Raw genomic sequence first — 892,559 nt, 5'->3', positions numbered from 1 at the left:
TCCCACACACACACACTCCACCGCCCCCCCCCCCCACACACTCCACCGCCCCCCCCCCCCACACACACACTCCACCGCCCCCCCCCCCACAGCACACACTCCACCGCCCCCCCCCCCACACACACACTCCACCGCCCCCCCCCCCACACACACACTCCACCGCCCCCCCCCCCACACACACACTCCACCGCCCCCCCCCCCACACACACTCCACCGCCCCGCCCCCCCACACACACTCCACCGCCCCCCCCCCCACACACACTCCACCGCCCCCCCCCCACACACACTCCACCGCCCCCCCCCACACACACTCCACCGCCCCTCCCCCCACACACACTCCACCGCCCTCCCCCCACACACACTCCACCGCCCCTCCCCCCACACACACTCCACCGCCCTCCCCCCACACACACTCCACTGCCCCTCCCCCCACACACACTCCACCGCCCCTCCCCCCACACACACTCCACCGCCCCTCCCCCCACACACACTCCACCGCCCCTCCCCCCACACACACACTCCACCGCCCCCCCCCCCCCACACACTCCACCGCCCCCCCCCACACACTCCACCGCCCCCCCCCCACACACACTCCACCGCCCCCCCCCCCACACACACTCCACCGCCCCCCCCCCCCCACACACACACTCCACCGCCCCCCCCCCACACACACTCCACCGCCCCCCCCCCCCACACACACTCCACCGCCCCCCCCCCCCACACACACACTCCACCGCCCCCCCCCCACACACACACTCCACCGCCCCCCCCCCCACACACACACTCCACCGCCCCCCCCCCCCACACACACACACACTCCACCGCCCCCCCCCCACACACACACACTCCACCGCCCCCCCCCACACACACACACACTCCACCGCCCCCCCCCCCACACACACTCCACCGCCCCCCCCCCCACACACACTCCACCGCCCCCCCCCCACACACACTCCACCGCCCCCCCCCCACACACACTCCACCGCCCCTCCCCCCACACACACTCCACCGCCCCCCCCCCCCCCCCACACACACACTCCACCGCCCCCCCCCCCACACACACTCCACCGCCCCCCCCCCACACACACTCCACCGCCCCCCCCCCCACACACACACTCCACCGCCCCCCCCCCACACACTCCACCGCCCCCCCCCCACACACACACACACTCCACCGCCCCCCCCCCACACACACACACACACACACTCCACCGCCCCCCCCACACACACACTCCACCGCCCCCCCACACACACACACTCCACCGCCCCCCCACACACACACACTCCACCGCCCCCCCACACACACACACTCCACCGCCCCCCCCACACACACACACTCCACCGCCCCCCCCACACACACACACTCCACCGCCCCCCCCACACACACACACTCCACCGCCCCCCCCCCCCACACACACACTCCACCGCCCCCCCCCCCCACACACACACTCCACCGCCCCCCCCCCCACACACACACTCCACCGCCCCCCCCCCCCCCACACACACTCCACCGCCCCCCCCCCCCACACACACACTCCACCGCCCCCCCCCCCACACACACACTCCACCGCCCCCCCCCCCACACACACACTCCACCGCCCCCCCCCCCCCACACACACACTCCACCGCCCCCCCCCCCCCACACACTCCACCGCCCCCCCCCCCCACACACACTCCACCGCCCCCCCCCCCCCCCACACACACTCCACCGCCCCCCCCCCACACACACACTCCACCGCCCCCCACACACACACACACACACTCCACCGCCCCCCCCCACACACACACACACTCCACCGCCCCCCCCACACACACACTCCACCGCCCCCCACACACACACACACACTCCACCGCCCCCCACACACACACACACACTCCACCGCCCCCCCCCCACACACACACACACTCCACCGCCCCCCCCACACACACACACTCCACCGCCCCCCCACACACACACACTCCACCGCCCCCCCCACACACACTCCACCGCCCCCCCACACACACACACTCCACCGCCCCCCCCCCCCCCCCCACACACACACTCCACCGCCCCCCCCCCACACACACACACTCCACCGCCCCCCCCCCACACACACACTCCACCGCCCCCCCCACACACACACACTCCACCGCCCCCCCCCCCACACACTCCACCGCCCCCCCCCCACACACTCCACCGCCCCCCCCCCCCACACACTCCACCGCCCCCCCCCCCACACACTCCACTGCCCCCCCCTCCCCACACACTCCACTGCCCCCCCCTCCCCACACACACTCCACCGCCCCCCCCCCACACACACACACACTCCACCGCCCCCCCCCCCACACACACACTCCACCGCCCCCCCCCCCACACACACACTCCACCGCCCCCCCCCCCCCACACACACACACTCCACCGCCCCCCCCCCCACACACACACTCCACCGCCCCCCCCCACACACACACTCCACCGCCCCCCCCACACACACACACCACCGCCCCCCCCCCCAACACACACACACCACCGCCCCCCCCCCAACACACACACTCCACCGCCCCCCCCCCACACACACTCCACCGCCCCCCCCCCACACACACACTCCACCCCCCCCACACACACACTCCACCGCCCCCCCCCACACACACACACACACTCCACCGCCCCCCCCCCACACACACTCCACCGCCCCCCCACACACACACACACTCCACCGCCCCCCCCCCCCCCCACACACACACTCCACCGCCCCCCCCCCACACACACACTCCCCACACACTCCACCGCCCCCCCCCCCACACACACACTCCACCGCCCCCCCCCCACACACACAAACTCCACCGCCCCCCCCACACACACACTCCACCGCCCCCCCCCCCCCACACACACTCCACCGCCCCCCCCCCACACACACACACTCCACCGCCCCCCCCCCACACACACACACTCCACCGCCCCCCCCCCCACACACACTCCACCGCCCCCCCCCCCCACACACACACTCCACCGCCCCCCCCCCCCCACACACACACTCCACCGCCCCCCCCACACACACACACTCCACCGCCCCCCCCCCCACACACACACTCCACCGCCCCCACACACACACACTCCACCGCCCCCCCCCCCACACACACACTCCACCGCCCCCCCCACACACACACACTCCACCGCCCCCCCCCCCACACACACACTCCACCGCCCCCACACACACACACTCCACCGCCCCCCCCCCCCACACACTCCACCGCCCCCCCCCCCCACACTCCACCGCCCCCCCCCCCCACACACTCCACCGCCCCCCCCCCCCACACACTCCACCGCCCCCCCCCCCCACACACTCCACCGCCCCCCCCCCCCACACACACTCCACCGCCCCCCCCCCCCACACACTCCACCGCCCCCCCCCCCACACACACTCCACCGCCCCCCCCCCCCACACACAACTCCACCGCCCCCCCCCCCACACACACACTCCACCGCCCCCCCCCCCACACACACCACCGCCCCCCCCCCCACACACACTCCACCGCCCCCCCCCACACACACACTCCACCGCCCCCCCCCCCCACACACACACTCCACCGCCCCCCCCCCCACACACACACTCCACCGCCCCCCCCCCCCACACACACACACACTCCACCGCCCCCCCCCCACACACACACTCCACCGCCCCCCCCCCCACACACACACTCCACCGCCCCCCCCCCCCACACACACACTCCACCGCCCCCCCCCCACACACACACACTCCACCGCCCCCCCCCCCCCCCCCCCCACACACACACTCCACCGCCCCCCCCCACACACACACTCCACCGCCCCCCCCCCCCCCCACACACACACACACACTCCACCGCCCCCCCCCCAACACACACACACTCCACCGCCCCCCCCCACACACACACACTCCACCGCCCCCCCCACACACACACACTCCACCGCCCCCCCCCACACACACACACTCCACCGCCCCCCCACACACACACACACACTCCACCGCCCCCCCCCCCCACACACACACACTCCACCGCCCCCCCCCCCCACACACACTCCACCGCCCCCCCCCCACACACACTCCACCGCCCCCCCCCCCACACACACTCCACCGCCCCTCCCCCCACACACACTCCACCGCCCCTCCCCCCACACACACTCCACCGCCCCCCCCCCCCCCCACACACACTCCACCGCCCCCCCCCCCCCACACACACTCCACCGCCCCCCCCCCCACACACACTCCACCGCCCCCCCCCCCACACACACACTCCACCGCCCCCCCCACACACACTCCACCGCCCCCCCCCACACACACACACACTCCACCGCCCCCCCCCCCACACACACACACACACACACTCCACCGCCCCCCCCACACACACACTCCACCGCCCCCCCCACACACACACACTCCACCGCCCCCCCACACACACACACTCCACCGCCCCCCACACACACACACTCCACCGCCCCCCCCACACACACACACTCCACCGCCCCCCCACACACACACACTCCACCGCCCCCCCCACACACACACACTCCACCGCCCCCCCCCCCCCACACACACACTCCACCGCCCCCCCCCCCCACACACACACTCCACCGCCCCCCCCCCCACACACACACCACCGCCCCCCCCCCCCACACACACACTCCACCGCCCCCCCCCCCCACACACACACTCCACCGCCCCCCCCCCCCCACACACACACTCCACCGCCCCCCCCCCCCCACACACACACTCCACCGCCCCCCCCCCCCCACACACACTCCACCGCCCCCCCCCCCCCCACACACTCCACCGCCCCCCCCCCCCCCACACACACTCCACCGCCCCCCCCCCCCACACACACACTCCACCGCCCCCCCCCACACACACACACACTCCACCGCCCCCCCCCACACACACACACACTCCACCGCCCCCCCCACACACACACTCCACCGCCCCCCACACACACACACACACTCCACCGCCCCCCACACACACACACACACTCCACCGCCCCCCCCCCACACACACACACACTCCACCGCCCCCCCCACACACACACACTCCACCGCCCCCCCCACACACACACACTCCACCGCCCCCCACACACACACACTCCACCGCCCCCCCACACACACACACTCCACCGCCCCCCCACACACACTCCACCGCCCCCCCACACACACACACTCCACCGCCCCCCCCCCCACACACACACACTCCACCGCCCCCCCCCCCACACACACACACTCCACCGCCCCCCCCCCCACACACACACTCCACCGCCCCCCCCACACACACACACTCCACCGCCCCCCCCCCCACACACTCCACCGCCCCCCCCCCCCACACACTCCACCGCCCCCCCCCCCCACACACTCCACCGCCCCCCCCCCCACACACTCCACTGCCCCCCCCTCCCCACACACACTCCACCGCCCCCCCCCCCCACACACACACTCCACCGCCCCCCCCCCCCCACACACACACACTCCACCGCCCCCCCCCCCACACACACACTCCACCGCCCCCCCCCCACACACACACTCCACCGCCCCCCCCACACACACACACCACCGCCCCCCCCCCCAACACACACACTCCACCGCCCCCCCCCACACACACACACCACCGCCCCCCCCCCCAACACACACACACCACCGCCCCCCCCCCCAACACACACACTCCACCGCCCCCCCCCACACACACTCCACCGCCCCCCCCACACACACACTCCACCCCCCCCACACACACACTCCACCCCCCCCCCCACACACACACACACACTCCACCGCCCCCCCCCCCCACACACACACACTCCACCGCCCCCCCCACACACACACACACTCCACCGCCCCCCCCCCCCCCCACACACACACTCCACCGCCCCCCCCCCCCCACACACACACACTCCACCGCCCCCCCCCCCCACACACACACTCCACCGCCCCCCCCCCCCCACACACACACTCCACCGCCCCCCCCCCCACACACACACTCCACCGCCCCCCCCCCCACACACACACACTCCACCGCCCCCCCCCCCCCCCCACACACACACACACACTCCACCGCCCCCCCCCCCCACACACACACACACACACTCCACCGCCCCCCCCCCCCCCACACACACACTCCACCGCCCCCCCACACACACACTCCACCACCCCCCCCACACACACACACACACACACACTCCACCGCCCCCCCCCCCCCCCACACACACACTCCACCGCCCCCCCCCCCACACACACACACTCCACCGCCCCCCCCCCACACACACACACTCCACCGCCCCCCCCCCCACACACACACACTCCACCGCCCCCCCCCCCCCCACACACACACTCCACCGCCCCCCCCCCACACACACACACTCCACCGCCCCCCCCCCACACACACACTCCACCGCCCCCCCCCCCACACACACACTCCACCGCCCCCCCCCCCCCCCACACACACTCCACCGCCCCCCCCCCCCCCCACACACACACTCCAACGCCCCCCCCCCCACACACACACTCCACCGCCCCCCCCCACACACACACACTCCACCGCCCCCCCCCCCCACACACACACTCCACCGCCCCCCCCCCCACACACACACTCCACCGCCCCCCCCACACATACACTCCACCGCCCCCCCCCCCACACACACTCCACCGCCCCCCCCCCACACACACATTCCACCGCCCCCCCCCACACACACACTCCACCGCCCCCACACACACACACTCCACCGCCCCCCCCCCCCACACTCCACCGCCCCCCCCCCACACACACTCCACCGCCCCCCCCCCCCCACACACTCCACCGCCCCCCCCCCCCCCCACACACTCCACCGCCCCCCCCCCACACACTCCACCGCTCCCCCCCCCACACACACAAACTCCACCGCCCCCCCCACACACACACTCCACCGCCCCCCCCCCCCACACACTCCACCGCCCCCCCCCCCCCACACACTCCACCGCCCCCCCCCCCACACACTCCACCGCCCCCCCCCCCCACACACACACTCCACCGCCCCCCCCCACACACACACTCCACCGCCCCCCCCCCCCACACACACACTCCACCGCCCCCCCCCCCCACACACACTCCACCCCCCCCCCCCCCACACACACACTCCACCGCCCCCCCCCCCCCCCCCACACACACACTCCACCGCCCCCCCCCCCCACACACACACTCCACCGCCCCCCCCCACACACACACACACACTCCACCGCCCCCCCCCACACACACACTCCACCGCCCCCCCCCCCCACACACACACTCCACCGCCCCCCCCCCACACACACACTCCACCGCCCCCCCCCCCACACACACACACTCCACCGCCCCCCCCCCCCCCCCCCACACACACACTCCACCGCCCCCCCCCACACACACACTCCACCGCCCCCCCCCCCCCACACACACACTCCACCGCCCCCCCCCACACACACACACACTCCACCGCCCCCCCCCACACACACACACTCCACCGCCCCCCCCCACACACACACACACTCCACCGCCCCCCCCCCCACACACACACACTCCACCGCCCCCCACACACACACACTCCACCGTCCCCCCCCCACACACTCCACCGTCCCCCCCCCCCACACACACACTCCACCGTCCCCCCCCCCCACACACACACACTCCACCGTCCCCCCCCCCACACACACACACTCCACCGTCCCCCCCCCCACACACACACTCCACCGTCCCCCCCCCACACACACACACACACACTCCACCGTCCCCCCCCCCCCCCCACACACACACACACACACACACTCCACCGTCCCCCCCCCCCACACACACACTCCACCGCCCCCCCCCCCACACACACACTCCACCGCCCCCCCCCCACACACACACACACACTCCACCGCCCCCCCCCCCAACACACACACACACACTCCACCGCCCCCCCCCCCCCCCAACACACACACTCCACCGCCCCCCCCCCCCCAACACACACACTCCACCGCCCCCCCCAACACACACACTCCACCGCCCCCCCCAACACACACACTCCACCGCCCCCCCCCAACACACACACTCCACCGCCCCCCCCCAACACACACACTCCACCGCCCCCCCCCAACACACACACTCCACCGCCCCCCCCCAACACACACACTCCACCGCCCCCCCCCCAACACACACACTCCACCGCCCCCCCCCAACACACACACTCCACCGCCCCCCCCAACACACACACTCCACCGCCCCCCCCAACACACACACTCCACCGCCCCCCCCCAACACACACACTCCACCGCCCCCCCCAACACACACACTCCACCGCCCCCCCCCAACACACACACTCCACCGCCCCCCCCCCAACACACACACTCCACCGTCCCCCCCCACCACACACACTCCACCGCCCCCCCCCCCAACACACACACTCCACCGCCCCCCCCCACACACACACACACTCCACCGCCCCCCCCCACACACACACACTCCACCGCCCCCCCCCACACACACACACTCCACCGCCCCCCCCCCCCACACACACACTCCACCGCCCCCCCCCCCCCAACACACACACCACCGCCCCCCCCCCCCCCCAACACACACACTCCACCGTCCCCCCCCACACACACTCCACCGCCCCCCCCCCCCACACACACACACTCCACCGCCCCCCCCACACACACACTCCACCGCCCCCCCCCCACACACTCCACCGCCCCCCCCCACACACACACACACACACACACACACACACACACACACACACACACACACACACTCCACCGTCCCCCTGAAACATCAGCGGTCGTTTTGCATAAAGTACTAACAGGCACTAATTACTATTAGTACTTTATCAGCTTCATTTGCATGCAAATGAGCTTCTGGGATCTGTGACAGAACAGCAGGAGCTCTGAGCTCTGTAATGGCTGCATGGTTGAGTCACGGGCTCCCCGTGGAGAATTCAGCACCAAGGACAGCTGACACAGCATGCGGTCCTGCTTATCAGTTGTTCTGTCAGCAGGCTGACTTAAGAACAGCTGTACGGCTGGGTACAGGCAGGGCGGAATCTCACCGGAAATCTCACGGTTTGGCCACAGCGAAAAAACGTGAGATATCCGCCGGGAAAGTACAGCTTTGGAACCCGCGGCAGTTAGCACTTATCTGCGGGTTTTGAAACGGCTTGGTTGCATATTTTATTAATGCGGCGGGCGCTCCCATACAAAGGAGCGCGTCCACAACGGGAAAAAATTTTTGATATTTGCCGTGACGGATTTGCGGTCCTGCGTCGAGGAGAATTTTGACAAATCTTGCCCACAAGGCTGGCTAAGTCCAGGATTAACGGCGGCAGGCGGATCTGCCACAGCGAAATTACACATGGAATCTCCACGGCAAATCTGCCCTGTGTGAACCCGGCCTAAGAAAGTTATCAGCTGCAATCAGCTCTCTGCAGGCAGAGCACAGCGTGCGGTCCTGCTTATCAGCTGCAATCAGCTCTCTGCAGGCAGAGCACAGCGTGCGGTCCTGCTTATCAGCTGTTCTGCTCAACAACGGTTTTCAAGCAGAACTAAAAACTGAGCTTCAGCTGAACAGTCAGACGGGCCAATTAGAGGCCGCAATTATCGCGCAAAAGACGGCTTCTAAGTGATAATCGGTGTGTAAATGGGACTTAAGGGACATTAGGGCGGCACGGATGTCGGACAAACGCATCCGCGGGGGATGCGAGACGCACGCAGGCGAGGCCGCATCCACACCGGCTACAAGCAGCCACGGGGTGGGGGACCGTCGCCCCCAGCAGGACACCACCCGCCAGCAGCCGGCCCGGGGTGGGGGGACTATCACCCCCCCAGCAGCCGGCCCGGGGTGGGGGGACTATCACCCCCCCAGCAGCCGCCTCCACCCCGGAGGGACAGCTCTCCATCACACAGGCTCAGTTGAGCAGCAGTGTGGTTTGACACTAGAGCCGCCATGACAGACGGTTCATCTGACGTCACCCGGAGAGGCTCCTCCCCCTCGGCGCTCATCCGCCGAGGCTCCTCCCACAGGAAGCTCCTGAGCCTAGTGCCTCCGCTCCGGCCTGAGTCCCCGCGCTGCTGACGCCGCTCCCCGCACACAGAGCTCCGCGGCCCTCTCGGGCTTCCGTACAGACGTTACCTCTTCGCAGGAACCACGGCCAGCCGCAGGACGCTCGTACGGACCCGCTGCACCCGCGAGACCAACTTCCGCTCCGCCCGTCTCACTGTCACGTGATATTCACTGCCGGCCACGCCCGCTTACGCTGAGGGCGCATGTACCGCGTGAACGTCATCAGGTGGGACCAGCCTCCGCTCCGCCCCCTCTCTGTGACGTGAAGGCTAGCTATAGCTCCGCCCGCTTCAGTGTCACGTGATGCTGACAGCTTCCGGTGGAAATGGCCGTCGGCCGTCAGATGCGTTTAGTCTAAATTATCCGTTTGAAAATCGGTCCAACGAGCGGCGCTGAATGACAACCGAGAACCGGGGGGCCGCCGCACACCCAGCTGCTAAAAAGACGAGCGCCTGCTGGGAGGGTTCCAGTGTGGAGTTAGCGGTGCACGGGGATCATACAGTGTAAACGCTGCAGGCTACCGGACGAGCACTACCCGCAGATCATACAGTGCAGGCTGCCTGCCAATCACTGCAGGGGGATCATACAGTGCAAACACTGCAGGCTTCCTGCTGAGCACTGCACATGAAACATACAGTCCAAGCACTGCAGATGTCTTGCCAAGCATTGCACAGGGAAAATACAGTGCAAACACCGCAGTCTTCTTGCAGAGCACTAGACGGGGATCATACACTGGATGCTACCTGCAAAACCAGATGCATGGGGATGATGCAGAATAAACACTGCAGGCTTCCTGACGAGCACTGCAGAGGGGTTTATACAGTGCAAACGCTGCAGGCTTCCTGCGAAAGCACTACACGTTGATCATACACTGCAGGCTTCCTGCTTAGCACTGCACGGGGATCATACACTGCAGGCTGCCTGTTGAGCACTGCAGAGATGTTCATACAGTGCAAACACTGCAAGCTTCCTGCTGAGCACTGCCCAGGGATCATACAGTGCAAACACTGCAAGCTTCCTGCAGAGTGGTTCATATAGTACACACGCATGCTTGCTGTGAGGGCACTGCACGGGGATCATACAGTGTAAACATTGCAGGGTTGCTGACGAGCACTGCACGAGAATCATACAGTGCAAATACTGCAGTCTTCTTCCTGAGCACTGCTTGGGGATCATACACTGCAGGATACCTGCAAAAGTACTTCATGGGGATCATACAGGATAAACACTGCAGGCTTCCTGCCGAGCACTGCACGGGGATCAAACAGTGCAAACACTGCAGGCTTCCTGACAAACACTGCACGGGGATCATGCAGGATAAACACTGCAGGCTTATCTTAGAACCATAGAATGTTATAATTGGAAGGCACCTCCAGTGTCACCGGGTCCGACCCCCTGCTCAGTGCAGGATCACTAAATCATCCCAGACAGATGTCTGCCCAGCCTCTGTTTGAACACTTTCATTGAAGGAGAACTCCCCACCTCCTCTGGTAACCTGTTCCACTCATTGATCCCCCTCACTGTCTAATATCTAATCTGTGCCTCCTCCCTTTCAGTTTCATCCCATTGCTTCTAGTCTTTCCTTGTACAGATGAGAATAGGGCTGATCCCTCTGCACTGTGACAGCCCTTCAGATATTTGTAGGCAGCTATTAGGTCTCCTCTCAGCCTTCTCTTTTGCTAAACATTCCCGATCATTTAACCGTTCCTCATAGGACATGATTTGCAGACCGCTCACCATCTTGGTAACTCTTCTCTGAACTTGCTCCTGTTTGTCGATGCCTTTTATAAAGTGGGGTGCCCAGAACTGGACCCAGTATTCCAGATGAGGTCTGACTAAAGAAGAGTAGAGGGGATAATGACCTCACGTGATCTAGACTCTATGCTTCCCTTAATACATCCCAGAATTGTGTTTGCCTTTTTGTCTGCTGCATCACATTGTTGACTCATGTTCAGTCTATGATCTATTAGTATACCCAAGTCTTTTTCACATGTGCTGCTGCTTAGTCCAATTCCTCCCATTCTGTATGTGCTTTCTTCTGCTTTCTTCATTTTTCTTGCCCAGATGTAGGACTTTGCATTTCTCCCTGTTAAATACCATTCTGTTAGTCACCGCCCACTGTGCAAGCTTTTCTAGATCTTTTTGAATCCTCTCTCTCTTCCCTAGTGTTAGCTATCCCTTCTAGCTTTGTGTCATCAGCAGATTTGATCAGTTTCCCACAATTCCCTCCTCCAGATCATTTATAACAATGTTGACCAACACTGGGCCTAGGACAGAGCCTTGTGGTCCCACTTGATACATTCTTCCACTTGGATGTGCAGCCATTTATGACCACTCAGCAAGTTGTGAATTCACCTAACAGTTGCCTTGTCAATGCCAGATTTGGTAATTTTTTCAATAAGTATGGTATGAGATACTTTGTCAAATGCTTTACTAAGGTCAAGATATACTATATCCACCGCATTTCCCTGATCAACCCAGTTGGTGATTCTGTCATAGAGGAATATTTGATTAATCTAGCATGCATGACTTGTTTGTTACAAACCCATGCTGTCTCTGGTTAATTACTCCATTCTCATCCAAGTACTTGCATACATGCTGTTTAATCATTTGTTCAAAGATCTTTCTCGGTATAGAAGTCAGGCTCACAGGCCTGTAGTTTCCTGGATCCACCTACTTCCCTCTTTTGAAGATAAGGAAATTTGCCCTTTTCCAATCTTCTGGGACTTTTCCTGTTCGACAGAAATTTTCAAAGATTATGGTGAGTGGTTCAGCAATTACCTCCACTGCTTCCTTTAGCATTCTAGGATGTAATTCATCTGGACCTTGAGACTGGAATTCATGTAAGTTAGCTAAGTGTTCCCTCACCATCTCTCCTTATAGATATCCTGCATTCTTTTATTTCCCCAATATCACAGGAAAGATCAGTTGATGTTACATCTACTTTCTAAGAGAAAACGGATACAAAATAGGAATTTTAAAGCTTGGCCTTCTCAACATCATTCTTAACCAATTCACCATTTTCATCTTGTAAGCATCCAATAGCATCTTTGAATTTTCTTTTGCTTTTGACCCCCCAACTCCTTTTTTATTGCTTTTGGCCTCTGTTACAAGCCTCAATTCATTATCAGATTTATCTTTTCTGACCCTTGCCCTACAGTTTCTGCAGACCCCATTATATTCTTTTTTAGATATTCCCCCTCTTCCCATTTGATAAACATATTTTCCTCCTCTTTAACATGTGCACAAATTCTGTGTTCATTAGAGATGAGCGAGCACCAAAATGCTGGAGTCGAACTTACCGCGATGCTCGAAAGTTCATTTCGAGTAACGAACCCCATTGAAGTCAAAGGCAACCCGAGCATTTTTGTATATCGCCCATGCTCCGCTAAGGTTTTCATTTGTGAAAATCTTCAAAACCTACGAAAGTGATGGAAACGACACAGAAACGGATAAGGCAGGCGAGGGGCAACATGCAGGGCTGCATCTCAGGTTCCCAGGTCTCACTATTAAGCCACAATAGCGGCAAGAGTGCCCCCCCCCTAATAATTTTTACTATGGACAAACCCTCATTAGCATGGCATACCTTAGCTAAGCACGACACTACCTCCAACCAAGCACAAGCACTGCCTGCAGGACACACCGCTGCCTCTTCTCCTGGGTTACATGCTGCCCAACCCCACCGCACGACCCTGCGTCCACCTCGCACACCAAAGTGTCCCTGCTCAGCCGTCAGCTGCCCTCATGCCACGTGCTGGCTGCATAGCCACACCACCCTCATGTCTATTTATAAGTGCGTCTGCCATGAGGAGGAACCGAAGGCACACACTGCAGAGGGTTGGCAGGGCCAGGTAGCGACCCTCTTTAAAAGGGGGGGGGGGCGATAGCCCACAATGCTGTAGAGAATCGATGAGAAATTCCAATCCCGTGCCACCTCCGTCAGGAGCTGCAAACGTGGGCATGAGTTGCATTGCTATGGGAATCCATGTGCCCACACAGTATTCATTCTGTCTAGGTGTCGCATAGCTCAATCGATACCGCAAGGGAAAGCTATCTGCACTCTGCCCCCTACCCAAGTCAGTCAGTGTCTTTGTGCCAGACAGGTCAAACACCGCGATGGGAACTAAGTGAGCACCCACAGCAGGGGTGGGTCCCAGGAAGCCACCGACGGTACATAAAAAAATCCCATTGCAGTGCCTCTCTTAAAGCTGAGGTAACGTGAGATGAAATGCAGGTTGGCTTCGGCCCACACTGCATGCCCCAGTCAGTCTGGTTAATTTAGATTGTCACAGGTAGGTAGAACTCCGCTATGGGAAGTCTGTGTGCACCCACAGCACGGGTGGCTCGCAGGAACCCACAGATGGTACATAAATTAATCCCATACCAGTGCCCCGGACAGCTGAGGTAACGTGAGATAAAATGCAGGTTGGCTTCGGCCCACACTGCATGCCCCAGTCAGACTGGGTAATTTTCATTGTCATAGGTAGGTAGAACTCCCCAATGGGAAGTCTGTGTGCACCCACAGCAGGGTGGGTTCCAGGAAGCCACCGACGGTACATAAAAATATCCCATTGCAGTGCCTCACTTAAAGCTGAGGTTATGTGAGATGAAATGCAGGTTGGCTTCGGCCCACACTGCATGCCCCAGTCAGTCTGGGTTGGTTTTTTTTGGGCCTGGTACGTTGAACACCGCGATGGGAAAACTTAGTGCATCCATAGTATGCACAGACCCCTGTAATACTCCTGTAGCAAAGGTATAAGCTGACCCCACTAACAGTTATGTTGCAGAAGTCTAGGGAGACCCCAGTAACATTTCTGTAGTAACAGTATAGACAGACCCCAGCAACATTTCAGTAGCTGCAGTATAGGCAGAGCCCAGTATCAGTTACATTTCAGTAGTAACAGTATCGACAGACCCCTGTAACATTTCCGTTATAGCAGTATAGGCAGAGCCCAGTATTAGTGGTATTTCAGTAGTAACAGTATAGACAGATTGACAACACCTATGTGGAAAAGCTAGTATTTTCTGAGACAAGAGAGGGGCATTTGATTGCAATGAAAAGGATACTCAAGGTACTGAAAGTCTGCACTCCTCCTCATCTCAAGCTGAAATATGGAAAGGCTTCATTCATATGTTTTCTGTTGTCCATTTTAAAGTGTTAGCAAATAGCAATCCAAGTTTCCGGCTACTACCACGCATCTTTCTTAGGAATTACCAAAGATGATCACAAGTAAAGGCCTCATCATCGGTCAGTCCAAAATCATTCAGGGAGTATGTGGTTCTCAGCTGGCCTGCTTCCACCAAGGATCGGTGCCTGCTGTGTTCTATAGTTACCTGTATTCCTACCTCAGCTGTACGCTTATCTTTGGACTTAGCAGTACCAACAAGCTGGAAGCCACCATTGCTCTACCAGTCGGCTGAAAGCTTCAGCTAGGGATAATGGACGGGTACCGCGGTTTTATTTACTTGGTTTTTGGAATGTGGCCGGGATTAAGAGGGCCAGGGCGGGGGGGGGGGCATTCCTATTGTGGCGTTTTAGGTGAAATTCTTGGACCGCCGCAAGACGGACCCCTGCAAAAGCATTTGCCAAGAATGTTTTCATTGTTGGAGGAGGAGGGGGATGTTTTTGAGGCAGTACGTGTCCACGTGTCCGTGGTTATATGCACCTTCCCAGTAACCGCATTGGTGAAAAATAGTCGCGACTGTGGACCTAGTAGCGCGGCCCCGCCACCATCATGTCTTTGGAAAGCCTGCGTTTCCACAAGCCTGTAACATTGCAGTTGCAGCAGTATAGGCAGAGCCCAGTATTAGTAACATTTCAGTGGTAACAGTATGGACAGACCCCATTTACATTTCCGTAGCAGCAGTATAGGCAGAGCCCAGTATTAGTAACATTGCAGTAGTAACAGTATAGACAGACCCTGTAACATTTGCGTAGCAGCAGTATAGGCAGAGCCCAGCATTAGTAATATTTCTGTGGTAACAGTATAGACAACCCTGTAGCATTTCAGTAGCAGCAGTATAGGCAGAGCCCAGTAACATTTCCGTAGCAGCAGTATAGGCAGAGCCCAGTATTAGTAACATTTCACTAGTAACAGTATAGGCAGACCCCAGTAACATTTCAGAAGAAGCAGTAGAGGCAGAGCCCAGTATTAGTAACATTTCTGTGGTAACAGTATGGACAGACCCCAGTAACATTTCCGTAGCAGCAGTATAGGCAGATCAGCACATTAACATTTCCGTAGCAGCAGTATAGGCATAGCCCAGTATTAGTAACATTGTAGTAGTAACAGTATACACAGACCACAGTAACATTTCAGGAGCAGAAGTATCGGCAGACCAAAGTTACATTTCTGTTACAGAAGTATAGGCAGACCCCTGTAGCATTACTGTGGCAGAAGTATAGGCAGGCAGAACCTAGTTACATTTCTGTAGCAAAAGTGTAGGCCAACCCCAGACACAGTGGTGTACCATGAGTACAGGCGAAGCCCAGAAAAATTACTTGGATTACATTGTAGGCGAGGGCCCAAAAAATTTGTGTACCAACAGTACAAATGTACCCCAGAAAAATTGCCCATGCCCAACCCAGAGGTCAGGTGAAACCCATTGCTCGCTGAGCTTACTGTGGCTTAATTTGCAACTAGGCCTGGAAGCAGCCCAGTTAAAAAATTGGTTCAGGTGGAAGTTTCAACGCTTTAATTAGAATAGAAACATAAAAATATTGTTTACAAAAGTTATATGAGCCTTGTGGCCCACCAAAAAATTGGCCGTTCGGGGTGATTACGTGAGGTTTCAGGAGGAGGAGGAGGACGAATATCATACACAGATTGACAAAGGTAAATGTCCCCTTTTTTTACTGTGATAGAGAACAATGCTTTCATCCGCGGTTGCAGCGAAAATAATCTTTAGGTACCGCTGCTCTCCGCTGGTGGAGAAGAGAAGTCTGGGGAAATCCAGGCTTTGTTCATCTTGATGAGTGTAAGCCTGTCGGCACTGTCGGTTGACAGGCGGGTACGCTTATCTGTGATGATTCCCCCAGCCGCACTAAACACCCTCTCTGACAAGACGCTAGCCGCAGGACAAGCAATAACCTCCAGGGCATACAGCGTGAGTTCAGGCCACGTGTCCAGCTTCGACACCCAGTAGTTGTGCGGAGTAGAGGCGTCACGGAGGACTGTCATACGATCGGCTACGTACTCCCTCACCATCCTTTTACAGTGCTCCCTCCGACTCAGCCTTGACTGGGGAGTGGTGACACAGTCTTGCTGGGGAGCCATAAAGCTGGCAAAGGCCTTGGAGAGTGTTCCTGAACATGCTGCCTGATCTCCGCGCCTCCCCTTCTACTTGGCCCTCGGAACTGCGCCTTCTGCCACTAGCGCTGTCAGACGGGAAGTTTACCATCAGTTTGTCCACCAGGGCCCTGTGGTATTGCATCACTCTCGAACCCCTTTCCTCTTCGGGAATGAGAGTGGAAAGGTTCTCCTTATACCGTGGGTCGAGCAGTGTGTACACCCAGTAATCCGTAGTGGCCAAAATGCGTCTAACGCGAGGGTCACGAGAAAGGCAGCCTAACATGAAGTCCGCCATGTGTGCCAGGGTAGCAGTACGCAACACATGGCTGTCCTCACTAGGAAGATCACTTTGAGGATCCTCCTCCTCCACAGGCTATACACGCTGAATGGATGAGAGGCAAGCAGCATGGGTACCCTCAGCAGTGGGCCCAGCTGTCTCTTCCCCCCCCTCCTCCTCAGGATCCTCCCCCTCCTCCTCCAAAACGTGCTGAGATATAGACATGAGGGTGCTCTGACTATCCAGTGACATACTGTCTTCCCCGCCTCCGTTTCCGACAGCAAAGCGTCAGCCTTTATGCTTTGCAGGGAACTTCTCAAGAGGCATAGCAGAGGAATGGTGACGCTAATGATTGCAGCATCGCCGCTCACCATCTGGGTAGACTCCTCAAAGTTTCCAAGGAACTGGCAGATATCTGCCATCCAGGCCCACTCCTCTGTAAAGAATTGAGGCTGACTCCCACTACGCCACCCATGTTGGAGTTTGTATTCCACTATAGCTCTACGCTGCTCATACAGCCTGGCCAACATGTGCAGCGTAGAGTTCCACCGTGTGGGCACGTCGCACAGCAGTCGGTGCACTGGCAGATTAAACCGATGTTGCAGGGTGGCAGCGTCCGTGTTGGACTTGCGGAAATGTGCGCTGACCCGGCGCACCTTGCCGAAGAGGTCTGACAAGTGTGGGTAGCTTTTCAGAAACCGCTGAACCACCAAATTAAAGACGTGGGCCAGGCATGGCACGTGTGTGAGGCTGCCGAGCTGCAGAGCCGCCACCAGGTTACGGCCGTTGTCACACACGACCATGCCTGGTTGGAGGCTCAGCGGCGAAAGCCAGCGGTCGGTCTGCTCTGTCAGACCCTGCAGCAGTTCGTGGGCCGTGTGCCTCTTCTCTCCTAAGCTGAGTAGTTTCAGCATGGCCTGCTGACACTTGCCCACCGCTGTGCTGCCACGCCGCGCGACACCGACTGCTGGCGACGTGCTGCTGCTGACACATCTTGATTGCGAGGTAGAGGTTGCATAGGAGGAGGAGGAGAAGGAAGGTTTAGTGGAGGTGGCATACACTGCCGCAGATACCAGCACCGAGCTGGGGCCCGCAATTCTGGGGGTGGGTAGGACGTGAGCGGTCCCAGGCTCTGACTCAGTTCCAGCCTCCACTAAATTCACCCAATGTGCCGTCAGGGAGGTATAGTGGCCTTGCCCGCCTGTGCTTTTCCACGTGTCCGTTGTTAAGTGGACCTTTACAGTAACTGCATTGGTGAGGGCGCGTAGAATGTTGCGGGAGACGTGGTCGTGCAGGGCTGGGATGGCACACCGTAAAAAATAGTGGCGACAGGGGACCAAGTAGCGCGGGGCCGCCGCTGCCATCATGTTTTTGAAAGCCCCCGTTTCCACAAACCTGTATGGGAGCATCTCCAGGCTGATCAGTTTGGCAATGTGGACATTTAAAGCTTGAGCGTGCGGGTGCATGGTGGCATATTTGCACTTTCGCTCCAACGCTTGTGCTAGCGACAGGTGGATGCTGCGCTGAGAGACATTGTTGGATGGGGCCGAGGACAGCGGAGGTGAGGGTGTGGGTCCAGGCCGGGAGACGCTTGTGCCTGTGTCCTGAGAGGTGGGTTGTATCTCTGTGGCAGGTTGGGGCACAGGGGGAGAGGCAGTGGTGCAACCTGGAGGCAGTGAACGGCCTTCGTCCCACCTTGTGGGGTACTTGGCCATCATATGCCTGCGCATGCTGGTGGTGGTGAGACTGGTAGTGGTGGCTCTCCGGCTGATCTTGGCGCGACAAAGGTTGCACACCACTGTTCGTCGGTCAACCGCGCTCTCAGTGAAAAACTGCCACACCTTTGAGCACCTTGGCCTCTGCATGGTGGCTTGACGCGAGGGGGTGCTTTGGGACACAGCTGTGGGATAATTTGCTCTGGCCCTGCCTCTACCCCTGGCCACCTCACTGCCTCTTTCAACCTGTCCTGCAGCTGCAATTGCCTCCCCCTCTAAAGACCTGTCCTCAGTTGGCTTATCAAACCAGGTGGGGTCAGTCACCTCATCGTCCAGCGGCTCTTCCTCCAAATCCTCTGTGCGCTCCTCCCTTGGACTTACTGCCCTTACTACTGCCTCACTGATAGACAACTGTGTCTCATCGCCATTGTCCTCCTCACCCACTGATAACTCTTGAGACAGTTGCCGGAAGTCCCCAGCCTCATCACCCGGACCACGGGAACTTTCCAAAGGTTGGGCATCAGTCACGACAAACTCCTCAGGTGGGAGAGGAAGCATTTTTTCCCAATCAGGCCAGGGGCCCAAGAACAGTTCCTGGGAGTCTGCCTGCTAATCAGAATGTGTCATTTTCATGGAGTGAGGGGGCTGGGAGGAAGGAGGAGCAGCGAGAGGATTCAGTGTTGCATCAGTGGACGGTGTAGAAGACTGGGTGGTAGTGCATCCAGCAATATATCTTTCTGCCATCCAGGACAGGACCTGCTCACACTGCTCGATTTTTAATAAAGGTCTACGACGTGGACCCAAAAATTGTGATATGAAGCTGGGGACCCCAGAAACTTTCCTCTCTCCTAATCCCGCAGCAGCCGGCTGCGATTCACCTGGACCAGGAACTGGGCCTATGCCCACACCCACACGTGGAACTCCGCGTCCTTGACCGCGTCCACATCCTCTACCCCTACCCCTCAGCATGGTGGATTAAGAATCGAGCAGACACTGAGCGGTGTAGAAAATTTTGTGAATCATTGCCGCGCAGTTGGTGGCTGCCAGCGGTTATAAAACGCAAAATGAAGCCAGAGATAAATTATAAGGAAGGCTGCAAGCAGGCCTAGCTGTGCAATATGCAATTGTGATGCACCTCAAGTCCCACAGGCTATGCAGTGAAATGCATTGGGTCACAGGCAGCCGTAAAAAGGATTTCTTTTTTAAAATATGTTTTTTTCAATGCAATGCAGGCTATGGAGCGTGTATCGGACTTTCCCCCTATGGGTGTCTGTCACCGTACACTGCGCGGGCAGCTGACGGCAAACACAGAGCAGTGTAAAAAATTGGTGGTTTCTTGGCATGCAGTTGGAGGCAGACAGCGATTACATTACACTAACTGCACCCAGAAAAAAAATTAACAGAAGGCTTCAAGCACGCCTAGCTGTGCAATACTGAGGTACTACAACTCCCAGCAGCCACGGAGTTAAATGCACACGGTCACAGGTGGCCCTAAGAAGGACCGTTGGGGTTGTTGTAGACAGGATTCTACACTACCACTGTCCTTGCCTCACCACCAGTCTCCCTATACTATGTAGTACAGACTGCAGCCTGAGAACGCTATAGCCTGCACGCCTGCTAAAAAAACAAAAGTGCAAAACTGCTCCCAGCAGCCACAACAGTAGTGCACTAGGTGAGCTATGGCCCTAAGAAGGAACGTTCAGGTTCTTGTAGATGCTAACACTCTCCCTATAGCAGTAGCAGCACTCTCCCCAATCTCTGCCAGCGTGTGTCTGTGGCGAGCCGCGGGCGGGCCCACTTTATATACTCGGCGGTCACTTGATCTCGCCAGCCACTCACTGCAGGGAGGGGGTGGGATAGGTCTGGAACGTCACAGGAGGAAGTTGTTATGCCTTCCCAGCATGTCTATTGGCCAGAAAACGGCGCTAAACATGCAGGGAAGGAAATGGAATTGACTCGAGTACCGCCTCGAGTAACGAGCGTCTTGAGTACCCTAATACTCGAACGAGCATCAAGCTCGGACGAGTACGCTTGCTGATCTCTAGTGTTCATCCATCCTGGTCTCTTTAAATGCTTCCCATCCTTCCTTCTTTTAGGGATTGGTAACGATTGTGCTTTGAGAATCTCATTCCACAATATTTCCCAACCTTCTTGGACATTTCTGTCCTTAAGAACATCCGGCCATTGGATTCTTCCTCTTTCTGAGTTCAGTAAAATCTGCCTTTCTGAAATCCATCCTTGAGGTCTGACTTTTCTCAGGTCTTCCTCCCCTTGTTATCCAACATCCAAGGATATCATGATCGCTGCCTCCTAAGGTCCCAGCCACCCTTACTTCCTCAACCATTCCCTCCCTGTTGGTAAAAATTAGGGCCAAGATAGCAGATCCCCTTGTTTTCTCTTCTACCTTCTGGAAGATAAAGTTGTCAGCAAGAGCGGATAAGAATCTGTTGGATCCATTACTTTTACCTGAGAGATTCCCAACAAATGTCTGGATGGGTAAAATCTCCCATGATCACTATGTTGGGCTTTTATTAAATTAAGGCAGCGCACTAGAGGTGGGTGGAAGTAATTAGCGGTGGTACTAATTCATAGCGTAGATGGCACCCTGGTTTCCCTAAGGGAGCACCAGTACGTCCAGAATCCTGGTAGGCAAATGGAGAAAAGTTGGCACGTACTGGTCCTATGGGCATCCAATGGTGGAGAGCATCAATGGAGACCCAAGCGTATATGTAATTGTAGCCTAAATGCACCCCTAATCCAGAGAAGCAGTAGATATCCTGAATATGCTTGAGGAAGGCTCGACATTGAGCCGAAATGCGTCGCATTGTGATATGATTTTGGAATAAAAGATTTCTCCAGATGAGAAGTACTGCTACCATCATTGGTCAATCGTCGAATTCCTCAGTTGGGAGATCTGCTTCTTTGCATTAGGGTTGCATGCACAGGTGCCCCTGTGAAGTAAGTGTGTATACCATTTCCACTATTGTGAGCCATCTGTACCGATGGGTTTTTTGGGGGTTTGGTGACATCTGCCTTACAACTTGTATTCTATGTCAAGCTTTTTTGAGAGCTTGGCCATCTGATGTAGAAAGAGTTCCCCCATATCTTCTGCTTGTCCAGGCGGCCTATAGTAAATGCCTACAATGGTGTCCTTTCTGTTGTTCTCTCCTTGTATTCTTACCCAAACAGTTTCTACAGAACTCCCAGCTCTGAAGCTTGAATCTCTGTGGAGATAAATGTTTTCCTAACATACAACACAACACCTCCTCCCCTTTTATTAGGTCTGTTTTTTATAAATACGTTGTATCTTTCAAGCCTTGTATTTCAATCATGTGTACCAATGCTAATTGCAAAAGTAAGTGCACCCCTATGTAATGTAACTTTTCAGTGTCTTACAAACGTGAAATTTGGCACGAGCATTCTTTAGGTGCTAAATAAGAAGAGTGGGATGGGTGGAACATTATGCAGAGGGACATCAGTACATGCAGCCTGAGGAGAATCTAATGCTCCTCTATAGATATACATATTTTGTTTTTCGGTTACTTCAGAGTAACCCTGACTTCATAAAATTTTCTCTGCAAACAACACATAAACACCTGTATCAAATTAACTCAGACGAGGCTGGGTATATCAACTAGTAATATATATAGCAGTAGAGGGCACATTATACACTTAGCCCTGTTCTATGTATAGTATATATAGCAGGAGGCAGAGGCATAACTTAAAGCTCCTGAGCCCCAATGCAAAACCTGGAACGGGGCCCCCAACGATAATGCTTTATTCATAGTACTGGGCTCCCTATATGGAGAAGAGAGGCCTTCTAGGCCCGGTTGCAACCGCATCCCCTGCATCCTCTATAGTTACGCCCCTGGCAGTAGGGGCACATTATACACTGAGTCCTGTAGTATGTATAGTACATATAGCAGGAGGGGATACATTATACACTGAGCCCTGTAGTATGTATAGTATATATAGCAGGAGGGGACACATTATACAGTGATCCATGTAGTATGTATAGTATATATAGCAGGAGGGGGACACATTATACACTGATCCCTGTAGTATGTATAGTATATATAGCAGGAGGGGACACATTATACACTGATCCATGTAGTATGTATAGTATATATAGTAGGAGGGGCACATTATACAGTGAGCCCTATAGTATGTATAGTATATATAGCAGGAGGACACATTATATACTGAGCCCTATAGTATGTATAGTATATATAGCAGGAGGGGACACATTATACACTGAGTCCTGTAGTATGTATAGTACATATAGCAGGAGGGGACACATTATACACTGAGCCCTATAGTATGTATAGTATATATAGCAGGATGGGACACATTATACACTGAGTCCTGTAGTATGTATAGTACATATAGCAGGAGGGGACACATTATACACTGAGCCCTGTAGTATGTATAGTATATATAGCAGGAGGGACACATTATACACTGATCCCTGTAGTATGTATAATATATATAGCAGGAGGGGACACATTATACACTGATCACTTTAGTATGTATAGTGTATATAGCAGGAGGGGACACATTATACACTGAGCCCTGTAGTATGTATAGTGTATATAGCAGGAGGGGGCACATTATACACTGAGCCCTGTAGTATGTATAGTATATATAGCAGGAGGGGACACATTATACACTGAGCCCTGTAGTATGTATAGTATATATAGCAGGAGGGGACACATTATACACTGAGCCCTGTAGTATGTATAGTGTATATAGGAGGAGGGGGCACATTATACACTGAGCCCTGTAGTATGTATAGTACATATAGCAGGAGGGGACACATTATACAGTGATCTATGTAATATGTATAGTATATATAGTGGGAGGGGACACATTATACAGTGAGCCCTGTAGTATGTATAGTACATATAGCAGGAGGGGGGACACATTATACACTGATCCCTGTAGTATGTATAGTGTATATAGCAGGAGGGTGCACATTATACACTGAGCCCTGCAGTATGTATAGTCTATATAGCAGGGGGGGGGGGCACATTATACACTGAGCTCTGTAGTATGTATAGTATATATAGCAGGAGGGGCACATTATACACTGAGCCCTATAGTATGTATAGTATATATAGCAGGAGGGGACACATTATACACTGAGCCCTGTAGTATGTATAGTGTATATAGCAGGAGGGGGCACATTATACAGTGAGCTCTATTGTATGTATAGTATATATAGCAGGAGGGGACACATTATACACTGAGCCCTGTAGTATGTATAGTCTATATAGCAGGAGGGGACACATTATACACTGAGCCCTGTAGTATGTATAGTTTATATAGCAGGAGGGGACACATTATACACTGAGCCCTGTAGTATGTATAGTGTATATAGCAGGAGGGGGCACATTATACAGTGAGCTCTATTGTATGTATAGTATATATAGCAGGAGGGGACACATTATACACTGAGCCCTGTAGTATGTATAGTATATATAGCAGGAGGGGGCACATTATACAGTGAGCTCTATTGTATGTATAGTATATATAGCAGGAGGGGACACATTATACACTGAGCCCTGTAGTATGTATAGTCTATATAGCAGGAGGGACACATTATACACTGAGCCCTGTAGTATGTATAGTATATATAGTAGGAGGGACACATTATACTCTGAGCCCTATAGTATGTATAGTGTATATAGCAGGAGGGGACACATACACTGAGCCCTGTAGTATGTATAGTATATATAGTAGGAGGGACACATTATACACTGAGCCCTGTAGTATGTATAGTATATATAGCAGGAGGGGCACATTATACAGTGATCCCTGTAGTATGTATAGTATATATAGCAGGAGGAGAACACATTATACACTGAGCCCTGTAGTATGTATAGTATATAAAGCTGGAGGGGACACATTATACACTGAGCCCTGTAGTATGTATAGTATATATAGCAGGAGGGGACACATTATACAGTGAGCCCTGTAGTATGTAAAGTATATATAGCAGGAGGGGGCACATTATACACTGAGCCCTATAGTATGTATAGTATATATAGCAGGAGGGGACACATTATACACTGATCCCTGTAGTATGTATAGTATATAGAGCAGGAGGGGACACATTATACAGTGAGCCCTGTAGTATGTAAAGTATATATAGCAGGAGGGGGCACATTATACACTGAGCCCTATAGTATGTATAGTATATATAGCAGGAGGGGACACATTATACACTGATCCCTGTAGTATGTATAGTATATATAGCAGGAGGGGGCACATTATACAGTGAGCCCTGTAGTATGTATAGTATATATAGCAGGAGGGGACACATTATACACTGAGCCCTGTAGTATGTATAGTATATTTAGCAGGAGGGACACATTATACACTGAGCCCTGTAGTATGTATAGTATATATAGCAGGAGGGGACACATTATACAGTGAGCCCTGTAGTATGTATAGTATATATAGCAGGAGGGGACACATTATACACTGAGCCCTGTAGTATGTATAGTATATATAGCAGGAGGGGGCACATTATACAGTGAGCTCTGTTGTATGTATAGTATATATAGCAGGAGGAGGACACATTATACACTGATCCCTGTAGTATGTATAGTATATATAGCAGGAGGGGGACACATTATACAGTGAGCCCTGTAGTATGTATAGTATATATAGCAGGAGGGGACACATTATACACTGAGCCCTGTAGTATGTATAGTATATATAGCAGGAGGGGGCACATTATACACTGAGCCCTGTAGTATGTATAGTATATATAGCAGGAGGGGACACATTATACACTGAGCCCTGTAGTATGTATAGTGTATATAGCAGGAGGGACACATTATACAGTGAGCCCTATAGTATGTATAGTATATATAGCAGGAGGGGGCACATTATACAGTGAGCCCTGTAGTATGTATAGTATATATAGCAGGAGGGGACACATTATACACTGAGCCCTGTAGTATGTATAGTATATATAGCAGGAGGGGGCACATTATACAGTGAGCTCTGTTGTATGTATAGTATATATAGCAGGAGGAGGACACATTATACACTGATCCCTGTAGTATGTATAGTATATATAGCATGAGGGGACACATTATACACTGAGCCCTGTAGTATGTATAGTGTATATAGCAGGAGGGACACATTATACACTGAGCCCTGTAGTATGTATAGTATATATAGCAGGAGGGGACACATTATACAGTGAGCCCTGTAGTATGTATAGTATATATAGCAGGAGGGGACACATTATACACTGAGCCCTGTAGTATGTATAGTATATATAGCAGGAGGGGGCACATTATACAGTGAGCTCTGTTGTATGTATAGTATATATAGGGAACATATCATACACTGAGCCCTGTGGCATGTATAGGATATATAGCAGGAGGGGACACATTATACGCTGAGCCCTGTAGTATGTATAGTATATATAGTAGGAGGGGCACATTATACAGTGAGCTCTGTTGTATGTATAGTATATATAGGGAGCATATCATACACTATGCCCTCTATAGGTGTTGCACATATAGCACATTACACGCTGAGCCCACTGAGGGATTTCCAATAGATGACTGCTCAGGGGCCTCTGCATCCAGGAAGAGGCATCATATGGTCTGACATTCGTAGGTTCATGGGGGTCTTTCACACAGGCCAGTGCAGTCTAGGGGAAGCTGCCTGTCATTGTTTGTCCCATGCACTCCAAGCCATATGTGGGAAATGAGGATAACAAACTTGTGATACATTTGGAGCGCAGACATTCTAGGGACAGAAACTATTTTGGGCTTTCCAATAAGTAGCACCAGTGATGGCAGTGGGGGAAGAAATGTACATTAAGAAACCCCTCTATGGCTGTGTGATTCCCTGCTGCCGCTCCGGGCGTTGCTTGCTCTTCATCGGTCACTTGGTTGTTTTCCCATATGAGCATTGCAGGCTGGAAGGCTCTGACACTGGGCTACATCAACAGGTCAGGGCTTCTTCATTAGGAGCCCATGGAAACTGTTTGCAGGACCTCACTGAGCCAGAAGACCGGGTGACGTCACGGGCCAGATGCCGAAAAAACACCCTGCTGTGCCAAGGTCAGTTATTGCATAAAATACAGCATTGAGAAGAGGGGGCTGAAGACTTGCCATAAGTGTCCAGTGGAGAAGAAAACCACAACCTGGCAGCCGAATTAGTATGGAGTAACTGGTGTGGTGTAACGACAACAGAACAGGCTTTATTGTGGCTGGGGGTCCCTTTCTTTTCTAGTTTTTTCTTAATCTGCTGTGACACAATCAGGGGCGTAACCATAGGGGATGCGGTTACACCCGGGCCAGGAGCCTTAGGGGGCCCATAAGACCTCTCCTCCATATAGGGAGCCCAGTACTATGAATGAAGCATTATATTTGGGGCCCCTGTTACAGATTTTGCATTGGGGCCCAGAAGCTTCACGTTACGCCTCTGGACACAAAATCATTATCATTCATTCACTTCTGTTGAATATGGTAAATATGACCCTGATGTGATGTCATTTAGCCATTGTTTTAATGATCACTATAGTAACTTAAGAGACTGTTACTGTCTACAGTTTTAAGAACGTCTTATTGATCGCCTCTTCATCTTCGGACCAAGTAGCAAATCTAAATATTCAATTGCAGAGTCAGAAGTCTTTACCGAAAAATTTTGGTTCCACTCATTATTGATATATCTTGTAAAGTCTTTGTTCATGCCGTGACAAATGAACAGTAGGTCGTCAGTGTATCATTTGGAAAAGACAATATTCTTTGTTCACGGATGGTTTGATGTGATATACGGGGACTGAAACGCTCTTACATAAAGATTAGGAGAGCTGGTTGTGAATCCAGTCCCCATTACAGCCTTAAGAGTCTGAAGACGCAGCTGGGAATTACATGCAAAGAATGATTTCTACCAATAAACTCAGTGCTTTTCAATAGAGATGAGCGAATGTACTCGTCCGAGCTTGATGCTCACTCGAGTATTAGGGTACTCGAGATGCTCGTTACTCGAGATCAGCACCACGCGGTACTCGAGTCAATTCCATTTCCTTCCCTGCATGTTTTGCGCCATTTTCTGAGCAATAGACATGCGGGGAAGGTATTACCACTTCCTCCTGTGGCGTTTCATCCCTATCCCACCCTCCTGCAGTGAGTGGCTGGCGAGATCATGTGACCGCCGAGTATATACGGCAGTCCTGCCCGCTGCTCGCCTCAGACACACGCTGGCAGAGATTAGGGAGAGTGCTGCTGCTGCTATAGGGAGAGTGTTAGGCTACTGTTTGCGTCTGCAAGAACCCAAACGGTCCTTCTTAGGGCCACATCTGACCGAGTGCATTACTGTTGTGGCTGCTGGGAGCAGTTTTGCACATTTTTTTTGTTTTTATCTTGGGCTATGCAGACTATTGCGTATAATTTTTGCAGCCTAGCGTATAATTTTTTACGGACTGCAGTGTGCGTAACATAACCGCTGTCAGCCTCCAACTGCACGCCAATAATTGCATAATTATTCAGATTGCTCTGTGTCTGCTCTATTGGTAATACACCATGCTGAGGGGTAGGGGTAGGCCTAGAGGACGTGGCCATGGACGCGGGCGAGGACGCGGAGGTCCAAGTGAGGGTGTGGGCACAGGCCGAGTTCCTGGTCCAAGTGAATCGCAGCCGGCTGATGCGGGATTAGGAGAGAGGCAAGCTTCTCAGGATATCACAATTTTTGGGTCCACATGGTAGACCTTTATCACAAAATGAGGAGTGTGAGCAGGTCCTGTCGTGGGTGGCAGAAAATGCATCCAGCAATGTATTGACCACCCAGTCTTCTACGCTGTCCACTGCTGCAACTCTGAATCCTATCGCTGCTGCTCCTCCTCCTTCCTCCCAGCCTCCTCACTCCATGAAAATGACACATTCTGATGAGCAGACAGACTCCCAGGAACTGTTCTCAGGCCCCTTCCTTGACTGGGAAAAAATGGTTCCTCTTCCACCTGAGGAGTTTGTCGTGACCGATGCCCAACCTTTGGAAAGTTCCCAGGGTTCGGGTGATGAGGCTGGGGACTTCCGGCAACTGTCTCAAGAGTTTTCAGTGGGTGAGGAGGTCGATGATGATGAGACACAGTTGTCTATCTGTGAGGTAGTAGTAAGGGCAGTAAGTCCGAGGTAGAAGCACACAGAGGATTCGGAGGAAGAGCCGCTGGACGATGAGGTGACTGACCCCACCTGGTTCGCTTAGCCAACTGAGGAGAGGTCTTCAGAGGGGGAGTCAATTGCAGCAGCAGGATAGGTTGGAAGAGGCAGTGGGGTGGCCAGGGGTAGAGGCAGGGCCAGAACAAAGACTCCCCCAACTATTTCCCAAAGCACTCCCTCGCGCCAAGCCACCCTGCAGAGGCCTAGGTCTTCAAAGGTGTGGATGTTTTTAAGTGAGAGCGCGGACGACCGACGAACAGTGGTGTGCGACCTGTGTCGCGCCAAGATCAGCCATGGAGCCACCAGGACCAGCCTCACCACCACCAGCATGCGCAGGCATATGATGGCCAAGCACCCCACAAGGTGGGACGAAGGCCGTTCACCGCCTCCGGGTCGCATCACTGCCTCTCCCCCTGTGCCCCAACCTGCCACTCAGATCCAACCCCCCTCTGAGGACACAGGTACGAGCGCCTCCCGGCCTGCACCCACACCTTCACCTCCGCTGTCCTCGGCCCCATCCAGCAATGTCTCTCAGCGCAGCATCCAGCTGTCACTAGCGCAAGCCTTGGAGCGCAAGCGCAAATACGCCGCCACGCACCCACACACTTAAGCTTTAAACATGCACATTGCGAAATTGATCAGCCTGGAGATGCTGCCATACAGGCTTGTGGAAACGTAGGCTTTCAAAAACATGATGGCGGCGGTCCCACGCTACTCGGTCCCCAGTCGCCACTATTTTTCCCGGTGTGCCGTCCCAGCCCTACACCAGCACGTCTCCCGCAACATAAATCGTACCCTCACCAACGCGGTTACTGGGAAGGTCCACTTAACCACGGACACGTGGACAAGTACTGGCGGGCAGGGCCACTATATCTCCCTGACAGCACACTGGGTGAATTTGGTGGAGGCTGGGACCGAGTCAGAGCCTGGGACTGCATACGTCCTACCAACACCCAGAATAGCGGGTCCTTCCTCGGTTCTGGTATCTGCGGCGGTCTATGCCATCTCCTCTAAACCCTCCTCCTACGCAACCTCTACCTCTCAATTAAGAAATGGGAGCAGCACGTCGCCAGCAGTCGGTGTGGCGCAGCGGGGCAGCACAGCGGTGGGCAAGTGACAGCAGGCCATGCTGAAACTACTCAGCCTAGGTGACAGGAGGCACACGGCCCCCGAGCTGTTGCAGGGTCTCACTGAGAAGACCAACATCTGGCTTTCGCCGCTGAGCCTCCAACCGGGCATGGTCGTGTGTGACAACGGCCGTAACCTGGTGGCGAAAAGGAAGTGAAAAGAACTGGTATGGAGGCGCAACACTCTAAGCTACTGGAAGATGTAGATCAAAGTCCAATGTGTGATGGTGAAAGCACTTCTTTTTTATTATTTTTTCAGAAATTAAAAACCAGCAATAGAATACGCGTTTCGGGGAAGAACCCCTTCGTCAGTTCGGCTGGATAGGACAACAGGATGCCTAGGGGTGACACGATTCCAAAGATGTATAGAATGTGTCGGAGGTCCTGTGTGCAGGAGGACAGGGGAGAAAAAAATGCTTTAACCCATTTTTTTCTCCCCTGTCCTCCTGCACACAGGACCTCCGACACATTCTATACATCTTTGGAATCGTGTCACCCCTAGGCATCCTGTTGTCCTATCCAGCCGAACTGACGAAGGGGTTCTTCCCCGAAACGCGTATTCTATTGCTGGTTTTTAATTTCTGAAAAAATAATAAAAAAGAAGTGCTTTCACCATCACACATTGGACTTTGATCTACATCTTCCAGTAGCTTAGAGTGTTGCGCCTCCATACCAGTTCTTTTCACTTCCTTTTCGCTACACTTACGCCCACACTGGTGGAGCGTCATCTGGTTGGCAGCACCTCCACCATTCAAAATACTCAATCATTGAAAACTCTTTGTACTCCATAAATATTCCACTACCCTCACTGGGTCTTGCTCCACCCTCCTTTTTCATTTCTTTTACTCACAGTAACCTGGTGGCGGCTCTGCAGCTCGGCAGCCTCACACACGTGCCATGCCTGGCCCACATCTTCAATCTGGTGGTTCAGCGGTTTCTGAAAAACTACCTGCACTTGTCAGACCTGCTCGGCAAGATGCGCCGTGTCTGCGCACATTTCCGCAAGTCCAGCACAGACGCTGCCACCCTGCGGACCCTGCAACATCGGTTTAATCTGCCATTATTCTATGCTCCACATGTTGTCCAGGCTCTATGAGCAGCGTAGAGCAATAGTGGAATACCAACTCCAACATGGGCAGCGTAGTGGGAGTCAGCCACCCCAATTCTTTACCGAGTAGTGGGCCTGGATGGCAGACATCTGCCAGGTCCTCGGAAACTTTGAGGAGTCTACCCAGATGGTGAGCGGCGATGCTTAGCGTCACCATTCCTCTGCTATGCCTGCTGAGAAGTTCGCTGCAAAGCATGAAGGCTGACGCTTTGCGGTTGGAACAGGAGACGGGGGAAGAGAGTATGTCGCTTGATAGTCAGAGCACCCTCATGTCTATATCTCAGCGTGTTTTGGACAAGGAGGAGGAGGGAGAGGGGGAGGAGCAGGAGGAGGAGGGGGAAGAGACAGCTGGGCCCACTGCAGAGGGTACCCATGCTGGTTGCCTCACATTTGTTCTGAGTGTATGGCCTGTGGACGACGAGGAGGAGGGAGCACTGTAAAAAGATGGTGAGGGAGTACGTAGCCGATCGTACCACCATCCTCCGTGATGCCTCAGCTCCATGCAACTATTGGGTGTCAAAGCAGGACACATGGCACGAACTTGCGCTGTATGCCCTGGAGGTGCTGGCTTGCCCTGCTGCTAGCGTCTTGTCAGAGCGGGTGTTTAGTGCAGCTGGGGGAATCATCACGGACAAGCGTACCCGCCTGTCAACGGCCAGTGCCGACATGCTTACACTCATAAAGATGAACAAAGCCTGGATTTCCCCGGACTTCTCTTCCCTACTGGCGGAGAGCAGCGGAACCTAAAGAATATTTTCACTGCAACCGCAGATAAAAGCATTCTTCTGTATTACTGGGAAAACAGGGCATTTATCTTTGTCAATCTGTCTCTGACATTAGTCCTATTCCTGCTACTCCTCCTCCAGAAACAACATGTCATCGCGCTGAACGACCAACTTTTTTGCGGCCCAAAAGGCTCATCTATATCTACCAATGATTTTACAATTCTTCTAAGTTTCAAAAGTATTGAGACTGTAACAAGAACCAATTTTTTCAACAGGGCTGCCTCCATGCTGTTTTACAAATTAAAGGGGTTGTCCCGCGCCGAAACGGATTTTTTTTTTCAACCCCCCCCCCCCCCCCCCGTTCGGCGCGAGACAACCCCGATGCAGGGACCTAAAGAAAGCTTACCGGAGCGCTTACCTTAATCCCCGCGCTCCGGTGACTTCTATACTTACCGGTGAAGATGGCCGCCGGGATCCTCTTCCTCCGTGGACCGCAGCTCTTCTGTGCGGTCCATTGCCGATTCCAGCCTCCTGATTGGCTGGAATCGGCACGTGACGGGGCGGAGCTACACGGAGCCGGCATCCTGCACGAGAGGCTCCATAGAAGAAAGCAGAAGACCCGGACTGCGCAAGCGCGGCTAATTTGGCCATCAGAGGCCGAAAATTAGTCGGCACCATGGAGACGAGGACGCCAGCAACGGAGCAGGTAAGTATAAAACTTTTTATAACTTCTGTATGGCTCATAATTAATGCACAATGTACATTACAAAGTGCATTAATATGGCCATACAGAAGTGTATAGACCCACTTGCTGCCGCGGGACAACCCCTTTAAGCAACAGTGAGCTGTATCTTTAAAAAAATGTTTATGGGTTTCACCTGCACTCTCGGTTAGTGTACCAAGGTACACTTGTACTCTTGGTACACTAATTTTTCGGGCCCATGCCTACACTCATGGTATCCCAATGTTTCAGAGGTTGGCCTATACTATTACTACAGAAATTTTACTGGGGTCTGCCTGCCTGCCTATGCTTCTGCTACGAGAAAGTTACAGGTGTCTTCCTATACTGCTGCCACTTGAATGTTACAGGCGTCTGCCTATACTTCTGCTATAGAAATGTTACTGGGATCTGTCAATAGTCTTACTACTAAAATGATACAGGGGTCTACGTAAACTTCTGCTACAAAAATGTTACTGGGGTCTGCCTATACTTCTGCCACTTACATGTTACAGGGGTCTGCGTATACTGCTGCCACTTGAATGTTACAGGGGTCTGCCTATACTTCTACAGAAATGTTACTGGGATCTGTCAATAGTCTTACTACTGAAATGATACAGGGGTCTGCGTATACTTCTGCTACACAAATGTTACTGGGGTCTACCTATACTTCTGCCACATAAATGTTACAGGGGTCTGCCTATACTGCTGCTACAGAAACGTTACTGGGGTCTGCCTATACTTCTGCTACAGAAATGTTACTCGGCTCTGTCTATATTGTTACAACAGAAATGTTACTGGGGTCTGCATATACTGCTGCTACATTAATGTTTCAGGGGTCTGCTTATACTGCTGCTACAGAAATGTTACAGGGGTCTGCCTATACTGCTGCTACAGAAACGTTACTGGGGTCTGCCTATACGGCTGCTACACAAATGTTACTGGGGTCTGCCTATACTGTTACTACAGAATTGTTACTCGGCTCTGTCTATACTGTTACAACAGAAATGTTACTGGGGTCTGTCTGTACTGTTACTACTGAAATGTTACTGTCTCCCTAGACTTCTGCAACATAACTGTTACGGGGGTCAGCTTATACCTTTGCTACAGGAATATTACAGGGGTCTGTGTATACTATGGGTGCACTAAGTCTTCCCATCGCGGTGTTCTACCTATCTGGCCCAACAAAAAAAGCAGACTGACTAGGACACCATCTGTGTGTACCTGCTAGCCCCCCATGCTGTGGGTGCCCACAGACTTGCCATAGCGGAGTTGTACTTGCCTGGCACTTAAAAAAAAAAACAGAATGTCTAGGGCATGGAGTGTGGGCCGCAGCCAACATACATTTCCTCTCACGTAATCTCAGCTATCCGGGGCACTGCAATGGGATTTCTTTCTGTACCGTCTGTGTGTACCTGCTAACCACCCATGCTGTGGGTGCACACAGACTTGTCATAGCTGAGTTGTACCTGTCTGTCCCCAAAACACTGACAGACTTGGGTAGGGTGCAGAGTGCAGATGGTTTACCCCTTGCGTTGTCGATGAGGTATCCAGTAGTAAGCAAAAGACCACGGCACTCACTCTACCCCACCAGAGTGAAATACTAGGGGGGAGGCAAATTAGAGAAAAATAGTATTTTTAAGTAGAGGAGAATCTAGTTCTCTGTAGCGAAAAAAATCTAGTTAGATAGATGCAGAGCCACCAACAGGGCTGTGGACAGAAGCCCCTTGGGGAAACACGTATAGCAGAAAAGGTGGCAGCATATAGTGATGCACAAAAAAAACTCCTTATCTAAAGGAACATGGACTCCATATCTTGTTTCATCTGTTTTTTGGCTTGAAAAAGACCTTTACAGGTCGAAACGTCGCCTAATTTTTAAACTATGAAACAATAAAGCATGTTCCTTTAGATAAGGAGTTTTTTTTGTGCATCACTATATGCTGCCACCTTTTCTGCTGTCGATGAGGTATCTGACACCCAAACAGAATGAGTAGTGTGTGGACACATGGAGTCCCCATTGCTATGTCACTCGCGGCACCTTGGGCCACACAAGGTGTTTGCCGGGACAGAGGCTGACCCTGGGCCCGCTCACATACTTCCCACACAGAGTATAGTTGCATTGTGGAGATGTGTAGAAGTGCTGGGCTGGCAGCGGACTCCCCTTTATGCCCACGTTTGCAGCTCCTGACGGAGGTGGCACAGGATTGGAATGAAGATCGAACATCAATCTATTAGCAATTCTCAACAGCATTGTGGGCTATCACCCCCCCCACCCCACCCCTTTTAATGAAGGTCGCTACCTGGCCCTGCCAACCCTCTGCAGTGTGTGCCTCCGGTTCCTCCTCATGGCAGGCACACTTATAAATAGACATGAGGGTGGTGCCAGCGTGTGGCATGAGGGCAGCTGAAGGCTGCGCAGGGACACTTTTGTGTGCGCTGCGGACGCAGGGTCATGCGGGGGGGGGGGGGGGGTTGGGCAGCATGTAACCCAGGAGAAGAGGCAGCGGTGTGTCCTGCAGGCGGTGATTGTGCTTCGTTGGAGGTAGTGTGGTGCTTAGCTAAGGTGTGGCTTACTAATGAGGGTTTGTCCGAAGTAAAAATTGTTAGGGGGGGGGGCACACTTGCCGCTATTGTGGCTTAATAGTGGGACCTGGGAACCTGAAATACAGCCCAGCATGTTGCCCCTCGCCTGCCCTATCCGTTGCTGTGTCGTTTCCATCACTTTCATAGGTTTTCCAGATTTGCACCAATGAAAACCTTAGCGAGCATCGGTGATATACAAAAATGCTCGAGTCGCCCATTGACTTCAATGGGGTTCGTTACTCGAAACGAACTCTCAAGCGTCGCGGAAAGCTCGACTCGAGCAACGAGCACCCGAGCATTTTGGTGCTCGCTCATCTCTACTTTTCAATATAAAATCTTTTTGTTTTGGGGCGTTTGTTACAGCGGTCTTCATGAAAGACTAGAAGATTCTTCAGTCATGGTGTATGTTTGACTACTATGAGGCAATATCTGGAGTGTTCCAGCGCCATGAAGATTGCCAGAACGTATCTGTGAATAATTCAATCAAAGTAGGGGTGTCCTTCATATATGAGTCCGGCTGTATAACGTATCTCTGCACCATTAGAACTACATACTGAGACAGATTACACACGCCAGCTATTATGGGCCTTCCTCGGGGATTGCGCTTTTATGCCTTTTTTGGAAGATGATAAAAAAAACGGAGAGGCGCGGGTCGCCAACATTCAGGATCTCTTTCTTGTAGTGATGAGGTCCTCATACGCTCCTCTCACTAAGTTACCAGGCTGATCAGATATGGCCGCTGTCGAGGCAGTGGAGTGTAGGAGCTGCTACTAGACAATAATCCTAACGTTTCGTTGATGTAGTCTTGCCGATTCTGCCTGATGATCCCGCCTCCTCTGTCCGCACTCGACTGAAGACCACATCATGATTATCAGCGAGAGCTTTTATGGCTCTTTTTAGGGATTTTACACATATGGTGGTTTTACAGACGTATTTTTTTTAAATTAGCTACCAAAATGATTTTTGATGTGTTTTTGCTCCATCACATATTGGACTATTTTTTTATATCTTTTTTTCCCAGATTTATTTTCCGTTTTTTACTTTTATAAGGGTAAAAAGCTAAAAAAAATTATTTATAGTTTATTTTTAAAGTTTGTATATTTAAAGTATGGGAACGAGTTCCTCATTTTGTTTTGGACGTTTTGATATATAATTTGTATAGTCTCGGATTACAGGGCACATATGGTGACCATTTTGGTTGGCATTGGCAGTCATTTTCTTTTTTTTTAAGCTTTTTTTACTTGTTTTTGAAGCTATTTTTGACATCATATAGTACCTCTGGGGGTCGTTCGCACATCTTTTTTTTTATCTTATATTTTTTCACTTTTCCCTTCTCCTCTGGGTCCTCGGTTGTGTCTGAAAGCCGGGAACCCAACCTACACCTGCCTGATTGCAGAAGTGGAGACTTTGATACTGTGTTGTGCTTCTACAATCAGCAGGGATTAAAGTCCAGGACCAAGTGCCGTATATTTACCACGCTGGGTCCTTGGGGGTTGAGTAAAATGTTTTAGTGCATATCTTAGCGTTGATATCTCTAAACTCAGTAGAGAGATAAAGTATCTATATAGGTGCCTCATAGTCAATAGTAAGAAAAGAAGATGTGATTTTTAAGGCCTGTATGTATTCGGTGAGGGGTATAAGGAGAGGGAGGAGGGCTTGCTCTAGATACAAACTGACTGGCTACATTGGGGTACTTCTACATGGGATTGATTGTGCGTGGGATTAGGCTGCTTACACACGGGAGATAAAATCGTGCAACTTTCTGGCAATGCGACAGCGCTACAAATCGCATGTATGTGAAGCCCCAAGCGTGCCTTCATGTTTGCGCTGCTTTCTCTGATGTTGTGTGAATGTTGTACCCACGGCGGTTCCACTTGTCTATAAAATGTATCATTCAAAGTAAAATAATTATTAATTAAAATTAGTGTTATTGCTTCTAAAAACGAATTCCCTTTTGTGGCATTAGAGGGTCTCATTGTACACATCATGGGGTATATATGAGTATAAGACACTGCCGGCCAAAGTACACAGAATCTGGGCCTCTAAACAACGTGTTTGATTCATCTTTTAGGTATGATTGGAGATGGACTACTTACCTCTGCAGATATGGGACTACTTACCTATCTGGATTGATACTTGTATATTGAAGTATGTTCTATTATATCTATGACTTCCAGTCTGTAGGATTTTAATGGTAATTCTCATGTTTATATTTTTATTCGAAAAAGAAGTTTCTTGAAAAGGGTTCATATAGAAAATACTCAGAGACCCCAATATTAGAAACAGTGCCAGTCCCTTCTCTTCATTAGCATTGTAATGTAAGTGGAGAGGATAAGCCCTCCGCACAAAAGCCTTGTAGGTATCAATATAGCTGTAGTGAATACGGAACGCATCTTGCATTCCACACGGCGTTAGGATGCACTTCTACGATCTGTGACTAAGCTCCAGCACACGGGCAATGCAAGCTCGAGGTGGAACGCATATTTGGAGGCCATGTCTTGCCTCTCTCTGTATTCATGCCTACCCACACACATCACCAGACCGCGCAGTTAGCGGCAAGGGACGCCTTTTACCCCCCGCACACACCCCTTCTCCTCTCCCTCTCACCTTCCCTCGGTGTCCAGCGCTCAGCGTGGGCGGTATGGAGGAGGATGTACTGATATGTATTTTCCTATATATAGTCTGTTGGTTTGCATTACATGTATGCCTGAGAAAGGCAATGTTTAGTGCCGAAACACGATGCATTCCTTTTTACTATTTATGACCTAATGATAAAGAGATTATCCAGCACTTTTTGGCAATTATTGATTTGCATTGATTGGTCTTTCACTTCTGAGAGTCTTCTGAATACTGGGCAGTCCTCCAAGAGCGCCGGTAAACTCTTTTTGGTGCATATTGTGCTCTGTTCTTTCTGTTCTGTATACTTCCATCCGGTTTTCCTTTCCATTATAGCTTCCACTGTACCAGTTATATTGTGTATAAGGAAGGGTAATAAACAAGGCAGGAGAGCCTACTGCCAGAATAAGCAAACTCTCTAAAAGATGAGAACCACCCCCAACCAAACCATCGGGGTTCCCCCCACTCCAGCCCTGATGCTACCTTCTATATTTTAGCTGATATTTCTTCAATATCATGTTCCCCTCATTACCAATCTGGAGGCAGCAGTTTGTAGGTAAAATTGGCCACATACACCTTCAGGAGGTATCAGATCATCTGAAGCCAAGCAATTCTGATATATTGCAGAGCAGATATGATTATTCGGTTTTGCAAGAATCTTTAAAGCTTTTCCAATTTCATTGTTTCTAACTTCTATCACTCGTCTCTCATCTTTGTTAACAATTTATAAACTAGGTCATCCTCCGGATGTATATAATGACAGCAGCCGGGCCCCGTTATTTGACACATTCCACCCTGGGCTTCTACAAGGTAATCTAGCACTATTGTTTTTGTTGGTGTCGTTAGCCCTTTAGTCGTTCATGACCCTCGGGGACCCTAAAGGCTCTCTCCCTCTAAGTTTTTCGGTTTTGCACTGCTTCTTTCAGTTGTGTGGTATTCATGCCACTATCAGCTTTGACAATATCAAGCACTATTGTATATTGGTTAATAACAACAATCAATCAAGATTGAATTGCATTAGTTTGATTAGCTAGTCCCAATACTGTGAAAATTTGAGAATCTAGATAGTCTGTAGCTTTCACTAGCTTATCTCCCATTCATAGTATGAATGGGCAAATAAACCATCCTGTTACCCATGCCCATAGACATTACACGAGGCTTACCATTTGGCATTGGCCAATTATCCAAGGTTCTCTTACCATTTATGACAGACCATCACGCGATAACACAAAGATGGCACAACTACTACCATGTGATCTAGAACTCCAGACAACTGTTGTCCAAAGCTTAGGACATCCTATGTTCTGGCCCGATTTTTTACCATGTTATGTTGTTCCACACATTGATATTATGTATGATTCACTAAGGTTCTAGTGTTTACCTCACCTGCCCTGAGTGAGTATCCACTGTAGATAAGTCACGTTCAATCCCCTCCACCCCTCCCTTTTCAAATTGCACAAAACATAATAACAGTATAAAGGTAATCCTCATTCTTCTGCTGTACATAGACTAGTCAGTTTCCAAAGTGACTAGAGTTAGGCTGAAGATCTACCTCTCCTACCTGTGCAGATCCTCAAGCTTCAGGGGTGCATCGAGTGACAAGCTTCTGAAAATGTGGTCACAGCAGGGCAGTCATCTCGATGTTTGTGACCCTCTACCACTGCTTGGGTCTCTTGGTTAACTAAGATAACTCTTGGGACCCAAATAGTCAGCTTACAGGGGTTGTTAGGGTTAGCTCACTTTCCCACTACGTGTGGGCTGGTTTGATACAACTGTGATGGATCCAGGGTGTGATCTCAGCAACTTTCACTGCAGTAAGTGTAGAAAGTAGGACAGTAAAATGGGCCTTTCTGCCTGGGTTTAGGGGGTTGCTTATTCCAGTCTTTCACCCATACAGAGCTGCCTGACTTGAACTGAAGTACTGGAGTGGTCAGGCTCACAGGGTATCTAGCTTGCATCAACTCAGTAATGGCAGACTTTGTAGACCTCAAAGCCTGCATTTGCTGTCTTAGAGTCAGTTCTCTTAGCTCCCTCAACTCTCCTTTTATAACCTTGACTACTGGGGAGGGTTTACCACACACTACCTCATAAGGAGAAAACCCCGAACTTTTTAGTCCTGGTGGGATATGCTTCCACCCATCCTGAGTAGGTGCAAACAGATAACAGTAGATACTTGAATCCCTGTGCTAGAGGCATTTCTGTGAATTCATCATATTCTTTAAGGGAGTTCCTTCAATGCTCTGGACTTGGGGTGGGGTCCGGGGTTGTTTTGGGCCTTGTTTTGGGTTAATGCAGGCACAGAGGATGTACTTTTCAACAGCAGCTATTGTCAGGCTAGTTAACTTGGGAATATAGAAGTGAGACTACAGGCCATTTTCCAGGGCTGTCTTTCCAATATGAGTGTTCTCATGTACTTGCTTCACAAATGTGTGTACCAGTGATTCAGGTATAACAATTCTCCATCTGCAAACTTCCATGATCCTTCTGGGGTATAACTCCATTCTTCCCCTTTCTTCTTCCTGTTTTGTGTGTTCAGGGTCCCAGATGGAAATGGGACTTGGCAAAAGAGCTACCTCTACTCCTAGAATTTCTCTTAATTTTAAGGCAACTTCTTTGGCGGCCTTGTCTGATTTTTATTTCCTTGTGCCATTAGAGCATTTTTCTTCTGGTGCCCTCTGCAATTCATCACAGCAACTTCCCTTGATACCCACACTGGTTCCCGGAGAGTCAGGAATGCATATTTAGAGTCAGCGTATATGTTCTCACATACCCCGGTGACAAGCTGTAATGCTGTTATCAGGGCAACTAGTTTTACCTTTTGGGTGGACTTTCCTTTGGGCAACGGTTTGGCTTCAGTGATTGATTGGAAAGTCACCACTGCATAACCAGCATATCTTTCTCCATTTTGCACTTAGCTGCTGGTATTCGTGAAGTATTCCACATCCGGATATTTCAGGGGCTGATCGAGTAGGCTGGAGAAAACTTCATCCATGGTTTCAATGCAGTCATGTTCCGGAGATTCCAGACCCACAGAGAGGAGAGTGGCAGGATTGAGAGTTCTTACAACTTCTAACTTCAGTCTAGGATTTTCACACAGGAGTCCTTATTACTTGGTCATCCTGGAGTTGGTAAGCCAATAATGTCCTTTGACATCCTTCGGAGTGAGGACTGAGTGGGGCACTTTCACAATAAGGTCCTGTCCCAAAGCAGTAGCAACAGTGTTCAGTGTTCTTCATGTACTTCTCATTGGTTTCTCCAGTCAATAGGATGTCATTAGAGATGAGCGAACGTACTCGGTAAGGCCGATTTCGCAATCGAGCACCGCGATTTTCGAGTACTTCACTACTCGAGTGAAAAGTACTCGGGTGCGTTGTGGGTGAGCGGGGGGTTGCAGCGGGGAGTGGGGAGAGGGAGAGAGAGAGGGCTCCCCCCTGTTCCCCGCTGCTACCCCCAGCTCCGCCGCGCCTCCCCCTGCCCCCCGGCGATCCCGAGTACTTTTCACCCGAGTAGTGAAGTACTCGAAAATCGCGGTGCTCGATTGCGAAATCGCCCTTACCGAGTACGTTCGCTCATCTCTAGATGTCATCCACATACTAAAGTCAGACAAACCCTCTCTCCTGCATATCTAATTCAAAGTCTCTCAGATCTGTTGTTGGTGTGTTTCCAAAGATTGTAGGCAAATTCTTAAATCCTTGTGGCAATCTGATGCAGGCGAGTTGTCTTTTTTTCTCCCATCACCAGATTTTGTTACTGAAAAGCAAAGATCAGCTGGCTATTTTCAGCTAGTCTGATGGTGAAAAAGGCGTCTTTGATACAGAACAGTAGAGAAGGCAGCTTCCACTGGGATCAGACCCATCGCCAAGCACACTGCAGAGTTTCCCAACTACACGGAATTCCAGATAATATCATCTCGGACAGAGGGGCTCAGTTCACCTCAAAGTTCAGGAGACACTTCTGCATGTCCCTGGGAACTACCACAAGTCTCTCCTACCTTTTATCCACAATCTAATGGCCAGACTGGTTAGCTTCCAGTGCTCAGCCTTGAACCTGTGACTTCAACATTGCAGTCAGAAGCTCTACCAAATCCGCTACCACACCATTTAGTTTTCTGCCTGTGGAGGGGGAAAACATCATACAACATTTTATTTATACATTTTTTTAATTCTGTATAATTATTGGTATATTTAAGTTAGTGTTGATAAAGTTGTATTCTAATCATGTGACCAGAACAATATCTGTGGGGACGTCACCATGCACACAGACATTATACTTCGTTTTGCGGACACTGTGGATTGCAGTTTTGCATTCCTTTGATCAGCACATCATAGCTTCACACTTAGTCATCAAGGAGCCACATCTTAACACAGCAAGAGCATGAATCACAAGAGTAAGTGTATCCTTTGTATAAATGTCTGTTTTGTCGTGTATATTTTTATGCGTGAGAAAGGTGCCCGTGACCGCCGAAACGCATGGTATGCATCACCTTTAAATGATCGCTGAAGAAGAATCAATTAAAACTTACTAACTTTATTAAGGAAATCTAAAATCAAAAGCGGACAGAACAAAACATATATAGCGATAGTGATAGCCTTTGGGAATAAATGAAAGAAACCCTTGGCTCCACAATCGGACGACCAGTTTGTCAATGAACCTGCTATTTAATGGATATTCGGTATCAAACCACCAAGTGAGTGTTTATACAGTACGTGGGGTGATAACCTTCAGCCGTTTATCAGACACGGTCATTGGGTCGGGTAAGGCTTAGCCTTTTTTTTAATAATCACAAATTCAAGAAGTTCCCCTTGGTTAGGGACTCAAGGGTAAATCCAAATTTCCAGATAATCAGAAGGTAATGTATTGTGAGTGCTGCGATTACACAGAAATGCACCTTCTAAGTTTGATTAAAGTTCCCCACCCATGATCATTAGAAGGGGACATGGGTGCAAAATATTGGGTTTTATTTTATTTTACTTTATTGTGTAGTAACTTAGCTGATATCTGGTGCTAGAAATAACCACCAATCCCAAGAGGGCGCAATAGAGAGGAAAGGGTTAAGTGGAGGTCAGGACTACTATGTGGATCCTGGGATTAGAACTTCTGAGGTACCAAAAATACTGCCCCAAAGAAGACCTTAATATTGCACATCACAAGGAGGTGCAATTATGGTTTGCAAGGCCCAGTGCGCAAGGGGTTAATTTTTGCCGTATAAATAGGTATTAAATAGAGGTCAGCGATGTTGAAGAAATGAGCTGGCTCCCAGAAAAACCTAGTCAATTTTCCTCTTTAAACCCAGGTATTTTAAAGACCAGAGAGTGAGAGGAAAGAGGTAATTAGTGACCGATGAACCCTTACATTAGGCACACATATGGCCCAATCAAAATTCCATACTTAATGTTGTAATGACCAAAAAGTAAGTGGTAACTGCACATTGTCAGCTTTGAGCCAGCACACTAAGGGTTAATGTCTCCCGTGTGCTTTAAAAAGACGGCGCGCTGCTGAGAGCTTTACGTATGGTCAAAAAACACAATGTATACATCACCTTTAAATATTAAAGCCAAAAGCCTTCCTTGCAGACATGCAATAAGAGTTCAAAAAGGCTTTGGTCAAACAGAATGTCCTATGCTGAGTTGATAAAGAATCCAGATTGATGATCTCATGTCAGCACAACTTGTTCTTTGGGAAAGACCTATATCTTATTGTTTATACATTTTGTTTTGAGAAATCTGTTACTTATAGTTCCAATTCACTGGAGAGAAGTCTGCCTGCCAACTAAAATGTTAGCATTCTTGTTTAGGTTTACTAACCAGTGATAATAAATGAATTCTAATAAATTATAATTATTACAAGTGAGGCGTGTTCTAGCCTCATAGCAAACGTCTTTTTAAATATACTGCTGCTTGTTAATGCAATAAAACAGATGACTTTCAATCACATCCAATGCAAGTGTGGTCTGCCAGTTACTTTGAGCCCGAATATAAACAATTAATTTGGAAACCTAAAACAAACCTTTTAGCAATCTTTATTGCTGCACTAACAGTTGGCATCCAACGTGGGGCGCGACAGGGTCTTACTTCAGATCCTAGTGAAGAATGCAGTAATTTTCTTTCTGGGGGAAAGACAGACAAGAGTACTCTATAAACATAAGGAAAAAAAGTTATCTGTTTTAGATCATCTCCATTGCTGAGGATGAAGGGCGGTTGTCATGATTTAAGATCAATTTCCAAGTATCTGACAGACAACATGATTTGGGGTAAGAAAGCTGTATGTAAATGCTGTGTGGAGTGTGTAGTGTGAATCTCTCTCAAAAAGGACATTTTTAAAAGAGCTCCGCCAACAAAGATACAAAATCCTCTGTCATCCACGGTCCCTCGGAACCCAGGACCTCCACGATACCTTCATTGTCCTCCAGGAATTGAGAGGAACAGAAAAGGGGCTTCTTGGCCCAAAGGAGACCTCAGGCACCTAATGCCCAGTGCAGCCTAGTGAAGCCTCTCAGCTGGCCTGCAGCACAGCTGACCACCGGTAGTGGTCAGAAGCCAGACAATGGTTGACAGGATGACCGCATCACCCACAGAGGCTGGGGGAGAGGTGAGGGGGCTTCCTAGTAGGCTAGAGGGCCTGAAATTGCATCACTGTGTGTCACCAGCAGGGCCCGCAGATCAACTTCCCGAGAGAGGAGGAAGGCTACATCACTTCCTTACATACCTGGGGCAGCTGACATTCTCCACAGGGTCACCCCATGGCTTCCTGCATCCCAAGGTGAGCAGGCCCCCTGCACCCTGTGCATAGTCTGCGTTTCTGGCCTAGGGAGGCCCTCCTTCCAGCAGGCAGCCACAATCTTCAGTGAGGGCACAGAGCAGACAGCCCTCCCTGCAGCTGCAGAGGAGAACAGAAGCAACAGAAGAGGAGGAGGGAAAAGAGAGTGACAGGCCCATCCATCCAGCTGCAGAAAGAAAGATGCAGGCCATCCATTCATCCACTCATCCATCCACTGGCAGAAAAAGGCAGACTGTCCACCCATCCATCCGCTTAGCTTCAAAGGGGGCAGTCCATCCATCTATTCTTCCATCCATCCACCCAGCTACAGAAAAAAAAGATACAAGCCACCTATCCATCCACCCATCTAGCCATTCAACCATGGAAAGGGGACGGCCCATTCATCTATCCATCACCCCAGCAGTAGAGGGGCATGGGCCATCTGTCCACCCACCCAGCTGCAAGAAGAGGCACGAGGAAACTGCACCTACTTTAAGAGGGAATTCTAAAATGAGCTTTCTGGAGAGGGACCCCCAGCCCACCAAGGCAGCAGCCATAAGCCCCGGGGGCCCCTGGCCCACAGAAAGGGGAAAAGCATAACAAAAGCACCCAACAAATGCTACCACAACAACTTCCATCATATGACCTGAAAGCTGAGGACGCCCATAAAGGGGCCAAGATACATAAAGGCCCCCTCCCAAATACCTGAGATAATAGATAATTATCAATAATGTTATATTGTAATATTGGAAGCCTTAACTGGAGGAGTACACCTGGAAGTAACCCAGGTGAGCCTCCAAAACACCCACTCAACCCTCACCTGCCCACTCCATGCCCTTTCTCCCCCGACACCCAAACCAGAACACCATTTAAGCAGAAGAGAGGCAGCCCACTAACAACCTATATAACCAATAAACCCATAACGTGCATTTCATGTTGTGGAATGTTAAAGGACTGGGCTCCCCTCACAAGAGGAACATGGTGCTGTGACATCTCAAAAAATACTGACCTGACTTAGTTTTGGTACAAGAGACACCTGTTAGAGAAAGAATTCTACGGCCTGAAAAAATCATGGGTGGGCACAGTAGTCAGGTCATTAGCGGTGAATGGGAAAGCAGGGATCCTTATTCTAATTAACAAATCCTGCCAGGGTACCCTGATCACGGACAACAACAACAAGGAAAGCAGATGGTCCCACATACTCCTAGAGCACGAGGAAACCAAGTACAGCATATACAACATCTACGCCCCAAATGGAGAAAATAAACTTTTTTTTTTAAACAAATACAATGACTACTCCACAATGATCCTGTAGACCACAAAGTGGTTGACGGGGACATGATCACAGTAATGAATGTGCTGGAACACCGAAGGGGAACGTCCCAACTAGTACGCAAGAGAGACAATCTCTCACACACATAGCTAGCCTAAAAGACACCTGAAGATACCGACACCCTGATGGCAGGGAATACTCATTTTTCTCACATGCTCACCAATCATGGTCACACATTGACTACATACTTGTATCACAACATTTGATGCACAAAGTGCAGGAAGCAGAAATACTAGACATGGTAATCTCCAACCACTCACTAGTAATGATAAAGCTACAAAATACATACCCAAAGGGCATTGATTTCATATGGAGATTTCCAGCCTACTTAACCAGAGATGAAAACGTCCTAGCAGCACTTGAAATGTGGTGGCTAGGTTACGCTAACCATCAAAAGGAACACATGGCAAACTTCACCCTATTCTGGGTAACAGCAAAAGCTGTCAGCTGGGGTAACCCAACGGGATACATGTAAAATCTACATAAAAAGATAAACACACAATATGACGAGGAAAGTCTCCAACTATGCAAAACATGCACGACATTCTTGCAGACACGGACGACACAAGGCAAAGAAAAATGATGCTTTGCCAAAGCTGACTTTGAACTTTGGCTAGATAGGAAAGAAAGATGACGTCAAAGGTATCTGCAAGCTGAGTTATACAAACACAGCAATAAAGCAGGCCGGCTTATGGTGAGGCTAACGATAGGACAATACCCCAACACACATGTAACATCCATGAGAGACAAAAATGGTCAAACACAAAAACACCCAAGGTACATAAACACAATACTCCAGAGATACATTTTACAATACTATACAAGCCACAGGGAAATAATTCTGAAAGAAGGTTTTGCTGTCCACTTTAAGCCAAACACAACTTGCATCACTAAATGAAAAAATAACAGAGGAGGAGGTCAAACAGGCAATGGCACAATTATCTAATGGTAAAGGACCAGGCCGAGATGGCTATTTGGGGGAGTTTTACAAGTTTCTCAAGACCAAGATGTCATCCACGCTAACAAATCTCTTCAACCAAATACTGCAAACTGGAAAGCAGTCTGACCAAGCCAACCTAGCACACATAAAACTAATTCCAAAACCAAACAAAGACAGGCAACTCCCAGAATCATACCGCCCAATATCACACATCAACCAGGATACCAAATTATTATCTAAAATCATGGCTGACAGACTCAGCAAACACATGACCTCGCTGGTAGGCCCGGCACATGTGGCATTTGTGAAAGGGCACTCGGCAGCCACAAACATTCACAAGGTCTTGACAACACTTGGTGCCATACGAGTGTGCCTAAATCATTCACCCAATTCAAAAAAGTTCAATCCAATTCTACTAGTATTGGATGCAGAAATGGCAATCGATAATGGCTGAACTTTGGGCTAAACAAAATGAACATTGAAGGAACCTTTAGAACTTACATTGACAGTCTATACCGCAACTCCAAAGCCAGAATACATACGCCAGGCTTTTTGTCAGCCCCATTTGAACTCCACAAGGCACAAGACAGGGCTGCCCACTATTACCCCCCACTATTCGACCTGGCACTAGAGCGACTAGTCAAAAGACTGACCAACTCAGATGTGTATAAGGGCATAAATATAGGCTCCCACAAATTACAAATCGAAGCTCACCCAGAAATGCACCTGAAGCCACTATTAAAAATTATAGCCAAATAGGGGTCTTCTTAGGCTATAAAATAAGCCCCCTGAAAAGGGAAAAACTACAACTAGGCTCGCTATGGATGTCACTCGATTGGCCGACCGCTATAGCAAAACACTTTATCACATATTTAAAGGGGTTGTCCCGAGGCAGCAAGTGGGTCTGTACACTTCTGTATGGCCATAATAATGCACTTTGTAATATACATTGTGCATTAATTATGAGCCATACAGAAGTTATAAAAAGTTTTATACTTACCTGCTCCGTTGCTAGCGTCCTCGTCTCCATGGTGCCGACTAATTTTTGGCCTCCGATGGCCAAATTAGCCGCGCTTGCGCAGTCCGGGTCTTCTTGCTGTCTTCTATGGAGCCGCTCGTGCCAGAGAGCTGCTCCGTGTAGCTCCGCCCCGTCACGTGCCGATTCCAGCCAATCAGGAGGCTGGAATCGGCAGTGGACCGCACAGAAGAGCTGCGGTCCACGGAGCAAGAGGTTCCCGGCGGCCATCTTCACAGGTAAGTATAGAAGTCACCGGAGCGCGGGGATCAAGGTAAGCGCTCCGGTAAGCTGTCTGTACGTCCCTGCATCGGGGTTGTCTCGCGCCGAACGGGGGGGGGGTTGAAAAAAAAAAAAACCCGTTTCGGCGCGGGACAACCCCTTTAAGCATCAAAATAAGAAAAACACCAAGCTCCATCTACACGCTAAACTACTCACTGCTATTTGATAGAATAAAGAAAGAACTAAAGCAATGGCTACATTTGCCACTGTCTCTACTGGGAGGATGCCAATTCAAAAACATGATGAGCTTCTCAAAACTATTATACCCAATGCAGATGATCTCCCTACTGTTCAAACACGGAGATGTGACCCGCTTAAACTCTGAATACACTAAATTTATCTGGGCAGGCAGAAAACCCTGCATATCACTCAAAAAGCTAATGCTGGACAAATGAGAGGGAGGAACACATTTTCCAAATATAAATAGCTACAACATAGCTTGTCTAACCCGCCACAAAGTAGACTGGATAAAGAAGACTGATGTGTATTCCTGCAGAGAAATTGAATCTAACTTAGCTGCACCCTGGGACCTAGTGGCTTGCCTGCATACAGCCTATGTAATCCTCCCAGCAGACATAACTAAATCCCAGCTACTAAGAGACACAATAATCATGTGGAGGGAACTGAGAAAGGCCTCCCTTTCTTCATATCCAAGTACATGCCCTTGATAGGCCACCCCAACTTTTGCAGGGGACAAGATGACAAGAAGAAAGATGGCTCACAAAAATTCCACCTACCCCCCATGCAATTCTTACAAATTAAACAGCCCCTTTCTTTCTGCAAAGGCAGGTCAACTAACCTAGCAAGAGAAGCCATTGCCACCCAGTTTGACACCTTCATTGAGCAGACGCATATGACACCATTGCTGTCAACAATACAGAAAAACATTAGAGACAAATTCAACGAACCAGGTACACATAAACTCTTAGCACAATGGAAATAAATCATGCTAAATGATGACTTAGAGACCAAGCTTCTCCGGAGCTGGAACACGATACACAAACACATAGAGAGTGGGGTGTCCAGAGAATCTTTTTTCAAAATGATGCACTATGACATATATAGTTTTAACATAACAGCCACAGCAACAAATCTTGACCGACTGGTAAAGTTCCCAAAATGTGGCCTCCCTGGCACAAACTTTGAGCATGGCATATGGTCATGCACACAAAAACTTTTCTGGGAAGCAAAAGCACAATACATCCAAACTAGATGGCATATAAAAATAGGTGTAAACAGGCTCTCCCTACTCTTCCATGTCGAACCGCAACAGACAACGGACATGACCAAACAACAATCCATTCCACACTGTGTACATGTTTTCCTCCTAGCAGCCAAGCATATAATCCTGAAACACTGGCTCTCATAGACACTCCCCAAGGTAGCAGAAGTGGTGGCCCAACTCACATAATGACCATGGAAAGAATAAAAGTTAAGAGGCACAAGGATAGGGGAGCAAAAAAAACTTCAAATGGAAAGGATTTCTCACCTTCCACTTCTCAGAAGTAGAAATCTGCTATAGTAACCCCATTGTAATATATAGAATGGTACCTAATTAAGGAACTTAGGGGGACACTGGGCAGGCTAGAGGTGAGTGGAGAGCAAGGAAGGGGCAGGGAATCCCAACCATAAAGCAAAAACAGCTCCGGGTCTGTCCCCTCCAGTAAACGTATCCATTTCACTTACCCTCCCTCCAACCCTCCCACATCCATACCCCTTTTTTCCCACCGCACCCCCAGGAGGAGTCAAGAATGTTCTGAAACTACCACATGACAGAGAAGACTAGAAGCTACTGCTCCAATCACCAAACACAAAAAAAATATAGAAACCAAGCAAGGAAGAAAAAAATGGAAGGCAGGAGAAAACTGTCTGATTTATCGCAAGCAATGTCTACCCAAGAAAAATGTCATTTTCCGTGTGACCGATCCTGCGTGATCAGTATGTAAATTGATGCTTCTCATTATTACTATGCAAATGTTCATGTATTCCATTGATTGATTAGTAAATATAAAAATTAAATTAAATTAAAAAAAGACTAAAAAAAATAGTTGGAAATTAAAAAGAAAAGATATGTGAGGTGAGCGTTATTTGTCTCTGTGAATCTGTATGATTTTTACACTACGGAAAAGTTAGGAAACTTGGCGACTATTTTTGCCAAGGAGAACGTACAGACCCTTGTGGTAAAACATAAATGCATTGGATTTGGCAAATGTAAATGAGAGTGGAACAGGAGATTATTTGGTTAATTATTGTAGGATTGTTCTGTCATTGCTTTATGTGGAAGGTTGTCTCTGACCAAAGAAATGATTTCCCACTGCGCATTTCCTGCAAGGACTGTGCATCCAGATACAGATTTTAGCAGATCTTCTTGCTGCTGTAGACAGAGAACATGTTGCTTTGACATGTAAGGTGTGACGTGTTTGTTTGTTTCCTCTGCTCTCTGGAGTGTGTCCTTCCCTATTGACTATAGAATTTGAGATTGAATTTGGACAACAGAAGTGCTTAGCTGCTTATTACTTAGGTATTACACCCAGAAAGGTACCTCGATGATATGCTACTCCAGGGTGGGGCATTGGGCGCGCACTTTGAGAATTTCCCTGATTACCGTGAGCTAAACAGGCTGTTGAGAGGGGGGTCCACCCTTCCAACAATACAGACCGATGTCATGAGTTGTGGAAAGAAACAGCTTAGGCTGATTCTGTAATTGCAGCCAGGGGACATAACAGTAAGTGAAAAAAGAGAGATGTGGGCTCACCTCACCAGCAGTAACTTTCAATGTTGCAGGAAGATCTGGGATCCAACAGGAGCTCCATCCTCAAGTAGCCGACGGCAAACGGCCAGATTCCATATGAGCAGAAAATAGAGATGGAGGGGAGCTGCTACCGTTAAAAATTTCCTTCTTTATTGAATAAAATAAAGCATACAGCTCACAGGTGCACGCTGAACGCGTTTCGGCAAAAGCCTTTGTCAACAGCTATGAGGTATGGAGTACATAAGACATTTATAGACCAAATACAAATTAAAATCAAAGGAGAGATACCTTAACATAACAGTAAGTGCTTGTGTGTAGAGTGGAGACAAGCCACACTGGGGCCTTGATAGAGAGAGAAATCAGAGTTAAACTATGTGTGGTGTGCTAAGTAATAGCATTGGACAGGGACGGAAACCAGCCAAGCAACTTGTGGAGGAGAGAGAGGGCAGAAAGACAGTCAGGAAGTATGAAAGGATGCTCAAACAGGCACACATGCAGCCAGAGGCTCTTTGGGATGTGGGGAAATTGAGAAAATGTACCTGTGAACATAGAGGATGGTGGAGTGATAATGGGTTTACTGAAATGGCTAAATGTGGAAAAAGGTATCAGAGGAGGTGACAAGATTTGGATGCAATAACTTTCAATCACATCTAATGTGTGTGCATGGGCTGCAAGTTAGGCTGCCTGTCCACTGGCATTGTGGTATCCTGCGGTGGAGATCCGCTGCAGGATACCGCCGCGCGGGAGCAGGAGCCGTCAGGCGGATCTCCGCTGTCAGCCTATCTGACAGATAGGCTAACTGCGGAGAATTGCAGTAAATTTACAGCATGCTGCAAATTGCTGCCTGCGAGCGGAGAATTGCAATGATTCTCCGCTCGTGGACAGGGGGAAAGCGCTCTCCATATCAACGATATGGAGAGAGCTTTCACTGCGTTCCCCACGGCCGGATTATTGCCGCAGGGAACGCAATTCAAACCCGCCCGTGGACAGGCAGCCCACATACGGCTTTTTCACCTTTCCTTAGTGATTCTTATGGTATGATGTTTTCTCCCCTCCACAGAAAGAAAACCAAAAGGGGTGGTGGCTCAGTTGGTAGATCTGTTGATTACTGTTCTGGGGTAACAGGTTCAAGGCTAAACAAGGGAGGCTATCTAGCAGCTGGAGTAGCAGCTTCAACTTGTAAAAGGGACATATAGCATCACTGTCTGTCTAGTACTTCGCTAAGGGGAACCTGTCCTAGTTCTTCCTCTTCTTCATCCTTCATCTAATATGTTCTGCCACTGAAGCAGTGGTTGGGGTCATTCTGGTTATGTCTCCTACAGCTGCCCATATTTCTTCTTCTGTCTCTAGTCCTTGTTTGGGGGTTCTGCAATGGCTGACGCTGGTGGCAGAGGTGGATAAAGAGCAATGTAATTGGGAGGTTTTTCTTCCTCATTTGCAGGTAAGACCGACCTGGGGATCTTTAGATCTCTTATCTGTTTATAGGTACAAATTTAGGATTTTTCTCTTTCTTTCTTTACCCATTTAGGTTTAGAGCTAACCACTAATGACCAACAAGCAATTCCTAGGAAAACCAACATCCCTATTTTTGTTGCTTTAGTACTACTTTTTCCACCCGCCCGATTTCCTCATTAAGGCCCCATTCAGGTGTCCACCCCACCCCTGTAGAGGGCCATTCTTCTTCACAAGTGTCTGAAGTCTCTTTGGACTCACACCAACACCATAATCTCCTGAGTGTGTTTTTTTTAAAATTCTACATACATTGAACCTCTGAAGAAGGTTAGTCGGGAACGTGTGTCAAGGGTCTAGTCTCCACATGGTGGACCTTTGGACAGCCTTATATTATTCATAGGTATCTAAAACTCTTTGCATTATCTGTGACATGCACCTTACTCTTCCTCCTTGAATGGGGGTTGTACTGGAGATGCATTGATGGCTATTGCCCTGGACATATCTAGTGGTATATATCTATTTGGATTTGGATTATGCTCTCAGGGACTTATATCATCATGTGGGGATTGTTTTGATTTAATGTGTTTTTATACTTGTGTGAATGTTGGTGTTTTTTCTTTTTTATGACTTTTCCATATTTCTATATATATGTGTAATGTCCTGCACTCCAGTTACCTTTTCTTCTATTTAATATATATTATAGGAGGGACTTTTGCTATATGTATGGGTTTTATGAAATAGATGTTATCTATGCCTAATGTATGACTTACAATGGCCCGCGGCTTTTGTTAAAATACATTGTTCAGAACCCAACTGGACGGACGGCCATTTTGGACTTAATATTAGCCAACAGAACAAACAGAATAACAGGGGTGCAGGATGGGGGGCACCTGGGAAATACTGACCATAATATAATACATTTCAACTTGTCCTTCAAGAGAATTTTATAGGGGAGCTACGAAAATATTAAACTGTGGGAAGACCAAGTTCGATCAGCTTTGTGATTCCCTTAACCTTATTGACTGGGACAATGTCCTCAAAAATAAGAGCACAAACAATAACTAAGAAACGTTTAAAAACATCCTAATGACTTACTGTGAGCGGCTCATACCTTACAGGGATAAAAGGGTTAGTAATAGGGGAAAACCAATGTGGGGCAATAAAGATGTAAAAGGGGGCAATAAACAGCAAAACTAAAGTGTTTAGACTTCTAAAACAAGAATGCAGCAAAGAAGCACTAAAAGCCTATAAGGAAAAAATAGATTATGTAAAAACAGCAAAGATGGAGGCACAGAGGGAGAGGGTTACTGCCAGAGAGAGCAAAACTAACTCTAAATTGTTCTTTAACTATATAAATGGTAAAAAGATTAATACTGAAAGTGTTGGCCCTTTAATAAAAAAATAATAAGAAATTGTAGAGATGATTTAATAATGATTTAATGACGAGCAGAAAACAAATCTATTAAATAGTTTTTTTTCTCCAGTGTATTCACAGTGAAATGTCAGATGAGATGCAGAGTAGTAAAGTAAACTCTCCACTAAACATCCCCAGTCTGACCCAGGAAGAAGTGCAGAGCTGTCTTAAAAGATTAAAATAGACAAAGCACCGGGTCCGGATGGCATACACCCCCGGGTTTAAAGGGAATTACGTAATGTGATACACAGACCCTTGTTTCTTATATTTAATGACTCAATAGTAATGGGGTCTGTTCCACTGGATTGGCGCATAGCAAACGTTGTGCCGATACTCAAAAAGGGGTCAAAAAGCGAGCCCGTAAACTACAGACCAGTAAGTCTTACTTCCATTGTGGGTAAAATGTGTGAAGGGTTTCTAAGAGATGCTAACCTGAAGGACCTCTGGGAAAACAGTTGTATAACTCCGTATCAGCATGGATTTTTGAGAAATCGCTCCTGTGAATCAAACCTGATCAGCTTCTGCGAGGAGGTAAGTTCTAGACTGGACCTGGGAGTCACTGGATCTTGTGTATTTGGAGTTTTCCAAAGCGTTTGAAACTGGGCCTCATAAAGGTTGGTATATAAACTGAGAATGCTTGCTCTGGGCGAGCATGTGTGTAAGGGGGTAAGTAACTGGTCAGTGATAGAAAGCAGAGGGGGATTATAAATGGTGCATACTCTGATTGGGTCACCGTTACAAGTGGGGTACCATAGGGGTTGGTTTTCGGCCCTAGTCTTTTATATATATTTGTCAATGACCTGGTAGAAGCATTGTGCAGTAAAATATGAAGAGTTGCAGATGATACAAAACTATGTAAAATAATGAATACAAAAGAGAATGCAAGGAGATTGTAAGAGGATCTGGATAAGTTGGGGGCAGAGGAGTGGCAGATGAGGGGTAACACTGATACATGTAAGGTTCAGCACATGGGCAGAGGAAATACATGTCACCCTTACACACTAAATGGGAAACCACTGGGGAACACTGACATGGAGAAGGACTTGGGGGTTTATAACTGTAAGCTTAACTGGAGCTACCAGTGTCAGGCAGCTGCTGCCAAGGCAAATAGGATCATGGGGTGCATCAAAGGAGGTCTAGGGGTGCATGAGGGGTGCAGCGGTACTCAAGAAGGACATATGAGAGCTTGAGCAGGTACAAAGGCGACAACTAAAGCAATTAACAGAATGGGTGGACTACAATACCCAGAGAGGTCATCAAAATTGTGATTAATGACTATATGTAGATATATCAGGGGACAATACAAAGATCTCTCCCATCACCCATTTATACTCAGGACTGTAACAAGGGAGCGCTCTAATAACTATGTATAGATATATCAGGGGTCAGTACAGAGATCTCTCCCATCATCTATTATACCCAGGACTGTAACAAGGGGGCGCTCTAATAACTATGTATAGATATATCAGGGGTCAGTACAGAGATCTCTCCCATCATCTATTATATCCAGCACTGTAACAAGGGGGCGCTCTAATAGCTATGTATAGATATATCGGGGGTCAGTACAGAGATCTCTCCATCATCCATTTATGCCCAGGACTGTAACAAGGGGGCGCTCTAATAACTATGTATAATATATCAGGGGACAACACAGAGATCTCTCCCATCATCTATTATACCCAGGACTGTAACAAGGGGGCGCTCTAATAACTATATATAATATATCAGGGGTCAGTACAGAGATCTCTCCATCATCTATTATACCCAGGACTGTAACAAGGGGGCACTCTAATAACTGTGTATAGATATATCAGGGGTCAGTACAGAGATCTCTCCCATCATCTATTATACCCCGGACTGTAACAAGGGGGCGCTCTAATAACTATGTATAGATATATCAGGGGTCAGTGCAGAGATCTCTCCCATCATCTATTATACCTAGGACTGTGACTATAACAAGGGGGCGCTCTCTACTTCTAGAGGAAAGAAGGTTTCTTCACCGACAAAGAAGGGGGTTCTTTACTGTAAGAGCAGTTAGAATATGGAACTCTCTGCCTGAGGACATGGTGATAGCAAATTTGATAAAAGGGTTCAAGAGGAGCCTAGACACCTTTCTTGGGTGATACAATATTACATGTTATCATTAATACCTTCAAAAAGGTTGTTGATGCAATTGCCAAATTAGAGTCAGGAGGGAATTTTTCCCCTTAAATTGGGAAAATTGGCTTCTACCTCATTGGGTTTTTCTTGCCTTCCTCTGGATCAACATTGGGTGGGCTAATAGGCTAAACCGGATGGACATGTGTCTTTTTCAGCCTTATATGCTATGTTACTATTGTGAAGGAATACATTTAGACACCAATTCTCCCCCTCTTAGTTATGACTTCAATATAGAGACAAAGGCTAGGGTGTAGTTGTGGAAATGAGGTAAGAGGGTTAGCAGAGACCGGGTGGGTCCAGAGAGAAAACAGACATAGGACAACCAGACACAATTTCAATGACAGAATACTTGTGTTCATAACCCAAAAACAACAGATGTTCCTTATTGCTATGATAATAATAATCCTTATTTGGCGCCAACATATTCCGCAGCGCTTACATAGACAGGGGGGATACAGAAAGACAAAAGTACAAACATTACAGAACCACGGTTACATAGTAATCAGCTGATGGAAACAATAGGGGGTGAGGGTCCTGCTCCAACGAGCTTACATACTACGAATAGTGGGGTGATACAGAAGGTAAAGAGGCTGGAGATGTGCACGGTATGGGGAGGTGGAGATGGGCACGGTATGGTGGGGTGGAGATGTGCAGGGTATGGTGGGGTGGAGATGGGCACGGTATGGTGAGGTGGAGATGGGCACGGTATGGTGAGGTGGAGATGTGCACGGTATGGTGGAGATGTGCACGGTATGGTGGGGTGGAGATGTGCACGGTATGGCGAGGTGGAGATGTGCACGGTATGGCGAGGTGGAGATGTGCATGGTATGGCGGGGTGGAGATGTGCACGGTATGGTGGGGTGGAGAGTGAGGGATGCTATACACATAGACAATGGTCAGACATTATCCGTGTCATGGCAGAATCGGTATGACTGCAGGAGCGGTTTATGATGGCTAGCAGGGATTGCAGTCAGTAGGTCAGGGAGCATGTTATCAGGCGGAGTACAGAGGGGTTTGTTTAGGGAATGCGGTATGCCTCCCTGAAGAGGTGCGTTTTTAGAGCACGCCTGAAGTTCTGTGAGTCCTGGATTGCTCGGGTAGCCTTTGGTAGTGCATTCCAGAGGACCGGTGCTGCTCTGGAGAAGTCTTGGAGGCGGGAATGAGAAGTTCAAATTAAAGGGGCGCTCAGTCTGGTTTCGTTAGCAGAGCGTAGAGCCTGGACTGGGTGATGGATTGAGATGAGGGAGGCAATGTAGGGGGGCGCTGCACTGTGGATGAGGGATACAATATAGGGGGCGCTGCGCTGTAGATGAGGGATACAATATAGGGGGCGCTGCACTGTGCATGAGGGATACAATATAGGGTGGCGCTGTGCTGTGCATGAGGGATACAATATAGGGGGGCGCTGCACTGTGGATGAGGGATACAATATAGGGGGGCGCTGTGCTGTGGATGAGGGATACAATATAGGGGGCGCTGCGCTGTGGAGGACTTTGTGGATGAAGGTAATGAGTTTAAATTGAATTCTGTATTTAACGGGCAGCCTGGCAGTGACCGGCACAGGGCAGAGGCATCCGAGTAGCGGCTGGACAGGAAGATGAGCCTGGCTGCCACATTCAGGATGGATTGGAGAGGGTAGAGTCTGGTGCAGGGGAGGCTGATTGTTATGAGAATACAACTGACAAAGAATGGGCAGACAAACAGATCTCTTTTACATAGAAATTAGTCGTATTATTACATTAGTGTTTAAGCATAAAACACAACAATTAACTCAATATGCTGGACAACTCTATTCAGCTTAAACAAGCAGTGCTATTTTCCCAATGACACTCACACATTACACAGTTCTCCTTTTTCTCCTGAAAGCACATTAAGCTCTGCCTCTCCCCTATATTAATATGGGCGCCAGAGGGACGGGGCGTATGCTGAAGAGAGTGTTAACTCCCAACTACATAATAGCCCCTTTAAACACTGCTATAACGGCCCAGGGTATTAGAGAGGACACAGAAACAATGTAGCGAAAGAAAAACTCCACTCCAATCCACAAGATGACATTCCTTCGTTATCTAAAAACCGATTAGTTACGTTTTGCCATGGTATTACACAGGCACAGTGTACTCCGTAAGCCTACAGTTACTGTCTCATCGCCGTACCCTTTTTAGGCATTTTTCCCGTGGTCTTTTTTACAACAGCCACTGTTTTACTAGCGTTAACTCTTTCTTATCCAAATCTCAGCTACCACACTGCAGCTCTGAAATTCTGATGTGTTGTGGGATAAATGTGACAGGTTTCAGTCTGAAGACGGTGAACCTGCTCTCCGATGAGACTGCTCCTCTATATCATACTTGTGGAGCTGTGATGGACGGTCTCTTACACAGAGCCGGGCTCCAAGCTTTATGTGAGGAGATATCGTGCTGTTCTGGAGATCCTGCAGGCAGAGACTTTACCGCAGAGATCATTTATGAGTAAGTGCAATTGTTTACTGCATCATCATTGCTTCGTTCCATCTATAAGGGGAACAAAATGTTAAACTGCTTGTTTCCATTGGAGAAAGATTTCAGCAGTATCCGCAGGAAATAATCCCTGGCTGCAGCCATCTTGGGAGAGGAAGATGGGACAGATCCTTGAGTGGAGGCGTATTTGAGACCCGCTCTGCCTCAGAGCCTAAGCTGCAATTCTTTAGAAATAGTTAATAACTCTTTGCGAGAATATGCCTTATACCTCCAGGAGGCTCTGAGGGCAGTCATCCAAGGAATCCCGAGAAGCAAGGGAATAGATCAGGTCTTCTGAGAACAATTCATTCAGTGGACTGCCACAAAAACCTTGTGCAGCCAGCTGTAGATGTTATCCATTCAGCATCCTGATCTACCCTTTCTAGATTTCAACGAATTTGCTATCCAGGTCCTGGGGAAAAATTATGGCCAGTAGTTGAAAAGCCTGAAGTATCTTCACATAATGGCACCAGAGATGTCCTACTCCTGTCTACACCACCTACATCTACGAATTTCTCAGCTGTTCCAGCTAGCCAGACAAAAGCTTTACGCTCAGACTCTATCACCAAATTGCAGAGAAACAGATGGCTGAATTAGTTTGTAGACTAACCAAGGTTGTCCAGAAGATAAAATGCCTGGAAACCTGTCCACAAAAGGCAATGGCTGCACCTTCAACAGGAAACCAACTTGCTGACAGTCCCAATTGAGATTATTAGCCTCCACCAGAGAGAAAAGATCTACAGACTGGTTTAACAGACAAGGGAAGTCTATATGCAGATACCACCCACGAAGTGGACACGTGGTAATGAAACCAAGTTGTGGTGTCAAGTCCGATCAGGAATCCAGGGCCAAGATTATCAGGCCCTGGTAGAGCCAATACACCTGGAAGAACACCCTCGGGTCATGGCTTCAAGGATGTCTCTTCAAGAAAAGTGTCAATTTGTCTGCTGACTACCGGTGACACAAAAGTGGAATTGAAAGTATTATCCTTTGGCACAGCTATCTCCCATCACAATCCAGTATGTAGTGAACCTGACTATAGTTGAAGCTCAACAGTCTACACAGCTGAAGAAAGATGGCAGTACGCCAGTACTTCCCATGGTGGTATAACATGCAGGCAGCTGATGTGACTAGCTTCCAAGCAAATTTAGGGCTTTCTGAAGGTCACCCAAAACTTCCATTAAGCCTTCAGCAAGCTTCTAATGGGCTTTGGGAGAGTCTGCAACGTAGAGCATATCATCCCAACTGGCTCTCATCCCCCAATCATGGAAAGGTACCGACCAATTCCACCAGCGATGCATCAGGCAGTCAAAAAGATGCTGCAGGAGATAAAAGAGGCTGAAGTGATGGAATTTCATAACCAATGGGCCACACCTCTGGTCCTTGTGAAAAAGAAAGATGGCAACATCCGATATTGTGTGGACTATAGAAAAAGATTAACAGCATCATGCATAATGATGCCTATCCATTGCCATGCATTAAGGAAACCCTGACAGCCTTGTGTTCAGCTGCTTACTACTGTATTTAGCCATTGGGTACTGAGTACTGACACATACCCATGCCAGTAGAAATCCGAGAAAAGACTGTATTTACCACCCAATGGGTTTGAGTTTATTTGTATGCCTTTTGGACTCTGTAATGCTCCAAGAACCTTCCAAGGGCTGATGTAGTGCTGCTTGGTCACCAGAACTTTGGGACTGTCTTGCTATACCTAGACAATGTGATCATTTCCTTGAAATCTTAAGAAGATCATCTACAACACCTGGCTGAAGTCTTCCAGATTTTGATCTGACATAGCTTTAAAGTTAGACTTTCTAAATGCCACCTACTGCAAACTTAAGTGCCAAAGAAGTGATGCTTGACTCAGAGAAGACCCCTGTAGTCAGGAATTGGCCTACACCCACCACTGTTAAAGAGGTCAGAAGTTTCTTGGGATTTGCTGGCTATTACAGGGACTTTATGCATAACTTTTCTCAGATTGCAGAGCCACTACAAGAACTAATATGAGGTCATTCAAAAGAGCAGCAAAAGAGACCAATTCCCATTAATTGGGAGAAGGAACATGATTTAACTTCCAGAAACTCAAGGCAAAACTGACTGCGCCACCTACACTGAGCTACCCTGCTTATAACAAGCCTTTCCGTCTCTAGATTGACGCAATCCCAAAGGAACTAAGAGCAGTGCTAAGCCAAGTGCAGATGGTAAAGAACGGGTAATAACCTTTGCCAGCCGATCTCTCGAGGGAGCAGAACGCAATGTTCAAAACTAGAGCTTCTTTAAGCTAAAACTAAGTTCCTTAATCTCATATGGGCTGTGAGAGAGAAATTCAAGGACTATCTGGCTGCCACCTCATTTGTTATCTACAATCCTTATGCTAATATACAGAAAGAACGACTTCCAAAAATGATTTTTATTGATATAGAAATTAAAATTTGGGCTACGAAATTGACAACACATAAACATACAAGGGTACAAACTGTAATATCCAATAACGTAACTGGTCCGGCTACAATGATTAGCTTGAGACAGGACAAATACTTTACCAGCAGTTCGGTTTATTAGAGTTATAACTCATCAGAGGACCAGATTGCTCTTGCTCCACATCCTGGACTGTCTGAACACCGATAGGACCAAAGCAGCAAAAGGCAGAACGAACTGTGTGACGCCTCAAGGATCCAAGAACAGCATCCACACCCAGAAAAATCGATATTCCACTAAAGGATGCACATCTCCAGGATTATTGGGTGTGCTAATAATGGGACAGTAAGGTCCACTATGCCCACTAAGAAGCGTGCCGAGTCAGATGTCTAGAACTCACTGTTCGTAGGAAAGGCTACGGTTATAGATAGAGCTCAGCTGAGCATTTAGAGATCCATCAGATTATTAAAGAAAACTTCAGGTTACGTTCAAAGATCGACTGATATTCAGAGTTTGATAATAAATATGATAAAAGATAGATTAGGTTCAATTTGGTTTGGTTCAAAGCTTGACTAAAAAGTCAGAGCTGGAAAAGGAAATGTGAAAAAAAGATAGATTCGGGCTCGGTTCAACGTGTTTCATAGGGAGGACCCCGATTCATCAGGAACCCAATGGATATAGAAGGAAATCATCCAACTCAAAATCGATTAGGACTGCAGTAGAAAGCCACAGCCTGTACAGACATGTATACGGCTAGGTCAATGGCTAAAATCACTAGCAATTGTAATTATAAATCAGAGTACGAGCCCTAATACAATGGAGTCACAGGGCTACAAAGGACCAAAAAGCCCTACATGAATTACTGATAAAAAATAGTACTAATGATCCTGCAGAACTATGAAAGCAACAGTGGAAATAGCAACCCTAATGTAATAGCAAATGTAGTAAATGTCAGCCCTAATGGTAGACTGACACGAGAGAGAGAAAAATAACAAACGGTATAGTTGTCAGCCCTAATGGTGGACTAAGAGAATAAATGCAGCATCTGAGCCCAGTATGTATGCTCAGGTTTAAATAGCCCAAATTAATTCATCCACTTCAAGGGGCTTGATCACAGGGTCCAATAACAGGCATCAGTACAACCACAAGGGGCAGTAACATCTAACATAGGATGAAAGCACACTCCCCCACTTCAGGTCACCAAGACAATGAATACTATAACATGGTATAAACAAATAGATATGGGAAGATGACCTGGCTACAAAGCCAATACTGATAAAAGTTAGTCAGCCCCCAAAAGGAGATAGATCACATACTAAATAGTGCCACTGAGATATAAATAGTCCCGCAATCCTCCTGGATGTGGGGACCTGTGACATAATGATGCATAGCGCCGGAAGTCTAGACATGATAAAGGAGGAGCAAAGTATAAAGCAGCGCTATGATATTTCGCCATAGCAGACATTTGGATGCATGTTGCATCCCATGGAGACGCAATAGCAACATGATACACTGCATGATACAATGTATAAGAAGCACCCGCGGTCATTTTAGAAGAAAAGGCCCTGTGGCATCATAACGTTATGGCACTAGTGCCGGCAGTCAGGATGCAAATAGAGGAAGAGAAATAGTTATCCTACGTCATGTAACCACCTCACAGTCTAGCTCCGAGATGCTTAGTGCTCACCATGTAGACTCCAAGGAAACATGATGCATTTAGAATAGCGTGTCTCAAAAGCCAAAGTGACGTAGCACATAGGGCAAAATGCCCAAAGTAAGAAAAGGCAAGATGACTGATGTTACCTATAGACAATAATGCAACAAATAAAGGATCAGAATGGAAAATGAGAAGGAAGATTACAATTCAATGACTGATATCTGGAAATAATATTCCACTGGGGGCGCCATCACCCACAACACAAGTGTATCCAAAACCACAGCCAAGGGGAATGACTGAACCATAAACTAGGGACATGAGTGAACAAAGGCCAGGACAGGGAAAATGTAAAAAGGAACTGATATGCTACAAGAAGTAGTTACAGATCTGTCCCTCCTTTAGAACCACCAGAGACACCAAATTCATATGGTAAATCCAGGCAGCTTCTTTACGTAGGAGTTTATTGTCTATGTCCCCCCTTCTACCATTGAGTGTACCACCTCTATGCCCTGAAAGCGCATTTGAGCCAACTCGCCTCCATGATGTTGTCATATATGTGATGCCAGCAGTGTCCAATACGGGCGAAGATACGTCTTCTGAATTGTCGTGTCGTTTTACCAATATAATGAAGGGGACAGGAACATTTAGCCAGATGAACCATGTTGGACGTATGACCGTTAACAAACTCTCTGCTGTAGTACGTCTTTTACTGGATGCACTGTAAAACATATGGCTCTGGAAAATATGATGGAATGCTTTGCAGCCAGAACAAGCATATGTTTCCAGAAATATGCTCTTATCCAACCACATACTGCTTGCAATCTGAGGTACCAGATGGCTTCTGGTGAGCCTGTCCCTAACATTTATCCTGTGGCGATATGTAATGGAAGGTTGGGTAGGCAATAGATCTTAAATATCTGGATCTTCATGCAAAATGGAGCATTAGTGGTCCAGGATAGAGCGCACTTGGGTCAAGCCATTATCAAAAGTCCCTATGACTCTAATCTTTTTGTTGGTGTGTTCCCGCACCCACAGCATGAGTAGCTCATCTCTTTTCTGTTTGGAAGCAAAGACAAGGGCTGAGTCAACAACCTCACAGGAATAACCTGGTTGAAAAATTCTCTCCTGAAGATTGAGTGATTCAGTATGAAACTTTATTTCTTCAGAGCAGTTCTTCCTGACCCTGAGGAACTGGCTTTTTGGAATTCCCCTTTGATTGGCAAGGGGTGATGACTATTTCAGGAAAGAAGACTGTTAGTAGCTGTGGATTTGTGCACATTTTTCAGGCATTAAGAAGAGTGTATAATAACATATATATATATAGGAAGTATAGGAGGACTTACTCATCATGATGACAGCCTCAGTCTGCAGGACGCCGGGTGTTGTTGTGACGTCATTTTCCGGGTCCTGCATGGAGGAGGTGGGGCGTTAACCATACTCATTGACTGTAGTAAGCTGTGTGTGTTCCACATGTTAGTTGTAGAGGAGGGGCTTGATGGAGTTGCTAAGGATGGAATGCAATTAACGCTCCAACTGGTGGGCATGGTGATGTCACTCCAAGGCTGTCATGTCACCAAGGTTTACGATAAAATGTACTTGTACATTAATAATAGAGATGAGCGAGCGTACTCAATAAGGCAAACTACTCGAGCGAGTAGTGCCTTATGGGAGTACCTGCCCACTCGTCTCTAAAGATTCGGGTGCCGGCGGGGGGCAGGGAGCAGCAGGGTAGAGCGGGCAGGAACGGGGAGGAGATCTCTCTCTCACTCTCTGCCCACTGCTCCCCCCTGCTCACTCCCGCAACTCACCTGTCACCCGCGCCGGCAGCCGAATCTTTAGAGACGAGCGGGCAGGTACTCGCATAAGGCACTACTCGCTCGAGTAGTTTGCCTTAGCGAGTATACTCGCTCATCTCTAATTATAATGTATGTTCTATATAATGTATTAAAAATATTTTTAAAATATATAGAAAACCAAAACATTTTTATCTACGGTTCTAAAATATGATTTCATTTATTTCCATAATGTAGATCTATTGGTATTTCTGGTTCTGGCCTATCTATATATATAAAGACGAAAGCCCTCACTGACTGACTCACTGACTGACTCGCCAAAAATTCTCCAACGTCCCGATGTCGTAGAAACATGAAATATGGCACGAACATAGATTATGTCATAAATAGGAAAAGCTAATGGGTCCCAACTCCATTATTCAATTCTATGCGCAAAAGAACTAACGTCTAAATTTTATGTATGGAATCTAATTCTCTCACTTCCTGATGTCATTTTATATAAAGGAAACGTCGCATGGTTACCTCCACGTGGTATTTCCTGGGTAACACAGAGAACCATGCAAAATGGTGAACATATGTTTTACCCGGTATCTCTAAAGTAACCACGACTTCATAAGACTTTCCGTGTGAACACCAGATAAACACCAGTACCAAATTAACTCGGGCGAAGCCGGGTATATCAGCTAGTTATTAAATATTATTGACATGAGTAGACATCGGCTTACTCAGATAGCCAAATGAAGGGACGACTGCATATGTCATATTTTCCCAGAACCTCATTTAGTCCATTGGGGGCCGTGTATTGAGCATGGATATCCAAACATCTGCTTTGTTTTGAGGCAAGAAAAGGATGGCGTTACAATATATTCCAATGGTGTAACCCGAAGCTTTGATATATCTCTGCTGTGGAAGTTTAAAAAGGGTCTCGACGCACTATGTTTTGTGAAGCCCTTTCTTATGTTCAATGTATGTTTAGCTATATGGGTCCTTAGGGGGTTAATGGTTCTACCTGTATATCTCAGGCCGCTTGGACATTCTATTAGATATATTACATAAAGTGACTACAGTTTAAGGATTGCTTTAGTTTAACTGGTTCTTTGGGTTCATCATGATTTCTGTTCTTCCGTGTTTAATATATGAACCACATTTACATCTACCAGCGCCACATCTATAAGCGCCAATGTGAAAGTTGGTGATATTATTTATTTTGCCCTGGTTTTTATGAGGACATAAGGGAGCTAGAAGATTGTTTAGGGTTTTATTTCTATGGAAAACAATTGTAGGTTATTTTTCCATCTTCTTAGATTTAGCAACTTTATGCATCAGAGTATACAGAATGTGACCACTTAGGCTGGGTTCACACTGGGCGGATTTGCCGCGGAAATTCCGTCCGGAATTTTGCCACGGCAAATCTGCCTGCGGCCGCTAAACCCGGAATTGGCCGGCCATGTGGATGAGCAGAAGCCGGCGCGGATTTGCCAGCCACAGCATGTTGATTTTTTTTCTTCTTCTGCTGTGGCCGCACTCTCCTCTATGGGAGCGCCGGCTGCAGTGGAAGAGCATGCGGCCAGGCCGCTTCAAAACCTGTGGCTAAGTGCCACGGGTTTTGAAGCAGTTTTCTCCCGGAAGAAATCTTGCGTTTTTTTTTACATTCTTGAAAAAACGTTCCTCTCTGACATGAAAAAACTTTCTGTCCCTAAAGCTAAATCATGTGACCTCCATCAGAACTCACCGCCCGATGTTCCTTATTCATTTTAACATTTTTTCATTTAAAATTATTCATCCATCATCATTTCACCGTCAGACAAGGGAGGGAACGTCTCGGTGATGGATCACAGCGTCTATGCTAGGATGTGTAGAGATATCCTGGATGACGCCCTAACATAGGAAACTTGATACGGACCCTAAAGACTCACTTACCCAAACCCTCAAGGATATCTTACTTGCGGCTAGGGAGGCTGGCTGCATTGGCTCTAACAAATATCAGCTCACGTTACCAAACTATCCACAGATTGCCACCTTTTACAGTTTACCCAAAACACATAAAGGGACCCACACCCTGAAAGGGCGTCGCATAGTTTCAGGTTTGCCAAAACTCGAGCATTTTTATTGATGGGATATTGCATCCCTTTGTATTGTCATTACCATCCTACATAAGGGATACTATGGACGTCCTTTGTCAGTTAAGCCCTATGTTAAACTTGGACACAGTAGGTGTCTATAGCCCCATCCCCCATGAAGGTGACCTTGAGGCAGTCACAGTTTTTCTGAATCAGAGAGGAGTGTACTTTGAAAAACACAACCGGTTTGTGATTGACTGATCTGTAAGTACTTCTTGTAGCGTATCAGTTCCTTTTTACATTTTCCCTGTCCTGGCCTTTGTTCACTCATGTCCCTAGTTTATGGTTCAGTCATTCCCCTTGGCTGTGGTTTTGGATACACTTGTGTTGTGGGTGATGGCGCCCCCAGTGGAATATTATTTCCAGATATCAATCACTGAATTGTAATCTTCCTTCTCATTTTCCATTCTGATCCTTTATTCGTTGCATTATTGTCTATAGGTAACATCAGTCATCTTGCCTTTTCGTACTTTGGGCATTTTGCCCTATGTGCTACGTCACTTTGGCTTTTGAGACACGCTATTCTAAATGCATCATGTTTCCTTGGAGTCTACATGGTGAGCACTAAGCATCTCGGAGCTAGACTGTGAGGTGGTTACATGACGTAAGATAACTACTTCTCTTCCTCTATTTGCATCCTGACTGCCGGCACTAGTGCCATAACGTTATGATGCCACAGGGCCTTTTCTTCTCAAATGACCGCGGGTGCTTATACATTGTATCATGTTGGTATGGAGTCTCCATGGGATGCAACATGCGTCCGAGTGTCGTGCTATGGGGAAATATCATAGCACTGCTTTATATTTTGCTCCTCAGTTTCATCCCATTGCTTCTAGTCTTTCCTTGTGCAGATGAGAATAGGGCTGATCCCTCTGCACTGTGACCGCCCTTCAGGTATTTGTAGACCGCTATTAAGTCTCCTCTCAGCCTTCTCTTCTGCTAAACATTCCCAGATCCTTTACCCGTTCCTCATAGGACATGATTTGCAGACCGCTCACCCTCTTGGTAACTCTTCTCTGAACTTGCTCCAGTTATGTGTCTTTTTTAAATCAGGGGTGCCGAGAGAGCAGCAGGCAGTGGTACCCCATATAAGAATCACCAAATGGAGGCAATAAAGTAATGGAAGAACAATCTCCTTTTGCGCTCGTGTTGTAGTCTTTTAGAATGGTAGTCTTTTAATGGGAAGTAGTTTTCATGGAGCCCAATGCTTGGTGCCAACTGATTGTTTATTTCATAAAATCCAGTGTTACAAAAAGTAGCAAGTAAGATACAATAAGGTGCAACGCGATTCAGCGTCTGACGTCCTTATCAAGCATAACCAAGGAGTCACATAGTGCCTTTATATAAGAAGCATACCTCATATGGATCTGTAAAGCAGGTGGCCATCTCTCTGGCGTTGGACATTTGCCGGCATTGTTCTAACGTCATCAATGCACGCTTGTTTTATATCGTATTTGCCAGGTCCGGGAGGCGTATGCACACTCATCCCTGGAGCACGGCTGTGCTCTATTACAACGACCATCTAGCACATGTGTAGTTCCCTCTGGAACGCTTCTGTGGTCCAAATCAATATAAACCTGGCGCACATGTTAATTCCTGGAACGCAACTGCGCTCCAATATGTCCTCCCTCTGGTGCATGCGGGAAGCGCTCTGGAACGCAGCAGCGGTCCATATTGACATAAATCGGACACATGCGCACTTACTGCTGGAATGCATCCTGCGTTTCCTGCCGGAGGTAGTAATTCTTATTGTGCTATATTGGTAGGGGATTGTACAACTCGCGCTCAGTCCCAAAATACATTTAGTATAGTAAACGGCAACCATCATTAATACCCAGTCATATTTATAAAAGCATAAAGATCTGCATACATGAAACTAATTCAGATGCAGAGTATAAAAAACGATAGAAATGAGTATAAAACCTCCGATTATACACAGACTGTAATAGAGCTCCACAGATGGATACAATCCTAATCAATCGAATATTTATTGTACGCTGACTCAATCAAGCTTGGCGGATAGCCTTCTTCAATAACACCTTCTTAATATCGATGATTGCGCCTCAGATGTCTCAACAGAGGAGCCATTTCTTTTAATATGCTTAAACTGCACAAACGGGATGTTAGTTTTCCGATCTTTCTTGTGGCAGCTTGAAAAATGTAGGTAACCTTTGCAATCTGTATGTTTAAAATGGGTTCTAGTCTGTGTGGTGCCATCCACAGATGATAACACGAAGTCTAGAAGGACAATCTCAGATTTACGTATATTGTTCTCATTACAATTAATTTCCGATACAATTCTGTGGACATCCTCCAACTCGCCACCCCAATTAGGAAAATGTCGTCTATTAAGCGTTAAACAAGACAATCCTCTCATCATTAGAATAGCCCTTCTCAAAACCCATAAACAGATGGGCGAATTTTGTGCCCATAGCGGTTCTGCTCGTCTGCTGATAAAATTTTGGATTATAAGTAAAATAATTAAAGGGGTTGTCCCGCGATAGCAAGTGGTGTTAAACCCTTCTGTATGGCCGTATTAATGCACTTTGTAATATACATCGTGCATTAAATATTGGCCATACAGAAGTTATACACTTACCTCCTCCGGTGCTGGTGTCCCCATCTCCATGGCGCCGACCAAAGCCGCCTTCTCCCTGGATTAGACGTGCTTGCGCTGAAGGGGCCGCTCCGGCGTGCTTGCGCCGCAGAGGTCTTCTGCGCATGCGCAGAAGACCTCTGCGGTGCGAGCACACCAGAGCGGGACAGAAGAGGGCAGACTGCGCAAGCGCGTCTAAGCCAGGCAGAAGAAGGCTTCGGTCGGCGCCATGGAGACGGGGACGCCAGCATCGGGAGGGGGTAAGTATATAACTTCTATATGGCCAATATTTAATGCACAATGTATATTACAAAGTGCATTAATATGGCCATACAGAAGTGCTTAACCCCACTTGCTATCGTGGGACAACCCCTTTAATATAGTCTGGATGTCCTGAACTTGCACCTTTGAAGGAAAAACATGAAGAAATAATCCTGGTAGCTTTTTGTAGTAAACGGGAAGTGCACGGTTTACTGAAGCATTTACGTAATTAACAGAGTAACAACAATGGCCGATGAGAACAGAGCAATTGATCCTGCAGTATGCAACAAAGTGCAAAAACAGTTGAACTCTTGAGTACTTCAACGCTGTCTCTCTCCATCTCTAGAGGTGACACCGTAATAATTCCTACAGGCCTAGTGAACTGTTGGGCTTACTGGAAAGTTGATGATGCAGTTGTTGGAATCAGAGTTAAAATGGTCGCTTTACTATCCCTGGCTTTGACTTCACCAGGTTTTGTGTAACTCACTGTTTTAGTGGAACAGCTTCAGCTTTGCTCCTCCTCACTGCCAGTTAGACTAGGGAGCTGTTGAATGCTGGATCGTGTTGTAGCTGCTCTCACTCTGCAGACCTCCGACGACAACTGCCTAAGCAGACTTTCTTCTAACTCCTCCTTCACTTCCTGTCTTGTTCCCACACTTTTTCTCCTCCCCCTTAGCAGAGTGGCTTACTGTGTAGTTTACCACTCTGAGCTCCAACCACACACCATGACCAATCAGTGAGGGCATGACATACAACCAATAAGCAGCCAACTTTTCCTAAACTCTAAGCTTAGGATGAAGGTGGAAACAAGGTTTCTCCAATGTAAGGCACCTCCTATGCATAGGTGGCACAGGACTATGAATATGTGGCTACTCTGAGGGCCCTCTGAGCCACTACACTGTGACCACTGTGGCGGTGGTAGAGATTGGCTGTACCCTACTGCTGCATGTTCAATAAACTTCTAGTTGTTGTTTTGACAAGTTCCCAGCCTCTGGCTTGTTTGTCCTGCACTGAACATCCCGGTCACCGTACACAATACCTGCCAGGGTGTCTAGATGTTGCAAATACCTAGCCAGGGTTAATTTTTTAATAAAGCTAAATCAATTATTAGTTTTCTGATTGGCCGAAAGATAGGCCCTAGCATTAGAAAGTATTTTCTTTTGTACTGCTGAGAGATGAAAGATCTTAATTGTCAATGCTAGCTAATGATCTTGTTTTGCTTTGGACCAGCTGATTTTCTTCTTCCTTTTCTTCCCCCTTTTCTTTTCTTCTTTTTGTTTTTCCTTTTCTTCACAACCTGCATGCCTGTCTCAGTGGACTGACGAATTGTGTTATTTACATTGTGGTAGGACTTTGCCATATGTTACATATCTGTATGGGATTTAACATCTGTTGGACTGTCAGGGCTCAAATCCAGGACCTCCTGCTCTTCAGTCAGCAGCTCTCACCACTAGGCCATCCAGGACTTGGACAGTTCCTTTGCTGAACAGCTAGTTTTCTGTCTTCATTAAATTCCTGATGATGTAGTCTCTGACAGGGTTAGGTTCACCTTCTAAAGTTCTGGAAACACCTCTTTACAGCCCTGGGAACTACTGTGAAACTCTCTTCTGCCTTTCGTCCTCAGTCTAACGGCCAGAGAACCAACCAGACTCTGGAGCAATGTCTCCGCTGCTTCATCTACCATCTCCAAGAAGATTGGGTGGATTATTTATCGATAGCGGAGTTCACCTACAACAATGTCCAACACAGTTCAACCACCCAGAGCCAATTCTATGCCAACTACGGAACACATCCCACCTTCCTATCAACACCCCTGTCCCAACTGTTAATCATAGACTGAAGGCGTCAGCAGAAACCCAGAATAAATTGAAAGAAGTCTTCCAGAAAGCCCAGAATGCCTATAAAAAAGCGGCCAACCAACACTGCCAAACAGCTCCTACCTTCCAGGTTGGAGAAAAGATGGGGTCATCCACCAAAAACCTGAAGGCCCACGTACCCTCTCCCTAACTTGGGCCAAAATTAATTGGGCCCTTCCTAGTCTCTGTGAGGATCAGTCAGGTGGCAGTTTGGTTGAAGCTCCTGAGCAGCCTAAGGATTCACCCTGTTTTCCACATGTTCCTGTAAACCCATTCCAGGAAAATACCTTTGTGGGAAGAAATTGACTACCTCCCCCTCTAATGAAGGTTCAGTGCCAGGACGAGTTTATTGTGGAGAACATTGTGGATTCCAAATAACATAAAAGTAAACTCTAGTGCCCCTGTGAAGTGGCAGTGATATGGTCCAGAGGAGAACTCCTGGGAGCCAGAGGAAAATGTACATGCTCTAAAACCTATTAGGGAGTTTCACAGGAGCTACCCAGAGAAACCAGCACATGGGATGTCCGGAGGCCATCCTCGAAAAAGGAGGTTACTGTCTGGGCTCTAACCCGGGATATCCTGCTCCCCAGTCAGCAGCTCTTTCCACTTGGCCATCCAGGACTTAGAAAGCTCCTTTTCTGAACACCTAGCCATGCTCATGTGTTTTACCTGACTGGCTCCACCCTTTTTACTTGTCCCAGCTCCACCCTGCTCTTTATAAAGCCCTCTATATTAACCTGGCCTTGAACCTCCCACCCTTGCATGATTACTGTGCTCCAAGCATTGATCAAGCTCTACTTCTGCCTGCTCCTCTGCTATTGAACTGAGACCTCCCACTGCTGGCCCCTGGTTTCCCTTCTGACTACGCTACCTGCCTCCTCCATCTGTACTGCAAACAAGACCTCCCATTGCTGACTCCTGGCTCATCCCTGACTACTGTCTTAGACCTGCAGCTACTACATCTGAAGCTCCAGCCCAGTGCCTGAAACCGCTACATGGAGCTCTATAAAAGATAAAGACTGATTTGCAATAATGGATAAATTAAGGGAAGTGTGTGCCACAGGGCTACTGCCACATGCTCCCAACAGAGGGGAATCTGCTCTTTGGGTGTCATAAACTGTTAGGAGTGCAAAGTGTAGATGAAGAAGATGATAATGTGACCTCATCAGTAGGTTCAACCTGAAAGGCTGAAATTGAGTCATCTCGCACGGGTAGGGTTAGTTACAGAATTTGCATTGGTAAATACCATAGGGGCAGTGATAAAGAGTCGCATGGTTTTGCTTCCTCAGTTTATGGCACTAATTATATGTCTGCAGAACTGTCTGATGATATTTTTGGGATCCTATTATTGATCCTATTATTTGACTGCGTGGGGTCATAATTTGGGGAGTCTTCTCTCTGAGCAGGTTTTTAGATTTGATCAGGTTTTTGTCTTGGTGAAATGGAATGTATTTGAATTCTGCAATTGTGGATTGTGTGTTTTTTAGGTGCTATGGGGGAGAGGTCTTTGATTTTTACTTCTTACCACAGGAGGATTGATGCCATTGGTGACATCACAGTCTACGACCAAGTGATGGGAATTTTAGCTCTTTTTGATGACCCAGATCATTTGACTCAGCTCACCATATAATCACAGGATGCTTTATCTATATAGCTCTATATATTTTATCTGCAGCCGCAGATGGAGATGTCATCAACAGCAACACATTATTCTGCATCTGGTTATGGCAGAGAGAGAGTAGGCAGAGCACTACCAGGCTACATAGGATGCTTCTACTGTGAAGTTGATTTTCCATTAAATTAATACGCTCACCAACAACTCCCTTAAAGGGTTTGTCCAACTTATGGGTTTCTTTTCAAGTTTTGAGTTCTCACTGCTCAAAACTCTATTCTATCAATATACTTAACATAGTAATGGGGGACTGACATCTGACCCGTGATGCCATCAGATTTTCTGACCAGGTGAAGTCCCGTAAATAGGTCATATGGGCTTCTACTGCAATCAAAATTAGATGCTCGAGATCTATGGGCCCTCAGGCAAGCACTGCATTAAAAACAGGCATGATTCTGTGATGTAATCACTGCATGGGCTCGGAAATACTTCCAGAAATCACTGTCTGTGAACGCAGTTCCCTGTGTACTCCATATATTATAGTTAAACCAGTATCATGCAAAAAAGTCATTTATCAAAACAATCCAGAAATGCTGGCTTTTTCTTTGGGCCAAAGCTCATTTGACATTAAGGACCAGGATGATTTGGTCCTAAAGGGCCAGATACTTTTTAGAGATTTTACCCATGTGATGGTTTTACTGTTTTTCCTTCAGCTATCAAAATTATTTTTGATGCATCTTTTTTCCTGTGACATATAGGTTTTTTTAGATCGTGGTATACTGCCTTTTTTTAGTTTTATTAGGGGCAAAAACCTAAACAATTTTTTTTAACATTTATAGTTGTTTTTTTGTTTTTTTTAAATTTGTATATTTACGCTAAAATAAAGTATGGTGTTGGCTTTGGTACATTTTCTTTTTTAAGTAAATTTTTTTTAATTATATTCTTTAATTTTCTTTAACATATTTTTGTAACTATTTTTTTTAACATCTATGACCCCCCATGATGTTGTGTAAGAATTCTGGGGGTCGTTCACAAGGTCTATTTTTTTTTATTTCACACTTTTCTACTGTAGCTGGGGCATTCATAGGAAAACATCCCCCTGTAGTGACAATAGTCACTGCAGAGGTGATCTGGGTCTGCTAGGACTCTGCCGCTCTGCTGTAACAGGGGGCACCCCGTGGTCACATGATTACCATTTCGCATAGTGGAAGTTAATCTTCCACTTTCACTTTTTAATACATAAGCTCATTGAGTGCTATGTACCCGGGAAAGGGAAAGGCAGAAGCAATTAAAAGCCTCTTCTCCCTTCTCCTCTGGGTCCTCAGCTGAGAACCTGACCTACTCCTGTTTGATTGTAGGAGAAGAGGCTTTAATCCTGCACTGTATTTTTTGCCATCAGTGGGGATTAAAGCTCAGGAACAAGGGTGGTATATTTACCGTGCTTGGTCTGTTTAGGGTTTAAAATGGACGATGCAAAATGGAAAACTTTTCTGTGATCAAATAAATAAAAATTTAAAATTCTTTTTGGAAACAATGGACGCCGTATCCTGCAGACTCAAGAGGAGAGCAACCATCTAGCTTGTTAGCAGCACACGTTGATACCTGGGATGATTTAGTGAATCCTGCACTGAGCAGGGGGTTGGACCAGATGACCCCAGAGGTCCCTTCCAACTCTACCAGTCTAGGATTCACACAATTCAAAGGCCTGCATTTTTGATATGTGTGAAGTGGCATCAGTGCCAATGGCATGGGTAGCTCACACATTCTGAAAGGCTCTATTAATGCTGAGCAGTATATGGAGGTTGTAGAACAACATAAGCTCCATTCACACAATGTCCCTTTCAGGGAGGACCTTGTATATTCCAGAAACATAATGCTAAACCGCATGCTGCATCCATCACAACAGCATGGCTGCACAGAAGAAGGGTCCAGGGTGAACCAGCTGCCTGAAGTCTTGACCTTCCATCATATACTGCATCATCACAACAGCTTCACAGGAAAAGAGTCCGGGGTGAACCGGCTGCCTGCAGTTCAGACCTTCCAACGCATACTACATCCATCACAACAGCATGGCTTCACTGGAAAAAGGTCCGGGGTGAACCGGCCGCCTGCAGTCCAGACCTTTCACCATGTACTACATCCATCACAACATCATGGCTGCACAGGAGAAGAATCTGCTGTTAACCGGCCGCCTGCAGTCCAGACCCTCCATCATATACTGCAGTCATCACTACAGCTTCACAGGAGAAGATTCCGGGGTGAACCGACTGCCTGCAATTCAGACCTTCCAACGCATACTACATCCATCACAACAGCATGGCTTCACTGGAAAAAGGTCCGGGGTGAACCGGCCGCCTGCAGTCCAGACCTTTCACCATGTACTACATCCATCACAACATCATGGCTGCACAGGAGAAGAATCTGCTGTGAACCGGCCGCCTGCAGTCCAGACCCTCCATCATATACTGCAGTCATCACTACAGCTTCACAGGAGAAGATTCCGGGGTGAACCGGCTGCCCGCAGTCCAGATCTTCCACTGCATACTACATCCATCACAACAGCATGAATTCACAGGTGAAGATTCCGGGGTAAACCAACCGCCTGCAGTCCAGACCTTTCACCATATACTGCATCTATCACAACAGCTTCACAGGTGAAGAGTCCGGTGTGACCCGGTCACCTGCAGTCTGGACCTTCCACCATATACAGCATTCATCACAACAGCTTCACAGGAGAAGACTCTGGGGTGAACCAGCCGCCTGCAGTCCAGACCTTTCATCATATACTACATCCATCAAAACAGCTTCACAGAAGAAGAGTCCGGAGTGAACCGGCCGCCTGCAGTCCAGACCTTCCACCACATACTGCATCTATCACAACAGCTTCACAGGAGAAGAGTCTGGGGTGAACCGACCACCTGCAGTCCAGACCTTCCGCCATATACTGCATTCATCACAACAGCTTCACAGAAGAAGAGTCTGAAATAAACCAGCTGCCTGTAGTCCAGACCTTCCACCATATACTACATCCATCACAACAGCTTCACAGAAGAGTCCGGGGTGAACCGGCCACCTGCAGTCCAGACCTTCCACCATATACTGCATTCATCCCAACAGCTTCACAGAAGAAGAATCTGAAATAAACCATCCGCCTGCAGTCCAGATATTCCACCATATACTGCATCCATCACAACAGCTTCACAGGAGAAGAGTCCGGGGTGAACCAGCTGCCTGCAGTCCAGACCTTCCCCCATATACTGCATCCATCACAACAGCCTGGCTTTACAGGTGAAGAGTCCGGTATGAACCAGCCGCCTGCAGTCCAGACCTTCCACCATATACTGCAATCATCACCACAGCTTCACAGGAGAAGATTCCGGAGTGAACCGTCCACCTGTAGTCCAGACATTCCAGCACATGCTGCATCCATCAGAACAGCTTAACAGGAGAAGAGTCCGGGGTGAACTGGCTGCCTGCAGTCTGGACCTTCCACCATATACTGCAAGCATCACAACAGCTTCATAGGAGAAGAGTCTAGGGTGAACCGTCGGCCTGCAGTCCAGACCTTCCACCACATATTGCATCCATCACAACAGCATGGCTTTATATGAGAAAAGTCTGGGGTAAACTGGCCACCTGTAGTCCAGACCATCCTCCACCATATACTGCATCCATCACAACAGCATCACAGGAGAAGAGTCCGGGGTGAACCTTCTGCCTGCAGTCCACACCTTCCACCATTTACTACATCCATCACAACCGAATGGCTTTATAGGAGAAAAGTCCGATGTGAACTGTCAGCCTGCAGTCCAGACCTTCCACCACATTCTGCATCCATCACAACAGCTTCACAGGAGAAGAATCCAGGGTGAACCGTCTGCCTGCAGTCCAGACCTTCCACCACATACTGAATCCATCACAATAGCATGGCTTTATAGGAGAAGAGTCCAGAGTGAACTGTCAGCCTGCAGTCCAGACCTTCCACCGCATACTACATCCATCACAACAGCATGGCTTCACAGGTGAAGAGTCCGGTGTGACCCGATCAACTGCAGTTCAGACCTTCCACCACATACTACATTCATCGCAACAGCATGGCTTCAGAGGAGAAGAGACAGGGATGAACCAGCCGCTTGCAGTCCAGACCTTCCACCACATGCTGCACCTATTACAACAGCATGGCTGCACAGAAGAAGAGTCCAGGGTGATCCAGGCGCCTGAAGTCTAGACCTTCCAACAAATACTGCATCCATCACAGGAGCTTCACAGGAGAAAAGTCCGAGGTAAACCGGCCACCTGCAGTCCAGACCTTCTACCACATAATTAAAAGCAAAAAAGCTAACGCAATTGATGTCCGTGCTGCTCCCATTGTAGTATACCGGCTTAGGATTCCATTTGCATCTGTGTAGCTTTTGACCTTTTCTGTATGTACTTCTAATAATAAAGGTTTTTGAATTTCGATGGCAAGAACAGTAGTCTTCTACAGTTACTTCCACCACATACTACATCCATCACAACAGCATGACTTCACAGGTGTAGAGTCTGGTGTGACCCGACTGCCTGCAGTCCAGACCTTACACCACATACTGCATCCATCACAACAGCATGGCTTCAGAGGAGAAGAGTCCATGGTGTACCGGCCACTTGCAGTCCAGACCTTCCACCATATACTGCATTCAATACAACATCATGGCTGCACAGAAGAGGAGTCCAGGGTGAACCGACAGCCTGCAGTCTAGACCTTCCACCACATACTGCATCCATCACAACAGCTTCACAAGACAAGAGTCTGGGGTGAACCGACCACCTGCAATCCAGACCTTCCATCATATACTGTATCCATCACAACAGCATGGCTTCACAGGAGAAGAGTCCAGGTCGAACAGTCCGCCTGCAGTCTAGACCTTCCACCACATACTGAATCCATCACAACAGCTTCACAGGAAAAGAGTCTGGGGTGAACTTTCTGCAGTCCAGACCTTCCACCACATACTACATCCATCACAACAGCTTGGCTTCCCAGGAGAAGAGTCCGGGGTGAACCGGCCACCTGCAGTCCAGACCTTCCACCATATACTTCATCCATCACAACAGCTTCACAGGAGAAGAGTACAGGGTGAACCGGCCACCTGCAGTCCCGAACTTCCACCATATAGTTCATCCATCACAACAACTTCACAGGAGAAGAGTCCAGGATGAACCGACCGCCTGCAGTCCAGACATTTTGACCATATACTACATCCATCACAACAGCTTCACAGGAGAAGATTCCGGGGTGAGCCGGCCACCTGCAGTCCAGACCTTCCCCCACATACTACATCCATCACAACAGCATGGCTGCACAGGAGAAGAGTCCGGGGTGAGCCGGCCACCTGCAGTCCATACCTTCCACCACATACTACATCCATCAGAACATCATGGCTTCACAGGAGAAGAGTCTGGGGTAAACTGGCCGGCTGCAGTCCAGACCTTCCACCATATACTGCAATCATCACCACAGCTTCACAGAAGAAGATTCCGCTGTGAACCAGCCACCTGCAGTCAAGACCTTCTACCATATACTGAATCCATCAAAACAGCTTCACAGGGGAAGAGTCTGGGGTAAACCGACCGCCTGCAGTCCAGACCTTCCACCAAATACTACATCTATCACAAGAGCTTCACAGGAGAAGAGTCTGGGTTAAACCGGCCACCTGCAGTCCAGACCTTCCACAATATACTGCAAGCATCACAACAGCTTCACAGGAGAAGAGTCCAGAGGGACCTGACCAACTGCAGTCCCGACCTTCCACTAAATTCTGCATCCATCACAACAGCATCACTTCACAGGTGAAGAGTCCGGTGTGACCTGACCGCTTGCAGTCCAGACCTTCCACCACATTATGCATCCATCACAACAGCTTCAGAGGAAAAGAGTCTGGGGCGAACTGTCTGCAGTCCAGACCTTCCACCACATACTACATCCATCACAACAGCTTGGCTTCCCAGGAGAAGAGTCCGGGGTGAACCAGCTGCCTGCAGTCCAGACCTTCCACCATATACTTCATCCATCACAACAGCTTCACAAGAGAAGAGTCTACGGTGAACTGCCTGCCTGCAATCCAGATCTTCCACCATATACTGCATCCATCACAACAGCTTCACAGGAGAAGAGTCTGGGGTGAATCACCTGCATTCCAGACCTTCCACCACATACTACATCCATCACAACAGCATGGCTTCCCAGGAGAAGTCTGGGGTGAAGAGGCCACCTGCAGTCCAGACCTTCCACCATATACTACATCCATCACAACAGCCTGGCTTCACAGAAGAGTCCAGGTTGAACTGTCCGCCTGCAGTCCAAAAATTCACCACATGCTGCATTCTTCACAGGAGAAAAGTCCGGGGTGAATCGGCTGCCTGCAGTCCAGACCTTCCACTCCATACTACATCTATCACAAGAGCTTCACAGGAGACGAGTCTGGTGTGACCTGGCTGCCTGCAGTCCAGGTCTTTCACCATATACTGCATCCATCACAACAGCTTCACAGGAGAAGAGATCAGGGTGAACCAGCTGCCTGCAGTCCAGACCTTCCCCCATATACCACATCCATCACAATAGTATGGCTTCATAGGAGTAGAGTCCGGGGGGAACCAGCCGCCTGCAGTCCTGACCCTCCACCATATACTACATCTATCACAACAGCTTCACAGGAGAAGAGTCTGGGGTGAACCAGCCGCCTGCAGTCCTGACCTTCCACCATATACTGCATCCATCACAACAGCATGGCTTCACAGAAGAGTCCAAGGTGAACCAGCCACCTGCAGTCCTGACCTTCCACCACATACTGCATCCATCACAACAGCATGACTTCACAGGTGAAGAGTCCGGGTTGACCCGACCACCTGCACTCTGGACCTTCCACCATGTACTACATCCATCGCATCAGTATGGCTTCACAGAAGAAGAGTCCGGGGTGAACCGACCGCCTGCAGTCCAGACCTTCCCTCATATACTGCATCCATCACAACAGCAGGGCTTCATATAGGACTATTCCTGGGTGAACCGGCCGCCTGCAGTCCAGACCTTCCACCATATACTACATCCATCACAACAACATGGCTTCACAGGAGAAGAGTCTGGGGTGAACATGCCGCCTGCAGTCCAGACATTTCACCAATATAAAACATTTGTCGCATTATGAAGTGAAATATCTGGCAAATACGACCTAGAACTGGCGAGCAGCTAGAATCCTACATCAGATAAGAATGGAAGAACATTCCTCTCCTAATAGTACAGTAATGGGCCTCCTCACTTCCAGAAGAGCGGATGCAATACAATGCTACAAACGGCCCTGCTACAACTTTTGCAGGATGCATTGCTGCCATCAATTTCTAAATGAGTTAATTTTTAAATGAAATGGAACAATGTCCCCCCTCCCCCTTCTGATATGTTCTATAGTCTACTGTGAATGAATAATGGCTAGCTGAGATTGCCAAATCATTGCATTCTGTTTTTCTTTACATTTTATACAGCGTCCCATTGTTTTTGGAATTGAGATTGTACAATTCATCACTCCAGTACTATTAATGTTTATAATCTGATTGTTCCCAGTAAGAGAAACCACGTAATCTGGTAGATTTGATACCTTTTAGAGGCTAACAAAAATACATGATGTTACAGCGAGCTTCCGAACCACCGCAGGGTTCTTCTTCAGGCATGAATGGAATAGAGCTGAAGAGGCATGAATATTTATAAACACTTATGACACACATACTTATGACAAGGCACCGACATGGATGGGATTGGTTTGCACTTAAAAGGAATACTGCAACAGAAACATAGACATTTTTAAATAGACAGTGATAGGGGAGTGAAAGTTTTACGGTCCCTGAATTACTGGGGGGGTTAACCAGGCCAGAAGTGTTATCTGTGCTATACAGTTCTCATACCTCCCATCCACCCATAAATCCCTATGAATAATTTAGCCCTCTATTGAACGTGTCAAAAGTTGTTATAAATTTATACTACCAAATTCTTCTGTGGTTTTGTGACTTGAAACCACTCTTCGGTATCATAACTCTCATATCTCCTATGTCATGTCCATGACTAGAACAATGCTCGATGAGATCTCATCCTGGCTCTCAGATTTTGTCCTGTTTCTCCAACATAAAGGCCCCAACAGGACATTTACTGCAGTAGATTCGGTACACAACATTGGATGTGGAACATGTGAATGTCCCTGGGATCTTATAGTCCTGCTGTCTGTTGGGGTTATGTATCCTGTCTGCGGTCCGTACATGTCAGCAGGTCTTACAGCTCCTTACATTACAGGGATCTTATAGTCCTGCTGTGTGTTGGGGGTCTGTATCCTGTCCGCGGTCCATACATGTCAGCAGGTCTTACAGCTCCTTACATTACAAGGCTCTTATAGTCCTGCTGTGTGTTGGGGATTTGTATCCTGTCGGCGGTCCGTACATGTCAGCAGGTCTTACAGCTCCTTACCTTACAGGGATCTTATAGTCCTGCTGTGTGTATATATGTATCCTGTCTGCGGTCCGTACATGTCAGCAGGTCTTACAGCTCCTTACATTACAGGGATCTTATAGTCCTGCTGTGTGTTGGGGTTATGTATCCTGTCTGCGGTCCGTACATGTCAGCAGGTCTTACAGCTCCTTACCTTACAGGGATCTTATAGTCCTGCTGTGTGTATATATGTATCCTGTCTGCGGTCCGTATATGTCAGCAGGTCTTACAGCTCCTTACATTACAGGGATCTTATAGTCCTGCTGTGTGTATATATGTATCCTGTCTGCGGTCCGTACATGTCAGCAGGTCTTACAGCTCCTTACATTACAGGGATCTTATAGTCCTGCTGTGTGTTGGGATTATGTATCCTGTCTGCGGTCTTCTATAGTGCACAAGATGCAGTAATGATAGTATGTACATGAGGGGTCAGGGGTCCTGCAGGGTCCCTTTGGGTTGTCTCCCACCAGCTGAAGCATCCAGAGCTCTATAGATGGGGGTCTTCTATAGTGCACAAGATGCAGTAATAATATGTACATGAGGGGTCAGGACTCCTGCAGGGTCCCTTTGGGGTGTCTCCCACCAGCTGAAGCATCCAGAGCTCTATAGTTTGGAGTCTTCTATAGTGCACAAGATGCAGTAATGATAGTATGCACATGAGGGGGTCAGGACTCCTGCAGGGTCCCTTTGGGTTGTCTCCCACCAGCTGAAGCATCCAGAGCTCTATAGATGGGGGTCTTCTATAGTGCACAAGATGCAGTAATGATAGTATGTACATGAGGGGTCAGGGGTCCTGCAGGGTCCCTTTGGGGTGTCTCTCACCAGCTGAAGCATCCAGAGCTCTATAGATGAGGGTCTTCTATAGTGCACAAGATGCAGTAATGATAATATGTACATGAGGGGTCTGGACTCCTGCAGGGTCCCTTTGGGGTGTCTCTCACCAGCTGAAGCATCCAGAGCTCTATAGATGAGGGTCTTCTATAGTGCACAAGATGCAGTAATGATAATATGTACATGAGGGGTCTGGACTCCTGCAGGGTCCCTTTGGGGTGTCTCCCACCAGCTGAAGCATCCAGAGCTCTATAGATGAGGGTCTTCTATAGTGCACAAGATGCAGTAATGATATGTACATGAGGGGTCAGGACTCCTGCAGGTCCCTTTGGGGTGTCTCCCACCAGCTGAAGCATCCAGAGCTCTATAGATGGGGGTCTTCTATAGTGCACAAGATGCAGTAATAATATGTACATGAGGGGTCAGGACTCCTGCAGGTCCCTTTGGGGTGTCTCCCACCAGCTGAAGCATCCAGAGCTCTATAGATGGGGGTCTTCTATAGTGCACAAGATGCAGTAATAATATGTACATGAGGGGTCAGGGTTCCTGCAGGGTCCCTTTGGGGTGTCTCCCACCAGCTGAAGCATCCAGAGCTCTATAGATGGGGGTCTTCTATAGTGCACAAGATGCAGTAATGATAGTATGTACATGAGGGGTCAGGGGTCCTGCAGGGTCCCTTTGGGGTGTCTCCCACCAGCTGAAGCATCCAGAGCTCTATAGATGGGGGTCTTCTATAGTACACAAGATGCGGTAGTAGTATGTACATGAGGGGTCAGGGTTCCTGCAGGGTCCCTTTGGGGTGTCTCCCACCAGCTGAAGCATCCAGAGCTCTATAGATGGGGGTCTTCTATAGTGCACAAGATGCAGTAATGATAGTATGTACATGAGGGGTCATGGGTCAGGGGTCCTGCAGGGTCCCTTTGGGGTGTCTCCCACCAGCTGAAGCATCCAGAGCTCTATAGATGGGGGTCTTCTATAGTGCACAAGATGCAGTAATAATAATATGCACATGAGGGGTCTGGACTCCTGCAGGGTCCCTTTGGGGTGTCTCCCACCAGCTGAAGCATCCAGAGCTCTATAGATGGGGGTCTTCTATAGTGCACAAGATGCAGTAATGATAGTATGTACATGAGGGGTCAGGGGTCCTGCAGGGTCCCTTTGGGTTGTCTCCCACCAGCTGAAGCATCCAGAGCTCTATAGATGGGGGTCTTCTATAGTGCACAAGATGCAGTAATAATATGTACATGAGGGGTCAGGACTCCTGCAGGGTCCCTTTGGGGTGTCTCCCACCAGCTGAAGCATCCAGAGCTCTATAGTTTGGAGTCTTCTATAGTGCACAAGATGCAGTAATGATAGTATGCACATGAGGGGGTCAGGACTCCTGCAGGGTCCCTTTGGGTTGTCTCCCACCAGCTGAAGCATCCAGAGCTCTATAGATGGGGGTCTTCTATAGTGCACAAGATGCAGTAATGATAGTATGTACATGAGGGGTCAGGGTTCCTGCAGGGTCCCTTTGGGGTGTCTCCCACCAGCTGAAGCATCCAGAGCTCTATAGATGGGGGTCTTCTATAGTGCACAAGATGCAGTAATAATATGTACATGAGGGGTCAGGACTCCTGCAGGGTCCCTTTGGGTTGTCTCCCACCAGCTGAAGCATCCAGAGCTCTATAGATATCATCACCACAGCTTCACAGAAGAAGATTCCGCTGTGAACCAGCCACCTGCAGTCAAGACCTTCTACCATATACTGAATCCATCAAAACAGCTTCACAGGGGAAGAGTCTGGGTTAAACCGGCCACCTGCAGTCCAGACCTTCCACAATATACTGCAAGCATCACAACAGCTTCACAGGAGAAGAGTCCAGAGGGACCTGACCAACTGCATTCCCGACCTTCCACTAAATTCTGCATCCATCACAACAGCATCACTTCACAGGTGAAGAGTCCGGTGTGACCTGACCGCTTGCAGTCCAGACCTTCCACCACATTATGCATCCATCACAACAGCTTCAGAGGAAAAGAGTCTGGGGCGAACTGTCTGCAGTCCAGACCTTCCACCACATACTACATCCATCACAACAGCTTGGCTTCCCAGGAGAAGAGTCCGGGGTGAACCAGCTGCCTGCAGTCCAGACCTTCCACCATATACTGCATCCATCACAACAGCATGACTTCACAGGTGAAGAGTCCGGGTTGACCCGACCACCTGCACTCTGGACCTTCCACCATGTACTACATCCATCGCATCAGCATGGCTTCACAGAAGAAGAGTCCGGGGTGAACCGACCGCCTGCAGTCCAGACCTTCCCTCATATACTGCATCCATCACAACAGCAGGGCTTCATATAGGACTATTCCTGGGTGAACCGGCCGCCTGCAGTCCAGACCTTCCACCATATACTACATCCATCACAACAACATGGCTTCACAGGAGAAGAGTCTGGGGTGAACCGGCCGCCTGCAGTCCAGACCTTCCACCATATACTGAACCGACCGCCTGCAGTCCAGACCTTCCCTCATATACTACATCCATCACAACAACATGGCTTCACAGGAGAAGAGTCTGGGGTGAACATGCCGCCTGCAGTCCAGACATTTCACCAATATAAAACATTTGTCGCATTATGAAGTGAAATATCTGGCAAATACGACCTAGAACTGGCGAGCAGCTAGAATCCTACATCAGATAAGAATGGAAGAACATTCCTCTCCTAATAGTACAGTAATGGGCCTCCTCACTTCCAGAAGAGCGGATGCAATACAATGCTACAAACGGCCCTGCTACAACTTTTGCAGGATGCATTGCTGCCATCAATTTCTAAATGAGTTAATTTTTAAATGAAATGGAACAATGTCCCCCCTCCCCCTTCTGATATGTTCTATAGTCTACTGTGAATGAATAATGGCTAGCTGAGATTGCCAAATCATTGCATTCTGTGTTTCTTTACATTTTATACAGCGTCCCATTGTTTTTGGAATTGAGATTGTACAATTCATCACTCCAGTACTATTAATGTTTATAATCTGATTGTTCCCAGTAAGAGAAACCACGTAAACTTGTAGATTTGATACCTTTTAGAGGCTAACAAAAATACATGATGTTACAGCCAGCTTCCGAACCACCGCAGGGTTCTTCTTCAGGCATGAATGGAATAGAGCTGAAGAGGCATGGATATTTATAAACACTTATGACACACATACTTATGACAAGGCACAGATATGGATATATATACATACTTATGACAAGGCACCGACATGGATGGGATTGGTTCGCACTTAAAAGGAATACTGCAACAGAAACATAGACATTTTTAAGTAGACAGTGATAGGGGAGTGAAAGTTTTACGGTCCCTGAATTACTGGGGGGGGGGGGGGTTAGCCAGGCCAGAAGTGTTATCTGTGCTATACAGTTCTCATACCTCCCATCCACCCATAAATCCTTATGAATAATTTAGCCCTCTATTGAACGTGTCAAAAGTTGTTATAAATTTATACTACCAAATTCTTCTGTGGTTTTGTGACTTGAAACCACTCTTCGGTATCATAACTCTCATATCTCCTATGTCATGTCCATGACTAGAACAATGCTCGATGAGATCTCATCCTGGCTCTCAGATTTTGTCCTGTTTCTCCAACATAAAGGCCCCAACAGGACATTTACTGCAGTAGATTCGGTACACAACATTGGATGTGGAACATGTGAATGTCCCTGGGATCTTATAGTCCTGCTGTGTGTTGGGGTTATGTATCCTGTCCGCGGTCCGTACATGTCAGCAGGTCTTACAGCTCCTTACATTACAGGGATCTTATAGTCCTGCTGTCTGTTGGGGTTATGTATCCTGTCTGCAGTCCGTACATGTCAGCAGGTCTTACAGCTCCTTACATTACAGGGATCTTATAGTCCTGCTGTCTGTTGGGGTTATGTATCCTGTCTGCGGTCCGTACATGTCAGCAGGTCTTACAGCTCCTTACATTACAGGGATCTTATAGTCCTGCTGTCTGTTGGGGTTATGTATCCTGTCTGCGGTCCGTACATGTCAGCAGGTCTTACAGCTCCTTACATTACAGGGATCTTATAGTCCTGCTGTGTGTTGGGGTTATGTATCCTGTCCGCGGTCCGTACATGTCAGCAGGTCTTACAGCTCCTTACATTACAGGGATCTTATAGTCCTGCTGTCTGTTGGGGTTATGTATCCTGTCTGCGGTCCATACATGTCAGCAGGTCTTACAGCTCCTTACCTTACAGGGATCTTATAGTCCTGCTGTGTGTTAGGGTTATGTATCCTGTCTGCGGTCCGTACATGTCAACAGGTCTTACAGCTCCTTACATTACAGGGCTCTTATAGTCCTGCTGTGTGTTGGGGATTTGTATCCTGTTGGCGGTCGGTACTTGTCAGCAGGTCTTACAGCTCCTTACCTTACAGGGATCTTATAGTCCTGCTGTGTGTTGGGGTTATGTATCCTGTCTGTGGTCCGTACATGTCAGCAGGTCTTACAGCTCCTTACATTACAGGGATCTTATAGTCCTGCTGTATGTTGGGGTTATGTATCCTGTCTGCGGTCCGTACATGTCAGTAGGTCTTACAGCTCCTTACCTTACAAGGATCTTATAGTCCTGCTGTGTGTTGGGGTTATGTATCCTGTCCGCGGTCCATACATGTCAGCAGCTCTTACAGCTCCTTACATTACAGAGATCTTATAGTCCTGCTGTGTGTTGGGGTTATGTATCCTGTCCGCGGTCTGTACATGTCAGCAGGTCTTACAGCTCCTTACATTACAGGGATCTTATAGTCCTGCTGTATGTTGGGGATCTGTATCCTGTCTGCGGTCCGTACATGTCAGCAGGTTTTACAGCTCCTTACATTACAGGGATCTTATAGTCCTGCTGTGTGGTGGGGATCCGTATCGTGTCCGCGGTCCCTTCATGTCGTCCCCCCCCCCCCCAGTAATTCAGGGACCATAAAACTTTCACTCCCTTATCACTGTCTAGTTAAACAGTCTATGTTTCTGTTGCAGTATTCCTTTTAAGTGCGAAACAATCCCATCGATGTCTGTGCCTTGTCATAAGTATGTGTGTCATAAGTGTTTATAAATATTCATGCCCCAAGAAGAACCCAAGAAGGTGGAAACTCGCTGTAACATCATGTATTTTTGTTAGCCATTAAAAGGTATCATATCTACAAGATGACTTGGTTTCTCTTGCTGGGAACAATCCCATTTTGCTCTACTTGCTAACACGGTAGCACACCTTGGTTATCATTATATCAATGTTTATGCTAATTGGAAAACCACTATGATAATTCTTTCCTAGAGTTTCTGTGTTCCCTCCAAAATATCACAGTTTTTTTTATCCTCTTTTGCTACTTATGGCTTGGGGTGCATGGAAACAATAATGAGAGGCAGCTTTCCATAGACTGTAATCCCCTGCTTGGGAGACCCCCATGAACCTACAAATGACAGAAAATGTACTGCTTTCTTCCTGTCTCTGCAGAAGGCCGCTGACAGTCCTCTGTTAGAAATCGTTCAATGTACTCACTGTTGTGCAAAATGTGCTATACCTGCTAGAGAGATCAGTGTATAATGTGCCCCCTCCTGCTATATACACTATACATACTACAGGGCTCAGTGTATAATGTGTCCCCTCCTGCTATATACACTATACATACTACAGGGCTCAGTGTAAAATGTGCCCCCTCCTGCTATATACACTATACATACTACAGGGATCAGTGTATAATGTGCCCCCTCCAGCTATATATACTATACATACTACAGGGCTCAGTGTATAATGTGTCCCCCTCCTGCTATATACACTATACATACTACAGGGCTCAGTGTATAATGTGTCCCCTCCTGCTATATACACTATACATACTACAGGGCTCAGTGTAAAATGTGCCCCCTCCTGCTATATACACTATACATACTACAGGGCTCAGTGTATAATGTGTCCCCTCCTGCTATATACACTATACATACTACAGGGCTCAGTGTATAATGTGTCCCCTCCTACTATATATACTATACATACTACAGGGATCAGTGTATAATGTGTCCCCTCCTGCTATATACACTATACATACTACAGGGCTCAGTGTATAATGTGTCCCCTCCTGCTATATACACTATACATACTACAGGGCTCAGTGTATAATGTGTCCCCCTCCTGCTATATACACTATACATACCACAGGGATCAGTGTATAATGTGTCCCCTCCTGCTATATACACTATACATACTACAGGGATTAGTGTATAATGTGTCCTCCTGCTACATATACTATACATACTACAGGGCTCAGTGTATAATGTGTCCCCCTCCTGCTATATACACTATACATACTACAGGGCTCAGTGTATAATGTGTCCTCCTGCTACATATACTATACATACTACATGGCTCAGTGTATAATGTGTCCCTCCTGCTATATACACTATACATATTACAGGGATCAGTGTATAATGTGTCCCCTCCTGCTATATATACTATACATACTACAGGGATCAGTGTATAATGTGCCCCCTCCTGCTATATACACTATACATACTACAGGGCTCAGTGTATAATGTGTCCCCTCCTGCTATATACACTATACATACTACAGGGATTAGTGTATAATGTGTCCCTCCTGCTATATATACTATACAGATTACAGGGCTCAGTGTATAATGTGCCCCTCCTGCTACATATACTATACATACTACAGGGCTCAGTGTATAATGTGTCCCCTCCTGCTATATATACTATACATACTACAGCGCTCAGTGTACAATGTGTCCTCCTCCTGCTACATATACTATACATACTACATGGCTCAGTGTATAATGTGCCCCCTCCTGCTATATACACTATACATACTACAGGGCTCAGTGTATAATGTGCCCCCTCCTGCTATATACACTATACATACTACAGGGCTCAGTGTATAATGTGTCCCCTCCTGCTATATACACTATACATACTACATGGCTCAGTGTATAATGTGTCCCCCTCCTGCTATATACACTATACATACTACAGGGATCAGTGTATAATGTGTCCCCCTCCTGCTATATACACTATACATACTACAGGGATCAGTGTATATTGTGCCCCCCCCCCTGCTATATATACCATACATACTACAGGGATCAGTGTGCAATGTGTCCCCTCCTGCTATATATACTATACATACTACAGGGATCACTGTATAATGTGCCCCTCCTGCTATATATACTATACATACTACAGGGCTCAGTGTATAATGTGTCCCCTCCTGCTATATATACTATACATACTACAGGTCTCAGTGTATAATGTGTCCCCTCCTGCTATATATACTATACATACTACAGGGATCACTGTATAATGTGCCCCTCCTGCTATATATACTATACATACTACAGGGCTCAGTGTATAACGTGTCCCCTCCTGCTATATACACTATACATACTACAGGGCTCACTGTATAATGTGTCCCTCCTGCTATATACACTATACATACTACAGGGATCAGTGTATAATGTGTCCCCCTCCTGCTACATATACTATACATACTACAGGGATCAGTGTATAATGTGCCCCCTCCTGCTATATATACTATACATACTACAGGGCTCACTGTATAATGTGCTCCCTCCTGCTATATATACTATACATACTACAGGGCTCAGTGTATAATGTGTCCCCTCCTGCTATATATACTATACATACTATAGGGCTCAGTGTATAATGTGTCCCCTCCTGCTATATATACTATACATACTACAGGGCTTAGTGTATAATGTGCTCCCTCCTGCTATATATACTATACATACTACAGGGATCAGTGTATAATGTGCCCCCTCCTGCTATATATACTATACATACTGCAGGGATCAGTGTATAATGTGTCCCCTCCTGCTATATACACTATACATACTACAGGGCTCAGTGTATAATGTGTCCCCTCCTGCTATATATACTATACATACTACAGGGATCAGTGTATAATGCGTCCCCTCCTGCTATATATACTATACATACTACAGGGCTCAGCGTATAATGTGTCCCTCCTGCTATATACACTATGCATACTACAGGGCTCACTGTATAATGTGTCCCCTCCTGCTATATATACTATACATACTACAGGGATCAGTGTATAATGTGTCCCCTCCTGCTATATACACTATACATACTACAGGGCTCAGTGTATAATGTGTCCCCTCCTGCTATATACACTATACATACTACAGGGCTCAGTGTATAATGTGTCCCCCTCCTGCTATATACACTATACATACCACAGGGATCAGTGTATAATGTGTCCCCTCCTGCTATATACACTATACATACTACAGGGATTAGTGTATAATGTGTCCTCCTGCTACATATACTATACATACTACAGGGCTCAGTGTATAATGTGTCCCCCTCCTGCTATATACACTATACATACTACAGGGCTCAGTGTATAATGTGTCCTCCTGCTACATATACTATACATACTACATGGCTCAGTGTATAATGTGTCCCTCCTGCTATATACACTATACATATTACAGGGATCAGTGTATAATGTGTCCCCTCCTGCTATATATACTATACATACTACAGGGATCAGTGTATAATGTGCCCCCTCCTGCTATATACACTATACATACTACAGGGCTCAGTGTATAATGTGTCCCCTCCTGCTATATACACTATACATACTACAGGGATTAGTGTATAATGTGTCCCTCCTGCTATATATACTATACAGATTACAGGGCTCAGTGTATAATGTGCCCCTCCTGCTACATATACTATACATACTACAGGGCTCAGTGTATAATGTGTCCCCTCCTGCTATATATACTATACATACTACAGCGCTCAGTGTACAATGTGTCCTCCTCCTGCTACATATACTATACATACTACATGGCTCAGTGTATAATGTGCCCCCTCCTGCTATATACACTATACATACTACAGGGCTCAGTGTATAATGTGCCCCCTCCTGCTATATACACTATACATACTACAGGGCTCAGTGTATAATGTGTCCCCTCCTGCTATATACACTATACATACTACATGGCTCAGTGTATAATGTGTCCCCCTCCTGCTATATACACTATACATACTACAGGGATCAGTGTATAATGTGTCCCCCTCCTGCTATATACACTATACATACTACAGGGATCAGTGTATATTGTGCCCCCCCCCCCTGCTATATATACCATACATACTACAGGGATCAGTGTGCAATGTGTCCCCTCCTGCTATATATACTATACATACTACAGGGATCACTGTATAATGTGCCCCTCCTGCTATATATACTATACATACTACAGGGCTCACTGTATAATGTGCCCCCCCTCCTGCTATATATACTATACATACTACAGGTCTCAGTGTATAATGTGTCCCCTCCTGCTATATATACTATACATACTACAGGGATCACTGTATAATGTGCCCCTCCTGCTATATATACTATACATACTACAGGGCTCAGTGTATAACGTGTCCCCTCCTGCTATATACACTATACATACTACAGGGCTCACTGTATAATGTGTCCCTCCTGCTATATACACTATACATACTACAGGGATCAGTGTATAATGTGTCCCCCTCCTGCTACATATACTATACATACTACAGGGATCAGTGTATAATGTGCCCCCTCCTGCTATATATACTATACATACTACAGGGCTCACTGTATAATGTGCTCCCTCCTGCTATATATACTATACATACTACAGGGCTCAGTGTATAATGTGTCCCCTCCTGCTATATATACTATACATACTATAGGGCTCAGTGTATAATGTGTCCCCTCCTGCTATATATACTATACATACTACAGGGCTTAGTGTATAATGTGCTCCCTCCTGCTATATATACTATACATACTACAGGGATCAGTGTATAATGTGCCCCCTCCTGCTATATATACTATACATACTGCAGGGATCAGTGTATAATGTGTCCCCTCCTGCTATATACACTATACATACTACAGGGCTCAGTGTATAATGTGTCCCCTCCTGCTATATATACTATACATACTACAGGGATCAGTGTATAATGCGTCCCCTCCTGCTATATATACTATACATACTACAGGGCTCAGCGTATAATGTGTCCCTCCTGCTATATACACTATGCATACTACAGGGCTCACTGTATAATGTGTCCCCTCCTGCTATATATACTATACATACTACAGGGATCAGTGTATAATGTGTCCCCTCCAGCTATACATACTATACATACTACAGGGCTCAGTGTATAATGTGTCCCTCTCCTGCTATATAGACTATACATACTACAGGGATCAGTGTATAATGTGTTCCCCTCCTGCTATATATACTATACATACTACAGGGATTAGTGTATAATGTGTCCCTCCTGCTATATAGACTATACATACTACAGGGATCAGTGTATAATGTGTCCCCCACCTGCTATATATACTATACATACTACAGGGCTCCGTGTATAATTTGCCCCCTCCTGCTATATATACTATACATACTATAAGGGCTCACTGTATAATGTGTACCCTCCTCCTATATATATACTATACATACTACAGGGCTCAGTGTATAATGTGTCCCTCCTGCTATATATACTATACATATTACAGGGCTCAGTGTATAATGTGCCCCTCCTGCTATATACACTATACATACCACAGGGATCAGTGTATAATGTGTCCCCTCCTGCTATATACACTATACATACTACAGGGATCAGTGTATAATGTGTCCCCTCCTGCTATATATACTGTGCATACTACAGGGATCAGTGTATAATGTGTCCCCCTCCTGCTATATATACTATACATACTACAGGGCTCACTGTATAATGTGCCCCCTCCTGCTATATACACTATACATACTACAGGGCTCAGTGTATAATGTGTCCCCTTTGCTATATACTGTACATACTACAGGGAACAGTGTATAATGTGCCCCCTCCTGCTATATATACTATACATACTACAGGGCTCAGTGTATAATGTGTCCCTCCTGCTATATATACTATACATACCACAGGGCTCAGTGTATAATGTGTCCGCCTCCTGCTATATACACTATACATACTACAGGGCTCACTGTATAATGTGTCCCCCTCCTGCTATATACACTATACATACTACAGGGCTCACTGTATAATGTGTTCCCCTCCTGCTATATATACTATACATACTACAGGGCTCAGTATATAATGTGTCCCTCCTGCTATATACACTATACATACTACAGGGATCAGTGTATAATGTGCCCCCTCCTGCTACATATACTATACATACTACAGGGATCAGTGTATAATGTGTCCCCCTCCTGCTATATATACTATACATACAACAGGGATCAGTGTATAATGTGTCCCCTCCTGCTATATATACTATACATAATACAGGGATCACTGTATAATGTGTCCCCTCCTGCTATATATACTATACATACTACAGGGATCAGTGTATAATGTGTCCCCTCCTGCTATATATACTATACATACTACAGGGATCAGTGTATAATGTGTCCCCTTTGCTATATACTGTACATACTACAGGGAACAGTGTATAATGTGCCCCCTCCTGCTATATATACTATACATACTACAGGGCTCAGTGTATAATGTGTCCCTCCTGCTATATATACTATACATACCACAGGGCTCAGTGTATAATGTGTCCGCCTCCTGCTATATACACTATACATACTACAGGGCTCACTGTATAATGTGTCCCCCTCCTGCTATTTACACTATACATACTACAGGGCTCACTGTATAATGTGTTCCCCTCCTGCTATATATACTATACATACTACAGGGCTCAGTATATAATGTGTCCCTCCTGCTATATACACTATACATACTACAGGGATCAGTGTATAATGTGCCCCCTCCTGCTACATATACTATACATACTACAGGGATCAGTGTATAATGTGTCCCCCTCCTGCTATATATACTATACATACTACAGGGATCAGTGTATAATGTGTCCCCTCCTGCTATATATACTATACATACTACAGGGATCAGTGTATAATGTGTCCCCTCCTGCTATATACACTATACATACTACAGGGATCAGTGTATAATGTGCCCCCTCCTGCTATATATACTATACATAATACAGGGATCACTGTATAATGTGTCCCCTCCTGCTATATATACTATACATACTACAGGGATCAGTGTATAATGTGTCCCCTCCTGCTATATATACTATACATACTACAGGGATCAGTGTATAATGTGTCCCCTCCTGCTATATACACTATACATACTACAGGGATCAGTGTATAATGTGTCCCTCCTGCTATATATACTATACATATTACAGGGCTCAGTGTATAATGTGCCCCTCCTGCTATATATACTATACATACTACAGGGATCAGTGTATAATGTGTCCCCTCCTGCTATATATACTATACATACTATAGGGATCAGTGTATAATGTCTCCACTCCTGCTTTATACACTATACATACTACAGGGCTCACTGTATAATGTGTCCCTCCTGCTATATATACTATACATACTACAGGGCTCACTGTATAATGTGTCCCTCCTGCTATATACACTATACATACTACAGGGATCAGTGTATAATGTGTCCCCCTCTTGCTATATATACTATACATACTACAGGGATCAGTGTATAATGTGTCCCCTCCTGCTATATATACTATACATACTACAGGGCTCAGTGTATAAAGTGTCCCCTCCTGCTATATATACTATACATACGACAGGGATCACTGTATAATGTGCCCCCTCCTGCTATATACACTATACATACTACAGGGCTCACTGTATAATGTGCCCCCTCCTGCTATATACACTATACATACTACAGGGCTCAGTGTATAATGTGTCCCCTTTGCTATATACTGTACATACTACAGGGAACAGTGTATAATGTGCCCCCTCCTGCTATATATACTATACATACTACAGGGCTCAGTGTATAATGTGTCCCTCCTGCTATATATACTATACATACCACAGGGCTCAGTGTATAATGTGTCCGCCTCCTGCTATATACACTATACATACTACAGGGCTCACTGTATAATGTGTCCCCCTCCTGCTATATACACTATACATACTACAGGGCTCACTGTATAATGTGTTCCCCTCCTGCTATATATACTATACATACTACAGGGCTCAGTATATAATGTGTCCCTCCTGCTATATACACTATACATACTACAGGGATCAGTGTATAATGTGCCCCCTCCTGCTACATATACTATACATACTACAGGGATCAGTGTATAATGTGTCCCCCTCCTGCTATATATACTATACATACAACAGGGATCAGTGTATAATGTGTCCCCTCCTGCTATATATACTATACATAATACAGGGATCACTGTATAATGTGTCCCCTCCTGCTATATATACTATACATACTACAGGGATCAGTGTATAATGTGTCCCCTCCTGCTATATATACTATACATACTACAGGGATCAGTGTATAATGTGTCCCCTTTGCTATATACTGTACATACTACAGGGAACAGTGTATAATGTGCCCCCTCCTGCTATATATACTATACATACTACAGGGCTCAGTGTATAATGTGTCCCTCCTGCTATATATACTATACATACCACAGGGCTCAGTGTATAATGTGTCCGCCTCCTGCTATATACACTATACATACTACAGGGCTCACTGTATAATGTGTCCCCCTCCTGCTATTTACACTATACATACTACAGGGCTCACTGTATAATGTGTTCCCCTCCTGCTATATATACTATACATACTACAGGGCTCAGTATATAATGTGTCCCTCCTGCTATATACACTATACATACTACAGGGATCAGTGTATAATGTGTCCCTCCTGCTATATACACTATACATACTACAGGGATCAGTGTATAATGTGCCCCCTCCTGCTACATATACTATACATACTACAGGGATCAGTGTATAATGTGTCCCCCTCCTGCTATATATACTATACATACTACAGGGATCAGTGTATAATGTGTCCCCTCCTGCTATATATACTATACATACTACAGGGATCAGTGTATAATGTGTCCCCTCCTGCTATATACACTATACATACTACAGGGATCAGTGTATAATGTGCCCCCTCCTGCTATATATACTATACATAATACAGGGATCACTGTATAATGTGTCCCCTCCTGCTATATATACTATACATACTACAGGGATCAGTGTATAATGTGTCCCCTCCTGCTATATATACTATACATACTACAGGGATCAGTGTATAATGTGTCCCCTCCTGCTATATACACTATACATACTACAGGGATCAGTGTATAATGTGTCCCTCCTGCTATATATACTATACATATTACAGGGCTCAGTGTATAATGTGCCCCTCCTGCTATATATACTATACATACTACAGGGATCAGTGTATAATGTGTCCCCTCCTGCTATATATACTATACATACTATAGGGATCAGTGTATAATGTCTCCACTCCTGCTTTATACACTATACATACTACAGGGCTCACTGTATAATGTGTCCCTCCTGCTATATATACTATACATACTACAGGGCTCACTGTATAATGTGTCCCTCCTGCTATATACACTATACATACTACAGGGATCAGTGTATAATGTGTCCCCCTCTTGCTATATATACTATACATACTACAGGGATCAGTGTATAATGTGTCCCCTCCTGCTATATATACTATACATACTACAGGGCTCAGTGTATAAAGTGTCCCCTCCTGCTATATATACTATACATACGACAGGGATCACTGTATAATGTGCCCCCTCCTGCTATATACACTATACATACTACAGGGCTCAGTGTATAATGTGTCCCCCTCCTGCTATATATACTATACATACTACAGGGATCAGTGTATAATGTGTCCCTCCTGCTATATATACTATACATACTACAGGGATCAGTGTATAATGTGTCCCCCTCCTGCTATATACACTATACATACTACAGGGCTCAGTGTATAATGTGTCCCCCTCCTGCTATATATACTATACATACTGCAGGGCTCAGTGTATAATGTGTCCCCTCCTGCTATATATACTATACATACCACAGGGATCAGTGTATAATGTGTACCCCACCTGCTATATATACTATACATACTACAGGGCTCAGTGTATAATGTGTCCCCCTCCTGCTATATATACTATACATACTACAGGGATCAGTGTATAATGTGTCCCCTCCTGCTATATATACTATACATACTACAGGGATTAGTGTATAATGTGTCCCCTCCTGCTATATATACTGTACAGACTACAGGGCTCAGTGTACAATGTGTCCCCCTCCTGCTATATATACTATACATACTGCAGGGCTCAGTGTATAATGTGTCCCCTCCTGCTATATATACTATACATACCACAGGGATCAGTGTATAATGTGTACCCCACCTGCTATATATACTATACATACTACAGGGCTCAGTGTATAATGTGTCCCCCTCCTGCTATATATACTATACATACTACAGGGATCAGTGTATAATGTGTCCCCCTCCTGCTATATATACTATACATACTACAGGGATCAGTGTATAATGTGTCCCCTCCTGCTATATATACTATACATACCACAGGGCTCAGTGTATAATGTGTCCCCTCCTCCCCTCCTGCTATATATACTATATACACTGAGCCCTGTAGTATGTAATGTGTCTCCTCCTGCTATATACACTATACATACTACAGGGATCAGTGTATAATGTTCCCCACCCCCCCTCCTGCTACCATATATATACTACTGGCTCAGTGTATAATGTGTCCCCCCTCCTGCTATGTATACTATACATACTACAGGGATCAGTGTATAATGTACTCCCTCCTATTATATGTACTATACATACTACAGGGATCAGTGTATAATGTGTCCTGCTCCTGCTATATATACTGTACATACTACAGGGATCAGTGTATAATGTGTCCCCCCTCCTGCTATATATACTATACATACTACAGGGATCAGTGTATAATGTACTCCCTCCTATTATATGTACTATACATACTACAGGGCTCAGTATATAATGTGTCCCCACATCTGCTATACATACTACAGGGCTTAGTGTATAATGTGTCCCCCCTCCTGCTATATATACTATACATACTACAGGGATCAGTGTATAACGTACTCCCTCCTATTATATGTACTATACATACTACAGGGCTCAGTGTATAATGTGTCCCCACATCTGCTATACATACTACAGGGCTCAGGGGTCCTGGGACATTTACATTGAATATCCCTTTAACTCCGAACTGTCCTCCCTAGTACACTGGGGTGTGAGGAGCACATTTCACCATCCCTGTAGGGACGTTTTACAGGCTGTCACGTACAGGAGCTCTTTGAGGTGTCCCCCAACAAGCATCCAGAGCTCTATAGATGGGGGTCTTCTATAGTGCACAAGATGCATTAATGATAGTATGTACATGAGGGGGTCAGGACTCCTGCAGGGTCCCTTTGGGGTGTCTCCCACCAGCTGAAGCATCCAGAGCTCTATAGATGGGGGTCTTCTATAGTGCACAAGATGCAGTAATAATATGTACATGAGGGGTCAGGACTCCTGCAGGGTCCCTTTGGGGTGTCTCCCACCAGCTGAAGCATCCAGAGCTCTATAGATGGGGGTCTTCTATAGTGCACAAGATGCAGTAATAATATGTATATGAGGGGTCAGGGTTCCTGCAGGGTCCCTTTGGGGTGTCTCCCACCAGCTGAAGCATCCAGAGCTCTATAGATGGGGGTCTTCTATAGTGCACAAGATGCATTAATGATAGTATGCACATGAGGGGGTCAGGGTTCCTTCAGGGTCCCTTTGGGGTGTCTCCCACCAGCTGGAGCATCCAGAGCTCTATAGATGGGGGTCTTCTATAGTGCACAAGATGCAGTAATGATAATATGCACATTGGGGGGGTCAGGACTCCTGCAGGGTCCCTTTGGGGTGTCTCCCACCAGCTGAAGCATCCAGAGCTCTATAGATGGGGGTCTTCTATAGTGCACAAGATGCAGTAATGATAATATGCACATTGGGGGGTCAGGACTCCTGCAGGGTCCCTTTGGGGTGTCTCCCACCAGCTAAAGCATCCAGAGCTCTATAGATGGGGGTTTTCTATAGTGCACAAGATGTAGTAATGATAGTATGCACATGAGGGGTCAGGGATCCTGCAGGGTCCCTTTGGGGTGTCTCCCACCAGCTGAAGCATCCAGAGCTCTATAGATGGGGGTCTTCTATAGTGCACAAGATGCAGTAATAATATGTACATGAGGGGTCAGGGTTCCTGCAGGGTCCCTTTGGGGTGTCTCCCACCAGCTGAAGCATCCAGAGCTCTATAGATGAGGGTCTTCTATAGTGCACAAGATGCAGTAATGATAGTATGTACATGAGGGGTCAGGACTCCTGCAGGGTCCCTTTGGGGTGTCTCCCACCAGCTGAAGCATCCAGAGCTCTATAGATGGGGGTCTTCTATAGTGCACAAGATGCAGTAATAATATATATATGAGGGGTCAGGGTTCCTGCAGGGTCCCTTTGGGGTGTCTCTCACCAGCTGAAGCATCCAGAGCTCTATAGATGAGGGTCTTCTATAGTGCACAAGATGCATTAATGATAGTATGCACATGAGGGGGTCAGGGTTCCTGCAGGGTCCCTTTGGGGTGTCTCCCACCAGCTGAAGCATCCAGAGCTCTATAGATGGGGGTCTTCAATAGTGCACAAGATGCAGTAATAATATGTACATGAGGGGTCAGGGTTCCTGCAGGGTCCCTTTGGGGTGTCTCCCACCAGCTGGAGCATCCAGAGCTCTATAGATGGGGGTCTTCTATAGTGCACAAGATGCAGTAATGATAATATGCACATTGGGGGGGTCAGGACTCCTGCAGGGTCCCTTTGGGGTGTCTCCCACCAGCTGAAGCATCCAGAGCTCTATAGATGGGGGTCTTCTATAGTGCACAAGATGCAGTAATGATAATATGCACATTGGGGGGTCAGGACTCCTGCAGGGTCCCTTTGGGGTGTCTCCCACCAGCTGAAGCATCCAGAGCTCTATAGATGGGGGTCTTCTATAGTGCACAAGATGCAGTAATAATATATATATGAGGGGTCAGGACTCCTGCAGGGTCCCTTTGGGGTGTCTCTCACCAGCTGAAGCATCCAGAGCTCTATAGATGAGGGTCTTCTATAGTGCACAAGATGCATTAATGATAGTATGCACATGAGGGGGTCAGGGTTCCTGCAGGGTCCCTTTGGGGTGTCTCCCACCAGCTGAAGCATCCAGAGCTCTATAGATGGGGGTCTTCAATAGTGCACAAGATGCAGTAATAATATGTACATGAGGGGTCAGGGTTCCTGCAGGGTCCCTTTGGGGTGTCTCCCACCAGCTGGAGCATCCAGAGCTCTATAGATGGGGGTCTTCTATAGTGCACAAGATGCAGTAATGATAGTATGTACATGAGGGGTCAGGACTCCTGCAGGGTCCCTTTGGGGTGTCCCCCACCAGCTGACGCATCCAGAGCTCTATAGATGGGGGTCTTCTATAGTGCACAAGATGCAGTAATAATATGTACATGAGGGGTCAGGGGTTCCTGCAGGGTCCCTTTGGGGTGTCTCCCACCAGCTGAAGCATCCAGAGCTCTATAGATGGGGGTCTTCTATAGTGCACAAGATGCAGTAATAATATGCACATGAGGGGTCAGGGGTCCTGCAGGGTCCCTTTGGGGTGTCTCCCACCAGCTGAAGCATCCAGAGCTCTATAGATGGGGGTCTTCTATAGTGCACAAGATGCAGTAATAATAATATGTACATGAGGGGTCAGGGGTCCTGCAGGGTCCCTTTGGGGTGTCTCCCACCAGCTGAAGCATCCAGAGCTCTATAGATGGGGATCTTCTATAGTGCACAAGATGCAGTAATAATATGTACATGAGGGGTCAGGGGTCCTGCAGTGTCCCTTTGGGGTGTCTCCCACCAGCTGAAGCATCCAGAGCTCTATAGATGGGGGTCTTCTATAGTGCACAAGATGCAGTAATGATAGTATGTACATGAGGGGTCAGGGATTCCTGCAGGGTCCCTTTGGGGTGTCTCCCACCAGCTGAAGCATCCAGAGCTCTATAGATGAGGGTCTTCTATAGTGCACAAGATGCAGTAATAATATGTACATGAGGGGTCAGGGTTCCTGCAGGGTCCCTTTGGGGTGTCTCCCACCAGCTGAAGCATCCAGAGCTCTATAGTTTGGGGTCTTCTATAGTGCACAAAATGCAATAATGATAATATGCACATGAGGGGGTCAGGACTCCTGCAGGGTCCCTTTGGGGTGTCTCCCACCAGCTGAAGCATCCAGAGCTCTATAGATGGGGGTCTTCTATAGTGCACAAGATGCATTAATGATAGTATGCACATGAGGGGGTCAGGACTCCTGCAGGGTCCCTTTGGGGTGTCTCCCACCAGCTGAAGCATCCAGAGCTCTATAGATGGGGGTCTTCTATAGTGCACAAGATGCAGTAATAATATGTACATGAGGGGTCAGGGGTCCTGCAGGGTCCCTTTGGGGTGTCTCCCACCAGCTGAAGCATCCAGAGCTCTATAGATGAGGGTCTTCTATAGTGCACAAGAGGCAGTAATCATAGTATGTACATGAGGGGTCAGGGATTCCTGCAGGGTCCCTTTGGGGGTGTCTCCCACCAGCTGAAGCATCCAGAGCTCTATAGATGGGGGTCTTCTATAGTGCACAAGATGCAGTAATGATAGTATGTACATGAGGGGTCAGGGGTCCTGCAGGGTCCCTTTGGGGTGTCTCCCACCAGCTGAAGCATCCAGAGCTCTATAGATGGGGGTCTTCTATAGCGCACAAGATGCAGTAATAATATGCACATGAGGGGTCAGGGGTTCCTGCAGGGTCCCTTTGGGGTGTCTCCCACCAGCTGAAGCATCCAGAGCTCTATAGATGGGGGTCTTCTATAGCGCACAAGATGCAGTAATAATATGCACATGAGGGGTCAGGGGTCCTGCAGGGTCCCTTTGGGGGTGTCTCCCACCAGCTGAAGCATCCAGAGCTCTATAGATGGGGGTCTTCTATAGTGCACAAGATGCAGTAATGATAGTATGTACATGAGGGGTCAGGGGTCCTGCAGGGTCCCTTTGGGGTGTCTCCCACCAGCTGAAGCATCCAGAGCTCTATAGATGGGGGTCTTCTATAGCGCACAAGATGCAGTAATAATATGCACATGAGGGGTCAGGGGTTCCTGCAGGGTCCCTTTGGGGTGTCTCCCACCAGCTGAAGCATCCAGAGCTCTATAGATGGGGGTCTTCTATAGTGCACAAGATGCAGTAATGATAGTATGCACATGAGGGGGTCAGGACTCCTGCAGGTCCCTTTGAGGTGTCTCCCACCAGCTGAAGCATCCAGAGCTCTATAGATGGGGGTCTTCTATAGTGCACAAGATGCAGTAATGATAGTATGTACATGAGGGGTCAGGGGTTCCTGCAGGGTCCCTTTGGGGTGTCTCCCACCAGCTGAAGCATCCAGAGCTCTATAGATGGGGGTCTTCTATAGTGCACAAGATGCAGTAATAGTATGTACATGAGGGGTCAGGGGTCCTGCAGGGTCCCTTTGGGTCATCAGCAGAGAGGAGGGCAGAACAGCATTAGTATGAAATGAAGAGTCAAAGGAGCCGAGTTTTTGGTGAGCCGAGCCAAGTGATCCGGGTCACCAGAGAGAGGCAGCAGTCCCGTCCGCGGTGCTAGGTGGCGCTTGCGCCCAGCATTCTGCTGCTCACTATTGACATCCAGGTTTCCCTCCCCCTCCCATTTCCTCTGTGCTTATTCTGTCTTTCTTGTGACAGGTTAGCTGCAGGCTTCAGCTCGTCGGGGTTTGCCAGGCTGGATCAGCTGAATTTCAATTTTAATCTATGAGTTCGCCTTCCATCGTGTTGGTCTGCCGGGCGATAAGGCACAGATCTCGCCTTCTCCTCTCCAGCACTCCCTGCCATAGAGATGGCTTCTGGCGTATTCCAGCTCCATCACTTGGATGATGATTTGTAAAAGCCATCCCGACGGATCCATCTGGGTGAAGCATCCCGACAATGAGAGCCCACGATCTGTAGGGGCAATCGGAGATTTGGGCTTTTCTGCATCTGCAGGCGGCTGCCAATAGACAAAGGATACAGAAATACATGTTTGTCTTTGCTCCATTGAAGGGATCTGACGTGATTGCTGCAGTTGTGGTCCCTTCTGGAAATAAGGCGATTTCTTCCATGCTGTTCTCCTCCTTCATCCATTGGAAGAGCTGAGCGGCCCTGGACTGAAGCTCGTTTCTTCTTGGCTCCATTCATCTGCAGCCATCGCGGCTGGTCCTGCCTGCATCTATCTGTGTGGGCTCCATTACATCCGCCCTGGTGTTTGTATGGCTTGGCTCCATCCAGATCCTGTTGGCCATTGCTAAGCTGCAATGCTTATCACGAAGGTAATGATCCTCCCCAATGATAGCCAGCCTTTTGTAATATGTCTTGTTTGTTTGTTTTTCTGACCGTCATTCATTTGGAATGTGGGACATGGAAACAATGTTGCGATCCGCTCGCCACATATATGTATTTGTATCATTTGCATCCTCCTCAGCCTGCAAGGTGAGGTTTTTAGTTTACATTTCAGCAGGCAGGTTTATCATTCATTTGGTATTCTTTGTCTGCTGTGTTACTATAGAGCTTGTTGTCATCATCACACCTCCCACTTTTTATCTGCACTGTAGTGATAAAGGCTGTGGGAGGGAATAGGGGATGTTCGCCATGGAATGTGAAATGTCACAGAACTGTGGCTGGAGGGAGGCTTTCATAGAAACGCTGTATACTGTGGTCCATGATGCCTGCATGCTGACAGATATAGTCTGTGGCTCCCATATGCTGGATGGAAGCGTGGGCTCTAATGGACATTGCTGCAGTTTGCTGCTGTTCTTCTCTGGAAGCTTTGACATGTGAATATGGTGACAAGTAGATCTGTTTGGATAATTGGAGCTATTGAAGTTTTCCTGCTAAATAGCTCATACAATAAATGTGTCCGTTTCCAGAGTCAGGGCTAGACTTTGCTTCAACAGAGGAAAAATAGAGTTATCCAGAAGGTCCCCCAATGTACTGAACAGAGATGGCCTTCAAGGAAGCAAAAGTGAAGGAATGCCCTTTATCTAAATGCCCTGGCCATGCTCTAGTGCCCCTAGTTCCCCCTCCACTAGTTCAGCTCCTGCCAACTTCTAGAATTGACATTTATATTTTTTTGTTGTGTTTTGATGAAATACACTCATTGTAAAAAAAACAAAACCTCCCCTAGAAGTTGTTGGATGGGATGGAACTTTCTCTGTCACTGAAACATTGATATAAGTGATTACAATATCAAAGCAAAAGGATCATTTGTTGCTGAAAACTGCCCCCTTGTAGGGAGGCTCTAGTGCCCTGATGTTCTGCCTCCAGCTTGGATACAAGATATGATATGGGCAAGCATGGAGGCTCTAGTACCCTGTTATACTACCACTAGCTTGGATACAAGATGTGATACAGGAGGGGCATGGAGGCTCTAGTACCCTGTTATACTACCACTAGCTTGGATACAAGATGTGATACAGGTGGGGCATGGAGGCTCTAGTACCCTGTTATACTACCACTAGCTTGGATACAAGATGTGATATGGATGGGCATGGAGGCTCTAGTACCCTGTTGTACCACCTCTAGCTTGGATACAAGATGTGATACAGGCAGGCATGGAGGCTCTAGTACCCTGTTGTACCGCCTCTAGCTTGAATACAAGATGTAATACAGGCAGACATGGAGGCTCTAGTACCCTGATGTTCTGCCTCCAGCTTGGATACAAGATATGATATGGGCAAGCATGGAGGCTCTAGTACCCTGTTATACTACCACTAGCTTGGATACAAGATGTGATATGGATGGGCATGGAGGCTCTAGTACCCTGTTGTACCGCCTCTAACTTGAATACAAGATGTAATACAGGCAGACATGGAGGCTCTAGTACCCTGCTGTACCACCTCTAGCTTGGATACAAGACACATCTTGTGTGGACCGCCTCTAGTTTGCATTCAAGATGTGATACAAGTGGGCATAGAGGCATACAGGTTGCGTATAATATCTTGTGGCATATCGGACCACATTTGCTGGAACTGAGTCTCTAGATTGTGCCAACTTTTAGGCTGACAAAGTTGGCATCCCAGTTGGTCCTGTACATCTATTGGTGATAAATCTGGCGAGTGGGAAGGCCACTGAAGTGTGACAATGTTGTGGGGGCCTCCTGTGACACCCTTGTGTGCTGCCGGGCATTATCCCTGGAAAATACCTCTTGGAGGCCCTGCCATGAGAGGAACACATGTGGCTGCAGGATGTCCTGAACATATCGCTGACCCTTTATTGTCCCTTGTACCTCTATTAGGGGTGACAAACTGTCGTATGCGATGTCCCCAGCCAGGCCACCATACCAGTATAGGGGGCAGGATTGAAGCACTCACCCAGAGTTCTCCAGACATAAACACGGTCGTCATTAGTGACCAAACTAAACCTAAATTTGTCACTGAAGACAACCTGGTTCCAGTCCATAGCTGAGCAGTTTCGTTGTTCACGACACCACTGCAAATAGAGGCAAGAGTGGGTGGGTGTCAGAGGCAGTAGACGTAATGAGCTCCGTGAAATGGTTCAGACAGACATAGGGGCCTGTAATGCTGGCGCCTCCATCTCTGGATTGTGGACAATGAGACAATTGGAGCTGCTGGTGCATGTCGGAAAACCAGACGCTCCTCTCTATTGGTGGTCTGTCGGTGGTCCTGAGCCCAGTCACCTTGTGTGCCCCCATCCACTGGTCCCAACACCTCCTAACAGTCTGGTCAGACGCTCCTCTCTACTGGTGGTCTGTAGAGGACAACCTGAACCCGGTCAGCTTGTGTGCCCCCATCCACTGGTCCCAACACTACCTAACAGTCTGATCAGATGCTCCTCTCTACTGGTGGTCTGTAGGGGGGTCCTGAGCCCGGTCACCTTGTGTGCCCCTATCCACTGGTCCTAACACCTCTAACAGTCTGGTCAGAATGGCCGGTGGGGGACAATTCATCAATACGACCATCCAGTTTCTCACATCCCAATAATGCGCCCCCCTTTGGTAACGGGGTGAAATCTCTTCCCTGCATCGTAGAGGAGTCTAGTGGCCAACAAGCTCTACAAGTGGAAGAGGTCACTACGCACAAGGAGCCTCCAAGAGCCTCTTATAGGCCAAGGTGGAAAAGACTTTTAGGGCTTCCGGTGACAAGACCGTTCATCCAATCACCACAACTCTCATCATTTACAGATCTGCCTGAGATGGAACTGCAGGACGGATTTTGCAGCAAAATGACAACTTCTTCTAGGTGTTTGATTTTATTTGACAGATAGTGTAGTTTGTGGTACTTGGGCCGGCTGCACACTACCGGGTCGGATTCTGGATACGGAATCCCACAGTGGTATTCGACCCTGTGCCCGGCCGGTGACCCCACGTACCTCTCATGTCTTCTTCTTTTCTGTACTGTGGATGGTCCGCACGGCTCACCGTCAGATATGTTCTATTCAGCTTTTTCTTTTTTTTTTAAACCCCTGTTTTTCTGTGACCTTTCAATTGTGGAAGGGCTCCGGGTCGGACGGCTTCCATTTGATTTAATGGAAGTCATCTGGGCGGAATCCACTTAAAAATAGAGCATGGTGCAGTTTTTCTTTTTTTTCCTCTGCGAGCAGAAAATCGCAATTGATTTCCGCTCGTGTGCAGGAAAAGACACTTTTCCAGAGCATGCTATGGGGGGTATTTGCTGCGGAACCCGGAGGTGGACGCCCTCTCTGGAATTCTGCGATGCAAATCCGGTCGTGTGCATATGGCCTTAGTCTGATAACAGTAAAGTTGATTTTTTTCACTTCTGGTTCTGAGAGGTTCCCCAACATGTGCCCATAGATCAATAACCTGAATGTTTGCTTGCAGAAAAAGTTCTTTGAAACACATATACACTTCTTTTGCTACCTTCTTAGGCCGCCAGCATGTGGGCCGATTTGCATTGCAGAATCCAGGGAGGGTGTCCGCCTCTGAGTTCCATGGGAAATACCGTCCATAGCATGCTATGGAAAAATGATTCTTCCTGCACATGAGCGGAAATCAATTGCGATTTCCACTTGTGGAGTAAAAATCGCAGCATGCTCCATTTTTCAGCAGATTCTACGCGGATGGCTTCCATTGACGTCAATGGAAGCGGTTCGACCCACGGCCCTTCCGCAGTTACCATTGTGGAAAGGTCGCAGACACTCATGTCATCACCTAGCAACAGCGCGGGAAAATCAGCACTGTACATGTCTGACGGCGAGACGCAATACAGAAAAAAAAGACGACTGACACATACGCAGGGTCGCCGGCCGTGGTCAGAGTCAGATTCGGCTGTGGGCAAGAGGCATTAAGATTAATAGTAAGATCTAGGAATCTCGTCTACTCCAGTGACCGCTAATTGGGACCGCTAGTAGATTGATGTGGCTGGTGCTGCTGAAGGATTTAAACATTTCATTGTGTCCAGAATCGCCACTGCGGCTTCTGTCCATCCTGAGGGCTTCTTCACGTGGGCGGGATTTAGTCCCGTTATGCGGCTGTGAAAATCATGGTCACATAATGGGACGAAACAAAACCATTGATCTCAGTGGTTTCGTTTTCACTAGTGGTATTCTCGCCTGGTAACAGTACAGATGAGAAAAGATAGGACTTGCCCTACCTTTCTTGCACGGGGTTAATACTACCTGCAGGACCCTTCTACCTGCTAGTTTTCTCAAACTCCTGTGCAATAGTGCGGAGTTTGAAAAGTCAGACAAGAAAAAAACCCGTTCATGTGCAACTCTGCTCCTTAGTGGCAAGCATATTGATCACAGGGGCAGAATTGTCTAATAATCAACTAGAAGGCCCTTCACAGTTTAGACTAAAGTATAAATAAAATCAATAGACTTTAATAGATATATTTAAAACCATATAACACAAATAGGGCGCTACACAAAAACCTCTATAGATTAAGAGGTGTACAGGTCTCTATCAAAGGAGACTATCGCCACTTCTTTTTAGTAGCAGGGGTCCCTGATATGGGTACAAGCACTGGTAGGGTGGTAGAGAGAAAAAACGCAGGAACTAATAGATAGAAAATTCCTTTCTTGATTAGCTTTCCCCGTCCTTATATCTTTCTTTTGAACATATTCATATAGTATGGAAGTATTTTATTGGGATGAATTGAGTGTCATCATCACCTCAACATTTCTTCTAATACGTGTTCCAGAAAGATGTAGTATGGGAATAAGTTTATCTCCCCTTACATAGGTGATAGCACTTTGTTTGAACAAAGTGGAATCACTATCAGAAAACACAAAGTGGTCGCCCCAAGATTAATTTCTTCAAAAGAGGGCTACCATCTGTACCTTTCTCCTCTTATATTATGAGAACATAGAAGGTGGCAGCATTGAGACAATTGGATGTTATTCAATATTAACATTAAATACTAATGGTCCATATCATGCTATCGCCTATGTAAGGGGAGATAAACTTATTCCCATACTAATCAAGAAAGGAATTTTCTATCTATTAGCTCCTGCGTTTTTTCTCTCTACCACCCTACCAGTGCTTGTACCCATATCAGGGACCCCTGGTACTAAAAAGAAGTGGCGATAGTCTCCTTTGATAGAGACCTGTACACCTCTTAATCTATAGAGGTTTTTGTGTAGCGCCCTATTTGTGTTATATGGTTTTAAATATATCTATTAAAGTTTATTGATTTTATTTATACTTTAGTCTAAACTGTGAAGGGCCTTAGTGGCAAGCATAGTGGCGCATACGGCCGCGTGTTTTTGTCCTAAGACAACAATGATGTATCAATATATTCACAAGCCCAACAATAAGGACATTGGACTAATTTCAGCAGTCATTAACTGCAATGGTCACATGTGTCAGGATGCAGTAACTAGAGGCTCAGGGGCCTGGGTGCAAAAGTTCAGCTTGGCTCCCATCCCCATGCCTTTAGGCTAGTTTTACATCGGCAATCGCAAAATCGCAGGAATATTGCAGTTTTTCTCATGGAGATGTCTGAGCGTCAGCGATGCTTTTTTACACAAACATGGCTGCCACTTGCAGTTTTCTTGCGAGAAAGACACTAGGACTTCCTAATGTTAAAAATCGCATTGCATAAAAATCACAAGTGCGTGCGATGCAATAAAACGAAGGCTCTATAGGGAAACATGGGCAATACAAAAAAGAGCAGAACGCAGAAAGCTAGGGCATGCATCGAATGCAAAGGACTGAAGAGCGCGGGCTTCATAATTCTGCGTTATCACCCGTGTGAAGCCAGTCTCAGGGTTTGTTCCCAAGTAGCAGGGAACTGCTTGTTTGCATCGGACGATCCGCACAAAATTTTGCATCAAAACCACAAAAGAGCGTTGGAAGGGCGAAATCTGCCGTGGATGCACTTAAAACCTGTGTCAAAGCCTTCACCAATGGCGCGGATTTTTACATGTTTTCTGATGTGGTTTTGATGCAGAACTTGGTGTGAATTGTCCGCTGCTGACAACCTGCACCATTTTCGGTACTTGGGGACGCACCCTTAGGCCGCTCTCACGCACAACGCTTTTTACAGCGTTTACCGCGGCGTTTCAAACACTACAGTAAACGCTGTACAATGTCTCTATAGATTTCAATGGGGCTGCGCAGACTCGCATACGAAAGAGGTGTTTATAGCACCGCGATGTCCGAGAGCTGTCTGCTCTATTTTCATGTGTTTAAGCACTTTTTAACGCACTTCGTCGCCCATTATACTGATGGAGTGCATAGAAATACGCCGTGTAGCACTGTACAGTGTGCTCATAAACACCGCTCAAAGTCATGGTAGAACGCTGCGTTTGATGGTGTGTGGGACAGTGGCTTCAGACCACTCTTACACAGGTACTCGGCAAAATGCTGCGATTTTACTTTCATTTTCAGTCCATACCGGGTTTTAGCGCCATCATTGATGAGGTGTGCTAAAACCGGCATAATAGAGCGAACAGCGTTCAAAATCGAGCGCATTGAAAACAATGGGAGCGTTATTCCATCATTGCCGTGGTAATCAGCACTTGTGTGAGAGTGGGCTTATGGCTCTCTCCCATCACACAAGATGCCCTAGCATGGTTCACCCCTTGACCCTTCATGGCTGTCTCTCACCCCTTCTGACACAGGATGCCCCTACCTGATTCTCGGTATTAGTGTAATATGTCTCCACCTGAAGTACGGGTGGAGACATGAGTTGGCTACCCTGAGTAGCAGGGGACGGTCAGGTGATGCCCACAACATCAACCTGACAGCTGTCTCTGCCGCTGTTCGATGTTTGCTCCTGTCTCCCGCTGACAGTCTGTGTTGCTTCCGCTGACAGCTGCGTCAGCGGCCCTGCCGGAGGTGCTTCCAGGAGCTGGCCACCCAAAATCAGGAGTGGACACAGCGGGACTTACACTTTCTTTCAGGTTGCTGCCACTATGTGTTGGCCACTGCACATCCATTCCCCTGTGCTGGCTGAGGATGTGACTGCAGGAGCTGGGCGAGTGGCACCATGAAAGCCCTCGGTCTGCCTGCTGACCGACTTTCTCTAGGTCCTCTAACCACTGCACTGAGCTTCTCCTGCACGCAGACACTTCCTCCTGGACCTCCGCTCAGACTCCTCCCGTCTGGTGATGGTGGAGGTGAACATGACAGGGAAGGAGACCGAGCGGAGGTCCGGGAGGAGGTGCTAGCACAGTGCCTAGTGAAAGTAACTCTGCATTCAGTCAGCATGTGGAAAGGAGGCCCTCCTGGCTTTGGGGCCGCGACCCCTATATGTACGCCGGTGTCAGGATATCTTCTCTGCTGAATCAGTAGGGTGCAGCATGAGACCATCAGAATGGGAGCCGTGGGGGATCGGGGAAGGCGAGTACACGTATGTAAACATATTTTTGTAGCTGACTGAGCAGCTTTTAAAAAATCCTGTCACTGAATAACCTCTTTTCAGGTGAGGTTGAAGAGTATGCACTAAGGCTCTGCTGACATGGCGGATTCTGCTGACCAATACTTTTGTGCAAAATCTGCATGTAAAAATCGCTAATTCTTAAAGAAGTGACAAGTTACTCCTTGAACTCGATCTGCGCAGAAACGTGCTTCAATTCCTCACGCACATTTTGAACCTTGCCGGGGCTAAATCTGCATGTGGATCCAGGGTGGAATCGGCGGTGGGAACAGTCCCATTGTCCGGGCAGTAATGCTTTCACATGGAAAAACTAAGTATGCCTCTGAAAATAAGATAAAGGGCGGCGCTCCTGAAATGGGAAGATGCCAAAAATACTAGAACCAAACAGTGTAAAAAGGGATTCACCCCGGTGGAGACAGCCCAACTGGAAGGGTGGGCTGCCACACCTGTGATCCTCGAAGGCCTTAAGTCAATGTAGATGGGACCCTCTGTAAAACTGACATCTGCAGCTCAGGAGAACGTAAAAAGAAGAGTCCAGGGCTTCAAGGAGGCTCGGAGAGCAGAAACATAAGAAAAAGATAAAATAGTCCTGCACCCAAAGGTCTGCCTATAGCAATGAGAGCTAGAATGTATAAATGAGGCTGAAGAGATCTGCAATAATGAAAATACATGCAAAAAGGAAAGGTGGAACCGTGTGCAATGCGTTTCGGGGCAATGGACCTTTTCTCAAGCACATACAATAATTCCTCTACAGACAGGGGTGTATATAGTTAATGGCATTCAGTTCAAATTACAAATGAGGAAAGTGAGCACTCTAGCGGGCAAACATGGCGTCCGAACGTACGTGTCAAACTTTGTCCGAGCATGCGTCCCAATGACTGGAAACATGCATTAACGCTGACTTGGAGCGAGCATGCGTCGCCCTAACGAAAGTCACAGTGATTAGAAGCGCGTATGTGCACTGTCGACAGTAAATAGTAAATATGGCGCACTACGAAAGTAACTATAAAACCATCTGATCTCAAAATACACTGAGACAAAACAAAAACTAAAAGAATCCAAAAGTATCTATATATATAAAGCTGAAAGCACTCACTGACTGACTGACTCACTGACTCACTGACTGACTGACTGACTGACTCACTGACTGACTCACTGACTGACTCACTGACTGACTGACTGACTGACTCACTGACTGACTGACTGACTGACTCACTGACTGAATGACTGACTGACTGACTGACTGAATCACTGACTGACTGACTGACTGACTCACTGACTGAATGACTGACTGACTGACTGACTGAATCACTGACTGACTGACTGACTGACTGACTGAATGACTCACTGACTGACTGACTGACTGACTCACTGACTGAATGACTGACTGACTCACTGACTGAATCACTGACTGACTGACTGACTGAATGACTGACTGACTCACTGACTGACTGACTGACTCACTGACTGAATGACTGACTGACTCACTGACTGACTCACTGACTGAATGACTGACTGACTGACTCACTGACTGAATGACTGACTGACTCACTGACTGAATGACTGACTGACTCACTGACTGACTGACTGACTGACTGACTCACTGACTGACTGACTGACTCACTGACTGCATGACTGACTGACTCACTGACTGACTCACTGACTCACTGACTGACTGACTCACTGACTGAATGACTGACTGACTGACTCACTGACTGAATGACTGACTGACTCACTGACTGACTCACTGACTGACTGACTGAATGACTGACTGACTCACTGACTGACTCACTGACTGACTGACTCACTGACTGAATGACTGACTGACTGAATGACTGACTGACTGACTGACTCACTCACTCACTGACTGAATGACTGACTCACTGACTGACTGACTGAGTGACTGACTCACTGACTGAATGACTGACTGACTGACTGACTGACTGACTGACTCACTGACTGAATGACTGACTGACTCACTGACTGAATGACTGACTGACTGAATGACTGACTGAATGACTGACTGACTGACTGACTGACTCACTGACTGAATGACTGACTCACTGACTCACTGACTGACTGACTCACTAACTGAATGAATGACTGACTGACTGACTGACTCACTGACTGAATGACTGACTCACTGACTGACTGACTGACTGAATGACTGACTGACTGACTCACTGACTGACTGACTGACTCACTGACTGAATGACTGACTGACTCACTGAGTGACTGACTGACTCACTGACTGAATGACTGACTGACTGACTCACTGACTGAATGACTGACTGACTCACTGACTCACCAAAAGTTCTCCAACTTCCTGATGTCGTAGAAACATAATATTTTGGAGCAAGCATAGATTATCTCCAAAATAGGAAAAGTAATTGGGTCCCAACTCGATTATTCAATTCTAGCGCAAAAGAATTAGCGTCCAAATTTTACGTACGGAATCTAATTCTTTCACTTTCCGGTGTCATAGAAATGTGTAATTTGGCACGAGCATTGATTATGTCATAAATAGGAAAAGCTAATGGGTCCCAACTCGATTGTTCAATTCTATGCGCAAAAGAATTAGCGTCCAAATTTTACGTACGGAATGTAATTTTCTCACATAGAAACTTAAAATTTCGCACGGGCATTGAATATGTCATAAATAGGAAAAGTTAATGGGTCCCAACTCGATTATTCAATTCTATGCGCAAAAGAATTAGCGTCCAAATTTTATGTACGGAATGTAATTGTCTCACTTTCCGGTGTCATAGAAACGTGAAATTTGGCACGAGCATTGATTATGTCATAAATAGGAAAAGCTAATGGGTCCCAACTCGATTATTCAATTCTAGCACAAAAGAACTAGCGTCCAAATTTTACGTACGGAATCTAATTCTCTCACTCCTTGGTGTCATAGAAACATGACATTTGGAACGGGCATTGATTATGTCATAAATAGGAAAAGTTAATAGGTCCCACCTCGATTGTTCAATTTTAAGCACAAAAGAATTAGCATCCAAATTTTACGTACGAAATCTAATTCTCTCACTTCCCGATGTCATAGAAACTTGAAATTTGGCACGGGCATTGATTATGTCATAAATAGGAAAAGTTAATAGGTCCCAACTCGATTATTCAATTCTAAGTGCAAAAGAATTAGCGTCCAAATTTTACGTATGAAATCTAATTCTCTCACTTCCTGATGTCATTTTATATAAAGGAAACGTCACATGGGTACCTCCCCGTGGTGTTTCCTGGGTAACGCAGAGAACTATGCAAAATGGTGAACGTATGTTTTTCCGGTATCTCTAAAGTAACCAAGGCTTCAGAAGATTTTCCATGTGAACACCAGGTAAACACCAGTACCACATTAACTCGGGCGCAGCCGGGTATAGAATTAGCGTCTAAGTTGTACGTACGGAATGTAATTTTCTCACTTTCCGGTGTCATAGAAACGTGAAATTTGGCACGAGCATTGATTATGTCATAAATAGGAAAAGCTAATAGGTCCCAACTCAATTATTCAATTCTATGCGCAAAAGAATTAGCGCCGAAATTTTACGTACATAATCTAAATCTCTCACTTCCCAAAGTCAAAGAAACATGAAATTTGCCATAAGCATTGAATATGTCATAAATAGGAAAAGTTAATGGGTCCCAACTCGATTATTCAATTCTAGCACAAAAGAACTAGCGTCCAAATTTTACGTACGAAATCAAATACTCTCACTTACCGATGTCAGAAGATTTTCCGTGTGAACACCAGGTAAACACCAGTACCAAATTAACTCAGGCGAAGCCGGGTATATCAGCTAGTATATATATTATATACTTTCATATTAATGCTTCCTCTTAGGGACACTGTGGACCTACTGCATAAAACCTGTTGATTGTACTGGAGGAGGATGCTTGAAGTACTGATGTAGAAGGGCTTTACTGCTTATGGGATGCAGGCTGTTGAGTACAACCTCAAAATCAGAAGTGTCCATAATGATTTCGTACTACAATTTTTGGATTTTGTCTTGACACACAATTTCTTAATCTCTGATGCGCATGTCTTTCTCCAGGTCAAGCGCACCGCTAAGAGCACTCCTGTGACAGCCACATATGCCACCTTGCTCTTGGACTGGTAGGAGGACAAGTGTGTGGTTACTTTTTCAGAATCCCTGGCACCTTTCCATCCGCATGTGGCAATGGGGAATCACTATATTGGTGACATAAGAATTATTTGGATGGCTCCCTGGGAACTCTTTTTGGAGTTTATGAAGACTTTGAATGTGAATCGTCTAGGTCTTCACTTTACTTCTAATATTAATAAGAACCATCTAGATATGGGTAAATAAAGCTGAAACAAATAGGTATATGCGAAAGCAAAAAAAATCTATGTAAAAATTAATATATATAATGACAAAAATAGGTAAAAGTAGGAGATGTACAATAAACGTTCATGAATGGAAGTGAGTTCTGATCAAAGAAACTGGTGGCTAAGTGTTTTAAAAGTAGGGGAATGCAAATAACATATCAGCAGAGTCATGCAATATGGGGGATATCCCAAATATTTAATAAATAAAAATGAATTGGTTAAGAATGATGGTGAGAAGGCCGAGCTGTTAAATTCCTATTTTGTATCTGTTTTCTCTCAGAAAGTAGATGTAACATAAGCTGATCCTCCCTCCGCTATTGGGGGAATACAAGAATACAGGCTATCTGTAAGCAGAGAGATGGTGAGGGAACACTTAGCTAACTTACATGAATTCAAGTCTCAATAAACCCTCCACGCCCCTGGCCCGCAGACTTCGCTCACACCCCAACATAAATCCCTTTTACAAACTACGTACAGACCAAAATGAAGTCACTGCGAACCCACTCACCATAACTCGAGAATTCCAGAAGTTCCAAACTAAATTGTACTCACAGGAATGTTCCCTCCCTATAAACCAAATCACCTCTTATCACTACCTACACTCGAAGTAACATTCCTTGCCAATATTGCATCTAACATTACTCAGGAAGAAGTCTCAAATGCCGTTAAAGCACTGAAGGCCAATAAAAGATCTGGCCCAGATGGTTTTTCAGCCCTGTAATTTAAAAAATTTTCACCAATTTTGTGTTCCAACCTAGCAGATTACTTCAATGCAATGAGAGACGGTCTTCAAATTGGCCAGACAGCCCTTCTGGTATAAATATCTATGATACCTAAGCCAGATAGGGACTCATTAGATAAGCAAAACTACCGCCCCATTTCCTTAATAAACGTGGACTTAAAGCTCCTCACCACAATCCTAGCGGCGCGTTTAACCCCTTCATGACACGGCCTATTTTGGCGTTGAGGACCAAGCGATTTTTTGGTATTTTTCCATCTCCATTTTTCAAAAGCCATAACTTTTTTATTTTTCCGTGGACGCGGCCGTATAAGGGCTTGTTTTTTGCGTGGCGAACTGTAGTTTTTATTGATGCCAATTTTGGGTACATAGACTATATTGTAAAATTTTTTTTTTTTTTTTAATGATAGCAGAGAGAGAAAACGCATCAATTCTGCCATAGATTTTTTTATTTTTTTTTTACACCGTATATCATGCAGCATAAATGAGACTTTCCATTTTTTCTGCAGACCGGTACGGTTACAACGATACCAAAATTCTAACATTTTTTTTAGGTTTTCCCACTTTTCTGCAATAAAAACCCTTTTTTTTTGGAAATCTTTTTTCTATTCTAAATTGCTGCATTCAAAGTCACGTAACTTTTTTATTTTTTGATGTACAGAGCTCTATGAGGGCTTATTTTTTGCGAGACAAGCTGTAGATTTTATTGGTACCATTTTGGCGTACATACGACTTTTTTGATCACTTTTATTGCGTTTTTAGTGAGGCAAAATGCTAAAAATGAGCATTTTGCCTCAGTTTTTTAGCTTTTTTTTTAGCGTTTTTTTTGATGCACAGTCAAAAGCATGTGCAACTTATTGTACGCATCGTTACGGATGTGACAATACCAAATATGTGGGGTTTTATTTTTTTTTATGCTAATCTGAGAAAAAGCATAAAAAATGGTTTTTTTACTCTTTTTTTTTACATTTTTTTTAATTCATTTTTTAAATCTTTCTTTTTTTTACACTGTTTGAGTCCCTCTGAGGGACTTTGACCACTGCCCTGATGATCGCTGTCATAAGGCATGGCAGAGCTACTGCTCTCCCATGCCTTATCGCTCATACAGCGATCTCAGGCATAGGCAATACAGGACGCCAGTGTCTGGCGTCCTGTTGCCATGGTGACAGGCCGGGCTCTCGCGATGTCATCGCGAGTTCCGGCCGGAGACACAGAGGGAGCCGCGCTCCCGCTGTGAACTCTTTCCCTGCCGCGATCTACTTAGATCGCGGCAGGGAAGGGGTTAACAGTGGCGGGCGCATCTCTGATGTCCCCCCGCTGCTGCAGCGAGACGCCGGCTGTGACTGACAGCCGGCTCCCGCTGCGGGATAGCGCTGGATCACATATGATCCAGCGCTATCTCCAGGACGTTAGTTTACGCCCTGTTGCGGGAAGTACCCCGCTCCCAGGACCTAAACTTACGCCCTGCAGCGGGAATGGGTTAAATATGGCCCTTCCTTCACTAGTTGGTAAAGATCAAGTTGGATTTGTCCTGGGCCTTCAGGCCCCTGATAGCATTCGCAGAGTTATCAACCTCACCCACCTCTGTAGAACCAGAGGTATCCCAGCAATGCTGTTATCCCTAGACATACACAAAGCCTTTGACACTTTAGGTTGGGAATACGTATTTTTGGTCCTTGACCAGTGGGGGTTCCCCAGCGAGCTCCTCTCATGGCTACCGATATTATACGCCCACCCCAGGGCCTTTGTATGTTATAGGGGCTTCTGCTCAGACATCTTCCCGATCCACCGAGGAATGCAACAGGGTTGGCCTCTGTCCCCTTTACTTTTTATACTGGCCACAGAACCTCTGGCTATTAAACTCCACAATAATCCCGAGGGGATTGAGGTCGCTTCGGTACACCACAGACTCTCAATGTTTGCAGATGATTTGCTGATGTTCATATCCTCCCCTCACACCACCATACCTAACCTAATGTTGGAAATATCCAGATTCGGGTCCATCTCTGGTTTAACAATTAACCATACAAAACCCAAAGCGTTTAACCTTACACAACCCCCTGAGTCGGTAGACGGGCTTCAGACATTATATATGTATACATTTGGCAGCTGGATTGCTGTTTGGCTCCTAAAATTTTCAATTTAAGGGCCAATGGGTCTTAGAAAATTTAATTAAAATTTTTTTAAAGTCTGGAGCACTAAAACAGATTGTGGACACACAAAAGTGTATATTTAATCAGCTTGAACCTTTTGTCTGCTTGGACCTTCACACATAAACATGCACACCAAAATAACCGCATGCTGTTCTGTCGATTAGAATTGTCCTTAAAGACCCTCTTTCACTGTTGGTGATATATATTTTAGGGCATTTATGTCATTTGTGTCATCTGACATTCTGAATTCATACACTGAAACAGAGACTAACATTCTGTTTTACTGAGGTACTTACTGTCATAATCACAAAGTAATGGACACCTTTCTTACTTACACAGAGATTAAGTGGCCGTTTTATGAAACACAAAAGTGGACAAAGATAAAACATAACTCTTAATAAACAAGTTAAAAGAGAGGAAGCAGACCTTCTTATGATACTATCATGTTGCTATCTAAGTGGAGTAGCTGCCCTGACAAGGGTGACCCCACTCTCCCAGCCTCTCCATGGAACACACTGTGCTAGGGGGAAATAAAATCAGACAGCTAATATTTCAAAGAATTGGAAAAGACGGAACCAGGGTAAGATGTTAAAGCAACCAATAAATCCTAATCACTGGCATGGCATTCACCCAAAGTACAAAGTTATAAGCATCAAGCAACATAAAAATGCAAAAAAATGAACAGATCTTAATAAAGAAAAAAAGCCCAGTCCTCTAAAAAGCATAACAAATATCACTGGCTACAAAGGTCACCATACAACATTCAACTCCCACAACAACTCTCACGTGATGCACACAAGATGATACAACGTTTCATTCCAACTCATTTCCACCAATGGTAGTTGGTCTTTCAGGGAATATATAAATTCAATGGCAGCTGACCTGATAAATACTCAGTGGGATAGCTTGCTAAAACCGCATTAATCATAAGCAGGGATTCAAGGGGGTCGAGGAGGTGGAACATTTCCCCATCCACAGGACAATAGACATCAGCACCCCTCATCATCTTCACATGCCTCTTCCTCCTTCTCATCATATTTTTTGGAAGGTGGCCTTTACAGTGGAAGCAGTCTTGTGTAGGTGAATCAGGTGAGGTGGTATACGGCACTGTAATGACAGACATTTTTGCTATATGAACTTTACTTAGATAAATACACTGAACAGGAGGGACCTGGTGCTTGAATGTTGCATAAACAGGCAGAATCGTAATTGTGGAATTGTAACACATCACGTACAATACTCAGGTGCACCTCTGTTAGAATACCTCCTGAAGGGGGCTGCAACAAGTCACCTGGTCCATTTTGGGTCTTTACTTCCTTTGCCCCATCCAGACCCATCTATCTGGACCCTCGACCTGTACCACCCCATTGGGTCAAGATGCCTGACATCGTTGACAGCAAATTAACAAGGTACCTAACGTCTAACCCAATACAACCCACTTCTGACACGTCAGGTCCTTGTTGTGCCCTCACATCCATCATAAACATTTGCATTATTTGATGCTCATATTCAGCAGCAAGACATCCATAACTTACTCAGGGCTTTATGAACTTGCACCCATTATCTACATCATTTCTGGCATGCCGAACTCTTTCAGCCCCATATGGGCAACGTCCTTACACCTAGGAAGCTCCCTAGTGTCTGGGGTAAACGATGCTACACAGAATGTAGGACTCCATCTCAAGGACATGTAACACCCTTTCATATTAATGCTTCCTCTTAGGGACACTGTGGACCTACTGCATAAAACCTGTTGATTGTACTGGAGGAGGATGCTTGAAGTACTAATGTAGAGGGGCTTTACAGCTTATGGGATGCAGGCTGTTGAGTACAACCTCAAAATCAGAAGTGTCCATAATGATTTCGTACTACAATTTTTGGATTTTGTCTTGACACACAATTTCTTAATCTCTGATGCGCATGTCTTTCTCCAGGTCAAGCGCACGCTAAGAGCACTCCTGTGACAGCCACATATAACTTGCTCTTGGACTGGTAGGAGGACAAGTGTGTGGTTGCTTTTTCAGAATCCCTGGCACCTTTCCATCCGCATGTGGCAATGGGGAATCACTATATTGGTGACATAAGAATTATTTGGATGGCTCCCTGGGAACTCTTTTTGGAGTTTATGAAGACTTTGAATGTGAATCGTCTAGGTCTTCACTTTACTTCTAATATTAATAAGAACCATCTGTGTTTCTTAGAGGTCATCATGACCAACAATAGCAGTGGCAGTCTTGGCGCAAACCCAGAGAGGAAATACTGTTACTTCCATGAATGAACCACCGCTATCCCTCTAAAAAGGGACATAACCCATGGCCAGGATCTTAGAATTCATCACAGTTGCTCAAATATAAGGGTGTTCAAGATGGAAGCACCCAAATTAAGAGACAGGTTTAAACAAAGGGGCGGCCCAGTTGAGTTCTTACAGAAGCATGTAACTATATGATCAAGCAAGATCAAGGTAATATTGGATTTAGATCTGGCTATGCAAATTTGAAAAATCCTTGCCCCTTATTGGCCCATCCTAAGGATAGATTCCCTAGTTGCAAAGTTTATTGGTGCTTCACCTAACTTCACCTATAAGATAAGGAGGAACCTAGGGGATTTTCTTTGTCGTTCTTTCTATATGGCACCCAGAAAATAAGGTATCTGGTTGGACTGAAAGGTGTCGGGCACCTGTAGATTTGGGGGTTGCAGATTATGTAGATTTATCTCTATGGGTAAGGACTTTAGGATTGTGGTAACAGGAAGGGAATAATGTACCCCTGGGAATATCCCAACTGTAAGACTGCTGGTGTGGTTTATCTTTGCCCCTGCCCATGCTCCTACGTAGGGAAAATGCAGCACAAGTTCGTTGCCTGATATTGGAACATGTGGGATATCGAGCATGGCTAGGATCGACCATTAGCGGTACATATGCGAGATATGCATCCAGAGGACCCTCTGGTAAAGTGATGTCAGGTTGTTAAAGGTTGTAGAGGTAGTAGAATACATGACTAGGAAGGGAGATTGGAACACGTAGATACTTTAAAGGAAGGCGAAATGGATCTATGAGCTTCAGACACTCTAATGGGGGGTCTGAAGATTCTCTGTCCTTCGTCCCTTTTATATAAGTGATATTTCTTTTGTTGTTTCCTTCTCTCCCCTTTTCTTTTGTTAACTTACGTTTTTAGTAAACCTTTTTGATAGTTTCTTTTGCTTCCTTGTCTGCCTAGCCTGGTCTTTACATGTGATGTGTATTGTCTATCAAACATCTGGGCTACTAGAGCTATTTAATAATAACTCTATCATGCGGACTGCCATAGCACTATTAGTTATTGCAGATTCAGGCTATGAGACATCCCATAGCAGTATTCTGTGTAAGGTCTAGATTGGACCAGGGAGAGTCACAGTGTATCTGTCACTGTGGAAATCTTATGTATCTGGACTTTCCGAAGCATTTGATACTGCGCCGCATAAACAGTTGGTATATAACATGAGATGCTCGGTCCGGGCGAGAATGTGTGTAAGTAACTGGTCAGTGATAGAAAGCAGAAAGGGGTTATAAATGGTACATACTTTGAATAGGTCTCTGTTACTAGTGGGGTACCACAGGGGGCAATATTGGAGGGGTCACTTTTACTAGTGGGGTACCGCAGGGAGTGTTATTGGAGGGCTCACTGTTACTAGTGGGGTACTACAGGGGACAGTATTGGAGAGGGTCACTGTTACTCGGGAATACCACAGGGGGCAATATTGGAGGGGTCACTTTTACTAGTGGGGTACTACAGGGGACAGTATTGGAGAGGGTCACTGTTACTAGGGAATACCACAGGGGTCAGTATTGAAGGGGTCACTGTTACTAGTGGGTTACCACAGGGGGGCAGTATTGGGCCCTATTCTTTTTAATACAATTATTAATTACCTGGTAGGAGGCTTGTACAGTAACATATCAATATTTGCAGATGTTACAAAACTATATAAAAAAATGAATGCAAGAGAAACACAAGGAGATTGTAAGAGGATCTAGATAAGTTGGGTACATAAAAGTGGCAGATGAGGTTTAACACTGATACATGTAAGGTTCTGTACACCGGCAGGAAATACATGTCACCATTACACACTAAATGGGAAACCACTGGGGAACACCACATGGAGAAAGGCTTGGGGTTTTTAGTTAACTGTAAGCTTAGCCGGAGCAGCCAGTGTCAGGCAGCTGCTGCCAAAGCAAATAGGATCATGGGGGAATCAGAAGAGGTCTAGGAGTGCATGATGAGAACATTGTTCTTCCTCTTTACAAGTCACTGGTCAGACCACACATGGAATATTGTGGACAGTTTGGGGCTCAAGAAGGATGTATCAGAGCTTGAGCAGGTACAAAGGAGGGCAACTAAAGTAGTAAATGGAATAGGTGGACTACAATACCCAGAGAGGTCATCAAAATTTGGGTTATTTAGTTTAGAAAAAAGACATGTGAGGGGAAAGTTAATAACCATGTAGGGGGTTAGTACAAACATCTCTCCCATCATCTATTTATACCTAAGACTGTAACAAGGGGGCACACTCATAGAATCCTAGAATGGTAAAGTTGGAAGGGTCCTCCGGGGTCATCGGGTCCGACCATCTGCTCAGTGCAGGATCACTAAATCATCCCAGACAGATATTTGCCCAGCCTCTGAACACTTCCATTGAAGGAGAACTCCCCACCTCCTGTGGCAACCTGTTCCACTCATTGATCCCCCTCACTGTCTAATATCTAATCTGTGTCTCCTCCCTTTCAGTTTCATCCCATTGCTTCTAGTCTTTCCTTGTGCAGATGAGAATAGGGCTGATCCCTCTGCACTGTGACAGCCCTTCAGATATTTGTAGGCAGCTATTAAGTCTCCTCTCAGCCTTCTCTTCTGCAAGCTAAACATTCCCAGATCCTTTAACGGTTCCTCATAGGACATGATTTGCAGACCAATCACCATCTTGGTAACTCTTCTCTGAACTTGCTCCAGTTTGTCGATGTCTTTTTTAAAGTGGGGTGCCCAGAACTGGACCCAGTATTCCAGATGAGGTCTGACTAAGGAAGAGTAGAGGGGGATAATGACCTCACGTGATCTAGACTCTATGCTTCTCTTAATACATCTCAGAATTGTGTTTGCCTTTTTGGTTGCTGCATCACAATATTGACTCATGTTCAGTCTATGATCTATTAGTATACCCAAGTCTTTTTCACATCTGCTGCTTAGTCCAATTCCTCCCATTCCATATCTGCTTTTTTCAATTTTCTTGCCCGAATGTAGGACTTTGCATTTCTCCTTGTTAAATAACATTCTGTTAGTCGCCGCCCATTGTTCAAGCTTTTCTAGATCTTTTTGAATCCTCTCTCTTCCCTAGTTTTAGCTATCCCTCCTAGCTTTGTGTCGTCAGCAAGTTTGATTATTTCAATTCCCTTCTCCAGATCAGTTATAAAAATGTTGACCAACACTGGGCCCAGGACAGAGCCTTGTGGTTCCCCACTTGATACATTCTTCCACTTGGATGTGCAGCCATTTATGACCACTCTTTGATCACTCAGCCAGTTGTGAATCCACCTAAAAGTTGCCTTGTCAATCCCATATTTGGTCATTTTTTCAATAAGTATGGTATGAGATAGTTTGTCAAATGCTGTACTAAAGTCAAGATATACTATATCCACCGTATTTCCCTGATCAACCCAATCAGTGGTTCTGTCTCCAATAACTATGTATAGTTATATCAGGGGTCAGTACAGAGATCTCTACTATCATCTTTTTAGGGGTTCTGCAACATCTGAGATGTGTAGTAGGGGTTCTGCAACATCTGAGGTGTGTAGTAGGGGTTCTCCAACATTTGAGGTGTGTAGTAGGGGTTCTCCAACATCTGAGGTGTGTAGTAGGGGTTCTCCAACATCTGAGGTGTGTAGTAGGGTTTCTCCAACATCTGAGGTGTGTAGTAGGGTTTCTCCAACATCTGAGGTGTGTAGTAGGGTTTCTCCAACATCCGAGGTGTGTAGTAGGGTTTTTCCAACATCTGAGGTGTGTAGTTGGGGTTCTGCAACATCAGAGGTGTGTAGTAGAGGTTCTCCAACATCTGAGATGTGTATTAGGGGTTCTCCAACATCTGAGGTGTGTAGTAGGGGTTTTGCAACATCTCAGGTGTGTAGTAAGGGTTCTGCAACATATCAGGTGTGTAGTAGGGGTTCTGCACCATCTGAGGTATGTAGTAGGTGTTCACCAACATCTGAGATATGTAGTAGGTGCTCTCCAGCATCTGAGGTGTGTAGTAGGGGTTCTTCAACATCTGAGGTGTGTAGTAGGGGTTCTTCAACATCTGAGGTGTGTAGTAGGGGTTCTGCAACATCTCAGGTGTGTAGTTGGGGTTAGTCAACATCTGAGGTGTGTAGTAAGGGTTTTGTAACATCTGAAGTATGTAGTAGGGGTTCTGCAACATCTCAGGTGTGTAGTAGGGGTTAGTCAACATCTGAGGTGTGTAGTAAGGGTTCTGTAACATCTGAGGTATGTAGTAGGGGTTCTGCAACATCTCAGGTGTGTAGTAGGGGTTAGTCAACATCTGAGGTGTGTAGTAGGGGATCTCCAACTTCTGAGGTGTGTAGTAGGGGTTCTGCAACATCTGAGATGTGTAGTAGGGGTTCCACAAAATCTCAGGTGTGTAGTAGGGGTTCTTCAACTTCTGAGGTGTGTAGTAGGGGTTCCCCAAAATTTAAAGTGGGTAGTAGGGGTTCTGCTACATCTGAGGTATGTAGTAGGGGGTTCTGCTACATCTGAGGTATGTAGTAGGGGGTTCTGCAACATCTGAACTATGTAGTAGGTGTTCTGCAACATCTGAGGTAGTAGGTGTTCTCTAACATCTGAGGTGTGTAGTAGGTGTTCTGCAACATCTGAGGTATGGAGTAGGTGTTCTCTAACATCTGAGGTGTGTAGTAGGGGTTCCCCAATATCTGAAGTGGGTAGTAGGGGTTCTCCAACATCTGAGGTGTGTAGTAGATATTCTCCAACATCTGAGGTGTGTAGTAGATATTCTCCAACATCTGAGGTGTGTAGTTGGGGTTCTGCAACATCTGAGGTGTGTAGTAGGGGTTCTGCAACATCTCAGGTGTGTAGTTGGGGTTCTGCAACGTCTGAGGTATGTAGTAGGTGTTCTCCAACACTTGAGGTATGTAGTAGGTGTTCTCCAACATCTGAGGTATGTAGTAGGTGTTCTAAAACATCTGAGGTGTGTAGTTGGGGTTCTCCAACATCTGAGGTGTGTAGTTGGGGTTCTCCAACATCTGAGGTGTGTAGTTGGGGTTCTCCAACATCTGAGGTGTGTAGTAGGGGTTCTCCAACATCTCAAGTGTGTAGTAAGGGTTCTCCAACATCTGAGGTGTGTAGTAGGGGTTCTCCAACATCTCAAGTGTGTAGTAAGGGTTCTCCAACATCTTAGGTGTGTATTATTAGGGTCTCAAGCATTGTTCTTTATTTTTTTCTAATGAAAATAACACTTGCCTCCTCCTACTGTTCTCTCGCATTGGCCCTATCTACCAGTGCAGGACCTCACTTAGAGTATGTTTCCACCTCATGAAGAAACTACGCCTCAAAATTCACATATAGATTTTGATGTGGATTTTGACCACCGACTTCAATAGTGAAAATCAGCGCCATTTCCACAACAGATAAAGCATGCACTGAAGTGAATGAGGTTTATTACAACCCCATTCACTTACATTATACTGGTCATTCATGCGGAATTTTGAAATGAAATCCACAGTTGAAATTTAACATCAAAGCTGGAATGTGTGAATTCCCCCTTAGGACATGTTCACACCGGCGGATTTGCCATGAATTTTCTATCTGGAAAATCTACAACATTTACAGTAGCATCAAAGTAGATGTCGGTGCACTGCGAAAAAATCTTGGCCATTCGCCCTACCGACTATAAAGGCTTCTTCTACCATTATGTTTTTAGACCCACCTACAACAGGAGGCTACGTAAAAAAAAAATGTCCTTCCCTGGCCATTTAAAATTCTCAATCTGCCCCTGAATATAGCCCTGGCAGCTAATTACCACCTGCCTAATATCCACTCAGAATATTACTCATGCCTAGTGGTAAAATACTGATTTCAAGAGCTTCTTTTTCACTCCCTCTCTCTCTATACCATACAGTCAGGTAGGCTGGACTGGGGAAAGGTATTTTAGTGCCCTGGGTGGATTAGCAAAATTGTTACCCCAATCTACAAATTTAAAAAAAAAGTGCCAAATGAGGTGAAAAGAATTCTAAAAAACTCTTTTTCCACAAATGTTTTATTTTAAAGGCCTCACAGGCATCCCAAGATGTATCACACTGCTTCTCTTGTGTTCAGAAATATAACTGCGATGGCTCTAATCTTATGTCTGGCCCACGGCAAGGCCCTATAGGATGAGAGTGCCCAGAGGCTCCCAGAACACAACTTTTTCTTGAAAATGTCTCTGACCCCATTGCGTACTTGTGGAGGAATTGAGCTGTCACAGCAAAAAACCCACTGCAAATGGCCTCATTGGAAAACTAGATTGCATAACAAAGTCCTGTAGAGATGTAGGGAGTATTTTGGCCCCACAGTTTTGGAACGAATGGAAAGTGGAAGGAAAAAAAAAGATTTTTATTATGTTTTTTTGCAAACTATTAGGGCACATATATTTTTCAGACACTCAGGAAGCGCACCCCATCATTTATAGTGCCTTGTGTGTTCATAAATGACCCAAATATAGCCTCAATCCGCCTCACATTGGAGGCTCCTGTCCCGCTCTATGGGCAGATATATCTGTTTAGGATATTCTGAGGTGTTATAACATCTCTCTTATGAGGCATTTTGGAATGGATTCATCATGAGAACTCAAGGATCTTCAGCAATTTTTGGTTTTGCTAAGTACTATAGAAAGTTCAGTTCATTCGTGGATTTTCTGTGATTGTAAAACTCCTCATTGACATGACCAAGAAGTCTACGTCGTCTCCTGAGGCCAGGAAAGCCTTCAGTTAGCTCAAAAAATGTTTTGCTTCTGCTCCTATATTAATCCAACCTGATGCCTCCAAGCTTTATGTGGTTGAGGTGGATGTGTCTAGAATTGGGTGAGAACTGTCCTGTCTCGGGGGTCTCATAATTCACCTAAATTGTGTCCATGTGTTTACTTCCCCAGAGCATTCTCAATATGGGATGAAGGGAACATCTAGCTATAAAGTAGGCATTTGAAGAATGAACGCATTTTGTGGAGGAAGCCTAGCACAAAGTGACAGTTCTTACTGATCACAAAAACCTGATTTATCTTGAGTCTGCTAAAGAATAAAATCTTAAACAAGTACGTCGGTCCCTGTGTTTTTTTTTTCATTTCGATTTTGCTGTCACATATTGTCCAGGGAGTAAAAATGTCAAAGCCAATGCATTGTCTGGGAGTCTTGTCCCAGAAACGTCAGAGGAGCCACCTGCTTACATTATCTCCCAGGCAGCTGTGGTGTCAGTTCTTTCATTAAGTTTCGAGGAGCAAATCAAATAGGCTCAAGATTTTAAGCCTTCCTCCTGGGAAGTTGTTTGTTGCTATACATTTTATGCATTAAACTGTTGACAAAGATGTGCGATTCTGTGGTAGCAGGGTATCCAGGTAAAAACAACACCAGAAGGTTAATTTCTAGAACCTTTTTGTGGCCTACTGTTAGGCGGGATGTGGAGAACTACATAAAGGTCTCCTCAAAACCTTCCTGCAAGCAAGTTGTCGTCTTTGGCTATTCTGGAGAGTCCTTGGACCCAAATATCCATGGACTTTATCATGGATCTACCAAGTTCTGAGGGTAATTCTGCTATCTGGGTTGTGGTTGACAGGTCCAGTAGAATGAGTCATCCTATTGATTTGCCAAGTCTTCCTAATGCCAAATGTTGGCCAAGCTGTTTATCATGCATATTGTCAGAATGTTATGCTTTGCCTACTGTTCCTGTATCTGACCTTGGGGTTCAGTTCTCTTATATGCTTTGTCGCTTGTTATGTAGTCTGTTAAAAGTGTCTTTTTCTTCTGTCTATCATCCAGAAACTAACGGTCAGAGAGATTAAACTTAGCCAAAGTTCTTAATCAAACAATATTTCCACTGTTTTGTTTCTGATCATTCGGAAGACCTGGCTGTGTTCTCACCCTAAGTGGAGTTTGCTCTGAATGATATATCTCTTGAGTCTACAGAGACTTCTTTCTTATGTCATTATGGTTTCCATCTATGTTTTGGCTTGTTTTCCACTTTTGTTTCCGAGGTGCCTAATGAGTTTGCATTGCGTATTCATACAGTCTGGGAAGACGGACAGAAACATTTCAGGAGGTCAGTGTTGAGTTAGAAAAGAACAGCAGATACAAATCTTTTTGAGGGGCCTAGTTTCTTGCTTGGAGATTTGGTCTGTTGGTCCACAAAGAATATTAAACGAAGGCCGCTTTCACACGGTCGAGAAGATCATGCGAGATATGTGCCTTGTGACATGCAAGAATATGAACCCCAAGAATGGGGTCATACGCATGACTGATTTTGTTTTTCCCTGCAGTGTTCATGCGAGTGCGTGGAAGGTTTCCCATTGAAAACAGGGGAGTTTCACGGCCCGATATCACACTCACCCGTGGTAAATTAGCCTTGAGCAATCATCATTCAAGTTTGGTCCATGTTTCATTGGTCCTTAGAAAACCAAGGAAATTATGGATCCATCATCCATTGGATTGGCGATTACCCTTTCATTTAAGATCCCTGATGTTTTTTATAATACTTTCATCAACAAATATATACCTCCTGTTCACGGGAAATCTCCAGTTTTTATGGATGGTGATCTGCAGTTTGTTGATTTGCGGAGTGCCAGGAATTCTTTGCAGTATTTGGTGCACTTGTCGGGGGTCCTGAGGAAAGAGCTTGGAGTCCTGTTGTGGATGTTAATGTAGATCATTTTAAGGGATTTCACATATGATCCACATATGGTGCATGCTCAGTGTCATTATGGCACTGGATGCCAACACGAGAACTTCTGTCTTGAGCATCTGTCTGCACACATTTATTCCGGATCCCCCACATGGAAGACAACAATTATACTGCCAGTCTGAAGGGGTTTCTGGTGATGTTGTAGGCTCCTGTCCTGCTCCATTGCAAGATAAATCCATTTGGTATTTGGGATATTCTGAGGTGTTGTAACATTTCCATCCTAGTTTCCTATTGTATTTCATCTAGTCATTGCATTCTTGTTTTGATCTATACCATATTCTCTACAACTAACATCATTCCTGCTTTCCAACTAGGGAGTGTCATGGTTCCTGAAGTAGGGTTACCCTTATCAGGGCGAGTGCTCCACTTCTAGATATGGTCTCATCGCATTAGTAGGTTAGAGTCAGATTACCTGTTTCCACCATGTTTTGGTTTAGTTATTCATATGTTTGTACAGTTAATTAATATATTGTGTATCCATCCTCTTAAGGACAACAAATGACCTCTCATCTGGGTGAGGGTTTTCGCATTCAGCTTAGATGTAGCAGTCAATGTTTCCCAGTGGTTTCCCATGTAGCATGTAATGGTGACATGTATTTCCTCTGCCCGTGTACAGAACCTTACATTTATTAGTTCTAACCCTCATTTGCCACTTTTCTGCCTCCAATTTATCCAGATCCTCTTACAACCGTATGCCAGTACTGTGCAAAAAAGGAGCACAAAAACCCCAAACATTCAGGGTTTTCCAATAAACGATCTTGCATATTTAACACTATAAATCAATTCCCCTATAATGATAATAATCGATGTAAGGCCACTCCAACACCCAGTACAAACACAAACTAGGAGCACGAGGCCAATCAATTATATATGTCTGTAATAAACCACCCAATGAGAGAAAACCAAGGATCCATTAGATTGGGGTTTAGACTAATTGATCAATAGACATACATATGATGCAAGTAATGCTACACATCAGTAGTAACAAAATGCACAAGTGGACAAGTACAAACAGTCACATACTGAAAACGTGCCCACCGGTGGAGCCAGAAGGCCCACACTTCCTGTTATACCTAAATGATCATGGCGCTGGCGATTAAACAACGCATGCGTGGGAATTCGGAAGCAGAAGTGCGTCTGGTACTCGGCACTCACCGATCAGAGCAGGAGCAGACCGTAAAGGTCACACACATATGCCGAAAAACGGGCGGGCAGCTGGCTGCCATCCAGCACACGGGCGCTGCCATACAGTGAGTGTCTGGCGAACATTCGCCGATAAGGTAAAGAAAAAGTGAAAGTAATTATCATAGTAACACCCATATCAATAATAATATAAATATCCATTAAAGAGGAGCCAACAGCATTAATGACATGAGGAAGAAATAATAAATGGGAATGAAAGCAGGTTATTCCACCAGGAAACAGGAAATGCAATATGTGAAGGGGAAAGTATGCCAAAAAAGCAATAATCCCAATGGTTTGTAATAAGTGTCACTGACTCTCCATTAAGGATCACCACTAAATATAAGTAACATTATGGAGATATGGAAGGATCTCTGATCCACCTCCCAACAGGCAGGCGTGGAGGGAGCCAAATCATGGTGGATGGAGAAGCCGTAAACTGTAAAGAAACAGAAAATGAGTGCGTGAAAAGGAGACGCGGCATCTAAAGGGGGACAAACTGACTAATGCAATCCCATAGGGGCCACGACCCCAGGTCTGACAACCCACCTGCATCTCCCCCCTAACTCCACAATGCAACGCCTCAACGCCTGGACGCCACCGACCAAGAAGTTCTTCGGATCACAACCATGAAACATTCTAATTGCTCAGGAATAGTGTTTAATAACAAGGGGCATCATATTGGCAGGATATCGCGCACATGTCCACGTGCGCCCCCCCATATGTGAGCTCTGTGACCACCGACATGTAGCATAGTAGATGACATCTATAGTACTACATGAAATATATCTCCAATTCCCGACCACCATCAGCGGATTCAAAGGAACTGCAATGTAATAGTTTTTCAAGCAACGCAGTCACCGCATGGAAAACCTCCCCTGCGAAGGGGGTTAGAAGTAATTACATTTTTAAATCTAGTTACTAATGGCTCCTAACGAGCAGGTGTGGAAAACATGCTGCAAAGCAAGAATGCTTCAAAAATAGAAGTGTTAATAGTTTATTTTTGTCAATTAACAAAATGCAAAGTGAATGAACAAAAGAGAAATCTAATTCAAATCCATATTTGGTGTAACCGCCCCTCGCCTCCAAAACAGCATCCATTCTGGTAGCTAAGCTTTCACACAGTCTTTAAAGGAACACGGCAGGGAGGTTGTTCCACATCTTGGGGAGCTGAGCCTAGATCCTCTGATGTCGGTTTATTCGGAATCTTCTGGCTCTTCATGTAATCCCAGACAGATTTGATGGTTTTGAGATCAGGGCTCTATGGGGGTCATTTCATCCCTTCCAGGACTCCTTGTTCTTTTTTACACTGAAGATAGCAACATTTGCTGTATGTTTGGGATTGTTATCTTACTGTAGAATACATTTGGAGCCAATGAGACGCCTCCCTGATGGCATTGCATGATGGATAAGTATCTACCTATGCAATGCCCCAAAGAACTTACTGTAGCACGTATGGCCAGAGGCCTAGTTGTGTCACGGTGACGCCAACACTCCGTCTGGACCCACGGGATGGTATGCCGAAGAAATAAGAGTCGAGTTCAGCAATAGTTTAGAAATCTGGGAGTGTACAGATTTAATACTTTTAATATTTGGAATACAACTTGATTTACAGTACGGTGGGTAAGCACCTGAAAACAGATAGGCACAAATTCAGTACTAGGCAGCCAATTGCACACGATGAGAAGATACAGAGATATTGCTTTGATAAAGACTAGAGATGAGCGAGCACCAAAATGCTCGGGTGCTCGTTACTCGGGACGAAATTTTCGCAATGCTCGAGGGTTCGTTTCGAGTAACGAACCCCATTGAAGTCAATGGGCGACCCGAGCATTTTTGTATTTCGCCGATGCTCGCTAAGGTTTTCATGTGTGAAAATCTGGGCAATTCAAGAAAGTGATGGGAACGACACAGCAACGGATAGGGCAGGCGAGGGGCTACATGTTGGGCTGCATCTCAAGTTCCCAGGTCCCACTATTAAGCCACAATAGCAGCAAGAGTGCCCCCCCCCCCGCACTGTCAGCGTAAAGATCGTTCTCCTCTGCAATAGCTGTAACAGCTGCGGCAGAGAAGAACGATGTTTGCCCATTGAATTCAATGGAGCCAGCAATACAGCAGGTTCCACTGAAAGCAATGGGCTGCCGGCGATCGCGGGATGAATTGTCGGGAAGGGCTTAAATATATAAGCCCTTCCCTGCAGTTCATCCAGAAATGTGTTACAATAAAAATATATACCGGCGTATAAGGCAACGGGGCGTATAAGACGACCCCCCAACTGTCACCTTATACGCCGGCAACACAGTGGAGCAAAGAATAAAAATCATTACTCACTTCTTCTGACGTTCTGCGGCGCTCCTGCAGGCTGTCGCTCCCTCCTGGTTCCCGGCAGAGCATTGCTTTCTGGACGCAGGGCTTGAATTCCCCGCCTCCAGAAACACCGCCAATCACAGCCATTCAATGACATCATTGTCATTGGCTGTGATTGGCTGAAGGCACGTGTGTTTCTGGAGGTGGGGATTTAAAGCCCTTCGTAGAGAAAGCAATGGTCTGCCGGGAACCAGGAGGGAGCGACAGCCTGCAGGAGCACCGCAGAACACCAGGAGGGAGCAACAGCCTGCAGGAGCGCCGCAGAACGTCAGAAGAAGTGAGTAATGATTTTTATTCTTTGCTCCACTGTATTGCCGGCGTATAAGGTGACAGTTGGGGGGTCGTCTTATACGCCCCGTCGCCTTATACGCCGGTATATATTTTTATTGTAACACATTTCTGGATGAATTGCAGGGAAGGGCTTATATATTTAACCCCTTCCCGACAATTCACCCCGCGCACGCCGGCAGCCCATTGCTTTCAGTGGAACCTGCTGTATTGCCGGTTCCATTGAATTCAATGGGCAAACATCGTTCTTCTCTGCCACAGCTGTTACAGCTGTGGCAGAGAAGAATGATTTGTCTTCTATATGTTCACAATGGGGTCGGCGCTGCTGCCGCCGGCCCCATTGAGCGCATATAGAGAAGAGAACAGAAATCGCAGATCGCACATAGGTGCGATCTGCGATTTCTATGGCCTTAAGAAGGACCGTTGGGGTTTTTGAAACCTAAAATACTCCTAACGCTCTCCCTATAGCAGCTCCACCAAGATACCACTTTCCCTGAACTAATGTCAGAATGCATCTGAGGCGAGCCGCGGGAGGGGCCGATTTCAATACTCGGGTGACACCTGATCTCGCCAGCCACTCACTGCAGGGGGGTGGTATAGGGCTTGAACGTTGCAGGGGGAAGTTGTAATGCCTTCCCTGTCTTTCTATTGGCCAGAAAAGCGCGCAAATTTCTCAGGGAAGAAAATGAAAGTAACTCGAGCATCGCGTGGTGCTCGTTACTCGAACACCCTAATACTCGAACGAGTATCAAGCTCGGACGAGTATGCTCGCTCATCTCTAATAAAGACTTGACTTCAACGCTCTCTCCTTTCTTTTCTTTCTGAACCGATTCAGTTAATTTCCCCACTGTCTGTTTTAGTTGAAAGGTTTGTTTGGATTTTAGTGAAGCGTATATGAAGCAGAGGGACAAGTGGCTGAATGGCTAATCCTGGCTTTGAATTCACCGGGTAGCTGTGACTCACTGTTTGATGAAGATGGACCTCAAAAAGGTTCTTCTTTCCTCCACTGTGGGGTGCCAAGGGAGCGGGTTTGCACCTCTCTCAACCTTGGAAGAAAAGCGCAATGAGCTGTGGGCTTGCTCCTGCGCATGTACATCCTCCCTACCAACACGGCTGACTGCAACCTCTCCCCTCTGACATCCGTGTGCCTAACCGCTCACTGACTCCTCCTTTTATCCCCTCTGTTCAATTCTAGCAGTTTCTGGCTCCTGCAATTCTTACATAGGGACTTGCATTGAGGTTTTACCGCCGTTGGGCTCTGCACCGCTGAAATTAAATCTGACTGTCAGCCAATGAGAAACCAGCTGACATCAGTGCTAAGCTCTAGGCTTAGAAGAGAAGGGGGGAAACAGGGTCTCTCCTACAGATGGCAATTTCTATATCCATGTACGGAATATAGACAAGTGCGACAGGACAAGTGTACTGTGATCATTCTGTAGGACTCATTTGGCCATTACACCTGTATTTCTCAGCATTGAGGACACCATTAATCCTCACAAAATCCTTACCCCACCATCCTTTACTGCTGCCTGCAGACACTCATTATTGTACCGCTCACCCCATGCTTCACTGCTGCATGCAGACACTCATTATTCCGCTCCCCCCATGCTTCACTGCTGTCTGCAGACACTCATTATTGTACTGCTCTCCACCATGCTTCACTGCTGCCTACAGACACTCATTACTGTACCACTCTCTACCATGCTTCACTGCTGCCTGCAGACACTCATTATTGTACCGCTCCCCCCCCCCCCATGCTTCACTGCTGCCTGCAGACACTCATTATTGTACCGCTCCCCCCCCATGCTTCACTGCTGCCTGCAGACACTCATTATTGTACCGCTCCCCCCCCATGCTTCACTGCTGCCTGCAGACACTCATTATTGTACCTTTCTGCGCCCCTTCAGCAAACAAACTGTGTTCTGTTACAGACAAATATTTCAAGTCCAAACCACTGGCTGCTGTTTTTCTGCACCCTAGTTCCTATATTTTTGCAGAGTTGAGTTGCTTGGCTTATTTCTAAGCTGAAGGTATGTTTTTTCATCTGCATTAGGGCTCCTTCCCACGGACGGATTTCTGCCGCGTTGCCCGCAGCTATTAGGTTCTATTGAACCTAATAGCTCAATGCTCACGGTGCGGAATTCTGCACCGTGAAATCACCCGACCTCGCCCACGGCATGCTCTATTTGCCGCGGGTGTACGCGCGGACTGCTTCCATTGCAGTCAATGGAAGCCGTCCGTCACGCTATCTTCTGCTGTAGCACAGTGGAAGATAGCGTGAAACCGCTTCCCCGCCCACCGCCAGCCGCGTCATATGACGCTGCGGCGCTAAGTTTCCTTGGCCAACCAACTGCATTTACAGTCCTCAATGTTGTGCGTCTTCAAAAGAGCTTGAATAGCACATCTTAAACCCCAGTTTGCTTTGAAATCTTTGCCTGGGTCAGTCCTCGCTGATGCAGTATAACTACCTTGTCTTCTTGCTGTCTCAGTCTTGTAATGGTGGATGATCTGTGACATGAAGCTGTCTTCCACAACCTCACTTTATAGCAGAGCTTGGCTGTTCCTCGCCCAGTTTTAAACTTCCTACACCACTGTTTCTGTTTCAGTTAATGACTGTTTTTCACCCTACACATAAAAGATATCACCTGACTATAATTTTTCCGTCTGGTGTGCCAGTGTACCTATAATGATTGATTTGGTTCAAGTTTCTCCTTTGTTCATTCACTTTGCATTTTAATTCACAAAAATAAACTTTTGGCACTTCTTTTTTTGAAAGCATTCTAAGGGCGCCCACCCACTGGCGTTTGCGATTTTCGTGCGTGAAAAACGCAGCGTTTTCGGCGCGTTTTTCGCGGCTTTTTCCGTTAATTTCCATTGACATTCATGGGTGCATTAAGAGAAAAATAAGGACACATATGCAACTGACAGTTCCTATGTTAAAAATTGCAACGGACTGAAAAAAAAAAACGCCAGAGGACAGGAGCACATTCAAAACTAATTGCTCTTGAGAAAAAACGCAAAACGCAAAGGAAAAAAAATCGCCAGTGGGTGGGCGCCCTAACTTTGCGACAATTTTTCCACATCTGTCTAAACCTTTTGCACTCTACTGTATTATCCTGTTTTGTTATTTATTGTTAATTATTTTGCATAGTTTTCTTTCTATGCAAATATTGATACTTTACTCTAGAATCCGTCTAATAATTGTTAATACATTTGAAAAAAGATTCGGGCCCAATACTGACCTCTGTGGTACCAAACTGGTAGCGGGGACCCAACCAGAGTATGTACCATTAAAGGGGTAAAATCAGTGAGAGCTGTGCCTGCAATTACGAATGCTGGCCACTACACCGAGCTAAGAGAGAACTCCTCCCACCCCTGTGTGTGGGCACCCGATCAAGCAGCGGACTCCAGCCAATCAACTATTGATGACCTCTCCTGAGGATAAGTCATCAATAGTATTTGCCCAGAAAACCCCATTAATAACAATCCTCTATCTCCAAGCCTGTTACTAACCCTTGTGGGCATATGAGAGTTGTGCCTGAGATTCTTGGGCACAATTCACATCGGACAGCACATGGACAACCTGTGGGCAGTGGACATTGCATGTCCAATTCTAGTCCATCATACAGACCACAAGAGGACATCGTAAGGTTTTCTTTTTTACATGGACCATCAGTTCATACACAAAACTGCCTGTGTGAATAGCCTAATTGGCTATACTGTTTTGTGTTGTTGTGCTATCCATAAAATGGGCCTTTACACGCATTCTCATTTTGTAGACTACCATTTTATGTGGCACAGCATCAATACTTTGGAAAAATCGACTTACCTCCTCAAAGAAGCTGATCAGATTGGTTTGACAGGAGCGATCTCTCATAAGCCGTGCTGATATGGAGTTCTGCAGCTATTTTTATTGAGATACTCCAGGACGGCATCTCTTAGAAACCCTTCAAACATTTTACCTACAATAGAAATTAGACTTACAGGCCTGTAGTTTCCAGCTCCACTTTTTGATCAATTTTTGAATATCGGCACCACATGTGCGTGAATGTATTGAAACAGACCCCGTCACTATAGAGTCCCTGAATGTAAGAAAAAAATGCTCCATTTGTTGCATTAACTCCCTTAGAGCCAGGAGGTGCATGGCATCAGGACCCAGGGATGTGTCAATTTTAATCTTTTTAAGGCAGCTCCGCACTTCCTCCTGGGTTAGACTGGTGACACTTAATTGGGAGTTTACTTTATCCCTTGACATTTCATTTTCCTCAATGTATACAGTGGAGAAAGAACTATTTAATAGATGTCCTTTCTCTGCAGTATCCTCTCCTATTGTTCTCTCTTTACACTTTAGTCCTTGTACTCTTTACATCATAGTAAAGTTTAGTCAGTATTTTGGGCTTTCATTATTTTACAATGCAAAGTCTATGCTAAAATGATTTTTCAGACATAGTACATGAAAGGGAAGAAATGCCCCCCCCCCCCCACACATCTATAGCTTTGTTTTTCCCGTGTTTACACTTTCAGAGAATGACCCATTTTACAATCTACGCCCTTAAGGTATTCATGTAACGCTTTAGTGATCCTGTTAGTATGCTGCATTGTGAAATCAACAAAGAAAGTGGAGCGACAATTCCTACTCTTATAACGGACACATGTTCCTATCATCACGTTTACCAGCACATAGATTGTCAAGCTGAAAGAGCAGCTGACCAAACATGGCAGTCCAGAACAGTTAAAGGGGATGTCCAGTTGTACACTATTGATAGCCTATGCTCAGGTTAGGCAATCAATAGTAGATCAGAAGAGGTTTGCCAACCGGGACCTCCACTGATCAGCTGTTTGGCCGCACCGGTGTGCTTTGTGCAGGAATCAGACGGCTCTGTTCTCACTGCATTGGCCACGCTTGATATTACACACAAAGTTCCTATTTACTTCAGTGGGAACTTTGCCTGCATTACCAAATCTGGCCACTGCAGTGAGAATGGAGGAGTCTGCTTCCTGCAGAAATCAGCTCAATGCACAAGCAATTTGGCCTTGTGAATGGCTGATCTGAGGGGATCTTTGGCAGCAGACTGCTGCTGATTTACTACAGATGGCCTATTCTGAAGTTACAGCAGGGAGACCGATGCACTGAAGTGAAGGACGTGTTAAAAAGCATCTGTGTTGCAAACTTGCACTTGAGCATGTTCAGGGTATAAGCAAACAGGGCTAAATACTGTCCCGTTTTTCCATGACACTGGTTGTACATCTGTTTAGCCCAATCAGTCCATATATAAATGATAAATGACGGCGGCACACCAGAGCTGGCCCCTGCCGGGCAAGATAGAAGCCACGATGCCGAAAACAATCACCTACAGCATATAGAACCCCTGACTCTTTTGGACCAGCAGACTAATAAGCTTAAACTCCTACAGCATATAGAAGGCCCGTGGCCAACACTGTCTATATGGCCAGTAAAGGCATTGGTTGAAAGCATCCACTTTGTAACGCTTCTCATGGTATTTATACAGGGATGCGCAGAATTCTTTTTTTAGGTCTTTCTTGTATTCTAATTCATAATTGGGTACTGAAGTAATGAAAAGTGGATCAGATAATGGAAGGATTAGGACGATGGTAGATGGTGCATAAGAGGGGTTTAAAACATGGACTAAATCAGATGACTAATCTACAGATATATGGTAATGGGACAGCATGCTGTAATACGGAGGCCAGGCTTATATGGCCAGGTGTTGCACTGGTAGCTTGCTGTCCTCCATCTTTTTTGAGGTTGTCGTTTTTTGGTAGTAGGACTCACTTCGAGAGGGAAATATTGATCAGGGACAATTCTTCTGGCCTGACTATGTGATGCCGCCCTTCCCGCTGAACCTGGTCTCCGAAGATCATCTGTTTTTAATTGTTTTTTCCTAATATTCCAGGGCAGTTTACTGCCCTCTGAAAATGTACAAATGAATTGAGGTGGACTGCGTACGTCTTACACCAAATGCAGAATTTACACACACAGCTGTGGAGTTCGGACTCAGTATGAGACCATGCCCTGATGCTATACTTAGACCTCCCCTGTAGTTGGCGCTAGGTCCATAGTTGTTTAGGACTGTTTGCAAAATTTCAAGTATCATGGTCCCTCCCATAGTGAGACAGACAACCGAAGCGGTGAGCTGTGTCCTGGAGGGTGAAGATATGCGAGTATGGTCTCTTTTTTTATTTTTTGCCATGTCAAGCTGTTGAATTTACAGTGGGTAAACCCATTAATGTAGATGTGGTGGCATGAGCTGCTTCTGATGATGGGCCGTTTTGGTGGCCGTTGGCAGCTCCTTCTTCCAGGAGGCTAGGGCAGCCAACCAAACAATCTGCCTTTAGTCTGCATTTTTTTCATCATTGTGAAATGCTGTTTGTAACCAATGAAAACCCAGAATGTGAAGTCCTGTATATAAGAGCGATGGACACCTTTGCATTGTTTTTTTTTTTTCAATTGCAACATTTAGGGTACAGTGACACCAGAGGCTGCTGGTGAAGGCTTCGGAGGTGAAGAGAGCACGGGATCTTCTGAAATCAGCGGCAGATACACTGCTGGTTGATCCTCACATTCTGCACTGATGCTCTGGATTTTGACTCCTTGTCTTTTGTAGCATTTCCACCACATCTAAACATCTTCTAAGAAGGTTTTCCAGTTCTTTCCGATTTCTGGTCTACCTTTAGTGAAGGCCATAAACATGAGAGCAGTGGGGGTCTGATTCTTGGCACCTGTACGGATCAGATGTTTGAAGGATCTGCTGCGGTCAGCCCTTCATTTTGCGCACTGCTCCATACACCACAACTTCTTACACTTTGCAGCCGTTGTGAAGGATATTACAAAGTTGTTTCATTTAAGTTGGTCAAAACTGGATTTTGGAAAAGACAATTTGATAAAAGAGTATAAGAGGTTCTGGACGCCTTTCTTAAGCATTACAATATTCCATGTTAAATCACTGATTACTCAGGAGGGTCGCTGATCCGGGGATTATTCCGATTGCCAGATTGGACTCAGGGAGAAATTGTTTCTCCCAAATGAGGAAAATTGGCTTCTACCTCATTGGGGTTTTTTTTGCCTTCCTCTGGATCAACATTGGAGGGGGAGATAATAGGCTGTTACTATGTTGCTACATCAGGAAGAGATTAACCAAAACTATCTATGGTTAATGTAATGTTTTCTAAATCAACTTTCCATTAAGCCACATGACTGTGTCTAAAAAGAGCTTGTGAGAGAGACACAGAGTCTCTCAGACACAAAGATGGTCAGAGGTTCACCAATTTGTGAAAAACTTCATCCAAAAATTGTGGAACTATTTCAGGAAAATGTTCCTCAATGTAAAATTGCAAAGACTTTGAATATCCCGCCATCTACAGTACATAAAAGAGTCAGAGAATCTGGAGAAGTTCATGTGCACAAGGGACAAGGCCGACGGTTGGATGCTGGAGATCTACGGTCCTCAGGCGGCGCTGCATTATATACAGACATGATTCTGTAACTCTGATCACTGCAGGGCCCAGAAATACTTCCAGAGATCACTGTGAACAGAGTTCATGTACAATCCACAAATGTACGTTATAGCGGTATCATGCAGAGAAGAAGCCGTATATCAACACAATCCAGGAACACCGGAGTCTTCTCTGGGCTCATTGTGAAACTAAAAAATCTGGCAAAGACCACCCAGGACTGTGGAGCAGCTAGAGACCTACATCAGACAGGAAGGGGATATTCATCTGGAATACTGTGTCCAGTTCTGGGCACCCCACTTTAAAAAAGACATAGACAAACGGGAGCAAGTTCAGAGAAGAGTTACCAAGAGGGTGAGCGGTCTGCAAATCATGTCACGGGTGAAGGATCTGGGAATGTTTAGCAGAAGAGAAGGCTGAGTGGAGACTTAATAGCTGTCTACAAATACCTGAAGGGCTGTCACAGTGCAGAGGGATCAGCCCTATTCTCATCTGCACAAGGAAAGACTAGAAGCAATGGGATGAAACTGAAAGGGAGGGGACACAGATTAGATATTAGACAGTGAGGGGGATCAATAAGTGGAACAGGTTACCACGGGAGGTGGGGAGTTCTCCTTCAGTGGAAGTGTTCAGAGGCCGGACAGACATCTGTCTGGGATGATTTAGTGATCCTGCACTGAGCAGGGGGTTGGACCCGAAGACCCTGGAGGTCCCGATGACCCCGGAGGTCCCTTCCAACTCTATAAATATAGGATTCTGTGATCTATCTTAAGAGAGAAATAAAAAGGGAATAATGTAAGGGCAGACTAGATGGACCATGTGTTTTTTTTCTACTCTCAGTCTATCAATTTCCTATTTTGGCACTTTTTGCAATTTTTTCTTTGTGCATGTGTAAACACGGTCGGTCTATTTATGATACATGACACATGAAGAAAAAAATTAATTTCTTGCCAAATACATATGTATCATGCATATTCATTGCATTTTTGCTCAGTACCATTCACTTCAATGGCCTACTTGGGTGTGTAATAAGCACCAAAATCGGACATGCTGTATATTTTTTCATGTGACCCGCATGTGAATAACCTCATTGAAATCACTAGATTTCATTGACTGCATATTACATGTTGGGAGGTAATCTCCCAGGGGTGGGGCGGCACAGACACTCTGGACTCAAAGTGGATAAACATACTTCAGTTTATTCAGGAAAAGCAACAGAAAAAGTCCAATTCCATGTAATAAACACAAGGGTGCACCACGCAGGGGACTCAGGTTCAGGCTGCAAGGTGCTGCTCTCTCCTCAGCTTGTCAGACACTGACCCCATGGACCTACAGCCTTTTATGCCCCGGTAACCGGGTCAGTGCCTACAACTAAGTTGAGAGCCAGGGTGAGGCTATGGCCTGTATCTCCACCCTGTCCAGACTAAGAGCCTGGGAGGGAGATATACCCCACCCACAACCTCACCCTTTACCTGCCTACAGTGTGTAAAACAAGATGTGTGTAATATGCAGCGTATTTACACCCATGTGAATGAGCCCTGACAGTCGCTTTATATGCTGTATTGTACTGTAGAGCCTTGTGTCATTGGCTACATCCCTATGATGACGTGGCACGTCGAAGTGACGTGCTGACATCACTAACTCCACCTCTATGATGACGCGACACACTGATGTCATCAGTCCCGCCTCCAAGATGGCGTTACCCATGATGAAATATGATGTTTCCACTTTTCTATATAAATGTGAGTATATGTATGTGTTATTTTATGTTGGCTTGAAAAAGGTGCTAATGTTTAAACACCAAAACGCGTTGCCTGTTACATTAAAGCTTTGGACTGTACCTCAGTGGACTGGAGTGTACTTACCTCTGATGCTGGAGTCTACACTTCAAGGAGGGGGTTTCTGAACATCATACCCCCCTCCTGTCCAGTATATGTCTTTCTCTGTTATAATTTCTACCATCTGGACAATTATCTCTTGTCTCACGACCTGAAGGTTGCAAGTTCAATCCCCGCGTGGTTCAGGTAGCTGGCTCAAGTTCAACTTCCATCCTTCTGAGGTTGGTAAACTGAGAACCCAGCTTGGTGGGGGGTAATAAATAAAAAAAAATTACCTGAAAGCGCTGCAGAATAAGCTGGCGCTATACAAATAAGATTTACTGTACACACTGCAGGGATTCAGACATGGACTTTTGTGGACAATGCATGGCACATGATGGTACCCTGTTCCCCTGAAAATAAGACCTAGCATGATTTTCCAGAATTTTTGAGGATGCAAAATGATTTTTCAAGCTTTTTGAGGATGCTTGAAATATAAGCCCTACTCCAAAATTAAGCCCTGCTAACACTTAATTAAAAAAGTCAATTTAAATAGTGTCCAGGCAGCTATACATGTAAAAAAGTTAAACCTTTTTGAACAAAAATTAATATAAGACCCTGTCTTATTTTCGGGGAAACACGGTATGATCACGCAGATATTTCACATCAAAATCTGCATGCAAATTTTGGCGCAGATTTTCATTGTGGAATTCGTTCTTTGAAATCGGTGAATTTTGTGGGGAAAATCCACGGCATCTTTGCGATAAATAGAGAATGTTCCAGATTTGAAAATCTGCAGCATCGCGATCTTCTACTGTAGATTTGTTTCTGCTGCCAGTCAATGAGGTTTGCAAATATCCCATTCACTTTGCATTCTGCACTGCTGTGAATTTTGTCTTGCATTCCACATCCAGAATTGCACAATGTGTGAAATCCCCCGAGGCCGTGTTCACACAGGCAGATGTACAGCAGATATTCCTCATGGACAATCTACAGCATTTACAGTAGCAGCAATATGGATGAGATTTTCAAAATCTTGTCTGCGCACCGCGGAAACAACCTGCATTAAATCTGTGTGGTAATTTACCTGCGGTATGGAGTTTAACCCATTAAGGACCAGGCGCGGTAAATATACGGCGCTTGGTCCTGGGCTTAAAGTCCTGCCGATAGCAAAATTACGGCGGGGATTTAAGCCTCCTGCTTCTGCAATCAATTACAGGGCAGGAAGGGTTGTCAGCTGTTACTGACAGCTGATAACCCGGAGGAGAAGGCAGGAGAGGTTTTTAACCCTTTCTGCCTTTTCCTTACCCGAATCCACAGCGCTCAATAAACACTATGTACTCAAAAGTGAAAGTAAAAGTATAACTTCCACTATGGGAGCCCAGGGGTCATGTGACCACCGGGATTCTCTGCTATAGCAGAGCTGCAGGGTTGTACTGGACCCTGGCCAGCTCTGCCAGCAACTAATGTCACTACAGGGGATGTTTTCCCTGTAACTGGGGCTCCTATGGATGTGGTTCCTGTGGATGCCCCAGCTACAGTGGGAAAGTGTCAATTAAAATGAACCAAAAAGATGTGACCGACCCACAGAGGTTTTACATGACATCATGGGGGACATAGATGGTAAAAAACATAATTACATAAATAAGTAAAACAAAATTACAGAATAAGATAAATATACATAAGAAAGAAAATAACCCCAAACCGTCGCTATAAGCGCCCTGTAATCCAAAACCATGCATACTATAGATCAAAACATCTGAAACAAAATGAGGAACCTGTTGCCATACTTCATTTTAGCATAAATATACTAATTAAAAAAAAGCTATAAATGTTAAAAAAGAATCTTTTTTTTGCCTTTTTTCTCCAATTAAACAAACAAAAAGAATGGGAAAAAAGTCAGTAAAAAAGATATATAAAAAAAAAACAACAACAGCAAAAAAAAAATCGCCTTATATTTCATGGAAAAAAATGCAGCAAAAATCATTTTGGTAGCTAAAGGAAAAAATAGGCTAGTAAAACTACCACATGGGTAAAATCCCTAAAAAGTGTCTGGTCCTTAAGGTACAAAACAGCCTGGTCCTTAAGGGGTTAAATCCACAGCATGTTATTTTTAGCAGCAGATTTGGGGCAGAAACTCTGTGTATGTCTGCCATGGACTTCAATGGAGAGGCTGAAATCTGCACCAAAAACTGAATTAGTGTATTTTGATGCCTAGATTTTAAAATCCACAGCCAAATATATATGTACTAGCTGATATACCCAGCTCTGCCGTTGTTTACCTGTTGTTCACCTGAAAAATTTTATGAAGTTGTTATTACTTCAGAGGAACCGAGGAATAAAATAAGTATACACTTAGAGTGTAGATTCTCCTCAGGCTGCATGTACTGATGTCCCTCAGCAGAAAGTGCCCCCCCCCCCCCACTCTCCTCACTTTATACCCTTAAACGCAAAGCCCCTTCTTATTCAAATTTACCACCAGACTGAAAGTTGCAGCCCCTTCTTAGACTTAAAGGCTCTATCCCTGCAGTCCATGGCCACTTCCTTATGTACTTTAGAGCCTTCCAGTCTATACACACACAGAGAGCAGGTAGATTCTCCTCAGTCTACACACACACACACGCCAGGTAGATTCTTCTCAGTCTATACACACACAGGGGCCAAGTAGATTCTCCTCATTCTATACACACAAACACATAGAGGCCAGGTAGATTCTCCTCAGTCTATACACATAGAGGAGAGGTAGATTCTCCTCAGTATATATACACATAGAGGGGAGGTAGATTCTCCTTAGTATACAAATCATTCCCTAGGCTTTATGGTTCCTGAGAAAAGAACTATGTCGTGTATCGTTGATTTCCACACAGGTCTTCATGCATAGAATTGAATATGCTGTTGTGACCCCTTTACTTTTCCCATTTAGGATATAAAGAATGCTCATTGAAAATGTCATGCTCACTCAGATGTGTGTTGTTAGTTACATAACATAGGGAGTCACTTACTTTCCTGCTTAGAATTCAACAATCAAGTTGTAACCCCTTTATTTTTCCTTTTCTATGAGCTAAAGAATCCTCATGCCAAATTTCAAGTTTGTATGACACTGGGAAGTTAGTGAATTAGATTATGTACATTACATAGGGAGACACTTACTTTTGAACTCACAATTGAATAATCAGGTTGTGACCCCTTTAAGTTTCCTGCTTATGAACTAAAGGATGGTCGTGACAAATTTCATGTTTTTGTGACACCAGGAAGTTAGATAATTAGTGGTCAGTCAGTGAGGGCTTTCACACACACACATATATATTTTATATATATATATATATATATATATATATATATATATATATAAGGCAGTTAAAGGGTGAAGTTGTGGATGTATATCTCCCTCCCAGGCTCTTAGTCTGGACAGGGTGGAGGTTCAGTCCACAACCTCACCGTGGTTCTCAGGAACCTCAGCTGCAGGCACTGATCTCGTTACTGGGGCATAAAAGGCTGCAGCTCCCAGGGAGTCAGTGTCTGACAGCCTGAGGAGGAAACCTCTGAGCGCCTTGCATGATGCAGCTTCCATTGGGGAGTTTTGCATCGACCTGAGCACCCTGCGTGATGCGTCTCTGCACATATTATGTTGACATGCACATTTGTTGTCATTTTGCCTGGAGTCCGCTTTCCTGAAATAAAACTGACGTAAGTTTTATGCAAACTTCTAGACCGGAGTGTGTCTGTGCCCCCCCACCCCCTGAAGGGCTATTACAATATATATGTTCATTTACTGTGTATATGTATTTATCATTCAGTCGCTGACATTCCCTGTATAAGTGAATGAGAACAACTGAATGATCTGTATTCAAACCGAACGATTAGTAAATGAGCCAACAATGATTTTTATACCTGCGTAGAATGAATGAAAAGTGAACGATCTATCATTCATTTATGCTTGTTTCAATGTTTTTTGAATAATAATCGTTGAATGTAAAAGGCCCCTTATTGCTACAACTATTAAAGCCACCGTGTGAGACTACGATATCACATGAAGCCCTAGTCAACTGAAGCCTGCATCCTCGATCATTTATGGCTCCAAAGCAGCTAATAACCCGGCCAGGCACATCAGCTTTGGTCATTTTCTCCGTATAGCGGACATTCTTCACTCATCTAGTTGTTGACCACAAGAGTAACTTGCTGGGGATACATTTCCTTTTATAATAAAGAAAGGGAATAATATTAATCTACAAAAACCTTGTTCCCAGACTCAAATGGTCATAAGCGAACCAAGGCTACAGCTCCTAGGAAACTTACAGATATCACCAGTGCCAACTTATAGTCATAGCTCAAAACCGAAACAAACAGCAGTGACTTCTCAGGAACAAGGTTCTCCATCACGACTTTCCTCTACTGGCTCCTCCTCATCTGAGACAGCGGATCAAACTCCTACTTCCACAATGAGTTGGAAGAATAGATCTTCCGTCTATGTAAAAAAGTTATAGATCTTGAAGATAAGTCAAGAAGAAGCAACATAAAATTCTGGGGGATTCCCGAATTGGCATCCCCTGCGGACCTTCCTCAATACCTACTCCAGCTCTTTCAAACTTTACTTCCATCCCTATCTCCACTGGAATATAAGATTGATAGAGTACACAGAATTCCTAAAGCTTGCTCCATCCTAGAGGCTTCTCCATAGGAAGTCTTAACTTGAAGATATTTTTATCAGACCAAGGAGAAACTTCTAAATGAAGGAAGGTGAAGAGAACCTTTACCAGAGCCATGTAAATCCATACTGATGTTTCATAAACTCTCTCCAGTAACTTGGCAACTCTGAGGATAATTCTCATCAGTTACCTCTGCTCTTCATGGTTCCAACATTAAATATCAATGGGGCTTCCCTAATAAGCTTCTCATCTCAAGGAATGGTGCATCCTATGCAGCAGCTTCTGTGATGGATGGACTGTCTTTCCAGAGGAAGTGGGGACATTCCTGTTAATCCTTCAACAAGTAGACCCCCACCTCAGTTTACACAAGAATGGTCGTCATAGCTAACTGATAAGTACTTTAATGATAGTTATCTTTTTGTACTTTTTAAATATTTTCTTAAGACTCATTTACATGCAAAGATAATCTTTCAAACGACTGACCAATTGAAAGATTTTGCAATCTATTTACATAAAGTGTTAATGGTTAGTAATTGCCATTAACACTTTATCATCTCCTCCAGGAGCTGTTTGCAGAGCCCAGCCTATGATTAGCCCAGCTGTGTGAGCAGCTGCATTGTTCTCATGGAGACTGATGGCAGAATACAATGTAATCTACAGACTCTCTGCAGAGAACACAGCCTGCAGTCTGCTGGAGATTAATGTAAACTGCTTTATCTCCAGTAGCTGAACGATGGATTTTAAGTTCCCCTTAAAATCATCATTCAAACGAAAAGTGAATGTTGCCTGAGTTTACATGTAAAGATCGCTCAAATTTGGTTGTTTGAACGTATTTTGAGCAGCAATCGTTATGTGTAAATGGGCCTTTACTCTAATGCTTTATTTGCATTATGGGGCCATTCATGATGTTTGGCTATGTTAATAAGCCCTAATTATTATTCCCCATTATCTTGTTTTTCGGTTTCTTTGTTCTTCTGTTACTTTTGTTTTTGTTACATTGAGGGGTCTTTCTTTGTTACGTTCCCCCCACTCGGTCTACCATGAAGTCAGTGGAGCTTTTATGTTTATACATCATACCTATTACAATTCTTCTTAAATGTTGAGGGTTTGAACAGTCCATTGTAACGCGGTTCGCTGTGGCGCGAGGCCCTCAGGCTACATACGGACTTATTATTTGCATCTTATAAAAGATAAACGCACTAAATTCCAGCATAATTTATTACTTCAAACCCTGATAGGAAAAAAGGACTATTGATTGCAATTAGTAATTCAGTCTCACTTTCTCAGCAGGACCCATATGTAGATCCTGTAGGTCGTTTCAGAATTCCTTTCTGTCAGCTTAGTAATGCTCTTTTCCCTTTAGTGAATGTATATTTCCCATATAAGCTACATTTTTGTCACATGTTTTGGAATAAACTGCGAAGATACGAAAGGACACTTTGATAATTGGGGGTGACTTCAATTCAGTCATGGGTTCAACTCTGGATTCCACTTCTGGATCTAGATTACCTTCCCCTACAGTCCTGCTTTTGTAGAAAGAGGAACTGGATGATGTTTGGCTCTGTCTTCATTGCACTGAGAGAGACTATACCTTTTTATCTTTGCCTCATTCACCTATCCAAGAACTGATTTGTTTCTCTTGGATGCCAGAGGATTGACGGAGGTTATACAGACCGCGATCGGAACCATCAGCTGGGCGGATGATGCCATATGGGCTTCATCACTACACGAGACGTTTCCCCATTCTCCTCCCTTTCCTTTGAGACTTAAGGTCCTTTTACATGGGACGAATGTTGGACAAACTGTGCCCGACACTCGTCCCTATGTCTCCGCGCTCCTGTGCTCCTACACCGGAGCTAGCAGAGCTGTCTCGCTCACGGAGTGGCCAGCAGGGGGGCGGGCAGTGCAGGAGATTTCTCTCCCCTTGCTCCCCCGCCTCCCTCCATTGGGATAACACAGCAGCCATTCGCTACTGAACGGCCTCTGTTTAAACTGCATGATGAACGATGAGCTTCAGCGCTGATCTTTTATGCAGCATAAACAATGAATGATCAGCTCATCGCTCATTGTTCAGTTTAAACAGTGGCCATTCAGTAGTGAACATCCACTGTGTTATCTCAATGGAGAGGGGTGGGGGAGCAAGAGGAGAGAAATCTCCTGCCCCGCCCCCCTACTGGCCACTCCGTGAACCAGCCAGCTCTGCTAGCTCCCATGCGACAGCACTGCAGCGAGGAAACACGGACGAGTATCGGGCATCGTTTGCCCAACATTTGCCCCGTGTAAAAGGACCTTTAATGAATATATTCTTTCCCACTCAGAACATGAATCTACCTTGAAAACCAAATAAATGTTTTTTTACTATTAACTTTGTCAGTATCTGTCGTCTTCTCAGTATGGTATGCTCAATAATCCAATACAGGAAGTTTATTTATAAAATACTGTTCTAGGGCGAAGAGAAAGAGGAAGAATGAACTTCCCCACCTCTCAGATTAATACCATTGACTCCCTAAATAGTCTAATCCCACACCTCGAAGAGCAGAAGAGATATTTAGGTTGCAGGCCAAGCTTCAGAGTCTTATGGCACCTTTACACACATGACTACCGTACTGGGGCGCTGTTCACCAAACAACTCAAAAGTATTACATTTTAGGAAAGGATTATATCTTTTAGACTGTGGTGGCCATAAAATTACTCGCCCCCAAGAAATTGCTAATGCATCTGCCTCATATTACTCCGTCTAAGAGAAGATACAAGTACGCATCAAGCCCAAATGAGAGAAATGTCAAAGATTCTCCCGAACATTACTCCTCTGTGCCTGTCATCCCACCAATTAGCCCCTTTTTCTACACCGATCTCTAGGTCTGAAGTTCTAGAAGCCATCAAAATGTTAAAACCTCAAATCTCTGGGCCAAGATGGCTTCTCTAATGGTTATTATAAAAATACTCTTCCCTTTTGGCCGCCTATCTGGCAACAGTGTGTAATAAGGTAATGGATAAAGGTTCATTCCTCAGAAATATTAGAGTGCCTTATCACTTTACCAAAACCTGCCAAACAAACTACTCTCAGCTCATTTTTATCCTATTTCCCTATTGAATACTGAAGTAGAGATGTGTGCTAAGAGCCTCAGCAGCCGACTCTTTTCTATTCTTCCAAGTTGGCTGCTACAGATCATGTAGGTTTAGTCCCACAGAGACCGGCTCCCAATGGAACCTACCAGTTCCTGAATCTCATTAAAACTGCTGAACCTGGTCGTCAGCCTTATTTATTCCTAGCCCTAGATACAGAGGAGGTGTTTGATCAGATTCACTTGGATTAGCTAGAGGCTACGTTGGGGAAATTGGATTTCTCTGGTCCCATTAAAGCTGTGATCCTGTCGTTCTATTTAGCGCCATCTGCATGGGTTTTCTCACCTGGGTGCATTTCCCCTTTTACTCATAATCTCTAGCCGTACTTAACAGGGCTGGCCTCTGTCGCCACTTATTTTTGCCCTTCTTATGGAACCTCTAGTTGGACAAATTCGAACAATTAGTAACATCAAAGGAAATAAATTAGGATATTAGAAACACAAACTAGGACTATATGCATATGATGTCAGCTTAGCTCCAATGGACCCCATCTCCTCTTTTAAACATGCTCTGTAATTGTAGATTTTGGAAAAATGTCACATTATAGGGTAAACAAAAAAATTCAATTTCTGCATGTTGGGATTGATGATAAAACTAGGCAACATATGATTAATTCCTTCCTGTGTGTATGGAATGACCATTCCAGCCCTCATTTAGGTATTCATTAACAATCCCTGGCTCCTATACATTCACCAAAAATTATTTGCCCATGCTTAACTACATTCCAAGACTCTCATATAATTTATTTCCTGGGGGGGGGGCAGTCAAAATTATGGTTTTGCCGCACATTCTCTACATTTTTGGAACTGTAGTGATTTCTATCCCAAACAGCTTCTTCACTAAACTACAGTCTGTTCCTAAAACTGTCATTTGTGGTGGCACTATTGCAAGAATTAAGTTTTCCACTTTAGCTAAGCCCTATAAAATAGGTGGTATGAAAACATTATTTGCATGCAGTTATTTGAACCAAATCAAACTTTGGTGGACATCTTTGAATACAGAAGGTGGGTATCGATTGAGTTTACGATCTTAGGAGCCCCTCTGATTTCTCTTTTGGGGGTTAAAGCTCCACTTTTATTGTTCCGCTTCTTGCCAAGCTTGCTAAATCTTTGCTTATGTCTGGCAGCATTATGTTTCCGATAGCGAACACTGGAAGAGAGAGAGGATTCAAAAAGATCTAGAAAAGCTTGCACAGTGGACGGCGACTAACAGAATGGTATTTAACAAGGAGAAATGCAAAGTTCTACATCTGGGCAAGAAGAATGAAGAAAGCACATACAGAATGGGAGGAATTGGGCTAAGCAGCACATGTGAGAAAGACTTGGGTATACTAATAGATCACAGACTGAACATGAGTCAACAATGTGATGCAGCAGCCAAAAAGGCAAACACAATTCTGGGATGTATTAAGAGAAGCATGGAGTCTAGATCATGTGAGGTCATTATCCCCTCTGCTCTTCCTTAGTCAAACCCCATCTGGAATACTTAGTGAAGTTCTGGGCACCCCAATTCTAAAAAGAAACAAACTGGAGCAAGTTCAGAGAAGAGCTACCAAGATGGTGAGCGGTCTGAAAATCATGTCCTATGAGGATATGGGAATGGGAGCAATGGGATGAATGGAGGAGACACAGATTAGATATTAGAAAAAACATTTGGACAGTGATGGTGATCAATAGGTGGAACAGGTTACTACAGGAGGTGGGGAGTTCTCCTTCAATGGAAGTCTTCAAACAGAGGCTGGGCAGACATCTGTCTGGGATTATTTAGTAAATCCTGCACTGAACAGGGGGTTTGAGCCAGTGACCTTGGACGTCCCTTCCAACTCTACCATTCTGGGACTGAGAGAAGATTACTATTTTTTAAACTTTGGGAATATAGCAACAAAATAGTAGAGGACTGTGGGCAGCATTATCCATCACTGAGAAATTTCTGGGCAATCTAAAGACGGAGACTTTTACCAGTGTCTATGAAAAATATGATTTTTTTTTTTAATCTTAGGCTGGTTTACTTGATCAGGTCATTATGATTGTAATTACAATTTTGCAGCTCACAAGATGTTTTTAAAATCGAGATTATTTAATTTAGAAAAAAGAAGGGTGAGGGGTGACCTAATAACTGTGTATAATATATCAGGGGTCAGTACAGAGATCTCTCCCATCATCTATCATACCCAGGACTGTAACAAGGGGGCGCTCTAATAACTATGTATAATATATCAGGGGTCAGTACAGAGATCTCTCCCATCATCTATCATACCCAGGACTGTAACAAGGGGGCGCTCTAATAACTATGTATAATATATCAGGGGTCAGTACAGAGATCTCTCCCATCATCTATCATACCCAGGACTGTAACAACGGGGCGCTCTAATAACTATGTACAGATATATCTGGGGTCAGTACAGAGATCTCTCCCATCATCTATTATACCCAGGACTGTAACAAGGGGGCGCTATAATAACTATGTATAATATATCAGGGGTCAGTACAGAGATTTCTCCCAACATCTATTATACCAAGGACTGTAACAAGAGGACGCTCTAATAACTATGTATAGATATATCAGAGTCAGCACAGAGATCTCTCCCATCATCTATTATACCCAGGACTGTAACAAGGGGGCTCTAATAACTATGTACAGATATATCTGGGGTCAGTACAGAGATCTCTCCCATCATCTATTATACCCAGGACTGTAACAAAGGGGCGCTCTAATAACTATGTATAGATATATCTGGGGTCAGTAGAGAGATCTCTTCCATCATCTATTATACCAAGGACTGTAACAAGGGGGCGCTATAATAACTATGTATAGATATATCAGGGGTCAGTAGAGAGATCTCTCCCATCATCTATTATTCCCAGGACTGTAACAAGGGGGCTCTAATAACTATGTACAGATATATCAGGGGTCAGTACAGAGATCTCACCCATCATCTATTATACCCAGGACTGTAACAAGGGGGCGCTCTAATAACTATGTATAGATATATCAGAGGGCAGTACAGAGATCTCTCCTATCATCTATTATACCCAGGACTGTAACAAGGGGGCTCTAATAACTATGTACAGATATATCAGGGGTCAGTACAGAGATCTCTCCCATCATCTATTATACCCAGGACTGTAACAACGGGGCGCTCTAATAACTATGTATAGATATATCTGGGGTCAGTAGAGAAATCTCCTCCATCATCTATTATACCAAGGACTGTAACAAGGGGGCGCTCTAATAGCTATATATAGATATATCGGGGCAGTACAGAGATCTCTCCTATCATCTATTATACCCGGGACTGTAACAAGGGGGCGCTATAATAACTATGTATAGATATATCAGGGGTCAGTACAGAGATCTCTCCCATCATCTATTATACCCAGGATTGTAAGAAGGGGGTGCTCTAATAACTATGTATAGATATATCAGGGGTCAGTACAAAGATGCCTCCCATCATCTATAATACCCAGGACTGTAACAAGGGGGCGCTCTAATAACTATCTATAATATATCAGGCATCAGTACAGAGATCTTTCCCATCATCTATTATACCCAGGACTGTAACAAGTGGGCGCTCTAATAACTATGTATAAATATATATCAGAGCTCAGTACAGAGATCTCTGCCATCATCTATAATACCCAGGACTGTAACAAGGGGGCGCTCTAATTACTATGTATAGATATATCAGGGGTCAGTACAGAGATCTCTCCCATCATCTATTATACCCTGGACTGTAACAAGGGGGCGCTCTAATAACTATGTATAAATATATATCAGGGATCAGTACAGAGATCTCTCTATCATCTATTATACTCAGGACTGTAACAAGGGGGCGCTCTAATAACTATGTATAGATTTATCAGGGGTCAGTACAGAGATCTCTGCCATCATCTATTATACCCAGGACTGTAACAAGGGGGCGCTCTAATAACTATGTATAGATATATCAGGGATCAGTACAGAGATCTCTCTATCATCTATTATACCCAGGACTGTAACAAGGGGGAGCTCTAATAACTATGTATGGATATATCAGGGGTCAGTGCAGAGATCTCTCCCATCATCTATTATACCCAGGACTGTAACAAGGGAGCGCTCTAATAACTATGTACAGATATAGCAGGGGTCACTGGACTGCGACTGTAACCAGGGCGTACTCTATGACTAGAGCACATGTCAAACACAAGGCCCACAGGCCGACGGCCGCTCACCACTGAAGCGATTACCAGCTGGGGTGCCACAGCTCCCCGCTGGTAATCACTGTTAGCGCCGATCCCGGCGCACTCTCTGACATCAGTGTGTAGCCGGGATTCTCCTCCCCTGAGTCCCCTGCTCCTCAGTTCCGCAGGAGAGGACTCAAGGAGGAAGCATGCCGGGCACATATTAACTTTTTCCACAACACTTCTTCCCTATTCAGCAATTCCAACAACCTGATTGGTTGTTTGGGTTGGCTGATTCACCAAACAATCAATCAGGTTGCTGGAATTGCTGAATAGGGCAAATGTGTGGTGGAGAAAGTTAAGCGTGATGTCAGTGTGCAGAGGGGGAGAGGCGCTGACAGCAAGGAGTAGGTAAGTATATGGGTTGGGTGGGAACTATTATTACTGAGGGGTTGATGCTGCTGAGGGGGATAATTTTACTGTGGGGTTATTACTACTGAGGGGGTTAATATTACTACTGAGGCCACTGTGGGGGGGGGGGGGGTCACCATAACTACTGCGGCCACTGTTGGGGGTCACTATTAGGGCTTGTTCACATGGGTGTAGTTGTATTTGTCGCACAAATACGCTGTGTATTTGCGCAATCAAAAATCGCTTATGCCTGCATATTTAGGCACGTAAAAAAGAATGCAGATGGGCCCCTGAGATGGTGCGCAAATATGCCGTGAATACATAGATTTCCTGTGCATTTGTGCGGCCCATTCCCTTCAGTGGCCTATTGGGGTACGTAGTACGCAACAAAATAGGTCATGCTGTGTGAAAATATACATCATGTGATGAACTCACTGAAATCAATGGCCTCGATTCACTGCATAGTATGCATGCAAATACGCTTGTGTGAACGGGCCCCTACTATACTGTCTTACAATCGGCCCTTTGAGGGTCACCATAAGCCCGATGTGGCCCTCGGGGAAAATGAGTTTGACACCCCTGGTCTAGGAAAAAGAAGGTTTCTACACCAACATAGAAGGGGGTTCTTTACTGTAAGAGCAGTGAGGCTATAGAACTCTCTGCCTGAGGACGTGGTGATGGCAAATTCGATAAGAGTGCAAGAGGAGCCTGGACGCCTTTTTTGAGCAATACAATATTATATGTTATATAGGTCTATAGCAGGGAAAGTACTGGATGGGGTTTTGAGGTACAGTTCACCAAGGTGGTCAATCTGGGTGAAAATAAAAAATCCAGAAGAGAGTTTAGCTAAACTAAATGTTGTGAAGCAGCGTGTGCTGGTAGCATGATACAGGATAGATTTTATTGGAATGATAGGCAGGTTGGTAGTAGGACTCCTCATTCCTTCTCCTACTCCAGTATGGCGTCGAAGCCACACGTACCTCTGTGTATTACGCTCTGACAGATGGGTTTAACAAAACCCTAAAGCACATGTTACAGGTTGGCGAAAAAGATGGGCATGATTGGGACTGTCTATTGGCATACTTGATCTTTTCTACTAAGTAGGTGCCTATCAGGCTTACCATGTCCGTTTGATTAAGCCCTGGAATTTTTGGGCACCTCAGTTGAGCGATCAGTGGAATAATTGATTTGTGTCAGTATCAGGCCAATTTTCATGAAAAACAGTGAATCGGGACAGCCGATTCCAAGTCCCATTGAAGTTAAAAATTAGGTTCACCAATTTGCCCTTGAGAAGGTCCCCAATGCAGCCAAACTCCCCAAAATTGCATGCAGATGTGTTTGTTGGTTATCACACCACCAGCTGTGCTGAACACCCTTCCTGATAGTATCCTAGCAGCGGGGCAGGCAAGCACCTCTAAAGCTCTGGCCACTTGTACGACTTAGACTCCCAGGAGTCAAAGGGACCAAGGCCAGGTCTGAGCACATCCATGCATGAGCTGGAACTATTATGAATAAGTATCGCCTGTGAGTCAGACCGTTTGCTTTTACTGCACAATATATGACTCACAATTTGGTATTCTCATGTGAATTCTAAACTAAACAGACAAGTAGAGCCAGGAGAATGGAATGGGCTCATTCACTCTTGTCCAGGGGAATGTCAGACAATTGCCTTTTTGAATGCGAATATTCAAAAGGCAGGTGTCACGTTCGTCCTGGACTGCTAACATGAACAGGGTATGAGGGGAGGGGGGCAGCCAAGACGGACGCGGGAAAGCGCTGGTACAGGTGGCTAGATGCAGAACGGACAGAGAGCACAAGGACATCGTATATCGGCTCAGCGTGAAAACCGAGCTGATATACGGTCGTCTAAATAAGCCCTTACAGTGGTACAAAAATGGATGATGTGCATTGGCAGACGCTCCGCCGCTCTCTATATCACAGTCTGCACTTATTAGACTTTATGTCATGTTGTAATAAAAGTGACGGCCTGTAACTAGGATGTGCAATCACTTACTAATGGGAGGCGCTCTGACCTTAAATACACCTAATGACCGCAAGAAAGCAGAGGCCAAAGACATCTCTGGCCTTCTTCGTAGAGCGCTGCTCCTGCTGAGCCTCAGGATACAGAACTGCAACCTGTCAGATCCGCTAGTACTCATAGCATAAATCAGTAGACTAGAGAACCTTCCGTCGCCCGGGGTCACATGCAAGTTATTCAGCCAAGTTTCTGCGCTCCTCACGGTTTTTTCTGCACGTGTTTTTAGGTCTTTTTTTTTTTTTGCAAGAGCAAATGTGGCAGATATTATCTGGTGGCCAATAGGGAACCACGAAAGGTTCCACAGACTGGCTATTGCAGTGGCGTTATTTTCTCGCTCTGTGTGTAAGTCCATGGTGGTTTTTTTCCTGGTGTTTTCCACATACTTTTCCATAAAAGAAAACAATGCCGTGAAAAATCCCTGGAAAAAACACAAACATCAGAACAGGCGTTCTTGGTTTCTCTAAGAATGGAATTTGAGTAGTCAGCCTCCAGCCTTGTGGACACCAGAGAGCACCACCGCGGGTTCTGCCGTACAATCTGCCACCATTGTAGCGTTTCCTTGTGTTCTGCACATCCACACTGGAGTTCACACCGGGCAGATTTTTCCATGTGTTGATTTTGAAATCCCCATTGTGAATGAGAGGCTGTCATGTGCTTCCGGTCAGGGCTCTCACATGGAAAACGGCAGCCGGCCGTGAATCTCCCCTTTGACTGGAACTAAATGTGTGTAAAAATCTGTATGAAAATCTCCACCGCCTCTCTGAGGGCTTATTTAGACGACCGTATATCGGCTCGGTTTTCACGCCGAATCGATATACGGTGTCCTTGTATGCAGAGGGGGGGTGGAAGAGCTCCCGCCCCTTCCTCGCCCCTCGCCACTATTTCCAATGGGAGGGGTGGGACGGGGGTGGGGCTAAGTGCCGTGACTTAGCTCCGCCCCATCTCGCCCCCTCCTATTGCAAATAGAGGAGAGGGGCAGGAGCTCAGTTCCTGCTCCTGGCTCTTCCATCCTCCTCCCCCTGCAGACAAGGACAACGTATATCAGCTCGGCGTGAAAACCGATTCGACATACGGTCGTCTAAATAAACCCTGAGGCTTAAGCCGGATTCACGCAAGCGTATTTGTGCGCGCAATAAATAGATTTCATGGATTGATTTTGTTCACATGCGTTTCGGTTGCGCAAATAAATCTGCAGCATGCTCAATTTCGCTGCGCATTCGCACAAGAGAACATTTGGAGTCACGAAACCAATTGGCCATTTCAATGGCTGAGAGCATTGGTGCCGATTTTTTTGCGCGTGCAAAAGGTGCAGTAAAAACACTGTTGCACAAATATCCAACACTAAACATGGCGCAGATACCCGCACTGATCCGCATCCACAAGGGGGAATCCCATCTCTGGAATGAACTGGCAGAACTGTATCAGAAGAATTTGATGTGAAGCTGCCGGCTATTCTGCCCTCAGGCTGGAGCCACGTGGGCAGCTTTTGGGGCAGCTTTTGGGGTAGTTTTTGGGGTAGTTTTTGGTTTTACTCTAAAGCGAGGCGTGGCTTTAAAATAAATGAAAAATCTTAAAGAAAAGCTTGTACTGTTGTGTCGCGGCTCTGAGGCGGCGCTGCAGAGATGTTAGGTCTAATTCTAGAATATTGATGGATCTTTACATCTGTACTCAGAATAATAGGATTCTGTTGATAGAAAAGTTGCAAATTTATGTACAAAAATGTTGTCTTTTCTTCCTTCTGTGCCAACGCTGCCACTTGGGCGGAGCTTGTTGGGAGGGGGCATGGCTGCCTTGGACCAACAGATTTATCTTGAATTTATGCCACAAATTGTACTAAACCGAAATACTCTGAGCTTAGTAGGATTTCCCGCAAAGTTACTTCTAAAGTCAGTCCCATATTTCACCCACAAAACAAATAAGTTCAGAGTTTGTGCATCCGCTCCGTCCGACCATCGGAAGAGGCTGCTAGAGGAAAGCAGCATCAAGTGAGCCGTGATGAAGAACCCAGACTGACAATCTCTAAAGCTTCTGGTGCTGCACTCCGCTGTCCCTGCTTGGCTTCTGCCTCAGGCCTCATTCACACAAGCGTGTATTTCCACTGACATACGTGTGTGCAAAAACCACGCATCTATTAGAACCATTGGTTCCCTATAGTGTGTTCACATGTCCGTAATTACAGGCGTGCAAACAGGTGCACCTGCAAAAGATAGGACATGCGTGCATCGGGGATGTCCATGCTGCTCTTAAATATTCCCCATGGGGAGCCCCCTTATCACTGCACACTGTGACTGCACTGTCACAGTGTTTAGTGACAAGGGGACTCCCTGCAGGGAGTAAAGAATGCTCTGTCAGAGCTGTTAGAGCTGTGGTAGAGGATCGCAAAGCTGTCCCAGTGATTTCAATGAATGGCAGAGGGCTGCCTGTCATTGGCTGAGTGGTCAGCCAATCAGACGCAGCCTTTTCAGGAGGTGGGGATTTAAAATCCCTGCCTGCTGAAAGAACTTCATTTCAGTGCCGGGCGCCAAGCGGCTAGACGCTCCGAGTTCCAACAGCGGCGGAGAGGTGAGTATTTTTTTTTTTTTTACACCACCTAGGGTTAATTTTCAGGGAAGGACTTATATTTAAAACCCTTCCCTGAATATCATTGCAGGAGTTACTGGCAGCCAATTGCTGTCAATGGGGCTGCCGGCAGCAGCCGTGGCCTTATTGAAAGCAATGGGCATGGAGCTTTGTTCACGCATATTTTGACATGTTCATGGACACGCAGTTTTGCATACGCATATGTACATGCAAATACACGCTAGTGTGAATGAGGCCTCAGGCTGCAGATGGGTCCATCCACTGATACAAGGTATATCATTACTGCCCGGGCCTATTTCCAGAGGTGGCCTGCAAACGTCTCTGGTTGGCCTCGTACTGTTGATAAATTAAAAGTCTTACATGTTAACAATACTTAGTTCCGAGACTTAGCTCCGCCCCTCCCATTGCAAATAGTGTCGAGTGGTTGAGAGGGGGCGGGAGCTCAGTGCACTGCTCCCGGCTCTTCCAGCCTCCTCCCCCTGCAGATACGGTCGTCTGAATAAGCCCTAAGCCATACAGCATAAATGACAGGAGACACATTTTCTGCAGGTTGTATGATTACAGCAACTCCAAAATTATATACTTTTTAGGTTTTTCCACCTTTTGCACAATTTTTGGGGAAATTATTACTTTTCTGCATCGCTGCATTCAAAATCCCATAACGTTTACATCTTTTCATGAATGCAGTTCTGGCAGGGCTTGTTTTTTCCATGACTAGCTGTAGTTTTTATGGGTTCTATATTGGGGTACATCAACTTTTTTATCACTTTTATTGCGTGTTTTTGAGAGGCAAAATAAACAACGTAAACAAATTCGCTCCATTTTGTAGTTATTTTTGTTGTTTTTTTTAACAGTTTTTTCCATGCAGGATAAATATGTGTTTGATTTCCTTACAGATATGATGATTCCAACTGTGTGTGTGTGTGGGGGGGGGGGGGTTACATACAAAGAGGGGAAAGTGCACAACAAAGGTTTCTTTATTACTATTTTTTTCAGATTCCCTTTTTACATTTTTTATGTCCCTGAGGGTGACTTACACCAGAAGAGCTACGCTAATGGATTGTTCCTGTACTGCAATGCATTATCACTTACAGTAGCGATCACAGGCCATTGCAGGCTCGGGCACCAATGTCTGTCGTCCAGTTGACATGGCAACCTATACAGAGATGTTGCCCTCCCTCTGTGAACCCTTTACATGCCGTGATCTCCGTCAGTCACCGCCGGCTTCCACTTCTTCTGAGCCCGTGCCATCCACAGGTCATATGTTAACATCCTCTTACATTAAGGGCCTCCTTGCTAGGACGTAAACTTACATCCTGTGGCATTAGGGGGTTAAATCAAACTATTTACATACCTTCATATATTTTACTTCCATATTTGTACCGCAGGATGTTGAAGTTCCTTGTACCTTCTAGGCTATTTTGGAACTTTGGAAACTTCTAGTCACACAAAAATTCATCATTACTCATTTAATGATATTTCACTAAGGCCCTAACATGGGCGAGAAAACGAATAGGGGCAAACACATGAGTTATGTCTGCCTGCATCACATCGCACTGCGATGCGGCAAACAAATCACAGCACGTCCCGCCTTTGGGCATGCTCTCACTTTTCATCTCCTATTGTTTTCAATGGGGCCGGTGGCAGTATTGCACCGCCCGCTAGTTATGCCATCGGCCTATGTGCCTATGCAAAGTTTCCTCATTAAAAAAATGGGAGAAATTCTGGAATCTTCCATTGACAGCTGCAGCAGAGGATCGCTACTACATTGAAGTGATGCAAGGCAGTTTTGACATATAAATGCCTCGCATCTGCGGGCAAATCGCATGCTGGCGAATGCGATATTGGGATGGGATTCACGGACCAATATTACGCTCGTCCGTGTGAAGTTAGCCTAGTAAGAACAAACTCCCCAACCGTAGGTCCATTGACCCAAACCCGCAGCATTCTGGATTCATATAACACTGTGCATTTGAGTCAGTAGACTGGGATGTTCACCCGCATAATGGGTGCAAAAATATGCCGATTGATAGGTTTGCCTGAAATTGGTGTTAGGGTGTATCATACACAATGTTTCAGCCCAGGTCCTATGTACATCCTAAAGAAAATGGGATACAAATGAGCACACCAACACCAATGCTGCAATACCCTCAGTGTGATGATTTGGTGTATGCAGAGATGTAGGAACTGTCACTAATTTAATAAGAAGATGCAGTCAGGATAGGGAACTAAATAGTTAATTTAGCTTAGTCATTTTTACTTTACAACAATTGCTAAAGGACCTGAGAAGATCTTCCTTTGTCATATATCATGTCTAAGGAGCGGAGAGTCAATTTGTCGAGGGTCGGAGCTAATTACAGCTGAGCTGAAACAAGACCCCTGAGTGTAGTAAAGTTGAGTTATTTTCTGTTTCCCTGATCTGTGGTGTAATACATAATGATAAAAGTGTTGAGAGGTGGGGAACGGGGTAGAGTGAGTGTAGAGAATGAGAAAGAGAGGGAGATACAGGGGGGAGAATGTTTGCAGCCAGGTGATGCCTGCATTTGTTCTCAATACTTGAAATCCTTCCATCTATGCTTTCACTGAAAAGCCAACTCAGATGCAGCATCTCCAGCTGTAGAGATCAGAGATCCTCAAGACAGTCCCACTGAGAGTGAGTACTGGAGAATCTTAGCTTGTGTTTCAGGTTGGCAAAAACTGTTAATTGGGTTGATAGGGGTTTTCAGTCCTCGTCAGTCTCTCTATAGCTTCCCTTATCTCAGGTGCTGCCTTCCTAGGGCTTGTGTATCCATGAATCAATAATTAAACTGTGTATATCCAAGTTCTACTGTGTAATATTCTTGCAAAATGCCACGTTCAACAGTAAATGGTGTGCCTGCAGTTTACTCAAATATGTGTTAGTTTTATTTCTCTACGAAGACCCTTTTTACGTCAGGCACTGGCGTCATGTTCACCTAATTCCTTTATTTAGCCATATCCTGTTGTCTACCTTCATCTGCACTCATCGCCACATCACACGGCTCCTCAGCCACCTCTTAGAAACCGATCAGAGAGTGCAGGCCTCTTCCGCTTGTCACCCATTGCAGTGGTATAACGCTCCCAATGATTTCAATAGTGCCTCGCAGATAAGCGCTCCAATACGGCCTTAAAAAATGCATTTTTGAGCGCTGTCTGTTCTATTTTACACATTTCAAAATCGCAGCAAAACAGCAGTAAAATTGTGGCAAAACGCCACAATTAAAATTGCGGCGTTTTGCTGATGCTGTGTGTGAAAGTGGCCTTAATTACCTACTAGTCAGCGTGTGTTAGAAGAAGACAATATCAAGTAAAGAATATGACATGTTACTTGGTCAATAACCACAGAAGAGAAGGCTATTCTAAAGCGATTCTGCTGATCTCTGCGAGTACGCGGTTATGTGCAGTACAATTTCACCAGGGTCACGGCCAGGCTGACATCCGTAAACACTGCGGGAGTCATGCACCTCTGTGTACGTTCTGCTTATGGCTGGGTGAGCCCGGCCTGTAGGTTATATTGTATAGTCTGACATAGCTTGTATTGCATATTGGTTACATTGGTCATCGGCTCTATTTATTTTATACAGTACTTTCTACGTACTGTAGTTGGTGTTTGGATGGGGTGTAGCTTGTTTTTGCTTAGCTTGCATATTTCCTAAATGTTGGCCGTTTGGACAAGGGGCAGCTGGGATTTTTCTGACCATAGGGTGTGTTCTAATTAACATAGAAAAAGACATAGCACTAATTCATTTGCATAATTAAGCTGTACCTGTATGTTGGGGCCCTTTTACACGAGACGACAGGTTGTCCCAGTGGTAGTCGTTACGATCCCCGCTAGTGAATGGAGGCGGAGCCAGCTGGGGATCGATCCGGCACCCCGTCTCCATTCACAGTAAACAGGCAGTTGTTCATGAATAATTGACTGCCTGTTCACATGGGATGATCCGTTGTTTAGTTTTATACATGCAGGAACCGAATGACGAATGAGAAACAAACAATTTATGGTTGGCCATTCAGTCAGAGCCGCATTTACACTGAACAATAATCATTCAGATTCTCACTGGATGGCAGGAATCTGAACTATAATTGTCCCGTCTAAAGGGATCCTTAAGAAGGTGGGAGCTCTGTGCTTACTCTTGAGTTTATTCCTTGTGAGTGCATTAAGATGGAAGTGTGTAGCTTCAATACTTTGGAAGCTGCAGCAGTTTGCATTGGTAAGTACTTGATTTTACTGCTAAGATGTCTGAATTGGTGCAGAGCAACACTCGGCTGCCGTCTTCCATAGTATCCTGGTGGGTTTGAGATGTTGTCCAATATGTATGCGGTCGTCTGGCTCATGTAATGACCTTTCTAAGCTGCAGTCTTTAGTTTTGTACTCTTCAGTGTAGAGTTCTGAGGTTATCCCAGACGGTAAATACTGGGAAGTAGCCCAGTAATCAGTCACTAGTTTACTCTAGTACTGTAGTTGATGGCACAAATAGGGCTCCTTAGGCCTCCGTCACTTTAGCATATCTGGAGCTGTGTGCAGTTTGGCTAATCAATGGACAGCACACTGCCCCATTATATGCCTATGAAGACATGCACATTGATGTTCTTTTACTCTGACCCATGGTGAAAAGACTCCTGGGATGTACTATTCCTGTCCATTTCAAAAACCAGAAATAGGAGATGCCAATGCATGTCAATGTGCTGCTTTGTTCCACCTCCCCACACTTTTATAATAAACAACTTGTCACAGAACTGGGAAGACAAGAGGCTGCTCAACCCCCTCCTCCTCAGGGAACTCACATCAGCTCAGCTGCAATTAGCTATGCCCCTTGACCAATCATGTGACTTGGGTCATGTGTTCTATGACATCAATCCAGGCCTTTTTACAAAAAAGAAACTTCTTTGCAGGGCCTTGATCCATTAGTTTATAGTGAAATTACTAAGTTACATTACCTATTTAGTTCCCTATCCTGCCTCCATCTCCTTTTAAACAAAATCCAGCAGGACTACCCTCTGCTACCTGAACTATAGGACAGTTACTTCTGACTTGCAGCTAAATACTTTTATTCTGCAGTGCTACACCAGGTCACTACACAATGGCTATTATATCTAGAGATAATTTAGATCTGGTTGCCATAACAGAAACAAACATGCGCTTCAGCACTCATACACACTTAACATCTGCAAACAAATGCATAATGGTCCTTTGTACCAACTGCATAAAAATGCAAGGTTCATAGTGCACATATCCGCATTAACAGAGACCTGGTTCAAGGATTGTAATGACCTGGAAATAGCTGTACCTGGATACACATTGTACAAGAAAGACAGAGTAGAAAAAAGCTGCAGTGGAGTGGCTGCTTATGTCAAGGGCAATATTGAATCAGCAGTTAAAATGCACACAAAAAGCTAGAAAGTCTATGGATTTGCATGAAAACTAAAGAGGGAACTGTGATTAGAATACCCCTTGTATAAAGGCCTTTAGGGGAAATGAAGAATAATGATAGTTGATGAAATTACTCGAATGGCTTTAAAGGGAGATATTATAATAATGAGTGACTTGCCTGATGTGGATGGGAATATCCTTCGTGCACCTTTTAGCAGAAGCAGGAATTTGATGGAGGCACTCAAAGGGACCTTTTACACGAGCCAGAATTAGGACGCCGGATGCTGTGGAATTCCACGCTAAAGTACGCAGATCCAACTGTGGATTTCGAAGTGGAACTACAGTCAGGTTTTAACCCATTTTCAATTCCGCATTGAAATCCGCAGATAGCGCCTTAATACTTGTGTGAAATATCTCAAAGGAGCACCTCCAAAACGGAAATGGTTATTAGGTCATCCACCAGAGAAGATATCATTCTATACTGACTACTTACAGCAACTACCAACCTTTATGAAGTAAGAACAGACTTTGAGCAGTCAGTTACTGCAATGAAAGTATTAGATTTGGAAACCTTCATTTCACAGATGTGGTTGAGCTTTTAGCTGGGGCAGGACAGTGTGCCCGGTGTGCAGCATTCAACATGGCATCTAAAGGGCACCTAAACTTTATTTCAAACAAACTAGTAAAAAAAGAAACCCCTCTGGTTCGCTAGAGAATTTAGTCATATAGTGAACGAAAATAAATCACTTGTGTATCTGTGAGATGGAACTGCATGCCGAGTTTGGCAGCAAAATGACCACTTCTAGAGGCCGGATATTTTGTTTTATGACACAGAATGTCGCTTTGTTTAACCCTTGGCTCTCTTGTTGGCCTTTGACTTCTTCGGCCATTTGCTGTATATTTCCACTGGATATATGCAGGGAGTGTCTGATTATGTTCAGCATGCTGCAGATGATATACATGTGCATCCAGGACTTAGCGTTACTAAGGTGCAAGCTCAAACACCGATAAATGGATATTCTTGTCCTCTGGATGAGTTGCATACTTGGATATCAAGGTATGAGGTTAGAAAACAAATATGTGAACCCGTGATATATTTATGCATATGTATTCATTAATCTGAAATGGGCACAGAGGGTGACGTCTCGTCATGTGCTAGTGCTTACTTTGAGACTTGCACTGAGCTTCAGGCCGCCCTCACACAGACGTTTTTGTACAGCGTCTAGCGCTGCCTTTTTAGTGCTGCGCTGTACAGCGCTCCCATTCATTTTAATGGGCCTGCTCACACAAGCGTCAAAATGCACTGTTGTTAATGCTGCGCTTTGACAGTGATGCATGTCCTATTTTTGGCCATTTTCAGCCCTGCGTCGCCCATTGAAATGAATGGACAGCAGTTTCAGCGCTGCTGAAAACGTGGCACAACTTGGTACTGCGTTTTTGGCAGAGCTGAACACCAGCTGTAACTGCACTACAAAAAAAATGAATACTCCCCTAGCTGCCGCTGTCTGTGGCTCTCCAGAGCTCCCGGCACTTGTCAAGCCGACAGAGGATCTTTTGCTAGTGACAGGGATTAAAATCCCCCGCCTCCAGCAAGAGATTGCTCTCATTGGCTGAGTGTCAGCTGGCTCCGCCAATCACAGTTAGCGCTGGATGCATGGCTGTGATTGGTGCATTCAGTGCTGGCTGTGATTGGTAGAGCCAGGTGACACTCAGCGGCGCTCAGCCAATTAAAGTAATCTCTTGCTGGAGGTGGGGGATTTCAATCTCTGTCACTAGCAAGAGATCCTCTGTCAGCTTGACAAGTGCCGGGAGCTCTGGAGAGCAGCGCCAGGGACCAGACAGCTAGATGAGGATTGATTTTTTTTTTTTTTTTTCCAGCATCCTTAGCTGCGTATTCAGCTGTGCTAAAAACGCAGCGCCAATGCTGGCATAACGCACGCCAATGCTGCTGAAACCGGGCGGGATCTGCAGTAAAAGCGGCATTGAAAAACTCTGCATTTCTGCAAATGCAGGTGTGAGTGAGGCCTCAAACTACAATTTTTATTCATTTTTCACAGCCCTGTATGTTGAGTTTGCAACTGACTCCCTGTTTCAGACTTGTGTGGTGCGCCGGTGATACAGCTGGATGCAAGCTCTCGGGATCGGGCTGCACTCCACAGCTCTTATGTTTCCGCTCCATCCTTGTTTTGTTGCATTTGTTTCCCCCTTTTACTGCCCAGGAGTTCTCTTCTCCTTATGGTGCTGACGGGCATTAATGGGGACCAGTGGTTTATTCTCCTCGTACAGTGTGCATGAGTTCGGGCTCGCACTAACGGGTCGGACTCCCCAGCAGGTTCCATCTGTGAGCCCGACCAGTCATTCTGCATACCTGATTTCTCTGTATTGCGGATGGCCGCCGCGGCTCGCTGTGGGTCATGCACAGTACAGTTTTGTTTTTCACGGGTAACTGCAGCCTATATGCAATGTTAATTACGTATGAGCTGCGGATCGGACGACTCCATTGACTTCAATGTAGGCCGTCCATGCAGAGTCCGTGGTAAAATAGAGGACGCTGTGATTTTCCTTCCGCTCGTGGAATACGCAATTCAAATCCGTGAGTGTGAAGGAAAAATCGAAAGTTCACGACTTTCATTGCCTGCGTTTTGCTGTAGATCCTCCGTGCGGACAGCGATCATGGATTCCGCAATTAGAATCTATTCGTGTGAGACCAATCTGATTCTTTCCCTTCCATCTGTAGACTGCCTGTTCTCCTCCATATATATAAAATCTCTAAATAATTTATCATGGAATCATAAAATGGTAGAGTTGGAAGGGACCTCCAGGGTCATCGGGTCCTCCAGGGTCATCGGGTCCTCCAGGGTCATCGGGTCCTCCAGGGTCATCGGGTCCTCTAGGGTCATCGGGACCTCCTGGGTCATCGGGTCTTCCTGGGTCATCGGGTCCTCCAGGGTCATCGGGTCCTCCAGGGTCATCGGGACCTCCAGGGCCATCGGGTCCTCCAGGGCCATCGGGTCCTCCAGGGTCATTGGGACCTCCAGGGTCATCGGGTCCAACCCCCTCTATATCTATATATGTGGAGGAGAACAGGCAGTCTGCAGATGGTAGGGGAAAAATTACGCACACTGTACATGTGTGCACAGACAGCAAAGCAGAAATACGTAAATATATTATTGGTTTCACAGTTTTTCAATATTATACACACACGTAGAGTGGGTCACACCTACGCCAATACTGCAACAGGAAGAAGAAGCAAGTAACATTGTTTTCTCCAAAGCTTTGATCTCCCCACATGTTACAACAGATGTTTATCTCCGTGCTCATCACAACATGCTGCTGATACTGCCTGCAGCTCTGCAACGGTGATAATGCATGTAGTATTCCTGATGATTTCCTTGAGTTCATCCAGGGTATTATTGGCGCACACTGTCTGTAATAAATGTCCCCACAGATAAAAATCGCATGTGATCCGGGCCGGGAATTCGGTGGCCATAACAATTTCTCACAGTTCGCTCTTCTGTGAAAAATCAAAAGGAGAAAAGTCTGAAATGTGTTTTGAAATGACATAAAAAACGTTTTCACACATTTATATGATCCTGTGAGACCTTTGTGCTGCTGCTTATTTTATAATACTAGATTGACCCGATCTTCGCTATCCGAACATAAAATGTTTAGGAAAATGGTTGCTGGGAACTTCAAAATCTGCCTGGTCACTTTGTATTTGGAGCAGATTTCTCTCTCTCTTCTTGCATCCACTGGGTTTTCACATAGTGCAAAGTGTGATATCACGGCCCGTTATCGCCCTCGTCTGTGTAAAGCCAGCCTCCCTTTTTCCTCCTCGTGTCTCACGCTGCTTAGCAATGCTGCACTCTCCATAGACCTAACATTGCAACTTTGAGCTGTTCAGGTCACCCGATGTATCAAACTCATATTGTATGATTTCACGGTGGTGGCGAGGATGTCACCAATCTAAGGACACCAAAATCATCCACCATAGGTCACACAGAGGGGTCAAAGTGTGGTGCAAGAAAAAGCCTGTAGGCTTTCTTATATTAGACTAGCTGATATACCCGGCTTCGCCCGAGTTAATTTGGTACTGGTGTTTATCTGGTGTTCACACGGAAAATCTTATGAAGTCGTGGTTACTTTAGTGATACCGAGGAAAAAATATGTTCACCATTTTGCATAGTTCTCTGCGTTACACATATTTTGGACATAATCAATGCTCGTGCCAAATTTCAAATTTCTATGACATCGGGAAGTGAGAGAATTAGATTCCGTATGTAAAATTTGGACGCTAATTCTTTTGCACTTAGAATTGAATAATCGAGTTGGGACCCAATTACTTTTCCTATTTTGCACCTAATCTATGATTGTGCTAAATTTCATGTTTCTACGACATCGGAAAGTTGGAGAATTAGTGGTGTCAGTCAGTGAGTGAGTCAGTGAGTCAGTCAGGCTTTCATCTTTATATATATATAGATTAGCTGAGCCAGAGGTTGGGGGACGATTCATCGTTACGGCCCGTGATCCTCCTGAAAATTAGCTGACCGTCTAGAAGGGGCCTTCTGTGGTAGTAAAGGAGTGAAGGGCTGCTCAGGGATCTGGACAGACCGCCGGCTCAGAGCTGCGGAGAATGTAGGAATGTCCTCTGGAGAACCTAAAATGTGAGTGCAAAATGGGAATCCCCAGGAATACTGCCGGCTATGTTGGCACAAGTGATCCAGCAGCGGTGTAATGGCTCTCCACTCCGCGAGGGTAGTTCTGGAGAGATACAGAGAAATCTGTAATGAGGTGCCTTGAAGAGACGCTGCGGTTCAACAGATTCCGGAAGGCCCTGAGGTCACACATTATTCTCTGCCTTGTCAATCAGTTCAAACATCAGACAATAAACCTCTATCTGATGGTCGTCAACCCTGAAGATTAATGTAGCGGTGGAAGGTTCATTCTCTCAGAAGAAGCTTTTAGTTTGGATTGCAGTGCGGTAACTTCAGCAAGGTGGGCAGATTCCAAGAGAGAGACTTAGGCCGGCTGCACACGGACAGATTTGCGTGTGGAATCCAGAGCGGACGTCCGCCTCCAGATTCCACCGCAAATACCCCCCATAGCATAATATGGAAACACGGTTTTTCCTGCCCATAAGGGAAAATCAATTGCATTTGCTCTATTTTAGGCGGATTATGTGCAGATGGCTTCCACTGAAGTCAATGGAAGCCGTCCGACCTGCGGCCCTTCTGCAGTCATCATTGTAGAAAGGCCTGGGGGATCTGCGTCATAGCCGAGCAATGCCACTGCATAATCTGTACTGTGCATGTGTGCCGGCATGATGCCCAGCAGTACAGAATAAAGAAGAATCCGGACAGCTACATAGGGTCACTGGCATAGGGTCGGATTTCGCTGCGGCAAGTGGCCATATCCCTCCATATCCTCCCATGTGGGGATTCCTCTGTGGTGCACTCTGATGTCCCCTAAAGCCTCAGACTCTGAATGAGAAGTACTGCAGCAGCCCTGTAATACGTGTCCTGGAGAGGAAGAGGGTGAAGAGGGAGACTGAGCTCCCTTATCTCAGATCTACAAGGATTGGGTGAAGTGCTCACAGCCGGCCCCAGAGGAATATTTAAAGGATCAGTAAATTAGAGCGATTAAACTAGAAGCGCGGTGTGGATATATGAGAAATGTGCTGCGAGACACAAACCCTTCTGAATTGGCGGCAGCTTGGGTGTTTGGGGTGTTTGGGGTGTTTTGGATGTTTGGGGTGTTTTGGATGTTTGTGATGTTTTCGGTGTTTGTGATGTTTTGGGTGTTTTGGGTGTTTGTGGTGTTTTGGATGTTTGGGGTGTTTTGGATGTTTGTTTGGGGTGTTTTAGGTGTTTCGGGTGTTTGTGATGTTTGGGGTGTTTGTTTTGGGTGTTTGTGATGTTTTGGGTGTTTGTGATGTTTTGGGTGTTTGTGGTGTTTGGGGTGTTTGGGGTGTTTTGGATGTTTTGGATGTTTGGGGTGTTTTGGATGTTTGGGGTGTTTTGGATGTTTGGGGTGTTTTGGATGTTTGGGGTGTTTTGTGTGTTTGTGATGTTTTGGGTGTTTGTGGTGTTTGGGGTGTTTGGGGTGTTTTGGATGTTTTGGATGTTTTGGATGTTTTGGGGTGTTTGGGGTGTTTTGGATGTTTGGGGTGTTTTGGATGTTTGGGGTGTTTTGGATGTTTGGGGTGTTTGTGATGTTTTGGGTGTTTGTTTGGGGTGTTTGTGGTGTTTTGGATGTTTTGGATGTTTGGGGTGTTTTGGATGTTTTGGATGTTTTGGATGTTTGGGGTGTTTTGGATGTTTGGGGTGTTTTGTGTGTTTGTGATGTTTTGGGTGTTTGTGGTGTTTGGGGTGTTTTGGATGTTTTGGATGTTTGGGGTGTTTTGGATGTTTGGGGTGTTTTGGATGTTTGGGGTGTTTTGGATGTTTGGGGTGTTTGTGATGTTTTGGGTGTTTGTTTGGGGTGTTTGTGGTGTTTTGGATGTTTGTGGTGTTTTGGATGTTTGTGGTGTTTTGGATGTTTGGGGTGTTTTGGATGTTTGGGGTGTTTTGGATGTTTGGGGTGTTTTGGATGTTTGGGGTGTTTTGGATGTTTGGGGTGTTTGTTTGGGGTGTTTGTGGTGTTTTGGATGTGTTACAAACGATATTTTACTGAAAGTGAATGTAATTATTAATTTGGTACATTTCGTGTTCTGATGCAGCCGCATTTTTCAGCAATTTTCCTCTAACGCTTCACTTTATATGTAAGATATTTGTGGGAAAAAAAAAAAGATGAAAAAATATGGCAAAATGAGTTTTACTATGCTCTGCTCAACCAGGTCTGAACTTCCTTTGGGCGTGGTAAATTTTTGGGCGTGCAAAATGGTAAATTTAGCATTTACGAGGCAATAAACAATGAATTCTGTGCAAAGTATTGTTGGTGTAAAGACCGCATTGTGCTGCTTTGTAAAGCCTGGTTTCTGCTTTCCCAGATGGCTCTTGCATGGTCATGCCACCATACAACATCAATGAATGGAGAAGGAGCCATACCATGCCACTAGATGCCCAGATGCCCACACCAGAAGACTGCGGATATTAAAAGGCAAGTGGAAGTGCCACAATGTTGGCAGTAGTTTGGGATTAGGTCAGATGTGACAGAATTACACACATTTTCGCTACCCCATTAAGATGTATCTTGTGCCATTCAGTACCGCTTTCCAACTGTAGTATTTACTGTTCTGCCACGGGTCCTTGTAAGCTACGCCATGCACTTTGTGACCACTGACAGTAATAGTTCCCCTCTTAGTAATAGTCAGATACCAGATGTATACAGTGATAGTGATTACAGTGCAGTTACCTCCCGCAATCATCACTGCTGTCTTCATTGGAGTTATCTGTTTTTCTTCTTCATCTGAGCCCAAACCACCATGAATCCATTTTGCAGACACAAATGGACCTCTCATTAACCCCCACAGTACCAGTGCCCTTTCCGTGGCCTTAAAAAGTTCCAATGCTTCCACTGTGACCCCACTTAGTTATATCACCTGCTCTGTGGTCCCTCTTGATAGTGCCCCCCCACTGAGGCTGATGACTGGAGGGTGAAGAAAGAAGAGGAATACTGTAAGTGGAGATCTGGGAGAGGGGCCACAGAGGCGGTGGGGTGGAATATGTCTCCTGTCTCCCAAGTTGGCAGGGCAGTCCTCAAAATCCAGGACTGTCCCCACAAGTCTGGGATGTTTTGGAGACTTGAGTACTGTACAGCAATAACTCGATTAAAGACCGAACTATATAAGTTGCTAATGACTCTATTTCCCTACAACATCTTGTAGTAGATGGTATACAACCACTGACATTGATACACCTGCAGTATATGACATTAGGATGATGTCAGATGGGTAGAGGAACACTAGGAGGATAGTTTTATTGTGACCAGTATGGCAGACCCTGTGTTGGCTGTAAAGTTTACTGCTGGAAGGACCACCATGATGATACCTTGTAGAGGGAGCTTGTAGCAACAGCAGGAAGCCATGCAGGTTGTTAAGGCCTCCTGCCCACGGTTGGGTTAGATTCTGCCTGCAAAATCTCACAACGGAATCCGATCCGGCGCCCCCCAGAGACCCCATACTCACCGGTGAGCTGGCGCGCATGCGCAGTGCAGGACACACATTCCCTCGATACGTCTGCAGTGCTCACAGCAGAAGTATCGCAGGACGGACGGCTTTCGTTGACTGCAATGGAAGCCGTCCATGCGATTTTCCGTAGAGAATAGAAAATGCTCCGATTCTCCCCCGCGAGCGGAAAATCACGGTTGATTTTTACTTGTTGGCAGGGGAGAATCTGTTAACCTAGCATGTCTATGGACGGACATGTTAATCCATGGACGGCGGGCGTCTAGCTGCGGATTCCACATCCATGGGCATTGGTCGAAGGCTGATTGTTGCAGGACCCCTCTTAGGTTTTCTCGCAAGAGCCCCTCACTTGGATTGGGGGAAGCGGTGGACAGTTTTGACCAGCAGAGGAACGTGGTTGTTCTTGGATTCTTATTATCCCAAATCCTTTGTCTATGAAACGTACAGAAGTCTCCCAGAATCTCTTCAACTTCGGATCCTTGATGGGGATCGGCATCAGCAGGAGGGGCTGATGGGAAACGTTATTAAGGACCAATGTCCTACATACAGCCGGGGTGGCGAACCCCTTCCACATCATTCTGGCTGCTTTCAGAGGGCTCATTCACAGAGGCGCATCTGCACTCTGTATTAAACACCATTGTGGTATTCAGACATACGTGTTTCATACATGTGAAAAGAAATTACACAATGTCCTATTTTGATACAAATACGCTGCGTGCTACAAATACGCTGCGTGATACAAATACGCTGCGTGATACAAATACGCTGCGTGACACAAATACGCTGCGTGATACAAATACGCTGCGTGATACAAACACGCTACGTGATACAAATACGCTGCGTGATACAAATACGCTGCGTGATACAAACACGCTACGTGATACAAACACGCTACGTGATACAAAAATGCTGCATGATACAAACACGCTACGTGATACAAACACGCTACGTGATACAAACACGCTACGTGATACAAATACGCTACGTGATACAAATACGCCGCGTGATACAAATACGCCGCGTGATACAAATACGCTGCGTGATACAAACACGCTACATGATACAAAAATGCTGCGTGATACAAATACGCTACATGATGCAAACACGCTGTGTGATACAAATACGCTACGTGATACAAATACGCAATATGATACAAATACGCTGCGTGATACAAATACGCTGCGTGATACAAATACGCTGCGTGATACAAATACGCTGCGTGATACAAATACGCTGCGTGGTACAAACGCTACATAATACAAACACGCTACATGATACAAAAATGCTGCGTGATACAAACACGCTACATGATACAAATACGCTGCGTGATACAAATACGCTGCGTGATACAAATACGCTGCGTGCTACAAATACGCTGCGTGATACAAATACGCTGCGTGATACAAATACGCTGCGTGACACAAATACGCTGCGTGATACAAATACGCTGCGTGATACAAATACGCTGCGTGATACAAATACGCTGCGTGATACAAACACGCTACGTGATACAAAAATGCTGCGTGATACAAATACGCTACATGATGCAAACACGCTGTGTGATACAAATACGCTACGTGATACAAATACGCAATATGATACAAATACGCTGCGTGATACAAATACGCTGCGTGATACAAATACGCTGCGTGATACAAATACGCTGCGTGATACAAATACGCTGCGTGATACAAATACGCTGCGTGATACAAACGCTACATAATACAAACACGCTACATGATACAAAAATGCTGCGTGATACAAACACGCTACATGATACAAATACGCTGCGTGATACAAATACGCTGCGTGATACAATTACGTTACATGATACAAACACGCTACATGATACAAAAATGCTGCGTGATACAAACACGCTACATGATACAAATATGCTGCGTGATACAAATATGCTGCGTGATACAAATATGCTGCGTGATACAAATATGCTGCGTGATACAAATACGCCGCGTGATACAAATACGCTGCGTGATACACATACGCTACATGATACAAAAATGCTGCGTGATACAAATACGCAATATGATACAAACACGCTGAGTGATACAAATACGCAATATGATACAAATACGCTGCGTGATACAAATATGCAATATGATACAAATACGCTGCGTGATACAAATACGCTACATGATACAAACACGCTGCGTGATACAAATACGCAATATGATACAAACACGCTGAGTGATACAAATACGCAATATGATACAAATACGCTGCGTGATACAAATATGCAATATGATACAAATACGCTGCGTGATACAAATACGCTACATGATACAAACACGCTACATGATACAAAAATGCTGCGTGATACAAATAGACTGCATGATACAAATACGCTGCGTGATACAAATACGCTGCGTGATACAAACACGCTACATGATACAAAAATGCTGTGTGATACAAATACGCTACATGATACAAACACGCTGCGTGATACAAATACGCAATATGATACAAATACGCTGCGTGATATAAATACGCTACATGATACAAATATGCTGCGTGATACAAATTTGCTGCGTGATACAAATTTGCTGCGTGATACAAATACACTTCGTGATACAAATACACTTCGTGATACAAATACGCTTCGTGATACAAATACGCTGCGTGATACAAACACGCTGCGTGATACAAATACGCAATATGATACAAACACGCTGAGTGATACAAATACGCAATATGATACAAATACGCTGCGTGATACAAATATGCAATATGATACAAATACGCTGCGTGATACAAATACGCTACATGATACAAACACGCTGAGTGATACAAATACGCAATATGATACAAATACGCTGCGTGATACAAATATGCAATATGATACAAATACGCTGCGTGATACAAATACGCTACATGATACAAACACGCTACATGATACAAAAATGCTGCGTGATACAAATAGACTGCATGATACAAATACGCTGCGTGATACAAATACGCTGCGTGATACAAACACGCTACATGATACAAAAATGCTGTGTGATACAAATACGCTACATGATACAAACACGCTGCGTGATACAAATACGCAATATGATACAAATACGCTGCGTGATATAAATACGCTACATGATACAAATATGCTGCGTGATACAAATTTGCTGCGTGATACAAATTTGCTGCGTGATACAAATACACTTCGTGATACAAATACACTTCGTGATACAAATACGCTTCGTGATACAAATACGCTGCGTGATACAAATACGCTGCGTGATACAATTACGTTACATGATACAAACACGCTACATGATACAAAAATGCTGCGTGATACAAACACGCTACATGATACAAATATGCTGCGTGATACAAATATGCTGCGTGATACAAATATGCTGCGTGATACAAATACGCCGCGTGATACAAATACGCTGCGTGATACACATACGCTACATGATACAAAAATGCTGCGTGATACAAACACGCTGCGTGATACAAACACGCTGCGTGATACAAACACGCTGCGTGATACAAATACGCTGCATGATACAAACACGCTGCGTGATACAAATACGCAATATGATACAAATACGCTGCGTGATACAAATATGCTGCGTGATACAAATACGCAATATGATACAAATACGCTGCGTGATACAAATACGCTACATGATACAAACACGCTACATGATACAAAAATGCTGCGTGATACAAATAGACTGCGTGATACAAATACGCTGCTTGATACAAATATGCTGCGTGATACAAATACGCTGCGTGATACAAACACGCTACATGATACAAAAATGCTGTGTGATACAAATACGCTACATGATACAAACACGCTGCGTGATACAAATACGCAATATGATACAAATACGCTGCGTGATATAAATACGCTACATGATACAAATATGCTGCGTGATACAAATTTGCTGCGTGATACAAATTTGCTGCGTGATACAAATACACTTCGTGATACAAATATGCTGCGTGATACAAATACACTTCGTGATACAAATACGCTGCGTGATACAAATACGCTGCGTGATACAAATACGCTGCGTGATACAAATACGCAATATGATACAAACGCTGAGTGATACAAATACGCTGCGTGATACAAACACGCTGCGTGATACAAACACGCTGCGTGATACAAACACGCTGCGTGATACAAATACGCTGCGTGATACAAATATGCCGCGTGATACAAATACGCCGCGTGACACAAATACGCCGCGTGATACAAATACGCTGCGTGATACACATACGCTGCGTGATACAAACACGCTACATGATACAAAAATGCTGCGTGATACAAATACGCTACATGATACAAACACGCTGTGTGATACAAATATGCTGCGTGATACACATACGCTACATGATACAAATACGCTGCGTGATACAAACACGCTACATGATACAAAAATGCTGCGTGATACAAATACGCTACATGATACAAACACGCTGCGTGATACAAATACACTTCGTGATACAAATATGCTGCGTGATACAAATATGCTGCGTGATACAAACACGCTGTGTGATACAAATATGCTGCGTGATACAAATACGCTGCGTGATACAAATACGCTGCGTGATACAAATACGCTGCGTGATACAAATACACTTCGTGATACAAATACACTTCATGATACTTCGTATTCACTGCATATTTATACATGTTAGCAGGAGAAATTTGTGGGACCTTCTTGCTTTTTTTGCGCACATCAAACATGCAGTGAATACGCACGTGAAAAAAACAAAAAATTCAAGAAGGTGCAAATACACAGTGAATACACAGTTCTCATGAAAACGCTGCGTGTTTGCTTGACCGAACCTGCATGCGCCCATGTGATTGAACCCTAAATGTAAGTGCTCCTTACCACGGCCGTGGCGCTCTCTGCACTATGGTGGGGTTTCTCCCTTGCCACCTCTTTAGTACCAAGCTTCCTACATTGGAGGCTTGCCTGGGTCCCGGGTAGGGCTGGCAGAGCTGTGCCGCCACCTGTTGCTGAAAAGAGCAGTGTGGAGGTGCACTGAAGACCAGAATCCAAGATGGCACCAGCTGCATGTAGTGGCGGTGCTCTGTCTGTCAGATGCTGGTGGCGTCCTCTGGGGGAAGTGGAGAGACGGTCCTTCTGCATCCGGACCTCATCGCGGGGCACATAAAGTGACATGGTGGGCTGCATTTGGCCCGCGGGCTTTGAGTTTGACACATGTGCCATACGGTACTCATCTTCTTTGATGGCTCCAAAGTAGCAGGTGGCGACTTACAACTGCGAAGCTGGAGCTTTATGTTCTTAGTGGAGCACCAGAGTTTGCAAATTGAGGCAGAAAAGTACATTTATTAGTTTATTAAAAGCCCCCCAGAGCTTTTAATAAACTGCAGAGATGAAGAATCTGCTGAGGATCCCCAGAAGAGATCCTGAGGGGCAGCAGAAGCTGCGGGGGTCAGCCTCACCCAGAGTATAGTACCAGAAATATGGAAAGAGCTGGGGATTTTATGCAGAAAGTACCTCTGTTAATCTGAGGAATGGCCCGATGAAACGCGGAGCCAACATGTAGGGAGGAACGCTCGGGGCACACTCACACAAGCAGATGTTTGCTGTGAATGACACACATAGGTCTTTACATTGTAATATGCGGTATTGATTTGCATTGGGTACTCAAACATGCCCTCCTCACACCTGTGAAATAAAAATGGCAGCATGTCCTATTTTAGTGCGTATTCTGCCCATTCTTGTAGCCCCATGACTCCATCGTATTGGGACTCGTACTCTGATTTATGGTTACCATTGTTTGTGAGTTTAGCCATTGACCTAGCCCAGTGTTCCCCAACTCCAGTCCTTAGCGCCCCCAACAGGTCATGTTGTCAGGCTTTCTTCCGTATTGCACAGGTGATGTACTTATTATCGGGGCCTCAGACATTGCCACAGGTGGTCTTACTATAGGATATCCTGAAAACATGACCTGTTGGGGTCCCTGAGGACTGGAGTTCAGAAACATTGACCTAGCCATATACATTTCTGTACAGGCTGCGGCTTTCTACTGCAGTCCCAATCTATTTTGAGTTGGATGATTTCCTTCTATATCCATTGGGTTCCTGATGAATCGGGATTCTCCCGATGAAACGCGTTGAACCGAACCTGAACCCATCTTTTTTCACATTTCCTTTTCCAGCTCTGACTTTTTAGCCAAGCTTTGAACCAAACCAAATTGAACCTAATCTATCTTTTATCATATTTATTATCAAACTCTGAATATCAGTCGATCTTTGAACGTAACCTGAAGTTTTCTTTAATAATCTGATGGATCTCTAAATGCTCAGCTGAGCTCTATCTATAACCGTAGCCTTTCCTACGAACAGTGAGTTCTAGACATCTGACTCGGCACGCTTCTTAGTGGGCATAGTGGACCTTACTGTCCCATTATTAGCGCACCCAATAATCCTGGAGATGCGCATCTTTTAGGGGATATCGGTTTTCTGGGTGGGGATGCTGTTCTTGGATCCTTGAGGCGTCGCACTCTGAGTGTGTATGCCCTGGGAGACTGGTGGATCTGACCTTACATCCCATCTGTATATCTGTATATGGGTTGCTCCTCAATAAAGAACAAAAAATCAGTTAAATTAATAAACCAAGAAGGCAGCGAAGAAACACAACAAACCTATAAGGAAAAATTATGTAAAAAACAGATTAAAGCAGCAAAGATGGAGAAACAGAACCGAGAGGAAAACTAACTCTAAACTCTTCTTCAACTATAGAAATAGTAAAAACCTGAACCTGAGAGTCTTGGCCTTTGTGGCCTCATTACTCTTTAAAGGTTAATGGGGGAATAATTGTAGATTGTGATGAATAGAAAGCAAATCTATTAGTTTTTTTCTTCATTATATTCACAGAAGAAAATGGAAGGTGAAATACAGAGTGATAAAACGACCTCTGCGTTATGTGACCGGTCTAACCCAGAGCCGCCCTAAAAAATAAAACTAGACTAATCGCCGGGTCCAATGGCGTACACTTCGGGGTTCTAAGGAAATTAAAAGGGTTGTACCAATATTGCAAGCTATTCCCTATCCACAGGATAGGTGATACCTTGCTGATTTGTGGGGATCTCACTGCTGAGACCCTACCACTCTCAAGAATGAGGGTCCCGTGTCCCCCATCCTCAACACTGCAGGGTTACTACACTCCTTCACTGTGAGGAGAAGACTGAATGGGGCACTATCACACAGGTGCACTGATGCTTCATTCACTGTCAGTGAGACTGCTGAGATACCCCAGCAGCATCCCCTTGGGTATTTCCATCAGCCCCATTGAACTGAATGGTGTCCTGGCCATGTATGCTGAGCCAGTGCTCCACTGGAGGTGATGTGATTGACAGGAGTTCTGTTCTGTGGTGAGAGCCCACTGATCAGCAAGTTATCCCCTATTACTAGTGGGGTACCACAGGGGTCAGTACTGGAGGGGTCACTGTTACTAGTGGGGGGTACTTTTGTACCTTGTCACCACCGGAAGCTAGGGGCTGCATCCCCCGGTGCTGGCTACTGCTGCAGCCGCCTCACAGCTCGGTCCAGCGCCATGTGTCAGGCATGTGTTGTGCTGCCGGCGCACATCTCCCTCCACCGGCCCAGTGCTGCCCTAGCAGGTGTCTGGTACTGCCGCTGCTGCCTCAGACCTCTGTGCAGCAGGGTGTCTCAGCACTGTGTTTTGTGCTGCCGGCAGACAGTTCACTCCACCGCCACAGGGCTACTCACATCTCCACATCGGTGAGGAAATAAGCGAGCCACAGACAGTAGTATAGTACGTCAGGTCCCCGGGAACAGTCAGGGCCTGGAATAACTTTTACTTGAAAACTTCAACAATACAAGGCACAAAGGACAAGCTCAGAACGTGCAGGAATGAGATGAATCCAAGTACCTCCACACGGCAGACCCAGACATTAGGCCGCCCGTGTGTGATTAAATAAAGACGTGTACCTCCACTCAGAACTCAGGCTTCTGGATGCTTGAGTGTGAACAATGAGACTGAACTACCTCCATCTGGCGGTCCCAGACTGAAGGACGCACGGGTGTGAATTGATTAGATAAGAGTACCTCTGCACGCACGCTCAACTCATGCTCTATTTTTTGGGGGGGGGGGCTCACTCCTATAGCAGTGTCTGGCGGTGTGTGGGGAATCTCTCTTCCTCCTCCATTCTTCACTGCATGAAGGCTGAAGGTACCCCCCATGCAGCTGGAACTCTTTGACAGGAACCCAGAAGACATGGACCTTTTCCCACTCTCATGCATTCCCATTTATACCTTCTCTCACCCCACATGATAGGACAGAATTGTACATTTGCAGACAGTCTACATGGTTTGCATACATTAACCCATCACACGCAGCAGCTGTGCAATACACAAAACAGAATGATAAGACAATTTTGCACAGAGCATCAACACAAGACATGACATGTATGACATTTATGGAGGGGGCCGGGAAAGTATTTACGGGGCCACTACACTGCCAAGGTAAATAGGATCATGGGGGTATCAGAAGAGGTCTAGGGGTGCATGATGAGAACATGGTTCTTCTTCATAAGTCACTGTTCAGACCACACATGGGATATTGTGGACCATTTTGAGCATTAGTAGTCAAGAAGGACATATCACAGCTTCGTCGGGTTCTGTCATAGTGTGACACGGCTACCCAACCTGCTTACTTGCTGCCGAAGCCGTGGTTGAGCATCGCCATCATTCCCGCACTGCTCTGTACTCACTCTTCTGCTGTCCTGCTCCAATACTGTGGATGCCAAAGTAATTGGTCTGCTCCTGCCATTAGTGGTGAAGCCCCTGTTTGTATATTCTGGTTCTGACTCCTGGTTATTTTGACTTCTGTACTAACTGAACTCCGCTCTGTTTACTGGACCTTGTTATTGCTTGCTGCCTGCTCTGACCTTTGGCCTGGACCTTGTTGCTGCTGTGATGGCAGCCCTAACCATTGCTACATCTCTGGATAAACTCCTGTTCACATCATCAGGTGGGGTTGGCCCTGTGTCATATTATCAGCCACACCACTAAGACTAACTGGATAAGTAATGGCTTGTGGACCCTGCAGCAAAGACTGTATCCCATTAGGAGGAGTTAGGAATGAAAACTGCTGCCTCCCCAGTTAGCCCAAAGTCAAACTGCCTGCCTGACAGATTCAAAGATTGGCAACTAAATTAGTAAATAGAATGCGTGGACTACAATACCCAGATAGGTTAGCAAACTTTGGATTATCAAGCTTAGTATAAAGATGGCTTGAGGGCCACCTAATAACTATGTATATAATACATCGCTACAGCTCTGCTACATGCATGTCACACACACACAGCTCTGCTACATGCACACCATACACAGCTCTGCTACATGCACGTCCTATACACACAGCTCTCCTATACGCACGTCACACACACACAGCTCTCCTACATGCACATCACACACGCACAGCTCTCCTACATGCACGTCACACACATAGCTCTGCTACACGCACGTCATATACACACAGCTCTGCTACACGAACGTCACACACACAGCTCTGCTACATAGCTTTCGCACATGAGCTGCATGTGTTTTACAAACTTCAGCTGGTGGCTGAGATGACATCGCAGCTTGTAGTTGTGTCATGTAAGCTACAATAGCTTCACGGCGGTGTTGACTCCTCTGTGGTGACATGTTTGCATGACCGTGACGGTTTCCTACAACACTGAATGACTGTTCACGATTAGATGAAGGCTGGACCGGTGTTGGTGGCATTAGCACTGGAAATGACATGATATCACGTTCAGTAGATGTGAAGATAGCGGGGAAGGACTATGCTGCAATGTTGTTGGTCAATATGCACCACCAGCTATGTATGTGGACATCTGTGAGATGTCATTTACTGGAGTCTCCACACAGGGGTGCAGCTACAAACTGCCAGAATGAGAACTGCTGTATCCATAGCAACTGAGACCGCATGGGTTTGTAGGGGATGTAGTCCGCCCATAATTTCTCATTCACTGCAGAAGGAGGATAAAGGAACTGTGATGAGGTCACTGTCATGTGATCAAGGGGGGTAGCTAAGAGCCGGTAACTAACATCACAGGTTCTGTCATGCTCTGCATGTGACTCACATGCACACAAATTTGATGGACAAGTGGTCATTAGTAGTTTGATATAAAGACAAAAACCCTCACCGACTCACTCGCTGACTGACTTGCCACTAATTCTCTAACTTCCTGATGTTGTACAATCATGAAATTTGGCAGGAGCATTCTTTAGGTCCTAAATAGGAAAAGGAAAGGGGTCACAACTCGATTATTCAATGCTAAGTGCAAAAGTAAGTGCACCCTTATGTAATGTACCTAATCTAATTCTCTAACTTCCCGGTGTCGTACAAACATGCAATGTGGCATAACCATTCTTTAGGTCCTACGCAGGAAAAGTAAAGGGGTTGCAACTGATTATTCAATGCTAAGTGCAAAAGTAAGTGCGCCCCATGTTATGTAACTCCCCAGTGTTGTACAAAATTGAAATTTGACACAACCATTCTTTAGGACCTAAATAGGAAAAGTAAAGGGGTCACAAATAATTTGATTATGCAATGCTAAGTGCAAAAGTAAGTGCACACCAATTTTATGTACCTAATCTAATTCTCTAACTTCCCGATGTCGTACAAACATGACATTTGGCACGAGCATTCTTTAGGTCCTGAATAGGAAAAGTAAAGGGGTCACAACTCTTTTTGCAAAATAAGTGTACCCCTCTGTAATGTAACTTCCCTTGAAGTTTGGCAGTACCATTCCTCATAATAGGAAAAGTAAAGGTGTTGCAACTTTAGTATTAAATTCTAAGTGTGAAAAACTGAAAATCCGTAATACCCGACAAAGGGAAATGATTTGTATACTGAGGAGAATCTACCTCCCCTCTATGTGTATATACTGAGGAGAATCTACCTCCCCTCTGTGTGTATATACTGAGGAGAATCTACCTCCCCTCTGTGTGTATATACTGAGGAGAATCCACCTCCCCTCTGTGTGTATATACTGAGGAGAATCTACCTCACCTCTATGTGTATATACTGAGGAGAATCTACCTCACCTCTATGTGTATATACTGAGGAGAATCTACCTCACCTCTGTGTGTATATACTGAGGAGAATCTACCTCACCTCTATGTGTATATACTGAGGAGAATCTACCTCCCCTCTATGTGTATACACTGAGGAGAATCTACCTCACCACTATGTGTATATACTGAGGAGAATCTATCTCACCACTATATGTATATACTGAGGAGAATCTACCTACCCTCTATGTGTATATACTGAGGAAAGTCTACCTCACCTCTATGTGTATATACTGAGGAGAATCAACCTCACCTCTGTGTGTATATACTGAGGAGAATCTACCTCACCTCCATGTGTATATACTGAGGAGAATCTACCTCCCCTCTATGTGTATATACCGAGGAGAATCTACCTCACCTCTCTGTGTATATACTGAGGAGAATCTACCTCACCTCTATGTGTATAGACTGAGGAGAATCTACCTCACCTCTGTGTGTATATACTGTGGAGAATCTACCTCACCTCTGTGTGTATATACTGAGGAGAATCTACCTCACCTCCATGTGTATATACTGAGGAGAATCTACCTCCCCTCTGTGTGTATATAATGAGGAGAATCTACCTCCCCTCTGTGTGTATATAATGAGGAGAATCTACCTCCCCTCTGTGTGTATATACCGAGGAGAATCTACCTCACCTCTGTGTGTATATACCGAGGAGAATCTACCTCACCTCTGTGTGTATATACTGAGGAGAATCTACCTCACCTCCATGTGTATATACTGAGGAGAATCTACCTCCCCTCTGTGTGTATATAATGAGGAGAATCTACCTCCCCTCTGTGTGTATATAATGAGGAGAATCTACCTCCCCTCTGTGTGTATATACCGAGGAGAATCTACCTCACCTCTGTGTGTATATACCGAGGAGAATCTACCTCACCTCTGTGTGTATATACCGAGGAGAATCTACCTCCTCTCTATGTGTATATACTGAGGAGAATCTACCTCCCCTCTATGTGTATATACTGAGGAGAATCTACCTCACCTCTATGTGTATATACCGAGGAGAATCTACCTCCCCTCTATGTGTATATACTGAGGAGAATCTACCTCACCTCTATGTGTATATACTGAGGAGAATCTACCTCCCCTCTATGTGTATATACTGAGGAGAATCTACCTCCCCTCTATGTGTATATACTGAGGAGAATCTACCTCCCCTCTATGTGTATATACTGAGGAGAATCTACCTCACCTCTATGTGTATATACTGAGGAGAATCTACCTCCCCTCTATGTGTATATACTGAGGAGAATCTACCTCCCCTCTATGTGTATATACTGAGGAGAATCTACCTCCCCTCTATGTGTATATACTGAGGAGAATCTACCTCCCCTCTATGTGTATATACTGAGGAGAATCTACCTCACCTCTGTGTGTATATACTGAGGAGAATCTACCTCCCCTCTATGTGTATATACTGAGGAGAATCTACCTCCCCTCTATGTGTATATACTGAGGAGAATCTACCTCACCTCTATGTGTATATACTGAGGAGAATCTACCTCCCCTCTATGTGTATATACTAAGGAGAATCTACCTCCCCTCCGTGTATATACTGAGGAGAATCTACCTCCCCTCTATGTATATACTGAGGAGAATCTACCTCACCTCTATGTGTAGATACTGAGGAGAATCTACCTCACCTCTGTGTATACAACGCCGTTCACAGTGTTGGGATGTTTGTTGGCTCGGACTCGTAGGGCGTTTATCATTCGGCCATCACACGTAGAGCCGCATGGATAAAGGCTGTAGTTAGAGCCACAGTATAAAAAGTTACCTATTAGGTAGTCCGCCTTACCCCCGCCAGAGGAGATCTCTGTCCTATCATGACCTAAAAGCCCCATGGTGACATTCACCCCAGATGTCTAATGCGCAGAGGGGATTAGCCCTTTCGACTTCTGTGGTTGTGAAGGGGCTTTAAATTTCGGAGAGTTTAGTTTTAGTTTTGAATATTATCTGCGGTCGGCCATGACTGGTGGCTGCCTGTGCCGCTCGTGGGACATGGCTGGTGGCTTCGTGCGCCACTCGTGGGACATGGCTGGTGGCTGCGTGCGCCACTCGTGGGACATGGCTGGTGGCTGCGTGCGCCACTCGTGGGACATGGCTGGTGGCTTCGTGCGCCACTCGTGGGACATGGCTGGTGGCTGCGTGCGCCACTCGTGGGACATGGCTGGTGGCTGCGTGCGCCGCTCGTGGGACATGGCTGGTGGCTGCGTGCGCCGCTCGTGGGACATGGCTGGTGGCTGCCTGTGCCGCTCGTGGGACATGGCTGGTGGCTGCCTGTGCCGCTTGTGGGACATGGCTGGTGGCTGCGTGTGCCACTCGTGGGACATGGCTGGTGGCTGCCTGTGCCGCTCGTGGGACCGCTGTTATCCTGGTCTTTCCTGTGGGACATGGCTGGTGGCTTCGTGCGCCACTCGTGGGACATGGCTGGTGGCTTCGTGCGCCACTCGTGGGACATGGCTGGTGGCTGCGTGCGCCACTCGTGGGACATGGCTGGTGGCTGCGTGCGCCGCTCGTGGGACATGGCTGGTGGCTGCGTGCGCCGCTCGTGGGACATGGCTGGTGGCTGCGTGCGCCGCTCGTGGGACATGGCTGGTGGCTGCCTGTGCCGCTCGTGGGACCCCTGTTATCCTGGCCTTTCCTGTGGGAGGCGGGGGATCCTATTCTATTCAATGCAGTGGAGTTTGTGTTTTACTACAACCCTCATTCTATGCTTCCTAAAGGAGTCTATCTGTGCACCCCGAAGTGCGTTGCAGGGTGACACGCGTGTTCTGTGACTCCGTATTGTATGTCTAGTTGGTTTTTGTGTTTGTTTCATTTCTGAATGAAGCCAAATTGAATCTCCATCTTTGGATTTATTAACCCCTTAAGGACGTGGTCTATTTTGACCATAAGGATGCAACGATTTTTCTGGGATTTTAATCTCCACTTTTCAAAAGCCATACTTTTTACTTTTTTCTATCGACACGGCCGTATGAGGGCTTATGGTTGTTATTGGTACGGTTTTTGGTACATATAATATATTGTAAAACTTTGATGAATGTTTTTTGGAGGGCAGGTAGAGAAAACACCATTAGTGCCATCGTGTTTTTTCATAAAATTCTCTCATCGCTATGATAGTCCTTCTGTTTTGCAATTCCTTATCACTTACAATAGCGATTATATGCTATGGCAGGCTCGGACTCCAGTGTCTAGCGTCCGGTTGCCTTGGCAACTCATGATCAAATCGAGGAGGGCCGATGACATCACAGAGGGAGCACACTTCCTCTACATGCCGTAATCTACATAGAAGGAACAGCGGTGATCTGTGTTCTTTTCACGGAGCTCGCGTCATGCTCTGGATATAAGTTTACGTCCTGTTGCCTTTAAGGACCGACTTGGACTTTAGAGAAGTCCCATTCACAGAGCGGACTCCTTTGTGAAGTAACCGCACCACCTTTTGTTTAGTCTCTTTATCTAGTACATCAGGCAATTCAATGAAAAAGCTGAATGCCTTTTTAAGGAACACCTATTCACCTGTGGGATACAAACAAAGGCATAAAAGAGTCAACATCTATGGCCTTTTCTGCATTGACCCCCCAACAGTTCGGCAGGAGCTGTGTTCGTCAAGTTTTGGACAAATGAGCTTGTTCTATAAACAGTGGCAGCTCCTGCTTTATCGGTGCTCCCAACATGCTTTGTGTCATTTTATAGCTACAACTCTTGGCTTGTCTTGTTAGCACCTATAGAGCGGGAGCTACAGCCGTTTGAAGTGGGGTAGGGAATACTGATTTCACAGCTCTCACTTTTTGTACAAAGTGGGGGGAAAGCAGGCAGCAGTGATTTGTACTTTTCCAGTCTGAGGGTGACACGCACTATTCTTCGTGTTATCACCCACCATTTGCTCTCTCATCATCACATACCTTTTTTTTAACTAGAAAATGAATGAAAGCCGTTGTTGAAATGTTTGTAAGTTGTTGGCTGCTCGCACTGTTTCTGTATTTCAGTTGATTTATAGGATATTGGCGGTTCAGGCCTAGTTTTTGGGACATAATCTGCAAATGATTTACCTGTGTCTTCAGTTCATCGGTAACATAGTAAGGATGAAAACAGACAACTGTCCATGCAGTTCAGCCTATTACCTCCAATGTTGATCCAGAGGAAGGCAAAAAATCCGAAACAATGAAGTAGAAGCCAATTTTTTCCCATTTAAGGGAAAAAATTCCCTTGTGACTCCAATCTGCCAATCAGAACAATCCCTGTGTTGCTGTATATTTATGCGGCTGTATTCTCCTAATATCGATCGGGACATTTATAATCACCGCATAAAAATACTAAAAAAGAGAACGCCAAAATAGTTGTTTTCTGTATATCCTACTTCTCAAATCAGAAATAAACAAATAATCAAAAAGTTGCACACGCCTTAAAACAGCACCAATGAAAGCTCCAAGTTGTCCAACAAAGGTGAGCCCCCCCACTGCTCCGAGGATCGACACATAAAATGCTCTGGTCTTCGGATGCCGTGCCACAAAAACTGCAAACGTGGTAACATAATAAAACCTCTATAACCTAAGTGTTGTCGCAGTCTTCATGAAGCGGTAGATGACAGTTAGTATTATATCTGAACCACATGGGGAGCTCCATAAAATTAATCCAACCCCCCCCCCCCCCAACTTTGTAGAGTCATTTAATACATAATATGTGCACAAAATTAGTTCCTATGAAAACTAGGGACCGTTCCACAAGATCCAAAGACACATCCAGCTGTAGTGACGAAGCCCTCTCACTGCTCCACCGCGGTCACTGCATTCATGTTCAGACTTACACTTTGCACTAAGCTTGCAGGACCCATCGTTAAACACAAAACACGGTCCTTCTCTGAATTGCTACCAAGACTGTCTAGAACTCCCGGATATAAGAGGCACCGTCATCCTCCGCTACAAGACGACATCCTTATTATCCCAGCAGATGCTTGACTGAACCACCTCATGCTGACAGAACTGTTCATCATAGCGTAACCACACTTGACTGCTGAATGCGCAGTATGCCTCGATGATTGCATCCATGTAGTGGAGCAGCACCGAGCTCTTCTTGGGTGCCTCCTCTAAAATCATACTAGCTAAAATTGCAAATGTCTGGAGCCAATTTGAGAAGGCTTCAGGGATCAAACAGTAACATTTTTCTCCGCTCTTTTTCCCCTCTCATCCCTATCCAGATTAAAACACTCCAAAGGCAGAAATTAAAAAACTTTTTTCCACTTTCTATATCTTCTCCTGTACTTCTTCTTTTAAGTGATCCCCCAGGGCTGCCTCAAAATAGACATAACTTCCCATTTCACAGAATCCTCCAATCTTGCTGTATCCTCATCCTTATCTGCTATCGGGATTTGTACAAAATATACAGCCCCCTTGTAAGGGATCGAACCCAGGACCTCCTGTGCTCTAGTCAGAACCTCTCACTCCTGAGCTATCCAGCTTGTGGACAGTTCCCTTGCATGACTCAGCAGTATTTCCTTATCTCAATTACCTAATTTCTGCCTCCTGGTCCTGACTACACCTCTGTCTTGATTGCACTTGCTATAAAAGCCTGGCCCTGCCGCTCTCTCACTGCATGATTATTCTGCTCCACAGCACCATTTGATTAAGCTCCACTTGCCTGTTCCTCTACTATTTCTACAAGTCCTTCTGACTGACTTCTGACTTCCCTTCCAACTACGCTACCTGCCTCATCCATCTGTTAAGCAAAGCAAGACCTCCCATTGCTGACTTTTGGCTTCCCTTTTGACTACACTACCCACCACCTCCATTTGTACTGCAAACCTTGACTACCTGTTGACGACCTCCGGCTTCTTCCCAACTACTCTCCAGACCTGTGGCTACTACACCTGAGGACCCACCCTAGTACCTGAAACCTCTACACACCTGCTAGAAGCAGCCACAGATGGCCCCGCCAAACCTCTAGCGCTGCCTGCACCAAGTGAACTGCTAGCCCAAGTATCCAACTTTCCCAGAGCACCACTACAATAACTAAGCTGTTAACAAAGGCTTCCCCTGGGACTCAGACCTATAAACACCTCCTTCAGACCATAGAACAACTCCACTATGCCCCTGTTTAAACCCCAGACAAGTAGCATGGCATTGTTCTTTTTTCAATCGCTGATCCTCTCATCTAGCCTTCTGGGTTTCTCCACGGCAGCCAGATGTCTAGACTTCTGGTGACACAGGTCTTCTGCCATCCTGAAGAGTCTGCTGTCATCTTTGCGCTCCTCTTCCGCTGTGGATCTGCACCCTTCTAGTGCAGCATCACGCTATGCATCAAATTGGCCAAAGCGAATGGAGCCATGCCCATCATACTTGACCTGTAGCCTGCATTTTTCCATCAGCACTGGCTGATCCATAAGCATCCCCAAAATTGAGAAATGGCTGCCTGTGGCTTTTGCTGCTCTGGCTCCACCTCCTGGTCATTTGCTAGCCCCAAGCGCAGAGAACCCACCACCTGCAGCTTCTGTCCTGCCCTACTTCAAACCTCTACAGTTGCCAAGTGGACTGCAGGCCAGCATCCCACTGCCCAACTTCCCACTGACTAACGCCGTAGATACGGGAGGCAACTCCTCCCCTGATTCAAGTTCTGCTGCACAACAGGATTCCTCCTGGGCCGAGACTTACAAGTAGTAGCAGCATTGACTAGTGGGCCTCCATATTGGCTCCTATTGTGGTTCCAAACATTTGGGGGGTCACCTCAGGACTTAAGCACATTGGAGGACTTGCCCTCCATGGCCAGAGAGTTTCAAGCAGAGTCCCAGAACTCTCAGATCTCTGTAGCAGCACTTGGACCTGTGACTGCAGCTATTGCACCCCTCTCTTTCGCCACCACGAAGCTGCTAAAACATGGCCTTCACAGCCTTATTTCTAAGAGTCTCAGAAGAAATAGCTTGCACCTCTGTGGGTAGCCTAAAATGACCTTCCTTAAATAAACCATTGGAATCACTCTCCTTCTCTCACCTCATCCTTTCACCCCTAAATATCCATAATCCCTCCATTCTAACCCGTCCCATAAGTTCTGAGGCAGCTAGCAAGAGTGACAGTGGAAGTGACACTCAAGTACCTCTCTTACTTCACCAAAACCAGCCTCTTCCAAGGAAGAAGGAACACCAAGTAATCCAATGGTTTGGGGTAAACAGGTGAGTGGGTACATATCCAGCAAGCAGCAACATTCAACTTTATAGCAGTCACTAAATGCATGACAACAAAAGCATTATCAACCGGCCCTTTAAGTCCACCTGCAGGGCACAACTGGTTTGTTAGCGTACTCATGATAGCACAGGTGAACAGTTAATTGGAAACATTCATGAAATACAACTTATAACATCTAATTAATAGGAACAGCTCATTATCAGAAATACTTCTGCCCATACATCTGGACCACTGGTGTAACTATAGGGGAAGCAGGGGATGCGGTTGCACATGGCCCCAGGAGCCTCAGGGGGCCCATAAGACCTCTCTTTTCCATATAGTAAGCCCAGTACTAGGAATGAAGCATTACAGTTGGGGCCCCTGTTACAGATTTTGCATTGGGGCCCAGGAGCTTCACGTTACGCCTCTGATCTGGAGGGACGAGTGATTAGAACTGACACACATTTAAGGACCGTTCTCTTAAACTTCACAGAATGCTAGATTCACTATTCCCAACATTTATAGAATTAGAGGAGGCGTTCATTCAAAATGGAGGCTCATAAAGGTTCATCTGCTTTAATATGTCTAAACAGAATACCTTAACCCCTTAGAGGCGGGCCTATTTTATGCTGTAATGACCAACCGGTTCTTCATTTTGTGTCGTCCTAATCCAGGAGCCGTAACCTTTTAACCCTTTTCTGCCCACGTAGACATACAAGGGTTTGTTTTTTGTGTGACAAGTTGTGTTTTTAATGACATTATTTTGGGGTAGATATAATGTATGATTTTTTTTAATGGTTTTTTGAAGCGGTGGGGAGTTTAAGAAAAAAAAAGATTTCACTATAGTTTTTTCAGTTTCATTTTGGCGTGTTCAGCCTGCAGAATATCCTTTGGCTCTGCACGATTCTGAAAGTTTACATTTTTTTTGCTACACTAAAAGCACTTTTTTAATTTGTTTTTGTGTGGCAGCATTCCAAGAGCCATAAGGTTTCAGTTTTTTCATTGATAGAGCCCTATGAGGGTTTGCTTTTCCCAGGATGAGCTCTAGTCTACATTTATCTTTTTTTGTGAACACATAGCATTTTGATCACTTTCTGGTTCATTTTTCTCTAGATGCAAGATTTACAAACAAAGAATTGGTCTCAGCAGCTTGGAGAGCGTACTTCATGGCTCTTGTTTGCATCCAAGGAAGGGTGTTCCTGGTTGTCCCAGCTGGTTCCACAGTGGTCCTCTGGCCAGTGATTTTTTTTTTAGAATTATAATTGTTCCATGTAAAGCCCCTATAATTGTAGAAACATCCTAGGATACTAAAGGAAGCAGCAGAGGTAATTGCTGAACCACTCGCCATAATCTTTGAAAATTCCTGGAGAACAGGAGAAGTCCCAGAAGATTGGAAAAGGGCAAATGTTGTCCCTATCTTCAAAAAGGGAGGATGGTGGATCCAGGAAACTACAGGCCTGTGGGCCTGACTTCTATACCGGGAAAGATCTTTGAACAAATGATTAAAGAGCATGTATGCAGGTACTTGGATAAGAATGGAGTAATTAACCAGAGCCAGCATGGGTTTGTAACAAACAAGTCATGCCAGACTAATCTAATCTCCTTCTATGACAGAATCACCGACTGGGTTGATCAGGGAAATGGGGTGAATATAGTATATCTTGACTTTAGTAAAACATTTGACAAAGTATCTCATACCATACTTATTGAAAAAATGACCAAATATGGGATTGACAAGGCAACTGTTAGGTGGATTCACAACTGGCTGAGTGATCGTACTCAAAGAGTGGTCATAAATGGCTGCACATCCAAGTGGAAGAATGTATCAAGTGGGGACCACAAGGCTCTGTCCTGGGCCCAGTGTTGGTCAACATTGTTATAAATGATGTGGAGGAGGGAATTGTGGGAAACTGATCAAATTTGCTGATGACACAAAGCTAGGAGGGATAGCTAACACTAGGGAAGAGAGAGGATTCAAAAATCTAGAAAAGCTTGCACAGTGGGCGGTGACTAACAGAATGGTATTTAACAAGGAGAAATGCAAAGTCCTACATTTGGGCAAGAAAAATGAAAAAAGCACATACAGAATGGGAGGAATTGGGCTAAACAGCAGCACATGTGAAAAAGACTTGGGTATACTAATAGATCAGACTGAACATGAGTCAACAATGTGATGCAGCAGCCAAAAAAGGCAAACACAATTCTGGGATGTATTAAGAGAAGCATAGAGTCTAGATCACGTGAGGTCATTATCCCCTCTACTCTTTCTTAGTCAGACCTCATCTGGAATACTGGGTCTAGTTCTGGGCACCCCACTTTAAAAAAGACATAGACAAACTAGAGCAAGTTCAGAGAAGAGTTACCAAGATGGTGAGTGGTCTACAAAACATGTCCTATGAGGAACGGTTAAAGGATCTGGGAATGTTTAGCTTGCAGAAGAGAAGGCTGAGAGGAGACTTAATAGCTGTCTACAAATATCTGAAGGGCTGTCACAGTGCAGAGGGATCAGCCCTATTCTCATCTGCACAAGGAAGACACAGATTAGATATTAGACAGTGAGGGGATCAATGAGTGGAACAGGTTACCACAGGAGGTGGGGAGTTCTCCTTCAATGGAAGTGTTCAGAGGCCGGACAGACATCTGTCTGGGATGATTTAGTGGGTGCTGCACTGAGCAGGGGGTTGGACCAGATGACCCTGGAGGTCCCTTCCAACTCTACCATTCCATGATCTTGTGGCTCGTCTCCTTTCACCCTGGAAAGACCAGTGGAGAAAGGGCTGAAAAGATTAGATACATCAGCCATGGCATCTTTTCGTATGTTGAGGTTATTAGTTATCGGTAAAGTAGGTTGAATCTTTGCAGGGGGGCTCCCAAACAATATTTCAAAAAGTGAACATTTGAGCATTTCTTTTTTTTTTTTTTTTTTTTTTTTTTTTTTTTAAATCAATGTTTATTGAAGAAATTTGAGCATTTCTTTTGGTTTAATCTTATGGTTGTCAACATAACTTGGAGTTGATCATCCCACTCACTTAACCCCTTCTATCCTTTTATCTGCATCCACTCACCCAACCCATATGGAGAGCTGATCCTCCAATCACAAGCTCTCTTTCTTCCTGCTACCTACTAACCACTCCTCAGGCTGTTGTGAAGTGATGGAAACCCAATGAAAATAGTGGAGCTGTCAGTCAATAGAACTTACAGCAATGAAGTGACCCCACAAGTCCTGCCGTCACCCTAATCCAGGTCACTACACTGGCAGTTTTTTGGCTCTGCGGTTGTGTCATCGGGCGGTGTGGCTGTTATAGTGGCAGATGTAGAAGTTTCTGGGCCTCTGCGGTGTCCGTGGACGGACAGCTGGACAGCATCGGTGCTCTTCTCACAACATCCTCCATGTTGTCCTCCATGTTGCCCTCCATGTTGCCCTCCATGTTGCCCTCCATGTGGTCTTCCATGTTGCCCTCCATGTTGCCCTCCATGCTATAGATACAAGATTTGTAGTTTAAAAACATGATTTTAAGTATTCAACAAATAAACATCTTTCTTGAAGTCCTGCGTTTGTTTCTCCCCACACGTACGGCTACATAAGTATTCATTCTCGGCCACGGATCAGAAAGCTGTTGATTTTCAAGTGTATCAGGAGCTAAAATAACATTTACATTTGCTAATTGAAGGGGTAACGATTGAAATGACATCGCTGTATAAACCTGCATATCGTTGATGTTGGGTCCAAGCCCATGGAGGGACTCAGGAGACGATGGAGCGTCATACCCCACAGCAGAGGGGATCGGGAGGGAGAGAGATCTCCCCGACTCTTTATGGACGAGCCAGCAGTTACTCGAAAAAGGCGATGCTCTCTCAAGTAAATGGCCTTAGCGAGTATCCTCGCTCATCTCTAATTGGGACCTTTCAATTTCCGCACCGCAGTCACTCGGTAGGCATGATGACCAGCTCTGTTGGCACGTGCTTTTGGATGTCCCTATTTGCTCAGCCAGTTGGCATGAAGACTTTCTTGGGGAAGCCAAACAATCTGTCTTTAGGATTTTGCACCATTTTTGACCTCCCTTTGGCATGCACGTCCAACAACATTCCTGTTAGCAGCTTCTGGCCATGTGACCACTCGCTCTTGCACAGTATAGCGAGGCATGGGCTCCTATTGTCTACGTGATTGAAGCAAAGCATGGCCGTCGGGCTGGCATGGTGGGAGCCGCCCAGACTAGCTGCTCCTGATTCTCATTCAGTAAGGTATGCCTTGACCAAACGTCATTCCATGTTTTCATTCGTCTGGGAGTTGTAGCCCATTTTTCGGGCCGCCCCGTATAACCGTCATCGTCGACCTTCCAGTTCTGCATATAATATAATACACAATAGCCATACATTTATAAATGGAGCAGATATTTTCCTCTAACTTTATACCTGATAGCAAGGTGGCCATAGCAACAGACTCCAGAGCCCATTACCATGGCAAAGCTGTCAGCAGAGACTTGGAAATGATTGCATGTTGCCTCATATACCTTGTAAAATCGTCTTGTGTTTACCGCTGATAAACAGAGAAGGGAAAGGATTCTCTGCACATCTGAGTAGTGACGGCCATTAATAACGCACAGCACAATGGGTACTTGTAGGGCTGCTTTTAACCCCTTAGTGACCGCCAACACGCCCTTCTACACTAATTGGCTTTAAACCTGCCCATGCATATTTTTAGGGCGGGGGCTTGGCTGACTACTGACAGCGTGGCTCCTGCTCTAATAGCCAGAAATGGAGAAACCTCAGATTCTGGCAGTATAACCCCTTAGGTGCCACAATTAATAGTAACTATAGCATGCAAGCAGATGACAGAGGCAATGAGCTCTTTCTGTCACCTGCAGTGCAATTGCAAGGTACTAATGGCTTTGCATGGCAACTGGAAGCATGATAAAGGCCTCCATGTCTGCCATATAATAGTCTAATAGGCTCCGCCCCCAGAAGAGTGTAAGAGGCTGCTGTCATAGGCTTAGTAGAATGCACTACATAAGTAATGCAGTGTATTATTCTAGTGACTGAGCGATCGATCGCATCTTCAAGCAAACAGTTCAATAAAGTTTAATTTTTTTAGAAAAAAAAATGCCGTAAAAAAAATACATATTTAACCCACAAAATCCGTGGATAAAATACACAAAAATGCTTTAAAAAGCAACACTTAGGCCTCAGACAGACAAGCGTTTTTTTTTGTTTTTTTTTAAGCGCATGAATACGCACGCTTAAAAAGTAGCTCTATTAAAACCAATGCTTTCACTTGAAAGCGTTCTCATGTACGTTTTCTAGAAGCGCTAAATAATCGCACCTGCAAAGGATGGGACCTGCGAGTGCGAGGTCAGCCATTCACGCGATTATTCTACACACGATATGCGATATTTTTTCTTTTTTAGGGCGGCTATTCATGTGCTAAAATAAACAAATCGCTCGTCTGACCGAGGCCTTAAGAGGTATTACCGCGTTCGTAACGGATCTTTAGATATTTATCGCTCGCGGTGATCGCTGCCAGGATTCCTATTTTTCTTTTGTTTGTCTCTGAAAAAACACAAAAAGCAATCAAAAAGTCACAAGAGCCTCAAAATAGGGCCGAGAAAATGACAACCCTTCCGGAAATAAAGAAGACCTCTCAGCGCGGCGCTGCCTTACGGTCCGAGACGCCGCAGTGCAGATTCGATTGTTTTTTCCTTAAAAATGTATTTTTATTGTGCAAAAGTACCGTATATACCGGCGTATAAGGCGACGGGGCGTATAAGACGACCCCCCAACTGTCACCTTATACGCCGGGAATACAGCGGAGCAAAAAAAAAAAATCATTACTCACCTTCCCCGGCGTTCTGCGGCGCTGCTGCAGGCTGTCACTCCCACCTGGTCCCCGGCAGAGCATTGCTTTCTGGATGCTGAAGCCACGTGTGTTTTAGCCAATCACAGCCATTCAATGATGTCATTGAATGGCTGTGATTGGCTGATGGCGTGTGTTAGCCAATCACAGTATTAGCTTTCTGGAGGCGGGGATTTCAAGCCCTGCATTCAGAAAGCAATGCTCTGCCGGGGACCAGGAGGGAGCGACATCCTGCAGCAGCGCCGCAGAACGCCGGGGGAGGTGAGTAATGCTTTTTTTTTTTTTTTGACACTTTCTTTTTTTTGTATTACCGGCGTATAAGATGACCCCCGACTTCAGAGCAGATTTTTGGGGGTTCAAAAGTCGTCTTATACGCCAGTATATACGGTAGTAAAAACTAAAAAATCTCTGTAAACTTGGTGTCGCAGTAATCACGCCGATACACATAAGGAGATGATCGCGTTATTTGTACCGGATGGTGAAAACCGTGAGAAGACAAACCCCCAAACAGCGGGAAGTTATACGACACATTAGATGTCCCCCATGATGCCATTTAAGGATTGTTAACCCCTTAATGCTGCAGGGGGTACAGTTATGTCCTGCAGCTTCGGGGGATGTATGACGAGAGATCGGGGGGCGATCTGGCTCCATACATTGTGGCTGCCGGCTGTTTCTTATCGGAGCTATTAACCCTTTAAGTGCCTCCGTCAATTCTGACAGCGGCATTTAAATCCCTCAACTGATGTTCTAGGGTCCTGTACGGCCCCTGAATTGAGATCGTGGTTTTGGCGTGCGGGTGTCATGGCAGCTGGGGGCCTTCTGAAAGGTCCCCGGGCTGTTATAGCAGAATGCCTGTCAATGCCCGTGGGGTGGCTCGATAGACTGCCTGTCACATTGCAGTATAATGTAATGCCATGGCATTACATACTGCAGGAGCGACCAAAGCATCGCTGGTTGTGGTCCCCTGTGGGGACTTTAAAAAAAAAAAGGAAAAATAAGTTTTACTAACTATTAAAGAAAATTAAAAGTAATAAACATTTAACCCCTTAGTGACAGCCCAATAGTGTTTTTATGTCCTGCTCTTGTAGGACGTGTATGGAGGGGGATAGCGCCGCTATCTCCCTTCATACAGCGCGGGTGTCAGCTGTTTATTACAGCTAACACCCGCGGGCAATAGCCACAATCGGCCGCTTGGACGATCGCAGTTATCAACCCTTTAAATGCTGCTGTCAATTCTGACAGCAGAATTTAAATCCCCTGAACTATGTTCGGGAGTCCCATACGGCCCCCCGCGGTGAGATCGTCGGAGCCGTGCAGGTGTCATGGCAGCCTGGGGCTGCCTTAGGAGATTGCCTATTAAGCTATCCCCGTGGGGTGGCTTAGTAGGCTGCCTGTCAAAAAACAGTATGACGTAATGCTATAGCATTACATCATACTGCAGGAGCGATCAAAGCATCGCTGGTTGTGGTCCCCTAGGAGGGCTAAAAGAAAGTGTAAAAATAAGAACAAAAAAGTTTTAGTAATTATAAGGCTGCATTCACATGAACGTATATTGGCTCTGTTTTCACGCCAAGCCGATATACTTTGTCGTCATGTGCAGGGGGGGGGATGGAAGAGCCAGGAGCAGGAACTGAGCTCCCGCCCCCTCTCTGCCTCCTCTCCGCCCCTCTGCACTATTTGCAGCCACGAAAGGAGGCGGGACGTGGGTGGGGCTAAGTCTTGAGAATTAGCCCCGCCCCGTCCCGCCTCTCCCCATTGCAAATAGTGCAGAGGGGCGGAGAGGAGGCAGAGAGGGGGCGGGAGCTCAGTTCCTGCTCCTGGCTCTTCCATCCTCCCCCCCTGCAGATGGGGAGGACGTATATCGGCTCGGCGGGAAAACCGAGCCGATATACGTTTGTGGGAATGCAGCCTAAAAAAAATAAAAAGTAAAAGTTTAAAAAAAAAAACATTTTGCCATATTTGCAATAAAAAATCAAAATAGTAAACCAAAAATACATGTTTGGTATCACTGCGTCTGTGAAAGTCCGATGAACGTGGTCCGAAAAAAAATAAAGAACGCCCGAAATGCACTTTTTTGGTCACCCTATCTCTGAGCAAAAATGTAATAAAAAGCGATCAAAAAGTCAATTGTATGCGAACATGGTACCAACTGAAACGGCAGGATATCCCGCACAAAATGAGCCTCACATAACTACGTCGACAGAAAAATAAAAAGTTATTGTGCGCAGAAAATGGACACAGAAAATAATTCAAAAAATTCAATATCTTAAAAAAAAAATACAAGTACTACAGCAAAAAAGAACCTCTACAAGTTTGGTATCGTAGTAATCGTACCGACCCATAGAATAAAGTTATTGGGTCATTTTTGTTACAGTTTGTGCGCCGTAGAAACAAGACGCACCGAAAGATGGTGGAATGTCGTTTTTTTTTCCATTTCTCTCCGCTTAGAATTTTTAAAAAAGTTTTTCAGTAAATTATATGGTACAATAAATAGCACCATTGAAAAATACAACTCGTCCCGCAAAAAACAACGAGCGCTCATACAGCGACGGTGATGGATAAATAAAGGAGCTACGATTTTTTAAAAGGGAGGAGGAAAAAACAAAAATGGAAAAAAGCAAAAAAGCTCAGTCACTAAGGGGTTACAGAAAAATCCCGCGGCACTATGCAGCCAGACCTGCTGACGGTACACCTGGACGGGTCCTCTTTAAGTTTGGGAAAGTCCATGTCAATATGACAAATAATGGCCTGCTATATAACCCAGGGGGGCTTGTAGTTTCGGCCCAGTGACTTGTCGAGTCTTATCTTTTTGGCGTGGCTCTATTGCCTCTATTTGGAATAGACAAGTGACCTCTAATTAGGGGCAGATTGGGAACTTAAAGCGGCTCTGGGGAAAAAAAAGTGCCCCATGTTGTACCAAGGTAGCGGTGACAACTATGATGGTGGCAGTACATTCATTGAGTAGTGCGGCCCCTGCCGTTTGGTTTGAATGGCCAGCTGTGCTACACAAATAGGGTAGTCACACCATGCTGCCAGGACCAACAGAAGTAGGCAGTCAGAGAGCTATTACAAAAATCGGTAGTGTAGACCAGCCGTTCTCAACGTGGGCGTTATGGACCCCTGGGGGGCGTTTTTACTTCTCAAGGGGGCAGGGGAACAACAAGGGGCTGCAGGGGGGCGCAGGAACATAAAGGGGGCTGTTGGGGCTGTTCTGTGTTTGTTTGCTTTGTTGATTTTTTTATTGTCTAGTAACTACATTTTTCTAAAAATTAGTAGTGATACTTCGGGTTTTGTTGGTAATCCGTCCGAAAACAATCGGTAAAATCCGAAACCAAAGGAAACCGAGGTAATTGTTTCCATATGAATCACTTCCATGTAATGGGAGTCGTGTGCAGCTGCTCGCCTCTATCATATAATGCATGACGTTTAGAACTCCATGACTCCGCTACAGATCAATCACACTTCATAACACTGAACTACAGTGCAACCTAACCTGCTGTATTCCATAATGCCGCTGATTGGCTGGAACCGATTCAAACTTTCACTTGTGTGGGCCTCTGGGAGTCTTAGTGGAAGCCAAGTGTCTTTTCTAAACACTGATATAAACTACAACTCCCAGAGACCCACATAATTGAAAGCTCCAGCCAATCAGCGGCATTATGGAATACAGCGGGTTAGGTTGTTCTTTAGGCTATCCCGTGTGATTGATCTGTAGCGGAGTCATGAAGTTATAGAAGTCATACATCATTATATGATAGAGCGACATAAAGCAGTGCATTCTAGAAGCATACCTATAATGTAGCGGACTAAAATACTTCTTTGGTCATTTTTAGAGACATGTTTTCACAATTAATGCTAATCTGTTAAACACCAGCAAACATTCCAAAGTGAGGATTCAGTATTTTAATTTGTACTTTTAACTTTGTAAACAAGGTAAACTTTGACTGGGTGTAAAGCGAAGGAGCAGAAAAAGAAAAGCGGGGAAGGAACCCAAAATTACAAAAGAACGGCGAGACCTGAGATGACGATCTAACATGGTTGTTTATGGCAAATTCAGTGAGAGGTAGAAAGTTAAGCCACTGATATTGATTATCTGAAACAAACATCGTAGGTATTCAATTAACTCTTGATTCATTCGCTCAGTTTGCCTGTTCGACTTGGGATGAAAAGCCGAAAAAAAGGACAAATTAACATTCAAGTTCCCTCAGAAAGCTCGCCAGAAGCGAGCGACAAACTGTACCCCCCTATCTGAGACCACATCCTCTGGGATGACATGCAACCGAACCATCTCTTTGATAAATATCTTAGATAACAGTTTGGCATTTGGCAGCTTTCTCAGAGGAACGAAATGCGACATCTTAGAGAACCGAACCACAATGACCCAAATGACCGTATTCCCCTGCGACGGTGGCAAATCGGTTATGAAGTCCATAGACAGATGTGACCAGGGCCTGGATGGAATAGGCAAGGGAAGCAGAGGTCCCTCAGGACATCTTCTGACACTCTTCCCCCTGGTGCACACCGAACAAGCAGTGACAAATGCCCGAACATCCCTAGCCATATGAGGTCACCAATAGGTCCTGGAAAGTAGTTCCCGAGTTCTCTGGATACCAGGTGACCAGCAAAGACTGAGGCATGTGTCTCCTCTAACACTTTCAACCTCAAGGACAAGGACAAAAAGTTTGCCTTCCAGAAGGGCTTCAGGGTCAGACTGCTGCGCAACACACAAATAAGAAGTCAAAGGTCAGAGGGAACAGCGGCAAGAACCATCCCCGGGGAGAGGATAGTCTCAGGCTCAGACTCAGTAGGTTCTGGGGTGCCAAAGCTCCTAGATAAGGCATCCACCTTAACGGTCTTCGAGCCCGGTCAGTAGGTAACTAGAAAGTTGAAACATTAAAAAAAATAAGGCCCAATGGGCTTGCCGATCATTTCACCTCTTAGCTGAATCTAAATACATAAGGTTCTTATGGTCTGTGAGCACCGTGATCTGATGATGTGCCCCTTCTAAAAAATGCCTCCACTCCTCAAAAGCCCATTTAATAGCAAGTAACTCCTGATTGCCTATATCATAGTTCCGTTCCATGGAGAAAAACTTTCTAGAAAAAGTCACAGGGTCTAAGATTCGTGAGTGTGGAGGGGCCCTAAGAAAGGACTGCTCCCACTCCAAACTCAGAAGCTTTGCACAAGAATCCGCTAAGATCGAATGGCTCTGGACTGGAAACACTTGCATACTACAAGGAGATTAATCAATAGTGAATTAAAACAAGAACAACTGAATACCTGACAAGAAAGGTGAGCAATAATCTTTATTTATTGCCCAAACTCAGAAGCATCCACCTCCACCACAAACGGACAGGATAGGTCGGGTTGGATGAGGACGGGCATTGAAGAGAAGGTCGGCCTTCAGGGTAGTGAAGGCTGCAAGCGCATCAGAAGACCAGGTACTCACATCCGCCCCCTTTCCTGGTGAGATCCGTTAAAGACTTAGCCACCACAGAGAGGTTCTTAATGAACTTGCGATAGTAATTAGTGAATCCAAAGAAGCGAAGCAGAGCCTTCAGGGTGACAGGCTGGACCCACTCTGTGATGGCTTTCACCTTTCCGGAATCCATCTGGATTTTCCATGGTGTAATTACATACCCTAAGAATGATATTTTTTGTACACCAAAAACACATTTCTCAATCTTAGCAAATAACCTGTTAGCTCTGAGTCAAGACAACACAGTCTGAACATGCGCACAATGTATCTCCCAGTCGAAGGAGAAAATCAAAATGTCGCCCAGGTATACTATGACGAACACGCCCATGATATCCTGAAAGATGGAATTCATGAACCTTTGAAAAATGGCAGGGGCGTTACACAACCCAAAAGGCATAACAAGGTACTCGAAGAGACCGAGGGGCGTATTAAAGGCCGTCTTCCACTCAACCCCCTTCCAAATATGAATGAGATTGTAAGCTCCCCATAAGTCGAGCTTAGAGAACCACTGGGCACCGGCAACCTGGTAGAGGAGGTTGGGAATGAGCGGTTGGTTGGTTTCTGACTGTAATTTTATTCAGCTCTCTGTAGTCAATACAAGGTCTGAGACCCCCGTCCTCCTTCTCCACCAAGTAAAACCCAGCACCTACTGGAGACTCCAAAGGCCGGATGTGCCCTCTGGCCAAACTATCCTGGATATAATCCTTCATGGACTCTCTCTCCAGAACCGTAACATTGTAGATATGGCCTTTTGGAAGTATGGCCCCAGGAAGCAGATTTATCTTACAATCCCATTCCCTATGGGGAGGTAAGGTTTCCTATAACTGTTTCAAGAAGATGTCTAAAAACTCAGAGAGGTAGTTGGGTAGCTGAATTTCTTCGCAGGTGGAGATAGCCAACTCCACCTGGTGAATGTGATTGTCCCAGCGTGAACCCCACTTAACCAGTTCCAATGTATCTCAGTTAACTACGGGGCTGTGTTCTTTTAGCCAGGATAGTCCTAACACTATGTCGACTCACAAATCTCTCATAACCAGAAAAGTACAGGACTCAGTATGTAAGGCTCCGACCGTAAATCTTAACCCCGGGGTAACCAGATCTACAAGGCCGACCTGCAATTGAGTGAAGTCAACCCAAGACACCAGAATAGGAGGGTCTAAACGTAGAAAAAACCTAGACAGTTGAGCCACGAAATCAAAGTTAAAAAAATTAGCAGCGGCCCCAGAATCAACAAATGCTTGCCCGGCACAGTAGAAAGACTGGAAATCTAATGTGCAGGGCAATAACATTTTAGACATCCCCCCCGACAACTGCCTAGGAGCAGGAGTTTTCCTGCCGCGGCTTCTTCCCACAGGTTGCGATGTGATAACCCGACTCCCCACAGTAGAGAAAGAGGTTCTTCTTTAGGCGATAATGCTGTCGTTGTTTAGGGATCATGGTTCCCAGCTCCATGGGTTCTGCGGTGGGAGGTGATAAGGTCGGGTCTTTCAAAGAAAAGGGCGTACAGACTGGACTGGTCCGAATGGAACGTCTGGCCCTCAAGGGTCGGTCGGCTGGAATAGCCAGTGACATGGCTTGCTATAAGGTCTTAGGCTCAGGGTGCTTTACCAGTAGGTCCTTAAGACCTTCTGACAGGCCGGCCAGAAATAAATCCTTCAAGGTGGTGTCGTTCCACCTGGATTTCGTGCAGTGTTGGCGGAATTGAGAACTATAGTCTTCAGCCAGCCTCTAACCCTGGCGCAGGGCTAGGAGTTTAGATACTGCATTGGCAGCTCGGTTGGGTTCGTCATAGAGTTGGTTCAGGGCAAAGAAAAAGGTGTCAAGAGACTGTCGGGTGGTAGAGTCAGCTGGTAACACGAAGGCCCAATTTTGGGGTTCTCCCCTCAGGTGGGTAATAACGATTCCCACTTTCTGGTATTTAGTGCTGGAAGAGTGGGGTCGGAGGTCAAAGTAGAGCTTGCATCTCTCTCTGAAGGTGAAAAACTGGCCTCTCTCCCCGGAAAAGCAGCCAGGAAGCGTAGCGTTAGGTTCCGATACCGTTCCTGGAACCTGTAGCCACCACTTGTTCCTGAATCTGCAGGGGGGTGGTTAGGTCCTGAACTAGGTTTGTAAGGACCTGAACCTGGTTCGCTAAAGGGGTTCAAAGTTGCCGGTCGGACACAAGGGTCTGACCTCCTTTCGGCCAGTGTTACTGTCAGGGAACCGGGCCCCCCGGAATACTGGAGGTCCTTGCCACTGCCCACAACCCCTGTCCCCACCTACTTGCCCCCGTGGGCTAGGCCCCAGGGCGACATTCCCTGCACTCACCAGGAAAGTGGGATACAGGGACAGACAACACAGACACTGGAAACAAATAAACACTAAGGCTAGTCACTCTAGCCGGGTCCACAACAGGAGGGTATGCCGTACAAAAGGGTCAGGCAAAAGACAAAGTCAGTTCCAGAAAGCTGGGGGTCAAAACCAGAGTTCTATACGGGAGACAAAAGCAATATACACGCGTGCAGCTGGAAGACAAAAGCGGCCAGGGAAGGTGATAAGGGCTGGGGCTCCCCTGCACCGCACAGCCCCAGCCTGAGTGACAGGACTAGCGATGTGGGCACCACGGACCCACGAGCCGCCGGTCCTAACAACGAGTCAACAGTTAGAGACAATGAAGCATTGCTGCTAGCTTACGTTCATTTCATTAATCGGAATGAAGAGGTAAAGGAGGAACTGTTGTTTACCAGAAATTTAACCACTATAATTTCTTCCTTCATTGCCAACTGGACCTTCATACCAATAACCTGAGTCGACGTGAGCTCTGTCAGTTTACGAGTCTTCAAGAAATTGCACGTGAAGACGGAGACAAACTTCAAGATGCAGACTTAGAAATTTTTTGCTCACACCTGAAACAAGCCGAAAAAGACATGCAAACTAGGTTTCATGATCTATGTACCCTTGAAATACCAAAGTGGGTACTCAATCCATTTTCAATAGATGCAGGAGAATTTCATCCCAGATTACAAGAGCAGTTGTTCAACTTGAAACACAATAGCGAAGCTCAAGCACTTTTCCAACAATGTGGCTATGAATGTTTTGGGGTAAAAGTGAAGAATTCCTATCCTATCCTGTGGCAGGAAGTCAAGTTCCTTGTGTTAGCTTTTCATCTATGTACTTGGTGGAGAGGGGCTTCAGTGTGGTTCAGCAGCTCCTGACAAAAGTGAGAAACAAACTTCAGATATGTGTAAGGGGAGACTTGAGACTGCGGTTGACGAAGATAGAACCAGATATCGCAAAATTGGCATCTGCTCACCAGGCCCAAGGCGGCCATTAATGACACAGATTGATTGTGGCAAACATTATTATTAGTCAAATGTCATTGTTCTTGCATTTTAATTAGTCTTCTGACCATTAAGGATTAAGGTGTATCTTGCATTTTCTTTATACGTTGTCTGTTTCTATCGAATGATACCCACATTTAACATTCGGCACCTACATTTTAGCACCTATAATGTAGCGGACTAAAATACTTCTTTGGTCATTTTTAGAGACATGTTTTCACAATTAACGCTAATCTGTTAAACACCAGCAAACATTCCAAAGTGAGGATTCAGTATTTTAATTTGTACCTTTAACTTTGTAAACAAGGTCAACTTTGACTGGGTGTAAACTACTAAGACTTGGGGGGTGCTGGCCACCATCTCAATACCTGAAGGGGGGGGGGGGCTGAAAAAGGTTGGGAACCACTGATGAGACTCTTCCTGATTAGCACGCCAGGGATATATCCCTATGTGCGTGTGTCCAGCACTCCTATGTAAACCCTGTAATATCTTATGGTTTTCCCCTCACATTATGGTGGCCATCGTAGCTGCCGGAGCGTCTCAAACACAGTTCTTATACTTATGTTCTGATCAATAATAAAACCACCTACAAGTCATATGACATGCTAATAAGAAAGGTTTGCACTGATCTATGAACATTAAACATATAGAGAAAATCTACTAATTAACCCCTTAAAGACCAGAGTGTTTGGGTCGTTAAGGACCAGACACTTCAGCGCTTTTACCCATGTGGTGGTTTTCATATGCTTTTATTTTCCTGGCCTGTCAAAATCATTTTTATTGCGCATCTTTTTTCATCACATATAGGGTTTTTTTTAACTTAATTTTTTCAGTTTTTTCTATTTTAGTGGTTCCCCAGCTTTTTTTTAGCCGTGGAGCCCTTTTTGAAGCAAAAGTTTCTCGTGGAGCCGCAAGGTGTGGTCAGGGGAGGCGTTAGGGCGTGGCTTATCACAACATATGATTTTTACCTCCATCATTATAAAAAACACGGGCTTTTAAGGAAAAACAGGGAGAAACACTAGAGCATCAGATGGACTACTGATATACATTATATTTTAAATTAACATGCCGTGGAATTAAATTCTGCATCACATGTCAATATCCGCACCATGTGGATGATATTTTTAAAATCTCATCCACTTTGCTGCTACAGCTACTGTAAGTAGTAGTAAACCCCTATATTGGCCCCAGTAGTAATAACATCCCCTATAATGTCCCCAGTAGTAATAACATCCCCTATAATGTCCCCAGTAGTAATAGCACCCCCTAAAACGGCTCCAGTAGTAATAGTGACCCCACAGTGGCCCCAGTAGTAATAGTGATCCCTAATGCAGCCCCAATAGTAATGCTCCTCCATTGCAGCCCCAAAAGTAATAGGGCCACATTGTGGCCCCAGTAGTGATAGTGCCCCCCATTGTGGCCCCAGTAGTGATAAGGTCCACAATTGCCACCCCAATAGTGAAAGGGTCTCCCATTGCGGCCCCAGTAGTAAGTGTCCGCTATATTGGCCCTAGTAGTTATAGTGCCCCTTGTTGCGGCCCCAGTAGAAATAGGGTCCCCTATAGTTGCCCCAGTAGTAATAGTATCCGCTATATTGGCCCAAGTAGTAATAGGCTCCCCTATTCTGGCCCCAGTAGTAATAGGCTCTCTCATTGTGGCCCCAGTAGTAATAAGGTCCCCCATTGTCACCCCAATAGTGATAGGGTCTCCCATTGCGGCCCCAGTAGTAAGTGTCCGCTATATTGGCCCTAGTAGTTATAGTGCCCCTTGTTGCGGCCCCAGTAACAATAGGGTCCCCTATATTTGCCCCAGTAGTAATATTGTCCTCTATTCCGGCCCCAGTAGTAATAGTGACCTCTATTCCGGCCCCAGTAGTAATAGTGTCCTCTATTCCGGCCCCAGTAGTAATAGTGTCCTCTATTCCGGCCCCAGTAGTAATAGTGTCCTCTATTCCGGCCCCAGTAGTAATAGTGTCCTCTATTCCGGCCCCAGTAGTAATAGTGTCCTCTATTCCGGCCCCAGTAGTAATAGTGTCCTCTATTCCGGCCCCAGTAGTAATAGTGTCCTCTATTCCGGCCCCAGTAGTAATAGTGTCCTCTATTCCGGCCCCAGTAGTAATAGTGTCCTCTATTCCGGCCCCAGTAGTAATAGTGTCCTCTATTCCGGCCCCAGTAGTAATAGTGTCCTCTATTCAGGCCCCAGTAGTAATAGTGTCCTCTATTCCGGCCCCAGTAGTAATAGTGTCCTCTATTCCGGCCCCAGTAGTGATGGCAATCTCCAGTGCCGATTACAATAGGGGCGACTGAGACTGCCATGTTCCTTCTTGGAGTCTCAGGCGCAGGGCAGTCACTACAATCATTTCTATTGTAATCCGCCATCTGTCCTCACTTTAGTCATAGCTGTAGCGGTGTCTGGATAGCCTGTACTGAGGAAATGAACGTCCAGGACTTGGGGTCGGCATAGCAATGCAGATCACATGAGCCAGCTCCAAGCACAATACCAGAGGTGGCTAATGTGATCCACGTTGCTATGCTGACGCCAGGTCCTCCATGTTTATATCCTCAGATCAGGCTATGCAACACCGCTACAGCTGTTGGTTGAGTGGGGACCTAGACCCTCCGCTGGAGCCCCTGATAAGTAGTCCGTGGTGCACACTTTGGGAAACCCTGTTCTATTTCATTAGGCGTAATATGTGTACAAAAAGTAGAAAGAAAAATTATTTTAATGTAAATATAATGAGTTTAGAACTAAACAAAGTACAGGAGCGGGGTCGCCATGTTGTTTCAGACATTGTGATATGTAATTTGTATAATCCTGGATTACAGGGTGGACGTGGCGATGGTTACAGTGGCCACGGGTCGTTTTCTATATTTTATATATATTTTTACTTTATTATGTACTTTTTGTTTACTTTTTTGTAACCTCTATGTCCGCCATGACATCATGTAAGACCTTTGGGGGACATTGACACTATTTTATTTTTGTTTCACATTTTTCCACTGCAGCTGGAGTTTCCATAAAAGCTGGCAGCCATAGGAGCCCCAGTTACAGGGTAACACATCCCACTAGTGTGACAGTAGTCACTATTAAAAGTGGTCAGGGTCTGCTAAGACCCTGCAGCTCTGCCATACTTGGGGTTAAAGGCAATCACGTGATTGCTGGCTACCAATCGGACAGGTTAGACATACAAACAATTGAACCTGCGAACAAGCAAATAGACGAACTAACAGACTAATGGACAAAGTAATGAAACATGGCACAGCATGCATGCATCACCATGACAAACTGGATCCAAACAGAGCTCAGAGCAGGAACCGGATGGACTGCGCTCTGGAAGGGCGGCATGCACAGCAGAGAGAGGCAAAATGACCAACAGCCATTACAGGGCATGCTCACATTATATAGCATCAAGTTATCACTTATTGGCGAACTAGAGGAATGCCTCCCTGACAGCCAATCAGACCATGCACAGACCATGCACTCCACGATCAGACCATGCACTCCACGATCAGACCATGCACTCCACGATCAGACCATGCACTCCACGATCAGACCATGCACTCCACGGGTGATGCAGGCGGTAAGAGAAGAGGGGAACTCTAAGGTATTCCCAACAGCTAACACAAGGAACCTCTGAAGTGACGGCACGCTGCAACTCTTCTTTTCTTCATCTACAAGAACCACTGTTACTACATAGAAAGGTGATTGACCGGAGATGACGATGATGATTGTCTATCACTGGGAATTCATAATCCGACCATGAACCGAACATATCCGTTGATTCACCAATTCGTCACCCCATACGTCCAAAGTTACCACCACAGGAAAGGACTCCAGCAAAGCTATGTTCTTGATGAACTCCAATTCCTTCCACCGCTCTGGCCAGGTAGCTCTGCACCAGTGGTTGCCAAATATTACCCCAAACCAGAAGCTCCCGCTGCGTCTGAAAACAAAGCTCAGCAGTCCCAACAAAGCTTGCATCTGATGCAATGTAGCCTTCTTATATCTGCTGATTGTATCAACCATTTGACATAACCCGCCAGTTTCTCAACCTATAGCTTCCGCATCAATCTCAATACCCAAAAATAGCAAGCACGTCGACGGTCTCACCATCTTATCCTCCGACAATGGAACCCCCGTGCGCGTCAACTTGCGGAACTTTGGTAACAAAAAACATTTTTAATCTTCTCCACTGTTTTATCCGGCACCCCCACTCTCAGGGGGCCACGCCACAGAATATAAAGTCTGCGAACTTTAACCCTTCCAACGCAGACCCCCCATCAGGCGGGCTTACCAAGCCCCCTGGCTCCCCACAGGACACTTTTGTATGTCAGGCAGGCTAACCACAACCCCTGGAAAGTAGCAGGACACTGGAAGCCCTTTTTTTTCTTATCAAATGCATTTACCAGCGATTTCAACGCTACCATAAACTCACTGTCACCAGCATTTCCCGCTGGGAAAATATACATTTTGACAGCACTCACCGGCTCATCCGCTTCCGATACTAAGGGTGGACTCCACCCCAGACCTTGCTGCCATCTCTTGTCATGCGATGTTGAGTGCTGTTTCCCGCTGCACCCCCGCGCTCTGAACCTTCCCGTTGACTCTGCTTCAATTCTCCTTCTGGCCTGTTCTGCCAATGCCGCTTGTCTCCGGACAAGCTAGATACCGTGCACATGTGGTGGTGCCCCACATAAGAAGGCCATGCATGACGCCTGTTTCGCCACACGCCGTTACATCCAACTCAAAAGCCCAAGGCCGATTGCTTATCCTCTTGACCCTACTGATCTTCTGTAGTGAAAGAGGAAGGCAAACCGGGCTTACACCCCCATCTAACACTCCCCATCATCTGCCTCACCCTGCTATCTAGCCTACCCTTAAGCTTCCACCCCCTACTCTCCCTGTCTGGCAGCGTCCCCTGCGGTCCGCCTCCACGGGCTCTGATGTCTGTCCCCCGGAGCTTTTCTGCTACCCTCTGGCCCCATTTCATTACCTCTCCCTCCGGTCCCTGCAGCTGTGCTTCTATGGAATGCCTATACACAGCTAACTCATTCCCCCTCTCTCTAACTCTGTTTCTTTGCTCCCTTCTAAGGCGGCTCCTGCCCCCTGCAATTGCTTCCTCCATGCTGTCCTTCCTGCAATCTCTTCCAGATGGGTTCCTGCATCTGCCGCTGTGCTTCGCGGCCACGCTAGGGCTAAGCTGTGTTGCGGGGTTCTACCGCCAGCGCAGCCTTCCCCTTGCCATGTCTTCTTCCCCCGCTGGCTGCATGTGCTCCTCTGCCACTCCTCCTGTTGCTCGCGATGCTCTGCAAGTCTCCAGCAGCTCTTCCAGACATTCTGGACCTTCCGCCATCACTGCCTCTCTAATCTGACTCCGCAAGCTCTCCATCTTCTGTTCTCCACGTGTCTTCACTGATGCGCCTGCTCCAACGGCTCCTTCTTCTTCTCTAAGTCTGCTCCTCTTCCTGTCTCTCCACCCACCATCTAAACCTCAGTCACTGTGCCTCCCTAATTTTAACCCCTACGCTCCCCAGTCCGACGATGCTGCATTATTCACTTTGCTGCCCGACATTCCCGCTATACTCAACCCCACAATTCTCTGTGATCATGTTCTCAGGACCCTCAGAATTCTCCTTGTTTATCCCATATACTCCAGGGAGGGATTTTTAAGCCTCTCCCAGTTATTTGCCAAACTCAAAAGCTCCGATTGTAATTGTTCATTATGTTCACGTCAAACTTTTTAGGTACCTCCTCAACATCTGAAGTCCATGGTGAGGCAACGAGGTCTTTACCTCTTCCTCTGTAGAGGAGACAAGTTACTGTATAGCACCCCATTCTTTTCAAATCCTTCTTCCGGACTCTGCATTGTGTCTAATATCCTGTTATGGAGACCAATTCAAAGTCTTTACAAGCAAATGTCATCTGATAGAGAATCTCCTCGTATTCTTCTTTTCCTACTACTTTCTCTGGAAAGACCTCTTGGATGACACTCCTGTGTGCGGGACTTCACTTGACAAGTTCCTTTGTCACTCATGCAATAAAATCAGCTACTTTAGGGCTCTTTCACACAAGCGTATATAGTATACGCAACATGGCACACACACTCATAGTATGCAGTAAATAGAGCCCCTTGATTTCATACACAAGATAAATACGGCCCTACGTTATCTGTAGGTCACCGGTCTTGGATTGGGAGCACTCCGGAGGAAGGGAGGCTAGGGGTTACTCTGCAGACACTCCGGCAGACAATTATTAAAGGAAGGCTTAGCTAATACACACTCTGCATGGCATGTGTGACTCAGTAAAGTACCTCTGTGCGGTGATCCTAATGACAGACGGCCGCACAGCAAAAGCCTGTGGTGTTAGAATTACTTAAGGGTTGCTTTCTCTCTCTGTTGCAGGGACTCACTCCTGTCACATCCACACTCCAAACATTATGGGATGTCGCTCCTCTTCCTCCATCTTCACCTACATGGAAGCTGAAGGTGCTTCCATGCGGGTCTGTGTTAGCACACTGTGGTATCTCCTGAAGATGGACTCTTCCCGCTCTCAATCTATTCCATTTATAACCTCACTTGCACCACATGACAAGACAAACTGATACATGTACAAGCAGGCATTGATTTTATTACAGTTAACCCTTCAGATGCTGCAGCTGTGCAACACACACTGGATATGACAGGACAGCTTTGCACAGTGCATCTACATAGGACAAACATGTATGACATTTATGGAGGGGACCGGGATGGTGTTCTGGGCCACTACACATAAATACACAGGAAACCTTCATACTTGCTGCCTATTTTCACGCAAAATCAATGGGATTTTGGGTGTTACTTTTTTTGTTTGCGTTTAAATATACTATGTATTTACGTGCAAAAAAACCTGCCAATAGTCAAAAAATGCAAGGCAGTAATGCATTATGGCTCAAAAGTACGCTGCATATCCAAGCCCTGAAGTCGGCATACGCCTTGTGAATGCGCTCTGAATGTCTTTTGTATGTTCCCACAGTGCGCATAACCAAATCAGCCCCCCCCCCCTCCCCCCGCTGTCTGCAGATACTTAGATAAGGGTGTTGTCAACAGAAGATACGCAGATAAGTAACTCCCGACACGAACATTTAAGAGCGCAGAACGGCTTCTGGCTTTGGCTGTCAATTCAGAAGAATTGTGTTGAGCGACAGAATCGCATCAATATACGTGGAAGTGACAATTACATTCGCTGCCCAAGTCTCACTAACGGTTTGCAACCTGCGGTATTGGCCAGCATTGCTCTTTCCCAATCCGATCCCAAACATCCTGTATTTTATAAGACGTGAGAGGTGATTGTGCTGCATCAGCAATCCCAGGGTGTAATATATGGCGTGGAGTGGCCCGGGTGACTCCGACCAAGGCCCACTTTATACACCTCGCATATGTGCAGCTCCGTCTGTGCATTACTAGCGCACTGACGGATGTCCCAGCCGTTTACTCTCAGTGCTTCCTTCCGAGGTCCACAGAAGCCTCTTACCGCAGGATCTGTACCACGGCCGCCACTCTTTCCTGAATGCCTTCTAGTTTGCTCACATAACAAATTACAAGGGAACATTCATCCCACGTGGAAACACCTTCTATCCGGCTGTACAGAAGACCTGATTCCGTTACTTCATCTGCAGTTGTCTTCCTCATTGGAGATGCAATCACCGGGATGACATTGTTTGCTGCTGTTCTTGATATCATTATTAATGACCGTGACGGTCTGATCGGCGCGGCGTTAACGTTTCTTCTCCAACGCTGGATCATATTTGTGGAGTAGAATAAGTAACTCTATAAACATTCCCCCGGTCTGGTATTGAATCATACAAAGTAGATGCAGCTTCAGATGCACGCCCCTATAGCTCAATCCTCGTGAACAATTAGACTACCTTCACGCGGGCCGACAAACCGGGCCGGTTATCACGCTTGTCAATGTGCGTTTTACCCGCCGATGCAAAGCAATATTCCTGCAATAACGCATCCCAGCCCTCCTCTGAAGCTGTGATCTCTCAGCACTGGTTCCCACATGGGAGCTGACAGATTCCTCTGGCCTTCCTTCTATCCATATATGTCTTGCAGATACGTTCCCTACGCAGAAGATGTCTCAGTCTCTGCTTGTCTTCCTTCGACCAATGTTTGTGCTGCAGCTTACAGCTGCTTCTGATTCCTGGGCTATTCCCAAAAGGACAGATAAACTCATTTTTTCTCTTCCTCCTTTTAAGGAGTCTGTATCATTGACGGCACTAACAACACTAACTTTAAATAGGTCAGTCAACTGAGAACAATTTCCACTTCTTCAGCCAACAGCTGATTTCTCTTTTAACATAGCTTTTTGTCCAAGTCTGTTCAATTGTAATTGAAATTGTTCTGTATATATATATATATATATATATATATATATATATATATATAAAAAAAACTAACACTGCTCCTATGTACAAGAATATAACTACTATAATACTGCCCCCTATGTACAAGAATATAACTACTATAATACTGCTCCTATGTACAAGAATATAACTACTATAATACTGCCTCCTATGTACAAGAATATAACTACTATAATACTGCCCCCTATGTACAAGAATATAACTACTATAATACTGCCCCCTATGTACAAGAATATAACTACTATAATACTGCCCCCTATGTACAAGAATATAACTACTATAATACTGCCCCCGATGTACAAGAATATAACTACTATAATACTGCCTCCTATGTACAAGAATATAACTACTATAATACTGCCCCTATGTACAAGAATATAACTACTATAATACTGCCCCCTATGTACAAGAATATAACTACTATAATACTGCCCCCTATGTACAAGAATATAACTACTATAATACTGCCTCCTATGTACAAGAATATAACTACTATAATACTGCTCCTATGTACAAGAATATAACTACTATAATACTGCCCCCTATGTACAAGTATATAACTACTATAATACTGCCCCCTATGTACAAGAATATAACTACTATAATACTGCCTCCTATGTACAAGAATATAACTACTATAATACTGCCTCCTATGTACAAGAATATAACTACTATAATACTGCCCCCTATGTACAAGAATATAACTACTATAATACTGCCTCCTATGTACAAGAATATAACTACTATAATACTGCCCCCTATGTACAAGAATATAACCACTATAATACTGCCCCCGATGTACAGGAATATAACTACTATAATACTGCCCCCTATGTACAAGAATATAACTACTATAATACTGCCCCCTATGTACAAGAATATAACTACTATAATACTGCCCCCTATGTACAAGAATATAACTACTATAATACTGCTCCTATGTACAAGAATATAACTACTATAATACTGCCTCCTATGTACAAGAATATAACTACTATAATACTGCTCCTATGTACAAGAATATAACTACTATAATACTGCCCCCTATGTACAAGAATATAACTACTATAATACTGCCCCCTATGTACAAGAATATAACTACTATAATACTGCCCCCTATGTACAAGAATATAACTACTATAATACTGCCTCCTATGTACAAGAATATAACTACTATTATACTGCTCCTATGTACAAGAATATAACTACTATAATACTGCCCCCTATGTACAAGTATATAACTACTATAATACTGCCCCCTATGTACAAGAATATAACTACTATAATACTGCCTCCAATGTACAAGAATATAACTATTATAATACTGCCTCCTATGTACAAGAATATAACTACTATAATACTGCCCCCTATGTACAAGAATATAACTACTATAATACTGCCTCCTATGTACAAGAATATAACTACTATAATACTGCCCCCTATGTACAAGAATATAACTACTATAATACTGCCCCCGATGTACAGGAATATAACTACTATAATACTGCTCCTATGTACAATAATATAACTACTATAATACTGCCCCCTATGTACAAGAATATAACTACTATAATACTGCTCCTATGTACAAGAATATAACTAATATAATACTGCTCCTATGTACAAGGACATAACTACTATAATACTGCTCCTATGTACAAGAATATAACTACTATAATACTGCCCCCTATGTACAAGAATATAACTACTATAATACTGCTCCTATGTACAAGAATATAACTACTATAATACTGCCTCCTATGTACAAGAATATAACTACTATAATACTGCCTCCTATGTACAAGAATATAACTACTATAATACTGCCCCTTGTGTACAAGAATATAACTACTATAATACTGCCCCCTATGTACAAGAATATAACTACTATAATACTGCCCCCCTATGTACAAGAATATAACTACTATAATACTGCCCCCTATGTACAAGAATATAACTACTATAATACTGCCCCCTATGTACAAGTATATAACTACTATAATACTGCCCCCTATGTACAAGAATATAACTACTATAATACTGCCTCCAATGTACAAGAATATAACTATTATAATACTGCCTCCTATGTACAAGAATATAACTACTATAATACTGCCCCCTATGTACAAGAATATAACTACTATAATACTGCCTCCTATGTACAAGAATATAACTACTATAATACTGCCCCCTATGTACAAGAATATAACTACTATAATACTGCCCCCGATGTACAGGAATATAACTACTATAATACTGCTCCTATGTACAATAATATAACTACTATAATACTGCCCCCTATGTACAAGAATATAACTACTATAATACTGCTCCTATGTACAAGAATATAACTAATATAATACTGCTCCTATGTACAAGGACATAACTACTATAATACTGCTCCTATGTACAAGAATATAACTACTATAATACTGCCCCCTATGTACAAGAATATAACTACTATAATACTGCTCCTATGTACAAGAATATAACTACTATAATACTGCCTCCTATGTACAAGAATATAACTACTATAATACTGCCTCCTATGTACAAGAATATAACTACTATAATACTGCCCCTTGTGTACAAGAATATAACTACTATAATACTGCCCCCTATGTACAAGAATATAACTACTATAATACTGCCCCCCTATGTACAAGAATATAACTACTATAATACTGCCCCCTATGTACAAGAATATAACTACTATAATACTGCCCCCTATGTACAAGGATATAACTACTATAATACTACACCCTATGTACAAGAATATAACTACTATAATACTGCCTCCTATGTACAAGAATATAACTACTATAATACTGCCCCTTGTGTACAAGAATATAACTACTATAATACTGCCCCCTATGTACAAGAATATAACTACTATAATACTGCCCCCTATGTACAAGAATATAACTACTATAATACTGCCCCCTATGTACAAGAATATAACTACTATAATACTGCCCCCCTATGTACAAGAATATAACTACTATAATACTGCCCCCTATGTACAAGAATATAACTACTATAATACTGCCCCCTATGTACAAGGATATAACTACTATAATACTACACCCTATGTACAAGAATATAACTACTATAATACTGCCCCCTATGTACAAGAATATAACTACTATAATACTGCTCCTATGTACAAGAATATAACTACTATAATACTGCCCCTATGTACAAGAATATAACTACTATAATACTGCCCTCCTATGTACAAGAATATAACTAGTATAATACTGCCCCCTATGTACAAGAATATAACTACTATAATACTGCCCCCTATGTACAAGAATATAACTACTATAATACTGCTCCTATGTACAAGAATATAACTACTATAATACTGCCCCTATGTACAAGAATATAACTACTATAATACTGCCCCCTATGTACAAGAATATAACTACTATAATACTGCTCCTATGTACAAGAATATAACTACTATAATACTGCCCCTATGTACAAGAATATAGCTACTATAATGCTTCCTCCTATGTAAAAGAATATAAAAAGTATAATCAAAGTACTACCGACCACTTGTCCATGGGTGTATGAGAGTGCTTCTCATGCTCTGCCCCTGATCACATGACAATGATGTCATCACATTTCCTAAAGCATAAAACATGCAGAGCCTTAACCTGTGATGTCACTATCATGTAAACAGGCACCTGGGCTCTGACCTCCGCCCCTTACCACAGGTTGCTGATGTCATCACAGGTGCTCCTCTTTATAAAAAAGCTGCAGAGCTGGACAGCAGCCGTGTGATGACAGGACCTGTGATGATGTCACCATCATGTGATTACTAACCTTTTTGCGAGGAGTCCAGGGTTACATGACGGTGAAGTCATCACAGATCGTAAACCAGCACAGGCTCACGAAGAATGTATGCAGTACAGCTGTGTGTGTGACACCTACATATAGCATAGCTGTGTATGTGACATGTGCATATATCAGAGCTGTGTGTGTCTGTGAGATGTGCATGTAATATAGCAGAGCTGTGCGTGTATGTGATATTCGCATGTAGCAGAGCTATGTGTGTCTGTGACACGCATATATTAGAGCTGTGTGTCTGTAACACACGCATGTAGCAGAGCCGTGTGTGTGTGACACGTGCCTATAGCAGAGCTGTGTGTGTTGGTGTGGGACATGTGCATGTACCAGGGCTGTGTTTGTCAGTGACATATGCATGTGCCAGGGCTGTGTGTGGTGTGTGTCACATTACACTACCAGAAACACTGGTGCTATAATTGGCAAACAATTACTAGTACTCCCGCTATGTACGAGGTGCGTATGAAGAGGCTCTGCAGCAGCCTTTAGGAAAGAGTTTGACCAGCTCCGAGATGCCTAAACCATCCTGACTGGGACAATGTCCTCAAACAAAAGAGTGCGGACAATAAATGAAAAATGTTTAAAAACATCCTAATTACTTACTGCGAGCGGCTCATACCTTACAGATATCAAAGACTTAGGGGAAAACCAATGGGGCTCAATGAAGATGTAAAGGGGCAATAAACAGCAAAAAGAAAGTGTTTAAGGAACTAAAACAAGAAGAAGAGCTAAAAACCTATAAAGATAAAACTAAATTATGTAAAAATCAGATAAAAGAAGCAAAGATGAAGACTGAGAGACTTACTGCCAAAGGGAGTAAAACTAACCCTAAACTGTTCAACTATATAAATAGTATAAAGGGGGCGGGGCCTGGCTATGGGCGGGGGCATGCACTTCCTCAGCTTCTGCTATGCAACTGGTCTAAATGCTGTTTATCAGTTAGACAGGGGCCGTGTCCTCACGGGGAATTCAGTGCTTCCTAGCCAGCTCACCCCTGTGGGAGACACCATATACCCGCTCACCCCTGTGGGAGACACCATATACCCGCTCACCCCTGTGGGAGACACTATATACCCCCTCACCCCTGTGGGAGACACCATATACCCGCTCACCCCTGTGGGAGACACAGTATACCCGCTCACCCCTGTGGGAGACACCATACACCCGCTCACCCCTGTGGGAGACACTATATACCCGCTCACCCCTGTGGGAGACACCATATACCCGCTCACCCCTGTGGGAGACACAGTATACCCGCTCACCCCTATGGGAGACACCATATACCCGCTCACCCCTGTGGAAGACACCATATACCCGCTCACCCCTGCTTCTACTGCAGCACTGACCATAGTTACTACCACTGTACGATGGGCACAGCCAGAAGTAGACTGTGTAATGCAGCGGGGGGAGCCCGCTACCACTTCTGCCAAAGGAGGAGGTGGAGGGGCCGGGAGAGGGGAGACCCTTGGCGGAGCACTGCAAGAGAAGAAGGGTTCGCCTGGGAGCTATCTCGACAGTGTTTTCCCATAGGGCAAAGCTAGCAAAGGACAGGTACATGGACTTTCTTCATTCTCCTGCTCACCCTCAGTCCCTGGCGACATGCAGCTCCCCAGCATGGAGAAATGCCCAGCCCCTTCCATCCCAGTAGCAGACATAACAGTCCCGAACATGTGTGATCCATCTCAAGGATTGCAGTATGAGCAGAGCTCAGGGCCCTCAGTGCTCACGCTGTACCTACTAAGGAGGATATGGAAGCCTATATTGCCATGTTGGAAAATTCATAAATTTGAACTGACATCTGTTCGCACTGAGATTCACCAAATAGACAGAAGGGTCACCATTGTTTGATTGACAAAAACCTAGATACGCATTCATTAAATTAATCATTGGAGCCACCAAGCTTACCACTGTGTACATTACTGCAACAGTCTCCAGTCCAATATTACTGGCACCTTTTCCTTTCACCACCTTCCAACACACCTGCATTAGTCAAACTCTCCTTTCCTGAGCTACAGGTGTCATCAGTCCCAGTTATCTGATGGCTGGTTCTGAGGAGAACACTTCTGGCATGGGGAGACAAAAACGACAGTCCCCTCTCACTCTTCACACCCTTTCCTCGCTGGCCTAGTGACATTCAAGGGGCAAAACACTCACACCAGACTTGTCCTCCGACTTGCAGTAGCGGAGTCGCTACTGTCCCTCTATTCCGTCGTTAGGCAGGGGAGTGTGTAGCATTCTCCGCCAACTCCTGCTCCAATAACCGATGCTCACTTCAGGTCCCCTGGGGGGGATGCATCTAATGGCTACATGAGACGGGTCTGGGCCTCACCCCGATGGAAGCGTCAGAGCCTCAGCCTCCTGCTCACACGTCCTCCTTCTCCAACTACATCTCCCCCTCTCTCTTCTCACTAACTAAACTCCACCCCCAACTGCTCAACCAATCGCATCACACACAGCAGGTTTGGGGAAAAGTCACGCAGACACCACCAAGACTGGTGACACCAACACAAGAAATTGACCCTGAATGGTCACCTCCAATGACACAAAAACCAACAACCACGTAGACACAAACACACACACGAATGCGCAAGGACAAATCCATATGGGGTGGACAAGCACAGAAGAAAAGGGTCCCTAACAACTCAAACACCCGCTGCACAATCTTTAACTAATAGACATTTGGTGAGATCTGCACCCCAAAAGATTAGACTTTCAGTTCACACCCACATAAACTATAGAGCTGCATTGGTTATTTTCTACTCAGGTATTGCACTTTATCTTGGCGCTCCATGGCCTCTATTGGAGATAGTATGGTCGGACAATGCTCCGATATTTCCGAGTTTCTTTCTCCATGACCAAATTGATCGTCAATGGTCTTGGCGGTTGGCCCTTACCAATCCACTGTCTGACGTCTTCCAACATTCTGATTGAAGGCTGTACAGCTCCGAGTATTCTTACTTTATAGTACTGGCCGCTCTGTTGTCGGGGGCCTCTTCGGCATGTCACATACTGCAGTACTGGCTCTAGCCAGCAGATGACGGCATTGTATAATGGCAGAAAAAGAAAGCCTCATAAAAAACCCTGAATCTAAAATTGGATTGCAAAGGGTTAAATGACAACCTATATAAATGACACTGTACTCATTGTGAATATAAAGGAACTTATTGATCTTTTTCTAGCAACTCATGCTTCAGATAGGACATCTGTATCCACCCAATGGGAGGCGCTGAAGTGTGTCCTTAAGGGTATTTTAATTAAACACGGTACAAGAGTTTAAGAAAGAAAGGGCACTTCATATATCCCACCTCCCCCCAAAAATCCACACACTAGAAACCTCACATAAACACATCCTATCTCCAACCATATTAGCAGACTTAGTCAAGGAGAGACCTCCAATCTAAAATGGGCCAAAGATATCTCCATTCCAGAGATCAATACAAGCAATGTATAGCTATATCAGGGGTCAGTACAGAGATCTCTGCCATCATCTATTATACCAGGACTGTAACAAGAGGGCGCTCTAATAACTATGTATAATATATCAGGGGTCAGTACAGAGATCTCTCCCATCATCTATTATACCCAGAACTGTAACAAGGGGGCGCTCTAATAACTATGTATAGATATATCAGGGGTCAGTACAGAGATCTCCACCATCATCTATTATACCCAGGACTGTAACAAGGGAGCGCTCTAATAACTATGTATAGATATATCAGGGGTCAGTACAGAGATCTCCACCATCATCTATTATACCCAGGACTGTAACAAGGGAGCGCTCTAATAACTATGCATAGATATATCAGGGGTCAGTACAGAGATCTCTCCCATCATCTATTATACCCAGGACTGTAACAAGGGAGCGCTCTAATAACTATGCATAGATATATCAGGGGTCAGTACAGAGATCTCTGCCATCATCTATTATACCCAGGACTGTAACAAGGGGGTGCTCTAATAACTATGTATAGATATATCAGGGGTCAGTACAGAGATCTCTACCATCATCTGTTATACCCAGGACGGTAACAAGGGGGGGGGGGGGGGGGGGCTCTAATAACTATGTATAGATATATCAGGGGTCAGTGCAGAGATCTCTCCCATCATCTACTATACCCAGGACTGTAACAAGGGGGCGCTCTAATAACTATGTATAATATATCAGGGGTCAGTACAGAGATCTCTCCCATCATCTACTATACCCAGGACTGTAACAAGGGGGCGCTCTAATAACTATGTATAGATATATCATGGTCAGTACAGAGATCTCTCCCATCATCTGTTATAGCCAGGACTGTAACAAGGGGGCTCTCTATTAACTATGTATAATATATCAGGGGTCAGTACAGAGATCTCTGCCATCATCTATTATACCCAGGACTGTAACAAGGGGGCTCTCTATTAACTATGTATAATATATCAGGGGTCAGTACAGAGATCTCTCTTATCATCTATTATACCCGGGACTGTAACAAGGGGGCGCTCTAATAACTATGTATAGATATATCAGGGGTCAGTACAGAGATCTCTCCCATCATCCATTATACCAAGGACTGTAACAAGGGGGCGCTCTAATAACTATGTATAGATATATCAGGGGTCAATGCAGAGATCTCCTATCAACTATTATACCCAGGACTGTAACAAGGGCGTGCTCTAATAACTATGTACAGATATATCAGGGGGTCAGTACAGAGATCTCTCCCATCATCTATTATACCCAGGATTGTAACAAGGGGGCGCTCTAATAAGTATGTATAGATATGTCAGGGGTCAGTACAGAGATCTCTCCCATCATCTATTATACCCAGGACTGTAACAAGGGGGCGCTCTAATAACTATGTATAATATATCAGGGGTCAGTACAGAGATCTCTCCCATCATCTATTATACCTCAGACTGTAACAAGGGGGCGCTCTAATAACTATGTATAATATATCAGGGGTCAGTACAGAGATCTCTGCCATCATCTATTATACCCAGGACTGTAACAAGGGGGCGCTCTAATAACTATGTATAGATATATCAGGGGTCAGTACAGAGATCTCTCTCATCATCTATTATACCCAGGACTGTAACCAGGGGGCGCTCTAATAACTATGTATAATATATCAGGGTCAGTACAGAGATCTCTGCCATCATCTATTATACCCAGGACTGTAACAAGGGGGCGCTCTTATAACTATATATAGATAGATGATGGGAGAGTTCTCTGTACTGCCCCCTGATATATCTATACATAGTTATTAGAGCGCCCCCTTGTTACAGTCCGAGGTATAATAGATGATGGGAGAGATCTCTGTACTGACCCCGGATATATTATAGATAGTTATTAGAGCGCCCCCTTGTTACAGTCCTGGATATAATAGATGATGGGAGAGATCTCTGTACTGACCCCTGATATATTGTACATAGTTATTAGAGCGTCCCCTTGTTACAGTCCTGGGTATAATAGATGATGGGAGAGATCTATGTACTGACCCCTGATATATCTATACATAGTTATTAGAGCGCCCCCTAGTTACAGTCCTAGGTATAATAGATGATGGGAGAGATCTCTGTACTGCCCTCTGATATATTATACCTAGGACTGTAACTAGGGGGCGCTCTATTAACTATGTATAGATATATCAGGGGTCAGTACAGAGATCTCTCCCATCATCTATTATACCCAGGACTGTAACAAGGGGCTCTCTAATAACTATGTATAATATATCAGGGGTCAGTACAGAGATCTCTCCCATCATCTATTATGCCCAGGACTGTAACAAGGGGCTCTCTTATAACTATGTATAATATATCAGGGGTCAGTACAGAGATCTCTCCCATCATCTATTATACCCAGGACTGTAACAAGGGGGTGCTCTAATAACTATGTATAATATATCAGGGGTCAGTACAGAGATCTCTCCCATCATCTATTATACCGAGGACTGTAACAAGGGGGCGCTCTAATAACTATGTATACATATATTAGGGTCAGTACAGAGATCTCTCCCATCATCTATTATACCCAGGACTGTAACAAGGGGGCGCTCTAATAACTATGTATAGATATATCAGGGGTCAGTACAGAGATCTCTCCCATCATCTATTATACCGAGGACTGTAACAAGGGGGCGCTCTAATAACTATGTATAGATATATCAGGGGTCAGTACAGAGATCTCTCCCATCATCTATTATACCGAGGACTGTAACAAGGGGGTGCTCTAATAACTATGTATAGATATATCAGGGGTCAGTACAGAGATCTCTCCCATCATCTATTATACCGAGGACTGTAACAAGGGGGCGCTCTAATAACTATGTATACATATATTAGGGTCAGTACAGAGATCTCTCCATCATCTATTATACCCAGGACTGTAACAAGGGGCACCCTCTAATAACCATGTATAGATGTATCTGGGGTCAGTACAGAGATCATACGGGGGCTTGTAGGAGGTAGTAAAGGGTTTTGCAACCATTTTGAGTTAACTGAAATTTAGCCTGCCTGTCCACGGGCGTTGCGGTACCCCGTGGTGGATCTCCGCCGCCGCCCGGGAGCAGGAGCCGGCAGACGGATCTCCGCTGTCAACCTTATCTAATAGATAGGCGGACCGAGGAGAATCGCAATAAAATTTCGCAGCATGCTGCTGTTTGCCGGCCGCGGGTGGAGGATCGCAATGATTCTCTGCTCGTGGACAGGATGAAGCTCTTTCCATAGCAGCGTTATGGAGAACTTGAACTGCGCTCCCCGCGGCCGGATCATCGCCGCGGGAACACAATTCAATCTCGCCCGTGGACAGGAGCCTAAGTGTTTGACTTTTTGTTTTTTTTTATTTTTTAGATGACTGGGAAAAAACAGCAATTCTGCCGTCTGACTTTTCATGTGGTTTGATAACATTTTACCCGTTTTTGTATCGGTTGTTACTTTTCTGTCGGTTCCTTACAGCTTTTTATTTTTACATATTTTTAAAACAATTTTTTTAAGTCAAGTCCTAGAATGGAGCAGCAGAAGACCTTAGCCGAGTGCTGTCTGTGCCCGCTTCCTGAAGACTGGCGCAGTGGAAGGTCTATGGGCCCCTCTTCAGCTGCTGAGCAGAGACAGCGCTTGATGCTTTGTGCTAGAGATAGAGGGGGTCTCAGCACTAGTGGGGTCCGGTGGGTGGTTGTATGAGTGATTGACAGCTATTTCCGTACACCCAGATACACCCAGACAGTGAGAATCGTAACTCCTTTATCAACGTAAAGTAAAACTTTATTGTTCTTATTTTACTTTTTTTTTTAGTCCCTACAGGGGACAACAACTTGCACTCCTGCAGTATGATGTAATGCCCTGGTTTGGGGCATTTAAAGGGTTAACAGCCGCGATCAGCTGCAGCTATTGCCACTACGTGTCACCTGTAATAAACAGTCAGCACCCGTGATGTATGAAGAGAGATAGCTGTGCAATCTCTCTTCATACATACCCCGACCCTGCAGGATGTAACCGTACATCTTATAGCGCAAAGGGGTCAAACATTGAAAAAATGTCAGCCAAAGTAAAAAAAAGGGGGTATGTTTTGGGGATGTGGCTTAGCACAAGATGGGATTTTACCTCAGTTATTCCTCCGGGAAATGTATGTGGAAGCCTATGTATAAGTCCCTTCCTGTCATGACACAAAATAATAGTTCCCTCTTCTGTAACCCCACGAAGTACAGTAATAGTGTTCCCTATGTGGTCCCTCTTAGTAATTGTACCCCGTTCTGTAGCCCCACCATGTAATGGTGTCCCCTTCTGTGATCTCATGGCCCCACCTAGATATAATGCCCCCTTCTGTGACCACTCTTTAGATATTGTAGCCCCACTTATAGTTCCTTGCCCCCCAATCGATTTAGTGCCCACTCCGTGACCCCGCCCCCCAGATATAGTTCCCTGCTTGCAGATTCCCGGCAGCAGCAGGAATTACTCACAGTGCAATTCCAAGTCTCCTGCACATAGTGCCCTCCGGGGGCAGGAGTCACCGTCTAGTGCAGAGCAGAACGACACCCGGCTGCAGCAGTGTTGTGGTTCACAAGGTGAGCAGTAGCTAGTGCTGCCTGAGGTTTTTGAACGGGGCTCAGAAAAACATGGCAACTCCAGAGTTCTACAGCAAGCCCTGGGCTGCCATGACACCTGAATAGCATCTCGCGGCCTCCCTTAGGGGAGGCTTTTTGAGACTCTCTGAACTCTGATTGGGGCATTTAATTGCTGCTGTCAGAATTCACAGTGGCATTTAAAGGGTTAGCAGGGATGATCGGTGTGAACATCGATTGCAGCTGTTGGGGGCGGGTGTTAGCTGGCAAAGACAGCTGGCACCCACCATGTATAGAGCGGGCTCAGCTCTTGGGCCCACACCATACAAAGGTGTACATATACACACTTTATAGGGTTCAAGGGGTTTTAGACTTTTTTCACAGATAATTATTTGGGGCCAGTAAATAAAAAATACATGAAATGAGTACTTCTGTTTGTTGCGTTTTTTGCACACACATTTTCGATATACATTCTGGTATCTAGTATTTCTAGAGTGGAGATCTCTTTGTTATGAAGTATGGATTGTGATTCTGAAAGAAGAGGGAGAGAGATGCCACTTATAAAGTCCTGAATGAGCTGCGGGTTGGGATGTGTAATATCCTTGTCATCTTTTAAGTTGTAGAGTGAACTATAGTAGTCTGCAAACTCCTCTGCGACTTCACGAGGGTTAATAATTGGGTTATTATAGGAGTCCAATAGGAATGGGATTCTAGTTCTTGCTTTGTAGGCTTTAACCCTTTTAGCTAGGAGTTTGGAGGTCCTGTTTCCTTGGCTATAGTTAATGAGCTTAGTTCTCCGAAGATGAAATTCGTGTTTATTTTGCATGAGGTTTTATAAACAAAAGCGTGAGTTTCTAAAATCTGATAAGGTTTTGTCCAAAAAAATGTTTTTTATTTAAAACCTCTCGTTGTTTAATATGTAACAAGAGGTCATCTATTTCAGTCTTTTTTTTTTCTTTTTGTACTCTGCTTTCTTTAGAAAGTGGCCTCTTATCACAGCCTTATGGGCACACCAGATAGATGAGATTGAGGTATCGCCTATATCATTTAGCGAGAAGTACTCTTCAAAATGCTTCCTGGTTTCATCCAAAAATTCCAAGTCATTAATAAGAGAGTTGTTAAGCCTCCAAGGGGATAATAGGGCTGGGTTAAATACCTTGATGATAGCTAAGGAAACGGGCATGGTCAGACCAAGTTATAAGACAGACGTCAGACGAGTGAGATTTCTATAGTACCCATTTGTCCACTAGAAAGTAATCAATTCAAGAGGATATTTTGTGTGTGGGGGGGGGGGTGAGAAGAAGGTATAGTCCCTCTCGTCGGCATGTTGTATTCTCCACAAATCATATAGATAATTTTGAAAAATGAGGTCTTGCAGTTCCTGAGCATTACCAGCGGGAGACACTTTTATCTAACGAGTTATTGGGGACATTACTGAAGTCACCACAAACAATCAAAGCCCCTTGTTTAACACTTGGGTTACGCTCTAGACCTCCCCAGAAAAAGTTAGATTGTTTAATATTGGGTGAGTAAATTGCGAGAATAGTGTATGGAATGTTGTTGATCAGGCAAGATAGTATCATAAATCTCCCTTCCTCATCCACAACCACATTTAGACATTGCAATGCTACATCTGCTTTATGGCTATTAGAACACCCCTCTTTTTATTAATAGCATGGGAATAAAAAATATGTGGGAAATTTTTGTTTTGAAGTCTAATTGCGTCCTTTTCATTTAGATGCGTTTCTTGGGTGCAGAGAATATCACATTTCAGTTTGTCAGCTTCTTTCCAAAGGCGGGATCGTTTAAAGGGACTATTAAGGCCTTGTGTGTTCAGTGATGTACTTTTCATAACCATGAGAGGGTGAGGCAATTTGTGCTGAATCTGTGGGAACTGTCCCCACGTTCCCGGTCCCCAAAAACCACCCAGAGAAGAGCAACAAAGGACCATGAAAACATTAATTTGGGTAATGTATATCCATGCAAAAAGTGTCAGCTTACATGGTGTGATATTAAATCCCCAATCCTTTATTGACTCCATGTAGAGAAGAGACAATGTTTCAACCCTTCTGGGTCTTTGTCAAGTCTGAGTCAATAAAGGATTGGTGATCTTATTTTACACCATGTATGTTGCCACTTTTCGCGTGGATATACAGGACTTCATTTGAGCTTTGGTTCATAGCTGATTGTGTGGTATTTTGCATTTGTTCACCGTTACATATTGGCCAAGAAGACCTTTGTGTGCTGCTGGATTGTTTTGTTTTCCTATCAATTTGGGTAATGACCTAAAGTTATCAAATATCTGAAGATTAACCAAATGCTCTGTAATGAGCTGAGTATCTTGACCCCAAATATAGACAACAAATGTATAAGAAATATAACAAACAATTGACAGTCCTGGTTCTACTTGAATGGAGTAGGCACTATAGAAAAAGCACATGAAGGCATCTGAGATGGGGCATAAAGTAAAAAAAGACTGTAACCCTGTAGAATCATGGAGTTGGAAGGGACCTCCAGGGTCATCTGGTCCAACTCCCTGCTTGTTGCAGGATTCACTAAATCATCCTAACTTGTCAGTGGACCGGGGACCTCCTGCACTCCAAGCAGTAGCCCTTCTTATTGAGCTATCCATCCTGTATTTTCATCACCCGTTCACAGCTTTCATCAAACCAGGTCTCCGTTATTCCTACTATGTCGGCGTATTCCTCAGACATTATTACTTCTAGTTCATCTACTTTATTGGTCAAATGTCTAGCATTATTTACCATACAATTTAAAAGGTTTGGTTATTTTTTATACTATGTGTATCCATACGAACTGTTCTGCCAGTTCTAACTGTACTAACCCCTCCCACTGCTTCACCCCCATTTCCATTACTTAGTCCCAGATCAGTCTACTCTGTCTCCCCTTTTATCTCTTTGGTTGCCCTTTCCCCCAGTCCTTAGTTTAAACACTCCTCTAACCTTCTAGTCATCTCCTCCCCCCCCCCCCCATCTAGCACAGCTGCTTTCTCACCATCCCTATGGTAGAACCTGTAGCCAGCAGCAAAGAGAGCCCAATTCTCCAACAACTGGAAGCCCTCCTTCCTGCACCAACTCTGGAGCCACTTGTTTACGTCCCTAATCTTTTGTTGCCTTTCTGGTGTGGCATGTGGTACATGTAGTATTTCAGAAAATACTTACATCCTAGATGACGTGAGGTCGTTATCCCCCTCTACTCTTCCTTAGTCAGACCTCATCTGGAATACTGGGTCCAGTTCTGGGCACCCCACTTTATACAAGACATAGACAAACTGGAGCAAGTTCAGAGAGGAGTTACCAAGAGGGTGAGCGGTCTGCAAATCATGTGCTATGAGGAACGGTTAAAGGGGTTGTCTCGTGAAATCAAGTGGGGTTATGCACTTCTGTATGGCCATATTAATGCACTTTGTAATATACATCGTGCATTAAATATGAGCCATACAGAAGTTATTCACTTACCTGCTCCGTTGCTGGCGTCCCCGTCGCCATGGCTCCGTCTAAATTCGCTGTCTTCTGGCGTTTTTAGACGCGCTTGCGCAGTCCGGTCTTCTCCCTGGTTAATGGGGCCGCTCGTGCCGGAGAGCTGGTCCTCGTAGCTCCGCCCCGTCACGTGTGCCGATTCCAGCCAATCGGCAATGGACCGCACAGAGCCCATGGTGCACCATGGGAGAAGACCTGCGGTGCATCATGGGTGAAGATCCCGGCGGCCATCTTGGTAAAGGAAGAAAGAAGTCGCCGCAGTGCGGGGATTCGGGTAAGCAATAAACTTTTTTTTTTTTTTAACCCATCCCTTGGGTTTGTCTAGCGACGAACGGGGGGCCTATTGAATAAAAAAAAAAAAACGTTTAGGTGGGAGACAACCCCTTTAAAGGATCTGGGAATGTTTAGCAGAAGAGAAGGCTAAGAGGAGACTTAATAGCTGTCTACAAATACCTGAAGGACTGTCACAGTGCAGAGGGATCAGCCCTATTCTCATCTGCATAAGAATAGACTAGATGAAAATATATACAAAAAAATCAAATAAATAAGCAGAAATCAAATAAAAATTACTCTTCCAAAGTCCCTGAATCCAAAGTCCCCTATCCCAAGTCTACACTTGAGTGCACACTTTAGAAGACTGTACAGTTAGCCAGGTAGACTCACTCAGCTTATGTTTTCGTTTATATAGCACCTATCTGTAGTACTTCTGCTCCTCCGAGACTCTGCTGCTTTCTATATGCAGTCTATGGCCAGAAATAGTGTTATTCCTCGTGTACTACATACATGGTTACTTTGAAAAGTCATCTGAAGTGCAAGTTTGCGTTAACCCCTTAATGACACGGCCTATTTTGGTGTTGAGGACCAAGCGATTTTTGGTATTTTTCCATCTCCATTTTTTAAAAGCCATAACTTTTTTATTTTTCCGTTGACGCGGCCGTATAAGGGCTTGTTTTTTGCGTGGCGAGCTGTAGTTTTTATCGGTGCCACTTTTGGGTACATAGACTATATTGTAAAACTTTTATTATGTTTTTTATGATAACAGGGAGAGAAAACGCATCAATTCTGCCATAGATTTTTGGGGTTTTTTTTACAGCGTTAATCATGCAGCATAAATGCCCCCCCCCCCCCCATACAAAATTTCTGTAGAGATAGCTTATCTTTTTTATATCTTTTAGTTTTAGGAAAATGGGTAAGGAGTGTAAGATGTATAGCAGTCGGGGGAATTCCATCATCTTTAAACGATTGGCTCTCCCCAGGAAGGATATCGGGAAATGCTTCCATGTGTTTGGAGTCATTTCCAGTTTTCTGATATAGGGGTCTATGTGTGCGACATACAACCTAGAGGCATTTCTCGTGACCTTAGGTCCCAAATATTGTATAGAGTGTGTTTCCCAATAAAATGGATATTGATCTGTCCACGGGGGCTTAGTTGGTCCTTTTAGTATTAGAACCTTTGGTTTTGTCTAAGTTTAAGGTGTGTCCCGAGAGTCCCCCTAATCTTTCTATGTCCTGTCATAATGGTGTCAAGGTCTCCTTGGGGTTACCAACTACCAATAAGATGTCATCTGCAAAGGCTTCTACCTTGACCTCCATGTCGTTGCAGCGGGCTCCCGTGAAGAGTGCGGTTTTCACTAAATGTCCAAGTAATGGGTCTATTGAAATATTAAAAAGCAGAGGGGGGAAAGGGCAACCTTGGTGGGCACCCCTAAATAAGTCGACAGTCGGTGTGTTAGGGCCGTTAATTGTGAGAGTAGTTGTGGCGTTCGTTTGGGTCGTGCTTATATAATTCATAAATGTCTGTCCAAAATTACGTTTCCCCAAAACCGCATTCAAAAATAGCCATGCCATATTATCGAAGGCTTCTCGGCGTCCAGGCTCAGGAGCGTCATCACAGGGCTGTCTGGGTTTTGCGCAATAATTGTTGCCGCTATGGCGGCCCTAATATTTTTTAAGGCACTTCTGCCCTGGTGAAGCCTTTCTGTGATGCGTCCAGTACAGAGGGGAGGATAGACTGGAGTCTGTCAGCCAGTATTTTCGACGGGCATTTGTAGTCGCAGTTTAGTAGCGCTATTGGTCTGTACGAGCTCGGGTTGTTCAAATCCGTATTAGGCTTGGGTAATAGAAGGGTTCTGGATGCCCCAAAACCTTCAATTTGGGTCTCATTTAAATATAGTGCATTGTAAAGTGGGGTCAGTGTGGGCACCAAGTCTGCTGAGAGCATTTTATAGTATTCTACTAAGAGTCCATCTGGGCTGGTGATTTCCCCCTGCTGCCGACGCTATTACCCCTTTTATCTCCTCCTCCCGTATGGCATCATCCAGTACAGATGTCTGTTCATTTGAGAGTCCGGGTAAACCCACTGTGTCCAAAAAGTTATGTATATCTCTGATGCTGGATGGTTCTACCTTATAAAAGTCTTCGAAGTAATCGTAAAATATTTTGGCTATCTCCTCCCTGCTGGTCACCATTTGTCCAGTATTAGGATGTCGCAATGTTAAGATCGGCTTATGGGGCTGGTTTTGTCTAGTTGTCTTGTTAGCCCATCTATAAAACTTGTTTTCGGTTAGTTGGGTTTGCCAATGTTGTGTCTGTGTACAAAAGTGTCCAGAAGGTGTTTTGCTGTTAAACAGTTAGGGCTCATGTCCACGGGCAAAATATGATTTAAGATCCGCAGCGGATCTCCCGCATGCGGATCCGCATCCCATAGGGATGCATTGACCACCCGCGGGTAGATAAATACCCGCGGATGGTCAATAAAAGGCATTTAAAAAAAAATGGAGCATGAAAAAATCTGGACCATGCTCCATTTTCGTGCGGGTCTCCCGCGGGGACGGCTCCCGCGGGCTTCTATTGAAGCCTATGGAAGCCGTCCGGATCCGCGGGAGACCTAAAATAGGAATTTAAAAGTATTTACCCATCCGGAGCGGACCGGGAAGGTCTTCTCTTCCTCACGGCCGCATCTTTGTTGCTTCGGCTCGGCGGATGTGCCCGGCGCATGCGCGCGGCACGTCGACGACGTGCCGCCGGCGTGAGGAATTCATCCGCCGGCCGAAAAAGAAGATCCGGCCGTGAGGAACAGCTGACCTTCCCCGCCCGCGCCGGATAGGTAAATGCTTTTAAATTCTTATTTTCAGCACCCATGTCCGCGGGGCAGGAGGGACCCGCTGCAGATTCTACATTGAGAATCTGCAGCGGATCTTATTTTCCCCGTGGACATGAGGCCTTACTCTTCTAATCCACCATGGAGGACGTTCTTCAACTCTGTATTCCACAGATAATCTTCTGACCTTCTTGCAGGAGTCTCCCAAACATTACCCTCCCTATCTGGTATGTAAATACAGCCAAGCTCCAATGAGTCTGGCCTTCTTGAACACTGCGTTCCACCTGAAGGCTTACCACCTCAAAGACCTCGACTGTACCATTGAGATATTGAAGACCATTATGCTGTATTTTCCTCTCTTTTTCTTTTAATCGACGACTCTCGCTGTAATTAACACTTGTTTTTAACCAAGGACAGGTTGTCCTCCTTATTGATATAATAGAGCGGTTCCCCGGGTCTGGAGGACGGTGCCGCTGCGCTCTCTCCGTATCACACTTGACCCAACTCTTGATAATTCTACAGGTCAATCCAGCCTTTCTTAATCTCTTAAAAGGGTCATAAAAGAGCTTTTCTACTATTGCATTTCTGTGGTACTTAGCGGATCCTTCATTCCTCTTAGAGGGATTATAACTTCTATTCCCCCCTGTGGAGCACATATAGTCACCTAAACTAGTGTTTTACAGCAGAATACCCTCCCCTAAAATAGGTGCAGGTATGTCACAGATTTGACACAAATTGTAACTCATTTTCTTTCCAACCATGCCCACTCTTCCTATTTTGTAAAAGGGAAGCCATTCAATGTGTCCTTATAAAATATGGCATGAGACTTAAAATGGGGCAAGCACACTCCCTTAAACTTGCACTTCAACAGAGCCCACAAATGTGTGTTCTCCAGCCCCCTGTTTCAAGACGTACAAAGTGCTTCATTGGAGGCTAACAGCTTTCTAGAGTAACCCTATAAATGCCTCATGCAGGTTAAGGCCCGTTTACACGTAATAATTATTGCTCTAAATTCGTTAAAACGATAGCATATGAGCGATAATCGTTGTGTGTAAATGCTGCCATCGTTTACTCTTCATCTGAACGAAGATTTTAAGGTGAGCTTAAAATCCATCGTTCAGCCTGAGAGATAGCAGGGACGGCACGCTGATTACATTGTATTCATGCCGGAAGTCCGTGCGAGAACAAAGGAGCTGATTGCAGAGCTCAGACTGCCTGCTGAGTTCTGCAAGCAGCTCCAGGAGGCTCATTTGCACGCAAATGAAGCTGATAAAGTGCTAATGGACATTAGTGCCCATTAGTACTTTATGCAAAATGATCACTAAAACTGTCAAACTTTCAATTGTCTGGAAGACTGTCTTTGTGTGTAAATGAGCCTTTAGTGGAAGTGGGTTTTACAATTATTAGATTAAGTACAGGCAAACAACCAGGGCAATCAAAGATCTGATAACTCAGTACTATATACCTTTATGTAACACTTCCATGGGAACTACTATCCACATCTCGGAAGATCCACTGTACAGTAGCTGCTTCTTTTCATTTATATTACTCTGAATTATTGGCTCCCACACCTTCTGTTGTCACCTTCTCGAGCTCAGACTCTTCCTGCCTCTCCATTTCCTCGCCTCTTTGCCAAGGCCTCCATGGAACTTGATAGGCTCTTGTCTTCACAAGAGCTTTTAGTCACAATGATGGTGCTTCCTAGGTGAAGAGCCCTGGCCTGGATGCCTTCACTGCTGAATCTTTCCTAGAGCGATTCTCCCCCGATGCTTCAGGCCTTTAACTCAACATCACCCCGATTCTCCTTCTGGCTTATGTCGTGGTCCTCCATTAATTGGGCAGGGACCCCAGATCTGTGGCGGTTCTCACCCAATCTCACTCTGGAATGTATTAATATCTATAAATCCATAAACTAGACATAGCTCCGAGCTATAGAGCGTGCTATATACTACTAGTCCGATATAAATATACTATACAGCTGTGTAAATGTGGACCGTAGCTGCAACCAGGGCCATCAGTATAACTCACCCAGATGAGGAATGACTCCCATACCCCTCAGGATAGAACCAGGCACTATATATATATATACGTGCAGAAATAGTTATCTTCTGTATCCCATCTTTTTAGTGTAATCCTAAATGTTTTCATTTTCTAGCCTGTCCATAAAGTTTTGACATTTGTAGAGTAATGGTTCTCCTATTTCTTTTGGTTTTATATAAGAATTGTCACAGCGCTCCCCCGTCTCACCTGTCCCCAAGTGCCACCATACTGCATGCCATGCTCCGTCCTGCTCTGCATCCCTGGCGTCTGCCCGCAGTGCCAACATGCGCTTCCTCAACTTGTCCCTCCAATCACCAGCCATCACCTGCTATATTAGACCTCCTCCCCCTTGGTCTCACCAGCCCTTGTGATGGAGCCCCAGTCTGTGTGGGCTCCTGCTTCTGCCCGGGCCCCTTTATTGACCTCTCCGCCCTCGGCTCTGGAGTTTGGGCTCTACTATTGACATTTGACAGGACAAAGCTGATCTCCTCAGGAAATGGTGATTATTTTCAGTGCGCACAGACCCCGGTCGATTGGCATCTTCCACCCAGAGCGCCGCTATAAAGACGTTCACATAACTTTATACGGTGCGGGGCGGCGGAATCACAGATTCCTAACTATTGGTTAACACTACAGGGAGATGTAAGGGAGAAAGAATTTATCACTTTCTACGAGAATTTCAGTAGGGGGGTTGCTTTGGAATTGGGCTATTGTGGTATCCATTTACAACAGTGTGAGCAGAGAAGACACAATATACTCTAGTTCTCTGGCTGATAACAGAGAGGCAATAGCAGTTAAAGTTTATTAATTTTTCTATGTCCTCATACCATATTTTTCTCCCTTTGATAGGTATCACTGGGTTAGAGCCTATCATCCTAATTTAGGGGTTTAGCCCCCATAGACTTGAGTATAGCCTGTGTATCCCGTTCTCCATCAGTGTCGATCCAATATACTGGATTATAGCATATGATCTGTAAACTATGTTAACACATGCAGTAGGTGGTCTTATTGTATGCGCAACCCCCTACTTGTCTCCCCTTACCCATGTAGTAAATATGGTACACTAATGTTCCTGTGATGTGTGTACCCATTCTAGCTTCTTGTATACTTTTATCACAATTATTGCCACAAATCCAAATTTCCTGTATAGCGTAATCCCACCACACCCTACACAGTCTTTAGTAGGTTCCTCAATCCTTGACTTTTGTGCATGCGTCTGCCATTTTGCTGATGGGCTCATGCGCCGAAGCTGGGAAAGGTCAGTGGATAAAGATCCCATAGGGGGACAAATCTGAGGACCTTGGCTCTGTAATTTCATCTCTTCTCATGGATACGATCCGTAAAGGGAGATGAAACTTTAACTTTTTTTACTTTTTATTTTTACACTTTTTAACTTTGAATGATTGCTGTATCATGTGACCAGGAACAGCATACAGTGGTCCCCGGTGACATCTTTCTGCACTCGGCTACCTCTGACAGCCGGGTGCAGGTGGATTTTATTGTTGCTGGGCTCTCCAGCCTTCTGCACATGCGTGCCACATCAGCGCATGCGCAGAAGCCTGCAGCGGGTGAAGATCACCGCGGGACATCACAAAGGATGGGGGTGAGCATTTTCAGCTGCCCTAATGGATCTGATCCATAAGGGCAGCTGAAACATATACTTTTTAAAAACTTTTTAAAACTTTCTGTAATTGCCCCATTGGATGCCAGTGATCATGGGCCCGGGGACCACTCACCGCGGTCAGTGGTGACATCTCTAGCCTCCTGGTCCTTCAGTAGCCACGAATCTGGATATTTTAAATGTCCCCCTGTGATCTAGTCTTCTGTGCATGCATCGCCATTTTTTTTCCTTTGGCATGCATGTGCAGAAGATGGCAGAGGGTCCGTTCCAGGCCAGATCAATGTGGAACATCACGTAGGATGGGGGTGAGTAGTTTCATTCCCCCCTCATGGATGCGATCCATGAGGGGAGCTGAGAATCTAACTTTTTTTAGCTTTTTATTGACTTTTATGCGATCGACGTTATCCATTGGATAGTGCCGATCGCATGACCAGGGAAGCTTCCTGTGCCCCCCCCCCCATGACAGCTCTGGGTTGTCGGCTACCTCCGGGAACTGACAGCATGGAGCTGTCACGTCCACAGCCTGCAGGGCTTTAATCCCTAGAGGGAGCATGTTTTTATGTCCTTGGGAATTAAAGCCTAGCAGGCCAGAATGTAAAAACACTGTGGGGTGGTCACTAAGCTCAAATTTACAACGATGGGACAAACTACGTGCTTCAAGCCGTCTGCCCAGATCTTAAGCCCATGCATAGTCCTACCAGCATACTGGAGGAAACGGGAACACTCAAACATGTAGATGTCACCAGCACTGACCAGAGAGACCCCCTTAATTCTGTATGCAGTGCTAGAAGTAGAGGACTGAGAACAAGTGTAACTCCTTGGACTATTTGTAAGGAGGCTCTTACATCCTTCACAGAAACAGCACCTAGAGAACTCACATGAATATAGCGCTTGGCCAACGTTCAGCCCAAATTAGGAGCCTTCTTAAAGACAGGAAAATGTCTTCTGAGTAGCCCTTTACCCATCGTGAGGTCACCCTTTAGGACACTCAATATGTATTCCCGATGTCCCTCCTGATGTTCGCATTCTTGCCTTATCTAGTAACCGTAGAGAACTGTCTATCCTCCTCTCATGATTCACCGGCCCCACTTACGATCCCTGTTTATGCTCTCCCACTAGTTTAATAGTTGTACCCCGTTCCACAGACCTGCTCCCTTTCTCCACAATAACTATCACACTTTGTCCTTAAAGTCATGACTCTGTGGACATTTTGGATCCGTCCTTTGGGTAGGTTTTTAATCCATGAGTGAAATGCCAGCTAGCTTTATCAATATACCCGTTTCTATCGGTGGGTTTGGCTGCTTCCAGTATGTAACGGCTGCATCACATATAAGGAGCTTCAAATCCCGTTCCAATCTGACGCTTTATTAGCTGCTGTGGCTTTAGGTCTTTGAGAACATCACATTTTGACTGCATTCCTTTCATATTCTCAAAAAAAGCTCAGAGAATTAATATTCTTTATTAAAAATAAGCAGTTTCTGATGGTTTTCTTTACCTGCTAGCTGAAGAATAGAGGCTGGATCCCAGATATCCTAGAGGGGTTATCCGAGCCCCCCAGCCAGGGTGTAATCATCTCTTTATACTGCATCTGTTTTGTGGTCACGGGCTTCCTCGATCAAAATCACAGAACTTCCGCGGATGTCACATGTGAATGAAATTTAGATTGGTTCATAGAAACTGGTTCATTCTGATGATCCCTTTAAGGCATTCAGAGAGGTCACCATGCCCCATCCAGGAACCATGAGACACTTAGTAATCTTGTACTTTCCCAGAATGATGGAGACACACTTATTTGCCAATTTATCTCAGAAATGGTATCAGGATGCGCCAAGAAATGTTGCGTGTGGAGGGGTTGTCCTTTAATCTGTTTACACGACATCTGCCAATTCCAATGTGTTTACACCAAAAATGATATCTTAGCTTGGGAAAATCATCTTGTAGCCAAAAATGACCATATATCTTGCATCTGTGATATTTGTATCATCCATCCCATATCTATATGATGGTTACGCCTTTCCTTTAATAACGTATAGTGTTGGGCGGCTGCGAGGCAGAACCTCATTACCACTAACTGGATTCAGATCTCGTCAGTTTTTGGTTACCGGCTAAGTCACTTGTGACTCTTACTTAGTGATTTTACCTGATTTGGGTGTACTTCTTTAAAAATTCCTTAACAGGCCCCAGCGAGATGCTATTCCTTTACACTTCTTACTGAACGGAGAGCAGCGGCCTTCTCCCCTCGGACGAAGCAGTACCCCGGGGCAAGAGTTTTTTCTCTTGACTTCTCCAAAGAGAGGGGGTCGTCTGCGGTGTCAGGTGTAGAGCTTCAGCATTATTGAACTTGCTCCCCATCAAGTAAACTTATCTCTCTGTTTGTTTGTCTAAGGCCGCCTGCAGACGGGCGGAAATTCCGCGGTGGGATTTCCGCCCCTGGAAGCCTGCATAGGATTGCGTTAACAGACGCAATCCTATGCAGACGGTCGCGGTTTGGCTGCGCGAAATCTCACGCGGCAAACAGACCGCGGCATGCTCTATTTCTGCGCGGGGCTCACACAGCCCCGCACAGAAACGTCACTCACCCGCCGCTGGCTCCGGTCTGCGCATGCGCCGGCTGCCCGGCAGCCGGCACATGAAACAGCCGGGGGCGTGGGTCAGTACGCGCCGCTCTCTGCAGGCGCTCGGGTCCCGCGGCGAGAATCCTCGCTGCCGGATCTGACCTGCCCGTCTGCAGGTGGCCTTAATATTAGCAGTGCAGCAATGGCTCTGCTACATATTATTTCCTGCCTTGCATTCATGCTTTGACTCTTCCCTTCCCTACTGCTTCCTCTCCTTCCTGTGTCGGTATTCAGCTCTGCTACATCGTGTATTGTTTTATATTAATGTTGTGCAGTATTGCAGTGTGATTAATGATACACAACCTCCCTGTGACACAGCTCTAAGCGGGTGCATGCTTATTCCTCAGAAGGCTGCTTTCTTCTTTTCTGCGCAATTGATGAGCTTGGCAGTAAAAATAATTTTGACGCTTCAGAGGGAGATTCTGGTATTGGCGCGTAGATTTTCACTTGTGGTTGTGTTCTTACGCTCTGCACGCTCCCCTTACCCAGTATTTCACTACAAGGCTATGGTTTTAGGCTACCGATAGGGTGTAGATATACGTGACTGGGCTCTGGGATAGCCGCCCACTGACGGTTGCGGACACAGGTTTTTTTCATAGCTAGATACCTGCAGACGGGACTGGCGCTCCCTACCGGATTGTGATGGGGGCGATTCTTACCAAACTCAACACAATGTCAAAGTATAAACCAATAACTGTTCATTTGGTGAGAATCACATTTGGGAAGGCTGCTGTGAAGAATACTGATACCATACTGCGGAAGGCCACATTGCCAAAAGCTGGCAGTCTTGACCTGAATGCCTGGCGCCAGTTTTCAGCGATTGCAGAATAATTTCATCCAGCTTCCTAAGAGTGAGATCTATGAATATGTCCTAGTGTGTGTCAGCATGGAATACCAGGGGTGATGAGAGTGACAGAGGTTTACACGTCACTTCTGAAGTATGTCAAGAGGTGACAGGCCTTGGGAATAGAGCGGGCCTTCCATACTCCATGCCACTCACAGAGTAGTGGTCAGGTGGAGCGGTTAAATGGATGCACGCAGTGATGTCTACATGAGAATGTAAGCGCGCTGTCTGATGGTTACCTTTAGGTATATGAGTATGCAGTATGATGGATTATGATGATTTAATCTTCTGCTGTGAATGGTTTGTTATTTGTGTGTCTGCAGATCGTGGGGTACATAGCTGATCTGTGCCAAGTGTGCAGCAAATATTTCATCATGCAATCTCCTCTCTAACTGTCTTTATCATGTATGCTAATTTGTGTTAATTGGATAATATGCGGTGGGTATTCACTGTATAACCTTTTATGTCCATAACTGGATGTTTGCATTCTCTTACTCTTTTACTTGTGTGCTGATTGATGTTACTTTCTGTATCAGTGTGAGTACAGTGTTGCAATGTGAGCTTTGGGTGAATGCTTTGAGGTTCGTGTCTATATAAATCAGCAATGTAGGGTTTTTTACTGGTTATGTAATTTTAAAGTTTTCATGAGAACGGTCTGTTACGGACGGGTGTGTTCATACTGTAACTTTAACTGAATAGAACTGAAGCTCCTTTAATTGCTTGGCATACGTGCAGCCATTATATCATGACTATGTTCTTGTGTCTTCAGTGTGTGTACAGTATTGCTACAAATACTACACAATCACTTACATGAGTATATATTATGGGTTACAAGTCCAAGTTCCTCCCCAAAATCTGCTGGTCTGTATTTGGTTGCCTGGATTAAACTGGCTACTGTAATGTGTGGGACACTAGCCAGGGGTAATGACAGAGTGCCAAAGGATGGCGACGCGCGGCCAGGGGTCATTTGGAGAAACAGATTTTACATAGCAAATACAAAGTTCGCTACTTTTGACAGTTGCTATGGGACCCATGACCGATCAGAGAATCCCCACAATGTGATGGGATCAGGGAAAGTTAATGATGGGATCTGGTATGGGTGGGATATGAGGCCAAAATACATGAGAGCAGGTATGGAGGTGGAGGGGATTCGCACCTGGACAGGAATGTTCAATAGAAATGCATGACTATATGATGTGTACTGAAGTGAGTGTGCAGCGGTTCAACATTTTGGAATACTCAGAAAATTAACCTCTGCTCCTCCATAGACTACAGATGCAGACGTAGCGGGAGGGGTGAAGGGGGGCATTCTATTTAACGGAAAAACTAGTAACATAGAAGATATTATATATATATAATGTATATATAAGATAAGTGAAGATCCTACTGAGCTGAATGCCAAGGGCTGTGATACATTCACATCCCATCCTCAGCCAAGAGGGGCGCTATGGCTGTGGAGGGGGAGGGGTTCCATGAAGGGAGATTGCCCATCATGCAGAAGCCAGACATAGGAGCAGATGTTTGGCTATAGTCCTCCCTCCCTAGCCGGCCGATCGATAATATGTAAGCAGGACATACGTTCTAGGTTAATTGAACCTAATAAGGAGTGGGAGGTAATAGATTCTGCTTGCTATAACAAATCCTTTGGAGGTTCCGCTGATGATACTTGTATCCGGCTGTTGGTTTCTAAGAACTGTCCTGTAAATCCAATGGGTGAAGTCCTAATAATACAAGTATAATGGGGTGTTGAGGTTCGCTCTGAGCATCCTTAGTTTTGTATTTGAGGTTTAACCGCCTAAACAACTGGCTGGACCCAAAGGGGCGGAGCTGGATGATGTGGAGAGAGGGAGGGTGCATAGGGGACCCCCCCCCCCCCCCGAAAAGGAGGGTGTGAGGGAAGAACTCTGAAAAGGCGAGACTGACCAACTATGAAAGTTGCTAATTATAAATGTACGGATGATAATGATAAATCTTAAGATTGTTTTGGAAACTTCATTAACTTAATTTAAAATGTTTGAATAATTTTAAGGAATTATTACTGTTTGTTCAAAAGACTAATTCATGAGCTGTATGTATATAGTATATAGACTGATTCATGAGTTGTGTGTATAAAGTATATAGACTGATACATGAGTTGTATGTATATAGTATATAGACTGATACATGAGTTGTATGTATAAAGTATATAGACTGATACATGAGCTGTATGTATAAAGTATATAGACTGATACATGAGTTGTGTGTATAAAGTATATAGACTGATACATGAGTTGTATGTATAAAGTATATAGACTGATACATGAGTTGTATGTATAAAGTATATAGACTGATACATGAGCTGTATGTATAAAGTATATAGACTAATACATGAGTTGTATGTATACAGTATATAGACTAATACATGAGCTGTATGTATAAAGGATATAGACTGATACATGAGTTGTATGTATAAAGTATATAGACTGATACATGAGTTGTGTGTATAAAGTATATAGACTGATTCATGAGTTGTGTGTATAAAGTATATAGACTGATACATGAGTTGTATGTATAAAGTATATAGACTGATTCATGAGTTGTATGTATAAAGTATATAGACTGATACATGAGCTGTATGTATAAAGTATATAGACTGATACATGAGTTGTATGTATACAGTATATAGACTGATACATGAGCTGTATGTATAAAGTATATAGACTGATACATGAGTTGTATGTATACAGTATATAGACTGATACATGAGTTGTATGTATAAAGTATATAGACTGATACATGAGCTGTATGTATAAAGTATATAGACTGATACATGAGTTGTATGTATACAGTATATAGACTGATACATGAGTTGTATGTATAAAGTATATAGACTGATACATGAGCTGTATGTATAAAGTATATAGACTGATTCATGAGTTGTATGTATAAAGTATATAGACTGATACATGAGTTGTATGTATAAAGTATATAGACTGATACATGAGTTGTGTGTATAAAGTATATAGACTGATTCATGAGTTGTGTGTATAAAGTATATAGACTGATACATGAGTTGTATGTATACAGTATATAGACTGATACATGAGTTGTATGTATAAAGTATATAGACTGATACATGAGTTGTATGTATAAAGTATATAGACTGATACATGAGTTGTGTGTATAAAGTATATAGACTGATTCATGAGTTGTATGTATAAAGTATATAGACTGATTCTGGAGTTGTATGTATAAAGTATATAGACTGATACATGAGTTATATGTATAAAGTATATAGACTGATACATGAGTTGTATGTATAAAGTATATAGACTGATACATGAGTTGTGTGTATAAAGTATATAGACTGATTCATGAGTTGTGTGTATAAAGTATATAGACTGATACATGAGTTGTATGTATACAGTATATAGACTGATACATGAGTTGTATGTATAAAGTATATAGACTGATACATGAGTTGTATGTATAAAGTATATAGACTGATACATGAGTTGTGTGTATAAAGTATATAGACTGATTCATGAGTTGTATGTATAAAGTATATAGACTGATTCTGGAGTTGTATGTATAAAGTATATAGACTGATACATGAGTTATATGTATAAAGTATATAGACTGATACATGAGTTGTATGTATAAAGTATATAGACTGATACATGAGCTGTATGTATAAAGTATATAGACTGATACATGAGTTGTGTGTATAAAGTATATAGACTGATACATGAGTTGTATGTATAAAGTATATAGACTGATACATGAGCTGTATGTATAAAGTATATAGACTAATATATGAGTTGTATGTATACAGTATATAGACTAATACATGAGCTGTATGTATAAAGTATATAGACTGATACATGAGTTGTATGTATAAAGTATATAGACTGATACATGAGTTGTGTGTATAAAGTATATAGACTGATTCATGAGTTGTGTGTATAAAGTATATAGACTGATACATGAGTTGTATGTATAAAGTATATAGACTGATTCATGAGTTGTATGTATAAAGTATATAGACTGATACATGAGCTGTATGTATAAAGTATATAGACTGATTCATGAGTTGTGTGTATAAAGTATATAGACTGATACATGAGTTGTGTGTATAAAGTATATAGACTGATACATGAGTTGTGTGTATAAAGTATATAGACTGATACATGAGTTGTGTGTATAAAGTATATAGACTGATACATGAGTTGTGTGTATAAAGTATATAGGCTGATACATGAGCTGTATGTATAAAGTATATAGACTGATTCATGAGTTGTATGTATAAAGTATATAGACTGATACATGAGTTGTATGTATAAAGTATATAGACTGATACATGAGTTGTGTGTATAAAGTATATAGGCTGATACATGAGCTGTATGTATAAAGTATATAGACTGATACATGAGTTGTGTGTATAAAGTATATAGACTGATTCATGAGTTGTGTGTATAAAGTATATAGACTGATACATGAGCTGTATGTATAAAGTATATAGACTGATTCATGAGTTGTATGTATAAAGTATATAGACTGATACATGAGTTGTGTGTATAAAGTATATAGACTGATTCATGAGTTGTGTGTATAAAGTATATAGACTGATACATGAGTTGTATGTATACAGTATATAGACTGATACATGAGTTGTATGTATAAAGTATATAGACTGATACATGAGTTGTATGTATAAAGTATATAGACTGATTCATGAGTTGTATGTATAAAGTATATAGACTGATTCTGGAGTTGTATGTATAAAGTATATAGACTGATACATGAGCTGTATGTATAAAGTATATAGACTGATACATGAGTTGTATGTATAAAGTATATAGACTGATACATGAGTTGTATGTATAAAGTATATAGACTGATACATGAGTTGTGTGTATAAAGTATATAGACTGATACATGAGTTATATGTATAAAGTATATAGACTGATACGTGAGTTGTATGTATAAAGTATATAGACTGATACATGAGTTATATGTATAAAGTATATAGACTGATACGTGAGTTGTATGTATAAAGTATATAGACTGATACGTGAGTTGTATGTATAAAGTATATAGACTGATACATGAGTTGTATGTATAAAGTATATAGACTGATACATGAGTTGTATGTATAAAGTATATAGACTGATACATGAGTTGTGTGTATAAAGTATATAGACTGATTCATGAGTTGTATGTATAAAGTATATAGACTGATACATGAGTTGTGTGTATAAAGTATATAGACTGATACATGAGTTGTATGTATAAAGTATATAGACTGATACATGAGTTGTGTGTATAAAGTATATAGACTGATACATGAGTTGTATGTATAAAGTATATAGACTGATACATGAGTTGTGTGTATAAAGTATATAGACTGATACATGAATTGTATGTATAAAGTATATAGACTGATACATGAGTTGTGTGTATAAAGTATATAGACTGATACATGAGTTGTATGTATACAGTATATAGACTGATACATGAGTTGTATGTATAAAGTATATAGACTGATTCATGAGTTGTATGTATAAAGTATATAGACTGATACATGAGTTGTATGTATAAAGTATATAGACTGATACATGAGCTGTATGTATAAAGTATATAGACTGATTCATGAGTTGTATGTATAAAGTATATAGACTGATACATGAGTTGTATGTATAAAGTATATAGACTGATACATGAGTTGTATGTATAAAGTATATAGACTGATTCATGAGTTGTATGTATACAGTATATAGACTGATACATGAGCTGAATGTATAAAGTATATAGACTGATACATGAGTTGTATGTATAAAGTATATAGACTGATTCATGAGTTGTATGTATAAAGTATATAGACTGATACATGAGTTGTGTGTATAAAGTATATAGACTGATACATGAGTTGTATGTATAAAGTATATAGACTGATACATGAGTTGTGTGTATAAAGTATATAGACTGATACATGAGTTGTATGTATAAAGTATATAGACTGATACATGAGTTGTATGTATAAAGTATATAGACTGATACGTGAGTTGTGTGTATAAAGTATATAGACTGATACATGAGTTGTATGTATACAGTATATAGTCTGATACATGAGTTGTATGTATAAAGTATATAGACTGATACATGAGTCGTATGTATAAAGTATATAGACTGATTCATGAGTTGTATGTATACAGTATATAGACTGATACATGAGCTGTGTGTATAAAATATATAGACTGATACATGAGCTGTATGTATACAGTATATAGTCTGATACATGAGTTGTATGTATACAGTATATAGTCTGATACATGAGTTGTATGTATAAAGTATATAGACTGATTCATGAGTTGTATGTATACAGTATATAGACTGATACATGAGCTGTGTGTATAAAATATATAGACTGATACATGAGCTGTATGTATACAGTATATAGTCTGATACATGAGTTGTATGTATACAGTATATAGTCTGATACATGAGTTGTATGTATAAAGTATATAGACTGATTCATGAGTTGTATGTATAAAGTATATAGACTGATTCATGAGTTGTATGTATAAAGTATATAGACTGATTCATGAGTTGTATGTATACAGTATATAGTCTGATACATGAGTTGTATGTATAAAGTATATAGACTGATTCATGAGTTGTATGTATAAAGTATATAGACTGATTCATGAGTTGTATGTATAAAGTATATAGACTGATTCATGAGTTGTATGTATAAAGTATATAGACTGATTCATGAGTTGTATGTATACAGTATATAGACTGATACATGAGCTGAATGTATAAAGTATATAGTCTGATACATGAGTTGTATGTATAAAGTATATAGACTGATTCATGAGTTGTATGTATAAAGTATATAGACTGATACATGAGTTGTATGTATAAAGTATATAGACTGATTCATGAGTTGTATGTATACAGTATATAGACTGATACATGAGCTGAATGTATAAAGTATATAGACTGATACATGAGTTGTGTGTATAAAGTATATAGACTGATTCATGAGTTGTATGTATAAAGTATATAGACTGATTCATGAGTTGTATGTATAAAGTATATAGACTGATACATGAGTTGTATGTATAAAGTATATAGACTGATACATGAGTTGTATGTATAAAGCATATAGACTGATACATGAGTTGTGTGTATAAAGTATATAGTCTGATACATGAGTTGTATGTATACAGTATATAGACTGATACATGAGCTGAATGTATAAAGTATATAGACTGATACATGAGTTGTGTGTATAAAGTATATAGACTGATTCATGAGTTGTGTGTATAAAGTATATAGACTGATACATGAGTTGTATGTATAAAGTATATAGACTGATTCATGAGTTGTATGTATAAAGTATATAGTCTGATACATGAGTTGTATGTATACAGTATATAGACTGATACATGAGTTGTATGTATAAACTATATAGACTGATACGTGAGTTGTGTGTATAAAGTATATAGACTGATACGTGAGTTGTGTGTTAAAAGTATATAGACTGATACGTGAGTTGTATGTATAAAGTATATAGACTGATACATGAGTTGTATGTATAAACTATATAGACTGATACGTGAGTTGTGTGTATAAAGTATATAGACTGATTCATGAGTTGTATGTATAAAGTATATAGACTGATTCATGAGTTGTATGTATAAAGTATATAGACTGATTCATGAGTTGTATGTATACAGTATATAGACTGATACATGAGCTGAATGTATAAAGTATATAGACTGATACATGAGTTGTATGTATAAAGTATATAGACTGATTCATGAGTTGTATGTATAAAGTATATAGACGGATACATGAGTTGTGTGTATAAAGTATATAGACTGATACATGAGTTGTATGTATAAAGTATATAGACTGATTCATGAGCTGTATGTATACAGTATATAGACTGATACATGAGCTGTGTGTATAAAGTATATAGACTGATACATGAGTTGTATGTATAAAGTATATAGACTGATTCATGAGTTGTATGTATACAGTATATAGACTGATACATGAGCTGTGTGTATAAAATATATAGACTGATACATGAGCTGTATGTATACAGTATATAGTCTGATACATGAGTTGTATGTATACAGTATATAGTCTGATACATGAGTTGTATGTATAAAGTATATAGACTGATTCATGAGTTGTATGTATAAAGTATATAGACTGATTCATGAGTTGTATGTATAAAGTGTATAGACTGATTCATGAGTTGTGTGTATAAAGTATATAGACTGATACATGAGTTGTATGTATACAGTATATAGTCTGATACATGAGTTGTATGTATACAGTATATAGTCTGATACATGAGTTGTATGTATAAAGTATATAGACTGATTCATGAGTTGTATGTATAAAGTATATAGACTGATTCATGAGTTGTATGTATAAAGTATATAGACTGATTCATGAGTTGTATGTATAAAGTATATAGACTGATTCATGAGTTGTATGTATACAGTATATAGACTGATACATGAGCTGAATGTATAAAGTATATAGTCTGATACATGAGTTGTATGTATAAAGTATATAGACTGATTCATGAGTTGTATGTATAAAGTATATAGACTGATACATGAGTTGTATGTATAAAGTATATAGACTGATTCATGAGTTGTATGTATACAGTATATAGACTGATACATGAGCTGAATGTATAAAGTATATAGACTGATACATGAGTTGTATGTATAAAGTATATAGACTGATACATGAGTTGTGTGTATAAAGTATATAGACTGATTCATGAGTTGTATGTATAAAGTATATAGACTGATTCATGAGTTGTATGTATAAAGTATATAGACTGATACATGAGTTGTATGTATAAAGTATATAGACTGATACATGAGTTGTATGTATAAAGCATATAGACTGATACATGAGTTGTGTGTATAAAGTATATAGTCTGATACATGAGTTGTATGTATACAGTATATAGACTGATACATGAGCTGAATGTATAAAGTATATAGACTGATACATGAGTTGTGTGTATAAAGTATATAGACTGATTCATGAGTTGTGTGTATAAAGTATATAGACTGATTCATGAGTTGTATGTATAAAGTATATAGACTGATTCATGAGTTGTATGTATAAAGTATATAGTCTGATACATGAGTTGTATGTATACAGTATATAGACTGATACATGAGTTGTATGTATAAACTATATAGACTGATACGTGAGTTGTGTGTATAAAGTATATAGACTGATACGTGAGTTGTGTGTTAAAAGTATATAGACTGATACGTGAGTTGTATGTATAAAGTATATAGACTGATACATGAGTTGTATGTATAAAGTATATAGACTGATACATGAGTTGTATGTATAAAGTATATAGACTGATACATGAGTTGTGTGTATAAAGTATATAGACTGATTCATGAGTTGTATGTATACAGTATATAGACTGATACATGAGCTGAATGTATAAAGTATATAGACTGATACATGAGTTGTGTGTATAAAGTATATAGACTGATTCATGAGTTGTGTGTATAAAGTATATAGACTGATTCATGAGTTGTATGTATAAAGTATATAGACTGATTCATGAGTTGTATGTATAAAGTATATAGTCTGATACATGAGTTGTATGTATACAGTATATAGACTGATACATGAGTTGTATGTATAAACTATATAGACTGATACGTGAGTTGTGTGTATAAAGTATATAGACTGATACGTGAGTTGTGTGTATAAAGTATATAGACTGATACATGAACTGTATGTATATAGTATATAGACTGATACGTGAGTTGTGTGTTAAAAGTATATAGACTGATACGTGAGTTGTATGTATAAAGTATATAGACTGATACATGAGTTGTATGGACTGATACATGAGTTGTGTGTATACAGTATATAGACTGATACATGAGTTGTATGTATAAAGTATATAGACTGATACATGAGTTGTATGGACTGATACATGAGTTGTATGTATAAAGTATATAGACTGATACATGAGTTGTATGTATAAAGTATATAGACTGATACGTGAGTTGTATGTATAAAGTATATAGACTGATACGTGAGTTGTGTGTATAAAGTATATAGACTGATACGTGAGTTGTGTGTATAAAGTATATAGACTGATACGTGAGTTGTATGTATAAAGTATATAGACTGATACATGAGTTGTGTGTATAAAGTATATAGACTGATACATGAGTTGTGTATAAAGTATATAGACTGATTCATGAGTTGTGTGTATAAAGTATATAGACTGATTCATGAGTTGTATGTATATAGTATATAGACTGATACGTGAGTTGTGTGTTAAAAGTATATAGACTGATACGTGAGTTGTATGTATAAAGTATATAGACTGATACATGAGTTGTATGGACTGATACATGAGTTGTGTGTATACAGTATATAGACTGATACATGAGTTGTATGTATAAAGTATATAGACTGATACATGAGTTGTATGGACTGATACATGAGTTGTATGTATAAAGTATATAGACTGATACATGAGTTGTATGTATAAAGTATATAGACTGATACGTGAGTTGTGTGTATAAAGTATATAGACTGATACATGAGTTGTATGTATAAAGTATATAGACTGATACATGAATTGTATGTATACAGTATATAGACTGATACATGAGTTGTATGTATACAGTATATAGACTGATACGTGAGTTGTGTGTATAAAGTATATAGACTGATACGTGAGTTGTATGTATAAAGTATATAGACTGATACGTGAGTTGTGTGTATAAAGTATATAGACTGATACGTGAGTTGTGTGTATAAAGTATATAGACTGATACGTGAGTTGTATGTATAAAGTATATAGACTGATACATGAGTTGTGTGTATAAAGTATATAGACTGATACATGAGTTGTATGTATAAAGTATATTGACTGATACATGAGTTGTGTGTATAAAGTATATAGACTGATACATGAGTTGTATGTATAAAGTATATAGACTGATACATGAGTTGTATGTATAAAGTATATAGACTGATACATGAGTTGTGTATAAAGTATATAGACTGATTCATGAGTTGTGTGTATAAAGTATATAGACTGATACATGAGTTGTATGTATAAAGTATATAGACTGATACATGAGTTGTGTGTATAAAGTTTATAGACTGATACGTGAGTTGTGTGTATAAAGTATATAGACTGATACGTGAGTTGTATGTATAAAGTATATAGACTGATTCATGAGTTGTATGTATAAAGTATATAGACTGATACATGAGTTGTGTGTATAAAGTATATAGACTGATTCATGAGTTGTGTGTATAAAGTATATAGACTGATACATGAGTTGTATGTATAAAGTATATTGACTGATACATGAGTTGTGTGTATAAAGTATATAGACTGATACATGAGTTGTATGTATAAAGTATATAGACTGATACATGAGTTGTATGTATAAAGTATATAGACTGATACATGAGTTGTGTATAAAGTATATAGACTGATTCATGAGTTGTGTGTATAAAGTATATAGACTGATACATGAGTTGTATGTATAAAGTATATAGACTGATACATGAGTTGTGTGTATAAAGTTTATAGACTGATACATGAGTTGTATGTATAAAGTATATAGACTGATACGTGAGTTGTGTGTATAAAGTATATAGACTGATACATGAGTTGTGTGTATAAAGTTTATAGACTGATACATGAGTTGTATGTATAAAGTATATAGACTGATACATGAGTTGTATGTATATAGACTGATACATGAGTTGTGTGTATAAAGTATATAGACTGATACATGAGTTGTATGTATAAAGTATATAGACTGATACATGAGTTGTATGTATACAGTATATAGACTGATACATGAGTTGTATGTATAAAGTATATAGACTGATACATGAGTTGTGTGTATAAAGTATATAGACTGATACATGAGTTGTATGTATACAGTATATAGACTGATACATGAGTTGTATGTATAAAGTATATAGACTGATACATGAGTTGTATGTATAAAGTATATAGACTGATACATGAGTTGTACGTATAAAGTATATAGACTGATACATGAGTTGTATGTATAAAGTATATAGACTGATACATGAGTTGTATGTATAAAGTATATAGACTGATATATGAGTTGTATGTATAAAGTATATAGACTGATACATGAGTTGTGTGTATACAGTATATAGACTGATACATGAGTTGTATGTATACAGTATATAGACTGATACATGAGCTGTATGTATAAAGTATATAGACTGATACATGAGTTGTGTGTATAAAGTATATAGACTGATACATGAGTTGTGTGTATAAAGTATATAGACTGATACATGAGTTGTATGTATACAGTATATAGACTGATACATGAGCTGTATGTATAAAGTATATAGACTGATACGTGAGCTGTATGTATAAAGTATATAGACTGATACGTGAGTTGTGTGTATAAAGTATATAGACTGATACATGAGTTGTATGTATACAGTATATAGACTGATACACGAGTTGTATGTATAAAGTATATAGACTGATACACGAGTTGTATGTATAAAGTATATAGACTGATTCATGAGTTGTATGTATACAGTATATAGACTGATACATGAGTTGTATGTATAAAGTATATAGACTGATACACGAGTTGTGTGTATAAAGTATATAGACTGATACACGAGTTGTGTGTATAAAGTATATAGACTGATACACGAGTTGTATGTATAAAGTATATAGACTGATACATGAGTTGTGTGTATAAAGTATATAGACTGATACATGAGTTGTATGTATACAGTATATAGACTGATACATGAGTTGTATGTATAAAGTATATAGACTGATTCTGAAGTTGTATGTATAAAGTATATAGACTGATACATGAGTTGTATGTATAAAGTATATAGACTGATACATGAGTTGTATGTATACAGTATATAGACTGATACATGAGTTGTATGTATAAAGTATATAGACTGATACATGAGCTGTATGTATAAAGTATATAGACTGATACATGAGTTGTATGTATAAAGTATATAGAGTGATACATGAGTTGTGTGTATAAAGTATATAGACTGATTCATGAGTTGTATGTATAAAGTATATAGACTGATACATGAGTTGTGTGTATAAAGTATATAGACTGATACATGAGTTGTGTGTATAAAGTATATAGACTGATTCATGAGTTGTATGTATAAAGTATATAGACTGATTCATGAGTTGTATGTATAAAGTATATAGACTGATACATGAGTTGTATGTATAAAGTATATAGACTGATACATGAGTTGTATGTATAAAGTATATAGACTGATACATGAGTTGTGTGTATAAAGTATATAGACTGATACATGAGTTGTATGTATAAAGTATATAGACTGATACATGAGTTGTATGTATAAAGTATATAGACTGATACATGAGTTGTATGTATACAGTATATAGACTGATACATGAGTTGTATGTATAAAGTATATAGACTGATTCATGAGTTGTATGTATAAAGTATATAGACTGATACATGAGTTGTATGTATAAAGTATATAGACTGATACATGAGTTGTGTGTATAAAGTATATAGACTGATACATGAGTTGTATGTATACAGTATATAGACTGATACATGAGTTGTATGTATAAAGTATATAAACTGATTCATGAGTTGTGTGTATAAAGTATATAGACTGATACATGAGTTGTGTGTATAAAGTATATAGACTGATACATGAGTTGTATGTATACAGTATATAGACTGATACATGAGTTGTATGTATAAAGTATATAGACTGATACATGAGTTGTATGTATAGAGTATATAGACTGATACATGAGTTGTATGTATAAAGTATATAGACTGATACATGAGTTGTATGGACTGATACATGAGTTGTATGTATACAGTATATAGACTGATTCATGAGTTGTATGTATAAAGTATATAGACTGATACATGAGTTGTATGTATAAAGTATATAGACTGATACATGAGTTGTATGTATAAAGTATATAGACTGATTCATGAGTTGTATGTATAAAGTATATAGACTGATACATGAGTTGTATGTATAAAGTATATAGACTGATACATGAGTTGTGTGTATAAAGTATATAGACTGATACATGAGTTGTATGTATAAAGTATATAGACTGATACATGAGTTGTATGTATAAAGTATATAGACTGATACATGAGTTGTGTGTATAAAGTATATAGTCTGATACATGAGTTGTATGTATAAAGTATATAGACTGATTCATGAGTTGTATGTATACAGTATATAGACTGATACATGAGCTGAATGTATAAAGTATATAGACTGATACATGAGTTGTATGTATAAAGTATATAGACTGATACATGAGTTGTATGTATAAAGTATATAGACTGATACATGAGTTGTGTGTATAAAGTATATAGACTGATACATGAGTTGTATGTATAAAGTATATAGACTGATTCATGAGTTGTGTGTATAAAGTATATAGACTGATACATGAGTTGTGTGTATAAAGTATATAGACTGATACATGAGTTGTATGTATACAGTATATAGACTGATACATGAGTTGTATGTATAAAGTATATAGACTGATACATGAGTTGTATGTATAGAGTATATAGACTGATACATGAGTTGTATGTATAAAGTATATAGACTGATACATGAGTTGTATGGACTGATACATGAGTTGTATGTATACAGTATATAGACTGATTCATGAGCTGTATGTATACAGTATTTAGACGTTGTTCAGGCTGTCATAGAGATAGATATGTATTAGGTATATTTGTGCAGGAAGCTCTTCGGGTCGCTCTGGGCAGAGATTGATAAAGCTGACATACAGAAACTTGTTTCGCCCATTTTTATGGCGGATGAAGAGGAGCACCACAAGGCCCAGGAATGCCGTTTCATTTATTATGGACTGAACTGTTTGTGATGAAGGTTATTCCGGAGTCTCTTCATGAACGGAGTTCTATCCGGCAGGAGATTGGGACCAGTGAGACGTTAATGATCTTCTCCAAGTGCAGCTGTATCTCTCCATAGCTGTGACTATTCACCTGAGCCTGAAGAACTGACAAGGGTTAAAGCAGTGCCCAACTACCCGCTGGTGACTAGTCAAAGGGGGGCTAAGCATTATAGCTCCTCCCTGGAGACCTGAGGCGACCAATGGTGTGCAGAGGGCATCTGGAAGAGTGGAATCTACAAGGAACAAGGGGCTCTATAGTCACCTGTGAATACCTTACATCCACGGGTATGAAGAATGGAGGCGACCGACTGACACCAGACTAACAGGGATAGTAGTAAGGGCACAATAATCCCTCTGCTTCCCGGCATCAGAGACCCTGCATATTTGGGATGTAAAGAAAAACAACGGAAGGAAGACCTCAAGATAAAGAGACACATGACTGTTTGGATATATATATATTCTTTTTTTTCTCCAGCCCAGATTTGACAGGATTGGTTTTGTGTTGCTAGCAAATGAAATGCTAGGGCAGTGATGGCGGACCTTTTAGAGACCGAGTGCCCAAACTGCAAACCAGACCCCACTTATTTATTGTAAAGCGCCAACATGTCAAGGGGGCGGGGCTTATCACCACATATGATTTTTACCTCCGTCATTCTTAAAAGGACAGGGCCGCTTCAAAATAGACCGGGTGCAGATTTTGACTTCTTTTGGATGCGGAAATGCTGTGGAATTTGCCGCGGAAATTTCCGCTGAGGACATTGTGCAGCATTTCCACCTTGTGTAACCATATCCCAGCAGTGATATTGACCCCCCCCCCCCCTCCCCGAGCAGCCCCAGTGCTAATAGTGACCCACCCCAGAGCGGCTTCAGTGGTTATAGTGACCCGCACAGCGGCCCCAGTGGTAACAGTGACACCACATAGTGGTCTCAGTGGTATTAGCGACATCCCACAGCGGCCCCAGTGGTAACAGTGACACCGCACTGTGGCCCCAGTCGTAATAGTGACACCACATAGTGGTCTCAGTGGTAATGGTGACATCCCACAGTGGCCCCAGTAGTAATAGTGACATCCCACAGTGGCCCCCAGTAGTAATAGCGACATCCCATAGTGGCCCCTGTAGTAATAGTGCCTCTGAGACCCAAATCCCCCTTCCCCCACCTCCTCTGCTTGGTGCTGTTGCTGCCACTGATCCCAGGAGCACAATGTGACGTGCTGCCAGACAGATTCTCCCCTCCCCTGCTCTCGCGGAACCAAGTAGGAGACATCAAAAGAGGGGGGAGGAGGATCCCGGCTGCACACTGACATCACAGTGTGTGCTGGGTTCAGCGCCTCTAGCAGCACTGCTGAGTGAATACCAGCAGGGAAGCTGCGGCATCGGTATTTACTAATGTAGTGAGCGGGCCGACGGCAGCGAGTGCCAGCTGGAAAGGCTCTGAGTGCCGCCTGTGGCACGCGTGCCATAGGTTTGCCACCACTGTGCTAGGGTGTAATAAATGTGATATTAGATTATCTGATTGTTTATGCAATGTCTCATTATTATGAAAAACATGGAGCATTTGAGAGAAACACTTAGGCCTCATGTCCACGGGGAAAATCAGATCCGCTGCAGATTCTACATGTAGAATCTGCAGCGGGTCCCTCCTGCCCCGCGGACATGAGCGCCGAAAATAAGAATTTAAAAGTATTTACCATCCGGCGCGGGCGGAGAAGATCAGCTGTTCCTCACGGCCGGATCTTCATTTTCGGCCGGCGGATGAATTCCTGACGCCGGCGGCACGTCGCCGGCACGTCGCCGAGCCGAAGCAAGGAAGATGCGGCCGTGAGGAACAGCTGACCTTCCCCGCCCGCGCCGGATGGTAAATACTTTAAATTCCTATTTTAGGTCTCCCGCGGATCCGGACGGCTTCCATAGGCTTCAATAGAAGCCCGCGGGAGCCGTCCCCGCGGGAGACCCGCACGAAAATGGAGCATGGTCCGGATTTTTCCATGCTCCATTTTTTTTTAAATCCCTTTTATTGACGATCCGCGGGTATTTATCTACCCGCGGGTGGTCAATGCATCCCTATGGGATGCGGATCCGCATGCGGGAGATCCGCTGCGGATCTTAAATCATATTTTGCCCGTGGACATGAGCCCTTAGACTAATCATTTAATAACAGAACCAGAAGATGTCTAGACTCAAACCTTTTTTGGAAGGTGGTTTTATGTGTTGTAATCCCATTCTTGATCCCATTCTTGATCCCATTATGTAATCCTGAAGCTACAGTTAGTCAGGGTCGGGTTCAGACACCCTGTGACCGGTGCCATCTCACCCTGTGACCGGTGCCATCTCACCCTGTGACCGGTGCCATCTCACAAGGACCTACATATCAGTTCGAGAAGGCAATAGTGAGTCTGGTGAACAGCATTGGGTAACACCAGGATGTCATCACGCCATTGATAGGGTTGTGCAAGGATTGTGCCATCTGTGCCTGCCATAACGTTGGGAAGACTGTTAGGGTCCCACTTAAATGTTTCTCTAAACCCTTCTACCTGTTCAGTGACCAATAGATGATGTTTGACATTTTATGTAGAAAATAACCAGGAGAGGGAAGGCCTTCACCAACCTTAATGAACTCCTCCTACGTCTGTGAAGGAAATCTGTTCCTCCCCTTCCTGTATGATTGGCTCAGTTGTGTCTAGTGCATTGGATACAGAATGCGGTAACCAAGTCCTTATGTATCATGAGATCATATCTCGAGGGAGGATCTGTTACAATGTTGGGTCCGCTCTCATGCCCCATGGTAGCTGAAGCTTTCTATTAGGGATGTATTAATGTTGAAGCTTATCCTTGGTGTTTATTTCCTAATACTGTGTTATTAGCTTATATTGCAGATGCGTTCAGACATGGGATACAGATTAAGCTGGCGGGTTGTATCTATGCAGTATGTGGCAGTAATGGATATAGACGTATACTTTAGCCAAATTGGAAACAGTAACTTAGGTTTGGAAACATGATGAATTTCCCCAAGTTACTGTTTCCAATTTGGCTACCAGCATATCCCTTCATATGTTATATAAACGTGATCCATCTGATAAGAAGGCACATTTTGCTCCTACTCACTGGGCCAGGAAGGTAGGAGCGGTTCTAGGTGGGCCCATAGGTATGATGTTTGATTCATTGGCAGATGCCTTTTATAATATCACTTAAATCCCTCAGGGACATTACAGATTATGCAGGACCTGCAGCAAGCCAGCAAGGGGAAGGAACTAGACCATAAAGCTATATCCGATGACCAGACTAAGTGGCCAGAGGGGCTACCTTACCTAAACCCCGTAAACTGGTTCCAGGGATTGGGTGGTATGATCTCAGGGCTGTAAATATGTTTTTACAAGGAGTTCTGTGGATTCTGGTGATTGTCATAATTAAAGATGAGCGAACACCAAAATGTTCGGGTTCGCGTTATTCGAAACGAACTTCCCGCGATGTTCGGGTGTTCGTTTCGAATAACGAACCCCATTGAAGTCAATGGGCGACGGGAACATTTTTGTATTTCGCCGATGCTCGCTAAGGTTTTCATGTGTGAAAATCTTGGCAATTCAAGAAAATGATGGGAACGACACCGCAAGTTCTCCTCTGCCACAGCTGTAACAGCTGTGCCAGAGAAGAACGATGTTAGCCCATTGAATTCAATGGAGCCGTCAATACAGCCGACTCCACTGAATGCAATGGGCTGCCGGCGATCGCGGGATGAATTGTCGGAAAGGGGTTAAATATATAAGCCCTTTCCTGCAATTCATCCAGAAATGTGTAAAAATAAAAAATATATATATACTCACCTGGTGCGGGCAGATGGAGTTCAGCGCGGCAGGCTGCAGTTCTCCTGAACTGCTCTGAACAGCTGTGAGTAATATTCAGCAGCCGGGGATTTAAAATCCCCGCCTGCTGAATAAGATGCCTCTGAATGGTCACAGCCTGACCAATCAGAGGCCAGCCCTCACTCACACCCATTCATGAATTCATGAATGGGTGAGTGAGGGCTGCCTCTGATTGGCTCAGGGGCAGGAGAGCTGCCCCTGAGCCAATCAGAGGCAGCCCTCACTCACCCATTCATGAATTCATGAATGGGTGTGAGTGAGGGCTGGCCTCTGATTGGTCAGGCTGTGACCATTCAGAGGCATCTTATTCAGCAGGCGGGGATTTTAAATCCCCGGCTGCTGAATACTACTCACAGCTGTTCAGAGCAGTTCAGGAGAACTGCAGCCTGCAGCGCTGAACTCCATCTGCCGGCACCAGGTGAGTATATATATATTTTTTATTTTTACACATTTCTGGATGAATTGCAGGAAAGGGCTTATATATTTAACCCCTTTCCGACAATTCATCCCGCGATCGCCGGCAGCCCATTGCATTCAGTGGAGTCGGCTGTATTGCCGGTTCCATTAAATTCAATGGGCAAACATCGTTCTTCTCTGTCACAGCTGTTACAGCTGTGGCAGAGAAGAAGGATTTGTCTTCTATATGTTCTCAATGGGGTTGGCGCTGCTGCCGCCGGCCCCATTGAGCGCATATAGACGAACATCCGAACATCGTGTGGTGTTCGTTACGAATAACGAACATCCCGAACGCCCTAATATTCGCCCGAGCATCAAGCTCGGACGAGTACGTTCGCTCATCTCTAGTCATAATCATTAAGATTGTTATTATGATATCTAATAAAGTCAGGAGTGCTAATTGTAGATGTTTTCAGGACAATCTCACCTTTGGATTCACAAACCCCTGAGATACACGTTATGACTGTTCTGACAACTGACAAAGTGCCTTGTACCCTATGTGGAAAGCATACGCTGCAGAAATGTGACAATTGCCTGTACTGTGGATATGAGATCGCACCCTAAATAGTCCCACGATTCACAAAAGAACTGAAGGCCTACAATGTGCATACCATGGGCGACTTACTAGAATGGTTCATGGACATTGGTTCATTCTGGTGATCCCTTTAAGGCATTCAGAGAGGTCACCATGCCCCCTCCAGGAACCATGAGACACTTAGTGATCTTGTACTTTCCCAGAATGATGGGGACACAATTATTTGCCAATTTATCTCAGAAATGGTATCAGGATGCGGCTCGAATTGCTGCGTGTGGAGGGGTTATCCTTTAATCTGTTTACACGACATCTGCCAATTCCAATGTGTTTACACCAAAATGATAGCTTGGGAAAATCATCTTGTAGCCAAAAATGACCATATATCTTGCATCTGTGACATTTGTATCATCCTTCCCATATCTATATGATGGTTACGCCTTTCCTTTAATAACGTATAGTGTTGGGCGACTGCGAGGCAGAACCTCGTTACCACTAACTGGATTCAGATCTCGGCAGTTTTGGGTTAACGGCTAAGTCACTTGTGACTCTTAGTGATTTTAGCTGATTTAGGTATACTTAAAAAATTCTTTAACACAGATAAACAATCAATGCCAGATTATTACAGGGACAATTGGGGTGGCCGCCCCGGGGGCGAGGCTCCAGGTGGCCCACAGCCATCTTGGTTGCCCCTTTCTTTGCTTTAGAACTCTGGCCACAGGGAGAGGACGTGGTTAAACTCATTACGGCATACAGCCTTCTGTCTCTGCACAAGCTCCCAGCAAGATGTCTTCACTCCTTCCTCCTTCAGTTCTAGTACTTGGAGTACAGTGAGCGTTCCTTGGGGGGGGGGGGGGGGGATGGAGCCTGTGCAAGGTCGCGTGCAGGAATGGAAGGCTGTGTGTAGTACTTAATTTAACCTCTTCCTGCAGCTGGCGTTTTAGCAGTGGGGCTTCATACTGTTTTGGGGCACACAGAATTGCCCAGTACTGATTGGGGCACACAGGAGGACACATTACTAATTGTGACCACAAAAGGGGTTCTATTATTAAGTGGGGTGGGCGACAGAATGCCATATTACTAAGTGGTGCCCTCAGGGGGTCCTATTACTGAGTGGGGCACCCAGGGGGTCATATTTCTAAGTGGTGCCCTCAGGGAGTCCTATTACTGAGTTGTGCCACAGAGAGGGTCATTATCACTACGTGGGGCCATAGTAAGCGCATTACTACGGTGGGTACTGAAAGTCTAATTCGAGTTTGCAGCAGCAGGATGGGGATAGAGTGCAGTGGCTCAGAGTTAGAGTGTCTTTCTGTATGTGTTTGTTCTTCTGTATGTCTTTACATGTGTGCTGATGTCTGCGTTATGTGTCACGTCAGCCTTTGTCAGTTATGTGTACTGTCTCTTTAACTGTCTGGGTGTGGATGACGTGAGGAGTGAGGCATACTTAGGGGAGGAGTTAGAAGAGTAGTTGTAGTCGGGAGGAGAGAGAGAAAGTGTGTGTCGTGGAGAAGAGAAGTGTGAGTGCCTCGAGAGGGAGAAGGTGGAGGTGTTTGGGAGAAAGGGACCGTGCAGAAGAGAGGCAGAAACTCTGAAGTTCCCCTGAGCCATGGCTCGGGCCTATCCCTGTGGATATGGGATGCCTCTCCTCCGAGGAGCGTGAGGATCTGATTCTGTTCTCTTGGAGTCGGCGGGGGCGAGTGCTCGGAACCACTGTTCATCTACCGCAATTTGGGTGGGAGTGATAGAAATGAAGAGAGGAGAAATGTAATGGAGAACATGAGAGTGGTTGTGGTTATGTACCTGACAAGTACTGGGAGTATGCCCCATGGTCGTCTGACAGATAACTGGGACTGTGGATGGTCAGAGGTTAAATGCGGGGAGAGTGACTTTTGGATACAAACCTGTTCAGGGAAGAAGACTTGGAGAAAGTGTATTTTCTTTTGCTTTGTTATGCTGAAGACTGTTTGATTGAAACCAAAGTAAAGAAAAACCGCATGTTTTTGGTTTAACATTAACTTTTGTGGACTTTGTTATTTACTCTGACTATTACAAAGAGGTACTGGCATCACGAAGACAAAACAAGTAATACCATTGCTATTCCCTGAGGCCTGCGTACGGCTGGGCCGACTATACTTTGGATCTGTTGGGGGAGGATGGTAGAGTCACCTGTGACATATCTCGTAAGTTTACCTTGCCATCTTCCACGGCCAAAGGACTGACCCTGCCCACTACACAGAGTCACAGCTGAAAGAGGTCTCAGTGGTGGATCTGGGCCCAGAGACGATATTACCAGTGATGACTGGCGGTAGCTGCACTGTAATCATTAACCCTGCGTAGAGCCAATATTATATGATAGCTGTATTATTTAGATGTGTACTAAGTTGATCCACTGGATCTAAGCCCATCGCATTATAAAAGTCTCTTATAGCATGTATATAATATTCTGGACGAGAGGAAACTTCAATTTAATTGTTTTACCATAGAATACCCAAGGGGGGCAGACAAGGCTTGTGTGTGTGACCGACCCTGGCTGGCACTCCCCTTAATCCGCCCCCAGAAGCCTTTGCCGCTCGGTCTGCATGTATGTAAGCTGCTGCATCGCTTGTTCTTGGCCAGTGATGTAGCAGCTAAGATACTCTTACACAATGAGTCACGATGGCTCATGGATTGTTTATGGGACGTCAGTGGAAGATTAGCGTCTTGGAAGCGTGTGATCACCCTGCAGATCTGGGGAACAGACATATGTGTGAGAGTAATACAAGATATTAATGCTGATAGATGATGACTACAGATAAGCGAGCGTACTGGTCTGAGCTTGATACTCGTTCGAGTATTAGCGTGTTCGAGATGCTCGTTACTCGTGACGAGTACCACGCGGTGTTCGAGTTACTTTCACTTTCATCTCTGAGACGTTAGCGAGCTTTTCTGGCCAATAGAAAGACAGGGAAGGCATTACAACTTCCCCCTGTGACGTTCAAGCCCTATACCACCCCCCTGCTGTGAGTGGCTGGGGCGATCAGGTGTCACCCGAGTATATAAATCGGCCCCTCCCGCGGCTCGCCACAGATGCATTCTGACAGAGATCAGGGACAGTGCTGCTGGTGCCGTAGCTGCTATAGGGAGAGCGTTAGGAGTGATTTTAGGCTTCAAGAACCCCAACGGTCCCTCTTAGGGCCACATCTAACTGTGTGCAGCACTGTGGAGGCTGCTTTTAGCAGTGTTGCACAATTATTTTTTTTTGTATATCGGGCGTGCAGACCATTGCGTCCTCAGTCTGCAGTCATTTTTAATGAGTATAGGGGCAGTACTGGTGAGGCAGGGACAGTGGTACAGGGAAAGAGATATACAGGCTATATAGGCAGTGGGCTTTTTCAAAAAAATTGGGGGAAAATACTATATTTGGGCTGCCTGTGATCGTCTTCAGTGTACTGCGTGTCTGCTGGGGGTAGTAGTTGCTAATTAATACCCAGCTAAGCGTTACAGCAGGCTTACGCATAATTGTTTCCTGGCTCTGCTGTGCCCGTTACATGACCGCCGCAATCCCACCAGAGGGAAACAGTATACATAATATACGCTGCATGCGGTGTCTAGCAACTACTACCCCCAGCAATTAATACCCTGCTAAGCGTTACAGCAGGCTTGCGCATAATTGTTTCCTGGCTCTGCTGTGCCCGTTACATCACCGCCGTCATCCCGCCAGAGGGAAACAGTGCACATTATATCCGCTGCATGCGGCGTCTCTGGTTTTTCACCTCACCATTTTAAAAAATTGAGGCAAAATACTTAAGGCCTACCACTGGGCTTTGTCCACTTCACTGCTTCTGCGCTGTGAATTCCAGTAGCTCAGTGATACGCACCTACGTCTCACTACAGGCTTGCACAAAATTCTTTCCTGGCTCTGCTGTGCGTTCCGTAAGCGAAGTCAGCCTCCAACCACAGGCCAATAAGTGGCACATTTAATTACAGCGTTCTGTTTCTGCTCTACTCGTAATACACCATGCTGAGGGGTAGGGGTAGGCCTAGAGGACGTGGACGCGGGCGAGGACGCGGAGGGCCAAGTCAGGGTGTGGGCACAGGCCGAGCTCCTGGTCCAGGTGTATCGCAGCCGACTGCTGCGGGATTAGGAGAGAGGCACGTTTCTGGCGTCCCCACATTCATCTCACAATTAATGGGTGCACGCGGTAGAGCTTTATTAGAAAATGAGCAGTGTGAGCAGGTCCTCTTCGTGGATGGCAGAAAGTGCATCCAGCAATCTATCGACCACCCAGAATTCTGCGCCATCCACTGCTGCAACTCTGAATCCTCTGGCTGCTGCTCCTCCTTCCTCCCAGCCTCCTCACTCCATTACAATGACACATTCTGAGGAGCAGGCAGACTCCCAGGAACTGTTCTCGGGCCCCTGCCAGATTGGGCAGCAATGCTTCCTCTCCCACCAGAAGAGTTTGTCGTGACCGATGCCCAACCTTTGGAAAGTTCCCAGGGTCCGGGGGATGAGGCTGGGGACTTCCGGCAACTGTCTCAAGAGCTTTCAGTGGGCGAGGAGGACGATGACGATGAGACACAGTTGTCTATCAGTGAGGTAGTAGTAAGGGCATTAAGTCCGAGGGAGAAGCGCACAGAGGATTCGGAGGAAGAGCAGCAGGACGATGAGGTGACTGACCCCACCTGGTTTGCTACGCCTACTGAGGACAGGTCTTCAGAGGGGGAGGCAAGTGCAGCAGGGCAGGTTGGAAGAGGCAGTGCGGAGGCCAGGGGTAGAGGCAGGGCCAGACCGAATAATCCACCAACTGTTTCCCAAAACGCCCCCTCGCGCCATGCCACCCTGCAGAGGCCGAGGTGCTCAAAGGTCTGGCAGTTTTTCACTGAGAGTGCAGACGACCGACGAACTGTGGTGTGCAAGGTTTGTCGCACCAAGATCAGCCGTGGAGCCACCACCACCAGCCTCACCAGCAGCAGCATGCGCAGGCATATGATGGCCAAGCACCACACAAGGTGGGACGAAGGCCGTTCACCGCCTGTGGTTTGCACCGCTGCCTCTCCCCCTGTGCCCCAACCTGCCACTGAGATCCAACCCCCTCTCAGGACACAGGCACTACCGTCTCCCGGCCTGCACCCACACCCTCACTTCCGCTGTCCTCAGCCCCATCCAGCAATGTCTCTCAGCGCAGCATCCAGCCGTCGCTAGCGCAACTGTTTGAGCGCAAGTACGCCACCACGCACCCGCACGCTCAAGCGTTAAACGTGCACATAGCCAAATTGATCAGCCTGGAGATGCTGCCATATAGGCTTGTGGAAACGGAGGCTTTCAAAAACATGATGGCGGCAGCGGCCCCGCGCTACTTGGTTCCCAGTCGCCACTACTTTTCCTGATGTGCCGTCCCAGCCCTGCACGACCACGTCTCCCGCAACATTGTACGCGCCCTCACCAACGCGGTTACTGCCAAGGTCCACTTAACAACGGACACGTGGACAAGCACAGGCGGGCAGGGCCACTACATCTCCCTGACGGCACATTGGGTGAATTTAGTGGAGGCTGGGACCGTTCACGTCCTACCCACCCCCAGAATTGCGGGCCCCAGCTCGGGGCTGGTATCTGCGGTGGTGTATGCTTCCTCCACTAAACCACCCTACTCCTCCTCCTACGCAACCTCTGTCTCGCAATCAAGATGTGTCAGCAGCACATCGCCAGCAGTCGGTGTCGCGCGGCGTGGCAGCACAGCGGTGGGCAAGCGTCAGCAGGCCGTGCTGAAACTACTCAGCTTGGGAGAGAAGAGGCACACGGCCCACGAACTGCTGCAGGGTCTGACAGAGCAGACCGACCGCTGGCTTTCGCCGCTGAGCCTCCAACCGGGCATGGTCGTGTGTGACAACGGCCGTAATCTGGTGGAGACTCTGCAGCTCGGCAGCCTCACGCACGTGCCATGCCTGGCCCACATCTTTAATTTGGTGGTTCAGCGGTTTCTGAAAAGCTACCCACGCTTGTCAGACCTGCTCGGAAAGGTGCGCCGGGTCAGCGCACATTTCCGCAAGTCTAACATGGACGCTGCCATCCTGCAACATCGGTTTAATCTGCCAGTGCACCGACTGCTGTGCGACGTGCCCACACGGTGGAACTCTACGCTCCACATGTTGGCCAGGCTCTATGAGCAGCGTAGAGCTATAGTGGAATACCAACTCCAACATGGGCGGCGTAGTGGAAGTCAGCCTCCTCAATTATTTTCAGAAGAGTGGGCCTGGTTGGCAGACATCTGCCAGGTCCTTCGAAACTTTGAGGAGTCTACCCAGATGGTTAGCGGCGATGCTGCAATCATTAGCGTCACCATTCCTCTGCTATGCCTCGAGAAGTTTCCTGCAAAGCATAAAGGCAGACGCTTTGCGCTCGGAAACAGAGGCGGGGGAAGACAGTATGCCGCTGGATAGTCAGAGCACCCGCCTGTCTATATCTCAGCGCGTTGAGGAGGAGGAGGGGGAAGAGACAGCTTGGCCCACTGCTGAGGGTACCCATGCTGCTTGCCTGTCATCCTTTCAGCGTGTATGGCCTGAGGAGGAGGAGGAGGAGGAGGATCCTGAAAGTGATCTTCCTAGTGAGGACAGCCATGTGTTGTGTACAGGTACCCTGGCACACATGGCGGACTTCATGTTAGGATGCCTTTCTCGTGACCCTCGCGTTACACGCATTCTGGCCACTACGGATTACTGGGTGTACACACTGCTCAACCCACAGTATAAGGAGGACCTTTCCACTCTCATATCCAAAGAGGAAAGGGGTTCAAGAGTGATGCTATACCACAGGACCCTGGCGGACAAACTGATGGTAAAATTCCCATCCGACAGCGCTAGTGACAGAAGGCGAAGTTCTGAGGACCAAGTAGCAGGGGAGGCGCGGAGATCAGGCAGCATGTACAGCGCAGGCAGGGGAACACTCTCCAAGGCCTTTGCCAGCTTTATGGCTCCCCAGCAAGACTGTGTCACCGCTCCCCAGTCAAGGCTGAGTCGGCGGGAGCACTGTAAAAGGATGGTGAGGGAGTACGTAGCCGATCGCACGACCGTCCTCGGTGACGCCTCTGCCCCCTACAACTACTGGGTGTCGAAGCTGGACACGTGGCCTGAACTCGCGCTGTATGCCCTGGAGGTGCTTGCTTGTCCTGCGGCTAGCGTCTTGTCAGAGAGGGTGTTTAGTGTGGCTGGGGGAATCATCACAGATAAGCGTACCCGCCTGTCAACCGACAGTGCCGACAGGCTTACACTCATCAAGATGAACAAAGCCTGGATTTCCCCAGACTTCTCTTCTCCACCAGCGGACAGCAGCGATACCTAAGCAATACGTAGGCTGCACCCGCGGATGGAAGCATTGTTCTCTATCACCATCAAAAACGGGGACCTTTTCGCTTCATCAATCTGTGTATAATATTCCTCCTCCTGCTCCTCCTCCTGAAACCTCACATAATCACGCCGAACGGGCAATTTTTCTTAGGCCCACAAGGCTCAGTCATAGAATTTTTGTAAACAATTTTTATACGTTTTACTGGGCTGCGTCCAGGCCTAGTTACAAATTAAGCCACAGTAACCAAAGCGATTAATGGGTTTCACCTGCCCTCTTGGTTGGGCATGGGCAATTTTTCTGAGGTACATTAGTACTGTTGGTACACCAATTTTTTTGGGCCCTCGCCTACAGTGTAATCCTAGTAATTTTTATGGGCTTTGCCTGCACTCATGCTACAGCAAGGTGTGTGGGGTTGGCCTACACTTTTGCTACATAAATGTAACTGGGGCCTTGTCTATACTGCAACTACTGAAATGTGAAAGAGACTGTTATCTCCCTAAACTGCTGCAGCGGGAATGTTACTGTGGCCTGTCTTGACTGCTACTACTACTGAAATGGAACTAATACTGTGCTCCCCCTATACTGCTGCTAGTGATATGTTACTGGGGCCTGTCCCTAATGCTACCGCTGAAATGTTACTAATTCTGGGCTCTGACTATACCGCTGCTAATGCTATGTCACTGGGGTGTGGAAATGGAGGCTTCCCAAAGACATGATGGTGGCGAGGCCATTTCCCACCAACGCGGTTACTGTTATCGTACATATTACCAGTCTGACTGGGGCATGCACTGTGGGCCGAAGCACACCTGTATTGTATGTGATGTTAGCTCTGCTGAGCAGGGCACTGCAATGGGATACATTTATGTACCGCCGATGGGTTCCAGGGAGCCACCCATGCTGTGGGTGCAGACGGACTTCACATTAGTGATTTGTACCTGCCAGTGTCTAAGTATTAAAAACCCCGGTCAGACTGGGGCATGCAGTGTGGGCCGAAGCCCACCTGCATTAAGCACGACATTACCTCAGCTGTGCTGGGCAATGCAATGGGATATATTTATGTACCGCCGGTGGCTTCCAGGGACCCACCCATGCTATCGGTCCACACAGAGTTGTACCTGCCTGTGTCTACTTATAAAGAACCCCGGTCTGACTTGGGCATGCAGTGTGGGCCGAAGCCCACCTGTATTTAATCTGATGTTAGCTCTGCTGTCCAGGGCACTGCAATGGGATTTGTTTATGTACCGCCGGTGGGTTCCAGGGAGCCACCCATGCTTTGGGTCCACACGGACTTCACATTAGGGAGTTGTAACTGCCTGTGTCTATGTATTAAAAACCCCACTCTGACTGGGGCATGCAGTGTGGGCCAAAGCCCATCTATATTGTATGTGACGTTAGCTCTGCTGAGCAGGGCAATGCAATGGGATACATTTATGCACCGCCAATGGGTTCCAGGGAGTCACCCATGCTGTGGGTCCACAGGGACTTCACATTAGTGATTTGTACCTGCCAGTGTCTATGTATTAAAAACTCTGGTCAGACTGGGGCATACAGTGTGGGCCGAAGCCCACCTGCATTTAATCGGACGTTACCTCAGCTGTGTTGGGCACTGCAATGGGATACATTTATGTACCGCCGGTGGGTTCCAGGGAGCCACCCATGCTGTCAGGGGCACACGGAATTCCCATTGCCTGTGACTATTTATAAAAAAAACCCCGGTCTGACTGGGGCATGCAGACACCTTGACAGAATGAATAGTGTGTGGCACATGGGTTCCCCATTGCTATGCCCACGTTTGCAGCTCCTGACGGAGGTGGAACAGGATTGGAGTTCTCATTGCTTCTGTACAGCATTGTGGGCTCTCGCCCCGCCCCTTTTAAAGAGGGTCGCTGCCTAGCCGTGCCAACCCTCTGCAGTGTGTGCCTCCGGTTCCTCCTCATGGCAGACGCACTTATAAATAGACATGAGGGTGGTGTGGCATGAGTGCAGCTGAAGGCTGCGCAGGGACACTTTGGTGTGCGTTGTGGACACTGGGTCGTGCGTGGGGGGGGGGGGGGGGGTTGGCAGCATGTAACCCAGGAGAAGTGGCAGCGGAGTGTCATGCAGGCAGTGATTGTGCTTTGTTGGAGGTAGTGTGGTGCTTAGCTAAGGTATGCATTGCTAATGAGGGCTTTTCAGAAGTAAAAGTTGTTGGGAGGGGGGGGGGGGGGCCCACTCTTGCCGGTATTGTGGCTTAATAGTGGGACCTGGGAACTTGAGATGCAGCCCAACATGTAGCCCCTCGCCTGCCCTATCCGTTGCTGTGTCGTTCCCATCACTTCCTTGAATTGCCCAGATTTTCACACATGAAAACCTTAGCGAGCATCGGCGATATACAAAAATGCTCGGGTCGCCCATTGACTTCAATGGGGTTCGTTACTCGAAACGAACCCTCGAGCATCGCGAAAAGTTCGTCTCGAGTAACGAGCACCCGAGCATTTTGGTGCTCGCTCATCTCTAATGATGAATCCTCGGTTACGGGTCTCGGACAATTCCTTTAAAGATCTTAGATGTGTCACATAGCTTTACTTTATTAGATGGCAGGCACAGAATACTGCCCATGCATCTTCTTCAATGTCCCAATATCCAAAGCTGTAACAATCCTCCTCTTATAACTTCATATAGCAGAGGTAGTGGAGCTGGGAACATCTACAGTTTAGGGTATATTCTCACAGATTTATTGCAGAAGTAACCAAGAGACTGCAACATTCATCTGAATGGGGCTTGTAGGAATTCATTGTAGTGGTGCAGCTCCTGTAATGGCCAATAGGGGGGGGGGGGCTATTGTTGTTAGTCGTTTAGTCACTCACGACTCTCGGTGACCCTACAGGCGAGCTCCCGTCATGTTTTTCGGTTTTGCTTCTTTCAGTTGTGTGATATCCTTGCCAGTATCAGCTTTGACAATATCAAGCCATCGTGTCCCTTGGTGGCCGAGTCTTCTTTACCTCTGATCTGTCCAAACATTATAGATTTTTCTAGCGATTCTGCTCACATTATATGGCCAAAATACGTGAGCCCGCGCCCGGCCATCTTGTCCTCCGCGAGCCCGCTGTGCAACAAACACACTGGAAATGACAAGACAGCTCTGCACAGTGCATCAACATAAACAAACATGTATGACATGGAGGGGACCAGGATGATGCACTGGGCACTACAGATTACCCCAATTTAAGAATAAGCCGACCCTGGCGCCTTCAAAGCAGAGTGTATAAATCTAAGGGCAATGTATTAATGAATGCCTTTGTCTTCGCAGGTCTTGGGCCTTTCCTACTATTAATTTGGGTCATAGCTTTATCCTTTGGAAGGTGGAACTTTCAGCCTGAAGAAAAGTCTAAGAAGGGAACTTCTGGCCTTACCTCCTTTCTGATTATACCTCACAGCGATGTCATCATTAAGGCTGTTCATTTGCTTGAAGCTGATGGTAACAGTAATTCATGGTAAGAATCAGAACTTAAGTAATCTATTACTGGAGATGATGGTCCTGCCCCCCTCCGTGGCCCTGTGTGCTGCACGAAAGATGGTGTTCTTGCTGCATGATTAACCCTTCCTGACCCCATAATGAAGGCACACCAACGCGGTCCTGAAGTCTTGGGGGCGGAGTCTGATCTTTCCTGGTGGCTATCAGCTACTTCTGTCAGGTGGAGCCACCGCCAATGTCAGCGATCAGTTGGTTAAAATGAGAAATAAAATCCTAAAAACATGAGTTGCGCTGACACTTCGTATACACACGAGTTGTGCTATACCAATACACAACTAACGATTATGCAGCGCGCCGGCGCGGCTCACCACTGTACAAGGCGCCGGCGCAACGGATTTTTTTAGGATTTTATTTCTCATTTTAATGGTACAAAAACAAATACACTGCGAGCATCGGAGTCATGAGGCTAAAATCTATGTACAACCTTAAGTATAAATGAATGCCCAATAAAGGAGTACTGCATGGATAAGACCATGGATATACACCATAATCCATCCAGTCAATAACCGCTGGGACCCGACATGTTGGGTATGAAGGGACTGACCGCGGCTTTTACTAACATCCATATTTTTTAAAAGACATTTAATGAAAAACACCAACCCTGAACTTGAACCCAATCCCATTGAGCGTTACCACCAGCACGCCGTATCCGTGCGCCCAACATGCCTATCATCCCCCACATTACTATCTGACGCTCCTCCAGGAATGGAGGCAAATCCCTCCACACATCTATGGGGATCTGGTGGGAAGCAGACGAGGAGTAAGACTGCAGTCATTGAGGCGGAAGGCAGCCAACACCGGGGGCAAAATGTGAAGGCAGCCAACACCGGGGGCAAAATGTGAAGGCAGCCAACACCGGGGGCAAAATGTGAAGGCAGCCAACACCGGGGGCAAAATGTGAAGACAATCCAATGTCATCCCCTTCTATATGTGTCCCAACATTATTGTCAGCATGGTGCATATCTGTATGTCCGTGCCTGAATGTGAGCGCCCGTTTAGGTGTGTGTGTATGTATGTATGTATGTATGTATGTATGTATGTATGTATGTATGTATGTATATATATACACACACACACACACACACACAATACATATGATAAAATAAAAGACTGAAGTATGGGTAATGTATTGCTGTGGATACGGGTGAAGTAGTAGAAGCCACACATGGCTGCGGTCTGCTGGGGTCTCGTCACAATTAAAGATCCACAATAATATCTTGTGTTGTTCATGCGCGGACGCTGAGACAGACACATAAACCAAGAGTGTCGGGCCGCACATCAGCCGAGACCCCATCAGCTGAGCCCACCTACAAGTTTTGTTTAACACCTTAATGACGCGGCCCTTTTTTTCTCATTTTCGCTTTTTCCTCCACCCTTTAAAAAGATCATAACTCCTTTACTTACCCATCGCCGCACTTAATGTACCATGTAAGGCCTCGTTAACACGTAGGTGCGCCGCGTAGGTGCGCACAAATCCTGCTGCCGACATCCCTGCAGTGATTTTCAGGGAAGGGCTTTAAATATAAGCCATTCCCTGAAAATCATCCCTAGCTGGTATAAAAAACAGTCACCTATCCGCCACGCTTGTTCTCCCTGCACTTCTCTGAAGTTCTTGCAGCAGGCAGGCATTTAAAATCCCAGCCTGCTGGAAAGGCTGCTTCTGATTGGCTGACCACTCAGCCAATCACTGGCAGCGCTCAGCCATTCTTTGAATGACAGCTGAGCGCTGCTTGTGATAGGCTGAGCGCTGCTTGTGATAGGCTGAGCGCTGTGACCAATCACAGGCAGTGCCCACCTGCACATAACTGTCCCCAGCAGCTACCTCTAGAGGCCACACCTGTACCTGCAGATAACTGTTCCCAGCAGCCCGCTCTAAAGGCCACACCTGTACCTGCAGATAACTGTTTCAAGCAGGCCCTCTAAAGGCCACATTTGTACCTGCAGTTCCTTCTTGGGGCCACACTTTTACATGCAGATAGCTGTTTCCTGCTGCCCGCCTAGCGGCCATACCTGTACCTGCAGACAACTGTTCTTAGCAGCCCCCTCTTGAGACCACACTTGTACCTGCAGATAACTGTTCCTAGCAGCCCCCTACAGGCGCCACACCAGTACCTGCAGATAAGTATTCCTAGCAGCCCCCTCTAGAAGCCTAAACTGTACCTGCAGATAACTTCTCCCAGCAGCCCCCTCTAGGGGCCACACTTGTACCTGCAGATGACTATTTCCCAGCATACCCCTCTAGAGGTCAAACTTCTACCTGCACTACTCCACTGCAGTCTATCAGCTGCTATATGTGTGCTGTTACCTGCAGCTAACTGTACCTAGCAGCACCTGCAGACAACTGTTCCCAGGAGCTTCCTCTAGAGGCCAAACCTGTACCTGCAGATAACTGTTCCCTGCAGCCTCCTCTTGGGGCCACACCTGTACTTGCAGATAACTGTTCCCTGCAGCCCCCTCCTGGGGCCACACCTGTACCTGCAGATAACTGTTCCCTGCAGCCCCCTCTTGGGGCCATACCTGTACCTGCAGATAACTGTTTCCAGCAGCCCCCTACAGATGCCACATCTGTACCTGCAGAAGACAGTTATCAGCAGCTCCCTCTAGGGGCTACACCTGTACCTGCAGATAACTCTTTCCAGCAGTGCCCTCTAGAGGCCACACTTGTACCTGCAGATAACTCTTCCCAGCAGTTTCTTCCAGGGGCTACACCTCTACCTGCAGACAACTGTTCCCAGCAGCCCCCTAGAGACCATACCTGTAACTGCAGACAACTGTTCCCAGCAGCCCCCTACAGACGCCACACCTGTACCTGCAGAAGACTGTTATCAGCAGATCCCTCTAGGGGCTACACCTGTACCTGCAGATAACGGTTCCCTGCAGCCCCCTCTTGGGGCCACACCTGTACCTGCAGATAACTGTTCCCTGCAGCCCCCTCTTGGGGCCACACCTGTACCTGCAGATAACAGTTCCCTGAAGCCCCCTCTAGAGGCCACACCTGTACCTGCAGATAACGATTCCCTGCAGCCCCCTCTAGAGGCCACACCTGTACCTGCAGATAACTGTTCCCTGCAGCCCCCTCTAGAGGCCACACCTGTACCTGCAGATAATGGTTTCCAGCAGCCCACTCTAGAGGCCACACCTGTACCAGCAGATATCTGCTCCTAGCAGCCCCCTCTTAAGGCCACACTTGTACCTGCAGATAACTGTTTCTAGCAGCCCTCTAGAGGCCACACTTGTACCTGCACTACTTTACTGCAGTCTATCAGCTGCTATATGTGTGCTGCTACCTGCAGATAACGGTTCCTAGCAGCCCCCTCTAGTAGCCACACCTGTACCTGCAGATAACTGTTCCCAGGAGCCCCCCATATAGGCCACACCTGTACCTGCAGATAACTCTTCCCAGCAGTTTCTTCTAGGGGCTATACCTCTACCTGCAGACAACTGTTCCCAGCAGCCCCCTAGAGGCCACACGTGTACCTGCAGACAACTGTTCCCAGCAGCCCCCTACAGACGCCACACCTGTACTTGCAGTAGACTGTCATCAGCAGCTCCCTCTAGGGGCTACACCTGTACCTGCAGATAACTGTTTCCAGCAGCCCCCTCTAAAGGCCACACGTGTACCTGCAGATAACTGTTCCTAGCAGCCCCTTCTAGGGGCCACACCTGTACCTGCAGATACCTGTTTCCAGCAGCTCCTTCCAGAGGCCACACCTGTACCTACAGATAACTGTTTCCAGCAGCCCCCTCTAGAGGCCACACCTGTACCTACAGATAACTGTTTCCAGCAGCCCACTCTAGAGGCCACACCTGTACCTGCAGATTACTGTTATCAGCAGCCCCCTCTAGAGGCCACACCTGTACCTGCAGATTAGGCTGGGTTCACACGGGCGAATTTCCCGTGGAAATTCTGTCCGGAGTTTTGCTGCAGCGAATCTGCCTGCGGCCGCTAATCCCGGCGTTAGCCAGCCATGTGGACGTGTTTTCTCAGAAATGCTAATTGCCGCAGGTTTTGGAGCAGCGCTTATCCCGGCGGAAATCTCACGGTTTTTCGCTGCCCCAAAGAAGCGAGATTTCCGTCAGGAATGTGGCGTGCGAGAACCCAGGCTAACTATTCCCAGCATACCCCTCTAGAAGCCAAACCTGTACCTGCAGATAACTGTTCCCAGCAGCTCTCTCTAGAGGCCACACATGTACCTGCAGATACCTGTTTCCAGCAGCTCCTTCCAGGGGCTACACCTCTACCTGCAGATACCTGTTTCCAGCAGCTCCCTCCAGGGGCTACACCTCTACCTGCAGATAACTGTTTCTTGCAGCCCCCTCTAGGTGCCACATCTGTACCTGCAGATAACTGTTCCCAGCAGTTCCCTTTAAAGGCCACAACTTTACCTGCAGACAACTGTTCCCAGCAGCTCCCTCTAGGGGCCACACCTGTACCTGCAAATAATTGTTCCCAGCAGCCCCCTCTAGAGCCTAACCTGTACCTGCAGATACCGGTTTCCAGCAGCCCCCTCTAGAGGCCACACCTGTACCTGCAGATAACTGTTCCCATCAGTGCGCTCTAGAGGCCTCACCTGTACCTGCAGATAACTCTTCCCAGCAGCCCCCTTTAGGGGGCCACAAGTGTACCGACAGATAACTGTTCCTTGCAGCTCCCTCTAGGGGCCACACCTGTACCTGCACTGCTCACTTACAGTCTATCAGCTGCCATATTTGTGCTGCTAACTGCATATAACTGCTCCCAGCAGCCACCCCTTGTTGCCACACCTGTACCTGCAAGTAAGTGTTCCCAACTGACCCCTCTAGATGCCACAGCTGTTCCTGCAGATAACTGTTCCCAGCAACTTCCTCTAGAGGCCACACCTGTACCTGCAGATAAGTGTTCCCAGCAGCTTCCTCTAGAGGCCACACCTGTACCTGCAGATAAGTGTTCCCAGCAGCTCCCTCTAGAGACCACACCTGTACCTGCAGATAACTGTACCCAGCAGTTTCTTCTAGGGGCCACACCTGTACCTGAAGATAACTGTTCCCAGCAGCTCCTTCTAGAGGCCACACCTGTACCTGAAGATAACTGTTCCCAGCAGCTCCTTCTAGAGGCCACACCTGTACTTGAAGATAACTGTTCCCAGCAGCTCCTTCTAGAGGCCACACCTGTACCTGAAGATAACTGTTCCCAGCAGCTCCTTCTAGAGGCCACACCTGTACTTGTAGATAAATGTTCCCAGCAGCCCCCTTCAGAGGCCACACCTGTACTTGTAGATAAATGTTCCCAGCAGCCCCCTCTAGAGGCCACACCTGTACTTGTAGATAAATGTTCCCCGCCGCCCCCTCTAGAAGCCACACCTGTACCTGCAAATAACTGTTCCCAACAGCTCCCTCTAGGGGCCACACCTGTACCTGCATATAACTGTTCCCAGCAGCTCCCTCTAGGGGCCACACATGTACCTGCAGATATCTGCTCCTAGCAGCCCCCTCTAGATGCCACACCTGTACCTGCACTACTCACTTACAGTCTATCAGCTGCTATATGTGTGCTACTAACTGCATATAACTACCCCCAGCAGCCCCCTCTTGTTGCCACACTTGTACCTGCAGGTAAGTGTTCCCAACAGCCCCCTCTAGATGCCACACCTGTACCTGCAGATAACTGCTCTTTGCAGCTCCCTCTAGGGGCCACACGTGTACCTGCAGATAACTGTAACCAGCAACCCCGTCTAGAGGCCACAACTGTACCTGCAGATAACTGTTCCCAGCACCCCCGTCTAGAGGCCACACCTGTATGTGCAGATAACTGTTCCCAGCAGCCCCCTTTAGGGGGGTCAAAACCATACCTGTGGGTAGCTTCTTTTTATACCAAACCCTTGGTTTTATGATACAACACTGCAGGGTCAAAGACTGAACCAACACCATGTAATCTCAGGTGATGTTGGGCAGGTGCATCATGATCAGTTTTTATGACCTGGGAAGCAGCTGTTTTTGCACTACCTGTACAAGTCGATAGAGAAAATAGGGGAGAGGATGAGGAGAAAAGCAGAGGCAAACCCAGGTGTGCTGCGGTAGCTGCTTGTGGGTGTCCTACTGCTACTTATTCTCATCTACACTGCTCAGCCCTTCTCTAGTGTCCTACAGGTATAGCCGGCACTGCAGGCCCCAACTATTTGTTCTGCAAATGGCATCTGTTTGTTTAACATGCGGAATCATTCGTTCTGCGCCTTACGCTATTTATGTAGCCCATTGTCTTCTATTGACTGTTGGGCTACACAATAAGTGCGGACCCGCTATGTTACCTTCATAATATACATGGAAACCAGGAGGGTGTATAACACCTTCTGTAGTTTAAGGCCGCATGCAGATGGGCAGGTCGGATTGCACATGTGTGAGCCTGCAGCGGAATCCAACGCTGTGCCCAGCTGGCATCCCCGTGGTATTCGCTGCCCGGGTCAGACAGCTTTCATTGACTTCAGTGGAAGCCGTCCATGCGGAATCTGCAGGAAAATGGAGCACGCTGCGATTCTTCATCCACGAGCCAAAACTTCAATTGGCTTCCGCTGGTGTGCAGGAAGCATCATTTTTGCATTGCATGCTGTGGGCGGCCACTCCAGATTCTGAAATCTTGCGTCTTTTTAATGCTGCGATATCGCTGCGTTTTTCAACGCAGTTGTCAATGTGACTTTCTATTGTCAAAAACGCATCACACGTTGGCGCTCTGCGATTTCTGTGCGATACGTTTTTAACATTAGAAAGTCCCATTGTCAATCGCGTAAAAAAAACCCAGAGATATCGCAGCGTTAAAAAGACGCACGTGGGTGGGAGCCCTAATGAGGAAGAGTCCTGACATGGGTAACGTGTTTCACTGCCCCCACTGAGGGTACATCAGAGCACGGCGGGTCAGCCTGCAGTACCCGAGCCTTCCGTTATAACTTAATCTATCTGGAACATAGAAAATATTTATAAGAACTCTTATAAAAAATGTTCTTTTTATTTTAAAAGGTCCGGATGGGAGTGGAGATGAGCGAGCATACTCACTAAGGGCAAATACTTGAGTGAGTATTGTCTTTAGCGAGTACCTGCCCGCTCACGAGAAAAAAGTCGGGTGCCGGTGGGAGTGAGTACTGTGTTGCGAGAGTGAGCAGGAGGGAGCTGGGGGGGAGGGGGGGAGAAGATCTCCCCCGCCGGCACCCCAATCTTTTCTCACAAGCGGGCAGGTACTCGCTAAGGACAATACTCGCTCATCTCTAGAGTGGAGCAGTTGGCTGGTGCTGCATTCAGTCCTATGGTGCAATACTAGCATTCACCAATAGATGTCACCCTGGTGCTGCTTTCAGTGGAGAGCGTCTGTAAATCCGCTATTTCCTGCTTCTGTAACAAGGGGGGTCATGGGATGTTTATCGACTTCAGAATTAATTAAACAAATTGGCTGTATGTAAAGAATGAATGGCAGACTTTACAGTTTACCATAAGATCAGCCTCTGAGCTCGGATCCCGTATACCCGCAGCAGACAGGCACATTAGCGCTGAGTTACTATGTTTGGATAAAAGTACTCCCTGTTTTCCTGAAAATACAACCTACCCTGAAAATAAGCCCTAGCATGAGTTTTAAATAGTGTCCAGGCAGCTATACATGTAAAAAAAGAAATATTTTGGAGCAAAAATTAATATGACCCTGTCTTATTTTCGGGAAAACATGGTAGTTCATTTAAAAGAATCTCAATTCATTAAAGGGTTTTCGAGGCACAAATACTGTTGATGACCTTTCCTCGGGATAGGTCGTTAATGGTTAATCTGCAGGGGTCCGCGCACTCCGAACCCGGCCAATCAGCTGATCAGGTTCATGCTGGTAATGATGCTGCACACAGGGGTCATGATGAAAGCAGCTGCTCCGACCCCTGCGTTGTGGCCAGTGCTTGGAATTACAGGCGCAGCTCCCAGTGATTTCCATGACGCCTTCGGCTTTTTCACGGCAGCCAATATACGCTACAATGTGGGGTGAAAAAACTTGTGAACAGGCGCACAAATCTAATGTTTGTGTGCCCGTTCAGATGGCATGGGTCCCGGCGCATATAGGCTGAGACTACTATGTCGTTGCCCCTTTTCCCGCCCTCCCCATCGCAGGCTCACCTCTCTATTCCTCCACGCTCGTTCTTTTGCAGTGGGGAAGGGGGCGGCGGGACAGGGGCAGAGCTAAGTTAATTGATGGCTATAGACCAGTGTTTCTCGACTCCAGTCCTCAGAGACCCCCAACAGGTCAGGTTTTCAGGATCTCCTATAGCGAGAACACCTATGGCAATATCTCAGCCACTCACGATAATTACATCACCTGTGCAATACTGAGGAAATCCTGAAAACAGGACCTGTTGGGGTCCCTGAGGACTGGAGTTGAGAAACACTGCTATAGACAATGGGGGGTGAGAGGGCAAGAGCTTAGCTCCGCCCACATCCCGCCCCTTGTCCACAGCCAGCCAAGAGAGGAGGTGGGGTGGGTCGGCGCTTAGCTCCGCCCCCCCCATTCCAGAGAGCCAATGGGGAGGAGAGGACAGGTGAGCCTGCGATGGGCAGGAGAGCAGAGGGAGGGAGTTGAGCAGCCACGCTGCTCAACTCCCTCCCACCTGCGGCCTCTGCCATGGACTCCCATAGGAGCCAATGCAGCGGCCGACATATTGCAACCCAAAACATAGTTCCAGGACTATCTTTTGGCCCCTCACAGAATAGGGCCTTTTCGTTTTGGTTACAATAGACTTTTTCTGCCCCTGCGACTTTATTCAGGACTATCTTTTGGGCCCAACGTAAAAACAGCCGGCGCTATATTGGCCATGGAATGGAATCCAGTGCATCAGATCACAGCGCACATCAGCCGGCCGTGAAAGAAGCCTCAACAGGTCTACGTTTGTAACCAGGATGGCTAACGGCTTCATCACCGGAGCAGCGGCTGCTCTGCATACATCAGCAGTACAAGCAGGGCTGATACATTGTATCCAGAGACTCCACATAACCAGGAATCATTACAAGGGAAAACCGTATTAATATCAGTCCTAACAACAAGAGATGAATTAGTCTAATCGAAGCTGCGCTGCTCGGGGCGATCATCTCATGCAGTGTCTCCGCATTACGAGAGGTACAATGTTTCACTCGCAGCAGTGCAAGAAAAATTGCAGCTTGTCCTCTTTTTGGGTGATTCTATGCAAGAATTGCGTATTCTTCCCTGTGGGAGCAAAAAACTGGAGTTTCATGCGAGTGCGATGCAATTCTTTTTTGCTCCCGTAGGAAATAGTAAGCGATTTTCATGCGCAGTAATGTGACGCGTTATTCTTGTAAAACGCATCGCACTCACATAAAAACCGCGAACTTGCACGTGTAATGTCGGTGGGAGTTTGTTCTTGTAAAGGCACCCTTAGCAACCAAGTAATACGCTGTTGGTACGCTTCTAAGATGTGATACAGGCAGGCATGGAGGCTCTAGTACCCTGTTGTACCGCCTCTAGCTTGGATACAAGATGTGATACGGATGGGTCCCAACACCCCCTAACAGTCTGGTCAGATGCTCCTCTCTACTGGTGGTTTGTAGGGGGCGTCTTGAGCCCGGTCACCTTGTGTGCCCCCATCCACTGGTCTGAACACCTTCTAACAGTCTGGTCAGATGCTTCTCTCTACTGGTGGTCTGTAGGGGGCATCCTGAGCCTGGTCACCTTATGTGCCCCCATCCACTGGTCCTAACACCCCCTAACAGTCTGGTCTGAACAGCCCAGTGGGGGACAATTTGTCGATACGACTATCCGGCTTCTCACATCCCAGTAATGCGCCCCTCTTAGACTCGGGTAACGGGGGGAAATCTCTCAGAGTTCTACATCAACAAGCTCTACACAAGTGGACGAAGAGGTCACTACACACAAGAAGCCTCTGATAGCCTTTTATAGGCCAATAGAGGAACCTATTTTGGGACCTTCGGTGACAGTTCATCTAATCACACTGCAAAATGCCAGCTTCTTCTAGGGTCCCAATATCCTCAATGCATTATTACTAACAAGCATTAAAAAGACTATCACTGCAACGCAGACGTAGGAGGTATTGAGCAGCGAGGGAAAAATGAGATGGTAGTCATGGTGGCTCTGCTGCTCCTCCTGGCAGAGTGGAAAGAAAGACGGTCTAGAGGCAAACTAAAGCCAGTGGTGAAATTAATAAATCAAATAATGAAGTTAATAAAAACAAAATAAAAATAGGTAGTTGTTATAACCTGCTACCCGCAGAGTTGGATGGGGTAAGATGTTACTCTGTCCTGATGCCAGTCTGGATAAGGGTAGGGACACATTCCAGGCAAAAGTTAAAAATACAAAAAGTGGAGAACTAAACAAAAATGGGGGTAGTAGTCCTTACTCCCCTGCAGTCTCGTGTGGTGCCTCAGTGCAGTTGTTGTAGGTGGTGGGAAGCACTCCAGGCTGACTTTAGATGAAAACAATTTGCACACTTTGTTGCAGAGAGAGGGTACTTGGTAGTTCAGTAGTTACAACACTTGCATTATGTTCCCTTGAGGTAGATGATGAAATTGCATTTGCAGACACTGATGAGTTTAGCACACACTTCTAGACTTTTAAACCTTGCTCCTCTCAGGGGGATAACATTAACTTCCAGCTTTGTCTGTTACATTAAAGATGACCTGCTGACTGGCTCTTCTTTCTTTCCTCCTCTTTTTTGTCCTCTTTCCCTCTTTCTCTCTTCATTCCCGGAGGGCCCTTTAGCAAGTTGTTGCAGCAGACAAGGCCTGTAACACCCTGCATAGTCCACTTTCAAGTGTGCCCGGGGGGGAAGTGCCCTGGGCCTAGACGATGGCCTAGTGACTGCAGCTGAGTGCTCTTCTCACAAAGCCGTTGCCACTTCACTTTGGCCACTTACACTCGGTCCCATCAGCCTGCTAAACATGGCCAGAGAAGCGCCATGGGGTTTCCTGATGTTACTGTGTCTGCCATCCAAGCACATCTCTAGGTATAGTTGACACGGCCTGGTTATTGAGAGGAGGACATGCAATGAAGGAGCCGGTACGGAGCCCTCAGATCTGGGGGAAGATAAAGTAAGTGCACAGCCCTAACTCTTTAGGATTACAGTTTTGGAGATCTACTTGTTTTATTAACCCAAAGACCTTTAGAGCTTTGGATCTACAAGATTTACAGAACTCCTTCCTTGTTCTACTGTTCCAGCTTATTCCTCCTCTAATACTTAAGCATTCAATTAATTTCTACTGCCACCAAGTGGCTATTTGGGGAACAAGTGGCTCCAACTCTACAAACATATGGGATTGGAATGGGATACATGAAGTAACACAGCCCGGGGTATGGGGAGTTCACCAAGTGTTTGTTAATATGTTCTGCTTTCTGTATAATGGTTTACATACGATTCGCTATACGGTACGACGGCGACCTCTTCTGTTTATTTTCTATTATTGCAAAATGCATATTTCAGCATTATTGTTGAACACGAGAATCCTATTGGCTGTGGGGCAATATGGCATCAAGATGCTTGAAACTCGCACACGTCATATAAAAGGTTGCATGTGCGTGATCACCAGGTCTGCCGCTTTCTGAGAGCTCCATGAGCATGTGGCGTCCTGACAGGTTCTGTAACAGGCCTTTATGTTCGGCCTAAAGTATTGAGGCTTACCACTTAGATATTGGTGCTCCTGGAGTATCCCCACCACATTACAGTTGGCTACTACCCCGATGTCCAGGTGTGTCCCCAATACCACGGGAATGAGTTTATTGCTATTGAACCTGTCGAAGTCGGTTATTTGGCTCATGATTAATGCACTGCCTGATTATGGGTGAGTTGGCGAACACTTTGTTAATTGTTTGCACCAGTTCAAGTCATCAGACCTCCCATTATGGAACCCTCTTTTCTATCCTGTTAAAAATATGCTGTTTAAGCAGCATCATATAAACTGAGTCAAGTGTAGACATAAGTGTAGACATAAGTGTGGACATAAGTGTGGACATAAGACAGGTAGTGATCGAGGCCTGCAACCAGGTGCACTATCTTGCCTATGGCCTAGCAGTAAAGCTGTGTACTGGAGCCGTGGAGCCAACCCGTGGAAGGAAATGCAGTCCAGAATTACCATTAGAAGTAATCCAAGTGCATTTAAATGATAGGAGCTTGGATGCATAGACATAAAAGCTTTCTTTTCTCTTCATTCAGTATCTGAGGACGCGTTTCGACCTTCTCAGGTCTTGATCATTAGAAGCAATCATCTGTAAACAGCACACTACTTACTTTCCAAACTTCCTTGCCCGGTAACTGCTGCGGTTGTAAGATGTACTTTTGTACCAGAACTAAACTGGTCTGGACTCCTCCTCTCTAACTTCTGGACTAAAATTTCACAACTCAACCTCTCACTTCTAAAGTGGGTGATCATCAAGATCTCAAGCGCGTGACCCTTTTTTGTTGAGCATATTGGTGAAAGGTGGAAAGCATACCTTCACACTAACCCAATGGCCACCCAAGCAGACACGGATAACTTTTTAAAGATAACTTTCAAAACTGTCCAAAAAAAACCAACCAGCCTGGAGGGTGCATCCAACTCATAGGCTAGAGGATTAATGACTTGCGTTATGGCAAAGGGACCGATAAAACACGGCACAAGCTTTACCGAGGGGAGCTTCAATTTTAAATTCTTTGTGGACAGATAGACCTTCTGACCGCCCTCAAATGGCTCCGACACAGTGGACCTTTTACAACTACGTATTTGCTTACGACCACTTGCTTCCTCCAGATTCTTGTGCACACCATTCCAGACCTCCCGCAACTCACTAGTAACAACATCAACCACGGGACAAGCTGTAGGTACTGAAATGGAAGTCAGGAACCGGGGATGCCGACCGAACACACAGAAGAAAGGTGACATCCGGCCAAAGGTAAAAACTCTACCCCCCCCCCCCGACTGACCCTCTCGCCCACAAAAAGACGCAAGTATTGTACTAGGTCTTGATTTTTACGTTCCGTTTGCCCATTCGTCTGCGGATGAAATGCTGATGAGAAAGACGGAGATGTTCCCCAGTTTTTACAGAAGGCACTCCGCAATTGGGCCACGAATTGCACCCCCATGATCCGAAATTATATTGACCGGTATTCCGTGCAATCTTATAATCTCTCTAATGAAAATGTTCGCTAATTTAGCGGCAGATGGTAATTTTTCGAAAGCAATAAAATGAGCCATTTTCGAGAACCTGTCAACAACTACAAAAATGGTGGAACAACCTTGTGACAGAGGTAGGTCAGTGACAAAATCCATGGACACCTGCGACCATGGACTACCAGGTACTTACAATGGCATTAACTGTCCCTCAGGGCTCTTACGGCGACTCTTACCACGTGCACAAGCTGAACACCGATTTACGAACTCTTGGACCTCCCGTGCCATGACGGGCCACCAGTAGAATCGGGAACATAGCTCAAGAGTCCCCTGGACCCCCGGCTGCCCTGCAAAAACGTAGGAATGAGGCTCCTCCAGAACCAACAACCATAGGGACATCGGTACAAATAACTTCCCTGCCAGAGCCCCCTCCGGAGCTTCTTGTTGCTATTCCTGAAGCTGAGCCGGAAGGTTCTGTGTTAGGGCTGCCACCACGACACTGGGCGGGAGGATACCTTCCAGGGAAGAGTCCTTAACCTCCGGAGTCCCAAAACTGTGGGAGAGGGCGTCAGCTTTCACATTTTTATCTCCCGGCAGGTACGTTACTGTAAAATTGAATCTCGAGAAGAAAAGCACCCACCTGGCTTGCCGTGCATTGAGCCACTTAGCATTCTCAAGATACACTAAGTTCTTGTGATCGGTGAAGACTGTAACCTGGTGTCAGGTCCCCTCCAGAAGATGACGCCATTCCTCAAATGCCCATTTTATTGCCAACAATTCCCTGGTCCCAACATAGTTGCGCTCGGCGCTACTGAATGTACGGGAAAAGAAGGCACACGGACTGTACCCTGAGCGGCCCTCCACTTCCTGGGAGAGGACTGCACCGACCCCAACCTCAGAAGCGTCTACCCCCACGAAAAAGGGCTTCTGAGGGTCTGGCTGAGCAAGCACCAGCGCGGTGGAAAAAGCCCTCTTAAGTTGCTCAGACGCCTCTGAAGCTTCCGGAGACCACGACGTCACATCCGCTCCTTTTTTTCCTGACATCAGTCAGCAGTTGTGCAATCACTGAAAAATTTCTGATAAATGTTCTGTAAAAGTTGGCAAACCCAAGAAAGCACTGAAGAGCCTTCAAATTATCTGGTTTAACCCATTGTGTGATTGCAGCAACCTTGTCTGACTCCATACACACATCAGTTGGAGTGATGATATACCCAAGGAATGACGCGCGTTTAAGCCCGAACGAGCACTTCTCCAATTTAACATACAATTGGTACTCCCATAGCCGCTCTAACACTAAATAGAGATGTCTGACATGTGTATCCCAATCCGACGAGTACACCAAAATGTCGTCCAAATAGACAACCATAACCCCTAGGTAATCGTGGAAGACCGCGTTCATAAACCACTAAAAAACCGCTGGGGCGTTGCATAACCCGAAGGGCATAACCAGTCACTCGAAGTGCCCCAATGGGGTGTTGAACGCGGTCTTCCACTCATCACCAGACTTAATACGTATAAGATTATAAGCTCCCTGAAGGTCCAGCTTAGAGAACCAGCGTGCTCCCACCACCTGATTCAACAGATCAGGGATCTTATTTAAAGCCCGATAGTCGACACAAGGCCGCAACGACCCATCTGTCTTTTCAACAAAAAATAGGCGTGCTCCAGCTGGTGACTTTGATGGTCTGATATGTTCCTTGGCTAAAGCCTCTGAAATATAGGATTTAAGAGCCTCATGCTCCCCACCCGACAGATTAAATATGGCCCCCTTAGGGATGGGACTATCCGGGACCAGATCAATCCTACAATCCCATTCGCGGTGTGGGGGTAATACCTCAGAAAGCTTCTTAGAGAACTCATCTTGAAAATCCCGTAAATAGTCCGGAATACTAATAGTATCGGTGGAACACAATGTAACAGGCACTAGATGATCCTGACAGGATCCTCCCCACCGAACTAGCTCCAGAGTAGTCCAATCGAACTGAGGATTGTGCGTCCTTAGCCACGGCAATCCCAGGACGATATCCATGGACATCTTTTCCATGACCAGAAATGAAATAACCTCCGAATGTAATGCGCCCACCTTGAACCAAAGTTCTGGTGTCCTCCAACGCACTACCCCAGAGGACAGAGGGGTTGCATCGATACTGGTAAAGTGAATCGGCAAACCGAATGCGGTAAACCTTGATAACAGTGGTCTTACGAACTGCAAATGGATAAGGATTGTGGACGACCCAAAATCTATAAATGTCTGTCCCACCCTGTGAAAAGCCCTGTAAGACACACTACAAGGCACCAGTAATTTAGGGAGTACCTGACCTCCTAGATGACCCTCCCGACAGTCACCTAGGAGCTGAAGTTTTTCTGCTTCTTCCGTAGCTGCCTTTCCTGGCAGGATGCGATGCGATGACCAGCCTTGCCGTAGTAAAAGCAGAGTTGGTTAGAAACCCGAAAGCACCTCCGCTCTCCAGGACTCAACCGGTCCACTTCCACACCATCATCTCCGGGGTTTGACAATAGAGTACAGGCTGTAGAAGTCGCCAGAGACTTAGCGCCACAATCTGGACGGTACTCTAGCTTAGCTTCCCTTCTAGACCTGAGACTACGATCAGCTCTGACTGCCAATTCCATAGCCTGATTCAAGGTACATGATGACGGATGGGACAGCAATAGATCTTTTACTGCGTCAGACAGGCCTACTAAAAACAAATCTTTGAGCGCACAGTCGTTCCATGCAGATTCACCAGAATACTGCCTGAAACTAGAACAATATTCTGCCGACTGGCGCCCCTGGCGAAGGGCCGACAACTTACTGACTGCATAACCCGCACGATCGGGTTCATCAAAAATATTCCCCAGCTCAATGAAAAAAGAGTCTACCGACTGCAGACAAGCAGAATCAGCCGGTAAAGAATAGGCCCATGACTGAGGCCCTTCTCTGAGCAGAGACATAACAATCCCCGCCCGCTGGGGCTCGGATCCAACAAAAAACAACTTACAAGCCTCCCGGAAGACAAAGAATTTTTTCCGGTCCCCCAAGAACACCTCAGGTAATGGGCATTTAGGTTCAGGTACTGGATCAGCGGGCACAACCAACCGCTGCTCATGATGGTTGAGATGCCCCGACAGGACCTGAACCATCCCGACCAGGTCACAAATCTGACCGGTAATCGCATTGTAGGACTCCATTCACACAGTAAATCCTACCAAAAAAAATGCAGGAAAACATTTTTTGGGCCAGTTGTTATGTTACAGTACTGGTGCGGTGCATAGGTACGCATGGCCCAGGTATGATGCGATACTAGTAGAGTGCACAGGTACGCACGGCACGGGACTCCATGACCCTCACCCACGCCAATGTCCCTTCCAGGAGATAGTCCCGAAGGTGGACAGGTCCAGGCTGCCAACACTGACCCTACGCTGCCTAGTGGCAGGACAGGAAGGAACCGCCATACCTATGCAGGTGACTACTCACTAGTACAGACAGGCTAGGCAGATGGAATAACATACAGGAAAGAAAACCACAGCACACAGGCAGAGCTAGATCGGGACAGGGTAACTTCCACTGGAGCAAGACTGAGGTTAAACACACAAAGGCCGGAACCAATAACTGGCAACTGCTATCAGCAGCTGCCAGACTATATTCAGGAGTCTCTGCCCCTAGGGTGGAGACCAATCAAGCCAGCTGACCAGATCTCACAGCCAGCCACTATAACAGGCACATGCGCACGCACAGCCGCTTGTACCACATGCCGTGCCCGCACACCGGAGCACAGTGCCGCCGACCCGAACAGGGGAGCAACTTCGTCCCAGGACACCACGGCGAACCGCGCCACTGCCACCCAGGGTCCCTGACTAGTCATATGGTAACTCGCTGCTCATGAAGACTACATCAATAAGTTGTACTTTACATTACAGAATCATGAAAACCAGGACAAGAGAAATCACCTCAGAATCAAAAGCCTCCCTGAATATATTGTGACTGGAGCCATTCCTAAAGCATTAACTGAAATCTTTTCTAGAGAAGTCAGATCATCATATTCTCATTATAGAAAGAGCTCACCAATAGCTTTGACCCAAACTGAATTGCTCAGACCTGCCAAGGAACGTTAGATGCAGAATGCTAGTATATCTTCCAAAGTTCAACATCAATAGGAATGGTCTCTGAAGAACCACAAATCAACAACTTCCAAGACCTTGCAACATCCATAGTCAACAAGAGATGCCTCTGAAAGGCCTTCATGATGGCTCTCTTCCTCAATAAATACCAATACCACTTGATTTTTCCATTTTGGCATCTACGTTGTAGATATTAAATACTTTTGCACTATCCCCAATATCCTGCACAATTCAAGAGATAATATCCAGCTCATCAGACATCTGACCACTGCCTACACCCATCCCGTGGGAGACAGTCAACACACCAAAGTCAGAGGGCAAGACGAAAGATGAACAAAACTCCTCCATCTGCCTCTTTGGAAGTCACTTGAGTCCAACAACCTTCTTCATGACACAAGTCCCAACATAAGTAAGACAGCCTGAATTGTATCTTTTTATGAGTTGATAAAGTTGCACACATGATCAAAAACTTTTTGCTCTCTTGACTCTTATGTTGTCTTTTTCTATTTTTGCCCATTTATTGATTTTCTGTAATGGAACTGTCCGATGGACTGTGAACCTTGAACTATTAGTTTATTTTTTTCTACACTTTCAAGCATTCTGCAGTCATCAACTGGCACACTGGACAGATTTCACGTTACAATACTTATTGCTATACCCACATACTGTAACTCCAGTCCTAAGACCACCAGTTTCCTCTAAGGTTCTAGGTTTCCCTCCTCAATGTGCCAGGAGGCTGAGACACTGTCTCCACACCGACCTTATGACTGTACCAGCGACTGATCTTCCTGGTGTACACCACCCCAAGGCCAAGTATACCCGTTATCCTTGCCGAAGACCAAGGACTACATTAAAGAAAATCTTGATCATGGCTTCATATGGAAGTCTTCTTCTCCAGCAGGTGCGGGGATCTTCTTCATCCATGCATTGATTTACAGAGGTTTAAATGCTGTTACAATAAAGAATAATTATCTACTTCCTCTAATATTTGAACTTTTCGTTAGATTTTCATAGAGCCTATAACTTCATTACGAAGGATTGACACTACAAGCATTTGCTGCAGCAGTATTCCAGGGATTTGTGAATGATGTATTTTGAGATCTTCTTTGTTCATCAGTTCTAGTCTTTCTGGATGACTTTCTGATCTTCTCCAGTGATATGACCTCATACCGCATGCATGTGAAGACTGTCCTGTTGCGCCTTTATCAAAACCATCTCTATGCTAAGTTGGAAAAATGCCTCTTTGAGCAGTCTAGTCTGCCCTTTTCAGACTACATCATCTCGGCCCAAGGCCCCACCATGGATAAGGAGAGGTTATCAGCTGTCCTCAATGGGCAAAAACTTCTCAGTCTGAAAGCCATTCAGAGTTTTCTGGGATTTGCGAACTGCTATTGTCGATTTATTTCACATTTCTGCACACTGACTGCCCCGTTGTCTGCTATGACTCATTGGGGTGCTAACCAGAAGAAGTGGTCACCTGAGCCTGAAGAAGCCTTTATCCAATTCAAAGGTCAGTTTGCCAGAACGCCCATTCTTCACTGCCTGCATCCCTCAAAACCTTTTTATCTTGAGGTTGACGCTTCTTTCCTTGAAGCAGGAGTTCTTTTGTACCAAAAGAATGCAGCTTCTTCTCCAAGCTCTTCACCCCAGCTGAGAGAAATTGTTCCACAGATGATAGAGGATGACTTGCTGTCAAAATCACCCTACAAGTGAGGAGAGATTTGTTGGAAGGTTCGTTTCAACCATTTCATATTTACATGGATCATAAATGTTGACCCGATATTCAGTCAGCCCAATGTCTGAACCTCCAACAAGCTGGCCGGTCACTATTCTTCACCCAGTTTTACTTCATTTTCACTTTCATCCTGCTGCGAAAAATCCCAAAGCAGATGTGCCGTCCTGTGATGCCTCTGATGATGATCTAGAGCTAAGATCAACCCTGAAAGAATGGTCTCCGGATATACCACTCATCTCCATGATAACCTCCCAGGACTGATCCACCTCCCAACTTGCGATTTTCTTCTGGCTGATGCCCCCCTGCCCCACCCCCCTCCTCTCGCTTTCCTACCACCCTCTCCACCTCCCTCTGCCACGTGTTGTGCGCCGCACTCTGACCTCTAGGCCACCATTCACATATCTGGCATAATTAACAAATGATAGCTTTCTGGGTACTTTCTGAGTGTAGAAAACTAAAGTGTAGCTTTTATTATTCACTACCTAAATGTGTCGGATAATCTGTATAATTATTCCTAATGAACCCCTGCAGGTCTCTTTATATCTTTCACTATATCTGTCTTAATTATATTCTTTGCCATTTGGATATTATCTGTTACTGCGACATAAAATTCAATAAAAAGAACTTTGAAAAGTTCTGAATATTCAAATCGATGCACCATACAATCCACATTGCTGTAAAAACTCAAATAGAGGCCCATTCTAAGGCTGCCTTGGAGGTCCTTGGCTGGCCAGAGCTAGAGCTGACAGCCAGGCTCCTTCTATAATGGCTGGGAGCGGAGAAACACCCCTTAAATGCCTAGGTCTGCTATGCAAGTCAGCCTATTAGAGTCTGCTAATATAGAAAGGTGATTTAATTTGCAGATAGCCCGCCCATTGGACCTCTAAGCTCAGAATGAGCAGGGACTTAAGTGAATAAAGTACAAGCGATGCTAAATCTTTTCCGGTAATTCTCTCTAATAATATAATAATAATAATCTTTATTTGTATGGCGCCAACTTATTCCGCAGCGCTTTCAGGCATGGATAAATGCAAAACAATACAACAATTATTATGTGAGATACATTGGGTTAGACACAAATGGGTTGGGGGTGGTACAGGAGGTGCAGGGGGTGGGGAACACAGGCAATAGGACATTTTATGTACAGATCATTTATCAGAAGGCAAACAGGGTGGGGCACCATAGGGAGGGGCGGGGGACTAGGTCAGGAGATTTGGTATGCTTCCCTGAAGAGGTGCGTTTTTAAGGCACGTCTGAAATTTCGTGCATCGGGAATTGTCCGGATGCCTTGGGGTAGAGCGTTCCAGAGGATGGGTGCTGCTCTGGTGAAGTTCTGTAGGCGAGCATGAGAGGTACGTATTACAGGGGTGTTTAGTCTGAGTGTGTTAGCCGATCGGAGTGAGCGTGCTGCGGTCCTTCTGCTCTATAATGTGCTGTTTGCACCTCCAACGTGACAGGTTTCCTTTAAGGATGCTTTCACACCGGACAGTATATTCTGCCACAACATTGTGGTATAAGCCGTCCTGCAATTCTACACCAAAATCCGTGCCTCTAAATGCACATTTTAAAGCAGAATTGCCAACAGAATTCTGCCTTTGTTTAATATTGTAATAACAACCTAAAAGACTGCAGAATTAATGTCGTTATTTCATCTGCCCCCAAAAATGCCATAAAAAGCAATCCGAAACTCTTATGTGCCCAAAAATGGTACCAATGGAAACTACAACTTGTATCCCAAAAACAAGACCTCAATAGAAATTTAGTTTTTTTTCCGTAATTTTATTGACCCGCAGAATAAAGTTAACATCTCTTATATTAGACCGTGAACGCCATAAAAAGAAAACTCAAACGATGGCGGAAGTTTTTGCTTTCCATTCCTCCAAAAATGTTATTAGAAAACTTAAACAGTACATTATACGGACCTCAAAGTGGTGCCATAAAATCACAACGCATCCCGCAAAAAGGTCCGACATTGACTTGCAGAAATGCTGCTTTCCAATAGGTGGCGCTGCAGAGGTATTGGTCCATCTTAACTACTATTTACCATGAGTTTTAATGTGATTGGCTAATTCTGAACCCCATCCCTAAATATGAGCCTGTTCACACTTATCAACCACATTATTGTAGTTTTTTGGTATTTTTCCACCCTAAAATATATCAGTTTGTTTTTCGATGGAATTGTACAAATAACGGGTCATTGAAGGTGGAAATACATTTGAGTTGATTTAACTTTGTTGGATTTTGTAACATGACGCGAACATGGCTTTTAATAGGGGTGTGTAGACTTTTTATATCCATTGTAAACCCCAGCATGCAGTTCCATCTCAGGCAGATATGTAATGCTGAAAGTTGTGGTGTGATTACATGAATGGTCTTGTCACCGGAGACCCTAAAAGTGGTTCATCCCTTAGCCTATAAAAGGCTCTGAGGCTCCTTGTGTAGTGACCCAGTACATCATCCTGGTCCCCTCCATAAATGTCATACATGTTTGTCCTATGTAGATGCACTGTGGCCCCACCCTTGTCTGCGGGTTTGATAGTTATCATCTCATCGTCAACCAATCCCTTCAGAGCTCTTGACTCAGATGCCCGCCCATATCACATCTTGTATCCAAGCTAGAGGCGGTACCACAGGGTACTAGATCCTTTCTTTAAGGGGTCAGTTCTCCACAATAAATGAAGCTTTCGCTCTGATATTGTAATCACTTATATCAACATTACAATCACACAGATAACGACTTATCCATCCAACAGCTTCTAGAGGAGGGATGTTACTGACCATGAGTGTACATATCTAAATATATAAAGGTGAAAGCCCTCACTGGCTGACTGACTCGCCACTAATTGTCTAACTTCCCAGTGTCTTACAAACTTGAAATTTGGCACAACTATTTTTTAGGTCCTAAATAGGAAAACTAAAGGGGGCACAACTCAATTATCCAATGCTAAGTGGAAAAGTAAGTGCACCCCTATGTAATGTACCAAATCTAATTTTCTAACTTCCGGGTATTGTGCAAACTTGATTATTCAGTCCTAAGTGCAAAAGTAATGTGACTAATAACACACATCTGAACCACACAAACTTGAAATTTGACACAAGCATTCTTTAGGTCCTAAATAAGAAAAATAAAGGAGTAGCAACTTGATTATTCAATGTAAGTGCAAAAGTAAGTGACCCCCCTACGTAATGTACCATATCATAGAATCATAGAATGGTAGAGTTGGAAGGAACCTCCAGGGTCATCGGATCCAACCCCCTGCTCAGTGCAGGATTCACTAAAACATCCCAGGTAGATGTCTGTCCAGCCTTTGTTTGAAGAAGAACTCGCCACCTCCCGTGACAACCTGTTCCACTCATTGATCACCCTCACTGTCTAATATCTAATCTGTGTCTCCTCCCTTTCAGTTTCATCCCATTGCTTCTTGTCTTTCCTTGTACAGATGAGAATAAGGCTGATCCCTCTGCACTGTGACAGCCCTTCAGATATTTGTAGACAGCTATTAAGTCTCCTCTCAGCCTTCTCTTCTGCTAAACATTCCCAGATCCTTTAACCGTTCCTCATAGGACATGATTTGCAGACCGCTCACCATCTTGGTAACTCTTCTCTGAACTTGCTCCAATTTGTCTATGTCTTTTTTAAAGTGGGGTGCCCAGAACTGGACCCAGTATTCCAGATGAGGTCTGACTAAGGAAGAGTAGAGGGGATAATGACCTCACGTGATCTAGACTCTATGCTTCTCTTATACATCCCAGAATTGTGTTTGCCTTTTTGGCTGCTGCATCACATTGTTGACTCATGTTCAGTCTATGATCTATTAGTATACCCAAGTCTTTTTCACATGTGCTGCTGCTTAGCCCAATTCCTCCCATTCTGTATGTGTTTTTTTCATTTTTCTTGCCCAGATGTAGGACTTTGCATTTCTCCCTGTTAAATACCATTCTGTTAATCGCCGACCACTGTGCAAGCTTTTCTAGATCTTTTTGAATCCTCTCTCACTCTTCCTTAGTGTTAGTTATCCCTCCTAGCTTTGTGTTGTCTGCAAATTTGATCAGTTTACCAACACTTCCTTCCTCCAGATCATTTATAAAAATGTTGAACAACATTGGGCCTAGGACAGAGTCTTTATTATGCTTTACTAAAGTCAAGATATACTATATCCACCGCATTTTCCTTATCAACCCAGTCAGTAATTCTGTCATAGAAGGAAATTAGATTTGTCTGGCATGACTTGTTTGTTACAAACCCATGCTGGCTCTGGTTAATTACTTGATTCTCATCCAAGTACTTGCATACATGCTGTTTAATAATTTGTTCAAAGATCTTTCCCGGTATAGAAGTCAGGCTCACAGGCATGTAGTTTCCTGGATCCATTTTCTTCCCTTTTTTGAACATGGGGACAACATTTGTCTTTTTCCAATTTTCTGGGATATTTCCTGTTCTCCAGGAATTTTCACAGATTATGGTGATTGGTTCAGCATTTACCTCTGCTGCTTCCTTTAGTATCCTAGGATGTAATTCATCTGGATCGTGAGACTTAAATTCATCTAAATTAGCTAAGTGTTCCCTCACAATCTCTCTGCTTACAGATAGCCTGCATTCTTTTACTCCCCCAATAGCACAGGGAAGATCAGTTGATGTTCCATCTACTTTCTGAGAGAAAACAGATACAAAATAGGAATTTAAAAGTTCGGCCTTTTCAACATCATTCTTAACCAATTCACCATTTTCATCTTGTAAGCATCCAATAGCATCCTTGATGATTCTTTTGCTTTTGACCCCAAAATCTTTTTTTATTGCTCTTGGCCTCTGTTGGAAGCCTCAATTAATTATTAGTTTTATCTTTTCTGACACTTCCCCTACAGTTTCTGCAGACCCCATTATATTCTTCTTTAGATATTCCCCCTCTTTCCATTTGATAAACATATTTTTCTTTGTTTTTAACATGTGTACAAGTTCTGTGTTCATCCATCCTGGTCTCTTTAAATGCTTCCCATTCTTCCTTCTTTTAGGGATTGGTAACGATTGTGCTTTGAGAATCTCATTTCACATTATTTCCCAACCTTCTTAGATATTTCTGTCCTTAAGAACATCCAGCCATTGGATTCTTCCTCTTTCGGAGTTCATTAAAATCTGCCTTTCTGAAATCCAACCTTGAGGTCTGAGTCTTCTCAGGTCTTCCTCTCCTTCTTATCCAAAATTCAAGGATATCATGATCACTGCCTCCTAAAGTCCCAGCCACCCGTACTTCCTAAACCATTCCCTCCCTGTTGCTAAGAATTAGGTCCAAGATAGCAGATCCTCTTGTTTCTCTCCTACCTCCTGGAAGATAAGGTTGTCAGCAAGAGGGGATAAGAATCTGTTGGATCCATTACTTTTACGTGAGAGATTCCCAACAAATGTCTGGATGGGTAAAATCTCCCATGATCACTATGTTGGGATTCTTTGAGAGCTTGGCCATCTGATGTAGAAAGAGTTCCTCCATATCTTCTGCTTGTCCAGGCGGCCTATAGTAAATGCCTACAATGGTGTCCTTTCTGTTATTCTCTCCTTGTATTTTTAGCCAAATAGCTTCTACAGAACTCCCAGCTCTGAAGCTTGAATCTCTGTGGAGATGAATGTTTTCCTAACATACAACGAAACACCTCCTCCTGTTTTTTCTAGGTCTGTTATAAATATGTTGCATCCTTCAATCCTCGTATCCCAATCATGTGTATCATCCCACCAAGTTTCTGTGATGCCGATGACATCATATTTCTCTTCCTGTTCGGAGCTCCAATTCTCCTTGTTTGTTTCCCTTCTCTGTGCATTTGTGTAGGAACCTGTTAGTTTGTGATTGGGGTCTCTTGCTCCTCTACTTTCCTTCTGATTTTTTTTCTCTTTGTTCTTTCTTTCCAATTCTAATAGCAGGTTTCTCAAATGTATTAATTATCTGTGTATTTTTACCTGGCCTTTCACTTCCCTTCCCATGTTGTTCTAGTGTAAAGCTCTCCTAATGAGTGAAGCAAGGCACCCACCAAATATATGCTTACCTGTCTGTAAGGTGCAACCCGTCTCTAGCAAGCAGTATAGGTAATTCACTCCATCGTCTACAAATCCAAATCTTTGCTGACAGCACCATCGATGTAGCCAGTTGTCCACCTCTAGAATCCTGTTCCATCTTCTTATTCCACGGCCATTCACTGGGAGGATGGATGAGAAGACAACCTGTGCTCCTAGTTCCTTCACCTTCTTTCTGAGGTCTTCAAAGTATCTGCAGATAGTTGCAAGGTCCTTTTTTTTGGAGTGTCATTTGGCCCTACATGTATTAGTAGGAATGGGTGGTGTTCTGTAGGACTGAAGAGTCTTGACAGTCTGTCAGACACATCTTTGATTTGTGCACCTGGAAGACAGCACACTTCTGGTGAGGTGTCAGGTCTGCAGACAGCAGCTTCTGTTCCTCTCAATAAGGATTTAGAACTATTTTGATTGTGATGTGAGGGTGCTATCAGGATTTTCTCATACTTTGTTAATCTGGTAGCTGAAGGATTTTTAATTTGTGCTCATTGGAGTTTTTCCAGGACTTTAATGGGCCCACAACACCTCTGGTACCCGGGCAAAAACTTGTTGCAAATAGAAGGAAGAATTTACAATCTCTTTCCATAGTAACTACACGAATAGTGGTTAACTGCTTGTTCATTGAAGGCTTAATATCTATATCATCATTTGTGGTATATTCAATTTCTGCTTGTATCACTGTAAGTTTGTTTACTCTAATAGGCTGACTGGGCAGGTCTCTGATACCATAAATCTACCCCCATTGGAAACGTGCCACCCTTTTCTTTTTTTTTTTTTTACATTTTTAGTGGGTTTTATTATAAACAAAGAATAACAGAAAGTTGACGTATTTATTGTGTTAGAATACAATTTCTGTACTGTGACATAAATATTTTAAACATTCAATGCGTTTCTAAATATACCCTTTTAAGCAGGCTTGTCAAGAACATAATTCTCATTTTAGCATCATACTTCAATAGTTTTTAAATAAGTAGAACCCAATATTTTGAAAACACCATGAACTTGTGCTATACTCATATAGAACATATGTTGTAAATTTATAACATACACTTCTCTTTTGTTTTTCACTAGACTGGTTTGTATTGAAGAGGGACAAAACCATTACATACTTTTCTTCCCTCCCTTTCCCTATCATCTAGCTCCAACCTTTGTGGTTTGGATCCCTGTTTGAGCGTCTTTTTCACACTCTTAAGTCTAAAAGTGCAGCAGTGTATATAACGCAACATAACTTATACATGTATTATTTCACAGACTGTAATCCTAAATTAAAATATAAATTGATCACAGGGGCAGAATTGTCTAATAGTCAACTAGAAAGCCCTTCACAGTTTAGACAAAAGTGTAACTAAAATCAATAGACTTTACCAAAATAAATAAATAAATAAACAAAAAGAAAAGAATCTGGCAGCATCTCCAGCCTTAGTGGTAGGCTGGAGGCCTCCAGCCTACCACTAAGGCTGGAGATGCTGCCAGATTCTTTTCTTTTTGTTTATTTATTTATTTTGGTTTGCTGACCACCCTCTTGAGCCGGGTACTGGTGACTAGTATCAGTGACCTGAGCATAGATAGGGACTTTAGGAGTATTATCGTTATACTTGCCATAAGAAAGGGTCTTGCAACCCTGCGAACTTAGGGTCGGTACGTAGTCAGCGAGGTTGAAAAATTTACCTGGTGCTGATAGATACTGGTGACTTGAACCCTGGCTTCTCTTTGAAGTGTAATCTGGTAGCCTAGTTCCATATAAAAACGGACGCCGGTCTAGGATAGCACCCAGGCTATATAAATATCTAAGAAGTATCATCCAAATATATAGCCATCTGATTAATTTCTGGATGCATCTATACTGGCTGGCCATCCCTATGCACACCATACATTGGGTCCAAAGACAAATTGGATCAATGTATTTGCATTAGTGTGCCTGATCCTAACCTTGTTCTATTTGGTTCTACGTGATAAATAGTGTTGCTCCTGGCGAATCGCGAATAGCGAAGAAACGCGTCGAGCTATACACAATAGAACCAAGAGAGATTATACATCACTCTCTGGATAAAGATTTATAATTGAATCTTATGAAAAAGGATCTTAGTCTTTTACTAGAATATTTGTCTTTGTGTATATCCAATCCCAGCCAGCAAAAAGCGTAGTAAACATATGGTGCGCTAAAAACAATGAAGCTGGTCTGAAGTTAGCGTCTATATATGTAAGAGTCTCTGCGAAGTGATATCTATATATAGCAGATCTGCTTCACCAAACAACATATTAAGTCGCTTCACTGGATATACAAATGATAATGGAACGCATCACACGCCCATTATAAAAGTTTTTTTCACGAAAGCCCCTATATCCGAATAGGATTTTAGAATAAATATTTAATAAAAGTTATATTTTAATTTAGGATTACAGTCTGTGAAATAATACAAGTGTCTACTGATCCCCTGTAACGGTATAACTTATACATGGGCCCCTCACACTCACCCACAAAAAAAATTCACAAAAATAACAAAACCACATTATTCATGGTCAGAATCAACAAGTGTTAAATTCTAATTCTCTTGTGCAACAAAAATGACACGTTTTCAAATCACATTGCACAGACAACTTTTAAATCACTGTATATAAATATACTTTCAATTAACTTTCTTGAAACCTTGTGAACACACTTGCTGAGACCCCCCCCCCCCCAATTTACTTCTCATCACTATCTGTTATTCAACCTTCACTTTCCACCTAATATATTTCACTTTACTATCCTTTCAAGCTGCAAATCCTCACTACACAAACAGTGATTCCTTTTTACACAGACTGAAAAGTTTGTGTTTTGTAAGTAGAAACTGAGTCTGTAATTAAATGGAGCAGCCAACAGTGTCCACACACATTTATGAAGATCTTACGCATCACGGTTTGACATGTCTGCCTATTATCGATCATTCAATGCTGTTGACGATCCTCAGAAGCCAACACATGTCTGATTCCCACTTGTACAACTGTCCAAGCTTCCTTCTGGATTCATACCAGCTCTTTTTAAAATTGTCTGACATTCTTTTACAGCTACTCTGCCTTCACGGTCTTCAGCAATCTGTCTGGCAGTTTTCTGAAAAACACCCTACCCCCTCGCCGGACATTTCTCTGTGAGTTTCCCATAACTAACTATTGTTGAGTATTCCACAACCTACCCTTACAGCATGGGCCTGTAATTATATATATATATATATCTTTAACAGTCCACTTGTCTTACCGTGGGCAGACGAACAACGTTTAGGCCGGTACTCTACCACAACGAATGTGTGGACGACGTCTTTTTATGTGGACACAGTCTTTACAGCAAATGTGCTGTGAAGAAACCTTTTCTTTGATCAGCAAATAAAGATAAGCATAAACCCCCCTGGCAATCACCACACTACACATACAATTTGCACAATGTCTCATACAAACAAGTTAGTACTGCCACAACTCCTATCTGGCAAATTACTCTTCTTTACGAGTCACATACTTGTGTAGCAAGCTCCTCTGTCTCTACCTTGTAGCTGTAACAAATCAAGGACACATGCATTAAATAGTGTAGAGCCTCAATGCACTCATTTGCCCCCACCGCAGGAGCATCACTATCTTTTTTACAATTTTTTTTACCCAGCACCTCAATCTCTAACTCTCAGATTCATTCAAGTCATTCAATTGCAACTGTAGTCTTTATGCAACCTTTGTAGTCCATTCACCCTGGTATTCTTCCTTTGTGATAATCTGAAGATCATGCACATTTACACGGCCCAGACAATAATGTCCTTTTGTGACTGGTTCACACTACACATACCCCAAACACCAGTTCACCATTTACATATCATCTGTTGGCTTCTTTGACAGGGATCTCAAAGTCCAACAGTAGTGCCCTCCTTGGCCAGCAAAGAGGGACAATCACAACCTCAGGAAAGGACAGATACTTTTATAAGAAAGAGTTTCTTACCTTTTGTTTGTAGAGCGCTCTGTCTGTCCTTCCTGGAGAAGAGAAAATCCCTGATTTCTTCACTGGGATTTTTTTTGGACTCACCTGGGTTGTGCGGCTCAACCTATGGAAGGGTCAGCCACCACACCTTGGTTGCTGGAGGAAAAACAAACGAGGAAATGGTTGGGGACGCTCTGTCCAAAGAACATCCAAGGAAGAGACCCATTGCAAGGTAGATCCTGAGGAACCGTGGAGGTCTTGGACAAATATCAAGGAAACCAAAATGAATAAGAAATCCCCTGTGCTGAGCATCACAGCAATAATTACTTACTTTTGAAGGGGAAGTTTAGGAACAATCCAAATAGACCCCCTCCCCCCCATATAGTCAGATGACATAGAGAGCCAGTCCAATGAGGAGCCCAATTTAGTATTTGTCACAAAGATGATGCATCTTAATAGATAACTGATGTAGCATCCCTTTAACAAAAGAAAACAAAAACTTGCAAAGAAAAGTAAAAAAAAGCACTAGTAAAAGAAAACAAAAAGTGCAACAGAAGATGGGGTGCAATGTGTTTCTGAGCTATCCTGCTCTCACTTATATTAGATGGGTGAGAGTTGCTGTGTACCTCATTAGTTACCCAATTCCTACGTACTGTGCAAGGTAAAGGCAATTCGATCGATGGGGGTAAATCCCACTCACCGCAATCTCACATTTGGTAGGCACTGGATAATTTGTGCCATCATGGAGGACCCATTCTCTCTTTGGGCATGGAGGTGTACCTGATGTCAGACGCATTAACCCTTTCCCGACAGCTGCCGTTCATGCATGTAGCAGCAGACCAGTAGTTCCCACACTGTATTTCTAGGGGGCTCAGAAGCTGATCCCCCAGTGTCCAGAGAGGGGTCATGGCTGTGCATTGTGGTCTGTTCCATATTCCTGTAACCTGTGTCACATCACCAGCTGTGCAAATTTTATATTACCAACATTTTTCTTAATTAAAAGCAGACAGTGAAACATCGTCCATTTTTGTAATCTGTTTTACTCCCACCAGCGGTTGGGGATGAACAAAGCTCGTTCTGCTTCCAGCGACCGTTGTGTTTGTACCTGGGCGATCAATATGCTTTGGGTGGAATGTTAAAGCTAATATTCTTGGCTTTAACAGATTCCAAAAACATGTTGATAGGCCTCAGAAAATGGAAGCTACAGTCGTTAAGGTGGAGTCAGGAATACTGAACTTACAGCTGTCATCTTAGTGTGTGTGCAGAAGTGAGAGTGAATGGGAGGGGGGACGAGCGGGCGACAGAGGAGCTCTGTGATTCTACTCTATATCTACCTATCAAGGGGAGGGGGGACATTATACTCATGTTATCACCCCCGTATCAGCAAGCCAAGGTTACAAGCAGCACACCTCTCTCCCAAACATGGGCAGGGATTAAATATTCAATGCAACAGCCGCATGGATCCGGACCATATCCACCAGTACAATAGCCAAACGAAAAGAAGTGGCGGCATTGAATGGTGCAAAAGAAATCTTCGTCTTCATTCCCCCATAACAGAGGAGACACGGCGTATCGATCTCAAAGCAGGTCTTTGTCAAGTTAACCATGTACACAACAGACGTAGTTTAAATAGAGAGTAAGCATACAAAATCCCCAATCCCCAATCCCCAATCCCCACATCTAATTACACATTTAAAACAGGTGACGTATGAGTGATAAATCAGGTGTTATGAAGCGCCTACGTTTATTACATACATTAGATCCACTCTGCTGTACATGGCCACTCCATCCATCGGGTCCGGTGCCGCATCCTTGGAGAGGTTTACGCATGCGTGTCTCAAAAGTACTGTGCAAGTTCGGAAGTATACAAAATCATGTGTAGATCGCGATGTAATGTCGCGTCATCAAACAGGTACGTGTGAAGTCACATGTGAGTGATGTAATCAATACATCGCGCCTGCGTACAAAGACTTCATAATGAAAAAGGTATCAACAGCGCTATGTGGCCACCCTGACAAAGTAGTCAAGGCAACGCTCCACGCCTGCGCATTGATGGACAGCGTAGAAAATCGCCGTACAGGCAAAAAAGAGACAATATCCCTCTTATGCATGAATAAACAATAGAAAAGCCTCAGGTACAGATCCTATAATTAAAAATAAAGGGGCTGTAATCAGGGGCAATCTTCAAGTATCAATCCCTTAGATTTTGAATATAAAGTATATACCGTATCTCATATCGTGTCTCCTCTGTTATGGGGGAATAAAGGTTGAGATTTCTTTTGCACCCATCAATGCTGCCACTTCTTTTCATTTGGCTATCACCCCCGTATCAATCACACAGCATATTTGCTCTCTGATTGTCACATATGGGGGTTTTCTCAGAAAAGTAGTGAAATGATGAGGACTTGCTCAGCTATCACTCCTCTACACCGTTTAACCCCACAGATGCTGCATTAATTGCTAATTGTGGAATCTAAATGTTTTTTATAGGAAAAAAAAACACTTTTCTCCTTACATTAGGTTTAAATATTGAAAAGATAGAAAGAGCAAAAAACACTACGTATAATGAGTACTGTGACATCCACAACATCCCATACTATCAAATATATCATTTATCAAGCATGGAAAAGTCCATTAAAACCTTCAAGCCATTTCCTAATCCTCTCACTTCCCCTAAACAGGAATGAAATAGCATGTTAAAAAATCACACCTCAAAATGGTACCGATTATAACTACAGGTTGTCTCACACAAACCGGGCCTGAAACCAATGAGCGGTCCAGGCAGCATATGATGAAAGACAGGCTTATGTTCTTTATTCCTCCATATGGGAAGCACCAGCCACGTTTGGACCTGTTAATGGGTCTTAATTAGAGATGAGCGAACGTACTCGTTTCGAGTAATTACTCGATCGAGCACCGCAATTTTCGAGTACTTCAGTACTCGGGTGAAAAGATTCGGGGGGCGCCGGGGGGCGGCGGAGCGGGGGGTAGCAGCGGGGAACAGGGGGGAGCCCTCTCTCTCTCCCTCTCCCCCCTGCAACCCCCCACTCACCCACGGCGCCCCCCAAATCTTTTCGCCCGAGTACGGAAGTACTCGAAAATCGTGGTACTCGGGCGAAAAAGGGGCGTGGCCGAGTACGCTCGCTCATCTCTAGTCTTAATCATGCTTTTATATCAACGCCTAGACTGCACATGTGTTTCTGGATGATTATGTGGTTTTGATCCGGACCAGAAATCCGGGCTTTGCATTCTGCCTTATCAATCAGGCATGCACTCACCAGGAGACATACGGGGGTCTCCCACTGCTGCTGTGTGCCTCTTTCTTTCACAAAAACCAGGCCTGACACAGCGCTGTAGACCGAAACATAAAAATGCTCTGGTCCTGGAACGTGGCGCTGCACAAAAAGTACTTTTGTAAAATGAAAGTGTGTCATAGCGCAAAAGTGGTAAAACATAATGAATCCTCTAAATTTGGGCAATGCGCACTGATTTCAATGGCTTCATTCTCACTCTAGTTTTTACTACTGCAAAAAGCCCTCAGCTCTATTTCAGTACGCATTGCACACCAAAGCCCCCATAGGCGTCTATACGCGATACCGGCATATTTGCGCATTACGCTGTGCAATTCTGCGAGAAAAATAACTCATCTGGTACTAGTTAGGCTAGATAGTCTTAAATCCTGGGTGTGTCCCGCATCCACGTGAAATCTCCTTGTCAGCGCTAAAAGTACAGTAAGACGCAAAAAATGGGTTATTCACAGTGCAAATACCTTAAAGGGGTTGTCCCGCGCCGAAACGGGTTTTTTTTTTTTTCAACCCCCCCCCCCCCCCCCGGTCGGCGCGAGACAACCCCGATGCAGGGAGGTAAAGAAAGCTTACCGGAGCGCTTACCTTAATCCCCGCGCTCCGGTGACTTCAATACTTACCGCTGAAGATGGCCGCCGGGATCCTCTGTCTCCGTGGACCGCAGCTCTTCTGTGCGGTCCATTGCCGATTCCAGCCTCCTGATTGGCTGGAATCGGCACGTGACGGGGCGGAGCTACACGGAGCCGGCATCCTGCACGAAAGGCTCCATAGAAGAAAGCAGAAGACCCGGACTGCGCAAGCGCGGCTAATTTGGCCATCGGAGGGCGAAAATTAGTCGGCACCATGGAGACGAGGACGCCAGCAACGGAGCAGGTAAGTAAAAAACTTTTTATAACTTCTGTATGGCTCATAATTAATGCACAATGTATATTACAAAGTGCATTATTATGGCCATACAGAAGTGTATAGACCCACTTGCTGCCGCGGGACAACCCCTTTAAGCCTAAAATCAGCCATGCTGCTGAGAGGCTAGTAATGCACTGAACTCTGCGTCATATACATATACATGAGACATAAATTCAATCGGACCCGATGACCCTGGAGGTCCCTTCCAACTCTACCATGCTATGATTGGTGTTGTAGTAATCGTACTGGCCATAGAATAAAGTTATAGCCTCATGTGGCGCAGAGTGTAAGCTCTTGCTCACAACCTCAAGGTTGCAATCTGAATGGTTCAGGTAGCCGGCTCTAGGTTGACTCGGCCTTCCATCCTTCCGGCGTCGGTAAAATGAGAACCCAGCTTGGTGGGGGGTAATAAATAACAATTACCTGAAAGCGCTGCGGAATAAGTCGGCGCTATATAAATAGCAAGATTTATTTTAATTTTATTTTATCATGTCCTTTTTATTGCAGTTTGTGCGCCGTAGAAACAAGATGCACCCAGAAGACGGCGGAATTTCATTTTTTTTTTTTCATTTTACTCCATTACAATTTTTTAAAGTATATCAGTAGATTTATACGGTACATTGAAATAGAACAATTGAAAAACAAGCCCTCATACGGCGATGGGTAAATAAAGGAGTTACTCTTTTTATAATGGGGGACGAAAAATGATAATGGAAAAAAAGGGCCTCGTCATTAAGGGGTTAAGAAAAATGTTTAACATAAAAATGTGATTTCTATAATAAGTCACTTTCTGACATTCTCTTCAAAAGACCTTTTAAATGCCATTTAGAAAACTTTGAGGGGTGCAGTTTTTTAAAATGGGGTAATTTCTGGGGGTTCTAATATTCAGGCCTCTGGAAGTGACTTCACAACTAAATTGGTTCCTTAAAAATGCTTTGGGGATATTTTTTATTCAATATTAGAAAAATTACCCGTATAATTACAAGATTCCTGATTTCCAAAATAAATAAAAAGACGCTTCCAAAATGCCGCCAAGATCCGGTGGAGATGCGATGATGTTATTTACATATTAACTGGTAACTATTTTGTCATCGGTGTCTGACTCCCAACAGAGAAAATACAAATTTGAAAATGGCAAATTTTTCTGAATTGTCTATAAATTTAGGATTTAGTTTTTATAAATGAACACAAAACAAAATCATCCGAAATTTACCATCAACATGAAGTACAATGTGTGTGAAAAAGCTCCGAATGACCTGGATGAGTCAAGACATCTAGTTATCATCACATAAAGGGATGTATGTTACAGTTGACAAATGGGTCTTGGTCAGGGAGACCAAATCTGACTGCAGAGGGAGGGGCTACAATCCGTTTGCTCTTCATGCACCAAAATACGACCCGCTCATATGAAGGCCTAATATTTATTTTCTCTTTTAGCTTTCAGTAGAGCCCCAATTCCTATGGCAGTCGTTCGAAGGGAATTATCATGTGAAGGCTACCCAATAGAGTTGCGTTGTCCAGGAACTGATGTTATCATGATTGAAAGTGCCAACTACGGAAGAACTGATGATAAAATCTGTGACTCAGATCCCGCTCAGATGGAAAACATTCGATGTTATCTCCCCGATGCCTACAAGATAATGTCCCAGAGGTAGGAGTTTAACTTGTATTTCATTTCTTGCACAGATGCAGTTCTCCTGTCTCTAGCTTTACCCTTTTGTCCTGTTTTTGAATTATGAACTATTTATATAAATTGTCAATGTGTATCAGTTATTTTCAAATACTAATAGGTACTGTAGTGAAAGCATCAGCTTATAGGCCCAAACTCGAAAACCTAAAAGCCAACTAATCTAGGCTTTCCTTCTGAAGATTCTTTTGCAAGTGAGTTATCTGGGTTTTCTGGGACTACGCTGTCCCCGGGATAAGTCATCAATAGTTGATCAGCGGGGTTCCGCTGTCATTTTAGTCCTAACTAGGCACAGTGCCGTAGATTGTACAACAGCTATGCCTGGTGCTGCAGCTCAGTCCCATTTACCTGAAAGAAACCACGCTGCTCTCTGACCACATGACCGATGAAGATGATATCACATGTCTGAGAAGCCAAAGCCTCTTCATTCAGCTGGTTGGCAGAGACTCTAAGCTGCAGAACCTCAGCGATCAACTATTGATAACCTATCTTGAGGACAAGTCATCAATAGTGTAGTCCAAGAAAACACCTTTAAAGGCATAGTGTAACGTCTTACCGGCACTGGATGGGAGCCGTGGGTGTAGTAACCATGTGGGACCAGAGAGTAGTCAAGGGGAAGCTGGAAGTCATCAGCAGGTAGACACATTCACAGTACCAAGCGTAGTCAGATGGAAGCCAGGAGTCATTATTGGGTAATCACGTTTGCAGTACAATTGGATGAGGCAGGAAGCATAGTCAGAAGCCAGGAATAGTTATGGGGTAGTTCCGTTTGCAGGAGAGGATCAGGTTTAGGAGGTGATGCTTGATCAAGGCAAAGAGCACAATAATCACGCAATGCAGGAATGTCAGGCCCAGGCTTCTATAGGAAGTCCTAATCACGAACAGGCAGAGCTAGAACAAAAGGCTGTATAGTAGGTTCTGGAAAACAAGGTCAAAATATGCAGAGGAATTTGTCCAAAGGCCTGGATAGCTCAATAAGAAGGGCTACTGCTTGGAGTGCAGAAGGTTCTCAGTTTGAGTCCTGACAGTAGGCCCCCTCTTTCAGGATGGCCTTTCTATAGCTGTAGCGAGAGTAAGGTCTACCGGTAGCCTACCATCTGGGCTGTCGGTTTTATCTATTTATTTTTCTTTGATTTGATGTTTTCTGTGACGTTACTCTCCCTACAGCTATAGAATCAGACTAGCAATCATTCCTGACCTAGGGAGAGAGGGGGAGAATTTATAGAAGACAGGGAAGAGCAATTAGAAAGGGCAAAGAGGGAAAAGTTAACTATATCTAGTGCTATTGAGCTCAGAACCTGACCTATAGAAAGGGAGATAGAGAGAGCTAAAACTATTGGAGTCAAGCACCTGCAGGGCGGATATAGAGACTGAGTCTATGGCTGGTAACAGAGGATTGACCTCTTCAGATGTGAGATGTAGGTGATCCTACTAAGTGGAGACTATACTTAGTAACCAACCAATCATGTACCTGTGCAAATTGTAGGTGACTAAGTCTCTCGCCTCCGGGGGTCTGATCCTCCTTTCCCTGCTCTTAGGGCTGATGTGTTGGCTGCCTCCCTAAATTCTATGAGTTGGTGTGACAGCACATATATGGGGCTTACGTTCCCCTTAAAGTGACCGGGGACAAAACATCTGACCCTAATGAAGTAGTATTCATCGAATAGGTGTTTTGACACACAACATAAAATGTTTAACTTCACAGATATGATAATGAGGTGTAATTAAAGTAAAACAAATAAAATTGTGTTCACCTTTAGCAAATCCCATCGACACTTGCGATTCCTGAAGTAGCATCGGTCTACATCATTGTCACTAGATGTTTGTTTGATTCGTCATGAAAGATTTTAACTCCCTAATGACGCAGCCCCTTTTTTTTCCATTTATGTTTTTTCCTCCCCCCTTTAAAAAATCGTAACTCCTTTATTTATTCATTCATCGCCGTCGCTGTATGAGGGCTTGTTTTTTTGCGGTACGAGTTGAATTTTATAATGGTGCTAGTTAAAGTACCATATAATGTACTGAAAAGAAAAATGACATTCCGCCATCTTGAGTGAGTCTTGTTTCTACGGCGCACAAACTGCAACAAAAACGACATGGTAACTTTATTCTATGGATCGGTACGATTACTATGATACCAAACTTGTATGGTTTTTTTTTACTATACTACTCTTTTTTTTCAAAGACATTTCATTTTTTTCAATTCTTTTCTGCCACCATCTTCTGCGCACAATAACTTTTTTATTTTTCCATCAATGTGGTCGATCAAGGGCTCATTTTTTGCAGGATGTCCTGTAGTTTCCGTAATAAACAGCTGACGCCCGCGCTGTATGAAGAGAGGTCGCCCCACAACCTCTCTTCATACATACCCCGACGCTCCAGAATGTAAATGAATGTCCTGGAGCGGGAAGGGGTTAAACGAATTATTAAAAGTTATATTTTATGTATTTAGTCTATAGTCCAGTCAGTGAGATTGGTTGAGTCTTTCCTGGACTTTATCTGCCTCAGTGAAGTAGTTGTAGAAGTATGTTGGGCATTGTTATACGTCAACTCCACCGTTGCTAGATAATCCACCCGGTTGTCCTGAAGATGGAAGATGTAGCAGTGGAGATACTGCTCCAGAGTCTGGTTGGTTCTCTCGGTCTGGCTGTTGGACTGAGGATGAAAGGCAGAGGATAGACTCACGGTAGTTCCAAGAGCCATGCAGAAATATCTACACAGCTTCAAGGTCAGCCGAACCTCTCTGTCCATGATGATATCATCAGGAATTCTATGTAGTCGGAAAACTTCCTGGATCATCAACTTTGTCGTGTGTTCAGCGGTGGGAATTTTATTTATGGGGATAAAGTGAGCAATTTTCATGAGTCAGTCCACAACAACAAGGATGGTGTCATTTCTTTCAAGGGGGGCAGTTCCACTATAAACTCCATTGATATAGATCCCTATGGCCTGGGTGGGACTGGAAGAGGTTGTAGGAAACCCAGTGAGTGTACTCATGGTGTCTTGTTCCAGTTACATACTTTGCAAGAGGTGACATACATCTTCACAATCGTTACTGCAGTTAGGCCACCAGAAGGAACAAATCAAGAGTACTAAAGTCTTTGTGACTTCAAGGTGGCCGGCCAGCTTGGAATTGTGGACCCATTTGCGGACTTCAAGTCGACCAGCCTCAGGAACATACAGTTGCTGTTCTTGCCACTAAAGTCCATTCTTGAAGGATCCTTACTAAGGAAGACTCAGAAAAGGGTCACTTTCGTAGCCTCCCTTTAGCTTTGTTAGGAGGTTCTCAGAATGCAGGACACCCAAAAATATTTTGGGGACAGAATTGTGTGGTCTGTATTTAACTTGTCTTTAGGCTCTGAAAATATCCTGGACAAGGCATCTGCCTTGCTATTTCGAGGACCAGGCGGTAGGACGCAACAAAATTAAGCCAGAAAAAGAACAAGGCACATCATACTTGTTTAGCAGGTAATCTCTTGGCAGTACGGAGAAATTCTAGGTTTTTATGGTCAGTAAGAACCGTTACTGGATGATGGGCTCCTTCGAAGAGGTGCCTCCATTCGGTGAAAGCCACCTTGATGGCCAAAAGTTTCTTCTTCCTGACATCATAGTTTTTCTCTGTGGGTGATAGGGTGTAGGACAGAAATGCACAAGGATGTAGTTGCATTTTATCACTGTGACTCACTGCTAGGATAGCTCCCACACCAGAGATGGAGGCATCCACCTCCATGACAAAAGCAATTCTGGTCTTTGGTGGATCAGTACTGGTGCCGAAGTAAATAGAGACTTTAGTTTCTCCAAAGCAACTTGTGCCTTCGGGAAACAGGAAATGTATGTGCTTTCTTTGTGAGGGAGGTGATGAGAGAGATGACTTTTGAAAAGTCCTTGAAAAAATTTTCTGTAGACGTTTGGGAAACCGATCAGGCACTGGACTTCCTTCAAATTTCTTGAAATGGGCCAATTGAGGATAGCTTTAATCTTGCCGGGATCCATACTTTGGCTATCTGGGGAGATAATGTAACCCAGGAATTGCATTTGGATCTGTTCAGATTCACACTTTTGTAGCTTGATGTAGAGGTTATTTTTTTGGATTCATTCCAAGACCACCTGAATGTGCCTGCGATGTTCCTCTAAATTGTCAGTGACTATGAGGATGTTGTCGAGATATGCCACTACGAATTGATCCAACAGGTCTAAAAATACGTTATTGATAATGTGTTGGAATGTAGCGGGAGCATTGCAGAGACTGAATGGCATCACTAGAGATTTAGGCCTCCTTCCCACGAACGGATTTCCGCCGCATAATTCGCGGCGGAAATCCGCTGTGTTGCCCACAGCTGTTAGGCTCTATTGAACCTAATAGCTCAGTGTTCACGGTGCGGAGTTCGACCGCGGAATTCCGCACCGTGAATTCACCCATCCTCACCCACGGCATGCTCTATTTGCCACGGGTGTACGTGCGGACGGCTTCCATTGCAGTCAGTGGAAGCCGTCCGTTCATGCTATCTTCCGCTGTAGCACAGCGGAAGATAGCATGAAAACGCTTCCCCGCCCTGCTGCCGCCGCGTCATACGACGGGGCCGGCGCATCATATGACACGGCCGGCCGCATCATGTGACACGGCCGGCCGCATCATGTGACACGGCCGGCCGCATCATGTGACACGGCCGGCCGCATCATGTGACACGCGGTGGGCGTGTTACATGACGCGGTGGAGGTGTGCGGGGAAGCGTCCTGCGGGAGCGAGGACGCTGGATCCGCACGTAATTATGGGGTCTCCTGGGGAGCAACGTGACGGGCTCCGCCGTGGAATTTCGCGGCGGAGCCCATCACGGCTGTGTGCAGCCGGCCTTAAAGTGTCCATATCTTGTTCTGTAAACCGTTTTCCTTTCATCTCCTGGACAGATCTGCACCAGATTATATGCTCCTCTGAGGTACAGTTTCATAAAGTCCTTGACTGCCTGAAGCCTTTCCAGCAGTTCTGGGATTAATAAGAGAGGATAGCGATTCTTAACAGTAATCTTGTTTAGTTCCCAGTAGTCAGTGCATGGCTGAAGAGTACAGTCTTTCTTTTTAATAAAGGGAATGGGTGCTCCCACTGGGGATGGAGGAGGCTGGATGAAACCCCCCTGTAGATTTTTATCCAAATGTTACCGACAGGACCCTAATTCTGGTTCAGCGAGGTTGTAGATATTCCCAAATGGAACAGAAGATCCAGAGAGCAGCTCTATAGGACAGTCATATGGCTGATAAGGTGACAGCTGGTCAGCTTGTTTCTTGCTGCAGACATCCTTGAACATCTAGTATTGAACTAGTAACTTCTCAAAGTCCTTTTGACCATCCGTATTGTCTTGCACTGGTTTAGGGGCAGATGGTGCTATCTGGTAATTCCCTTTACAGAATTCTGAATGGAAAGCAATGGTCCTTGATTCCCAGTCGATAGAGGGATTGTAGATAGAGAACCAGGGGATCCCAAAAATCAGTGGAAATTTAGGTGATGAGATGAGCTTGAAGCTGATCATTACTTGATGGTCAGGTTTCATGCGGAGCTCCAGTTTGACTATCTCCTGTGAGACAGGTCCCGAGGACAAAGGTGAACCATCCACGGTTTTCATATCAGTTGGTATGGACTTAACTCATTTGACAATGTCTTTGTCAAGAACTAATTTTAAATCAATAAAGTTTCCTCCTGCTCCTGAATCCAGCATCACTAAACACTGCGTCTTTTGATTACCTGTTAGGACCTCTATTGGGATGACAAAATGATGGAGTTGGGGAAGGGTTTTCACACCGTCTTTAATAACCAGTGCAAAGGCTTGTTCCGTGACAGCTAGATTAGTTGTGGCCTTGATGTTGGCTAGGGTGAGAGACCTTTGGAACTTGTTTAGGCAGTTTAAAGCATAATGTCATGAGCTTCCACAATATTGGCACAGATTATCAGCACAGTGTCTTTCTTTTGCAGCGGTGGAAAAGGGGTTTGTGGATGACATCGACCTGAATCGGTTCTGGTGCGGCTTCAGTCCTTGGCGGAGGACTCAATGTGACTTGGCTAAAGGAATAAGGGGTCTTAAAACCCGGAGTATCTCTTTTTGCCACCCGGAAAGCAACCCTTTCCTGGTAGGAGGCACACAACTCTAGGAGCTCTGTCACTGGTTTCCTAAGCATGGCCACTATTTACTCCATTTTGGACTTAATTATTTTGTAGCATCTTATTGGCACTGGATAGGAGCCAAGGGTGTAGTAGCCGAGCAGGACCAGAGACCAGAGAGTAGTCAGGAGGAAGCTGGAGGTCATCAGGTGGATGTCACTTAGTCAGGTGGAAGCCGGGGGTCGCTATTGGGTAGTCACATTTGCAGTGCAAATGGATGAGGCGGAAAGTGTAGACAGGTGGAACTAAGGAGTCATTATCAATTAGTCTTTGCAGGAATAGTGGAGGAGCAGGTAACGTGGAGCTTGACTAAATGGTGCTGTAAAGTAGAATAATCACACAAAGAGGGAATATCAAGGGCAGGCTTTTATAGAGGGTCCCAATTAGCGGTAGGGCAGGACCAGGACAGAGAGGCAGGAACTAGATCAGGAGAAATACAGAGCAAAGCTAGGTTTCAGCAAAGGAAATGTCCAAGTCCTAGATGACCTAGTGGTGAGAACTGCCGACTGGAATGCAGGAGGTTACGTGTTAGAGCCCTGACAGTCAGACTGAAATGAGCAACCAGACTCTTGAGCCATACCTCCGCTGATTCGTTTTCTACCTCCAGGATGATTGGGTGGACTACTTGTCAGAAATTGCCTATGATAACATTAAACATAGTTCTACATCTCTCCGTGTTGAGCTGTTCAGCCTGCTGGACAACTTCCCTGCCTAACCTTGCCCAGTTCTTGCTCCTGCAACCCAGCTGCTAATTAGCACCATCCTGTACTGATTAGCCAGACTGTATAAACCTGGCTGTGTCTCTTCCTCAGTGTGAGATTATTGTGCTCCTAGCCAGTATTTAAGCTCCACCACCCCACCATCAGGATGACAGATTACTGGTAGGGGTTGGAGAGGACCCAGCAGTCATGGTGCACACCGGCACCAATGACAAAGTTTGAGGTAGGTGAGAGGTTCTTAAAAACAATTTCAGGGAACTAGAATGTAAGCTTAGCAACCCCAAAAAGATCTGAAAAACTCTGAATACACAGATAAGGAATATATGAAAAAAAATCTTTATTTACCAATCATATATTAAAATATTACTATTTAAAATGTATAAGTTTAACAAGAGAGCGCAGCCCTCACACAAAAACAGTACATCAGTCAAATGTGCATTACATAATGGTTGATGTCCCATATGCCTGTTACCATGTATAACCGGCATCATATCACAATACATTAATAGTAGTCAGTCACATATTACCTCGCAAAATAAATGAACATACTTATACCATATAAAGCACAGACCTAGAAGCACCCTGACACAGTGTGTCAGCCAGAAGATGGCTGCTTCTGGAGGATTTTTTGGGGGTACTGGTGTAAGCTTAGGGCAAGGACCTGACACTTGCCCTACAGTTTCTGCACACCACATTACATTCCTCTTTAGGTATCCCCCTCTTTCCACTTGATAAACATTTATTTTCTCTTTTTTAGCTTGTATGCAAGTTTTATTGTTATTTCACAATATTCCCAACCTTCTTGGACATTTCTGTCCTTAAGAACATCCAGCCGTTGGATTCTTCCCCTTTCTGAGTTCATTAAAACCTGCCTTCTGAAATCCAACCTTGAGGTCTGACTCTTCTCAGGTCTTCCTCCTCTTGTTATCCAACATCCAAGGATATCATGATCACTGCCTTAGGAGGTCCCGGCCACCCTTACTTCCCCAACCATTCCCTCCCTGTTGGTAAGAATTAGGTCCAAGATAGCGGACCCCCTTGTTTTCTCTTCTACCTTCTGGAAGATAAAGTGGTCAGCAAGAGCGGATAAGAATCTGTTGGATCCATTACTTTTACCTGAGAGATTCCCAACAAATGTCTGGATTGTGGAAAGACTTCCTTCATATCACCTGCTTGACCGGGTAGCCTATGGTAAATGCCTTAAATGATGTCTTTTCTGTTGTTCTTTCCTTATATTCTTACCCGGTTTCTACAGATCTACCTTTCTCTTCCAATTTTATTTAGTCAGTTTCTTATAAAAGTGGTTGGTAAGGCAGGACACGTAACTGGTGCCGCGGAACACCTGGATATGGTTCCGAAAGAAACTCATTGCCAAAAAAATCAAACACCTGAAGGAGTTGTTAAGTGAATCTTAGCATAATAATCATCTATCTAATAAATATGAATATGTGATTATTATGCTACTTAATATTGTGCTAATTATTTCATTCTAATAGTTAATAGTCTTTAATTACTTTGCGAACCAATTTTAATTAATTATTTTAATTAACTGTTGTGCAACCTTTTTCTTGATAATTGTAGACTAGTTGCTAGTATTATTTTAATCTGTATGATCAATGTATTTTACAGTATTTAGGTCCATAAGATTACTATTAGAGATGAGCGAGTATACTCGCTAAGGCTAACTATTCGAGCGAGTAGTGCCTTAGCCGAGTATCCTCCCGCTCGTCTGTAAAGATTTGGGTGCCGGCGCGGGTGACAGGTGAGTTGCAGCGGTGAGCGGGGGGGCGAGAGAGATCTTCCCTCCGTTCCTCGCCGCTCTCCCCCGCCGTTCCCCGCCCCCCGCCGTTCCCCAAATCTTTAGAGACGAGGGGGAGGATACTCAGCTAAGGCACTACTCGCTCGAATAGTTAGCCTTAGCGAGTATACTCGCTCATCTCTAATAACTATATATGGGTAAACCGTCAATTCTTTGATAAGTAATCAGTAGGATTAGTTATAAACATGTATTAGTATTGGCGTTCTTTGTCGCAAAAGAATGTGCTAATAAAGTTGAATGAAGTGTTGGAATGCCACCGCGCTCCATGGCTAGGTCCTATGATCGTTTCACTCTGTAGGTGGAGATTGTCTCTCCTCCCTTATCGATTACGTCACAATGCATCGGTCTGGGCATATGATGGACATCTCTATGTAAGTTCCTTTACATATATGTACCTATATGCATTCTTTTATTATGTATGCTTGACAAAGGCACAAATTTGTAGTGCCGAAACGCGTAGCAATAACATTTTCATAGACTGCACTATTGAGTATTAGTGCTACTTTGGACCCTTGGAGCGCGGTGCCTTTTTAGGCATTATACTTTCCTTCTGGATTTTTAGTCTTTGTACTTCCTTTTCACTTCTAATAGCAAGGTTCTCAATTGTATTCATTAGCTGCATATTTTGGCTTTTCACTTCGCTTCCCAAATTGTTTTAATTTTAAAGCTCTCCCGATGAGTGTAGGAAGGCACCTGCCAAATTATATGCTTTTCCGCTGTAAGGTGCAACCCATCTCTAGCAAGGTGTCCATCATATAAATAATGCACTCCATGGTTTAGAAATCCAAATCCTTTCTGACAGCACTGCTAGTGTAGCAATAACAATTGCTAAAAGGTATGTCTTTAGGTTTCCAAATTAATTATTTATATTTGAGCTCAAAGTAACTTGCAAAGCACACAAACATTGGATGTAATTGGAAGTCATCTGTTTTATTGCATTAACAAACAGCAATATGTATACAGAAGACATTTGCTATGAGGCTAAAACAGGCCTCACTTGTTATTATTTATTATCATTGGTTAGTAAACCTAAACAAGAATATTAATATCTTAGTTGGCAGGCAGACTTCTCTCCAGCAGATTGGAACTATAGGTAACAGATTTCTCAAAACAAAATGTACAAAAATGTATAAACAATAAGATATAGTTTCTTCCCACAGAACACATTGTGCTGACACCGACCGTCAGTCCGGATTCTTTATCTCCCCAGCATAGGTCATTCTCTTTGACCAAGGCCTTTTTGAATTGTTATTGCATATCTGCAAAATTCTTGTTAAAGAAAAATGACAGTGATACGACAGAGGCAGAGCAGAGGTATACAAGATGCCCGACACTACCCTTGTCTAGCTGCTACCTTCATTAATCCACAAGCCACTACTTCAGATGAATCCATGCAAGAGGGTCATACTGCTTTGTCCACAGAGGAAAGAATATGCCACCTGACTCAAAGCCTGTGTGTCTATTGTGTACACAGGGATTATATCCATGTAAATTGTCCTGTTCATCCCCCACAGCCTTTAGATTCCTTTTGTAACTCTCAAAAAACCCATAGGTCTCAATTCCATCAGTCATTCATCCTACAGGAACACATCTCCTTTCAAGTGGTTCCAGTCCATATTCAAGTATGTGGCCTTCTTGCCAAAGAAACCTCATCCCTGGCCATTCAACAGTCTTCTAGCTCTCTGCTTCTGGGCTCTGTTTAGCTCTGTATACACTTTCATTGACTGGATGTCTGTCCAAAGTAAATGATGGGGATCTTCTTTTTTCAACATTGCCTTCAATGACTAAATCATTACCTGGTATTGCTGCTTAAACAGGGTTTCCAGGCAAAAATACTATAGATGACCTATCCTGAGGATAAATCAGGGGCTGCCGCTTCGAATCCCGGCTAATCAGCTGATTTGGCGTCTGCCGTCAGCATTAAGATACACAAGAGTTGGAGTGGAAACCGCTGCTCCATTCTTGGTGTATTGGCGGGCACTGGCAACCTCAGGCACAGCTCAACTGATTTCAGGGGTGAGAGCAGCAGCTATTGCTTCCACCCCTGTGTATCCCAGCGCTGACACCTGATTAGCTGATCGCCTGGGGTCCCAAGTGGCAGACTTAACTGATCAACTATTGATGTATTATCCTGAGGATAGGCCATCAATAGTGTTTTTGCCTGGTATACATTTTTAAGTCTACTTCTCCAATAATAAGACATTGAAGACTTTTTTTAAAATACAGAGCAGAAATTTTTACAGCGCATTGTCCCCATAATTGTGATCGGGACGATCACTCCTGGTCATATTCTTCAAAACCAGCACAGCTGCAGCAAATGCTATGGGAAAGAGAGGCAACAGACATGCTAGGCAATATCAGCCTATGCCTGTTAGGGATATCCTCAATCAATACATTCTGGTCTACCTAGATGATACCTTAGTCTGCTCCATATATCTGTACATTGGTCTAGCACTGGTCCGAAGTTCTTTCTGTAATTCTCTACATGTCAAATTGGAAAAATGTCCATATGGTAATTATATTCCCTAAGTTATTATCATCTATTGAGGGCCTTCATATGGATCCAGTCAAAGGAGCTATTTATTTGAAATTGGCCTTAACCCATAGATCTGAAGGCTCTTCAGAGAGCAGGTTACAAATTCTCTCAGGTGGTTTCTCCACTCACTGTCCTAACCTGGAAGGGGCTAATGCTTCTTATTGGCCAACGGCTCCAGTTCAATCTATCTGCAATCCCAGAAGATGCTTCTCTTTGGCTCTGGTCCTTCATCGATCTGCTTATAATAATATAATAATAATGTTTATTTGTATAGCGCCAACTTATTCCGCAGCACTTAAAGGGGTTATACCAAAATTACAAGTTATCCTTTTCTATTTTTCTATTTCAATGGGGCTGACCAAAATACTCTTGCCAGTCAGGTACCTCTGCAGTCCCATTGAAAGTGAATGGAGTGTTAGTGCATTTTCACGACCAGCACTCCATTCAGTGTCCTCACTGCGGGAGGAGGGGGGGGTGCAGTAACCTCGCAGTGAGAAGGCCCCTTATTCTCCACATCAGAGGGGGTTTCAGTGTTATTTTGGGATGAGTCTTGAATTTTAATATTTTTGCTGTAGACATACAGTATTTGGACAATTATAGAGAGAACACACAAAACAGTGGAAAACTTCAAAATTGTTTTGGAGAGTTCAGATTTTACAGATATTTGATTAATTGAAGATATAAAATTGTATAAAGATGCTAAACAAGTCCTTCAAAGCTTATTTTCCATTTCAGATGCAATAATCGAACTCAGTGTGCTGTTGTGGCTGGACCCGACGTGTTTCCCGACCCGTGCCCAGGGACTTACAAGTATCTAGAAGTTCAGTATGAATGTGTCCCTTACAGTGAGTATTGTTTGGCCATTGCTTTTTTTAATGCTATATGGGATATAAGAGTTCTGTATTACTTTATATCATAATGGCACTTTTATAAACTCCCGGATGGATGTTCATTTAGTAAGTTCATATGAAGAAGTCTGGGGTTTACCAGGGATCCGCAGTATTAGTTGTAGTATTAGTAGTAGGATTATTTGTAGGATTAGTAGCAGTATTAGTTGTAGTATTGTAGTATTAGTAGTAGTATTAGTAGTAGCATTAGTAGTGATATTAGTTGTACTATTAGTAGTAGGATTAGTAGTATTAGTAGTAGTATTAGTTGTATTATTAGTAGGATTAGTAGTGATATTAGTTGTAAGATGAGTTGTAGCATTAGTAGTATTAGTTGTAGTATTAGTTGCAGTATTAGTCATAGTGTTAGTTGTAGGATTAGTAGTGATATTAGTTGTAGTATTAGTTGTAGTATTAGTTGTAGTATTAGTTGCAGTATTAGTGGCAGTATTAGTCATAGTGTTAGTTGTAGTATTAGTTGTAGTATTGGTAGTATTAGTTGCAGCATTAGTTGTAGTGTTAGTTGTAGTATTAGTTGTAGTATTAGTAGTATTAGTTGTAGTATTAGTTGCAATGTTAGTCGTAGTGTTAGTCGTAGTATTAGTTGTAGTATTAGTAGTGATATTAGTTGTAGTATTAGTAGTGATATTAGTTGTAGGATTAGTTGTAGTATTAGTAGTGTTAGTCGTAGTATTAGTTGTAGGATTAGTTGTAGCATTAGTTGCAGCATTAGTTGCAGCATTAGTTGCAGTATTAGTTGTAGGATTAGTTGTAGGATTAGTTGTAGGATTAGTTGTACTATTAGTAGTATTAGTTGTAGCATTAGTTGCAGTATTAGTTGCAGTATTGGTTGTAGGATTGGTAGTGATATTAATTGTAGGATTAGTTGTAGTATTAGTACCCTGTTTCCCTGAAAATAAGACAGTCTCATATTAATTTTTGTTCAAAAAGGTTTAACTTTTTTACATGTATAGCTGCCTGGAGACTATTTAAATTGACTTTTTTAATTAACTGTTAGCAGGGCTTAATTTTGGAGTAGGGCTTATATTTCAAACATCCTCAAAAAGCCTGAAAAATCATTTTGCATCCTCAAAAATTCTGGAAAATCATGCTATGTCTTATTTTCAGGGAAACAGTGTAGTAGTATTAGTTGTAGTATTAGTTGCAGTATTAGTTGTAGTATTACTTGTAGTATTGGTAGTAGGATTAGTAATAGGATTAGTAGCAGTATTAGTTGTAGTGGTAGTAATAGTTGCAGTATTAGTAATAGTATTAGTTGTGGTAGTGTTAGTTGCGGTAGTATTAGTTATAGTATTAGTTGCAGTATTAGTAGTAGTAGTAGTTGCAGTATTAGTAGTAGTAGTTGCAGTATTAGTAGTAGTAGTTGCAGTATTAGTTGTAGTATTAGTTGTATTAGTAGTTGTATTAGTTGTAGTATTAGTAGTAGCATTAGTTGCAGTATTAGTTGCAGTATTAGTAGTATTAGTTGAAGTATTAGTAGTAGTAATAGTTGTAGTATAGGAGTAGTCTTAGTTGTAGTATTAGTAGTAGTATTAGTTGTATTAGTAGTAGTATTAGTTATAGTATTAGTTGTAGTAGTATTAGTTGTAGTAGTTGTAGTAGTAGTTGTAGTATTTGTAGTATTAGTAATAGTATTAGTTGTATTAGTAGCTGTATTAGTAGTAGTAGTATTAGTAGTTGTATTAGTAGCAGTATTAGTTGTAGTATTAGTTGTAGTATTAGTAGTAGTAATAGTAGCAGTATTAGTTGTAGTATTAGTAGTAGTATTAGTTGTATTAGTTGTAGTATTAGTAGTAGTAATAGTAGCAGTATTAGTTGCAGTGTTAGTTGTAGTATTAGTAGTAGTATTAGTTGTATTAGTAGTAGTATTAGTTGTATTAGTAGTAGTAGTAGTAGTAGTATTAGTTGCAGTATTAGTTGCAGTGTTAAGTTGCAGTATTAGTTGCAGTATTAGTTGTAGGATTAGTGGTAGTATTACTTGTAGTATTAGTAGTAGTAGTATTAGTTGCAGTATTAGTAGTATTAGTAGTAGTATTAGTTGTAGTATTAGTTGCAGTGTTAGTTGTAGCATTAGCTGTAGTATTAGTTGTAGCATTAGTTGTAGTATTAGTTGCAGTATTAGTAGTAGTATTAGTTGCAGTGTTAGTTGTAGTATCAGTTGCAGTGTTAGTTGTAGTATCAGTTGTAGTATTAGTAGTAGTATGACTTGTAGTATTAGTTGCAGTATTAGTAGTATTAGTAGTAGTATTAGTTGCAGTGTTAGTTGTAGCATTAGTTGCAGTATTAGTAGTAGTCTTAGTTGCAGTGTTAGTTGTAGTATCAGTTGCAGTGTTAGTTGTAGTATTAGTAGTAGTATTACTTGTAGTATTAGTGGTAGTATTAGTGGTAGTATTAGTAGTAGTATTAGTTGCAGTAGTAGTATTAGTTGAAGTATTAGTAGTAGTAGTATTAGTTGCAGTGTTAGTTGCAGTATTAGTAGTAGTATTAGCTGTAGTATTAGTTGTAGTATTAGTTGCAGTATTAGTTGCAGTATTAGTTGTAGTATTAGTTGTAGTATTAGTTGTAGTAGTATTATTTGTAGTATTAGTGGTAGTATTACTTGTAGTATTAGTGGTAGTATTAGTAGAAGTATTAGTTGCAGTATTAGTAGTAGTATTAGTTGTAGTAATAGTAGCAGTATTAGTTGCAGTATTAGTTGTAGTGTTAGTTGTAGTATTAGTAGTAGTATTAGTTGTATTAGTAGTAGTAGTAGTAGTTGTAGTAGTTGTTGTAGTATTAGTAGTAGTATTAGTTGTATTAGTTGCAGTGTTAGTTGCAGTGTTAGTTGCAGTATTAGTTGTAGTATTAGTTGCAGTATTAGTAGTAGTATTAGTTGCCGTGTTAGCTGCAGTATTAGTTGTAGTATTAGTTGCAGTATTAGTTGCAGTATTAGTTGTAGTATTAATTGCAGTATTAGTTGTAGTATTAATTGCAGTATTAGTTGTAGTATTAGTTGTAGTATTAGTGGTAGTATTACTTGTAGTATTAGTTGCAGTATTAGTAGTAGTATTACTTGTAGTATTAGTGGTAGTATTACTTGTAGTATTAGTAGTAGTATTAGTTGCAGTATTAGTAGTAGTATTGCAGTGTTAGTTGTAGTAGTCTCAATATTAGTAGTAGTATTAGTTGCAGTATTAGTTGTAGTATTAATAGTAGTAGTTGCAGTATTAGTTGTATACGCAGTAGTAGTTGTATTAGTTGTATTAGTAGTTGTATTAGTAGTAGTATTAGTTGCAGTATTAGTAGTAGTATTAGTAGTAGTATTAGTTGTAGTATTAGTTGTAGTAGTAGTAGTTGCAGTATTAGTAGTAGTGTTAGTTCTAGTAATAGTTGTAGTGTTAGTTGCAGTGTTAGTATTAGTAGTAGTATTAGTTGTATTAGTAGTATTATTAGTTGCAGTATTAGTAGTAGTAGTATTAGTTGTAGTATTAGTTGCAGTATTGGTAGTAGTATTAGTTGCAGTATTGGTAGTAGTATTAGTAGTAGTATTAATGTAGTATTAGTGGTCGTATTAGTAGTAGTATTAGTTGCAGTATTAGTAGTAGTATTAGTAGTAGTATTAGTTGTAGTAGTTGCAGTAGTTGCAGTATTAGTTGTAGTAGTAGTAGTTGCAGTATTAGTTGTAGTATTGGTTGTAGTATTAGTTGTAGTATTAATAGTAGTGTTAATTCTAGTAATAGTTGTAGTGTTAGTTGCAGTGTTAGTATTAGTAGTAGTTGTAGTATTAGTATTAGTTGTAGTGTTATTCGTATTAGTAGTAGTATTAGTTGTAGTATTAGTTGTAGTTGTAGTATTAGTCGTATTAGTAGTAGTATTAGTTGTATTAGTAGCAGTATTAGTTGTATTAGTTGTAGTTATAGTATTAGTATTAGTTGTAGTGTTAGTCGTATTAGTAATATTAGTTGTAGTATTAGTTGTATTAGTAGTAGTATTAGTATTAGTTGTAGTAGTATTAGTAGTAGCATTAGTAGTAGTATTAGTTGTATTAGTTGTAGCATTAGTTGTAGTTGTAGTATTAGTATTAGTTGTAGTGTTAGTCGTATTAGTAGCAGTAGTATTAGTTGTAGTATTAGTTGTAGTAGTTGTAGTATTAGTATTAGTTGTAGTGTTAGTCGTATTAGTAGTAGTAATATTAGTTGTAGTATTAGTTGTATTAGTAGTAGTATTAGTATTAGTTGTAGTAGTATTAGTAGTAGCATTAGTAGTAGTATTAGTTGTATTAGTTGTAGCATTAGTTGTAGTTGTAGTATTAGTATTAGTTGTAGTGTTAGTCGTATTAGTAGTAGTAGTATTAGTTGTAGTATTAGTTGTAGTAGTTGTAGTATTAGTATTAGTTGTAGTGTTAGTCGTATTAGTAGTAGTATTAGTTGTAGTATTAGTATTAGTTGTAGTATTAGTAGTATTATTAGTTGTAGTATTAGTTGTAGTGTTAGTCGTATTAGTAGTAGTATTAGTAGTAGTATTAGTAGTTGTATTAGTAGTAGTATTAGTAGTAGGATTAGTTGTAGTATTAGTAGTAGTATTAGTAGTAGTATTAGTTGTAGTATTAGTAGTAGTATTAGTTGTAGTATTAGTAGTAGTATTAGTAGTTGTATTAGTAGTAGTATTAGTAGTAGGATTAGTTGCAGTATTAGTTGTAATATTAGTTGCAGTATTAGTTGTAGGATTAGTTGCAGTATTAGTTGCAGTATTAGTTGCAGTATTAGTTGTAGAAGTAGTTGTAGTATTAGTTGTATTAGTTGTAGTAGTAGTTGTAGTATTAGTTGTAGTATTAGTTGTAGTATCAGTATTACTTGTAGTATTAGTAGTAGGATTAGTTGTAGTAGTAGTAGTAGTATTAGTTATAGTATTAGTTGAAGTGCAGCCAGAAATGATCATGAACGTTTTGGTACATGCGACCTTTGTCAACTCGTATGACTACAATTCCAGAAGGACACAAATCACTCAAAGATAAATCCACATTAAGTATGAAAAGCAAACAGCGAAGGGAAACACAACATTTAGGTCAAATAACAATTCTTAATTAGCAGATTACAAGAACCTGTCTGAAAGGAAGCCTTGGAGTAAGCCGCATGTGAAGCGCAGGCCATACGTAATACACTGCATAGGGGCGGCATTTTCATGCGCAACCCCAATATGAATTAAAAAAAAAATTTTAAGTCCCCCTGCGCACGACTATAAGTGTGATACGCGGCCGAGCGCACGCAGCCACATGCGGTCTCTGCTGTTACAGCCGACGTTTGCTAATTCGGTAAAATGCTGCGGATAGACCCACAGCGTTTTACTGATACGTTACTGGGCACGAGCCCCTATAGTCCAAGAGATGCCCCAGCAAAAGCATTACAGCATCGATAGAATAAAGCATCCACCAATGCAAACCCGCCGTCACCACAAACATCACCAACACGGGTGCAGATTACACGGCAGACAGGCTGATGCTTTACACCAACCTGCTCGGAAGCACAAGGAACTGGACGACCGCAGCCGGACGGCACTGACTACGGGGTCAGTGTCTTTACACAGGCAAGGTGCATGCGTGTCCAGATGACCCTTCACCTTCCATCTATAGTGCCTGGCACCGCCACAGCGCCGGCACGAGCCTTCAGACATGACCCTGCAGCACACAGCTATGAAAACCCGCTGCGGCCAGTGAGCCGGCGTGATACCTGTCCAACCAGGGCAGGCGAAACACCGGGCCTCCAACAGCATTAGGAGAGAGAAATGGCGTAACGTGAATAATAATGGCTAAGATAGGAATATTAACAGAGGCGAGCAAACAAAAAGAGCTCCAATGAATTAAGATAAGCAAGAAAAAATATACAAATGTCAAAATAAAAAACTAAATGTATATATATGACCCAACGATACAATCCTGTCAGCACAAGGCAGCCGGATCCTGGGGCTTTAACCCTATTCTTCTCATAGTACATATATAAGATGCAGTAAACAATGCAGCTGTCTACATATGTAAGATGCAGTAAACAATGCAGCTGTTTACATATGTATGACTAGCGGTCCGGCCCTACAGTTCGTGTGGCGACCCTCTCGCACACATCGGCAGATGCTCGCAGGTTAGGGCGCTATCCCAGCCGTTTTCATGTCTTGCGGTTATTTCATCACTACAGGTGTTACATTCCTCAGAGCTCACCTGCATTAATACGTGCTGTGCAGTTTAGCGGGCGCCTCCCATCATCAATGTGTACATTGTGGGAGGTTCACATACATAAGATAGTGTGAACTGATGTCTAATCTTATTATAATGTGTGACATTCAGCTATTCCGTTATGTGGAATATTGCGTTTGGGTGGTTTTTGTGTTTTTGTTGGTCTGTTTTCTTTTGCCGGACTTTGCCGATTGATTGCATAATTAGACCCTTGCACTTGCAGTTTGGTCTCCTGATGATCACATGGCTTTAATTGCTACTGTCCCACTTGGAGGGGTTTTTAATACATTGTGTTGTTTTTATTTCACTTGCTAGGACTAAGGGTGCATTCAGACGACCGTATATCGGCCGGGTATTAGCTCCCAGCTGATATACGGTGTCTCTCTCTGCAGGGGGAGGAGGCTGGGGGAGGAGGCTGGAAGAGTCGGGAGCAGTGCTCTGAGCTCCCGCCCCCTCTCTGCTTCCTCTCTACCTCTCTCCGCCCCTCTGTACTATTTGCAATGAGAGGAGGTAGAACGGGGGCTGGGCTAAGTTGCGGGAATTAGCTCTGCCCCTGTCCCGCCTCTCCTCATTGAAAATAGTGCAGGGGGGTGGAGAGGAGGCAGAGAGGGGGCGGGAGCTCAGAGCACTGCTCTCGCCTCTTCCAGCCTCCTCCCCCTGCAGAGAGAGACGCCATATATCGGCCAGCGTGAAAACTCAGCCGATATACGGTCATCTGAAATAGCCCTAAGGGAGCTGGATGGCATCAGGAACACGTTTTTGTGCATCCTAGTCATTTTTGGTGAACACGATCTCAGTATCTTTTATTAGAGGCATGTTAAATTAAAGTTTGGTGTTTTTATAAATTTTTCCCTCTGGATGAGCTGGACTTTTTTTTTTCTTTTTTGCATGTGCTCAATAACCTGAAGCCTTAAATGAGATATATCGTAAATGAAGCAATACTGGCAAGTCTCCTCTTATACGTGAGCCTGGATTTGTGTTGTGCCATGCAGTCCTCTAGATGCTGGGTGATCTTCTTAACATACACAAGACTGCCCAGACACATGGGAAGATAGACCACACAACTCAATGTGCATGGAGAAAAACCACATACTGCAAACTGCTGTCCAGAATGAGAATGCGCAACTCCGATACCCTTAGTCACGTTTGAACAATGGCTGCAGATCAAACAGGGAAATGTTCCCAAGCATGGTGTTTGTACAAACCGTTCTTTAGTAATCCTTGTCATCCGCTCGGACCCGTATAGCATAAATACTCTTAGATCTACAACACGTTAATGGAGGGGAATTAGACTCACAAGTAGCTGGATTCTGTAAGTAACGAATGGCCCATTCGATTTTCAGTAGCAACGGATGATTTGCCATAACTTATGCAATTCAATCCTCTGACGGATGTTGTGATACAACCATGGGGGACGCCCCCGAGACGTTTCATCCCACCTCACAATGTGGTAGCATCAAAAAGAATTTTACCTTTTTAAATTGAGAGCGCTACAGGGACATGTGAAAAGTTTTGAGCGGTGAGGGTCTGGATGCAGGTGCTGAGTCCCCCACTGATCACTAGAATGAAGCAACAGAGTATCGCTACTGCTTGCTAGCTGAAGACTGGCACATAGACTTTCTATTGAGCCCGACTTCAGTTAGCGAGCAGTCACAGCACTCTGAGGAGCGTTTCTGCTGCTTCATGGTAGCTTGTGAGTAGGGATCTTGGCACCCGCACTGCCACCAATCAAAAATGTTGATATATTCCTCTGACCTCAAAAGTTTTTTTTTGAAACTACAGTTATACTTTAAAAACTATATTGTGTCTTCATATAGTTGTCTGCGTGAAATATGTTTTATAACAAAAACTTATCATAGAATGGGAGAGTTGGAAGGAACCTTTGGGGTCATCGGGTCCTCTGGGGGTCATCTGGTCCAACACCCTGCTCAGTGCAGGATCACTAAATCATCCCAGACAGATGTCTATCCGGCCTCTGAAGACTTCCATTGAAGGAGGACTCCCCACCTCCCATGGCAACCTGTTCCACTCATTGATCTAATATCTAATCTGTGTCTCCTCCCTTTCAGTTTCATCCCATTGCTTCTAGTCTTTCCTTGTACAGATGAGAATAGGGCTGATCCCTCTGTACTGTGACAGCCCTTCAGATATTTGTAGACAGCTATTAAGTCTCCTCTCAGCCTTCTCTTCTGCTAAACATTCCCAGATCCTTTAACCGTTCCTCATAGGACATGATTTGCAGACCGTTCACCATCTTGGTAACTCTTCTCTGAACTTGCTCCAGTTTGTCTCTGTCTTTTTTTAAATTGGGGTGTTGACTCATATTCAGTCAGTAATCACTCAGCCAGTTGTGAATCCCCCTAACAGTTGCCTTGTCGATCCCATATTTGAACATGTTTTTCAATAAGTATGGTATGAGATACTTTGTCAAATGCTTTACTAAAGTCAAGACCTACTATATCCCCCCGCATTTCACTGATCAACCCGGTCGGTGATACTGTCATAGAAGGAAATTAGATTTGTCTGGCATGACTTGTTTGTTACAAACCCATGCTGGCTCTGGGTAATTACTCCATTCTTATCCAAGTACTTGCATGCATGCTGTTTAAAGGTCTTTTCTGATATAGAAGTCAGGCTCACAGGTCTGTAGTTTCCCGGATCCACCTTCTTCCCTTTTTTGAAGATAGGGACAACATTCAAGTTTCAAAAATTACAGCAATTAGTTCAATAATCCAATAATCCAATCCATCTGGACCTGGGGACTTCAATTAATTTATGCCCCTTTCTTACCATTTTTATAAACATTTCTTTTCTCCTTTTAGCTTGTGTGTTTTTAGTTCTGTGTTCATCTATCCTGGATCTTAAAATGCTTCCAATTCTTCCTTCCTTTACAGATTATTAAAGTTTGTGCTTCAAGGGTCTAATTTCACAAAGTTTCCCCTCCTTTTTGGACATTTCTGTCCTTAAGAACATCCAGCCATTGGATTCTTCCTACCCTCTTTCTGAGTTCATTAAAATATGCCTTTCTGAAATCCATCCTTGAGGTCTGAGTCTTCTCAGGTCTTCCTCCCCTTGTTATCCAACATCCAAGGATAGCATGATCACTGCCTCCTAAGGTCCCAGCCACCCTTACTTCCCCAACCATTCCCTCCCCGTTGGTAAGAATTAGGCCCAAGATGGCAGATCCCCTTGTTTTCTCTGCCTTCTGGAAGATAAAGTTGTCAGCAAGAGCGGATAAGAATTTGTTGGACCCATTACTTTTACCTGAGAGATTCCCAACAATTGTCTGGATGGGTAAAATCTCCCATGATCACTATGTTGTGCTTCTTTGAGATCTTGGCCATCTGATGTAGAAAGAGTTCCTCCAAATCTTCTGCTTGTCCAGGCGGCCTATAGTAAATGCCTACAACGGTGTCCTTTCTGTTGTTCTCTCCTTGTATTCTTACCCAAACAGTTTCTACAGAACTCCCAGCTCTGAAGCTTGAATCTCTGTGGAGATGAATGTTCTCCTAACATACAACCCACCACCTTCTCCCCTTTTATTAGGTCTGTTTCTTATAAATAAATTGTATCCTACAAGCCTTGTATCCAATCATGTGTATCATCCCACCAAGTTTCTGTGATGCCGATGACATCATATTTCTCTTCCTGTGTTAGGAGCTCCAATTCCCCTTGTTTGTTTCCCATGCTCTGTGCATTTGTGTAGAAACATGTTAGTTTGTGATCGGGGTCTCTTGCTCCTCTACTTTCCTTCTGAAGTTTTTCCTTTATTCATTCTTTCCACTTCTAATAGTGAGGTTCTCAGATGTATTAATTAGCTGTATATTTTTGCCTTTCACTTCCTTTCCCATATTGTTCTAGTGTAAAGCTCTCCTAATCAGTGAAGCAAGGCGCCCACCAAATATATGCTCACCTGTCTGTAAGGTGCAACCCATCTCTACCAAGAAGTCCATCATATAGGTAATTCACTCCATGGTCTAGAAATCCAAATCTTTGCTGACGGCACCATCGATGTAGCCAGTTGTTCATCTCTAGAATCCTGTTCTACCTTCTTATTTCATGGCCATCCACTGGAAGGATGGATGAGAAGATCACCTGAGCTCCTAGTTCCTTCACCTTCTTTCCGAGGTCTTCAAAGTCTCTGCAGATAGTTGCAAGGTCCTTTTTGCAGTGTCATTTGTCCCTACATGTATTAGTAGGAATGGGTGGTGTTCTGTAGGACTGAAGAGTCTTAACAGCCTATCAGACACATCTTTGATTTGTGCACCTGGGAGACAGCACACCTCTCGTGAGGTGTCAGGTCTGCAGACAGCGACCTCTGTTCCTCTCAATAGGAAATCCCCCTCAACCAGCAGCCTCCTTTTCTTTTTCACAACACTTTTTTCTTCATCCAAGAGGGTTCTATGTGCTTACTACTCTGTCCTTTGTGGGTAGAGTCATTTTTTGCTGTACCTCTTCATTGTTCTCCTGTGTGAGAGGCTGGTACCGGATCCCGAGCACTATGGGTGCTGGCCGACTCCTGATCCTCCGGCTTCTTTGGGTCACATGCTTCCATTTTTTGGCTTCTGCAGATACACGGGACATTTCCTCTCCTATATTCTGAAGAGTTACTTCTACATTATCAAGGAAATCCTCACTTTCTTTAATGAGTTTCGATGTAGCCCTTCTCTCCTGAAGACTCTGCACCTTTTCCTCCAGTAGAGAAACAAGCTCACATTTCTGGCCGGTGAAGTTTGGCTTTTCCTCCGGTCAGCCTGTAAACATATAGCATACGCTGCAGCTCACCATATGGCTACTTGCCCTTTTCATGTTGTCAGTTTATGTCCACTCCCAAACTTCTAAAAGTCAAGAATTATCGTAATGATATTTAACCTAAAGTATTTAGATTACATTTATAACTAGAGATGAGCGAGCACACTGGTCCGAGCTTGCTACTCGTTCAACTATTGGGGTACTTGAGATGCTCGGCACTCGAGTCGAACACCACGCGGTACTCGAGTCAATTTCATTTCCTTCCCCGCATGTTTAGCGCCATTTTCTAGCCAATAAGCATTCGGTGAAGGCATTACCACTTCCTGCTGTGATGTGCCAGCCCCCCCCCCCCCCTTCACAGTAGTGAGTGGCTGGGCCAATCAGGTGACCGCCGAGTACTTAAAGTGGTCCCACCCGTGGCTCGCCTCAGACGCATGCTGGCAGAGGTTAGGGAAAGTGCTGCTACTGATATTGGGAAAGTGTTAGAGTAGGATCCTCTTTTCAAGAACCCCAACGGTCCTTCTTAGGGCTACTCCTCATCGTGTGCATTACAGTTGTGGCTGGCTGGGAGCAGTAGTGCACCAATTTATTTCTTAAAGCATCTATCCCTCTGCAGAGCAATACAGCTATAGCATTCTCAGTCTGCAGTGCATGAGGCAAAGTTTAGGGACAGAGCTGCTGAGGTAGGGAAAGTTTTACAGTCGGGATGCTCTCTACAAGAACCCCAACTGTCCTTCTTAGGGCCACTCCTCACTGTGTGCATTATAGTTGTGGTTGGCTGGGAGCAGTAGTGCACCCTTTTTTTAATGCATCTAGGGCTGTGCAGAGCATTACAGTTATACGTTCTCAGTCTGCAGTGCATTAGACAGAGGTCTCACCGCTAAACAGTACTGTAATATTACCGGGCCACTGCAAAGTATTTCAGCTCTGCCGCTGTGCAGAGCATCTCACAATACCCTTTCCTTGGTGGGGTTGAGGTAACCGCAGTTACCAGCACTATCCACTGGCTTTAGAGTCTTCTCCCTCTCCACACAGCCTCTATTATCTACAAGTCTCTGCGAGCAGTAAATTACCCCTGAGTATTAGCGCAAGACACAAGTCACAGCATAGAGCCTCCGCTATCTACAAGTCTCTGTGTGCGGTGAATTAGCCCCAGTTGTCAGTGCTGTACAGTGGGGTAATTTATTTGGGCCCTGCACTATCCTTAATCCGCCATGATGAGGATTAGGGATAAGGGACAAGGACGTACATGCGGACGTCCAAGTGAGGGTGTGGGCACAGGCCGAGTTCTGGGGAGCCACCACTACCAGCCTCACCACCACCAGCATGCGCAGGCATATGATGGCTAAGCATACCACAAGGTGGGATGAAGGCCATACACCGCCTCCGGGTCACACCACTGCCTTTTCCTCTGTGCCCCAAACTGCCACACAGATCCAACCCCCCTCTCAGGACACAGGCACGAGCGCCTCCCGGCCTGCACCCACACCCTCACCTCCACCGTCCTCCACTCCATCCAGTAATGTCTCTCAGCGCACCGTTCAGCTGTTGCTAATACAAGTATTGGAGCAAAAGCAGAAATACGCCTCCACGCACCCGCATGCACAAGCTTTAAACGTGCACATTGCCAAATTAATCAGCCTGGAGATGCTGTCGTATAGGCTTGTGGAAACGGAAGCTTTCAAAAACATGATGGCGGTGGCGGTCCCGCGCTACTCGGTTCCCAGTCGCCACTATTTTTCCTAGTGTGCCGTCCCAGCCCTACACCAGAGCGTCTCACACAACATTAACCGTGCCCTCACCAACGAAGTTACTGGGAAGGTCCACTTAACCACGGACATGTGGACAAGTACTGGCGGGCAGAGCCACTATATCTCCCTGACGGCACATTGTGGGAAATTGGTGGAGGCTGGGCCCGAGTCAGATCCTGGGACCGCTCACGTACTACCCACACCCAGAATAGCGGGTCCCAGCTTGGTGCTGGTATCTGCAGTGTATTATGCCACCTCCTCCAAACCCTCCCCCTCCTCCTCCTCCGCCACCTCCACCTCTCAATTAAGAAGTGTGAGCACGTCGCCAGCAGTCGGTAGCGCGCGGCGGCACAGCGGTGGGTGAGCATTAGCAGGATGTGCTGAAACTACTCAGCTTAGGTGACAAGAGGCACACGGCCCCCGAGCTGTTGCAGGGTCTGACAGTGCAGACCGACCTCTGGCTTTCGCCGCTGAGCCTCCAACCGGCATGGTCGTGTGTGACAACAGCTGAAACTTGGTGGCGGCTCTGCCCTTTCAACTCCATCCTGACTGCTGGACAGGAAAGTATTGCCACTGATCTCCATTGGGTGAACGCAGTCCGGGAGCCGCAGGCGCCTCTTGTCACCCTCTAGCATTCTATGTCTCCACCCCTCTTACAAAGCAGGATGACCTAGAGCTCATTGATGTCCCTACAACTTACCAGACGCCCGCTGGATGATCTCTGATGGCATTTATTAATGTATCACTTAATGGACCAAATATTAAATTAAAAAACATGCAATGTCAGAGTGGGAGGAAATGGGAAAAAAACACAACTGCAGAACTTTTGGGCTGCCTTGTTTTTACGCCATTCACAGTGCGGTAAAACTGACACGATGACTTTATTCTGCAGCTTGGTGCAATTACTGCAATGTCAGATAAACAGTTTTTATGTCTCACTACTAAAAAAAAATTAAATTTAGAAAAAAATTAGCTTTTTGTTGCCCTCTTCTCCCCCAAATATTTCCATCTATGGGGGAGAGGGGTCGGCTGTAGTGCTTATTGGTACCAATTTAATATACAGGCATTTTTTTTTCAGTTTTTTTTGAGTGGCAGCCTGAAAAAATGCTCTTCTGGCATTGTGTTTTTTTCCTTACGGGGTTTTACCATGCATGGGAAGGTGATGTTTTGATGTTTAAGACTTCTGTTTATTTTTCCATTGTTTTGATTTTTATGTGAAGAATGCAAAAAGAGTTCTTTTATAACTTTCAAGAGTTAAAAAATGTTTTATTAAACTTAATTTTACATTTTTTAGTCACCATAGGGGACTTGGAATTGTGATTGGCTGATCACTTGTGCAACGTACTGCAGTACTTCTGCATTGCAGTATATTGTGTTTTTCACAGAAGCCTAATAAAAGAAGTTTTCCAAGGTTTTTTTTATTCTTAAATAGGTTTCTCATGTTAAATATAACAAAACATCCCAACAAAAATCTGTAAAAACAAAACAAAAATCTGTAAAAAGCACAAGAGCGAGCTAATATTTATACGATCTGCCTGCAAGGTGCTTGTGGTACTGCTGCTGGGGCCATCTCTCTGCTACTATTACAGCTTTCCTCTTCCTGCTCCTATTTCCCCTTTCCTCTCCCTCCAAACAAACATCTGTAACAAGCCCCCGAGCTGTAGCGCGAAGGATTTTCCTTGTAGGAATCTTCTATTCTTTTACAAATTCAATTTATTGTAAAAAAGCTCCATGCCTGCAGTCTTCATGGCGTAATTTTAGACATTGGGGACCCTGTATATTATTTTCACCAATCTTATATAAAATTATTCAATACCTTTGCACACTACTTGACTAATTGCTCAGGCACCTGCGTGGTGGGGTGGATGCCTTGTGGAAAGCCTTGTCAGGAAATTGAAAAGCTGGGTATGCACACTGAGCCTTTAAGAGGCAGGCCAAAGCTGACCATATGTAGGTACCCTATGAGGACCAGGAAACCGACAAGAGGTGCAGCATCTACCACAAAGAACAACAGGGATACAGTGCTAGCCATGGCCAACAGCAGAAGAACGTAGGGGACACCATCGGTCATGACTAGCAGCAGAAGAACGTAGGGGACACCATCGGTCATGACCAGCAGTAGAAGAACGTAGGGGACACCATCGGTCATGACTAGCAGCAGAAGAACGTAGGGGACACCATCGGTGATGCCCAGCAGTAGAAGAACGTAGGGGACACCATCGGTCATGACCAGCAGTAGAAGAACGTAGGGGACACCATCGGTCATGACTAGCAGCAGAAGAACGTAGGGGACACCATCGGTGATGCCCAGCAGCAGAAGAACATAGGGGACACAATCGGTCATGACTAGCAGCAGAAGAACGTAGGGGACACCATCGGTGATGACCAGCAGCAGAAGAATGTAGAGGACACCATCGGTCATGACTAGCAGCAGAAGAACATAGGGGACACCATCGGTCATGACCAGCAGTGGAAGAACGTAGGGGACACCATCGGTCATGACCAGCAGTAGAAGAACGTAGGGGACACCATCGGTCATGACCAGCAGTAGAAGAACGTAGGGGACACCATCGGTCATGACCAGCAGTAGAAGAATGTAGGGGACACCATCGGTCATGACCAGCAGTAGAAGAACGTAGGGGACACCATCGGTCATGACTAGCAGCAGAAGAACGTAGGGGACACCATCGGTGATGCCCAGCAGTAGAAGAACGTAGGGGACACCATCGGTCATGACCAGCAGTAGAAGAACGTAGGGGACACCATCGGTCATGACTAGCAGCAGAAGAACGTAAGGGACACCATCGGTGATGCCCAGCAGCAGAAGAACGTAATAAGCCAGGGAGCTATAGTCGCTTGCAGATGCATCCCCGCAGCCATGCCGAAATACTCTATTCATGCTTCATAACAGTCTGTGCTGATATTGCTTCATTTTGAAGTTTATCATTTTGGTCTTATAGCGGGGATAATAATAATATAATAACCACCTTTATTTGTATAGCGCCAACTTATTCCGCAGCGCTTTCAGGCATGGATAAATGCAAAACAATACAACAATTACAATGTGAGGTACCTTGGGTTAGACACAAATGGGTTGGGGGTGGTACAGGAGGTGCAAGGGGTGGGGGGGAGGAGCAAGGCATGGGGAACACAGACAATAGGAAATGTCATGTACAGATCATTTATTAGAAGGCAAACAGGGTAGGGCACCATAGGGAGGGGCGAGGGACTAGGTCAGGAGATTTGGTATGCTTCCCTGAAGAGGTGCGTTTTTCAGGCACGTCTGAAATTTCGTGCATCGGGAATTGTCGGGATGCCTTGGCGTAGAGCGTTCCAGAGGATGGGTGCTGCTCTGGTGAAGTCCTGTAGGCGACCATGTGAGGTTCGTATTACAGGGGTGTTTAGTCTGAGTGTGTTAGCCGATCGGAGTGAGCGGGCTGGGTGGTGTACTGACAGTAGGGAGGTGATGTATGCTGTATGCAGAGCTTTGTGAGTGAGGTAGAGGAGTTTAAATTTAGTTCTGCAGTGGTTGGGCAGCCAATGCAGCGACTGGCATAATGCAGAGGCGTCTGAGTAACGACTGGATAGAAAAATGAGCCTAGCTGCTGCATTTAGTATGGATTGGAGCAGAGCGAGTCTAGTGTGGGGGAGGCTGATGAGTAGAGAGTTGCAGTAGTCAAGCCGGGAGTGGATGAGGGCAACCACGAGTGTCTTTAGCGTGTCTGTGGTGAGGAGTGGTCGTATTTTAGTAATATTTCTGAGGTGCATGTGGCATGTTTGGGCAAGAGATTGGATATGGGGGGTAAAGGAGAGGTCAGAGTCCAGTGTGACCCCAAGGCAGCGGGCATGCCGTCTGGGGGTTATGATGGTGCCAGAGATGTTGAGGGGAGGTCGGTTAGAAGGTGGAAAGACGAGGAGGTCAGTTTTAGAGAGGTTAAGTTTGAGAAAAAGGGAGGACATAGTGTTAGAGACAGCGGACAGACAGTCAGTGATATTTTGGAGGAATGGTCCAGAGATCTCACGAGAGGAGGTGTATAGTTGGGTGTCGTCAACGTAGAGATGGTATTGGAGGCCAAATTTGTGGATGGTTTGTCCAATTGGGGCAGTATAGATAGAGAAGAGAGGGGACCAGGGACCAAGCCCTGGGGGACCCCAACAGCGAGAGGGAGTGGAGCGGAGATAGAACCACCAAAGGAAACGCTGAAAGAGCGGTCAGAGAGGTAGAAAGAGAACCAGGAGAGAGCAGTGTCCTTTAGACCAATAGAGCGGAGTATAGTGAGAGGGAGGTTATGGTCAACAGTGTCAAATGCAGCAGACAGGTCAAGGAGGATTAGTAGGGAGTAGTCACCCCTTGACTTTGCAGTCATCAGGTCATTTGATACTTTTGTAAGGGCAGTTTCGGTCAAGTGTAGAGAGTGGAAACCAGACTGGAGGGGGTCGAGGAGTGAGTTGTCAGAGAGAAAGCGAGTAAGGCAGGAGTAGACCAGGCGTTCCAGTAATTTGGAGATGAAGGGAATGTTTGAGACCGGTCGGTAGTTGGCAGCATCAGTTGGGTTCAGGGTTGGTTTTTTAAGCAGAGGGGATATAATGGAGTGTTTAAATGAGGAGGGGAAAGTGCCAGAGGTTAGGGAGAGATTGCCGATTGTGGTGAGGTGAGTAATGAGAGCTGGGGAAAGGGACCGGAGGAGGTGAGAGGGGAGAGGGACGCTAGCGCAGGTGGTGGGGCGGGCAGCGGAAAGGAGCCTGGAGACTTCTTCCTCTGTCACTGGTTCTAATGTAGATAGTGAGTAGGTGCTGGATGCAGTGCTGATGAAACTGGGATTGGGCTAATCATGCAGTTTTCAGAGATTTCTTTTCTAAATGGGGATCAAGAAGGGTGGCCAATGAGTAATGAACCGATATTTTGACAGTCCTTCTGCAAGCACTGCAGTATAAAGGCACTCATATGTCTCAAAGTGCCTACCTGTGACAGCCCACATTCCTTGGGGGCTTAAGAGTGCCCTCTGGCTTGTCTTGACTTTCACAAAAATAGCTGGCGTTTAAGATGAATGGAATGACCTTTGCATAACACCTTTCCCTGCCTCTGGACCTAACTTATCTTCCTCCTTCTATTCCTCTGCATCCTCTTCTTCTTACTCTTACTGGTCTTCCCTTTGTCACCCCAAGCCATTCTCCCTGTGGTGTTGAGTAATTGTGTAATGGCCCAGAGGGTCCTGCAGAATAGCCACACCATCATTTGTCCTGCAACACCTAGCTGTGAGCTCCTAGGTGACCCTATTTTCCTCTTTCCTCTTCAATTGTCACTTGTGACGCCACCATTCCATCTTCTGCAGTGGATCTTCCCGATGAAATAAAGTAGATCACACACACAGGGCAACTTTCTGAACAAGAACCAGGAACAGTTGGCTCTGTCCGTTTACTGTAAACTTTCCAACGTAATTCCAAACAAACAGTCTTGGTACAAGTACAAAAAACCAGAGTGGTGCAGCAGAGAGGATTCTCTGGATACTCAGATAATCCACAGTCCCAGTTATCTGTGGGATCCCGCTCCTGGCAACTCTCTCTCTTTTCCCTCTCTACTGGTCAACACTCACTTTTCTTGCTGTAAAACAGCTTATCCTGCTCCCGGGGCTCAGTAGCAGCACCGAGCTTTCTTGGGTGGAATGGGCGACAGTGACACGGGACAGACATATAACATTATGGAGGGGCCCCATTAACTCTGGGCAACTACATTATTAATGCTTGTTTATGTTTCATGATTTTTATCGAGCAAATGGTCCTGTGTGACCAATATGCAAATTGATACATTTTATTTGTATTATGGAAACATTCTTGTTTTCCCTTAAAAAACAAATTAAGAGAAGTTTAAAAAAATAGTTTGAACTATAATCTATTATGTATGTCTCCATATTGAGTTTTAAATTGTGTTTTTTTTAACTGTAGTCAGAGGGCCCCCGACCTACCATGTTCAGTTGCCATGGCAGCCTGGGGCCTTCTGATGGCCTCCAGTACTGCCATGGCTGGTTACTTGTCAGATTGTGGTATAACACTACGCTATTACATTTTACTGCATGAACGATTAAATGTTAAACAGAGTAAAAAATCTTTTATTCAATTATAAAAAAAATTAAGCAAAAGTTGAAAAGAAATCAAAATAATAAAAAACAAAAACAAATTTGCTATCGCTGTATCCGTAAAAGTGTGATCTAACAAAGTGATGCATTATTTGTCTCAGAGTGAATGACATCAGAAAAAAAAACACCAGAATTGCGCTTTTTGGGCACGCCATATCCAAGAAAAAATGTCGTAAAAAGCTATCAAAAAGTCATTTCAAACAAATATCAATACAAAATATAGGATGTCCTGCAAAAAACGAGCCCTCACCCAGCTATGTCAACAGAAAAATAAAAAAGTTACGGCAGTCAGGAGATAAGGGCAGAAAGTAATTGGTTTTTTCGAAGATATTTACTTTGTTAACAATATTACAGCAAAATAAATAGATGTGTATAAATGTGGTAGCGTCATCACACCCGGACCCGTAGAATAACGCTAGCAGGTCACTATGTATGCTGTAAAGACAAGATGCACCCAAAGATGGCGGAATTATGTTTTTTTTCCATTTCACTTCACTTCGAAATAAAAAAAATTGTATGGTGCATTAAATACCATTAAAAAATAGAACTTGCCCAACAAAAAACAAGCCCTCACGTCGATGGCTACATTAAAGAGTTAAGTTTTTTGAAAGTGGGGAGGAAAAACTAAAAAGGGGGAAAAAAAAGTGATCCCTAAGGGGTTAACCACATTGAGTAAACCTCCACAGTGGTGCAGTCAGAAAAAGCTAAATCCAGTCTATTTATATTAAGGGGTGAGTGTGGGTTTCACAAGTCCTTTGCCCATTAAATGAAGGCACGCAGACCCTGGTTACTGACAGACGCCTGTGATGTTCTATAAAGTCTGCTGCACCCGGTCAACAATATGTCACAGTGGAGATCTGGAGCCGCAGGCAGTGGGGAGCATGAGTTGGTTTATTATTTTTTCACAAGGAGCATCTGAACTTAAAGGAAACATTTATTTTGGAAAACCTCTTTAATATAATAGCCAATGTCATAACAAGGAACATTAGAATTCACTTTTTTCACTGAAACTCATGTTGTCGGCCTCAAAAATTGCTAGCCACTAGGGGTCTCTGGACCTTCTAACATGCTGTCCGCTGCCTGTTGACAAGTGATGCTGGTCTCTAGTAAGCAGATTATATGAAGCGGGGGTTAGATGGCAAAAAGAAGGTCCATATGATAGATGCAGCCTGTTCATCCTGCTTTCTTGAGCCGCTACACTCCGTATCATGTGCACTGGTCTACCAGCCCTCTTCCTTCCGGCTCTGTACAGTAAGTAGGCACCAGTCCCCATAAAGTCCTGACCTTCTGCCAGTCAGTTTTGCCGTGTTGTGCTTGTTCTCCCTGCGGTTCCTGCGTCTAACTCTCGTGATCTTGTGACGCTGGGCGCTCTACCAGAGGGTCTCCGATGACACTTGGAGTCTTTGACCAAGCGCTAATGATGATTTCAGTGAAAGGTTTTCTCTTCTGTGAGCTATGTGTTCGTTAGCGGCGAGGTCCGGCTATTCTGGATCAGATGTTCGTCAGAAGCTTCATTTTTATTTTGCTTTTGAAAACTTCATGATGTAAAATCCGCCTAGAATCACGATCTAACCTGAAATGATTCCGTTCTCTCCCATTTCTAGTCTCTGCATTGAATTATAAACAACTTGATACATTTACTTTCTCTGTAGTTTCGTTTACTTGTTTTCTTAATATTAAATTATTTCGAAAGGTCTGATATGAAAAAATAATAACTTGTCTTTTTCTCTTTTTTTTTGCATATTCTGCTTTAGAAGTGGAACAAAGAGGTAATTTAATCTCCATAATCTTGTTAATATATTAACTGTTTCATTTCTATATGACATCTTATATCACAGCGCGGATACATTATTAATGCTAATGACTGTTATATTAATAATGTAACCCTGATATTAGTGTTATGTAAACAACCCTTTGGTGACCCCCCCCCCCACCCCCCACCCACACACATATACGCATACAGGCATGTAGATACGGATATATATGTAAATGACATCTGAAGTCAATCCAATGATTGAAGGGGTTGTGTGATTAATCTTAAGCATCTGTGGCAGTGGGAGGAAGGTTACACAATAAGCGAGCTCTGCCCTTCTATCTGCCCTGCTCTCCACCACCATTGTGTCCCTCCGGCCAGTCTTTGCTTACACTGGTAAAGAATGATTGCTGCCGCTAGGGTGCTCCTTGCTGCCCACCTTAACCAGTAATGGCCATCAGTAATGTCCTATAATCAGGACTAGGAGTGTCTAGACTAGCCCCTGGGATCAGTATACTGGATGCCACAGGCCACATGATGCTCTGCTGATGCAAAGATGTCAAGCGCTGGTAGATGAGGGAAGTATATTAAAAATGACTGGGCAAAAGAGGCCCTAGGTCTTATTTTTGGGGAATGTGTTATTTTACTTACCTAGCTGGCACGGTCCAGGTCCCTCACACTGGTCTCCGAACTTCTGTAGCTCCACCACGTGTCTTTCACTCCCCGACCGCTGACAGAACATCACTTCCTGGTTGCGGGGTTCATAAATTCCATTTCCTGGAAGCGATGGCTGTGATTGGTTCAGTGAGCGCCGCTCTCAGCCAATCAATGCAGCACTCAATGAACCAACACGACGACTGTGATTGGTTCAGTGAGCGCTGCTGTTACCAGGAATTCAACACGCCTAAATAAAACTTATTTCCTAATTATTTCACACCCTTAGGCCGGGCTCACACGACTGTACTTGAATTGCGTATTTTCAGGGCTCCGTCCACCCGTTTGATACACAGTAGTTCGCAGGCAACCAATATTATTGCCTTATGCAGGTCCGCTCACATCAGTGTGTCGGAATTGTGCAATCCATGGGCGCAAAATAGAAGGCAGCGTTTTTTTCTGCCGCATATATATGTGAGAAAGAGCCTATTGTTTTCTATTGTTGCAGAATTACATTGTGTGTGGGCTGCGGGTAGACGTGGCAATGCTAAGCGACGGTGCAAGGAATACAGACACAATAAAACAGGTGTACTGCGCATGACCACCTCATGGGGGCGCCGTCATGAGCAGGACAATTACGCCATCATACACGGCTGTATGCAGGGTCACGGCCGGGTAACGGGCTGTAAAACGCTTCCTGAGCCCTGCAGCATCTTACATCTACGCCTGTGTGAACCCGTCCCTATACTGATCTGTTTTCTGGAAGCGCCACCTCTTAGGAAGAATCTAGCTAGAGCACTTCCATCTCGTATACTCAATGTCTATTAATTTTGGACAAGCATATAGATATTCATAAAATTTTTTTAAAAAATCTGTCTATTAAATCCCCCAATATATATGGACCAGCCTATATACAGTATAATGTTAGAGTCACTCTGAATGTTATGGTCTTATGTGTCAGGACATTCGTAGAGGATATTAATATTAGGTAAATACAACCTCAGATGAGCGACAACACGTGGCGATTACATTGTGTCATAGTATACTGAAGGCTAAGCTAAAATGCAGAAGCAAAGGGAGAAAGCCCATGCCTACTGTCTCCATAGAAATAAAGAGGGTGAGTACCCCAAGACTCTAGCGAGCACCGCCATGTCTACAACTCCTAATTACACAAAGGCTCCAGAAAATGGTTTTGGTAGCAGGAAGAATAGAGTCACCCCCAGAAGGGCGGCGTCATCGCCACACTGAGGGGGAAGCATGGCTAGATGCTAGTTCACCTCCCTTCCACTATACCCTACATTGGGTGGGGGCCTCCTCCCCTCCACTAACTCCCTCACCCCCTCCTTTTGTGTTCTCTCTCTCTCTCTTTCCCCAGCTCTCCTTTCTTTTAGATCTTTTTGGTTTCCCTTCCCCATCTAGTTACTTGTAGAAGAAGTTCAGTTGTCCTGCAGGAGGGAAAGGTTCTGGTTCTTAGATAGGTAGAAGCCAACTACAGGTTGGAAGTATTGGAATGGAGCCTGGATTTCTCCTATCGGGGTCCACATTTCATTATTTGAAGGGATGAACTACAGGTCCCCATCGAGGGATTACATCCTCCCCGCATTGTTTTATTCTCCACTTGGTTGGTTATAAGGTTCAGAGATTGGTGAGCCTGTTAAGGAGAGTCGTTTTATGTGACATATCGTTATTTTGTTTTGTTCTGTTTGGTTATTACTCTTACATGACCTAACAATGTTATCAATGATGTGTTGGGGAATAAAAAAGAGAAACACATTTAGAAATAAAGAATTTATAAGAATAGAGGGTAACAGCCAGGTGCTGCTAATCAGACGCCCTTAATTAATTGATTATAAGCAAGTGTGACCATCTCTATAAAAGTGAAGTTTGGCAATTTGCTGGTCTGTAGCATTCAGGCAACAGAATGCAAAGGAGGAAAGACTTGAGCATAAATCTTAAGGCCCATTTAGATACAATCATGGCTCAAACTTCACTCAAAAGCCATCTTTTGAGCGATAATCATTGTCTAAATGTGCGGCCATCGTGCACTGTTCCTTCATCGGTGATTTCTAGCAAGCTAAAATTACCGATAACTGTTATCAGTGCCACACACTGATTGGCTCAGCAGGCGGCGCTGAGAGCATTCTTTCAGCTAGTATTCTGCTGGGACTTCTCAGCAGGATACCAGCTGAAAGTGCTGAGAACAAAGCAGCTGTCAGCGCTCCTGCTGTTTCTCGAAGCTATCAGCTCAGCGGGACACTGCTGATAACTACGAGAACAAAGCAGCTGTTTGCATATATAAAACAGCTGCTGTTCTGGGAGTTATCAGCTGTGTCCGCTCCGCCTGCATTTAACTCTTTAAGTAGCTAATTAGCTACTTAAGAGTTATGCAAAGATGATCGCTCAAAACTGTCACTCAAACTGCCGTTTGAGTGATTCTTGAACAATCCTCACTCCGTGTAAATGGGCCTTTAGTGGAAGCAATTGTTGCTGCCCAACAATTTCGTAAGGGTTATTCCACAGTGAGAAAGATCATTCACAAGTGGAAAACATTCAAGACAGTTGACAAACTTCCCAGGGGTGGTCGCCCCAGCAAATTCACCCCAAAGTCAGACCATGCAATGCTCAGAGAAACGCCATGAAAATCCAAGAGCGACATCTCAGACTCTAAGGTCACTCTCGCACACATCGCTTTTTACCATGATTAGCGCGGCATCCCAAGCGCCGAGCTAGCCGTGGTACAATGCTCCATTGAATTAAATGGAACTTCTCAGACCTGAGAAGACGGTGTTTGTAACGCACGTGATTTTTAAGCGGTCTGTTCTATTTTTCAGCATTTTCGCATTTTTTAACACCCCATCACCCATCAAAATGATGGGGTGCGTTAGAAAGTGCTGTGATTAGCGTTCAAAATCATTGTTCCGAGCAGCGTTTAGCTGAACGCATGTGTGAGAGCGGCCTAAAGGTATCAGCATGTTTAATGTCCAGGTTCATGACACTATCATTACAAACAGACTGAACAAGTACGGCTTGTTGGAAGTGTTTATTGCTCCCATCTGGTATCTGTCCCTTGGCCATCAGAGACAGCCTCAAGCTACAGAATTTGCCGCAGTACTTCCCGAGCTAGCCCTCCCCCCAACATATCTCTAGCTATGGCGATACCTTAAGAGAGCTGTGCATAAACTAATCCCCTCAAACCTCAATGGAATAAAGCATTGCTGTACAGAAGAGTTAATAAACAATGACTTCAAGCTGGTGCTGCTAAAGGTGCTGCTACAAGATAGTAATTCATAGAGTGCACTTACTTTTTCACACATTGCTTCTGCATTTGACCTAGTTTCTCTTAGATCACACCATGTCACTGCTTATTTATCATGTGTTGTTGTTCAGGTAAGGTTGTATTTATTTTTTTTTTTTATGACCTCATATGTAAAACCATAATATTTAGAGAGGGTGAACCTACTTTTTCTAATGACCGTAGGTACATATAATATATACAATAGCCTCGAGACCACAAGAATGCTGGCATCAAAAAACGTTTCCAACATTAATCGAATATGGCTTTGATTCCGATGGGGAAATCTATTATTACTGCCCTAACATTAGGATGGCTGAACCAGAGCCTGATCACACATGGTGCCTATGTGGTATGCAGTATCTGGCATATCCCTCTGGACACGTGATGCACCACTCTTCCATATGTCCCCTTTTGGCTGGCCAACTTTACACCAATATAATGGCTCACACTATAAATAAATCTGGTGCATTTTAGGCTTCCTTTTCTGGACTGTTTTCAGAAGTATTTAGTGAGGAGTAACAAGCCTAAATGTATTCGAGAATGTATCACTTGTTTACCAATTAATTCTAATCTAATCTCAATTGTTCTAATCTCTTTTTATTTTCTGATTGAAGTTTGTCTATTCTGTTGCCTGTACATGACTATCTATTACAATGGGCAGGAGCAGACCCATAGACTTCTGTGGGAGATGAGACTATTTTAGGCATGGGGTTAGACATGCTGTGTGACATGTGTAGACGTCACTGTGCTGTGCAGGGAGGGAGAGTAAATAAAGTGTGATTACCACCCATTGTGAATGGGGGATCGTGTGTTATCTGTATATAGGTGTTAGGCATGAACCTAGCCTCTCAGCTGTCTGTGGCAAACTACAGGATGGTGTCCCCCTCCATCCCAGGCACATCTGCCTTTTGGCACGTTCGGACACTCAAAACTTTTATAATGAAAGAATCTAAATAGTAAAACAAAAATGCATATTTGGTATCTGTTACTTTCGTGAGGGCAAAAAAACACCGGGCCCACACGAACGTGACCAGGTCGCGAAGAGGAAGCAACTGACGACACAGACTCGCCATGCATACCCGTACACATAAGCAGATGTTAGAGCTATAAAAGTACGTAAGTTGGCCAAAATACTTAAGCCCGCAAGCCGCTATCAAGGTTACTGGTTGTCTTGCGGGTCCCTACACTAGCAAGACAACTGACCCCCAGCTGCAGGGAGAATGGCAGGACCCTACCTAATAAGCAAGGTGATTGCCTCAATAAAGGTGACCCTGCGCTGGAACCTCATCACTGACTGTCTCTTAAGGGTTAATACACAGAACCAGAACAGACCGGAACACAGAACACAAATCACACAGCAACACACTAGGGTTAGCATGCCAGACACACAACCACATAGAACAGGACAGTTCACTCCTCATGTCTAGCCAACTGCACAGACATACAGAACATGATGCTGTTCACACCATATACACAGAACAGGGCTATCCACACCTGATGTCTGGCCACCTGCACAAACACTGGACTAGCACCTATTTATACTATCCACACCTGATGTCTGGCCACCTGCACAAACACTGGACTAGCCCTTATTTATACTATCCACACCTGATGTCTGGCCACCTGCACAAACATTGGACTAGCCCCTGTTCACACACATAACACATGTACAGGGATGCAAAACCAACAAACCCTAGAGTGAAGGGACACCAGCTTCCTCTTACAGAGAGAGGATATTTATCTGTAGCTAGACCGGTGGTGATCGGCTATCAGGAGAACACCAGACCCAGTCAGCTCAATCATTCTACACCTGTAGGGCTGTGCTGCTAGAAACCATGTGGTACAACAGATCCCAGCCAGCACAATTCTAACAGTATCGCTGCAGCTGTAAAAGTCCAGTCTATCAAGGTAACACATTATTTACAGCACACAGTGAATGTCGTCAGAGAAAAAAAAACAAAACACGTCACTCCGTCTCCAAGAAAAAATGTAATAGAAAGCGATCAAAACATCCTATGCACTCCAGAATGGTAAAAATCATCCCACAATCGCACAAACATGGCAGCCAAAAAATAAAAAAGTTATAGATGTCAGAAGATGGCAGCAAAAAATAATTTTAAAAAAGGTAATATCTTTGAAAAAAATAAAAGTAGTACATAAAAAAACCTAAATAAATTAGATGTCATAGTATTTGTACAGAACCATAGAGTAACGTTATCGGGTCATTTCTGTTGCAGTGTGTACGCAGTGGAAACAAGTCGCACCCAAAGATGGCGGAATTTAGTTTTTTTTTCACTTCACTCCACTAAGACTTTTTATAAAAGTATTGCAGTACATTATATAGTACAATTGGAAAATACAACTCATCCCGCAAAAAACACCAAGCCCTCAGAGAGCGACGGCGATGGAGAAATAAAAGAGTTAGGATTTTTTAAAAGTGGGGAGAAAAAAATGAAAATGAGAAACAAGAAGGAGTTCCTTAAAGGGTTACGTGAGGTTTCGTGTGGTGGCCAGGGCTTACATAAAGCAGATACAGTCTCATTATGAACTGTTTTAATCCCTCTATGGGGACTAAGATTAGTAAAAATAAATTTAACACCATTTTTATAAGGATTACAAAAAATATTAAAGGTAAAAAAAGCAAAAACATTTTCCCAGTATAAACAATAATAATAATAATACTCTTTATTTGTATAGCCCAACATATCCCGCAGCGCTTACATAGACAGGGGGGATACAGAAAGACAATACAAACATTACAGAACCACGGTTACATAGTAATCAGCTGATGGAAACAATAGGGGTGCGGGTCCTGCTCCAACGAGCTTACATACTACAAGTAATGGGGGGATACAGAAGGTAAAGGGCTGGAGATGGGCACGGTATGGCGAGGTGGAGATGTGCACGGTGTGGCGAGGTGGAGATGTGCACGGTGTGGCGAGGTGGAGATGTGCACGGTGTGGCGAGGTGGAGATGTGCACGGTGTGGCGAGGTGGAGATGTGCACGGTGTGGCGAGGTGGAGATGTGCACGGTATGGCGAGGTGGAGATGTGCACGGTATGGCGGGCTGGAGATGTGCACGGTATGGTGGGGTGGAGAGTGAGGGATCCTATACACATAGACAATGGTCAGACATTTGGCCGTGTGACGGCAGAAATGGTATGATTGCAGGGGGGCAGTTGGTGGCAGCTGGCAGAGATTGCAGTCAGTAGGTCAGGGAGCATGTTATCAGGGGGGGTACAGAGGGCTTTGGTTTAGGAGATGCGGTATGCCACCCTGAAGAGGTGCATTTTTAGAGCACGCCTGAAGTTCTGCGAGTCCGGGATTGCCCGGGTAGCCTTTGGTAGTGCGTTCCAGAGGACCGGGGCTGCTATGGAGAAGTTTTGGAGGTGGGAATGAGAAGTTCGAATTAGAAGGGCACTTAGTTTGGTTTCATTAGCAGAGTGGAGGGCCCAGGCTGGGTGATGGATTGAGAGGAGGGAGGCAATATAGGGGGGGGGGGGGGCGCTGTGCTGTGGAGGGCTTTATGGATGAGGGTAGTAAGTTTAAATTGAATTCTGTATGTAACGGGCAGCCAGTGTCGTGACCGGCACAGGGCAGAGGCATCTGAGTAGTGGCTGGACAGGAAGATGAGCCTGGCTGCCGCATTCAGGATGGATTGGAGGGGGAAGAGTCTGGTGCAGGAAAAGCCGATCAGCAATGAGTTGTGGGCGTTTTTAGCATGTCCACAGCGAGAGAAGAGTGGATTCTTGCGATGTTCTTGAGGCGTAGCTGACATGTCGAGGCCAGATATTGGATGTAGGGCGTAAAGGGGAGATTGGTGTTGAATATGACCCCAAGGCAGCGGGCATGCTGTCTGGGAGTTATGGTGGCGTCACACACTGAGATGGAGATGTCAGGAGGAGGTCGGTTAGTGGAGGGCGGAAACACCAGTAGGTCAGTTTTAGAGAGGTTTAGTTTTAGGTAAAGTGAGGACATAGAGTTAGAGACAGCGGACAGACAGTCAGTGATGTTTTAGAAGAAAGGTGCAGAGATGTCACGGGAAGAGGTGTATAACTGGATGTCATCAGCATACAGGTGGTATTGGAGGCCAAATCTGCTGATGGTTTGTCCAATAGTGGCTTTGTAGATGGCGAAAAGGAGAGGGCCGAGGACCGAGCCCTGGGGGACCCCAACAGCAAGGGGAAGAGGAGAGGAGGTAGAGCCAGCAAAGGAGACACTGAAAGAGCGGTCAGATAGGTAGGAGGAGAACCAGGAGAGAGCAGTGTCCTTTAGGCCAATGGAGCGAAGCATACTGAGGAGGAGTTTGTGGTCAACAGTGGTAAATGCTGTGAAGAGGTCGAGGAGGATCAGTAGGGAGAAGTCGTCCCTCGATTTGGCTGTCAGGAGGTCATTTGACACCCTTGTAAGGGCAGTTTCTGTCGTGTGTCGTCGGAAGAGAGTTTTCGAATGAATAGGTTATAAGGCGGGAGTAAGCAAGGCATTCCAATAGGGGAGATAAGAGATGGGTCGGTAGTTGGCAGCATCAGTCGCGTCCAGAGTCGGCTTCTTTAGCGGTGGGGATATGATGGCGTGTTTGAAAGAAGAGGGAAAGATGCCAGAGGTCAGAGAGAGGTTGAATATAGTGGTGAGATGGGAGATGACCACTGGGGAGAGGGATCGGAGGAGGTGTGAGGGGAGAGGGTCGCTAGCACAGGTAGTGGGGCGAGCAGAGGAAAGCAATTTAGAGACTTCTTCCTCTGTCATTTGTCTGAATACAGGCAGTGAGCAGGAGCTAGATGCAGTATTGGTGACACTAGGGTCAGGGCTAGTCTGGGATTGGGAAGTTATTTCCTGACGGATGTCATCAATTTTCTTTTTAAAGTAAGCAGCCAGCTCTACAGCACTGAGATCCGTTACAGGGGGATAGAGAGGAGGTGAAGAAGGGAGTGAAAGGTATCAAAGAGCCATTTAGGATTGTGAGATAGTGAGGAGACGAGAGAAGTGAGAGAGGGCGAGGTTGTAGGTTCTGAGCATGAATTTGAAGTGGAGAAAGTCAGTGGACATTTGCGACTTTCTCCACAGCCGTTCAGCACTTCTCGAGCACCACTGGATTAAACGCGTTTGAGGCGTGAGCCAGGGTTGGTGCGTTGTACATCGGATGGCTTTGGTCATGGGGGGAGTCGCTTCATCCAGGGCATGTTTGAGAGTGATGTGGTAATGTGTGGCAGCCAGCTTGGGGCAGGAGAAGAGAGAGATAGGGGACAGAGAGGACTGTAGGGACTCGGCAAGGTCCTGCGTGTGAATGGTCTGAAGGTTTCTGTAAGTACGGTAGGTAAGAGGGTCTGGAGAGATGTTAGGGAGCTTGACAGAAAAAGAGAGCAGGTTATGGTCCGAGAGCGGAAGAGGGGAGTTAGTGAAGTGGGAAGCAGAGCAGGGATGGAGGAAGACCAGATCCAGAGTATTGCCATCCCTGTGAGTGGGAGAGGCAGTGAGTTGTGAGACCAAGGGAGGAGGTGAGTGATAGAAGCTGAGAGGCAGATGGGGAGACAGGTCATTGGTGGGGATGTTAAAATCACCTAGGATGAGGGTTGGAATTTTGCCGGATAGGAAGTAGGGGAGCCAGGTGGCAAAATGGTCCAGAAACAGGTGGTGAGGACCAGGGGGCCATATATAACTGCTACTTGCATGGACAGTGAGTAGAAAAGCCGTAGCGTATGTTCCTCAAATGATGGGAAAGTGAGTGAGGGTACAGGGAGGGATGACCTGGTAGGTACATTTCGGGGAGAGAAGAGCACCTACTCCTCCACCACGCCTGTCATCTGGTCTCAGGGTATGGGAGAACTGCAGGCCATTGTAAGACAATGCAGCAGGAGGGGGGGGGGGGGGGGCGTGCCAGACTGCTGTATCCACGTTTCTGTGAGAGCGGGCAGATTTAGGGATTTACAAGTAAAAAAGTTGTGGGGAGTTTATTACATGCTGACTGGCAGTTCCAGAGCGCACATTTAAAGGAGTGAAGGGAGGGTTTGCATGGGCTAGCAGTTGGGCTTGAGGGGTGTCTAAATGAGTCAGGTGGGGGGTAATAGTTAGGAGCAGTGGAGGGTTGGCCCTGGTTCCGAGAGATATTCCCAGCTGCTAGTAGCAGCAAAATAGCGAGGGTGAGCAGATGGTTAGAAGATTTATGAGGGCGACTTTTATGTTTGTTAGTGGTGTTAGGGGGTTTGAGGCTTAGTAAGAAATTAAAGTGCATGTGAGCTGTGCATAGGTGGAGACAGGAGAGAGGGGCTGATGTGAATAAAGTGTCCCAGAGGTGGGCGTTGGAAAGAGGGTCTGAAACTGAGAGCAAGGATGAGAACCAAGGTGACAGCATTAGTGATAGCTGAGAAGTGTAAGGCATTGAGGCAGAGTTTGTGGTCTACCTGTCTCCTACCCTGTTGAACTGCCATGGTCAAACTGCATCACACTTGATTCCAGCCACACTTTATACAGCTCAAATTCGCTAGGCAGCCACTCGCGTGGCATACATGCTTACATTGATTTTATAATGAAAGTTAAGGTACAACTAGGAAACAAATGGGAGTAGCTAATCAAGTTCCAATTGACTAGCCAGCTGAGTTTAGCATTGCAAACCTACTGACCAAAAGAAGGGGGGGTTATTTCTCTCCTTAGATAAGGCAAGCATCTCAACAAAAATGGGTGAAAGATGCTATTTGGGGAGGTGGATGGCAGAAAGGACTAAAAGTAAAGTTTCATTTAGCCAGTAAAACGTACCAATGCAGACAGGAAATAGACAAAATGCACAAGTCACAGCGCAATCAACACCGATGGTTTAGGCAGCGGGTCATATAAAAATCAAAGCAAAAAAAACATGTCTAAACTATCACATTATTTACAGGGGACAGTAAATGTTGTTAAAAGTATAACAATGCCAGAGTTCAATTTTTGGAGCACCCCTTCGCTCTCAAAAGGGAAATAAAAGTGATCAAAAATTTGTATGTACCCAACAATGGAACCACTAAAAACTATAGGCTGCTCTGCAAAAAACAAACTATCACACGGCCCCGTCCGCGGAAAAATCAAAAAGTTATAGGTCTCAGAATGGGTATATTCACTGAGAAAAAGTAAATATAACCAAACTTTATTGGTAACATTTAAAAATAGAGCACACAAGCCCAGTGTGTATATATATATCAGGGCATACAAGCAGCAGACCGTGAATTATATCCACAGCATTGCTAATGACCTACACTAGCGGTAGTCAGTCAATTATACTCAGAAGACTTCTATTAACCTACACCAGCCACATAGTGTGAATTATACTCACAAGAATGGTAATCAGCCCTCACTCACTGACTCGCCACTAATTCTCTAACTTCCCAGTCCCATGCAAGCATTACATTTGGCAGGAGCATTCTTTAGGTCCTAACTAGAAAACATAAAGGGGTCACAACTCGATTTTTGAATGCTAAGTGCAAAAGTATTGGCACCCCTTTGTAATGTTTCTAATCTAATTGTCTAACTTCCCAGTGTCGTACAAACATGAAATTTGGCAGGAGAATTTCTTTAGGTCTTAAGTAGGAAAAGTAAGGGGGTCACAACTTGTTTTTTTAATGCTAAGTGCAAAAGTATTGGCACCCCTGTGTTTTGTACCTAACCTTATTCTTTAACTTTCCAGGGTCGTACAAACATGAAATTTGGCACAAGTATTCTTTAGGTCCTAAATAGGAAAATTAAATGGGTCACAACTTGATTATTCAATGCTAAGTGCAAAAGTATTGGCACCCTTGTGTAATGTACCAAATCTAATTCTCTAACTTCCTGGTGTCGTTCAAACAAGAAGTTTGGCACGAGCATTCTTTGGGTCTTACATAGGATAAGTCAAGAAGTCACTACTCGATTAATCAATGCTAAGAAAGGGCTGCAACCACCAGTCTGGGTTTAAATTTAAATAAAATGGGCGTTACCTTTAAGGGTAAAAAGTGAGGAGAGTGGGGGGGGGCGCATTCCGCAGAGGGACATTGGTACATGCAGTCTGAGGAGAATCTAACGCTCCTCTGTGTATACAAATTTTATTCCTCGGTTCCTCTGAAGTAACCATGACTTCATGAAAATTTTCTGTGCGGACAGCAGGTTAACACCTTTACCAAATTAACTCGAGAGGAGCCGGGTAAATCAGCTGGTAACCTGTACCAGCGGTAGACTGTGAATTATACTCACAAGACTGGTAATAACCTACACCTGCAGTAGAATGTGAATAATACTCACAGAACTAGTCATTTCTGACAGCAGCATTTACATTCCCCAATTAGTGTTTAGGGATCTCGAATAGCCCACTTGCAATGAGATTATGAGGTGCCGTTTGGTTGTTATGGTAGCTTGGGGTCTTTTGAATGCCCCAGGGCTACCACAATTTATTGCACATCTTGATAGACTGCCTGTCAGAAAACAGTCTTATGGTACTGAGTTAGACTCTATGAGCGATCAAATGATTACAAGTTCAAGTTTCCTTAGGGGACAAAAAGAAAAAGTGAAAAGTGTTTTTTATTTTTAAAAAAGGTTAAAAGTTAGATAAACCCTTTTCATATATTCAAAATAAAAAATCTAAACAGTATCCTCGGCCGTGGGCAGGGTTGGTTTCCGCTGCGGGCTCCCGCATGCAGTATCTGACCCGCTCGTGGACATGAGGGCTTATTTCCAGCTTCCTGGCTCCTGCACTCATGCAAACTGGAGCCAGAATAGCACCCTGCATGGCCTAGCAAGTCCCAACACACTTCACTGCCACCACTGACTGTGTCGGACAGGCAGGTCAACCACATCGGTTTCCACTAGCCAACACACTTCGAGGTTATGGATCCCTTAAAATATTCAAGGAAACGGCTAAATAAGTGTTAAAACTTATTCTAAAAAGAGTTAGCAGCACTTAGGTAAAAATCTACAGATATTCATAGGGTGAGGAACATGCAAATCCACAAATAGGAGGAAAATAAAAGGAAGTAAATAGTAGAAAATAGCAGAAAATAGTCCTGGGGTGAGTAATGCATGGGAAGATGGACAGCCTGCATGGAGAAGGCTCTCCTGGGTCTGACAATGGGGGGAGCCCTCTTTAGTTTTAGGCTGGGTTCACACGGGGCAGAATTGACGCTTTCTGCACAGAAAATCTGCCTGCAATATTAATCCTGGGATCAAGAAGCAAAGCGGATGAGATTGGCAAAAATGATGTCCACGCGCTGCGGCTGATCCGTTGCAGTCAAGCCGTGCTTAAACTGACATGCGTCGTGGAATTCAAAGGCGCGGCATGTCAATTGTGTTGCCGTTTCCACTGCCGGCTCTCATCTCTATAGGGAGAGATGGCCACAGCAGAATACAGGCGGTGAACCCACTTCAAAACCTTTTGAAGCTGCATCTCTGCTGCAGAAATCTCGCGGAATTGCGGTGCGGTACTGCTGCAGTCATTTCGTGAGATTTGCATGGGAATTCAACCACGTGTGAAGCCAGCCTTAAATTTACTCTGGGTCCCATCTCCGCCGTCCTCCTGATGACATCACCAGCAGATGGCTTAGTAGATGCATAGATCTTCCAGATGGAAACCCAGTCTAACATTTCGGCCATATTTCCCTCAGAGACCCTCTAATAGGGAAGCTTTGTTTCATATCATGAATTTAGCTACAAGTGGATACCAAACATAATATGTGATAGATGATTAGCTTCACAGGCATGCAATTCTCTGGCTTCCAGGGTTCGGGAGTGAATGCACTGCATCCATGGCACACTCACATATTCAAAAATATATTTGTTGTTGACCTGGAACCTTCTAATGGCCCATAATCTTCACTTTTATTTTTTCTTTGTCCCATCTCAGTGGTGGGAAATTGCAGATAGCAAGTCTGGGGGATGCATACTGGAGGGCAAGGAGACAATGGAACTCCTGCAAATTGCTAATTTCATTATCACTACAACAAAGGGCTTTCTTGCTGGTCCCAAGAGGAGCAAATTGGATCAAAGACCGCTCTCCTACACAAGTGTATGGCAGTTGAATGAATATTGATGAGCTTTGCGTATTTGAATACACTTAAACAACTGTCTAGATCCATTCAACTTTTCTCAGACAAGAAAGGTGGCGGATTGACATCCAAGATGGGTGATGATCTATCAGTATCATTTCATCACAGTACGCACTCCCAAATGGTGGTAATAGAAACCACAAGTCATCCTGCAAGAAAATTAGTCCTCACATAGCACCATCAACAGAAAAACAAAATAGTTGCAGAGGATGAAGGAGGATCCACTGGAGTTGTCCTCTGCCAGGCACCGCGCGCTAAAGAGCATCAGAGAGGATCCACTGGAGTTGTCCTCTGCCAGGCACCGCGCGCTGCGGAACACGAGAGAGGGTCCACTGTAGTTGTCTTCTGCTAGGCACCGTGAACTGCAGAGCACGAGAGAGGATCCACTGGACTTGTCCTCTGCCAGGCACCGCGCACTGCAGAGCATGAGAGAGGATCCACTGGAGTTGTTGTCTGCCAGGCACCTCACACTTCGGAGCACGAGAGAGGATCCACTGGAGTTGTCCTCTGCCAGGCACCGCGCGCTAAAGAGCATCAGAGAGGATCCACTGGAGTTGTCCTCTGCCAGGCACCGCGCGCTGCGGAACACGAGAGAGGGTCCACTGTAGTTGTCTTCTGCTAGGCACCGTGAACTGCAGAGCACGAGAGAGGATCCACTGGACTTGTCCTCTGCCAGGCACCGTGCACTGCAGAGCATGAGAGAGGATCCACTGGAGTTGTTGTCTGCCAGGCACCTCACACTGCGGAGCACGAGAGAGGATCCACTGGAGTTGTCCTCTGTCAGGCACCGTGCACTTTAGAACATGAAAGAGGATCCACTGGAGTTGTCCTCTGCCAGGCACTGCGCGCTGAAGAGCATGAGAGAGGATCCACTGGAGTTGTCCCCTGTCAGGCACCACATGCTGCAGAGCAGAAGAGAGCATCCACTGGAGTTTTCATCTGCCAGGCAACTCGCACTGCGGTGCACGAGACAGGATCCACTGGAGTTGTCTTCTGCCAGGCACCGCGCGCTGAAGAGCACGAGAGAGGATCCACTGGACTAGTCCTCTGCCAGGCACTGCACGCTGAAGAGCATGAGAGAGGATCCACTGGAGTTGTAAATCAGGCCAAGCTTCAGGTGTTGTTGACAGATATCAAGCCTAATGATGGAGATGGAGAGATCTCTGTACTGTTCCCCGATATATTATACATAGTTATTAGAGCGCCCCCTTGTTACAGTCCTGGGTATAATAGATGATGGGAGAGATCTCTGTACTGACCCCTGATATATCTATACATAGTTATTAGAGCGTCCCCTTGTTACAGTCCTGGGTATAATAGATGATGGCAGAGATCTCAGTACTGACCCTGATATATTATACATAGTTATTAGAGCGCCCCCTTGTTACAGTCCTGGATATAATAGATGATGGTAGAGATCTCTGTACTGACCCCCGATATATTATACATAGTTATTAGAGCGCTCCCTTGTTACAGTCCTGGGTATAATAGATGTTGTAGAGATCTCTGTACTGACCCCTATTATATTATACATAGTTATTAGAGCGCCCCCTTGTTACAGTCCTGGGTATAATAGATGATGGGAGAGATCTCTGTACTGACCCCTGATATATTATACATAGTTATTAGAGCGCCCCCTTGTTACAGTCCTGGGTGTAGTAGATGAAGGGAGAGATCTCTGTTCTGACCCTGATATATTATACATAGTTATTAGAGCGCCCCCTTGTTACAGTCCTGGGTATAATAGATGATGGGAGAGATCTCTGTACTGAGCCCTGATATATCTATACATAGTTATTAGAGCGCCCCCTTGTTACAGTCCTGGATATAATAGACGATGGGAGAGATCTCTGTACTGACCCCTGATATATCTATACATAGTTATTAGAGCGCCCCCTTGTTACAGTCCGGGGTATAATAGATGATGGGAGAGATCTCTGTAATGGCCCCTGATATATTTATACGTAGTTAGTAGAGCACCACCTTGTTACAGTCCTGGGTATAATAGATGTTGTAGAGATCTCTGTACTGACCCCTATTATATTATACATAGTTATTAGAGCGCCCCCTTGTTACAGTCCTGGGTATAATAGATGATGGGAGAGATCTCTGTACTGACCCCTGATATATCTATACATAGTTATTAGAGCGCCCCCTTGTTACAGTCCTGGATATAATAGACGATGGGAGAGATCTCTGTACTGACCCCTGATATATCTATACATAGTTATTAGAGCGCCCCCTTGTTACAGTCCGGGGTATAATAGATGATGGGAGAGATCTCTGTACTGACCCCTGATATATTATACATAGTTATTAGAGCGCCCCCTTGTTACAGTCCTGGGTGTAGTAGATGAAGGGAGAGATCTCTGTTCTGACCCTGATATATTATACATAGTTATTAGAGCGCCCCCTTGTTACAGTCCTGGGTATAATAGATGATGGGAGAGATCTCTGTACTGAGCCCTGATATATCTATACATAGTTATTAGAGCGCCCCCTTGTTACAGTCCTGGATATAATAGATGATGGGAGAGATCTCTGTACTGACCCCTGATATATCTATACATAGTTATTAGACCGCCCCCTTGTTACAGTCCTGGGTATAATAGATGATGGAAGAGATCTCTGTACTGACCCCTGATATATCTATACATAGTTATTAGAGCGCCCCCTTGTTACAGTCCTGGGTATAATAGATGATGGGAGAGATCTCTGTACTGACCCCTGATATATCTATACATAGTTATTAGAGCGCCCCCTTGTTACAGTCCTGGGTGTAATAGATGATGGGAGAGATCTCTGTACTGACCCGATATATTATACATAGTTATTAGAGCGCCCCCTTGTTACAGTCCTGGGTATAATAGATGATGGCAGAGATCTCTGTACTGACCCCTGATATATTATACATAGTTATTCGAGCGCCCCCTTGTTACAGTCCTGGGTATAATAGATGATGGCAGAGATCTCTGTACTTTGCCCTGATATATCAATACATAGTGTAAGCAGGATCCACAACAGGGCTGTTTCCACTGCAGGCAGTCCGGTGGCAGCAGAGGTCGGTGATGGTAAAGCAGGGGGGTTTATTGCCAAACTCTCAGTCATAAACAAACACCGGCTTTCTCCAGCCATATAATGTCCATAAGGCACACAAAATAACAGTCTTTGTAATCTGATGCAGGGATTCTCTCCCATCCCTTTCCTCAGGGTTTTGCTTCCTTCAGCTCTTCAGGTTCTCTTCGCTTTCCAGGGACTCTGCACACAGTCTGTCCTCTCTCTGGTCCGGCTGAACACACTCTGCCACAATCTCTCTCTTACTGAGCTTTTCCTGCTCCTTTTTTAATTATGTTTCAGCTGTGTTCCAGGTTCAGGTACTTCCTCGACTGGAATATACGTGTGACCCGGACAGCCCCTGCCTCATGCAAACCACGGAGTTATATCCTGGAGTTTAGTAATCTCCGTGGTATATACACACCAACCAGGACTTTACCCCTTACTTCACTACACTATACTTAGTTATTAGAGCGCCCCCTTGTTACAGTCCTGGGTATAATAGATGATGGGAGAGATCTCTGTACTGACCCCTGATATATCTATACATAGTTATTAGAGCGCCCCCTTGTTACAGTCCTGGGTATAATAGATGATGGGAGAGATCTCTGTAATGGCCCCTGACATATTTATACGTAGTTAGTAGAGCGCCCCCTTGTTACAGTCCTGGGTATAATAGATGTTGTAGAGATCTCTGTACTGACCCCTATTATATTATACATAGTTATTAGAGCGCCCCCTTGTTACAGTCCTGGGTATAATAGATGATGGGAGAGATCTCTGTACTGACCCCTGATATATCTATACATAGTTATTAGAGCGCCCCCTTGTTACAGTCCTGGGTATAATAGATGATGGGAGAGATCTCTGTACTGACCCCTGATATATCTATACATAGTTATTAGAGCGCCCCCTTGTTACAGTCCTGGGTATAATAGATGATGGGAGAGATCTCTGTACTGACCCCTGATATATCTATACATAGTTATTGTTACAGTCCTGGGTATAATAGATGATGGGAGAGATCTTTGTACTGACCGCTGATATATTATACATAGTTATTAGAGCGCCCCCTTGTTACAGTCCTGGGTATAATAGATGATGGGAGAGATCTCTGTACTGACCCCTGATATATCTATACATAGTTAGTAGAGCGCCCCCTTGTTACAGTCCTGGGTATAATAGATGGTGGGAGAGATCTCTGTACTGTCCCACATATATCTATACATAGTTATTAGAGCGCCCCCTTGTTACAGTCCTGGGTATAATAGATGATGAGAGGATCTCTGTGGTGACCCCTGATATATCTATACATAGTTATTAGAGCGCCCCCTTGTTACAGTCCTAGGTATAATAGATGATGGAGAGATCTCTGTACTGACCCCTGATATCTATACATAGTTATTAGAGCGCCCCCTTGTTACAGTCCTGGGTATAATAGATGGGAGAGATCTCTGTACTGCCCCCTGATCTATCTATACATAGTTATTAGAGCGCCCCCTTGTTACAGTCCTGGGTATAATAGATGATGAGAGGATCTCTGTGCTGACCCTGATATATTATACATAGTTATTAGGTCACCTATCAGCCATCTTTTTTCTAAACTAAATAACCACAATTTTGATAACCCCTCTGAGTCTTGTAGTCCGTCTATTCTTTTTATTACTTTAGTTGCCTGTCTTTGTACCTGCTCAAGCTCTGATATGTCCTTCTGGAGTACCGGAGCCCCAAACTATCCACAATATTCCATGTGTGGTCTGATCAGTGACTTGTAAAGAGGAAGAACAATGTTCTCATCATGCGCCCCTAGACCTCTTCATATGCACCCCATGATCCTATTTGCCTTGGCAGCAGCTGTCTGACACTGGTTCCTCCAGTTAAGCTTACGGTTAACTAAAACCTCCAAGTCCTTCTCCATGTTGGTGTCCCCAGTGGTTTCCCATTTAGTGTGTAATGGTGACATGTATTTCCTGCCTGTGTGCAGAACCTTATATGTATCAGTGTTACACCTCATTTACCACCTTTCTGCCCAAGCCTTCAGTTTATATTGCAAATATTGGTATTTTACTGTATAATCCATCTACGAGACTGTGAATAAATATATAAACAAGAATAGGGCCCAATACTGCCCCCTGTGATACGCCACTAGTAACAGTGACCCCTCCGGTATTAGTGTAGTATGTAGTATTGCTTGGCCGGACTAACCTACTGGTAACACCCAGGTCACACACCAAGCTGGCAAAAGCTCCCCATTGGCGGAGATATACTACACTAGTATCGCTCAGTAATAGTAGTCAGCTCCCAACTCTGGCATGACTATAACCAGGAAACTCCCGGACTCTCTTCTCGACCAGTGCCGGACCGAAGCACTAACACTCTGGCACAGGGCTGACACTCAGCTCCGGCATGACGGCAGCTAGAAAGCTCCCTCCAGACACTCCTCTTGACCAGCACTGGTCAGGATGTGGAGGGCTGAAACTACGGCACCAGTCGGGATGTGGAGAGCTTACACTCCGGCATTGGTCGGGATGAGGAGGAGGGCTGGGAGCCATCTACTAGTACTGAACGGTACTAGTGTAGTATGTCTACACCAATTGGGAGCTTTTGTCAGTTTTTGACGTGACCTGGGTGTTACTTGTAGGAGAGCCCGGCCAACCCATACTTTCAATGGAGACATGCTACACTATTACCATCCCCTCCAATACTGCCCCCTATAGTACTCCACTAGTAACGGTGACCAAATCAGAGTATGTACAATTTATAAGCCCCTCTACTTTCTATCACTGAGCCAGTTACTTACCCACTTACATACATTCTCCCCCAAACAAAGCATTCTCATCTTATATACCAACCCTTTATGCAGCACAGGATCAAATGTTTTGGAAAAGTCCAGATACACAAGATCCAGTGACTCTTCCTGTTCCAGTCTAGAGCTTACCTCCTCGTAGAAGCTGATCAGGTTGGTGTGACAGGAGCGATCTCTCACAAACACGTGCTGATATGGAGTTATACAGTTATTTTCCTTGAGGCCCTCCAGGATGGCATCTTGTAGAAACCCCTCAAACATTTTACCCACAATAGAAGTCAGACTTACCGGCCTGTAGTTTCCAGAATCACTTCTTGACCCTGTTTTGAATATCGACAGTTCTTAAAGCATACCTTACTTCTCAGACATCCTTTATAACTAGGAGAAGCTGTGGTTGGCCATTAATCTTACCTTCATATACAACTTTGTGTTTATATTTAGACTGAATATTCATGGGGACAAGAAGATTGTGGTTAATTGCTTTTAAAGAGTAATTGGACTTTAAAACTTTTTTTTAACTTGTTAGAGCCACATGTCAAAAACTTTGATCAGACCCTGCTGATTGCTGAAATTAGGGGGTTGCAGTGCTCACCCAAGCGCTGTGCCGCTTTGGCTGGCATCATTGCCTGTCGGTTTCTCTAGACATCTGAAGATGGATGCATAGACTTCTATAGACATCTATGTGTCTGCCTTTAGCTGCCAAGTAGAGCTGATAGGGAACAATGAAAGCGGAAGGGACACCGTGCTGAAGTGAATGCTTCAGCACCTTACTTTACGCAATCAGCAGGGGTCTTGGCACCCAGAGCCCCGCTGATCAAAACTTTTGATGTGTCACTGACCTGTCCAAAGTTGTTTATTTTTAAGTGCATTTCCTTTATAATTTGTGTTGGAGATTCCTCAATGGGCAGTTAGATAAGTGTATAGCTTTTAGCCTTTTAGGTACTCGAGAGAATAGATGACCAAAAGAATGACAAATTTGGGCAAAGCTTCCACATGCCGTCACTTTATGTCACTTTGCAGCTTAACTGTCGCAATGGATACTTTTTGATTCTTTTTGTTCCTACGTTTCTACTATTATGCAGGAGTGTTCGTCTATATTTATACCTAACTGCATTTACTGCCTGTTAATAAAATGTTTGTCTTCTTGCAGTGTTTCTTTGTCCTGGAATGCTAATGGGAGTGCATCAGAGTGAACACTTGTTTGAATCTGATCATCAATCAGGAGCATGGTGTAAAGATCCCTTGCAGGCATCTGATAAAATATATTATATGCCATGGACTCCATATAGAACTGACACTTTAACTGAGTACTCTTCCAAAGACGACTTCATTGCTGGACGACCAACTACAACTTACAAGCTTCCTCATAGAGTAGATGGTACAGGCTTTGTCGTTTATGATGGAGCACTCTTTTTTAATAAGGAACGTACCCGAAATATTGTCAAGTTTGACCTTAGGACAAGAATTAAAAGTGGAGAGGCTATTATAGCCAGTGCTAATTATCATGACACGTCTCCTTATAGATGGGGGGGCAAATCAGATATTGATCTGGCAGTTGATGAAAATGGACTCTGGGTCATTTATGCAACAGAACAAAATAATGGCAGAATAGTGATTAGCCAACTTAATCCTTATACCCTGCGGATTGAAGGAACGTGGGATACAGCCTATGATAAACGCTCCGCATCAAACGCCTTCATGATTTGTGGGATATTGTATGTGGTAAAATCGGTTTATGAAGATGATGATAATGAAGCCACTGGGAATAAGATTGATTACATATATAATACTGACCAGAATAGTGATGATTATGTTGATATTCCATTCCCCAACTCATATCAATACATTGCTGCTGTGGATTACAATCCTCGGGACAATTTACTTTATGTTTGGAACAATTACCATGTGGTCAAGTATTCTTTGGATTTTGGAATCTTGGAGAGCAAGTCAGGTATGTCTGCCATAGCTAATCTTACAAGTTCTGCAAGCTTGCGATGCCGTGTTAGTAAATACAATCGGCTGCATGGCGTTTTACCGGCAGCCGAACAGATCAGGTGACATTCTGTGCTGATTTCACATGTTTCATCTTCTGCCACCTGTAGGAGTATGGACAATCACTGCTGCCTGGCCGGGTACCGTAACATTAGGGCAGGACTGCTTGGAGGCCGTGGCAAGAAATAGATTTGACGATTACATTTTGTATTGTTTATCATATGCTTTTATAGTTAACCCCTTAAAGACGCAGGGATTTTGGATCCTGAGGATGTAGCAATTGTTTGTTTTGGGAGCTAACAATTTATATTTCCATCAGATTAGCTGAATGAGGGCTGGTTTGGGGGGTTTTCACAAGAGGAATTTGCATTGTTCATTGGCGTCATTTTTGGGGTATTTATAATATATTGTCAAAACGTTCTTCATTTTTGGGGGAATGGGTGAATGGAGAAATGCTTTGTGATACATTTGTAACATCAGATCTCCTAGTAACTTTCTCGTGATACAATGACAGGTAGCAGCGATGCGACGCTACATTGCTCCCAAGAAAAAAGCATCACTGACGCTACAAGATCGTGCGTATATAGCAGTTATATCGCTGTCGCCTGTGTGATAGAGGCCATAGAGTGACTTCAATGAGGCAACCCTGCATCAAGCCAAATAGCAAAACCGCTCCCTTTTGGCATATGTTGGGCCTTCACTATGTATGAAGCATCGTCTACTCTGCTCTTCTATGCAGAGGACACAAAAACCACTATTCACTGTATGATCCTATTGTTTAACAATGGAAGCCTATGGACAATGTATGCCCTGTAAGCCTACACAGCGGCTGATTTCACTGTCTTCCATTGTGCGTCCAGGTTGGAAGAGTCTCCTGACATTTACCTTCAGCCAGTCACAGAATACCTAACGATTCTATCCAGTGACTCATGGAGACATATTGTCTACTCTGATGGCAGATTATCCATCAAGGCAATATGATGACTGATGTAAGACCTTTGGGCCCTTAGTAGTGGGGGCCACACAGAAGTACATTGCTATTTTCTAGGGCTGAGTTAGCGGTATCTTTCTCCTTTTCTTTCCTGCCGCTTCTGAAAAGCTGTTTGGTCCTTCCTGTCTGGCATTCACTCATCACCACGATAAAATACTGGCCAAAATTGGGACCATCTGATGCATTTGTTTAGATTGGCAATTTTCTGGTGCGTAAAATCGGATGGAAAAGATAGTACGCGCCATGCACATTCCGGCCAGCTGGTTTTACGCTGACCGGAAAAGATACGTCTGGACCTATCTTTGGCTGGAATATGGCGGCTAGTCCCATAGACTCCTATGGGAGCTGCCAGAAAAGAGAGGTGGAAGGGAGTTTAGTAGTAGCTTGCTAAACTCTCTCCCCCTCCCTACCCCTTGCTGGCTGCCGGCAAAGGGAGGGGTTGGAGAGGGGGGTAGGAGCTTAACATGCTAGCTCCTGCCCTATTCCGCCCCCTCCCTTTGCTGGCAGCCAGCAAGGGGTGGGGAGGGGGAGAGAGTTTAGCAGAGCTAAACTCTCTCCTGACGCCCTGACGGTATTCCGGGCTGTGGCATATATGCGCCGCAGTCCTGGCCGTCTGAACGGGCAACAAAACAAGAGATGCAAGAGACTTGATCGCTGCTGCCTCCCGTTCATTGACATTTTCAGCCATGATATGGCTGCGTTGCATGCCGCTGACAAGTGCATAGCCCGTGTGAAGGAGTCCTTAATCTAGAGGTAGATAATAATTATACAAAAAGAAGTTCCCACCAGCAAGCCATAAATACAACATACAGCAATTCACGAATACAAAAGTGCTACATTGCCAAATACGGCCTCCCTCACACTGGCGTGGCTGAAAGCTTTGCCATGTGATGCTGCAGCCGACACTGGCACTCATCGAGGAGCGCTAAACGCCCCCAAATAGAACAGACTCGCTATGATTGAGCTGCTGTCTGAGAGGCTCCACTGAAAACAATGGGAGCCTCTGACAGCGTTTAGCGCAGCGCCTTAACCTACGCAGGGAACATAATAATATACAGGGGAATAGAGAAATATCAATCCAGCGTAGTACATACAGACCCTCAGTGTCAGGACGTGGACCGGGAACCTCTTGTACTGTAAGCACTGACCTTTCTTATTGAGCCATCCAGCTTGTGAACATTTCCCCTGCATAACTCTCTGCCTTGTTTTCTGATCCCAGTTATCTAGCTTCTGTCCCTGTTCTTGACCCCACCTCTGGCCTTGATTGCATCTCCTAAAAACCCTGGCTTTGCTACTCCCGCAGTGAGTGATTATTATGTTTCACCACCCTGATCAAGCTCCTTTTCCTCTGGCTCTTCTACAAGCATACCGATACCTCCTGCCTCTGACCTCTGGCTTCCATTGACTACACTTCCATCTCATCCATTTGTACTGCATACTGATACCTACTGCTGCTGACCTTTGGTTTCTATTGACTACGCTTCTGTCTCATCCGTTTCTACTGCATACTGTGACTTCCCAATAACGGCTCTCGGCTATTCTAACTACTCTCCAGCCACTGGCCCGGCTACTACACTTGCAACTCCAATCCAGCATCGGTAAGACGCAACAAGATAATCATGCCCAAACATGGAGACCATAGTGACTGCCCTGCAAAAGCAAGTTACAGGGCTCCAGGGATTTTGCACCTCCTACCAATAGAAGTTTGCTGGATTCAGACACTGGTTCTTGATCAACAGACGGAAATCATCAGCTTACAGAAGCAACTCCTGGACTTGCATTACTCAGGCTCTGGTGTCTCCATGTCACTGCCTGCAAAGTTTGGTGGGGATCATCGTCAGTATAGAGGCTTTCTCAATCAATGCTGGATTTATTTTCAACTACAGCACACATTGTTTACCAGTGACCGGTAAAAGGTATTCTTTATCATTCACCTCCTCACTGATGAGGTGCTTGCCTGGGCCTCGACATATATGAAGACCAACCGTAATGTCCTAGCACAACACAAGCCAATTTCGCCGGGAATTATCTGAGTGGGTAAAAGATGAACTTACCAGAGTGGAGACTCCTGATAACCTGAAAGACTTCATTCAGTTATGCATTCGGATTGACCAAAGACTTCGATTGACTACGCTTCCATCTCATCCTTTTGTACTGCATACTGTGACTTCCCAATAACGACTCCAGGCTATTCTGACTACTCTCCAGTGACCGGCCTGGCTACTACACCTGCCGCTCCAATCCAGCATCGGTAACACGTGACACTCAGATTGCCCCCCTCCAAAACCCCAACACATATTTCATGTCACTGCTTTCCTAAGGGAATGCAGAGGATTAGCCATATATGATATTTAGGCCATAGGCAAATTACCAAATTACTTAATCAGGTATACCTGATGCAGAAAAAAAACACCACCAACAAAAATGGAAGCATGACCTGGAAAACAGATGTCAGATGATGTGTAGAAGTGACACCTGAATATGGTGTGCTGTCAGCTTGCTCACTGCATATATCTCACGATCCACTGCTTGCTCAGCGGGTTCACCTGCCCCCGGTCCTGGGCTATAGCAATAAGAAATTCCATGCAAGGAAAGAGTGTAATCCACGCTTGCTGGAAGAGTAAAATTAGTAATCTTCCTTTATTTAGTCATATTTAATACTGCCCGGTGTACACATCTCTAACCCGACGCGTATCGGCGGCACAGAGCCTTCGTCAGTGGGATGAAGTGACCTCATTATTCAACACGGCAGGAAAGAGGCACCAATCTGTGTAATGGAAGCCTGAAGCGACATATTAGGAAAAAAGAGAAAACAGGCAAGTGAAAGTGAAAAGAAGTTGCTTATTATGACTTTTTAGTCCCCACAGGAGACTTCAATTCAAAGACAGCCACCACTGGCTGTGATCTGACCCAAAACCCACTCCATGCACCGCACATACTGTAGACGTTCATATACGACCTGACTGCATGGGGCATATGTAGTTCTAGCGTATACAGCCATATGGCTGATGGGAAGGGGCTAATGTTCAACATTAATGGGGGTAGTTAAGTGACAGATGGACGCCAAGTCGAATATCACTTACATTCTTGTGTAGGCGCATGGAGAAGCCAAGATATGCCTTATATATGAAGAGGCGTGCGCCTCATATACTAAATGCCCATTGATTTGTATAACCGGGAGAAGCATACTGTTGAGAAGGGTGATAAGTGTAACTGACCTGAAATAATGTCCTAATTGGCTACAGACCGTTTGCATTTATTCTACTGTCTTATGTGGGAAATCCCTGGTGACCTTGCTTGCTTTGTGCCGGCATACTGAGATTGTCCTTCAAGCTTATAGAAACATTGGGATATGTTATGGCTTACAAATAATTCGCGTAGAGCTCTGGCTGAACTTGGTATTGCCTCATCTGCCTACATCTGGCTTTAGACAGCAGCTAGCAGCCCCCTGCATAATAACAAGTTTCGTACATGTTGTTTTGGGACTTTTTCCACCTGAGTTGGTTGTGTCTGGAGATTTGCCTCCAAGGGGTATTCTCCACTACCCGGGTGGCCTGTTACTTGTTGGTCATTCAGAATATTTAGACATTTTGAATGCTTTCTGTAATATCACAGTTTTTGGCATCCCTTTGGCCATTGAGAAGGTGGTAGCTCCTTGCACTTGTTTAGATTTCTTAGGAATGGCTACAGAGTGCACTTAACACAGATAGGACTTGTCGGCTCCGAGGTGTGCGCAGAAATAGGACCTGCCCCGTCTTAGCTGCGTGCTGTGCAGGACTTTCCATTGACTCCTATTGGAGCTGGACAGTGCGCAGCGCCCACCTGCGATCATGTGGGCAGGCTACTTCAAGTAGCTGGAAGCAGCCCGCTCATGCCATCTTCAGAGCTCCTATAGCCGTGATCTTTTGGCGCTGCTGGCAGAGAGAAAACTACGTTTGTCTGAAGGAGCCCTTATGGAGGGAATTTTTTTTCAAGGAGGTTATTTTCAAAAACCAAAGGCCTCCAGTCTCCTGATGCCCACATTAGGCTGTGTGGATCTTTAAAAGATTCTTATTTACATATTTGGTGTGCTTTTACAATGGGCGTTTTATGTGACTAGTGCATTTTATTAGTGATGCTTATCCGGGGCCGCTTACAGATGCCGCAGGGTCTTTGGGCCCTCATGCTTTTTGGGAGGACTTAATAGAAAAGTGAGACCAGCTCCCCCAAACCAGACACGAGCCTGGAATCTCAGTAGCATGGAAGCCCCCTCGGCTACCCATGGATCCAACTCCAAAGAAAAACTTTAGTGTGGCATCCTTAAAAACCTCCTCATGAAGGCAGGGGATGCTTCTGATATGATAAGTGTTGTCTTCATATGAGTGCTGGAAGAGATCTTGCTTTTTGGTCCGCAGGACAATGGCAGAGGTCTTGGCCTCATATAAGGCCGCCAGGAATATTGTTTTGCTGGCGGTGTTGTTGTCCGCTGCTATCTGGGGTCATCGTTGGGCTGATAACACTGAATGCGGATAATAGAGGTGATGTTTTTGTCCTCAGTATGTGGGTGGGTTGTGACGCACCTTGTTCTGTTTAACATCTGCTTGAATGAGAGACTCGGGAGCGTTAATAAGAATCGAATAGCTGATCCCTTATTTCATTTACAGTTCAAGAAGTTTGAGCCGTTGGTCCCATCTGCGGTTGTGGAGGGAGTTCAGTGTCCGAATCACCTCTAGTCTTTGTTTTGGGATTAGTTCCACAGTTGACGAATCTCTTGAGGCCCTTTTATAAGGAATGATTATCATTCAAATGAACGAATCATTGTTGGCTCATTCACTAATCATTCAGTTTAAATACTGATGGTTGAGGTCCTCTCATTCACTACTACAGCAAATCAACAATGCATCCGCATGAATAACCAGACTGTGCAAGCAAGCAAATCTGAGATTGTTCACTCGTTCAAATGCGGAATTGGCAGGTCTTAATGGCCCCTAATGAGCAGCTGCCCGTGTTTTATGGCAGTCACTAAGCCTCCTTAGCGTAAGCCACCGTGTTTTATGGCGGCCTAATCTGCGGTCGGCATGGGAGTCCTGTGTCTACTGTTATCCCACATAGTTCCCTGCATTAATACAAAATATTATTCAATGATGCAATATTCTGCTAATTTATTTTATAATTTGGGGGATATAGAAGAGCCTATTTGTCCTTTTGGGCAATTTTTTCTTGTAGAATTTATCTTAAGCCTGAGTTAATCAATGTTTAACCCCTTCACTCTATAGGATGTACAGTTGCGTCCTGTGGGGTCGAGGTATGAAGGAAGAGAGATCGCGCGGCATCTCTCATCATACAACGCCGGTGCAGGCTGTTTATTGCAGCTGACACCCGGCAGCAACATTTCCAATCTGCCGCGTGGACAATCAGGGCTGTTTACCCTTTTAATGCTGCTGTCAATTCTGCCAGCAGCATTTAAATCCCGCAAACGGTGTTTGGAGGTCCCATACAGCGCCCCGCAATGAGATCATAGGGAGCTGAGTAGGTATCATGGCAGCCGGAGGCCTTCTGAAATCCCCTAGGGCTGTCTTGGCAGTATGCCTTACAAGTCATCCCCGTTGGTTGGCTTGATAGACTGTCTGCCCAATCACAGTATGATGTAATACTATAGCATTACATCATACTGCAGGAGCGATCAAAGCACTGCAAGTTGTGGTCCCCTAGAGGGACTAAAAAAAAGTAAAAATAAGAACAATAAAGTTTTTTTTACTAATTGTTGAAAAATTTAAGTAATAAAAGTAAAAAAAAATCCTTTTGCCATATTTACAATAAAATAATCTAAATAATAAAACAGAAATACATATTTGGGATCACTGCATCCGTAAAAGTCCGATCTATCAAAGTAACACATCATTTATCCATCACTGTGAGCGTCGTCCAAAAAAAAAAAAAAAAGAATGTAGGAGACACGATTTCTTGGTCACCTTGTCTCTCTAAGAAAAATTGCAATACAAAGTGATCAAAAGGTCATATGAATTCCGAAATTTTTTTTTCATTTTATTAGAATTTTTTTAGTCCATTATATAGTACATTAAATAACACCATTGAGAAATACAACTCGTCCCGCAAAAAAACAAGCCCTCATATAGCGACGTCGATGGATAAAGAAGTTACGATTTTTTAAAAGGATGGAGGTAAATACTAAAATTTGGGTGAAAAAATGGCCATGTCATTAAGGGGTTAATGTTATTCTAGGTTTCAAGAAGTTTAAGATTAGGAATATCTGTGACTCTTTTACCTTCTGGGCCTGGGAGATGTGAATAAGTTTCACTTTTCTGCTGGGGTAGAGAGTTTTACATTGGGGGATGGATTTAGGTGAGGTAAGGTCTAGAAGGAGTTTGGCCGGACATTCAGGTGGCAATAGCCTTAGGAAGGTGGCAACTCCTAACAGCGTATTTCCATCTCTGGAATTCTATTTCAGTATGTTTAACATCACAAAACAAGGCCTTCACCCACAAGATGTTTATTTCCTTACTGCTCCATTCTCCAGATATTGCAGCTCTTGATTCCTCTGTCCCCTGGTTGTTTACTGCTCATTGCCAGGGAAACAGATCACCTCTTCTATGGAAAAAAATAGCAGAGCACAGCGGTAGCCGGCAGGCGAACTGAAAGCTAACGTGCATGCGCTCCAGAGATCCCAACCATCAGATATAGATGAAAGAAATTAGTAAGAAGTGTGCAAGCCATGGCCTCCTCTGCTATTTCCTTCCATAGAAGTGGTGGTCACTTTTCCAGTCAATTAGCAGTACACAACCAGAGGGCAGAGGAATCAATATTTGGGGAACAGAGCATTTTGGAAATAAACATCTTATGGATGAGTGCATTGTCTTGCAAGTTCAAACACATTGCAAAAGGATTCCCGAGATGGGAAAAGCCCTTTACCATGCCGTGGAGGATTAATAGATAGTTAAAATGCCTTTTTTCTGTAGGCGGTGCTCTGTTTCTCTGTGCTATTTACGGTTTTCTTCCATGTTTTTGGTTAGTGAGAGGTTTAGAATAATGATAAATAGGAATGTGATGAAACCTATGTCCTCGTGTGGTGGCTTTTCCTATCAACATGGGAACTAGTTTTTATAGAATGGACATGGTCCGTCTGTCTGATATTGCTTTGCATGTTTTCAGTTTTGGCATAGAGAGAAGACTGTGGCTTTTAGAGGGCCATGTCAGTTATGATTGACATGGCTTGTGGAGTTGTCGCCTATGTTATTATGGCTAATGAAATTATTTTAATTGGACTATGGGTTTAAGCCGTTAGGACTAAGCTTAGTGATTTTTATTTATGTTTTAAGCTTAGTTAAGTTAGTGTAAACAATTATATTTGCTCTTCGATATGCTTTTAGGGTCCAAATTCTAAGTAAGGATAAGCTGAGCTCAGGAGATTAACGTCAAACCACACAGCTAGGGATGTGATCCAAAGTAATCTGTTTATTGATTGACAGGCAGCAGTTTTTATAAGGGCTAATGCTTCAATTACAATAATTCAAATCTATTATAATTCATTTATTACCGTTGGTCAAAGAAACATAAACAAAATATGAATATGCAAGATAAGGAATTCAACATCTAAAAGGCCAAACAAACGCACGCAGGTGCAGAAATAATCATATGTGATTTAACTTCCTAAAATACAAAAGTACGGTAAATCTAAACAATAAATTGTTTACGGAGGATGTTTAGGAACACATGTGAACAGCTAGGAGCATGTGAGTTTGACCCGTCGGCCAGTCTAAATGCCACATAGCTATCTTCTTGGAGCTCTGGCCTTAGCTATTCACTCAAGGCTTATGGAATAACTATTTTATATACATATATCCTAAAGAGGACAAATGAATACAGTGAAAAGTGGCACAGAAGATGGCTATGTCTAGAATAGAACATGGAGTCGTATTTAATTCACTAACAGTTATTTATTGAATTATTTATTAACTATTTATCAGCTACTGAAATATTTAATGGTTTGTAACCCTTAGGCTGTGTTCACACGGGGCATAAAACCCGCGTAATTATCGCGAATGACCGCAGCGGGACCGCACAGAAATACTGCATGATTTCCACTGCAGAAATGCAGCTTCAACACTCCCACCATAGAGAGGAGAGAGGCCGCAGCAGAGACTGCGATAAAATTGACGTCACATCTTTGATTTCCATGTGGCATGTCAATTTCAGCATGGCTTGGCCGCAATGGCTTCTCCGCAACGTGTGAATGAGATTTTTGCAAATCTTGTCCACTTTGCTGCTTTATCCCAGGATAAAAATTGCTGGCAGAATTTCCGTGCAGAAAGTGAACCCAATCTAACTAAATGCCACCGCCTTATTTTGCCATTATTTTGTCCTGTGTCATTTGCTTATTTGCTTTATAACATTGCTTTATATACACAAATGCTATACTGTATATACAGTATATTGGCATCTATGATCCTATGGCTGCAGAGTTGGCTCCAGGGATCTTTGGCACCATGCTTCAACAGTCCAACTTCACTATCTATATTATAATAATCCCCAGGGCTAATTAAAAGTATTCTGCTGCCTGAGGTGAGAAATGGTCCCCCCCAACATAAAACACTTCCGTACTGTAATACTACCATCCAGTGATTAATAATACGAGAGGTGTCATTAAAGATTTCCACTGACCCACTTCCTGTGGACTGAGAGCAACGAAACGTGGCACAGTTATTAGTCATTTTCTACATAGGTGCCTTGGAGGGACACACACTTCTCCCATCTCTTTATGCAACTGTAAACACCTCACTTGTAGAAGTCAACAGGTTGTTCTCATCATCTGGAAAATAGTTGCCCTTCAAAAATGACTTCTTTGAGGAAAGAGGGGGAAGTGCGATGTGCGAGGTCAGGTGAATAAGAGGGATGCAGTAGAATTTCATACCCGCAGCAGTGTGCTTCCATCTGGGCAACCTGTGAGTTGTGAATTGGGGCATTGTCTTGCAGAAGGCGGACACCTTTAGTGAGCATGCCACATCTCTTGGTTTTGATTGACTCCTGCAATTTCCGCAGCATGGAAGCATAGTATGCCCAGTAATCGTGGTAGCCTTTGCTAGGAAATCCATCAAGACTCCTTCATGCTGGTCCCAAAAGACTGAACATACCTTTGCCTGCCGATGGTTGGGCACATGCCTTCTTTAGAGGCGGTGAGTCTGGATGCTTCCATTGCGTCGACTGGACTTTACTCTCCTGATCATAGTGATGGACCCAGCTTTCATCTCGTGTGATCAGTCTGTTGAAAAAGTCCTCCTGGTTAACATGGCACATCGTCAAAAGAGCCTGGGAGCATTTGACTCGTTCCTGCTTCTGGAAAGGTGTGAGCAGCCAGGGAACCTAGTGAATGGATGCTTTATGCATATCAAGATGGTCTTGTATGATTTTTTTCCACAGACCCCAAAATAATCTTGACATTTTGGGCTAGGTCACCAATGGTTAAATGACAATTTTTCCAAAATGCAGCCTCCACTTGCTGGATGGTGTGTTCATCGATAACGGAGTGGGGTCACCCTGGAATTAGAGCCTTTTCCACCGAAGTTCGACTACGTTTGCATTGACAATGCCAGTTCTTGACTACATCATAAAATGGGGAATCCTCCTCATAAACCTCTTTCAATGTCTCCCTTGGAGTGTGGCCTTTCAAGTAAAGGGACTTGATGACTGTCTGTATCCCACTGGGTCTATTATCAGACCTCGCACCACTTCAGCACCTGTAAAAGAAAGGCCGTTATCAGTTCAGAGTTGCAAATTGCCATATAACCTATAGAGACTTATATCATTACACGTGTGCAGTTTCAGCATCCTGTGATAAATAGATATGGGTTAGGGAAAATCTTTAATGAACACCACTTGTAACAATACAAGTTTTCAGTTTTCTTCCAGCATTCTTGTTTTGTTTGCTGCACTTTAGGCAGCCTTTGCTTGTTGACTTCAATCAGTGTCTATTCTCGACAATGTTCTAATGAAATCACTGGATAATAGACTGGTAGAGTTGTAGGAGTCCTCCAGAGTCATCTGGTCCAACCTCCTGTGCAATGCAGTATGCACTAAATCATCCCAGACAGATGTCTGTCCAGCCTCTGAACACTTCCATTGAAGGAAAACTCCCCACCTCCCGTGGCAACCTGTCCCACTCATTGATCCCCCTCACTGTCTAATATCTAATCTGTGTCTCCTCCCTTTCAGTTTCATCCCATTGCTTCTTTTCTTTCCTTGTCCAGATGAGATTAGGGCTGATCCCTCTGCACTGTGACAGCCCTTCAGATATTTGTAGACCGCTATTAAGTCTTCTCTCAGCCTTCTCTTCTGCTAAACATTCCCAGATCCTTTAACCGTTCCTCATAGGACATGATTTGTAGACCACTCACCATCTTGGTAACTCTTCTCTGAACTTGCTCTAAGTACTTGCATACATTCTGTTTAATAATTTGTTCAAAGATCTTTAGAAGTCAGGCTCACAGGCCTGTAATTTCCTGTGTTAACCTTCTTGCTTTTTTGAAGATCGGGACAACATTTGTCCTTCTCCAATCTTCTGGGACTTCTCCTGTTCTCCAGGAGTTTTCACAGATTATGGTGAGTGGTTCAACAATTACCTTTGCTTCTTCCTTCAGTATCCTAGAATTTAATTAATCTGGATCTGGAGATTTGAATACATTTAAGGGCCCACTCACAAGGGCATATGGGGGCTATGTATGAAGTGTGTAATTTTCACATGCGTAATACGCAGTACACGGTTAGATATCCATGTAACATACGTATTTACTCCCATAGCCTATTATGCACGTAATCCACATATATAAAATAGGATGTATGTATATATGTGCCACCAATTTATGAATGCCTGGAGCAATTTCAACCAAACTTGGTACATAGATTACTCATCCCATGGGGACAAATTTAGTGGGGGTAACACAGCCCCACTACCCCAGGGGGGAGGGGAGTGAATGCCATAATTGCACTTGAGCAGATCGTTTTTATTTCACAGTCTTATATTACAGACAACCTCCTCCTCATCATACACTAATCTACTACACAGACGGCCCCCTTCTCAAATACTAATATATTACACAGACTTCCTGCTCCTCAGATAATATCTTACACAGACAACCTCCTCCTCTGCTCCAACTACCACACAGCCTCCCACCAGCACTAAGCCACTATTTACAGCACAGAAATGATCCAAGCACCCACTCTTATGAAAGCTGTCTAAGAGGAAATCTGCATTGCCCATAGCAACCAATCACAGCGCAGCTTCCATTTAACCTCAGCAGTATAAGAAATCGCAAGCAAAAAAATTACAGGGGAAGTCGGTGAGTTTTTGATTTTTAATCACGCCAGTATTTCACAGACCTCCTGCTCCTCAGATAATAATACCTTGTGTCTAAAAATAAAATACGTGGGCAACGCTGGGTAATCAGCTAATACGTACTAAAATGGGACACGGTACGTAATTCATGCAAATAGTATGTGCATAACAAAAACACATGTCTAAATAGCCCAATGCAAATCAATGGGCTTCTAGGACTGTGCATTATGTGCATGAAAAATATGCAGCCAGCATATGCTTGTGTGAGTAAGCCCTAAGTTAGCTAAGTGTTCCCTCACCATCTCTCTGCTTACAGATAGCCTGCATTCTTTCATTTCCCCAATAGCACAGGGAAGATCGGGTGATGTTACATCTACTCTCTGAGAGAAAACAGATACAAAATAGGAATTCAAAAGTTCGGCCTTCTCAACATCATTCTTAACCAATTCACCATTTTCATCACCAACATCAAATAGCATCTTTGACTTTTCTTTTGCTTTTAACTCCCAAAATCTTTTTTTATTGCTTTTGGCCTCTCTTGAAAGCCTCAATAGCTTTTCTTTTTGATACTTTTAATTGGGTTTTACAATAGCTTTTCTGACACTTGCCCTACAGTTTCTGCAGACCCCATTATATTCTTCTTTAGATATCCCCCCCCCCCCCCCCTTCTTTCCATTTGATAAACATATTTTCTTCCTTTTTAACATGTGTCCAAGTTCTGTGTTCATCCCTTCTGGTCTCTTTAAATCCTTCCCATTCTTCCTTGTTTTAGGAATTGTTAACGATTGTGCTTTGAGAATCTCATTTCACAATATTTCCCAACCTTCTTGGACATTTCTGTCCTTAAGAACATCCAGCTATTGAATTCTTCCTCTTTCTGAGTTCAGTAAAATCTGCCTTTCTGAAATCCAACCTTGAGGTCTGAGTCTTCTCAGGTCTTCCTCCTCTTCTTATCCAACATCCAAGGATATCATGATCACTGCCTCCTAAGGTCCCAGCCACCCTTACTTCCCCAACCATTCCCTCCCTGTTGGTAAGAATTAGGGCCAAGATATCAGATCCCCTTGTTTTTTCTTCTACCTTCTGGAAGATAAAGTTGTCAGTAAGAGCGGATAAGAATCTGTTGGATCCATTACTTTTACCTGAGAGATTCCCAACAAATGTCTGGATGGGTAAAATCTCCCATGATCACTATGTTGGGCTTCTTTGAGAGCTTGGCCATCTGATGTAGAAAGAGTTCCTCCATATCTTCTGCTTGTCCCGGTGGCCTATAGTAAATGCCTACAATGGTGTCCTTTCTGTTGTTCTCTCCTTGTATTTTTACCCAAACAGTTTCTACAGAACTCCCAGCTCTGAAGCTTGAATCTCTGTGGAGATAAATGTTCTCCTAACATACAACACAACACCTCCTCCCCTTTTATTAGGTCTGTTTCTTATAAATACATTGTATCCTTCAAGCCTTGTATCCAATCATGTATATCATCCCACCATGTTTCCGTAATGCCGATGACATCATATTTCTCTTCCTGTGTTCGGAGCTCCAATTCCCCTTGTTTGTTTCCCATGCTCTGTCCATTTGTGTACAAACATGTTAGTTTGTGATCGGGGTCTCTTGTTCCTCTACTTGCCTTCTGAATTTTTGTCTTTGTTTTTCCTTCCTGCTTCTAAGGGCTCATTCCCACGATCGTCATTTCACTGCGTATTAGGTGCACAATGTTCACGCATGTAATACACTGTGAATGGAGTTATTGAAAGTACATTCATTTTCATTGATCCATTCACAGTGTATATACATTGCGTGTAATACGTGCATTAAAAAAAACGCAGCATGTTCTATTTCACTGCATATTATGCACATTCACCCCTATTGTTCTCTATGGGTTGCCTATTCAACTCTGTCTATACGCAATACATTGCATATGTGCGTTGTTGCAAATGCAACGCCGCTCTGAGACAGAGCAAGGAATTAAAAAAAAAAAACAAGTCAGACTGTGTATGACAACATGCATGAGATACGCTGTCATGCGCAGCTGCATAATTGCTGACATATGTAGCCAGCTCACCGTCAGCTCCCACGTCAGTAAAAAGCTGCATGATCCACAGCGTTTTATGCATACAGCCGTGGGAACAAGCCCTAATAGCAAGGTTCTCAGTTGTATCTATTAGTTGTATATATATATATACCATCATCATCATACCTAATAACACTGTGTTAAAGTGACTATAAAAGAATGAAAAAAATTGCATCCAAGAGTAAAATAAAACTTCAAATTTATTAAATCATGTTAAAAGCCGCGTGCAGACGGGTACATCCACATTACTGCCGCATTTCAGCAGAACGTCTGCGTTAGTCATAGCATAATGGACAAATGTACATCATGTCTATAAGATAGCACAGGAAATGACATCATGAGTCCCATCAGGTGTGAATGTAACCCCGTGCAACCAGTGGATATGCAGAAAGAGCAGCTCACATATAAAAGACCATCGTCAGGTACGAGGTTTAACCCCTTATGGCATAAATATGAATGCAACACTGTCCGTATATGTAGAGAAGATTATTTCTGTAGCTTAAACCCTTGTGTTCAACTTCACGATCCAAACGGCTTCTCCTGCTAAAGTTTTTTTTGCCAGTTGCCTCCTCCTGTGGGTTTGAACACCCTTTCTATGCTGATGATATGTGATGTGTGATGTCACTGGCATCAGCAACAGCAAAGTGCCGGGCGGCGCCCGTTAGAGTCCAGCCCCCTCTATTTGGACTTCCACCAATTATAGAGGAAATATGTTCTGCAATGCTTGTTTTGAGTTTCCTGGAAGTGCATCCCACATAATGTAAGGTACAGAAATGACTAAAAATCCAATAAACTACATAAGTGGAATTGCAGTTGATGATTGAGTGTATGTTCATCAGCAGGACTGAACGCCGCTCACACCAACACGCCAGGGATTTGCATACAACACCGAACACCATACACCCTGAACAGGACTGTCTGCACCTCATGTCCAACACCCTGCACAGACACGCAGGAACATGACACTGTTCCACTGAACAAACAGAGGAAAGCCCAGCAGCCTTTAGCAGAGGAGCTGGTATATATGAGCAGCAGACCAGTGGTGATTGGCTGGCTGGAGAAATACACACCCAGCCAACTCAATCAATCCCCATCTGTGGGGCTGCGCTGCTGAAAACCCATGTAGAACACCGGATCCCAGCAGCACATCCTAACACTCAGATTGGTGGAGTGCTGCAGTGATGGTTGACCTTCTGCAAGTTTCTCCCATCTGTATATAAGAACTTTGCAGCTTAGTCAGAGTGACCATTGGGTTCTTGGTCACCTCTTATACCAAGGCCATTGTCTTCCAATTAATTACTTTGGTGGCTTGGCCTGGTTCTTTTAAACTTCCTCCATTTAAGAATTATGGATGTCACTATGGTCTTGGAACCTGTGACCACATCAGGATTTTTTGTAGCTTTCTCTAGATCTGAGCCTCCACACAATCCTGTTTCTGAGCTCTGCAGGCAGTTCTCTCCTCCTCATGGCTTGGTTTTGGCTCTGATATGCATTGTGAGTTGTTACACCTTATACAAACAGGGATGTATCTTTTAAAATGATGTCCAGTCAACTGAATTTACCACAGCTAATTCCAATCAAAGTGTAGAAACATCCCAAAGATGATCAGAGGAAATGGGAGGCCCTTGGAGCTAAATGTCAAGTGTCATACAAAAGGGTCAGAATAATTATCTCAATGCAAGATGTTAGCTTTTTTACTTTTAAAATATTACAAAGATTTCTAACATTCTGTTTTCACTGAATTCAGAATTTTGTGAAAAACTTTAATTTTTTTTTTGCACAAGGCCATAACATAGCATATTGTAATAAAAAAGAGAGTCTGAAGCCTTTCTAGACCCACACATTATCTTCCTGTAATGTGGGCATTTAACAGGACCTTACATAAAGATAAACCCCTCCCACTTTTTTTTTACGATCCCTTCTGAACAGACTGTAACCCTGTAAGTTTACTGCCCAGTCTCAGCTTTCATCCAACCAGGTCTCAGTTATTCCCACTATGTTATAGTTTTCCTCAGACATTATCACTTCCAGTTTATCAATGTTATTGGTCAGACTTCCAGCATTAGTCACCTTACAGTTTAGAGGTTTATGTTATCTTCTTAAGTGTGTCCCTATTAACTGGTTTGATAAAGTGTGAACAATTGCATCAGCAGCACCATATAACCCCCAGTCCAAGTCGGGCTAAGAATGCAACAACTAAAGTAATTAGGAGTCCAAATCCACACTTTTGAGGATGTTCAAAGGTATAAAGAAAGACTTGGGCAACATGCAGAGGTGCAAATCCACAGAATGATTTATTCTCCCATCACATAAAGAATAGCGACGTTTCGGCCATTTGGCCTTTTTCAAGCTTGAAAAAGGCCAAATGGCCGAAACGCCGGTATTCTATTCTTTATACCTATTAACTGTGCTTCCAGTTTTTACTAACCCTCCCGCTGTTCAACTCCCATCCTCATTCCTTAAGGCCCTTTTACACACTACATTTATCATTCTCCCAATGGGGGTTTTGAACGATAATTGTCCCATGTAACAGCATGCTAAAACTATGCAGAGCGAGCATCACAGGGACGAGTGTCGGGTATCGTTTGCCCGGCACTCATTATATGTAAAAGGGCCTTTAGTCCCAGGTCACTGTCTGCACTATCTTCCCATCTATATATCTGGTTGCTCTCCCCCCAGTCCCTACTTTAAACATACCTCCAGCCTTCTAACCATCTTCTCCCCCAGCACAGCTGCCCCCTCCCCATTGAGATGCAGCCCATCCTGACAGTATAGCTTGTAGCTAACAGCAAAGTCAGCCCAGTTCTCCAGAACCCCGAACCCCTCCTTCTTACACCAACTCTGGAGCCATTTGTTTACCTCCCTAACCTCCCATTGCTTTTCTGCACAAGGTACAGGTAGTATTCCAGAAGATACTACTGTGGAGGTCCTTGTCCTAAGCTCACATCCTAGTTCCCCGAAATCATCTTTAAGGAGCTTCCACCTACCTCTAACTTTGTCATTGATGCCAATGTGTACCATGACCACATCCTCACCAACCTGTACCACAATGTGTCAAACTCAAGCCCCAGGGAGAAAACACACAGTTTGACAGTGGAATTATTGCCATGTTATTAGTTCCTGTCCATGACTTTTTCGTATGTCAAGGCATGTTGTACTGTATACTACAATACATTATACATATACCAATTATATACTGTAACCAGCATGAGAGTAACTAAAGGCTTAGGGGTAAGGCTGCAAAGATAGGTATGAGATAAGATAGATAACTAGAAGATAGATAGATAAATAGGAAACAGATAAGAGAGAGATGGATAGATAAATATGAGATACAGAGATAGATAGATAAATAGTAGAGATGAGCGAGCGTGCTCTTCCGAGCTTGATGCTCGTTCGAGCATTAGCTTACTCGAAAGTACTCACTACTCGAGCGAGCACCACTGCGGTGCTCGGGTGCTCAAGAACGTTTCACCCTCTCCACTGTCTTCAACGAGCCGCGGCTGCTGCCAGCAGGTCCATTGAAAACAATGGTGTGCCGGCACCCCTGCATTGTTTTTCATGGAAGGGCTTTACATATAAGCCCTTCCCTGAAAAACAAGGATTTTAGTGTAAAAAAAAATACGTACCTATCCGGCGCTACCGTGTCCCCCGCGGATATGAAGAACACGTCTGCCGCATACGGCAGATGTTTCCTTCATTCCCGCTAGTAAAAAGAATTCACTGCTGCTACATCTGGCAGCAACCGCGACTCCATTAAAAAATGCTCATGTTCCCATTGACTTCAATGGGGTTCGTAATTCGAAACGAGCACCCGAGCATTTTGGTGCTCGCTCATATCTAATAAACAGATAGATAGATTGATAGATATGAGATAGATAGATACATACGTGAGAGAGATATGAGATACTGTAGATAGATATGAGAGAAAGAGAGATAGATATGAGATAGAAATGCTCTCCTCACAGAAAAATATGTGAATGTGGTGCGGTTTTTCAAAGGGGAAAAAGGCAGTTGTCAAGCTCATCACGACAGTCTGTATACAGGCCAAATAATAACAAAAAATGGGAAAAATAAAATAAATAGTGTGGTACCTCTGTGCAGATGTTCAATGGTAGGAAGAGACTCCAGGAGACAGAATTAATGGTGAAAACATAGAACAGTTTATTTCCGTACCATGAGAACAGACTTCAGCTCTTCAGTGCAGTTCTAGAGTAACTTTTTTCATTGAGGTGCATTTCAGAGTTACATTACTTTACATAGAGGGAGGTCACTTCTTGAACAGTTAGCAGTACTATCAGAACACAAGTGCAGGCATGAAGCACAGACTTTCTATGTGAACAACAAACGGGCTCTCTGACAGTAATTAAGCACAGGATACTTTCTATCCTCTAGGCTTTGCCCTCCTGCTTCTCTCTTTAGTTTCCTTTATATTATTCTCTTGAGTATTAGGTTTCCTTTGTTCCTGTTAGTATAAAGTTTCCTTTCTTTGCATTACATCTACTTTAGGCTTTTGCTGAGTATCCTCTATTCTTTCAAGTATAATGGTTCTACTCTAGTGCATTACAGTTACTTTAAGTCCTGGCAGAAGTTTATGTATTCCCCTCCTTTTCTCAGTGGATATTACAGAACTTTACTCACACTTACACTTTCTGTCCTCCTTCCCACTGCACTGGCTAGTAGCTTTCCTCTTTTTCTGAAACTCTCTGTCTTGTAATCTCTCTTCTTGACTTCTCTCTCAGATTCCTGTCTAGACAATTATACAACTCCTTCTCTCTCTCCTTCTAACTCCTCCCTTCCATTTTACACCAAGCTATACCACTAACCGACCCGTGAGTAGGACCCTTCTACCAATCACAGGCTGTCTATCTCCTGGCTATCAGACTAGTGCCTGTAAACTAGGCAGAGCTATTCTAGATGAAGGATACTTGAAAAGGGCGCCTTGCAGCGCTGAAATGCATTGTATGTACTGCATTATATTGTTTGAAGATTAACCCTTTCCAATCCACTGTCTGACGTCTGAAGACATTCTGATTGAAGGCTGTACAGCTCCGATGTCGGAAGACGTCCAGCAGGGTATTCTTACTGTATATTACTGGCCATTCTGTTGTTGGGGGCCTCTCCAGCATGTCCCATACCGCAGTACTGGCTCTAGCCAGCAGGTGGCACCATTGTATAAGGGCAGAAAGAAAAAGCCCCCTAGGAAACCCTGAATCCAAAATTGGATTGCAAAGGGTTAAAGCTGTATCCCTAAAGAGACATTCATCCAGGACCATTGGGCATTTTTTCCTATCTGGACCATTGGACCCTAAAGAAAGTTTTTTTTTCATCATGATTAACCCCTTCCTCTTGATGTAAGTCTTTTTAATATTGCAAATCCCTATGAGCGCTGAAAATATTTTTTTTCATATTTTTCTTTATTGCTGATATCCTCTTCTAGATGAAGTGTGGTTGAACAACAAAATATTAACGTGACATTTACACATGATTACATCACCTCAAACTCCACAGTTCGCTTATGAAGGGTACAACTTCTGCACACTGCAGCACCTTTACATGAGCCGAAAGTCGACCAAATAACAACTCAAACTATCAATTACGGACGACTGTCTGCCTGTGTACACATGGCCCCTACAGGACTCTGAGAAATAAATCACTCAGTTACATGTAAGGCAGAAAAAAAACATATGTCCGTGCAGATCAGCCCATTACCCCCACCCCTCCCCCCAATGTTGATCCAGAGGAAGGCAAAACACCCAATGGGATAGAAGACAATTTTCCCCATTTACCGGGGAAAAAAAATCCTTCCCTACTCCAATCTCACAATCAACATAATCCCTAGATCACCGACCCCTCTAAAGTTATTAATGATTATAACATGTAATATTGTATCACTCTGGAAAGGGATCCAGTTTAATATCACCACGTCCTCAGACAGAGAGTTCCATAGTCTCACTGCTCTATCAGTGTAAAAACCTTCTTTCCTCTGGACGTAAAGAGGGCCCCCTTATTACAGTTTTGGGTGTAAATAGATGATGGTAGAGATCTCTGTACTGACCCCTGATATATCTATACATTGTTATTAGAGCGCCCCCTTGTTACAGTCCGGGGTATAATAGATGATGGGGGAGATCTCTGTACTGAGCCCTGATATATTATACATAGTTATTAGAGCGCCTCCTTGTTATAGTCCTGGTATAATAGATGATGGGAGAGATCTCTGTAATGGCCCCTGATATATTATACATAGTTATTAGAGCGCCTCCTTGTTACAGTCCTGGGTATAATAGATGATGGGAGAGATCTCTGTACTGACCCCTGATATATCTATACATAGTTATTAGAGCGCCCCCTTGTTACAGTTCTGGGTATAATAGATGATGGTAGAGATCTCTGTACTGACCCCTGATATATCTATACATAGTTATTAGAGCGCCCCCAAGGTTACAGTCCTGGGTATAATAGATGACAGGAGAGATATCTGTACTGACCCCTGATATACATAGTTATTAGAGCGCCCCCTTGTTGCAGTCCTGGGTATAATAGATGATGGGAGAGATCTCTGTGCTGACCCCTGATATATTATACATACCCTGTTTCCCCGAAAATAAGACGTGTCTTATAATAATTTTTGCTCCCAAATATGCGCTACGTCTTATTTTCAGGGGGTGTCTTATTTCGCCGCGGCAAATCCCTCTGTGGCCGCTAATCCCTCAATTGGCCAGCTTTGTGGACGAAATTTCTCAGAAATCTCGTCCACATGGGACAGCAAATCTGTCACGGCAAAGCTGGGAGAAGCCGGTGTTGTGGTGCGGATTCACCGGCCACAGAAACGGAAAAGCGTGCAGCCAGGTCGCTTCAAAACAAGCGGCTGAGTGCCGTGGGTTTTGAAGCAGCGCTTTCCCGGCGGAAATCTCGCTGTTTATCGCTGTGGCCAAACTGCGAAATTTCCGCTGGAAATACGCTCTGTGAGAACCCAGCCTTAAGAATCACACAGGGTGCCTGACTCACAGAGCCATAAAAAAATAAGGGCTGTAAAGTAACGTACCTGTCTGCAGACAGAAGTTCCTGTACCACATGTAAGCAGGGATGGTATTGCAGCTTCCGGGCACCAGGGGGAGCTCATCACAGCAGACATGTACAGCACAGCAGGGACAGGATAACAGCAGATTGTCTGCAGATCTACCTATATATCTGGAGGTAGGAGACAACGGGGATGGCAGCAGGGGACAGGCCTCTTGACTTGCCTGCACACTTTACTATGCCTTACTATCGGGGGGTGCCTTATATTTGGGACTTCTGCGAATTTTGGGGGTGTCTTATTTTCAGGGGTGCCTTATTTTCGGGGAAACACGGTAGTTATTAGAGCGCCCCCTTGTTACAGTCTCAGATATAATAGATGATGGGAGAGATCTCTGTACTGAACTCTTATATATTTATACATAGTTATTAGAGCACCCCCTTGTTACAGTCCTGGGTATAATAGATGATGGGAGAGATCTCTGTACTGACCCTTGATATATCTATACATAGTTATTAGAGCGCCCCTTTGTTACAGTCCTGGGTATAATAGATGATGGGAGAGATCTCTGTACTAACCCAGATATATCTATACATAGTTATTAGAGCTCCCCCTTGTTACAGTCCTGGGTATAATAGATGATGGGAGAGATCTCTGTACTGATGCCTGATATATTATACATAGTTATTAGAGCGCCAGATGTTACAGTCCTGGGTATGATAGATGATGGGAGAGATCTCTGTACTAACCCCTGATATAGTATACATAGTTATTAGAGCGCCCCCTTGTTACAGTCCTGGGTATAAATACATGATGGGAAAGATCTCTGTACTGACTCCTAATATATTATACATACTTATTAGAGTGCCCAACAGTTATAGTTCTATTATACAATAGATGATGGGAGAGATCTCTGTACTGACCCCTGATATATCTATACATAGTTATTAGAGCGCTGCCTTGTTTCAGTTCAAGGTATAATAGATGATGGGAGAGATCTCTGTACGGACCCCTGATATATTGTACATAGTTATTAGACCACCCCCTTGTTACAGTCCTGGGTATAATAGATGATGGGAGAGATCTCTGTACTGACCCCTGATATATTATGCATAGTTATTAGAGCGCCCCTTTGTTACAGTCCTGAGTATAATAGATGATGGGAGAAATCTCTGTACTGACCCCTGATATATTATACATAGTGAGTAGAGCGCCCCCTTGTTACAGTCCTAGGTATAATAGATGATGGGAGAGATCTCTGTACTAACCCCTGATACATCTATACATAGTTATTACAGCGCCCCCTTGTTACAGTCCTGGGTATCATAGATGATGGGAGAGATCTCTGTACTGAACCCTAATATATTATACATAGTTATTAGAGCACCCCCTTGTTACAGTCCTGGGTATAACAGATGATGGGGGAGATCTCTGTACTGACCCCTGATATATCAATATATAGTTATTAGAGCGCCACCTTATTACAGTTCTGGGTGTAATAGATAATGGGAGAGATCTCAGCACTGATCCCTGACATATCTATACATAGTTATTAGAGAGCACCCTTGTTACAGTCCTGGGATAATAGATGATGGGAGAGATCTCTGTACTGATCCCTGATATATCTATATATAGTTATTAGAGCGCCCCCTTGTTACAGTCCTGGGTAGAAATTACCTCCTCGTAGAAGTTGATTAGCTTGGGTTGACATGAGGGATCATTCATGAACACATGCTAATACGGAGTTATACAACTGTTTTCCTTGAGGTCCTTCAGGATAGCATCTCTTAGAAACCCTTCACACATTGTACCCACAATAGAAGTAAGACTTACCGGCCCGTAGTTTCCAGGTGCACTTTTTGACCACTTTTTGAATATTGGCACCACATTGGCTATGCGCCAATCCAGTGCAACAGACCCCGTCACTACAGAGTCCTAAAATAGAAGAAGCAAGGGTCTGTGTGTCACATTACTTAATTCCTTTAAGGGTGACTACCCACTAGCGTTTTTTTTCACTGCGAAATTCGCAGCGGTTTTTTTTTCTGCAGGGGTCTATGGGACTTGTAATGTTAAAATCGTGATCGCGCAAAATCGTGATTTACCGAGATATCGTGATTTTAGCTTTACATGTCCCATAGCCCAAAGACCCCTGCAGAAAAAAAAATGCTGCGAATTTCGCAGTAAAAAAAAACGCTAGTGGGTAGTCACCCTAAAACCCGGGGGTTATGCCATTAGGACCTGGTGAATTGTCTATTTCTTCCATCTTTGCTACTTTTAGCTGTTTTTTACATAATTTATTTAAGTCAGGAGAAGATCCGTAGTCCCAGGTGTGTAATCCACTGGCCAGCTGAGCTCTCGTCTGGACTTCGCCGCCTTGTTCTAACTAACATAGTTACATAGTGTGTTAGGCTGAATGAAGACAATATCCATCTAGTTCAGTCTGTTTCAACCCATAGTTGATCCAGAGGAAGGAAAAAACCCCAAGAGGCAGAAGCCAATTAGCCCATTTAGGGGAATTCCCTCCTGACTCCATAATGGCAATCAGAATAATCTCTGGATCAACCTTTGATCATTCCTACCTGACTCCACAACCCGGATCACCAACCCCGCTGGTCACCTAATGTCTATATCCTGTAATATCCTTCCACTAGAGAAAGACATCCAGTCCCTCTTAAACTCCTCTACGGATTTTGCCATCACCACGTCCTCAGGCAGAGAGTTCCACAGTCTAACTGCTCTTACAGTAAGGAACCCCCTTCTGTGTTGGTGATGAAACCTGCTTTCCTCTAGACGTAGCGGATGCCCTCTTGTTACCCTCGCAGTCCTGGGTATAAACAGATCATGGGAGAGATCCTTGTATCGTCCCCTCATGTATTTATACATGGTTATTTGGTCGCCCCTTAGCCGTCTTTTTTCCAGGGTAAATAATCCCAGTTTTGGTGCCTCTCTGGGTATTCCAGTCCCTTCATTCCATGTATTAGTTTGGTTGCCCTTCCTTGAACCCCTCCAGCACTGTAACATCTTTCCTGAGCTCCGGTGACCAGAACTGTACACAGTATTCCATGTGGGGCCTGACTAGTGCCTTATATAGAGGGAAGATAATGTTCTTGTCCCTCACCCCTGTATCTCTTTTAATGCACCCCAAGACCTTATTGGCTTTTGCAGTAGCTGACTGGCATTGGTTGCTTCAGTTGAGTCTACAGCCCACTAGTACCCCCAGGTCTTTTCCCAAGCAGTACCCCATTTAGTGTATATTGGGGACATCCGTTTCTCCCGCCCATGTGCAGAAGCTTACATTTATCCACATTGACCTTCATTTCCCATCCCCCCCAAGCCCCCGGCTTATCTTGGTCCGTTTGTAGCCGCACATTGTCCTCCGTTGTATTAATTATATTGTATAATTTTGTGTCATCCACAAATACTGATATTTTGCTGTGCAGCCCCTCTATCAGGTCGTTAGTAAATACATTGAACAGAATGGGGCCCAATACTGAACCCTGTGGCCCCCAGCTAGCGATGGTGGCCCAATCGGAGTATGAACCATTTATTACCACCCTCTGCTTTCTATCTCTGAGCCAGTTCTTTACCCAATTACACACGTTTTCGCCCAGTCCAAGCTGCCTCATTTTGTATATCAGCCTATTATGTGGCACGGTGTCAAAGGCTTTAGAGAAGTCCAGATATACGAGATCAATAGACTCTCCCAGGTCCAGCCTAGTACTTACTTCATCGTAGAAGCTGATCAGATTTGTCTGACATGATCGACCCCTCATGAACCCATGCTGGTGAGGAGTTATTCCGTTGTTCTCCTTGAGGTATTCTAGGATGGCGTCTCTCAGAAACCCCTCCAATATTTTTCCAGTTATTTAAGTGAGGTGTGATGTGTTAATTACCAACCTTTTTCTCTGATGCTATATATGGTCCTGTCTATTGCCCTCTGTCTCTCTACTGTTGCATTTCTCTGATGGCTCCAACTAAGAAGACCCAGCTTACCAAAAGCTGCAGTAGTTTGCACAACCTTTCACCATGGCAGACTCTCAGCTTATTTCATCCAAAGACCCTCAGGGTCATTAGAGTCACCCTGAGTATGCTGCGCCCTCTGCACCTCCTGAGGCTAAGCCCGACTATCAGAGGTGTCATTTATGGTACAGTTGAAGTCTAGAGTCTGTATTCGAGCTGTAAGTGGGGTAGTGGTATCCTCCAAATAAGAAACCCAGGTCTCTAATTCAGCAGTTCGTTCCCACAGAGTTTGAACATCTGCACACAGTAGGCCGAAATCCGACTTCAAACCATCAATCTCTTCCATCCACTACCTCTGTGGTGTAATATTAGGCTTAGAGGACTACCAGGAGGTATAGGGGGGAAAATCCTGCAACGTCTTGGAATTGCTTCTTAAAGAGATATATGGCCCGCACTCTTTTTCATCCCATTGTTGAACATGCTCGCCCTAGTCTAGCCAGAGCCTTCTGGATCCATCTCCCTAAATTGTTGAACTAACAGAGATAAGATCCTGAGCTTAATCGTAGTCTGGATCCTTTGAAAGTTGGAGGGCAGGAGGTGTGGATATTTCTGGACTTCAGAAGTTCAGAAGAAGCGACAAATGTTTGTGGAGGCGCAGCTATTGCTTTGTTATTAGCTCGGTGTACCCTCAGGTGGATACCTTTGAATGGTACTCACTGGTGATGTATCTTGCATGCCACGGCTGCCTGCATTTACATGGTAGCTTTCGTGGCCTCTCACATCTGGCTATTTCTATGTTTTCCTTTCTTTCCCTGTTCTTTTCACTATTCTCTTGGTAGCAGGCCTTGCACCTCATTGTTATAAACCTTATGGGACTTATTCTGTCCTAAGTAGGGGTGAATGGGTAGGGTGGGAAGGGTTTTTGTTGGTATGAGTGTATGGTCAGGAGGCCACAAAAATTCTAAACTTCAGGAAGGCAAAGTTTGATCAGCTTAGAGTTTCTGTTAACCTCATTGGCTGGGCTAATGTCCTGAAAAATAAGAGTACAGACAATAAATGGAAAATGTTTAAAAACCTCCTAAATACTTAGTGTGAGCCGTCCATACCTTACAGAAATAATAGCATTAAGGCTCATTCACACGCAAAGACAATCTTTCAAAAGATTGAAAGATTGACAGTTTTAGCGATCATTTTGCATAAAGTGCTAAAGGGCACTAATGTCCATTAACACTTTATTACCTTCATTTTCCTGTAAATGAACCTCCAGGAGCTGCTTACAGAACACAGCAGGTGGTCTGAGCTCTGCAATCTGCTCCTTTGTTCTCCCAGGGGCTGTCAGTTGAATACAATGTAATTGGCTGCTCCATGCAGAACACAGCATGCGGTCTGTGTTATCTACTTTCCTGCTGAACAATGGATTTTGTTTGTACAAATTTTGAGTCATAATTGTTGCATGTAAATGGGGCTTTAGGAATGGAAGAAAAATGAGGCTCAATAAACAGCAAAGAAAAATGTTTAAACTACTAAAACAAGAAGGCAGCGAAGAAGAACTAAAAACCTATTAGGATAGGAGACTAGAGATGAGCGAGCGTACACGCTAAGGGCAAATACTCAAGCGAGTATTGCCTTTTGCGTATACCTGCCCGCTTGTCTCAAACGATTCGGGTGTCGGCGGGGGAGAGCGGAGAGGAAAGGGGGGGGGGGGGGGCGAGATCTCTATAGCTCTAATGTTTCTGTGAGGAGCACACTCTGCCCTCTAGGTGGAGGTGGTGGTACTGCTGCTATCCTTCCGCTTGCCGCATGTTTCCTCCTAATCCTCCCCCTATTTCCACTTCTCCTCCAAAACCAAAAATATTTAAAAAGCATAAGAAAACGCTATATGGCTAATGTTTTTCCTTAGAGGAGGCCCATGTTTGGGTCTTTTCTCATCTCGTATCCTTTGTTTCCTGCATTTTGGCTGGATAGAATAGCATTGTTGATTATGTATTAAGCTTGGTTCTGGTACCATATACATGTAGTCTGCTTAGTTCTTATAATGTGTCTATGCAGTAAGTTTGGTTCTGTTATCAAATCTGTGTAGTAAGCTTGGTTTTGGTATTGTATCTATGTTGTAGCCTTGGTTCTGTCAAGCGGTAAGCTCAGTTCTGGTACTGTATATATGTAGTAAGCTCAGTTCTGGTACTGTATTAATATAGTAATCTTGGCTCTGTTGCCATGTTGTTGTTTTACTGATAATTGCCCTTTGTAAACATACTTTAATCAACACAGAGGAGGATAATCTAATATTACAGAGGTGTTTTGGAGAAACTTCGTCCATGAGTGGAGAAATAATAAATGAAGTTTTGGGGGATGTCCAGGGTTAAAAAGACATAGGTGCCCTCTCTCAAACTCAACGTCACGCTTGTCCAGAGTGTTGTGGGTGGTATTGTAGCTCAACTGCATTGAAGCGAATGGGAGCTAAAGTACAATACCAGCCACAACCTACAGGCAAGGGTGGCGCTGTGTTTGGGAGAGAGCCTGGACAATCCCCTTAACATCAATAAGAAGTGGTTCAGCCGTTGGCCCGCGTTTAGACCCAGCAATCAGCAGTCTTGCCCATTTAAATGCTAGTCGTTCCTTCTAAAGCACCCTACGTTTGTTCTGATTAGTGGTAACTTCTATCACACGGATGTTTTCACATCGTTATTCTCGCGCTCCGCTTCGGCTGATGGATATGTTCCATTTAATTGTGAAATGTTGCATAAAGTATCTGTTGTGCGCTGTACATTCGCCCACATGCTCTGATTGATGACAACTCTTCTCTTTGTTCAGGTCACATTTCTTACAATGTTCCCTCCAATCACATTGATGCCAATATTGAAAGATCCTCGTCTCGAGGTAAGTCGGCTCTTCTTACTGTATTCCTTTTACATGTCTTATATAAAGTTGTTTCATTAAGGAAACCACAGACATCATTTGGAAGTTGAAGGACAATGTAAAGAACGTGAAGCCCTTCCCACTTGGCTAAGCCAGGAGAGAAGGAGACAGTTAGCAGTTCTATTCTCAGCATTCTTGTATATGACGGATTGTCCCACCAACATAAACCGCGCGGCATGGCTTATCTTCTGGGGTTTGCTGTAAAGGCCCGGGATGATCTGTTGGACTTTGTTGGAGGAGGCCATTGAGAATTCACTTCTTTCTGATTGGAAAAGGTTGGATTTGACCCATATTGGCCAATTGTTCAAGGATGAAGGTTTTCTGTCCTCCTCGGGGTTGGCTAGTAGGTTTAATATTCCCCAATCAGACGTTCTCAAATACCTCCAAATCAGTTACCCTTTTAAACCATTTCCCCCTCCCACAAGAATCCCTCCAAATAAGACACCTGACTCTCGTTGTTTCAAGGCTCCGACAACGGCTTATCCACTTGTTATCCCATATTAAATCATATGTGTGTAATGTCAGATGTTGTTGGGACTTGTGGTTGTAGCCAATATTGCAATAAACAGTGTTGACTCACAAACAATATATTGTCATTTTTATTGTGGGTGCGAAGAGTGGATTAAGTATGTTTATGGGGACAGCGGTAAGAAATGTTTCCATGTTCTAAGTATGAGGGGTTTTAATATCTATAAAGTATTTTTGGATTTTAGGGCAGGGCCACATACCATCTAATAGGCCAGTGCGCGGTTGAGAACATTTAGGGCATGCAAGCAAGTGGTCCGGGGCATTAGGGTGGGGGGGGATGTCAAAACCATAAATGGCCCTAAGTATTAGCTTAAGGTGTGACTCCCTCCATGATAGTTTTCTTCACTGAAGCCCAGCCTCCTCGTTGATAGCTCGGTCTTGTAAGAACATGGTGGCCATTCACCAGCTATTCATAGCTCCATCCATCAGGACCATCCAGTCCAGCATGACATTCATTTGTGAATGTTTGAAAATGAGTCTTCATGTTCTTCTGAACCGACTGCAAGCTCTTCTCTTTGTGAGCCTTGCTAGTAGTGGCCAAACAACAGCTCTGTGTGTAACTGCCAACTTCTTGAGCAACTTACATCAAGAGGTTTGTGATACTCGAGAGTCACCAGCACCTTCAGATACCTGCTTGGTGCTCTTCAGTAACGCTAAATACTCATGTAGACGAGACAAAATACTATAGAGGTGATACCTTCATTGGCTAACTAGAAAGATAATTCTATATAGGCGAGCTTTCGAGGCTGCCTAATTCCCCTTCATCAGTCTGGTTGGATTACAACTGAGGAAACCTATTTACACACCACAGATCAGAGACATACTGTGATTAATTCCATGTAAAACGGGCAGGATGGGAGGGAGAGCCCTCATTCACATCATAGTAAGTTCTAGAGTTCTACAACTGGGGCTCCTTTTAGATGGAAGGTGAACTGCACGATTCTCATTTGCACGAGTGAAGGAGCTGGTGGTGTCATCCGCGCTCATCCATGTTCATGCCGCCTGTCTACACGGGCAGATCATCGTTGTGAATCTTTCACTTCTCATTCACTGTTTCACATTCCTGTTACCGCTGTTTAGAAGGAATGATAAGTGAATGAGCCGACAATGATTTTTACTCCTGCTAAAACGAATGCGAAGTGCAGGATTGTTATTCATCGTTTGGTCGTTGGCTCACATTCAAACTGAATGATTCATTCACTTTGTCCTTTTGAATGATTTTTTGAATGATAATCATTCCATCTAAAAGCAGCTGAAGGCTTGTGATGAGAGGGGGAGGGGTGGTGATTGAGGAGGTCACCAGCTAGGGGTGTGCAGTGTTCACATATGGAGACATTTAGCCCGCGGCATTATTGGGGCCATCTGTTTGGAAAGTTCTTTATATTTCCATATTTTTCAGAAACTGTCATTTTTAAAAAGTCCTTTAAGTTCCAAAGCTTTTAGATCCATTGAACTGTGATCCGGTTCTCCACGGGTATCCAGCGTCTCTGTTACTATGTGTCTGCGTACATTCTTCCTGGTCTGTTGAGCCTCCCCATACAAATCTCATCATGGCACCTTGTGCGCCGTATCGTGTGCACCAGATTGGAGGATGTACTGGAGGAAGCACCAGGGATTCTATAGCCCCGTTGTGTGTTGAGTGTGTGGACGGTGTCCGTGGGTAGGATGTAGGTACAAGTCTCTGGTGATGAGGGCACATCTGACTAGGGGCTTCCTTAGGTTTGGGGACTGTTATATGAGAGGAGCAGTAAATCTGGGAATATTTTCTTGAGTCTGTTGTCTTTGTGGGGTTTGGAGATCAGCAGTGATTTTCCTCAGGATGTTCATCTGAGGGTTGTGTGTGACCACTAGGTGCGCCCAGCTGTTGTCATCCATGAAGCTGTTCGGTGGAATCCTTGTGGCTCGCTGGATCTGCTCCTCTATAACCAGTGGAGGGTTTCCCTCTTGTATTCGTCAGGGTCAGCCGGTGTTTCTATATTCACTGTGGGAGCCAACGAATAGCAGAGCTTGACTCTATATGATGGACAGCTTTGTGTCATGGATGTTCCACCTTGGATATGCTGGGCGGTCTCTAGGTTTGTGTGGTATTTTATGTACATGGAAGTGTATCTGAGACTGTGAGTGAGCCTGGTGCTTGGATGGAACTTGTTGTGGAAGCTCTAAAGCTCTTCTTCAGAGCCAGTCTAGATTATTAGTAGATCTTCGATGTACTGGAAGTATGTGAGAGGTTTAACCACACAAGTAGACAAGAATTCTCCCTCTAGTTTGGCCATGAAAAGGTTAACATGTTGCGGTGACATTTTACTCCCTATTTAGAGGACAACACAAATGGTGAGACCCATAGGACAACATCCAGCGCTGAGCGTATGCAAGCAACTCGTAAATACCCAGAAAGGAACAGCCAAAAACTAGTGGGCACTACACAACAAGGAAAGCTGGTGAGGAGGCGCACAAAGTGTAGGACCTGCAGAGACTCAACGGGAAACAAAAAGATAGCAAGCAAGTAACAGCCGCGCTCTGGAGATGCAAAATGTTATGGAAACGAATACCAAAAGGGACTAACGGTACTAAAACCATTTAAAACACACAAAAAGACTGGTGACCACTGTAACTGGGAAAGACCACACAGAAGTCACCCCCCACCCACATGTAGCCTTCAGCCTCCTCTTTATGGAGACCCTTGTTTCATTCTGGTGGCGCCCCTTATTCATATAACTGCGCGGCTCTTTACTATGTTGCCTTGTTACATACATGCTCCCATTATCTGTGCCGCCACCATTCATGTACTAGATTGAGTCTGTTCTTTCCCGGCTGCAGTGGTCACCAGTCTTTTTGTGTGTTTTAGATGGTTTTAATATCTTTAGTCCCTTTTGGTAACATTTTGCCTATGGTATTCGCCCATATTCTGGTGCCGGAGCTGCTCACCTGCCGCCCCTTTCTTTACCCCCTCAGGTTTAGCACTACTAGATTGTAATCCCTAAAATATAACCTGCATTAGGTTTAAATAAAAACCATGCAACAGAAAAAAATCTGAATGAGGGTCCACATGACCGGCCTAGAAAGCAGCCATCCTGTCTGGCCATTTAGGCGCATTCACTGTCTAAGTAGTTTATATAAGCGTTCCTGTAAAGCCGTGTCGTCACCACTGCAGTCGGAGACCAAGCCAGTAATTGTAAAGGCCAAGCCTGTGGAAAAGCAGGAGTAAAACACAAAGAGCCCCCCAACATGTTACATCACTTAACGCAGCAGCCGCAGGGAAAACATACTGGGACCCGTGAATAGACAACCTTTATATGTCAGAAGGGAGTGGCCAAATAGTCTAACCTGCCAATCCCTGAGCTCTGTGTCTAGTCACATTGGAGGAGATGTTAAACTGACACATAGAAGGTGCAGTCAGCACTGGCTTCTGCTGCTTACCAATGCCGGGAATAGACCGATCCTGCAATAATACCACTGCTTGCTCAGCAGAACATTGCACAGCACAGACTTCAGGCCCGAAGGGCTAACAATAAGGAGACTTAGATGTGTTTCATAGCTAACAGCATAGGAGATTACTAGCTCATGCCCTGTTCCTAATATCACTTAGACAAGGGATGTCACACACACCTAAAGAGAGAAGTAAAGACACGTCCCTATGTATCCTCCACTGCATCCCACATACATGGCAGTCCTGAGATTACAGACAAACTATCAATATATTCATGCCACTGTGGGGCGAATCTCTAAGGACCACCGTCACCCCTTCAAAGTCCTAACAATTAACACCCCATGATAGATATCATAGTATCAGATAAAAAGCAAAAGGGCCCAATACAGGAAGTCAAATGTGTGAAAGGTCTTGTCCACCAGAGGGAACGAGGGGAGGAACAGCAACAATAATCCTCACCGTCAGTGTATTGCAGAGGGTGACTTAGCACGGCTTCAGAGGAGAGCATCCAGGAGTGGGCCCAGGGTGGACAGCTTACAGGGGATATCTGTAGGGTCCTGGATGTAGCTGGCTGTGCCCTTCACTAAGGGTTGTAGGATATCATCCACCTAGTTAAGGTTCCAATGCCAGAAATGATTGGCCTCCTGGGTTGCCTTCTTTATTGGGTTACATGTAGAAGTGACGAGTTTTGGATTGCCCAGTGTAAGGTCTAGTAGGGAGAATGATCTTCGATCATCATAATTGATGATGTGTTTGAGTTTCTTGGGGGTCTTCCTTTAGTGGGGCACAGTATTTGTTTTGCATAGAGTTGTCTCTCTGCTTCCTTGAGGTCCTCTGATGTGTTCATGTTGCTGCAGTCCTCTTCCATATGGGCTCGTGGTGTCATATTTGTTGTACAATACTCTTTCAGTTGTATTGTGCGGATGAGTTCCTCCACATCGTTGCAGAACTGAGCAGTCAGGCAGTTCTGGGGTCAGAATGTTAGTCCTCTGGACCTTCATCTCCTTTGTGCTTGGCTCCTAGTGTGCGAGGTTCCCCACAGAGGACGATGTGGGGTGAATTATGTTCTTCTGGTCCTTTTGAGCCCCTTTCACACTCTGTCTGTTCAGTTTCTTTCTCTTATTGATAAAGTGGTCTTTAGTTTGTTGTGGCTAATTTTGGACGGTTTTCCTCTAGTAGCCAACCCCAATGAGGCGATTCTGCCGTTGGTCAGAGGACTGCTCTGACTGTTGTTCCTCCCATTTGTCATCCTGCCTGCTTTACATGTAAATGAATCACATGATGTCTCCGATCTGTTTATACATTTGTTTCCTCCGCTTTAATCTGAGAAGCCCGATGAAGGGGCATTAAATAGTCCCGAGAGCTCCCATATATAATAATGGTTCTGCTTGGCCAATGAAGGCAGGAGCTCTCTAGCACTTTTGTCTTTCTTCGATGAGAGCATGCGGCATTACAGGGAGTTCCAGCCTATTTTTGCTCTGCTGATCAGTGACATTTGTACAGCCGCTCGTTCATTCGTCAGGCAGAAGCGTTCCTTATGGAGCCATTATCAGATGGTATTCACCTGTGCCGTCAATCTCTCACATATCCTTCACATTTCAGAGAGCTCTCTTCAGTTTCCATGAAATATCAATTGTTGTTATACTTCTTGCAGATATTGCACTATTTCACGCTCTCATCTTCACAAAGGCTTCCTTCCCCCTGATAGTGCATGAGATCTGTGACTTGCTGACTCGGCTAATCCTTTAAGGACGCAGACCCTTTTTTTTTTCATTTTCGGTTTTCCTCTTCATTTTCTTTTTATATTGAGGGCTTGTTTTGGGGGACGACTTGTATTTTACAATGGTGCTATTTAATGTACCATATAATGTAATGAAAAACTTTTTAAAAATTCTAAGTGAAGTAAAATGAAAAAAAAAACAACATTCCTCCATCTTTCAGTGCGTCTTCTTTCTACGGCGCACAAACTGCAACAAAAACGACATGATAACTTCATTCTATGGGTCGGTACGATAACTACGATACCAAACTTCTAGAGGTTTTTTTACCACTTTTTTTTCAAAGACATTAAATTTTTTTCAACTATTTTCTGCAGTAATCTTGTGCGCACGATAACTTCTTTATTTTTCCGTCGATGTAGTTCAACAATGGCTCATTTTTTGCGGGATGTCCTGTAGTTTCCATTAGTACCAATTCGGAATACGTACAACTTTTTGATTGCTTTTTATTGCGTTTTTTCTGGGAGACAGGGTGACTGAAAAAGTGCATTTCTGGCATTCTTTATTTTTTTCCAGATAAAGTTCACCATGCGGGGTAAATAATGTGCTACTTTGATGGGTCCGACTTTTACGGACGCGGCGATACCAAATATGTATTTTTATTTTATTATTTAGATTTTTTAATTACAGATATGGCAAAAGGGGGTGATATAAACTTTTATAACTTTTTTTTTTTTTACAACTAAAAAAACTTTATTGATCTTTTTTGTACTTTACATTCAAGTCCCGCTGGGGGACTACAATATGTGATACTTTGATCGCTCCTGCAGTATGACGTAATGCTACAGCATTACGTCATACTGCAATTTGACAGGCAGCCTATCAAGCCATCCCCCTTTCAGAAGGCCCCTGGCTGCCATGACACCTGCACGGCTCCCCCGATCTCACCGCGGGGGGGCGTACAGGGGATTTAAATGCCGCTGTCAGAACTCTAATAAACAGCTGACGCCCGCGCTGTATGAAGAGAGGTCGCCCCACGACCTCTCTTCATACATACCCCGACACTCCAGGACGTAAGGGGTTAATGGAGAATTTACTTTATCACTTTGCATTACACCTGACATTTCATTTTTCTCTGTGAATGCACTGGAGAAAGAGTAAATATATTTGCTTTCTTCTCATCACCCTCTACAATTCTTTCCTCATTGCCTTTTTAAGGGCCAGCACTTTGAGTATTACTCTTTTTACTATTTATATAGTTGAACAGTTTAGGTTTGTGTTCCTTTCGTTGGCACTGAGTCTCTACTTTTACTGCTTTTGCACTTTACACAATTTATTTTTTCCTTCACAGCTTTTTAGTTCCTCTTCGCTGCCTTCTTGTTTTAGTAGTTTACACTTTTTGCTGTTTATTGCCCCTTTACATCTTAATGGAGCCACATCGTTTTTTTCCTATTCCTAACCTTTTATTGCTGTTGAATATTTAATATGGTTTTAAACACCATATTGAAAACAAGGGTAAATATGTTATGGTCACTATTTTGTAGTTGCCCTGTCAGAATAATGTCCTGTACTTGTATTATTTTGTCCTGTCTGTTGGTTAATATAAAGTCCAAAATGGCCGCCCCTCTAGTTGGTTCCTTCACAGGTTGGGAAAGATCATTATCTTTTCTTTATGAGATACACGGGTTTCAGTTTCCCAGTTTATATATGGATAGCTGACCACCTCCATAAGAGTTACATCGTGATCCTGCCGCTTCATCTGTGTCTTAGTAATACATTTTCTGTGGCTTCTGTTATATTTGGTGTCTATAGAGAACTCCTATGAGGATTGTATTATTGTGTTTCCATCCATGTATTTCTACCCATAGAGACTTCCCTTGTTTATCTCCCTCACTTATATCTTCTCATAGTGTGGGCTTTAAACATGACTTTGCCTAAAGACAAGCCCCTCCCCCTTCCCAGTTTTTAGAATCTCTTCTGAACAGACTGTAACCCTGTCAGTTCCTCCACCCAATCACAGATTTCATCCAACCAGGTCTCAGTTATTCCCACTGTGTCATAGTTTCGTCAGACATTATTACTTACAGTTCCTCAACTTTCTTTTGGTCAGACGTCTAGCTTTAGTCACCATGCAGTTTAGAACTTTCTAATTATTTTTAATTTCTTAGTGTGCTCCTATTAATGATTATGCCAGTTCTGTCTGTAATAACCCCTCCCACCGTTCCACCCTTATTTTGATGGTTTAGCCCCAGATCACTACCTACATTATCTTGCTGGTTGATAGTTTAAACACTCCTCCAACCTTCTAGCCATCTTCTCCACCAGCAAAATTGCACCCTCCCCATTGAGATTCAGCACATTCCTACAGTAAAGCCTGTAGCCCACAGCAAAGTAGGCCCGTTTCTCCAGGAAACCAAAACCCGTTCTACACCAGTTCTTGAGCCACTTGTTTACTTCCCTTGTCAGGACTCGAAGGGAGGTTCCCAGACCGGTGTTTCTCCCTGTTGAGCCATCCAAGCCTTTGGACAAATTCCCCTGCAAATCTAAGTCTTGTTTCTATGTTCCTGTTAACCTTGTTCCCGCCACCTGGTTCTGACCTGTCTTGATTCTACTTCCTATAAAAGCCTGGCCCTACCCCTCCCTCAGTGCGAGATTATTCTGCTCCACAGCATTTGATCCAGATCCCCTTCTGCCTGCTATTGCTACAAGATTACCCGTTGCTGACTCCTGGCTTTCTCTCCTGACTATGTTACCCACCTCATCCCTTGTACTACATACCATGATTACCCATTGCTGACTCCTGGCCTTCTATCTCACTACTCTCCAGACCTGTGGCTGCTATACCTCAGGTTCTATCTTAGTGCCTGAATCACTACATCCCTAATCTCCTGCTGCCTTTCTGATGTGGCATGTAGTATTTCAAAAAATGCTATTTTCAGGTCCTTTTCCCTGAGCTTTGTGGCACCACACACTGAGATGGAGATGTCAGGAGGAGGTCGGTTAGTGGAGGGCGGAAATACCAGCAGGTCAGTTTTAGAGAGGTTTAGTTTTAGGTAGAAAGAGGACATAGTATTAGAGACAGCAGACAGACAGTCGGTGTTGTTTTGGAGGAAAGGTGCAGATATGTCATGGGAAGAGGTGTATCGGTGGGTATCGTCAGCGTAGAGGTGGTATTGGAGGCCAAATCTCCTCATGGTTTGTCCAATAGGGGCTGTGTAGATGGAGAAAAGGAGGGGGCCGAGGACCGAGCCCTGGGGGGACCCAAACAGCAAGGGGAAGAGAAGGGGAGATAGAGCCAGCAAAGGAGATGCTGAATGAGTAGTCAGAGAGGTAGGAGGAAAACCAGGAGAGAGCAGTGTCCTTTAGGCTGATGGAGTGAAGCATACTGAGGGGAAGTTTGTGGTCAACAGTGTCGAATGCTGTGGAGAGGTTGAGGAGGATCAGTAGGGAGTAATTGCCCCTCGATTTGGCTGTCAGTAGGTCATTTGATACCTTTGTAAGGGCAGTTTCTGTTGAGTGTTGGGGTCAGAAGCCAGACTGTAGGGCAGGGGTGGGCAATTAATTTTCCCATGGGGCCACATGAGAAATTGGAATGGTTTTAGAGGGCCAGACCAACATACGAAGGCTCCATGAACATTGCCTTAATGGGGCCGTATTCCAGCCGCCCGATTTGCGGCCAGAATACGGCCGCCATTGAAAATGAATGGCGCTGTAATATCTAGCAAATCTTCAGATACCCGTGCCCGCTCTGCCTCCGTCAAGTTCTTGTATTTCTCTCCGTGTTTAGTCTCATAATGGCGATGCAAATTGTAATCTTTAAATACAGCTATCTGCTCTCCACAAACTAAACACACAGCTTTACCTTTGGTTTCAGTAAATAGATATTTAGAAGTCCATTCTTTGTTAAAAACTCGGCATTCTGCATCAATTTTTCTTTTTTTAATGTTAGCCGCCATATTTAAGGGTTAACAGCTAACCTCGGAAAATAGATGTTTTTAATACACAGTAGTATGCTCCTAGGAGAGGGCACAGAGAGCTGCCCCAAGAAGAGAGATTAAAAAGTGAATATTATTAGTATTACTATTCTAATTACAATGCAAAGGGAAAAGTCCTGACACTTACCAATGACGAGCGTGGAACGATTGTCCTGGCACTCCCCAAGGTCCGCAACGAGCATCCTGGCACTCAGAAGTTACAGTGGCATCGCTTACTCAGCATCGGGAAGCAGTGAAACTACAAACTCCGAAGCCTTGTCCATTTTGTTAACTTATGTGCTGTTTAATAAAGTTATTCAAGCCTACGTCATTGGTAGAGGTGCTTGAATAAGTAAGGCCTGAATAACTATTAGCACAGCACAGAAGTGAACACAATGGACAAGGCTTCGGAGTGCATAGTTTCGCTGCTTCCCGTTGCTGACACCGGACTCATTGGTGAGTCACCAGGACACTCTTTGCGGGCCGGTCCGAGCTATTCAGCGGGCCGGATGTGGCCCGCGGGCCGTGCTTTGCCCAGGTCTGCTGTAGGGGGTCGAGGAGAGAGTTCTCTGATAGATAGCTTACAAGGCGGGAGTAAACCAGGCATTCTAGTATTTTGGAGATGAAGGGGGGTTAGAGATGGGTCGGTAGTTGGCAGCATCAGTCGCGTCCAGAGTCGGCTTCTTTAGCAGTGGGGATATGATGGCGTGTTTGAAAGAAGAGGGAAAGATGCCAGAGGTCAGAGAGAGGTTGAATATAGTGGTGAGATGGGAGATGACCACTGGGGAGAGGGACCGGAGGAGGTGTGAGGGGAGGGGGTCGGTAGCACAGGTGGTGGGGCAAGCAGAGGAAAGCAATCTGGAGACTTCTTCCTCTGTCGCTGGTCTGAGTACAGACAGTGAGCAGGAGCTATATGCAGTACTGACAAGACTAGGGTCAGGGCTAGTCTGGGATTGGGAAATTATTTCCTGATGGATGTCATCAATTTTCTTTCTGAAGTAAGCAGCGAGCTCTTCGGCACTGAGATCCGTCACCGGGGGCTGCGGTTTAGGGCTGAGAAGGGAGTGAAAATCAAAGAGCTGTTTAGGGTTGTGAGATAGTGAGGAGACGAGAGGTAAAGTAGACTTCTGAGTAGGTTCTGAGCATGAATTTGTAGTGGAGAAAGTCTGGTGCCGTTTGCGACTTCCTCCACAGCCGTTCAGCACTTCTAGAGCACCGCCGGATGAAGCGCGTTTGAGGCGTGAGCCAGGGTTGCCGCATTCTAGTACAAATAGACTAAATCAAAGTAATTTATGTAGGTGAAAAATAAACAATGGATACATGAGTGACTGGCTTCTAAAGCCCCCTGAATTCCTGAGTCACTTTATCTCAAGTCCCACACTTAAGACACCACACACTTCAGGTCACAACACACTTCGGACACAACACACCCGCATGCTCCTGCACTCACTTTGTTTGCTTATATAGCTCTTGACTGCTCTACTCCTGCAAATGCATCCTCCGTTTGGATAAATTGTAGTTTGGAGTTACGGCCTGCTGTATGAGTTTGCATCATATGAAGTAACACCTGCCAGTATGACATGAACGATCATAAATAGCTGCCGGGAGTTATCCTACCGCTAATCATCACTCTGCAGTGACTAGAGTATTGATCAGACAGTCAGTGGTGGCTGAACAACAAAAATACAGACTTGAAGAGCACCATATGGACCCCAATTACTATAAAGGATTCCTTCCGGCACTATTTCATCCTGGATTTCATGCCAGGTCAGTGCTGAAGACTCTGAAATGAGCCTCTGACACAGATTTGTACTGTGCCAAACAAGGGCGCTACCTGCGTCTGTCCAGTTAAGCCTGAAAGACCCTGCTACCTAGGAGTAACGGGAGATCCCCATGTTTGACATCATCCAGTTTGTCACAATGCCTCTGGTCATGCAGACTCCTCTCTGGGGACTCACGTCGTGTCCACATACAGTACGAAGAGTAATCTGGAATGCAGAGTTTTTCATAAATTCTCTCCACCTGCTTGAGCAGGATCTTTCTTCGTCAAGAAGAAGGATGGATCTCTAAGCTCCTGTATATCAGTTGAACACCATTATTGTAAAAAATAAGTATCTTCTATCATTAATTCTTTGACAGAACTCTGTGACCGAATTCAGGGAGCTGGAAGCTGCACACAGCTGGACTTACATGGGGCTTACAATCACATTTGAATCTATAAAGGGATGAATGGAATAGTGTATTTAGTAGCCGCTGTAGACACCACTAGCATTTGGGTTATGTAATGCACCAGCAATATATCCTGTGACCTGTTGTATTCCTCTCTAGTTGTATATCTGGACAACATTTACATTCTTTCCTTCGAATTTGGCTTCCCATCACAAACACGTCAAAGAGGTCTTGCAGCATCTACGTGGCAATGGTCTCTACGCTAAGCTCAAAATATGTGTTTTTCAGCATTCCAGTCTTCCATTCTTTGAGCATTCCAGTCTTCCCTTCCATGTAAAAAGTCATGGTGTATGAACTAATATTGTGTAGGATTCCTCTAGCCTGGTGAAGTGCAGAAACTTGACATAACATCAATACCACCAGTGGACAGAAGACAGCTCGAGGGGTACTGAGTATTGCTGCCTAGATCACCACCCACATTCCATGGTATTTGTAAGTGGAGGATCTTTGGTGCAAATGGAACTCTCTACCACATCCCATAAATACTAAATTGGGCTCATATCTGGTGAATGTGCAGGCCAAACCATTCATAGGTCCTCTCAAGAATGCTTCTCCCACCAATTCTGGACAATTTGGACCCGATCACATGTTTCATTATCCTGCTAGAATATCCCATCATTGTAGGTGAAACATGAAGTCCATGAAGGGCTGCATATGGTCACCTAGTAGTGAAATATAGCAGGCCTTGGTCAATGATGAATTTCGGCGGACCAGTGCATCCAAGCGATGCCATTAGAACACACCCAACACTAGTATGGAATCACCACTGGCCTGCACAGTGCTTTGTTGACGACTAGGGTCCATGGCTTCATGGAGTCTGTGCCACACACAAACCCTAGCCCGAAACAATTGGAACTAGGACTCATTAGATCATGCCACATGTTGCCAGTCCTCTAGGCTCCATGAATCCAAGTAAGGCATTGTGTCCGATGTTATGCTGTTAATAGAGGCACTCTGATAGGTCTTCTGCTCCTATATCCCATAGAAACTAAAAACGCAGCACTGACCTGTAAGATATTGGTGTAGAGCTTCCAGCAATGAATGTGCATGTGATTTCTGCCAGAGTCGCTTGTTTCTAGCCAGGATCTGCCAGTCACGATCATTAACCCCCGTCGGTGGGCATTGCACTGTCCACTGTGGGTGGTAATGCCTTCTATGATGCATTTCCTGAACATACATGTCAGTGTGAATTGAGGAATGTTAAATACCCACACAACTTCGGGAATGGAATATCCTATCTGTTTGGCACCCACTATCACCCACTAGCCTTGTTTGAATTGATAATCTATATCACCTTGCCTTAGCACACTGGTCAGTGTTCAGCCTCACCCACAAGATGACACCTCACAACTTATATAGGTGTGGGCTTTCCAATGTATTCACCTGAAGTAACTCCACTTCATAATCAATTTACATACCTGACTATTGTAATGTTAGTACAATTTCTGCATAGACCCAGAGAATCTATTTGATGTCCTAAATTGGCCAAAGCCGCAAAGTCTTACAGCTGTCCAAACTTTTCTGGGTTTTGCTAATTTTTACTGTCACATTTTAGGACATTTCTCTCCTCATTGCACCTTTCTCAGCCTTGACCTGTTAAGGGGCTAATCCTAAGATTTGGTCCCAGGAGAATGAAGAATCCTTCAATACCCTGAGCATGTATTTTCTTCTGCAATCACTCTTCTTTGGCCAGATCCTATCAAGTGTGTTTATCAAAAAATTGACGCTTATTCTCAGAGGCGTAACTTGAAGCTCCCGGGCCCCGATGCAAAACTTGTAACAGGGCCCCCAACTATAATGCTTTATTCATATTACTGGGTTCCCTATATGGAGAAGAGAGGCCTTATAGGCCCCCTAAGGCTCCTGGGCCCGGGTGCAACCGCATCCCTGCATCCTCTATAGTTACGCCCCTGCTTATTCTGTTGGGGTAGGAGCGGTCCTGTTACTAACGTCCTCCAAAGGAAAATGTCACTTGCACTTTACTAAAGTATTCTCCTCTGCTGAAGGAAATTATTCCAGTGTGGATCATGAACTTTTACCCATCAAATTGGCTCCACAGGAGTTGCAACACTTACTGGAAGCTCCTCCTGTCCATTCAGTATTATATATCTTCAGTCTGCTCAGCGCCTTAACCCTTTGCAAGACCACTGGTTTCTGTATTTTGCAAGACTTACCTTTCTGCTTCACTTCTGGTCTGACGCCAAGAACATTAAAACGAATGCTTTGTTCCAGTTTGTTGATGTATCTGATACCTGTCAAGAGCCTGAGTAGCTCATCAAACCTAAGAAGATACTCTCTACAAGTGCTCTTCACTTTCTGGACATCCCTTCTTCGTTCCCCTAAACAATGGTTATGAATCCTGTCCTGGGGACATTGTTCCAAAATGGCTGGCTTCCTTGGTATCCGATAAATGAGTGAGTTTTTCGTACCCACACAACAAGATACCTGGGTATCTCTCCTGCCCTGGGTTTGCCAGAACAGTCATGTCAATGAATCCACTGTCCTAACTCTATTCTATATTGTCTATGGACATCATTGGGCACCACTGCTGATGTCCTTTTTGCTATCCGCAGTCCCTGCTGCAAATATCTCCCTTTGGGTGTTTCTCAACATCTGAAAGAAGGTGACATTTTTTCTTGCAAATGCCATATCCCGTATGCAGAAGGTAGTCCACAAAAGGCATAAACCTGCTCCCCGTTTTTCTCCAGAGGACAGAGTTTGGTTCTCCTTCATCTATATTTGACTTTGTCCTTCTTCATTCACATTGCATCCTGATTCCTGGTGTCATTCTGAATTATAAAGCAAATACCTCCAGTCAGGTCTAAACGTCCGTTACCAGAATCTTGCAGAATCCGCAGTTCGTTCCATCTGTCCCTTCTAAAGCCTTTTATCCTGAATCGGTTCTCTAAGTCCTCCACAGTTTCCTGTACCAACCAATACTAAAGAGATTAAGTCCTAGCTGTCAAAAAGCTGAAGGGGAAATTGTTCTACTTAGTAGATGGAAAGTCTTCTGACCGGAGAAGAGATCATGAAAACCTCTCTACAATATTAATGCTCCTTCAAGACGTTCCAGCACCAATCTGGGACCAGGAAGAGGGGGCTTGGGGTGTGTTCTGTGATGAGTCACGCCACCGCTCTTTTCCCTCACTAGTCTCAGCTGCCGCACACATTATCATGGTTGACAATAGAGTTAGGTTTAGTTGGGGCAAAGTATAAAATAATGGGGTTCACCCTAATAAAATAGTTTAACAACAAACAATTCTGTATCATGTCTAGAACAATTCCATGCCAACCATTAGTGTCCCACGATGCCGGGAGCTGATATTTCATCCTTTCATACTTCCCCCCGGCCATATTCAGGTGGCCATGGTTGAGTTGTGCCCAAGAGGCTCAGGTGCAACTCATATTGGCATCCGTCCGTGTGCTGCTTGATTTTCACGAAGGCCACCCATTGAAAAACAGGCAAGGATGGGACATGCAGCAATCTTTTTCACATGGACCGTCGGCTGTGTGTATAGCATCATAGGCTATGTATTATTATAGCGCGGTGTACTGTCTATGGCATACACTGATGAAATGTGTCCCGAATGTCAGACTGTGTGAATGACCCCTTATCAGACTTGGTAATCTACAGACTACCGTGAATATGTGTAGAGATTAACAAATAATGATGCTAATTACTGCGCGCTCTATACAAAGCCTTAGTTTTACATCATGCCGCTGCTGGAATACTTCACAAATGTATCAAGATTCATTTATGTTATATATTGCCAGCAGGTTCCATCATCTAGGCTTGTTACAGAATAACTGTCACACATTGCCTGTAACACATATAGATACCTCATTATACTGTACAAAGTACTGCTAGCTGCAGACACCCACATACTGTATACCCTTCACACATACACAAGGTATACACCTGCTTCCAGGTTGGTACAGTCTCTGCAGTGGGTCACGCCGCATGCAGCAATGAGACTTCAATGTATTTCACGGCTTTTTTACTGTAAGGTTAAAATATTAAGTTCCATTAGTTATTCGGGTCGTTACAAGTTCAGCTACATCATTTCTACATACCTGAGGCTCCATCTACACAGGATGAGCTGGGATGCAAACGATGCCCGGAAGCACGTCCCAGTGATGCTCGCTGTGCTAGTAAACAGGAGTGCAGCCAGCAGAGACTGTTCTCCCTCACCCGCCTCCATTCACTGTAAGCAAACATTCAGAACTGAATGACTGCTGTTTACACTGAATGGATCCCTGAATGCAGAGACTGAACGACTGAACAACTCTCGCTCAGTTGTTCAGTCTCTGCATGCATTTACATGGGATGACTACTGTTCAAACTCCCCTTACTCCTTCAGTCAATCATAGAATGGTAGAGTTGGAAGGGTCCTCCGGGGTCATCGGGTCCGACCCCCTGCTCAGTGCAGGATCACTAAATCATCCCGGACAGATATCTGTCCGGCCTTTGTTTGAACACTTCCATTGAAGGAGAACTCCCCACCTCCCGTGGCAACCTGTTCCACTCATTGATCCCCCTCACTGTCTAATATGTAATCTGTGTCTCCTCCCTTTCAGTTTCATCCCATTGCTTCTAGTCTTTCCTTGTACAGATGAGAATAGGGCTGATCCCTCTGCAGTGTGACAGCCCTTCAGATATTTGTAGACCGCTTTTAAGTCTCCTCTCAGCCTTCTTTTTTGCAAGCTAAACATTCCCAGATCCTTTAATCGTTCCTCATAGGACATGATTTGCAGACCGCTCACCATCTTGGTAACTATTCTCTGAATTTACTCCAGTTTGTCTATGTCTTGTATAAAGTGGGGTGCCCAGAACTGGGCACAGTATTCCAGATGAGGTCTGACTAAGGAAGAGTAGAGGGGGATAATGACCTCATGTGATCTAGACTCTATGCTTCTCTTAATACATCCCAGAATTGGGTTTGCCTTATTGGCTGCTGCATCACATTGCTTTCCCAGGAATGGAAAGTAATGTGATTCAGCAAATGTGATGCAGCAAATTTAAGTTGCTTCACTAGCTAAGGACTGAAACCACACCAGAATCAATGCAGGTTGATGTAATCTGAAAACCCCTTTCGACTGAAAAAGAAAGGTACTATGCCGAAAATCTTTGTCTTATTGTGGAAACCCAGGACATTATGCCTTAAAGGGGTTGTCCAGCGAAAGCAAGTGGGGGTATACACTTCTGTATGGCCATATTAATGCACTTTGTAATGTACATTGTGCATTAATTATGAGCCATACAGAAGTTATTCACTTACCTGCCCCGTTGCTGGCGTCCTCGTCTCCATGGTGCCGTCTAATTTTCAGCGTCTAATTGCCAGATTAGACGCGCTTGCGCAGTCCGGGTCTTCTTCTTTTCTGAATGGGGCCGCTCGTGCCGGAGAGCGGCTCCGTGTAGCTCCGCCCCGTCACGTGCCGATTCCAGCCAATCAGGAGGCTGGAATCGGCAATGGACCGCACAGAAGAGCTGCGGTCCACCGAGGGAGAAGATCCCGGCGGCCATCTTCAACCGGTAAGTAAGAAGTCACCGGAGCGCGGGGATTCAGGTAAGCGCTGTGCGGATTTTTTTTAGGTCCCTGCATCGGGGTTGTCTCGCGCCGAACGGGGGGGCTGTTGAAAAAAAAAAAAAACCATTTCGGCGCGGGACAACCCCTTTAAACTGCCCAAATAAGTTCTAGAGAACCCTTGCCCTTACCAAAATCAAGACCTGATCCAGCCGTCACGAGACAGATGGATGCCCCCAAACAAGCCTTTTCACCTGTAATTCAAGATGGCATGAATACCCTTCCCCCAATCCATCATTTTGTTCTCCCCATAAAGATCTTAATGGGAAATCAGAAGATACAATGCTCGACAATGTTGGATTTAGGCCCAGGGGGAAACTTCATTGACTTAAGATTCGCTGTTGACACAAAACTTTTCAAGCAGATCTAAGCCCATACATGTTTATAGGGAGACCGTGGATGAGTCACCATTGTCTTCTGAACCAGTCACACTGGAGACAATCCAACTTGAGCTCTGCATGATATCTGACCATCAAGAAACGATCAGCTTCTAGCTCATCTCGTCCCCTAAATTTGGGATCAGCTGATTCTCTACTCATAATCCCTCTAGCAACTGGAAATCAAGGACCATCACCTTCCTTTCAGAGTACTGTAAAGAGAACTGCAAGATGGCATCATCCACCCATAAACTAGTGCAAGACCTCAAGGATTGTAAGTAGGAGTGTGAGAAGCTACCGCTACAGTACCAAATGTTCAAGGATGTCAGCGGGTAAGAAGAAAGCTGACCAACTACCACCTAATCGACCCTATGATTGCCCAGTAGAGTTGCTCCCCGGAGCTTCTATTACATTTGGGCAGATCTACAACTTTTTGGAACCGGAGTTGGAGGTACTCCAAGAATACCTGGATATAAACTTGAAAAAGGGCTTTGTTCGATCTTCTTCCTTTTTGGCTAGGGCACCCATATTGTTTGTGGAAAGGTAGGACTCAACTCTGCAACCATGTATCGATTTCAGGGAGCTAAATAAGATTATGATTTAAAATTGATACCCCCCTCCTCTTGATTCTGTAATTAATAGAGAGACTCTGCTCTGCTAAAATCTTCACCAAAGTAGGTCTAAGAGGGGCTTATAACCTAGATGAATGGAAGACTGCATTTAGAACCAGGTATGGTCATTTTGACTATCTGGTAATGCCGTTCAGCCTCTGCAATGCTCCAGCTACCTTTCAGTACTTCATCAACAACATATTTTGAGACCTGCTAGACCAATTCGTGGTGGCATACCTGGATGACATCCTTATCTTCTCTGATAATTTGGAGGAACATCACAGGCACATCCAGGTGGACCCGGAATGACTCCAAAAGAAGCAACTGTACATCAAACTAGAGAAGCGCGAATTTAAACAAACACGAATGCAATTCCTGGGATACATTATTTCTCCAGATGGACTGAGTATGAACTCCAACAACATTTAAGCCATCACTGATTGGCCTATTCCAAAAAATGGAAAGGAGCTACAGTACCTTATTGGATTTGTGAACTTCTACAGAAGATTTATTAAGGAATTTTTGAAGGTCATCTCTCTTATCACCTCCCTCACAGAGAAAGCACAAGCATTATTTTGGTCCCCAGAGGCATGGACCACTTTAGAGAAATTAAAGACTCTTTTCACGTTAGCACCATTGGTGGTCCACTAAAGACCAGAGTTGCCTTTTGTTGTTTAGGTAGATGCCTCCAGCTCTGCATTGGGGACTACCCTGTCACAATGAGTCAGAGAGATTGCAACTACATCCTTGTGCATTTCCGTTGTACGCCTTGTCACCTGCAGAGAGGAACTATGACATCTAAAACAAGGATCTGCTTGCCATCAAGGTCACTTTTACCAAATGGAGACACATCCTGGACGGAGCCCATCACCCGGTAACACTCCTTACTGACCATAGAAACTTGGAATTTCTCCATACAGCCAAGAGGTTATCGCAAGACAAGCACAATGGGCTCTGTTTTTCTCTAGGTTCAACTTTGTCGTTTCCTACCGACCTGGTTCCAGAAATGGCAAGGCAGACACCTTGTCCAGAATTTTTTAAGAGCCTGAAAGGGTGATGCTGGGGGGAGGTGACATTGTGCACTCAGAAAACCTGCTAGCTAAGTTTAAAGAAGGATACGAAAATTAGCCTTTAATGAGCCATCCCTCTAAAGGTGTGAAGCTTATTTTTAAGAATGGACTGTGGATGAGAAAAGACCAACTACATGTCCCAAGGCTGGTTGACTCAAAGTCCTTAAACTGGTCTATGATTCCAAGCTTACTGGTCACCTTGAGTTCACAAAGACTTTCAAACTCTTGCTTCTTTCCTTCTGGTGGCCTGACTGCAAAAGGGATGGGGAGAGGTATGTTACCTCTTGCGACACACATGCTTGAAACAAGACATCTTGGGGTTATCCTCTGGATGTCCTACAACCTCTTCCTGTCTCATCCAGACCATAAGGTTCTATATCTATGGACTTCATTGTGGATCTGCCTCAATTAAAAGGGATGACACCATTCTTGTTGTCGTAGACCGACTTATGAAGATGGCTCACTTCATCCCCATCAACAGAATTCCCACTGTCGAGTACACCGCAGAGTTGATTATCTTGAGTTGGGGTCTTTGTTCCTGGTCTTTTTATCTACTCTTCTGTCCTGACTGTTAATCACAGATGGATGATGTTGGTGGAAACTCAGAAGAAATTGAAAGAAGCCTTACAGGAAGCCCAGGATGCTATAAAAAAGCATCAGCTTCTAACTTTAGGATTAAAGAAAAGGTGTTGGTATCCACCAAAAATCTGAAGGCCCATGTACTCTCCCAAAATTGGGCAAAAATTCATTGGATCCTTCCTAATTTCAGCAAAAGTCAGCCAGGTGGCATTCTGGTTGAAGCTCCCGGGCAGCCTGAGAGTTCACCCCTTCTTCCACGAGTCCCTGCTATAACCATTCTGGAAAAATACCTTCGCGGGAAGACAGCAACCTTGTGCTTGCTGCCTTTTTTCTAGCTCCTGCTACTACTGCTCCTTTCTGTACAATTGCAGAGATATTGATACTGACCTCTGGCTTCCCTTCTGACAATGATATCTGCCTCCTTCAACTGTACTGCGAACCAAGATATACTGATACTAACCTCTGGCTTCCCTTCTGACAACAATGCCTGCCTCCTCCATTTGTACTGCGAACTTGAGACCACCAGTTGCTCTTAGTTCTTCCCTGACTACTCTCGAGACCTGCATGGTTGCTACACCTGCGGCTCCAAACCTAGCACTGGAAACACTACATCAGGTCTGTTGGTTAATATTAAATCCAAAATGGCCGTTCCTCTAGTTGGGTGCTGTACAATTTGGGTAAGGTAATTATCTTTAGTAACTGACAAACTAGTTACCTTTATGAAATCCGCAGGTTTTGGCTTCCCAGTTTATATCCGGATAGTTAAATTCCCTCATAATAATTACCAAATTTTGATTTGTTTCTTCATCTATTTTCTTCAGTAACGGATTTTCAGTGCCTCCTGGTATATCTGATGTCTATAGAAAACCCCTATGGGGATTTTATTGTTGTTTCCCCCCTCCATATATTTCCACCCATAGAGACTCCACATCCTCATCTTCATCACATCTATTTTTCCATAATATGGGCTTTAAACAGGATTTTACTGAAAGACAAACTCCTCCCCCTTTCCAGTTTTTACGAGCTCTTCTGAACAGACTGTAACCCTGTAAGTTCACCGCCCAGTCACAGCTTTCATCCAATCAGGTCTCAGTTATTGCCACTATGTCATAGTTATCCTTAGACTTTATTACTTCCAGCTTGTCAATTTTATTGATCAGACTTCTAGCATTAGTCACCATATAGTTTACATTTTGGTTTTTCATTTTAAGTGTGTCCCTACTAACTGTTCGGCCAGTTCAAACTGTACTAACCCCTCCCCCTGCCCCGCCCCCATTGTCATTATTTAGTCCCAAATCACTGCCTACACTGCCTTCCCCTCTATCTCTAAGTTTTACAATACAGTCTATGTACCCAATGAAAACTACAGCTCGCAACGTAAAAAAGAAGCCCTCATACAGCCATGTCGATGGAAAAATAAAAAAGTTATGGTTTTCGAGATGAGAATCTGCCAAAAATTGTTGCGCCCTTAAGCCCAAAATCGGCCATGCCCTTAAGGGGGTAAAAACGTTATTTTATTGTGAAAAGGCAATAAAAAAAATAAATGTTTTCTGAACTTGGTATCGCAGTAATCGTGCTGAGCCAGAGAAGGACCATATCATCTTATTTTTACCCAAAGACTGAGGTGGGATCTCCGGGCATTATACCCTCTGACTACAACACAATGTATGTGTCTCATAGTCTGCCATTAACAAATACAACGCGCCTCAAAAACAAGAAGCCCTCATATGGCTGCGCCAACAAGTTCTGCCTCTTGCAATACGACAATGAACATGGCTTAACTCATAAGGCAAAGAATAGACTAAGTGGTTTGTGTTGTGATGATATTGGTGGATTACCACCCAGCTTTCTGGATCTGCCACCATTCTGGGTAATTAGGGAAAGCAGGGTGGAATTTATCAATATCCATCACATCATGTGTTTTAGGGATCAGCAAGGAAGTCCTTTGTTCTGATGGTAAGGAAGTGACAAGGAGATGTCAATATCCAATGGATAACGGCGATCATGTAAAAGTACAAAAAATGTAGAAGCAGAAAGAAAGAGTGAAAAGTTTAAGTTTCATCTTCCCTCACAGATCATATCCTTGAGGGGAAATAAAATTACGTACCTAAGCCCTCAGATTTATTCGCAGACCTTACACCGGCTTCTGCGCACGCACCCGTTGCCAAAATTGCAGACACGTGCAGAAGCTGCAAAATGCCAGGGTAATTTAAAATCTCCCTGCTCCTCCCGGGAGTCGCTGTATGTTGTGCTTGGTCATGTAATCACCGGTATCCAATGGATAACAGCGATCACTTAAAATCTTAAAAAAAGCTAAAGATACAGCTACTGTCATGGATCCAAAACGTGAGGGTACGGAAAATTGTTTACCTTAGGCCTCGGCAATATCATTCAGCTGAGAGCTGCCCCTGATTGGTCCCTGCGCTGAGCCAATCAGAGGCAGCACTCACTCACCCATTCATGAATTCATGAATGGGTGTGAGTGAGATCTGCCTCTGATTGGTCAGGCTGTGACCAATCAGAGGCAGCTCATTCAGCAGGCAGGGATTTTAAATCCCCGGCTGCTGAATACTACTCAGAGCTGTTCAGGAGAACTGCCGGCCGGCCGCGGCTGAACTCCGTCTGCCGGGACCAGGTGAGCATATGTATATTTTTTGTTTTTACACATTTCTGGATGAATTTCCGGGAAGGGCTTATATTTTTAAGCCCTTACCGAAAATTCATCGTGAGATCGCCCGCAGCCCATTGCTTTCAATGGAGCCGGCTGCATTGCTGGCTCCATTGAATTCAATGGGCAAACATCGTTCTTCTCTGCCACAGCTGTTACAGCTGTGGCAGAGGAGAATGATTTGTCTTCTATATGTTCTCAATGGGGTCGGCGCTGCTGCCGCCGGCCCCATTGAGCGCATATAGAGAAGAGAACAGGAATCGCAGATCGCAGATAGGTGCAATCTGTGATTTCTGTTCTATAATTTATCAGACGAGCGCATAAAAAGCGCTCATGTGTCCGATACCATTGCAAAGCAATGGTTCTCTAAGATCGCAGATCACATGCGCAGGCGCAGGTCGCACGGAAAATCGCCCGTGTGACCGAGGCCTCAATGTTAGATTTGTACGTCTCCTAAATGGTTAAAAAAATGGTTTTTGTAACGTGCTTCCAGAATAAAGTAAACAGATGGAAATATATGTTGCATCAAAAATTTGTACATTATGTTTGCACATATTTGGGATATTGCAGTTAAAAATGTGAAAAATTGATAAGTTTTTCAAAATGTTCTCAATTTTGGCGCTTTTAATAAACATATACGAATTCTATTGGTCTATTTTTTCTACCTAAGTGAAGCACAAAATGTGGAGAAAAAACACATATATATCACCTAGTGTTACCTCGCTTAGGTATTCATTCCAAACTTGTTTAAAAATGAACATTTAAGCAAAACTGTTTCTTAGTCTTCACAAGGTGGGTATTAGTGTATCTTGATGCCACCAGAAGCTAGGGGTTTGACAGGGAGAACACCCCCTGTCATACCCCCAGCCCCCGATTGGCTCAAGGATACAAGGTCCTTGAAGCACAGTGTGCATTGATTTGCCCCTGTGCTGCAGCCTTAGGCTGACAGTTACTGTACTTGTTAGCCTTACATTATTATGTGTAAATGCTTGGAGGTTACTGCTGTAACCTGCCACCATTTGCATCTCATAATGTAAAGCTAATAAGTACAGCAACCGTCAGCCTAAGGCTGCAGAACAGGGGCAAATCAATGCACACTGTGCTGCAGCCTGTGTGCTTCGGGCCGGCCGCCAGTTGTGGTCGCTCACCTGTCCCTTTCCTGTGCTGGCTCCTTCCCGCCCGGCGACTGTTATGTCTGCTCGCTTTACAGGTGTGTGACGGCGCAGCGGTTCACCCATGAGGGCTTTCGGATGCGGGCGCTCATGTATTCCTTTCAACGGCGGCTCCCTCCCGGCTGGTGGCACTCATCACAGCTCTGTGACAGCCGCTACCATTACAAAATTCTCAGTAGCCTTTGCCCTCCCTTTTAACCATGGAGCGCACCATTTCTACTGTAAGGGCAAGGTTCGGCCTTCTACCACCCCATCCCACCGCCGCCTAGTAAGCCACTTGGACCTGGGGGATCGTGGCTGCAGCGCAGGCGGCCGCTGTTTGCTCTTTTTCACGATTCTTTAGTGGCCTTGCAGGACCTGCCGGCCAGCAGCCTCTGCACCCAATCAGGGACAGGGGGCGTCACCCCCCTGTCAATCTTGGCTCCACTAGGAATACCTGGTGGTGTCAAGGTACACTAATACCCACATGGTGCATCAGGGGGTGTCGGAGCATTTGTTTTATTTTACTTATCCAAATACATTTTAGAAGATGGAATGTAAATGTTCTCAGTTGACTAAAGATACATCAATGTTATGTGTTTTCATATGTATGTATTCTTTTTCTTAAAGAACCTTATCCAACACGTCAATATAATGGCGCCAGTACAACCATCTCTTCGACAACGTTCCGGATTACTACTACCAGCACAGGAAAAACAACATCTGTATCAACCATATCCCACAGGAACACATCGACATTATCGTCCACTACTGAAATCCCTGCCGAAGTCACCACACGGCCGACACCTCTTTCATCCCAGTTGCCTGCCATTGGCATAGAGAGTTGTGAGGCCATAGCGGCACGCGAGATCATGTGGTTTAAGACTCGACAAGGACAAACCGCAAAACAGCCGTGTCCTCTGGGAACAGTCGGTAAGTCTCACAGCTTTACTATCTTTATTAAATTAAAATTGTATGAATTACTGTAAATGGAACTCACCCCCGAGGAAGTGCTGGCGATGAATCTGCTAAACGAGATCAAAATGGTGTGTACCAAGACTACAAACTAGCTGATATACCCCGCTTCACCCGAGTTCATTTGGTGCAGGTGCGTACTTGTTCGCACTGAAAATTTTATGAAGTCGTGGGTACTTCAGAGGAACCGAGAAATAACACATGTATACACATCGAGGAGTGTTAGATTCTCCTCAGTATATACACATAGAGGGGAGGTAGATTCTCCTCAGTATATACACATAGAGGTGAGGTAGATTCTCCTCAGTATATACACATAGAGGGGAGGTAGATTCTCCTCAGATATACACAAAGAGGGGAGGTAGATTCCCCTCAGTATATACACATAGAGATGAGGTAGATTCTCCTCAGTATATACACATAGAGGGGAGGTAGATTCTCCTCAGTATATACACATAGAGGTGAGGTAGATTCTCCTCAGTATATACACACAGAGGTGAGGTAGATTCTCCTCAGTATATACACATAGAGGGGAGGTAGATTCTCCTCCGTATATACACATAGAGGGGAGGTAGATTCTCCTCCGTATATACACATAGAGATGAGGTAGATTCTCCTCAGTATATACACATAGAGGGGAGGTAGATTCAACTCGATATAAACACATAGAGGTCAGTTAGATTCTCCTCAGTATATACACATAGAGGTGAGGTAGATTCTCCTCAGTATATACGCACATAGAGATTATGTAGATTCTCCTTGCTATATACACATAGAGATAAGGTACAATCTCCTCAGTATATACACAGAGGTGAGGTAGAGATACTGAGGTAGAGGTAGAGGTGAGGTAGCGGTACTGAGATTCTCCTCAGTATATACACATAGAGGTGAGGTAGATTCTCCTCAGTATATACACAGAGAGGCGAGGTAGATTCTCCTCAGTATATACACATGGAGGGGAGGTAGATTCTCCTCAGTATATACACATGGAGGGGAGGTCGATTCTCCTCAGTATATACACAGAGAGGGGAGGTAGATTCTCCTCAGTATATACACATAGAGGTGAGGTAGATTCTCCTCAGTATATACACAATGAAGTGAGATACATTCCCCTCAGTATTTACACATAGAGGTCAGTTAGATTCTCCCTACTATTTACATATAGAGGAGCATTATACGGAGCATATGGAAGCCCGTTAGATTCTCCTCAGTATATACACATAGGGGAGCATTAGGTTCTCCTCAGTATATACACATAGAGGTGAGGTAGATTCTCCTCAGCATATACACACAGAGGTGACGGAAATTCTCCACAGTATATACACATAGAGGTGAGGTAGATTCTCCTCAGTATATACACATAGAGGGGAGGTAGATTCTCCTCAGTATATACACATAGAGTGGAGGTAGATTCTCCTCAGTATAAACACATAGAGGTGGGGTAGATTCTGCTCAGTATATACACGTAGAGGTGAAGTACATTCTCCTCAGTATATACACATAGAGGTGAGGTAGATTCCCCTTAGTATATACACATAGAGGTGAGGTAGATTCTCCTCAGTATATACACATAGAGGTGAGGTAGATTCTCCACAGTATATACACATAGAGGTGAGGTAGATTCCCCTCAGTATATACACATAGAGGTGAGGTAGATTCTCCTCAGTATATACACATAGAGGGGAGGTAGATTCTCATCAGTATATACACATAGAGGTGAGGTAGATTCCCCTCAGTATATACACAGAGAGGGGAGGTAGATTCTCCTCAGTATATACACATAGAGGTGAGGTAGATTCCCCTCAGTATATACACATAGAGGGGAGGTAGATTCTCCTCAGTATATACACATAGAGGTGAGGTAGATTCCCCTCAGTATATACACAGAGAGGGGAGGTAAATTCTCCTCAGTATATACACATAGAGATGAGGTAGATTCTCCTCAGTATATACACATAGAGGTGAGGTAGATTCCCCTCAGTATATACACATAGAGGGGAGGTCGATTCTCCTCAGTATATACACATAGAGGTGAGGTCGATTCTCCTCAGTATATACACATAGAGGTGAGGTAGATTCTCCTCAGTATATACACATAGAGGAGAGGTAGATTCTCCTCAGTATATACACATAGAGGTGAGGTAGATTCCCCTCCGTATATACACAGAGAGGGGAGGTAGATTCTTCTCAGTATATACACATAGAGGTGAGGTAGATTCCCCTCAGTATATACACATAGAGGGGAGGTAGATTCCCCTCAGTATATACACATAGAGGTGAGGTATATTCCCCTCAGTATATACACAGAGAGGGGAGGTAGATTCTCCTCAGTATATACACATAGAGATGAGGTAGATTCTCCTCAGTATATACACATAGAGGTGAGGTAGATTCCCCTCAGTATATACACATAGAGGGGAGGTCGATTCTCCTCAGTATATACACATAGAGGGGAGGTAGATTCTCCTCAGTATATACACCTAGAGGTCAGTTAGATTCTCCTCAGTAAATGCTCATAGAAATTAGCTAGATTCTCACATATATATACATATAGGTCAGTTAGATTCTCCTCAGTATATACACACATAGAGGTGAGGTAGATTCTCCTCAGTATATACACATAGAGGTGAGGTAGATTCTTCTCAGCATACATGCACATAGAGGTCAGTTAAGTTCTTCTCAGTATATAGACATAGAGGTCAGTTAGGTTTTTTCTCAGTATATACACATAGAGGGGAGGTAGATTCTCCTCAGTATATACACATAGAGGTGAGGTAGATTCTCCTCAGTATATACACATAGAGGTGAGGTAGATTCTCCTCGGTATATACACATAGTGGTGAGGTAGATTCTCCTCAGTATATACACATAGAGGTGAGGTAGATTCTCTTCAGTGTATACACATACAGGTGAGGTAGATTCTCCTCAGTATAAACACGCAGAGGTCAGGTAGATTCTCCTCAGTATATACACATAGTGGTGAGGTAGATTCACCCCAGTATATACACATGGAAATGAGGTACATTCTCCTCAGCATATACACCAAGAGCTCAGTTAGATTCTCCTCAGTAAATGCTCATAGAAATTAGGTAGATTCTCACATATATACACATATAGGTCAGTTACATTCTCCTCAGTATACACACATAGAGGTCAGTTAGATTCTCCTCAGTGTATACACACAGAGGTGAGGTAGATTCTTCTCAGCAAATATGCACTTGGCGGTCAGATAAGTTCTTCTCAGTATATAGACATAGAAGTCAGTTAGGTTTTTTTTTCAGTATATACACATAGAGGTGAGGTAGATTCTCTTCAGTGTATACCCTTACAGGTGAGGTAGATTCTCCTCAGTATATACACATAGAGGTGAGGTAGATTCTCCTCAGTATAAACACATAGAGGTCAGTTAGATTCTCTTCAGTATATTCATATAGAGGTGAGGTAGATTCTCCTCAGTATATACACAGATAGGTGAGGTAGATTCTCCTCAGCATATACACATAGAGGTGAGGTAGATTCTCCTCAGTGTATACACACACAGAGGTGAGGTATATTCTTGTCAGTATATACACACGGAGGTGAGGTAGATTCTCCTCAGTATATACACATAGAGGTGAGGTAGATGGGAGGCTGTAGCCCCTTCTTAGCCTTAAAGACTCCATTCCTGCCGTCCATGGCACCTTCCTTATGTACTTTACAGCCTAAATACACACACAGAGGTGAGGTAGATTCTCCTCAGTATATACACATAGCCGGAGGTAGATTCTCCTCAGTATATACACATAGAGGTGAGGTAGATTCTCCTCAGTATATACACACGGAGGGGAGGTTGATTCTCCTCAGTATATGCACACAGAGGTGGCGTAGATTCTCCTCAGTATATACACATAGAGGGGAGGTAGATTCTCCTCAGTATATACACATAGAGGTGAGGTAGATTCTCCTCAGTATATACACAGAGAGGTGAGGTAGATTCTCCTCAGTATATACACATAGAGGTGAGGTGGATTCTCCTCAGTATATACACATAGACGGAGGTAGATTCTCCTCAGTATATACACATAGAGGTGAGGTAGATTCTCCTCAGTATATACACATGGAGGGGAGGTTGATTCTCCTCAGTATATGCACACAGAGGTGGCGTAGATTCTCCTCAGTATATACACATAGAGGGGAGGTAGATTCTCCTCAGTATATACACATAGAGGTGAGGTAGATTCTCCTCAGTATATACACAGAGAGGTGAGGTAGATTCTCCTCAGTATATACACATAGAGGTGAGGTGGATTCTCCTCAGTATATACACATAGAGGGGAGGTAGATTCTCCTCAGTATATACACATAGAGGTGAGGTAGATTCTCCTCAGTGTATACACATAGAGGGGAGGTAGATTCTCCTCAGTATATACACATAGAGGTGAGGTAGATTCTCCTCAGTATATACACATAGAGGTGAGGTAGATTCTCCTCAGTATATACACATAGAGGTGAGGTAGATTCTCCTCAGTATATACACAGAGAGGGGAGGTAGAGTCTCCTCAGTATATACACAGAGAGGTGAGGTAGATTCTCCTCAGTATATACACACATAGAGGTGAGGTAGATTCTCCTCAGTATATACACACATAGAGGTGAGGTAGATTCTCCTAAGTATATACACACATAGAGATGATGTAGATTCTCCTTAGTCTATACATCTAGAGATGAGGTACATTGTCCTCAGTATATACACAACGGTGAGGTAGATTCTCCTCAGTATATACACACATAGAGGTGATGTAGATTCTCCTCAGTATATACACACAGAGGTGAGGTAGATTCTCCTCAGTATATACACATAGAGATGAGGTACATTCACCTCAGTATATTCACATACAGGTGAGGTAGATTCTTCTCAGTATATACACATAGAGGTGATGTAGATTCTCCTCAGTATATACACATAGAGGTGAGGTAGATTCTCCTCAGTATATACACACAGAGGTGAGGTAGATTTTCCTCAGTGTATACACATAGAGGTCAGTTAGATTCCCCTCAGTATATACTCATAGATGTGAGGTAGATTCTCCTCAGTATATACGCATTGAGGGGACGTAGATTCTGCTCAGTATATACACATAGAGGTCAGTTATATTCTTCTCAGTGTATACACATAGAGCTGAGGTAGATTCTCCTCAGTATATACACATAGAGGGGAGGTAGATTCTTTTGATTATATACACATAGATATCAGTTATATTCTCCTTATTACATATACATTGAGGTGAGGTAGATTCTCCTCAGTATGTACACATAGAGCTGAGGTAGATTCTCCTCAGTATATACACATAGAGGGGAGGTAGATTCTTTTCATTATATACACATAGATATCAGTTATATTCTCCTCATTACATATACATTGAGGAGGTGAGGTAGATTTTCCTCAGTATATACACACATTACACACACATCTCTACTACATTCATCTTGATTCCCACACATAACACACAGCTCTGCTACATGGTACATACATTATGATCTCCACACATCACACACACAGCTCTACTACATCCATTTTTATTCCCACACAAGACAAACACATCTTGGCTCCAACAGTGATGTCACCACAGGTCCTTTAGCTCACTGGATCTCTGTGGTGGAGATAGGTCAGTGTCTTCTGTCAGGAACGCTGAATTGTATCTGAGCCAATAATGGCTTAGTTGTATTCTCATTTAGTTTTTTTGGTCCTCCCCTTTACAAGAGCCCTAACTGTGTTGTTCTTCTATTGGTCAGGCTCTGCGTTTTATATATCCTATATGACCTGCGATGATATCACCTGTGGGTGCAGCATGAGAAACACTCACATACAGTACTTTATACCAAACTGCAGAATGGCTCCTCCCTCAGCAGTGACATCACCGCAGGTCCTTTGGCCCACTGGATCTCTGTAGTGGCGATAGGTCAGTCTTCTGTCAGGACCGCTGAGTTGTGTCTGAGATAAGTGCAGCTTAATTGTATTCGCATTGTTTTATTTTTGTCCTCCCCTTTTCAAGAGCCCTAACTTTGTTGTTTTTCTGTCTGTCAGGCTCTGTGTTTTATATATGTTGTAGGTCCTTTGATGATGTCATCGAGGCGGTGCGATGATATCACCAGGGGTGGAGCATGAGTAGCGCTAACATACTAACTGACAAGTGGTCGTTAGTAGTTTGATTACACTCTCCCTACAGCAGTCCAAATACCAGCTTGGTTAATCCAGGGAGTCACTATAAAGGGGTCCAGCCATGAAAAGCTTGATCAAGGAAAACAGGAGTAAAACAAAATGTCACAAGGTTTCTTTGCAGTCAGTCAGGAAGCTTCAAATTATGATGCCTCATAATTTGTGAGACAGCCACAGGATTGGACTGGCCACCAGGGTTCCAGTGATTTCCCTGGTGGGCCCTTGGGGCTGGAGTGGGCTCTGCCCCCTGTATGAGTGGAAGAGCGCACATAGTGCTTTTTGCTCTGCATACAGTACCGCCATCACTGCTGCTACTAACAGAAGAGCCCCACCCTCTAGGCGGTCCTTGTGTGGCGCAGGCTGACTGCTCATGGGCAGGGCTCTCTGTCTGTCTGTGTGAAGTAGGGCCAGACCCCAGATGGAGGGGAGGAGGCCAGGGACAGGTACTGGCTCTGTTGGCGGGGGTACGTTCCTCTGCTGCTGTCTCCTGTCTTAAGCTGCAGAGATGGCGAATGAGCAGTATGTGTTATGTGTATTGATCTATGTTTGGAATACAGATATAATGTGAATAACCCCAGCGGGTCTGTTCACAGTATATGATTCCACTTGGGGGTTCCGTGACGGCTACTGAAAACGGCGCTGCAACAGACTTCCCAAACAAGTGGGACCATTCACTTCTATTGTGAATCAGATACCTCTTTGTTGTCCGTTTTACAAGGTTTCTATTTGTTTCTTCTTCTTCTGTAGAATAAAATAATACGTTCTAAAACAGAAACAAATAGAAACCATGAAAAAGGGACATAAAGAGATATCCGATTCACAGTAGGCGTCATTGGCTCCGTTTGGTTCTGTTCAGGGGTTCCGTCACAGCGCTGTGTTCAGCAGCCGTCATGGAACCCCGAGTACCATTCCGCTGAGTGAGCTCTCCTTAGTGTGCGTATATTATATATATTCATAATATGGCTTGAATGTAACATAACTATGTATATATACAATGCTGAAGCATCACATAGGCAGTGGACCCATGGCTACCCAAACCACCCACCAGCGAAGGGCTCATTCACACAAGTCTATTCTTGGTCCGCAATATGTCTGTATTTTTTAAGAGCATAACACGGACAAAGCACCGCCCGATACATTTCTTTTAATGTTTTCACATGAGCTCGTTTTCAGACATGTCCTATTGTGATCCATATCACAAACCAGAAACGGATGTGCAGAGGGGTAGAACTGTTTTTGCCCCAATGTCCGGTACTGGTAGTTGGTCTGTTTTTCTTTTGACAGACGAGCATAAACATGGCTGTCCTCATATCAGGCAGCAATCTTTGATATCTTCTATGCCGCTGCTAACTGGAGCAGAAGGAGACGTTGGTCATCAGTACCTTCACCTGTGCAGCGGCTCCTCCAGTCAGCGGATTGAGGCTAAGAGGAGACTTAATAGCTGTCTACAAATATTTGAAGGGCTGTCGCAGTGCAGAGGGGTCAGCCCTATTCTCATCTGCACAAGGAAAGACTAGAAGCAATGGGATGAAACTGACAGGGAGGAGACACAGATTACATATTAGACAGTGAGGGGGATCAATGAGTGGAGCAGGTTACCACCGGAGGTGGGGAGTTCTCCTTCAATGGAAATGTTCAAACCAAGGCTGGACAAATATCTGTCTGGGATGATTTAGTGAATCCTGCACTGAGCAGAGAGTTGGACCCGATGACCCTGGAGGTCCCTTCCAACTCTACCATTCTATGATTATATTAGGATATAGACATTAATTAACCATAATAACCATCTGCTGCTGCTTAGCCCAATTCCTCCCATTCTGTATGCGCTTTTTTCATTTTTCTTGCCCAGTTGTAGGACTTTGCATTTCTCCTTGTTAAATACCATTCTGTTAGTCGCCGACCACTGTTCAAGCTTTTCTAGAGCTTTTTGAATACTCTCTCTCTTCCCTAAGGTTAGTTATCCCTCCTAGCTTTGTTCTGTCTGCAAATTTATCAGTTTCCCATTAATTCCCTTCTCCAGATCGTTTATAAAAATGTTGACCAACACTGGGCAGAGCCTTGTGGTACCCCACTTGATACATTCTTCCACTTGGATGTGCAGCCATTTATGACCACTCTCCTACATGCTGTTTAATAATTTGTTCAAAGATCTTTCCCGGTATAGAAGTCAGGCTCACAGGCCTGTAGTGTCCTGGATCCACCTTCTTCCTTTTTTAAAGATAGGAACAACATTTGCCCTTTTCTAATCTTCTGGGACTTCTCCTGTTCTCCAGGAATTTTCACAGATTAGAGCATGTGGTTCAGCAATTACCTCGGCTGCTTCCTTTAGTATCCTAGGATGTAATTCATCTGGACCTTGAGACTTGAATTCATGTAAGTTAGCTAAGTGTTCCCTCACCATCTCTCTGCTTATAGATAACCTGCATTCTTTTATTCCCCCAATAGCACAGGGAAGATCAGTTGATGTTACATCTACTTTCTGAGAGAAAACAGATACAAAATAGGAATTTAAAAGTTCGGCCTTCTCAACATCATTCTTAACCAATTCACCATTTTCATCTTGTAATCATTCAATAGCATCATTGACTTTTCTTTTGCTTTTGACCCCCAAAATCCTTTTTTATTGCTTTTGGCCCCTCTTACAAGCCTCAGTTCATTATCAGCTTTAGCTTTTCTGACACTTGCCCTACAGTTTCTGCAGACCGCATTATATTCTTCTTTAGATATTCCCCCTCTTTCCATTTGATAAACATATTTTCTTCCTCTAACATGTGTACAAGTTCTGTGTTCATCCATCCTGGTCTCTTTAAATGCTTCCCATTATTCCTTTTAGTGATTGGTAACGATTGTGCTTTGAGAATCTCATTTCACAATATTTCCCAACCTTCTTGGACATTTCTGTCCTTAAGAACATCCGGCCATTGGATTCTTCCCCTTTCTGAGTCCATTAAAATCTGCCTTTCTGAAATCCACCCTTGAGGTCTGAGTCTTCTCAGGTCTTTCTCTTTTTATCCAAAATTCAAGGATATCATGATCACTGCCTCCTAACATCTGAGCCACCCTTACTTCCTCAACCATTCCCTCCCTGTGGGTAAGAATTAGGTCCAGGATAGCGGATCTCCTTGTTTTCTCTTCTGCCTTCTGGAAGATAAAGTTGTCACAAGAGCAGATAAGAATCTGTTGGATCCATTACTTTTACCTGAGAGTTTCCCAACAAATCTCCCATGATCACTATGTTGGGCTTCTTTGAGAGCTTGGCCATCTGATGTAGAAAGAGTTCCTCCAAATCTTCTGCTTGTCCAGGCGGCCTATAGTAAATGCCTACAACGGTGTCCTTTCTGTTGTTCTCTCCTTGTATTCTTACCCAAACAGTTTCTACAGAACTCCCAGCTCTAAAGCTTGAATCTCTGTGGAGATGAATGTTCTCCTAACATACAACACAACACCTCCTCCCCTTTTATTAGGTCTGTTCCTTATAAATACATTGTATCCTTCAAGCCTTGTATTCCAATCATGTGTATCATCCCACCAAGTTTCCGTGATGCCAATGACATCATATTTCTCTTCCTGTATTAGGAGCTCCAATTCTCCTTGTTTGTTTCCCATGCTCTGTGCATTTGTGAAGAAACATGTTAGTTTGTGATCGGGGTCTCTTGCTCCTCTGCTTTCCTTCTCATTTTTTGTCTGTGTTCTTTCTTTCCACTTCTAATAGCGAGGGTCTCAAATGTATTAATTAGCTGTATATTTTTGCCATATACTTCTCTTCCCATATTGTTCTAGTGTAAAGCTCTCCTAATGAGTGAAGCAAGGCGCCCACCAAATATATGCTTACCTGTTTTTGTAAGGTGCAATCTGTTTCTAGCAATTCGTCTCCTGTAATATCATAGCGCTCTAGAAAGACATCTAGTCCCCTCTTGAACTCCTCTATGGATTCTGCCATCACCACGTCCTCAGGCAGAGAGTTCCACTGCACTTACAGTAAAGAACCCCCTTCTATGTTGGTGATGAAACCTGCTTTCCTCTAAACGCAACGAATGCCCTCTTGTTACCGTCGCAGTCCTGGGTGTAAACAGATCATGGAGAGATCCTTGTATCGTCCCCTCATGTATTTACACATAGTTAGTTGGTCTCTCTGGGTATTCCTGTCCTCTCATTCCATGTATTAGTTTAGTTGCCCTCCTTTGACCCCCTCCAGCACTGTACCATCCTTCCTGAGCCCCGGTGACCAGAACTGTGTGCTGTACTCCATGTAAGGCCTGACAAGTGCCTTATATAGTGGGAGGAGAATGTACTCGTCCCTCACCCCTGTACTTTTTTTTTTTCAACTCTTTTTTTATTGACATTTTCAGGAAATCCTACATGGTCAGACTGTAATTGTCACATAGAATTATTATCACATAACACACAATTCTGTTATCGAGGCGTTTTGGCCTTAGGTTTCCATCATATATTATCTATCTTGGTGCTTATTGCTTATAACACAATGTCATGCCCACATACACGTCCTCCATTTTTTTTATTTTCCCCTTAACCTCCCCTCCCCCAAACTTCCAGATACTTAATACCCAATTAAAACAACAGAAATAACCGTATAACTAATAACTGAATAAACTAAACCAACCCGCAGTGAACCTCCTCCGTGCTCACCTCCCCACCATACTATACCATGTCGTGTTGACAAATTGATACATGCGCTCCTTGATTTCATAACGATCAAGAAATTTCCCCACAAATTCCCTCCCCTTCTAAAAGAATTGGGACTTGCGTTTTCCCGCATCTCTCTATCTCTACTCTTTCCATTTTTACCAAGTGCATTAATTGTTGAATACTATCTTTTATCGCAGGGGTTTAGCTATCAGCTAGTTATTTAAAAGGGACCTTTTGCTGATCAATAGAGTGCTGTGTGTCATTTTGGCCTTTCTTGTCTGATGGAATATGAAAATTTGTGGCGTCAGCTGTAAAGTCTGTCCCCCCATGTCTTGTATCAGTTTTTGGACCCCAATGCAGAATTTTTTAATCTTTAGGTACTTCCAGATGCCATGTAGGAAGTCAGAGTTTGGGTTTCTGAGGCTTCTCCAAACCGTATATTGGCCCATGGATTAGCTTGAAGTATGTTTCCCGCCATCGTTCATTTGATATAGCCCGCCTCACAGAGTTCCAGCTCTTTATTATACCCTCAGGTAAATCTAGATCCTGGAGGTCTCCTGCCCATTTTTTGAATAGCCCCGATCCGCTTTCCTTCATCCACCCCTCTCTAAGTTTGGTATTCAGGTTTTAAATTGAGTTTTTATGTTAGATTTTTTTATCCAGATATCAATTGGGTTGAATATTGCTTCTTTTGCGATGTCAACTAGCCTTTTTGTACCTAGGGTTCTCTGACTGGAAAACATGGTGGACTTTCATAATCCCTTTTTGTCGCCATACTGCAAACATTTTGTTTTCCCTCCACTCCTTGAAATCTGCGTGGTTCCATAAATCCATATGTTTGGAAATTCTAAATAGTAGTCCCAACATTTTACGGGTTATTTTCCAGACAGCTATGGTGTCTTTTGCCATGATAGAGAGTTTGCATTCGATCGGCAGATGAGTATAACTCATGTGTAGAAGAGAATTTAAGCTCCATGGATCAAATAATCCCACTTCGAGATCAGTATTTGAGTAGTCACTGGAAGCCCGCAGCCAGTCCAAGGAGTGTCTCAAAAGGCTAGCAACATTGTATATTCGGATATCAGGAAAATTGAATAAAAACAATGTGCGGTAGCCTCCGTGACCACACAAAAGCCAAGAATGCTGTATGTAGTTTCCCCAGATTACATCTTTGACTTAAGAGAGGTATTGTTTTGCAGTGGATAAAGCAGTTTTTGATTTGGTCGTGAGTAAAGTTCAGAATACAATTCAAATAATATATTGTTAGCTTTTTGGGGGTGCGCATGTAGCCTCCCTGAAGAGTCCTTCAAACTCATAATATCAAATCTCTGGAAAGGCCCCCTTGCTAAATTTGCCATAATTTTGCCTGCTTTATTCCCAAATTTGAATAGTTTTGCTTCTTTACGGGAATCTGATAACTCTCTTTTGTGCAGCCAGGACTCATAAGACTCCTTTGCTGTTGTCCATTTCTGTTTATGGTCGGTAATTGGCTTTTCCTGAAATCGTTAATAGGCATCTCGCAATTGGTCACTAAATTGGCTAATTTTGTCTTTCATATTTCTTTTTAAAGAAATCATGTATGCAATTATATTGCCTCTCATGACTGCCTTGGCCGCATCTATTACGTCATGTAGTTCCCTTAGAACCCTTGGGTGTATTCCATCTGGGCCGGGCGATTTGTCTGTGCATTGATAAAGTATCAACCAACTGTCCATCAGCTGCCATTTAGGATAAGGGGAAGGTTGAGTTGAAATTCCCGCACACTTATCTCCCGCCTCCTTCACATTTGCAAGGCCTCTGATGTACATGGGGCCATAGGTAGTCCTTTATTCTGATGGCAATAAAGTTAGCTAGTAACAGGGGGATGCTAATTACCCCCCCCCTCCCCCCCCACTGGTGAGGATCGACACCTCTTGTATTTCCCAGAGACACCCTGACTCTGAGAGTCAGATTAATGTGAAAATCACCGGCTGGGATAAGTCGACCATAATGAATTCATTTTTGCTTGACACCTCTTCTATTTGTCTTTATAATACGTTTTCCATTTCTTCTGTTATTTGTGGGAGCCCATAAAGAAGTCCTTTCAGGATTTTATAAGTCTTCCCTCCCTGTATTTCTACCCACAGAGATTCCTTGTGTTCCTCTCCTACACCTATATCTTCCCGTAGCCTTGGCATTAAGCAGGATTTAACATAAAAACCTACCCCTCCCCTTTTCCGGTTCCCACGGTCTCTTCTGAAGAGGTTGTAATCCTGTAAATTTACCGCCGAGTCGCATTCTTCATCAAGCCATGTTTCCGTTATTCCTACTATATCTTAGTTTTCATCAGACATTCTCGCTTCAAGCTCACCCACTCTACTGATCAGACTTCTTTCATTCGTTGTCATACAGTTTATATGGTTTTATATTTATTATGCTACTTATTGCACTATTAGCTGCGCTGTCTGGTCTATCTGTACTAACCTCTCCCCCCGCTCAACCCCCATTTCCCTTTCTTAGTCCCAGAACTCTGTCTACACTGTCTTTCCCCCTATCTCTCTTGTTGCCCTCCCCCTGGGTCCCTAGTTTAAACACTCTTTCAACCTTCTCCCCCAGCACAACTGCCCCCTTCCCATTGAGATGAAGCCCGTCCCTACGATAGAGCCTGTAGCCCACAGCAAAGTCAGCCGAGTTCTCCAGAAACTCAAGCCCCTTTTGCTTACACCAACTCTGAAGACACTTGTTTATTCCCCTAATCTCCCGCTGACTTTCTGGTGTAGCTCGTGGTATAGGTAGCATTTCTGAAAACATTAACTTGGAGGACCTTGCACTGAGCTTAGATCCTAGATCCCTGAAATCGGTTTTAAGGGTCCACAATTGACCTCTAACCCCACTCAGAGCTCACATGCATACAGATAACCCATAGCTAGTGCAAGTGTCCTCACACCAAAGGGAAAGAGTCAGACACCATACTGACATACAGGGAACAGTGTCAGGCATCACCCACTTGACACACTCATAAGACATCAGACATCTGCAGGTCGCACCTGTCAAAGGTAAGGGGAGAGGGGGTCTGCATATGAAGCAGACAGTGACTATAGGTGTCCAGACCGTTCTCAGGGAAGGTGAGAGATTTATTCAGGCTCTACCTAAATCCATACCTGCAGAACGCCAATTAATTGGTGAACCTGGTGGAATGATATGTCACTGCGGAGGATACTCTTTTCCATTCTTTTGGGGAAAGACTCCATACCGCGGCCTTAAGTAGGGAGTTGAGCCTAGAGGAAAAGAGCCCAAGATTGCCCCAGAATGGAAGAGACTGCCGCCTGACTTCCTGATGTGGGAACATACCTGGTACAGGACCCTGCTTACAGAGGTTTTAGGGTAAAAGCCAAGGAATCCCTCAGATGACACACATCAGTTTAGTCGGTATAAACTGCTTACAAAGTTCATCGTTAGTATTCGCATAACAGTGGGCTCGTCTCCCACCACAACATGTTGAAGCGTCAGGATAGATACACCCCCATTGACCAATTTTGGAACTTGATGGTTAACTTTGTCTAATCTTCTCACTATTTCTCTACCAAATACTTCAGATGTTTGCTTGCTGTCGCATCTTGTCGGTCGTGATAATGTTGTGGCATGGTGGTTTTTACACAGGCATGACCTGTTGCCTGGTTAAGCAGGTCAAGGGTTAATGCATCATGTGCAGAATCGGCTATTGCTGTCTGCGTTGCTGCATGGCTGCATGTTGGATTAGCCATGCCTGAGAGTAGGGTGGCGGTGTGGTTCTCTATTCACTCTGCCATTGTTTCAGGTGCAGAGTAGCTATTTATTCTCAGCCCTCCTGGTGATCAGTGCTGCTTATTTTCATACACAGTGGAGTACGTGGAGTTGGAGCTCTACTGTGGCGAGTGTTCTGCAACTTGCAGATAAGTAGCTGCTGGGTCCTTCCAGTTGTTTTGTTTGTTTATTCTGGTTTAGCCTTGCATGTCGGTGCGTCGCTCCAGGGGTATTTATAGGGACATTCAGGCCCCAGAAAGAAGACCACTGGGCCGTCTTTTTTGAGACGATGTTCCTTCTCTAGATAGGGACCTGTCGCCCACCCAGCTAAGTTAGGGCCAGGCTTCCCTTCTCCCCTGGAGTTGGTGTCACCATCCCGCATTTCTATGTTTATGGCTTTTCCACCATTTTGTACGTTCCCTGTCACCATGTGGAGTGGTGTACTCTGGTGTTGCACGGTCCTTACTATCATGGTTATCACCACCCCGCGTCCGTGCTGAGGGGGGTGCTTGGGCTCTGCTCGGACATGACACTTGCTAGTTCTTCTGCAAGAGGAGGATTGATCATGTTCCAATGAGAAGTTGCAACTGAAAAGTGTATTACACTAAGCTGGTATAAACCTGTATATCTATTCTCAGGATGTAGGAGCTGCGGGTAAACCAAATCCTCATATCGGGAGCTGTAAATTCCAAGAGCCGCGTCTTCCCAGTTAAATTTGGTAGAATATGGAAATTGAGATTGATGCGAAAGTGCAAACTCCGTGGAAGTACAACTCCCAGTACAGCCTAAAAAGTGCTGATAATCAGACTGCAATGGCAGTTATAGTTTCATAGCACAGGGATCATAACTCTTAGTCAACATATTCTGTGGCATGTTATAAAGTCACGTAGTACATGTGCGGACAAATCAGACACTACATGTAGTAGTAAACTCATAACTATGTTGAACTCTAGCAGTTTGGGTCCTGCTTGTGAGAACTTACAATCCTTGTGAAGATACCAGTCCCTACATTACCAATGCTGGGATCAGTGGCATAGATATAGTGGTTGCAGGGGTCCCAATTGCAACTGGGCACCTAAGCCAGGGGGGCCCACAGGCCCTCTTGCTACTGTGACAGCCAAGCCCTCAGCACCTCAAGTGTAGCCTCAGCACCAGCAATCTGTAGAAACCTCTTCATCCACACCGCTGTCTGAATGGCTGAGCTCCTCCCCCTGTAGGAGAACAGGACATAGTGGGTGGAGTCAGGTGGCAGCATAAATGAAGAGGTTTACTGGCTGAAGTTCACGTGCGACATGGGGGGGGGGAGTACTTTGTGAAAGCACTGTAGCTTTGTGGGGTCATTGGTGGCCATGATTGCTTTGTGAGAGCAATGACACCATAACGAGGGCACGGAGGGGATACTATAGATGTGGGAGCAGTGGATGGTTGGGGGACGTTATAACTTTACGAAAGCACAATAATTTGGGGATCGGGGGGTCATTGTAATTTGTAACTAATGTTTCATTCTAACACCACTTTCCCCTTTTGTCAGTGATGTAATTGTCCATCAGCTAGACGTCCGGTACAATGATGGAGCGGGCATCCTGCCTTTGGTATTTATAATGCCAATGCCAGTCTAAATAACAGTCATGAAATATGCAGGCGGCATCAAAATAAGTGTGGGGTTAATATTTCTCATATAACTCTGGCTGAAATCTGTAATTTTCAGACAAATGATTCTCTTTGCAGTTTTGTGCGGCGCTCTAATTCATCTATGTGCCACCGCTCCACCGCCATGTGCCGCCGCTTACAAACTTCTACATGAATCGCCCGGTCTGTCTGCGTTTGGTGGCAGGCGTGCTCCCCGAACAGGACTGCGCGGAATACACTGTCATAGAATACACAGAACCACTTTACCAACTTGTTTGCTTCCTAATTATTTTATTATGTTTGCAGCTAATTCTAACATACTTGCATGTTTCTTTTCTAGGTGTGGCGACGTATACATGTATCGCTCCAGATGGCATATGGAGTCCACAGGGCCCTGATCTAAGCAACTGCTCATCTCCATGGATCAGTCATATCGCACAAAAGGTGAGCAGCTCTTCAGTCAGACATCTATAATGTAGCAATGGCTGAACATCTGCAATAAAAATACTAAGGCCGCCTGCAGACGAGCGGGTCGGATCCGGCAGCGAGAATTCTCGCCGCGCGATCCGACCCGAGCGCCTGCAGGGACGAGCGCGTACTCACCCGCGCCTGGCGGCCCCGGCTCTTTCATGTGCCGGCTGCCGCGCAGCCGGCGCATGCGCAGGCCGGAGCCGGCGGCCGGGTGAGTGCGTGCCCCGCAGAAAATTAGGACATGCCGCGGTTTGTTTGCCGCGCGAGATTTCGCGCGGCCAAACCGCGGCCGTCTGCATAGGAGTGCGTATTTTAATGCACTCCTATGCAAACTTTCAGCGGCGGAAATCCCGCAGGAAATCCCGCGGCAGGATTTCCGCTCGTGTGCAGGCGGCCTAAAGCATGAAGGACTTAACCCCTTAACAACCTATGAAGGATATATAATATAATATATATATATATATATATATATATATATATATATATATATATATATATATGTATATGTATCTGATATACCCGGCTTCGGCCAAGTTAATTTGATGCCGATGTTTACTTGTTGCTCACACAGAAAATCTTATGTACTCATGGTAACTTCAGAGGAACTGAGGAATAAAATTTGTATACACATACGGAAGCGATAGATTCTCCTCAGGCTGCATGTACCAATGTCCATCTGTAGAATGTGCTGCCCCTCCCCACTGTCCTCACTTTATACCTTTAAAGGTAACGCCCCCTTTTATTCAAATTTACCCCAGAGTGGAGGATGCAGCCCCTTCTTAGCCTTAAAGTCTCCATCCCTGCAGTCCATGGCCACTTCCTTATGTACGTTACAGCCTTCCAGAATATACGCAAAGAGGTCAGCTAAATTGTCCACAGTATATACACATAGAGGTGAGGTAGATTCTCCTCAGTATATACACACAGAGGTGAGGTAGATTCTCCTCAGTATATACACATAGAGGTGAGGTAGATTCTCCTCAGTATATACACATAGAGGTGAGGTAGATTCTCCTCAGTATATACACATAGAGGGGAGGTAGATTCTCCTTAGAATATACACACAGAGGTGAGGTTGATTCTCCTCAGTATATACACAGAGGGGAGGTAGATTCCCCTCAGTATATACACACACAGGTGGGGTAGATTCTCCTCAGTATATACACATGGAGGTGAGGTAGATTCTCCTCAGTATATACACATAGAGGGGAGGTAGATTCTCCTCAGTATATACACATGGAGGTGAGGTAGATTCTTCTCAGTATATACACATAGAGGGGAGGTAGATTCTCCTTAGTATATACCCATAGAGGTGAGGTTGATTCTCCTCAGTATATACACAGAGGGGAGGTAGATTCCCCTCAGTATATACACACACAGGTGGGGTAGATTCTCCTCAGTATATACACATGGAGGTGAGGTAGATTCTCCTCAGTATATACACACAGAGGGGAGGTAGATTCTCCTCAGTATATACACATAGAGGTGAGGTAGATTCTAATTAGTATATACACACAGAGGTGAGGTAGATTCTCCTCAGTATATACACATAGATGTGAGGTAGATTCTCCTCAGTATATACACATAGATCGGAGGTAGATTCTCCACAGTATATACACATGGAGGTGAGGTAGATTCTTCTCAGTATATACACATAGAGGGGAGGTAGATTCTCCTCAGTATATACACATGGAGGTGAGGTAGATTCTTCTCAGTATATACACATAGAGGGGAGGTAGATTCTCCTTAGTATATACCCATAGAGGTGGGGTTGATTCTCCTCAGTATATACACAGAGGGGAGGTAGATTCCCCTCAGTATATACACACACAGGTGGGGTAGATTCTCCTCAGTATATACACATGGAGGTGAGGTAGATTCTTCTCAGTATATACACATAGAGGGGAGGTAGATTCTCCTCAGTATATACACATGGAGGTGAGGTAGATTCTTCTCAGTATATACACATAGAGGGGAGGTAGATTCTCCTTAGTATATACCCATAGAGGTGGGGTAGATTCTCCTCAGTATATACACATGGAGGTGAGGTAGATTCTCCTCAGTATATACACAGAGAGGTGAGGTAGATTCTCCTCAGTATATACACATAGAGGTGAGGTAGATTCTCCTCAGTATATACACATAGAGGTGAGGTAGATTCTCCTCAGTATATACACATAGAGGTGAGGTAGATTCTCCTCAGTATCTATGCATAGAGGGGGGGTAGATTCTTCTCAGTATATACACATAGAGGGGAGGTAGATACTACTCAGTATATACATAGAGGGGAGGTAGATTCTCCTCAGTATATACACATAGAGGTAACTTAGATTCTCCTCAGTATATACACACAGAGGGGAGGTACATTCTCCTCAGTATATACACATAGAGGGGAGGTAGATTCTCCTCAGTATATACACATAGAGGTGAGGTAGGTTCTCCTCAGTATATACACATAGAGGTAACTTAGATTCTCCTCAGTATATACGCATAGAGGGGAGGTCGATTCTCCTCAGTATATACACATAGAGGGGAGGTCGATTCTCCTCAGTATATACACACAGAGGGGAGGTAGATTCTCCTCAGTATATACACATAGAGGTGAGGTAGATTCTCCTCAGTATATACACATAGAGGTGAGGTAGGTTCTCCTCAGTATATACACATAGAGGTAACTTAGATTCTCCTCAGTATATACGCATAGAGGTGAGGTAGATTCTCCTCAGTATATACACATAGAGGGGAGGTAGATTCTCCTCAGTATATACACATAGAGGTGAGGTAGATTCTCCTCAGTATATACACATAGAGGGGAGGTAGATTCTCCTCAGTATATACACATAGAGGTGAGGTAGATTCTCCTCAGTATACACACATAGAGGTGAGGTATATTCTTCTCAGTATATACACATAGAGGGGGGGTAGATTTTCCTCAGTATATACACATAGAGGTGAGGTAGAGTCTCCTCAGTATATACACATAGAGGTGAGGTAGATTCTCCTCAGTATATACACATAGAGGTGAGGTAGATTCTCCTCAGTATATACACATAGAGGTGAGGTAGATTCTCCTCAGTATATACACATAGAGGGGGGGGGGTAGATTTTCCTCAGTATATACACATAGAGGTGAGGTAGATTCTCCTCAGTATATACACAGAGGTGAGGTAGATTCTCCTCAGTATATACACATAGAGGGGAGGTAGATTCTCCTCAGTATATACACATAGAGGGGAGGTAGATTCTCCTCAGTATATACACATAGTGGTGAGGTAGATTCTCCTCAGTATATACACATAGAGGGGGGGTAGATTTTCCTCAGTATATACACATAGAGGGGAGGTAGATTCTCCTCAGTATATACACATAGAGGGGGGGTAGATTTTCCTCAGTATATACACATAGAGGTGAGGTAGATTCTTCTCAGTATATACACATAGAGGGGAGGTAGATTCTCCTCAGTATATACACATGGAGGTGAGGTAGATTCTTCTCAGTATATACACATAGAGGGGAGGTAGATTCTCCTTAGTATATACCCATAGAGGTGGGGTAGATTCTCCTCAGTATATACACATGGAGGTGAGGTAGATTCTCCTCAGTATATACACAGAGAGGTGAGGTAGATTCTCCTCAGTATATACACATAGAGGTGAGGTAGATTCTCCTCAGTATATACACATAGAGGTGAGGTAGATTCTCCTCAGTATATACACATAGAGGTGAGGAAGATTCTCCTCAGTATCTATGCATAGAGGGGGGGTAGATTCTTCTCAGTATATACACATAGAGGGGAGGTAGATACTACTCAGTATATACATAGAGGGGAGGTAGATTCTCCTCAGTATATACACATAGAGGTAACTTAGATTCTCCTCAGTATATACACACAGAGGGGAGGTACATTCTCCTCAGTATATACACATAGAGGGGAGGTAGATTCTCCTCAGTATATACACATAGAGGTGAGGTAGGTTCTCCTCAGTATATACACATAGAGGTAACTTAGATTCTCCTCAGTATATACGCATAGAGGGGAGGTCGATTCTCCTCAGTATATACACATAGAGGGGAGGTCGATTCTCCTCAGTATATACACACAGAGGGGAGGTAGATTCTCCTCAGTATATACACATAGAGGTGAGGTAGATTCTCCTCAGTATATACACATAGAGGTGAGGTAGGTTCTCCTCAGTATATACACATAGAGGTAACTTAGATTCTCCTCAGTATATACGCATAGAGGTGAGGTAGATTCTCCTCAGTATATACACATAGAGGGGAGGTAGATTCTCCTCAGTATATACACATAGAGGTGAGGTAGATTCTCCTCAGTATATACACATAGAGGGGAGGTAGATTCTCCTCAGTATATACACATAGAGGTGAGGTAGATTCTCCTCAGTATACACACATAGAGGTGAGGTATATTCTTCTCAGTATATACACATAGAGGGGGGGTAGATTTTCCTCAGTATATACACATAGAGGTGAGGTAGAGTCTCCTCAGTATATACACATAGAGGTGAGGTAGATTCTCCTCAGTATATACACATAGAGGTGAGGTAGATTCTCCTCAGTATATACACATAGAGGTGAGGTAGATTCTCCTCAGTATATACACATAGAGGGGGGGGGTAGATTTTCCTCAGTATATACACATAGAGGTGAGGTAGATTCTCCTCAGTATATACACAGAGGTGAGGTAGATTCTCCTCAGTATATACACATAGAGGGGAGGTAGATTCTCCTCAGTATATACACATAGAGGGGAGGTAGATTCTCCTCAGTATATACACATAGTGGTGAGGTAGATTCTCCTCAGTATATACACATAGAGGGGGGGTAGATTTTCCTCAGTATATACACATAGAGGGGAGGTAGATTCTCCTCAGTATATACACATAGAGGGGGGGTAGATTTTCCTCAGTATATACACATAGAGGGGAGGTAGATTTTCCTCAGTATATACACATAGAGGTGAGGTAGATTCTCCTCAGTATATACACATAGAGGTGAGGTAGATTCTCCTCAGTATATACACATAGAGGGGGGGTAGATTTTCCTCAGTATATACACATAGTGGTGAGGTAGATTCTCCTCAGTATATACACACAGAGGGGAGGTAGATTCTCCTCAGTATATACACACAGAGGTGAGGTAGATTCTCCTCAATATATACACACAGAGGTGAGGTAGATTCTTCTCAGTATATACACACACAGGTGAGGTAGATTCTCCTCAGTATATACACAGAGGTGAGGTAGATTCTCCTCAGTATATACACATAGAGGCGAGGTAGATTCTCCTCAGTATATACACATAGAGGTGATGTAGATTCTCCTCAGTATATACACACAGAGGTGAGGTAGATTCTCCTCAGTATATACACATAGAGGCGAGGTAGATTCTCCTCAGTATATACACATAGAGGGGAGGTAGATTCTCCTCAGTATATACACATGGAGGTAAGGTAGATTCTCCTCAGCATATACACATAGAGGTGAGGTAGATTCTCCTCAGTATATACACACAGAGGGGAGGTAGATTCTTCTCAGTATATACACATAGAGGGGAGGTAGATTCTCCTCAGTATATACACACACAGAGGTGACACTCGCCCCTGCACACACTCGCTCCCATGCTGTCACACAGGAGCGAGTATCACTGGCTCTCTGACAGAGCGGCCAGCAGGTGGCTGCAGGAGATTTCACTCCTTCGTCTCCCCCGCCCCTCTCCATTCACTTTACACAGCATACCTTCAGTACTGAACGGCCGCTGCTAAAGTGAATGGAGAGGGGCGGGGGAGCGAGGAGTGAAATCTCCTCTAGCTGCCCGCTGTGAGCCAACGATACTCACTCCTGTGCAACAGCACAGGAGCGAGTACATGCAGAGGCGGGTGTCAGGCATCATTTGCCAGTTGTCTCAATAGGGCTTTGTAGTGGCCCAGAGGTAATGGGGTCCCCTCCAGAATGTTCTATGTCTTGTCATTGTCTTGTTTATGGAGTGCATTAGATTTATGTGTATTGGATGTTTGCAGTACTGAAAGGGTTCATGTCTGGTATGTTCTATCCTGTCTGGAAAATGGATCATTTTGTATGTATTGTTTGTGAGCATGTGCTGATGCTTGATATAGGTGCTTGCAGAAGGGAGAGTCAGTCAGTTGAGGAGAGAGGGATTCCGTTTGGGACACACGACAGAGAGGCTGTCATGTCGGCCTGTGTGTGGAGTATGGAGGATGCTGAGCGATTGCCTGCTGCTCAGCCTGTGCCCGCTCAACCCAGGATCCTGCTGCTCAGCCTGGGCCCACTCAACCGAGGATCCTGCTGCTCAGCCTGTGCCCACTCAACCCAGGATCCTGCTGCTCAGCCTGGGCCCGCTCAACCCAGAATCCTGCTGCTCAGCCTGTGCCCGCTCAACCCAGGATCCTGCTGCTCAGCCTGGGCCCGCTCAACCCAGGATCCTGCTGCTCAGCCTGGGCCCGTTCAACCCAGGATCCTGCTGCTCAGCCTGGGCCCGTTCAACCCAGGATCCTGCTGCTCAGCCTGGGCCCGCTCAACCCAGGACCCTGCTGCTCAGCCTGGGCCCGCTCAATCCAGGATCCTGCTGCTCAGCCTGGGCCCGCTCAACCCAGGATCCTGCTGCTCAGCCTGGGCCCGCTCAACCCAGGATCCTGCTCCTCAGCCTGGGCCCGCTCAACCCAGGATCCTGCTGCTCAGCCTGGGCCCGTTCAACCCAGGATCCTGCTGCTCAGCCTTGGCCCGCTCAACCCAGGATCCTGCTGCGCAGCCTGGGCCCGCTCAACCCAGGATCCTGCTGCTCAGCCTGGGCCCGCTCAACCCAGGATCCTGCTGCTCAGCCTGGGCCCGTTCAACCCAGGAATCCTCTGAACTACTGCTGAGTACTCAGAGAAAGGAACCGCTCATCAGTGAGAAGAGAAGTAAGCCAGAGTGAGTGTTGCTGCCGGTGCAGAATGTGATTGCCGGGAGTGAAAGAACCTGCAGATAAATCGGCCTGTGAATTGTTACAATGCCCCGTGAGCTCCACCGAGATATAATTCTGGTATGCCGTGATTTCTGCATCTGTTATTGACTTTATTGAGAAGTTAAGTAAATGGACAAGATCAACCGTTCCCAGTTTTGTTCCAGAATATACTCTTCTGGACCACTTTATTTGTCTAAACGATCCACTCCAGGAGTGGCGTCACGAGTGACAACTGCATTTAAGGTAACTAGAGATGAGTGAAAACGCTTGTTTAAGGCTGATGCTCAAGTGAGCATCGGTCTTTTCAAATAACTGATTACTCGTCCGAGGGGGGAGCAGGGAGGAGAGTGAGAGAGATCTCTCTCTCTCCCTCTCCCCCCTGCCGCCCCCCCAACATGGTGCTCAGACGAGTAATCAGTTACTCGAAAAGAGCGATGCTCGCTTGAGCATCAGCCTTAAACGAGCGTGCTCGCTCATCTCTAAAGGTAACCTCTGGTTAGTACATCCAAGCACCCCCAGCTAGTCGCAAGGTAGCTTTCCTTAGCTTCCCTACAGGAAGAAGAGGGTAGGGTCCCATGATAAGGTTAACATCTCTACCCTGCTGTCTCCTTGAACGCTGCAGCTTTGGTTGTAATAGGAGAGAAAACAGAATTAAAGAAAGGAGGAGATTAAGGGGGAAGTGCCGGGGGAGATTATATTTTTCGTGCATTTCCTATGTTTAGTGTTCCTTTTGATAGAGTATTTGGTTCAATCTGGATAATGCTCAACGAGTATCGCAGCCATATCAATCAGGTATGTCTGAGCAGCGCCCTGGAGACGGACTCTGGACACAACACACCTGGTCGCATCACAAATCAGAGTCCTGGAAAAGAACGTTCCTGTTTTACTATACAAAGACAAATGAGGAGTAACAATAACCAATCAGCGGCCGACAAGACCAGACACATCCGGTGGAGTCAAGATACAATAATACCAACCTGACAACTGTCACCGACTAACAACATCCACTGCAGCTCTATCAGCAAATCATTAGAAAGAGCAATATATGATGTATGAATGTAATTGTTTTGTCTGCTAGTCTTCTGATCGTGAACTCGTTCACTTCCTCATACTGACCGACGGGCTGTAAAGTGACGGTCTCCTCTTTCTGATTGATATGGCAAGCATCTGCACATCACAATGACCCAGGGAACACATGTACCTCTGAAACAATGCACATGTATCACCTTACACTCACCGGATGCTGATCCTCTTCCGGGTCACATTAGTGTCCTGGTGGTCCAATGCTTCTACATCGTCTCGCTTCACCTCTCCATTTCCTACACAATTTATTTAGTGATACTTATATGCAAATAATATATTCTTATTATTTCAGCTGAAGTCACTGGAAACGGCTGCAAACATTGCGAGAGAGCTGTCGGAGCACACGAGAGGCCGCCTGAATGCCGGAGATATCACTTACTCTGTCCGGGCCATGGATCAGTTGGTGGACCTACTGGATATCCAGCTCAGAAATCTGACTCCGGGAGGAAAGGACAGCGCGGCTCGAAGTCTAAACAAGGTACTTCGCAGAATGCTTGTAAGAAGGTTATTGTGCGACTCACATTTCACTCAGGGTTTATTGAAAATTTAGGAATTTTGATGAATCAATTCAAAAAATGTTTCCAATCGTACGACCCAATTCACTGAGCCTGACCTTACAGTGAGACTGATACACGTAGCAATATCGTAGAGGTGAAGGCAACATGGAGACCTGTAGGTGGTCTTAAAAAAAGGCCGAAAGGGGAAGAAGGAAAGAAAAAAGAAGGAGGAAGAGGGAAGTTTTTGTATCTGATCTCCATTTCATAACAAAACTTGCAGGGAGCTGAAGAGGGGTTAACCCCTTGAGGACACAGCGTTTTTTGCTTATCCATGTTTGTTTTCTCCTCCCTAAATCATAACTTTCTCCATCAATGTGATTGTGTCTTATTGGGTTAAGCCAAAGCCAGCCTGAAATGTTCCCATCAGCAGTCACTGCAGGGAAAATGGGATATTGTGGGACTGCAATTTACATGAATGGCCCTTCTGTAATAACAGGACAGCGAATGGCCCTCCGGGGCAGGAGCAACTCTACTCCGTAGCATGGGGGGGCTTACATGGGTAACCTGCTCCATGACATTTATATGCCCTTGTAGGACATATGATCTGGCCATGCCATTTTTGCAAAACCTCTTTAACTCCTTAGTGACGGCCCCATTGCCTCTTTACATCCGGCTTTGTGGGCTTTAATCCTCAGGGTCTTAAAAACATGCTTCCTCTGAGAACTAAAGCCCTGTGGGCTGTGGATGTGACAGCTCCATGCTGATGGCTGATGGAGGTAGCTGATAACCTGGAGCTGGTATGGGGGGCCGGGATATCTGCCCCCCAGTCATGTGATCACTCGATCCAATGGATAACACTGATTGCATGAAAGTAAACAAAAAGGGGAAAAAAAGTAAAAAAGTTTCAGCTTTCCTCACAGATTGCATCCATGAGGGGCACTGAAACTACCCGCTCCCATCCTCCGCAATGTCCTGCGATGGTCTGGTCTGAAAAGGACCTTCAGCCGTCTTCTGCGTATGCGCGCCAAAGGAAAAATGGCAACGCATGACCAGTAGATTGGATTGTCGTGGGACATTTAAAATCTCCTGGCTCCCGGTAACAGAAGGTAGCTGGGAGGCAAAGATGTCACCAGGGACCATGGTGACCGGTCCTCGGGCCTGTGATTGCCATGGTTTAATGGATAGCGCTGATCACGGAAAAGTTAAAAAAAAGTAAAATAAAGTTTCAGCTCCCCTCATAGATGCGATCCATGAGGGGAGGTGAAAATACTCACCGCCATCCCCCTCGATGTTCTGAGGTGATCTTGTCCTTCTACGACCTTACATGGTCTCCTGTGCATGCGCACCCGATGTTTTTTTCGCACATACAGGCTTGAGCCCTGGGAGATTAAAAAACCATCTGCTCCTGGCTACAATGTGTAGCTTGGAGCAGAGAGATATCATCGAAAGCCACTGTATGCGGCTCCCAGTCACATGATCACTGCTATCCAATGGATAACAACAATCAGGTAAAGTAAAAAAAGGGGGAAGGAAAAAAGTTTAAAAAGTTTCATCTCCCCTCATGGATCATATCCGTGAGTGTGGATGAAATTCCATACCTAAGGACCCCTGATTTATCTGCGGACCTTACTCCTGCTTCTGCGTACACACCCGTCGCCAAAATAGCGGACCATGTGCAAAAGCCACAGATTTCCTGGGTAACTTAAAATCTCCCTGCTCCTGGCAAGCAAATGTAGCAAAGAGCCTGGAGATTTCATGGGGGGCCGCAGTACACGGTCCTTGGTCACGTGACAGCCACTATCTAATTAATAATGGCAATCACGTAAAAGTGAAAAATTTAAAGTTTCACCTCCAATCACGGATCTGATCCACGAGGGGAGGTGAAATTACTTACCTAAGGCCTCCAGCGATGTCCTCCGATGGGATCTTTATCTGCGGACCTTTTCCCAACTTCAATGTATGCGCCCATCAGCAAAATGCCGGACGCAAGTGTAGAAGCTGGGGAGGGCCCGGAAAATTTAAAATCTCCTTGCTCCTGGCTACTAAAGGTAACCGAGAGCCTAGAGCAGTGACTGAGGGCTGCGGCGAGCGGTCCCCGGTCACATGTTTCCCATTATCCAACAGATAATGGAGATTACTGAAAAGTTAAAAACAGTTGACGTTTAATGCTCCTTTTGGTTTGGGCCCCATTGTGCAGATAGACATAATACTAGGACCACAATGGGTGTGTTTCTGAACACGAGACGAACAGGGGAATTCATTTTGGGGTGGACATCTTCATTCATGTGTGTGCTGTACAAAAAAAAACGTTTTTTAAAATGATGTAATTGCCCAAAAAATTAAAATCGTAATTTTTTCCTTCTGCTTTGCTTAGATTCATTCAAAAACTGTGGGGTCAAAATATGCAGTTCACCCCTAGATGAATGTGTTAGGGGGTCTAGTGTTCAGAATGGGGTCATTTGTGGGGGTTCTATATTGTTTTGGCTGCTCAAGGGCTCTACAAGTGGGCAATGGAGCCTGAAAGGACTTCAAGCAAAATGTCTGTTCTGAAGACCCCCGGCTGCTCCGTTCGGTTTGGGCCCCTTTGTGGGTACAGACATAATATTAGGGCCACAACAAGTATGTCTCTGAACATGGGACAAACAGGGGGATCCATTTTGGGGTGTAAATTCTCATTTTGATGTACACTATAGAAAAAAACCTGTCTTTAAAATGACATATTTTCAAAAGTATGACATCTTATTTTTTTTCTCCTCTAAATTGCATTAATTCCTGAAAAAAGCAGTGGGGTCAAAATCCTCCTGCCCCCCTCAGTGAATACATTAAGGAGTGTAGCTTATAAAATGGGGCCATGTGTGGGGTATCTATCATTCTGACACCTAGGAGCCTTTACAATCTTGGCTCTGTGCAGGAAAACAAAGTGTTCCTCAATGTTGGTAATGTTATATTTGTACGTCTCCTAAATGGTTAAAAAAAACTAAAGCTTTTCAAATGTGCGTCCAGAATAAAGGAAACTGATGGAAATATATATCTTAGCAAAAATTTGTATAGTCTGTTCGCACATATTTGAGATATTATAGTTACAAATGTGAAAAAAATAACGCTTTTAATAAATATACACAAATTCCATTGGTCTATTTTTACTGCCTAAATGAAGTACAACATGTGGCGAATAAACAATGTCAGAATCACTGTGATCTGCAGAACCTTTACGGAGTTATTCCATGTTAAAGTGACAAATGTCAGATATGCAAAACTTGGCTCCATCACTAAGGCGCGAACAGGCTTGGTCAATAAGGGGTTAAAATTTAAGTAAGCAGAATATTTCTGATAAGGGTCAGACATACTTGGAGACTAGATACAGTGTCTGTACTTCCAGTGTCCACAACAGAACATCCTTAGATGTAAGATTCAAGCATCATTTTAATGAAAGTTTGAGACAAATTTCTCACTTTGACCTGACTGACTTTTTGGCCTTTTTGTGCCTTGAACACTTAGCAAAAAGTGGGGCTTCCCACGGCTTGTCAGATTTAGTATACTTTATGCCAATAAATGGTATAAATGTATGTAGTAGAAATCTCTAACTAGCTACGATCTGGTGTAGACGTCAGCCTGGTGCAGAGACTGACCAGACCTGCCAAATTCATGGAGCAAAAAGAAAAAGCTTTGGTGCCGCGTTTTGTTAATACTTAGCATTTTAGAACGCTAGCAGAACAGGATGAGCTTGGAGAATAAAGCCTTAACTAGTCTACAGATAAAGCTCGGTGCACACTTATACAGGAATAAGTCCATGTTACGTCTGCTAAAATGGCAGATTTTTCATACGTGTGCAGCTCATCCGTGTGTAGACCAGTTTTTAAATGGACTACCCACGGCTGAAGAAAACACTAGAGTGGTGGAAGCCTAAAAGTCTGAGGGTTTTATTGTCTGGAGGTTGATGTTAGTTCAGAGACCTGGCACTCCGGTTACTCCTGCACCAGATCTCTTAGAGATGCACAATTACTGATGATGATCACACCGCTCCTGTCACACAGGTATAATAGAGGAGATCACAGCTCATCCTCCTGACTGGATACTTATGGGTCGTAGCGTATTTAGGTGAATATAGAAGGTAATGATGATTAAACTGTCCCTCCTGCAGATAGAATGGTATAAGCCTGGCTAATGCTGGACTCATTGCATCATGGGATAAATATGAAACTGAAAGTACGATGTTTAGGAGTTTATTATAAGAAATCTGCATTCATTAATTGGAGATCCTTGGTCTGTGGGGTTGGCGACTCCGAATGCCTGGATAGATTTTTGGTGTCTCAGTTGCAACAGTTGAAGGGGGGAGGGAGAAAGAACCAGGGTGGGGGTGAATGGCAGATTAGTTCCTAAAATGATAGGTTGCAGCCCCCTATAATGGTGGGTGAGAGAGGGAGAAAGAGGAGAAAAGGGACGACATCCGACTACCATGTGAATAGTAACAGTCTGGAATGAATGGAAGCAGATTTTACAACTAGATGGATTTGCTATGTCCAGCCCCTTGGAGGAACACTAAGTGGCCAGAATGTTTTCTAGTTGGAGGCCTTTTGGCCGTGGGAGTACAGAGGGGTACCAGCTACATTCTGGGGGGCTCTTTGTTGTATTGGACAATTTAGAGAGCTTTATGATGTCATTCTTTCAGTTACCACATGCTTTGGCTCCTCTGGCCGGCCGGTATCTGTGCTTACAGTCCAACCCCTTCTGGGGAGTTTTCTTGGGTGTTCTGGAGATCCGAGGGGTGAAATATCTGATCTATATGGGCGGAGGCTTTCTTACTATTTACAGCAATTCCCAACAAAGAGAACTGGGAAGAAGATCTCCACATATTAGTGAAGATCAACGGGCCGTAGTGTTGTGTATGATTCCAATGGTATCTCTATCTGAAGGTCAGCAAGTATCACTATTGGATTTAGTGCAGAGAGTTTATCGGGCCCCATTAAGGTTGTATAACATGGGTATTAGATTAAACTCCGACTGTCCCGAATGTTACACGGATGGTGCAGATGTGATGCATATGGTCTGGGGTTGTGTAAAACTGCAGGTATTTTGGAGCAGGGCATTAGAGATGATATATATCCAGTTGATATTGGTCTTAGTCCTAAAACTTGTCTACTGGGTGTAGATGATGGGCTGATCGGCATAGTATCCTGGGAACTCAGAGCGCATTGCACCAGACGCGGAAGCTGATTACTGCCTGTTGGTGCAGCCCACCCCCCGACGAACACTAGATTTAGTCACAAAGATAAGAGAGGTTGTATCCTTGGAGGGGGAATATATCAAAAAGAGTAGGTGGAGAAGAGTTTGGGGGGTTTTGTGTCTAAATATGTTTTTCTTATTGGGGATGGTGGAGATTCTGATTTGCTTAATCCTAATTCACTAAACATCAGTCTCCCAGATGCTCTCGCTGAGGCCTGGTTGCCGAAACATTTCGATACTCTGACTTTGAGGAGGGATATTAAAGCGAGTATCAAAGATATTTTGAAAATTGACAGTCTTGTGGCGACTTCTCAGGCACAGCCAAACAAATGCAAAACCTGCCCATTTTGTCCATAGCAGAAGCACAGAGTGACCAGGCTCTCACGCCGCTTCGGGGGCCATTTGTGGCGAACGCACGGCTCCAGTTGCAATGACTGCAAGGAAGAAGTTTATTTAGTTTATTGGCAGTTTTTAGGTCATTTTAATAACTCTTCTTTCATATAAGTTACTTTCACTAATAAATGCGATAAACACAATATTCTGTTGGTCTGTGAGCCTGATATGTAGTGACGGTGCAGTCAGATATGTTCAGTGATCTGGGGTTAATATCGCTCTGTTCATGGCATCCTTTGGGGTAATGCTATGTTCATGTATATTGGCCTATCAGCATAAATGTGGAGAAATTAAGGTGTAAATATATTAAAGAACATAAATACAAATGACCTAATAATAATAAAGTACAACGTGTGTATTACACCACCATCTGAAGCGGCAGGACATGCTCTCATCCGCCTGCATAGTCCCCACACACAGACCTGTGAATGCTGCCCATCGTTACTTTATCTTCGCAGTCTTCTTGTAAAGCTGTACTGTAACAATTATCTCTGCATATCAATTACCTCTGTGGTCTATTAAAGGGGTTGTCCCGAGGCAGCAGGTGGGTCTATACACTTCTGTATGGCCATAATAATGCACTTTGTAATATACATTGTGCATTAATTATGAGCCATACAGAAGTTATAAAAAGTTTTTTACTTACCTGCTCCGTTGCTAGCGTCCTCGTCTCCATGGTGCCGACTAATTTTTGGCCTCCGATGGCCAAATTAGCCGCGCTTGCGCAGTCCGGGTCTTCAGCAGTCTTCTATGGAGCCGCTCTTGCCAGAGAGCGGCTCCGTGTAGCTCCGCCCCGTCACGTGCCGATTCCAGCCAATCAGGAGGCTGGAATCGGCAGTGGACCGCACAGAAGAGCTGCGGTCCACGAAGACAGAGGATCCCGGCGGCCATCTTCAGCAGGTGAGTATGAAGACGCCGGACCGCCGGGATTCAGGTAAGCGCTGTGCGGGTGGTTTTTTTAACCCCTGCATCGGGGTTGTCTCGCGCCGAACGGGGGGGGGGGTTTAAAAAAAAAAAAAAACCGTTTCGGCGCGGGACATCTCCTTTAACTCACTATTCTCCATACAATTACTTTTCCTCATTTACTCGTTCCTTCAATTCTTTCTTATCTTTTTGTTCACAATTTATTATATTTACTTATTAGTGAACTATTGTATTATTTACCATAATGGTATAGGTAAGCCAGCTACCAATCACCGTGATCAAATGATTATACCCCTTTGACCCCTTAGTGACCAAGCCTGTTTGCGCCCTAATGACCAGGCCAAATTTTGGAAATCTGCCATGTGTCACTTTAACATGGAATGACCCTGTAAAGGTTCTGCAGATCCCAGCGATTCTGACATTGTTTATTCGCCACATGTTGTACTTCATTCAGGCGGTAAAAATAGGCCGATAGAATTCGTGTATATTTATTAAGTGTCAAAATAGGGGAACATTTTGAAAAAAAATGTAATTTCTTCACATTTTCAACTGTAATATGTCAAATATGTGTAAACATGCTGTACAAATTTTTGATAAGATATTTATTTCCATCTGTTTAATTTTATTATGGAAGCACATTTGAAAAACTTTTTTTTAAATCATTTAGGAGACGTAGAAATTTAACATTAATTGTTAAAATTTTGAGGCATATTTTGTTTTCAGGCATGTGTGTCAGGCTGAGAAATTTCTGTTAGTCGGATAATAGGGGTGTTGTTTCAGTCTTAATCAGTCTCTCCATAGCTTTCTCTTATCTCAGGTGCTGCCTCCCCAGGGCTTGTTTATCCATGCATCAAGGTTTAAACTGTGTATATCCAAGTTCTACTGTTTAATATTCTTGCAGACTGCCATGTTCAACAGTAAATGGTGTGCCTGCAGTTTACTCAAATACATGTGTTAGTCTTATTTCTCTACCAAGACCTTTTAAGTCAGGCACTGGTGTCATGTTCCACTAATTCCATTAGTCATCCATATCCTGTAGTCTACCTTCATCTGTGCACAAGATTACATAGAGCACACTGCACTCATTGCCACTGTGACACGGCTCCTCAGCCACCCCTTAAAAACCACACAGAGTGCAGGGCTCTTCCCGCTTGTTGCATGTTGCAGTATGGCTGGTCACTAAGGGGTTAATCACTGTTACCAGTGATCTACCAGCAATTCAGTCTACAAACAAAGGCTCTCCCACACTCGTGTCATGAACTTAAAGCTTTATTAGGAACGTTAAAAGCACATAGCAGGAAAAAAGGCTGTAAAGACTCTAACATCCTTCAAACCTCCAACCAGCTTAGTTAAATCTGACTGAAGCCACAGCAGCTCCTTGTTGCCTGCCGCTACTCAGGTGGGTTTCGCCCTTCAATGAATTCAACGAATTAATCCCGTATATTTCAGTCAACTATAGGCAATAAATAGAGGAGATATACATGGATAAAAATAAAACAAATTGGACCTGGTGTGAAGCCTGTCAGTGACCGGACTCCACACCTTGGGTGGAATATCCATCCTCTTAAATAACTCCTGCTAGGATGGAATGAGACAGGAGAGCAGCAAAAGGAACCAATAGGTGGACAAATAGCCTCGGTAGAAAACACTATATACTGGGTCACTTCAGTGGATTCAGTGGATCGCACTACTTGGTATCAAGCAAGATAATGATAGAAGAAACTTACTTCAATGGCTGGCAGGGTGGAAGAGGAGGGGGGGGGGGGGGTTGGATGGACTCCAACTCCCCCCACCCCAAGATCCAGGTCTGCAGAAAATAGCAATGGGTAGGTAGACAGAACTAGTCTTCGTCCAAGTTTTTATTAGTAGTACAGTGACTCCGTATATAGTGTGAGCTATAGAGAAGAATGATAGAGCTAGAGGAGATACAGGACAGGGCAATTCTGGGATTCCAGGGAGTTCATAACAGAAGAGAGTGGTTGACTGCGTGGAAGGCAGAGGGCAATGTCCAGGAGGAGTGCAGAGTAAGGCTTTGAGGCTTTTACAGTTAAAAGGATTGTGTCATCAGAAAATCACCTATTATATAAATCAAATTTTGTGTTAAAAATATTTTTTAAGAGTTTCGATGATTTTTTAGTTAATTTTTCAGTTACAATTTCCATATTTTTTTTAAATCCTGCATTTTCACACTGACTGCAGAGCCTATAGAGCCTTACACTGAACGATTAGCGCTCAAAAAATCATCTACACAACCGGAAATAAGTGATATTTATTCCATGTAGACGCAGCCGACGACCGAAAGACAAATTGTTTGCTTTTCATTGATCTTCAGCAAAAAAGCCACCATTGGCTCATTCACTAATCGGTTGGTGTAAATATCAAACATCTAGTCATTCTAACTAATAATGTGAATGTGAACAACTGAATGATTTCTCCTTTGAATGAGCCACGATGTATCTGCCTGTAAAAAGGCTGCCCAAGCCAACTCTGACATGGTTGGCTCATACAAACAACAAATCGGCAGGTCTAAGTGGACCCCAATACTAGTCTGTTACTTCCTGATCTGTAGAGAAAGCTTTGCAGCCGTCATCTCACTAACATCACAGGCAGCATTACACTGAGGGGGGATACCTACATGTAGATAACACAGGATGCACCATTCACAGTAGTCACAGCTTACCTCCTCCCCCTCACTGCGCACTGACCACAAAGCCTAATACAAGTCTGATACTTCCTGATCTGTAGTTAACATAGGAATCCACCATTCACAATAGATATGATCTATCTACTCCCCTCCCTGCAGAATGACCCCCGCACAGGTCACAGAACATGTCTAGGCCAGTCACCTATACAAGTCAATAGATCCGCTCTTGTCCATTGTGAATGACCTGACCCTTGAGGCTGCTGTAAAGCATCTCTCTAAATGCTGTTAAATCTAGCTCAGGAATGTTGGCTGACAAGGGCATGCGTTCATCCAGTTCAGCCTGTTATCCTGCAATGTTGATCCAGAAGAAGGCATCTAGTGACTATAATATGTAATATTGTAATGCTCAAGAAATGCGTCCAGGCTCCTCTTGAACTCCTTTATCGAATTTGCCATCACCACGTCCTCAGGCAGAGAGTTCCATAGACTCACTGCACTTACAGTAAAGAACCCCCTTCAATATTGGTGTAGAAACCTTCTCTCCTCTAGATGTAGAGGATGCCATCTTGTTACCATCACAGTCCTCGGTGTAATAGATGATGGGAGAGACCTCTGTACTGACCCCTGATATATCTATACATAGTTATTAGAGCGCCCCCTTGTTACAGTCCTGGGTATAATAGATGATGGGAGAGATCTCTGTACTGACCCCTGATATATAATACATAGTTATTAGAGCGCCCCCTTGTTATAGTCCTGGGTATAATAGATGATGGGAGAGATCTCTGTACTGACCCCTGATATATTATACATAGTTATTAGAGTGCCCCCTTGTTACAGTCCTGGGTATAATAGATGATGGGAGAGATCTCTGTACTGACCCCTGATATATAATACATAGTTATTAGAGCGCCCCCTTGTTACACTCCTGGGTATAATAGATGATGGGAGAGATCTCTGTACTGACCCCTGATATATTATACATAGTTATTAGAGTGCCCCCTTGTTACAGTCCTGGGTATAATAGATGATGGGAGAGATCTCTGTACTGACCCCTGATATATCTATACATGCTTATTAGAGCGCCCCCTTGTTACAGTCCTGGGTATAATAGATGTTGGAAGAGATATCTGTACTGACCCCTGATATATTATACATAGTTATTAGAGTGCCCGTTGTTACAGTCCTGGGTATAATAGATGATGGGAGAGATCTCTGTACTGACCCCTGATATATCTATACATAGTTATTAGAGCGCCCCCTTGTTACAGTCCTGGGTATAATAGATGATGGGAGAGATCTCTGTACTGACCCCTGATATATCTATACATAGTCATTAGAGCGCCCCCTTGTTACAGTCCTGGGGATAATAGATGATGGTGGAGATCTCTGTACTGACCCCTGATATGTTATACATAGTTATTAGAGCGCCCCCTTGTTACAGTCCTGGGTATAATAGATGATGGGAGAGATCTCTGTACTGACCCCAGATATATCTATACATAGTTATTAGAGCACCCCCTTGTTACAGTCCTGGGTATAATAGATGATGGGAGAGATCTCTGTACTGACCCCTGATATATCTATACATAGTTATTAGAGCGCCCCCTTGTTACAGTCCTGGGTATAATAGATGTTGGAAGAGATCTCTGTACTGACCCCTGATATATTATACATAGTTATTAGAGTGCCCCTTATTACAGTCCTGGGTATAATAGAGATGAAAGAGATCTCTGTACTGACCCCTGATATATTATACATAGTTATTAGAGCGCCCCCTTGTTACAGTCATGTGAGCAAGGGCGGAGCATGTAACTCACGGATGGACAGGTAGCCGTTAGTATTCCATGGGAACTGAGGGGGCGGGGGTTGTAGGGCATGCAGTCCACCTGTAATCTGCACCGGGATGAAGGACATGTGATGGCGTCACGTCATGTGATCGGGGTGGAGCATGTAACTAACGGACGGACAGATGGTCGTTAGAATTTTGATTAGAATAGTTATGGGGCTCAAAATATCACAACAAAGCAAATTTTTCAAAAATAAGGCTAGCGTGTATTTTTACTGTGCAGTGAAATCCGTAGAAATGAAAGCCAAGCGCACAATTATAGTTTTTGTTTTCCATTTCACTCCACGTTGCTTTTTAGGTTTCACAGTATCTGGTGCGTTAATGCCAATAACAAATACAATGCATTCTGCAAAAATCATACTGGAAGACAAATAAAAAGAGCCGTGGCTACTGCATGGCAGGGATGGGAAAGCGGGAATGTCACCGCCATAAGCAGCTGTAATGGGAAAGGATTTAAATCCATAGTCAACTCAACAGAAGCTGCTGTGCCGCAGGGGGATAGAGGACCATCTATGGGTACACCCCACAGACGTCCTGGGAATCGTCTCACCTATATGTCAACATAAAGCACAGTGTGAACGCATCATTAGCACACCTAGAGCGGTTCAGGGAGGGGTCCAGGGAGCGGTTCAGGGAGGGGTCCAGGGAGGGGTCCAGGGAGGGGTCCAGGGAGCGATTCAGGGAGGGGTTCAGGGAGGGGTCCAGGGAGCGGTCCAGGTAGTGGTCCAGGGAGCGGTTCAGGGAGGGGTCCAGGGAGCGGTTCAGGGAGCGGCCCAGGGAGGGGTCCAGGGAGCGGTTCAGGGAGGGGTTTAGGTAGCCGTTTTGTTTGTTTGTTTTTAATTATCCTTTCACCTTCATATAAAACATGTAAATTATGAAATAAAAAACTTACGTAAAAAAGTTACTTTTCCTAGTTAATTTGATATATATATTTTTTGTTCTTTTGACAGCTGCAAAAAAGAGAGCGTTCCTGCCGAGCGTACGTCCAGGTGAGATCCGTCAGTTTGCAGCTTATCTGACATGTTATATGAGTGTTTGGTAAATCCCGTCCTGACGAGCCTCCAACAGGTCGTGTTTTTAGGATCTCCTCAGTACGGCACATGTGATACAATTATTGTAAGGCCCAATGCCCACGGATGGATTATCGCATTGTCTGTCCATAGATATGCCATGCTAAAAGATGCTTCCCTGCCCATGAGTGGAAATCAACTGGGATTTCCCCCCACGGGGAAGAAGCGCAGCATGTTCTACTCTGTACGGAAAATCGCATGGATGGCTTCCATTGCGATCAACGGAAGACATCCATCCCGCAGCGAGTCGCCATGATTCTGTGTCATCACCGGCGCGGTGGTAGCATCATGCCCTGCACTGGCCAGCCAAGACATTCGCAGCGCATCCAGACAGGTGAGTATAAGATCTCTGGCCGGCAGCAGGGCTGATTCTGTCGCGAAATTTTGCAGTCAGAACTCGACCCGGCCGCGGGCAGGAGGCCTAAAAAACGGCCACAGTTGTACTGTCTATAGGACGTCTGGAAAACATGACCTGCTGAGAGGACTGGAAGTCAGAAAACACCAAGTTATATCAATCACATGGCTGATTTTGACACTGTTATGCAGTCAATCATTTAAGACTTTGGCGTAGATGTTGCTACTCCTAATCCAGTCCCACTGCCAACAAGGCAATACCAATTTCCTGATAAAAATCACCAAGCATCTGATGATAGTTTGATTTTTTTAAAGAAATGTAATTTTTACAACTAACCCTTTCCTGGCCATACATTTCTGGCACTGATGGGATGTAGGAGCTGTGAGCATACAGTGCAGTAACATACAAGATTGACAAAGTGATGTGACATGATCGCCTGGTGCCAAGGGATAACTATGACAATATCTAACAAAGAACTCCAGCTCCACCATGTATGACAGCCCTAAACCACTGACAGGCACAATACACTGTATTGCAGTTTATTATGGAAGCCATAAAGATTAAAAAAAATCTTAAAGGAGTTTTATAGAATACAATGTCAGATTATTGGACTCTAGACACAAATGGCCTTCGGGAATTTGAAGAGGTGGCAGCCATCAGGTGAGCACTACTGCATGTTCTTCTACCAGTGATGTTGCTTTCATCCATCACCTGGCCTTTCTGCAGCTCAGTCCCATACAAGTGGGGGCGACTCATCTGTAATTCCAGGCACATATGATAAAGAGATTGTAGCACTTAACCGAACACCGCAGCTCCTTCAAACAGCAGGGGTTGGACCTACCCCAATCTAAGAATGCCAATATTTAAGTTCAGTGTAATCCCTCTATAGAGGACCTGGCACCTATTAAAACATACCTCTTCAAGCAAATAACAACTCTGGTGCACCTTTTGCTTAGAACTCTATATTGTGATGTTACTTCTCTTGGAAATACGTCACTAAATTGACAACTGGGTGTTACCATTTGGTGGTGTGCTATACAGAGATCTCTTGAAGGTCTGTTGCTTTTCCTCCAGTTGGACAGGCATACTACTAGGCTGCAGTCTTTTTCTGGTCTCAGAGGATGACATGGTAGCAGGACCCTCCACATCTGTAACACTGGGACTCTCGGAGGTCGCTGTTGGGGGACACCACTCTTCACACAGATCGTAGTTTGGCTCGACCGGGAGTCAGGGCTGGAGCAGTTCCTGAAAACAACTGTCATCTCCGAATTAGCAGGACTTCAGCATGTTCTGATGCAGCATTTGAGGGCATGCATCAGGTCTGTCTGACTGTACCTCATACACCAGTCCATCGGGAAAGACACATCTCAGTATCTCATAAGGCTCTACTTTCCATCTTCCACTCAGTTTCCCTTTTGGCCTCTTTTCCCTGACCCATGCTTGATCTCCAGATTGCAATGGGATCTCTTGAATAGGAGCTCCTGCAGCATGCGTCTTCTCTTGGAATCATTAACCTGCAAGTCATTCTGTAGTTTGCAATTGAAGTCAGTGTTCACGAACCCAAGATGGCATGGACCGCTCTGTTATATATAAAAAAATATATAAAAAAGAGGGCTCACCCTGGTGCAGACAGCCCAACCAAAGGGGTGAGCTGCCACACCTGTAGTCCCTGGAGGCCTGATGTAAATACATACAGAACCCTCTGTCCTCCAGGCATCCACATTTCGGGATAGTGTGACCAGGGAGAATCCAAGACTTCACTTGAGACTTGGAATGACAGAAATATGAAGACAAAATGTATAAAAATGCTCTAATGCTCAAAGGGTCTGTGAATGCCACTAAAAAAATCACAGCTCTTACTTGAAAAAGGGGGGGGGGGCTTATTATTATGTTTCATTATTATTATGTGGGAGGAGGGCCTAGGGATGCTTGTAGTCAGAAGCAAGACCCTCTTGGATCTCGCCTCCATGCCTCACCAGGTGTTATGTCAGTCACACTCACGAACTGGCGAAACAGCGAACATAACTAAGAAACAGACATAAATCATGACTAATAAATGCTCCAAACACTGACCTACATACCTGCGCATATAGCCAGATTGAATAACTATAGAATGTATGAGGTATTAGTTCGTATTTTGGGCAAGATACTTAAGCCCGCGAGCCCACTTCATGGGTCCTCGTTGTCTTGCGGGTCCCTACTCTAACGAGACAACATCCAAATGAAACTGGCCTGCATGTGGGGTGATCATCCCGACAGGGACAGCCCTGTGCTGGAACCTAGGGACCTATCTATATCTAGATGACAAACAAAACACAGCAGAACTGAACGCAGCTCACACTAACATGCCAGGGGGTTTTCATACAGCACATAACACCATGCACCCTGAACAGGACTGTTTACACTGAACAAAGAGGAAAGCCCTGCAGCCTCTAGCAGAGGAGCTGGTATATATGAGCAGCAGACCTGGGGGATTGGCTGGCTGGAGAAATCCACACCCAGCAAACTCAATCAAGCCCACCTATGGGGTTGTGCTGCTGGAAACCCATGTAGAACAGCTGATTCCCGCCAGCTCACCCTAACACCTGGTAAGTAAAAAAACTAGTGAAAAAAACATCTGCAATAGCCTGCTAGGAAAGGGAATGCTCTCCATTCTCACAGCATGTTTGGTGTCGGCCAATGCTGTATAGCAGCTACTAATCTTTAGAGGGCAGAACTCCATATTTGGACACTGTGTGGCCTAGGTACTCAATCTTCTGCTTGAACAAATGACATTTCTTTTGGTTTGATCTTAAGGCCGTGAGTCTTTAGATGCTCCCACATTTGCCCCAACCTCTTCAGATGCTTCTTGTTGGTGGCAGAGGAGATGATGATGTTGTCCAAGTTGAGGCAAGTAGCTTCAAAATTTAAGTCTCACTTCTCCATTAGCCGCTGGAAGGTAACAGGTACATTGGTCTGCCCGAACAGCATACAATTGAACTTGCACAGTCCTCTAGGTAGAATGAATGCTGTTTTAGGCTCGTCTTATTCTGCTATGGCCATCAGTCAATGCCTGCTGTTAAAAATCAAGTGTTGAAAAATATTTGATCTTTCCCAGAATCGAGAGGGACTCTTCAATTTGTAGTAATGTAGTTCAAATGGTGCAGGCAGTGAGTTTGCGGTAATCCACACAGAATCAAATGCTTCTGTCCTTTACAAGCACCATCAAAGCTGCCCATGGCTCTGGGTATTTTGGATACCTCTGGAATTCAACATCTGGGTTAGCCGATTTTCCACCTCTTGCTTCGATGGTATCTCTGTTGAATAGGAGCTGCATCCCTGGTTTGTAGCATCAATACACCCCAAATGTTCAGCGTGACAGGCAAGCACTATCAGATAATGCCACAAGTCTTCAATCACTTAGATTTGTTCTACGGCAAACCAAGTTAAATTGCTTCAGTTTGTTCCAAGATCATTTTCCTAACCCTCGGGGGTGTTTGCATATCTTTTTTTTCCATGTACGCAGGCAGAGTCCATGCTTTCCTCAACACAGAAGCCAGAGACGTCTTCTGATTACTTTGCCTTAGGGCTGTCACCCACTGGCGATACGATATCCTTGTGATGCGAGAGGGAGTGAAAACGCATGATAATAAAACCAATGATTTTCAATGGTTTCATTCTCATTAACGACGTCTTCACTCTAGCCTCGCAGCACAGAGAAAAATCTGCGACAACAGTAGTGCTGGCTCCATTGAAATCAATAGCGAAGCAGGCTAGGAATCCCCCATAGAAAGGAGAGAGAGGGGGCAGAGCTACAGGGGATCTCTGACATATCTCCCCATATTTGGAGAGAGAGGGTGTGGGGCTAGTGAGTTTCCCTGAGAGCAGGGGCGTGGCTTGAGAGGGGTGGGGCTAGCTGGATCTTCCCCATCCTCTCTGTCCTCTCTATGGGGGATTTCTAGCCTGTTTCATAATCTTCTCCTATTGATTTCAATTGGGCCAGGGCTGCTGCTTCCATTGAAAATCATTGGATTCATTATCGTATCTTCAATCTCGCAGTGCAAGGCAGTCTTATTGCCAGTGGGTGAGAGCCCTTAATTCACATACACTTATGCAATTTCTACTCTTGGTTCTAGAGTGACATCTTCACACTCAAACTACAACGACATTGAGGGGACCAGGGCATCCCTGCAGAATTCTCCAAACACAATCTGATCTAATTCCTGCACTGTATTCATGCCTTGGATCACAGGGACATTTTCTCTGAAATCTTCGCAGACAATGATGATGCTTTTCTTGCCGATGTCCTAGCCACAAATTTGCACCAAGCAACTTCCGTCACAGGAACCAGCAGATGGTTAGCTGCAGTCAGTTTGATCATGGTTACCATTTCTGGTTTAATTAAAGCAATGAAAATGATAATTAAAGAAAGCTTCTGGCATAGTTGTGAGTGGTCATGAGGCAAGCGATTCCCTTCGAATTTGGCCCAAAACATCGGGCATCCCACAAATAAATATTCAGAGCATTGATTTGTAGGTTCTCTCTACACCTTCCCCTCACTAATGCTGGGGGTTTCAGTTTTACAGCTCTTTGGGGTTGCCTGCTGCCCCACCCTGACATTCTCTTATTAAGTGACCTCTTTCCCCACAACAGCAGCATTGTAGTTTTCGCCAGTCTCTACATAGTCCCACATTCCAAGACAAAGGAATGTTTCGGCTTTTCTTGAAATGTGGTGGCCTATGTAAATGTTGGGGTCTTTCATATTATAGTCTCTCAGCTGGGGGTTGCCCCATCCAAGCTTTGACTTGTGTTAATTCCTCCCTAACAGAACTCAGGGCACCACATCTCACGGTAGTTTGTGATCTGACAGCATGTGGACCATAATTTTTTTTAGCTGGACTTCAGGCAATGGGTTTAAGCAATCTGTTTGGGTCCACACCCAGAGCCCTATGTGCTAACCAACCAAACCTGGCTTTTAGATCAGACCTGGTATGGCTAGCAGCTGACCCCAGTGGTCAGAGGTACCGAAGCAGGGAAAACTCAGATGGGTAACTTGCCCTTAACTAAGCAGGGAGATAAGAAGACCACTGTCTATAAGCAGAGTAGGCGTCCTGATAAGAACGGCCCCACACAGGAACCTTGGTGTTTACGATATCTGACAGGAAACAGGGACAGTGCATACAAAGCTTAGAACAGGACTGTCTACCACAGACACGGGAAGGATGCACAGACTGGACAGAAATGGACAGGCGCACACAGGCTAAAGCATAAGGCAAAGAACATGCAAAATAAACAGATACAGATACCAGTTCAGAAGACAGAACAGTCTTAAGACAGGTGACATAATGTGCTAGCTGACTGAAGCAAACACACATCAATTCTGAAGCAAAGAGGGAGGGTCCCCGGCTCACTTAAATAGAAGGGTAATTGCTATTTAAGTTGCAGCCGGGCTGTAAACACTGAGATGAGTTACATTCAAACAGAAGAAGCAGAGTGATGCCCGCGTCTGCCTGGAATAGCAAGAGGGTGGCAGACACAGGTAGGAGACCTAATAGTACCACCCCTCTTATACCTCCTCTTCCTTCTTGATCTATGAGCTCCGGATGCATCCCCTGGGGCTATGGATTTACTAATTTCAGAAATTGTATACTCAGAGAATGAAGTATGATCCTGCAAAAGCTGAATGCAACTATTTTTTACAGTAGACCCATTCTGGAGATAGTCCATGGCTTGTCATTGCAAACTCAAGTAGCTAGTTTCGCAATGATCACCTGAAGACAGAGAACTTTATCTGGAACCAAACCGGCCATGGCTCCGCTATTTATGCTAATTGTGGAAAGGGACACAGGTGGAGCTCTTCAGTTGCCTGGGAGGAGTAAAATCCATGCTTCCTATTAGGTGAGCGAAGAAAGACCAAAGCATTGTCATGACTGACTGAGGCAAACAGGTGGTATTGGAAGCAGGCACATAGAATGACAGAATAACCCCGAATGTAACACCCTCCCAGAGCTCCAAGCCAAGTTGGGATTATGTAGATGAAACCAAGGCAAGCCTAGCATCAGGGCGCTGAAGATCTCAGAAGAACCAGCAAGGAAATTTTCTCTGAGTGGAGAGGACCTACTTTCAGATCCAGCGGCTCTGTGACAAACTGGATGGTCTCGGAAATTCACAGTTCTCACCACCAGATGTCTCTCCAGACATTGGGTTTGAATCTCATAGTGGTCCACTAAGGCCTGATGCACAAAATTCCCTGCCAAACTAGAATCCAGACAGGCTGACACGGAGAACTGCGTACCGGAGATTGGCAATGTCACAGGTTAATATAAACCTCAAAAGGACTGGTTTATACCTAGGGTAGCTACACCTACTTACCCTAGGCTCAAGAGTTTTCTGATTTACGAGGACAAGAACGAGCATTATGCCACTGGGTCCCACAGCACATACACAAATTTTGGGCGTTTCTGCATATGTGCTCCTCCTCTGATAGTTTGAGCCAATCAACCTGCATGGGCTCCGGGTCATTAGACAAAAGAGTAGTAGGTGGGACAAAAAGCGGTCTCTGGTACTTGGGTCCCAGGCGGATCGACCTCTTCTCCTGGGTACCCTCCTTTGTCCTCTCCTGGAACCGAAGATAAATTCTCCTGGCAAGGGAGTTTAAGGCATCCATAGGTCGCATTTGGTAAAAACCTGAGCCCCTCGCAACCAGTTAAATAGTTCAGAGATGAGTGGAAGTGGGTACTTGTTCTTGACCGTTATTGTATTAAGACCTCGGTAATCAATGCAGGGTTTAAGAGATTCATCCTTTTTTTTCACAAAGAAGAAACCTGCCCCATCTGGAGAGGTAGATTTGCGGATAAAGCCTTTTTGCAGGTTGAGCTTGATGTATTCAGCGATAGCCTGTGTATCCGGAAGAGACAGAGAAAAAAACTTTGCCCCATGGTGGTATGGTGCCTGGCACCAACTCAATAAGGCAATTGTAAGAACAGTGTGGTGGCAGACATTCAGCGTCTCTTTTATCAAAGATGTCTGCAAAATCCTGGTAGACCTCTGGGATGTTTTGAGAATTAGAGGATAAATGGGTGATGGATATTGGATGGACAAGACACAGGCATGTGGTATCACAGGTCCCTTCCCACTCGAGCACCTCGCCTGTTCTTTAATTCAGGGAAGGACTATAATCCCGGATCCATGGTAACCCCAGAAGTAGCTGTCTGGTAGCCTCTGGAAGAACCAAGAAAGACATTGTCTTGAAATGAAGAATACTGACTCTCAATTCTAAGGGCTCTGTGGTCCATCTGAATGATCTGCGACAGCAAAATGCCATCCACCGTGGTGCCCACCAGGGGGCTCTTAAGACTTTGAATGGGAATCTGATGTTGTTCCACACATTTCTGTTGTAAAAAATCCCCAGTGGCACCAGAATCCAGAAATGCCACCACAGAAATTTGGGCACCAGACAGAACCAAGGTGACCGGCAGATTCAACTGGGGAGAAGGATCCTCACCTAGGTTCGCCTCTCCGATGGATCCTAGGTGGCACTGTTTTCCGGTCTACATGGGGCACTCGCTCACTAGGTGACCAGGTGCCGCACAGTATAGGCACAAGCCTCTGCTTCGCCTACGCTCCCTCCGGGACAGACTGAGATGGTTGACCTGCATGGGTTAGGACTTGCTGCATTGGGCTGTATATAAGGAAGGGTAGAGGTTGCTGAACTCCAGGGCTAGCCCGGCAGCGCCTTTTTTTCTTGTTGAATCTCTCTGGTCCTCTCCTGAAATCACAGGTCAATCCTGTTGGCCAACATGAACAGGGTATCCAAAGAAGTAGGAACCTCACGCCCGGCTAATTTATCCTTGATTTACCAGGTAAACCCTCCCAGAAGGCGACTACCAGAGTTTCATTATTCGATGCCAATTCTGAGGCTAGGGTGCAAAACTGTATTGCGAACTGGCCCACGGTCAGATCATTTTGGCAGAGTTGTAAGAGCGTGGAGGTGGATGAGGCTAGGTGACCCGGCTAGTCATAAACTTGGCGAAAAGTTTCAGTAAAGAGAGCAAGGTTGTTCACTAATGGGTTGTTTCGTTCAGGCTAATGCTTGGTCCAGGCTAATGCTTGGCTTGAAAGATGCAACATGATAAATGCAACCTTAGCAGATTCGGACATGAAGAGATGTTGGAGGAGCTCGAAACGCAAGGTGCATTGATTAACAAAACCTCAGCCAACCAAGGCCAAAGACCAGGAGCGATGCTTGCAGATGGAACTGGTGCAGCCAAGATTCCATTGAGCGGAGTACTTGCATCCCGCAAAAAGGTCAGGATCTGTTCCTGTCTCTGTACTTTGAGCTCCTGGAATAACTCTGGTAGATTTCCGGGGTGAGATTCAGCAGGATCCATGGCTTGGTGTACTGTTACATAATGCTTGTGGATCCACTGTGTCTCCCTGCCAGATGGAACCACCCGGCAAGATAGAAAGCTGACACTAAAGTAAAGACTGAACAGAATTTGAGAACTCGGTACAAGAACGAGTTAGTGGGCCTTACCCTGAACTCAGATGGATGAGATGTCCCTGTCCTGGAGGTCCTCCTAAAGGTGGAGAGGTCTAGGCTGCCTTTTCTGACCCTGGTTCCTAGATATCCTCACCTACCTGGTGACAATGGGAATCCAGGGTCATGGGAACAAGAGACAGCCCTGAGCAGAGATCAGAGATACAGAGAATGGACAAAACAAAACCCAGCAGCAAACACACAGGAAGCTGAGGACACACTAAGACAAGGTATAAACTGGTTTAGGATACACAGCGAACTGAATACAGACAAGAAGGCTGCACCAGCAGCTTGCATGCAGTCATACAGGAAATGAGAACAACAGCGAGCATTGTGGGAGAGGTCTGGAGGGTTTAAATAGGAAGCTGATTACAAAACCTCACAGGCTGGGCAGAGAAGCCACTCACAGTAACCCTGTGAGTGCTGGAAGAAACAGAAGCAGACTCAGGAGACAGGACGACACCTCAGTCTACAGGACCTAACAAGTACATTTAAACAGAAGCAGCAGAACGATGCCCATGTCTGCCCGGAATAGCAAGAGTGCGGCATACATGGGTAACGGACCTAACACAATCAATGAAATGTTAGCAAAGGTTCAACTAGAACTCGCTCTTGTAATGTCATAAAGGCACACTACATAAGTGAGGAGAAATTAGTCTCACAGGATCTAGTCCATCTGACCCATCATTTTCAATCCAGAGGTGTCTCTCTTTAGTATACTGGCCGAGATCTCCTGAAGAGCATTAGCATATTGTGTTATGACTTCTTCCTTTGTTTGCAAACTCGTAAAGAATCAAGTGCTCACATTTCTGGCACTTGCCGCTTTTCCATAGACATCCTCGAGCAACTTGATTCTTTTGCCCGCAGTCTGGTGCTCGGTTTTGAACCGCAAGAATATTGTCTTTTGTGCATCCTTTACTAATGCATTCAAGATGAATTTGGTCTGCAACTCCGGGCTTATATAGTGCAGGTGAATGGCACTCTTGAGTTAACCTTATATAGGGATCTTCAAAGCGCCGGACCAGGAGACCAGATTCCAGGAGGTAAGCATACGCCAAAGACCAGATTCCAGGAGGTAAGTATACAGCTTTTTTATTTTTCATATACACATAAAAGCAGATGGACAGGTAATGTGTTTCGCCACCTGAACTGGCAGCTTCTTCAGATCTTAGTTGTACAATACAAGACACATGCTTTTATACATAATGGATGGACGCTACCAGAGGCAGTTCCAAGAGTGCAAATACTGCTAATTATGTCCTATTAATTCAGCAAATTAAAATGTAGTCACATCCAACATGTATAAAATCATTTTACAGGAAGGACTTCTACACAAAAGAGACTTCTCTATTTACAGGATTACGATCCCATCTCCTATCCATTCCTATGTAGCTGCAATACTGAGATCCACCAGCAGATATCCCTCTGATACCGGCTTCTCACTAGAGCCAGCACCAGATATATCGTACTGTGTCATCAATAAAACATATTGAAAAGGGAAGTTGTAAATTAATGCTGAAACATTGTAGCCATTCATTCCAGCGAGTGTTTAGCCCAGATCTTCCATTCAGCCTATTGCCGTTATCCCATTAGGGAAGTGTCGAGACTTGATTCTCGTTCACAGCAAGAACATCTTTTAATTGCCTACCGACAAAGATATTATATTCCGCGGTCCTTGTCCGTATATTAGCACTCTTCTATCCATTCACTATACCAGTGCATTAGCGCTTGTGGATGTCTTCATTGTCCAGATGAGTCCATGTGCTAACATCATCAGGATAAATGATGGGCGGCGGACTCCATAAATCCCCGATAATACCGGCATTATCAGCATTTTATACAACACATGAATGTACTTTGAAGAAAGGACCCCAATAGAGCAGGCATCGCTTGTTCCCACTGCAGTGAGTGCTACATGACATGGGCTCTGGTCAACGCACCCAGAGATCAAGGGGCAAGCTGCTTGTTATTGACACACCGGCCTTGATCACAGAGGCGGCCATTAGAGATGAGCGAGCACCAAAATGCTCGGGTGCTCGTTGCTCGAGTCGAACTTTCCGCAGTGCTCGACGGTTCATTTCGAGTAACGAACCCCACTGAAGTCAATGGGCGACCCAACCATTTTTGTATATCGCCGATGCTCGCTAAGGTTTTCATTTGTGAAAATCTGCAAAACCCAAGAAAGTGCTGGAAACGACACAGAAACGGATAGGGCAGGCGAGGGGCAACATGCTGGGCTGCATTTCAGGTTCCCAGGTCCCACTATTCAGCCACAATAGCGGCAAGAGTGCCCCCCCCTAACAATTTTTACTTCGGACAACCCCTCATTAGCAAGGCACACCTTAGCTAAGCACCACACTACCTCCAACTAAGCACAAGCACTGCCTGCGAGACACACCGCTGCCTCTTCTCCTGGGTTACATGCTGCCCAACCAACCTCCCCGCACGACCCAGTATCCACAGCGCACACCAAAGTGTCCCTGCACAGCCTTCAGCTGCCCTCATGCCACACGCTGGCCTCACAGCCACACCACCCTCATGTCTATTTATAAGTGTGTCTGCCATGAGGAGGAACCGCAGGCACACACTGCAGAGGGTTGGCAGGGCCAGGCAGCGACCCTCTTTAAAAGGGGCGGGGCGATAGCCCATAATGCTGTACAGAAGCAATGAGAAATCCAATCCTGTGCCACCTCCATCAGGAGCTGCAAACATGGGCATAGCAATGGGGAACCCATGTGCCACACACTATTCATTCTGTCAAGGTGTCGCATAGCTCAATCCACACTGCAAGGGGAAAGCCATCAGAGCTCTGCCCCCTACCCAAGTCAGTCAGTGTCTTTGTTTCAGACAGGTCAAACACCGCGATGGGAACTAAGTTTGCACCAACAGCATAGGGGGGTCCTAGGAAGCCCAAGACATGAACCAAAAATTGATCTGAGCGGCCAAACATGGCAAACTTGCACCGCGCCCACGACATAGGCCTCGGCCCACAGCTTCAGCAATCCTAGGCAGGAAGCGGACTTTTACTGCACCAAGGACCTAGGCCTCTGCACAAACCCTCAGCAATCGCGGGCCTACAGCGGACTCCTATGCTAGCGTAGCTGTGCACGTCTCATTAGCGCTGTATTGCTCCTGTAGTTTGTCCCAATGCAGTGCCCCGGATAGTAGAGCGAACGTCAGATTAAATACAGGTGGGCTTCGGCCCACACTGCATTCCCCAGTCAGACCGGGGTTTTTAATACATAGACACAGGCAGGTACAACTCACTAATGTGAACTCCGTGTGGACCGACAGCATGGGTGGCTCCCTGGAACCCACCGGCGGTACATAAACAAATCCCATTGCAGTGCCCAGCACAGCTGAGGTAACGTCAGGTTTAATGCAGGTGGGCTTCGGCCCACACTGCATGCCCCAGTCAGACTGGGGTTCTTTAGAAGTGGACTCATGCAGTTACAACTCTGTGTTGACCGACAGCATAGGTGGGTCCCAGGAAGCCACCGGCGGTACATAAATAAATCCCATTGCATTGCCCAGCACAGCTGAGGTTACGTCCGATTAAATGCAGGTGGGCTTCGGCCCACACTGCATGCCCCAGTCTGACCGGGGTTTTTAATACATAGACACTGGCAGGTACAAATCCCTAATGTGAAGTCCCTGTGGACCCACAGCATGGGTGGCTCCCTGGAACCCACCGGTGGTAAATAAATCCCATTGCAGTGCCCAGCACAGATGAGGTGACGTCAGGTTTTCATGGAGTTAGGAGGCTGGGAGGAAGGAGGAGCAGCAGCCAGAGGATTCAGAGTTGCAGCTGTGGACGGCGTAGAAGACTGGGTGGTCGATAGATTGCTGGATGCACTTTCTGCCATCCACGACAGGACCTGCTCACACTGCTTATTTTCTAATAAAGGTCTACCGCGTGGACCAATTAATTGTGAGATGAATCTGGGGACCCCAGAAACTTGCCTCTCTCCTAATCCCGCAGCAGTCGGCTGCGATACACCTGGACCAGGAGCTCGGCCTGTGCCCACACCCTGACTTGGGCCTCCGCGTCCTCGCCCCCGTCCACGTCCTCTAGGCCTACCACTACCCCTCAGCATGGTGTATCATGAGATTAGCAGAAACAGAATGCTGTAATTAAATGTGCCGCTTATTGGCCTGTGGTTGGAGGCTGACCGCGTACGTAACGCACTGCAGAGGCAGGCAACAATTATGCGCAAGTCTGGGTATTAATTCACCAACTACTACCCCCAGCAGAGACGCAGTAAACTGAAGGCAGTGACAGGCAGGCCTAATATTGTATTTTTTTGAAGTTTTTGGGAACAACCACACTGCCTGTGATATACACTGTATTGCGATTTCCCTGTTGGAGGCTGACTTCGTGTACGTAACGCACTGCAGAGGCAGGCAACAATTATACGCAAGGCTGGGTATTAATTCAACAACTACTACCCCCAGCAGAGACACAGTAAACTGAAGGCAGTGACAGGCAGGCCAAATACAGTATTTTTTGAACTTTTTGGGAAAAAGCCCACTGCCTATATAGCCAGTATACCTCTTTCCCTGTACCACTGTCCCTGCCTCACCAGTACTGCCCCTAGACTCAGTAAAATGACTGCAGACTGAGGACGCAATGGTCTGCACGCCCGATATACAAAAAAAAAAAAAAAATTGTGCAACACTGCTCCCAGCAGCCTCAACAGTACTGCACACGGTCAGATGTGGCCCTAAGAAGGACCGTTGGGGTTCTTGAAGACTAAAATAACACCTAACACTCTCCCTATAGCATCAGCAGCATCAGCAGCACTGTCCCTGATCTCTGTCAGAATGCTTCTGTGGCGAGCCGCAGCGGGGCAGATTTTAATACTCGGGTGACACCTGATCTCACCAGCCAGAGGGGGTGGTATAGGGCTGAAACGTCACAGGAGGAAGTTGTAATGCCTTCCCTGTGCTTCTATTGGCCAGAAAATCGCGCAAATTTCTCAGAGAGGAAAGTGAAAGTAACTCGAACATCGCGTGGTGCTCGTCTCGAGTAACGAGCATCTCGAACACCCTAATACTCGAACGAGCATCAAGCTCGAACAAGTATGCTCGCTCATCCCTAGCGGCCATCCAAGTAATGACCACCAGATTCTGCTGGAAGTGGTGCAGCTCATGGCGAACCTCCCCATGGCACAAATAGTAGCGGAGCAGCGAGTGAGACACATGACTCACAAAAGATGATACAGGATGATGATGGTGAAGCTTGACTACGTCTGAAGGACCTCAGTGGAAGAAGCATGGCCAAAGCACACTAGTCAGGCATGATTGCTCTGTTTCTTGCCGGGAAAGTGCAAAAAGCATTCTTTGATCCAATACCGGAGAGAGCCCAGAAAGTTTACCAACTCAAAGCCAAGGTCCTGGCATGCTTAAGTGTGACTCTAACCGTAAGAGTCCAGAGAGTACACCAGTGGACTTACCAACTGCATAGACCACCACATTTCCAGATATTTCATCAGGTGCACCTAATCCAGAAGTGGCTGCAGTTGTGCCGGCAGCTGGGACAGTGCAGCGTGTTGTCATGAACAAGTACCTAAGAGCACTACCATAGGCATTAGGGTAGTGGGCGAGCCATGGAGATCCCAGAACTGCAGATCAGCTGGTCGACCTGATGGAGCGCTATACTACAGCTGAATACCGGCTCACACCGGTACAGGCCTTCATCTCCACGAAATACCAGATCGCCAGGAGTACCTGATAAGACTGTTCTGGGGTTTAATGGGGGGCCAGGAAACAAGTAAAGGCATTTAATGATGAGACTGTGGGCTCAGCGAAGTCTAGTGGACAGAACAGTAAAGAGCCCATAAGGTCTTTAGAATTGGGCCATATTGCTATAACTATCCAATCACTACTGAACCAATGCAATGTGATGTTAGTTTTCTGCATGCCTATGTTCAGACAGGTGCGGAGAAACGTCTGTGCGAGTTACTAATGGAGGATGGAAATGTAATTGCGTTAGTGAACTCTGGGAATGTGGCAACACTGGTAAACACCAAGTCTGTCTGTTACCCTGTCAGTCTATCTGAGACATTCATGGAGACCCCTATTATCTACCAGACTACCATTGTTTATATTACAACCCCCTATGGGAGATAAGTTTGGTTTACTCACCACATTGGTCCATGATATTATTGTGGGGAGGGACATCAACAGACATTGATTATAGTGGGTTATGCCACACGCTACCCCGAGGCCATACCCTTGCATAGTATGTCATCTTAGACTATTGCCAAGGAATTGGTCCATGTATTCAGTAGAGTGGGCATACCAAAGGAAACTCTAGCAGATCAGGATACCCACTTTATGTCAAGGATAAGGAATGACTGAGTAAGATCCTCAAAGTCTCACAACTGCGCACATCAGTCAATCACCCCAAAACTGATGGTTTAGGTGGTGGACAAGCCTGGTTGGATCGGTGGTGGACGAGCCGGAGTGGGCAAGTGGTGGACGAGCCGGGGTGGGCAGGTGGTGGACGAGCCCGGGTAGGCAAGTGGTGGACGAGCCGGGGTTGGCAGGTGGTGGACGAACCGGAACGGGACGGTGGTGGACGAGCCGGGGCGGGCAGGTGGTGGACGAACCGGGACGGGACGGTGGTGGACGAACCGGGGCGGGACGGTGGTGGACGAACCGGGGCGGGACGGTGGTGGACGAGCCGGGGCAGGACGGTGGTGGACGAGCCGGGGCGGGACGGTGGTGGACGAGCCGAGGCGGGACGGTGGCGGACGAGCTGGGATGGGATGGTGGCGGACAAGCTAGGGTGGGACAGTGGCGGATGAGCCAGGGTCAGCCGGAGGTGGATGAGCCGGGGTGGGACGGTGGGGTTCGGGCTCCGTGCACAGGACATATCTTTAAAATATAACTGTGGAAGTTTGCTAAAATTAAAAACAAAATAGGCTTCCATGGGAGATGGAAAAAAAAGGGAGTGGGGGGGGAGTTTAGCAGCGTCCAATGCTGAGAAAATATTGCAGCTGGCTCTATTTAACTAGCAAAAGTCACTCTGAGGATTTATGCCGACTGAGCGATTTCCGTGCTGCAGCGTATATATATTTGTGCCAATACGCCTCTGCTGCCCATGTGAATGCGTGAGAAAGCGCGGCTGGAGCTCGGGACTTTATCGCGGCTATCCTTCGCTCACACGATTGTCACCTGTGATGCGGCCAGCATGAAAACGCAGCGCTTGTGTGAATGAGCCCTTAGAGCGAGGCAGGGGACTGGCTGTAGTGATCACATGATCCTTCTACCAGGAAGGCTGGGAGCTGAGGAGCGCTGCAGGGGCTACAGCAGATCAGCATTTTAATGCATAGTATTTTTACAAATTGGAGGCCACAAACGGCATTGTCACTTTATTGGGGGCCACAGGGGCATTATTCATTTTTTGCAGGCTGCAAGGGACATTAGTACTTATATTGATGTCACAAGGGCCGATACTTCTTAGTTGGAGGCCACCAGGGGCGTTCTTTAATTTAGGTAATGAAGGCCATTATTACTAAACTGGATGCCACAATGGATAGCAGTGGCATTATTTAATTAGTCCCGCAAGGGGCGCTGTTACTTATTGGTGGCCACGGGGGACATTATTACTTCATTGGAAGCCACCAGGGGCATTATTTATTTAAGCAATGAGGGGCATTTTTACTAACTGGATGAGACAAGAGGCATTATTATTTAATTTATGCCATAAATGGTATTATTTAATTAATGCGGCAGGGGCCATTTTTAATTTAGGTCATGGGGGGCACTTTTACTTTATGTAGGCCGTCAGGAGCATTATTACTAATTGGAGGCCACGGGGGGCATTACTCTTTGAACTGTAGGCCATGAGGAACATTTTTACTAAATGAAGGCTATGAGGAGCATTACTACTGTATTTACCCATGAGGGCTGTTAGTACTTCATTTAGGCCATGATGGGCTTTGTTACTGACTGCAGTACTATGCATGGGAATGTTGTATAGAGGCTTGGAAAATAAAGGCGTGGCTGAAAAATTGGGGAGTCAAAGAGATCTGTGTGTCAATTCTGCAGACAAGTTGTGACCAGAAGACAATATTGTTGCATCTGGGTCGGATAGAGAAGAAAAGGGAAAGTGAACGACTCCAGTCAGTGAGGATGTTACCTGCAAGCACTAGACATAATGGTAGTAACTCATGCCGTCTCCTAGTGGCGGTGTGGAGCTGCTATGTGCTGCTCACTGAAGGGGGTAATATTGGTTTTTGTACAGGGGGATTTCTGGGGGTCAGCGGCATTGCTGGGGGTCAGCGGCATTGCTGGGGGTCAGCGGCATTGCTGGTTTGATGTATCCACGGTCTGCAGGTATTATTTGTTGCTCACAGTCTTGTTATTTGTGGTCATATTGGTCTGTATTCAGTGACCACATGTTGGTATTACAGGGAACATGCCGCATCACCACAGCACCCAAATCTAAGTTCTGGTGCCGGTAGGGGACATGGCAGGGAGCCGGGTGAGCTGTCTTTATACTCCCCCGCTCCCACCATCCACTGGAGTCCCCTCTGAAGTAGGCGTGCGGCACGGTACCCTGACTCTTCTCAGTCACGTCTGTGCATCTACTGCAGAGGGAACCCCGCTAGATTGTGGGAGCAGGTGAGTATATTAGGTATATCACCCGACTCCCTGCCACGCCCCCTACCCTGTGACACGTTCCCTTTAATCTCTATGTGGTCCTTATATGTGGCGTGGTATTTGGCTGCTCTTGGTGTAATGGGTTTGGTACAGTGACAGTATGGCGGTCATTATACGAGTCGTGACGATTGCAGTGATACAACGTGGGGCTTTCACTTTTACAAAATGAAAATAAAAAACGTTTTTTCTAACTGTATACCTTTTTAAAATAACTTTTACTAATATTTGTCCTGTTATTTCTGCAGCTCCATCAGGGAGTCACAATGTGACCATCTGAGTCCAACAGGCGTACGGCTGCGGGATGCTGGCAGGCCTTTTCTAGGCCTCTGGCTGCCATGTTTACCCATTGGCATCATGTGATAGCATTTTCAGGGTACTGATGAGAAAACAGGAAGTCCCCCCGTTTGTCTAATCACCTGGATCCAGTGGTCACTATTGACAATTGCATCCAGGGATATAAATGACTGGGATCAGAGTTTTCTCTGATCCTGACCCTTACAGCTGTCAGTTGGCACCGAGCTGTCGCCGTGATCACGCGGATGGAGGACCCATAAGAAATGTTCATCATAGAGCCTGCGTTATTAATTTATGTTATCTTTAAGGGGTATTTTCATAGCTGTTGCCATGGTTACCGGTCATGAAAGCAGCCCAGAGCTTAGCCAAGCACTAGTTTGTAGCTCTCATTGAAGTGAAGGGGAGCTCCTGCTATTCCCATAGTTCCCATTCACTTTGATGGATAGTGCTCGGCTCTTGCCGACAGATGGTTGGCACAGAGCGCTGGATTTTCCCATCTCGGTTATAAAAAGCCATGAAGAGAATACCCTTTTCATATATCTTCAGTTCTAACATGTTCTGTACTTCATTGAACATTTGCAGCGGTGAGCTGTATTTGCTGCATAGGCGTCTCCCCTCCTACCTCCAACTTGGCTGTGGCTAACTGCTTACTGACCTTTGACTACAATTACTGCCACTTGGCCCACCTACTGTACGACATAAGGCCCATTTGCAATTTTTTTCCAAGACCACTGTGGGTTCCTAATCCGCCCCTGTGGATTAAGATGGGAAGCAGTGGGATGTTTTACTCCCTTCACTATGGTGTGCCATAAGGGGAGTACCGTAGGCTTCCACTGGGTTATCACCATTTGAATGTTTGGATGGCAGACGACCTTGTGGTCTATTAGATGGGGCTAAAGAAACATGAGAAGGACAAATCATGCCGTACAAAAGTGTAAGTGGACATGTATCACAGATGCCGGACAGAACTGTTATAGAGCATATGGAGCAGTCAACAAGGCCGAACATGATTTATGACAGGCTCGCTAAAGTTTGTACATTGGCACCAGGAGTCCAGATGTTAGTCCTCATCTCTACTACAGAAAGTTACGTGTTTAGCCCAATGGCAAGGGCATTCTGAAATAAAGGAAAAAGTGAGTTAAGTGACTTATAAAGTGTGTAAGGCAGGTAGAAGGAAAGCAGACAGATTTATCATGTAAGTCTGATGAAACCCTGGGAAGACCAGCTAGCTCTGTCTACTGGCTCTGCCTATATGGGACACGCCGTACTGCAGAGAAAGACGGCCGAGTCTCTGTCTCAAGTATAAAAGAATGACACTAAACAGACAGCGCTCATAAAACATTATAGCAGAACCTGGGGTAAAGGAAATGTCAAAGCCTATAGGATTCCTGAAGCCCAGCGGGAGGCAGTCTCCAAAGAAATAAAAGCTATGTTGGAGCTAGGGGTAATAGAAGAATCCGAAGACCCCACCGACAATATGCTTCTGCCTATTTAGATTACTGAGTAATATTTAGTTCGGACTGAGAGACACACCTAGCCAAAGTACAGGCAGTGACTAATCTGAAGACCAAAGCATTGTTGGCGAACCCCAAGAAATATCACAGTATGTTGTAGTCAAGCTGCAAATCGTTTCAGGAGGAATACCAGAGTTCGGTGCACGGTTAGTATCAGTCAGGTTGCAGAGGAGTAGGCAGGTGCTGGAGCTTGACTTTGGGCTATAAGGTACAATAATCTCACAATGGTGGTAGTGGAAGGGAGAGGCTCATATGGGAAGTCCAATCAGGCATAGGGCAGAGCCAAGACAGGGAACTGGATCAAGGATATGGGAACCAGACTAAGGTCCAGCTTGGGAACTGTCCAGAAGGTGGAATAGCTCAGCAGGGAATGCTGCCGACTGAAGTAGAGGAGATCCTGTGCTCGATCCGTGACACTCCAGATATTGTCCTTGGTTGGATTTGAACCTCAGTCCCCAGCATTGCAAGACAAAAGTGTTAACCACTGGACCACCATGCTTCCTGATGAGGAAGAGATCTTCTCCTTCTTCTCCTCCTCTGTACAAAGGGAGAAGAGGCATGGGGGCTCAGTGGTTAGTACTGTTTCCTGGCAATGCTGGGCCCTAGGTTCAAATCTGACCAAGGACAACATCTGCACAGAGTTGTAGAACCCCACACAAACACAGGGATAACAAAACTGCTTACAGTTTTACAGATGTTCTCCTTGGTTGGATCTGAACCTAAGACCCAGCACTGCAAGGTAAATATGCTAACAAAATTCACCCAAGATATACCGCCCAAGGTTCAGGTTCATGCCAAACCAATCTTTTTGCCAAATTTGACCTGAAACAGGGTTTAACTATTTCACTTTGCTCAGTAATAATGTTCTAACTAGAGCTGAGCGAACATGCTCGTTTGAGTATTAGCATACTCGATGGTGCTCGTTACTCGAGCAAGTACCATGCCGTGTTCGACCCGTCCCCGTTTTGTCCCCTCTCCGCATTACTACTTCCTGCTGTGACATGCCAGCGTGCACAAGTCCACAGCAGTATGTGGCTGGCTGGCTGAGAGAGAGAGACAGAGAGAGAAAAAAAAAAGCTCGGCACCCGGCGGGTCCATTGCCAAAATGCTTGAGTCTCCCATTGACTTCAATGGGGTTCGTTCCTCGAATAGAGCTCTTGAATTTTACGAACAACTTGACTCGAATAACGAGCGCCCAAGCATTTTGGTGCTTGCTCATCTCTAGTTCTAACCAATTCTACCTGTTTTGGTGCACCAGATTATAATTTTCGGTCTATATGCCCCAGGATTTACTTATGTCATGGGAACGGTGCCATTCGCATAGACTGAAATAATAGTGCATCCTGGTAATAGTGTAGAAGTGTTGCTGGCTTCGTCTTCTGCCAGAGTTGGCTGTAATATACAGCCCGGCTCCTGCTGAAACAGCCGGGATTGGAGTTCTAGACGGACTCAGCTGTTTAACCTCTTAGATGCCATGATAAATGTAGACCATGGTATCTACTTTGTTAGTGGGAAGGGGCTTCCTCTGACTCCCTATTGCCCCCACAATGTGATTGCAGGGTGTTGATGAGTTGACATGACTGGTGAGGGCCTAACAATGGCTCACAGTTCTTAATCTTAGTACATCTTTTAGACTCTCTCATGATATGATCCCTGTCAGTCTAACAATGATGGGCATAATACACTGCAATACAGAAGTGTAAATGTGTTTCAGAACCCTAGGATAGGCCAGCAATTTTTGATTGGTGGGGGTCTGGTGCTCAGGATCCCCACTGGGATCCCCTTATTGAAGTGGCTATAGCACTAATAGGAGCTCCGCGGTCTCTTCAATGTTTATATCAGTGCACAATCAGGTTCCTACTGCAATGTTTCAGATAGCTAGGGGGTTCTGAGTACGACAGGCTTCTCCCATTGAAGTGAATGGGATAAGCCTGTAGCATCCAGAACGGGCGTTACTAATATGAGCGCCATGGCACCCTTCAATTAGCTGACAAACCCCCACTGATCACCTAGTGGGACGAAAACTAAAAGTAAACAAAAAAGGTTCAAAAAGGTAAAAATATCTTTGAAAACAGAAAATAATGTGCATAAAAACATTTACTATGGAGAAGTAGTAAAACATTAAAAACGCACTAATTTGGAATCGCCATAGATGTTTTGAGCCACAGAATAAAGGTTAAAGCCGTACAAGTAAAAACAATGTCAGAATTACGGTTTTCTTTTACTATTCACTCCCAGAAAGTTAATTAATTTGTATTTACTCTAAAATGTGGCACTGAAAAAATCCCAAAAATCTGTCTGCGTTCACTGAACAATAAAGTTCGGACTTTCAGAATGTGGAGATGAAAACCAAAAACATTGCCATTGTCTATTTGGTCTTATGACAGACGTACGGGTTCACTTACTTGTCTGTGAAGAGTTGGTTTACAAACCCCTCCGTCCAGATTCAATAAGGCCGGGCGGCTCAGTTGTTCTGAATGGTGGATACTATGTAGGCTGAAGTATCACCAAGTCCTCATCTTCACACGGGACTCTATAGACAATGAGCCACAGAAACTCATCATATGTTATACTTCGTTTATTTAGTAATTTACGGATTCAGGTTAAAATCCAACATCTAGAGGAGCGACCGATCTTCTCCGCACATTTTGATGTCTTTTGTTTTACAGGCAATGGTTGAGACGGTCAACAATCTTCTCCAACCACAAGCGAAGGAGGCTTGGCAAGACCTACCAGAGAAGGACCAAGTGCGAGCGGCCACCATGCTCCTCGACACCGTAGAAGAAGGAGCCTTTGTATTAGCCGATAATCTGCTGAAAACGGACATTGTAAGAGAAAACACAGAAAATATTCGTAAGTCCAATGCATTCTACCATGTTCTTGTCACAGTGGCTTGGGGACACACTTTACATACGTCCATCGGCTTCACCTTTACATACAGTGAAATCTTTAAGACGACCACTCAAAATTGTATTGAAAGGGGTTCTTGAAGGAAGACGGTCAGTATGCAGAATATAAGGTGGGACTAAAGCCCGGTCACAGGAAATCTGTTCCTCTTCACCTCTTCCCTCATGACATACATGGGTGGTAAGGGTCCTGTCTACACATTTACGGCACATGAGAATGGCTTGTGGCATGTGAGTTAGCAGAGGGATGGGTTGGGTGCCAGCGCCACCGGAGGCCTAAAGTAACCCCCAGCTCTGCCAATGTAAATGAATGCAAACCAGAGGAGAAATGTGTTCATCTTGTCTCCCAAAAACGCACAATAAAAGTGTTTTTAAAAGTCATATCTACCCCAAAATGGTAGAAATAAAAACTACAGCTCACCCAAAGACCCCAAAACTTTACACAGCTCCATCCATGGAAAAATAAAAAATACGCCCAATACACAAAAACACAGCGCTGAGGTGCAAGCAGTTGTGCTTACGCCCATGTGAAGCCGGTCCAACAAGTGCGGTACATCGGGATTCTGCCAGAACCCTTCTTGCTCCTCGCCCTTCAGGCTTATAAAGGCCGTATGAGATGAATGGGATGTGACGCTGCATTGTAGTCCATGCTCAGGAAGGAGTAAAACACGGGGGGGGGGGGGGGGGGCAGATTAATGGAAACCGCCTGAAGGAAAAGCGTCTTAGTTGCCCCGGCACCCGTGCAGAACGCAGCTTTCATTTTATCGGAGTAGCTTAAGAAATGAAAGCTGTGCTGTGATTGGACTACAAAGAGCACTTTTCTTATAGACAGTTTTGGTAAATGAGGTCCATGTATGTTACATTTACCTTAGGTACAGATGCAGCAAAGTTTAACTTGATTATGACAACGTTCTGCCACATGTTATCTTAAGGCAGTGTTCTCCAACTCCAGTCCCCAGGGACCACAACGGGTCATGTTGTCAGGATGTCCTCAGTGTTGCACAGGTGATGTACTTATTGTCGGTGCCTCAGACATTGCCACAGGTGTTCTTACCATAGGATATCCTGAAAACATGACCTGCTGGTCCCTGAGGACTGGAGGTGAAACACAGTGTCTTAAGGTTCACATGGGGAGCAGATGCTGCACAACGGGAAGTTCTGTGGCAAATACCGCAGCATTTCTGAATCCAAAATCCATCAGTGCGATTTTTGACTCGCCCCCCCCCCCCCAATTCTTCGTGGTATCAGCGCAGCCTTTCACCCGCTACCCGCCAGCCTCTAGGGAGTGCAATGCCACGGCCAGTACACATTGTAGTCCTTCATGAACAGGACGAATGATAGGACATGCAGGGATTTATTTCTCTACATGGGACCATCAATCCACATGAATTGTTTGTGTATGGCCTCATAGTCTATAATGGGTCTGCAGGTGGAAAATACCCCAATGTGACTGTGTCCGTCCTGGTGTAAACAGATGATGGCACAGATCTTGGTTGGATGGTGTACTTATACAGAACTATTCGGTCGCCCCTCTGCCGTTTCTTTCTAATCTAAGTAAGCCTAATGTTGATCCCCCTTCTAAGTATCCTAGTCCGCCCCTTCCATTAATTACTGCATTGCTCAGACCACAGAGGCAGCTGACTATAACATACGCCAGGGACAGGCAACAAGAAAGTGGAGGCATCAGAACCACTAACTGTGATGGGCGCCTCTAGGATGGTGGAGGGGCTTAATAGCTCCAAGCTGCCCCCTGTTAACCCCTCCTGGCTCTTTTTTTTCTTTTCATTTTTTTCTTCTTCCTCCCTTTCCAAAGCTCCTAACTCTCTTCCTTTCCGCTGACATCGTCTGAGAGCTCGTTGTGTTTTGCAGGATGCGTTGTACTCTTTGGGGATACTATTTAATCTACTATACATTGTACTGAAAAACTTTTAAAAAATGTTCTAAGTGGAGTTGTAACACCCCGATACACCCGCTGTGGGTACGGCCGGAGGCCTAGTCCTTGTCATGGTAACACAAGGGGAATCGTTGTAGAGGTATATATATATCACATCGTGACGCCACCGCTCCCGCACATGGTTATTCTATATGGCGGAGTAATAAACACAGAGACTTGTGTCTCGGACCTCGGGACCTCGGGAATGGTTGAGGCCCGGCCAAACTTGACTTGAATAAACTTGATTTAACAGACAGTTACAGATATCATTCACTTGCAGCAGTTACAGACAGAAGCTCAGAGGTTGGGAGGAAACACAGGAACAATACGGCCCTATAGTCCACGTTATCTATATGTCACCGGTCCTGGACATTATATATATACAGTACTCCGGAGGAGGTAAAAGGTCGGGGTCTCTCCACATACTCTCTGGCAGACAATTACTGAAGAAAGGCTTAACCTAGATGCACCCCACACATCATCCACGTGAGGGTATCCTAATGGCGGACGGCCACATAGGAAAAATGATGCCTGTAGCATGAAGGGGTATCTGGTACGGGGGGTCACTTTACACAAAATTATTTGGGGGGGTCGCTCTCATTCTGGGGGATTTAGTGACTCACTTGTTCTCTCATGCACTTCACATGTGGTAGGGATGTCTCTCCTTCTCCTCCATATTAGACACAAGGAAACCAGAGGTGTCTCCCTGTGCCCCTGTGGTTTCTCCAGCGGATCGGGGAAGAGGGAAGATCCTCAACTCCTCATAGGGAGCCTCTCCGTCTTCTTCATTTTCGATTCATGGAAGCTAAAGGTGCTTCCCTGCATTACTGTGGGTCCTCCAACAATATGGGCAGATGGACGATCATACGCAACCACTCCCGCTCTCAGACAGTGACATTTATAACCCGGTCGTTGTTACAAGGCTTGTATAAAAAGTCTGACTTTGGCTTGAAGGAATGCCGCCTTCCAATGGGTGGCACTGCAGAGGTTTTATTCCATCTCCCTTATTTGCATATTACCCAGAGGAGCGTGCATGACCATTTGAGTCTCCTCACTCACCGTCTAGGTGCTCTCCCTAAGGAGAAAAGATAGTGTTTATAACCTCACTTGTACCACATGACACAGTAGAAAAGATACATTCAGCAGCAGCAGAGCTAACAGGCAATGATTTTAGAGGAGTTAACCCTTCAGACGCTGCAGCTGTGCAACACACATACAGAAATTAGACATGACAGGTTTGCACAGTGCATCCATATAAGACAGCAATGTATGACCATTATGGAGGGTCCAGGATGACGTTCTGGGACACTACTGAGTGAAATGGCAAAAAAACGCAATTCCACTTGTTTTCATGGCTCACATATTGCAGCAAAAATGACAAATATCACAACAATGATAACAGATACTAAATGTGTACATATGTAGTATATACTGTATGCAGAAAAGCATCAAAGCATCTTGTGCTCCTGGTCGATATGTGAATACCACCTTGCTACGTGGGAGCCGACACTTCCAGGAGAGGCTTCTGCTGGTCACCCCCTTCCTTCTCTGTAAGTGCCGCCTTAGACTTGATTCCTGTTATTGCTGTCGGTTTCTTCTATACAATCCAGGATACTACTTAGGGCATTTACATACAGAATCATCCCCATTCTTCTAAATCTAATGCTGCTGTTACAGTCGCTTAATGTTCAAAATCACAGCAAGAATATTGTTCTGCTAGGTGGTCCTCTGGCTGGGACAGGATGCCAGGTCCATCCATGAGTGAGGCACTACTTAGAGTTCTTGCTGCCTTAGGAACTCTTAGGGTTCTTTTATATGAGATATCTGTCAAGCGCTTAAGCACCCGCCAGTCATCCCTATGATGGTCACTAATCGCTCACTGAATGGAGGCGGTGTGCACTGGAGATCAGAGTAAACAGGTTCATAGATTAATGATTGCCTGTTTATATGGACCAATCATTAGCAGGTTGTCATGCATGCATAAACTGAATGAGTGTCAGGAAGCGTATTGCTATGTTTTTCACACTCATGAACTGGTGAACTCTGGCGGAACACGGCGACAGCAGACATAACTAACAGTCTAGCAACCAAAACACGCACCTTACATACCTGCACACATAACAGGTAGAATTGCTGAAGAATGTAAAAGGTATTCGCTCGTGGATTGACCAAGTCACTTAAGCCCGCAAGCCCACTTCAAGGTTCTTTGTTGTTTTGTGGGTCCCGACTCTAATGAGAAAACTAACCCCAGGAAACCTGCCTGCAAGCAGGGTGATCGTCCCAATAGGGACAGCCCCGTGCTGGAACCTAACGACCTAACTGGCCCAGAGATGGTAAACAATCCAAGCAGCACAGGACACAGCTCACACCAACACAGCATGGAACGCATACACAACTGTACAGGACACACCACATGTCTGGCAACCAGCTCAGACACACAGAACAAGCAAGAAAAGAAAGGAAGGGGGAATAGCTATAATTAAACATTGATGCTTGAGCATCAAGAGGGTGGCGTGTAAAGTGCAGGGAAGGACTGACCCATGTTGGCTAAGGAAGATTTATATTTACCAGAGCCCTGGATCATAATCCAAGGAGTCCAAGAGGAGATGAACTAATGGCAGGTATCTCACAGCAACGCGCTGAGCTCCTCCATTCGCATAATCTCGTCAGCCCAATGTATCTATTGACAGAGCGCTGGAGCAGAGCAGGATATCCACAGAGCTAGGATACAAGATCTCATGGCATTTTGGAACTTTGGTGGACAAATCTGCAAGTTGCAATAGTTATAGGGCCGGGGACAGAACTACAGTCTTTAGTAAGACGCAGCAGATGGTGTCAAGAACTTGATTGCAGAGTACGCTCTACGTTGTGCAGTCCCTAAAAATAGGTAAAATAGTCCTTTCTGTAGACCCACATCGCCAGTAATTAGGAGACACACACGGAAATGCCAAATATAATCTGGAGGGGACATGATACCATCTAGTAGGGAGCTTCTATCCCACCTCTCAAAATGTGCTGCAATGGAGGACTTATGGTTCAATTTTGAAAATACATTCAACTTGTTGGCGCAAAAAAAGTGGTGCCAAAGTCTGATTCCCAAGGGCCAACAAGGGCCTAAAAAAAAGTGTTTACCTGCAGTCCACCAGGAACTAAATGTGCCTGGTTCCATGCCTGGAGGAAGAGCGCATTATCCAAAATAGGCAGAGAGGGGGATGGAAAGACCTTATGTTAGTGAGGTAGGTCTATCATGGGTGTCAGTCTACAATGCCTAAGGAAAATAGCTGCAGGCATGGCAGCAGATGCAGGGGAATAGTACCGCAAGCCGCCTCCAAACCAACCCAATGTTTTGAGTCCACGTGACAACGCTAATCCAGAATCCTCTGCAGGTGGGAGGCTTCGCAATACCTTTGGGGTCTGGTAGATCTACGCTTCTTCTATATTTAGGTGGGAATAGGAGAGCAGACTAACTGATCAGGTATGATTATTGGCCCAAGTAAAGAAAGTCAGGGGTGAATTCATAGAGCAAGAAAAACACTGTGGGGGCTCGGAGCAGGAGCGCTTGTAATACACAGGAAATGCGAGGCAAAACCTTCATATTAAAGAGAGCATGCTGGCCGAACCCTGAGCATGGAGTATAAATACTGGATGCTAGGGCTCCATGCACCCAAGTATCTAAGGGCCTCTGGGCCAGCGGAATGGAAATGTTTGCATTCAGAACAACAACTTTTACATTTTCTTTCAGTTGCCACTTGTAAGGCACCTTTGTGGTAGTAGCTCCTGCCAAACCCCCAGACCAGCTGCTTAGACCTCATGAGACTCTCCTTTATATTTACAATGGAAAGGACAGAGGAAAACTGACATAAAGAAGAGAGTTCGACAATTTCTCAAGCTCTGAAGGACCTTTACTAACACATGACCATCTAGAATTTGTTATGTAGTGCATTCTACTAAGCCTATGACAGCAGCCTATTATACTCTGCAGGAGGCAGGGTCTAATAGGCTGAGTTACATGGCAGACATGGAGGCCTTTGTCATGCTTGCAGCTGCCATGGGAACCCATTGGTATCTTGCAATTACACTTTTGAGTGCCGATGAGTGACAAAAAGAATCCCCTCCCCCTGTCATCTCCTTACATGCTGCAGTTGCTATTGATTGTGGCATATAAGGTGTTAGCCTGCCAGGTTCTGAGGTTTTTCCACATCAGACTGTTAGAGCAGGAGCGAGGCTGTCAGTTGTCAGCTAGGCCACCACCTTAAAAAGGTGTATGTGCAGGTTCAAATTCCATCAGTGGGGTCAGTAGAAAGGTGTACTGGCTGTCACTAAGGGGTTAACTTCAAGGTTGGGCTGTAGTGGAGCAGCAGAACTGAATGGCCTTTACATGAGAAAACTCTTTTGGAATGTTGTCATTGTGATGTGTTGGTGTGATTCATGGTACTGCAAAAAGCTCTTTGAGGGTGAAGTCCCCAGTGAATGACCATTTAAGGCACTTGCTGAGTTCCGATATTAAGTTATACAATAGGACCCTGAAATTGTCGCAAAGAAAGGAATTACAAGTTTTTGCTATAAAACATCATGAATACATTAAGTACATAAAAATAAAAGTTCCAATACAGCATTGAATGATGATCAATGTCAGGGAGGTGCGTCCCAGCCGCAGGGTGCAGCGCTGAAGGAGAGCCAATAACATAATGGCTTCATATATGGAGTTCTGGGCCACAAGTACAAACACTCCCCTTGTTGTCCCTGGAGACGCTGTGGTGTCGAGTCCATTGTTAAGGACCGCTACACAGTCACATAACCTTTCAGGCCTTAGGTTCCAAATTAGTTCGTATCTGGGTGCACCAAGGAGGCCAAGAACTACACAAAGAGTCAGTTTTCAGTTCTCCTCAGATACGTAGAGTGGAGCCACGGCAAGTATCCAGCTCACTCTGCTTAAGGCGCACATACTCTGAATGTTTATTAACTTTGCATAGGTTTCTCAATACAGGAAAGGAATGCGTCATTAGTCACAGCGTTAATCTCATTGGGTTAGAAAAACATTACAGCATAGTGTGAGAATATATATGAAATGTCCTTCAAATGTTTATTCCTCCCGGACGTTATCTCGTCCTCCCTTGTGAGTTTGGATTGTCGCAGCGTCTTATTAGCATGATTCGTTCTTTTCCCAAATCTCAGGGCGTGGGGGAGTCTCTTCTGATAACGATTGTACCAGGCACCCAGACTTGGTTTTTCTCGGAGGAATAAAAACAAATCATTAGACACTGTACGGTACCTCCTGCTCTAAACTTATTTCTGCTTGAATTATTGTTTCACTACGCACAAGCTTATTTATATATTATAATGCTCCATTTTGTATCTAGCAGCCATTTTGAGACAGATTCTTCCATATTATGAGCCTGTACCTTCTCACCATCACAGGACGTCACACTGAAGCTCTACCTCCAATAGTGTCAGGATTTCCATTGGATAAACTTGTTGCCACAGTAACCACGTCGATCAGATAATAAAGTTAGTTTTGCCGACTGATGAATGCTGTAAAAACAAAACCCAAAAACAATGGTGGGGAAAGATTCCACCCCACCCCCACCAACAAAAAAAACTGAAGAAACGTTATGCAGCATATTATATGTACCCCAGAGTGTGGCCGCTGAAAAACACAACTCCTCCCACAAGCACAAGCCCTCCTCCCGCCACGTCAGAGAGTTGTGGCCAAAACAATAGCCCGGTCACTAAAGGGTTAATAGAAATAAATTGGTCGTCTGCTGGCGCCATCGCTCTACTACGGCTCACACATTCTCATTCTCAGTACCAGCTTACAGAAAAAATGAATAGTTGAATCAATGCTGCAGGGTAATAGTGTGTACAGAGGCGGCCCTGCACCCGGGGGGACATGTGAGTGTTCTCTGCACTGATTGGACAAGGAGAGGGGGGACGGTGCAGCCGTGGTATGTATGGCTGCAGAGCTCTCCTCATGATCCATCGGCACACTGACGGATCACTGAGGCAGTGGTCAGGGCTCTCTGGATCTTGCAGACCCCCCTGTCTCTGGACCATAAGATTTCTTCTTGCTAACAATTGTGTCTTATAGTCAGAAATGTCTGGTATGTAATAGAGTCAATATATTATGTAGTCTGTGTAAATAGGCGGATGCCAGCGGCACAAACTGGATTGCTGGTCCCAGCGAGGCTGATAAAAATGCCCAGTCCCAGGCAGGAGCCCAAATCAAGCATCCTCTAATGCAGCAAAAGAAATCGTGTGCGGGCATAATGGTGCAAGTAGAAAAGATACTTTGTTCCTCCATACCAAGAAGCGACGTTTCCACTTTCTTGATGAAGAGTACTAAGTCGAAATGTCGCTTATTCGTATGGAGGCATAAAGTATCTTTTTTCCTATTTTGCACCATTTTTGCCGTCACATGACTTCTCTTACTTGCTGTATTGTGTAGACTGTCAGACAAGCATTCTTGCAGCAGGGAAACGTATTATTACATGACGGCCGTTCAAACCCTCACGGACAAGAGCACACAATGTCTGCCACAATGGGAGCCGCAGCTTTCTGTCACGCCTTTCGTCATGAGGGGCAAAAAAAATTCTGGTTATTCTGGTAAAATGATGAAAGCCACTGTGTATCTCAATGGAGGGGGGCGGGGGAGCGAGAGGAAAGAAATCTACTGCACTGCCCCGCCCCCTGCTGGCAGCTCTATGAGCGAGACAGCTCTGCTAGCTCCCATGTGACAGCACGGGAGTCAGGAAACACAGGTGCGAGTGTCGGGCATCGTTTGCCCCGACATTCATCCGGTGTAAATGGAACCATACTGAGAACAATCACATCTTACAATCTGGGAATTACAAGAATTGTGTGCCTTGCAGAGCGCAGCCCTCCGGCCGGCCGCACACGGGCCTAAGCGCATTTACATGCAAATTAGCAAAATGGGTGTTGTGTGCATATGTTAGTGCACACAAGTACACAGGCGTTCTCCCTTTGATTTCAATGGCCAATCAGGTTACATATAGGCTAAGTGATGCATGATACGCACCGAAATAGGACATGCTGCTTTTTGTTTTTGCGCAGCAGACAGCAAAAAACGCACGTGACCAGACAATGGGTTTAATGCATTGTCTATTGCTATAAGCGAGGCGTGCGTGTCTGGGCATTGTGCAGAGCCTGCTCTAATGCACACGCAACATCCCCCAGCCTGATATAAAAGGCTATTTAGCCTAATGAGGCCCAGATGTGTTCTTTTTAGGGCGGTTTTGCGCAAATGCAGACCTAAAAGCCACGGAATAGTGCAATAAACTGCTCAATGTCGCCAGGAAATCAGCACCAGGGACTTATTAAGGCTGCGCTGCCATTTACATTACGTCGTCCCCAACAGCGCAAAAAATCTAGTAAAATGCGCAGATACGCACGCAGTAGCGCTACCTTCAATGCGCAAAAGGTTGTGCTATCACGTGCATTTTTGTGCTTGTGAATAAGCAACACAGAAGCATATTTCAGCCTCGCAGATGTGCTGCACATTCACGGACTGAGGTACGCAGACGTATGGTGAATGCACCCTGAGAGATAAGCAGAAGCTGCAGGAATGTGACAAGCAATGTCTGCATGCAAATAAAAGTGATAATCCCATGGGTGCTGTGACAACTGTGGGGGGGGGGGGGGGGGTCAGCTCAAGGGGATCGCCAAGATGGTTGGCGTAAATATGGACAACACAATGGATTTCCAGCTTAAATTGGTCGCACCAACCTTTATCGCTTCACATGGCACAGCAATTCACATCAGACAGTACAGGGATATAAAGGATATAAAATCCTAGATTGGTAGAGTTAGAAGGGTCCTCCGGGGTCATCAGGTCCAACCCCCTGCTCAGTGCAGGATCACTACATCATCCCCGACAGATGTCTGTCCACCTCTGAAGACTTCCATTGAAGGAGAACTCCCCACCTCCCGTGGCAACCTGTTCCACTCATTGATCCCCTCACTGTCTAATATCTAATCTGTGTCTCCTCCCTTTCAGTTTCATCCCATTGCTTCTAGCCTTTCCCTGTACAGATGAGAATAGGGCTGATCCCCCTGCACTGTGACAGCCCTTCAGATATTTGTAGACTGCTATTAAGTCTCCTCTCAGCCTTCTCTTCTGCTAAATATTCCCAGATCCTTTAACCGTTCCTCATAGGACATGATTTGCAGACCGCTCACCATCTTGGTAACTCTTCTCTGAACTTGCTGCAGTCTGTCGATGTCTTGTATAAAGTGGGGTGCCCAGAACTGGACCCAGTATTCCAGATGAGGTCTGACTAAGGAAGAGCAGAGGGGATAATGACCTCACGTGATCTAGACTCTATGCTTCTCTTAATACATCCCAGAATTGTGTTTGCCTTTTTGGCTGCTGCATCACATTGTTAGCTCATGTTCAGTCTATGATCTAGTAGTATACCCAAGTCTTTTTCACATCTGCTACAGCTTAGCCCAATTCCGCTCATTCTGCATGTGCTTTTTTCATTCTTCTGTGCAGGTGAACTGGCTGACTTGTAGACATACTGTGCGTTTTTCTGCGGCACTACTCATTCACATGAGTGGGGAAATCACTCCGCCTTGATTTAAATGGCTATTTAGCCAAACGAGGTGCTGTGTGCATGCATATTGTGCATACCCACGAGTACATATGTGCATGTTTGCGCACCTCCTATAGACTCCTATGGGCCTCTTTGGCACAAAATGTAGGCTGCGTGCAAAAAACAGAGATGAGAATGAACTCATTGAAATCAATGACTTCTCTTCTTTGCTTCTCTTCTTTTTGCCTGTCCACGGGGCCCTTATTGAAATCAATGATTACCGCAGCGTTTTGAATGTTTTGCTTACGGTCTTTTTTGAAACGGCCCTGTGCTTTTTATAACGACGGAGGTAATATCATAGGTTGTGATAAGCCCCGCCCCTGACCACACCCTTCAGTCCCGCTTTGACCCTGGGAAAATCCGGTCACCTTATTTAGGATGCTCCCCAGAGTTATTTCTTCCAGTTCCTCAGCTACAACATGTTTGCTGCTCCGGCCGGTCAGCATCTCTGCTTACAGTCCAACACCTTTTAGTGAATTTTCTTGGACTACCCACGGCTGAAGAAAACGCTAGAGTGGTGGAAGCCTAAAAGTCTGAGGGTTTTATTGTCTGGAGGTTGATGTTAGTTCAGAGACCTGGCTCTCCGGTTACTCCTGCACCAGATCTCTTAGAGATGCACAATTACTGATGATGATCACACCGCTCCTGTCACACGGGTATAATAGAGGAGATCACAGCTCATCCTCCTGACTGCATACTTATGGGTCATAGCGTATTTAGGTGAATATAGACGATAATGATGATTAAACTGTCCCTCCTGCAGATAGAATGGTATAAGCCTGGCTAATGCTGGACTCATTGCATTATGGGATAATTATGAAACTGAAAGTACGATGTTTAGGAGTTTATTATAAGAAATCTGCATTCATTAATTGGAGATCCTTGGTCTGTGGGGTTGGCGACTCCGAATGCCTGGATAGATTTTTGGTGTCTCAGTTGCAACAGTTGAAGGGGGGAAGGAAAAAGAACCAGGGTGGGGGGGAATGGCAGATTAGTTCCTAAAATGATAGGTTGCAGCCCCCTATAATGGTGGGTGAGAGAGGGGGAAAGAGGAGAAAAGGGACGACATCCGACTACCATGTGAATAGTAACAGTCTGGAATGAATGGAAGCAGATTTTACAACTAGATGGATTTGCTATGTCCAGCCCCTTGGAGGAACACTAAGTGGCCAGAATGTTTTTTAGTTGGAGGCCTTTTGGCCGTGGGAGTACAGAGGGGTACGAGCTACATTCTGGGGGGCTCTTTGTTGTATTGGACAATTTAGAGAGCTTTATGATGTCATTCTTTCAGTTACCACATGCTTTGGCTCCTCTGGCCGGCCGGTATCTGTGCTTGCAGTCCAACCCCTTCTGGGGAGTTTTCTTGGGTGTTCTGGAGCTCCGAGGGGTGTAATATCTGATCTATATGGGCGGAGGCTTTCTTACTATTTACAGCAATTCCCAACAAAGAGAACTGGGAAGAAGATCTCCACATATTAGTGAAGATCAACGGGCCGTAGTGTTGTGTATGATTCCAACGGTATCTCTATCTGAAGGTCAGCAAGTATCACTATTGGATTTAGTGCAGAGAGTTTATCGGGCCCCATTAGGGTTGTATAACATGGGTATTAGATTAGACTCCGACTGTCCCAAATGTTACACGGATGGTGCAGATGTGATGCATATGGTCTGGGATTGTGTAAAACTGCAGGTATTTTGGAACAGGGCATTAGAGATGATATATATCCAGTTGATATTGGTCTTAGTCCTAAAACTTGTCTACTGGGTGTAGATGATGGGCTGATCGGCATAGTATCCTGGGAACTCAGAGCGCATTGCACCAGACGCGGAAGCTGATTACTGCCTGTTGGTGCAGCCCACCCCCCGGCGAACTCTAGATTTAGTCACAAAGATAAGAGAGGTTGTATCCTTGGAGGGGGAATATATCAAAAAGAGGCAGTTTGACTAATTTTGAGGAAGTTTGGGGAAGACGGGCTGATAGATATGTATGATGGATAGTTGACATCGAGCGCTGGTTGTATGGAGGAATCATAGAAAAGCTGATGGGGTTTGGAGAGTGAAAAGGGTGGAACTTCTTCTTTTTTCTTTTTGTGTCTATATATTTTTTCGGAGGACGCAATTCTTGCTGTGTGCGAGGAGCTGGTCACGGCCTCGGAGACAGTGGGGTAGAGTTTGGGCCTTGTCACGGTGGCTCTACCGTCTCCCATCCGAAGGGTAACCGGTGACACGTCTAAGGGCTTAGGGCAGGTTAATAAAAGGAAACCCCGATATTGGATAACCTTTGTCACTGTTGCCACGGGTGACGCCACCGTTTCTTCTGCAGCGGGCAATTCCTAGATGGTGGTGTAAATCCTCTCTTGCGCAGCTTCCGTGGGGGGATTCCTGGTTGTCGGAGTAAATCCACACACACGGGTACTGTTTAAGCCACGGCCTCTGGAAACGGACGGGCAACCAGTTGCTTTACTCAACTTTATCAACAAATACAGTTCAGCAGTTTCTTGGACCGGCGGTGTGACAGGGAGGATTCACGGGAGGTGAGGAGAAGCCACAGTAATCTGTAGGTCCTGGCCCGGGACCACGCTCTATTCTCTCTCCCAATATCTACCAGTCCCCACTCACGGTCAGGTTCACGCTGCCGAACTCCTGGGGGTAGTAGTCCCCACCAGTCATTAGGCTGTTCTCCCTGCCTCTTCCATTCTGAACTGCACAGGTTGAAGGTCCCTGTGTGGAACTTCTGAAGACCTCTTTGCCGCAGGTCCAGAAGACCTCTCTCAGCACTCAGAACAGAAGCCCCGTGCACTCGCCTTGCAAGCACATATATCTCACAAGGTCACATGACAAACAGATACATGTTCGATACAGTCAGCTCCCATACTAGACAGTTAACTCATTCAGTGCTGCAGCTAGGCAATGCCCACCGAAGACACTGACAAGACAAATGCCTGCCTACAGCTATGGAGGGGCCCCGCTGTACGGGGCCACTACATTCTGATCTGCTTACATGTAGTGAGGATGGATTGTATTGTCTGGATGGGTGATATGTTCTGCGTGTATCTTGCTTGTGCGTTTATTAGGCCTCATTCACACGAGCGTATGTGTTTGCCGTAGAACCGCGTGAATGAAGAAATGCTGCAATCGAGTCCTGATCTTAGTTAGCGTTCTCTTGTTCATTCACACGGGGAACTGTGGCAAAATACGCTGCTGCCCGGTGGAAATCCTCGGAATGACTGCTAATGATTAAATAGCGGCAGCTGTATTTTTTTCCTGGTGTTGGTCGCAGCTAAACTCCCCCCCCCCCTACCTTTTTGTTCAGCACCTATAGGAGTCTATGGGAGCCCCCAGCGTACCTCGGCAAAAAATAGGGCAGGACCCGTCTCTTCAGACAGCCTGCAAAATCAGCCACCGAAAATTGCGCCATTTGTGACGGCGCAATGTTGTTTACAAAAATCCCCATTGTGAATGAATGGACTGGAATCCGATGCTTCACATGGCGCCATGTTTGCTCGCAGCTCCCATTGCTACGTGTATATATATATATACGCTCCTGTGAATGAGGCCAGAACATCCGTGATGTCTACAAAGTCTTACAATTCCCAATAATCGCTGATCTTGGGTTATAAATCATGAAAGTGGATTCTGAATTTGTCTTATTTTTGTTCCAGAGCTGGAGGTTGCGAGATTAAGTACAGACGTGAATCTGGAGGACCTGCACTTCCCACAGAACACCGGATATGGAAGCGCCATTCAACTCTCCTCCACGACACTGAGACAAAACGGACGCAATGGTAAATAAAACTTGCACCATTTTCTTTGTAATCGCTGCAGATCGAGGAGCGGCCCGACGGGCGCGGCCGTCACTGCGCTGTCCGATTCCCATTTTGCCTCATTTGCTGAGTTGTGTAATTTGTTGTAAGGACTCGAGGCCGTCACACCACGTAGCTGCGTAGTGGGCGTGGCCTATTTACGTATGCATAAACGCACATGAGCGCGCTCCCACTCACTGAAATGGGAATTAGTTCAATATGTGCTATTTGTGTGCATAAATGTGCAGGAAGATAGAGCGAGCGCAAGCAAGGTGTGCGCCAAAATACCTGCCTGTGTATGAACCCACGGAAATCAATGGATTGTATTCACTGTGCATCGTGCGCACACAGAATGCAGCGCAGACACGTTGGTGTGACACGGGCCGGAGCTGGCCGCACATGGGCGGATTGTCACAGGATATTTTGTACTATGATTAAGGCTCATTTTTTTCAAAGCCGCCTTGCATCACTTCTGCTATCAGCCGCGGCGCATTGTTTCCAGTGGGAGACCTTGCATCGCAGGAACTTAGCACGTGGAGAGCGGCTGCCGCGGCCCTGTTGAGGACAATGGGAGGCGTGATGTGAGCGCACGCACAAGATAGAACACGTCACGATTTGTTTCCTGCATCACATCATGGTGCCCTGCGGGAAAACATCGCTCATGTTATGACCCCATTCAAAACACTGAAGGTCATATTTGTGCGTCTCACAACGTACAAACCTCGTGCCATTTTCCTGCCCGTGTGAAGGCGGCCTGAGGACAACATGCTTGCCTGAAATGCTTGAGAAAGACGCAGAATGTGTGGAAACGCGTTGCATGATGTATCTATGGATCCTATTGCTGAGCCGCAGCTGTTACCGCCTTACGTCCTCCGAGACGCCAGGAGGATCTTAATTTTTTCTACTTGAAATGTGACGTCAAGATGTGAGATTGCCTTTTAATGTAGTGACTTTCACATGTTGTAGGTCGTGTCCGTGACTAGAGCAGGCAGTTCTGTCTCTGTAATCGTGTGGCGATGAGATCTCATCTCGCTCTCAGTTTTTGTCCTGTTTCCCCAACATAGAGGCCAAAACGGGACACTTTTACTATATTAAAAGGCAATTTCAAATCCCAATGTCCCAGAAGAACTTGGAGTCCAAGTTTATAACAACCTTTGACTCGCCAGACCGGAATGAACCTCGGCGTGGGCTTCTTGTATCAGGGGAGAATATGAAAAATCTATACAAGAGATAACACGCTGGCCTGGTGACCCCCTAACACTAATCTAGGGACCACAAAACTGTCACATTCCTATCAGTGGACTGATTAAGTATTTACTCCTCTGCTCATCCTGTTCTGGGGTTGTTTTATGTGCAATTAGTCACATCATGTCTGCGCCTTGTCATATGTATGAGTGTATATATATGTATGCTTCTTCAGATCTATTCCCCTAGCCTGGGGAAGAACCCTGAGAGGTTGGAAAGCTGCCGTAACATCATGTTGGCCAGGGAGGGGGCGAAGTGCAGCGATATATACTTCAGAAACACTTTATTTCTCTTCTACAAACTTAACTAATTGAACAAAGCCCAATCTTAGGCCGGACCCGTTGTAGACCGGCGGCCGCCGCTGTCCACAATCTTCACTTTCTGCATTGTAACTATTCTGGTTTTGTTCTTTACCTTCCAGGTGAAATCCGAGTTGCGTTCGTCCTGTACAATAACCTGGGGCGCTATCTGTCCACGGAGAACGCCAGCATAAAGCTGGGAGTGGAGGCTCTGACTACGAATCATACGCTTGTGGTGAATTCTCCCATCATCACCGCAGCGGTATATAAAGAATCCAGCAGCAAGCTATACCTGACGGAGCCGGTCATGTTCACTGTCAAACACATTAGGGTGAGTGCCGGGGTTATCTTACAGAAAGCATGAACGGGGGAAGGAGAAGGGTTATATCCAAAAAGACGTATGAGACTAACCTCTTCAGCTCGCCCCAAGCCCAAATAATGAAAAACTAAAAGAAGCCACGCATCTCAAAATGTCGCAATGGAAAATATATTTACACAAGATAGAAATTCAAAGTCTACAAATGCGGCTGTTGATCCAATTCCAATGCGGCTGTTGATCCAATTCCAATGCGGCTGTTGACCCAATTCCAATGTGGCTGTTTACCCAATTCCAATGGGGCTGTTTACCCAATTCCAATGGGGCTGTTTACCCAATTCCAATGGGGCTGTTTACCCAATTCCAATGGGGCTGTTTACCCAATTCCAATGGGGCTGTTTACCCAATTCCAATGCGGCTGTTTACCCAACTCCAATGCAGCTGTTGAGGTTCTTTCACGTCTCCTTGAATTTGCAACCAAATTTGCCACCGTGGAAATCCACAGCCAAATGTCTAAATCCAGATGTTGATGTGGATCGCAGGCAATATTAGCCACTCAGCTCTGCATGTTAGACGTACAGACAGCGGGGCAGGCTGGCAGCCCACGAGCCCTCGTTGTGTTCCGATAAATTTTTCATAAGACGCTACTGCTGCAGCGATGGCCACCTTAGTCACATGGGCCCGTGCCCGTCTCTATTCAAAGTGGAAACCCGTTAATTGTTTATATGCTCTAGAGATCTGTGGATGACATCTTCAAGGTCTGGTCCGGTCCTCAGACGGAGGAGGTTGTCCGGCATTAATGATCTGTATATGAAATTCATTTCTCAGTTCAGAGAAGTACAAAGAGAATTTCTTGAGGACTGTAGACAATGTTAAGATACTGTGTGTGTGTATATATATATATATATATATACACACACACACACACAGGTACTTCAGGTTACAGGAAACCAACTGCAGCTAATTTGTAGCCCCATTATTCGGGCGGTCCTTCCCGTCACACCGGGCTGTTTGGATGCAGTAAACGCTGTTTACGATTGGTGGTAATAGCCCAGTGGTTCTCTTATTCACCGGGGCTGGCAGAGAATCAGAAGGAGACCAGTCGCTAATAGACTTGTAGACACAGCGGCAGCCTACAAGACGTTAGAGACAAGCTACCAAGTATAGAGACCAAGTGGTTGCAAAAATATATATCCCATAAGGAAACAGTAGATATAGTCACTGCTCTTACTGCAATGTGATCCTGAAGCTATAATGGGCCTTCAGGTCGTTCCTCATGTTGGTAAAGATTCCATTAGTTGTAAGAACGATTTTGTTGTCTATGTAGTTCTTTCCCTGCTGCTTCTGTACAGGAAGACACATGATGTCTGCGCTCTGAGAGCATAGTGAGCTTATTTCAGCTGGCATAGGATCACCACAGCTATGCCAACACATCCAATGGGTCCAATGCAGATGTATAGAGGCAGTGAAAGTCTCAGAGCTGGTGGTGACCGACAAAGGCTATTGTGGAGAAGAGCCGGACCAATCATACGTACCCATGGGTGCTCAAGGACTGAATGACCGGAATGACTTACGTGTCCCTGTGGGATCTGATGGAGTCACTAATTACAGTAATCACACCAATTCCTATGTGTAGGGCCAGAGAAGTGTAATGGGTCGCGGGTCGGGCACTTGGGTTCTTTTAGGATATGAAGCGGAATAAGAAGTGGGAAGTAAAAATACATTTGCTTGAGAAGAGATGGGATGGAACAGTTCACACCAATGAAACGCATAATATGGCTAGTTAAAACTGGCAATTGACTACCAGCAACTGGCACTTCTCTGTCCAACTCCAAACGCAACAATTGCTTCATGTTAATGCAGGGTATCATACGAAGGTTATCATAGAAATCAAAGACATCACCTTAGCATCTTGTAAAATGCTAACGAAGTCCACAACTTGGTGGCCACGAATGACAACGTCAAAACAGTACATTAGCCATAGTCCTTTTGAGGAGATACTCCCATAACTCATCTCAGTCCATAGGCCATCAGGCCTTTGCGAGCCGTATAATCCAAGAAGCATTTGTCCCTATTAGCGCGCTCACACCAGCTGCTTGGAGACCGTTTTTTTACTTCTGCCAGCTGGGTGCCAGTTGTATAGCTCGGGAGAGTCTTCCTTGTAAGCTTTGTAGCAGTGGGGTCTTGACCTGCCTACTTCCCTCCTGGATGGTCACAGTGATTCCCTGTCTGTAATGGACAAGCAGCTCTTGAAGCCAATTAGCCCATTGCGGTAAAAGAATTCCTTCCCAACTCCATAATGGCAGTCAGAATAATTCCTGGATCAACATTTGATAGTTCCGACCTGACTCCACGATCCGGATCACCAACGCTGCTGGTCACCCAATGTCTAGATCCTGTAATATCGTAGCGCTCTAGAAAGACATCTAGTCCCTCTTAAGCTCCTCTATGGATTCTGCCATCACCACGTCCTCAGGCAGAGAGTTCCACAGTCTCACTGCTCTTACAGTAAAGAACCCCCTTCTGTGTTGGTGATGAAACCTGCATTCTTCTAATCGTAGCGGATGCCCTCTTGTTACCGTCGCAGTCCTGGGTATAAACAGATCCTGGAGAGATCCTTGTATCATCCCCTTTGTACTAATGATCTTGTATTATTTCATATCATCTACAAATATTGATATATTACTGTGCAGCCCCTCTATCAGGTCGTTGATAAATATATTGAACAGAATGGGGCCTAATACTGAACCCTGTGGCCCCCACTAGCGACGGGGGCCCAATCTGACTACGAGCCATTTATAACCCCCCTGTGCTTTCTATCTCTGAGCCAGTTCTTTACCCAGATACACACGTTTTCACCCAATCCGAGCTTCTCATTTTATATATCAGCCTCTTATGCGGCACGGTGTCAAATGCTTCAGAGAAGTCCAGAAATACGAGATGAATAGAGTCTGTTAATATGTTACCATGTATGTTACTAAGAAGGGGGTGAAGCATCTATCAAGGGGCAGTGACAAGGGCGGGTGGTCCTGCCTTTCTATACACAATTCCCGCCCCCCCCCCCCTTTTTTTCTTCTCTTTGTCTGGATTTTTTTCTCTTTTATTGGGTGCGGCGAATGTCCACTGTTCTCAACCATCATGATGCAACATTCATTTGCATATAACATCTTAATACATGGCTTTTGGTTCCTAACAGCAGTTATCCAGCACTGTACATACAGACGCATGTACTAGTAATTCCCATCATTCTCAATGACATTTTGCAGCTTCCAAGCATTTCTAAATCAAGGTGGCCAAGTTGGCAATCGCTTCGGCCATTCTACTTCACACAGGTATTTTCACCTTTTGTTGTCCAATTTCACATTACTAACTTTACAATACAGTTTATGGAAGATTTTTAGCATGCATTCAAGTGGCGATTGTGAGATCGCGCCGCCCACTCTTGGCTGGTATTATTTTCCCTATGCACTGAAAACAATCATCCAGTTGTACACAGTGTTTTTCCGTTGGACTGTTACTACTGTATAATACAGGTTTGTTTTTTGCTGGACTGTAAACCATGCTATACTTAAAGACAAAGCGTCTTCCCTTCCAAAATTCGATGAACGTACTAAGGTTTGTCTGGGACGTGATCAAGATCCCCATCTATCCCTATGGGATATGTTGTTTACCTACCATTATCTCAGACTAATTTCCAACACTTACTTGACAGGGCATATCTCACAATCACATATTACTTCACAACTTCAGAATATATTTCAGGACCCGGGTTCTTATCTTTTCAGCTGAATTGAAAACTTCCCCATATACCATCCACTTCTTATGTCCCTTTTGGGTTCTTTTCACTTAGTGTGAAAGTTTAGACACGACAGGCTCTGGAGGATTTTCCATTTCTCCCAGAACCTTTCTGTCCTGACCTGCAGACAAGAGCAGATGCAAAAATGCAATCTCCATCAGATATCCCAGCTGACAAGCCCCCATTGGATGTACGATGAGACACCTGATGAGATACCCAGGACGTAGGAAGCGAACAAAGATTTATTTGTGTCAACACAATGTAGTTAGAGGGAACCATGTGTTCACAAATTGCTGACCGGGTTATTACATCACATCCAACTGTTTATATATCGAGTAGGGCGGCTTATTAGGAGCTAACACTTACTGGTTCATCTTTACACAAAGACCCGGAAACATGTTTTTACTTTCACTTAGCTACTTCCACTTTAGCAAATTTAGGAAAGAGAGGGGTAGAGAGTGTGAGTAAAGGGAGGAGGGTTAGTGGGTGAATTCCAGTGCTAGGCTCCTGGTATCTGATTACACAGTGTATCTTAGCTACAGCCAGTATCACACAGGAGAAGATTAAATACACAGCAGAGCAGACTGCATGTACAGACAACTATGTTTCAAGAGGAAGGTAAGCTAATGAGGCTCAAATTAGTATACAGTAGCTAAATTTTATTTAGTATACAACAATATATAATATGTTCCAGCCTTTGGGCTGATAACAGAGAAACAATAGCTTATAAGTCCTCCTACCACATCAGCATCCAGACCAGCACTCTTCAAAGCTTTTGAAATGGCATGTCAAGTTTCTTAAAAGTGCAGCTACTCTTTAAATAACAGAGCAGAGGTGCAAAACTGTTCAGAGGTACTGAGGTTAGAGTATTCGAGTTACTGGACTCTAACAACGCTGGAGTTACACTTTAATGTTGCCTCTTGTTTTGCAGGACTCTGAAGACTTTTTTAATCCTAATTGCTCCTTCTGGAGTTATTCAAAAGCCAACCTGTCTGGTCATTGGTCAACTCAAGGCTGCAGACTAATAGCAACCAATAAAACACATACGAAGTGCACTTGTAATCACCTGACTAACTTTGCTGTGCTCATGGCTCATGTTACACTTAAGGTAAGTTCTACTCCTTGTTATAACAGCATGCTTGGCTAAGACTTTTATTAAAGAAACCGTTTTAAGAAATGTTCCTAGAAGTGTTGCTATAGAAACAATATTTATGGGAACCCCAAGTATAGGCTTACCTTATACATTTCAGTTATGTGTTTCTCACTAAAGTCAATGGAAGAGTAAAGGAGTGGGAGGGGGGTCCTTACTGCCTAGATTTGCTATCCTGAACAGAAGCGCTTGAATGTTTGACCTCCCTTCTATCACCTTTTCATGTCCATAACTTGTGGACCAACTCTTTGCCCTTATGTTAATAATGAAGGCGGGTCCTGCACCAGTTCTTAACTGAAGAAGCAAAAGAGATGAGGCCAGGCCGGGGTGGGCTCTCCGCAAGGCCCCCATGGTAGCTGCATGGCATATATTCTATGCAACATAACCTGACATTTGGACTGTGCTTACTTTTCACTTGCCATGACATTTTTGATACAAGGCCTTTGCAGAAAGGCTTTAAATGGTCCTTGATGTTTCAGACGTCTTGCACTAATGTGATAACTGATGTGATACCTTGCAAAACTGCTAATGACTTAATTTACCTAAAATGCCTTATGTGCTGCAAATCCCTCCGCAGTGATGGCCACTAGGGGTCTCCCTTAATTCTAATTTGCTCTCTACTTCCTGTTGCCATGTGATGCCTGTCTCTAGCAACAGAGATAACAGGAAGTAGAGGAAGGTGATGACTCATGCAGCCCATAGAAGTCAATGGAGGAGGGAGAGAAGTAGGGATACACATAGATGTGCTGCTACAACTAATGGGGAGTTGTTAACTGTGTGATAGCCACTAGAATAATACCCACATTGATGGCTCAGTACTTCTCAAATGTCCTCTTTGATTAAGTTATTCATCCGTCTGCTAGATAGGAGTGGATTGGGAACCCAAAGTGTCCTGGGGGGAAAAAATACAATTTGGCCTCATGTTGTTGGTGAACTTAAATTGGCAGCAAGTGGGGCGAACACAAGTAGGCAGGGGTCAGCAAACCATGTTAGGTTGGGTAGGAGAAGCCTATGCAGCCAGCTCTGTGCCAGCGAAGGTTCTACAAAGCACAGGATATGATAGAACTGCAGGCGGACATTAAGGTGACAGCTTTTTTTAACCACTTAGTTTCCATGACATAAATGAACATCATAGATTGGCTTAATCCTCTCGTAGCATCTAGGTGGTTCAACAGAGAGAAGGGACACTTTGTAAGGACCAAGTAATACCACCACATCACCATCACATATGACCACCACATAGTGATGGAATAATGCTGCAGTACTGGTACTGAAGAATAAAACTACCTATAACAACACTATAAGAGGGCCGAATACTCCCCCTAAACGGTGATCACACATTACCGTCATACTCTTACTGAAGAGTAGTATATAAAGACCAGTATTACCGCTATATAGTTGTAGATACCAGCTTCTCACAGACACTCTGCAGATCATACAAGTGATTACAGGTGACAATAAACCCTGACTGGATTTGTTCACTTCCCTTTCTTTTCTATCTGGTCCAGACTGCCATGACCGCAGTCACCAATCCCTGACCACAGACTCTGGGGCCAGGGATTGGCTGCAACGGGTCACGTGCTGCAGCACATGATCACACAACCTGAAGTCAAGCAAATCAATAGCAGGCTGGAGAAAAGCAATGGAAGAGTGAAAGAGGTGAGTCCATTTTTCTTATTTTATAGTCTCCATGCAGTAAGTGCAGCCCATCAGCGCTGAGACGTTGGTCAGGTAGCAGACTCCAGGGCCTGAGCAGTATACAGAACAGAGCAAGAGAGCGCGGAAAGATCCTAGCTGGAGCCACTCCTCCGACTGCAGGAGAGCGCAGGAAGATCCTAGCTGGAGCCAGTCCTCTGACTGCAGGAGAGCGCAGGAAGATCCTAGCTGGAGCCACTCCTCCGACTGCAGGAGAGAGCAGGAAGATCCCAGCTGGAGCCAGACATCCGACTGCAGAAGAGCGCAGGAAGATCCTAGCTGGAGCCAGTCCTCCGACTGCCGGAGAGCGCTGAAAGAGCCTAGCTGGAGCCAGTCCTCCGACTGCAGGAGAGCGCAGGAAGATCCTAGCTGGAGCCAGTCCTCCGACTGCCGGAGAGCGCTGAAAGAGACTAGCTGGAGCCAGTCCTCCGACTGCAGGAGAGTGCAGGAAGATCCCAGCTGGAGCCAGTCCTCCGACTGCAGGAGAGCGCAGGAAGATCCTAGCTGGAGCCAGTCCTCCGACTGCAGGAGAACACAGGAAGGTCCTAGCTGGAGCCAGTCCTCCGACTGCAGGAGAGCGCAAGAGGATCCTAGCTGGAGCCAGTCCTCCGACTGCCGGAGAGCGCTGAAAGATCCTAGCTGGAGCCAGTCCTCCGACTGCAGGAGAACACAGGAAGGTCCTAGCTGGAGCCAGTCCTCCGACTGCAGGAGAGGGCAGGAAGGTCCTAGCTGGAGCCAGTCCTCCGTCTGCAGGAGAGGGCAGGAAGATCCTAGCTGGAGCCAGAACTCCGGCTGCAGGAGAGAGCAGGAAGATCCTAGCTGGAGCCAATCCTCCGACTGCAGGAGAGCGCAGGAAGATCCCGGCTGAAGCCAGACTGGTGGCAGAGCCATGTCAGTAAGCACATAGATTGATGGCAGACCCATGTCAGTAAGCACATAGATTGATGGCAGACCCATGTCAGTAAGCACATAGATTGGCGGCAGAGCCATGTCAGTAAGCACATAGATTGATGGCAGACCCATGTCAGTAAGCACATAGATTGGGGGCAGAGCCATGTCAGTAAGCACATCGATTGATGGCAGACCCATGTCAGTAAGCACATAGATTGGGGGCAGAGCCATGTCAGTAAGCACATCGATTGATGGCAGAGCCATGTCAGTAAGCACATCGATTAATTGCAGACCCATGTCAGTAAGCACATCGATTGATGGCAGACCCATGTTAGTAAGCACATAGACTGGTGGCAGAGCCATGTCAGTGAGCACATCGATTAATGGCAGACCCATGTCAGTAAGCAGATATATCTCCCTTTTCTTGTTTTTCAGCACACCGATATGAACCATGACCTTCTGCTGAACGTTATCACCTGGGTCGGGATCCTGCTTTCTCTCGTCTGTCTCCTGATGTGTATTTTTACTTTCTGCTTCTTCCGTGGCCTCCAAAATGATCGGAACACAATCCATAAAAACCTTTGTATCAGTCTCTTTGTGGCAGAACTGCTGTTTTTAATTGGAATCAACCGCACCGACCAGCCGGTAAGTCCTCCTCGGCATTCGTTATATTACCACTAACGACAACATCCTTCTCTTCACCTAAATCCATTGTAATGCGTGAAGTATAATAAGGCCGGCGCACACCAACCGCTCGGATCCTGCATGTGGGAGGTCCACCGCGGATTCTGGCTGCGCCCCCAGCCAGAGACCCTGCATACGGCACTTGCATGTATAGCGAATGACCGCAGCGGCTCGCAGGCGGCCATGTTCAGTACAGGGTTTTGTTTGTATTTCCCGTGTCATCGCTTAGCGATACTATATACCCGCAGCCCATAATGTGAAATGTGTCTGGGCTGCGGGTGAAACTCTATTGACATCAATGAAGGTCGTCTGCGCGGATTATGCAGCACAATGGAGCATGCTGCGATTTTTCTTCCAATCGCAGAACACGCAACTCATACCACGAGTGTGAAGGAAACAGCCAAACTACATGCCTTTCAATGGCTGCGTTTTACCATGGAAAGCCTGCATGGATGGAGATCACGGAGTCTGCAGTACAAATCCGCTGATGTGAGACCGAATGTGGCCTCTTGTTACAGTCCTGGGTGTAGTAGATGATGGGAGAGATCTCTGTACTGACCCCTGATATATCTATACATAGTTATTAGAGCGCCCCCTTGTTACAGTCCTGGGTATAATAGATGATGGGAGAGATCTCTGTACTGACCCCTGATATATCTATACATAGTTATTAGAGCGCCCCCTTGTTACAGTCCTGGGTAAAATAGATGATGGGAGAGATCTCTGTACTGACCCCTAATATATCTATACATAGTTATTAGAGCGCCCCCTTGTTACAGTCCTGCGTATAATAGATGATGGTGGAGATCTCTGTACTGACCCCTGATATATCTATACATAGTTATTAGAGCGCCCCCTTGTTACAGTCCTGGGTATAATAGATGATGGGAGAGATCTCTGTACTGACCCCTGATATATCTATACATAGTTATTAGAGCGCCCCCTTGTTACAGTCCTGGGTAAAATAGATGATGGGAGAGATCTCTGTACTGACCCCTAATATATCTATACATAGTTATTAGAGCGCCCCCTTGTTACAGTCCTGGGTAAAATAGATGATGGGAGAGATCTCTGTACTGACCCCTGATATATCTATACATAGTTATTAGAGCGCCCCCTTGTTACAGTCCTGCGTATAATATATGATGGTGGAGATCTCTGTACTGACCCCTGATATATATTATACATAGTTATTAGAGCTCCCCCTTGTTACAGTCCTGCGTATAATATATGATGGTGGAGATCTCTGTACTGACCCCTGATATATCTATACATAGTTATTAGAGCGCCCCCTTGTTACAGTCCTGGGTATAATAGATGATGGGAGAGATCTCTGTACTGACCCGTTATTATACATAGTTATTAGAGCGCCCCCTTGTGACAGTCCTGTGTATAATAGATGATGGAAGAGATCTCTGTACTGATCCCTCATATATTATACATAGTTATTAGAGCGCCCCCTTGTTACAGTCCTGGGTATAATAGATGGTGGGAGAGATCTCTGTACTGACCCCTGATATATCTATACATATTTTTAGGAGATGAGGTGTGCAAAAAAACTGCAACTCTGACACTGTTTTTTCTTCTTTGCATGCCCTTTTCTGTGCTGTGTGATTAACCAGTTAAACTTATTCTGTAGGTCAGTATAATTACAGCAATGTGAAATGTATGTATATTATATCATAGAGCTCAATGTGGCGCAGAGTGTTAAGGCAGCAGTATGCAGGCCTAAGCTCTCCCTCATGACATGAAGTTTGCAAGTTCAGTCCTTGCATGGTTCAGGTAGCCGGCCCAAGGTTGACCCAGCCTCACATCCTTCCAAGGTAGGTAAAATGAGTTAAAGGTTAACGGATCTGGGAATGTTTAGCAGAAGAGAAGGCTGAGAGGAGACTTAATAGCCGTCTACAAATATCTGAAGGGCTGTCACAGTACAGAGGGATCAGCCCTATTCTCATTTGTACAAGGAAAGACTAGAAGCAATGGGATGAAACTGAAAGGGAGGAGACACAGATTAGATATTAGACAGTGAGGGGATCAATGAGTGGAACAGGTTGCCACAGGGGGTGGGGAGTTCTCCTTCAATGGAAGTGTTCAAACAGAGGCTGGACAGACATCTGTCTGGGATGATTTAGTGATCCTGCACTGAGCAGGGGTCGGACCCGATGACCCCGGAGGTCCCTTCTAACACTACCATTCTATGATTCTAAATTGTAGGGATTTGCAACCAACTGGAGAGATGAGGAGTTAGGGAGAGGTCCCCTTACTTACAGCCCCAGAAGAGTTCAAGATTACTAGAATTGATTTAATATTGCCATAGCTCTTCTTGGACTACCTGATGCACACTGAGCACTAGCGTTACATCAGTAGTTGAAGGCATTACACACTGCTGTGATTGGCCAGCATTGGTTCGCTGTACACTTTCTTAAATGAGCATGTACAGGTATTGTCACATCTACACAAGATGCGTTGGCTGTGTAATCTGAGTTGCTACACAAAAACACACAGGGAAACACCAAGGGATAGTGAACTGGAACTGGACTTATGGGCAGACATAACATAAGGACTGAACTGACAACCAAAACACGCACCATACATACCTGCACACATAACCAGATGGAATAGCTATGAAAGTATGAGGCATTAGTTCGTGAAGTCACTTAAGCCTGCAAGCTGACTTCAATGGTCCTCGTTGTCTCGCGGGTCCCTAATCTGACAAGACAACTTTCACATGAACCCTGCCTGCATGCAGGGTGATCGTCCCAATAGGGAAGGTCCAATGCTCGAACCTAAGGACCTAGCTCACCCAAAGATGGTAAATGATCCAGGACCCAGTTCACACCGACACATCCTGGAATGCATCCAAAATGGAACAGGACTGATCACACATCCCTGTTTCCACCTACATGCATGAATACAAACACCAGGGAGAATGGGGAAGCCAGCTCTCTGCAGCCAGAGGGGATGTTATTTATATGTAACAGACCTGTGGTGATTGGCTGGCTGGAGAAACTCCACCCAGCCAGTTCAATTATACCACACCTGTGAAGGTGTGCTGCTGGAAACCCATAGATCAACAGATCCCAGGAGCACAACCTAACAGGTATCTGTAATTGTGGTATTCCTGTACGGATCAATTTCCTTGGGGACCTATAATACTCGACTGTGGCTTCTTGTGACTGGTTACTCCTACGGAGTATCTGCAAAAATGTGTCTTTTTTTTCTATAAAACAAGCTTCCCCAGTAACAAGATCTATGGCAGGTGGAAAAGAGACATCCCTGACCTGGAGGACTAAGGAACTGGCCTTTCACTGGAAATCCACTTTACTGGCTCCATGGAATTTACTGACTCCTGTGAGGCCGGAACAAAGACATCAAGTCACTAGTACTGTATGTGGAAAAGCATGTTCTCCAGAGACGAGTCTCCAGGTCTAGTCCTGCATCTTCATCCCCCCCAAAAATGACAGAATATTGTATCAACTTTTTATGTTGTTCGCCAGGAAAACCACCTTCCTAAATCTTGGGAAGCCGTCCGTCTCCCACTGCATGCAAAGATGCGATAGATTGATGCTGATTTGCTTTGTCCACCGACTAACTACACTAGGGAGAAAACCATATCAATTAAAAAAAGTTGTGTCACTTAACACACAAACAGCCACTATGCTATGGCTGCGGCTGGAGGCTATTCTCACCTCCTACCTCCACCGGTCACTGTACTCTTCATACCCTCAGTGCTATAGATTAGCAGTGTATAGCCTATATTGACAATGACCAGAGCTACATGGACATCTGGTAGGCCACAAGACCAAGATAGCCTACAGCCTAGAAGGTGAATAGTGACTGGCCTGGACAGTGAGGGTAGGTGAAGCAGACCCCTTATATCATCCAGGCAGTGGAGACCCTGGCACTGTGCTCCTTGTAGCATCTATAATCTATAGAATTGTTTAGTAACACCTTTACCAAAACCTGGACTTGTCTAATAGACTTCAATGAAAATACATCAAACTCCGGGGAAGATCTAAAAGGAAAAAGTTCAGTAGTTGCTAACAGAAAACGATCAGATTCCTGTTCTCATAAGTACTAATGAAAGTGTTCCACTGATTGGTAGTTCTGAGCCACGATTGGACCTTCCATTCCATGAGTGTTCTATAGACCTACCTCAGAGCCGTCTAGTTCCGTGTACGCAGTTATTGTCTAACATGTATATCTTGTATATATCTGACTACTTACTTTTATCCCCCCCCCCCCCCCCTCTCTCTCTAGATCGCCTGTGCCGTGTTTGCCGCCCTCCTCCACTTCTTCTTCTTGGCTGCCTTCACGTGGATGTTCCTGGAGGGGGTCCAGCTATACATAATGCTGGTTGAGGTCTTTGAAAGTGAAAATTCTAAAAGGAAATATTTCTATCTAGTGGGCTACGGCATGCCGGCTCTGATTGTGTCCGTGTCCGCGGCCGTAGATTATAAAAGTTACGGAACAGATAAAGTGTAAGTAACATTTAAACATCTTCAGACTTTAAATCCCATTCTGGTTCAATGTTCTACAATCCATGCATCTGCGGCATAGGGGGGGATCCAGAGTAGAGGAACCAATGGTGGTCGGATGGTGAGCTCAAACCTCAGGAAGGGGAAGCATCACAGTCTTTATACAGTCCGTGTTACCAACTTATAACATACGTATGGCTTCATTAAATATGTGGCGTTCATGGTGTAGCGGCTCCAGAGTCTGGGACATCATTGGCCAGTGCTGGGCACATGCATGGAGCTCTGCGTTACCGCTATATTTATGGGATGCGCATGAAAATTAAATGTATGTTTGTGCTCATTCGGATGGTAGTAAGTCACAAGAAGGATGCAGATGTGCATTATGTGACGGGGAGGATAGATCATCCTGACGGCTCCGGTAGACCGCCGACTGCATTGCGATAAAACTGGACAATTCCTTTATCTGAACTCTTACCTCTGAGACAAAGTGCAGCTATACAGTAATTCCAACATAGATGGTGAAGCCACGTCACACCGGGTCAGACAGGAGTCCATCAAGTCCACCTATGATCCCACTTGGTTGATCAAGAGGACGGCAGAAAAAAGAAAACATGAGGTCCATGTAAATTAGGGGAAAAGGTCTTCTCTACTACAAATATGTGACACCGAAATGGTTGGTGAGCTACTCAGATGCTGCTCTGAATCCTTGGAAGAACAATCTTTAGCATGTAGTGATTTGTGGGGGGTTCTAATGTAGAGCCCCCTAAAGCCATTTAAGAACTGAATGGAGCTGGAAAAAATAGATTTGGGAAATTTTGATCTAAACTTAAAAAATCTCTGTTAAAATAAAGTTTTCTAATATTCTGAAAAGATTTTAAAATATTTAAAAAACAATGTTGAGATAAAGCGGACATATTAGCTGGCCAATGGGATTATTTGGTGTGGCATCCCCTGAGGCCTCTCCCACAGGGGGCTTTTGGTACAGCCTTTAGCCGATGTTTTCAAAGCCTCTATTCCTTTCAGTGAGACGAGGGTTAATGGCCTATTTTCCGCATTGCAGCACGTTTGACTCCCACTGAAATAAAAGGGGTGCGTTAAAAACAGGGGTACAGCCGCTGTAACACATTGTGGCATCTTGTGCAGTCTTTTTAATGCTGCTTACTCTGACATTGGGGGGAGGGAATAAGTGGTGACATCATCAGCTTGTTCGCCTGCGCAAAATCTGCAGTAGAGACGCAGGCAAGCGCTCACAGTGATGCAGTAAAATGCTGATGCTGCGTTGGTACAAACACGTGAGAGCGGCCTGCAAACGGAAACATTCATAGTCTGAAAAATGCAAATGTTTCCAAATTGGCTCTAAATGTATTTGTTTAAAAATAAACACAAAACATATTGACCAAAATGTGCGACTAACGAAGTAGAAAAACTCATGTCAAGATCACTGTGATAAGTAGAAGCATTCCAGAGTTATTACAATATACATGCCAAACCTGGCCGCACCCCCGAGGAGCGAAATAATCGGAAGACTGACTGCTCTACTCTATAGGAGGCCGGCCGATACAAAGTATCACCTCCAGTAATAAACATGATTCAAAGATCACCAAATGCAGCTTTGCTTAACCCCTTAATGACCAAACTGTATCAGGTGCATGTGGCTTGTTTAGTTTTTTCTTAGAGGGGGAGGAGGGGCTACCAAAATAATTTTTGCAGCATTTTTGTGACATTTATGACTGTTTTTAATGTCTTTTTTTCACTGAATTTTCGTTTCCCTTTTTTGGGGGTAATGTGAACAAAAAGTGGATTCTTCTAAACTTCTAGTTCTTTATTCTTAGACTTATATGTTAATGATAAAACAAAGTATGGAAATAGAATAGAACCTTTTGTTTTGGATGTTTTGACATGTAACTTGTCCAGTCTTGGATTACAGGGTGCGCCGGTCATGGTTTAGGCTAGCATGGGCGATCGATTTTTTTTTTACCTATCTTTGTATATATTTTTTAACCAGTACGCCCCTCCTGGTGTCATAGAGGACCTCTGGAGGACATTCACACTGTCACTTTATTATTTCACAATGTAGCACTGTGACTGGGGCATCCGTTGGAGCCCAATTACAGGGGAAACCATTCCACTATTGTGAGTTCAGTCACTGGCAGCACTGAGCTGGGTCTGCGAAGACTCTGCAGCTCTGCCATGCTGGCGGTCACCAGCAATTAAGTGATCGCTGGGTCCAATAGAGTAAGCTACACTGCCATTACCTCTGTTCGCTACATAGTGTCTATTGAGCACTAGGGGGGCTGCATAAGAGAAGACAGAAATGATTATAAACTGCATCTTTCTTCTTCGGGTCCCCAGCTGTTTCTGACCACCGAGCACCCAACCTGCTCCCGCTAGACTGTAGGAGCAGGGGCTTTAAACCCGCGTCGTATATTTACAGTGCATGGGTTTAAAGCCCCGGACCAAACACTGTACATTTTATGACATTGGTCCAAATTGTAGTTAAATACTTGAAGACCAACTTGCAGTAGTAAGGGCAGTTAGAGGGGTGTGTGACTGAGTCCTCCTGCGGCTGAGATATGGAAGCGGGGCTGCACGCATCAGAGAGGGTTACCACCTGGCCGGAGGTGGCAGCATATATTATTGTCATCCAGCAGTTGAGATTGCTGGTAAAAAGTAAATACCAGACGGCTATTTGGACCTAATTACCAGCCGGGTGGCAACCCTACCTACATGCAAGAGCCTGAATATAATGTATTGGGGATAAACGCAGTTGAGTGGGTCTCAGGTGGTTTTGGGCACTGTTTCTTCTTGTGGAGAGTGACAAGTAGGTGTGAGCAAATCTATAAGCCATGCAATGCTCATCTGGGAAATGAGGTATGCAAATGGGAGCTGGTGTAACACCTCTGCAGCACCACCTATTGAAAAATGGCTTCCATATAAGTCAATAGCCAACCTTTTAAGAAGCCTTGCAACATGACTATGGATAGAAGTCAAACCAGAGTTTTCTCCATAAGGAAAAGGCACCTACATACAGCTGTTCCTTCCACTCCCCATTGTAGAGTAGGGATCCGGTTTGCTGGGTTCTCCTTGAGGTGCTGCAGTGCATGGTACCATCTCTTATTCCTTAAAGGAGCATTGCATGGCCTAGATGTCTTCCCAAACCAACTTGGTGCTCTCTACAAAGAGAAACAGTAGCCCTCCTGACCCGTATCACAGACCTCAGACTCGGCAGACTAGAACCCTACTCTACAAGGATGAGGACAAGGAACCTAAACAGCTTGTCTGCAGATGGAGAAGACTCTGGCTTGTGTTTTATCCTTAGTCATTTTTAAAGGCCTCTTGAAAGACTGGACATTGGCTTAGAAGGAATCTCCCTTCCAATAGGGGGTGCTGTAGAGGCATTATAACGCCTCCGGTTTGCATATATCCATTTTGTTTTGGCCTGCACTGTAGATAATGACTGGGAACAAACTGTATGTGTGACTTATTTTCCATTTTTCATCCCCTAGGTGCTGGCTTCGACATGATACTTACTTTATTTGGAGCTTTATCGGACCAGCTACTCTGATAATCATGGTAATTCTTGTTCATCTTTTTACTTTTTATTGGCTCTTTATAAAAAGTTATATAAAATAATAAGTGTAGCCACTATCGCCTCTAGGTGGGGGAAGGGAAGGCAAATGTACTTCTGGATACACTGCACATTGTCCTGGGCCCACCGATGCATGCAGACTTGTGGCTGTGGTTGGTACTGCAGTCCCTCTTAAATGCCATGTACACCTTCACACTCTTTTTTTCCTTTATTAATGTATCATTGCCAATGAAGACTTTCTGTAACTTATTTTTATTAAACATTTGTGATTGGTTGGTTTCTATGCTTGTGTTCTCTTTCAAGACACAGCAGATTGGAGATCTGACATATTAGCAAAATCCATAGTGAGAGTAAACTGCTTCTTAGCCCTCCCTTAGCTTGCTCTTCTGGGGGAGAACAGGCATGGTGGGAGGGGGGCACATTACACAGTGAGGGATTTGTGAGACACAACCACTCAGGGATCTTCTGCAGTGACAGGAAGAAATCAGTCCTTGTTCCTTGGTGAATTCATGTGAGTCTCCCACACTGGGAAGTGCCGTCTATGGAAAGCTTGTATGCTGTTGTTTATTGCAGTCACTCCAAGTCATAAGTAGTAAAAGAGGATGACAAAACCTGCGATATCTCTGGAGGGAGAAACCTTATTACAGAGGTCTGTGTGACCGTGTGGGGAGAGATGCCCAGCATGCTGTACCTTATAGTACTACCACTGTGTTAAGATTCATTTACACATGGCTGTCCCACGGAATGCTGCCGACTATCGCTATGTACAGGCGGGATAGTTGTGCAAGTCAGTGGAGGCGGATGCTGAATGCAGCATCCAAATGGATTTACAGAAAAAAAAAAAAATTTAAACTTTTTTCCCCTTGCACAAGGCTTAAAAAAAAAAAACTCCACATAATTGGTATTGCCACATCCATAACAACCAGTACTAAAAATATTACATGTATCATGCAGAGTAAATTCCGTAAAAACAAACAAAAAAAAAGACCAAAATAGTCATCTGCCGTTCATCTCACTTTCCCTAAACAGGAATAAAAGGTCATTTATAATCATGGATCCCCCAAAATAGCGCTACCTGCGTTTGCTATCCGCATCTATTAGAACCAATGCTTTTCAACGGCAGCGGTCAGATGTCTCCATTTTACATGCGCATGAAATTCGCCCCTACAAAAGATAGAACATGCGAGTGGCGATGGGCGCGGTCACGCGGGGTTTTTTTCACGGTCGCAGTGCGATCTATTTTAGGTGTGAATAAACGCGCATCTGACTGAGCCCCAAGGGGGTTAACATGCACCTGAGGCTACCTGCGCAGGCGCATTACAAAAGCTGTGCCAGAAATCCCGTTCATGCACCGTCTGATGTGCTGAACACCGTAAAGTGACTACTGGGCTTGTCTGCGAATCGGACAAGTAAAGGGCTCGCTGCAGTGTTTTATGACTCGGACTACCAGTCCAAGTAGTGTGCATACAGCCATTCACACGAAGGGGGCTCTTCTGTCTGATTTGGGGACCAATTTTTTTTTTCTTCCCCAAATTGGCTGATAACAGCACTGTGGGTAAGCATCCGTGGACGCCCGGGCTCTGCACTAAGTTTATTTATATGAGACCTACATTCAAAATCTACAACAAAAAAATAACATTTTCGGGAGGGTTTTTACAATTTTAATGTGACTATTGGGGGTTAAAATGGCTTCACAGCTGCTCAGGCCTTCTTGGTTGCTACTGACAGATCATGTGACTGCTGCAGCGAATCACTGGCCATAGATTCACAAGGAAGGAAAAGGTGGTGTCAAGCAATGTTAACTGGTTGGACAATCCCTTTAAGAGAGGGTTACTGCAGGATTATTTCAACAGATGTTGGCCGCCCACATTGCCTCTCTGTGGGCTGCTGCTGTCTAGTGAATACGGGCGTTCATCACTAGGAGAAAGCACGAGTGATCTCAGACAGTGAGGTCCACTGCAGTGCTCTTCCTTCAAGAATTACTTGCTGTCAACTGATGACTAATCAAATACTAGTAATTATTAGGAAATTATAGTACCAGTGTTTCTGGTGGCACAACGCGCCACGCAGCTCTGCTACATGCACATAACACACACACACAGCTCTGCTACATGCATTTCACCCACACACAGCTCTTCTACATGCACATCACACACACAGCTCTGCTACATGCACGTCGCTCACACACACACAGCTCTGCTACATGCATGTCACACACACAGCTCTGCTACATGCACGTCACACACACACAGCTCTGCTACATGCACGTCACACACACACAGCTCTGCTACATGCATGTCACCCACACAGCTCTGCTACATGCACGTCACACACACACACACACAGCTCTGCTACATGCATTTCACCCACACACAGCTCTGCTACATGCACATCACACACACACAGCTCTGCTACATGCACGTCGCTCACACACACACACAGCTCTGCTGCATGCACGTCACACACACACAGCTCTGCTACATGCACGTCACACACACAGCTCTGCTACATGCATGTCACCCACACAGCTCTGCTATCTATATTCTTCATCCCATACAACAGGGATCACAAGCAGCACAGCAGAGTCGTGCACACACTGATTACCCCCTGTTCATGTGACCCAAGACTCCTCCAACACAGGGGACTGATCACATGATGGTGACATCATCACAGGTCCTGTATGCACACGGCTGCTGTCTGGCTATGTGGTCATTAGTATTCCATAACAACTGAGGCCACGGGGTTTGTAGGGGATGTAGTCCACCCGTAATCTGCACAGAGATGAAGGTCCTGTGAGGACGTCACTGTCATGTGAGGAAGGGTGGAGCATGTAACTCACTCACGGATAGGTGGTCATTAGTATCTGCACAGGGATGAAGGACCTGTGATGATGTCCCCATCATGTGATCAGGGGTAGAACATGTAACTCACTCACAGACAGGTGGTCGTTAGTATCTGCACAGGGATGAAGGACCTGTGATGACGTCACAGTCATGTGTTGGGGGCAGAGCATGTAACTCAAGCACGGACAGACAGGTGTACTTTAGTATTTTGATTTCCCATCCCAGCAGTCTTACCACGTTTCCCCAAAAATAAGACACCCCTGAAAATAAGACCTAGTGAGGGTTTTGCTAAAGTGCTAAATATAAGGCCTCCCCTGAAAGTATGACCTAGCTCTGTCCCTGCTGTGCGAGTCTGCTGTGATGAGCTCCCCCTGGTGGTCAGAAGCTGCAATAGCGTCCCTGCTGTACAAGTGGTCCAGGAACTGCTGTGGGTGATGGTTACAGTCGGCAGACTGTGTGTGGGAGCCGGGTACTTTACAGCCCTTATCTTTTGTGGCCCTGTGTGCGAGTCAGGCAACCAGTGTGTCACTTTGATTCTTTAGGGGGTGATGGTTACAGTCTCTAGACAGGGTGTACATGGAAATAATGGTAGGAACAAGGAATGCTTGATAGGATTCCCAGTTTGTCTGGCTCTGCTGGTCTGTGATGACAACTGCTGGACAGGATATAAGAAATGGGCATCTTTTTGTTCAACAATAAATGTGAATTCTTCTTCATGGAAAAATAAGACATCCCCTGAAAATAAGCCCTAGCGCATCTCTGGGAGCAAAAATTAATAGAAGACACTGCCTTATTTTTGGGGAAACAGGGTATCTACTTAGAGAAGCAAGAGTAATAAATACCGCGTTTCCTCGAAAATAAGACAGTGTCTTATATTAATTTTTGTTCAAAAAGGTTTAACTTGTTTACATGTATAGCTGCCTGGACACTATTTAAATTGACTTTTTTTTAATTAACTGTTAGCAGGGCTTAATTTTGGAGTAGGGCTTATATTTCAAGCATCCTCAAAAATTCTGGAAAATCATGCTATGTCTTATTTTCAGGGAAACAGGTATTATAGAAACCTCAGTGGCTACATGAGTGCATCTTTGTGTATTCATACTCACAATGCTTTCAAAAGTGCGGATGCAGCAAACATTAACTTGACAGTAAATGCACAGTTGCAGCACATTTTAGTGGAAACTTACAGTAACACAAAGTCAATTTGAAGTTTGCAGCAACGGGACATTTAATGGATTAGGGAGCTTTCACACAGGACAAACCGTTCCACAACCCGCAGCCTGCATGCGACGCTGCGGAAAACGGCACTAAAACCTGCATATCTAACAACAGATTTGGATGCAGAATTGCCGACAACGGGCAATAATCTGGAAAGGACACGAAAAGTTGCAGCAACTGAGACACAAGGCCCACGCTGAGGAGCTGGCGGAGGTAGAGATGGCACTTGTCACGGTGGCTCTACCAACTCCTCCCTGGGGGGGATGCGTGCAACCTAGGCCAAGGCACCGCTAGGCCTCTTCCAGGCAATGCTGGGACAGCGGTTACCTGTATGGGTGTAGTGGACTGTAGAAGTTGTCACTCGTGACGCCACCATTCCTTCTCACTGATGACTCTTCGGTGGTGGAACTAAAGAGAGTCCCCACACGATTAAACTTGAGAACCTCAATCACCGGGAATGGACAGTGACTGGCAAACCTTACTTTAGGCTTTGCAGAATACAGCTGACTCGCTCATGCAGGTAAAGACCGTTTTAGCAGATGGTCAGGGAGGAAGGACACGGGGTGACACCGGGCCTGCAGTCCACGTTATCTGTATGGCTTCACCCTGGACACACTCCTGGATGCAGAATAACGCCGGAGGGGGACACAACACTCCACAGACACTCACTTGAGACTTAGAAGGTAACTTGCTGCACGCCGGTCGCTTTCTCCCCTCTCTGACTCCTCACAGGCGGTTCCTGGAATTGGGTTACTCAGGATCCCTCTCTTCTGCTTCCATCCATTTACTTTTTTCAGCCACTTTCAGGCATTAACCTCTTACATGCTGCAGCTGTGCAATACACATAGCAACAGACAAGACCCTTTGCACAGTGCATCCACATTGAAGACATAACATGTATGACATTTATGGAGGGGCCACATATAGGTGTTTAGGGCCACTACAGAATAACCGGTAGTGACATGACAGGGAAGACTCGACAGGCAGATCCCCGCCACAAACTGCATAAAAAAGACGCAGCTTTTGGTGTGTTTTTTTTTTGGCATAATACATGCGGAGGATCCGGCGGTGATTCCAGCGTGTGAGCAGGGCTTACCTCATACCCATTCCATGTCACAATCTGTACATTAGGTATGTGGATTCTGGAGAAGGATTTTCGGCACTGTGTTAAATTCCGCTAAAAGTCCCCCAAGTACTAAGCTAACCTGCATATATTCGTCACACTGTGGCAGCCATCCCGGTTCCCACCTTATTTGTGAGCGACAGTCATGGAATCGTTGGGCTTCCGTTTTCTGCAGCAGTTTATTTAGTACTGGATACAAAGTGTCAAACAATCCATATCTGTTACTATGTTATCTGCATGCTTTCATGTGACGAGGACAGGACGCTACTATATAGCATGAAAATATCTAGAAGGCCACCTGGGAAAACAATCAGGAGCGCAGCTAAAAGTTCATGGGCCCTGGTGCCAAATTTCATCTAGGGGCCCCGCTGGCAATTACCTTTCATGGTTGCCAAAAGAACGCTGCAAAGAACGTTACGCTGCTTCACTGGATCTTTTAAATGACCCATCATTGTAGACAGGGATGATGCTAGCGGTATGTCTTCCTCCCCCCCCCCCCCAAAAAAAAAGTGTTTGTGTATGTATGTTTGAGAGATATATATATTATATAAACCCTTGAGTAGAATTGCTCTTAAGTAACACTGTTTTCAACTAAAGTCGATGTGTCAGGGCAGCGACGGTCCCTCAAATAAAGTTGCATTCCTCAGATAAGGGCGCCGACCGCTCCATGACCCCGGGCGCCGCTCAGTGAGCCGGTGCGCAGCTGATGCCGGTCATTTCCTGCTTCTCCTGCCTCAGCGCGTGCCTACTCCTCCCCCTCCCCTCTCCACAGTGTACAGTGCCGGCTGAACGTTGCTGTGTCTGCCTGCCTCCTGACACAGTACAGCAGCTGAATCCCCAAAGTGCCGGCTGAACGCTGCCTGCCTCCTGAATCCCCACTAAACAGCAAAATGTAAGTACTGTACAGATGAGGACAGTACAGTAAAGAAACGTTAGCAAATACTGCAGATAACAGTGATACGTACTGCTATAAGTCTTACCATACAGTGCGGCATGGGGTCCCGCGGTCGGCGCGCGTCGCTCCGGCGTCGGCTCCAGCAGCCTGGAGCCCTGTGTCGAGGTCATCCCAGCAGCTTGGGTTGGCCAGTGGGTGCGGGGCGTGGGCGTGCCCGCCCGTAGGGTGCCGCCCGCACTCCTCTGTGCTTCTTATACAGCAGTGGGTGGAGTTGCCTCCTCCCACTCTCCGCCCCTGGGCGGAACCTTGTGGTTAAAAGACTGGCAGTGAACTGAGCTCATCGCCAGTTATTGGTTCTGCATGCACCTAGCCAGTCTGTCTGTGGTTCCCCTCAGTCAGTCCCTAGTTGTCGGTCAGCTCCCTCTGGTCCCCTATCACTGTCTGTTTTTGTTGGTTCTGTTTGCCTCTATTCTAGTCTGGCCCAGTCAGCACTAGTGGCTATCTAGCACCCTGCCAGTTTGCCTGTGAGTTCCATCTCCAGCCTTGTCAGTTTTGTTGGTCTGATTCATCTGCCTCCTCTGTCGGCACTCTGTTCCCCCCATTAGGTAGTTTCCTGCTTGTCAGCCGCCAGGTCCCTAGCCAGGGCAGGGACCGCCGTCCAGTTGTCCGCCTGGGGCTAGCCAGGGCCGAGGCAAGTAGGCAGGGACAGTGGGGTGCGGGAAGATCAGGGCATCCCACTTGGCGCTCGGGGGGCAGAGTGCCGTAACATAATAACTGGCCCTTAAAATATTGTTTTTCTTTTAATGGCGGCGATCAGCGCCCTTGCAAACCAGCTGCAAGACCTGGTGCCTGTGATCCGGGATTTGTCAGCTCGCATGGTGGCCCAGGAGCAGTGGGCGTTGTCGCAGGAGCAGAACGCCTCTACCTGTCCCGAACCCAAGTGCCCTCTTCCCGAGGTGTTCTCTGGGGAGAGGAACAAGTTTTTCGTTTTCCAACAGGCGTGTCGCCTGTTTTTTCGGATGCGTCCCCGTTCTTCCGGCTCGGAGGTCCAGAGGGTCGGGCTTATAATGTCCCTGCTGCGGGGCTCTGCCCAGACTTGGGCCTTTTCCATTCCCGAGGGTTCCCCCTCCCTGCAGTCGGTGGACTCCTTTTTTCAGGAACTCGGGGGTATCTTCGATGAACCGGACCGAGTGGGGTTGGCGGTTGCGCGGTTGCTGGCGCTGCATCAGGGGTCGTTTTGTGTGGAGGATTATTGCTCCAATTTCAGACGCTATGCGGGTGATACTGCATGGAACGATAGTGCCCTGAAAGACGTTTTTATGCAAGGTCTCTCAGACGCGGTCAAAGAACTGTTGATCTCCCATCCCGTTCCCGGGTCCTTAAAGGAGGCTATGGAGTTAGCAGTGAAGGCAGATAGGAGGCTCAGGGCTGGGAAGCAAGATAGACCGACCCATAGAGTCAGGGAGGTCATTTGTCCTGTTCCCTCCCCGTCCGTACCAGTCTCTGTTCCCGAACCTATGGAACTGGACCCGCTGGACCCCAAGGAGCGACGCCGGATTCGGTTATTACATAATCTCTGTCTCTACTGCGGGAAAGCTGGACATCGGGTGATAACTTGCCCCTGGAGGCCTCAGCGTCCACAGTCTGAATCGGCAGAAAGACTTCCAGTCCTAGGCGACTGCAGGGAGAGTCGCCTAGGACCTCAGGTACGTCCTAGACTTCTGATACCCTGCCAGGTTAGATTCCGGAACTTCTCCCGCCTAGGGCAGGCGTTTATTGATTCCGGAGCAGCTGCTAACCTGATAAGCATGCGTTTCGTTGAGCCCCTGAGGGCTGAATTTGTGGCGCTGAAGACGCCAATTCGTTTTGCTAGCATTGATGCTACTCCTCTTGCTTCGGGCTTGGTACGATAGAGGACCCCAGTGTTACAACTCATGGTGGGGGGTCGCCATTCGGAAGGTCTATCATTCCTGGTGATGGAGAAAATGTCGGTAGACATGGTACTAGGGATGCCGTGGCTGGCGTTGCACAACCCCCAATTCGATTGGGCCACTGGGGAGCTAACCCAGTGGGGGCCGTCCTGCCATAGCCATCGTGCTCCCCCTCCCCCCTGCTCAGTCGAACAGAAGGGGTACCGGTCCTCTGGAAATCGCAAAAGGAGGGGTCGCACGAGGTGCCATAGGTCTTTGTCGAAACCTGTTGTCTCTTCGGTGATGCCCACCTCCGGTGCCCCGCCGCCCACCCTGGTCTGTGATGAAGTTGAACACAAGGCCCAGGAGGTCCTGGATTCTTGCCGGGATCCAGGAACCGTACAATATTTGGGGGCCCGGAAGAGTTTTTTGGAGTATGATAGCTCAGATGACAGTGATTTTAAAGTTAGAGATGCCTCAGATTTTGAAAGCAGCGTCATTGGTAGCGAGGATGGGTCAAAAGACAGTGGCGAATGGTTGGACATTGACTCGGAAGACGACCTGAAACATGACGATATGTCAACGGTTGGCCCTGAAGGAAATGGGGCAGCCACAGACTACCGAAGTCATGGACCTGAGGATCAGTCCATGGTGTTCGCTCAGGAGGGTCACATTCTCGGGTTGGTACAGCGTTTTCACAGCCTTTGCCTGGATAAGCCTGGTCGAGTTTCCGGGGGCCCGGAGGTCCCCCGTCAGAGGGGGGGTAATGTTACCATACAGTGCGGCATGGGGTCCCGCGGTCGGCGCGCGTCGCTCCGGCGTCGGCTCCAGCAGCCTGGAGCCCTGTGTCGAGGTCATCCCAGCAGCTTGGGTTGGCCAGTGGGCGGCGGCGTGGGCGTGCCCGCCCGTAGGGTGCCGCCCGCACTCCTCTGTGCTTCTTATACAGCAGTGGGTGGAGTTGCCTCCTCCCACTCTCCGCCCCTGGGCGGAACCTTGTGGTTAAAAGACTAGCAGTGAACTGAGCTCATCGCCAGTTATTGGTTCTGCATGCACCTAGCCAGTCTGTCTGTGGTTCCCCTCAGTCAGTCCCTAGTTGTCAGTCAGCTCCCTCTGGTCCCCTATCACTCTGTCTGTTTTTGTTGGTTCTGTTTGCCTCTAATCTAGTCTGGCCCAGTCAGCACTAGTTGCTATCCAGCACCCTGCCAGTTTGCCTGTGAGTCCCATCTCCAGCCTTGTCAGTTTTGTTGGTCTGATTCATCTGCCTCCTCTGTCGGCACTCTGTCCCCCCCATTAGGTAGTTTCCTGCTTGTCAGCCGCCAGGTCCCTAGCCAGGGCAGGGACCGCCGTCCAGTTGTCCGCCTGGGGCTAGCCAGGGCCGAGGCAAGTAGGCAGGGACAGTGGGGTGCGGGAAGATCAGGGCACCCCACTTGGCGCTCGGGGGGCAGAGTGCCGTAACAATAAGGCTGTCCCTGCAGTCCTATGTCAAACCACTGATAACACAGTGATAATCTTCTTATTATAAAAGTAAAAAACATTACAGGGCGTAATAACAAAAATAACAAAATAACAGAAAAATTTGCCAAATACAATCGCAAGAAGCATATATACACACACATTTACAAAACAGAAATATTTGCAAAAATAACCGAAAATACAGAAATATTTGCAAGAATAATAGCCAAACATTCATATTTACAAAATTTTACAGAAACCGTACAGGAGTGAAAAACCGGTCCGGCCGCCTCCCCAATCTCACACGTCCCATTTACACTACAAAATTTACATAACAAAACCAAGACAACCTATTCCATAATCCCGTCGTGCTACATATTCCAACCTACTAAACAGAGAAAAAACACACATTTGTAAAACAAGAATATATATAAATTTTTTTTTTTTTTTTTTTTCTTTAATTTTTTTTAATTTTTTTTAATTATTATTTATTCCCCCCCCCCCCCCTCCCCTCTAAACTACACACACATTACCCTCTACCCATCCCCTGGTCCGCTGCCAATACCTGCCAATCATGCTTATGAACATATACATACATTATATATATATATATAATTTCTTTTTTTTTTTTTTGTAAATACGCAGAACGTAATACTAACCCCCCACAAAAACTCATAATACCACCCATAAAGATACCACCCACGAAAACACATAATACCACCCATGAAACATGATACCACCCACGAAAAAAAAACCCAAACAAACATAATACCACCCACAAACCCATATAATGCATAATAATCCACAGCCTAAATATACAGAAAAATATATAAATAACAAAAATATAACCGTTACCTCCAGCCCCGGTTCGGGTCCCGTAAACCTTTTATTCAACTTTTAACTTAAAACAAAACAAAAAGCTAGGGTGAAAGAATCCAGCCCCCCACCGGGAAACAGTTCTCCAGGCTAGGGAACCCCAAAGCAAAAACCCCTCCAAAGGAAGGCTGCTCGAGGCCTACCCAACCTTTCAAACTCCAGAGAACGCACCTTCACCAGGTGACCGAGAATATTCCTACTTACCTCGTCCTCGAGGAGGCTTTTATGCTGCGTCGATACTACACACCGTGCGCTCCACGTGTGATACCTAACCACTAGACTTACTAAAAATAAAGTGCAGCGGTCCCTGCCACCCAGATCTCTGAATGCTCCATAACACCACTCGGCGTAGGTAAGGTCAGCCAGCCGAGGCCAACCGATGGAAGCCCCTACCCTCTTGTATAGCTCTATATTAAAGGGACAATGAAGCACGAAATGGTCCATGCTCTCCAGAGTGTTGCCACATGACTCCCGGGGACAACCTCTGTCCTCGTTGTTCTTGTGCTTCAAATTGTCCCCCACATACAGCTTACCATGCAAGCAGCGCCAGGTCAAGTCCCAATACTTTGAGGGGATTCTTACCGAATTTAAAAGAAACAAACCCACCCTCAAATCCCCACCTGGGCAGTCTCTGAGGGCCAATGGATTCTGAAAGTGGGTTGCCAAGACCCTCTGGTCCAGCACACGCCTGGCCAGCGTCCTGACTTCCCCCACGGTCAGCCCCCATTGGCGTAAAACCTTCAGAACCGGTGCAACGTAAGCCGGAAGATGTCCGTGCGGTGTACGAAAGTCCTTCACACGCCCTCCTGTCTCCCACTCCTGGAAGAACGGCCGAAACCATCCCTTACAGGAGGATACCCACGGAGGAGCCCTCTCTTTCCAGAGGTTTGCGATATTGGCTTTCAAAAAGGTATTCACGAGGAATACCACTGGGTTGACCATACCCAACCCGCCTAGTCTCCTCGTACGGTAACTAACCTCCCTCTTGACTGGGTTCAACCTATTCCCCCATAACAGCTGGAAGAACAGGCTGTAGACCCGTGACCAAAGAGGTTCTGGCAAAATGCAGACACTTCCCAAGTACATTAACAAAGGGAGCAGGTAAGTCTTGATCAAGCAAACCCTTTCTCTCAGAGTCAAAGACCACCCTTTCCATTGATCCACCTTTTGAGCGGCATTCCTCAATCTGCCTTCCCAGTTTTTCTCGGGATAATTCCCTTGGTCGAAATCGATGCCTAAAATTTTAGCGGAATCTTGGGGTTCTGGGAGAGCGTCCGGAAGATCAAAAGCAGGATCTCCCCCTCCCAGCCAGAGACTCTCACACTTTTCCCGATTGATCTTTGACCCGGAGACCTCCGAGTAGCGGACAACTTCCGCCATCACCCACCCCGCCTCCTCCTGAGAGGAGACAAAGATAGTAACGTCATCAGCGTACACCACTGTCCTCAAGGCCAGGTCCGGGACCCCCGGGTCCATCCTCACCCCCGCCAACGGTCCCCCATCTACCCTTCTGAGGAAGGGATCGACAGCGAACGCGTAAGGCAAGGGGCTCAGAGGGCATCCCTGACGGACTCCAGACCCGACTACAAAAGGATAGCCAACCCAACCGTTCACGAGCGGGAAACTCTCAGCCCCTGAATACAATGTTTTTAACCATTTTACGAACCCCACCGGCAGACCATATCTCAAAAGGACAGACCAAAGGTACTCGTGGTTTACTCGATCAAAAGCTTTAGCCTGATCCAGGGAAAGTAAAAACCCCTTCCAGAGACCCGCCCTGCCCTGCTCCACAGCCTCCCGGACTCTCAGCACGGCGCTAAACGTGCTTCGACCGGGAACAGAGCAGTGCTGAGCCCCAGAAAGGAGCTGGGGTGCAAATTTCACCAACCTACTGAACAGCACTTTTGCCAGAATCTTTCTGTCCGTATTGAGGAGCGCTATGGGACGCCAATTCTCAATACGGAGTGGATCTTTACCCTTTGACAGAATAATTAGGGCCGACTTCCTCATTGACTCCGGCAGAACGCCCAAGGATAGACATTCATTAAAAACCTCGGTCAAGAGGGGAACCAAAATTTCCTTAAAGGCTTTATAAAACTCAGATGTTAAGCCGTCTGGGCCTGGCGACTTTTTGGACCAGAGCCCATCAATCACCAGTCCGACTTCATCTTCCGTAATTGCTTCTGTCAAAACGCCAAGAGAGGGGTCTACTCCTGGTTCGGGAACGGTTTCTTCCAGGAAAGTCGAGATTCCGTCCCGATTAAGTTCTTTCCCGCCCAAGAGATGTGAGTAGAAGGATCTGACGACCTCCAGGATCCCTGATCTGGACCTTTTTCAGGGAGCCTGTACTGTCTAGCAAACCCGTAACCAATTTACAACTCACTGACATCTTACAGTTCTTGTAGGGGTCAGGTGAGCGGTACTTCCCAAAGTCCCTCTCAAGAACCAAAGATGCGTGCCTATCATACTGACATCTCTTGAGCAAGGATTTCACTCTGGAGATCTCCTCGCGGAAACCTCCAGTCGAGACCAAACGCTCGAGTTTCCTCCTCAGGCTCTGATACATAAGCTTTCTGTTCAGGCTTCTGAGGTTGGAGATCTGTCGGAAGAACCTTCTCACCCGATGTTTGAACATCTCCCACCTCTCTGACTTACTGCTGCATGGGCCCAGTAGTGGTTCCTGGCTCTGAAGAAAATCCTCAAAGGACCGTCTTATTTCCGCTTCTTCCAGGAGTGACGAATTCAACTTCCATAAACCTTTGCGCATCCGAGGGGTCTCTGTGACATTCAGAGAAAAAAGAATCATACAGTGGTTGGAGAACTCCACCTCCACCACTGATAATGGTGAGGAGACGGCTTCCTCTGTTAAATAAAACCTATCCTAGACCTGCAATAACTACCTCTAAACCAAGTGAATCCTGTGCGCCCTGGGGTGTGCCGAACGTGGACATCCACAAGGCGTGCCTCACTAACTACTCTATTTAACGCGATGCTATCATAGCCTAGCTGCTTATTGGAACCTCCTCTATCACAGAGCCTCGTGACATTATTAAAGTCTCCTCCAAAGACCACTTGCCGGCTTGTAAAAAGGAAAGGCTTACTTCTCATAAAGAGGTCTTTGCGCCCCTCCTTTGACTGGGGTCCATAGATGTTAATAAGACGCAACTCTTGACCTCCCATGAGAATATCCAAGATCAGGCACCTCCCCATTTCCAGCTCGATAACCCGTCTGCATTCTACCTGTGCGGTCTTAAAAAGGACCGCCACCCCGCTATACGGCTCGGCCTCAAGAGACCAATAGAAGGCTCCGCACCTCCACTCACGCTTGGCTTTGTACATGACCGACAAATCTGTCAGCCTAGTCTCTTGCAAAAATAAAATGTCAGCTTCAACTCGGCTGAGAAAATCAAAGGCCGCAAACCTAGCCGCATCTGACTTAAAGGGGTTGTCCCGCGCCGAAACGGTTTTTTTTTTTTTTAACCCCCCCCCCCCCCCCCCCCCCCCCCCCCCCCCCGTTCGGCGCGAGACAACCCCGATGCAGGGGTTAAAAAAACAAACCGCTCAGCGCTTACCTGAATCCCGGCGGTCCGGCGTCTTCATACTTACCTGCTGAAGATGGCCGCCGGGGTCTGCTCCCTCCGTGGACCGCAGCTCTTCTGTGCGGTCCATTGCCGATTCCAGCCTCCTGATTGGCTGGAATCGGCACGTGACGGGGCGGAGCTACACGGAGTCGGCATTCTGCACGAGCGGCTCCATTGAAGAGAGCAGAAGACCCGGACTGCGCAAGCGCGGCTAATTTGGCCATCGGAGGGCGAAAATTAGTCGGCTCCATGGGAACGAGGACGCTAGCAACGGAGCATGTAAGTAAAAAACTTTTTATAACTTCTGTATGGCTCATAATTAATGCACAATGTACATTACAAAGTGGATTAATATGGTCATACAGAAGTGTATAGACCCACTTGCTGCCGCGGGACAACCCCTTTAATGCTGGCAACATTAATGGATGCCAGCGTCAACAGGGTGAGTGCCGCCATCATTGGTGATCGAGCTGGATGGCTTTCCTCTTACTCTCCCCCTCCTCCCTGTCGGAAGAAGAGGTCTCTCCTTTATTTCTTTTTAGTGAAAATGAGACATCCATATCACTACTCTCATCCTTACCTTCACCTTCCGGCTTCAGGGTAGCCCCCCTTCCTGGAAGAAACCGGGTCCCCCACAGAAAGAGACCCAGTGTCCCCCGGGGTTCCTTCCTCAATTATCTCCGCCACCACCTCCGGTACCTCACCCCGAGGTGTTATTGAGAGCTTGGTACCGGTTAGAGAGGTCGACCATAAGGGAACTGATGGGGCCTTCCTTTGGTATCTGCACCAGAGTGAGTGGGACCGAGTCATCCCACTCTAGAGAGGAAGAACCCCTATTTTTCTTTCTTGTTCTTCCCTTACCCTTTTTTCTCTGCTTTTGCCATTTCTCGCTTTCCTCGTCCGCACTTTCTTCACGGGAGGATCCGGCAGAACTGGCAGCCACCTCCTCTCTCTCCATCCTTCTGGTTTCCTCATCCACATCGCTATCCCTTGGGGCCTCAGCAGCTCGACTCCCCTCCTGCCCTGGCTGGCCAGGCACCCCGAAACCCCGTAGCTCTTCCTCCTCCCTGCTGCCACCAGCTTCTCCCCCGGAGCGACGGGCCCGCTGACCCTCTGACTGGGCTCGGCCGATGTTGGCAAAGGATAAGGGACAACGACTGAATGGGTGCCCTAAAGCACCACACAGGTTACACCGAATGCTGCCACAGAAGGAGGATGGGTGGTCTCTGCCCCCACACAGCGCACACACCAGCACCTTACACTGTGCCCTGAAATGTGTGGGGTCCCTGCACCTGTGGCAGACCTTCGGCTGCCCCTGGTAGAAAACCAGAATCCTGTCCCTTCCCAGGAACGCAGAAGAAGGGATGTGGGTAACAGAATTACCTGCACGTTTCAACTTTACCATGAAAGTCCAGGCCCCTGACCAGATACCGTGTGCGTCCCTGTTTTTCTGGGGAGGATGGAGAATCTCCCCATACCTGCCCATCCAGGTCATGATGTCAACATAAGAGAGAGACTCTTTACTAGTCAGAACGGTCACTCTCTTAGTGTCATTCTGGCGGGTAATTGCTTGAACTGCAAAATCCCGCCACTCGGGCTCCGTCTGAGCCAGCTCGTATTTTGACCAGAAGAGCTCGAGCCCCACTGGTCTCACGAAGCTAACATCAAACAGGGAGGTCCCAAAGGGGTGGATCAGGGCAAAGATGTCACTCACCCTGAATTCCATCCCGAGGAGAAGCACCACCACCCTAGTACGGTTAGGGCAGGCTTCACTGCCTCCCCATCGGAGACGAACCACATTCCTTCTGGACCCCCCCCCCCCCCCTGCCCGGCTGTAGGAAGCGACCATGCCTCTTCTCCCTGCCTTTGCTCTCGGAAGGCCCCTGTGCCAAACCTATCTATCCAAAAGGATAAGTCGCGCTTTTCACCCTCTATAGTGACCGACCTCTCTCCCCTCTTTAAGGCGGATAGGAATAGCTCGTGTGACCTGGGGTCCCTGAAGCCAGGAGGTGAAGGTCCCCCACTTACCCCGGCGGCAACACTAGCGTAGCTTCTAGGAGCAGTCACCGCCGAGGCAGCAGCTGGACCAGGGCCCCCACTCCTCCCCAAACCACTGAACACTCCACCCTCACTTGTGACTTTTGTAAATTTACCTGTACCTCCCTCAGATACTCCTCCACCAGCAGACACCCCAACATTTAATCTTGTATTATTTAGATTCCCCACACCCCTGGACTCTCCCTCACGCACACCTCTCACCATGATGTTGCTCCCTTCATCCCTTTCACACACACCTCCATGCCTTCCATACTCTCACGCTCATCATTCTCCCTATTCTTTGCGACCAGACCGGTAATGGCTTCTCTCTTGGCCGGAAGAGTAAGGGGCACCTGGCGGCCCGGAGGTTTCCCAGCCGCTCCCCCCTTGCCTGCAGGGGAGCAACCCAGGGTGGGTTTCTTAAATATAGTCCCCTCCAAACCTCCAGACCCACCCCCCTTAGCACTGGGGGGAAAGGGACTTCCAGCCATGCATTCAGGACCTTTGGCTCCGCCTCCTGCCATCATACTTTGTGTAACCCCAGCAAATGAATTCCGGCGTTTTGGGTATCCACTTTTTTGGGGGTCCACCGCAGGGCCCTTATTGGGGCTACCCGATGCCGGATGGCCCCCCAAACTCCCAGGATGTTTGGGATCACCCGACGCCGGGCAATCCCCTTTATCCAGGCCCACCGCAGGGCCTTTCTGGGGGCCACCCGACGCCGGATGACCCCCCCACCTTCCGTGAACCTATGGGATCACCTGCTGGTGGGTGACCCCCCCTTACTTAGGCCCACCGCAGGGCCTTTCTGGTGGCCACCCAACGCCGGGCAACCCCCTTTATCCAGGCCCACCGCAGGGCCTTTCGGGGGGCCAGCCGACGCTGGATGATCCCCAACCAGTTCCTCCACCTTCCCTGAACTCTTGGGATCACCCGACGCTGGGTGACCCCCCTTACTTAGGCCCACCGCAGGGCCATTCTGGGGGCCACCTGATGCCGGTGCATCCCCCACCTCCGCAACCTTTTTTGTCATTGTACCTGGATCATCTGACGCCGGATGACCCCCCCACCTTCGCAACCTTTTTTGACATTTTACCTGGATCATCCGACGCCGGATGACCCACACTCTTAGGAATCTCACTGTCAGACACCAGCTTCTGCCCGTCACCCCTCCTTTTATTACGAACCGGGGGGGTGTTTGGATCAGGATGCCTAGTACTCGCCCCCTTCCTTTGCAGTGAACCCACATTAGCAGAGTCCAGGATGGGTCGGACCCGGGGGCTACCCATGCAGCTACCCCCCTCCCCTGGTTCAGAGGCTTGCCCAGGGAGGCTGACGTACCTGTACTCCACCTGGGTGATCTTTTTGCCACTTTTCTTCTTTTTAGCCTGGGGGTCTCACTTAGGAAGGTCATTGCCAAAATAGAGACCCTCCAGGGGATTTCAGGTGACTTATGTACGGCATTAGTTGCCGAGGTGGCCGTCCCTCACCCTGGCTAGCCCGACGGCCACCTCGGGTGGTCTCCAGGAGGGGTGCAGGAGACACATCGCTGCGTCTCCTGCTAGATCTCCTCAGCCCCTCCTGGGTAGCCGGCTGCGAAGCATCCCCATCCTCCGCCGGCTGACTCCGGAGAGTGGGGGTAGTAGTCCTCCCTCTAGCCATAGCCCAGGACCTCACTCCCTCCTGGGTAGGAGAGAGCAAAAAGTCCCAGGCCCTGGAGGAGAAGGAGAGAAGCTTGGAGCTGCTAGCACCTGCTCACAAGTGAACCACACCCTGCAACTGGAAGTGAAGGGGTGTGTCGCTGCAGTCCTATGTTAAACCACTGATAACACAGTGATGCGTACTGCAATAATGATGTCGCTGCAGTCCTATGTCACACCACAAATAACACAGTGATACGTACTGCTATAATGATGTCCCTGCGATATTACTTTACTCTTTCCAGTTGTGCTTTATATTCATTCAGTATTGTTTTTGGTGTTACAGACCAGAGTTATTCTCTATTAAATGGGGTTTGGGGTGTTTTTTGGAACTTCTAGAACCAATTAATTGGATTTACATTAATTCCTATGGAAATAATGTCCTCAACTAACATTGGTTTCTACTAAAGTCCATTGCTTCCGGACAGATTAATGACGTTAGTTGAGGTTCTACTGTATATACGTTTTAGACAACATAAGGCCCCCGTCACACTTCCTGTGTGTGCGATTGTACCCCGGTGGCTTGAGCATAACTTACATTGTACAGCATCTGATATATGCACAGGCAGCACATTGGCGTGATACAGACAGGAATATTACATGTGATGTGTTTTTCATGCAGAGCTTCAGTCCACGTGAAAAAATGGCAGTGTGCATGTCATCATAGCGCTATAATTGGGTCATATGCTGTCCGTGGAATAACACGGACGGCATGTGGCCCCAAATAGGCAAGTTTGCCAAGTGCCAGAGATCGGTTATAGAAGCTTAGCCTTAGTATACCTCTAACTAATGCAGTCACCATATAATAGATTCCAGCTCAATACAGCGATAGTGATTACAGTGCCGTTACCTCCGGAGATTACAGGTGACTCTCCTCTGATTGGTGTCATTAACTTTCTTTTTTTTCTCTATCTGGGTGCGAACCGCCTTCAAGGTCGCTTGTAAGAATTATTCATTTCTGTGCACTCTTCTAATCAGCACTTAAAGGGTAAATTAACTTTTCACCCACTGGATGGGTGAAAACTGATTGATCAGTGGGAGTAAAACTGTACGTATCGCCACCAATCCTGAAAGCAGTGGGGCTCACCTCTGCAGCGCTGCTCCATCAGTTTTCATGCAGAGCTCCCTGCACATGCGTGTAGCAGCTCCATTCATTTTCATGGGCTGATGGAAGATGATGACTGCTATGTTTGACTAATTTTCTTAGTCCCATTGAAATGAATGGAGCTGCCACATGCATGCACAGCCAGCTGCCTATAGAAACTGATGTGATACAGGCTAGAGCGGCGCTGCAGTAGTTAGTGGAAGTGGTGCAAATGATCCAGTAGTTGGGTGAAAATTGAAAAAAGCATCAGTGGTTTCCAAAATAATTTCAAATTTTGATTCCTCTGACCACAGAACAGTTTTCCATTTTGCCTTTGGCCCAGAGAAGACGCCGGCGTTTCTGACTAGTGTTGATAAATGGCTTCTGCTTTGCATGATACGACTTTAACTTACATTTGTGGATTGTACAATGCGCTGTGTTCACAATGACTTCTGGAAGTATTCCTGGGTCCTGCAGGGATCGGCGTTACATAATCATGCCTGTTTTTAATGAAGTGATGCCTGAGGACCGTAGATCTCCAGCATCCAATAGTGACCGTCGGCCTTGTCCCTTGTACACATGAACTTCTCCAGATTCTCTGACTCTTTTATGTACTCTAGATGGTGGGATAAGCAAAGTCTTCACAATATTACATTGAGGAACATTTTTCTGAAGTTGTTCCACACTTTTTAGATGCAGTTTCTCACAGATTGGTGACCTCCGACCATCTTGGCTTCTGAGAGACTCGGACTCTCTAACATGCTCTTTTTATACACAGTCCAGCCTTTTGTTCTACCTTTTTGAGATGTGTTGCTGCCAGCAATTTTCAAATTATTTTATTGTTCCAATTAAATGGAAAAATGACTGATTTCCGACCTCTGATAGGAAATCCGGTTATATGAGATTTCCAAATCATTGCATTCTGTTTTTCTTAGCATTTATTTAGATTGTACATTTTTGGGCTGGTAGATGTAATAAGATGCTGTAATTTGTTGTTCAGCGAAGGTATAAATAAGCTTTTAATATCCCAGAGGTTGTTGCTGTACGGAGTGGGAAACCCTTCACTGGACTCATTTCTAACACTTTCATTGTAATCCATTAAAAGGTTCTCACGTTGTGTTTGTTTACGGAATTGAGATTTGTCCCAGAGCCTCCAAGGTGTTGTGTAATATCCCTTTGTGATGTGTGATAATCATCCACAGTGGAGCTTGTTTAGCCCTTATTAATTCCTGTATTGGTATGTAGAGAAAGGAAACTATCTGCAATAAGTGTAGTGTTGCCAGCCACAGCCTATGATATAAAGAAACCATTATGTAAATTACTGGTAAGCTGTACATCTAGGCACACCGCACTAACACAATGTGCACCGCCCGGAAAATAAACATCTGCATGGTTTATCAGTCACAAAATATAAAAACTGAAAAAGTGAATCTCCGTATCTGAAATGGCTGAATAGTCAGATGCCACATTGTAAAAATTAAGAGATCATCAGCATAATGTGGGACCACAAGGCTCTGTCCTGGGCCCAGTGTTGGCCAACATTGTTATAAATGATCTGGAGGAGGGAATTGTGGGAAACTGATCAAATGTGCCGACAACACAAAGCTAAGAGGGATAGCTAACACTAGGGAAGAAAGAGAGGATTCAAAAAGATCTAGAAAAGCTTGCACAGTGGTCGGCGACTAACAGAATGGTATTTAACAAGGAGAAATGCAAAGTCCTGCATCTGGGCTGGAAAACTGAAAAAAAGCACATACAGAATGGGGGAAATTGGGCTAAGCAGCAGCACATGTGAAAAAGACTTGGGTATACTAATAGATCATAGACTGAACATGAGTCAACAATGTGATGCAGCAGCCAAAAAGGCAAACACAATTCTGGGATGTATTAAGAGAAGCATAGAGTCTAGATCACATGAGGTCATTATCCACCTCTACTCTTCTTTAGTCAGACCTCATCTGGAATACTGGGTCCAGTTCTGGGCACCCCACTTTATACAAGACATCGACAGACTGCAGCAAGTTCAGAGAAGAGTTACCAAGATGGTGAGCGGTCTGCAAATCATGTCCTATGAGGAACGGGTAAAGGATCTGGGAATGTTTAGCAGAAGAGAAGGCTGAGAGGAGACTTAATAGCGGTCTACAAATATCTGAAGGGCTGTCACAGTGCAGAGGCACAGATAAATATGTGGATAGCGCTCCAAATAATGGATGGTATCAGGAAATAAGTGTGGAAGGGACTTACCTGGTGTGGAACGCCCATCAGATGACAGGCATCCTCACTGCCGCTCTGAGCATCCAATACACCAGATCCTTTAGAATGTCTTCAACATGCAGTAGAAACCCGGGATAGTAGAATCCCTCGGTCATGTAAATGAAGAGTATGATAACGTATAGTGAAAACCCCAGCGCTCCGGGGGAAGAAACGTCAACAGGAAATAGAAAAATCGCTTACTTCATAGATGCGTTTGCTGGGTAGGCAGGACTCTAAAATCTAGGGTAACCCAAAATAATCCAAAATAGGTTAACGGAGTCCGGTATTTCTTTTCTTCTATTCAGGTGCAACAGGAACAATAAACAGGCTAACATTCTGTAGGCATGTGTACAGGGCAACGCGTTTTGGAGGTCCACAACTTGCCTACTCCATAAAGCATCATGTATCAATTACATATGCTAACTTTACATGTGCTCTCTTGATTATGGAATAGTGGTGGGGTAAGAGGGAGGAATGGGGGAGGGGAAGGATATTATTACATAGGTGCATGCTTATTAACTGCATGTGGCGGATCGGAAGTAGTGGGCCTGCATGATTTATGTATAATGTCTTGCAGGAATAGAGCCTATTAGTTAGTCTAAACAGCCCCATAAGTTGGTGTAAACAGCTCTGGGCAGATGTCAGGTTGTCTTTCAGTTCCTGTTGCCTGTCTGCCTCTTCACTACACTATTCTCTAACGCACAAACTGACCCCATTTGTTTGTTTTTTTGAACCCATTCTTGGTTCTAGCTTTAAAAACTAGAAGTAAAACACAGCCCAAGAGCAGGAAGACGGGCTATGGCCGGGGCTAGCAGCACAGGTGCATTAACAAGGTGCGGGCTGGAGGTCAGCAGGTAGCAGGCAATAACAAATTCCAGACTACCAAGCCAAGGTCAGGGGGCACAGAAGAGCCAAAGTCAGGCAGTGTCAGAACCAGAAGATACATAAACTAGGCTTTGTCACAAATGGTGGTAGGAGACCAACTGCTTAGGGCCAGATGGGTAATATAACAGGTGCAGGGATGGGATTGGAGGAGGACAGGTTTAAGGATCACGCTGGCACTTTAAGAGAGAGGGCAGGAGCGCAGGAGCTCTGTTCAGGGCAAAGTCAGAGACTATGATATTCATGGGGCTGCTTAGTACACCTCTGGGAGCATACTCAATAGCAGAGAGTACAGCAAGTGTTAAATAGGACTACGGCAGACACCAGGGATACAGAGGAGGACAGAGGATGGTGTGCAGAATGGTGGCGCCCCGTGACAGAGGAGGCAAAGAGTGATGGAATGCCGTGACAGTCCCCAGGCCCCCGCCTTCTTGTGGAACAAAATTTCCTAACTAACTCGGGGCACTGATGTTTTCTTGGGGCTCTCGTGTTCTCTTCGTAGGACTACAGCCTTTCTCATCTACTAGATTCACTTCTTTACATGAAAAATCTCCAGGATTTCGTATTCATCCTCTGAAATAGCAGACGGGAGAGACAGAGGACTGAGAATACCGGTTGAGGATTAACGGCTTTAAAAAATTCTCCAAGAAGGTAGCAAATGAGGCTTGTATGTAACAGGAGTCATTTGCTTTAGGACTTTGAAGGGTCCTAGGATGTGAGGCGCGAACTTAAACAGGGGTAGCCTGAGATGTATGTTGAAAATAACCAAAAACAGATAACACTGCTGACCTAAAGATCTCCTAACACTAATTCAGGGACCATAAAACCTTCACATCTATGTTTGTATTTTTGTCGTAGTATTCTTTTAAGTGCAAATTAATCACATCCGTGTCTGTGCCTCATCATAAGTATGTGTGTATATAGATGCATGCCTCTTCAGATCGTTTTCATTATGCCTTGATAAAGGACCCTGAGAGAACCAAACGCTCGCTATAACATCATGTATTTTTCATCACAAGCTCTCATATCTACAAGATGACTTGGTTTCTCTTACTGAGAACGATCACGCTTTGAAAATGAGCATACACAGTCCCCAGGAGAGTATTTTGGTAACTCTCTCCTAATTATCATCTTCTTATTTCCTAAGTTCAGCAGTGTGAATAAGCGAATCCCTAGTCTGGTCCGAAATCTTCATAAACTCTTGGTGGCAATGAGTCACTACATATACATCAGTGGAGGAATCGATTGGTAAGGGCACACAGTTATGCTGAGCATAGACCACAAGAATGGTGTTGACCCTGATTGAGGTCGTTATTGTGAGAGACCTTAGCGCATGGGAGAAGAGATGACCAACTATCTTGTTGGGAGGATGTAATTTTGTTTCAAGGACTGATTTTGTTCTTTCAACTTGACCATCAGACTGGTGATGATTTGCTGAAGAGAAGTTGAGTTTAATATTCATGAGACTACACAGCTCTCTCCAGAAGTGGGATCTGAACAGTACTCCATGGTCAGAGATGATGTAAAGCAGAAGACCATGTAACTGAACATATGAGTAATAAATAGATTTGCCAGATGGGTAGCAGAGGGCAAAGCAGGAAGCGGGATGATATGAGACACTTTAAAAAAATCTATCTATCACCAAAATTATGGAGTTGCCAGGGGGATTAGGAAGGTCAGTGATAAAGTCCAATATGAGACCAGGGCAACTGAAGAATAGACAAGGGCTGAACTAATGCAGCCAGATGCTGAAGAAAAGGCTTGTTCATGGCACAGTTTTTTTTTTCTTTTGCGCCATCAATAATGGCAAGAAATAGGTTCAAAAGCCCCCTTATAATTTGGGTATCATGGCCTAAGAAAGAATACAGGATCTCTGAACAGCAGGAACAAACGCTTCTCCTCGGGTTATGTCACGTAGACATGTGCCATTAGTTGAACCAACTTTTTCAGAATCAATGATGAATTGAGGTTCTGGACTGTTGTCTGATCTGTCCAAGGACCTGGGAAGAACATCTGCGTTAGTGTTCTATTCAGCACTATAGAAATGTAGGAGGAATGAACCTGGCAAAGAACAGAGACCAGTGAGCTTGATGATGATTCAGCCATTGGGCTGACTGAATATATGTCAATGTCCTATGATCCATGTAGATATGGAAGGGATGAGCAGAGCCCTCCAGCAGGTGTCTCCATACTTCCAGGGCAGGCTTGATTGCCAGTAACTCATGGTCACCAATGGGATCATTTTCCTCAGCAGAGGTAAACATCTTGGAAAATAAACTGCAAGGAATGTTTTAGCCTTTGGAATTCTTTTCATACAAAAGGGCTCCTACCTCTAAGGAGGAGGCATCGCCTTACAGATAAAAAGGTTTTGAAGTGTCTAGGTGGTGAAGAATAGAGCACTGGCAAACACTTGTGTAAACTTGCCAATGGCCTCTTCAACCTTGAGGGACCAATACCTGGGGTTGGCACCTGATGAGTCTTGGCAGACAGCAAAGCAGTCAAGAAGGAAAAGTGTGAGATGAACTGGCGGTAATAACTTGCAAACCTCAAAAATCTCAGAATCACCTTAAGACTCTGAGGTTTTGGCCAATTGAAAACAGCTGAACGCTTTTCTTGGTCTATACTAAGACCCTGGACAGAAATGATGAACCCAGGAGTTTTCCACTCATCTTCCTCACATATTCTGATGAGGTTATACGCACCATGAGATCAAGTTTTGTAAAAATGGTAGCCCCCTGTATCCTGTCAAATTAAGAGTAACAGGTATTTGTATTAGACCTCTGTAATCAGTGCATCGTCACAAGCAGCCATCTTTCTTTTTCACTGGGTGAGGAAGACTTTCAGATAGATTCTCCTTGATATACTCACCCACGGCTTGAGTTTACAGGTAAACTTGACTCAGGTTATGCACCTGTCAAGAGGTCATATGATCTATTTAGCAGCAGGGTCTCTGCATCCTTTTTGCTGAACACATCTGCATACATAGTGTAATATGGAGGTAGGCATGAAAACTCTGGATGAACTTTGGTTTTAGGACTGGAGCAACAGAGTGCAGACAGAGGGTAAAACAACAGGTGCTTCAACAAGAGATCTGCCCAGTTGATGACCAATGAGTGAAAACGAAGCCAAGGTCCTCCCAACAACACTTTGTTTATGGATCTGGGTGGAACCAGGAGGCAAATCTTCTCTCTGTGCAAAATCCCAATTTACGAAGATCTAGAGGGATGCTGACAAACCTGATGACATCAGACAGGAGCTCCCATCCACAGAATTGACAGGATACTTCAGGGTTAACATGGGTATACTGTGCTTGACCACCAGATTGTGGCAGATGAAAATCCAGATATTCCTCCGTATACAAGTGCATGCCAGCACAGGTCAGAGATGCAGGAATTTTGGAGAGGGCTGTCAACTAAGGCAGCCTCTCCTACTGGCCTAGATGCCAGAGTTTCTCTGGTTTGACTAGGCAAGTCTTTAGGTGTCCGCCTTTTCAAATGTTACTTGGATGAAAGCTTGTCTCTTTCTACCTCCATTGGTTCTTTAGGGGATGGAGCAGAAGGAGGCTGAAGTAGCCTGGAGAAAATGGGATCCACCCATTATCATGGGTAATATTCTCTTAAATGTATATCTATTCTGATGGCTATAGAAATGAGGTCCTCAAGGGATGAAGGCAAGTATCTCCACCAGCCATCTTTAATTGTTCCAGAGAGCCCCTTGCAGAATGCTGCCTGGAATGCCTCATCATTCTACTCCAGCTTTATCGCCAGTGTGCAAAATTGGATAGTGTAATGGCCGACTGTGTTTGACTCTTGGTTCAGGCAAAAGCGTGCATGTGCAGCTGAAGAGACTCAATCAGATTCCTCAAATACACTATGAAATGTAGTCAAAAGGTTCGGAAGGTCAGAGGTCGTGGAACCCTTGCGTTCCCATAATGGTGTAGCTCAGGCTAGTGCTTGGCCAGGCAACAAGCAGATAAGCACAGTTTTACTCTAATCAGTGGGAAACTGTAGATTTGGGTTAAAATGTATCTGGCATTGATTCAAAAATCCTCGGCAGGACTTGGGATCAAAGTGTGATGGTAATGGAGTCTGTGGTTCAGTGACAAGAGCAGGGGGCCGGGACACAGTCTGAGCAGCTAGCAAGGAGACAATTAAAGGGCTAGAAAAACATGGCTGCTTTCTTCCAAACCCAGCGCCACCCTTGTGTCTAGTATTGCTGCTTGGCTCCCATTCACTAGTTGTGTAAACACTTGTATACTAACTTGGGTGGCAGATTGAATAGGAGCCGCTGCAGACTGTGTTTTCCAAGAAATTCAAGCAGGCTGCTAGTCTTCAGAATCTGTGAAACTTGGTCCTGGGATGTGCAGCTGAAGCAAGCATGGTGTTTTCAGCACCAGCGGGATCCATAACCTAAGCAAGCCGTCTAGCAGGCGGATGTTGATCCACCTAGCCACACATCAACTTGACTTTGTGCTAAATGGTAGGGGAATAATTAGAGGTTTTCACTCTGGAACCCTCCAAATGGGATACTGTGTTCTCTGTGGGGTCCCCAAGCCATTACTCATCCAAATAGTCCAGGTAGTGCTGAGGAGATCTGAGCATGGCGTGCAAGATGGCGGCACCCAGCGACAGGTGGGGTTGGCTGGTTGTGGCACACTAAGACAATGGTCAGCGAGACTGCTTCAAACAGTTGCCACAAATGTAGTTATGTGAAAATGTGAAGCTCAGTTTCTCATATAACATTACACACTTAAAGGCCATTGTGAGATGTTCGACCTGCTCTAATACATGAAAAGCATAAAGTAATGGGGGCTCCTGAGGAGGGCAGACACTTGAGGAGCTCCTTGGTCTTCGGCGTCACCTATCCTATTAGTGCTGTTTGTTACCAACTGGCCGGACTTGAGGATCACCGCAGCCGTCCTACTGCTGTAAAACGCTATAGCGGCCCATGGCAACGCGTCGTACCCAAGCTCCCTTCTGACCCGCTTACAGGCAGCCATATTTTAGCTCTGTATTTGGGCCGTGTTTAGCGGACTGTAATATGGAGCAAAGTGTGACGGGAACGGTATCTTAGGTTGTACCAATCAAATAGCTGTATTTTACACTACCGTTTTTGAAGACCCGCTTTATACGCATTTCCCTTCATATTAGCAGCCTTTTTTATGGGGTAAATATGGATTAATATTTGCCAAGCAGAAAATGAAATCTATGGAGGCCAATAGTGAGCAATCCGTGCTGAAATACCGCCAGCGTGTGACGTCGTCCGTAGACGGTTGTAGGACCTCCTCGTTAGCAGAATCTTCTTGATATTCTGTCTTTGAAGATTATTTATTAACTTTGTGAATTTCTCTTTACTTTCTAGCTTAATGTAATTTTTCTTGGAATTGCCCTATTTAAAATGTTTCATCATACGGCCATAATGAAGCCAGACAGCGGCTGCCTCGACAATATCAGGTGAGTGGAAGCTTAATCAATATGTCAGTGCAGTTTTTTTGTGTATTTTTATGGTAATTTCGTTATGACTGATTAGATTCCATACATTCACCAATCAGCTGAGGGAAGGCATTACTGGGGTCTTAAAAGATCAGGGGCAAAGAATAAATGCTGTATGTATATAGTAATCATGTAACGGTGCTGACGGTATGCCGGAAGCAATACAGAGTAATTAAAGACTTTCTAGATACGATTACTGAAGAAAACCCTATACAAACACCAATGTTCCCACCACACAAGACCCAAACAATGCCGCAGCACCATAATGACTGGCTAGTATGGTCATACTGCTATAGAATAATGCCACTATAGAGAGACTACTATTACTGCCATATGGTGACCATCCAGTGGTGGATATGGGCTCTCCATATAATCTGAGCTCACAGGTGAGGTCCATTCCGTCTTGTCTATCACACGACACTATGATGATATCTTCCAGCCATGACTGGTTTCGGCATCGTTGGTAACACAGATATCTTGGGTTCCTCACTCTTTCAGTTCCCCAAACACCTTTAGCAATCTACCTAAATTGTACCTGATGTGGGATGCAGTGCCCCCAAATAAATAGTGTCCTAACTTTAATTACCCCCAAAAATAGTGCCATAGACTGTACCCCTGAAAATAATAGTTTCAGACAGTGCCCCATATTAGTGCACCACACGGTAAATGTGTCACCTCTTGTACCCCACACAGTCATAGTGCTCTTGTGCACCCCACACAATGGGATGTTAAATACTCAGTATTGGTTTCCCTTTGTATTCCCATCCAGTAGTAATGCCCCTTTCGTGCCCCACATAGTATTAATAGACACAGTAATGCCCCCGTGTACTTCCTAGAAATACAGCGATCTTTTGGCCCTTAGACATTAATAATGCCCTCTTTGTGTTTTTTCTAAAATAATTAACCAATTGAGTGCCTCCTCATAAAGTAGTAAGAGCCACTCTATAATATTGTCCCCTTGAGTTCCCCATACAAAGTAATAATGCCTTTTTGGTGTGTTTTTAAAGGTAAGAATCCTCCTGTGAGTGCTTCCTTATAAACTCATAGTGCCCCCTTACATAGTAATAATATGGCCCCCCTAGAGAGCCACCTTTTATAACTATATTTCCCCTTGAATGTCCCGTTATAGAATAATAATGCCTCATGAATGTCAGTAATAATATTGATATATATTTATTAATAATGCCTCCTGAAGTCCCCCCACATATAGTATTTAATACCCCATTGAGCCCCTTCTAATATAATAATAATATCCTCCATGAATGCCCCGTTAGATGGTAATTCTGGCTCCTTATGTAGTTGCATTGGCACCTATATGGTAACACTGAGCATCTTATATACTAATGCTGGTGCCCTTATATAGTAATACTGCTGCTTTATTTAGTACCACTGGCCTCTATATAGTAACACAAGCCTCTCTGAGTGAGATATAAGCCCTACCCTGAAAATAAGCCATAGCTGCAAAGAACCCCCCCCCCCCCCCCCCTGTTCACTCCACCACATCTTTTCTGCAGGTCCTCAGCACTTGCTTGTAGTTTTCTTTCAGCGCTTTGTGGTCAGGGGTCCAAATTCCCCGCCTCCAGGAAACGCTGGCTGTGATTGGTTCTTGAGCGCAGCACTTGATGAAGTAAGAAAATGTAGGGAAACCCCAGGAACTGAGGTGGAACTGGCTCCTTCTATTTGTAATGACCTCTATATACAATGTCTTAACCTTTACAGTGAAATGAGTAGAGTAACAACTGCTCCAGAACCCGTGCTATATCGCGGTTATTAAGGATGGTTGACAAGGCATTCTCCTTCCTACATCTTGTATTCCTTTGTGTTTAGTCCGCATTAAGGACCCTGTATCTGCTGATAGTATCAGATGTAACATATGTTACCATTCTCTCCGTTCCTCCCCAGATCCTGGGTCATAGGTGCCATAGCTCTCCTCTGCCTGCTGGGCCTCACCTGGGCCTTTGGACTCATGTATATAAATGAGAGTACAGTCATCATGGCATACTTGTTCACCGTTTTCAACTGTCTTCAGGGAATGTTCATATTCATTTTCCACTGTGTACTTCAAAAGAAGGTAAGCTGAGCAGATAGATTGTATCTCCCATGTTGTGATGTTTCATCAGTGTGTTCAGTCCCACGCATGCGTCTAGGTGTACCCAGATGGTGTGACATGCAGCCACTGCCATCTGTATTGGGACTATGTGACACCTTAACCCTCTCTTTCAATTCAAAAGTGATGACTGAAAAAGTCCTATCAAAGTTCCTTCCCGGTCCAAGTAGTGTGATGGCACGACGATCTGCTTACTTACCAACAATGTCCAAAGGGAGGTTGTTCCACCTCATTCATTTCTTTCAAGCGCTCTCCGATTTTGTTCCCCTTTTGTAATATAGTCTAAGTTTAGATCACCTATTAGTTGCCTTGGTTTACACCAAAAATGGTGCCAACATTTTTGCAAAATTTGTGGCAATTTGGTGCAACTTTTGGTGCAACTTTTGGTGCATTTTGGGCCATGCCCTTTTTCTGAACGATCTGATAAACTGTCCAAAAGTGGCTAAAAACACAGTCATTGTGGCCTAGAGCACGCAGGACAGTCGGCTGGCGTCATTTGAATCAGAAAACGGTTGTATAACGGTCTTCTTTGTTTTTTTCATTGTAATAACATGTTCTTTCCCGTTTCATACCTGTAACAGTACTGCCAAAGTCAGAGGTGATAATCAGTGCTGAACGTCTGCTCAGAATCTGGTGTGTACTTACCATGGCAGGATTACCCCCTTAATCAAGTCTGTTATAGGGTTGCAGGGGGGCAGCATTTTGTAGTCCCCAGGAAATTATAAACTAAAAGTGAAAATTGCAGTTCTTGTAGTTCTAGGAGGTCAGATGAGAAGAAGTAGTAGCCTGCAGTGAAGAGGGTGGGGGAGACAAGCAAGTGGGATGTATGGAGGGGTGTGCAACAACAATGTATAATGTGATTGTTCCCAGCAAGAGAATCCAAGTCATCTTGTCGATACGATACCTTTTAGAGGCTACCAATACTACATGAAGTTAATGCGAGCTTCCCAACCTACACAGGGCTCTTCTTCAGGCTTGAACAAACAACCTTTGTGAGCTTCCATGTTCCTCCTGCTCCAGCCTTGCATTATAAAGCATGCAGCACATAATAAGTCTTCCTATAATGTGTGCTCCACCACAGAACCGTAATATTTGATGAATACCTTGTATAATGCCCATAAGCCAACCTCCTATAGATTTAAACCAATTTGTGAAATTGAACATAGAAAAGGTGTCACTCCACCAGAATCCCTGTTTCTCCTCATGTTCCTTCAGCCATTTGTCTCTCATTTCGGCTACTATTTGCACACTAACGTAAACCCCATTTACACGCAACTATAATTGCTCAAAATTCGCTCGAACAATGTCTTTTGAGCGATAATCCTTGCATGTAAATGCTACAATCGTTTGCTTTTCATCCGAATGATGATTTTTAGTTGAGTTTAAAATCCATCGTTCGGCCGGACAACTGTTAGCAGGGACCACAGGCAGTGAATCTCCATGAGAGATAATATTGTATTCAGCTGCAGTCCTGCAGCAGAACAAAGGGGCTGTATGCAGATAACAGATCACCTGCTGTTCTCTGTATATAGCTCAGGGAGGCTCATTTACATGAAAATGAAGCTAATAAGCTGCTAATGGGCATTAGTACCCATTAGCAGCTTATGCAAAATGATTGCTGAAACTGTCAATCATCCTATCTTTCGAGTGATCATCTTTGCGTGTAAATGGGGCTTAATCCCACATTTGTAGTATGAATGGGTAAATAAATTAACAATGAACTAAAAATCCTGTTAGGCTTCCCATAGACACTATGTGAGACTTACCATTTGGCCGCGGTCAATTATCCGCAGCTTTCTTGAAGAGTGTGTTTAGGGATACTCGTGTATGAAAGACCTCATGCGGTAACACAAAGGTGGCAGGTGTAAGCCTAGCAAGGGTACAAAGGCCTGTATGATTAAAGGGAACCATTTGTATACTTCATGACCACAGACTATGTATATACTAGGTGGCATGGCTACTGCTGTGTGTTCTAGAACACCAGCTATCATCCAAACAGCAAGACATCCATTGCTCTGGCCCAATTCTCTACTGTGTTGTATTGTCCAACTTCCAGACCCACCTTTTTTTGTAATTTAATTGATTCCCCCAATGTGTGCTTAACCCCCACACATTGTACATGTTTATTAGGTTACCCATTGCAATTTTGACAGGGGGTGTGATTCGAAAGCAGAGTTGTCCCATTATTTGTAACCTGCACACACGCACACCATGCCAGGAGGGTTTGAGGTTTTTTGGGACAAATAAGATGGCATGACGATCCCCAGTCCATGAGCAATGAGAACCCACCAGGGGTCACCAAGCCATGCTCCAACAATTATTGGGGCAGCTTTGCTCTGGTGTTTTTATAACAACACAGGGGTACCAAGACTTCTATTAGACCATGACCTGATCTCCTCCACAGTGAGGGGTATAGCCACAAAGAGCGAAGAGGAGGGTGCTATAGGGGCATGAGTATATATTCAACAATTGTTCAGAATCCTTAGATGCTGCACCAAGTACTTCATGATGTCAAACAACCTTATTGTCCCAGTCATCTTTCATTATTGAGTCTGTGTGTGTGCATGGTAGTGCATAGCAATGACGACAAAAGTCTTTTTCTGGTTCAGGAGCAGAGACTCTTTTGTATAGCAAAGCAGGCATGTACCCAATTGTCTTTTCCTTCCAATTTGGCTGAAGTGGTAGTCGTCAGCTGGATCTGGTATGGACCATCAAATCTCGGTTGTAAACTCTGATATGTCCTCTGAGGAAAACCCAGTAACCTGAAAGAAAACTATGCAGCCGATCTGGAATCAAGGGAAATACATATTTATGAGTGACAGTGGACTTTTGATATTAGGCACTCGTGTGGGAGGTAAGCTCCTCATGCTGGGCCTGGAGAAAGTGCAGGCCTGTTACAGGGGCCACACCAAAAAACCTTACAATTAGGCATGGTTCTGACTAAGTAGAATTCAAAGATACTGTACCAAGAACTCAGATTTTTTAGAGCAATCTGAGATTTTAAAAAGAAGGTGCAAGAACAAAGGATATCCAGAGATGTTGGTAGCATCAGTAATTCAAAAAGCACAACAAAAGAAACAGGTCACCAAACTTCAATTCGGAAAACCCTAGAAGATTGAGAACTCACTATTCATATGCAGTCTTAATACCCACCATATCTACCTACTGGGTAATTTGGTATATATTGATTGGAATGCCCTTGTGGTTTAATATACATCGGCCGTACGATTAAGGCCTTAGGGGTTCGAATAAACAAGCATCGGTCAAATATCACAAATGGTTTTCTCTATTCTTGTGTTTCATGCCATTTCGCAATCTGCCACAATAAAGACTCATCCCATATGTGCCTTTACCCTGTGAAACAAACTCCATATGGTGAGTTTATGAAATTACAAAAGAAAGAAATGTATTGGACCTTTAGGCTGAACACACTACCCCCTAATAGTCTGATTAAGTTCTAAAAAAAAGTTTAAAATTCTTCCCATCTCCTGCTTATTGACTTCTGTCCCTCCATTTTTTTAAATTGTTAAACTTTAAAGGGGTTTTCCAGGGAGAATGTTACTGATGACCTATCCTCAGGATGGGTCATCAATAGTTGATCAGTTGGGGTCTGTCTCTCAGAACCCTGACTGATCAGCTGAGCAGGCACATCCGTTCAGTGCCACAAATACACAGAGGTCAGAGTTGAAGCAACAGAAGTCTTCACGTCCACCTTTGTGTAGTGGTCGGCGCTTCTAATTGCAGCTACAGCTGTCATTGAAATCAACATGAGCTGGGCCTGAATTGCTATGACGATTCTCCCCTCTATTTGCATAGGTACCAGAAGTGTTGTGGGGCCCCTTACTGTCATGGTCCCTCATGCAGTCATGAAAATATTTCATAGAGCACAAACTAAACATCTGTGCGGGAAGAGCTAAAGCCTTGTGCAACAAAAACACTGCCTCTGCATTAGGATTGACTTATCCGAGGACACAATGAAATTTATACAGTGCCACAAAGGTGCAAAATCGTGTGCGTACCTTGAATCGGTGTAGACATTAACAGCCTTACCTGCAGCCAGCTTACATGCTTCAGCGAGTGCCATCAGTTCTGCTTCTTGAGCAGATTTCCCAGAAGAGATTCAATATCATGGCCTGCCCCTACTATTCCTACCTCCCTCCCTTTCCAAATAAAGCAGACGTAATGAAGCTGGATTTAGAATAATATACCTCTTGATTGTGATGTGAGGGTGCTAGCGGGGAGGCCTCATACATAGTCAGTTTTGCAACTGAAAGATGTTTAGTTTGTGCTCTATGTAATATCTTCAGAACTGCATGAGTGACCATGACAGTAAGGGGGCCCACAACACCTCTGATACCTGCACAAAGAATTGCTGCAAATAGGGGAGAGAATTGTCCTAACAATTCAATCTACAACCTGAAGAACTGAAAAAATGGTGCTTAACTGCTGGTTCATTAAGGGACTAGTAACCCTAACACCATTTTGGTGTATATTAAATTGTTGCTTGAATCGCTGTAAGCATCTCTGCCTCTAATAAGTTGACTGGGTAGGTCTCTGACACCAAAAATCTATTCACATTGAAAATGTGATAAATCCCCATTATTAACTTGATGCTGTTGGTAATGTACTTAACAGACTTGTCAACTAATAATAATAATATAATAATAATCTTCATTTGTATAGCGCCAACTTATTCCGCAGCGCTAAAAACTACACAATTATCCCATTTTTGCAACGTAATTCAATACTATTCAAATAAGTAGAACCCAATATACTGAATACACATGTACTTGTGTTATGCATGGATACATAATTTACATTAATCTATATATATGAAGACGAAAGCCCTCACTGACTGACTCGCCACTAATTCTCTAACTTCCCGGTGTCATACAAACGTGAAAATTAGCACAACCATTCTTTTGGTCATTAATAGGAAAAATAAAGGGGTCGCAACTTGATTATTCAATTCTAAGCGCAAAAGTAAGTGACCCCCTACATAACATAACTAATAACGAAAATCTGTACCACACAAACTTGAAATTTGGCACGGTCGTTCTTTAGGTCGCAAATAAGAAAAATAACGGGGTTGCAACTTGATTATTCAATTCTAAGTGCAAAAGTAATAGAAAGTGTAGATAAAAGGACTCCAGCATTCCAGGAAACAGATTATGAAATAGGAAATGGTGACTTACTTTACAGGGGGATCTTTAAACAAAAAAAAAAAACCTTAATCCTGGTAGACGGTATAGAATAGTGGTGTCCCCAACGATGGTGCAGGTATCCACAAAATTTAATAAATCAAAAATACAGGCTAAAAAGCCAAATACAATATAAACAAAAGGGTAATAAAAGGATTACACATACATACTGGGGCAAGGAGATGGCAATGCATTTCTGTGTGCAAAAGACACCTTCTTCAAGCCTTACTGTTCATCAAAGTGAACATATTGACATACCATGTACGTTGTGTGATTGAAATCAATCTCAGCAGTTTGCCCCTACCTGTTTGTATACCAGGGCGTGCATTGGAACGGCTCGTATGGAGGTCTAGAATAGATGCATGATCACATGATACCTAAGTCATGTGACCAGGATGGATGCATACATTTCTTGGTAATTATGATACTAATAATAATAATAATAATCTTTATTTGTATAGCGCCAACATATTCCGCAGCGCTTAATACTATCAGAGACTTTAATGAGGGAAGAGTATGAGTCGAGTCACGAGTCAGAGCTTTTAGTGACATGTAATATTACGTGTCCATAATGGGTGTGTGTTACGTGGCAACTCAAGTCACGGGACAAGCCTTCACAGAAGCTTGTAGTGATGCGCAAGGTCACGTGTCGGAGGGCGTGTGTTCGTCCGTGTCGGCTCACGTGCTTGAAATTTTGCATGATCGTTCTTTATGTCGTAAGTAGGAAAAGTAAAGGAGTTGCAACTTAATTATTCAATTAAAAGAACAAAAGTAAGTGCACCCCTATGTTATGTACCTAATCTTATTCTCTAAATTCCTAAAGTCGTATAAATTGAAATTTGGCACAACCATTCTTTAGGTCCTAAATAGGAAAAGAAGGGGGTCACAACATCAGTATTCATTTCTATGGGTAAAAAACTGTGCACAAATCCACAATACGTGACATAGTACTTTTCTCAGAAACCATAAAGCTGAGGGAAATAATTTGTATGTAAAAGAGAATCTACCTCCCCTCTGTGTATATACTGAGGAGAATCTACCTCACCTCTATGTGTATATACTGAAGAGAATCTACCTCCCCCTCTGTGTATATACTGAGGGGAATCTACCTCACCTCTATGTGTATATACTGAGGAGAATCTACCTCACCTCTGTGTGTATATACTGAGGAGAATCTACCTTACCTGTGTGTGTATATACAGAGGAGAATCTACCTCACCTCTATGTGTATATACTGAGGAGAATCTACCTCCCCTCTGTGTGTATATACTGAAGAGAATCTACCTCCACTCTATGTGTATATACTGAGGAGAATCTACCTCACCTCTATGTGTATATACTGAGGGGAATCTACCTCCACTCTATGTGTATATACTGAGGAGAATCTACCTCACCTCTATGTGTATATACTGAGGGGAATCTACCTCCACTCTATGTGTATATACTGAGCAGAATCTACCTCCCCTTTATGTATATATACTGAGGGGAATCTACCTCCCCTCTATGTGTATATACTGAGCAGAATCTACCTCCCCTTTATGTATATATACTGAGGGGAATCTACCTCCACTCTATGTGTATATACTGAGGAGAATCTACCTCACCTCTATGTGTATATACTGAGGGGAATCTACCTCCACCTCTATGTGTATATACTGAGGAGAATCTACCTCCCCTCTATGTGTGTATATACTGAGGAGAATCTACCTCACCTCTAAGTGTATAGACTGAGGAGAATCTACCTCCCCTCTATGTGTATATTCTGAGGAAAATCTACCTCACCTCTGTGTATATACTGAGGAGAATCTACCTCACCTCTATGTGTATATACTGAGGAGAATCTACCTACCCTCTATGTGTATATACTGAGGAGAATCTACCTACCCTCTATGTGTATATAGTGAGGAAAATCTACCTCCCCTCTATGTGTGTATATACTGAGGAGTATCTACCTCTATATGTGTATATACTGAGGAGAATCTACCTCTATATGTGTATATACTGAGGAGAATCTACCTCCCCTCTGTGTGTATATACTGAGGAGAATCTACCTCCCCTCTATGTGTATATACTGAGGAGAATCTACCTCCCCTCTATGTGTGTATATACCGAGGAGAATCTACCTCACCTCTATGTGTATATACTGAGGAGAATTTACCTCACCTCTATATGTGTATATACTGAGGAGAATCTACCTCACCTCTATATGTGTATATACTGAGGAGAATCTACCTCACCTCTTTATGTGTATATACTGAGGAGAATCTACCTCACCTCTTTGTGTATATACTGAGGAGAATCTACCTCACCTCTATGTGTATATACTGAGGAGAATCTACCTCACCTCTCTGTGTATATACTGAGGAGAATCTACCTCACCTCTATGTGTATATACTGAGGAGAATCTACCTCCCCTCTGTGTGTATATACTGAGGAGAAACTACATCCCCTCTGTGTGTATATACTGAGAAAAATCTACCTCACCTCTATGTGTGTATACTGAGGAGAATCTACCTCACCTCTATGTGTATATACTAAGGAGAATCTACCTCACCTATGTGTGTATATACTGAGGAGAATCTACCTCCCCTCTGTGTGTATATACTGAGGAGAATCTACCTCACCTCTGTGTGTATATACTGAGGAGAATCTACCTCACCTCTATGTGTATATACTGAGGAGAATCTACCTCACCTCTATGTGTATATACTGAGGAGAATCTACCTCACCTCTATGTGTGTATACTGAGGAGAATCTACCTCACCTCTATGTGTATATACTGAAGAGAATCTACCTCACCTCTATGTGTATATACTGAGGAGAATCTACCTCACCTCTATGTGTGTATACTGAGGAGAATCTACCTCCACTCTATGTGTATATACTGAGGAGAATCTACCTCCCCTCTATATGTATATACTGTGGAGAATCTACCTCACCTATGTGTATATACTGAGGAGCATCTACCTCCCCTCTATGTGTATATACTGAGGAGAATCTACCTCCCCTCTATGTGTATACACTGAGGAGAATCTACCTCCCCTCTATGTGTATATACTGAGGAGAATCTACCTCACCTCTATGTGTATATACTAAGGAGAATCTACCTCCCATCTATGTGTATATACTGAGGAGAATCTACCTCACCGCTATGTGTATATACTGAGGAGCATCTACCTCCCCTCTATGTGTATATACTGAGGAGAATCTACCTCACCTCTATGTGTATATACTGAGGAGAATCTACCTCTCCTCTATGTGTATATACTGAGGAGAATCTACCTCACCTCTGTGTGTATATACTGAGGAGAATCTACCTCTCCTCTATGTGTATATACTGAGGAGAATCTACCTCACCTCTGTGTACACACTGAGGAGAATCTACCTCACCTCTGTGTACACACTGAGGAGAATCTACCTCCCATCTATGTGTATATACTGAGGAGAATCTACCTCACCGCTATGTGTATATACTGAGGAGCATCTACCTCTATATGTGTAGATACTGAGGAGAATATAACTGACCTTTGTGTGTATATACTGAGGGGAATCTACCTCCCCTCTATGTGTATATACTGAGGAAAATCTACCTCACCTCTATGTGTATATACTGAGGAGAATCTACCTCCCCTCTCTGTGTATATACTGAGGAGAATCTACCTCACCTCTATGTGTATATACTGAGGAGAATCTACCTCCCCTCTGTGTGTATATACTGAGGAGAAACTACATCCCCTCTGTGTGTATATACTGAGAAAAATCTACCTCACCTCTATGTGTGTATACTGAGGAGAATCTACCTCACCTCTATGTGTATATACTAAGGAGAATCTACCTCACCTATGTGTGTATATACTGAGGAGAATCTACCTCCCCTCTGTGTGTATATACTGAGGAGAATCTACCTCACCTCTGTGTGTATATACTGAGGAGAATCTACCTCACCTCTATGTGTATATACTGAGGAGAATCTACCTCACCTCTATGTGTGTATACTGAAGAGAATCTACCTCACCTCTATGTGTGTATACTGAGGAGAATCTACCTCCACTCTATGTGTATATACTGAGGAGAATCTACCTCCCCTCTATATGTATATACTGTGGAGAATCTACCTCACCTATGTGTATATACTGAGGAGAATCTACCTCCCCTCTATGTGTATATACTGAGGAGAATCTACCTCCCCTCTATGTGTATATACTGAGGAGAATCTACCTCACCTCTATGTGTATATACTAAGGAGAATCTACCTCCCCTCTATGTGTATATACTGAGGAGAATCTACCTCACCTCTATGTGTATACACTGAGGAGAATCCACCTCACCTCTATGTGTATATACTGAGGAGAATCTACCTCACCTCTGTGTGTATATACTGAGGAGAATCTACCTCACCTCTATGTGTATATACTGAGGAGAATCTACCTCCCCTCTATGTGTATATACTGAGGAGCATCTACCTCCCCTCTATGTGTATATACTGAGGAGAATGTACCTCACCTCTATGTGTATATACTGAGGAGAATCTACCTCTCCTCTATGTGTATATACTGAGGAGAATCTACCTCACCTCTGTGTGTATATACTGAGGAGAATCTACCTCTCCTCTATGTGTATATACTGAGGAGAATCTACCTCACCTCTATGTGTATATGCTGAGGAGAATCTACCTCCCCTCTATGTGTATATACTGAGGAGAATCTACCTCACCTCTATGTGTATATACTGAGGAGGATCTACCTCACCTCTGTGTACACACTGAGGAGAATCTACCTCACCTCTCTGTGTATATACTGAGGAGAATCTACCTCCCATCTATGTGTATATACTGAGGAGAATCTACCTCACCGCTATGTGTATATACTGAGGAGCATCTACCTCTATATGTGTAGATACTGAGGAGAATATAACTGACCTTTGTGTGTATATACTAAAAGGCTGTAAAGCACATAAGGAAGTGGTCTCTGACTGCAGTTATGGAGCCTTTAAGGCTTGGTAGGGGCTGCAACCTCCGGCTTTGGGGTAACCACATCTTCATAAAATTTTCCATTCAAACAACTGGTAAACTCCTGTAGGAAATTAACGTTAGTGTCGCCAGGTATATCCGCTATTATATTGCCACAACACGGGGTTAATGAGGACACCAGCGGTAACTTTTACTTCGTGTTCAGTTTATTCAACTTTAGGTTAGTATAACAGAAATGACTGGGTGTCCAGAAAAGTGATAAAGTTTGCAAAGTCCATGAATTTAACCCTCCGCAGTCCCCAGGAGGAGCGATGAAGTCCACAACCCAGCTAAACAGCAATAAGTCTGTTTACTTTCACAGACCTGTAGTGTCCAGAAGCGCAGCTTGTCTTTAGGTTGTAGCATCTCTAGACCCCCAGTCCTAGGGCCGGAGTTCCCCAAGTGTCCTGCCGGGACAACATAGCTCCCTGTTTAGTCACAGCTTCTCTCTCTGCTTACAACAGAAGTCAGGTTAACCAGAAGTCTGGTCACAACACAAGTCTGGTTCTCTCAGACACACACACCTCCACCTGACTCTGGACATAGCTTGCTGGTTCAGGTGGACGATCGGGCCTGGGGTAATATTGGACCGATCTATATCACAGAAGCTAACAACCTCTGTGACATATATCTTCCATCCCATACCTGTGGGTGTTTTTCCTTTTCCTCCGGCACCAGAATGCCTGTCTGTTGCCCCCTACAGGCCATTCTCTATAGTGCACGTCTACAATATATATATATATATATATATATATATACACACACACACATACACTGGGACAATCTGGGGGGTTTTCACCTGCTCAGGATTGCTGTCTTTCACTCTGAGGACCTGATGACCCTGCAGGTCCCCTCCAACTCTACCATTCTATGATTCTTTTATTCTTCTTTAATTACAAAAAAAATCCATAGGATTATAACTGCTAGTTCTGTGTGACACCAGGTCAGCGCACAAACGCCGTGTGATACCAGGTCAGCGCACAAACGCCGTGTGACACCAGGTCGGCACACAAATGCCGTGTGACACCAGGTCAGCGCACAAACGCCGTGTGATACCAGGTCAGCGCACAAACGCCGTGTGACACCAGGTCGGCGCACAAATGCCGTGTGACACCAGGTCAGCGCACAAACGCCGTGTGATACCAGGTCAGCGCACAAACGCCGTGTGACACCAGGTCAGCGCACAAACGCCGTGTGATACCAGGTCAGCGCACAAACGCCGTGTGACACCAGGTCGGCACACAAATGCCGTGTGACACCAGGTCAGCGCACAAACGCCGTGTGACACCAGGTCAGCGCACAAACGCCGTGTGACAACAGGTCGGCACACAAATGCCGTGTGATACCAGGTCGGCGCACAAACGTCGTGTGATACCAGGTCAGCGCACAAACGCCGTGTGATACCAGGTCAGCGCACAAACGCCGTGTGATACCTGGTCAGCGCACAAACGCCGTGTGACACCAGGTCGGCACACAAATGCCGTGTGACACCAGGTCAGCGCACAAACGCCGTGTGACACCAGGTCAGCGCACAAACGCCGTGTGATACCAGGTCAGCGCACAAACGCCGTGTGATACCAGGTCAGCGCACAAACGCTGTGTGATACCAGGTCGGCGCACAAACGCCGAGTGATACCAGGTCGGCGCACAAACACCGTGTAATACCAGGTCGGCGCACAAACGCCGTGTGACACCAGGTCGGCACACAAATGCCGTGTGACACCAGGTCAGCGCACAAACGCCGTGTGATACCAGGTCGGCGCACAAACGCCGTGTGATACCAGGTCAGCGCACAAACGCTGTGTGATACCAGGTCGGCGCACAAACGCCGAGTGATACCAGGTCAGCGCACAAACGCCGTGTGACACCAGGTCAGCGCACAAACGCCGTGTGATACCAGGTCAGCGCACAAACGCCGTGTGACACCAGGTCGGCACACAAATGCCGTGTGACACCAGGTCAGCGCACAAACGCCGTGTGACACCAGGTCAGCGCACAAACGCCGTGTGACAACAGGTCGGCACACAAATGCCGTGTGATACCAGGTCGGCGCACAAACGTCGTGTGATACCAGGTCAGCGCACAAACGCCGTGTGATACCAGGTCAGCGCACAAACGCCGTGTGATACCTGGTCAGCGCACAAACGCCGTGTGACACCAGGTCGGCACACAAATGCCGTGTGACACCAGGTCAGCGCACAAACGCCGTGTGACACCAGGTCAGCGCACAAACGCCGTGTGATACCAGGTCAGCGCACAAACGCCGTGTGATACCAGGTCAGCGCACAAACGCTGTGTGATACCAGGTCGGCGCACAAACGCCGAGTGATACCAGGTCGGCGCACAAACACCGTGTAATACCAGGTCGGCGCACAAACGCCGTGTGACACCAGGTCGGCACACAAATGCCGTGTGACACCAGGTCAGCGCACAAACGCCGTGTGATACCAGGTCGGCGCACAAACGCCGTGTGATACCAGGTCAGCGCACAAACGCTGTGTGATACCAGGTCGGCGCACAAACGCCGAGTGATACCAGGTCGGCGCACAAACACCGTGTAATACCAGGTCGGCGCACAAACGCCGTGTGACACCAGGTCGGCACACAAATGCCGTGTGACACCAGGTCAGCGCACAAACGCCGTGTGACACCAGGTCAGCGCACAAACGCCGTGTGATAGCAGGTCGGCGCACAAATGCCGTGTGACACCAGGTCGGCACACAAATGCCGTGTGACACCAGGTCAGCGCACAAACGCCGTGTGACACCAGGTCAGCGCACAAACGCCGTGTGATACCAGGTCAGCGCACAAACGCTGTGTGATACCAGGTCGGTGCACAAGCGCTGTGTGATACCAGGTCGGCACACAAACGCCGTGTGATACCAGGTCAGCGCACAAACGCCGAGTGATACCAGGTCGGCGCACAAACACCGTGTGATACCAGGTCGGCGCACAAACACCGTGTGATACCAGGTCAGCGCACAAACACCGTGTGATACCAGGTCGGCGCACAAACACCGTGTGATACCTGGTCAGCGCACAAACACCGTGTGATACCAGGTCGGCGCACAAACGCCGTGTGACACCAGGTCAGCGCACAAACGCCGTGTGACACCAGGTCAGCGCACAAACACCGCGTGATACCTGGTCAGCGCACAAACACCGCGTGATACCAGGTCAGCGCACAAACGCCGTGTGATACCAGGTCAGTGCACAAACACCGCGTGATACCAGGTCGGTGCACAAACACCGCGTGATACCAGGTCGGCGCACAAACGCCGTGTGATACCAGGTCGGCGCACAAACACCGCGTGACACCAGGTGGGCGCACAAACACCGTGTGACACCAGGTCGGCGCACAAATGCTGCGTGATACCAGGTCAGCGCACAAGCGCCGTGTGATACCAGGTCAGCGCACAAGCGCCGTGTGATACCAGGTCAGCGCACAAACGCCGTGTGATACCAGGTCAGCGCACAAGCGCCGTGTGATACCCGGTCAGCGCACAAACGCCGTGTGACACCAGGTCAGCGCACAAACGCCGCATGATACCAGGTCGGCGCACAAACACCACGTGACACCAGGTCGGCGCACAAACACCGTGTGACACCAGGTCGGCGCACAAACGCCATGTGACACCAGATCAGCGCAGAAACGCCGTGTGACACCAGATCAGCGCACAAATAGTGCGTGATACCAGGTCAGCGCACAAGCGCCGTGTGATACCTGGTCAGCGCACAAGCGCCATGTGATACCAGGTCAGCGTACAAATGCCGTGTGACGCCAGGTCAGCGCACAAACGCCGTGTGATACCAGGTCGGCGCACAAACGCCGTATGATACCAGTTCGGCGCACAAACGCCGTGTGACACCAGATTGGCGCACAAACGCCGTGTGATACCAGGTCGGCGCACAAACGCCATGTGATACCAGGTCAGCGCACAAACACCGTATGATACCAGGTCAGCGCACAAACGCCGTGTGATACCAGGTCGGCGCACAAACGCTGTGTGATACCAGGCCGGTACACAAACACCATGTGATACCAGGTCAGCGCACAAACGCCATGTGATACCAGGCTAGCGCACAAACGCTGTGTGATACCAGGTCAGTGCACAAACGCCGTGTGATACCAGGTCGGCGCACAAACACCGTGTGATACCAAGTCGGCGCACAAACGCCGAGTGATACCAAGTCGGCGCACAAACAACGTGTGATACCAGGTCGGCGCACAAACGCCGTGTGATACCAGGTCGGCGCACAAACACAGTGTGACACCAGGTCGGCGCACAAACGCCGTGTGACACCAGGTCGGCGCACAAACGCCGTGTGATACCAGGTCGGCGCACAAACACCGTGTGATACCAGGCCGGCGCACAAACGCCGTGTGATACCAGGTCGGCGCACAAACGCCGTGTGATACCAGGTCGGCGCACAAACGTCAGCCACTGTGTTCTTGATCACATCTAGCAGACTGACACTGTACTTCCCATTACAGACAACTATGGACCAATCTGTACACATTTAAATCATTTGTGCGCCTTCCCACAAACGTGATCGCAGCACCGAGAATCAGAAGAGAAGAAAAAAATTATATAAAAATAACCAAAACCAAAAAAATTATAAAACAAGAAAAAGTATATAACAAAATAAATTTATATAAAAAGAATAAATAACATTTCTCTTTTGTGTCTTTCTTCTTCCTTCTCTTTAATAAATATACAGCCAATCAATTTTGAGCTTTCACCCCACTGGTCAGCGAGTTCCAAATACCCACAATACCTCTCTGCTGAGGACATTTTTTCCCTCCTCTTAAAGGTTTTTTACAGCTTCAGTGCCGTAGAGTCTAACGAGCTGCCCCCTTGTTACAGTCCTGGGTATAATAGATTATGGAAGAGATCTCTGTACTGACCCCTGATATATCTATACATAGTTATTAGAGCGCCCCCTTGTTACAGTCCTGGGTATAATAGATGATGGCAGAGATCTCTGTACTGACCCCTGATGTATCTATACATAGTTATTATAGCGTCCCCTTGTTACAGTCCTGGGTATAATAGATGATGGGAGAGATCTCTGTACTGACTCCTGATATATTATACATAGTTATTAGAGCGCCCCCTTGTTACAGTCTTGGGTATAATAGATTATGGAAGAGATCTCTGTACTGACCCCTGATATATTATACATAGTTATTAGAACGCCCCCTTGTTACAGTCCTGGGTATAATAGACGATGGAAGAGATCTCTGTACTGACCCCTGATATATCTATACATAGTTATTAGAGCGCCCCCTTGTTACAGTCCTGGGTATAATAGATTATGGAAGAGATCTCTGTACTGACCCCTGATATATCTATACATAGTTATTAGAGCGCCCCCTTGTTACAGTCCTGGGTATAATAGATGATGGCAGAGATCTCTGTACTGACCCCTGATGTATCTATACATAGTTATTATAGCGTCCCCTTGTTACAGTCCTGGGTATAATAGATGATGGGAGAGATCTCTGTACTGACTCCTGATATATTATACATAGTTATTAGAGCGCCCCCTTGTTACAGTCTTGGGTATAATAGATTATGGAAGAGATCTCTGTACTGACCCCTGATATATTATACATAGTTATTAGAACGCCCCCTTGTTACAGTCCTGGGTATAATAGACGATGGAAGAGATCTCTGTACTGACCCCTGATATATCTATACATAGTTATTAGAGCGCCCCCTTGTTACAGTCCTGGGTATAATAGATGATGGGAGAGATCTCTGTACTGACCCCTGATATATTATACATAGTTATTAGAGCGCCCCCTTGTTACAGTCCTGGGTATAATAGATGATGGAAGAGATCTCTGTACTGACCCCTGATATATTATACATAGTTATTAGAGCGCCCCCTTGTTACAGTCCTGGGTATAATAGATGATGGGAGAGATCTCTGTACTGACCCCTGATATATTATACATAGTTATTAGAGCGCCCCCTTGTTACAGTCCTGGGTATAATAGATGATGGAGGAGATCTCTGTACTGACCCCTGATATATTATACATAGTTATTAGAGCGTCCCCTTGTTACAGTCCTGGGTATAATAGATGATGGGAGAGATCTCTGTACTGACCCCTGATATATTATACATAGTTATTAGAGCGTCCCCTTGTTACAGTCCTGGGTATAATAGATGATAGGAGAGATCTCTGTACTGACCCCTGATATATTATACATAGTTATTAGAGCGCCCCCTTGTTACAGTCCTGGGTATAATAGATGATGGGAGAGATCTCTGTACTAACCCCTGATATATCTATGCATAGTTATTAGAGCACCCCCTTGTTACAGTCCAGGGTATAATAGATGATGGGAGAGATCTCTGTACTGACCCCTGATATATTATACATAGTTATTAGAGCGCCCCCTTGTTACAGTCCTGGGTATAATAGATGATGGAAGAGATCTCTGTACTGACCCCTGATATATTATACATAGTTATTAGAGCGCCCCCTTGTTACAGTCCTGGGTATAATAGATGATGGGAGAGATCTCTGTACTGACCCCTGATATATTATACATAGTTATTAGAGCGCCCCCTTGTTACAGTCCTGGGTATAATAGATGATGGAAGAGATCTCTGTACTGACCCCTGATATATTATACATAGTTATTAGAGCGTCCCCTTGTTACAGTCCTGGGTATAATAGATGATGGGAGAGATCTCTGTACTGACCCCTGATATATTATACATAGTTATTAGAGCGTCCCCTTGTTACAGTCCTGGGTATAATAGATGATAGGAGAGATCTCTGTACTGACCCCTGATATATTATACATAGTTATTAGAGTGCCCCCTTGTTACAGTCCTGGGTATAATAGATGATGAGAGATCTCTGTACTGACTCCTGATATATTGTACATAGTTATTAGAGCACCCCCTTGTTACAGTCCAGGGTATAATAGATGATGGGAGAGATCTCTGTACTGACCCCTGATATATCTATACATAGTTATTAGAGCGCCCCCTTGTTACAGTCCTGGGTATAATAGATGATGAGAGATCTCTGTACTGACTCCTGATATATTGTACATAGTTATTAGAGCACCCCCTTGTTACAGTCCAGGGTATAATAGATGATGGGAGAGATCTCTGTACTGACCCCTGATATATCTATACATAGTTATTAGAGCGCCCCCTTGTTACAGTCCTGGGTATAATAGATGATGGAAGAGATCTCTGTACTGACCCGTGATATATTATACATAGTTATTAGAGCGCCCCCTTGTTACAGTCTTGGGTATAATAGATGATGGAAGAGATCTCTGTACTGACCCGTGATATATTATACATAGTTATTAGAGCGCCCCCTTGTTACAGTCCTGGGTATAATAGATGATGGCAGAGATCTCTGTACTGACCCCTGATATATTATACATAGTTATTTGAGCGCCCCCTTGTTACAGTCCTGGGTATAATAGATGATGGGAGAGATCTCTGTACTGACCCCTAATATATAATACATAGTTACTAGAGCGCCTCCTTGTTTCAGTCCCGGATATAATAGATGATAGAGAGATCTCTGATATATCTGTTAAGGTATATCATGCACATGCATGCTTTATTTTTGATTTAGTGCATCACTTTTCTTATGTTTTGACAAATTCAGAGTTGATTGGGTGTAAAAAAAATTTGTGGGAAGCTATTTTTGCTACCGAGAAAACACAATTTACTTAAAATTCTGCATTTTTGCTAAAAGCCGACTGTTTTTGTCATAAGATTTGCTATTATCGGTGATTGTTTCTGTGCCTGTGTGCAGGCCATCAGGTGCAGATAAGAAACACCTCATATGTGATAGCAAGGTTATTCATGCCAGAGAGCGTGCTATGAGGTCCTCCAGAGCAGAGGGGAATTCCAATGTTACAAAAAGTAACATTTTGTTGATCGCAGGTAGGATACCCCTCTAATTCTACATGATGAGACCACAGCCACCTTCAGGAAGCGCACAATCAAGGAAAGTCATATGACCGTTACAGAAGAGTCTAAAGGTCGACGCCTTACTCACTATACACCGTAGCCCAAAACAAGAACAGCAAAACCGGCCAACAGTCTACAACTGGATTATTCGACTGGTTAAAGGACAGAGGTATAGATCTTAGCCTCAAACTAATTGGCAGTGATACCACTAATGGTGCCTGGCTGGGAAGCTGGCACGCTTCACTGGGCTGAAGAACTCCTCAAAAGAAAACTTTTTAGGTCTTTCTTCTGGCTTCACATCAATGAGCTGCCATTCCATCATATTGTGGCAAAGCTTGATGGACCAATCTCTTCAGATAAAGGCTGCTGTGGTGAAGTTGGTAGACTCTTTCCCAAAGTTAAGAGTCTGGATAGAAAGACTAAATTTGAGCCAATTCTGTTTCTGGAACCTCTTGTTGATATCAATGAGAATATTGCTAGCCAAATGAGCACTGACAGCGTAGCAGCATGGAAGCATCTTCAAGCAATAGTGAGGCAAGCTCGATCCTGAAGTAGCAGCTCTTAAATGTGGTCAACTTACACTAGGTAGCTTACATGTGGCATGAGGGGCATGCGGCTCTATATGAGCAAGCATGATCTTGGACCTGAGGATACGGAGGTCTTGAAGCTACTTGCAACCTGGGGAACACAAGTTTACCTTCCCATGTTCTATGAGATTAGGGTGAAACATAAGATGAAGTATGGACCTTGGCATCTAATAAAGTTATTTAGACTTTGGCATAAACAAGATGTGGGGGTCACGAAATGCCTCAAAGCCCTACCTAAAAAGCAGATCCTGGTGGGCTCATCCTGAGAATGTACTAATCACTCTTCTCTGTTCCGATGATACAAGCAAGAGAGTGTTTGCAGTTGACACAATACTGGCAGTCAGCGCTGGAAGTGAACGAGGTTCCACTGCAGTGCGGTCTTTTATAGTTCCCAAAACAGTAAACCTCCATGCTGGCGACCTCAAAGCACTCACTGATTGGGAGGCGGAGACCATCACTCAACCAGTTTTTACAGCAAACAAGTCTTTGGCCCAACTTGATGCATTGAAAGTTGCCCCCCTTGGAGCTTCCTCCATATTCACTACACTCCGCGTTGCGAGAGCCGTCTACTTGGTTACAGAGCAGCTGAATCAGCGTGCCATTGGCCAAGAGAGATGGCTTTATACGAAAAAGGTTGTGAAGTCGGGAAGTGATGCCTCCTTTGAAAACAAAGAAAGACTTTCTAAAGATGTTCCAAGCTTAAATAATACCTAATTACTCTATCACTGACTGTCTGAAACCGAATGCGGATGGACGTGTTTGCAGCTCAGTCATTATTTGTATTCGCAACGTTTTATCACCTGTTTGTTCTTATGTGCAAATTATTGTAATTGACTGGTGTTTTATTACTAGCAGCGACTGAAGTAGGTTTGACTTGCATCTTAATTATTAAATATGTTATTAATTGATACTAAATGTCTCTAAACTGTCAATAGAAGGCAAGCGTAATATGATTAATATGAACATTATCGCGTATTGTAATGACCATTTCCTGGCAGGTAAACCTCAATATTTTACAAAAATAATACCAGAAATGAATTCTCCATATCCAAATACATGAGGTTCCAAATGTGCGAGCCAATGTATAATAAACTATGCTCTTCACTGACACAGGCATACCCTAATATCTCTATATACTTATTAGATCGCTCCTCAGCCGTCTTTTTTCTTAATTGAATAAAACCAATTTTGATGACCTCTCTGGGTATTGTAGTCCACTCATTCCATTTATTACTTTAGTTGCCCCCTTTGAACCCGCTCAAGCTCTGATATGTCCGCTGCCCAAAATTATACACAATATTCCATGTGTGGTCTGACCAGTGACTTGTAAAGAGGAAGAACAATATTCTCATCATGCACCCCTAGACCTCTTTTTATGCCCCCATGATACTATTTGCCTTGGCAGCAGCTGCCTTCTCCATGTCGGTGTTCCCCAGTGGTTTCCCATAGTATGTAATGGTGAAATGTATTTCCTGCCGTGTGCAGAACCTTACATTTATCAGTGTTCAACCTCATCTGCCACTTTTTTGACCACCCCATCACTTTTTGATCCCTTTTTTAAATATTGGCACCACATTTGCTATGCGCTAATCCAGTCGAACATACACCATCACTATAGAGTCCTTGTATGTAAGAAACAATGGTCAAGCACATTGCTTAATTATTTTAGAATCCAAGGGTGTATGTCATTGGGACCCAGCATTTTAAACTAGTGACATTTAGTGGAGAGTTTACTTTATCACTCTGCATTTCACCTGAAATTTCATTTTCCATTGTGAATACACTGGAGAAAAAAACTAGTTTTCCATATAACATTATTGCACAACTTTCAGTAAAATATTGTCCTCTCTGTGAAACTGTGTAAAGTATCTCCATAAACGGTATGATATTCTGCACACAGGTAATGCACTAGACATCTGTTATGATCAGCGTTTAACCGAACCGTGTTTTTTATTTCTTTTTTTAATGAAGGTGTATTTCTGTCTTACTGCACATGCACAGTTGTATTCAATCGATCCATTAAATGGAACACAAACAGAAAAGTTCCCATTTGTGTCCGTACCCAATAGAGTATAGTGTAAAAAAGTTAGTTTGCCCTCCAGAAGGTCCCCAATGCAGCCAAAGTCCACCAAATTACATGGAAACACAGACACACATCTGGTAAACATGGTAGAAGTGTACAGTAGTGAGGGCGTAGACGGAACTGAAAACACAGTGTGATCTTTGATATAAACCTATGCTTAGTCAGATGTGATTACAAGCTACCAGCTTGCAACTAGTCAGTGGAATCTGCCATGGCGGAGCAGAAGTCAGGTGAAATTCATGCCTGGTTCATTTCTAATAAATGTCAGTCGATCCACACTATCTGTGAACAGGCGGACGAGCCTGTTAGTTATTACACCCTCAGCTGTGCTAAACTCCCTTTCTGATAGCACACTGGCAGAGGTGCAGGTAAGCACCTCTAATAAATGTTGTACCAGCTCCAGCCATGTCCAAGTACATCCAAGCGGGAGCTGACATACTCTTGGACCATTATTGATAACTGCTGCATGTGATTTTGAGGCTGACCCTGTGCTGTTGCTGCAGGCCCTGACGGGCTGACAAAACTAGGCCACACCTCATTTGCCATGGGCTGCAGAACTGTGATCCAATGCAAATGCATACCCAATGCCATGGGGAAATGCTCTGCTCAAGCTGCTTGACAGCCTGCTGCATTTTGAGGTCCCTTTCAACTACCGGAATGAGATTTGTCATTTTGGACTTGAAGTGGAAATGAAGGAAGGTGGCCAGCCAGTAATGATCTGATGTTTTGATGTGGGCTATGTGATGGTCCTTCTGCAAGCACTGCAGCAGAAAAGCACTCATATGCCTCAAAGAGGGTAAGGGTGATGGCCCACATTCCTCAGGGTCAGGCTTAAGAGTATCCTCCGGCTGGTCCTGCCATCCACATAGAATAGCTGGGTTAGTGATGAATGGAAGGAATGTTGCAGAGCCCCATACACTGTCTCTAGACCTATATTACCCCCTTTTCTTCTTCCTTCTCTATATGTCTCCCATGGGTAGAGAAATGTTTTAGAGAAGACGTTCCTCTTTCTTGCCCAATGTCACCCTTCCTGCAGTGTTGAGTAATTGTGGACTGGCCAGGCACATAGGAGACTTGTATCCCTCCTCCCTTCTCCTCCTCCTCCAATACATCATTGTCCTTTAGGCTCTGCAGAGTCTGTTCAGTAGGCAGACAATAGGGATGGCCATACTGATCAGTGCATCATCACTACTGACCATTTTGGTTGCTTTCTCAAAGCAGGCTAAAATGACACAAATATCTTTGATCCGCAGCCACTCCACAGATGTCAAGTGACCCACCTACATACAGCACCTGCTAACGTCATACACCATCTGATGCTCTGTGATCCCTCTTTGCTGTTAGCTTAGCTTCTCCAGCATATGCAACATTTACATTTTACCGTGTAGGTACGTCACAGATTGTAACCTTCACTGTCGCTGCACCTCCACCGGATGTGAGGCGGCTGGGTGTGAACGCCGACAGTGTGAGTACAGTTTTCTGTCTCTTTCCAGCAGTGGATGTAAACCTGGGTAATTGTTTAGGAAGTGCGGCACTACCAGGTTCATGAGCTGCGCTAGGCAAGGTACATGTGTAAGACTCCCCTAGACATACGGGTTTTAGGACCGTATGTTGCTGTTTACAACATGTAGTGCTGTATGAAAGCTGAGTTTTTTCACATACGGATATCGGTGCCAATGTGGAGGTTGTTGGAAAGTGGTACGAAGAGAAGGAGGAGGGGGCAGACATGTATGAATGTCCTGAAAGTCTTGATGGTACCAGAAAACATGGACCTCCACTTTTGGCTTCATGCCACACTTACAGGACATTGACCCAGTGTGCTGTTAAGGATATGTAATGCCCATGGCTTGCTGCACCAAACGTCCATGGTCAGGTACTGAAAGTGTTTTACAACACCAGGGACGTGTTATTACTAGAGATGAGCGAACGTACTCGTCCGAGCTTGATACTCGTTCGAGTATTTGGGTGTTCGAGATGCTCGTTACTCGTAACGAGTACCACGCGATGTTCGAGTTACTTTCACTTTCATCTCTGAGATGTTAGCGCGCTTTTCTGGCCAATACAAAGACAAGGAAGGCATTACAACTTCCCCCTGTGACGTTCAAGCCCTATACCACCCCCCTGTAGTGAGTGGCTGGCGAGATCAGGTGTCACCCGAGTATATAAATCGGCCCCTCCCGCGGCTCGGCACAGATTTGTTCTGACATAGAGGAGGGAAAGTGCTGTTGGTGCCGGAGCTGCTATAGGGAGAGTGTTAGGAGTATTTTTGGCTTCAAGAACCCCAACGGTCCTTCTTAGGGCCACATCTAACCATGTGCAGTACTGTGGAGGCTGCTTTTTGCAGTGTTGCACTTTTTTTTTTTTTGTATATCGCCCGTGCAGAGCATTGCGCCCTGCAGTAATTATACATACTCCAGGGCCAGTAGTGGTGGTGAGGCAGGGACAGAAGACATATATTGTGAGGCAGGGACAGAAGACATATTGTGAGGCAGGGACAGAAGACATATATTGTGAGGCAGGGACAGAAGACATATATTGTGAGGCAGGGACAGAAGACATATATTTATTGAATATAGGCAGTGGGCCTTTCCAAAAACATTTGGGAAAAAAAATCTATTTGGGCTGCCTGTGACTGTCCTCAGTGTACTGGGTCTCTGCTGGGTGTAGTTGTCCTCCTAATTCATACGCAGCCAGCTAAGTGTTACAGCAGGCTTGCGCAAAATTATTTCCTGGCTCTGTGTTGGCTGTTAAATCACCGCTGTATTCCAGTCCACAGTGCAACAGTCTGCAGTTATTTTACATACTCCAGGGCCAGTAGTGGTGACGCAGGGACAGAAGACATATACAGTGTATATAGGCAGTGGGCCTTTCCAAAAACATTTGTGGAAAAAAATCTATTTGGCCTACCTGTCACTGTGCTCAGTGTTCTGGGTCCGTGTCTGCTGGGGGTAGCTGTCTTCCTAATTCATACGCAGCCAGCTAAGTGTTACAGCAGGCTTGCGCAAAATTATTTCCTGGCGTTCCGTAAGCAAAGTCAGCCTCCAACCACAGGCCAATAAGCGGCAGATTTAATTACAGCGTTCTGTTTCTGCACTACTGGTAATACAGCATGCTGAGGGGTAGGGGTAGGCCTAGAGGACGTGGACGCGGGCGAGGAGGCCCAAGTCAGGGTGTGGGCACAGGCCGAGCCAGTGCGGTGGCCAGGGGTAGAGGCAGGGCCAGACCGAATAATCCACCAACTGTTTCCCAAAGCGCCCCCTTGCGCCATGCCACCCTGCAGAGGTCAAGGTGCTCTACAGTGTGGCAGTTTTTCACAGAGACGCCTGACGACCGACGAACAGTGGTGTGCAACCTTTGTCGCGCCAAGTTCAGCTGGGGAGCCACCACCACCAGCATGCGCAGGCATATGATGGCCAAGCACCCCACAAGGTGGGACGAAGGCCGTTCACCGCCTCCGGTTTGCACCACTGCCTCTCCCCCTGTGCCCCAACCTGCCACTGAGATCCAACCCCCCTCTGAGGACACAGGCACTACCGTCTCCTGGCCTGCACCCACACCCTCACCTCTGCTGTCCTCGGCTCCATCCAGCAATGTCTCTCAGCGCAGCGTCCAGACGTCGCTAGCGCCACTGTTTGAGCGCAAGCGCAAGTACGCCGCCACGCACCCGCACGCTCAAGCGTTAAACGTGCACATTGCCAAATTTATCAGCCTGGAGATGCTGCCGTATAGGCTTGTGGAAACGGAGGCTTTCAAAAGCATGATGGCGGCGGCGGCCCCGCGCTACTCGGTTCCCAGTTGCCACTACTTTTCCCGATGTGCCGTCCCAGCCCTGCACGACCACGTCTCCCGCAACATTGTACGAGCCCTCACCAACGCGGTTACTGCCAAGGTCCACTTAACAACAGACACGTGGACAAGCACAGGCGGGCAGGGCCACTATATCTCCCTGACGGCACATTGGGTGAATTTAGTGGAGGCTGGGACAGAGTCAGAGCCTGGGACCGCTCACGTCCTACCCACCCCCAGAATTGCGGGCCCCAGCTCGGTGGTGGTATCTGCGGCGGTGTATGCTTCCTTCACTAAACCACCCTCCTCCTCCTCCTCCTCCTCCTACGCAACCTCTGTCTCGCAATCAAGATGTGTCAGCAGCAGCACGTCGCCAGCAGTCGGTGTCGCGCGGCACGGCAGCACAGCGGTGGGCAAGCGTCAGCAGGCCGTGCTGCAACTACTCAGCTTAGGAGAGAAGAGACACACGGCCCACGAACTGCTGCAGGGTCTGACAGAGCAGACCAACCGCTGGCTTGCGCCGCTGAGCCTCCAACCGGGCATGGTCGTGAGTGACAACGGCCGTAACCTGGTGGAGGCTCTGCAGCTCGGCAGCTTCACGCACGTGCCATGCCTGGCCCATGTCTTTAATTTGGTGGTTCAGCGCTTTCTGAAAAGCTACCCACACTTGTCATACCTGCTCGGAAAGGTGCACCGGCTCTGCGCACATTTCCGCAACTCCAAGACGGACGCTGCCACCCTACGGACCCTGCAACATCGGTTTAATCTGCCAGTGCACCGATTGCTGTGCGACGTGCCCACACGGTGGAACTCTACGCTCCACATGTTGGCCAGGCTTTATGAGCAGCGTAGAGCTATTGTGGAATACCAACTCCAACATGGGCGGCGTAGTGGGAGTCAGCCTCCTCAATTCTTTACAGAAGAGTGGGCCTGGTTGGCAGCCATCTGCCAGGTCCTTGGAAACTTTGAGGAGTCTACCCAGATGGTGAGCGGGGATGCTGCAATAATTAGCATCACCATTCCTCTGCTATGCCTCTTGAGAAGTTCCCTGCAAAGCATAAAGGCAGACGCTTTGCACTCAGAAACGGAGGCGTGGGAAGACAGTATGTCGCTGGATAGTCAGAGCACCCTCATGTCTATATCTCAGCGCGTTGAGGAGGAGGAGGAGGGGGAGGAGCATGAGGAGGAGGGGGAAGAGACAGCTTGGGCCACTGCTGAGGGTACACATGCTGCTTGCCTGTCATCCTTTCAGCGTGTATGGCCGGAGGAGGAGGAGGATCCTGAAAGTGATCTTCCTAGTGAGGACAGCCATGTGTTGCGTACAGGTACCCTGGCACACATGGCTGACTTCATGTTAGGATGCCTTTCTTGTGGCCCTCGCGTTACACGCATTCTGGCCACTACGGATTACTGGGTGTACACACTGCTCGACCCACGGTATAAGGAGAACCTTTCCACTCTCATTCCCGAAGAGGAAAGGGGTTCGAGAGTGATGCTATACCACAGGACCCTGGCGGACAAGCTGATGCTAAAATTCCCATCCGACAGAGCTAGTGGCAGAAGGCGCAGTTCCGAGGGCAAGGTAGCAGGGGAGGTGCAGAGATCAGGCAGCATGTACAGCACAGGCAGGGGAACACTCTCTAAGGCCTTTGACAGCTTTCTGGCTCCCCAGCAAGACTGTGTCACCGCTCCCCAGTCAAGGCTGAGTCGGCGGGAGCACTGTAAAAGGATGGTGAGGGAGTACGTAGCCGATCGCACGACCGTCCTCCGTGACGCCTCTGCCCCCTACAACTACTGGGTGTCGAAGCTGGACACGTGGCCTGAACTCGCGCTGTATGCCCTGGAGGTGCTTGCTTGTCCTGCGGCTAGCGTCTTGTCAGAGAGGGTGTTTAGTGCGGCTGGGGGAATCATCACGGATAAGCGTACCCACCTGTCAACCGACAGTGCCGACAGGCTTACACTCATCAAGATGAACAAAGCCTGGATTTCCCCAGACTTCTCTTCTTCACCAGCGGACAGCAGCGATACCTAAGCAATACGTAGGCTGCACCCGCGGATGGAAGCATCGTTCTCTATCACCATCCAAAACGGGGACATTTCTGCTTCATCAATCTGTGTCTAATATTCCTCCTCCTCCTCCTGCTCCTCCTCCTGAAACCTGACGTAATCACGCCGAACGGGCAATTTTTCTTAGGCCCACAGGGCTCAGTCATATAATTTTTGTAAACAATTTTTATACGTTTCAATGCTCATTAAAGCGTTGAAACTTTCACCTGAACCAATTTTTATTTTAACTGGGCTGCCTCCAGGCCTAGTTACCAATTAAGCCACATTAACCAAAGGGATTAATGGGTTTCACCTGCCCTCTTGGTTGGGCATGGGCAATTTTTCTCAGGTACATTAGTATTGTTGGTACACCAATTTTTGGGGGCCCTCGCCTACAGTGTAATCCAATTAATTTTTAGCCCACCTGCATTACAGCTGACGTTACATCAGCTGTGTTGGGCACTGCAATGGGATATATTTATGTACCGCCGGTGGGTTCCAGGGAGCCACCCATGCCATGAGTCCACACGGAGTTGTAACTGCATGTGTCCACTTCTAAAGAACCCCAGTCTGACTGGGGCATGCAGTGTGGGCCAAAGCCCACTTGCATTAAACATGACATTAGCTCAGCTGTGATGGGCACTGCAATGGGATACATTAATGTACAGCCAGTGGGTTCCAGGGAGCCACCCATGCTGTGGGTGCACACGGAATTCCCATTGTGGAGTTGTACCTGCCTGTGACTATTTATAAAAAACCGCAGTCTGACTGGGGCATGCAGACACCTTGACAGAATGAATAGTGTGTGGCACATAGGTTCCCCATTGCTATGCCCACGTGTGCAGCTCCTGATGGCGGTGGCACAGGATTCTATTTCTCATTGCTTCTGTACAGCATTGTGGGCTATCGCCCCGCCCTTTTTAAAGAGGGTCGCTGCCTAGCCGTGCCAACCCTCTGCAGTGTGTGCCTGCGGTTCCTCCTCATGGCAGACGCACTTCTAAATAGACATGAGGGTGGTGTGGCTATGAGTGCAGCTGAAGGCTGCGCAGGGACACTTTGGTGTGCGCTGTGGACACTGCGTCGTGCGGGGGCGGCAGCATGTAACCCAGGAGGAGTGTCATGCAGGCAGTGATTGTGCTTTGTTGGAGGTAGTGTGGTGCTTAGCTAAGGTATGCATTGCTAATGAGGGCTTTTCAGAAGTAAAAGTTGTTGGGAGGGGGGGGCACTCTTGCCGCTATTGTGGCTTAATAGTGGGACCTGGGAACTTGAGATGCAGCCCAACATGTAGCCCCTCACCTGCCCTATCCGTTTCTGTGTCGTTCCCATCACTTTCTTGAATTGCCCAGATTTTCACAAATGAAAACCTTAGCGAGCATCGGCGAAATACAAAAATGCTCGAGTCACCCATTGACTTCAATGGGGTTCGTTACTCGAAACGAACCCTCGAGCATCGCGATAATTTCGTCCCGAGTAACGAGCACCCGAGCATCTTGGTGCTCGCTCATCTCTAGTTATTACTCATAAAGCAGGGCAGGGATGGCTTATGGGACAAAGAAATGGTACTGTGGGTTCGCAGGAAGCATCACATTGTGGAAGGCATCTGTGTCCACTAGCCTAAGAGGTCTCATTTTCATTATGCAAGGTTTGCATTCATGATCTGTACTTGTGAATGTTTGGGGTATTCTTTTTAATTTCTATAGCTAGGGCATGGAGGGCTGACCCAAGAAATACTGGAATATGGGGTAGATGTCAAAGTCAGTGATGGTGGTGGCTCAGCTTCCATTTTCCATTCCTGGCTCTGAAGCCTACAACCCGGTTGTCAATTGCAGAGGGGAGGCCTGAAATCGGTGTGCTACTACCCCTACACAGAGCTGCCTCTCTGTGCTCAGAGGCTACTACATGACCAGGGAGGAGATGGAGGAAGAGGCAGCGGGCGAGGGAGCAGGATGAGGCTGACTCCTTTCCCTCTGGCCCAGGTGGGCTCTCCAAGTCAGCGGGTGGTGGAAATCCATGTGGCTGTTCATTGTACACATTGTGTTGAGGCTATTCATGTTCTTGCTCATTTTAAATGCTTTCCGCAGCTCTTATTATCACCTGTGGATTCAAAGAATGTCCACGTTGAACAAATCCTGTGAACAGAACCAGTTGTGGACCTGATGTTGCTGTTGCTGGAACTAGTGTAGCGTCTGCTACCACATGTGCATAAACACACAGGGGGGCTGTTCACACCACAGAACCCAACGAGCAAGCAGCAGTGGAAACCGAAAAACTAAAGTAAATGGGAACTCCCCCGATAGGACTCTGAGAGGTGAAATAATCCCTGCCTATATAATGAGTGGATCGCCCTGATAAGGACGCACTCATGCTAGAACCTGGGGTCCTCACTCACCCTGACCTGGTGATAGCAAAATCACTATCCCAATGTACACACTCCACCATAAAACAGAACGCAGGACTTATCTTAAATTCTTGCAGACAACCCAGGAAGCAAAAGCATAGGATGAGTGACTGCACACAGCTATGATCTTTAGTATGTCCAGAAGGATACTGAATAGAAAATTGATTAGCACCGCTCTAAGTGTGAGGAGGGATTAAGAACCCTCCCAATTAACCTATAGGTGCACTAAACCAGCAACCCAGACAAAACCCATTTCATCAGTAATTCAGAACACAAATATACACAGAACTCAGACCCCCTCAAAGTAACACACACCGACATAACAACTAGTAGTAGCTAATGGTGGTGGTTCGGCCCTGTTGTTCTTCTGCAACAAGGTCCATTACTTCCTTTGTAGTTTGCGGAAAACCACTTTTGTAAGCTGCTATGATGACTCCCCTGCCTCTCCATGTTAGATCAAGCACTTCATGAACTCCTAAGTGGACTCTATGTATTGGGAGCTGGCACCTCCATTACCACATTCCCCTAGTAACACATTGCCTGTGGAGAGCTGACTGCATGATCTGACCCACTCTATGACCTGTTCTGTGTGCTGCGCATATAACACATGGGCAGAACTCCTTCTAAGCAATGTCAGCGAGCTTTCCTCACCTCCTGCAGAATGTGGGAAATGCTCTAAGTGCCAACTTGGCCCGTCCTCTTCCACTTCCACCACCACCCACACGTCTCCTACCACTTTATTTCTTCATGATTCCTTTTTATGTATCATTTTTTCTTTACTTATTCCTTTTTTTGTGTACTTTTTAGTGTAGTTTATGTAACTTTTCAGCTAACTTTGTAGTTTGCGGAAAACCACTGCTAGCTGTGTAAGGTCTCGAAATAATTTGTACTGGCCGGACTTTCGACTTCCGAGGCCACAAACAGAGAACTGTAATTAAAATATACATTGACAGCAGAAGAAATATCCTCTCCCCCAATACAGACCTGATTTCATATAGTTATATAAACGTGATGCACCTTCTTTCTCTGCTCCTCCAATAGAACCCATTTAACTTCTCTGCTGGTATACGAGCTCTCAGACCAGCAGCAATATAGCCTCTGTAGAATATCTGTCTCTAACAACAGACCATGTGTTATATATCCTCTGTAGAATATCTGTCCCTAACAACAGACCACATGTTATATATCCTCTCTAGACTATCTGGCCCTAACCACAGACCACATGTTATATATCCTCTCTAGACTATCTGGCCCTAACAACAGACCGTGTGTTATATATCCTCTGTAGAATATCTGGCCCTAACAACAGACCATGTGTTATATATTCTCTCTAGGCTATATAGCCCTAACAACAGACCTTGTGTTATATATCCTCTGTAAAATGTCTGGCCCTGACTACAGAGTACGTGTTATATATCCTCTGCAAAATATCTGTCCCTAACAACAAAGCATGTGTTATATATCCTCTCTAGACTATGTGGCCCTAACAACAGACCATGTGTTATAAATCCTCTGTAAAATATCTGGCCCTAACAACAGACCGCGTGTTATATATCCTCTGTAGAATATCTGGCCCTAACAGCAGACCATGTGTTATATATCCTCTGTAGAATATCTGGCCCTAACAACAGACCTTGTGTTATATATCCTCTGTAGAATATCTGGCCCTAACAACAGACTGTGTGTTATATATCCTCTGTAGAATATCTGGCCCTAACAACAGACCTTGTGTTATATATCCTCTGCAGAATACCTGTCCCTAACAACAGACCTTGTGTTATATATCCTCTGTAGAATATCCGCCTCTAACAACAGACCTTGTGTGTTATATATCCTCTGTAGAATATCTGGCCCTAACAACAGACCATGTGTGTTATATATTCTCTGTAGAATATCTGGCCCTAACAACAGACCATGTGTTATATATCCTCTGTAGAATATCTGGCCCTAACAACAGACATTGTGTTATAAATCCTCTGTAGAATATCTGGCCCTAACAACAGACCATGTGTGTTATATACCCTCTGTAGAATATCTGGCCCTAACAACAGACCATGTGTGTTATATATCCTTTGTAGAATATCTGTTCCTAACAACAGACCATGTGTTATATATCCTCTGTAGAATATCTGGCCCTAACAACAGACCTTGTGTTATATATCCTCTGCAGAATATCTGTCCCTAACAACAGACCTAGTGTTATATATCCTCTGTAGAATATCTGTTCCTAACAACAGACACCTGTTAGATATGCATATTTATATGATGCAGCTTCTCTGCCCTGTGCTCAACTGTAAAATGTCCACTAGTTACATTGTGCCCATATAATATATGGCCAGGTCATGTGATGCAGACATCTAATGTACCTGTAAGGGCTCCCACCCACTGGCGTTTTTTCTCCACTGCGATTCTAAAGTCAAAGTCTCGCATCGCAGTGCGAGAAAAACGCAGGCAGATATCCCAAAATCGCTGGGATATCGCTGCGACATCGCCAGTCTTTTCAATGGGGCCAGCGGCGGCAGCGCTAGCCCCATGGAAAAGATATGGAGAATGCTGCTGTCACAGCTGTGGCAGGAGTTTCCTTCATCCCTGCAGGGACCGCTAAGATAGTGCTATTCATGAATGAATAGCTAAGAGCTATCTGCCATTGGCTGAGCGCTCAGCCAATAGCTAAGCAGTAGCTGCTATTGGCTGAGCCCTCAGCCAATCTGCACAGCCCTTTCAGGAGGCGGGGATTTTTAAATCCCCGTCTGCTGAAAGAGCTTAGTAGCAGTGCCAGGGAGCCAGCCGGAGGACGCGGCTGACAGCAGGAGAGGTGAGTAACTTTTTAATTATTTTTTTAACCACTTTTTTATGATTATCGGGGAAGGGCTTATATTTCAAGCCCTTCTCCGATAATCATTCTGCAGGGCTTGTCAGAAACCACTGCTTTCAATGGGATCAGCAGCAGTGCCGATCCCATTGAAAGCAATGGGATAGCATGCCGCTGACTTCTGCCACAGCTGTGACAGAGGGTTTCTTCATCCCCACGGTCCCCGTGAGGATGAAGGAAACTCCTGCCACAGCTGTGACAGCTGTCACAGCTGTGGCAGAAGTCCTGAGGCATTCTCCATATCTTTTCAATGGGGCTAGTGCTGCTGCCGCTGGCCCCATTGAGAAGACTGTTGCAGCGATATCGCTGCGATTTCTTGCACTGCTCTGTGGAGAAAAAAAACGCTAGTGGGTGGGAGCCCTTACCCATATGCAAGATGGAGGACACATTTGGTGACATCACCAAGGCAATTTGGCTGCTGATTGGCTGCACGTTGACCTCTATAGCAGGTACTATGGGAAATGTGATTTTCCCACGACTTTCGATAAAAATTGGATCCTCTCATCCGATTAGATTTTGTTAAAATTGGGGCAGTTCTATCATCTGACCGATCAAGACGGGTGACACTCTTACAGAACTCGCCTCTATTTCTCCACTTAAGACACAACACAGTTTTGATTGCTGCTAATTGCAGTAACTCCTGCAAATCCCTCCTCCGTCCCCCCTATTCCGTCTCGGTGCTCACACCTACCGTTCAGGTTATAAGTGGGATATTATATGCAAGGTCTGATCACGGCTGTTCCCGAACCCCTCTGACCTGTAGAATACTGCGGAATACAAAGAATCATTGTCCTAAAATGGGACATTTTGCTGGGGGAGTCATGATGGGACTGGTGGAATGAGGAGCTACATGAGACCATGTGCTCAGGCCAGTAGGAGAAATCTGTCCCGTTGTCAAACAACATTTAATATGTGCAAAATGATCTGAAATATCTTTGTTGATGCTTTTTATAGGTGCGTAAAGAATATGGAAAATGTTTAAGAAGTCATTGCTGTAGTGGGAAAAGTATGGAGAACTCAGTGGGTTCCACCAAGACATCAAATTCTCAAACGCCTGGAAGGTATTCCTCTGCAACCCAGGTAAGCAATGATAGTTGGAGAAATATGTTATTTGTGGCAGCAAGTGTTTGACTGCGAGCCGCAGTATAATCAGGGGCAGCCAGACCAGCGGACGGCCCGCTGCCAAGTGCATCGGAGCGTCTGAGCCCGGCAGTCATGTCCGCGGTCTGCCAGCTGCGGTGGCCTCTGAGGCGCAGTCTCTGGCTGATCTTCATAGGCTTTATAATAAGTGTATTGTAAGAATGTAAAGAAAAAAGGGAAAAAAATCACACGTCTGTTATTGCCACATTCATAATGAGCTGGAGAAAAAGAATTGTCAATATTTAACCCGCGCAAAAACATGGCAAAAATAACTCAAAATGTAACACAAAATGGGATCAAGATGTTTCAAGGATCAACCAACGGTACCAATAAAAAGTCCAACTTATCCTGCCCAAACCCCTCCCGCAGCACCGCTGACAGAGAGAGGAAGCTGTTAGGGGCTTAAAAGCAATGATACAAAAATATATACATCTTTTATTAAAAGTTTCAAAATGTTGTAATAATAACAAAAAAAACCTATCTAAATTTGATATTTCCATTATCGCAGCGGCCGCAGAATTAATATAACATATTACTTATACCGCATGATGAACGCCATTAAAACACGCCCGAATTGCTGATTATAGTCATCTTTCCTATAGAAAACAGGGGAATTAAAAGCAATCCCAAAGCTTTATGTTCCCTAAATGTGGATAATTCAGATTAGAGCTCATCCCACTAATCACACGCCCTCATGGAGCTCCTCCCACTGATCACACACCCTCATGGAGCTCCTCCCACTGATCACACGCCCTCATGGAGCTCCTCCCACTGATCACACGCCCTAATGGAGCTCCTCCCACTGATCACACGCCCTCATGGAGCTCCTCCCACTGATCACACGCCCTCATGGAGCTCCTCCCACTGATCACACACCCTCATGGAGCTCCTCCCACTGATCACACGCCCTAATGGAGCTCCTCCCACTGATCACACACCCTCATGGAGCTCCTCCCACTGATCACACGCCTCATGGAGCTCCTCCCACTGATCACACACCCTCATGGAGCTCCTCCCACTGATCACACGCCTCATGGAGCTCCTCCCACTGATCACACGCCCTAATGGAGCTCCTCCCACTGATCACACGCCCCTCATGGAGCTCCTCCCACTGATCACACGCCCTCATGGAGCTCCTCGATGGAAGAATACAAATGAATGCAGCGACTCAAAAGCAAATCTCAAAAATAACAAAACTGGAAAGAAGTGTATAAACTTGGTGCCATACGAATGGTGCGACCCGGGAAGAAGGCGGTCACATGAGTTGTCTGCAGACTGAACGCCGCAAAAATGAAGACCAAAAAACAAATATCAGAAACAAATATCTTCAGTTTTCACCAATTCCCTAAAAAAAAAGTTCTACAATCCGTTATCTGTTATAATGACGGTAGAAAATACAAGTTGTCTGACAAACCCCCAGCCCTCTGACGGGAAGATGAAGAGGCGCTGGCTCCTGTGGACGATGACAATACTGACCAATGAGGTGGTGATGAAGGAGTGACACAAAGCAGCGCTCGTCACGCGCACGGATGGAGTGCGCCAGTCAGCCACACCGCAGCACACGCAGAATGCGGAAGAACACAGCTGGAACACATGAAACTAATTGGCCAAGGAACATTTATTGGGCCTCTTCATGTAATGCAATACAAATCGAGAACGGAGGCACCAGCAGGGATATTTCACACATTTTGGTCATCAAAGTTTTTTCTGTCCCTTACAGTTGCCCATTTTTTTCCCCCCATCCCCCTCTCTCCCCAGAGATACCAAACCCAAAGTTCCCAACCTGGGGAATCCTAACATCAGACACGTCGGTCAACGCAGTAAATACTCAGCGCTATTAATGTAAGTGGCCTTATCAGTGGCTGAGGACATCGGTGTGCGTAATCTTGTGTATGCAAAAAGTGCAGTAAAATACGCCGATGCCCATGCAAAAACACCATGCCCATTCAGCAAAAAAGGAGTGCAAATGTGTGCCCAGATACACATACGCCTGCCACAGGCCGGAGGCACAAGGCTCTGTCGGGGAATAAAGAAACGACAAATGTGGTGGTCGAGTAAATCTAAGATGTTTTATATGCCCCCCCATCACCGCCATCCTCACCACATGCTTGACACACTTCATGAGTCGCACTTGTGGCGTCCTTCACCCATTACTGGGTTTTGTTTTCTTTGTTCTCAGAATACAAACTTGGAGTTGACTTTTGCGCAGCTGTAGGAGCTTTTAGCCTCACATCCCGAACTACATATCATGGCGCTAAATATTTTTAATACGGCCAAATTCCAAACTTTATGCAGTTGAAAACATGAACCCTAATTTAGCATTTCTTTACTCAAATGCACTTTCTTTATTGTTCAGCGAGGACCTTCATTGTGTCCTTAAGGGCTTATTCAGACGAGTGTTTGGCCAAAAACGGTCGCGGCAGCACAACATATCTGTGCGCAAACAAGGGATTAGAGGTAGATTGCGTGTCTTCACACCGTTGTGGATTAGAAGGCTAATTAGCCTAGCGAGGTGCGGATGTGTTCTATTCGGGTATGTCCGGTGAGCGCCGGTCAGAGGTCTATAGGGCAAGTCATTCTGTTGTTGGCCGTTTACCTCATTGTTCTTTTGTGTTTGCTATGAATAAGAACTCTGATCGAAACACGGAAGCGCATTTTTTGAAGATGTTTTTTATCCATGAAATTGAAATAAAACTCTGTTTATATCCTGAAATCCACGGAAGTGGCGGATTTCGCTTCTATTAGCTCCAGATTTGGCAGGCTGTGTCCCGCTCACATCCAGCTTCCAATATTATAATCGGCCGGCTGTGCACAACGCTCCGTTCCTGGATGATTTCAAAACAACTGATTACTTGCAAACGTCTGCAGCCCTTAAGTGTTAAACTGTATCATAGGTTTAGCATGTAAATGACACTCAGGAGCATGAATGGACACAATGTCAGTTAGTGCTGGTTAACGGGTAAACATCTGCCATTGTAAAAGACCTTTGATGCCATCATGCGAGAGGGGAGAAGAAACGGACAAACGCTGCACTGATGATCTCCTTCTATTGGCCATCGTTCTGTGATTTTTCTATGCTTGTACTTTAGAACATAAAAATGATAAATGACTGGATTTGGATACTAGAAAACATATACAAAAAATGGCATCAGAAAGCACGGTAGTAGGGATCATGTATAACTCTGGTTACCCCATTCTTAATGTTCATACAGTATTTGTAGCAGCCTACTATAGTTGAAAAGAAATTAGGAGGTGCTTGATGTCTTTTAGTTTTCTTTAGCCCACAACACAAAGATAGCTAACACTGGGGAAGAGAGTATTCAAAAAGATCTAGAAAAGCTTGCACAGTGGTCGGCGACTAACAGAATGATATTTAACAAGGAGAAATGCAAAGTCCTACATCTGGGCAAGAAAAATGAAAAAAGCATACAGAATGGGAGGAATTGGGCTAAGCAGCAGCACATGTGAAAAAGACTTGGGTATACTAATAGATTATAGGCTGAACATGAGTCAACAATGTGATGCAACAGCCAAAAAGGCAAACACAATCCTGGGATGTATTAAGAGAAGCATAGAGTCTAGATCACGTGGGGTCATTATCCCCTCTACTCTTCCTTAGTCAGACCTCATCTGGAACACTGGGTCCAGTTCTGGGCACCGCACTTTATACAAGACATCAACAGACTGCAGCAAGTTCAGAGAAGAGTTACCAAGATGGTGAGGGGTCTGCAAATCATGCCCTATGAGGAACGGTTAAAGGATCTGGGAATGTTTTGCTTGCAGAAGAGAAGGCTGAGAGGAGACTTAATAGCGGTCTACAAATATCTGAAGGGCTGTCACAGTGTAGAGGGATCAGCCCTATTCTCATCTGCACAAGGAAAGACTAGAAGCAATGGGATGAAACTGAAAGGGAGGAGACACAGATTAGATATTAGACAGGGAGGGGGATCAATGAGTGCAACAGGTTGCCACGGGAGGTGGGCAGTTCTCCTTCAATGGAAGTGATCAGAGGCTGGACAGACATCTGTCTGGGATGATTTAGTGATCCTGCACTGAGCAGGGGGTTGTAGGCAATGACCCTGGAGGTCCCTTCTAACTATACCATTCTATGATATGATCAAGTGCCTCCTAAAAAGTAACTGAATTCACTAGTTTTGCCACAAAGAAAAATAAAAAAATCAGGTCTTTTATAAATTGTTCCTTGTAGGTATATTTCTGACAATGCTCATGCCAGTATGTGACGATGTACAATGTACAGATCTAACATGGAGGTTTACATCATAGTGTCTCCTGTCAAGTGGCTCTTATATATTATCATATCTCTCATGCCTTCATAATAACTCTGGAACAGATCTCACCACATGTCCACGAAAGATTTGGAACACTCAAGAAGAGAGAAATGTTCTGGATCTGAATACTAAACCCTCTGTGTAAGGACTGTGGATGTAGAACCACTGTGTAAACCTACAGGGTAAGTGAAGATCCAATCCAGCACAGCTGACAGCCAACCCCAGCGTGAGAGGTAAGATACCAGATGAACAGCCCCGTATATGGATGGAAACTAGGGAAGGTGTCTTGCCCTGAACTGATAACCATGAGAAGAAGACCCCTGCCTACAAGCAGAGCACTCGTCCCGATAAGGACGACCCCACGGTCTTCTTCTAGGCGCTGACTTACTTTGGCGGGCCAGAACACTCATAGGACAAAGATGGAACAACACTGGGGAGTACAGAGACAAAGGAGGAACAAGCGGACAAGGATAAACAGAGAAGCGGACAACGGAACAACAGACCTCAGAGTACACAACAAAGAACACAGAACGCAAGCAGAACGCAAGGTAGCAAGGTAACTGCCGAAGCAGCGTCTGGACATGAAGTGAAGGGAACAAACTCTCAACAACACTGCAGCAAGGTCTGAAAGGCCCAGGGCAGCCATGTAGGATGGTGATTAGAAAAGGAGCATCAGCTGAAGAGGAGACCAGAAGTCATTAACCCTAGGAGTGCTGGAAGAGAGTGAACATAAGCTCAGGGAACAGAGAAAATGGGTCGACACCCATATTTGCCAGACACAGAAGCAGAAGATTGTGTCTGAACAGGGCACCTAACACTCTGTTTCCAAAGATAACAGGAAGAAGCGGGACAGCGCCTTGATATAAAGTAGTATACACAGGCTTAAGTAGATATATGTTGAAATGGGATTTACATGGTGTCTAATGGGGTTCCTGACATGGGATTAAACACGCTAGCACCTCGAATTTATGATTAGCATTGAAATTATCAGGTGTTTCCAGAGTCTTGCAGGAATCCAGGTTAAGATAACAAGGAGAGCGCATGGGCAATGCTGGCCAAATATCCACAGGCGGGTGCAATGTAGTAGTGCTGGAGAGTGCAGAATACGTCTCCACGCTCGTTGTGCCAAGACTTACAGGGCACAACAGTGAAACGATAAACATGTTTCGGCACAAAAGCAGCATTAGAAGGCTAAATGCTTGAAGAAGGCGCCTGCTATAGTGCCGAAACGCGTTCATCATTTTACTCCACCTGCCTGACTATTTTGAAACATTTCTTAAATTGTATTATATGCACATTGATTTGATTAGATGAAACATTTCCTAATAGTTACATCCCCCCATAGTCATTATATTGATACTAATACATCTTCCCATCTCTTCCACATTACACACAAAATACCTCTTTATCCCATTTTATGGATCCCAATCCAGGTCCAACATATCACCTTCCTCCATCCATGTTCCTGCAGTCTTTACAATGCTCCACATACACTGCATGAAATAGCCCCCAGGACCATCGCCCCCCGCCCTCCCAGATCAGTTGTCCTCATTACCCGCACATCACACCTTCAGTAGTTGGTCTGTGTGCGCTCAGTAATGTATTCCTTATCTTACCCCTTCCCTTATCAGTCCCAGATCTCCCTCCGTTCATATATTACAAGTTATTTAGTTTTTAATATGTCGCTGCTCGGCACTCTTTTTTATTTAACCCCTCGCTTGCCGGTTATAGCTCCGCCTCCCCTGATGGATTTTTAATTATTTTTTCATTTATTACTATCTTCTACCTCATTGATTTAATTCCAAATTAGTTTCATTATTATTCCATTTTCTTGTAATGCATTTCACAAACTACAACGACAATCCCCTCATATTACTATTAGGCCTCCTGTCCACGGGCAATATTTCACTATGTTACCCGCAGCGATAATCCATACGCAGGCAACGCAGTGAACGCTTTCCATAGGATAACTATGGAAAGCGCAGCCCAATGTACATGAAAGGAATATCACTGACATCTCAAAATGCAGCGATTTACCAGGATTCTCCGCGATAAACTTATCATTAAGGGCGCCCACCCACTGGCGATTTTTTTTTCTTTGCGTTTTGCGTTTTTTCTCAAGAGCAATTAGAATTGAATGTACTCCTGTCCACTGGTGTTTTTTTTTGCGTTGCGTTGCGATTTTTAACGTAGCAACTGTCAGTTGCATATGTGTCCTTATTTTTCTCCTAATGCACCCATGAAAGTCAATGGAAATTAATGGAAAAGCCGCGAAAACGCCGCGAAAACGCGGCAAAAAATGCCGCGAAAATCACACGGAAAACGCGGCGTTTTTCACGCACGAAAATCGCAAATGCCAGTGGGTGGGCACCCTAAGATAGGTTCATCGGATGAAGCTGATCTCAGGCTATGTCTGGAAAAGCAAGCTACACAGCGTGAACAGGATTTTGAAAAAATGAGAGCCCAGGGTTAGAGATGAAGTGTTGCAAGTCAGAAGGAGATTCTACAGAATTGCATAATCAAATTGTAGAGATGCAAACACAAATGGCAGAGTTGAAAATTCGATTAGCTAAGAAAAATGGGAAGTCTCAGATAAGTGAACTCAAAGAAAACTTGGAATTCGACAAAGGTCTTGGAAGATATACTGGACTTCAAAGAGGCCCAGGAAGCACTCCATGAGCAAGAGAAAACAGAAATTCTATTTTTAAAATGGCTTTTATTACATGTTACAACACACAGCACTCTGGATTGAAAACAATTTTAAGAAAGCATTGGGATATTCTTAGGGGAGATCCCTTTCTTGGCCATGACATTTGTAGAACACCAAGGATTATTTTTTCACAGGAACACAATTCTAAAGAATATCCTAGCTCCCTCTTCTCCACCTACTGTTTCTTCCACATCTTCCACCAGTATGAATATTCCTTCTAGTGGCCCTACAGGAACTTTTTAGATGTGGATCCAAAAGATGTAAATTTTGTCAAGTGATTCAACGCAGTATCTCTATTTCCCCAGGAAACCCCCCAATAAGACTTAAACATTCTCTTACTTGCAATTCTTCATATGTAATGTATTTGATTGAGTGTCATGGTCATCTCAGATACATTGGCAGAACTACCAATGCTCTAAGGACATGGATCAACAAGCTTTAGTTTAATATTTTATGAGTACCTTAAACAAGGTGTGTCTAAGCATTTCACGTATTTTCATAACAAGGATGCCACAGCCTTGAAAGTGACCCCAGTAGAGAAGGTAGAACCTGGTAATGTTTTGGATCTTTCGTCTTAAAGAAATGTTTGAAAAAATATGATATTTTTGATCCTAGATAATTCATGTCTTATTTATGGTGTATACCTCTAGTTTTACTTCATTCCAATCAGCCATATTCCAAATGTTTCTAGTTTCATTGCTCTTAAAGGGGTTGTCTCGCGAAAGCAAGTGGGGTTAAGCACTTCTGTATGGCCATATTAATGCACTTTGTAATATACATCGTGCATTAAATATGAGCCATACAGAAGTTATTCACTTACCTTCCCTGCGCTGGCGTCCCCGTCTCCATGGCTCCATCTAATTTCAGCGTCTAATCTCCCGATTAAACGCGCTTGCGCAGAAGGGTCTTCTCCCATCTGTTCGGCCTGGCACGAGCGGCATTCTGGCTCCGCCCCCTTCTACGCGTCATCGCGTAGCTCCACCCCCGTCACGTGTGCCGATTCCAGCCAATCAGCAGTGGTCCCCTGGTGCCATGTGACGTCATCCGGGTGTGCTGACCCTGAGACACGTCACCTGGACGCGACCATCATAGAAACCGGCTGCATTTAGCCCACTATATGAGTCCTTTTGTTCACACTAATTATGCTTGAAAAAGGAGTCTCTACCCCGAAATGCGTTGCATACCCTCTGTTGTACTCCATGGACCTCTCCTCGCTCTGTTCGAGTGTGATTTAATAAAACATCTGAAACTTTTTTCATCCACTAGCTGCATTGTTCCATACTAGGGAAGTCTTGAGGACAGGAGACATATCCCCTTGAGTAAGTCATTTTCACTCACTGTATCCTTATGAGTGCTGGATACTTTCCCATTCATTGGTCCATGAACAAGAGGTGCCCCAGTTGAAGAAAAGCTTAGCTGAGAAGGCTATATGAAGCTCAGTTCCAGGAGCTTTAACTGAAACATGCTCATGTTGTGGAGGAACTGACCGAACCCATAGAGCAAACTAAACAGGCTCTGAAAAGTGAGCGCAAAGAGTTGAACAGTAAGATAACGGTACTTATCCAAGACAAGAGTGACTCTGAAGACAAGAGAAAAAGTAGAGGCGCAGGTTCAAAAGCTACAAGTAAAAATCACTGAAGGCGACAGGTTACAGAGCTGTCTGAGAAGGCAAATAGACTGCAAGTGGAAATGGAATTGCAGATCCAAGAGTCTCAGAAACTGGTGCAAGAGACACAATAGAGGCTTGGCCTTAGTGCACACTTAAGGAGAATGAAGATGTGAGAAATGTATTCTGTCAGCAGTTAGAAGATGATGCCAAAATGAAGAAAAACCTGCCCAAGCAGATTTTGATACTCCAGAATATGGTTGCGGGTATGAAGTAGAAAGTAGAGGAGAATACCAAGTGCTTGGATTCTGTTGAGAAGCAGAAGAGAAAAATTCGAAGAGAATTAGAAGCCACAAAGAAAAAGCAGCTGCTTATGATAAACTTGGGAAGTTTAAAACAAGTCTTCAGCAGGAATGAGAAGATATTACTGTGGAGCATGATCACCAACGTCAGATTGTGCCCAACTTGGAGAAGAAACAGAAGAAGTTTGATCACTTGCTTTTCTAGTAGGTAGGCTGGGCGCTATACTTGAACAGTTTGTGAAGAGTTGTGTGCAAAAGAAGGCAGAAGGTAAGGCTGCTAAAACTGAGAAATCGACTAAAGAAGCACAGACTGAAAAAGAGGCCCCAGAAGCTGTGTGAAGAGAATAATGTGAAAGAAGTTGCAGAAAATAGCAAAACAGAATTAGTAGAGACAGACTCTACACAAGGACCTGAAGAGAAGCAACTGAAGGCAATGGAAGTTCAGGAATGAGCAGTAGAGTGAGAGCATAAGAGAGATGAGTTTCGGCAAGAGATTCAAGGTAAAGAGACGGCATCTAGGAAAGTGCCAGTTAAGGAACATGAAAAGTTTTAGTAAAAATGAGAGAGAGAGAGATCCCCAAGTCTGGAGTTTTGACACTGGAGGGTCGAGGGCTGTGATTAGTCCTACGACCTTTATCAGAGGGGTGGAGGGGGATATGTAGAAATGCAGTGCACAAAATGGCCTCTAGAGGACTGTAGACAGGAATTCAGGTGTTAACCAATGGGAGAGAACACCTGTGGGCGTGGCAGGAAGAAAGATAAAAGTATGGGTTCCTGCCACACCCAGAGGGAAAAGGTTGCTGAGGCAGCTTCAGGAGCTGCAAGCTGGAGGTCCAGTGAGAACTAGACTGTGTCTGTCATGAGACTGACAGGGAAGAAAATCCCCTAGACAGCCCAGATGGGTATAGTGACAAGGACACTGGGGGTTGGAAACCCAGATGTTGATTGTCTTCCGGTGTACATGCAGTGTGTGATACTGTAAACCTTTTGCTGTGTGCAATAATGCTGGCAGATGCCAGAGATTTGAAGAATCCGGTTGTTCAGAGTCTATGTGCGAGTGGTGCCAACCATCTTATGGAAGAAGATGGCGATCCCCGTGAGTGAGTAACCCCCTGTTGTCACAGCCCTTTACACCCCATCCACTTCAGTTTCACAAGACTCATCCCATTGTTACCATTTTTAACAATGTTTTCATTATTAGTAATGTTTTTGCCCGTTGTAATATTTTTTATTACAACTATGTATTTTATTTCATTTTTTATCCATTAGTTAATATATGGTCTGAATAGTCATCATTTACCTTTCAGTAATTGTATCGTCTCCTATTTTTATTGTCTATTTGTTAGTTTTTATGCTTACAGATCTTATTGTCATAATCCACTGTCTCTGTTCTTATTAATTGTTTGGGTCTTATTTATTCTTTATTTATATGTTTTCCACTACAAGGCTGGGCTCAAACGGGACGGAATTCCAGCGGAATTCTTGCAGAATGGCCACACTGAAAACCTGCTAGATTCCGCTGCAGCTTTTGCTTCCCATAGAGAGGAGAGAGGCTGCAGTGGAAATGAGAAAAGAATTGACATGCTGCGGAATTGAATTCTGCGCTGCATGTCCGTTTCCGCACAGCTTGACCGCAGCGTGTGGACGTGATTCTTGCAAAATCTCGTCCACTTGGCTGGCTGTGCAATTCCACAGCAATTCCGCCCCATGTGAACCCACCCTTACTGTGCCCTCTTGATACTAGTCATGCTGATATCACTATTACTATGTTTTACTATTATTACACTATAACCACTACCATGTATAAATTGCTTCTCATGTTTTGCCACTATCTAAATCCATTCATTTATAATTTTTCTGTTAAACCTTTTGTTATTATTTGCACTGAATTTTGTTTTGTTTTTTTCTTTGTCCCATCTTTTGCTTCCTCTATTTTACCTTGACATTTTCTGTAGCTCAGTTCATGTCTTCCCCTACCCTATGTTATGTATATATGGAGCAATTAGGTGTCGTTCTAAAGCTCTCCTGAAGAAGTAGCTCACTCACAGGAGTTTTTATTGCAAAATACAGAACAAAGAAAGCTATAATAGTCCAATCACAGTGGACAACTTTCCAAGCCACACCCCATTGCTTTAGAAAAGTAACAAATCACTACAAAGTCTAACGCTGATGAATGAACACATAATGCTTACATTATCTTAATCTGATAAGAGTACAAAAATGTGGATACCATTTCTAACTATAGTCTCTAGGAAATGCTCAGAATCCCCCTTTCCTAAGATTAGCTCAGTCAGGTTTGTGACGTTTTAAGTGCTTCATATTAAGCTATATTAAATCTTTGAATAACAAGTATAATACAGTGACTCTTAATAGTTTCACAACTTTCCACCTTTTGATTACACTTTTCCCCAAACCAGGTATATCCCATGGGCTAGTCACACAGGGAAGACTTTTATTTTAAGGTGCTCTATTGTTTTTTACGCACTTAAAATTCTCCAGTCTGAACTTTTTCTTAGCCCAACATTGTACACACTGCACAAAATTCTTTCCTGACTGCTCAGTTCTTTCATTCTCTTGTTTACCCACACCACATTATGGGCAATTTGGCTCTATTTGTGACAACAATGACCCATCATCTCTGTAAGCCAAAACCAGGGAAATCAAGTCAGCCATGGTAGCAGTGTATCTTGTTTGAATAGTCTGCAGTTATGTAGCAAATCCCATAGGGATCAGGCAACCCCTTAATCAAGGTCATATGGTCTGTTAGTGTCCAGGGTTTATAAGCAGTGTGGCTTAAAACTATCTGTGGTTTTTGTCCGTTTGCTGCTGCATATCCTTGTACTACTCTAGTTGCTGTGACCATGCAGGGATTGGAAGGCTTTGTCCCCCTGAGAAGAGTACATGACAGTTGATTTAATAGTTAGCATTGATGGTTCTGTGGGCCACAGTTAGTACAAGTTTAGCTCTGTTGCATCATTATTTTGTGATGAGAAGTCAGTGGAAGACATACAATTAGGGCCAAGGCCACACCAGCGGAGCTGCTCCATTCTCTATGACCTCTTTTGTATCAGTCAATTTTAAGTCACTGTATATAAAACATCCTTTCAATTCAACTTGTTTGTAACCTCCGACACACTATTTCTGTGACACTTTAATCCACCCATCCACTTCTTTCTTTAAGTTATGATCTACTATCCAACCTTTACATTCTTTCTCAAATTTTCTCTACTTTCCCTTATCCACACATCTTGGCTTTGGCATACCCACTTTTTTGAATATCTTTTGGCACTTCAGCAGCGCCCATTTGCCAGAATGATTGAGCATGACTTCCACCATGGTCATCTCTCTTTTTCCCCTGTATATTTTGGATATTTACTACTTAGGATGCCCATCCTAAATAGGCTGTGTGGCAGCGTCATAATGGAAACCTCCCTGAAGTCTTTAGATGCATTAGTCGGAATCCCTAAATCTTATTACAACAATCTGGTGGTTGAGTAGCCCTTTCTCTGATCTACAACAACTCTAACAAATGCACAGACTGAATAAACACAAAACTACCAGTATGACATTGAAACCTTCAACGCAATTTACATCTATCCAGTGCAAATCATTCTTACAATATGTTACATTCATTTGTACAGGTTATTCACATGCATTCCTCTATGATTTCAAATAAGTCTAGTTATCTATCTTGGAGTGCATACACTATTTCATATGACCCAATCAAAATCTTTCCCTTGAGCACAGAGCAAAAGAACATGCAGATTCACCAGACATAAGTGAGTTCTCACTATCCTAGCAGTCTGTCTGTCAGGGCCCACAGGGTCACTGAAAACAGCCGCTACTTTCCAGCTCAAATAACCTTTTTTGTATGGCAATCTCACACTGCAAATGAACAGCTAGTTCACGTATACAAAATACTCTGGTTGATGATCTGGCAAGTAAAGTAGAAGTAAAAACTGTACCTTTCCAATACAGTAGGTAGATGCCAAGTTGTGTAAGAAACAATGGCCTTGCTTTACCATGCCAACTTGTATTTGCCTGAGGTCCACTGTCTGGAGACCTTGACAATTGTCAGAACATTTCACATGCCCGCATTCTCCACCAGAAAATGTTGGAGTAATCCCTTAATTTAAGTGATACTCAAGTGGTATCAAAGACTTATCAAGCATGTTTGCCCAATAGTTTGTACGGCTCACTGCATGAGAATACAACATGGAACAATTAAGTGTTGCTCCAAAGCTCCAAAGTAGCTCAATCACAGGAGTTTTTATTGCGAAAAGTAGACCAAAGAAAGGTATAATAGTCCAATTGCAGTGAACAATGCCCCACATTGCACCCCATTGCTGTAGAAAAGGACCATAACTTTACAAAGTCTAACATTGATGAAGGAATACATAATGTGATGTTTGCTTATTATCTTAATCTGATAAATGTACAAGAATGGGGATACAATGACTAAATATGGTCTCAAGGAAATGCTCAAAAATGGTCTCCCGCTACTAAATATACTCAGGTTTGTGCTGGTTTAAGTGCTTCAGACTAAGCTATATTAACCCTTTGAATAACAAATGTAACATAGATACTCTTAATACTTTCACATAAACATAATTGGTATCACTGCTTCCAGAATGTTTGAGCTGTCTAATTATTGCATTATTAATCTCCTAGGGGGATTGCTGTTAGAATAAAAGCATAATGCCAGAAATGTGTTGTTTTTTTTGGTCATCCCATATCTTAATAACAATTTAATAACAAGTTGTCAAAAAGTCATATGTGCGCACAAATGGTAGCAATAAAAACTGCAGTTCATCTCACAAAAACGAGCCCCCACCCATGGAAGGGAAAAGGTAAACGTTTTGGGGCTCTCAATATGTAGACATTTTTTTTCAGTAAGATAGCTTTTAATTAAGTAGTAAAACAATAAAATTCTATAACCATAGTATTGTCATAATGGTAGCGACCCACAGAATGAAGTTAGCATGTCACTTAGACCGCACCATGCATGTTGCAAAAGCTGAATCCCCTGAAAAATGGTGCCATTGCTTTTCTTTCCATTTTGTTCCACTTAACTGCATGATTATGTGAGTGGTGGGACTGAGCTACTGAGCATGTCTGTTCACCGACGCAAGACCCCTTAGACGTTCGAAAGAAAACCATGGCTCACGATAACAAGCAATATAATAGCAATATCTAGACACAAAAATGTGTGATGTAAGCTTTCAGAGAAAAGAAATGTGTAATAATAAGACAACCCCTTTCAGTTATATATATATATAAATGTATTTTCATGATTTTGTCCATTTTTGCAGCTATTTTGGTAATTTTGGCAAAAATATTGCAATTGTAAAAATAATACTTCCAGATTCATTTTTTCTTGTGTTTTTTTTCCCACACTTTTACCATGATTACTGTTTTGACTGTAAAACCCATTAAAAAGAGTAGATCCACACTTTTCCTGCAGTGTGGTTGTAATTTGGCTCTCTACTACAACATCAACGGGGATTTCTGGGACTAAGATATTCTCAGGATAGGTCATAAATATCTGATTGTTGGGCATCCACTGTTCGGGGGAGTGCTGCCAGTCAGGTGATCCCCATGGCCTCTTCTCTGGTCTCTGACATCATGCTCATCCGGCCTATGAGGAGCTCAGTCTCATTCACATGAATGGGATTGAGCTGCTATACCAAGCACAGCTACTATGAAATGAATGCTCTGTGTATGCCAAGTACCTGGCCACGTCAGACAGCTGATTATTGGGGGGCCCAACCAATCTGATATGTGTGACCTATCCTCATTAGAGTTGAGCGAACATACTCTGCCGAGCTTGATGCTCGTTCGAGTATTAGCGTACACAATGGTGCTCGTTACTCGAACGAGCATCAAGCCTTGTTTGACCGCGCCCCGGTTTTTGGCTCCTCCCCGCTGTGACGTGCCTGTTTTGGCCCCTCTTCGCCGCGACGCAGCGCGCGTCATTGGCAAATTTTTTGTCTGGCAGGCAGGGGGGAGAGAGAGATGAACCTAGAAGAAAAAAGCTTGGCTCCCAGCGTCCCCCATACAAAAATGCTTGAGTCTCCCATTGTAGTCAATTGGGTTCGTTACTCAAGTAGAGCACTCACATTTTGCGAAAAGCTCGACTCGAATAATGTGGACTCGAGCATTTTAGGGCTCGCTCATCTCTAATCCTCATCAATATCTTTTCAGGCCTAAATCTTCCCCAAGGCTGTGTTCACTTGCAGACATTTTGTAAAAAAAAATAGCACATGTGAAAACTGTTTCAAAATCCAAATAGTAAATCATCAGGAAAAGTGCCCAGAGAAGCTCCTGGGAAGGTCCTCTTCAGGACCAGGACTCATCATCAGATTCTAATTGAATTGTTTGTTTCTTTTCAGAGCCGAATCCGTAGAATGTGGAATGACACGGTGAGAAAGCAATCGGAGTCTTCCTTTATTACTGGAGAAATCAATAGCTCTGCCTCCCTCAACAGAGGTGAATATCCTTCCTATCAGATCGCTGCCATTACAATGTATGCTTTATGTTGGTAGACAGAATAATGGAATAATGCTACAAACCGCAGCGTCCGGTATAGCAGTAAGACCGGATGTACCGCTCCATCCCAACAACACGTAGAACATCGCATTATCTGCTGCCACATGATTAATGGGATGGAAGCATTAAAACAGAATGAAATCAAATAGCACATATATGTGGGAGTATACATTGAATGGCCTCTTCATTAGAGACACCTGGCCTTAACGATTAGACATGTGACCCCATCATGCAGGATTACACCAGGGGAGCAGCACTGCATCCATACTGGAATAGTGTTAGACCTGCTGGACTTCACCAACTGCCGACCCTACTGGGTTTTCTCACGCAACGGTGATGAGAGTAGATCGAGAAGGGGATCCTTTTAACTTGAACTACTTGTCAACACAAGGGGTCAGAAGATGATGCCAAGATACATTGTGGCAAACAGGTGGAGCACACTGAAGGAAATGACAGCTCCCTCCAACGCTGCTGCTCCAACTAGCATGAACCTATAACCGCAGGTGACCAGTTCAAGCGTCATCGTTGCGTAAGGCGAGAGTCCAGAGGGTAAAAGAGTGAAAAATTGGATCACTGAGCAGCCGAAAAACATCACCTGGTCTGATGAAGCCAGATTCCTGCTGACAGGATTAAGGTGTGCCATGTGAAGCGAAGAGCCCTTACCGTCAGCTATTTAGAGCACCTCCATCTAGTTAGTGGCAAGAAGCTTCCTGTCCGCGGGGGCCGACATTCCTGCACAGTGGAATATATAGCATGATGTATTCCTGCGTGTCTGCAGACCAGAGAGGTCCAGCGCACCGCTGCAGGGGGGTCTCTAATGAAGGGGGCGTTCAGTGCATATAGTCAATTAACAAGCAGCGATACATTACGTACATAACCAAGTGAGCAGCTTCTTACCTGTATGAATGCCGCTACAAATGTCAATTTACAGGCAGTAATAAAGTGAACGGCTAGAATAAGGTGAGAAGCTATTTGTGTGTAGAAGGTGAACAATGTGTATTCTAGTAGTCAAATCTACAAGTACTTCGCTAAGACTATTGTCTTTAAGGGCAGAATCCTCTTCTTCTCAGTGTTGTGTCATAAGTTGTCTTCAGGGGTGTCATGGTGCCAGGGTGACTCCCCAGCACTATATCAAGTAGCCAGGGCACAGCTGTAAAATACCATCTGTACCCTACATTATACTAGTAATAAACTAACTGGTGCCTGCGACCTTCTGCTAAAATGTGCAGGAAGCCCAGTTGTCATGGCAATCCATTATCCCCAGTCACATGACCATGCATGACACTAGTTATGCTAGTGATGCAGCCCTGTGACCGGCCGTTAGCATTGGGCATCAATTGGGCCTGTGAATGCAGTGCTTGACTCACCAGTGCCATGATCATGTGACTCAGATCGCCTGGCCACAATCACATGACTCTGATCGCCTGGCCACGATCATGTGACTCAGATCGGCTGGCCACGATCATGTGACTCAGATCACCTGGCCACAATCACATGACTCTGATCGCCTGGCCACAATCACATGACTTTGATCACCTGGCCACGATCATGTGACTCAGATCGCCTGGCCACAATCACATGACTCTGATTGCCTGGCCACAATCATGTGACTCCGATCACCTGGCCATGATCACGTGTCTCTGATTGCCTGCCCACATAAATGGGACTCCAATCGCCAGGCCATGATTATGTGACTCCAATCGCCTGGCCGCAATCATGTGACTCCGATTGCCTGGCCACAATCATGTGACTCCGATCGTCTGGCCATGATTATGTGACTCAGATCGCCTGGCCACAATCACATGACTCTGATCGCCTGGCCACGATCATGTGACTCAGATCGCCTGGCTGCGATCATATGACTCCAATCGCCTGGCCACAATCATGTGACTCCAATCGCCTGGCCACGATCATGTGACTCCGATCGCCTGGCCACGATCACGTGACTCTGATCGCCTGACCACGATCACGTGGCTCTGATCGCCTGGCCACATTAATGGGACTCCAATCGCCTGGCTATGATCACATGACTCTAATCGCCTGGCCACGATCATGTGACTCTGATTGCTTGGCCACGATCCTGTGACTCCAATCGCCTGGCCACGATCACGTGGCTCTGATCGCCTGGCCACGTTAATGGGACTCCAATCACCTGGCTACGATCATGTGACTCTAATCGCTTGGCCATGATCATATAACTCCGATCACCTGGCCACAATCACGTGACTCTGATCGCCTGGCCACGATCACATGGCTCTGATCGCCTGGCCACGTTAATGGGACTCCAATCGCCTGGCCACGTTAATGGGACTCCAATCGCCTGGCCACGATCATGTGACTCCGATCGCCTGGCCACCGACTCAGTGCCCATCAGTGTAGCCAACTTGTGGAAAAAAATAAATTAATCTAGAAAGACGTTTGTAGGGGGAGTGGAGAGGCAAAGAAGCAAATGTGCAGTGGAGTCCAGAGGAGGAAGAGGAAAGCAAGAGAAAGAAACCGTAACCTGTGGGCCCCTTTCTAATTTGAATAACCTCCAATTTATATTAATTATACAACACTTTTCTGTTCTTTGCGCTGTTTTGCGCCCAGAAGAATCCACGGTTTATATTAATCGTATATCAATTATTTTGTCCGTTAATTGAGGCCATTCGCACCCTTGAAAAATTAGAGCCCACAATTCAGTATTCTCGCTAATAACCGTATTAACGAAGAGATGTAACACCGGGAATCAGCAAAATGTATATAATAATAAAAGTGATACATTGTGATAAAAGTGCAAAGACGTCAGAAATTGGGGCAAATGTAGATAAGCGTAAGAGTGACAACGCTACACACGAGTGACACCATGATACGCGTAGCTGGGGGCCAGCCGGGCATGTGCCTCTCATGCAGTAAGTGCTCATTCACACAAGTGCAGATACACCGTGTATTACGCTGGCAACAGAACCCATTCATGTCAATAAGTTTGTTCATGTGATGTGCTGATAGGCAGGAAACCGCAGCGCTACAGTGTATTTCATCCCCTAAATATACTGCGCATGCACGGACCGACATATGCATACGCTCGTGTGAATGAGCCTTAAGGGAGTTGCTTCTGTTCAGCAGCTTATTCACCGAGCCAGCTGATCAGAAGCTGCTCGACAATGTAGCCGGAGGAGTCGGAGTACGTCACCAAGTTAGGAGCTTCGTGTCATCTTAATGCAACGTAGGTGTAAAAGGACATCCACGTAACCTCTGGTTGGTGCCTAACCCCGCTCCTAGTTACCCCGGTACAATGTCTACACACAGGCACATGGCATTGCTTCATCACATCTCCTCTGCTACTACTAAACATCAGTCCCTCATGTAGACCGGTAGTCCGCCAATGTTGTGTAATGCCTTCATATCTGTAATCCCTTCAGGAAGGTAGTGCCCCGGTCACAGCAGTCCACCATGGCCCCATAGTCGTTGGACCTGCAGCTTGGTCACATCTGAATCCATGGCACTATCGCCGAATACAGGTCCATGGAGATGTCACCTTCTTCTGAGTCTCCCACTCCTTGCATGGTGTGACATCTTCTGCCCCGTGTTATGAGGGCCCCCTGGGTGTTCCTCAGACGCTGGGACCCCTCGAGCCACTCTTGTCGGCAGGGCTGTGGCCTACTAACCTTCCACCATGGCCTCTGTCACCTCACAGTCCATGATGCTCTTCCTGTGCCTCGGGGGCTGCTGCTCTGAGCCCCGCTATGTCACACAATGACACCATCTACCCCTTTCATGGCTGCTGGCCCTCCTCCTCTCTGAGACCTTTCTGCTTACAATAGCCTCTGCTTGTATTAGAGCACCCTCTTGTGGCCAACCTCAACAATGCAGCCTATTTCCTAAATGTAGAGCCTTGTCCAGAGTCCTCTGTGGAGCGGCAGCACTGCTGTAGTAATAGGGATCCCGGACATGGCTCCCCTCTATTAGTGAGAGCAGGTGGAGGGGGGTCAGCAGTTACACCATGATTTACAGGTTGTTTTGGCTCAGATGTCTGCTGGCGGCGTGTACAGGGTCTCCTATGCACTGCGTGTACATGTCGGCCCCGGACTGCTATCAGTGTGAATTAATGTGTAAACACAATCTACCCAGTTACTTTGTTAGGTCCTAGCAGAATGCATCGGCCGCCTCAGTACACGTGTGCGAGGGAAGTTGGATGGATTTATCCTTCTATGGATTTACATGGAAATCTCATACTTGACCGCTGCTTTCAGACGGTCGGCTCACGGATGTCGTGGCGCTTGGTCGTCCCACCGGCGGTGATGATGTGTTGACTTCACTGATATCCCTGCTACGGCAAGTCATTGGTGGCATGTAAGGGTGCAATCACACAGGTCTAAGTGGATTCCAGTCTCTGAATATGCAGCGTATTCATCGGCCGAAATACACTCTTGCCTATCGGCAATCTTTTTATGCCAATAGGCAAATCCCACCCGTTTTACGGGTCCGCGGTGAGTGCATAGGTTTCCTGCGTATTTCCTGTGTGTTTACGCACGCCCATTGATTTCAATAGCTATTGCAGTGCACAATAGGCACTGAGATAGAACAGGCGGAGGTTCTTTCACACGGCTACATATTTACGCTCCTATGAAAAGCCCTTAAACTGACATGCCTAATTGTAAAAAGGAGAAGATATTGGACTGCATGTGCAGCGCTTGTAATGTAAAGAACAGAAAAGCAGAGCGATTAATCCAGTTTGTTCTTTATTAATTGCATTATAGCCAGCACTAATAACACGTTTCGGGGACGCAGCCCCTTCTTCAGAAATGGCTAGACAGAAATACAGTGATGTAACCGGATATTCATGTCCTGCTCCGCCCTGTATTTCCTCCTGTCCATTTCTAAAGAAGGGGCTGCGTCCCCGAAACGCGTTATTTATGCTGCATATCATTTAAAGAAGCAATTGAGTTAATCCCTTTGCTCTTCTGCAGTTTACATTAGAAGCGTCGCCCCCACAGTCCATTATTTTCTCCTTTTTACAATGAAGCATTTCTATGGCCGCTACCTATGCTGATGGTTATTGGACTGACCGCATCCTACTAACTATCAGGATCCCATCCCTAATAGTTCCAGGAATTAGCTCCGCCTCCGTCCCGCCTCCCCTCATTGCAAATAGTGCAGAGGGGCGGAGAGGGGCTGGAGAGTCGGTGGATAGGGGGAGGGAGCTCAGAGCACTGCTCCCGACTCTTCTAGCCTCCTCCCCCTGCAGAGAGGGAAGCCGTATATTGGCCGGCGTGAATGCGCGGCCGATATACGGTCGCCTGAATAAGCCCTTATAGAAGCACTTTTATCTTTGCGTGTTTCTTCCTTCCGAGTCCAGGGCATTGTTATTTTCCATCAGCTGAGCCGTGTGGCTGCTTGTTCTTGCAGGATGACTTGTAGTTTTTGGGCACCATTAGTTGTACAGTACATAGGACTTTTGGATGACTTTTTTCCCTGTTTTTTGGTATTTTTGCTAGATGTAATATTTTATATGATGGTTATTATGGATGCGGCTTCACAAATTATATGGAGGGTTTTTTCTCTACTTTTTATTTACTTTTTTTGCAACATTTAATAAATTGTGTAAAGGGGAAAAAAACTTTTACGAATGTTTCCCCTTTTTTATATTTCACTTGCATGGCTATTTCTACTTAATTGTATTATCCACTAGTAAGCCTACAGAGTTTTCCCTCATCTTTCCATGAAACGAGATCTTGGTAAACATTTACTTGACTTAAGACGTATATAAATACCAGATCTATATGGTGACTCTTCAGTATAACCTGCACCGTCCTACAGCTGCTGTCAATGCAGTACTCACAGAAGCAGCACTTGTTTCCAGCTGACTTGTGGTTTGGGGCGTTGGTGTAACTAGTGCAGACGCTTCCCATAGAGCTCTTAAATGGCTCATTGCTTTCCCTGTCACAACACTTCTTGGTTAGACAATGGCAGAGGATGATGGGATTCTTACCCCGAACTCCATGCTTTACCAGCCATTAACATTGGCTCCAGCAAATACAAAATCTACAAGTTTTTTTCCAATTGCTCTTTCGATGGGATATATGAACTGTTTAGAAGGTCATTGTCCCAACAACAGGGGGCGCCGTCATGCAGTACAAGTGAGTGAAGGGATTATCCACAAGGTCTCTGATGAGGTGACATGTGGAAGAACAGCCTAGACTCTGCATGGAGAAGATGTTGCGGCTGATGATTTGCACACAAGAGACGATGCCGACGACAATTGTTTTTATTTCAACCATATAAGAGTTAAAAACAAATAATAATAATAATCTTTATTTGTATGGCGCCAACTTATTCCGCAGCGCTTTCAGGCATGGATAAATGCAAAACAATACAACAATTACAATGTGAGGTACATTGGGTTAGACACAAATGGGTTGGGGGTGGTACAGGAGGTGCAGGGGGTGGGGAACACAGGCAATAGGAAATATTATGTACAGATCAATTATTAGAAGGCAAACAGGGTGGGGCACCATAGGGAGGGGCGAGGGACTAGGTCAGGAGATTTGGTATGCTTCCCTGAAGAGGTGCGTTTTTAAGGCACGTCTGAAATTTCGTGCATCGGGAATTGTCCGGATGCCTTGGGGTAGAGCGTTCCAGAGGATGGGTGCAGCTCTAGTGAAGTCCTGTAGGCAAACATGTGAGGCTCGTATTACAGGGGTGTTTAGTCTGAGTGTGTTAGCCGATCGGAGTGAGCGGGCTGGGTGGTGTACTTACAGTAGGGAGTAACAAGGGAGTACAAAAGTAACAAGCAGCGCCGGTTCCGTCCCGTGGGGCTGCCTATGGCTTGCCAATGTTACTGTAGACACACTTGTAAAGTATAATAGGTAACATATTATATAGGACAGTTACAATGTCAGCAACACACAATATCAGTAGAACAATTGGACTTAATAAAGCAACTGGAACTCTGAAGTGCAGATTAATTAGCGGAGTCTGTCAACAAAGTGTGGCAAGGGGGGTACTCTTGCCTGCGGGATCGCTGACTTCTAGACCGGAATGGGCACCAGCCGTATAGAAACACTCTCCTGGCTCCTGCCAGTCTTTATTCACGGCACCAACAACCTAACAGAGTCCAGATAACATACTTCCGTACAACATAAAGTCCATATATACACACTCCACCTGGGTGTTGAGGTTAGGGGCGTCACCCTGTCAACCTCTTGCCTTTCCAGGCCACCAGCCTGCAGCACCTCATTCTGCTGCGCTGGTTCTCCCTCTCTCTTGGTAGGAACTGGCTTTTTATCTCGTTCCTGCTCCACCCCTTGGTTAACCCTTGCACCAGAAGTCCTGTCTCTGGTCCTCTACAGGCCCTTCTGTGTACTGCACTACTACAAAAGGAATAGTCCTCCATGTTTTGTGGTATCCTTAAACTATATATGCATGTGAAGGACCCATTGACAAACAAGCCCGGGTAAATCCCTATGGCCCGTGTATTTGGTACTGCTGCCTAACTAACACGTCCTTGCTGTGTGCACACTGATCAGTTTTGATGGAGGCCAGCCTCATTTACATTAGTTGCATGGTGGTACTGGCTCTGACAGCTTCTAGCTGATCTGGAATCAGGAGCGTTCCTCAACCGCGGGTCCACAGAAATCCAGATGATTGTCCTGATGTCTTCCTGGATTTGACGATTCTGCAATGATGCTCACTTTCAGGTCTGCAGACTATCACACCCCCTGTTGGCAATGTCCTTGTAACAATGCTCCTCTGGAGTAGCTTCAGTTGATCTCTAGCCTTCCCTGCTTCGACAGCATTCACAGCAGTGGTCCGTAAATCTGTACCTGCCATCACAGCAGCTCTTCTGTTAGAGTTGTGCTGGCTGGGATCTGTTGTACCACATGGTTTCTAGCAGCACAGCCCTACAGGTGTAGAATGATTGAGCTGACTGGGTCTGGTGTTCTCCTGATAGCTGATCACCACTGGTCTAGCTGCAGATAAATATCCTCTCTCTGTAAGAGGAATCTGGTTTCCCTTCACTCTAGGGTTTGTTGGTTTTGCATCCCTGTACATGTGTTATGTGTGTGAACAGGGGCTAGTCCAGTGTCTGTTCAGGTGGCCAGACATCAGGTGTGGATAGCCCTGTTCTGTGTATATGGTGTGAACAGTGTCATGTTCTGTATGTCTGTGCGGGTGGCCAGACATCAGGTGTGGATAGTATAATAAGGTGCTAGTCCAGTGTTTGTGCAGGTGGCCAGACATCAGGTGTGGCTAGCCCTGTTCTGTGTATATGGTGTGAACAGCATCATGTTCTGTATGTCTGTGCAGTTGGCTAGACATGAGGAGTGAACTGTCCTGTTCTATGTGGTTGTGTGTCTGGCATGCTAACCCTAGTGTGTTGCTGTGTGATTTGTGTTCTGTGTGCCGGTCTGTTTTGGTTCCATGTATTGACCCATAAGGGATAGTCAGGACCGAGGTTCCAGCGTCAGGCCGCCTTTATTGAGGCAATCATCTTGCTTATTAGGTAGGGTCCTGCCATTCTCCCTGCAGCTTGGGGTCAGTTGTCTTGCTAGTGTAGGGACCTGCAAGACAACCAGTAGCCTTGATCGCGGCTTGCAGGCTTAAGTATTTTGGCCAATTTACGAACCAATACCTCTTAATTTAGAGCTCTAACATCTGCTTATGTGTATGGGTATGCATGGCAAGTCTGTGTCATCAGTCGGTTCCTCCTTGTATCCTGGGTCACGTTCGTGTGGGCCCCGTGTTTGTTTGCCCACACGAACGTAACATCTTCTCTCCTCTATGTTCCTGCTCCTTAATGCTCCTCTCATTCCTCCCCGGGTGCGGAGGCTGGATCCCCACTGTTCCCTATCACGGGGCACAACTGGGGAGGTGACAATACTGTACCATTTATTTGCTTCGTTTGTTTAAATTTCTGGATTTGTGACTTCATCATTAGGATAGGTCGGGTCAGGGCCAATCCTGTCTAGTGCCAGGGTGTATCCTAAAGACTGAAGGCTGAAGGGATTGTGCAGAAGGTGATAGAAATGACTGGAATAAATCACATTTTAATTAGACCCATTTCATAGATGTATCACATCCCTCCATGGGGTTGAATCCTTTTTTTAGAATTGTCACCTAATAAGATTAAGAGAACCTTTTTAAAGTTGTCCTATTGCATTAGACGTGAAGCTCTGATGGTGCGCCCCTCCTCCAGTTTGTAAAAGGTTTTACTTTATTGTTTGAGGTTCTTAGAGAACTTTCCATCCTTCCTTCAGTGCCTACAAGGCTCACAGTTTGGTTCAGCTTTGTCAGTAATTTGTGGCATCGTGAGATAATAAAATACTGTCCGAACGGTGTGGAAGGGGTTGTGGGATCCTTCGTCCCTCTGGGAGATGTGGAGCAACAGGGAAGGAGCATAAAGACGTTGTATCTGTCTATACTAGATAATACTGGCTGTTGTATCTGTGGCTCTAGGGAGGTTTCTGATCCTGGAGGGAAAACTATCGATAAAAAATGCAAAAAACGTTTCCATTCACTAGATGGGCGGATGCTAAAGAAGGAAAAGTGGGTTCAGCATCCCAAATCCTTCGGCATTGCTTCCAGAACAGACCGTATCTCATCTCTAATGCCTGGCAATGTCAGCTACCAGCTTCATGGCGGCTGCACATTAGGTGAAATATGGCTGCGAAGTCACAGAAGTGCAGAGAAAACACAAATCAGAGCAAAAATATCTGCTTCTGGTAATTAATACGTTCACCTTGGGATTTTGTATATTGGACTTCGAGACTCTTCTTCAATTGTAACATTTGTATTATTCTTCATTATAAACAGACTCTGAATTGTCCTTTACATTGTAAGTAGTCATCATTATGGGAGGTTTGTTTTCTTCATATGATTGTTGAAATCACTCCAAGTAGTTTGAGTTCCTTCAAGTTTCTCGATGGGTTGACTGATAGGGTTATCAGAATTGTGAGAGATTAGGGGTGGTGACCCAATGAGAGCCTCTGACCTCCACTATTTATACTGCTTCTTGTACTGTACTAGATAATGCACTGCATGATAAGGGGGGGCTCTCCTTCATATACAGGAGGTTCAGTGCTCAAGTTGTTGTTATGTAAGAAGCCTCTATAAGCGAGTACTACGGTATCCAACAGACTAGGTACTCTTCCATACAGCTGTACAACACAAGTATCGGCCCACACCAGGAGCTCCGCAACTATCTCACCTCTTTGGTAGCTGTCAGGCAATGATGAGCATAGTAATAACATCCATGACCAGCCTGACCATAGTGATAGCATTGGCTGCCAGCTGTAAGGGCACCTTTAGACCTGCATGAAGGGCCCCAGCGGGTGGAAGCCAACAGTGCTAGCGCTTTAGCGACAGGGCCTTCAGGCGCGACGCACATACAAGACCCCGGACAACGTCTGCTGGCAGTACTTCTTCCTGCTTGGGAATGTATGCGTTCAATCAGGAGGCCGGACCAGAGCACTTTATCTCAGAAGAACAGGACTCACTCAACTACTTTACAAATTTGCAGTCAAATCATGCTTTTCTGCTTCGATTAATGCAAAATATCATGTCTTTTATGAAACTGCAGCAAAACATACAAGGTGGACCACAGAAAAGTAGTCCACCTCTGGCAATATGGCAATAGGTAGAAGAAGCAAGTAACATTGCTTTTTCCAAAGCTTTATTGATTTTCCCACATGTTACAACAGATGTTCATCTCCGTGCTCATCACAACATGCTGCTGATACTGCCTGCAGCTCTGCAACGGTGATAATGTGTGTAGTTTTCCGGATGATTTCCTTGAGTTCATCCAGGGTATTATTGGTGTAGACTGTCTGTAATAAATGTCCCCAGCAGTTCCATGTATTCTGTGAGTTGATGTGACTGATAGATGAAACCAAACATCTTCCTTCATAAAGTCCAGTAATGGGTCCAGAAGCCCTCTAACAATCCTAGTCTACAACCAAGTACAGTAATGTGTGTTAAGCTTAGTTGAGTTTTTTTTAGTTCCTGCGCAGGTTGCTCGGCATGGTTCCAGGTTCAGCGCCATTTCTGAAGCAGGCCCTGAATCTGACATTTAGCAGGTGGTTTTGTACCTGGGTACTTGGTGAGGGCCTCTTGTGTCTTCTTAGTTGCTCCACTTTCCACATAGTTTTCCACAATAACTATTCGCTGCTGCAGGAAGGACAGCAGGAGCAGATTTATGAAGACTGTGTAAAAGAAAATCTGTCTTTGTTGCCCATTGCAACCAATCACATCTCAGCTGACAAAAATGGCTCCGAGTGGCTGAAAACAGACATGTTGTCTAAATGTGGTAGAGCGGAGCCTCGTGGTGGAGAACTCTAATCAGCCGGGGGACCCATACAGCTTGTGGTGGTCTCCAGTAGTGTAAGAATAAATCCACTCATTAAGCTACAATGTGGGCTTCACTATGGATGGCCTGTCCACCAACACCTTGCCATGGTCTGCGTCTTTAGCAATGTTCCCAGAAATGCCGGCTACAACCCCGCATAAGTTACAGCCATTGTAGTGTCAACCACAAAGATCTGCAAAGGAGTAAACTGAAAGTCCCTCAGCAAACAGCAGCAGCAGGACAAGGACTGTCGTAAAGCTTGGGGCCAACTCTTTCCAGAAGTAGCCGGATGATGGCATTCTGCTACAGAGCACCGACAGTCCTCGTAAGACCATGAGACCAATCACCGGGACATCCGCTTCACAGATGAGTTCATGTGGCAAGAAGAGCCGTGAACGGAGGATCAGCACTGCCGGAGAACATCACCAAACGTGGCATCCTATAAGAACTGTTGGAGAAGGAGCAGTCCATCCAGGACCTTCTGGCCTGCTAAACGCAACCAGTGCAAAGTATTGCAATGTTCGACTTAGGCCCAATGTCCAAGTAAAAATTTGAATTGTGGAATCCACGTGGACAATCTACGGTTCAAGCCGCCCGTAGGCAGACATGGGTGTCCAGAGCTTGATTAAAGCATGTGGATTTGTTTTGTGGACCTTCTGGTCGCAGCACGCTCCATTTCGCTGCGGTACCCACATGGACGGCTTCCATTCCGGTATACAGGTATCCTGCATTACACTTCAAGGTGATTTCACTTTGTTTTAGATAAGATCCAAGTTCCTCTGCCATGAAATAACAAGTAGACTTATCCTCGCCTCTCCCTGCTGTGTCCTGCGCAGCCGCTCGGTGTTTGCATACAGGCTGCGCTCCCATCTGCTTTACAGAATGTCAAAGCTGCAGCCAATGACAGAGCTAAGTGCTTGATATCCGAGCTCTGTCATTGGCTGCAGCATCTGTGACGTCCTGGGGAAGCCTGTAAATGCAACATCAGAGGAGAGTCCCGGAGTAGCGGTGCAGGACGCAGCAGGAGTGGTGAGGATGGGACTATTTCATGGCAGGGAGCAGAGGTTTATCTAATCCAATAATCTCAGAAAAGCCCCTCAATGACATGAATGTACAGTTACACCCTGGTGGTTCGCGGTTTATCAACTCCCGATCCCCCTCCATACAATACAGGTGCTGGGTGTTTCTGACAGCTTTCATCCGTCAGCAGCAACCGCAATCAGCGCTGACTACGGATGTTAACTCTGTAAATTCCGCTGTCAGTTCTGACAGCATCATTTAACCCTTTCCAATCCACAGTCTGACGTCTTCAGACATTCTGATTGAAGGCTGTACAGCTCCGATGTTGGAAGATGTCCATCAGGGTATTCTTATTGTATATTACTGGCCGCTCTGTTTTCGGGGGCCTCATTAGCATGTTCCATTACGCAGTACTGGCTCTAGCCAGCAGATGGCGCTATTGTATACTGGCAGAAAGAGGAAACCCCGAATCCAAAATTGGAAAGCAAAGGGTTAAATCTCGCAATTGTTTTCCAGGATCCTGAACAGCCCCCCTTCTGAAGGCCCCTGGGGCTACCATGGCTGATTGTCTATCTGACTGCCTGTCAGATTTGGTATAATACTGTGGTATTACATTGTGCTATATAAGCAGTCAAATGATCGTAAGTTCAATTCCCATATAAGACAAAAAAAGTAAAAAGGAGTTTAAAAAGTTTTATTATTTATTAGAAAAAATAAAAGGGTATTAAGAGCTTTTTTTACACTCACCAAATGGATAAGTAAATCTGTGACCACGTCTTCTGTATGGTAGTCAGCGGTGCTCTGCCTTCAGCGGCACTCGAAGACATCAAATTTCGGAGCAGAACTTTATTCAATAACAAAAGTGCAGGAGTATAAATGAGGATGCGGCGTCAGATTTTAATCCAGGACCCCAGTGCCTTAAGGCAATAGTAAGCATTGCCACAGTGCTGCCCACACAACCAGTGCGGCCTACAAGCTGGAATACCCTTTGAGATCCCTTAGAAATGATGCAACTATTTGCGGAGGCTTTGTGAAGTTGTATCTGGACTTAGTACCTACAATACACTGTGATCCGTCTGAGATTCCCCCTGGTTGTGCCTGTGTAGATATACCCAAACAGTAGTGATCATCACATAGCGGTGCCCCTACAGTGCCACATTAGGGGGCATCTAACCATCAGGACACTTTGCATTGTGTAGGGGGATCTGTCCTACAAGCATGCCCCGAGGGTAACGAGCGAGACCAGCAGAAAACACAACGGAAACCCCACAGTGCCGCAGGCTCCTTCTACACAGAATCCTCGTTCGCTCGTGCGGCCTGTTTATGCAAGCAGAAGAATTGTTTGCAATTGCGTTTGCATATCCTTCAGTCATTCACATTCACTAGTAAGGGCTCATGCAGACGAGCGGAGTCGTCAGCGCTGCTAACAAGCTGCGAATATCTCGTGAACGGGCAGCTTCAAGCTCCATGAAGTACTCCGTTCACGTGTTCCGAGGTGCCTGCTGCATGCTTTCATGGCCCCCATAGGAGCCTATGGAAAGGCGCAGCAGAGATAGGACGTGTTCTATCGTTCCCGCACTTTGGAACCAACATGCGAGTTTGCACTCGCATGTCCTATCTTTTGGTAGATGCGCAGAGTTTGACGCACCTTCAACGTGAACGCTTCTATAGCAACCTGTTGGTTCTGTGCGCCGCTAGCAGTGCAGAAAGCTACGCTCGTCCGCATGAGCCCTAAATGTGAATGACTAAACAACTGGTGTTTACACACAATGATGTGTCAACCAGCCAATAAGAGATGAAAGATGAATGAGAAGCAAACAAATTCTTGTTCCTTGCTCCATCATTGGCCATGTTTACACTGAACGATGAGCATTTAATCCAACAATTTCCTGAAGGATTATGGGCCCGCACCAAAGGCCCTCTTTGCTTAACCACCCCCGCTGTATTCAGACCCACATCCACAAACATGTAGCCCCCTGCTGCTGCCTCCGCCCCCGAGGCCCCGGCGCAGTTTCTTTCGGATGACACCCCTGCCTGTTTTGCTGCAGCCATAATCTTTTTCTAACAGATTCTCATGGAATTAACTTTAAAAAAAGGATCTTTGTTTAAAATCAGCGGCGCATGGAGGTAAAGTCCGGGCGCGTACAATGGTCGCCATAGTCAAGAACCGTAATATGGACTTAAGCCTTTCAAAAAAGGTTTGCAAAGCATACTTTAGTTTGAAAAAAAAATGAGATCTGAAATGTTTCATTTTACTTTCGCCATATCCCTATCGATCTGATGTACTGGGTAACTGATATGAAAACACCCCGCCAATCACGTGTTTGAGAGGAGCGCCTCGCAGTAAGATCTGATTTTTCTGTGTGATCGATTTGCAATTCCTTTATGCCCTGTGTACAGTCGCTCCTCTCGTTCGACTGGTGACCTCCCTTCTTTAACAGTTCTTTGTTGCATGCATCACTTATTTGACCATCCTACTTCCATCTGTGTCCAATGAAATACAGCATGGGACAGAAAATTCAGCAGAGGACAAAAGGCATCTGCCAAGTATTGAGTCTCTTCTCATTGAGAGTTCTGATGCACGCCCTGACAGGATTCAGTGCAGGGGATCTATCAGAGGCCTAGCTTGAGGCTCAGGGGCCCGGATGCAAAGGTTTAGTATGGAGGCCCTCCTCGCCCTTTCCTCTGTATCACTGGGTCTCTTAAGAAGCTCATCGATGCAAGACTAGCAGTAGCAAAAGAAGTCCTAAGCAGCACTGAGCAGATTACCAATAAGGCAGGAGCACAGAATTATGCACACCACAGGCAGGAATCCGGATCACAATTCCAAAGATAATCCATAGAAATAAACAAGGCCAGCGGCAGCATAGGTAGATGCAGGTAAACGGAACTTTTATTCCTCCGTTGTAAAAAGCTGCAACGTTTCCATCTTAAACAAGATATTTGTCAAGCATGTGCTGTGAGTCGCTCTATGCTTGACAAAGATCTTGTTTGAGGAACGAACCGTCATTTGGAGGGAAACAAGATATCCACATGCACTCCTTTTGTAACAGTTTCCCGTCAATATTATCCCTTCTCCCGTTGCTCCTTATCAGTTCAATACCCTGGAACCTCAACACACTTGGGTCATAATCATGGCACTCCCAGACGTGGTTAGCTATTGACAGGAAACTGTTACAAAAGGAGTGCATGTGGATATATAGGCTACAAACATGTTCTCCGAAAGGCCTGAATGAACAGATATCCTATACGGCATTTATTTGACAAGTGTCACAGAATGTTTGTCACTACGGGATTCACTATATTTCCCCCTCCCCCCCCCCCTGTAAAGAAGAAGAGATGCCAACTCTGACCAGATGACACGTTTTAAATGATCACATAGACTTCTGCAATTACTAACTATAATGATCCCTTCAAGGCACTGCCCCCCCCCCCCGCCCCTATCCCTTCCCCTCTAAAACTAAGTTATTAGTAAGGCCCCCTGCACACAGGCGGAAATTCTGCAACGGGATTTCCGGCAGAATTTCCGCCCGTGCCCGCCTGAATAGGATTGCATTGCAAAACCCAATCCTATGCACGTAGCCGCGGCATGTTCTATTTCTGTGTGCGTCTCGCAGAGGCCCGCACAGCAATGTCAGTATGACGGGCCAGCTATGCTCTGCGCATGTGCCGGCTGGCCAGCAGCCGGTGCATAGCAGAGACAGAGGACGCTGGGAGCATGTGAGCCGCAGGCCTCTGTAGGGGCACGGGACCGCATCCTGCTGCGATCCGAACCTGGCCATCTGCAGGCGGCCTAACACAGATCATCACAATCTGTCCATAATGTGTCTATAGATGGGATGCTGCGCTGTTACTGACAGGGAGCTGTCCGGTGCTGATCTGTGCACTGAAGCCCTGAGACATCGCAATCAGCTGGAGAGCTGTCCAGTGCTGATCTGTGCACAGAAGCCCTGAGACATTGCAATCAGCAGGGGAGCTGTCCAGTGCTGATTCTTAGCACTGAAGCCCTGAGACATCGCAATCAGCAGGGGAGCTGTCCGGTGCTGATCTGTGCACTGAAGCCCTGAGACATCCCACTTAGCAGGGGAGCTGTCCAGTGCTGATCTGTGCACTGAAGCCCTGAGACATCCCAATTAGCAGGGGAGCTGTCCGGTGCTGATCTGTGCACTGAAGCCCTGAGACATCCCAATTAGCAGGGGAGCTGTCCGGTGCTGATCTGTGCACTGAAGCCCTGAGACATCGCAATCAGCCGGGGAGCTGTCCGGTGCTGAACCCTGCAAATCATATCGTGACATGTGGAAAGGGGAGGTCCAGAAGGACGACACTGATCTGGGATTGGTGGGGAAGCAGTCTGTCAAAGAGGGAAGGAGGGGCCTTTCATATATAAGGGCTGCTAGTAACGCGCGGCACTCACTATCAGGGAAGGCTGCCAGCTATCACAGCCGCTCCTGCTGTATTCTTGAATTCATCCTGTTGACATAGCCTGCAGGCTGTAGAAACGTGTTGATGGGAAGGAGATTAGTGAGGGGAAATATCCACTAAGAGAGTCTAGCGCAGTGACTAGTCGGCCGCCGGTACCACATCGTTTCCCAGCAAGCCAGTTCCTCATTCTGGTGGCTAGTGCAGTCTTAGTCAGTTAGACAATTCACTTAGTGAACTAACAGTTATTTCAGTGCTAATTCACCTTTTTGAAATCATGGGGAGGGGGGGTGTCTCTAACACAGGGATATGAGAAGGAGTGAATCACCAGCACGCTGATGACCATGATATAAGGGGGCATTAACCCTTCCAACACTGTACCTGCAAACAAAGGCCGCAGAATATGTGCACTATTAAAGTGATACTGGCAGTCACCTGGGGGCCACGAGTATCAGATTCGTGCTGGCACTGACGGTCTTGGCGTGCTTTAACCCCTTACTCTCCATTCTATATTTATTTCTGTTTGAGGAGTAATCCAGGAGGGAGTTGTATAAGTCACCGTTGGCAGAGAAATTCCCAATCTCTGATCTGTCTATCACAGCCATAATGGCTGCTATCACGGTTGCTTAGACTGACATATACACTTGCATCAATAACCAATTGATTTGGCCATAAAGGCCCATAACTGTACACTGATGTAGCTCCATCCTGAGGAAACAATCTAGTATCACCTGACTGTAGAAACGCGTTGATGGAGGGAGGAGCAGTAAGAAACAGTATATTAGGTTTCCAGGGATACAGTTTAGATAATCTGACAACTCTAGGTATCAGAGCGTTAAGTGTTAGATCAGTACAAAACAGTTGGTTTGTTGTATTTTGGATCATTATGACATCCTGGTCACCTTAGCAATCAGCTGGGTGTTATATGGTGCAGACTGCATGCTGCAGAGTCATCCCTATCATATCTATTAAGATCTCAATGCATCTACGGGTGAGATAGCGATAAGTGAGAATTCACTGCATAACAAGATAAGTACTGTCAGTCAGTCCCAGGATCGCATTATATTACAACCTAACCAAGAAGCTGATTGATGATTGAGCGACAGTATTTATAAGCAATACCTCTGTTTCGAGCGAAATTAAAAATATCCGTAAACAGACCAGAATAGATTAGGTCCTAAGAGCATTAAATTGATCCCACGCTGTATGGCAGTGTTCCCCAACTCCAGTCCTCGGGGACCGCCAACAGGTCATGTTGTCAGGATTTCCTCAGTGTTGCACAGGTGATGTAATTATTGTAGATCCTCAGACATTGCCACAGGTGTTCTTACCATAGGATATCCTGAAGACATAAACTGTTGGTGGTCCCTGAGGACTGGAGTTGGGGACCCCTGCTCTATGGGACAACTAGATACCTTAGATAACTGAATGGGAGTATATAAACCAATAACAGGCCATTCTATTATATGGGGATATTATTACCCCTGACAGCCTAAGGGTTTCTGTGTCCCTTGATTATATGCCGTGGTCTCAGTATGTCTCAAATGAATGCATCAAACCCTATTGTGTTACAGTATGCCTCCGATTTGTGATTTTGAACTTGATCATCGTGGGATTGATGAATAATGAATACCACGCACCACATATCAGAGTAGAAACTATCAGTAGTGCTGTATAATCAATTGTCTGAGACTGGATTTCATGATGTTATGATGTGATACTCAGAGAGTAAACTGGCCATAAGAGGCCTAATTGACCAAGTGGAGCCCCTTTAAGATTCTTGATATGATCAAGTATATCGATTATTTATACAAATATTTACGGGAACATCATTCATAACCCGGTACCTGTGTGGTCTCCACAATTAGACTGTCAGTGAAAGCTATAGATTCACTGATAGTAAGAGGCTGTGACACTTTGTCTCTTGGTTATTTGTACTTTATGTATCATTCGCCTTTTTTTAAATCGATTTAATAAAAGTTATATTTCAGATTAATTCTTTGTTCCCATCGGTGATCAGGGGGGAGTTGTGTTCTAAAAATCATCTCTGCACACCCTTGGTTTCCTCTGGTCTGCTGTGACGATAGAGCTTAGAAATTAACCCCTTCCTCTCCACCTATTTAACTGTAAATCGGGGGGCACTGGAAAGCAAGGAAGTGTGTTCTAAAAATCAAGTAGCACTCGTGTGGTCTGCTGTGACGATTGAGCTCAGAAATTAACCCCTTCACCGCCAGCTCTTTAATTGTGAAAGTAGGAGAGACTATAGGTGACCGGGGAGGAGTGGAGTGTGCTCTATTCATCAAGTAGCATACTCATACTGTCTCTATCCCTTGGTCACTATTTCTCTTTTACAGCTTGAGGGATATGGAAGGTGGTAACATATTGGTAACTCTTTTTTAGTAGCGACTGTGAATGAAGGGTTAATAAACAGCATTTCGATTGTGTGCAGTACATTTAGGATTGGAGGGTAGTGTGGAAACACTATAAATGAAATATCACAGGCGAAATATAATCACTGCCTATGACCTCATGGGTTGAATCACTATTGGTCTGTAAAGCAAGGAAAGCAGCTCTCAGGCTAATTAAAAAGGATTAATCCCCCCAATTTAGTGATTCTGCTGTAACAAGAAATGAAGGTCTCATCAGTAACATTTCACACCAATATCTAAGTGTGATTGGGCGGATTGGGGATGCCCTTGGTGACCGCTCAGTCGCTGTTACAGGGTTGTGCAGCGTGGGTCTGGGTTTCTGATCCATAAGCAAGTCCACGTCTGATTGGATATTAATGTTTTGGGTCTGTCCAAACATTTAAAGTAGAAAATAATAAAGGTTAGTTAATAAAATGTCTTTTCTGGTGACCTGACTGTTACTCGGTGCAGCACTTCCCATAATACACTTCTGTCTGCGATACGTAACCTGATTTTGGGGTGTTCTTTCATTTTGAGTGTTTATGTACTGTGTATTCTTACTGACCATTTACCCCTCAGCGACACGGTCTATGTAGTTCTGTTTTTCCATGGATGGAGCTCAGTAAGGGCTTGTTGTTTGTGTGACAGGCTCTAGTTTTTACTGGTACTATTTTGGGGTAAATACAGCTTTTTTGATCATATTTATTGTTTTTTTTGAGAGGCAAAATGAGCAGAAAATCCAGTTTGGTCCCATTTTTTGCTTTTTCTTATAGTGTTGGCCGTTACAGAAATGACAATTACAAGTATCATTTAAAAAAAAAAGTTAAATTTATTTTTTTAAACGAAGAGCGGAAAGTGTAACTTTATCGAATGGAGTTTATCCATCAGAATGTTCAATATTTAACATTTCGTAATGCAGCCAGAGATGATGACTTGAAGGAAAGAGATCCTTTTGCCTTCAAATATTAAGATCAGACTTTGGTAGGCTTTAGGTAGACAGGAAAGGAAAGTGCTTTGCAGATGATTCCTCTAGGTGACCTATTTTGGGTTTAGGGCATTGTGCCCTAAATGTTCTCTCACTATGTAATCCTGTAGTGGTGTCTGCTGTTAAAGTAAAGTCCAACATTTTCTTAGTCACTTTGCTCTTCATGTCAGCAGGCAGAAAGGTTTCTGGTAGACACTACATGTGAACATTGTATCCTCCCTTTAGTGTCCTGATCGTCTAAATATGTAGAGAATTAAGTTGGCCCTGACCAGCATTAATAGCCATGGATGTCGCCTCTGCGTGAGTAAGGATGACATTTTGGGTCTCTTCTAGAAGTTCCAGATTGGAGTCAGTTTTTTGGGCATCTTGTTTAATATTTGTGGCTCTTACATGAAAGATTCCAGGGCTTCTTCAAGTATTTTTTGCATTCTCCTTGAAGAAATGTTTGTTATGGAGGAGGGATCAGATATGGTACAATCTTCTGCAAGGCTCTCAGCATCTTACATTTCAGCATGTCCTGTGGTCACCGCTGTGGATTATGGCCAAGAATCTCCATGGGACGATTATCTTTATCCAACTTAAAATATTTTTGTTTTGAAGGAAAGGGAAAAGGTGGTGGAAGGACAGCAGCACCACCACCTTGAGGGCAGACCGTGTTCTTCGATAGAAATCCATGCTCAAATATATGTGACTAGAACTTGGCAACATGCTGTAGTTAATCAGTAGCATCTGCCATGGCGGCACAGAAGTCACATGACATTCACTCCTGGTGAATTCTGGTTTGCCTTCTCACCCAGGTGGGCTCTTTAAGGCAGGAGGTGGTGGGTGTCCATGTGGCTCTTCATACACATTGTTTTGAGGTTGTTTACATTCTTTCACATACCTCCGATGTTACAGATGACCGCTGTTCTGTCATCACGAGTGGGTTTAGATAATGCGCAGGCTGAACACGTCCTGTGAGAAGACCTAGCGGTGGGTCTGATGTTGCTGTTGCTAGTAGTAGCTGGTGGTATGGACCTTTTGTATATATGGGACCCCCTACTCCGTGTCTTGGGAGGGTGCTGCCCTGCAACGTCCCCCTCTTCCTCCTCCTATTGCAAGCTGTTATGAGGATCTCCCTGCTTTCACAAACTGTTGGGCCCGGTACTTCATCATCTTCCTTCTCTTCCTCCTGGTCACTCAAGTGTATAAGTTGATGGTAATTAAAAGTAAGAAAGACACTTACTTGGGTGAGGAGCTGACAAGCATCCATGCCGCTGTAAAAATATCACACAGGGACTATGATCATTTTTTTTTAAATGATTGTAATCACTGCCTAATATTTTCCAAGCAAACATGGATATTTGAGGGAGCTTGCGAACTCCTCACCCAATTAAGTGCCCTTCTTGCTTTTAATTACCATCTGCTTATACACTTTTTTGTAAATGTTTTACTGTTTTTGTGACTGAGGTACTGAAGTGCCCTGGGCTCTACGTTGACACTCTCACTAAGCATATGGATACCCACAGGGATTAGGTGGTGAAGTAGACCATTACCACAATATGTTGAAGGCAAACCAGGACTAGCAGTGTGGTAGCCTGTCTATTGATGGGTGGTCCACACCTGGTGAGTCCTGTTCTACCATTTCTCCACATTTATATATACCTGCAACAACTTTTATCTCCATTCTTAGGGTGCTGTCATAACTCCTTTGTATCTTTTGAAGTTAAAATGGAGCTGGTAAAACTTTGCCTATGTTATATATTGTGGGGTCATGTGATTCTGGCATCCAATGAAAGTGCTGCCCATATGCAACGTGGAGGTCACATTTGCTGACATCATAAAGGCACCCTGCCTGCTGATTGGCTGCATGCTAACCTGATTCAGATATGCATTATGGGAAAGCAGATTTTCTTGTGATTTTTGCCAAAAGTTGGTTTGAGCTGACCTGATTCGATTCTGTGTGCATGTATCAGGAATATATTATATATATATATATATATATATATATATATATATATATATAAAAATAACTTCAACACAAATGGAGACAAGCTTCTTCTCTTCCTTTTTAGATTGGCATATGATGTATGTTTTAAGCAAGAGCAAAAGGTTGTCACATCAGAAACATCCCACCTATTTTCCCTCCTTTCCCTTCCTATCACTTAGCTCCTTGACCCTCTGTGGTCCTTCTAACTGGGTGTTTTTCGGTCTATCTTTGTCCAGTTATATAATGCACTCTTGGTAAAATAAAACAAAAAACAAGTGCCTAGAAGGAGTTATCTTTTGACTGCAAACCCAGCATGCATTTCCATCTATCTATATCCAGATATGTAAATTATGAGACTTGTGGTGATTAGATGAACAGTCTTGCCATCTAAAGCCCTAAAAGCGGTTCCCCCTTGGCCTATAAGAGTCTCTCAGAGGCCCCTTGTGTGTAGTGACCTCTTCTTCCACTTGTAGAGTTTATTGACCACTAGAAGCCTCTACGATGCAAAGAAGAGATTTTGCCCAGCTAACAGAGTTTGAGAGGGGCGCATTTGTGACATGGAAAATGCTGGATGGCTGTATCAACAAATTGCTTGTCACCAGGGCCATTCTGACTAGACTGTTAGGAGGTGTTGGGACCAGTGGATGCATGTGGACACCACCCAAGGTGATCGGGCTCAGGACACCCTCGACAGACCACCAGCCGAGAAGATCACTTGTTCATTCAACAAGCTCAAGCAGCTCCAACTGCTTTGTTGTCCATCATCCAGAGACAGGTGGCACCACTGTTACGGGCCTGTGTCTGACAGAACAATTTCCAGACGCTTGGCAGGACATTTGTTCTCATGGTGCCCATTACATGCACTGCCTTTGACATGCACCATCGCCTCAGTTTTTAGTGGTGTAGTGAATGACAAAACTGGACTGCTATGGAGTAGAACCGGGTTATCTTCAGCAAAGAATCCAGGTTTAGTTTGGGCACTGCCGATGGCCATGTTCATGTTTGGAGATCTTGGGGTGAGCACATCAAGCCTGCCTTTTCTGTGGAGCGGTACACTATCCCCCACTGCTGGTGTGATGGCTGGGGGGGCCATTGCATAGGACAGTCAGCCACCCCTAGTAGTGGTATGACGGAGAATGACAGGTCAGTGATATTTTCAGGACATCCTGCAGCTACTTGTGCTGACTCTCATGGCGGCTTCCAAGAGGAAGTTTTCAACAGGACAGCTAGGGTTTCACAGGAATGCCTCCACAACATTGCCATACTTCCATGGCCTGCCCATATGCTAGATATATTGCCAATAGAAAATGTATGGGACCGTCTGGGACATCAACTCCGACAGCCTATGAGTTTGCACGATTTAGAGGCTTAGTTACAGCAAATGTGAACCTAATACCACATGGAACCTGTGTGCCTGCATGTCAACCTGTATTACACCTTGCATCTAAGCTAGAGGTGGCCTAACATGGTACTAGAGCCTCCATGCCTGTCTGCATCACATCTTGTATCCAAGCTAGAGATGGTACAACAGGGTACTAGAGCCCCCATGCCCACTCATATCACATCTTGTATCCAAGCTAGAGGCAGTACAACAGGGTGCTAGAGCCTCCATGCCCTCCTGTATTACATCTTGTATCCAAGCTAGAGGTGGTACAACAGGGTACTGGAGCCCCCATGCCCACCCGCATCACATCTTGTATCCAAGCTAGAGGTGGTACAACAGGGTGCTAGAGCCTCCATGCTCTCCTGTATGACATCTTGTATCCAAGCTAGAGGTGGTACAACAGGGTACTGAAGCCTCCATGCCCACCCGCATCACATCTTGTATCCAAGCTAGAGGCAGTACAACAGGGTACTTGAGCCTCCATGTCTGCCTGTATTACATCTTGTATCCAAGCTAGAGGCAGCAAACAGGGTACTGGAGCCTCCATGCCCCCCGTATCACATCTTGTATCCAAGCTAGAGGCAGTACAACAGGGTGCTAGAGCCTCCATGCCCTCCTGTATTACATATTGTATCCAAGCTAGAGGTGGTACAACAGGGTACTAGAGCCTCCATGTCCACCCGTATCACATCTTGTATCCTAGTTAGAGGCAGCACAACAGGGTACTGGAGCCTCCATGCCCGCCCATATCACATCCTTTATCCAAGCTAGAGGTGGTACAACAGGGTAGTACAGCCTCCATGCCCACCCGTATCACATCTTGTATATAAGCTAGAGGTGGTACAACAGGGTACAAGAGCCTCCATGCCCCCCCCCCCCGTATCACATCTTGGATCCTAGTTATAGGTGGTACAACAGGGTACTAGAGCCTCCATGCCCACCCGTATCGCATCTTGGATCCTAGTTATAGGTGGTACAACCTTTGATTGGTTACTTTTAAATTTCCGATGGCATTCATTGGATATATTCCAATCCTCTTGACAAAGTTCCACATTGCGCAGTAGAAACTCCTCAAAAGTTCTTATCTCATCTTAGCATATGTGTCCCTGTATATAGCGAAGAACATGGTCACGTGGTTTATCTAGTACATTCCATGATTATCCTGTGGCGTAGGTAATAATTCAAACATCACTGACCTATACATATACATGCATACACACATTCAGTCCATGATTACTTTACATTTCATTATTACTTTATTCTATGGGTTAATAAAGACATCAGCGCTGCCTCTTAGTTACATCTTGATATTCTTGGTACAGCTTCTAAGCCAAATGTGGAACCTTCTTGATACTCTTATCTTATCTTGACATATGTCTCTCGGTACATACAGAAATTGGACAAGTTGTTTTCTGGTATATTCGATGGTGTCTGCTACTGCGTAGTTTAAATTCATACTATATATATATATATATCTCAATTATCCATAATCAAATATTTTCCATTACAATACCTACAGCGCTTTTACATATTTGAACAAAAATGTTGCCACAAGCTGATAAATGAAACCGTGCGTTGTCCCTGATACAGTACAGCAACGGGTCCAGAAGTCCTTGGCAATCCTAGGCAGCAATTTACCTTGAGGTCCTCCAGGATGGAATCTCTTAGAAACCCTTCACACATTTTACCCACAATAAAAGTAAGACTTACTGGTCTGTAGTTTACAGGGTCATTTTTTGGCCCCTTTTTGTATATCAGCACCATATTGACTATGCGTCAATCCAGTTGAACAGACCCTGTCACTATAAAGCCCGTAAATATAAGAAACAAGGGTCTGTCTAAAACTTTACTTAATTCGCTTAGAACTCAGGGGTGTATGCCATCCAAACCTGGTGATTTGTCTATTTTAACCATTTTAAGATGGCTCTGCACTTCTTCCTGGGTTACACTGGTGACATTTAGTGGAGAGTTTACTTTATCACTCTGCATCTCATCCGACATTTCATTTTCCTCTGTGAATACACTAAAAAAAACTATTTCGTAAATTTGCTTTTTCCTCTTCATCTTCTACAATTTTTCCTACATTATTTATTAAAGGGCCAACACTTTCAGTAATAATCTTTTACCTATTTATGTAATTGAAAAACAGTTTAGGGTTAGTTTCCACCTTTGCTGCTTTTATCTCCTTTTTACATCATTTATTATTTTCCTTATAACCATACATGTCAAATGTAGTAAGGCAGTTTTTCTCTTCTCTGTTAGCGACATACAGTGCAGGTCAGAGTATTTCTTCATTCCTTCCTTGTATAAATATAAAGATAATATTAAACTATCAAAATGAATACAACTTCTGAAAGGGCCATTTCAGTGAAAACACATGTTTTCATCACTGCATCACTCAACTGGCTGTGTGTCACACTCTGGATATTGCACTCATTTCCATGTAGTGTGGCATCCTTTCTCATACTTTAAGACATCATCTCGGTTTCTAGGTTTATTCCTGGTCTCTCTTCCTCTATGGCGTGCCATTAATTCCACAATTCATTGCTACAGCATCACAGGATGAGCCAGAGGCAATGCCATCTCTGCCTGCTGGGAGGACACAATGATTATCATTACCCTCTGTATTTTTCTAAATAAGGTAAAGATCTTACATTTATAGTTACTGCCCTCAATATACCTGTGAAGAGTCTGTTTTGTTCAGTCCATGGGTGACTGAAATAGTGACACCAGTAGAGAACAAAGAAACAAGTAATTCCCTGGTGGTGACAATTAGATCAAATGACTGAACTGCAGATAAGTATTCTGGGAACTACAGATAGAATGGAATAAATTGACATGCTAATACTAGCAGACTTCTATATGCTGGGGGACTAGTTACTTAATGAATCAAACATTTTTCTACTGGAGTGATCCTAAAGAGTATTTCTGAAATAAATGGTCATAAGTTAACTATTACATCAAATCAACCATCGGCAGACTACCGGTGTATAAAACAGCACTGTAAAACAAGTGTTTCAGTTTCCTTAAGCAGAAAGATTCCATGTCATTTTTAATATTATGGAGGCTTAAAAGGGTTTTCCAGTCAAAACCACTATTGATGACCTATCATCAGGATAGGTCATCAATAGTTGATTGGCTGGAGTCCGCTGCTCGAGCCTCCGACCCATGAGCTGTGTGGGCGCATGCTGTCAGTGCCGCTGTAACATAGGAGCCTCCACGCCGACCTCCCATGTAGTGTTTGGCGCTTGTAACTGTAGGCATGGCTCTTGTTGATTTTCCCGACTGATCAGCTGCGTCTGCTCAACTGATTGGTTGGGGTCCCGAGGATAAAAAATGTAAAAACTTCAATCACATTGATGCACAAAGGTGTTCATAGCCTTTAATGGTTCCTAATTTAAAATGCAATTCCCCCATGCCATACCTAGAAACAGCCACTAGGCTTCCATATTAATATGCCCAGGGTTTTCTCGATCTCCTACTTGGTTTGCCCCTCCACAATGACCATGAACACCACAGGAGGTTTTCAGTGTTGCATTTTATTTTTAGATTATATTGTAAGTTGCAATAACAAAAAAACTGAAATATCTGATATTGCCTCTGAGTGCGTTGGCTTCTACATGCTGCACTCTACAACCGGTCATCCAGCGCATTGCTGCGTCCAAGTGATGCCCTCTTCACTGTTGAAATCAATGGAGGCTCAGTAGAGCGTTACGGTAAAACGCTGTAATAAAACGCCTGTGTGAGAATGGCCTTAGTCAGATGTGAACCCACAACTCCGGCACTGCCAGACAGCAGTGCTACCAACTAAGCCTCCACACTGCTTCTCCAGAAGAGGAGATGAAGGAAACAAATAAACACAAGAACATGAAAACTCCATACAGATGTAGTCCTTGGTCAGATTTGAATCAAGAACTCCAAGGCAGCAGATCCACGACCATCTATATTCCCATGCAACTTGGCTTCATTTGGAACCTTCTGGAGGCCAAGTTGATGAAGTTCGGTGTGACCAGTTCTGATTATTCACTAGTGGGGGTGCTGGGCTGAAGACTCGTCCTCAAAGAATACTAATGTTCTACTTTAATAAGATCCTCTTTCCTGACCCGCCAACATTCACCTGGAGAACGCCGATATCCATGTTTTAGACGCACGTGGATGGGTTTTTGAAAGGCAAACAAATAATAATAATGTAATAATAATAAACTTTATTTGTATAGCGCCAACATATCCCGCAGCGCTTACATAGACAGGGGGAATACAGAAAGACAAAAGTACAAACATTACAGAACCACGGTTACATAGTAATCAGCTGATGGAGACAATAGGGGTGAGGGTCCTGCTCCAACGAGCTTACATACTACAAGTAATGGGGTGATACAGAAGGTAAAGGGGCTGGAGATGTGCACGGTATGGCGAGGTGGACATGTGCACAGTATGGCGGGGTGGAAATGTGCACGGTATGGTGGGGTGGAGATGTGCACGGTGTGGCGAGGTGGAGATGTGCACTGTATGGCGAGGTGGACATGTGCACGGTATGGTGGGGTGGAGATGTGCAGGGTATGGTGGGGTGGAGATGGGCACGGTATGGCGGGGTGGAGAGTGAGGGATGTTATACACATAGACAATGGTCAGACATTTAGCTGTGTGATGGCAGAATCGGTATGACTGCAGGGGCGGTGGATGGTGGCTAGCAGGGATTGCAGTCAGTAGGTCAGGAAGCATGTTATCAGGCGGAGTACAGAGGGGTTTGTTTAGGGAATGCGGTATGCCTCCCTGAAGAGGTGCGTTTTTAGAGCACGCCTGAAGTTCTGCGAGTCCTGCATTGCTCGGGCGGGTAGCCTTTGACAGTGCGTGCCAGAGGACTGGTGCTGCTCTGGAGAAGTCTTGGAGGCGGGAATGAGAAGTTTGAATTAGAGGGGTGCGCAGTCTAGTTTCGTTAGCAGAGCGGAGAGCCAGGGCTGGGTGATGGATTGAGATGAGGGAGGGTGCTGCGCTGTGGAGGGCTTTGTGGATGAAGGTAGTGAGTTTAAATTGAATTCTGTATTTAACAGGCAGCCAGGGCACTGACCAGCACAGGGCAGAGGTGTCCGAGTAGTGGCTGGACGGGAAGATGAGCCTGGCTGTCGCATTCAGGATGGATTGTAGAGGGTAGAATCTGGTGCGGGGGGGGGGGGGGGGCGATCAGCAATGAGCTGCAATAATCGAGCCGAGAGCAGATGAGGGCAACAATAAATGTTTTTAGCGAGTCCACGGTGAGAGAAGAGCGGATTCTTGTGATGTTCATGAGGTGCAGCTGACATGTTCAGGCCAGAGATTGGATGTAGGGTGTAAAGGAGAGATCGTAGTCGGGCTAGGAGTTATGGTGGCGCCACACACTGAGATGGAAATGTCAGGATGAGGTTGGTTAGTGGAGGGTGGAAATACCAGTAGGTCAGTTTTAGAGAGGTTAAGTTTTAGTTAGAGAGAGGACATAGTGTTAGAGACAGCGGACAGACAGTCGGTGATGTTTTGGAGGAAAGGTGCAGAGAGGTCATGGGAAGAGGTGTATAGCTGGGTGTCGTCAGCATAGAGGGGGTATTGGAGGCCAAATTTCCTGATAGTTTGTCCAATAGGGGCTGTGTAGATAGAGAAAAGGAGGGGGCCAAGGACTGAGCTCTGGGGGACCCCAACAGCAAGGGGAAGAGGAGGGGAGGTAGAGCCAGCAAAGGAGGTGCTGAATGAGCCACAGATAGGTAGGAGGTAAACCAGGAGAGGGCAGTGTCCTTTAGGCCGATGGAGCGAAGCATACTGAGGAGGAGTTTGTGGTCAACAGTGTTGAATGCTGCGGAGAGGTCGAGGAGGATCAGTAGGGAGTAATCGCCCCTCGATTTGGTTGTCAGGAGGTCGTTTGATACCCTTGTAAGGGCAGTTTCTGTCGAATGTTGGGTCGGAAGCCAGACTGTAGGGGGTCAAGGAGAGAGTTCTTTGATGGCTTACAAGGCAGGAGTAAACTAGGTGTTCTAGTAGTTTGGAGATGAAGGGGAGATTAGAGATGGGTCAGTAGTTGGCAGCATCAGTCAGGTCAAGTGTCGGCTTCTTTAGCAGTGGGAATATGAGGGCGTGTTTGAAAGAAGAGAGAAAGATGCCAGAGGTCAGAGAGAGGTTGAATATAGTGGTGAGATGGGAGATGAACACTGGGGAGAGGGATTGGAGGAGGTGTGAGGGGAGAGGGACCGGAGGAGGGGTGAGGGGAGAGGGTCGCTAACGCAGATGGTGGGGCAAGCAGAGGAAAGCAATTTGGAGACTTCTTCCTCTGTTGTTGGTTGGAGTACAGACAGTGAGCTAGATGCAGTATTGATGAAACTAGCGTCAGGGCTAGTCTGGAATTGGGAAGTTATTTCCTGACGGATGTCATCGATTTTCTTTTTGAAGTAGGCAGTCAACTCTTCAGCACTGACATCCATCACAGGGGGCTGCAATTTGGGGCTGAGAAGGGAGTGAAAAGTATCAAAGAGCCATTTAACCCCTTAGTGACAGGGCTATAGTAAAATTACGTCCTGCTGTTGCAGAACGTGTATGGAGGGAGGTAGCGGCGCTATCTCCCTCCATACAGCGCGGGCGTCAGCTGTTTATTGCAGCTGACACCCGCGGGCAATAGCCGCGCTCGGCCGTTCGCGGCTATTAACCCTGTAAATGCCGCGGTATTTAAATCCCTCGAACGCTGTTCGGGGGTCCCGCACGCCCCCCCCCCCCCCCCCGCGGTAAGATCGGGGGAGCCGTGCAGGTGTCATGGCAGCCGGGGGCCTAATGAATGGCCCCAGGGCTGCCTTAACAGACTGTCTATCAAGCCATCCACACAGGGTGGCTTGATAAACTGCCTGTCAAAAAGCAGTATGATGTAATGCTATAGCATTACGTCATACTGCAGGAGCGATCAAAGCATCGCATGTTAAAGTCCCCCTGGGGGAATTCAAAGTAAAGTTAAAAAAAAATCAATAAAGTTTTTTAGTTGTTTAAAAAAAAAAAAGTTATAAAAGTTTAAATCACCCCCCTTTTGCCATATCAATTATTAAAAAATCTAAATCATAAAATAAAAATATGTATTTGGTATTGCCGCGTCCGTAAACGTCCGATCTATAAAAGTCGCGCATTATTTTTCCTGCACGGTGAACGTTATCCGAAAAAAAATAAAGAACGCCAGAAATACACTTTTTTAGTTACCCTGTCTCCCAGAAAAAACACAATAAAAAGCGATCAAAAAGTCATATGTATTCCAAATTGATACTATCGGAAACTGCAGGACATCTCGCAAAAATTGAGCCCCTGCTCAACTACGTCGACAGAAAAATAAAAAAGTTATCGCGCACAAAATGACCGCAGAAAATAATTGAAAAAAATTTAATATCTTAGAAAAAAAAATGCAAGTACTACAGCAAAAAAAAATACTATAAAGGTTTGGTATCGTAGTAATCGTACGGACCCATAGAATAAAAATATCAGGTCGTTTTTGTTGCAGTTTGTGCGCCGTAGAAACAGGACGCACCGAAAGATGGTGGAATGTCGTTTTATTTCCATTTCTCTTCGCTTGGAATTTTTAAAAAGTTTTTCAGTAGATTATATGGTACAATAAATAGTAACATTGAAAAATACAACTCGTCCCGCAAAAAACAACAAGCCCTCATACAGCGACGGCGATGGATAAATAAAGGAGCTACGATTTTTTAAAAGGGAGTAGGAAAAAACAAAAATGGAAAAAAGCAAAAAAGCTCCGTCACTAAGGGGTTAAGGTTGTGCAATAGGGAGGAGACGAGAGAGGGGAAGTAGATTTGTTTGGCGCGGTGGAGGGCGGGGTTGTAGTTTCTGAGCATGAATTTTTTTAGTAGAGAAAGTCTGCGGATATTTGCGACTTCCTCCACAGCCGTTCAGCACTTCTAGAGCACCGCTGGATGAAACGCGTTTGAGGTGTGAGCCAGGGTTGCCGCGTTCTACATTGGATGGCTCGGGTCCTGGGGGGCGCCGCTTCATCCAGGGCATGTTTGAGAGCGGTGTTGTAGTGCGTGGCAGTCAGGTTGGGGCAGAAGAGGAGAGAGATGGGGGACAGAGAGGACTGTAGGGACTCATCAAAGTCCTTGGTGTGAATGGCCTGAAGGTTCCTGTAGGTACTGTAGGTAGGTGGGTCTGGAGAGATGTTAGGGAGTGTGACAGAGAAAGAGAGGAGGTTATTGTCCAAGAGTGGATGAGGGAAGTTAGTAAATTGGAGGCAGAGCAGAGACAGAGGAAGACCAGATCAAGAGTGTTTCCATCCCTGTGAGTGGGAGAGGCCAAGGGAGGAGGTGAGCGATAGAAGCTAAGAGGCAGTTGGGGAGATGGGGGCATTAGTGGGGATGTTAAGGTCACCTAAGATGAGGGTTGGAATTTCGCAGGATAGGAAGTGGGGGAGCCAGGCGGCAAAGTGGTCCAAAAACAGGCGAGCAGCACTTGGGGGGGGGCGGTAGATAACTGCCACTCGCATGGACAGCGGGCGGAAAAGCCGTAGCGTATGTACTTCAAATGATGGAAAGGTGAGTGAGGGTACAGGGGGGATGACCTGGTAGGTACCTTTTGGGCAGAGAAGAACACCTACTCCTCCGCCACGCCTGCCATCTGGTCTTGGGGTATGAGACAACTGCAGGCCATTGTAAGACAGTGCAGCAGGGGAGGCCGTGTCAGACTGCTGTATCCACGTCTCTGTGAGAGTGAGCAGATTTAGAGATTTAACAGTAAAAAAGTCGTGGATGGTGGGGAGTTTATTACATGCTGACTGGCAGTTCCAGAGGGCACAATTAAAGGACTCAGGGGAGGGGGGTTCGCATGGGTAGGAGATTTATGAGGGCGACTGTTATGTTTGTTAGTGACATTAGGGGGTTTAAGGCTAAGTAAGAAGGTAAAGAGTGCATGCGAGCTGTGCATAAGTGAGGATAGGAGAGAGGGGCTGATGTGAATAGTGTGCACCAGAGGGGGGCGTTTGAAAGAGGTTCTCCAACTGAAAGCAAAGATGAGGACAGAGGTGACAGCATTAGTGATAGCTGTGAAGTGTAAGGCATTGAGGCAGAGTTTGTGTCCTACCTGTCTCCTGCCCTGTCGAACTGCATCACAAATAAACATTATTACCTTCAGAAAATTTAAAAAATGGGTTAGATGTCTTTATTTCTGTATTGTGTCAACTTTAGCTGTTGTTACATATCTGAACTCCAAGGCCTCGGCGCACAATATATTGTGGCACTCCACTTGTACACTGTCTGTTCACGGCGCCAAATACCATATAATACTTCACTGTATAACACAACCTTTATAGAAACACAAAAATAACTAAAAACCACTTGCCTGCGGCCTCCCAAATGTTTCTTAAATATTATTATTCTTCTCTTTCTGTTGCTTTGTTCTGCTGCCGTTGATTCATGATCCTGCGAGTTCAATAAAAAATATGCTTACTAACTAACACTATTACACTTAAGGCACATATACACGGGACAACTGTTGGGCAAACGGCTGCAGTGCTGCTGCACAGGAGTATCGTTGGCTCACAGCGGGGTGGCTGCAGGAGATTTCTCTCCTCGCTCCCTCAACCCTCTCCATTGCCCTAACGCAGTACTGACCGGCTGCTATTTACACTGAAAGCTCATCATCTAGTTTTAAGCTGCAGAAAACCCTGATCGCTCAGTGTAAATAGCAGCCGTTCAGTACTGAACAGCCGCTGTGTTAAGTGAATGGAGAGGGGCGGGGGAGAGCGAGGAGAGAAATCTCCTCCTGCCTCCTGCCCCCCTGCTGGATGCTCTGTGAGCCAGCCAGCGATACTAGCTCCTGTGCAGCAGCACTGCAGCAAGTGTATGCGAGGATGAGTGTTGGGCATTATTTATCCAACCTTCGCCCCGTGTAAATGGACATTAAAGGGGTTCTGTCAGCAAAAAAAAAAAACATAACTATACTCACCTGTACCTCACTGGGCCATTCACCAGACACCTCCTCGTCTTCCAATGTCCATCCTGCAGGCTGTATGAGGCAGTGCAGAAGCTGGCAAAGTTCCAGCTTCCGCAACTGCCTCGACCACTTCCGGGCAGCAAGTACTTCCGCCCGAGTCAGTGGTCGACACGTGACGCGTCACTCCTACACCGACCGCGTCTAACTGCCAGAGTCGATGGCGAGTGAGCATGTGAGCCAGAAATGGGGGGAGCATGTGCACTTGCTATCGACTCTGGAGGTTAGACGCGGCCGGCGTAGGAGAAGACGAGGAGGTGTCTGGTGAACGGCCCGGTAAGGTACAGGTGAGTATAGAGTTTGGGTTTTTTTGCTGACAGAACCCCTTTAAGCAAACTGAGTTACAGATAATGTATAGAAGTAGTAGACAATCATTACACTTAGGCCGGTCTGACACCACCAGATTTGAATTGCAAATTCCACGATGGGCGGCTACGCGGAAAATCGTGAATTATGGGAAGGGGGGAGAGAATATATAAGCGTTGCTTTAGAACTTTCAGGTGTCATTTCCTGCCTGCGATCGTATTCCGCGCGGACGATACATTGTGCATACGCATACATCCTCATGGAAAATCACACGCATCCCTGAACAAACGCGTCCACACACAATTAATTTCCACGATAGATTGTAGGTCTCCCACTGCAAATGTCCGCATGCGGAATCCGGCCGTTCGTGTGAGCTCGGCCTTAAATAAACGCAGCAATTGGTTTACTAAAGGTGTAGCCAACATTAGCTTGAAGGGGTTGTACCCGAATTACAAGTTATCCCCTCTCCACACCGGTCGGTGCTCTAGTCATTCATTGGGCTGTCAGAAATACCCGAGTGTGCGACATTCTGTTATCTCCACAGCCCCATTGACAGTTAGGGCACTTGTGTGAGCAGCGCTCCGTTCAATCACACAGCGGGGGCAGTAACAGCACAGTGAGGAGGACCGGAGGGGCCACCACCAATCCGCCTGCTATGCCCGATCCTGCGTGCCGTGTCTTAAATGTACTATTTGAGTTTATGGAGATTGTTGAGTGCATCTCTGAATGTTATAACTGCTGTTTCATATCACACCATAGTAGTCTTATAGCTTATACATTGTAGCTATATTAGTGTTTCTCCTAGGGATTAAGTACATCGTACTAAGGGGTACATTGGGAGGCGGGTTACATTGTTAAACTTTATTACATTTAAAAAAGCCTATAGTTGCTAGTGGGTTCAACCTCCACTGGTTTGCACTGGCGATTAACTAAGAGCGGGGTGACCTAATCAGAGTATGATAAATGGCATCTGTTGAGCTTGTTGTGTCCTTTCCAAGCAGACGAGGAGCAGCAGTACTGCAGCTAAGAGCTAGAAAACAAACAAATCAAGTGTGCGAGTGTGCGAGTGTGTGCAGTGGTCTAAAGTGTGCTGTATTTTAAGTGTGTGACATGAGTATGAGTGACTTTAGAAGAGAGTGACTTATAGTTATTTGCTGCTTATCTCTTTTTTGATTATATCTATTACAATATATCTAATCTATCTGTACGATCCCCATTTAGAATGTGCTCAATGACTGATAACACCATCCAGTGTGCATCTTGTACCATGTATGCGGCCCTTGACCAGCTGGCTGCATACTGCTGTACGAGATGTGAGTACATTGCCCATTCAGAAGCCCTGATCCTGGATCTAAATAAGCAGCTCGCAGCACTGAGATCCATTGACATCATGGAAAGGAGATGCTCCCTGGGTAGATGCTTGCTGGGGTAGATGTGGGGGTGGATGGCAGCATGGAAATGCAGGATGTTCAAGCAGCTAACTGGGTGACAGAAAGTGGGGTATAGGGTGGAACGTTAAGGAGGCTAGTCTTGAAACTGGCACACCCCAACAAGTCTGCAAAGTTGGCACATGAAGAGAATGCCATTACAGGCTAGAAAGTTCCTGGAAGTAGGGGGGCTCAATTATTAGGGGCAGACAAGGAAATCTGTCCCAAAGATCAGGATTATTGAACAGTTTGTTGTCGCCCTGGCGCTGGAGTTTGACCCTCCTGGATTGGGCTGACTGGTTATTGGGAGGGGCTGGTTAGGATCTAGCTGTCATGATACACATTGGCACCAATGATAAAACGTGAGGCAGGTGGAAAGTCCTAGAAAATTATTTGAGTGACCTTGAATGTAAGTTTAGGGTGAGGATCTTCAAAGTAGTATCTTCTGAAATACTACCAGTGCCATGTGCCACAGCAGAAAGGCAGTGGGAGATTAGGGGGTAAACAAGTGTCTCCAGAGTTGCAGGAAGGAAGGGTTCAGATTCCTGGAGAACTGGGCTGACTTTACTGCTGGCTACAGGCTCTACCGTCGGGAAGGGCTGAATCTCAATGGTCAGAGCTCACATAATCAAGTAGAGAAACCGAAAGGCAACTGAACTTCTCTGCCTACCACCTTCATGTAATTACTTTATGTCTGAGGAAGGGTTAAATAACGGAAACATTGCATAACTGCAGGAATAAGAGTCTATTACTCAGCAATGGTTTTCTTTTGTGGATTCAATAAGCTCCACTTCAGCATTACACTTGGCATGCTGGTCCAAGACTGATGGGTAGTGATCCCTCCACTTGGTCACCTCTGTTGTTGGCATGGGGTCCACATGATATTTTTTTACTTCTCTCAAACCACAAAACCCATTGGAGGCTCCAGGATTGTATCTCTTTTGCTTGGGGAGCCGTCTATCCGCCACTCTCTTCCTCTTTACTGTATGTGTTGAAAGTTTCAATGAAAAGAGACTTGGTAAAGAGCTGGGAGACCCCATTGGTGAGACCCGGCCCCCAGTTTAACATCCTTTAGGGATATAGATCCCAACTGGGTCCGTAGGAATATCAAAGTATTGAGCAGTTGTGATAAAAGTGTGCCCTTAGTCTGAGGGTCCAGATCATCGGTTCTCATACCGTTATCATTGGTTGGCTGCCCAGCTCCCCATTCCAACAGGCGTTCTGCATTGCATATAAATGAGCCAATCAGCTGCCGAACGAGCGTTTGCTTGTTTGTTGTCTGATCGTTTACATGGTCGGAAATCGGCCAATTAATCTTCAGCAAATGTTTGTGTCTGACGGCCGGGCTGTCGCGCCCTAACGAACAGCTTATGGACTACTTTATACACTGTACACTTTGCAACATTTTACCCATTTTCTAACAATTTGTATTTAATGTTGTCTCTCCATTCTCTAATTGTATTCTAATTGTCTGTTTGCTTCCAGCTTTTTAGTTTAACTTCCCCCCCTTTTACTTGTCATTCACTCGTTCACTGATGCTGACATGTGAAGTTTGCTACATATTCCTGATTGCCTTTTCTTTTGTCTCTTTATTGGGCTATTCCAGGAGCCATGGCTAACCATCTTATTACCAATGCTCTGCTCCGTCCTCGTGGCGCTAACAATCCCTATAATACATTGCTGGGGGAATTGGCTGTCTATAACAACCCTTCTGTAAGCATATACAAATTACAAGGTGTGCTTGAGTTTCTCTTAACCTTTCTCGTTAAAAGTCCCTCTGTATACCTTTTTGAATAGATGGATTTCAATTTCAGTAGTTTGATTTCTTTCTTTTTGATGCAACTTCATAGTGTTTTATTGCGTAGAGGTTACTGTTCCATTCCATGTAATGCTCCAATCATGTGACTGTGGGTTTACAGCTAGCTTATGGATGAAGCGGCGGTTCTGCTGCCTTTCGTCCTCTCATGGGTTTTGATAGACCTTTTTTTATTCCGATTTATGTTTTTAGCACTGTACGTATTTGTTATTACTTGTCTGCCCTAATATTACAATGACAGAAATGTTTCTTACCTTATTGTTAGAGTTGTGTGAAGCGTATGACTTATTTTCTTACAGGAACTTCTCATGTGTCTTCTTAAGGCTAGGGCTTGGTCACGCAACATCAAGTCTCAGGAAAGTCCCACCACCAATAAATGAGTGTGTCCTGCTGTCACACTGCGATTCGACTGTTAACAGAATACAGATCGGAGACAGGCATGAGCAATAAACAGCAGAGAAGAGACACATTTGCTATATTTCACTAAATGATATAAATGTTACCACAAATGTTCCTTAAACTTGCAGTTGGTTCAGTCACATCAGTGTTACCATACAGGAGTCCTTCACTCACAGATCCCCATCGAGGTGATCCCTCCCTGACAAGCTCTCACACTTCTCATTCCTCTTCGGTATCTCCCCCCTTCTAAGACATGGTTTTATATCCTACGGGCTGTTTTCTCTCCTCCTTTCTGGAGACGCCCAGTCTTACTGTCATGATTAAGGAAACTCTTGATTTATATCGGTCTTTATAGCATCCACACTGTATGGGCCATTTACACGTAATGGTTATCACTCAACATTCTTTAGAACCTGACAGTTTTGAGCGATCATTTTGCATTAGGTATTAGTGGGCTGGTCAGCCCATTAGTAGCTAACTAGCTTCATTTGCATGTATTTAGAGAACAGTGGGTGGTCTGTTCTCTAAATACATCACTTTTGTTCTGCCACATGGGCTGTGGGCTACATACAATGCTATCAGTGCTGCCCGTGGAGAACACAGCATGCTGTCCCTCTTATTAAGGACGATGGCTTTTATGCTGAGCTGAACTCAGCGATGGACGAAGTTTGAGTGATAATCATTGCATGTAAATAAGCCTTTAGAAAACTCTTGAGGATCAGATTGGGCTAAGGTTGGGACATCGACACAAAAATATCGATAGTCGATACTATCAACTATCGCTGAACAAACTATCGATTATTGTAAAACATCGGTGGGAAACTATTAATATTTCGATATATCGCCTTTTTACATGCTGTATAAAAATAAACCAGGTCTGGGGGTAATAAAGCAACAATCAGCAAAAAAAATATAGTTTTCTTTTAAAACTTTAAACGGTTTATTAACTTCTAACTATTACTAACATGAAGATATATTAGAGTTACAGATGAAACCTCTAATTATAATGAGGTCTATGAGAAGACGTTCTTTATCATCGGCCCCAATAACCGTTGTCTAACATTATTCTGCCGCCCGCCCTCCCTTCACAACACTCCGTCTAGCGGACAGAACCTCACCGGCTTTTGTAACCATTCTTCCTGCTGGAACTGAAGTAACAACTACAGAAGGATACTTTCTCCCGGGCCGGTACATATAGAGTAGGGTTAGCATTTTTCCCTCCATATTTTAAAAGGATCGTCTCCTAAACCACCTGGGGGGGCAGCTTTAAGTACAAAGCGAGTTCTGGTGTTCCATCTAACGTTCCTCGTGTTTTTTGAGGTTCCAGGTCTCCTCTACAACCTTCTGATGAGCGCTCCATAAAGAAAACTCAGCATTTCAAGTTGCCACTAAGGGACCAACGGTCTCCATGGCAAATTGTAAACAATGCAGGGCCTGGTAACGCGAACGCAGCGCCCCGAACCCAATTATAATTGCGTTAGATGAACTCCTATCTTTTCTATGGGTACTACATTGACGTTAGACGCTGAACGCATGACATGTCGCGTCTCCTTTTCTGGCCGCGACCTTCGTGCATTCAGCGCAGCCCTCCTCTTCCATTTAGACAGCATTGCCCACAGCCATAGCGTTGGACGCAACCGTTCAGAGCCTGCGTCTAACGCGATGCACAAACACATGTGGAGGAGGGACTAAGACCCCACTATTCTGAGAGTCGTTTTGCCTGGAGCAAACCTGATTGGTGACCAAGAGTCACCTCACACTTTCCAGAAGTTTGTAGAACTTGTTTATAAGTTCATTAGTGCCTCCAGCAAAACTACATCCTGTACAACACAAAGGAAAGGGCGGAAAGTAAAGAGCGAAGATCCAGGTCACCGGACCAAAAGACGGGCTGCTGCTTTACAGAAATCCATATTATATCGGCTTAAACTATAGATGTTACCGATATATCGGACATCACAATATCCATGGAAAGTATCGCCAAAGCATTAGCCATGTATCGGTATTTCGGTACAACGGTTTTCGATGTCCCAACCCTAGATTGGCCTCCCAACTCCCATCCTACAATATGTGAATTAAGAATGATAATGCCCCACCAGTATCAAGCTGACTAATATCAGCCTTTATGGCATCCACGCTGTAATGGGCCATTTAGCTGACTGCTCTTTCCTGTAAAAGGGCCACTAGGCATTATTCCTCCTCCTGTAGAGATAGCTGGGATAAACTAAAGACCTTCTGATGGAACAATCAGTGTAGACAATCAGCATGTTGCATATTGATGAGCTACATTCTATTCAGACATGCACCAAACAAATGATTCTCCTATAGAGATGAGCAAACTGAGCCCGCAAAACCTGGATTTGGGTTTCAACCTTTGGTTTGGCAAGAACACAAACCCCAATCAGTTTGTTTCTGCTGAACCGGAAGTTCTTTAGAAAACTCCCCTAAAACAAGTACTGAGCACTTTCTAAGAGCCTGATGGTGCTGCTGCCTCCTCCTGAATGCGTGTAGCTCAGTAATGATGTTGCCTTGTAGTGCTGGATATCATCTGATAAAGAGCAATATCTGCATGGAATTCGAAAACTCCCTGCAGATGTTGTCCATGGTCAGATTTAAACTTAAGCTTTATTCTTAGCCAGATTTAACCACTAAGCTACATGCATTGAAGTGGGGCACCATCATCACCACACATTTAAAATGACATCAAAAGCATGTTGGTAGCACTTTCAGAACTGGAGCTACAGCTGTTTGAAGTGGGGTCGGGAATAGTTCATTTACAGCTGTCATTTTTCAATCAGTGTGAAGATCAGAGAGGAGGGGGCAAGCAGGCAGAAGAGAACATCTTTGTCATTCTATGGTCTCCCTCCCTGTTCCGGAGGAAGGGTGACATGAATAGAGAACTCTATTGGAGTACTGAGATCTCTCCCATCATCTGTTATACCCAGGACTGTAACAAGGGGGCGCTCTAATAACTATGTATAGATACATCAGAGGTCAGTACAGAGATCTCTCCCATTATCTATTATACCGAGGACTGTAACAAGGGGACGCTCTAATAACTATGTATAATATATCAGGGGTCAGTACAGAGATCTCTGCCATCATCTATTATACTCAGGACTGTGACAAGGGGGCGCTCTAATAACTAAGTATAGATATATAAGGGGTCAGTACAGAGATCTCTACTATCATCTATTATCCCAGGACTGTATTAAGAGGGCGCTCTAATAACTATGTATAATATATCACAGGTCAGTACAGAGATCTCTTCCATCATCTATTATTCTCTGGACTGTAACAAGGGGGCACTCTAATAACTATGTATAATATATTAGCTGTCAGTACAGAGATCTCTCCCATCATCTATTATACCCAGGACTGTAACAAGGGGACGCTCTAATAACTATGTATAGATATATCAGGGGTCAGTACAGAGATCTCTCCCATCATCTATTATACCCAGAACTGTAACAAGGGGGCGCTCTAATAACTATGTATAGATATATCAGAGCTCAGTACAGAGATCTCTCCATCATCTATTATACCCAGGACTGTAACAAGGGAGCGCTCTAATAACTATGTAGATACAGATCAGGGGTAATCGGCTGAACTATGTTTTTTTCAGCCCTGCACACTATGTTACTATGTAATGGCAGGCAGCAGAGGGCTTAGTTTGCTTATACCCTGCTGTGATGTGTTTGGGATTGCTGTGAATTTGTGCCATGTGAAGATAATAAATGCTAGTTTTTACCATAATCCATTGCAGTGGAGTGACTTCATATGTATGTGCCAACATCTTGTACAGGAAGTAGTGCCCCATGGATCTGACTAAACACTATATCATATATATTACACATGCTGGCAGGAGCTGCTGCTGTATTCCCTCTCTGTGACCCTCTGAGTCAGTAGACCATAAAATGCATTTCTGAAAGTGGTCATATTAAGAAGGAATTGTTCTCAATTTTGGGATTAAACATATTTCCTGAGCTTAGTCCTGGTGTTGTACTTCTGTTATGAGTTGGCGCTGTATTATGGCATGCACTTGGTTCTGCTGCTGTCCGCATGCGAAATAGATCAACAGGTTACGGATGAAAACGCACTGTGCGACCGATTGCCATGCCACGTTCACCTTTGGCGGCCAATAGCCGCACAGGTTTGCTCATCATTCGCTGTTGTCAGTGCACATGGTATGACTGTGTATATGTAGCCACACCTTGGGGCAATCTACTAAGCCCAGCATTTTCAACGCCCCCCCTAGTATAATTTCTACCAGTGCGCAGAATTTTTTATGCATGAAAAGATGAATGAATAGTTTTACATTTTTTGGGAAATCATTAGATGTGATGTGCAGCACTGCAATATCTAAGCTGTGCCCTAGCCTATACAGATCAGCTCTGGTGGCAGTTAGCAGCCTCATCCAATGCTGGCAGTTAGTGGCCTCATCCAATGGTGGCAGGTAGTGGCCGCATCCAAAGGTGGCAGGTAGTGGCCGCATCCAAAGGTGGCAGTTAGTGGCTTCATCCAAAGGTGGCAGTTAGTGGCCTCATCCAATGGTGGCAGTTAGTGGCCTCATCCAATGGTGGCAGGTAGTGGCCTCATCCAAAGGTGGCAGTTAGTGGCTTCATCCAAAGGTGGCAGTTAGTGGCTTCATCCAAAGGTGGCAGTTAGTGGCTTCATTGAATGGTGGCAGTTAGTGGCCTCATCCAATGGTGGCAGTTAGTGGCCTCATCCAATAGTTGCAGTTAATGGCCTCATCCAATAGTTGCAGTTAATGGCCTCATCCAATGGTGGCAGTTAGCGGACTCATCCAATGGTGGCAGTTAGCGGCCTCATCCAATGGTGGCAGTTAGTGGCCTCATCCAATGGTGGCAGTTAGTGGCCTCATCCAATGGTGGCAGTTAGCGGCCTCATCCAATGGTGGCAGTTAGTGGCCTCATCCAATAGTTGCAGTTAATGGCCTCATCCAATAGTTGCAGTTAATGGCCTCATCCAATAGTTGCAGTTAATAGCCTCATCCAATGGTGGCAGTTAGCGGCCTCATCCAATGGTGGCAGTTAGCGACTTCATCCAATGATGGCAGTTAGCGGCCTCATCCAATGATGGCAGTTAGAGGCCTCATCCAAGGGTGGCAGTTAGCGGCCTCATCCAACAGTGGCAGTTAGTGGCCTCATCCAATGGTGGCAGATAGCGGTCTCATCCAACGGTGGCAGTTAGCGGCCTCATCCAATGATGGCAGTTAGCGGCCTCATCCAATGGTGGCAGTTAGCGGCCTCATCCAATGGTGGCAGTTAGTGGCCTCATCCAAAGATGGCAGTTAGTGGCCTCATCCAACGATGGCAGTTATCGGCCTCATCCAATGATGGCAGTTAGCTTCCTCATCCAATGGTGGCAGTTAGCGGCCTCATTCAATGGTGGCAGATAGCGGCCTCATCCAATGGTGGCAGATAGCGGTATCATCCAATGGTGGCAGTTAGCGGCCTCATCCAATGGTGGCAGTCAGCGGCCTCATCCAATGGTGGCAGTTAGCGGCCTCATCCAACGATGGCAGTTAGTTGCCTTATCTAATGGTGGCAGTTAGTGGCCTCATCTAATGGTGGCAGTTAGCGGCCTTATCCAATGATGGTAGTTAGTGGCCTCATCCAATGGTGACAGTTAGTGGCCTCATCCAACGGTGGCAGTTAGCGGCCTCATCCAATGGTGGCAGTTAGCGGCCTCATCCAATGGTGGCAGTTAGTGGCCTCATCCAATGGTGGCAGTTAGTGGCCTCATCCAATGCTGGCAGTTAGCGGCCTCATCCAATGGTGGCAGATAGCGGTATCATCCAATGGTGGCAGTTAGCGGCCTCATCCAATGGTGGCAGTCAGCGGCCTCATCCAATGGTGGCAGTTAGCGGCCTCATCCAACGATGGCAGTTAGTTGCCTTATCTAATGGTGGCAGTTAGTGGCCTCATCTAATGGTGGCAGTTAGCGGCCTCATCCAATGATGGTAGTTAGTGGCCTCATCCAATGGTGGCAGTTAGCGGCCTCATCCAATGGTGGCAGTTAGCGGCCTCATCCAATGGTGGCAGTTAGTGGCCTCATCCAATGCTGGCAGTTAGCGGCCTCATCCAATGGTGGCAGATAGCGGTATCATCCAATGGTGGCAGTTAGCGGCCTCATCCAATGGTGGCAGTCAGCGGCCTCATCCAATGGTGGCAGTTAGCGGCCTCATCCAACGATGGCAGTTAGTTGCCTTATCTAATGGTGGCAGTTAGTGGCCTCATCTAATGGTGGCAGTTAGCGGCCTCATCCAATGATGGTAGTTAGTGGCCTCATCCAATGGTGGCAGTTAGCGGCCTCATCCAATGGTGGCAGTTAGCGGCCTCATCCAATGGTGGCAGTTAGTGGCCTCATCCAATGCTGGCAGTTAGTGGCCTCATCCAATGGTGGCAGTTAGTGGCCTCATCCAATGGTGGCAGTTAGTGGCCTCATCCAATGCTGGCAGTTAGCGGCCTCATCCAATGGTGGCAGATAGCGGCCTCATCCAATGGTGGCAGATAGCGGTATCATCCAATGGTGGCAGTTAGCGGCCTCATCCAATGGTGGCAGTCAGCGGCCTCATCCAATGGTGGCAGTTAGCGGCCTCATCCAACGATGGCAGTTAGTTGCCTTATCTAATGGTGGCAGTTAGTGGCCTCATCTAATGGTGGCAGTTAGCGGCCTCATCCAATGATGGTAGTTAGTGGCCTCATCCAATGGTGGCAGTTAGCGGCCTCATCCAATAGTGGCAGTTAGCGGCCTCATCCAATGGTTGCAGTTAGCGGCCTCATCCAATGGTGGCAGTTAGCGGCCTCATCCAATGGTGGCAGTTAGTGGCCTCATCCAGTTCTGTATGCATTTATTTCATTAGTTTAATTTTCTAGTCTTTTACCACTTATTCGTTGATTTATGAATTCTGATACAGATTTATGCAAAGACAGTGACTTACATTTAAGTGTGAGCTCCAAAGGAATGTGTGGGAAGTATCGACCCCGGAGTGAACCTCATTCAAAGTGAGCTGCAGATATGCTGCATGCTCTTAAAAAACCTGCTGCTCCAGAAAGTCATAGACATAAGCTGGTGATTTGCGCTATAATTTATGCAAAGTGTAAATGACAGTAAATCGTCAGCCCATTTTGGTCACGCCCATTGCAAACCCCACCCACTTTAAAGGCAAGGACAGCAGAAAAAGCCAAAAAGTCACAAATTTTGCACAAGTATGGCTTGCACAAAAACATGTAATTTTTTGTTTTACACAAGAACTTCGGCGCATTGCCCTAAATAACTTCCTCTGTAATGTTTCCTTTCTGAGGGTCATCCCAGAAGTTCTTAGCCTAACACTAAAAAGTAAATATTTATTATAGTTAGGCTGCACAAAGACTGCTCGCCCAAGACTGGTGGCAGACTGGTGGAAACGCTGCAGCCGGGCTCTGAAACAGAGGAGTAAAAAGTTTTTTTCTATAGCATCGCTGTTCTGTCGCAGACTAAGGTTACCGGGGTGTGGCTACACAATGATTGTCATCGGAGTGGCCCTATAAACACCGGCAGGGATCTGCAACCAAAACCGCCTCATTTTTGGACCTTTTCTTACTTTTACAAAGCATACAAAAATCTGCCAGCGCAGTGAGATGCCACCGGGTGCCGTCCGCTTACCAAAGACATACATGTTGCTGTAACTTTGGAAATCTGACACATCCAAGTGATCCTGACCTTGATTTTTTGTCACATATTGTACTTTATTTAGGAGATAAAATTAGACTCCGGCTATTTAAATATATTTATTAAAAAAAAACACCAAAATTGAGGAAAATTTTTAAAATTGTATTTTTTTCTATTTTCAGCTGCGGTCTATTATATATCCGTTCACATAACGCTCACGTTTGATCTTCCATTTATTTACTTATTAACATGGGACATTTTTCAGAATGAATTAGGAGACTATTAAATATTAATTATAAAAATGTTGAAATCTATCAGTTTTAGTTTTCATTTACTTGATCATTTCAATGTATATAAATAGTTTTGCTGCTTAGCCTAAATTATCTAATAACTAATTGATGTCATAAATTATTGTCAGTTTCTGTTCACACGTGGAAAGTCTACATTAAATTAGGCGCTACACGATTTGTGCGGATTTGGTCACAAACCGTCATTTAAAGGGCTAAATCAGCTGCAGATCCGGGTCAAAACGGGCAACAAGTGGTGTAGATTCTGGTGCGGTTGCCATGGAAACGGAGCAGTTCCCTTGATTTGATGCAGTAGTATGTCATGGTGATTGTAGTGTAGTATCTCTTCCCATGCACAGTATATATTCCCCCCACACAGTGTATACTCTTCCCAACAGTCCTACATGGTATACAGTCTCCTCCCACACAGTATATTTTCACCCCAACACTATATGTCCCCCGCTTTACAAATCCTCCTCCCCTGAGAGCTAATTTCCCACTAACGGTATATCTCCACCCCACCCCAATGGAGGGCACCTTTGGTCGGTCCAAGTAGTCACCGTATCTCTTGCTCTATCCTTGTGGGCAGCCCCATGCTTGGCTCTCACATTCCTGTGCTGTAAGCAGAACAAGGCGCTGTGGGAGGAGCTTCTCTGCTATTCTTTGACAGTCAAGAGGAAGGAGACTGACAAAGAGGAGGACAGATCTTACACAGTGACTACTGAGAGATGAAGGGACCAACTGGGGGTACCTTCTTTCGAGGTAGCTAGCCTTGCCTAGGGTAAGGTGACCAAATTTTGCCATGGTCAAAGTGGGACAAGGGGGTGTGGTTAGGGGTGGGGCTTACCATGACTTATGATTTTACCTCCATGAGTATAAAGAGTACAGAGACAGGGAGCAAATTCTGCAGCATTTCTGCATCCAAAAACCACTCAAAATCTGCACCATTGGTGCGAATTTAAGCTGGAAATCAGCTCATTTCATACTATGCAGCGCTCCCCCTCACCTCCTCCGAAGGCTTCCCACTGTCAACACTCCCTGGCTTCCAATTTCCAGTGGCCTGTGGTGGCCTCACCTGACCAGCGGCACCACACCCCACCAGGCCACTGGCAACCAGAAGCCAAGGAGGGCTGACTGAGGAGAGCCTTTGTAAGAGGTGAGGGGAGCATCGCGTAGTATGAAATCAGCTGCGGACATGCAGCTGATTGTCAGTCAAAATCCACACTAATGATATGGATTTTGACTGCTTTAGGATGTGGAAATACTGTGTAATTTGTTGTGGAAATATTTGCTGCAAACATTCCATAACATTTCTGCCACATATAAACCTACTCTAAGTAAGCTGGAGGTACGCTGCCATGTGCAGAGTGGCCTCAGGAGGAATAGTAGCATAGTAGCATAGTATGTAAGGCCGAATGAAGACAATGTCCATCTAGTCCGGCCTGTTATCCTCCTGTCTTGTTGATCCAGAGGAAGGCAAAAACCCCAAGAGGCAGGAGCTAATTAGCCTTTTTGGTAAAGAATTCCTTCCCGACTCCCTAATGGCAATCGGACTAATCCCTGGATCAACCCCTAATAGTTCCTACCTGCCTGTATACCTGGATTAACAATTAACCTAAGATTTATATCCTGTAATATCCTTCCGCTCTAGAAAGACATCCAGTCCCTCTTACACTCCTCTATGGATCCTGCCATCACCACATCCTCAGGCAGAGAGTTCCACAGTCTCACTGCTCTTACAGTAAAGAATCCCTTCTGTGTTGGTGATGAAACCTGCTTTCTCCTAGACGTAGCGGATGCCCTCTTGTTACCGTTGCAGTCCTGGGTATAAACAGATCATGGCAGAGATCCTTGTATTGTCCCCTCATGTATTTATACAGAGTTATTTGGTAGTCCCATAGCAGTCTTTTTTCCAGAGTAAATAATCCCAGTTTTGGTGCCTCTCTGGGTATTCCAGTCCCGTCATTCCATGCATTAGTTTAGTTGCCCTTCTCTGAACCCCCTCAAGCACTGTAACATCTTTCCTGAACATAGTGACCCCCCCACAATGGCCTCAGTAGTAATAGTGACCCCCACAGTGGCTTAAGTAGTAATAGTGACCCCCATAGTGGTTTCAGTAGTAATAGTGTTCCCCACAGTGGCTTCAGTAGTAATAATGACCCCCCCCCCCTCCACAGTGGCCTCAGTAGTAATAGTAGTGTTTCCCACAGTGGCCCCAGTGGTAATAGTGTTCCCCACCGTGGCTCCAGTAGTAATAGTGACCCCCACAGTGACCTCAGTAGGAATAGTGACCCCCACAGTGGCTTTAGTAGTAATAATGACCCCTCACAGTGGCTTCAGTAGTAATAGTGACCCCCACAGGGGCCTTTGTAGTAATAGTGACTCCACAATGGCCTCAGTAGGCATAGTGATCCCCACAGTGGCCCCAGGACAATAGTATTCCCCACAGTGGCCTCAGTAGTTATAGTAGTGTTCCCCACAGTGGCCCCAGTAGTATTAGTGACCCCCACAATGACCTCAGTAGGAATAATGACCCCCGCAGTGACCTCAGTAGGAATAGTGACCCCCACAGTGGTTTCAGTAGTAATAGTGACCGCCACAGTGGCCTCAGTAGGAATAGTGACCCCCACAATGGCCCCAGTAGTAATAGTGTTCCCCACAGTGGCCCCTGTAGTAATAGTTTTCCCCACAGTGGCCCCTGTAGTAATAGTTTTCCCCACAGTGGCCTCAGTACGAATAATAACCCCGCCCCCCCCCACACAGTGGCCTCAGTAGTGATACTATTACCACTAGGGCTGATATAAGGGATACTATTACTAATAGTGTCCCCTATATCGACCCTAGTAGCAACAGTGACCCCCACAGTAGCACCAGTATTGTTAGAGCCCCTCTAAAACCCATATACTTACCCTCCTCTGGATCTTCAGAGTGCCGCTGCTCCTCTTCTCAGTGCTGCTGCGGGCGGAAGTGCCTGCACCCGCAGCAGCGCCTTCTGTCTTCTCCTCTCCTCCTGCGCAACTAAGGAGTAGAGGTCAGGGGAGGAGAGAATAATCTCACATGCACACACTGCTGTCAGTTTGTGTATCCAGCAGCAGCACAGCAGAGAGCCGTGGCACCCAGACTGGTAATCACTTTAATTGTGACCCTGCATCCCGAAAGCAGGGCAAAAGCGTGACAGACATCCCAAAAGCAGTACAAATGGCTATCCCACTTGGGACTCTGGGGAAAGCAGGACACAGAGTCCCAAAGTGGGACTGTTCCACCTAAATAGGGATCTCCAGTCACCTTAGCTAAATCTGCCAGCGCCTTGGGACTGCAGCTACAACTGACAGCTGGTGTCCAACTGCAATAGCCAAAATCAGAGCTAAATTCAATCCTCACCATTAAACCCTTAGATACTGCAGTCAATACTGATTGCAGAGGACTGAAGGGTTGCCATAGGCTCTACAGTGGCCGCCAGGCCTACCATAGCCACTAGTGCCAAAGAAAAGAAATCAGACCCCACAATACAAACTATTGCAGTATATTATCTGAGCAATCCCAGAATTGCATGTTCAAGTCATCTGCAGAGACATAGAAAAAATAAGAATGGAAAACAAATCCTGGTAAAAAATAACCCCCTCACTTTTTGCTGTTTTTGAACATTTCACCTCATGAAAAATGCAATAAAACACTACAGTTTTGTTATTGTCGTAATTGTACAAACCTGAAGAAAAGGCTGTGTCATTATACTGCACGATGAGCGGCATCAAAAAAGGCAACATTTTTCAGCTCCACTCAAAAACTGAAAAAAATTGTACCAGGACGAACTTCAGGTTGCCAATCACTGGACACTCCCTTCGAAAAATAAGAGTTGAATCCTCCTAAAAGTGGATATGAAATTGTTGCATCCTTAAGTGGCAAACGAGATCACGTCACTAAAGGGTAAATTTAGTGTGTGGGGGGGGTCATTCTCCAAGAACAAGGCTCATTTAGGTCAAGCAATATAAAAGGGTTCTTATTCCATATCTTCTGACCTGATATTATGGAACCTCTAACTGACTACTAAGCACCAAGATACCAACCACTGACCATCATACCACTAAGTTACACTATTCATCACTTAGTGCAGAACACATCATGCGATGAGCGGGGCTTGATGATTCCAAGGCTGGAGCTAAAATCGCTGGAAGAATCGTTAACAATCTTAGATATGCAGATGATACAACTCTGATTGCAGAAAGCGAGGAGGAGCTGAGGAGCCTCATTACCAAGGTGAAAGAAAAAAGTGCAAAAGCTGGGTTACAGTTAAACATAAAAAAACAAGATTATGGAATCCAGATTGATAGACAACTGGCAAGTAGAGGGTGAAAATGTGGAGGCAGTGACAGACTTCATACATCTAGATTACTGCAGCCAGGAAATCAGAAGATGGTTACTTCTTAGGAAGAGAGCAATGACTAATCTCAATACAATAGTCAAGAGCAGAGACATCAGACTGACAGCGAAGGTCCACATAGTTAAAGCAATGGTATTCCCCATAGTAACCTATGGATGTGAGAGCTGAACCATAAGGAAGGCTGAGCCAAGGAACATAGACGCTTCTGAGCTGTGGGGTTGGAGGAAAATGCTGAGCGTGCCTTGGACCGCAAGAAGATGAACCCAGTCCAGACTCCAGGAAATAAAGCCAGACCGCTCACTGGAGGGAAGGAAGGACTTGGCCACATAATGAGAAGACGGGAGACCTTGGAGAAGATATTGATGTTGGGGAAAGTGGAAGGCAAAAAGAAGAGGGGCCGACCAAGGGCAAGATGGATGGATGGTATCCTCCAGGTGACAGACTGAACCTTGGTGGAGTTGGGGGTGGTGACAGCTGACAGGAAGCTCTAGCGTGGGCTGGTCTACGAGGTCACGAAGAGTTGGAAGCTACTGAACCAATAAACAACATCACTTAGTACCAGGTCTAACATACAGTTAATCACAGGTCATATTACTTACTGACCACCAAGGAACATCTAGCAACCATCCACAACTGAAGCTGCTGCCTGCTGTCTCTCTGATGACCCGTATTCTCCCTGGGAACTAATGCTGCTAGGTGGCAGTTCCTGAACCATCTGTCATGCAGAAGATCATAACTCTCTGTGTACCTCCTGTATAACATTGTAGCTACACTGTATTGTACAAATAGTGGTTTTCTATGGTGAGAAACAATGGACTGCTTCATTTTTTTCATTTTGGAAACTGCACCTCTATTTTCCCTGGACTGTACCTTAAAGGGGACTTCTGGGCAAACGCTATTCATCACCTATTCTCAGGATAGTTCATCAATAGTTGATCGCCGTTGACTTACTGCTCGGGCTACTCGGAGATCAGCTGATCGCCCAGCCTGCAGTCAGTGTAGCAGGCTGGATGTCATCATCGGTGTTGGAGGCAGAAGCATTATTGAGGGCTTTACTCCCAAGAGGAGCCCATATGACGCTTCTGCCTGCAACACCAATGATGACGTCCAGACCACTGCCAGGCAATCAGCTGATCATTGGGGATCCCGAGGAGTGGGTTCCCAGCAATCCAATATTGATAACCTATCCTGAGATCATCAATAGTGTTTCCTAGAAAACCCCTTTAAGTTGCCCCTTACATACACTGACTTGGTCAACCCCTGTAAATGGGAAATGTAGTATTAAATGAAGGCTATGCGCATAAATGGCTGTTCTTGTAATACAAGGATGGCTGAAATCCACCAGAATTAGAGTAGCTCCTACAAACTGGCTCCCATAGAGGGGGAATCTATATACTGTAACAGAGCATAAGAATAGGGGTTCTCTTCTTGGGACCCTTTAATATGACCGACTTATGGTCAATATGTAAAAGGGTTCCTGGCTACATGTTCATCTTAACAAGTTATATACCCCACCTCCTCCTGCTCTGTCTGCGGCCCAGTAGTTAATGAAGCTCTTTCCTTTTATTGAACACTAGCTTACCCGTTGCGCGTTGCTGCGAAGACAGACATACATACATTCATTCGTTTTTATATATCTAGATAACAACCAATCACAGCGCAGCTTTCATGTTACCTCAGTATAATATATAACAACCAATCACAGCGCAGCTTTCATGTTACCTCAGTATAATATATAACAACCAATCACAGCGCAGCTTTCATGTTACCTCAGTATAATATATAACAACCAATCACAGCGCAGCTTTCATGTTACCTCAGTATAATATATAACAACCAATCACACCGCAGCTTTCATGTTACCTCAGTATAATATATAACAACCAATCACAGAGCAGCTTTCATGTGACCTCAGTATAACATATAACAACCAATCACAGCGCAGCTTTCATGTTACCTCAGTATAAAATATAACACCCAATCACAGCGCAGCTTTCATGTTACCTCAGTATAATATATAACAACCAATCACAGCGCAGCTTTCATGTTACCTCAGTGGTATAATATATAACAACCAATCACAGCACAGCTTTCATGTTACCTCAGTATAATATATAACAACCAATCACAGCGCAGCTTTCATGTTACCTCAGTATAAAATATAACACCCAATCACAGCGCAGCTTTCATTTTACCTCAGCAGTAAGAGAAATAACAACCAATCACAGCGCAACTTTTATTCTGCCTCAGCAATATAAAAAATAGCAACCAATCACAGCGCAGCATTCATTTTACCTCTGCGGTATTATATATAGCAACCAATCACTGCGCAGCTTTCATGTTACCTCAGTGGTATAATATATAAAAACGAATCGCCGCGCCGCTTTCATGCAACCTCAGTAATATAAGAAGTAGCCACCAATCACAGCACAGCTTTCATGTTACCTCAGCAGTATAAGAAATAGCAACCAATCACAGCGCAGCTTTCATGTTACCTCAGTATAATATATAACAACCAATCACAGCGCAGCTTTCATGTTACCTCCGCATTCTCAATATCCAGCAATTGTCTTGCGAAACGTTCGGCGGATGCATCATTTTCTGGTTGAACACGCCTCCCGTTGCTCGTAATGCCTTTTGCTTTTGTGCTTGACATGGAAATCAAACGATCTTTGTCTGGGGGGCATAACTGTCGACGATGCTTGCACGCGCGCCACCTATCGTAGGATAGATGTACTTTGCCAGTAACCTTCCCAGGAGTGTACTCAACAACTTCCCAAAGTCTCATGGCAATTGGATGAATGGTGTAGTAATGCATAAAGGACAGACAGACAGACAGACATTCATTTATATATATCAGGAAGTGAGAGAATTAGATTCCGTACGTAAAATTTGGACACTAATTCTTTGGCGCATAGAATTGAATAATCGAGTTGGGACCCATTAACTTTTCCTATTTATGACATAATCAATACTCGTGCCAAATTTCATGTTTCTACAACATCGGGAAGTGAGAGAATTAGTGGCAGTGATGGAAATCAAACGATCTACGTGGGGGGGGGCGTAACTGTCGACGACGCACGCGCGCCATTTATCGTAGCATATGTACTATGCCTATAATCTTCTCAGGAGTGTACTCAACAACTTCCCAAAGTTTCATGGCGATCGGTGTAGTAGCGCATAAAGGACAAACAGACAGACAGACATTCAGTTTTATATACAGTATATATAGATGAGGTCAGGATGAACAATGCCGTATGACTATTCTGATGAGAGAATTCTCCTATAGTTATACACAATGTGTCTGTGTGTGTGTGTGTGTATATATATATATATATATATATATATATAGTGGGGTAGATAGTTATACACAATGTGTCTGTTTGTGTGTGTGTGTGTGTATATATATATATATATATATAGTGGGGTAGTCAGCTCAGGGAGAGCGCGGGGTTGCAGTGTGAACGGCAGGCAGAGGCCACCACACGGATATACTCCATACAGGCTTGGCCTGGCTTTATTAAAAGTTCATAAAAGACACAGAATACAGCCTTAACTTCAGGCCTAAACAAAATCCTGCTTCTCCAGCACTAGCTAGACAGCGTCCTTCCCTGACTATATAGACAGCTCGCTGCAGGAACACCCCGCAAAGTCCAGTTTTTCCCTTGGTCAGGGATAAAGCATCCCTTGAGACCAGCAGCTTCCAGCATGTCTAGCTGCCCCGACCTCCACTCTGTCTGCAGCTTTGCAGACTTTATGGACTGGGTTAACTACCCAGCCTCTGCACCTGAGGAGCTTGCCTCCCCATAATAAGACCTGGAGTGGAGGAAGTGGAATGGACAGCCCCACTACCAAGCCTGCCATCCATTCCAAAACAAACCAGGCCCAAACATGTTTTACACAAACATCTCCAGCAACTGCCTTTGCTGGAGATCACGTCACACCCTGTTTTTTCCCTTCATACCTAATGGGCATAAAATCTGAATCCAGGCGAAATATAGCGACTGTCCATTATTAACCCCTTCAGTGTCACTATATATATACAATGGTTGTTGCAGAACCAAATATTGTATATTGAGAGACCGCCGTAATGCGAAGCAATATACTTGATATGTTTAGATACCTGCTGTTGCCTGTGAATGCACATGGACGTGTTACTACCAGAGCCTAACGGTGGATTCGCATGCGGTAGATTCGTGGCAGAAATTTCCGCAACTTAAGGGCTTATTTAGACGACCGTATATCGGCTCGGTTTTCACGCCGAGCTGATATATGGTGTCCTTGTCTGCAGGGGGGGATGGAAGAGCCAGGAGCAGGAACTGAGCTCCCGCCCCTTCCCCGCCCCTTGCCACTATTTGCAATGGGAGGGCCGGAACAGGGGTGGAACTTGGGGCGGAGCTAAGCGCCGATACTTAGCTCCGCCCCATCTCACCCCTCCTATTGCAAATAGTGGCAAGGGGCGGAGAGGGGGCGGGAGCTCAGTTCCTGCTCCTGGCTCTTCCATCTCCCCCCCCCCCCAACCTGCTGACAAGGACACCGTATATCGGCTCGGCGTGAAAACCGAGCCGATATACGGTCATCTAAATAAGCCCTAAGATGGGTTCTGTTCCCCTGAATGGGTCTGATTCTATGGCAAGCACATCGTTTTCTACAAGCCCGCTCAGATAAATGGTTCAGTCTCAGAAATTTCTGCAACAAAGAGGAACAGATGCACAAGTTAAGTGAGCCGGACTTGGAGAATGCGAAGGTTAGAGGGTTAGACTCCTGCTCCTGTTCTCTGTTGGTGAGCTCCTATTGTGCATTCAGACGGCCATATATCAGCTGGGTTTTTACGCAGAGCCGATAGACAGCGTCTCTCTCTGCAGGGGGAGGAGGCTGGAAGAGCCAGAAGCAGTACTCTGAGCTTCCGCCCCCTCTCCGCCTCTTCTCCACCCCCCTGCACTATTTTCAATGAGGAGAGGCGGGACGGGGGTGGAGCTAATTCCCAAAACGTAGCCCCGCCCCCGTTCCGCCTCCTCTCATTGCAAATAGTGCAGAGGGGCGGAGAGGGGGTGAAGAGGGGGCGGTAGCTCAGAGCACTGCTCCTGGCTCTTCCAGCCTCCTCCCCCTTCAGAGAGAGACACCGTATATAGGCTGGGCGTGAAAACCCAGCTGATATACGGTCGTCTGAATGCACCTTTAGGGTGCATTTACACTGCAAAGATGATCGCTCAAAAGTTTACCTGAACGCGTTATTAGAGCGCCCCCTTGTTACAGTCCTGGCTATAATAGATGATGGGAGAGATCTCTGTACTGACCCCTGATATATGTATACATAGTTATTAGTGTGCCCCCTTGTTACAGTCCTGGGTATAATAGATGATGGGAGAGATCTCTGTACTGACCCATGATATATAATACATAATTATTAGAGCGCCCCCTTGTTACAGTCCTGGGTATGATAGATAATGGCAAAGATCTCTGTACTGACCCCTGATATATCTATACATAGTTATTAGAGCGCCCCCTTGTTACAGTCCTGGGTATAATAGATGATGGGAGAGATCTCTGTACTGATCACTGATATATTATACATGTTTATTAGAGCGCCCCCTTGTTACAGTCCTGGCTATAATAGATGATGGGAGAGATCTCTGTACTGACCCCTGATATATATTATACATAGTTATTAGAGCGCCCCCTTGTTACAGTCCTCGGTATAATAGATGATGGGAGAGATCTCTGTACTGACCCCTGATATATTATACATGTTTATTAGAGCGCCCCCTTGTTACAGTCCTGGCTATAATAGATGATGGGAGAGATCTCTGTACTGACCCCTGATATATTATACATAGTTATTAGAGTGCCCCCTTGTTACAGTCTTGGGTATAATAGATGATGGGAGATATCTCTGTTCTGACCACTGATATAGTCATACATAGTTATTATAGCGCCCCCTTGTTACAGTCCTGGGTACAATAGATGATGGGAGAGATCTCTGTACTGACCTCTGATATATTATACATGGTTATTAGAGCGCCCCCTTGTTACAGTCCTGGGTATAATAGATGATGGCAGAGATCTCTGTACTGACCCCTGATATACATAGTTATTAGAGCGCCCCCTTGTTACAGTCCTGGATATAATAGATGATTGGAGAGATCTCTGTACTGTCCCCTGATATATCTATACATAGTTATTAGAGCACCCCCTTGTTACAGTCCTGGGTATGATAGATGATGGCAGAGATCTCTGTACTGACCCCTGATATATTATACATAGTTATTAGAGCGCCCGCTTGTTACAGTCCTGGGTATAATAGATGATTGGAGAGATCTCTGTACTGACCCCTGATATATCTATACATAGTTATTAGAGCGCCCCCTTGTTACAGTCCTGGGAATGATAGATGATAGGAGAGATCTCTGTACTGTCCTCTGATATATCTATACATAGTTATTAGGTCAGCCCTCAGCCGTATTTTTTTTAAACCTAATAATCACAATTTTGATGACCTCTCTGGGTATTGTAGTCTGCCCATTTTGTTTATTACTTTAGTTGCCCCCTTTGTACCCGCTCAAGCTCTGATATGTCCTTCTTGAGTCCGGTGCCCAAAACTGTCCACAATATCCCATGTGTGGTCTGAGCAGTGGCTTGTAAAGAGAAAGAACAATGTTCCTATCATGAGCCCCTAGACTTCTTCTGATGCCCCATGATCATATTTGCCTTGGCAGCAGCTGGCAGACTGTGATTCCTCTAGTTAAGCTTACAGCTAACTAAAACCCCCAAGTCCTTTTCCATGTCAATGTTTTTCAGTGGTTTCCCATTTAGTGTGTAATGGTGACATGTATTTTCTCCGACCATGTGCAGAACCTTACATTTATCAGTGTTAAACCTCATTTACCACTTTTCTGCCAAAATGGTGACCCAATCAGAGTATGTACCATTTATAACCCCCCTCTACTTTCTATCATTGAGCCAGTTACTTACCCACTCACACACATGCTCACCCAGACTAAGCATTCTCATTTTATATACGGACCTTTTATGCGGTACAGTATCAACTCTCCCTGGTCCAGTCTAGAGCTTACCTCCTTGTCGACGCTGATCGGGTTGGTGTGACAGGAGGGATCTTTCATAATCCCATGCTGATACAGAGTTTTACAGCCATTGTCCTTGAGGTCCTCCAGGATGGCATCTCTTAGAAACCCTTCACACATTTTGCCCACAAGAGAAGTGAGACTTACTGGTCTGTAGTTTCCAGGTTCGTTTTTTGACTGCTTTTTCAATATCAGCACAAGATTTGGCTATACGCAAATCCAATGGAACAGACCCCATTATTATAGAGCACTTAAATATAAGGACCAATGGTCTGTCTATCACATTACTATAACTGGGGGTGTATGCCATTGGGACCTGGCAATTTGTTTATTTTACGGTAGCTCTGCACTTCTTCCTGGGTTAAACTGGTGACATTTAGTGGAGAGTTTACTTTATCACTCTGCATCTCATCTGGAATTGTAATTTTCCTCTGCGATTATACTTAAGAAAAAACAATTTAATTGATTTTCTTTCCCCTCATCAACTTCTACAATTTTTCCTACATTATTCAGTATTAAGCTTTTTACCGTTTATGTAATTAGTTTAGGGTTACTTTTACTTTTTTTTGGCAATAAGTCTCTCTGTCTTCATCTTTGCTGGTTTTATCTGCTTTTTATATATTTTTTTTTTTACAGGTTTTTAGTGCTTCTTCGCTGCCTTCTTGTTTTAGTAGTTTACATTCTTTCTTTTTGTTATTTATTGCCCCCTTTACATCTTTATTTTGGTTTTCTCCTACTCCTAACCCTTTTATTTCTGTAAGGTATTAATCACTCACAGTAAGTTTTTAAGATGTTTTTAAACATTTCCCATTTATTGTCTGTACTCTTATTTCTGAGGACTTTACCTTCCTAAAGTTTAGTATTTTCGTAGCGCTCTTATAACTATGACATAGTGGGAATAACTGAGACCTGGTTGGATGAAAGCTGTGACTGGGCGTTGAACCTACAGGTTTACAGTCTGTTCAGAAGGGATCGTAAAAACTGGAAAGGGGAAAAGTTTGTCTTTCTGCTTAAAGCCCACACTATGGGAAAATATATGTGAGGGAGATGAATATGCATAGTCTGTATAGGTAGAGATACATAGAGGGAAAAACAATAATAAAATCCTCATAGGGGCTCTTTATAGCCACCAAATATAACAGAGGCCATTGAAAATCTAATAGAAGAAGCAGCAAATCACAATGGGGTAATTACTATGGGGGACTTTAACCTGTGGATCTCTTAAAAGTAACAAGTTTCTGTCAGTTACCAAAGATAATTACCTTACCCAACTTGTACAGGTCCTGACTAGAAGGACGGCCATTTTGGACCTAATATCAACCAATGCACCTGACAGAATACCAGGGGTGCAAGAGTGGAGATGGAAAAGGGGATGGGAGGGGGGCACCTGGCAAATAGCGATTATAATAAAATATATTTTAACTTGTTTTCTCAGACATTATTACTTTCAGTTTGTCAACTTTATTGGTCAGAATTCTAGCATTAGTCTCCATACAGTTTCGAAGGTTTTGTTTATTTTTTTAAGTGTATCTCAATTAACTATTCTGCTAGTTCTAACTGTACTAACCCCTCCCACCGCTCCACCCCCATTCTCATTACTTAGTCCTAGATCACTGCTTACACTGTCCTCCCCCCCAACCACGTGATTGCCGCCCAAAAGTCACTAATTTAAACACTCCTCCAACCTTCTAGTCATCTTCTGTCCCAGCACAGCTGCACCCTCCCCATTGCAATGCAGCCCATCTCTATGGTAGAACCTGTCCAGTGAGGGTGATCAATGAGTGGAACAGATTGCCATGGGAGGTGCTGAGTTCTCCTTCAAGGGAAGTTTTTAAACAAAGCAGGGGGTTGCACTGAGCAGGGGGTTGGACCAGATAACCCTGGAGGTCCCTTCCAACTCTATCATTCTATGAACCTGTAGCCAACAGCGAAGTCAGCCCAGTTTGCCAGGAATCTAAATCCCTCCTTTTTACACCAAACCTTGAGCCACTTCTTTACCACCCTAATCTCCCTCTGCCTATCTGATATGGCATGTGGTGCAAAGAAGTATTTCAGAGGAGGTCCTTGTCCTAAGCTTACATCCTAGTTCCTAGTTAAATTGTTTTTAAGGACCTTCCACCTACATTTAACTTTGTCATTGGTAGCAATGGGTATCATGACCGCTGGATCCTCACCAGCCCTTCCTTGTCAACCTGATCTTTAAAGTGTCAAACTTAAGCATCAGGTAGACGACACACCATTCGACGATCATGGTCTTTGTGGCAGATTGCCCTGTCTGTCCCCATAATAACTGAGTATCCCACTAACAAGAGCTGTCTAGCCTGCTCTGCACTCCTTTTTGGCTTCTTACTGGACCAGAAATGCCCCTGGTGGTCAGAGGGCATCTCGTGCTGCAGCAATGCAAATCTTGCAATGGCATCCCCCCCATCTACCATTTTTGCAAACTTGTTGAAGTGTGCCAGTTCAGGACTAGCCTCTCTGGTTCTCTTCCCTCTATCCCTCCTTCTAACAGCCCTCCCATGCTACCATACACCCCCATATCTATCCCAGTGACTGCCTGCTCATTGAGCAGCAAGCTCTTTTTCATGGTGCCAATGGCACTCAGTGTTGCGAGCTGTGCATTTAGATCAGTATCTGGGTTTCCATATGCACAGCATGCTCACATCTCGTACAACAAGAATCCTTGAATGGCTGTTCAAGGACTGCATACATGGCACAAGATGTACATTGTACGGCATTGTCAGTCATTCTAAATGAAATCGTACAAATAGATTAGATTAAAATATGCCGGCATAAATTTCACATAAATTAGCAGTAATTAAATAAAAGTGAATCTTCCAAAGTCCTTGAATCCAAAGTCCCTAATCCCAAGTCACACACTTATGACACAGCACACTTTAGAAGACTGTACAGACAGCTACGCACACTCACTCAGCTGGCACGCTCACGCATGTTTTGATTTATGTAGCACTTATCTTTAGTACTTCTGCTTCTCCTCTGATGGAGGGCACATTTGGTGACATCATCAAGGTTCCCTAGCAGGTATTATGGGATATTAAATTTTTAGGCAGATGTTTTTGTTTTTTTTTGCATGGACGGTCAAGACCAGGAACCCTAGATCTAAATCAAGCAATTGGCCCCAACCTACATCTGCCTGTTGCTGATCCTAGAAGCTAGTGAACCGCACAATGTGTGACCTCACAGGTCAACCATGTTGAAAAACTAGAAAAAATTTGAAAAATTGTATAACTTTTCATTATACAATGCTTAAACTTTACTTAAATTCAGCCCTATTTTGGGTCTTAAGGATGTTTTTCTTTTTTCACATATTTCTTCAGGACATTCCAAGAGGCATAACTTTTTCATTTTCCAAAAGATGTAGTTGTAGAAGGGCTTGTTTTCTGCACAATTTCTAGTTTGTTTTTTTTTAAATCCTCTTATGGTATAATCATAATGCAGCATCCGAGGAGCGGGCCCACAGCCGAGGAGATGGCGGGGATAGATAAGGTTCTTGTCACGGTGGCGCTACCATCTCCTCCCTTGGGGGTAGTGCGGGACCCGTCCCAGTTACTGCTGGGGGAGGTCACAAGGAACAGTACGCGGAGGTTACCTATAGTCCTCTTGTCACTCGTGACGCCACCATTCTGTCCTCTGTTGCGAATCTCGATGATGGAATAAAATAGTCCACACACAGGGATAAACTTTATGGACAAACCAGAAACAATCGGTAATGTCCGTTTACTGCAACTTGAAAAAACAGTCCAACAGTAGATTGACACAGATACAGCAAGAGAAGAGCGTGTGACAGGGACGATGCACGGGGCAATCCGGACAATCCACAGCCGAGTTATCTGTGTGATCCCGCTCCCGGGCAACTCTTTCTCTCTCTTCAACCCTCTAACAGTACACACGCTTCTTGTGCCAGAACACGACCAACAACGATTCCTCTTCTCCCGTGGTACTTAATGGTAGCTCCGTACATCCCAGGCAGAGTAATCCCGGGCCACACATCAGGGAATCGCTCAGCTTCTTCCATACCTACACACACCAGCCGATAAGGCAGTGGCTGTGTGTGAGCAGACTACTCCTATTCTCACGCTCTCTTTTGCAAGAAGCCTCCTAGACTAGACTCACTTGCATCCACCTTGCAAACACATATATATCACAGGGTCACATGACACACAACAAGATACATTTCTCAGACATAACCCAGACATTAACCCATTCAGTGCTGCAGAGGTGCAATACACATCAAATGCATACAACACAAAAGACGCTGACAACACCATTGCACTAGACAAACACATTCAACCTAATGGAGGGGCCCCTCCAACTCTGGACCACTACAATAGATTTCTAACAATCTGTTTTTGTTAATCCAAACAGCAGCATAATATGAGGGTTATTTTTGCCCATCTAATATTAGGAGAGATGGAGTTTTTAATTAATCAAATAAAACACCAATTAACTAGAGTCACTTGAGCCTATCAATAGAAGATCAAGCCCTTTTCACCTTGTGTTTACTATAAGGTAGCACTATGTAATTATAGCAAAAAGCTTATGCTGCTGTTGGGACAGAGCGAAAACAGATAAATATTGGTAACATACGCATCCCTTATGTTCTAAACAGCATCACATGGGGATTTAGCAAGAAGTCTGTAATGAAAACAATGGGCAACCTGTTCATATACGAACCCATTCATATTTGCGTGAGATTTGAGCGTCTTGCAGTGCACAAATGTCGCACAAGTTTCTCAGCTGTGGGAAACTGGCCTCATTCCCATTCAAGGGCAGATATTTATGTTCTGGGGGAGAAGAGGTACCCAGAAATGCATGCAGACTTACATCCTGGTCTGAGGATGGTAGATCCGGTGCTTTCTCAGAAGCTGAGCCCATCCCATCTACAGTGGGAGCCCCTGGGTGGTGCTGGTGCCCTACCTAGATTCAAGGATAAAAAAGATATTAGGATGGCACTCCTGGGTCGAGCAAGATAACTATATGGAGGTAGACAAATATATATAGGACTTACCTGGTGAATAGTGAAGTCTGGACGGACTCCCCTTTTACCTCCACGTCCCAGTAGACCTGTAGAAAACTGTATCTTTATGGTTCCCATGCTTCCAATGATCCAGGGGGCTAATATCTGGAGAGCCGCTGAGTGTATGGGCCCCATTGGCAAGTAGGACCCACTCAATAAAATGAGAAGAAATTGCATTTTCTTTTAGTTTCAAGGATAGGGGCTTACCTATTTCCCATGCTGCCTCCTAATTGCTGGCATATACAACCAGTCGTAGGGAAGGACTTCTCTCCTCACTATGGAATCATCACACGAGTTACAGACCCTCAGCCAAGCTTGATCAAGCGGTTTTGATTAAAGCCTGGAGTGGAAATGACAAGAGATCTTCCAAGATATCCGAGGTGTCAGGCTTTTGAACGTTTCACAACAGTCCATAATAACTACAGTTCTTAACCCTCGTTACTGAGGAGAGTCTCCTAATAAGTTTGCATTAATAGTCCGAGAAATAAGAGACACTTGAGCACAGACAGTCCCACAAACAAACATGGCGGAATCGAGTCCATATGTTATCCACTTAGTCTGAATTTATCCAGCAGCTCCTCTACGTTGCACTACGCAAATGTGGACAAAGTCTGCCGATTTCCACTCACATAGGTTACTGGACAGAGTCCTTACAACAAATCCCCGACATCGACGATGTCATACACATGCTTGCAATGGCAGCAGCAGGGCAAACAGATAGTTACAGATGTGAGAGGCCGAAACTCAATCAATCCCGATGGTTTGGGGATACCACAGAATTTGCAAATCCTCTTCTTTAGCTTTCTCTTACAGGCCGTAGCCCAAACAGCTATAGGCCATATGACTTGGTACAGCACCCAACTGGCAGCTGCCTTCTCACTGCAACAACGTCTGGTGGGAACTACACCTCTCTATGTGTCTGAGTCCTCCAGATGTCCTCACACCCCATGTGTCACCGAAGCCAATTACAGCCCAGACCATTATACTCTATGGCAGTGTTTCCCAACAACAGTCCTCAGGGACCCCAACAGGTCCTATTTGCAAGATTTCCTAAATATTACACAGGTGATGTAATTATTGTTAGCGCCAAAGACATTGCCACCGGTGTTCTTACTATAGGATATCCTGAAAACATGACCTGTTGGGGTGCCTTGCTCTATGGGGAGACGTATAACAGTTACATCAGACCACTAGAGGTGGCACAAATAGCAGAAATGCTTAAAAAAACATAACAGGCATTGTACGTAACCCTGCAGAAATACTGTGTGCCCGTTATATGATAGGCAATAATGCATTGCAGTACAGGGGTGTATTACGAGAGGTCCTAGCATCGCAGGTTCACGGACATAAAAATGTAAATCAAATAGTATAAAACAAACCTTCTTGTGCACTTTCCCAACCCGTTTAAAATTTTGGCAGAAATGTAGAAAAAAAACCCATATTTGGTATTGTCCCTCACTTTTTATCTCACATATCAGACGCTATAAAAAAACAAGCCAAAATATTCGCTTTGTTCATTTTGCTACTTAAAAAATGTAATAAAAGTAAAAAATGTAATAAAACTAATCAAAAACAGCCATATAGGGTGTCAATAAAACATATAATTTCCAAATAAAACGGATTTTTATTGTGCGAAATTGGAAAACCTTAAAAATATATATTGTTGGTGTTGTGAACCGACCCCCAGAGCTAAGAAGACGGAATTAACCAAAACTCTTGTTCCTCCAATAGACTTTTAGATCACGCCTCTTTCCATAAACATTCCTTTTCTACATTCCTGTTCATCCGTGTCAGTGTCCGTCATCGCTCCTCCCACTCTGATTGGATGGCTGAAGAGTGATATTAAAGTTCTCCTGTAACTCTTTCATTGCCTTCCTCACATTTCACAAGTCCTCTCCCACTGCGCTCTGCTAGAGTTTCCCCTCCCACTTCCTGTCTTAGAAGCTACATTTCCATCAGTACTCGCTCCTTATCTTCTCTCGATGCTTTATATAATGTTTTATGTATATGTTTCTCCACCGGTTGACAAATTGTAAAGCTTTATTGATCAATGATGTCGGGTTAGTCATTATTTGTACAGCACTGAATTAAAGAATATGAGCTGGTTCTAATCTCTCAGTTTCCCTATTTTATGTTGAGGTACTTCCTCTTCTTCTTACCGCGCCCCTACTTCGATCTCTTTGATTGTCTTTCTTGGTGACCACACATGAAGTTCTACAGAGATTTGCCAGACTTCTGCTGTTATTATGTTTGGTTGTTTCTTCACTTGTGTTATTGGCTTTTTGTTGTGCCCCCCCCCCCCCCCCCATGTTCTTTGTTCTCTCTGTGGTTTCCTTGGTGATTGACTCCAGGGTTTTGACTGGTATTTGTTTGGCCCTTTATGTATATACGGGAGTCTGTTCTGAGCCCTGTGATTGTCATATTGACGGATTGGCTGTTGTAAGCCTGGACTTGATTGCAATGGGCTGTGTTCTAAGAAAGGGGATGAGGACTCCTGATCCAATACAATAAATCCATACTTAGTTGATACAATGTAGATTTGACCTTATGGTTGAGCCATGGGAGCGCCTCCCTTCATGCTAATATTACAAGACAACGTTTTTGTTTTCTTATTAACTATTTATCTTTCTAATTGGTCGAGTTTCTTACAAAAATACGTTCTTGATATTTCATATATTTACTTGTTTTGTAGAAAGTATTTAATCCGTTATGTAAACTCTCACTAGACTTCTCCAACTATGTCTTGTCTCTTCTGTATGATAAACTCCAGCAAAATAGAAGACTATTTATCCAAAAAAACACATTTCTCATTAAAGGCATCAATTATGACCTATAGAAAGGTAGACCTTTTGGGACTAGACCCAATGCCAAGTAATGGGAAAGAGATGGAATCCCCCATTGTTGCAGAATGCTTCAATTACCTCCAATTCCCCAAATGTCTCCAACAGATTCCCATTACAACCTTCACCATTATCCTTATGTTTAGTCCTCAATGTGTATTTACAATAAACACCAAATTTATCCTGACCCCTAATGGATTTGTGGAAATGTTGTCATATGTTCTATCATAATTCCAACTTCCACAAAGCCATTGGGGGTCTTTGTATTGTTCTGGTTAGGAATAAATAGGAAGTAGAGGGAATGGAGAAATAATGGGGAAACGACTCAGACAGCATCTAGTTGGTGAATAGAAGGAGACAATGGTGGATTCATCCGCATGACCCCGTGCTCCCAAGGATAATCATACACTCACATGCACTTTCTAATCTGTATCGCTGTTGTTTGGACTGAAGGGGTGGATTAGCATTCTAGTGCATTTCCTAACACCCCATCTCTTTGTCAAAGATCTTGGGTTGAGCTGGGGATTATAATGTGAAGCTGGTTTTGCTAACTCCAATAATACACATGTAGAACAAGACCTAGCTAACTGTCCGATACCCCTAGGCTTACATTATTACTTAGCAAATCCATTTGTGGTTCCTTGAGGCTATTTTATTGGCTCTCCTCACATCCATGTAGTGGAACCACGATGGCTGTTATATGAACGGAACTTTTAAATCTTCATTACAGTGGGCAAGATGTAACTAATGAAGACTTCAGATGGGCCTACAATGATGTTAAAGAGAGCCGATGATATAGGCTCAAGGAAACCATAAATGGGTTTACTAACTCATAAAGAGAGGGATATTAGAAATGGCCAGTGTCCTGCAGTAGTGTTACAGGAGAGCAATCAGTTCCATCAGGTGGAGATCTGGGTCATCTAACTGAGAGGTATATTTCATCTTCCATCTCCGAACGAAGGCGCCTCTAGGGTGGAGTCATGCTGCATTACCGACTGTTTTGACATACCCACTGGGGGGTTGTAGTTTATTGTTTCTAATTGTCCATTTACATCCCATGGGATTCCAACATGTTATTGCTGTTAAACTTATTTGCATTTCTAATGTTTGTACCAAGTCCGTTAAAAGAAATATGTAAATATCCTTGGATGTGCAGCAGTTATATTGATAACACTAGTACTATGCAGCCGGTCTATGGGACATACGCCTGTGCTACCACTAGGGCTCTAGGTTAAAGGGGTTTTCCGTGGAAATACTATTGATGACCGATCATCAAGATAGGTCATCAATAGTTGATCAGTCGGGGTCCGTCCCTCGCGACCTTGAGTGATCAGCTATGCAGGCGCATGCTGTCAGTGCCACAATAACAGAGGTCAGAGCAGAAGACTCCACACCGACCTCACATGTAGTGGCCGGCGCTGGTAACTGCAGGCCCAGCTCATGTTGATTTCAATGAGAGCTGTGCCTGCAGTTACAAGCGCCGGCCACTACACAGAGGTCGGCGTGGAGACTTCCGCTGCTTCTGCTCCGACCTCTGTTATTGGTGCATACGCCTGCACAACTGATCAGTCGGGGCCCCTGAAGATCAACTATTGATGACCTACCCTGATGATAGGTCATCAATAGTATTTCACTGGAAAACCCCTTTAAGTTCGAAATGTGTCGGAGGATGTTCATTTTTTTCTCTGGTACGGGAATACTTGGCTTCTAACTGCTGGACTAAGGCCTTAATATCCCATGCAATGGCCACTGCCTGCGCGCATCGAACAGCACACGGACAGGGGGTCCGTGATAATCTCCGGCGCAACTCACATCTAACTCTATGAAGGGAATCAGCCAATTCCAATAGTGGGACCTACGTGATTGGACTATCTGTTCAGTGCAGTGTAGGCCGTCGGTCCGGCTTTACTGACTACTCTGCTACTGAGACTTATACTGACAACTCTATGTACAAGTTACAAAGGAGCATGCAGCTATGTCCGCTGCACTGGGGGATTGTATGAAGGGGGTTCAGGAGACAATGCTGCTCCTTACAATGCGGCTGCCGGCTGTTTCTTACAGCTGCGATCAATATGAATGCTGATCGCAGCCGTTAACCCTTTAAATGCCGCTGACACTTATGACAGCGGCATTTAAATCCCCCAATAGACGTTTGTAGGGGGGAACATCTTGTTGATAACCGCTGCTGATTTATTTATTTTTTATGGGTTTTGTCTTAACATAAATTGTCCCAGTCTGTGCCCCCTGAGTGCTGGTGAGGGCAACCCATGTCACACTGGTTACCAAGGTGTGCCTTAAAGGGACAGTCCCTGCCCTGCGGCGTGAGAGGACTCCGAGAACACAACAAGCGAAAGCCGACGGTGAGGAAGTCTGCAGCTAGTTGAGCTGAGGCTAGTCTGTTGCTGTGAGATAGCCGGGGAGGCAACGGGGTAAAGTATATGTGCTGCCCCCCCCCCCCCCCCAGCCCTCGGGGAGAGAGAGGAGCCCTCCGCCAGTAATAAAGCTGGTTCCCATGCTCATTCCTTTGTGAATGATACTGGGAGCCGGAATATGAAGCGGTCAGTAGTAATGGACGGCAGGATGCTGAGCGTCTCCTCAAGGCCAAGGATGTTGAGCTGGGTTTTCCACTGGAGGACCCCAATGACAAAGCCCCTGTAAAGAAGACCCTGTACCCCCAAAGACAACACCATCTGCTAGCATATGCCGATCCTGGTGAGCCGGAGGCTGCCCCGCACCGGCTCTTAGCCAGTAGTTACAAGAACGCTGCAGGAAATTGTCCTGAAATAAAAAACCACCGAGGCCAGTGATTGGCTGCAGTAGTCATATGCCGTAAGAGCACACGATCACTGGCAGCCTGTAAGCAAAGACCGGCGAGTGTCCGCCAGAGCATCTGCACTGGATCAGAAGGAGACCGAGGAGGTGAGCCCTGCTTGATTTCTTTTTTTATTCTAGGACGTTTTCTGCTCTTTTTTTATACTGCGACCCCTTAAAGGCGGTATACACATGTGGCGGGTTTGAGATCCACACTAAAATCCATGTTAAAATCTGCAGGTAGCATGCAGATTTCACCCACTAAGGCCTCATGCCCATGGGTGGGTCGGATTCCACCCGCTTGAGCTGGCAGCGGGATCCTACCCTGCCTACAGCCATGGACATTTTTCTTACCTGTCCGGATCCTTTGTAGGTCTTCTCCTTCCCGGCCGTATCTTCTAACTTCTGCACGGTGGATGCTCGCCGCACGCATGCACAATACTTTTTTCTTAAACCTCCTGCTTTCCCACGGATCCGCGGCACGTCTGCAGTATCAGCTGTAGGTGTGCCGCGGATCGGCCGGCTTACATTGACATTAATGGAAGCCGTCAGTGCGGTATCCACAGAAAAATGGAGCATGCTGCGATTTGTTTTCTGAACCAAAAGGTCCGCAAATCAGATCCGCATGCTTTAATTAGTTTGCAGATGCCCACACATCCCTACGAGCGGCCTGATTTGCAGATCTCCCGCGCGGGTTCCATAAGGAGGTGATAACTGATAATCTGTACCAAAAGTTGACGTGCTGGAAATGTAAAATCTGCACAGAGGGTCAATCTACGCTGCGGGTTATCGCAGCATGTGAACAGGACGTTTGACATCTCCATGCCAATGGCTGCTGTAATACACTGCAGCAAACCCTCAGCTTATTGGCTACGTGCGAAGATTCCCTAAGGGAGACCTACCATGGGTTTCAGAAACACTAAAAAGGTTGGTGGCCACACTCCTGGCACACTTGGGCAGTGAAAGACACATTCCTGGTGGCCTAAGTCAAGTAAGGAGTGACCAGGCAGCGCTCTGAGGGTCTAGAGCGGATGGCCACACCTATGGTTATGCTTTAGAGCAGTGGGGAGTTAATGGGGTGCACCTTCGGGGTTCTAGAGCAGGGAGATCGTGGATTGGCCAGAGGCATATGTCCCCATTTTCTCCCTTGTATAGGAAGAAAGAACTACGACTTCCAGTATGTCCAGGACAGTATGGGTTAACAGAGGAAATTATGGGGGAGGGATATAAGAGGGAGAACTATAAGTCCCAGCATGTCACTAACTGATATTAGAAGACATTACAGGGAGGGAGTATAAGACAACTACAACTCTCAGCACATCCAGGCTATTAGAGTGGGAAGTTAGAAGGTATAAGAACAAAGAATTACAACTCCCAGCATCACCCTAGCTATAAACTCCCACTCCAAACTCAATCATCACAAGATCTTCACTCTCCACCCCTCATGACATATTGTAAGTCCTTAACCTCTTCACTTCTCCTGTCTGCTGCACCCCCCTCTTCCCTCTAAGAGGTGCCTCCTGTGGCAGGGGGCTCATTTTGCCTCATGGTATAATCACAACATGGACAACATACAGTATGAATAAGGCACAGGGTAATGGAACGGCTAATCACTGCGGATTCCAGAACCAGTTTGGATAAAATTCTACCATTAGTGTCTGTAAATGTCCAGACTTGATTCTACTTACTCAATAATAGTCCACTACCAATGGTTCGAGCCTCTGTTAAACACTACTGTTCAAATGAATATGGCTTGAATCTTCAGTACTGTGACAGCAGGCCTGCTGACTAACAAGTCATTTATGGTGTGCACACCACACATTTCAGCTTTTAATGAGGCTGGCCTCACTTACGTATGTTGTGCAGAAGTACTAACTTCAATCATCGCAGACTACTTCAGAGTTGGAAGTGTTCCTCAGCCATGATTCCCTTAACACAATGGGGGCCTTAACACAGTGACATCACTGTTGAAGGGTCTTAGACTTGTTCAATGGGAGCTATACCTGCCGTACTATATAGGCTGCTGAAATACAGACAGAGCTCTCTGCTTCAAGCACTGTCCATACTGTCAGGAAGCATTTGACCAGCAGGGATCGGGATCCTGAGCAGGAGACCCTTGATGATCATTAGTAAAAGTCTTAGAGAACCTCGTTATCATAGCAAAAGCCATTGAAATAAAAAATAAACTGTTACACAGAAAGAGTAAAACTTTGCCACATCTATACATGTGTATGTATACAGAGTGTGCATATCCTGTATATAAGTTATATCCACCCCGAGGGGGTAAAGACGCAAGGTATGGCCTCCATTGACTTTGCTGCTTCCAGTAGATTTCATAAATAGTTTTTTGTAAACCATATTTGCATTTCCCTGTTCTATTAGAGAATATCATGAAGGGATAGAATGGGTCAGCCACAATGTTTAGGCAGGCGGTACATGTCAATATTTAGCAGCACAGCATTGCCCAGAGTGGCACACTGCTTCGGCTGGCTCGCCGCCTTCTTCAGGTAAGTGTTGGACATGCCCTCTGCCGTATACTTAATGCAGGAGGCGAGTCATCAGACAAGGCCATCTTCTTTAGTTGCTCTATGATTCAGTTGTGATGCTCATTGACCGGTTCAATCAGCCTTCTTCTGGCCTTGTTGGGTGGGTAAAAACAGCCCATGTGACCGCTGCTGCCGGGGTAAATAGCAGACTGGAGGACTGGAGCTGGCGGTGAGGGAGCAGCGCGGCTGTTGGGAGGTCAGTATGGGTGTTGTTTTTTTATATGTAACTCGTCCTCCCACTGCCACCCATGTTACGGAGATCAGAAAACCCCTTTAAATCCACGGGATCTAGCAGTTTTATCTACAAAAACCTTGAGAGTTTTCATCCACACTGCCCCCTCTCGCCGGCGGGAGTCACCAAGCAGCTCTTAGTTTGAGGAATATACACTTGGCTTTTGATATTGCCGTGTGCCCAGTAAAAGGTGTGCAGAGGGTTCTATTCGAGGTGCTGGAAATGTCTTTACCATGGAATCTACTGCAGGCAAACCGTACGAATGTCCATGGGAAGTATTCCTCTATCCTAGGATGAGCCGATTATCACTAGATGGTTGAGGTTGATGGGAACGTCCTTGGTGATTTGGGGCATGAAAGGAGTTACTATTGTCACTATAGTCGGCTCTCCTGTGTATAAGGAACTATAAGAGGTCTTATCACAAGCTTCTATGTCTTCCAAGAACTCCTAAAACAGATCAATACTTACATTTCGTTCTATTTTCGGGCAGAGGGCTCAGTCTAAACAAACTGTGTCCAACTTTTGGAACCTCTCCACTCTCACGTTGCTTCTATGGGTCTGTTCCTCGAGGGCTCCTTATGAATTGGGGCCTGTGTGTGATTATCCCATGATTCAGACTAGGAAGAGTCACGGTTCATTATCCAATGAATACACATTGTTTGCTGAAAGCATAATACCCCTTTAATTGTATCACATATTATGTAAGTGAAGATGTTACACTTCTATTTGATACATTAGTTACAGTTGTGAAGACCGCGGCCGAGGACTGATGTTAGTGATGTCTAGTTAGTAACATTTGGATAGTTCTTGATTCGTTGGTTTAACTCTCGTTACCGTATCCAGTAGAACTACTCCTGTTCTGTTTCAATGATTCCAACTGTCTGAGTAAGCTTACTTACTGTTTTTTTCTTTCCTTTTCTTCATGCTGTCGTTTAGAGCCCTACAGAGAGACAAGTATGGGAGTAAAACTAAATTTTGCCTATAAAATGTAATTTTTAATTCATTTCTCATATTTCAAAGCTCTATTTAGCATTACATACCGGTAACTGCTGGACCTTCTCGATAACCTTTCTCTTTAGCCGGTGCTGTATTCTCTGCTATCTTGTGTTTTATACTAATTCATTTACATGCTTTAAAGTCTATTTGTTGGTCTAGTTTTCTTTTCTAGGTTAGGAGGTACCAAACCATACAGCCAAAATGAAATTAAAGAAAAATATTGATGTTCCCGGTTCTAATGAAGCGTCTGTTTCATGTTAGGCTATATTTACACTGTGCTCAGAATCCCATTGGGTTGCTCTGTCCCCAGGGGCTCCGTCTAGGTGGCTAAAAAGGTCCAGATGAAACGCTGGATGACTCCATCGCCTGCGATTCCAAAAACTTAGATCAAAGCTTTAAGCATTTTAGCAGGTCTCCATTGAAGTCTGGCATTTTGGCCACCTAGAAGAGTGCCGATGCCAGACTAAAGCAGAAATCGACCAGAATGAAGACCCAAGCTGCAAGCCCCATCTTAATAACAGAAGATCCTTGAGTCAGGGTTCCACTTGTATTCCCTTTTTAGCCATCCGGGCTGAGCCCTGAGATGGAACCTCCAAACGGGGTTCGAAGCGCAGTGTGAATGAAGCCTTATTTAGCTTGTTTAAAGAGGTTCTAAAGTTTTAGCAAACTGAGCACTAATAAACTTTTTAATTGACCTTTATTGAAAAAGTGTTCTGGATACTGATATTCTGCATGGATAGGACTCCTTTTGATTCAATGGAATCGACAGACACTCTCAGTGACATTGTATATCAACAAGAGGTTTGACCTATTTTATGCTCTCTACAGCATGCAGATGGCATACTAAGGGAGGTTTCACATCCATGCTATGGGTTCTGCTTACCTGCTCCATTCAGGGAACAGGAAAGAGGAATCCCCGTGACCGAACAGCGCCGGACGGACCCCCTTGACCATAAAGGGGTCCGTCCGCTTTCCACTGAGCTGCCCGGTTTTTGGACAGAACTTTGAGTTGGATCTGAGACAGAACGTCCGACCGGCTGAAGTGATTGCAAATGTAACCAAGCAACATTATTTGGCCCCTAAATTTGTCAACTAAGAAGATAAAGACATCCGAGTAATTGTTTAGCCTCTAGTGGCATCTGCATGTGTGTAATCACTTCAGTCAGCCAGTCGTCAGCCCGTTGTAAACACTGCGGTTGGTCAGTCTATTGGAAGTGCTTGGCCGGGACAAACCAGATCTGGTGGTAACATAGTTGACAAGGTTGAGAGGTCCATCCAGTTCAACTTGGTCAGGCTAGCATAGATGTTACGGTCAGTTCATGGACAGTCCAGTGCATTGGCTTTCTTTATCCCACATGTAGTAATGAGGATTTTCAATTTAAAAAAAATAAAATTTTCTCTTAAAGTCTAAGATTTATGCATCAGCATTTTTGCTAATCTCTATTTACTAAAACATTAGAACCCCTTTAAATTGTATTTTAGATATGAGATCTTCCTCTATTGTCATTGATTACTGTATGGGAAACTGAAAATTCTACGTTATAAGTGTGTTTTTATTTAATTAAAGTTTTAAAAACCTCTGGCCAGCGGGACAGGAGGCATAACTCTACAGCCGCGTCCCCGCTGGCTCCTCCGGTGGCTTTATTTTGGCTTCAGCAACCCCTATTTACTCACAATGGCTCTAGTCTCCTTCGGAGCCCGAGGCTAATCCTCTATCAAGTGGCCAGTGTCTATCGGACAGTGAAGCATCATGCCGGCCATTGGCACTGCATTATCTTGAGCGCCCACATGGCGGGGGACTAGTATTCAGCTCCAAAAGCAACCAGAGCCAATGCAAGTAAACGGAGGGAGCTACCAGCCAAATGAGGTGACTGGCAGAACCTGTAGGGACGCAGCTGTGAAGCTATGCAGCCGTCCGCTGCTCCTCTTAAACATTGCTTCTGTTGAACCGACCTTCATACCACAAATATATTGCCAACCGTTGTTAAGGAGCTTCATCCGTTGAAGTCTAACATTCTCTATCCCGTGCGTTTGTAAAGGAATGTAGATAACTTTGTTATTTTCATCATGTTGACTTGTGTTACTCCATCAACTACACTTTCAGGAATATTTTGTATTATAATTATCTTTGCCAGCACTCTCATGTCTCCTACGAGGGCAGCATAAGGTAATGACAGTCATGCTGACAGTGAACTGTCTCTTTCACTTTTCATTAGCAAGCAGCCACATACAGAGGACTACAGGAAGTAGTCCTCAATATGCATGGGTTCTGGCTAGCCCCATCTACTCCACCCTTTGGCCATTTATTGACAGCCGTCTCTGTATTACTGTATGTAGGGAGATGGATATCAGTCGGTGGCTGGAGGGTGGGTGGGTGGGTGTAGTCCCAGCTCATGAGTATTGAGAATTACCTCCTGTAGTAGTCTGTGTGACTGCTGCCAAAAAACTGTCAATTTCTACCAAACTACTGTACTGATATATAAGGCTAGCGCTACATGGGGCATTTGGCTGCAACACAGGTGGCACAACTAATGTTCGATGGGCACCCTGTGACCTTGCACTCTCACTGAAGTCAATGGGGTTATGGTGCGACTTGCAAGTTTTTGCGACTGTGATCTGCAGATTGCACAAAAACAACCTCAGTGGATTTTTTTGTGATCTGTGGGTTGCGGCAACTTGTGAGCCACTTTGTCTTTAACGATAGCGCGCGGTTGCAGCGCTACATCGCAATCTGTAGCTTGTGTCATGGCCAAGGTCGCTGTGTAACCCTGGCCTAAAACAGACACATTGCAGTAATTGTCACTACCTTATGCCGCCCGCAGGCAGGACAGCGCCAAGGTGGGGACAGATTCCTTAAGGAACACATGAGTGCTCTATAACCCGTCTGTAGACTCGGGAGATTTCGCCTCTTTGCAGTGGATTGGTCAGCTGAATGCGCTACCTTATACAGAGTCGGCATATCTCAGGTCTGAACGCCTTTTATCAGAGTAAGAAGATCCAGCATGCTACATATCACATAAAAACGTCAGCCTTTATCAAACCTATGGAAGAAGCTCCACCCGGCAATAGACAACTAGTCGCGGCCTGCGGAGGAGCTGCTCAATGGAGTCCATTGCCAGACGGATTTTATTGGGTATCTATTAAAAAAACGGCATGTTTTTATGCCAAATGCGGAAATGTGGATCTTGTAGCATTTTGCTGTTTGTGCCGCCTTGCGTGTCCGTGCGCTCGATGACGGATCGGAATCAGGTGAGCTGGACTGATCTGTCCCAAAAAAGATAATTGTGCTATTTGGGCAATGAAAGAATACCGCAGACTCCTGGTCCGTTGTATTGGTGAGGGGATCACGCCCCACCTTTCCCCAACCATGTCTGCAGTGACTCACAGGCTTACCTGGATGCAGGTATACACAGCAACCTGTAAAGGTGCGGGGGGGGGAGGGGGTCGACTCACAACTATAAGGCCGCTCTCACACATGCGTTCAGAAAACGCCACTCAAAATCTGGGCATTTTTACCGGGATTTTAAGCGGCGTTTTTGAACGCACGTCACAGCGCTTTCCAACACATCCCATCATTGGGACGCGGTGCTAATACCGGTAACAAGCGGCGTGTGAGAGCGGCCTAGGTCTACTGGGTATTCTCTCATTGGTCCTCTTTACCAAACGGCACAATATTATTTTGTGGCACTCAGGATAACAGGAGTCCAGACCTCACGTAGGGCAACTTACTGAAGTGACCCATCATTTGAAGGATTAATTCACACAAGTAGGTTTTATGACTTTTCTTGGTGAATCACACTAAAAGAAGAAATGGGAAAAAACTACAAAACCCCTGATAACCGGCCAACTGGTCCATGTGGCCTCTTTTATTTCCTTCAACTTTGACTTCTGGATGGAGCCTGGTGCAAAAGTTGAGCTTGAGCCCCCTACTGCCACACAGTCCCCTCCCCCTCAACCACTTGACATGGCTACCGGCTGTGGTGGTCCCCAAAAAATACATACACAGGTGATATATAATCAGACAGCTTATCTAAAAGAGAGCATGGTGGAATGATATACAGATGCTCAGATCTAGTACTCTCTATAAAATGCAGTCACCATATAAGATCCAGATACCAGTGTTAAAGCGATAGTCGTTACAGTGCAGTTACCTCTGGTGTTAACAAGTCACACCTTCTCTGATTGGGGTCGTTCACTTTCTCTTTATTTCTCTGTTGGACCATAAAGATCCTGTTGCTTCCCCCATGCCCCACTAAAGTAATAGAGCCTGCATGCCTCTATGTATTAATAGAGCCCCCCACGCTTCTGTGTATTAAAAGAGCCCCCTGAGCAGCGTCCAAGGAGCAGGCCCTCAGCTGAGGAGACAGCGGGGTAGAGATGTTAACCTTGTCACGGGGCTCTACCATCTCCTCCCTAAGGATAGCTCGGGACCCGACCTCGTAACTGCTAGGGGAGATCACAGGGACAGTAGCCGGGGGTTACCTTAAGTCCATTTGTCACTCGTGACGCCACTATTCCTTCTCCTGGAGTGAATCGTTTAGACAAATAAAGTGGTCCAACACCAGAAGAGTATATTCTGGAACAAAACTGGGAACGGTTGATCTTGTCCATTTACTTAACTTCTCAATAAAGTCAATAACAGATGCAGAAATCACGGCATACCAGAATTATATCTCGGTGGAACTCACGGGGCATTGTAACAATTCACAGGCCGATTTATCTGCAGGTTCTTTCACTCCCGGCAATCACTTTCTCCACCGGCAACAACACTCACACTGGCTTTCTTCTCTTCTCACTGATGAGCGGTTCCTTTCTCTGAGTACTCAGCAGCAGTTCGGAGGATTCCTGGGTTGAGCGGGCCCAGGCTGAGCAGCAGGATCCTGGGTTGAGCGGGCCCAGGCTGAGCAGCAGGATCCTGGGTTGAACAGGCCCAGGCTGAGCACCAGGATCCTGGGTTGAGTGGGCTCAGGCTGCGCAGCAGGATCCTGGGTTGAACAGGCCCAGGCTGAGCAGCAGGATCCTGGGTTGAGTGGGCCCAGGCTGAGCAGCAGGATCCTGGGTTGAGCGGGCCCATGCTGAGCAGCAGGCAATCGCTCAGCATCCTCCATACTCCACACACAGGCCGACTTGACAGTCTCTCTGTAGTTTCTCTGTATCCAAACCGACAGACTGCTAGACTAGACTTGACTTCCCCTCATTGCATTCTTGCAAACACATATACCAAGCATCATCATGTGCTCACTAACGATACATACAAAATAATACATTTTCCAGACATGACCCAGACATTAACCCTTTCATGTCTGCAGCCATACAATACACATAAATGTGATGCACTCTACAAACAAGACACTGAGGTGAGACAAACATAGGACATTCTGGAAGGGATCCTATTAACTCTGGGCCAATACACCTGCACCTCTATGAATTAATAGAGCCCCCCGCGCCTCTATGTATTAATAGAGCCCCCTGTGTCCTTACATAATAGAGCCCCACTGTGCCCTTCCCCCCCTACAAAGAAAAGGCTGCCTGAAGTTAATGTCTCTTGCCCTCCATCCAACCAAGCAGTAAGAACATAGAAGACTTCTTGTTCTATGAAGCATCAGTTCTGCACTCATGCTGTTTGTTGGGTTATGTAGCCAAAGTGTAGAATGACTCCTGCCCCCTTCTCCCGATGTCTGATGCTGAGATGCGCATAGTGAACAGGAGAAGGGGAAACAGTCATTCTACACGTTGGCCACATAACCTGACAAACAGCATGAGTGCAGAACTGATGCTTCATGGAACGTCTATCTTCTTACTGCTCAGCCAGGCAGGGGGATCAGGGGAAGGGACAAGCCCAATAATGGTAGTGGTGAGAGGGGAGTTTGAGTTAGGGGCCACCTATTACCCCTATTGCTATGCCACTGCCTATACATGACACAGCTGATTGGCTCTAACTGCACATGGATCACCACTAGTTTCCAGGTGACAACTGGACTTGCCGTTAAAAGCTTTTCAAATAAGGTCTCAGAATAAGCTCCTGCGGGTACATGAGGAGTAGCACTATTTGTAGCCATTAGATTATTTGTGTCCTGCATGTTATATTGCCATGTTCTCATCTGCAGGCTGTATCTCAAATCTTCAGTTCTCCTAAACTGCTGGGAGAAGCCACTGCTTTGAGGTCTTCTATACACAGAGAAAATAGTGGATTCTACTCCCTGTCTGTGATGCGTGCACAAAGTCATCACCAGAAGGGACACCAGAGAAGTACGGAGTAGTAGGAATACTAGTACCAGTGCCACTTACTAATATAATATAGTGAAAAGAATTGGAGTTAGTTAGTCATAGGTCCTAAACCAGCAGAGCCGGACAGCAGCTGTGTGTGTACAGGACCTGTGATGATGTCACCATCCTGTGAGCACTCACCGGGGCTCCGAGCTCCACCCATGATCACATGACGGTGACGTCATCACAGATCCTAAAACATGCAGAGCCGGACAGCAGCAGTGTGCTTATAGGACCTGTGATGATGTCACCATCCTGTGATCACTCACCGGGGCTCTGAGCTCCACCCATGATCACATGACGGTGATGTCATCACAGATCCTAAAACATGCAGAGCCGGACAGCAGCCGTGTGCTTATAGGACCTGTGATGATGTCACTGTCATGTTATCAGTCACCGCGGCTCTGAGCTCTGCTGCTGGTCACATGACGGTGACATCATCACATGTAACTCACACAGTCACTCAGTCACACATCACTCACAGAAAGGTGGATGTTTTTTGATGATTAACCAATAGTAAAACAGTTACCATCAGCTATAGCAGCATGCCTATGAATCTCTCCTCCTCCCCCTCACGCCTCTCTATTGGCAGCATGAGTCATCTCTCTCCTTTTCTTCCTGTTCTCTGTCTTGTTATCTCTGTTGTCACATGACAACAAGCAGTGGACTGAAAGTAAAAGACAGGGAGACCCCTAGTGGCCAAAACTTTAAAAGGATTTTTCAGCAAAAAAGGTCATTTTAGATAAAGTGATTTGCCCTTGTGCTTAAGTGATAATATGATAACTAGCAAAACGTGTTAGAAAAGTCAGTGACCATTTAGGTTCTAGTGCCAGCTGGCAATTAGTGGTGATCTGCATTTGGTTAGAGCGAATCACAGCAGCATGTACAGGAGCCCAGCTTCCAGGTCTCACAATGTGGCCGGCTGACCACAAAATCAGGACGGAGACCAAAAACCAGGAGCCGCAGTATGCATTCTGAAGGAAGCTGATCACCAATCATAGGGTGTTCAGCAATATAAAAGTGTGATGCAAAACTGTCACATTCCAAGCAAGAAGGCAAAACAAACGCAGTCATTATGTACTATTATTTGTACAAAGTAGTCGGAGCAGAGTGCAGGGGAGTCAGAGAGCAGCACTGTGTGGTGGGTGAGGGTAGTCTCCAGCCCACCCCCAGTGATCTAGCAGTGATGTCACTGCTATGAAGCTTCAGTCCGCAGCAGGGTAATGAAGGGGCCTAGGCCCCAGCCTGAAGCATCAGAGACCATGGCCTCTGTCTCAGGCACCTTATATAAAAGGGTTTAAGAGCTGCTTCATGAGGTAGAACAGAGAATAGACACAGCAGAGCCAGAGCAGCAGACTGAGAGACGACGCAGGAGCAGCCGCATATGTGATGTGGCTGCTGAGTGGGGAAAGTAGCAAGAGTAGCCAGTGCATGTGCCATTGGATCATGTGCTGGGGAAAGTGTCAGAGGAGTCCCATGACTGGCAAACCAGTGAAGATGGAGAAGACCTGATGACTAGGGGCAAAACAAATGGTGAAAGGGCCCTGATAACTAGGGGGCCAAATGTAAATGATGAAATGGCCCTAACGACTGGGAGCTGAAGGTGCAATGAGACGCACAAAAAAAAGAGTCATCACTGTGGATTCAATATCAGGATGCCCGTCAGGAATTTGGTGGACTCTTGTCAGGAACTACGAAATGCAGGACCAGTGAGTGAGGCTTGGCCTCATTAAAAACCAGAATGCACACCATGAAAAGGACATGTTGGGGCATTAGCAGGTCAGCTGACAGGGGTGAATGTATGGGGTCTTGCAACATTGGGAACGGACTTGTAGGATGTTTATATATGGATACAGTCAGAAGTGGAGAACTGTTAAGGCAAAGTGATGTCCGCAGTCCACGGTTAGGAGAGGAGAAATCCGTTATCGACGAGCTGTGTTAAAGTTGTGTATTCTGAATTGTGTGCAAAGTGTATATAAGGGCGCAGCAAGTCACCTGATGCTGTAAAAGAAGCGTTGATGAACAAGAAAACCTAAGAGAGGGATCTGCAGTAAACTGGTATGCACAATACGATTGTTGTCTACGATATCGCGCACCTTAGATATAGGAACACAGCCCCAACATGGTGGAGATGGTCAATACACAGGTAGCAGAGTTGGTAACGGCCAGCAAGAAGTAACACATGTGACCAGATGTAAAAGTGGTGAACCCAAACTGCAAATGCAAGTTGATATTCTCATGTAAAGTACAAGAACCCTCCTATGGAGCAAAGTAATGTTCCGGTTATCGGTCTGTCACCACCGCGCCACCCACCTGCTTCAGATGTGCCCTAGCAGAAACATTTCCTAATTTCTAGATGTTCACAAGAAGGGTATAGTTACAGAAAACTCCAAAATACCTTCAAAAAGCACAAAGTTTTTCCAGAAAAACAAGGGTAAAAGCTGCATCCAATCGCTCCCTTGATTTTCATCACAAGCCCCGTTGCAAAGCGTAAAATCTTGCAATCCTTCACCAAGTTGCTGAACAGCTAAGGGCGGACACATCTGTATATTAACGTGCGGCAGATTTGTTGCAGAAACTTCTTGGATTATTCCATGCATGGTAATGGGGCTTGTACCCAAGCAGGTGAAGACGCCCTTCAATCCTGCTGCTGTGACTGGTGGAACATGACAGAGATGTCAACCTTGACTTCAACTTTTTCTGGATAACTAACCCAAAAATCACAGATAGCCCAAATGTTTTGTATGGACGCATACCCCACCCGTCCCGCTCTCAGGTGTACCAACTCCAGTACTAAAGGGCTATTCTATCTCAGACATTTATGCTATATCCACTGGAAATGCTGCTAATATCTGACAGATGTCTGCAGATTTGGCTGTGGAAGAGTTGTGAATATTCCAGAGAGTTCAGCCCTTGTATAGCAAAGGGGAAACTCCACCCTGACATTCACTGCACAGATCAAGATCCTGAGGGTTTTGTGTGGACTTTTTTGCAGCATATTGATGAAATTTGCTGCTGCCTCAAACACTGTGGATGTTCTGTGCCAAAAGTTGCACATATATTCAGCAACATTTATGCTCCATGTGGACCCATCCATAGACTTTTACCTACTGTACACCGCAATACACCTACACTGCAGCACATAACACAGGCTTAGGATGGTTTCACATCTGCGGCAGGGGTTCTGGTTTTCTTTTCCATTCAGGGAGCAGGAGAGAGGGATCCCTGAGGCCAAAAGGTTTCATCTCTGGACGGAACCGAATAGCACCAGATGGACCACATTGACTATAATGGAGTCTGCTGGCAGCACTTTCTTCTGGTATTTTCAGCTGGATCTGTGTGGAACCTCCAGCTTGGGGTTCCAATGCAGATGTGAAACCAGCCTTACTTTTACACATAGACATACCTGTTGTCACACTGTGCTCCTAGGACCTGTAGTTCTTTGGATTTCCAGGATCGCACTGCCACAGGTATGGGATGATTGAGCTGCCTGGGTGTGTCTGCTGCACATAAATGCCGGACCCTCCGGCTAGAGGATGCTGGTCAATTATCTCATTCTCTCTCAGCTCTCTGGTGCTTGGGGTCCTGCATGTTTTGCTTTGGTGTTCGACACGTCGCTGATCGGATTGACAGATTACTGGGAGGGGCTGGAGAGGATCCAGCGGTCATGGTGCACGCTGGCACCAATGAACAAATTAGAGGTCAATGAAGGGCCCTCAAAAATGATTTCAGGGACCTAGGGTCCAAGCTTAGGGCGAGGACCTCCAGGGTAGTTTTCTCGGAAATACTACCTGCACCTAAGGCCACACTAGAAAGGCAGCAGGATCTTAGGGAGGTAAACAAGTGGCTCCGGAGTTGGTGTAAAAAGGAGGGATTTGGGTTCCTGGAGAACTGGGCTGACTTTGCTGTTGGCTGCAGGTTCTACCATAGGGACAGGCTGCATCTTAATGGGGAGGGTGCAGCTGTGCTGGGGGAGAAGATGGCTAGAAGGCTGGAGGAGTGTTTAAACTAGGGACTGGGGGAGGGCAAAAAGAGAAAGAGTGGGGTAGTCAGTGTAGCTAGAGACCCGGGTCAAAGCAAGGGGAGTGGGGGTCGAGCAGGGGGGCAGGGTTAGTACAGTTAGAACTGTTAGATAGTACGAATAACAACAAAACAAATTTAATGAACAAAAAAAACCTGTATAAATTGTATGACCACAAATGCAAGAAGTCTGATCGGCAAAGTGGGCGAGCTTGAAGCGAGAATGACTGATGAAAATTATGATATAGTCGGAATAACGGAAGCATGGCTTGATGATAAGTGCGATTGGGCGGTGAATTTACAGGGTTACAATCTCTTCAGAAGAGACCATGGAAACCAGAAAGGGGGAGGGGTATGTCTGTACGTTAAATTGTACTTAATGCCAAGGCTACGGGAGGATATAGGGGTAGGAGATGAACACATGGAATCTCTGTGCATAGAAATACAGGGAGAAAAAAAATAACAAAATACTGATAGGGATTTTCTATAGACCACCAAAAGCAACAGAAGAAACTGAAACCTTACTATTAAGGCAGATAGAAGAGGTGTCAAACCGCAACGAAGTAATTATAATGGGGGACTTTAATTATCCAGATATAATATGGGAGAAGGAAACCTGCAAATCTCATAGGGGTAATAAGTTCTTGAGAACAATGACAGATAACTACCTTATCCAACTTGTGCGGGAGCCAACTAGAGGGAGGGCCATTCTGGACTTAGTACTAACAAACCAGACCAAATAATGGGGGTACAGGCGGAGGGGCACTTGGGGAACAGTGACCACAATATAATCAACTTCCTGCTGTCATTCAATAAGAAGCCTTATCAGGGAGCAACAAATAAACTAAACTTTAGTAAAGCAAAATTTGATCAGCTGAGAACTATTATCGGTAACATTAATTGGGACAACATCCTCAAAAATATCAGTACAGATGACAAATGGGAGGAGTTTAAAAGGATCCTAATCACCTCATGTGAGCAGTTCATTCTCTTTAAAAATAAAAGAACTTCAAGTAAAAGGAAACCATTGTGGCTCGACAAGACGGTAAGAGAGGCAATAAACGAAAAAAAGAAAGTGTTCAAACTACTAAGAAGGCAGCGAAGAAGTACTAAAATCGTACAGGGAAAAAAACAAATCATGTAAAGCAAAGATCAAAATTGCTAAGGAGGAGGCAGAAAGACTGATCGCCAAAGAGAGCAAAAATAACCTGAAACTATTTTTCAACTATATTAACAGCAAAAGGATTTGCACCGAGAGCGCTGGCCCTTTAACGAATAATGCAGGAGAAATCATTGAAGATGATGGAGGGAAGGCAAATCTATTAAATAGTTTCTTTTCAAGCGTATTCACAAACCAAAAGGAAATGCTCCACGAGATGCAGGGGAATAAAATGAACCCCTCACAAAATATCTCATACCTAACGCAGGAGGAAGTGCGGAACCGGTTAAAGAACATTAAAATCGATAAATCGCCAGGCCCAGATGGAATGCACCCAAGGGATTTAATGGAACTAAGTGATGTGGTAGCTAGGCCGTTATATCTAAAATTTGTGGATACTATCAAGACCGGGGTTGTACCATTGGATTGGCGCATTGCCAACGTGGTTCCAATTTACAAAAAGGGGACCAAAAGTGAGCCTGGTAACTACAGGCCGGTAAGTCTCACTTCAGTAACGGGAAAAATATTCGAGGGGTTTCTGAGAGACGCCATCGATGAGTACCTCAAGGAGAACAAGGGAATAACTCCTCACCAGCATGGGTTTATGAGAGGTCGATCATGTCAGACAAATCTGATCAGCTTCTACGATGAATTAAGCTCTAGGCTGGACCTGGGAGAGTCTATTGATCTCGTATATCTGGACTTCTCTAAAGCATTTGACACCGTGCCGCATAATAGGCTGATATATAAAATGAGACAGCTCGGATTGGGTGAAAACGTGTGTAATTGGGTTAAGAATTGGCTCAGAGATAGAAAGCAGAGGGTGGTGATAAATGGTTCATACTCTGATTGGGCCACTGTCGCTAGCGGGGGCCACAGGGTTCAGTATTGGCCCTATTCTGTTCAATATATTTATCAACGACCAGATAGAGGGACTGCACAGCAAAATATCAATATTTACAGATGACACAAAATTATACAATATAATCAATGCAACGGAGGACAATGTGCGGCTACAAATAGACCTGGATAAGCCGGGGGCTTGGGCAGAAAAATGGCAAATAAAGTTTAATGTTGAAAAATGTAAGGTTCTGCACATGGGCAGTAGAAACGGATGTCACCAATATACACTAAATGGGATACTGCTAGGGAAAAGACCTGGGGGTACTAGTGGACTGTAGACTTAACAGGAGTAACCAATGCCAGTCAGCTGCTGCAAAAGCTAATAAAGTCTTGGGGTGCAGTAAAAGAGGTATAGGGGCGAAGGACAAGAACATTATCCTCCCACTATATAAGGCATTTTTCAGGCCTCACATGGAATACTGCACACAGTTCTGGTCACCTGTGCTCAGGAAAGATGTTACAGTGCTTGAGGGGGCTCAAAGAAGGGCAACTAAACTAATACATGGAATGACGGGACTGGAATACCCAGAGAGGAACCAAAACTGGGATTACTTACCAAGGAAAAAAGACGTCTAAGGGGCGACCAAATAACTCTGTATAAATACATGAGGGGACAATACAAGGATCTCTCCCAGGATCTGTTTATACCCTGGACTGTGGCGGTAACAAGAGGACATCCGCTACGTCTAGAGGAAAGCAGGTTTCATCACCAACACAGAAAGGGGTTCTTTACTGTAAGAGCAGTTAAACTGTGGAACTCTCTGCCTGAGGATGTGGTGATGGCAGGATCCATAGAGGAGTTTAAAAGGGGACTTGATGTCTTTCTGGAGCGGAAGGATATTACAGGATATAAATCTTAGGTTAATTGTTAATCCGGGTATACAGGCAGGTACGAACTATTAGGGGTTGATCCAGGGAACAGTTTGATTGCCATTAGGGAGTCGGGAAGGAATTTTTCCCCCAAAAGGGCTAATTGGCTTCTGCTCTTGTTTTTTTTTGCCTTCCTCTGGATCAACAACACAGGAGGATAAAACAGGCTGGACTAGATGGACATTGTCTTCATTCGGCCTTACAAACTATGTTACTATGTTGCTACATGCATGAAGGTCTGGGTGGGAATCCCTCGTCTGTTTGTTGGTGTGAACAGTGTTGTGTTCAGTGTCTGTTGTAGGTGTTCAGACATTAGATGTGGACTGTCCTGTTCAGTGTATGTTGCATTTCCCTTGTCTTGTGTTCCTGCCAGTTACCATCTAGGGCGAGCCAAGCCCCTAGGTTCCATCGTAAAGCCTATTGAAATGATCACTCCACTTCGGTTGCAGGCAAGACTCCTGGGATTGTTGGCTTGTTAGAGTAGGGACTCACAAGACAATGAGGACCTTGTCGTGGGCTCGTGAGCTTAAGTATCTTGGCCAAAATACAACCAATACATCTTGTGTACTAACTTACTAGATACTTCCATCTGTATGGGTATTGTGGTAAGTATTTTGGTGTCTGTGGCTTGTTGTTGTTTGTATGCATAGCCTTCTCCCCTTTCCTCTCTTTAGTCCTGTTTGGGATGTAACATAATGGTATTTATGTGCAGCAGACCAATGGAGATTGGCTTACTGGAGCAATACACACCCAGTTAGCTCCATTACCTCACACCTATGGCAGTGTGCTCTTGGAACCTCATAGAACTACAGGGCCCGAAGCACAATGTGACAGACGTATTGTACACCCACTTATACACACACATATGCATACAAACCTGACGTGCTACCCATGAGGTCACAGGAGGAGCCTGTAGGAAATGGTGGCTCAGGTGAGAGGAGGAGGTGCTAGCACTAACCGCTTCCCCCCGGTAAGCCACAAGTGCACTGTTAACCGGTGGATGGGCATCCATTGAACCACTCTGGCACCAAGTAGCTGTCCAATCCGCCTATGTGATAATCCACCATTACATATTACACCCTCATGTGAACATATATAAAACTACATCTCTATTGACATTTCATCCATAATACAAACATACATACAGACACGCAACACACGTATTATGAACATACAGTATATACAGACATACGTAGACTTACCAGCCTTATCCATCCAGCACCTTCAGGTGTCCTTTCACATGTCCCTGGCTTTCTCCCTACAGTCCCTTCCCTCTGGGACTGCTTTCTTACACTACCAGCATAGGAAGAGCTATGTAGCAGGGCCCCCTACTGGCTCAAGGGCCCATTGAGGGATTCACCAGCACCCTGTGGGGCCAGTCTAAGCCTGCGCAGAGCTCAGTTCCAAGCCAAACTTTAAAGTGTATTTATTCCGCAAACACCCACAGGAGGCACAGAAGTCGCTGTCCGGGTTCATGCGGTCCGTGGCTTGGGCAAAGCCAAAGGTTAATAAATCCATACCCCAGACTACGCAATGTAAGTCTTAGGAGCACTTCATTTTTGCTCCAAAAGGTATAGAATATACAGTAATAATACAGATTTCAAATTGCATTTCTATAGTCCCTGATGAATGGCTCTTGGGAGGGAATTCTGCCCTGCGTGCAGTTAAGAGGGGGAAAGCTTAAGTGCACAAGCTGCGGGACACTGATTCTGCCTCCGCTCTACTAGAGACAAGACTACTTGCCTGTGCACTAGGCTACTTCTCTCTCCAGATCCACCGAATTGGTGGGTTTGGCTGATATATGTCTAATGTGTATTACCAGCTTAAAGGGATTGTCTAGAAAATGTCCACCATCTGCATCCTTTTCTAGGAAGGGTGAATGCGTCTGTAGACTAGAGGGGAAGGGGAGACAGGCATACTTGGTAGAGCCTAACACCACAATGTCTGCACCCATTGTTCTTACCAATCTGCTTAGTAGGAACAGTGTGACATAGTATGTTAGGCTGAAGGGAGACATTACAAATTAAAACCAATGAGCAGCACCTCAGATATGGCAACATCCAGTCCTTTTATCAAATATATGGAAGGGACTCACCTTATGCCAAGTGGGAGCTCCTATGGTGGGAGCAACCCGCTAGCACCTAATTTTCCTGGTTAGCCTTATAGATTGTGCCTTGTCTCTAGTCCATCTAGATCCAGAAGCTCTGAAAAGTTGTCCATGGGAGAAAGTCCACTGTACAATGGGTCTTCTTAAAGGTTATATCAATATATGCTATAAAAAGGTGCAATATAGCGCCGAAACGCATCACATTTTTTCCAATAAACAACAGCCTGATCCTTTTTCCACCTATTGAATGCAGGGGGATTTTTATCTATTTGAAGAGAGACAGTGTCCATCCAGTTCAGCTTGTTTCCACCCCCCTTGTTGATCCAGTGGAAGGCAAAAAAAAAACCCAATGAGGAAGAAGTCAATTTAGCCCATTTGGGGGAGGGGGGGAAATATTCCTTCCCGACTCCATAATGTCAGTCAGAATAATCTCTGGATCAACCTCTGATAGTTCCTACCTGACTCCAAGACCCGGATCAACAACCCCAATGGTCACCTAATGTCTATATCCTGTAATATCCTTCCGCTCTAGAAAGACATCTAGTCCCTCTTAAACTCCTCTATGGATTTTGCCATCACCACATCCTCAGGCAGAGAGTTCCACAGTCTCACTGCTCTTACAGTAAAGATCCCCCTCCTGTGTTGGTGAGGAAACCTGCTTTCCTCTAGACGTAGCGGATGCCCTCTTGTTACCAGTGAGTCCTGGGTATAAACAGATCATGGGAGAGATCCTTGTATTGTCCCCTAATGGATTTATACATAGTTATTTGGTTGCCCCATAACCATCTTTTTTCTAGGGTAAATAATCCCAGTTTTGGTGCCTCTCTGGGTATTCCAGTCCTCCCATTCTGTTTATTAGTTTAGTTGCCCTTCTTTGTACCCTTCAAGCACTGCAACATCGTTCCTGAGCAGCGGAGTTCAGAACTGTACACAGTATTCCATGTGAGTCCTGACAAGTGCCTTATATAGTGGAAATAAGACTTTATTAGCTTTTGCAGCAGCTGACTGGCATTGGTTGCTCCGGTTAAGTCTACAGCCCACTAATACCCCCAGGTCTTTTTCCATCTCATTTTTCCCTAGCAGTACTCCATTTAGTGTATATTGGTGACATCCGTTTCTCCTGCCCATGTACAGAACCTTACATTTATCAATATTGAACTTAATTTTCCATCTTTTCTTGGTTTTGCAGCTGTACATTTGCTACAGTCGAGCTGAGCACACCAAAGTGGATGAGACCACAAGGATTTAAGGTGGTTGTCACGAGTGGCTCTGTAATGCCTCCTGACGGGGACAATAATGGTGCTCTGCTCAGCTGTCGCACAGTGGCAAGAATAATGTATGAGGGTACGTTGAAAATAAACAATTTGTTTTGTCACGGGTGACGCCAGTACTCAAACCTAAACTCAGAAGTCTAATGATAGTGGAATAACTTGAGACGACTCCAGTAGCCTGTATTAGTAAACTGGGAGCACGCAGATTTACTGAAGCTTTTGTGATAACAAATAAGAATACAGTTGAACTTTGCAGCTACAAGGATGTAGCAGACCTGACAAAATGCAGTAATTTCACAAGTTAAAGAAAACAGTAGATTTTGCACTTTACATAACACTTTCCTTCAATGCTCTCTTTTTATTCTCCTACAGATTAGTCAGTATTGACTTTCCCTAGTGTTGTGAACTGATGGGTTTACTGAAGGTGTAGGATACAGGTGTTGGATGATAGTTAAGAATGGCCGCTGAGCTAATCCTGGCTTTGAATTTACCGGGTAGTTAAACTCACTGTTTTATGGAATGCTGGCCTCTACCTCAGATCTCCTCCCTGCAGGCCTGACAAGGGAGTGGAAAGGGACCTCGCTACCCTATACTGACTCGTTGAAGATACTGCTCACACGGCCAGACTGCTAACACTCCTCCTCTCTAACCATGTCTTGCTGTGTCTCCTCTCCACCAACTCCAACAGACTCTCTAACTCCTCCTTCACTTCCTCTCTCTTTCGCACACTATCTTCACAACTAAGTTCTGAGTTTAGGAATGGGAGAAACAGGGTTTTTCTGACCCGTGGGCACCATCTATGCCTAAGAGAAGCGCATAGACAGGTGCAACGGGACAGAAGTTGATGTTACTATTCTGGAGGACCCTCCAGGCCACTACACATTGTCCTCCGTTGTATTAATTGTCTTATATAATTTTGTATCCTCTACAAATATTGATATTTTGCTGTGCAGCCCCTCTATCAGATCATTGATAAATATATTGAACAGAATGGGGCCTAATACTGAACCCTGTGGCCCCCACTAGCGATGGGGGCCCAATCAGAGTATGAACCATTAATTACCACCCTCTATCGTCTATCTCTGAGCCAGTTCCTTACCCAGATACACACGTTTTCGCCCACACCGCGCTGTCTCTGCCCATCGCCTCACCCTGCTTCTCTACCGTCCAGTCTAGAGATGCACTTACTCGTACTTAGATGGATTTCTCACAGCCTCATGGACAGTGGCTGTTTTGTTGAAATCCCTTTCAACTGTTCACTCAGTCTCAGTACACTGAATGTTGTTAAAGGAAGATATATATTTGTTTTGTATAAGGGCCCTTTTACACGGAATGAATTATTGGGTGCAGATGCCTGACATTTTGTTAGCGATAATCGATTCTGTGCATTTACACATGAAGTTTCATCACTAGTGAGTGCAGGTGGAGCTGCCGGGGATCGTTCTGGTTCTCCTGCCACCATTCAGAATAAACAGGCAGTCGTTCATAAGAAAGCATGTTATTAGGTGGAGTACAGAGGGGTTTAGTTTAGGGGATGTGGTATGCCTCCCTGAAGAGGTACATTTTAGAGCACACCTGAAGTAAGTGATTGCCTGAATAGTTTTGGATAGCACGTTCCAGAGGACTGGTACTGCTCTGGAGAAGTCGTGGAGGTGGGAATGACAGGTTCAAATTAAACGGACATTTAGTCTGGTTTCATTAGCGAAGCTGAGAGTGCGGGCTAGGTGGTATATTGAGATAAGGGATACAATGTAGGGTGGCGCAGTGCTGTGGATGAGGGACACAATGTGGGGCGGTGCAGTGCTATGGATAAGGGATACAATGTAGGGCTGGGCGGTGCTGTGGATGAGGGATACAATGAAGGGCGGGGTGGTGTTGTGGATGAGGGATACAATGTAGGGCAGCGCTGTGCTGTGGATGAGGGATACAATGTAGGGCAGCTGTGGATGAGGGATACAATGTAGGGTGGCGTGGTGCTGTGGATGAGGGATACAATGTAGGGCGGGGCAGTGCTATGGATAAGTGATACAATGTAGAGCGGTGCAGTGCTGTGGATGAGGGATACAATGTAGGGCGGCGTGGTGCTGTGGATGAGGTATACAATGTAGGGCAGCATGGTACTGTGGATGAGGGATACAATGTAGGGCAGCATGGTACTGTGGATGAGGGATACAATCTAGGGTGGTGCAGTGCTGTGGATGAGGGATACAATGTAGGGCGGGGCAGTGCTATGGATAAGGGGTACAATGTCGGGCGGGGCGGTGCTGTGGATGAGGGATACAATGTAGGGCGGTGTAGTGCTGTGGATGAGGGATACAATGTAGGGCGGCTTGGTGCTGTGGATGAGGGATACAATGTAGGGCAGCTGTGGATGAGGGATACAATGTAGGGCGGCGCAGTGCTGTGGATGAGGGATACAATGTAGGGCGGGGCAGTGCTATGGGTAAGGGAAACAATGTAGGGTGGCGTGGTGCTGTGGATGAGGGATACAATGTAGGGCGGGGTGGTGCTGTGGATGAGGGATACAATGTAGGGCGGCGTGGTGCTGTGAATGAGGGATACAATGTAGGGTGGGGCGGTGCTGTGGATGAGCGATACAATGTAGGGCGGCGCGGTGCTGTGGATGAGGGATACAATGTAGGGTGGGGAGGTGCTGTGGATGAGGGATACAATGTAGGGCAGCGCAGTACTGTGGATGAGGGATACAATGTAGGGTGGCGCGGTGCTGTGGATGAGGGATACAATGTAGGGTGGGGAGGTGCTGTGGATGAGGGATACAATGTAGGGCGGCGTGGTGCTGTGGATGAGGGATACAATGTAGGGCGGGAAGGTGCTGTGGATGAGGGATACAATGTAGGGCGGCGCGGTGCTGTGGATGAGGGATACAATGTAGGGCTGGGTAGGTTACGGTCATGGGAGTGATCTTCACCAGTGTCAGGTTCCATATGCAATGGGAGCCATTGTGGGTAAACCACCCCATCTTGAAAAAAGATAAAAATGTCAATGGGAATCTGTCTATAAAGATGCCATCCAATGTTTGAGGTCCTGACAGGTGCTCTTTAAGGAATGTGTCCTTCCTATCTTATGGGTAAGGAAGTTAACATAGAAACCATTGGGAGAAACGTTATAAGAAAAGTTCAAATTCATATAGCATACTGGCTCAAGTTCTCCATTTTAATATAAACACATTTCAGGGCCACACTGCTCTAAAAATATATGTTTTTACTGAAAGGTCTTTAAATGCTCGATCACTGCTATCAAAACAGAGAAGTTGAGCCACTACACTATGTGCATTTGAGCTTTCTCATAAGGTTGTGCCTGCAACCCATTGTTTCTCTGTTGGCTTCTTTAATTTTAATATGGCCCCCTTTTTCAAGGGGGGCAGTTCCTGGGCGGACGTATTTCCCCCCCCCCCCCCCCCCCCCAATCGGGGAAATAGGAAAGCTATTTTTCCTTAAAAGGGATTCACCAATCCCCCTTGGAAGTTGCTCCACTCTTTCCCTTTTTTCTACTCATATCTTGAGGTGGCATCACAAATGCAGAAACACATGTTAAGGCCCATTTACACACAACCATTATTGCTTAAAATTTGTTCAAACAAGTGAGAATGAGCGATAATGGTTACGTGTAAACACTCGGCTATCGTGCACTGTTACTTCACTTGTCGTATATCGCTGAGTTTCAGGCTGCATAAAAATAGTTGTTAGTTCGTTCGCTTCGTGTAATCGGCATTGCTTCAGTCGTTCAGTCTTCCAAATGACTTGAGGGGGAGGGGGATTGTTCCCAGCTAAACGCAATGACTCATGCAGCAGAAGACAATGGCTTTTCTTCACAATAATTGAAAACCTCCCGGCCAAAGATTCCTCGCATAAACACACCTGAGGAAACTTCTATCTTTACGTGTAAACACTCAACATTTTAAAGCTAAAAACTTGCTAAGTCGTTTGTTTGTTGCGTGTAAGCAGGCCTTTAATCAGAGGGTAATAAAGCTATCACACCGCTTATCTATGTGCTACTCTTCCTCCAGCAGTTTGCTCCCCTCCACATACTGGTGGCTTTGCTTTACATCACTTATTTCATATCTTTATGTGTAGAAAACTGTGAACTTTTATTCTTTCAATAAACTGGAAAAATTACATTAAAGTCAGTGATGTAGAAGGACTTTATCAACCTGAGACCGGGCTCAGATGGCAGTAAATGTGTGCCATCAGTGCAGCAGGTACGCAGCGCACCGTCCTGTCGTGTATGCATGCGTAATACAAGCCAAGATAGAACATGTGTGAGCAGCAACATGTTCGCCAATGGGAGGTCGGTAGGCAAGAGCCGTGTGCAGAATACACTATCCCAACACGGTTGTGTGAGCCCGGCCCCACTGAGAGTACATTTATATGAGATGTAGGTGCCCGCCTGGCATGTAGGAAGCCCAGGATCGGAATTGTCAGATAGAATGATGTTTTCCTGTCGTCCAAGTTTAACACATCAACATATATATTGTAAAAGCGATCTAATGATTGCTCAATATCAAGTCCCATATGGGGACCGAACCAAAAAACTAAAATAAGTTTATTAACATTTTAAAAAAGACTATGAAACAAGGAATTATACCCCGAGAAAGTTATGATCCTGCCCATTTAACCCATTAGATGCTGTAACCAATGCTGAATATGGCATCTAAGTGGTGTCACAGAGGGACAGGGCACCCTCTGTCCCCCATTTATCCCCCAGGTGCGATTGCACAGGGCTAATGGGTCGCTTTGGCAGTAAGGTCTAACAATGGCTTCCAGGTTTGCCATCTACAGAGGCGTATTAGGCCCTACCAGGAACTGTATTGCGGTGTATTATAGAAATAATCACATTTAATTAAGCTAAAGTTTCATAGTGGGGGAATACGTTTACGAAAAGTGGAAAAAAAATGACCAATCAAGAACCCTCCTTCACTCTTATTATGTAAAAAAATACACAAAATTGGTATCACTGCATTTGTACTGACCCCAAAAAGTTATTTAACCTACATGGTGAACATTGTAAAAAAAAACAATGCCAATATTGCAAATGTTGCTTATCTCACCTAACAATAAAATGAACAATCAAAAAGTCAAATAGACCACAAAATGGTTCCAATAAAACTGCAACTCATTCCGCAAAAAATCCGTCACCCAGCTCAGTCTTGTAAGCATACAGACTTAGGCAGCCACATACACCAGATACAGCTTTGTGCCAAATATGCAGGCTGAAATGGTGGCAGTAAAGCAAGAATATTGCTTCTCTAGCTGCAATCTAGCCCTAGCTGTAGCAAGCTGAAAGGAGAACCACATGGACCATGAAAACCTTTGTGCATGGAAAACCAATACACACATCTTATTATATCTATGCAGAAGAAGAATTAGACACGTATCTATTGTTTATGCTTAGTGTTTTCCTTGTCATAGAAAGACTCTTACTCAGTTTACAAGCTTTCTTACAATCAAACTTCTGGCTAGGGGTCATTCCCAGCACTGATCACTCAGCTCCCCCTCTCCTTCTCACACCCACTAAATACTACACAGCTATCTTGTCCCTTTTTCTCACACCCACTAAATACTACACAGCTATCTTGTCCCTTCTTCTCACACCCACTAAATACTACAAAGCTATCTTGTCCCTTCTTCTCACACTCACTAAATACTACACAGCTATCTTGTCCCTTCTTCTCACACCCACTAAATACTACAAAGCTATCTTGTCCCTTCTTCTCACACTCACTAAATACTACACAGCTATCTTGTCCCTTCTTCTCACACCCACTAAATACTACACAGCTATCTTGTCCCTTCTTCTCACACCCACTAAATACTACACAGCTATCTTGTCCCTTCTTCTCACACCCACTAAATGCTACACAGCTATCTTGTCCCTTCTTCTCACACCCACTAAATACTACACAGCTATCTTGTCCCTTCTTCTCACACCCACTAAATACTACAAAGCTATCTTGTCCCTTCTTCTCACACTCACTAAATACTACACAGCTATCTTGTCCCTTCTTCTCACACCCACTAAATACTACACAGCTATCTTGTCCCTTCTTCTCACACCCACTAAATACTACACAGCTATCTTGTCCCTTCTTCTCACACCCACTAAATGCTACACAGCTATCTTGTCCCTTCTTCTCACACCCACTAAATACTACACAGCTATCTCCTTCCCCCCTCACTGCTCATAAGAGCAGAAGATTCACTGGGAGTAAATTACAGCCCTTAGGGCTCCCGCGCACTTGCGTTTTTGTAACGCTGCGTTTTTTTGGTAACACAATTGTCAATGGGACTTTCTAATGTTAAAAACACAATGCAATGCACCAAAAATGCAACAAGTTGCATTGTGTTGCGTTTTTAACATTAGAAAGTCCCATTGACAATCGCGTTAACAAAAAATGCAAACGCAAGTGTGTGGGAGCCCTTATAGTAGCTTTTTCATCTCTCCTCTACCATCCCCCGAACTGCCATACAGTCTTATATAAAATCTCAGTGGAAAGACAGTGAATACACATTCAAAACCGGGAAGCATGCTAATGGAGGAGTCTGTCAGCTTACTGCGACTGACAGAATTCCCTCCTCCAGTCTGCAGTGCCTTGAAAAGTAATACAAGCATGCAACTTAAAGAATCAGAAAATTGCAATGAAAACTATTACACAAGTCTTTGATCCCCGGAGAGGACTACCATGAGCTCTCGACACGTTATCAGCTTGTATGATACACTGTTTGGAAACAATGATCCCCACAAGGGCTACAATGTAAATCCATGTGTCCCCATGTGTTCTCCTCCCCTGCCATCTATTTCAGGGCTTTAGTGGATCTTTAGTGATTTATCTTCTCTTTTGTTTGTCAGAATGTTTTGGTATGCAATAAAGATTATTTTTAATTAAGAGGCTTTTTGGGGAGTCTTTTTATATTGTTCCCTGCCCTCTTAGTAATCAGAAAGCATGTTTGCTGATTTGCACTAAGCAGCCACATGACAAACACAACTAATAATAAAGTTTATACATTTTGCATTGCCCCATTCTATCTCTACCCAATCCTCAGCCCAGTGTTAAAGCATCCAATCAGTATGCCAGTGAGCCGATCCAAGCAAAGGAGGAGCAGAAGTATTACAGACAAGTGCTACATAAGGCACACCTAAGTGAGCGGGCCAGCTGAGTATGTGTGGCTGTCTTCTAAAGTGTGCTGTTACTTGGGATTAGGGACTTTGGATTCAGGGACTTTGGAAGAGCAACTTTTATTTAATTACTGCTTATCTATTTGAATTTTTGCATATCTTACTTTTATCTGTAGGATCCCCACTAGAATGAGCTCCATGACTGACAGTACCGTCCAGTGTACATCTTGCGCCATGTATGCGGTCCTTGACCAGCCGGCTGCATACTGCTGTATGAGATATGAATGAGCGCGTTTTACATTGGGAAGCCCAGGTCCTGGTTTTAAATGAGCGGCTCGCAAGACTGACATCCATTGGCAACCTGGAAAGGGGTTTGCTGCTTGCTGAGCAGACATGGGGATTTGGGGGAGGATGGTAGTATGGGGGTGCAGGATTAGCAGGCAGCTAGTTGGGTGACAGGAGGGGATTAGAGGGAAGAGATCAGGAAGGCTACTCCTAAACTGGCACACCCCAACAGGTTTCCTAGGTTGGCAGATGAGGGGGATGCCATCACAATAAAAGCAAGCACTGCTGCAACAGGATATGGCCTCTGATCATTATGGGGATGCCTTCTCCAGTAAGAAGGAGAATAGGAGCACAGGGCAGGCTAGACAGGTCCTGGTAGTGGGGGACTCAATTATTAGGGGGACAGACTGGGCAATCTGCTACAAAGACTGGGATCATTGAACTGTGTGTTGTCTTCCTGGTGATCAAGTTCAACACATCATGGATCAGGTTGACAGAGTACTGGCAGGGGCGAGTGAGAATCCAGCGGTCATGGTGCACACACAGAGAGGCAACGGGAGATTAGAGAGGTGAATAAGTGGCTCAAGAGTTGGTGTAAAAGGGTGTTATGATCAGGTGCTGATTCAGGGCCTCGTGTTGTGACCCGAGCGGACATACACATGGTCAGTAAAGCCAGAAGTTGGTAATGGTAGGTGTCAGTTGCAATACAAAGGAGCAGGCATGAAGAGTAGTCAGAGGAACGCTAGAGGTTGGTAATGGTAGGTATCAGTTCACAGTGTTGAGGAGCAGGCAGGTGGTGGAGCTTGACTACTAGCTGGGAGCTCAATAATCATGCAAGGAGTGAGGAACAAGGCCAGGTTTATATAGGAAGTCCAATTAAGGGATTAGGGTGGAGCAAGTCCAGGAGGCAGAAAATAGATCAACAGGAGCAACTACTAGGCTACATTTTAGCAGGGGAGCTGTCCAGCAAACTCAATAGCTCAGCAGGTAGAGCCGCTGCCTGGATCAGAGCAGTTCCCAGGTTTGAGTCCTAACAGAAAGAAATACTTACAGTCCCTGGTGAACTGTGCCAATTTTGATGTTGGTTACAAGTTCTGCCGTAGGGATGGTCTGCATCTCAATGGGGAGAGGGCAGCTGTACTGGGGAAGAAGATGTCTAGAAGGCTGGAGGAGTGTTTAAACTAGGGACTGGGGGGAGGGCAACCAGAGATATAGAAGGGAAAGCATTGTAGATAGTGACATGGAACTAAGTAATAGAAATGGGGGTGGAGCAATGGGAAAGGTTAGTATTGTTAGAACTGGCAAAACAGTTAGTAGGGATACATGTAATATAACAAAAATAACCAAAACCTTCTAAACTGCATGGTGAATAATGCTAGAAGTCTGACTAATAAGGTTGACAAACTGAAAGCAATAATGTCAGGAAATCTAGGACTGTGACCAGGCGGTGAACTTACAGGGTTACAGTCGACTCGGAAGGGATCATAAAACTGGAAAGGGGGAGGGGCTTGTCTTTATGTAAAGTCCTGTTTAAAGCCTACACTATGTTAAGATGTATGGGGGGCAGAGATACATGGAGAGAAGAAAACAAAAATAAAATTATAAGGGCTTTAAATAGGCCACCAAATATAACAGAATCCACTGAATATCTATTACTGAGGCAAATAGATGAAGCCGCAAATCACAATGAGGTAATTATTAGGGGGGGGGGGGGACTTTAACTATCTGGATATAAACTGGGAACCCAAAACCTGAAAATCTCATAAAGGTAAAATCAATAACTAAAAATAATTACCTTACCCAGCTTGTTCAGAACCGAACTAGAGGGACGGCCAATATTAACCAACAGACCTGACAAAATAACGGGGGTGCAGGTCGGGGGTACCTGGGAAATAGTGACCTTAATGTTATGCATTTCTAGTTGACTTTCAATATGGAGTTTAATCAGGAGCTTTAAAAATACTAAACTTTAGAAAGGCAAAGTTTGATCAGCTCCGAGATGCCCTTAACCTTACTGATTGGGATAATGCCCTCAGAAATAAGAGTAGAGACTAGGGATGAGCGAGTATACTCGCTAAAGCACTACTCGTTCGAGTAATGTGCTGTAGACGAGTATCTCCCTGCTCGTCCCTGAAGATTCGGGAGCCGCCGCAGCTGACAGGTGAGTTGCGGCGGGGAGCAGGGGAGAGCGGGCGGGAGAGAGAGATCTCCCCGCTCTCCCCCGCCGCTCGCCGCCCGCGGCCGGCCCCCGAATCTTCAGGGACGAGCAGGGAGATACTCGTCTAAAGCACATTACTCGAACGAGTAGTGCTTTAGCGAGTATACTCGCTCATCCCTAGTAGAGACAATAAATGAGAAAAGTTTACAAATATCCTAAAATACTTAGCGTGAGCAGTTCATACCTTCCAGGAATAAATAGGGTTAGGAATAGGCAAAAAAACAATGTGGCTCATTAAAGATGTAAAGGGGGCAATAAACAGCAAAAAGAAAGTGTTTAAACTACTAAAACAGGAAGGCAGCGAAGAAACGCTAGAAACCTATTTAGAAGAACTAAATTATGTAAAAATCAGATAAAAGCAGCAAAGATGGAGACAGATACTTATTGCCAAAGGGGGTAAAATTAACTCTAAGCTGTTCAACTATATAAATAGTAAACATTAATACTAAAAGTGTTGGCCCTTTAATAAATAATGTAGGAGAAATTGTAGAGGCTAATGAGCAGAAATCAAATCTATTTAAATAGCTTTTTCTTCAGTGTATTCACAGAGGAAAATGAAATATCAGATGAGATGCAAAGTGATAAAGTAAACTCTCCACTAAATGTCCCCAGTCTGACCCAGGAAGAAGTGCAGAGCCATCTTAAAATGGTTAAAATAGACAAATCACCGGGTCCTGATGACATACTCATCCGGGTTTTAAGGGATTTAAACAATATGAAAGACAGACCCTTGTTTCTTATGATTAAAGGGGTTGTCCCGCGGCAGAAATCACATTTTTTTCTCCTCCCAGTCCCCCTGCTAAAGCAAACATAGTACACTACCCTTGGAAAGCGTTATAAAAGAGCGTTTCTACTTACCAGTACCTCGTTTCGTGAACTTTTAACATTTCTTCTTTAAAGATGGCCGCAGGTCCTTTCCCAATGATGCACCGCGGTTTTCTCCCATGGTGCACCGTGGGTCTTATCCCATGGTGCACCGTGGGTGTCTTGCGTTCCACTGCCGATTACAGCCACCTAATTGGCTGATCGGCACCACGTGATGGGGCGGAGCTACAATGACGACGCGCAGACCAGCTCTCCGGCGCGAGCACACAGCAGAAGACCGGACTGCGCAAGCGCGTCTAAAGAAGCAAGAAGACACCGAAATTAGACGGCTCCATGGAGACGGGGACGCCAACAACGGAGTGGGTAAGTGAATAACTTCTGTATGGCTCATATTTAATGCATGATGTATATTACAAAGTGCATTAATATGGCCATACAGAAGTGTATAACCCCACTTGCTTTCGCGGGACAACCCCTTTAAGTACTCTATAGCGACTGGGTCTATAACACTGGATTGGCACATAGCCAATGTGGAGCCGATAGTCAAAAAGACATCAAATAGTTAACCTGTAAACAACAGGCCAGTAAGTCTTACTTCTATCTTGGGTAAAAAGTGTGGAGGGTTTCTAAGAGATGCCATCCTGGAGAACCTCAAGCAAAATAGCTGTATAACTCTGTATCAGTGGGTTTATGAGAGAATGTGCTGTCACACCAACCTGATCAGCTTCTACGAGGAGGTAAGTTTTAGACTGGACCGGGAAGTCACTGGATCTTTTGTATCTGGACTCTCCCAAGGGGCTTGATAGTGTGCCGCATAAAAGGCTGATATATAAAATGAGAATGCTTGGTCTGGTGGAGAATGTGTGTAAGTAGGTAGGCAACTGGTCAGTGATAGAAAGCAGGGGGGTTATAAATGGTGCATACTCTGATTGTGTCACCGTTACTAGTGTTGTACCACAGGGGGCAGTATTGGATGGCTACCCAATACTTGTGGAGTACCACAGGGGCAGTATCAGGCCATATCATTTAAACATATATGTATTTATGACCTGGTAGGAGGATTGTACAGTAAAGCATCAATGTTTGCAGATTATACAAAACTATGTAAAGTAATTAACATGAGAAAGGCCATATATATGGTTGTAAATGGATCGGGATAAGCTGCAGAATTGGGCAGAAAAGTGGCAAATGAAGTTTAACACTGATACATGTAAGGTTCTGCACATGGGCAGAGGAAATACATGTCACCATTACACATTAAATGGGAAACCACTGGGGAACACTGACATGGAGAAGGACTTGGGGGTTTTAGTTAGCTGTAACATTAACTGGAGCAACCAATGTCAGACAGCTGCTGCCAAGGCAAATAGCATCATGGGAGAATCAGAAGAGGTCTAGGAGTGCATGATGAGAACATTGTTCTTTCTCTTTACAAGTCACTGGTCAGACCACACAGGGAATATTGTGGACAGTTTGTTGGCAGTGGTACTCAGGAAAGACATATCGGAGCTTAAGGGGGTACAAAGGGGGCAACTAAAATAATAAATGTAATGGGTGGACGACAATACCGAGAGAGGTAATCAAAATTGGGATTATTTGGTTTAGAAATAAGACGGCTAAGGGGCAACATAATAACTATGTAAAGATTTATCAGGGGACAGTACAGAGATCTCTCCTATCATCTATTATACCCAGGACTGTAACAAGGGGGCGCTCTAATAACTATGTATAGATATATCAGGGGTCAGTACAGAGATCTCTGGAATCATCTATTATACCCAGGACTATAACAAGAGGGCACTCTAATAACTATGTATAATATATCAGGGGTCAGTACAGAGATCTCTCCCATCATCTATTATACCCAGGACTGTAACAAAGGGGGTGCTCTAATAACTATGTATAGATATATCAGGGGTCAGTACAGTGATCTCTCCCATTATCTATTATACTCCGGACTGTAACAAGGGGGCGCTCTAATAACTATGTATAGATATATCAGGGGTCAGTACAGAGATCTCTCCCATCATCTATTATACCTAGGACTGTAACAAGAGGGCGCTCTAATAACTATGTAAAGATATATCAGGGGTCAGTACAGAGATCTCTCCCATCATCTATTATACCCAGGACTGTAACAAAGGGGGCGCTCTAATAACTATGTATAGATATATCAGGGGTCAGTACAGAGATCTCTACCATCATCTATTATACCCAGGACTGTAACAAGGGGGTGCTCTAATAACTATGTCTAGATATATCAGGGGTCAGTACAGTGATCTCTCCCATTATCTATTATACTCCGGACTGTAACAAGGGGGCGCTCTAATAACTATGTATAGATATATCAGGGGTCAGTACAGAGATCTCTCCCATCATCTATTATACCCAGGACTGTAACAAGGGGGCGCTGTAATAACTATACATAATGTATATGCAGGACTGTAACAAGGGGGCGCTCTAATAACTATGTATAGATATATCAGGGGTCAGTACAGTGATCTCTCCCATTATCTATTATACTCCGGACTGTAACAAGGGGGCGCTCTAATAACTATGTATAGATATATCAGGGGTCAGTACAGAGATCTCTCCCATCATCTATTATACCCAGGACTGTAACAAGGGGGAGCTCTAATAACTATGTATAATATATCAGAGGTCAGTACAGAGATCTCTCCCATCATCTATTATACCCAGGACTGTAACAAGGGGGCGCTCTAATAACTATGTATAATATATCAGGGTCAGTACAGAGATCTCTCCCATCATCTATTATACCCAGGACTGTAACAAGGGGGCGCTCTAGTAACTATGTATAACATATCAGGGGTCAGTACAGAGATCTCTCCCATCATCTATTATATCCAGGACTGTAACAAGGGGGCGCTCTAGTAACTATGTATAACATATCAGGGGTCAGTACAGAGATCTCTCCCATCATCTATTATACCCAGGACTGTAACAAGGGGGCGCTCTAATAACTGTGTATAATATATCAGGGGTCAGTACAGAGATCTCTCCCATCATCTGTTATACCCAGGACTGTTACAAGGGGGCGCTCTAATAACTATGTATAGATATATCAAGGGTCAGTACAGAGATCTTTCCCACCATCTATTATACCCAGGACTGTAACAAGGGGGCGCTCTAATAACTATGTATAGATATATCAGGGGTCAGTACAGAGGTCTCTCCCATCATCTATTATACCCAGGACTGTAAAAAGGGGGCGCTCTAATAACTATGTATAGATATATCAGGGGTCAGTACAGAGGTCTCTCCCATCATCTATTATACCCAGGACTGTAACAAGGGGGCGCTCTAATAACTATGTATAGATATATCAGGGGTCAGTACAGAGGTCTCTCCCATCATCTATTATACCCAGGACTGTAACAAGGGGGGGGGCTCTAATAACTATGTATAGGTATATCAGGGGTCAGTACAGAGATCTCTCCCATCATCTATTATACCCAGGACTGTAACAAGGGGGCGCTCTAATAACTATGTATAGATATATCAGCGGTCAGTACAGAGAGCTCTCCCATCATCTATTATACCTAGGACTGTAACAAGGGGGTGCACTAATAACTATGTATAGATATATCAGCGGTCAGTACAGAGATCTCTCCCATCATCTATTATATCCAGGATTGTAACAAGGGGGTGCTCTAATAACTATGTATAGATATATCAGGGTTCAGTACAGAGATCTCTCCCATCATCTATTATACCCAGGACTGTAACAAGGGGGCGCTCTAATAACTATGTGTAATATATCAGGGGTCAGTGCAGAGATCTCTTCCATCATCTATTATACCCAGGACTGTAACAAGGGGGCGCTCTAATAACTATGTGTAATATATCAGGGGTCAGTGCAGAGATCTCTTCCATCATCTATTATACCCAGGACTGTAACAAGGGGGCGCTCTAATAACTATATATAATCTATCAGGGTTCAGTACAGAGATCTCTCCCATCATCTATTATATGCAGGACTGTAACAAGGGGGCGCTCTCTGCATCTAGAGAAAAGAAGGTCTCTACACCAACAGAGAAGTGGGTTCTTTACTGTAAGAGCAGAGAGACTGTGGAACTCTCTGCCTGAGGATGTAGTAATGAAGAACCCATTAAAACAGTATAAGAGGTTGTGGATACCTTTCTTGAGTATTGCAATATTGCATTTTATATCGGTGATTACCTCAGGAGGGTCGGTGTTCTGATTGCAGATTGGAGTCGGGAAGGGATTTTTTCCCTTAAATAAGGAAAATTGGCTTCTACCCCATTGGGGTTTTTTGCCTTGCTCTGGATCAGTATTGGTGGGGAGGGCAGGTTATACGCTATGTTACTATGTATTCTAAAGAGGAATAATTGAGAACTAACTGGAGAAAGGGGTTGTGAGACTCGGGGTGCGTTCACACCGCTGGATGCGTGTTTCACTCCGTGAGTGTGCCGCATATTCACAGCCCAAAATATGCTGTTTTGCATTTTTCTGCCCATTGGCAGTCTTTTTAAGTGTAAATAAAGCCCACACAAGATCCCATTGAGATTGCGCATAAATCTGCAGTGAATGTGGCAGTTCTCTCTGTATTCACGCTCTCCCATTGATTTCAATGGGCTATTACAATGCGTAAAACACACCAAAAAGGGACTTTTTCCCATGACCGGAAGTTGTGTAAAATTATCCAGCGTGAATGAACCCATTGAAATCAGTGCCTTTACTGTGAGTAATATGATGCGTATATACATTCATGCGAAAGAGCCCTAAAGGAGGGACACAAAACATCCTCCCCACTCTGTCCTGAAACTCCTATTTTCTACAAAGTCCCAATAGTCTAGCCACTTTCTAATTTCTATGGGAGCAAAATAGCTGGAAAATAAAGAGACTCGACTGCTTTTCCTTCCAATAGGGTTTTAATAGAATCTCGTATTGAAGGCTCCGGACAGGGTCGTCTTTGTCAGGAAGGCTAGCCCATCATAGGCTCCAAGGGTATGCTGGCCAAAATATCGATGGGTTACCTTTCCTATACTTCTATCTTATGTTGGGTGTATTTAATCCTTCAGCAACTGGTAAGGCCGTGATATTTTCTATTACTCTGCTTACGCATTTGATATCATAACTAATAATGAAATCGATTCGATCGATCCCGATATTAACTTCAGTCTCTGCTTGCTGTGTATTTTATATTAGTCGTAGTCTGAGGGCCTTGTCCATTTACCTGATTATAGAGTATCTTGTTAGCGGTTTATTAAAAGGTAAGTTTTACTTATCTCTTCCAGCCTTTTTAGGACTTTTGAAAGGCCTTTGATAGTAGAATACAATATTGATAATAGACAAATTAGGCTTTGGGGGAACCTGATATGTAGATCCGGCAGACGTCAGGTGACCGCAGCAGCCAATCATAGGCCACGTTGTCACTGTAATTGTGACAGAAGGTGGAAAAAGTGTCAATACCTGTGATTAGGATTTAAAGAAATATTAGATGGTATCTCCCTTAAAGGGAATTCCAAGCTTTTATCAGTATAGCACTTATGCGCGTTGCGACATTCCATTGTTTTCCTGAACTTTTAGTCTTCTTGCAGGGATTTCCCTCCGGTGTCGTAGTGCCTTCCCTCTGTCCGATCTTTAGAGCTTCTCGCTTACTTATGGTCCATTGTCGAGATATTTATTAAAGCAGGATATAATGAAAAGATAAAAGTATTCTTATACCAATTGTAATATCTTGGAAGGGTCCTAAACATCTTAACATTTAACACCTAATTGTGGACTAAAAACCCTCAAGCCTCATGTAGACATGGCTCTAATCAGAATTAGTGGCAGAGATCTAAGAGAAATCCAAGGGTTCAGAGGGTCATTTGGGGTCCATCATGGGGTGACGTCTATTTATAATTCCCCTAACTGATCTGTATTTTCCAAGTAGTATGTCTAAAAGGAGATATGCATGCCATCATTTCGGGAGTGGTGAAAAATGCTTCTATAAAGGAGCGCCATTGCCGAAAGAACTTTTTGGCCTTTGACTCAGCCTGTTTCTATTTCTAGTCTGTACATGTGAAGGAGGAGTATGGCATCCATTATGGTTGGAATTTGTGATTTTAGCAAGTACTGTAATAAACAGTGTTTGCTTGTAAAAAGGACACTATGTGCCATTGATGAGTGAAGAGTGAAATATGTATCTTTGTGAAGACATTGGAAGGTTAAGCCTACCTACTTTATATACAAGGGTTCCAATCTCTGCCCACTATGGTTGGGGCTCAGGACATGACCACAGACCAGGCAGTAAGGCGGTCAGCAATTGTGAACACTTAGGGCAGGCGTGCAGGCGAGCATTTAGGGCAGACGTCTGGGTTATTGGGATGGGCAGGGATATTAACCCCATATATGGCTCCATGCATTAATGTAAGATGTGATTCTCTCCCCGTTTCATTAGCAATGACTTTCCTCACTGAAGCCCACCCCTCAAGTGTTTTGTCACTAATTTCAGGGTCTTCCAATACTTGTGTCCATCTCTGAAAGAGGGAGGAGTAACCTTTATCAACATGTTTTTTCCTGATGTGGGAATATGAGGTGGAGATGGAGTATCTCTTAGGAGGGGAGTCTATGAAGATGTCTAATGGGTTAGTAGGCTGCTCCGTGGTTATATCAGTTAAGCTATTTTTCAAAAATCCCTGAAGTTGACCTTATAGGACATGCAGGGATATCATAGAGCACCTGAAGTTCTGTAAAAGACACCTAATTTCTTGGGGATGTAGTAGTTATGATAACTTTTCAATTTTTTTGTTGCCCCAGAGTGCAAAAAATTTGTTTTCACGACCTGCAGTAACCTCAGGATGCTCCACAGGGTCATATGCTTGGACTATTGTAAGGATAACCCGTATGCTTTACGCAGTATCTTCCATGTAGCAATGGTATCTCTAGCCCGAAGTGATCATCTGATTATTACGGGGAGTTAAGAGAAGCCTGTATGTAATAGCGGAAAAGGCTTGCTACATTATAGCAACGGATATCTGGGCAATGTACTCCACCCCTTTCCTTGGGAAGCATAAGTTTGTTCCAAACAATACGTGGTCGCTGGTTCTTCCAGATAAAGCTGGAGGAGGCTGATTGAAGTGTCTGTACATCTGTCCAATTAAGTAGCAGAGGGATAGTTTGCAGTGGATAAAGAAGTCTTGGGAGACGAAGCATTTTTTTAGATGACAACTTCCTAAAAAGAACAGAGGGAGATCCCCCATCTATGGAGCTCTGATAACCTTGTTGGGAATAGTGAAGGGTATCGATAGACTCGGGTGTTTTTCCTATATGTATACCTAAATACCTAAAGATGTATTTACTAGTGTAACGGGAATTTTTTTTAATCAAGATTATGCAAAGTCGTTCATGGAGAAATATCCAATAATTCAAATAATTTAAAACCTGAGTGTCGCCTGAAAATTTCTAGAAGGGAAAAGATTTTTTCTGGTCGGGCCAAGATAAGCAGAATATCATCTGTGAAGAACATTGATTTGACATTCGCACTTGATATCTTAAACCCCTCTATTTTTCATCTCCCTCTATAGCCGGTGGTAACGGTTCTATGGTGGTGTTTACAAGGAGTGGTGACAGGGGGCACCCTTGTCTAGTCCCCTTCTGTAATTAAAACTTGGTCGAAAGGAAACCTGGTGTACATATTTGTGCCTTTGGGGATTGATAGAAATCCCATAGATAAGAGCAGTAAGGCCCATTCTGCACATTACTTCTTCCAGCCATTTCCAAGATGTATTGTCGAAGACCTTTTCAGCCTCTCTTGTCAGTATTGCCAGGGACAGGTTGTGGGCACAGTTTGATGTCGTTGGGAATTACCAGTATTTTACGGATATTGGTAACTGAGATCAGGTGCGGCATTACAGCGGCCAGTCGTTCTGCCACGATATTAGCTATGAGTTTTAAATCCGTATTTACTAATGCTGTTGCATTGTGAGGGTCTTTGCCCGGTTTTGGTAACAGTTTGATATATGCTGTGTTTATAATTTCTGGGATAGGGGAATTGGGCATGAACTCCACATGTACATACTCAGTACCGCGGTCATTTGATCTTGCAGAATTTTTTAAAAAATCATCCGTAAAACTGTCAGGGAAGTAAAGATTAGCATAGTATCCTCCGTGTCCAGAGTGTCCTCTCCAGAGTTCGACCATCAGATAACTAAGACTGATGATGATTGTACTATGGGAGAAGAGTGACTCTTAATTACCAAGGTGTTGTACCTTAAACTGTCTGTCATGCGTTTTTCTTGGAAAATCAAAAGTGGAATTTGCGAGTAAAAGAAAACTGTGTGCCTCCGGTTTAAAACGACATCTTTGACTGTTGACTCATTTGTTGGACTCGGGTGATTTATTACTCAGAAGAGGCACTGGTGTCACATGAACAGATAAGTACCAAGAGTTCCATAGCATGGTTGCTAATTTTATTCCCCTGCGTGTAACCTGGCCAGATGCACACTTTTGCTGGCAGCAGTACTGAGAGGAGCAGCAGTGCTGTGAAGACCAGGAGGACGGTAAGTATATGGGTCTTACAGGAATTCTAATATCTACTGGGGTTCCTGTGGGGGGCACTATTATTGCTGGGGCTGGTATAGGGGAAGACTAATACTACTGGGACTACTGTGGGAGTCACTATTATTGCTTGAGATGGTATAAGGGAGGACTAGTACTATTGGGATTACTGTGGGGGTCACTATTATAGCTTGAGCTGGTATAGGGGAGGACTAGTACTATTGGGGCTACTGTGGAGGTCACTATTATTGCTTGAGCTGGTATAAGGGAGGACTAGTACTATTGGGATTACTGTGGGGGTCACTATTATAGCTTGAGCTGGTATAGGGGAGGACTAGTACTATCGGGGCTACTGTGGAGGTCACTATTATTGCTTGAGCTGGTATAAGGGAGGACTAGTACTATTGGGATTACTGTGGGGGTCACTATTATAGCTTGAGCTGGTATAGGGGAGGACTAGTACTATTGGGGCTACTGTGGAGGTCACTATTATTGCTTGAGCTGGTATAAGGGAGGACTAGTACTATTGGGATTACTGTGGGGGTCACTATTATTGCTTGAGCTGGTATAAGGGAGGACTAGTACTATTGGGGCTACTATGGAGGTCACTATTATTGCTTGAGCTGGTATAGGGGAGGACTAGTACTATTGGGGCTACTATGGAGGTCACTATTATTGCTGGGTCTGGTATAGGAGACACTATCACTACTCAGGGCCACAGTGTGGGTCACTATTATTGTTGGGCTGGTATAGGGGAAGACTAATACTACTGGAGCTACTGTGGGAGTCCCTTATATTGCTTGAGCTGGTATAGGGGAGGACTTATACTACTGGGGCTACTGTGGGGGTCACTATTATTGGGGGAGCTGGTATAGAAGAGGGGTAATACTAATGGGATTACTGTGGGGGTCACTATTATTGCTGGGGCTGGTATAGGGGACACTATTACTGCTGAGGCCACTCTGCATGTGGCAGCATACCTCAAGCTGACTTAAGGTATGTTTACATGTGGTGGAAATAGTGCGGAATGTTCGCAGCGGAAATTTTCAAAGCAATTTCTGCATCTAAAAAACAGTCAAAGTCTCTACCATTGGTGCAGATTTTGACTGGAAATAAGCCTCGTACCCCCAGCTGATTTTATACTAAGCAGTGCTCCCCCTAACCTCCTCCGAACGCTTCCAGTTCCCAGTGGCCTGGTCAGGTGAAGTGTCATTGGTCACGTGAGGCCACTACAGGCCGCTGGGAACTGGAAGCTGGGGAGCGCTGATTGCAGGACGCCCTTGGAGGAGGAGGTGAGGGGAAGCATTCCACAGCATGAAATCATATGAGGGTACACGGCTGATTTCCAGTCAAAGTCCACAGCAATGGTGCACATTTTGACTGTTTGTTGGATGCAGAAATGCTGCGCAATTTGTTGCCTACCTTTTTTGAAATGGCCCTGTACTTTTTATAATAACGGAGGTAGAATCATATGTTGTGATAAGCCCCGCCTCCTGACCACACCCCTTTGTCTTGCTTTGACCCTAAAAAATTCTGGTCACCTTAACTTGTCAGATTTGGAATGTGCAATACACTGGCTGTATGTTTGGTCCATTAAAGGTCTATATCAGACGATATTTGTTCAATATAGTTCATGCAGCCACTATGCATACATCAGGGGTATCCCAGCATTTTTATGAGGGGCATCAGGTAATACTTGTGGCATCTCCATTTAGGGTATTGAGAAAATACAGTGATCAGTGAGGGGAGGGAACCAGAGTAAATTACTCCTCAATGCGGAAGTCAAGTAGACATTTAAATTGCAAAGTAGACTGACATCCCCTGGTCCTTAATAGAAGGCATGATATTTACTTTATTCATCCCTAGCTTGTTACCTGCGACTTTATCCACATGGAATTTTTGTATTTTTTAAAATCTAATCTGTGTTTTGCTTCATATTGAAACCTAAAAGGTTGAATTAGTGAAAGGAATGTAACTGCGATCTGCGCCGTTCTGTACGTTTTTGGTCTTGTCATCTTTTGCTAGGATATGAAGGTTTTGTGGGCCGCATACACGTGAGCCGCCACAACCAGCTGCCCATGAGAAGAACATGTTTTCTCTAGATGTAGACCCGCTACCTTAAGTGTTTGCCCTTCTGCCTTATTGATCGTCGTCACAAATGCTATTTTTAGAGGGAATTGCAACCTTTTGAATTGAAAAGGCAAATCCGTCGGTATTATCGGAATGCCTGGAATTACAACACTTCCTCCTTCTGCTATTCCAGTCATTATAATGGCTCTTACAATATTTCGCCTCGGTGTGTAATTTGTAATCTTGTGCTGTTGCACAGTTTTGGCGCATCAAGATTACGCATTAATAGGACGGAGCAGCAACGTTTACCCTCAGCTTATGGGAAGGCACTCCTGACTAGTCATGGGAGTGAAGGAACTCTACAGGGTCTGAGGTGTTCAGTGTCCAGAACATCATCCACCAAAGACACTCCACAACGTCTCCTTCTACTTGTGGAATTATTTTTCCATTCATCTGTCCTACAGTTTGGTTAGTTGGTGCCTTTGCCCTTTGACACAACCATTCTTTATTCCCCATGTTAGGTTGCAGTTTAGAATAAACCTTGCTTATCAGAGCTGCACTGTGATTGGTTGGTATTTCTTATACTGCTGAGGTAAAATAAAAGCTGTGCTGTGATTGGTTGTTTAGAGTTATAACTCTCTAGCTGTTCTACGTCCCTTTTATGTGCGACTCTCTCCACTATATTATCTAAGTGGAATATCAAAAAATGGAGTCATTAACCAGAGCCAGCATGGGTTTGTAACAAACAAGTCATGCCAGATGAATCTAATTTCCTTCTATGACAGAATCACCAACTGGGTCGAAATGCGGTGGATATAGTATATCTTGGCTTTAGGAAAGCATTTGACAAAGTATCTCATAGCATCCTTATTGAAAAAATGACCAAATCTGGGATTGACAAGGCAACTGTTAGGTGGATTCACAACTGGCTGTGTGATCAAAGAGTGGTCATAAATGGCTGCACATCCAAGTGGAAGAATGTACCAAGTGGGGACCACAAGGCTCTGTCCTGGGCCCAGTGTTGGTCAACATTGTTATAAATGATCTGGAGGAGGGAATTGTGGGAAACTGATCAAATCTGCTGATGACACAAAGCTAGGAGGGATAGCTAACACTAGGGAAGAGAGAGAGAGTATTCAAAAAGATCTAGAAGAGCTTGAATAGTGGGTGGCGACTAACAGAATGGTATTTAACAAGGAGAAATGCAAAGTCCTACATTTGGGCAAGAAAAATGAAAAAAGCACATACAGAATGGGAGGAATTGGGCTAAGCAGAAGAACATGTGAGAAAGACTTGGGTATACTAATAGATCATAGACTGAGTCAACAATGTGATGCAGCAGCCAAAAAGGCAAACACAATTCTGGGATGTACTAAGAGAAGCATGGAGTCTAGATCACATGAGGTCATTATCCCCTCTACTCTTCCTTAGTCAGACCTCATCTGGAATACTGTGTCCAGTTCTGGGCACCCCACTTTAAAAAAACATAGACAAACTGGAGCAACTTCTGAGAAGAAATACCAAGAGTGTGAGCGGTCTGCAAATCATGTCCTATGAGGAACGGTTAAAGGATCAGGAATGTTTAGCAGAAGAGAAGGCTGAGAGGAGACTTAATAGCGGTCTACAAATACCTGAAGGGCTGTCACAGTGCAGAGGGATCAGCCCTATTCTCATCTGTACAAGGAAAGACTAGAAGCAATGGGCGAAACTGAAAGGGAGGAGACACAGATTAGATATTAGACAGTGAGGGGGATCAATGAGTGGAACAGGTTACCATGGGAGGTGGGGAGTTCTCCTTCAATGGAAGTGTTCAAACAAAGGCTGGACAGACATCTGTTTGGAATGATTTAGTGAATCCTGCACTGGGCAGGGGGTTGGACCCGATGACCCCTGAGGTCCCTTCCAACTCTACCATTCTATGATCAACATTTATCCAATTCTTTCATTCCAATACTTTATTACGGGTGACTGGGGTCATTCAATTTCCTTTTCATCTTCATCTGGCCCAGACTGCTATGATGACTTCTCTCAGCCACAACTTATCTCAGTTGAATCCGACATACAGACATCTTTGACTCCTCAATTTTTCAGCCATCTGCCTTTGTTTTCTAAACCACTACATAATCTCCCCATCCAAGGTGCCTCACATAGTAATAGTATTCCCTTTTTGTGCTCCCTGTAGGCCTCACACAGTAAGTGTCAGTAATGTTCCCCCTTTTATGCCACCATTCAGTAATAATGCCCCTCATGGTCACCATTCAGTAATAATAATTGCCTTCTCATAGCTTGAGTTCACTAATAATGTCCCTGACTGGCGTGCCATGCGGGGTCGTAATGGTGATCGGGCCCCTGTGCTGCAGGGGACCAGAGACCCGCCATATACAAAATGCACATTCGTGCATTACCGACACTGTTAGCCGCATGATTGGTGCGGCTGACAATGTTTGGTTGTGGGAGGAGGAGGAAGGGAGAGAGGAGGCGGGGAGGCTGGTAGGAGGAGAAGCAGGGAGGCAGCGCTGCAGGTCGGCACTTGCAGAGGAGAGGGCTGTTACCTGTGGAGCCGGCAGCCAATTACAGGCTGCAGACTCCCACGGCGTGCTCCTCCCACTGCTTGCAGTTATGAGTGGTCACAGTCTATCAGTGCACTATTTGCTATGGAATCCAGAGGCGGACGCCGGCTCCAGATGCCGTAATGTGCAGCTGGCTTTAGGCTAATTTCACACGGGTGAGTCTGATATTGGGCCTTCAAACTCAGCCTGATATCACGCTCACCAACGTGCGATGTCCCCACGGATGTGAGGGGTTTTGTGTTAAAACCTGCTCGTATCAGGGAAAGTAGCGATGCTTTAAGCCGTGGCGGAGGATCGCAGACTGTTTCCCCTTGTTTCTAAAGGGTAAACCTTGCATCGCATCCCACTCACGTGCAATGCTGCGCCCCATTAAAAAACAATAGGCAATGAGAGACGTTTCAAGGGAACACCCAAACATAGGACATGCCACAATATTTTCACACGATGCGGGGGGAAAAATCGCTCATGTGTACGACCCATTCAAAAGAATAGGGTTCATATTCACGCATGATTTGTGCGTCTCGCATCACATACATCTCGCGTGATATTCCTTGCCGTGTGAAAGAGGCTACAAACAGATTTTTTACGTAGTCTAGAAAAAGAGTCATGCTTAGAAAGCTTACACCAAGGGGCTAGATCATGTATGTAACTTAGCATGGTTTAGGTATGGGTACTGGTACAGATTGAAGGTGGGCAGCTGAACTTTTGCACCCAGGCCCCTGAGCCTTTAGCTATTCCCCTTATGATCCATTTTTAGCAATAATGATGCTTCTAATTACCCCATTATAGCAATAATAATATCATCATGGCCCTTTAACCCTTAGTGACGAAGTCTGTCTGTGCCTTAGTGACGGAGCCAAATTTTGGAAATCTGACGTGTCACTTAACATAGCATAACTCCGTAAAGGTTCTGCAGATCCAACTGATTCTGACATTGTTTTTCTCCACATATTGTACTTCATTTAAATGGTAAAAATAGAACAATAGAATTTGTGAATATTTGTTAAAAGTGCCAAAATTGGGAAAATTTAGGAAAAAATGTGTTATTTTTTCACATTTTCAACTGTAATATCTCAAATATGTGCAAACATACTGTACACATTTTTGCTAAGATTTCCATCTGTTTACTTTATTCTGGACGCACATTTGAAAAACTTTAGTTGTTTTTTTTTTATCATTTAGGAGACGTACAAATTTAACATTATTTATTAACATTTTGAGGAACACTTTGTTTTCCTGCACCAAGCCAAGATTGGAAAGGCTCCTAGGTGTCAGAATGATAGAGACCCCCACACATGGCCCTATTGTTTAAGCTACACAGAAAAAAATAAAATGTCATATATTTGCAAATATGTCATTTTAAAGACAGGATTTTTCCTATAGTGCACATGAAAATGAGGATTTGCGCCATAAAATGGATCCCCCTGTTTGTCCTGTTTTTAGAGACATACCCAATGTGGCCCTAATCTTATGTCTGTATGCACAATGGGGCCCAAACTGAAAGGAGCAGCCGGGGGCCTTCAGAACAGACATTTTACTTGAGGGTGTTTTAGGCCCCATTGCCCACTTGTAGAGCCCTTGAGCGGTCAAAACACCAGAGAACCCCCACAAATGACCCCATTCTGAAATGAGAAAGGAGCATTGAAGTTCAACTGTTTTTAACTTTTACGTGACCAGGGACCGCGGATATCTATTGGATAATGGCGATCACGTGACTGGAGACCGCTAACTGCAGCCCTCTGTTACTGCTCCAGGCTTTTGGGTACCTTTAGTAGCCAGGAGCAAGGAGATTTTAAATTTCTCGGACCCTCCCAAGCTTCTGCGCTTGCGTTCACCATTTTGCTGATGTGTGCATGTGCCAAAGTTGGGTAAAAGCTCAACGGATAAAGATTCCATCAGGGAACATCGCTGGAGGGCTGGAAGCCTTATGCCTCCTGCACACAGGCGGGTCGGACCCCGCATGCGGGATTCCCACAGCGGAATCTGACCTGGTGCCCCCAGAGTACCTGTCCAGCGGCTTCTGCACATGCTACGGATGTGCCGGCCAGCACTCCGTCGTGCATGCCAAGTAACTGCCATCACAGGAGGGGGTAACACGTATGTGCTGTGGGACGGATGGCTTCCACTGACTTCAATGGAATCCGGACGTGCATAACCCCCACAAAATCGCAGCATGTTGCGATTTATTCTCTGTGAGTGGAAAATCGCAATTGATTCCCGCTTGTGGAGATAAAATGGTGTTTTGCCATTGAATACTATGGTCGGTATTTGCTTCAGAGTCCAGAGGCAGACGCCACCCGCTGACTCCAAAGTACAAATACCCCCGTGTGCAGGAGGCCTTGGGCAAGTAATTTTACCTCTCCTCATGGATCAGATTTGGGATGGGAGGTGAAATTTTAACCTCTTTTTACTTCTACGTGATCGCCGTTATTCATTAAATAGTAGCAATCACATGACTGGGGACCGTATACCGCGGCACCCCTTGAAATCTCCAGGCTCTCGGTTAAGTTTGGTTGGCAGTAGCAGGAAGATTTTAAATTACCCGGGCAATCTGCGGCTTTGGCGCATGTGTCCGCCACTCTGGCAATGGGCACGTGCGCGGAAGCAGGGGTAAGGTCAGCGGATAAATCGGGTGGCCTTGAGTACATAATTTCATCCTCCCTCGTGGATATGAGCTATAGGAGGTCTTGTTTTTTGTGGGATAAGTTGTAGTTTGCATTGCTACCATTTTGGGATATCTGTAACTTTTTATCATTTTTTGGCATGCAGATGTCATATGCTTACATGCTATTACATTATTAGCTCTACATGCTTGCATGTTACAGGTGTTACAGGTGTGACATGGAAGCATGTAGAGCTAATAATGTGAAGCTAACACAAAAACAAAAATCACTACAGTCTGATTGCCTCGCCTGTCCGCTCTGCCCTGTCGGCTCTGAAGTGCAGTGCACACAGAAATCGGCACCCCACCGCCGGCAACATTGTCGCACTCCTCCCTGCCCACGCTGCTATGGCCAATACTGTCCTGCCCCTGTGCTGTAGTGGTGCTCAGCACAGTGGATGAGACCCTTCCAATGCTCTCCGCACTTTCAGGGAATGCAGCTGCTGACAGCTACTCCACTCCCCTGCCTCCTCTCACTTCAGCAGCTGTCACCGGGGCCACAGTCGAGAGGCGGCTGGGTAGCGGATTAGCCCTTAGCGGCCGCATCTCGCTGCTACAGCATCGGGGGAGGACAGTGTGGCCACCGCTGGGCTGATGTCACCACTACAGGGAGGAGCCGGTGGTGGCGGGGTGGCCATGGGGAAGGACAGAGGAGAGACATCAGCCAATCGGGAGCTAGGGGTGTGACAGGGGCATTCCTCCATACAAGCCCTGTCAAACCCCTAGCTTCCGGTGGTGAGAAGGTACAATAGTACCAAGACTTTTAACCCTTTGCAATCCAATTTTGGATTCAGGGTTTCCTAAGGGATGTTTTCTTTCTGCCATTTTACAATGGCGTCATCTGCTGGCTAGAGCCAGTACTGCAATATGTGACATGCTGGGGAGGCCCCCGACAACAGAGCATCCAGTAATATACAGTAAGAATACCCTGCAGGACGTCTTCTGACATCGGAGCTGTACAGCCTTCAATCAGAATGTCTTCAGACGTCAGACAGTGGATTGGAAAGGGTTAAAGTGACCCCACTAATGGCCGCCATGGTTGATGCTGCTACATTGGTATAACATGGGGCCACTTTTATACCTTTTTTCACTTGAAGTTCTTGATCCGCCCCTGGTGATAGAAGTTTGAATGCAGCTGAATATATATATAGAGAGAGAGATTTTCCCACCCATCTGTCTGTATATAATGTTTAAAGAAGTTTTCCCACCATAGAAAGTGATTTCAGTAGGCAATGTAGTATATATGTCATCCCCTTCTAATTGGTGGGGGTCCAACTGCCAGGCGCCCCACCAATCCTGAGAGTGAAGCTACCGCAGCGCTGCTTTGGCCTGACTCCCCCTTGATCTTCAGGTTTCCTTCCACAGCTGCCCTTCTGGCCACTCACTGCGCAGGAAACTGCAACATTGTTTCATTCATGTCGTTGGGACTCCTGTTGCACAGGGACAAATGTAATGAATATGGCCTAAGGGAAATTGGTGGTGGTGGGCGTCAAGTGGCTTTAGGCTATTCTGATGGGGAGCAGAGTGCTGAGGATTGGTCCTGCCGAATTTCCACATGGAAAATTGCTACATTTACTGAAATCTCATCCATAGAATCTGCAGTGGAATTGACAAGCGATATCTGCAACAAGTCAATATGAGATTCCGATTAAATCCCGTTAGATTTAGGGAGTTTATGAGGCGTTATATATTATTTATCTGCTGCTTGTCTCTTATTGTTCACTTCCATTGTATAAATGACTTGGATTCTAGTTTATCAGTACTTATTTCAATCAATTGGCATGCCCTCCATGATGGACAGTGTACATGTAGCACCATGTATGTAGTCCCTGAAGTGCATACCGCTGGACCAGATGTGAGCGTGTTGTATGATTGGAAGTCCAAATCCTGATAACGCTGAGATTCATTAACAACAAGAAAAGGTGTTTGCTGCTCACTAAGCCCTCGCTGGGGTAGATGTGGGGGTGGATGGTACTATGGGGGTGCAGGTTGAGCAGGCAGCCAGCTGGGTGACAGGAGGAGGGTTAGAGGGAAGAGATCCAGGGAGGCTAGTCCTGAACTGGCACAACCCAAAAAGTCTACAAAGTTGGCAAATGAGGGGGATGCCATTACAGGATTAGTGCTGCTACAGCACAATATGGCCTCTGACCACCAGGGAGATGACTGCTCCAGTAAGAAGGGGAGGAGGAGCACAGGGCAGGCTAGACAGGTCCTAGTGGTGGTGGACTCCGGTATTAGGGGGACAGAGAGGGCAATCTGCCACAAAGACCTATTATTATCAAAGACAGTGAAGACGGTGATCTGGAACTAAGTGATAAAAATGGGGGGGGAGTTAGCACTGGCAGAACAGTTAATAGCGACACACTTAAAATAAAGACCAACCAAAAACCTCTGCGCCGGGTAGCTAATGCTAGAAGTCTGACCAAATGGACGTAGTAATGTCTGAGGAGAAGTATGACATACAGTAGTGGGAATAACGGAGACCTCGTTGTACGAAAGCAATAACTTACAGGGTTACAGTCTGTTCAGAAGGGGTCATAAAAAACGGAAAGGGGGAGGGGCTTGTCTTCATGTAAAGCTCGGTTTAAAGCCTATAGAGAGAAAAGCAAATGATAAAATCCTTATATATATACAAATCACAATGGCTTCAACTATCTGGATATAAACTGGGAAGCTGAAACCTGCGGATCTCATAAAGGTAACAAGTTTTTGTCAATAACTAAAGTTGATTACCTTTCCCAACTTGTACAGGACCCAACTGGAGGGACGGCCACTTTGGACTTAATATTAACCAACAGACCTGACAGAATAACAAAGGTGCAGGTAGGAAATAGTGACGATAATATCATAAATTTCCACTTGTCTTTCAATAGGGTGTTTATCGAAGAGGGTGGGGGGGGGGGGGCACAAAAATTCTAAACTTCAGGAAGGCAAATTTGAATCAGTCTACAGATGCCCTCAACCTTACGGACTGGGGGTATGTCCTCAACAGTAAGAGTGCAGACAATCAAAGGGAAATTCAATCATTTTTTTAATCAACGGATTTGTGTTGTAGTTTGTGTTTTAGGGTATATGCAACTTTTTATTACATTTTTCTGGCATTCAGATGTCATCTGCTTACACGCCAGGATGGACATTTCCTACTGATATGCCACATTTTCTACAGTGGGAAAACATATTTAAAAATTCTATACAGACAGATAGATAGGAAAACCTCTTTATATTCAGCCGCATTTAGACTTCGATCACCAAGGCAGATTAGGAACTTCCAGTGGCCCTGAAAAAAAATGGCCCCATGCTGTACCAATGTAGCAGCACCTACCATGATGGCCATCGTGCTACATTAATACGGTAGGCGCGGTACACTGTTTGCATAGTATGGATGCTGCATTTCAGATTCAGTAAATATTCATCGTAGGAGCTGCATACCTTATGGGAAAAAATCAATGGGACTAAATACAAAGGCGGCAATAAAATGACAAAAAGAAAGTGTATAAAATAGGTGGAAAAAAACGTTTCATCAGTCTGATGAAGGGTCGATGGAAGAACCCGGAAGCTGCTGTAGCCATTGGAAGGTCTCATATCTACAAGATTGCTTCTCTTACTCAGAACAATCACACTTTATAAAATAGGAAAGCACTGAAAAGCGAGAAGTAAAAATTAGTTTTGTAAAAAGAAAATAAAAGCAGCAAAGGTTCTATAAACTATTAAAAAGAAGGAAACTAAAAGTGTTGGGTCTTTGAAGAGTAACAAGGGAAGATTTGCAGACAGCGGTGAGCAGAAAGCAAATTATCAAAAAATGTTTCTGTTTTCTTAAAATAAAATGTCAGTGGAAACTTTCCATTAACTGTCAGCAGAATAACCCAGAAAGAAGCCCATTTTATTTTAAGGCCGCGCCTGGTACTAGAAAATATATCAGCTGCTGCGTGCAGCCTATGAAACCCTACTGCCTCAGGGCTTCTATTCAGAAATGTTATACAAGGAACTGCCTTAAGACTAAAATGGACACATTGCATGGTCCCGATGGCTACACCCCCGGGCTCTAAGGGAGTTAAGTCACCTGATAGATAGGCCATTATTTCTTAAATGTAAGAACTCTATAGTGACGGAGTTTGTTCCACTCTATTGCCACAAAGCAAAAGTGGTGCCAATATTCAAAAAGGGGTCAAAGGGGTCAAAAAGTGATTCTGGAAGCTACAAGCTACTAAGTTTAACTTCCATTTGGGTGAAATGTTTAAAATGTTTCTAAGAGATGCCACCCCGGAGGACCTCAAATGAATATAGCCATATATTTCCATATCAGCATGGGCTTATGAGGTCCTGTCACACCAATCTGATCAGTTTCAAAAAGAAGGTAAGTCCTAGACTGGACCGGAGAGTCACTGGATCTTGTGTATCTGGAGTTTTACAAAGCGTTTGATACTGTGGTGCATAAAAGGTTGGTGTATAAAATGAGAATGCTTGGTCTAGGGGGAAAAATATGGGTTACTGTTGTGAAATTGGCTCAATAGTAGAAAACATTTCAGGATAGAAGTCATATAATGGCAAGCTATAATATTATTATTGACTCCTCTAATAATAATAGCGCCACATGTTGTGTCATATGAAACAGTTCTGCTCACTGAGCCACTAGAAATATTATTCTACACTGTGTCCACAAATCAATCGGACACTGTGCCTCCTGTGACTCGTCTCTGCACACTGTCCCTCTCAGTGCCCCCTACACAGCCATAGTGCCCTTCTTTATGTGCCCTACAATGTAATACAGCCTTCTCACATAATTCGCCCTCTTTGTGGCTCCACACATTGATATCCCCTCTCTTGTAGCTTCCGCACAGTAACTAGCCCTCATTGTTCTCCCACTCAGTATTTAGCCCACTTTGTGGCCCCTGCTCAGTTATTACACTCCTTTGTGCTTCCCGCACCATAATTAGACCTTCGTGGGCCACCCACTATTATTTGATGACTGTGCTGTTGATAAAACTTTAATGTGATTCACACCCAACTCTTTCGAATTAATGAGTCCAGTATTCGCATCTCAGCCAAGCATGAACAACCTCTGGTGTCACAGATTATGGAAACTGCCAAACTGGCTGTTCTACACTGTTTCTGTAATTCACATAGCATTGAATAGGAATTACGGAAACACCGTAGCACAGCAAGCTATGTATGAATGTATAATATAATGTGAATATTCTATAATCCTGATTGCAGGTCAATGTATAATTTACTTATTACTTAATATTTATATTGAACCCTACAAGTGCCAATGCCTGGTGCTCATTCAGGTTCTGGTGATTAGTCATGTGGACTAAGGGGAACATCCCAAGACAAAATACAGGACAAACTGCTGTAGCAATATCTGGCCTTTGTATACATAGAGTATCCCTATCCCCAAATATCAATAAATCCAGTGACTGAATCCCACTAGCACATCATGACTGGGTAATACCGCCATACCATGACTGGATTGCACTACCTTCCATATCATCCTATGGCAGCACAATGAAAGAGTTTAACCTCATTTTTTCCTATTAGGAGAGAAGAACCAAGTCATTAATGCCATGGGGCATGTGGCCTGTAATAACCCTCTGGAGACAGTAATGAGGTCTTTTTCCTTCTGTCCTGCCAGAAAGAAGCATTTGTGATTTCCATGGCATGCTGAGAGTGTCTTGGCTTAATGACGCCCCTCTGCTGTTTTTCCATGGTGTCAGTAGCGCAAGAGTCTCCTGTTGTCTAGCTGGGGTCAGCCCTGCTCTTGGCTAAAGAGTTTCCACCTGTGAACAAGCCTACCTTGCCAGTACTGCTTCATGGGGTGCATGAGCTCTGGATCTTTGATGGTACATCCGGCATGAGTGGGATCTAATTGGGCACATGATTCTCTTGAAGCTGACCATTCATTTGTACGCAACAGATTTGTTTTCTCAGAAGCAGATGCTGAGGCGCCACATCTTGTGTTCAGGCTGGCAGTGGTTTTCTGGTCAGCTTGATTCAGGCTAGTCCATAGGGGTATTTGCTGGCTAGCCTTATTGTCCTGTTTTGGACCCTGTTTTTCTCTATCTGTGGGCTTATCATGTATTGAGTTTTTACTCATTACCTTCCTGTATCTCAGCTGTATGGAATCAGGCAAGAGATCAACAAAGCACAGGTCCACCTTGTCCACCGACAGGGGCTACACTCTTAACTACATGGGCTTCACCCTGCCTATCATCAAACACTACAAGCTGGACATCAATGCCAACAAAGATTTGGCAGAAGAGTGCTAGAACTGGTGCCCTAGTAATTCTTAACCCTCCCCCCTCTTGTGTTTCTTGCCATAGGATGATATGGATGGAGAGAATGTACTTTCCTTTCCATGAGTCTGTAGGCCACACCATGACTGGATAAGATCACTATACCATGACTGAGTAACACCATTATATCACGACCAGATATCACTACTGTACCATGAGTGACTAATGACACAATACCACGACTGGATGATATCTCCATACTGTTGGTAAATTAAAAATACATTTCAAGAATATCAAAATTACCTCCATACTGAAACTGAACACAGTGATCATATAGGAGTCAAATAACTACACAACTTAAAATATCTATCAGATGCAGTCAAAGGCATAATAAAGACAATTACATCAAGTGACTCACAGGTGATGTCTTCTGATTGGATATGGTTCCTTTCCTCATCTATTGCATCTGGCCCAGACCGCCATGATGACTTTTTCCAGTTATGTCTTGTCTCTGCAGAATTTGCAACACAGGCACTCTTTGTTTCCGTGCTTTCATAACACATCCTCATCCTGCTGCCCCCTTTAATAGTGACATCCTACCCTTACTGCTAATAAGTAATCACACAGACTGCTCCCTATGCCCCCCTTCACACAGATGGCTCCTCATGGTCCCCCCTCTCTCATACAGAGTGTTCCCCATAATTCTCCCCTCTTTCATACAGACTGCTCTACATGGTCCCCCTTAAACAGAATGTTCATTGTTCCTCCCCCCCTATTACATAGACAACCCCCTCTTTTATACAGATTGACCCTCACAGTTCTCCTCCATAGACGCTGGACTTCCAGGGCTAGTATATACTGGCCTGTATATAGGTCAGCATACGGACACCAACACTTCAGCAGTATTTACTATGATCTGTAAAATGATGATAATTGCAATCACAAGCGACTCGCTGCCGGCTTACAAGTCACACTACTTTAATGGGCCGCCTCAGAATATACAGAGGGCTTGTCACCTCGGCCCAAACTATCTTATGGCAGCAGTAGAATGAAATGTACTAAAATGTCATCTGTTCCGTTTTTTAACTGCAAGTTTTTGTTTCTTTTTGCAATGTTTTCCAGAGGGAATCCTGAACAATGCCAGAGATACAAGTGTCATGGATACTCTACCACTGAATGGTAACCATGTGAACAGCTATAACATTGCAAGACGGGAATATTTTAGGGATTGTGTAAAAATAATAGACCGTGGCTTTAACCACAAAGAATCTGCCTTAGAAAAAAAGATTTTGAAAGAACTGACATCTAACTGTATACCTTCCTATCTGAATAACCATGAGAGCTCATGTGAACAAAGTAGGAACCTAGTGAACAAGTTGATAAACAACATTAACAATCTGAAGGAGGAGGATGCAGTCCTGGATGCTACATGTTTAGCCAACAATGAGATTCCTGGTTTAGAACTTATAAATGAGGAATCGGATGCCCCCCTGCTGCCCCCGCGGGCGCTCCTGATGGACGGCCACCAGCCTCTTCACTTTTGTAGGAGAAAGATTCCACCCGAAAACAGTGAAAGTGTTTTTCCTTTGTTAACAAATGAGCACATTGAAGCAATGCAATCACCCAACAGAGACTTTCTCTACACCAGCATGCCGACTCTAACTGGCATCGCTGTCACAGGAAGCATTACGACTAGTACTCAAACAGATTCATCCCCGGTCAAAGTAAAGGATGCAGAAGAATTATACTATAAAAGCATGCCAAACTTGGGAACCCAAAACCACATCCATCAACTCCATACATACTATCCACTCGGGCGGGGGAGCAGCGACGGATTCATAGTTCCATTGAGCAAAGATGGAACCCTTTCTGATGAAAAGTCGGCTCATCTCATCACCAGTCTATAGAATGTGAAGAGGGAAGTAGTAACGTTAACAAACTCTTTTATGATTTACTATAAGAAATAATATTGTGTGTTCTAAATCTTTATGCTGTAAGACATTTTTTAAACCGGCATTTTTAGTCCTGTGTGCAGGATGCAGATGTAATGCTCTGTTTTCTTTCAGTTTTTTTTTTGTCCCCAAAAAACTTCATTATGTTAATGAAAAATAAGAAAGAATGAAAGAAAGAATCAGAATGGCAATATTTGTAGCCTTTATTTATTATGCTGTTGACTGGATAATTGGATAATGTTTCCTACCGACATAGCAAGATCATTTTGATAGTGGCTTGGTATCCATGTAACGATGCGACCGTCCTACAATAACACTGTGTTTTTACACCCACAGATTGGCTCCGATTTATCGATGAATTTACACTAGATTTATGGCAAAAAGAGAAGTAGGGCACTGAGGCAAAACTCTATTTTTGAAGTTCTGTGCCACTTTTTTCAAAATGTGCAAGACTGCCCTAAAAACTGGCTGTTGCTTCAGAGATGCATGGAGTTTTACTCATTTACTAATAATCTCCACCATTTTTCTTGCTACATCTCCCCACGCTTGCTGCTCAGGGGAGACATAGTGGTGGTAGGCATACCTACCACAGAGGCAGTCCTAGGACCCCTTGAGAGAGGGGACCCATTTCAGATAACTCATCTCCATGTTAATGAGTGTTGAGCATCTACTTATGTGGACCACGACACTGCTACAATGTTAGCAAACCAGAAAGTGGACCATTGACAAAGAGGAGGGGATGCGGTCACCATGATGTCCCGGTGGTTAGGAGAGTCATGGTGTCAAGCAGTAGCCTATGAAACTGGCCCGAGTGTGTGCGTCTGAGATGAGGAAGTTAGATTGTGAGCCCCACTGGGAGGAGGGACTGATGAACAACGACAATCTCAGTACTGTGCTATGACTTACGTTAGCACTAGATACTAAATGACTTGGGCCTCCTTCTTGATCTTGCCCCCTTTTCTCCGGTACACAACTGGCCAGTATGAGGACATCTTTCTCATTGCTCATTCCAATTGACAATGCTAGCTAGAAATTCCAATTTTCTGCCACTGTTCTAGAAGGGATTATGACCATGCCCATTTGAATAATCTGAGACATAATTGAAAGAGTACTGCAAACTTGTTGGCTTGCTATAAATATTATTTTTTTATTGTTACAAGTGACAAATATTGCTATGTGAAAATAAGAAAATGGATTCTAAATCGACGAAAACGAAATCCTCCAAATTAAACAATTTTAGAATCACATGCTGATTTGATATATTTGTGATGTGCTGTATTAACCAATTATACAAACCAATTAAATGAAAACGACAACTAATGGCATAAAATATAAAGATTTTATGTGATGTGCATTTACTATCATCGCATCTCTAATGTATGCTTTTTTCCTGAAAGTTGTGTCCCTGTTAATGTAGTGAAAAAATATAAATTTTTTTGTTCTTATCGTCTCACAAATTTTGTCTCAGTAAAAAAGGTTTATGTCAATTTATATTTATTTTTTTTATTAATAAAAAGAAACACATTCATTTTAAAGGAAAACAGAAGGGGGTTCCCGGGACTAAGATATTCATGAGCCGTGCTTGGGATTGGTCAATAGCAGAATGCTGGGGGTCTGCCATTCGGGACCTTCGCTGATCATCCAATTGAAGAGACCACCCTTGGGTGAGCTCTGCCATCTCTTCTGTGACATCCCGTTCATTGGGCACGTTGTGCAGCGTAGTGGCCATGGCTCTCACTCGGGTACCGTGGCCACTTCAGACAGCTGTTTGGTGAGAGTCCCGAGCAAGGGACCCCTGCCGATCTGTTATTGATGGCCTATCCAGATTCCAGGAAGACCCTTTTAAAGTGACCCCTCTCTTAATAAAGCTCATTCCCCTTCGTATGTGTGTGGCAGTTACCTGATATTCTTCTTTTTCTCTCTGGTAGTTTATCATTATTCTGCTATTGTTGTAATACAAATCATTTCTCCATGCACGGACCTCCTGAGCCTTGTATTTATGTAGTCTGAGCTGCAGATGAAGGGAGGGCTGACCGGTCTGACCCATGATGAGACCGGCGATGTGTCCCAGCTACCTCAGACACCGTGTAAGTACTAGCTAAGCTGTAATCACAGAACGCACCTTCGCCTTAATGGGGCGGAGCTAAAACAGAGACCAAGAAACAAGATCTGAGAAAAATGGACGTCAGGTAATCCCCGCTGCAGGTACGGACTTTCCTATCATTTAGATGTAAGAACTGGACTGTTACTTCAACAAATAATTGTTTTCTAATTTCCAATATTGTTCTTTTCTTTGTAAACTTTCACACATAAACTTCTAATTATTCGAAATGAGAGTTACAATCTGAATGACAATTTGTCAGATTTTCAGGCTCTTAGATTACACTGGCCAACAAAATTGGTGCCGGGAACGTTACAACTGATTTAGTGTATATTTGGCATTTGGCCTATTCTGTACAAATATGCAAACAGTTTCTCTCCATCAGCTATAGTTTCGGCGAATGTGCCTGGCCAGCCATGCCGCGTCACATCACCAATCTTATTTGTACACTTAGTTTGTCCTGACTGGTAGTGATGACCGGTTGTGTACATTTGTTGCCCGAGGTGTTGGGGTGTTGTAGCTATACAATCGTTGTGTTCAGAGGCGTTTAAATCACCCAAATGTATTTTGCTACATCTGCGGACAATATACCCTATAAGAAAAAAGAAAACCTATATCAGACCGTGAAACAGGTCTACCATGCATACTTTGGCGTAAAGCCTAAGCAGAAGCCAAGGAATGACGGCATGTGACCCAAAGAAGCCGGAGGATCAGGAGTGAGCCAGCATCCATACTGCTCGAGAACCGGTATGAAGTTCTCAGGCAGGAGGGCCTGGTACTAGTTCCTGAGAAGAAGGAGAAAGAGGTACGGCAAGAATTGACTGCCCACAAAGAACGGAGGAGGAAGAGGTACAGCAAGAAATGACTGCCCACAAAGAACGGAGGAGAAAGAGGTACAGCAAGAAATGACTGCCCACAAAGAACAGAGGAGGAAGAGGTACAGCAAGAAATGACTCTACCCACAAAGAGCAGAGGAGAAAGAGGTACAGCAAGAAATGACTCTACACACAAAGAACAGAGGAGAAAGAGGTACAGCAAGAAATGACTCTACCCACAAAGAGCAGAGCAGAGGAGAAAGAGGTGCAGCAAGAAATGACTCTACCCACAAAGAGCAGAGGAGAGGAGAAAGAGGTACAGCAAGAAATGACTCTACCCACAAAGAGCAGAGGAGAGGAGAAAGAGGTGCAGCAAGAAATGACTCTACCCACAAAGAGCAAAGGAGAAAGAGGTACAACAAGAAATGACTCTACCCACAAAGAACAGAGGAGAAAGAGGTCCAGCAAGAAATGACTCTACCCACAAAGAGCAGAGCAGAGGAGAAAGAGGTGCAGCAAGAAATGACTCTACCCACAAAGAGCAGAGGAGAAAGAGGTCCAGCAAGAAATGACTCTACCTACAAAGAACAGAGGAGAAAGAGGTACAGCAAGAAATGACTCTACCCACAAAATGCAGAGGAGAAAGAGGTACAGCAAGAAATGACTCTACCCACAAAGAGCAGAGGAGAAAGAGGTCCAGCAAGAAATGACTCTACCCACAAAGAGGAGAGGAGAAAGAGGTACAGCAAGAAATGACTCTACCCACAAAGAACAAAGCAGAGGAGAAAGAGGTACAGCAAGAAATGACTGCCCACAAAGAACAGAGGAGGAAGAGGTACAGCAAGAAATGACTCTACCCACAAAGAGCAGAGGAGAGGAGAAAGAGGTACAGCAAGAAATGACTCTACCCACAAAGAGCAGAGGAGAAAGAGGTACAGCAAGAAATGACTCTAACCACAAAGAACAATGTGGTAAGCACACAGAGTCCTCTTGAATGGAGAAAAAGAAGTGCTATTGTAAAGAAGAAAAGAAGGCTGCTGGTTGTGGGTCATTGCCTACTGTGAGGAACAGAGGCCGCTGTCTGCAGACCTGACACCTCACGAGAGGTGTGCTGTCTTCCAGGTGCACAGATCAAAGATGTGTCTGATAGGTTGTCAAGACTCTTCAGTCCTACACAACACCACCCATTCCTACTAATACATGTACGGACAACTGACACTGCAAAAAAGGACCTTGCAACCATCTGCAGAGACTGTGAAGACCTTGGAAAGAAGGTGAAGGAACTAGGAGCACAGGTTGTCTTCTCATCCATCCTCCCAGTGGATGACCATGGAATAAGCAGATGGAACTGGATTTTAGAGGTGAACAACTGGCCTACATTAATAGTACTATCAGCAAAGATTTGGATTCCTAGACCATGGAGCAAATTACCTATATGATGGACTGCTTGCTAGAGACGGGTTGCACCTTACAAAAACAGGTAAGCATATATTTGGTGGGTGCCGTGCTTCACTCATTAGAATAGCTTTAAACTAGAACACTATGGGAAGGGAAAGGTAACAATATACAGCTAATTAATACATTTGAGAAACTTGCTGTTAGAAGTGGAAAGGAAGAAAGATAAAAAATCTGAAGTAAAGTAGGGACACCGATCACAAACTAACATGTTTCTACACAAATGCACAGAGCATGGGAAGTAAACAAGGAGAATGGGAGCTCCGAACAGGAAAAGAAATATGATCGGCATCGGCATCAAGGAAACTTGGTGGGATGATACACATGATTGGCTAGAAGGCTTGAAGGATACAATGTATTTATAAGAAACAGACCTAATAAAAGGGCAGGAGGTGTTGTGTTGTATGTTAGGAGAACATTCATCTCCACAGAGATTCAAGCTTCAGAGCTGGGAGTTCTGTAGGAACTGTTTGGGTAAGAATACAAGGAGAGAAGAACAGAAAGGACACCATTGTAGCCATTTACTATAGGCCACCTGGACAAGCAGAAGATACGGAGGAACTCTTTCTACATCAGATGGCCAAGCTCTCAAAGACGCCCAACATAGTGATCATGGGAGATTTTACCCATCCAGACATTTGTTGGGAATCTCTCACGTAAAAGTAATTAATCCAACAGATTCTTATCCGCTCTTGCTGACAATTGTTACCAATCCCTAAAAGAAGGAAGAATGGGAAGCATTTAAAGAGACCCGGATGGATGAACACAGAACTTGTACACATGTTAAAAAGGAAGAAAACTATGTTTATCAAATGGAAAGAGGGGGGAATATCTAAAGAAGAATATAATGGGGTCTGCAGAAATTGTAGGGCAAGTGTCAGAAAAGATAAAGCTGATAATGAATTGAGGCTTGTAACAGAGGCCAAAAGCAATAAAAAAGGATTTTGGGGGTATGTCAAAAGCAAAGTCAAATAGTCAATTGGTTAAGAATGATGTTGAGAAGGCCATATCTGTTTTCTCTCAGAAAGTAGATGTAACATCAGCTGATCTTCCCTGTGCTATTGGGGGATACAAGAATGCAGGCTATCTGTAAGCAGAGAGATGGTGAGGGAACAGAGATCTCTGTACTTGCAGCCTTCAGGTCGTAGGCGAGAGCTTACACTCTGCGCCACACAAGGCTCAGTTATACACAGTTATTAAAGCACCCCCTTGTTACGGTCCTGGGTATAATAGATGATGGGAGAGATTTCTGTACTGACCCCTGATACATCTATACATAGTTATTAGAGTGCCCCCTTGTTACAGTCCTGGGTATAGTAAATGATGGGATCTCTCCCATCATCTATTATACCCAGGACTGTAACAAGGGGGTGCTCTAATAACTATAGATAGATTTATTAGGGGTCAGTACAGAAATCTCTCCCATCATCTATTATACCCAGGACTGTAACAAGGGGGTGCTCCAATAACTATATATAGATATATCAGGGGTCAGAACAGAGATCTCTCCCATCATCTATTATACCCAGGGCTGTAACAAGGGGGCGCTCTAATAACTATGTATAATATATTAGCTGTCAGTACAGAGATCTCCCTTATCATCTATTATACCCAGGACTGTAACAGGAGGGCGCTTTATTAACTATGTATAATATATCAGGGGACAATACAGAGACCTCTCCCATCATCTCTTATACCCAAGACTGTAACAAGGGGGCACTCTAATAACTATGTATAGATATATCATGGGTCAGTACAGAGATCTCTGCCATCATCTGTTATACCCAGGACTGTAACAAGGGGGCACTTTAATAACTATGTATGGATATATCAGGGGTCAGTACAGAGATCTCTCCCATCATCTATTATACCCAGGACTGTAACAAGGGGGCACTCTAATAACTATGTATAATATATCCGGGGTCAGTACAGAGATCTCTCCCATCATCTATTATACCCAGGACTGTAACAAGGGGGCACTCTAATAACTATATATAGATATATCAGGGGTCAGTACAGGGATCTCTCCCATCATCTAGAAAACCCAGGACTGTAACAAGAGGGCACTCTAATAACTATGTATAATATATCAGGGGTCAGTACAGAGATCTCTCCCATCATCTATTATACCCAGGACTGTAACAAGGGGGCGCTCCAATAACTATAGATAGATATATCAGGGGTCAGTACAGAGCTCTCTCCCATCATCTATTATACCCAGGACTGTAACAAGGGGGCGCTCTAATAACTATGTATAGATATATCAGGGGTCAGTACAGAGATCTCTACCATCATCTATTATACCCAGGACTGTAACAAGGGGGTGCTTTAATAACTATGTATAATATATCAGGGGTCAGTACAGAGATCTCCCCTATAATCTATTATACCCAGGACTGTAACAGGGGGGCGCTCTAGTAACTCTGTATAATATATCAGTGGACAATACAGAGATCTCTTCCATCATCTATTATACCCAGGACTCTAACAAGGGGGCGCTCTAATAACTATGTATAGATATATCATGGGTCAGTACAGAGATCTCTCCCATCATCTATTATACCCAGGACTGTAACAAGGGGGTGCTCTAATAACTATAGATAGATTTATTATGGGTCAGAACAGAGATCTCTCCCATCATCTGTTATACTCAGGAATGTAACAAGGGGGCGCTCTAATAACTATGTGTAAATATATAAGGAGTCCATACAGAGATCTCCCCCATCATCTATTATACCCAGGACTGTAACAAGGGGGCGCTCTAATAAATATGTATAATATATCAGGGGTCAGTACTAAGATCTCTCCCATCATCTCACATACCCAGGACTATAACAAGATGGCACTCTAATAACTATGTATAGATATCTCAGGGGTCAGTACAGAGATCTCTCCCATCATATATTATACCCTGGACTGTAACAAGGGGGCGCTCTAATAACTATGTATAGATATATGAGGGACAGTACAGAGATCTCTGCCATCATCTATTATACTCTGGACTGTAACAAGGGGGCGCTCTAATAACTATGTATAGATATATAAGAGGTCAGTACAGAGAGCTCTCCCATCATCTATTATACCCAGGACTGTAACAGGGGGGCGCTCTAGTAACTCTGTATAATATATCAGTGGACTATACAGAGATCTCTTCCATCATCTATTATACCCAGGACTCTAACAAGGGGGCGCTCTAATAACTATGTATAGATATCTCAGGGGTCAGTACAGAGATCTCTCCCATCATCTATTATACCCTGGACTGTAACAAGGGGGTGCTCTAATAACTATGTATATATCTGAGGTCAGTGCAGAGATTTCTGCCATCATCTATTATTCTCTGGACTGTAACAAGGGGGCGCTCTAATAACTATATATAGATATATTAGGGGTCAGTACAGAGATCTCTCCCATCATCTATTATACCCAGGACTGTAACAAGGGGGCGCTCTAATAACTATGTATAGATATATCAGGGGTCAGTACAGAGATCCCTCCCATCATCTATTATACCCAGGACTGTAACAAGGGGGCGCTCTAATAACTATGTATAGATATATCAGCGGTCAGTACAGAGATCTCTACAACATCTATTATACCCAGGACAGTAACAAGGGGGCGCTCTAATAAATCTGTATAGATATTTCAGGGGTCAGTACAGGGATCTTTCCTATCATATATTATACCCAGGACTGTAACAAGGGGGTGCTCTAATAACTATGTATAGATATATCAGGGGTCAGTACAGAGATCTCTCCCATCTATTATACCCAGGACTGTAACAAGGGGGCACTCTAATAACTATGTATAATATATTAGCTGTCAGTACAGAGATCTCTCACATCATCTATTATACCCAGGACTGTAACAAGGGGGCGCTCTAATAACTATGTATAGATAGATCAGGGGTCTATACAGAGATCTCTCCCATCATCTATTATACCCAGGACTGTAACAAGGGGGCGCTCTAATAACTATGTATAATTTATCAGGGGTCAGTACAGAGATCTCTCCGATCATCTATTATACCCAGGACTGTAACAAGGAGGTGCCCTAATAACTATATATAGATATATCAGGGATCAGAACAGAGATCTCTCCCATATCCGGGACTGTAACAAGGGGGCGCTCTAATAACTATGTTAATACATCATCAGTACTGACATCTCTCCCATCATCTGTTATACCCAGGACTGTAACAAGGAGCACTCTCTACATCTAGAGGAATGAAGGTTTCTACACCGACACTGAAGGGGGTTCTTTACTGTAAGAGCAGTGACAGTATGGAACTCTATACCTGAGGACGTGGTGATGGGGAATTCACTAGAAGAGCACAAGAGGGGCCTGAAGATCTTTCTTGAGCGATACAATATTCCATGTTATATCACTGATTACTCAGAAGGTTCGGTCATCCGGAGATTATTCTGATTGCCACATTGGAGTCAGGAAGGAATTTTTTCCTCTAAAATGAGGAAAATTGGCTTCTACCTCATTGGGGTTTTTGCCTTCCTCTGGATCAACATTGCAGGATTATAGGCTGAACTGGATGGACATGTGACTATTTTCAGACTTATACAATATATTGTTTGGTCAATAAAAAAAAAAAATCATAATGCAAATTGGTAGCATGCTGCGCCAGAATGGGAGCTGGTGGTTTTGGCAGATAATGCGAGCCGTAGTCTTGGGCCTATTACTCATTAATGGTGGCTACTTTCCCCTAAAAGGAGGCAACTAGCAGTTGACAAAAATGACTTCTCCTATTCCTGGTCGAGCAGTGATGATGTTGATTGTCCACAACAAGGCTTGTGCCGGCTACCAATAGCGTTTTTACGGGAATGCGTTGTTTGGGGTAGTAGTCCCTTTACTTGGAGGGCTGTATAGTGCTCGGTGCAGTGCAGATGGCGTTAGGTGAGAAGGAAGCTCCAGGAGTCGGGGTAACAGGTAAAACAATATAACTCACTTTTATATGCAGTCGTCCTTTTTTTTGAGAGGTTTTTCTTTCTTTATATAAATGCAATACTGTGTAGCGTTTCAGGCACTAGGTTGGAGTCGGGGGCGCAAATAACGAGAGCAGGCAATGAGGGCAGGAAAGCCAGGGTTGGTATATAGAGATGGCGATGCAGAACAGAGAGTTAAGCAGGAAATGGTCAAGAGACTAGCCAGGGGTCAATACACAGAGATGTCGATGCAGCACAGAGGGTTCAGCAGAGACGTGGTGAGGATTCAAGCCAGGGGGAAATGCACAGAGGCCAATCTTATTACAGGTACCAAAGAGGAGGAGCTTGGTTAAAGGCTGGTAGGCACAAAAAACACACAAGGAATGAAGGGCCAGGTTTAGATAGGGAGCTAATTGGGCAAGGTACAAGACATGGGGTGGACTGTGACAGAGAAACACAGAGCCAGGAACATGGAACAAGAGATGAGGAACAAGGTACTAGGAATCAGGGGAAGCATCACCTGGAGCACACAAGGTTGCAGGTTCGCGTCCTGACATACTGACTCTCTCTTCTATAGTCTTCTTTATATGAATAATTCCTTTTTTATGTTTTTCTTAATAAAACCTTCTTTCAATATCCTGTGTCCCTGAACCTTAACAGGTATTAGTGGTACCTCTGTGCCCCCTCCCCAAGAAACAGCATCAATAAAAGGAAAAAGTAGGGGAATAAAGTGCAGCCTGAGAAATATACAAATGTGCAGTAGTGTTTAGCTCAACTTGTGTGTATTCATAATCTCACCAATGACTCATTATCTTATACCATATAAGTAATTAAGACAACATTGGTCAGATTAGGGTAGAATACAAAGTAGAAAAAGTAGGTTTAATGTCAACGATAAGAATGGAAATGCCAGATTAGTAGTAGTGAAGAGTAAAATACATGTGATGATGATCCATTCAGTCGCATCCGACCTTCAGTCACTCCATGGATCAATGTTCTCCACACATTCCCGTCTTTCACGGCTTCTTTCAGTTCGGCTGACATGTTGGTGGTGCCTTGATTGTATCTCGCCATCTTGTTCTTTGCTGTCCTGATCTTCTCTTTCCACAGACTCTGCTGAGCATCAGTCCTGTTTCCAGTGAGTTCACATGCATCGCTTGGCCAAAAAGAGAGTCGCTGTTTGATGATTTTGGCCTCTAGTGATATTTTCGGTTTGATGCGATCTAACACTACCTTGTTCGTTGTCATGGCAGTCCGGTACCACCAGCATTCTCCTCCAACACCATAGATCAAACGCATCAATTTTCCACTTGTCTGTTTTTCTGAGCGTCCAACTTTCGCAGCCATACATCATTATGGGAAAGACGATTGCATTGACCAGTCTGGTATTTGCTGCAATGCTAATATCCTTGCTTTTCCAGATCTTTTCAATTCCTTGTATTTCATTCCTACCAAGTGTAATCCGTCTCTTGATTTCTGCTCCAGATTGCCCGTTGCAATCGCTTTGGGTCCAAGGAAGATGAAATCTTGGACCGACTCGACTTCGTTGTTGGTTTTTATGTTCGCTGTACCGTTGCCTACCGCGGTCATGACTTGTTTTCTCGCTGTTGAGGTACAGTCCCATGCGTTACCTTTCCTTTCGCGCTCGTTGGATAAGGTATTCCAGGTCCCTCTCACTTTCCCCAGCAGGGTGGTGTCATCTGCATATCGGAGGTTGTTATTTCTGCCACTGATTTTGACTTGGATTTCTGATTGGTCCAGATTGCATCGCCTCATGATTGTTTCTGCGTACAGATTGAAAAGGTTTGGTGATAGAACGCAGCCTTGCCTTTCTGGATTCCAAACCAATCTGTGTTTCCATATGCTGTCCTGACTGTTGCTTCTTGATTGTTGTACAGCGATCTTATATGCTGTTCAGTACGTTCTGGGACGCCCATTTGCTTCAGACACTTCCAAAGCTTGTCATGTTCCACACAATCCCAAGCCTTGCAGTAGTCGATGAAACCCATGTACACGTCCTGATGATTCTCCCGGGTCTTCTCCATGATTCAGCGCAGGTTCACGGTTTGCTCTCTGGTGCCACGTCCTTTGCAGAAGCAACCTTGAATGTCCGTCAGTTCCCGTTCAACAATTGTCGAATGCGTTTTTGTATGATCTTTAGATGAGTTTTGCTGGCGTGCGGTATGAGGGCGATGGTGCGGGAATTAGAACATCCTTGAGCATCACCTTTTTTTGGAAGTGTGACGAAGACAGATCTTGTCCAGTATTTAGGCCACGATTGGAGCTCCAGATCTTCTGACATGGGTCGGTTAGGATCCTGACTGGTTTGAGCAGTTCGGCTGCTATGTGATCAACGCTCGAAGCTTTCCTGTTGGGGTGTAGTTTCAGGGTCTGTTTAACTTCTTCCTCCAGAATGCCCGGTTCGTGTTCTACTTGATGTATGTGAACCAACAGGTTGTCTGTCTGATCGCCTGCATACAGCTCTGCTGTATATTCTCGCCATCTACACTTGATTACATGAGTGCGAACATAAATGAGCTAAATAATTATATAAGTAAATAACTGCAGACATGAATGCATAAATACAGAGATGGGCAGAGCGCCATACATATGTACGATATGGAAAGTAAAGCATGATCAATTAAAGTCATGTAAGGATTTATCTAAAACAGCGGACTAGCTGAAAATGGGGAAATGCTTGAATCACTTTTATTCAACTCATAAAATATTAAACAGCTTAAAATGAAAACATAGAGTAGAAAAAGATTATTGAAGGAACGATCATAAGGAGAATAAAATGTAGGAATGTAGAGATGAACCACTTCGTAGAGAATGTAACGAGGAAAAGAACGAGGCGGGAGGGTAAAATGAGCTTGTTAGATGATGAAGATGATAGAAATGGGGAAGCACAGCTTAATCCAGCAGAGTGAATAGGATGACAAGTCTGACTGCTAACTGCAGCTCCGCCAGGGCACAGAGTCCTTCTAGAGCCTGAGTGGAGTCTTCTACCGTCATTGGCATTCGGAGTGCCAGGATGAAGCTTCAGGAGAACAGAAGGTTAGGCAAAGACTGTGAGGTGGCGTAGGTGGGTGATTTTGGTGGGAGAGAAGTTCAGAGCAATGGGCGGAGCACCATCAGAACGCAAAGTGTTGGAGCGGAGTGCAGGCGGATATGGCGCATGCATAGAGCTCTCAAATTGCCAGCTTTTGTAGCAACTATGTGAGGAAATCATGAATAAAGTATTTTTATGGATATTGCTTGATTGTGGAACATCTGCATAATGGTTTAGGGATTTGGTGGAGATTCTAACATGAGAGGCGGGGGATCAGCTGTGGGTGCTTATATGTGGGAGGGGATTGAATAATAAGAGCATATGTGTAGGCTAGATGTGGGGAGGGAAAACTATGATCATTTGGTTTAAGAGATAGAAATGGAGAGGGGGGGGGCTATTATATTCAAGAATGGATGAACTGAAGGATTAATGAAATGAGTATAAATAAATTGCAAGAACATATAAATATGAATGAAAATTATAAATAATAATGAAAAGAAAAAGAATTAAATGAATGAAAAGAATGAAATATGGGTAATGAAAGAAAAAGACGGCGTAAAATCAAATACTTAAACCAATAAATGAATCTGAATGAACGGTGGTACAGCGTGTGGTGACATCACTACGTATTCTTCATTGCTTCATTTAGATGCATGGGGGACAAAGTGTTCAACATCCAATACATTTCCCTTCCTCTGAGGGTTCCAAATCTGCCAGATCATCTGGTGAAACTGTTCTAATCTTATAGCAAATGCATCAGTTACACTTGTGTTTGAGGGCTGCTTGTCCGAGGGTCCCACGCATGGAGGATGGCAACATACAAATCACAAGTCGGTAGAACAGTTCGTAAGACTTTATCAGGAACGGACTGTTGGTCACTTTATTTAGACTGTTTGAGCAGCACTTACAGTTGGCTTTGTTCCATTGGGAGCAAGCCACTATATTGGGGAATAACTGGTGAAAGTTCCTCTCATTTTATAATCCTGCTCTCCAGAATATAATTAGTGGCCGAGGTTTAATGATCCGTGTGAGGTAGGGGTCCCAAAGAAGGATTGGCAAGTCTTTCCTCAAAATCGTCTGAATAGCTGAGTGCAAGGAAATGTAGGCTGGGATGAAATTGAAGTCATAGGGGTGGTCTTTGTCAGTTTCTTCGTGGCTTCTCAAGTGATGCATTTCTGTGGAGATTCTTTTTGTTTGAGTCTGCTCTTAATTATATTACTTTGAACAGCAAAATCCTCTGTTTTTGTGCAATTACGCTGCAGTCTTTTAACCCTTCCTCGGCAGTTTTGGACGATCCAGGTTAGAACTAGCTCACTCCATCCAACTTTAAACGGCTGTAACTCTGGTTCTATCAGGGCTACCAACATGCGTTTGGGGTCATTTTATAATTATGATACTTGGCTTGTCCGTAACCCTTATAGAACTGGAGTTATAGCTGTTTGAAGGCGAATCAGGAATACTGAATGTACAGCTGTCGTTTTTTAGTATGTGCAGAGCAGAGAGGGTGGGGAAAGCAGCTGTATTAGAGGATTAGATGAACTACCTTGCCACCTTGGTCTACAAAAAGGCTCTGAGAGGCTGTTTGTGTGTAGTTGTATTATTTCATGCAGAAGGGATTGTACGTATCCAGCTGACAGTCATCAGGATGGGTGTCTGTATCTACAATATCTGTTTTTTCAGCATGATGCACTGATTTGGCTGTTTCTGACTAATATGGTCATACAGTACTCTGCTGTTGGTGTTTTCTAGATGAGCTATATACAATGGGAATTATATGTATTTAACGATAATTGTGTCCTTCCTTTCTGCATGAAATAATACTACTTGTACCGACTCGTCAGTTTTCTAGGGGCACCCTGCATACCAGTATGGGTCCCACTTGACAAGAGACTGGGGGGGGGGGAAGAATAATAGGGGTGAAGACAGTGTAGACAGTGACCTGGGGCCAAGTAATGGGAATGGGGGTTGAGTTGGGGAGGGGTAAGTGCAGTTAGAGATCATAAGTAGCATAATGAATATAAAGAATAACAACAACCGTATAAATTGTGTATGGTTACAGGCTGAACTAAATGGACATTGTCTTTTTTGAGCCTAACATACTCTGTTACTGTGTTCACTCTCAGTGACACAACCCATTTTTTTCACTGATAGTTGATAAACGTACCAGCAAATGCTTGGTTAAACTAACTGTTCAGCTGTGTTATCCATTCTAATATCCATTAGGGGTGTGTCAGAAATACAAAATGTCCAATCTTTCTCCATCTAGATTGGTTCTCTTCTTGCTTAGACACTATTCCCTTAGACTTGTAATATGAAATAGGATACAGAATACTCTTATCACATGACAGAAATCGTCACAAACATTGTTGGGGGTCACATGCTTTATTTTTAATTTTAATGAATAAGAGATGTATTTTAGGTTCAGAACTGTGAGATTTACATAGAAAGTTTCATTTAATTTTTACAACTCTTCTAGGGGATGTTCTTTTTACAATGAGTGTATATTTCTAGGTTGCACCTAATTCGCCAATTTTTACTTTCATTGATATTTTCATTAACACGTCTACCCACGTAGGTTTGATGGTATCTGGGTTAGCTGCACCTGTGGCTCAATCATAAAAAGTTGCCCTCTGGGGCATATACCCGATAGGAGTCTCGATCTCACTGAGAACTTTTGCTTTATGTATCCCTTTTGGATTACCACTGCCTCTTCTTTTTCTACTACCATTTAGCCCTCTCCTAGTAAGGAAGCATTCACACAACATTATTTAATGTTCTGTGACAGCTACAGAACCAGTGCTTTGATGGAACCCCTGAACGTATAGAAACAGAGCCATCGACTTTTATTGTGAAAAGGACATCCCTTTGTTGTCTGTTGTACAAACTTCTGCTAATTTCTGTTTTATTCAGAGTGCAGAATAGTATAGTCGATTACATTATTGTATGCTCCAAACAAAGCGGACACAAATGGAAACCTTGTAAAACAGACAAATAAAACATGGTCTGTTTCATAATTCAAATGAATGGTTGTTAGGGATATAACAGGGACCCCAATGATATGTTGCTGAGTTCCAAATTAGAAGTTATTTCAGGCCTGGAGAAGTCAGTGACACACAGACAGGTTGATGCGTTTCAAAGATATCTAAAGTTTACTCTACAAACATAGACCTTTATGGAGAGAGAAAGGGAATGGCTTTATGCCAAAGCTGTATATAGTTGCTTTGAGAAATGGTTAGGCGACAAATGATAACAGGCATCGCTGCAGAACACGTACAGAGTCTCAACAAATAGCAAGCATAGTCATGTAAAACTTACGACTCAACAGGCATTTCATGAGAAACTGATAAGCAGTACATTTCGACACCAACTCAAGACATAACAACTAAGATATGCTTTATGAGAATTGCTGTGCTGGCGATGCGGGTTGCAAGCCCAGAAAATCCACATCCCAGCTTGAAAAAAGAATTAAGCTAAAGTTCATCAGATGGCTGACAGGAGATGAGAAAGTTAATGTTCATAAGATGGCTAAAAGAGACAAGATGGAGGACAGAACCTGGGTCTTAACATTTCCCTCATTTAAAACAGTTCATCTGAAGATTCTTGGTGACATGGCATTAAAGGTACATTCAAGGGTTCTATTCTACCCCTGCGGGGCTTGTCCTTTTATTTTTCTTCTGTTTTTCTTGCCCAATTCCCACCGTCACCGACTCTTCAGTGGCTCTTTTATCTTGTATACAGTTAGGCGTTCTGAAGTTTCCTTACTTGTCACCATAGTTGGCAAAATCAAATGCTTAGCAAGCATGAAATGAAAAAGAAAGCAGAATTACCACAGAGTAAAATAACAGATTCCATTACTAATACTTCTGTTTAACGTGTGGTTAGGCTAAGGGTTTTATCAAGACTGTTCCTGGTATGCCCAAAACACCCCATGCATGGAGACATTAAAGAAGGTATACATTGTATGCAGCAACACAACAATATACAAATATACACATTTTAGTGTAATGTCCACTTACACTCATTCTTGCTCACGGAGAGCGCAGATGTGGGCCGAGATGGCGCCCACATCAGCATTCTCCACGAGCAAGAGTGAGAGTAAGCGGACATCAAATCTTTCTATATATATATTGATGTATTGTACTTTTATGTGGATCATATGCTTGAGAAAGGCATTTTTTTTTGCCAAAACGTGTCGCATAATAAAATATACGGATTGAAGAACATATTACGGATTCCTCTGGGTTCCTGAGCATGGGGATTTTTCTTATATCGATTGCACTTTATTAGTACTGAAGTTGAGGTAGGTACTGCTAACAGGCAGGTACGCGTATGTCCTCACCACTCTTAAGATTTGCCATATACATATTAGAAATATTTAATACATCCCGGGCCAAGTATTCCCATATGTTAGCATGCCCTTCTATCCACTGCATTCACCCCCTTCTATGCCTTATCTGCTCTGTTTCCTTAGCTGGTGGGAAACCAAAAAGGAGGAATGTAAAGAATATGGCTATAAAGGACTCCGTTTTCATTTTTCCTCTGGGGGTGTAGCTACTTTCTTGCAATGTGAGGCATGTATCCAATTTGGCTTTCCTTCCAGCTTCACTGAAGTGCTGATGGTGAGGAGGACTTGGCAAGGGCCATCATATCTGGGTTTCCAGCACTCTCCTCACCTGCCTCCGGATGACAACCCAATCTTCAGGCTGCAGGTCATGTGTACCTTCAAAAGAATTAGGATCTGGAATAGAAGAGAAGACTTGGTTGTGTTTTACTTTCAGATGTTTGCTTAAGGACTGTACATACTCAGTCAGTGTCCCAAACTGTGCCTGCAGTTGTTGAGGATAGTACAGGCCCAGTCTTGGCACATTGCCAAACAAAATTTCATAGGGAGACAATCCTGTCTTCCTATTAGGTATGTACCTAACTGAGAAAAGGGCTAGTGGAAAACACTCAGTCAAAGGTTTGCATGATTCCTTCATTGCCTTTTGTATTTTTAATTTCAGGGTACCGTCCATCCTTTCTACTTTCCCACTGCTCTGTGGATGGTAGGGTGTGTGAAAGGCCTGGGATACACCCAGAGCAGACATGATGTATTGCATTATTTCACCTGTGAAGTGTGTACCTCTGTCTGACTCAATCACTTCTGGTACCCCGTATCTGCAGATTACCTCATTCATGAACTTCTTCATGGTAACAGAGTAGGCCTCAACCCAACCTGAAAAGACGTCAACAACAACAAGCAGACATTCCTACTTCCCAACAGGTGGGAGCTGAATGTAGCCAATTTGCAATCTCTGAAATGAGTAGAGTGGCCAAGGCAAGTGTTTTTGTAGCACATTTACCTTAAGTCCTGGGTTGCTAATGGAACAAATTATGCAAGATTGGACAAATGTTGCAGCAGCTACAGATAATCCAGGAGCCACCCATCTTTTCTCAAGCGTCAACATAATTTCTGCTTTTGATAGGTGCGTCTTTCCGTGCGTCAGCTGGGCCATCATGGGATACAAGGACTGTTTACTCATCACCCTACGTCGTCCTGTTCTGTCGCTCCCATCTTAGTCCATTTATCCTTTTCTTCCTTGCTGGCTTGTGGCTGTAAAGTTTTTAGCATATCAATGTCCAAATCATTGTCTCTGACTTGTTTAGTCAATATCTTCTTTTCTTCTTTCTTCCACGGCTTGAGGGCCACTGCCTTTGCTGTGAAGTCTGCTAGGGCGTTGCCTCTTGCTTCTACAGTGTCGGCTTTGGTGTGAGCTTTCACCTTGAGGACTGTTACTTTTTCAGGTAGGAGCAGGGCCTTCATGAGACTCTGCACCACTGCACCATTCCTAATTGGCTGTCTGGCTGAGGTAAGAAACTGTCTGGCATACAGGGCTACAATGATGAGCTATGCCAAATGCATGCAGGGAATCAGTGTAAATAATTACCGTCTTACCTTCTGCCACTTTACACGCTTAAGTGAGGGCCTTCAGTTCTGCTTCTTGTGCTGAGGCTATTATGGATTGGTACAGAAAGTACCTAATGAATATCTGCCCTCTTCCTGATTAGAAGCCCCAAGGCCTGTGCATGCACAGAAGAATCACACTCTGACACACTGTTCAGTTGAATGACACTTCCTTTACTCTAACAAGCTGCATGAAGTTTTATGGACGGTATGTATAGTTAATATGTCATAAAGTCCGAATCTGTAGCTGATTGGTTATTGTCTTATATGGGTTTCTTCCTCCAGGATCTTGACATCATCATCTTAGGTTGCATTCCTGGATGGAGGTGCCATCTTTAGAACACGATGGGAGGAGGGAGTGAGCTGGCTGCTAATTTCCAGCATAACGGCCATTCTAGCAAGCATGATAAAGTGCATATTTGCAATAGGCATTTTACTTAGTTTATTACAGTCCCTCACAATCCCCCCTTAAAATGACGATTTTTACCTGTCCCTAGTCCCTAATCCTGGGCCTAGTCTCATCTGCCTCTAGTGCCTTGAAACTCTTTTGTGCTGTACATTTGATGAATCATGGCTATCCCATGACCCTCCTTGCCACAGGCTTTGCACATCGAGAAGTCAGAAGCTGTCCCTATTGTAATTGCTTAGGGGAAAGAGTCTGTAGGGGGGTGTAGGATTTCTCATAGTCCTCTGGACTCTACATATTCAGCATCATCATCAAAGTATTGTCCACAGCCTTCTCACAAAGTTTCTTCAGGCAGGGTAGTACGCAGCAGATTATGATAGCAAGGATAATTAGGAACACAAGTATGGTTATCCCTATCTGGGCTAGCATTCTCTGCCACCCACTCATCCAACTAAAGTATTGGTCCCATGAGTCATTTATACTTGAGCTTTTCTTTAGCTCCACTGATAGGTCCTCTAGCTTTTTGATGGCCAAGCTTAGTTTACTGTTTGGTCCTGTGTTGTTGGGGATGTATGTGCCATATCATTTTACATACCCCTGCCTTTTCCATTAGGATAATATCCAGGGCCATTCTATTTTGGAAGGTCATGGAGGAGGTAGGTCCTAGCTGGTCCGCTAGTCCCTGTAGGGCGTCTTTGGTGTAATTCACGAACCTCTGCTGATTGGAATAGATATAGTTTATTCAATCTACGTTTTGTTTTTCTTGTCTGAGGCACTCGGTGGTTTGTAGCCCGTCTGTCCCTGTGTTCCACCCCACAGATCCCCAATACCCACAGTCCTGTCCCTAGTAGTAAAAGGATATATATTATAATTATGCTTGCTCCTCAGGAGGCAGAGCCTTCTTGCAATGGGAGGTGTGGATCCAGGAGCTCTTTCAGTCTAGTTTCACTCACGTGGCTGTGGTCAGTAGCACCTGGTAGGGACCATCGTATTTAGGTTCAAGGGAGTGTTTTCTCACAAATCTATTCACATAGACCCAATCCCAGGCAAGTAGGTCATGGGTCCCTGTGTCAGTCTCTGGATCTAGAAGGGAAGGAAACACTCGAAAATATACATTAGTTAAGTGTTTTTTAAGAGCAATAACACAGTTGGTCAAGCTACCATGCTGCATCTGGAGTTATCACGATAAATACAATCCTAACCTTGGGTCTGACCCATATAGGCTGAGGCCTATTCTGTCAGGTGTGTACCTTACGAACAAAAATGTACCAGGGGGAGGTACTCGGTCCATGGTCTATTGAGCTCTGCCATGGCCTACTGGATCGTGGTTTCTAAGATACCATTTAAACTTTCTGCTCTACCACTGCTTTGTGGATGGTACGGAGCATAAAAGCCCAGTTCTACCCCCAACACTTTCATTAATTTCTGCATCGCTTCTTCCGTGGAGGGAGTACCTCGGTCACTCTCAGTTGTCTCTGGTACTCTGTACCTGTATACCACCTCAAAGGTCAGTTGTTGGTGGCACATTTGTGAGGATGTATGCCAGACTGGCTACCCTGAGAACGGATCTAGGCAGACCAGACTCAACTCATACCTGCCCACCCTTGGCAGTTGAAAGTAGTCTACTTGAAGATGCTGGAACAGGTAGTCAGGACGAGGGATGCACTGCATGGGAGCCTATACAGACCTAACCATGTTGTTCTGTGCACAAATCAGGCATCTCTGTGTGTGTTTAGCTGCCGTGACGCTAAATCCTGGTGCATACCAGAGACTAGCAACCACATCTGTCATAGCTGTTTTTGACAGGTGTGTATTTCCATTGGAGGCTGGAACCATGACAGGATAGGGGCCTGTGGGAGACAAGGCTTGTTGGATACCATTCATTTATCTCCAGATGTCTCTCCTCCCCTTTGGTTGCCTGCTTTTGTAACTGAATCAAGAGGTCATAATCCACCGGGGATGACGTTTGGGGGTGATACCTGTACCACCCCAACCCCTGGAAGATCAAGTCTGGGCTTCTGTGTGGCTATCTTCACAGCCTGATCAACCAGGTGATTTATAGTTGCCTCTTTTGTGCCATCCTTGGAGTGGCATTCCCAGGTGTTTGTACACCCTTTCTGTTTTTAATTGCTTTTTCATTTGCTTTCAAGACTGACCTCGCTCTCCAGATGGATCCGTAGTCCGTATGAGCAATGCCATAATCGTAGCGTGAGTCTGTGTAAATGATAGCCGCGTTCTTCTGAGCATGCTTGCATGCTTCTTCCATAGCTCGCAATTTGGCTTCTTGGGCTGACATGCAAGATGGAAGAGGTTCAGCTTTGATTACCTCATGTAAGGAGAACATTTAACCTATATAGAACCTGGCTTTTGGACCATACCTTAATCCATCCACAAAGAGTGCAAAATCAGGGTTATCTAATGACTGATCAACATGACTGAATCCCCTGTCCCCTGGGACATTAGCTAGTGCATGGTCATGTGTCTAGCTAACAAGGAAAAAAAACTATCAGGTGATTATTCCTTTCCCTCCCTTTCCTGATGTGGCAACGTAGCTAGACTGAGGGTGTTGCAACGCTGGCACATTGAGTAACATGAGCAGGGTGTATTGTAGGTAAAAGTGACATTCTCTTTTACAGCTGCAGTTAACATTTCTAACCCAAGATGGCACAAAACAAGCAACAGAGTGAAGGCATGTTGAGTAATATGCTAGGGGGGTGTTGCAAACCAGTCTGCAGTGGAATGTTAGGGGAGGCACTGTTTATCACTGCTTATTCGGAATGCATAAAATTACAGTTTCAGTGAAGACTGACACTAAAATATACAAAGACATAGAAAAAAATGCGGCTGAAATTGACATCCTACTCTGAGCGGTCATTAAAGTCTTATGCAAAAGGGGACAGGATTTTTTTTTTTATTATCCCCAGTCAACATCTGCATCACACATTTTACATTCATCACAGCTTGAACACTGGTCATTAACTCTCATCCATCCATGCAGTCAAGTGTGTCTCTCTCATATAAATATTAATAACCATATAATCCTCCACACACAATGTTTACTGCTTTTACGGATTTCAGACAGGAAAAAAGGAACTGACCCTTGGCTGCAGGGAGAATGGCAGACCCCTACCTATAAGCAGAGTGATCACCCTCATAAGAGCAGCCCTGCGCTGGAACCTCAGGTCTGACTATCCCTGAAGGGGTGAAACTCAGGACCAGAAGGAACTGGCAGCAGAAAACCTACAGGAGACCTACAGAGTAACAGAAGCATGAGACAATTCACACAGAACGCAGTAGGATGCACGCCAGGACATATAGATATGCCTGAAACAGGCATACCACAGAGAAGGCTGAGTGTGATGAACAAGCAAACATCAGTTGAAAGGCATTAAAGTGGATCAGTTTAGCTTGTAATGACTAATGATAGTAATGAACCTTTCAGGTGAGCTCAGAAGAAGAAAGCTGGGTAACCCTCTCAGTGCTGGACAAAAGCAGACTGGGAAAGCAGAGGGATGCTAGCAAATGGCCGCAACAGCATCATACAATGAAAAAGTTAATGAAGTTCTACAACTCTCCTCATCTTGCATACAAATGCATTCAATTGCTACCACCAACGTTCAACCTTTAACTGTTTGTAACACTTTTCCCATAATAGGAACAGTCATTTCTCCTACAGGATAATCCTCACTGAAAACACAACAGTAACACCATTTAGCAAATATACACACGTCCAACTAATCACAGAACTGACATTTACACAAGTAACAGCAGGAATGTACCTTAAAATTCTTATCTTTTTTATTTTTAAGACAGTATAATTCACTGGATTCATTACAAGTTCCTATTCAATTGATGAAAGCGAGTATAGCTGTAAGATTTTGCAAGGTCAGTCACAAACTCTTCTCTCTGCTTATCTATCACAGCACAGCTCCTGGGAAGCACACACATTTCTTCTCACTGAAAGTAAACTCTGAAGGCGTATCTCGTGCAAAGCCCCCATTTGAACCACTTGTCCCCAATAGCATTTTCTTGTGGGAAACTAAGGGGATACTGTTTGACTCTGGAGGGTGTATATTCTGGTTTCAGATATACTATCATAGAAGGTACATTCAATTTCCCTATGTCTGTCTCGGAGGTGGCCCACAATTTGTCAGGAACTGTGGAAAGCTAAATTTCTTCAGCGGCTGTCAGGACAAACACATGAGCTGGCTCCACCAAGAGAGCAGTTAGTTTGTAAAATTCTTCTAAACTGGCACTTGAGGTCTCAACCAGTACCGATCCATCCAGTGAGAATTTGATGGATGCTGATAGAGCTTGTAAGATGTCAGTGCCGAGAACAGAGATGAGAATGTCATCGCTGACCAGTAGCTTAGCCATTACCATCTGACCCCTGAATTTGAGTGAAAGGGGTTTGGTTTCTTGTAATGCAACAGGCTTCCCTCCCAACCCCACTACTGATTGTGTACTCTGCTGTCTATGGGGTGGGGGTACAAGGTGCCCCTGTATGACAGTCATGGCAGCCCCCATATCTATAAGAAATGGAATCTTATGATGTAAAACTTCCACCTTCCTTGTAGACCGCTGTATCTTCTGTTTCTACAGTGACGGGGAACAGGGGTGGGGGGTCGCCTATTTCTCATACCTGTTCCTCCTGTCCCAAAACATTTCTGCATTAAGGCTTGAAATGAACTGGTTTACTACAAAAATGACATTTAAAATTGTGTTATTTGGGTCTACCCCTTCCTTGGACTACCATGATGTTTTTGGTAGCGGCAGATTTTTCTGATTTTTCATTTAGTTCTATCCCTGAAGGTGGGGGGGGGGCTTTGTCTCCATTCAGGTTTGCAATCCTGAAGTTTCTTTCTGATGGAGGGTTTTAGTCCATCCACAAACGCCATAGCTAACATTGCATCTCCCATCTCTCCCAAACCATTATATCCTCAGTCAGCCCACCTGGTCAACAGTCTGGAGTAGAAACTTTCTACTCCTTCACCCTTGTCCTGTACTATATTAGGACACAGATGATTCTTGCAGTTTTTCCTTTGCCTAATACAGCAGTCCAGTATTATAATACAGTCCGGACGGAGCCTGTCTTCTATCTACATGGTCATTTCCACAATTGTCCTTTACGTGCTGATTTATAAGTCCCCCCAATGCTTCCCCAACCTTAAGGGTGACTAACAGGGCCAGATTTGCCTGGGTGCTATTATATGTACTTTGTATCTGAACCATCTGCCTGTAGAAAGGCATAGGTCTACATATTGGATCCGGGAGTTGCTGTATTAGAGAAATATGTGCTTGCAGGGTCCAAGGTCTATACTCAGCCAGTGCCAGAGTCTGTGGCCCCTGTTTTGTAACCCTGGAGGAACTAACCGCTGTGGTGGATGCATTAATGTCCTCACCACCGCCTCCTCCACCCCCTTCCATCTCCACCTGCAATGTCCCTGCCGCTGCCTGACTTCTGGTCACCATGGGATAGATTCCTACCATCCTGTGCAGGCGTGGAGCCCTGTAGGCAAGTCAGGTGTTTCTGCAGTCAGAGTTTTCTTGTCCTCACACCCTACAGGTCCAACTGGTCAGACCGTGTAGAGCTGAGGGTTGTGCACATGGTGGTGGGTAGCACATTGGAGTATCAGGGGGTGCATAGTATATATGTCCTTTATATTCCTTTTTCTGATAACCCATTTCATCTATTGCTTCACTTGCCCTGATCCAATTTCCCAATATTCCTTCTAATCCATTATCTTTTATCCACCCTCCATGACTACCTTAGAATTTCTTCCAGTGTACTGGATCTATAGTTCCACTTCTCCGATACCCTGCCTGTTTCAGCAGTCTATCACATTCTCTCGCCACTGCTAACTTGCCTTCTCTTTCTTCAACTAGTTCTCCAGCTGTCATCTGTCAGTGTGCATTTTTCCCATTTGAATTTCCCATTTTCTTACTTGGGGTACTGTCTTTCCCTCTCTTCCATTGTGTCTCTACTTCTTCCCTCTTTCTAAAAGGGGTTTCCAATCAAGCTGTCCGTAAAAAAAGCTTGATTTATATATATATATATATATATATATTTATTTTTTTTAAAGGCTTCTCGCAGTTTCAAGAACTGTACCTTACAATATATCCATGTACTCAGAGATCAGTAAGAGGGCTCCAGGGCTCACTGCTACCCTTCCAATACCCACAACACAAAGAGAAAATATACACAGATTCCAGTAATCATGCAAATGTCTGTCCACCCTAGCAACATATCTTTGTCAAGTTCCTAAGGACTCAAAGACTTATAAAGAGACATGCACACCTACCCTCAGATGGGAGAAAGATCAGCCAAGAAGTACAGATAAAAGTGGCAAGATAATGTCTTACCTTACAGCTCTGTTTTTCAGTCTGTTTTTCTGGGCTGCTCCTTCCCACCCAGGGTCAGAGGATTGGGGTACAGTGGTCTTCTTCAGCTTGCCTCAAACTTTAGTTGGGTGCCAAGTTTTGTTAGGGATATAACAGGGACCCCAATGATATGTTGCCAAGTTTCAAATTAGAAGTTACTTTAGACCTGGAGAAGTCAGTGACAACACAGACAGGTTGATGCGTTTCAAGGAGATCTAAAGTTTATTCTACGAACATAGACCTTTATGGAGAGAGAAAGGGAATGGCTTTATGCCAAAGCTGTATACAGTTGTTTTGAGAAATGGTTAGGTGACAAATGATAACAGGCATCGCTGCATAACACGTACAGAGTCTCAACAAATAACAAGCATAGTCCATGTGAAACTTACGACTCAACAGGCATTTCATGAGAAACTGATAAGCAGTACATTTCAACACCAACTTAAGACATAACAACTAAGATATGCTTTATGAGAATTGCTGTGCTGGCGATGCGGGTTGCAAGCCCAGAAAATCCATATCCCAGCTTGAAAAAGGAATTAGTCTAAAGTTCATCAGATGGCTGACAGGAGATGAGAAAGGTATGGTTCATAAGATGCAGTTCATAGGATGGCTGAAGGAGACGAGATGGAGGACAGAACCTGGGTCTTAACAATGGCTCTGTTCCTTTCCATTTGGGGTTTCAGTCACAGCACTTTTTTCTGCAGCTGTAATGGAACCTCCAAATGGAATCCCACAGTGTATTAAATAACCCTGTGTGAACTTTCCCTAAGGGTGGTCCCTTTGTTTGCTAGTTTGTTTTTTTTTTTGGACTATTTTATTTGCTTTTTTACAGCCCTTTCCTAGCAAGACTATCGGTGGAGCAGGGGAAAGGGCTCATAGCCATATTGACAAGCACACCTTAGAGTTCTAATCACTGCTTTTTTGACCAGCATGGCACTGCTGTGGGGATGTACGGTTGGCAATGTGCACCCGGGTTCCTACCCCCATTTCCTCTACTCCCATATACCTCTTAGTATCAGAGGAACCAAGGAGGAACGGAATCCGGGTGCACACTGCTGTCAATGCATCTCTGCAGCATACCCATGCAGAAGCATTAGAACATAAATGTACCAAGATGGTTTGCTTGTCAGTGCAGCCATCAGCAGCTTCCCGTTCTGCCAGTAATTTTGCTAGAAAATCTGCGCTGGAGCATAAAAGATTGAGCATGCTGGCTGCTACAGATTCAAACCAAAATGGAGGCGTAGCACATGTCCCCCATGATTTGAAAAGCAAGATTTGGTTTAAGAATAGAGATGAGCGAACACCAAAATGTTCGGGTGTTCGTTATTCGGAACGAACTTCCCGTGATGCTCGAGGGTTCGTTTCGAACAACGAACCCCATTGAAGTCAATGGGCGATGGGAGCATTTTTGTATTTCGCCGATGCTCGCTAAGGTTTTCATGTGTGAAAATCTGGGCAATTCAGGAAAGTGATGGGAATGACACAGTGACGGATAGGGCAGGCGAGGGGCTACGTGTTGGGCTGCATCTCAAGTTCACAGGTCCCACTATTAAGCCACAATACCGGCAAGAGTGGGCCCCCCCCCCTCCCAACAACTTTTACTTCTGAAAAGCCCTCATTAGCATGGCATACCTTTGCTAAGCACCACACTACCTCCAACAAAGCACAATCACTGCCTGCATGACACTCCACTGACACTTCTCCTGGGTTACATGCTGCCCAACCGCCCCCCCTCCCCCCCCACAGCGCACACCAAAGTGTCCCTGGGCAGCCTTCAGCTGCCCTCATGCCACACCACGCTCATGTCTATTTAGAATTGCGTCTGCCATGACGAGGGACCGCAGGCACACACTGCAGAGGTTGGCACGGCTAGGCAGCGACCCTCTTTAAAAGTGGCGGAGCGATAGCCCACAATGCTGTACAGAAGCAATGAGAAATAGAATCCTGTGCCACCGCCATCAGGAGCTGCACACGTGGGCATAGCAATGGGGAACCTATGTGCCACACACTATTCATTCTGTCAAGGTGTCTGCATGCCCCAGTCAGACCGGGCTTTTTAATTCATAGACACAGGCAGGTACAACTCCCTATTGTGAAGTCCCTGTCGACCCACAGCATGGGTGGCTCCCTGGAACCCACCGGCGGTACACAGAAATATCCCATTGCATTGCCCAACACAGCTGAGGTAGTAATGTCGTGCGTAATACAGGTGGGCTTCGGCCCACACTGCATGCCCCAGTCAGACGGGTTCTTTAGAAGTGTACAGATGTATTAAAAACTCAGTGTGCACCTACAGCATGGGTGGCTCCCTGGAACCCACCGGCGGTACATAAAAATATCCCATTGCATTGCCCAACACAGCTGAGGTAACGTCAGCTGTAATGCAGGTGGCCTAAAAATTAATTTGATTACACTGTAGGCGAGGGCCCACAAAAATTGCTGTATCAACAGTACTAATGTACATCCCAAAAATTGGCCATGGCCAGCCAAGAGGGCAGGTGAAACCCATTAATCGCTTTGGTTAATGTGGCTTAAGTGGTAACTCGGCCTGGAGGCAGCCCAGTGTAACGAAAAATTGGTTCAAGTTAAAGTTCCAACACTTTTAAGCGCATTGAAACTTATAAAAATTGTTCTGAAAAATTATTTGAGTGAGCCTTGTGGCCCTAAGAAAAATTGCCCGTTCAGCGTGATTATGTGAGGTTTCAGGAGGAGGAGCAGGAGGAGGAGGAGGAATATTAGACACAGATTGATGAAGCAGAAATGTCCCCGTTTTGGATGGTGAGAGAGAACGTAGCTTCCATCCGCGGGTGCAGCCTACGTATTGCTTACGTATCGCTGCTGTCCGCTGGTGGAGAAGAGAAGTCTGGGGAAATCCAGCCTTTGTTCATCTTGATGAGTGTAAGCCTGTCGGCACTGTCGGTTGACAAGCGGCTACGCTTATCTGTGATGATTCCCCCAGCCGCACTAAACACCCTCTCCGACAACACGCTAGCCGCAGGACAAGCAAGCACCTCCAGGGCATACAGCGCTAGTTCAGGCCACATGTCCAGCTTCGACACCCAGTAGTTGTAGGGGGCAGAGGCGTCACCAAGGATGGTCGTGCGATCCGCTACGTACTCCCTCACCATCCTTTTACAGTGCTCCCGCCGACTCAGCCGTGACTGGGGAGCGGTGACACAGTCTTGGTGGGGAGCCATAAAGCTGGCCAGGCCCTTAAAGACTGTTGCACTGCCTGGGATGTACATGCTGCTCGATCTACGCACATCCCCTGCTACCTTGCCCTCGGTACTGCGCCTTCTGCCACTAGCGCTGTCGGCTGGGAATTTTACCATCAGCTTGTCCGCAAGGGTCCTGTGGTATAGCAACACTCTCGAACCCCTTTCCTCTTCGGGAATCAGAGTGGGCAGGTTCTCCTTATACCGTGGATCGAGCAGTGTGTACACCCAGTAATCCGTAGTGGCCAGAATGCGTGCAACGCGAGGGTCACGAGAAAGGCATCCTAACATGAAGTCAGCCATGTGTGCCAGGGTACCAGTACGCAACACATGGCTGTCCTCACTAGGAAGATCACTTTCAGGATCCTCCTCCTCCTCCTCCTCCTCCTCCTCCTCAGGCCATACACGCTGAAAGGATTACAGGCAATCAGCCGGTGTACCGTCAGCAGCGGCCCAAGCTGTCTCTTCCCCCTCCTCCTCATCCTCCTCATGCTCCTCCTCCTCCTCCTGTACGCGCTGAGAAATAGACAGGAGGGTGCCCTGACTATCCAGCGGCATACTGTCTTCCCCCGCCCCCGTTTCCGAGCGCAAAGCAGCTGCCTTTATGGTTTGCAGGGAATTTCTCAAGATGCATAGCAGAGGAATGGTGACGCTAATGATTGTAGCATCGCCGCTCACCACCTGGGTAGACTCCTCAAAATTACCAAGGACATGGCAGATGTCTGCCAACCAGGCCCACTCTTCTGAAAGGAATTGAGGAGGCTGACTCCCACTGCGCCGCCCATGTTGGAGTTGGTATTCGACTATAGCTCTACGTTGTTCATAGAGCCTGGCCAACATGTGGAGCGTAGAGTTCCACCGTGTGGGCACGTCGCACAGCAGTCGGTGCACTGGCAGCTTAAAGTGATGTTGCAGGGTGAGCAGGGTGGCAGCGTCCGTGTGGGACTTGCGGAAATGTGCGCAGAGCCGGCGCGCCTTTACGAGCAGGTCTGACAAGCGTGGGTAGCTTTTCAGAAACCGCTGAACCACCAAATTAAAGACGTGGGCCAGGCATGGCACGTGCGTGAGGCTGCCAAGCTGCAGAGCCGCCACCAGGTTACGCCCGTTGTCACACACGACCATGCCCGGTTGGAGGCTCAGCGGCGCAAGCCAGCGGTCGCTCTGCTCTGTCAGACCCTGCAGCAGTTCGTGGGCCGTGTGCCTCTTATCGCCTAAGCTGAGTAGTTTCAGCACGGCCTGCTGACGCTTGCCCACCGCTGTGCTGCCACGACGCGCGACACCGACTGCTGGCGACATGCTGCTGCTAACACATCTTGATTGCGAGACAGAGGAGGAGGAGGAGGAGGAGGGTGCTTTAGTGGAGGAAGCATACACCTCCGCAGATACCAGCACCGAGCTGGGGCCCGCAATTCTGGGGGTGGGTAGGACGTGAGCGGTCCCAGGCTCTGACTCTGTCCCAGCCTCCACTAAATTCACCCAATGTGCCGTCAGGGAGATGTAGTGGCCCTGCCCGCCTGTGCTTGTCCACGTGTCCGTAGTTAAGTGGACCGTGGCAGTAACCGCGTTGGTGAGGGCGCGCACAATGTTGCGGGAGACGTGGTCGTGCAGGGCTGGGACGGCACATCGGAAAAAGTAGTGGCGACTGGGAACTGAGTAGCGCGGGGCCGCCGCCTCCATGATACTTTTGAAGGACTCCGTTTCCACAACCCTATACGGCAGCATCTCAAGGCTGATGAATTTTGCTATGCGGACGGTTAACGTTTGAGCGTGCGGGTGCGTGGCGGCGTACTTGCGCTTGCGCTCGAACACTTGCGCAAGCGACGGCTGAACGGTGCGCTGAACTACACTGCTGGATGGGGCCGAGGACAGCGGAGATGAGGGTGTGGGTGCAGGCCATGAGGCGGTAGTGCCTGTGTCCTGAGAGGGGGGTTGCATCTCAGTGGCAGGTTGGGGCACAGGGGGAGAGGCAGGGGTGCAAACCGGAGGCGGTGAACGGCCTTCGTCCCACCTTGTGGGGTGCTTGGCCATCATATGTCTGCGCATGGTGGTGGTGGTGAGGCTGTTGGTGTTGGCTCCCCGGCTGAGCTTTGCGCAACAAAGGTTGCACACCACTGTTCGTCGGTCGTCAGGCGTCTCTGTGAAAAACTGCCAGACCTTAGAGCACCTCGGCCTCTGCAGGGTGGCATGGCGCGAGGGGGCGCTTTGGGAAACACTTGGTGGATTATTCGGTCTGGCCCTGCCTCTACCCCTGGCCCTGGCCACCGCACTGCCTCTTGCAACCTGCCCTGCTGATGCCCTTGACTCCCCCTCTGAAGACCTGTCCTCCTGAGTAAGCGTTGCACACCAGGTGGGGTCAGTCATCTCATCGTCCTGCTGCTCTTCCTCCGAACCCTCTGTGCGCTGCTCCCTTGGACTTACTGCCCTTACTACTACCTCACTGCAAGACAACTGTGTCTGATCGTCATCGTCCTCCTCACCCACAGAAAGTTGTTGAGACAGTTGGCGGAAGTCCCCAGCCTCTTCCCTCGGACCCCGGGAACTTTCGAATGGTTGGGCATCAGTGACGATAAACTCCTCTGGTGGGAGAGGAACCGCTGCTGCCCAATCTAAGCAGGGGCCCGAGAACAGTTCCTGGGAGTGTTCCCGCTCCTGAGCAGGTGTCATTGTAGTGGAGTGAGGAGGCTGGGAGGAAGGAGGAGCAGCAGACAGAGGATTCGGATTTGCAGCAGTGGACGGCGCAGAACTGCGTGTTGACGATAGGTTGCTCGAAGCACTTTCTGCCATCCAGGACAGGACCTGCTCACACTGCTCATTTTCTAATAACCGTCTCCCGCGTGGACCCATTAATTGGGCGATGAATGTGGGGACGCCAGAAACGTGCCTCTCTCCTAATCGCGCAGCAGTCGGCTGCGACACACCGGGATCAGGAGCTCGGCCTGTGCCCACACCCTGACTTGGCCCTCCGCGTCCTCGGCCGCGTCCACGTCCTCTAGGCCTACCCCTACCCCTCAGCATGCTGTATTACCAGTGATTTGATTTCACAGGCAGGAAATAAATTGGCGCAAGACTGCAGGCCAAATATAATTTTTTCCCTTTTTGGAAAACGAAAGGCCCCACTGCCTCTAGTGAATGTATAATCTAAGTTTAATAACTGTGCTGTGGCCCTGCTAATGTGTCACAGAACGTGAGGGTAGCAGAGTTATTATAACTCTGGCAGAGCAGGTATTTTTTTTCCCAATTAAGGAAAGCAAATGGCGAAGCCAGCAGTAAAGCGTAGCTGGGTGCGTATGATTTAGCACTGTTCTTCACGCAGCTCACACGTCTCCACCGCCTGTAAGGACGGACAGAGGCTGGACAAATAGATTTGTTTTCACTTGTTTTTCCACCAAAAGGCCGCACTGCGTATATTCAATGAATAATAACTGTGTTGTGGCCCTGCCTATACAATTCTTTCCCTGCAGTATCAATGGAGGGTGGAATGCTCTGCAGAGGCGATTTTGAGAAGCCCAAAAAAAATGCAGCACAGCTAACAGCAGCCTGGACAGTACTGCACACGGATAAATATGGCCCTAGAAAGGACCGTTGAGGTTCTTGAAGGCTACACTCACTCCTAACACTCTCCCTGCCTATGCAGCACTTCTGTCCCTAATGCCGGGTGCAACGGTCTGCAGAGCCGATTTTGAGAAAAAAAAAATGCCACTGCTAACAGCAGCCAACACACAGCTATCAGTGGCCCTAATAAGGACCTTTGGGGGTCTTGAAGCCTACACTAACTACCAATTCTTTCCCTACAGCAGCTCCGGTATAAACAGCACTGTCCCTCATCTAACTCACACCGCATCTGAGGCGAGCCGCGGGAGGGGCCGACTTTTATATTAGGCGAACACCTGATCTCGCCAGCCACTCACAGCAGGGGGGTGGTATAGGGCTTAAACGTCACAGGGGGAAGTTGTAATGCCTTCCCTGTCTTTCAATTGGCCAGAAAAGCGCGCTAACGTCTCAGGGAAGGAAGTGAAAGTAACCAGAACACCGCATGGTGTTCGTTACGAATAACGAACATCCCGAACACCCTAATATTCGCACGAATATCAAGCTCGGACGAACGCGTTCGCTCATCTCTATTTAAGAATAAAAAAAAATGTCAACCTCTATTTATTCGGAACATTGTTCTGCCATAGAGTTCATAACAATTGATAAGACTCGTTATTAAATAGGAATGAGATTTACTTGCAAATTAAGGGACTATAAAATAATCTTTGTGCATTAAACCTAATTTATCTAAACTGGAGGAGGGAAGAGTTGCCATCAAAAACAATACATTTCAAAAAGATGTTCAGGACTACGCCAACAATTCAGTTTGTGATTGGAAGAGGTCTGGTTGAACAACCATGGGAAGATGACCTATGTTGAAAAATTGCAGTAGTGTGGAGCTACAACAGAGCACACGAGTGTTTTTACTGACAAGAAGTGTCTACAGGTACCACTATCACTTGGGACAATAATTTGGATACTTAAACCTCCTTACTGACTGCACTGACTAGATACTGTTACGTCCACTCAGCTCACTAAAGCACCACTCCTCAGAATGGACACAAGCGTGCCCATTTTCAACCCACAAACACACATATATAGTATTTGCACTTATAAACTACACCTCTCCAGGCAAGATGGAAGGACCCTTGTCCCTTACTAACCAGAGAAAGTGGAGAACCACTGCCTAAAAGCAGAGTAATCGTCCTTAAGGTCAGCCCCACTGTCTTCATCTAGGACATGGCTATCCCTGATTAGGAACCTGGAGAAGTACACAAAACACAAAGTACACAACACTGTTCACACACACTGAACACAGAACAGGACTGCTCATACAGCACAAGTCTGGCCACCTGCACAGACAAGCTAAACACGTCACCGTTCACACCAACATACAGAGTAACACAACCCACGTAGAACAGGACTGCACATGAAGCACATGTCTGGCCACTTGCACAGACATATCATACACGTCACTGTTCACACTTACACATCAGGTTGTGCATACAATATATAACAGGAACCTCACGCAGAGCTCACATGCATACAGATGGTCAACCATAGCCAGTCCAAGTGTCCCTACACCAGGGGAATAGAGAGTCAGCCACCATGCTGACATAGGGACAGTGTCAGGCATAAACCATCTGACACACACACAAGACATAAGACCTCTAGAGGCATATGATACAGACAAGGACTGCAGGTGTCCAGACTATCTTCAGGGAAGGAGAAAGACACTGCAGACAAGCATGCAAACACCAGCTCTGAGTAGGATTCACACAGAGTAGGACAATAAAGCACTAAAATGAGTTTGCTGGTATTTATCTGCTGCAGACAAGGGGGATTGACTGGTAGAGAATACCACACCCAGCCAGCTCTATATTAACCCCTACCTGTAAACGTGTGTACAAGGAAACCTGTAGAACCACAGGTCCCAGAAGCACAATGTGGGGGGGGGGCAGTGTAGTGGGGGAGTTAGGAAAAATAAGAGACAAAACAGGTTTCTGAAGTGAGAGAATGAAATACCCAGTTATTAATCTGTCAAATTACGTGATATCTGAGGAGCAGAGGTCAATTCTGAATAAAGACTTAGAATTTGCACTGACTTTAATTTTTTTTATTTTTTTTAAACCATTGTGGATGTGAACAGATTTGCATGACTATTAATGGTAAAACGCCATTTGCTTTCAATTACATTATGCGAATGCATCGGTAACATAGTATGTTAGGCTGAATGAAGACAATGTCCATCTAGTTCACCCTGTTTCACCCTCCCTTGTTGATCCAGAGGAAGGCAAAAACCCAAAGAAGCAGAAGCCAATTAGCCCATTTAGGGGAAAATTCCTTCCCAACTCCATAATGGCAATGGTAGATACAGAAGGAGATGCATCACCAAATACAGAGCCAGGAGAGAACCAGAATGTTATGAGTCAGACTTTTCAGGAACAACGTCCCATTTTTGATTTGAAGATATCACAGTCTGGACCCTTATCTAAGGACCTGAATTAGAATCAATCCTTCTGTATTAGTAAAAGAGCATTTTATCCTCTCCAATCAAAACCAGCTGTCTTGGGTTTTTTCCAAGACACGGTGGGGAAGGATTTAATAGCGTTACAACAAGGTATCCAACATGTTGGTGAGTGGGACTACATCCCATACAATCTGTCAGGAAAAGAAAAAAGAAGCCTCAAGAGAAATGAATGCCAACAAGGTACAGGCAGCTGACCGGGGGGTGGAGGATATATAACAATGAAACGGAATTGCTCTAAATTCAATGAATTACGTTGTCCAACAAAGGCTGGACACATATCTGTCTGGGATGATTTAGTAAATCCTGCACTGAGCGGGGGTTGGACCCGATGATCCCGGAGGACCCTTCCAACTCTACCATTCAGAAGTGGAATACATTGAACATTAGAAAAAAAAAAACTACAGAGGGGGAGGGGAGATTATCCGGATTGGTCTTTGAGTAGAGCAGAAAAAAGAGACTCTTCCATGAGAAGAAAGTATCTATTAGAAACTAAAAATGCTAGAACGGCAGAAGAAGGAATGTTGGACTTTTTAACAACATATAGTATACATTATAAAAAAAAACGTAAGTTAACGTAATTAAAAATCATTTGCTTCAAGATGATAAAATGTTACAAGATGTGCTGAAAAATAATGTAAAATACGTAACCAAAAAAGCATCCAGAATCGGTAGGATACTCTCTGTTACTTACTAGCCATTGGTCATCCAATTGTAGCTGGTTGTTGACAACGGGCATTTACCATTGCGGACACTCAGTTTGTAAAGCCTGTGAGTTTGCCAAGCGATGTACAAAATTTTTTTTGCTTAGTACATCAGAATAATCTGAAATGCAAAGTTACATCAACTGCAGTATTTAATTTGTGATATATGTGATGATTAACTGTTCCAAGTGTCAGCTCCAGTATGTGGGTTGTACCACAGGACCATTCAAAGTGCATATTAAAACATCACTCGTCTGATATATAGCTCATGCATACAATACCCATACATCAGCAGTATCACAGCATTGCATCACAGCACTCTACCAATCTCCAATAGGTGGCCCTATACACGGGGAAGGAGGCACACCACGAATTATGGCTGTGTGAGCCCAGCCTAAGATTGAGGACTTCACAGAGGGGGCAGTATAGAGTCAACTAGGAAAGCTTGTATTCAGCCTAAGATTGAGGATTTACATTTCAAGATATAGAATGGGTCCTATGACTTACAAGAGGTGGAGACCACAGAAGGGTTTTATTAAGTTTAGATGCAAAATGGATAGAGTTAGGATTCCACTGACTAATTTTCATTATATGAATTTTGTGCAATCAGAGCCAAATCATGATGTGAATTATAATTGAAATTTCTTGAATATGCAGGTTAATTGCAGCCCTACCATTAGCACAGCAGTTCAGTATTCACAATGTTCGAGAAGCAGAAGCCTAGAAGATTGCACTGATAGACTGAGTAATCATACCAACTGGCAAAATACGTTATCATGTCCCTCCTACCATATGGAGAATGGTGCAATATTTACAAAAAGATGTTCTTTCGCCATGTCTGCACCAAAAACATTAATACAAGTTATGCAATACCTCATCTGCATCCCAAGATGGTACCAAAGAAACCGTAGCTCATCCTGCAAAAAAAACCAAACCCCCACATAGCTGCGTTAAATGAAAAATGTAAAAGTTATGGGGCTTTAAATGCAACAATGGAAAAAAAGGTCTTCCCAAAGGCAATTTTTATAACATTCCAAGGCAGAAATACTAAAAAAACTTTTACAAAGTTGCTGTCATCGTAATTGTTCCAAAAAATATTGTATCCTTCATACCGCAAAAGTGATTTTTAAAAAACTTCCAAAGAGGTAAAATGAAAATGGAACGCTTACAAACTTGATGTCTTCAAAATTGCAGCAACTCGCAAAAAAAGTTATCAAACATCAATAGCAGAATGGATGTGTTCTTTTTTCATATCCGCACCAAAAAAATTTATAAAAGTTCTGCAATACCTCATTTGTACGCTGAAATGCTACCAAAAGCCTTCAGCTCGTCCTGCGAAAAACAAGTCGACAAACAGTTGTGTTAAACGTAAAAGTTATGGGGCTTCAAATGCAGCAAAAGATCTTCCCAAAGGCAATGTAGAAAAAGGAAAGAGGAAAATTGTATCGTCTTGTACCAACCTGCAGAAACTACTTAGCATATTCTTCACCCTGTAAAAAAGAAAGATCAGAAACATCCTTGGCAGAACCAGTTTGTTCTTCTGCCATGCGGGCACTACCAATAAACCTGCAGGTCATGACACAGAGAACAAGCCCAAACACAACTGTGTCGGGTGATGAGTATGAACATCATGGGCTTTTAATGCAGTAATGCCAACATTAAGAGGTTTACCCAAAAGTCTTTTTTTTTTATTCCAAAGCGTAAAACCAAAAAAGTAACCTGTACGAGTTTGGTGTCGTCGTAATCATACAAACCGGCAACCAAGTAATTCTGTCCTTCATACCGCACTGTGAACGCTGTAGGATAGAAAACAAATTAGGCAATGGCGGAACTAATGTTTCCTTTCGCCATATCTACACCAAAAACATTATTAAAAGTTATGCAATAACTTAAATATATGCTGAAATGGTAGCAGAAAAAAGGCCGCAGCTCGTCACGCAAAAAAGAAGTTATGGGGCTATGAATGCAGCAAAGCTAATCGCAAAAGGATGTGTCCCAAAATCATACCAAAACAAAAAGTCTTCCCAAGGCAATAAAAAAAAATGTAAAGAAGAAAAACAAAAAGGAAACAGGACACATTTAGTGTTGTCTCGGGGCTCCGGCACACTTGCGTTTTTCTTGAGCGCTTTTTCACGCGATTGTCAATGGGACTTTCTAATGTTAAAAACGCATCCCAGCTTTGTGCTTTGTGAATTTTGTACGATGCGTTTTTAACATTAGAAAGTCCCATTGACAATATTTTGGAAAAAACAGCGATAACGCGTGAAAAAAAAGCGCATAAGAAAAACGTAAGTGTGCAGAAGCCCTTAATTGTATAGACCCACAAAAAAGTTAATATCCCACGAAGAAAGCTGTAAAACAGACAAATCACAAACGGCAGAATGGGTGTGTCCTTATGCCATGTCTGCTAAAAATTAACAAAAGTGATGCAATACCTTATATATATATATATGCCAAAACAGTAGCAATAAAACTGCCGCTCGTCACTCAAACAAGATGCCCACACATGCTGCGGCGAATGAAACCGGTACGAGTTGTCATAAAGTTACCGATCCACAAACAAGTCTTGTCCTTTCTACTGCATGCTGAACATTATAAGGAAAAAGAAAATCACAACCCGCAATGACAGAACTGATGTTTACTTCCACCTTTTCTTCAACTGGTTTTCAATATCTCATACGATCATTGTTAAAAAATTTCCTCCCCTCGGGCTTGTTCATATGACTGCTATTTTCGCGATAGGAACCAACAGACTCTATGGGAGCAGGAGTCTATGGAAACTCCTGTGCAGGAAAAGAAGATTCCTGCCGACCGAGGGAATACCCCACTGCTTACAGCAGGACATTTAAAACCTGCTGCCCAGAAGCACATTTTAAATGCCTCACTATAAACTTCTGTTATTCCATGCGGGGAGGAGGGGACTCACCGAGGGTTACCTTAATCCCCACAGGGACTAACAGGAATTTATAAGGGAACATTTTAAAATGTGGTTCTAGGCAGTACGTTTTAAATACCCTGCTGTAAGCAGCAGGGTATTCCTCTTGCCCTCCTGCTGGGTAATTCCCCACCAGTGGGGGCACTAAGGGACTCCCTTCACCTCTCTCCCCAAGGGATTTCCCTATAGTGGGGAGAGAGAGAGGGTTGGGGATAAAGGGCTTTCCTCAAAGGCTTCCCCTGAAAGTGTTGGAGGACGGGGTGGGGCTAGAATGATCCACCCTCTAGCATCATCCCTCTAGCTCCACCACTCTATGCTTGGTATGGAGGATCTCTGAGAGAAGCCCTATAGCCACAACCCTCTCTCTAGCCCTGCCCACTCTCTTCGTGCTATGGGGATATCTCTTGGGGATCCCCAGAGCAGAGAGTAGAGCTATGGGGGATTAACCCATAGCAGGGAGAGACAGAGTGGGGCTATGCGTTAATCCCCTATAGCAGGGAGACAGAGCAGGGCTATGGGGGATTAACCCATAGCAGAGAAAGAGAGCAGAGCTATGGGGGATTAACCCATAACAGGGAGAGAGAGCACGGAGCTTTGGGGATTAACCTATAGCAGAGAGAGAGAGTGGGCCTATGGGGGATTAATCCATAGCAAGGAAAGAGAGAGGAGGTATGGGGGATTAACCTATAGCATGGAGAGACAAAGTGGAGCTATTGAGGATTAAGCCATAGCAGAGAGAGAGAACTGGTCTATGGGGAATAACCCATAGCAGGGAGAGATAGAGCTTGGCTATGGGGATCAATCCATAGCAGGGAGAGATAGAGCATGGCTATGGGGGATTAACCTATACCAGAGAGACAGAGTAAGACTATGTGGGATTAACCCATAGCAGGGAATGAGAGAACAGGGCTATGGGTTAATTCCCCCATAGCAGCGAGACAGAGCAGGGCTATGGTGGATTTTCTCTAAGCAGAGTTGGAAGGAACCTCCAGGGTCATCTGGTCCAATCCCCTGCTCAGTGCAGGATTCACTAAGTCATCCCTGACAGAAATTTGTCCAGCCTTTGTTTGAACACTTCCATTGAAGGAGAACTCACAATTTCCCATGGTAACCTGTTCCACTCATTGATCACCCTCACTGTCAGAAAGTGTTTTCTAATATTTAATTTGTGTCTCCTCCCTGTCAGTTTCATCCCATCGCTTCCAGTCTTTCCTTGTGCAGATGAGAATAGGGCTGATCCCTCTGCACTGTGACAGCCCTTCAGGTATTTGTAGACAGCTATCAAGTCTCCTCTCAGCCTTCTGTTTTGCAAGCTAAACATTCCCAGATCCTTTAACCGTTCCTCATAGAGGGGGATAGTTACCACACATGATCTACACTCTATGCCTCTCTTAATACACCCTAGAATTGTGTTTGCCTTTTTCGCTGCTGCATCACATTGTTGACTCATGTTCAGTCGATGATCTATTACTATACCCAAGTCTTTTTCACATGTGCTGCTGTTTAGCCCAGTTCCTCCCATTCTATATGTGTTTTTTTCATTTTTCTTGCCCAGATGTAGGACTTTGCATTTCTCCTTAGTAAATACCATTCTGTTAGTCGCCACCCACTGTGCAAGCTTTTCTAGATCTTTTTGAATCCTCTCTTTCCTAGTGTTAGTTATTAGGCTAGGGTCACACAGGGCGGATTTTCGTCGGAAATCTCGCGGTTTGGCCGCAGCAAGAAGTTTACTTTCTGGGTCATATTGTCACTCTGAAGGGATTCAGGATGGACCCAGAAGGTTCAGGCAGTTCAAAATTGGATGAGACCAGAAAATATTAAAGCCCTTCAGAAATTTTTGGGATTTGTCAATTTTTGTTTTGCAAGTTCATTTGAGGATTTTTTGGAGTGGCTAAACCCCTAACAGGCATGACCAGGAAGGGTTGTTTTTAGAGTACCTGCCCGCTTGGAAGAAAAGGTTCGGGTGCCTGTGGGGGACTGGGAGCGGCGGGGGAGAGCAGGGGGGAACGGAGGGGAGATCTCTCTTTCCCTCTCTCCCCCCCCCCCCCCACCCCGCTCCACCCTGCTCACTCCGGCAACTCACCGCTTACCCGAACCTTTTCTTCCGAGCCGGCATGTACTCGCTAAGGACAATGCTCGCTCATCTCTAGTTGTTTCCCATGTAAATGATTTCCAGAAGCATTACAGTCTTTTCAGTCATTGAAAAGACGTTTTGCGACAGCTCCAGTCTTGGTTCAGCCAGAGGAATCCAGGCCTTTTGCGGTAGAAGGGAATGTTTCGGAGATTGGGATTGGGGCTGTTCTCTCTCAGGGCAATGATGCACTCGGAACCTTCGTCCCTGTTCATTTTTTTCAAGAAAGTTTCAAGCTCAAAAAATACCTACTGAAGGTGAAATGTTCCTTTTAATCTTTGTTATGGAAGAATAAAAGTTGGGATTGTATTGCACCATACATGCTGCTCTGGTGTTGGATATTTATGGAGTCAGGAGGGTGGGACACGGGGTCCGGTTCTTCAGATTGAGACCCGATATCTTAATATTCTGCTACAACCTGATTAACCTCTTCAGCGAGAATGGGAGGTGCAGGAGAGTGAAAGAATGAGTATATTGAGATCCAATGGTTTTAGAAGAGATACATGGAAGGAATTTGGAATTCTCAAGCAAGACGGCAGGCAAAGCTGGTACATGACTGCGGTAATTTGCTTTAAGACTTGAAAGGAACCTAGGGAGCAGAGTGCAAATTTAAACAAAGGCATCTTAGGGTGTATGTTTCTCAAAGATAACTATTATCGATCCCCCGGAGAGTATTTCAAAGGATGTCTCCTTTTTATGTCAGCAGCCTTCATCATAAGGTCTGAGGAATTGTAAATCTAGAAAGAAATAGCAATAAAAGTGGGATGATATTCTTTATTATGCAAACTTTGAAAACCAGCAATTCGAAACCCGTTTTGAGACTCAGAATATTCTTCAGTTAAACTGGCATGGGAAACTATGGTGGACAAAAAAGGGAAAAAAGGGTAAGGTAAAGTCCTAGTGTAAGCCCCAAGTCATGACAGACTCCTTAGGTGACTGTTTTTGTCATTGCCTTCCCCAGTCATCTTTTGCCCCCAACCAAGCAAGGCACTCATTTTACTGACCTCAGAAGGATGGAAGACTGAGTTAACCTTGAGCCAGGTACCTGAACCTTGTGAGGATTGAACCTGCAACCTTCAGTTCGTGTACAAGAGGTAAGGACTACAATTCAGTTGCCTTAACGCTGTGCACCATACGATGCTCAGACAGAAAAGAGGAGGATACAAAATGAGAAACCAAAGAAAACAGGATAACACCCATGATCCCGTGCTTCTGAACCCTCACCCTCACCCTCTGGCCTTAAGTACAATCTTTCCACTATCTAGCCACATTTCTTATCTCACTTCAGTTTCATTAACCTTTCTGACTACCACTCTTTAACTCTCCATAGCCCTGTTACACCACATCTACTGTTAGACACCCATCCCACGTCATCATGCACATCTCAGCTTCATCCCAGTCACATGCTGTATATACTGTCTTTGTGGTTCCAATGACTTACACACCAGTCATCGTCAATCACATACACACCAGGGTTATATACAGGAATAGACCAATAAAGGTCTATACAAATCTTGCAGATTGCTGAGTATCAGTCCTTTTACCTTCCCCTTCCAGGTGTTCCATCATGTCGGCTATTAAGGCTCAAGCAAATATCTAATCAATAGCCGGTTGATAAGTCAATTTGTCCAATATATTACACTCTTGAAGTGTATCTCTGAGCCGGTTCTTTACCCACTTACACACGTTTTCACCCAATCCGAGCTTCTCATTTTATATATCAGCCTATTATGTGGCCCGGTGTCAAACGCTTTAGAGAAATCCAGATATACGAGATCAATAGACTCTCCCAGGTCCAGCCTAGAGCTTACTTCATCGTAGAAGCTGATCAGATTGGTCTGACATGATCGCCCCTTCATGAACCCATGCTGGTGAGGAGTTATACTGTTGTTCTCCTTGAGGTATTCTAGGATGGCGTCTCTCAGAAACCCCTCAACTATTTTTTCAATAATGGAAGTGAGACTTACCGGCCTGTAGTTACCAGGCTCTCTTCTAGACCCCTTTTTGTATATTGGAACCACATTGGCAATGCCCCAATCCAGTGGTACAACCCCGGTCTCATTAGAGTCCTTAAATATTATAAATAGCAGTCTGTATTTCATGATACTTAGTTCCCTTAGAACCCTTGGGTGTATTCCATCTGGGTCCGGCAATTAGTTGATTTTAATTTTTTTTAGCTGGCTCTGCACTTCCTTCTGTGGTGATTCTATGAATATGGACTTTTAATCAGTACAAAACTTGATGCCACACTGGCCCGCATATATTAACACTGCCGTTTCATATGCCAGCCTAGGAAAAAAAGAGTGTTGCAGTGGTTTGCTGCAAATTGATTAAAAGGACATTTTCTGTGAGTACAGAGGAAGGTGAACAAGGTTCTTAAGGGTGTGGGTGAATTGCAGGGCCAAGAAAGGTTATCAAGATTGAGATTATTTTTGAAAAAAGATACAGTTTAGGGGCCATGTTATTACTATGTAGCTCTTCTGCTGCATTGGAGGTTTCTGCCCCACCTTCGGACACGGCGCTGTGGTTTGACATGTGCACCATCCCATCTAAACTCCAGGTTTAAAAGCGGTATTTTGTGTTCTAGTTACAGAAATATTAGATGTGCTGAGCTACAGTCATTTGCTTCCAGTTTAGGTCAGAGTACAGGCACTTACCAATATCCACTGGCTGGGTCAAGGGTTGAGAGATACTTTGTTTTCCCAAGATTATGAGTGTATTTACATTATTTGTGCATAAGTGTTCTTTTGTAAACTGCTAAAAGTTCATAAATGTGGCAAATGAACCTAATTTACAACAGGTGGTAAATAATTGGACTAATTGGAGTGAGGAAGGGATACTGCCTAATATGAGACATTGAATGCCTTCCTCTGGATCAACACAGTAAAAGTATAGGTTGAATTTGTGTCATTTTTTCAACCCTAACGACTATGTCATTGGACATGTAGTCCGGGTTTGTGGAGTCCCACCTGATCCCAGTAATTTGCAAGTAATGTTGATATGGTCCAAACTACGAACTGTGACTAATTGTAAAAGGTCTTAAGCATAAAATTATCGGGAAAAACTTAAAACACTAAAAAGACACATAAAACACGCTGGCCTCATCTAAGGCTACCATGGGGTTCCAGTGCTGGGAAGAACTAGGGTTCGTCTATGTATTGACCACTGCTCTCCCAGCCACAGGATTAGTTTTTGTAGCTCCCCTATAAAACTCTCTTTTGAAAGACAAGTGGAAATGTATTATATTCTGGTCACTATTTCCCAGGTGCCCCCCGTCTGCACCCCCATTATTCTGTCAGGTCTGTTGGCTGATATTAAGTCCACAATGGCCGTCCCTTTAGTCGGCTCCTTTACAAGTTGGGGAAGGTAATTATCTTTAGTAATTGACAGAAAGTTGTTACCGTTATGAGATCCGCAGGTTTCGGCTTCCCCATTTATATCCGGAGAGATAAAACCCCCCATAGTAATGACCTCATTGTGATTTGCTGCTTCGTCTATTTGCCTCAGTAATAGATTTTCAGTAACTTCTGTTATTTTTGGGGTCTACAGAAACCACCTATGTGTATTTTATTAGCATTTTTCCCTCCATGTTTCTCCACCCATAGAGACCCCACATGTTCATCTCCCTCTCATATATCTTCCCAGAGCGTGGAAACAGGATTTTACATGAAGACAAGCCCCTCCCCTTTCCAGTTTTTTACCCTCCCTTCTGAACAGACCGTAACCCTCTAAGGTCGCCACGTCTGTGCAACCAGGTCTCTGTTATTCTGTAGTGGCCCTGAACACCATCCGGGTCCCCCCCCCCATAATTGTTATACATGTTTGTCTCATGTGGATGCACTGTGCAAACCTGTCATGTCTATTTTCTGTATGTGTGTTGCACAGCGTCAGCGTCTAAAGGGTTAACCCTATTAAAATTATTGCTTGTGAGCTCTGCTGCTGCTGAATGTATCTATCTTACAGGGTCATGTGACTGTATAGTAGGAGTGATTGGGTTGCAGAAGGAGTTCGGAGATCCATCTTCCTGGCTGAGGAGCGCCCATCTACCATCTGTGGGTTTGCTACCACAAAATGTATGGGAGTGAGCCTAAATGTTCCGTCCCCTAAAGGTCCTACTCCAAGAGAGCCATTGTAAGTAACTGCCTCTTCTAGTGACTATACGTTATACTGCTAATATCCGTGCAGAGGTCTACCGAACCTCTGAAGATAATCTTAAGACTGTTTATGATTCCTATGCAGCTGTCTGAAGGCCGGATCACCGTATAGTGGTACACCTTTAACTGACACCCACGCGTCCTGAAGTCTATGACAGCGGGGTGATCATTACTGCCATTCTGTGGCCATTGACTTTCATGTCAGGTATTGCTGAATATTTCTTGTTGTACCGTGTTTAACAGTCACTAATAAAGTTTTACTGGGCCTCCACCGTTCCGGAGGACCCGAGGTACTATACACTTGTCCAATGTTATTAAACCACCGTGTATGAATGCTGGTGTGTGGAGCGCTGGCGTCACGAACGCACAACTACTACCCACATCATACCTGTAATTTGACATAATGTTACAGCAAGTGTCTTAATGTTACAATTTCTCAGACATTGTTACTTCCAGTTGGTCCTCCTTATTGGTCAGATTTCTAGCATTAGTCACCATACAGTTTAAAACGTTTTGGTTATTTTTTGCATCCCTATTAACTAATTAACCCCTCCCAGCACCCCACCCCTATTCTCATTACTTAATCCCAGTTCACTGTCTTACGCTATCTCTCCGGTTACCTTCTCTCCAGTTTCTAGCTCCCCCAGCACAGTTGCACCCTTACAACTGAGATGCAACCCATCTCTATGATAGAACCTGTAGCCAACAGCAAAGTCAGCCCGATTCGCCAGGAACCCAAACCCCTCTTTCCTGCACCAACTCTGGAGCCACTTGTTAGCAGGCCTAATCCTGTAATGGCATCTACCTCCTCATCTATCAACTTCACAAATTTGTTGAGGTCAGTGGGGATCCAAACCATTAGGAACCCACCGATCCTAAGAATCGGACTCCAGTCCATTGCAAAGTGAGGGTAACGGCAGTCGCACATGCACAACACTGTCGCAACAGGACTACTGAAATAGCTAAGCGCTTGAACTTTGCTATCTCCGTCAATCCCATTGAAATGAATGAAGTGGTGGTGTGCATGTTATGACTTCTGCTCTCCTCATTTCAGGTTGTGTCAGAGGAACGGTGGGCGATCCCAGTATATGGACCCCCACTGCTCTTAAAGCTATCCCCTATCCTGTGATCATGGCATAGCCCCTTTAAAGCCCATACATAAATGTAAAAAATGTGCTACATACAGTGCTTCTGGGTGGCTTTTGTCACAGTGTGTCACCACTGCTCCTGGGGTTGCAGTTGGACGCCCCCACCTTTCACATGCTGCTCACTCAGAGTCCTCTGCCCGCACGGCTGGCATGTGCTGACGCCCCATAACATTTGCTCTATTGAATTGGATGAAATTGCCAAACAACCAATAAATCAGTAAGAGACACAGGGTGAAGAAAGTTTAAAGAGGTTGTGCCATGAACAAAACAAATGTTCGGACGTCCTATTAGGGGTATAGATTAGGGGTCAGATAAGAGCTGCACCTCTCTGGTTATCAATTGGTTCTGTGTTTACTGATCTCTGTGGTGAGCCAAAGACCAAACGGGTCAATAAAAAGTCTAAGCGTTCATACGCACCCACCATATGCATACCGCCCCCCCGAGAAACGCTGAAGAGAGCCATGAAATGTAGGCCTTTAAAGAAACTCAACAGAAAAGTATTTTATTAGGACGCCACATTCAGATTCCTCCATCTCCCCAACTCACAATAAGCCTTTTCCCACTTCCTATTTCCCGTCCATGTAATCTCCTCTTAAAGGGAGAGGGAAGCCTGCTGTGCATTACACCACCCCAACAGTGGTTGGAAAGAAGCTGCAAAAGAAAAAAAACATCAAAACTTCATGGTCATCAATAGTTTGATAATCCTCAGACACAATCCGAAGTACCACAGCGATGGCTTCTCAAGTCATCTTGACGGGGATCTTCTTTCTCTCACAGGATAATGTCCCGAATGGCTGAGAACACCATTTACTGAAGTACTAGTTACTTCCTGGTGAAGACCGCCACTCTCAGTACCAGCAGTCTGAGTTCACCAACAGCGGGTAGTACTATGAATGTGAGGTGTTCCTGGTCATGGAGCATCCAGCCCATATTTATCTCTTGGCCGTTACATAGTACTCTGCTGGGTTGGAGAAGGGTTTCCTTTGACGTAGAAGAACGTTATCAGCCCCTGTATAGGAGAAGGCTGGGCAGATCGGATTTTGTTCATACATTGTTTTCTTTTTGCCTTGTTATTTGGGTTTGTCAGTCTTATAATGGACTTGGTTGGTAGTGTATGGGTAGTCACACTAGGGCTGTGATGAGTTCTACTGGACAGTGGTTCGACAGGAACAGCATGGGTTGTTGACTGGGTTGGACTTCTGGAGTTGCTCAGTGTCTGTGCTCCAAGTGAACTGATATAACTATTTGCTAAAAGTGTGCCCGAATCCCCCCCGACTTCCATGTGCTTGTGGCCAGTAGTGGACAGTTGCTCATACACCTCTGGTGCGCTTCTGAAGCCCCTCTTCTTGTATCACCTGTTATGGCCAGTGCCTCCAAGAAGTATCTAAATGTATTTCCTTCATTCTCTCCACCTGTGCGCCCGGTGATTGTATCAGCTGGTACTAATGTGCAGATGATCTGATACACTAAGGGCTCATGTCCACGGGCAAAATGAGATTTAAAATCCGCAGCGGATCTCCCGCGCGCGGATCCGCACCCCATAGGGATGCATTGACCACCCGCGGGTAGATAAATACCCGCGGATCGTCAATAAAAGGGATTTTAAAAAAAATGGAGCATGAAAAAATCTGGACCATGCTCCATGTTCGTGCGGGTCTCCCGCGGGGACGGCTCCCGCGGGCTTCTATTGAAGCCTATGGAAGCCGTCCGGATCCGCGGGAGACCTAAAATAGGAATTTCAAGGATTTACTCACCCGCAGCGGGCCGCGAAGCTCTTCTCTTCCTCACGGCCGCATCTCCCTTGCTTCGGCTCGGCGGATGTGCCCGGCGCATGCGCGCGGCACGTCGACGACGTGCCGGCGACGTGCCGCCGGCGTAAGGAATTCATCCGCCGGCCGAAAAAGAAGATCCGGCCGTGAGGAAGAGCAGAGCTTCGCCGCCCGCTACGGATAGGTAAATTCCTTTTTATTTGTATTTTCAGCGCTCACGTCCGCGGGGCAGGAGGGACCCGCTGCAGATTCTACATGTAGAATCCGTAGCGGGCCCGATTTTCCCCGTGGACATGAGGCCTAAAGCTAATGCATAAAACACTGCTACTAATTACAGAAGGCTAAGGTAGAATTAACCCCTTAGGAATGCCGCCAAATATGGTTTAGGGTTTTTTTACTAACATTTTTTTATTATAAATATGGGAAAAGGGGGAGATAAATTTTTATTACCTTTTAATTTTTTAATGTTTAATAAAACTTTTTTACACAGGTTTTTTCATTTTTTTTAGTCCCCATAGAGGACAAGAACTTGCGATCGTTTGCTTATTCCTGCAGTATGATGCAATACCACAGTATTACATTGTAGCACAATATGACAGGCATGGCTTAATAGGCAATATGCAATGGCAGCCCTGGGTGCTTTTAGAATGCCTCCAGCTGTCATGGCAACTTTATGGCACCCTAAAAACTCAACAAATAGGGGCAGTTAGGGACAACTAATCTCCGAATGGGGCATTTAAATGAAGACGGCATTTAAAAAATGAACATCCATGATCAGCATGAATGCGGATTGGGCTGTTGCTGGAGGGTGTCAGCTGTGAGAAACAGCCGGCACCCACATTTTAAGCAGCGGGGTTGACTCCCAATGCCCCTCCATACAAACCCCAGACCCCCATGATGCAGTAGTAAGTCCTGGAGATTGAGGGGTTACAGACATAATCACCTCTACTTCCGGCTAGCTCATCTTCTACCTACAAGTTATCATCTGTGTTCCTGCAGGAAGGCTGGGCTTTTCTATATGTGGACCAGCTTTATATGCTACATGCAGAGCGCCTCGCCTTCGTAGGGCAGAGATCTCTGCGGCTCTCTCCCTGCTTTGCAATAAATGAAATCTGCTGTGAAATTGTGCAATAGATATGAAAAATAGTCGGCTGGGTGGGAGGGGGTCCACCATAGTGAGGAGTAATCCCCTGTTCACTTAGGGCTCCTTCACGGTGGCGAGGGCGATATCAGGCTGTGGTTCATGGCTTGATGTTTCCTTTCCCACCATGTGAAAGCCCTGTGGTTGTGAGGGGGTTTCATGTGAAAACAGCCTCATATCATTGCGGGGATGAGGGGAATCCTTATGGGGGAACTCCGTTATAAAGTTACAACATTGGACTTTTCTATACATCCCGGTGTTTGTTGCACAAATAGCTACTAAAAATGCTTTATTAGAGATACAAATGGAAGAGATACAGAAGAGTTGGTCTAATCTGGGGATTCTGCATGCAAACACATACAGGACACGGCTCCACACGCCAGCTCACATGATACAGTGACTCAGACTAATTGAGGCCTTTTAGGAGGCGGCTTCCTTTTCAGGCCACATGACAAAGTTTGTTTCAGATTCCGGATCATTTTTACTGTAAAATACAAAGGAATAAAAGAAATGAGGTTCACTTGTCAGCGCGGTTTATGGCCTCCCAAACCTCCAGGATGAACTCGGCAGGGAAAGCAAATTCTCCTAGTAAATTGTCCAGTCCTCGACCAAAATCCTCAGGGGTGGTCCTCTCCTTGGCCGTCTCCACAAGAGTTGTTGCTGGAAAAGATGGGAAATGCAACAAGATAGAAGTGATAAGCAGTTGGGAATTGTTACACATAAGAGAACAGTCAGAAGGGGGTTCTAAAGAATGCAATTGATGACCCGTCCTCAGGATAGGTCGCCTCTAGTTGACCGGCTGGGGTCCACCATTTGGGTCCTTGATCATTCAACTGATTGTACGCCTGCTGACAGCGTCAGGGTACACGGGGCTTGAATAGGTCATTCATAGCATTTTCCATGGAAAACCCTTTAACAAAACTTCTCACTTTTTCTCATGTTTAAACCAGAGATCATGCAGAAGATCTACATCAGGGGACACAACACGTGGCCCACAGTACCCTACTGTACGGCCCCAATCATCTGGGCACAGAAATATCTATCTGGCTGCTCACATGTAGTTTCCGTGTCAGGGTGAAGAGGAGTCGCACATAGCAGGGTAACATAAATGGACAAGTACTAAGGGTGTCCTGTGTAGTCATGTCTGGTCTATATATTAGGACAAGTACTCAGGGTGTCCTGTGTAGTCATGTCTGGTCCCTTATATATTAGGACAAGTACTAAGGGTGTCCTGTGTAGTCATGTCTGGTCCCTATATATTAGGACAAGTACTAAGGGTGCCCTGTGTAGTCATGTCTGGTCCCCTGTATATTAGGACGAGTACTAAGGGTGCCCTGTGTAGTCATGTCTGGTCCCCTATATATTAGAACAAGTACTAAGGGTGTCCTGTGTAGCCATGTCTGGTCCCCTATATATTAGGACAAGTACTAAGGGTGCCCTGTGTCGTCATGTCTGGTCCCTATATATTAGGACAAGTACTAAGGGTGCCCTGTGTAGTCATGTCTGGTCCCTATATATTAGGACAAGTACTAAGGGTGCCCTGTGTAGTCATGTCTGGTCCCTATATATTAGGACAAGTACTAAGGGTGTCCTGTGTAGTCATGTCTGGTCCCTATATATTAGGACAAGTACTAAGGGTGCCCTGTGTAGTCATGTCTGGTCTATATATTAGGACAAGTACTAAGGGTGCCCTGTGTAGTCATGTCTGGTCTATATATTAGGACAAGTACTAAGGGTGCCCTGTGTAGTCATGTCTGGTCTATATATTAGGACAAGTACTAAGGGTGCCCTGTGTAGCCATGTCTGGTCCCCTATATATTAGGACAAGTACTAAGGGTGCCCTATGTAGTCATGTCTGGTCCCTATATATTAGGACAAGTACTAAGGGTGCCCTGTGTAGTCATGTCTGGTCTATATATTAGGACAAGTACTAAGGGTGTCCTGTGTAGCCATGTCTGGTCCCCTATATATTAGGACAAGTACTAAGGGTGTCCTGTGTAGTCATGTCTGGTCCCTATATATTAGGACAAGTACTAAGGGTGTCCTGTGTAGCCATGTCTGGTCCCCTATATATTAGGACAAGTACTAAGGGTGTCCTGTGTAGTCATGTCTGGTCCCTATATATTAGGACAAGTACTAAGGGTGTCCTGTGTAGTCATGTCTGGTCCCTATATATTAGGACAAGTACTAAGGGTGCCCTGTGTAGTCATGTCTGGTCCCTATATATTAGGACAAGTACTAAGGGTGCCCTGTGTAGTCATGTCTGGTCTATATATTAGGACAAGTACTAAGGGTGCCCTGTGTAGCCATGTCTGGTCTATATATTAGGACAAGTACTAAGGGTGCCCTGTGTAGTCATGTCTGGTCCCTATATATTAGGACAAGTACTAAGGGTGCCCTGTGTAGTCATGTCTGGTCCCCTGTATATTAGGACGAGTACTAAGGGTGCCCTGTGTAGTCATGTCTGGTCCCTATATATTAGGACAAGTACTAAGGGTGCCCTGTGTAGTCATGTTTGGTCTATATATTAGGACAAGTACTAAGGGTGCCCTGTGCAGTCATGTCTGGTCTATATGTTAGGACAAGTACTAAGGGTGCCCTGTGTAGTCATGTCTGGTCCCTATATATTAGGACAAGTACTAAGGGTATCCTGTGTAGTCATGTCTGGTCCCCTATATATTAGGACAAGTACTAAGGGTGTCCTGTGTAGCCATGTCTGGTCCCCTATATATTAGGACAAGTACTAAGGGTGCCCTGTGTAGTCATGTCTGGTCCCTATATATTAGGACAAGTACTAAGGGTGCACTGTGTAGTCATGTCTGGTCTATATATTAGGACAAGTACTAAGGGTGCCCTGTGTAGTCATGTCTGGTCCCTATATATTAGGACAAGTACTAAGGGTGCCCTGTGTAGTCATGTCTGGTCCCTATATATTAGGACAAGTACTAGGGGTGCCCTGTGTAGTCATGTCTGGTCCCTATATATTAGGACAAGTACTAAGGGTGCACTGTGTAGTCATGTCTGGTCTATATATTAGGACAAGTACTAAGGGTGCCCTGTGTAGTCATGTCTGGTCCCTATATATTAGGACAAGTACTAAGGGTGCCCTGTGTAGTCATGTCTGGTCCCTATATATTAGGACAAGTACTGGGGTTGCCCTGTGTAGTCATGTCTGGTCTATATATTAGGACAAGTACTAAGGGTGCCCTGTGTAGTCATGTCTGGTCTATATATTAGGACAAGTACTAAGGGTGCCCTGTGTAGTCATGTCTGGTCTATATATTAGGACAAGTACTAAGGGTGTCCTGTGTAGTCATGTCTGGTCTATATATTAGGACAAGTACTAAGGGTGCCCTGTGTAGCCATGTCTGGTCCCCTATATATTAGGACAAGTACTAAGGGTGCCCTGTGTAGTCATGTCTGGTCCCTATATATTAGGACAAGTACTAAGGGTGCCCTGTGTAGTCATGTCTGGTCTATATATTAGGACAAGTACTCAGGGTGTCCTGTGTAGTCATGTCTGGTCCCCTGTATATTAGGACGAGTACTAAGGGTGCCCTGTGTAGTCATGTCTGGTCCCTATATATTAGGACAAGTACTAAGGGTGCCCTGTGTAGTCATGTCTGGTCCCCTGCATATTAGGACGAGTACTAAGGGTGTCCTGTGTAGTCATGTCTGGTCCCTATATATTAGGACAAGTACTAAGGGTGCCCTGTGTAGTCATGTTTGGTCTATATATTAGGACAAGTACTAAGGGTGCCCTGTGCAGTCATGTCTGGTCTATATATTAGGACAAGTACTAAGGGTGTCCTGTGTAGTCATGTCTGGTCCATATATATTAGGACAAGTACTAAGGGTGTCCTGTGTAGTCATGTCTGGTCCCTATATATTAGGACAAGTACTAAGGGTGCCCTGTGTAGTCATGTATGGTCTATATATTAGGACAAGTACTAAGGGTGTCCTGTGTAGTCATGTCTGGTCTATATATTAGGACAAGTACTAAGGGTGCCCTGTGTAGCCATGTCTGGTCCCCTATATATTAGGACAAGTACTAAGGGTGCCCTGTGTAGTCATGTCTGGTCCCTATATATTAGGACAAGTACTAAGGGTGCCCTGTGTAGTCATGTCTGGTCTATATATTAGGACAAGTACTAAGGGTGTCCTGTGTAGCCATGTCTGGTCCCCTATATATTAGGACAAGTACTAAGGGTGCCCTGTGTAGTCATGTCTGGTCTATATATTAGGACAAGTACTAAGGGTGCCCTGTGTAGTCATGTCTGGTCCATATATTAGGACAAGCACTAAGGGTGCCCTGTGTAGTCATGTCTGGTCCCCTATATATTAGGACAAGTACTAAGGGTGCCCTGTGTAGTCATGTCTGGTCCCCTATATATTAGGACAAGTACTAAGGGTGTCCTGTGTAGCCATGTCTGGTCCCCTATATATTAGGACACGTACTAAGGGTGTCCTGTGTAGTCATGTCTGGTCCCCTATATATTAGGACAAGTACTAAGGGTGCCCTGTGTAGTCATGTCTGGTCTCTATATATTAGGACAAGTACTAAGGGTGCCCTGTGTAGTCATGTCTGGTCCCCTATATATTAGGACAAGTACTAAGGGTGCCCTGTGTAGTCATGTCTGGTCTCTATATATTAGGACAAGTACTAAGGGTGCCCTGTGTAGTCATGTCTGGTCCCCTATATATTAGGACAAGTACTAAGGGTGCCCTGTGTAGTCATGTCTGGTCTCTATATATTAGGACAAGTACTAAGGGTGCCCTGTGTAGTCATGTCTGGTCCCTATATATTAGGACAAGTACTAAGGGTGCCCTGTGTAGTCATGTCTGGTCCCCTATATATTAGGACAAGTACTAAGGGTGCCCTGTGTAGTCATGTCTGGTCTCTATATATTAGGACAAGTACTAAGGGTGCCCTGTGTAGTCATGTCTGGTCCCTATATATTAGGACAAGTACTAAGGGTGCCCTGTGTAGTCATGTCTGGTCTATATATTAGGACAAGTACTAAGGGTGTCCTGTGTAGTCATGTCTGGTCCCTATATATTAGGACAAGTACTAAGGGTGCCCTGTGTAGTCATGTCTGGTCCCTATATATTAGGACAAGTACTAAGGGTGCCCTGTGCAGTCATGTCTGGTCTATATATTAGGACAAGTACTAAGGGTGTCCTGTGTAGTCATGTCTGGTCTATATATTAGGACAAGTACTAAGGGTGCCCTGTGTAGTCATGTCTGGTCCATATATATTAGGACAAGTACTAAGGGTGTCCTGTGTAGTCATGTCTGGTCCCTATATATTAGGACAAGTACTAAGGGTGCCCTGTGTAGTCATGTTTGGTCTATATATTAGGACAAGTACTTGACAAAGACTCTTCTGAGTTGAAACGTTGTGGGCAATAAAGTTTCTCTGGAATTAACCCCTGAGTGCTGCTCTTATCTACTCTTCTTTGCTATTTGGAATACGGTCCAGGATCCAGGACTTTTGAGAGCGAGCACCTCTTGGAGTGGAATATCTTCCCTGGAGATACACAGGGTTTACGTGTGCTGTGATCCATTTACTATTTGAAATTGCTAGGACAAGTACTAAGGGTGTCCTGTGTAGTCATGTCTGGTCTCCTATATATTAGGACAAGTACTAAGGGTGTCCTGTGTAGCCATGTCTGGTCCCCTATATATTAGGACAAGTACTAAGGGTGTCCTGTGTAGTCATGTATGGTCTATATATTAGGACAAGTACTAAGGGTGTCCTGTGTAGTCATGTCTGGTCCCTATATATTAGGACAAGTACTAAGGGTGTCCTGTGTAGTCATGTCTGGTCTATATATTAGGACAAGTACTAAGGGTGTCCTGTGTAGTCATGTCTGGTCTATATATTAGGACAAGTACTAAGGGTGCCCTGTGTAGTCATGTCTGGTCCCTATATATTAGGACAAGTACTAAGGGTGTCCTGTGTAGTCATGTCTGGTCCCCTATATATTAGGACAAGTACTAAGGGTGTCCTGTGTAGTCATGTCTGGTCCCTATATATTAGGACAAGTACTAAAGGTGCCCTGTGTAGTCATGTCTGGTCACTATATATTAGGACAAGCACTAAGGGTGCCCTGTGTAGTCATGTCTGGTCTATATATTAGGACTAGTACTAAGGGTGTCCTGTGTAGTCATGTCTGGTCACTATATATTAGAACAAGTACTAAGGGTGTCCTGTGTAGTCATGCCTGGTCTATATATAAGGACTAGTACTAAGGGTGTCCTGTGTAGTCATGTCTGGTCCCTATATATTAGGACAAGTACTAAGGGTGCCATGTGTAGTTATGTCTGGTCTATATATTAGGACAAGTACTAAGGGTGCCCTGTGTAGTCATGTCTGGTCACTATATATTAGGACAAGCACTAAGGGTGTCCTGTGTAGTCATGTACGGTCTATATATTAGGACAAGTACTAAGGGTGTCCTGTGTAGTCATGTCTGGTCTATATATTAGGACAAGTACTAAAGGTGCCCTGTGTAGTCATGTCTGGTCACTATATATTAGGACAAGCACTAAGGGTGCCCTGTGTAGTCATGTCTGGTCTATATATTAGGACTAGTACTAAGGGTGTCCTGTGTAGTCATGTCTGGTCACTATATATTAGAACAAGTACTAAGGGTGTCCTGTGTAGTCATGCCTGGTCTATATATAAGGACTAGTACTAAGGGTGTCCTGTGTAGTCATGTCTGGTCCCTATATATTAGGACAAGTACTAAGGGTGCCATGTGTAGTCATGTCTGGTCTATATATTAGGACAAGTACTAAGGGTGCCCTGTGTAGTCATGTCTGGTCACTATATATTAGGACAAGCACTAAGGGTGTCCTGTGTAGTCATGTACGGTCTATATATTAGGACAAGTACTAAGGGTGTCCTGTGTAGTCATGTCTGGTCTATATATTAGGACAAGTACTAAGGGTGTCCTGTGTAGTTATGTCTGGTCTATATATTAGGAAAAGTACTAAGGGTGTCCTGTGTAGTTATGTCTGGTCTATATATTAGGACAAGTACTAAGGGTGCCCTGTGTAGTCATGTCTGGTCCCCTATATATTAGGACAAGTACTAAGGGTGTCCTGTGTAGTCATGTCTGGACTATATATTAGGACAAGCACTAAGGGTGCCCTGTGTAGTTATGTCTGGTCTATATATTAGGACAAGTACTAAGGGTGCCCTGTGTAGTCATGTCTGGTCCCCTATATATTAGGACAAGTACTAAGGGTGTCCTGTGTAGTCATGTCTGGTCCCTATATATTAGGACAAGTACTAAGGGTGCCCTGTGTAGTCATGTCTGGTCCCTATATATTAGGACAAGTACTAAGGGTGTCCTGTGTAGTCATGTCTGGTCCCCTATATATTAGGACAAGTACTAAGGGTGTCCTGTGTAGTCATGTCTGGTCCCTATATATTAGGACAAGTACTAAAGGTGCCCTGTGTAGTCATGTCTGGTCACTATATATTAGGACAAGTACTAAGGATGCCCTGTGTAGTCATGTCTGGTCTATATATTAGGACAAGTACTAAGGATGCCCTGTGTAGTCATCTCTGGTCTATATATTAGGACAAGTACTAAGGGTGCCCTGTGTAGTCATGTCTGGTCTATATATTAGGACAAGTACTAAGGGTGTCCTGTGTAGTCATGTCTGGTCCCTATATATTAGGACAAGTACTAAGGGTGTCCTGTGTAGTCATGTCTGGTCCCTATATATTAGGACAAGTACTAAGGGTGTCCTGTGTAGTTATGTCTGGTCTATATATTAGGAAAAGTACTAAGGGTGTCCTGTGTAGTTATGTCTGGTCTATATATTAGGACAAGTACTAAGGGTGCCCTGTGTAGTCATGTCTGGTCCCCTATATATTAGGACAAGTACTAAGGGTGCCCTGTGTAGTCATGTCTGGTCCCCTATATATTAGGACAAGTACTAAGGGTGCCCTGTGTAGTCATGTCTGGTCTATATATATATATTAGGACAAGTACTAAGGGTGTCCTGTGTAGTTATGTCTGGACTATATATTAGGACAAGCACTAAGGGTGCCCTGTGTAGTCATGTCTGGTCCCCTATATATTAGGACAAGTACTAAGGGTGTCCTGTGTAGTTATGTCTGGACTATATATTAGGACAAGTACTAAGGGTGTCCTGTGTAGTCATGTCTGGTCCCCTATATATTAGGACAAGTACTAAGGGTGTCCTGTGTAGCCATGTCTGGACTATATTAGGACAAGCACTAAGGGTGCCCTGTGTAGTTATGTCTGGTCTATATATTAGGACAAGTACTAAGGGTGCCCTGTGTAGTCATGTCTGGTCCCCTATATATTAGGACAAGTACTAAGGGTGTCCTGTGTAGTCATGTCTGGTCCCTATATATTAGGACAAGTACTAAGGGTGCCCTGTGTAGTCATGTCTGGTCCCTATATATTAGGACAAGTACTAAGGGTGCCCTGTGTAGTCATGTCTGGTCCCCTATATATTAGGACAAGTACTAAGGGTCTCCTGTGTAGTCATGTCTGGTCTATATATTAGGACAAGTACTAAGGGTGCCCTGTGTAGTCATGTCTGGTCTATATATTAGGACAAGTACTAAGAGTGTCCTGTGTAGTCATATCTGGTCCCTATATATTAGGACACAAACTAAGGGTGTCCTGTGTAGTCATGTCTGGTCCCCTATACATTAGGACAAGCACTAAGAGTGCCCTGTGTAGTCATGTCTGGTCCCCTATATATTAGGACACGTACTAAGGGTGTCCTGTGTAGTCATGTCTGGTCCCCTATATATTAGGACAAGTACTAAGGGTGCCCTGTGTAGTCATGTCTGGTCTATATATTAGGACAAGTACTAAGGGTGCCCTGTGTAGCCATGTCTGGTCCCTATATATTAGGACAAGTACTAAGGGTGCCCTGTGTAGCCATGTCTGGTCCCTATATATTAGGACAAGTACTAAGGGTGCCCTGTGTAGTCATGTCTGCTCTCCTAGATATTAGGACTAGTACTAAGGGTACCCTGTTTAGTCTTGTCTGGTCCCTACATATTAGGAAAAGTACAAGTGATATATTATACATAGTTATTAGAGCGCCTCCTTGTTACAGTCCTGGGTATAATAGATGATGGAGAGATCTCTGTACTGACCACTGATATATCTGTACATAGTTATTAGAGCGCCCCCTTGTTACAGTCCTGGGTATAATAGATGATGGGAGAGATCTCTGTACTGACCCCTGATATATTATACATAGTTATTAGAGCGCCCCCTTGTTACAGTCTTGGGTATAATAGATGATGGGAGCGATATCTGTACTGACCCCAGATATATCTATACATAGTTATTAGAGCGCCCCCTTGTTACAGTCCTGGGTATAATAGATGATGGGAGAGATCTCTGTACTGACCCCTGATATATCTATACATAGTTATTAGAGCGCCCCCTTGTTACAGTCCTGGGTATAATAGATGATGGGAGAGATCTCTGTACTGACCCCTGATATATTATACATAGTTATTAGAGCGCTCCCTTGTTACAGTCCTGGGTATAATAGATGATGGGAGAGATCTTTGTACTGATGCCTGATACATCTATACATAATAATAATAATCTTTATTTCTCTTATTTTCTGAGTCGGCATGATTCCAGCGATACCAAGTTTATACAGTTTATTTTATATTTTGTTCTTCTTTAAAACATTTTTTTTCCTTATAGGTTTGCTTTAAGCAGACTGCCCATCAAGCCGCCCCCGTGGGGTGGACTGCTAGACTGCCTGTCAGATTGCAGTATGATGTACTGCTAAACCATTACGTCATACTGCAGGAGCGATCAAAGCATCGCTGGTTGTGGTCCCCCAGGGGGACTAAAAAAAAAGTAAAAAAGATCAATAATGTTTTATTCATTGTAAAAAAGTAATAAGTTTATATCCCCCCCCCCCCTTTTTCCATATCTAAATCATAAAAGTAAAATACATATTTGGTATCGCCGTATCTGTAAAGACGGATCTATCGAAGTAGCGCATTATTTACTGTGCATGCTGAACGTAGTCCGAAAAAAAGAATAAAGAACGCCAGAAACTCACTTTTTCAGTCACCCTGTTTCCCAGAAAAAATACAATAAAAATGTGATCAAAAAGTTGTATGTATTCCCAATTGGTATTAACGTAAACTACAGGACATCCCGCAAAAAATGAGCCATCGCACAACTACGTCGACGGAAAAAGAAAAAAGATGGCGGCAGAAAATAATTTTTAAAAAAGTTTGGAATCGTTGTAATCGTACTGACCCAAAGAATAACGTTATCAGGTCATTTTGTTGCAGTGTGTACACCGTAGAAACAAGGCGCACTGAAAGATGGCGGAATGTGGTTTTTTTTTTTCATTTTACTCCATTTAGAATTTTTTTAAAGTTTTTCAGTACATTATATGGTACTTTAAAGGGATTCTGTTAGAAAAAAATTCATACTCACCTGTGCCTTACGGGTCGGTCAGCGGGAGGCTGCTGCTCTTCTTCTTTTCCTCCGGCTGCTGTCCAATTGCAGGGCAGAAGCTGGCAAAGTTCCAGCTTATGCACCTGCTCCGACCATGCTGTGTGGCAGTTTCTGCCGCCCGGGTAAGTGGTCGCCGCGCCACAAGTGATGCGTCGCCCACTGATTGGCCTGGCCGCATCTAACCTCTGCCAATCTTGGAGAGTCGACGGAGAGTGGGCATGCGTCCCTCTTCCCAGCGTGTTTGCACACTCGCCATGGACTCTCCGAGTACGGCAGAGGATAGACACGGCCAGGTCGATGACAGCGCAGGAGCTGCTGGAGCCGACCCCTCACACGCCAGGTAAACAGCGGAGGGAAAACAACAATGAGATTAGGGGAGGTAGCTCTGTTTTTTCACAGGTTACACTCTACAGGGATGCAGGTGAGTAGACATTGTTTTATTTTACTGACAGAACCCCTTTAAATAGCACAATTGGGAGGAGAGAGGAAGGGTGGGAATTTGGCGATATGATGAAACAGGGGAAGAAGAGGCGGGAGGGTCAGGAAGTAGAACACAGTAATATTAGGCTAATCCTGTTTGTACCAGAACACCAACGTATTAAGGCAATGTTTGTTTGTTTGTTAGGATGTACACGCGATTGGACATATAAGATCCCCCTGCGAGGGGTAAGAAGCAGCACAACAGTTTGTTATAAAATAACTTTCTAAAATCATCAATAAAATTATTTTGAAACTAAAAAGCACCATTAAAAACTACAACTCGTCCGGCAAACAACGAGCCCTCATGCAGCGACGGCGATGGATAAATAAAGGAGCTACGATTTTTTAAAAGGGGGAGGATAAAACAAAATTGGAAAAAAAAAACAAAAAGGGGCCGTGTCATTAAGGGGTTAAATAGTGTACTCACTTCCTTCTCTGGGTCATTACGACGCAGGGATAACACACGGGTGATTTTGTTTTACATTTCTTTTTATATAAAGAGAGAAAGGTATTTACATTTTTATTTTTTTTACCTTTTTTTATACTTTATCTTTAAAATTTTTGTCCCTTTAGGGGACTTGCATAATACTTTTTTAAATTTTTTTTTAATACTCTGCTATGCTAAGGCATAGCAGGGTATTATACAGGCTATGACGCTCAGACAGTCTGAGCATCTTAGCCTAATTTAGCTGGCAGACCCGGAGGCTATATTCAAGCCTCCGGGTGCCACAGAGACCCATCAGGACCCCCTGATCACATTGCAGGGAATCCGATGGTGACAGAGGGAGCCCCCTCCCTCTGACAGCCCTTTACATGCTGTGATCGCACAGAAAGTGTCATGTAAAGGATTAAACAGCGGAGATCTGAGCTTTTCTCTGTTCTCCGCTGTAAGAGCTGGTGCCTAGCTATCATCTATCAGCTGATCACCAGCTCTCCCTGCCACAGGGACCATCGGCCGGCTCTGAGCCTCCTCCCTCTGTCAGCCCTTTACATGCTGCGATTTCATAGACCGCGGCATGTAAAGGGTTAAACAGTGGACATCGGAGGTTTTCCCCATTCTCCGCTGTAAGAACTATGGGCAGTGGAGCTCGTCCCAGAAAATTTCTGGGCGTGCCACTGAAGGGGTTAATTAAAATATTTAAAGTACAATTTAAATGTAATCCAAGAAGAAATAAGTGAAATGAAGGATCACCCGACTATAATGCCATGGAAACGAAGATGAAAGACAATCGAGCTAAATTAGAAAGCACTATAATGGATATAAGAAATGTAAGGTGTGATGGAGATCAGAGGGATGGTGCCAATAATTGGGTTTATGAAGTTAACACGGATCGCCGAGACAAGAAACCAAAAGGAAAAGATCAAGTGTGGAGCGTTCCAGAAAATATCGCCAAAGCAGATATAAGAAGAGGCCTTCAAAAAACGATCTCGAGGAGGCGACAAAGAGACAAAGTTATCCCAGCCGATCACGACATCTTACCTCCCCTGACGCGCCCCATAATAACGGCCTCGGGTCGTGGAGTGGTGGACAGAGCCCTTCCACACTCGCTTCCTAGAAGACCCGGCCATTTAGCAAAGATGTCGTCATGCAATTAAAAACTAGATTAGCTGAACACGTCAGAGAGATTCATGATAAGAATGTGAGCGGCTGCGGAGCGGGGAAGCATCATGACGGGGGGCCGGACACCGTCACATCCAAGGGGTAGAGTCTGCCTGGGCACCAAAAACAGGAGGCCATATACAGGAAGAACTGCTCAACAGGGGGGCTTATTGGATATACACAAGAAGCCCCAGGGGCCCGAGTCACAGAACTGACCTCATGTATATATATGTCAGATACAAATAATACGGGACAGCCAGAATAGGGACCTTTTGGGTGGTTTTTGTATTTGCGATTAGATTTTGTGTGCATGAAAGAGTAAGGGGGGAAAAAAGGAGATTTTTTTTAATATACGTTTTTTATTATTTCTTCCTGTGTTTTTTGTATGTAGAGAATCATTATGTTATGCGACATATATGGCCCGTGCATGAGATATCTTGTGACATATGGCTTGTGTTATGGAAGCGATACCTGTGAGAGCCTCGATATGTGATCGGCAGGAAGCATTCACGCGGACACTTGTGGTCTTTAGGCCACGATATCCATGCGATCTCTGTGTGTGGGAAACAACTCTGCTGCACTCGTATGACCAATCTGTGACTCGTATGACCAATCTGTGACCGGTATGCAATCATGTTGCAGGGTTTTGTGTGATATTCACGAGGATGTGCGTGATCCCCTGCGGTGCGATATCGTTGCGGTGTTTATGTGAACGTGCGTGCTCTGCAGCTGAGACTTATCTGGTTTGAGCCGTGGACATATATATCATACACATATAATAAGCCAGAGCAGAGTGTTTATAGCCCTTATGCACTGAAATCTGAAACTAATGTGTGTCTATACGGTGCAGGAGCGGGGTGGAAGTAGAAGGTGTTTGCATACTTAATGGGGGACTGGCACTTGGTGTTTAAAGCTCTTAAGTCTGCATCGGTGATCGTGCTGTTAAGATGTGAGAAAGGCCATTTTTCGGCCGAAACGCGTCTAGCAGTTTTATCTGTTTCCCACCAAAGTCACACTTATGACACAGTACAGTAATGCCAGCCACACACACACACTCACACACACACACACACTCACACTCAGCCCGCACGCTCACTTCGAAATGGATTGTAATAGCACCTAGCTTTAGCTCTTCTGTTGCTCCTCTGATTATTTTTAAGAACTGTGTAGTGACGGCTCTGCGCCAATCCAATGGAACAGACCTCAAGGTGGTGCCAAAATTCAAAAAGGGTCAAAAAGTGAACCTGTAAACTACAGGCCGGTAAGTCTAACTTCTATTGTGGCTAACATGTTTGAGGGGTTTCTGAGAGATGCCATCCTGGACGACCTGAAGGACAATGGCCGTATAACTCTGTATCAGCACGGGTTTATGAGGGATCACTGCTGTCAAACCGATCTGTTCAGCTTCTACGAGGAGGTAAGTTGTAGACTGGATCGGGGAGTCACCAGATCTTGTGTATCTGGACGCTCTAAAGTGTTTGGCTCTTGGCCAGCCACATAAAAGGTTGGTATATAAGATGAGAATGCTCGGTCTGGGCGAGAATGTATGTAAATAACTGGTGGCTCCGTGATAGAAAGCAGAGGGGGGTTACAAAAGGTACATGCTCCGATCGGGCCCTATTTTTAACTTATTAATGACCAGGTAGAAGAATTTCTCAGTAAAATATCGATATTTGCAGACGATACAAAATTATGCAAAGTAATTACCACAATATAACATGCGATGTGATTTAATATGTTATAATCATTACCAACTAGAAAAGGGTCATTGACTCTTGATTCTGCCTTTGAATAAACATTGGGGGGGGTAATAGGATGAACTGGATGGACATAGGGCTTTTTTTGGCCCAACATTATACTATATATATATATATATATACACACACACATATACACAGCGGTGCCTTGGGTTAAGAGTTTAATACGCTCCGTGATGGCGCTCTTAACCCAAAACACTCGTAAGTTAAATCAATGTTCCCCATTGACATAAATGGAAAAGCCATTAATCGGATTCAGAACGCAAAGCTCTCCCACGGATTTTAATGGGGATGGCGTTGTCCCATTGAAAACAATAGGACACCGACACCCCCACAGTGATTTTCGGGGAAGGGCTTTAAATATAAGCCATTCCCTAAAAATCATCCCTAGCTGTAGTAAAAAAAATTAAAAAAATATATCCTCACCTGTCTGCCGGGCCCTTGGTGCGTCTGCTTGTTCTCCCTGCACTACTCTGAAGCTTTTCAGTCAGCGGGGATTAAAAATGCAGAGAGAACAAGCGGCGGCTAGACACGCCTGAGCCCCAGCAGCGGCGGACAGGTGAGTATATATTTTTTACTACAGCTAGGGATAATTTAAAGCCCTTCCCCGAAAATCACTGCAGGGGTTGCCGGCAGGTCATTGCTTTCAATGGGGCCACCGGCAGCAGCAGCCCACCCCCCCCCCCCCCCGCCCCTCACCCCGATTGAGAGCAAGGCTCTTAACCCAAGTCTTTGCTCTTAAATCAGAGCAAAATTCAGGAGAGAGTCTGCTCTCAAGTCAAAAAGCTTGTAAGCAGAGGCACTCTTAACCCAAGGTATCACTGTATATAGATGAAAGCCCTCACTGACTGACTGACTCGCCACTAATTCTCTAACTTCCCAATGTTGTACAAACTTTGACACGACCATTCTTTAGGTCCCAAATAGAAAGAGAAAAGGGGTTGCAACTTGATTATTCAATTCTAAGTGCAAAAGTAAGTGACCGCCTCTATATTATGTACCCCATTTAATTCTCTTACTTCCCGGTGTCGTACAAATTTGGCACAACCATTCTTTAGGTCATAAATAGGAAAAGTAAAGTGGTCACAACTTGATTATTCAATGCTAAGTGCAAAAGTAAGTGACTTGCTATTGTAAAGCGCACAATTATGGAATTGAATTGCAAGTTCCGTGAGCAGAGGAAAAATCGCAGCATGTTCTATTTCAATGCGGATTCCACACAGATGGCTTTCATTGAGGTTAATAGAAGTCGTCCGACCTGTGGCCCTAATGCAATTGACACTGCGGAGAGGTCACGAATTCTGCGTCATCGCCTAGCAGCAGCGCAGGGGGTAAGGGGATTTTAAAGAAAATCTGTACTGCGCATGTCCGACGGTGAGCCATCCGGACCACCCATATACAGATTAGTTACAGGTCTGCATGGGCGCCATCCGGACCATCCATATGCAGATTAGTTACAGTTTGCTTGGGTGCCAGTTGGGTACAGGGGTGGATTCCGCTGTGGGCTCCTGCATGCGGAATATGATCCATTTGTATGCAGGAAATTCATTGCACAAGAATATTACCATACTACCAGCTACTGAACCATGTAGGCAGCTATGGCTCATTCACAGCGGGTATCTAGTTTTGGTCCATGAATGCATCGAATCTCTGACTATTCAATAAATATTGTGGTATTGTGCACAAAATACATCTTGTTATTTGTATATCGCCAACTTATTCCGCAGTGATTGCAGGTAATTTATTACCCCCCATCAAGCTGGGTGCTTATTTTACCGACCTCAGAAGAATGAAAGGCTGAGTCAACCTTGAGCCGGCTACCTAAACCTTGCAGGGATTGAACCTGTAACCTTCAGGTCGTAAGCGAGAGCTTAGGACTGCATATCTGCTGCGTTAACACTTTGCGCCACATGAGGCTCACAAAAAATATGAAGCAGTTCCTTAGATTTTTTTTGCAAATACGCAGTGAATACGCATGTACCATAAGATACACCACATATTTGTGCCATCCTATTGACTTCAATGGGATAGTTTGGTCTGGAATACAAACCAAGACAGGATATGCTGAGATTTTTTTCACACGTGTCAAAAACACAGGTCTGAATGCCACAATGCAAATCAATGGGGATTCAGTGCTCCATACCGGATGTGTAAAAAATGAGCACGTAATATGGAGCGTAAATACGCCTGTGCGAACGAGCCCTTCGTTAAACCACTGACGACGCATTGGTAAAGAGACACAGCTCTGCTTCTTGGGCCCACCAACCGCTCCACCATCTCTACAGGACATAAGACCCGCTGCTCATTGGTGGACAGTGCCTCTAATAAGGACCGCACGAGAACCATGACGAGGGGATGGTAGAGTCTGCTCCCCTTGGACTATCCTCCCCCAATTTATCCCACAACCCCCCCCCCCCATGTTAAATAAAGATATAATTCAATGATTTAGATTAAACTGGCCACAGCAGCCACTTCGTTAACAAATAAGCACATGTAACAAATGATTAAATCTTGAACTAAATCTACACCAATAAGGAGGAGGTCCTTGGAGCTACAGACTCGGGCGCCCAGAAACATATTTAACAAAAGCTAATGCTTTACCCACAGCCGACAGCCGACTGGCTTTGGGGCATCACCGGCCACGAAGATGGCTACCTTCATTAAACACATTATTCAGGACTCAACCCCTTGCAAATTCCAAATGCACCAGACCAATCACAACCGCTCCATGGATTAAGGGGACTAAACACCTGATGGAATCCCCTTTCACCAGTTTACAGCCCAATCCAAGGAGGCTCCACCCGCTATATAGCTGCCATGACACCATCTGCCAGAAGCCAAGTAAGGATCCCAATCCAATCATCTTAAACCGCCCCAATGAGTCCCTGGCCCTACACTGAACTGCCAACAAGGGAAGAGGAGGAATGAAGGGGGGCCTGATACTTGTCCCCTCAATGCTCCTCCTCTCTTTTTACTTAACCCCTTCACTACTTGTACCTTCCCCCAAACCCTGTTATACTGACCCCCCCCAACCGGTAGTGAACATATGTAACCTCTGCCAGAAAGGAGTGGGATTCTGCAGTGTGTGATAAAAGTCTGCCATCCCTTCCCTGGACACCATCACAAATCTTCTCTGCTGCCTGCTAGTTCCCTCCTTCCTGCACCTCTGCTGCCCTATTAAATACCTTCGTTTCTGCACTATACTGATGGAACAGCCAGATGGAGACCAGAAGCAAATCTGTTGGCTCCTTTCTGACTCTGGAACCCAATGGACACTGTTAGCGTGTACATCAGGAGCTTCAGAACCAAAGTTGTGAATAACGTGTTAGTACGCATAGGATGAAGAATAGCAAAATTAGTGATTACTGGTCACATCAGAAGCCGCTAAACTACTTACTGTTGTGATTGTAGTCTATTAGTAATAATGCTTTGTGGATTTGATGCTACTCACAATAGACCATCTCCAGCAACCAACTGTTGATAAAGCAAAGGCTGACAGCATTGAACAACAGCTTAATGACTCTCATAGAATAGTAGAGTTGGAAGCGACCTCCGGGGTCATCGGGTCCTCTGGGGTCATGGGGACCACCGGGGTCATCGGATTCAACCCCCTGCTCAGTTCAGGATTTGTTCCACTCATTGATCCCCCTCACTGTCTAATATCTAATCTGTGTCTCCTCCCTTTCAGTTTCATCCCATTGCTTCTAGTCTTTCCTTGCACAGATGAGAATAGGGCTGATCCCTCTGCACTGTGACAGCCCTTCAGATATTTGTAGGCCGCTATTAAGTCTCCTCTCAGCCTTCTCTTCTGCTAAACATTCCCAGATCCTTTAACCGTTCCTCATAGGACATGATTTGCAGACCGCTCACCATCTTGGTATTTCTTCTCAGAAGTTGCTCCAGTTTGTTCATAAAACCTATTGCAAAAATGCTTCGAATCAACTATTGTGTACATTAAAAGAAAAAAAATAGTGCAGGTGCTCCTCAAACTATGGACTGGAGAAGGCCAAGCACAGAGTGGAGGATAGTGGAGACCGTGAACGGGACTAAGCAATGAATAGTCACATGGCAGAAATAAGAGAGACTAATGCTAGAAATGTGACCAATAACGATGGCCAACTGGAAGTAACAATGTCTGAGGAATAACTGAGACCTGGTTGGATGTAAGGTTTGACGGGGCGATGACCTTACTGGGTTACAGTCTATTCAGAAGGGATCATAAAACCAGAAAGAGGGAGGGTCTTGTCTTTATGTAAAATCCTGTTTACAGCCTACATTACGGGAAGATATATGTGAGGGAGAAGAACATGTGGAGTCTGCATGGGTGGAAATACATGGAGGGAAAACCAACAATAACCTTCTCATAGAGGTTCTCTATAGACACCAGATATAACAGAAGCCACTGGAAATCTATTGTTGAAGCAAATAGATGAAGCAGCAAATCACATTGAGGTAATTACTATGGGGGCACTATCGGATATAAACTGGGGAGCCGAAACCTGCGAATCTCATGAAGATAACAAGTTTCTGACAAATTACAAAAGATAATTACCTTCCCCAACTTGTACAGGACCTGACTAGAGGGACGGCCATTGTGGACTTAATATCAGCCAACAGACCTGACAGAATAACGTGGGTGCAGACGGGGGGCACCTGGGAAATAGTGACCAGAATATAATACATTTCAACTTGTCCTTCAAGAGAGAGTTTTATAGGGGGAACTACAGAAATACTAAACTTCAGGAAGACCTAGTTCCATCAGCTCAGAAATCCCTTTACCTTACTGACTGGGACAATGTCCTCAAAAATAACAGTACAGACAAATGGAAAACATTTAAAAACATCCTAATTACTTAATGTGAGCGGATCATACCTTACAGGGATAAAAGGGTTAATAATAGGAGGAAACCAATGTGGCTCAATAAGGGGTATAGAGGGTCTGTGTCCCCGAAACATGTCAACGCGCTGCTTCTTAATAAAGAGGCATCTGCTTCCTCACTAGTCTAGATTGTAATTTATTTAATGTGTTGAACAGTATTTTTGTTTTTCCTCTCTATGTTCCCTCGTGAAGGCCTCTTCATGGTGTTGACCATGTGGTCCCCAGACCAATCTCCAGCTATCCCTGCATCTGAGACTCAAGACTCATCACTGAAGAGGATAGGCTTCCATTCCAGCCTCCAATTGGCATCTTGGGGTGACATAATGTCAATGGATCAACTGAGGTTGGACGCCTGGCTTGTAGACCAATGTTGTGCAAGCGTCTTCTGACAATTTGTGTAGACACCCTAGGCTTAGCATGTGACGTCCAATTTCGCATACAGTACAGAATAGTTCACTGCACGCCATTCTTCTAATCTGATGATCAGTCGGGGCAGAGGCTCGCCTCTGTGTACCTCTTGCTGCCATTCAAGTCCATCATTTTTCTCCCAACCACTCGGACATGTAACATTGAACAGTGATGACATCTTGGCCTACACACGTAGCGATCCGCCCGGACGATAAACCAAGGCCTCTAAGTTCCAGGATTCTGTCCCTTTCAGTTGGCCACAAGTGGCGATAACTGACACATCAACGAACAGGAGGCGCTGCACAACAATACCACAAGACTTTATCCAATTTTTGAGGTTTCATGTGGCTGAAAAAAAATTTGCTTTTGATCTGGCTTTTATACTATTGAAGACCCTCCCACATGACACAAATTTGAATATTTGCATATTTTAGCGACACCTACTTCCCTAATTTGCATAACCTTACAACTTGTCTTTCTCAGTGTTGCAATTTCAATGTTTAGGAATGTACATGTCAGTCACTGATGACTTCAGAAGGTGATTAATCTGATTGCCAAAATGGAGTCAAGAAGGAATCATTTTTCCTAAAATAAGGATAATTGGCCTCTACCTCATTGGGGGGGAGGGAGTGTTGCTTTCTGCTCGATGGTTACATGCTCCGCCCCCGATCACATGACGGTGGTATCATCAAAGGTACTGTAAATTCATGGCTGCTGTCCAGCTAAGTGTTCGTTAGTATTCCATAACAACTGAGAGCGATGTGCATGTGCACGCAGGAGAGTTGTGCGTGCAAACGGGACATGCATATAGCAGAGCTGTGCGTGTGTGGCATGCATTAGTAGAGCTGTGCGCGCGTGTGTGAAGTGCATGTAGCAGAGCTCTGCGTGTGTGACGTGCATGTAGCAGAGCTGTGCGTGTGTGACGTGCATGTAGCAGAGCGGTGCATGTGTGACGTGCATGTAGCAGAGCGGTGCGTGTGTGACGTGCATGTAGCAGAGCTGTGCGTGTGTGACGTGCATGTAGCAGAGCTGTGCGTGTGTGACGTGCATGTAGCAGAGCTGTGCGTGTGTGACGTGCATGTAGCAGAGCTGTGTGTTACGTGCATGTAGCAGAGCCGTGTGTGTGGCGTGCATGTAGCAGAGCTGTGTGTGTGTGTGTGACGTGCATGTAGCAGAGCTGTGTGTGTGTGTGTGTGACGTGCATGTAGCACAGCTATCTATCAAACACCCCAGAGGCACAATGACAGTGTCATCATCACAGATCCTAAACCCGCAAGTTCTAGAACAGCAGCCAAATGCTTACAACTCCAATCCCTTTCACTATATTGCATTTGTAAGTGGCGCATTGCGCCACCAGAAACACTGCTGCTATAATTTTCTAATAATTACTAGTTTATGTAAAAATAAAGATAGAGAGAGAAAGAAAAGGTGATCTATAAAGACAGAGATAAAGAGTAAGGCAGAAGGGCAAAGCATAGCGGACAGAAGTGGTCCCTGCACTTTTCTGTAATCTCAGAAAGAGAATCGTTGCAGATATGTTGCCTGTTTGGATAATGATATGTCTGATACTTTACATTATTTATTGAAGATCTACCAAATAAATTGTACATATTTTTCACTTTCATCCCGACTCCTGGGGTTCCCTTCCCATCACCACAACATCAGCACTGAGGTACACCACCACCCGCCCGGGGAAGGGACTACATTACCCGTTTGATTTTTTACCTTTACCTATTATTTTGCCTGGAACAGGTTTTGGCCTATATACAGGCTGGCATTACCACCATACCCTGCCGACTGACGGGCAGCACCAAAATGTCAAACTAGGTTTATTATTCTACAGCTGTCAGCAGCCGCTGTGTGAGGAGGGCAGTGGAGCTGCTGCCATTACTACCGACAATGCCTCGCACCCCGGTGTGCTTACCGCATAAGCAGTTCAGAAAGGCTTGAGGGACGACCAAAACATTGGATGCAATGAAAGAGCAGCAAAACTACTTTATCTCTTTATGCAAAAGGTGTGAGAGCGCCGTCACTCTACATGAGGCGGGCGGGGAGAGGCGCTCTAGTTTATTCCTAATGGTGCAGAATAGTGGGGGCACTGCACACACCTATCCAGGGTCATGCTGCTTGTGGTTCTGGCAGCATGAACCTGGTGACAGCTTCCCTTTTAAGGCTGGATTACCCCTCTAAGTGCCTTAAGTCCCCCTGTGCCCCCCACTAGTATTTGTCGACCACTTTGCCATGACCTGCACCACAGTCACCACTTGTCCTCCCTTCTGGTGTCATCCTGTATACAGGAAATTGTTGACACCCCTTTTCCCTACTTCAGGCAGTGGACCAAGAGACTTACAGAACATCTCTGAGGCGGCCACAGCAGGCCATACACGCACATCACATAAGCCGGGATCACTTCCCTCCAAATCAAAGCACTCATTGCTGCATTTATTAACCCCCTTCCCCCTTGTTGATCCAGAGAAAGGCTAAAAACCCCAATGAGACAGAATTAGCCACACAATTAGCCAAATTCCATCCCGACTCCATAATGGCAGCCAGAATAATCCCTGGACCAACCTCTGATAGTTCCTACCTGACTGCAAGACCCGGATCACCAACCCTGCTGTCACCTAATGTCTATATCCAGTAATATCCTTCCGCTCTAGAAAGACATCTAGTCCCTCTTAAACTCCCCTATGGATTTTGCCATCACCACATCCTCAGGCAGAGAGTTCCACAGTCTCACTGCTCTTACAGTAAAGAACCCCCTTCTGTGTTGGTGATGAAACCTGCTTTCTTCTAGACGTAGCGGATGCCCTCTCGTTACCGTCACAGTCCTGGGTATAAACAGATCCTGGCAGAGATCCTTGTATCGTCCCCTCATGTACTTATACATAGTTATTTGGTCGCCCCTTAGCCGTCTGTTTTCCGGGGTGAATAATCCCAGTTTTGGTGCCTCTCTGGGTATTCCAGTCCCTTCATTCCATGTATTAGTTTAGTTGCCCTTCTTTGTACCCCTCCAGCACTGTAACATCCTTCCTGAGCCCCGGTGACCAGATGTAGTTAAGTTTAATACAATATTGATAACTTGCTGCAACAAGTTAACGTGGCAAAAGCCATTGAAAAGCCATTGAAAAGTTATTGAAAGGCCAAGAACCAGTTCTATGCCGCAGTTAATGTAAGACGTCTTATGGGTTTACATCAACAATTACCAAACCAATATTCTTCAAAGGTTCACAAATATTACAACAGCCCCAAAAACTGAACCCCAACTGTGGGTAATTAACCCCTAGAGGTCGCACATGGCAGCTGGTGACCGAGGGGAGCATGCACGTCCCCTGCTTCTTGATTTCCTAATCCTAGGGCTGTCTAGAGCCGGACAGACAGGATACAGATATCAGCCCCCACATAATGTAGCATAGTTCATTCTCTTCATTGTCTTCGCTCTCATTCTGTTTTGTGATGTCATATATTTCTGTGGCGATAATAATCCTGCACATATATCTATATACGTACATCCACACACACACATACATACTATAATCCATGCACACATACAGCCCGCCAATATCTGACAGAGGAGTCGCATGTCGGACCAGCGCTGCCGCTGCATGCTGGGGATCCGCTGCAGAAAATCCTCAGCGAATGCAGAGAATCGCCAGTAACTGTTTTTCCAGATTTAGGTGTGAACACACTGCAGATTTGCCACAGATTTCAGCCTTTAAATAGACCACAGGAGCGATGTGTAATGGCTGTGCAGTACGGGCGGCTTCAGACCAGCGTGTATGCGCAAAATATGCTGTCCTTTTTGTGCGCACAATTTGCTTACGTGGAAAAAAGTGCAGCATGCTCCATGAGACTATGGGGTGTGCGAATGGGCACATATGTACGGGTCTGCGCAAAACACTGCGTATACCCGCAAACACCGGCCTAATTTGGCTTAATAGCCATGTAGAATCAGGGCAGTGATTCCCCGTCCCACAGTAACGAGCGGCGCCTGCACCCGCCCACGCACGAATAACACCTCTTCACGGTGTAAATGCGTTACATAAGGGCGAGCGGTTCTGCGCATTTGCTCATCTGAAGCCGCACTAAACAACGGACATGCTGCAGGGCTCGGGGATGTTACTGAATATCCGCAGATAATTCGCAGCGCACTACAGGAGCAGCACAGCCAATGGGATCAGTAGAGGAAACTGCCGGGCGGGCGGATCTTTATCCACGGGACATCAATGTATGCTGCAGGTAGTCGGATCTCATCTGTGTACATGAGGGGTGACATCCTCATCCGCACCAAACCTGGCAGAATACTTGCTGTGTGTAAATGTAGCGCTAAGAGCCGAGCGCCACGTCCGCCTTTACAGAGCCGTGCTGCATCCACCTTCACAGGGCGGTGCCACATCCGCCTTCACAGAGCGGCGCCGCGTCCGTCTTCACAGAGCCGTGCTGCATCCACCTTCACAGGGCGGCGCCGCCACCGCATTCACAGAGCGGCGCCACGTCCGCCTTCACAGGGCAGCGCAACATCCGCCTTCACAGAGCGGCGCCGCGACCGCATTCACAGAGCAGCGCCACATCCGCCTTCAGAGAGCGGCGCCACATCCGCCTTCACAGAGCCGTGCTGCATCCGCCTTCACAGAGCGGCGCCGCAACCGCCTTCAGAGAGCGGCGCCACATCTGCCCTCACAGAGCGGCGCCACATCCGCCTTCAGAGAGCGGCGCCACATCCGCCTTCAGAGAGCGGCGCCACGCCTGCCTTCAGAGAGCGGCGCCACATCCGCCTTCAGAGAGCGGCGCCACATCCGCCTTCACAGAGCGGCGCCACATCCGCCTTCACAGAGCGGCGCCACATCCGCCTTCACAGAGCGGCGCCGCGACCGCATTCACAGAGCAGTGCCGCGACCGCATTCACAGAGCAGAGCCACATCCGCCTTCACAGAGCGGCGCCACATCCGACTTCAGAGAGCGGCGCCACATCTGCCTTCAGAGAGCGGCGCCACATCCGCCTTCACAGAGCAGCGCCACATCCGCCTTCACAGAGCAGCGCCACATCCGCCTTCACAGAGCGGCGCCGCGACCGCATTCACAGAGCAGCGCCACATCCGCCTTCAGAGAGCCGCGCCACATCCGCCTTCACAGAGCCGCGCCACATCCGCCTTCACAGAGCCGCGCCACATCCGCCTTCACAGAGCGGTGCCGCATCCGCCTTCACAGAGCGGTGCCGCATCCGCCTTCACAGACACGCCTGCCTTCACAGAGCCGCGCCACATCCGCCTTCACAGAGCGGTGCCGCATCCGCCTTCACAGAGCGGCGCCACATCTGCCTCCACAGAGCAGCGCCACATCCGCCTTCACAGAGCAGCGCCACGCCTGCCTTTACAAAGCGGCGCCACATCCGCCTTCAGAGAGCGGCGCCGCGTCCGCCTTCAGAGAGCGGCGCCGCGTCCGCCTTCACAGAACAGCGCCACGTCCGCCTTCACAGAACAGCGCCACGTCCACCTTCACAGGGCAGCGCCACGTTCGCCTTCACAGGGCAGCGCCACGTCCGCCTTCACAGGGCAGCGCCATGTCCGCCTTCACAGGGCCACGCCATGTCCGCCTTCACAGGGCCGCGCCATGTCCGCCTTCACAGGGCCGCGCCATGTCCGCCTTCACAGAGCAGCGCCACATCCGCCTTCACAGAGCGGCGCCACATCCGCCTTCACAGAGCGGCGCCGCGACCGCATTCACAGAGCAGCGCCACATCCGCCTTCAGAGAGCCGCGCCACATCCGCCTTCACAGAGCCGCGCCACATCCGCCTTCACAGAGCCGCGCCGCATCCGCCTTCACAGAGCGGTGCCGCATCCGCCTTCACAGAGCGGTGCCGCATCCGCCTTCACAGACACGCCTGCCTTCACAGAGCCGCGCCACATCCGCCTTCACAGAGCAGCGCCACATCTGCCTCCACAGAGCAGCGCCACATCCGCCTTCACAGAGCAGCGCCACGCCTGCCTTTACAAAGCGGCGCCACATCCGCCTTCAGAGAGCGGCGCCGCGTCCGCCTTCAGAGAGCGGCGCCGCATCCGCCTTCAGAGAGCGGCGCCGCATCCGCCTTCAGAGAGCGGCGCCGCATCCGCCTTCAGAGAGCGGCGCCGCGTCCGCCTTCACAGAACAGCGCCACGTCCGCCTTCACAGGGCAGCGCCACGTTCGCCTTCACAGGGCAGCGCCACGTCCGCCTTCACAGGGCAGCGCCATGTCCGCCTTCACAGGGCCACGCCATGTCCGCCTTCACAGGGCCGCGCCATGTCCGCCTTCACAGGGCCGCGCCATGTCCGCCTTCACAGGGCCGCGCCATGTCCGCCTTCATAGGGCCGCGCCATGTCCGCCTTCACAGGGCCGCGCCATATCCGCCTTCACAGGGCCGCGCCATGTCCGCCTTCACAGAGCCGCGTCCGCCTTTACAGAGCCCGCTGCATCCGCCTTCACAGAGCAGCGCCGCGTCTGCCTTCACAGAGCAGCGCCACGTCCGCCTTCACAGAGCAGCGCCACGTCCGCCTTCACAGAGCAGCGCCACGTCCGCCTTCACAGAGCAGCGCCACGTCCGCCTTCACAGAGCAGCGCCACGTCCGCCTTCACAGGGCCGCGCAATGCCGCCTTCACAGGGCCGCGCCAACGCCCGCCTTCACAGGGCCGCGCCAACGTCCGCCTTCACAGGGCCGCGCCATGTCCGCCTTCATAGGGCCGCGCCATGTCCGCCTTCACAGGGCCGCGCCATGTCCGCCTTCACAGGGCCGCGCCGCGTCCGCCTTCACAGAGCCGCGCCGCGTCCGCCTTTACAGAGCCCGCTGCATCCGCCTTCACAGAGCAGCGCCGCGTCTGCCTTCACAGAGCAGCGCCACGTCCGCCTTCACAGAGCAGCGCCACGTCCGCCTTCACAGAGCAGCGCCACGTCCGCCTTCACAGAGCAGCGCCACGTCCGCCTTCACAGAGCAGCGCCACGTCCGCCTTCACAGAGCAGCGCCACGTCCGCCTTCACAGGGCAGCGCCACGTCCGCCTTCACAGGGCCGCGCAATGCCGCCTTCACAGGGCCGCGCCAACGCCCGCCTTCACAGGGCCGCGCCAACGTCCGCCTTCATAGGGCCGCGCCATGTCCGCCTTCATAGGGCCGCGCCATGTCCGCCTTCATAGGGCCGCGCCATGTCCGCCTTCACAGGGCCGCGCCATGTCCGCCTTCACAGGGCCGCGCCGCGTCCGCCTTCACAGAGCCGCGCCGCGTCCGCCTTTACAGAGCCCGCCGCATCCGCCTTCACAGAGCAGCGCCACGTCCGCCTTCCCAGAGCAGCGCCACGTCCGCCTTCACAGAGCAGCGCCACGTCCGCCTTCACAGGGCCGCGCCATGTCCGCCTTCACAGGGCCGCGCCATGTCCGCCTTCACAGGGCCGCGCCATGTCCGCCTTCACAGGGCCGCGCCATGTCCGCCTTCACAGGGCCGCGCCATGTCCGCCTTCATAGGGCTGCGCCATGCCGCCTTCACAGGGCCGCGCCAACGCCCGCCTCCACAGAGCAGCGCCACGTCCGCCTTCACAGAGCAGCGCCACGTCCGCCTTCACAGAGCAGCGCCATGTCCGCCTTCACAGGGAAGCGCAACGTCCGCCTTCACAGGGCAGCGCCACGTCCGCCTTCACAGGGCCGCGCCATGTCCGCCTTCATTGGGGCGTGCCACGTCCGCCTTCACAGAGCCACGCCAACGCCCGCCTTCACAGAGCCGCGCCGCGTCCGCCTTCACAAAGCCGCGCTGCGTCCGCCTTCACAGGGTGGCGCCGTGTCCGCCTTCACAGGGCAGCGCCACGTCCGCCTTCACAGGGCAGCGCCACGTCCGCCTTCACAGGGCAGCGCCACGTCCGCCTTCACAGGGCAGCGCCACGTCCGCCTTCACAGGGCCGCGCCACGTCCGCCTTCACAGGGCCGCGCCACGTCCGCCCTCACAGGGCCGCGCCACGTCCGCCTTCACAGGGCCGCGTGCCACGTCCGCCTTCACAGGGCCGCGCCGCGTCCGTCTGCACAGGGTTTGGGAACGTTAGCACAGAATTTCCAAAGCAATTTATGTTTTAAGACTTTGGCCCCTGCACACGCGCGGAAACTCTGCGGCTGGATTTCCTGCACAATTTCCGCCCGCTGCCATAGGAGTGCATTACATAATACAATCCTATGCAGACAGCCACGATTCGACCGCGTGAAAACTCGCAAGGTTAGCAAATCGCTGCATGTCCTATTTCCGTGTGAATGTCACAGGTAACGCGCCGGCTTCGCTCTGCGGCGGTGCGTCAGCCGGAACATCGCAGTGCAGAGTGAGAAAACGCCAGACGGGTGAGTATAAGCTCCATACCGCGGCACGGGGCGCATCCCGCTGCCAGAATTCTCACCGCAGGCTCCGGCACGGCCGTGTACAGGCAGCCTTTATTTGGGGGGATTGTCCCACATCGGCGCCGTGTCGGGTGGTTTTTTCTGCTGTAGTTTTTAATGGCATCATTTTTTTATTCCTGTAACTTTTTGATCTTTTTCATTCCATTTTTAGAGTAGAACATGCAGAATTTAGCAACTTTTAAAATGGGCGGGTTAAATGGGCTAACCTTTATTGGGGTCATTACCATAACAATCTTGTGGGGAAGTTTGGTCTCTGTGATATTTTTTTTTACATAAAAATGCTAAATGGGGGGGAGGGGGTTGTGTTTTTCCCCTTTGTATTTCCCCTAATTATGCTTTTTTCCCATTATGAGACTTTCCCTTTGATCATTAGCACAATACACAGCAATACTTCATGCATGCATTGTTAGATTGCATCCCAAGGGGCTGATGGAGGACACAGCCAGCCCCCTCCCAGCTTCCTAGATGCTGTGGTTGCACGGAGGGGTTTTAAAGGGTTAAACAGTGAGGATTGGCGCTAACTCCCATCTGCAGGAGGGCAGCTCATCTTCTGGGTGCCGTAGTTCCCGTGCGGCACCATAAATAGGCGCATGCGTTGGAAGATTGCCATTCAGAGTAAGCCGACTGATGGTCACTAATGGGTTAATGACATGTTGGGTAACACTAGTGCTACAATGTAACTCTTTAAGCTCACTTACCAAGCTCCATATCCCGGATTCCCATGTAACTCTCCAGTAAGTCATCCACCTTACACGTCGCCTCTTCTTCCCCGTTACTCGGCTGGAAAGTCAGTAAGACACAAAAAATAGTTATTTTACTTGTTTTTGTAAATCTTCGTAATAAAGCCACCTCCTGATTGGCTGTAACCGCCGCCCATTTACTGCAGATATTAACAATTACACTCAGGAACGGCAGCCATTATTACGGTAGTCGGAGTAGGTCGGCCCCTTACGTCGGGCTTCCAAGTATCACACATGCATATAGTGACGGCAGAACTACATTCATTGTCCAAGACCAGAACTGTATCCACCGCTCTATTGTCTTCTGCAGCTCTTGGCCACTAAGAGTGTTACCACGGGTGTAGTGAAGCATGGAAGGGCGCCGCCCACAGGTTACGGCAACCTGACAAGGGGCTTCCGATGCCCCTGGATGCCCTGCCAGTGCCGCTAATCTACAGAAGGTCACAGACATAAGCAGCGCATCTTCCATGGAGATTTCTCGGCAATCACATGACTGTGATTTCTGCTTCTTGACTAGAGATGAGCGAACGTACTCGGTAAGGGCGATTTCCCAATCGAGCACCGCGATTTTCGAGTACTTCACTACTCGGGTGAAAAGTACTCGGGTGCGCTGTGGGTGAGCGGGGGGTTGCAGAGGGAGAGAGAGGGCTCCCCCCTGTTCCGCGCTGCTACCCCCCACTCCCCTCTGCAACCCCCCGCCCCACAGCGCCCCCGAGTACTTTTCACCCGAGTAGTGAAGTACTCGAAAATCGCGGTGCTCGATTGCGAAATCGCCCTTACCGAGTACGTTCGCTCATCTCTATTGTTGACATGTTACATTTGCATTGTGGTCATGTGACTGCTCATACATCATGCAATGTTATACTCCAGCAGTCAACAAAATGCATGCGCAGTCACATGACACTTCAATAACCAGCATAGTGGGCAGCTGATAAAATAATGAACTGCCCTCCAACAATGTAGAAGCAACCAGCAGGGAACTCAATGGGGAAAAGGAGAGCAGCCGAAGGGACGTCTATCACACAGAGGCCTTAAACCCCCGTTATTTATATAGTACCAACTTATTCCACAGCACTCTCAGCTAATTCATTACCCCCCAGCAAGCTGGATGCTCATTTTACTGACCTCAGAAGGATGGAAGGCTCAGTCAACCTTGAGCCAGTTACCTGAACCAAGTGGGGATTAAACTTGCAACCTTCAGGTCGTGAGCGAGAGCTTAGGACTGCAATTCACTGCTTTAACACTCTGCGCCACACAGGGCTCCTCTCAGCCTCTAAAGGCAAGGTATTGCTGACCAGCAGCACTAACTCAGGCACAAGAGGCCAACCCAAGACTCAGGCTGCACACATCCATCTACAGTATAGAGCAAAACGAAATCTGTGCCATGGCCATTTTATGTCACCTGCTGTGGCCCACCGGATATTCCAACAGGGTGCGCAGGAGGGGACTTTATAAAAAAAGGAGGGTTGGAATGGCTGGAGATCGGAGGGAAGATGCAGACAGGCCAGAGAACACAACTGGAAAGAAATATTCTGAATCTTAAGATATAGGGAAGAATCTGGAGAAACATTGGAGATTGATAGTGGAGGAAAGAGACTGAGTCACTGGAGAAGGATAGCGGCTACTGAGGTCACTCGTGTGGCCAGTGATTGGCTGCAGTGGTCCCACGTCCTGGTGAAGCACAGAGTGCCTGCTGAGCCATTTTCAGTAAATATGCCCTTCTGTGGACAATGAAGTCAGCCGTAGGCATATAAACTGTGAGAACGCGTAGGACTGGCCTGCGATTTGGATAACGAGACTTTCCTGAAGGGCGCCATTACACCAGCGCTGTTAACGCCTTACAATTGTGCTAAATACTGAGCTACCCCTGCAGGTTCAGCCCAGCAATTGTTGGGAAACGTTTACATGCCTTTCACAAGTGCTGGGAAATATTCATGCTTGGGAGGAAGCCAATTCAAAATCTAGGGCCCTGCCTCAGACTCTCGTGCCCTAGCACCTTTTTGGGTGCACTACACCCCTTCATGATACCACTTACCTCTTAGATCATTCTTAAAACTAATAATTAAAAGGAGTTTTCTGACTTCTACAGGGATATATGCGCCTCTACCCACTCCCACTGTGCCCCATGATGATGCTCAGCCCTCCATGCTCGTGTTTGTTCACAGGATGCAGTCCAACCCCCTGCTCAGTGCAGGATCACTAAATCATCCCAGACAGATATCTGTCCAGCCTTTGTTTGAACACTTCCATTGAAGGAGAACTCCCCACCTCCTGTGGTATCCTGTTCCACTCATTGATCCCATCACTGTCTAATATCTAATCTGTGTCTCCTCCCTTTCGGTTTCCTCCCATTGCTTCTAGTCTTTCCTTGTGCAGATGAGAATAGGGCTGATCCCTCTGCACTGTGACAGCCCTTCAGATATTTGTAGGCAGCTATTAAGTCTCCTCTCAGCCTTCTCTTCTGCTAAACATTCCCTGATCCTTTGACCGTTCCTCATAGGACATGATTTGCAGAAAGCATTGCTGGTTGTTGTCCCCTCTGGGGACTAAAAGAAAGTGTAAAAATAAAAACAATAAAGTTTTATTAACTAGTAAAAAAAAAGAGTAATAAAAGTTTTTTAAAAACCCCTTTTGCCATATTTACAACAAAAGAATCTAAATAATAAAGCAAAAATACGTGTTTTGTATCGCTGCGTCCGTAAAAGTCCAATCTATCAAAATAATGCATTACTTAACCCGCACGGTGAACGATGTCCAGTAATGCAGCACTTATGAGCATAACTGGAAGAAACCAGTGGAACACAGCTACACCCATCTACTTTTACATTGGGGAAGTCTGGCCAGAAGTGATCTTCATGGAAGAATTGCAGCCAAAAAGCCATACCTTCGACAGACACATGGCAAAGCCACTCAGCTGTGCCCAAAAACATAAGAACTGGGGTGCAGAAAAATGGCAACATGCACTCTGGACTGATAGATATTTCAGATTTTAACAGAAAAAGAAGGCAGTTCATTTGCAGAGGGCAGGAGAGCAGTACAATAATGAGTGTCTGCAGGCAGCAGTGAAGCATGATGGAGACTGCTACATTAATGAGTGTCTGCAGGCAGTAGTGAAGCATGATGGAGACTGCTACATTAATGAGTGTCTGCAGGCAGTAGTGAAGCATGATGGAGACTGGTACATTAATGAGTGTCTGCAGGCAGTAGTGAAGCATGGGGTAGAGTGGTACAATAATGAGTGTCTGCAGGCAGCAGTGAAGCATGGGGGTGAGCGGTACAATAATGAGTGTCTGCAGGCAGAAGTGAAGCATGATGGAGACTGGTACATTAATGAGTGTCTGCAGGCAGCAGTGAAGCATGATGGAGACTGGTACATTAATGAGTGTCTGCAGGCAGCAGTGAAGCACAGTGGAGAGTGGTACAATAATGAGTGTCTGCAGGCAGCAGTGAAGCATGGGGGTGAGCGGTACAATAATGAGTGTCTGCAGGCAGCAGTGAAGCATGATGGAGACTGGTACATTAATGAGTGTCTGCAGGCAGCAGTGAAGCATGGTGTAGACTGGTACAATAATGAGTGTCTGAGGGAAGCAGTGAAGCACAGTGGAGAGTGGTACAATAATGAGTGTCTGCAGGCAGCAGTGAAGCATGGTGGAGAGCGGTACAATAATGAGTGTCTGCAGGCAGCAGTGAAGCATGGGGGAGAGCGGTACAATAATGAGTGTCTGCAGGCAGCAGTGAAGCATGGTGGAGAGCGGTACAATAATGAGTGCCTGCAGGGAGCAGTGAAGCATGGGGGAGAGTGGTACAATAATGAGTGTCTGCAGACAGCAGTGAAGCATGGTGGAGAGCAGTACAATGAGTGTCTGCAGGCAGCAGTGAAGCATGGTGGAGAGCAGTACAATAATGAGTGTCTGCAGGCAGCAGTGAAGCATGGGGGAGAGCGGTACAATAATGAGTGTCTGCAGGCAGCAGTGAAGCATGGAGAAGAGCGGTACAATAATGAGTGTCTGCAGGCAGCAGTGAAGCATGGTGGAGAGCGGTACAATAATGAGTGCCTGCAGGGAGCAGTGAAGCATGGGGGAGAGCGATACAATAATGAGTGTCTGCAGGCAGCAGTGAAGCATGATGGAGAGCGGTACAATAATGAGTGCCTGCAGGCAGCAGTGAAGCATGGTGGAGAGCGGTACAATAATGAGTGTCTGCAGGCAGCAGTGAAGCATGGTGGAGAGCGGTACAATAATGAGTGCCTGCAGGGAGCAGTGAAGCATGGGGGAGAGTGGTACAATAATGAGTGTCTGCAGGCAGCAGTGAAGCATGGTGGAGAGCGGTACAATAATGAGTGGGAGACCAGAATGGATACCATCAGTGACATCCTGTAAATGAAGAAGTAATGGAGCGCAGACAGCACTACCTTTCAACCAGAGACAGGGTGGGCAGGTGCTCTGCAGTCGCCACTAATTAGAATCTGATCCAAATAGATTCCTTATAACAGCAATGTGTAGCAGAAAGGATGTGGCAGCATTCCAGGTGAGATCAGTGACATCCTGTAAACGTAAATCTTCTAATGTAGAAGCCTTAAGACATGTGACATGTTTGTGGGACGTCAGGCCAGGTGATGTCACCTATAAGACGCTGTGGCGGCGGACCCCCAAATGGCAGTCTGCTGTCAGTGATTATATTACTTGTATATATTTTGGGGCTCAGGGAGCTCAGACAATATAGAAGTAATAACTGGAAACCCCCTTATGATATGAGGATCTCCAGCCGTCCTCTACGCTCTACTGCTCAGTGTAATTGCTGAAATGTTGCCAGATAAATGGACCCAGCCAGAGGCATAACATGAAGCTCCCGGGCCCCAATGCAAAACCTGTAACGGGGCCCCCAACTATAATGCTTTACTCATAGTACTGGGCTCCCTATATGGAGTAGAGAGGCCTTATGGGCCCCCGAAGGCTCCTGGGCCCGGGTGCCACCGCATCCCCTGCATCCCCTCTAGTTACGCCCCTGGAGCCAGCCATCTTCAAGATATCAGAACGCCTTTCTTTTTCTATTGACTAGTATATTTTGCAATGGTACGAGGCTGTTTTGTCCCTAAAGGACCAGACGCTCTTTAGGGATTTTACCCTTGTGGCGGTTAAACTGACCCATTTTTTTTCTTCAGCTAATAAAATTATTTTTGCTATCTGAAGGAAGGATCTAGTTTAGGAACGGGTTCCTCATTTCATGTTGGATGTTGTGATATATCATGTGTATAAGTCTTCATTACAGGATGCATACGGCGACAGTTTTGGTCGGCATCGTCGGGGGGGGGAGGGGTCATTTTCTTATTTATGCATATATTTTTATTTTATTCTGTATTTTTTTTACTCATTTTTGTAACCATTTTTTTTACCATCTGTGACCCCCATGACATCATATGAGACCTCTGGGGGGGTCATTCATGTTGTATTATTTTTTATTTCCTACTTTTACATTGTAGCTGGAGCATCTATAGCAGCCTGAGGTAGAGGGAAAGCACCCCCTGCAGTGACAATAGTCACTAAGAGAGCAGCTCTGCTGTGACAGAGGGCACCCCGCAGTCACATGATCGCCGGGTCACATAATGGAAGTAATACTTCCACTTTTTAGTTAAAAGCCGCTCCTTACTTCTCCTCCGGGTGGTCGGCTGTGTCTGACAGTCGAGGACCCAACCTGCTTGATTGCAGGAGCAGAGACTTTAATCCCACGCTGTATTTTTGGTATTGGCTGGGATTAAAGCCGAGGACCAGGGGCTGTAAATTTACCGCACTTGTTCCTTAAGGGGTTTATACACCATAAAATGTATTGAAAAACTGAGGTTAATGGAAAATAAACACAATTTTGCCACGTTTGTTCTTATGGCACACGCCATGCGGCACAAATTACACGGTAACTTTATTCCGCGGCTCATTGATTACGGCCTTCTGCTGCCGTATTCGGACCACCAGAACTTCCCTAGGTTTCCTTCGATAGGGTTGTGTGAGGGCTCCTTGTTGTGGAGGACAACCTGTCATTTCTATTGGTCCTGCTATTTTGGGGTACGTGACACTTTTTGATCACTTTTTCTTGAAGGCGGAGTGACCAAAGGCATTGTGGGGTTTTTCTGACGCTGCTCACTATTCAGAATAAATCCGTTACTTTAATAGATCGGACCTTCATGGACTTGGTGATAAGAAAGAGGTTTATGTATTTTTTATTTTTGTAAAAAATGGGAAAATGAAGCATTTAAACATTTGAATTTTTTGCATTAATTAAAAAAAAAACGAACTTTTACATTGGTTTTTAGTCCCCATAGAGGATTTGAACCAGCGGTCATGTGATCATTTATACAATATACAGTATTGCTACAAATTGCAGTTTATTGCATTTTTGCAGGCACGCCACAGGAACATCGTCATAAGCAGAAAGACGTGGCAGGCCTGGGGTGCTTCGTCAAGTCTCGGGCTGCCATGACACCATAATGGACACCCCTGATCTCCCTGCAGGGGGATGCCATTCAGGAGACCCTTCCATCTGTTGAGTCAGCCCCAATCAGAATGGATTTATTGGAGTATTTCAAAATAAGAGCCCCAAACCGTGAAATTAATAAAAAAAGAGATTGTTTAAAAATAAATAAATAAGAGCCTCCGATTCCATGGTGGGTGGGAAGCTCAATCACCACGAGAATGCCTGGGCTTGGATAAGTGGCGCTGTTCGAATAGATCTATTAGAGGGTTAGCTCTCCTGCCGAGGGGGCAGCCGGTGTGTGAGAGCAGCAGTTACGAGGGTTGTCAGTGCAGATATAGATGTGGAGCCTTACCAGTTCTTCCAGAGTAGCCATGCCCTTATTTCTCAGACGGAGAGTCTCTTTCCCGCTGGACATCTTCCCTTCACATTTATTGGGTTTGCCTCTTTGCCCAATCATATCTAGGAAAACATCAGCAGATTGTAACCAATTAAACAGCATATTAAGATCTGACCTAAGATTATGAATAAGCATTGATCTCGGTTTAATTTACGCCTTTGGATTCCCAGACCTCCGTTGAATTCTCCATCCACTGACTTCCTATCTTCGGCTGTTTGAGGCCGTATGTATGTAAATTTGGCTTTGTCGTGGATTTCTATAGGTTGAAAATGTGTCAAGTTCTGAGTACAGGAGCATTCCACCTCCAGCGTGACCAAGGCGTTATGTAGATCCCGAGAGCAACAGCCAAGTGTTTTAGGTTGTTGAAGGAAATTATGCAAAAATGGGAGGAGGAATCCAGAAGAGTTTGTAGTAATTAGCGTAAATCAAAGCTGGGGGTCATCAAACCTTTAAAAAGGGAGCATGGTCTAACCTCTGAGGAGAACAGACATGTGGTATGGGAGCTCTACATGTCTAGCCTTGGGCATCCTAGCTTGGAGACGGCTCAAGAACTCTTCCCCCAGCCACCACTGTGCAGCACACCTCAAGAGGGGCATTTTGTATAACTCTGCACCTGCTAGCACGAGGCCTGCTCTGTGCCTGGCCATCCAATCAAGAACTTGGACCCAACAGATGCCAGACTGGCACTGAGACATACTGCTGCCTGCTGGACAGCTCGCAGAGCCTCTGTGAGACCTGGCCAGAGTCCCATGCACTTCCATTGTTGTAGGAGTGCATAAATAGAGACACTGGAGGGCTATGAGTGTCAGGGCTGAGGGCCACAGACACCATTTTTGGCCCTTGCGATCAAGGGTGGAAAGTATGTTAGCCTCCTCCGCTGTCTCTCTATTCGCCTGGTGCAAGTACTTCTCACCTACCAACTTAGTCCAGGGGTTTAATATAAGGGGTGCCTGCTCTCCATCAAAATCACAAGCCATAGCTCTTTTTCTGGATTATAGCGCGATCCCCTCAAACCTGCACTCAATACCATTTATAACACTTTTTGTGGATACGAGTTCCAATGTTTTTAGGACTTCTTCTATCATAAAGTCTGTTATCAGAAGCTTTTTATCACTACCATAAAGGCAACAACCATGAATGTTACACGTCGTCTGTATCTCCGTCTATTGGACATCTCAAGCATCACCATTATACCTCAGCTATACAGAACAAAAGGATCTACTGTGAACAGTACTAGAGGTCATTCTTCACTGCTGGTCCACGCTATTCTACAGGCACAGCCTGAATGTTACATTAACTGGATTCTTGCTATTATCTCAATGATGTCCTGGTTGGGTCCAACCACCACTGTGGTCAACGACTAAGTGGGATTTCCACAACAGTATCTGTGCTTTATAGATTTGTGGTGAGGAAGGGTATCGTAGGGAGAGCACCTAGAAGGTGTGAGGAGTCTTAGAAGGCCATGCACCTCTGGAAAATGTATGCAAACAGGGAAATGGAGCAGTGCCTCTACAGTGCCACCTATTGGTAGGCAGCATTCTTGCAAGTCAATATCAGACCTTTTAACAAGCCTTCTTTGCTAGCTTGGCTAATGAGAGGCCTATGGACGTGGGTCAAAAAGGATATAGTCTCTCCCGGGTGAGAGCACATACTAGATTATTCCCAGTCACTGATGCAATGCTTGTTAGGTCTGACATCAACTTGCAGGAATGTTGCCTTCCAATAGGTGGCACTGTGGAAGCATTATGCCATCTTCACATATGCTTATACATCTGTTTCATACCCAATCATCAACATTCCTTCTCATCACGCTAAACAGCAGGGGTCGGCTCATGATGGTGATATGAGTCAATAGTAACAGGGATCGACCACGGTATACCTTAAGGAATTTGCCAGAGATCCAAGAAATAAAGGGCCAACTACCTCCAAATCCGCAAGAACAGCCACAAACTTTGGAGGAGTCTGAAACTTTAACTGCCATAGTACTGTGTAAGGCCTCTCTTACAAGAAAGAGAAAGGAAGTCAAGGTGGATCGTGGCCTTTTATGGCTGGAAAAACTCAAGGAGTTGGAGACCCGCATATCAGACTCAGAGGACAATACTAATCCTCTGCCTGAATGGCTCAGTATGCTGGAGAAAAAGGTAAACCTGCGGTATCAAAAGAGCTATTGACTTGCGTTGCGTTGCGGTTTTAACATTAGGAAGTCCCATTGACAATTGGAAGAAAAAATAGCAGCAAATTCGCAGCAGAAAAAAAAACTCTAGTGGGTGGTCACCCTAACAGGGATATTTTTACCAAATCTGCCCAAGGATCCTCTGAACCCCACGGGGCCTGATAGGGTCGGGATGGACTTTGTTTGCCATCTGCTTGCAGTTTATGTGGATTCAGAACACTTCCTACATGCGTGAAAGACACGGGGATGTCTCTAAATAGGATTACTAATATGGAGGCTTTGAAAGCTCCTTTGTTCTGTACTCTGGATATTAGACACCAATATGCCAAGTAGTGAAGTAATAAGAGTTGTTGGGAAGAGATCCCCCATAGGTCCAAGTTTGTTCTTCGTTCCACATTTAAAGGTCGGGTGACTTTGTGGGCATGCCACATGGATGACGCTTCTAGGACACAAAGATGAATCGGATGAGTTGGTTTTAGATCTCAAGGATTGTTAGGAGTTAATTTACATTTTACTTGGAGAAAAATGAAAGAAGAACCCATATTTTGGATGTGGATGTTTTTAGGAATGAAATAGGACAGTTGTCTAGTCCATTATGTTCCAAGATCACCGATAGAGAGTCTGACAGTCATCCCTCCCTACAGACATTTCTAAAGGACACTTTATGAGGTTCAAGAAGTTTTCACACATCTTCAAACTGCTTCACATCCATTCTGTCCTCCCTGATTGCTGCTGACCCGCACATGTGACTGCTGCAGCCAATCACTGACCACAGCAGAGACCTTCTATTGCCAGGGATTGGCTGCAGCCGTCACATGTCCTCATCAGTAGCGATCAGGGAGGACATCGTGGCAATGAACAAACCCCTTTAATGAGGCTGTGTAGTAAGGCGGAGGGTTTCAGCATTCCTATGCAAAAGTTGGTCAACAAATTAGTTCAATGTGGGGGTGCAGAAGAACAAGTCAGACAAACAGGAATAGAATTAGGCCTGCTGCCAAAATCAGAGTTTAATGCGAAGATATGATGAGATGACAAATGATTCCAGGGTTCCGTTTTTCCCTCATGTGATCGTCATTCTGGATGGATTAGGAAATAATTATTAAATATTGACATATGTTAAAAATCGGATCCCAAATCTGGTTATTTGTGGAAAGAACATCCTAAATGTGTATATAGGAGCTAATGAAGTGATATGGGCTGACATAGCCCCCATAAAGATGGTAGACAGATGTTCTTAAGTCAGAACAATGGCACCTTTGTATGCTTACCCTGTAAGAGGGCAATAAATCTCTCCATCCCCCCATCTTGTTCATTAGCCTTGCAAATACAGGGCCAGCTAGTTGACTAGTGTAATCTAACTAGCCACTCCCAGCTGTAGTCTTGCAGTCTGAACTACAAATCTAGTGGTGGCCTCATTGCCACGCATGTGGTTGGCACACATGGGTGTCCAGTACTAGGTGTCCGGGAACAAGTGTCTTATATAGTCGAATGATGCAGCTTAACAGCGCAGGAGATGGGTAAATCCCCATTCACCTATAGTTTGGACAAAAATACCCTCTTCTTATGCCCAGTCCCAAAACACTCCATCCACATCAGCCCCTCCCTCCTCTCCTCACCCATGCACAGCTCCCATGCACTTTTCACATTCCTCAGACACCTCCAACCTTTCCCCCATACCACCAAAAAACACCTTAGATACCTTCAAACTTCCCCTCACCACCTGCTCACCCTCACTACCCTGCTACTCCTAGCCACAGTGGACATATCCCCCAACCCAGGCCCACCCCGAATTGCTCTCTACTAAAATCACCCCCCAATCGTAACAAACCACCCCACTAGCTCATGTGCCCCCATTGCCCCATTCAAATGCACTCTATGGAACTCCCAATCCGCATGCAACAAACTCCCAACCATCCATGACCTCTTCATCACCAAACATTTCAACCTTCTCACCCTCACTGAAACATGGATACAGCGGTCCGATTCTACCTCCCCCGCTGCAGTCATTCAAAGTCCACACTCTACGACTCTTCCATCCAATTTTCCTGCGTGGCGTAGTTATCTTTTGGCCCCCAGGTCCCACCCGCCTGTTCCTAGAGCACCTCCCCACCTGGCTCCCCCACTTCCTATCCTATGAAATCCCAACCCTCATCCTTGGCTATTTCAATATCCCTACTAACGACCCCAGCTCCTTATCTACCTCCCAGCTTTTAACGATCACCTCCTCCCTTGGCCTATCACAACTCTCAGATTACCCCCCTCACAGAGACGGCAACACTCTCGATTTAGTTTCCCTCCGTCTCTGCTCTGCTTCTCACGTTACTAACTCCCCCCTTCCACTCTCAGATCACAACCTCCTCTCTTTCTCCATCAGGCACCCTAGCATCTCCCACGACCCTCCTATCTATAGCACCTCCAGGAACCTCCAGACCGTCTACACCAACTATTCGCTGAGACCATTCAGTCCTCCCTGTCCCCTATCTCTGTTCCCCTTCCCTAACCTGGCAGCCAAACACTACCCAATTAGTTTGGGACTGTCACAACTAACAAGATAGCTAATATTCCCAGCCGGCCGTTCAGATGCAGGACTGAGCAGGGGTGTTCATGTGTCCAGGGCTTGAGATCTCTACCAACAAGTTCTCTATGGTGTTTATCTGGTATTTATGTAGAAACCTTCTCGATTTATAATAATGCGCTGCAATCATGGTCATCGATCACTTACCGAAAGCTCGTTTTGGTTGCACCAGGCGTAGGGTAAAGGTTTCTGACTTTGGAAGTTCCCTCAACATCTTTGCCACTTCATAGTGACGGCATCCAACAATGGTCTGATCATTTATGGCTTCAATGTTGTCCCCCACATTCACAATTTTAAGTCGGTCAGTGATGCTGCTTTCTTTAATTCTCTAATTAGAACAAATGGAGATTAGCATGTAGACGTTGGTGAGAATGTGCACAAGCCAACTATTATGTATACAGTACGTGTAAGCATTGCATCATGGCCCTCACACCTTCATGGGCCATTCAGCCCATTCAGGCTGCTAAAGAATGGTCTATCTTAGACAATCTTGTCACAATAAGCTAATGACAAATTGTCCCAGTGATCAGCTGTATTCTGTGGAAAGCCAGGCAATAAGTGTTCAAGCACTCTGCAGCATCCCCGCAGGGAGAAAGAACATTCTAAGGATAGAGAAAGCTTCTATTTAACCACCATCCTTGAGTCATGAGCATAGGCGTACCGTCACTGGTCGCTGGGGTCGCAGTGGCGACCCGGCCCCTGTGCTCAGGGGGCCCCGAGGTCCCCCTCTGCCATACACATATGCACATTCAGTGCATTAATGGCTAGCTGCTCTGTCTGCAGCAAGGCTCTGATCACGCGGCAGGCAGAATAGCCAGCCTGAGAGGAAGTAGGGAAGAGCATGGGGGAGGAGGAGGGAGGCAGTCACATGGGCCATCAGGGCACAGTGAGGATATGATCATGTGCTGCCCCTGCCCCCAGCTAAATGGAAGCTGCTGCATCTGCCTGTGCTGCTACTACCACATGGAGGAGAAGTGGTTCAGGCCCTGGGGTATGTGTGTCTATCTATCTATCTCCTATATATCTATTATATATCTACCTATCTATCTGTCTATCTATCTATCCATGTATCTAGGTATCTATCTCCTATATACCTATTATCTATCTCATATCTATCTGTCTATCTCCTATTTATCTATTATCTATCTTATATCTATCTATCTATGTATCTCCTATCTCATATCCATCTAACATCATATCTATCTATCTATATACTCGTATCAATCTTTCTATATCCTATCCTAGCTCATATCTATCATCTATCTTTTTCATTGTGTCTGCAGCTCCTTAATAACATACGCGGTCTTTAAATACTGCCTGCAGGTTTTTTATGTGTTTTTCTTACTTGTGGTTCTAAAGTACAACAAAAACATGTGATCATTTGCTGCCTGGCCCTGCCTCCTGCTGTGTCTGCCTGTGCTGCTACTACCACCACATGGAGGAGAAGTGGTCCGGGTCCCGGGGTATGTGTATATATGTGTATCTGTCTGTCTATCTATCTATCTTGATTGTGTCTGCAGCTCCTTAATAACGTACATGATCTTTATATACTGCCTGCAGGTTTTTTATGTGTCTTAATTTTGGTTCTAAAGTACAACAAAAACCTGACCCCCTCAGGCCGCTCTCACACGTGTTCAGGAAACGCAGCTTGAAATCGTGGCATTTTTACCAGAATTTCGAGCAGCGGTTTCGAACACAGGTTACAGCGTCTGACGGCGCTTTTTAATGCACCCCATCATTGTGATGGGTGAGAAGGTGTGCTAAAAACCACAAAAACGCAAAAATAGAACAGAGAGCTCTCGAAAATCACAGCGTGAGAAACACCGTGTTCGAGCGCAGGTTTGAGTAACCTCATTAAAATCTATGTGAGTGTTGTACTGCGGGGCACCGCGCTAATAGCGGTAAAAAGCGGTGGTGTGAGAGCGGCCTGCGGGGCCACAAACCAATTATCATGTGCAGGAAATGTGTCATGTTTGGAAAGATTACGCCAAGGGGCAGATCATGTATGCAGCACGATCTAGGTATGGGTCCGGGGGAGTGTGGGGTGGAGGCCCAAGGGGGCCGAGCTGAACTTTAGGTCCGCCCCTGGTCATGAGGACTCTGAATACTAACTAGTATTTCTCATCATGATCAGCCGGGTGATAAAATCAACCCGATTTTGGTAAATCAAATGGGACAAGTACAAAAATCTCAGGGAAATCGAATTTCCCATATGCCTGATATAGAGGTCAACATGCAGCCAATCAACAGCCAGGGTGCCTTGATGATGTCACCAAATGTGTCTTGCATCTTGCATATGCACAGCAGTTTCATTGGACACCTGCATCACATGACCTAGCCATATATATTACATTCAGCAGAGAAGTTAAACGGGGTTGTATTGGAGGACCAGAGAAAGAAGCTGCATCACGTTTATATGCCTGTATGAAACCTGGTCTGTACATCGGGGGAGGGGATATTTCTGCTGCTGTCAATGTCTATAGCAGCAAAGCAGACAGACAAACTCCAGTTCTCTGCTTGTCTGGGGCGAGGGGAATTCAGTTACACCGCACCAAACGGGGCACAAATACACATTACATTCTTGGCCAAAAGTCTTCAGACCAACAAGTTTTAATTTTCCCAAAGTTTGCTGCATCAGTGACTTTAGATCTCTTAGGCCTCGTGCACGCGGGCAGATTAGGCATTGATCCGGGTTGGGATTCCTCTCTCCACGCACAAAAGCGGATTTTATTTGCAGCCGCTGCGTGCCGAAATAAAATCGCAGCATGCTCTATTTTTCGAGCGGATATGCAGGGGCGGCTTCTGTTGAAGTCAATGGAAGCCGTCCCTCCGCGGCCCTTGTAATGAGCATGGCAGAAGCGTCACGGATGTGCGTCATCGCTTAGGCGACGGCGCAGGGAGATCTGTACTGCAGCGGTGCGGTGGCGTCACATCCACATACAGAAGATGATTATCTGACAGGTACGCAGTCACAGGCAGCGGACACGGGAGGATTCTGTGCGGGGTTTCCACATGCGTGCCCGTGGTATGAGGCCTTAGTCAGAGGTTTCTATGGTCACTGAAGTTCAATTAGAAGCATTTTGTACGTTTTTAAACTTTTGACAAAAACATTAACTTTAGGCAAAGACTCAATATTTGTCAACACGTCACCCGGACGTGCTGCACATCGGCTTCTGGCCAACCCTGACTGATGACAGACTGTCCTCCTAATCTGTGCTTGGGATTTCTTACAATTTCTGCGTCTGTTTGTCCACCTGAAGGATAGGCCTGAGATCCGGGGAGATGCCTGGCCATGGACCCCACATTGCCTTGTCTGCCTTGTGACATTGAGCTCCATCATGGTGGGAAAAGCATTGTGCATCAGCAGATGCTACTGGATTGATGGGAGAAGCCGCATTCCTTATTGGTCGTGTGTGCGTTACATCTGCAGCACGCAGAGCAGTTCATACAACCCGCGTGGATGACATGAGTCCATCACACAGCAGATCCTCGTCCTCCCAGTCATGGCACATAGTCAGTCTGCACCAGTTGGCCATGAGCACCCCCCCCCCCCCCACACACAACCTACCTTTATAAATGCATATCCAGCTCCATTATCAGTGATCGTGAGGCCCAAGGCATCTTCTGTTTTGGTGATCTCAACTTCTTTGGTTTCCCCTCTAACATGTGCAAAGATAAAGTCTTCTAGACCAATCTGCCCACCGAGAAGCTTCTGCATGTCCACTTTGTGAGTGTTCAAGGTGCAGAACAAAATCTATGCAAAAGGAAAAAGAGAGAGAAAACTGCCTAAATATGAAGGTTAGGAATATATTGGTATGAAATGCTTAAACACAGATGGCCGAACCTCTTCTGTGATACTTCGCATGCATTGGTAGTCTAAGACTCTACATGCTGCTCCGATTGGCCAGTGCTGTTGCATCAAGTGGTCAGAAGCAGTTCGGCTTTGTTTGCCAAGAACCAGATGGTCACTTTAATGATTCTCAGGCTGTTCAAAATTATTGCACTTTATGTACAGATTCACTAGAAATCAGAGTGTAATACTCTCACAAAGCCTTTATAAACACGACTACAGTGCCCCGATCACTAATACAGGTCCTCAGCCCCCTGCTCGTCCTCAGATGCTTCCATATGCAAACACTGGACTACTTCCCAGTCAACTCTCACCACCAATGTGCTTGACACAGCACTGAGTGGAGCAGTAGGGTCTGCAGCGCTCTGATCAGTAGGACCACCTCCAGTGCCAACCGTATGAATGCTACACAACGAATAGCATGGCGGGTGCCATATTACCCAACAAGAGGATGCCGGTCCTGCACTGCTGAACTGTAAACTGGTAGAAAACCTGTGGAAATCAGGAACAGAAAAGTTAAATATAAAGCAGTTAAGGGTATTATTTGTGGTGTTGTGGGATAGCCAAGGCATGAGACTCTGGAGGGTTGCGTCATCTGGACTTGTGCTTATGGTCATGATTCTTTAGGAAGCAGCAATATTCTGCATTGCTCTTTGTGACATAAGAATTCTATATGTACGATACAATATGAAGGGGTGCCATCCAAACACGTCACAACGGAAGGACTGAAGCAAGAGATGAAGAGATCGAAGACAGAAATGGGAGTCAATGTCTGTTTGACCGGCTGTAGATCCTCCGGGACATAAAGGTCTACAATCCCCTCAACTGCAATAGTTCTGATTGTGTCCTCACCTCTGTTGGAGATATGTTGAACACCTCGGCAATTTTTGTATAAAGTTCCTTGACGTTAGTGAAGCCCTCAATTTTTCCAGTTGGGCTGCCATGAGCCAGCTGCGTGTGGAAGACCAGCCTCGGCCTGACTCTTGGCAGATGAGCCGGTGCCGCGTTGCTCTGGGCGGAATCATTTGGTCTGGTCTCCTTGGACTTGTGTGTGGTCTCTCGGGGGCCGCTGCGTTCTCTCTGGTCAGGGTCTGCTCTGTTCTCCATGAAGTCAGTTTCCAGCTGCTCCGTCTCTTTGCCTTCTTGCCTGATCTGCGCAGGATCTCGTGGCTGCCAAGAGGGTGTGCTGGGGGCACAATCACACAGATATCTCCGGGCAGGTGAATTATTGATGCTGGGTTACTCTGCGTGAACACTTTGTAAAACTATCCCTTCTGAAGAGCAGCAACTCAATCCTGCAGCTCAGATGGTTCTTCACAGCCCTGTCAGCTGCAGCCTCCAGGGATGGGAGAGGTAGATGCCCTCTGGAGACATGCCGCCTTATTATCAATTAGAGGAGCTGCAGTTAACTCCTTCAGCCATGGCTACAGGTGGCGACGCCGCGCTCTACCTTGGATACAATCTCACATTGTCAGCCTCTGGGAAACACAAAATGATGCAAAACTCAGAAAACAAAACTAAAAGCGATGCAGAAAAAGAGGAGCTATAACAAAACCCCAGGCTGTAGAGCGGGCCCTTCACTAAACATCGATGCTCTTGTGGACTTTGCTGCACACAGCTTTCTAGGGGATCGTTGCATTTCTGTGCTTGACTTTCAGACCCTTCTAAAGGCTTCATCTACCAAATCATGCGGACAAAATCTGCATGGCAAAACCACAGCAATTCTGGTAAAATATGTGTCTGCCCCCCGGAGGCCGGAGGCCAGCATTAGGTGCGTCCGCCATGTTATTTCATGTGGATGCGATTCAGGTTTTATGAACTGGGTTAAAGAAGAAATAAAAGCCAATCCATTTAAACGGTTTCCCCTCCGAGTCACAAACTGCAGAGACTGAAGGGGGGTTTGCTGAATATCATACCACGTCCGACATTAATACATCATAATGACATCAGGGGTATTAAGTGTTGCTTGTCATGATAGGCCGGGCGGGAAAAATTGCCCCAATTTTCTACAAACTGGATTGGGTGTGTCCAAGCTGATTGGTGGCATGAGTCACTGGAAAATTACATTTCCCACAGTGCTTGGTACAGAGGGGACTGTGCAGCCAATTAACAACCAGGTGGATGATGTCACCATCTTACATACGGGCAGCACTTTCATTAGACGTCTACATCACATGACCCAGCCATATATAACATAGGCACTGTGTTAGCAGGACAAAGAAACTGCATCAACGTCACATGCCTATACAAAATGCCCGCTGCACCTAGGGAGAGATGGTGCCAACATGCTGACTCACAGGCGCAGCGCTCTAGAGCTGCAGGAGGTTTATGGGGCTTTAGAATATATATTTTTGATTTGGGGGAATGAAGACGAGGCGGAAACCAGGTGTAAGCAGAAGGACATCAGCACCACCAGCTCCTCGCCGGAGCATTAGACCAGTAGCTGCAGGTTTTAATTTAGGGGGAAGTAGGAGGAGGAAACTTGGTGAAAGCGTTTTGTTTTTTGTGTGGCAGCGGTTATTGCTGCAGCGGTTCCAGCGCGCTCTACATGAGTCATTGTATTCTGCAGGTCGGACTGTGGAGGCAAAACATTTATAGCTTTTCAGATTTTTCTGCTTTAGCACCATAAAAGCATTCTGTATAGACCTTGTTCTGCATCCTGTTGCTCTTCAGTCGCAGTCGGTGAGGGCCGCTGTCTGTTAGAGAAGCTGCAGGTTCTGCTCGTTTCACTTTGGGATACATACAGTTCTTTGATCACTTTCATTTTGTGGGAACTGAAAACACATTCTGGCATTATTTATGGCATTCACTGTGCGGTATAACCAGGGGCGTAACTATAGAGGGTGCAGGGGATGCAATTGCACCCGGGCCCAGGAGCCTTAGGGGGCCCATAAGGCCTCTCTTCTCCATATAGAGAGCTCAGTACTATGAGTAAAGCATTATAGTTGGGGGCCCCGTTACAAGTTTTGCATCGGGGCCCGGGAGCTTCAAGTTATGCCTCAGTGCAGAAGGGTTTAGGTATGGGTACAGGTACAGATACAGATAGAGGGGGGGGGCAGCTCCCCTTTTGCATCTGGGCCCCTGAGCCTTTAGTTACGTAATCTTGGTATAACGGATACTTTAACACAATTCTGTAGGATTAGGGTGATACCAAACTAATTTAGACTTTTTTAAAATATTTATTTTCAAATATACCAAGATTACGGAAATCAGTTGAAAGAACAAGATTACAATAATAAGAAGAACCACCAAAAATACAGAACAGTCACAAAGGCCTCAGGAAAAGTCACAAGCAGACAATACAAAGATGAAGGGCCCTGAGGGGTTTGAACCCTCGCTGTAGCATCGGGTATGTTTGTAGCCATTAAAGGGCCTCGTAGTTACAGCATCACCGGGTTTCTATTACTTAGAACAATCACACCCTACAAAGGAAACAGAACTAATTGTGGTCGTGTTTAATGGTTTGTTACTTAGTAACAGTATGTAAGGCCAGAAGAACACGTGTCCATCCAGTGCAGCATGTGACTCCGCAATGTTCATCCAGAGGGAAAAAACAGAAACAATCAGTGAGAAGCCAAATTTCTGCATTTAAAGAAAATAAATTCCTTCCCAACTCTGATCTGGCAATCAGAACAATCCCCCGCATCAACACCCCCTGAAGACATTACAACGTTCAATATTGTATCGCTCCAGAAAAGCATCCAGGCCACTCTTGTAAAATGAGTCCGCCATCACCACGTCCTCAGGAGAGAGTTCCAGAGTCTCACTGCTCTTAAGTTATGGCCCTTGTAGATGGGACAAGCAATGCCTGACCCTCGACCCTGCACATACTGGCTGTGGTGCTGCTGCAGGGGAGCTAGTATGGCTGGCTCACAGTGGGGCGGCTGCAGGAGATTTCTCTCCTCGCTCCCCCACCCCCCTCCATTGACATAACATAGCGGCCGTTCAGTACTGAGCGGCCACGATTTAAACTGAACAAGGAGCAATTAGCTGATCGTTCATCGTTTATGCAGCATAAACCACAGACAATCAGCTGATCGCTCCTTATTCAGTGTAACTAGCGACCGTTCAGTACTGAACGGCCGCTACATTATGTCAATGGTAGGGGGCGGGGGAGCGAGGAGAGAAATCTCCTGCACTGCCCTGCCCCCCCTGTTGGCCGCTCTGTAAGCAAGACAGCAGAGGCGTAACTTGAAGCTCCTGGGCCCCGATGCAAAACCTGGAACGGGGCCCCCAACTATAATGCTTTATTCATAGTACTGGGCTTCCTATATGGAGAAGAGAGGCCTTATGGGCCCCCCAAGGCTCCTAGGCCCGGGTGCAACCGCATCCCCTTCATCCTCTATAGTTACGCCCCTGCGAGACAGCAATAGTAGCTCCTGTGCAACAACACTGCAGTGAGTGTATGCGGGGATGAGTGTCGGGCATCATTTGCCAAACATTCGTTCCATGTAAACCCAGCATAAACACCCCCTTCTTTGTCGGTATAGAGACCTTTCCTCTAGACGTAGAGGATGCCCTCTTGTTACAGTCACAGTTCTGGGTATAATGGATGAGAGAGATCTCTATACTGACCCTTGATATATTATACATAGTTATTAGAGCGCCCCCTTGTTACAGTCCTGGGTATAATAGATGATGGGAGAGATCGCTGTACTGACCCCTGATATATTATACATAGTTATTAGAGCGCCCCCTTGTTACAGTCCTGGGTATAATGGATGAGAGAGATCTCTATACTGACCCTTGATATGTTATACATAGTTATTAAAGCACCCCCTTGTTACATTCCTGGGTATAATAGATGATGGGAGAGATCTCTGTACTGACCCTGATATATTATACATGGTTATTAGAGCGCCCCCTTGTTACAGTCCTGGGTATAATAGATGATGGGAGAGATCTCTGTACTTACCCCTGATATATTATACATAGTTATTAGAGCACCCCCTTGTTACAGTCCTGGGTATAATAGATGATGAGGGAGAGATCCCTGTACTGAGCCCTGATATATTATACATGGTTATTAGAGCGCCCCCTTGTTACAGTCCTGGGTATAATAGATGAGGGAGAGATCCCTGTACTGAGCCCTGATATATTATACATAGTTATTAGAGCGCCCCCTTGTTACAGTCCTGGGTATAATAGATGAGGGAGAGATCTCTGTACGGACCCCTGATATATCTATACATAGTTATTAGAGCGCCCCCTTGTTACAGTCCTGGGTATAATAGATGAGGGAGAGATCTCTATACTGACCCTTAATATATTATACATAGTTATTAGAGCGCCCCCTTGTTACAGTCCTGGGTATAATAGATGATGGGAGAGATCTCTGTACTGACCTCTGATATATCTATACATAGTTATTAGAGCGCCCTCTTGTTACAGTCCTAGGTATAATAGATGATGGAGAGATCTCTGTACTGACCCCTGATATATCCATACATAGTTATTAGAGCGCCCCGTCGTTACAGTCCTGGGTATAATAGATGATGGGAGAGATCTCTGTACTGACCCCTGATATATCTATACATAGTTATTAGAGCGCCCCCTTGTTACAGTCCTGGGTATAATAGATAATGGGAGAGATCCCTGTACTGACCCGTGATATATTATACATAGTTATTAGAGCGCCCCCTTGTTACAGTCCTGGGTATAATAGATGATGGGAGAGATCTCTGTACTGACCGATATATCTGTACATAGTTATTAGAGCGCCCCCTTGTTACAGTCCTGGGTATAATAGATGATGGAGAGATCTCTGTACTGACCCCTGATATATCCATACATAGTTATTAGAGCGCCCCCTCGTTACAGTCCTGGGTATAATAGATAATGGGAGAGATCCCTGTACTGAGCCCTGATATATTCTACATGGTTATTAGAGCACCCCCTTGTTACAGTCCTGGGTATAATAGATGATGGGGGAGATCCCTGCACTGACCCCTGATATATCTATACATAGTAATTAGAGCGCCCCCTTGTTACAGTCCTGGGTATAATAGATGATGGGAGAGATCTCTGTACTGACCCCTGATATATCTATATATAGTTATTAGAGCGCCCCCTTGTTACAGTCCTGGGTATAATAGATGATGGGGGAGATCCCTGTACTGGCCCCTGATATATCTACACATAGTTATTAGAGCACCCCCTTGTTACAGTCCTGGGTATAATAGATAATGGTAGAGATCTCTGTACTGACCCCTGATATATTATACATAGTTATTAGAGCGCCCCCTTGTTACAGTCCTGGGTATAATAGATAATGGGAGAGATCCCTGTACTGACCCGTGATATATTATACATAGTTATTAGAGCACCCCCTTGTTACAGTCCTGGGTATAATAGATGATGGAGAGATCTCTGTACTGACCCCTGATATATCCATACATAGTTATTAGAGCGCCCCCTCGTTACAGTCCTGGGTATAATAGATAATGGGAGAGATCCCTGTACTGAGCCCTGATATATTCTACATGGTTATTAGAGCACCCCCTTGTTACAGTCCTGGGTATAATAGATGATGGGGGAGATCCCTGCACTGACCCCTGATATATCTATACATAGTAATTAGAGCGCCCCCTTGTTACAGTCCTGGGTATAATAGATGATGGGAGAGATCTCTGTACTGACCCCTGATATATCTATATATAGTTATTAGAGCGCCCCCTTGTTACAGTCCTGGGTATAATAGATGATGGGGGAGATCCCTGTACTGGCCCCTGATATATCTATACATAGTTATTAGAGCACCCCCTTGTTACAGTCCTGGGTATAATAGATAATGGTAGAGATCTCTGTACTGACCCCTGATATATTATACATAGTTATTAGAGCGACCCCTTGTTACAGTCCTGGGTATAATAGATGATGGGAGAGATCTCTGTATTGAGCCCTGATATATCTATACATAGCTATTAGAGTGCCCCCTTGTTACAGTCCTGGGTATAATAGATGATGGGAGAGATCTCTGTACTGACCCCTGATATATCTATACATAGTTATTAGAGCGCCCCCTTGTTACAGTCCTGGGTATAATAGATGATGGGAGAGATCTCTGTACTGACCCCTGATATATTTATACATAGTTATTAGAGTGCCCCCTTGTTACAGTCCTGGGTATAATAGATGATGGGAGAGATCTCTGTACTGACCCCTGATATATTGTACATAGTTAGTAGAGCGCCCCCTTGTTACAGTCCTGGGTATAATAGATAATGGTAGAGATCTCTGTACTGACCCCTCATATATTGTACATAGTTAGTAGAGCCCCCCCTTGTTACAGTCCTGGGTATAATAGATGATGGGAGAGATCTCTGTACTGACCCCTGATATATTATACATAGTTATTAGAGCGCCCCCTTGTTACAGTCCGGGGTATAATAGATGATGGGAGAGATCTCTGTACTGACCTCTGAGATATCTATACATAGTTATTAGAGCGCCCCCTTGTTACAGTCCTGGGTATAATAGATGATGGGAGAGATCTCTGTACTGACCCCTGGTATATTATACATAGTTATTAGAGCGCCCCCTTGTTACTGTCCTGGGTATAATAGATGATGGGAGAGATCTCTGTACTGACCCCTGATATATCTATACATAGTAATTAGAGCGCCCCCTTGTTACAGTCCTGGGTGTAATAGATGATGGGAGAGATCTCTGCACTGACCCCTGATATATTTATACATAGTTATTAGAGCTCCCCCTTGTTACAGTCCTGGGTATAATACATGATGGGAGAGATCTCTGTACTGACCCCTGATATATTTATACATAGTTAGTAGAGCGCCCCCTTGTTACAGTCCTGGGTATAATAGATGATGGTAGAGATCTCTGTACTGACGCCTGATATATTATACATAGTTATTAGAGCGCCCCCTTGTTACAGTCCTGGGTATAATAAATGATGGGAGAGATCTCTGTACTGACCCCTGATATATTATACATAGTTATTAGATTGCCCCTCAGTCCTTTTTTTTCAAAACTATATAACCCCAATTTTGATCACCCCTCTCTGGCTATTCTAATTCACCTATTATATTTTTGCTTTAGTTGCCCCCTTCATACCTGCTTAAGCTCTGATATGTCCTTCTGGAGTACCAGAGCCCCAAACTGTCCACAATATTCCATGTGTGTTCTGACCAGTGACTTGTAAAGAGGAAGAATAATTTTCCCAACATGCGCCTCTAGACCTCTTCTGATGCCCCCATGATCCTATTTGCCTTGGCAGCAGCTGCCTGACACTGGTTGCTCCAGTTAAGCTTACAGTTATAAACCCCCAAGTCCTTCTCCATGTTGGTGTCCCCAGTGGTTTCCCATTTAGTGTGTAATGGTGACATGTATTTCCTGCCTGTGAGCAGAACCTTACCTTTTACAGTGTTAAATCTCATCTGCCACTTTTCTTATCCAGATCCTCTTACAACTGAATACTGTCCTTTCTTCTGTTAAAGGGGTTGTCCCGCGCCGGAACGGGTTTTTTTTTTTTTCAACAGCCCCCCCGTTCGGCGCGAGACAACCCCGATGCAGGGGTTAAACAAGAACATCGGACAGCGCTTACCTGAATCCCCGCGCTCCGGTGACTTCTTACTTACCTGCTGAAGATGGCCGCCGGAATCTTCTCCCTCGGTGGACCGCAGGGCTTCTGTGCGGTCCATTGCCGATTCCAGCCTCCTGATTGGCTGGAATCGGCACGTGACGGGGCGGAGCTACACGGAGCCCCATTGAGAAAAGAAGAAGACCCGGACTGCGCAAGCGCGTCTAATTTGGCGATTAGACGCTGAAAATTAGATGGGTCCATGGAAACGAGGACGCTAGCAACGGAGCAGGTAAGTGAAAAACTTTTGATAACTTCTGTATGGCTCATAATTAATGCACAATGTACATTACAAAGTGCATTAATATGGCCATACAGAAGTGTATAACCCCACTTTGTTTCACAGGACAACCCCTTTAATTACTTTGCATAATTTCGTATCGTCTGCAAATATTGATATTTTACTGAGAAATTCTTCTACCAGGTCATTAATAAGTTAAAAATAGGGCCCGATCGGAGCATGTACCTTTTGTAACCCCCCTCTGCTTTCTATCACGGAGCCGCCAGTTACTTACATACATTCTCCCCCAGACCAAGCATTCTCATCTTATATTCCAACCTTTTATGAGGCAGAGTATTAAACGCTTTGGAAAAGTCCAGATACATAAGATCCAGTGACTCCCCGATCCAGTCTAGAACTTACCTCCTCGTAGAAACTGATCAGGTTGGTGTGACAGCAGCGATCTCTCATAAACCCACTGATACGTAGTTATACATTGTTGGACATTGTCCTTCAGGTCCTCCAGGACGGCATCTCTTAGAAACCCTTCACACATTGTACCCACAATAGAAGTAAGACTTACTGGTCTGTAGTTTACAGGTTCACTTTTTGACCCATTTTTGAATATCAGCAGTGGTATCAGGAGGTCTTGTCACAAAAGCAGATGGGCAGGCAGAAGTGGAGCTTGATTAGTCAATGCTGAGGAACAGAATAATCACACGCTGGTTCAGTGGCAGGCTTTAATAATGGTCCCAATCAGGAACAGAGGTAGGGTCAGGACGAGGTGACAGGAACTAGATAACTTTAATCATGGAAGAAGGCTGGGAGTCATGCAAGGTAACTGTCCACATGCTGGATAGCCCAGCAGTGAGAACTACTCACTGGAGCGCCGGAGGTCCCTGATTCGATTTATGACACTTCTGTTATATTTGGTGGTCTACAGCAAAGCCCTATGAGGATTTTAGTGCTGTTTCAACCTCTATGTATTTTTATCCATGGGGATTCCACATGTTCCTCTCCCTCACATATATCTTCCAGCAGTGTGGGCTTTAAACAGGATTTTACATAAAAACAAGCCCCTCCCACTTAGTTTTTTACAATCCCTTCTGAACAGACTGTAACCCTGTAAGTTCACCGCCCAGTCACAGCTTTCATCCAACCAGGTCTCAGTTATTCCCACTGTGTCATATTTTCCTATTACTTACAGCGGGCACTAACTGAGGTACATGTGGGGGTGGATGGTAGTTTGGGAGAGCAGGATGAGCAGAAAACTTGCTGGGTGACAGGTGGAAGCATAGATAGAAGAGATCCAGGAAGGCTAGTCCTGAACTGAAAGACCCCAACAAATTTGCAAAGTTAGCAGATGAAGGGGATGCCATTACAGGATTAGCACTTTTTCCTCACAATATGCCCTCAGACTGCCAGGGGGATGTCTACTTCAGTAAGAAGGAGAATAGGCGCGCAGGGCAGGCTAGACAGGTCCTGGTAGTGGGGGACTCAATTATTAGGGGGACAGTCAGGGCAATCAACCACAAAGACCAGGATTGTCGACACATGCGTTGTCTTTCTGGTGCTTGAGTTGGTCATGGTACACATTGGCACAGATGACAAAGTTAGAGGTACGTGGAAGTAGGATGTAAGCTTAGGGCAAGGACCTTCAAAGTAGTATTTCCTGAAAGACCACCTGTACCTCATGCCTCAAAGGAAAGGCAGCGGGATTTTAGGGAGGTAAACAAGTGGCTCCAGAGTTGGTGTAAGAAGGAGGGCTTCGGGTTCCTGGAGAACTGGGCTGACTTTGCTGTTGGCTGCAGGTTCTACCGTAGGGACGGGCTGCATCTCAATGGGGAGGGGACAGCTGTGCTGGGGGAGAAGATGGCTAGAAGAGTGTTTAAACTTGGGCCAGGGGGGAAGGGGGGAGCAAAGAGGAAGGTAGTGTAGATTGTGACGTGGGACTAAGTAATGGAAATGAGGGTGGGGTGGGGGTGGGGGTGGGGGTGGGGGGTGATTAGAACAATTTGAACTGGCAGAATAGTTAATAGGGATACACTTAAATTTAAAAAAATAACCCCAACCTTTTAAAAAGGTATGCTGACTAGAGATGAGCGAGCGTACTCGTTAAGGCAAATTACTCGAGTATCGCCATTTTCAAGTACATGGCTGCTTGCCCGAAAAGCTTCGGGGGGGGCGGAGGGGAGAGAGCGGGGGGAGGGAAGGGGATGGGTGGGGAATCTTCCTCCTCCCCCCCCCCCCCCCCCCACAACTCACCGCCCACCCCCGAATCTTTTCGGACAAGCAGGCATGTACTCGAAAATGGCGATACTCGCTCGAGTAATTTGCCTTAACGAGTACGCTTGCTCATCTCTAATGCTGACCAATGCTGATAGGTCTGACCAATAAGGGGACCAATGCTAGAAGTCATACCAGTAAAGTAGACGAACTGTAAAGAATAAGGTCTGAGGAAAACTATGACATGTCACAAACACACACAGCTCCGCTACCCTAAACGGACATGTCACAGACACACACAGCTCCGCTACACTAAACGGGCATGTCACAGACACACACAGCTCCGCTACCCTAAACGGGCATGTCACAAACACACACAGCTCCGCTACCCTAAACGGGCATGTCACAGACACACACAGCTCCGCTACACTAAACGGGCATGTCACAGACACACACAGCTCCGCTACACTAAACGGGCATGTCACAGACACACACAGCTCTGCTACCCTAAACGGGCATGTCACAGACACAGCTGTATTACATACATTTCGTCGGCCTGTACTGGTTTAGGATCTGTGATTACATCACCGCCATGTGATCCCGGACTCCTCCCACACAGGTGACTGATCACATGACTGTGACATTATTACAGGTCCTGTCAGCAGACAGCGGCTGCCGGGACATGCAGGTTTTTAATAAAGTGAATCAGCAGTCATGACATCAACATCCTGTGATCAGAGGTGTGGGTTGTAGCCCAGGTGATTAATCATATTACAGTGACATCATCACAGGCCGCTGTCCAGCTCGCACATCTCTATATTCCACAACACTTCTGCTCGATTCACAACCTGATTGGTTGTTTGGGTTGGCTGATTCACAGTGATTGGTTATTTGGTTTGACTGGTTCACGGCGATTGGTTGTTTAGGTTGACTCGGGTAGAGGTGAGGAGTAAGAGACTAATATGCCATGGTTGCTGTCAGCTCTGCAAATTTTATGATTTAGGATCTCTTATGATGTCACCATCATGTGATCAGGGGCAGAGCATGAGAAGCATTCACACACAGAGTAATGGACAAGTGGTCATTAGCACTTGGATCAGGGGACAATACAGAGATCTCTCCTACAATCTATTTATACCCGGGGCTGTAACAAGGGGGCGCTCTACTAACTATGTATAATATATCAGGGTCAGTACAGAGATCTGTCCCATCATCTATTATACCCAGGAGTGTAACAAGGGGGCGCTCTAATAACTATGTAAAGATATATCAGGGGACAATACAGAGATCTCTACTATCACCTACTATACCCAGGACTGTAACAAGGGGGCGCTCTAATAACTATGTATAGATATATCAGGGGACAATACAGAGATCTCTACTATCACCTACTATACCCAGGACTGTAACAAGGGGGCGCTCTAATAACTATGTATAATATATCAGGATTCAGTACAGAGATCTCTCCCATCATCTATTATACCCAGGACTGTAACAAGGGGGCGCTCTAATAACTATGTATAGATATATCAGGGTCAGTACAGAGATCTCTCCCATCATCTATTATACCCAGGACTGTAAGAAGGGGGCGCTCTAATAACTATGTATAAATATATCAGGGGCCAGTACAGAGATCTCTCCCATCATCTATTATACCCAGAACTGTAAAAAAAAAAAGCGCTCTAATAAATATATATACATATATCAGGGGTCAGTACAGAGAACTCCATCATCATCTATTATACCCAGGACTGTAACAAGGGGGCGCTCTAATAACTATGTATAGATATATGAGGGACCGTAAAGAGACCTCTCCCCTCATCTGTTCTATTCAGGACTATAACAAGGGGGCGCTCTAATAACTATGTATAATATATCAAGGGTCAGTACAGAGATCTCTCCCATCATCTATTATACGCAGGACTGTAGCAAGGGGGCGCTCTAATAACTATGTATAGATATATCAGGGCTCAGTACAGAGATCTCCCCCATAATCTATTATACCCAGGACTGTAACAAGGGGGCGCTCTACTAACTATGTATAGATGTATCAAGGGTCAGTACAGAGATCTCTCCCATCATCTATTATACCCAGGACTGTAACAAGGGGGCGCTCTAATAACTATGTATAGATATATCAGGGGTCAGAACAGAGATCTCTCCCATCATCTATTATACCCAGGAGTGTAACAAGGGGGCGCTCTAATAACTATGTATAATATATCATGGGTCAGTACAGAGATCTCTCCCATCATCTATTATACCCAGGACTGTAACAAGGGGGTGCTCTAATAACTATGTATAGATATATCGGGGTCAGTACAGAGATCTCCTCCATCATCTATTATACCCAGGACTGTAACAAGGGGGCGCTCTAATAACTATGTATAGATATATCAGGGGTCAGTACAGAGATCTCTCCCATCATCTATTATACGCAGTACTGTAGCAAGGGGGCGCTCTAATAACTATGTATAGATGTATCAGGGGTCAGTACAGAGATCTCTCCCATTATCTATTATACCCAAGACTGTAACAAGGGGGCGCTCTAATAACTGTGTATAATATATCAGGGGTCAGTATAGAGATCTCTCCCATCATCTATTATACCCAGGAGTGTAACAAGGGGGCGCTCTAATAACTATGTATAGATACATCAGGGGTCAGTACAGAGATCTCTCCCATTATCTATTATACCCAGGACAGTAACAAGGGGGCGCTCTAATAACTATGTATATCAGGGGTCAGTACAGAGATCTCTCCCATCATCTATTATACCCAGGAGTGTAACAAGGGGGCGCTCTAATTACTATGTATAGATATATCAGGGGTCAGTACAGAGATCTCTCCCATCATCTATTATATCCAGGACTGTAACAAGGGGGAGCTGTAATAACTATGTATAGATATATCAGGGGTCAGTACAGAGATCTCTCCCATCATCTGTTATACCGAGGACTGTAACAAGGAGGCGCTCTAATAACTATGTATAGATATATCAGGGGTCAGTACAGAGATCTCTCCCATCATCTATTATACCCAGTACTGTAACAAGGGGGAGCTCTAATAACTATGTATATATATAAGGGGTCAGTACAGAGATCTCTCCCATCATCTATTATACCGAGGACTATAACAAGAGGGCGCTCTAATAACTATGTATAGATATATCAGGGCTCAGTACAGAGATCTCTCCCATCATCTATTATACCCAGGACTGTAACAAGGGGGCGCTCTAATAACTATGTATATCAGGGGTCAGTACAGAGATCTCTCCCATCATCTATTATACCCAGGAGTGTAACAAGGGGGCGCTCTAATAACTGTGTATAGATATATCAGGGGTCAGATCTGCCATATCGATTGCCATCCAGCTGCAGTTCATTATAGCAACCCTCCTCATGTTCCGGGGACCGGTTTGGAAACCCTCCTGAGGCTGCAGCGCACCACAGGTGTTATGGCTTACTTGAGGAGTGAAGCACTGGCATTTATTGAGGGCCCGGACCAGAGCTAGCTCTACTTGCAGAACAGAGCGTCACATCTCCATCAGGTTGGAGCTTGTTCAGGTGTCTACTTACCTGCCTAGTCACCTCTACAAACCTGGGGCCTTTGTTGTCCTCCCAGCCTGGCATGCAGACCTGCGGGCACGCGGCGTGGCTTGATCGTCCCTTGGCTGCCATCTTGATGTGGTGACAGGAGCTGCAGCCGTTTCATATCGCAGGCCTCACAAGCTTAGGGCGATGGACCCACACTGCATCTGGAGGCTCTATGGGTCAGTTAGTCTCTGGGACAGTGCGTTCCTCCTCCTGGCGCTGCCCTGTCTACCTCGGAGCTCCCCTGCAGCTACCTGCCGCTCTGCTTGCGGTCACCATTTCCACCCCTGCACCACCTTACTTCTTGTTCCACACCATTCCATTCTCTTGAGGAAATGAGAGCCGCTAAGAATACCTGAAGAAGGAACCATTTCCCTCCAGCTTAATAACGAATCGCTCCCTGAGTGTGAACATCCGCCGTGATCAGGCTTCATCTGTGATTCCCAAACTCTACACCTCCCCCTTTATAGGATCATGTAGACATCCAAGATCATAGCCACATCCTACGTAAATAATTGGCATAGCGATTTGGGAGCCGCTATAGAACGGGCGGAGTATATGGTATACCATCTTCCATTGCTCCATCAATGTCACCATATTGGAGATGGCACGTGCTGGGATGTGTCGCCCATGTGGTACCGCACCACCCTGCCCTGTGCTTTCGAGGTTGTGCGGTGATTGGAGTGGTCCTGCATGTCTGATGGTCTTGTCTACATCGATTAGATATTGGCGCAGAGCCTTGGCTTACTTTATAGGCTTATTGGCCGTATTACACAAGGACCCAATGGTGGCTACATGTGAGACCTCCCTGACTCCACCGCCATGTAAACCAGGCACATCTGTTCTCCGAGATGCAAACAATTGCACAAGTCTGGGTTCCTTTTCATGAAGTTCGATCCCTCTTGGGTAACATCTGCGCCCACGAGACGCTCGCCAATACCGGAGTCTAACACTGAACCTGATCAACTCCATCTGCTGACCGCCGTTAGCGATTCAGTCGTTGTCAGACGATTCCCCTTATCTCTATTTACATTTCATCTTTTTAGTTTGGGGTACCGCGATGGTGACACCCCCCCCCCCATCTTCCCAGCATCCCCTGCTCTTTAGGCCGCTCTTGACCTTGTTTAATATATGTATAAAACTTGGACTCTCAATGTTTCTCTTGTTCTCACATTTCCCAGTACGATGGCGAAGCCCTGCTGAACGCCATGATGTTATCGCCATGGACACCGGGACGCAACTTCATTCATTTCTATTTTTTGTACTTTTCAAAATGCTTAATAAAAAGTGTTGACAAGGGGGCGAGAAAGAGGGCGAGATGTCTGTAGAGCTACAAACCCATCCATTAAGGTTCGGCAAGATGCGGCGGATGGGCCTACTTCATTTGATCAAATTGTGCACCAATCTTGCATTCAATCTGCAGTTGGTATGAACACCACTTGTGCAGATATTAAATGTGCAGGAGTGCCGAAGCACATGTAGTGGCCGATGCTTGTAACTGCAGGCACGGCTCGCGTTGATTTCGATGAGTCCCCAGCCTGCAGTTACAAGCGCCGGCCACTACCTGGAGGTCAGTGTGGAGACTTCACCTCCTTCAGCTTTGACCGTGTATTTGCGGCGCTGACAGCATGTGCCCGCCAGCTGATTGGTCGGGGAGCAGAGCAATAAACCCCAGCGATCAACTATTGATGACCCATCCTGATCATAGGTCATTAGTAGAATTCTCCCTGGAAAACCCCTTTAATGAACACTTACTGCTGTCTTTTTAGGGAATGTCAGTACCTCAATCTAATCTGTAACTACAAGAAGCTACTGTGTGTACAGGGCCAACAGCTAGGGGATGTATGCAGGAGGACAGAGGCGCCACGAGCCGGGTGTGTCTACTAATACGGCCGGTGTCCATAGGAGGCCCCGATACAGTGTGAGCGTCGTTACCAGAGTGCGCATTAGTCGGCCGACTATACTTTATGTGTCATGGTCTTAGCGTCACATCATCACCGCAGGCTCGTGAACACGGACACAGTCACACAGTTTACTAATCACAAAGCGCCCACAATCTCCATGTATTGTCACTCGGTATTCTTGCTCTTCACAACGCTTCGTCTTCGGGCTTCTACATCTTCAGAGCCAAATCCTACAGATGATCACTGAAAAAGAAGATCAGGGGGTTAAGAAACAACCAAGAAATATAGAAAGGGTCTCTGAGGATTCGGTGCAATGGCCGCCTCTCCGTACTACTGGACCTGGCCGCATAGATCTATATTCCACAACACTTCTGCTCCATTCCACCCAAACAACCAATCAGGTTGTGGAATATAAGTATATGCTACCTGGTCACCACCGGCAGCGGCCGCTCCAGGCCGACAGGTTATTAGATGGCGGTTACAGAGCAGAAGGTTGTGGAATATAAATATATACTATGTGGTCACCACCGGCAGCGCCCCCTACAGGCCGACAGAAGGTTATTAGATGGCGGTTACAGAGCAGAAGTGCTGTGGAATATAAATATATACCACCTGGTCACCACCGGCAGCGGCCGCTCCAGGCCGACCGAAGGTTATTAGATGGCGGTTACAGAGCAGAAGGTTGTGGAATATAAATATATACCACCTGGTCACCACCGGCAGCGCCCCCTCCAGGCCGACAGAAGGTTATTAGATGGCGGTTACAGGCCAGACAATACATCTGCTAGTAACCAATGAAAGGCCACTGCCTGGACAAGTACTTAACCATGCCCTCCCTCTGGCCCATGCCCACGGCTGCCCTGCAGACCCTTGTTAGGCCCGTTGGTGGGGGGTGTCAGCTGTATAATGGAGCTGGACCACGTGCCACATTTATCCATAGAGGGCTTGGAGGAGCCAAAATTAAAACTCTGTTTCTGGGACTAAAAACAGTTGAAAAAAAACCCCAGGACCATAAATGTCAGAGGAGGGATGGAAACTATCAGGAGGAAGGGAAGTGGCCTGAACAAACTGTAGCACCTCCCTAAAGAGATCTGCCTGGTCACCTGCTATGACGTGGGGCCCTTCCACACGGCCTGATCATGGAGTGATGATCGTTCCCTGTAAACTCCGGCGGCGACTGAACAACGGACAATAATTGGTCATGCCGATGCTGCAAGCATAAAAATCAGACGGTGGACGTCCCGTGGCAGCAGGCCATTGTGCATCTGTGGACAGTGGCATGGAGGTGGGTGGGCTAGAGATCCATCCACTGAGCTGCAGCGTCCCGGTGGTAAAGGTGGCACAGACGTGGCTGCCCGTACCTTTCTTCTTGGCTGGATAGGTTCCGATAACAATATCACATTGGGTTACAAAGTCTCTATGTGCCTCATAGCAGGGGAGCCGAGGTCGTCACGAGGGTGGCTATGGAAGACAGGTCTGTACACCGTACGCCTGTATAGAGACCAGTTACTAGGGTGTGACGGGTGGAGGGTCGACAGCAGATAGAAGGGCTTTTACATGGCACCATTGGCAGGCGCTTCTGCGCCATTACAGTCGTCCCAAAGATTGGCACTCATGTCCTTTCCCCACAAGAGTGATCGTTTACTGATCGGAGGCGGCGCGCGCTGGGGATCTCTTCCTGCTGCCCACCTCCATTCACAACTAGAAGGCAGTGGCTCATAGATGAACGACGGCCGGCTCACATGGTAAATAATTCTACATGACAGCAGGGACTTAGGGTCCAAGCTCAGGGCGAGGACCTCCAGGGTAGTTTTCTCGGAAATACTACCTGTACCTAAAGCCACACTAGAAAGGCAGCAGGATCTTAGGGAGGTAAACAAGTGGCTCCGGAGTTGGTGTAAGAAGGAGGGATTTGGGTTCCTGGAGAACTGGGCTGACCTTGCTGTTGACTACAGGCTCTACCGTAGGGACGGGCTGCATCTTAATGGGGAGGGGGCAGCTGTGCTGGGGGAAAAGATGGCTAGAAGGCTGGAGGAGTGTTTAAACTAGGGACTGGGGGGGGGGGGGGGAGGGTAAAATGAGAAATAGTGGGGTAGCCAGTGTAACTAGCGATCCGGGTCCAAGCAAAGGGAATGGGGGTCGAGCAGGGGGTGGGGATAGTACAGTTAGAACTGATAGATCAGCCATAAGTACGAATAGCAACAAAACAAATTTAAAAAACAAAAAAAATGATATAAATTGTATGATCACGAATGCACGAAGTCTGATCGGTAAAGTGGGCGAGCTTGAAGCGAGAATGACTGATGAAAACTATGATATAGTCGGAATTACTGAAACATGGCTTGATGATAAGTGCGATTGGGCGGTGAATTTGCAGGGGTACAATCTCTTCAGTAGGGACCGAAGGAACCAGAAAGGGGGAGGGGTATGTCTGTACGTCAAATCGAACTTGAAGCCGAGGCTACGGGAGGATATAGGGGTAGGAGACGAAGAGGTGGAATCTCTGTGGATAGAAATACAGGGAGGAAAAAATAACAAAATCCTGATAGGGGTCTTCTATCGACCACCAAAAACAACAGAAGAAACTGAAGACTTACTACTAAGGCAGATAGAAGAGGTGTCAAAACGAAACGAAGTAATTATCATGGGGGACTTTAATTACCCAGATATAACATGGGAGAAGGAAACCTGCAAATCTCACAGGGGTGATAAGTTCTTGAGAGTAATTAAAGACAATTACCTGAACCAACTTGTGCGAGAACCAACTAGAGGGAGGGCCATTCTGGACCTAGTACTAACTAACAAACCGGAGCGTATAAAGGGGGTACAGGTTGAGGGGCACTTGGGGAACAGCGACCACAATATAATCAACTTCCAGCTGTCAATCAATAGGAAGCCTTATCAGGGAGTGACAAAGAAACCAAACTTTAGTAAAGCAAAATTTGATGAGCTTAGAACTATCGGTAACATTAATTGGGACAACATCCTCAAAAATATCAGTACGGAGGACAAATGGGAAAAGTTCAAAAGGATCCTAATCACCTCATGTGAGCAGTTCATTCCCTTTAAAAATAAAAGAAACTCAACTAAAAGGAAACCAATGTGGGTCGACAAGACGGTACGAGGGGCAATAAACGAAAAGAAGAAAGCGTTCAAACTACTAAAGCAAGAAGGCAGCGAAGAAGCGCTAAAATCATACAGGGAAAAAAACTAAATATGCAAAGATACGATCAAAACTGCCAAGGAGGAGGCAGAAAGACGGATCGCCAAAGAGAGCAAAAACAACCCGAAGCTATTTTTCAACTATATTAACAGCAAAAGGATTTGCAGGGAGAGCGCTGGCCCTTTAAAAAACAATGCAGGAGAAATCATTGATGATGACGAAGGAAAAGCAAATCTACTAAACAGTTTCTTCTCAAGTGTATTCACCAAAGAAAAGGAAATGCCACACGAGATGCAGGGGAATAAAACGAACCCCTCACAAAATATCTCATACCTGACGCAGGAGGAGGTGCGGAAGCATCTAAAGAAAACTAAAATTGATAAATCGCCAGGCCCAGATGGAATACACCCAAGGATACTAAAGGAACTAAGTGATGAGATAGCTAGGCCGCTATACCTAATATTTCTAGACACTATCAAGACCGGTGTTGTACCATTGGATTGGCGCATTGCCAACGTGGTTCCAATTTACAAAAAAGGGAGCAAAAGTGAGCCTGGTAACTACAGGCCAGTAAGTCTCACTTCAGTAACGGGAAAAATCATCGAGGGGATTCTGAGAGACGCCATCGATGAGCACCTCAAGGAGAACAAGGGAATAACTCCTCACCAGCATGGGTTCATGAAGGGTCTGTCATGTCAAACAAATCTGATCAGCTTCTACGATGAAGTAAGCTCTAAGCTGGACCTGGGAGAATCTATTGATCTTGTATATCTGGACTTCTCTAAAGCCTTTGACACCGTGCCACATAATAGGCTAATATACAAAATGAGGCAGCTCGGATTGGGCGAAAACGTGTGTAAGTGGGTAAAAAACTGGTTCAGAGATAGAAAGCAGAGGGGGGTAATAAATGGTTCATACTCTGATTGGGCCCCCGTCGCTAGCAGGGGGCCACAGGGTTCAGTATTGGGCCCCACTCTGTTCAACATATTTATCAACGACCTGATAGAGGGGCTGCACAGCAAAATATCAATATTTGCAGATGACAAAAAATTATACAATATAATTAATGCAACGGAGGACAATGTGCGGCTACAAACGGACCGAGATAAGCCGGGGGATTGGTGGGGGGGGGGGGGGGGAGGATGGAGGACAATGTGCGGCTACAAACTGACCTAGATAAGCCGGGGATCGGGGGGGGGGGGGGGGGGGGGGGAATGGAGGACAATGTGCGGCTACAAACGGACCGAGATAAGCCGTGGGATCGGGGGGGGGGGGAATGGAGGACAATGTGCGGCTACAAACGGACCGAGATAAGCCGGGGGCTGGGCAGAAAAATGGCAAATGAAGTTCAATGTGGATAAATGTAAGGTTATGCACATGGGCAGCAAGAATGGATGTTACCAATATTCACTTAATGGGGTACCACTAGGGAAAAGTGATATGGAAAAGGATCTGGGGGTACTAGTGGGCTGTAGACTAAACCGGAGTAACCAATGCCAGTCAGCTGCTGCAAAGGCAAATAAAGTCTTGGGGTGCATTAAAAGAGGTATAGGGGCGAAGGACGAGAACATTATCCTCCCACTATATAAGGCACTTGTCAGGCCTCACATGGAATACTGCGTACAGTTCTGGTCACCGGGGCTCAGGAAGGATGTTACAGTGCTGGAGGGGTACAAAGAAGGGCAACTAAACTAATACATGGAATAACGGGACTGGAATACCCAGAGAGGCACCAAAACTGGGATTATTTACCCTGGGAAAAAGACGGGTAAGGGGCGACCAAATAACTATGTATAAATCCATGAGGGGACGATACAAGGATCTCTCCAGGATCTGTTTACACCCAGGACTGCGGCGGTAACAAGAGGACATCCGCTACGATTAGAGGAAAGCAGGCTTCATCACCAACACAGAAGGGGGTTCTTTACTGTAAGAGCAGTGAGACTGTGGAACTCTCTGCCTGAGGACGTGGTGATGGCAGGATCCATAGAGGAGTTTAAAAGGGGACTTGATGTCTTTCTGGAGAGGAAGGATATTACAGGATATAAATCTTAGGGTAATTATTAATCCGGGTATACAGGCAGGTACGAACTATTAGGGGTTGATCCAGGGAACAGTCTGATTGCCATTAGGGAGTCGGGAAGGAATTTTTCCCCCAAAGGGCTAATTGGCTTCTGGCCTTGGGTTTTTTTTCCTTCCTCTGGATCAACACAGGAGGATAGACAGGCTGGACTAGATGGACAATGTCTTCATTCAGCCTTACATACTTGTTACTATGTTACATATACCGTTATTATCGCTTGGTTTTAATACATGCCTAATGTGAACGAAGAAGAAGTCAATCCTTATCGCTCAGCGTCCCGGGATCCAAAGATTACCCAACCAATAATCACTCTGGGTGCCCTGAGATGGCACCTGTTTAGCATTTAAGGACTGCCCTTACACTATAATGTCCAGGCCTCCTAAAACCTCCCTGAGGAGAATCCCCTTGGACCACCGCTGCTGTGCAGGACCTCTGCGATCGCTCCAATGACCGCTCAGATCACAGAGCCCTGACTGCAGTCCAATCGGCATGTGATGGCGGCGACAGCCAGTCACAGCTCGGCAGCCCAGCTGTGCCCTCCCCCAGCATCCTGGCAGTCAGGCAGCTCATCTGCCAGCTTCTCTGCGACCCGACTGTGCCAGGAGAGCCATAGGCACACAGCATTGCTCAGAGACCCATAGACTCAGCAGTATGAGCTCTGGGCACGTGCGGGCAGGGACATCAAGTCACAGCGATCACAGGAAAGTGAAACGGGGCAATCCCAAAAAAGTGGGACCATTGTGTGAAATGTAAATAGATGTTAACCCCTTAGTGACCACCCCATTGTCTGAAGTCCTGGCTTTGTGAGCTTTAATCGTCAAGGCCGTAAAAAACAGACTCGCTCTGAGAATTAAAGCCAGGGCATGTGGATGTGACCGCTCCTGCAGCTGTCATGGGGGCTGCGGTGAGTGACCCCTGGGCATGTGATCGCCGTTATCCAATGGATCATGGTGATCGAATCAAAGTGTAAAAAAAAGTTAACCCTTTCCAATCCACTGTCTGACTTCTAACAACATTCTGATTGAAGCCTGTACAGCTCTGATGTCAGAAGACATCCGGCAGGGTATTCTTACTGTAGATTACTGGCCGCTCTGTTGTCGGCACCTCTCCGGCGTGTCACACTCTGCAGTACTGACTCTAGCCAGCAGATAGCGCCATTGTATAATCGCAGAAAGAGAAAGCTCCCTAGGAAGCCCTGAATCTAAGATTGGATTGCAAAGGGTTAAACATTTAGGTACCCTCATGCATTGGATCCATGAGGGAAGCTGAAAGTACTCACCTCCCTCCTCTGCGACATTCTAGTCCTTCCAGGACCTTACATCACATTCTAAACATCGTGCACAGAAGGGCTCGTGGCCCAGAAAATTAAAAATCTCTCTGCTCCCGAGTAGCATGTGTAGCAGAGATGTCACCGGGGACCGCTGCATGCCGTTCCCGGTCACATGATCGCCGTTATCCAATGGATCATGTAAAGTAAGAACAAAAGTGTAAACTGGCGATGTCCCCCAACGGGCTCTTTACACGCGGACCCCCAACTTCAGCGCATTGGCCTGTTGGTAAAGTGGTGGGTGTAGGCGCAGAAGCTGGGGGGGGGGGGGGGGGGGCTGGGACATGTGACATCTCCTCGCTCCTGGCTACTAAAGGTAACAGAGCGGTGAGCGAGGGCCGCGATCAACCCCGTTATGGGCATCAGACTTGTAAAGAGAAGAGTGGAGGCTACACAATAGTGGTATATTTCAACGGGTATGTTTCTGAACACGGGGGGGGGGGGGGGTAACAGGGGGATCCATTGTGAGGTGAGCGTCTTCATTCCTATGTATGCTGCACAAAAAAAAAAAAAAATCGTAATTTTTTCCTTCTGCTTTGCTTAGATTTATTTAAATACTGTGGGGTCAAAATACGCAGCACACCCCTAGATGAATTCATTAAGGGGTCTAGTTTTCAAAGTGGGGTCATTTGTGGGGGTTCTTTGTTGTTTTGGCCGCTCAATGGCTCTACAAGTGGGCGATGGGGCCTGGAATTTATTCCGTTGTACCCTGAAGTCCAACGAGTGCTCCTTCCATTATAGGCCTAGCCCTGGGTCCTGTAAGTAGATTGGGGTCACAAGGGGTATGGTTCTGAACACGGGACAAACGGGGGATCCATTTTGGGGAGGGAAAGAAAAGGACAGCCAGCCAAGGACTGATAGACAGACTACTAATTCTCTCACTTCCCGATGTCGTAGAAACTTAACATTTGGCAAGAGCATTGATTATGTCATAAATAGGAAAAGTTAAGTGAACATATGTTTTTCCCGGTATCTCTACAGTAACCACGACTGTATAAGACTTTCCGTGTGAACACTAGATAAACACCAGTACCAAATTTACTCGGGCGAAGCCGGGTATATCAGCTAGTATATATATATATATAACTCGGGCGAAGCCGGGTATATCAGCTAGTCATTTATATGTGTGCTGTGCAAAGAAAAAAAAACTTTTTAAATTGACACAATTGCCAAAAAATTTATTGCTGCTGCTTTGCTTAGATTTATTCAAAAACTTTAGGGTAAAAATGCTCAGTAGACCCCTAGATGAATTCATTAAGGGGTTTAGTTTTCAAAATGGGGTCATTTGTGGGGGTTCTCCATCATTTTTCACAGGTATAGACTTAAGAAAAATCTTTATTGAAATCCTTTAGAGACACTACAGACGGGGGTTATACGGAGGAGTGATCATTTATAACTCATTGAGGATACAGTGCGTCAACCATCCAATCCCTCTATATATCCTGACACCATGCAGAGACCGGGGATGGCAGAGCTCTCATAAAAGGACTGACAGGTGAACTGTCTAGTGAGACCGCTGCTCACAATAACTCACTGAATATGTAGACTTTTCTGTCTCCGTGATTCTCCATCGTTTTGGCCCCTCAAGGGCTTTACAAGTGGCAATGGGGCCCGAAACACCTTCATGCAAAAGGTCTGTTCTGAAGCCATCGGCTGCTGCTTTCAGTTTGGGCCCCATTGTGCTTCCAGACATAAGACTGGGGCCACAATGGGTATGTCTCTGAACACGGAACTAACAGGGGGATCCATTTTGGGGTGTAAGTCTTCATTCCTGCGAACGCTGTACAAAAAAAGCTGTTTATAAAATGACAATTGCCTCTAAAAAATGAAGCTCATAATTTTTCCTTCTTTGTTTATATTCATTCAAACACTGGAGTCTAAATCCCCCGTACACCCCTAGATGAATGTGTTAGGGGGGCTAGTGTTCACAATGGGGTCACTTGTGGGGTTCTCCATTGTTTTGGCCCCTCAACGGCTCTACAAGCGGGCAATGGGGCCTGAATGTCTGTTCTGAAGCCATTGGCTGCTGCTTTATGTTTGGACCCCGTTGTGCATCCAGACATAAGATTAGGGCCTGAATGGGTGCGTTTCTGAAAACAGGACAAACGGGGGGGGGGGGGGGGGGAGACTATTTTGGGGTGTTAAGCCTCATTTTCATGATATGAAATTTTATTTTTTCTCCTCTAAATTGTATTCATTCCTAAAAAAGAAAGTGGGGTCAAAATCCTCCTGCCCCCCTCAGTCCACACATTAAGGGGGGTAGTTTATAAAATTGGGTCATTTGGGGGGGGGGTATCTATAATTCTGACACCCAGGAGCCTTTAAAATTTTGGCTTGGGGCAGGAAAACAAAGTGTTCCTCAAAATGCTGAGAAGTAAATGTTAAATTTGTACGTCTCATAAATGGTAAAAAAAAAAAAAAAAGAAAGCTTTTCAAATGTGCTTCCAGAATAAAGTGAACAGATGGAAATCTATATCTTAGCAAAGATTTGTACTATGTTTGTACATATTTGAGATATTACAGTTGAAAATGTGAAAAAATGATTTTTTCAAACTTTTCCCTACTTTTGCACTTTTAATAAATATACACAAATTCTATCGGCCTATTTTTCCACCTAAATGAAGTCCAACATGTGGCGAAAAAACAAAGTCAGAATCACTGGGATCTGCAGAGCCTTTACGGAGTTATTCTGTTAAAGTCACACATGTCAGATATGTAACATTTGGCTCCGTCACTAAGGCGCGAACAGGCTTGGTCACTAAGGGGTTAACTGCTTTGGGCGTTACACCAGCTACTTCACAAGTAGAAAAAAAAAATCCATATGAAAAATGCTAAGGTTTAAGAATTTTCTCAAAATTTGGGATTTCTTTCTAAACAAAAGAATCCAATGAGAGTTTACCGAGGATATAAAGTAAATGCGGGCGTAAAACAAGGCATCTCCGAGGAGCCTGAAGCAGGAGCAGCCTTCCAAAGGTACTGGCGCTGAAGTGACACATGTGCAATGTGGCCCCGCAGGCCGGGACAGTCCGCGGGGGAGGGGTTTATTGTGGGGGGGTGGGGTTATACACATGGCGCACCTGTTTATTCGGGACAGGATCTCCTTTATGCGGAGGACCAGCTTCTCATGCTGTACCGGGTTCCCCTCTATGACGCTGTGCAGCTTGGCCATGTAGACATCTAGGTTCCCCACGGTGGGAGTCTCTCCTGTGCCTGTATAGGAGGAGGGAGACAGCATTACATCTACAGAGCACACAGTGTGGCGGCAGGACTTGTGGAAGCCGTTCCTCCAGGCGTGCCGTCAGATGCCGCTTCTACCCAGCAGACAGAGATGATGGTTGGCATTTTTGGGTACTCCTTCAGTCTGTGGAGCTTAGAGGTATTCCTGCACTCCCTTGTATACAAACACTAGAGCAACCCAGCAATCCGGCCCGACAGGGATAGTCCAAGGCAGTATGCAAACACACAATTATCTTTATATACACAAATCACAGCTTGATGGGGTGCAGCTCTGCCCTCATCTGTATGCATTAATGTAATGGAATAATAGCTGCACAGCGCCACCTATTGGAAGGCAGCATTCCTTCAAGCCAAAGTCAGACTGTACAAGCCTTGTAACAATGACTGGGAATTACAAGCAAAGCCAGACTCCAGGTACAGACAGCTGTTTCAGGGTGTTTGCCCCTCAGTGGGAGGGCGGTGGGTCAGAAACGCCTTCTTCTCTCCTTAGGGAGAGCACCTAGATGGTGAGTAAGGAGACGCAATAGGCCATTCCTGCTCCTCTGGGTAATATGCATTATTCCATCTCCCTTATTTGCATATTACATCTAGGTGTCTCCCTAAGGAGAAAACATAGCGTTTCTGACCCCCGTCCCAGGCCTCTCACTAGCACAGCCAGACTCCTACTGTACACTGATGAGGGGCAAACACCCTGAAACAGCTGTCTGTACATGGAGGCTGGCTTTGCTTGTAATTCCCAGTCATTGTTACAAGCCTTATATAAAGAGAGTCTGACTTTGGCTTGAAGGAATGCTGCTTCCAGTAGGTGGCGCTGTGGAGGTATTATTCCATCTCCCTTATTTGCATATTACCCAGGGGAGCGTGCATGGCCTTCCGAGTCTCCTCCCTCCCCGTCTAGGTGCCTTAATGTATGCACATTATCACTTTACTAAAAATAGAACACCTTAAATCCAAAAGCTTATATTTGCAGAACAAGTTCCAGTTGTGGCCAAAAGTTTTGGGACGGACATAAATGTCGTTTTTCACAAAATGTGCCGCTTTGGTGCTTTTAGATCTTCAGTCAGATGTTTCTATGGTTACTGCAGTACAATTTTATGTATTTCATACATTTTTTAAACTTTTGAGAAATACATCAAGTTTAGGCCTCATGTCTGTGGCCGGATTAGATTGGCAGAATCGGCATGAGCCACCCATGTGAAAGACCCACCAATAGGGACCCGTGGGCGGCCGCTCTTCACTGGACACATGCGGATGTTTCCCAGATTCTGCATGCAGAAAACTAAATGGAAGCAGGAACCATCTTAGTGCGTCTAGCGAAGTCAAGGGAGGCCGTCAGATCCGCGGCCCGTCCACAAGGGACAGTGCGAATGGGCCACAGATCTACTCTACAGCCCCCCTCTATCACCGCACATCACCAACACTCTAAGTATTCAGTGCTTTCCTTGGAAAATTGCTCCCTGGCAAGTACTGGCCCCTGGAAGATGTGACATGAGCCCTTATTACCCAATGAAGGCCTTCCTTCACAGCCAAAGACAGCGCTGAAGAGGGTGGTAAGCCCCCAAAACCATCAGAGAAACCCAGCAGATGGCAAACAGCCGCGATTTCCAGCAGTGCATGCGGCCCCTGCATAAGCACCAGACTGGGCATACGTGCCAGACTGGGCATACGTGCCAGACTGGGCATACGCGTGGGGGCTGATTGCTTGATCCGTAAATCTTTGATACCGGCTCACCTGGAATTGGTAGCGATGAGAAGCTGGTGAGAAGAATCTGTCGAATGGTCTGGAGTTGTTGCTGAAGGATCATGGTCTGCCTCTCCTCCTGCGCCAGCTCTTGCTCCAGCCGCTCCTTGGCACTACCCATGCTCTCCGTGTGTCGCTGTAGGATGGCATTCTGCTCCTCAAACTCCATGTTCATTTTGCGCAGTCTCCTCAGTTCTGCCTCGCGGACTTTAGGGAGGGAGAGATTTGTAAAAACTATTAGTGAAAGAAATTAAAGCTTTTGGGGCAGTTTTACCAAGACCGGCATTCCAAACACCAGTCCTAAAGGGTGGCACACGGCGCCCGATCCATTACTAGGGTGTACTGCCAACCGCTTGGACAGCCCAGCCACAGCTCAACTGTCTGATTTCTTACTTTTCACCAACAAAATCCCAGGACTGTAACAAGGGGGCGCTCTAATAACTGTGTATAATATATCAGGGGTCAGTACAGAGATCTCTCCCCTCATGTATTAAACCCAGGACTGTAACAAGGGGGCGCTCTAATAACTATGTATAGATATATCAGGGGACAGTACAGAGATCTCTCCCATCATCTATTATACCCAGGACTGTAACAAGGGGGCGCTCTAATAACTGTGTATAATATATCAGGGGTCAGTACAGAGATCTCTACCATCATCTATTATACCCAGGAGTGTAACAAGGGGGTGCTCTAATAACTATGTATAATATATTAGGGGACAGTACAGAGATCTCTCCCATCATCTATTATACCCAGGACTGTAACAAGGGGGCGCTCTAATAACTATGTATAGATATATCAGTGGACAGTACAGAGATCTCTCCCATCATCTATTATACCCAGGACGGTAACAAGGGGCGCTCTAATAACTATGTATAATATATCAGGGGTCAGTACAGAGCTCTCCCCCATCATGTATTATACCCAGGACTGTAACAAGGGGGCGCTCTAATAACTATGTATAATATATCAGGGGTCAGTACAGAGGTCTCCCCCATCATGTATTATACCCAGGACTGTAACAAGGGGGCGCTCTAATAACTATGTATAGATATATCAGGGGTCAGCACAGAGATCTCTCCCATCATCTATTATACCCAGGACTGTAACAAGGGGGCGCTATAATAACTATGTATAATATATCAGGGGTCAGTACAGAGATCTCTTCCATCATCTATTATACCCAGGACTGTAACAAGGGGGCGCTCTAATAACTATGTACAGAGATATCAGGGGACAGTACAGAGATCTCTCCCATCATCTATTATACCCAGGACAGTAACAAGGGGGCGCTCTAATAACTATGTATAGATATATCAGGGGTCAGCACAGAGATCTCTCCCATCATCTATTATACCCAGGACTGTAACAAGGGGGCGCTCTAATAACTATGTATAATATATCAGGGGTCAGTACAGAGATCTCTCCCATCATCTATTATACCCAGGACTGTAACAAGGGGGCGCTATAATAACTATGTATAATATATCAGGGGTCAGTACAGAGATCTCTCCCATCACCTATTATACCCAGGACTGTAACAAGGGGGCGCTATAATAACTATGTATAATATATCAAGGGTCAGTACAGAGATCTCTCCCATCATCTATTATATCCAGGACTGTAACAAGGGGGCATTCTAATAACTATGTATAGATATATCAGGGGTCAGTACAGAGATCTCTCCCATCATCTATTATATCCAGGACTGTAACAAGGGGGCGCTCTAATAACTGTGTATAGATATATCAGGGGTCAGTACAGAGATCTCTCCCATCACCTATTATACCCAGGACTGTAACAAGGGGGCGCTCTAATAACTATGTGTAGATATATTAGGCGTCAGTACAGAGATCTCTCCCATCATCTATTATATCCAGGACTGTAACAATGGGACGCTCTAATAACTATGTATAATATATTAGGGGTTTGTACAGAGATCTCTCCCATCTATTATACCCAGGACTGTAACAAGGGGGCGCTCTAATAACTATGTATAATATATCAGGGATCAGTACAGAGATCTCTTCCCTCATCTATTATATCAAGAACTGTAACAAAGGGGGCGCTCTAATAACTATGTATAGATATATCAGGGGTCCGTACAGAGATCTCTCCCATCATCTATTATACCCAGGACTGTAACAAGGGGGCGCTCTAATAACTATGTATAATATATCAGGGATCAGTACAGAGATCTCTTCCCTTATCTATTATATCCAGAACTGTAACAAAGGGGGCACCGTGTTTTACTTCTAAAGTAAAGAAGGTTTCAACACTAACATAGAAGGGGGTCTTTACTGTAAGAGCGGTGAGCCTAAAGAACTCTTGAGGACGTGGTGATGGTGAACTCACTAAAAGAGTATAAGGTTCTGGGTGCCTTTCTTGAGCGATACAATATTACATGTTCGATCACTGATTGCTCAGAAGGGTCGGTGATCCGGGGATTATTCTGATTGCCATATTTTGAGACGGTAAGGAGTTTTTTTTCCTAAAATGATGATAATTGGTTTTACCTCATTGGGGTATTTGTTTCCTCTGGATCCACATTGGGGGCCAACAGGATGAACTGGATGGACAGGTGGTTTTTTTTTCAGCCTTAAATACTATGTTACTTTGTTTCTGCTGGGTGGGTTTTGTAATGGAGAGCATGGCACCACACGAGACCCAGGAACACTCATGGCTACCCCCAAGGGGCATTTAGGATATACAATGTATATGGTATTAACACCCTAAAGCCTTTATCAGACCTCGGCCAATTGGTGGGATCCATCACATGAAGGCGGGTGGAAACAATAGAGGATGGGAGGGGTTCCCAGGATTGGGGACGGGGTCCTGTGGTAGGCGGCTCATGTTATTCAATCAACTGATGGTGTTACACGATGTGTGGAGGATCCAAACCCCAGAGGGAAGGGCATTCACATTGCTCTAGTGTACATAATCCCACTGACCATGTGCTTCCTCATAATGGAGGCTTTTGTAGCTGCGCAGACACTTGATCAACTAGCTGCATAACCACTTGTCCCGGTTTTCACACCTAACCTCTCTAAATGGGATAGCGGCTTTGCTGCAGGGTTTGGGTGCATTACAGATAGTTATGTGGATGCTGTGCCGAGGTAAGTGTGAACAGTCAGGGCTGGCAGCAAGCCATAGCCGAGCCCAAACTACAGAGGCGAAGTCAGACAGGCCAGGGTCAGAACCAGAAACACACAGACTGGGGCTTCATCACAATGGCTGGTGAGAGCAAGTGCCTAGGCATCCCTAGGGGGGAGGACGTCTAATATAGCAGGTGACGGCTGGTGATTGGTAGGGGACGGGATTACAGCATGCACTGGCCTATAAGAAAGGAGGATGACAGGGTGCACAAGCCCTACAGGCAACATGTCTGTGGCATCGGCTGGGACCCCGGGAGCAGGTGAACCGTGGCGAGGCGCTGGGATAGGGGCCTCCTGTGAATTGTACAGTCTCCCCCAATAAACGTGTACCCTTGTTCCAATACTGCAATCATTCACACATGTAAACCTGCCATCTGATTTCCACTCCTCCCTCCTGGCCCAACAGATTCCATTATGGTCTTGCTGAGCACAGAGCTTTGGACTGTTCAGATCAGTTTGGTAGAAGATGCTGAGCGCCGGTAACAAGTAGCATTACTTTACTTGGGGGTAAAATTGTGTTGCTGCAAAGTTTGCCATTAGTCAAGGACTGTGAATAACTTCTCCCCCGTCATCCAGAGCTCTGTTAGCAGCAAGAGCACAATGACATCAATCCCATGCAGCAATGATCTCAGGAAGCGCCTCTGAAAGACACGGCCCGGCAGTCATGGCGCAGCTCACAAGGCAGCCCGATGATTCCATGGAGCTCGCGTATGTGAAGACCGGCCCCACTTCCTGCGGTCTGTTACTACAGACAAGTAACAATCCTCCATAGTGCTGTAGACATTTGGTCTTCATTAGAAGGATGAATGTGGAATATCCGAATGATTCGTTACCTTTATTTTGGTCCAAGAACTCTTCTGTAAATATCGGTACATCAAAAGCTGATAAAATGTCGCCCTGAGAATCTCCAGTCTGAAAGCAGAACGATTCAGCAACGTCACCAACAATTCAAATGAGTAAGTGTTTTACAGCGAGGGAACATTTAGTCAGTGACTAGATAGGAAGAGGGAGATTTAGTCACAAAGCCAGTCAGATACAAAACTACTAAAACATCTAGTGAAACCGTTAAAACATAAGAAGCCGGATGATTGGTGGATCCAGCGTACAATGCCTTATGCCTGGAGGCATAGCCACAGACAGCTAGTCAAGGAAGCGTAGCCAAGGAACATGCAGGCAGTTTGTGCCCATGCTGCGTCAGTGGAGTCACGCCAACCGCCACACACTTCACTCAACTGGTCCAGTCATTGTGTGTTCTTCTAAGGCCTCCGGCCCACAGCCTGATGTTTGCTGCGGAGTCCGTGGTGGGCCTCCGCGCCGCAGATCTGCAGCAAATAGCTCCTATAGCATGCCATGGTGCAATGCTGGAACTATTGTCCTGCTCCATAATACATGTGTCAGGAAAGGGTTACTTAGTGACAAAGTAACAGCGATTCCCACACTGAGCCAGAGAACAAGGAGGGTGCAAACTTCTCAAGCTCCAGGACAAGGAGGCCTACATGAAGACCACCAGACTAGCACACCGCCCGGCCAGGCCGCCCGCAGACCATCATCCCACCGCCCGGCCAGGCCACCCGCAGACCATCATCCCACCGCCCGGCCAGGCCGCCCGCAGACCATCATCCCACCGCCCGGCCAGGCCGCCCGCAGACCATCATCCCACCGCCCGGCCAGGCCGCCCGCAGACCATCATCCCACCGCCCGGCCAGGCCGCCCGCAGACCATCATCCCACCGACCGGCCAGGACGCCTGCAAACCATCATCCCACCGAAGCGACTTTGACGACGGCATAACTTACCTTCTGTGTGTGTCCGTTCAGCACATGGATGGCAGAGGAGCTCATGTTCTCTTCTGTAGAAATGAGAAAAGACAGAATCAATCAAGATCTGCTTTCAAACCAAAAACGCATACTAGATTCCAGAAGCAGAGTGGGAGGTAAGCCAAAAACTGAGAGCAACTAAAGATGCCGTGTGGGCACCAACACTTCCTAGATCTCATCACAAGCAGGACTGCAGTCAATAAAACCATAACACAAGATCTCATATACAATAGGTGATGTCACAGCTCACCTCTTGCCCCGCACTGCAGTGAACACCCCCCGCTCTCCACACTGCTGCTCTACAGAACAGAAAGTGCCGATTATTAGGCCTAGTGGCCAAAGTGAAAACTGCAGGATTATATCTAGGACTACTTTGGTAACAGGCTCTACACTGCTGCAGTTTTCTCTTTAGATCAATGTGTTTTGGCCGTCTTGTTTCCTGGGGCGCTGCAGACGGCTGCGGTCTGTGTGGTGGATCTGCGCCAGGTTTCACGCTCCCTATGCCACGGATTCTGACATGGTTTTTTGTTGCCGTTTTCCGCCATTTGGGAACATACCCCAAATGGTGAGGGGACTGCGAGGGGCCTATATTTTGCAAACCCCCACAAATCTCGCCATTTTAAAAACTGAACCCCTAAAAATTTTCAAATTGCATTTATAAAGTCTGTTACCTGTAACGCAGCAGGAGTTAGATGAAGAAAGATGAATTGTCCCCTAAATCTGCCTGATCCAGCCACACTCCAAGCGCCGGCCCCAGCGGCGCAGCCGCACTCCAAGCGCCGGCCCCAGGAATGAAGGAGCACCATGCTGATTTTGGGGCCTCCCTTTAATGGACATTTTCCAGCCACCCTTTAGGTCTGCAGAGGCGTTGATGTGCCAAGAAGCACCTCTCAATAGAGCCCTCAAGAAGTCCATGAAGGGACTTCATCAAGCGGGGTAACAAGTGACCCCACGGCTGTATGGTGGGACTCAGCCCCAATTAGTGCTTCTTGCTAACGAGGTCCTGCAGGATTCTTGTGGGATAAGCTTGTAACCAGTTTGGGGTAAAGACCCCCTCATGATGGCTTCTGAGTCCAGCCGTTCTTGCTCCGCGGGTCAGGAGGATTATGGCGGGGCCACATTTACATTCTTGCACGCCTGCCGTATAACGTCTTTCTCGCGGTGTCAGGACTGGAGTGGACGTTGGTACCATTCTGGGGATAGGAGCGGTGGTCAGACAGCCATCCGGGCATATCTCTGATGTCCTGGTCTTGTACAAGGCCCCCCTGGCGGTGTCGATGGTCTGTAGGGTCTGCGGGGCGATACAAACCCATATAAACTGCGCATTGAGCGCACCATCTAACACAGTTAAATCGCTGGGATGGGAGCTCCATCTTGGTGGCTCAGCCGTGGCCCCGCTGGGGTTACTGGGGTCTCAGCTTCGGAGACCCCTGGTAAGCACCACTGTACATGCACATCAGGTGTCAGGAAGCGGTGTATTGTGGGGTGTGACAGCGATCAATCTGGGGGGGGGGGGGGGTCTTCATACAGCAGCCGCCATTAATAAACCAAAACAATGCCATCACGGATGAGGGGGCAGCACACTTTCATGCCCCGGGATTGGCGGCAGTATCAGACGCCAACTGTCACCCCCAACCACAGGTCATGTGACTGCTAGGTCACTGCTGAGCCTGGTGATTGGCTACAGCAGTCACATGTCCTGCTCAGCAGCAACCAGGAAGGACAGAGGGATTGTCAAGACATTTAAAATTGTGGAAAACCCCCATTTAACTGTGCGGTCTGTTCTCCCAAGACGCTCCAGAGCCCTGGCTGCACAGAGGTCTTACATCACCCCCATCATCCACACCGACGGGAGCCGGACTCCTTCCCTGCGTCTCCGCTGGCCATGATCCGGCTTCACGATGCAAGAGACTGGGGTGACGGAAGAGTCATTTGACAACTGTGAAAGGGGCCCTCTTACAGCAAGGGGCCACAATTACTGCAAGCGGACATGTATTTTGTGGGGATAGTATTCTCTCATTGGCCCACAGAGGGGGATCTATCACCATGTGGGGGTAGCCGGGGTTTGGGACTGGATGAAGCACGGAGGTACTTATGTGGTCAGACCAGCGCACTACGGCACACGTCTCCTTGGCGGAGGGCCAGACTGCAGGTCTACTAGAGATATTCCTGTGCCAGACTCTGCGGAGGCCGTCATCACTGCGGGAGGAGCTTCTCATGACAGTCTAGACCAGATGGAAAGACGGCAGCAAGGATGTCACCTGCAAGTCTACTTAGAAGGTCTTCACAATCCCTTTGTCCTTACTGGATGCTGCTGAGCAGGACATGTGACTTCTGTAGCCAATCACTGGCACTTACCTTCTCTAGCTAGTGATTGGCTGCATCAGTCACATGTTCTGCTCAGCTATAACCAGATGACACTGTCCCTTTAAAAACCAAAAAGTGGAGGGGTGTGTGGTTAGCCAATGGTGGTGCATGCTCCTTCTAACCAAGCCATTATCAGCATCACCAGCGATGGGGCGAAAGAAGAGGTTCCCTCCGTGACCCAGGGGAGCGACTCCAGCAGCATTCAGCACTTCTTCAATGGCGCCCCCCACTGTCCCTCAGTGCGCTCTCAATCACCGGCGCAGCTTCAGGAGTGCAGCCCTCTTCCAAGAAAGGTGGCCCCAGCGCTCCCATCCGGCTCCCCTTCACCCTCGGTAAACCTACAGGCAGCTGCAGGTAGGACATGTGGTCCTAGACGACATCTACTATGCCATCTTGCCCCTCAGAGACCAACCTCTAACCTGTGGTTATTTGTATAGCGCCAAGTCATTCTGCAGCGCTTTCAGGTCATGTTTATTACCCCCAGCAAGCTGGGTGCTCGTTTTACCGATCTCGGAAAGATGGAAGTTTGGTAAAACCTTGAGCTGGATACCTGAACCATGCAGGGATTGAACTCACAACCTTCAAGTCATGAGTGAGAGCTAAGGACTGCATGTCTGCTGCCGTAACACTTTGCGCCACACGAGGCTCTATAATCCCCTGTGCCGGCGGAAACCTACTAGCCAAACAGAATCGTCATAGGACGAACTGAAAGACGCTAAACGAGCCCCACTGACTATGATGGAAGTCCGTGACATAGGATCCGATATGCACCATTCTTCCCCAATAATAATTGGGACTGGAAGGCTCTTATCTCTACCAGAGCTGAATGAGATGGGCTTTTCGTAAGAGGCCTCACAAACATATGGAGACACAATAGAACGGCCACCGTGTGGTTGGTGGCTGTGGAGGCGGCCAAGGAACATCCCCTTACTGTACTCGGGACCCATAGACCAGCTAGGCAAGACAATGCTGCGCAGGTCGCAGACCTTTGGACACACCTGGGTGATATGGAGAAATACTCTCCGGATTAGGACATTCGTGCGGCACACCCCAAGTACGGGACACCGAAAGGTTGTGGATCCCTGATTGCCTTACTGAGATTGATGGACTCCATAGAGCCCGGGAACCCAAGCCATCCGACACGATGCGCCCCAGGAATGGTGGATTTAGGATCCCCTTTTAGTAAGATAAGGACGGTCTCCTGCAGCCAGCTCCGGTTGTTGCTCCTCTGTTCAGGATCGCCCAATTCTTATATTGCCTGATCTGGCCAGACGCACTACAGCTGCACCCGGCTCCGAAAATACTACTGGAGGACTTCAAAGAAAAGGAGATTCCAATAGGTGGCAAACCACCCCCGCAAACAGTCTGCCCAGAAAACGGCAGCCTAGGAGTCGCTCACCACTAGGTGCTTGCACCAGCGGACTTTACCATTTTACCCTTTCCATTGCCTTGCCAAGAAAGATGCCAAATCCCCTCTTTTTAACTCCTTAGTGGACCTGTCAATTTTTGGGAACTTTTGAACTGCCCATGTTCACTGATTGGGTCCCGTTCAGAGCGCAGGGCCTTTTTTGTCTCCCTTGGGGTATCTATGGGCTGATCCCAGCTCTGTCCCCCTTTCTCATCTCCAAATGCGTCGTTCTACAAGTCCCCTGGGGCCTCTTTTTAGGCTCAGGTCCCCACTTTCCAGTTTTGAATGGCTAGGCGTAGTTTGTTGTCCAGTAGCCAAGAGGCGTCCACTTTACCCCGTGTCAGAGATGATGGAACTCAAACTGTCTAATAGAGAACTGCTTGATATTGATGAACCTGCTATATTACAGGGGTACGGCAGTGGATGGGGTACAATGTGGCAAACGGGCACTGAGATGCCACAGAGACATATTCACAGCTGATAGCCTCAAGACATTTCACACAAGCATAGCTGAATACAGTATAATGGCATCTGGGATGTGAAAAGGGACCAAAAATAGTCAAAACGAGGGAGAAAACCCCAAAAGACTAAAGTGTACATAGAATAAAGCATTTCATTGTGAAAGTAGTAAGCGGTGGAGGCAGACGGATACGAGGGTCTCACCCTTTTTGATCTTCCTCTCCTGGATCTTCTCGTTACACATCTTGTAGGCCTCGGAGTGCTGGTACTCCCGGAGCTCCTTCATGTACTGCTGCTTCTCCCTTTCTGCATCATCCAAATACCTCTAAAATAAAAGGATTCCATCAGTCAGTGAATCACCGGAAACAAACTGACTCCGGGGTCTTGGGGGGCACTTGTACGTCCCGACACCTCCAGAACGAGCCACGATGCCAAACAGCTCAGGCCACGTGATGCCGATTAGCAAAAGGGCCAATATTGGGGATTGTGCGAAGAGCTAAACTGAAGAGTCATTTGGCCCCCTCATTTCAGCGATCAGCCGGGGTCTCAGCAGCCGGACCCCCACTGGTACAAACATTTGACGTGTCATACGGACATGTGAGACTTCTGTAAAAAGGGCAGTTACTCTTTAAGAAGCATCACCAGGGAGGATATACGAGACGGACAACACTAAGTATACAGAAACGGCCAAGAGGCGATCACAACTTTATGTAACAACTTACTCATCGATGGTTTATCTGAAAATGCCAATAAAAAAGGGTTTAAAAAGCATCATCATCATCATCATCATCACTGTAAACATAAGCCTTCCCATAGATAGAGCGGGGAGATCCACGGCCAATGGGCTCCAATGGACCATAATCAGACCCCCCATGTGAAAGCCACGACCGCATGCACCAAATAAGAGGTCCTGAAGCATCGGGCATCCTCCATGCTGGCCCGGTCCGCCTGTATGCGGCATCATGGCAGTGATGGGTACAAGTGAATCCACATCATGCAGGACATCTTGGCGTGGATCCACGCTGCCCAGTTGGCGCTGCCAGTCTCTTCCCCAGGGTGTGGATGAGATTTCATGAGACATCTATATTGTATGGTTGACCACTACAGACTGTTTATGCTACAGATTTTGAACCAATGGTAAGCCTACAGTTTACAGGGCTGTTATAGAGCAGCGCATGAAGTCCTAAAGCCAGGGCAGAGTTTTCTGTGCCATCTTAATGTAGTTACAAAAAATACAGCTAAAAATTCTTTGTGCTGCCCGGTAATTTGCTGAAGCGTTCCGTGTGAATTGGCAGACAAATGGCAGTAGGACTGCGTCCCCTTAAAGCCCGGCTACCTGAAGGAAAGAGCAGCATCTCTGGGTGCCTGAACAGCCAACGCAATTTGGGTAGAAGAAAAGTTTTTGTTCCCGTTAGCTTATTGTAAAATAGAATAGAAAATAACTTCCATTCTGAAAAAAGTTTGTTTTTTTTTATGTGGTCAGGACATCACTAATTAAAAAGTATGTGATTTTGATTGTTTAACCCCTTCCCACTCCATGACGTATAGGTACCTCATGGAGCAGCGGGGTATTATGAAGAGAGGTTGCGGTGTTTATTACAGCTGACACCCGCGGGCAATAGCCGCTATCGGCCGTTTGGCCGATTGTGGCTATTAGCCATTTAAATACCGCTGTCAATTCTGACAGCGGCATTTAAATCCCCTGAATGGTCAGCTGGTCAGTACTGAACGCCGGCTGCGTACAGTGAGGGGAGACAACTCTCCTCCAGCTGCGCTGTCCAAGGTACTCGCTCCTGTGCAGCAGCAGCGCTGTGAGGATACACAGGGACGAGTACCAGCATCACTTGCATCACAGCTCGTCCGTATAAAAGGGCCTTCACTCTTAGCATAAGAGATCAGGATCAGCATCTTTATAGTGTCGTCTCATTTAGGAACTAAGCCCACCTGGCCTGTATGAACAAGAAGGTATAAAGGACGGCGAATGATTGGCTGCTATTGTAGAATACAATTTAGCATCTGTAGGGATAAAGGAGCTCGGTATATGAACCCCACAGACCTGGAGGGCCTTTCCACACTCCAATAGTGGAGCCGAGTATGACAAAACACTATAGAATCTAGGGGTGTCATTTTTTTGTGAGGCGGGATGAACAAAAAACAGCAATTTTGACTTTTTTAGCGCGTTAAACATAATAATTTTACATTACGAAAGCAATTCTGTGTCCTTTATTTTACATAACTATGGTACTATGGAACTATTGTAGTTCTTGTAAAATCCCTTTTGCTGCAGTCTTCACTGGGCGACAGGAAACGATGAGTACCGGCTGCTGCCACTAGAGCAAACGTAGGTCCGTCCTACACATGCTGCCGCCTGACGCTAACAGAATGGGTCATTGGTTTGTATCCCAGGAGAGCAACCCAAACTTCACAAACAACTGGGAGGGTCTGTGCCCCAATACTAAGAGAAACTCATGGTATGAAGAGTTAACCAAGACCAAAAGCTTTGGGGAACGGGGTGGGGACACAAGGAATCAGGATGTCCTAAAACACTCACTGGAGTTGGCAAAAAGAACCGCAAGACGACAGCGAAGCAAGAGATTGAGCCCCATCCGCTGGTATGAAGGTAAAACGTTAGAAAGGTATGGATAGAAGAGCAGATAGTGGAAGCCTGGTGGTGAGCTGCACAGGAAGCACCCGCTGACTAGAGTGCCATAATCCAAAAACAGGGTCTCATCTCTTCATGGGATACACCTCCCTGGGGAGCCAATGGGATACGGCAACCACTGAAGCATCCATCTGGCACGACGCACAGTGGGTCGGGCTCCTGAAGGAAGAGGTAACGGGCGGATCATGCAACATCCAGCTGCTTGAGAGACCACTTCTTGGGATGGGAGGGGGAAGAAACAAAGAAAGTAGGACAACATCTTCAATGAGTTGGGAAATGGAAATGATGCTAGGGAGGGAGGAAGGCACCGGGTAAAGGACTACCGTGTCCCGGTGAGGAAGGAAGGCACCGGGTAAAGGACTACCGTGTCCCGGTGAGGAAGGAAGGCACCGGGTAAAGGACTACCGTGTCCCGGTGAGGAAGGAAGGCACCGGGTAAAGGACTACCGTGTCCCGGTGAGGAAGGAAGGCACCGGGTAAAGGACTACCGTGTCCCGGTGAGGAAGGAAGGCACCGGGTAAAGGACTACCGTGTCCCGGTGAGGAAGGAAGGCACCGGGTAAAGGACTACCGTGTCCCGGTGAGGAAGGAAGGCACCGGGTAAAGGACTACCGTGTCCCGGTGAGGAAGGAAGGCACCGGGTAAAGGACTACCGTGTCCCGGTGAGGAAGGAAGGCACCGGGTAAAGGACTACCGTGTCCCGGTGAGGAAGGAAGGCACCGGGTAAAGGACTACCGTGTCCCGGTGAGGAAGGAAGGCACCGGGTAAAGGACTACCGTGTCCCGGTGAGGAAGGAAGGCATCGGGTAAAGGACTACCATGTCCCGGTGAGGAAGGAAGGCACCGGGTAAAGGACTACCATGTCCCGGTGAGGAAGGAAGGCACCGGGTAAAGGACTACCATGTCCCGGCGAGGGATGAAACAGGGAAAACAGGGGAAAGTCATCAATTCCAATTCTCCTCTCATGGAAGTCAATGCAACTAGACAGGCCACCATCCAAGATATAAGACATAAAGAAGAGACCCTAAGGGGAAAAACTGAAGAAGGGCATCCAATACCAAGTTCAAAGGCCATTGGGGTGTTGGTCTATGGAACAGTGTGCACCACTGCTTGCAGAAAGGTTTTCACAAGGGACTTTGTAACCAAATGTCTCTGAAAGAGGATGGAAGGACAGAGACCCTTAGAATGGCAAGAAGGCTATGAAGCAAAGATGTTCCTGGAAAGAATCGGTGTCTCTTCATGGTGACAGATGGGAGAAGGCTGGCAGTAGGCTCTCATAACCTGAATGACCCAATCCAAGAGTCTGCTGCAGACACTCACATTTAGCTTGCAAAGGGCACCTTGAGCAAGCAGAACTACATGGCCTGGAAGAGCCAATTGGGCGTTTATGATTCGGTTGATCATGTTCACATACAAGGAGAAGAGGAAGCAAATCGGAGCTCCCAAGGGGACTCGAATCCCTTCTGCCTTGATCACCCGTGGGAGAAGTGGAAGATAAAGAGGTAGGGGGTGAAGGGAGCACACACCACCACTAAAAGCATCGGGACCCTCTTCCAGGAGACCGCCATCTGCGGTCAAGACCAGGGGGTGAAACGGGACCCTCTTCCAGGAGACCGCCATCTGCGGTCAAGACCAGGGGGTGAAACGGGACCCTCTTCCAGGAGACCGCCATCTGCGGTCAAGACCAGGGGGTGAAACGGGACCCTCTTCCAGGAGACCGCCATCTGCGGTCAAGACCAGGGGGTGAAACGGGACCCTCTTCCAGGAGACCGCCATCTGCGGTCAAGACCAGGGGGTGAAACGGGACCCTCTTCCAGGAGACCGCCATCTGCGGTCAAGACCAGGGGGTGAAACGGGACCCTCTTCCAGGAGACCGCCATCTGCGGTCAAGACCAGGGGGTGAAACGGGACCCTCTTCCAGGAGACCGCCATCTGCGGTCAAGACCAGGGGGTGAAACGGGACCCTCTTCCAGGAGACCGCCATCTGCGGTCAAGACCAGGGGGTGAAACGGGACCCTCTTCCAGGAGACCGCCATCTGCGGTCAAGACCAGGGGGTGAAACGGGACCCTCTTCCAGGAGACCGCCATCTGCGGTCAAGACCAGGGGGTGAAACGGGACCCTCTTCCAGGAGACCGCCATCTGCGGTCAAGACCAGGGGGTGAAACGGGACCCTCTTCCAGGAGACCGCCATCTGCGGTCAAGACCAGGGGGTGAAACGGGACCCTCTTCCAGGAGACCGCCATCTGCGGTCAAGACCAGGGGGTGAAACGGGACCCTCTTCCAGGAGACCGCCATCTGCGGTCAAGACCAGGGGGTGAAACGGGACCCTCTTCCAGGAGACCGCCATCTGCGGTCAAGACCAGGGGGTGAAACGGGACCCTCTTCCAGGAGACCGCCATCTGCGGTCAAGACCAGGGGGTGAAACGGGACCCTCTTCCAGGAGACCGCCATCTGCGGTCAAGACCAGGGGGTGAAACGGGACCCTCTTCCAGGAGACCGCCATCTGCGGTCAAGACCAGGGGGTGAAACGGGACCCTCTTCCAGGAGACCGCCATCTGCGGTCAAGACCAGGGGGTGAAACGGGACCCTCTTCCAGGAGACCGCCATCTGCGGTCAAGACCAGGGGGTGAAACGGGACCCTCTTCCAGGAGACCGGCATCTGCGGTCAAGACCAGGGGGTGAAACGGGACCCTCTTCTAGCAGACCGGCATCTGCGGTCAAGACCAGGGGGTGAAACGGGACCCTCTTCTAGCAGACCGGCATTTGCGGTCAAGACCAGGGGGTGAAACGGGAGCTAGGAGCAGAGCAGCACAGCACACCTCCGCTCACCAGAGGAGAGCAGCAAACCTGGCTGGTCCAGGTAGAGCAGAAATGTGTTCTATCTGGAGAGGAAGGCTTTCTAGAAAGGTCTGGAGTAGAACTGAGGTAAAGGAACTAACTCCATGGAACTACCATCCTGCAGGCAGATCTAGTCTAAGGCAATGAATTCTGGACTGGATAGTCGCTATATTTTTGCCAGGAGAGAACCGATGCCACTGTCATATTACATGGCAATCCAAGAGAGAAAACGTACTGGGAAGGAGAAGGATGACCGACAGCAACTGAGAGTCTTCATAAGGATGAGACACCAGATATTCTCCTGAAGGATCCTTGACGAGGAGGTGATACAGGTACAGGATAACAGGGACTCCCTAAACAAGGCTAAGGCGGCCGCAGTGACATTCATGAAGCCAAGTGAAGGGCGACACACTGCCAGTGCTCAGACTGTAATGTAACGTGTTGAAGGGGGCACATAGGAGAATGCAGGTAGTGTCAGGCAGGTCTACAGAAGACCACAACCTGTTAGAGTCTATGAAGGAAATGACAAAGTAGTGAGAAGCTCCATCTGAATAGGTGTTGGAGGCGGCCATGTTTGTTACTTCAGATCCAGGATAGGACACACTGAGCCTTCTTTTGTTTTTGGAACAACTGGGTAGACAGAGGTTGATGCCCCAATCTAGAAAAATGCAGAGAGCGTGCTTAATACCAGAAGAATAAAGACGAGACTGGAGAAACTGTCATGGGGGTGGGGGTGGAGGGAGAGAGAAAACAACTCATGGTGGTTTGCAATTATGTCCCCGATCCATGTGTTCTGGCCGAAGAGAAAACTAGGTCTTCAAAGAGTCGGTGTGGCGGGCAGTAGGAGCGCCCAGAGGAGGTTCTGTGAGATTCAGGTTGGGTGGAAAAAGGACTTGATTGAGAAAGGGACAATTCTGAAGGACAATCTCAGAGGTGGAAGGATTATTCCTCAACAGGTTGTCGGAGATCTTTATATAAAACCCAGCTCCCCGAGCTTACCGCTCCCAGACGCTGCTCCGGCTTCCCCCTGCAAAGTCATGTATACAGGGTGCCCCAGACTGTCTATGGGATATCACAGGCTGCTGCAGCCAGTGTTGAGCTGTGTCATTGGCTGCAGCAGCTGTGATGTCCTGTAAACAAGCGGGACTGCAGCCTGTAAACAGCAGGAGCGGGGACCAAGGGGTGGGGAGCAAGGACCAAGGGGTGGGGAGCGAGGGCCAAGGGGTGGGGAGCATATGACCGTTTTAGAGCAGAGGCTACTGGGTTTTAGAGAAAAAAAAGGATCTTGGAGAATCCCTTTAAGACTGTTTCCGAGGCATTTGGTCTTTGTGGAAGAAGCGCCTCCCTCCCTCCCCATCCCCATGCGTCGCTCCTGTTATGCTAATCTCTTAATAAAGGGATTGGAGTCCTTATAGATTTATAATACAGATTTTTATACTAAACTTGTCAAATTAAAAAAAAAAAAAAACTATGAATAAAAAGATCTGAGGCGCTTGGGCTAGAGATGAGCGAGCACACTGGTCCGAGTATTAGGGTGCTCGAGATGCTCGTTACTGGAGATGAACACCACGCGGTACTCGTCTCGATTAAACGAGCACTGACCATTGAATTCAATGGAGCCGGCAATACAGCAATGGGCTGCCGGCGATCGCGGGATGAATTGTCGGGAAGGGCTTAAATATATAAGCCCTTCCCTGCAATTCATCCAGAAATGTGTGAAAATATATATATAACACACACACACACACACACACACACACACCTGGTCCCGACAGCCTGACCAATCAGAGGCAGATCTCACACCCATTCATGAATTCATGAATGGGTGAGTGACTGCAGCCTCTCATTGGCTTAGCGCAGGGACCAATCAGATGAGGCAGCAGTCACTCACCCATTCATGAATGGGTGTGTGAGTGAGATCTGCCTCTGATTGGTCAGGCTGTGACCAATTAGAGGCAGCTCATTCAGCAGGCGGTGATTTTAAATCCCCGGCTGCTGAATACTACTCACAGCTGTTCAGAGCAGTTCAGGAGGACTGCCGCTGGCGGCGCTGAACTCCGTCTGCCGGGACCAGGTGAGTATATATATTTTTTTATTTTTACACATTTCTGGATGAATTGCAGGGAAGGGCTTATATATTTAACCCCTTCCCGACAATTCATCCCGCGATCGCCGGCAGTCCATTGCTTTCAATGGAGTCGGCTGTATTGCCGGCTCCATTGAATTCAATGGGCAAACATCGTTCTTCTCTGCACAGCTGTTACAGCTATGGCAGAGGAGAACGATCTTTATGCTGACAGTGCGGGGGGGGGGGGGGGGGCACTCTTGCCACTATTGTGGCTTCCCCTCGCCTGCCCTATCCGTTTCTGTGTCGTTCCCATCACTTTCTTGAACTTCCCAGGTTTTCACAAATGAAAACCTTAGTGAGCATCGGTCATATACAAAAATGCTCGGGTCGCCCATTGACTTCAATGGGGTTCGTTACGCGAGACGAACCCTCGAACATCACTGAAAGTTCGACTCGAGTAACGAGCACCCGAGCATTTTGGTGCTCGCTCATCTCTAGCTTGGGCATTTTCCCATTTCTTCAGACACAACCATGAATATCCTGCTTTAAGGCTATGGACACCGGGGAGTTCCCCAACTCCAGTCCTCAGGGACCACTAACAGGTCCTGTTGTCAGGATTTCCTCAGTGTTGCACAGGTGATGTAATTGTCGGGGCCTCAGACATCGCCACAGGTGTTCTTACTATAGGAGATCCTGAAAACATGACCTGTTGGGGCCCCTGAGGATTGGAGTTGGGGACCCCTGGTTTAGAGGAGTCACTGAAGCGAACTGTCTTCGCCTTGCTTTTACAGAGTAATCATTCATAGACAGGATCTCCATGCAAATTAACTCACAAGCCATTCAGATACAAGTGACTGACTTTACAGACGACTTTTGATCAACCAGCGACTATTTTTTTGTGAACCTAAGGGCCCATTTACACGCAAAGATAATCCTTTAAAAGATAGGTTTTGAGTGATTGTTTTGCATAAGCTGCTAGCGGACACTAAGGTCCATTAGCAGCTTATCACCTTCATTTGCATGTTAATGAGCCTCCAGGAGCTGTATGCAGCAGGTGGTCTGTTCTCTGCATACCGGTCTATTTTTCTGCCATGGGGCTGCCAAGGGCTCCCTGCTGAATACAATGTAATCAGCACTCCCATGGAGAGTACAGCACCGTGGACAGCAAACACAGAATGCGGTCTGTTATCTTCACTCCAGCTGAATGATGGATTTTATGCACAGCTAAAAATCATCATTCAGCTGAAGAGTAAAGATAGGAGCATTTACACACATCGATAATCGCTCAAACAAGGGCTTTTGAGCGATAATCGTTGTGTAAATGGGCCCTAACTGACCCCTAGTCACCATCTCAGTGGCCATGTGTGGACCAAACAAAAATCGTTGGAATTTGATCGTTTGAGCAATTATTCGACTGATAGTCGCCCCCTGTAAACATACCCCAACTTCTCAACATCACATGGTGTACACTGACATGCGGCTGTACGGGCTTTATATGGAGCAGGCTCGCAAGCAGATTCACTCTATACATGGCGGATGCCGGCTGTCTGATAGCAGACACTCACCCACAACAGGCACAATCAGCGCCGAAAAGGGTTCTAGCAGTTAACCCTCTAAATGCCCCAATCATTAAGACTGTGAGGTACCATTTGGTTACCATGGCAGCCGGGGCCACAATATGGAACATTAAATAGAACCACTAAAAAGTACAGGTTGTGCTACAAAACACAAGAACCGAAATGGGGACGATGTCACAAGTAGCGCCAGACTGGTTTAATGAGCCCCTATTGCTGGCTGACCCTTTTATAGGGTTGCCAATAGTTACCACAACCCTATAATAGTGTTCAGAATGTGGCCTCTAACCGCGCGCAGAAAAGGGGGTCTTCCAGTAGTTCTACAAGCCTCCATCGCCCCCCGCTATATGGATGGTGTACAAGTATCGTTACTGACAGATAACGGCACAAGTGTGTGAAGGACCATATAAGTCGCAGTCAAACAAGCTTTAAGTTTGCCGCTAGACAGTGTGAGTCCCCAAACCAAAGTCCTTAAAGCCTCTTCCTCCGTTCGGTACGGGCGGCAGTAATTGGACTAGAGCTGGATACAGATGATAGAACAACTCTTGGCCCACCTGTTTCTCCTCCGTCGGCAGGGTACTCCATTCTGCCCCCAGCATCTTGGTGATCTCCGGGAAGGCCAGGTCAGGATGTTGTGTTCGGATCTGTTCTCGGCGCTCATTCAGAAAGCGCACATAGCCAGTAACGGGAGCCTTGGGGCCGTTGGGCAGGATCTTCTTCCGCTTCTTCCCCTTGGGCCATCCTCTCTTCTTCACTGGCTACATTCACAGAGAAACACATCAATGTCAACAGCTACACATCCTGCATACAAGGGTTCACAGACTGCACGAGAGTCCAGAGACTGCACGAGAGTCCAGAGTCTGCACGAGAGTCCAGAGACTGCACGAGAGTCCACAGACTGCACGAGAGTCCAGAGACTGCACGAGAGTCCAGAAGGCTTCTTACCTCTTCCTCGGTGACTGCGCCCTTTTCATTGGGTCTCGGCACATCAACCTTTTCCTGTTTGACGGCAACTAGAAAGTTGCCACTATGTGTTTTGGCCACAGGATGCCTGGAACATAAGAATGACAACTATTAGTCCTACTAGGAGGCATTAGACCACAAGAATGAGGCAGCCCGACCCTGCGGGCCAACATGGCCCCCCCATGCAGGCAACATCGGCTACTACCGCCACCTTTACAGCATTTACAAAAGCTTCGCCACAAAACAGAAGGAAAACATTATGCCCAAATGCAAAGTTGGTAATGCAATCCGCAAAATTATCTTTTTGTAGCATTCTATTCCTAACCTGTTAAACCCTACAAGACCCACCCAGGAACGGGCGAGGCCGGTTAGCGACAGGATCTCTTGTGTACGCTGAGCCCGTTGTCTGCAGTCGACTTTGGGTGGTTTCGGGTGACGGCAGTGTTGGGTTTACACCAAACATCCCTTCTAGGTTTATAGCCACCAAGTTCACCCTCGGTCTCCTTAGACAGAACCCCACCCCCCAGAAAGAACGTGTGCCCCACCCCCTCCCTCAGACAGAACGCACACCCTTGTCTGTACAAGGTCTTACTAATGGTAACCATCATAGAGGTACTCACAGCACTCCCATCTACTGTCTGTACAGGGTAATCATCATAGAGGTACTCACAGCACTCCCATCTACTGTCTGTACAGGGTCTTACAGGGTAACCATCATAGAGGTACTCACAGCACTCCCATCTACTGTCTGTACAAGGTCTTACAGGGTAATCATCAGAGGTACTCACAGCACTCCCATCTACTGTCTGTACAGGGTAATCATCATAGAGGTACTCACAGCACTCCCATCTACTGTCTGTACAAGGTCTTACAGGGTAACCATCATAGAGATACTCACAGCACTCCCATCTACTGTCTGTACAAGGTCTTACAGGGTAACCATCATAGAGGTACTCACAGCACTCCCATCTACTGTCTGTACAGGGGAATCATCATAGAGGTACTCACAGCACTCCCATCTGTCTGTACAAGGTCTTACTAATGGTAACCAGTATACAGGCACTCACAGCACTCCCATCTACTGTCTATACAAGGTCTTACAGGATAATCATCATAGAGGTACTCACAGCACTCCCATCTACTGTCTGTACAGGGTCTTACAGGATAATCATCATAGAGGTACTCACAGCACTCCCATCTACTGTCTGTACAGGGTCTTACAGGGTAATCATCATAGAGGTACTCACAGCACTCCCATCTACTGTCTGTACAGGGTCTTACAGGGTAATCATCATAGAGGTACTCACAGCACTCCCATCTACTGTCTGTACAGGGTCTTACAGGGTAATCATCATAGAGGTACTCACAGCACTCCCATCTACTGTCTGTACAGGGTCTTACAGGGTAACCATCATAGAGGTACTCACAGCACTCCCATCTACTGTCTGTACAGGGTCTTACAGGGTAACCATCATAGAGGTACTCACAGCACTCCCATCTACTGTCTGTACAGGGTCTTACAGGGTAATCATCATAGAGGTACTCACAGCACTCCCATCTGTCTGTACAAGGTCTTACTAATGGTAACCAGTATACAGGCACTCACAGCACTCCCATCTACTGTCTATACAAGGTCTTACAGGATAATCATCATAGAGGTACTCACAGCACTCCCATCTACTGTCTGTACAGGGTCTTACAGGATAATCATCATAGAGGTACTCACAGCACTCCCATCTACTGTCTGTACAGGGTCTTACAGGGTAATCATCATAGAGGTACTCACAGCACTCCCATCTACTGTCTGTACAGGGTCTTACAGGGTAATCATCATAGAGGTACTCACAGCACTCCCATCTACTGTCTGTACAGGGTCTTACAGGGTAACCATCATAGAGGTACTCACAGCACTCCCATCTACTGTCTGTACAGGGTCTTACAGGGTAATCATCATAGAGGTACTCACAGCACTCCCATCTACTGTCTGTACAGGGTAATCATCATAGAGGTACTCACAGCACTCCCATCTACTGTCTGTACAGGGTCTTACGGGGTAATCATCAGAGGTACTCACAGCACTCCCATCTACTGTCTGTACAGGGTCTTACAGGGTAACCATCATAGAGGTACTCACAGCACTCCCATCTACTGTCTGTACAGGGTCTTACAGGGTAATCATCATAGAGGTACTCACAGCACTCCCATCTACTGTCTGTACAGGGTCTTACAGGGTAATCATCATAGAGGTACTCACAGCACTCCCATCTACTGTCTGTACAGGGTAATCATCATAGAGGTACTCACAGCACATCCCATCTACTGTCTGTACAAGGTCTTACAGGGTAACCATCATAGAGGTACTCACAGCACTCCCATCTACTGTCTGTACAAGGTCTTACAGGGTAATCATCATAGAGGTACTCACAGGACTCCCGGCAGATGCTTGGTGGCTTGAGACATAATCTTTCAGTATCTGCTGTTGGAGGGAGAAGTAAAGCAGTCAGCTGCATATTCAATGCACACGGAGTCAGACCCCAGTAGGTCCCAACGCAAAGGGGGACGCACACTGCCCAGAAGTATGTAGGTCATGACTCGCCACAGCTAGAAGGTAAGAGCCAGAGCGGATCAGCCAGTACGTCCTAATAGGACTTGTGTCATCTTTATATGCAAGTAAGGCTTCTGTCCACGGGCCTGCGGCATACGCAGCGCATGGAGGCAATGAGACTCGACACCAGCATGGACCCAGCGGTTCATATAGCAGAGAAAGTAAATCGCAGCATGCACTATTCCTCTGCAGCTCCGTATCCAACCTCTGCCCCTACGCCGGCATCGCAACGAATCACCTGGACACAGCGGGGAATTGACAAGACAATCACTGTGCCTGTCCGTGACATCAGACGCCAATAAGCGAGATGGAATAATACCTCCACAGCGCCACCTTATCGGAAGGCAGTATTACTGCAAGCCAAAGTCAGACTGTATAAGCCTTGTAACAATGACTGGGAATTACAAGCAAAGCCAGACTCCAGGTACAGACAGCTGTTTCAGGGTGTTCGCCCCTCATCAGTGTACAGTAGGAGTCTGGCTTTTGCTCACTTTGGCTTGAAGGAATACTGCCTTCCAATAGGTGGCACTGTGGGGGCATTATTCAATCTCCCATATTACCTCGAGGAGCATGAATGGCCTTTTGAGTTTCCTCACCCACAGCACATACAGCCGTCCTAGCATACATCCGTCCGTCCACGCAGCCGCCCCACCGCACATCAGTCCGTCCACGCAGCCGCCCCACCGCACATCAGTCCGTCCACGCAGCCGCCCCACCGCACATCAGTCCGTCCACGCAGCCGCCCCACCGCACATCAGTCCGTCCACGCAGCCGCCCCACCGCACATCAGTCCGTCCACGCAGCCGCCCCACGCACATCAGTCCGTCCACGCAGCCGCCCCACCGCACATCAGTCCGTCCACGCAGCCGCCCCACCGCACATCAGTCCGTCCACGCAGCCGCCCCACCGCACATCCGTCCCTCCACGCAGCCGCCCCACCGCACATCCGTCCGTCCACGCAGCCGCCCCACCGCCATCAGTCCGTCCACGCAGCCGCCCCACCGCACATCAGTCCGTCCACGCAGCCGCCCCACCGCACATCAGTCCGTCCACGCAGCCGCCCCACCGCACATCCGTCCGTCCACGCAGCCGCCCCACTGCACATCCGTCCCTCCACGCAGCCGCCACACCGCACATCCGTCCGTCCACGCAGCCGCCCCCACTGCACATCCGTCCGTCCACGCAGCCGCCCCACCGCACATCCGTCCGTCCACGCAGCCGCCCCCACTGCACATACACCCGTCCGAGCTCACAGCCGCCCCACCGCACACCCATCCATGCACACACCCACCCCACTGCACATACACTCACCCATCCTCACAGCCACCCCACCACACACCCATCCTAGCATACACACGCCCTTCAGTCACCCCACCGCCCCCACCCGTCCATCCACACAGCCGCCCCCACTGCACATACACCCGTCCGAGCTCACAGCCGCCCCACCGCACACCCATCCATGCACACACCCACCCCACTGCACATACACTCACCCATCCTCACAGCCACCCCACCACACACCCATCCTAGCATACACACGGCCTTCCAGTCACCCCACCGCCCCCACCCGTCCATCCACACAGCCGCCCCACTGCACATACACCTGTCCCTCCACGCAGCTGCCCCACCGCACACCCATCGTCCACACCCGCCCCACTGCACATACACCCATCCGTTCGTCTGTACACACGCACATACACTCACCCATCCTCACAGCCACCCCACCACACACCCATCCTAGCAGACTCGTCCATCCTGTCACCGCACACCAGTGCTAGCATGCACCCGTCCGTCCTCATCGCTACCGTACACCCGTCCTCACAGATGCCCCACCGCACATAGATCCATCCTAGCATCTACCCATCCGTCGGTCTTCACAGCCACCCCACCACACACCCATCCTAGAATACACCAGTCCGTCCACAGCTGCCCAACAAACACCCATCCGTCATCACAGCCGCCCCACCGCACACCCATCTAGCATACACTCGTCCGTCCACAGCTGCCCCATCAAACACCCATCCTAGCATACACTCGTCCGTCCTCAGTCACCTCATACCCGTGTTAGCATGCACATATCCGTCCTCAACGCCACCGTACACCCGCACACACCCGTCCTCACAGAACCCCACCGCACACCCATCCGTCCTCACCCCGTCTGTCTTCTCAGCCGCACATACACCCGTCGTAGCATCTACCCATCAATCTGTCCTCACAGCCACCCCACCGCACACCCATCCTAGAATACACCCGTCCGTGCTCACAGCCACCCCACTGCATTTACATCCATCCATCCTCACAGCCGCCCACCGCACACCCATCTATCCTCACCCTGTCTGTCTTCACAGCCGCCCGGCCGCACATACACCCGTCCGTTTTGACAGCCGCACACACATCCGTCCTCACAGAACCCACCGCACACCCACCCATCCATCCTCAGTCGCCCCGCCGCACATACACCCGTCAGTCCCCACCCCCCTGTCCGTCCGTACAGCCGCCCACCACACATACTCCAGTGCGTCCTCACACCCGTGTCTTCACAGCTGTCCATCCACACACTCGTCCCACCCCATACACCCGTCCATCCTCACATACACCGGTCCATCCTGCCAGCCGCCCACCACACACCTATGCTAGCATACACGGTCCGTCCTCTCCCCTGTCCGTCTTCACAGCCATCCATCCTCACAGCCACCCCACACCCATCCTAGCATACACCCGTCCATCCTCACAGCCGCCCCACCACCCACACTCACGTCCCCCCTCCCACGTCGTCCGTGTCTCCCCCACTCCCGTCCCCCCCTCCCCACGCCCGTCCATGTCTCCCCCACGCCCTACTGTCCCCACATCCGCCCGCCCCCCCACATCCGTCCGCGTCTCCCCCACATCCGTCCCCCCCACGTCCGTCCGCGTCTCCCCCACGCCCGTCCGCGTCTCCCCCACGCCCTACTGTCCCCACATCCGCCCGCCCCCCCCCCACGTCCGTCCGCATCTCCCCCACGTCCGTCCGCGCTCCCCCACGTCCGCCCGCGCCACCCCCACGTCCGTCCCCCCCACACGTCCGCCCGCGTCCCCCCCACGTCCGCCCCCCCCCACGTCCGCCCGCGTCTCCCCCACGTCCGCCCGCGTCTCCCCCACGTCCGTCCCCCCCCACGTCCGCCCGCGTCTCCCCCACGTCCGTCCCCCCCCACGTCCGCCCGCGTCTCCCCACGTCCGTCCCCCCCCACGTCCGCCCGCGTCTCCCCCACGTCCGCCCGCGTCTCCCCCACGTCCGCCCCCCCCCACGTCCGCCCGCGTCTCCCCCACGTCCGTCCGCGTCTCCCCCACGTCCGTCCCCCCCCCACGTCCGCCCGCGTCTCCCCCACGTCCGCCCCCCCCCACGTCCGCCCGCGTCTCCCCCACGTCCGTCCGCGTCTCCCCCACGTCCGTCCCCCCCCCACGTCCGCCCGCGTCTCCCCCACGTCCGCCCCCCCCATGTCGCCCGCGTCTCCCCCACCCCCCCCACGTCCGCCCGCGTCTCCCCCACCCCCCCACGTCCGCCCGCGTCTCCCCCACCCCCGTCTCCCCCACCCCCCCACGTCCGCCCGCTGTCTCCCCCACCCCCCCACGTCCGCCCGCGTCTCCCCCACCCCCCCACGTCCGCCCGCGTCTCCCCCACCCCCGTCTCCCCCACCCCCCCACGTCCGCCGCGTCTCCCCACCCCCCCACGTCGCCCGCGTCTCCCCCACGTCCGTCCCCCCCCCACGTCCGCCCGCGTCTCCCCCACGTCCGTCCCCCCCCACGTCCGTCCCCCCCCCACGTCCGCCGCGTCTCCCCCACGTCCGTCCCCCCCCCACGTCCGTCCCCCCCCCCACGTCCGCCCGCGTCTCCCCCACGTCCGTCCCCCCCCACGTCCGTCCCCCCCCCACGTGCGTCCCCCCCCCACGTGCGCCCGCGTCTCCCCCCCCACGTCCGCCCGCGTCTCCCCCACGTCCGTCCCCCCCCCACGTCCGCCCGCGTCTCCCCACGTCCGTCCCCCCCCCACGTCCGCCCGCGTCTCCCCCACGTCCGTCCCCCCCCCCACGTCCGCCCGCGTCTCCCCCACGTCCGTCCCCCCCCCCACGTCCGCCCGCGTCTCCCCCACGTCCGTCCCCCCCCACGTCCGCCCGCGTCTCCCCCACGTCCGTCCCCCCCCCAAGTCCGTCCCCCCACGTCCGCCGCGTCTCCCCCACGTCCGTCCGTCCCCCCCCCACGTCCGCCCGTCCCCCCCACGTCCCCCCCCCACGTCCGTCCGCCCCCACGTCCGTCCGTCCGCGTCTCCCGCACGTCCGTCCGCGTCTCCCGCACGTCCGTCCGCCCCCACGTCCGTCCGCCCCCACGTCCGTCCGCCCCCACGTCCGTCCGCCCCCACGTCCGTCCGCGTCTCCCGCACGTCCGTCCGCCCCACGTCCGTCCGCGCTCCCCCACGTCCGCCCGCCCCCACGTCCGTCCGCGCTCCCCCACGTCCGTCCCCCCCACACGTCCGCCCGCGTCCCCCCCACGTCCGTCCCCCCCCACGTCCGCCCGCGTCTCCCCCCACGTCCCCCCCACGTCCGCCCGCGTCTCCCCCACGTCCGTACCCCGTCTCCCCACGTCCGTCCCCGTCTCCCCCACGTCCGTCCCCGTCTCCCCCACGTCCGTCCCCCCCTACGTCCGCCCGCGTCTCCCCCACGTCCGTCCGCCCGCTTCTCCCCCACGTCCGTCCGCGTCTCCCCCACGTCCCCCCCCCCCACGTCCGCCCGCCCCCCCCCCACGTCCGCCCGCGTCTCCCCCACGTCCGCCCCCCCCCACGTCCGCCCGCGTCTCCCCACGTCCGTCCCCCCCCCACGTCCGCCCGCGTCTCCCCCCCACGTCCGCCGCGTCTCCCCCACGACCGTCCCCCCCACGTCCGCCGCGTTCCCCCACGTCCGCCCCCCCCCCCACGTCCGCCCGCGTCTCCCCCACGTCCGTCCCCCCCACGTCCGCCCGCGTCTCCCCCACGTCCGTCCGCGTCTCCCCCACGTCCGTCCCCCCCCCCACGTCCGCCCACGTCCGCCCACGTCTCCCCACGTCCGTCCCCCCCCCCACGTCCGCCCGCGTCTCCCCCACGTCCGTCCCCCCCCCCACGTCCGCCCGCGTCTCCCCCACGTCCGTCCCCCCCCCACGTCCGCCCGCGTCTCCCCCACGTCCGTCCCCCCCCACGTCCGCCCGCGTCTCCCCACGTCCGTCCCCCCCCACGTCCGCCCGCGTCTCCCCCACGTCCGCCCGCGTCTCCCCCACGTCCGTCCCCCCCCCCCCACGTCCGCCCGCGTCTCCCCCACGTCCGTCCCCCCCACGTCCGCCCGCGTCTCCCCCACGTCCGTCCCCCCCCACGTCCGCCCGCGTCTCCCCACGTCCGTCCGCGTCTCCCCCACGTCCGTCCCCCCCCCCCACGTCCGCCCGCGTCTCCCCCACGTCCGTCCCCCCCCCCACGTCCGTCCCCCCCCACGTCCCCCCCACGTCCGCCCGCGTCTCCCCCACATCCGTCCCCCCCCCACGTCCGCCCGCGTCTCCCCCAAGTCCGTCCCCCCCCCACGTCCGCCCGCGTCTCCCCCACGTCCGTCCCCCCCCACGTCCGCCCGCGTCTCCCCCCACGTCCGTCCGTCCCCCCCCCACGTCCGTCCGTCCCCCCCCCACGTCCGCCCGCGTCTCCCCCACCACGTCCGTCCGCCCCCACGTCCGTCCGCGTCCACGTCCGTCCGCGTCTCCCGCACGTCCGTCCGCCCCCACGTCCGTCCGCCCCCACGTCCGTCCGCCCCCACGTCCGTCCGCCCCCACGTCCGTCCGCGTCTCCCGCACGTCCGTCCGCGTCTCCCGCACGTCCGTCCGCCCCCACGTCCGTACCGCGTCTCCCGCACGTCCGTCCGCCCCCACGTCCGTCCGCGTCTCCCGCACGTCCGTCCGCCCCCACGTCCGTCCGCGTCTCCCGCACGTCCGTCCGCCCCCACGTCCGTCCGCGTCTCCCGCACGTCCGTCCGCCCCCACGTCCGTCCGCGTCTCCCGCACGTCCGTCCGCCCCCACGTCCGTCCGCGTCTCCCGCACGTCCGTCCGCCCCCACGTCCGTCCGCGTCTCCCGCACGTCCGTCCGCCCCCACGTCCGTCCGCGTCTCCCGCACGTCCGTCCGCCCCCACGTCCGTCCGCGTCTCCCGCACGTCCGTCCGCCCCCACGTCCGTCCGCGTCTCCCGCACGTCCGTCCGCCCCCACGTCCGTCCGCGTCTCCCGCACGTCCGTCCGCCCCCACGTCCGTCCGCGTCTCCCGCACGTCCGTCCGCCCCCACGTCCGTCCGCGTCTCCCGCACGTCCGTCCGCCCCCACGTCCGTCCGCGTCTCCCGCACGTCCGTCCGCCCCCACGTCCGTCCGCGTCTCCCGCACGTCCGTCCGCCCCCACGTCCGTCCGCGTCTCCCGCACGTCCGTCCGCCCCCACGTCCGTCCGCCCCCACGTCCGTCCGCGTCTCCCGCACGTCCGTCCGCCCCCATGTCCGTTCCCCCCCCCGCCCCCTACTGTCCCCACATCCGTCCATGTCTCCCCCACGCCCTACTGTGCCCACGGCCGTCCGCGTCCCCCCCACGTCCGCCCGCGTCTCCCCCACATCCGTCCCCCCCCCCCCCTACTGTCCCCACATCCACCTGCCCCCTACTGTCCCCACACCCGCCCGCCCCCACGTCCGTCCGCGTCTCCCCCACGTCCGCCCCCCCCGCACGGCCGTCCGCGTCTCCCCCCATGTCCACCCCCCACGTCCACCCCCCCCCCGCACGGCCGTCCGCGTCTCCCCCACATCCGTCCCGCCCCCCACATCCGTCCGTGTCTCCCCCACGCCCTACTGTCCCCACGACCGTCCGCGTCCCCCCCCCCCACGTCCGCCCGCGTCTCCCCCACATCCGTGCCCCTCCCCCCCATGTCTCCCCCACATCCGCCCCCCCTGCCCCCACATCCACCTGCCCCCTACTGTCCCCACACCCGTCCCCCCCCCCCCCACGTCCGTCCGCGTCTCCCCCACGTCCGCCCCCCCCACGTCCGTCCGCGTCTCCCCCACGTCCGCCCCCCACGTCCACCCGCTCCTACCGCCCCCCCCGCGTCCATTCGTCCCCCCACACGTCCGTCCCCGCATCTCCCTCCCCCTGTGTCCATTTGTCCCCGCCCCATCATCTCCCCCGCGTCTATTCGTCCCCCCCATCCCTGCGTCTCCCTCCCGCATCCGTCCCCGCGTCCCTCCCGCATCCGTCCCAGCATCTACCATCCCCCCGCGACCGTTCGTCCCCTCTACATCTCCCCATCCCCTCGGCTCCCCGTCCGTCCGTCCGTCACCTCGTCTCTGTCCCCCCCCGTCTTTCCCCACAGCCCCACATAGCCCGTCCGCACAGCCACCCAGGCATACAGCCGTCCCTCCTCACAGCCGCCCCGCCGCACATACAGCCGTCCCTCCTCACAGCCGCCCCGCCGCACATACAGCCGTCCCTCCTCACAGCCGCCCCGCCGCACATACACCCGTCCCTCCTCACACCCAGGCACAGTCGCCTCACAGACGGACAAGGCTACATCACCTCTCATTAAACTTTCCTCCTTGTGTCTCAGCCGCACTTGAACAAGGTCCGCCCCGCTACTCCGATTGGCTGAGCGCCTGCCCCGTTGCGCCGCTCCTCATTCGCGATAGGTTGAGCGCTCTTTCTTATATTATGAGACTGGCGAGAACGGTAAACGCTGATTGGATGACGCCGTTGGACACAGCGCGCTGTAGAATAATACCGCACAGTGATTGGTGGAGAGAAGTGTCAATGAGGCCGACAGCAATTTAGGCTGCGCTCTGCTTTGTCGCCACCAATCATTAATGAGCTCCATCCTAGTGGGGATCTGGGCCGCATATTACCAATTTCTGCTACAGCTCTGCCCTAACAACCAATCAGGTTGAATCAGCCAACCCAAACAACCAATCAGGTTGCTGGAATTGCTGATAACGGCAGAGAAGTTGCAGAAATTGATAATATGCACCTGGGCCGGAAGTAAGGTGTAGATGGGGCGTGGCCAGGGGGCACAACAAGCCCCGCCCCTCAAGCTCAGGTTGTGCTGGTGATGACGCGGGTTTTATAGTTTGGGACGTTCTGCCTGCGGGGAGCCGGTGGGGGAGTGGTGGGGACGACTGCAGACGGGGGGAGGGCGACCAGGGGGCGGGGGCGACGAGAGGGGGGCAGGAGAGCAGTGGGTGGTGTAGAGGGTGGGCGGGAGGGACTGCAGGTGGGAGGATACCAGACCACAGGGGCGACCAGTGGGGGTGGGAGAGACCAGAGGGCGGGGCATATATCCCTATTCCACACCACCTTTACACGAGCCAACCCAAACAACCAATCACCGTGAATCAGACAACCCAACAACCAATCACTGTGAATGAGTTAATCCAAGCAACCAATCAGGTTGCCAATGGTGTGGAGGTGGGATTTAGTTATACGCCGGGGGAATGTACGTTTATGTCCCGTCAAGGGGTTAAAAAGCCCCACAGGGCACTAAAACACCTGAAGCCCCCTGAGAGGAATGGAGGCGCAGCGCTTCAACCGCCAGATAAATCGCCTGTGTGAGGACGGCCTTAGTGGATGCGGGACCCCTCCATCCGGCGGATCTGCGCCGCGGGCTGCGAAGGGATCTACTCTGCAGGCTGTGGAGGGATCTTTACCGCAAGCTGTGACCAGATCTGCGCCGCGGGCTGTGAAGGGATCCGCTCGGCGGGCTGTGAAGGGATCCGCTCGGCGGGCTGTGAAGGGATCCGCTTGGTGGGCTGTCAAGGGATCCACTCCACGGGCTGCGGACGGTTTCTGCGCCGCGGGCTGCGAAGGGATCTACTCTGCAGGCTGTGGAGGGATCTGAGCCGCGGACTGCAAAGGAATCTACTCTGCAGGCTGTGGAGGGATCTTTACCGCAAGCTGTGACCAGATCTGCGCCGCGGGCTGTGAAGGGATCCGCTCGGCGGGCTGTGAAGGGATCCGCTTGGTGGGCTGTCAAGGGATCCACTCCACGGGCTGCGGACGGTTTCTGCGCCGCGGGCTGCGAAGGGATCTACTCTGCAGGCTGTGGAGGGATCTTTACCGCAAGCTGTGACCAGATCTGCGCCGCGGGCTGTGAAGGGATCCGCTCGGCGGGCTGTGAAGGGATCCGCTCGGCGGGCTGTGAAGGGATCCGCTTGGTGGGCTGTCAAGGGATCCACTCCACGGGCTGCGGACGGTTTCTGCGCCGCGGGCTGCGAAGGGATCTACTCTGCAGGCTGTGGAGGGATCTGAGCCGCGGACTGCAAAGGAATCTACTCTGCAGGCTGTGGAGGGATCTTTACCGCAAGCTGTGACCAGATCTGCGCCGCGGGCTGTGAAGGGATCCGCTCGGCGGGCTGTGAAGGGATCCGCTTGGTGGGCTGTCAAGGGATCCACTCCACGGGCTGCGGACGGTTTCTGCGCCGCGGGCTGCGAAGGGATCTACTCTGCAGGCTGTGGACGGATCTTTACCGCAAGCTGTGACCGGATCTGCGCCGCGGGCTGTGAAGGGATCCGCTCCGTGGGCTGCGGACGGATCTGCGCCGCGGGCTGCGAAGGGATCTACTCTGCAGGCTGTGGACGGATCTGCGCCGCAGCCTGCGGACGGATCTGAGCCGCGGGCTGCAAAGGGATCTACTCTGCAGGCTGTGGAGGGATCTTTACCGCAAGCTGTGACCAGATCTGCGCCGCGGGCTGTGAAGGGATCCGCTCGGCGGGCTGTGAAGGGATCCGCTTGGTGGGCTGTCAAGGGATCCACTCCACGGGCTGCGGACGGTTTCTGCGCCGCGGGCTGCGAAGGGATCTACTCTGCAGGCTGTGGACGGATCTTTACCGCAAGCTGTGACCGGATCTGCGCCGCGGGCTGTGAAGGGATCCGCTCCGTGGGCTGCGGACGGATCTGCGCCGCGGGCTGCGAAGGGATCTACTCTGCAGGCTGTGGACGGATCTGCGCCGCAGCCTGCGGACGGATCTGAGCCGCGGGCTGCAAAGGGATCTACTCTGCAGGCTGTGGAGGGATCTGCGCCGCAGGCTGTGGACGGATCTGCGCCGCGGGCTGCAAAGAGATCTACTTTGCAGGCTGTGGCCGGATCTGCTCTGCAGGCTGTGGCCGGATCTGCTCTGCGGGCTGTGGCCGGATCTGCTCTGCGGGCTGTGGACGGATCTGCGCCGCGGGCTGTGGACGGATCTGCGCCGCGGGCTGTGGACGGATCTGCGCCGCGGGCTGCGAAGGGGTCTACTTTGCAGGCTGTGGCCGGATCTGCGCCGTGGGCTGTGGCCGGATCTGGGCTGCGGCCGGATCTGTGCCGCGGGCTGCGAAGGGATCTACTCTGCAGGCTGTGGCCGGATCTGCGCCGCGGGCTGTGGCCGGATCTGCGCCGCGGGCTGCAAAGGGATCTGCGCCGCGGGCTGCAAAGGGATCTGCGCCGCGGGCTGCGAAGGGGTCTACTTTGCAGGCTGTGGCCGGATCTGCGCCGCAGGCTGTGGCCGGATCTGGGCTTCGGACGGATCTGTGCCACGGGCTGCGAAGAGATCTACTACGTAGGCTGTGGACGGATCTACTATGCAGGCTGTGGCCGGATCTGCGCCGCGGGCTGTGGACGGATCTGCGCCGCAGGCTGCGAAGGGGTCTACTTTGCAGGCTGTGGCCGGATCTGCTCTGCAGGCTGTGGACGGATCTGCGCCGTGGGCTGTGGCCGGATCTGGGCTGCGGCCGGATCTGTGCCGCGGGCTGCGAAGGGATCAACTCTGCAGGCTGTGGCCGGATCTGCGCTGCGGGCTGTGGCCGGATCTGCGCCGCGGGCTGTGGCCGGATCTGCGCCGTGGGCTGCGAAGGGGTCTACTTTGCAGGCTGTGGCCGGATCTGCGCCACGGGCTGCGAAGAGATCTACTCTGCAGGTTGTGGACGGATCTACTATGCAGGCTGTGGCCGGATCTGCGCCACGGGCTGCGAAGAGATCTACTCTGCAGGTTGTGGACGGATCTACTATGCAGGCTGTGGACGGATCTGCGCCGCGGGCTGTGGCCGGATCTGCGCCGCGGGCTGCGAAGAGATCTACTCTGCAGGCTGTGGCCGGATCTGCGCCGCGGGCTGTGGCCGGATCTGCGCCGCGGGCTGTGGCCGGATCTGCGCCGCGGGCTGTGGCCGGATCTGCGCCGCGGGCTGTGGCCGGATCTGCGCCGCGGGCTGTGGCCGGATCTGCGTTGCGGGCTGTGGCCGGATCTGCGCCGCGGGCTGTGGACCGATCTGCGCCGCGGGCTGTGGACCGATCTGCGCCGCGGGCTGTGGCCGGATCTGCGCTGCGGGCTGTGGCCGGATCTGCGCTGCGGGCTGTGGCCGGATCTGCGCTGCGGGCTGCGAAGGGGTCTACTTTGCAGGCTGTGGCCGGATCTGCGCCGTGGGCTGTGGCCGGATCTGGGCTGCGGCCGGATCTGTGCCGCGGGCTGCGAAGGGATCTACTCTGCAGGCTGTGGCCGGATCTGCGCCGCGGGCTGTGGCCGGATCTGCGCCGCGGGCTGCAAAGGGATCTGCGCCGCGGGCTGCAAAGGGATCTGCGCCGCGGGCTGCAAAGGGATCTGCGCCGCGGGCTGCAAAGGGATCTGCGCCGCGGGCTGCAAAGGGATCTACTCTGCAGGCTGTGGAGGGATCTGCGCCGCAGGCTGTGGACGGATCTGCGCCGCGGGCTGCAAAGAGATCTACTTTGCAGGCTGTGGCCGGATCTGCTCTGCAGGCTGTGGACGGATCTGCGCCGCGGGCTGTGGACGGATCTGCGCCGCGGGCTGTGGACGAATCTGCGCCGCGGGCTGCGAAGGGGTCTACTTTGCAGGCTGTGGCCGGATCTGCGCCGTGGGCTGTGGCCGGATCTGGGCTGCGGCCGGATCTGTGCCGCGGGCTGCGAAGGGATCTACTCTGCAGGCTGTTGCCAGATCTACTTTGCAGGCTGTGGCCGGATCTGCTCTACAGGCTGTGGACGGATCTGCGCCGCGGGCTGTGGACGGATCTGCGCCGCAGGCTGTGGACGGATCTGCGCCGCGGGCTGTGGACGGATCTGCGCCGCGGGCTGTGGACGGATCTGCGCCGCGGGCTGCGAAGGGGTCTACTTTGCAGGCTGTGGCCGGATCTGCGCCGTGGGCTGTGGCCGGATCTGGGCTGCGGCCGGATCTGTGCCGCGGGCTGCGAAGAGATCTACTCTGCAGGTTGTGGACGGATCTACTATGCAGGCTGTGGACGGATCTGCGCCGCGGGCTGTGGCCGGATCTGCGCCGCGGGCTGCGAAGAGATCTACTCTGCAGGCTGTGGCCGGATCTGCGCCGCGGGCTGTGGCCGGATCTGCGCCGCGGGCTGTGGCCGGATCTGCGCCGCGGGCTGCAAAGGGATCTGCGCCGCGGGCTGTGGCCGGATCTGCGCCAGGGGCTGCAAAGGGATCTGCGCTAGGGGCTGCAAAGGGATCTGCGCTAGGGGCTGCAAAGGGGTCTACTTTGCAGGCTGTGGCCGGATCTGTGCCACGGGCTGCGAAGAGATCTACTCTGCAGGCTGTGGCCGGATCTGCGCCGCGGGCTGTGGCCGGATCTGCGCCACAGACAGATCTGCCCCGCGGGCTGTGAAGGGATCTACTCTGCAGGCTGTGGCCAGATCTGGGCTGCGGACGGATCTGTGCCGCGGGCTGCGAAGAGATCTACTCTGCAGGCTGTGGACGGATGTACTATGCAGGCTGTGGCCGGATCTGTGACGCGGGCTGTGGCCGGATCTGCGCCGCGGGCTGCGAAGAGATCTGCGCCGCGGGCTGCGAAGAGATCTTCACCGCAGGCTGTGGCCGGATCTGCACCGCGGGCTGTGGCCGGATCTGCACCACGGGCTGCAAAGGGATCTGCACCGCGGGCTGCAAAGGGATCTGCGCCGTGGGCTGCAAAGGGATCTGCGCCGTGGGCTGCAAAGGGATCGGCGCCGTGGGCTGCAAAGGGGTCTACTTTGCAGGCTGTGGCCGGATCTGCGCCACGGGCTGTGAAGAGATCTACTCTGCAGGCTGTGGCCGGATCTACTCTGCAGGCTGTGGACGGATCTGCGCCGCGGGCTGCGAAGGGATCTACTTTGCAGGCTGTGGCCGGATCTGGGCTTCGGACGGATCTGTGCCACGGGCTGCGAAGAGATCTACTCTGCAGGCTGTGGACGGATCTGCGCCGCGGGCTGTGGCCGGATCTGCGCTGCGGGCTGTGAACGGATCTGCGCCACAGACAGATCTGCCCCGCGGGCTGCGAAGGGATCTACTCTGCAGGCTGTGGCCAGATCTGGGCTGCGGACGGATCTGTGCCGCGGGCTGCAAAGAGATCTACTCTGCAGGCTGTGGACGGATCTACTATGCAGGCTGTGGACGGATCTGTGCCACGGGCTGTGGCCGGATCTGTGCTGCGGGCTGCGAAGAGATCTGCGCCGCGGGCTGCGAAGAGATCTGCACCGCGGGCTGTGGCCGGATCTGCACCGCGGGCTGTGGCCGGATCTGCACCGCGGGCTGTGGCCGGATCTGCGCCGCGGGCTGCAAAGGGATCTGCGCCGTGGGCTGCAAAGGGATCTGCGCCGTGGGCTGCAAAGGGGTCTACTTTGCAGGCTGTGGCCGGATCTGCGCCACGGGCTGCAAAGAGATCTACTCTGCAGTCTGTGGCCGGATATACTCTGCAGGCTGTGGACGGATCTGCGCCGCGGGCTGCGGATGGATCTGCGCCGCGGGCTGCGAAGGGGTCTACTTTGCAGGCTGTGGCCGGATCTGGGCTTCGGACGGATCTGTGCCACGGGCTGCGAAGAGATCTACTACGCAGGCTGTGGACGGATCTACTATGCAGGCTGTGGCCGGATCTGCGCCGCGGGCTGTGGCCGGATCTGCGCCACAGACAGATCTGCCCCGCGGGCTGTGAAGGGATCTACTCTGCAGGCTGTGGCCAGATCTGAGCTGCAGACGGATCTGTGCCGCGGGCTGCGAAGAGATCTACTCTGCAGGCTGTGGCCGGATCTGCACCGCGGGCTGTGGCCGGATCTGCGCCACGGGCTGTGGACGGATCTGCGCCGCGGGCTGCAAAGGGGTCTACTTTGCAGGCTGTGGCTGGATCTGCGCCGCGGCCTGTGGCCGAATCCGCGCTGCGGGCTGTGGCTGGATCTGGGCTGCGGACAAATCTGCGCCGCGGGCTGCGAAGGGATCTACTCTGCAGGCTATGGATGGATCTTTACCGCAAGCTGTGACCAGATCTGCGCCGCGGGCTGTGAAGGGATCCACTCCACGGGCTGCGGACGGATCTCTGCCGCTGGCTGCAAAGGGATCTACTCTGCAGGCTGTGGACGGATCTGTGCGGCAGGCTGCGGACAGATCTGCGCCACGGGCTGCGAAGGGATCTACTCTGCAGGCTGTGGACAGATCTTTACCGCAAGCTGTGACCGCATCTGCGCCGCGGGCTGTGAAGGGATCCGCTCGGCGGGCTGTGAAGGGATCTACTCTGCAGGCTGTGGCCAGATCTGGACTTCGGACGGATCTGTGCCGCGGGCTGCGAAGAGATCTACTCCGCAGGCTGTGGCCGGATCTACTCCGCGGGCTGTGGCCGGATCTGCGCCGCGGGCTGTGGCCGGATCTGCGCCGCGGGCTGTGGCCGGATCTGCACCGCGGGCTGTGGCCGGATCTGCGCCGCGGGCTGTGGCCGGATCTGCGCCGCGGGCTGTGGACCGATCTGCGCCGCGGGCTGTGGACCGATCTGCGCCGCGGGCTGTGGACCGATCTGCGCCGCGGGCTGTGGCCGGATCTGCGCCGCGGGCTGTGGCCGGATCTGCGCCGCGGGCTGTGGCCGGATCTGCGCCGCGGGCTGTGGCCGGATCTGCGCTGCGGGCTGTGGCCGGATCTGCGCTGCGGGCTGTGGCCGGATCTGCGCTGCGGGCTGTGGCTGGATCTGGGCTGCGGACAAATCTGTGCCACGGGCTGCGAAGGGATCTACTCTGCAGGCTGTGGATGGATCTTTACCGCAAGCTGTGACCAGATCTGCGCCGCGGGCTGTGAAGGGATCCGCTCGGCGGGCTGTGAAGGGATCCGCTCGGTGCGCTGTCAAGGGATCCGCTTGGTGGGATGTCAAGGGATCCACTCCACGGGCTGCGGACAGATCTGCGCCGCGGGCTGCAAAGGGATCTACTCTGCAGGCTGTGGACGGATCTTTACCGCAAGCTGTGACCGGATCTGCGCCGCGGGCTGTGAAGGAATCCGCTCGGCGGGCTGTGAAGGGATCCGCTCGGTGGGCTGTCAAGGGATCCGCTTGGTGGGCTGTCAAGGGATCCACTCCACAGGCTGCGAACGGATCTGCGCCGCGGGCTGCAAAGGGATCTACTCTGCAGGCTGTGGACGGATCTGCGCCGCAGGCTACGGACGGATCTGAGCAGCGGGCTGCGGACGGATCTGTGCCGCGGGCTGCGGACGGATCTGTGCCGCGGGCTGCGGACGGATCTGCGCCACGGGCTGCGAAGGGATCTACTCTGCAGGCTGTGGCCAGATCTGGGCTGCGGACGGATCTGCGCCGCGGGCTGCAAAGGGGTCTACTTTGCAGGCTGTGGCCGGATCTGCACCGCAGGCTGTGGCCGGATCTGCACCGCGGGCTGTGGCCGGATCTGCGGCGTGGGCTGTGGCCGGATCTGGGCTGCGGACGGATCCGCGCCGCGGGCTGCGAAGGGATCTACTCTGCAGGCTGTGGACGGATCTTTACCGCAAGCTGTGACCGGATCTGCGCCGCGGGCTGTGAAGGAATCCGCTCGATGGGCTGTCAAGGGATCCGCTTGGTGGGCTGTCAAGGGATCCACTCCACGGGCTGCGGACGGATCTGCGCCGCGGGCTGCAAAGGGATCTACTCTGCAGGCTGTGGACGGATCTACTCCGCAGGCTGTGGACGGATCTTTACCGCAAGCTATGACCGTATCTGCGCCGCGGGCTGTGAAGGGATCCACTCCGTGGGCTGCAGATGGATCTGTGCCGTGGGCTGCGAAGGGATCTACTCTGCAGGCTGCGGACGGATGTGTGCCGCTGGCTGCGGACGGATCTGCGTAGCGGGTGGTGAAGGGATCTACTCTGCAGGCTGTGAAGGGATCTGCGCCGCGGGCTGTGGACGGATCTGCGCCGCGGGCTGCGAAGGGGATCTGTACCGCAGGCTGTGGCCGGATCTGCGCCGCAGGCTGTGGCCGGATCTGCGCCGCGGGCTGTGGCTGGATCTGCGCCGCGGGCTGTGGCCGGATCTGCGCCGCGAGCTGCGAAGGGATCTACTCTGCAGGCTGTAGACAGATCTTTACCGCAAGTTGTGACCGGATCCGCTCGGCGGGCTGTGAAGGGATCCGCTCGGCGGGCTGTGAAGGGATCCACTCCGCGGGCTGCGGACGGATCTACGCCGCGGGCTGCGAAGGGATCTACTCTGCAGGCTGTGGACGGATCTGCGCCGCGGGCTGCAAAGGGATCTACTCTGCAGGCTGTGGACGGATCTGCACCGCAGGCTGCGGACGGATCTGCGCCACGGGCAGCGGACGGATCTGCGCCACGGGCTGCGGACGGATCTGCGCCGCGGGCTGCGAAGGGATCTACTCTGCAGGCTGTGGACGGATCTGCGCCGCGGGCTGTGGACGGATATGGGCTGCGGACGGATCTGCGCCGCGGCCTGCGAAGAGATCTACTCTGCAGGCTGTGGACGGATCTTTACCGCAGGCTATGACCGGATCTGCACCATGGGCTGTGCAGACATCCGCCTGGCGGGCTGTGAAGGGATCCACTCTGCGGGCTGCAGACGGATCTGCGCCGCGGGCAGCGAAGGGGTCTACTCTGCAGGCTGCGGATGGATGTGCGCCGCAGGCTGCGGACGGATCTGCGTAGCGGGCTGCGAAGGGATCTACTTTGCAGGCTGTGGATGGATCTGCGCCGCAGGCTGTGGACGGATCTTTACCGCAGGCTATGACCAGATCTGCACCATGGGCTGTGCAGAAATCGCCTGGCGGGCTGTGAAGGGATCCACTCTGCGGGCTGCAGATGGATCTGCGCCGCAGGCTGCAAAGGGATCTACTTTGCAGGCTGTGGCCGGATCTGCGCCGCAGGCTGCGGACGGATCTGCACCGTGGGCTGTAGCCGGATCTGCGCCGCGGGCTGTGGCCGGATCTGGGCTGCGGACGGATTTGTGTCGCGGGCTGCGAAGGGATCTACTCTGCAGGCTGTGGACCGATCTTTACCGCGGGCTGTGGACCGATCTGCGCCGCGGGCTGTGGCCGGATCTGCGCTGCGGGCTGTGGCCGGATCTGCGCTGCGGGCTGTGGCCGGATCTGCGCTGCGGGCTGCGAAGGGGTCTACTTTGCAGGCTGTGGCCGGATCTGCGCCGTGGGCTGTGGCCGGATCTGGGCTGCGGCCGGATCTGTGCCGCGGGCTGCGAAGGGATCTACTCTGCAGGCTGTGGCCGGATCTGCGCCGCGGGCTGTGGCCGGATCTGCGCCGCGGGCTGCAAAGGGATCTGCGCCGCGGGCTGCAAAGGGATCTGCGCCGCGGGCTGCAAAGGGATCTGCGCCGCGGGCTGCAAAGGGATCTGCGCCGCGGGCTGCAAAGGGATCTACTCTGCAGGCTGTGGAGGGATCTGCGCCGCAGGCTGTGGACGGATCTGCGCCGCGGGCTGCAAAGAGATCTACTTTGCAGGCTGTGGCCGGATCTGCTCTGCAGGCTGTGGACGGATCTGCGCCGCGGGCTGTGGACGGATCTGCGCCGCGGGCTGTGGACGAATCTGCGCCGCGGGCTGCGAAGGGGTCTACTTTGCAGGCTGTGGCCGGATCTGCGCCGTGGGCTGTGGCCGGATCTGGGCTGCGGCCGGATCTGTGCCGCGGGCTGCGAAGGGATCTACTCTGCAGGCTGTTGCCAGATCTACTTTGCAGGCTGTGGCCGGATCTGCTCTACAGGCTGTGGACGGATCTGCGCCGCGGGCTGTGGACGGATCTGCGCCGCAGGCTGTGGACGGATCTGCGCCGCGGGCTGTGGACGGATCTGCGCCGCGGGCTGTGGACGGATCTGCGCCGCGGGCTGCGAAGGGGTCTACTTTGCAGGCTGTGGCCGGATCTGCGCCGTGGGCTGTGGCCGGATCTGGGCTGCGGCCGGATCTGTGCCGCGGGCTGCGAAGAGATCTACTCTGCAGGTTGTGGACGGATCTACTATGCAGGCTGTGGACGGATCTGCGCCGCGGGCTGTGGCCGGATCTGCGCCGCGGGCTGCGAAGAGATCTACTCTGCAGGCTGTGGCCGGATCTGCGCCGCGGGCTGTGGCCGGATCTGCGCCGCGGGCTGTGGCCGGATCTGCGCCGCGGGCTGCAAAGGGATCTGCGCCGCGGGCTGTGGCCGGATCTGCGCCAGGGGCTGCAAAGGGATCTGCGCTAGGGGCTGCAAAGGGATCTGCGCTAGGGGCTGCAAAGGGGTCTACTTTGCAGGCTGTGGCCGGATCTGTGCCACGGGCTGCGAAGAGATCTACTCTGCAGGCTGTGGCCGGATCTGCGCCGCGGGCTGTGGCCGGATCTGCGCCACAGACAGATCTGCCCCGCGGGCTGTGAAGGGATCTACTCTGCAGGCTGTGGCCAGATCTGGGCTGCGGACGGATCTGTGCCGCGGGCTGCGAAGAGATCTACTCTGCAGGCTGTGGACGGATGTACTATGCAGGCTGTGGCCGGATCTGTGACGCGGGCTGTGGCCGGATCTGCGCCGCGGGCTGCGAAGAGATCTGCGCCGCGGGCTGCGAAGAGATCTTCACCGCAGGCTGTGGCCGGATCTGCACCGCGGGCTGTGGCCGGATCTGCACCACGGGCTGCAAAGGGATCTGCACCGCGGGCTGCAAAGGGATCTGCGCCGTGGGCTGCAAAGGGATCTGCGCCGTGGGCTGCAAAGGGATCGGCGCCGTGGGCTGCAAAGGGGTCTACTTTGCAGGCTGTGGCCGGATCTGCGCCACGGGCTGTGAAGAGATCTACTCTGCAGGCTGTGGCCGGATCTACTCTGCAGGCTGTGGACGGATCTGCGCCGCGGGCTGCGAAGGGATCTACTTTGCAGGCTGTGGCCGGATCTGGGCTTCGGACGGATCTGTGCCACGGGCTGCGAAGAGATCTACTCTGCAGGCTGTGGACGGATCTGCGCCGCGGGCTGTGGCCGGATCTGCGCTGCGGGCTGTGAACGGATCTGCGCCACAGACAGATCTGCCCCGCGGGCTGCGAAGGGATCTACTCTGCAGGCTGTGGCCAGATCTGGGCTGCGGACGGATCTGTGCCGCGGGCTGCAAAGAGATCTACTCTGCAGGCTGTGGACGGATCTACTATGCAGGCTGTGGACGGATCTGTGCCACGGGCTGTGGCCGGATCTGTGCTGCGGGCTGCGAAGAGATCTGCGCCGCGGGCTGCGAAGAGATCTGCACCGCGGGCTGTGGCCGGATCTGCACCGCGGGCTGTGGCCGGATCTGCACCGCGGGCTGTGGCCGGATCTGCGCCGCGGGCTGCAAAGGGATCTGCGCCGTGGGCTGCAAAGGGATCTGCGCCGTGGGCTGCAAAGGGGTCTACTTTGCAGGCTGTGGCCGGATCTGCGCCACGGGCTGCAAAGAGATCTACTCTGCAGTCTGTGGCCGGATATACTCTGCAGGCTGTGGACGGATCTGCGCCGCGGGCTGCGGATGGATCTGCGCCGCGGGCTGCGAAGGGGTCTACTTTGCAGGCTGTGGCCGGATCTGGGCTTCGGACGGATCTGTGCCACGGGCTGCGAAGAGATCTACTACGCAGGCTGTGGACGGATCTACTATGCAGGCTGTGGCCGGATCTGCGCCGCGGGCTGTGGCCGGATCTGCGCCACAGACAGATCTGCCCCGCGGGCTGTGAAGGGATCTACTCTGCAGGCTGTGGCCAGATCTGAGCTGCAGACGGATCTGTGCCGCGGGCTGCGAAGAGATCTACTCTGCAGGCTGTGGCCGGATCTGCACCGCGGGCTGTGGCCGGATCTGCGCCACGGGCTGTGGACGGATCTGCGCCGCGGGCTGCAAAGGGGTCTACTTTGCAGGCTGTGGCTGGATCTGCGCCGCGGCCTGTGGCCGAATCCGCGCTGCGGGCTGTGGCTGGATCTGGGCTGCGGACAAATCTGCGCCGCGGGCTGCGAAGGGATCTACTCTGCAGGCTATGGATGGATCTTTACCGCAAGCTGTGACCAGATCTGCGCCGCGGGCTGTGAAGGGATCCACTCCACGGGCTGCGGACGGATCTCTGCCGCTGGCTGCAAAGGGATCTACTCTGCAGGCTGTGGACGGATCTGTGCGGCAGGCTGCGGACAGATCTGCGCCACGGGCTGCGAAGGGATCTACTCTGCAGGCTGTGGACAGATCTTTACCGCAAGCTGTGACCGCATCTGCGCCGCGGGCTGTGAAGGGATCCGCTCGGCGGGCTGTGAAGGGATCTACTCTGCAGGCTGTGGCCAGATCTGGACTTCGGACGGATCTGTGCCGCGGGCTGCGAAGAGATCTACTCCGCAGGCTGTGGCCGGATCTACTCCGCGGGCTGTGGCCGGATCTGCGCCGCGGGCTGTGGCCGGATCTGCGCCGCGGGCTGTGGCCGGATCTGCACCGCGGGCTGTGGCCGGATCTGCGCCGCGGGCTGTGGCCGGATCTGCGCCGCGGGCTGTGGACCGATCTGCGCCGCGGGCTGTGGACCGATCTGCGCCGCGGGCTGTGGACCGATCTGCGCCGCGGGCTGTGGCCGGATCTGCGCCGCGGGCTGTGGCCGGATCTGCGCCGCGGGCTGTGGCCGGATCTGCGCCGCGGGCTGTGGCCGGATCTGCGCTGCGGGCTGTGGCCGGATCTGCGCTGCGGGCTGTGGCCGGATCTGCGCTGCGGGCTGTGGCTGGATCTGGGCTGCGGACAAATCTGTGCCACGGGCTGCGAAGGGATCTACTCTGCAGGCTGTGGATGGATCTTTACCGCAAGCTGTGACCAGATCTGCGCCGCGGGCTGTGAAGGGATCCGCTCGGCGGGCTGTGAAGGGATCCGCTCGGTGCGCTGTCAAGGGATCCGCTTGGTGGGATGTCAAGGGATCCACTCCACGGGCTGCGGACAGATCTGCGCCGCGGGCTGCAAAGGGATCTACTCTGCAGGCTGTGGACGGATCTTTACCGCAAGCTGTGACCGGATCTGCGCCGCGGGCTGTGAAGGAATCCGCTCGGCGGGCTGTGAAGGGATCCGCTCGGTGGGCTGTCAAGGGATCCGCTTGGTGGGCTGTCAAGGGATCCACTCCACAGGCTGCGAACGGATCTGCGCCGCGGGCTGCAAAGGGATCTACTCTGCAGGCTGTGGACGGATCTGCGCCGCAGGCTACGGACGGATCTGAGCAGCGGGCTGCGGACGGATCTGTGCCGCGGGCTGCGGACGGATCTGTGCCGCGGGCTGCGGACGGATCTGCGCCACGGGCTGCGAAGGGATCTACTCTGCAGGCTGTGGCCAGATCTGGGCTGCGGACGGATCTGCGCCGCGGGCTGCAAAGGGGTCTACTTTGCAGGCTGTGGCCGGATCTGCACCGCAGGCTGTGGCCGGATCTGCACCGCGGGCTGTGGCCGGATCTGCGGCGTGGGCTGTGGCCGGATCTGGGCTGCGGACGGATCCGCGCCGCGGGCTGCGAAGGGATCTACTCTGCAGGCTGTGGACGGATCTTTACCGCAAGCTGTGACCGGATCTGCGCCGCGGGCTGTGAAGGAATCCGCTCGATGGGCTGTCAAGGGATCCGCTTGGTGGGCTGTCAAGGGATCCACTCCACGGGCTGCGGACGGATCTGCGCCGCGGGCTGCAAAGGGATCTACTCTGCAGGCTGTGGACGGATCTACTCCGCAGGCTGTGGACGGATCTTTACCGCAAGCTATGACCGTATCTGCGCCGCGGGCTGTGCAGGGATCCGCTCGGCGGGCTGTGAAGGGATCCACTCCGTGGGCTGCAGATGGATCTGTGCCGTGGGCTGCGAAGGGATCTACTCTGCAGGCTGCGGACGGATGTGTGCCGCTGGCTGCGGACGGATCTGCGTAGCGGGTGGTGAAGGGATCTACTCTGCAGGCTGTGAAGGGATCTGCGCCGCGGGCTGTGGACGGATCTGCGCCGCGGGCTGCGAAGGGGATCTGTACCGCAGGCTGTGGCCGGATCTGCGCCGCAGGCTGTGGCCGGATCTGCGCCGCGGGCTGTGGCTGGATCTGCGCCGCGGGCTGTGGCCGGATCTGCGCCGCGAGCTGCGAAGGGATCTACTCTGCAGGCTGTAGACAGATCTTTACCGCAAGTTGTGACCGGATCCGCTCGGCGGGCTGTGAAGGGATCCGCTCGGCGGGCTGTGAAGGGATCCACTCCGCGGGCTGCGGACGGATCTACGCCGCGGGCTGCGAAGGGATCTACTCTGCAGGCTGTGGACGGATCTGCGCCGCGGGCTGCAAAGGGATCTACTCTGCAGGCTGTGGACGGATCTGCACCGCAGGCTGCGGACGGATCTGCGCCACGGGCAGCGGACGGATCTGCGCCACGGGCTGCGGACGGATCTGCGCCGCGGGCTGCGAAGGGATCTACTCTGCAGGCTGTGGACGGATCTGCGCCGCGGGCTGTGGACGGATATGGGCTGCGGACGGATCTGCGCCGCGGCCTGCGAAGAGATCTACTCTGCAGGCTGTGGACGGATCTTTACCGCAGGCTATGACCGGATCTGCACCATGGGCTGTGCAGACATCCGCCTGGCGGGCTGTGAAGGGATCCACTCTGCGGGCTGCAGACGGATCTGCGCCGCGGGCAGCGAAGGGGTCTACTCTGCAGGCTGCGGATGGATGTGCGCCGCAGGCTGCGGACGGATCTGCGTAGCGGGCTGCGAAGGGATCTACTTTGCAGGCTGTGGATGGATCTGCGCCGCAGGCTGTGGACGGATCTTTACCGCAGGCTATGACCAGATCTGCACCATGGGCTGTGCAGAAATCGCCTGGCGGGCTGTGAAGGGATCCACTCTGCGGGCTGCAGATGGATCTGCGCCGCAGGCTGCAAAGGGATCTACTTTGCAGGCTGTGGCCGGATCTGCGCCGCAGGCTGCGGACGGATCTGCACCGTGGGCTGTAGCCGGATCTGCGCCGCGGGCTGTGGCCGGATCTGGGCTGCGGACGGATTTGTGTCGCGGGCTGCGAAGGGATCTACTCTGCAGGCTGTGGACCGATCTTTACCGCAAGCTGCGACCGGATCTGCGCTGCAGGCTGTGAAGGGTACGCTCGGCGGGCTGTGAAGGGATCCACTCCGTGGGCTGCAGACAGATCTGCGCCGCGGGCTGCGAAGGGATCTACTCTGCAGGCTGCGGACGGATCTGCGTAGCGGGCTGCGAAGGGATCTACTCTGCAGGCTGTGAACGGATCTGCGCCACAGGCTGTGGCCGGATCCGCGCCGCGGGCTGTGTAGGGATCCGCTCCACGGACTATGGACGGGTTCGCTACGCGGGCTATGGACGGATCCGCTCCACGGGGTGTGAGCTGATCCGCTCCACGCGCTGTGAATTGATCTGCGCCACGGGCCGTGAAGGGCTCTGCGCCGCGGGCCGTGAAGGGCTCTGCGCCGCGGGCCGTGAAGGCATCTGCACCACGGGCTGCAAAAGGATCTACTCTGCAGGCTCTGGACCGATCTTTACCGCAAGCTGCGACCGGATCTGCGCTGCAGGCTCTGAAGGGATCCGTTCGGCGGGCTGTGAAGGGATCTGCTTGGTGGGCTGTGAAGGGATCCACTCCACGGGCTGCGGACGGATCTGCGATGCGGGCTGCGAAGGGATCTACTCTGCAGGCTGCGGACGGATCTGCGTAGCGGGCTGCGAAGGGATCTACTCTGCAGGCTGTGAACGGATCCGCGCCGCAAGCTGTGGCCGGATCCGCGCCGCGGGCTGTGTAGGGATCCGATCCACGGGCTATGGATGGGTTCGCTCTGCAGGCTATGGACAGATCCGCTCCGCGGGCTGTGGACGGATCCGCTCCGCGGGCTGTGGACGGATCCGCTCTGTGGGCTATGGACAGATCCGCGCCGCGGGCCGTGAAGGGATCTGCGCCGCGGGCCGTGAAGGGATCTCACACCTCACACTTTTATGTTGGTTTGTGCACATTAGTAGAACCGGACAAATATTTGGGTCAGTGTTTGAAGTCTATAACAAGGGAGCAGCCCTAGGCTATACCTGGCTAAATCGGCATAATTTACCAAAAAATTGCCAAACGCTAAAAATAGCCAAATGGTTATGCCCTCCCAAAAGAGAACACCCAGGGGGGCCTATTGATGACGCTTATACTCAAATATTGTACAAGATCTTGAAAGAACAGCAGTGGAACGCTTCCTACCCCTGAGGGGGACAAATGGCCGAGCTCATAACAAGTTTGTTAGAACCTTATTCAATTTTCTACTCACACATAATGTCTTTCTCTTAATAAATTGTCCTAAAACAAGGCACCGCGATGGGCGCAGCATGTGCGCCAACTTACACAAACCTATGGTTAGGTTGGTGGGCATCAACATGTCTTTATTGATGAACTTGAAGAATTCAATAATAACATCTACTGGGAACGTTATATTGATGACATCATCTGACTGAAGTCTAGGAGATGCCAATCTCTTTAGGAATGCCATTTACATGAGTTCATCCACGGTGAACCGCCCGGACCTTCCACCGAAAAGGATTGGAACTGAGATAGTTCACACAACTACCAATCTGTTGGAAGGGAGTAGTCATCATCCTGCGGCCCTGAAGAAAGGCATCCCAATGGGACAATACCCAAACTGTTCAAGTGAGCTGGCATGTTATAAAGAACGTGACCATCTATTTATTAGATATAAAACCCGGTTATCCCACAAAAATACTGAAAAGAGCAAAATCTGAGCCTAGAGGAACTTCCTGAAGATGAACAATAGAATTCGATGTATTGGGACTTTAGCCAACTATTCAACTGGCATTAATAAGATAAGCGCTGCCCATTCTCCTGGCCAACCCGCATGTGAAGGATCTTATTCATAAACATCCATCCATCACTTATGGAAGAGGGGAAACTTAAAGGCTCTGGTAGTAACAGGTCATGTTCAATCTCCTACATTGAGACCCACCTCATGGACTGGATGTGCCCCGTGTTGCCACTGCTTGTTTTGTCCATAATGAACTCCCTTGACAAAAGAACATGTGATACCGTTAAAATTAGGGCAGAAAAATGGATTCCCTGAAATTCATTGGTATTCGTCAGATTAAACGAAATGCACAATAAAGGCTGGTTTAGACGCAACGATAATCGCTCACGAGATGTCTCTCAAGCGACTTTTGAGTGATCATCTTGTGTCATTTACAGTGATCACCTTGCGCTGCCAGCGGAGGATGCAGAAGACACCTACATCCAGCTGTTCCTCCGCTCCGAGTGCCCGTCTGTTATACAGCTGGGCGCTCGGAGCGGAGGATGCAGAAGAGACGTGGTGTGAGGGTATATGTATATATTGCCATATGTTTTTTATGCTTTATACCTATATGCAAGTTCTATTCAATTCCAAATGAGAAAAAACTTATATGTCGCCTTACATCAGATATTCCAAAGGCCTTGCAAGGCGAACACAAAATGTATCTTGAACAAAATGTATTTTAAACACAGCAAAGAAGAATCGGACGAACGACGCGTACTTGGCTGTTTTTCCAGAGGCGCCGTAGCAAGATAACAAATGTTCAACTATGCATCTGAACTTTCACTGTCTCAGGCCAGAAATCCGGACTTCCCATATATGGTTATGAGCCCATCACCCATTCCTGGTGATGAGACAAAAGGGTATAAGATCTCATGTAATCTGTAATAAAGCGCGGAGCGCAGTCATGTCCCGTGTGAGAAACTATACCAGACCTCTGTGTGGTGTCTCTTCTTACCGCCGGCAGCGGGGCAAGTGGGGTGGGCCTGATTGGTGCTGTACTTAGAATTACCCTGACAAATGGCGCAACCAACTGGGGCGACAAAATCAGAGCCGTACAACGCATTCCACCCGGATCCACGCCACGGAGAAGCCGTCCTGCTGCAAACCGAGCCTGATCAACTCACAGAACTCCAGGTAAGACAAACATATATTTATGTTGTGTTTTACGCCGAGTCTTGCAGCAGGAGGGACTATCTGTGTTTTGTGACCGGACGGGTTGGGTTAAGAGTTCTACACGGTAACTCGTGGGCTTCGGGTTTGCCGTCATGGACCACTGACCGTGATATGCGCACCAATCGCTCACCCAGAAACTAGTCTGTAGTCTATTTGTTGTGGAAGTCAGTAGCATTTTAACGATAGTGAAGGTTGTTTGTTGTATCTGCAGAATTTTTTTCTCTTTCTTTTCATTTAGTCTCACAAGAGAAGGGACCCTCGGTTATTTTGCCGGTATATAAGGGGCTAACAATTTGAAAATTAAGAGGGATGCATTTTGTGAGACAGGCTTCATAGGAGAAGGGACTCTCTGTTGTTTTGCCATATATATAAGGGGCTAACAATTTGATTTTAAGAGGGATGCATTTTGTGAGACAGGCTTCATAGGAGAAGGGACTCTCTGTTGTTTTGCCTTATATATGGGGCTAACGATTTGATTTCAGAGAGATGCATTCTGTGAGGCTGGTTCCATCGGAGAAGGGACTCTCGGTTGTTTGGCCGGTATATAAGGGGCTGACAATTTGAAAATTAAGAGAGATGCATTCTATGGAGCGTGTTATTATTATCATTGTTGTTCTAATATGCGTAAGATCTTAATAAAAAAGACAGAGCCCCTCAAGGGCTGCCGCCGTGTGGATGAATTTGTAGAATGTAAGAAAACTTATGAAAATGTGTGACATCGACCCACATGGTAGATTACAAAAATGGTGTCTGGGAGGAGGTCTTTAGGACCAAGAAGCGTGCCTTAAAAGATCAAGGTTTGCTAGAAAGTGCTGGAGGAGGAGGAGAGAGAGAGACAGTCAGAGAAAGTTGTATGTACACATTATTTGTTTAAGAAAGTATCCGTAAGTGAAATGTTGAAAAGTACAGTAAGTGATCAAGAGGGCGTCAGGAGAGTGTCTATTGAAGGTTATATTGGCAGCTAGGTAGGGAGAGAAGTATGGGGAACAAGCAAAGTCGAGAAGAAAGTTACAATGCATGTGATTTGTTGGCAGAGAGAAAGAAGAAAAGGTGTATAATACTAGATAGATATAGGTGGATATATATGTGTGTATATATGTATATACTGTATGTGCAAATAGTTAACTGAGCTTGCTTTTAGATGAGAGAGATTGTTTACATGAAGCTGTAGAACTTGTGTTTAGTTTTCAAGGTCAAGCGATAACGAAGCGAGAGAAAATGAAATACTGACCCTGGATAATATCTTTGCTTGCTTAAAATGAATTGAAATGAATTTAATTAATTATACTGTCTTAGTAGGCAGGAAATATAGCAATATCTAAGGTATACTCTTACTTATACAGGGGTTGAAAATGAATGTTGCAAGGTCCCAGGATATGTGTTAATTATGAGTTCAAATGCAGGGAATAGTTAAGCTAAAACAATTCAGTCTGTGTTTCATATTCGTAGAGAGATAAGAGATGTTTTGAAAAGGTGGGGGCTTTCAGACTTCACATTTTGTTCAGGGTCAAATGCAGAGGAAGAAAGACAAGGGGGGCTGAAAAATACCCACAGATTCTAAAATACTTCAGCGTTTAATACAGCATATAATAGCTTCAGTAAATAAGAAAGATAGAATGTCTCAGTCACTCAGCAAACTTTTTTCACATAATTTGTCAAAGATAGCGCTCATTCACAATCTCATCTCAATAGAATCATGTACTTTATAACATTATAGCACTCACCTCAATGTTTTTCAACTGATGTATGTTTGTTTGTCAAACTTTTTTTTTGTCTGTGCATCTGTATGGACTGGTACACCTTCAATGAGGGGGTGACGGAGCAGACTTGAGAGCATGGATGGATGAGAGTTAGTGACCCGTGCTCGGGCTGTAGTGAGTGTGTGATGCAGATATTGACTAGGGATGGAGGTCCCCCCCATGCATGGGACTTTGCTTGGTTGAGATGTGGACGTGTAGACTGTTAAGCTGAAACGAGCTGTGAAAAAAGACGCACGCAACCAATATCGAAGGGGTGGAGCTAGATGATGTAATAGTACGTAATGTTTCATCCCTCTTCTCGACAAGGGAGGGGTGAGGATCTTGAGCAGCTAGTAAAAGTTTTTGTTTTGTTTTTTCTCCTGTCTCAAATTTGATAAGACATTGCAGGCAGGAACAGACTAATAATGAATTCACTTAAAGGATCTCACATTTCAAATATGAATAGATGTTTTGTAGGGTATTCTTCCCCGATGTAACTCATGTCTCTGTTATTGGTGCTAACATTTTACAGGCCTTATCTGCATCCATCAAATCTTTTTACAATGTTATACTAACTTGAACCCGGCTACTATTTCTTCCAATTGCGTACCCGGGTTCAAAGGGGGGGGGGGAGAAGGCATAGGTGATCTAGGTATTGCAAGTCAGCCATTTTTAATTTTTTTTGCAAGCCATTTTTAAATTTTTAATTTTTTTGCAACAAGATTCTGATCTTTTTGAAATAGAATACCAGCATGATAGTCTAGCATTGATGTAACAAGAAAATTTAAGTTTTAAAAAGAGTTACTGAAAGCCCTTGTTAATAATGCATATTTTGAGTTGTTTTTTATAGATGGTACCAGGGTGATTGACGACTCCACACTGGATATGCAGTGGTTACACAACATGACACGGTAAAAGCAGAACCTCTGCCTCCGCATGTCGCAGTACAAGAAGCGGATCTAAAGGCCCTCACTGAGGCGTGTAGAGTGGAGGAAGGTAAGACGGCAAACATTTACACTGACTCCCGGTATGCATTTGGCATAGCTCATGATTACGGCCCAAAATGGAAGGCCAGACAGTTTTTTACCTCAGCAGGACAGCCAATTAAGAATGATGCAGCGGTGCAGTCTCATGGAGACCCTACTTCTACCTGACAAGGTGGAAAGCTCACACCAATTCCTACACCAAAGAAGCAAGAGGCAACGCCATCACAGACCACACAGCAAAGGCAGCGGCCCTGAAGCCGTGGAAGAACAGAAGAAAAGAAGAATTTGATAAAAACTTTGGACTTTGATAATAACTTTGGACTTTGATAAAAACTTTGAACTTTGATATGCTAAGGACTTTACAGTTACAAGCCAGCAAGGAAGAAAAGGAAAAATGGACTAAAAAGGGACGGTGTATGGCGAACAGTCAACAGCACTTGCCTACCACGGTCCCTGTGCCCCATGATGGCTCAGCTGACGCACGAAAAGACGCACCTCTCAAAGCAGCAATTATGTCGACGCTTGAACGAGGACGGGTGGCTCCTGGGTTTTCTGTAGCTGCTGCATCATTTGTCCAGTTTTGCATGATCTTTGCTGTAAGCAACAGGGCAGAAGTAAATTTGCCACATAACACTTGCCTAGACCACTCTACCCATTTCAGGGATTGCAAATTGGCTACACTCAGCTCCCACTTGTTGGGAAGCATGAATATGTGCTTGTTGTTGTTGATTTCTTTTCAGGTTGGAGACCTACCCTGTTACCAAAGTAAATAAGCAGGTAACCGCACAGAAGCTCATGAATGAGATAATCCGCAGATATGGGGTACCGGAAGTGATTGAGTCAAACAAAGGTACACACTTCACAGGTGAAATAATGCAATACATCATGTCTGTTTTGGGTATTTTCCAGGCTTTTCACACACCCTACCGTCCGCGGAGTAGTGGGAAAGTAGATACAAAAGACAATGGAGGAAATGGGCAAATCTTGAATTGAGTGTCTTCTATTAGTTTTTCTTTTTCTCCGGAGGGTACATGCCACAGTAGCTGAATTTGGGGAATGATTTTCTTGTTAATTTTGTCACAGGTCTCTCCAAGGAATTGTCAATAATGCATTCTGCAGTCTCTGCTTTTCTCCCAGGTCCTACAAGATGAGTGTCACAATCTGAAACCAGGTGACAGGGTCTATGTGAAAAAGTTTGAGAGAGAAACCCTGTTTAAAGGTCCTTACCAGATGTTGTTCACCACCCCAACTGCAGTCAAGCTCGAAGGAAAGCCCACTTGGATCCACACTTCGCACTGAAAAAACTAATGATTCTGTATATCCTTTACATGCTATAATGTGGTACAATTTTACTAACACACACCTTTGACTACTGTACACTAGCCATCCACATGTATACATAGATGCAATAGGAGTGCCAAGGGGGGTGCCAGATGAATTTAATTCTAGAGATCAGGTTAAAGCAGGTTTTGAGTCCTTATTTGCTATTATCACTGTTAATAATAATGTAGATTGGATGAATTATATCTATTATAATCAGCAGAGGTTTGTAAACTACACCAGAGATGCTTTACAAGGGTTAGCTGACCAGTTAGGGCCCACTGCATCCATGGTGTTCCAAAATAGAGTGGCCCTGGATATGATTTTAGCAGAAAGAGGTGGGGTATGTAACTTCCTGTATGTGTATTATCCCTTTGATCAAAAAGAGTATGAGTAAGGGACTGGATAATGTGACACCAACATTTCCCTTGTTTGAAAAAGATGAAGAGCCAGTTCCGATAATGACAACCAGATACGTTACCAGAAGAATGGAGAAATGTACTAGTACTGCGCCTGCCCCGGTCTCATAAGATGAATTGTCAGTGGAAATCCCATTTGCCTAGGGATAGTGCAGAAGACCTTAGGTTCCGGCGAGGGCACACCCTGTGGGGTGTTAACTCGTACAGATAGAGGGTATGGATGCCCGGAAATAAGCCCAGGGAATCCATGGCCTCCTTCTGAGGTGAGGTAGGGATACCCCCCTTTTAGGAGTAGGGACTTACGGGCAGTGGAGAAACCCTGACGCAAGGGAGAGACGACCGAGGAAGAGTGCGAGGTCTGATGCTTGATGTCCATATAAGTTTTTAGGGGGGTTTGTGAGGGTATATGTATATATTGCCATATGTTTTTTATGCTTTATACCTATATGCAAGTTCTATTCAATTCCAAATGAGAAAAAAACTTATATGTCGCCTTACATCAGATATTCCAAAGGCCTTGCAAGGCGAAGACAAAATGTATCTTGAACAAAATGTATTTTAAACACAGCAAAGAAGAATCGGACGAAGGACGCGTACTTGGCTGTTTTTCCAGAGGCGCCGTAGCAAGATAACAAATGTTCAACGATGCATCTGAACTTTCACTGTCTCAGGCCGGAAATCCGGACTTCCCATATATGGTTATGAGCCCATCACCCATTCCTGGTGATGAGACAAAAGGGTATAAGATCTCATGTAATCTGTAATAAAGCGCGGAGCGCAGTCATGTCCCGTGTGAGAAACTATACCAGACCTCTGTGTGGTGTCTCTTCTTACCGCCGGCAGCGGGGCAAGTGGGGTGGGCCTGATTGGTGCTGTACTTAGAATTACCCTGACAGTGGGGTGTCCCCGCTTGTCTTCTGCATCCAGATGTTTTCTGCACGGAGTGCCAAGCTGTTATACAGCCGAGCGCTCCGTGCCAGGTATGGAGAATACAGCTGGACTGCTGTGTTCTTCATACCCCGCCTGTCATCAGGGAGCGGGATTAAACAATAGTATCAGCTGTATCCCGCTGTGAATCCCTGATAAGGCTCATCGTCAGCAGCTGAAAGACAACGATGAGCGACGGCATAACGAAAACTGCAGGATGTCAGTGCAGCTACACAACCATTATCACCCAAAAGACAGCTTTTGAGCGAATTTTGAGCGATAATCGTTGTGTCTAAATGGGCCTTAAGGAAACCTGGGCACCAAACTCCTTAGGCCTCCCTCACATAGGCGTTTGCATGCGTTCTGGCAGTGTTTTCAGCACAGGAGTGGGAGCCTTGTACAGCGGATAACACAAAGACGCCCGTGTGAGGGAAGCCTTAGGAGACACAATGGGATTGGGATTTACAGAGTAAAAGCCCTTCATGTTCAAATGACGATCTATCACTTTTATAGCATTTATCCAATGCAGGCCACAAAAATCTATCCATCCGTTGGCTAAATCATTGTCAGGATTCTACATATTTCTATCCTTTGATGGAGTTTCCATTTAGACAGCTTGTTGCATCATCGGGCACAAGAGAGGAGATGGAATATCCATAGAATCGTATACAATGTATCATCCTCGATGATTGGAAGAGCAGCGCCCCCGAGCCTCCATAGTGGCTTCATACCAACGACTGTGCTTTATTACATTTACTACCCGCCTAGGATACTTCAATATTGTCTGGCAGCGTTTCTTTCTAAGTCCTTGTCTCCACATGCGCTGAATATCGGTGTTCACAGCAATGACAGAGCTGTATCTGCCTTTCTCTTGCTTAGTAAAGGAAAGGGAAAGAGAAGGAGAATATAAGAAGTAGAGACAAAAAGAGAAAGGAATATATTTTTTCTGTGCGTCGTCGGTCGCATGGGTAGAGGGGACTACGCACAGCCACCCTGTCCTGCCTGCTCATACGCCGGCGACCATACTCTATAGGACACACAGTTTGGAAGATAAAGTTGGCAGCAAGAGCAGATAAGAATTAGTTGGATACATCTCAGGTCAAAGTAATGGATCCAACAGATTCTCATCCGCTCTTGTGACAACTTTATCTTCCAGAAGGTAGAAGAGAAAACAAGGGGATCTGCTATCTTGGGCCTAATTCTTACCAACAGGGAGGGAATGGTTGAGGAAGTAAGGGTGGCTGGGACCTTAGGAGACAGTGATCATGATATCCTTGGATGTTGGATAACAAGGGGAGGAAGACCTGAGAAGACTCAGACCTCAAGGTTGGATTTCAGAAAGGCAGATTTTAATGAACTCAGAAACAGGATAGGAAGAATCCAATGGCTGGATGTTCTTAAAGGGGTTGTCTCACGCCGAAAAGTTTTTTTTTTTTATTCAATAGGCCCCCCATTCGGCACGAGACAAACCCAAGGGATGGGTTAAAAAAAAAAAAAAGTTTATTACTTACCCGAATCCCCGCGCTGCGGCGACATCTTTCTTCCTTTACCAAGATGGCCGCCGGGATCTTCACCCACAATGCACCGCGGGTCTTCTCCCATGGTGCACCGCGGGTCTTCTCCCATGGTGCACCGTGGGCTCTGTGCGGTCCATTGCCGATTCCAGCCTCCTGATTGGCTGGAATCGGCACACGTGACGGGGCGGAGCTACGAGGACCAGCTCTCTGGAACGAGCGGCCCCATTCACCAGGGAGAAGACCTGACTGCGCAAGCGCGTCTAAGAACGCCAGAAGACAGCGAATTTAGACGGATCCATGGCGACGGGGACGCTAGCAACAGAGCAGGTAAGTGAATAACTTCTGTATGGCTCATATTTAATGCACGATGTATATTACAAAGTGCATTAATATGGCCATACAGAAGTGCTGAACCCCACTTGCTGCCACGGGACAACCCCTTTAAGGGCAGAAATGTCCAAGAAGGTTGGGAAATATTGTGAAATGAGATTCTCAAAGCACAATCGTTACCAATCCCTAAAAGAAGGAAGAATGGGACGCATTTAAAGAGACCAGGATGGATGAACACAGAACTTGTACACATGTTATAAAGGGAGAAAAATATGTTTATCAAATGGAAAGAGGAGGAATATCTAAAGAAGAATATAATGGGGTCTGCAGAAACTGTAGGACAAGGGTCAGAAAAGATAAAGCTGATAATGAATTGAGGCTTGTAACAGAGGCCAAAAGCAATAAAACAGGATTTGGGGGTCAAAGCAAAAGAAAAGTCAAAGATGCTATTGGATGCTTACAAGATGAAAATGGTGAATTGGTTAAGAATGATGTTGAAAAGGAAGAACTTTAAATTCCTATTTTGTATCTGTTTTCTCTCAGAAAGTAGATGGAACATCAGCTGATCTTCGCTGTGCTATTGGGGGATACAAGAATGCAGGCTATATATAATCAGAGAGATGGTGAGGGAACACTTAGCTAACTTACATGAATTCAAGTCTCAAGGTCCAGATGAATTACATCCTAGGATACTAAAGGAAGCAGCGGATGTAATTGCTAAACCACTCGCCATAATCTGTGAGAATTCCTGGAGAACAGGAGAAGTCCCAGAAGACTGGAAAAAGGCAAATGTTGTTCCTATCTTCAAAAAAGGGAAGAAGGTGAATCCAGGAAACTACAGGCCTGTGAGCCGGTGTGAGGGCACGTGTTACACGGTGTGAGGGCACGTGTTACACGGTGTGAGGGCACGTGTTACATGGCGTAAGGGCACTACATGGCGTGAGGGCACGTGTTACACGGCGTGAGGGTCACATGGTTTTTAGTTCATGTTTAGGGACGGCTCGACTATGCAAGAAGGGATTATAAATAGCTAGGTATTGAGGCAGTCCTTTGTGGTCTTACAGAGACCTCTCTGACATCTCCAGACACAACGGTGATCGATGTGTAATCGGCATAGCAGTTCACTGGTAGCTTATATAGCACCTCTATTAACTGACACCCCGTGCATCCCATTATTGGTTGCCAACAGTTACATCATTTCCCCAAACATTTCATGCTATGTGACTATCTTCGTGGCCAATGATAATTGGCCTCACATCCGGCCTAGCTATATATATATATATATTCCTCAATTTAACGCGTCTTTTTCTGTTTTGAGCGCATATATGTCGATAAAGTATAGAACTTTATATTATATAGCCATTAGGCTCATTTTGGCATTTTTGGGGGGAATTCTAGCCCATCACAATGGAGAGTTGGAGTTATGGGGAATCCCGTAAATAGACTGCTTCCTAATGGACATTTTCATATTTACCTGCCTTATGAAACTATGTCGCACACACTTCCCATTTCTCAGCTTCAAATCAAGCCGCCCATGGACGTCCGCAAGGGACTTCAATGGAAGCCGACTGTGCAGGATCTGCAGTGAAATGGAGCATGCTGCAGTGACCAAAAGCTCGGCAAATCAAATCCGGAAGCTTAATTTCACTTGCGGATGCCCAAGTATCCCTATGGGCGGCGTGATTTGCAGATCTTCCACGCTCTAAAATGGATGGAGGAAACTGTTGGTATGTGGTGTTCTGGTGGGGAAATCTCGCTCCCCTACGAGGCGAGCCAGAGGAACTGCAGTGAATCACAGCGTTTTTTAAACAGAGTTAGGAAATACAATTGGTGCTTCCAGATGAGGTCATTTGGTGCGGAGAGGCAAGTCAGAATGCCCGGTTTTTCCTGCTCTCACAATCCTGGGTCACACTTACCATAGAATTGGCTCGTTGCTTCCTACAGATAATCGACAACAAAGGTTCTGACCGATTTATTTCACGGGTGATGAAAATAATGAAGCAGACCGAAAAAATCAAAATATTCAAAGGGTTGAAAAAGATACTGTTCTAAAAATCCAAAGAATGCTGCATGAACATAACCAACTCATCACCAAGATGGCTTCAGACAGAAGAACGGGAGAAGAGTATAATTAGTGATGTGCCCAGACCGTGCGCCGAGTGGGGAACACGAAAAACGATAGAACAACGTCGCAGCCATGTTTACATGCGAACAGTTGGCCACCCGTGACATGGTCTTACAGGCCGGTGAGGGCAGATTAACCAGGTGCCTGATACACATATCATGGCCCATTACAATATCCGCAGGAAGGATATCACTGAAATACCCCAAATCAGCCCGGCAGCAGGCTGGCAATGTGATGATACAAGAAAAGGACTTTAGTGCGATACACGATGTAGACAAGTGGCCGATCAGTCTGTGTCGATATGTAGGTTAAGGCTGACAGCGCACGACTCGATAGACATCATGAAACCAGACGAAGTTCAGAGAGTTCCATCCATCTTCAAGGCGCTGCAGCGAATGACACAAGTGATAACCCTGATAATGGCAGGATGGTTATTGTACCGTCTTCATGTGTCATCAGCCCACCATACCGGCACGAGTACACTGAAGACGCACTGGCTTATGTGCGCACGTGTGGTCGGACGGCTTTATTACTGTCACAACCCAACATGGAAGGAAACAGTGGATGAATTGATGTCGGACAAGACGCTATGGCTGGACCTGATATAATAACGAGGGTTTAGAGAAGGCGTTACACGAGTAATGGCGGGTAGAACTAAAGGACTAATATATGAAGGCTTGTGGTTTATGCATTCCATCTCATGGCAGGAGCGCCGCTCACCACATGGCCACATGGCACTTTGGCTAATAGACAAGTTGACGGCACAGCTCCATCGCTCCTGCTGCTCACACAGCAAACACAAAGATATCGGGTGTTCCTGGCACTACAAAGCTTCACGTGTCACCGCAACCTCCCCCAGCCCAGCGGAGCCTTCCAGGAGCTGTACTTGGCGTTGGGCTGTGGTGCCAACCTCGGAGCTACCGTGGCCTACTGAAGCCTCTGTGCGGTCTCCCAGAAGTCACAGAGCCCAGGTCACCCCGCTTACCAGATTGCGGCGGCGCTGCTCCTGCACGTTCCTCCTGAGGCATGCCTGGGACTGTGATCCGCCAGCTGAAGTCTCCTCGCCTCAGCTGAGGGCCCGGCGGGTGTCACTGTCCGTGGCACTGTTGTTTGCGGCACTAAAGAGAGAGCTCTGCTTACTGCAGCTCACAGCTGATCATACCTCCGCTGGAGCAGAGGTAGCGGGGGGCATTTAGCTTGCTCTGCCCTACACCTAGGATCCTGTTAACGGACCCCTCATTCCCAGGAGCCTCCATCTTTCAAAACCGCTGGGCTGCAAACACACAGCGGCCGCCATTTTGCTGGTTTGAGAGGGAGAAAGTAAGCTCCTTCATTGCAGAAATAAGCACATCCTGCGTGCTCAGTGAAGTAGGGGTGCCTGCTTACAGCAATTATAAGCTGTGTGGCGAGTACACGCGGCGGCGGAGAGTACACGCGGCGGAGAGTATGCGCGGCGGCGGAGAGTACACGCGGCGGCGGAGAGTACACGCGGCGGTAAAGAGTACATTCCGCCCTCCAGTTCCTTCTCCCGGTCATAGAGACTCTCTTACCGAACTCTCTCCTGCCGTTCATCACCCCCATCATCACACGTGCCTTCATGCGTCTCTCTTATGGCACCCATTTTGGTTCACATAGACCAGGACTATTGTTAACTCTTTGTTTCATTGTACGTACATAGGGTCATGACATTTGGCTCTTCACTGAGCTTCTGGCTTATTTTTTTTGTAGGCGATTCTCTTAGGTCAATACCCAATCAGATTCCTCTCGTGATTCATTGTTGCTTCTCTCTGATTGGCTCCTGGCGGTCGGGGATGTGCGGGCGGATTTCACAGATACAACATAATCCTCACAATATCCCATGGTTATACAAGTGTAATCACTAAATGTAAAAGGCCTCCGTAGTCCCTTTAAACGACCGCTCTGCTGGGAAGACGCCAACAAATTGAAATGCAATATTTTTTGCGCTCAAGAAACCCGCCTAAAAGGAAGACGACACTATTAGACTTCAATATAAAAGCATCCTGCATATCCTCTGTACCCAGGCCACCAATAATAGAGGGGTGTCTAGTAGCCATAAAACAGACTGTAGCATTCAATGCCTACATGGTGCTGCTGACGACGGGGGGAGATCCATTAGTCTAACATGCCTGACCAACGAGGCTCCATACACGATTCTCACGATATACTCTCCAAGTACCAAACAATCCACTTTGGTCCGGGGAGTCCTAGATCGCCTCCTAAGTGTTAAGCAAGGAGCACTGATCATTTGTGGAGACTTCAATACTGTCCCCAACAACTCTCTCGGCAGAAGTGGCCCATAGCTCACTGGTAATGCACAGGAGCTACAAGACCTCGGCTCAAATGATCTTCATGAGGTTTGGCGAATACAACATGCTAACGAGAGGGATTTTACTTTTTACTCACATCCACATACGGTATATTCTCCAACTGACTACTTCTTAGTAGACAAACGGGTACTGCAGAAGTCCCACTCGTCCGACAGAGGTCTTATAACCTGGTCTGACCATGCCCTCATGTCCCTGGCCATCGGTGAGGTGTTTAATCCAGCTCCATCTTCACCCTTCTCAATGACTTGGAAGGGCACTTCTCTCTAATGATATAGTTGACACCTCCATCTCGTCTGTCTGGAGTGCACATAAGGCTGCGATGAGAGGCCACTTTCTAAAGAAAGCAGAGTGTGAAAAGACAAAGAGACTGAATGAACCAGATGATCTCGTTAGGCATTCAGCAGCTAGAGGCAAAAACAAAATCAATATCTCGAATAAAACGTTGTCAGATCTGAAAAACGCACCTTTTTGTTTATACAACCCTAATGCAGAACAAATACGGATGTCATCTTGGCCGATCCAAGCTCATTGGCTATAGCCCCGGCGGATTATCTAATGAAGACTACATTTGTAAATGTCCTGGCCCCATATCTCCTTAAAATGCTTAATTGTGCTAATCAGACGGGATCTTCCCCTTCAGAGATGGTGAGTGCCTTGATGGTTACTCTCCCCACAGCGGACAGACAGCACTCCACCCTGCAAACCTTAGACCCATCTCACTCCTCAACTCTGGTGTGAAATCCCATGACTACAAGGCTAGACAGTATTTTACCAAGCCGAATTCAAAAGGACCCAGTGGGGTTTATCAAAAATAGACCTCAGACGCTACCAGGAGGTTCATTGGTTTGGATGAGCCGGCTGAACCTGGTCGGATCCCTTCCTTGCTTTTATCCCTTGATGCGGAGAAGGCATTCGACGGGGTGCATTGGGGTTATTGGAAAGCTGTCCTTGAAAGATTTGGGTTCGGGGAAAACGAGGGGGGACGAGCGCTGGTATCTGGGGTTACATGGGGGGGATGAGCGCTGGTATCCGGGGTCACACAGGGGGAAGGGGCGCTGGTATCCGGGGTCACACGGGAGGGGGGGACACACGAGTGCGGGTATCCGGGGTCACACGGGGGAAGGGAGGAGCGCTGGTAGCTGGGGTTACATGGGGAGGACGAGCACTGGGACCCGGGTCACATGGGGGGGACGAGCGCTGGTATCCAGGGTCACACGGGGGAAGGGAGGAGCGCTGCTAGCTGGGCTTACATAGGGAGGACGAGCACTGGTATCCTCGGTCACATGGGGGGGACGAGCGCTGGTATCTGGGGTTACATGGGGGGGATGAGCGCTGGTATCTGGGGTCACACAGGGGGGAAGGGGCGGTGGTATCCGGGGTCACACGGGGGGGGACACGAGTGCGGGTATCTGGGGTCACACGGGGGAAGGGAGGAGCGCTGGTAGCTGGGGTTACATGGGGAGGACGAGCACTGGGACCCAGGTCACATGGGGGGGACGAGCGCTGGTATCCGGGGTCACACGGGGGAAGGGAGGAGCGCTGCTAGCTGGGCTTACACAGGGAGGACGAGCACTGGTATCCTCGGTCACATGGGGGGGGACAAGCGCTGGTATCCTTGGTCACATGGGGGGGACGAGCACTGGTATCCTCGGTCACATGGGGGGGGGACAAGCGCTGGTATCCTTGGTCACATGGGGGGACGAGCGCTGGTATCCGCTGATGTTATACTTGCCTTAACAAACCCGATCCTTGCCAGCAGTGAACGCCTGGATTAGCAGATTCTCTTACTACAAAACTAACAGTTCCAAATCACTTATTCTGAATATCGGCATCAAACTATGTGACCCCAACTACAAGCCCCTCCTACCATCCGTTAAAACGGAGCTTCATAAACTGAAACCATCGGGGATCTCCTGGTGGCCCCTACGCTGATCACCCTCCCCACAACGCTCCCATCCTCCTCCCAAACTCTGTTCTCAAAGATATCCAGTCCGCACCTATGGCCTTCATATGGGGCAAAAGGAGAGTCAGGGTCAGAAGAGGCACCCTACATACCAGAGGGAAGATGGGGGTCTTGGGGCCCCTCTATACCATACTACAGAGCGGCCATATTGGACCTCTTGGCTCAATGACCCTATGAAGAGTGGGCATCTATGGAGGCCTACAGACTATAAACACCACCTACTAGCTCAGTCTTACTTTAATACCCCCCCCCCCCCAACGTCTGGAACATAGTGGCCAAAAAACTCAAGTTAGTTGCCTTCCCTCGGCATAAAGCTGGAGTGACCTGAAAGATGGAAGCAACCAGGACTAACCTACAGAGGTAAGTGTGGGAGGATGGGAGGCTCCGAACCTTCTCAGAACTATCAGATTCAGTAGGCCAAACGTCATGTCTGCACTGCTTAAAGGAGCCCACACACAGCTGTGTAGATGGTCATGGCGGGCAGAAGATGGTGGGCACAAGATGGCAGGAAGATGGCGGGAAGATGGAAAGCACAAGATGGCGGGCACACAATGGTGAGCACAAGATGGCGGGCACAAGATGGCGGGCACAAGATGGCAGGCACAAGATGGCGGGAAGATGGAAAGCACAAGATGGCGTGCACACGATGGTGAGCACAAAATGGCGGGCACACGGTGGTGAGCACAAGATGGAAAGCAGAAGATGGCGGGCACACAATGACTGGTAGATAGAAAGCAGAGGATGGCGGGCACAAGATGGCGGGCACACGATGGTGAGCACAAGATGGAAAGCAGAAGATGGCGGGCACACAATGGCGGGAAGATGGAAAGCAGAGGATGGCGGGCACACGATGGCGGGCACACGATGGCGGGCACAAGATGGCGGGCACACGATAATTCATGTTTTTTCCGAGGATATTATGTTTTTAATAAGTAATGCAGCAGAAGCGGTGAGTTTTCGGAGTGCGTCTTGGTGCCACCGGACATAGTGCTGGAGTCGGGATACGGGCGCTGTGACAGTGCGGTGACGCCCGCTTTTTCTGATTGGCTGCACGCCTTCTGCTGTTTGGCCTCACAGGTCCTGCTTCTGACCCCACTCGGACTGTGCTGAAGGTGTCCTCCGCTGCCACTCTCCCGGCGCCCCTTGGTAATGCTCACAGCCGCTGTCTGCTGGGATTGTCGGGCCGCCGCTGGCACTGCCCTACCGGGGCTTCCTCCTCCAGTACAGCTCCTGCCGCCGATGTCAGCTCCGCTTGCTGGTCCGTGGGGGAGGGCGCTGCCGTCGGCCCTTCCTCCTGCTCAGACCTCTTGCTCCTGGCCCCACTGTAGGCACCGGCGCACTCACAGCGGCACAAGAAGCAGGACCTGTCTGAACGAGAACACCATTAATGCCGTGCAGCCAATCACAGAGTAGGCGGCGTGACCGCGGCAAGATACACTAACACCCTCCTGCTGCCGCCCGGGGAAGGAGCTGGGCTCTCATCCATTACACTCCACCTAGAATGTGTGGAAGCTTCTCCAGCCCATCAAGGGCTCCATCACACAGCAGCCGGCCACGTGGGAGAGGAGAAGGACCCGCGACAGGCACGTGACCAGCGGCTGTGCAGCGCTGACGTCACAGTCCTTCATCCCCGCCCCCTGTTATACCCGGCGCCTGTTACGTCACAGCCCTCCAGCTCCGCCCCCTGCAGTCCCGCCGCCAGTTACGTCACGCACGGGCCGCTCACGTGACCTGCCGTCATCAGGAAGCCCCGGGATCCACCGAGCTTCTACCGATTGTTCCCTTCAGCGGTGAGCTGGCCGGCCAGCCAGCATGGCGGACGAGCAGACGGACGCCCCCGGCGAGCTGGAGACCAAGAAGCTGAGTGAGCTGCGGGGTCATCGATCTGAAGGCCGAGCTGAAGAAGCGGAACCTGGACACCGGCGGCAACAAGAGCGCGCTGACCGACCGGCTGAAGCGGGGTGAGCGGCGGCGCGGGTTCAGTATATTCCGTGCTCACTCCTCCAGAGCCCCAGGGCTGAGGTCACACAGGGGGGGACGGGCGCTGGTTTCTGGGGTCACACAGGGGGGGACGAGCGCTGGTATCTGGGGTCACACAGGGGGGGAACAAGCGCTGGTATCTGGGGTAACACGGGGGGGACGAGCGCTGGTATCTGGGGTCACACGGGGGGGGACGAGCGCTGGTATCCGGGGTCACACAGGGGGGGGACGAGCGCTGGTATCCGGGGTCACACAGGGGGGGGTACGAGCGCTGGTATCCGGGGTCACACGGGGGGGGACGAGCGCTGGTATCTGGGGTCCACACGGGGGGGGGGGGGGGACGAGCGCTGGTATCTGGGGTCACACTGGGGGGGGGGGACGAGCGCTGGTATCTGGGGTCACACTGGGGGGGGGGGGACGAGCGCTGGTATCTGGGGTCACACTGGGGGGGGGGACAAGCGCTGGTATCTGGGGTCACACTGGGGGGGGGAAGAGCGCTGGTATCTGGGGGTCACACGGGGGGGGACGAGCGCTGGTATCTGGGGTCACACGGGGGGGACGAGCGCTGGTATCTGGGGGTCACACGGGGGGGACGAGCGCTGGTATCTGGGGGTCACACGGGGGGGGGGCGAGCGCTGGTATCTGGGGTCCCATGGGGGGGGGGGGGTGAGCGCTGGTATCTAGGGTCCCACGGGGGGGGGGCGGGCGCTGGTATCTAGGGTCCCGGGGGGGGGGGGGGCGCTGGTATCTAGGGTCCCACGGGGGGGGGGCGGGCGCTGGTATCTAGGGTCCCACGGGGGGGGGGGGGGCGCTGGTATCTAGGGTCCCACGGGGGGGGGAGGGGGGGCAAGCGCTGGTATCTAGGGTCCCACAGGGGGGGGGGGGGGGGCGCTGGTATCTAGGGTCCCACGGGGGGGGGCGCTGGTATCTAGGGTCCCACGGGGGGGGGGCGCTGGTATCTAGGGGTCCTACGGGGGGGGGGGGGGGGCGGGGGGCGGGCGCTGGTATCTAGGGTCCCACGGGCGGGGGGCGGGCGCTGGTATCTAGGGTCCCACGGGGGGGGGGGCTGGCTGGTATCTGGGGTCCCCACGGGGGGGGGGGGGGCGCTGGTATCTGGGGTCCCACGGGGGGGGGGGGGGGGGGGCGGGCGCTGGTATCTGGGGTCCCACGGGGGGGGGGGGGGAGGCGGGCGCTGGTATCTAGGGTCCCACGGGGGGGGGGGGGGGGGCTGGGCGCTGGTATCTAGGGTCCCACGGGGGGGGGGGGCGCTGGTATCTGGGGTCCCACGGGGGGGGGGGGGGGGCGCTGGTATCTGGGGTCCCACGGGGGGGGGGGGGGACGAGCGCTGGTATCTGGGGTCCCACGGGGGGGGGGGACGAGCGCTGGTATCTGGGGTCCCACGGGGGGGGGGGGGGACGAGCGCTGGTATCTGGGGTCCCACGGGGGGGGGGGGACGAGCGCTGGTATCTGGGGTCCCACGGGGGGGGGGGGGGGGGGACGAGCGCTGGTATCTGGGGTCCCACGGGGGGGGGGGGGGGGACGAGCGCTGGTATCTGGGGTCCCACGGGGGGGGGGGGGGACGAGCGCTGGTATCTGGGGTCCCACGGGGGGGGGGGACGAGCGCTGGTATCTGGGGTCCCACGGGGGGGGACGAGCGCTGGTATCTGGGGTCCCACGGGGGGGGGGGACGAGCGCTGGTATCTGGGGTCCCACGGGGGGGGGGGGCACGAGCGCTGGTATCTGGGGTCCCACGGGGGGGGGGGGGCACGAGCGCTGGTATCTGGGGTCCCACGGGGGGGGGGGGGACGAGCGCTGGTATCTGGGGGTCCCACGGGGGGGGGGGGACGAGCGCTGGTATCTGGGGTCCCACGGGGGGGGGGGGGACGAGCGCTGGTATCTGGGGTCCCACGGGGGGGGGGACGAGCGCTGGTATCTGGGGTCCCA

The 892,559-nt window shown here is 46.1% G+C and overlaps 5 protein-coding genes across 7 annotated transcripts in view; 2 read left to right on the top strand and 3 right to left on the bottom strand.

The window, feature by feature from the left end:
• The window catches only part of LOC136573221 (MOB kinase activator 3A), a 26,081-nt gene extending 15,829 nt beyond the window's left edge, over nt 1–10,252 (bottom strand). The window contains exon 1 of the mRNA XM_066574506.1: nt 10,113–10,252. The gene's annotated coding sequence lies outside the window, so the exon portion shown is untranslated. The remainder of the gene's footprint in view (nt 1–10,112) is intronic.
• Nucleotides 10,253–103,517: 93,265 nt separating this feature from the next.
• On the top strand, nt 103,518–707,601 carry ADGRL3 (adhesion G protein-coupled receptor L3). Its single transcript, XM_066574505.1, has 25 exons — nt 103,518–104,105; nt 172,308–172,417; nt 270,847–271,030; nt 305,673–305,886; nt 317,880–317,989; nt 338,646–338,660; nt 359,644–360,444; nt 388,664–388,729; nt 413,316–413,618; nt 430,235–430,338; nt 438,725–438,910; nt 450,913–450,951; nt 473,056–473,239; nt 487,500–487,622; nt 489,307–489,515; nt 494,228–494,404; nt 497,468–497,677; nt 501,977–502,197; nt 505,701–505,767; nt 532,999–533,090; nt 535,032–535,200; nt 568,136–568,261; nt 583,621–583,717; nt 620,621–620,749; nt 705,359–707,601. The coding sequence occupies exons 3-25, from the start codon at nt 270,976–270,978 to the stop codon at nt 706,141–706,143; spliced, it is 4,482 nt and encodes a 1,493-aa protein (XP_066430602.1). The 5' UTR covers nt 103,518–104,105; nt 172,308–172,417; nt 270,847–270,975; the 3' UTR covers nt 706,144–707,601.
• A 47,220-nt stretch (nt 707,602–754,821) lies between these two features.
• GIPC3 (GIPC PDZ domain containing family member 3) lies at nt 754,822–800,071 on the bottom strand. Its single transcript, XM_066574952.1, has 6 exons — nt 799,617–800,071; nt 798,483–798,668; nt 795,062–795,242; nt 790,122–790,228; nt 783,263–783,344; nt 754,822–755,197 (listed from the first exon to the last, which is right to left on the bottom strand). The coding sequence occupies exons 1-6, from the start codon at nt 799,869–799,871 to the stop codon at nt 755,055–755,057; spliced, it is 954 nt and encodes a 317-aa protein (XP_066431049.1). The 5' UTR covers nt 799,872–800,071; the 3' UTR covers nt 754,822–755,054.
• A 15,352-nt stretch (nt 800,072–815,423) lies between these two features.
• On the bottom strand, nt 815,424–856,428 carry HMG20B (high mobility group 20B). Of its 3 annotated transcripts, none has more exons than XM_066574500.1 (10): nt 856,360–856,428; nt 848,597–848,647; nt 846,154–846,259; nt 845,763–845,966; nt 836,273–836,393; nt 831,814–831,866; nt 830,852–830,930; nt 826,852–827,067; nt 824,960–825,092; nt 815,424–815,552 (listed from the first exon to the last, which is right to left on the bottom strand). In XM_066574500.1, exons 2-10 carry the CDS (start codon nt 848,629–848,631, stop codon nt 815,540–815,542), a joined length of 960 nt encoding a protein of 319 aa, XP_066430597.1. In that variant the 5' UTR covers nt 848,632–848,647; nt 856,360–856,428; the 3' UTR covers nt 815,424–815,539. The 3 variants fall into 3 exon arrangements, with proteins under 3 accessions (XP_066430597.1, XP_066430598.1, XP_066430600.1); XM_066574501.1 differs by having other exon boundaries at nt 848,597–848,644; XM_066574503.1 differs by lacking the exon at nt 856,360–856,428 and adding an exon at nt 848,737–849,187.
• A 33,904-nt stretch (nt 856,429–890,332) lies between these two features.
• LOC136573217 (scaffold attachment factor B2-like) overlaps nt 890,333–892,559 on the top strand; it is a 74,702-nt gene continuing 72,475 nt past the window's right edge. The window contains 2 exon segments of the mRNA XM_066574499.1: nt 890,333–890,510; nt 890,512–890,596. Coding sequence (XP_066430596.1) covers nt 890,448–890,510; nt 890,512–890,596 — 148 coding nt within the window. The 5' untranslated portion in view covers nt 890,333–890,447.

The sequence above is a fragment of the Eleutherodactylus coqui genome, chromosome 7 (genome assembly GCF_035609145.1).
Source record: "Eleutherodactylus coqui strain aEleCoq1 chromosome 7, aEleCoq1.hap1, whole genome shotgun sequence".
NCBI lineage: Eukaryota > Metazoa > Chordata > Amphibia > Anura > Eleutherodactylidae > Eleutherodactylus > Eleutherodactylus coqui.
Note: the sequence above shows the minus strand (reverse complement) of the source record. Positions and strands in the feature narration are given on the sequence as shown.

Coding starts and splice junctions, on each gene's coding strand:
- HMG20B (XM_066574500.1), bottom strand. CDS start 848,631: ATGTCTCAAGCCACCAAGCATCTGCCGGGAGTCCT. Junction 846,260..848,596: donor AAGCATCTGCCGGGAGTCCT/GTGAGTACCTCT, acceptor CTTATGTTCCAG/GCATCCTGTGGCCAAAACAC. Junction 836,394..845,762: donor TGCCGACGGAGGAGAAACAG/GTGGGCCAAGAG, acceptor CTTTTATTTTAG/AGGTATTTGGATGATGCAGA.
- GIPC3 (XM_066574952.1), bottom strand. CDS start 799,871: ATGGAGAACAGAGCAGACCCTGACCAGAGAGAACGCAGCGGCCCCCGA. Junction 798,669..799,616: donor TCAACATATCTCCAACAGAG/GTGAGGACACAA, acceptor CCTTTTGCATAG/ATTTTGTTCTGCACCTTGAA. Junction 783,345..790,121: donor TGGCTACTCTGGAAGAACTG/GTAAGGCTCCAC, acceptor CTGACTTTCCAG/CCGAGTAACGGGGAAGAAGA.
- ADGRL3 (XM_066574505.1), top strand. CDS start 270,976: ATGTCATCATTAAGGCTGTTCATTTGCTTGAAGCTGATGGTAACAGTA. Junction 494,405..497,467: donor TGGCTCATGTTACACTTAAG/GTAAGTTCTACT, acceptor CTTGTTTTTCAG/CACACCGATATGAACCATGA. Junction 505,768..532,998: donor CAGCTACTCTGATAATCATG/GTAATTCTTGTT, acceptor TTTACTTTCTAG/CTTAATGTAATTTTTCTTGG.